General features: G+C 44.8%; 6 protein-coding genes across 7 annotated transcripts; 1 reads left to right on the top strand and 5 right to left on the bottom strand.

The window, feature by feature from the left end:
- Positions 1–128,243: 128,243 nt before the first annotated feature.
- c9h1orf52 (chromosome 9 C1orf52 homolog) lies at positions 128,244–136,441 on the bottom strand. The gene is made up of 5 exons (XM_060829625.1): positions 136,346–136,441; positions 135,386–135,628; positions 134,905–135,246; positions 132,651–132,843; positions 128,244–129,442 (listed from the first exon to the last, which is right to left on the bottom strand). Exons 1-5 carry the CDS (start codon positions 136,439–136,441, stop codon positions 129,282–129,284), a joined length of 1,035 nt encoding a protein of 344 aa, XP_060685608.1. The 3' UTR covers positions 128,244–129,281.
- Positions 136,442–155,837: 19,396 nt separating this feature from the next.
- Positions 155,838–208,764, bottom strand: bcl10 (BCL10 immune signaling adaptor). 2 transcript variants are annotated; one of them, XM_060830024.1, is made up of 3 exons: positions 208,524–208,764; positions 157,535–157,820; positions 155,838–156,711 (listed from the first exon to the last, which is right to left on the bottom strand). In XM_060830024.1, exons 1-3 carry the CDS (start codon positions 208,572–208,574, stop codon positions 156,344–156,346), a joined length of 705 nt encoding a protein of 234 aa, XP_060686007.1. In that variant the 5' UTR covers positions 208,575–208,764; the 3' UTR covers positions 155,838–156,343. The 2 variants fall into 2 exon arrangements, with proteins under 2 accessions (XP_060686007.1, XP_060686006.1); XM_060830023.1 differs by having other exon boundaries at positions 155,838–156,714.
- Positions 208,765–247,860: 39,096 nt separating this feature from the next.
- ddah1 (dimethylarginine dimethylaminohydrolase 1) lies at positions 247,861–375,134 on the bottom strand. The gene is made up of 6 exons (XM_060830025.1): positions 374,753–375,134; positions 283,783–283,882; positions 278,719–278,792; positions 276,495–276,614; positions 258,638–258,781; positions 247,861–248,731 (listed from the first exon to the last, which is right to left on the bottom strand). The coding sequence occupies exons 1-6, from the start codon at positions 375,050–375,052 to the stop codon at positions 248,621–248,623; spliced, it is 849 nt and encodes a 282-aa protein (XP_060686008.1). The 5' UTR covers positions 375,053–375,134; the 3' UTR covers positions 247,861–248,620.
- A 23,914-nt stretch (positions 375,135–399,048) lies between these two features.
- On the top strand, positions 399,049–403,561 carry ccn1 (cellular communication network factor 1). Its single transcript, XM_060830652.1, has 5 exons — positions 399,049–399,334; positions 400,044–400,257; positions 400,620–400,973; positions 401,768–401,940; positions 402,066–403,561. The coding sequence occupies exons 1-5, from the start codon at positions 399,284–399,286 to the stop codon at positions 402,366–402,368; spliced, it is 1,095 nt and encodes a 364-aa protein (XP_060686635.1). The 5' UTR covers positions 399,049–399,283; the 3' UTR covers positions 402,369–403,561.
- Positions 403,562–434,753: 31,192 nt separating this feature from the next.
- Positions 434,754–475,737, bottom strand: znhit6 (zinc finger HIT-type containing 6). Its single transcript, XM_060830027.1, has 10 exons — positions 474,917–475,737; positions 468,111–468,176; positions 465,776–465,882; positions 465,618–465,703; positions 464,332–464,435; positions 456,515–456,583; positions 451,174–451,254; positions 449,182–449,262; positions 437,275–437,399; positions 434,754–434,984 (listed from the first exon to the last, which is right to left on the bottom strand). The coding sequence occupies exons 1-10, from the start codon at positions 475,714–475,716 to the stop codon at positions 434,848–434,850; spliced, it is 1,656 nt and encodes a 551-aa protein (XP_060686010.1). The 5' UTR covers positions 475,717–475,737; the 3' UTR covers positions 434,754–434,847.
- Positions 475,738–496,193: 20,456 nt separating this feature from the next.
- LOC132819201 (collagen alpha-1(XXIV) chain) lies at positions 496,194–925,497 on the bottom strand. The gene is made up of 60 exons (XM_060830653.1): positions 925,119–925,497; positions 870,360–870,424; positions 807,853–809,273; positions 783,630–783,683; positions 777,456–777,509; positions 766,821–766,874; positions 764,844–764,897; positions 748,884–748,928; positions 744,835–744,888; positions 742,357–742,401; positions 733,394–733,447; positions 731,603–731,647; positions 712,926–712,979; positions 711,403–711,447; positions 698,909–698,962; positions 698,739–698,783; positions 695,308–695,361; positions 689,098–689,151; positions 686,355–686,408; positions 668,321–668,374; positions 665,561–665,614; positions 663,321–663,365; positions 657,997–658,050; positions 657,777–657,821; positions 643,950–644,003; positions 638,022–638,075; positions 627,394–627,447; positions 620,933–620,986; positions 619,053–619,106; positions 618,298–618,342; positions 618,156–618,200; positions 613,506–613,559; positions 606,634–606,687; positions 605,156–605,209; positions 599,048–599,101; positions 593,487–593,540; positions 574,173–574,280; positions 570,346–570,399; positions 568,049–568,156; positions 566,516–566,569; positions 564,082–564,135; positions 561,111–561,167; positions 555,664–555,717; positions 554,100–554,153; positions 553,470–553,523; positions 548,444–548,497; positions 546,241–546,348; positions 535,667–535,774; positions 534,923–535,033; positions 530,927–530,980; positions 529,809–529,871; positions 526,488–526,541; positions 522,707–522,742; positions 512,687–512,722; positions 512,579–512,605; positions 509,584–509,649; positions 506,514–506,682; positions 506,312–506,421; positions 504,712–504,930; positions 496,194–497,933 (listed from the first exon to the last, which is right to left on the bottom strand). The coding sequence occupies exons 1-60, from the start codon at positions 925,172–925,174 to the stop codon at positions 497,787–497,789; spliced, it is 5,202 nt and encodes a 1,733-aa protein (XP_060686636.1). The 5' UTR covers positions 925,175–925,497; the 3' UTR covers positions 496,194–497,786.
- Between the last annotated feature and the right edge of the window lie 164,132 nt (positions 925,498–1,089,629).

The following is a 1,089,629-nucleotide window of genomic DNA, read 5'->3' on the forward strand; positions in this document are numbered from 1 at the left end:
ATTAACCTGAGTTCTGGATAACTCGGAAAAAGTGAGGACTGCATATGCTGGAGATCAGATCAAGACTGTGGTGCTGGAAAAGCATAGCAGGTTAGGCAGCATCTGAGGAGCAGGAGAATCGATGTTTCAGGCATAAGTCCTTCATCAGGAATACTCTCATTTCTGGATAACTCATCAAGTGACATTACTACCACACCGCACCACCACCTCCCCATGACAAACAAGAGAATGAAAGATTATCAAGTAGGTGAGAACTTGGAGCAACTTGGAACTCATGATCTTATTAAATATTGTAGGTGCGTCAAGAGGCTGAATGGCCTATTCCTCATTGCTGTATACATTCATATGCACAATTTAGAGCCTTGAATATTGTAAAACATTTCAATGGGCTTTACCCAAACGGCTATCAAACTTCAACAATTGAGCTTGATCAAACAGATAGATTGTCTTCAAGGAAAAGAGAGCGGTAGAGAGATTTAGGAAGGGAACTCCCGTGTTTGGGGTCTGGGTAGCACAGACACCTGTGGTAGACATGGTGGCACAGTGGTTAGCACTGTTGCCTCACAGCGCCTGAGACCCGGGTTCAATTCCCGACTCAGGCGACTGACTGTGTGGAGTTTGCACGTTCTCCCTGTGTCTGCGTGGGTTTCCTCCGAGTGCTCCGGTTTTCTCCCACAGTCCAAATATTTTAAAGCCTGGCCTGAAGGCAGTTTAATTCATCAAGTAGAGGAGTAAAGGAAGAACAGGACTTTGGTGCAAGTTAGGATATGTAAGACAGAAGTCTGGTTGAATGCAAATGTTGTACATTGAAACATCTCATGGATGCCAAAGTGGTAATATAAATGCAAGTTTGTCAGTCTCAATGCTTATCAGCCACCATTATAACTTCTTTTGTAACTGCATAACTGAAAGATTGACATTTCATGCCACAGTCAAGAAAGCTATTTGTTGTAAAGAAATAAAATTGAGGTTTTGGTTAAGAAAAAGAAGGAAGCATATGTCAGGTATGGACAGGAAAGATTGAATGAATCCTTAGAGCAGTATGAAGGTAGGAGGAGTACACTTAAGAGGGAAATCATGAAGGAAAAAAGGAGTCATGAGGGTTAGGGAGATTCCAAAGGGATTTTATAAATACATTAAGGACTAAAGGGTAACTATGGAGAGAATAGGGCCCTTCAAAGATGGAGGACTGATGAAGGGCTTATGGCCAAAACATCAATTCTCCTGCTCCTCAGATGCTGCCTGACCTGCTGTGCTTTCCAGCACCACACTCTCGACTCTGATCTCCAGCATCTGCAGTCCTCACTTTCTCCTCAAAGATCAGCAAGGCAGCCTGAATATGGGGCTGCAGGAGATGGGGGAGGTACTAAATGAGTAATTTGCATCAATGTTTACTGTGGAGAAGGTCATGAAAGATTTAGAATGTGGAGAATAGAAAGTTACATCTTGAAAAATGTCCATATTACAGAGGAGGAGGTGCTGGATGTCTTGAAACACATAAAAGTGGATAAGTCCCCAGGACCTGATTAGGTGTACCCTAGAACTCCATGGGAAGTGATTGTTGGGCCCCTTGCTGAGAATTTGTATCATCAATAACACAGGTGAGGTGCGGGAAGACTGGAGGTAGGCTAATGTGGTGGCACTATTTCAGAAAGGTGGTAAGGAAAAGCTAGGAAACTATAGACCAGTGGGTTTGACATCGGTGGTGGGCAAATAGTTGGAGGGAAACCTGGGGCCTTATAAAAACTCCAGACAGCGATAACACTAACTTTCACCCAGCATTCGTGATGAAGAAGATAACTTGCATTTGTATAAGCAATGTCTGTGATAATCCAAAGCTCTAACCTACTTCTTACATATTTTGATTTGTTCTGGGGATCAAATAGTGCTGCACACCATTTGTTGGCAAAAATATCTTGACCTAGTGTTCAATATAGTAACGTAGAAAATAAGAGCAGGAGTAAGCCACTCAGCCCTTTGATCCAGCTCCACCATTTAATATGATCATGGCTGATCATCCAACTCAGACTCCCTTTGACTCCAAAAACTTTATCTAACTTTTTACTTGAAAATATTCAATGTTTTAACCTCAAATGCTTTTTATGGATTAGAATTCCGCAGACCCACTGCTCTCTGGATGAAGAAATTCCTCCTCATTTCAGTCCTAAATGGTCTACCCTGTATCTTTAGATTGGGACTCCCTGGTTCTGGACTTACTGGTCATCAGGACTATGCCCTGCTTTCTGAGAGCAGTTACACCACATAGAATTCAGTCAGGATTAGTGAACAAGGGTGAGGGTGAGGTCAGAGTTTATTTGTTCTGGGAGGAAAATGCGAGGAATGCCTGGGTGTCTCCAGGAGAGACACAATAACAATTTTACAGCGGAAAAGAGCCCCAATGCATTGTTCATGATAGTCTGCATTTCTCTACAATAAGTGGAAAATTCCTAGAATTTCTGTCATCATCACCTACTATATAAGCAATAATTATTTGCATATGCTGCAGTTCAAGGTTCCAGAAAGTCCATTGTTTTTTTCAGAGTAACTACTAAAAATTGGCCTGTTTTTGCGTATTCATATTTAACTTGAAGCTGTCAGCATTGTTAATCTTCCAGTTTGGCATTTGAGGCATTTTTCTAAGCATTTAAAAACCTGCTTTTAGCAAGAAATAATGTTCATTTTTGTACCAATTAAAATTTGCCAGACCGTATATGCAGCTGAACCTCTCAAAGTGGAACACCAGTTGTAAATCATCTTGTACCACTAGTTGTAAACCGAACATTCCAAATATGCAGAGAATGAAAGAACTGTTGTTTCTAAACCACTGTAAGACACAGTAAATGGATCAGCTTGCCGATTATTAACAGCTATGTACACTCCAGCAGACTAAACTCTGGCACAATTACACAATTATAGGGACCAGGAGGTATGGTCATTGAACTCAACTCAATTGCATCGCTTCAGCAAGCCCCTAGTGGTAAGTGCTGTACAGTCAGGTAGGGCGACAGGATTGTATCCTCGATTGTGTAAAGAAAGAACACACACATTTGTATGGCAACTCACATGAGCTCAGGATGTCACAAGTGCTTTCCAGCTAATGAAGTGGTTTTCAAAGGAGTTGTGAAAGTCAGTATAGTACCAAAGGACCATAGGCTACACTCTCATTACAGAAAGATAATTTGGTGAATTTAACCGGAGGGGCACCACACTTCAGGCAATGGGAAAGGTGGAGAAAGTGGGGCATTCATGGTAACTTCAACTGGTACATGAATTGAACCTGCACTGGTGGTCACCTGTTGGCATCGCTGTACATTACAAATCAGCCATCCAGCCAACTGAGCTCACTGTAATATAGAAAACACACAGGCCAATTTGTGCACCATCAGAATTTAAGCCTCCTAATAAACTCTCACAACAGAGCAAGCAGAGTCAATCAACTGGTTTATAATTAAAATAAAGCTTGACAGTTAGCTATCAGTTATCATTAATTGGGAATGATGCAACTGAGGATGGGGAATAAATGTTGGCCAATCAGCAATGCCCACATTCCATGAGTCAATTATAAAAACTGATTTATTCACCTTAGCAACACCTTTACCAATCAGAGTCAACTTGTCAACCAATCAGCACTCTTATTACATATAGTCCAAACAGTGTTTTCCCTTTACTTTGGCAATTCTTGTGAATTGTCCTGATGAGCAATAATGTATGGTGGGTGAATGGACATTTCCCATGGCAGACAATAATCCCTCTAATTTCCATAGTCGGACCTGTCTCCATTCTTGAAGGTGGTCACAATTACGATGTCTCTGAGAACTCCCAACATATCACACAGAGGGTGGTACGTGTATGGAATGAACTGCCAGAGAAAGTGGTGGAGGCTGGTACAACTGCAACATTTAAGAGGTATCTGGATGAGTATATGAATAGGAAGGGTTTGGAGGGATATGGGCCTGGTGCTGGCAGGTGGGACTGGATTGGGTTGGGATATCTGGTCAACATGGACAGATTGGACCGAAGGGTCTGCTTCCATGCTGTACATCTCTATGACTCTATGACTATGTTGTCTTCCTTACAAACTAAGGCAATGAGGTTGTCAATTCGTGCTGAGATTGTCTCTTTACCTATTTTATTGCTTCACTGGCCATTCATTCTGCATCAGAGGCCTTGTGTTTTTCAGTTGTTGGATAGCATTTTTAAACTCATGGCTAGCTGAACATGTCCTAAGGTGACACATTAGTGTGTTATGAGATAATGTCGAGAGCACTTGCATAGAAAGCTGCTTCTTGGTTGAAAAGGTCCTCAAAGTGTTTTAAATAAGTCTCGGTCTTCAATGAGCAACTTTCCATTTTTGCCTCTCAGTTGAGTAGTTCCTTGGGAATTTGAACCAGGGATGGCTTTGATTGTGTGGAAGAAGCAGTGCAAGCTGTGGTTGTCAATGAGTTGCTGAGTCTTCCATGCTCTTTCCATCCACCATCTATTTCTTTAGGTCACAGGTTCTTTGTTGCACTTTGGCTTTCAGTTTGCATTTTTCCTTTCACTTGAGTTTTAGTAGAGCTGCATTTGGGATCCAGGAGATCCTGGATCTCCTGATTGTTCTCGTAGAACCACTTTTGGTGTTTCCTGGTTGAAAGGCCAAGTGTCCCCACACGAGAGCTGACCATGATGGTGTTTAGGGTGCCTGTTGATCATTGCCAGGTTGGCTGTGAAGCGCTACCTGAATATGTCATGCTGCTTAGTGTTTTTAAGTCCAGCAAATTGAGATTCCTGCAGCAAAACTTTTTTCTGCCTTTGCCAGCGTGGGTCTGGGTTGATGGAGGTGGTAGAGTGGATTAGTTGGTGTTTGGTCAAGCAGTCATTGGCTCCAGTCAAATTGCATGTAATGCAACTTTACAGTTCTTCACTCAGACAACGATGCCGTCTATTAGATCCCAATGGTTGAAGTGGGATTATTGTCATGAGTTCTTGTGCTTGTCCCTCCGCAGAAGTGTATTTGTTATGATGAGGTCACATTCCAGGCAGTTCATCAGATGAAGGACTTTGTTGGAGCTTGCTTTCCCATGCCTTCCTTGCCTAACAGACCTTTCCAAAGGTTTGCAACCCTCCTGACTTGAGCATTGAAATCAACAGGCTGAATCAACTCGTTTCTCTTAGGATGCAGGATAACAATAGACTGAGACTCTTCTGTTTGGTCCATTGTATCTCGGGTTGGGGTGTAGGCATAATGACTGTGATGTCCTGCTTCTGGGCCAGGCTGAGCCATAGGTTCATGAAGGCTCACTTACCCCACAGGGGTGTTGTTGAGACATCTGACCCGTTCGATTATGGCAAAGCTAACACTTAGAGAAATGATGCCCTTCTACTGATTTGCCTTTCCTGGTTGGAGTGGAAGATGGCTGTGCATGGATTCTTTTAAGAGTCTAGATTGAAGTGTTGCTGGAAAAGCACAGCAGGTCAGGCAGCATCCGAGGAGCAGGAATATTGACGTTTCCGGCAAAAGCCCTTCATTATGAATGGGGCAGGGAGCCTCTGGTAGGAATAATGGTATGGATTCTTTTAAGGTTGGCTGGTAATTGATCACCATTTACCATATAATTACGGTGGAATGAGATCTTGACCCAATGCCAGGGAAAATCTGAATGACAGGAGATTAGGGTCTGCTCTGACATGGGGGGACTAACAAATGCTCATCTTCCACTCATTATTTTGGCAGTAAGAATGGAGGAGCTGAATATGAAATAAACAGAAAAATACTCCTAAAAGCTGGGAGATTTGGGATATTGCATTCATAAATCACAAAAAGCCAGCATTCAACAGATAATAGAGAATGCCAATGGAATGTTGGCCTTTATTTTGAAAGGAATGATGTATAAGAATTGGAAAGTCTTGATAAACCTATGCAAGGCATTAGTCAGACCACATCTGGAATGCTGTAAATGGTTCTGACCCCTTTATCTAGAAAAATATAAAATTGCATTTAAGGCAGTCCAAGGAAGGTTCACTAAGTTGATTTTAAATAATAAGAGATTTTGAGTAATAAGAGATTTTCTTATTAGGAAATATTGAATAGGTTGAGACTGTACTCAATGGACTTTAGAAGAATGAGAGGTGTGATCCTTTTGCAATATAAGAATTTTTGAGGGTTCATAGAATAGTTGCTGAGAAGTAGTCTCCATCTGGGAGATAGTCCAACACACAGGGCATAATCCCAGAGTAGTGGGCCACCCATTTAAGAGAATGTTGAGAAGAAACATATTCCTTCAAAGGATAGTCAATCTGTGGAATTCTTTACTGAGGGCTGTAGGTTCTTGATTAGTAAGGGGATCAAATATGAGAAAAGGCAGGTGAATGAGTTTGAGAAACACATCAGCCATGATCGAATGGTGGTACAGACTCAATGGGCTGAGTGGCCAAATTCTACTCCTATATCTTATGGTCTGTAGACGCTAGGTCATTAAATAAAGGTATCAAAGGTTACGGAGAAAAAGGAGGAAAGTGGCATTGATGATTGTCAAATCAGCATGAAATTATTAAATGGCCAGGGTAGACTTGATGGATGAAATGCCTTACTTTGACTCCTATATCTTATGGTCTTGTGTGGTAAGAATGTTACTTGCTACTTGTTAGCCCAAACCTTACTATTATCCAAGTCTTACTGCAATTGGACATGTACTACTTCAGTATCTGAAGAGTTGCGAATGGTTCTTTCACATTGTACAATCATCAGTAAACATCCTCACTTCTGACCTTATGATGGAGGGAAATTCATTGATGAAGTAGCTGAAGACAAATGGGCCTGGGACGCTGCCCTGAGAAACCTATGCTGAGATGTCCCGGAGCTGAGACAACTGAACTCCAATAACCACAACCGTCTTCCTGTGTGCCATGTGGAGAGTTTTGCTTCTGATTCCCATTGACTCCAGTTTTGCCAGGGCTTCATGATGCTCCACTCACTCAAATGCAATATTAGTGTCAAGGGCAGTCACTCTCACCTCCCATCTGGAATTCAGCTGTTTTGACCATGTTTGTTCCTTGGCTGTGATATGAGATAACTATGGCTGAACGGCCTTTTCCTGCTCTTGTCTCTTAGATTCTGATTGGTTATATCAGAAAGATCTTTCAAATGTTGATCTGAGCCACACCAATCAGATTCGGTATGGACTTAAAAGTCGTAGAGAATCACTTTTGAATAAATGAAAAAAAATCATACAGAGAGACACCATGACTACACTAATTCATGTTGCCTCTAGGCCCATGACAATCAGGCTTTGAAGATGGATTAAATTCACTCTTTCAGACAGAGAAACTTCCCACGTTATTCAAATAGACCTCATTTTCCCAGCCTGAGCTAGGTGGAACAGCCAAGCAGATGTAGCATATGAGCACTGCCAGCTGTAGCCACCAGCAAATCTGTTACAATTGGCTGCAGCTTAGATTACCTTTGAGAAGATGACTTCAAGCCACTGAGTAACACACATTCCATTTCATTCAACAATTCAAGATGTAACTGTATAAATACTGTTTCATTTGCAATGTAAAATCACCCACAAAAGAGAAAGTCTGTCCACATTTGAAAATGAAGTAAATGCAATTTAAGGTTTGATATTGATTGCCTTACATCATCAGGGAATGATAATATGCCACACAAATGTATAATCAGGTTATATTTATAACGTCACGGTAAAACAACTAATTAAGCAGAACATCGCCACCTCCATTTCATGCTAATATTTCAACAATAGCCCCAACCCTGTTGTAAAATGCAAAGGATCTGATGCTCCAATAATAATCCAGTCCTGAAAAATCAACAGAAAAATAAAAGAACAATGGAGCATTCAGCTTTAAGACAGAAGGCTGCGGTTCAATCCCTGTTCCAGTTCTTTAATGTAATGATAAGAAGCTATAGCCCAGCAATAGCCAATCAGTTTGAAGGTAACCACTCTACAAGCATGGAGTAAGGTGAGGAGGCAGCCATCTATTGATTACTGCAACCAGCAACTGAACCCATTATTGTACATCAAACACTAATGCTCTAGGCAGCTGAGCTGACCAACTTCTTCAGTGTTTAGGACTGAACTTTTCCAAGGACATGGAAGGTCCTGCCATTGGATCCAAAACTGAGAGGGTACCATTGAGTGAAAGATAAGTGAATTTTATTATCTAGCAACCCTAAGAAAGAATAATGAAATGTCACACACACACACACACACACACACACACACATGCAGGTCATGGGATTGAAAAGAAGAGGATGTTATAGACAAAGTTAAAGCTATGCAGCATTTTTGATCCCAAATGAAACCTGAGTATGACAGTTTAACTATTGTTTGTTTCTTCAGCAGTAATAACATTTGTATAATTCTGGAGTTCTTGGTGAATCAATGTTTTTTTTTTAAAAAAACTGCAGATGCTGTGCATCTGAAACAAAAGCAGAAATTGTGGGAGAAACTCAACATCTGTGGAGAGAAAGCAGGGTCAACAGTTCAAATCCAGTGACCCTTCTTCAGAACTCAGTGGTGTGGAGAACAGTCATTGGACCGAAACGTTGACTGCACTTTCTCTCCACAGATGTTGTCAAACTTGAGAATGTTTTGACAAGTTGCTTTTGTTGAGGAAGTGACTTCAGATATTGAGAGCCACATGGGCAGAGACAGGGAGTGAAAGAGTGAGAGAGAGAACTAGCCTTTCAATTTCTGTTCTTATGAATCTAATGAAATGGGTTAAGTATAATATCTGTATTCAGAGACTAGCTCCATTCTTTTCCACGTGCCTAATTGCAAGGTGAGCCTTTCATCTTTGAATATATACAGTTACCATATGCATACAAATGTCTTTCACTGACTCAATTGCCTGATTTTAATATCTTCAAATAAAAATGGTAACTCCTATACAAATAGTTTTGTTTATTCCATGAGGTGACCACTGCAGCCATTTTAGGTCCATATTTCTCCCTTTTTAAAAAAACTATTTCAGCCCTTAAAGGTCTTAGGTACAATAATCAAACGATGGAGGTTAAAATTTGAGAGTCTGTATTTACCACTATCATAACAGATTTAAAGTTTCAGAAACAGTCTGCCTATTTGAATAGACAATTTTATCTCTATTTTTGACACACTCAGAGCTGAAAATGTGTTGCTGGAAAAGCGCAGCAGATCAGGCAGCATCCAAGAAGCAGGAGAGTCAACGTTTCGGGCATGAGCCCTTCTTCCTGAAGAAGACATTCTGGCTATTGAGGGAGTGCAGCGTAAGTTCATGAGGTCAATTCCCGGAATGGTGGGACTATCTTATGTTGAAAGATTGGAGCGACTGGCCTTGTATACTCTGGAGTTTAGAAGGCTGAGAGGGGATCTGATTGAGACATATAAGATTATTAAAGGATTGGACACTCTGGAGGCAGGAAACATGTTTCCACTGATGGTGAATGCTGAACCAGAGGTCACGGTTTAAAAATAAGAGGTAGACCACTTAGAACAGAGTTGAGGAGAAACTTCTTCACTTCTTCAGTGGTGGGTGTATGGAATGGTCTGCCCCAGAAGGCTGTGGAGGCCCAGTCTCTGGATACTTTCAATAAAGAGTTGGATAGAGCTCTTAAGGATAGTGGAATCAAGGGTTATGGGGATAAGGATACTGATTGAGGATGATCAGCCATGATCATAATGAATGGTGGTACAGGCTTGAAGGGCAGAATGGCCTACTCCTCCACCTATTGTCTATTGTCTATTATCACATCCCTGTGCACAAATTGCTGTTTCTCCTCCATTACAGCAGCCTAGAATCTGGTAAAAGGTCAAATTAACACAAATATCCACAAACTCATGAAAATCAGAGGCAAATTAAATGATCAAACTATCGTTTGAAGGTTCCAATCTGGGAGTAAATGTACCCAGTATCAAATAGGAGGAGCTGGATTGTTTGTTTCAAAGTCAAATTGATACATTAATCAGCCAAGTTGTTCATATTGCCTCAGGAAAGTCATTGGCACTCTAATTTTGAGAGAGAGAGAAACAAAGAGAAACATATCCAGTTCCAAAAGCAGGCAATGTGCCCAATGACTGGTTAACATGGAATGCATATTATTGCCAAATTCTGAGAGGTTAGCATTATATTCTGGATAAAAGAGTTAATTTATGAGGGCAGTTGCATAGACCAGACTTGTATTTCCTAGAACATTGAAATTTAATATAACTGAGAAGTTACAGGTTTATAAAATATGCATTGCTGACAAGACCAGTATTTCTTACCCATCTTTTATTCTCCCTTAAGCGAAATGCTGCTGAACTGACTTATTGAACTGCAGCATTCTATGTGCTGTAGGTATACCCACAGTGGGTTTGTCTACAATGGTATTTTAGATCTGGTGATGTGAAATGGGGCAGAGTTAAAAATGATTGCAGAGTAAAAGACCCTGAGGAAACATGATAGAATTTAGCGTTCAGTTTGAGAGTGAGAAACTTGGATCTGAAACACTGTATTCAATTGAAATAAGGGTAATCACAGAGGAATGAGGGCAGGATAAAGAGTTTAGCATCAAGGACAGTTGATAGACAATGGTCGATATTTAAGAAAGTAGATCATGGTTCACAATAAGAAACATCCCAAGGAGAAAGAAGGATTCTAGGAATGGGATAAGCCAACCCTGGTTAACGAGGGAAATTAACAACAGCATTAAATTGAAAAGTAAAACATATATTATGGCAAAGATTGTGGCAAGCTGGATGATTGGGAAAATTAAACAACCAACATTCAGGAAATAATAAAGTTGTTGTAAACTTCCATGTAATATCAAAATGAACAGCATCAGCTTACTTAAATATATCAGAGTCATAGAGAAATACAGAGCCTTCAGTCCAATTCGTCCATGCCAACCAGATATCCTAAATTAAACTTATCCCATTTCCCAGCACTTGGCCCATATCCCTCCAAACCCTTCCTATTCATATACCCATCCAGATGCCTTTTAACTGCTGTAATTGTATCAGCCGCCACCACTTCCACACACGGACCACCCTCTGCATGAAAAGTCCCTTAGGTCCCTTTTAAATTATTCCCCTCTCACCTTAATGTCCTCTCATTTATGTCTTTTTCCCCTATCCATGACCCTCATGATTTTATAAACCTCCATAAGGTCACCTCTCAACCATTGACGTTCCAGGGAAAACAGCCCCAGCCTATTCAGCCTCTCCATTTAGCTCAAATCCTCCAACCCTGGCAACATCCTTGTAAATCTTTTCTAAACCCTTTCAAGTTTCACAACATCTTTCCAAAGGAGGGTGACCAGAATTGTACACAATATTCCAAAAGTGGCCTAACCAATGTCCTGTATATCCGCAACATGACCTCCCAACTCCTGTACTCAATACACTGACCAATAAGGGAAAGCATACCAAATGCCTTCTTCACTACCCTATCTACCTGCGACTCCACTTTCAAGGAGCTATGAACCTGCACCCCAAGGTCTCTTTGTTCAGCAACACTCCCTAGGACCTTACCATTAAGTGTATAAGTCCTGCTCTGATTTGCCTTTCCAAAATGCAGCATCTCACATTTATCTAAATTAAACTCCATTTGCCACCTCTCAGCCTATTGGCTTGTCTGATAAAGATCCTGTTGTAATCTGAGGTAACCTTCCTCGCTATCTACACCTCCAATTTTGGTGTCATTTGCAAACTTATTAACTGTACCTCCTATGTTCACATCAACATCATTTATATAAATGATGAAAAGTAGTGGACCCAGCATTGAACCTTGTGACACTCCACTGGTCACAGACCTCCAGTCTGAAAAACAACCCTCCACCACCACCCTCTGTCTTGTACCTTTGAGCCAGTTCTGTATCCAAGTGGCTAGTTCTCTCTGTATTCCATGAGATATAATCTATGCTAACCAGTCTCCCATGAGGAACTTTGTTGATCACCTTACTGAAGTCCATATATATCATATCTAATGCTCTGCCATGAGTACACCTGATCAGGTCCTGGGGATTTATCCACTTTTATGCTTTTCAAGACATCCAGCACTTCCTCCTCTGTAACATGGACATTTTTGAAGATGTCACCATCTATTTCCCCACATTCTATATCTTCCATGTCCTTCTCCATAGTAAAGACTGATGCAAAGTCCTCGTTTAGTATCTCCCCCATCTCCTGTGGCTTCACACAAAGGCTGCCTTGCTGATCTTTGTGGGGCCCTATTCTCTCCCTAGTTACCCTTCTGTCCTTAATGTATTTGTAAAAACCCTTTGGATTCTCCTTAACCATTTTCGCCAAAGCTTTCTCATGTCCCATTTTTGCCCTCCTGATTTCTCTCTTATGTATACTCTTCTAAGGCTTCACGCGATCTCTGCTGTCTGTACTTGACATATGCTTCCCTCCTTTTCTTAACCAAACCCTCAATTTCTCTCATTATCCAGCATTCCCTATACTTACCAGCCTTCCTTTCACCCTAACAGGAATAAACCTTCTCTGGACTCTCATTATCTAATTTCTGAAGGCTTCCCATCATCCAGCCATCCCTTTACCTGTGAAAATCTGCCCCCAATCACATTTTGAAGTTCTTGCCTAATACCATGAAAATTAGCCTTCCTCCAATTTAAAACTTCAACTTTTAAGGCTGGTCTGTCCTTTTCCATCATTATTTTAAAACTAATAGAATTATGATCGCTGGCCCCAAAGTGCTCCCCACAGACACCTCTGTCATCTGCCCTGCCTTATTTCCTACGAGTCGGTCAAGTTTTGCACCTTCTCTAGTAGGTACATCCACATACTGAATCATCTCCATCTAAACTCTTAACACTATGGCAGTCCCAGTCTACGTTTGGAAAGCTAAAATCCCTTACCATAATCATCCTATTATTCTCACAGATAACTGAGATCGCATTACAAATTTGTTTCTCAGTTTCCCACTGACTATTTGGGTTTTTTTTACAGTACCAATAAAGTGATCATCCCTTTCTTATTTCTCAGTTCCACCCAAATAGCATCCCTGCATATATTCTCAGGAATATCCTCTCTAAGTACAGCTGTAATGCTATCCCTTATCAAAAATATGACACCCCCTCCTCTCTTGCCCCCCTTTCTATCCTTCCTATAGCATTTGTATCCTGGAACATTAAGCTGCCAGTCATGTCCATCCCTGAGCCACGTCTCTGTAATTACCATGATATCCCAGTCCCATGTTCCTAGCCATGCCCTGAGTTCATCTGCCTTCCCTGTTTGGCCTCTTGCATTGATTAAAGGGAAGAAAGAAGCCATCGTGCACATAAATCCCTGAGAGAATAAGACCTAGGAAATAATAATGAGAATCAAAAAATGGCACAGAAGATGAATAAGTACTTTGCATCATTCTTCATAGTAGAAGGTACTAATAGCATCCCTAAAATCCTAAATAGTTCAGATGTCCAAAGAAACTATTTGACCTTGTTCATGAATAACTAGAACCCATCATGCAGGTACAGCAAGCAATTAGGAAGACTACTAGTGTGTTGGCCTTCATTGTATTTGACTTTGAGCACAGAAGTAAAGATATCTTGCTGCAGTTGTGTGGAGCCTTGGTGAGACCCCATCTGGTGTTTTCTGTACAGTTTTAACCCTCTTTTCTAAGGAGGGCTATACTTTTATAGACCCAGAGCAACAGAAATTAACTATATTAATCCCCTAGTTGATGGGATTGTTTTCTGAAATTTGGCCTGTACTCTGTAGCATTTTGAAGAATGAAGGGTGACCTCATTAAAACATAAGACCATAAGACATAGGAGTGGAAGTAAGGCCATTCGGCCCATTGGGTCCACTCCGCCATTCAATCATGGCTGATGGGCATTTCAACTCCATTTACCCGCATTCTCCCCATAGCCCTTAATTCCTTGAGACAACAAGAATCTATCAATCTCTGCAATAAGATGGGTTTATATAAAATGTTTCCCTTGACTACTGAGTCTAAAACCAGAAGACATAATCTCAATGTAGAGGGTGGACATTAAGACTGAGATGAGGAGGAATTTCTTCACTCAGAGGGTGGGGAATCTTTGGAATTCTCTGTCTCACAGGGCTATGGAAACCAGATCACTGAGCAGGTTTAATATATTGATCAATTTTTGGAGATTAATGGCATTAATGAATATGGAAATATCTCCAGATAAATGCAGGAAAGAGGCATTGTGGCAGAAGGTCAGCCAAGAACTAACTGAATGGTGAAGCAGACTTAATGGGCTGAATGGCCTACTCTTGTTCCTATGTTCCTGTATTTCTTTCTCCCTAATGCTCATCCCTTTAAGTACAGAGCATCCAGAGCAAGGGCAAAACCTTATAATTAGACGTCAGCAGTTCTGCACTGTTTTCAGAAAGGAGTTCTTTACACAAGGGACAGTGAAAACCTGGAAGTCTTTGTCCCCAAAAATGCAGTTTAACATAGGGATCTGTTAAAAATTTTGAAGCTGAGATTGATCAATTTCTGTTCAGCAAGGCTATTAACAAGTTCAAAACCGAGGTTACCTGAACTGACGATACAGATTCAACATGATATACCTGAATGGAGGAACAGTCTTGAAGAGTTTAATGGCCTTCTCTTCATTACATGGCATTTCATTATTTGTAACATTGAACTTACTATTTTGTGATCTCCTGGTCTTGATATGGGTAAATGAGATGAAGTGGGAGAAGGCAGCAGTGGTCCTGCTAGACCTAAAAGATTTGAGCTACACTTTCTGTTTCCTCAGAAAGGCAGCCAACATCATCAAAGACCCCTCCCATCTTGGTTATAATCTCTTCCAATCTCTTCTGTGAGGCAGAAAATACAAAAGGTTATGCACACGGACTAACAGATTCAAGAATAGCTTCTTCCCCCGTTACTAGAATTCCGAATCAACCTCTGAAATTTTAAATTTAATGTTGACCTGACTCTCTGCAACCAGGTTGTATTCCTTGCTCTAGTCTATTACCCTTATGTATTTTGTATGGTATGATCTGCCTATACTGCAAGCAAAATAAGACTTTTCACTGTACCTAGGTACATGTGACAATAATAATAAATCAAATCAAATCTTAGTTCTGGGGAGTAGTTGGCACAGAGGAACCAGCTTCCAGGAGCATTTCCATTAACTTGGCTGGAGGTGCCCATGCTGGATCTATTTCGAGCATTGGCATTGACAGGGGCCATCAAGCAGCATCAATGACATTGTCTGGAGGAACAGTTGCATCCATAGCCCCCTGCCAGGATGGGATCAAAGGAAGAATGTTGCTGTAAATGCCCCTCACAATCTCTGAACTTTGCAAAGTGCTTTGCAGTGTATCAAAATGTCTTCAAGTGTGGTCTCTGAAACGTAAGAAATGTAGCAGCCAGTACACACACAGCAAGCACCCACAAGTAACACTGCGACAAATTATTGGATTATTTGCTTATTGAAATTGATTAGACGGTACACTTGGGGAAACTTTCCATCAGATCCTGCCACAGCTTGCTGAATATTCCCAGAGTTTTGTGTTTTTATTGTAAATTTCCAGCATCTGCAGTATTCTGCTTTCTGCTCTTTTCCTTCACCAAGATAATCACATGAGAACTTTAACAAGGCATGTTATATGTGAAGCATGTTAACATCTTGCTCAAAGTGCTCCCTTGGTACTGCACTGGGAGCGTCACTCTAGATTTTACACACAAGTCCCCAGTGTGGGATTTGAAGCCATGGCTCTGTGACACATAGGCAAGAATGAATGAACTCACCAATTATTATGAAATAATTTTGCCTATTGCAGAGCTTCCATCTCAGTTATGCTGTCAACATTGCGAGAGAATTTCAGCCTGAAGCAGTATGGAAGCCACAGAACGCTTAGTTCAGTTAGGTCATGTACAGACCAAATCTCCGACTTGTGTCAGCTTCTCAAAAGATGTTTGAAATTCCAGCCTTCAGTCATTACATGTTCTACAGACTTTAAATCAATCACTGATAATGCCCAAAGGTCCTCACTGTGGGAAATCTTACAACCTTTTGGATCCCAACTAAAAGGTCCTATTATAATTAAAAAAGTATGTGATGAAAAGCAACAGTTGAAATTTACATCAGCTGAATTTGATTGTGCTAATTTAGCTTTTCTTCATCATGTATCTGGATATAAATATTTTCATTGTAGCATTGGATGGAAAGTAAGAATCAGCTAACATTCTGCAGACTGAGGATGAGTTGCAAATGAATAGTTTATCATCCAGATTGAAGCTTGTGTTAGTTAGATCAGACAATTTTCAGATTACTCTCCTGCAGTACTCTAGCTGTGCGTATAAGGTAAAAAGCCAGGAGTATTATTACCCTCAGAGCACCAGGAGAAAACTAGCTCTTTGCAGATCATAGAAATTTCACATTCTGTTCCTTGATCAATTTTAAACAGCAAAACACAAATGCATTGAGCACAGTAGAACTTGAACAATATATGTCTTCAGGGTATGATAATTAGGTATTGTGCTTGCACATCCCTGAACACTACAGGGCAATTTAGCATGGTCAAGCCACCTAACTTGCATATCTTCGGACTGTGAGAGAAAACTAGAGCAAACCCACACAGACACAGGGTGAATGTGCAAACTCCACATAGACAGACACCTGAGACTGGAATCAAACTCAAGTTCTGAGTGCTGTGAGGCAGCAGTGCTAACCCCTGTACTCCTGTGCCACCATTCCACCCTTAGGAGGAGAAGGAGCTGAGAGCATGGTCAGAGAGATTGGTATCAGGCAGCATCTTAAAGTAGGAGAGAGCTGGAGAGAATTAGAGACAGAATTCCACAGCTTCGGGCCCAGCAGCTAAAGCCACCAACGGTGGGGGTGACCAAATCAGTAATACGCAAGACCGCAGCCTTGAAGAGTATGGGGCTGGAGGAGGCTTCATTGATAATTGAATTGATGCAAGGCCATCAAGTGGTTTGAAAACAAGGATGACAATTTTAATATCAAGATGGTATGATAGCGAACACAGATGTACATGCAATGTGCTTATGAGCACCTGACCTGTAGAAATGCTCAACAAGACAATTTAGGATTTACAAGTACCACACAATATTGAAGTATATTGCAATTCTTACCCCTATAAAGTGTTGTTACTAATATTTTGAGTGTATCTAGCAATAATATTTATGAATAAAAGAATGCTAAGATTAAAGAAACGAACCTACAGATCAACAAGGAGCCATAAATTGTAACAAAACTCTTTAAGAGTTGTGCATGAATGACAGCAGAACTGCCTGAATATATTGTTCAGGTGAGGCTGCACGGGCTGAAGCTCTTTCTTCAGGAATCAGATGACCCACTGTGATATTTTACAATTATGAAAGGCTTGATAGAGTAGATATTACAGAAGATGTTTCAACTTGTAGGGCAATAAGGAACTAAATATAAGATAAGCACTAAAATAAAACTAAATAGAAGATAAGCCCAAAAAAATCCAGCTGGGAATTTAGGAGAAACTTCTTTACGCACAGAGTTGTGAAAATTTGCAACTTGCTGCCAACAAAAAGTACCTGAGGCATTCTAAGCACAAAACTCACATATTCAAAAATGTGGGTAACATTGTATAAGTAGAGATTATAATCCACAAGAATGTCAACAAAAATGACTCCTGTACTGAATCCCAGACGGGGAATGGGAATTGATAGAATGAGCATAGGACACCCATCCTCAAAATTCGATGCTAGAAGCTTGAAGTTCAGGTAGAGGCTGATAAAGGATGTTGAGTGTTAGTGAATCATGCAGTTTGACGAATTAATAATAAAGATGTAGGTTTAAAAAAAATCAATTTCTGTATTTTTATTGTATATTTTTGTAGAGGACAATAGAAGCATTATTGTTTAAAATTTTAGAAATTTTAATCTATATCCAGCATATCCTAAAATCAATACATTTATGATGTTTGTATTTGAGTCATGGGCTTGAGTGTGTTTGGGCTTAAAGCTGTTGCTGCAATCAGGAACCAAGAATATTGACTCTTTTTTAATAGTGAGTCACCACAATCTAATCTATACTTAGAAGGAGAATGATTGAAAGTAATTTCCTCTGAAGATTAATTTGTACAATGCACAAAATGTTATAACAAATAGCAACCATAGAAAGATGTGCTGTTTCAATCAATGATTTCAATACAGTCTGAAAATCTTGCTTAGCTTCAAAAGGAATTGTTCACAATACAATTACATCACAAACTAAGATTGGTTTGCGTGTGACTGGCACTGCGCAACCAGAAAATATAGCTTCTGCCACATATTAATTTTAGCAGCAAGCAAATTTCATCCTGCCACCACACCCTAATACAATTCATCAGTTCACTACTTGTATAGGTTTCAAACAGCTGGAGACCATGTACTGATCCTTGTGGCACCCCAATCATCACAATCTGCCAACATGAGAATGACTCATTTATTCCTACTCTATGTACTCTGTATTTTTCTGACTATTAACCAGTCATTAATTTACATAACCTCTCAGCCCATGGACAATAATTTTTCTAACCCACCTCCTGTCAGGGGCTTTATCAAAAGTCTTCTAGAAGTCCAACTATGCTATGTCCATCAGCTCTCCTTTATCATTATCATGTTAAGATCTTCAAAAACTCCAACAAGTTCATCAAACATGATTTCCCATTTACAAATCCATGCTGACTATACCCAATCAGACCATTGTCAAACAGATGTCTATTTATCCTGTCCTAAAATTCTGTTATTACTGATGTAAGGCTGATAAGCCTATAGTTCACTGCTTTCTCTCTCGCTTCCTTTTAAATTACGGAGTGACATTTGTTATTTTTCAATGCACGGGAATCATTCCAGAATCCAGGAAGTTTGGAAGATAATCATCAGTACATCTACTATCTTTAAAGCCACTTCCTTAAAAGAGAATAGAATCCCTACTGTGAAAACAGGCCATTCAGCCCAACAAGCCCACACCGATCCTCCAAACAGCATCCAAAACAGGCCCATCCTCCTACTGTTTTCCTGAAACCCTGCATTTCCCATTGTTAACACATCCTACCTACACATCCCTGGACACTATGGGCAATTTAGCATGACCATTCCACCTAACCTGCACATCTTTGGACTGTACAAGGAAACTGGAGCACCCGTTGGAAACTAGACAGTCCCAGGGAGAATGTGTAAACTCTACATGGAGAGTCACCCAATGCTTGAATCAAATCCAGGTCCCTGTCGCTGTGAGGCAGCAGTGCTAACCACTGACCCACCATGCCACCCTTCATTGGATGGTCTACATCCTTCAAAGAACTGTCCTGACAATTTTGTCAACTTTCAGCCCCATTAATTTCTCTAGTACAATTACTTTTGCTAATGATAATTTCCTTTAGTTCCTTATCTTCCCGAGCCACTCTAGTTGTTGGAGATATTTTGTATCTTCCTCACTGGAAACATTCACAATCATTTACCATCTCTGCCAATTCTCTATTCCACATTATAAATTCCCTGACTCTGCCTCTAATGGACCACATTCATTTCAGCCAAACGGTTCAATTTTACATACCTCTGGAAATGTTTACAGTATTTGTTTTTCCACTAGATTGTATTTGTATTCTATTCTCCCTTTCCTTATTAGTTTCTTGGTCCTCCTTTGTTGTATTCTATACTTCTCAATCCTCAAAAGTACTGTTATTTCTGGCAACTTCTTTGGCCTTTTCTTTTCATTTTACACAATCCCAAACATCCTTTGTTCGTCACTGTTGACTGACCATCAAACTTTTGAAGAAATCCATAGCTGCACAAGGCCATGGAAATAATTCTTTAAAAGCTGCGCATTGCTTAAATATAGTCATGACTTGTAATGAATTGAATGATTTATTGTCACCTATATTTAACAAATGAATACAGTGAAAAGTGTAATATGTTGCCACGCTCTGAAGCCATTTTCGGTTGGAGGAAATATTAGGATATAACTAGAATATAACTAAAACAGAGCTCTTCTTGTGCTCTGTTCGACATCACGGGCATGGGGGTGGATGGTTTCTACAAGGGGCTCTGGGTCCACCAACACTCCCTCATCACAGCCCACTGTAGGAACCCTGAACCAGGGCCACTGCCATCACCTGGAGCACCATACTGGGCCTACCATGCTGCCTCCATTGCAACTGCCACTCCCATTGATCCAATTCGGGCCTACTGCATTGCCGCAGCGAAAGCGTAAAGCCCTGATTGCGACGCCAACCACAGATGCCGTCTTCTCTGTCCACTGCAAAGGCCATTTCGCTGTTGCTGCTATCATGAAAGCTGGTGCTGCTGTCACTGCCTTGAGTCCTGGGTTGGTGGAGCCATCAAAGTGGAAGTCACCATGCTCTGGTGCCATCTCTCGCCACTGGGCCCACACTCACTGCCCTCACAAACTGTCTAAGGGCTCACTCTTATCAATGTGTCGACTCTTGCCACTGCTGCCACACAAGCTCAGGAGGTGGGGCCTGCACTCGCCCTGTAGATTAGGCCAAACAGGCTTTTAAAGAGAAAAAAAACGGATAAAAGAAAGAGAGCACAAGTAAAATGGAGAAGTGAAAAATAAAGAAAACAGACGGAGGTCTGGGATGCAGCATTGTTACTTGGTCGCCATCTTGGCAAATGTTTTTTCTCAATCTACCACAGCCAATTTGTGCCTCATGCCTTCATTACTTCCCTTATTCAAACGTAACACCCTTGCTTCATAATTAAATATCCCACTTTCAAACATAATGTAAAATTCTATCACAAACATAAACAGAAATTGCTGGAGAAACTAAGCAGGTCTGGGAGCATCTGTGGACAGAAAAACAGAGTTAATGTCTTGAGTCCAGTGACCCTTCTTGAGAACTGAAAACAACTGAGGAAAGTCCATCATTATGCTGATCTCAGGGTGGGGTGAATAGATGGAAATGGGGCCCAGAGAGACAGAGAGCGAGAGAGAGAGAGAGAGAGAGAGAGAGAGAGAGAGAGAGGGAGAGGGGAAGAAAAGAAAAGCAGATAAAGGGATTGCTGACAATGGTAAATTTTGAATAGGTGATAACAGGAACTGGGTTAGGTTCCTCTGACTCTGCTTTGGATATGGGCAGTGTGAAATGTATATTCACTCTCATCTTGTACCCAGTGTGTCTTGGGAGAGATTCATTCTCTTCTTCTGGCAGCAAAGGTGTCGATGTAGCAAGTTCTGCCATGTCCATCTCAGATTTTGATGTTTCTTTAATGTTTGATGGAGAGGGCAGACCTGCAGGTTCCAACAGCTACTCCGACTGTGCAGAGCATGTTTTGTTCCCGTACCATTTGCAAGTCCACCTGCCTGTTCAGGACTGTCACACCTACCTGAACTCACCACCTCTTCAGTTTGGAAACTCATGAATGGCCCTGGTGGAGGTCAGCCAGTATCTGGCAGAGACCTTTGCTCTGGACAATCGGTCTTGCTCCCCGTCGTGTACTGCGATCTGGTCATTCCAGCTCCAAATAGGTTTCAGTTCAGGTTTTGACAGCCCTTTGCTTTCCCTCGTCCCAACCAGCTGTTTTAGTTTTGCCAGGAGCAGATCTTTCCATGTCCAAAGTCCAATGGTAGTAACCATTCTCTTTAACTCTGCATCCCAAGTAGGAAACTTGGATTGCCTAGAAAACACCTTTTTCCCTTCAAAGGCATACACACACCTGGGAGAAATGCCTAACGACTACATCCGAGTTTTCTAAGTGTTCCTTATTGCTGTTCCCTGTTATTAGCATATCAAGCAGATAAATCACAATCTACCTGAAAGATTGTACAGCCTGATCTTATTCCAAATGGAATCTTGTGCATTGAATCTTAATTGTAGCATACTTCTAGGAATCCTCATTTAACTACGATTGCAAGTGTGCATGGCTCATGTCTAGCTTTGTCAAAGACAGCCCCCCCTTTCCAACTTTCTCTGTAAATCCTCCCTGGGAGGGATTGGATAGTTATCCAGCGTGAGAAGCAGTTTATCGTTTGTTCACCCCACAATGGTGACCCGACCTGTCGGGCTTCCGAGTCAGTATGACTGGTGCTGTCCAGAACTGGTTTGACGATTCCTTCATTTTTCAAACATTTGATTTCTGCCTCTGCTTTTAGCCTGTAAGGCAAATGGTACGGGGTGGTTCTTGCACGGAATTACCTCCTGGTAAACATGCATGATGGCCTTGGCTCCTTTGATAGTCCCTCAACCTTTCTGAAAAACCTCTGGGTATTTAATTAGGACTTCATTCGAGCATCCATTTTCAAATCAAAAAATGTTGAGCCAATCTAGTTGAACCTTTCTCAACCATCTGTGTTTTTTGCTACAATCAGTGGTAACTGAACCAACAGCTTCTCATATGTACCCTTATTTTGTAAATGTTCCCCAGTATAGATTCTCAGTCCAGCCAAGTTCCTGCACAAATTAAGGGTTGGAGCCCTGAGTTAATTTAGTTAAATTATTGATTCCGCAACCACTGAAATGGCCTCGTTGGTATCGACCTCCTTGAGAACCAGATGACCACTTAACCAGATGTTTATTTTGACTAGTTCTGATTTGAATGTTGCTAAGCAATTTAACTGCTCCAAACCGGATGTAGGTGGACTTCCAGAGCGTACACTCTCCTGGATATCAGCCTATGAATTCTCTTACTCATTTTAGATCTAGTTCAGTTGAACTTGCTGTACCGAGTCTGTATACCAGCAGCATCTATAATGGCTTGCCGGCCTGGATCCTGAAGAACATCTTAGCCATTGGCTGAGGCTTGACTTTGTTTTGGGGTTTCGCTGTGGACTGACATATAGTCCCTTTGTTCAGGATATCTCCTGAGTGAGTCTGTACAATTGCATTCACTCAAATGATATTTCCCAATCTTAGTCAGCCTGATGCGTGTGTTCATTCCTTCAGCATATCCTGTAACTCATATGATCCACCTGCTGCATTTTCCAATGATAAAGCCACTTGTAGCAACTGAAGGGCTTCAGCCAGTGGGTGCTTTTGCAGGGTTACATCATTAATTGTGTGCAGTTTTGGTCGCCATACTATAGGAAGGATGTGGAGGCATTGGAACGAGTGCAGAGGAGGTCTACCAGGATGTTGTCTGGTATGGTAGGAAAATCGTATGAGGAAAGACTGAGGCACTTGGGGCTGTTCTCATTGGAGAAAAGAAGGTTTAGGGGAGATTTGATAGAGGTGTACAAGATGATTAGGGGTTTAGATAGGGTAGACACTGAGAACCTTTTACCGCTAATGGAGTCAGCTGTTACAAGGGGACACAGCTTTAAATTAAGGGGTGGAAGGTATAGGACAGATGTTAGGGGTAGATTCTTTACGCAGCGGGTTGTGAGTTCATGGAATGCCCTGCCAGTAGCAGTGGTGAACTCTCCCTCTTTATGGTCATTTAAGCGGGCATTGGATAGGCATTTGGAAGTTATTGGGCTAGTGTAGGTTAGGTAGGATTCGGTCGGCGCAACATTGAGGGCCGAAGGGCCTGTACTGCGCTGTATTTTTCTATGTTCTATGTTCTATTAATCCCATATACCAACTAGTCTCTCAACATCACATTAGGGTTAAACCTAAGTCACATGCCTCTGTCAATCATCTTAACCTCGTCTAAAATCCCAACCCGAAAACCTCTGGTTCTCCAATTGCTGAGTGAAAATAATAGCATATCAGAGTTGGAAGAGGCTTGGGCTTGTAATATTCCTTGTCTAAATACATCAACTTTTGAAAGATTTTAATATCTGATGTCTTGGGGAAAGTTAAACTCCTAACAACTGAAAAAGCTGCAGATCCACAAGCTGTGAGAAGAATTACTCATTGCATTTCATCTGTCCCATTGCCGGAAAAAAATAACATATTCTCTCCACATACTGGGCCCAATCTTTGACGGCATGGACAGTTTGGGCCAAAGGGCCTGCCTCTGTGCTGTAGGACTCTCTGACTCTATGGCAGGAATAAATGAGTCAAATTTCCCAAATAATAGCATGGTGCCAGAAATGCTGACCCCCAACTCAAAGACGACTATTGTGAGTAAGTTTCTTCAAAAATGTGCTTTACTCTGGTCACCATTGAAATAACTTCACAGAGGCTGGTATCCTGTCACCAAGTTAGCTTATATTCACACGTTGAACATCCTTGACACTGATCCTGCTCCCTCAGAGCCAGCTCTCACAATGTCAAAATAAGGGAATTCATATTTGATAAGGTCCACCTGACTGCCCTCTTTATAATCACTATCATCGTTATTTTCAATATTTTTATTAAATCTCACATTCCCAGCTTCCCTAGTCTGAATGGAAAGGCTTTGGGGAAAAAGTGAGTCAATGGCACAGATCCAGCTCCAACAGCACTCAAAAGCGTATCCAGGGCAAAGCAGCCTGCTTGATGGGGACCAAACCCACAAATATCCCCTCCCACCTTTACAGAATGAGTTAACAGAAAGCACTCACCAAGTTCCTGTAATTAACAAGAATTAATGTTCGTTCCATGTAAATATGCTGATCACAGATACACAGCTATGAACTATTAACATATCACTGTACTCTTTAAACTCAAAACCCCATTCCAGAACTGCTGCACACAGATTCTGTTCTTCTGTCTACTTTTTCCAATTTCTTACATTTCTTCACAGGTTGGTTGTGTTGGGCGGTTGGTGCACTACCTACAAAGTCTCTTAGTTACTGGTTAAAGGCAATAGTTTACAGCAGCTGTGGGAAAAATGAAAAATTAACTAGCTTTCTTCAGGTTTCAGGTATTTTTTTACTGCAGAGAGAAAAAATAGAGTCACATACCACCTGTCCTTCCAACAGTCCAAAGGCTGTTCATTCCCACAAACTGTTCAGTTGTCTAGAAACGAATCAGAGAGTTGTCGTCAGGCAGATGAGTTTTGGCATCCATGAACGGTTACAATTGTACAAACCAATCAGCCACCTGTTCACAGGAAAATCTAACTCTGCTCACCACCACCCCTGTCTCCACCTACGTTGTGTGTGAGTGTAAACTTCTTCCTCCACTGCTAAAAAAAAGTACAGGCGCCATGCGCAACAGATTTCAGTAACTTGCTTTTAAAAGTGCAGCAATTCCTCCCACAATGTTTTAAACAGGTTTTCAAACAGTCTATTTTTTTCCCATTTTAGTCCATAGTCAAAAATATCGAAAATGGAATGGTACAGTGGGGCAAAAGGCCTCTGTGTGTTCAATCAGTCAAGGACCTATTAAATAGCAGAGCAAGCTCACTGGTCTTCTCCTGTTTCTATATTCTTAATTTCTAGACACTCCAGGACATTCCCAAAGGTTTGAAATCCATGCTTCATATTTATCCTGAATAAATGCATACTGGAGGGTTTAAAGTGATGACATAGCTCCAGAAATGCTGCAACTGATGTTTCCAAAACTACTCTTATGGGCGGCATGGTGGCTCAGTGGTTAGGACTGCCTGGCCACATTCCACACTGTAGGGATTCCATAATTCTATGAATAATCTGGCATTGTGGTGCATTTATGTATAGTGATTGACACTTCCCTAATTGAGATCTGATGATTAACAGTAGTGAAATTCTTACTTACTAGTTATTACTCAAGTTTCTTTTTGAGAGCCACAGTTGTTGCATCAACGGATAAAAGACCAGAGGCAATGGAAATGAAGAGAATAAGATCTCATGTCATATCATCATTTCCTCTTTCAGTTTAAATAATCTTCAGTCTGGTGAATTAGCCAAATGAACTTTCTTTCCTGATTTCTTGAAATCAGTTTTGAAAATTCCTTGTGCAGCAGAGGGGAATATTATTGTTTTCTTAAAAATAAATTATGGATTATGATATAATTGTTAGATTATAGTTACATTCAAATCAATCTGGATCAAAATCCTGGAATTGCCTTCCTAACAGCACTGTGGGTGTCCCAACATCCCAATGACTATTTTAATTCAAGAAGGCATCTCATCACCACCTTCACAAGGACAATTAATGATATGAAATAAGTGCTGGGCGTAACCTGTAATATCCGCATCCTGTGAACAAATAATTTAAAGAGTCTTCAGTGACAAAGATCACAACTGCCTTATCTTAGAATTCTTGGCTAGCTTTAATGCTTCGAGATAGGGCTCACAAAGTGATAGCAAGGGAAAGGACAGATCTTGTGCTTACCTTGACTCCATACACCTTAATATCGTTGTCGGAGTTGTGGGTGTTCGTTTCAGTGAAAAAGCAGTTCAGAGAGTCCTTCTGAACAGTAACTAATGGAATCCTAGTAGCACACAAACCCACCAACACTCTCAAACAAAAACTAACAAACTTAAAAGACCCAGTACATCCCATGGACAAAACCAATGTCATCTACAAAATTCCATGCAAGGACTGCCACAAACACTACATAGGACAAATAGGAAGAAAGTTAGCCACAAAGATACATGAACACCAGTTAGCCACAAAAAGACACGACCCTCTCCCCCTCGTAGCCCTACTCACAGAGGAAAAAAAACCACCATTTCAACTGGGACAATGCATCTATCCTGGGACAGGCTAAGCAGAGGCATGCCAGAGAATTCCTAGAGGCCTGGCACTCCAACCACAATGCCATAAACAAACACATAGATCTAGATAGCATCTATCAACCCCTCAGAAAATGAACAAGAAATGACATCACCACAAACCCCAGGAACCCCATCCAGGACAAACATATAAATCGAAAGCAGGAGACAACAGCTTCGCTTCACTTGGAGGTCACCACTGATGATGTTACCTAGCCAGGTAATGAAATGTCTGGATATCAAACCTACAACTCAGCAAGCAAACCTATACCCCTGTCTTCTTTATTTATGTAGTCTGTTTTTTTTTGTGTGTAATAACCTCTTTATCTAAAAAAAGCTGCAGCTTTTGTGACTACTCTGAAGTAAGCTGTGCAAATTATACACACACATGCACACACACAAATATTACTTATCTGAGTATTCGGATTTTGAACTGGTGGCAAGTGGACTTTGGTCGGTGTTTATGAAAGGTTTTAATAATTGACTTGTCAGTATTTCAGGAGATCTGGCTATTTTTGAAACCAGCATGAGACAGAGAATTCCTAGAGTGATACATGAATCTGTGGGCAAGGGGAGAGTTTTACAAGCAGACAGGTAAACCAGAGTTAGAGCATTAGCCTGGTTTCAGTTAGAGAAATGAGGAATTGATTTTGTTTTAGAGGAAACACCCATAGCTTGGAAAGCTTTTGGTTTCAGTTTACAAAGATCCTGATTAAAGTTAGATATCTGGAACTCCTTAGAGAAAGGAGTTAGTTCAGAACAGCTGCTAGCAAATTCGGTGGTCATGAAGTGCTTTGAAAGGCTGGTCATGGCATTAGTCAACTCCAACCTCCCCACTACACTTGACCCACTCCAATTTCCCTATTGGACCAACAGATGCACGTCAGATCGACAATAGACAATAGACAATTGGTGCAGGAATAGGCCATTCTGCCCTTTGAACCTGTATCACCATTCAATATGATCATGGCTGACCATCCTCAATCAGTATCCGCTCCCTGCCTTATCTCCATAACCCTTGAATCCACTATCCTTGAGAGCTCTATCCAACTCTTTCTTAAACGACTCCAGAGATTTGGTCTCCACTGCCCTCTGGGGCAGAGCATTCCACACACCCACCACTCTCTGGGTGAAGAAGTTTCTCCTCATCTCTGTCCTAAATGGCCTACCCCTTATTTTTAAGCTGTGTCCTCTGGTTCGGGACTCGCCATCAGCGGAAACATGTTTCCTGCCTCCATAATGTCCAATCCTTTAATAATCTTATACGCTATATCACTTGCCCTTCACTCCTCCCTAGAACATATTGACACCAAGAGCAGCTGTGTAAGAATCCTACTCATTGACTACAGTTCAGCCTTCAGCACCATTATCCCCTGGAGACTGATTACTAAACTTCGTGATCTTGGACTAAGCCCCACTCTCTGTAACTGGATCCTCAGTTTCCTGACCCACAGGCCACAATCAGTGAAGATTGGGGACAATATTTCATCCTCAGTAACACTCAATACTGGAGCCCCCCCCCCCCCCGGGGTGCGTACTCAGCCCCCTACTGTACTCATTATATACCCATGACTGTGTCACCAAATACCAGACTAATGCCAATTACAAGTTCGCTGATGACACCACCATAGTCGGTTGAATCTCGGATGGTGACGAAACAGACTATAGACAGGGGGTGGAAGACCTGGAAAAAATGTTGCACTGAGAACAACCTAGCTCTCAATGCCATCAAAACCAAGGAACTCATTATTGCCTTTCGGTGGGATGTTACTCATGCCCCCCTACACATTAACAGCACAGAGGGTGGAACGAGTGGAGAATGTCAAGCTCCTGGCAGTGGTCATCCACAACAAGCTTTCTTGGACTCTCCATGTGGACGCATTAGTTACAAAGGCTCAATAACGTTTCTTCTTCCTCAGGCAGCTAAGGAAATTTGGCATGACAGCGAATATCCTTGCCAACTTTTATAGGTGCACCATCGAGAGGATTCTGTCTGGATGTATCACTACCTGACATGGCAACTGTACCATTCAAAATTGGAGACAGTTACAGAGAGTGGTGAACTTGGCCCGGACAATCACAAAGGCCAACCTCCCATCAATAGAATCCATCTACCAGGCCCGCTGTCAAGAAAAGGCTACCAGCATTCTCAAAGATCCATTTCACCCTGACAATGCTTTTCTCCAACCTCTACCACCAGCAAGAAGGTACAGAAGCCTCAACACATGCACCAGCCGGTTTCAAAACAGTTTCTATACGACTGTTGTTAGAATACTGAATGGACTCACAAACTCTTAATGTTCGCCTGTACCTGTGTTTTTGTGTTTGCCACTGTTTACCTACTATTTACTATCTATGCTCCCACTCCTATTTCTTATGCTCTTATGGTGTTAACTCTGTGATCTGCCTGTATTGCTCACAAGACAAAGCTTTTCACTGTGGCAAAAGTGAGGACTGCAGATGCTGGAAATCAGAGTCTAGAGTAGAGTGGTGCTGGAAAAGCACAGCAGGTCAGGCAGCATCCAATGAGCAGAAAAAGTGACATTTTGGGCAAAAGCCCTTCATCAGGAATCCTGATGTGCTTTTCCAGCACCACACTAATCTAGACAAAGCTTTTCACTGTGCCTTGGTACATGTGACAATAAATTCAATTCAATTCAATTCAACTAGGTAATCTTATTCTAAAAGTTATAGTTGAAAAGTCCGGGCCAGAAGTGTGTGGTTGGAACTCTGAAGGGGCTAGGTGAAGCTGAGAAAATCTAACTCAGTTTTGTAAATATTGAAGGCAAAGGCTATCAAACTTTCAAGACCAGATATTGAAACCACCAATTAAGCAAAACCAATAGATATAGAGTCAGAGAGATGTACTGCACGGAAACTCATCCACGCCAACCAGATATCCTAATCTGGTCTAGTCCCATTTGCCAGCATCTGGCCCATATCCTTCCAAACCCTTCCCATTCATATACCCATCTCAATGCCTTCTAACTATTGTAATTTTACCAGCCTCCACCACTTCCTCTGGCAGCTCATTCCATATACGTACCACCCTCTGTGTGAAAAGTTGCCCCTTAGTTCCCTTTTATATCTTTACCCTCTCACCCTAAACCTATGACCTCTAATTCTGGACTCCCCCGCCCCAGGGAAAAGACTTTGTCTATTTATCCTATTCATGCCCCTCATGACTTTTTAAACCTCTATAAGGTCACCCCTCAGCCTCCAGGGAAAACAGCCCCAGCCTGTTCAACCTCTCACCATAGCTCAAATCCTCCAACCCTGGCAACATCCTTGTAAAGCCTTTCTGAATCCTTTCAAGATTCGCAACATCTTCCCGATAGGCAGGAGACTAGAATTGCGTGCAATTTTCTAACAGTAGCCTAACCAATGTCCTGTACAGCTGTAACATGACCTCCCAACTCCTATAATCAATACCCTGACCAATAAAGGAAGGCATACCAAACGCCTTCTTCACTATCCTATGTTCAATTAGCAAAATATTAGCCTTTATTTCAAAATGAATGGAGCATAGAAGTAGGGAGACCTTGCTAAACATATACCAGGCCCTCATCAGACAATAGTCAGAATGCTGTGAACAGTTTTGGGCCCCTTATTAAATGAAAGGTACACCAGCACTGGAGGCAGCCCAGAGACGTTGATACCAGGTGTAAAGGGACTGTCTTATGGGGGGAAGTCGAGTAGATTCGACCTGCACAAATTGGAATTCAGAAGAAAGAGAAGTGACCTTACTGAAGCATACAAGATTTTGAGGGGACTTCACAGGGTAGATATGGAGTGGTTGTTTCCCAAGTAGGAGAATAGCATAATCTAAAAATAAGGAGTAGCACATTTAAAGAAAATATGAGGAGGGATTTGTTCTCTGAGAGGGTAGTAAATCTGTGGATTTCTTGACCACAGAGGGCTGTAGAGTCTGGGTCATTAGTATATTCAAGGCTGCGATAGACAAATTTTTAATCAAGGGCAAGACAGTGGAGTTGACAGTTATCAGATGAGCTGGTGGGAAGGAGGTTATAAACTTTTTTCTAAACTGTCTTCTTTATTTATGTAGTTTGTGTTTTTGTGTCATAAACTTCTGTATCTAAAAAATGCTGCAGCTTTTGTGACTACTCTGAAGTAAGCTGTGCAAATTATGCACACACATGCACACACACAAATATTACTTATCTGAGTATTCGGATTTTGAACTGGTGGCAAGCAGACTTTGGTCGGTGTTTAGGAAAGGTTTTAATAATTGACTTGTCAGTATTTCAGGAGCTCTGGCTATTTTTGAAACCAGCATGAGACAGAGAATTCCTAGAGTGATACATGAATCTGTGGGCAAGGGGAGAGTTTTACAAGCAGACAGGTAAACCAGAGTTAGAGCATTAGCCTGGTTTCAGTTAGAGAAATGAGGAATTGATTTTTTTTTAGAGGAAACACCCATAGCTTGGAAAGCTTTTGGTTTCAGTTTGCAAAGATCCTGATTAAAGTTAGACATATGGAACTCCTTAGAGAAAGGAGTTAGTTCAGAACAGCTGCTAGCAAATTCGGTGGTCATGAAGTGCTTTGAAAGGCTGGTCATGGCATTAGTCAACTCCAGCCTCCCCACTACACTTGACCCACTCCAATCTGCCTATTGAACCAACAGATCCATGTCAGATGCCATATCACTTGCCCTTCACTCCTCCCTAGAACATCTTGACACCAAGAACAGCTGTGTAAGAATCCTACTCATTGACTACAGTTCAGTCTTCAACACCATTATCCCCTGGAGACTGATTACTAAACTTCGTGATCTCGGACTAAGCCCCACTCTCTGCAACCGGATCCTCAGTTTCCTGACCCACAGGCCACAATCAGTGAAGATTAGGGACAATATTTCATCCTCACCAACACTCAACACTGGAGCCCCTCCCAGGGGTGCGTACTCAGCCCCCTCCTGTACTCACTGTATACCCATGACTGTGTCACCAAATACCAGACTAATACCATTTACAAGTTCACTGATGACACCATCATAGTCGGTCGAATCTCAAATGGTGACAAAACGGACTATGGATGGGAGGTGGAAGACCTGGAAAAATGTTGCACTGAGAACAACCTAGCTCTCAATGCCAGTAAAACTAAGGAATCCATTATTGACACTCAGCAGGATGTTACTCATGCCCCCCCCCCCTACACATTAACAGCACGGAGGTGGAACGAGTGGAGAATGTCAAGGTCCTGGGAGTGGTCATCCACAACAAGCTTTCTTGGACTCTTAATGTGGACGCACTGGTTACAAAGGCCTGACAACATCGCTTCTTCCTCAGGCAGCTGAGGAAATTTGGCATGACGGCAAATCCCATTGCGAACTTACATAGGTGTGCTATCGAGACCATTCTGTCTGGATGTATCACTACCTGACATGGCAACTGTACCATTCAAGATCGGAGACAGTTACAGAGAGTCGTGAACTTGGCCATGACAATCACAACGGCCAACCTCCCATCTATAGAATCCATCTACCAGGCCCGCTGTCAAGGAAAGGCTACCAGCATTCTCAAAGATCCATCCCAACCTGACAATGCTTTTCTCCAACCTCTACCACTGGGGAGAAGGTACAGAAGCCTCAACACATGCACCAGCCGGTTTCGAAACAGTTTCTACCCGACTGTTGTTAGAATACTGAATGGACTCACAAATTCTTAATGTTCGCCTGTACCTGTGTTTTTGTGTTTGCCATTGTTTACCTACTATTTACTATCTCTGCTTCCACTCCTATTTCTTATGGTCTTATGGTGTTAACTCTGTGACCTGCCTGTATTGCTCACAAGACAAAGCTTTTCACTGGAGATGCTGGAAATCAGAGTCTGGATTAGAGTGGTGCTGGAAAAGCACAGCAGGTCAGGCAGCATCCAATGAGCAGAAAAAGTGACATTTTGGGCAAAAGCCCTTCATCAGGAATCCTGATGTGCTTTTCCAGCACCACACTAATCTAGACAAAGCTTTTCACTGTGCCTTGGTACATGTGACAATAAATTCAATTCAATTCAATTCATCTAGGTAATCTTATTCTAAAAGTTATGGTTGAAAAGTCCAGGCCAGAAGTGTGTGGTTGGAACTCTGAAGGGGGTAGGTGAAGCTGAGAAAGTCTAACTCAGTTTTGTAAATATTGAAGGCAAAGGCTATCAAACTTTCAAGACCAGATATTGAAACCACCAATTAAGCAAAACCAATAGATAGAGTCAGAGAGATGTATTGCATGGAAACTCATCCATGCCGACCAAATATCCTAATCTGATTTAGTCCCATTTGCCAGCATCCGGCCAGTATCCCTCCAAATCCTTCCCATTCATATATCCATCTCAATGCCTTTTAAATATTGTAATTTTACCAGCCTCCACCACTTTCTCTGGCAGCTCATTCCATACACATACCACCCTTTGAGTGAAAAAGTTGGCCGTTAGTTCCCTTTTATATTTTTACCCTCTCAACCTAAACCTATGCCCTCTAATTCTGGACTCCCCCACCCCAGGTAAAAGACTTTGTCTATTTATCCTATTCAGGCCCCTCATTATATTTTAAACCTCTATAAAGTCACCCCTCAGCCTCCGACGCTCCAGCCTATGCAGCCTCTCCCTAAAGCTCAAATCCTCCAACCCTGGCAACATCCTTGTAAATCCTTTCTGAACCCTTTCAAGTTTCACAACATCCTTCTGACAGGAAGGAGACCAGAATTGCATGCAATATTCCAAAAGTGGCCTAACTAATGTCCTATACAGCCGCAACATTACCTCCAACTCCTGTACTCGATGCTCTGACTAATAAAGGGAAGCATACAAATGCCTTCTTCACTATCTTATCTACCTGCAACTCTACTTTCATGGAACAATGAATCTGCAGTCTAAGGTCTCTCTGTTCAGCAACATTCCCCAAGGACCTTACCGTTATGATAGAGAATGGAGTTCTCTCTGGTATTTGAGTAATGGAATGGAATGCTGTTGGGATTGGTGGAATATTGTATTTTTGCTGTGTGTTTTGAAATATTTTAAATTGTAAGTATGTAAGTTAGCTCACTGAGCTGGAAGGTTTGTTTTCAGATGTTTTGTCACCATACTAGGAAATATCAACAGTAAGAGTCTCCAGTGAAGCGCTGGTAGTATGTCCCGCCTCTCTATTTATCGGTCTTGTTTTCTTAAGGTGAGTGGTGTCATTTCCGGTTCTTTTTTTAAGGGAAGGTAGATGGGATCTAAATCAATGTGTTTATTGAAGATTTGGAGATGCCGATGTTGGATGGGGGTGTACTAAGTTAAAAATCACACAACACCAGGTTTCAGTCCAACAGGTTTATTTGGAAGCACTAGCTTTCGGAGCGCTGCTCCTTTATCAGGTGGTTGTGGAGAATAAGATCATAGGACACAGAATTTATAGTAAAATTTTGCAGTATGATGTAACTGAAATTATATATTGAAAAATTGGATTGTTTCCAAAGTCTCTCACCTTTTAGAATGGGCATGTTGGTTTCAGTTCTTTCATATGTAAATTCCAGAAGTAATATCTAATATCTTGTAGTGAAGGAAATCTGCCATCCTTACCTGGTCTGGCCTACACGTGATTTGACTCACAGTAGTGTGGTTAACTCTGAATTGATCTCTGGGCAAGTAGGGTTGGACAGTAAATGATGGTGTTGCAAGTAATTTCCACATCCCATGAAGAATTGAAAAGAGGGGAAGACTGTCAGACAGCCAAGACGATGAAGGGAAGAATATCACCTGATTTTAATGTCTGGTTTTTAATGGAGAGATGGGACTACGTCCAGGTCATGACCTTGATGGTTTGAGGTTTAATCATCTACAGAATATTTATTTTGTGTTATTTGTTGATGGGATTTGTCCACTCACACTTTGTGAAAGAATGTGAAGAATTGGGTCTGTAGCCTCAGGAGCCAGCCTTACCATCGAAGCAGAGAAATGCAATTAGAAAGGTGGCTTCTTAGAATTTTGCACTCAAGATAGACGCACCTGAAAATTCCAACTTTCTTCATTCCAGAGATGCTGCCTGATCGTCACAAAAGAAGATGACTAAAACAGTCTATCCAAATCTCCAGCATATTTAATGGTACAAACTAAAAGCCAACAGCAAAACAGATTATTTGGCAACTAATTACCACAGGATGGTGACAATGAGAAGTAATTACTTCCCTGTAGCACAGTTGTAATTTCAAAGACATGGTAAACATCATAAATTAACTGATTAAGACTTTTAATTTAAGAATAATTTGAGTGTTTGAAATGCCATGCAGTATGGCTGATAATATCTTCCCAAATAAAGTCACACTGTATTAGAAGCTTATTTTCCAGAAAAGCTCTGCATTTCCATAGCATTTATTCCCTCTCACACAGGACTGCCAATCACTTCAGTCAAAATGAATTACTCCGTAGTGTGTTCGAATCCCACTGTGGCAGATCGTGAAATTTAAACTCAATAAAATCTGGAATTAAAAGTGATCATGTGGCTTCTGTCAATTGTTATTAAAAGCTAAAATTCTTTAGTCAGTAACTGATTAACAATGTGAATTTATTTTTAACACCTTTAAAGTGATAAACATTTCATTATGTTTTTGCAGATCAGTTATCAAACATGAGTTGCTGAATGGTCATTGATTGAAACACTGGGCTGAGCCCTGTGAAGATCCCAGATGTGAGAAACAAGGCAGAAGGGGATATGTAATCAGGTAGGACGCACAATGTATGGAGTGTGCACATTCTCCCACCAGAGTCTGCGTGGGTTTCCTCTGGGTGCTCTGGTTTCCTTTCATAGTCCAATGATTTGCAGGTTAGGTGAATTGGCCATGCTAAATTGTCCATAATATTAGATGCATTAGTCAGGAGTAAATATAGGGTAGGGGAATGGATTTGGGTGGATAACTCTTTGGAGTGTTGATGTGGACTTGTTGGGCCAAATGGCCTGTTTCCATACTATAGGGAATCTAATAATAATAATGTGAGCTTCATGATTAACAAAAAGTTGATTGTGAAGTTTTCTTTATTCATTCATGGGATGAGAGCAACGCTAGCTAGGTCAGTATTTATTCCCCATCCTGAAATGCCCAGAGAGTCATTTAGAGTCAACTACATTATTGTGGGTCTAGAGTCACATGAAGGCCAGACCAGGTAAAGATGGCGGATTTCCTTCTCTAAAGGACATTAGTGAACCAGATGGGGTTTCCACCTGCATCCGATAATAGATTCATGATTATCATTATAACTGCTTATTCAAGATTTTTATTGAATTCAAATTCTACCATCTGCCACAGCAAATTCAAACTCAGGTCCCTGGAACATGACCTGAGTCTCTGGATTAATGGACCAGCACATTGAGGCCATTGCCTCCCACCGTGAAGCGAATTGATGGTAGATTGAGCTTCTCGATAGCAAGTGACAGAGTCATATGTGATTATTAGTACATAACTTTGATAGATTAAATTGCATCTTTGGAATTAGGTATGAAGTAAATGAGAAGCAAGTGTCTTCATATTCAGAACTAGATGGATGGCACAGTGGCTCGGTGTTTAGCACTATCCCCTTGCAGCGCCAGGGACCTGGGTTTGACTTTAACCTCGGGTGACTCTCTGTGCGGAGTTTGCATGTTCTCCCCACGTCCACCTGGGTTTCTGTTGGGTGCTCCAGTTTCTCCCCCACAGTTCAAAGATGTGCAGGCTAGTGGGTTACCCATTGTAAATGCAGGGTGACAAGGATAGAGAAGGGGCTGGGTGGGATGCCCTTGAGGGTCAATGCAGACTCGATGGACTGAACAGCTTCTTTCAATACTGTAGGGATTCTATGATACCTGTCATGAAACTTGGTGTGAAGCAGATGAAGATTTTTTTTGGAGGATCTCAGCAATGTAACAACATCTCAGAAAGGTATGTGTGCTGCCCTGTGGAAGGGGAAAGGGCGTGGCTGGCCAAAGGAGGGAGGAAGGACTTGGCAAGCCCAGAAAGGTTTCTGGAGGATAGACCGAAAAAGCAGCAAAGTCAGTAGTGAACTCCTGAAACAAAAAGAGTGAAGTAGATACAGATGATAAAGAGTGAAGGGAGGATGAAAGATGATAAGACGAGGATAATGAGGGCAGCAGTTAGAGGAATTTGAGATGGAGGGGACAACAGATCTGTCGGGGTGTTTGCTTTAGGTGATCATGCAAACATGCAAACATGCACAGTGGGAACAGGAATACATGGCTCAAGTCTTTTAGCCCACTCCTCCATTCAATAAGATCACAGCTGATCTGATTCCAACACATTCCCAACTACCCCCAAGAACCTTTCGCCCCTTGCTTATCAGGAATCTATCTAGCTCTGCCTAAAATATATTCAAGACATGCTTCCACCATCTTTTGAAGAGAGTGTCATAGAGTCATAGAGATGTACAGCACAGAAACAGACCCTTCGGTCCAACCCGTCCATGCCAACCAGATATCCCAACCCAATCTAGTCCCACCTGCCAGCACCTGGCCCATAGCCCTCTAAACCCTTCCTATTCATACACCCATTCGGATGCCTCTTAAATGGTGCAATTGTACCAGCCTCCACCACTTCCTCTGGCAGCTCATTCCAAAGACGTACCACCCTCTGCATGAAAACGTTGCCTCTTAGGTCTCTTTTATATAATTCCCCTCTCACCCTAAATCTATGCCCTCTAGTTCTGGACTCCCCACCCCAGGGAAAAGACTTTGTCTATTTATCCTATCCATGCCCCTCATGATTTTATAAACCTCTATAAGGTCACACCTCAGCCTCCTACCCTACAGGGAAACAGCCCTAGTCTACTCAGCCTCTCCCTGTAGCTCAAATCCTCCAACCCTGGCAACATCCTTGTAAATCTTTACTGAACCCTTTCAAGTTTCACAACATCTTGCCAATAGGAAGGAGACCAGAATTGCACGCAATATTCCAACAGTGGCCGCACAGCCGCAACATGACCTCCCAACTCCAGTACTCAATATCCGAGGAGCAGGAAAATCTATGTTACGGGCAAAAGCCCTTCATCAGGAATAGAGGCAGGGAGCCTGCAGAGTGGACTCACTGAGATTCTTGTAGAGAGAGGACACTCTGCAGGTACCCTGCCTCTATCCCTGATGAAGGGCTTTTGCCCGGAATGTTGATTTTCCTGCTCCTCGGATGCTGCCTGATCTGATGTGTTTTTCCAGCACCACTCTAATCTAGACTCTTGTTTCCAGCATCTGCAGTCCTTGTTTTTACCACGTTGATTTTATCCCGACAGCGAGTCCTCTTGCAAGGAAGCCTGCCTTGAAGAAGATTTTGTCCTCTCTCTGGAAGAATCTCGGTGAGTCCACTCTGCAGGCATTTTGCCTGTATTCCTGATGAAGGGCTTTTGCCCAAAACGCCGATTTTCCTGCTCCTCGGATGTTGTCTGACCTGCTGTGCTTTTCCAGCACCACTCTAATCTAGACTCCAGTACTCAATACTCTGACCAAAAAAGTTAAAAATCACACAACACCAGGTTATAGTCCAACAGGTTTAATTGGAAGCACACTAGCTTTCGGAGCGACGCTCCTTCATCAGGTGATAATGGAGGGCTCGATCGTAACACAGAATTTATAGCAAAAATTTGCAGTGTGATGTAACTGAAATTATACATTGAAAAATTGATTGTCTGTTAAGCCTTTCATCTGTTAGAATACAGTGATAGTTTCACTTCTTTCATGTGTAAATCACAAAACCCTTGCGACTGCTATATATTCTGTGTTACGATCGAGCCCTCCACAATCACCTGATGAAGGAGCGTTACTCCGAAAGCTAGTGTGCTTCCAATTAAACCTGTTGGACTATAACCTGTTGTTGTGTGATTTTTAACTATGTTTAATCAAGTTGCCTTCTAAGCCTCAGAGGAAATAAACGGAGGGAGGGTCATAAAACAGTCCACCTTTTCCAGATATTAATCCAACAAACCTTCTCTAAACTGCCATCAATGCTTTTTCATCAATTTTTAAATAAGGAGGCCAATATTACCATAAGCTCTTATTTTCCACAATAACAAGAATAAAAAAAAATCATATGTTAAATATAAACAATGGGCCCAAATGAATCTCTTGAAGAGTATAAAGAGCATAGGGGCATTCTTAAGAGGGAAATCAGGAGGGCATAAAGGGGATATGAGATAGCCTTGGCAAATAAGGTTGAGGACAATCTGAAAAGATTCTACAAATACATTAAAACCAACAGAATAACTAGCGAGAGAGTAGGGTCCCTTAATGATCAAAGAGATCGTCTTTGTGTTGAACCTCAGGAGATAGGAGAGACATTAAATGAACATTTTGCATCAGTCTTTACTGTGGAGAAAGAAGTAGAGGTGAGAGAACTCAGGGAAATAAATATTGATGTTTTGAAAACAGTTCACATTACAAAAGGCAAAGTGCTTGAGGTCTTAGAAAATATAAAGGCAGATAAATCTTCAGGAGCTGTTCTAGTGTATTGTAGGACTTTGTGAGAGATTAGGGAGAAAACTGGGGGGGCCTGTTGCAGAAATATTTGTATAATCTATAAACTGTATAAGAAGGGTGGTAAGGGCAAACCAGGGAACTATAGACCAGTGAGCCTGACATCAGTGGTGAGCAAGTTGTTGGAGGTAATCCTGAGGAACAGGATGTACATGTATTTGGAAAGGCAAGGACTGATTAGGGATAGTCAACATGGCTTTGTACATGGGAAATCATATCTCCCAAACTTGATTGAGCGTTTTGAAGAAGTAACAAAGAGGATGAATGAGTGCAGAGCAGTAGATGTGATCTATATGGACTTCAGTAAGGCGTTCAACAAGGTTCCCCATGGGAGATTGATTAGCAAGGTTCGATCTCATGGAATACAGAGAGAACTAGCCATTTGGATACAGAACTGGCTCAAAGGTAGAAGACAGAGGGTGTTGGTGGAGGGTTGTTTTTCAGACTAGAGGTCTGTGACCAGTGGAGTGCCACAAGGATCGTTGCTGGGTCCACTGCTTTTCATCATTTATATAAATGATGTTGATGTGAACATAGGAGGTACTGTTAGTAAGTTTGCAGATGACACCAAAATTGGAGGTGTAGTGGACAGCAAAGAAGGTTACCTCAGATTACAACAGGATCTTGATCAGATGGGCCAGTGGGCTGAGGAGTGGCAGATGGAGTTTAATTTAGATAAACGTGAAGTGCTGCAGTTTAGGAAAGCAAATCTTAGCTGAAAATGTGTTGCTGGTTAAAGCACAGCAGGTTAGGCAGCATCCAAGGAATAGGAAATTTGACGTTTCGGGCATAAGCCCTTCATCAGGAATGATGAAGCAAATCTTAGCCAGAGTTATACACTTAATGGTAAGGTCCTAGGGTGTGTTGCTGAACAAAGAGACCTTGGAGTGCAGGTTCATAGCTCCTTAAAAGTAGAGTCGCAGGTAGATAGGATAGTGAAAAAGGCGTTTGGTATGCTTTCCTTTATTGGTCAGATTATTGAGTATAGGAGTTGGGAGGTCATGTTGCAGCTGTACAGGACATTGGTTAGGCTACTGGTGGAATATTGCGTGTAATTCTGGTCTCCTTCCTATCGGAAAGATGTTGTGAAATTTGAAAAGGAACAGAAAAGATTTACAAAGATGTTGTCAGGGTTGGAGAATTTGAGCTACAAGAAGAGGTTGAATAGGCTAGGGCTGTTTTCCCTGTAGTGTCAGCGACTGAGGGGTGACCTTGTAGAGATTTACAAAATTATGAGGGGCATGGTTAGGATAAATAGATAAAGTCTTTTCACTGGGGTGGGTGAGTCCAGAACTAGAGGGCATAGGTTAGGGTGAGAAGGGAAAAATATAAAAAATACCTAAGGGTCACCTTTTCCACGCAGAGAGTGGTATGTGTATGGAATGAGCTGCCAGAGGAAGTGGAGGAGGCTAGTACAATTGCAACATTTAAGAGGCATCTGGTTGGGTATATGAATAGGAAGGGTTTGGAGGGCTATGGGCCAGGTGCTGGCAGGTGGGACTAGATTGAGTTGGGATATCTGGTCAGCATGGACGGGTTAGACTGAAGGATCTGTTTCTGTGCTGTACATCTCTATGACTTTATGGCTCTTTAATACAGTGAGGTGCCGAATGACTGGAGAGTTGCTATTGTTCTACCTTTGTTTAGGAGCATCCTGGGAACTATAGACCTGTAAATTTGACTTCAGTGGCGGTAAGTTGTGGAAATGATTCTGAAAGTTATGATTAATATGCATTTGGAAAGGCAAGGAATGATTAGCAATAGTCAGCATGGTTTTATACAAGATCATTAAACAAACTTTATTGATTTTTTTTGAGTAAATAATCAGGAAGATTGATGAGAGCAAAGTGGTAGGCATTATTTGCTTGGAGTTTAGTAAAGCCTTTTACAAGTTTCCACATGGTAGACTAATTAGTAAAGTTGGATCATGTGGAATTCAAGGTGAGTTTGCCAATGACAGGAGACGGAGAGTGATGGTGGAGGGTTGTTTTTCAGACTGAAGACCTGTGACCAGATTTGTTCCACAGGGGTCGGTACTAGGTCCACTTTTGTTTGTCATTTATATCAATGATTTAGATGAGAATATAGAAAGCATGGTTAGTAGGTTTGTGGATTATATCAAAATTGGAGGTGTAGTGGACAGTGAAGGAGGTTATGTAAATTACAAAGAGATCTTGATCCATTGGATCAATCAGCTGAAGAGTGGCAAATGAAGGTTAATTAGGACAAATGTGAGATATTACATTTTGGTAAAACAAATAAAGACAAGACTTATACAATTACCAGGGCCTTGGGTACTGTTGTAGAACAGAAAGACCTAGGGGTTCTGGTCCATAAGTCTTTGAAGGTTGCATCACATATAGATAAGGTGGTTCAGAAGACAATTTTAAAAATCACACAACACCAAGTTATAGTCCAACAGGTTTAATTGGTAGCACACTAGCTTTCGGAGCGACGCTCCTTCATCAGGTGATTGTCCAGCATCTCCAAATCAGAACACAATTAGCATGCTTGCCTTCATTGATCAGACCTATGAATATGGGAGTTGGGATGTCAATGCTGAGGTTGTACAGAGTGTTGGTGAGGCCTCTTCTGGAGTACTGTGTCCAGTTCCGGTCGCCCTGTTGTAGAAGTATATTATTAAGCTGGAGAGGGTTCAGAAGAGTTTTACCAAGATGTTGCCAGGAATGGACGGTTTGAGTTATAAGGAGAGTCTGAATAGGCTGGGATGTTTTTAATTGGAGCTTGGGAGGTTGAGAGATGATCTTAGAGAGGTTCATAATATAATGAAGGGTATAGATAAGGTGAATGGCAAATGTCTTTTCCCCAAGATGGGGTGTTTCAAGGCAAGGGGACATATTTATAAGGTGAAAGGAGAAATATTTAAAAGAGACATGAGGTTTTTTTTTACACAGAGAAACTACAGTTACAATGTTGAAAAGATATTTAGGTAAATACATAAACAAGGAAAGAATTGGAGTGATAAGAGTCAAATGCAGGCAGGTGGGACTAGTCTGGTTTGGGATTATGGTTGGCCCAGACTGGTTGGACCAAAGGGTCTGTTTCTGTGCTGTATGACTTTATGACCCTACTATGACCTTGATGTGGTAACTGACAACTGCCTCCTGGAAAGCTGAGTTCCCTTTTATTCACAGTAAATGTTCCTTCTTCAAAGAACTTCAATAAATTGGTTAAATATAAATTGCCAATTTATCTTATTCTTTTCTAAATGCGCTGCTACAACACTTTAACAATAACTTATCCGTGACAGATGTTAAACATATTGGACTTTATCTTCCTGGAAACATATTGGACTTTATCTACCCCTTTGGAATAGAGCATTCACTATTTTGCAATATAATGAAATCTTCCTCAAATTTAGGGAACTTTGAAATGTTTGAACCAACACATCAACTATCACGCTAACAATGTCTTTTGAGACCCTACAAATAAAGTCCATTTGGACCTGGGGACTTGTCAGCCTGCTACTCCAACAATTGCTGAATACCTTTTTCCTGATTATTGTAATTTTCTTGAATTTCTCCATCCCTTATATTTCCAGATTGCAGGTATTTCTGGGATTTTACTTGTAACCCCTGTAGCAAAGACAGATGTAAAGTACCTGCTTAATTCATCTGCCAGATCCTTATTTTTCATTATTAACTCCCCAGACTCATTTTCTACAGGATAAACATTGATTTTCCTGCTCCTCGGATGCTGCCTGACCTGCTGTGCTTTTCCAGCACCACTCTAATCTAGACTCTGGTTTCCAGCATCTGCAGTCCTCACTTTTGCCTAAGTGATTTTAACCTTACTGCGAATCGTCTTGTAAGGATGCCTACCTTGAAGAAGTTCTCCTCCTCTCTCTACTAAGCTCTTAGTGAGTCTCTCTCTCTCACTGCAACTGCCAGGTCATCTCCTCTACCCTGAAACTCTCCAACCAAGTCCTAAAAAAGCCACATTTGCTTCATTTCCCTTCCTCCACCTTACCCCAGTTCCAAACGTTTAGTTCAGTACCATCCTCATGACCTGTCCTACCTGCCAATCTTCCTTCCCACCTATTCGCTCTATCCTCCTCTCTGACCCATCACCTTCATCCCACCACCCTCATCCACCCATTGTACTCTGTGTTACCTTCCCCCACTCTCTTCTCTGACCTATCACCAATGTCCCCACCCCCATCCACCTATTTTACTCTTTGCTACCTTCTCCCAAGCCCCATCCCCCTCCCATTTATCTCACCACCCTGGAGGCTTCCTGCCTCTATTTCTGATGTTGGGGTTTTGCCCGAAATGTCGATTTTCCTGCTCATTGGATGCTGCGTGACCTGCTGTGCTTTTCCAGCACCACTCTGATCTAGACTCTGATCTCCAGCATCTGCAGTCCTCACTTTTGCCTAAACACTAACTGTGTCAATCCTTTTCAAATGCCTACAGAAACCTTTTATTTTCTGTTCCTACATTACTGGTTAGCTTTTTCCAGTACTCTTTTTTTCCCCTGTCTTTATAGACCTTTCACTTGTCCCTTGCTGTTCTTTCTTTCTCTGTTCCATTGTCTGACTTGACACCTATCCTTCCACGATGACTTGTTTATTTTTAATTTGACACTGATTTGGTGTGATTTATTTTTGTTGGCACATATACTGAGATACAGTGAAAAGTACTGTTTTGTGTGCTATCCAGACAAATCATAAATTCCATACGTACATCAGGGTAATAGAACAGGATGCAGAATATAGTGTTACAGCTACAGAGAAGATGCAGAGAAAGATCAACTCTAATATATGAGGGGTCTATTCATAAGTCTGATAACAGCAGGGAAGAAGCTGTTCTTGAATCTGTCCGTACATATTTTCAAACTTTTGTACCTTCTCCCTGACGGCAGAGGGTAGAAGAGTGTATAACTGGAGTGGGAGAAGTCTCTGATAATGTTGGCTGCTTCCCCAAGGCAGCAGGAACTATAGATGGATTCAGTGGAAAGAAAGATGGTTTTCATGATGGGCTGGGCTGCACTCACAACTCTCTGTAATTTCTTGTGGTCTTGGGCACAGCAGTTGCCAAACTAAGCTGTGATACATGTGGGTAGGATATTTTTAAAAATTGGTAACAATCATTGTGGACATGCTGAATTTCCTTAACCTTGGGACGCAGTAGAGGGGACTTTACCTTTTGAGTTTGCAAAGGATAGTGGGCCCTCCTCTTGGTATTTTACTTTCTTGTTGGAATACATTTATTCTATTTAATCTAAAAAAAAACCCTTAACTGTCAGTCGCTGTATTTCTATTGACCTAGCCTCAAACTTAATTTGCCAGTTCATTCAACGAAAAACCAAAAGAACTGCAGATGCTGGAAATCAGAAACAAAAACAGAAATTACTAGAAAAACTCAGGTCTGGTAGCATCTGTGGAGAGAAATCAGAGTTAATGTTTTGGGTCTCGGGACCCTTCCTCAGAACCAATTCACTCTGTTTTTATACTCCATTTGCCTTTATTTATGATTAAAATACTAGCCTTAAACCACCTTGTCTCGCCATTCAAAATTCAATCATTATCATTGTTGCTGCTACCTACAGCGTAGCTTTGAGATCATTAGTTAGTCCTATCTCACTGTACAATGCCAGGTTTAGTACAGCCTGCTCTCTGGTTGGCTGAATAATGTGTTGTTCTAAAAAAAACTATCACAAAAACACTTTATGAATTTTTCATCTAATCTACATTTACCCATTTTAATTTCCAGTCTTTATGTAGATTGTATTCCCTCATGATTATCACAATACGTTTCTGACAAGTTCCTATTATTTCTTCCCTTAAACTCAAGCTGACTGTGTAGTCGCTGTTTGAATTGATTTGACTGAATTGAATTAAATTAGGTTTATTGTTTTGAGGTAAATCATGTCGTAATCTTAATCATGTCCCTTCTCAATCTCCTGTGCTGTAAGGAAAACAACAGATCTTTATAATGCTGAACCAGCTATTTCCAGAAATGTCCATTTGTGGCAGAGATTTACAAACTAACTCAGTGACATAGTAAAATATCCATTCCCTGCCCAGCCCACACATCCAAACCCAGTTTGGGGACTTAACCTCACACCCAAGTAACTTTTTGCCACTATCATTTCTCATCTCTTGCCAAACTGCTCCCCATCCTGAGGGGATCCCCCTTTTATTGTGCAAGTAGCATCATTAATTAACAGAGCAGCCCTTTCTCAAGGAGTAACTAACATTTCCTTCCTTTCTGTACTTCCTCAATGTCCTTCAATATTTAGTCCACATGTATGTCACCCTATAGTTGTCTCGAGTCTTAAAGTTGTACATCATGGAAACAGACCCTTTCATCCAACCTGTCCATGCCGACCAGATATCCTAAATTAATCTAGTCCCATTTGCCAGCACCTGGCCCATATCCCTCCAAATCCTTCCTATTCATATACCCATCCAGATGCCTTTTAAATTCTGTAATTGAACCAGTCCCCACCACTTCCCCAGGCAGCTCATTCCATACACGCACCATCCTCTGCATGAAAAAGTTGCCTGTTAGGTTCCTTTTAAACGTTTCTGCTTTCAACTTAAACCTATGCCCTCGCATTTTGGACTCCGCCAACCCAGGGAAAAGACTTTGTCTATTTACCCTATCCATGCCCCTCATGATTTTATAAACCTCTATGAGGTCACCCCTCAACCTTGCGCTCTAGGGAAAACAGCCCCAGCCTGTTCAGCCTCTCCCTCAAGCTCAAATCCTCCAACCCTGGCAACATCTTTGTAAATCTTTTCTGCACCCTTTCAAGTTTCACACCAGCTTTCCTATAGCAGGGAGACCAGAATTGATCACAGTATTCCAAAAGTGGAATTCAGGTTCTCTGGACATTCAGCAATAACGTGTTCAAAATCAGCCAGACAGATGCTGCTGGGTGACAAGGAATGGATGCCAGTTTCAAACAATCATCCAGATGTTTTAACCCTATGGGGCAATGGTGGGACTGCAAATTCCAGCCCATCCCTGCTAGGTGACTGAACCGAGCCCTCACCTCTTTATATCTAAATGGTGATCCATTGTAAGGATAGACACGACCAGTCTCTCTGCCTTCACATAGTACAGCAGTACACTTCCTTCTAAGACAGAGTTGAGGTAAGCCTTTGTTCTCTCAGGGGGTTGAGAGCCTTTGGCATTTTCATCCTCAAAAGGCAGGAGATGCAGAATCTTTAAATACAAGGTGACCGCCATATCCATGAGTCCGGTTACCTTGGTTTCAGTTACCCACGGTTTACATGGAATATTCCAGAACCAGGTACCAGGAGGCTCCCATTTAAATGAATGGATTTGCTATTATGGGCGGTTTTCCGGCATTCACGTTAGACCTTGGAACGTATCCCCCACAGATACATAGGGACTACTGGATCGGTTATTGATTACCAAGAAGATATAAGGTTTGCAGGTATATGTAGAAATGTAGTGTCAAAATTAGATCAGCCATGATCTTACAGAGTGACGAAGCAGGCTTGAGTGGCCAAGTGGCCTACTCTTGTTCAATGTTCATATTTCCCCGTCCTGCCATTACTATCCTTATTAAGGGACGAATGTTTTACAAGTTATCTCAACAAAAACAGAAATAGCTGGAGAAACTCAGCAGGTCTGGCAGCATCTTTGGAAAGAAAGTAGAATTAACATTTCAGGTCCAGCGACCCTTTGGATTTTAAGCATCTACAATTCTTGAGTTTTTCTGTGCTTTAACTCTCTTTCTTGTTCTGCTGTAAGTTTTCCTATTATTAATTGTACAAACTTAGGATTTTGTTTAATCTCATATGTGACTACTTTTTTTAGCTTTGGTTTATGCTGAAAGTGTAGTTGTGCTGTTGAACTTGCCAGGTTCCTTTGAGATTACAGTGTCAAAGTACAGGCCATGAGTGTTCACTGTTTGGTTTTTGCTGAGTGTTCCTTGCCTGATCAGTTATTTCACACGTGAAATAAAATATCAAGACAGACTTAAAACTGATTTTAATTGTTTTTAATAGTTTACATTACTATTATTTGTGGAATTCTGTATCACTGTGGGCCATTGAGGCTGGGTAATAAAGTATATTCAAAGCTGTTTAATCAGTAAGGGAATGAAGGGGGATGAGGAAAAGGCAGAAAAGTGGTGTTGATGATTATCAGAACAGCCATGATCTCATTGAACGGTGACATAGACATATTTAGCCAAGGGCCATACTTCTGCTCCTGCGCCTAATGGTCTTGTACAGTTTGGGGAGATATAATTGTGCAGATATAAAGAGATATTACTCACGTTGGTGGTGGGTTCTAAGGTAAGGAACTGCATTTGTTATGTCTCATTTTGTAAATAAATTTAAAAACTAAGAAAAGATTGTCTCCTGATCTCCTCCTCCATCAACTGACTATAAGAAGTTTAACTGTGTGACAGTTTGAAGAGCATTTTGGGAAAAGGGAAGTGTATATGATTTATGCCCTGAGGTGTGGGTGGGAGAGAGGTGTATGGGTGTGTGTGAGGAACAGGCAGTGGGAAAGAGATGTGGCTAAGCTGACAGTGAGAGAGAGGAGTGGGTATATCAGTGGGTGATAGGTGGGTGAATAGGACATGGGCATTGTTGACTGGGCCAGCATTAATTGCCCATCCCCAGTTGCCCTTGAGTAGGTGGCGGTGAACTGTCTTCTTGAACATCAGTGATCCGTGTTGCGTGGGGGACAGTTCCAGAATCATGACCCAGCAACAGTGAAGGAACAACAGTATATATCCAAGTAAGCTGCTCAAAATCACTATCTTCGAGCAACTAGGGTCGAGCAACAAAAGCTGGTGCAGCCACGGACGCCCACATTCTGCAAATGAATTATTTTTAAAAACTGTCAGGGTGGCAAGTGGCTTGGAGGTTGTGGTATTCCCATGTGTCCTTCTCAGCATTGAGGTTCACTGGTTTGGAAGGGGCTGGCCCAACAAGTTGAGTGAGTTATTGCAGTGCATCTTGTACTGCTATGTTTCTGGACACACTACTGCTATGTTTCTGGCTGTGGTACCAATCAATTGGCTGCTTTATCTTGGATGGTGTCTGCTTTTTGAATATGGGAGCTGTACTCATCCAGGTGAGTGGAGAGTATTCCATCCTACTCCTTGCAGATTGTGGATAGGTTTTGGTGAGTCAGGAGGTGAGTTTATTGATGCAGACTTCCTAGCTTCTGCCTTGCTTTTGTAGCCGTAGTGTATATTTGGCTAGTCCAGCTCAGTTTCTGGTTTACCAACCCCGCCACCCCCCCCCCCCCCCTCCACCCCCCAGACGTTAACAGTGTTGAATGTCAAGGGGATGGTTAGAATCCATCTTGTTGAAAAGAAGTGAAGTACTTTTTGGAGTGTGACCTTTCCTGTTAGGGTGTGATGCAGATGTGAGACATGTGTAACAAGAGGAGCAGGGAGGAGAGGAGGAGGATGGGAAATGAGTGAAGGAATCCCCTTCAGTTTCTTGCGGGTGTACTGATTTGGGTGTCGATGGTAGAAAGTTCTAATAATTGTCTGAGATGGTTTTGAAGTCTCTTCATTATCATTTCTCTGCAGCTCCTGTCATGATCAGGCATTCGGTTACCCCCACTAATTCCCTTCTCATTCACCTTAACTTTATTTTGTTTCAGGGCTTCTGAGAGTTTAGGCTAACCTATAATTTAGCTTTGGCAATGCTCATTTAATGTTATTGTGATAACAAAAGAGAAACTCAGCAGGTTTGACAGTATCTGCAGAGAGCAAAACAGAATTAACTTTTGAATCCAAGATGACTCTTAGGAACCCCACTGTCAGAGAAACTCAGAAAACAGGACCAAGAATGGGTATGAAACTGCCCACCATTTAGCATGGTCATAGATTTTGGTTATTTCACTGCTGTATATGTGTGTTTGATTTCTCAGTTTATCTATTGATGGTAATTGTTGCTCAGTGTAAAACAGATGGTTTGGGCAATAAATTTAGAGACAAATAATATCTATCTCTTGTGTATCAGCACAATGTGTAAATAGTTCATTTTAGGATAGTTGTCTAGTTATTAAAGGTATCAAAGAATTTGGGAGATAAGTGCATATAAACGACAGTGAGATTGAGGTCAGCCATGATCTAATTGTGTATCAGAGCAGATCGAGGGGCCCAATGGCTTGTTCCTGCTATTTCATGTATTCTACACAGACCACTTCAAGGCCTTAAAGAAGTACAGTCCGCAGTCTTTGAAACAGATGTTCCACATCAGCTTAGACAGTGGGCATGGGAACATCAGCTAACAGCACCAGTATCGAGGCCGTGATCATACAAAGCTAACTCTACAGGGTCAGCCACGTGCTTCAGATGCCTGAGCTCCGACTGGCCAAAGCAAAGCTTCTCTGGCCAGTTCAAGGAAGGCACTCAAACAAGAGGAGGGCAAAGGACGTGTTTCAAAAACTCCATGGAGGCTTCCCTCAAGAAATGCCTGGGTTTTTCATTTAGAAAGGCATTTGTGTCAGCACAGTTTGGTGGGCTGAAGGGCTGGTTCCTGTTCTGTACTGTTCTTTGTTCTTTAAGTTGTAGATGTTTAGTTAATTGATAGGCTTTTGAAGGACCGGGGAACAAAACGATATGGGAACTGGGTGCACACAATAAGCTCAGATTACACAGTGAAACCAGAAATTACTTATGAAACTCAGAAGGTCTGGCAACATCTATGGGGAGAAAGCAGAGTTAACGTTTCAAGTCTGGTGATGCATTTATCTGTTCTGACCGGCTGAGTTTCACCAGCAGTTTCTGTTTTTGTTCCAGATATTCAGCGTCGGCAGTTTTTTGTTTTATTATGAGCTAAGGTTCCTGCTTGTTTCGAGGTAAGGATTGAACAGTCTCATTTCTTTGTAATAGATGTAAACTAGAAAGACAGAGGTGATTCACTGCTTCGACTCACATCGTTTTAAGAATTAATTTTAGTTACTTAGACGATTTCTGTTTTTCTTATGTTTTACATGTTGATAAGAGCTATAAAAACATTGCTGTTTTATATCTGTGTCAGGACAGATTTGCAATTACTTCACATCAATGATGAATAATTTTTCAATTTTGAGGGATGTAAGTAGAAATACTTTCCTTTCTGGAAATCCAAACTGTGACAACGATCCTTACCGCAAAAAAAAACATCAGTTTCCATAACTGCCTGCTCCTGTCTGAGTCCAGTCGATAGGAAGAGGCTGTTGGACCCCCTGGGCCTGCTCCATCATTCATTCCATTTGATACGCTTGCCTTAATTGTTCAGTGCATTGAGTACAGGAGTTAGGAGGTCATGTTGTGGCTGTACAGGACATTGGTGAGACCACCTTTGCAATACTGCATTCAATTCTGGACTCCCTGCTAAAGGAAAGTATTGTAAAACTTGAAATGGTGCAGAAAGATTTACAAGGATGTTACCAGAGTTGAAGGATTTGAGCTATAGGGCTGTTTTCCCTGGAGTGTTGGAGCTGAGGGGTGACCTTCTAGAGGTTTATATGATCATGAGGAGCACGAATAGGGTGAAAAACTATGTTCTTTTCCCTGGATTGGGGGAGTAAACAGCTAGAGGGCATAGGTTAAATTGGGAGGGGAAAGATTGAAAAGGGACCTAAGGGGCAAATTTCTTTGAGGAAGTATTGAGCAGGTTTGACCAAGGAGAGCCAATAAATGTTATCGACCTGGACTTCAAGAAGGCCTTTGACAAGGTGCCACATTGGAAGCAACTGAGTAAGGTTAGGGCCCATGGTGTTAGGGGCAAGGTACTAGCGTGGATAGAAGCTTGGCTGTCTGGCAGAAAGCAGAGAGTCGGGATAAAAGGATCCTTCTCAGGATGGCAGCCGGTGACAAGTGGTGTTCCACAAGGCTAAGTGTTGGGACCACAACTTTTCACTTTATACATTAATGATTGGATGAAGGAACTGAGGGCATTCTGGGTAAGTTTGCAGATGATACAAAGATAGGTGGAGGGACAGGTAGCATTGAGGAGGTGGGGAGACTACAGAAGGATTTGGACAGGTTAAGAGAGTGGGCAAAGAAGTGGCAGATGCAGGACAATGTGAGAAAGTGTGAGGTCATGCACTTTGGTAGAAAGAACAGAGGCATGGACTATTTTCTAAATGGGGAGAAAATTCAGAAGTCTGAAGTGCAAGGGGACTTGGGAGTTCTAGTCCAGGATTCTCTCAAGGTCAACTGGCAGGTTGAGTCAGTAGGCAAAAGTGAGGACTGCAGATGTTGGAGATTAGAGTCAAGAGTGTGCTGATGGAAAAGCACAGCAGGTCAGGCAGCATCTGAGGAGCAGGAGAGTCGACATTTTGGGCAAAAGCTCTTCAGCAGGTTGAGTCAGCAGTTAGGAAGGCAAATGCAATGATTGCCTTTATTTTGAGAGGACTTGAATATAAAAACAGGGATGAACTTCTGAGGCTCTGTAAGGCTCTGGTCAGACCACATTTGGAGTATTGTGCACAGTTTGGGCCCCATATCTCAGAAGGATGTACTGGCCCTGCAGGATGTTCAGAGGTGGTTCATGAAAATGGTCCCAGGAATGAATGGTTTAACATATGAGGAATGTTTGAGGACTGTAGATTTATAGTCAATGGAGGGGGGATCTAATTGAATCATACAGAATACTGAATGGCCTCGACAGAGTAGATGTTGGGAAGATGTTTCCACTGGTAGGAGAGTCTAGGACCCAAGGGCACAGCTTTAGGGTAAACCTTTTAGAATGGAGATAAGGCAAAACTTCTTCAGACAGAGAGCAGTGAATCAATGGAATTTACTGCCACAGAAGACTGTGGAAAACAGATCATTGAGTATATTTAAGACTGAGATGGATAGGTTCTTGAGTATCAAGGGAATCAAGGGTTACAGGGAGGCAACTGGAGTCCAACTGAAGATGTTACCCAGTATGGTGATGAAACGTCCAAAAATGAACATTCCAACTCAGTAAGCAAACCTACATCCTGATAAAGGTACTTTTAAGAGAACTATGTTTTGGGCAGTCTGTACAAGCTGATGGCATGGCAGTTCTCTCTCAACTGTTCACATTTTACCCCAAAGCATAGGATTGTGTCATTGTTTTTTAATGTTGCCAATATACTCAATTCAAACTTCATTGGAGTTTGGTACTTTTCGGGGTATAATTTAAACTGATTGGCCTAATTCAAATTTGTTTTTGTCTCCAGGCAACCAGCTACACTAGCTGCTGGACCAAAAAGTTACATTGTATCTTGTTCAGATGGTGCTGTCAGGTAGTTCTGCTTGCTTTGAACTCTCTTAAAGGTACAGTGCACTTCTACACCTTCATAACAATAGGGAGAAAGTGGGAGAGTAGGGTTGAGAAACTTATCAGCCATGATTGAATGGTGGAGCAGACTTGATGGGCTGAATGGCCTCATTTAGATTAGATTAGACTTACAGTGTGGAAACAGGCCCTTCGGCCCAACAAGTCCACACCGACCCGCCGAAGCGAAACCCACCCATACCCCTATATTTACCCCTACCTAACACTATGGGCAATTTAGCATGGCCAATTCACCTGACCCGCACATCTTTGTGACTGTGGGAGGAAACCGGAGCACCCAGAGGAAACCCACGCAGACACGGGGAGAACATGCAAACTCCACACAGTCAGTCGCCTGAGTCGGGAATTGAACCCGGGTCTCTGGCGCTGTGAGGCAGCAGTGCTAACCACTGTGCCACCATGCCGCCCCTATAACTGCTCCTATAACTTATGGTTTTATCATCTTTTCCTGCAGAGGGCGGTGCATATATGGAATGAGCTGCCAGAGGAAGTGTTGGAGGTTGGTGCAGTTGCAACATTTAAAAGGCATCTGGATGGGTATATGAATAGGAAGGGTTTAGAGGAATTTGGGCCAAATGCTGGCAAATGGGACTGGATTAATTTAGGATATCTGGTCGGCATGGACAAGTTGGACCAAAGAGTCTGTTTCCGTGCTGTACACCTCTATGAGTCTATGTCAACAGAATGCTATGGACATGCAGTCATTGAGTACATTCCAAACCAGGATTAATGAAGGGGATCAGGGCAGGAAAGTGGAGCTGAGTCCTGGTTCACTGGAGCAGATTCAAGGGGCTATTGTCCTACACTTCCTCTGATTTCTCTGCTTGTTCTTATGTTGATCAGTTTGATTAGTAACATTCTACAGCAAGCAGCTGGCGAAACATCTCATGCCTTGGTCACAGTTAGACTGATTTTGCCGTGATAAATCAGAAATGACAGTGCTCATGAGAAATGGCCCTATGAAGTTTTCCTTTACAGTTTACAGAGTGTCAGATATGAGAGGGTCAAGGTTGGTTACCTGTCTATCTGGGGAACACAGGGAATCTTGTTTATTTCTCTGCGTCTCTACGTTGCAAAGATGATCAGTCTAATCTTAACCCTGTGTAAGTGAATGGATTTTGACTGAGATAAAATCTCGTTGTTTAAGCTTGGTCAAACACAATAAGCCATTATGTTGAAAACGACATTAGATGTTGGATTTTGTCTGTCTTGTAACACAGACACTTTCTGACATGCTGATTCCTGGCATTTTATAATTTTATTTCAATATTTAATTAGGTGCTTACCAGCATTTTGATTATTCTATGATCAGAAGTGTTTTAAATGAATCTCTTGATGTAAACATCAGCTGAAAAACAGTAAGCTAAGATAAGAGGTGAGTGTTGTTTTGGAGTCGTCTGGATGTGCATGCATGGCAGGTCAAACCAGGTCTTTCATCTGAGTGCAGGTCAAAGCCTGCAGGGCATATAATCCTGTTGGACCAGTTTGGCAGCTACATTCAGGGTCTGCTGCAGCACAGAAAGGACAAGTAAAACTGATTTGCACTCTTATCCCTCTAACTGAATTAATTGATCTGTGTTTCCTTTGACTGAATAAGTGGCACCCCAGCTGTAAACTTGGGTTAGACCATATCTAGAGTACTGGGCACTGCACTTTAGAAAGAATAGACTGCCCTTGGAAACAATCAGTGCAGATTCACTACATTGTTACTTGGGCTCCAAGGACTAGATTTTACACAGAGATTATATGAACGAGAAGGTTCTTTCTGAAATCTAGGTGTTTTAGTAGTAGCATGAGTGTGGATTTCAGGAATTTGGAAGAAATTAATGAGCTAAATTGAGAAAAAGTGTTATTTGCTCATGAGGTAATCGAGCGAGGAGACATGACATCAGAGCCAGACTACTCAGGGAAGTTAGCAAATACTTCATCATAAAAAGGATGGGAGAAGTGTGGACCTCATTCCCACAAAAGGCAATAACTGTAAGCTCAACTAATAGTTTAAGATCAGAGATTGGTAAATATTTACCAGAGAAAAGTCTAAAAGGATGTTGAGTCAAAACAGGCGGATGGAGTTAAGATACAGATCAGCCATGATCTCAGTGAATTGTAAGCCAACTCAATGGTCTGAGTGTCCTCTTACTGTGCTGTATGACTTTACATTCCTGTACTTTTAAAGATGTTGATTCTTTAATTGGAGATGTTTCTGTGGGATAATTCTACCCGCTAATGTGTTATCAGCTGCTCAGAGTCAAAGCACAAACTAGACTCTGGCTGGGTGTTTATGGCCCCGATTGGGGTGTTTGAAGGAAACAGGCTGCCCACTCACCCGCTTGGACCTATCTCCCATTTCACAAGGGGCTGCTGAGTATCAGGCAGTCTGCTCACCTCTGGGCTTATTGAGGCTGCGTAGTGGTACGGGGAAGCCAAGAGTACAAGGTACTCTGGCTGGTTTTACTGGGCAAAGAGTGTAGTGCTGGAAAAGCACAGCCAGTCAGGCAGCATCCGAGGACCAGGAGAGTCGACGATTCCAGCATAAGCACTTCATCATGATGAAGGGCTTTTGCCCAAAACATCAACTCTCCTGTTCCTTAGATGCTGCCTGACCTGCTGTGCTTTTCCAGCATCACACTCTTCAACTCTGACCTCCAGCATCTGCAGTTCTCACTTTCTCCTGGTTTTACTGGGCAAGCTGATGTTTGGTTAGAAGGGATGAGGCAGGAGTCCCTGTGCCCATTGACAACATCAGCATACAAAGTCTTCCTGACCCCCACTCCCCATTTAACCCTCCATCTCCAGCCTCTCAAACCTTCTCTCCTGCTTCCCTCATGATTTCCTCCATCACCTACTGCCACAGTTGCCTACAGCCTTTCAGCAGGCTCAACCAATACCTCACACTTACCTTTAGTCCAGTCTCCATAACCTTCACTTGTTGGGCAGCTGGCTGCAGTCCCAGTGGTGGCTACTATTCAAACCTGGCACTGCTGAGACTACAGACAGTGCCAGCCAATCAGGATAGTCAACAGATCTCACAGGCAGGAGAAAGTGAGGATTGCGGACACTGGAGATCAGAGTCAAGAGTGCGTTGCTGGAAAAGCACAGCAGGTCAGGCAGCATCCGAGGAGCAGGAGATTCTCGATGTTTTGAGCATAAGCTCTTCATTAGGAATGTACAAAGTTAAAAATCACACATTACCAGGTTACAATCCAACAAGTTTAATTGGAAGCACTAGCTTTTGGTTGTGTATAACCACCTGATGAAGGAGCGTCGTTCCGAAAGCTAGTGCTTCCAATTAACTTGTTGGACTATAACCTGGTAATTTTTAACTTTGTACACCCCAGTCCAACATCAGCATCTCCAAATCATTAGGGATGTGATTTCAAGGGCAGAACATCTTCCCCACATGTGGGTAGAAGTCTTAACTTGAGCCAATTAATTCCCCACAGAACATAACATTGCCTATTATGCAGCCAGGATATTAATGCATGGGTTCCCAAGATGGCAGCAGTGAAAGAAGAACATGATGCCTTGCCAAATCCAACCCCAATTGTCATCTATTGGATCTATTACAGTCAATCTCTCATCATCCTGTATGTATGCCCATGAATAGATTCTCCTCGAAATGTTGGTTATTGGGGTCAGGAGGAGAATATCGCCCAATATGCATTCTCCATATCCATTTTGAGTCATAGAGTCACAGAGATGTACAGCATGAAAACAAACCCTTTGGTCCAACTTGTCCATGCCGACCAGATATCCTAACCTAATCCGGTCCCATTTGCCAGCACCTGGAGTATCTCTCCAAACCCTTCCTATTCATATACCCATCCAAATACCTCTTTAATGCTGTAATTGTACCAGCCTCGACCACCTCCTCTGCTAGCTCATTCCATACACATATCATTCTCTGTGTGAAAAAGTTACCCCTTAGGTCCCTTTTATTTCTTTCCCCTCTCACCCTAAACCTATGTCCACGAGTTCTGGACTTCCCCACTCCAGGGAAAACACCTTGTCTATTTACTCGATCCATGACCCTCCTGATTTTATAAACCTCTATAAGGTCACCCCTCAGCGTCCAATGCTCCGGGGAAAACAGCCCCAGCCTATTCAGCCTCTCCATATAGTTCAAATCCTCCAACCCTGGCAACATCCTTGTAAATCTTTTCTGAACTCTTTTGAGTTTCACAACATCCTTCCGGTAGGAAGGAGACCAGAACTGCACACAATTTTCCAAAAGTAGTCTAACCATGTCCTATACAGCTGTAACATGACCTCTTTACTCCTTTACTCAATACTCAAACTGACTGACTCCCACAGCTACCTAGACTACACCTCCTCCCACCCTGTCCCCTGTAAAAACGCCATCCCATATTCCCAATTCCTTCGTCTCCGCCACATCTGCTCCCAGGAGGACCAGTTCCAATACCGTACAACCCAGATGGCCTCCTACTTCAAAGACCGCAATTTCCCCCCCAGACGTGATCGACGATGCCCTCCACCGCATCTCCTCCACTTCCCGCTTCTCCGCCCTTGAGCCCCGCCACTCCAACCGCCACCAGGACAGAACCCCACTGGTCCTCACCTACCATCCCACCAACCTCCATATACATTGTATCATCAGTCGTCATTTCCACCACCTCCAAACGGACCCCACCACCAGGGATATATTTCCCTCCCCTCCCCATCAGCGTTCCGAAAAGACCACTTCCTCCATGACTCCCTCGTCAGGTCCAAACCCCCCACCAACCCAACCTCCACTCCCGGCACCTTCCCCTGCAACCACAAGAAATGCAAAACTTGCACCCACACCTCCCCCTCACTTCCTTCCAAGGCCCCAAGGGATCCTTCCATATCCACCACAAATTCACCTGCACCTCCACACACAACATTCACTGCATCCGCTGCACCCGATGTGGCCTCCTCTAAACTGGGGAGACAGGCCGCCTACTTGCGGAATGTTTCAGAGAACACCTCTGGGACACCCGGACCAACCAACCCAACCACCCCGTGGCTCAACACTTCAACTCCCCCTCCCACTCCACCAAGGACATGCAGGTCCTTGGACTCCTCCATCGCCAGACCATAGCAACATGACGGCTGGAGGAAGAGCACCTCATCTTCCGCCTAGGAACCCTCCAACCACAAGGGATGAACTCAGATTTCTCCAGTTTCCTCATTTCCCCTCCCCCCACCTTGTCTCAGTCAAATCCCTCGAACTCAGCACCGCCCTCCTAACCTGCAATCTTCTTCCTGACCTCTCCGCCCCCACCCCCACTCCGGCCTATCACCCTCACCTTGACCTCCTTCCACCTATCGCATTTCTAACGCCCCTCCCCCAAGTCCCTCCTCCCTACCTTTTATCTTAGCCTGCTGGACACACTTTCCTCTTTCCTGAAGAAGGGCTCATGACTGAAACGTCGATTCTCCTGCTCCTTGGATGCTGCCTGACCTGCTGCGCTTTTCCAGCAACACATTTTCAGTGCTACTCAATACTCTGACCAATAAAGGAAAGCATACCAAATGCCTTCTTCAATATCCTGTCTGTCTGCGACTCTATTTTCAAGGATGAGGATCCTGTACATTACTGGCCTGAGGTAACAGGTGAGTTCCTACTCCTTGGTGTCGGTCAGACTGGTCCACATTCACCAACTCCGCAGTCAACTTAAATGAATATGCCATCACAGACTTCCTCTGTAATCGTGTAGGGGACTGCCTGCCAAAGAAGTCAATCCAAGTGTTCCCCAACCAGAAACCATGGATGAAGTGGAAGATCCACTCCCTACTGAAGTCCAGATTTGAGGTGTTCAAGTCGTCTGACCCTGTCCTATACAGAAAGTCTAGGTAGGATCTTTGCAAAACAATCAGGAACCCCAAAAGACAATACCGGAATAACCCAGAGTTCTAGACTACCCACCTGAACGTATGTCAACTGTGGCAAGGCTTACATGATATAACAGACTATAAAGCGAAGTTGATAACAATGCATCCCGCCCCAATGAGCCCTTTTTGAACAGAAAGACAGTGAAATGATGTCACTTGCACCAACAGCCTTGGGTGCACCTGTACCCACAATCACTGCCACAGGGGTTAAATTGGCTTTCTTGAAAGTGAAACCAAGGAAAGTGATTCATCCGGATGGAGTTCCCAGATTCTGCATGAATCAGCTGGCGGATGTATTTGCAGACATTTTTAACCTCTCCTTACTATGATGTGAGGTTCTGACCTGCTTCAGGAAGACCACTACCATCCCAGTGCTGAGGAATAGTCAGGCAGTGTGCCTTAATGACTATCATCCAGTAGTTCTGAAATCCGTCATTTGAAGTGCTTTGAGAGGTTAGTAATGGCACTCATCAAACTCCAGAGTGCTTTGATCTACTATGATTCACCTATCATTGCAGTAGAGTCATAGAGCCATAAAGATGTACAGCGTGGAAACAGACCCTTTGGTCCAACCTGTCCATGCCAACCAGATATACCAACCCAATCTAGTCCCACCTGCCAGCGCCTGGCCCATATCCCTCCAAACCCTTCCTATTCATATACCCATCCAAATGCCTCTTAAATGTTGCAATTGTACCAGCCTCCACCACTTCCTCTGGCAGCTCATTCCACACACGTATCACTTTCTGTGTGAAAAATTTGCTCCGTAGGTCTCTTTTATATCTTTCCCCTCTCACCCTAAACCTATGCTCTCGAGTTCAGGACTCCCCCACCCCAAGGAAAACACTTTGCCTATTTATCCTATCCATGCCCCTCATCATTTTGTAAACCTCTATAAGGTCACCCCTCAGCCTCCAACGCTGCAGGGAAAACAGCCCTAGCCTGTTCAGCCTCTCCCTGTAGCTCAAATCCTCCAACCCTGGCAACATCCTTGTAAATCTTTACTGAACTCTTTCAAGTTTCACGACATCTTTCCAATAGGGAGGAGACCAGAATTGCACACAATATTCCAACAGTGGCCTAACCAATGTCCTGTACAGCTGCAACATGACCTCCCAACCCCTGTACTCAATACTTTGACCGATAAAGAAAAGCATACCAAACGCCTTCTTCACTATCTTATCTACCTGTGACTCTACTTTCAAGGAGCTATGAACCATCACTCCAAGGTCTCTTTGTTCAGCAACACTCCCTAGGACCTTACCATTAAATGTATAAGTCCTGCTAAGATTTGCTTTCCCAAAATGCAGCACCTCGCATTTACGTGAATTAAACTCCATCTGCCACTTCTCAGCCCATTGGTCCATTTGGTCCAGATCCTGTTGTAATCTGAGATAACCCTCTTCACTGTCCACTACACCTCCAATTTTGGTGTCATCTGCAAACTTACTAACTGTACCTCTTATGCTCACATCCAAATCATTTATGTAAATGACAAAAGGTAGTGGACCCGGCACCGATCCTTGTGGCACTCCACTAGTCACAGGCCTCCAGTCTGAAAAACAATCCTCCACCACCCCCCTCTGTCTTCCACCTTTGAGCCAATTCTGTATCTAAATGGCTAGTTCTCCCTGTATTCCATGAGATCTAACCTTGCTAAAAAGTCTCCCGTGGGGAACCTTGTTGAATGCCTTACTGAATAGATCTATGGTAGGCACCATCTCCCTGGTCCTACACTCATTCCTGGAACATCCTATAAATTGACTTTAGCTCCACCTTCAACCCATTATTGTAACAAAATTCATCTCTAAATTCTAACACCCAGGACTCAGCTCCCCCTCTAACTGGATCCTTGACTTCCTAACCTGCAGACCGCAATCAGTAAGAACAGCTAACAACATGTCCTCCACCCTAATCCTCAACACCAGTGCCCCATAAGGCTGTGTACTCAGTCCCTTACCATAGTCCTTAGACAAATTTGGCTCCACCTCAATTTACAAATTTACTGGCAACACCCCTGTAATGGATCAGATCTCAAACAATGATGAGACAGAGTACAGGAAAGAGATAGAGAGCATAGTGGTCTGGTGTAAAGACAACAACCTCTCCCTCAATGTCAGAGAAACATAGGAGCTGGTCATTGACTTCAGAAACGGAGTGTAGGGCACACCCCGTCTGTTTCAATGACACTGAAGGAGGTAGTTGAGAGCTTCAGGTTCCTAGGACTAAATGTCACCAATAATCTCTCATGGTCCATGCACATTGGTGCTACAGTTAAGAAGCACACCAATGCCTCTATTTCCTCAGAAGGCTCAGGAAATTTGGCACATCCACATGATTCTTTCCAATTTTTATAGATGCACCATAGAAAGCATCTTATCCAGATGTATCACAGCTTGGTATGGCAACATCTCTGCCCAAAACCTCAAGAAATTACAGAGTTGTGAATGCAGCCCAGTCCATCACACAAACCAGCCTTCCATTCAATGCCTCTATCTATATATCCCACTGCCTTGGAAAAGGAGCCAACATAACCATGCTCTCTTCCACCCTCTCCCATTGGGCAGAAGATATAAAAGTTTGAAAACACATACCAACAAGTTCAAGAACAGCTTCTTCCCGGCTGTTATCAGACTTAAGAATGGGCAACCCATATGTTAGAGTTAAAAATCACACAACACCAGGTTGTAGTCCAACAGGTTTATTTGGAAGCAGTATCTTTCGGAGCGCTGCTCCTTCATCAGGTGGTTGTGGAGTATAAGATCATAAGACACAGAACTTATCGCAGAAATTTACAGTGTGATATAACTGACATTATATATTGGAAAAGACAATCTCACACAGGACAGCTCACACCTTCAATGCATTATCTGAGCCGACATGACACCAATTGTTAAAGTTCATTTGAGAATGTAACTTTTAAAAATGTTTTGTGATTTACATATGAAAGAACTGAAACCAACATGCTCATTCTAAAAGGTGAGAGACTTAGCAAACAATCCAGGTCTTTTCCAATGTATAAGTTCAGTTACATCACACTGTAAACTTCTGCTATTAATTCTGTGTCTTATGACCTTATTCTCCACAACCACCTGATGAAGGAGCAGCGTTCCAAAAAATAGTGCTTTCAAATAAACCTGTTGGATTATAACCTGGTGTTGTGTGATTATTAACTTTGTACACCCCAGTCCAACACCAACATCTCCAAATCATATATTAGAGTTAATCTTTCTCTGCTGTGAAATCATATTCTGCATTCTGTTGTATTACCCTGATGTACAAATCTAAGGTATGATTTGTCTGGTTAGCATGCAAGACAATATCCCTCACTGTCTCTCAGTATATGTGATAATAATAAGTCAAATCAAATCAAATCTCCACTACAGATAAAAGAAAGAATGTATGTTTACGTAACTCCTTGATGATGTCCACCCATCCCAGAGGTCTTCTCAGATAATGAAAGATATTCAAAATGTTGACATTGTTGTGATGTAGGTAACATGGCAAAGGATTTGCACACAGCAGGATTCCACAAGCAGTATTGTGATAATGGACAGATAATCTGTGTTAGCCATATTGGTGAGGAATAAGAGGTGGCTTCAGCTCAAATTTGTGGAGTGGTATTTGAATCTAAACCCAGACATAAAGGTGGGAGTCACTGAACCAAAATTGTAGATGGAGGGGATAGAATTTGAAGGTGGGCTTCTGAAGGGGTAGTTAATGCTGTTAGTTTTGAAGAGGATAAATGAAAGGAATAGTGAGGCAAGGAAAACAAGTGGGGAGAAGTAGAATGGAGGAGAGGCAAGAAATTAAGGGCATCAGATTGAGGATTCAAGCAAAGGATGAGGTCAGAGCTGAGAAAGAAGTTACAAAATGACAGAAGCTTTATGCTTGTATCGGGAAGAGGGATAATTTAAGGGTGATTGCTAAGATAACTGTGTGGGTAACCTCAAACACTGAGGGGGTGGAGAAATTCATAACTGATCAATTTTGGCAACTGAGACCAAGGGGGTTGGACAGATTGTAGAACAGAATGCGCTGTACAATTACCCAAGAAGCCAACGGGAACATTCAGATTATATTGAACAATAATTCTTTCTCTTTTATAAGGAAGGAAGACCTCAGAAATATTTATCTCATCCCCCTACATTTTATCTATCTTTGTCCAATCTTGTCAAAGTTTAAACACATAATAATATTACTGATACGTCTTCTGAGTACATTCCATGAATGTTTTTGATGCTCTACCTGTAATCTTCATGTACAAGAGCATTTCAAGTATGTGCACTGAATGGTCCAATGAATCATGAAAGAGATCTTTTGTATTTAGGATCTGAGTTTCAAATCTATCCTGTGGATAGGAAGCTTGGTAGGATATTTGCTAAAATATTTTTCATTTTGTTTGAAATAAATACCTTACAGTAGAAGGATCAGTAAAGAAAATTGTGCTTGCTACTAGTAACTCTCATCAACAAGTAATTCATTAACTTCCAGTTTATAAATTAAGCACTGTGTCATTAAAACAATGGTGCATTACGAGTCAGAGACACCTTATTCATATATTTACAAAATGTATTGATAAAAGAAATCCAGGCTGAGAGGAGAGAGGAAGGGAGGGAGAGAGAACATAATGGAAAGGAAGTATTCAATCCGCTAAAGTATATCTTCCAGCAGAAATATCAATAGCCAACTTCCACCTGACAACAAGGGCATGAGATGGTTTGTCCCGTGGTCATCAACTTTACACAAAACGTCACCTTGTGTCTGATCTGGCAGTGTCTGGCACACTGGTACAGAGGGAGACAGTTGGCTGAGAGGGTGCAGGATTCACTGGCTCCTGTTTTCTAAGGGCCCTGTTCTTGGCCAGCTGAGCCTTTTGTTTGTGCTCACCTTGTCCAATGGCCGTCCAAACAGTCAGCCTCCGGGTGTCATAGCCATCAGTGACTGTCTCCCAGGTGAGAGTGTCAGTGCCTGCCATCTTCATATCTCACCCACAGTCATCCTTGTCGTGGGGATAGACACAAAAGAAAGTGTGACTCAACAGGCAATTCACCAAGTCAAAGGTGTTTGGGTTGAACAGTTGTCACCATTTGATGCGGGTGGCCAAGCCAATGCAGACATTGTTGGCTTAGCAGGAAGTAAACACTGATGGAATTAACATACTCCAGAATCTCTGAGTTAGTGACCCTGTTCTGTCAAGAGATGTCGGATACATCTGGGACAGCAAAAGCAGAAACTCTTCAGCCTTTTCTCTTGCTTAGCATATATGGTTCGATTGTTCATTCACTGGACATGTGTGTCGCTGGTTGAGCCAACATTCATTGTAATAAAATAAAAATCTGCAGATGCTGCAAGTCTGAAACAAAACAGCAAGTGCTGGAGAAACACAGCAGGTCGAGCAGCATCTGTGCAGCAAAAAAGAATTAACATTTCAAGTCCAGTGATCCTTCGTCAGAACTAAAAGCAGATGGGAAATGATTGTATTTATGCTGATGATGGGGCAGGTGTTTTAGGGCATGAAGGAATGAGTTGAATTGATGGGGAAAGTACCCAGAGAGAGAGAGAGAGAGAGAGAAAGGGAAGCAGAAAGACAATGGGATTGCTGATAGTAGTAAATTTTGGATGGCTGATAACAGGAACTGGGAATACTTGAAAACGGGTTGCCTGTGCTGGACGCAATTCATACAGAACCGGCCCTTGAGGAAGTGGGGTGGGGAGTGAATATGGAGGGATTAGTTCATGCTGTGAAATGGTTAAACTCAATATTGAGTGCTGAGAGCTGTAACATACCGATGTGGAAGGTAGGGTTTTGTTCCTTCAGCTTTCACTGGGAGACAGCACACTATCCAGGTCTCTCAATGTTCTGTAAATGTCAATGAGTTCCCTCCTCATTCTCATAAACTCCGTTGGTTATAGAAGCAGAATCTATGGAAGATATAGAAAGTAGCGAAATAGATGGTGACATCTTGCAAAATGTCCACATTACAGAGGAGGAAGTGCTGGATGTCTTGAAATGCATAAAGGTGGATAAATCCCCAGGACCTGATCAGGTGTAGCCAAGATCTCTGTTGGAAGCTAGAGAAGGGATTGCTGTGACTCTTGCTGAGATATTTGTATCATCGATAGTCACAGGTGAGGTGCCGGAAGACTGGAGGTTGGCTAACATGATGCCCCTGTTTAAGAAGGGTGGTAAGGACAAGCCAGGGAATTATAGACCAGTGAGCCTGACCTGGTGGTGGGCAAGTTGTTGGAGGGAATCCTGAGGGACAAGATGTACATGTATTTGGAAAGGCAAGGACTGATTAGGGATAGTCAACATAGCTTTGTGCGTGGAAAATCATGTCTCACAAACTTGACTGAGTTTTTGAAGAAGTAACAAAGAGGATTGATGAGGGCAATGAGGTAGATGTGATCTGTATGGACTTTAGTAAGACGTTCAACAAGGTTCCCCATGGGAGACTAGTTAGCAAGGTTAGATCTCACATACAAGGAGAACTAGCCATTTGGATACAAAACTGGCTCAAAGGTAGAAGACAGAGGGTGGTGGTGGAGGAGGGTTGTTTTTAAGACTGGAGGCCTGTGACCTGTGGAATGCCACAAGGATCGGTGCTGGGTCCTTTACTTTTTGTCATTTACATGTGAGCATAAGAGGTACACTTAAAAAGCTTGCAGATGACACCAAAATTGCAGATGTAGTGGACACCGAAGAAGGTTACCTCAGATTACATCAGGACCTGGACCAGATGGGCCAATGAGCTGAGAAGTGGCAGATGGAGTTTAATTCAGATAAATGCGAGGTGCTGCATTTTGGGAAAGCAAATCTTAGCAGGACTTATACACTTAATGGTAAGGTCCTAGGGAGTGTTGATGAACAAAGAGACCTTGGAGTGCAGGTTCATAGCTCCTTGAAAGTGGAGTTGCAGGTAGATAGGATAGTGAAGAGGGTGTTTGGTATGCTTTCGTTTAATTGTTCAGAGTATTGAGTACAAGAGTTGGGAGGTCATGTTGCAGCTGTACAGGACTTTGGTTAGGCCACTATTGGAATATTGTGTGCAATTCTGGTCTCCTTCCTATCTGAAAGATGTTGTGAAACTTGAAAGGGTTCAGAAAAGATTTACAAGGATGTTGCCAGGGTTGGAGGATTTGAGCTACCGGGAGAGGCTGTACAGGCTGGGGCTGTTTTCCCTGGAACGTCGGAGGCTGAGGGGTGACCTTACAGAGGTTTACAAAATTATGAGGGACTTGGAGAGGATAAATCGACAAAGTTTTTTCCCTGGGGTCTAGGAGTCCAGAACTAGAGGGCATAGGTTTATGGTAAGAGGGGAAAGATGTAAAAGAGTCCTACGGGACAACTTTTTCACACAGAAGGTGGTACGTGTATGGAATAAGCTGCCAGAGGAAGTGGTGGAGGCTGGTACAATTGCAACATTTAAGAGGCATTTGGATGGGTATATGAATAGAAAGGGTTTGGAGGGATATGGGCTGGGTGCTGGCTGGTGGGACAAGATTGGGTTGGGATATCTGGTCAGCATGGATGGGTTTGACCAAAGGGACTGTTTCCATGCTGTACATTTCTATGACTCCATGACTCTAATCCTCAACCATTCCTCATATGACAACCCCTTCATAGAGTCATAGAGACATACAGCATAGAAACAGAACCTTCACTCAAACTTGTCTATGCTAACCAGATATCCTAAATTAATCTAGTCCCATTTTCCAGCATTTGATCCATATCGCTCCAAACCCTTATTCAAATCCAGATGCCTTTTAAATGTTGTAATTGTACCAGCCTCCACCACTTCTTCTAGAAGCTCTTTCCATTTGCATATCACCCTCTGCCCCTTAGATCCCTTTTAAATCTTACCCATCTGACCTTAAATCTATGCCCTCTAGTTTTAATTCCCCCACCCTGAGAAGAAAATAAACAAGGTCTATTTACCTGATCCATGCCCCTCATGACTTTATAAATCTCTATAAGGTTATCCCTCAGCCTCCCTTGCTCCAGGAAAAATAGCCCAAGCCTGTTCAGCCTCCCCTCATGGCTCAAACCCTGCAAATCTGATAACATCCTCATGAACCTTTTCTGAACCCTTTCAAGTTTTACAACATCCTTCCTACAGCAAGGAGACCAGAATTACACACGTATTCCAACAGTGGCCTAACCAATGTCCTGTACAGCCATAACATGACCTCCCAACTCCTGTACTCAATACTCTGACCAATAAAGATGACCATACCAAATGCATTCTTCACTGTCCTATCTACCTGCAACTCCACTGTCAAGAAACTATGAATTTGCACTCCAAGGTCTCTTTCTGCAGCAACACTGCCCAGGATCTTACCATTAAGTGTAAAGTCCTGCCCTGATTTGCCTTTCTAAAATGCAGCACCTCACATTTATCTAAATTAAACTCCATCTGCCACTCCTTGGTCCATTGGGCCATCTGATCAAAATCCCATTATACTCTGATCCTTGGGATCATTCTTGTAAGCCTCCTCTGGACTTCTTTCAAGGCCAGCACATTTTTCCCAAAACTGTTCATAATATTTCAAATGCGGTCTGACCAGAGCCTTATACAGCCTCAGCAGTGCGGCTCTGCTTTATATACTAGCCCTCTTGAAATGAATGTCTACATTGCATTTGCCTACCTAACTGCCAACTGAACCTGCATGTTAACCATTAGAAAATCCTGAACTAGGACTCTCAAACCCTTTGTGCTTCAGATTTCCAAAACCTTTCCCCCTCTATTCTTCCTATCAAAGTGCAAAACCTCACACTTTCCCACAGTGTATTCCATCTGCCACTTCTTTGCCCAATCTCCCAGCCTGTCCAAGTCCTTCTGCCACCTCCCCCTGCCTATTTTTGTGTCATCTGCAAATTTAGCAACTGTAACAAGTACAGTTGTGGTCACAACACTGACCCCTGTGGAACCCCACTTGTTACCAGCTGCAATCCTGAAAAAGACCTTGTTATCCTCAATCTCTGCCTTTTGCTACTCAGTCAACGTCCCTATCTTGTTGCTAACCATGTTGAGCTCTTATCTTATTAAGCAGTCTTCTCTGCAACACCTTGTCCAAAAAACATCTGCCTGTTTACTTTTAGGTTTTAATCTACAGCCGATATGCTTTCCTACATTGCTGAAGGTTGACATGGTTACAGGTACCATGGTTTGGATGATTTAACTATCTGGCAGTGTGGAAGCTGATATTGGTTTTCTGTCAGTATATTTAACCACGTTATTGTGACATGCTAGGTAAACATGAAATCCACATCTGTTGGAAGTTAGAGCTCTGCTATCTCTATTTAATCATTTCCAGAAAAAAGCATTTCTAATCGAGAACATGTGCTCTAGTCTGAATCTTGACTCCAATCTCCTCCAAACTGCATCTTTAAGCTGTGCCTTTAAAGCCTGGATTGAGATTCCACTCACTGCTGCACATTGGATGGCAATCTCAAACATTACCTGCTAATGAGCGACCTCAGTTAAAATGTTGTTTCAAAATGCTATTGTGAAGTGCTGAACTGACTCCCAGGTTTTCTGTGCATCCCATAACTGCCCATCCAGTAGCCGCAGTTTCCTCTCCAAAGCAGGTAATCTCTCCCCACGCCAATCTGGAAGCTCCTCCTGCATTAGTCAATAACATTGTCACTCACAGCTTTTGCTCAGTTCCTAACTGGCATTTTGGAAGAGTGCCAAGGTTTCGGACAGAATGTAGAGGAGATTTCCTAGAATGCTATTATTTTAAAACTCTTTCATGGGATATGGGTGTTCCTGGCATGGTCAATATTTCTCTTCCATCCCCTAATTGCCCTTGAACTGAGTGGCATTCTCCAGCCACTCAGAGAGCAGTTAAGAATCAAACCACATTGCTCTGGGTCTGGTCTCCCATGTAGGCCAGACCAAGTATGAATAGCATATTCCCTTTCCTGAAGGACATTAGTGAATGAGGTGGGTTTTTACAGCAGCCCCCGAGTGCATTACCTCACATTTTCCTATTTAGTTCCATTTTCCACTGCTCTGCCTGTCTGACCAATCCACTGATATCCTCCTGCAGTTCATGACTCCACCCCCCATCCCAACTATTGACCACCCAACCAATTTTTGTGTCATCTTTGAAAGTCTTGATCACACCCCATACATTTAAGTCCAAATCTGATTTCCAGTCATAGGAACAACTTTCTACTATTACCCTGTGCTTCCTCCCTTTCAGCTAATTTTGGATCATTTTGCCTTAGATACCTTGGGCTCTTACTCTCTTGACCAGTCTGCCATGAGGGACCATATTAAATGCATTATCCTTATCAACACTCTTGGTTGCCTCCTCAACAATCCATGCTGATTGATCCTCATTAATTTGTGTGAGTCCAAGTTCAGATATATGTTGCCCCTCAATTCTTTCTGATAAGATCCCTGCAGTTAAATTGATGGACCTGTAATTTCCTGGGCTATACTTTCCTCCCTTTTCGAATTGCATGATTTGATCCTGGCTGATATTATTACTGGACAAGTCAAATCCCTAACTGATATCTGACTTGACAGATCATTTTTTTAGTCTGGTTTTAATGGAGCAGTCCCTAACAGGAACACAAACATGCAAAACTGCAGATGTGGGTTTTGCAATAAAATAAATTCTTCTTATGTAAAAGAAATTGAGATATGATAGAATAGACCAAACAATTTACATAAAAATACATTTAAAGATTTTGAAATGTCTAGTAAAAATACAATTTCATTAATCCCAATGACAAATAATTCAGTACAAAAATCCCAGTCACTTCTCTATTACACAGCAAGGCGGCCTTTGTGTGGAGCCATAGAAAATGGGGGAGATACGGAATGAGTATGTTGCATCAGTATTTACTGTGGAAAAGGATATGGAAGATATAGACTATAGGGAAATAAATGATGACATCTTGTAAAAAGTCCAGATTACAGAGGAGGAACTGCTGGATGTCTTGAAATGGGTAAATGTGAATAAATCCCCAGACCTGATCAGGTGTACCCGAGAACTCTGTGGGAAGCTAGAGAAGTGATTGCTGGGCCTCTTGCTGAGATGTTTGTATCATCGATAGTCACAGGTAAGTTGCCGGAAGAGTGGAGGTTGGTAAACGTGGTGCCACTGTTTAAGAAGGGTGGTAAGGACAAGCCAGGGAACTATAGACCAGTGAGCCTGACCTCGGTGGTGGGCAAGTTGTTAGAGGGAATCTGGAGGAACAGGATGTACATGTATTTGGAAAGGAAAAGACTGATTAGGGATAGTCAACATGGCTGTGTGTATGGGAAATCATGTCTTACAAACTTGAAGAAGTAACAAAGAAGATTGATGGGGGCAGAGCAGTAGATGTGATCTATATGGACTTCAGTAAGGCGTTCAACAAGGTTCTCCATGGGAGACTGGTTAGCAAGGTTAGATCTCCTGGAATACAGGAAGAAATAGCCATTTGGATACAGAACTGACTCAGAGGTAGAAGACAGAGGGTGGTGGTGGAGGGTTGTTTTTCAGACTGGAGGCCTGTGACTAGTGGAGTGCCACAAAGATCGGTTCTGGGTCCTCTACTTTTTGTCACTTACATAAATGATTTGGATGCGAGAATAAGAGGTACACATAATAAGTTTGCAGATGACACTCAAATTGGAGGTATATTGGACAGCAAAGGGGCTTACCTCAGATTATAACAGGATCTGGACCAGATCGGCCAATGGGTTGAGAAGTGGCAGATGGAGTTTAATTCAGATAAATGCAAAGTGCTGCATTTTGGGAAAGCAAATCTTAGCAGGACTTATACACTTAATTGTAACGTCCTAGGGAATGTTGCTGAACAAAGAGACCTTGGAGTGCAAGTTCATAGCTCCTTGAAAGTGGAGTCGCAGGGAGATAGGATAGTGAAGAAGGCATTTGGTATGCTTTCTTTTATTGGTCAAATATTGAGTACAGGAGGTGGGAGGTCATGTTGTGGCTGTACAGGACATTGGTTAGGCCACTGTTGGAATACTGCGTGCAATTCTGGTCTCCTTCCTATTGGAAAGATGTTGTGAAACTTGAAGAGGTTCAGAAAAGATTTACAAGGATGTTGTCAGAGCTCTAGGGAGAGGCTTAACAGGTTGGGGCTGTTTTCCCTGGAGCATTGGAGGCTGAGGGGTGACCTTATAGAGGTTTACAAAATTATGAGGGGCATGGATAGAGTAAATAGGCAAAGTCTTTTCCCTGGGGTCTAGGATTCCCGAACTAGAGGGCTAGGTTTAGGGCAAGAGGGGAAAGATATAAAAGAGACCTAACTTTTTCACACAGAGGGTGGTATGGGGGTAGAATGAGCTGCCAGAGGAAGTGGTGGAGGCTAGTACAATTGCAACATTTAAGAGGCATTTGGATGGGTATATGAACAGGAAGGGTTTGGATATGGGCTGGGTGTTGGCAAGTGGGACTAGATTGGGTTGGGATATCTGGTTGGCATGGATGAGTTGGACTGAAGGGTCTATTTCCATGCTGTACACCTCTCTATGACTCTACGACATAGGGTTTGACCCAGCTGTAGTCCTAAATCTGATAGCCTTTTCCTTGATTCATCATAGAACTGAAGTTAAGCTTCTTCAGCCTCGAGTAACCTATCTGGTGTTTAAACTTCTGATTTGCAACACTTAAACAAAACTCCTTACACAGGTGTAGTCTATTTTAAAACATGTTTTTAAACAATATTCGCCCTTCCTCAGGAGGACTGTTTTACATATTCAACTTCAGCTAAGAACCGCCCAACTGAAACTAAAGAGAAACCTTCTCTTCCCAAATGATGGGTGTTTCCTTGAGCCTTCCCAAAAATTCCAGTATCTTCTACCTTATTGATTTGATTGCTTATTGTCACATGCCCAGAGATACAGTGAAAAGTATTGTTTTGTATGTTAACCAGACAAATCGTACCTTACATAAGTACATTAGGGTGATAGCACACAATGCAAAATATAGTGTTACAGCTACAGAGAAGGTGTAGAGAAAGATCAATTCTCATATATGAGGGGTCCATTCATAAGTCTGATAACAGCGAGGGGAGAAGGTGTTCTTGAACCTGTTTGTACATGCTTTTAAACTTATGTATCTACTGCCCGATGGAAGACGGTGGAAGGGAGTATAACCGGAGTGGGAAGGGTCTCTGATTATCTTGGCTGCTTTCCCAAGGCAGCGGGAAGTGTGGATGGAGTCAATGGAAGGAAGGATGGTTTTCATGGGCTGCATTCTGTGACTGAAAATCTATTTGAGGTCAGGTTCCACTGGGCTCAGTGTGGGGACCTTTGCTGTTTACGGTGCATATGAATGATTTGGACTTAAATGTAGGGGATGTGATTAAGACTGTCCCTGTAATTTCTTGTGATGTTGGGCAGAGCAGTTGCCATACCAAGCTGTGATACATCCCGATGCTGTTTACTTTGTTCACTTGTAAACTCTCCCAGTATAAACAGATTCCCACTACTCTCCAGCAAGACTTTTCTCACACCTTGTTTTAACTGTTATCAATGTAGATCCAAAAATACTTACAAGTTAAAGTTAATTGTAAACCCCTTCAGACAAACTGAAAACCCATATGCCACTTATTCAAATATTTTAAATATATATTATGCACCTTACATCACCAATGGGATAATGTCAGCAGTCCTTCATCCTCACTCCTGGCCAGAGAGGATCTGAAAATTACTGCCGAGCACCTGATAATTCCTCTCTTGCAACACTGAACAGCCTGGGATACATCTCATCTGGGCCAGTGGATTTATCCACTTTTAAGACTGCTGAACCTGCTATTATTTCCTCTCTCTTTAGATATTATTGCTGAATTAACTGAATGCAAATTCTATAAGATGGGAACACCACCCTGCAAGTTCCCCTCAAGCCACTCACCATCCTGACCTGGAAATAAACACCATTCCTTGCATGTCACTGGGTCAAAATCCAAGAACTCTCTCCCTAATGGCATTTTGGCTCTACCTACAGCACATGGACTGCAGCGGTTCAAGAAGGCAGCTCACCACCATTGTCTCAAGGGGCAACCAGGGACAGGGCAATAACTGTTGGCCAGCCAGTGACACCTACGCCAGATGAGCAAATTTTTTTAAATATGCTGTGGTAGCATTTGAACCTGTATCAAAGCAGTAGTCTGGCCTCTAAATCAGGAAGGCACAAACTTTATTAAGGAAAGGCCTCATCATGTCATTAGGTTGTAAGATAGAGGAAGATCATGTGACACTTTCATTTCTTGTGATGACGTAGATAGTTTTAACCTGTTCAGTGATGTTATCACACACCTCTTGAACAGGTGGTACTTGAACTGAGGGCCTCCTGGCTCAGAAGTAGCAACGCTACCACCGTACCCAAAAAGACCTTATTGTGATAATGTATACCATGTCTCATCACCATATCCTACATTCAAACATGGGGGAGATAGTAGCATAGTGAACCAGTAATCCAGATGCCCAGGCTAATGCTGTGGGGACACAGGTTCAAATGACATAACTGGGGGAGTTGCAGATCGGGAGGAGGATTTCTAACGGATACAGCAGATATCAGTTGGCTGGAGACTTGGGCGGAGAAATGGCAAATGGAATTTAATCTGAACAAATGTGAAATGATGCATTTTGGAAGGTCTCATGCAGCACAGAAACATATAGGAAATGGTATAATACTTGGATATATTAACACTTGGATGAATTAGTCAGAGACCTCGAAGTGAAGGAGCCATTGGGAAGTAGTGACCATAATATATTAAGCTTCAATCTGCAATTTGAGAGGGAGAGGGTACAGACGGAAGTGACAGTACTTCTGTTGAATAAAGGGAACTATGGAGCTCTGAGGGAGGAGCTGGCCAAAGTTCAATGGTGCAATACCTTAGCAGGGATGACTGTGGAGGAACAATGGCGGATATTTCTGTGTATAATGCAGAGGTTGCAGGATCAGTTCATTCCAAAAAGAAAGAAAGATCCCAGGAGGAGGCATGGGCAACCATGACTGACGAGGGAACGTAAGAAACATATAAAGTTAAAAGAGAAAAAGTATAACATAGCAAAGATAAGTGGGAAAACAGAGGACTGGGAAGCTTTTAAAGAGCAACAGAGGATTACTAAGAGGGAAATACGCAGAGGAAAAATTAGATACGAAGGTAAACTGGCCAATAATATAAAGGAGGATAGTAAAAGCTTTTTTAAGTATGTGCAAGGCAAAAAAATGGTTAGGACTAAAATTGGGCCCTTGAAGACAGAAACAGGGGAATATATTAAGGGGAACAAAGAAATGGCAGAAGAATTAAATGGGTACTTCAGATCTGTGTTCACTGGGGAAGATACAAGCAATCTCCCAGAGGTAACAGTGGCTGAAGGATCTGACCTGAAGGGAATTTATATTTGCCAGGATTTGGTGTTGGAGAGACTGTTAGGTCTGAAGGTTGATAAGTCCCCGGGGCCTGATGGTCTACATCCCAGGGTACTGAAGGAGATGGCTCGGAAATCGTGGATGCGTTGGTGATTATTTTCCAGAGTTCGATAGATTCGGGATCGGTTCCTAAGGATTGGAGGGTGGCTAATGTTATACCACTTTTTAAGAAAGATGGGAGAGAGAAAGCAGGAAATTATAGACCAATTAGTCTGACCTCAGTGGTGGGAAAGATGCTGGAGTCTATTATAAAGGATGAAATTACGGCACACCTGGATAGTAGTAACAGGATAGGTCAGAGTCAGCATGGATTTATGAAGGGGAAATCATGCTTGACTAATCTTCTTGAATTTTTTGAGGATGTAACTCTGAAGATGGACGAGGGAGATCCAGTAGATGTAGTGTACTGGACTTTCAGAAAGCTTTTGATAAAGTTCCACATAGAAGGTTAGTGAGTAAACTTAGGGCGCATGGTATTGGGGGCAAAGTACTAGATTGGATTGAAAATTGGTTGGCTGATTGGAAACAAAGGGTAGTGATAAACGTCTCCATTTCAGAATGGCAGGCAGTGACCAGTGGGGTACCACAGGGATCCGTGCTGGGACTGCAGCTTTTTACAATATATGTTAATGCTATAGAAGATGGTATCATCAATAGCATTAGCAAATTTGCTGATGATACTAAGCTGGGTGGCAGGGTGAAATGTGATGAGGATATTAGGAGATTACAGGGTGACCTGGACAAGTTAGGTGAGTGGGCAGATACATGGCAGATGCAGTTTAATATGGATAAATGTGTGGTTATCCACTTTGGTGGCAAGAACAGGAAGGCAGATTACTACCTCAATGGAATCAATTTAGGTAAAGGGGCAGTGCAGAGAGCTCTGGGTGTTCTTGTACACCAGTCAATGAAGGTAAGCATGCAGGTACACCAGGTAGTGAAGAAGGCTAATAGCATGCTGGCCTTCATACCAAGAGGAATTGAGTATAGAAGCAAAGAGGTGCTTCTGCAGCTGTACAGGGCCCTGGTGAGACCACACCTGGAGTACTGTGTGCAGTTCTGGTCTCCAAATTTGAGGAAAGACATTCTGGCTATTGAGGGAGTGCAGCGTACGTTCACGAGGTCAATTCCTGGAATGGCGGGACTACCTTATGCTGAAAGACTGAAGCGACTGGGCTTGTATACCCTTGAGTTTAGAAGACTGAGAGGGGATATGATTGAGACATATAAGATTATGAAAGGATTGGACACTCTGGCAGCAGGAAACATGTTTCCGCTGATGGGTGAGTGCCGAACCAGAGGACACAGCTTAAAAATATGGGGTAGACCATTTAGGACAGAGATGAGGAGAAACTTCTTCACCCAGAGAGTGTGGCTGTGTGGAATGCTCTGTCCCAGAGGGCAGTGGAGGCCCAGTCTCTGGATTCATTTAATAAAGAGTTGGATAGAGCTCTCAAGGATAGTGGAATCAAGTGTTATGGAGATAAGGCAGGAACAGGATACTGATTAGGAATGATCAGCCATGATCATATTGAATGGTGGTGCAGGCTCGAAGGGCTGAATGGCCTACTCCTGCACCTACTGTCTATTGTCTATTGTCTATACGAGGGATTGAGACATACAGGTCCACAGTTCCCTGAAAGAAGCAACGCGAGTGATTAAGATGATCAAGAAGGCATTTAGTATGCTTGCCTACATTAGTTGAGACATAACAAATAGAAATTGGCAATTACGTTGCAGCATTTGGAATACTGTGTGCAGTTCTGGTCACCACATTACCCGAAGGATTAAGAGGCTTTGGAAAAGGTGCAGAAATGGTTTACCAGGATGTTGCCTGATTTGGAGCTGTGGGGAGAGATTGGACAAACTTGGTTTGTTTTTACTTGAGGGTCAGAGACTGAGGGTGACATGAGCGACGTTTACAAAATTATGGGAGGTATTGATGGAATAGATAGTCAGAGTCTTTTTCTCAGGGTAGAATTATCAGTTACTAGGGATCATAAGTAAAGTGGGTAAGTTTAAAGGAGACACAAAAACCAGATTTAAAAACAGATGGTGGTAAGCACCTGCCATGTATGGCCAGGAGAGGTGATAGAAGTAGAAGAGATATCTTGGCAGATAATGAATAGTTAGGGAATAGAGCGATATGGACCATGTCGAAGCTCAGAAAGGTTCAGAAAGGCATTATGTGTCAGTGCAGCCTTGGGGTGCTGAAGAGCCTGCTCCTGTGCTGAACTATTCTTTTTTCATTGCCACCAAGATGGTGGAATTTAAATTCAGTAAATAACTGGAATTAAAATTCTAATGACCACCTTGAAACTACTGTTGATTGTTATAAAATGCCATTCGCTGATGTGTTTGCTAATCTCTTTTAAGAAAGGAGGTCTGCTGTCCTTAACCAGCCTGGCCAACCAATGACTCCAGGCACTCGGCAATGTGGTTAACTCTTAACTGCCCTCTGAAATAATGCAGCCAGCTACTCATCCCGATTAGGAATGGACAACAAAAGCCAGGGACTCTTACAATCTATGAGGGAATATAAAAAAAGTAACCCCTTGTATTAGATTTCATCAAGTCTCTGTTTCCATGTGTAATAGGATATAGGGAGGGCAGTGGAGTTACATAGAATTAAAAACCAGAATCAGACCATTTCACTCAATTAGTCTGTTTTTATACCACAAAAATCCTCTGCTGTCTCCTGCTCCTAAACTCATTAGGGATTTACTGCTGGGACAGGTCCATCACTGTCCAGCAAATGCTTAATGCACTTCAGTTTTTATTAACAAAACCACAATCTGTCCATTGATAACCATCACATTTGTTACCGTCTGCTACTCAACAGAAGAAAATGACCATGAGGTATCGAATTTTCTGGGTCATGCAATGTAAAACTGAGACAAGCCCGCAAGTTTATGTGATTTATTAAAACATGAGGCAAATAAACAAGAGTAAACTCAGACAATGGGAAAGGTGGGCACGTACGCAGTTGGTAATATTTAAACAGGTCATGTGAAATGCTGCAGCTGTTGTAACTAACATTGGGTGGGCCACATTGCCCACCCACACACCTAACACATGACTGTCTGGAACAAGCTGTCTACTCTGAGTTCCAGCACAGCCATTAAAACATTAGCTGCACAGAGCGGCTTGGTCAATCATTCAGAACATTTTATTTCACCCCAAAACATCCTCCCTCAAGGAAAACCTTAGAAACAATGGCACTCAGTGACAGATTATAGCAGAGTAACTATTCCAAAGGCCACATTTGTGTCATAAATAGATCTTTCAAGAGTTACTGGAGTCAGGAAAGGTCCCGGATGATTGGAAGATGGCTGAAGTAACCCCCTGGTTCAAGAAAGGATCAAGACAAAAGATGGAAAATTATAGGCCGATTAGCTTAACCTTGGTTATTGGTAAAATTCTAGAATCCATCATTTAGGATGAGGTTTCTAAATTCTTAGAAGAGCAGAGTCTGATTAGAACAAGTCAACATGGATTTAGTAAGGGGAGGTCATGCCTGACAAACCTGTTGGAATTCTTTGAAGAGGTGACAAGTAGGTTAGACCAGGGAAACCCAGTGGATGTGGTCTATCTAGACTTTCAAAAGGCCTTTGATAAGGTGCCACACGGGAGGCTGCTGAGCAAGGTGAGGGTCCATGGTGTTCGAGGTGAGCTGCTGGGATGGATTGAGGATTGGCTGTCTAACAGAAGGCAGAGAGTTGGGATAAAAAGTTCTTTTTTGGAATGGCAGCCAGTGACGAGTGGTGTCCTGCAGGGTTCAGTGTTGGGGCCACAGCTATTCGCATTATATATTAATGATTCGGATGAGGGGACTGGGGGCATTCCAGCGAAGTTTGCAGATGATACGAAGTTAGGTGGACAGGCAGGTAGTACTGAGGAAGTGGTGAGGCTACAGAAGAATCTAGACAGTTTGGGAGAGTGGTCCAGGAAATGGCTGATGGAATTCAACGTGAGCAAGTGCGAGGTCTTGCACTTTGGCAAAAAGAATAAAAGCATGGACTACTTTCTAAATGGTGAGAAAATTAGTAAAGCCAAAGTACAAAGGGATCTGGGAGTGCTAGTCGAGGATTCTCTAAAGGTAAACATGCAGGTTGAGTCCGTGATTAAGAAAGCGAATGCAATGTTGTCACTTATCTCAAGAGGGTTGGAATATAAAAGCAGCGATGTGCTACTGAGACTTTATAAAGCTCTGGTTAGGCCCCATTTGGAGGACTGTGTCCAGTTTTGGTCCCCACACCTCAGGAAGGACATACTGGCACTGGAGCGTGCTCAGCAGAGATTCACACGGATGATCCCCGGAATGGTAAGTCTAACATATGAGGAACAGCTGAGGATCCTGGGATTGTATTCATTGGAGTTTAGAAGATTAAGGGGAGACTTAATAGAGACGTATAAGATAATACATGGATTGGAAAGGGTGGACACTAGGAAATTGTTTCCATTAGGCGGGGAGACTAGGACCCGTGGACACAGCCTTAGAATTAGAGGGGGTCAATTCAGAACAGAAATGCGGATCCATTTCTTCCGCCAGAGAGTGGTGGACCTGTGGAATTCATTGCCACTGAGTGCAATGGAGGCCGGGACGCTAAATGTCTACAAGGCCGAGATTGATAGATTCTTGTTGTCTTGAGGAATTAAGGGCTACGGGGAGAACGCTGATAAGTGGAGTTGAAATGCCCATCAGCCATGATTGAATGGCGGAGTGGACTCGATGGGCCAAATGGCCCTACTTCCACTCCTATGTCTTATGGTCTTATGGTCTTAAATGGAGGTTAGGTGGAAATCAGATTACATCTGAAAGGCTTCTGGTCCAATCCCATCTGGTTTAACTAGGTTCAAACTTTGACATTACTCCCAGGAAATACAGAACTTGAAAATAACGCAGCGCAGATTTACCAGGATGTTCCTGAGATCCAAAGGGTTAAATTGTCAAGAAATTGAAATTTAAAGGATGATTTGATTAATGTGCTTAAGGTGATAGAGAGACTGTATCCCGTGATGGGGAAAATCAAAACAAGGGGCTCCGAATCTTCAAATTAGAGCAAAACCGTTCAGGAGTGATGTAAAGAAGAACCTCCTCATCCAAAGGGAACTGGAATCTCAAACTCTGATCCACAAAAAGATATTAATACCGTGAGTCAGGTGGAAACTGAGATTGCTAAGGCTGAAACTGATAGGTTTTTATTTGGTCACGGTGAATGGATGGAGTTAAGACAAAATCCAAACTGACCTAGTTGCAGAACAGACTCAATGAGCTGATCAGTCTCCAATAGTTGGCTGATCTAAAGGTCCACAGAATGACATTTAAAGGACCAAGATATCATTTACACTAAGGTCTAGCATTCAGTTCATGGCCTTCTACTTTGTCCTGAATCTGGGAGGTTTTAAATGTCTAATATTGTTGAATGGGTCAGGCTGGCCTGGCTGCAGAGATGTGGGTAGCTGGAGGATCAACAGACTGCAGAATCAACGGGGATGGAGGGGGTCATGGACCGTGGGGTGGACTGGGATGGAGGGGGTCATGGACTGTGGATGGACTGGGATGGAGGTGGTCATAGACTGTGAGATGGACTGGGGTGAAGGGGGGTCATTGACTGTGGGATGGTCTGAGGTGGAGGGGTTCATAGACCATGGGATGGACTGGGGTGGAGGGAGTCAAAGACTATGGGGTGGACTGGAGTGGAGGGAGTCATGGACTGTGTCTTGGACTGGGATGGAGGGGTTTACACAATATGGGATGTACTGGGGAGAAGGGATCATAGACTGTGGGATGGACTGGGGTGGAGGTTGTCATAGACTGTGGAATGGATTGGAGTGGAGAGGGTCAAAGACTGTGGGAAGGACTGGGGTCGAGGGTGTCATAGACTGTGGGATGGTCTGGGGTGGAGGGGGTCATGGACTGTGGATGGACTGGGGTGGAGGGGGTCATGGACTGTGGATGGACTGGGGTGAAGGGGGGTCATAGACTGTGGGGTGGACTGGGGTGAAGGGGGGTCATAGACTGTGGGATGGTCTGGGGTGGAGGGGGTCATAGACTGTGGGATGGTCTGGGGTGGAGGTGGGTCATTGACTGTGGGATGGTCTGGGGTGGAGGTGGGTCATTGACTGTGGGATGGACTGGGGTGGAGGGGGTTAAAGACTATGGGGTGAACTGGAGTGGAGGGAGTCATGGACTGTGTCTCGGACTGGGGTGGAGGGAGTCATGGACTGTGTCTCGGACTGGGGTGGAGGGAGTCATGGACTGTGTCTCGGACTGGGGTGGAGGGATGCATACACTGTGGGATGGATTGGGGTAAAGGGTATCATAGGCTGTGTCTCGGACTGGGGTGGAGGGGGTTACACAATATGGGATGTACTGGGGAGAAGGGATCATAGACTGTGGGATGGATTGGGGTGGAGGGTATGATAGACTGTGGGATGGACTGGAGTGGAGTGGGTCACACACTGTGGGATGGACTAGGGTGGAGGGGAGATGGACTGTGGGATGGTCTGAGGTGGAGGGATTCATAGACCGTGGGATGGACAGGGGTGGAGGGTATGATAGACTGTGGGATGGAGGGGGTCATGGACTGTGGGATGGACTGGGTTGGAGGTGGTCACACACTGTGAGATTGAGGGGATCATAGACTGCTGGAACACCCAGAGGTGTGGAGGTGGGTGGGGAGGTGACCCACAGTCTGCAAACGAGCCAAGGAGCTGTAAGAGATTCTGGTTCTGCAGGGACAAAGACTGCAAGGCATCTTGAGTCAGACTGTAAGGATTTGTGTTTTCTGCTACTTATCACAGTGCACTGCTGGTGTTCTGATGATTTCCCCTTGTTATTTTTACAGAGTATTGTTTCCTTTTCGGAAGCTGTCAGTAAGAGGTGACTCCCCATCTGGGACTAGGCAATTGAGCAATAAAGTAAACCATTTGAGCCTGAACCAGACTGATTATCTGGTCGACACTGCAATGTTGGTGACTTTATAACTTACTCTCAGGATTTGTGCTTGATCCTAAAATACTGTTGCTGCATGATTTGCTCTGGTGTGGAGACTGTGGGGAGGACCGGAGTGTAGAACATCAGGACATGGGTCTGAAAGCTAGAACCAGACCATTCGAGGCGATCAGGATGCCCTTGCTGGCAAGTGGAAATTTGAAGCTTACATTCTGAAAAAACAAGTGCTGCTGGGATTGATTGGAAATTTTAAAGCTGAAGTTGACAAATCTTTTTGCGTAAGGGATATCTTTGATAACAGAGCTGAGGCTAGTAAATGGTGATAAGGTACAGATCAACTGTAATCTAATTGAATGTTGGAACATGTTTCAGGAGCTCACTGACCTTCTCCTGTTTCATTAAGGCTTTTAGGAGCAGCTAACCAGTGAAGCAGCTTAAATCTCTCTGAGCGACAACACTATTCACTTTTGGCAGAATGACAAGGGAGCACAGTAGATCTATCATGTTTCATAGATTCTCATAATTATCTGAACTGATTGATCCTACCGCTGAGGCGATTACAGTCAACAAACTCCTAATATGGACCATAAATGCATTTACTGCTACAGTGAAAAGAAAAACCATTTAAAAATAACAACATGAAATCATTATGAGGTTTAGTGGCAGTTTGATTTCGCTGCTAGCACTCTAGTAATCAAGAAAGGAGTGAGTTAACATCCTAACCCGTTAGCTAAGCAAACAGCCTTGGCTGGTATTTCTGTGCAGGATAGAAAGAGTGATGCATTGTTGAAGGTACCATCCCTTGGGTGTGATAATAACCAAGGCGTTATCTGTTCTTTCAGGTGGTCATAAAAGATCCCATGATGTTCTTTGTTTTGAAGAGAAGGGAGGAAGATTCAATTTGTCCTGAATACATTTGTCTCTCAGTCACTGAAACAGATCATTCAACCTTATACTGCATTGCTTTTTAAAGACCTTCGTGTGCAAATTAATTGCAACTTTTGCACACATAACCTCTGAGATTGCTGTGGCCTCCTCTAATTCTGGCCTTTGGGTTATCCATGGCTTTTCATCACTTCACAATTGTCAACTGTGCCTTCATGTGCTGAGATTGTAAACTCAGGAATTCCCTTGTTGATCTTATTTTGAGGGAGGGGTGGGGGGGAGGTGTGTGTGTGGTGGGGAGTAGATGGAAGAAACAGGTAAGGAGAAAGTGGGGTTTGCAAAACCACTCCATGGCTCAACACTTCAACTCCCCCTCCCACTCCACCAAGAACATGCAGGTCCTTGGACTCCTCCATCGCCAGACCGTAACAAAACGACAGTTGGAGGAAGAGCACCTCATCTTCCGCCTAGGAACCCTTCAACTACAAGAGATGAACTCAGATTTCTCCAGTTTCCTCATTTCCCCTCCCCCCACTTGTCTCAGTCAAATCCCTCGAACTCAACACCGCCTTCCTAACCTGCAATCTTCTTACTGACCTCTCCGCCCCCACCCCACTCCGGCCTATCACCCTCACCTTGACCTCCTTCCACCTATTGCATCTCCAACACCCCTCCCCCAAGTCCCTCCTCCCTACCTTTTATCTTAGCCTGCCTGGCACACCCTCCTCATTCCTGATGAAGGGCTTATGCCCAAAACATCGATTCCCTTGTTCCTTGGATGCTGCCTGACCTGCTGCGCTTTTCCAGCAACACATTTTCAGCTCTCAAGTATTATTCCCTTGTTCAAGAAAGGGAATAGGGATAATCCTGGGAATTATAGACCAGTCAGTCTTATGTCTCAGGTAGGCTAATTATTGGAGAGGATTCGGAGAGACAGGATTTATGATTATTTAGAAAACCATAGTTTGATTAAAGATACTCAGCCTGGTTTTGTGAGGGGCAGATCATGTCTCACAACCTTACTGAATTCTTTGAAGATGTGACAAAACACATTGATGAAGGTAGAGCAGTGCATGTGGTATACATGGGTTTCAGAAAGGCATTTGATGAGGTTCCCCATGGTAGACTCATTCAGAAAGTAAGGAGGCATGGGATACAGGAAATCTGTTTGTCTAGCCCACAGAAGACAGAGGGTGGTAATCAATGGAAAGTATTCAGCCAGGAGCTTGGTGCCCAGTGGTGTTCCACAGAGATTTGTTCTGGGACCTCTGCTCTTTGTGAGTTTTATAAATAGCTTGGATGAGGAAGTGGAAGGATGGGTTAGTAAGTTTGCTGATGACACAAAGTTTGGTGGAGTGGTGGATAGTGCGGAGGACTGTTGCAGGTTGCAGCGGGACATTGACAGGATGTAGAGCTGGGCTGAGAAATGGCAGATGGAGTTCAACCTGAAAAAGTGTGAACTGATTCATTTTGGAAGGTCAAGTTTTAATACAGAAAATGGGGTTAAAGTGAGGATTCTTGGCAATGTTGAGGATCAGAGGAATCTTAGGGTCCATGTCCATAGATCCCTCAAAGTTTGCACCTAAGTTGATATGGTTGTGAAGAAGGCATTTAGTGTGTTGGCTTTCATTAGCAGGTGGAATTGAGTTTAAGAGCCTCAAGGTGATGCTGCAGCTTTATAGAACTCTGGTTAGACCACATTTGGAACATTGTGTTCAATTCTGGCCACCTCCTTATGGGAAGGATGTGGAAGCTTTAGAGAGGGTGCAGAGGAAATTTACCAGAATGCTGCCTGGATTAGAGGGCATGTCTTATGAAGAAAGGTTGAGGGAGCTCGGGCTTTTCTCATTGGAGCGAAGAAGGATGAGAGGTGACTTGATAGAGGTGTTGAAGATGATGAGGTATAGATGGAGTGGATAGCCAGAGACATTTTCCCAGGGTGGTAATGGCTATCATGAGGGAGCATGATTTTAAGGTGATTGGAGGAAAGTTTAGGGGAGATGTCATAGATAGGATCTTTACACAGAGAGTGGTGGGTGCTCGGAATGCACTGTCAGTGGTGGTAGGAGAGTCAGGTACATTAGGGACATTTAAGTGACTCTTGGATAGGCACATAGATGAGAGTAAAATGTAGGGTATGTAGTTTAGTTTGATTTTAGAGTAGGGTAAAAGGTCGGCACATCAAGGGCTGAAGGACCTGTTCTGTGCTTTACTGTTCTATGTGCTAAATCTTTCCTAGTCATGTACCTGTCCAAGTGTCCTTTACCTGTTGGAACTATACCTGCATCTACTATTTCCTCAGGCAGTTCATTTCACACATGAACCACCCTCAGGTCCTTTTTAAATCTTTCTTCTCTCACTTCAAAATATGCCCTCTAATTTTGAACTCCCTACCATAGGAAAAAGACCTTGTCTATTCACCCTATCTGTGCCCCTCATGATTTTATAAACCTCTATAAAGTCACCCCTCAGCATCCTCAGCCCCAGTGAAAGAGGTCCCAGCCTATCCGGCCTCTCCTCATAACACAAAGCCACCAGTCCTGGCAACATGCTTGTAAATCTTTTCAGAACCCTTTCCTTTGAATAATATCCTTCCCCAGGCCCTGTCACCACATGGGCTACTTTCAGCACAGCCAACCCACTTTGACTCCTCATTGACCTATATCGGCAATATTTTCCTTCCCTAGCTATCAACCATCTCTTTTGAGACAAAACACTGCAGATGCTGGAATCCAAAGTAGACAGGCAGGAGGCTGAAGGAACACAGCAAGCCAGGCAGCATCAGGAGGTGGAGAAGTTGGCACGGTGGCTCAGTGGTTAGTGGTGCTGCATCACAGCACCTGGGTCCCAGGTTCGATTCCAGCCTCGGGTGACTGTCTGTGTGGAGTTTGCACATTCTCTGCGTGAGTTTCCTCTGGGTACTCTGGTTTCCTCCCACAGTCACAAAGATGTGCAGGCCAGGTGAATTGGCCATGCTAAATTGCCCATAGTGTTAGGTGCATTAATCAGAGGGAAATGGGTCTGGGTGGGTTACTCTTCGGAGGGTCGGTGTGGACATGTTGGGCCGAAGGGCCTGTTTCACACTGTAGGGAATCTAATCAAGTCGACATTTCGGGTCTAACCCTTCTTTAGGATTTGGGGTGGGTTTGGTGGGAGCTGCAGGTAAAGGGCATGAAGGGGGCAGGGTGGTGAAGTGGGGATAAGGTGAAGACAGGCAGAAGGTACGACCTGGTTGGTCAATGGGAGAAATGAATCTGATTTGTGGCAGGGAGCAGTGGAAGGGAGGGGAAGAGGCTCCAAAGGGGAGTTATTTGAAATTGGAGAACTCAATGTTAGAGAACTCTATATCAACCATGCCTGTAGAGTCATAGAGGCATAGAGATGTACAGCATGGAAACAGACCCTTCAGCCCAATCCGTCCATGCCAACCAGATATCCTAACACAATCTAGTCCCACCAGCCAGCACCTGGCCGTTATCCGTCCAAACCCTTCCTATTCATATACCCATCCAAATGCCTTTGAAATGTCGCAATTGTACCAGCCTCCACCACTTCCTCTGGCAGCTCATTCCATACACACACCACCCTCTGCGTGAAAAAGTTAGCCCATAGGTCCCTTTTATATCTTTCTCCTAAACCTGTGCCCTCTAGTTCTGGGAAAAGACCCCAGGGAAAAGACTTTGTCTATTTCTCCTATCCATGCTCCTCATAATTTTGTCAACCTCTATACTTTGTAATTTTCTTTTCTCTCACTCTGGGCTCCATCTCTCCATATCTGCTCACTCTTTTCCCAGCTGTGGCCTAATCAACAGTTCTGTACAGCTCCAACACAACTTCCCTCTTGACTGATAAAGGCAAGCACCATGTAAACCTACTTGTGGACAACCCCAAGTAGGGTTTCTATGATCTACCTCATGTCTTGCCATTCTTCTCTCCAATGACAACTTCTGAGTCTGTCAACATCTCCATTACGTCCTCACTCCCTATGTCAATTTGTTCAAGAACCTCCCTCTCCCTCTCCCTAAATTCTGTTCCTACATTCTCCTTCTTCCAAGAGCAGATAGATGAAGGACTTGTTTAACACCCTCCTATTGCACAGATCGCCCTCTCGGGCACTACTCGTTCCCTGGTTACCTTCTTCCCTTTAATATACTTATAGAATATCTCGGGACTCTCCCTTATTTTAGCCACCAACGTATATGATGCTCCCTCTTTGCTCTCCTAATTGCTTTTTTACGTTGACCCTGCACTTTCTATACCCCTCTCGGGCCTCCATTGATTTGCATAGGACATAGAACAGTACAGCACAGGAACAAGCCCTTCTGCCCACCATGTCTGTGCTGACTATGTTGCCAGTCTAAATTAATCCTATATGTCTCCACATGGTCCATATCCCTCTGTTCCCTGTCTGATCATGTGTCTGCCTAAATGCATCTTAAACATTATCATATCTGCTTCTACTACCTCCCCCGACAGCACGTTCCAGGCATCTCCCACCCTCTGTGTAAAAAGCCTGCTTCACAAACCTCCTTTACACTTCCTTCCTCTTACCCTTAACATTTAGCCCCCCTGGTATTTGACATTTCTACCCAAGGAAACAAGCTTCCTGTCCATGCCTCTCATAATTTTATATAGTTGTATTAGGTCGCCTCTCTGTTTCCAATACTGTAGTGAAAACAATCCAACTTTATCCAACCTCTCCTTACAGCTAATACCAGGCAGCATCCTGGTAAAACTCTTCTGCACCCACTCCAAAGCCTCCACATCCTTCCTATAGTGTGGTGACCACAACTGCACACAATACTCTAAATGCGGTCTAATTAAAGTTTTATACAGCCAAAACATGACTTGCCAATCTTTACACTCAGTGCCCTGACTGATACAGGCAAGCATGCCATATGCCTTCTTTATCCATTATCCAAGTGTTTTGCCACTTTCAGGGGGTTTTGGACTTGGATCCCAACATCCCCATATATTAATGCTTCTAATGGTCCTGCCATTTACTGCATACTGTCCTCTTCCATTTGACTAAACAAAATGTCCAGGTTATAAAAGAAAAAAAACCTTCCCAGGTAAGCTAGCACGACACCAGCTTCCGGGTCCGCTAGGCGCTTAAAAAAACTTTAAATTTTAGCCGTTAAAAAACAAAAACTGGACTATACCCGCGGCTTAAAAAAACACCACCAGACAGCCGTTACCTGCTCCGCCGAGAGAGTGAGGCTGAAGGCTTGAAGCTGCGCGCTTATATAAGAAAAAAAAACCTCCGCCAAGAGAGTGAGGTGCGCAGGCGAGGAACCCGAGGCACTACAGGGGTAGAGCCTCCCACCCGCCCTCCTCCTCTAGCCTAATATTAAAACCCGTTGTGGTAAGCAGGTAAGTGCTGCATTTTGCTTGTTTGTTTCTTTAGATCTAGTTTTTTAAAGTTTACCTTTTAGAAGGGTGGCAGCGAAGGCAGTGCAATGTTCCTCTTGCAACATGTATGAGGTGAGGGAAGCCATTTGCGTCCCTGCTGATTACACTTGCAAGAAGTGCACCCATCTCCAGCTCCTCCAAGACCGTGTTCGGGAGGCAGAGGTGGTCATAGATCAGAGCTTTAGGGAAGTAGTTACTCCGAAAGTTATAGACAGATGGGTGACAGTGAGGGGGAGTGGGAGGAAGCAGCTAGTGCAGGGACCCCCTGCGGTCATTCCCCTCAAGAACAAGTATACCGTTTTGGATACTTGTGGGGGGGGATGACCTACCAGGAGTAAGCAACAAGGTTCAGGCCTCTGGCACGGAGCCTGTCCCCGTTGCTCAGAAGGGAAGGGTGGAGAAAAGTAGAGCGATAGTTATTGGGACTCAATAGTGAGGGGCACAGATAGGCAGTTTTGCGGGGGCGACAGAGACTCACGATTGGTACGTTGCCTCCCAGGTGCAAGGGTACGTTGATGTCTCTAATCGTGTTTTCCGGGTACTTAAGGGGGAGGGGGAGCAGCCCCAGGTCGTGGTCCACGTTGGAACCAACGACATAGGTAGGAAGAGGGGTGAGGATGTCAGGCAGGCTTTCAGGGAGCTAGGTTGGAAGCTCAGAGCTAGAACGAACAGAGTTGTTGTCTCTGGTTTGTTACCCGTGCCACGTGATAGAGGAATAGGGAGAGAGAGCAGTTAAATGCGTGGCTACAGGGATGGTGCAGGAGGGAGGGATTCCGGTTTCTGGACAACTGGGGTTCTTTCTGGGGAAGGTGGGACCTCTATAAACAGGATGGTCTACACCTGAACCTGAGGGGCACCAGTATCCTTGGGGGGAGGTTTGCTAGTGCTCTTTGGGAGGGTTTAAACTAACTCTGCAGGGGCATGGGAACCTGGACAGTAGCTTTAGGGTACAGGACCTTGAGTGTAGGGAGGTTAGGAACAAGGCATCGATCTCGAAGGAGGGTGCCTGTAAACAGGAAGGTGGCTTGAAGTGTGTATACTTCAATGCCAGAAGAATAAGAAATAAGGTAGGTGAACTTGCAGCGTGGGTTAGTACCTGGGATTTCGATGTTGTGGCTATTACGGAGACATGGGTAGAACAGGGACAGGATTGGCTATTGCAGGTTCCAGGGTTTAAATGTTTTAGCAGGGTCAGAGATGGGGGTAAAAGAGGGGGAGGTGTGGCATTGCTTGTCAAGGATAGTATTACAGCGGTGGAAAGGACAATGGAGGAAGACTTGCCATCTGATGTAGTTTGGGCTGAGGTTAGGAATAGGAAAGGTGAGGTCACCCTGTTAGGAGTTTTTACAGGCCTCCTAATAGTCTGAGAGACATAGAGGAAAGTATTGCGAGGATGATTCAGGAGAAGAGTGAAAGTAGCAGGGTGGTTGTTATGGGGGACTTTAACTGCCCAGATATTGACTGGGAAAGCTATAGCTCGAGTTCATTAGATGGGTCGGTGTTTGTCCAATGTGTGCAGGAGGGTTTCCTGACACAATATGTAGACAGGCCAACAAGAGGTGAGGCTATACTGGATTTGGTTCTGGGTAATGAACCAGGCCAGGTGTTAGACTTGGAGGTAGGTGAGCACTTTGGGGACAGTGACCACAACTCGGTCACTTTTACTCTAGTGATGGAGAGGGATAAGTGTGCACTGCAGGGCAAGAGTTATAGCTGGGGGCAGGGAAATTATGATGCGGTGAGGCATGACTTAGGATGCGTGGATTGGAAAAATAGGCTTCAAGGGAAGAACACAAATGATATGTGGAGATTGTTCAAGGAACAGCTATTGGGCGTCCTTGATAAGTATGTACCAGTCAGGCAGGGAGGAAAGGGTCTTGTGAGGGAGCCGTGGTTTAATAAGCAATTGGAATCCCTTGTGAAAGGGAAGAGGGCGGCCTATGTAAAGATGAGGCGTGAAGGTTCAGTTGGGGCGATTGAGAGTTATAAGGTAGCCAGGAAGGATCTAAAGAGAGAGCTAAGAGCAGCGAGAAGGGGACATGAAAAGTCCTTAGTTGGTAGGATTAGGGAAAATCCAAAGGCTTTCTATAGGTATGTCAGGAATAAAAGGATGACTAGGGTAGGTATCGGTCCAGTCAAGGATAGTAGTGGGAAGTTGTGTGTGGAGGCGGAGGAGATTGGAGAGACACTAAATCAATACTTTTCATCAGTATTCACTCAGGAACTGTTGCTGATGTGAATATTGAGTCACAAGTGATTAGAATGGATGACCTTGAGGTATGTAGGGAAGAGGTCTGGGGAATACTGGAAAGGATGAAAATAGATAAGTCCCCTGGGCCTGATGGCATTTATCCTAGGATCCTCTGGGAAGCTAGAGAGGAGATAGCGGAGCCATTGGCCTTGATTTTTATGTCGTCATTGTCTACGGGAATAGTGTCAGAAGACTGGAGGATAGCGAATGTGGTCCCCTTGTTCAAGAAGGGGAGTAGGGATAGCCCGAGTAACTATAGGCCAGTGAGTCTCACTTCTGTTGTGGGCAAAGTCTTAGAGAGAATTGTAAGGGATAGGATTTATGAACATCTGGATAGGAATAATGTGATCAAGGATAGTCAGCATGATTTTGTGAAGGGCAGGTCGTGCCTCACAAACCTTATTGAGTTCTTTGAGAAGGTGACCAAGGAAGTGGACGAGGGTAAAGCAGTAGATGTGGTGTATATGGATTTTAGCAAGGTGTTCGATAAGGTACCCCATGGTAGGCTAATGCAAAAACTACGGAGGTATGGCATTGAGGGTGCATTAGAGGTTTGGATTAGGAATTGGCTGGCTGGAAGGAGACAGAGGGTAGTAGTTGATGGTATAGGTTCATCTTGGAGTGCAGTTACTAGCGGTGTTCCACAAGGATCTGTTTTGGGACCATTGCTGTTTGTCATTTTTATAAATGACCTTGAAGAGGGGCTTGAAAGCTGGGTGAGCAAGTTTGCGGATGACACGAAAGTCGGTGGAGTTGTGGACAGCGAAGAAGGATGTGGCAGGTTACAGCGGGATATAGATAAGTTGCAGAGCTGGGCAGAAAGGTGGCAAATGGAGTTCAATGTAGCTAAATGTGAAGTGATTCACTTTGGTAAGAGTAACAAGAAGATGGATTACTGGGCTAATGGTAGGCTACTTGGTAGTGTGGATGAGCAGAGGGATCTTGGTGTCCATGTACACAGATCTCTGAAAGTTGCCACCCAGATAAATAGTGCTGTGAAGAAGGCATATGGCGTACTGGGCTTTATTGGTAGAGGAATTGAGTTCCGGAGTCCTGAGGTCATGCTGCAGTTGTATAAGACTCTGGTGCGGCCTCATCTGGAGTATTGTGTGCAGTTTTGGTCGCCATACTATAGGAAGGACGTGGAGGCATTGGAACGAGTGGAGAGGAGGTTTACCAGGATGTTGCCTGGCATGGTAGGAAGATCGTATGAGGAAAGGCTGAGGCACTTGGGGCTGTTTTCATTGGAGAAAAGAAGGTTTAGGGGAGATTTGATAGAGGTGTACAAGATGATTAGGGGTTTAGATAGGGTTGACAGTGAGAACCTTTTTCCGCTAATGGAGTCAGCTGTTACTAGGGGACACAGCTTTAAATTAAGGGGTGGTAGGTATAGGACAGATGTTAGGGGTAGATTCTTTACTCAGCGGGTTGTGAGTTCATGGAATGTCCTGCCAGTAGCAGTGGTGGACTCTCCCTCTTTATGGTCATTTAAGCGGGCATTGGATAAGCATATGGAGGTTATTGGGCTAGTGTAGGTTAGGTAGGCTTTGGTCGGCGCAACATCGAGGGCTGAAGGGCCTGTACTGCACTGTATTTTTCTATGTTCTATGTTCTATGTAAACTCCATCTGCCATCTCTCAGTCCAACTTTCCACTGATCTTTATCCTGCTGTATCCTTTGACAACATTTCTCACTATCCACAGCACCAGAAATTTTCATGCAATCTACAAACTTATTAATCAGACATTTTCATCCAAATCATTTATGTACATTACAAACAACAGAAGTCCCAGCACTGACCTTTGTGGAACACCACTGGTCATTGAACTCCAGTCAGAAAAGCACCCTCCACAACTACCCTTTGACTTCTATGACCAACCCAACTTACCAATTCCCTGCCAAGTATTGATGCCTCTCCAGGTTAGGTGCAGTCCATCTTTCTTGTACAGGTCCCACCTGCCCTGGAAGAGATCTCAATGATATGTGAGCCCTCCCTCCTCCACTATCTGTTTAGCCACAAAAGGAGAATAAAATCCTGTTACAAGCTCTTTATCCTTCTTATTCAGTCCTGAATATTTCCAAAGATCCAGGGTGCCCCAGGCTTGTTGCTCCTACATTTCCCCATTTCCTATCTGAACACCTTCCATTGTTCTGCTGGAGATTTTCCCATAAGTAGCTGTGACCAGTCTACTTTAGTCAGATCCTCCTTTATTTTAATAAAATCTGCCTTCCCCCAATCCAAGAGCCTTTCTTTTCCTGTAACAAACTTAAAATGTATGGTCGAAAATTGTGGCACTGGAATAGCACAGTCAGTCAGGCATCATCCGAGGAGCAGGAGAGTTGACGTTTCGAACATAAGCTGCTGATGAAGAGATCACGTTCGAAACGCCAATTCTCCTGCTCCTCGGATGCTGCCTGACCGGCTGTGCTTTTCCAACACCATACTTTTCGATTCTGACCTCCAGCATTGGCAGTCTTCACTTTCGCCTCCTTAAAATGTATGGTGTTGTGGTCATTATCATGATAATGTTCTCCCATTGTCACCTCAAACACCTGTCTGACTTCCATCCCCAGAATTAAGCCCATACCTTCTATGTGTTTACATAAAAACTTCTCCCAAATATATTTCAAGAAATCTACCCTGTCTAAACACTTTATGCTATGATTGTAGGATCAAAGAGGTTAACAGTTCAAATGTCACTTAGTGAAATGTTGCTTTTCTCTGATTAATGCTGTGCTGGCAATGTTTGGCAGTTGTTAAAATGTGAAGCATTTTAAAGTGCACCAGATAGATGGATATAATAGAAATCTAGATAATAAATCACAAATGTAATCCCAAAAATGAAAAAAAGGCCTGAGATGCAGCATTTGGCTCACAACCAGGGCATCACAACTATTATAGGACCTTTCGTTTCATAAATTTGAGTCTCTCAGTAAATCAATTCTGAAACAAACAGGCAATTCAGTTTTGAAAATAGAACTAAGTAAAAATGAATATTTTTTTCCAAATTATTGCTTGACAACTCAAACTAATTTTGCAGGCACATTTGGATGAGGAAAATGATGAATTGCAGGACCTTGGGGTTGTGGATTTAAATCTGGCATTGGAACACAGTACACAGACTGGCATTCCAGATTTGTACCAAGGCAGTCAGAGGGTCAGTACTGAGGAAATCCTGCACTGTCAGAGGGTCAGTACTGAGGGAGAGCTGCACTGTCAGAGGGTCAGGACTGAGGGAGTCCTGCACTGTTAGAGGGTCAGTACTGAGGGAGTGCTGCATTGTCAGAGGGTCAGTACTAAGGGAGTCTTATGCTGTCAGAAGGTCAGTACTTAGGGAGTGCCTCACTGTAAGAGGGTCAGTGCTGAGGGAGTGACACACTATCAGAGGTTCAGTACTGAGGGATTGCCGCACTTTCTGAAGGCCAGTACTGAGGCTGTGTCTCACTGACAGAGGGTCAGTACAGAGGGAGTGTCTCACTGTCAGAGAGTCAGTACTGAGGGTGTGCCGCACTGTCAGAGGGTCTGTCCGATGGAATGGCTGAGTATTGTACTCCACAACCACCTGATGAAGGAGCGGCACTCCGAAAGCTAAGGTTTCCAATTAAACCTGTCAGACTCAAAAGGTATGCTGCTGGAAAAGCATAGCCGGTCAGGCAGCATCTGAGGGGCAGCAGAGTCGATGTTTCAAGCATAAGCTCTTGATGAAGAGCTTATGATCAAAACGTCGACTCTCCTGCTCCTCAGATGCCACCTGATTGGCTGTGTTTTTCCAGCACTAAGGGAGTGCTGCACTGTCAGAGGGTCAGTCCGATGGAATGGCTGAGTATTGTACTCCATAACCACCTGATGAAGGAGCGGCACTCCGAAAGCTAATGTTTCCAATTAAACCTGTTGGACTATAACCTGTAGCTGTGGGATTTTTAACTTTGTACACCCCAGTTCAACACTGGCATCTCTCAATCTTGGGTTTCTGGATTACTAGATTAGTGACAATACCATCAAGCCACCATCTCCCCATCTCTGCATACAGCTCTACAGAAGCAAGAAAGAAAATGCACAGATTGCATAGATAGCAGAAACATTTTGACAGGGTAAAGGATTTCTAGTTTCATTAATTGGTATGTCTATAACTAGTGGTTACAATTTCAAGCTTATCAATGAGAGAGCTTGGAGTGAGATAAGGAGAAACCTCTTTACTCAGAGAGTTGTTAGGATTTGGAATGCGCTGCCTGGGAGAGTGGAGGAGCTGGGTTCCATTGGGTGTTTCTAAAGAGCATTGGACGTATATTTGAAAGTAATTTTGAGAATGATGGAGATAGGACTGGGAGTGGGAAAACCTGGGGAGCTCTTTTGAGACCCGGTACAGACATGATGGGCCAATTGACCTCCTATGCTATAAAATCCTATGATTCTAAAATGCTCTAAAACAGTTTATGGCAACTGAGCACTTTTTGCTTACTTTTTTTTGGTTACTGTTGTACTTTAAGAATTGTAGCAGCATGTTCCCACAAAAAAGCAACCACACCAAGGCCAGGCAATGTGGTTCAGTATGGTGACTGAGGGGTAAATATTGTCTGAAACACAGGGGATAGATTCTCCCACACTTGTGAGGGAATGTTCGGCTGAGAGGGCAGAATCAGTTTTCACATTTTATCTGAAAGATGTCACCTTCGACAGTGCAGCACTCCCTCAATACCGGGCTGAGGTGTCAGCCTAGAATTCATGCTCATGTCTCAGGAATGGGACTCAGACAGACAACCTCATGACTCAGGGGCAAAACAATGCTATCACTGGGTCAGGTTTAAATGGGTCGACTGGTGGGACTGGAGTCATCAGCAATTCAAGTGAGTAATTTGTGGAGTCAGAAGGGGAAATCGCAGAGGTGGTTATGGTGCTTCATAGGGAAAGGTACCGGATGTTAGCAGAATAATTAGCTGAGGCAGGAATTGGGAGTATAGCTGATATTTAGTGGTATTCTGAAGCCAGGGTACCTTGAGATCCTGTCCCTTGTCGAGCACAGCTGCAGTTCATAGTTAGCTTGACAGTTTTTAAAATCTAATCTTGTTTGTGTAGAGTGTTCTCTATACTAAAATAATAGATGTTGAAAGAGGAGGGGGTTGAGTAAGAAGAACAAACTGTCAAGATTCCTCTGATATCGCTCTTGTCTGTAAGATTCATTCGCATCTGGCTATTTGCCAAATTGACATCTCATTCTTTGTCTGTCTGTACCTCCCGAGTTCCCATTATCTCTCTGTCTCTACCACAGATCCTCTGCATGACAGGGAACACAGTGATTGAACATCTGTATCAGATCGATAGCCAGTCCATTATTGTCAGTGTAATACTTCACATTTTGAGAAAAGACTGTGAAATTGTGTGACTTATAAAACTGAAGGTGATTTGAATAATTTCAAAGTATAATTTCAGTTGGCTGAATAGCTGGTTTGCAATGCAAGGTGATACCAACAATACTTTTCATTTCCCTCATCAGTTGAGGTTAGCATGAAGGAATACTCTTCTCAACATCTCCTGTTGCCTGAGGTGTGGTGACCCTCAATCACCTCCCTCTCTGTCTAACGAGAGAGCAGCCCTATGGTCCTCTGGGACTATGGTGACTTTACTTTTACATCACCTTTTATATCATGTGACTTTAACATTCTATTCCGTTTTTTTCAGTAAGGTAATTTTGAGGGAAGGATGCTGAATGTCACTCTTTACATCTACAGAACAACCAAATATTTAAAATGACAAATTTATTAGCAATGGCATTTTAAATTGCTCTTTATCTACATGTATAACTTAAACTTTCTAAGGGAGAAGAATCAATAAAAAGACAACAATTCTGCTGCCCTCTGTAACAGTAAGGTTAGTTGTAGTGAGTGTTTTGTTGAATCAGTGCTGATTATCCAACAAAGAAACTTTTATTACCTTTAATTAATCCATCAGTAATAAATCATTGCAGTGTAATCCTCAACAGCAGAGAGCCAGAAGTTCAATGGCTCTGACTGTGCTCCATTGTGCTGACTCCTATTTTTGAAAATATTCAGATCACTTTCAATCTTACAGGTCACAGAATTGCAAACAGTCTTTTCTCAAATTTCTACCTCAACTACTCAGATGGTCTGGGGCAGAAACAAGTTCCTCTCCAAGTCACGTTGCCATTTTTTCACTGTCACTGAGTCAAAGTCCTGGCACTCCCTCCCTAACAACCCAGTGAGTGTTCCTATACCATACTGCATTGCTGTGGTTCAAGGAGACAGCTCACCACTACCTTCTCAACAGCATTGAAATCTACATCCTGTAACTGAATAGATAAAAAATAAAATTACTGCTGGAGGTGAAACAAATGATTGAGTGACAGATATTTGCTTCATGTTGGCGTGATCTGAAATTCTGAAAGGGTTAATGTTGGAAACATAGAGCTGAATCTTGCCAGAAATTGGCTCAGTGTAATGCTCATCATTTTCACAGGAGGTGTCTCTCCTTGACGCCTCGTGAGTTTTAGTGCATGATCATCCCCAAATCACCTCTTTAGCAGGTAGCTGTATTTGGCACTGCTGGGAAATCTGTGATCCCTGATGCCAGCGCCATCTTTAAAGGTCGTTGTCCATTTGGTCAAGTCTTTTCTGTCTGAAGCTGTTCTTCATGGTTCATGACCTTTGTCTCAGGTAAGGGGAAAGTGTTGCCTGTTTTGTCAATAAGGACCTAGATGTCCGAGTGCACAAGATAGTGCAGATGACGGTCATTCCTCATTCCCTAAGACTGGCAGAGGAGGCCCCAGCAGCAAAGCCTGCTCGTCAGGTCCAAGGTTATCACCAGGTCACTGCAGTCCGAACTGTCTGGAGGACACCAGTAGTGTAGGTGAAAGGTCAATGATCTTGTCAGTTCTGCCAGGCTAAGCACCATCTTTGCTGACACTCACCCCCTGTCTGTACTGCTGCTCCCACCTCCCACTAACGTGCATGATCTACCACTCTCACTATTGCAAGCAACATCTTTCCTCACTTGCTGTCCTGCACTGATATCAGAGACTTGACTCACTGTGCCAGGAGCTCCTGACTGAAGTCTCCATTGGCGTGACTGAGGACTCACTCCTCTTAGATGTTTCGGCATTGCTGTTTGGTCAGAGCACACGTAGTGTCTTTCCCACATAAGCTGCTGACTCTTGGTGAGATTGCTGTTCATGTCCTTGACCAGTTTCTGCTGACAACAATAAAAAGCTGCCTAACTTTGTATCAGTACCAAAAAGCAAGGCAACACAGAAATGCAGTGAATCTGTTGGTTCTGACTGAGAGGGCAAAGCACAAAACGTCATGGCAGAGATGCTGTGTGCATCCAAATAGGCTCAAAACAAGGGAATAGAAGAGAATGATAGACTCCCAACAGTGTAGAAGCAGGCCATTTGGCCCATCAAGTCCATCCCCCTGCACTCCCCATGGCTAATCCACCTGGCCTACACATCCCTGGACACTACACATAGCCAATCCATCTAACCTGTATATCTTTGGACTGTGGGAGGAAACTGATGCAGACACAGGGAGAACATGCAAGCTTTGCGCAACCAGTCATCTAAAGGTGGAATGTGAGACAACAGTGCTATTCACTAAGCCACCACGCCCACTCCTGAAGGATCTATGAACTGCAGCCTGGTCCGTTCTGTGAACCTGTCCAAGTACACACAGTACCCTAGGGCAGCATTGCAATGAGAAATGTGTTGTAAGTTGGCCTCACGGTCTCACCATTAATGATGGCTTCACGGTCATTAACGGTGAGACCGTGAGCCATCATTAATGGTGAGACCGTGAGCCATCATTAACGGTGAGACCATGAAGCCATCATTAACGGTGAGACCATGAAGCCATCATTAACGGTGAGACCATGAAGCCATCATTAACGGTGAGACCGTGAGCCATCATTAATGGTGAGACCGCGAGCCATCATTAACGGTGAGACCATGAAGCCATCATTAACGGTGAGACCGTGAGCCATCATTAATGGTGAGACCGTGAAGCCATCATTAATGGCTGCATGTCAGAGGGTCTCCTTGTGCGTCTGCTCCTGGGCCTGGCCAAAGTGGCCATGGAGGGGTTCATTGTGCCTGATTGTATGCCCATCCATCTGCACTTGGGTGTCCCTGGAGAGGGAGCATGTGGTGCTTACAGACACAACAGAGGCCTTTAGAGACCAGTGGGCATTGCAGGGACTGGAATGTATCATCACCCAAGATATTGTCATTTTGATTCAGTAGGCTTCCATTCCCATCTATCAGTTTCTGTTAGCTGTTAGTTTGGATTTTTGTTAGTGCCTGACAGGGCTCTCTAACCCAGCTATGGCTTGCTTTAAAAGAGTGAAAAGGAGGATTGGGGTAATCGGTCAGCTCAATTGGTGGATGGCTGGTTTGTGATGCAGAATGATACCAATACTGCAGTGTCAATTCCTGCACTGGCTGAGATTACCATTGTTGTGGTTCTGTTCGCCGAGCTGGAAGTTTTTGCTGCAAACGTTTCGTTCCCTGGCTAGGGAACATCATCAGTGCTATTGGAGCCTCCTGTGAAGCGTTGCTTTGATGTTTCTTCCGGTATTTATAGTGGTTTGTTCTTGCCGCTTCCGGGTGTCAGTTTCAGCTGTAGTGGTTTGTATATGGGGTCCAGGTCCATGTGTCTGTTAATGGAGTTTGTGGATGAATGCCATGCCTCTAGGAATTCCCTGGCTGTTCTCTGTCTGGCTTGTCCTATGATGGTAGTGTTTTCCCAGTCAAATTCATGTTCCTGGTTGTCTGAGTGTATGGCTACTAGAGATAGCTGGTCGTGTCGTTTTGTGGCTAGCTGATGTTCATGGATGCGGATTGTTAGCTGTCTTCCTGTTTTCCTATATAGTGTTTTGTGCAGTCCTTGCATGGTATTTTGTAAACTACGTTAGTTTGGCTCGTGCTGGCTATTGGGTCCTTTGTTCTAGTGAGTTGTTGTCTGAGTGTGGAAGTTGGCTTGTGTGCTGTTATGAGTCCTAAGGGTCGCAGTAGTCTGGCTGTCAGTTCTGAGACGCTCCTGACGTATGGTACACTCAGACAACAACTCACTAGAACAAAGGACCCAATAGCTAGCACGAGCCAAACTAACATAGTTTACAAAATACCATGCAAGGACTGCACAAAACACTATATAGGACAAACAGGAAGACAGCTAACAATCCCATCCATGAACATCAGCTAGCCACAAAATGACACGACCAGCTATCCCTAGTAGCCATACACTCAGACAACCAGGAACATGAATTTGACTGGGAAAACACTACCATTATAGGACAAGCCAGACAGAGAACAGCCAGGGAATTCCTAGAGGCATGGCATTCATCCACAAACTCCATTAACAGACACATCGACCTGGACCCCACATACAAACTACTACAGCTGAAACTGACACCCGGAAGCGGCAAGAACAAACCACTATAAATACCGGAAGAAACATCAAAGCAGCGCTTCACAGGCGGCTCCAATAGCACTGATGATGTTCCCTAGCCAGGGAACGAAACGTTTGCAGCAAAAACTTCCAGCTCGGCGAACAGAACCACAACAACGGACACCCGAGCTACAAATCTTCAACCAGACTTTTGAGATTACCATTGAAGGTCTTGAACCTGTCCATCGCCTGAGGCATGGTCGTGGTCAGATTAAATTTAGCACCTCTCACCATCTCCCTCTCGAATGAAAGAGTAGCTGTGATGTCCTCTGGGACTATGGTGACTTTAATTACTGAGAGTTTGAATATGGTACTTTGGAATAAAGATGAGCGATGGAATTTTCAGTGCCCCATTAAGGGATGTTTAATTTGATTTAGATTGTTTAAAGAGTAGGAAGGAGGTCTGCTTACAGCATTCTACTCCAACCATTATCTGTTACTGATTGGTTTCACAGCACACTCACATGGGTCCCCACACTTCACTTTGACACCCTCCTGGTCTGTTTCTGAAAGTGAATAATTGCATGATTGAGCTAACATGTATCAGACATCTATCTTTTACAGGAAAACTATCTGGAGCATCACATACAGTTCAACTCCTTCCATTCTCTAATTCTGACAATATGTTCAGTGGGAAATGTCAGCATCAGCCCTATCTCTCCACATGTTCCTGTCTCGAGTGCATCATTAAGAAGAACATCTATTTCATAATCTGTCTAGCTAGTTGGAGAGGTGCACTTCCTGCATTTCTGTTTCCTAATTATAATTCTTCACATTCTGCAATTGGAGATATTTGGCTTTGGTTGTATATCTTGTTGGATTATGAACCGGGAACTTTGACACAAAGCCTTTTGAGGCTTTGCTGGAGAGATGGTGCCTAAATGGATTGTAGGTGTAGTCTGTATCCCCAAAGTACAGAATGAAGCAGGATAATATTCGATTGGAATTTTAACAAGTAAGGAATTATCACATTTACGGGCACAGTTTTTGAAAGGAATGCATTATTGAGTAATCTACATGATAATCTATGTGATAGTCTTTACCTCAATTTAAGGACTTTCAAAACCTTCATGAGGGAGTGGTGTACAACCACATTTTCAGACTCTTAGGAATGAAAGCTGTTCAGACAATTTACCAGACAGTACATTGTAACATTCTCACCTCTCACAGATTCTGCATTGCCCTTGGCAGAAATGTGAAGATTTAGTGGTTTGGGGATGAGTGGGGTGGGGTGGGGGGGGCGGGGGAAGGGTTTTGATGGAGTTTGATTGATCATTTCCAAGGCAAAACTAGCAACACACTGACAGACTGACATCCCAAAAAGTCGAAAAGTGCAGCTATCTGCCACTCCCACCATTAGGCTTTGCAATCAGCAAAATGAGATAACAGCTAACAGATAGTTTATCATCTGGTTACAAAAGAATGTATTCCTTTAGATCACTGCACTTGTGAATAAATTCTCTTCTGGCCATTCTTCATAATCTCAAACAACAACCCAGTTTTGTCCTTTCTCTCAGACACTGAGGATGTATTGTCCAACCATCAACACGACGGCTGGAAGAGGAGCGCCTCATCTTCCACCTGGGAACCCTCCAACCACAAGGGATGAATTCAGATTTCTCCAGTTTCCTCATTTCCCCTCCCCCCACCTTGTCTCAGTCGGTTCCCTCAACTCAGCACCACCCTCCTAACCTGCAATCCTCTTCCTGACCTCTCCGCCCCCACCCCACTCCGGCCTATCACCCTCACCTTGACCTCCTTCCACCTATCACACCTCCATCGCCCCTCCCCCTAGTCCCTCCTCCCTACCTTTTATCTTAGCCTGCTTGGCTACTCTCTCTCATTCCTGATGAAGGGCTTATGCTCGAAACGTCGAATTCTCTATTCCTGAGATGCTGCCTAACCTGCTGTGCTTTAACCAGCAACACATTTGCAGCTGTGATCTCCAGCATCTGCAGACCTCATTTTTTACTTGTCCAACCATCAGCCAATCTTTCAAAAAAAGCCTTCTGACAAAGGGTTACTATACTCAAAAGGTTAACTCTGCCTCTCTCCACAGATGCTGCTAAACCTGCTGAGTTTCTCCAACACTTTATTTTTGACTCAAACCCTTGATGACTTCACTGAAGCACCAACTCCTGCTCCATTCCTGCCAATCTCATGTTCACAGAGTGTGTACAACATGCAACAGGACAGCCTAGCCCATGAGCTCCAGACTAGTGTTCTTGTGAGCAAAAACTGTTAATAAAGCACAGTATCCTCGACTTAGACTAGGACAGATGCATAAAGTACAAAAGCAATGTATTCAAACACACAACTAGGGACACTGGCCATCGGAAACAAAACAGAAAGTTCAGGGTCACTAAGTTCAAAATATTAACTCTGCTCTTCTATACACAAACACTGTCGAAGCTGCTGAGCGTCTCCAGTGTTTTCTGTTTTGTTTCATACATAGTTCAACTGGATCATTGCTTACCTTTTGTTTTTTTGCTTATTACTTTGGCAAATGACCTGGTTTGGAGCTGTTCAAAATTAGCTCCTTATGCTTCAACGGGCTATTTTAGTTTATGCATCCTGCAGTGTGCAGCACTCATAGAGTCATATAGCGGTACAGCACAGAAACAGCCGGTTCAACCCGTCCATGCCAACCAGATATCCGAGCCCAATCTAGTCCCACTTGCCAGCACTTGGCCCATATCCCTCTAAACCCTTCCTATTCGTATTCACATCCAGCCGCCCTTTAAATGTTGTAATTGTGCCAACCTCCACCACTTCCTCAGGCAGCTTGTTGCACACATGTGCCACCCTCTGTGTGAAAAAAGTTGTCCCTTAGGACCCTTTCCCCTCTCACCTTAAACCAATGCCCTCTAGTATTTGACTCCCCCACACTGTGAAAAAGACCTTGTCTATTTATCCTATCCATGCCCCTCATGATTTTATAAACCCCTCAGCCTCCGATGATCCAGGGAAAATAGCCTCAGCCTATTCAACCTCTCCCTACAGGTCAAATCCTCCAACCCTGGCAACATGTGTAAATCGTTTCCGAACCCTTTAAAGTTTCACAACATCCTTCCTATTGCAGGGAGACCACCAATTGAAATTGGTAACAAAACACTGGTCACAAGCTTCCTCATGCTTGAGGCATTTGTAAATTAGCTCTCTCCTCACCCTTCAAATACCACATCACCCCTAACCCAGTGCATGTGCCCAAAGTTGAACTGTGCAAACGTAAATTGTAACATGATATGACTTTCACGGAACCTTACTGTCCACTGGCAGGCCAGTTGATTCATCATGCCCTGCTGCTTAGCCAATGCTACCGGATTAGTTCTATTCCTCTGGCCTCTCCTCACAGCTTTGCATTTGTGTAACACCCTTTTGAGTACTTCTCCAACTTCCTTTTGATAGTTTTAAATAATCTGCCTCCATTGCTCTTTCAAGCAGCACATTCCAGACCACCACAACTGGCCATGTAAAACCAAAACAAATCCTCTCATCTCAGCCTCTGGATCTTAAACCTGAAATGAGTTCTCTGAAAGGTTAAAAGAGTGTTTTTCACATAACGCAATCTATTCCTAACGTCTGCAGGGAATATATTGTTGGATTGAGTTACATGCTCGGAGAAACGTAAAGAAAATAGATGGTGAATTCAAGGGGTTTCTCTTTGCAAACTGGTCACTGAAGTAACGTGCATTGTAATTTTTCAATGACATGGTGGCGTCAGATAAACGGACAAAGGAATTTCTATGATTTACAACATCTGTTTTGCATCGTGCCCACTAAGTATTCCACTCTTGGCTTGTTCCTCGTGGTTACAGACTCCCATAAAGGAGTCCAAAAGAACATCTGCCACGCAAGTAAGCCAGGCACATTGTGTGTGAGAGCAGACAAGAGCCCCTGAGCACGGTCTCGGCCAGCAGTCACCTCAGTAATTTACGGCAGGAGGACAGAAGCAATCCCTAAACTCACATTGGGATCAGATCCATGGTAACAGCCCGATGAATCGCAATAATGCCAACAGCAAAAAATACCAGCAAATGAAACAGGAACTCCGGAAGGCTGAGGTTTAAAAAAAAATCAGAATTGCTGGAAATAACCCAGCCGGCGAAACCCTCCGAGTCCATTTACAACAGAAATCGAATGGTTCCTGTCACAGCTACATTGTCCATCACTCATGGCAAATTATTTACAATGCTGCACGCACAACATGTTGTTTAACTGTCCATCAGACTCCATTTCCCTGTCAAAAAGAAGCTTGGAGATGCTCCCATTCAATGAGAGCTTAAACCAAGCAATTGAAACCGGATTCTATTTTTCTGCAAATGGAAGTTACGCTCTTCCTGCAGAGAGCCGGAGCTAGAGCACACAGCTCTGTCCTGGGCTCTCCCTAACTCCATCAGGAAGGAGCTACTGGCCTTAGAAAGGATGCAGTGCGGATTCACCAAAAATAATACATGGTATAAAAGGGTTAAATCAGAAGGACAGCTGCACAGAGTAGGGTTGTGTTCTATAAAACTAAAATTACATTAAACTTTCTTAATTTATCAGGCAGTGTATCCAACATCCAGTAATGGATGGGCAAACATTTCTTCCAATTGCATATTGGGAATACTGAAGCCATTGTTTTCAGTCCTCCCTATCGGAACTCCATTTCCTAGCTCTTGACTGCATTTCCCTCCCTGGCAACAGTCTGAGATTAAGTCCGTCTGCTCGCAACTTCAGTGTCACATTTGACTGGGAGATAAGCTTCTGACTTGCCAATCATGCCATCTCTAAGCGAATCTATTTCCACATCAATAACATTGCTCAATTTCACAGTGTTTCAGCTCATCTGCTGCTGAAGCCCTCGTCCATACCTTTGTTACCTCCTTTGAAAAGTTATTCATCTCCACAGAGATCATAGAAATTTGACAAGCTAAAATTTCTTCCAGCTAAATATCAGCAAGATTGAAGCTCTGGCATTTTGCCCTCTGTCCAAATGCGGTTTTACTCAACCCTTTCAGACCCTGAGAACTGCCTTATACCAGACAAGACCATTCGCAACTTTGATGTTGTGTTTCCCTTGAGTAAATCTTTTGATCGCAAACCTGGAAGATCACCAAGCCTTCAACATCACCCCTGTAGCATTGCACTAATCTCCTCCTGTGTCAAGAGTGTGATGCTGGAGAAGCACAGCAGGTCAGGCAGCATCTGAGGAGCAGGAGAGTCGAAGTTTTGGGCCGGAGCCCTTCATCAGGAAGCCCTTCAGCTGCTGCCTGACCTGCTGTGCTTTTCCAGCAACACACTCTTGATTCTGATCTCCAGCATCTGCTGTCCTCACTTTCTCCTAATCTTCTCCTACCTCAGCCCATGTGCTACCGAAACACTTATCTAGACCCTCTCTTCGTCCAGTTTCGACTATTCCAAAACTATTGCAGCACATCAAACCTGAACTCACTGAAAACCCTGCTTCTCATTTAGTAGAGCACTCCAAATCTCATTCCCCTATCACCCCTACACTTGCTGACATACACCGGCTTCTTCAGAAACGTCTTCAGCCAGAGAGTGGTGAATCTATGGAATTCACTGCCACAGAAGGCTGTGGAAGCCAGGTCATTGAGTATATTTAAGTTGGAGATAGATAGGCTCTTTATTGTCAAGGGGATCAGGGGTTATGGGGAGAAAGAGGGAGAATGGGGTTGAGAAACCTATCAGCCATGATCAAATAGTGGAGCAGATTGGATGGGCTGAATGGCCTACTTTCTGCTCCTATGCCTTATGGTCTTATCCATGCATTTTAAAATTTATCATCTTTATTTTCAAATCCACCCATTGACTCACTCCTCTTGGTCTCTGTAATCTTCTCCAGCCCAAAGCCCTCCAAACTCTCTGACCTTATCTAAATGTGGCTCTTGCTGATCCACGATTTCTATTGTTCCACCTTTGGCAGTCACACCTTCATTTACCTGATCCCCAAACTCAGGAATTCTATCCCTAAATCTGTCTCTTTCTCTCTCTGTCCTCAATGAAGCTTCTCCTCAAAACCTACTGTTTCGATCAAGTTTTTGTCACCTTTCCTGATCTATCCTCAGATGGCTGGATGTCAATAAAACTAGAAAAAGCTTTCATGATTCCTGTGAAGCACCTGGGGCTGTTTCACTACGTTAAATATATGACGTAGATAGAAGCTGTTGTTGGTAATCAGCCCCTGGCTTAGGATCACTCTAGTTACTGTTTAGTTTTCTGTCTCATTTGATCCTCCATTTCTTCTGGGTTCTTGGCATTTTCACTGTCAGCGAGCCGTGCCGAAACCAAGGGTGACTGACGGCAGTCACTGGGATGTGAACTAATTGCATTTGAAACAGCATGCACAGTACAAAGATAAATCAGAGAAACAACTTCCATGAAGGTATGCACACCAGCTAGCTTTATCCTTTGATGGCATCGCAGTCTCAAATCATCTGGAATGCTGTTGACAGATGACACAATGGGGGATGTCTGGGCCTGTTGTCAGCTGCTGAACAACCTCAGCTCACTCATTCCTGCCCAGTCTCCAGGAGAGGACCTGCCTGCATTGAGGCATCAGGTCCCCCATGCACCTATTTAAATGACCTGATGCCTGTTTTAAGAGAGCACCAGGAATTTTCACTCAGACATTTTAAGGCATCCCCAAGTGATGGGGGTGAGCAAAAGACTTCACAACTCTGAAATTTAATTGTGCCCAATTTTTTTTATTTACGTTTAGGATGTGGGTGTTGCTGACTGGTCAGCATTTATTGTCTGTCCCTGGTTGTCGTTTCAAAATGGTGCTGAGTTGCTTTCTCGAACTGCTACTCACCATCACCTTCTCAAGGGGCAACTACTGCTGGGTAATAAATGCTGGCCCCACCAGCGATGCCCATGTCTTACAAGTGACTGAAAAAAAACTATGCATAAATAGTTCTGGTCTCAATCCTGTTCTTGTTTTCCTGATCTGAAATGACCATCATATCAAAACTGTACTAGCCAATCAAAAACATATTTTTAAAGTCAAAAAGTGCAGTGCTAGAAAAGCACAGCTGGTCAGGCAGCATCCAGGGAGCAGGAGAATCGACATTTCGAGCATATGGAATGTGATGAAGAGATTATGCTTGAAATGTCAACTCTCCTGCTCCTCAGAAGCTGCCTGACCGGCTGTGCTTTTCCAGCACCACACTCTTTGACTCCGATCTCCAGCATCTGCAGTCCTCACTTTCTCTCATTCAAAAAAAAACTCTATACTCACCATTTCTTCACTTGAAGAGTAATTTCTCTATGAAGCTCAATACTTATTGTTCAGGTTTGGCACTCTTTCAGTAGTTGTTGAGGTAAGCTGTCTCTTTCGATTGAGGAGCCTGTCCACTCAGCATCCGTGGCTTTTGCTGTGGATCTTGGTATGATGGAATAGTTGCCTGTGTAGGAAAGGCAAAGTTACAGTGACCATGAGGGATTTCAATATGCAGGTGGACGGGGAAAATCAGGTTGACAGTAGATTGCAAGAAAAGGAATTTGCAGAATGTCTACAAGATGGCTTTTCAGAGCAGCTTGTGGTGGAGCTCACTAGGGAACAGGCAATATTGGATTTAACGTTGTGTGATGAGGCAGACTTGACAAGGGAGCTTAAGGTGAAGGAACCCTTAGAGGCAGTGATCATAATATGATTGAATTTACTCTGCAATTTGAGAGGGAGAAGATAGAATCAGAGGTAACGGTATTACAGCTGAATAAAGGCAACTACAGAGGCATGAGGGAGGAGCTGGGTAGAATCGACTGGGAGAGGAGTCTAGCAGGAAAGACAGTGGAACAGCAATGGCAGGAGTTTCTGGGAGTAATTCAGGAGACACAGCAGAGATTCATTCCGAGGAAAAAGAAGCATGGTACAGGAAGGATGAAAAAAAAATGAGGTCTGCAGATGCTGGAGATCACAGTTGAGAATGTGTTGCTGATTAAAGCACAGCAGGTCAGGCAGCATCCAAGGAATAGGAAATTCGACGTTTTGGGCATAAGCCCTTCATCAGGCTTATGCCCAAAACGTCGAATTTCCTATTCCTTGGATGCTGCCTGACCTGCTGTGCTTTAACCAGCAACACATTTTCTACAGGAAGGATGAGGCAACCATGGCTGACTAGGGAAGTCAGGGATAACATAAAAGCAAAATAGAAAGCATGTAATGTAGTGAAGGGCAGTGGGAAACCAGAGGATTGGGAAGCTTACAAAGACCAACAGAGGGAAACAACAAAAGAAATAAGGAGGGAGAAGATTAACTATGAGGGTAAGCTAGCTAGTAATATGAAGAGTTTCTTTAGCAAAATAATGGGCAAAAGAGAGGCAAAAATGGGCATTGGGCTGCTGGAAAATGACACTGGAGAGATAGCAGTGGGAAGCTAGGAAATGGCTGAGACACTGAATAATTACTTTGCGTCAGTCTCCATGGTAGAAGACAAGAGTAATATCCCAAAACTTCAAGACATTGAGGGGGCAGAGCTGAGTATGCTGGCCATCATCAAGGAGAATGTGCGAGAAAATCTGAAAGGTCTAAAGGTGGATAAATCACCTGGACCAGATGGACTACACCCTAGGTTTCTAAGGGTGACAGCTGTAGAGATAGTGCAGGTGTTAGTGGTGATCTTTCAGGAATCACTAGAATGAGGAAGGGTCCCAGGGGACTGGGAAATCACTAATGTGACACCCTTGTTTAAAAAGGGAGCAAGGCAAAAGATGGGAAATTATAGACCAATTAGCCCAAGCTCTGTTGTGGGTAAAGATCCTGGAATCCATTGGGAAGGATAAGATTTCTGTTTACTTGGAAGTGTGTGGTAAAATAGCGCAAACTCAGCATCGTTTCATCAACTGGAGGTTATTCCTGACAAATCTGCTATAATTCATTGAGGAAGTAATGAGCAGGTTAGACCAAGGAGAGCCAATAAATGTTATCTACCTGGACTTCAAGAAGGCCTTTGACAAGGTGCTGCACAGGAGGCTACTGAGTAAGGTAAGGGCCCATGGTGTTGGAGGCAAGGTGCTAGCATGGATAGAAGTTTGGCTGTCTGGCAGAAAGCAGAGGGGGGGGAGGATGAAAGGGTCCTTCTCAGGATGGCAGCCGGTGACAAGTGGTGTTCCACAAGGCTCAGTGTTGGGACCACTACTTTTCACTTCATACATTAATGATTTGGATGAAGGAACTGAGGGCACTCTGGGTAAGTTTCCAGATGATACAAAGATAGGTAGAGGTACAGGTAGTATTGAGGAGGTGGGGAGGCTGCAGAAGGATTTGGACAGGTTAGGAGAGTGGGCAAAGAAGTGGCAGATGGAGTACAACATGGGGAAATATGAGGTCATGCACTTTGGTAGAAAGAATAGAGGCATGGACTATTTTTTAAATGGGGAGAAAATTCAGAAGTCTGAAGTGCAAAGGGACTTGGGAGTTCTAGCCCAGGATTCTCTCAATGTAATCTTGCTGGTTGAGTTGGTAGTTAGGAAGGCAAATGCAATGATGGCATTTATTTTGAGAGGATTAGCATATAAAAACAGGGATGTACTTCTGAGGCTTTATAAGGCTCTGGTCAGACGACGTTTGGAGTATTGTGGGCAGTCTTGGGCCCCATCTCTCAGGAAGGATGTACTGGCCTTGGAGCGTATTCAGAAGAGGTTCACAGAAATGAAAAGCTTAACGTATGAGGAATGTTTGAGGACTCTGGGTCTATACACAGCGGAGTTTAGGAGGATGAGGGTGGGGGGGTGCGAGATCTAATTGAACCTTACAGAATACTGAATGGCCTGGACAGAGTAGATGTTGGGAAGATGTTTCCATTGGTAGGAGAGACTAGGACCCGAGGGCACAGCCTCAGAGTAAAGGGGAGACCTTTTAGAACAGAGATAAGGAGAAACCTCTTCAGCCAGAGAGTGGGGAATCTATGGAATTCACTGCCACAGATGGCTGTGGAGGCCGGGTCATTGAGCATATTTAAGACTGAGATAGGTTCTTGAGTGACAGGGGGATCGAGGGTTACAGGGAGAAAGCAGAAGAATGGGCTTGAGAAACTGATCAGATATGATTGAATGGTGTAGCAGAGTGGATGGGCTGAATGGTCCAATTTCTGCTCCTATGTCTTATGATCCTATGGTCTTATGGTCTATGACTCATGGATCTTCAAGCAGGCCACCCCACTAGCCAGTGGGATGCAGAGAGCAGGTTTGTCTTCCTTTCTCTGCTACTGCTGTGCCTCATGATCAAGGTGTTTGGACTAAAGCTTGATGCAGTGTGAAGGAGAAGTTGTCACCATTTTTTAACCTCCTTCCAGTCATTAATGTCAATGAATTTTCTCCCCATTTAGGGTGTTTTTGAAACATTTGCTTTATCCTCCACTGGAATACTAAAGTCAGGAAAACATGACATGGCATTAGAGATTTAGAGATACTTTTACGTGTCCAGCCATACTGTTTGTTGTTGGGTTTTTTTGGAGTTTTATGTGAAGCCTTGTGCAATCAACCTCAAGCATCCATTTGTCAGCCTTCCCATTGGATCAGGAGAACATAATGGAGGCACAAATGGTGACAAGTCTCAAGGCAGTAAGACAGTGTGGCTTCAGCTGTTGTGCACACTGAGCCTTCTGCTGAAATCACCTGGTGAATGGTGTCCTTTTGGGAGATGTGCTGCCAAGGTCAGTGAGATACTCAACATATTGCGGGGTCTCTCCTTCAACTCCGATAGGATGTATTAAACATTAACATTAAACTGGTGGAATAATACACTGACTAGGTTTGGGTTTATAGAAGTTTTGTTTTAGCAGCTTTCAAAGCCAGGCTCCATCCCTAGAATGCAAACTTGAAGAGAATGAGAGTGCAGTGCCAGTCTGGTGCACAGTCATCTGCAAACTGTAAATCATGTATGTCCATAGAGTTCTGAAGTTTTAAATACTCCATCTGAACAGTATTTAACACTGACACCAAAGGGCAGTTGATCTTTTATGAAGTGAATAACCATTATCTGAGAGATTATAAATTGTCTGGGGGCTATCACAGTGTCTGGATTTTGAAAAGGAATGTTTCAGATCACCCACTCAGAGCAGTTACAGTCACAGCATCGTGTAGCAGTTGCAGCATTGTGATGAAGTATCTTAGACATCCAAATCTCTGGAACACAATCCATGCAGTCTGGTGATTTACTGAGACAAATGTTTTAATGGAGCAATGGCCACAATGAAGACATCTTGGCTTGTTCTCGACATTTTTCTTGGATTGGTTTGGCAGTGAACACCATATCAGAGGTTCAGGTGGAAAGACACACTTTGTCTTTGATCAGATTTCCTCAGCCACTGCAAGCAGATGATCCAGGAGGATACAGGTCACAGGACAAAAGGCTATTTTCCTCAAATCTCTGAAGTGGATTTCAATCCAAAAGCTGAGAGGCCCTCACTGAGTCATAGCTGACACTAAGGGTCTGGTGGGACAGAGATGTTAAAGAAAATGGCTCTTGTTCCCAAGAAAATATTCAAGCAGCAGGTTTTTAGATGTTTATGGTCAGTGAGGGAGGGGGGTGGGGCAGCAAGAGAACATTGGTTTCAGTGATGGCTGGGTTCACGTAAGGACTGAGTTATCATACCCACAAGTCTTGAAGAGAGATCCTTAATTGTATTAAAATCAACTGTAACATCTTGTTTACTAGTAAACTGGAGTTTTCTAGATTTAAAATGGCTGCTATTGACAACAGAATGTGCAAGTTGGCCAAGTTTTAGAAATTTATAGAAGTTTCTAGTGGATAAAGCCAACCCATCACTGTTGTGAAATTTCTCACCTGTAATTACAGGAACAGTGCAATTTTAGCAGGACAATGAGTAAACAAGTCTTCTGTCTCCAAAACCTGAACTGATAACAAAAGGAGATTAGTCAAACCTTGTTATGCCTGAACTGGCACTAACAGCCCCAAAGCTATTTCCTTCAATACAAACTGGTTTTCACTACAGACATCAAAACTGCTGCATTTGGTTCAACTGCCCCATTCAAGAATTCTGTAATATGATTGAAATTTATGCTCTTTGAGTAGTTTTATTTGTACATTAATGAATGGTTGTATCAGTCTGCTTTTTAACATCTGAGCAGAGGACAACCAGCAGCTCCAGACTCATATAAAGCCTGCCCTCTATCCTCAATCTCTCTTGAAACCTATTGTTTGGAAAATAAATCTGCTCACTGCCTGAAAAATAAAATAAATCCCAATCTACAAGGATTAAATTATTGAACCTTCAACTGTATCCATCTGCATCTGAGTTCCTATGAAAAGGGATTCTGCAAGATCGACCAACTGTAAAACCCTTCACTGCACATTGACTTACTGCTTTGCTGATTCACATGAATTAATGCCCAAAGTTTTTTTTGAGTTGTTCGTAATTGTAAGTTGTTTTCTTTCTTCTCTTGTATCCTTATATGCTTATGAGTGTGGGCGTATTTTGCAAACTATTCCCCTGGGTTTTGAATGCATTAAAAAAAACTACTTTGTTCTAACTCTTGAGAATTTGCAGTGGATCATTCTTAAATTGGACTTTACAAACACAAGGTTTGGGAGAATTCTATTTTTAAAAGGGAAAAGAAATAAGAAAGAAATTAAACACAACTACTGCTTATGGACAGAAGAGAACAAGTTATTCAGAAATATTCCATTGCTAATTGCTCTGATAGGGGCATGTAATGAATTAGAGTGACAGCCTGTGACCTCGGTATTGGAGCATAGCACAGAGACCAAATGTGCATTACTGTGTTCAGAAATCAGGAAAGTTACACTGGATCTTAAGGTACGTACAGCCATAGTGAGAACAACAGCAAATTGCATTTTTGTAGCACCCTTAATGTCAGATGTGTTGTCAAACAATATCTGACAATCGATTGGAGATAGCAGATATTAGGAAAGGTCAAAGAGGTAGGTTTATAAGGAGCTTTGTAAAAGCTGGAAGAGAGAGAGAGAGAGGCTTAGGAGCTTACTATTGCAGAGCTTAAGTAAATCAGCAATGTGAAAAGCCAGAACTAAAGGAGTTCAGAGATTGTGGCGGATTGTAGGGGTGGAGGTGTTTCCAGAATTGGGAGGAGAGCAGGAAGCTCCCTGGCTTATTATCAGGCAGACTTGAACAGGTCCAATTATCACCATTATTTACCTTAAGTTACAGTCTCAAAATATAACAATGTTATAAATCTCATAACTGTAACAACTCTGGCATCCTCCTGGTAACTCTTCTTTTCCCTGTGCTCCTTCCCCCCCCACCCCCATGAACACGTGAACATCAGGTGATTTGTCCATGTTCAGCATTCATACATCAGGAGTCCTCAAAACGTTTTTTATAACTTATGCTTTTATGAGATGTAAGTGCCATTGCCAAGATGCCCATTTATAATTACTCTTAAACCAATTGATTTGTTCCTGTCATTTCAGAGTCCACCGTATTGCTGGGTCTGGAGTTATCTGTTAATCACTAAAATAAAGCAAACACCTGAAGATGCTAGGAATCAAAAACACATAGAAGTTTCTGGAGAAATTGAGCAGGCCTGGCAGCATCTGTGGAGGGAAAACCGAGTTAATATTTCGAGTCCAGGCTGGCTTTCAATTCAAGCTTTATTAATTAATTGAATTCAAATTTCACCAACTGGAGTTATTGTAACGAGGTCGTCCAGGTGGACCTCATAGATTGGGGCTGTTAGTCTGGTCCAATCAGGGAGCCCTGGCTGAGAGATATAAACAGAGGTTCTGTTCACTCTGAGAGCTGGCTGTGACAGAGCTGTCCCAGAGTCATAGAGATGTGCAGCACAGAAACAGACCTTTTGTCCAGCTTGTCCATGTTCACTAGATACCCTAGGGTAAAAAATGAGGTCTGCAGATGCTGGAGATCACAGCTGAAAATGTGTTGCTGGTTAAAGCACAGCAGGTTAGGCAGCATCCAAGGAACAGGAAATTCATCAGGAAGGGCTTATGCCCGAAACGTCGAATTTCCTGTTCCTTGGATGCTGCCTAACCTGCTGTGCTTTAACCAGCAACACATTTTCAGCACTAGATACCCTAACCTAATCTATTCCCAGTTGCTAGCCCTTGGCCCACATCCCTCCAAATGCTTCCTGTTCATATACCCATCCAGCTGCTTTTTAAATGCTGTAATTGTACCAGCGTCCACCTCCTCTGGCAGCTCATTCCATACACACATCACCCACCGAATTTAACAGTTGCCCCTTAGGTTCGTTTTTAAATCTTTGCCCTCTCACCTTAAATCTATCCGTTTAATTTTAGATTATCCCACCTATGGGTAAAGACCTTTCAAGGACTTTCCACGTGGAAACATAGTGTGAGTTGGTGTTGGGTTTCCAGCCTCGATGGAGCTATTTCACCTTCCTGCCTGGTGGGATTTGAACCCACATCACTGAGACAATAGCCTGGACTTCTTAGACTACTGATCTAGTGACATTACCCCAACATCATTGCCTTCCTTAAAGTGTGAATGTACTGGCTGTGTGCAGTACATGAAGCTAAACCTTCAGGCTACCTCCCATTATCCACCACAAGGGAGTTCTTTAACTGTCATTAACTGTCTCTACCGCAAGTGAACAGTCAGCCTGGGCCCCACAAAACCCATTCACTTGCCTGCTTTAAATTGCTCAACAGGAATTCAGTCTCTCTGCAGCACCTTGTGTCTGACTGCCACCCAGTGACTGAAGGAATGAACTCCAGCAGCTCCAATACACACAAGAATGTTTTTTAAAAGCAAGCACAACTCACATTAAAAGCTAAATATCTCAGTCACAGAAAGAGATCTAAGAGCTCAGCTAAGGGCATGTACAAGTTCTCACGATAGACTGTAGTCTGGCAGCCCTGTAGCCTAAAGGGACTTGGGGAACTTGTTGTAACAGAGTCTGTGGCTTGTGTGTGTAGACTTTGTCTGGCACAGATGAAAATTGCTAATAATACATTACCCCAAGCGAGAGGTCACGTTTTAATGAAACAATGTTGGAGCTGGAGGGGATTCTTGAGTGCAGTTGCTCTGCCACAGACAGGCAAAGTTACAGAGTTGTTAAGGGGCCTGTGTTGAAAGACTAGTTTCAGTTATGCAGGACGTGTGTGGAGCCTGGATGATGATTATCTTCCCCAAGCAGAACCGACTTGACCTTAAGCTTCTGAGGGTGATCGCCATCTCAAACCATGTGGAAATATTCCCTTGTCATGTTGTTACTCGTCGCTCTTTTCCTACATTCTGCCTGCAATAAAACGGTCCTCCAATTAGGAGAAACGCTTGCAGTTGAGATCGCCTTTCACAACCACAGGAATTTCTTTACAGGGAGCTAATTACAGTCAAGTTCCACCTTTCACGTGTCTGCTCTCTGTCTGTGAACTTTAATTTCCCTGTAAAACATACGCTGCACTTTTGTGAGTTGAACTTTCTCATTTCCGTGGTCACCGAGAGGAAAGTGGTTAAGTGAACCCTTAACTCCTGGAGTAGAAAGCGCACTGTTCTCCAAACCCTGCCTGTGTATTCACCATTGGTGAAGATGACCCTTCATGAGGTTTACTGCCAACAGTGGGACTTTACTGTACAGGCTGGTTGTGAGGGCAGTCACTGTTATAATGGAGGAAATGTGGCAGCCAAAATGTGCACAAAAGGATCCCACGAAGAGTAATCAAAGAAATCATCAGATCTTCTGTTTCTGTGAGGTTGATTGAGGGATAAATATGGGCCAGAACACCGGGGAACACTCAGTGGTCACACACTCCTATGTTTTTTACAAAACATTTTAAAAAATAATTCACTCTTGAGATGTGGGTACTGTTGACGCAGCCAGCATCTGTTTTCCAGCCCTAACTGCCCTTGAACTGAATGGTAATGGTTTGCTCAGCTGCTCTGGAGGCAATTAACAGCCAACCATTTTGCTGCATGTCACATATAGGCCAGACCAGGTAAGAGCAGGAGATTTCCTTCCCTGAAGGACATTAATGAAGCAGATGGGTTTATAGAAAAATGCAGTCACTTCATGATCTATGATGGCTAAGATTTGCACTTTATTGCAGATTTATTAATTACCTGAATTGAATCACCAGGAGAAAGTGAGGACTGCAGACGCTGGAGATCAGAGCTGAAAATATGTTGCTGGAAAGTGCAGCAGGTCAGGCAGCATCCAAGGAGCAGGAGATTCGACGTATCGCGCATGAGATTCCTGAAGAAGGGCTCATGCCCGAAAAGTCGATTCTCCTCCTCCTTGGATGCTGCCTGAGCTGCTGCGCTTTTCCAGCAACACTCTTTCAGCTTTGAATCACCAGGAGTCAATGGCAGCTGGGGTAATGTCCGAGCTGTAAGGGTCTTTATTGTCTTCTGTGGGTCATCTTAAGACTGTAGTGTCCTGCAGGATTGACATGGATGATGATCGAACTGTGGTTTGTGTTGATTGAAACATATAAGATGGTGAGAAGCTGTCAGGTTGGATGTGGAAAAGGTTGATGCAACCTTCAAAGCCCCTGAAAGCCATGGACTATGCAAAGAAATTTTGGTGGAAAATAGGGTGAGATATAAGGTTCCTGAGATATTAGACTTCCTGATGAAGGGCTGATGCCCGAAACATCGACTCTCCTGCTACTCGGATGCTGCCTGACTGGTTGTGCTTTTCCAGCACCACACTCTCGACTGAGATATTAGGTCTTAACTCCAAGACCAAGAAATTGCATTTTCCAACTGAACCCTGGATGTCGAGACTAGATTCCCACCACTGAGTGTGAGAGGCCTATTAGCATGGATATCACAATAATGAGCAGCCTCATTATTATATAATCTCGCTACATTAATAAACAGTCTCCCATCCTCCCACCAATCAGATAGAAACTAGGCACCAAGCATTCCTAACCTGCAAATCGAAGAGTTTATCTGGCAACTCCAGCTCTCCCTTAACTCCTCTCACTTTCTTCAAATCAAAGAGGTGGCCAAGGGTAGTCATATGGGCCCCAATTATGCCTGGCACTTGCTGGGTTACAGGGAATATTCCTTATTCAAATCCTACTTCGGTCCCTCCCCACAATTCTTTCTCCGGTAAACTGATGACATCATTGATGCTGCTTCCCTCTCTCATCTGGAATTGAAAACAATAATCAATTTTGCTTCCAATTTCCACCCCGCTCTCACCTTCCCTCCCTCAACACCTCTGTATCCATTACCGGAGATAGGCTGGCCACCGATATCCACTACAAACCCAATGTCTCCCTGTCTGTACATCCTCACACCCTGCTTTCTGTAAGGACTCTATTCCATTCTCACAGTTTCTCCATCTCTGTTCCATCTTTTGTAATGATGCCCCTTTCCTCAGCAGGACTCCATCGTTCTTCCAAAACGAACCCATCTTTTTCCCCAGCTAAGGATTGCCCAGCACTATGATTGACAGGGCCCTGAGCCATGTTTAACTCACCACCAGCACTTTTGCCCTCAACCCTTCTCTTCCCTCTCACGACAACAATAAGTTTCTCTGGTCTTCACTTACCACCCATTGGCATCCACATCCAGAGGATCATTGGTCACCATTCCCACCACCTCCAGCAGAATGCCTCCACCAGACAAGTATTCCCCTCCCCTCCTTTGTCAGCCTTCTGCAGGAATGTTTCCCTCCAGGAGTCTTTGGTCCACTCCTCCTCCACTCCCAATGTTACCCCACGTCATCCACGAGCACTTGCAGCTGAAGATTGCTGTAAAGGCTTCAGCCTTACCTTTTGCACTGATTAACTGGTCTCTTCCATCATTGAGGATGGGGATATTTTGAAGCCTCTTCATCCAGTGAGTTGTTTAATTGTCCACCACCATTCACCACTGGATGTGGCTTGACTGCAGAACTTGGATCTGATGCATTTGCTATATCTCCTGCTGCTTATATTGTTTGGCATGCAAGTTTGGTAGTTTCACCAGGTTGACACCTCATCTTCAGGTGTGCCTGGTGCTGCTCCTGCCATGCCCTCCTACCCTTTCTATTGAACCAGGGTTGACCCCCTGGCTTGATGGTAATGAGTGAGTGGGGGATATGCCGGGCCATGAGGTTACAGATTGTTCTGGAGTACAGTTCGGCTGCTGTTGATGGCCCACAGCGCCTCATGGAGGCCCAGTCTGGAGTTGCTAGATTGTTAGAAGTCTGTCCCATTTAGCACGGTGATAGTGCCACACGATGTGATGGAGGCGATTCTCAATGTGAAGGTGGGATTTCATCTCCACAGGGACAGCGCGTGGTCACTCTTACCTGTACTGTCATAGATAGATGCACCTGCAGCCAGCAGACTAGTAAGGATGAGGTCAAGTATGTTTTTCCATTTTGTTGGTTCCCTCACCACTTGTCGCAGACCCAGTCTAGCAGCTATGTCCTTTAGGACCCCACCAGCTTGATCAGTAGTGCTGCTGCCGAGCCAGACTTGGTGGTGGGACAGTGAAATCCCCCCACCCAGAGTACTTTCTGTGTCCTTGTCACCGTCAGACCTTCCTCCAGGTGTTGTTCAATATGGAACAGTGTTGTTTCATCAGCTGGGGTTAAGTAGTACTCAGCAGGAAGTTTCTTTGACTGTTGTTTGACCTGAAGCCATGAGACTGCGAGTGGCACGGTGGCTCAGTGGTTAGCCCTGCTGCCTCACAGCACCAGGGACTCAGGTTCAATTCCATCCTCAAGTGACAATGTGCAGTTTGCACATTCTCCCTGTGTCTACAGATTGCTGCCAGTGCTCTGGTTTCTTTCCACAGAACATGAGCTGAGTTTCTAGTGGTAATACTGCTAGGTCATTGCCAAAAGCATGTGGTTCCAAATAGCCTGGTGTTGTGTGATTTTTAACTTTGTCCACCCCGGTCCAACACTGGCATTTCCGCATCATTGCCTCCCTGGACCGATGTGATGGAGAGAGGGGGGGAATCAAAACACTGGGGTTTGGACACAACAACTTGAGATGCAAAAAGGGACCGAGATGGTGAAGGGATTAAATTCGGTAAAAGCCAGGGAACCAGTAATGCAGGGGTCTTATTGGCAGTCACCACCATAGGGAGGGGGGAGTATCCATTACGATGGTGAGCAGAGCTAAACTGTTGTATTGGGATATGGATTAGAGTTAGCATCATAACTCCAGGTGGTGGAGTTGTGGTGGGAGAGGCCTGATGACAGGCTGAGCCTGCTTCCTCCAGCACAACCTGCGCTCCTTCCACAAGCGCATGACTGCTAAATGTGAACAATGAATGGAAAATTGATGGGGCCGCAACCCAGAGTGAGTGGAGTCCATGTAATGCATCTGTGGCTGGCAGATTAGCGAGCATAAGGCTGTATGATCCCAGTTTTGTCCTCACATGTATTTGTCTCCCCATGTATTAACATCTCCTCTATGTTTACCCGACCCAGCTTCTCGTTTCCAACGGAAAGAGTTCAGCCTTTTCAATCTTTCCGTATCAGTCTAATCTCTCAGATTTGGTATCAGCCTTGCACATCTCGCTTTCTTGGCGTCTAGTACTGATAGCTGCGATTTCCTCCAATGAAATCTTGGGAAATAACCAAAACATGTTACAGGAAGTCCCCGGATTACAAATCAGTTCTGTTTTTAAGTCTGTTTGTAAGTCGAATTTGTATGTAATTCAGATCAGTTACGTATGGTTCACATCTAGCATCAATTAATCAATGTTTGTCTTAGTATACAGAGTATATTTTACATAAAATATCTTAAATATAATAATACAGTAATAATAATAATAAAGATAACTACAATACAGTACTGTATTTATAATTGAGACATAGAGACGTGTATGTGTAGGTATAAAAACATTAAAGAAACATTAAAAACTGTTTAGGTAGAAAAGAAAAGATAATGATTAAAGGTTAACACTTGTTCTCATTCCAATCAATGTTTGCATACCAGATTGGGCCTTAATTAATAATTAAGATGACTTCATTAATTGGATGATGGGCCTGGTGCTGGGGGAGGATGGGCCTGGTGCACATGGTGGCTCAGTGGTTAGCACTGCTGCCTCACAGTACCAGGGTCCCAGGTTCGATTCTAGGAGGTTCGACTGTCTGTGAGGAGTTTGCACAGTCTCCCCATGTCTGCATGGATTTTCTCCGGGGAGGATGGGCCCTGAGCTGGGGAGGATGGGACCGGAGCGGGGGAGGATGGGCACGGTGCCGGGGAGGATTGGCCTGATGTTGGGGTGGATGGGCCCGGTGTTGGGAGGATGGGCCCAGAGCTGGGGAGGATGGGCCCGGTGTTATAGAGGATGGGCCGGGTGCTGGGGAGGTTGGGCCCGGAGTAATGGAGGATGGGCCCGGTGTAATGGAGGATGGGCCCGGTGCTGGGGAGGATGGGCCCGGTGTAATGGAGGATGGGCCCGGTGTAATGGAGGATGGGCCCGGAGCTGGGGAGGTTGGGCCCGGTGTAATGGAGGATGGGCCCGGTGTAATGGAGGATGGGCCCGGAGCTGGGGAGGATGGGCCCGGAGCTGGGGAGGATGGGCCCGGTGCTGGGGAGGATGGGCCCGGTGCTGGGGAGGTTGGGCCCGGTGCTGGGGAGGTTGGGCCCGGTGCTGGGGAGGTTGGGCCCGGTGCTGGGGAGGTTGGGCCCCGTGCTGGGGAGGATGGGCCCCGTGCTGGGGAGGATGGGCCCCGTGCTGGGGAGGATGGGCCCCGTGTTGGGGAGGATGGGCCGGGTGCTGGAGAGTCAGGGATTAATACTGCTGCTGGAGAATCAGGGTCTGAATTTGCTGCTGGAGAGTGTGATAGATCCTAGTTTGGTTATGTCACATTTTGCTTGATCCCTATACCTGTGAAACACTGTTGTTCTGTTAAATTTCCATTTGTTGCAATGCACTTATTGTCTCATCATGAGTGAGCCCAATTGGTGATGAAATACAAATCTTGGGAATGACGTAAGTCCACTGAATATGAAGAGGTCAGACTAATTCATCTTTTGGATCAGAGTGGTGCTGGGAAAGCATAGCAGATCAGGCAGCATCCGAGGAGCAGGAAAATCGCACTTCGGGCAAAAATCCTTAATCAGGAATGGAGGCAGGGAGCCTCCAGGATGGAGAGATGAACGGGAGGGGACTGGGGCTGTGGAGAAGATAGCGAAGAGTACAATAGGTGGATGGGGGTGGGGATGAAAGTGATAGGTCAGAGAGGAGGGTGGGGGAAGGTAGCAAAGAGTATGTGGATTTCACCAGTTTCCTCATTTCACCTCCCCCCACCCAGTTCCATCCAGCACAGCACCATCCTCATGACCTGTCCTACCTGCTAATCTCCCTTCCCACCTATCTGCTCCACCCTCCCCTCTGACCAATCACCTTCATCCCCGCCCCCATTCACCTATTGTACTCTTTGCCTACCTTCTCCCCAATCCCATCCCCGTCCCATTTATCTCTCCACCCTGGAGGTTCCTTGCCTCCATTCCTGATGAAGGACTTTTGCCCAAAGTGCGATTTTCCTGCTCCTCGGATGCTGCCTGACCTGCTGTGCCTTTCCAGCACCACTCTAATGTAGACTCTGATCTCCAGCATCTGCAGTCCTCACTTTTGCCTCATTCAACTTTTGGGTTTCTGTTTTAACTGGAATTTGAGGGCACTGATTAAAAATAAAGTGTTCCCCCATTTAATGAGGAGGATTTTGCTTTCTCTGAGGTTTGTTAGCTTTTGAGAAGTCTCTTTCACAGTGCAGTGACATTGATGGGGTCACTGAACACTTCAGGCAGAGCGAGGTGGATCCTGACGTAACAAGGGAATCCAAAGTTATTGAGATAATCCTCAATGTGGAGTCCAGGCATCATCTGAACAGCCACAATCTTATTGCATAATTGAACAGGCTAGAGGGGCCAGAAAAATGTTATTTGTGATTATTATCCTACAACTTAATGTAAGGAATTACTGATATGTGCCTCTTCTGTCAAGAGTTCCTGACCTATTAATATTGACTAATAAATGAGATAGCATGGTATCATGAAGGGAAAATCATGTCTGACAGCTTTATTAAAGGAGATAACAAGCAGGAGAAATAAAGGGAAAGTGGTACATTTGGATTTTCAGAAGGTGATGTACCATACATGAGGCTACTTTATAGGATAAGAGCTCCTGCTACCAGGGGTAGTGTGTGAGCATGGATAGATAATTGGCTAATAGACAATGTTGGGGTGAGGCAAGGCATGATTATTCTCAAGATAGCAACCTGTAACTAGTGAAGGGCTAAAGGGATCAGTACTGGGGCCACAATTATTTCCAGTATATGTTAATGACTTGGATAAGGAAGTGAAAGTGCTTGAGCCACACTTGCAGGTGACACAAACATAAATGGGAAGGTGAGTGCTGAGGGGGACAGTCTGTAAAGGGGTTATAGACAGGTTCAGAAATCGGGCAAAAACTTGACAGATTGAATATGGGAAAACATGCAGTTACACACATTAGCAGGAACAACAGAGGAACAAAATATTATTTGAGTGCAGTAAGCTGCAGCAAAGAGGGATTTGGGAATCTTTGTGCATGAATAACAGAAAGTTAGCATCCAAGTTCAGTGGGTAATAGAGGAGACAGATGGGATGTTGGTCTTTATTTCAAAGGGAATGGAGAGTAAAGCTGCGGAAGTTTTGCTGAAATTATACAAGGGTCTGACCAGGCCACAGCTGGGAGACTGTGAAAGGTTAGGGCCCCTTTTACTGCCAATAGATATACTGACTCCAGAGAGGGTTCACTAGTCTGATCCTGGGTATGGAGGGACTATCGTCTGAGGAGAGATTGAGCAGGCCTGTACTCATTGGAATTTAGAATGAGAGGCAACGTTACCGAAATAGACTAATTTCTTAGGGAACTTGACAGGGTAGATGGGAAAATGTTTCTCCTTGTGGAAGAGTCTAGCACTAGAGGGCATCATCTCAGAGGTGAGGAATTTATTCTCTGAGGGTAGTAATCTGTGAAGTTTGTTACCGCAGAAGCCTGTCTATGCTGGGGCATCAAGTATCTATACGGCTGACACAAAGATTTTTAATCAATAACGGGATAAAGGATTATGGGGAAAGGACAAGAAAGTGGTGTTTTGGATTCTCAGATCAGCCAAAGTCACACTCAATGACAGAGCAAACCTGATGTGTTGAATGATGAATTTTTTAATCTTATGGTCTTAATTAAATACCCCTTATTGTTCCAGGTCAGTAGGACTGTTTTTTGACAGACCGTGGAAAAACTCTGTTTGTGCAAACACCAAACAGTGATTCATAGGATTCAGTGAAAGAGAAAGGCCGAAAAGATATTATCCAGTATCATACTGCAAACAGTTCACCATAACAATTTAAATAAAATATCTCGTATAACCTGATGATAATTCTACATCCTGCGCTCCAAAGATCTGGAAAATTTCCATCAATCTACGTTGAATATCTTTGTTGCAGTTCTTTATGTCTGGTCATCTTATGATTGGATTTTTCACTGCCAAACAGTGTTCACTGCTGAACATGTCAGGTAAGGAACTTCCTCCTTCAATTATTTACAATATAAGTTCCTGACTCGCATGGAGAAGTAATTGTGCTATGGCCACATTTATGGATGACATAAAAATAGATGGGAAGGCAAGTGCTGAGGATGACAGAGGGATATAAACAGGTTAAGAAATTGGTTAATATTCTTGGGCCAAAACTTGGCAGATTGAATTTAATGTGGGAAAATGTGTGGTTATGCACTTTGGCAGGAAGAATAGAGGAGTAGAATATTATTTAAATGAGGAATGAGGGCAGAAAGCTGCAGCACAAAGGGATTTCATTTTAAATAGACACCAAGAATGCCCAAGTTTCCAGTTTCCTTCCACCTAAGCAATCATTTTATAATTTTGATAATTATCATCTTCCGAAAGTCTCCACAGAACATGTTGCTGTCACATTCACAGCCAGTGCAATCCCACCATGTGCAGAGTGAAAATGTTGTCTCGTGTCCCTATTAACTCTTCCACCTGTGACAACTCTCTTTCAAACTGCTCTGCTGTTTGCAGTCACACTTGACACAAAATATAGTGTTTGGAATTGTTGGAAATCAGTAATCTCAGCTTCAAGACCTCTCTGCAAGAATTCCTCAGGGTAGGTCCAACTATATGCAGTTGCTTCTTCATCATAAACATGGGAATGTTCACTGAAAATAACATAACATTCAGCACCATTCACAACCCAAATGCTGAAGCTGCCAATGCCCAAATGCAGCAAGCCCGGGACATTACCCAGATGTGGGCTCACACGTAACAAGTTATGTTTGCACCACACAATTGCCAGATAATTATCATCTCCAACTGGAGAGAATCTAACCATCTCCTCCTCACATTCAATGGCATCACCATCACTCAATCCCCCTGTGAACTTCCTGGGGTTACTATTAACCAGAAAACAGAACTGCACCAACCAATATAAAGACAGCAGTGTTTGCAAACACCAACAAATGCAAGTAACTGTGCATCTATGTTCACTGAAAACACTCGGTGCACAATTCCAGATGTGATACACCATACAAAAAGTTCCAGACTGATTACACAGAGGAGCACAGTACTGGGATGGTGGTTAGCAGGGGGAGTGACAATGCAGGGGACGGGAGGGAGGGAGGGAAAGGCTAGTGATGGTGGTGATGGAAGGGTGTGGAGATGGTAGGGGGAAAGAAATTCCCCACTGCAAACGTAGCTATAGTACATTCACTTTCCCACCTCAGCCACTACTTCTATCTCCACTTGCCACTTTCTTATTCACTCGTGGGATGTGGGCATCACTGGCTGGGCCAGCAATTATTGCCCATCCCGAGTTGTCCTTGAGAAGGTGAGCTCTCTTCATGGACCGCTGCAGTCCACATTACACTACACTAAAGATAGAGAGAGGCACGGAAGATGGTGCCCAAGATTAATGATAATTAAACACAAATGTTCTGGATGGAGGTTTGCTCGCTGAGCTGGAAGGTTCATTTCCAGATGTTCCATCACCCTACTAGATAACATCTTCAGCGGACCTCCGAGCGAATCAGTGTTGATAATTCCTGCTTTCTATTTATATGTTTGGGTTGGTGATGTCATTTCCTGTTCTTTTTCTCAGGGGGTCGTAGATGGGGTCTAACTCAATCTGTTGTTGATAGGGTTCCAGTCGGAATGCCATGCTTCTAAAAATTCTCTGTTTGGCTTGTCCTAGGATGGATGTGTTGTCCCAGTCAAAGTAGTGTCCCTCCTCATCTGTATATGAGGATACTAGTGTGTTGGTGGGTTTGTGGGTGACCATGATGCCACTAAAACAGCAGCGAATGAACTTGAAAGACCCTATACAGACAACAAGCAAAACTAATGTCATTTGCATAATACCATGCAAGAACTGTAACAAACACTACATTGAACAGACAAAAAACTAGCCACCAGGATACATGACCCTCTCTCACTAGTATCCTCACATACAGATAAGGAAAGACACTACTTTGACTAGGACAACACATCCATCCTAGGACAAGCCAGAGATACATAGGAGAGTTCCTAGAAGCTTGGCATTCCAACTGGAATTCTATCAAATTAGACCCCATCTATCATCCCCTGAGAAAAAGAACAGAAAATGACATTGCCACAGGAATTGACATCATCAACCCAAAGAAACCCAAACATATAAATAGAAAGCAGGAATTATCAATACTGATTCGCCCGGCGGCCCACTGAAGATGTTATTTAGTAGGGTGACGTTGGAAATGAACCTTCCAGCTCAATGAGCAAACCTACATCCAGAACCTCAACCTGAGCTACAAATCTTCTCAAAAATCGCTAAACACAAATGTTTCAGAACACATCAGGAATGACAGGATGGGTTACTTTCTCCTTAAATAGGACAGCTAAAGGGTGACCTTGTGGATGTCTTTGAATTTGGGAAATGTTTTTATAGTGAATACTGAGGATGTGGGGAAGAGCACAATTAGAGATCATCAATATGACAATCATCAAGAAATGCAAGTGGGATTTCTGAAGAACTTTCTTCACCCAAAGTGTGGTTGCTACCACAGGAGTGGTTGAAGTGAATAATATATTTAAAGGGAAATTGAACATGTGTGAGAGAAGGGTATAGAGGGTTATGCTGCTAGATATTTCGCTTAACTTCCGTGGTGCGGAAACTTTGAGGAACAATTACTTGGTATCAAATTAATATAACATGGGAAAATACGGTCTAATTCAGAACAGCTCATGTGGATGTATTAAGAGAAAACTACATCTAAGTTAGAGTTTTTGAAGATGCAACAGAAAAGTCTGATGAGGATATTGCTGTTGGTATGGTGTATGTTGACTTCCAAAAGGTATCCGTACAGTGGCATAGAAGAGACTTGAGGAAAGCGATAGGCTGTGGAATAAAAGAGTCTGCAGTAATATGGGTACAGGATTGGCAGAGGGAACAGGCATCAGTAATTGGTAATGGATATTGTTTAGGCGAGAGGAAGGTTTGTAGTGGAGTCCTCAGAGGTAGGAATTGGGACCCTTTTTACCCCATATACAGAAATAAGCAAGGTCTTGGGGTGCCAGGGACAATCTTGAAGTTTGCAAATGACACAAAGTTTGGGAACATTGAAAAGTGATGATAGTGTACAACTTCTAAAGGACACTGGCAAGTTGGTAAGGAGGGTAGGTAGAATTCAATGCAAGGAATTGGGTGGCGGCACATTTTGGTACAAAGAATATGGCAAGTCAGTATAAAACAAGGGGTAGCATTCTAACAGGTGTGCAGGAGCAGACAGGCCTGGGTGTTTATATGCAGTCATGAATGGCAACATGAGGTCAGGTGAATTGGCCATGCTAAATTGTCCGTAGTGTTAGGTAGGGGGTAAATGTAGGGGTATGGGTGGGTTACGCTTCGACGGGTCGGTGTGGACTTGTTGGGCTGAAGGGCCTGTTTCCACACTGTAAGTAATCTAATCTAATGACAGAGAGAGAAGTTAATAAAACATACAGTATCTTGGGCATCAAGAAGAGTTGCCTAAGGTACGTGTGCGTGAAGGTTATGCTTAAATAGGACATTAACTTGACCTCCAATGGAGTATTGTACACAATTCTGGGCAGCAGATTTTGGGTAAAATGTGAATTCACTGGCAAAAAGATCTAAAAGAGGTTTACAAGAATGGCTCCTAGATTGAAAAACTTCAGATTGGAAGGCAAATTGGAGAGGATGGGGCTGCTTCCTGTGAAAAAGAAAGCCAAGAGAGAGATCTGATGGACGTTTTCAGTCATGAGGGGTCTGCTCACAGTAGGCAGAGTGAAACTGGTTCTATTATTGTAAAAGGATCAAGACCTGATGAGCACAGATTTAAAATGTTTTGCAAAAGAAGCAAACGTGAAATGAGAACTTTTTCATGCAATGAGTGGTTAAGGTCTGGAACGTACTGCTCTGACGTGTGGTGGAGGGACGTTCAACAACAGAAATTCAAAATGGCAGAAAATGATTGCTTAAATACCAGGTAAAAGGCAGGAAGCTAGCACTAAGTAAAAATGCTCAGAGTCTTACCTGCTTCTGCACCACAACAATTCTCTGATCTGCATAAGATGGGTAGCAATAAACTCCAGCATGGACTGATTGGTCCACATGGTCTGTTTCTCTGTCTTCTGTCCAATGTAATCCTCTACGATGTGTTTCAGTTCATTTTATGAGGAAAATAAAGGGGTTTTTTTTGACTGGGAAACGCTTGCCTTCATCAGGACTGGATGTCCTAATGCATGAGACACAAAGTTAGCATGCAGGCACAACCAGCAATTAGTTGAAAATGTGTTGCTGGTTAAAGCACAGCAGGTCAGGCAGCATCCAAGGAACAGGAAATTCGACGTTTCGGGCATAAGCCCTTCATCAGGGCTTATGCCCGAAACGTCGAATTTCCTATTCCTTGGATGCTGCCTGACCTGCTGTGCTTTAACCAGCAACACATTTTCAACTGTGATCTCCAGCATCTGCAGACCTCATTTTTTACCCACAACCAGCAATTAGGACATCTATGACAAAAGCACCCATGGAAACAGCTCAGGATGAAACATCCTTACACTGAATAAACTTCAAGCACTCAATGGATGAAATGGCCTTCTTCTGTAGTGTAAAAATCTGATTCACTCAGGGATGGACTTTATGAAAGGCATATTTGCATCAGAGGGAATGCAATATTCACCAGCCTACTCTGGGAACAATAAGGAGATTTGAGTGGACTAGACCTATATTCCCTGGACAAAATTGAGGACTGCAGATGCTGGAGATCAGTCAAGATTAGAATGATGCTGGAAAAGCGCAGGAATCTGATGAAGGGCTCTTGCCCAAAATGTTGATTTTCCTGCTCCTCAGATGCTGTGCTTTTCCAGCACCACTCTAACCTTGACTATCCCCCCTGGAGTTTAGATGAATGAGATATTGAATTTAAACGTATATTTCCTCAGGGGCTTAGAAAGGTAGTTGCTGAGAAAATGTTTCTCTTGGTTGGAGATTTTCGAACAGAGTCTCAGTATCGGAAGAGGAGGCCAGCCATATGAGAGAGGGAAATATTACTTTACTCAGGTTTCTGAATCGATGGAATTCTTCAGCCCCACATTTTAAAAACTTTGTCATTAAGTACATCTGAGACTGAGCAAAGGGAATCAAGTGGTGTGAAGATAATACAGGAAAGACTGAGGTAAGGCAGATGGTCAGTCTTGACCTATTTAATAGCACAGACAGGCTCAAAGCCAAATGGTCAATTTTGTTCCAATTTGTCATGTTATGACCTGCATCGAGAATTTCTAAATTCATTTCCTGCAGAATCCTAATGACAGATTTTGTTTCTACAGCTAATTTCATCAATAAGTTCAAACATTTAAGAGTCAATAACTTGAATACTTTTTAAACAAATGTAAGGCACGGTGGCAGTGTGGTTAGCACTGTTGCCTCACAGCGCCAGAGACCCGGGTTCACTTCCCACCTCAGGTGACTGTGTGTATGTGGAGTTTGCACATTCTCCCCTTGTCTGCGTGGGTTTCCTCCGGGTGCTCCGGTTTCCTCCCACAGTCCAAAAATGTGCAGGTTAGGTGAATTGGCCATGCCAAATTGCCCCTAGTGTTAGGTGAAGGGGTAAATGTAGGGGAATGGGTCTGGGTGGGTTGTGCTTCGGCGGGTCGGTGTGGACTTGTTGGGCCGAAGGGCCTGTTTCCACACTGTAAGTAATCTAATGTAAAGATGGAGCCCCTACCTTCCTTGTACTAATGGACCAATCACAGTAAACATGTAAATTCCATGACTCCACAATAAGGTAAATCAGGTCACACACTGGATAGCAACGCAGGCACCTGGAGTTTGAACTGTTCTCACAGCTGGTAAAGTTAGTAAGGTATACCAACCTTTAAGTCTCTGCTCAACCAATTCTGTCACAGCTAAAACTGGTTGTTTAAAGGATGGTACAAACAGGGTTTGCTCTGGTTTTGTAATTCAGATTGCAAGCTTCATCTCTCTGGAAGTTTCTCCACTATCCTTGTTGAGCTGTGGTACTTTACACCTGATTATTTTAAAAGTAAATACAGCTATATTCATGTGATACAACTCTCACTCAAGGTTGTATCATTGAAAGGAATACAGTTCAAACCTACTCCGGCTGCCTGCCTCATGTGAGCTGCTGTTCCTCCTGCCAACCCATCACAAATCTCTGCTGTTTGCGTCAACTTTATTACCATGTCATTTTAGTATTAGCTCAAAAAACAACAGCACAGAATGGAGGGCTAAGTTACTGCCCAATCCTTTCTCAACTTAGGCCATGAGAGGTAGAAGGAATAAGTGTTTAATTAAAGTCAACATGCCCATATGTACAAACGACAAGCTTCTTTAGTTGCATTCCATTTTCCTGAAGTTTGGAATCATAGCTTCTATAACTAAGAACATGAAGTAATTCAGATTAGAAAACACCACAGCACAGAAACAGGCCATTCTGCCCGATGGGCTGTACTGTTCTTTAGGCTCCACATGTGTGCTTTCGCCCCTCTTCACCGAATCCCGTCAGAGTATCCTTCTGTTCCTCTGTCCGTCATCAGCTTAATCCAGCTTTAAATCCTTCGATACTGTTCAATGTGGGTGTGAGCTCTGCTCACAAAGTAAAGCTGATTCTCCTGCATTCCCCACTGGATTTATTAGGGACTATTTTACATTTATGAAGTCCAGTCTTCACTGTACACATCATATACACCCTGGCCACATCATCCTATTCAGGGAAGAATTTACCTGTAACCACAGAAATGTGACTGTCAATGCTATGTGTGACTGAACAATTAGACTATCAAGAGGCAACTACAGCCAGAACAATAAGAATACAAGTCTGTGTAGACTGTGCTAAGATTTTTTACATTGTGTTCTGTAATTAGAGGTGTTGTAAAAATATCTGGAACTGGGAACAAACTAAACCGGCTTCACAACATTCGAGTCATCTGTACAGACACCAGTCTGACTGCTACACAGGCAGTACTGGAACGCTGACAAAGTTCCTACTTAAACCAACACTGCAAGTGTATATCAAGGCTACGCAACATCAAAGTGTCAACCTATAGTTCTTTCTCAGTTTAAAAGAAATTGTATCAAGTCCATACTGAAAAGTCAGCACTCTTGAACCAATGTCCTGCTGCTTTCTGTTGGCACAGTGCCAAGGTTTTCCTCCGGTTTATTTGAAAAGGAGGCGTGAACAATGTAGACAGCTTTCCCACTGCATAATCCACACAGCAATCACGATCGGTTTTGCTCCTGCATCTTTAACCCACAACGCTTGTCTTCAGGCTGAGTAAGGAGGGGGGACTTGTCCAGGTAGCCTTGCCTTCAATCTTTTAAGGAAAACTCCTGCCTGAGAATGCGCTTTTCCTCTTCAACAAAACTCTTCTCCCTGTTGGCTTGTCCCTGATTCCGTTTACGTTTCTCCTTCTGCTGAAATGTTTCAATCTTGCGTTTCTTTGCAGACACGTCATCCCCATCATCTTCATCTGAAAAGGAGAAAAACATTCACCAACATAAATACAGTTTGATATCTAATGATCGTACAAAACCAACTACAATAGGTTTCACTGTTGCAGTTAGAAGTGGCCTGACTTGTCCTGAGCAGTAATATAGAGGGAGATAAACAGAACGGGCAATACCATGCATGCATATCCGAGAGCATTCATCACAGGGATGGTATAACCTCCATCAAATGTCTGTATTTTCATTTAGATGCCAACAAGAACCCAAAACAAGGAGGAACACAGTGCTGGGAACAATTACATCCACGTTTTTGGAATTTAGCTTCAATAGAAACAAACTACTGAGTGATCCGGAGATAGATTGGAAAGAGGCTGACAGTAATGTTTCGATGCTTTGTTCTGAATGAACCGGATTATGCCATGCAATATTACAAACTGCCCTCAAGACCATCTTTTCCACACAAACTCCATTAATTACCACAGCATGGTGGACTCCACGTTAACAGAATATGATCAATCCTGAAAAAGCTCCAGCAAATAATTTGGAAAGCTGATAATTGAATAATGGATACAATTGTAATCTTTATGGTATTGAAAAATCACAAAAAAGAATTTTCAGGCTGTCTTTTAACTTGAAAGTCCACAATGAGCAGCTTTCAGGGATTTGTAAGACAGCTTCAAGGTTGAACAGAGAAGCCTGGCAGCAAGGAATCAGAAGCTAAAGTCGAACAGGTACAATCCGGAAAACAGGAAGCTTCCAGTACCAAAGACCTTCTGTATCATGAACTGGCCAGTGTGTCATGGTCTCCTGGGTGTCTACCCCTACTTCAAGGATGACTGTGGGTGAGATATGAAGATGGCAGGCACTGACACTCTCACCTGGGAGACAGTCACTGATGGCTATGACACCCGGAGGCTGACTGTTTGGACGGCCATTGGACAAGGTGAGCACAAACAAAAGGCTCAGCTGGGCAAGAACAGGGCCCTTAGAAAACAAAGGCTAGTTTCTTCCTATCAACTCTACTTATTTTATTTTTATTTTAATTATCTCTATTAAATCAGCCTACAATGTTCCAAGAAAAAGAATCTAAATTATCCAATCTTTCCTCGGTGCTCACATTCTCCATCCCTGGCCACAATCTTGTAAATCTCTTCTGTCTTTTCTATGCATGATCACATCCTGCTGCAAGCTGGTTAGCTGATCTGTAAAACTTTGTTGGCTACGTAGAACAGTTGATCTTCTGTAATGACACTGGCACCACTCCCCACCTCTTCCTCCGCTACATTGATGACTGCATTGGTGCCACCTCGTGCTCCCGTGAGGAGGCTGAGCAATTCATCAACTTCACCAACACATTCCACCCTGACCTTAAATTTACCTGGACCATCTCTGACACCTCCCTCCCCTTCCTGGACCTCTCCATCTCCATTAATGACAACTGACTTGATACTGACATTTTTTACAAACCCACCGACTCCCACAGCTACCTGGATTACACCTCTTCCCACCCTACCCGCTGCAAAGATGCCATCCCGTATTCCCAGTTCCTCTGCCTCCGCCGTATCTGCTCCCAGGAGGACCAGTTCCACCACAGAACACACCAGATGGCCTCCTTCTTTAGAGACCGCAATTTCCCTTCCCACATGGTTAAAGATGCCCTCCAACTCCAGTTTCCTCATTTCCCCTCCCCACACCTTGTCTCAGTCGGTTCCCTCAACTCAGCACCGCCCTCCTAACCTGCAATCTTCTTCCTAACCTCTCCGCCCCCACCCCACTCCGGCCTATCACCCTCACCTTGACCTCCTTCCACCTATCACATCTCCATCGCCCCTCCCCCAAGTCCCTCCTCCCTACCTTTTATCTTAGCCTGCCTGGCACCCTCTCCTCATTCCTGATGAAGGGCTTGTGCCCGAAACGTCAAATTTCCTATTCCTTGGATGCTGCCTGACCTGCTGTGCTTTAACCAGCAACACATTTTCAACTCCAACTCATCTCATCAACATTCAACATCCCACATCCCCCCTCAAACCCCACCCCTCCAACCATAACAAGGACAGAACGCCCCTGGTCCTCACCTTCCACCCTACCAACCTTCGCATAAACCAAATCATCCGCCGACATTTCTGCCACCTCCAAAAAGACCCCACCACCAGGGATATATTTCCCTCCCCACTCCTTTCCGCCTTCCACAAAGACCATTCCCTCAGTGACTACCTGGTCAGGTCCATGTCCCCCAACAACCCACCCTCCCCACCTGGCACCTTCCCCTTCCACCGCAGGAATTGCAAACCCTGTGCCCACACCTCCTCCCTCACCTCCATCCAAGGCCCCAAAGAAGCCTTCCACATCCATCATGGTTTCACCTGCACATCCACCAATAACATTTATTGTATCCGTTGCTCCCGATGCGGTCTCCTCTACATTGGGGAGACTGGGCGCCTCCTAGCAGAGCGCTTTAGGGAACATCTCCGAGTCACCCACACCAATCAACCACACCGCTCTGTGGCCCAACATTTCAACTCCCCCTCCCACTATGGAACATGAAGGTCCTGGGCCTCCTTCACCGCCGCTCCCTCACCACCAGACACCTGGAGGAAGAACACCTCATCTTCCGCCTCGGAACATTTCAACCCCAGGGCATCAGTGTTGACTTCACCAGTTTCCTCATTTCCCCTTCCACTATCTCACTCAGCTCCAACCTTCCAGCTCAGCACTGTCCCCATGACCTGTCCTACCTGCCAATCTTCCTTCCCATCTATCCACTCCACCCTCCTCTCTGACCTATCACCTTCATCCCCTTCCCCACTCACCTATTGTACTCTATGCTACTATCTTCCACCCCCCTCTCTCCACTCTGCCTCTATTCCTGATGAAGGGCTTTTACCCGAAACGTCAATTTTCCTGCTCCTCGGATACTGCCTGAACTGCTGTGTTTTTCCAGCACCACTCTGATCTAGATCTGTAAGGTGTCTACCTGGAGCCTACAGTACAGCACCAGCTCTCAGCTCTTAAACTCTAGACTTTGCGATCAACAAAGAAAAATACCCCATGTACTCTCTTAACTGGAACAGCTTCTGAAATTCATCAAGTCATGACAGTCAGTTAATAGAATTGCGACAGAACCAGTGCTCTGTCATTTTGCATCCAAACACTTTTGGGCTCAGGGGCATCTGAAACAAATTGACATTTAATGCGCAAAGTATTTAAGCGACTGGGGCTTGCACATCGTACCTGACTCGGAGATTTCAGGCTCATCTGGAAGCAAGGCAGCTTTGCGTTGTGGAGTGTCCTCCCCATTGTCCTGGTACATGCAAGACCACTTGACTGCCATGTCCACACCTGATGGTGGCTTTTTCTCTTCCACTGCGTATGTCTCTGGGGGAGGCACAGCATTTGTTTTCCAGACCTTGAACTCTCTTGGTGGCTGTCAAATGAGCAGGAACCATGTAAACCATTAGTACACGAAAAAAAATAAAAATAATCTATCTTTTCTCTGTTTGCTGACAGGTGACCATAGAGGTTTGTAAAATTATGAGGGGCATGGAAAGAGTAAATAGACAAGGTCTTCCCCCTGGGGCAGGGGGAGTTCCAGAACTAGAGAGGCACAGGTTTAGGGTGAGAGGGGAAAGATATAAAAGGGACCTAAGGGGCAACACAGAGGTTGGTAAGTGTATGGAATGAATTGCCAGAGGAAATGGTGGAGGATGGCACAATTACAGCATTTAAATGGCACCTAGATGGGTATATGAATAGGAAGGGTTTAGAGGGATATGGGCCAAATGCTGGCAAATGGGTCTAGATTAGTTTAGGATATCTGGTGGGCATGGAGGAATTGGACCAAGGGTCTGTCTCCATGCTGTACATCTCTATGACCCTAACTCCAAATACTTCAAAAACAAATTTAATTACATTGGTAAAAGCAACATAGTGAATGCCATATTCTGATAAAAGACCATTAAACTAAAATGCCAACTCTTTTTCTCACATGCTGAGTTTTTCTAACATTTTTAATTCTTATTGCATTTATATAATGTGTTGGGGTGGGGGGTTAGCTCAATTAGCTGGAAGGCTGGTTTACAATGAAGAGTAATATCAACAGTGTTACTTCTAAGGTCTCTCCTTTTTAAAATCTCCCATCACCTGAGACGTAGTGACCCTCAGATTAAATCACCACCAGTAAAGAGCAGCCCTATGGCCCGGTAGAACTATGGAGATTTTGCCTGTATCTTGAATGTATTACAAAGATGCTTCATATTTAATATTTATTGGAAGACTTGGTTTTTAAAAGAATTGAAAAATTATCAATTCATTTGAAATTGCTGGAAATATTTGGAATGGTTTCTTTTATCAAGGGTTACTGGGAAACCATTTTTCTAAACAAAGCTTCCAAGAAACATGCGATTGATGAAAATTACTGGCTTTAAACATCGCTGGGGCTGTTTGAAGAGATTGGAAGCTCACTTTCATCTGATCTTCTGTTGGGGACAAGAAAGCTGTCATGTAGAGTTGCCCAGCATCAGTGATTAGATTAGATTACTTACAGTGTGGAAACAGGCCCTTCAGCCCAACAAGTCCACACTGACCCGCCGAAGCGCAACCCACCCATACCCCTACATTTACCCCTTACCTAACACTACAGACAATTTAGCATGGCCAATTCACCTGACCTGCACATCTTTGGACTGTGGGAGGAAACCGGAGCACCCGGAGGAAACCCACGCAGACACGGGGAGAATGTGCAAACTCCACACAGTCAGTCGCCTGAGTCGGGAATTGAACCCAGGTCCCTGGCGCTGTGAGGCAGCAGTGCTAACCACTGAGCCACCGTGCCGCCCATCACTCCAACTTCTAATACAAAGTTGAATTTGGGGGTGAAACCTCTAAGTCCATTACATTCTTCATTAGATACCGGGCTCAATGCCCCTTGCAACTTCCCACCTGCGGTCTGACCAAGGCCTTACCCAGCCTCAGTGGTACATTTCTGCTCTTGTATCGTTGACCTCTCACAGTGAATGCCTTCCCACCTGCTCCACGGCCTGTTCCCCAGGACACTCACCGAGACAACCACTGACTGCACCGAGGGGACCGTCAACTCGCTCGTTGGTCTGACCGAAACAGGCTGGTCTCCCAGAGCAAGGGACCGACCCGCAGCGAGTGCTGCAGACTGACCCATTCCGAGGTCCAGGACTATGGGCTGGGGGACACACTGAAGCTCAGGGCAACTGGTGCCGCGGTGCAGTGGGGAAGCAGCACAGCCTGAGGGCTTTCTGCTGAAGCTAAATGGGGGATATGTTCAGTTACCAGCCCCCCCCCCACCCCCCCCACCCCCCCCCGGTGTCTCAGAGATACATTAACATTGACACTGACACTGAATGTCAGAGCCAGGCTCCAGTGTTTCCTCCCTGTGCCCCAGAACAGAATTCACATTAATGTTAATGTAAAGGTATATCTGTGACCAGGCCCAGGCCCGGGCCCGGGCCCTCACCTCCTCCGGGGCCCTCACTACCCGCTGCTCCCAGTTGATGAGGCCGCTCCCGGGCCTGCCCAGGAAGCTGGGTCTGGAGACGCTGCTGAACAGCTCGTCCGGCCGGGGCAGAGCGGCCGGCGAGGCCGAGGCCTGGGCCTGGGCCTGGGCTCCTCCTGCCCCGTCACCCACAGCCGCCGGCCCGGGCCCGGGCCCCGGCTCCGGCTCTGACTCGCTCTCCGACCCCGAACTCCCGTAACCGGCGAAATACGACAGAGGGTCCCGGTCCGCCATAGCCACCGGAACCGGAACCGGCCGCCAAGGAGGCGGCCAGTCAGAAAGAGTGAACACAGTCCATATGACCTCCCAGACTCACCGCCCCCTGCAGGTCATTAGGGGAATGACCTCCCAGAATCACTGCCCCCTGCAGGTCATTAGGGGAATGACATCCCAGACTCACCGCCCCCTGCAGGTCATTTCGGGAATGACCTCCCAGACTTACCGCCCCCTGCAGGTCTCTAGGAGAATGACCTCTCAGACTCACCGCCCCCTGCAGGTCACTAGGAGAATGACCTCCCAGAATCACCGCCCCCAGGTGGTCACTAGGAGAGTGACCTCCCAGACTCACCGCCCCCTGCAGGTCTCTAGGAGAATGACCTCCCAGACTGACCGCCCCCTGCAGGTCACTAGGGGAATGACCTCCCAGACTGAGCAGGTCCCCAGGGGAATCTAACCTCCAGGGTGACTAAAAAATAAAGGCCACAAACACAGATTTAGCAATAAACAGGATACAGAACATAGAGAGAGATATTTATTCCACAATCATGTTTCATGAGGGGGAGTGGAGTAAACACTAGATTAAGATGAAAGTGCAGAGAAAGTTTCTAATGTTTTTGGCAATCATTTGGAGCATATTATTTTTTCTCTTTTAAAATAATATAAGGGCGATTATAATTTAAAGATGTGTCGTTCCAGGATGTGGATTTAATCATAATGATTGATGAACCAAAACATTCATCGGGTTTCTACACATTACGACCACCTCCTTCCGTTCCCTCCAGAGAAATGACCAAGAGTTACTCTCATTTACTGGAGTCCAGTTTTGGAAAGGTTACTTAGTTATTGGTACGCCATTGGGTGTAGGTTATTGGGGTATGAGGAGAGGCTGGGAGTGTTTTCACTGGAGTGCGGGAGGTGACCTTATCATAGAATCCCCACAGTATGGAAGCAGGCCATTCGGCCCATTGAGCTGGAGCTGGATGAACTTCGGATCATTCGGGATACAGAGGGGGTAATTGAGAGGAGTTACAGGGAGGTAGTCACACCTCAGGTATAAGAAGAAGGTAGACGGGTTACCATCAGGGGACGGAAAAGGAACCAGCAGTCAGTGCAGGGATCCCTGTGCCGTTCCCCTCAATAACAAGTGTACTGTTTTGGATACTGTTTACGGGGGATGACTTACCAGGGCTAAGCCATAGGGCACAGATCTCTGGCACAGAGTGTTGCTCAGAAGGGAAGAGGGGAAGAGTAGCAGAGCATCAGTTATTGGGGACTCCATATTTAGATTAGATTAGATTAGATTAGATTACTTACAGTGTGGAAACAGGCCCTTCGGCCCAACAAGTCCACACCGACCCGCCGAAGCGCAACCCACCCATACCCCTACATTTACCCCTTACCTAACACTACGTGCAATTTAGCATGGCCAATTTACCTGACCCGCACATCTTTGGACTGTGGGAGGAAACCGGAGCACCCGGAGGAAACCCCCGCAGACACGGGGAGAACGTGCAAACTCCACACAGTCAGTCGCCTGAGTCGGGAATTGAACCCGGGTCTCAGGTGCTGTGAGGCAGCAGTGCTAACCACTGTGCACCGTGCCGCCCCCAGATAGGTTCTGTGGGAATGAGAGAGACTCACAGTTGGTGTGTTGCCTCCCAGGATTTATGATGTCTCAGATCATGTTTTCAGGATACTTAAGCGGGAGGGAGAGAAGCTCCAAGTCGTGGTCCACATAGGCACCAACGACAGAGGTAGGAAAAGGGATGAGGGTGTAAGGCAGAAATTTAGGGAGCTAGGGTGGAAGCTTAGAGCTAGAACAAACAGAGTTGTTATCTCTGATTTGTTGCCCATGCCACGTGCTAGCGAGGTGAGGAATAGGGTGAGAGAAAGTTGAACACAAAGCTACAGGGATGGTGCAGGAGAGAGGGATTCGGATCCCTAGATAATTAGAGCTCTTTCTGGGGTTAGGTGGGACCTCTACAAACAGAAAAACTACGGACTTTGAGGTTCGGGGGCATTCAAGAATCTGCTTTCTGAGTGTCACGGTTTTTTGTTTGCCAATAAAAGACCTACTCCAGGACAAACTCTCTGCAGCTCCTGGTGATCCTCTACATTTTCTCCACGACAGTGGGATCAAAGAAAACCCTAAAGCTTTCCACAGCTATATCAGGAATAAAAGAATGACTAGAGTAAGATTAGAACTGAAAATGTGTTGCTGGAAAAGCGCAGCAGGTCAGGCAGCATTGAAGGAACAAGAGATTTGACGTTTCAGGCATGAGCCTTTCTTCAGCATCTGCAGTCCTCACTTTCTCCTAGAGTAAGATTAGGGCAGATCAAGGACAGTCATGGGAAGTTGTTCATGCAGTCCGAGGAGATAGGAGAGGCGCTAAGTGAATACTTTTCGTCAGTGTTCACACAGGGAAAAAGACAGTGTTATTGAGGAGAATACTGAGATAGAGGGTACTAGACTAGATGGGATTGAGGTTCATAAGGAGGAAGTGTTAGCAATTCTGGAAAGTGTGAAACTAGAAACGTCCCCTGGGCTGGATGGGATTTATCCTGGGATTCTCTGGGAAGCCAGGAAGGAGATTGCCGAGCCTTTGGCTTGGATCTTTATGTCGTCATTGTCTACAGGAATATGCCAGAAGCCTAGAGGATAGCAAATGTTGTCCCCTTGTTCAAGAAGGGGAGTAGAGACAACCCTGGTAATTATAGACCAGTGAGCCTTACTTTGATTGTGGGTAAAGTGTTGGAAAGGATTATAAGAGATAGGATTTATAATCGTCTAGAAGGGAATAAGTTGATTAGGGATAGTCAACACGGTTTTGTGAAGGGTAGGTCGTGCCTCACCAACCTTATTGAGTTCTTTGAGAAGGTGACCAAACAGGTGAATGAGGGTAAAGTGGTTGATGTGGTGTATGTGTAAGGGGTTTGATAGGATTCCCTAAGGTAGGCTATTGTAGAAAAATATGGATGCATGGGATTGAGAATGATTAGCGGTTTGAATCAGAAATTGGCTAGCTGAAAGAAGATGGAGGATGGCAGTTGATGGGAAATGTTCATCCTGGTATTGGGGTGAACATTGGTGGACCACAAGGATCTGTTTTGTCTGCTGTTTGTCATTTTTGTAAATTATCTGGATGAGGGTGTGGAAAGATGGGTTAGTAAATTTGCGGATGACACTAAGGTCAGTGGAGTTGTGGATAGTGCTGGAGAGTGTTGTAGGTTACAGAGGGACATAGATAGGCTGCAGAGCTGGGCTGAGAGGTGGCAAATGGAATTTAATGCAAAAAAGTGTGAGGTGATTCACTTTGGAAGGAGTTACAGGAATACAGAGTACTGGGCTAATGGTTAGATTCTTGGTAGTGTAGAAAAACAGAGAGGTCTTGGTGTCCATGTACATAGATCCCTGAAAGTTGACACCCAGGTTGATAGGGTTGTTAAGAAGGCATATGGTGTGTTAGCTTTTATTGGTAGAGGGATTGAGTTTCAGAGCCAGGAGGTTATGCTGCAGCTGTACAAAACTTTGGTGTGGCCGCACTTTGAGTATTGTGTACAGTTCTGGTCACTGCATTATAGGAGGGATGTGGAAGCTTTGGAAAGGGTGCAGAGGAGATTTACCAGGTGGTTGCCTGGTATGGAGGGAAGGTGTTTTTCCTCAGATGGTGCTGGTGAGCACGAGGGGACATAGCTTTAAATTGAGGGGTGATAGATATAGGACAGACATCAGGGTTAGTGTCTTTACTCAAAGAGTAGTAGGAGCATGGAACGGCCTGCCTTCAACAGTAGAAGACTCGCCAATGTTAAGGACATATAATTGGTCATTGGATAAATATTTGGATGATAATGGAATAGTATATAGTGTAGGTTAGGTAGGCTTCAGATTGGTTTCATAGGGCCTGTACAGTGCTGTAATGTTTTATGTTCACCCGGATCCAACCCCCTCCCCCACCCTATCCCTGTAAGCCTGTGTTTCCCAGGGCCAATCCACCTGACCTGCTCATCTTTCGACTGAAAGAGGAACCTGAAGCCCCCAGAGGAAACCCACGCAGACACGGGGAGAATGTGCAACCTCCACACAGACAGTCGTTCGAGGCTGGAATCAAACCCAGGTTCCTGGTGCTGTGAGGCAGTTGTGCCAATCAGTGAGCCACTGTGTCGCCCCAAGCTGTTCAAAGGTTTAGATTAGAGTGGTGCTGGAAAAGCACAGCAGGTCAGGCAGCATCCGAGGAGCAGGAAAATCGATGTTTCGGGCAAAAGCCCTTCATCAGGAATAGAGGCAGAGTGCCTGCAGAGTGGAGAGATAAATGAGATAAATGGGGGTGGGGGTGGGGAGAAAGTAGCATAGAGTACAACAGGTGAATGGGGCCTGAACTGCTGTGCTTTCCCAGCACCACTCTAATCTAGACTCTGGTTTCCAGCATCTGCAGTCCTTGTTTTTACCCTGTTCAAAGGTTTGCTTTCCACAGAGGCCCAACGAGCCGAGTACAGAGCAGTCCAGCAAGCTGAGCACCAAGTGGAGCACTGAGTGTGTTTCTGAGTACAGCAATGATGTCAGACGTACCAATACCCCTGCACATGTCTATCAACAGGATTCCTGACTTCTGTCAATGATGTCAACACCAATCAATTCCCATCTTCTGTCAGGAGAAACCTCATCACTGAATCCGTCCTTTCCAGAATCTTGCTCCTTCTCATTTTGAAATGGTTGTCGTAGAGTCAGAGATGTACAGCATGGAAACAGTCCAGCCCGTCCATCCTGACCAGACATCCCAACCCACCTATCAGTACCCTGGCCATATCCCCCCAAACCCTTCCTACTCATATACCCATCCAGATGCCTCTTTAATGTTGCAATGGTACCAGCCTCTGGCAACTCATTCCATACACGTACCACCCTCTGGGTGAAAAAGTTGCTCTTTAGGTCTTTTTTATATCTTTCACCTCTCACCCTAACCCTATGCCCTCTAGTTCTGGACTCCCCCAAACCAGGGAAAAAGACTTTGTCTATTTCTCCTATCCATGCCCCTCATGATTTTATAAACCTCTATAAGGTCACCCCTCAGCCTCCGGCGCTCCAGGGAAAACAGTCCCAGCCTGTTCAGCCTCTCCCTATCACTCAGATCCTCCAACCCTGGCAACATCCTTGTAAACCTTTTCTGAACCCTTTCAAGTTTCACATCTTTCCGATAGGAAGGAGACCTGAATTGCACGCAATATTCCAACAATAGCCTAACCAATGTCCTGTACAGCCGCAACATGACCTCCCAATTCCTGTACTCAATACTCTGACCAATAAAGGAAAGCATACCACTAAACTTCTTCACTGTCCTATCTACCTGAGACTCTACTTTCAAGGATCTATGAACCTGCACTCCAAGGTCTCTTTGTTCAGCAACACACCCTAGGACCCTACCATTAAATGTACAAGTCCTGCTAAGATTTGCTTTCCCAAAATGCAGCACCTCATATTTATCTGAACTAAACTCCATCTGCCACTCCTCAGGCCATTGGCCCATTCCATCAAGATCCCGTTGTTATCTGAGGTAACCTTCTTCGCTGTCCACCACACCTCCAATTTTGGTGTCATCTAAAAAATTTACTAACTGTACCTCTTATGCTCACATCCAAATCATTTATATAAATGACAAAAAGTAGAGGGCCCAGCACCAATCCTTGTGGCACTCCACTGGTCACAGGCCTCCAGTCTGAAAAACAACCCTCCACCACCACCCTCTGTCTTCTACCTTTGAGTCAGTTCTGTATCCAAATGGCTAGTTCTCTCTGTATTCCATGAGATCTAACCTTGTCAAATGCCTTACTGAAGTCCATATAGATCACATCCACTGCTCTGCCCTCATCAATCCTCCTTCTTACTCCTTCAAAAAACTCAAACAAGTTTGTGAGACATGATTTCCCACGCACAAAGCCATGTTGACTATCCCTAATCAGTCCTTGCCTTTCCAAATACATGTAAATCCGGTCCCTCAGGATTTCCTCCAACAACTTGCCCTCCACCGAGGTCAGGCTCACTGGTCTATAGTTCCCTGGCTTGTCCTTACCACCCTTCTTAAACAGTGGCACCATGTTTGCCAACCTCCAGTCTTCCGGCACCTCACCTGTGACTATCGATGATACAAATATCTCAGCAAGAGGTCTCTAGCTTCCCACAGAGTTCTCGGGTACACCTGATCAGGTCCTGGGGATTTATCCACCGTTAACCATTTCAAGACATCCAGCACTTTCTCCTCTGTAATATGGACACTTTTCAAGATATCACCATCTATTTCTCTACAGTCTATATTTTCCATGTTCTTTTCCGCAGTAAATACTGATGCAAAACACTCGTTGAGTACCTCCCCCATCTCCTGCGGCTCCCGCACAAAGGCCGCCTTGCTGATCTTTGAGGGGCCTATTCTCTCCCTAGTTACCCTTTTGTCCTTAATGGATTTGTAAACCAAAGGACATCTTGAAAGATATCATCATTAGTGCCCTGACTTGCGATAACATCATCAGCTTCAGACTGAAGTAATCTGTACTTTGAGATTCTATCTTACCCATGTTCCCAGTTTTCAGTTGGAGTTGACCCTTCTGAGTCCAAACACGTTGGATTTTATGAATGTTGGATCCATGACTTTTCTCAGATGTCAGGCAATTAATCGGACACCCTGAACTTTCCCGCCCATGTATGTGACCTGCCGTTGCTGCTCAGGCCCCCACTGAAGTCACCGACCATCCCTGGGGTCCTCAGGGAATCCCTGAGTTGGTCTTGATATTTTTTCTTAAAATGTTGCCAACTGATTCCAAAGCAGTGCAGAGGGAGTTACTGAACAATGTTCATGCAAAATAATAGCTGGTGGTTGTCGGGGCTAATGTACCCGCATGGAGTGAAGACAGGCTGGCTGGCAGAAAACAGGCAGGATGCGACCAGTGGAATCTCACAAGGGGGCTGCAGCCTTTTACAATTTATATCAATGATTCGAGGCGGCACGGTGGCACAGTGGTTAGCACTGCTGCCTCACAGCGCCAGGGACCTGGGTTCAATTCCTGCCTCAGGCGACTGACTGTGTGGAGTTTGCACGTTCTCCCCGTGTCTGTGTGGGTTTCCTCCGGGTGCTCCGGTTTCCTCCCACAGTCCAAAGATGTGTGGGTCAGGTAAATTGGCCATGCTAAATTGCCCGTAGTGTTAGGTAAGGGGTAAATGTAGGGGTATGGGTGGGTTGCGCTTCGGCGGGTCGGTGTGGACTTGTTGGGCCGAAGGGCCTGTTTCCACACTGTAAGTAATCTAATCTTAATCTAATCAATGACTTGGATGAGGGGAGTGAATACACAGCTACTGAATGACTCCAAATGAGGGCAGAAGGTTTAAGGGTGTAGAATGAGTGAATGGCAAAAATCTGGCAGATGGTTTAGAATGTGGGAAAATGTGAGGTTTTCACTTTGGCAGGAAGAATTTTTAAAACTATTAATTAAGAGTGAATGACTGTGGAATTCCAGGCGCAGAGGGTGTTGGGGTGTTCTGGTGCATGAATCAATGAAGGTTTGTTTGCATACACAGCACACAATTAATGCTGGGGTCAATGAATGAAGATCAGTAGAATACCCTCCTTTATTACAAAGGAGATTGAACATAAAAGTGTGGATACAGTCATAGAGTGATACAGATGTACAGCACGAAAACAGACCCTTCGGTCCTACCCGTCCATGCCGACCAGATATCCCTACCCAATCCAGTCCCACCTGCCAGCACCCGGCCCATATCCCTCCAAACCCTTCCTATTCATATACCCATCCAAATGCCTCTTAAATGTTGGAATTGTACCAGCCTCCACCACTTCCTCCGGCAGCTCATTCCATACACGTACCATTCTCTGCGTGAAAAAGTTGTCCCTAAAGTCTTTTTTATATCTTTCCCCTCTCACCCTAAACCTATGCCCTCAAGTTCAGGTCTCCCTGACCCCAGGGAAAAGACTTTGTCGATTTATCCTGTCCATGCCCCTCATAATTTTGTAAACCTCTATAAGGTCACCCCTCAGCCTCCGACACACCAGGGAAAACAGCACTAGCCTATTCAACCTCTCCCTATAGCTCAAACCCTCCAACCCTGGCAACATCCTTGTAAACCTTTTCTGAATCCTTTCAAGTTTCACAACATCTTTCCAATAGGAAGGAGACCAGAATTGCATGCAATATTCCAACAGTGACCTAACCAATGTCCTGTACAGACACAACGTGACCTCCCAACTCCTGTACTCAATACTCTGACCAATAAAGGAAAGCATACCAAACACCTTCTTCAATATCCCATCTACCTGATACTCCACTTTCAAGGAGCTATGAACCTGCACTCCAAGGTCTCTTTGTTCAGCAACACTCCCTAGGACCTTACCATTAAGTGTATAAATCCTGCTAAGATTTGCTTTCCCAAAATGCAGCACCTCACATTTATCTGAATTAAACTCCATCTGCCACTTCTCAGCCCATCGGCCTATCTGGTCCAGATCCTGTTGTAATCTGAGGTAACCTTCTTTGCTCTCCACTTCACCTCCAATTTTGGTGTCATCTGCAAACTTACTAACTATCTCTCTTAGGTTCACATCCAAATCATTTATATAAATTATGGAAAGTAGTGGACCTAGCACCAATCCTTGTGGCACTCCACTGGTCACAGCCCTCCAGTCTGAAAAACAACCCTCCACCATCACTCTCTGTCTTCTACATTTGAGCCAGTTCTGTATCCAAATGTCTATTTTGCCCTGTATTCCATGAGATCTAACCTTGTTCACCAGTCGCCCATGGGGAACCTTGTTGAACGCCTTACTGAAGTCCATATAGATCACATCTACTGCTCTGCTCTCATCAATCCTCTTTGTTACTTCTTCAAAAAACTCAATCCAGTTTGTGAGACATGATTTCTGACGCATAAAACCATGTTGACTATCCCTAATCAGTCCTTGCCTTTCAGAATACATGTACATCCTGTCCCTCAGGATTCCCTCCAACAACTTGCCCACCACCGATGTCAGGCTCACTGGTCTATAGTTCCCTGGCTTGTTCTTACCTTTCTTAAAGAGTGGCACCACATTAGCCAACCTCCAAGTCTTCCGGCATCCGATGTTATGCTTCAGTTGGACAGGGTATTAGTGAAGCCACATTTCGAATAGTGTGCACAGTTATGGTCTCCTTATTTAAGTAAGGATATTGTTACATTGGAGATGGGTTTACTAGATTAATCCCGGGAATGAGTGGATTGTGTGATGAGGATAGACTGGACAGACTGGGCTGGTTCCAACTGGGGTTTAGGAGAGTGAGGGATTCTCCTGACTGAAGTGTATCAGATCCTGAATGGTCTGGACCAGGTGGATGTGGGAAGGCTGTTTCCTCTTGTGGTGAATCCAGAACTAGAAGGCAGTGTTTGAACATTAGGGCTCTTCCTTTGGGGACAGAGATGAGGAAAAATGTTTTTCTCTGAGGTTTGTGAAGGTTTAGAACACTCTGCTTGATGAGGTGCATGTGACAGGGTTTGATTATTGACTGGGAGTAAAAAGTGAGGTCTGCAGATGCTGGAGATCAGAGCTGAAAATGTGTTGCTGGAAAAGCACAGCAGGTCAGGCAGCATCCAAGGAACAGGAAAGCTGTTTTAGGATCAGGATTCCTGATGAAGGGCGTATGCCTGAAATGTCGAATTTCCTGTTCCTTGGATGCTGCCTAACCTGCTGTGCTTTAACCAGCAACACATTTTCAGCTTTGATTATTGGCTACTTTGAAGGTGGAGGTGATTAGATTCTTGTTGGAAACGCTCACTAGTTCTGGCAGCATCTGTGATGAGAAATCTGAGTTAACGTTTTGGGTCTGCTATCCTTCCTCAGAACGGTTTACAGCATCTGCAGTTCTACCAGTTTTTGTGGTTAGATTCTCGTTACATAGGGAATTGTGGGATTGTTGGAGAGGGGGAGGGGGTGGGAACAGATCAACCATGATCTCAACGAATGGCAGAGGTGGCTATAGCATCCAAATGGTCTCTTTCTGCTCCTACCTTATGTTTACACTTTTAAAGTGGGTCATTTCCCTTGTTTATCGGGAATCCAAGGAGATTGTAAATAAATAACAATGTGGAACTCTCAATCACATTGGATGGCAGTGGATCAGGCTAAAACACAGCAGTTAGGGGCAGGGGTGGGGGTCAGCCCTTGGAGCCGGCACTGTCCTGGCTCCTATGTTGGTACCAGTTGAGTTGTTTCAATAATCTCTTTACTCCTTTCTACTGGAGTATTGAGTGTTTGCCACAATGCATTTAGTTTCAGTTTTCATACAAGCCTTGGTTAAAAGCAGGTTCTAGAGAAGAGAGGTCTCATTCCCTGAGTAAATTATATCCCAGTGGACAATAACAATGATTCCCTGGGGAAATCAGATCCCAGTGCGTGCTGGTGACGATTCACTGGAGAAATCAGATCCCAGTGTGTGCTGGCGATGATTCCCTGGGGAAATCAGATCCCACTGCGTGATGCCGGTGATTCCCTGGGGAAATCAGAACCCAGTGGGTGTTGGCGATGATTCCCTGGGGAAATCAGATCCCAGTGCGTGCTGGCAATGATTCCCTGGGGAAATCAGATCCCAGTGCGTGCTGGCGACGATTCACTGGGGAAATCAGATCCCAGTGTGTGCTGGCGATGATTCCCTGGGGAAATCAGATCCCAGTGCGTGCTGGCGATGATTCCCTGGGGAAATCAGATCCCAGTGCCCACTAGCGATGATTCCCTGAGGAAATCAAATCCCAGTGTGTGATGCTGGTGATTCCGAGTAAATCATTACCCAGTGCGTGCTGGCGATGATTCCCTGGGGAAATCAGATCCCAGTGGGTGTTGGCGATGATCTCCCTGAGGAAATCAGATCCCAGTGCGTGATGCCGGTGATTCCCTGGGGAAATCAGATCCCAGTGGGTGTTGGCGATGATTCCCTGGGGAAATCAGATCCCAGTGGGTGTTGGCGATGATTCCCTGGGGAAATCAGATCCCATTGCACGTTGGCGATGATTCCCTGGGGAAATCAGATCCCACTGCGTGCTGGCGATGATTCCCTGAGTAAATCAGATCCCAGTGCATGATGCCGGCGATTCCCTGGGGAAATCAGATCCCATTCGTGCTGGTGATGATTCCCTGGGGAAATCAGATCCCAGTGCATTCTGGCGATGATTCCCTGGGGAAATCAGATCCCAGTGCGCGCTGGTGATTATCTCCCTGCTCTCCTCGAGCACTTGGAAATGCACAAGGGCCAATCTTTCAGCAGCAAAGGGGGAAGCAGGGTGTTTGAATATCAGAAACAATTCACAAAGACCAATGAAAACAGTGGTAAGATTACAATTTAGAAATATTGTATTTTAACTGATTAAACCAAAAGAAAGTTCCATCACCATTTAACAGTAGGTAGCTTCTTCTACCAGCGACTTGTTGACAGTCCTTCCAATCAAAGAACCATTAGAACTGAAACCCAGAGTCGAGTAGTGATTGATACTGATGCCCTGAGTTATCATTAACTATATTTATACATGACATTGAATTAAATGGCCCACATAGACTCGATGGACCAAATGGCCTACTTCTGCACCCATACCTTACTGAACACATCAGAAACCAAAATCAGGACATTTGACTCAAATTCTGAAATGCTCTTTTTAACAAGAGTCTCACAAACATTGTTACGAATCAGTTTCTATTGCTTATTCAACATACAAGATGAATATTACAGCACCCAAACATCTTACAGAACGCTGGGTAGATGAGAAATGGAGACTCCCAGCTGCTTGGTAGCTTCTGTAATGAGAGGTCAGTGGAACTCTGAGTAGTGCAAGTATCGTGTGGGATCACCCTGATCATGATTCAAGGCTTTACAAGTACAAAGCCAGGAGCCACAATAGCAGCCCATTCAAATGATTGCTCTCTGAAGAACCTTAAAAATAGGCAGTTCTTTCATCAGATATTGGCCGTGAGATACCGTGTACAAACCTCCTCATTTCCACAGGGAATTAAAGACCAACGGGTTCTTGCAGACTGGAGAGAATGAGGAGCCTGCATGTGATAGCAGTTGGATGTTAAAATCTTTTATATCAAACATTGAAATATGAATGAAATATTGAGACTTTCCTGACACCAACCTTTCAGTCAGAAAGATAGGTCAGAGAATTTGGGATTGTTTTTAGATCTAGAAGGAATCAGTGCAGTTCGGGAGAAACATGGGTGGGAGCAGCAAGCAAGGGAGGGCACAGATTTAAACTGATTGGCTTAAGAAGCAAACGTGATGCAAGGAAAACATTTTATCACGAGTGGTTCAAGTCTGGAATTTACTGCTGGAGTCAATGGTGACGATAGATTTAACTGAGGTGTTGAAAACAGAATTAGAGTGTTCTTTGAAAATGAACAATTTGCAGGGTTAGGAGGGAAGAGGCAGGAGATTGACACTAGTTTTGGAGAAACAGCACAGTTAGAGTGGACTGAATGGCCTCCCTTTGGACTGTAAAAATTGTGCAGTTATTGTAGAGAAAAGATACCTTGTTTTCATTTTGTCTTAATGAGTGCAAGTTGTACCGATTCCATGGACTAGCTGACATTTATACTGCATAAGAAAAAAAAAATGCTGATTATTCAATACATTACCATGGAGAATGCACCTATTAATGCTGATTGACAGTTAACTGTCAGGCTTTGTTTAAATGTTAAATCCGACCAGGCTGTGATTGGTTAGGGCTGAGAAATGAACCAGCAAATACCTGCCAATTATTTTGTTGACTGGAACCAGGGGCAGTGTGTTAACACATTCTGTCTGCAAGGACTGGGGGCATGTACAATAACACAGACAATGGCCAGGAAACACAGGTGCACCACTGAGCCCAAACAGCAACCTGCAATTGGTCATCAGTGTCACTCTTCACCCACTCGGGACTATCCAGCAAATGGTGTCCAATTGCAGAATCACATCTCAAATTGAACACGGTCTTGTATTCTGCAATATGGCCTGATTGGGTACAGGGTTATTATAGGATATAGGGTTACTATAGGATATAGGGTTACTACTGTGGTTGTTATGAACAGCCAAAGAGACCTGTTGTTTGATATGACCCACCAGAATACATCATTTAAATTAGGAAAGACTGCAGAAAGCTATGGAACAGAAAGGTTTGAGAGCCCAAGTACATAAATCCCAAAAGGCTTGTGTTAAAGATTAGTGAATAATAGGGAAGGCAGATGGAATTTTGGTTTTTATTTCAAAGGGAACGGGACATACAAATAGGAAAGTCTTGCTAAAACTGTACAATCAGACTACGGACGGAATCCTGTGAAGAGTTTTGGGCCCCTTACCTATAGAAAGACAGACTGGCATGGGATGCAGGCTGGAGGTTCACTCGGCTGATCCCGGGGATGGAGGGTGTGTCCTATGAGGAGAGGCTGTGTGGATTCTGCCTATACTTGGCGTTTGAAGACTTGACAGGGGAAATGCGGAAAGATCGTTTTACCTTCGAGGAGAGTCTAGGACGAGAGAACATCATAGTGGTAAGGGGTAAGGGGTAAATGTAGGGGTATGGGTGGGTTGCGCTTCGGCGGGTCAGTGTGGACTTGTTGGGCCGAAGGGCCTGTTTCCACACTGTAAGTAATCTAATCAAATCTAATCTCAGAGTAAGGGGTCGCCCATTTAAGACAGGAATGAGAAGGAATTTGTTCTCTCAGAGGGAAGTGAATCTGTAGAATTTCTTTACCATAGAAAGCCGTCACAGCTGAGTCATTCAGTATATTCAAGGCTGAGAGCGAGACAAATTTAAATTAGTAAGAGAAATAACATAAAGGGGGAAAAGGAAGGTGGAAGTGAGGATGACCAGATCAGCCATGATCTCACTGAATGGCAGAGCAGACTCGATGGGTTAAATAGCCTATGGCCTACATCACATGGTCCAAAAAACATCTTTCCTGGAACTGAACAAAGCAGGGTGAACATTGGGTTCAGTTCTATGGCCACACCCTGTATTTGGGATTGCACGTCGTCATCGATCCTGTTCTGAACCCAGCACAGGCTGACTGTTGCACTGACCTGAACTCTGGTCTACCATGAGACTGGGATTGAATCCTGGGGCCCTGTCCCCACATTCAGATCTCTGATCAACTTTACCCTCACCACATGAGCCTACAGGGAGAGAAGACAGCTGAGCGTTTATCATGATAAAGAGCTTTTAAGACAGTGAATGTTTCCCTTTGTGGGAAAACATATAAGCAGAATTCATCAGTATATGATAGTCACCAGCAAATCCAATCAGGAACTCAGAAGGAACCTCTGCACCTGGTGAGAATGTGCAAATCAATGTTTGAAATCATGGACTGACAGATTTAAGAACAGCTTCTTCCCTGCTGTTATCAGATTTAAGAACTCACCTCATACATCGGAGTTGTTCTTTCTCTGCACCTGTAGCTGTAACACTATACTCTGCATTCTGCTCTATTACCCCGATGTACGTATGTAAGGTATGATTTACCTGGGTAGCACCAAAAACAGTGCTTTTCACTATATACCAGTACATGTGACAATAATAAATCAGATCTAATCACAGGGACCTGGAATGATCCATGATATGGAGGGGCTGTTTTACAAGCAAAGGTTAAACAGGTTGGGACTCGACTCACTGGAGTTGAGAAAACATTGGATTATATTCCCTACAGTGTGGAAACAGGCCCTTCAGCCCAACAAGTCCACACCAACCCTCTGAAGAGTAACCCACCCAGACCCATTCCTCTACATTTACTCCTGACTAATCCACCTAACACTACGGGCAATTTAGGATGGCCAATTCACCTGACCTGCACATTTTTGGACTGTGGGAGGAAACCCACGCAGACACGGGGAGAACGTGCAAACTCCACACAGCCAATTGCCCGAGGGAATTGAACCTGGGTCCCTGGTGCTGTGAGGCAGCAGTGCTAACCACTGAGCCACTGTGCTGCCCTAAAGTATTTTTTTTAGATAGATTCCTTACAGTGTGGAAACAGGCCCTTCGGCCCAACTAGTCCACAGTGACCCTCTGAACAGTAACCCACCCAGGCCCATTTCCCCCAACTAAACAGGCAATTTAGCATGACCAATTCACCTGACCTGCACATCTTTGGACTTGGGAGGAAACCGGAGCACCCAGAGGAAGCCCACGCAGACACGGGGAGAATATCTGTGGAGTTTGCACAGTCACGCAAGGCTGGAATCAAACCTGGGTCCCTGGCGCTGTGAGGCAGCAGTGCTAACCACTGAGCCACTGTGCCGTCTAAATGAGAGGGAATCTCCGAATATATAGAATTGTAAGGAGTCTGACAGAGTCAAAGCTGAGAGGATGTTTCCCCTCATGGGAGAGTCTAGGACCAGAGGGAACAGCCTCAGAATAAAGGGGCACCAATCAAAGAAAGAGCTGAGGGACTTCTTCTCTCAGAGGGTTGAGAGTCTCTGGAACTTCTTGTCACCGAGAGCTGTGGGGGCAGAGTCCTTGCGTACATTTAAGGCTGAGAGAGAGAGATTCTTGATCAGTCGGGGAGTCAAGGGTTCCAGGAAAAGGGCAAGAAAGTGGCCGTGGGGAATGTCACATCAGGCTGGAGGGCCGGAACCAGCCTACTCCTGTTCCTATTTCTTGTGGAGCAGGTGAAATGTACGGCATAAGTACATTTAAAGGAAGCTCAATAAACCTACCAAGGGGAAGAGAATAAAGGGTTACAACAATTAATTTAGATGAGAAAAGTTGAGGGGATTTCAAATGGAGCTTAACCACTGGCCAGAAATGGCTGGGCCCAATGGCTGTGTACCCTCCATCACCTGATGGGAAGGTGATCCTCTCCACCCTTTTCAGTTTGTGTTGAGTTGGTCTCGTCATTGGAAGGACTTGAATTTAAAATATAGAGGTTTACATAAAATACAATCTACAGCTTTCCAAAGGGGAAAAACAGTGACTGACAGGTACTGGAAGAATTTCACATACTATCGTTCGATTCTCACAGTCACAGTGTGATACATTTAAATACAGGAGAAATAATGAGCTTGTAGATAAGGTAAAGCATTAACAGAAGCAAAAAGGACACAAATTGTCTTCATCAAAAATAGTGCAGAGGTTACTAACTACAGTTTCACAAAATGTGCGCTGTACGTTTCTGACATGTTGATACTGAGAAAATGATCCGGTGTAGGAGATCCCAGTTCTTGGTCAGTTGCAATGTTCCACTTTCTCATTTCAGAGGATCCATTAAAACTGTTGACACAGCAGCTGGGGGTCCGCACGAACAGGACCTCATCCAAGGTCAAAGAGCAGTTATTCACCTCCCTGTTGGTTGAAGTCTGTCCACACACTGACGGGTGCCAGGTTTAACGACATAACAGCCATTAACTTATTTTCAAGATATTTCTGTTCAGTATGAAGTGTATTTGGAGAGATCTGGAAAGCTGGGATAAGGCATTGAATAAATGATACTCATTTATTACCCCGAACCCCTCTATCTTACACAGATTTGTATGAAAAGATACATAGAAGCTCACTCGCATCTTTCTTGATCCCCTCAGTCATTTTGTGGGATAAAGATTTGAGAACATTATTCCTTCTCAGGTTAGGTTGCTACTTGTTAATACATCTACTGTTTCTATTGCAAAAGAGCCAGCACCAACAGATCCCATGATAATGATGACTAAGTAGCAAAAAAATGAACATCCCAGAGTTATGTTTGAATTTCCTATATACAGATTTAAAACAACAAAAATGCACATGAACAGGATTAAATTGATTGTGTCAATATGAGCACAGGTTATTACAGAGTCAAAAAGCAGAGATTATCTCCTCTTCCTGAGGTGATACAAAGGGGAAGTAATTGGGCAAGTTGACCCTGGAGAGAACCTCCTATCACCTGGGCAGTTACGTCCATTGGAAACTCCCCAGTTATGCCAACAATGAAGACCTTCACGTGGACAATGTCTGGCCATTTATGAGCCTCAACTAAATAGGTCCCTGATCACCTGGTGGGAGAGCCAGCCTCATTGCCTCAGTTTGTGGGGGCGGGGCGGGGGGGGTGGCGGGGGAGGGGACACATATGTTTGGGTGCAGCACAAAGACACACACGGTGATCTGCTGCAACCACATGAGGTTCTCCTCCATCGCTGTCCATGGCCAGAAGCACAGCTGCAGCCATGACTCTGGGATTACAGCGACAGGTAACAGCCACGATCACGACCCATTCAGGAATACAGACTCCAGCACCCCAAACTGCCTCTCGGTACAAAACACACAACAGTTATCTTCTCCCCCACTATTAGGTTACTAGTTTGTGGAAGATCAGTGTCTACACGTATTCACACACACCAGACACTCAGACAGCATGTGCATACATACATTGTTAGATGTACAGACACACACACACACACACACACACACACACACACAGACACGCAGGGACGGACACACACACACACACACACAGACACACAGGGACACACACATACAGACACGCAGGGACACACACACACAGACACGCAGGGACACACACACAGACACATGCAGAGTCAGACACACACAGACACAGGGACGGACAGACCATAGGGACACAGACAGGTCAGTAAAATTACCAGCTATACTGACCATCTTTTGCCAGCTCCCACAGCTGCTGGAAAGCTAATGAGGCTGAGAACAACTGCTTCATACTGTGAAGAGCAAAGGTTTTGCGCATAGGAAACGGAATATATAAACTTAAGACGATGACAGAGGAACCTCAATTATCTGAACGAGATGGGTGGGCACTTTCATTCGGATAATCGATTGTTCGGATAACTGATTCAATGCCTCTCCTCTGGGGCTCGGTGTTTTCTGGAGTTTCCTTTTCCCTCGCTCTGCCTGCCTTGCTCCCTCTCTCTGTCTCAGGGTCTGTTTCTGAGCAAACACACATTTGTGGAAGGGACCTGCAGCATTGCTCACGCCTCCCACACCCCCCACCCCACCCCTATTGGTAGGAAGAAGCACACCGCGCATGAGCCCCACCCCATTCCCCCTACCCCATCCAACACTCTACCCCTGAGTACCTTCCCCCACGCAATCACACTCCCCACTCCCCCACCGCCCCTCGAGGGCAGCCGGAATAGACACCAACAGTAAGACTGCTGTTGCCTTTGGGGGGTGAGTCTTAAAATAAAACGCACCCACACCCCCACCCCCCCCACACACACCCCAACACACCCACCCACACCCCCCCAACACGCAGACATCCACATACACCAACCCACACCCCCCCAACACACACCCACCCACACACTCCCAACACACATTCACGTACGCCCACACGCACACACCCCCAACACGCCCACACCCCCCAACACACAGACATCCACACTCCCCCAACACACATACACCCACACCCCAACACATACCCACACCTCCCCAACACACACCCCAAAACACACACACACACACACCCACACCCCCAACACACACACACACCCACACCCCCACACACCCCCAACACACACACCCCCACACCCCCCCACTACACATACACACCCCCAACACCAACACACACACACCCACCCACACCCCCAACACCAACACACACACGCCCACACCCCCAACACCAACACACACACGCCCACACCCCAACACCAACACACACACGCCCACACCCCAACACCAACACACACACGCCCACACCCCAACACCAACACACACACGCCCACACCCCAACACCAACACACACACACGCCCACACCCCAACACCAACACACACACACGCCCACACCCCAACACCAACACACACACACGCCCACACCCCAACACCAACACACACACACGCCCACACCCCAACACCAACACACACACACGCCCACACCCCAACACCAACACACACGCCACACCCCAACACCAACACACACGCCACACCCCAACACCAACACACACGCCACACCCCAACACCAACACACACGCCCACACCCCAACACCAACACACACGCCCACACCCCAACACCAACACACACGCCCACACCCCAACACCAACACACACGCCCACACCCCAACACCAACACACACGCCCACACCCCAACACCAACACACTCGCCCACACCCCAACACCAACACACACACGCCCACACCCCAACACACACACACACACCCCACACACACAGGCCCACACACACACAGGCCCACACCCCAACACACACACAGGCCCACACCCCAACACACACACAGGCCCACAGACGCCCACACGCCCCCAACACGCCCACACACCCCCAACACACCCACAGACGCTCACACCCACAGACGCCCACACCCACTACACATACACACCCTCAACACCAACACACACCCCCAACACCAACACACACACGCCCACACCCCAACACACACACACACACCCCACACACACAGGCCCACACACACACAGGCCCACACCCCAACACACACACAGGCCCACACCCCAACACACACACAGGCCCACAGACGCCCACACGCCCCCAACACGCCCACACACCCTCAACACACCCACAGACGCTCACACCCACAGACGCCCACACCCACTACACATACACACCCTCAACACCAACACACACCCCCAACACCAACACACACACGCCCACACCCCAACACCAACACACACACGCCCACACCCCAACACACACACCCACAGACGCCCACACCCCAACACACACACCCACAGACGCCCACACCCCAACACACACACCCACAGACGCCCACACCCCAACACACACACCCACAGATGCCCACACCCCCAACACACCCACAGACGCCCACACCCCCCAACACACCCACAGACGCCCATACCCCCCAACACACCCAGACGCCCACACCCAACACACCCACAGACCCCACAACACACACCCCACAACACACACACACACACCCCCAACACACACACAACCCCACAACACACACACACAACCCCACAACACACACACACAACCCCACAACACACACACAACCCCACAACACACACACAACCCCACAACATACACACACACCCCCAACACCCGAACACACACACACTCCCACACACACACACCCACCCACACCCCCAACACACACACCCACCCACACCCAACACACACACACACCCACCACACACACACCCTCACACCCCCACCACACACACACCCTCACACCCCCACCACACACACACCCTCACACCCCCAACACACACACACCCCCACAATCCCCAACACACCCACACCCCCACAATCCCCAACACACCCACACCCCCACAATCCCCAACACACCCACACCCTCACACCCCCAACACACACCACACCCTCACACCCCCAACACACACCACACCCTCACACCCCCAACACACACCCACACCCTCACACCCCCAACACACACCCACACCCCCAACACACACCCACACCCCCAACACACACCCACACCCCCAACACACACCCAACACACAAACACACCCCAACACACACCCACACCCCAACACACACCCACACCCCCACAATCCCCAACACACCCACACCCCCACAATCCCCAACACACCCACACCCCCACAATCCCCAACACACCCACACCCCCACAATCCCCAACACACCCACACCCCCACAACCCCCAACACACCCACAACCCCACAACCCCCAACACACCCACAACCCCCAACACACCCACAACCCCCAACACACACAGCCCCACCACAAACACACACACACACCTTTTTACTGCAACTTTTTGACAGATTCCACCTCTGCCGTGTATAGCACAATGTTGGTGAGATTATCTGGGGAAGGGGGGTTTAGGATACACTCCTGTGTAGAACTCTAGGGAAAGTGTGGAGAGAGAGAGATCGAGAGAGAGGGAGGGCGGGAGGTCAGTCATTTGGAGATGGTGCCTGGGCTCCCATTTGTAATCGGCAGCATTTCAGTGAGCCAAGCTCATTTTTCATCATTATAAATAATCCGTGTCGAAACAACTCTTTGATGTAATGCTTCTAGCGGGACCTCGAGATCTTCTTCGGATAATCCGAAATTTGGATAATTGATACTTGGATAATCGAGGTTCCTCTGTGTACATTTACAAAAGCACTCAGTTTCTTACCCACATTTAATAAAGACATAGAACCATAAAAGTCAGACACTGTGTAAGCTCCTAGGTCACCATGCAGGGATGTTCGATGCAGGCACCTGGTCACGGTGCACGGGACCGTAGTGGCAAAAAGCCAGGGTCACTGGAATTACTACAGGCTCCCTCAGCTTCAGCTTCGAGTTCCGGGGGAAGTGAAGGAGCTCCTGGTTCCCCCGGCCTGGGAAGGGATAACGTTGTCGGCATGGTTTCCACATTGCCCAGAGAACTTGCCTTCTCCAACAATGACAGGGATTTCAAATCCAAAGGAGAGAGCGTGGGTGAGGCTGATGGCAGGGGACTGTATTCACCTTCAGGATGAAAGAGGATGTTTGCTTCTGTCTTCTGACTGTTGGACTCAATGGATGGGAACACGGACAGGTTATTGGTTACCGACGTATCTTTGGCCATCTCCGAACTGCTCAACAAATTTCCTGCTTCAAGTGGAAGAGAAAGAAATGAGAGAGAAAGAGATTGAACAAACTGAATGAATACTGATTCTACACAGTTTACAATTAAATTGTTTAACAGGAAAAGAATATTTGAGGAATGCTAATCTAATAAAAGCAGCATATCTAGAGAAGCAGCTCAAAAAGGCCAGATTTTCAATCCAACTAGCCAGAGGCTGGTAATATCTCAACTTGGACGGTACGGCGGCTCAGTGGTTAGCACTGCTGTCTCACAGCACCAGGGTCCCAGGTTCAATTCCAGCCTTGAGTGACTGCCTGCGTGGTGTTTGCACATTCTCCGGGTGCTCCGGTCTCCTCCCGCAGTCCAAAGATTGAATTGGCCATGCTAAACTGCGTGCAGTGTTAGGCATGTCAGTCAGAGGGAAATGGGTCTGGGTGGGTTACTCTTCGGAGGGTCAGTGTAGACTTGTTGGGCCGAAGGGCCTGTTTCCACACTGTAGGGAATCTAATCTAATCTCAGCAGACCAAGGCCATAGGGTCTGTTTCCATGCTGTATGATTCTTTGGTCTAACTGTCCCTTATGCCTGCATTTAGCCCATATCCCTCTAAACCTTTCCCATCCAGCAACTCCCCCTGGCTTTACTGTTCTTTTGCACTTTGGGATTTGCACTGAATTTGTGCAATTGATTCAAAATGACAGTAAAGGGGGAATGCTGGCTGGACACAGCATGCACAATAATTAAAAAAACTCCGACAGTTATCGAACTATGTGGGAGGATCCATCTTTGCAAAGGGAACAGCATCCTATGATGGGATGGGAGAACCAGAAAGTCTATTTCTCTTTTACCTTTCTGGATCAGCTTTTCGTTTTTAATCTTCTGCACCTCGTCTGTTATTCTCTGAACCAGGAAGTTCTGTGTGCCCTCTCGCCTGATGGAGTTGATCAGAGTGTCCAGGCCTTTCGGGTTCTCTGCCAGGTAATCCAGCAACTTTCCAGTCTTTCGTCTATTCAGTACCTGGGAGGAAATGTCCTCCGTATCTTCCTTAGACAATATCCTTTTTGCCCGCAGGTAATCAAAATGTCTTTCTGCAATGACTTTTTCACACAAGTACGGCCTCAGTTTCTCTAAAACCTGCAGTCAAGAGTAGAGTCACGTTAGTAAATACACTCAATGCTTCCAGACAACCCTAACCCCGGTTTCTGCTCATTTAACACAACATCTGTCTCACTGGAGCCGCCCAGCTCTCAGCTTTGAGAGGAATCCTCACGAGCATCAGAAAAAGATTGAAAAGAGTGACTGTCTGTGTGGAGTTTGCACATTCTCCCCGTGTCTGTGAGGGTTTCCTCCGGGTGCTTCAGTCTCCTCACATTGTCCAAAGATGTGCAGGTGAATTGGCCAGGTACGTCAGTCAGAGGGAAATGGGGCTGGGTGGGTTACTCTTCGGATGATGAGTATTTTACTTTCCTTAAGCAAAGCTTCAGTCCTTGAAAAGTATCTCTCTCTCGTTTTTCTCTGATTTGACGATAAGTTCAACTCAGGGACAACTCTCTCCTTCTGGTTTGTTTCAGGAAATTGATTTTTCTGGTTAGTAACACCGTGCAGGAACTAAACCTTCAGAGAGTTCAACTAAACCTCAGAGACGTGAACTCAGATGAATGAGATCTAACTTAGTGGAGAGAAGCTTAAAAAGGACACGAAGGGCAATTTTTTTTACACAGATGGTGGTTTGTGTGAGGAATGAACTTCCTGAGGAAGTGGTGGATGTTGGTACAGTTACAATGTTTAAAAGACATTTGTATAAGTCAGGAGTAGGAAAGGTTTGAAGAGATATAGGATAGGAGCAGGCAGGTGGGACGAGTTTAGTTTGGGATTATGTTCAACAAGACCTGGTTGGACTGAAGGGTCTGTTTCCGTGCTGTATGACTCCATGACTCAGAATGTCTTATTGGTGTCAACCCTCTTCTTCCTGCTCAGGTTTTTAAAACTTCCCAATAGTTGATAATTTTCTGGTGCTCCTGACCTTTCACACTGTTACATTACAGGATTTCCCAACAGTGTGCGTAGGACAGGATAGGCTGTAATAATATACAGACCTTCATAGAATCCCTACAGTGTGGAAGCTGGCCATTCGGCCCATCGAACCCAAACCAACCTTCTGAAGAGCATCCCATCCAGATCCACTCCCCTATCCTGTCCCTGTAACCCTGCATTTCCCTTGGCCAACCCACCCTAACCTGCACATCTTTAGTCTGTCGGTGGAAACCCACGCAGACACGGGAGAAAGCACAAAACCCACACAGACACAGTCGCCCGAGGCTGGAATCAAACCCGGGCCCCTGGTCCTGTGAGGCAGCAGTGCTGCAGACTTAGGCCATTTGGCCCATCCAATCTGGAGACCAATCAGACCCTGGTCAGAGTTGAGGCTCAGGACCCTAGCAAAACAAAAAATTAAAAACAAGGAGGGGATAGGCATAAAAATAAGTTTAAAAATGAATGAAAATGTGGTCTTTGTTTCAAGCAAGTAGGAATACAGAGTTCTGGAAGTGTAATACAAGTACCTGGAGCTGTTTCAACATTAACTCTATCTACCAGCGATGCCCAGTGGCAAGCAGGATGCCCCATTTCCAGGAGTCAGTGCAGGAACTCACTGAGATTCCTTTGACAGCACCTTCTAATCAGCCACGTTTATCACCAACACAGACAGAGGTAGTAGACAAATGGGGACACTGACACCTACAACTTCCTCTCCAACCCACTCAGCTGCCTGCACTTGGAAATGTTTCACCAGCCCTTTCACATTGCTGGGTCAAACTGCTGGAATCTCCTTCCCAATAGCATGGTGGGGATGTCCACATCACTAAGACAGCAGCGGTTCAAGAAGGCAGCTCACCAACACCTTCTCAAAGGCACTTAGGGATGGGTAATGATGGCTGGTCCAACCACTGATGCTCACATCCTGTGTACAAATGTAAGAAAAAAAACTCAACCAGACAGCACTGCCCAGATCGTGACCATCCCTCAGGAAGGATATGTTGATAAACTCATCAGAATTGTATCAGAGGCAATGAAGGGGGTGATGGCACAGTGGTAAATTGGCTGGATTATTTCCTGGGGTTCTGGATGACTAATGTCCTGGTTTCAATTCTCACTGCAGCAGATGGTGAAATCTGAATTCAATAAAAATCTGGAATTAAATGCTAAGTTTAATGGCGACCACTGCCTCTTGTTATTACAACCCACCTGTTCCACTAATGTCCTTTAGGGAAGGAAATCTGCCATCCTCACCAGGTCTGGCCTACATATGATTCCAGACCATGGCTGACTCTTAATGCCACCTGGAATAGTGAAGCAAACCAAATGGCTCCATAGCAATTCGGGATGGACCACAAATGCTGGCTAACAGCTAAACTAAAACAGTTTTGTGTCATTCCGTGTCTTCTCGGTGAAATTGACATTTGGGGCATTGTCCTGATCAGTACAATACGCACTATGGCACTGCGTCTTGCTTTTCTGCAATATTTGAAAGTGAGGCATATGCTGATTGAGTAAGATGAAGAGGAGTGGAAAACAAAACAGTGGAATAGCATCGTTGTGTTCTATATACGTTGTGATGCGAACTTTAACTTCAAGGGACACTTCTGAAATGACTCACATGCACAGAAACATACTCAGAAGTGATATTTATGCTTCACATCTCAACCAATATCTCAAAGCTGCTTTATACATATGCAAATTACTTCCACCTTTCAGAGAGTGAGTTATTTTGAACATAGAGGGAAACTCCCTTGGCATCAGAAAATACCAAATTAGCATGGCACAGCACAAAGAATAAACCTGGGATTCTGAACACTAGCCTTCTGCAGCTTGTATTACAAAAGACAGTCAATATTTAAGAATTTTACTCAAATTTTTTGCCAAACAAGTTCTAAACTGGGACAGCCAACATATCAAGCATTGTGCTAAACAACACTCAGATCTCTGATAAACCTGGAAGGGTCATTGCGCTGCTGATAATATTAGACGCTGCTCATCACACCATACAAATTGTGTGAAATTTGCTACACGGGTAATTCATGGGGCAATAGTTTAAGGTCACTGAGCAACAACATGCATTTAGATTGTGCTTTTGACATGTCCGAGGATTGTTATCAAAGAAACCTGACCCCAAATGACCTGAGTGATGAGGGCAGGTGTCCGAGTGCCTCGATCTGAGGCTGAGGTTTTAAAAAGCTCCTTAAACAAGGCCAGCAGAACAGACAGCTTCAGGTGCAGACTGGCTTCCTTGCACTTCCTTTGCATCACAGGTTTGTGGGGGTTTTTTGCTAGAAATTCCCATCATTTTGTGTCAAATACTACTTCATCCAGAGTCACATATCTCAGTGCACACCCTGGCCATACACTCATTGGAAAAATTCTCCAAACTGTCCCACTCCTTTACTTGGTTCACACAATGTTAATTTCTTTATCGAAATGTTAATTATTTCCGATGTTACAGCAGTGCCTACATTTCCAATGGTGCTCCACTGGTTTGACTGCTCTCCCTGAGATGTTCTGAGCTCATTGCCACTGCTGTATAAAATACTTTGAAAGTTGGGTGTTAGAATCAGCACGTGACCATACAGCCCCCAGGGACTGTTCTACAATTTCATTGGATGATAGTTAATTTTTATTTCAACTCCACCTACCCAGTGATTCCTAAAACCGAAAAACAAACAAACAGACCGGTGAGCCTGACCTCAGTGGTGGGCAAGTAGTTGGAGGGAATCCTGAGGGACAGGATGTACATGTATTTGGAAAGGCAAGGACTGATTAGGGATAGTCAACATGGCTTCATGAGTGGAAAATCATGTGTCATGAACTTGGTTGAGCTTTTTGAAGAAGTAACAAAGTGGATTGTTGAGGGCAGAGTGGTAGACATGATCTATATGGACTTCAGTAAGGTGTTCTACAAGGTTCCCCATGGGAGACTGGTTAGCAAGGTTAGATCTCATGGAGTACAGGGAGAACTAGCCATTTGGATACAGAACTGGCTCAAAGGTAGAAGACAGAGGGTGGTGGTGGAGGGTTGTTTTTCAGACTAGAGGCCTGTCACTACTGATGAATTGATTCTAAAACTTTACCATTCAAATTAAAGCTTTCACTACACATACCATCACAATCATTCATTCAAACTGGACGTCCTTTAATTTGCATATAACAATTTACCAAGTTGCCCAATTCACACAAACAATTTACCAAAATGACCAATCTCTCAGAAGGGCCTATAACCATTTTCCCGATCAGGTATTTTCTCACAGGTTGTTCCCCTTCCCAACTACATAAAGGTACTGTCCCATTTCACCTTATGACTCCTTGTTCTGCTGTGAACAATTTCCATCAGCCATATCAATACTGCGGGGTGTGAAATTTACTGAGCCTGCCCTCTTTCCTATTGTATATTAATTTCCGCCCACCAAATCCAAAAGAGACAGCTCCCTAAACGGAATCCATCAGGTAGTGACAACCAGTTCCCCCACTCACAACGTTTTATTACAGGATCAACACAGAGTAGCCCCACAGCAACCTACAGCAATCAGACAAAATTGTCCCGACCTACAAGCTGGGTTCAGGTGGTTCATTTGATCTTTTCAAGGTAGCGGTTCCACTGGGCGGGGAACAGGTTGTCTAGCCGAACACAAGGAGTGGTCTGGAGTAAAACACCTGGGACACCCTGACCACTCTGTTCCATCCGGTTCAAAATTTTAAGTCACTTACTCAGCCCAGCGAGACGTTCCCAATGTTGAGATCCAGAGTCACAGCGCCAAATATGGACTCTTAATTCCGGATGACTCAAATTTCAGTTTAAAGGGAAACAAACCTTTATTTCTAGATCGCCAGCGAGAGATTTTGGGTGATACCAAAGGAGCCTTACAGCCTTCTTGTGGTGGCACCCTCAATGAATCTCCATACATTACACATAGCATAGAACATAGAATATTCCAGCGCAGTCCAGGCCCTTCAGCCCGCGATGTTGCGCTGACCTGTGGAACCAATCTGAAGCCCATTTAATCTACACTATTCCAATCTCATCCATATGCCTATCCAATGATCATTTTAGTGCCCTTAGAGTTGGTGAGTCTACTACTGGTGCAGAGCGTTCCATGCCCCTAGTACTCTTTGAGTAAAGAAACTCTCTCTGACATCTGTCCCATATCTATTACCCCTCAATTTAAAGCTACGTCCCCTCGTGCTAGCCATCACCATCCGAGGAAAAAGGTTCTCACTGTCCAAACTATCTAATTGTCTGATTATCTTATATGTCTCAATTAAGTCACCTGTCAACACAGCCACAAGTCCCTCAGCCTTTTCTCATACAACCTTCCCTCCATACCAGACAGCGTCCCAGTGAATCCTTTCCAAAGCTTCCACATTCTTCCTATAATGCAGTGACCAGAACTGTACGCAATACTCCAAGTGTGGTCGCACCAGGGTTTTGTACAGTTGCAGCATGACCACATGGCTCCGAAACTCAATCCCTCTACCAATAAAAGCTAACACACCATATGGCTTCTTAACAACCCTATCAACCTGGGTGGCAACTTTCAGGGATCTGTGTACATGGACACCAAGACCTCTCTGCTCATCTACACCACCAAGAATCTTACCATTAGCCCAGTACTCTGCATTCCTGTTACTCCAATCAAAGTGAATCACCTCACACTTTTCCACATTAAACTCCATTTGCCACCTCTCAGCTCAGTTCTGCAGCTTATCTATGTCCGTCTGTAACCTACAACATCCTTCATCACTATCCACAACTCTACTGACTTAATGTCATCCGCAAATTTACTAACCCATTGTTCTATGCTCATTCATAAAAATGACAAACAGCAGTGGCCCCAAAGCAGATGCTTGCGGTACCCCACTAGTAACTGGACTCCAGGATGAACATTTCCCATCAACCACCACCCTCTGTCTTTTTTCAGTTTGCCAATTTCTGATCCAATCAACTAAATCACCGTCAATCCCATGCCTCCGTATTTTGTGCAGTAGTCAAGATCAGAGTGCTGCTGGAAAAGCACAGCAGGTCAGGCAGCATCCGTGGAGCAGGAGAATCGATGTTTCGGGCAAAAGCCCTTCATCAGATCTTAATGAAGGGCTCCAGCCTGAAACGACAATTCTCCTGCTCCTCGGATGCTGCCTGACCTGCTGTGCTTTTCCAGCAACACACTGTTGACTGTAATCTTACTCTAGTCGTTCTTTTATTCCTGATAAAGCTATAGAAATCTTTAGGATTTTCCTTGATCCTATCTGCCAATGACTTCTCATGTCCCCTCTAGGCTCTCTCTTTAGGTTCTCCTCGCTAGCCTGTAACTCCCAAGCGCTCTAACTGAGCCATCACATCTCTTCCTAACATAAGCCTTCTTCTTCCTCTTGACAAGAGATTCAACTTCTTAAATAAACTACAGCTCCTGTGCTCGACAACTTCCTCCTTGCCAGGCAGGTACATACTTATCAGTATACTTTATATCTTGTTTGGGTGTGACTAATACAAAGTTCTTAATATCACATGACTGATTGCTATTATATTGTTAAAAACAGGTATTTCTCAATTTTACAATGACTAGTGATGCTACCTTCCTCTGACAAATACCGAATTATTTACATGAGCCTGTTACTGTATTATTCACAATCTTGTGTTAATAGGTAGGGATGTAGATAATAAGATCCAGTATTGTTCTCATTATTTGTCTTCGCAAACACTTATTAATAGGTGAGGAAGTATGTTAATAGGAACAGGAGACAGTTAATAAGATCTATAGCCAAGGCTGACAGTCTTACCCACAGCTGAAAATGTGTTGCTGGAAAAGCGCAGCAGGTCAGGCAGCATCCAAGGAGCAGGAGAGTTGACATTTCGGGCATGAGCCCTTCTTCAATCCCGAAGAAGGGCTCATGCCCGAAACGTCGACTCTCCTGCTCCTTGGATGCTGCCTGACCTGCTGCGCTTTTCCAGCAACACATTTTCAGCTCTGATCTCCAGCATCTGCAGTCCTCACTTTCTGCTAGAGTCTTACCCAAGGACCAATCAGCTTTGCCCAAGGGCTGAGGGCAAAATACACACCTATGGCTCCAGACAATTCCTACAGTTCTGACAGAACCTGTGATTTCCAGTCTCAGCCAGCCAGAGGGTGGGCACACAGTCAACATCATAGTAAGCCACTACAATAGAGGTTTTTTTTAAATGTTGAATTCTCAATGCCCTAAAACATTATGTTCGGCTATTATAATCGAATGTTAGCTATTGAATTCCCAAAACTTTGTCACTACTTTTCGTCATCTATATAAATGATTTGGATGTGAACAAGGAGGTATAGTTAGTAAGTTTGCAGATAACACCAAAATTGGATGTGTAGTGGACAGCAAAGAAGGTTACCTCAGATTACAATGAGATCTTGATCAGATGGGCCAATGGGCTGAGGATTGACAGATGGAGTTTAATTTAGATAAATGCGAAGTGCTGCATTTTGGAAAAGCAAATCAGAGCAGGACTTATCCAATTAATGGTAAGGTCTTAGGGAGTGTTGCTGAACAAAGAGACCTTGGAGTGCAGGTTCATAGTTCCTTGAAAGTAGAATCGCAGATAGATAGGACGGTGAAGATGACATTTGGTATGCTTTCCTTTATTGGTCAGAGTATTGAGTACAGGAGTTGGGAGGTCATGTTGTGGTTGTACAGGATGTTAGCTAGGTCACTTTTGGAATATTGTGAGCAATTCTGGTCTCCTTTCTATCGGAAAGATTAGATTAGATTAGATTACTTACAGTGTGGAAACAGGCCCTTTGGCCCAACAAGTCCACACTGACCCGCCGAAGCGCAACCCACCCATACCCCTACATATACCCCTTACCTAACACTACGGGCAATTTAGCATGGCCAATTCACCTGACCCACACATCGTTGGACTGTGGGAGGAAACCGGAGCACCCGGAGGAAACCCACGCAGACACGGGGAGAATGTGCAAACTCCACACAGTTAGTCGCCTGAGTCGGGAATTGAACCCAGGTCTCTGGTGCTGTGAGGCAGCAGTGCTAACCACTGTGCCACCGTGCCTAAAGATGTTGTGAAACTTGAAAGGATTTAGAAAAGATTTACAAGGAGGTTGCCAGGGTTGGAGGCTTTGAGCTATAGGGAGAGGTTGAATAGGTTGGGGCTGTTTTCCCTGGACTGAGGCTGAGGGATGACCTTATAGAGGTTTATAAAATCATGAGGGGCTTGGGTAGGTGTCACAAAGCTGGTCCTTTTTTTTTGGAAAGCTGTTCCTTTTCTCAAGGATACTGTGTCCTCTGCTTTTTTCAGAGGGTTCGTAAAACGGTCCAGACTCCGAAATGACTGGTTTGGTATAGAGATGAAAAGGATATTGAGAGGCCGTTTTGTTTCTACGTAAACAGATGAGATGTTAGGCCACAGCTTACATGTTTTAGAAGTTACCCGAATATTGAAAAGGGAGTGGTCAGTCCTAAAAGCTGAAATCTTGTTTCAGTCAGTTCAGCAGTGAGCTGTGTGGAAACAGACTGTGAGACTCTCTCTCCTTCTGCCCTTCCAACTTCGACCTGTAAGCCTCTCTTTCATTTTTACTGTGTTTAAAGGGTTTGTTCTGTGTATATTCAGAACGGCATAATTATGTCTAGTTTGGATAGTCTAGCTCTGTGGATATTCCATATTCTGTTCTTTGGGTTTCATTCTGTAATTTTGTGAATACATTTTTGTTTGTTCTATAACTTGGTAGTCAACCTAGCTAGCTTACTGCGGGTAATTTTCACTGTACAATTACTGAAACAAATTACGAAGTTACAAATTTGGAGTACTGCATACAATTCTGGTTACCCTCCTGTCGGAAGAATGTTATTAAACTGGGTAAAAGTGTAAAAAGAATTTACAAGGATGTTATGAAGATTGCAACGTTTGAGTTATAAGGGGAGGCTGAATAGGCTGGAACTCTTATCCCTAGAGCATAGGAGGCTGAGGGGTGACCTTATAGAGTTTTATAAAATCATGTGGGGCATAGATAAGGTGAACAGCCAAGGTCTTTTCCCTGTAGTGGTAGGGTCCAGAACTAGAGGGGCACAGGTTTAAGGTGAGAGGGGAAAGATATAAAAGAGACTTAAGGGGCAACTTTTTCATGCAGAGGGTGGTACGTGTATTGAATGAGCTGCCAGAGGAAGTGGTGGAGGCTGGTACAAGTACAGCATTTAAAAGGCATCTGGATGGGTATAAGATTAGGAAGGATTTAGAGGGGTATGAACTAATTGCTGGCAGTTGGGACTAGATTATCTGGTCAGCATTGATGAGTTGAACCAAAGGGTCTGTTTCTGTGCTGTACATCTCTCTGACTCTATAACTCAAAACTTTTATGTCAAGATAGAGACAGATTTTCCACTGCACCTTTGTGAGGAAGTGGTACCTGACATGATCCCCGAATGAACTAGCTCCAGTATCCTGGCTCCTTCATGCGCAGGATTCCACAACCAGAGACATAGAGATCTACAGAACAAAGGCCATTGGGTTCCATTGAGTCTGAGCCAGTTAAAAGCAACTCCCTATCTATTCTTATCCCATTTTCTAGCAGTTGGTCCACAGCCTTGTTTGCTTTGGCACCACAAGTGCCGATCTAAATACTAGTTCAACCTTCTGAGGGTCTCTGCCTCTTCCACCCGGACAGGCAGCGAGTCCCAGATTCCCACTGCCCTCAGGTTAAAAAGCTTTTGCTCACATCCCCCCTAAACCTAGGCCCTGGATCACTGATCCCTCCACCAAGGGGAAAGGTTTCCTCCTGTCTATACCTTTCATCACATTCTCCACCTCAACCACGTCTCCTCTGCTTCAAGGTAAACAAGCGCAGTCTGTCCAATCTCTCTCCATCACTGAACCTCTCCAGTCCAGGCAACATCCTGGGAAAATGTCCTCTGCACCCTCTCCAGTGCTATCACATTCCTCTTATAATGTGGATTCCAGAATTAATGCAGAGGATATACTTTGTCTATTTACCATCTTTTTATTCATTTTAACATCTCTCTCAGAGCAACGTTTGGTTTTGACAATGCAACTTGCCCTCGATTTCTTTTTCATATCATTCATGGGACGTGCGGTGCTGCCCAATAGCAAAATTACAACTGACAGGAGATGGTTCAATTTGGATTTTTGTGAAAAGGGATGTACATTCATTTACAGGGTCTATTCTTTGCTAAGGGTCCCTGTTCATGCTCTGCACATTCCTGAATTTCCCAGTAGCATGGGGAGCCTATTGTTCTTCCTGGTTTCTCCTCAGCCAATCCAAGTTGACTTGCCAACCAATCAAGTCCCTTCTCTCCTGTAATATATACTGTTGTGGTTGCTTGAAATTTGGCATTGTTGCATTTTTCCTGCAGAGTGCAGGGTGAGATGATTGCAATAACCTGTCTCTCTTTTCAGCAAGATTCCAGACTGCCGGCTGCCTGTTCTTTCCTGCCTTTCACACTCATGTGTTTATCCAGCGCACCCTCCCAAACATCATGCTTTTCTTCACAATCATCCTTCCAATAATGGCTACAAGACTGCACCTGCTAACCACTGGCTATGCCATTCATTCATCTTGTTCTGAATACTCCATGCAGTTAAGTAAAGATGAGTGACAATTCAGTAAGATTGGTGCAGCACTGTGGCTCTGGTTTACCTGGGAGGGGGGGCTTTAGTGATGAAGAAAGGTTGGATAGACCGGGTTTGTAGGAGGTTGAGGGACAACCTGAGATTTATAAGATTTTGAATGGCTTGGATGGAGTGGAAAGTAGGAGGCCTTTTTCCAGGGTGGAGGGATCAGTTACTAAGGGGTACAGGTTCAAGGTGCAGGAGGTGGGGTTGAGGAAGTTAAAGAGCTGGGCAAGGCACATGTTTCACACAAAGGGCAGCGAGGAACACACTGCCTGAGGAGATGGTGGAAGCAGACACAACAGCTGCATTCAAGAAGCACCTGGACGGATCCATGAATAGGAAGGGAATAGAAGGATACAGATCCTGTAAGGGAAGATTGTTTTAGTGCGGAAGGGCAGAATGTGCCTGCACACCCTTGGAGGGCCGAAGGGCCTGTTCCTATACTATATTATTCTTTACTCACTACTGCCTTTCAGCGCCAGGGCAGCAGGTTCAATTCCAGCCTCGGGCGACTGTGTGGAGTTTGCACATTCTCCCCGTGTCTGTGTGGGTTTCCTCCGGGTGCTTCAGTTTCCTCCCACAATCCAAAGATGTGTAGGTCAGGGTGAAATGGCCATGGGAAGTGCAGGGTTACAGGGATAGGATGAGGGTGGGTGGGGCTGGGTGGGATGCTCTTCAGAGGGTCAATGTGGACTCAATGGGCCAAATGGCCTGTTACACACTGTAGGGATTCTATGATAAACAGCCATTAATTTTGTCTTTTTATCATTCTCTCACCTTTGACCCCATTTGCTGCTTTTGTTTTATACTTGTACACACTGTCCGTTCCTCTCCTTCTCTAGGTATTATCATTAAAAGGATTACCCTGCAATGCAGCCATGTCCTTTCACTATGTAAGCCTTTGTGTCTTCCCTTGTGACCCCTAACCTACCCCATTAGTTTAAAGCCTTCCCCACTGCCCTAGTTATTCGATTTGCCAGGACACTGGCCCCAGCACAATGTGAGACAAGCCTGACTCAGCAGAAGAGTTCCCTGCTATCTTAGTGCTGGTGCTACAGTCTCCCACAAACTGAAACCCCCTGCACCCTCACCAATCTTGGAGCCATACATTTTACTAATTGGCATTATTTACACTACACCAGTTTGCCAATGGCTCAGGTAGCAATCCAGGGATTATTAATATGAAGTCTCTGTTAATTATTTTAGTTTAGCTCCAAACTATCCAAACCCTTTAGCAGAAGTTCTTTTCCAAACTGAGCAAAGTCATTAGCACCAATAAAGACAATGACAACAGGATCTCTCCCTCTCCATCCATGAGGAGATTTCTTTAACCCTGGCATCGGGCAGGCAACACAGCATTGGGGTTCAGAACTGTAGCGAGCAGCATCTGTACCCATTAGACCATCCACTACACTTACCACCATGTTCCCATGTCCTTCCTCCACTGGAATGGCACTCTGTCCCATCAGGCCGTGGTCAGTTGATGAAGACCTCACTACTGTCCCCATTCTCATCCAAACAGCTTGCAAGAACCTCCAGTCAGATTCCACCTTCAGCTAAGGTGGGATTTGAACCTGTCTCGCCACAGCATTAGGGTAGACCTCAGGATTAGTTGACCAGTGACATTACCACTGGGCCACCAACTCTTGTCTCTCATTTCTTGAATACAGCCGTCTAACTTCACAATTGAGGCTTCTGCCCTCCAAAGTGCATAGAGCATTTTTGTTTGATGTCAAATTATTCCTTCAACACTTCCCACTGTTAGTCTCTCAGTTTATCATTCACAGCTCAGCCTCGTTTTCAGAGGCCAATTTATTTCAAGCCTGTCAATGATGATTTATCCAATATCTAAAAACTTTCCTTTCAAACTTGATATCAATATCCTGTGCCCATCACTCATAAAGGGCAAACATGGCGAGCTAATGGCCTTCTTCACAGAATCCTTACAGTGCAGGAGGCCATTCAACCCATCAGGTCTGCACTAACTCTCAATGACTTAGTGCTGTTCTCCTGTATTTTCCTCATACCCTTTAAACCGCCACCCAGTACCCCTCCTAGACTTGCCTCCACTACGCTTCCAGTCAGTGTATTCCAGACCCTCATTGGGTGAAAAATTGTTTTCTCATCTCGTGTTTGCATCTTTCGCAAGTTACAAAATCTTGTTGTCAATCGTTTTGAGCGGGAACAGTTTCTCCCAATACACTCTATCCAGGGCCCCTCATGATTGGGAAAACCTCTGTCCAATCTTCTCTCAGCCTTCTCCTTTCCATGGAAAACAGCCCCAACTTCTGCGATCTATCCTTGTAACTCAGGTTTCTCATCCCTACAACCACTATTCCACTCCCTTTCTGATGCTTTTACATCTTTCCTGCAGTGCGCTGCCCAGAATCCTACACAATACTCCAGTTGAGGTCTGACAAGTGTCTTGTACAAATTCAACATCACCTCCCTCCCCTTGTACTCTACGTCCCTATTTATAAAGCCCAAGCTGCTGTCTGCTTTTGTATTCAGGACAGCTGCCTGGCTCCAGTCCTCCTTGCTCCACTGAAGTTGGTTCACCCCCAGTTCCTCGTTCAAAGCTTGGATTGTTCATTACACCATCAGCAACAAATCCAATCGTAAATGATCAGTCCTCTAAATGTTTCCCCACTGAGACTTGGCCCACCTCATTGCCAACAGCCAACTCTTGTAATGCCCCATTGTCACTGGGCAGGACACTGCAAGAACTCCTGTCCCCCTTCACATTACTATCATCCCAGGGAGACCGAGAGGACTGCAGATGCTGGAGATCAGAGTCGGGAGGGTGTTGCTGGAAAAGCACAGCAGGTCAGGCAGATTAGATTAGACTAGATTTCCCACAGTGTGGAAACTTCAGTCCAACCAGCCCAACTGACCCTTCGAACCCACCCAGACGCACCTCCCTGCAGCATCCCAGGAGCAGGAAAATCGACGTTTTGGGCCGGAGCCCTTCATCAGGAAAGTGGTCTATAGACTACCCTGAGCAATATCATTGCTCTTATCTTGTTCCTCAGCTCCAGCCACATCAATTCTGTCTGAACCCTCACATTCTCTTTCTCCAGCACTGCCTTGTGCTCCCATAAACAATACTGCCTCCTATCGTTCCTGAATCCCTGCAACTAGGAATATTAAACACCTAGTCCTCTCCTTTTTACAGCCACAACATAGTATTTCCACAAGGCAATCTGTAACTCATCAATCTCTGTTACTATACTCTCTGTATTTGTACACTGAGTGCTGCCAAAGAATGTTTTCATTTCTCTTATTGCACCTCCAGCTATTTGTACTTTTCACAATGCCAGTGTTTTTTATTCACTCATTGGATGTGGGCATCACTGGCTTGGCCTGCATTTATTGCCTGTCCCTAACTGCCCCTTTGAGAGGGTGATGATGAGCCACTGCTGTCCATGTGCTGTAGGTGGACCCACAATGCCCTCAGTTAGGGATTGCATTTTTCAGTATTTTTCCCTGATATTCTCTCCTGGTTCCCACATTCCTGCCAATTTAATTCAAACCCTCCCCAATGGCTTGAGGAAAATGTGTCATGAGTAACTGGGTTTATTCAGATACAACTTGCCCAGTTTATACCAGTCCCTGTACAGGTGCCACCTGCTGCCAATCCAGAGTCAGTCTCAGTGTCCCAGGATTCTAACTCCCTCCCTCTATCCTGCACCTTCTTCCCAGCAACAGTCTTAACATCAGTGCTTGTTTGTATAAAACATTGCGAGTCATCCAGAGAGGACGATTGTTGATCCCTGCTTACTGACCTTGTACTAATCACAGAAAATCAAGTTGACTAATTAACTCGGCAAGAAACACTTCCATGATGTAATAATTGTTAATGACATCCCAGACAAGTAAACAATTACAACTGCGTAGTGTCCTTCATTCAGATTAGAGACTGTTTCCGCTTTTAAAGTTGCCAAATTCCAAATCGTTACTTAAAGACTTGCTTTCCCTCTCGTACCAGTCTGGATCTGATCACAGAATTACAATGAGGCCATTCAGCCCTGCTCACTGTCTGGAGGAGCAAACCACCTGGCGCCACTCTGCCATTTTCCCCAACCCCTGGAATATTTGCCCTACCCCAGATGATGCCCCAGTTGAACCAGGTTCCCCACTCCACGCTCACACAGTGAGCCCATTAGCACTCTGAGCTGACACAGTGAGTGCAACGTTGAAGACAGGAAACCCCAACACAAAGTTCACCATTATCTCCCAACATCTGAAAATTACCTCGTCATAAATTCCTTACATAGGCAACTCCCTTCCACGAGGGAGGTAACAGCAGCAGCTACATACTGTAACCAGGATATAAAGTCTCAAGAGGTGCAGCAAACCCACACCTCAACCCAAAGCACAAGAAAATCAGCAACACGTGAACTGCTCTCAGTGTAAAGATGTTGCCCCTCATGTCTTTATTAAGCCTTTCTGACCCCTACCTGGAAATGCCCCACCCTAGGGAAAAGACACCTGCCATTCACATTACCTCGTGATTTTATAAAACTCTGCAAAGTCATCCCTCAGCCTCCGATGCTCCAGGGAAAACATCCCAGGCTAACCTGCCTCTTCCTAAAGCTCAAATCCTCCATTCTCAAATGGTCTACTCCCATGTTGTATGACTCGAATACTTTACAAATGCAGTGAACTCAGAAAAAAAATCTAACTTTCCCACCATTCCATGTCAATGATATTATTGGAAGAATAACTATTAGTCACATCACTCCCCTGTTTATGTTCATTGCAACTGAGAACACAGATGGGAACTCAGTTACACCCAAAGGGCAGCAGCTAACTGCAGTACTCCTTCAGCATTGACCCTTGACAATGTGGGACTTCCTCAGCCCAACCATCCGACAGTGCGGCACTCCCTCAGTACCGACCCTCTGACAGTGTGGAACCCCCTCAGTACTGACCCGCCGACAGTGCAGCACTCCCTCAGCACCAACCCTCTGACAGTGCGACACTCCCTCAGCACCGACCCTCTGACAGTGCGACACTCCCTCAGCACCGACCCTTGGACAGTGCGACACTCCCTCAGCACCGACCCTCCGACAGTGCGACACTCCCTCAGCACCGACCCTCCGACAGTGCGGCACTCCCTCAGCACCGACCCTCCGACAGTGCGGCACTCCCTCAGCACCGACCCTCCGACAGTGCGGCACTCCCTCAGCACCGACCCTCCGACAGTGCGGCACTCCCTCAGCACCGACCCTCCGACAGCGCGGCACTCCCTCAGCACCGACCCTCCGACAGCGCGACACTCCCTCAGCACCGACCCTCCGACAGTGCGACACTCCCTCAGCACCGACCCTCCGACAGTGCGACACTCCCTCAGCACCGACCCTCCGACAGTGCGACACTCCCTCAGCACCGACCCTCCGACAGTGCAGTATTCCCTCAGTACTCAGTATAGAGTGGCACGGTGGCTCAATGGTTAGCACTGCTGCCTCACAGCACCAGGGATCCAGGTTCAATTCCACCCTTGGGTGACTGTCTGTGTGGAGTTTGCACATTCTCCCCGTGTCTGCGTGGGTTTCCTCCAGGTGCTCTGGTTTCCTCTCACAAAGATGTGCAGGTTAGGTGAATTGGCTGTACTAAATTGCCCATAGTGCTAGGTGCATTAGTCAGAGGGAAATGGGTCTGAGTGGGTTACTCTTCGGAGGGTTGGAGTGGATTTGTTGGGCCGAAGAGCCTGTTTCCACACTGTAGGGAATCTAATCTAATCTTATCTACTGACCCTCCGACAGTACAGCATTCCCTCAGCACTGACCCTCTGACAGTGCAGCACTCCCTCAGCACGACCCTCCGACAATGTGGCACTCCCTCAGCACCGACCCTCTGACAGTGTAGCATTCCCTCAGCACTGACCCTCTGACAGTGTAGCATTCCCTCAGCACTGACCTCCCCCTGCCTCCTGCCGAGAGTGCGGCACTTGCTTGGCACTGACCCCCCTGACAGTATAACAACAGAATTTGGAATATGCGCTGACAGGAATGTGTTTTGGGTTTATGAAAGGGATTTTCCTGCATAAATATTCACTATTGATAGCTGGTTATCACACAGCAACTGATCGTTCAGCCTGACTTGCCCATTACCAAGTGTCAATTGTCCTCACTGAAGAGACTGTCCCTCAGTCGCCATCACTGTCCAAACATTGGAACAGGGGTGGGGGGGACCTTCAGCACCTACACATTTTCAATCCCATGATATTACAACAGAAAATAATCAGAGACAACTCTCTGAACAACTTAAAAGAATTAAGTTTAATCAAATCACACACAGGAGGTTTAAGCAGGGTGCTCATTGCTGATGTGTTAAACTAGCCCAGATATTAATTCTGTTTGTGGTCTTGGAAGGGAGATCTGATGTTCATTCACGGCTTCTAAGTTGAAAGATAAATGAGGTAAAGTATTTGAAAAGTATTCATTGAAGAAATTGTAGGGATCCACCCAAATATTCTTGAACAATGTGAAGAGAATGTGGGTGAGTTTTTAATCAGACCAACCAATCTCAATATGAATTAAACTCGGAAGTAGCACATCGAAGCTACACTCCCGAGAGGGGCATTCAATTGAGGAAGTATTCTTGTCTAGAATATTCAGGGTTTATATAATCCATTTCTTGAACAGTTTGTAAATCATTGGGGGGGAAGAAATGACATGAGAACACAATGTATATTTTTGAGAAGTGGTTATTTCATTCAATCAAATGTAATTGAAGCTGTTACCAAATTTAGAGCACGTGGTTAGTTACTGGAACAGGTCAGGGAATGTCTAACCTAAACTCACCTGACAGGAAGCTAACTGCATCAACTGGAAAAACAGTTTTGTCAAATGGTAAGTTAAACAAAATGGTCTTCCCCATTTATACCAATTCCTCGATTGGTGAATAAATTTTGACACTTTCAAGATGACCAAATGACTTGGAAGGACAGAAGCTGAGAATAAGGTACATGATTGTGAAGCTGTTTACCTTGCACTCATCAGGATAAATGCAAGAATGCCAAATTTCAAAGGATCACAATAATTTATACCACAGGAGAAGAGGCCACTGTTTGCTTGGTGATATCACTTTGACCAACCCTGACATTGTCGTGGAGAAAGCAGCAGGGAATTCTAGGCTGCCCAAGGTCCGGAGTGGAAAAGTGTTGTACTGAAAAAGCACAGCCACTCAGGCAGCATCCGGAGCATGAGGTTCAAGGTCCTGCGTAATTCATAAAGGGCGAAAGATCTGAGCATGTTCCTTTTGTGAATCTCACTTCTAGTATGTGTTACTGGGTCATGTTATGAACCTGACTCATTGGGTATTAGTGTAGCCGTTAGCAAGTCTAATTAATTTTGGGATTGTTTAGCAAGTCTAATTAATTGTGGGATTGCAACTAATGGGGTACAGACTGCAATCAGCCAAACTGGGCCTGAAACACCCAAGGAGAAAGTGAGGACTGCAGATGCTGGAGATCAAAGCTGAAAATGTGTTGCTGGAAAAGCGCAGCAGGTCAGGTAGCATCCAAGGAACAGGAGAATCGACGTTTTGGGCCAGAGCCCTTCTTCAGGAATGAAGAAACGTCGATTCTCCTGTTCCTTGGAAGCTGCCTGACCTGCTGTGCTTTTCCAGCAACACATTTTCAGCTCTGAAACGCCCAAAACAATGCAGGGGCATGATGACTCAGTGGTTAGCACTGCTGCCTCACAGTGCTAGGGACCCAGGTTCGATTCCAATCTCAGGTGACTGTCTGTGGGGAGTTTGCACATTTTCCCCATGTCTGCGTGAGTTTCCTCTGGGTGCTCTGTTTCCATTCACAGTCCAAATGAGGAAGGGTATAAGCTATGAGCAGGGAGGGAAAGAGTTAAGTTTAGGGTTGCTCAACAAAGGTTCAGCTAGCATGACTTTGACCAGATAAGAACTTGCAGTAAACAGTGAGGTGCTGGAGGCAAGGGTAGTGGGTTTACAAGGTAAAAAGCATCGATTATGTAATGGCAGTTAATAAGGTTAAGAACATCCACTGTATAATGCTAGATGGTTTAATCTTTACTGTTGATGCTCACTGATTGTAACTGTCACCCAATCAATATAGAGGTTGCCTTATCTGGAAGCTGCTGTCTGTAAGGGACTATATAATTACTTAAGAATCTGCTGTTTGATAGCAGACTGAGAACTCGTGTCTCTATGCACATGGGCAATCATCCTCTCACCCTCCAGGGCCCGGAATAAAGATGGAGGAGGTAAAACTACACTGTGTCTCTGTGTGCTTGCTTTAACCGATATGGGGATAGGGAAATGGGATGACAATATGATAGGAATCCAAACAAATGGTTACAATCAGACAATGTCAGCCATCACCCAGAACACCGGTGTCTCAAGATGAACAGGCCCCCAAGTAAGATCTTATACCTTGGTTCTTCTCGATATTCCTCTGTCTCAGAAAGAGTCCCCTCATTCAATCGCTTTTTATTTTACAGACTTCTTGAATGGTAATTAGTTCAGTCGAGAACTCAGTAAACTCAAATTGGGGTTTGTGCCCCCTTGGTTTGATTGGTGTTCGCGTCCCCTGGGTTTAATTGGGGTTCGTGTCCCCTGGGTTTGACTGGGGTTCAAGTCCCCTGGGTTTGACTGGGGATCGTGTCCCCTGGGTTTAATTGGGGATCGTGTCCCCTGGGTTTAATTGGGGTTCGAGTCCCCTGGGTTTAATTGGGGATCGTATCCCCTGGGTTTGATTGGGGTTTGTGTCTCCTGGGTTTAATTGGGGTTCGCGTCCCCTGGGTTTGACTGGGGTTCAAGTCCCCTGGATTTGACTGGGTTCGCTTCCCCTGGGTTAAGTTGGGGTTCACGTCCCCTGGGTTTAATTGGGGTTCGTGTCTCCTGGGTTTGATTGGGGTTCGAGTCCCCTGGGTTTAACTGGGATTCGAGTCCCTAGGTCTGATTGAGATTCGTGTCCCCTGTGTTTAACTGTGGTTACTGTCTCCTGGGTTAGACTGGGGTTCAAGTCCCCTGGGTTTAATTGGGGATCGCATCCCCTGGGTTTAATTGGGGTTCAAGTCCCCTGGGTTTTATTGGGGTTCCTGGCCCCTGGGTTTTATTGGGATTGTGTCCCCTGGGGTTGATTGGGGTCACATCCCCAGTGTTTAATTGGGGGGGGCGGTTTGGGTCCGCTGGGTTTGATTGGGGTTCGTGTCCCCTGGGTTTGATTGCGATTAGAGTCCCGTGTTTAATTGGGCTTCAAGTCCCCTGATTATAATTGGGGCTCAAGTCCCCGGATTTACTTGTGATTTGAGTCCCCTGGGATTAATTGTGTTCGAGGTCCCTGGGTTTGATTGGGGTTCGAGTGACTGGACATAGAGTAAGTAGTAGTAAAGTGAGAAAGGGTTAATATCCCCTCATGGTGAAATTTGAGGCTCCAAAAATAAAGTCGGAATTTGGTACTTAAAGTTATCTCCTTTGTCCCCCACACCTCCCCTTAGAAATCCTCGTAGACAATGTGGGGTCACTGGGAAAGGGGGGTGGGGGGAGGTGAAAGTGAGCCGGTCCTCTCGGGTCCCGACAGTGGGCTGCACTGACTGCTGGGAAAGCTTTGTCCGGGAGTTTGTGCTGTGGACTCGACTCTGCGAGTCTTCTTTCTGGGGGAAGGGAGTGGCATGAACTGTGATGTCGTGTGGTCTGTTGGGAGGCCTTTCTCTTTTTCTCAGTGAAATTTCATCAAGAGGATGCAAAAAAAACAATGAGAAACGCTGAAATTAAAGTTGCGCTAATACTTAGGTCAGAAAGGGAAGTTTCAGTGTAAATTGTGCCATGCTGAGAGTGTTTGTTTTTTAAACATTTTGTTTTGTTAAAATACTGGTTCAGAAAATCCTTTTAAGTAACTGTTTTGCCTTGTTTGAAACAGGATCTCAATTCAAAGTGTTTTCAGAACTGTGTAATGGGGCAGATTTTATTTTTACATTGAAATTGTATAACATTATGTCCTTTTAGAATTATCATACTTATAGCCTTAAAACAGATTGACTAACTTTAAAGCCTGGAGCCCCTGATGTGTTTGAAATTCTACAATGCTGATTTAAAAAGCCACAGTTGGCTCAGCGGTCATGCTTTCGCCAGATGAGAATATTGTATTAAAATATGTCTTTGCTGCTGTGTGTTTAATGCAGTGTCCACAAAAAGAAGAGTGCATTTTGAGTTTGATGTTTTGCTAAGATTTTACAGAATATTCAAACTTGAGGCTGAGCTGTTCTGTTAATTATTAAGCCCTCAATGGTCCCCTCCATATTGCAAATTCAAAGAATGTTGATCTCTACCAAAGTTGCCGCTGTAATTCCAACTGTCTTATTTGGGAACTTTCATTTGGAGAACATGTTTGAATAGATTCTGCATTTGTTTCCCACAAATATCCGAGATTTAAATCTGAACTGAAACTGCCTCTTCAATGGCTAAAGCGCAGGAAACATTTTGTTGTTTTCTTGATGTTCCAGACTTTTCAAATACTTTTCCTGACAACTTTCACATTAGCCAAGTATCAATTTTTAAAGGAAAATATTTTTGAATAATCTGAATGAGGTATCGGAGGGTTTGATTTTAGGACCAGTGATTGGTGATTATAACTGGCTGAATTGTTTAGGCAGTACAATTTAGTGATTTATGGAGAGGTTGTGCTTTCAGGGTGAGAGGTGGAAAGTTTAAGGGCGATACATGCAACAGGTACTTCACACAGAGGGTGGTGGGCGTTTGCAAGGCGTTGCCAGCAGAGACGGTAGAGGCAGGCACAGTAGGTTCATTTAAGAAGCATCTGGATAGATGCATGAGTAGGTGGGGAGCAGAGGGATACAGATGCTTAGGAATTGACCAACAGATTTAGACAGTAGATTGGGATCTGCTCAGGCTTGAAGGGCCAAAGGGCCTGGTGCTGGGCTGTAAATTTTCTTTGTTCTTTAATAGTGAACAGAGTAACAGACTTCAAGACGACTGAGAATGTTGAAATTGGCAGACACAATTCAAGGTAGTTAAATGTGTGACTGTCTTCATACTGATACCCACCTTGGCAAGGAAGGAATGAGAGAGGAAACACAAAGATAATTTCAGCAGCTAATATCGTCCCGAGTGTTTCTCCATCCGCAGGTAAAGCACACCTTTGGACCAACGCCCACCCCTCGCACAGCCTGATCCAACGGATACAATCAACTCCTCAGTCATAAGCATGAAAAGTGAAGGAGCTAACAACAGTGAAGAGGTCAGTATACTTTTTGTCAGTGACCTTCCTAAGGACATTAAACCACGTAAGCTTTACCTTGTCTTTCGATCATTTAAGGGATATGATGGTTCACTGATCAAGCTAACATCAATACAGCCAGTTGGCTTTGTTACATTTAACAGCAGAGCGGGAGCAGAAGCAGCAAAGAATGCTGCATTCATCTAGCCTCTAGCTGCAGCAGTTGCACTGCACACTCAGATGTGCTGAGATCCTCCATCTGAAGCATCTCCACAAGGACAGACATCTCGGCAGCTTTGTTAAGTATTTAACTGCCTTTATCCAAGGATTCATATTTCTCTGGGGAGTGGTGTGCAAGGATAGACTGAATTTTGTTTTCAGGTTGGACTTTACTGAAGGAGGTTTTGGAGAACTGTCTCGTTTCCACTTGACTTGGAAGGGATGGAGTGGTCACTAAGGACTGTGGAGTTAAGAACTTTACTGGTGAAATTTTTTTCCACTTGGGAGGATTCTTCAAATTCTATTTACTGTAACGGACTAATAATTTCTGTTGTTTTAATCATTGTATGTTGTGTGTCAATAACTTGCTTAAATAATGGCTGGCACAGTCTTATGAAAGCTGGTAGTGCCATCCAGGGGGTTATCATGAAATGATAAAAGGAGGGAATGAGAAAGTATTTAAGATATGAGCAGGCAGGGAAAGTGTTAAGTTTTGGGTTGCTTGACAAAGGCTCAGCTCGCATGACTTTGACTAGATAAGAACTTGCAGTAAACATTGAGGTACTGGAGGCAAGGGTAGTGTGTTTATATGGTGAAAAACATCCATTATGTAATACCAGTTAGCAAGGTTAAGAACATCCATTGTATAATGCCAGATGGTTTCCTGGTGATGCTCGGTGATTGTGACAGTCACCCAATCAATACAGATGTTGCTTTATTTGGAAGCTGCTCTCTCTAAGTGACTATCTTATTTTTAAAAAATCTGCCGTTCGAGAGAAGACCGAGAACTCATGTCTTTGTGCACATGGGCGACCACTCTCTCTCTCTCCAGGGTCCAGAATAAAGATGGAGGTGGTAAAACTATACTGTGTCTCTGAGTGTTTGCTTCAACTGATATGGGGATAGGGAAATGGGACAGGTTAGGTGGATAAGCCGTGCTAAATTGCCCAAAGTGTTCAGGGCTATGCAGTCTAGGTGGGTAAGCCATGGGAACACAGGGATAAGATATGGGGGTGTTCCTGGCTGGGCTGCTCTTCAGAGGGACAGTGTGACTTGATGGACCCAATGGCCTGCTTTCACACCATGGAGATTCTATAGACACATTTATTGTTAACGTGATTCACTGACGGTCAGTTCCAACTAAAGTTTGATTTGAGATGTAGGGTAGAATATTCTCCAAGTCACAGGGAACCAATGGTAAGTTGATGGGACAGATCATGGTTGGAGGGGTGTTCGCTGGCTGCAACAAGGGTGGGGGTGCCACATTTGACAGTCAAGAGAACGAGTCTTCCAGCCACTGAGGGACGATCAAATGCTAACTGCTGGATGTCAAGGGTCCCCTGTCTAGAATCCTGTAAATAGACATGAGCGAGTTTGTTTCTCTGCAATATCACTTTGCCATCCACTGGCTGAACAATCTCAAATATGCTCAGAGCTTCACTAATAATCAACGTACATGAACAGTCAGGTTGGTAACACAACTCATTTACATTTTCTGAAAGCAACACATTAGTACACAGCAGCCTGTTCGCCGCAAACAACTGGAATATTTTCCAGACTTGGGGCTTATTTGATGGTGGGAGGATGAGACCCCTAAATGTGTATTAATTACTCACTTAAGGACCTCAATTATCCTCACCACAGGTAGGAAGGAAGTAGAGACCCCAGCCTGACCCTCAAGGAGGGGAGGCCAGAGGCTTGTTGTTAAACCTTGCTGACTCTGTTCCTTGCAACATGGGTACTCTCATATACACACAGCCTTTCCGGCACACTCTGTTTCATTTCACATTAACAGCATCTCCAGGACTCTGCCTCTATACACCTCCTCCCTCCATGATCAATCCTCTCAATCAAAACAAAACTCTCCCGAACACTTTCTCAGAATTCCTGTCCCTCTCTGCCCTTCGCACGATGTCTAACCCAATTTACATTAGGACAAGTCAAGACTCCAATCACAACTGCTGTCTAACTTTTATAGCTCTTTTGTAAATTTATTCCTCCACAGTGTTCCCATGAGCTGCTGATGGCACTTCTAAAGTTGCTACAACTAAAACAATTTATTTTACAATGAGGTATGAGAGAAAGGTGGGAAAAATCCACAGCAAACAAAAACAGGAAAGTAAGTTGTTCAAACAGCTACTTCAGTGAAATGCAGAGAATTTTACCAGTTTTTAAAGTAAAAACTAGACTTCCTGTGGTTTTAAAATCTCCGTCACCCTGACTGGGAGGACCCTGTGACCCTTTGTGGTTTGACAATAATTTTCCGACTGGCCGGTTATCTCTGTAGTCTTCTTGACATTTTCACAGTACAGTAGCACATGGGGACTCAGAAAGGTGGATATACAAAGTGGACACTTTCCTAACTTCATGGTATACACAGTAAATATCGGACTGTGGAAACAAATCAATTATTCACCGTCATTCACAGACTGATCCCGATTACTTTTATTTACTTTGATGTTTCTAATCTGTGCATTCTGTGTTGTTCTGGTGCTCCTTCTCGAGTAGTCAGACCCTTTGTTGATTTTTGACAGAGGAAAGGATAATTTTAATTTGAAAATTTGATTTTAGGTGTTACTTGTCAGAATTTAAGTTGATGCCAAAGAGAGTCAGCACAGGCATGATGGGACAAATGATCTCCATCTTCGCCATAAATGACTCTGAGACTTGTGGCTGTGAACAATGAGCTTCTCGATGAATGGTAGCTGTCACTTCTGTAGATTTACTTTCCACTCACACTCCTCTATCACAAAGACAAGCTGATGGCTCACACTTACTGTTGGCAAGTAGTGAAATGGAATTCATTCTGTTGGGTCAGTTTGATGAATCAAAATCCCAAACTACCACAGGCATTTTGTGCCCTCCAGTCCAAAATGTGTATTTTAATTGAACTGCTGCAGAGACAAATTAATCAGAAATATAAACTCAGTGGTTGGCAGAACTGTGCAGAACCAATGGGCTGGAACACTTAAAAGTTTCCAAAGAAACTTCAAATCAGACTGGACTGTGATCACATATGAGAAGCTGACAATCCCCTGCTCAACATTCTGAGGATTATATCCCAAACTGCAGACACATTTTACATCTTTCCCTCTGAAGAATGCACAAGGGCAGGGGGTGAATAATCCAGATTCAACAGTACTGGAGTGTGCTAGTGGGGCTGGTTCTTCTGCTTACCGGCCTGTGTACACAGGTTAGCGTGTTGTACACTTCACAGTTGAAGAACTGTCCCCTAGTCACCTGTGTTGCAGATGAAGACCCTCTTTCACTTTAAACAGAGAGCAGTACAGCATTGGAACAGGTCCTTCAGCTCACCAAACAATACTTTCTAAATTAATTGCCTTTTTGCCTCTACACAGTCCTTATCCCTCTCTTCCCTGCCAATTAATGTCTCTCTAGATGGCTCTTGAATGTTGCTGTTATATCCACCTCCACCCCCTCCTCTGGCCACACATTCCAGACACTTACCACCCTCTGTGTAAAAAAAAACACTGTCTCTCGCATCACCTTTAACCTTACTCCCCCAGTAATTGACACTGCTACCCTGGGAAAAAGACTCTGACTATACATTCTATCGATGCCTTACATAATTTTGTAAACTTCTACCATCCTTCTGATGTTCAAGGGAAATACCTTTCAAACCAGGCAACATCCTGGTAAATGTTTCTGTACCCTTTCCAAAGCCTCCAAGTCCCTCTGGCAGTGTGGCGACCAGAACCGTACACACTATTCCAAACGTCATTGAACTACCAGAAGGTTAGGAAAGTTTGATGCAGCTACAACATGACATACCAATTGTTCTCGTCTACCTCGTGTCCAATGAAGACAAGCACGCCATATGCATTCTTGACCACCTTATCCACTTGTGTTGCCATTTTCAGGAAACTATGGACCTGTACATCTAGATCTCCCTGTATGTTGATGCTATTAAGTGCTCCGCTATTTACTGTATATGTTTCTACCCCCACCCCCTCAAACACGACTTCACCTCTCATCACCGAACCATCATCTCCCAAACCATCCATAACCTCATCACCTCAGGGGATCTCCAATCCACAGCCTCCAACCTGACAGTTCCCCAACCCCACTCGAATGCTGCCTGACCTGCTGTGCTGTGCCACCCTTTTCGACTATATTCCTCCCGCATCAGATCTTCCAAAATGCATCACCTCATGTTTGTCTGGATTAAACTCCATCTGCCATTTCTCATCCAAGACTCCAGCCCACCTGTATCTGCTGCATCATCTGGCAATCCTTCTCACAAACAACAGCCACTTCCGCAGTTTTTGAGTCATCCTCAAAATAATCAGGCCACCTGCATTCTCCTTCAAATCATTTATATTTGGGGGTCCCACCATTGGTCCCTGTGGGACACCACTGGTCACAGGTCTCCAGGCAGAAAAATCACCCTTCCATTGCTACTGTATGCCTTCTATAACAAAGTTCGTTCTGATTCCTTCTGACCAGCTCACCGCAGATCCCGTTTGACTTCACCTTCTGTATCAGCCTCCCACGAGGCCTTGCTAAAGTCCATGTAGACAACATCAACCGACCTGCCCTCATCAATCACCTTTGTCACTTCCTCAAAAAACTTAATCAAATTTGTGAGACACAACCTTCCCCATCACAATTATAGTCATATAGTCATAGAGATGTACAGCACGGAAACAGACCCTTCTGTTCAATCCGTCCATGCCGACCAGATATTCCAACCCAATCTAGTCCCACCTGCCAGCACCCGGCCCATATCCCTCCAAACCCTTCCTATTCATATACCCATCCAGATGCCTTTTAAGTGTTGTAATTGTGCTAGCCTTGGCATGGTGGCTCAGTGGTTAGCATTGCTGCCTTGCAGCACCAGGGTCCAAGGTTCAATTCCAGCCTTGGGCGACTGTCTGTGTGGAGTTTGCACATTCAACCGTGTCTGCGTGGGTTTCCTCCGGGTGCTCCGGTTTCCTCCCACAGTCCAAAGAAGTGCAGGTCAGGTGGCCACACTAAATTGCCCATAGTTTTGGCTGCATTGATCAGGAGGTTGGGGGGTGGGAAAATGGGTCTAGGTGGGTTGCCCTTCGGATGGTCGGTGTGGGCTGGTGGAGATGAAGGGCCTGTTTCCACATTGGAGGGAATCTAATCTAATCTAAAAAGCCTCCATCACTTCCTCTGGCAGCTCATTCCATACACGTACCACCCTCTGTGTGAAAACGTTGCCCCGAAGGTCTCTTTTATATCTTTCCTCTCTCACCCTAAACCTATGCCCTCTAGTTCTGGATCCCCGACCCCAGGGAAAAGACTTTGCCTATTTATCCTATCCATGCCCCTCATAACTTTGTAAACCTCTACAAGGTCACCCCTCAGCCTCCGACACTCCAGGGAAAACAGCCCCAGCCTATCCAGCCTCTCCCTATCACTCAGATCCTCCAACCCTGGCAACATCTTTGTAAATCTTTTCTGAACCCTTTCAAGTTTCACAACATCTTTCCAGTAGAAAGGAGATCAGAATTGCACGCAATATTCCAAAAGTGGCCGAACCAATATCCTGTATAGCCGCAACATGACCTCCCAACTGCTGTAACCAATACTCTGACCAATAAAGGAAAGCATACCAAACACCTTTTTCACTATCCTATCTACCTGCAACTCCACTTTCAAGGAGCTATGAACCTGCACTCCAAAGGTCTCTGTTCAGCAACACTCCCTAGGACCTTACCATTAAGTGTATAAGTCCTGCTAAGATTTACTTTCCCAAAATGCAGCACCTCACATTTATCTATATTGAAATCCACCTGACACTTCTCAGCCCATTGGCCCATCTGATTAAGATCCTGTTTTAACCTGAGGTAACCTTCTTCGCTGTCCACTACACCTCCAATTTTGATGTCATCTGCAAACTTACTAACCGTACCTCTTATGCTCACATCTAAATCATTTACAAAATGACGAAAAGTAGTGGACCCAGCACCGATCCTTGTGGCACTCCACTGGTCACAGGTCTCCAGCCTGAAAAACAACCCTCCACCACCACCCTCTGTCTTCTACCTTTGAGGCAAATCTGTATCCAAATGGCTAGTTCTCCCTGCATTTGAGAGATCAAACCTTGCTAATCAGTCTCCCATGGGGAACCTTGTTGAACACCTTACTGAAGTCCATATAGATCACGTCTTCTGTTCTGCCCTAATCAATCCTCTTTGTTCCTTCTTCAAAAAACTAAATCAAGTTTGTGAGACATGATTTCCCACGCACAAAGCCATGTTGACTATCCCTAATCAGTCATAGAGTCATAGAAATGTACAGCACAGAAACAGACCCTTCGGTCCAACTTGCCCATGCCGAACAGAAATCCCAACCCAAACTAGTCCCACCTGCCAGTACCCGGCCTATATCCCCCCAAATCTATTCTATTTATACACCCATCCAAATGCCTCTTAAATGTTGCAATTGTACCAGCCTCCACCACTTCCTCTGACAACTCATTCCATACACGCACCACCCTCTGAGTGAAAAGGTTGCCCCTTAGGGGTGTCTCATATCTTTCTGGTCTCACCCTAAACTTATGCTCTCTAGTTCTGGACTCCCCAGCCCCAGTGAAAAGACTTTGTCTACTTACCATAGCCATGCCCCTCATGATTTTATAAATCTCGATAAAGACATGGTCCTTGCCTTTCCAAATACATGTATATCCTGTCCCTCAGGATTCCCACCAACAACTTGCCCACCACCGAGGTCAGGCTCACCGGTTTATAGTTCCCTGGCTTGTCCTTACCACCCTTCTTAAAGGATGGCACCACATTTGCCAACCTCCAGTCTTCCGGCACCTCTCCTGTGATTGTTGGTGATACAAATATCTCAGCAAGAAGCCCAGCAATCAGTTCTCTAGCTTTCCACAGAGTCCTAGGGTACACCTGATCAGGTCCTTATCCTGTTATATTCACCTTCCTGCACAATCTGTCTGTATATCTGTTCTGCTATTGTCCACGTGCTGTTGGGAGGCCTATAGTACAATCCCATCAATGACTGCATCCCTTCTATTCCTGAGTCCACCCCACACTGCCTCGCTAGATCAGCCCTCCGAGGAGTCCTCTCTCAATACACCTGGGATATTCTCCCTAATCAGTAATACAACTCCCCCACCTCTTTTTACACGTCTATCTGGCCTGAAACATCTGGATCCTAGAACATTAAGCTGCCATTCTGTCCCTCTCTCAACCAAGTCTCTGGTTTTACCTATAACATCGTAGTTGTATGTATTAATCCAAGCTCCGAGTTCATCTGTTTAACCCTGCCATCCTCCTCACATTAAAACAGATGCACTTCGGGCCCCAGTCCTGCTGTGTTCAATAACCTCTCCCTGCCTGTTCTTCCTCTCTGCCTTCCTGGCCTGCATCGCTGACTACTCCTCGGTCCTTTTACTTGCTGACCGACTGCTCTGTCTCCCATCTCCCTGCTACACCAGTGTAAACCCTCCTGTGTGGCACTATCAAACCTCCCTGCCAGGATGTTGGTGCCCCTCCAGTTTAGGTGTAACCCATCTTTCTTGTACAGGTCCCACCTGTCCCTGAAGACATCCCAATGACCCACATTCCTGAAGTCCTCCCTCCTACACCAGCTCTTTACCAATGTTTTTAAAACTGCGCTATCTTCCTTTCCAAGTCTCACTGACACATGGCACAGGGAGTAATCCCAAGATTACAACCCTAGATGTGCTGCTTTTCAACCTCCCACCTAACTAGTGGGTGGCATGGTGGCACAGTGGTTAGCACTGCTGCCTCACAGCGCCAGAGACCCAGGTTCAATTCCCGACTCAGGCGACTGACTGTGTGGAGTTTGCACATTCTCCCCGTGTCTGTGTGGGTTTCCTCCGGGTGCTCTGGTTTCCTCCCACAGTCCAACGATATGCGGGTCAGGTGAATTGGCCATGCTAAATTGCCCGTAGTGTTAGGTAAGGGGTAAATGTAGGGGTATGGGTGGGTTGCGCTTCGGCGGGTCGGTGTGGGGCTGAAGGGCCTGTTTCCACACGGTAAGTAATCTAATCTAACTTCTTGCAGGACCTTGTCTCTTTTCCTGTCTATGTCGTTGGTACCTAGGTGGACCACATCCTCTGGCTGCTCACCCTCCCCCTTCAGAATATCACGTGCCCGCTCAGACATCCTTGACCCTGGCACCAGAGAGGCAATTCACCAGCCTGGAGTCTCACTCGCAGGCACAGAAAAGTCTGTGCCCCATCACTACAGTTCACCTGCACTTCGACCCTCCCTGCACTACAATGCCAGTCATGGTGCCACTGATCTAGCTGCTGCTGCAGCTTCACCTCCCCCCTCCCCCCACCAAGAGGCAATTCCCCCAGCATTCCCCTGTATCCCTGTTTGAGAGGGAATAGCCACAGATGATTCTGTCCCAACTGGCCCACACTTACTCGTCTTCTTGGTGGTCACCCTGACTCTTCCCTGTGTAGATAGCTCTTCCCGCTGGTGTGACCGTCTCACTAAACCTGCTATCCATGACAATCTCAGCCTCAGATGTTCCCTAGTGACAACGGAGTACGACAATAACAATTCAGGCACTGATACATTCCTCTCTTGTTTCACTTTGAATTTGTTTTGGCTCCCCTCTTATTTCTATTCCGGGAAACACCAAAGGAACGCACGAGGGCAGGGCTCCTTTTTAAACTAACTTTCCAGTGACATGCTGGGTGACTAAACGCTGAATCAAGATATGGAGATGAAGTGGGAACCCCACCAGGAGTCTGGGTGTCACAACCTGCTGTAACACAACTGAGACATCAGACCATAAACTGCGCCCAGTCTGTCAGGGTCACATTACACTGCTACTTCCAAAACCAGAACAGTCATAGCAACAAGGAGGCCACTTGGCCCATTTGGTGTGTGCTCGCTCTCAGAAGAGTTCCTTTCACCCGTTCCAATTGTTTTCTTGTAACCCTGCCTTCTCTGGTAATAATTTTATTCCCTGTTGAATACCTCGATTGGCCAGAATGGTGAAGGTGGCATTTGGCATACTTGCCTTCATTGATCAGAACATTGAGTTGGGACATCATGTTACAACTGCACAAGACATTGGTAAGGCCACATTTGGAGTACTGCATACAATTCTGGTTGCCCTACTGTTGGAAGAACGTTATTAAACTGGATAAAGGTGTAAAAAGAATTTACAAGGATGTTATGAAGACTGAAAAGTTTGAATTATAAGGAGAGTTTGAATAGGCTAGGACTTTTATCCCTGGAGAATTGGAGGTTGAGGGGTGACCTTACAGAAGCTTATAAAATCATGAGGGGCATCGCTAAGGTGAATAGCCAAGATCTTTTCCCCAGGGTAGGGGAGTCCAAAACTATAGGATATAGGTTTAAAGTGAGAGGGGATAGATTTAAGGGAGCTGAGGGGCACCACTTCCACACAGAGAGTGGTGTGTGTATGGAACGAGCTGCCAGAGGAAATGGTAGAGACCAGTACAATTATGACACTTAAAAGACCCATTTGAACAGTACATCAACAAGAAAGGTTTAGAGGGAAATGGGCCAAACACTGGCAAATGGGACTGGTTTAGTTTAGAAAACCTGGTTAGCATGGCCAAGTGGGGCTGAAGGGCCTGTTTCCATGCTGTCTGACTCTATGACTGAATCTACCTCTACCTCATTTCCAGGTTGAACATTCCAGAGCCTAAACACAGGCTCATGAAGAGAATTCCACTCACACATCATTGCTTCTTTAAACATTACCTTAATGTGTGCCTTTTTAAAAAAAATCGACCCGAGCAGTTGCCCTACATCTACCTTGATTCTGAAAGCCCCTGCCAAATACATAAACTCAAATTGGTCATAAATCATCAGAATCAAAAGAAAACAACAAAAACACACCATAATCTCCTCCAAATATACCTTCAGTTCAGTTCCAACTCATTATCCATCATTCATGTTTGACAAGTTACAAACAGAAACTTTTCAATAATAAGTCCTCAACTACACAAAAATATGTTCAAAGAAACAGAGCAGACTGCAGGCCTCCTCAAGATACAAATATTCACCAATAACCTCCCTGCTGCATGCAATAAGCCAGCTATTATATGGTCAACATCTCACAGCCATTACAACTGCTGCAATGCTGTCGCTCTGAAGTTTAGTCATGGGTCAACGGTCAGAGTGATTGATGGACAATTGCCACAAAATGGAGCTGTGCTGCTGAAGGTTTTGAACTCACATTCCCTACTGTTTGATGGTGTGTGGTTTGGAGGGGACTTGGATAATGGAGGAGCCCTCAAGCATTTGCTGCCATTGTCCTTTCAAATGATAAGTCCCAGATTTGGAAATTCCGATTGTGTAGCTCTCTGTTAAATGTACCTGGTCTACAAGGCCCTACCTTTTATCTTAGCCTGCTTGGCTACTCTCTCATTCCTGATGAAGGGCTTCCCTATTCCTGAGATGCTGATCTCCAGCATCTGCAGACCTCATTTTTTACTGTTCTATTTACGTCAACCAGACCTCCTGCTAGCGAATTCCAGATTAATGCCACCCTCTAGGTAGTGAAGTTACTTTCTTTGATTCTCCTGATAATTTATAAAACTTTACAAAATTCTTTCATGGGATATGGACTTCACTGGCAAGGCCAACACTTGTGGTCCGTCCCTAATTGCCCTTGAACTACCCATCCATTTCAGGGGACAGTTAAGAGTCAGCCACATTGCCGTGGATCTGCAGTCACGTGTAGGCCAGACCAGGCAAGGACGTCAGATTTCCTTCCCTAAAGGACATTAGTGAACGAGATGGGTTTATGAACAACAATCATAGTCACCATCAGCAAGCCTTCTTTTAATTTTCCCACATTTATTGATTAAACTTTAAGTCCACATTTGGTGTGGTTTAAACTTATTTTTTAATTTAGAAGGTCAATTTTAAAGTGAAAGCAAACATGTTTCACTGGCTGGGCATCAGTTAGTGCCCTTCCTGAAGTTCTCTGGAGAAGGTGTTGTTGCTACCAGGTCAGTGAGATGACCCCTGTCTCCCTCCACTGACCATGATTGATTACCTCATGTTGTGGTTCTGTTCGCCGAGCTGGAAGTTTTTGCTGCAAACGTTTTGTTCCCTGGCTAGGGAACATCATCAGTGCTATTGGAGCCTCCTGTGAAGCGCTGCTTTGATGCTTCTTCCGGTATTTATAGTGGTTTGTTCTTGCCGCTTCCGGGTGTCAGTTTCAGCTGTAGTAGTTTGTATGTGGGGTCCAGGTCGATGTGTCTGTTGATGGATGTTCTTGCCGCTTCCGGGTGTCAGTTTCAGCTGTAGTGGTTTGTATATGGGGTCCAGGTCCATGTGTCTGTTAATGGAGTTTGTGGATGAATGCCATGTGGCATTCATCCACAAACTCCATTAACAGACACATGGACCTGGACCCCACATACAAACTACTACAGCTGAAACTGACACCCGGAAGCAGCAAGAACAAACCACTATAAATACCGGAAGAAACATCAAAGCAGCGCTTCACAGGAGGCTCCAATAGCACTGATGATGTTCCCTAGCCAGGGAACGAAACGTTTGCAGCAAAAACTTCCAGCTCGGCGAACAGAACCACAACAACGGACACCCGAGCTACAAATCTTCAAGCAGACTTTGATTACCTCATATTTGTGGCTCCTAAGTTTTGAATTCCCCTGCCAAGTGGATATATTTTCTATAACCAGCTACCAAACAGAACACCCATAATCTTAAAGACTTCCACCAAAGAGACAGAAGTGAGTGGTAATGATCTGGAACATGCTGCCCACAGGGTGGAGGAGTTGGAAAGACAACAGCTCCAGTCTGTTTAATTTTTACAAATAAATTATAGCCTCTTCTCTCTGCTGCTAACCCTTGTAATCTTTTCATCTGCACTGCCACAATATGAAGTCACAGCAAAACAAATGTGTTCCAACCACATTTCTATGAAAGTTTGACACAACTTCGGTCCGTTTCAATTCAGTCCCTCGAGAATTAAACCCTGTCTTCTCTCCACTCCCCCACCCCACCCCATCCTTCTACCCTCTTGCTCCTCCTGTGCTGCTGTTGAAAATATTAAAAAGAAATACATTTCCAACACCATTCAGTTCTGAAGACTTGAAATGTTCGCACTGTTTCTCTCTCTCTCTCTCTCTCCACAGATTTGGAGCTACTCTAGCATTCTCAGTTTGTTACATATTTCCAGCATCTGCACGATTTTGTTTGCTTTCTCTTTACAACAGAATGATCATACGATGTATGTGTCACTACTTTATTAATTTGCAAATCTACAACCTGTAAGAGCCTTTATTCCTGATGTAAACTCGGAGTCAGCTCATTTGTGTGATTCAGTGAGTAACAGTTTCTCACCCATGAGTCAGAGAGCTGTGGGTTTAGCTTGGACTCTCAGGTTTGAGCACTGAAACTTAACACAGCAGTGCAATCCCGAAACAGCTGCAATGCAAGAGTTAGCAGGGCTTTATACCATTCAGCCCCATTCCAGGGCTCTATCCCATCACTGCTGCAACTATATTTTCCTGAAAGACCATCACAATCAAGTGTTGAAATCATTCGTTGGCTCCATTTGTATTACTCTCACTGCCAGCGAGTTCCAGATCATTAGCATCACCATCACCATGTCAAATGCTTCCTCCTCACATCCCACTGCACCTCAAACCTGTGGTGCTCAGTTCTCCCATCAGCAGCTAACGGGGTCAGTTTTCCCTTATCTGCCGAATTTAAACCCAGCCCTATCCTGTAAAATCATAAAACCGTACAGAGATAGGAATAGGAGGCCACTCAGCCCTCAGTAGGACTGTGGCTGATCCAACATTCCTCACATCCATTCTTTCCCTGTATCCCTCAATTCCCAACCATCAAGAATCTATCTCAGCCTAAAACATCAATTAGCCTGTCAAATCCTCTAGTCTTCCGTGCTAGTGAGGCAAGGAATAGGGAGAGAGAGGAGTTGAATACATGACTACAGGGATGGTGCAGAAGGGTGGGTTTTGGATTTTTGGACAATTGGGGCTCTTTCTGGGATAGGTGGGACCTCTACAAGCAAGGTGGTCTTCATCTGAACCAGAGGGGTACAAATATCCTGGGGGGGGGGGGGGGGGGGAGATTCGCTAAGGCTTTTGGGGTGGGTTTAAACCATTCCAGCAGGAGGATGGGAACTAAAGTTGTAGTTCGTGCATAGAAAAGGTTGAGAGTAGGGAGGGCCAACATCAAGTTTCAGGGATGCAAGATGGCACCGGCAAGCAAGTTGGTTTGAAGTGTGTCTACTTCAACGCCAGGAGCATCCAGAATAAGGTGGGTGAACTTCCAGCATGCGTTGGTACCTGGGACTTCAATATTGTAGCCACTTTGGAGACATGGATAGAGCAGGGACAGGAATGGCTAATGTTGCAGGTTCCAGGATTTAGATGTTTCAGTAAGAACAGAGAAGATGGTAAAAGGGGATGGAGGGGGGGGCATTGTTGGTCAAGGACAGTATTACAGTTGCAAAAAGGATGTCTGGGGACTCGTCAACTGAGGTAGTATGGGCTGAGGTTAGAAACAGGAAAGGAGAGGTCACCCTGTAGGGAGTTTTCTACAGGCCTCCGAATAGTTCCAGAGATGTAGAGGAAAGGATAGTGAAGATGATTCTCGATAGGAGAGAGAGAGACAGGGTAGTTGTCATGAGGGACTTCAACTTTCCAAATATTGACTGGGAACACTATAGGCAAAAAATGAGGTCTGCAGATGCTGGAGATCACAGTCGAAAATGTGTTGCTGGTTAAAGCACAGCAGGTCAGGCAGCATCCAAGGAATAGGAAATTCGACGTTTCGGGCATAAGCCCTTCATTCCTGACCTGCTGTGCTTTAACCAGCAACGCATTTTCAACTGGGAACACTATAATCCGAGTACTATAGATGGGCCAGTTTTTGTCCAGTGTGTGCAGGAGGGCTTCCTGACACAGTATGTAGACAGGCCAACAAGGGGCGAAGCCACATTAGATTTGGTACTGGGTAATGAGCCAGGCCAGGTGTTAGACATGGAAGCGGGTGAGCACTTTGGTGATAGCGATCACAATTCTGTTATGTTTACTTTAGTGATGGAAAGGAATAGGTGTGTACCACTGGGCAAGAGTTACAGCTGGGGGAAAGGCAATTACGATACGATTAGGCAAGATTTAGGAAGCATAGGATGGGGAAGGAAATTGCAGGGGATGGGCACATTAGAAATGTGGAGCTTATTCAAGGAAAAGCTCCTGTATGTCCTAGATAAGTATGTAGCTGTCAGACAGGGAGGAAGCTGTAGAGCGCGGGAGCCGTGGATTAGGAAGGAAGTGGAATCACTGGTCAAGAGGAAGAGGAAGACTTATGTTAGGATGAGATGTGAAGGCTCAGTTAGGGCGCTTGAGGGTTACAAGGTTGCCAGGAAAGATCTAAAGAGAGAGCTCAGAAGAGCCAGGAGGAGATATGATATGTTGTTGGCGGATAGGATCAGGGTAAATCCTAAGGCTTTCTATAGGTATTTAAGGAATAAAAGAATGATGAGAGTACAATTACAGCCAATCAAGGATAGTAATGGGAAGTTGTGTGTGGAGTCAGAGGAGATAGGGAAAGCACTAAATGAATATTTTTCGACAGTATTCACTCTAGAAAACGAAAATACCGTCGAGGAGATTACTGAGATACAGGCTACTAGACTAAATGGGATTGAGGTTCACAAGGAAGAGGTATCCTGCAGAGTGTGAAAATAGATAAGACCCCTGGACTGGATGGGATTTATCCTAGGGTCCTCTGGGAAGCCAGGGAGGAGATTGCCGAGCCTTTGGCATTGATCTTTAAATTGTCATTGTCTTCAGGAATAGTGCCAGAAGACTGGAGGATAGCAAATGTGGTTCCCCTGTTCAAGAAGGGGTGTAGAGACCACCCTGGTAATTATAGACCAGTGAGCCTTACTTCAGTTGTTGGTAAAATGTTGGAAAAGGTTATAAGAGATAGGATTTATAATCATCTAATAAAGAATAATTTGATTAGGGATAGTCAGCATGGTTTTGTGAAGAGTAAGTCGTGCCTTACAAACCTTCTGAGTTCTTTGAGAAGGTGACCAAACAGATAGATGAGGGTAAACTGGTTGATGTGGTTTATATGGAGCTCAGCATGGCATTCGATAAGGTTCCCCACAGCAGGCTACTGTACAAAATACGGAGGAATGGGATTGTGGGAGATATAGCAGTTTGGATCAGTAATTGGCTAGCTGAAAGAAGACAGAGGGTGTTGGTTGATGGGAAATGTTCACCCTGGAGTCCAGTTACCAGTGGTGTACCGTAAGGGTCGGTGTTGGATCCACTGCTGTTTGTCATTTTTATAAACGATCTGGATGAGGGCGTAGAAGAGGGGGTTAGTAAATTTGCAGATGACACGAAGGTCGGTGGAGTTGTGGATAGTGATGAAGGATGTTGTAAGTTACTGAGAGACATAGATAAGCTGCAGAGTTGGGCTGAGAGGTGGCAAATGGAGTTTAATGCAGACAAGTGTGAGGTGATACACTTTGGTCAGAGTAACCGGAATGCAAAGTACTGGGCTAATGGTAAGATTCTTGGTAGTGTAGATGAGCAGAGAGATCTCGGTGTCCAGGTACACAGATCCTTGAAAGTTGCCACCCAGATTGACAGGATTGTTAAGAAGGCATACAGTGATTTAGCTTTTATTAATAGAGGGATTAAGTTCCGAAACCATGAGGTAATGCTGCAGCTGTACAAAACTCTAGTGCGGCTGCATTTGGAGTACTGTGTACAGTTCTGGTCACCACATTATTGGAAGGATGTAGAAGCTTTGGAAAGGGTGCAGAGGAGATTTACTGGTATGGAGGGAAGGTCTTATGAGGAAAGGCTGAGGGACTTGAGGCTGTTTTCGTTAGAGAGAAGGAGTTTGAGAGGTGACTTAATAGAGACATATACGATAATCAGGGGGTTAAATAGAGTGGACAGGGAGAGCATTTTTCCAAGTATGGTGATAGCGGGCACGAGTAGGCATAGCTTTAAATTGAGGGGTGATAGATATAGGACAGATGTCAGAGGTAATTTCTTTACTCAGAGTAGTAAGGGTATGGAATGCTTTGCCTGCAGCGGTAGTAGGTTCGCCAGCTTTAAGTACATTTAAGTTGACATTGGACAAGCATATGGACGTACATGGAATAGTGTAGGTTAGATGGGCTTCAGATTGGTATGACAGATTGGTGCAACATCAAGGACTGAAGGGCCTGTACTGCGCTGTAATGTTCTATTCCTCGGAAACAACCCCAATTCTTTTTAAAAATCCATTCGGCATTGCTGGCCAGACCAGCATTTCTTGTCCATTTCTAACTGTCCTCGAGAAGGTGGTGCTGAGCAGAAAACAGGTGGCTCATTGGTTAGCACTGCTGCCTCTCTGCACCAGAGACCCAGGTTCAATTCCCACCTTAGGCAACTATCTACGTGGAGTTTGCACATTGTCCCCATGTCTGCGTGGGTTTCCTCCGGGACTCGTTGGAATATAGAAGAATGAAAGGCGACCTTATAGAAACACACAAGATTCTTAGGGGACTTGACAGGGGAGATGTGGAAAGGTTGTTGCCTCTCGTCACAGGGTAAGGGTCACCCATTTAAGACCGAGATGAGGAGAAATTTCTTCTCTCAGAAGACTGTGAATCTGTGGAATCCTTCACCAGAAAGAGATATCGAGGCTGGGTCATCGAGCTGAGACAGTAAGAGAATCAAGGGATTATGGGGAAAAGTGGAGTTATACATGATCAGATCATCCATTATCTCACGAAATGGTGGGGCAGACTTGATGGGTTGAATGGCCTACTTCTGCTCCTAGGTCCTCTGGTCACTATCAGATTGCTATTTGTGAGAGCTTGCTAAACATGATTTAGCAATGACACGATCACAATGATTAGATTATAAAAGTAGCGCACTGCCTGTAAAATGGTTCAAGATGGTGGCGTTGGTTTGGTAGGAGTATTAGGGCTCCTGGCCAACCATATCCATCCCTCTCTCCCCCCACCCTTCCACAGTCTTTTTCCTTTCTCTTTTCTTTCATCTTCTGATGTTACGGGGAGTTGGAACGGTGTCAGAGGGCCGTTGGCAGCAGCAGAGATGGCAGTGCCCAGATCCTGGAATCTGGACTCAGGAACTCTTTGGGTCATCAGCTGTTCAGTTTGGCACAGGCTGGAACGGCCAACCCGGAGAGGGCTCCGTTTGGGGGAATGGGGCAGGGTCTAGAGGCGGGTTGGCAAGGTGGGGGCGGGTGGGGAAAGTTGCAGCTTGCTTGAGGAACAGTCATGCTGGACCTTTCATTTGTTTTTTTCTAATTTGAACAGCAGAGATAATGGATTAGTGTTTCATTGCTCGACTGTAAATCCAGTAATGATTTGGGGACCTGGGTTCAAATCTCACCTCAGCAGATGGAGGAGCTTGAATTTTTAAAAAATCTGGAACTAAGAGTCTAATGATGACCATGAATCCATTGCAAATTGTTGGAAAACTCATCTGGTTCACAAATATCCTTCAAGGAAGGAAACTGCCATCCCTCATCTAGTCTGGTGTACAGACCCACAACAATGTGGTTGTCTCTTAACTGCCCTCCGGGCAATTAGGGATGGACAATAAATGCTGGCCTAGGCAGTGGCACCCATAAAATGAAAATAAAGATGGCGCTATAACTGGCGACTTTGTAAACCTTTCATTGTACTCATGCAAGTACATGTGACAATAAACCCAAGTCTAAAACATTATGGGATGGCCTGTGGGTAGGCAAAGGTGCTATTAAAATGTAAGTGTTTCATTTTACTTGTTCTGTGAATTGACCAAATCAGTGAGTTCAGTCCATTCAATTACAGCTGTCTGCACAACCCACATTTCATTACTGAACACTTTCTCCACATTGTGACCATTAGCCCAATAGTGACATCTGTCCAGTGTTGGTGACAAAGGAACAATGCCACCTCCACACAAATGATACTCCTCCCAATCATATTTTCATAAATAAAACTTGCAAGAAGAGCAATGTCAACAACTTGCATTGATATAAGAACACCAGAACCAGAAGCAGGAGTAGGCCGCCCGGCCCTTCGAGCCTGCTCCACCATTTTGTCAGATCATGGCTGATCTTTCCATGGCCTCAGCTCCACCCACCCGCCATCTCACTATAATCTTTGATTCCTTTACTGTTCAAAAAAATTATCTACCTTAGCTTTACTGAGGAAGCCTCAACTACTTCCCTGAGCAGGGAATTCTACAGATTCACAACCCTCTGGGTGAAGAAGCTCCTTCTCAGTTCAGTCCTAGCCCTGCTCCCTCTAATCTTGAGGCTCTGCCTCTTGTCCTCGTTTCACCCGCCAGTGGAAACATCCTCTCTATATCTATCTAATCGATTCCCTTCATAATTTTATATGTTTCTACAAGATCCCCCTACATTCTTCTGAATTCCAGTGAATATAATCCCAGTTTCCTCAGTCTCTCCTCATAAGCCAACCTCCTCAACTCCAGAATCAACCCAGTGACCCTCCTCTGCACCCCCTCCAGTGCCAGTACACCCTTTCTCAAGTAAGGAGACCAAAACTGCACACAGTACTCCAGGTGTGGCCTCACCAGCTCCTTGTACAGCTGTAACATAACCTCCCTGCTTTTAAACTCAATCGCTTTAGCAATGAAGGACAAAGTTCCATTTGCCTTCCTAATTCCCTGTTGTAGCTGCAGACCGACCCTCTGTGATTCATGCACAAGGACACCCAGGTCCCTCTGCACAGCAGCATGCTGCAACTTTTTACCATTCAAATAATAATTCTTTTTACTGCTACTCCGACCAAAATGGATGACTTCACATTTACTAACATTGTATTCCATCTGCTAGACCTTTGCCCATTCACTTAACTATCTGTGTCCCTTTGCAAAGTTACAGTCCTCTGCACACTTTGCTCTACCACACATCTTAGTGTCATTAACAAACTTTGACACATTACACATGGGCCACAACAAAATCATCTGTGTAAATTGTGAACATTTGTGGTCCCAACATTGATCCCTGAGGCACACCACTAGTCACGGATTACCAACCAGAACAGCACTCATTTATTCCCACTCTTTGCTTCCTGTTGGTTAACTAATCCTCTATCCATGCTAATATATTGCCCGTAACATCTTGCACCTTTTTCTCACGCAGCAGCCTTTTGTGCGGTACCTTGTCGAATATATTTTAGAAATCTCCATATACACCCCCATTGTCCACCGTGTTCGTAATGTCTTCATAGAATTCCAGAAGATTAGTTAAACATGACCTGCCCTTCATGAACCCATGCTTCATCTGCCCAATGGGACAATTTCTACCTAGATCATAGAACATAGAACAATACAGCACAGAACAGGCCCTTCGGCCCACGATGTTGTGCCGAACATCTATCCTAGATTAAGCACCCATCCATGTACCTATCCAATTGCTGCTTAAAGGTCACCAATGATTCTGACTCTACCACTCCCACGGGCAGCGCATTCCATGCCCCCACCACCCTCTGGGTAAAGAACCCACCCCTGACATCTCCCCTATACTTTCCACCCTTCACCTTAAATTTATGTCCCCTTGTAATACTCTGTTGTACCCGGGGAAAAAGTTTCTGACTGTCTACTCTATCTATTCCTCTGATCATCTTATAAACCTCTATCAAGTCACCCCTCATCCTTCGCCGTTCCAACGAGAAACGGCCGAGAACTCTCAACCTATCCTCGTACAACCTATTCTCCATTCCAGGCAACATCCTGGTAAATCTTCTCTGCACCCTCCCCAAAGCTTCCACATCTTTCCTAAAGTGAGGCGACCAGAACTGCACACGTACTCCAAATGTGGCCTAACCAAAGTCCTGTACAGCTGCAACATCACTTCACGACTCTTGAATTCAATCCCTCTGCTAATGAACGCTAATACACCATAGGCCTTCTTACAAGCTCTATCCACCTGAGTGGCAACTTTCAAAGATCTATGTACATAGACCCCAAGATCCCTCTGTTCCTCCACCTGACTAAGAACCCTACCGTTAACCCTGTATTCCGCATTCTTATTTGTTCTTCCAAAATGGACAACCTCACACTTGGCAGGGTTGAACTCCATCTGCCACTCCTCAGCCCAGCTCTGCATCATATCTAAGTCCCTTTGCAGCCGACAACAGCCCTCCTCATTGTCCACAACTCCACCAATCTTCGTATCATCTGCAAATTTACTGACCCACCCTTCGACTCCCTCATCCAAGTCATTAATAAAAATTACAAACAGCAGAGGACCCAGAACTGATCCCTGCGGAACTCCACTTGTAACTGGGCTCCAGGCTGAATATTTACCATCTACCACCACTCTCTGACTTCGACCGGTTAGCCAGTTTTCTATCCAGTTGGCCAAATTTCTCTCTATCCCATGCCTCCTGACTTTCCGCATAAGCCTACCATGGGAACCTTATCAAATGCCTTACTAAAATCCATGTACACTACATCCACTGCTCTACCCTCATCCACATGCTTGGTCACCTCCTCAAAGAATTCAATAAGACTTGTAAGGCAAGACCTACCCTTCACAAATCCGTGCTGGCTGTCCCTAATCAAGCTGTGTCTTTCCAGATACTCATAAATCCTATCCCTCAGTACCCTTTCCATTACTTTGCCTACCACAGAAGTAAGACTAACTGGCCTGTAATTCCCAGGGTTATCCCTATTCCCTTTTTTGAACAGGGGCACAACATTTGCCACTCTCCAGTCCCCTGGTACCACCCCCGTTGACAGTGAAGACGAAAAGATCATTGCCAACGGTACTGCAATTTCCTCTCTTGCTTCCCACATAATTCTAGGATATATCCCGTCAGGCCCGGGGGACTTGTCTATCCTCAAGTCGTTCAAAATGTCCAACACATCTTCCTTCCTAACAAGTATCTCTTCTAGCTTACCAGTCCGTTTCACACTCTCCTCTTCAACAATACGGTCCCTCTCGTTCGTAAATACTGAAGAAAAGTACTCATTCAAGACCTCTCCTATCTCTTCCGACTCAATACACAATCTCCCACTACTGTCCTTGATCGGACCTACCCTCGTTCTCGTCATTCTCATGTTTCTCACATACGCATAAAATGCCTTGGGGTTATCCTTGATCCTATCCGCCAAGGATTTTTCATGCCCTCTCTTAGCTCTCCTAATCCCTTTCTTCAGGTCCCTTCTGGCTATCCTGTATCCCTCCACTGCTCTGTCTGAACCCTGTTTCCTCAACCTTATGTAAGCCTCCTTCTTCCTCTTTACTAGACATTCAACCTCCCTCGTCAACCAAGGCTCCCTCACACGACCATTTCTTTCCTGCCTGATAGGTACATACATATCAAGGACACGTCGTATCTGCTCCTTGAAAAAGTTCCACATTTCCACCACATCCTTCCCTGACAGCCTATGCTCCCAACTTATGCTCTTCAAATCCTGTCTTACAGCATCATAATTTCCCTTCCCCCAATTGTAAAATCTAGCCTGTTGTGCGCACCTACCTCCCTGCATAACCAAGGTGAAAGTCACAGAATTGTGGTCACCATCACCAAAATGCTCACTCACTAACAAGCCCATCATTTGTCCTGGTTCGTTACCGAGTACCAAATCCAATATGGCCTCCCCTCTGGTTGGACAATCTACATACTGAGTTAGAAAAGCTTCCTGGACACACTGCACAAACACCGCTCCATCCAATCTACTTGATCTAAAGAGCTTCCAATCAATATTTGGGAAGTTGAAGTCGCCCATGACTACGACCCTGTGGCTTCTGCACCTTTCCAAAATCTGTTTCCCAATCTGTTTCTCCACATCTCTGCTGCTATTGGGGGGCCTATAGTAAACACCCAACAAGGTGACTGCACCTTTCCTATTTCTGACTTCAGCCCATACTACCTCCAAAGGCAGATCCCCCTCAAGCTTCCTTTCTGCAGCCGTTATACCATTTCTAATTAGCAATGCCACACCCCCTCCTTTTTTACCACCCTCCCTAATCTTACTGAAACATCTGTAACCAGGAACCTCCAACAACCATTCCTGTCCCTCATCTATCCACGTTTCCGTGATGGCCACAACATCGTAGTCCCAGGTACCGATCCACGCCTTAAGTTCACCCACCTTATTTCTGATACTCCTTGCGTTGAAGTATACGCACTTGAGCCCATCTCTGTGTCCGCAAGTATTCCCTGTCAGTGCTACCTTCTCCACAGCCTCCCTACATTCTTGGACATCCTGACAAACAGCTAGCCTACTTGCTGGACTGCAAGTCCGGATCCCATCCCCCTGCCAAATTAGTTTAAACCCCCCCGAAGAGTGCTAGCAAACCTACCCCCCAGGATATTGGTGCCCTTCTGGTTCAGGTGCAACCCGTCCTGTTTGTACAGGTCCCACCTTCCCCAGACTGCAGTCCAATTGTCCAAATACCTGAAGCCCTCCCTCCTACACCATCCTTGCAGCCACGTGTTCAACTGCACTCTCTCCTTATTCCTTGCCTCACTGTCACGTGGCACCGGCAACAACCCAGAGATGACGACTCTGTCTGTCCTAGCTTTTAGCTTCCAGCCTAACTTCCTGAGCTCTTGAGTGACCTCCCCACCCCTCTTCCTACCTATGTCGTTGGTGCCAACATGTACCACGACTTCTGGCTGCACACCCTCCCCCTTAAGGATTCTGAAGACATGGTCCGAGACGTCTCGGACCCTGGCACCCGGGAGGCAACAAACCATCCGAGAGTCTCGCCCATGTCCACAGAACCGTCCATAGATGCTTTGCTATTTCTTCCTTGATAACAGGCTCAAACATGCTCCCCACTACAGAAGTTTAACTAACTCGTCGATAACTCCCCAGCTTTTGTCTACCTCCATTTCTAAAACACTGGCATCACATTTGCTGTTTTCCAATCGGCTGGAACTGCCCACAATCCAGTGAATTTTGGAAAACGACCACAGCACATTTGCTACTTCTCCTGCCATCTCTTTTAGTACCATGGGATGCATTCCATCAGGGCCAGGAGACTTGTCTATTCTTAGTTCCATTAGCTTGCCCAACATTATCTCTTCCATAACAATGATTATTTCCAGGTCCTCATCTACCTTCCTCTCTTTGTCACTTACTGGTATGTATTTAGTGTCCTCTACTGTGAAGATTGACACAAAATACCTGTTCAATACCTTGGCAATTTCCTCTTATCCCGTGACTAAATCCCCTTTCTCATCCTCTAAAGGACGAATGTTTACTTTCATCATTCTTCTTTGTTCTATATATTTATAGAAGCTTTTGCTATCTGCCTTTATATCCTGAGTTAGTTCCTTATTTTTTTTACAGCTCTTTTTGTGGCTTTCTGTTGATCTTTAAAAAGCTTTCCCAATCTTATAGTTTCCTGCTGATCTTGACCATTTTGTATGTCTTACAGAGCCTTAAACATTCCTAAAAAGAGAAAACCATCACTTCATACAAGCAATATTTTGGCCTTCATAGTGCAAGGATTTGAGAACAGGAGCAGAGATCTCTTGCTACAATTATACAGGGTCTTGGTAAAACCACACCTGGGGTATTGTGTATAGTTTTGGTCTCCTTATCTGAGAAAGGATGTCCTGGCTATGGAGGGAGTGCAGTGAAGGTTTACCAGCCTGATTCCTGGGATGGCACGGCTGATGTATGGAGACAGACTGGATCAGTGCAGACGACACTGCAAGGAGTTCAGAAGAATGAGGGTGGAGATTATAGAAACGTATAAAATTCTCACAGAACTATAAACAGTAAACACAGGATGGATGTTCCGGGTGACCAGGGAGCCTAGAACCAAGGGGTCGTGGTCTAAAGATACAGGGAGTAGGCTATTCAGGACTGAGATGAGGAGAAATGACTTCACTCAGAATGGGGATCCCGTGGAATTCTCTGCTACTGAATGCAGTTGAGGCAAAACCATTAAAATATTTCCAAGTAAAACTTAGACATAGTTCTTAGGGCAAAATACATGGGGAGAAAACGGGAACAGGGGACTGAATTGGATGGTCGGCCACGATCCTATTGAACGGTAGATCAGGCTCAAAGGGCCGAATGGCCTACTGCTGCTCCTATTTTCTGTGTTTCTGTACAAGGAATTATCAGACACATTCTGACAGCGTGCCACAAGATGTTAGATCTGTCAAGTTAAAGCTTGATCAAAAAAATTCAGCTTTCAAAAGTTTCCAAATAGGAAGAAGAGAGAGAGAGAGAATGTGAGAGAGAGAGATTTTTACAGAAGGAATTCAGGAGTTCAGGGCCACTGGTGGTGAAGTGATTAAAACAGCAGATTCACTCAGGGATTGTTGGGCTGCGAAGGATTACAAGGCAAGGACACGGAGGGATAGGAAAATGGGAACATGAACCTTAAGTACAAAAGTTCCTCCAAGCTCGGTATTACACAAGGAGAAAAAAAATAAACACGACATTAAAATATGTCAAATTCTCCTTTCACAAATAGCAGACATAGTTTTAAAGCATGTGTTAACATTCTCTTCACAATAATAATCTCACAGGGAGTGGTCTCTCACAGCCTCATACCTGTGTTGACTCTAATTTCTGTATGCAATGTTAATCTGCTTGCAATTTTTGTGAAGATTTGTAGCTCAGGTTGAGGGTCAGGTTGTAAGTTCGCTCGCTGAGCTGATAGGATTGTTCTCAGCCATTTCATCACCACGCTCGGTAACATCATCAGTGAGCCTCCGATGAAGCGCTGGTGTTCTGTCCTGCTTCCTATTTGTGTGTCTTGGTCTGTTAAGGTGGGTGATGTCATTTCCAGTTCCTTTTCTCAGAGGTTGGTAAATAGGATCCAAATTGATGTGTGTTTATTGGTGGAGTTCCGGTTTGAATGCCAGGCATTTAGGAATTCCCATGCGTGTGTCTTGTTTAGCCTGCCCCAGGATGGATGTGTTGTCTCAATCCTTCTTCATGGTATGTAAGGATACTAGTGATAGTGGGTCATGTCTTGTGGTGGCTAGTTGGTGTTCGTGTATCCTGGTGGCTAGTTTCCTGTCTGTCTGTCCGATATAGTGTTTGTTGCAGCCAAACATCTGTTTCATTGGAGGCTCACAGATGATGTTACCGAGCATGGTGACAGAACATCCGGGAACAAACCTACCTGCTCAGTGAGCAAACTTACAACCTGAATGTTAATCTGCCTCTAACCCACAGTCACTGACTAGTTTAATTATAGAGCAAGACCTGTCACTGGTCAAAGTCATGTGACACTTGCGAAAAACTGGGTTTTCTGAAAAGCATTACCGCAAAATAAAATCAAACTCAGACCCCAATGCAGAAGCTCAGTGTCAGCAACTAGACTTTTCATAATAGAACATAGAACATTACAGCGCAGTTTAGGCCCTTCGGCCCTTGATGTTGCACCGACCTATAGAACATATCTGAAGCCCATCTATCCTACACTATTCCATTTTCATCCATATGTTTTTCCAATGACCATTAAAATGCCCTTAAACTTGGCAAGTATACTACTGTTACAGGCAGTGCACTCCATGCACCTACTGCTCTCTGAGTAAAGAAACTACCTCTGAATCTGTCCCGTATCTAACACCCCTCAATTTAAAGCTATGTCTCCTTGTGCTAGCCATCACCATCCAAGGAAAAAGGCTCTCACTGTTCACCCTATCTAACCCTCTGATTATCTTATATATCTGAATTAAGTCACCTCTCAACCTTCTCTCTAACGAAAACAGCCTCAAGTCCCTCAGCCTTTCCTCATAAGACCTTCCCTCCATACCAGGCAACATCCTGGTAAATTGCCTCTAAACCCTCTCCAATGTTTCCATATCTTTCCTATAATGCAATGACCAGAACTGTACACAATACTCCAAGTGCAGCTGCACCATAGTTTTGTACAGCTGCAACATGACCTCATGTCTCCAAAACCTGATCCCTCTACCAATTAAAGCTAACGTGCCCTATACCCTCTTAACAACCCTATCCACCCGGGTGGCAACTTTCATGGATCTATGTACATGGACACCGAGATCTCTCTGCTCATCTACACAACTAAGAATCTTATCATTAGCCCAGTATTCTTTAGTTCTGTTGCTCCTTTCAAAGTGAATCACCTCACACTTTTCGCATTAAACTCCATTTGCCACCTCTCAGCCCAGCTCTGCAGCCTAACTATGTCCCTCTATAACCTGCAACATCCTTCAGCACTATCCACAACGCTACCGACCTTAGTGTCATTTGCAAATTTACTAACCCATCCTTCTATGCCCTCAACCAGGTCATTTATAAAAGTGACAAACAGTAGTGCACAACCACTAACTGAACTCCAGGATGAACATTTCCCATCAACCACCACCCTCTGTCTTTTCTCAGCTCGCCAATTTCTGATCCAAACGGTTAAATCACCCTCAATCCCATGCCCCCGTATTTTGTGCAATAGCCTACCGTGGGGAACCTTATCAAACACCTTACTGAAATCCACATACACCACATCAACCACTTTATCCTCATCCACCTGTTTGGTCACCTTCTCAAAGAAATCAATAAGATGAGAGAGGCATGACCTACCCTTCACAAAACGGTGTTGACTATCCCTAATCAAATTATTCCTCTCCAGATGATTATTAATCCTATCTCTTATAACTTTTCTAACAGTTTACCTACAATTCAGGTAAGGCTCACTGGTCTATAATTACCAGGGTTGTCTCTACTCCCCTTCTTGAACAAGGGGACAACATTTGCTATCCTCCAGTCCTCTGGCACTATTCCTGTGGACAATGATGATATAAAGATCTAAGCCAAAGGCTTGATTATCTCCTCCCTGGCTTCCCAGAGAATACTAGGGTAAATTCCACCTGGCCCAGGGGACTTACATATTTTTTACACTTTCCAGAATTGCTAACACCTCCACCCTGTAAACTTCAATCCCGCCTCATCTAGTAGCCTGTGTCGCAGTATTCTGCTCAACATTGCCTTTTTCCAGTGCGAATACTGATGAACAAACATTCTTTCAGCGCCTCTCCTATCTCCTTGGACTCCACGCACAACGTCCCACTACTTCCTTGATTCGCCCTCACCTTTCTCGAGTCATTCTTTTATTCCTGATATACCTATGGAAAACTTTAGGGTTTTCCTTGATCCTGTGTCCTCATGTCCCTTCCTGGCTCTTCTTAGCTCCCTGTTTAGGTCTTTCCTGGCTAACCTATAACTCTCAAGTGCCCTAACTGAGCCTTCATGTCTCATCCTAACATAATGTTTGTCCTCCCTCTTGACAAGAGATTCAACTTCTTTAGTAAACCACGGCTCCCTGGCTTGACCACTTCCTCCCTACCTGACAGGTACATACACATCAAGGACACACAGGAGCTGTTAGAAGCTCCACATTTCAATTGTTCCCATCTCCTGCAGTTTCCTTCCCCATTCTAGATCTTGCCTAATCACATCATAATTGCCTTTCCCCCAGCAATAACTCTTGTCCTGCAGTACATATCTATGCCTTTCCATCACCAAAGTAAACATAATTGAATTGTGGTCACTATCACCAAAGTGCTCACCTACCTACAAATCTAACACCTGACCAGGTACATTACCCATTAGAAAATTTAATGTGGCCTCTTGCCTTGTTGGCCTGTCTACAGACTGTGTCAGGAAACCCATCCTACACACATGATTTGGAGATGCTGGTGTTGGATTGGGGTGTACAAAATTAAAAATCACATAACACCAGCTGATAGTCCGAGAGGTTTAATTGGAAGCTCGTGCTTCCAATTCATCCTGCACACACTGGACAAAAACTGACTCCTCTAAAGTACTTGAACTATAACATTTCCAGTCAATATCGGAAAGTTAAAGCCCGATAACAGCAACACGGTCATTCTCACTTCCATGCAGAATTATCTTTGGTACCCTTTAAATCTCCAGAACTATTCAGAGGCCTGTAGAAAACTCCCAACATGGTGACCTCTCATTTCCTGTTTCTAACCTCAGCCCATACTACCTCAGTAGATGAGTCATCAAAAATCCTTTCTGCCATCGTAATACTGTCCTTAACTAACAATGCCTCACCTCCCCCTCTTTTACCATCTTCTCTGTTCTTACCGAAACATCTAAATCCTGGCAGCATCCAAGGAACAGGAGAATCGACGTTTCGGGCATAAGCCCTTCTTCAGGTTCCTGTTCCTTGGATGCTGCCTGACCTGCTGCACTTTTCCAGCAACACGTTTTCAGCTCTGATCTCCAGCATCTGCAGACCTCACTTTCTCTGTCTAAACCCTGGAAGCTGCAACAACCATTCCTGTCCCTGCTTTATCCAGAAATAGCTCTGAAATAGCCACAACATCGGAGTCCCAGGTACCAACCCATGCTGCCAGTTCACCCACCTGATTCCGGATGCTCCTGGCGTTGGATCAGAGAAAGGCCACGCTGAATTTGGACACATTGTCCAGTCTCTCTCAGCACAGGAGCCGCAGGCTCATATTGTTCAAGTATAAGACACCTCCCAGTGCCCAACTGGGCCTTTCCCCACTGCCCCCAGCTACACCAGCCTCAGTGCCCAGGTGTACCCACAGTGCAGTGACCCAGGTACAGCCTGGGTAGGCCAACTTCAGTGTGCCCACTAGCCCGACACCCCCCTCACCTGTCCTACCCTGTAAGGTGGGGGGGGCAGGTGAACAGCAGAGGCTGGGGCAGGAAACCCCGTCCGCTCTTCGCATTTTGTTCAAACAGCGACAGCAAACTTACTTCCTTTTTTATTTCAGCCATCTCGTCCTCGGTGAGCTGCGGGGACTCCATCGGGTGCGGGTTCCGGGAGGGGACCCTAATCCTCTCCCTGTCCCCCGGTGTGTGTGTGTGTAGAGGGGGTGGTGAGTGTGTGCAGAGTCCGGGGTCGTGCCTGTCCAGGGGGAGAGGGGTGTTCGCCGAGCCCCGGGTTACCTGCAGCAACTTTTACATGTTTGCATTGTGAACTCTGCAACTTCCTTCCTGGTTCGTTACTCACACACACACACACACTGCGGGGAAGTTGGGTGGGAAGCCGAACCAATTGCAGACTCCGCACCAGCAGCAGCCTCCTCTGGTCACACTGACGTCAGGAAGATTTGAGTGAAACTTTGGAGAGAGAGAGAGAGAGAGAGCAGCTCACTGTCCGGAACACAACCTCCCCTGTTCACCCCAAACACTCACACTGCCTGCAAACCTGACCATTTCATTTTCTTGTCCTGTGGGAAAAGTAGCCCTTTCAAGTGATTCCAATTTAAAATAAAAATTGTTGGCAAGATTCCCATCATGGTAGGTGGACATTCAGCCCATCTAGTAATACCGGGGCACGTTACAAGTCTAGTAACACTTATCCTCTGATTTTGTTTTTGACTGGCTGAGGGGTGACCTTATAGAGGTTTATAAAGTCATGAGGGGCATGAATAGGGTAAATAGGCAAGGTCTTTCCCCTGGGGTGGGGCGAGTCCAGAATGAGAGGGCATAAGTTTAAGGTGAGAGAGGAAGGATTATAAGGGGACCAAAGGGACAACTTTTTCACACAGAGGGTGGTGTGTGTATGGAATGAGCTGCCAGAGGAAGTGGTGGAGGCTGGTACAATTACAGCATTTGAAAGACATCTGGATGGGTCTATGAATAGGAAAGATTTAGAGGGATATGGGCCGGGTGCTGGTAAATGGTACTAGATTGGATTCGGATATCTGGTTGGCATGGACAGGTTGGACTGAAGAGTTTATTCCTGTGCTGTATGACTAATTGAAGGCAGTATTCCAAAAGTGGCCTCACCAATGTCCTCAATGTAATATCCCAACTCCTATACTTTGACAAAGGGTCAGTTAGACTCGAAACGTCAGCTGTTTTCTCTCCTTACAGATGCTGCCAGACCTGCTGAGATTTTCCAGCATTTTCTCTTTTGGTTTCAGATTCCAGCATCCGCAGTAATTTGCTTTTATCCTAAACGCAGTGCTCTGACCAATGAAGGTAAGTGTGCCACACGCCGTCTTCCCTACCCTGTTGACCTGTGATTGCAGTTTCAAGGAACTACAAACCTGCACACCTTTGACTCTCTGTTTGACAACACTCCCGAGAGGTCTACCAGTAAGTGTACAAGTCCTGCCCTGGTTTGCCTTAACAAAGTGCAACCTTCACATTTATCTAGATTAAACTCTATCTGCTCCTCCTTGACCCAATGACTTACCTGATCAAGATCCCATTGTATTCTGAGATAATCTTCACTGCCCTACAGCACAAATTTTGGTGTCACCTGCAAACCTATTATTATACCTCTTTTATTCATATCCAAATCATTTATATATATGCTAAAAACCAAAGAATCCAGCACCGATTCTTGTGGCATGTCACTGGTTAGAGGCCTCCAGTCTGAAAAGCAACCCTCTACCACCACCCTCTGTTTCCTAACTTCGAACTAATGACGTTTATGAAGCTATTGTCAATTGTCAGGAAAATCCCATCGGGTTCATGAATATCATAGAGTCATAGAGATGTACAGCACGGAAACAGACCCTTCAGTCCAAATTGTTCATGCTGACCCGATATCCAAAACTAATCTGGTTCCATTTGATAGCATTTGGCCAGTATCCCTCTCTTCCCAACTCACATATTCCTATTTGTATACCCATCCAGATGCCTTTTAAATGCTGTAATTGTGTCAGCCTCCTCCTCTGGCAGCTCATTCCAAACACACCACCACCCTCTGTGTGAAAAAAGATCTTTTTTAAAATTTTTCCCCCTCAACCTAAAACTATGCCCTCTCATTCTGAACTCCCTCATTCAGGGGAAAATATCTTGTTTATTTACTGTATCCATGCCCCCTCATGATTTTAAAAACCTCTATAAGGTCACCCCTCAGCCTCCAACGCTCCAGGGAAGACTGGAGCTTCTCCCAATAGTTCAAACCCTCCAACCCTGGTAATATCCTTGTAAATCATTGGTGAACCCTTTCACATTTCACAACATCCTTCCTATAGCAAGGAGACATTATTCCAAAAGTGGCCTAACCAATGTCCTGTACAGCTGCGACACGACCTCTCAACTCCTATACTCGATGCACCGACCAATAAAGAAAAGCATACCAATCACCTTCCTCACTATTCAAACTGTGATAGGATAGTGCCTGAAGAAAACTGCCATCGTTACCTGGTCTGGCTTACACACAACTCCAGACCCACAGCAATTGGTTAACTCTTAAGTGCCCTGTGGGCAAGTCAGGATGGGAATGAGCACTGGCCTAGTCACCAAAGCCCACATCCCATAAATGAATAATGAATAATAAGTGACCAAATAAAAGTTAAAGCAATGTTGGAGGCTGTTTTATTGTGTGGTTTGGCTCATGCCCGAAACATCGATTCTCCTGCTCCTTGGATGCTGCACCTTTCCAGCAACATATTTTCAGCACTGGGTTCAAGACAGACTGATTGTGGAAAAGACAATGCCCAGAACTATCTTCAGGCTTAGACTTATATCAGGGATTGCACATGACTACTCAATACATGGTAATGGAAGATATACCAGATTCTTTGACTTATATTTAGTAAGCATGAATCTAAGTTGTTTCTTTGTTCATGTCCACACACTCTCAAGATTCTAAATAAAAACCAGAAAAACTGCAAATGCTGGAAACCAGAAACAAAAAAGAACAGAAATTACTCGAAAAACTCGGCAGATCTGGCAGCTTCTGTGGAGAGAAATCAGAGTTAACATTTTGGGTCAGAGTTCTGAGGGTGGGTCACTCAACCCAATACATTAACCCTGATTTCTCTCGACAGATGCTACCTGACCTGCTGAGCTTTTCCGGCGATTTCTGTTTTTGACTCTCAAGATTCTCCCTCACTTGAGAGTGTTCCAGCTCCACCCACACTGTGTTATTTATGTTCAGTGATGTCCAGCTGCACCCACACGGTGTTATTTATGTTCAGTGATGTGCAATTCTATGACATCATCACAAGGTTATTGCTGACTCCTGATGTTCTTGCACAATTGTTGACATAAGGTCAGGTCTATCTCTGCTGATATGGAGCCACACCTGTGACAATATACTTTAACCTGGGATCACTTATAATATCACACACGTGTTGCGTATGGTATGTCGATTAAAAGAGGTGTCAGTCTGCTCTGGTTGGATGGTTTATTGTATTTTAAGTGGCCAAAACTCTCTGTGGAATGTTTTGCATTTAAAGGAACCATTGTTGCATGATGATTCTAGAACAAGTTTCTAGACTCAGTATGCACATCTATTTAGATCAGGCTTTTGCCTGAAACGTCGATTTCGCTGCTCATTTGATGCTGCCTGAACTGCTGTGCTCTTCCAGCACCACTGATCTAGAATCTGGTTTCCAGCATCTGCAGTCATTGTTTTTACCACATCTATTTAGACTGCTTGTTCAAGATTTAGATCCTCTTTTGACTGCAGGAGTTCAGTTACTGATTTACCTAAGAGGCCCAAGGACAATTCAGCTGTAATTGAGGTCTTGTTATAACTTTGCATAGTTCAGATTGTATTTACAAGACATTTGTGAAATTATCTGCAAGGTCTCCTGGGCATTGATTAGATTAGATTAGATTACTTACAGTGTGGAAACAGGCCCTTTGGCCCAACAAGTCCACACCGACCCGCCGAAACGCAACCCACCCATACCCCTACATTCACCCCTTACCTAACACTACGGGCAATTTAGCATGGCCAATTCACCTGACCTGCACATCTTTGGACTGTGGGAGGAAACCGGAGCACCCGGAGGAAACCCACGCAGACACGGGGAGAATGTGCAAACTCCACACAGTCAGTCGCCTGAGGCGGGAATTGAACCCGGTCTCAGGCGCTGTGAGGCAGCAGTGCTAACCACTGTGCCACCGTGCCGCCCAATGATATCTGATATTAAAATATTTTATTTATTCTTGGAGGGGAATACCAATCAAAAGATGTTGAGAGGTTGTCAAATGTAATTTATTTATTCATTAGTCTGTTGTCTGTGTAGTACATGACCTGATGTTCTTCCCATCTGTTTCACATTTGGTCTGGTGTCCAATCAGAACTCTTTGAAATCTTAGAACTGGGCTTTCCATGCTTGCCAATTTACTGAACTGGATCTGAAAGTTGAAATCTTTCTGGTGGGAAGATTGGTGAATTTTGTTTTTTTTGTTGCTAGGCACTTGAAATTGTTGATTATTTCTTGATTGGAAAGACATTGTATTTTGATCTCTTTTCACATTATTTTGTTGTCATTCATGCAGACCAAGTTTCCTAAACTAAACTGGTCCCACTTTTCTGCGTTTAGCCCATATCTCTTTCCTATTCATATAACATTCAAATATCTTTTAAATGTCGTAAATGTACCTGCATCTATCACTTCCTCTGGCAGTTCATTCCACAGATGAACCCACCCTCTGTGTGAAAACGTTGCTCCTCAGAACTCTTAAATCTTCCTCTGCTCACCTTAAAATATGCCCCCGCATTTTGAAATCTTCGACCAGAGAGTCAGAGAGATGTATAGCACAGAAACAGACCCTTCAGTCCAACTCGTCCATGCCGACCAGATATACCAACCTAATCTAGTCCCATTTACTAGCATTTGGCCCATATCCCTCTCAACCCTTCCTATTCATATACCCATATCTATGCATTTTAAATGTTGCAATTGTACCAGCCTCCACTACTTCCTCTGACAGATCATTCCATACACGTACCACCCTCTGAGTGAAAAAGTTGGCCCTTAGGTCTCTTTTATATCTTTCCCCTCTCACCCTAAACATATGCCTCCTAGTTCTGGACTCCAGGGAGAAGATTTTGTCTATTTACCCCATCCATGCTCCTCATGATTTTATAAACCTCTATGAGGTCACCCTTCAGCCTCTGATGCTCCAGGGAAAACAGTCCCAGCCTATTCAGCCTCTTCCTATAGCTCAAATTCTCCAACCCCGGCAACATCCTTGTAAATCTTTTCTGAACCCTTTCAAGTTTCACAACATCTTTCTGATAGGAAGGAGACCAGAATTGCACACAATATTTCAAAAGTGGCTGAACCAACGTCCTATACAGCCACAACATGACCTCCCAACTCCTATAATCAATACTCTGATCAATAAAGGAAAGCATACCAAACACCTTCTTCTCTATCCCACGTATCTGTGACTCTACATTCAAGGAGCTATGAACCTGCACTGCAAGATCTCTTTGTTCAGCAACACTCCCTAGAACTATTAAGTGTATAAGTTCTGCGAAGACTTGCTTTCCAAAAATTCAGCACCTCACATTTATCTAAATCAAACTCCATCTATCACTTCTTAGCCTATTGGCCCATTTGATCAAGATCCCGTTATAATCTGAGGTAACCATCTTCGCTGTTCACTACACCTCCAATTTTGGAGTAATCTGCAGACGTACCTCCTATAATTTATCTCAATGACAAAAAGTAGTGAACCCGATCCTTGAGGCATTCCACTGCCAATCCACAGGCCTCCAGTCTGAAAACCAACCCTTTACCATCACCCTCTGTCTCTACCTTTGAGCCAGTTCTGTATCCAAATGGCTAGTTCTCCCTGTATTCCATGAGATCTAACCTTGCTAACCAGTCTCCCGTGGGGAACCTTGACGAATGTCTTACTGAAGTCCATATAGATCACATCTACTGCTCTGCCCTCATCAATCTTCTTTGTTGCTTTTTCAAAAAACTCAATCAAGTTTGTGAGACATGATTTCTCACGCGCGAAGCCATGTTGACTATCCCTAATCAGACCTTGCCTTTCCAAATACATGTACATCCTGTCCCTCAGGATTCCCTCCAACAACTTGCCCACCACGAGGTCAGGCTCACTGGTCTATAGTTCCCTGTTTGTCCTTACCACCTTTCTTAAATAGTGGCACCACCTGAGCCAACCTCCAGTCTTCCGGCACCTCACCTGTGACTATCGATGATACAAATATCTCAACAAGAGGCCCAGCAATCACTTGCCTAGCTTCCCACAGAATTCTAGGGTACACCTGATCAGGTCCTGGGGATTTACCCACTTTTACACATTTCAAGACATCCAGCATTTCCTCCTCTGTAATATGGACATTTTTCAAGATGTCACCATCTATTTCCCAGAATTCTATATCTTCCATATCCTTTTCCCCAGCAAACACTGATGCAGAATACTCGCTTAGTATCTACCCCATCTCCTGTTGCTCCACACAAAGGCTGCCTTGCTGATCTTTGAGGGGCCCTATTCTCTCCCTAGTTACCCTTCTGTCCTTAATGTATTTGTAAAAGCCCTTTGGATTCTCCTTAACTATACTTGCCAAAGCTATTTCATGTCCCCTTTTCGTCCTCCTGATTATCCACTTTCCTATAGACTTTATACTCTTCTAAGGATTCACTCGATCTATCCTGTCTATACCTGACATATGCTTCCTTCTTTTTCTTAACCAAAGCCTCAATTTCTCTCATCATCCAGCATTCCCTATACCTACCAGCCTTTCCTTTCACCATGGCAGGAATATACTTTCTCTGGATTACGGCGGCACGGTGGCACAGTGGTTAGCACTGCTGCCTCACAGCACCAGAGACCCGGGTTCAATTCCCGACTCAGGCGACTGACTGTGTGGAGTTTGCACATTCTCCCCGTGCCTGCGTGGGTTTCCTCCGGGTGCTCCGGTTTCCTCCCACATTCCAAAGATGTGCGATTCAGGTGAATTGGCCATGCTAAATTGCCCGTCGTGTTAGGTAAGGGGTATATGTAGGGGTATGGGTGGGTTGCGCTTCGGCGGGTCGGTGTGGACTTGTTGGGCCGAATGGCCTGTTTCCACACTGTAAGTAATCTAATCTAATCTAATCTACTGTTATCTCATTTCTGAAGGCTTCCCATTTTCCAGCCATTCCTTTACCTGCGAACATCTGCCTCCAATCAGCTTTCGAAAGTTGTTGCCTAATACCATCAAAATTAGCCTTTCTTCAATTTAGAGCTTCAACTTTTAGATCTGTTCTATCCTTTTCCATCACTATTTTAAATCTAATAGAATTATGGTCGCTGGGCCCAAAGTGCTCCCCCACTGACACCTCAGTCACCTGCCCTGCCTTATTTCCCAAGAGTAGGTCAAGTTTTGCAGCTTCTCTGGTAGGTACATCCACATACTGAATCAGAAAATTGTCTTGTACACACTTAACAAATTCCTCTCCATCTAACACTATGGCAGTCCCAGTCTATGTTTGGAAAGTAAAAATCCCCTACCATAACCTCCCTATTATTCTTACAGATAATTGAGATCTTCCTACAAATTTGTTTCTCAATTTCCCACTGACTATAATACAATCCCTTATTTCTCAGTTCCACCCAAATAACTTCCCTGGATGTATTTCAAGGAAAGTCCTCCCTCAGCACAGCTGTAATGCTGTCCCTTATCAAAAACGCCACTCCCTCTCCTCTCTTGCCTCCCTTCCTGGAACATTAAGCTGCCAGTCCTGCCCATCCCTGAGCCATGTTTCTGTAATTGCTATGATATCCCAGTCCCATGTTCCTAACCATGCCCTGAGTTCATCTGTCTTTTCTGTTAGGCCTCTTGCATTGAAATAAATGCAGTTTAATTTATCAGTTTTACTTTGTTCTCTGCTTTGTCCCTGCCTGCTTTGACTGTTTGACTTGTTTCTTTTCTCAACTGTACCAGTCTCAGATTGATCTCTTTCCTCACTATGTACCTGAACCGCTATGTCTCTCTGTTCTACAGCTTTACCCGTAGCCCACCATTAATTGTGCAAATCCTGCACAATCAAAATGAACCAGGCCAGGTGTTTGATTTAGTTATAAGTGAACACTTTGGAGAGAGTGACCATAATTCAGTTATGTTTAGTTTAGCGATGGAAAAGGATAGGTACATGCCACAAGTCAAGAGTTATCGATGGGGCAAGGGCAATTATAATGCGATTAGGCAAGAATTAGGATGCATAGAATGGGGTAGCAAAATGCGGGGGATGCAGACAATGGAAATGTGGAGCTGGTTTAAGGAACAGATATTGAGTGTCCCTGTCAGGCAGGGAGGAAGTGATAAGGGAACCGTGGTTTACAACAGAAATAGCATCTCTTGTTACTAAGAAGAAGGAGGCTTATGTGTTGATGAGGCAAGATGGTTCAGATGAGGCGATGGAGAGTTACAGATCAGCCAGGAAGGATTTAAAGAAAGAGTTAAGAAGAGCAAAGAGAGCACATGAGCAGTCTTTAACAAATAGAATAAAGGAGAACCCTAAAGCTTTCGGTAGGTATGTGAGGAATAAAAGGATGATTAGGGTAGGAATAGGGCCAATCAAAGACAGAAGTGGGAAGTTGAGTGTGGACCCTGTGGAGATCGGAGAGGTGCTAAACAAACGTATCTCATCAGTTTTCACTCAGGAAAAGGAGAATATTGTAGAGAAGAAGAATGAGGTAAGAGATATTAGACGAGAAAGGATCGAGGTTAGTTATGAACAGGTGTTATCAATTCTAGAAGGAGTGAAAGTAGACAAGTCCCTTGGGCCGGTTGGGATTTATCCGAGGATTCTCTGGGAAGCTAGGGAGGAGATAGCAGAGCCTTTGGCTTTGATATGTGAGTCGTCATTGTCTATGTTGACTGGAGGATTGCAAATGTTGTGCCCTTGTTCAAGAAGGGCAGTAGAGATGACCCAGGTAATTATAGACCAGTGAGCCTTACTTCTGTTGTAGAAAAGGTTTTGGAAAGGATTATAAGAGATAGGCTTTATAATTATCTAGCTTTCAGATTTCAGATAGTTAACATGGTTTCGTCAAGAGCAGATCGTGTTTCACAAACCTCATTGAATTTTTGAGAAGGTGACCAAGCATGTTGATGAGGGTAAGGCAGTTGACGTGGTATACATGGACTTCACTCAAGCATTTGATAACGTTCCATGTGGTAGGCTGTTGGAGAAAATGCAGAAGCATGGGATTGAGGGTGATTTAGTAGTTTGGGTTAGAAACTGGCTTTCTGAAAGAAGGCAGCGAGTGGAGGTTGATGGAAAATATTCAGCCTGGAGTCTGGTTACTAGTGGTGTGCCACAAGGATTTGTTTTGGGACCACTGCTGTTTGTCATTTTTATAAATGACTCAGACGCAGGCATAGGTGGATGGATTAGGAAATTTGCAGGCAACACTAAAGTCGATGGAGTAGTGAACAGTTTGGAAGAATGTTACAGGTTGCAGGGAGACTTGGATAAACTGCAGAATTGGGCTGACAGGTGGCAAATGGAGTTCAATGCAGCTAAATGTGAGGTGATTCACTTTGGGAAGAATAACAGGAAGGCAGAGTACTGGGTCAATGGAAAGATTCTTGGTAGTGTGGATATGCAGAGAGATCTTGGAGTCCATGTACATAGATCCCTGAAAGTTGCCACCCGGGTGGATAGTGCTGTTAAGAAGGCACACGGTGTGTTAGGTTTCATTCGTAGGGGGATTGAGTTCCGGAGCCGCAATATCATGTTGCAACTATACAAAACGCTGGTGAGGCCACACATGGAATATTTTGTACAGTTCTGGTCGCCATATCTTGGGAAGGATGTGGAAACATTGGAAAAGATGCAGAGGAGATTTACCAGGATGTTGCCTGGTCTGGAGGGAGGGTCTTATGAGGAAAGACTGAGAGACTTTGGTCTGTTCTCATTGGAAAGAAGGCTAAGGGGGGATTTGATAGAGACATACAAGATGATCAGAGGATTAGATAGGGTAGACAGTGAAAATCTTTTTCCTAGGATGATGACGTCAGCATGTACGAGGGGGCATAGCTACAAATTGAGGGGTGATAGATTTAAGACAGATGTCTTTACACAGAGAGTGGAAAGGGCGTGGAATGCCCTACCTGCTAGTGTAGTCAACTCAGCCGCATTAGGGAGATTTAAACAATCCTTAGAAAAGCACATGGATGATTTTGGGATAGTGTAGGGGGATGGGCTGAGAGTAGTTCACAGGTCAGTGCAACATCGAGGGCCGAAGGGCCTGTTCTGCGCTGTATTGTTCTATGTTCTATGTTCTATCCCTGTGTAATTTTAGAAAAACTTCTTCACTCTTCACGGCACCACCAAGTTTGGTGTTGTCTGCAAACTATTCACCCTGCCTCCTAAATTCTGATCCAAATTATTTCTGTAAAAGACAAACAACAGTGGTCCCTGCAGAATACTGCTGGTCACAGGGCTCCAGTCTGAAAAACACCCCTACCCCACCACTCTCTGTCTCCTGCTGTTAAGCTGTTCCTGAATCCTGTGTGACCTAACTTTACTAGCCAGTCTACCATGCGATGAATGAAGGAGCGGACTCGATGGGCTGAATGGTCTATTTCTGTTCCGACATCCTCCGGTGTCATCTTTGTTTTATAATGTTCCTGCCACAGCTCTGCCCACTCACCCAATCTATAAATTCCACTTGCAATTTCTAGTCTCTTAAAAGTAATTACAATACTATCCGCCTTAGTCTGCAAACTTTGATAAATGGCTCTCTCTTCCTTCCATTTAGAAATCCAGTGAATAGATGAAGCTCCAAAGTAAATCATTAGGACATGGCAAGAACCATCTCTGGCTAATTGCAATAAGTCGGTCAGTAATTAGCTGTAGTCCAGAAAGGATCATATATATCTTTTATTCCTACTCCTCTATCTCCTACTGCCTCATAATACACGAAAAAAATGGTTTTATTTTGCTCTAATGTTAGTCTAATTTGAGTGTTGAAGAATCTGCATTTTGGAACACCTGAGATCACCTGTTCCGGATAATCAAGTGTCACTTCACTTCAGCTTCACACCTACTGCTGGATTCAGACCTTACTGAATCTGTAACTGCAGCACCACGGCAGAGAGAAAGGTGTGATGGTGCGGTCAATGGATCTCATTTGAATCCAAGTAACACATCAGGCAAAGGTTGCACATTCTAAATACATGAAATATTGAAACAAAAAAAAATAGGAGCAGGAGGAGGCCATTCAGCCCATCAAGCCTGCTCTACCATTCAATCGGATCATGGCTGATCATTGAGCTCAATATCCTAATCCTACCCTCCACCTCCCCATCTCCGCAACATCCCGTGATCCTTTTAGCCACAAGATCCATGTTTTGAGCTCAACCACTTTTTGCAGCAGTGAATTCCACAGCCTGCCCACTCTCTGGGTGAAGACATTTCTCCTTATCTCAGTCCTAAAAGTTTACTCCTTATCCTTAAACCATGCTTGTTGGCTCTGGACCATCGGGAACATCCTTCCTACCTTTATCCTGTCTAGTCCTGTTCAAATTTTATAGGTTTCTACTAAACTACCCCTTCATTCTTCTAAAATTCAATGAACAAAATCCAAAATGACTCAATCTCTCCTCATGTATTAGAGCCGCCAATCTGTAAGAACTGTTTCAGAGTCTGTAGAATCTAGTCTATAGTCCAAGAATCTTGGAAGATGACCATCAATGTATCCGTTAGTTCAAGGGACACTCCCTTAAGTAGTCTGGGATGTAGATAATCTAGCCACTGTATTATCAACTATTAACAATCCCTTTTCCCTCTGTACATAATTGTAAATAATTGCCTGGTGATTATCTCCACATTTTGTAAGATTATAGCTGTCATTGAATAACAAGTAGTGGTCACTATGATGGGCCAACTATTCCCTTTTAGTTGCCCATCCCTCATCTCAAGTGACCTGTAAATACTGGCTCTGTGTGCACAACTCTCTTCCTCTCTTTGGAATTCTGTGATGTAGCCAAAACGGACTTATTGCTCACAAGCTCCTTGCATGGCCTTTAATAAATGGCCTAGTAATAAATGGCCTAGTAATAAATGGAGCATTGGAGATTTTAGTACAGACTCCAAAGGGATTGCACCAGTTGATGTCTGCCAAACCAAAATAATTCCATATTATAGCTTCCTTCCGTTTCTACTTTCAGAACAGTTTTGCATCCAATTTTCAACTCCATCCTTGATCCTCTATTTGTGCCAAATGTTTTGTGCAAGTCAAACTAATATTCAGCATACTCCTTTGTTCACTGGCCTGCTTAGATCCTTAAGAATCGATGATATCTATCAGGTACTCTTGTTTATGCTATTTCTCATTTTGAGGGGAGGGCAGTGTCGTCGATTGACTTGCATTTTTATTTCTTTTCTTGCTACTTATTTATTGTTTACTGGACTATCACCCAGTTCCAAACTCCCATACTCTCTCGACGTCCACAGAAGGCAAAGGAAATTTAGCATGTCCACAATGACTCTCACCAATTTTGATAGATGCACCATTCTATCAGGATGCATCACAGCTTGGTACGGAAACTGTTCTTCCTCAGACCACAGGGAATTACAAAGAGCTGTGAGTACAACCCAGTCCATCGCATAAACCAGCCTTCCTTTCACTGAACAAAGAAAATACAGCGCCATCACATTTTGCCTTTCCATACTAACAAGATCCATAGTTCTCTATTCCCACTGACTCCGCCCATACTTCCCGCTGCCTCGGGAAAGCAGCCTACGTCATCAAACACCCCTCCCACCCCGGGTATACTCTATTCCACCCTCTTCCATTGGGCACAAGATACAAAAGTTTGAAAATACACACCAACAGCTTCAAAAACAGCTTCTTGCCCATTATTATCAGACTTGTGAATGGACCCTTTATATGTCAGAGTTGATCTTTCTCTGCACCTTCTCTGTAGCTGTAATGGTATATTCTGCATTCTGTTCCATTACTCTTTGTACTTATGTAAGGTATGATTTGGCCGGATGGCACACAGAACAATACTTTTCACTGTATCTTGTTACAAATCAAAGCACTGTGACTGAAGCTATTTGCTTTAAATGGATTTTGTTTGTTTGACTATTTGCTGGTTAATTCCTCTGATGAATGGTTTCTGCTTTGAAGGGGAACTCCCATGTGATGGTGTCCCCGTGTCTCTGCTGCCCTTGTCTTTCTAGATGGCAAGGGTTGTGAATTTGGAAGGTGCTATCTGAGGAGTCTTGGTGAATTCCTACAGTGCATCTTGTGGGTGGTACACACTGCTGCTACTGAGCGTCGGTGCTGGAGCGAGTGGATGCTTAGTTTTATTTCATATTCCTTGCATTTCTACTGATATAAAAGTGTCTGCACAGAAACAACACTGTCAGTTGTGACTTAGGGAATAGCATTCACACCTCGGAGTCACAGTGCTCTGGGATCAAGCCTATTCGAAAGTTCAAATGCAGTGCACAAGGCTGATACGACAGTGCAGCACTGAGGGAATGCTGCACTATCAGAGGTGTGTATTTCAGAGGAGTTACTATTTAAAACCCCAACCTGCCTGTTCTGATGGATATAACCACAATACCATGTCAAAGAAGAGCAGGTTTGTTCTTCTTGGTTTTCTGCTTGAGATTAATCCTTTGATCAACATCACATTTAAAAAAGTGACCCAGTCATTATCATGTTGCTGTCTGGGGAGAATTGCCATGTCTAATGACTGCATATGGAAACCACCCTGTTGGCTGTGAAATGTTTGAGTCGTCTGGGCTGTGAGAAGTGCTATACAAATGCAGGACCTTGCTGTTGATACAATAATAACTTTATTGGAACAATAAAGGCCCCAGTTATTTAGTGCATGGTAGTTGTTTGGGGGTTAAACTCACATTTGACACAATACCTGTGATTACTCACACTGGTATTTGCTGAGCTGAATGTTGACCATACACCAGTGATAAGTGAATGTTTCCACTGGCTATCCCGAGGAGTCTGAGACCTTGGGTATGTGTTGGGTCTCGTTCACCAGAACAATCCTTCTGACTGAGCGAATGTTTATCCACAAACTCTTCGCCACAATCATAGAATTTACAGGACAGAAGGGGGTCATTCCACCCATCGTGCCTGTACTGACTCTGGAAAGAGCTACCCTGCCTGTCCCATTCTCATTCACAAAGAGACAGTGGTGTGATGATACAGTCACCGGCATAAGCATTCAGAATCCCAGGTTTATGTTCTGAGGCCTGGGTTTGAATCAATGGTGGATGAAAATAATCGGGAATTAAAAGCTGGTCTAATCATTGAATCATTACAGTATGGAAACAGAGCTGAAAATGTGTTGCTGGTTAAAGCACAGCAGGTCAGGCAGCATCCAAGGAACAGGAAATTCGACGTTTCGGGCCAGAGCCCTTCATCAGGAATGAGGAGAGTGTGCCAGGCAGGCTAAGATAAAAGGTAGGGAGGAGGGACTTGGGGGAGGGGCGATGGAGATGTGATAGGTGGAAGGAGGTCAAGGTGAGGGTGATAGGCTGGAGTGGGGTGGGGGCGGAGAGGTTAGGAAGAAGATTGCAGGTTAGGAGGGCGGTGCTGAGTTCGAGGGAATCGACTGAGACAAGGTGGGGGGAGGGGAAATGAGGAAACTGGAGAAATCTGAGTTCATCCCTTGTGGTTGGAGGGTTCCCAGGCGGAAGATGAGGCGCTCTTCCTCCAACCGTCGTGTTGTTATGTTCTGCCGATGGAGGAGTCCAAGGACCTGCATGTCCTTGGTGGAGTGGGAGGGAGAGTTAAAGTGTTGAGCCACGGGGTGGTTGGGTTGGTTGGTCCGGGTGTCCCAGAGGTGTTCCCTGAAGCGTTCCGCAAGTAGGCGGCCCGTCTCTCCAATATAGAGGAGGCCACATCGGGTGCAGCGGATGCAATACGACGATTGGAGGAAGAGCGCCTCATCTTCCGCCTGGGAACCCTCCAACCACAAGGGATGAACTCAGATTTCTCCAGTTTCCTCATTTCCCCTCCCTCCACCTTAACTCAGTCGATTCCCTCGAACTCAGCACCGCCCTCCTAACCTGCAATCTTCTTCCTGACCTCTCCGCCCCCACCCCACTCCAGCCTATCACCCTCACCTTGACCTCCTTTCACCTATCACATCTCCATCGCCCCTCCCCCAAGTCCCTCCTCCCTACCTTTTATCTTAGCCTGCCTGGCACTACCTCCTCATTCCTGATGAAGGGCTCTGGCCCGAAATGTCGAATCTCCTGCTCCTTGGATGCTGCCTGACCTGCTGTGCTTTAACCAGCAACACATTTTCAGCTCTGATCTCCAGCATCTGCAGACCTCACTTTTTACTAGTATGGAAACAGGCCATTCAGCTTACACTGACCTGAAGAACATCCCACCCAGACCCAACTCTCCCTAACCCTACATTCCCAATGGCCCATATACTAGCCTACACTGCACACTATGGGTCATTGAGCCAGTCTACCTTACCTGCACATCTTTCGACTACGAGAGGAAACCAGAGCACCCATAGGAAACCCACACAGATACAGGGAGAATGTACAAGCTGCACGTGGCCAGTCACCCAAGGCTAGAATTGAACCTGGGACCCTGACGCTGTGAGGCTGCAATGCTAACCACTGAGCCACCATGCTACCAACCATAGTGCCTATGTAACCACTGTTGATTGTTGGAAAAATCCATCTGGTTCACTAATGCCCTTCAGGGAAGGAAACTACTGTCTTTATCCGGTCTGGTCGACATGATGCCAGACCCACAGATTCTTAACTGCCCCCTGGGTCAATGAGGGATCGACAATAAATGTTGGCCCAGCCAGTGACACCCTCCTCCTGTGAATGAATAAAACACAATGAATTAGGAAGTGTGCTGCACACAAAACAGCCTGTAAGTAGTAACCAATTTGGGGACGCAAGCTGTTAAGGGAAGTGTTATTAGTTATACTGATGGACAACAAATTTACAGAGAACCAGGCCATTCAGCCCAACTGGGCCTTTCTGGTGTTTATCTTCTTGGGCCTCCTCCCATCCCTCCATATCTCATCCTTTCTTTCCAAGACCATCATCTAGGGGACTCATCAGGTGTTAGGAGTAATAGTTTTCCTGGTACATTCCCCCCATTAATGTTTTAAATCATTTGATTTCTATGTCACTTTGCAAAGTTTTCTAAGTCCTCTCCAGTCTGGATGGATGCAGAATGTCTGTATCTTCCACTTCTTTGTTTTCCACTCTTAACGGTCCAGTCTGTCTCTCTGAAGAGCCAACACAAGTTAAAGTTTTTTCAGAGAGTGGGTTTCATATGGACTCCTCCCAGTCCCTGACCAATGGGGGCAATGTTGAGTCAGTTGACAAAATACGGTAAATCTGATTTTGTTCAAAAGCTTTCAGTAATGAGCTCAGGATCAAGATAATGAGCAATGTGAGGTTGATTACCACCTCAACATTGATTAATTCATTTGTATTTGCTAATTAGTCATTCCAAAGATCTGGGTGTCACTGTCTGGCCAGCTTTTATAGCCCATCCCCAGTTGACCCCTGACAAGGTGGGGGTGAGCTGCCCTCTTGAACTGCTGCAGTCCATGTGTTGTAGGTAGACCCACAATGCCCTTAGGGAGGGAATTTCAGGATTTTGACCCAGCAACAGTGAAGTAAGATATTTCCAAGTCCAGATGGTGAGTGTTTTAGTGGGGAACTTGCAGGGGGTGGTGTACCCATGTATCTGCTGTCCTTGTCCTTTTAGATAGAAGTGGTCATGGGTTTGGAAGGTGCTCTCTGATTTGGTGAATTTCTGTAGTGCATCTTGTGAGATAGCACACACCGCCACTAGAGTCATAGAGTCATAGAGATGTACAGTACGGAAACAGACCCTTCAGTCCAACCCGTCCACGCCGACCAGATATCCCAACCCAATCTCGTCCCACCTGCCAGCACCCGGCCCATATCCTCCAAACCCTTCCTATTCATATACCCATCCAAATGCCTCTTAAATGTTGCAATTGTACCAGCCTTCACCACTTCCTCTGGCAGATCATTCCATACACGTACCACCCTCTGTGTGAAAAAGTTGCCCTTTACACCTCTTTTATATCTTTCCCCTCTCACCCTAAACCTATGCCCTCTAGTTCTGGATGCTCCGACCCCAGGGAAAAGGCTTTGTCTATTTATCCTATCCACGCCCCTCATAATTTTGTAAACCTCTATAAGGTCACCCCTCAGCTTCCGACGCTCCAGGGAAAACAGCCCCAGCCTGTTCAGCCTCTCCCTATAGCTCAAATCCTCCAACCCTGGCGATATCCTTGTAAGTCTTTTCTGAACCCTCTCTGATAGGAAGGAGACCAGAATTGCATGCAATATTCCAACAGTGGCCTAACCAATGTCCTGTACAGCCGCAACATGACCTCCCAACTCCTGTAATCAATAATCTGACCAATAAAAGAAAGCATTGCAAACGTCTTGTTCACTATCCTATCTACCTGTGACTCCACTTTCAAGGAGCTATGAACTTGCACTCTAAGGTCTCTTTGTTCAGCAACACTCCCTAGGACCTTACCATTAAGTGTATAAGTCCTGCTAAGATATGCTTTCCCAAAATGCAGCACCTCGCATTTATCCGAACTAAACTCCATCTGCCACTTCTCAGCCCATTGGCCCATTTAGTCCAGATCCTGTTGTAATCTGAGGTAACCCTCTTCGCTGTCCACTACACCTCCAATTTTGGTGTCATCTGCAAACTTACTAACTGTACCTCTTATGCTCACATTCAAAACATTTATGTAAATGACAAAAAGTAGAGGACCCAGCACCGATCCTTGTGGCACTCCACTGGTCACAGGCCTCCAGTTTGAAAAACAACCCTCCACCACCACCAAAGGTCTTCTACCTTTGAGCCAGTTCTGTATCCAAATGGCTAGTTCTCCCTGTATTCCATGAGATCTAACCTTGTTAATCAGTCTCCTGTGGGGAACCTTGTCGAACGCCTTACTGAAGTCCATATAGATCACATCTACCACTCTGCCCTCATCAATCCTCTTTGTTACTTCTTCAAAAAACTCAATCAAGTTTGTGAGACATGATTTCCACACACAAAGCCATGTAGACTATCCCTAATCAGTCCTTGCCTTTCAAAATTCATGTACATCCTGTCCCTCAGGATTCCCTCCAACAACTTGCCCACCACTGAGGTCAAGCTCACTGGTCTATAGTTCCCTGGCTTGTCTTTACCATCTTTCTTAAACAGTGGCACCATGTTAGCCAACCCCCAGTCTTCCAGCACCTCAACTGTGACTATCGATGACATAAATATCTCAGCAAGAGGCCCAGTAATCACTTCTCTAGCTTCCCACAGAGTTCTCGGGTACACCTGATCAGGTCATGGGGATTTATCCAGCTCTACCCGTTTTGAGACATCCAACACTTCCTCCTCTGTAATATGGACATTTTGCAAGATGTCACCATCTATCTCCCTACAGTCTATATCTTCCATATCCTTTTCCACAGTAAATACTGATGCAAAATATTCATTGAGTATCTCCCCCATTATCTGTGGCTCCACACAAAGGCTGTCTTGCTGATCTTTGAGGGGCCCTGTTCTCTCCCTAGTTACCCTTTTGTCCTTAATATATTTGTAAAAACCCTTTGGATTCTCCTTAATTCTATTTGGCAAAGCTACTGACTGTCAATGATGGAGGGAGTGGATGTTTGTGAATGTGGTGTCAATCAAGTGGGTTGCTTTGTGCTGGATGGTGTTGAGCTTCTTGAGTGTTGTTGGAGCTGCCCCCATCCGGGTGAGTGGGGAGTATTCCATCCCACTCCTGACTTGTGCCTTGTTGATGGTGGACAGGCTTTGGGGAGTCAGGAGGTGAGTTACTCACCACAGTATTCCCAGCCTCTGACCTGCTCTTGCAGACACTGCATTTATGTGATGAGTCCAGTCCAGTTTTTGGTCCATGGTAAGCCCCCAGAATGTTGATAGTGAAGGGTTCAGTGGTGATAAAATCCTTCACTATTGATTGTCAACAAGAATGTTGTTACAGTGAGACCCGGCTGTGGTGAGACCACACCTAGAATATTGTGTGCGGATTTGATCTCCTTTTCTGAAGAAGGATGCTCTTGCTCTCGAGGGAGTGCAGTGAAGGTTTACCAGGATGATTCCGGGGACTGACATATGAGGAGAGATTGACTCGGTTAGGATTGTTTTCACTGGAGTTCAGAGGAATGAGGGGGGATTCCATAGAGCCTTATAAAAATCCAACAGGACTGGACAGGTTGGATGCAGGGAAGATGTGCTTGATGGTGGGTGCGTCCAGAACCAGGGGGTCACAGTCTGAGGATTTGAGGTGAACTATTTAGGATGAAGATGAGGAGACATTTGTTCACCCACAGAGTGGGGAATCTGTTGAATTCATTACCACAGGAAGTAGTTGATGCCAAAACACTGAATGTATTCAAGAGGTGGCTAGATATAGCAATTGGGGTGTCTGGGACCAAAGGTTATGGGGAGAAAGCAGGATTAGGCGATTGAGTTGGACGATCAGCCCTGATCGTGATGAATGGCAGAGCAGGTGCCAAATAGCCTCCTCCTGCTCCTATCTTCAGTGTTTTGATGTTTCTATACCAGTTAGAGTGTTCTCTTATTGATGATGATTGTTGCTTGATACTTATGTCGCATGAATGTTACTTTTACCACTTTTGAGCCCAAGACTGGATATTACTGCATTTGGAGAGGGACTGTTTCACTATCTGACAGGTCACAAACACCACTGAACATTAGCAAACATCCTCATGTCTGACCTTATGTTGGCGAGACCTTCTCCCTCTTCTCCTCCTAGAGTCACAGAGATGTACAGCACGGAAACAGACCCTTCAGTCCAACCTGTCCATGCTGACCAGATATCCTAACCCTATCTAGTCCCATCTGCCAGCACTTGACCCATATCCCTCTAAACCCTTCCTAATCATGTATCCATCCAGATGCCTTTTAAATGTTACAATTGTACCAGCCTGGTGATGGCCCAGTGGTATTATTGCTCGACTATTAATCCAGAAACCCAGGATAATGTCCTGCGGACCTCGGTTCGAATCCTGCCACGGCAGATGGTGGAATTTGAATTCAAGAAACAAAATGGAATTAAGAGTCAACTGATGACCATGAAACCATAGTCAATTGTCGGAAAAACCCATCTGGTTCACTAATGTCCTTTGGGGAAGGAAACCTGCCATCCTTACCTGGTCTGGTCTACAGCAGAGCCAGAGCCACGGCAGTGTGGTTGACTCTCACCTGCCCTCTGACCACCTGGCATCGACCTTGGAGCCGGGGAAGACAATGGCAAAAAGATAACCAGCCCTGTTAACCACGCAAAGTCCTCCTTACCAACATCCGGGGGTTAGTGCCGAAATTGGGAGAGCTGTCTCACAGATTAGTCAAGCAATAGCCTGACATAGTCATTCACACAGAATCATAGCTTATAGATAACACCCCAGATACCACAATTAGCATCCCTGGATATGTCCCAGCAGGACAGACCAGCAGAGGCAGTGGCAGTGTGGGATACAGTCGGGAAGGAGTTGACATCGACTCCAGACCCAATGAAGTCTCATGGCTTCAGGTTAAACATGGGTAAGAAAACATCTTACTGGTCACCACATACTGTCCTCCTTCAGCTGGTGACTCAGTTCCTCCATGTTGAACAACACTTGGAGGAAGCACTGAGGGTGGCAAGGATGCAAAATGTACCCTGGGTGGGGGATTGCAATGTCCACCATCCAAGAGTAGCTCAGCAGCAGCATTACTGATCAAGTTGGTCCAGTCCTAAAGGATATAACTGCTCGACTGCGTCTGTGGCAGGTGGTGACAGAACCAACAAGAGGCAAAACACACACTTGACCTTGTCCTTACTAATCTGCCTACTGCAGAAGCATCTGTTCATGACAGTATTGGTAAAAGTGACCACCACACTGTCCTTGTGGAGATAAAGTCCCACCTTCACATTGAGAATACCCTCCATCATATTGTGTGGCACTATCCCCGTGCTAAAGGGGGCAGACTTCAAACAGATCTAGCAGCTCAAGACTGGGCATCCATGAGGCGCTGTGGGTCACCAACAGCAGCCAAACTGTACTCCAGCACAGTCTGTAACCTCATGGCCCGGCATATCCCCCACTCACCCATTACCATCAAGCCAAGGGGTCAACCCTGGTTTAATGGAGAGTGCAGGAGGGCATGCCAGGAGCAGCACCAGGCAGACCTGAAGATGAGGTGCCAACCTGGTGAAGCCACCACACAGGATTACTTCCAAACAGCATAAACAGCCAGTGATAGACAGAGCTAAACGATCCCACAACCAATGGATCAGATCTAAGCTCTGCAGTCCTTCCACATCCAGTCATGAATCATAGTGGACCATTAAACAACTCACTGGAGGAGGAAGGCTCCACAAATATCTCCATCCTCAATGATGGAGGAGCCCAACACATCAGTGTAAAAGACAAAGCTGAAGCTTTCACAGCAATCTTCAGTCAGGAGTGCCGAGTCGATGATCCATCTCGGCCTCCTCCAGTGCTCCCCAGCCTGTTCAGCCTCTCCCTATAGCTCATCTTTGTAAATCTTTCTGAACCCTTTCAAGTTTCATAATATCTTTCTTAAAGCAGGGAAACCAGAATTAAAGGACTTGTGCCCGAAACGTCGAATTTCCTGTTCCTTGGATGCTGCCTGACCTGCTGCGCTTTTCCGGCAACACATTTTCAAACCAGAATTGCACACAGTATTCCAGAAGTGGTCTAACCAATGTCCTGTACAGCTGCAGCATGACCCTCCCAAATCCTGGACTCAATGCTTGGCCATTGAGGCCAACATTCCAAATGCCTTCTTCATTTTCCTGTCTACCTGCAACTCCACTTTCAAGGAATCATCATGCTGTTTCTGGGCTCTCCCATTATTACAGCTGCAAATGTGTTGCTGGTCAAAGCACAGCAGGCCAGGCAGCATCTCAGGAATAGAGAGATGCTGCCTGGCCTGCTGTGCTTTGACCAGCAACACATTTGCAGCTGTGATCTCCAGCATCTGCAGACCTCATTTTTTACTCTCCCATTATTAGAAAGGATCTAAATTCACAAAAAGCACCATGTGTACTGCCCATACGCAGGTCACTATGCTGTATGTGTGTGACTTTTGCACAGACACCAGCTGTTGGTAAGTAGTATTAGTCAATATAGAATGAGGAAATTAATGGTGTGATTCAGGGTGCTAATTAGAAAAACTTGATTGAAATATATACAAATGTGGCTAATTTGCAGGTTTGAAAAATGTTCATTTCAAACCTGCAACAGATGTACTTTATGGGCTGTGCAGATTATAAAAACACAAAAGCAATGGTTTTTTTAAATCATCTTGCTCAGACGTGTTATGACATACCTCTGGGATAAATCGAACATGCACATAAACTTACTGGCCCAGGGTGGGGATATTACCCAGTGCTACAAAAATCCTTTACCATGTATTGACTAGCGAGCTACTTAGAAACTATTATGTAGCGTATAGTAGTGTTTACCATCATTGGAAATATTATATTCTATGCTCACTTTGAATAGAAGGTCAGTGAAATGATGTCACCTATCCAAACAGTCTCGGAAACACCCCACCCATAGCCACTGCCGCAAACACCAAACTGGCCTTATCTGAGAATGAACCCATGGAAAGCAATAGGCCAGGATGGAGTCCCTGGCTGTGCACTCAGATCCCGTGTGGACCAGCTGGTGGGAGTATTTAGAGATATCTTTAATCTCTCCTTACTACATTTTGAAGTCCCTGCCCGCTTCAAGAACACCACCATTATCCCAGTGCCAAAGAAAAACCATGTAGCGTATCTCAATGACTACTGCCCAGTGGATCTGCCCCCCATTATAATGAAGAGGCATGACTCACATCAAGCCGACCGAATGACCTCAATCCTGTGTAATTCACCTACCAGGACAACAGGTCGACAGCAGACAACATCTCCCTGGCCCTACACCCAGCCCTGGAACATCAGGATAACAAGGATAGCTGCATCGGGCTTCCACTTATTGTCTACAGCTCCGCCTTCAACATCATAATTCCAAACAAACTCATCTCTAAACTCCCAGACCTAGGTGCCGACCCCCTACTCTGTAACTGGATCCTCGACTTCCTGACCCGTAAACCTCAGTCAGTAAGAATAAGCGACAACACCTCCTCCACCAAAATCCTCAACACCGATGCCCCACAAAGCTGTGTACTCAGCCCCCACTATACTCCTTATACACTCATGACAGTGTGGATAAATTCCACCCCGCCCCAACTCGATTTACAAGTTTGCTGAAGATACCATTGTTGTAAGTTAGATCTCAACCAATGACGAGACATAATACAGGAAAGAGACTGAGTGCTTAGCAGCACGGTGTAAAGAGAGCAATCACTCCATCCGTGCCAGGGAAATGAAGGAGCTGGCTATTAACTCCAGCAAGTGGAGTGAAGGGCACCCCCCTGTCTGTATCAGTGAGGCTGAGGGGGAGATGGCTGAGAGCGTCACGTTCCAGGGAGTGACAATCACCAACAATCTGTCCTGGTCCACCTTTGTTGATGTGGTGGACCAACACCTCTACTTCCGCAGGAGGCTAAGGAAATTTGGCCTGTCCATAAGGACTCTTACCAATTTTTATAGATGCACCATAGGTCACATCTGATCTGGATGCACCACAGTGTCGTATGGTTCTTCCCAAGACTGCAAGAAACAGAGAGTCGTAAACACAGCCCAGTCTGTCACGTACACCAGCCTTCCATCCATTGACTTTGTCTGTATCTCTCACTGCCTCAGGAAAGGCCTGAATCCAAGACTCCTCCCACCCCAGTTATAATCTCGTCCACCCTCTTCCATCAGGCAGAAAATATAAAAGTCTGAGTACAGGTATGAACAGGTTCAAGAACAGTTTATTCCCCGCTGTTAGCAAACTTATGAACGGACCTCTCAGATGTTAATTCTGCTCTCTCTCTGCCCTTCCTTTGTGGCTGGAGCACTGTATTCTGCACTCTGGTCTGCTGCCCTGGTGCGTTTTGTATGGTACAATCTGTCTGTGGAGCATGCAGAACAACACTTTTCACTGTATCTTGGTACAGAAAACAATCAATCAAACCCCGACTTAATCAGGCCACCAATGGGGAACCTTAGTTATGTGGATAGATTGGAGAAACTCAGGCTGTTGTCTTGACAAGGGAAGGTGGAGAGGCAAGTCAATGGACATATTCAAAATAATTGGATAGAGATAGAGAGGTTGTGTTATTTTGTTATATAATTTATAAAGAAATGAAAACTAATAGTGATGAGAACATATGCACAGGGTGCAACATTCTATACTGCACTACAGTCAGGGATTAGGACAAATAACGTTAGCAATATAAGACAGAAAGTAATTAGGATCTGAAATGTGCTGTCTCAGAGCATGGCAAAGAGATTTCAATTGTGGCTTTCGTAAGGGAACTGGAATAGTATTTTTCTTATTTATTCTCTCATGAACCGTGGATGTTTAGATTACTTACAGTGTGGAAACAGGCCCTTCGGCCCAACAAGTCCACACCGACCCGCCGAAGCGCAACCCACCCATACCCCTACATTTACCCCTTTACCTAACACTACGGGCAATTTAGCATGGCCAATTCAACTGACCTGCACATCGTTGGACCGTGGGAGGAAACCGGAGCACCCGGAGGAAACTCACACAGACACGGGGAGAATGTGAAAACTCCACACAGTCAGTCACCTGAGGCGGGAATTGAATCCGGGTCTCTGGCGCTGTGAGGCAACAGTGCTAACCACTGTGCCACCCATGTGGCTGGTAAGTCTGTCACTTGGCCATCTCCAATTGGCCTTGAACTAAGTGGCTTATTAGAGATCTTTCAAAGGAGAGTTAAGAGTCAGCTACATGGCTGTATATGTCTGGAGTTACATATAGGCCAGACTAGGTAAGGATAGGTTTCCTTCCCTAAAGGACATCAGTGAACCAGATGGGTTTTCACATCAACTCAATACCAGCTTCAAGGTTACTATCATGGAGACTGGCTTTTCATTTTCAGATTATTAATTGAATTAATCTTTGAACTGCTGTGGTGGAATCTGAATGGGTATTGGGATCACTAGACCAGAGAGATTCTCTGGGTTATGGGTTGATGTTGATGGGTTGAAGGACGATGGACAGTGGGCAGCAAAGTGAAGTTGAAGCTGAGATGAGATCAGCCATACTCGTTTTAAATGGTGGAGCAGGCTCGAGGGGCTGAATGGCCTTACCTGCTCCCAGCTCCTATTACTTCCCCACCTCCCCTCAACATCATTTGCAGCACGGCAAGGAAGGTACAAGGGGCTGGGAAAAGCTGTGCCGCTGCTGTTCAAAGTGGGCCAGAGAGGTGGCTGGTCAAAGTGCCACCTTCTCTCTGCCATTGGAGTTCCTTGCTGACTCTGATGGAGATGTTGTAATTGATAATTATTCTAAGCGTGATGATAAGGCCTGGGAACCTCAGCCCACAAGCTGTCAACCATCATCCTTCCTGCCTGTGGTGGAGGGCGAATTACAACTAACCCGGCTTTCTCCTTCAGTGACAAGTTTGTGAATTTAAAACCAACCTAAAGTAATTCTTGACAGAGCTTCATTACATAACTACATGCAAGTTACAATATACTGACAGGAAGACAGAAACAAGAGACTGTCCACAAGCTGGACCAAAGGGTGGGTTTCAGTGCTGCACACCTCTGGACTCTGTGACTTGATAACTCCAACTGCCTCTGGCATTGCTCTGTTCAGATAGGCCATGGCTGCGGGGGGGGAACGAGACTGTCACCCACCTCCTTCTGGAATGTGCCTATGTAGAGGAAGTCCGGAGAGGAATGCAGTGGTGTTTGTCTAGGTTCATCCCGAGCAGCGCCGTGACGCGGGACTCCGTGCTCTACGGCCTGTTCCCCAGGACGCACACCGAGACGAACATCAACTGCACCTGGAGGATCATCAACTTGGTGAAGGCCGCTCTCTGGGTGGTCCAAAACCTGTTGATCTTCCAGCTGAAGGTGTTGACCCCGACTGAGTGTTGCAGACTGGCACATTCCAAGGTCTAGGACTACGTGTTGAGGGGCGCGCTGAAGCTTGGGGCAGCTATCACCAAGGCGCGGTGGGGAAAGACCACCGTGTAACATCTGCCTTCCTAACAAAGAACAGTGGGCCCACGCAGTCATCTGGGCTCTGCTGACACCTCAACTAAAAATGTAATCTTACAGACCTGTAAATAGGAATGATTACTCTGTTTCAGTATACAACGAAATGGAATGTTTACATATGTATGGCATGCCCAGTTGTATAGATCATCAAAGTATTTTATGAATAAAGTGTATTCTTGAAATAAAAAAAGTTTGTAACTAAAATGTGCCAAGTCTCAGGAGGAGTGTGTCACCAAAGTGAGGCAGAAACTGGGCAGGTGGGAGCAACAGTCGCTCTCCATCACTGGTAAAAACCTGGTCATCAGGACTGAGGTCATCTCAGTGATGTTTTATGTGGCGCAGGTCTGGCCTATTCCCTGAACCTGCGCCGCTGCAGTCACCCGGGCCATCTTCCACTTCATGTGGAGATCAAAGATGGACCAGGTCCGAAAGGAAACAATGTGCAAAGAACTAGAAAAAGGGGGAGAAAGCATACATGCTACCCTCACCCTGATGGCCACCTCAGTGTGTGGCTGCATCAAGCTGTGCATGGATCCCTGGGACGTAAACACCAAGTGTCATTCCGTAACTGTGGTTCGACCTGTCCCTGGTGTTGCGAAGGATGGGTCTGGCCTTGCTGCTGCGGAACACTCCAAGTCGTTGGACCATTCCATACCACCTGTCCTTCGTGAAGAAATTTGTGAAGAAAAACACCTTTGGTACAAGTCCATCAGGAAGTGGTCAGCAGGTAGTGTCTTAGAGACTCTGCGGAAAAAGGAGAGGGCGGATCCTGTTGAGCGGTTCCCTGGGCAGACTGTCAAAGTCATTTGGTCGAATGCCTCATCGCCAGAACTTTCCAACAAGCCCCAGGACATGGCTTGGCTGGTGGTGAGATCCTTTATGCAGGCCCAGACTCTCTGTCCCACCGCACGCTGCCCTTGAAGCGGCTGCGGGGGGGACGAGACTGTCACACACCTCCTTCTGGAATGTGCCTACGCAGAGGAAGTCCGGAGAGGAATGCAGTGATGTTTGTCGAGGTTTGTCCAGAGTAGCTCCGTGATGCGGGACTCCGTGCTCTACGGTTTGTTCCCCGGGACGCACACAGAGACGAACATCAACTGTGCCTGGAGGATCACCAACTCGGTGAAAGATGCTCTTTGATCTGCCTGAAACCTGTTGATCTTCCAGCTGAAGGAGTTGACCCCGACTGAGTGTTGCAGACTGACACATTCCAAGGTCCAGGACTACGTGTTGAGGGACGGGCTGAAGCTTGGGGCAGCTGCTGGCAAGGCGCAGTGGGGAAAGGCCACCACGTAAGGCCCTTCTGCCAAAGAATAAGAGGGGTCCATTCAGTAATTGGGACTCAGTGTCACCTCAGCTGAAGGTCAGCAGGTTGACTGTAAATATGGAGAATGGTAAACATCAAAGGGTTAATTTATTTGTTGTAAGTAAAGAGAGGGTAGATGTGAATGGATTCATTAACTGTACATGTACGTAGACATTTCTTTCAATGAATAAAGTATATTTTTGTAATTTAAAAAATTGTATATTAAAAAGCGTGCACTTGTCTGTATCTTTCTCCGCTTAAAGAATCTATCCACGTGTCTCAAGATCATTAAATCCAAATCTCTGGATGTTATAGGCTTATTCCACAAGAAGTAAAGGGAAAGTTGCTCTCTCATAAGATAGAGAGAGGACTGGTGGTGAGTTTAACCTGAGGGTCACCATCCCTCAGGGAGGGGAGAGATCTCCATGGTAATCTCAGCTGGTGCAGGGATTGAACCCAAACTGGGCATCCAGCCAACTGAGCTAACCAATCTACATTCAAGATTGCTGTAACCACTCAGTCTCATACTGGGTTCAGGTGACTGAAGCAGTGTCAGAGGAATTGTTTTGCATATTTCTCTCTGACTGGCCATGTTCTGTCCTGAAGCTTTCTATCTGCCTCTTCTAGAGATTCCAGGTCTGACTGATGGGGAGAGAGGATCTAGAGAGAGGGAGTATTGGGCTGTAGCAAGAGATTGGGGCGGGGTGGGGTGGGGGAGTGGTTATCAATAAACTATTTACCTTAAAAATATTCCAGAGCATTCCTTATTTGACTTGTTTGGGATCCCTGGTTTTAATCGCTCCCCCACCAGTGGCCTTACCTTCAGGTGCTCAGTTCTTTAACAGGGGGTCAGTGAGTAGTGATAATGTGATTGGAATGGTGATCCAGGATGTGGGTTCAATTCCCATCAGGGCAGGGAGAGGAATTTAAATTCAGTTCATAAAGATTGAGAATTGAAAGCTAGTTTCAGTGATGATGCCCATGCATCTGTCATTGGTAGATGGTAATACCCATCTGGTTCACTGATGTCCTTATGAAGGGAAATCCTTACCTGATCTGATTTATATGTGACTCTAAACCCAGAACAATGATATTGACTCTGAAGCACCCTGTGAAATGGCTGAGCAAGCCATTAAGTTCAGGGGCAATTGAGAATGGGAGTTCAATGCTGGCTCAGTCATGGTCACTCACATCCCATGGAAGCATAAAAAAATCTGGAATACCCTCCCTAAAGCTCTCTCCCTCTCTACTACTCTGTGACAATCCTTAAAACCCATCTCCTTGACCAAGCCTTTGGTGACAAGATCTAATATCTCCTTTTGTGGTTTGTCTAAACTGCTGTCAAATAATACTCCTGCAACAGGATGTTAAAGATGATGAATACATTGCAAGAATTGTAACAAACACTACATTGGACAAACAGGCAGAAAACTAGCCACCAGGATACATGAACATCAGCTAGCCACAAAAGACATGACCCTCTCTCACTAGTATCCTCACATATAGATGAGAAAGGACACTACTTTGACTGGGATAACACATCCATCCTAGGACAAGTCAGAGACACACACGAGAATTCCTAGGAGCATGGCATTCCAACTCTATCAACAAACACATTGACTTAGATCCCATTTACCACTCCCTGAGAAAAAGAACAGAAAATGACATCACCACAGGAAATTACATCATCAACCCAAGGAAACCCAAACACATAAATAGAAAGCTGGTCATGTCACCAGTGCTTCATCCAGAGGCTCACTGATGATGTTATCCAGTATGGTGACGAAACATCTGAAATAAACCTTCCAGCTCCGTGAGCAAAACTACATCCAGATGATGAATAAATTTTAATTATTGTTTTCATTTCATCTCAGCTGGTGGCAGACAGAGATTGACATGGTCTGTGGTGGGGTGTGGGACTCAGGGTAAAATGAGAACATTTCCGAAGGAGGTGGTGTTGAGGGAGGGTAAAAGGACACAACTGAGGCAATACTGGCACTTCGAAGACAAACAACAGACACAGTTCCAACACCGCACAGCCCAGATGGCCTCCTTCTTCAAGGACCGCAGATTCCCCCCAAACGTGGTCGACGATGCCCTCCACCGCATCTCCTCCACTTCCCGCTCCTCCGCCCTTGAGCCCTGCCCCTCCAACCGCCACCAAGACAGAACCCCACTGGTTCTCACCTACCACCCCACCAACCTCCGTATACAGCGTATCATCCGCCGTCATTTCCGCCACCTCCAAACGGACCCCACCACCAGGGATATATTTCCCTCCCCTCCCCTATCAGCGTTCCGCAAAGACCACTCCCTTCGTGACTCCCTCGTCAGGTCCACACCCCCCACCAACCCAACCTCCACTCCCGGCACCTTCCCCTGCAACTGCAGGAAATGTAAAACTTGCGCCCACACCTCCTCCCTCACATCCCTCCAAGGCCCCAAGGGATCCTTCCATATCCGCCACAAGTTCACCTGTACCTCCACACACATCATCTATTGCATCCGCTGCACCCGATGTGGCCTCCTCTACATTGGGGAGACGGGCCGCTTACTTGCGGAACGCTTCAGAGAACACCTCAGGGACGCCCGGACCAACCAACCCAACCACCCCGTGGCTCAACACTTTAACTCTCCCTCCCACTCCACCGAGGACATGCAGGTCCTTGGACTCCTCCACCGGCAAAACATAACAACACGACGGTTGGAGGAAGAGCGCCTCATCTTCCGCCTGGGAACCCTCCAACCACAAGGGATAAACTCGGATTTCTCCAGTTTCCTCATTTCCCCTCCCCCCACCTTGTCTCAGTCGGTTCCCTCAACTCAGTACTGCCCTCCTAACCTGCAATCTTCTTCCTAACCTCTCCGCCCCCACCCCACTCCGGCCTATCACCCTCACCTTGACCTCCTTCCACCTATCACATCTCCATCGCCCCTCCTCCCTACCTTTTATCTTAACCTGCCTGCCACCCTCTCCTCATTCCTGATGAAGGGCTTATGCCCGAAACGTCGAATTTCCTATTCCTTGGATGCTGCCTGACCTGCTGTGCTTTAACCAGCAACGCATTTTCAACAGTGATGGAGGACATGAACAGAATACGATTATCAGAAGGTCATAATGTCTATGTTACATCTAAAGTACCACACCCCCAGTAATCAGTATTGTTATAAGTATGGAATTAAACTGATTGGAATAATTTGAAAACTAGCATTCCGGTCCACAGAGACACTCTCCTGTAGTTCAATGGAAAATCAAGTCTGAGGAAACATGCATTCATTATTTTCCCTTGTAGTTACAGTGACAAAACATAAAGCCAATCATTTCTGCCTCCCTTTTTAAGATCTTACGCAGCTGAAGAATAGGAAGGAAAGCAGACAGGCCAGCTGAGGAAATCCCAAAAAAATCTATTAGGAACCAGATATCCTGACACTCTCTACATACACAAACACACACTTATACACACACTGGCAAACGAGTCAGCCTGACTTAAACAGAACCATTGCCCCATGTAAGGTCTAAGGCAGAATGGAACTGGGTCATTTAGAATTATTCATTACTGCGAGGTCTATGCAATGTCAAAGCAGGTTGTGGAATGCAAACGAAGGAGACAGTTGAAGGCATGCAAGTCACCAAGTGTTGTATTCCAAAACCTGTGCTGCGAGATATTAACTAGCAACTTTTTTCATTCACTGGAAAAGAACCAGAATAAAGGAAAACTAATCCCCACTTACAAAACAATCAACTGTAGTAAGTAAATAAAAATTGTAATCATTTACTTATAAGATTAAATTCACCCTTTCAACATATATACATATACACACTCATACATAAATATATATTGTATATACATATATATATAGAGAGAGAGAGCTGAAACTGTGTTGCTGGAAAAGCGCAGCAGGTCAGGCAGCATCCAAGGAACAGGAGAATCGATGTTTTGGGCATGAGCCCTTCTTCAGATTCTCCTGTTCCTTGGATGCTGCCTGACCTGCTGCGCTTTTCCAGCAACACATTTTCAGCTCTGATCTCCAGCATCTGCAGTCCTCACTTTCTCCTATATATATTTATATACACAAACACTCATACATAAATATATATACATATATCCTTGTCAGAATATCTGAGCAGTTCATTCAAAGAAAAGGAAGTTATATATAGTTTTAACCACTAGGTGGCAGTAACAGTCTCGCAGAAGTGTGGTTATAGAGTCAATAGAGTCATAGAGATGTACAACACGGAAACAGACCCTTCCGTCCAACCCGTCCATACCAACCAGATATCCCAACCCAATCTAGTCCCACCTGTCAGCACCCGGCCCATATCCCTCCAAACCCTTCCTATTCATATACCCATCCAAATGCCTTTTAAATGTTGCAGTTGTACCAGCCTCCAGCACATCCTCTGGCAGCTTATTCCATACACACACCACCCTCTGCGTGAAAAAGTTGCTCCTTAAGTCTCTTTTATATCTTTCCCCTCTCACCCTAAACCTATGCCCTCTAGTTCTGGACTTCCCCACCCCAGGGAAAAGACTTTGCCTATTTATCCTATCCATGCCCTTCATAATTTTGTAAACCTCTATAAGGTCACCCCTCAGCCTCCAACGGTCCAGGGTAAACAGCCCCAGCGTGTTCAGCCTCTCCCTATAGCTCAAATCGTCCAACCCTGGCAACATCCTTGTAAATCTTTTTTGAACCCTTTCAAATTTCACAACATCCTTCTGATAGGAACGAGACCAGAATTGCACGCAATATTCCAAAAGTGGCCGAACCAATGTCCTGTACAGCCACAACGTGACCTCCCAACTCCTGTACTCAATACTCTGACCAATAAAGGAAAGCATTGCAAATGCCTTCTTCACTATCCTATCTACCTGCAACTCCACTTTCAAGGAGCTATGAACCTGCACTCCAAGGTCTCTTTGTTCAGCAACACTCCCTAGGACCTTACAATTAAGTGTATAAGTCCTGCTAAGATTTGCTTTCCCAAAATGCAGCACCTCACATTTATCTAAATTAAACTCCATCTGCCAGTTCTCAGCCCATTGGCCCATCTGATCAAGATCCTGTTGTAATCTGAGGTAACTTTCTTCGCTGTCCACTACACCTCCAATTTTGGTGTCATCTGCAAACTTACTAACTGTACCTCTTATGCTCCAAATAATTTATGTAAATGACAAAAAATAGAGGATCCAGCACCGATCCTTGTGGCACTCCACTGGTCACAGGCCTCCAATCTGAAAAACAACCCTCCACCACCACCCTCTGTCTTCTACCTTTGAGCCAGTTCTGTATCCAAATGGCTAGTTCTCCCTGTATTCCATGAGATCGAACCTTGCTAATCAGTCTCCCATGGGGAACCTTGTCGAATTCCTTACTGAAGTCCATATAGATCACATCTACTGCTCTGCGCACGTCAATCCTCTTTGTTCCTTCTTCAAAAACCTCAATCAAGTTTGTGAGACATGATTTCCCACGCACAAAACCAAGTTGACTATCCCTAATCAGTAATTGCCTTTCCAAATACATGTACATCCTGTCCCTCAGGATTCCCTCCAACAACTTGCCCACCACTAATGAGAAAGTGAGGACTGCAGATGCTGGAGACCAGAGTTGAAAAATGTGGTGCTGGAAAAACACAGCAGGCCAGGCAGCATCCGAGGCGCAGGAGAACCGATGTTTCAGGCATAAGCCCTTCTTCAGGAATGAGGTCCACCACTACTGCCCACCACTAACGTCAGGCTCACTGCTCTATAGTTCCCTGGTTTGTCCTTACCACCTTTCTTAAACACTACCTTTTTTAAGCACCACCTTAGCCAACCTCCAGTCTTCCGGCACCTCCCCTGTGACTATCCATGATACAAATATCTCAGTAAGAGGCCCAGCAATCACTTCCCCAGCTTCCCATAGAGTTCTAGGGTATACCTGATCAGGTCCTGGGGATTTATCCACTCTTATGCATTTCAAGACATCCAGCACTTCCTCCTCTGTAATATCGAAATTCTTCAAGATGTCATCATATATTTCCCTACATTCTATATCTTCCATGTTCTTTTCCCCAGTAAATACTAATACAGGGGCAGCATGGTGTCTCAGTGGTTAGCACTGCTGCCTCACAGCACCAGGGTCCCAGGTTCGATTCCAGCCTCGGGAAGTTTGTGGAGTTTGCACATTCTCCCAGTGTCTGCGTGGGTTTCCTCCGAATGCTCCGACTTCCTCCCACAGTCCAAAGATGTGCAGTTTAGGTGAATTGGCCATGCTAAATTGCCCATAGTGTTAGGTGCATTAGTCGGGTAAATGTAGGGGAATGGGTCTGTGTGGGTTGCTCTTCAGAGAGTTGGTGTAGACTTGTTGGGCTGAAAGGCCTGTTTCCACATTGTAGGGAATCTAATCCAAAATGCTCATTTAGTGTCTCTCCCAATTTGTGCGGCTCCACGCAAAGGCCGCCTTGCTGATCTTTGAGGGGCCCAATCTCTCTCTAGTTACCCTTTTGTCCTTAATGTATTTGTAAAAACCCTTTGGATTCTCCTTAATTCTATTTGCCAAAGCTATTTCATGTCCCCCTTTTTGCCCTCCTGATTTCCCTCTTCAGTATACTCCTATTGCCTTTACACTCTTCTAAGGATTCACTTGGTTACCTGCCTTGAAGAAGTTTTCCTCCTCTCTCTATAAAGATTTTCCTGCTCCTCGGATGCTGCCTGAACTGCTGTGCTCTTCCAGCACCACTAATCCAGAATAAGGATTCACTCGATCTATCCTGTCTATACTTGACATACGCTTCCTTCTTTTTCTTAACCAAATCCTCAATTCCTTTAATCATCCAGTATGATTATATACCTACCAGCCTTTCCTTTCACCCTGACAGGAATATACTTTCTCTGGATTCAAAGTTATCTCATTTCAGAAGGCTTCCCATTTTGCAGCCAACCCTTTACCTGTGAACATCTGCATCCAATCAGCTTTTAAAAGTTCTTGCCTAATACTGTCAAAATTGGCCTTCCTCCAATTTAGAACTTCAACTTTTAGATCTGGCTTGCTGGGTGTAATTATACTTACAGTTAACTGTTCATTTTCATCAGATGCAAACCTACAATATTTCCAGGTGGAAAGTGTTCAAAGAGAATACATTTGCAAATGTGTTGCTGGTCAAAGCACAGCAGGCCAGGCAGCATCTCAGGAATAGAGAATTCGACGTTTCGAGCATAAGCCCTTCATCAGGAATAAGAGAGAGAGAGCCAAGCCGGCTGAGATAAAAGGTAGGGAGGAGGGACTAGGGGGAGGGGCGATGGAGGTGGGATAGGTGGAAGGAGGTCAAGGTGAGGGTGATAGGCCGGAGTGGGGTGGGGGCGGAGAGGTCAGGAAGAGGATTGCAGGTTAGGAGGGCAGTGCTGAGTTGAGGGAACCGACTGAGACAAGGTGGGGGGAGGGGGAATGAGGAAGCTGGAGAAATCTGAATTCATACCTTGTGGTTGGAGGGTTCCCAGGCGGAAGATGAGGCGCTCCTCCTCCAGCCGTCGTGTAGTTGTGTTCTGCCGGTGGAGGAGTCCAAGGACCTGCATGTCCTCGGTGGAGTGGGAGGGGGAGTTAAAGTGTTGAGCCACGGGGTGATTGGGTTGGTTGGTTCGGGCGGCCCAGAGGTGTTCTCTGAAGCGTTCCGCAAGTAAGCGGCCTGTCTCACCAATATAGAGGAGGCCACATCGGGTGCAGCGGATGCAATAGATGATGTGTGTGGAGGTACAGGTGAACTTGTGGCGGATATGGAAGGATCCCTTGGGGCCTTGGAGGGAAGTGAGTGTGGAGGTGTGGGCGCAAGTTTTACATTTCCTGCGGTTGCAGGGGAAGGTGCCGGGGGTGGAGGTTGGGTTGGTGGGGGGTGTGGATCTGACAAGGGAGTCACGAAGGGAGTGGTCCTTGCGGAACGCTGATAGGGGAGGGGAGGGAAATATATCCTTGGTGGTGGGGTCCGTTTGGAGGTGGCGGAAATGGCGGCGGATAATACGTTGTATGCGCAGGTTGGTGGGGTGGTAGGTGAGAACCAGTGGGGTTCTGTCTTGGTGGCGGTTGGAGGAGCGGGGCTCAAGGGCGGAGGAGCGGGAAGTGGAGGAGATGCGGTGGAGGGCATCGTCGATCACGTCTGGGGGGAATCTGCGGTCCTTGAAGAAGGAGGCCATCTGGGTTGTGCGGTGTTGGAATTGGTCCTCCTGGGAGCAGATGCGGCGGAGACGAAGGAATTGGGAATATGGGATGGCGTTTTTACAGGGGGCAGGGTGGGAGGAGGTGTAGTCCAGGTAGCTGTGGGAGTCAGTCGGTTTATAATAGATGTCTGTGTTGAGTCGGTCGCCCGAGATAGAAATGGAAAGGTCTAGGAAGGGGAGGGAGGAGTCTGAGACAGTCCAGGTGAATTTCAGGTCGGGATGGAAGGTGTTAGTAAAGTTGATGAACTGTTCAACCTCCTCGTGGGAGCACGAGGCAGCGCCGATACAGTCATCGATGTAGCGGAGGAAAAGGTGGGGGGTGGTGCCAGTGTAGTTGCGGAAGATGGACTGTTCCACATATCCTACGAAGAGGCAGGCATAGCTGGGGCCCATGCGGGTGCCCATGGCAACTCCTTTAGTTTGGAGGAAGTGGGAGGATTGAAAAGAGAAGTTATTCAGGGTGAGGACCAGTTCAGTCAGTCGAAGGAGGGTGTCAGTGGAAGGGTACTGGTTAGTGCGGCGGGAAAGGAAGAAGCGGAGGGCTTTGAGTCTTACCATGGGCACCCGCATGGGCCCCAGCTATGCCTGCCTCTTCGTAGGATATGTGGAACAGTCCATCTTCCGCAACTACACTGGCACCACCCCCCACCTTTTCCTCCGCTACATCGATGACTGTATCGGCGCTGCCTCGTGCTCCCACGAGGAGGTTGAACAGTTCATCAACTTTACTAACACCTTCCATCCCGACCTGAAATTCACCTGGACTGTCTCAGACTCCTCCCTCCCCTTCCTAGACCTTTCCATTTCTATCTCGGGCGACCGACTCAACACAGACATCTATTATAAACCGACTGACTCCCACAGCTACCTGGACTACACCTCCTCCCACCCTGCCCCCTGTAAAAACGCCATCCCATATTCCCAATTCCTTCGTCTCCGCCGCATCTGCTCCCAGGAGGACCAATTCCAACACCGCACAACCCAGATGGCCTCCTTCTTCAAGGACCGCAGATTCCCCCCAGACGTGATCGACGATGCCCTCCACCGCATCTCCTCCACTTCCCGCTCCTCCGCCCTTGAGCCCCGCTCCTCCAACCGCCACCAAGACAGAACCCCACTGGTTCTCACCTACCACCCCACCAACCTGCGCATACAACGTATTATCCGCCGCCATTTCCGCCACCTCCAAACGGACCCCACCACCAAGGATATATTTCCCTCCCCTCCCCTATCAGCGTTCCGCAAGGACCACTCCCTTCGTGACTCCCTTGTCAGATCCACACCCCCCACCAACCCAACCTCCACCCCCGGCACCTTCCCCTGCAACCGCAGGAAATGTAAAACTTGCGCCCACACCTCCACACTCACTTCCCTCCAAGGCCCCAAGGGATCCTTCCATATCCGCCACAAGTTCACCTGTACCTCCACACACATCATCTATTGCATCCGCTGCACCCGATGTGGCCTCCTCTATATTGGTGAGACAGGCCGCTTACTTGCGGAACGCTTCAGAGAACACCTCTGGGCCGCCCGAACCAACCAACCCAATCACCCCGTGGCTCAACACTTTAACTCCCCCTCCCACTCCACCGAGGACATGCAGGTCCTTGGACTCCTCCACCGGCAGAACACAACTACACGACGGCTGGAGGAGGAGCGCCTCATCTGCCGCCTGGGAACCCTCCAACCACAAGGTATGAATTCAGATTTCTCCAGCTTCCTCATTTCCCCTCCCCCCACCTTGTCTCAGTCGGTTCCCTCAACTCAGCACCGCCCTCCTAACCTGCAATCCTCTTCCTGACCTCTCCGCCCCCACCCCACTCCGGCCTATCACCCTCACCTTGACCTCCTTCCACCTATCCCACCTCCATCGCCCCTCCCCCTAGTCCCTCCTCCCTACCTTTTATCTCAGCCGGCTTGGCTCTCTCTCTCTTATTCCTGATGAAGGGCTTATGCTCGAAACGTCGAATTCTCTATTCCTGAGATGCTGCCTGGCCTGCTGTGCTTTGACCAGCAACACATTTGCAGCTGTGATCTCCAGCATCTGCAGACCTCATTTTTTACAAAGAGAATACATTGACAAGCAAGAGCTTTGCAATATTGTTTGGGAAGATTACAGCTGATGGTCTCACAGCAAGAACACGCAACGAACAACTTTTTATTCTTTCACAGGATGTGGGCAACGCCAGTTGGGCCAGCATCTATTCAGAGAATCAACCCCATTGCTGTGCGTCTGGAGTCACAGATAGGCCAGACCAGGTAAGAACGGCAGTTTCCTTCCCTAAAGGATACTGATGAACCAGATGGCATTCCCCACCCCCCCCCCCCCGCCCCCCCAACAATAGTTTCACAGTCATCGTGAAACTCTTCAATTTTCATTGAATATCAAATTCTATTACCTGCTGTGGCAGGATTCAAGCCCATGGCCCCAGAACATTACCTGAGTCTCCACCTTCATTTCTAGTGATAAAACCACTAGGTCATTATCTCTCCTCAAGGAGAACTGCAAGTTGAAATAGAGTATTTGTCAGATCAAGGTTCACCTTCTCCCATTAAGTAAAAAATGAGGTCTGCAGATGCTGGAGATCACAGCTGCAAATGTGTTGCTGGTCAAAGCACAGCAGGTTAGGCAGCATCTCAGGAATAGAGAATTCGACGTTTCGAGCATAAGCCCTTCATCAGGAATAAGGTTACAGGTTGTCCTGGTTGGGTCCAAATTTTGTTGGTTGGAATGTAGTTCGGAGTCCGTGTGGGATCAGTCGGTTCCTTAGGCAGGTGCTGAGGAAGGAGATGTGGCTGTGGTAACGAGTCTGTTTGAGAACGTGGCTGAAGAGCTTCTGTGCAGAGGAGATGACCTGGGGGGTGCAGTGAGAGAGGGACTCACTGAAATCCTTGTAGAGGGAGGAAGAGAGCTTCTTCAAGGAAGGCATCCACCTTCTCCCATGTAAACCAATCTCTGTTCGCCAGTTTAACATAACACATCACTGTTGCAAATATGAGGGAGGGATTTGATCCAATGTCGTTAAGTATTCCAAAGATGCATCACTAACAATAATTACCACCCTTGTCAGTAGAATTAATTAATTTTCAGAATAGGATTAAAAGCATTTCAAATGCTTTAAAAAATTCAACCTGTATTATTTCTCCCCTAGATCACTAAAACAATGAAGGATGTTCTCCTGATCAAAAGCTAGGTTTTGAAATGAAAAATACATGAACTTTTTATTTAAGATTGTCTTAACAGAAACCTGTTGGTTGTCACATGAAACCAACAAGAAATTCAGTCAAAGATAAAAATATAATTACCGAAAAAAATTGTATAAAAAATGTTCTTTGATATTTTGGCAAAAGTTGAAATATTTAAACGCAATTAAATAATATTGCAATAATTTCACTGTTAAAAGGGTGTTTGGCAAGAAACATCTGAAATGACTGTTGCAGTTTGATTACAGAAGTGACTAAGAGCAGTGTGTAATGCATGGATGTGATGAGAAAGTCACTTGGAAACATAAGCAAATTCAAACTAATAGCCCTTCTGGTAAAATAGTAGCACATTTATAATGTTGCTTTGAATGTATACTTCTTCAAAATTATGAATATGAGTTTCAGTATTGGGTGGTGCGAGTTAAAATGGACCAAACACATTGAATGTAGCATTGGCAATGACTTTTATTTCATTCACATGAAGCAGATGAAGAACACAACAAGCAATCAAATTTGACAATCGTGAGACATGGTAATGCGTTGTGGCAAACTGAAGACAAAGCAGCCTTTGGCACACACACTGGCAAACGAGTCAGCCTGACTTAAACAGAACCATTGCCCCATGTAAGGTCTAAGGCAGAATGGAACTGGGTCATTTAGAATTATTCATTACTGCGAGGTCTATGCAATGTCAAAGCAGGTTGTGGAATGCAAACGAAGGAGACAGTTGAAGGCATGCAAGTCACCAAGTGTTGTATTCCAAAACCTGAGCTGCGAGATATTAACTAGCAACTTTTTTCATTCACTGGAAAAGAACCAAAATAAAGGAAAACTAATCCCCACTTACAAAACAATCAACTGTAGTAAGTAAATAAAAATTGTAATCATTCACTTATAAGATTAAATTCACCCTTTTAACATCTGAATATAATATATATATATACACATATATATCCTCATCAGAATTTCGGAAGTTACTTCAAAGAAAAGGACGTTATACATAGTTGTAATCACAAGGTGGCAGTCACAGTCTACTTGATCCCAGCCTTCCAATACACAGCATTCAGAGCACAGTGGAAGAGAAGGGTTTAGAAGAATTCAAGTAAAGACTGTAGTTTCAGAATAGATTCAGTAACGCAGTAATCACATTATTGCCAATTAAAAGAAGTTTCTTTTTTTTTTGTTTAAAAAAGAGGAGCTTCATATTTCAAGCGCCTTTGTTCAGAAGTATGGAACAGCAAGTAAGGCTTCCATCAACTTTGGCCAGTTCAGTGTTGGAGACTGGAATCAATGTATAGTTGGTCAGGCTTTTAAACCTCTGGGAGGAAGAAAGAGATAAACACAATTAAAATCTTCTCCAACTCACATGCAGACATATGTGTCACTGCGACCTTTTCTCTTGCTTCAAACAGGATGAGTCAAAGAATGCCAAATTTCAAATAATGTGGGGAGGTCACAGTCTAGTGATATTATTGTGGGACTGCTAATCCAGAGACCCAGGGAATGTTCTGGGGAAATGGGTTTGAATCCCATCATGGCAGATGGTGGAATTTGAATTCAATAAAAATAAATCTGGAATCAAAAGTCAAATAAAGATCATTGTTGATTGTTGGGAAAACCCATCTGGGTCACTAATATCCGTTAGGGAAGGAAACTGCCTTCCTTACCTGGTCTGGTCTACACGTGACTCCAGACCCACAGCAATGAGGTTGACTCACAACTGCCTTCAGGGCAATTAGGGGATGGGCAATAATTGTTGGACAAGCCAGTGATGCTCATGTCCTTTGAATGAATAAAGAAAATCACAAGAGCAAAAGATGCGGATTGGTGACAATTGAACTCTTGATTAATTGATGCATTTTCATGAAGAAAGCAACTCTATTCCCCTCAAGCCTCCAAGTTATTGCTGTGATTGTTTGAAATTTGACATTCCTGCATTTGTCCTGATGAGCTCAAAATTAAAAACAGCTTGAAAGGCATTTTCAAAAATGAATCACAATCTAATGACGACCGAGTTGAGAACTTTAAAGGCTGAAAATGAAATGTATTTCCTGGACTGAGAAATATTTCTGACTCAGACAGTTTGGAATTCCCATTTTTTAAGTAAATTATGCTTCGCCCTGAATTAAAAATCATTTCAAACACATTGTTTGCAGATTTAACAAAGTTATCATTTCTTGTGGGGACCAACCAATTAGAAAAGAGTGGACAATATATATTTCTCAACTGGAAAACTTTGCAGAACATGTGACAGCGACTTGAAGTATTTTTGAACTTTAGTCACTGATGCAATTGGTAATATAGAAGCCAACTGTGCACAGCCAAGATCCCATAAACAGCAATGAGACAATATATAAGATAATTGATTAAGAAAGCGAATGCAATGTTGTCACTTATCTCAAGAGGGTTGGAATATAAAAGTACCGTTGTGCTACTGAGACTTTATAAAGCTCTGGTTAGGCCCCATTTGGAGTACTGTGTCCAGTTTTGATCCCCACACCTCAGGAAGGACATACTGGCACTGGAACGTATCCAGCGGAGATTCACACGGATGATCCCTGGAATGGTTGGTCTAACATATGAGGAACGGCTGAGGATCCTGGGATTATATTCATTGGAGTTTAGAAGATTAAGGGGAGATTTAATAGAGATGTACAAGATAATACATGGCTTATGGGTGGACGCTAGGAAGTTATTTCTGTTAGGCGAGGAGACTAGGACCCGTGGACACAGCCTTAAAATTAGAGGGGGTCAATTCAGAACAGAAATGCGCAGACATTTCTTCCGCTAGAGAGTGGTGAGCCAGTGGAATTCATTGCCACAGAGTGCAGTGGAGACCGGGACGCTAAATGTCTTCAAGGCAGAGATCAATAGATTCTTGTTGTCTCGAGGAATTAAGGGCTACGGGGAGAATGCGGGTAAGTGGAGTTGAAATGCCCATCAGTCATGATTGAATGGCAGAGTGGACTCGATGGGCCGAATGGCCTTACTTCCACTCCTATGTCTTATGGTCTTATAATCAGGGGCATGGGCAGGGTGAAGAGAGAGCAGCTGTTCCCCTTAGATAAAGAGGAGAAAGTGAGGACTGCAGATGCTGGAGATCAGAGCTGAAAATGTGTTGCTGGAAAAGCGCAGCAGGTCAGGCAGCATCCAAGGAGCAGGAGATTTGACGTTTCGGACATAAACCCTTCATCAGGAATGATTCCTGAAGGGCTTGTGCCTGAAACGTTGAATCTCCTGTTCCTTGGATGCTGCCTGACCTGCCGCGCTTTTCCAGCAACACATTTTCACCTTAAATAAAGAGTCAATAACAGGAGGTGGGGCAAGGAGGGATTTTAAAATAAATGACAGGAGGCTTGAAGCAGGTTTGAGGTGAATTGCTTTCATGCAGAGGATGGCAGGGGTGTACCATGCACTGTCTTGGAGGGTGGTTGTATCAGGGAACCTCACAATCTACACAAAGTACTTGATGACCACGTGAAGTCTCATAACATGGAGGGTTATAGGCCTCGTGTAGCAGAGTGGGGTAAGTATACAGAGTATTTTTGGCAGCACAGAATTGATGGGCCAAAAGGCCTCCCCTGACCTGTATGAGTCAATGATTCCATAATGACCCCCAACGGCTTGAATCAGGTGATGCTGATTGAGGGACAAATATTGAAAAAGCCACAAGATCAACACAGCTTGTCTTCTTCAGTCGGTTTAAGGTGAGAGGGAGAACACTTCAAGGAGGTTTGTGAGGAAAGTCTTTTACACAGAGGGTGGTGGGTGCCTGGAACATGTTGACAGGGGAGGTGGGAGAAGCAGATATGCCAGCAATGCTTAGGAGGCATTTAGACAGACACAAAAACAGACAGGGAATAGAGGGGTCTGGAGTGTGCACAGGCAGATGGGATTAGCTTAGAATGGCATCATGGTCAGCACAGACATGGTGGGCTGAAGGGACTGTTCCTGTGCTGTACTTGTCTGTGTGCTATGTATTATAGTGCTTGCTGGTTTAGAGGGTTAATAGGACCTTGATTTAATATTGCATCCCAAAGACATTGCAGCACACTCTCTGGAGGTGTTATCCCAGATAACCATACTCGAGACCAGAATAGGAGTCTGCTCACTAGCCTCTCAGTCAAAGGGAGGAATCCTCCCAACAGAGAGCTTCAAAAAGACCTAATGCTGTCATGGCTTGAACCCCCTGAGTTTCTGCAACATCATCTCCAGACTTGTTCTGAGCGATGCCGCAGGAAACCTGCTTGTTCTACGAAAGCAGCCAACAATAAATTTCTAGAAATATACCTTCATTCAAAGTGACAAGTGATTGTTTTGAAGGTACATCAAGCAATTCAATAGAAATAAAAGCACTCAGGTGAATCAAAATATGATTCTATGACACTCAAGTTGTTAGGGCTAGAGTATTAGTGTGCAGAGAGGATTGGTTGACTAACAGGAAGCAAAGAGTGGGGATAATTGAATTGAATTGAATTTATTGTCATGTGTACTGAGGCACAGTGAAAAACTTTGTTTTGTGAGTAATACAGGCAGATCACAGAGTTAAGTCGCATAGATAGTAAATAATAGGTCAACAGCGGTAAAAACAAAAACACTGGTACAGGCGACTGTTAAGAGTTTGTGAGTCCATTCAGTATTCTAACAACAGTACATAAGGAGCTGTTTCGAAACCGGCTGGTGTGTGTGTTCAGGCTTCTGTACCTTCTCCCCGATGGTAGAGGTTGTAGAAAAACATTACCAGGGTGGGATGGATCTTTGAGAATGCGGGCAGCCTTTCCTTGACAGTGGCCCTGGTAGATGGATTCTATAGATGGGAGGTTGGCCTTTGTGATTGTCTGGGCTGAGTTCACCGCGCTCTGTAACCGTCTCCGATCTTGAATGGTACAGTTGCCATACCAGGCAGTGAGACACAAGCAACAATTTGATTTCAGATAGTCAACATGGTTTCGTCAAGGGCAGGTCGTGTCTCACAAACCCCATTGAGTTTTTTGAGAAGGTGACCAGGCATGTAGATGAGGGTAGGGCAGTTGATGTGGTATACGTGGACTTCAGTAAAGCCTTTGATAAGATTCCACATGGTAGGTTATTGGAGAAATGCAGAGGCATGGGACTGAAGGTGATTTAGCCGTTTGGGTTAGAAACTGGCTTTCTGAAAGAAGGCAGCGAGTGGTGGTTGATGGAAAATATTCAGCCTGGAGTCTGGTTAATAGTGGTGTGCCACAAGGATCTGTTTCGGGACACTGCTGTTTGTCATTTTTATAAATGACTTGGACACAGGCATAGGTGGATGGATTAGTAAATTTTCAGATGACACTAAAGTCGGTGGAGTAGTGGACAGTTTGGAAGAATGTTACAGGTTGCAGGGGGACTTGGATAAACTGCAGAATTGGGCTGAGAGGTGGCAAATGGAGTTCAATGCAGCTAAATGTGAGGTGATGCACTTTGGGAAGAATAATGGGAAGGCAGAGTACTGGGTCGATGGAAAGATTCTTGGAACTGTGGATGTGCAGAGGGATCTTAGAGTCCATGTACATAGATCCCTGAAAATTGCCACCCAGGTTGATAGTGCTATTAAGAAGGCATATGGTGTGTTAGGTTTCATTCGTAGGGGATTGAGTTCTGGAGCTGCAATATCATGCTGCAACTATACAAAACACTAGTGCGGCCTCACTTGGAATATTGTGTACAGTTCTGGTCCCTATATTTCAGGAAGGATGTGGGAGCATTGGAAAAGGTGCAGAGGAGATTTACCAGGACGTTGCCTGATCTGGAGGGAAGGTCTTATGAGGAAAGGCTGAGACACTTGGGTCTGTTCCCATTGGAAAGAAGAAGGCTAGGGGGGGATTTGATACAGACATACAAGATGATAAAGGATTAGATAGGGTAGACAGTGAAAATCTTTTTCCTAGGATGATGATGTCAGCTTGTACAAGGGGGCATAACTACAAATTGAGGGGTGATAGATTTAAGACAGATGTCAGAGGCGGGTTCTTTATTCAGAGAGTGGTAAGGGTGTGGAATGCCCTACCTGCTAATGTAGTCACCTCAGCCACATTAGGGAGATTTAAACAATCCTTGGATAAGCACATGGATGATTTTGGGATAGTGTAGGGGACGAGCTGAGAATAGTTCACAGGTTGGCGCAACATCGAGGGCCGAAGGGCCTGTTCTGCGCTGTATTGTTCTATGTTCTATCCAGACATAGTGCTCTCGATGGTGCACCTATAAATGTTGGCAAGGGTATTCACCATCATGCCAAATTTCCTCAGCTGCCTGAGGAAGAAGCGATATTGTTGGGCCTTTGTAACCAGTGCGTCCACATGAAGAGTCTAAGAAAGCTTGTTGTGGATGACCACCTCCAGGAGCGTGACACTCTCCACTCGTTCCACCTCCGTGCTGTTAATGTGCAGGGAGGCATGAGTAACATCCTGTCGAACGTCAATAACGAGATCCTTGGTTTTGCCGGCATCGAGAGCTAAGTTGTTCTCAGTGCAACATTTTTCCAGATCTCCCATCTCCCGTCTGTAGTCTGTTTCATCACCATCTGAGATTCGACCGACTATGGTGGTGTCATCAGCGAACTTGTAAATGGCATTAGTCTGGTATTTGGCGACGTGGTCATGGGTATACAGTGAGTACAGTAGGGGACTGAGTACACATTCCTGGGGGGCTCCAGTGTTGAGTGTTGGTGAGGATGAAATATTGTCCCCAATCTTCACTGATTGCGGCCTGTGGGTCAGGAAACTGAGGATCCAGTTGCAGAGAGTGGGGCTTAGTCAGATCACTAAGTTTAGTAATCAGTCTCGAGGGGATAATGGTGTTGAAGGCTGAACTGTAGTCAATGAGTAGGATTCTTACGTAGCTGTTCTTGGTGTCAAGGTGTTCTAGAGAGGAGTGAAGGATGGGAATCTGTTGGTCCGATAGGCAAATTGGCGTGGGTCAAGAGTAGTGGGGAAGCTGGAATTGATTAATGCCATGACCAACCTTTCAAAGCACTTCCTGACCACCGAGGTTAGGGTCACTGGGCAGTAGTCACTGAGACATGCTGCATGGGCCTCCTTAGGCACAGGGATGACGTTGGCCTCTTGAAACAGGCAGGGACAGGGGCCTGCTGCAGGGAGAGGTTGAAGATGTTGGAGAAGACCTCTGCCAGTTGATCTGCACATGCTCTGAGTGCACGGCCTGGTACTCCGTCTGGTCCCATCACTTTCCTTGGATTCACATTAAGGAAAACTGATCTGACCTCTGATGCAGTGACTGTTGGGATAGGTTCGTCAGGACCTGTCGGAATAGGTGTTACCTCTCCGCCGAAATTCTGCTCAAAGCGAGCGTAGAAGGCGTTGAGCTGATCTGGGAGGGATGTGTCCTTGTCTGCTGTCTTGCACTGTCTCTTCTTAGAACCTGTGATGTCGTTCAGAACTTGCCATAGTTGCCGGGTATCTCTTCCACACACTTGCTGATAGAGTCTGCGATGGTGGTGGCGTACTCGTCCAGAGTACCTGCGGCCTGTTTGAACATGACCCAATCAGCCGATTCCAGACAGCACCGGGGTTGATCCTCTGCCTCCTCCGACCAGCACTGGACCTGTATCCGCGAGGGGGTCTCCTGATTGAGCTTTTGCCTGTATGCCGGGAGAAGAAGCATGGCATTGTGGTTCCCGAAATGGGGGCGGGAGATGGAGTGGTAGGCATCTTTCACACTGGTGTAGCAGTTGTCTAACATGGTGGGCCAGGTAATTTTCTGGTGGTACTTGGGCAACACTTTCCTTAGATTGGCTTGATTGAAGTCACCAGTCACAATAAACAGGGCCTCAGGGTGTTCTGTCTCCAGGGTGTTAGTGGTGGAGTACAGCGCATCCAGAACTTCTTCAACCTTTGCTTATGGTGGTATGTACACTATTCTGGCTGGCAGTCAATGACTACTGGTGTGCCTCAGGGAGCCGTGTTGGGATCCACAAATTATTTATAATTTATATTGATGATCTGGAGTTGGGGGCCAGGTGTACAGTGTCAAAGTTTGCCAAAGACACTAAGATGAGTGGCAGAGTAAAGTGTGCAGAGGACTGTGGAAACTTTACAGAGGAACATAGATACATTGAGTGAGTGGGCAAAGGTCTAGCAGATGGAATACAACGTTAGTAAATGTGAAGTCATCCATTTTGGTCGGAGTAACCGTAAAAAGGATTATTATTTGAATGGTAAAAAGTTGCAGCATGCTGCTGTGCAGAGGGACCTGGGTGTTCTTGTGCATGAATCACACAAGGTTGGTCTGCAGGTACAACAGGTCATTAGGAAGGCAAATGGAACTTTGTCCTTCATTGCTAAAGGGATTGAGTTTAAAAGCAGGGAGGTTATGTTACAGGGTGCTGGTGAGGCCACACCTGGAGTACTGTGTGCAATCTCCTTACTTGAGAAAAGATGTACTGGCACTGGAGGGAGTACAGAGGAGGGTCACTGGGTTGATTCCGGAGTTGAGGAGTTGGCTTATGAGGAGAGACTGAGTAGATTAGGATTATATTCACTGGAATTTAGAAGAATGAGGGGGATCTTATAGAAACATAAAATTGTGAAGGGAATCGATAAGATAGAAATAGAGAGGATGTTTCCACTGGTAAGATTGAAAAAAGCACAAGAGCACATGGCCTGAAGATTAAAGGGAACAGGGTTAGAACTGAACTGAGAAGGAATTTATTCATCCAGAGGGTTGTAAATCTATGGAATTCCTTGCCCAGGGAAGAAGTTGACGCTACTTCAGTAATCACTTTTAAAGCTAAGGTAGATACTTCTTAGAAAAATAATGGAATTAAACAATGTGGTGAACCAACACGGTAAGTGAAGCTGAGGCCATGAAAAAGTCATCCATGATCTTATTAAATAGGGGAGCAGGCTCAATGAGCTGGACGGCCTCCTCCTGCTCCTGATTGGATGTTCTTACGTCAATGTGAAAACACAAACAGAAATTGCTGGTGAAGCTCAGCAGATCTGGCAGTGTTTGTGAAGAGAGACCCGAAATGTTAATCCTGATTTCTCTCCATAGACGCTGCCTGAGCTTTTCCAACAGTTTCTGTTTTTGTTCCTGATTTACAACATTCGTAGTTTTTTCTTGGTTTTGGAGAAGAGTTAATACCCCAGAAGGCTCGCCATCTCTGAATTTTGTTCATGTCTGCAAGAGTCACCTCTTGGACTTCAGACAAATTCTAATTTCATGTATATTTGCAAGCCACAGGCTAGATTAGATTAGATTACTTACAGTGTGGTGACAGGCCCTTGGCCCAACAAGTCCACACTGACCAGCCAAAGCATAGCCCACCCAGACCCATTCCCCTAACATTAGGGGCAATTTAGCATGGGCAATTCACCTAACCTGCACATTTTTGGATTGTGGGAGGAAACCCACACAGACACGGGGAGAATGTGCAAACTCCACACAGAGAGTCACCTGAGGCAGGAATTGAACCCAGGTCTCTAGCGCTGTGAGGCAGCAGTGCTAACCACTGTGCCACCGTGCCACCCAGTACAAGGCTATCTAAAACAAAGATAGCAATAACATCAATTGTCACTGCAATATCTCAATATGATTCCTGATATTCCTTGGTCTGGTTTATGTTGTTGTGTTCACAAAGAGAAATTCAGCCAATTCTCACAATCCTTGCATTTACAAAAGGAAAGTTTTTAAAGTTACTCAAGACAGTCATTGAACTGAAATACAAAACATAAAACTAAATGACATGTTTGACAATGTTTTAAAAAATGCCAAGCGAGACAAAAGTAGTTTTCTTCTTACAAAATTCCCAGATTCCAAGGGGTGGTAACTGAAAACCTTTATGAGTGATTCGTCTCTGTACTGTGTTTTGTCTCATTTACTTCAATCATTTGCAAGTCTATCTTCTTATTACCAAAAGTAGGGCCATAACCTGTCTTCCAGGCCTGGGCTGTGGGTATAAATTGGAGGATCTTTCAAAGAACTGGTAGACATATGATGGGCTGAATGGCCACTTGCCACATGCTGAGAAACTATGATTCCATTGGGAAAATGTCATGACTGCTGTGTAACTTAACTCATCTTCGTATTTATTCAATGGAAACATGGTCAATAATAACTTTTCAAAGAGATTGCATTTAACCCTCAGCACTGAACACTGCACAGGACTGAGGCACAGGAGCAGGGGGCTGACAACGTTGCAAACAATGAGCCATCACAGGACTCTTGCAGTGCTGGGGATTTGATGATTTTAATATGGGTAGCATGGACTTGTTCCACATTGCAGCTTCTTAATAATAACAAGGAAACATAAGAACAATTTTGTTCCCCTTGCTTGGGGAAGGACATAGCTATATTGGAGGCAGTTTATAGGAGGTTCACTAGATTGCTTCCAGAGATTGGGGGGGTTCGTTTGAAGAAGAGAGATTGAGCAGGTTAGACCGACGCACGGTGAAGTTTCACAGAATGACAGGAGATTGAGTTGAAGTATGTCAGATGCTAAAGGGGATTGACACAGTCAACGTGGAGGTGAGGTTTCCTCATGTTGGATGATCTAGAATGTGAAATCATTGTTTTAGGACAAGGGGTAGTCGATTCAAAACAGAGATGGGGAGAAATTATTTCTTTCTAATCTGTGGAGCTCAATGCCCAGAATGTGCTGGATGCTGGGACCCTGAAGAAAAATTGCAGGAGGTGGGCAGGTTTTTCACTGGCAATGGGTTAAAGGGCAGAAAAATGGCATTGAAGCTGGGATGAGATCAGCCACCATCATATTAAATAGAAGGGCTGAATGGCCTACTGCTGTTTCTAGCTTTTTGAAAATTCATTCATGGCATGTGGACATTGCTGGCTGGGCCCAGCATTTATTTCCCATCACTTATTGCCCAGGGGGCAGTTCAGTGTCAGCCCCATTGCTATGGGTCTGGAGTCACATGTAGGCCAGACCGGTAAGGATGGCACTAAAAGGCATTAGTGAATCAGATGGGGTTTTATAATAGTCAATAGCAGTTTTATGGTCATCAGTAGATTCTTAATTCCAGACATTTTTATTTCTTCAATTTGAATTCCACCATCTGCTGTGGCAGGATTCGAACCCAGAACATAAGCTGAGGTTCTGCATTAACATTCTGGCGATAATGCCACAAGGTTCTTATGTAACAGCAAGTTAACTGTAAAAGCTCCTCTTCTGATCAAAAGTTCTTTAAGAAGTTCCCCAAAGTGAAAGCAATGTTTGATTTACCTTAGCACTTTCAGGAAACTCCTTTGCAGTTCGGTGCAGTAGAATGTGGCCCTTCTCTGGGCTGTTCAGGTAAACACAGTTTGCAGCTTCATCATCTGGCAATATAAGTGTCGTGTAATTGTAGGTAGTCAGTTTCAGCATTTCCTGTTGAGTGAAAGAAGTCAGTCAAACTCAGTGAAGCAGCCACAGTAGAGCCACACTTAACTGGCTCAGTTAGCAGAGACAACCTCTTCCTTTACTTTCTGATCTGATGGGAGCAGGATGTGGCTTTCCAGCCTGTTCCATGATGTCACTAGTTCATGACCTGATCATCGGTCCAACCAGGGACAGGCATGTCCAGTTAGTTTTCACCATGCAGAGAACCAGGTGAGAAAGAGGTGCTCATTTTTGTGATGACACTCTGAAATAATTCTGTGTGGATCCTGAAGAATTCACAGCGTAGGAACAGGCCATTTGGCCCAACAGATTGATGCTAGTCCCTCTGCTGTGTGTGAACCTCCTTCCTCCTTACCTTGATCACACTATAAGCACATCTCTCTGCTCTTTGTCACTTGTACATTTATCTGACTTCCCCTTAAATACATCTCTGCTTTTCTCGTAGTAGTGAGATCCACATTCTCACCCCTGTCTCTAAACAAGCTTTCCTCTCTATTAGTTAGTTCATGGCTCTTATAGCTGGCCATTATTCTACCAGAAAGAATGAACTTTGAGTTTTTTTTTACTCATTCACAGGGGGTGTGAGTATCACTGGGCCAGTATTTATTGCCCATCCCTAATTGCCTAGAGGGTAGATAAACTGAGCCACGCTGCTGTGCACCTGGAGTCACACGTAGGCCAGACCAGGTGAGAATGACAGTTTCCTTCTTTAAAGGGAACCTGAGGGGATTTTCCTGATTACCAACAATGGGTCATCATTAGACTCTTAATTCCAGATTTTTATTGAATTCAAACCCACCATCTGGTATGAGTCAAACTTGAATTCCTGGCATTATATCTGGGTCTCTGGATTAACGGTCCAGTGACAGTAGGACATTGTCTCCCCTTGACTATCTATCACCATCCTGACTTGGAACTATACTCGTACAGCTTCAGTGTCACTCGGTCAAAATCCTTGATCTTTCTCCTTCACAGCTTTGGGAATGTTACAACACCCAAACAACTTGGCAGCTCTAAACCAGCTTGTCCAGGGTAGTTAGGCTTGGGTGATAAATACTGGCCCAACATCTGCCCACTTTTATGCTTTATTTCTCTAATATTTCTCTGTGCCTTCCATCACACTGTTATGCTATACTGCTGTCTCACACTACTGATCTCCACACAGTCAGGAGCTTTTATTGACAAAGAGACACATTTTGACCTTACACCTCCAAACCCAACACCTGCAATTTCATTAATATAAAACCAAAATACTGCAGATTTGAAATAAAAACAGAAAATGATGGAAAAGCCTGATGGATCGGCAAGGTGGGATCTGTGGAGAGAGAAACAGGTTTAATATTTTGAGTCCAGTTCCTCTCCTTGATAACCAAAGGGAGATAGAAATAAAATGGTTGTAGCTGATCAAAAGGATGGCGTGGGAAAAAAAGGGGTGGATTCAGATAGCAATGAGGGCAGAGAGGCTACATTACATTAAAGATGTTACAGAACAAAAGGTAAAGGAAGCAGAAGCAGTGGCAGCTTTAGGAAAGAAACAAAGCATTGATCTATTGTGATTTGGAGTTGCCGGTGTTGGACTGGGGTGTACAAAGTTAAAAATCACACAACACCAGGTTGTAGTCCAACAGGTTTAGTTGGAAGCACACTAGCTTTTGGGGAGACGCTCCTTCATCAGGTGATCTATTGTGTGTGTTAAAGACAGAACAATGAACAATTGTGTCTGAGAATTAAACATGGAGACAAAATTTAAACCATTAAGTGGCCAGCATTCACCCTCAACAGAGAGTGAAAAAGCCTTCTTAGTAACAGGATTAAATTATAATCTCCAGGATGTGGACAAGAAAGATTTCTTAGCAGCAGTACAAACAACATTGAAAGACAACCAACTCACAGACAGACTATCAGATAGACACTCGCACCAACATTAAGCAGAAAAAAGGAAGGAAACACATTCAATGCACAAGAAAGGAAAGGATTTTAAAAAAAAATGTTGCTCTGCTTCCTGCAGTCAAAGTACGCTTGACAGTCATTTTAAATCAAAGAGACTACATTGAGAAAATGAACACGAAATGTTGCAGGTACCAACACTTACCAACAGATGGAGATAGACCCGACCCCATAACAAGAAAACCGTATCACAGCCATACTCAAAAACACTTTTGAAATTTGGAGAAATAAATAAGACTGAGTTCCAAAAAATGAAACCAGATGGATCCAACACACCACGCTTGTATGGATTACCCAAAATTCACAAACCAGGAGCCCCCCCTCAGACCCAAAGTCTCACTACCTAGAACACCAACTTACAGACTGGCCAAGGAGCTACACCAAAGACTAAAACACTTAGTAGAAGACTCACGCCACTCCATCCACTCCACCCAAGAATTTCTGAAGACCATCAAAGATACCAAGATAGAAGAGGATGAAATAATGGTCTCCTTTGATGTAATAGCCCTGTTTACATCAATCAACATTAACCTGGCCAAGGAAACACTGGCTACACTATTAGAAGACCCAAAGACACATACACCAAACACCACCAGCTTCATCAGCAAGGACAGTATCGTCAAGCTACTGGACCTATGCCTTACCACACACTTCACCTTCAACAACAAAATCTCCAGACAAACCAACAGAACACCCACGGGATCTCCAATATCAGGGTTCTTAGCAGAGGCAGTAATGCAGAGACTCAAACAAACAGTTCTACCAACTATCCAACCCAAACTCTGGGTCCGCTACGTGGATGACACCCTTGTCATCACCAAATGAATCAAATTGGAGGAAGCCTTCAAGACCATCAAAATACCCTTACTGGCATAAAATTCACTAAACAGGAGGAAAACAACAACAAGCTGCCATTCCTAGATGTCACAGTAGAGCGAACAGCCAATGGGGAACTGCAAACCAGCGTCTACAGGAAAACAACACATACTGACCAAATACTGAACTACAGAACCAATCATCCCAACACCCACAAATGAAGCTGCATTAGAACATTATTTTAACGATCCACCACACACTGCAGCACAGAGGAACTATGCAGAGCAAAGGAATATCACCTATACAGTGTATTCAAAAAGAACGGGTCCCCAATGAACATAGTCCGCCGATTTAGAGTCATAGAGTTATAGAGATGTACAGCATGGAAACAGACCCTTTGGTCCAACCCGCCCATGCCAACCATAATTCCAAGGAGAAAGTGAGGACTGCAGATGCTGGAGATCAGAGCTGAAAAATGTGTTGCTGGAAAACGCAGCAAGTCAGGCAGCATCCAAGGAGCAAAAGAATCGATGTTTGGGCATAAGCATGATTCCTGAAGAAGGGCTTATGCCTGAAACATCGATTCTCCCGCTCCTTGGATGCTGCCTGACCTGCTGCGCTTTTCCAGCAACACATTTTTCAGACCAGAATCCTAACCCAATCTAGTCCCACCTGCCAGCGCCCGGCGCATATCCCTCCAAACCCTTCCTATCCCACCAAAATGCCTCTTAAATGTTGCAATTGTACCAGCCTCCACCACTTCCTCTGGCAGCTCATACCATATATTTTAAGTTTAATCAAGAGACATAGCTCCAAAAACATATAATCAAGAATGAACCCACTCTACTCACTACTGCAGCCTTTCTCTTGGACACACTTAAAACAATGATTAACTTATCTGATTCTGTGCTGTGAACTTCGCCCAAACAGGTTCCTCCAAGATTAGTTGTGAATTTCACTGTTTGTTAATTTTCCCAGATGCACTCCAATGTCCAGCGATACATGAATTCAAACAGCAAAGGCAGTAGCTCTCTCTCTCCTGCACTGTCCACACCATGTGCTTCCTTTGTCTGTTCTTCTCCCTTTTAAAACTGCTATTGTTTTGACATTTTTTTCCCAAAGTTCCAAAACAATGCAGCAGCATATAGAACAGGAATTGCTGCTCCTGGAATTTGAGGAAATCACCTCCAACACGTAAAATACCTCAAAAAAAAGAGCAGCCAATACAGCCAGAAATTTTTCCTTCCTCCATCTTGGATTACCTAGAATCCTTCTGAGCAACAAACCCAAACAAGCAGACAAGGCCAATCCAGAAATCCTAACCACTCTCCCCTACATGAAAGACATCTCAGAAATGACTGCCAGACAACTCAGACCCCTTGGCATCATGGTAGCCCACAAAACCACCAACACATTAAAACAGCAGCTAATGAACTTGAAAGATCCTATATAGACAACAAGTCATTTACGAAATACCTTGCAAGAACTGTAACAAACACTATATTGGACAAACAAGCAGAGGACCAGCCAGCAGGATACATGAACATCAAAAAGACATGAAACCTCTCTCACTAGTATCCTTGCATACAGATGAGGAAGGATACCACTTCAACTGGGGACAATGCATCGATCCTAGGTCAAGCCAAACAAAGACATGCATGAGAATTCCTAGAAGCAAGGCATTCCAACCGGAACTCTATCAACAAACACATCGACTTGGATCCCATTTACGACCCCCTGAGAAAAAGAAGAGGATATGACATCATCATAGGAAATGATATCACCACAGGAAATGATGTCGCCAACCCAAGGAAACCTAAACACATAAATGAAAAGCAGGCCATACCACCAGTGCTTCGCTGGACGCTCACTGATTATATTACCTAGTATGGTGATGAGACGTCTCCCTGAAACCAAACCTTCCAGCTCAATGGGCAAACATATATCCAGAAGCATTCATTGTCTCAAACTGTTGAACTCAATATTGAAGTGACTTCCATATTTAAGATGTTGATAATTCCAAAGTAATTCACAGCTCTAATCATTCCCAGAAAGAACATCAATAATTTTTATTGAATCCCTACAGCATGGAAATAGACCCTTCAGCCCAACATCTGGAAAGCATCCCACACAGAGCCACCCCCTGCCCTATCCCTACAGTTTCCTATAGGAAATACACCTAACCCACACATCTCTGGAACCGATAGGCAATTTAGCACAGGCCAATGCACCCTAACCTGCACATCCTTGGACCGTGGGAGGTATCCGGAACAGCCGGAGGAAAATTACACAGACATGGGGAGAATGTGCACACAGTCACCTGAGGCTGGAATCGAACCTGGGTCCCTGGTGCTGTTAGACAGCAGTGCGAAGCACTGAGCCACACCCCTGTGCTGCTCTCGCTGACTAATCAGCCAGCGTTTCAGATGCTATTCCGATAAAATGCCTAGTAGAGGAATGACAGGCAAAAACATTCAAATAAAACCAAAACATTGCAGATGCTGGGAACCTAAACCAAGCACAGAGAATGCTGGAGAAACTCAGCAGGTCCGGCAGCATCTGTGGAGAGAGAAACAAAGTGAACGTTTTGAGTCTGTTATGATGAAAAAGAGTCATATCAGACCCAAAACGTGGTGAAGTGGTGTTTCTCAGCCTGTGTCGAGATGGCTGTCATGATAACTCAGTGTTCCGTAAGAAAATGCAGTGATGCTGGAGCTCTGTTGGATGAGGCTGAAAGGCACTGAAAGGGTTAATGCTGAGGCGCGCCTGCATTGTAGCGACATGGGGAGAGAATACCTTTGTATCCTCAAGCAGCAAGAGTTATCTTTGCACAATCACCATGGTATGGATCCAGAGATGTTCATCTCCACCTTCCTGCCCTCTCCCAATAGCCCTTCAACCCATTACTCAGTATTAGAGCTGCACTAATGTTTCAAAGGTATGGTCTCCAATCCCAGCACACCAGCTGGGGAATTTAAAATTCAGTCCATTGGATAAAATCTGGACTGGAAAGCTTTGTTAGAAACCTCTTAAAGAGAGGGTACCACCCTTCACTGGCACACATCTCTGCCCTCTGACACTGCTGGGACGCAGGGTAACTCCAGGGGAGAGGGTGCTGGGGTGGAAGGACTGATTACCTCAATGGGTTAGGGTTTGGATTCTGAAGTATAGGCAGGAAGGAACAAATAAGGAGTGAATCATAGAATCCCTACAGTGTGGAAACAGGCCCTTCAGCCCAACAAGTCCACACCAACCCTCTGAAGAGTAACCCACCCAGACCCAATTACTCTGCATTTCCCCAGGCCAAAGTACCTAACCTACACAACCCTGAACAATTAAGTATGAGCAGTTCACCTAACCTGCACATCTTTGGACTGTGGGAGGAAAGCAGAGCACCTGGAGGAAGCCCATGCAGATGTGAGGAGAATGTGCAAACTTCACACAGTCACCTGAGGCTGGAATCGAACCTGGGTCCCTAGCACTGTGAGGCAGCAGTGCTAACCATTGAGCCACCATGCCATCCTACCTAATGGGGTGCTGTCTTCCGGACCTGAAGCATGGTCCAAATGTGACAGCACAACTTAAGTAAGGACTTGGTCTCCCCACAACCACTGTATTATGGGAATATCTCTCTCAGTCTCAATAAGGTTAACACTGCCACACACCTGCCGGAGGGGGGGGTGGTGGTGTCAGAAGGGTGCTCTCTCAGAGCAACTGGTGGGGGTTTAACCTGAGGGTAAGCACACCTCAGGAAATAGGAGAGGCTGGGTAGGAGAGTCCTTCATTCTAACCTCACGTTGGTGTGGAAATTGAACCCAATCTGTTTGCATGACAAACCAGCCATCCAGCCAACTGAGCTACATGAGTCCACAGGATAAATCCTTTCACAAGCTCAGTTTTTAAAAAATTCATTCACGGAGTGAGGGCATCACTGGCTAAACCAGCGTTTATTGGTCATCCCTAATTGCACAGAGGACAGTTCAGAGTCAACCGCAATTTTAATGTCTTTCCTGACCAGACAAATTGGCAGAATCTTGCAATGTTGAGCGAGGGATTTCAGCCAGTATTCCTGCCATGAATACATTCCACTGAAGAGCTCAGCGTTCTGTATCAGTAAGCTGGCTCTGTATTGAAACAGTTCCTCAGCAAACAAAAAAATACACTGAGCAAATATCCACAACATCAGTCTTCCAGTCCCAGCCTCTGTGAATCTCCCATCCCTCACTCCGAGATGATAATAACATCCCAAATATTCGGAGTGAACAATCATTGAAGAAAGAAAGGCCTATACTCGCTTGAGACACAAGAAGTGTTTGTCTGTGTGGAGTTTGCACATTCTCCCCGTGTCTGCGTGGGTTTCCTCCGGGTGCTCCGGTTTCCTCCCACAATCCAAAGATGTGCAAATTAGGTGGATTGGCCATGGGAAACTGCCCCGATGTGCAGATTAGGTGCATTAGCCATGGGAGTGCATTTTCCAGGGATAGGGCAGCGGAATGGGCCTGGGTGGGATGCTCTTTACAGGGTTGGTGTGGACATGATGGGCCGAATGGCCTGTTCCCACACTGTAGGGTTTCTAGGCTTTCTGTGGAAAATGCAGCCTTGGTGGTGGCATTAAACAAATAAAGCCCAGTTCTGAAGAAGGCTCACTGAACTCAAACTCTGCTTCTCTCTCAACAGGTGCTGCCAGACCTGCTGAGTTTCTCCAGCACATTCTGCTTATTCACGAGGGCCAATCTCCTGCCTTTTCCCAATGTTCCTGCACATCATTCCCATCCAAATAACCAACCAATGGCCCTCTTAAATGCCTCACCTGAAGCTGTGTCTACCACATGTTCAGGCAATGCATTCCAGACTCTAAATATTTGCCTCATTAAAATGGAAATCTTTGTCTTGTCTACACATCGCTTTAAGTCTTGTTCTTTATTCATTTACAAATGGGAACAGTGTATCCCTGTTTACTCGGTCCAGCCCCCTCATGATTTTGAAAACCTCTATTAGAACTCGTTCCAGCCTTCTCCCTCAGGAGAACACTTCCACCTTTTCCCACAGACCCTCTCCATGCGACTTAGCAAATCTACAATCGCTGTTTGAGGAAGGAGGCAGAGAGCGAGATCAGGGAGTGACAGGCCAGTTAGTCTGACATTAGTTGTCAACAAATTATGAGAATCTAAGGAAGCCTCAGCAATGCCAGCTGTCCAGCCAACTGAGCTAACTGACCAAAACCAATCCCGTACACCATCTGCACTCATGACAAATATCCAATCATACACCATCGATACTCACCACAAATATCCAAACATACACCATCAATACTCACCACAAATATCCAATCATACACCATCGATACTCACCACAAATATCCAATCATACACCATCGATACTCACCACAATTATCCAATCATACACCATCAACACTCACCACAAATATCCAATCATACATCATCAATACTCACCACAAATATCCAATCATACATCATCAATACTCACCACAAATATCCAATCATACACCATCAACACTCACCACAAATATCCAATCATACACCATCAATACTCACCACAAATATCCAATCATACATCATCAATACTCACCATAAATATCCAATCATACACCATCAATAATCACCATAAATATCCAATCATACACCATCGATACTCACCACAAATATCCAATCATACATCATCAACACTCACCACAAATATCCAATCATACATCATCAATACTCACCACAAATATCCAATCATACACCATCGATACTCACCACAAATATCCAATCATACATCATCAATACTCACCATAAATATCCAATCATACACCATCAATAATCACCATAAATATCCAATCATACACCATCGATACTCACCACAAATATCCAATCATACATCATCAACACTCACCACAAATATCCAATCATACACCATCGATACTCACCATAAATATCCAATCATACATCATCAATACTCACCACAAATATCCAATCATACACCATCAGCACTCACCACAAATATCCAATCATACACCATCAATACTCAGCACAAATATCCAATCATACACCATTAATACTCACCACAAATATCCAATCATACATCATCAACACTCACCACAAATATCCAATCATACATCATCAATACTCACCACAAATATACAATCATACACCATCAACACTCACCACAAATATCCAAGCATACACCATCAACACTCACCACAAATATCCAATCATACACCATCAATACTCACCACAAATATCCAATCATACACTATCGATACTCACCAGAAATATCCAAGCATACACCATCAACACTCACCACAAATATCCAATCATACATCATCAATACTCACCACAAATATCCAATCATACATCATCAATACTCAGCACAAATATCCAATCATACACCATCAATACTCACCACAAATATCCAATCATACAGCATTAATACTCACCACAAATATCCAATCATACATCATCAACACTCACCACAAATATCCAATCATACATCATCAATACTCACCACAAATATCCAATCATACATCATCAATACTCACCATAAATATCCAATCATACATCATCAATACCCACCACAAATATCCAATCATACACCATCAATACTCACCACAAATATCCAATCATACACCATCAATACTCACCACAAATATCCATTCATACACCATTAATACTCACCACAAATATCCAATCATACAACATCAACACTCACCAGAAATATCCAATCATACACCATCGATACTCACCAGAAATATCCAATCATACACCATTGATACTCACCTGAAATATCCAATCATACACCATCAACACTCACCACAAATATCCAATCATACATCATCAATACTCACCATAAATATCCAATCATACACCATCGATACTCACCACAAATATCCAATCATACACCATCGATACTCACCACAAATATCCAATCATACACCATCAACACTCACCACAAATATCCAATCATACACCATCAATACTCACCACAAATATCCAATCATACATCATCAATACTCACCATAAATATCCAATCATACATCATCAACACTCACCACAAATATCCAATCATACACCATCAACACTCACCACAAATATCCAATCATACATCATCAATACTCATCATAAATATCCAATCATACATCATCAACACTCACCGCAAATATCCAATCATACATCATCAATACTCACCGCAAATATCCAATCATACACCATCAACACTCACCACAAATATCCAATCATACACCATCAATACTCACCACAAATATCCAAGCATACACCATCAACACTCACCACAAATATCCAATCATACATCATCATTACTCACCACAAATATCCAATCATACATCATCAATACTCAGCACAAATATCCAATCATACACCACCAATACTCACCACAAATATCCAATCATACAGCATTAATACTCACCACAAATATCCAATCATACATCATCAACACTCACCAGAAATATCCAATCATACACCATCGATACTCACCACAAATATCCAATCATACATCATCAATACTCACCATAAATATCCAATCATACACCATCAATAATCACCATAAATATCCAATCATACACCATCGATACTCACCACAAATATCCAATCATACATCATCAACACTCACCACAAATATCCAATCATACACCATCAACACTCACCACAAATATCCAATCATACACCATCAATACTCACCACAAATATCCAATCATACACCATCAACACTCACCACAAATATCCAATCATACACCATCGATACTCACCACAAATATCCAATCATACATCATCAATACTCACCATAAATATCCAATCATACACCATCAATAATCACCATAAATATCCAATCATACACCATCGATACTCACCACAAATATCCAATCATACATCATCGATACTCACCACAAATATCCAATCATACACCATCAATACTCACCACAAATATCCAATCATACACCATCAACTCACCACAAATATCCAATCATACATCATCAATACTCACCACAAATATCCAATCATACATCATCATTACTCACCACAAATATCCAATCATACATCATCAATACTCAGCACAAATATCCAATCATACACCATCAATACTCACCACAAATATCCAATCATACAGCATTAATACTCACCACAAATATCCAATCATACATCATCAACACTCACCACAAATATCCAATCATACACCATCGATACTCACCACAAATATCCAATCATACATCATCAATACTCACCACAAATATCCAATCATACACCATCGATACTCACCACAAATATCAAATCATACATCATAGATACTCACCATAAATATCCAATCATACACCATCAATAATCACCATAAATATCCAATCATACACCATCGATACTCACCACAAATATCCAATCATACATCATCAACACTCACCGCAAATATCCAATCATACATCATCAATACTCACCACAAATATCCAATCATACACCATCAACACTCACCACAAATATCCAATCATACACCATCAATACTCACCACAAATATCCAAGCATACACCATCAACACTCACCACAAATATCCAATCATACATCATCATTACTCACCACAAATATCCAATCATACATCATCAATACTCAGCACAAATATCCAATCATACACCATCAATACTCACCACAAATATCCAATCATACAGCATTAATACTCACCACAAATATCCAATCATACATCATCAACACTCACCACAAATATCCAATCATACATCATCAATACTCACCATAAATATCCAATTATACATCATCAATACCCACCACAAATATCCAATCATACACCATCAATACTCAGCACAAATATCCAATCATACACCATCAATACTCACCACAAATATCCATTCATACACCATTAATACTCACCACAAATATCCAATCATACATCATCAACACTCACCACAAATATCCAATCATACACCATCGATACTCACCAGAAATATCCAATCATACACCATCGATACTCACCAGAAATATCCAATCATACACCATTGATACTCACCTGAAATATCCAATCATACACCATCAACACTCACCACAAATATCCAATCATACATCATCAATACTCACCATAAATATCCAATCATACACCATCGATACTCACCACAAATATCCAATCATACATCATCAATAGTCATCACAAATATCCAGTCATACACCATCAACACTCACCACAAATATCCAATCATACATCATCAATACTCACCACAAATATCCAATCATACACCATCGATACTCACCACAAATATCCAATCATACATCATCAATACTCACCATAAATATCCAATCATACACCATCAATAATCACCATAAATATCCAATCATACATCATCAACACTCACCACAAATATCCAATCATACACCATCGATACTCACCACAAATATCCAATCATACATCATCAATACTCACCACAAATATCCAATCATACACCATCAGCACTCACCACAAATATCCAATCATACACCATCAATACTCAGCACAAATATCCAATCATACACCATTAATACTCACCACAAATATCCAATCACACATCATCAACACGCACCACAAATATCCAATCATACATCATCAATACTCACCACAAATATACAATCATACACCATCAACACTCACCACAAATATCCAAGCATACACCATCAACACTCACCACAAATATCCAATCATACACCATCAATACTCACCACAAATATCCAATCATACACTATCGATACTCACCAGAAATATCCAATCATACACCATCAACACTCACCACAAATATCCAATCATACACCATCAACACTCACCACAAATATCCAATCATACATCATCAATACTCACCACAAATATCCAATCATACACCATCGATACTCACCACAAATATCCAATCATACATCATCAATACTCACCACAAATATCCAATCATACACCATCGATACTCACCACAAATATCAAATCATACATCATAGATACTCACCATAAATATCCAATCATACACCATCAATAATCACCATAAATATCCAATCATACACCATCGATACTCACCACAAATATCCAATCATACATCATCAACACTCACCGCAAATATCCAATCATACATCATCAATACTCACCACAAATATCCAATCATACACCATCAACACTCACCACAAATATCCAATCATACACCATCAATACTCACCACAAATATCCAAGCATACACCATCAACACTCACCACAAATATCCAATCATACATCATCAATACTCACCACAAATATCCAATCATACATCATCAATACTCAGCACAAATATCCAATCATACACCATCAATACTCACCACAAATATCCAATCATACAGCATTAATACTCACCACAAATATCCAATCATACATCATCAACACTCACCACAAATATCCAATCATACATCATCAATACTCACCACAAATATCCAATCATACATCATCAATACTCACCATAAATATCCAATCATACATCATCAATACCCACCACAAATATCCAATCATACACCATCAATACTCACCACAAATATCCAATCATACATCATCAATACTCACCACAAATATCCATTCATACACCATTAATACTCACCAGAAATATCCAATCATACATCATCAACACTCACCACAAATATCCAATCATACACCATCGATACTCACCACAAATATCCAATCATACACCATCGATACTCACCAGAAATATCCAATCATACACCATCAACACTCACCACAAATATCCAATCATACATCATCAATACTCACCATAAATATCCAATCATACACCATCGATACTCACCACAACTATCCAATCATACATCATCAATAGTCATCACAAATATCCAGTCATACACCATCAACACTCACCACAAATATCCAATCATACATCATCAATACTCACCACAAATATCCAATCATACACCATCAATACTCACCACAAATATCCAATCATACATCATCAATACTCACCATAAATATCCAATCATACATCATCAATAATCACCATAAATATCCAATCATACACCATCGATACTCACCACAAATATCCAATCATACATCATCAACACTCACCACAAATATCCAATCATACACCATCAACACTCACCACAAATATCCAATCATACACCATCAATACTCACCACAAATATCCAATCATACACCATCAACACTCACCACAAATATCCAATCATACACCATCGATACTCTCCACAAATATCCAATCATACATCATCAATACTCACCATAAATATCCAATCATACACCATCAATAATCACCATAAATATCCAATCATACACCATCGATACTCACCAGAAATATCCAATCATACATCATCAATACTCACCACAAATATCCAATCATACACCATCAATACTCACCACAAATATCCAATCATACACCATCAACACTCACCACAAATATCCAATCATACATCATCAATACTCACCACAAATATCCAATCATACACCATCAATACTCACCACAAATATCCAATCATACAGCATTAATACTCACCACAAATATCCAATCATACATCATCAACACTCACCACAAATATCCAATCATACATCATCAATACTCACCACAAATATCCAATCATACACCATCAATACTCAGCACAAATATCCAATCATACACCATCAATACTCACCACAAATATCCATTCATACACCATTAATACTCACCACAAATATCCAATCATACATCATCAACACTCACCACAAATATCCAATCATACACCATCGATACTCACCACAAATATCCAATCATACACCATCGATACTCACCAGAAATATCCAATCATACATCATCAACACTCACCACAAATATCCAATCATACACCATCGATACTCACCACAAATATCCAATCATACACCATCGACACTCACCACAAATATCCAATCATACACCATCAACACTCACCACAAATATCCAATCATACACCATCGACACTCACCACAAATATCCAATCATACACCATCAACACCCACCACAAATATCCAATCATACACCATCGATACTCACCAGAAATATTGCAGAGTTACATTGCACTTTGCTCAAAAGCTGCATACATTCATGTAGAACTCTGAGCTCAAAAACTGCAGGAATTTATGTAAAACTCTGTTATCTCACTTTTTAGATTAGAATCAATCTAAACATCAGGTCATAGACAGAGAACACAGGGAGCTTACACCTTCAACATATTGTCTAGCTATCACCATTGTTAGCAGCTAACCCGAGAATGCAACTTTAAAAAGAAGGGTTTTGTGATTTACACATGAAAGAAGTGGAACTATCACTGTATTCTAACAGATGAAAGGCTTAAGAATCAATTTTTCAATGTATAATTTCAGTTGCATCACACTGTAAATTTTTGCTATATATTCTGTGTTACGATCGAGCCCTCCACTATCACCTGATGAAGGAGCGTCGCTCCGAAAGCTAGTGTGCTTCCAAATAAACCTGTTGGACTATAACCTGGTGTTGTGTGATTTTTAACTTTGTACACCCCAGTCAAACACCGGCATCTCCAAATCATGATTCCATTTAGGTAGTAATCTGCCTTCCTGTTCCTGCCACCAAAGTGGATAACCGTATATTTATCCACATTAAACTGCATCTGCCATGCATCTGTCCACTCACCTAGCCTGTCCAAGTCACCCTGTAATCTCCTAACATCCTCCTCACATTTCACCCTGACACCCAGCTTTGTATCATGATGTTGCTTCATTGCACAGCTGTTAACAATTCTTTTGTCATGTATAAATGTTTGTTCACTCGGTGGTAAAGACATTATCTGATTTATTTTGTGATCTCTATCGCCTTTGTTCTTGCTGTCTTCCTGTAATTGGAGTTGCATTTTACTAGTGCCCTGGTGAGAGGTTGGTGTCTGGATGAGCGTGAGGAAGGTGGGTAACATGGTGAAGGAAGGAAGGGGACAAACTACCTATCAGGTTCTCAATGCCAGGACACTCTGCCAACAATACCCTGGGACGGTTTGATGGGGACAGTGTACAGAGAGCTTTACTCTGCAGCTAACTTCATGTTATACCTGTCTTGGGAGTGTTTGATGGGGGATGGTGTAGAGGTTGCTTTACTCTGCAGCTAACTCCGTGCTGTCCATGTCCTGGGAGTGTTTGATGGGGACAGTGTAGAGGGGGCTTTACTCTGTATCTAACTTCATGTTATACCTGTCCTGGGAGTGTTTGATGGGGGATGGTGTAGAGGCTGTTTTACTCTGCAGCTAACCCCGCGCTGTCCCTGTTCTGGGAGTGTTTGATGGGGGCAGTGTAGAGGTTGCTTTACTCTTCATCTAACCCTGTGCTGTCCCTGTCCTGGGAGTGTTTGATGGGGGACAGTGTACTCACCAAACTCTCTCTCGCTTGATAGCGCCCCCTGGCTACCCCCAGCCACCCTGATTTGCTGACCCCTGGAAAATGGCAGAAGCTCCAGTGACATTGATTGAACTGGAATGAGAATACAGCCGAGCTCTCAGTAATGTCCATGCAGAGTCACTGCTCACTCTTCAGCCCGTTGTCAGGTCAGGCAGAACTGGACTTAATCAGATATGGGGAAACTTGCACAATGAAAATCATTGCAAAATGCTGAACACCATCCATCACTCCTCAGATAGGATAGCAATCCTTGTTCAAACATAACAAGATCTAGACAATATCTAGGCTTGGGCTGACAAGTGGCAAGTGGGTGGCACAGTGGTTAGCACTGCTGCCTCACTGCACCAGGGACCCGGGTTCAATTCCTGCCTCAGGCAACTCTCTGTGTGGAGTTTGCACATTCTCCCCGTGTCAGCGTGGGTTTCCTCCAGGTGCTCCGGTTTCCTCCCACAGTCCAAAGATGTGCAGGTCAGGTGAATTGGCCATGCTAAGTGTAGGGGAATGGGTCTGGGTGGATTGTGCTTTGGTGGGTCAGTGTGGGCTTGTTGGGCTGAAGGGCCTATTTCCACACTGTAGGTAATCTAATCTTTAAAAAATAATTGGTACAAATTTACAAGTAACATTTGCACCACACAGGCTATGACCACGAATGCGGTGGAATACTCCCCACTTGCCTGGATGGGGGCAGCTCCAACAACACTCAAGAAACTCAATATCATCCAGGACAAAGCAGCCACTTAATTGGCACCACATCCCCTCCCCCCACCACCGATGCTCAGTCGCAGCAGTGTGTACCATCTACATGATGCACTGCAGAAACTCACCAAAGATCCTCACCTTCCAAACCTACGATCTCTTCTATCTAGAAGAACAAGGGCAGCGGATACATGGGAACACATCCCCTGCACATACCCCTCCAAGCCAGGAACCATCCTGACTTGGAAATATATCACCATTTCTCCACTGTCACTGGGTCGAAATCCTGGAATTCCTTCCCTCAGGGCATTGTGGGTCAACACACAGCGCATGGGCTGCAGCAGGTTCAAGAAGGCAATTCTCAAGGGGCAACTAGGGACGGCCAATAAATGCTGACCCACTCTGTGATGCCTATATCCTTTTTAATAAAAGATCCTTACCAACAACCTGCACAACTTCTGGTCCCTTTCATGTTTTTAATGCATTGGAGATCTGAGGCTTATCATCCTGTTGTCATTGTACCCTATTTGTCAGTACTATGATCCTACATTTATATAGCAACTTTCCTGTCTGCAGGAACTCTCATGGTGCTTGTAGTCATTGTAATATTATTGAATAGTTGTCCATGTTGCCACTGTGTAAAACCAGAGGCTGGGAGAGAGGTCAGAAACAGTTCTTCATAACAGTGCGGCAATGCTATGGAGCTCTCTTGCACAAAGCCCATTATGTGTTTGTTCAGTAAACTCTGAGTAGCCGGGATTGGAGGAAACGTTGCGGTGTTGTGGGGAAATGGCGTGAAGGTTAGCAGCAGCAATTACCAATGCGGGCTGAGTGCCTCTTCCTGTTATGTCCTACATACCTTCAGAGTCTTCTGAGCTTCTACGCTTGAGCCAATGGCAATCAGGTCAGGACCAGCCATAGTGCAGAAAGTCTTCAGATGTAGAGTACCTGTCACATCCACTGGGATGACCACATAGTCCTGTAATCAACAAATATCAGCTTAGTCTGGTATTGGCTGAACCAAATCAATGCCTCCAAAATTATAGCTAATTGCACATAACCAGGACTATATTCATCTGCTACTTTAAGATTGTTCTGTGTTGTATTGACTTTTTGCCTGCTGTTTTTTCTGCAATACTCTGATTGTTATTTTCTGTGGAGTGGGCCACTTCATCTTTCCAGTGTTAAATCTGTTGTTTAAGTGTGGCTCTGCCTGTGAGGGTGTCCCCAGTGTACTTAGTGCAGGGAAACTGGGTAATATCACAGCGACACACACACATGCACATACATACACATGCATACACAGACACACACACACACAGACATACACACACAGACACACACACACACACAGTGACAGACACACACAGGTACACAAACACACACACACAAACACAGAAAAACACACATAAACATAAATAGACACATATGCACAAACACACAGAGATACAAAAATGTGCAGACACACACTCCGAAATACACAGACACAATTAGACAGACACAACACACTCACAGCAATACCATCATATCATGCCAATAAACCTATTCATGTCCACACAAACTCACACATCGTAGTTTAAAAGTAGGAGGTCATCTATTAAAGCAGAGAAAAGGAAACAGTTTTCTTTCAGATGGCTGAGAGAATTCCCTTCCTCAAAAGGCCATGGGTGTATGAGCTTTGAAGATTTTTAATACAAAAATGGCCAGGTTCTTGATGAACAAGTGGACAAAAGATTTGGAGGAAATGCAGGAATGTAGAGTAAGGGTAGAAACATTCAGCCACAATCTTATTGAATGGCAGTACAGGCTTGAATGGCTGAATGGCCTATACTTGTTCCTTGTTTGTATCTACTGAGAGAGCAACAAGAATGGCTGAACAGTGACCGTCAGTGGGAACCTCAGGTGAACTTTGCTGTGGAGTAATTCCACAAGACCCCACTAGCAAATTGGAATGAGCGAGAGGGCAGTGACCATCACTGATAAGTCACCACTGAGGGAGGTACAGCCATGAATTGGTACCCGACTGACAGAGGGCTGTGATAAATATGACAAGGAGGAACTAGATCAACAGACAGAACAAATCACAGTTTTGGTAACTGGCAAAACAATTAGAGGAGAATTGTTATGATTTGAAATATGCTGCCTGAAAGGCCAGTGGAAACAGCCTCAATAATAACATTGCAAAGCCAGTGTGTGAAGAACTATGTGGGGAAGCAGAACCAATCAAAGACCCAATACTGGGTTGAACAAGCTCTGACAGTGTTATAAACTTCAATGATAAGACAAACACTTAGTGAACGCATATAGATATGAGTGTAAGTCACTGAATAGTGCTACTCAGTGTCTGAATACTGGATGACTGGTTTGCACCACAGGGAGAGGCTGAATAGGCTGGGGCTATTTTCCCTGGAGCATCGGAGGCTGAGGGCTGACCTTATAGAGGTGTATAAAATCATGAGGAGCATGGACAGGGTTAATAGACAAGGTCTTTTCCCTGGGGTGGAGGAGTCCAGAACTAGAGGGCATAGGTTTAGGGTGAGAGGGGAAAGATATAAAAGAGACCTAAGGGGCAATTTTTTCACACAGAGGGTGGTACGTGTATGGAATGAGCTGCCAGAGGAAGTGGTAGAGGCTGGTACAATTACACTATTTAAAAACATTTGGATAGGTTATTGAATAGGAAGGGTTTAGAGGATACAGGCCAAATGCTAGCAAATGGGACTAGATTTATATAAGATATCTGGTCAGCATGGACAGGTTGGACCAAAGGGTCTGTTTCTGTGCTTTACAGCTCTGACTCAAAATGCAACTGCTGTTCCCGACTGAGAACTCAAACATAGAGAGTCAGAGAGTAATTGCTCAATAAATACTGAATAAAATCAAGTTTTCCCATGAGTGAATAAATACAAAAACAGAAATTTGTCACTTCGAAAATAATTCACAGGACACAACATGCGTTCTTTCCTCTTAATCTTTGGCTTGCCCCTCACGAAGAGCCATTGAACACCTCGCCATTCCCTCCCACATCAACTCCTCTCCTCCAGATACATCACAGACTGAGATTAAACACAGCGTTTACTCACCTTAAAAACATCTGCCAAAATTTGGGCACCACGCTGATTGGTTCTGCTCGAAAGACCCACAAAAAATTCTCTACCTGGATAGGAGCAAGTGTAAAGAGTGCGGTGTTGGAATTGTATCAAGCACACAGACTCCTATAGAGGAGATGAATACAACTGTTAAAGGAAGTATGGTGCTCCCTGAGCTGCAATAGCATTTGGGTTAGGCTTAGGATCACTCTTAGGGCTAAAGCTAGTGTTACGCTTAGTGTTAAGATTAGTATTATTTTGGGGGGGGTGTTAAGGTTTGGGTTCATGTTAGGTTGAGGTCACGGTTAAGGTTAGTGTTACTAACAAAATTAAGTTTGGGTTAATTGAAAGTTAGGTTTACTGAAAAGTTAAAGTTAGTGATAAGGATAGGGCTAGGTCTCTGGGAGAGTGGGACAATCTCATCACCTTGTTGACAGTCTACAGCAGGTAGGAGAGACAGAGAGAGAATGCCAGAAGGGGAATTCTGTGCAAGTATTGACTTTTGGACACAGATCAGCAACCCCCCACCCCGCCCTCAGTCCTGGAATCCTCCCAACACCCGAACAGATCATTACCAGAAAGGACAAATCAAAGCTGTCCCAGTCAGTGCAGAAGGACTGAGGGATGAGGTGAGACACGATCGGTGAGGCTGATATTCACTACAGTTCAGAAGAATGAGGAGCTTAATGCATAGAAACCTAGAAAACTCGAAACTAAATATGTTAAACACGGGAAGGATGTTCCTGATGATAAGCGAGTCCAGAACCAAGGCAGGGGCCACAGTCTTAAGAATATGGGGTAGGCCATTGGGGACAGTGATGAGGAGAAATATCTTCACCCAAAAAGCAGGATGCATCGCCACAGAAGGTAATTGAATAAAAACATTGAATATTTTCAAGAAGGAGTTAGATATAGTTCTGAGGGCTAAAGGGATCGAAGAACATGGGGCGAAAGCAACATCAGGGGACTGAGTTGGATGGTAAGCCATGATCATATTGAATGGTGGAGGACACTCAAAGGGCCGAATGGCCTACTGCTGCTATTTTCTATGTTTCCATATCATTGTGAACAGCAGTGCAGCAATTGATGTAAAAATGAGATTCATAAAGAAACTAGATAGAACAAACTGCAAACCAGCCTGTGAAAATAAAGGTGCCAGACTACCTTAATGAGTGCGAAAGCAGTGTTCTAGTCTCGATTGCAGTAATTATTAAAAGCTTCCACCATCATTATTCACAAGGCAACAGCATTACAATTTGTGCAGTTAATCCCAGTGTCATAGAGTAATAATGTCTCAAGATTTTGTGCACGATGTACTTCTCATGCAGAAATTGAGACACAAGAATATCTGTGTATTTTAAACAAGATGTTTCCCATGTTGAGGCTGTTCCTTTTGCCAATTGTCTTAAATCTCTGGCTTCTGCTTATTGCCCTCCCTGGCACTGCATTCATGTTTCTCTTAGACCCAAGTACTGTTCTGCAATGATGATCATTTTGGAACTGCTCCATTCTACAACATCCTTTTTTTATTTGGGACCTGCAGTTGATTTTCTCAGTGTGCTAGGTCAGTGGTTTTCCGAATACTGGGAAACGTGGAAGTAGAACGACACACTCCCAGAGCATGGATAAGAGGGGAAGGAGAAATTCTCTCAAAAACGTCTCAACTCCAAGCACCAAAACAAATTGTTAAAATCTATAAACACTACAGCTTTGTTAACTTTTGCAGAAGAGTAAGCATCTGAATATTTTAAATTAAAAAGAGTCAACCAAACACTAAGAATCATTGAGATGTACAACATGGTATTAGACCTTCGGTCCAACTCATCCATGCCGACCAGATATCCTAACCTAATCTAGTCCCAGTTGCCAGCACTTGGCCCATAATCTCTAAACCCTTCTTGTTCATATATCCATTAAGGTGCCTTTTAAATGTTGCAATTGTACCAGCCTCCACCACTTCCTCTGGCAGCTCATTCCAGACACGTACCACCCTCTGTGTGAAAAAGTTGACCTTTAGATCCCTTTTAAATCTTCCCCCTCTTATCCTAAACCTATGCCCTCTAGTTCTAGACTCACCTACATTGAGAAGAAAGATCCTATCTATTTACTCTATTATGCCCCTCACAATTTTATAAACCTCTATAAGGTCACCCCTCAGCCTCCGACGCTCCAGGGAAAACAGCCCCAGCCTTTTCAGCCTCTCCCTGTAGCTCAAATCCTCCAATCCTGACAACATCCTTTCTTCATTATCCTATCTATCTGCAAGTCCCCTTTCAGGGGGAGAGAATGCCAGAAGGGGAATTCTATGCAAGTATTGACTGTTGGACACAGATCAGCTCCCCTCCCTCCACCCCGAGCCTCAGTCCTGGAATTCTCCCAACACCCTAACAGATCGGTACCTGAAAGGACAAATCAAAGCTGTCCCAGTCAGTGCAGAAGGACTGAGGGATGAGGAGAGATGGGATCAGTGAGACTGATATTCACTGCAGCTTAGAGGAATGAGGGGCTGAATGCATAGAAACCTAGAAAACTCAAACAGGACTAAACAGGCTAAACATAGGAAGGATGTTCCTGATGATAGGTGAGTCCAGAACCAAGAGGGGGTCACAGTCTAAGAATATGGGGTAGGCCATTGGGGACAAAGATGAGGGGGAATCTTTCTGCAACTCCTCTTTCAAGGAACTATTTTTGTATTTTTTAAAAATTCAACCATTGGATGTTGACATCACAGACGAGCCCACATTTTGGACTTAATGTTGAGTTCAACACCTTCAGATTGTGAACCCACTCCCACTCCTTCCCTTTCTTTGAGCTTTACTTGTTACATTCTCTGTCACCATGCCCTCTCTCCCCTTCCCCAGGGTCTGTCTGTCCTTTCCAGCCTGACACTTAGACACACCATTGTTAGTGAGTTTTGAGAAGATTTGTAGCTCAGGTTGAGGTTGTAGGTTTGCTCACTGAGCTGGAAGGTTCATTTCCAGATGTTTCGTCACCCTACTAGGTAACATCTTCAGTGGGGGTCAGGGGAAGCAGTGTACACGATTCCTGCTTCCTATTTATATGATTGGGTTTCTTTGGGTTGGTGATGTCATTTCCTGTGGTGGTGTCATTTCCTGTGGTGATGTCACTTCGTGTTCTTTTTCTCAGGGTTTCAGGTCCAGAAACGCTAACCACTCTCCCCTACATCAAAGGCATCTTGCAAATGACTGCCAGACTACTCAGGCCCCTTGGCATCATGGTAGCCCACAAATCCACCAACACACTAAAACAGCAGCTAATGAACTTGAAAGACCCTATACAGACAACAAGCAAAACTAATATCATTTACAAAATACCGTGCAAGGACTATAACAAACACTAAATTAGACAAACAGGCAGAAAACTAGCCACCAGGATACATGAACACCAACTAGCCACAAAACGACATGAACGTCTCACACTAGTATCCTCACATACAGATAAGGAAGGACACCACTTCAACTGGACAACACATCCATCCTAAAACAAGCCAAATAGAAACACGCATGAGAATTCCTAACAGCATGGCATTCCAACTGGAAATCTATCAACAAACACATCGAGTTAGACCCCATCTACCATCCAATGAGAAAAAGAACAGGGAATGACATCACCACAGAAGGGTTTGGAGGGATATGGGCCGGGTGCTGGCAGGTGGGACTAGATTGGGTTGGGATATCTGGTCGGCATGAACGGGTTAGATTGAAGGGTCTATTTCCATGCTGTACATCTCTATGACTCTATGGCATCACCAACCCAAAGAAACATATAAATAGGAAGCAGGAATCATGTACACTGCTTCGCCTGACCCCCACTGAAGATGTTACCTAGCAGGGTGATGAAACATCTGGAAATGAACCTCCCAGCTCAGTCAGCAAACCTACATCCAGACCCCAATGCTCTGCCATTCTCACATTTCAATCTCTGAATCAGCACTATCAGTAGTCTTCCTATCCCAGCACTCTAACAAAGCCCCCAACTATAGCTTTAATGCTGTCCCCCTCCACACTTCACATCAGCTCTGATGAAAAGTCATCTTGAATTGAAATGGTAGCTTGCTGTCTCTCCACGGATGCTGCGTGACACGCTGGGATCTCCAGCATTTATTGTTTTCAGTACAGATTTCAGCATTGGCAGTAATTTGCTCCTGGAGGCTGGGCCAGTATTTATATCCATCCACAGTTGCCCTTGACCTGGATCGCTTGCTTGCGTTATTTCAGGGGGCAATTAAGAGTCAACCACATATGTGGGAGCTCAACACATCATCCAACATTGTCCAAATGCAATAGATTGCTTTGGTATGTCACCAAAACATGGACAATAGCATTTTCCACCACGGCTACAAAAGCTAGAAAGGGGTCAAAATCTTAATGTGCCTCAGACTATGATAAGGAGAATGTTCTTAAGTCAGAGGGCCATGAATCTTTGAAATCCTCTGTCACAGAGAGCTCTGGGTGCAGAGACCTTGGCTACGCTCAAGATTAAGGTGGTGGTACAGAGGCTCAGTGGTTAGCACTGCTGCCTCACAGTGCCAGGGATCCGGGTTCAATTCCGGCCTCAGGCCACTGTCTGTGTGGAGTTTGCACATTCTATCCGTGTTTGCGTGAGTTTCCTACTGGTGCTCCGGTTTCCTCCCACAATCCAAAGATGTGCAGGTTATGGCCATGCTCAGGTGCCCATAGTGTTAAGTGCATTAGTCAGGGGGAAATGTAGGGAAATGAATCTGGGTGGGCTACTCTTCGGAAGGTCAGTATATACTTGTTGGGTTGAAGAGCCTGTTTCCACACTGTAGGGAATGTAATGAAGAGCTTTGGACACGGAGAAAATCAAGAGATATAGGGATCAAGCAAAAAGGTAGAGTTGACTTGGAGATCGGCCATAACCTCAATCAGTGTTGGCGTGGACCTGAATGGCTGCTGTGTAATTTTATGTAATGTAATTTTACCAAGATCCAGCTCGCAGTGTTCAGGAACAAACAAACTGAGAGGGCTGACTGAATGGATGGATTGCTTGCTGAGTTCCTGTATACAAGACACATACCTGTAAAGAGGACATCCCCACCATCAAGAGTTGCTGTCTCATCCTTCATTTCAACGATATTGAAGTTAAGCTGCTGCAGAGCTTGCTTCACACTGTTCACCTGTTAAGAAAAGGAAATGGTTGGTTTCAAATGGCAGGAAAGAAGCAGGTCCATGTGACCCCAATGATCCTTGCTAGCGGACCTTCTCACAAGCCTGAACTTTCATAATATACAATATACTTATCCAGCTTTCCCTGACGTGACCTATTCACCTCAACCACAAACCAGATGGAAGTGGTCGTGGGTTTGGGAGAAGCTGTTTGAGGATCTTTGGTGAGTTTCTGTAGTGCATCTTGTAGACAGTACACACAGCAGTTCGGGGTGGGAGGGATTGGACGTCAGAGAAGAGAAAGCTCAGGAGAGACCCGATTGAGATGTAAAGAATGAAAATGGGCCTGGATGGGGAGGATTGGAAGAGTTCATGTCTCTTAGTAGAATGAAAAATAAGAATTAAAATAATCGATAGAAGGATTGGGGTGCATCTGTTTGGTGGGGCTCCCTGGTGGATGGAGTGGCAGAATCAGGAACCCTGATTGTGTAGATCTGGACTTGACATTGAGATCCCTGCAGCGAAATGAACCAAGAGCTGGAATATGGGATGAGAGTGAAAAACTCATTCTCAGTTAGCATAGACACAATAAACCTTGTAAGATTACAGTGAGTAAGCACCTTTCAGTCACAGGGTTAGAGGTAACAGGGAAAGTCTGATAAGGGTCCCTATCCAGATTTGGGATTGATATGGAGTGATTAGACATATGACACCATAAAAACAGGATCAGGTAGAGGCCATTCAGCCCCCTCAAGCCTACGCTGCCATTTGATAGGCTTCTCACATCCACTTTCCTGCCCTTTTCCCTGGAATTCTTGATTCTCCAACTGATCAAGAATGTCTCTCTCTCTCTCAGCCTTAAATATACACAAAGTCAGTGCCCGCACAACTCTCTGTGACAAGGAGTTCCAAAGACTCACAATCCTCTAAGAGAGGAAATTCCTCCTCATCTCAGTCTGAAATTGGTGCTCTTTTATTCTGAGTCTGTGCTCTCTGGTTCTAAACCCTCCCATGAAGGGAAACACCCTCTCAGCATTGACCCTGTCAAGCCCCTTAGGAATCTGATATGTTTCAATGAGATCACGTCTCACTCTGCTAGACTCCAGTGAGTAGAGCCCCAACCTGTTTACCCTAAGCTTTTAAAACAATCCCTCCATCCCAGGAACCTTCTCTGATCTACCTCCAATTAAATGATATCGTTCCTTAAATAAGGGGAGCATAACTGCTCGCAGTACCTCAAATGTGGTCTCGCCAGCCCCTTGTACAGTTGCAGTCCCTACTCTTATACTCCAACCTTCTTGAAATGAGGGCCAACATTTTTGGGCGGCACGGTGGCTCAGTGGTTAGCACTGCTGCCTCACAGCGCCTGAGACCCGGGTTCAATTCCTGACTCAGGCGACTGACTGTGTGGAGTTTGCACGTTCTCCCCGTGTCTGCGTGGGTTTCCTCCGGGTGCTCCGGTTTCCTCCCACAGTCCAAAGATGTGCGGGTCAGGTGAATTGGCCATGCTAAATTGCCCGTAGTGTTAGGTAAGGGGTAAATGTAGGGGTATGGGTGTGTTGCGCTTCGGCGGGTCGGTGTGTACTTGTTGGGCCGAAGGGCCTGTTTCCACACTGTAAGTCTAATCTAATCTAATCTAAATTCCATTAGCCTTCCTGATTACCTGTTGTCCCTGTGTACTGGCTTTCTGTGTTTTGTGCACAAGTTTCTCCCAAGTCCCTTTGTGTTATAGCTTTCTGCAGTATCTCTCCAGTTGTCTTTTTTCTACTTAGGTACATTTTATGCAGAAGGGACTCCCTGGTGAAACACTAAGTAAGAACAAAATGAATTTTGTGTTGCTTTTTCTCCTTTGGTGCTTTTTGACCTTTGGTACAGGCCAATAAGAGAAAGTGAATTAACCAGGAACTATAAAGATATTCTGCTTCCCTTGCCCTGCACCCTCAGTAGGCCAGGCCTCAGCCTGTTATATTCCATACTCTAACATGTGAATGGATGTGACAAGGCTGGCTCCTTGCTCCACGTGCATTTGTGGTCAGCAGATGAGCCCCTTTCTTTATTAATCGAAGTTGCAATGCTTTTCACCAGGTCAGACCAAGCATCCTGCATGCATTAGTTTCTCTTGCTTTCCAACAGCATCTTCACACAGCCTCGAATTGCATGGCATCTCTGAGAAAGCACAGGGGAGATTTCCCAGAACAGTGCAGCAAATGAGAGGTTTTCCCCATGAGGCCGGGAGTGTTCATCCTGGGGCAAAGGAGGTTTTAGATTAGACTTACAGTGTGGAAACAGGCCCTTCGGCCCAACAAGTCCACACCGACCCGCCGAAGCGAAACCCACCCATACCCCTACATTTACCCCTTACCTAACACTACGGGCAATTTAGCATGGCCAATTCACCTGACCCGCACATCTTTGGACTGTGGGAGGAAACCAGAGCACCCGGAGGAAACCCACGCAGACACGGGGAGAACGTGCAAACTCCACACAGTCAGTCGCCTGAGTCGGGAATTGAACCTGGGTCTCAGGTGCTGTGAGGCAGCAGTGCTAACCACTGTGCCACCGTGCCGCCCACAAATTTGAGATGAGATATCATCACACAAGTGTACTGATGAGGAATGGGCCATTAGCGACCCCTCCACACCCCCAGCCTGCTTCCCCATTCAAGAAGACTATGGCTGATTTGAATACTCCACATACATCCCTGCCAAACCCCAGGAGTCAATCACTGCCATGCCCCACAAGGACCTAGCTTCCTCTGCCTCAACCATATTCACACAGCCTGCTTCCACCCCCTTTTCTGGAAGTCAGTTCCAAAGGGTCAAGCTCCTTGGTTAGAAAACAAATTCTCCTCATCGCTGTCTGAAATGGTTGCTCTTTTATTTTTAAATAGTGACCCTTAGTTTTATATTCTAGTGTCAAAGGCTGAGGCGTGACTTTATAGATGTCTATAAAATCGTGAGAGGCATGGATAGGGTGTCATTGCAAGAGGGTTTGAGTACAAGAACAAGGAGTCTTACTGTAGTTGCACATGGTGTTGCTGAGACTACACTGGAGTATAGACAAGGTCTTTTACCCGGGGCGGGGAATCCATAACTAGAGAACATAGGTTTAAGGTGAGAGAGGAACGATTTAAAAGGGACCTAAGAGGCAACTTTTTAATGCAGAGGGTGGTGTGTGTATGGAATGAGCTACCAGAGGAAGTGGTGGAGGCTGGTACAAATACAGCATTTAAAAGGCATCTGTAAGGGTATATGAATAGAAAGGGTTTGGAGGGATATGGGCCAAGTGCTGACAAATGGGACTAGATCAGTCTCGGATATCTGGTTGGCATGGACAAGTTGGACCATGCTGTACCTCTATGACTATACAAGTAGCACTCCGAAAGTTTGTGATTGGACTGTAACCTGGTGTCATGTGATTTCTGACCTTATCAGGCAGTGCATTCCAAATCTTGTTCTAAATGGCCAGATTTTTCTGTCAGCCATCCTAAATCCTCTATTCACTCTAATTCCAGTTGTTCAGAGAATCAATTTCTCCTTAGTTACTCTTCTCAAAATCCTTTATCATTTTAAACATCTCTTGATCGAATCTCCTTCTAGCCTTCTCTGTGCTCCGCAGAACAGCCTCTGCTTCCTCAGTCTCTCCACACAGTGTAATCCCTCAACATCGGATCTGTTCTCGTAAACCCTTTCTGTATGGTGTCTCCAAAGCCTTCATAATATTCTTCCATGGCACTCCAGGGTGTAATCAGACCACAGAAGCAGTGTTTCAGGGTGTGTGAAGAGGATGTCGGAACATGGCTGAGTACAAGACTATTGCAACACCCCTGGCCATGTTCCAGTACATACGTAATGTCAACTCAGCATTGGACCAAAGGGTCTGTTTTCATGCTGTATGAATCTATGACTCTAAGTCCTACTGCTGTACATCAAACATGTGCACAGCTCCTTTTCTGATTCTCCCTGTGCTTGCTGATGCAAGGAGGAAGGTAAAGTCACTCTTTTTGCTCTTTTTAAGCAGCTCAGAACTGTGCATCATTCCCCTTAGCCACTAGATCTGTGCATATAAATAATGAATGTGACCAGGGGTAGACCATTTGATTCCTTGAGCCATCTCTGGCATTGACTGGAGGCACGGTGATCTGTTTGTGTTGCGAATTCCACATTCCTGTTCACCTCCAATAATCCTCCAGCCCTGCCTAACCAGAATTGATCCCGTTCCACCTTCATAATATTCACTGACCCTACCTACTCTGCCTTCTGATGCTCAGGGTTCTTACAACTTGTCAGATCTTGTCATCTCCGTTCTGAGTGGGTGATTCTTCATGTTAAAACACTGCTGTCTAGTTCTGGACTGACCCATGAGAGGAAATATCTTTCTCCACACCCACCTTGTCCAGACCATTCAGGATCTGATCCATTTCAATCAGGGTCCCCCCCCCCCCCCCCCCCCCCCACTCTCCTAAACTACAGCAGAAACAAGCCCAGTCTGTCCAACCCTTTTCCAGAACCCAACCCACTCCTATCCGTGATCAATCCAGTAAACCTCCTCTGAACTTACTCCAATGCATTTACATCTTTCCTTAAATAAAGAGACAAAAGCTGCGCACTATGTCATAGAATCCGCACAGAGGGGAAACAGACCATTTCTCCAATCAAGTTCACACCAACCCTTCAACCCCCAAACCTGGGCGCTACAGAACAACTTAGCATGGCCAATCCACCTAACTTGCACATCTTTGGACTCTGGGAGGAAACCGGAGCACCTGGGGAGGACCCACGCAGACACGGGGAGAATGTGCAAACTCCACACAGTCGCCTGAACCTGGAATCCATCCCAGGTCCTCAGTGCTGTGAGGCAGCAGTGCTAACCATTGATCCACAGTGTCATCCTAAACAGGATTCAACAACAGCCTGTCTAACTGAAGTATAACACCCTCATTTCTATGTTCAATTCCTCTTACCATAGAGGATAACATCCCATTAGTCTTCTTGGTTATTTATTGGACTTGAATACTGAGTTTTTGTGACTCATGTACCAGAATACCTCGATCCCTCTGCACCTCAGAGTTCTATAATTATCTGTGCTTAAGTAATTCTTTGTTTCATTATCGTCCTTGCCAACATGGCTGACTATAGGAGTGTCATTACAGTGGCGACAGTGGTTTAGGACTGGACAATGTACACTGGCCTTGCCTACATCCCCAGAAGGTATAAAGGATCAAAATGAAACTCACTGAGAGAGAATGAAGAGCTCAATTAAAGGTTTGCAAGGTGACCACATAACTAAATAAATATAGAAAAGACTTCTGCTCTCAAAGCAACTCCATTCAGACCAGCTACACGGCTCTGAGCTCGAAAATGAAATCATCTAAAAGAGTGTTAAATCCCTGTCAGTAAGGAAGCCACGATCCTCAGTTACTCAAGGTGATAAAACCAGTAACGGGAAAGTTAACAAATATCACCTGCACAGCATGGTAAAAACAGAGAACATGAGAACAAACTGCAAGCAGCCGTTGAATAAATTTTCTGCAGTGCAGCATAACCTGCTTATTTCCATTAATCTCAGGAAACCCAAGAATCAAAGAAATTTAAATTATTCGGGTCAGGCTTTTGGGAAGCAGTGGTAACTCTGAGCCAGGAGGGCCTGGGTCCTATTAGCTCCAGAGATGTATCCACACATGCCTGAGCAGGTTGTTATAAAATATCTAAAACATTCTTGTGTAGCTTTCCAGCAGGAGGTGTACAGACTCCGACTTGCAGAATGTGGTTGTGCTGGAGAAACCACATCTTTATAAATAATGGATAATCAATGGAACGGTAGCACCTTGTGCTTTGTCTCAGCTCGCACTGTGGCTGGGAATGCAGTGTCTTCATAATCATTCTGACAATGAAATGCCGCAGAATATTTCAGGCAATGTGGAGGCTACTTATTTACTCATCATTTTTTATCTCATTATTCGGATGTGGGTACCTCTGACTGGGCCCAGTATTATTACCTGTCCCTAGTTGCCCCTTGAGAAGGTGGGGACGAGCTGCAGTCCATGTGTTGTGGGCAGACCCACAATGCCCTCAGGGAGGGAATTCCAGGATTTTGACCCAGTGACAGTGAAGGAACGGTGAAATATTTCTAAGTCAGGATGGTGAGTGGCTTGGAGGGAAATGTGCTGGGGGTGGTGTTCCCATGTATCTGCTGCCCCTGTCCTTCTAGATGGAAGTGGTTGTGGGTTTGGAAGGTGCTGTCTGAGGATCTATGATGAATTTCTGCAGTGCATCTTGTAGCTAGTACACACTGCTGCTACTGAGCGTGGGTGGTGGAGGGAGTGGATGTTTGTGAATATGGTGCCAATAGAGCAAGGACTGCTTTGTCCTGGATGGCATCAACCTTCTTGAGTGTTGTTGGAGCTGCCCCCATCCAGGCAAGTGGGGAGTATTCCATCACACTCCTGACTTGTGCCTTGTAGATGGTGGATAGATTTTGGGGAGTCAGGAGGGGAGTTACTCGCTGCAGGATTCCGAGCTTCCGACCTGCTTTTGCAGCCACTGTGTTTATGGTTTGTTCAGTTTGGTTTATAAGTTCCATCACTATCTTAAGACAGAACTGGTTTAAAAAATACAGTGAAGCCTGCTTGGAACTTCTTCTTAACATGACCATAAGAAGAAGGAGCATGAGGTGCTGACTGTACCCTTGAATTTGCTCCACCTTTCAATGAAATCATGGCCAAGCCCACTGTGACCATAATTCCCTAAACTAGAAAGATTTCTTATTCGCTTGGGACATAGCTATTGCTCAACAATAATGGCGTGTGTTTGTGGGATCTTGCTGTGTGAAACTGGCCACTCTGCATCTCACATTCCGACTCTCCGAAAGCCTTCTCTATAGGAAAGACAGTAACGGCCTCATCTGGAGATGGAGAATGAATGCCGACCTTGCCAATAGGCCCCACACCCAGAGTATGCGTAAACAAAGAGATAAAGGAATTAATTCCGTCGTATCCCAGTGTGCTGGGGCGTGGATTGCTGCTCAATTTTCTTTCGGTGCAGTTCAATCCAACAACTCACAAAGGAATCAGTTTGCAGTTACACATGCATTCTTAATGTGTGTGATGAATACTCATTGAGCTGGAATGCTGGGCTGGAGTTTGGGTATTTGGTGAGGTGAAGGCAGGGGAACTGATAATGAGGGATTCCAACTCTATTCCGTTCATTCCACACCCGTGTGCAACATGAAAGTTGGGGGTGGAGTGGGGGTTAGGGTGGTTCTCTGTTGAACCCAGTATGGTGGGTTCAGGTGGATGAGGAGCTGTGCTGTGAACATACTGCCAGTCACGCCTACAAAATCAAAGCCCCCTCCCCCACCAACATCGCTACATCTTGCACACGCTCCAGTTCACTTCATTCACCTTCAAGCCAGCTCCTCCTAATTGGCACAAAACACTCCCAAACACTTCCGAGACAGATATCCTGACAACGCAGGTGGACAATGAAACACTGCACACAACTGGAACACGAACAAACCCAGAAGCTTGATCAAAAATAGCACATGGGTTTCTGATTTCTGCAGTCGCTCTCCAGTAATCCGAGAGGCTTGATGCAATGACACTCAGAGGGTGGGAGGAGCGACAAACACAGACAGTGCTGGAGAAACTCAGCAGTAGCCACAGAGAGAAAGCAGGGCTCATGTTGCGGGTGCAGTGACCTTCCTTTGGGAGGTTCTGAGAAATGCCCACATAGAAAACGTGGGGCGGTACGGTGGCTCAATGTTCAGCACTGCAGCCTCACAACGCCACTGACCCGGGTTTGATTCCAGCCTCGGGTGACTGTCTGTGAGGAGTTTGCACATTCTCCCCGCATCTGCATGGGTTTCCTCTGGGTGCTGCCGTTTCCTTCCACAATCCAAAGATGTGCAGATTAGGTGAACTGGCCATGGAAATTGCCCAGAGTGGTCAGGGGTAAATACAGAGGGAAATGGGTCTGGCTGGGTTATTTTATGGATGGTCAGTGTGGACATGCAGGGATTCTATGAAAACTCCTTGTGACATTTCTTCGGGGGAAACCGAATGCAGAAGAAGGCCATTCGGCCCATTGGGTAGGTGTTCTCCTTGACAGTGTCTCCAACTTCCACACCTTCTCTCCAAAGCTCTGCAAACTCCTCTCTTCAGAGATTCTCCAATTCATCTTTGAAGCAATGATTGAGTCTGCATCCTCTACAAGGTATGGAGGTGACTGAGAGGAGAGGTGGGGAGGGGAGAGGCTCTGACAGTCAGACCACCCGCCCCTCCCCAACCCATCTCTGAGCTGTGTTAACCTCCACATAACCTTCAAATGACCTCCAATGTTTACAGAGTGGCAAGAAGAGAGGGCAGAGAGAAGCAAGGGCTGCTGGGAAGGATGAGCTAATGTTTTTTTTAAGTGGGTGAGTGTTGTGAATGAGAACTATGAGGAGCTGGGAAACAGGCTTGAACAGATCAAGATTGATGAAGTTGATGTGCTGGAAATTTTGGCAAATATTAAGATTGATAAGTCCCCAGGGCTAGACCAGATTTATCCTAGGCTGCTCCTGGAAGTGAGAAAGGAAGTTGCTAAGCGACTGGCAAAGATCATACCTTCCTCACTCTCCACAGGAGTCCAACTGTAGGATTGGAGGGAGGCGAATATTGTTCCTCTTTTCAAGAAGGGTAATAGAGAAATCCCTGACAATTACAGACCAGTCAGTCTTACGTCTGTAGTCAGCAAGGTTTTGGAAAGAATTCTGAGGGATAGGATTTATGACTATTTGGCAAATCATAACGTGATTAAAGGCAGTCAGTATGGCTTTGTGAGGGGCAGGTGATGCCTCACAAATCTTACTGTGTTCTTTGACGAGGCAACAAGACAGGTCAATGAAGGTGAAGCAGTGGATGTGGTGAATGTGGACTTCAGCAAGGTTAAAAATCACACAACACCAGGTTATATTCCTAAAGGTTTAATTGGAAGCACACTGGCTTTGCGTCCAAGCTAGTGTGCTTCCAATTAAACCTGTTGGACTATAACCTGGTGTTGTGCGATTGTTAACTTTGTACACCCCAGTCCAACACCAGCAAATCCAAATCATGACTTTAGCAAGGCACTTGATAAGGTTCCCCATGGAAGGTTCATCCACAAAGTCAGGAGGTATGGGATACAGGGAGATTTAGCTATCTGGATTCAGAATTGGCTGGCTGACAGAAGGCAGAGAGTGGTTGTAGATGGAAAGTATTCTGCCTGGAGGCCAGTGTTGAGTGGGATCCCACTGGGCTCTGTTCTTGGGCCTCTGCTCTTTGTAGTTTTTATAAATGACTTGGATGAGGAGGTTGAGGAGTGGGTTAGTAAATTTGCAGATGACACTAAGGTTGGAGGTGCCGTTGATAGTATCGAGGGTTACTGCAGGCTGCAGTGTGACATTGAAAGGATGCAGAGCTGGGCTGAGAGGTGGCAGATGGAGTTCAACCTGGAGAAATGCCCAGTGATGCATTTTGGAAGATAGAACTTGAATGCTGAATATAGGATTAAAGACAGGATTCTTGGCAGTGTGGAGGAACAGAGGGATCTTGGTGTTCAAGTGCATGGATCCCTTTAAATTGCCACCCAAGTGGGTAGGGTTGTTAAGAAAGCACATGGTGTTTTGGCTTTCATTAACTGGGGGATCGGGTTTAAGAGCCATAATGTTTTGCTACAGCTCTACAAGTCCCTGGTGAGACCACACTTGGAATATTGTGTCCAGTTCTGGTCGCCCTACTATAGGAAAGATACAGAGGCTTTGGAGAGGGTGCAAAGGTTTACCAGGATGCTGCCTGGACTGGAGGGCTTGCCTTATGAAGTGAGGTTGACTAAACTCGAACTTTTCTTTCTGAAGAGAAGGAGGAAACCTGATCAAGGTGTACAAGGTAATGAAAGGCATGGATAGAGACGTTTCCCCAGGGCAGGATTGACTGGCACGAGGGATCATAGTTTTAAGGTGTTAGGAGGAAGGTATAGAGGGGATAGATTAGACTTACAGTGTGGAAACAGGCCCTTCGGCCCAACAAGTCCACACCGACCCGCCGAAGCGCAACCCACCCATACCCCTACATTTACCCCTGACCTAACACTACGGGCGATTTAGCTTGGCCAATTCACCTGACCCACACATCTTTGGACTGTGGGAGGAAACCGGAGCACCCGGAGGAAACCCACGCAGACACGGGGAGAACGTGCAAACTCCACACAGTCAGTTGCCTGAGTCGGGAATTGAACCCGGGTCTACAGGCGCTGTGAGGCAGCAGTGCTAACCACTGTGCCACCGTGCCGCCCACAAATATGGGAGTGTGTCTGTGTGTATATATCAGAATGTGTATATGGGAGTGTGTCTACATGCATACATCAATGTGCATATGGGAGTGTGTCTGTGTATATATCAGTATGTGTATATGGGAGTGTGTCTGTGTGTGCATATGGGAGTGCGTATATCAGTGTGTGTGTATATGGGAGTGTGTTTGTGTGTGTATGTGGGAGTGTGTTTGTGTGTGTATGTGGGAGTGTGTTTGTGTGTATATCAATGTGTGTGTATATGGGAGTGTGTCTGTGTGTATATCAGTGTGTGTGTGTATGGGAGTGTGTCTGTGTGTATATGGGAGTGCGTATATCAGTGTGTGTATGTGGGAGTGTGTTTGTGTGTATATCAGTGTGTGTATATGGGAGTGTGTCTGTGTGTGTATATCAGTGTGTGTGTATGTGGGAGTGTGTCTGTGTGTGTATATGAGAGTGTCTGTGTGTACATGGGAGTGTGTGTATTGGTGTGTGTGTGTATATGGGAGTGTGTTTGTCGGTGTGTATGTGGGAGTGTGTGTGTGTGTGTGTATTGGTGGGTATATGGAAGTGTGTCTGCGTGTGTATATGGGAGTGTGTCTGTGTATATATCAGTGTGTGTACGGGAGTGTGTCTGTGTGTGTATATCAGTGTGTGTACGGGAGCGTGTCTGTGTGTGTATATCAGTGTGTACATATATGGGAGTGTGTCTGTGTGTATATCAGAGTGTGCATATGGGAGTGTGTCTGTGTGTGTATATCAGTGTGTGTATATGGGAGTGTGTGTGTGTATATCAGTATGTGTATATGGGAGTGCGTATGTTGTGTATATCAGTGTGTGTGTGCATATGGGAGTGTGTCTGTTTATGTACATGGGAGTGTGTTTCTGTGTGTATATGGGAGTGTGTATGTATGTATATCAGTGTGTGTGTGTGTGTGTGTGTGTGTGTGTTGGGTAGGGGTGTGTGTATGTGTGGTGTGTGTGTTGGGTGGGTGTCTGTATGTGTGTTGGGTGTGCCTGTGTGTGTGTTGGGTGTGTGTGAGTGTCTGTGTGTGGGGGTGTGTATCTGTGTGTGAGTGTGTGTGTGTGCTGGGTGGGGGTGTGTGTGTGTTGGGGGTGGGGGTGTGTGTGCGTGGGGGTGTGTGTGTGTGAGTGAGTGTGGGTGTGGATGTTGGGGGTGTGTGTGTTGTGTGTGAGTGTGTTGGTGTGGGGGTGTGTTTGTGTTGGTGTGGGGGTGTGTTTGTGTGAGTGTGTTGGTGTGGGGGTGTGTTTGTGTGAGTGTGTTGGTGTGGGGGTGTGTTTGTGTGTGTGTTGGTGTGGGTGTGAGAGTGTGTGTGTGTTGGGTGGGTGTGAGAGTGTGTGTGTGTTGGGTGGGTGTGGGTGTGTGTGTGTGGGTGGGTGTGGGTGTGTGTGTGTGTGGGTGGGTTTGTGTGTGTGTTGGGTGTGGTGTGTGTGGGTGTGTGTGTGTGTGTGTGTGTGTGTGTGTGGGTGTGGGTGTGTGTGCGTGAGTGTGTGAGAGTGTGTGTGTGCTGGCTGGGTGGGTGGGTGTCTCCATGCCCCTCGATATAAAGTGGGTGTGGGTGTGTTTGTATGTGTGGGTGTGTGTTGGGGGTGGGTGTGTGTGCTGGGTGTGGGTGTGTGTGTGTGTGGGTGTGTGTGTTGGATGTGTGTGTGTGTGTGTGTGAGGGTGTGTGGGTGTGTGTGTGTTGGGTGTGTGTGAGTGAGTGTGTGTTGGGTGTGTGTGTGTGAGTGTGTGTGTGTGAGTGAGTGTGTATGTGTGTTGGGTGTGTGTGTGTGTGTGTGTGTGTGTTGGGTGTGTGTGTGTGTGTGTTGGATGTGTGTGTGTGAGGGTGTGTGTGTGTTGGGTGTGTGTGAGTGAGTGTGTGTTGGGTGTGTGTGTGTGAGTGTGTGTGTGTGAGTGAGTGTGTATGTGTGTTGGGTATTTGTGTGTGTGTTGGGTGTGTGTGTGTGTTGGGGGTGTGTGTGTGGGTGTGGGTTGTGTATGAGTGTGTTGGGTGTGTGTGTGTGTTGGGGGTGTGTGTGGGCGTGGGTGTGTGTGTGTGTGGGTGTGGGTGTGTGTGCGTGAGTTTGTGAGAGTGTGTGTGTACTGACTGGGTGGGTGGGTGTCTCCATGCCCCTCGATATAAAGTGGGTGTGGGTGTGTTTGTATGTGTGGGTGGGTGTTGGGGGTGGGTGTGTGTGCTGGGTGTGGGTGTGTGTGTGTGTTGGATATGTGTGTGTGTGTGTGTGTGTGTGTGTGTGTGTGTGAGGGTGTGTGGGTGTGTGGGTGTGTGTGTGTTGGGTGTGTGTGAGTGAGTGTGTGTTGGGTGTGTGTGTGTGAGTGAGTGTGTATGTGTGTTGGGTGTGTGTGTGTGTGTTGGGGGTGGGTGTGTGTGTTGGGGGTGGGTGTGTGTGTTGGGGGTGGGTGTGTGTGTTGGGGGTGGGTGTGTGTGTTGGGGGTGGGTGTCAGAGGTAGGTTCTTTACACAGAGAGTTGTGAATGTATGGAATGCATTGCCAGCGGTGGTGGTGGAAGCAGAGTCATTAGGGACATTTTAGCGACTGCTGGACATGCACATGGACAGCAGTGAGTTGAGAGATTTTATTTTAGATTAGGATTAATCCTCGGCACAACATTGTGGGCCAAAGGGCCTGTTCTGTTCTGCACTTTTCTATGTTCTATAGTGTCAAAGCTCACACATCACAGGCACAGGTCTGCCAGTGCTGTCAGAGCTGTCTGCAATTCGCCTTCACTGGGGATGGGGGGCTTTCACCATTTTACCTGTAAATGCCTGTCATCCTTAAAGCATGCCTTTACGAGGATTCTAAAAGGCGCATACATTACTGATGGCTGCTAAGTGCTCTTTTTGCTGCTCAAAGATTGGTCCCCTGAGCATCGTGATGATTATCTCACTGACTGGTCATCATTTTAGAATTTAAAAGCACTGGCATGAATCCAAAGAGACTGATGTTATGGAAATCAGTTCCTTTTCCTTCCTAAACAGCAGAAGTAGTCATGAAGTCGGCTTCTGAGGGCGCATTGTTTCCTTTCATGGACCTGAGTGCCCATTCTTTGTGCCAATCCTTCATTGTCCGGACACTGAGCGGTTTGCTCGGCCATTTCAGTGGGTTGCTCTGAGACATTACTGTGCGGGTGGAGACAGACCCAATTACAGCATTTTAGGGATTTTATTGAATTCCAGCGCAGAGAAGATAAATTTTCTTTGCAAAATTAGATAAATGAATAATTCTAACGTAGAGCAAGCTTTGCCCTGAGCTGCCACAATCCATTTTTTGGTTGTACGGGATGTTGCTGAGGTCTCTTCTGGAGTATAAGGTCAGAGGTCACACAACACCAGGTTATAATCCATTGGTTTATTTGAAATCACAAGCTTTCGGAGCAACATGATTTCAAAAGAACCTGTCAGACGATAATCTGGTGTCGTGTGACCTCTGACCTTGCCCACCCCAGTCCAACACCAGCACCTCCACATCACCTCTTCTGTGCCCAGTTCTGGTCTGCCTGTTATAGGAAGGATAGTATTAAAATGGAGAAGATACAGCAAAGTTTTACCAGGGTGTTGTCAGGGGGCAGCAGCTGGGGTGGCCTGGTGGTTAGTGCTGCTGCCTCACAGCTCCAGGGATCCTGGTTCAAATCTGACCCTGGGTGACTGTCTGCACATTCTCCTAGTGTCTGTGTGGGTTTGCTCTGGATTCCCCCCCCAGTCCAAAGGTGTGCAGGTTGTGTGAATTGTCCAGGCTACGTTACCCATTAGAGAATGGTGAAGGGGGGTGTGTTACTCATTGAAGGGTCAGTGTGGATTTGTTGGGCCGAAGCACCTGTTTCCACACTGTAAGGATTCTATGTTCTATCTATTCTATGAATGGAGGGTTTGAGTTCTAAAATTAGGCTGGGACTTTTTTCACTGGAGGTTGAGGGGTGACCTTATAGATCAGGTGAATGATAAGGGTATTTTCCCTAACGTGGGGGAGTTCAAAATTGGGGGGGGGGGGATGTTTTTAAGATGAGAGAGGAAAGATTTAAAAAGAACATGACAGGCAACGTTTTTACACAGAGAGTGGTTCATGTGTGGAATGAACTGTAAGAGGAAATGGTGGATGCAGGAACAGTTGCAACTTTTTAAAGTTGGATAAGTTCCTGAACAGGAAAGGTTTGGAGAGGTATGGGCCAAATGCAGGCCAGTGGGACTGGTTTAGTCTGGGAACACGGTCAGCATGGACTGGTCGGGCCAAAGGGTCTGATTCCGTGTTGAAGGACTCTAGGTAATAGTAAACAATGTGATTCTGACTGTACACACTTAGAGTGAGGATTCACAACAACTAGCCAACATTAATCTTTAACTTAATAAAAACCGTGCTGGAAAGCAGAAACAAAAACAGAAATTGCAGGAAAAGCTCAGCAGGTCTGGCAGCATCTGTGAAGAGAAATCAGAGTTAATGTTTCTGACGAATGGTAACTGGGTCTGAAATGTTAACACTGATTTCTCTCCACAGATGCTGACCGACCTGCTGAACTTTTCCAATAATTTCTGTTTTTGTTCGTCTTTAACTTATTCTTTCATGGGATGTGGGTGTCACTAGTTAGACCAGCATTTGATCCCCATCCCTAATTGCCCTTGGACTAAGTGGCTTGCTAAGCAATGCCATTGGAGAGTCACCGCTCATGTCATAATTGGCCAGATCATTACCAATGTAACATTCTATCTTATTATCATCACTATTTCCCAAAATTTCATTTACAGCAAGGTATTAATGAGCATCTTCCCATTTGCACAATATTATTAAAACAGACTGATCCCCTAAATGACTCTTTGAGACACTGTCCCTGAAACCCATCTCACGCACACACTCCAGGAAGTTAAAAATCACATAACACCAGGTTATGGTCCAGCAGGTTTATTTGGAAGCAACAGAATTTACAGTAAAAGTGTCTTATGATCTTATACTCCACACCCACCTGATGATGGAGCAGTGCTCTGAAAGCTAGTCTTCCAATAAAAGCTGTTGGGCTATAACCTGGTGTTGTGTGATTTTTAACTTGGTACACCCCAGTCCAACACCGGCACCTCCAAATCAACACTCCAGGAATTTATCTTCAACAGTGTTATTGCTGAGTAGGTTTACCCCATCCACATGTAAATCAAAGTCACCTCTGTCCTGCTGTGCTAACCTGATGTATGGATCATTTCCTGATTTATACCATTCCCAACATTCCTATTATGGCTTGGTGACTGTTAAACGACTCCCACCATTGCTCACTACTCTCTGCTATTCCTCAGCTCCACCCAAACAGATTCCATGGTGGGGAATCTAGATGTTGAGGGAAAGCAGAGATTACAACGGGTATAACCCTATGGCCTGGGTAAAACATCTGCTGTTTTACTATGCCTGTGGTTTTTCAATTCTTCTGAATCACAGTGCATCTTTCCCTGTGCTGGGAAGTAAAAACACTCTTGTTCAGTTTCTATTTTGGTCTTTACGTGCTCTTTAATAATAGAACCGAGATCATGCAGTCAATATGCCATTGAAGAGATGATGAGCTACAGAGCAGTTTATATGAGTGGCCCACCAAGAATGTTAACAGGATCCACAGCACACTTCAAATGGACAGAATGATTCAAACAAAATTCCAACCAGATGTTTAGCCTAAACTGAAAATAAAAAAAACACCTAATGTTGACGGAAAATAGAATGCAGTTCCTACCAATTCAATGGACACAGGCAGTCCGAGTGCAAACTGTATCAAACCAGTCTTTGAAATGTAATGAGGTTTAAATATTCCTTGTGTAACTTGGATGGAATTCAACAAAAGTAGTTCCCGACATAAGTGCTAGCCATAACAAATAGGACGAGGAAGTGGTTAACGGTTTTGAATTTAATTTCTTCATTCTGGTTCCAAAATACCTTTAATAAGCAAGCATTTAAAATGTGCAGTACCAATTAAATCATTGTCAATTCACGACAGCCCTGATAGACAATTATCACCGTTACCTCTGAATACCCTTTCCCAGATATCAATTAAAACCACAGCATCTATTATTTATAAAATTCATACTTGCGCAGTATTCAGAAAAACATAACCTTGTTTGTGGTATTTTTCCCAACAGATTTTTGATTCTGAGGATTTTATAACAAGTGTGCCACATCCATTTCCCCTTTTCAAAGCAGCTGCAATTTGACCTTGTCTCCTGCGATTCCCCTCACACCCCCCACCCTCACCGTGTTATTTCTGCAAACAAATCTATGGGTTCATCAGAGGTCCCAGTGAAATCTTAGCTCTGGGGTGGAGAGGTGGCAGCTGGTCAACATGTCAGTTCCTCACTGGCTTGGTCAAAGTTCAATTCCCTCAGACACAAAGTCAGGAAGCGCCACACAGACAGAAACATTGGTCTGATTGGAGCTGTCCCATTTCTGTCAACTTTCTTCTCTGTAGATTCTGTCATGCCTGCTGCGATATCCTTTGAAAGGATGTCCCAATAAATGTTTACTTATTTATTTGCACAGTAAATACATCCAACATTCATGATTCACCGATGCTCTGCGGTTCGGTGTACGTGGGTTGCAATTGGATAAAGGAATTCCATTTGGAATTTTGGAATACCGTTGACACTCTGCAATTGAGATCGCAGTCGGAATTTCTATAACTTCTTCAATGAAGCAACCTTATTGAGAGGCAACCTTACTGAAACATACAAGATTCTAAGGGGACTTGACATGGGAGATGTGGAGAGGGTATATCCTCCAAGTGGGGGAGTCGAGGGCCAGTGGGCATTATCTCAGAGTAAGGGGTTACCCATTTAAGATAGAAATGAAGAGGATTTTTTTCACTCAGGGGGGAGTGAATCCATGGAATTCTTTATTGCAGAGAACTGTGAGACTGGGTCGATAAGAAAACAAAAGACTAAAATGGGCAGATTTTTATTTGTGCAGGGAATCAAGGGTTATGGGGAAATTGAAGGAATGTGGAGATGAGGATGATCAGATTCATCGAATGGCAGCTCAGACTCAATGGGCTGAATGGCCTGCTTCTGCTGTTACATTTTCTAGTCTCATGGAAGCAGAAAGTGCACACATTTCAAACCATCTCACCTTTGTGATCAGGTGAGGCTGTGCTATCCACCAGGGAGGTGCTCTCAATAGGGTGAAACTGAAAGGTAGCACCACATGCTTGATGTAAGAGATACTTTGGCTGGATATAATGTACAATAGGTGAGTTCCTTTGGTTATAACATTCAATCCTGCACAGCACCAAGAAATGATAAAATGGTCTGTTTCCATGCTGTACATCTCTATGACTCTAAATCTCATGTGTTTTATTCATTTCAAGGATGTGGGCATCACTGGCTGACCCCAGCATTTATTTCCCATCTCTAGTTGCCCCTTGAGATGGTGGGGGTGAGCTGCCTTCTTGATTTATTAGATTTTTCTTTTGTTTTCAGAGAGGATTCTGGGTAATCCAAGATGGAGGATGGGTAAAATTTCTGGCGGTAACAGTTGCTCCTTCTTTAAGGCATTTTAGACATTGGAGGTGATTCCCTTGAATTCTAGGAACAGCAATTACTGTTTTATATGTCCCTGCATTGTTTTGGAACCTGGAGAAAAAAAAGTCAAAACAACTGTACTTTCAAAAGGGAGATAAATGTGAGGTGCTGCATTTTGGGCAAACAAATCTTAGCAGAACTTATACACTCAGTGGTAAGGTCCTGGGGAGTGTTGTTGAACAAAGAGACCTTGGAGCACAGGTTCATAGCTCCTTGAAAGTAGAGTCTCAGGTAGATAGGACAGTGAAAAAGGACTTTTGCCTGTAACGTTGATTCTCCTGCTCCTCGGAAGCTGCCTGACCTGCTGTGCTTTTCCAGCACCACACTGTCAACTCTAGTCTCCAGCATCGGGAGTCCTCACTTTCACCTAGTGAAGAAGGTGTTTGGTATGCTTTCCTTTATTGGTCAGAGTATTGAGTACAGGAGTTGGGAGATCATGTTGCAACTGTACAGGACATTGGTTAGGCCACTGTTGGAATATTGCGTGCAATTCTGGTCTCCTTCCTATCGGAAAGATGTTGTGAAATTTAGAACATAGAACATAGAAAAATACAGCGCAGTACAAGCCCTTTGGCCCTCGATGTTGCGCCTATCCAAGCCCACCTAACCTACACTAGCCCGCTATCCTCCATATGTCTATCCAATGCCCGTTTAAATGCCCATAAGAGGGAGAGTCCACCACTGCTACTGTCAGGGCATTCCATGAACTCACGACTCGCTGAGTAAAGAATCTACCTCTAACATCTATCCTATACCTACCTCCCCTTAATTTAAAGCAATGCCCTACTCATCTTGTACACCTCTACCAAGTCACCCCTAAACCTTCTTTTCTCCAATGAAAACAGCCCCAAGTGCCTCAGCCTTTCCTCATACGATCTTCCTACCATACCAGGCAACATCCTGGTAAACCTCCTCTGCACCCGTTCCAGTGCCTCCCCATCCTTCCTATAGTATGGCGACCAAAACTGCACACAATACTCCAGATGCGGCCGCACCAGAGTCTTATACAACTGCAACATGACCTCAGGACTCCGGAACTCAATTCCTCTACCAATAAAGCCCAGTACGCCATATGCCTTCTTCACAGCACTATTTACCTGGGTGGCAACATTCAGAGATCTGTGTACATGGACACCAAGATCCCTCTGCTCATCCACACTACCAAGTATCCGACCATTAGCCCAGTACCCCATCTTCTTGTTACTCTTACCAAAATGAATCACTTCACACTTAGCTACATTGAACTCCATTTGCCACCTTTCTGCCCAGCTCTGCAGCTTATCTATATCCCGCTGTAACCTGCCACATCCTTCCTCACTGTCAACAACTCCACTGACTTTCGTATCATCTGCAAACCTGCTCACCCCACCTTCTAGCTCCTCCTCCAGGTCATTTATAAAAATGACAAACAGCAATGGTCCCAAAACAGATCCTTGCGGAACACCGCTGGTAACTGCACTCCAAGATGAACCTTTACCATCAACTACTACCCTCTGTCTTCTTCCAGCCAGCCAATTCCTAATCCAAACCTCCAACTCACCCTCAATGTCATACCTCCGTATTTGTTGCAGTAGGGTTTGAAAGGGTTCAGAAAAGATTTACAAGGGTGTTGCCAGGTTTGGAGGAGTTGACCCTTTGGAAGAGGCTGAACAGGCTGGAGCTGTTTTCCCTGGAGCGTCGGGGGTTGAGCAGTGACCTTATAGAGGTTTATAAAATCATGAGGGGCATAGATAGGATAAATAGACAAGATCTTTTACCTGGGGTGGAGGAGTCCAGAACTAGAGGGCATAGGGTAAGGGTGAGAGGGGAAAGATATAAAAGAGACCTAAGGGGCAACATTTTCATGCAGAGGGTGATACATGTATGGAATGAGCTGCCAGAGGATGTGGTGGAGGCTGGTACAATTGTAACATTTAAGAGGCATCTGGATGGGTATATGAATAGGAAGGGATTGGAGGCATATCGGCCGGGTGCTGGCAGGTGGGATTAGATTGGGTTGGGATATCTGGTCAGCATGGATGGGTTAAACCGGAGGGTCTGTTTCCATGACGTACATCTCTATGACTCCAAATCTAATGAGTTCTATTCATTTCAAGGATGTGGGCATCACTGGCTGACCCCAGCATTTATTCCCCATCTCTAGTTGCCCCTTGAGATGGTGGGGGTGAGTTGCCTTCTTGAACCGCTGCAGTCCATGTGTTGTAGGTAGACCCACAATGCCTTTAAGGAGGGAATTCCAGGATTTTAGCCCAGTGACAGTGAAGGAATGGTGATATATTTCCAAATCAGGATGGCGAGTAAAGGATGTCAATTATTGGCTGTTTGTGCCTAAAATAGCTACAAATGTTGGACATTGTAATTAATAATTGGGCTTCAACGTGAGGCATTCAAGAGGGCATTGGATGAATTATAGAATCCCTACAGTGTGGAAGCAGGCCATTCAGCCCATCGGGTCCACAATGACCCTTTGAAAATGATCCAACCCAGATCCACCCCCTACTCTATCTCTGTAACCCTGCACTTTCCCATGGATAGTTCATTTAGCCTGCACATCCCTGGACACAACGGGCAATGGCCAATCTGCCTAATTTGCATTGATTATTTGGATAGTAGATTGGAACTAGATAATAGTACTAACGTGGACATGATGGGCCAAATAGCCTCTTGCTGCAGTGTAACAATTCTGTGATTCTGTGCATTCTGTATGTGAAAGCATGATTTGAATGGAACTTCTTTCTCTGTTATTGGTGAAGCTGACTCGGCCCCCTCCTTGAGTTTTCTCTAGTAATTGTCTGCAATCACTCAGTGTATTTATGTCAGGAACTACCTTATGGGACAAGTATGTTGGAATAGGTCATACTCATAAATAAAAGCAATGCCTTACTGCTGATGTTATTTTGTTGAATAGCTTCCCAAAAGAAAAACAGATTTCCAGAACTCTGCGATGCACTTTTTCTGACAGAGAATGGAACAAATTTTTCCGACTCTTTCAAATCTGGAGTACAGCCACATATTATCCAGTACGCAACCGGAAAGAATTGTTGTATATGGGTTGTTCTTTCTCCTATGAATCCTCTCTCTCTCTTTCCTCGATATATGGGTTGGAGCTTGATTTTGATTATCAAAGGTGCAGTTTGGAGCTTCAAGATTTTACCACAGGCCGTATCTTGTTCCTGAAACTGGGTCACCCTCCTTAAGGCTGTATCTGATCCTGTGCTCTCAATGTGTTTTTACCAGAAGTCTGGTAAAGTCAGTTTTATTGAACACGCCTTACCCTCCCTGATCTGAGGCATGGCACCTAAAGTCCATGTGACTGTACCTCTTGATGCAGGCTGAGCTGTTGCCAACTGACAGTCCAATCCCTGACCTCCTACCTGGTGTTTCCAACCTAGAGGCCGGGTAAAGATTGACTGGTCAGCTGGTCAGCACTCCAACTCCTGCACCGGCCATGCCAACCTTCCCTGAGGGCAGTGACCCTCAGATTAAACTCTCCTCCAGTTTCTCTCTCTCTCTCTCTCTCTCTCTCTAATCAGACAGTGGGACTATTGTAACGTCACCTTTACTAGATTTTGCTGCTACTTTATAGAGGGCAACATGGTACAATGTGGCTTACTTCTCACATCAGAATCCCTACGGTGCAGAAAGAGGCCATTCGGCCCATCCAGCCCACACCGACCATCCAAATGGCATCCCACCCAGACTCAGCCCTCCACCCTATCCCTGTAACCCCGCACTTAGCACGGTCAATCCACCCTAACCTGCACGTTTGGACTGTGGGAGGAAACCGGAGCACCCGGAGGAAACCCACACAAACACGGGGAGAATGTGCAAACTCAACACAGACAGTCGCCTGAGGCTGGAATTGAACCCAGGTCCCTGGTGCTGTGAGGCTGCAGTGCTAACCATCGAGCCATAAAACTGGGCATTATAATGAGTGTATAGCACAGAAAGAGGCCATTCAGACCAGCTCATGCATGCAAGCCTTTCTCCATCCTCCAAAAAACTCACCCTATCAGCCGACCTTTGTATTTTCCTCTTCTGCATAACCTTACCTGGCTTTCCCTGAAATATTTCAGTACTATCACTGCCCTTCTCACTGCCCTCAGATTAAACACCTTGATCCGGTATCTACCACTAAATTTACAAATAATGGTATTCGGAGCAGGAGCAGGCCATTCAGCCCCTCAGGCCTGCTTGCCCATTCTGTAAGATCCTGGCTGATCTTGTTACTCCACCTCCCTGTCATTTTAGTGTTGGGGGTATTGAGAATCCTCCCACCTCGTCCATAAAAATATTCAAGCCCTCTGCTTCTCCCCCCTTTTTAAGAAACAGAGCTCCGAGATCTACTAATTCTCTGTGAAATCAGATGTTGTCATCTCAGTTTTCAATGCGTGACCCGATATCTTTAAGCAGTGATCCCCTCCCTAGATTCTCTGCGGGAAAGTGAGGAGATCATATTCCAGATGAAGGGTTTCTGCCTGAAAAGTCGACTCTCCTGCTCCTCGGATGCTGCCTGACCTGCTGTGCTTTTCCAGCACTGCACATTTCACCCCTAGATTCGCTCACAATCAAATCAGCTAAGATTTAACTGAATGACAGAATAACCTTACATATCGTTATACAACGGAGGAAAAAGTCCTTCCTTAGTCTCATAAAGCCACTAGAAAACCAAATACAAGACAGATTCAGCAAATAAACTGTTAATATAATCTTTCATTTTGTTTCCAGTTGAATTGTTCTCTAAATGGCAGATACCAAGACATCTCCCCGAATCAAATGTTACCATCTATTCACTGTTGAATGTCTTACTGAGAGAAAGTGTTTATCTTCATTTTCCTTCCACCTTATAAAAAAGGCTGGATCATTCCATCATTAATTCACCCACTACCTTCAACTGAGGAACAGTTTACATAATCACCAGACATGAGATCATCAGTGGGAGCAACAAGACGCAATCCAATCCTCCAAACAGTTTGAAAAGGTTCTTGTACAATTAAATGGCAAAAATATGTGGGGCTCAAATATGCACAGAAGATGGAAAAGAAAATTCCTGTTAGTCTTGGACCCAGTAACTTATAGACACACTGTTTGATACCATGACAACAAATTGACGTTTGCTGCTGAGTGTAACTTTACAAAGCCACATGAAAGCAGCCACAATCCTACCACAACCATGTTTCTGAACCAAAAAAAATCTTTGTTTGCAACAGTTTCATATATGCGTGTCTGAATGTATGTGGCTCTGAGCGTATGTGCAACTGTTTGTGTGGCACACATGTGTATGTATTTATATGACTGTGTATGTGTGTCTATATCCCTATCTAACTGCGTATATATCTCTGCATGTGTTTGTGTATGTATCTATATGTAACTGTACATGCCTATGTCTGTGTGTGTGTGTGCACATGTTTGGGTGTGATTGAGTGTATGTGGCTGTGTGTGTTTCTCAATGTGCATCTTTGCATTTATCTGTGTGTGCATGTGTGTATCTGTGTTCCTGTGTTGGTATATGTCTATGGCTGTGTATGTCTGTGGCTGTATGTATATCTAACTCTGTGTGTAAGTGTGTCTGTGTGTGCACATGCACACAAATGTATCTGTGTGTCTGTGTTTGAGTGTGTCCATGGGTGTGTGTGTGTATCTAACTGTGTATGAGGTTATGTGTGTCTCTGTGTGTAACTGTACATGCCTGTGTCAGCAAGTGTGTGTACGTTTGTGTATATACACACACAGACAGGATGAACACATGGATAGTTTTGATTAGCATCGGGCGACTTGCTGAAATAAATATAAGTGAAAGAGAACAATGTGAGCCAATGTGAGCTCATGCACAACTGAGGATCAGCACGAGTGGGCTGGAAACATTTAAAGAAAAACAGATGAAGTCGTAGTGGAAAATTAATTGGAGACATCCCTTTCCATGAGGAGTGTTTAATAAATGTGAGATCTCTGCACTGCTTTTGTAGGCACACACAGCTGTACACTGTGAGATTCACACACTCATAATGCCAACATGAAAACATGATTTCATTGAAATTATAACATATATATTAAATCATTAGGAAAGCATGCCTCAATCTTCAGAGATCATTAAAATAAAAATGGGTATTTTGACTCAGACATTCAATGACGTGCCAGACATTGGGTAACCCTTGGTGTGGAAACTTAACTACAGACAACAGAGGAACAGGAGGAGGCCATTTTAGTGGGAAGAATAGAGACATAGACTATTTTCTAAATGGGGAGAAAATTCATAGGGACTTGGGACTTGGGAGGATTCTCTTAAGGTTAATTTGCAGGTTGATTTGGTTTGTGGGATGTACTTCTGAGGCTTTATAAGGCTCTGGTCAGACCACATTTAGAGTATTGTGAGCAATGTTGGGTCCCATATCTCAGGAAAGATGTATTCCCTCTGGAGTGGGTCCAGAGGAAGTTCATGAGAATGACACCAGGAATGAAAGGCTTAACATATGAAGAACATTTGAAGACTCTGGGTCTATACTCGATGGAATTTAGAAGGATGGGAGGAGGGAATCTAATCGAAACATAGATAAGCCTGGACAGAGTGGATGTTGGGAAGATGTTTCTATTGGTCAGAGAGACTAGAACCCCAGGACACAGCCTTAGAGTGAAGGGGAGACCTTTTAGACTGGAGGTAAGGAGAAACTTCTTCAGCCGGAGAGTGGGGAATCTATGGAATTCATTGCTACTGAAGGCTGTGGAGGCCAGGTCATTGTGCATATTTAAGATATTGAGATAGATAGGTTCTTGATTGTAAAGGGGTTCAGAGGTTGTGGGAGAAGATAGGAGAATGGGGTTGAGATACTTCTCAGCTATGATGGGCTGAATGGCCTAATTTATGCTCCTATGCCTTATGGTCACATTGAGTCCACTCTGAGATTGCTGATCCACATCTCAACTCTGTCAGATTTGGGTACACAACAGGGGATTGGCACTGTTGTGATGATGCTCACTTGAATAGCCAGTGCAGGTATGATGGGCAGAATGGCCTCTTTCTGTACTGTTACAATTCTGTGATTCTGGGAAGTTGATTTACTCATCAAAGTTCCCAAATCCTTTCAAACCTTATGCATTAAAAAACAGAACCTCAGCTTAGAATCTGTTTTGAGGAAAGGCAGTTCCAGATTCCCACTGGCCGTTGTGTGATAAAATACTTGCTGATATTCCACTCCCCCCACTTCCTCAGATTTTAAGGTTCTGCCACATGGTCTGAGCTCCGCCTTTCCAGCTCACTCCATCCTTGGGAAGTAGAGCAGACAATCTCAAGATAATTTCCAAATCAGAAATGGACAATACAGACATTAATGACCAGTACTTGGTATTCCTGATGATGGACTTTTGCCCGAAATGTTGATTTTACTGCTCCTCGGATACTGCCTGAACTGCTGTGCTTTTCCAGCACCACTCTAATCCAGTATTTGGTAACCCCCAATTGCTCTTAAACTGAGCCAGTTGTTTCAGAGGGCAGTTATGAATCAAGCACATCACTAGAGTAGGGAGTCATGTGTAAGTCAGACCCAGTTAGAATTCCTTTTCTAAAGGTGAACTGGATGAGTTTTTTATGACAACTGCTAATAATTGTTATGGTCAACATTATGGAGACTAGCTTTTCCATCCAGTTGTTTTCAAATTCCATCAGGGGTGGGATTTGAACTCAGGGTTCAGAATTCCAGACTGCCAGGGCAATGGGATTGTCAGGTTGGGGGTGGGGTGGGGTGATGGTTTGATGAGATTGCCACTAGACAATTCCTCTGAGACCTATGGCCTATGGCACATAGTGGAATTTTAGTTTGATAAAAATCTGGAACTGAATGCAACAGTAACTCTGAAAATGGAAACCCCATCTGGGTCACTAATGTCCTTCAGGATAGGAAGCTGCCATCCTTACCCAGTCTGGCCTACATGTGACTCCAGACCCACAGCAACGTGGGTGACTCCTAACCACCCCCTGAGCAATAAGTGCAGGTTGAGCTGATGACACCCACATTCCATGAGTGAATACTACATTCAGAACTTCATTGACCAACACTTTGTTTTGAAAGCAATCCTCCCAGTCTCTCCCTTACTCCTGATGGAACAATTTCATCACAAGGAGGAATCTGATACAATCTGTCTCTCCCTTTGCTTGCAAGTCTGCTGAGCAGTCCCCGCATTTTCTGTTTTGATCATAGATTCCCAGCCTCTGTATGTAATTTGTGATTTTCTGTCTCTGAGCCCTCTGTACCAACAATAGCTTCCTTCAGTCTGTCAATCAAATGACACAGCATCCTTCAATAATTCTCAGGATTTGGATCTTCTCCATTGGATCCCCTCTTGGCTCCCTCCATTACTCCAGTCTGTCCTCACCACTCCCTCTGACAATGATGGCGGGCAGGGTGGCTCGGTGGCTAGTACTGTTGCCTCACAGCTCCTGTTGCCTATCTTTGAGTCCAGCCTCGGGTGACTGTCTGTGTGGAGTTTGCATATTTTCCCCGTGTCTGCGTAAGTTTCCTCCGGGTGCTTCAGTTTCCTCCCACAGTCCAAAGGTGTGCAAGCTCGGTGGATTAGCCATGGGAGATGCAGGGTTACAGAGATAGGATAAGAGGGTGTGGGTTTGGTTGGCATGAGAGTCGGTGTGGACTCGATGGGCCAAATGGCCCACTTCCACACTGTATTGATTCTATGAGTACCCCAGAGGCCAGTGCGTGAGCAGCCCCTGCCAAAGACTGAAAAGGATTACACAATGAATACAAGCAGGAGGTTAAAGACAGAACCGCTGTTAAACAGCATGATGTCACATACCAAACCCTCAAATAATGGAAGCAGAGTTAAAAATCCCAACAGCACAGTCAATTCTCTTTACGCTGAATATCGTCGATTTGAAAAACTATTTGCTATGAACCTCGATATTGTCGAAATTTTGCTTGGACTCTCTCTGGTGACTCGTTATTTCACATGTCTGTATGGAGTATTATTCTTGACTGTGTAACCCTTTGCTGAATCAGTAGTATTTGTCAGATATACTTTGATATGCTGAGCCAAGGGCTCCCCACCTGCTCCAGAGCACACTGACAGACAACGGGGCTTCCCATCACAGACCAAAATCAATAACTGCCTGGGCTCACTGGGTTTTAAGGCCCTCCATTTTAGACAACAATCTCAGCTCATTGTAGGAAATCTAATTTCTCTCCTGCTGCTTTCCTTAGCTATATGCAAATTAAACTGTCCAATATGCAAATTAAACTGTCCAATCCTACAGCATGGTTTTCTCACCCTTAAATATTCTTCAAGTGTTTTCAGACAGATAATCTCTCAAAGCAAAACAAACTTAACAGTCATAAAGGTGTACATCATGGAAACAGACCAGATATCCTAAATAAATCTAGCCAGCATTTGACCCATATCCCTCCAAACCCTTCCTATTCATATACCCATCCAAATGCCTCTTAAATGTTGCAATTGCACCAGCCTCCACCACTTCCTCTGGCAGCTCATTCCATACACGTACCACCCTCTGCATGAAAACGTTGAGGGAGTGCCGTACCGTCAGATGGTCAGTGCTGATGGAGCGCCGCACTGTTGGTGGATCAGTGCTGAGGGAGTGCCACACTGTCAGAGGGTCAGTGTTGAGGGAGTGCCACACTGTCAGAGGGTCAGTACTGAGGGAGAGCCGCACTGTCAGAGGGTCAGTGTTGAGGGAGTGCTGCACTGTCAGAGGATCAGTACTGAGGGAGTGCTGCACTGTCAAAGGGTTAGTACTGAGAGAGTGCTGCACTGTCAAAGGGTCAGTACTGAGGGAGTGCTGCACTGTCAGAGAGTCAGTACTGAGGGAGTGCTGCACTGTCAGAGGATCAGTACTGAGAGAGTGCTGCACTGTCAGAGGGTCAGTGTTGAGGGAGTGCCACACTATCAGAGGGTCAGTGCTGAGGGAGTGCCGCACTGTCAGAGGGTCAGTACTGAGGGAGTGCTGCACTGTCAGAGGGTCAGTGCTGAGAGAGTGCTGCATTGTCAGAGGGTCAGTACTGAGGGAGTGCTGCACTGTCAGAGGGTCAGTACTGAGGGAGTGCCGCACTGTCAGAGGGTCAGTGCTGAGACAGCATGTACGATCAGGGGCAGTTTTAAGGCAGCACATTGCTGCCCATCATTTTGAATGATGACGTGCCCATCCAGTTATTCCCCTGTTTTCATCTTTGTGTTAATGATGAGGCAGAGTGGCTGCTGAGAAGGAAAGAGATGGGCACAAGTGGCTTACTCTCATTTCTAAAAGAATATTCCAGAGGTTTGGAATCAGTTTTTCACCCGCAAAAAATCTGAACGCCTGCCTTAAAATGAACAGTTTTTGTAAAAATCCTTTTGTTGTCGCTGTGTCTTGGCAGCTGGCAATGTGGGGTGATGGAGAGGTGGTCATGTAATGGTAATGTCATCAGACTAGGAACCCTGAGGTCTCAGCAAATGTTGTAGGAACGTCCTCTCAAATCCTACCACAGCAACTGCAGATCTAATCAGTTGAATTTACTGCCATGAAAATAAAATACTCCTCACCCCAACCTTCACATGGAGGTGAGGTTGACCTGCAACTGCTCTCTAAAATGGCCTAGCGAGTCACTTAATGTGATTACCAATGACCTCATTGCCTGCTTTTGCTGTTTGGAGCCTGGAATTGTGCTGTTTCTCTCCAGCATCAATAACTATCTGACATACACAAGAATCACTGGAGCTTCCATTATTTGTTATCCAATTACTTTCAATCCCTATCACCTTTCCAGGGTTTTCATGGGACTCATCCCTGCATTATTAGAATGGCAGTAATTGTCTGCTGACACTGGACGATGTTAAATCATAAATCTATCTTTGCTGGGAAGTAACCACATCAAAAAAATGTCAGATTCAATAGTTTGTAATGAAGCAAACCTGACAGCTCAATTCAAGTGGCAATTTACTGCAAAATGTTGGAATGTTTCAATGTTATAAGCTTGATGGCTGTATTAGATTTCTGCGACAAGAACTGTTTTCAGTTTCACCGTGGGCTTTGAGTTTAAATTAGGACTAGACCATGTCCCATTTCACTCGTTATCCCCCTATGCCTCACCGACCCACATTGGCTCTCAGTCCAGCATCACTTGGATTTTAAACCTTCATCCTTGCTTTCAAATCTCTCCATGGCGTCAGCTCCTCCCTATCTCTGTAACCTCCTGCAGCCCACAGTCCTCTGGGATCTCAGGATTTCTGGCATGGGAACTTTTCCTCTCTGTCTGTGTAGCTGTGCCTTCAGCTGCCTGCTTTCTGATCTCTGGGACTCCCTTCCAAAACCTCTCCACCGCTTTCCTCTTCCTTTCAGACCCTCAGAAAACCCTCTCTTTCAACGAGCTCCTGCGTACCTGTCTGACTCAGTGTCAGATTTATTCAATGAAACACCTCGGGGTGACTTTGAATGTTTTCCCGAGAAAAACAGACGAGTACAATTGGTGAATGGGACACACTGGTCCAACTGGTCCTGGATGCTTCAAAATGGGGCTGGCGTACCATCAACACACTCAGCTCCCGTTATTACTAATAATTTACTATTTAGAGTCGCAGAGATGTACAGCATGGAAACAGACCCTTCGGTCCAACCCGTCCATGCTGACCAGATATCCCAACCCAATCTAGTCCCATCTGCCAGCACCCGGCCCATATCCCTCTAAACCCTTCCTATTCATATACCCATCCAGATGCCTCTTAAATGTTGTAATTGTACCAGCCTCCACCGCTTCCTCTGGCAGCTCATTCCATACACGTACCACCCTCTGCATGAAAAAGTTGCCCCTTAGGTCCCCTTTATATCTTTCCCCTCTCACCCTGAACCTATTTCCCTCCAGATTATAGAAATTCAAATTGCAGTTGATGCTAAGTTGAACAATATCTATTTCATTTCCACTTCATGAAACATTTAAAGTTTAAAAAATTCGACTATAAGGTCTACCCCATGAATGACAAATGCTCCAATCTCCGAGGATAAGGAAGAACACCTTTTAGGCAATTCATTTATTGGCCACTAGAAGGAGCTTGAGATTGATTTTGTCAGGCCAGTGGGCACAACCTTTGAGCTTCTATTTTTGAGTGTTTCCTCTTGGATATGATATTGAAGGTTACACAGATCCATCACACAGCTCCTTTCGTCACTTACTTAACTAAAACGCTGGTCTGGGTTCAGGATGTCAGAATGGGGGAAAATAATTCACTTAAAATCAACATGGAAGTAACAGATAATCAGTGGACTGAATGTACCAAGTTATATGAGGAAAGAAGCATTGGTTTCTCAAAGCAGGATCCTCAAAAAAAAACATGTTGGTCCAAAGCCAACACATTCCAGAATGGAATGTTTTGTCCATCACCTCATTCCTTGTCAGTCCTTCCAACACGCAGAAGCCAGATTACCAGAGGAGTGACCTAACTTCCTGCTGAGTTTGTTAAAACAACAACCCTGAGTTCTAGCAGGATTTAAATACAGCTATAAATAAATAAGTGATTTGTTCCTGGCTTTAATCTTGAGCTGAGAGTCTGATCTCCTATCTCTTAGCAAGTCTGCCACTACTGTAACATCACTCAACCTCACCCTGCTGAAACTATTGCCCCTGCTTTTGTAATCACTGAACGTGACTGTTCCAGTGCTCTCGCTGACCTACATCAGCTCTCACCTGGCAAACCCTCCATTTTAAAATCCTCTTCCAGCTGCTCAAAACCGACCGGGCTCAGCCCTCCTGGAGTCCTATTCTCCTCACTGTGCCATCGCTGCAACTTCTCCCAAATCTGATCTGTTAACTGTTCTTCGTTACCAGCACTCCATCATTGCTGGCTGTGCCTTTCTCTGCCTGAGTACCAAGGTCTCCCTGAATAAACCACTTGCTCCTCTCCCCACTTTTTAGCTGCTGCGGAGAAACCGACTCTTGGCCAACCTTTGTGCCATCTGTCCTCATACGTGACGTAGTGTCAATGAACAGTCAGATAAAGGGATGGTCCTGTGAAACATTGGGATATTTCACTACATTAAAGACGTCATATAAATGCCAGCTGCTCTGCTAATTACTAATGAAAAAAGATTGTGTGTTTTCCTTAAACACGGTCTCATCTTTAACAAATCTTTGATGTCGAGCTCTGCAGAATGGTTTTTTTTAAAAAGTGTGAAATAATACAATTCCAGCCGGAGCCTAGTGCAGTACATTGTTAGCTGATTGCGGAAAAGCTGCTGGGGTTTGGTGTGGATTGTTATTTATTACGAATTCTCGGTCACAATGCCAATACTCCTCACGACGTCATCCGGTTAATGAATGCAGAGGGCCCGCCTGTGAAAGAGATAAAACAGAGGCTCTCCCAGATCTGCCAAGATTTCAGATCAGAGCAGAGGCAAAAGACTAACGTCATGCAGCAATAATGTCCGAGTAAAGCTGGGAGAATGTGTGATACTGCAGCAGGAGTATCTTTAAGGCGATACAGTTTGCACATTGGGTCCAATTCTGCTGAGTGGGCTTTAACACTGACAGTAGATTGAGTACCAATCAGCAGGGAGCACATCCCATTAACCACTTAGCCATTCGCTTCTGGAGACGGGTCTAACCTGGACACAGAGAGCCTGCTGGATTTCCTGAAGCTTTTTGTTCTGTCTAGACAGCTGCACTTTGGCCTTATTTCTCCTGACAGAGACAATAAATGATTGTTTCTTTAAAATAAGATAACATGCTTTGCGCAAAATGAGATGTATCTTGTCTCCTAGATGTCAGATCAGAGAGAAACTGCCTTTCTGAGAGAGGTCATAGTTTTTGGATAAGGTCTAGCAGGTTTATGGCAGAGGTGAAGGGAAATGACTTATCTTGTGAATTTGTGGAATTCACTCCCCCACTGACGTAAGGAGGAGAGTTTTAATGAGCAATGGGTTGAAAGGCACTGGAAACCGGACAGCAAAATGATGTTGAGGTGGAGATGAGATCAACCACAGTCATATGAAATGGTGCAGTAGGCTTGAGGGGCTGAATGGCCTTCTGCTCCTAGCTCTTATGTTCTCCTGGTCTGGAGCCTCAGATATTGCAAATGACTTGAGAGATTATTGAAGTGCTGTGGTTCAGGAAGAGAGTTCATGAAGGGTCTTGGTGCAGTTAGCTGACACCAAAATACAAGACAGCCATTCAATGGTGTTACCATCACTGAGTGCCCCCTTTATCAATATCCTGGGGAATGCCAGTGACCAGAAACTCAACAACACTCACCATATAAACATGGTGGCTAGGTCACAGCCAAGCAACACTGCAGTGAGTAATTCAACTCCTGACTCCCCAAAGCCTGTCAATCATCTGCATGGACACAGGCCCTTCGGCCCAACCCACTCATGCCAAACAACTTCCTAAGCTGAACTAGTCCCATTGGCCCACATCCATCTAAATATTTCCTATCATGTACCTGCCCAAATATATTTTAACTGTTGTAATTGTACCAGCCTCTGCCACTTCCTCTGGCAGCTCATTCCATACACGTACCACCCTCTGTGTGAAAATGTTGCCCCTTAGGTCTCTTTTAAATCTTTCCCCTTTCATCTTAAACCTACACATCTAGCTTTGGACTCCCCTACATTGGGGAAAAGACCTTGGCTGTTCAGATAATCTATGCCCCTCATGATTTTTATAAACTTCTCCAAGGTCACCCCTAGCCCGCCTACACTGCAGGGAAAAGAGTCCCAGTCTATTCAGCCCCTCCGATAACACAAACCCTCCAGTCTTGGTAAAATCCTTGTGAATCTTTTTTGCACTTATTCCAGTTTTCTAACATCCTTATATTCTGTACTCCAAATGTGGCCTTCCCAGTGTCTTGTACAACTGTAACATGATGTCCCAACTCCTGTACCAATGTAGTTGAAAATGTGTTGCTGGTTAAAGCACAGCAGGTCAGGCAGCATCCAAGGAATAGGAAATTCGACGTTTCGGGCATAAGCCCTTCAACAGGCTTATGCCCGAAACGTCGAATTTCCTATTCCTTGGATGCTGCCTGACCTGCTGTGCTTTAACCAGCAACACATTTTCAACTGTGATCTCCAGCATCTGCAGACCTCATTTTTTACCCCTGTACCAATGTAGGCAAGCGTGTCAAATTCCTTCTTCACCACCCTGTCTCCCTGTGATGTCACTGTCAAGGAACTATGTATCTGCACTCCTTGGCCTCTCTGTTCAAGGACATACCCTACCATTAATTAAGTAAGGCCTACCCTTGTTCCTTGTTTGTATGTCCCAGAGGGAATAGCCAGGGATACTTGGAAATGAACATACTGGCCCTCTGCATTGGAGAGTGCAACATGATGCGTGTGTCACTCATCAGTTTCACTGGCTTTTCCCTGAAAGTTCTCAAAGCACAGCCATGGGTCTGAAGTGCTGCTATTTACTGAGTCGACACTCCAGTTTCCTAGCTGCTAGTTCTCTGCCTCTCTTGCTGAAATCATACAGCACCTGCCCATGAGATTGGGGAATAAATTGGCACACCCTGAAGATGTGCATTTGTATGTATATCAATTCTCTTGTTACAACATTCAGACAAACATGCCGACACCAAACGCTGTTGCCTCACAAACCCTGCTTCTATGAAAAGAGAAGTTACAGCAGATGTAAACACATGAAATTAGGTAACTGCTTTGCAAACATAAAAACTTCATCCCATACGTGTTGCAACTTCATCTTCATTCCAGTAAAGTGTGAGAAATTCATTTCATTTGTGACGAAATCCACCCATTTCTGTCATCTCACCTCAGAGGAATCCTGCACCTGCTAGAATCTCTCACACTTAATAACTTAGCCATCAAGTATTCTGGGTAATGCCCCAGTAATGTTCTCTACAGTGCATCGTGCACAGGTCTGTCTCTACATCATAAATAACTAGCACAGACTTCGGAGAAACTGTGAGAAAGTATTTACAGTGGCAATATCAAGACTGCAAGGATCTGAATATAGAAAACATTGAACAGGCACTTCACTTGAGAAGGCAAGGCTCAAAGTACTCAGTCATGAAGGGATTTGACAGGTTTGGCATAGGGATAGCAATCCACTTATCAGGGAGTACATGTGAATGAGAATTCGGGAGAAACATCTTTCCTTCCCCAAGGACGCACTCCCACAGGGAGTGGTCAAGGTGTACACAGTGCCAACACATTTCAGGGAGAAGCTGTATAAATACCTGTGGATGGGGGGAGGGAGACAGGAACTGGGGGGATCTGGTGATAGGGTGAGATAAGGAGAGGCTTGGAGGGGGTCTGTCTGGAGGAGGAACATCAGCACAGAGCAGCAGAGTCTGATTACACTCGATACAGCTCCACACCAGCTGCCTGACAGAGACAGAGAGAGACACAGACAAAGTATTGAGATTGCACAAGATGATGCATGCATCAATGTCCCTGTCTGTGGGCCGGGCAGATAAAGGGGAGTAAGCTATTCCTCTTCACAGCTAAAAAATAATTGACCCTGTTTCAGCAAAATTAATTCTTCTCACTTCACCTTGTTACTTGGTTCTGAGCAATTTCTCCAATTTCTTTGTTTTTATAAACATTTCCTGTCAAGATTGTATTATACAACCTGCAATTTTCATCGCAAGGCATCACTGCAGATTGCAGGAAGCGTTGTGTATTGATGCTGTTTCTCAGTAGTCGGTATTGTTCTCGGAATTGAGAATTGCAGCTGATCTCAGATAGGTGCCAGTGTAATGCAGTTTAATCACAGGTTCCCCTCAGCTACAGGTGGTGACTGCCTCAGAGCCCTGCTTCAGTTTAATGGTGATATTTCCAGGAGGTTAGGAACTGAAATGTCCTTGCCTCTGGCTGGAGAGTCTAGAATTTAGGATGGGCACAGCCTCTGGATAAAGGGTCAGCCATTTCAGGAAACATTTCTTCAATCACAATGTTGTGAATCTTCAGAGGTCTCTATCATCGAGAACAACACATGCTCAGCTTTCTCAAGGGCGAATAGGCACAGAGAGGAAATGGGTGAAAGTGAGGACTGCAGATACTGGAAATTAGAGTCTAGATCAGAGTGGTGTTGGAACAGTACAGCAGGTCAGGCAGCATCCGAGGAGCAGGAAAATCGACATTTCGGGCAAAAGCCCTTCATCAGAAAGGAAATCCCTTCACAGGGAGGAAATGCTAAACCAGTCAGGAACGTCATATCCCAAGAATGAATTAATAAAAAGGCTCGCTGAGTGTATTTAACATAGAGGCATGGAAAATAGGAGCAGGAATAGGCCATTCAGCCCATTGAGCCTAATCCACCATTTAACACGATCATGGAAGATTCTCTATTTCAAAGCCATGCTCCTGCTCTTTCCCCAAGCCCTCCAATGACTTTAACCTCCAGACACAGAGTCATAGAGATGTACAGCATGGAAACAGACCCTTCCATCTAATCTGTCCATGCCGACCAGATATCCCAACCCAATCTAGTCCCACCTGCCAGCACCCGGCTCATATCCCTCCAAACCCTTCCTATTCATATACCCATCCAGATGCCTCTTAAATGTTGCAATTGTACCAGCCTCCACCACTTCCTCTGGCAGCTCATTCCATACACGTACCACCTTCTGTGTGAAAACGTTGCCCCGAAGGTCTCTTTTATAGCTTTCCCCTCTCACCCTAAACCTATGCCCTCTAGTTCTGGACTCCCCGATCCCAGGGAAAAGACTTTGTCTATTTATCCTATCCATGCCCCTCATAATTTTGTAGACCTCTATAAGGTCACCCCTCAGCCTCCAATGCTCCAGGGAAAACTGCCCCAGCCTGTTCAGCCTCCCCAAATCCTCCAACCCTGGCAACATCCTTGTAAATCTTTTCTGAACCCTTTCAAGTTTCACAACATCTTTCTGATAGGAAGGAGACCAGAATTGCACGCAATATTCCAACAGTGGCCTAACCAATGTCCTGTCCAGCCGCAACATGACCTCCCAACTCCTGTACTCAATACTCTGACCAATCAAGGGCCAATAAATCTATTTCTTTCTTAAATATATTCAGTGACTCAGCCTCCACCTCCCCAGCCTTCAGGGTGAGTGAATTCAACAGGTCCACCATCCCCTGGGTGAAGACATCTCCCCTCGATCTCAGTCTGCAACAGCTGAGCTAAGAACCTGAGCTTCTGTCCGTGACCAACCAAATCCGCACCCCACCCCACCCCCACAGAAACATCATCCCTGTATCCAGTCCATCCTGCTGTGTTAACGTTGAGATCAATAGATGTTCAGACACAGTATGACTTGAGGGATAGGGAACAGGTTGTGGTAGAGTCAATAATGTAGGTCAACTTGAATCTTGTTGAATGACAGAACAGATCCAAGGGGCTGAATGGCCTCCTCTTGCTCCCATTGTGTTTCTACAATCCCCAAGGTGGTGATTATGTTTTTTTAAATTCATTTGTGTGAAATAAGCTTTACTGGCTGGGCCCAGTATTTATTGCCTGTCCCTAGTTGCCCCTTGAGAAGGTGCAGTCCATTGGTAGACATTCTTGGGGGGGAATTCCAGGTTTTTGATGCAGCGATACTGAAGGATCGACAATGAATTTCCAAGTCAGGATGGTGAGTGGCTTGGAGAGGAACTTGCAGGTGATGGTGTTTCCATGTACCTGATGTCCTTGTCCTTTCAGATGGAAGTGGCCATGGGTTTGGAAGGTGCTGTCTGAGGATCTTTAGTGAATTTCTGCAGTGCATCTTGTAGACAGTACACACTGCTGCTACTGAGCGTGGGTGGTGGTGGGAGTGGATGTTTGTGGATGTAGGGCCAATCAAGTGTGAGCTTCTTTATCCTGGATAGTGTCAAGCTTCTTGAGTGTTGCTGGAGCTGCCCCCATCCAGGCAAGTGGGGAGTATTCCATCACACTCCTGACTTGTGCCTAGTAGCTGGTGGGCAGGCTTTGGGGAGTCAGGAGGGGAGTTACTCGCTGCAGGATTCCCAGCCTCTGACCTGCTCTTGTAGCCACTGTGTTTATGTGGCAAGTCCAGTTGAGTTTCTGGGCAATGATAACTCCCAGGATGTTGATAGTGATGGGTTTCAGTGTTTCCCAGGGTTTCAGTGATGGCAACACCATTGAATGTTAAGAGCCGGTGGTTAGTTTGTCTCGCCAGGTGACGGTCATAACCTGGCATTTGTGTGGCGTGAATGTTACTTGCCACTTGACAGTCCAAGCCTGGATATTGTCCAGATCTTGTTGCATTTGAACACAAACTGCTTCTGGGTCCAGAGTGTGGTGCAGGAAAGGCACAGCAGGTCAGGCAGCATCCGAGTAGCAGGAGAATCAACGTTTAGGGCATAAGCCCTTCATCAGGAATGAGGCTGGTGGGCTGGGGCTGAGAGATAAATGGGAGGGGGGTGGGGTTGGGGGAAGGTAGCTGGGAGTGCGGCAGGTCAGGGGTGTCTTCAGTGTCTGGGGAGTTGCTGAACATTGTGCAATCAGCAGTGAACATCTCCACTTCTGACCTTATGATAAAGGGAAGGTCATTGATGAGGCAGCTGGAGATGGTTGAGCCTAGGACACTTCCCTGAGGGACTCCCACAGAGATGTCCTGGACTTACCTCCATCAACCATAACTATCTTCCTATGTGCCAGGTATGATTCTAACCAGCGGAGAGTTTGTCCCCTAATACCCAAATGATTCCAGTTTTGCTAAGGCTCACACTCGATTGAATCTGACCTCAAAGTCAAGGGCTGTCCCTCTCCCCTCCCCTCTGGAATTCAGCCCTTTTGTCCATGTTTAACCTAAGGCTGTAATGGGATCAGGAGCTGAGTGACCCTGGGGGAACCCAAACTGGGCGTCACTGAGCAGGTTATTGCTGAGCGGGTGCTGCTTGATAGCACTGTTACTGACCCCTTCCATCACGTTACTGAGGATGGGGGCGGGAATTGGCCGGGTTGGATTTTTCCTGCTTTTTACATACAGTACATACCTGGGCAATTTTCCACGTTGTCAGGTGGATGCCAGTGTTGGAACTGGACTGGAACAGCTTGGCTCGGGGAGCAGCATGTTCTGGAGCACAGTATTGTTGTCGGAGTAGGCGTCAGGGCCCTTTGCAGTATCCAGTGCCTTGAACTGTTTCTTGATATCACGTGTGGTGCTGAGTGGGTATTACCTTGTCTTGAAAAACAGCGTCCTGTCTTAAAGGCTATGCTTTCCTGGTCAATCAGTCACATGGTCTACTCTTGCCCTGATTATTTCTGTGTGATTTGGATTTTCCCTACTTTCAGCAACAAATTGGATAAAAACTATGAGGATTTTTAAAAATACACAATCAGCTCATGCAGACAATATGGTGAGTCTGACTAACTGCTGATGGGCTGAACTATAGAACTGGCATGGAAACAATGGGCCAAATGGCCTCTTCTGCACTTGATCAGTTTATGAAATAACTCGAGCTCCAGGGAGGAGGTAGGTACCTGAGTAAACTGAGAGTCGACATTTTTTTGAGCATCAGCTCTTCATCAGGACTGTTGATGAAGGGCTTATACCCAAAATGTCAATGTTCCTGCTCCTCGGATGCTCCCTGACCTGCTGTGCTTTTCCAGCACCACACTTTTCAGGTCTGTTTCTATGCTGTATGACACTGAACATTGTGCAATCAACAGTGAACACCCCCACCTCAATCCTGATGAAGGGCTTATCGATTCTCCTGCTCCCAGACACTGCCTGACCAGCTGTGCTTTTCCAGCACCACACATTTTGTCTCGGATCTCCAGCACCTGCAGTCCTCACTTTCTCCTCTCTGAGTAAACCCACAACTCCGTTACCTCTTGGATCTGTGCAGGATGCTTTCCAGCAGTGAAAGGAGCTGAACCTCTCTGTTTGTCACAGTGCTCTCACTGAGTCACATCTCAGCCACTCCCGCACCGTCCATCTCTCTCTCTCCAAATTTTTCAAATATCGATCCACTCCCTTTTAAAAGCTGTTACTGTGGAACCTGCCCCACCGCGTGTCACAGTCTATTTCCCATCCCAACTACTCTGCAGAAACGATAGAGATCCTTTCACTCTGACTGAGAGGATTGCAAATTTATGCCCAGGGCTGACCACAACACCCTGGATTTGTATGGGACCTTTAGCATCGTACCACGTGCTCCATCAGAATTAGGGCAGTCAGAGGTAAGAGAGCGGGTGAGAACAGGCCTGGCCAAAGGGACAGCTCTTATAGGATGGTTTAGAGAAGGGGAAAGTGTAAGAGAGAGATGTTTCGGGAGGGCATTCCAACACTCACGATCCAAAAGCTGACGGGGTCTGGGATGATCTATTGCTCCATATCACCAAAGGAACTCTCTCTGTTCTAAACCCCAATCCCCTCCTCACTGTATTGGAATATTTAAGCAAGATTGGTTCGTACTACAGCTGCCCACTCTATCAAGATCAAGAAATCAGGACCTTTACAGTAACCTCAGATGGTGCAGGAACTGAATCTGTGCTGTTAACATCACTATGCATCACAAATCAGCTGTCCAGCCAACTAAGCTGACCTGTCCTGAGGAGGGGTCACTCTGGTTTCTCTCCACAGATGCTGTCAGACCTGCTGAGCTTTTCCAGCAATTCCTGTTTGTGTTTCCGGGCTAACCGAAGCCTCTCCTTAGGTTGGAATGTGCAGGTAAGGGGGCCATTGGTTTTGGATAGGATGTTCCTCAGAGGGTCGGTGCAGACTCAATGGGCTGAACGGCCTCTATCTGCACTGTAGGGATTCTATAATGAACCTGATGCAATTTTTATGATAATAACTTTGTATAAAGCATGACTATGAACTGTTTTCAACTCCAGGTTTTAGTAAATTCCACCAGCTACATATGCCAACCCTCCCATACTGTCAGACTAGGCCATTCGGCCCCTCAGGATCACTACAGTATTCAATAAGATCAAAACTCATTGGATTGAACTCCACTCTCTGTGTGAAAAGGCTGATTGAGCTCAGTCCTGACTAAGTTCAGCTGAGGATTCACAGCTCTCCTGGGCACCTATCACTACAGACCAATGTTTCATTAACTGGTCAATTTTTCACACCTGCCTCTCCGTTTATTTAAGAATAAAAGATCCAGAGGCAGAATGAATGGCAACTTTAAATAAAAAGGAATTGCTCGAAGATGTGAAAGGGATATAATTTCATGAGTAGGAAGGAAGACAGGCTGGGGGGTGGGACTAATTGGATAGCCCTTACAAAGCACTGCATGGGAATAATGGGCCGAATGGCCTCCTTCTCTACTGCATCATTCCGTGATTATGTGGAGGACTTGCCTCTTGGTGGTGCAAATGTAATTTTTTTCAGTTTAAAGTGTCCTCCATGAATTCAATGCATTTTAAATCTTTCAACAATCTGCAACTGCTTCTCTGTGTTAAAGCATTGTAGATTCATCACTCCCTGAATCAGTACATTTCATAATAACTATTCCGTCTGTTCCAAGTCACTCAACATAAACCAACAACAAACATTGCAAATAGCAGGTGGGCCCATCCCCCAGGAACACAATGCAGCCTCTCTCTCGGGGTGACAGCAAAACCGGAGCTGGCTGGGCCTTTGTTCAAAGAATTCAATCTCATCAAATCCAGAGACTGCCTTGGAACACCATCCACCCCATGAGGTCTCACAGGAACATAGATCTCTCACACACATGGACTCACGCACATATACACACACTGATACAGGTATACACACACAACCACACCCACCCACATACACCGATACAGGTACACACACACAGATACACATACCAATACAGGTACATCGACACACAGATACACGCACTGATACAGGTGTATATATACACACACACAAACACACACACACATAGATACAAGTGTACACTCAAACACACAGATACACACACCGATATAGGTATACACACACCGATACAAGTATACACACACACAGATACACACACCGATACAGGTATATGCACACAGATACACACACTGATACAGGTATACACACACACAGATAGACACACCAATATAGGTATACACACACACAGATACACACACCAATACAGGTATATACACACACTGATACAGGTATACACACACAGATACACACACCGATACAAGTATACACAGATACACACACGGATACAAGTATACACACACACAGATACACACACCAATATAGGTATACACACACACAGATACACACACCGATATAGGTATATACACAGATACACACACTGATACAGGTATACACACACAGATACACACACCGATACAGGTATACACACACCGATACAGGTATACACACACAGATACACACACCGATACAAGTAAACACACACAGATAGACACACCGATACAGGTATATGCACACAGATACACACACCGATACAGATATATACACACTGATACACACACCGATACAGGTATATACACACTGATACACACACCAATACAGGTATACACACACAGATACACACACTGATACAGGTATACACACACACAGATACACACACCAATATAGATATACACACACAGATACACACACCGATATAGATATACACACACAGGTACACACACCGATACAGGTTATATACACACACAGATACACACACTGATACAGGCATACGCACACCCATACACACACCGGTACAGGTATACACAGATGTATGGCAGCTGGTAGTAATTCAACTCTTACAATTTGGAAATGGAAAACTGGTGTCAGTGATGGTGACCATGAAACCATCATCAATTGTTGTTTGTGGTTCCCTAAAGTTCTGTAAGAAAGGAAATCTGCTGCCCTTACTAGATCTGGGCCGACATGAGAATTGGGAGTGTGGTGCTGGAAAAGCACATCTGGTCAGGCAGCGTCCGAGGAGCAGGAGAATCGACAGTCCGGGCATTACCACTTCATCAGAAGCGTCCTGATGAAACTCTTATGTGCAAAACATCAGTTCTCTTGCTCCTCGGATGCTGCCTGACTGGCTGTGCTTTTCCAGCACCCTGTTCTTTACTCTTATCTCCAGCAACTGCAGCCCTCACTTTCCCCTGGGCCTACCTACATATGAGTTCAGACACACAGCAATGTGATTGTCTCTTGACTACCCTGTGAGTCACTGAGTTCTCAGTTAACAAGGAGTGAGGAACATGTGCAGGCAATGCAGAAGCACGAGGAAATCACTGGAACTTCCCTCCTTACCTCCCTCTTCCTTTAATATACTCCTTAAAACCTATGATTTTGAGCATGTTCAATCATCTGACATTATACGGCTGGGATTCAAATTCAATTTACTAATGGCCCTGTGAAAAGCCATGGGACATGATGCTAAAGACACTACACAAATGCAAGTGTTTGTTGTAGAGGCATAGGGTCATACAGCACAGAAACAGATCCTTTGGTCCAACTTGTCCATGCTGACCAAGTTTCACAAACTAAATTATTCCCATTTGCCTGCATTTGCCCATCTCCCCCTGAACCTTTCCTATTCACATATCTGTCCAGATGTCTTTTAAATGGTGTAATTGTACCTGCATCTACCACTTCCTTTGGCTGTTCATTCCATACACGAACCACCCTCTGTGTGAAAAGGTTGCCCCTCTGGTCACTTTTAAATCTTTCTCCTCTCACCTTAATCCTGTGCTCCCTAGTTTTGAACTCTCCCACTTTGGGGAAAAGACCTTGGTTATTCACCTTACCCATGCCCTTCATGAACGTATAAACCTTGCTCAGGTCACCCCTCAGCCTCCTCTGCTCCTAGATCCCAGTGGTACCAGGCCCATACTGTCCAACCCTTCCTCATTCCTGGACCAATCCACCACGTGAACACGAGTGCCTGGCTTTATTTTGGTCTGGGGTTATTTTGGCAGGAAACAATTGGGCAGAAAGGTGAGATCTACCAACTGGAGGTGGATGGAGGGTGGGGGAGGGAAGCAGACGTGGAGTATCGCGGAACATGACTTTAAAAGCTTCTTTATGCAGCTCTCTTGCCACAGTTCAGACACACGATAACAATCGGGCTCCAGCGCCCAAATCTAATCTTCCCTTCGAAGTGGGCCAATCACTCAACTCATCCAGGAACCAGAGACATGGCCACAATCCTGCCTGACCCAGGATTGCATCAACCACCTCCTCCGTCACCCTCCCCTCATTCTCGCCGTGAGGACAACACTGACCCGGTGGCCCACAAATCTGAAGAAACATGTTTACTACAAAAGATTTGTGAAAGCTCCGATCTCTCTCAGCAGCTCATATTAATTACCCAGTAACAACAGATGAGAGCTCAGTGTGAGGCCGCATTTGGCTGACATGCAGAAGAGCTGCTTTCCTGTCTTTTGCCTAATATGGAGACAAGCTAACACGATCCCTCGGCTGCACTTCACAACATACTCCCCGTCACTGCTGTAAGTCTCATTAAGCTAGTGCTCCAAGTCTAGCTGGCCGGACATAAATCTCAATGAAATGTTAATGCCATTGCATGACTTAGAGCAAAATATGACCTCAGCTCCATGTATCTAGAAAATAGAACATTACAGCGCAGTCCAGGCCCTTTGGCCTGTATATGCTTGACTCTTGTGTTTTAAGGCAGAGAGCTGTGTGTACAGCACTGTGGGAATATGAGCAAACAAGCCCAGACCGAAATAAAACATGGTGGATTGATCTGGGAATGAGGAAGGGTTGGACAGACAGGGCATGTTCTGTCTGACCTGCTGCGCTTTTCTAGCAACACATGTTTCAGCTCTGATCTCCAGCATCTGCAGTCCTCACTTTCTCTGGAGAGGAGGGTGGAGCGGACAGGTGGGAAGGAAGACTGGCAGGTAGGACAGGTCATCAATTTTCCTGCTCCTCGGATGCTGCCTGACTTGCTGTGCTTTTCCAGCACCACTCTGATCTAAGCTAGCATTTATTGCCCATCCCTAATTGCTCAGGGGGCAACTAAGAGTCAACCCCATTGCTGTGGGTCTGGAGTCACATGTAGGCCAGACCAGGTAAGGATGGTAGTTTCTTCCCCTAAAGGACATTAGTGACCCAGATGGGATTTTCTGGAAATGGACAGTCTATTCACAGATTCTTAATTCCAGATATTTATTAAATTCAAATTTCTCCAACTGCTGTGGGAGGATTTGAAACCAGGTCCGTAGCACATTATTGGCTCTCTGGATTAATAGTCCAGCATTAATACCACTCGGGTCCTCGCCTCTCTTGGTGGGTGTGATAAGGATGGTTCCTCGTGTGGATCAGTGCAGAACTGGGGCCGGGAGGGTGCAGTTTTAACATGAGGGGTCCTGCTTTTGGGTCAGAGGTCAGGAGAATTTTTTTCTCTCCGAGGGTCACGTGACTGCCTCACAAGATAGTGGCAGTGAACTGGCTAAGACAGAAGTTGGGGGCGGGTCAAAGGTTATCAGGGAATGCGGAACTTGAAACACAAACAGATCAGCCATGATCTTATTGAATGTACAGCAGAGTTGAGGGGCTGAATGGTCTGCTCCTACTTAGTTTGTTGATGTATGTAAACCTGATAGCCCATCTATTTTACAAGAGGAACAACACAATAACTGGAAGGAGGTTATTCAGCCCCTCCAGTCTGCCCTGCTCCTCGGGAAGATCATGCCTTGTCTGATTATAGCCTGAATTCCACTTCCTTCCTGTTGTCAGGAGCCTGCACTCCTCTGTCTGACCCAGCCGTGATAATCCAGGCGACACTGCCCACAGGGAAACAAAGGTCCATAGGCTAACAACCTGCTGTGATAAAAAACATCCCCCTCCTCAGCTCCAATTAAATGGGGAAAAGGACAGTGCAGTATCTGATAATCACAAGTGCTACTTGCAACTGGAGCATGTGACCCTGTTTTACGATACGATTGGATAATACAGTCCTGTGAATTAACCTGGACTATAAATTATGTGAACACTGGTGGCGAAACGCAGTGGGAGGCAATAGCCGAGTGGTACTATCTCGAGACAATTAATCCAGAGATCTGGGTAATATTCAGGCGGTCCCAAATTCAAATCCCACCATCTTGGAATCTGAATTCAATAAAAATCTGGGATTAAGAGTTTAATGATGACCAGGAAGCCATTGTCAGGGGAAATACCCATCTGGGTCACTAATGTCCTTTAGGGAAGGAAATCTACCGTCCTGACCTGGTCTGACCCACACATGACTCCAGACTCCAGGGGTGACTCTCAACTTAGGGATGGACTATAAATATTGGCCTGGCCAGTCATGTCCATGCCCCATGAATGAGTTAAAAGAAAAGGATGAGTTAGTGCATGTTACCTGTAGAAATAGTTAACACCATTGTTTTAAAGTTTGAGCTGTGTGCATGAATAAATGTTTCAACAGAGAAACCTGACTCGTGTCTGGTCTGAAAGAGGGATTAAGGGGTTAAATCACCCTTTCATCTACCTTAAACTGTTGTAGTCCCCTCCCTCCATGAGGAGGAGCTATCCTTTCAGCATCAACCTGCCAAGTTCCCTCAGAATGTTTTAAGATTACTTCTCATTTTCTAAACTCCAAAACAGGCACAACTTTTCCTCATAAGGACACTCCCTCACCTCAGCAATCAGTCATATTCTGGAACCTTCTGTGGACAGGACCTCATGCAGGTGTCGGTTAACACCGTAACGTTGACCCACAGATCAGAGAGAACACTGCTCTTTTGTTAAAGTTAGTCCATGAGGTATCTCACCTTCACACCAGGGGGTAACCAGGGCCTCAGTAAAATGGCTCATTGAAAAGGCAGCACCCCAGCCCTCTGTCAGTCCGGCAATGTCAGCCTCGAGTTTAATACCAGGGTCCTGGAGTGGGGTTTGAACTCACCTCAATCAAAAGTACAAAGGGAAGGCAAAGGTGGTGCAGTGGGAATTGTACTGGACCAGATGCTGGAAATCAGAAACAGAAATTGCTGCAAAAGCTCAGCAAGTCTGGCAGCATCTGTGTTGAGAAATCAGAGTTAACGTTTCGAATTAAGTGATGCTTCATCAGATCAATTCTCAGGAAGGGTCACTTAATCCGAAATGTTACCTCAGCTTTCTCAGCACAGATGCTGCCAGACCTGCTGAGCTTTTCCAGCAGTTTCTGTTTCTGATTTCCAGCATCTGCAGTTCTTTTGGGTCCTTTGTCTAACACTCTGGGTTGAAATCCCAACCTGGCAGACTATGGTATTTATTGATTTCAAGTATTTTGATTAAAAAGCAAGCCTGGTGGTGACCTGGTAACTGTTGGTGATAAAAAGCATCTGATTCACCAACATCCTTCAGGAAAGGAAACCGCGGCTCTCACCTGGTCACCTGCCATTAGTCATCTGAGGAGAAAATGCTGGAAAATCCCAGCAGCTCTGGCAGCATCTGTAAGGAGAGAAAAGAGCTGACGTTTCGAGTCTAACTGACCCTTTGTCACAGCTTTGATAAAGGGTCAGTTAGACTCGAAACGTCAGCTCTTTTCTCTCCTTACAGATGCTGCCAGAGCTGCTGGGATTTTCCAGCATTTTCTCTTTTGGTTTCAGATTCCAGCATCCGCAGTAATTTGCTTTTATTTTAGTCCCGTTGTCTTGTTATACTAAAAACATTCAAATTTCACCATTGGTCATGGTGAGACCCCAGAACATTAAAACAAAAATAAAATCCTGTGTATTCTGGAGATTGGAAATAAAAGTGGAGAATACGGGAGAAACTCAGTAGGTTTGGCAGCAAGTCGGGAGGGTGAAACACAGTTAATGTTCCAAGTTTGATGGGAACCTTCTTTAAACATTCCAGAAAATCAGTCCGGCCTGCTGGATTACTTGATTAGTCACATTACTACAACAGTACCAGCTCCCCTAACATACCTGGGCACACACACAGGGCACAGATTTACACAATGGCACACTGAAACACACTCAACCACTGACACAGATACAAATACACGCACCTATGTGGATTTTCAATATTTACTACTTAATATGATAGACAGTTTCTAAATTGAAAAGTAATGAACGACGCCTGTTAATATTACCTCAAACAAAACAGCTTTCACATTCATAATATGCAAGTTTGAAATTGCTGCCAAATAATCATGAAAATAGCACTGAATACCTGTCTTAATTCTTGAAGACTAGTTTGAATGTTTCAGATGAGGTGTTAAATTGAATCCCCATCTGATTCTCAAATGGTACAATTTCCAAGATAAGGCTTAGGCCAAAATTTAACCCACAATCAAGGGCAATAACAGATTATCTGGGAATTCCCACATAATTATCATAAGAGTGCTGCACTGTCAGAGGGTTAATGATGAGGGAGTGACACACAGTCACAGGGTCAGTACTGAGGAATACCGCACTGTCGGAGGGTCAGTACTGAGGGAGTGCCGCATTGTCGGAGGGTCAGTACTGAGGAAGTACCGCACTGTCGGAGGGTCAGTGCTGAGGGAGTGCCACACTGTCAGAGGGGCAGTACTGAGGGAGTGTGTCACTGTCAGAGGGGCAGTAACGAGGGAATATGTCACTGTCAGAGGGTCAGTACTGAGGGCACACCACACCGTTGGAGGGTCAGTCATATATTTTTTCAGGAGCACTCAAGTTCTGCTTTACCAAGGAATTATTTCAGAACAAGGGGATGCAATTTTTAAAACTCAAATGAGGCCGTTCAGGGATGAAAGAAGATATACAACTCAAAAAGCTGGTGAAAGTGGTGGGCAAATGTAAATTTAAAACCTGAGCTTGTCAGATTTTTTTGAGATAAAGAAATCAGCCCTGATCTAACTGAATTGTAGTACAGGCTCAAAGGGTTGAATGGCCTCCAACTGATCCTTCAACTCCGGATATTTCCTGACTGTCTCTGCATTTTCAGTGATTTATTTTCCTCCGGGTTTTATGTTATTAGGATTTTAAAGCTTCCGCTAGCATTCAAGCAGATTGATTGTTGTGTTGTTTTGAGGTTTGCTGATGTATTATGTTGCTGAGTACTTTCCGACTGGTTCCGACTGGGAATTCACTGTGAGACTGTGCTTCCCATTTTCCAGACTGCGAACAATGTGAGACAAATGGATTCGTGGGAGCGGGTGGGTATGGAGGTAGAGGGTATTTACTCAGGGGTATGGATGTGGGGGTATTTACTCAGGGGTGTGAGGTGGGGGGTAATTACTCAGGGGTAAGGAGGTGGGGGGTATTTACTCAGGGGTAAGGAGGTGGGGGGTATTTACTCAGGGGTATGAAGAAAGGGGGCATTTCTTCAGGGGTATGGATGTGGGGGTATTTACTCAGGGGTATGGAGGTAGGGGGCATTTACTCAGGGGTTTGGAGTTGGGGGTATTTACTCAGGGATATGGAGGTAGAGGGTATTTGCTCAGGGGTTTCTAGGTAGGGGGTATTTATTGGGGTTTGGAGGAAGGGGATATTTACTCAGGGGTATTTACTCAGGGGTAGGGAGGTGGGGGGTATTTACCCAGGGATTTGGAGGTGGGGGGCATTTACTCAGGGGTATGGAGGTAGGGGATATTTACTCAGGGGTTTGGAGTTGGGGGTATTTACTCAGGGATATGGAGGTAGAGGGTATTTGCTCAGGGGTTTCTAGGTAGGGGGTATTTATTGGGGTTTGGAGGAAGGGGATATTTACTCAGGGGTATTTGCTCAGGGGTATGGAGTTGGGGGGGTATTTGCTCAGGAGTATGGAGGAAGGGGGGTATTTACTCAGACCCTCAGTCCCATCATCAGTGCCACACTGCGGGGAGTGGTGCCAGACGTTCTCAGAGTGAGCTTGGGTCAGATGGTCAGTGAACACTCCAATGAGCAGCAGCAGCTCGGAGCTAACAGATTACTGTTTGCACAATGTCCTCAACTAGCACAGTCTGTGGAAGAGAGCAGCTCTAACCTGGTTAGTTAGTGAGCAAAACCCACTCCCCAGTCAATTGAATCCTCAACCAGCCAAAACAATGCTGCGCTTTTCCAGCACCACACTTTTCATCTCTGGTCTCCAGCATCTGCAGTCCTCACTTTCTCCTGGGAAACACCTGATTGATTTCGGGGGCGATTCACTTCCATTTAAAATTCCCAGTCTGGTTTATTCACACTTTGGGATGTGGCCATTCGGCCCTTCAAGCCTGCTGCACCATTCAATATGATCCTGGCTGATCAACCAGCTCAATCCCCTGTTCCTGCTTTCTCCCCCATACCCTCTGATCCCTTTAGTTATAAGAACTAGATCTATTTCCTTCTTGGAAGCATTCAATGTTTTCCCTCAACCACTTTCTGTGGCAGAGAATACCCCAGGCTCCCCACTCTCTGGGCAAAGACATTTCTCCTCATCTCAGCCTTAAATGGCCTTACCCCACATTTTTACACTGTGACCCCCTGGTTCTGAGCTCCCAGGTTATCAGGAACATCCTCCCTGTGTTTAGCAGGCCAGACCGGGGTTTATTACAATGGTTCCATGGTCACCATGAGATCAACTCTTTATTGGATTCAAATGTCACCATCTGCCAAAGTGAGGTTGGAATGTACAACCTGAGAAGTATATCAGAGATCCTCTCTAATCCCCTGCTCAGAGATGTTATTACACACCTCGGGAGGAGGTGGAAGCCTGGGGCTCGACATCAGTAACTGAGTAACATGACCGCTCTTCCTGTTAACTAGGTCAGCTGATGTTAGAGTTGGAAACTTGTGAGATGTCAGACCCAGGAATTCACAGGCACAGCTGGAGTGTTTAACACGAGTGAGGAAAATCCCAAACAACAGCCCAGCAAGGGATTATTACACCATAGATACCCCCCTCTGTTCCTGACAAACTGTTCCTCTGGTCAGGGTCTACTCCTGTCTAATAATTGCAATGGTTACAGCAGTGACGGACAGCAGTCTGCCCACCGTGCCTGTGTTGACTGTCAGAAAGAGCAGGTTGGATTTTTTAGGGCTATGTGCCTGAATAAAGCCTCGGTTATAAGCCTGCATTCTATGGTGTGGACTGCACACAGCGATGTAAATCTGGGAGATGTTTTCATTCCTACCTCTAAAGGACACTCAGCCTGCCCAGTGTAATGACTGCTGATAGTCCCTGCTGGGGCTGTTCCTCTCATGTGGTTACCTGATACTACGCAGATCCAGTTCACCAGTCACCACTACAGCTCATTAATCAACAACTTTGCAATTTCAAAAACATTTTCCTCACATTTAAATCTTGTCCCTTCCTATCTCTGACAACTCTTCCACTGCTACAAGTTCTATACCTCCCTTGACAATCAATGGTGTTACCATCACTAAATCCCCCACTATCAATATCCTGGGGGTTACCATCGACCAAGAATGTCAACTGAACTCATCCCATAAACACAGTGGCACAAGAGCAGGTCAGAGGTTAGGAATCCTGCAGTGAGTAACTCACTTCCTGACTCCCCAAAGCCTGTCCACCATCTACAAGGGACAGGTCAGGAGTGCGATGGAATACTCCCCACTTGCCTGGATGGGGGCAGCTCCAATAACAGTCGAGAAGCTTGACCCAATTCAGGACAGCACAGCACAATTGATTAGGACCCCACCCCACCATCTGCAACATTTCTTCCCTCCACCACTGGCACTCAGTGACAGCAAGGTATACTGCAGCAAGTTCGCAAGGCTCCCCCACTGAGCCAATGACCTCCATCCCTTGGAAGGACAAGGGCAGCAGGTACATGGGAACACCACCCCCTGCAAGTTCCCCTTGAAGCCACTCACCGTCCTGACTTGGAAATATATCACCGTTCCTTCAGTGTCGCTGGGTCAGAATCCTGGAATTCCCTCCCTAAGGGCATTGTGGGTCTACCCACAGCACATGAACTGCAGCGGGTCAAGAAGGCAGCTCACCCCCACCTTCTCAAGGGGCAACTAGGGACGTCAACAAATTCCTCTCTTGTTAGTGATGTTCACATCCTATAAGCAATTTAAAATAAACTAATTTTTTTTCTTCCAGTCCATGGGAGAAACATTAGGCTTCCTTTAGGAATCTGCAGGAATTCCAAACTTCTGTTCCACATGGTTTCACAGATCAATAATCCATCAAAGAGTATTTACATGAACTTCAGCAGTTACATGGTTAAAACTGTGCCTTTTTTTTGAACGCTGATGTCGAAACTTTGGTGGAAAATAGACACCTGGGACGATCTGACTGAAACAATGAGCCCATTCATACATTCAGTTTTTGCAAAGTCATCACAGGTCTGGAAAGCTGTCACTGAAGACTGCTCTGTCTGCAGAATGAGCAGCTTTAAATAATTCTGCTCCCAGCATCCGATATAAGGAAGGGTCACTGTAATTTTAGACGCTGGCAACACTTTTGCTGTTTGCAAATTTACCATGGCAACACCAGCTCCAAAACACAAGTGCTTTTTTTAAACTGAGGAACACATTATTTTGCTGGGAACATTCCATAGCCAGCCCCATGTTAAGACTTTTTCTTTCATTCTTCGGCTAAGCCCTTTGTCTGACAAATTGCAGAGAGTGTGCATTGATCAAACACCAAGGCATGTAGGAGCTCAGTGACCAACATGACCAGGGATCTCTCTCCTTCACCAATGAGATTTCCAAATCAGACAAGAAAGACAGAAGTGGTGGAAAAGGATTTTGACATGAATTACGCTCAATTCGTTACAGAATGAGAAACGAAGGATGGAAAGTTTGGATTAAGTGACAGAAAGAAAGAAGAGGAAGGACAAAAAAAGTTGTAAGAACTGATGCCATGAAGGAACGAGTCTCTAAATTTTAAAACATTTTCATTCCAAGTTTCTTTAGTGAATAGTGAGTGAAACAACAATTATGTCTATGAGGTTGTTACAGTTTCAACAGTATCTGAGGAGAGAGAAACAGGATTAACATCTGGAATCTAGCTTAATTCTTTTCTTCAGAACTGGATTGAAGTTCTGTTGAAGAGTCATATTGGATTGAAACATTAACTGTGTTTTTCTCTCTCCACAAATGCTGTCAGACCTGCTGTGTTCCTGCAACATTCTCTGGGTTAGCTCCTTTTTAAATTTAATTTGATACCACACACTGAAAAGTTCTCTCTGCATTATCGAGCCACGGGAAGTCAGAGAAGCAGCAAAAGGACTTTATCCTCTTGCTTTATAACTTAGACTTTATAACTCTATCTGTTCATTCTAATTTATGCTGCTGCATCTAGGGCGGCACGGTGGCACAGTGGTTAGCACTGCTGCCTCTCAGCGCCAGGGACCTGGGTTCAATTCCCACCTCAGGTGACTGACTGTGTGGAGTTTGCACGTTCTCCCTGTGTCTGCGTGGGTTTCCTCCCACAGTCCAAAGATGTGCGGGTCAGGTGAATTGGCCATGCTAAATTGCCCATAGTGTTAGGTAAGGGGTATATGTAGGGGTAGGGGTGGGTTGCGCTTCGGCGGGTCGGTGTGGACTTGTTGGGCCGAAGGGCCTGTTTCCACACTGTAAGTAATCTAATCTAATCTCACTTCTAACGTTAATTTTGGAAAAGTTAACAGAGCAGACTCTGTAGAAGGTTCACAATTGACTGTAGGAGTGTTTTTGGTGAGAAGCCGGGGTGTGAGCGTCTGATTGGTCAGGTACTACGAGGAGACGGCCCAGACGAAGGAACTAATACAACTCCCAAACTCTTTCAAAAGCTCCAGCTGTTTCCTCACCAACGCTCACAGAGGTGCTCAGGGGGTTTCGCATATTCGGAGGTCAGAACTGCTAACACGAGATTCAAACAGGAGCAAGTTGCTGTTAATGCTGGAACCTGAATGGAAAACAATAAATGCTGGGGATGGAGGGATATGGGGCCAGGTGCTGGCAGGTGAGACTAGACTGGGTTGGGATATCATGCTGTTTCCATGCCGTACATCTCCATGACTCTATGAATGGCAATGATATAAGCCCTTAAAACCACTAACCATTCGGCTATTAAACCTAAATCCCCCTTTACCTCTCAAGATTGCACTAAAACCTGACAGACAAGATAAAAGGTTAGTCTTGGAGGTTAGATATGAGGTTAACAATAGAAAGAGAGAAAGGGGGGAAGCCATGTGTCTGGACTCAAGAGTATTTGAGTCTCAGAACAGAAAACAACAAATGCTGGAGATCCCAGTGGTCAAGGAGCATCCATGGAGAGAGGGCAAGCTGATGTTTCCAGTCCAAATGACTCTTCATCAGAGCTGGAGTGAGGTGTGGAGAGGGCAGCATTTAACCCCACCCCCACCCCACACTATTGCATAAATGCTGCCCTCTTCACACTTCACTCCAGCTCTGATGAAGAGTCATTTGGACTTGAAACAAACCCCCTATTTTACTTAAAAATCGTGCCATGCAATCGTTTACAATGGCTTGAGAGAGCAGGCAGATTCTGGTGCTCATCAGACAAAGGCAGTTTCTCTGCCAGTGCAGGGCTCCCTCAGTACTGCACTGGACAGGCAGCCTAGGGCTTTGTGCTCAGACTTACTCAACTGGGACTTGAACACACAACCTTTGGATTCAGAGACCAGAGAGAGAGAGAGAGCGACAAGAGTGGGCAAATGCATAGCAGGTGCATATAATGTAGATCAATGTGAGGCTACCCACTTTGCTAGCGAAAGCAGGAAGGTGGATTAGTATGTGAGGGCAGATAGATTGGGAAGGAGGGGGGGTGCTGCAACAAGATGTGGGTGTCCCTGTACACCAGTCCTGGAAATTAAGGATGTAAGTGCGGCAGCCAGTGGAGAAGGCGAACGGTAAGTCAGCCTTCATAGCGAGAGGATTCGGGTACTGGACCAGGGATGTCTTGCTGCAATTGTACAGGGCCTTAGTGAAACCACCCATGGAGCATCGTGTGCAGTTTTGCTCTCTGTACCTGAGAAAGGATGTTCTGGCGATGGAGGGAGTGAAGTAAAGGTTTAGCAGACAGATCCCTGGGATGGCAGGGCTGGTGTATGGAGGGACATTGGATTGATTAGGACAATAGGCACTTTAGGAGTTTAGGAGAATGTGGAGGAATCTCGTGGAAAACTATCAAATTCTAAATGAAGGAAGGATAGTCGTGATGACTGGGCAATCCAGAACCAGATGTCACAGTCTAAGGATACGGACTAGGCCATTTCGGACTGAGCTGAGGAGGAATTTCTTTATCCAGAGAGTGGGGAGCCAATAGACTTCACTGCCACACAGAGCAGTTGAGGCCAAAACATTAAATGTTTTCAAGAAGGCATTAGATATAGTTCTTAAGGATAATGGGATCCAAGGGAATCGGGAGAAAACAGAGACAGGGAACTGAATTAAATGATAAGCCATGATTGTATAGGCTGGTGCAGCAGGCCTGAAGGGCCGAATGGCCAACTTCTGTTCCTGTTTTCTATGTTGCTATGAGATACCCATTGAAGCACAGCTAACACCTACCACTATTACCTCAGCTACCCCCCACAACACTGCAAAGACAATGTCTGTCACATTCAAACCCCCATCTTCATATATCTTGTATAAAACAGGAAGCAGCTACATTGCAAAAAAAAACATATGCTTCTAGGTAAAAAATATTCATGCCTTCCCTCCTCTTTTCTGATTGTACTGATCACATTCCAGTATTGAAGCACTCTCCAACCATCTCTACATTACATCATCAGCTGATGTTCTTTTCATACAATCACAGAGAAGCTACTGCAAATGAGACCATTCAGCCCACTGTGTCTGTGCTGGCTCTCAGAAAGGATGATTCACCTTGTGCTCTCCCACTGCCTTTTCCCCATAGCCCTGCACATCATTGCTTTTCTAATAATAAAGTCATTTACTCTTGAGAGCCTGATTTGAAGCTGCCTTCACCACCAGCACAGGCAGTGCGTTCCAGACTCGAACCACCCACTGCTTCATGTCACAGTTGCTTCTTTTGACAATTACCCTGATAGGACTTAGACAAACAACGACAAAGAAGGATTGGTGGCAACGCTCTATCACACACTGCCCTCTCCCAGTATCACAGTGATATTCGTACTCTCCATCTGAAGGTGCTGGGTGTGGTCATCTGAGGAAACGCCTCGGAGTTAACTATACCTACATTCAAAGGACAGTTACCAGGCATATCCATATGGAGCATGCCTCAGGCCATTCAGGTACCATGGATGCCCTTTCTTACTATCGCTGGATATGGTTACAGGTCTTGGTTAGCTCAGTCAGGAGCTTGTTTTGCGGTGCACACCAATGTCAACAGTGTAGGTACAATTCCAATGACCAGGTAAGGTTACCATGAAGGTCTCTCCTTCTCAACCTCTCCCCTCATCTCAGGCATGCTGACCCTCACCCCTTCCCCCACCTCACCCTAGTTCCAAACTTCCAGCTCAGCACTGTCCCCATGACTTGTCCGGACTTGTCCTACCTGCCTATCTCCTTTTCCACCTATCCACTCCACCCTCTCCTCCCTGACCTATCACCTTCATCCCCTCCCCCACTCACCTATTGTACTCTATGCTACTTTCTCCCCACCCCACCCTCCTCCAGCTTATCTCTCCATGCCTCCAGCTCACTGCCTTTCTTCCTGATGAAGGGCTTTTGCCCGAAACGTCGATTTCGCTGCTCGTTGGATACTGCCTGAACTGCTGTGCTCTTCCAGCACCACTAATGCAGAATCTGGTTTCCAGCATCTGCAGTCATTGTTTTACCTCTGTATGCTCTATGTCTCTATTAATAAAGCTTAGGATGTTGAATTCATATTAAGATTTTTTTCATTCACGTGTGGAATGTGGTCATTACTGATTGGACCAACAATTATTGCCCAACCCTCAGTGCCTTTGAGAAGCTGGTGATGGGCTGTCTTCATGAAGAATCCCTACAGTGTGGAAACCGGCCATTTGGCCCAACCAGTCCACACTGACCCTCTAAAGAGTAACCCACCCAGACCCATTCCCCTATTAATCGACATTCAGCCCTGAATGATGCACCAAACCCTACACATCCCTGAACACCACGAGCAATTTCCCATGGCCAATCCACCTAACCTGCACATCTTTGGATTGTGGGAGGAAGCCCATTCAGACACAGGGAGAATGTGCAAACTCCACACAGTCAGGCACCCCAGGCTGGGATTGAACCCAGGTCCGTGGCGCTGTGAGGGAGCAGCACTTAGCCACTGAGTCTCTGTAGTCTGCTTACTTGCTCACCTTCTTGTTCAACTGAGGAGAAAGTGAGGCCTACAGATGCTGAAGAGTCAGAGCCGAAAAGTGTGGTGCTGGAAAAGAATCCAAGGACCTGCCTTACCTCCTGTGCCTTTCCAGCACTAAACATTTCAACTCTTCTTGTTCAACCTGCCCTTCCATGATTTGTGGAGCATTTTTTCATTCATTCATGAGATGGCGGCTTAGTTGGCTGTGTCCAGCAATTATTGCCCATCCCTAATTGCCCACAGGGTAGTGAAGAGTCAACCACATTGCTGTGGGCCTGAAGTCACATGTAGGCTAGACCGGGTAAGACTGACAGATTTCCTTCCTTAAAGGACCCAAGCGAACCACAGCAGGAAATGTGAGTTTGCCCATTTTGGCAGAACACCCAGAAAAGCAGAACATCATTTAAATGGAGAGAGGGGACTGACTGCTGAAGGACAGAGTGACCTGGGTTTCCTTGTGCAAGAATCACAAAGAGTCAACATGAAGGCACAATAGGTAACCAGGAAGGCAAAACAAAGGTAGCCTTTAATACAAAGGGGAAGGGAAGATAAAAGTAGAGATGTACTGTGCTACAATTATAGAGCACATTAATGAGGGCTCACCTTAGAGTATCATGTACAGCTATGGTCCCTTTAATTAAGGAGACCTACATTGGAGGAAGTTCAGAGAAGGTCCCTTGGCTGATTTCTGGGATGATGCAGCTGTCTTATGAGGAAAGGTTAAGCAGGTTCAACCTGCATTGGTGTTTCCAAGAATGACAGGTGATAGATATTACTGAAATATTAGCACTGCTGCCTCACAGTGCCAAGGACCTGGGTTCGATTCCAGCCTCGGGTGACTGTGTGAGGTTGGCACATTCTCCCCGTGTCTGCGTGGCTTTCCTCCGGGTGCTCCGGTTTCCTCCCACAGTCCAAAGATGTGCAGGTTAGGTGGATTGGCCATGCTAATTTGTCCATAGTGCTAGGTGCATTAGTCAGAGGGAAATGGGTCTGGGTGGGTTACTCTTCGGATGTGGACTGGTTGGGTGAAAGGGCCTGTTTCCACACTGTAGGGAAGCTAATCTAATCATGGAAGGGCTTGACAGGGTGGACACTGTGGCAGAACTGAGAGCTGAGGAACACAGTTTCAAAATAAGGGGTTACCACTTCAAGAGAGAAAGGAGAAGGAGTTTCTTCTCTCAGAAGTTCAGTCGGCTTTGGAATTCTTTTTCCCAGGAGCAGTGGAGGTTGGATCATTGAATTTATTTGAGAATGATGGAGACAGATCTTTAACAGACATGAAGCAGGAAAGTGACGTTGAAGTCTTGATCAGACCAGCCAAGATTACTTGATACAGGGGAATACCTAATGTTCCATTAGGGTGAGACTCTGCCTTTAAAAATGGGGCGATTGTTCAACTTGATTGTGTTTCACATTCTGGAAACTTTCCAGTCCTATTGCTGTGTTCTGGTTTCTCAATTCAGTGCCTTCTCACTCGATTACTCAATCTCGAGATTTCTTCCTGGTTCTTTGTTCAGCATTTTACTTGCGTTTGGTTTACATATTACTCATCCAATTTCTTGAAACTAATCTGTGAAATGTCCTCATCTCTTATGTGACAAATTTGATTTCACAATCCTTTTGTGAAAGATTCTGCCTTAATTTAGATCCAAGGTATTGACAGTGATATGGCAATAATTAAAATACAGTGATGCAAGTAATTAAATTTGTTACAGTTATGTGATCTATGGTTAAACACAAGCTGACAATATTATAGCTTCTTCACTGTCCAGCAGACTCCTCTGTCATGTCACACTAACTACGATCATTCTTCGCAATGATTATTATTTGCGATCAACTTCACTGTAAAGGGTGACAGTCAAAATAGAGAAAGCTACAATCTCAGAATGGCTGCCTTCCTCCATGACTTCATGGTCATGTTTCACTCATGAGGATGAAACATCTTCCTTTGCTCTTTACAACAGGCTCCTGAAAGAAGATTTTAGCTGAATCCAACTGCTGAGGAAGTCTGGATGTTTTTCCTCTACCTGTGACAGCAAGGAGTCTAATGAATCTACATTAAGATATTTCACAGTTTCCAAAACTAACCTTGCACAGAGAAAAAAATAACTGGAGTGGCAGCAAGTGCACACTGTCTCTCTCAGGAGCAAGTGCCTCTGCTCAAAGCCTGAATAACACAGCTCTTTTGTTTTCATTTAATCATTCACAAGACACAGACCTCACCGGCCCGGCCAGCATTTATTACCCAGAGGGCAGTCAGTGTCAACTACATGGCTGTGGGTTTGGTGTTAAATGAAGGCCAGACCAGGTAAGGATGGCAGATTTCCTTCCCTGAAGGACATTAGTAAATCAGATGGGTTTTTCCAAAAACTGATCCATGGTTGTCATTAGGTTCTTAATCCCAGATTTATTTTAAATTGAGCTTGAATTCCACCAACTACCATGGCAGGTTTTGAACCCATATCACCAGAACATTAACTGGGGTCTTTGTATCAATAGTCTAGTGATAACATCAGTAGGCCACAACCACCCCAATACTGTGGCCATTTAGCCCATTGAACCTGTTTCTTGGTTGATCTGAATCCTAACTCCAGCCACATGCCTTGGCTCCATATACAATTGCACCTTTATCCAGATTTACATTAATTTAAATTACTGAGCACCAACTGCCAGCTGCGTGGGGTTAAGAGTTCACTTTTGATGCATAAACGTGGTTTACTCATTGATGCATGGGATGTGGGCATCACTGACTGGACCAGCATTTATTGCCTGTCCCTAGTTGCCCCCCCCTTGAGATGGGGGTGAGCTGCCCTCTTGAACCGCTGCAGTCCATGTGCTGTAGGTAGACCCTTAGAAAGGGAATTCCAGGATTTTGAAGATACGGGGATATACTTCCAAGTGAGGATGGTGAGTGGCTTGGAGGGGAAGTTGCAGGAGATGGTGTTGCCATGTATCTGTTGCTCCTGTCCTTCTAAGTCACACTCTGACCTTTTGCGTGTCAGGGAGTACAAACATTATTTCTTTTTTTGTGTGTTATGCATTGGATATGGACCTTACTGACTCAGGCAGAATCCTCTGCCCATCTCTAATTGTCCATGGGGGCTGTGAAGACTCAACCACATTACTCAGGAGTCACATGCCAATATCGTTTAAAGGGCACAGTGAATCAGATGAGTTTTTCACAACAATCAACAGGGCTATATGGTCACCATTTTGTAATGCTAGATCTGTTGTGGAGGGTCGGTATGGACTTGTTGGGCCCAAGGGCGTGTTTCCACGCTGTAAGGAATCTAATCTAATCTATTATTAATATTTTTGAGGACTCATATCAAAAGGATTGTGAAAATTGGTTGATTTGAAGTACATAAGAGATACCTGGACCAGAGTTTCTGTTTTGAAGATTGCTTCAGATTTCAATGTACTGCCATAAAGGGATTCGAAGCAAGAACATTAGCCTAAGTCTCTAGATTGCTAGCCGAGTGACATTACACTGCTTTGTCTCTGCAAAATCTCCACACATCTTTGAAGCCCCGGAGATTCTGGTCAATCCTCTGCACTCCTTCCAAGGTCACATCCATCCTTTCTAAAGTACAGAATTCTGAAATACTGAGAGATGCTATAAGCTGTCTAACCAGGGCTTTGAATCTCTGCTGTAAAACATCTCTGCTTCAGATCCCATCCTTCTCATGTAGACACTAACATTCCATTAACCGTTTTGATGATGTTCTATACCCGATGACTGACACGGTTTCTTGAGTCAAGTATTGCTTCCAGTATGATCTAAGTGTTTGCCAATATGCTAGCTCATGTATCATTACTGCAAAACCTGGATTCTGATTGAGGGACCGAAAGAGAGAATGCTGAAAAATCTCAGCAGGTCCGGCAGCAGCTGTAAGGAGAGAAAAGAGCTGACATTTCGAGTCAAACTGACCCTTTGTCAAAGCTCTTTCTCAGCTCCTTCGCCTCCACCGCAAAAAAACCCGCTTTGACAAAGGGTCAGTTAGACTCGAAACGTCAGCTCTTTTCTCTCCTTACAGATGCTGCCAGAGCTGCTGAGATTTCCCAGCATTTTCTCTTTTGGTTTCAGATTCCAGCATCTGCAGTAATTTGCTTATATTCTGATTGAGATGCTTTGAAGGACATTAGCAAACACTAAATTGCACTAGTACCGCAGACTTAAACACAGTTTGGATTCAGTGCTCATTAACATTACAATACATTACAAACACAAAATAGACTGACCACACTGCGTCTGCGACACACAGAAAGAGACTGAACATGAGTCGGATATCTTTATACCAGAACGTGACATGTCGGAATGTCATGTAACTTTCCTGAAGTTCTGTTATCAGTCTGGACTGGAATCTATGCAATAAGACAGCAACTCCTCCACATGTTTATGGTTCGATAGACTAGACTTGTATCCACTGGGGTTTAGAACAATAATAAAGATGCTTCTATTAGATGGGTTTCATGGGGGCTCAGTGGTTAGCACTGCTGCCCCCACCCCCCACCCTCACAGTGCTAGGGACCTGGGTTTGATTCCAGCCTTGGGCAACTGTGTGGAGTTTGCACATTCTCCCTGTGTCCGCATTGGTGTGCTCTGGTTTTCTCCCACATTCCAAAGATGTACAGATCAGGTGAATTGGCCATGGAAATTGCCCATAGCTCCTCTCATTTATCTCTCCATTCTGCAGGCACCCTGCCTCTATTCCTGATGAAACATCAATTTTCCTGCTCCTCGGATGCTGCCTGACCTGCTGTGCTTTTCCAGCACCACTCTAATCTAGACTGTTAGGTTCATTAGTCAGGAGTAAATGTAGGGAAATGAGTCTGGGTGGGTTAACCTTCAGAGGGTTGGCGTGGACTTGCTGGGCAGAAGGGCCTGATTCCATGCTGTAGGGAATCTATTAATATTTTCGAGGACTCATGTTAAAATTTATTGATTTGAAGTCCATTAGAGATACCGTGGCCAGAGTTTCTGTTTTGAAGATCACTACAAGGTTATGGTGGGACCCCATTTTTAAAAGACATTTACTGGAAGTCACATGATATAAGCTACCTGCTTGAACTAGTTTACTGTAAATCACCCAACTGTACAATGTCCAAGTGGGCTCCAGTGACCTACTCCTGCTGTTAATACATCTGTTCAGGAATTTGAGAGTGAAGCCGTCTTTCCTGCGAGCGTGGTGAATGGTGAGGGGAGGGGAGGGGAATACTACAGATGCATTTCAGGCAAGGATTGGTGAACTCCTGAAGGAGAAAGAAATATAAGGCATGCTGATGGGGTGAGCATTTTGACATGTTCGTAGATCAAAATGTGGGGAAAAAAAACCCACATCTAACTCTTTCTCTGCATTATGGCACTCCTGAAATCCCACATCTATGGCCAAGCCTTTATCCTTCTTCCCCCGTGACTCAGTGTTGAATTTTATTTGATGTAGCGCTAGTCTGACACCACGCAATGTGTTATTCCATTTAAGGGGTGCAGGGGAGACTCACTTTGCTTCTTCATCAGAATGTTTCCTGGGATGGAGCATTCAGTGATGAGGAGAGACTGGATTAGCTCAGGTTGCTTCTATGGAGTGGAGACGGCTGAGAGGGACCCTGATTGTGGTGTGTACGATTATAAGGGACATGGACAGGTACGATAGGAAGCAGCAGCTGCCCTTCGTTAAAGGGTCAATAACAAGGGGACACAATTTTCAGGTGAAAGGCAGAAGGTTATGATGCGACTTAAGGGAATTTTATTTCACTCCGAGGTGGGGGGGGGGCGTGGTTTGGAATGCACTGTGTGGGAGGGAAGTTCAGTGCTGAATGATATGATGAAATTTGACCTGTTGTGGAGGGACAGTTTGAGGCCAACACTGGAAAAGAGTTTATCTTTGCATTTCTGTCTTCTACATGATGGTTTTTTTAAAAAAAGGTGAGGTTCCCTTCAGCTCAACAAGTCCACACTGACCCTCCAAAGAATAACTCCCCCAACTCATTTCCCTCTGACTAATGCTCCTAACACTGTGGGCAATTTAGCATGGCCAAGTCACCTGACTTGCACATCTTTGAATTGTGGGAGGAAACCCACACAGACAGGGAGAAGAATGTGCAGATAGTTGCCTGAGGTGGGAATTGAACTAGGATCCATAGCACTGTGAAGTAGCAGCGCTAACCACTGAGCCATCGTGCCACCCACATAGACTCTTTCTACAGCAGATTCTTTACACTGCCCCTACAAAACCCTCCATCAGCTCTCGCAGAACCCCTATTCTGCACACCACCTGACTCTGTGATTAATATGTTTGTGCCAAGCTGAAGGGAGTGTTGGCGATAGTAAACTCTGCCAGATTGTGATTACTCAGCCTATAATGTTAAATCAATTGTACGGAGTCGGCAGAGTGACGAGGGAAATTTACTTGTAAATTCCAGTTGATCAAGATGAGCAAGTTCACTCATGGCATCTTGAATCCTGTTGTAACGACTATGCCAAATCAATCTTGCACAACAAACATTTCCTTTATTAATCTCCCTCATTTCATTGTTCAGAATAATCTCCAACGAAACCAACAGCTTCACCACCCCTCCCCCCACCGTCACCCCTTTTATTTCCTGCTCTCCCTTTTCCTTCTTGAAAACCTGCCACATCTCCTAAACGGTTCCATTACTGAGGAAGGGTCACTGCACTCAGAATATTAACTCTATTTCTCACTCCACTGATGCTGCCAGACCTGCTGAGTTTTGCCTGCAATTTCTGTCTTATTTCAGATTCCCACCTTCCAGAGAACATTGCTGGCTGGATGTTGCTCATTCAGCCTTTAACACATGGCTCTCAGACAGTGGGATTCTATCAGCTTTTCCCTTTCAAGAACCACAGCACTTCACTACTTACTGAGGGTCTGGTCAGCAAGGACATGTTGGACCAAAGGGTCTGTTTCCATACTCTCCAACGCAATGACCAGTAGCTGTGTTGGAAATGTCTACCAGACAAATTGTACCAGCAGATTGCACAGGTCTTGCTAAGAAATAAAACACCACCAATGTGAACACTAAGGGTCAAATAACACCACCAGTGAAGCACAAGGAGGCCATTCAGCCCCTCCAATTAATTCCACCATTCAAGCAAATCATAGTTGATCTGTATTTTAACCTTATCCACTCACCTTGGGGCTTAAGACATGATGCGTTAGCATAGACAGCTTTTCGGGAGGAAGGGAGTCCCGCGTTTCCACTGCCCTGCTGTAATATTTAGGTGCAAGAAGCTGATCTCACCGACAATACTGAACCTCCTTCCAACAAACCCAACCCAGGATGATCGGAAATTTTCACAAATATAAAAACCAAGTACAGAACTAAGCACAGAGAGTGCTGGAGAAACGCAACAGGTCTGACAGCATCTAATGAAGAGAGAAACAGAGTTAACATCTTGTATGTAGTGACTCCTCTTTGGAACTGGTGAGTTTTCACTGGTTATGCCCATTTATGGATCATAAAGTCCTCAAGTCATAAAGAGATCCATTGACCCACTGAGTCTGTGCCAACTCGATCTATTCTCATTCCATTTTCCAGCACTAGGCCCATAGCGTTGAATGTTGTGGTCTTTGAGGAAGCTTCAAAAAATGACGTGGGCCTTTTGGACCTTCATTGAATCTCTACAGAGTGGGGGCAGACCATTCAGCCTATCAAGCTCATGTGCCCCCCCAAAGAGCAACCCAGCCTATTCCTACACTCCCCATAGCCAATCCATCCAACCTGCATATCTTTGGACTGTGGGAAGAAACCCATGCAGACACGGGGAGAATGCACAAACTCTACACTGACAGTCACCCAAGGGAGAGATTGAACCTGGGTTCCTGGTGCTGTGAGGCAGCAGTGCCAGCCACTGTGCCAGCCTTGTTCCTGAAAGTCTTTGAAAAGCTTCTGAATGTCATTGTTAAAAAGAACATTACTAAGAAACTGATGATAGCACCTCAATAATCCTTTATATTCTTTACATCAGATGAGCTACAATCTTACTGAATGGCAGAGCAGGTCTGAGGGGCTGAATGGCCTCCTCGTGTTACTACTTCTTATGTTTTTACCTAAGCATGAAAAGGCAGCTTCTCCTTGAGTGCTTGAACAGGTATGAGGAAGCCAAAAAAACCAATGTTATATTACAAGAATGGTTGTTTGTAGGTTAGGGTTGAAAATGGGCGCCTTGCAGAGTGAACAGAAATAAAGAGAATTGAGAACACAGACTCGTGATGGGTGGGTGTAATGTTACAAGCATTAACTTAGCTTCACAAATGTAAGTGGATGATCTAGACTTTTCTGGGGAATTCTGAGAGAATATATTATAACCTCGCAACAAGACCAGCAACAATTGTCTTCCTGGTACAGAAAGCTTTTTTGTTGTTCATGTGTGGGAGGTGAGGATCACTGCTCAGACCAACACATCTTCCAGAGAATGGAATTTTATACACTGTCCTTGAAAAGATGTTCAATTGCCATCCTCACCCACCTGCCCATATTCACACTGCTGCTAAGGAAGGAGACTTTTTATTTTGTTCACTCATGGGGCATGGGCATCAGTGGCTGGGCCAGCATTTATTGCTCGTCCCTAGTTGTCCCTTGAGAAGGTGGGGGTGAACTGCCTTCTTGAACCGCTATACATGCTGTTGGTAGACCCCACAATACCACACAGGGAGGGAAATTCAGGATTTTGACTCAGCGACAATCACAAAATCCCAACAAAGTGGAAGCACGCCATTCGGCCCAGCGAGTCCACACCAACTTTCCACAGAGCATTCCATCCCACTACCCTATTCCTGTAACCTTGCATTTCCCATAGCCAACCCACCTGTACTTCTTTGGACTGTGGCAGGAAACCAGAGCACCTGGAGGAAACTCACAGGGACACAGAGAGAACATGCAAACTCCAACAGACAGTTGCCCAAGGGTGGAATCAAACCCTGGCCCCTGGCGCTGTGAGGCAGCAGTGCTAACCACTGAGCCAACTGCAATGAAGGAACAGTGGTACATTTCCAAGTCAGGGTTTGGAGTGGCTTGCAGGGGGGTTGGTGTTCCCAAGTATCTACTGCCCTTGTCCTCCTTGACAGAAGTGGTCATTTGGAAGATTGAGTCAAAGATATTGGTAACCATGAACTATTCACATTCACTTTAGCATTTATTGACAACAGTCAAGAGTGCGATGCTGTAAAAGCACAGCAGGTCAGGAATTTCTGATGAAGGGCTTTTGCCCGAAACGTCGATTCTCCTGCTCCTCGGATGCTGTCTGACCTGCTGTGCTTTTCCAGCACCACATCTCGACTCTAATCTCACGAATTTGCAGTCCTCACTTTCACCATTTATTGACAACAGTTGATTATCATCCTCACAACTCAGAAACTGGTTTGAAAAGACATGTTGGGGTAAATCTCAGTCACAGAATTGAGAAGCTGGAGATGAACTGTACCTATGGGTGTGGTGGCAATGTCAGTGTCAGCAGTTAATCTGAACCCCAGCCTAAAGATCTTGATGATGTCGATGGTGAAATTTCAATTAATTGAAAAGCTAATCTAATGGTGTGCCTTGTTAACCAAGTGGATTTATATATGAAATTGCTGTCCTTTCCTAGTCTGGCCTACATGTGGCTCCAGACCTACAGCAATGCGGTTGACTCAATGACGATTGGACAATAAGTAGACAATAAATACTCCATGAGTAAATACAAAAAAAAATTTTGTTAATATCAAGCTCCTCATCACAAACCAATAAAAATGGATTTAATGGATTGATGGAACTGTGAATGGCACTAATCTGAATGAGAAACAGCCTGGAAAGTTGCTTTTTAATAAGACCATAAGATATAAGAGCAGAAATTAGGCCATTCAGCCCATCAAATCTGCTCCACCATTCAATCATGGCTGATAAATTTCTCAACCCATTCACCCACTTTCTCCCCAGAACCCTTGATCCCCTTGATACTCAAGAACCGATTTACTTCCATCTTAAATATACTCAATGACCACAGATTCCCCACTCTCTGGCTGAAGAAGTTTCTCCTTATCTCCATTCTAAAAGGCCTTCCCTTTACTCTAAGGCTGTGCCCTCGGGTCCTAGTCTCTCCTACCAATGTAAAAATCTTCCAAACATCTACTCTGTCCAGGCCATTCAGTATTCTGTATGTTTCAATCAGATCTCCCCCACCCCGCAATCCTCCTAAACTCCATCAAGTATAGTCCCAGAGTCCTCAAACATTCCTCATATGTTAGGCTTTTCATTCTTGGGGATCGTTCTTATGAACCTTCTCTGAATGCGCTCCAGGGCCAGTACATCCTTTCTGTGATATGGGGCCCAAAATTGCCCACAATACTCCAAACCTGGCCTGACTAGAACCTTATAAAGCCTCAGAGGTACATCCCTGCTTTTATATGCTAATCCTCTCAAAATAAATGCCATCATTGCATTTGCCTTCCTAACTACCCACTCAACCTGCAAGTTGACCTTGAGAGAATCCTGGGCTAGAACTCCCAAGTCCCTTTGCACTTCACACTTCTCAATTTTCTCCCCATTTAGAAAATAATCCGTGCCTCTATTCTTTCAACCAAAGTGCATGACCTCATATTTTCCCACATTGTATTCCATCCGCCACTTCTTCACTCAACCTGTCTAAATCCTTCTGGAGCCTCCCCGCCTCCTCAATGCTCCCTGGCCCTCCACCTATCTTTGTATCATCTGCAACCTTAGCCAGAACACCCTCAGTTCCTTCATCTGAATCGTTCATGTATAAAGAGAAAAGTTATGGTCCCACATTGGCCCTTGTGGAACACCACTTGTCACCGGCTGCCACCCTGAGAAGGATCCTTTTATCCCCACTCTCTGCTTTCTGCCAGACAGCCAAGCTTCTATCCCTGCTAGCACCTTGCCTCCAACACCATGGGCCATTATCTTACTCAGTAGCCTCCTGTGTGGCACATTGTCAAAGGCCTCCTTGATGTCCAGGTAGATAACATTGATTGGCTCTCCATGGTCTAATCTGCTCAATACTTCCTCAAAGACGTCGAGCAGATTTGTCAGGCATGATCTCCCATTGATGAAACCATGCTGACTTTGCCCGAGTTTCCCATATATTCCTAAGTATTCAGAAATTTCATCCTTCACAATGGACTTTTCCATTTTTCTAACTCCTTGGTGATGGCCACTACACTCAGCTCTGCCTCCCGGCTCTCTTGAATGTTTGGGATATTACTTGTGTCTTCCACCTTGAAGACCGACACAAAGTAATTATTCAGCTCCTCAGTAATTTCTTGGCTCCCCATTACTAATCTCCAGCGTAATTTTCCAGCAATCCAATGTCTACCTTTACCTCTCTTTTGCCCTTTATATATCTAAGGAAACTAAAGAAACTCTTGCAATCTTGCAACTTATCTGCGAGGGCCAAAGGAACTGGTTACTAAGCCTAGAAGGAATTCTAATCTTGGTTTCCTTAGGAAAGAATTTTTTTTTAGTTGTATCATTTCAAACACTGTATTAAAGGCAGCAACCAGCTGTCTTAGAACTGAACACACAAAAGCCATTGTATACTCAGGATCAATAGTGAATGTTATTCTTGTTTTTCACCATCAAAGGCAGGGACAGTGTGTCAAGTTATTTTGGCATTATGTTCCTGGATTTATTCAGCTGTGCCAGAGAATGCACTGATATTACTGACGAGGGTGGAGGACATCCTGAATGTCAGTGTCAGGTACAATGTAGACACAGTGCTATGTCAGGCTGTCTATCAACTGTACAGGCATGAGGAAACAGTAGCTGAGTGGCAGAGGCTAACATTTGAGGGACCTGGGTTCAAATCCCACCCCAGCTTCAGGTAGAACGTAAATTAAATTGATTAATTAATATGGAATGTCAAGCTAGTCTCTCAGTCCATGATCATTACTGTTGATTGTTATAAAAACATTTCAGGGCTCCTTTAAGGAAGGGAATCATCAGCCTGGCATGAGACTTCAGACCCACAGCAATGTGGTTGACTCTTTAACTGCCCTTGACTTCCCCTAGCAAGCCACTCAGTTCAATGGCCATAAAGGATGAGCAGTAAACAATGCGGGGGGGGGGGTGCTATTTTGAGGGAGCGCCGCATTGTCAGGGGGTCAGTACTGAAGGAGTGCCGCACTGTCAGGGGGTCAGTACTGAGGGAGTGCTGCTCTGTCGGGGGTCAGTACTGAGGGAGTGCTGCACTGTCAGAGGGTCAGTACTGAGGGAGTGCTACACTGTCAGAGGGTCAGTACTGAAGGAGTGCCACACTGTCAGAAGGTCAGTACTGAGGGAGCGCTGCACTGTCAGAGGGTTAGTACTAGGCAGTGGTGCACTGTCAGAGGGTCAGTGCTGAGGGAGTGCCACACTGTCAGAAGGTCAGTGCTGAGGGAGTGCCACACTGTCAGAGGGTCAGTACTGAGGGGGAGTGCCGCACTGTCATATGGTCAGTGCTGAGGGAGTGCCACACTGTCAGAGGGTCAGTGCTGAGGGAGTGCCGCACTGTCAGAGGGTCAGTGCTGAGGGAGTTCCGCACGGTCAGAGGGTCAGTGCTGAGGGAGTGCCGCACTGTCAGAGGGTCAGTGCTGAGGGAGTTCCACACTGTCAGAGGGTCAGTGCTGAGGGAACGCCACACTGTCAGAGGTACTCTCTTTCCAATGAAATGAGAAATTCAGGCTACTTCTGACCCCAATCTAAAGATGTCCAGGTTAAGTGGATTAGCCATGGTTAATAGAAGGTTATGAGGCTAGAATATAGGGTTTGGTCACTGCAGATCTAGTGGACCAAAGGACCTCTGTCTGCACTGTACAGATTCTATGAATCTTTTGTCTCAGATGTGATCTTTTTGATGTTAAGATATCCCCTGTTTTCTCACCAACATTATTCCCTGAAACTCTAAAATACAAATAACCTTGTCTTAACCACACTGTGGGAGTTCCCAGGCTGTACATTGGTGGTCATGCTTCCTCATGAACAAGAGAGGTTTCATCTATAAAATGCTTTAATGTGTCTGTATTACACTTCACAATATCTGATGACTTGAAAGGCACTATACAAATGAAGAATCAGTGACATCCAGTTCAGATTCTGCCAGAATCACCCAGCTCTTGACCTCATTACTTGGTACAAATATGAGTAAATGAGCTGAATTCCAGAGGGGAGGTGAGAGTGACAGCCCTTGATATCAAGGCTGCATTCAACCAACTGTGGCATCAAGGAGCCCTGGCAAAACTGGCATCAATGGACAAACTCTCCAAGGGTAGGAGTCATACCTGACACATAAAAAGATGGTCATGTTTGTTGGAGATCAGTTATCTCAGCTTCAGGACATCACTGCAGGAGTCCCTCAGGGTAAGGTCCTAGGCCCAACCATCTTCAGCTGCTTCATCAATGACCTTCCCTCCATCATAAGGTCAGAAGTGGGGATGGTCACTGATGATTGCACAGTGCTCAGCACCATTCACCATCCACAGATACTGAAGCAGTCTGTGTATAAATGCAAAAAGATCTGGGCAATATCCAGGCTTGGGCTGACAAGTGGCAAGTGACATTCACGCCACACAAATGGCAGACAATGACCATCATCAAGAAGAGACAATCGAACCACTGATCCTTGACATTCAGTGAATCCCCCGCTATCAACATCCTGGGGATTGCTGTCACTGAATCCCACACTATCAACATCCTGGGGTTACCATCACTGAATCCCCCACTATCAACATCCTGGAGGTTACCATCACTGAATTCCCCCACTATCAACATCCTGGGGGTTACTGTCACTGAATCCCTCACTATCAACATCCTGGGGATTACCATCACTGAATCCCCCACTATCAACATCCCGGGGGTTACCATCACTGAATCCCCCACTATCAACATCCTGGGGGTTACCATCACTGAATCCCCCACTACCAACATCCTGGGGGTTACCATTGCCCAGAAAAAGACCTGGACTCACCACATAGATGCAGTGGCTACAACAGCAGGTCAGAGACTTGGAATCCTGCAGCGAGTAACTCCCCTCCTGACTCCCCAAAGCCTGTCCACCATCTACAAGGGACAAGTCAGGAGTGTGATGGGGGCAGCTACAACAACACTCTAGAAGCTTTACACCATCCAGGTCAAAGCAGCCCCCGCTTGACTGGCACCACATCCACGAACATCCACTCCCTCAACCCCCCCAACTCTCAGTAGCAGCAGTGTGTATCATCTACAAGATGCACTGCAGAAATTCACCAAGATCCTCAGACAGCCCCTTCCAAATCTGTGACCATTTCCATCTGGAAGGGACAGGGGCAGCAGATACATGGGAACACCACCCCCTGCATATTCCCCTCCAAACCACTCACCATCCTGACTTAGAAATATATCCCCTTTCTTTCACTGTTGCTGGGTCAGAATCCTGGAATTCCCTCCCTAAAGACATTGTGGGTCTACCTGCAGCGGTTCAAGAAGGCAGCTCACCCCCACCTTCTCAAGGGGTAAGTAGGGACAGGCAATAAATACTGGGCTCAGCGAGCAACACCCACACCCCATGAGCAAATTTGAAAAGAAACATAATTTAGACATATAGATAAGGTTGTGAGAAATATGTGCAGCAGGGGATGTGAAATAGGACAATAGTAAACACATTAACCGCAACAATTCAACAAATGCAGCTGAGAAATCCAGTGCATTGACTATCCCAGACAAGAGGCTCACAATGCGAGAAAGGTTACTGAATGGAGTGTGTATTTTCAAGAACTGTTATTCTGAGACTGTGATAAGGATAAATGTGGATACATTACACAGTGATAGCATAATTAAAATATACTGCATTGTGGGAACACTGCACCTAATCACTTCCATAAGATTGAAACAAAGCCAATTATGCACTTAACATGAATCAGTCCATTAGAACCATTCGATCAGCCTTTAGCTCTTTAGCACAAATCAGATAGTTATAATGGCTGTGATGCTTGTGCTGAGTAAAGTGCGAACAGGAGATCGAAGCAGCTAACTGGCTTCTCTCTAGGTTCCCGGTTGTATAAGACCATAAAGACCACAGGAGTGGAAGTAAGGCCATTCGGCCCTTAGAGTCCACTCTGCCATTCAATCATGGCTGATGGGCATTTCAATGCCACTTACCCGCTCTCCCCGTAGCCCTTGCAAGATCAATAATTTATCAATATCTGCCTTGAAGACATTTAACGTCCCGGTCTCCACTGCACTCTGTGGCAACGAATTCCATAGGCCCACTACTCTGGCTGTATGTCACTGCTCTGTATTGTGCAGACACCTGTGTGTTACATTGCTAGACAGCCCACAAGCATTTGAACGCTTCCTGAATTTTAGCCAGGAATTTGCCCCCTCCTGAGGAGGAGGTTAGCATTGCTGCCTCACAGCACCAGGGACCCGGGTTAATTCCCGCCTCGAGTGACTGTCTGTGTAGAGTTTGCACATTCTCCCTGTGTCTCCGGGCGTCCGGTTTCCTCCCACAGCCAAAAAGATGTGTAGGTCAGGTGAATTGGCCGTGCTAAATTGCCCGTAGTGTTAGGTGCATTAGTCAGAGGGAAAGGGGTCTGGTGGGTTAATCTCCGGAGGGTCGGTGTGGTCTTGTTGGGCCAAAGGGCCTGTTTTCACACTGTATGTAATCGAGTTAACTAATCCAGACCCCATCTCAGAGACTTATTGGACAACTGATCCCATGTTTTGTATGCCTTTTCTTGCTATCTGCCCATACTACTCACAAAGAAAGCTTTTTGCTGTACTTAGTGACTACAATATTCCAAATCAAATTGAGTAGTTGGCATCCCTGGAATCTCACTGGTGCCAGCTCTCAGTGATGGTTTTACTGGTGCAACGGATGGTTCCCAACCCCAATGAGGATTCTGGGTAAGACAGGGGGACCATGGATCTCAGCAAGGACAGTGGTGGGGAAGAAGCCTTTCAGCACCAACCCTGTCAAGAATGCCCAGGATCTTTTATTTCAATAGCAGCAAGCCTCATTCTTCTCAACTCCTTGGGATGTAGGGCCAGCCTGTCTCACCTTGCCTTTTAGAATAACCTCCTCATCCCAGGAATCAGTGAGTAAACTTAGAACAATGACAGCACTTCATTGACTAAGAAGTGTCTTGAGACTTTGGGGGAAAAAAATGAATTTGGATCATTCGTTACTTCAGTGATGGCCCAAGTTTAATCAGTGAGCTTCTGGAATCAAGCCATTCAGCCCATCAAGTCCACACAAACCCTCCAAACAGTAACCCACCCAGAGCCAATGCCCTATATTTGCCATAACTAATGCACCTAACCAACACATACTTGAACACTACACACAATTTAGCATGGCCAATCCATCTAACCTTTGGAGGAAACCAGAGCACCCCAAAGGGGATCTATGCATGCAACGTGCAAACATCACACAGCCAGTCACCTGAGGCTGGGATTGAACCTGAGTCCCCATTGCTATGAAGCAACAGAGCTAACCACCGAGCCACTCTCCTGATGCAGTAATGGCTGAGGTATCAATCTGATAATGCTGTGATTGGGAGTATTCCTGAGCAGGCTGATCTTACTGCACCTAACACATGATTGATGACAAATAACTTCATCCAAGTAGATACCACATGAACTGTGCTATTTGCTTCCCCACACCTTGTTCTTGGGGAAGTGACCCTAGATATCAAATGTAACAGACAGTACAGACTACACACTGACCAGAGGTGAACCAACATATGCAGATACTATTTATAATATGTCAGTGCACCGATCCATCTGGTTAAAGCACTCAAGTAACCAACGAGGAAAGAAATAAACACTGCCCTTCGCATGGCCAGTCACCCACAACTCACGCGTGAATAAATATGGTGTGCAATTTGGTGGGGCTAAAAATATCCCTTGTCTGTCAGGGTATTCAGCCCTGTCAGCTTTACCATGACCTGTGAGGCTCAAAGGCTGTTTGTGGTTCTCCATTCCCACCCCCTGACCCTGTGTAAATGAGCTATGGAGCCATTTCCTTTAATGACGAGAACAACAACATCTTGGATTTACATTGCCCCTTTGACATACTCTGCTGTCTCTGACGTTCTGCACAGAAGCAACTATTTCACATTAAAAATATGTCACACACTAAAAAAATGCTGTAGAGCAGTATGGTGGCTCAGTGGTTAGCACTGCTGCCTCACAGCATCAGGGACCTGGGTTTGACTCCAGCCTTGGGTGACCGTCATGTGGAATTTGCACATTCTCCCTGTGCCTATTACACGCCCAACTGGTAATGTTCATTGGTTGGAAGAGCTGAGGAACATGAGTGTCACTAAAAAGAACAACGTTATTGAACGTCTTACGCTCATCAGAATAACATTTTTAAAATTATATTCATTCATGGAATGTGGGCATCACTGATTGGACCAGCATTTCTTGCCCATCCTTAATTTTTCAGAGGGCAGTTTAAAAGTCAAGTACATTGCTGTGGGTTTGGAGTCACATGTAGGCCAGGCCAGGGAAGGATGCCTTTAGTGAACCAGATGGGTTTTTTCTGACAATCAACTCTGGATCCATGGTCATCATTAGACTCTTTACTTCCTGATTTTTATTGAATTCAAATTCCACCAGCTGCCATGGTGGGACTCGAACTTGGCACCCCAGACCGTTACCTGGATTGCTCTACGGCAAAAGAAAAACATAGGAGAATGCAGTGCTACAGTAAAATATGTGAAAAATGTCTATTCTTGCTCACACCTTCCAATGGCCTGATCTTATGGGCATTGAAAAATGTGGGAGTCAAGTCTGGAAACGCTCAGGAATGTTTTTCTGCTCAATGTTCCATTTCCTAACAGTCCACCGTGTCTTAGTGCTGGCAAATATGCTTTCCATCTTATTGTGCTGCATTGCAAAATCCAATGCAGCACCTCCACGGCTTTTTCCTTTGATTCACTCATGAGATGTGACAGTCACTGGTTGGGCCTGTCCCTCAATGCCCCCTTGAGAAGGTGGGGGTGAGCTGCCTTCATGAACTGCAGCAGTCCATGTGCTGTGGGTTGACCCACAATGCCCTTAGGGAGGGACATCCAGGATTTTGACCCACCAGCAATGAAGGAACAGTGATATATTTCCAAGTCAGGATGGTGAGTGGCTTGAGAGGAACTTGCAGGGGGTGGTGTTCCCATGTACCTGCTGCCCTTGCCCTTCCAGGTGGAAGTGGTCGTGGGTTTGGAAGGTGCTGTCTGAGGATCTTTGGTGAACTTCTGCAGTGCATCTTGTAGACAGTACACACTGCTGCTACTGAGCGTCGGTGGGGGAGGGAGTGGATGTTTGTGGATGTGGTACCAATCAAGTGGAGGCTGCTTTGTCCTGGATGGTATCAAGCTTCTTGAGTGTTGTTGGGGCTGCCCCCATCCAGGCAAATGGGGAGTATTCCATCACACTCCTGACTTGTGCCTTGTAGATAGTGGACAGGCTTTGGGGAGTCAGGAGGGGAGTTACTCGCTGCAAGATTCCTATCTCTGACCAGCTCTTGTAGCCACTGCGTTTATGTGGCAAGTCTTGCTCTGCTTCAAATGGTAAACCCCAGGATGTTGAATGTGGGAGATTCAGTGATGGTGAGACCACTATATATCAAAATTAGATTCTCTTGTCAGAGACAACCGCAGCCTGGCACTTGTGAGGCGTGAAGGTTATTTGCCACTTGTCAGCCCAATCCTGGGTACTGCCCGGGTCTTGGTGCATTTGACCACGGACTGCTTCAGTGTCTGAGGAGTGGCATTTGGTGCTGAACATTGTGTAATCATCGGTGACCATCCCCACTTCTGACCTTATGATAGAAGGAAGGTCATTGATGAAGCAGCTGAAGATGGTTGGGGGTGGGACACTACCCTGAGGAACTCCTGCAGAGATGTCCTGGAGCTGAGATGACTGACTTCCAACCACCACAATCATCTTCCTATGTGCCAGGTATGACTCCAACCTGTGGAGAGTTTGCCCCCGATACCCATTGTTACCAGTTTTGCCAGGGCTCCTTGGTACCAGACTTGGTTGAATGCAGTTTTGATATCAAGGGCTATCACCTCCCACCCACCCACCCCCTGAAATTCAGCTCTTTTGTCCATGTTTGACCTAAGGCTGTAATGAGGTCAGGAGCTGAGTGACCCTGGGGGAACCCAAACTGGGCATCACTGAGCAGGTTATTGCTGAGCAGGTGCTGCTTGACAGCTCTGTTACTGACACCTTCCGTCACTTTACTGATTTTTGAGAGTAGACTGATGGAACAGCAATTGGTCGAGTTGGATTTGCCCTGTTTTTATGTACAGGACATACCTGGGCAATTTCCCACATTGTCGGGTAGATGCCAGTGTTGTAACTGTACTGGAACAGCTTGTCTAGGGGAGCAGCAAGTTCTGGAGCACCGGTCTTCAGTGCTATTGCCAGAATATTGTCAGGGCCTATTGCCTTTGCAGTATCCAGTGTCTCCAATCATTTCTTGACATCACATGGTGTGAATCAAATTGGCTGAAGTCTGGTAAATGTGACACTGGGGAGTGCAGGAGGAGGACAGGATGGATCATCCACTGGGCACTTTTGCCCTGATGTGCTGGGCTTCTCCATCATTGAGGATGGGGATATTTGTGGAGCCACCTCCTCCAGTGAGTTGTTTAATTGTCCACCACCATTCTCAATTGGATGTGGCAGGACTGCAGAGCTTAGATCTGATCCATTGGCTGTGGGATCACTAAGCTCTGTCTTTTGTGGCTTCAACTGGGAAAACGGATAATTGAGTGGGCAGTTATTTCAGAGTTACATCAGACAACAATCCTCTCTTTATTGACACACTGTTCCCACCTTCCTGGCCTATGCCTGATAACGTGTTTCGATTGTCACTACCTATGTGGACAGTGCCTTGATAATCACAAAACAACACAACTTTCTGAATGTATTGGTGCCATCTACATTGGCACAAGCAACAGCAGTGGCACATGGACAGGTTGGGCCAAGGGCTAAACGCTAATGATGATACTCAACTGCTGCAAGAGGCAATCGATTATCTAGGATGGGCTGATCGGCTGCAATTGGTGATGCTACTGGAGCCTGCATGGCCTCGAAGCAGTCTGTTCCTTTCTGGGCTGAAGACAGCAGCTGCAGCTTGTTTTCCTGTCGATTATCTGGACTAGCCAGCAGTTTTGTCTTTTAGTTTCTGTCTGTTACACGTTATAACAGAGAGAGAAGAGAGAGAGAGAGAGAGCTTCATTCAGAACCTCTCCTTGGATTGCAAATGATGCCAGAGCAAACCTGAGTCCCCAGGCCACCATCCATTGAGGGCTCCCGGATTGGCAGGAGGGTGGGAGATGTGTTGCTTTTATCTCCTTTCTTTTTCATTTATTACTCTCAGTATTTTCATTATTATTCACTATTATTACTGAACAAACACCCATATTTAGGAACATAGTTGTTGTCCAGTCTTCTCTTAACTATAGTGAACCAAACCCGAAATGAACCATTTCGACAGACCCTGTGATCCAAGACAGCACATCCACTTTCTTTCAGATTCACTCACAGAATTTTTCCCAAGTCCTTTTGTATTCCAACTTTGTGCAGTTTTTCTCAATTTATAATTTTAATTCAATCCATTCATAGGATAAGGGCATTCTAGGCTCACCCAGTGTTTATTGCCCCTGTCTAATTGCCCAGAGGACAATTAAGAGTCAACCACATTGCTGTGAGTCTGGAGTCACATGTAGGCCAGACTGGGTAAAGGTGGCAGTTTTCCTCCCTAAAGGACATTAGTGAAACAGTTGGGACCGCCCCCCCACTCCCCCACCCCAGTCCCCCACCCCCCTGACCATCATCAGCTTCGCATTGATTCTTAATTCCAGATTTGTATTGGACTCAGATTCCACCATCAGTCATGGCAGGAGTTGAACCTGGGTCACCAGATTCTTACCTGAGTCTCTGAGTTAATAGTTGAGCAATAATACTGCTCGGCTATTGCTCCTCCGAAACAGTAACGAGTGATCCTGTATAAGGCAGTATTATTGACCATTCAGGGCATGAGTGAGACCATTGTGTAGCCAACGTTTAAAGGCATACCTGTAAAGTCCACTTTCCCCTTTGCTTAATTCTGCCCTGATTGGTTGGCAGAGAAGGCTACGCGTTTGGCTAATCTGGAGTAACCAGTCCAAAGTTTCAGCTAATCATTGGGATTCTCCTATTGGATTTTCTATTCTGCTGCTGGGAATGGTTGACAACTTGGACAGAACATGATTTTGAGGTAACCAAGTCTGACTCATTGCCATGTTACTGCACAATGTACTCAGTGTATTCATCAGTGCAGGTTAGCGTGATAAATCATGAGTCAATGCTTCAGAGATGATGGTGAAACCAAAGGGTAGCTCAGCATTACATTTCTCAACAGCCTAGAAATTACAATAAAGAGGAAACAATCTGTTTCTCCTTAAGCAACACAAAACTCTTCAAGTGCTCACCTAGACTATTTCCTGCTCTTTGAAAAGATTATTTATGTATATGTTCCTTTGTGAAAAGCTTTTCGCAATAGTTGATCTTCTCAACTGCCTCTCAAGTTCCTTGTTAAACCAGGTGTTTGGTACACTTGCCTTTATTAGTCAATGCATTAAATATAGGAGTATGGAGGCCATTTTGCGGTTGGACAAGGCATCGGTGAGGCATTATTGGAAAACTGCATGCAATTCTTGTCTCCCTGCTGTAGGAAGGATGTTTGGAAAATAAAAAGGGTTCAGAAAAGATTTACAAGGATGTTGAAGGGATTGAGCTCCAGGGAGAGGCTGAATAGGTTGTGGCTATTTTCCCTAGGGTGTCGGAGGCTGAGGGATGACCTTATAGAAGTTTATGAGGGGCATGGAGACGGTAAACAGCCACAGCTTTTTTCTCTGGATAAGTGAGTCCAAAACAAGATGGAATAGATTTAAGGTGAGAGGGGAAAGATCTAAAAGGGATTTAGGGGGCAACGTTTCCACAGAGGGTGGTGCGTGTGTGGAATGGGCTGCCAGAGGAAGTGGTGGAGGCTGGTACAATTACAGCATTTAAAAGGCATCTGGATGGATATGTGAATAGGAAGGGTTTGGAGGGATATGGGCCAGGTGCTGGCAGGTGGGACGAGGTCAGATTGGGATGTCTGGTCAGCATGGACGAGTTGGGCCGAAGAGTCTGTTTCCGACTGTATGACTCTATGGGCTTAGCCTCAATAGGTCACTCATGGCCATTTTCTCCTCATTCTAATGACCACGTGTTGACAGCTGAACGCTTCTCTGTTGTGATTTCTGACTTACCAACTCAACAATCTTTCACTATATCACTCTCAAGGCTTTTCTGAATTGGGATCTTCTCGTAACTTTGTCTTCTGTTTCACGAAAAAAACGAAGCCCATTTGTATCACACAGAATCTTTTGCTGTGCCCAATATCCATTTTTGTGATTGGTAATGTTACTGAACTAGCGATCTGGAGGCTCTGAAGGTAAGGGTTCAGTTCCCATCTGGTGAAATTTGAATTCAATTCATAAACCTGATTTTATGTTTAAAAAGCTATCAGCGGTTATACAGTCATAGAGTCATAGAGACGTACAGTACGGAAACAAACTCTTCGGTCCAATCCGTCCATGCCGACCAGATATCCCAATCCAATCTAGTCCCACCTGCCAGCACCCGGCCTATATCCCTCCAATCCCTTCCTATTCATATACCCATCCAAATACCTTTTAAATGTTGCAATTGTACCAGCCTCCAGCACTTCCTCTGGCAGTTCATTCCATACATGCACCACCCTGTGTGTGCAAACATTGCCCCTTAGGTCCCTTTTATAGCTTTCCCCTCTCACCGTAAACCTATGCCCTCTAGTTCTGGACACACCCACCCCAGGGAAGAGACTTTGATTTTGTAAACCTCTATAAGGTCACCCCTCAGCCTCCGACGCTCCAGGCAAACCAGTCCCAGCCTATTCAATCTCTCCCTTTTGCACAAATCCTCCAACCCTGGAAACATCCTTGTAAATCCGATAGGAAGGAGACCACAATATTCCAAAAGTGGTCTTACCAATGTCTTGTACAGTCGCAACATGACCTCCCAACTCCTGTACTCAATATTCTGACCAATAAAGGAAAGCATTGCAAACGCCTTCTTCACTATCCTATCTACCTGCGACTCCACTTTCAAGGAGCTATGAACCTGCATTCCAAGATCTCTTTGTTCAGCAACACTCCCTAGGACCTTACCATTACGTGCTAACATTTGCTTTCCCAAAATGCAGCATCTCACATTTATCTGAATTAAACTCCGTCTGCCACCTCTCAGCTCATTGGCCCATCTGGTCAAGATTCCATTGTAATCTGAGGTAACCCTCATCGCTGTCCACTACACCTCCAATTTTGGTGTCATCTGCAAACTTACTAACTATATCTCTTATGCTCACATCTAAATCATTTATATAAATGAAGAAAGTTGTTGGAAAAAAATCCTCTGGCTCAATAATGCTTATCTCCTCTTTATCTCTGGTGTACAAGTGACTGCAGGCTCACAGCTCTGTGGTTGACACTGAACTGCCCTGTGAAACTGCCCAACAAGCCATTCAGTTCAAGGGCAATTAGGGATGGGCAATAGAAGCTTGCCTTGCCAGCAATGCCCAACTCCCCTGAAAGACAAACAGGTTAAAAACTGAATGATAAAAACAAATCCCTTCCAGAAAGTATGGTTTGGGGGCTGAATGGCCATCTCCTGTTCTCAAATGATACATCTTGCTTTGAAACAATTAAAAGTTGAACAGGTTCCTGGTTGAACATCGGAAATGCCACATTTGCATGTCACACAGCAAAATTTTATTGAGGAATCAAAGCTACGGGTTTTCTCATCCCAAAGAAAGACACCTTGTTCTGCCAGTTCTGATGCATAAATTCTGACTCCTGGGAGAGATATACTATTGCAAAATCTAGGAACACTCTTGCTAACGGCACTTTCAATGTCTTGACATTACACAAGAATGCAGCACATCCAACGTTATCCAGAGCAACGAGGGATAGGCAATTCATGATGACCCAGCCAACATAGTCCACATCCCAAGAACACTAGGAGTAGGTTTCATAGAGCTCACTTAGGATTGAATGGGTTGAAATTGAGCTAGAACAGAGCGATGAAGCTGCTAAAGAGATATTTTGTAACTGCTTTGTTCTCCTGGGCCTAAAGAATCCTAAAGGTAGATACAGAGATAGTGGATGCTTGGGTATAAGTTTCCAAAAATGCTTGGGTTCTGGAGAAGTACCAGATGATGTGACACCCCTATTCAAAAAAGGAGGGGGGGGGGCTGTCAAAAAGCAGGTAGCTACAGGCTGATTAGCCTAACATCTATTATTGGATAAATATTGGAGTCATTATTAAGGAAATAACAGCAGAACATTCAGAAAATCCTAATTTAATCAAGCAGGGTCAGCGTGGCTTCATGAAAGGGAAATCGTGTTTGACTAATTTATTCGAGTTTTTTGAGGAACTCTCAATCAGAGTGGGTAGAGACAACTGTTGCATTTGGATTTTCAGGAGGTATTCAACAACTGACCTCACTGGTGGTTAGCCATAAGAGCCCCTAATGCTGGAGGTAGGATATTGGCATGGAGAGAAAATTGGCTCATGGGCAGGAAACAAGGAGCGGGGATAAAGGGCTCTTTTTCAGGTTGGTGACCCGAGACCAGTGGGCTTTCACAAAGATCAGTGAAGGGACTGCAACTCTGGGAAGCCGGGGAGAACATTGCCAAGGCTTTGGCATTGATCTTTAAATCGTCATTGTCTACAGGAATAGTGCCAGAAGACTGGAGGATAGCACATGTGGTTCCCCTGTTCAAGAAGGGGGGTAGAGACAACCCTGGTAATTATAGACCAGTGAGCCTTACTTCAGTTGTTGGTAAAGTGTTGGAAAAGGTTATAAGAGATCGATTTTATAATCATCTAGAAAAGAATAATTTGATTGGGGATAGTTAGCACGGTTTTGTGAAGGGTAGGTCATGCCTCACAAACCTTACTGAGTTCTTTGAGAAGGTGACCAAACAGGTAGATGAGAGTAAACCGTTGATGTGGTGTATATGGATTTCAGCAAGGCATTCGATAAGGTTCCCCACAGCAGGCTATTATACAAAATATGGAGGAATGGGAATGTGGGAGATATAGCAGTTTGGATCGGTAGTTGGCTTGCTGGAAGAAGCGTGATAAATCATGAGTCAATGCTTCAGAGATGATGGTGAAACCAAAGGGTAGCTCAGCATTACATTTCTCAACAGCCTAGAAATTACAATAAAGAGGAAACAATCTGTTTCTCCTTAAGCAACACAAAACTCTTCAAGTGCTCACCTAGACCATTTCCTGCTCTTTGAAAAGATTATTTATATATATGTTCCTTTGTGGAAAGCTTTTCGCAATAGTTGATCTTCTCAACTGCCTCTCAAGTTCCTTGTTAAACCAGGTGTTTGGTACACTTGCCTTTATTAGTCAATGCATTAAATATAGGAGTATGGAGGTCATTTTGCGGTTGGACAAGGCATCGGTGAGGCATTATTGGAAAACTGCATGCAATTCTTGTCTCCCTGCTGTAGGAAGGATGTTTGAAAATAAAAAGGGTTCAGAAAAGATTTACAAGGATGTTGAAGTGATTGAGCTCCAGGGAGAGGCTGAATAGGCTGTGGCTATTTTCCCTAGGGTGTCGGAGGCTGAGGGATGACCTTGTAGAAGTTTATAAAATCATGAGGGGCATGGAGACGGTAAACGGCCACGGCTTTTTTCTCTGGATAAGAGAGTCCAAAACGAGATGGAATAGATTTAAGGTGAGAGGGGAAAGATCTAAAAGGGATTTAGGTGGCAACATTTCCACAGAGGGTGGTGCGTGTGTGGAATGAGCTGCCAGAGGAAGTGGTGGAGGCTGGTACAATTACAGCATTTAAAAGGCATCTGGATGGATATGTGAATAGGAAGGGTTTGGAGGGATATGGCCCAGGTGCTGGCAAGAGGGACGAGGTCAGATTGGGATGTCTGGTCAGCATGGACGAGTTGGGCCGAAGAGTCTGTTTCCGACTGTATGACTCTATGGGCTTAGCCTCAATAGGTCACTCATGGCCATTTTCTCCTCATTCTAATGACCACGTGTTGACAGCTGAACGCTTCTCTGTTGTGATTTCTGACTTACCAACTCAACAATCTTTCACTATATCACTCTCAAGGCTTTTCTGAATTGGGATCTTCTCGTAACTTTGTCTTCTGTTTCACGAAAAAAACGAAGCCCATTTGTATCACACAGAATCTTTTGCTGTGCCCAATATCCATTTTTGTGACTGGTAATGTTACTGAACTAGCGATCTGGAGGCTCTGAAGGTACGGGTTCAGTTCCCATCTGGTGAAATTTGAATTCAATTCATAAACCTGATTTTATGTTTAAAAAGCTACCAGCGGTTATACAGTCATAGAGTCATAGAGACGTACAGTACGGAAACAAACTCTTCGGTCCAATCCGTCCATGCCGACCAGATATCCCAATCCAATCTAGTCCCACCTGCCAGCACCCGGCCTATATCCCTCCAATCCCTTCCTATTCATATACCCATCCAAATGCCTTTTAAATGTTGCAATTGTACCAGCCTCCAGCACTTCCTCTGGCAGTTCATTCCATACATGCACCACCCTGTGTGTGCAAACATTGCCCCTTAGGTCCCTTTTATAGCTTTCCCCTCTCACCGTAAACCTATGCCCTCTAGTTCTGGACACCCTCACCCCAGGGAAGAGACTTTGATTTTGTAAACCTCTATAAGGTCACCCCTCAGCCTCCGACGCTCCAGGGAAACCAGTCCCAGCCTATTCAATCTCTCCCTTTTGCACAAATCCTCCAACCCTGGAAACATCCTTGTAAATCCGATAGGAAGGAGACCACAATATTCCAAAAGTGGTCTAACCAATGTCTTGTACATCCGCAACATGACCTCCCAACTCCTGTACTCAATATTCTGACCAATAAAGGAAAGCATTGCAAACGCCTTCTTCACTATCCTATCTACCTGCGACTCCACTTTCAAGGAGCTATGAACCTGCATTCCAAGATCTCTTTGTTCAGCAACACTCCCTAGGACCTTACCATTACGTGCTAAGATTTGCTTTCCCAAAATGCAGCATCTCGCATTTATCTGAATTAAACTCCGTCTGCCACCTCTCAGCTCATTGGCCCATCTGGTCAAGATTCCATTGTAATTTTTAGATTAGACTTACAGTGTGGAAACAGGCCCTTCGGCCCAACAAGTCCACACTGACCTGCCGAAGCGCAACCCACCCATACCCCTACATTTACCCCTTACCTAACACTACGGGCAATTTAGCATGGCCAATTCACCTGACCCGCACATCTTTGGACAGTGGGAGGAAACCGGAGCACCCGGAGGAAACCCACGCAGACACGGGGAGAACGTGCAAACTCCACACAGTCAGTCGCCTGAGTCGGGAATTGAACCCGGGTCTCAGGCTCTGTGAGGCAGCAGTGCTAACCACTGTGCCACCGTGCCGCCCACGCACTGTGCCACCGTGCCGCCCACACTGTGCCACCGTGCCGCCCACGACTGTGCCACCGTGCCGCCCACTGAGGTAACCCTCATCGCTGTCCACTACACCTCCAATTTTGGTGTCATCTGCAAACTTACTAACTATATCTCTTATGCTCGCATCTAAATCATTTATATAAATGAAGAAAGTTGATGGAAAAAAATCCTCTGGCTCAATAATGCTTTTCTCTTCTTTATCTCTGGTGTACATGTGACTGCAGACTCACAGCTCAGTGGTTGACACTGAACTGCCCTGTGAAACTGCCCAACAAGCCACTCAGTTCAAGGGCAATTAGGGATGGGCAATAGAAGCTTGCCTTGCCAGCAATGCCCAACTCCCCTGAAAGACAAACAGGTTAAAAACTGAATGATAAAAACAAATCCCTTCCAGAAAGTCTGGTTTGGGGGCTGAATGGCCATCTCCTGTTCTCAAATGATATATCTTGCTTTGAAACAATTAAAAGTTGAACAGGTTCCTGGTTGAACATCGGAAATGCCACATTTGCATGTCACACAGCAAAATTTTATTGAGGAATCAAAGCTACGGATTTTCTCATCCCAAAGAAAGACACCTTGTTCTGCCAGTTCTGATGCATAAATTCTGACTCCTGGGAGAGATATACTATTGCAAAATCTAGGAACACTCTTGCTAACGGCACTTTCAATGTCTTGACATTACACAAGAATGCAGCACATCCAACCTTATCCAGAGCAACGAGGGAAAGGCAATTAATGATGACTCAGCCAACATAGTCCACATCCCATGAACACTAGGAGTAGGTTTCAAAGAGCTCACTTAGGATTGAATGGGTTGAAATTGAGCTAGAACAGAGCAATGAAGCTGCTAAAGAGATATTTTGTAACTGCTTTGTTCTCCTGGGCCTAAAGAATCCTAAAGGTAGATACAGAGATAGTGGATGCTTGGGTATAAGTTTCCAAAAATGCTTGGGTTCTGGAGAAGTACCAGATGATGTGACACCCCTATTCAAAAAAGGAGGGGGGTGTGTGTCAAAAAGCAGGTAGCTACAGGCTGATTAGCCTAACATCTATTACTGGATAAATATTGGAGTCATTATTAAGGAAATAACAGCAGAACATTCAGAAAATCCTAATTTAATCAAGCTGGGTCAGCGTGGCTTCATGAAAGGGAAATCGTGTTTGACTAATTTATTAGAGTTTTTTGAGGAACTCTCAATCAGAGTGGGTAGAGACAACTGTTGCATTTGGATTTTCAGGAGGTATTCAACAACTGACCCCACTGGTGGTTAGCCATAAGAGCCCCTAATGCTGGAGGTAGGATATTGGCATGGAGAGAAAATTGGCTCATGGGCAGGAAACAATGAGCGGGGATAAAGGGCTCTTTTTCAGGTTGGTGACCCGAGACCAGTGGGCTTTCACAAAGATCAGTGAAGGGACTGCAACTCTGGGAAGCCAGGGAGGACATTGCTAAGCCTTTGGCATTGATCTTTAAATCGTCATTGTCTACAGGAATAGTGCCAGAAGACTGGAGGATAGCAAATGTGGTTCCCCTGTTCAAGAAGGGGGGTAGAGAGACAACCCTGGTAATTATAGACCAGTGAGCCTTACTTCAGTTGTTGGTAAAGTGTTGGAAAAGGTTATAAGAGATAGATTTTATAATCATCTAGAAAAGAATAATTTGATTAGGGATAGTTAGCACGGTTTTGTGAAGGGTAGGTCGTGCCTCACAAACCTTATTGAGTTCTTTGAGAAGGTGATCAAACAGGTAGATGAGAGTAAACCGGTTGATGTGGTGTATATGAATTTCAACAAGGCATTCGATAAGGTTCCCCACAGTAGGCTATTATACAAAATACGGAGGAATGGGAATGTGGGAGATATAGCAGTTTGGATCAGTAGTTGGCTTGCTGGAAGAAGCGTGATAAATCATGAGTCAATGCTTCAGAGATGATGGTGAAACCAAAGGGTAGCTCAGCATTACATTTCTCAACAGCCTAGAAATTACAATAAAGAGGAAACAATCTGTTTCTCCTTAAGCAACACAAAACTCTTCAAGTGCTCACCTAGACCATTTCCTGCTCTTTGAAAAGATTATTTATATATATGTTCCTTTGTGAAAAGCTTTTCGCAATAGTTGATCTTCTCAACTGCCTCTCAAGTTCCTTGTTAAACCAGGTGTTTGGTACACTTGCCTTTATTAGTCAATGCATTAAATATAGGAGTATGGAGGTCATTTTGCGGTTGGACAAGGCATCGGTGAGGCATTATTGGAAAACTGCATGCAATTCTTGTCTCCCTGCTGTAGGAAGGATGTTTGAAAATAAAAAGGGTTCAGAAAAGATTTACAAGGATGTTGAAGTGATTGAGCTCCAGGGAGAGGCTGAATAGGCTGTGGCTATTTTCCCTAGGGTGTCGGAGGCTGAGGGATGACCTTGTAGAAGTTTATAAAATCATGAGGGGCATGGAGATGGTTCATCCTGGGGTCTGGTTACCAGTGGTGTACAGCAAGGGTCGGTGTTGGGTCCACTGCTGTTCGTCATTTTTACAAATGACCTGAATGAGGGCATAGAAGTGTGGGTTAGTAAATTGTGAGGTGATTCACTTTGGTCGGAGTAACCAGAATGCAAATGGGCTAATGGTAAGATTCTTGGTAGTGTAGGTGAGCAGAGAGATCTCGGTGTCCATGTACCCAGATCCTTGAAAGTTGCCACCCAGGTTGACAGGATTGTTAAGAAGGCATACCGTGTTTTAGCTTTTATTAATAGAGGGATCGAGTTCTGGAACCATGAGGTTATGCTACAGCTGTACAAAACTCTAGTGCGCTCGCACTTGGAGTATTGTGCAGAGTTCTGGTCACCACATTATAAGAAGGATGTGGAAGCTTTGGAAAGGGCGCAGAGGAGATTTCCTGGGATGTTGCCTGGTATGGAGGGAAGATCTTACGAGGAAAGGCTGAGGGAATTGAAGCTGTTTTCATTAGAGAGAAGAAGGTTGAGAGGTGACTTAATAGAGACATATATAATAATCAGAGGGTTAGATAGGGAGAGCCTTTTTCCAAGTATGGTGATGGCAAGCATGAGGGGGCATAGCTTTAAAGTGAGGGGTGATAGATATAGGACAGATGTCAGAGGTAGTTTCTTTACTCAGAGTAGTAAGGGTATGGAATGCTTTGCCTGCAATAGTAGTAGATTCGCCAACTTTAAGTACATTTAAGTCGTCATTGAGCAAGCATATGGATGTACATGGAATAGTGTAGGTTAGATGGGCTTCAGATTGGTATGACAGGTCTGTGCAACATCGAGGGCTGAAGGGCCTGTACTGTGCTGTAATGTTCTATGTTCTGTCTCCAATATGTATGAATGACTTGTAGGAAGAAAGTGGATGACTGTAGCCCAATTTGCAGATGACACTAAAACTGGGCGACAGGCAGAGATATTGCACAGTTCTGAAGGAGGGTCATTTGACCCAAAACATTAACTCTGATTTCTCTCCACAGATGCTGCCAGACCTGCTGAGCTTTTCCAGCAATTTCCATCTTAGTTTCGGATTTACACCATCTGTAGTTCTTTCAGGCTTTTTTTGCAAAGATATTGATAGGTCAAGCAAATGGGTAAAAAAATCCGCAAATGGAATCTATTGTGGGAAAATGTGAAGTTGTTCACTTTGGAAAGGAGAAAACCAAAAACAGAATGGTATTAGTAAATGAGGTGGTGGTCTCATGGTATTATCACTGGACTATTAAGCCAGAGATCCAGATAATGTCCTGGGGACCCAGATTTGATTCCCACCCACCCAGATTTGATTCCCACCACAGCAGATGGTAGAAGTTGAACTCAATAAAAAATTTCTGGAAGTTCCAGTCTAATGATGACCATGAATCCAATGTCGATTGTCGGAAAAACTCATCTGGTTCACCAATGACCTTTAGGGAAGGAAACTGCCATCCTTACCTGGCCTGGCCTACAGGTGACTCCAGAACTACAGCAATGGGCAGTAAAATTGACATTTCGAGCAAATGTCGATTTTACTGCTCCTCGGATGCTGCCTGAACTGCTGTGCTTTTCCAGCATCACTAATCCAGAATCTGGTTTCCAGCGTCTGCAGTCATTGTTTTTACCTACAGCAGTGGGGCTGACTCTTAACTGCCCTCTGGGCAATTAGGGATGGGCAATAAATGCTGGCACATTCAGTGATGCCCTCATCCCAAGAGTGAATTGAATTAACATTCTAAGTTGAGAAAAACTGCAAAGGGAAACTTGTGCACAGAAACACAGAAAGCCAGCGCACAGGGGCAGCAGGTAATCAGAACGGCTGAAGGAACGTTGGCCTTATTTCAAGGGGATTGGAGTCTTACTGCAACTGTACAAGGGACTGGGGAGACCACATCTGAGGCACTGTGAGCAGTTATGCCCCCCTTATTTAAGGAGAGATATCATTTCATTGGAGGCAGGTCAGAGAGGGCTCATTGGGATGATCCCCAATATGGAGGGGCAGTTTTATGAGCAAACGTTAAACAGGTTGGGGCTCTACTCAGTGGAGTTTAGAAGAGTCAGAGGTGATCTCATTGAAACATATCGGAGTCTTAAGGGGCTTGACAGGGTCAATGCTGAGAGAATGTTTCTCCTCATGGGCGAGAGTCCCAGACTGGGGGCACAGTCTCAGAATAAATAGCAACCAGTTTAAGATGGAGATGAGGAGGAATTTCTTCTCTCAGAGGTTTGAGTGTCTTTGGAACTCCTTGTCATAGAGAGCTACACGGGCAAAGTCCTTGTGGATATTTAAGGCTGACAGAGAGATTATTGATCAGTTGTGGGGAAAGGGCAGGAAAATGGACATGAGGGATGCCGGATCAGCCATGATCCTATTGAAAGTAGACAGGCTGGAGGCTGGAAGAACACAGCAAGCCAGGCAGCATCAGGAGGGAGGGAAGTCCTGAAGAAGGGTTACACCTGAAACGGCGACTTCTCTACCTCCTGATGCTGCCTGGCTTGCTGTGTTCCCCCAGCCTCCTGCCTGTCCCTCTTGATGCTGCCTGGCTTGCTGTGTTCCCCCAGCCTCCTGCCTGTCCCTCCTGATGCTGCCTGCCTTGCTGTGTTCCCCCAGCCTCCTGCCTGTCCCTCCTGATGCTGCCTGGCTTGCTGTGTTCCCCCAGCCTCCTGCCTGTCCCTCCTGATGCTGCCTGCCTTGCTGTGTTCCCCCAGCCTCCTGCCTGTCCCTCCTGATGCTGCCTGCCTTGCTGTGTTCCCCCAGCCTCCTACCTGTCCCTCCTGATGCTGCCTGCCTTGCTGTGTTCCCCCAGCCTCCTGCCTGTCCCTCCTGATGCTGCCTGCCTTGCTGTGTTCCCCCAGCCTCCTGCCTGTCCCTCCTGGTGCTGCCTGCCTTGCTGTGTTCCCCCAGCCTCCTGCCTGTCTACTTTGGATTCCAGCATCTGCAGTTTTTTTTTGTCTCATGATCCTAGTAAATGGCAGAACAGGCTCAAGGGGCTGAAGAGCCTCCTGTTTCTATTTCTTTTGGTCAATGGGTCTTCATCCAATTCAATGATATTTTTCCTTACTGTTTCCTGAAGTCAGTACATTTGAAATGTAAAGAAACCAGACAGCTAGCTGCTATTTTGCTGCAGTGTTGCTGACACAATTCCTTCCCAATCTATCCAAAACTTTGAAATCTTGTTTTACAAAATGAACACCTTCATGTTCGGAATGATTCCTTTCCAACACCGCTGGGGTTTGCAGACACTATACTGGGCCCAGGAATACAGTCCAGAAGAGGTTGCAACTGGAATAGGCCATTCAGCCCTTCAAGCCCACCTCATCATTCAACAAGTTCAACATTGATCTTCTTCTGCACCTCAATCTACCCAGTCCCTCCCCACACCCCTTAAAACCCAAGTAGCCAAAACCCCTTGATGTCATTCAAGATTGACTTCCGCAGTCCTCTGGTGTACAGATTTCCAAAGATTCACCATCCCCTGAGGCAAGAAATTATCTTCTCCTCTTGATGCTAAATGGCTGGATGTCTTACTCTATGACGGATAAAGAAGCTGAAACAAAAACTGCAATTGCTGGAGAAACTCAGCAGTCTGGCAGCATCTATGGAGAGAAAGCAGAGCTCGAGTCCAGTGGCCCTTCCTCATAACCTTTCAGTTCAATAGATTCAAAATATTAATTGCCTTCTCTCCACAGATGCTGCCACATCCTGCTGAGTTTCTCCAGCAATTTCTGATTGATCCAGGTTTCCAGTATCCTTTGGGTATTTTTTTGTTCAAAGAAGCTAAGGGTCTGGATTTTGAATCATGCCCAATAACAGGGAAAAGGTGGGTCCCTATCTTCAGCGGTTTCATCATAAAGACAAAAGGTTTGTAACAAGAGTCGACAATTTCACAATGAGATTGTAACCTTTCTTTAGCAGCTCCCTTTTTAAAGGTCAAATCATTCCCGGTAACTACCTGCCCTTTACCTCGCTGAAATTGAATGATTTCATAGAAGCAATCATAGGCTCTTTCAGGTTTTAAATTTCAAAGCAGCCAGAGCCTCAGAAATATGTTAAATTAATTCCACACCATATCAGTAATTGCCCGTTCACTCAATACCAAAACTGTGTTAATAATTGAAAAGCATTCACTATATAATGGGAAATAATTAACTCAATTTCAGTAGAAAGATAACAAAATCTAACAAGATCAAAGTGCAGAGTTGCAGGAGGATTGTCAGGTAAACATTGATTTAACTCCCTGGGAAAGTGTTAGGGATAGCTATCTTAAACAATCAGGTTTACAAATGAATTGATACATCGTTCATATTATTTTGCAACTTATATACAGAGTGAGGTGGGGGGGGGAGAGGGTGCACATTGGTAAGGGTAAGGACAGTGTGAGCAGGGTAAGGTGACGGTGACAGTGACAGGGAAGAGATAGAGGGCAGGGATTGAGAAGGTGAAAACCACCAAACAGCTTTACATCAACTTGCAAGAAATAAGTCAAAATTCAAGAGTGATGGGAGCCCACACAGCTCTCTGTTTCAATGAATGAATGAAAAGAGAGGTGGGGGTCATGGGAGGAGGTGGGCTGAGCCAGAGTGGGGCAACCGCAGGAAAAAGGCAGGGAGAAATGGAGAGGGAGTAGAAAATGCAGAAGAGGGAGAGGGGATACAGGTTGGAGGGAATGGGAAAGAAAGTGAAGGCAGTGCAGGAGGGTGGAACGGAAGATGGGTAAAGAGAATGGGACCAAGGATGGAGCAAGGGATCCAGGATAGAGGGAGGGAGGGATTGAAGATGATGTCGGATAGATGCAGGATGGAGGGATTAACAGGAGAATGCATGCAGGATGCAGCGTGAGGGGGAAGTGCAAGGATGGAGAGTGAGGATGGGATGGGGATGGGGATGAGGATGAGGATGGGGATGGGGATGAGGGTGGGGATGGGAATGGGGGTGGGGGTGGGGATGCTGAGAGCTGGGTACCTCTGCGCGGCGGCTGGGTGCCCCGGGCCGGGTCAGTAACGCTGTATCTCCGCACACCACCGCCGCGTCCTCCACAAACACACAGTCCGGGAGGCTGCTGTCCCCCGACAGCTCCACCAGCTGCAGGCCGTCGATAGAGCGCAGGGTATCGGTGTAATGCTTGTGTTCCTGCCGAGCCTTCTCCATGTCCACACTCTGCCCCTGATCCTTGTTCATCCGCAGCGCCTGACCCGCCAGAGAATCCGCCAGGTCCCGCACGATAGCGACATTGTAGCGGGCGTAAGGAGCGGAACCTGCCATGCTGCCCGGGACTCCCTCCCTCTCTGTGACTCTGACTCTGTCCCTGTCCCTGTCTGTGGCTCTGTCTCTCACTCACTCCCTTTTTGACAGGCTGGCGTGACCGCGCACTCTCAGCCCTGCGCGTCCCCGATTCTCACTCCGCCTTCAGTCCCTCCTTGATCCTCAGTGTCTCAGACACACGGTTTCTCTCCCTCTCTCACCCTCCCCCTCCCCCTCTCCCTCCCCCCTGTACCCCCTCTCTCCCTCTCCCTCCTCTCCCCTCTCCCCCCCTCCCCCTCCCTCCTCTCCCCTCTCCCCTGTACCCCCTCTCTCCCTCTCCCCCCTCCCACTCTCCCTCCCTCCTCTCCCCTCTCCCCTGTACCCCCTCTCTCCCTCTCCTTCCTCTCCCCCTCTCCCCTGTCCATTTCCCCCGTCCCCCTCTCTTTCCCTCTCCCCTGCCCCCTCTCTCCCTGTCCCTCCTCTCTCCCTCTCCCCATCCCCCCTTTCCCTCTCTCCCGTCCCCCTCTCCCCGTCCCCCTCTCCCTGTCCTCCCTCCTTCCCCCCATCCCGCCTCTCTCCCTCTCCCCATCCCTCCTTCCCCCCATCCCGCCTCTCTCCCTCTCCCCATCCCTCCTCTCTCTCTCTCCCTTCCTCCCTCCCTCTCCCCGTCCCTCCTCTCTTCCTCTTCCTGTCCCCCTCTCTCCCTATCTCCTGTTCCCTCTCTCTCCCCTTTTCCTCCTCTCTCTCTCCCTGTACCGTCTCCCTCTCCCCTGTCCCTCCCCTCTCCCTGTACCCCCTCCCTCTCCCCTGTCCCTCCTCTCTCCCTGTACCCCCTCTCCCCCAATAAGGTGAATAACCAGGGCATTTTCCCCAGTGGGGGAGTTCAAGATGAATGGGTAGATTTTTAAGGAGAGAGAAGAAAGATTTCAAAAGAACAGGAGGGGCAACTATTTTTATTCAGAGTGGTTCATATGTGGAATGGACTTCCAGAGAAAGTAGTGAATGCGGCTACAGTTATAATGTCTAAAATACATATGGATAAGTACATGAATAGGAAAGGTTTGGGTGCACGTGGGTCAAATGCAGGAGATGGGACCAGTTTAGTTTGGGATTCTGATCACATGGACTGATTGGACCAAAGGGTCTGTTTCCATGCCGCATGACTCTCCATCCCCTCCCCTGGCCCTCTTCTCCCCTCTCTCCCTCTTCTTTCCTCTGTCCCTCCTCCTCTCTCCGTCCTTCTTTCTCTCCTCCTCCCTCTCCTTCCCAACCTTCTGCCCACTCTCTCTTCTTTTCTCTTCCTCATTTTCCAACTTTTTCCTATCTTCCCTCCATCCCTCTCCCTACTCTTCCTCTCCTGCCCATTCTCCCATTCTCCCTCCTTCTCAGTTCCTCTCTCTACGCTCCATCTGAGAGACCCCCCTCCCTCATTGTAATAGAAGCAGGGGTAGGCTTTTTGGCCCTTCGAGCCTGTTCCACCATTCATTGAGATCATGTCTGATCTATCCATTGTCTCAGCTCCTCTGATCTGCATTATCCCCATAACCCTTAATTCCCCTACCATTCAAAAACCCATCCAACTGTGTCTTGAATACATGTAATGAAGCTGCCCCTACTGCTTCCTTGGGCAGACAATTCCATAGATTCATTACTCTTTGGAAGAAGCAGATCCTCCTCACCTGTGGCCTAAATCTACTCCCTCTAATCTTGAGGCCATGTCCCCCATCCTAATCTCACCCATCAGTGGAAACTACTCGCCTGCCTCTATCTTATCTATCCCTGTCATAATTTTATATGTTTCTATAAGATACCCTCTCATTCTTCTAAATTCTCACGAATACACTCCCAGGTGGTTCAATCTCTCCTCATAGGGTAATTCCCTCATCTTTGGAATCAACCTGGTGAACCTACTCTGCACTACCGCCAAAGCCAATATATCCTTCCTCAAGTAAGGAGACCAGAACTACGCACAATTTTCCAGGCACACCCTCACTAACATCTTGTGCAAGTGCAGCAGAACCTTCCTGCTCTTAAAGTCAATCCCTGTAGCAGTGAAACCTAATATTCCGTTTGCCTTCCTGATTACTGGTTGTACCTGCAAATCAACTTTTAGTGATTCATGTATGAGTACTCCTAAGTCCCTCTGCACAACAGCATGCTGCAATCCTTCACCATTTAAATAATACTCTGACCTACTACTTTTATTTCCAAAGTGGATAACCACAAACTTACCTCCATATGCTAGACCCACTCACTTCACCTATCTAAATCTCTCTGCAGACCCTCCACACCCTCTGCACAGTCTGCCTTTCCACTCAATTTAGTGGCATTGGGAAACTTGGATACAATACATTCAGTCTCCTCTTCCAAATCATTTATATACATCATGAATGGTTGCAGGTCCAAGAGCAACCCCTGTGGCACCCCACTCACCACTGATCTCCAACTACAGACACACTCATTTATCCCAATTACCAGCTTTCTATTAGTTAACCAGCCCTCTATCCATGCTAGTATCCATTCCCTGTAACTCCATGCATTCTTATGCATGAGTCTTTTATGCGGCACCTTTTCAAACACCTTCTGGAAATCCGAGTGTACAATAGCCACCTGTTTTCCTCCATCCACCGCGCTTGTTACATCCTCAAAGAACTCCAGTAAGTTTGTCAAATATGACCTTCCCTTCCTGAATCCATGCTGCAACACTTTCCATCCAGATTCGATTAGATTAGATTCCCACAGGCCCTTCAGCCCAACAAGTCCACACAGACCCTCTGAAGAGTAACTCCCCCCCCCAGACCCATTTCCCTATGACTAATGTACCAAACACTACGGGCAATTTAGCATGGCCGATTCACCTAACCTGCTCATCTTTGGACTGTGGGAGGAAACCGGAGCACTGGAGGAAACCCACGCAGACACGGGGAGAATGCCACACAGACACCCAAGGCTGGAATTGAACCAGGGTCCCTGGCACTGTGAGGCAGCAGCGCTAACCACTGAGCCACTGTGCTGCCCCAGTGTCTCACTATTTTTCTTTAATGATAGCCTCCAGCATTTTCCTGACTACAGATGTTAAACTAACTGGCCTACAGTTATCTGCCTTTTGCCTACACCCTTTTTTTAAAAAGCAGTGTGACATTCTTTGTCTTCCAATCTGCCAGGACCTGCCCAGAGTCCAGTGAATTTTGGTAAATCACCACTAACGCATCTACTATAACTTCCACCATTTCTTTCAGCAGCCTGGGATGCATTCATCAGGACCAGGGACTTACTTACCTTGAGACCCACAAATTTGCTCAACACTACCCCTTTAGTGATTATAATTGAATTGAGGTCCTCAACTCCCATCATATCCTTCACATCATTCTTTGGCACGTTAAACACATCTTGCACTGTGAAGAAAGTGAAGACTGCACATACTAGAGATCAGAGTCTAGATTAGAGTGGTGCTGGAAAAGCACAGCAGGTCAGGCAGCATCCGAGGAGCAGGAGATTCGACATTTCAACCAAAAGCCCTTCATGAGGAATGAGGCTTGTGGGCTGGGGGGCTGACAGATAAATGGGTGGGGTGGGGGAGGGGGAAGATAGCTGAGAATGCAATAGGTAGATGGAGGTGGGGGGATAATGGTGACAGAGCTGAAAATGTGTTGCTGGAAAAGCGCAGCAGGTCAGGCAGCATCCAAGGAATAGGAGATTAGACGTTTCGGGCATAAGCCCTTCTTCAGGAAGGAGGGCTTATGCCCGAAACGTTGAATCTCCTGCTCCTTGGATGCTGCCTGACCTGCTGCGCTTTTCCAGCAACACATTTTCAGCTCTGATCTCTAGCATCTGCAGACCTCACTTTCTCCCCGGTAATGGTGACAGGCCAGAGGGGAGGGTGGAGTGGATAGGTAGGACAGGTCATGAGAGTGTTGCTGAGCTGGAAGGTTGGATTTGGGATAATGTGGGGGGTGGGTGGGAGATCAGTAAGCTGGTGAAATCGACATTGACCCTGTGTGGTTGGAGGGTCCCAAGGTGGAAGTTGAGGTGTTCTTCCTCCAGGCGTCAGGTGGGAAGGGAATGGCGATGGAAGAGTCCCAAGTCCTACATGTCTTTAGCGGAGTTGGACTCCCCACCTATCTGCTCTCCTTCCTCTCTGACCGCTTACCATCAACCCCCACCTTCATCCACCTATCGCACTCTCAGCTACCTTGCCCACAGCCCCACCCCCCCTCCCATTTATCTCTCAGCCCCTACGCCCACAAGCCTCATTCCTGATGAAGGGCTTATGCTTGAAATGTCGACTTCCTGCTCCTCGGATGCTGCCTGACCTGCTGTGCATTTCCAGCACCACACTCTTTGACATTTACCACTGTGAAGACTGACACAAAATAGTTATTCAAGGCCTCAGCTGTTTCCGCATTACCCAATAGTAATTCCCCTTTCTCATCCTGCAAGAGACCTTCATCTATGTTAGCCACCCTTTCCTGTTTTATATATTCATATAACTTTTTCTTACCTTTTTATTTTCTGTGCTAGTTTCATTCATGATCTATCTTTCCTTTCTTTATTGCTTGCTTTGTGTTTTTTTTTGCTGCTTTTTCAAGTTTTCCCAATCTTCCCGTTTCCCACTACTCTTGGCTACTTTGTAAGCCTAAGCTTTTAATTGAATGCCTTCCTTTATTTCCTTGGTTATCCAAGGCTGGCTCTTCCTCCCCTTGCTATCCTTGTTTTTGACCAGAATATACTTTCCTAGAGCACTGTGAAAAATCTCTTTGACAGTCCTCCACTGTTCCTCAACCTTATAACTTATGTTCCCAGTCTAATTTAGCCAACTCTTTTCTCATCCCATTATTGTCTCCCTTGTTTAAGCCTAACACCTTGGTTTTAAATAATATTATTTCATCCTCATTTTGTATCCGAAATTCGATCATTCTGTGATCACTCTTTCTGAGAGGATCCTTAATTATGAATCATTAATTTACCTGTCTCATTGCACAGGACCAGACCTAAGATTGCACACTGCCTTGTAGGTTCAGTAACACGCTGTTCAAGAAAGCTATCATGGATGACTTCCATGAACTCCTCCTCAATACTGCCTCTACCCACTTGATTCAGCCAATCAATGTTCATCCCCCATGACTACAGCCGTTCTGTTCTTACATGCATCAGATATTTCTTGACTGATTGCCAATGCCACTGTTGGATTATTATTGGGGGGAGAGAGTGAGGACTGCAGATGCTGGAGATCAGTGTTGAAGAGTGTAGTGCTGGAAAAGCACAGCAGGTCAGGCAGCATCTGAGGAGCAGGAGAATCAACGTTTTAGGCATAAGCCCTTCATCAGGAAACATCGATTCTCCTGCTCTTTGGATGCTGCCTGAACTGCTTTTCCAGCACCACACCCATTATTATTGGGTGGCCTATAGACTACTCCCACCAGGGACTTCTTCCCCTTACTATTCCTGATCTTCACCCAAATGGATTCAACATTTTGCTCTGTAGATGCTATATCATCTCCCCCTATCGCCCTAATCTCATCCTTAATTAAGAGTGCGATGCCACCTCCCTTACCTTCCATGCCTATCCTTCCTAATTACCTGATACCCTTGGATATTTAATTCCCAGTCATCACCACCCTGCAACTACATTTCTGTAATGCCTACTAAATCATATCCCTTTATACTGATTTGAACAACAAGTTTGTTTTGAATATGACAGGCATATACTCTCTCATAGTCTCTGTCCCTTTAGAATCTAACAATCTCATTGTCTTTTGCATATGATTCTGTCACCCAATTTTTCTTTTCTAATGTTTGCTCTGGTCTCTACATCACTTCCTTCTGCCCAGACTCCCATCCTCTTGCCATTTTAGTCTCCCCTTCCTCACAGTCTCTCTGCTCGCTGCATCGACCTTTACACCTGACGCTCTGGTTCCCACCCACTCCCCTCTCCCCAACCTAGTTTAAATCTTCCCTAACACCTCTGGCAAACCTGTCCACAAGAATATTGGTCCCTCTCGAGTTCATGTGTAACCCATCCCTTTTGTACAGGTCATACCTTCCCCAGAAGAGAACCCAGTGATCCACAAATCTGAAAACCTGCTCCCTGCACCAACTCTTCAGCCACACATTTAGAACATAGACCAGTACAGCACAAAAAAGGCCCTTCAGCCCATGATGTTGTGCCGACCATTGGTCCTCATGTCAGGTAAACCTAATGTACGAACCCTCAAATTTCTGTGACCATATGCATGTCCAGCAGTCTCTTAAATATCCCCAATGACCTCACTTCCACAACTGCTGCTGGCAACACATTCCATGCTCCCACAACTCTCTGTGTAAAGAGCCCGCCTCTGACATCCCCTCTATACTTTCCGCCAAACAGCTTCAAACTATGACACTTCGTGTTAACAATTTCTGCCCTGGGAAATAGTCTCTGGCTATCAACTCTATCTAAGCCTCTCATTATCTTGTACACCTCAATTAGGTCCCCTCTCTTCCTTCTTTTTTCCAATGAGAAACGTCCGAGCTCAGTCAACCTCTCTTCATAAGATAAGCCCTCCATTCCAGGCAGCATCCTGGTAAACCTCCTCTGAAACCTCTCCAAAGCATCCACATCTTTCCTATAATAGGGCGACCAGAACTGGACGCAGTATTGCAAGTGCGGTCTAACCAAAGTTTGATAAAGCTGCAACAAGATCTCACGGCTCTTAAACTCAATCCCCCTGTTAATGAAAGCCAGAACACCATATGCTTTCTTAACAACCCTGTCCACTTGGGTGGCCATTTTAAGGGATCTATGTACCGGCACACCAAGATCCCTCTGTTCCTCCACACTGCCAAGAATCCTGTCTTTAATCCTGTACTCAACTTTCAAGTTCGACCTTCCAAAATGTATCACCTCGCATTTATCCAGGTTGAGCTCCATCTGCCACCTCTCAGCCCATCTCTGCATCCTGTCAATGTCCTGCTGCAGCCTACAACAGCCCTCTATACTGTCAACGACACCTCCAACCTTTGTGTCGTCTGCAAACTTGCTAACCCATCCTTCAATCTCCTCATCCAAGTCATTAATAAAAATTACAAAGAGTAGAGTCCCAAGGACAGAGCCCTGTGGAACACCACTCACCACTGCTTCCAGGCAGAATACTTACCTTTCACTATCACTCGCTGTCTTCTGTTGACCAGCCAATTCTGTATCCAGACAGCTAAATTTCCCTGTATCCCAATCCTCCTGACTTTCTGAACGAGCCTACCATGGGGAACCTTATCAAATGCCTTGCTGAAGTCCATATACACCACATCCTCAGGTATGACTCCGGTGTCTGCCATACCTTCCTAATCCTGCCCTCACTAGTGTGCGGCACAGGCAGCAACCCAGAGATCACTACCCATGAGGTCTTTTTTTAAAACTTCCTTCCTAACTCGCGAAATTCACTTTTCATGACCTTGTGCCTTTCCCTACCTATATCATTGTTACTGATGTGTATTACAATGTCTGGCTGTTCACCCTCCCCCTTAAGAATCCTATAGACTTGCTCCGAGACATCTCTGACCCTGACACCCCGGAAGCAACATATCATCTCCTGTCTGTTCCCCTAACCAGTGAATCCCCTATCACTATCGCTCTCCTCTTAAGCCCCCTTTCCTTTTGAACCAACCATCCCAAACCATACCCTCACTAACCCCAGTCCCACCAACTCCACCTCGCTCTGCACTTCCTTTCTCTCTCTCTAATCCTTCCCCCTCCCTCCTTCATTCCCTTCCTATCTAGCCTCTGTCCATCAGCTGCCCTACTATCCCCCACATTGGGAAATTTCAAACAGGTGATCCAGGTCACTGAGCCTCCTAAAGAAAGCGAGAGAGAGGTGAGAGTTTTTGGGAAAGAGTTGCATAGCTCAGGGTGCAGGCGGCAGCATTCTTGCGATATTTCAGTGATTACGATGGGGAGTGTTCAAAAGGTTGGAATTAGAAGCATGCAACAATCTCAGAAGATGCCAGAGCTGGAGGAGATTACAGAGTTCAGCAGGGGAGCAACCAGGGAGGGGTTTGGAAAGATGATTGAGAATTTTCAAATCAAGTGCAACTTAACAAGTTTCCTACACCATAAACCAGAATGCACAGAAGGGGTAAAGGGATAGGGTTTGTTGTGCATTCCTGATGAAGGGCTTTTGACCGAAATGTCGATTTTCCTGCTCCTCGGATGCTGCCTGACCTGCTGTGCTTTTCCAGCACCACTCTAATCTAAACTCTGGTTTCCAGTGTCTGCAGTCCTCACTTTTGCCTCGGATTTGCTGTGCGCTGGGGTCAGGGCACAGACACAGAGGGATTTTAAACAAAGATGAGTCTATTTAAAATAAAGGTGTTACTTTGCTGGACAGCACCAGCCATGTTAATACAGTGCCTGTAAGAGCAGGTCAGAGGCTAGGAATCCTGGACCCAGTCACTCACCTCCTTACTCTCCCACCTTTGCCACCTTCAAAGATTCATACACCTGAACCCTCAGGTTGCTCTTTAGAATTGTGCCATTGAGTCTATTTGCCTCTTCCCATCCCTTCTCCAAAAATGTATCACATCCCAGCTCTCTGTATTAAATTCCTTCTGCTACCTGTCTGCTCATTCTATCTAACATCCTGTTGCATGATATTCATGACATCCTCATTACCTGTTATACCTACAAAGTTGGTATCATCAGCAAGTTGTGAAATTTTACACGACCTTCCAATATGGGTCGGCACGGTGGCACAGTGGTTAGCACTGCTGCCTCACAGCGCCTGAGACCCGGGTTCAATTCCCGACTCAGGCGACAGACTGTGTGGAGTTTGCACGTTCTCCCCGTGTCTGCGTGGGTTTCCTCCGGGTGCTCCGGTTTCCTCCCACAGTCCAAAGATGTGCAGGTCAGGTGAATTGGCCACGCTAAAATTGCCCATAGTGTTAGGTAATGGGGTAAATGTAGGGGTATGGGTGGGTTGCGCTTCAGCGGGTCGGTGTGGACTTGTTGGGCTGAAGGGCCTGTTTCCACACTGTAAGTAATCTAATCTAATCTATCCATGCCGTTTACATGCATCCAAAACAGAAATGGTCTTTGGTATCTTTTCTATCCCTCCCTCCCATCTGAATAACAAACATTTGATCTTCATGCTCAAATTCTGGAGTGGGAGAAGCGTAGTTAAGTTGACTGGGACAATGCATCCATCCTAGGAGAAGCCAAACTGAGACATGCACGAGAATTCCTAGAAGCATGGCATTCCAACTGGAACTCTATCAACAAACACATCATGATTTTGAGGTACCAGTGTTGGACTAGTGTGGGCAAAGTTAAAAATCACACAACACCAGGTTATAGTCCAACAGGTTTATTTGGAAGCACCAGCTTTCGTAGCGCTGCTACTTCATCAGATGGTTGTGGAGAATTAGATCACAGAATTTACAGCAAAGGTTGCTGATAAAGGAGCAACACTCCGAAAGTTAATGCTCCCAAATAAACCTGTTGGACTATAACTTGACGTTGTGTGTTTTTTAATTTTGAACAACAAACACATCGATTTGGACCCTAACTACCTCCCTCTGAGAAAAAGAACAGGAAATGACATCACCAACACAGGAAGTGGGATCGCCAACCCAAGGAAACCTAAACACATAAATAAAAAGTGGGACATACCACCAGTGCTTCACCAGAGGCTCACTGATGATGTTACCTAGTATGGTGACAAAACGTCTAAAAATGAAGCTTCCAGCCCAGCGAGCAAGTTTACATCCAATAGTTAGGTGGTTGTTTTTGATGAGCACAGATGCACTGGGCTGAAGGGCTCAGTGCTGAGTGTCCATGATTCTGTGGAAAACTGAACATGAAACCTTGTAGATTCAGTGACAAAACTAGCTGAGGCCTGGTTGCTGAATGTTTTGCTTCAGTCTGAGACCCACTGCGATTTCGTTGTCACTTCACTGAGTTTGACACTGAGCATTGCTACAAGAGTTTCCTTTAACCTTTCCCAAGCACTGAGGCCTTAGATGATGTTTCTCCTACCACTCTAGCTTGGAGCCGTTAACACTGAGCATGGCGAGAATCGAAATCAGTCTCAATTTACACAGGGTCTTAGAATATTAACACTGCAACGAAGCATCATAGAGTAAGATGTGACATATAGGGAGGATATTATTCAGGTGGAGAGAGTCAGAGGAGATTTACCAGGATGGTGCCTGGTATGGAAGATTTGAGATTTAAGGAGAGGCTGGATAGGCTGGGACTTTCTTCACTGGAGTGTAGGAGGTCGAGAGGCGACCTGAAAGAAGTTTAGATAGAGTTAATGGTTGTTGTCTTTTCCCTAGGAGGAGGGATTTCATGACTCGGGAGCATATTTTTATGAGAGGAGAGAGAGTTTAAAAAGATATGAAGGGCAATTTGTTTACACAGAGGGTGGCTCACGTGTGGAATGAACTTCCTGAGAAAGTGGTGGATATGGGTACAATTGCCACATTTAAAAAACACTTAGGTGGGGATATGAATCGGAAAGGTTTGGAAGGATATGGCCCATGAGCAGGCAGGTGGGACTAGTCTAATTTGGGATTACGTTCAGCATGGACTGGTTGGGCTGAAGGGTCTGTTTCCGTGCTGTATAACTCTATGTAAGGAGATATTATGCCAGGATGAACAAAAGGACACTGGGTGGTTTGTAATTAATGTTGAAAGTTGGAGAGGTTAAGGAAGGGGATTGCAGAGCACAGAGCCCAGGATGCTGAAGGGGAAACTGTTCATGTGTCTTTCAAATTGGGATGGCCAGGAGGCTGGAATTGGAGGAGCATGGAAACCTTACAGCAGGTGGAGCTAGAGCAGATTACAGAGATCAGCAAGGGGGAGACCACGGTGGGGGGTTGTAAACGAGACTGAGAACTTTAAAACTGAGGTGCAACTTAACCAGCTGCACACGCAGGTCAGAAAGTATGGGGGTAATGAAGGGGCAGGGTCCAGAGTGTGGTGGGATCGGGGCAGTAAAGTTCAGAATGATTTCAGGTCTGGAGAGGAATATTCTGATCTGCACCCTGTTCAGGTAAGGGGCAGTGGTGAACCCTCTGGATGAAGCTGACTGGTAATTATTTGTGAAGCTCGCTCCTTGTTGTAGTTACACTCAGTTGCAGAGTCAGATCCTGATCCGAGTGCAGAAGTAGCAGAATGCCATCTGGTTGGAAGGGTGGACTTTGACTCTGGTGCAACACAGAGCTCCAGTGTAGGATGGGGTCTGGTTTAGAAAGGAATCACTGTATTAAGAGCATTTCAGCAGTTTGCAAAGTTAGAGGGAAAGCCAACAGCACAGATATTGGAAATCGAGAATACTTTACCGGCTGGTTAAAGGTTTACCACTCTCTATGTATGATGAAACCAGATAAAAGATCCTCTAAGAAGTAGTGATCATAACATGACAGAAATTAATATTCAGTTTGAGAAAGCTCAAGAGTGAGAAAGTTGGGTCAGAAACAAATGTGCTTAACATAAATAAAGGGACTTCTAATGGAATGAGGATAGAGCTAACTAATGTTGTGGTTCTGCTCGCCGATTTTAAAGAGCTAACTAAGATCAGCAGGAATGACAGATATTTAAGGAGGTAATTCATGACTCTCGGTGAAAATATATCCCAGTAAGGAGGAACAATTCGAAGAAAGGAATGAAACAGCCATGGTTAACCAAGGAAGTTAAGGACAGCATTGAGTAGAAAGGAAAAGCATAAGGAAGGTGACACTCTGAATTAAGCATACGAAGAGTAAAAAGGTAAGAAAGACAAAGAAAATAACCAATGAGTGCAAACTAGCAAGGAAGACAAAAACTGTCAGTAAGAGCTTCTTTAAATATATGAAAAGGAAGAGAAAGGTCAAAGTGAACATAGGGTCCTGAGAAAATGAATCTGGGGAGACAGTTTTGGGGAACAAGAAAATGGCTGAGGCATTAAACAGATATCTTTCATCAGCCTTTGATGTGAAAGATACTCCAAACACTGAGCATACGGGTGAGGAATTAAGTTACCATTGACATCACAAGAGAAGTCAGATTAGACAAACTAATGGGGCCAAAGACAGCCACATTCCCTGGCCCCAGTGCCTTACATCCCATGATTCTAAAAGAAATATCTACAGAGTTAGTGGGTGCATTGCTTATAAACTTCCAAAGGATTGGAAAGCTGCTGAAATGACACCTCTATTCAAAAAGGAAGAGAACACAATGTGGGAAACTATGGCCAATTAGCCTAATGTATATTGCCGGAAAAGTATTGGAATCAATTATTAAGGAAGTAATAACATTTGAAAAATCATGATCTCATCGATCAGAGTCAGCATGGCTTTATCAAAAGGAAATTATGTCTGACTAATTTATCAGAGTTTTTCTGAGGAAGTCTCAACCAGAGTGATAGAGGGGAACCAGTCAATGTGCTGTATTTGGACGTCCAGATGGTGTCATAAAATAACGGTCTACAGTGTTGGAGGTAGCACATTGGCATGGTTAGAGAATTGGCTCATGGGCAGGAAAGAGCAAGTGGAGATAAGGAATTCTTTTTCAGGTTAGTGACCTGTGGCTCGTGGGGTTCCACTGGGATCAGTGCTGAAACTACATCTCCGTTTACAATATTAATGACTTGGAGGAAGGAAGTTGGATGTAATGTAGACAAATTTGCAGATAACACAAAAATAAATGGAAAGACAGGTTGTGAGAGGGATAGAAACCTTTTAGTAAGAGATATTGATCGTTATTGACAGGTCTAAATTAATTTAGGATATCTGGTCGGCGTGAGTGAGTTGAACCAGAGGGTTTGTTTCTGTGCTCTCCAATGCTAGGACAATAACTCCAACTGCTGGTGAGACCACACATGGAGAACTGTGCGCTGCGGTGGCCCCCTTATTTAAGGAAAGACAAACTTTCATGGATGCAGTCCAGAAAAAGTTAACGGGAATGATCCCTGGTATGGAAGGATTGGCTTATGAACAAAGGCTAAACAGGTGGGGACTCCACTCACTGGAATTTAGAAGAATGTGAGGTGATCTCATTGAAACATCTCGGATTCTTAAGGGGTTTGACAGGGTCAATGCTGAGAGGATGTTTCCCCTCACGGGAGAGAGTCTAGGAGCAGAGGGCACAGACTCAGAATAAAGGGGCACCAATTTAAGACTGAGATGAGGAGGAATTTCTTCCCTCAGAGGGTCATCATTTAACTCTTTGTCACAGAGAGCAGTGGGGACGGAGTCCTTTTGTACATTTCAGATGGAGAGAGATAGATTCTTGGTCAGTCGGGGAGTCAAGGGTTACGGGGACAGGGCAGGAAAGTGGATGTGGGGAATGTCGAATCAGCAATGATCCTACTGAATAGTGGAGCAGGCTCGAAGGGCCGGAATGGCCTACTCCTGTTCCTATTTCTTATGGTCTTCGGAAAACACTAACGCTGGTTCTGTCTCCACAGATATTGCCAGGCTCACTGGGCGTTTCGAGCATTTTCTGTTAAATTGAATGTTGAGAGTTTATTTCAATCATTTTGAGCATATGCACCCAGACTAGCCTGTTTTCACACTGCCATCATCAATGAAAACATCTAGATTTCATGTCAACTTTCTCTGGTACTGCATTTTGGAAAGGCAAATCTTAGCATGTGAAGATTCTGGGGAGTGTTGCTGAACAAAGAGATCCTGGAGCGCAGGTTCACAGCTCCTTGAAAGTGGAGTCACAGATGACAGGATAGTGAAGATGATGTTTATTATACTTCCTTTACTTGGTCAGAGTATTGAGTACAGAGCCAGGAGGTCATGTTGCAGTTGTACAGGACATTGGTTTCGCCACTTTTGAAATATTGCATATAATTCTGGTCTCCTTCCTGTTGGAAGGATGTTGTGAAACTTGAAAGGGTTCAGAAAAGATTTACAAGAATGTTGCCAGGGTTGGAGGATCTGAGCTACAGGGAGAGGCTGAATAGACTGGAGCATCGGAGGCTGAGGGGTGACCTTATAGAGGTTTTTAAAATCATGAGGGGCATGGAAAGGGTAAATAGACAAGGTCTTTTCCCCAGAGTGGGGGAGTCAAGAACTAGAGGGCATAGGTTTAAGGTGAGAGAAGAAATATATAAAAGGGACCTGAGGGGCAATTTTTTCACGCAGATGGTGGTACGTGTATGGAATGAGCTGCCAGGGGAAGTGCTGGAGACTGGTACAATTACAACATTTAAAAGGTATCTGGATGGTATGTGAATAGGAAGGGTTTAGGGGGATATGGGCCGGGTATTGGCAGGTGGGACTAGATTGGGTTGGGATATCTGGTCGGCATGGACGGGTTGGACCAAAGGGTCTGTTTTCCTGCTGTACATCTCTATGACTCTATGACTCTGTATGGGCTGTGCCCAGCTTTTCTTTCTTACTTCATTTGAGTCACAATTTCCTCAAGTCCACATTGTGTTCCACAAATAGTGCCCTGTACAAGCATAAACATTTCCTTTCTGCATTTGAGATTATGAATAAGACTTTCCACATCAAAATCCTCTTTGGCTTCTGAGGTGCCCTTTAATGCCTGCACCATTTTAAGCTTAAAATCTGCCCTTTTTCTCTCTTCCTTGTATCTCTAGTTCAATTCTTCCCCATTCCATTTCTCTTCAATTTAATTCCAATGGATTTTCCATATCTTTTCCTGACCTTTGGGATTTCAACTCCAGTTTTTTTCATCATTTCTTTATGCTCACATTTCTTTAATTTTAAATCAATATCCGCTGCTTCAGGTATCTCACTACTCAGTGTTCCCAGTTCCTTCTGCACTTCCAAGAAACCCTAAACTGCGTTTGCCTTTTGAATATCCCTGCCTTCTTAGCTCTGGAAGGAAATTCCAATTGCAATTTACTTATCAGTTCAGTTAACCTGACTATGTCGGAGCAGATCACTGCAGACGCTGGAATCTGTACCGAAAACAAATGCTGGAGATCACAGTGGGTCAGACAACATCCATGGAGAGACAGCAAGGTAATGACTCTCTGGATGTGCCTGACCAGATGGGATCTCCAGCATTTTATCAACGTGACTTTGTGATCTTGTGTGAGTTGATCAGGAACACCTCTGCCACCTGCAGGAAGACCTCAGCAGTTTCCCGTGCCGTTTTGTTTTTATACAATACAAAACCTTGTCATTCTTTGAATCCTTTGTCCACTTATTAGCTTCATACCCATACCTTCATTGTCTTTGCTCTCAAACAATTGTGGAATGGACCCTATTTGCACATCATGACCCACTCGGGAGAGTGTGCTGATGCTCGATTCTGCCCCAGGAACATCAGAAAAATTAAAGACTTAATTTAAAAGGCATCTGGATGGGTACCTGAATAGGAAGGGTTTAGAGAGATATGGGCTGGCAAATGGGACTAGATTAATTTAGGATCTCTGGGCGGTATGGACGAGTTGGACTGAAGGGTGTGTTCCATGCTGTACATCTCTATGACTCTGAAATGATCAAAGCCCCCAATTTTCCTGTGTGGTGAACTTAGGTTGACAGAAATCACTGACCAGATTTCGGAACTTAATGACAAACTACTCTTTATTGCAAATCAAATCAGTTCTAACCTCAGACAAAGAAATTATCGCTGATAACTCTAAATTAAACTGTACCCCCACCTAAATCCTACACACACATGTGCCAACAAACACAGACAATCAACAAAAAAAGACGTTATGGGTAGAGACAAAAATGTTCAGGGAGCACAGTTCAATAGCACCAGCCTGCAGAATTCAACAAGAGTCCTTTTGCTTCTTCTCAGTCCTGATCTCTGACCTTGTTTGTTCCAAGTCCCCTTTGCTCTGCACTGCAGACACAGGGGGGGTGGTGCACTCATGTTCAGTTTCTCATCTACTTGGGAAAGACAGCAGCTTTAAAGTAGCTGGTGAGTGAGAATAGCAAGCTAACCTCCAATTCCCATTGACTTCTCCACATGGTGAGAGGGTGTTGTGTTTTTTGCATCTGGAGGCTATTTGCTGCTATATTGCTAACACATAGGTGGCCCCCACTGCCCAGCAGCCTATCAGAGAGTGACATGTTGAACATTCCTAACTCATAATAATCAATTAGCTGTCTCTGGGCAAAACTTCCCCAAACACACACTCACTCACTCACTGTGCCAATAAGTCCAGTAATCAGTCCCCACTGCTTGAGCACGCAGAGAGTGATAAGGGCGTGGAATGCCCTACCTGCTCATGTAGTCAACTCAGCCACGTTAGGGAGATTTAAACAATCCTTAGATAAGCACGTGGATGATTTTGGGATAGTGTAGGGGGACGAGCTGAGAGTAGTTCACAGGTCAGTGCAACATTGAGGGCCGAAGGGCCTGTTCTGCGCTGTATTGTTCAATGTTCTATGTTCTAAAAGTCACACAACATCAGACTTTAGTCCAACAGGTTTATTTGAAATCACAAGCTTTTGGAGCACTGCTCCTTTGTCAGGTAATGAAGGGGCAGCGTTCCAAAAGCTTGTGATTTCAAATAAACCTGTTGGACTATAGCTTGGTGTTGTTCGATTTCTGACTTTCTCCACCCGAGTCTAACACTGGCACCTCCACATCATGCTTGAGTGAGGCAGCAGTGTCAATACAACTCAGCATGAGTTCCAGCAACTTGCACGGCTTCCTTGGTTTAAGTCAGTATCCTTTCCTGATAAGGGGGTCACTGGATTCGACATGTAAACACTGTTTTCTCTTCACACACTCTGTAAGACTTGCTGAGTTTCTGTTTTTGTCGGTTTCAGACCTTCAGCATCTGTTGTTCTTTGTTTAATTTATCATTTTCCTCGTTTCAATAAAGAAAAATAAAATAATGTGGTTTTACGGAATTGAAGAGAGAGGTGGATAAGTGATGGGTTTTGTACCGTAGATTGGTGGGGAGAGGCATGACTGAGGAGGGGAAGGTTAGACTGTGAGGGAGAATAGAGATCGCAGGTGTCACATCGTACTACTTGTGCTGTTTCTCAAGAAAACAGGAATACAACGCATTAGGGGTGATGCTCAAGTTATAGAGAGTATTGATTAAATTTTATATGGAATCCCATGTTCAGCTTGTGTTTGACAACTGAAAAAGGTGGACATTGGCCTTTGTGAGATTAAAGAAGCAATTTACTGATTGAGGATGATCAGCCATGATCATAATGAATGGTGGTGCAGGCTTGAAGGGCAGAATGGCCTACTCCTGCACCTATTGTCTATTATTGCCTGTCCCTAGTTGCCCATTGAGAAGGTGAGGGTGAGCTGCCTTCTTGATTCGCAGCGGTCCATCTGCTGTGGGTTGACCCACAATGCCCTTCGGGAGGGAATTCCAGGATTTTGACCCAGTGACAGTGAAGGAATGGCAATATATTTCCAAGTCAGAGTGGTGAGTGGCTTGGAGGGGAACTTGCAGGGGGTGGTGTTCCCACGTATCTGCTGCCGTTGTCCTTCTTGATCGACGTATTCATTGGTTTGGAAGGTGCTGTCTGAGGATCTTTGGTGAATTTCTGCAGTACATCTTGTAGCTAGTACACACTGTTGCTACTGAGTATCGGGGTGGAGGGAGTAGATGTTTGTGAATGTGGTGCCAATTAAGCGGGGGGGGGGGCTGCTTTGTCCTGGATGGTGTGAAACTTGTGTGTTGTTGGAGCTGCCCCCATCCAGGCAAGTGGGCAGTATTCCATCACACTCCTGACTTGTCCCTTGTAGATGGTGGACAGGCTTTGGGGAGTTAGGGGGTGAGTTACTCACTGCAGGATTCCCAGCCTCTGACCTGCTCTTGTAGCCATCGTGTTTATGTGGCCAAATCAGTTCAAGTTCTGGTGAATGATAATTCGAGATGGGTTGGATTGAAGGGCTTGTTTCCGTACTGTATAAGTCTATGATTCTATGTCATGAGGTCATAAAAGGGGCTATAGAAATGCAAGAGTTTTTATAAATGCAAATATTTATTTAGTAAGTGTCTGCGTGAGTGCCCATGTCTGGCTCTGAGTGGTGGATGAGTGGCCTCTAGTGGCTGCTTGTGGTAGATATAGTTAAAAATCACCCAATACCAGGTTATAGTCCAACAGGTTTATTTGGAAGCACTAGCTTTCGGAGCGATGCTCCTTCATCAGGTGGTGATGACGGACAACCTGTTGAAGGAGCAGTGCTCCGAAAGCTAGTGCTTCCAAATAAACCTGTTGGACTATAACCTGGCGTTGTGTGATTTTTAACTTTGTCCACCCCTGTCCAACACTGGCTCCTCCACACAGAGGTAGATACATTTAATCAATCTGTTACAGACATCAGACCATTGGAAGTTGGAACAGGCCATTCAGCCCCTCAAGCCAGCTCATTCAATAGCATAGTGGCTAATCCAACATTCTTTATGTCCACTTTTCTGCTGTTTCCCAGTAACCCTCGATTCCCCAATCTATCAATCTCAGCCTTAAATATATTCCAGGACTCTGCCTCCACAACTCCCTGGAGCAAGGAGTTCCAGAGACTCACAACTCTCCAAGAGAGCAAATTCTTCTGCGTCGGATGATGTGGAGTCTGTGTGGGTGGGATTGAGGAACCACAAAGGCAAAAAAAACCATAATGGGAGTTATGTACAGACCTCCTAACAGTGGGCAGGACCAGGGGCGCAACATGTACTGGGAAATAGAGAAGGCATGTCAGAAAGGCAAGGTCACGGTGATCATGGGGGACTTCAATATGCAGGTGGACTGGGTAAATAATGTTGCCAATGGATCCAAAGAAAGGGAATTCATGGAATGCTTACAGGATGGCTTTTTGGAACAGCTCGTCATGGAGCCCACAAGGGAGCAGGCTATTCTGGACCTAGTGCTATGTAATGAACCAGACTCTATAAAAAATCTTAAAGTAAAGGAACACTTAAGAAGCAGCGATCATAATATGGTAGAATTCAGTCTGCAGTTTGAAAGAGAGAAGGCAAAATCGGATGTAACGGTGTTACAGTTAAATAAAGGTAATTATGAGGGCATGAGAGAGGAACTGACAAAAATAGACTGGAAGCAGAGCCTAGCGGGGAAGACAGTAGAGGAAAAAGGGCAGGAGTTTGTGGGTATAATTGAGGACACAGTACAGAGGTTCATCCCCAAGAAAAGAAAGATTATCCGGGGAGGGATTAGACAGCCATGGCTGACAAAGGAAGTCAGGAAATGTATTAAAGAAAAAAAGAGATCCTATAAAGTGGCCAAGAGCACTGGGAAATCAGAAGATTGGGAAGGCTATAAAAACCAACAGAGGATAACAAAGAGAGAATAAGGAAGGAGAGGATCAAATATGAAGGTAGGCTAGCCAGTAATATTAGAAATGATAGTAAAAGTTTCTTTCAATACATAAGAAACAAACAACAGGCAAAAGTAAACATTGGGCCACTTCAAACTGATGCTGGAAGCCTAGTGATGGGAGATAAGGAAATAGCTGGAGAACTTAACAAGTACTTTGCGTCAGTCTTCATAGTGGAAGACATGAGTAATATCCCAACAATTAAAAGGAGTAAGGGGGCTGTATTGAGTAAGTTGCCATTACAAAAGAGAAAGTGCTAGAAAAGCTAAAAGGTCTTAAAATTGATAAATCTCCTGGCCCCGATGGGATACACCCTAGAATTCTGAGGGAGGTGGCTGAGGAAATAGCGGAGGCATTGGTTGAGATCTTTCAAAAGTCACTGGAGTCAGGGATAGTCCCGGATGATTGGAAGATTGCTATTGTAACCCTTTTGTTCAAGAAAGGATCAAGACAAAAGATGGAAAATTATAGGCCAATTAGCCTAACCTCGGTTGTTGGTAAAATTCTAGAATCCATCATTAAGGATGAGGTTTCTAAATTCTTGGAAGTGCAGGGACAGATTAGAACAAATCAACATGGATTTAGTAAGGGGAGGTCGTGCCTGACAAACCTGTTGGAATTCTTTGAAGAGGTGACAAGTAGGTTAGACCAGGGAAACCCAGTGGATGTGGTCTATCTAGACTTCCAAAATGCTTTTGATAAGGTATCATTCGGGAGGCTGCTGAGCAAGGTGAGGGCCCATGGCGTTCGAGGTGAGCTACTGGTATGGATTGAGGATTGGCTGTCTGACAGAAGGCAGAGAGTTGGGATAAAAGGTTCTTTTTCGGAATAGCAGCCGGTGACAAGCGGTGTTCCGCAGGGTTCAGTGTTGGGGCCGCAGCTGTTCACATTATATATTAATGATCTGGATGAAGGGACTGGGAGCATTCTCGTGAAGTTTGCCGATGATACGAAGTTAGGTGGACAGGCAGGTAGTACTGAGGAAGTGGGGAGGCTGCAGAAGGATCTAGACAGTTTGGGAGAGTGGTCCAGGAAATGGCTGATGGAATTCAATGAGAGCAAATGTGAGGTCTTGCACTTTGGAAAAAAGAATACAAGCATGGACTACTTTCTAAACGGTGAGAAAATTCATAAAGCCAAAGTACAAAGGGATCTGGGAGTGCTAGTCGAGGATTCTCGAAAGGTAAACATGCAGGTTGAGTCCATGATTAAGAAAGCGAATGCAATGTTGTCATTTATCTCAAGAGGGTTGTAATATAAACGCACCATTGTGCTACTGGGACTTTATAAAGCTCTGGTTAGGCCCCATTTGGAGTACTGTGTCCAGTTTTGGTCCCCACACCTCAGGAAGGACATACTGGCACTGGAGCGTGTCCAGCAGAGATTCACACGGATGAGCCCTGGAATGGTTGGTCTAACATACGAGGAACGGCTGAGGATCCTGGGATTGTACTCATTGGAGTTTAAAAGATTAAGGGGCGATCTAATAGAAACTTACAAGATAATACATGGCTTGGAAAGGGTGGCGCTAGGAAATTGTTTCCGTTAGGCGAGGAGACTAGGACCCGTGGACACAGCCTTAGAATTGGAGGGGGTAAATTCAGAACAGAAATGCAGAGACATTTCTTCAGCCAGAGAGTGGTGGGCCTGTGGAATTCATTGCTGCGGAGTGCAGTGGAGGCCGGGACGCTAAATGTCTTCAAGGCAGAGATTGATAAATTCTTGATGTCACAAGGAATTAAGGGCTACGGGAAGAATGCTGGTAAGTGGAGCTGAAATGCCCATCAGCCATGATTGAATGGCGAAGTGGACTCGATGGGCCGAATGGTTTTACTTTCACTCCTATGTCTTATGGTCTTAAACAGTGCCCCTTTCTTCTGAGACAATATCCTCTGGTCCTAGACCCTCCCATGAGGAGAAACATCCTCTCAGGATTATTCTATGTGGATGGGTATAGGGTGGCACAGACGTCACTATCAAGAGGGCTGCTTGTTTGTTGGAGGCTGACATGAATGAGTCTGCTCAGGATTTGGGTCTGAGTTTTGGGCATGTCTAACAGATGGCCAATCATGGGTGAGCAGCTCTTAATTCCTGATTGGATAAAATCCAGAGGACTGGCTTGGTGTGCTCAAATTGTTTAAATGTTAATTTTAGCAAAGGGAGGTGACAGCTTCCTGGTGTCATTACTTAACTATTAACCCAGGGACTCAAATCATGTTTTAGTGACCTGGGTTTGAATCGTGCAGATGGTGGAATTGAGTTCAATAAAACCCTGAATTAAGAATCCTGGCTATTGTCAATTCTGTTTTTAGGTTGGATTCCCTACAGTATGGAAACAGGCCCTTCGGCCCAAATGTCCACACCCATTTACTCCTGACTCATGCACCTAGCACTATGGACAATCTACCCAATCTGAGCATCTTTAGATTATGGGAGGAGACTGGAGACCCCAGAGGAAACCCACGCAGAATGTGCAAACTCCACACAGACAGTCATCTGAGTTAGGAAGCCACCCAAGGTCCCTGACATTGTGAGGGGGCAGTACTAACCACTGAGCCACCCTCTTAGAAATGTGGCTTTAGTGAGCCCAACGTGATTCGAACACACGATCTGGAGTCGGACGCACTACTGTTGCGCCACAAACCCATTGTTAGTAGTTGTTAAAAATCTGGTCACTAATGTTCTTTAGGAAAGAAATCTCTCTGGTCTGGCCTACGTGTGATTCCAGTTCCTCAGCAAATTGTTTGATCTTAACTGCCCTCTGGGCAATTAGGAATAAATAGTCAATGATGCCCACATTCCCATGAATGAATGAAGATATTGTAAACTAGTCCACAGCAATTAGGAACAGTAACACATTCTGTCTTTGTCAGCGATCCCACATCCCCACAAATTGTTTTTACTTTTTAAGTAAAACTTACTTCCACGCTCTGTAAATGTTCCTGCTGTAGGAACCCCCTGATGAGATCAGATCCGATAACAACCAAAATTCATTCACAGAAACCTTCGGAAAAATAGCATCTGAAATTTACAATGGATTTGACTAGGTGTGAAAAACAAGTTGGATCTTTTTTCTAGAAAAAAAGTATCAAAACAAAAAAAAATTAGATTCCAGCAGGAAATGGATAAAGATAGAGCGAACTCAAAATGAGCTGACACTAAATCTCCCCAGAGACACTCTGGGCATGCAGATTGCTTTATATGGTAATTCCTGCCATTGTTCTTGCCTGTTAGGAAGGTAATTTCAATGAGTTCAGAATCAATAAGCCTCTCCCCACAACAACAACACAAAAGCAACATTGATAATCCAGCTGGGGGTGTCATCTGAGGAACCCCATATTGTAATACAATAAACAAGTCCCATCCCTCATTAATGGAAAACACATTATTGTACATGTAAGAGAGGTTTTTGGTTTTTTGGATAGAGTCAAAGTCCAATGGGCTGTTTGTTTACTTGATATGCAACAGGACCTAACAGAACTGTATCTTTGATAGTGTATAAAGAGAGTTTCTTTTTGTGAATAAAGTTTTTTTTGAAATAAGTATTTCTGGAAATGCTAAATATCCAGGATTCAGACATAGACAAACTAATGCAGTATCATTTCACACAGAAACTCTTCAATTCCTGGGCATGATGTACAGGGTGTTTGCTCATGAGATGTACACTTTCTGTCCTGGGTGTTTTGCCTCTTACTGTTCCTGGGCTGGGGCTGAAGAGTGTTCTGTCCCCTGTCCCATTCAGGCAAGAGGGAAGCAAGCACTTACCCCTTCCGCATGCAGGTCCGACTCATCAATCCACACTGCCTTGGAGATTCGCCTCAGGCTCTTGAGGTTAAAACAAAACTGCTCCAGCAACTCCTGGGACAGATTGTGCTCTGGGACGGTCTTTCTCCAAACAACATTCTTGGAAAAGTTAACCACCGCATGAAATATTTCTGCTTAAAGTCCCAGAAACCTGCCCTGGAACTATCTCACGACTAAATATATATTTTTTAAAAAGTGATTTTGTTTTTCTTTAAAATCTCTCCAGGATCATGTCACTTCTGATTCAGATGTAACGGTGATTGGTTTTAGAAGCACCATTTCTTCTGTGTGTGTGTGGAGGGGGAAATAAAACACAAGAGCTCTGTCAGTGTCAATGTTAGTCTGCACCCTCTCCCCTTCTCCCCTCAAGCACGCCACTCTCACATTTTCCACTGCCTTTATTCCAACATTACAACAATCTTTCAAACTGGAGCCTTGCTGCAAACATCAATCAGTTCCTTTTATATGCATCATGAAAAAAATGCAGTCTCGGGAATAACAGCAATACTTTGTGGTAACCAGGCAGCTCAAAAATGTGGAAAAGACAAGAATTCTACCAAATATGGGAACAAAATTACGTCGCCTGTGCGTATTCCATCTGGAAATACTTAGGAAGGATGAAGAAAGTGGTTAGGAATTCAAAGTCATAAACTTCCCCCTTCTCTGAAGTCAAGGCGAAATGATTTGTAAATATTTCATGATGCAAACTTCAAAGTATGTTCCACCCCCTCCCCCCTTTAAGAGGATGTGATTAAATGCTGTGCTCTGTTTTAATGGGGATGGGGTGAGAGAGTTTGAATGGTTCCTCTCTCTCTCTCTTTTTAGCTGGGGCGTGTCTGAGAAAACGCGCCAGAAACATTCCTGGGATTCCTGACCCTGAAATCAAACAAGATGTGCAGTCCCAGACAGCAGACTAACGTCAGCCTCTAGAGAGAGAGCCGCTTATAAAAGGCACAGTCCTGCAGACAGTCTCTACACAAAGCAGCTAGCAACAGAGAGAGAGAGGGAGAGAGAGAGAGAGAGAGAGAGAGAGAGAGAGATAGATATATATATATATATATCTGGGCTTACAGACATCCAGAGACAAGCCAGGAGGAAGGAGAGGAAACCCCACACACACACACGGACAAGAGAGTCACAGCAGCTTGTGTGTGCTCACAACTGGTCTTTCCAGATCTCCCCTCCCGAAAATGTTCCAGTCTGTAGCATTCGCTGCCATCCTCACAATTTGCCTTGCTGGGGTGAGTAACTTATTTCTCTTGTTACTGTTATTTCATTTAGAAAATCTGTAAAAGTTGATCACCTTAGCTGACTAGAGAAATCTATTTCAAAAACATTAATGTCTCAACTGGGCTGAGGGAACTACAAAGTTTCAGAAATGAAGGTTTTGGATAAATATTTGTTTTATTTTAAAATGTTTTTGGTGGTGGGCTGGGGGAAGTGTGGTGGGGGCTAACTGTCAAAGAAAGGGCTGGAGGGTAAGGAACTGATTGCAGACGCTGGAATGGTGAGGCAGACACAGAGAACCCTCAGCAGTTCTGGCAGCCCAGGCTAACCCTTCAGGACATTTTTAAAAGGAGTTGGGTCAGACACAAGGGGCTAAATGGCCTCACTGCTGAGCAGCATCACCCTAAGAATGGCAGGGGCTTCATGCAGGAGAGGGGAGAAGAAAAAGAGCTAGCAGCTGACACAATGGGCCAAATGGGCTCCTTCTGGGCAGTGGTTGCGGGATATGTGTGAGTGTATGTGAATATGTGTGTGTGTTGTTTGTGTGTGTGTGTGTGTGTGTGTGTGTGTGTGAGTGTGTGTGTGTGTGTGTGTGTGTGTGTGTGTGTGGGTGGGGGGGGGGGAAGGAGGGGGTTCTCTATTAGCAATGTACCTTGCCACGTTGTGGTTTTATTGTGAGCTGGAGACTGAGGGCATTTGTAAATTTTTGTCTTGAACCCACAGGCGACGTTAACCTGCCCACCGAAATGCCAGTGCCCGCAGGAGGTGCCCAGCTGTGCCCCAGGGGTCAGCCTGACTCTGGACGGCTGTGGATGCTGCCGTGTTTGTGCCAAGCAGCTCAATGAGGATTGCAGTAAGCTGCAGCCTTGTGACCACACTAAGGGCTTACAGTGCAACTTCGGGGCCAGCCCCATTGCTCAGCAGGGCATCTGCAGAGGTAAGAGATTCTTGGGGCTCAGGGAGAAATGTATTCAAACTGCTCGGGATGTTTCCTGTCATTAGCTGAAATGGAAAGCAGTTCTTCTCATATTTTAAAGCCATGTTTGGTTATGTTTTATTGTTCTTTGGATGTTGGTTGGCAGCTAGGCTTGAGTTCCGCAGTCAGGAATGTAACTCACTGTGTATAGATGTTTGAGGGGAAAGTGATTCCTGAGTAATCCATTGTTCAATTCCTGCATTCCTCCACGGACCGGTGCTTACAAATCCCTCAGCTATGTAGCTTGTAAACATAGGATTTGTTCTCCAATTAGTTCTTCCCTTTTAATAATTAAAGGGAAACCTTTCTGTTTATTTTCACAGCGCGGTCTGAAGGAAGACCTTGTGAGTACAACAGCAAAATCTACCAGAACGGGGAGATCTTTCAACCAAACTGCAAGCATCAGTGCACCTGTATCGACGGAGCAGTGGGCTGTGTGCCACTGTGCCCACAGGAGCTCTCCCTGCCCAACATGGGCTGCCCTAACCCCCAGCTGGTTAAGGTGTCAGGCCAGTGCTGTGAGAAATGGGTCTGTGATGGGAACAAGGCAGGAGCAGAGGCCCACGACACAGATGATCTCTTCAGCCAAGAGACAGTGGGCAAGTCCTGGCAATCTGGGCCACTCCACAACAATGGGCTGCTCTCCCTAATTCGACAAGGCCTCAAGAGACTACCTGGTAAGTGTTTAAAGCGTCTCCCAGGATAGAAGGAGGCCTTTTGACCCATCCTGCTGATACTGGCTATTGGACGCAGTTATCGCAATAGCCTCAATCTTCCCACTTTCCACCTGATCCTCTCCTCTTGAAATATTTATCCGGTTGCAAGTTATTATTGAATTCATTTCCAAAAGCATTTCAGTGAATTCTGATCACAACAGCTCACCACGTGAGCCAATCCCCTTTCCTACTTTGTTCCCTGCTTTTACGAGCCACCATTGTAAATGTTGAACGTAACAACAGCTGTGTTGCTCCGTTACAGCTTGCCATCACAAAAGATAACTTTATTATATCCCATGGATCTGTCCGAGGGCTGGTTATCCCTTTGCTGCAGTTTACAGACGGATGATCACCTTTCAACAGGTGCATTCCCAATTGTTACTGCAAACACTAAACCACGACCTTCCTGAACTCTTAACTATCGCCCCATTTCAGGAAATTACAATTAAAAAGAGTTGGAAAACCCCAGTAGAAATGGTGTCATCACCGGGTGCCATGTGGGATCCACTTCCTGTACAAAGATGGCGAGGTTTAGAGAAGCTGCTGGAAGTTACAGGTGGAAACTGCTACTTCCCAATAACCCAGCTGCATGTTGATTTCTCACTGATGTTAACTAGAAACTGTACACCAGACTGATAACCGAATAACTGAGAACCGAATCGGCAAGAATATTTGTGAGATGACTTGACTGAAAGTGGAGCTGTCCCTCTGCAATGTTTTTTTTTCTGAATGGCCCTTGTTATTTTTCTTCTCAGCCTGGAGTGCCAAATGTTTTGTCCAGACAACGGAGTGGTCGCAGTGCTCCAGGACCTGTGGGACGGGCATCTCCACAAGGGTCACCAATGACAATCCTGAGTGTAAGCTTCGAAAGGAGACCAGACTCTGTGACATCCATCCCTGCAAACAGGTCACCATTCCCAAACTGAAGGTAAGTCCCTCCCTTGCTGCTGAACGAACGGGCGATCCCGACATTTTGTTTTTGCATCCACTTTTGAATGAGTCCATATCCTTTGCTAATTACACTTCGATTCCTCTTATTGCTCTCCATCACAGAAAGGAAAGAAGTGCTACAGGACCAGGAAATCCCCTGCTGCTGTCCACTTCACCTATGCTGGTTGTGCCAGTGTGAAGAAATACCGTACCAAGTACTGTGGCTCCTGTGTCGATGGGCGGTGTTGCACCCCTCAGCAGACCCGGACCGTCCGTGTTCGCTTCCGTTGTGATGATGGAGAGACCTTCGCCAAGAACATGATGATGATCCAATCCTGTCGTTGCCATTACAACTGCGCCCACCACAACGAGGCGTCCAATCCTTACATCATGTTGCACAATGACATTCACAAATTCCTAGATTGACATGCTGCGTAGCGAGAGGGGGCAGAGGAAAAGCCAATTGGTGTGTGACTTAGGGAGAAAGGGATGCAAGCAAAAGGGAAGAGGCCGTTCAACTCCTAAAGCCACAATGTGGAGGAGCCGGTGTTGGACTGAGGGCAGGACAGAGTCATACCCCGCCAGGTTATAGTCCGGCAGGTTTATCTGAAAGTACAAGCTTTTGGAGGGCATTGCCTTTGTCAGGTGGTGAAGGAGCAGCGCTCTGAAAGCTTGTGATTTCAGATAAACGTGTTGGACTATAACCCGATGCTGTGTGACTTCTGACTTTGTCCAGCTCTTAAAGCGGCAGCCTTTATGGAATAATTCTTCCTTTCACTTTGAAAGTGAGAGAGGGTTTGTCACGGTTATGGGAATAACCAGCACAATTTAAGATTTGCACTGGCCCCAAGTTAGAATCTCCCCAACTAAATGCCATATCAGTTCCAACATATCATTGGAGAATGTGAGGAGGGATTCCTGTTTTGTTTTGAAGGGGCTGTTGTGTAGGATTCTAAATTTTGCCACGTCTCACTGGCAGTGACATGGAAAGGGATGGGAGGGCACGGGCAGAGAGTTTTGTTGTGATACTGTAGCTATACCTACATGCACTGTGCAGCATTGCCCATGTGGCAGCTAAAGACTGAGGGAAAGAGTCGACCCTCAAAGTTAATCGAAAGCTTCAATTTGTTGGAGCAAGGAGATCGCTTCATTTTGGAGCATAGTTTCTGTGGGCTTTTGTTCTGTTTGTAACAAAGCAATTGTATATTTGTATTATTATATAATGTCTTATCGTGTATCATTATCAGTGTATTTTTATCAAGTGCTTGAATGAAAAGATGGTTGTAATTGAAAATGTAATAATTAGTTGGTGTTCCTGAGCAAGGAAATGGTGTGGGTTAGCAACCTTTACGTGGGTCACATCACTTCCTGAAGTGAGCTACACAGCTCACATCATCTGGCAGCTAACAAGCAACTCTCTGTAAAGGCTTTAGCTGTCTACTCCGCATAGCACAGCGGTTATTACCCAGACCTGCAGTATATCCTTCCAATGTTGCATTATTTATCAAAAATGTAGCAAATTCTATTTGGATACAGAGGAAAAATGTCATACTGGAATGAAATGTACATAGATTTTAATTTTTTTAAGGAGAAAATAAAATAAACAATTTATTTATGGACCTGATTGGGTGCGTTCTGTTTCAAAGTGTAATAACAGGCATGAGTCATGTGTGGGATCTAAGTGAGATCAGCTCTCCCATCAGTTCAAACACCCTTGAACTATACAAACATCAGATATTATGTGATAGTAGCTAATCACGATACACACCGTCCCACATTGAGCACTGTGCTGGGATGCGGACTCAGACTGCATTCGGAATATTGTGAGCAGTTTGGGCCCCCGTGTCTAATGAGGAATGTTTGAGGACTCTGGGTTCTGTGCTCGATGGTGTTTTGAAGGGGGGGGGGGGAGGTTGGTTGGAATCTGATCGAAACTTACACAATACTTAGAGGCCTGGATAGAGTGGACGTGGAGAAGATGTGTTGGAGAAGATGTTTCTACCAGGAGGAGAGACTCGGATCCGAAGGCAGTGCCTCAAGATGGATACAACACTTTAGATCTGAGGCATCGAGAATTTCCTCAGCCGGGGGGGGGGGGGGGGGGGGGGGGAGGGTTGGGGAATCTGTCAAACTCATTGCTGGAGAAGGCTTTCGAGGCCAAGTCATTATGTGTATTTGCAACAGAGATAGGTTCCTGATTACTAAGGGGATCAGGGGTTACAGGACCGTGGGGTTGAGGAATATATCGGCCATGATTGAATGGTGCAGCAGACTCGATGGGCTGAATGACCTATTTATGCTACCTCTTGTGATCTCATATTTCCCAGTCAGGATGGTGAGTGGGTTGGAGGGGAACTTGCAGGGGGTGGTGTTCCCATGTATCTGCTACCCTTGTCCTTCCAGATGGAAGTTGGAGATGGATTTGGAAGATGCTAGCTGAGGATCTTTTGGTGAATTGCTCCCTTAGAAGAAAAGGGATGAATACTTGAGAGATGAAGTGGATTTAAGCAGGAAATGAGACTAAATGAACGGATGTCCTAACTCTCAGGCCCAAGGAAGATATTTCACAAGAAATGCAAATGATCCTTAAAGGACCTGCTTAAAGATTCCAGTGGAATGAAAGAACATCCTGATAGATCCATAGACCATCACCCCTGAATCTCACCTTTCAATGAACCCACCCCAAGGTTAACAAGAACCATCCTTCAGGTCTAAAATAGTTCAGTCAAATCTAAGACGGAATTGCAGTTGCATATTATTTTTTTTCTTCTTTCAGTGACTGAGCCAGCGTTGGTGCCAGTCTCTAATTGCCCTTCCTTGGCCAGTTCAGAGGGCACTTAAGAGTCAACCACATTGGCTGTGGGTCTGGTGAAAGTCAAACACTAAGATTGCTGGAAATCCAAAACATACAGAGAATGTTGGAGAAACTCAGCAGGTCTGCCAGAGGTAATGTTTCAAGTTCACGTTTCAGAACTTCTTTGGCCAGTTCTGAAAAAGATTCATCTTAGACTTGAAATATTTACAGTGCGTAAATTTGAAAATAAGGTAAGGACCGCAGATTTTCACATTTTTATTCCCATTTGAGAATCAGGTGGATTTTTTTTAAAAATGAGAATTGACAATGATTCCATGGCCATTATTAAACTAGCAAGTTTAAAACTCCAGGTTCTCATTGCATTCAAATCTCATCGTCTGCCATGCTGGGATTTAGACACTTGTGCCAGATCATTACCCAGTCCAGTGACAAAAGGTTCAGTTCCTCCCTAACCACAGGTGTGGTGACAGAGGATTGTAGGACAGCCAGTGTGTTACTATTATTTGAGAAAGGAACATGAGATAAACCCAGAAACTACATACCAGTCAGCTTAACCTTAGTGGTGGGGAAACGTATTCTCAGTGACAGAATTAATCTGTATTTGGTGAGGCAGAAATTAATAAACGACAGTCAGCATGGGAAGGTCATGTCTGACCACTTTGACTGAATTTTTTGAAGAGGTAACCAGGTGTGTAGATGAGGGCAATGCATTTGATTTATTCTATTTGGATTTCAGAAAGCTTTTGATAAGGTCACTCATAACAGACCCATAGTGATGGTAAGAGCCCATGGAATCCAAGAAAATTTAGCTAATTGGATCCAGAATTTGCTGCATGGCAGGAAGCAAAAGGTGATTGTCAAGGGATACTTTTGTGACTGGAAGCCTGTGTCTAATGGGTTTCAGAGCTGAAAATGTGTTGCTGGAAAAGTGCAGCAGATCAGGCAGCATCCAAGGAGCAGGAAATTCGACGTTTCCAGATCTCCAGCATCTGTAGACCTCACTTTCTCCTCTAATGGGTTTCAGCAGGGATCAACGTTGGGGCCCTTGCTGTTTATTATATTTGTAACTTTTTATTTGAATTAATTGATTTAGACTTGAATGTAAGAGGATTGATCAGTAAGTTCTCAGATGAAATGAAAATTGGTAGGATGGCAAATAGTGAGAAGAATAACCTTAAATTACAGGAGGATATATGTGGTCAAATGGGTTGATCAGTGGTCAATGGAATTCAGTCTGGCTAAGTGTGAAGTGATGCACTTGGACAGGAAAAACAAGGCAAGGAAATACACGATGAACAGCTGGACCCCATGTAGCTCCAAGGATTCAGAGGGAACCGTTTCAAGTTTTACAAATCTTCCCTATAACAGGGAGACCAGAATTACACGCAGAATCCCAGAAGTGGCCAAACCAATGTTGTGTAAAAAGACATATGGGATATTTGTCTTTATTAGCTGAGGGCTGGGGTCTAAGAACAGTGAGGTGATGATGGGACTGTTTGAAACATTGGTTAGGCCGCAACTAGATTGGTTCATGCAGTTCTAAAATGCACATTGTCAGAGGGACGTGATAGCACTGGGGAGGGTGCAGAGGAGACTTCCAGGGTGTAGCCTGGGCTGGAGAGTTTCAGTGATGAAGAGGGATTGGACAGACTGGGCTTGTTTACCTGACAGCAGAAGAGACAGAGAGGAGACATGATCAAGATGGAGAAAGTGATGAGGGGCATTGATGGAGTAGACAGGAAGGAACCTCTCCCTTATTGGAGGGATCAATGACCCGGGCCATGGATTTAAGGGAAAGGGCAGGAGGTTTAGAGGGGGATTTGAGGGTAAATGTTTTCACCCAGACAGCGATGGGAATCTGGAACTCCCTGCCTGTAAGGGAGAGAGAGGCAGAAACCCGCAGCACAGGGTTTAGATGGCACTGTTACACAAAGGCATACAGGGTATGGGCCAAGTGCTGGGATAGTTAGGGGGCTGTGTTTGACCAGCACAGATCTGCTGGGCTGAAGGGCCTCTTTTCAGGGCTGTAGACTGTATAACATTGCACTAATACACACTCATATCTGGAGTAATTCAGTTTAAAGAGAATCGATCCCGTGTCAGGGAAGATCCGAGCTGATTATGTTCACACATAATCCAAACGTGGGAGAGCCTGTTCAAAACACACCCTGTAAATTTCATCCCAAAGTGTGAAAGCTCTGCATATCGCAACCTGGACTGGGCACCGACAAAGATTTATATATTCAAGTGGAAGCTTGGAATCGTTAGACAACATTGAATAGTTTCTCCATTCAAGCCAGGCGTCAGACTGAAAGGAATTAGCTGGGAGGAATGTCTCCCAGTTTGCAGGTTTCCTTTCACAAGTTGGGCACAGGCAATTACTTCTACCTAATCCCAGTAACACACCGACTAAACCTCGCAAAGATAAGCAAAGAGGAATGCGTAGGATTTCACGCAAGGTCCTCAGACCAGGCAGAGAGAAGTGGGAGGGAGGGGATGAGAGGAGTGATTGTAAGGCACAGAATTTGTAGCAATTTATGTCCTATGACCTTATACTCCACAACCACCTGATGAAGGAGCAGCGCTCCGAAAGCTAGTGCTTCCAAATAATCCTGTTGGACTATAACCTGGTGTTGTGTGATTTTTAACTTTGCCCACCCCAGTCCAACACCAGCACCTCCATATCAAGATAATCCAAGATTTTCTAATCAGCTGTGTGGAGGTAGAGTCTCACACTGAGCAGAGATTTCTCTGCAGGGTCATGGGGACCCTGCCTCATTGTTATCAGTGAACTGCAAAAAAAATGACATGCCCAGTAACAGACGGAAGGAATGTTCACATTGAAAGCTCAGCTTTCTTCAGCCCCATGGAGGGCAAGAACTGGTGCCTGCCATTTAAAATCGATAACAAATTAAATTTACTCCAAGGCAATAATTCCACTGGGAAATTCAACCCAAAGGGACTTGGGGGGAACTCGTGCATGAAACACAGAAAGCCAGCACACAGGGACAGCAGGTAATCAGGAAGGTCACGAAATGCTGGCCCTTACTTCAAGGGGATTGGAGTATAAAGGGGCTGGGGAGACCACACCTGGCATACTTTGAAGAGTATTAGCCCACTTATTTAAGAAAGATTATCATTTCATTGGAGGCAGATCAGAGAGGGCTCATTGGGATGATCCCAGGGAGCAAAGGTTAAACAGGTTGGGACTCTACTCCCTGGAGTTTAGGAGAATGAGAGGTAATCTCACTGAAACACATCGGATTCTTAAGGGGTTTGACAGGGTCAATGCTGAGAGGATGTTTCCCCTCCTAGGACAAACTGGGACCAGAGGGCACAGTCTCAAAATAAAGGGGCACCAATTTAAGACTGAGATGAGGAGGAATTTCTGCTGTCAGAGGGTTGTGGGTCTCTGGAACTCCTTGCCAGAGAAAGCTGTGGGGGCAGAGTCCTTGTGTATATTTAAGGCTGAGAGAGAGAGAGAGAGAGATTCTTAATCACTGTCCTCACTGCTAGACAAGGTAAAAACAATGACTGCAAATGCTGGAAACCAGATTCTGGATTAGTGGTGCTGGAAGAGCACAGCAGTTCAGGCAGCATCCAAAGTGCAGCAAAATTGACGTTTCGGGCAAAAGCCCTTCATCAGGACCGAAACGTCGATTTCGCTCCACTTTGGATGCTGCCTGAACTGCTGTGCTCTTCCTGCACCACTAATCCATCACTGCTAGACAAGCCAGGGATACAAACACCTTACAGCACCAACTCCATCAGCAAAGACAGCATCCTCAAACTACTGGATCTACACTTCATAACCCACTTCACTTCAATGTCAAGATCTACAAACAAATTAGCGCGACGCCTATGGGATCACCAATATTAGGACTCTTAGCAGAAGCAGTTACCCTGAGGTTAGAACAAACAGCCCTTCCCACGATCCAACCCCAGCTTTGGGCCCACTGTGTGGATGACATCTTTGTCACCATGAAATGCAACAAATTATAAGAAACCCACAAACAACATCCTTACTGGTATGAAGTTCACCAAAGAGAACAACAACAGACTCCCCTTCCTAGCCATCACGGTAGAATGAACAGCCAATGGAAAGCTGCAGACCAGCGTCTACAGGAGAGCCACACACACTGACCAGATATTCAACTACAGGAGCAATCATCCCAACACCCACAAACTGAGCTGCATCAGGACATTATGTAAATGAGCCACAGCACCCTGCAGCACCCAGGAACTATGAAGCAGAGGAAAAACACCTTTACAACAAATTCAGGAGCAACGGGTACCTGATAAGCGCAGTCCGTCGATTCCTACACAACGGACTAAACAAGATACAACATGCCCAGAGACTACAACCACCCTGCCATACAGGAAAGACATCTCAGAGATGCTGACCAGACTACTCCGGCCCTGAGGTATCATGGTAGCCCACAAACCTACCAACACATTCAAACAACTACTGAGGGGTGTAAAAGGACCCTATAGCCACAGCCAGCAGAATGAATGCAAGATAAAATACCCTGCAGAGTCTGCAACAAATACTAGATCAGACAGACCAGCAGGAAACTAGCCACTAGGACACACCAGCACCAATTAGCCACCAAAAGGCATGACCTACTATCACTAGTATCCATACACACAGATGAAAAGGGACTCCAGTTTGGCTGGGACAATATATCCACCCTGGGACAGCCTAAACAAAGACAAAGGGAGGCCTGGCATTCAAACCAGAACACCATTAACAAACATATTGATTTGGACCCCATTTCCCAACCTCTCAGAACTGGAAATGGTATCTCCCATCTCATCAATCTGAGACAGATAAACAGCAAGTGGGACAGAATACCAGCACTTCACCGGAGGCTCACTGATGACGTTACCTAGCATGGTGTCGAAACGTCTCAGAACAAACCTACCAGCTCAGTGAGCAAACTTACAACCTGATTCTTGATCAGTCAGGGAATCAAGGGTTACTGGGAAAGAGCAGCAAAGTGGATGTGAGGAATGTTGGATCAGCCATGATCTTATTGAATGGTGGAGCAAGCATGAGGGGCCGAATGGCCTATTCCTTATCCTATTTATTATGGTCTTAAATCAGTTACTCCTCTGACTGAGAGGATTTACAGGAATAAACATAACTCACAGATGTGTTTTTGGGAAAATGTCTCATGGGTGGGCTTCTTGCAAGATGTCACGACATGGTCCATTAATTGGCTAAAGATTTGTACAGTTACAATTGCACTGTTTCCTTATATGGGGGAGTGTTGAACAGAGCTAAAAACCATCTTCTTGGGAGTTAATGTAAAAGAAACATTTGAGCCATAATTCACTTCAGTAGACTAACACATTGATGTTTCAGAGAAAATGAGAGCCTTTTTTTGTCCACATTCTTTCCTAAACATTAAATCTCTGTCTGTTACTCAAAGGAATGTTTCGTTCAAAGGCAGGGTAAGAATCTACTTTATTCCATTACACCACAGTGAGCAGGTATGAAACTGCAGAGGAATGCAGCGGTGTGGCTCCAAAAGCAGACATCCTGATGGGCAGCAGATGTGGTTTCTTAAAAACACTTTGCTGAAAGTAATAAGTAAAGGAAACCAATTGTGTTCACTTCAAAAGGTAGTGTTCAATTTAAAAAGAATACTCTGAATGACTACCTTAATACTGGAGAGACACATCAAAGAAATTTAATTCACCCTCTATGCATGGGTCCCCAAATTCCGATTTATTCCTAGTTTAAAGATCCCAGCTCCCACATCCCACTCCCTCGCCTCATTGTGACTTTGCCTGAACTGAAATAATTCTCACAAAATTGTTTCATTTGTAAAAAGATGTATTCATCATCTTTAGCTTGCTTTGTTCTTGCTACGTCTCCCTATCTAAGAGAGGAAACACTTACCTTAGAGGGAGTGGAGCAGAGGTTGACGAGTCTGAGACTGGGAAGGGTAGGACTCTCCATCAGAAGTGATTGGTTAGGTACGGTTACAACATTTAAAAGACATTTGGACGGGTACATGGAAAGGAAAGGTTTAGGGAGATACCGACCAATCACAGGCAGGTAGGACTAGCTAACATGGAACATAGAAAAATACAGCACAGAACAGGCCCTTCGGCCCACGATGTTGTGCCGAGATTTAATCCTAATGTCAAATATAGTAACTTCACCTACGCACCCTTCAACTCACTGCTATCCATGTGTATGTCCCCAATGACTGCTTCCACCACCACAGCTGGCAACACATTCCATGCATACTTAAGTTTGAGAAAAGTGGTTGGCATGGAGGAGTTAGACCAAGGGGTTTTTTCCGTGCTGACTCTCCATAACTCTACAACTGGGGTCTGTGTTCACTAGAGAGTGAAAGCTGACAGGGGGCTCTGATTGAGACGTATAAAATTATAACAGGGCTAGAGAGATGGGGAGGAGGTGACACAGTGAGCACTGTCACTGGGTTAGTAATTCAGTGCCCCCAGGGTAAGGTGCTGAGGATGTGTTCAGCAACCTTGGAGTGCAGGTTCATAGCTCCTTGAAAGTGGAGTCGCAGGTAGATAGGATAGTGAAGAAGGCGTTTGGTATGCTTTCCTTTATTGGTCAAAGCATTGAGTACAGGAGTTGGGGGGTCATGTTGCGGCTGTACAGGACATTGGCTAGACCACTGTTGGAATATTGCGTGCAATTCTGGTCTCCTTCCTATCAGAAAGATGTTGTGAAACTTGAAAGGATTCAGAAAAGATTTACAAGGATGTTGCCAGGGTTGGAGGATCTGAGCTATAGGGAGAGGCTGAATACGCTGGGGCTGTTTTCCCTGGAGCATCGGAGGCTGAGGGGTGACCTTATAAAGGTTTACAAAATCATGAGGCTATGGATAGGTTAAATAGACAACGTCTTTTCCCTGGGGTGGGAGAGTCCAGAACTGGAGGGCATAGGTTTAACTTGAAAGGGAAAAGATTTAAAAGAGTCTTAAAGGGCAACTTATCCACGCAGGGTGTGGTACGTGCATGGAATGAGCTGCCAGAAGAAGTGGTGGAGGCTGGTACAATTACAGCATTTAAAAGGCATATGGATGGGTATGTGAATAGGAAGAGTTTAGAGGGATATGGGCCAAATGCTGGTAAATGGGACTAGATTAATGTAGGATATCTGGTGGGCATGGACGAGTTGGACCGGAGGGTCTGTTTCCATGCTGTACATCTCAATGACTCTATGTGTTTGAATCCCAACATGGCAGATGGGTAAAATTTAAATTCAATAAAGATGTAGAATTAAAAGGCTCATCTAATGAGGATTGTCAATTGTTACCAAAAACCCATCTGGGTCACTAATGTCCTTTAGGGAAGGAAACTGCCATCCTTACCTGGTCTGGCCTACACGTGACTCCAGACCCACAGCGATGTGGTTGACTCTCACCTGCCCTCTGGGCAATTAGGGGCAGGTAATAAATACGCGAAACATCCCACGAACAAACATGAATACGATTCAATGCATGGTGGATGGTCCACACCTTGGTTGAATGCATTTTGTAGAATGCAGTCTGACCAGAGCCTGCTCCAGCCTCAGTGGTACATCTCTTCTCTTGTATTTCAGCCCCCTTGAAGTGAATGTGAACATTGTGTTTGCCTCCCTAACTCCCACTGAATCTGCATGTTAACTTTATGACAATCCTCAACTCGGATTCCCAAGTCCCTTTGTGCTTCAGATTTCCGAAACCCTTCCCTATTTTAAAAATACTCTACACCTCTGTTCTTCCTGCTGTGCATAGCCTCCCACTTTCAGGCACTGTGCTTCATCTACCACCTCTTTGCTCATTCTCCTGTCTAAGGCTTTCTGCCTTCAGTTCCCTCATCCGGATCCTTTTGTTTGCCGTGAATAGTTATGGTCCCGACTCCTACTGAACTCCACTTATCCTCCAGGTGCCATCCTGAAAAAGACCCGTTTGACCCCCCTGTCTGTGACACAGTGGCTCAGTGGTTAGCACTGCTACCTCACAGCACCAGGATCTCAGGTTTGATTGGGGTGACTATCTGTGTGGAGTTTGCACATTCTCCCCGTGTCTGCATGGGTTTCCTCCTTATGGTGTAAGAAACCTGGAGATGCTTTTTAACCGAGATTACGCTGCAGAGCTTAGGTCTGTCTCTGTCTCCACCTTTCCAAAGGTATTCAGCTCTGCTCTCTGATTGATACTGACCAGCAGTAGACCTCCTGCGAACAGAGGGCTCCATCTCCATCTCTAAAGCAGCTCCACCATTAAATCAGAATGTCTGGATGACCTGATAGAGATGTACAAGATATTGAGAGGCAAAGAGGTTTTCCCAGGGTGGAAATGGTTAACATGAGGGGACATAATTTTAAAGTGATTGGAGGATGGTTTGGTGGAGATGTCAGAGAGTGGTGGGTGTGTGAAATGTACTGCCAGCAGGGGGGAGTAGAGTCAGAGACATGAGGAAAGTGAGGACTGCAGATGCTGGAGATCAGAGCTGAAAATGTGTTGCTAGAAAAGCGCAGCAGGTCAGGCAGCATCCAAGGAGCAGGAGATTCGACGTTTCGGGCATAAGCCCTTCTTCAGGAATCATTCCTGAAGAAGGGTTTATGCCCGAAACGTCGAATCTCCTGTTCCTTGGTGCTGCCTGACCTGCTGCGCTTTTCCAGCAACACATTTTCAGCTCAAAGACATGAGGGACATTTAGGCGACTCTTGGGTAGGCACATGGATGGTAGTACAATGAAAAGGTATGTAGGTTAGTCTGACCTTAGAGTAGGATAAAAGGCCAGCACAACATTGAGGGCTGAAGGGCCTGTACTGTACTGTTTTACGTTTTGTTTTTGCATGACTAAAGCAGCAGTGTAAACACTGCACACAATAAATTTCAGGACCAGGATTCATTCTCCAGTTCTTGGTTTTAAAACAGTCCATCATTTCCCCTTTATTCCACAATCAAAAATAGCAGAAGTAAAATAATATGGTTTTTACACAAATCAAAAAGTCCTAAAGTGCTTCACTATCCATCAAAATGTTAAAACTGGATCAGAAACATGGAAATTTGGTCAGAAGGCTAAAAGCTCAGTGGATGCGGGAGGTTTTAGCTGTGGAGAGGCAGAGAGGAATAGGGAGTGAATTCCAGAGCTTAGGCTCCAGGCAGCTGAAGGCCTGGTCACCAGCAGGGAACTTGATAATTGCTGGAATTTGAAGAGCAGAGATGTGAGAGGGTTGTGGGGCTACAGGAGACATAAAAATAGAGAGGGTGGCAAGGTGATAGAGAGATCCCAAAACGAAGCTGAGAATTCATGTAAAATCATGATGTCGTCAGCGAGGTTCCAAGGTGAGAGTCCATCGGGGGATGGGTAAATAGCATTTGGTGAGAGATTTAGAGTAAGTGATCTATTCTGTTGCTTAGAAATGGGAGGCCAATGAGGAGAGCCCAGGAATAGATGTAACAATGATTTTACTATAGTTTTAGACTTTTCCCCAGGGCAGGATGGACTGGTATGAGGAGTCATAGTTTGAAGATATTAGGAGGAAGGTATAAAGGAGACATCAGAGATAGGTTCTTAACGCAGAGAGTTGTGAATGCATGGAATGCGTTGCCAGATGTGGTGGTGGAAGCAGAGTCATTAGGGACATTTAAGCGACTGTTGGACATGCACATGGACAGCAGTGAGTTGAGGGGTGCGTAGGTTAAGTTACTATGTTTTACATTAGGATTAAACCTCGGCACAACAACGAGGGCCAAAGGGCCTGTTCTGTATTGTACTTTTCTATAGAACATAGAAAAATACAGCGCAGTACAGGCCCTTTGGCCCTCGATGTTGCGCCGACCCAAGCCCACCTAACCTACACTAGCCCGCTATCCTCCATATGTCTATCCAATGCCTGTTTAAATGCCCATAAAGAGGGAGAGTCCACCACTGCTACTGGCAGGGCATTCCATGAACTCACGACTCGTTGAGTAAAGAATCTACCCTAACATCTGTCCTATACCTACTACCCCTTAATTTAACGCTATGCCCCCTCGTTAATAGCTGACTCCATACGTGGAAAAAGGTTCTCATGACTAACCCTATCTAAACCCCTAATCATCTTGTACACCTCTATCAAGTCACCCCTAAACCTTCTTTTCTCCAATGTTCCATGTCCTATGTTTTCTCTTAATTCCTGGCTTTTCAGGATTATTGGGTAATGGTGGTGGTAACGTCACAGGACGAGGAACCAAGAATCTTCGGCTAATATTCTGGGCACAGGGGTTCAAATCTCATCATAACAGCTGATGAAATGTCAATTAAATGAACAAACCTGAAATTGATTGATAGTCTCCACAGTAGTGACCATGCTCATCAATTGCCATCACACCCCGTTTGGGTCACTAATGTCCTTTAGGGAAGGAAACTGCCATCCTTATCGGGTCTGACTTACAAAGTGACTCCAGACTCTCAGCAGTGGGAGGGACTCTCACAGGCATTCAGTTACAGAGGTATAGAATCAGAGTTGCACAACACAGAAACAAATCTTTCGGCCCAACTAGTCCATGCCGACCAAATATCCTAACCTAATCTCATCCCATTGCCCAGCACCCAGCCCATATCCCTCCAAACCCTTCCTATTCATGTAGTCATCCAGATGCCTTTTAAATGTTGCAATTATACCAGCCTCCACCACTTCCTCTGGCAGCTCATTCCACACACGCACCACCCTCTGCATGAAAATGTTGCTCCTTAGGTCCCTTTTCAATCCCTCCCTTCTTACCCTAAACCTATGCCCTCTAGTTATGGACTCCCCGACCCCAGGGAAAAGACCTTGTCTGTTTATCCTATCCATGCCCCTCATGATTTTATAAACCTCTGTAAGGTCACCCCTCAGCATCCGTCCATCCAGGAGAAAAAGCCCCAGCCTATTCAGCCTCTCCCTGTAGCTCAAATCCTCCAACCCTGGCAACATCCTTGTAAATCTTTTCTGAACCCTTTCAAGTTTCACAACATCCTTCCAATATGAGAGTGACCAAAATTGCACTCAATATTCCAATATGGGTGGCATGGTGATTCAGTAGTGAGCAGGTTTAATTCCTGCTTCTGGTGACTGTCTGTGTGGAGTTTGCACGTTCTCCTCGTGCCTGTGTGGGTTTCTTCCCACAGTCCAAAGATGTGCAGGTCAGGTGAATTGGCCATGCTAAATTGCCCATAGTGTTTTTTGCATTAGTCAGGGGTAAATTTAGGGTAAGGGAATGGGTGGGTTACTCTTCAGAGGGCCAGTGTGGACTTGTCAGGCCGAAGGGCCTGTTTCCATACTGTAGGGATTCTAACCGAATAAATGTCCTGTACAGTCACGACATGACTTCCCATACTTAATGCTCTGACCAGTAAAGGTTTGTTCAATACGTTGTTTCTGTTGCATGCATGGCACTGTGAACTTTCGCTATAAATCCTGAGTCTTATGATCCTGCTCCATAACCACCTGATGAAGGGGCAGTGCTCTGAAAGCTAGTGCTTCCAAATAAACCTGTTGGACTATCACCTGGTGATCTCCTATGGTGTGGAGGAGCTGGTGTTGGACTGGGGTGGATGAGGTTAAAAATCACACAACACCAGGTTATAGTCCAACAGGTTTATTTGGAAGCACTAACTTTCGGAGCACTGCTCCTTCCTCAGGGGTTGTGGAGAATAAGATTGTAAGACTCAGAATTTATAGCAAAAGTTTACAGTGTGATGTAACTGAAATTTTATATTGAAAAAGACCTGGATTGTTTGTTAAGTCTCTCATCTTTTAGAATGACCATGTTGGTTTCAGTTCTTTCATAGGCGGCATGGTGGCTCAGTGGTCAGCACTGCTGCCTCACAGCACCAGGGTCCCAGGTTCGATTCCAGCCTCAGTCGATTGTCTGTGTGGAGTTTGCACATTCTCCCTGTGTCTGCGTGGGTACCCTCCAAGTGCTCTGGTTTCCTCCCACACTCAGGTGAATTGGCCACTCTAAATTGCCCATAGTGTTAGGTGACATTAGTCAGAGGGGGATGGGTTACTCTTCAGAGGGTCGGTGTGGACTTGTTGGGCTGAAGGGCCTGTTTCCACACTGTAGGGAATCTAATCTAAAATATGTAATTTGCAAAACTCTCATATGGACTATAACCTTGCATTGTGTGGTTTTTAACCTATTCCTCCTAAGTTCACAACCAAATCATTGACATAAATGACAAAATGCAAAGGATCCAGCACTGATCCTTGTGACACTCCACTGGTCACAGGCCTCCAGTCTGAAAAGTAACCCTCCACCATCACCCTCTGTCAAACCAGTTCTGTGTGCAGTTCGAGGGCAATTAAGGATGGGAAATAGTTGGGGTGAGTTTGTGTGTGAAATGCTGCACTCTATTTTTTTAACAAGGCGCTGACATTTATCCAGAACATTGGAAATGTCCTCTGGTGAACAGGGAATTCAAGTGACCAGAATAATAAGCAATACGAGGAGATGAAAGGTTCATCAAAGAGCACAGCTTACCAAACATAACCCTGCTAATACATTGCTTCAATAAATCCTTTAAGCAGACTTTGGGCCTCATCATTAAAAAGAGTCACGTTATATATGTAAAAAAATGTCAAGTAAATAAATGTGTCAATCTTAAAGTAAAATAAAACTTTGGAACTAAACACTGCAGGCCAGTCATAAATTCAATATGACCAGCCAGCACATATTTCTCATACCGTCAAATTTAAACAATTAAAGAATATAGCTCAGGGCAGATACTTGTCTCATGTGCAGTCCTTAGCTAAAAATATGGTAATTTATACTTTTTATCCTTAATATTGAAAGTTAAAGACTATCAACACAAAGAGAAAGCTTGTCTATTTGGGATGTAGTATCCAGCAGCCGCTGCTGAAACGTGTATTTTGTTCCAGAAGCTGATTAATGCAGGGTCTCCTTCCTGCTGCACTGGTACTTGGAACAAGTGACCCAGTTAGGGTCACGCTTCCTTCATGTGCTTTCAGATCTGACTCAAAAATCTCTTCACTTCCACCCACCCTCGCTACACTAACCCAGGGATGGACAAGGCCAAGTCTGTGGGTGGGAACACATCACAGAGCTTTGACATCAATTCAGGCATTATGTTTAAATTTGACTCCAGAGCCTTCAGCACAAAACCAGGACGGAGAATGGAAACTGTTCAAATGTCCAGGCTTCGATCAGTTTTACAACAAGCAAATGAGGAGAAATTAACCCCTTAACTCTCTCAACTCAATTACTGTGATTTGAAAATTCTATCCATTTGTATTTGGATTTGGATTGGTTGTAATTGGGTTATTGGAGGAACAGAGCGAGTCATGGCCAGAGCTAGAGTGGAAGCACAGTGAGCACATGCTGGCCGGGGTGGGGGTGGGAATGAATCCTGGAGGTGAGTCCTAGATGGAGGCAGGAGGGTCTCGCGTTCTGAAGCTTAGCAGGCAGGGCCTCAGTGAAAAAGGATAATAACAAAAATACTTGGAAGACACCTTTTATTCTCATTCTGGACTTTTAAACTCCCACGCCAGTCTATTTTTTTACTATATCAATTCTGTAACAACACAAAGTAGCTGTAACTGGGTTCAGATGGTGCCAAATGGTGACATTACAATCTTTTCACAGCATGCATTCCAGTGCTTGTGACAAAAAAAGGCTATTCTCTTCTATTCTATTCTAAACATTCCTTGCTGTTCATCACATAATTTCTCCTCATCTTTCGCCTGACTCTTGTATTTATTACCTCAAATCCATGCCCTCTGATTGCAAACTCTTCTGCTTTGGCAGTTTCTCCATCAAAACCCTTCAAAACTTTGAACACTTCAACTAAATCTTCCCTTAACTTCCCCCATGATAAGGAGAACAATCCCAACCAATCGACATGGACCGAAGCCACTCACCACCTCTGGACTGTGCTGAAAGTGCAGCATCCATCTCAATACTCCAGCACCTCCATGATTTTGAATACACCTATCAGATCGCTTCCTAACCTGCTCCTCCCCAAGTTGATTGTCTAACTTAGAGTCATCGAGTCAGCACAGAAACAGGCCCTTCAGTCCAACCAGTCCGTGCCAAACATAATCCCAATCTAAACTAGCCCCACCTGCCCAATCTTCCCTCATCACTGAAGTTTCTCCCCTCTGGAACCATTCTTGTAAATCACTTCTTCCTGCACTCTCTAATACATTCCTATCTCTCCTGTAATGTGGCACCTACAACTGAGGTCTAATATTGTCTTATTTAAGTTCAGCAGTGCCTCTCTGCTCTAGCACTCTATTCCCCTATTAAAGTCATCAAGCATAGAAACAGACCCTTCGGCCCACAAACACCAAACTACACTCATCTCATTTAGCTGCATAGCCTGGCATTGTAAATGCACATCCAGATGCTGCTCCGATGCTAAGAGAGTTGTTGTGGTTCTGTTCGCCGAGCTGGAAGTTCTTGTTGCAAACGTTTTGTCCCCTGGCTAGGCGACATCATCAGAGCTCTGGAGCCTCCTGCGAAGCGCTTCTTTGATGTTTCTTCTGGTATTTATAGTGGTCTGTCCTTGCCGCTTCCGGGTGTCAGTTTCAGCTGTCCGCTGTAGTGGTTGGTATATTGGGTCCAGGTCGATGTGTTTGTTGATGGACCCAATATACCAACCACTACAGCGGACAGCTGAAACTGACACCCGGAAGCGGCAAGGACAGACCACTATAAATACCGGAAGAAACATCAAAGAAGCGCTTCGCAGGAGGCTCCAGAGCACTGATGATGTCGCCTAGCCAGGGGACGAAACGTTTGCAACGAGAACTTCCAGCTCGGCGAACAGAACCATTACAACGAGCACCCGAGCTACAAATCTTCGCACAAAGCTAAGAGAGTCCCTGTCTCCACCACCCTCTCAGGCAGCACAATTCTACTGCCCTCTTGGGTGAAAAAAATCTTTTCTCAGATCTCCCTGAAATCACTTGCCCCTCACCTGAATCTGATGCCATTGGCCTTACACACATCTGCCATGAGGAAGAGATTTGCACAATCTATTCTGTCTCTGCCTCTCAGAATTTGTATCCCTCCTGCAACCCCTTCTGATCCAGGGAAAACAAACCCAGCCTGTCCATAAACTAAGACTTTCCGCTACAGGTAACATCCCGGTGAATCTCTTCTGCATTTACTCCAGTGCAATCAGCTCCTTCCAAGTGAGTGGCGACCAGTCCTGCACACACAGTATTCCAGCTGTAGCCTAACCAGTGCTGTACAAAGTTGTAACAAGACTTCCTTGCCCCTGTATCCCATGCCCTGGGTAATGAAGGCCAGTATCCCATATGCCTTGTTCCCCACCTTGTGTGCCTGCGCTGCTCTCTCAGGGATCGGTGGATTTGTACACCAGGGTCCCTTGTTTCTCAGTACTCCTTAGGGACCTACCATTCATTGGGTAAATTCTTTCCTTATTAGACCAGCCGAAATGCATTACCTCACACTTATCCAGTTGCCATGGCTCTGCCCAGTTTACCAGCTGATCAATATCAGACTGTAGCCGAGACCATCCTCCTCACTATCAATAACACCCACCCATTTTTGTGTCGTCTGCAAACTTACTAATTATCTTCTAGATTCACATCTAAGTCATTAATGCACATAACAAACAGAAAGTGTCCTAGCACCGATCCCTGTGGTACTCCACTGGTCACAGGCTCCTGATTACAAAACCATTCTTCCCCCATTCACCCCGTGTCTCCATTTGGAATCCAGTTTTAGATCCAGTTTGTAATGCTGCCTTGGATCCCATGGGCTCTTCCCTTTTGGCATCAAGATTAGTTTGGTGTTGGAAAAGCACAACAGATCAGGCAGCATCTGAGGAGCTGGAGCCCTTCGTCAGGAATGTGGCTGGAAACCTTGGGGATAGAGAGATAAATGGGGAGGGGTGTTGGGCTGGGGAGAAGGTAGCAAAGAGTACGATAGGTGAATGGGGGTGGGGATGGGGGTGATAGATCAGTGGGGAGGGTGGAGTGGATAGATGGGAAGGGAGATTGACAGGTAGGACAGGTCATGGGGACAGTGCTGAGCTGGAAGGTTGGAACTGGGGTAAGGTGGCGGGAAAGGGAAATGAGGAAACTGGTGAAGTCCACTTTGATGCCCTGGGGCTGAAGTGTTCCGAGGTGGAAGATGAGGCGTTCTTCCTCCAGGTGTTGGATGGTGAGGGAGTGGCGGTGAAGGAGGCCCAGGACCTCCATGTCCTCGGCAGAGTGGGAGGGGGAGTTGAAATGTTGGGCCACAGGGCGATGTGGTTGACTGGTGCGGGTGTCCCGGAGATGTTCCCTGAAGCACTCTGCTAGGAGGCATCCAGTCTCCCCAATGTAGAGGAGACCGCATCAGGAGCAACGGATATAATGATATTGGTGGATGTGCAGGTAAAACTTTGATTGATGTGGAAGGCTCCTTTGGGGCCTTGGATGGAGGTGAGCGGGGAGGTTTGGGCACAGGTTTTGCAATTCCTGTGGTGGCAGGGGAAGGTGCCAGGACGGGAGGGTGGGTTGTTGGGGGGGTGTGGACCTGACCCGGTAGTCATGGAGGGAACGGTCTTTGCGGAAGGCGGAAAGGGTTGGGGAGGGAATACACCCACACACAGACACACACTCACATACAGACACTCTCTCTCCCTCACATACATACACTCCCACACACACTCGCACAGACACACACACACTCTCTCTCTCACACACACACACACGCGCGCATGCGCACCCACACACACTCACACAGACACACACACAGGCAGACAGACAGATACACACACTCTCTCACACACTCTCACATGGTCACACAGACACACACTCTCATACACAGACAAACACTCACACACACTCACAGACACACACACAGTCACAGACACCCACCCACACGCAGACACACCCATAGACAGGCACACACACAAACACACACTGAAACATACACAGGCACACACATACACACACACACAGGCACAAGGCAGACACACACACACATCCTCTCACCCACATACACACATACTCTCTCTCTCACACACTCTCTCTCTCACAGACACACACACACACGCACATGCACACAAACACACACACATACAGACACACAGATAAACACACACTCCGAAAGACACACACACTCACACTTTTGTACACACAAGACACACATACACATACAAACACACACACTCACACTAACACACAGACACACATATGCACACAGAGACACACACCTTCACAGTCACACACACTTCCACAAACTCACACACTCACAGACACACACACACACACAGACACACACATATAGACACCCACTCACACTCTCACACTCACACACACAGGCACACACACACTCCCACTTTCTTACACATACAAAACGCACAGACACACACTGTCACAGACACACACACACACACACACACATTTACACACAAGAGACTCTCACACACACAGTCACACTCACACACACAGTAACACCTGTGGAGTTGCAGAGGGATCAGTGCTGAGGCCACAGTTATGTATCATCTGTTTTAATGGGTTGGATGAGCAAAGGGAGTGTACTGTAGCCAGGTTTGTGAATGGCACTCAGATATAGGTGGGATGACACAAAGAGTCTACACAAGGATATAGAGAGGTTAAAAGAGATTGGGAAAGACTTAACAGATAGAACATAAATTGGCAGAAAGAATGGAGGAGCTGATTATTATTCAGTTGGAAAAGATTGCAGGAAGCTGTAGCACACAAGGATTGGACAGCCCTCATCCATAAACCATGACAAGTTAGCATCCAAGTTCAGCAGGTAATAGGGACGGCAAATGGAGTGCTGGCCTTTATTGCAAAGAGGACAGGGGTAAGAGTAGGGAGGCTTTGCTAAAACTACTCAAGCCATCAGTCAGACGGCAGCTGGAATACTGGAGATAGGTTTGGGTCTCTTATCTCAGGAAAGAGACTGCCATTGGAGGCAGTGAAGGGAACATTCCCTCAGCTGATACTGGGTATGGAGGGACCATCTCATGAGGAGAGGTTGAAGAGGTTGGGTCTGTACTCGGTGGAGTTTAGAAGAATGAAAGGCCACCTTATTGACATGTGCAGGATTCCTAGGGTAGTTGACAGGGTCAACATGGAGAGTTGAGGAGCAGAGGGTATAATCTCTCAACAAGGGGCCACCCATTTAAGACAGAGGTGAGGAGGACTTTCTTCCCTCCGAGGGAGTGAATCTATGGAATTTTTTCCCACAGAGGGCTGTCGAGGTTAGGTTATTAAATCTATTCAAGGCTAAGAGGGAGAGAGAGATTTGTCATCAGGAAGAGAACTGAATGTCGTGGGAACAGGCAGGAAAGTGGAGTTGAAGCGAATTAGATCAACTAGGACCTCATTCAATGGTGGAACAGAATTGATGGATTGAATGGCCTGCTTCGATGACCTAAGGTCTAATATCAACACGAAGGAATTTAATAAGTTTCCAGGAAGAACTTAACCAGAATTGAGGAGCTTGTGTGTAGGATGGTCATTCAGGCATCCAGCTGGGAACTCAAGAGAAATATCTTCATTTCGAGACTGAGAGGAGATAAAGGCCAGTGTTCTGATGAGTATGTTTACAGTTGACTTGGTATTTGGTGAAGTTGTGGATGGTGGATGAATAGCAAAGTTTACAGCAGGCAATGGAAAAGTTGGGAAATTGGGCAGAGAAACGGCAGATGGAGTTTAATCCAGAAACATGTGGGAGGGCAAATGCAAGGAGAAATTATAAAGTAAATGGAAGGACACTTAGAATCATTGATATAGAGAGGGATCTTAGGGTGCAGGTCCAGAACTCCCTGAAAGTGGACATCCAAGTGAGTTTCACACAGTCAGGAGGAGAGATGCCATCCAGAGTGAGACACAGCCACAGTGAGAGACAGCCACAGTGAGAGACAGCCACAGTGAGACACAGTCGCAGTGAGACACAGTCGCAGTGAGAGACAGCTGCAGTGAGAGACAGCCGCAGTGAGAGACAGCCGCAGTGAGAGACAGTCACAGTGAGAGACAGTCACAGTGAGACACAGTCACAGTGAGACACAGTCACAGTGAGAGACAGCCACAGTGAGAGACAGCCACAGTGAGACACAGCCACAGTGAGACACAGCCACAGTGAGACACAGTCACACTGAGACACAGTCACACTGAGACACAGCCACAGTGAGAGACCGCCACAGTGAGACACAGCCACAGTGAGACACAGTCACACTGAGACACAGCCACAGTGAGACACAGTCACGGTGAGACAAAGTCACAGTGAGAGACAGCCACAGTGAGAGACAGCCACAGTGAGACACAGTCACAGTGAGAGACCGCCACACTGAGACACAGCCACAGTGAGACACAGTCACGGTGAGACAAAGTCACAGTGAGAGACAGCCACAGTGAGAGACAGCCACAGTGAGACACAGTCACAGTGAGAGACCGCCACACTGAGACACAGCCACAGTGAGACACAGTCACAGTGAGACACAGTCACGGTGAGACAAAGTCACAGTGAGAGACAGCCACAGTGAGAGACAGCCACAGTGAGAGACAGCCACAGTGAGACACAGTCACAGCGAGAGACAGCCACAGTGAGACAGCCACAGTGAGAGACAGCCACAGTGAGAGACAGCCACAGTGAGACACAGTCACAGCGAGAGACAGTCACAGTGAGACACAGTCACAGTGAGAGAACGCCACAGTGAGACACAGTCACAGTGAGACACAGCCGCAGTGAGACACAGTCACAGTGAGACACAGTCGCAGTGAGAGACAGCCGCAGTGAGAGACAGCCGCAGTGAGAGACAGCCACAGTGAGACACAGTCACAGTGAGATACAGTCACAGTGAGATACAGCCACAGTGAGACACAGCCACAGTGAGACACAGTCACAGCGAGAGACAGCCACAGTGAGACAGCCACAGTGAGAGACAGCCACAGTGAGAGACAGCCACAGTGAGACACAGTCACAGCGAGAGACAGTCACAGTGAGACACAGTCACAGTGAGAGAACGCCACAGTGAGACACAGTCACAGTGAGACACAGCCACAGTGAGACACAGTCACAGTGAGACACAGTCGCAGTGAGAGACAGCCGCAGTGAGAGACAGCCGCAGTGAGAGACAGCCACAGTGAGACACAGTCACAGTGAGATACAGTCACAGTGAGATACAGCCACAGTGAGACACAGTCACAGTGAGACACAGTCACAGTGAGACACAGTCGCAGTGAGACACAGTCACAGTGAGAGACAGCCACAGTGAGACACAGCCACAGTGAGACACAATCACAGTGAGACACAGCCACAGCGAGAGACAGCCACTGCGAGAGACAGCCACAGTGACACACAGTCACAGTGAGAGACAGTCACACTGAGACACAGCCACAGTGAGAGACAATCACAGTGAGAGACAGCCACACAGTGACACAGTCACAGTGAGACACAGCCACAGTGACACACAGTCACAGTGAGACACAGCCACAGTGAGACACAGTCACAGTGAGACACAGTCACAGTGAGACACAGCCACAGTGAGAGACAGCCACAGTGAGACACAGTCACAGTGAGAGACAGCCACAGTGAGACACAGCCACAGTGAGACACAGTCACAGTGAGATACAGCCACAGTGAGAGACAGTCACAGTGAGACACAGTCACAGTGAGAGACAGCCACAGTGAGAGACAGCCACAGTGAGACACAGCCACAGTGAGACGCAGTCACAGTGAGATACAGTCACAGTGAGATACAGCCACAGTGAGACACAGTCACAGTGAGACACAGTCACAGTGAGACACAGTCGCAGTGAGACACAGTCGCAGTGAGAGACAGCCACAGTGAGACGCAGTCACAGTGAGACGCAGTCACAGTGAGACACAGTCACAGTGAGAGACAGCTACAGTGACAGCCACAGTGAGACACAGTCACACTGAGACACAGCCACAGTGAGACACAGTCACACTGAGACACAGCCACAGTGAGAGACCGCCACAGTGAGACACAGCCACAGTGAGACACAGCCACAGTGAGACACAGTCACACTGAGACACAGCCACAGTGAGACACAGTCACAGTGAGACACAGTCACGGTGAGACAAAGTCACAGTGAGAGACAGCCACAGTGAGAGACCGCCACAGTGAGAGACCGCCACAGTGAGACACAGCCACAGTGAGACACAGTCACAGTGAGAGACAGCCACAGTGAGAGACAGCCACAGTGAGACGCAGCCACAGTGAGACACAGCTACAGTGAGACGCAGCCACAGTGAGAGACAGCTACAGTGAGAGACAGCCTGAATGAGTATATTGTATGGGATTTGGGAGCAGAGTGGGAATTCAGTGCAGAGGCTCTGGTTTGCTTTATTTTGGCTCATAATTTGTAAGGTCTTTTTAAAAACAGTTTAAAGTCCAGGATCAGGGGCCAGCACAAATGAGTGACATCACTGGCAAACCTTAAGTTAATTGGCTGGTGATTTTTTCTAATTTGACCATCCATTCTCGGTGATGTGGAATGAGGCAGTACTGGAACAGGGAGCTGAAGGTAAAGGAACCACCAGGGGGCAGTGACCATACTATGGTCGAATTCACCCTGTGGTTTGAGAGGGAGAAGCTGCAGTCAGATATAACAATAAAATAATTGAGTAAAGACAACTACAGAGACATGAGGGAGGAGCTGGCCAGAACTGGCTGTAAGGGGAGCCAAGCAGGAAGGATAGTGGAGCAGCAATGGCAGGGGTTCCTGGGGTAAATCATGAGGCACAACAGAAATTCATCTCAAGGAAGAAAAAACATATTAAGGGGAGGACAGGGCAACTTGTAGCTGACAATGGAAGTTAGGAACAGCTTCAAAGCAAAAGGAGCAGCATACAATGTGGTGAGGATTAATGGGAAACCAGAGGATTGAGATCCTTCAAAAACCAGCAAGAAATAACTTAAAAGCAATACAGAAGATGAAGCATGAGAGCAAGATTGCGAGAGTTTTTTAGAGATATGAAAGGTTAGAGAGAGGCAAGAGTGGACATTGGGCTGCTGGAAAATGGGGAGTAGTAACGGGGAACAAAGAAATGAGAGGAACTGAATAGGTGCTTTACATCAGCTTCCAGAGTGGAAGACATCAGCAGCATCCCAGAACTTCTCAACAGATTCAGGGACAGAGGTGAGTCATCACTAAGGAGGAGGTGCTGGGGAAGCTGAAAAGTCTGAAGGTGGATAAATCACCTGGAACAGCTGGACTAGACCTCAGGGTTTGCAAGGAGATATCGGAGGAGATTGGAGAGGCATTGGTTGTGATCTTTCAGGAATCACTGGAGTCAGGGAGGATCCCAGAAGAATGGAAAATGGCTAATGTAACATTCCTGTTTAAGAAAAGAGAGGCAGAAGACAGCAAACTATAGAGTTAAAAATCACACAACACCAGGTTATAGTTCAACAGGTTTATTTGGAAGCACTAGCTTTCCGAGCGATGCTCCTTCATCAGGTGGTTGTGGAGAATAAGATTGTAAGACACAGAATTTATAGCAAATGTTTACAGTATGATGTAACTGAAATTATATATTGAAAAAGACCTGGATTGGTTGTTAAGTCTCTCACCTTTTAGAATGACCATGTTGGTTTCAGTTCTTTCATATGTAAATCCCAGAACTTTCTTAAAGTTACATTCTCAAGTGAACTTTTGGATACTGCCTGAGCTGCTGTGCTTTTCCAGCACCACTCTCATCTCGACATCTTTAACAACTGGTGTTATGTTGACCCAGATAATGCATTGAAGGTGTGAGTTGCCCTGTGTGAGACTGTCTGTGCCACAATGTTCGGACTGATTCTAATGTAAAAATTGGATTTGCAGAACCTTACGTGGATTCATGCAGTTTTTGAGCAAAATAAAATGTAATTCTGCAAGTAAACTATAGGCCTGTTAGCCTGTCCCTGGTCATTGGTAAGAGTTTAGAGTCTGTTATTTAGGGTGAGTTTGCAGGGTATTGGAAAAGCATGGTAAAATAAGGCTGAGTCAGCATGGCTTTGTCAAGGGGGAGGTCATGCCTGACAAATCTAATAGAATTCTTGAGGAGGTAACAAGCAAGTTAGACAAAGGAGAGCCAGGGGATGTGATCTATTTGGATTTCCAGAAGGCCTTAAACAAGGTGCTGCACAGGAGGATGTTAAATAAGGTAAGTGCCCATGGTGTTAGAGACAAGGTACTGGCCTGGATAGAGGATTGGCCTGACTTGCAGGAGGCAGACAGAGGGGATAAAGGGGTCTTTTTGAGGATGGCAGATGGTGACTAGTGGGGTTCCACAGGGGGCAGTGTTGGGATCACGTCTATTCACATTATACATTAATGATCTGGGTGAAGGAACTGAGTCTCCTGTTGCTAAGTTTGCAGATGATACAAAGATAGGGGGGGGCGCTGGTAGCATGGAGGAAGCCGAGGACTCAGACAGGCTGGGAGAACGGGCAAAGAAGTGGCTGATGGAATATATTGTGGGAAAGTACGCAGTCCCGAATCAGAGGGCATGGGTTTAAGGTGAGAGGGGAAAGATTTAAAAGAGACCTCAGAGGCAACGTTTTCATACAGAGGGTGGTACATGTGTGGAATGAGCTGCCAGAGGAAGTGATGGAGGCTGGTAAAACGACAACATTTAAAAGGCATCTGGATAGGCATATGAATAGGAAGGGTTTAGAGGGATGTGGGCCAAGTGCTGGACATGACATGGGGAGGATGGACATGACATTGGGGAGGATGGACATGACATTAGGGAGTATGGATATGACATGGGAAGGATGGACATGACATGGGAAGGATGGACATGACATGGGGAGGATGGATATGAATGGGGAGGATGGACATGGCATTGGGGAGTATGGACATGACATGGGGAGGATGGACATGGCATTGGGGAGGATGGACATGACATGGGGAGGATGGACATGGCATTGGCAAGGATGGACCTGGCATTGGGGAGGATGGATATGACATGGGGAGGATGGACATAGCATTGGGGAGGATGGACATGGCATTGGGGAGGATGGACATGACATGGGGAGGACGGACATGGCACTGGGGAGGATGGACATGGCATTGGGGAGTATGGATATGACATTGGGGAGGATGGACAGGACATGGGGAGGATGGACATGACATGGGGAGGATGAACATGACATGGGGAGGATGGACATGGCATTGGGGAGGATGGACATGGCATTGGGGAGTATGGACATGACATGGGGAGGATGGACATGACTCTATGAAATTCTATTTTAGTGGAAGCCAGCTGGCCATCCCAACGATGTCTCAATGACCTGTTGAAGCTCAGCATGAATGTTCTCACACTTCACCATCGTCCCAGGCTGGCTGCTGCCAGGAAATGTTTAAACACTGCCCTGGTCACTAAGGTTTCAATCACTGATATCTCACAAAAAGAACTCGAGGTCCTAATATGGACAGGTGTGGAACTCTGTAGTCAGACCTCCATCAGCCTGAACATCAGGTACATGAAAGAGGACAGAGTTGGAGGGATGTGAGAAATTCCCAGGGGAATTAAAGGCTGCAGAAACAGGTCAAGCTGGAGAATCAATGGACAGATTGGAACACAAGGACAACCATGTTAGAGTTCAGGCATTTCTGAACCAGGAGCCAATGTAAGCCAAGGATGGAGTCAGAGATGCAAAACAAGAAAACAGCTACAGTACATATATAAAGTACAGCAAATAGTGGATATGGGAAATTATAGAATCCCTACAGTGCGGCCATTCAGCCCACTGACTCCAAACCACACATCCAAACAGCAGCCTACCCAGACCCACCAAACTATCCCTGTAACCCTGCATTTCCCATGGCAAATCCACATAGTGTCCAAGGATGTGCAGGCTATGTGTCAACTTAACATGGCCAATCTAACCAACCTGCACATCTTTGGGCTGTGGGAGGAAAGCGGAGCACCCGGAGGAAATCCATGTAGACATGGGGAGAATGTGCAAACTCCACACAGACAGTCACCCGGGTGGAATTGAACCTGGGACCCCGGTGCTGTGAGGCAGCAGTGCTAACCACTGAACTGCTGTGTTGCCCCAAAAAAAACAACCCAGAAAGTCCTGGAGAAACTGAGCAGGACTGTGGAGACAGGAACAGAGTTATGTTCTGAAGATGAATCATATTGGACTCAAAAAGAAAATAGTTGTCTTCAGCTTTAAGAATCAAAGCAATCTCTGTCACAATATAGAAGCAAGTACAATGTCCCTCCGTCACAAGGCAGGGGATGAATAATCTTTCAATATTTTTAACGCAGAGGGAGATAGTTTCTTGATGACCAAGGGGCTGAAAGATTATTGGAGATATGCAGGAATGTAGAGTTGAGATTAAAATCAGATCAACCATGATCTTACTGAATGGTAGATCAGATCCAAAGGGCTGAATGGCTGACAGTTTTTCCTTGTTTGTACAATAAATTATTGTTCGTTGATGCTGCTTGAGTTTTAAACTTCTGATTTGACAATCAGATAATTCTGAGAAAGTGCATATTTTCTGTTCGGAAACAAGTTAAAGACCTTACCTGACCTTTCCTTTTACATAGGGATTACATTTTGCATCTAAACCACACGGCTGACATGGCAAGGCTATGCGTGATTTCACAAAATTCAGGGTCGTGCCAAATGGCATCACTTAAAGAAAAAGCTGCTGCTTGGCAGGTCAAAGTTAAATACTCATTTCTCACATTGCGATTGCTAACTGTCTGACAAGACTTGTTACTGTTGAAACCAAAATGTTCCTCTTGCACGCAGACTGACCATACCCACCTCTCCATCTCCATTAATGACGACCGACTTGACAGTGACATTTTTTACAAACCCACTGACTCCCACAGCTACCTGGATTACACCACTTCCCACCCTACCTCCTGCAAAAATGCCATCCCGTATTCCCAATTCCTCCGCCTCAGCCGTATCTGCTCCCAGGAGGACCAGTTCCACCATAGAACACACCAGATGGCCTCCTTCTTTAGAGACCGCAATCTCCCTTTCCATGTGGTTAAAGATGCCCTCCAAAGGAATCTCGTCCACATCCCGCACCTCCGGCCTCAGACCGCATCCCTCCAACCATAACAAGGACAGAACACCCCTGGTGCTCACCTTCCACCCTACCAACCTACACATAAACCAAATCATCCGCCGACATTTCCGCCACCTCCAAACAGACACCACCACCAGGGATATATTTGCCTCCCCACCCCTTTCTGCCTTCCGCAAAGACCGTTCCCTCTGTGACTACCTGGTCAGGTCCACGCCCCCTTACAACCCACCCTCCCATCCTGGCACCTTCCCCTGCCACCGCAGGAATTGCAAAACCTGTGCCCACACCTCCTCCTTCACCTCCATCCAAGACCCTAAAGGAGCCTTCCACATCCATGAAAGTTTTACCTGCACATCCACTAATATCATTTATTGTATCCGTTGCTCCCGATGCGGTCTCCTCTACATTGGGGAGACTGGACGCCTCCTCGCAGAGCGCTTTAGGGAACATCTCCGAGTCACCCACACCAATCAACCACACCGCCCCGTGGCCCAACATTTCAACTCCCCCTCCCACTCTGCCGAGGACATGGAGGTCCTGGGCCTCCTTCACCGCCGCTCCCTCACCACCAGACGCCTGGAGGAAGAACGCCTCATCTTCCGCCTCGGAACACTTCAACCCCAGGGCATCAATGTGGACTTCAACAGTTTCCTTATTTCCCCTTCCCCCACCTCACCCTAGTTCCAAACTTCCAGCTCAGCACTGTCCCCATGGCCTGTCCTACCTGCCTATCTTCTTTTCCATCTATCCACTCCACCCTCTCCTCCTTGACCTATCACCTTCATCCCCTCCCCCACTCACCTATTGTACTCTATGCTACTTTCTCCCCACCCCCCTCTAGCTTATCTCTCCACCCTTCAGGCACTCTGTCTTTATTCATGATGAAGGGCTTTTGCCCGAAACGTCGATTTCGCTGCACTTTGGATGCTGCCTGAACTGCTGTGCTCTTCCAGCACCACTAATCCAGAATCTGGTTTCCAACATCTGCAGTCATTGTTTTTATCTTCCTTCCCAAATATGTGGCTGACAAAATGAAATTGAACATTCATTAATTAATGAATGCTTATCCTTTCTGTTTAATGGGTCTGGTCTCACTATTCATCCCTTGCTGTGATTTCTGGAGAGTTATAGATTTCGGAGTTGCTTCCACCCTGAATAATCTGGAAGATGCTGAAACGACACTGGATCTCACACAAACACAGTTATTCTCCAGCCAGAGAGAGGTCATGCTGTCAATAAACACTTACACCGAGTCCCTCCAGTTTGCAACATGCTAATGCAGGATGGTCTGATATTAACCCACTTAAATACTGCGAAAAAATAATTTAATGTTCCTACATTATAGCAATGACTTCAATTCAAAATACTGCCATTGGCTGTAAACTTCAGACAGCCAGAGACCCTGGAATGCAGCTAGGTTGCTGAGGGGGGGGGGAAGGTGAAAACACGGGGGGATCTGGTTAGTCAATCTTATTGTTCGGTCTGCTTGTATTAGGCCCAACCAAACCTGAGAAATAATCCCTGAGATTGCTAATTTAAACAGAAAAAGAAATCCAGTTTAGACAAGACAGAGTTAAGAGAATTGAATCAAACTCCTGACAACCCTCTATCCCAGCTGTGACTGATAATAGACAATAGACAGTAGGTGCAAGAGTAGGCCATTCAGCCCTTCGAGCCTGCACCACCATTCAATATGATCATGGCTGATCATTCCTAATCAGTATCTGCTTCCTGCCTTATCTCCATAATCCTTGATTCCACTATCTTTGAGAGCTCTATCCAACTCTTTCTTAAATGAATCCAGAGACTGGGCCTCCACTGCCCTCTGGGGCAGAACATTCCACACAGCGACCACTCTCTGGGTGAAGACGTTTCTCCTCATCTCTGTCCTAAATGGTCTACGCCTTATTTTTAAGCTGTGTCCTCTGGTTCGGCACTCACCCATCAGCGGAAGCATGTTTCCTGCCAGAGTGTCCAATCCTTTCATAATCTTATAAATCTCAATCATATCCCCTCTCAGTCTTCTAAACTCAAGGGTATACAAGCCCAGTCGCTTCAGTGACAGTGATGTGACGGCGTCACTAGATCACAGCATCATTGGAACACACTTGGAACTGAATTCTGGACCTGATTGGAGTTGATGTGGCTGTTATTGTTGAACCTTGTTATTGGTGATGTTTTGTGTTGACTTCACTTGGGTCACTTCCAGCAGTAACAGTGAGATTGTTATGATGCCACATCATGACATTAATCCTTATCGTATCGCAGCAAGTGGTCACAGAAGCTGTTACTGTGACAAGCCCTGGCCTCCTACCTTCAATTCCCATCTTCCACCAGCTCGCTCCCAATCTGATGTTGTCTCCTACTTGAATGATCTTGTGCTTGTTTCCAAATCTCTCTCAAGACCTTCTCTCCCTCACTATCTCTGCAACCTCCTTCACCTTCCTCTGGACTCGTGTGCGTTGCTGGTCCTAATGTAGAACGGGTAGAAGAGCTACAGCATTAGAAAGAGGCCATTCAGCCAGTCATTTCTGTCCTAGCTCTCCAAATGAGTGATTCACTACGTCCCAGGTCTCTGCCGTTTCCTGTAACCCCTCACATTTTGCCTGTATCCAATTACAGTCCAGCACCCTCCTAACTGCTGAATGTGTGGAAAGGATTTTCCTCAAGCTGCCATTTAAGGAGGCAGCGGTGTGGAATCCATTGGAGTAATTCAGAGAGCCAGGCAATGTTTTGGAGACAGAGGTTGGGATTTCTAAAAACAAATCAAAATTCAAAGTCTCAATGAAGACCACAGAAATGTTGTCGATCACTGTAAAGGCCCCTCTGGTTCACCAATGGCCTTCAGGGAAGGGAACCTCAGACCACCCAGGCTAAATAGGCAGCTCAACACCACCTTCCCCAATCCAAGAGGATCCAGCCAGCTCCATCCCCACTCTGTGAAAATGTTACTGCAGCAGCAACCCAGAGGCTCAGGCTGTGGGGAAAAGGGTTCAAATCCCACCACAGAAGCTGGTGAAATTTATATTTAACGAATTAATCTGGAATCTAAAGAGCTGCTCAGTAATGGTGAACATGAAACTATCATCAATTGTCATAAAAACCCTTTAGGGAAGGTCTGGCCTACGTGTGACTCCAGACCCACTGTAACATGGCTGCCTCTTAACTGCCCTCGGGATTGGCCGAGCAAGTCTCTCAGTTCAAGGGTAACTAGGGAAGGGCAAGATATGCTGGCGTTCTCAGTGACACTCTCACCCCATGAAAGAATTTAAGGGAGCACCCTTAACTCTGTATCTATCTGGGCCTCAGTGGGAACATTTCCTCCCTCTCTATTCTGTCCAGATTCCTCATGATTTTAAACACCTCAATCCAATTCAACATCCCTCCTCCAACAACAACAACAACAAGTGCCAGAATGTGAATCTTTCCACTCCACTGCCTTAGCACCCACCCCCAACCCCCCAACGTGTGGGGTCTAGAAACACAATGCCCAGCTGAGGACAAGCCAGTGTTTATACGGGTCTATGATAAGCATCTTCTTTCTGTATTCCATACCTTAACTGGAAACCCCAGGAAACAGCGACAAGTGCATGGAAGCTCCTTCTCTACACAGAACTGTTTCCAGCCCATCTTAGTCTCCCATTCCCAAGATTCTGCAGATAAGGGAAGAACTGAAGAGAAAGACTGTAATGTTTGAACTTTCAGCTTTATTTCTTTATTTTTTTACTTAAAGCTAAGAAGGTCTGCAATGTGTATTGACTTTGTTCCTTCTACCTTGACCTTCAAATTGTGTACCTGGGTACAAGGTGGCACCTTGTGTTGGTGACAGTATACACCTTTCACTGGACTCCTGCGCTGGAGCACACCTGACAATAAAATCAAATCTAAACCTCGGGACTGGTTTTTGTTGAGCCAATACAAAAATGTACACTTCAGGGGTAGGAAGGTAATAAAGAAATACAAGATAAATAGTTAACAAATTTAATTAAGAAATTAGTTAAAGTACAAATACAACTCTGGGATCAATAAGTACTGAAAGTGACACCAAGCAACAGTCTTACTCAAACAGGAAGGTCCTCACGATTACAACGTGAATTCAGAGTGAGATTTGTTTCGGCGTTGTCTTTGATCTCTCCTTCCTCCAGTGAACTCTCGGAGGAGGGGTCTGTACTGTTCTGGGCATCTTCATTGGAATCCACTTTGACATGAGACATGGGGAGTAGAAAAATACACAAGATAAGCCTCAGAATGACACTGATATACAGCGAGAGGCTGCTGACATCAAGCAAAGCAGATAATAAGCAACATTTAGATTCAAACACTGGCTCAGGACACATATCACTCATGTGTCACTTTGTTCCGGTGAAGCACCATGCAAAACTTTATTATATCAGAAGTACCACACAAATGCAGGTGGTGCTGAGGGAGTGCCGTGTTATTGAAGGTTCAGCTAAGTTTCCTTTTGAGGGAAGTAGGTGCCACGGGCAAGGCTGGTGCCACGGGCAAGGCTGGTGAATGCTGCCCATCCTTAATTGCCCTTAAATTGAGTGGCTGTCTGGGCAGAATGCTGTGGGTCTGGAGTCACATGTAAGCCAGACCGGGTAAGGGGGGGGCAGATTTCCTTCCCTAAAGATTTCAGTTAGCCCAGGTGGGCTTTTGATACAGTCACGGAGGGGAGCTTCCACCTCAGATTTCATGATCTGAAGCTAAATGCTCCCAGTTCCCATTGTGGGATTTGAGTCTGTGACCCAGGCCATTTAGCTCTGCCTCTTGATTACTAGCTCAGTGACATGACCACTGTACCACCATCTCACTGGATATATCCTAGAGATACTGCCTGTGTCTTCTGGTGAATGTAGACATTAATGTTGCAGGAGCTGAGGTTTCTGCTGGGTTTTAAACAGCCACCAGCGAAGCAGGTCACCCGGATAACTTGGTAATTTTTTTTGTTAGGGCTGGTCTTCCACCTGCAACATGGTGACCACGCTCAAAGTACAACTCGTTGGCATTTTGGAGCAGGTTAAATTTGAGAAAGTCAGGAGAAGGAGTGCCCCACCACTGTCTCTGGGGTAACTTCGGTCTAGATAGCTTTGCCCACACACTCCCAAATGAAAAAAATAAGGGTACATTGGGTCCAGAAAGTACCAAAGTATAAATACATTTCAGAGTCAGAAGTCTCCTGACACCAGGTTATAGTCCAACAGGTTTATTTGAAATCACAAGCTTTCGGAGCGCTGGCCCTTTGTCAGATGAAGTGCTGGTGACTGATGAAGGGGCAGCACTCTGAAAACTTGTGATTTCTAGTAAACCTGATGGACTATAACCCAGTGTCATGTGACTTCTGACCTTGTCCATCCCAGTCTAACACCGGCCCCTCCACATCCTGACAGTTCATAGAAGTGATAAAAGTAGAAAAGAAACTATTTGGGAAGCTGCATGATCGACTCTGTTACATTATTCCAATTCCCTTTCCAAGTGAATTTACTGTCCTGTGTACCGAGGCACAGTGAAAAGCTTTTGAAGGTTATTATTAAACCTGCTCATTCAGACAGCTCCAGATCATATTCATTCTCCAAAAATACTCCTCTCATTCTTTTATCAATCGTCTTGCCATTGGGAACATCTGTTTAATCTGTCAAAATCTTTCTAGGTTTTAAATATCTCGATTAAACCCCCATGGAACCGTCCCTGCTTTAAGGAGACCAATCCCAGCTTCTTCAGTCTCTCCACATTCACTAAAGTTCCTCATCCCAGTCTCCATTCCTGTAAATCTCCTCAGCTCCCTCTCCTCACCCTGACATCCTTCTGAAGTACGGGGCTCAGGATTGGACTCAACCCTCCAGAGAGAGTCCAACGGGGGATGATGAAGTTTCAGTATTCCATCTCAGCTTTAGTGCTCTGCACCTTTCATTTCGAAAGCCAAGCATCTCATGATTGTTTTTAAACATCCTTCTCACTTAGTCAGGTTACTCCCCCCCTCCCACTAACTCCTCGAGATCTCTAGCTCTCCCACTTGCTGAAATAAAACTATTAATGTTTGGAGAAACTCAGCTGGTCCAGCAATATCTGGGGAGAGAGAAACAGAGTTAACAGTTAGACTTTCTTCTTCAGAACTGTCTCACCCAGCACTCTATTTAAATCTGGACCATTCATTTTAGATCACATACCATGCACAACTCTCTGCTATAATGTGGCATTATGTTTAGGGAGAAATGTTGAATTGAGTTGAAAATGTGTTGCTGGTTAAAGCACAGCAGGTCAGGCAGCATCCAAGGAACAGGAAATTCGACGTTTCGGGCATAAGCCCTTCATCAGGAATGAGGTTGGCTCATTCCTGATGAAGGGCTTATGCCCGAAACGTCGAATTTCCTGTTCCTTGGATGCTGCCTGACCTGCTGTGCTTTAACCAGCAACACATTTTCAACTGTGATCTCCAGCATCTGCAGACCTCATTTTTTACCCGAAAATGTTGAATTGAGCCAACTTACCATCACTGAGTAACCTGTATTCTGGAGAATTCATTTTCAAAACTACATGTAATGTAGGATACTCAATAACTGTTTTGTGGCTCAGGTTTTCAATAAGACTTTGAGTTGAATTCAGCTCATAATATCTGAAAAATAAAGTTTACAATTACTTAATGATATAATTACAAAAGTATATCGTAATTTCTGAAACAGAAACCCTTATTAAGGCATTATGTACAATAACCTTTTACATTATTCACTCACAGGATGGGATTATTTTTTATAACTATGTAGCTTAATGGTCATGTATACCAATACCAGTTTATAGATTTGTAAGAAACACAGAATTGAATTTCTTGAAGTGACCTAGTGGGGTTTAAAGTGGTTAGCATTACTGGTCCATACCTTTAGTGAAAAAGGTGGATTTGAGGATTATTAGATCAGCCACAATCTCACTGAATGGTGGAACAGACTTGATGGGTTGAATGGCCTATTCCTGCTCCTGTATTTTATGACTTCTTGTGCAATAATGGGTGGCACAGTGACTCAGTGGTTAGCATTGTTGCTTCACAGTGCCAGGGACCCAGGTTCGATTCCAGCCTCAGGCAACTGTCTGTGTGGAGTTTGTACATTCTCCCCGTGTCTGTGTGGGTTTCCTCCCACAAACAAAAGATGTGCAGATTAGGTGAATTGGCCATGTTAAATTGCCCATAGTTACTCAGGGATGTATAGGTTCGATGTATTAGTCAGGGGTGAATGTAGGGTAGGGAAATGGGTCTGGGTGGGTTAATCTTCGGAGAGTTGGTGTGGACTTGTTGGGCCGAAGGGCCCGTTTCCACACAGTGGGGATTCTATAATAAAGCCATTATCCTGTGAACACCCCAGGAACACCAAGACTTTTAAAGACAGAACATTTGACAGAACAGCCTTCCCTGGAAAATGCCTTAAACCGTCTGCCAAAATTCTACTCCCAGTTTTCAAGAGTGGGAATCGAACACGTTATTCTGACTCAGTGACTGAAAAGCAACGGATGAAGCCCGGAATGTGGAATTCCTGTTGATAAACTTTAACTTCTGTTATCGTGATTCATGGATACACCTTCAGATGATAAACTGCTTGCCAACATTTCCATTCAAACTCGCTATGTCAACAGTCACGGTGCAATTGTATTATTTAACCAGCAGGAGGCACAATAACTTCCAAGCATAAATTCTGATAACTCTGCCAGTTACATAGAGTCTACAGCACAGAAAACAGGCCATTTGACCCAACTGGTCAAGACTGGTGTTGATGCTCCACACACATCTTCCCAGTCCCCTTCCCCTTACACGAGCCTTCTGCAACTTATTCCCACATTTGTTTATCAGGTTTCCAGTTAAATGCCTGGATATGATTCTCTTCAACCACTCTCTGCGGTAGTATGTATCTCTCACTCTGCATCCACTCAATTTATTAATACAGCATCTTATATTTTACTTCACATCTTTTAAAAAGGTTTCCTGCACAAGCAGGCACATTTTGATCTTAAAATCTCTGTCAAATCATCCGTCAATCTCCGCCAGAGACTGTTCAATCTTTCCTGATCATTATAGCCTCTTAATTCTGGAATGATCCGCAAAAATCTATTCAATGCCAGCTCCAGCATCACCATAACCTGATCTCAGTTTGAAGGTGAGACATGCACCGCTTTGTGAGTGTTAACTGACCGAGGTTCAATACAAGTTAAGCTTCAGAAATGAAACACACTCATTAAACTCTGCCATTAGCCTGGAGAGATCTTTTGGGGGGGGTCTTTGGACAATTGATCCCTTATTTCTCCAGCCTATCTGGATTGATTCCCCAAGCAATTTATGGCCTTGAGTTTTTAAAAAATTCATGGAGTTGTGTCCATCCCTAGTTGCCCCTTGAGAAGGTGGGACTGAGCAGCCTTCTTGAATCGCTGCAGTTCATGCGCTGTGGATTGACCCACAATGCTCCTAGGGACAGAGTCCTGGGGCAGTTAAGAGTTGACCACATTGCTCTGGTTCTGGAGTCATCTAGGACCAAATGACTGGTCCCTTCCCTGAAGGACATTTGTGATGGATTGTCCCAACAATTGACTACGGTTTCATCACCTGTTGAAGTTCACATTTTTATTGAATTCAAATTCCATCATCCGCCTTGGTGGGGTTTGAAACTGGCTCTACAGAACCTTCCAGCTCAGCACCATCTTCATGACCTGTCCTACCTGTCAATCCTCCTTCCCACCTATCTGCTCCACCCTCCCCTCTCTGACCTATCACCTCCATCCCCACCCCCATCCACCTATAGTACTCTTTGCTACCTTCCCTCACCCTCCTCTCTGACCTATCACCTCCATCCCCACCCCCATCCACCTATTGTACTCTTTGCTGCCTTCTCCCCACCCTCACCTAATTATCTCTCCACCCTGGTGATGAAGGGCTTTGCCTGAAATGTCGATTTTCCTGCTGCCCGGCCTGCTGTGCTTTTCCAGCACCGCTCTAATCTAGACTCTACAGATTAATAGTCTGGTGATACTACCATTAGTGCTTTGTTACCCCAACATTCGAATTCCAAATTAAAATGCATTCGACACTGAACTTTGGAGGCTACCCAAATACACAACAATTTTCCATAAGCCTACTGTGCAGAACGCCAGGCAATCAGCAAGGTGGGATCACTGATCGAGAAGGAAATGTTCCCTGGTGTTCTGTTTGCTGAGTATAAAGAAACACATGAGAAAGGGTTCTGTAAAAAGACCTTTCGTCATGGAAGCTGATCGACCACACTCCAAAGAACTGGAAACAACAGTCACCTTATCTCAATTTGAGGAAGTTTAGAAGGTGTATAGTTTCCACAGATCAGTTTTTAAAATCTCTTGCTCTGTATAGGCTTGCACTGATAATTGGAAGCCGTGATTTAGATAAATAACATTCTCAGAGAGTAATGACTAATGCTTTCATACTCATGAGGTCACCAACATTGAGAACACTAACTTGGAGGCACACTTTACTCATCAAACAAAAATGCACAGACTGACATTTTTTCTGTTCAAGAAAAAAAGAGGGAAGGAAACCAAATGTAATCACAAAGTCTGCGAAACGGATATGGTAATAGGATCCATGGATCAGGCAGGTCAGTATTCACAAACATTGAAACATTAACAAAATGAAATGCAGCTTTGGAATGTGCTGCCTGCAGATTCCCCAATTCCGGAATCTGAGCGAGACAGAGCATCTTAGCGGGGGGTCAGACAGGTCTCGCTGGATTAAACACGGAATCTAGGACAAGATTCGAAAGGAAATTCTCCAGAATATTCCCTCCACTTTACTGGCCCTGGTTTGTCTACCACACTCAGGAGATCCCAAGGTGGTTTAAAACTTTGTTCATGGGATGTGGGTGTCACTGGCTGGGCCCAGCATTTATGCCTGTCCCTAGTTGCCCCTTGAGAAGGTGGGGGTGAGCTGCCTTCTTGACCGCTGCAGTCCATGTGCTGTGGGTAGGGTCATAATGTCCTTATGGAGGGGATTCCAGGATCTCAGTTACCTGGAGGGATTGCTGGGAGGTGCAGGAAGGGGGTATGCCGCATTGGGAGTGAGGCTGTGGAACACTCTTCCCCGGAGAGCCATGGAGGGTGTTTCAGCACAATCAAGGTTGGCTCATTCAAGATTTCCAATTGACAGGGCAACAAACTGGAATATGGCGTTGAAATCACAATCCAATCGACCCAGGACCTTACTGAAGATGGGACGAACACAATGGGCCAAATGGCCTACACCTTACCCACTTTTAGAACATAGAACATTACAGCGCAGTACAGGCCCTTCAGCCCTTGATGTTGTGCCGACCTGTCATACCAATCTGAAGCCCATCTAACCTACACCATTCCATGTACGTCCATATGCCTGTCCAATGACGACTTAAATGTACTTAAAGTTGGCGAATCTACTACCGTTGCAGGCAAAGCATTCCATACCCTTACTACTCTCTGAGTAAAGAAACTACCTCTGACATCTGTCCTATATCTATCACCCCTCAATTTAAAGTTGTGTCCCCTCGTGCTCGCCGTCACCATACTTGGAAAAAGGCTCTCCCTATCCACCCTATCTAACCCTCTGATTATCTTGTATGTCTCTATTAAATCACCTCTCAACCTTCTTCTCTCTAACGAAAACAGCCTCAAGTCCCTCAGCCTTTCCTTGTAAGACCTTCCCTCCATACCAGGCAACATCCTAGTAAATCTCCTCTGCACCCTTTCCAAAGCTTCCACATCCTTCCTATAATGTGGTGACCAGAACTGTACACAATACTCCAAGTGCGGGCGCACTAGAGTTTTGTACAGGTGTAGCATAACCTCATGGTTCCGGAACTCGATCCCTCTATTAATAAACGCTAAAACACTGTATGCCTTCTTAACAACCCTGTCAACCTGGGTGGCAACTTTCAAGGATCTGTGTGCCTGGACACCGAGATGTCTCTGCTCATCCACACTACCAAGAATCTTACCATTAGCCCAGTACTTTGCATTTCGGTTACTCCGACCAAAGTGAATCACCTCACACTTGTCCGCATTAAACTCCATTTGCCACCTCTCAGCCCAGCTCTGCAGCTTATCTATGTCTCTCTGTAACCTACTACATCCTTCGTCACTATCCACAACTCCACCAACCTCAGTGTCATCTGCAAATTTACTAACCTACCCTTCTACGCCCTCATCCAGGTCATTTATAAAAATGATGAGCAGCAGTGGACCCAACACCGACCCTTGCGGCACGCCGCTAGTAACTGGACTCCAGGATGAACCTTTCCCATCAACCACCACCCTCTGTCTTCTTTCAGCTAGCCAATTACTGATCCAAACTGCTATATCTCCCACAATCCCATTCCTCCGTATTTTGTACAATAGCCTGCTGTGGGGAACCTTATCGAACGCCTTGCTGAAATCCATATAAACCACATCAACCGGTTTACTCTTACCTTGTTTGTACAAAACCGCCATTACTAACGAGGAACTGGTTTTCCTGTCTCTGTGATGTTCATATGTACATTACACACATTCCCGCTTTATTCCCAGTAAACCTGGCTGCTTTACTACTATTTTAATGTAATTCAAACAGGGACGGGGGAGGCCATTCAATATCATCATGGCTGCTCATCCAACTCAGTCCCATGTTCCCACGTTCTCCCCCATATCCTTTGATCCCTTTAACCCTAAGAATCTATCTCCTTCAGGAAAACATCCAATGTTTTGACCTCAATTGGTTTCTGTGGCAGAGAGTTCCCCAGGCTCCCCACTCTCTGGGTGAAGACATTTCTCCCCATCTCAGTTTGAAATGGCCTACCCCTTATCCTTAGACCGTGACCCCTCCAGTTCCGGAATCCCGGAGTCATTGGGAACATCCTGCCTGTGGTTACCTGGCCTGGTCCTGTTCTGATAGAAACCCTCGTGATTGTTGACATTATACTGCTCCCTTCCTCTGGAATTTCCTCCAGCTCCCCCATCCTTGCCAACATTCCCTCAATTATTCGTCTCTTGCCCATCCCCAGTTTTGATTACCATTAGTCACCTCCGTGGGTCCCAAGCTTCTAAATCCCCTCCCTAAATCCATCATACCCCCACTTTTAAGAAACTCCTTAAAACTAACCCCTACAATCAAACCTCTGTAGCTCAGTGTCAAATTACACATGACAAACGCTCCTTCAAACTGATGTTTGATCACAGTAAAGGCCAGTATTTCAACATTAGTTAAATGTCTCTGCCGTAATAAGAAAAATGCAGTCAAAAGTTTCCTAAAATCCACGAGTTATTCGCAAAGGTCTGTGCCTCCTATTTAAAAAAAAACACCTCTTCCTTTGATGACCAGGATCAAATAACAAATCCAACAGCTGTGATCTCAGGGTCATTGAGAAATCTCAGTGTGCACTGAGACAGCAAACCCAGGGTCTGCCTTTAATGGCCCCGAACACTGCCCCTTGCTGACAGCTCGCTGGCAGCCCCTGCTGGTGGGGACAGAAATCAGGGAGGAACATGGAGGACTGGAAACAACAAATGCTGGAGATCACAGCGGGTCAGGCAGCATCCACGGAGAGACAGCAAGCTAACGTTTCGTTTCTGGGTGGCTCTTCATCAGAGCTGAGGTGAGGTGAAGACAGGGCCCTGCCAAACGGCAGTGTTTCCCCCCTCACACAGACTGACAGAGCTGTCGCTAACCTCCTGAAAGTTCCTTCTCGCTTTGAGAGAGGGTGATGGCCGTGTGGCATTATCACAGGGCTGTTAATCCAGAGAGCCAGGTCATGTTCTGGGGACCTGGGTTCAAACCTTGCCATTATTGATGGTGGAATTTGAATTTAATAAAAATCTGGAATTAAGAATCTAACATTGATTATGAATCCATTCCTGAGAATATCCATCTGGTTTATTAATGTCTTTCAGGGAAGGAAGCTGCCATCCTGACCTGGTCTGGCCTACATGTGACTCCAGACCCACAGCAATGGGGTTGACTCTCATCTGCCCTCTGGGGCAATTAGGGATGGGCAATAAATACTGGCCTAGCCAGTGACACCCACATCCCGTGAATTAAAAGAATGAAAAATGTTTATGGAAACTGCATATATTCCCCCTTCAGCACCACCCTCACCCCTCCCATTTCTCCTTTCCCCACCCCCATCGTCTCCCCTCCTCCCCACCATCTCCCCTCTTCCCCCACAACCATCGATACCACCCATTTCCCTTCACTTCCGAAGCTCCAGACCAATTCCTCAACCCGGGAGCCAACAGCTAAAAGCCAAGGTGCTCACTGTCACACCACTGCCTATGGGATCTTCCTGTGCACCAGCAGAAAACAACTTTCACTCCTTTAATCTTCTGGGGGATGTGTTGTTATGATACTGTCCTCTCCCGTGACAGAGGGTGTAAGGACTGCAGATGCAGGAAGCCAGAGTGAGGAGATGTGAGGCTGGGTTCCACCATGGCAGATCAGACAGCACCCTGCCCGAAAACAGTGACTCCCCTGCCCCTCGGATGCTGTCTGACCTGCTGTGCTTTTCCAGCCTCACACTGACTGACTCTGCCACAAGACGGTCTGCAACTGGGATGGTCTGATCCACAGCTTGGGAAATAAACCCTGAGTCACACAGCTCCCTGTCCCTACCTCCCGAACGACCTTACAATGGAGCAGCTTGATCAGCCAGTTCAGAGTCTACCACATGGCGGTGGGTTTGGAGTCACATGTAGGCCAGGCAAGGATGGCAGATTTCTTTCCCTGAAGGACATTAGTGAACCAGGGGAGGTTTATCACCATTGAATCACAATTCCACATTTATTCAAAGTAATTTATCTTCAATTTTGAACCCAAGTCCCCAAAACTTTATCCAGACTCTCTGGATTATTTGCCCAAAGACACTACCACAACATGACCATCTCCCCCTCAGCTGGAATACCTCCACCAGTCAACGAGATCATAGCAGCATCAAGAATCAAACAACCATTTTAAATACATTGATTCTTTTGCTTCCATAGGTTCACATGAGAAGAGGCTATTCACTCCATCACGTTGATGATATCTCAGTGAAAGAGCTGAAAATGTGTTGCTGGAAAAACGCAGCAGGTCAGGCAGCATCCAAGGAACAGGAGATTCGACGTTTTGGGCATAAGCCCTTCTTCGGGAATGGCTTATGCCATTCCCGAAGAAGGGCTTATGCCCGAAACGTCGAATCTCCGGTTCCTTGGATGCTGCCTGACCTGCTGTGCTTTTCCAGCAACACATTTTCAGCTCTGATCTCCAGCATCTGCCGACCTCACTTTCTCCTTGATATCTCAGTGAAAGACAGCTCCCCAACACTCACATTCTGTTACAGTTTCAGAGCAACTCTGAGTGGGAGAAATATCTTGCCCTTCTCTCTCCATCTTTTCCCAATTGTTTTAAATCCAAGATCTCAGATTGAATCCCATATCTGGAATACGAATCTGGGAGAATCCTCAGAAATTTGAGAAAGTCTGCAAACTCAGCTCCACTTCCAGCTCAGTCATAAGCAGAACATGAAAAGTGCTCACTTTGGAGTGGTCGATTAAGATATTTCATGAAGATAACCTGCTCCTCCCTTTCGACAAACTGTCTTTAAGGAAGATAGAGGTTCCTGATCATTAACACAGCAGGACCAGGCAAGGTGAAGGAATTTGGTTTTGTGGCTCACTGGTGACCTCTGTTGGTGACAAGGCTGCAGCTCCAGCTGGTGGGAATGAAACTGACAAGGTCCGAAGACTAACTGCTAACGGATTTCAAATCCCATTCTCCGAGCCCACAAACAGTCAACGGCTCACACCAAGGGAAGCTCTGGTTCTTTAGAAAATGGAAATGATTGTTAAAGTGGTGGGCAACAAAAAGTTAACAGGTTGTAGAGAGATGCTGGAGGGAACTGCCTGAGATTACAAGATACAGCAACCTGCAAAATGGACTTCAACCAGAAACTGGGTACAGATCCTCTGACAGTGCGGCACTCCCTCAGTACTGATCCTCTGACAGTGCGGCACTCCCTCAGTACTGATCCTCTGACAGTGCGGCACTCCCTCAGTACTGACTCTCTGACAGTGTAACACACCCTCAGTACTGACCCTCTGACAGTGCGGCACTCCCTCAGTACTGACCCTCTGACAGTGCGGCACTCCCTCAGTACTGACCCTCTGACAGTGCGGCACTCCCTCAGCACTGACCCTCTGACGGTGCAGGATTCCCTCAGTACTGATCCTCTGACAGTGCGGCACTCCCTCAGTACTGATCTTCTGATAGTGCAGCACTCCCTCAGTACTGATCCTCTGACAGTGCGGCACTCCCTCAGCACTGACCCTCCCTGTGTTTGGACTCTGAGCTCCAATCAGAGTGTACCCACTCAACCCCAATTCTCACTGACCCAGCACTATCTCCTGGTGCTTACGCCTGTGCCCCGTGGTGATTAATGTACGGGAGCTGCTGGAGTGAGAATGTGAATGGAGCTGAGCTCTGCTGGAGCCCCATGCTGAGCTCTGCTGGAGCATCACGCTGAGCTCTGCTGGAGCATCACGCTGAGCTCTGCTGGACTCCCACGCTGAGCTCTGCTGGAGCCCCACGCTGAGCTCTGCTGGAGCCCCACGCTGAGTTCTGCTGGAGCATCACGCTGAGCTCTGCTGGAGCCCCACGCTGAGTTCTGCTGGAGCATCACGCTGAGCTCTGCTGGAGCCCCACGCTGAGTTCTGCTGGAGCCCCACGCTGAGCTCTGATGGAGCATCACGCTGAGCTCTGCTGGAGCCCCACGCTGAGCTCTGCTGGAGCCCCACGCTGAGCTCTGCTGGAGCCCCACGCTGAGCTCTGCTGGAGCCCCACGCTGAGCTCTGCTGGAGCATCATGCTGAGCTCTGCTGGAGCATCATGCTGAGCTCTGCTGGAGCATCATGCTGAGCTCTGCTGGAGCACCACGCTGAGCTCTGCTGGAACCCCACGCTGTGGTTGAGGTGATACCTCTTGCCCATTTCCCATCATAACCCCCTGAATGTTCTAACAGAATCCCAGCAGCACCAACACAAAACCAAATGCAGTTTATGCCATGGCAGGGCCCACCTCCCCCAGATCCCCAGGGAGGGCTTCAGGGTTTGTCTCTTTGGCTCAAGGGTATGTCGTTCTCATTGAAATCCACACTTGGCCCTGACCCACAAGGACAACACAGCATTCCCAAAGCCTCGGTTAGCTCGATGGTTCACTTGTAGAATTGTCTGGATGTAAAAGAGGCCTTTCCTTCCATTGTACCTGTGCTTGCTCAGTAAAACATCTGGTCAACCTCCAACACCCCAACCTAATCGCACCGTGAATGTCCCCAATCCCTGTAACCCTCTGGTTCCCATGTGAAAGTTCTGATTGAATCTGCTCCCACTATCCGTTCAGGCAGCACCTTCCAGATCCCAACAATCCCCCTCACCTCCCTGTCTGGGGCTTTTCCCCGATTCCCTTGAATCTGTCTCCCTCTGCTCCCCCACCCTCCTGCCCCTGGAAACACTCTCCTGATTGACTCTATGGTGATTTTGAACACCTTGATTTATTTATTTGTTTATTCATTTTGTGGAATGTGGGTGTCACTGGCTGGGCCCAGCATTTATTGCCCATCACTAGTTGCCCCTTGAAAAGATGGGGGTGAGCTGCCTTCTGAAACCGCTGCAGTCCGTGGTAGCTCCATAATGCCCTCAGGGAGGGAATCCCAGTGACAGTGAAGGAACGGCGATATATTTCCAAATCAGGATGGTGAGTGGCTTGGAGGGAAATGTGCAGGGGGTGGTGTTCCCATGTATCTGCCGCCCTTGTCCTTCTATATGGAAGTGGTTGTGGGTTTGGAAGGTGCTGTCTGAGGATCTTTAGTGAGTTTCTGCAGCGCATCCTGTAGATGGTACACACTGCAGTCACTGAGCGTCAGTGGGGGAGGGAGTGGATGTTTGTGGATGTGGTGCCAATCAAGTGGGCTGCTTTGTCCTGGATGGTGTCGAGCTTCTTGAGTGTTGTTGGAGTTGCCCCCATCCAGGCAAGTGGGGAGTATTCCATCCCACTCCTGACTTGTGCCCTGTTGATGGTGGACAGGATTTGGGGAGTCAGGAGGGGAGTTACTCACCACAGTATTCCCAGCCTTTGACCTGCTCCTGTAGGCATTAACCCCTTCTAACACTCTGTGCTTGGTGACAAACTAACCCAGCTTCTCGATGTGACTTTTCCAGGAAGTTGGATTGATTGGGACATGCGCAGCATCACAGTGTGTGGACACAGCAAGGCACCCATTGGCTGTTGTCCAGGGAGCAATGTTCATGGCTTCAGCACAAGGGAGGGACGCTTGAAGGAAATAAAGTTGGAGGGTTCTGGCTGAAATAAGGGATTGGCAGAGACTCAGTCGGGCAAATGGCACCATTCAGTGTCACAAATGATGAAGATTCGCCAGGGACACCTTACTCAACGTGAACACCTGCCTGCACCGATGGCAGACACGGGGAGGGAGCTGAGGGTAGACACAGGGAGGGAGTTGAGGGTAGACACAGGGAGGGAGCTGAGGGTAGACACGGGGAGGGAGCTGAGGGTAGACATGGGGAGGGAGCTGAGGGCAGACACAGGGAGGGAGCTGAGGGTAGACATGGGGAGGGTGCTGAGGGTAGACACGGGGAGGGTGCTGAGGGTAGACACGGGGAGGGAGCTGGAGAATGATTCAGACACAGGTTCTACTGATCTGAAAAAAAAAACAATTGCAGTGCGCTGGGAAATGGCAGAGGAGTGAGACCAGCAGAGCTGTTTGTGCAGAGAGCTAGTATGGAGTTACAGGCTGAATGGCCGTCATCTATACAGTAACTGTAGAGTATTGCATACAGTTCTGGTCACCGCATTAAAAGAAGGATATGGGAACATTGGAAAGGTGCAGAGGAGATTTACCACGATGTTACCTGGTATGGAGGGATGGTCTTATGAGGAAAGGCTGAGGGATGTGAGGCTGTTTTCGTTAGAGAGAAGGAGGTTGAGAGGTGACTTAATAGAGACATATAAGACAATCAGAGGGTTAAATAGGGTGGATAGTGAAAGCGTTTTTCCTCGGATGGTGATAGCTTGCACGAGGGGCCATAGCTTTAAATTGAGGGGTGTTAGATTTAGGACAGATATCAGGGGTAGCTTCTTTACTCAGAGTAGTAGGGGCGTGGAATGCACTGCCTGTAACAGTCGTAGACTTGCCAACTTTAAGGGCATTTAAATGGTTATTGAATAAACATAACAAGGAGAATGGAATAGTGTAGATTAGATGGGCTTCAAATTGGTTTCACAGGTCAGCACAACATTGAGGGCCGAAGGGCCTGTACTGCACTGTAATGTTCTATGTAACTATTCTGTGACTGCGTGTCAGTAAAATCCAACCAGTCAATGGTCGGTTCTGCTCTTACCGGACAGAGTTATGTTTCCGATTCTCCACCTTCATCAAGATTCTTAATTCACTGAGAGAAACCATCGTATAAACCTTCAACCTGTAAAATACAACAGAGGGCAGGAACTCAGCATCAGGCACTGAGTACTGGAAAATCACAAAGAAATACCATGGAGCTCAGGCAGTCCCTGTGGAGAAAGCGAGCAAGAGAGGGAGTGTGTGAGAGAGAGAAGAGGGAGCGCGAGAGAGAGGAGAGGGTGCATGAGAGAGAAGGAGGGGGAGGGGAGAGAGAATAAGAGAGAGAGAGAGAGAGAGAGAGAAAGCGAGAAAGAGAGCGATGAAGGTCAGGTTAGATCACAGCGATGAGAACTCCTCATGGTAACGAACTGGTCAATGTGGAACAGGAACTCTGCCTCTCTCTGCACATAGTGAAGAATCAGCGCTCCGACAGCTTGTCCTTCCAAATAAACCTGGTGTGGTGTGACTTCTGAGTAATAAAATCAAATCATGGTTTCACACCCCCTTTCTATCTCTGTGACCTCCTACAGTTTAGAAGTCTCAGATCTCTGCACTGTTCCAGATTTGTTCACCTCTGTAAATGGTGTAACGGAGTCACTCTTGCTTCAGCCTGGTAGCTAGTTACAAGCGAGAAGCACTGCAGTCATACAACTCTTAACTCAGCCACTCCTCCACTAATATAGGTGTCTTTTTAGAAGAATGATTTTTAATTGACCTGTTTGGACATGTAATGACACATCACCGGGGTACATAGGGATTCGAACCTGGACGTTGTGGCCCTGAAGTAAGGAGACTGCTACGGCGAAACACATCTCAATTACTGCCAGTCACCCAAGTGAGAATCACACCCCGTGACTGAAGATCCAAATGAAGAACAGCACGAGGTGAAGGTGCAAGGTGAGATCCTGATGGATTCCACACCCTAACCCACCTAACCTCTCGGCTGCTGTTGCAGGCTTTCAGCAGATCTTAGGAGAAAGTGAGGACTGCAGATGCTGATCTTAGGAAGGATACGAAGGCCTTGGAGTGAGAAAATGTAAGTGTACAAGAACGATACTTAGACTTCAGACTGAGGTGATTATGAGGGATTGTTCAAATTGGGAACAAGAACAGAAATTGCTGGGAAAACTCAGCCGGTCTGTCAGCATCTGTGGAGGGAAAGCAGAGTTCTGAGGAAGGGTCACTGGACCTGAATTGTTAACTCTGCTTTCTCTCCAAAGATGCTGCCAGACCTGCTGTGTTTTCCCAACAACTTCTGTTTTTATTTCCGATCTCCAGCAGTTCTTTGTATTTTTTTAAAACAAATGAGGCCTGTTTTATCTAGAACGTAGAAGGTGTAGGAGGGGATCAGATCAAAGTCTTCAAGATATTAACAGGAGAAGGCAGGGTAGATAAACTATTCCCAGTGGTTGGGGATTCTAGATCTAGGGGTATAGTCTGAGAATTATGGCCAGTGAAATGTTCAGAAGCACTTCCACACACAAGGGAGGGAGAGGTTTGGAACTCTCTTCCACAAAGAGCAGTGGGTGCTGGATCAGTTGTTAATTTTAAATTCAGATGGATAATTTTTGTGAAGCAAAGATATTAAGGGCTATGGGTCAAAAACAGGTATATGGAGTTTGGCCACAGATTAGCCATGATCTCATTGGTTGGTGAACAGGCTTAAGAGGCTGAATGGCCTCCTCCCATTACTATGTTCCCATGTGCCCTGACCGTATTAGAAAGTTTAACGTTCAAATCCTGGGTTTAATGCTTCATATGTGTGCCACATAGTCATGCTGTAATTAATGCCCCACACTTGTATCTATTTAAACACAAATAATGCAAAAATTAAAATCAGATTCTATCTCCTGAAGCCCACCAGCAGCATGTGGACTTGAACAAGAATCTCCTGACACGTAAGGCGGCAGCACCGTATCGTTCCGGACCAGAATGGGAAAAAGCTGCTATTTCTCAGCTTCAAGAATAACGTTTAACACAGCCGTGTACGTACTTCTGTCTGATGACTGGGTCGGCCTCTACCGGGTCAACGTACTTTCTCAGTAACTCTTGCAAAGTCTTGATGCTCGGCACCCTGAAAAAGAAAAAAATAGAAATGAATCTTCAGTTTCCGAAGCACTTCCCCTGCTCTGACGTGGAATATTTCAGGATAGAAACATGCCACTTGGTCCAACTGAGTCGAGCTGGATGTCCTCCCACCTTTCAGCTAAACATCAGACCCTTAATTCCTTTCTCCCTCGTGTATTGATCCAGCTCTCAACTGACACATTGGCAAGATTCACCCCAAACACTCCCTCCTGTGGGAGTGAGCTCAATACTGTCCCTATCTCAAGGTGAAGAAATATCACCTGAATTCCCAGTTGAATTTATTGATGAGCTTAAAATGATGATCTCTCTGTAATGAATAAATATTTTATTTTGCTGTCCATTAAGGACTTTGCATTTAGCTGTTTCCATTGACCAACAATGTCGAAATTGTAGATCAATCCTCTCAACAGCAACACTTGCTGAAATCTTGCCCCAACAGGAACTTTTGAAAAGGGCAGTGGGTTATTTGCATATAGAAGTCTAAGAAAACACATAACTCGATATGTAAGATTTGTTGATTCTGGCACAGAATCTCCAGGGTCTGAAACGAAACCCAACTTGCTCGTTGCAAGAAAACATATTGAGCGTGTGCAGCACCTGGTCACATCTCAAACAGACAAAAACGCTTGGTAAAAGCAAATTACTGCGGATGCTGGAATCTGAAACCAAAAGAGAAAATGCTATAAAATCTCAGCAGGTCTGGCAACATCTGTAAGGAGAGAAAAGAGCTGATGTTTCGAGTCTAACCTGTCAGTTAAAACTCGAAATGTCAGCTCTTTTCTCTCCTTACAGATGCTGCCAGAGCTGCTGAGATTTTCCAGCATTTTCTCCTCAGATGAAAACTCTTCGCTGCAGCTCCTGTCTGGTGGGCTGTTCTCAAGCTCGGCTACGTTCAGGGCTGGGATATGGGGAGCAGTGAGCTCTCAGTAAATCAAGGGAAATGGGGAATTGGTAGGAAACCGGAGAAAGGGGCAGATGATCCATCGTGATCTCATGGAAGATGTGGAGGTGCTGGGGTTAGATTGGGGTGGACAAAGTCAGAAGTCACCCAACACCAGTTATAGTCCAACAGGTTTATTTGTAATCACAAAGTGAATAAAGAAGTTAGGAAGTTATGGAGCAGTTTACAGGACGTTGGTAAGGCCGCACTTGGGAGTATTCTGTTCAAGGAGAAAGTGAGGACTGCAGATGCTGGAGATCAGAGCTGAAAATGTGTTGCTGGAAAAGTGCAGCAGGTCAGGCAGCATCCAAGGAGCAGGAGAATCGACGTTTCGGGCATTCTGTTATTCTGTTCAACTTTCATTCAGTCTCCCGCTCAATACAATCATGGCTGATCATCTATTTCAATGCCTTGTTCCCTTGACTATTCCCATTTCCTACTGTGTCATCGGTATATAAAAATCTGTCAATCTCTATTTTAAACATGCTCAAAGACTAAATTTCTACTTTCAGCTGGGGTAGGGAATTCCAAAAATAACCTGGTGTGTAAATAAACAAACATGCTCCACATCTCAGACCACAATGGCACTCCCCTGGTACACCCCTGGCTCGAGGCAAAAGTGAGGACTGCAGATGCTGGAGATCAGAGACTAGATCAGAGTGGTGCTGGAAAAGCACAGCAGGTCAGGCAGCATCTGAGGAGTAGGAAAATCGACATTTCGGGCAAAAGCTTTTCATCAGGAAAGTGGAAGGGTACTGTTGGGGATGTTGAGAGAGGAAAAAATGGAGGGCTTGGAGGCCCTGGTCATGGCTGATGGAGGTGTAAAGGGATTGGATGTCCATGGTAAAGATGAGGTGTTGGGGCCAGGGAAATGGAAGTCTTGGAGGAGGTGGAAGGCATGGGTGGTGTCTCGAACGTATGTGGGGAGTTCCTGGACGAGGGGGAATAGGACATCCCTGATGAAGGGCTTTTGCCCGAAACGTCGATTTTCCTGCTCCTCAGATGCTGCCTGACCTGCTGTGTTTTTCCAGCACCACTCTAATCTAGACCTCCTGGTTCTAGACTCCCCACCTGGTGGACAGAGCTTCCCTGTGTCTATTTCGTCTATCCCTTTTTCAATTATTTTATAAGTTTCAATTAGATCATCTCTCACTCTTTCAAACTCTAGAGAACAAAGGCCCGGTTTTCCAAATCCCTTTATAAAGCTCACCAATAGGATAAACTGAGGAACCTACAAAAAAAAACAGACAGATAACCAGGTTTGACCTACAAAGAATGAAACCGGAAAGCAACAACACCCCCAGATTCTATGGACTACCTAAAGTGCACAAACCAGACATCCCACTCAGACCCATAGTATCACTACCAGGGACACCATCACACAAACTGGTTAAAGAGCTACAGCAGAAACTGAAACACCTGATCAGCGGATCCAGACACTCTATACAGTCAACACAGGAATTCTTGGACATCATCAGAAATATACACAAGGAAGAAACTATGATCTCATTCGATGTAACGGCACTGTCAACCTCTATCGACAAAATCCTAGCCAGAGAAACAACAGCCAACCTGCTGGACATACAGAACAGACAACAGGACGGTGAACCTATCAACAAAGACAGCATACTCAAACTACTGGACGTATGCCTCACAACACACTTCACATTCAACAACCAAATATATGAACAAATCAACGGCACACCCATGGGCTCACCCATCTCTGGACTCATAGCAGAAGCATTAATGTAAAGATTAGAACAAACAGTCTTACTGCAAATTCAACCCAAACTCTGGGTCAGATATGTGGATTACACCTTTGTAAACATAAAAAACACAGACATAGAGAACACACACCGGATCATCAACGCCACACTCACAGGAATCCGATTCACTAGAGAGGAAGAAAAGGACAACCAACTCCCATTCCTAGATGTGATGGTACAGAGAACACCAAATGGAGAATTCACCACAAGGGTACACAGGAAAGCCGCACACACAGACCAAGTCCTGAACTACGAAAGCAACCACCCCAACACACACAAAAGAAGTTGCATCAAGACACTATTCAAAAGGGCCACAACACACTGCAGTACACCAGAACTGCAAAAAGAGGAAGAAGAACACCTATACAATGTATTCGCCAAAAACGGATACCCGCGCAATTCCACCAACAGATGCCTAAGGGAAAGATAACGGAATGAGGACATGCCACAGCCCAAAGGACTAGCCACACTACCATACATCAAGAGCATTTCCGAACTGACAGCCAGACTACTGCGACCACTAGGACTCATAACAGCACACAAACCAACAGCCACTCTCAGACAACAACTCACCAGAACAAAGGACCCGATACCCAGCATGAGCAAAACCAATGTAGTGTACAAAATCCCATGCAAGGACTGCACAAAACACGACATAGGACAAACAGGAAGACAGCTAACGATCCGCACCCATGAACACCAACTAGCCACGAAACGACACGACCAGCTATCCCTAGTAGCCACACATGCAGATGACAAGCAACATGAATTCGACTGGGACAACACTACTATTATAGGGCAAGGCAAACAGAGAACAGCCAAGAAATTCCTAGAGGCATGGCACTCATCCACAGATTCAATCAATAAGCACATCGACCTGGACCCAATATACCGGCCACTACAGTGGACAGCTGGAACTGACAACCGGAAGTGGCAGAGACAAACCACTATAAATGCCGGAGGAAACATCACAGAAGCGCTTCACAGGAGGCTCCCAAGCACTGAGGATGTCACCTAGACAGGGGACAAAACGTTTGCAACACAAATTCCCAGCTCGGTGAACAGAACCACAACAACGAGCACCCGAGCTACAAATCTTCTCACAAACTTTGAATCCCTTTATAAACTCATGAGGGGCATGGATAGGGTAAATAGATAAGATCTGTCTCCCCAGGGTAGGGGAGTCCAAAACAAGAGGGGCATAGGTTTAAGGCTCAAGGGAAAAGATTTAAAAGGGACCTAAGGGGTACCTTTTTCACACAGAGGGTGGCATGTGTATGGAATGGGTTGCCAGAGGAAGTGGTGGAGGCTGGTACAATTACAACATTTATCTGGATGGGTATATGGATAGGAAGGGTTTAGAGGGATTTTGGCCAAATGCTGGCAAATGGGACTAGGTTAATTTAGGATATCTGGTCGACATGAGTGAGTCGGACGAAAGGGTCTGTTTCTGTATTGTACATCTCTATGGCTCTACGATCTCTGTCAGAGCGTGGGTGGCACAGTGGTTGGCACTGCTGCCTCACAGTGCCAGAGACCCAGGTTCAATACTCGCCTCAGGCGACTGACTGTGTGGGGTTTGCACATTCTCCCCGTGTCTCCGGGTGTTCTGGTTTCCTCCCACAATCCAAAGATGTGCGGGTCAGGTGAATTGGCCATGCTAAATTGCCCGTAGTGTTAGGTGAAGGGGTAAATGTAGGAGAATGAGTCTGGGTGGATTGCGCTTCAGTGGGTCGGTATGGCCGAAGGGCCTATTCCACACTGTAAGTAATCTTAAATATAATTTAACCCTTTCCCCTACTGTCCTGGACTAAACACACCATCAATTAGTGGTTAGTGGGTGGGTTAAAGAACACTAACTAGAAAGGAAGACTTTACCAGTAGTTTCAACTCAGGATTTTCCATATTTAAGTATTGCTGAAGAAAAGACACATGTAGTCGAAGTTATTCTTGCCAGCTGTCCTGACAAGTGCAAGACAAAAAGCCTCAAAACAGAATTAATTTCCTTCAGCAATGCCACATTCTACATTGTCAACAGACCAGTTCCAGCACCGATCAGAGTGATAACAAACTGGACTGACATAAAAATGCCAAATTCTCCAACCAAAAGTCCAGGTAAAACAGAAATGCTCCAAATGATGGTAACATTACTGCACGGTGGCTCAGTGGTTAGCACTGCTGTCTCACAGCGCCAGGGACCCAGGTTCGATTCCAGCCTTGGGCGACTCTGTGTGTGGAGTTTACACATTCTCCCTGTGTCTGCCTGGGTTTCCTCCGGGTGCTCCGGTTCCCTCCCACAATCCAAAGATGTGCAGGTCAGGTGAATTGACCATGGAAAATTGCTCATGGTGTTCAGGGAAATGCAGGGACAGGGTAGGGGGGTGGGTTTAGGAGGATGCTTTTTGGAGGGCGGGGTGAACTTGATGGGTCAAATGGCCCATTTCCACATTGTAGAGATTCTGTGATCATACAGAGTTTATCAGCAAAAAAAATCACGATTTCACGTCCAGTCAATTGTATATTCCATGATAAACAGTTACCTCTTCTCTGTGTACTCAGTGTGACTGTGAGGAAATCGCAGCTTCACATGCCAATAAAACATCTGCTCCCTAAGCACAGGAGAAAAAACAGCAGAGAGTTAGAATCAAGTAAATGTTTCCAAGTTAAGACTTATTATGGACCAGGCCAGATCCCCTCAAAACATTTCAAGTGGCCCAGATCCCTAACTTTGCTAGTCATTTTCAGCAGATGTACCAAATGAAACACAAACAAAAGAGAACAGACTAACTTAACCTACCCGAAAACGCAACTTAATGATGCTGTTCCAAATACATGCAACAATCCCCATAAACACCCCTTGGCACAAAAAGTCAAAGCAAACGCAGGCTGTGAAGGAGAGAGAGGACCAGCCTGAACCGGCTTCTTTGGGTCCAGCAGCTTTCATACATGACTGTGAGAAACCCAAACCAGGGGAAAGCTGGGCTGGGAGAACTGGCCCCTCCCCTTTCATTCTATAAGGGCTTTTTTTGAAACTTAGAAAAACTTTTTTCCTGAGGCAGTATCTGTCAGCTATAATCAAACTGGCCCTAAAACCCTTCAAATTTGACTTTTCGAAGTCTGTGTCTCTCAGAAAAATGGCTGAAGGCCAATATCACCTTGTTAAAGGAGCAGCACTGTCACTGAATGTACAAGTGAAACCCCCAACACAGTGTGCCTCATTATGAGCTCCCTATGACAGATCTAACTCTTAACATTTCTTATAACCATTCTACATTTTTTTGTAGTGCATGCCTTGTGCAATGTAACCTATACACCTCTGTCTAAGGCATGTACAACCTCTGATCTGCACATCCCTGCTGACTGCGATCTGCTTGCATTGCTCGTAAACAAAGCTTTTCACTGTACCTTGGTACACGTGACAATAAATCAATCAATCAATCAAATGGCAGGTGAGCATTTACTGAACCCCGAGTAAAAAGTGAGGTCTGCAGATGCTGGAGATCAGAGCTGAAAATGTGTTGCTGGTTAAAGCACAACAGGTTAGGCAGCTTCCAAGGAACAGGAAATTCGACGTTTCGGGCCAGAGCCCTTCATCAGGGCTGAACCCCATCAAAGGTGCTTTTCATAGAACAAATGAACAAAGAACAATACAGCACAGGAACAAACCCTTTAGCCCTCCAAGCCTTCACCAACACATAGAACATAGAAAGATACAGCGCAGTACAGGCCCTTCGGCCCTCGATGTTGCACCGACCGAATCCTACCTAACCTACACTAGCCCAATAACTTCCAAATGCCTATCCAATGCCCGCTTAAATGACCATAAAGAGGGAGAGTCCACCACTGCTACTGGCAGGGCATTCCATGAACTCACAACCCGCTGTGTAAAGAATCTACCCCTAACATCTGTCCTATACCTACCACCCCTTAATTTAAAGCTGTGTCCCCTAGTAACACCTGACTCCATTAGCGGTAAAAGGTTCTCACTGTCAACCCTATCTAAACCCCTAATCATCTTATACACCTCTATCAAATCTCCCCTAAACCTTCTCTTCTCCAATGAGAACAGCCCCAAGTGCCTCAGCCTTTCCTCATAAGATTTTCCTACCATTCCAGGCAACATCCTGGTAAACCTCCTCTGCACTTGTTCCAATGCCTCCACATCCTTCCTATAGTATGGCGACCAAAACTGCACACAATACTCCAGATGAGGCCGCACCAGAGTCTTATACAGTTGCAACATGAAACAGTTTGCTCTTCAAAAACAGTCTTCACCTCCAAGCTCCGTATCCCTTTATTGCCTCCCTAGATTGGTAAATCCAGATTCAGTTGGCTCTTTCTGATGTGAAACTCCTTTGACACTATTTTGAAGATGAATGGGGAGTTCTGCCGAGGATTTGGGCCAATTCTTATTGACCAATCAACATCAAAAGTGAGCTTTTCAGGTCATTGGCTCACTGCTGGTTATTGGAGCTGGCTGTGTGCAAAGTGACTGTGGAGTTTCCTCCAGCAGTGACTGCAGTTTAAAAACAGAGTGCACTGTTTCGATGTAGTCACTGCCTTCTCTCCTGACCCCTGCCTTCACCTTTTTCACATTAGCATTGCTTTCATCAGGCGTTGCTCGACAATGTCTCACTAGCTAGAGGGGTCCATTCATGATGCTTTTGCGCAATGGTGTCCTTTTTACTGTGTCATTACACATTCACACACAGCCCCAGGTGATTTGGGGAAAATATAAGCACGGCTGGTGTACCCCCTCTCAATGCAGTGTTTGGGGGGTGGGGGGGTGTGTTGCGGAATGAAGAGAGAAAAAGAGAGTATTTCACTGTCTCAAAATTACATTGAGATTTAATGAGTCCATGAAAGGCGCATCAGCAACACGGGTTTTCCGTTCAGCTAACTGACGGAGGTGAAACAGACACTCTTCCCTGCATCCCCTTTCATGGGAACATTTTAGAACCATGAGACAAATCAATTCTTGCCGGCCAGTTAACTGCCCGGTTTCCTCATAAATACTTTAGCAACAATACACCAATGGCCACTCCCGACATTCTGGGTTTCTGGTTTGAGAAAGGCAGCAGCCGCTGCACGCCCCAGTTCCTCGAGATGGAGTTGGTCATTTCTGCCCTCTTTATATTCATTTCTCCAGGAGCTAAGCCAATTCCACCTCAGTACAGGCTTCCCTCCATTTGCTAAACAATTTTCTCATCAGTTGATCTTGTGTCAATTTGCTTACAACAAAATGCTGTTTTGGAATCAATAAACAGCAAATGTTATTTCACAAACAGCTGACCACAGGTGCAGAGCTGCAACATACACTCGTTCTCTGTACATTAGCTCTTTGAGAAAGTCATGCATTTGCCTCCAATACTCTCAGCTCGCTCTGCACAGCCCCTCAACATTTACTTTTCCTTCTCAAGTACATCCCCAAATTCCCTTTCGGAAGGCGTTACTGAGTCTGCTTCCAAATGGAACATTCCTGATCCTAACAACTAAGAAAGTTAAAAGAAATATTCACCTCATCTCACTTTCCATTCATTTTGCAGTTCCCTCAAGTGCCTTACCACTCTCAATTACTGACTGCAAAGTTGAAAACTCCAGGGCATTTTTTTTAATCTAAGCGATCCTGCCAAGTTACCACTGAAAAAGGAAGCAGCACCGCTGGGTCATGCCAGATGCACAGTGCTAACTTTAAAACCATCAATCAGAAACTCAACATGGGGTCTGTTTAAAGAAACTTCTACCAGCAGAACCCATTCCCAGAACGCAGGGTAAAAAATGACCAACATTTCAAAGTAGCCAAATCATTGTTTTGACCATCACACAACAATCTGCATTTTTCAGTAAAATGTTAAACTATAGGCCTCCCACCTAAAAAGCATTGTCTGACCTGAGGTATCACCTTTATACTGATAAAACGTTAAGTTACCTTGGGGCAGTAACTTGAAAGAAATTATTGGATTTACATTTTAATCAATCAAAACCTGCACCTCCATTCTGATTAAAAACTTCATAACCATCTAGATTTGTTCAATACATTCACATCACTTATTTGATCCTTTAATCTTTTAACATAAACTCTGTGTCCAATGTACTCTCTCACAATAGCTGCCTGAGGAAGGAGCAGCGCTCCGAAAGCTTGTGATTTCAAATAAACTTGTTGGACTAAAGAAGAAGGGCCCATGCCCGAAACGTCGATTCTCCAGCTCCTTGGATGCTGCCTGACCTGCTGCGCTTTTCAAGCAACACATTTTCAGCAGTGTTTCAAAACCATATCACGGCTTCAGAGACATCATAGAACATTACAGCTCAGTACAGGCCCTTCGGCCCTCAACATTGTGCTGATCTGTGAAACCAATCTGAAGCCCATCAAACCTACACTGCTCCATTATCATCCATATGCCTATTCAATGACCATTGAAATGCCCTTAACGTTGGCGCGTCTACTAATGTTGCAGGAAAGGCATTCCATGCCCTTACCACTCTCTGAATAAAGAAACTACCTCTGACATCTGACCTATATCTGTCACCCCTCAATTTGAAGCTATGTCCCCTCATGTTAGCCATCGCCATCTGAGGAAAAAGGCTCTCACTGTCCACCCTATCTAATCCTCTGATTATCTTATATGTCTCAATTAAGTCACCTCTCAAACTTCTCTCTAATGAAAACAGCCTCAAGTCCCTCAACCTTTCCTCGTAAGACTTTCCCTCCAAACCAGGCAACATCCTGGTAAATCTCCTCTGAACCCTTTCCAAAATATCCACAACCTTACTATAATGCGGTGACCAGAACTGCACACAATATCAAAGCCCCACAGATTCTAAACAAATCCACATCAGCCTTGAGGTTTGTTGTCAGGAGGAACGGATACCTTGCTGGTGCAAGTTTTCTGATCAGAGACGACACAGAAATAATCAGAAAACCTGGCAGTCTCCACAGCAACAGGATGAATGGCAATGGGAAATGGAAAATTTCATACTGGCTCCCCCCACCCTCCCCTCCCCTCCTCTCCAGGAGGGGCTAGATGGTATTCGATATTTGGAACCTTTCTCTTTGCAGCTGGACCTCCTCAGAGCAGCTGAATGTGCGCTCACACCATCAACGCTGCACAGTGTCCAGTGCCCAGCTCCACAGCACACATGCAAGAATACCTTCCTTTGCGAGGAGGGTGGGAGACTGATGTCTGATGGCAGTACAGAAACATCCATGTGTCACCCTGTGATGGGAAGTTCAAATAAGACAGTGACACTGCAGGACGGGCAGAAGGGGGCTATGATGATCAGCTGGCATGGTGCCCAAATCAGAACTTTGGAGGAGCAAGTCTAAATCCAGCCTCATTACGCCAAACACAAAAACATTCTCACAGTGTCTCATTTGTCATGCTAACTTCAGGAAGCACTCACTATCCTCTCGGTCCACACTGCCAACCTCAGAGCAGACAAAACACGCACAGTGTGACCGTTTGATAATGACATACTTTATGTTCATTCATGGGATGTGGGTACCATTGGCCAAGCCAGCATTTCTTGTACTCCTTAATGAGCCTGAGAGGTAGGTTGGTGCTGATCTGCCTCCTTGAACCACTGCCATCTTCGTGATATCAGTATCAGACTGTGTGGCTTTCCCGGACCATGCCACAGGACAGTTCAGAGTCACTCCCATTGCTATGGGTCTGGAGTCACGTGTAGGCCATAGCAGGTGAGGATGGCAGATTTCAGGAGGTTCGACTCCACTTGAAGTACTGACCACCAACCTGGACACCACACCTTAGAAATAAATGTTGGCCTGGGAGGGAGCATCTGATGTGGAGATGCTGGTGTCAGACCGGGGTGGATAAGGTCAAACGTCACACCACATCAAGTTATAGTCCAACAGGTTTATTTGAAATCACAAGCTTTCGGAGCGCTGTTCCTTCATCAGGTGCAGTGCATTCGTCAGATTACCTGAGGAAGGTGCAGTGCTCTGAAAGTTTGTAATTTAAAATAAACCTGTTGGACTATAACCTGGTGTCATATGACGTCTGACTTGGGAGGAAAGTCCAACATTGGATTTCTGGAATGAGTGTGACAAGCTTTCACCAGGTGGTTTCTGGATTTTGGGGATTGTCCGGAGCAGACCAGCTCTATATTCCCTGGAATTTAGCCAAATGGGAGATGATGCACTGGTTGACTGGGTGAATGGGCAGAAACGTGGCAGATGGAGTTCAATGTCAGCAAATGTGATGTTACCCACTTTGGACCAAAACAGGATAATTCAGAGAACTTTCCAGACAGTATGAAGTTAAATAAAATGGATGTCCAAAGAGACTTGGGAGTTTAGGGGCACTGATGTTTAAAACGTCACAAACACTGCAGTACAAGGATGCATAAGTTATGCTGCAGTTGCACAAAACCATGGGTAAACTCCACACAGAGTACTGAGCACAGATCTAGGCACCACGGCTGAGGAAGGACAGAATTACCTTAGAGGGAGCACATGATACCTGGACTTCAGGGGTTACATTATTAGGAGAGATTATACAAATTAGGCCTGTTTCCTGGGTTGGGGAATCTTATCAAAGAATAGGAGTTGGGACATTGTGTTGAGGTTGTAAAGGACAGTGGTGAGGCCTCTTCTGGAGTACAGTGTCCAGTTCTGGCTGCTATGCTGTAGTAAGGGATTTTATTAAACTGGAGAGGGTTCAGAAAGGGTTAACCAGGATGTTACCGGGAATGGAGGGTTTGATTTAAGGAGAAGCTGGATAGACTGGAACACTTTTCTCCCGGAGTGTAGGAGGTTGAGGGATGACCTTATAGAGGTTGATAAAACCATGAGGGGCTATAGATAAGGTGAATAACTGGAGTCTTTTCCCTAATGTGGGGGATTTCAAGTCTCGGGGCATATGTTTAAGATGAGAGGAGAAAGAATGAACATGGATGAAAGAGGCAACTTTTCTTTTAAACACAGAGTGGTTCACGTGTAAAATGACCTCCCAGAGGAAATGGTGGATGTAGGTACAGTTACAATGTTTAAAAGACATTTGGATAGGTTCATGAATAAGAAATATTTGGAGCGATATGGGCCAAGTGCAGGCAGACAGGAGGAGTTTAGTTGGCGATTATATTCAGTGTGGACTGGTCTCGCTCTGTGTTATACGACTCTATATTAACAAGGAGAAAGTGAGGACTGCAGATGCTGGAGATCAGAGTCAGGAGTGTGGTGCTAGAAAAACACAGCAGGTCAGGGCAGCATCCGAGGAGCAAGAGAATCGACATTTCGGGCATAAGTCCTTCAATAGGAAATGTCACATTCCTGAAGAAGAGCTTATACTTGAAATGTCGATTATTCTGCTCCTCGGATGCTGCCTGGCTGGCTGTGCTTTACCAGCACTGCACTCTATATTAACAAGACAAGTCAGGATAGGCAAAGATAAACTATTTCCACTGTTTGGGGATTCTAGAACTCAGTGTATAGTCTGAGAATTACGGTCCAGAGCATTCAGGAGAGATGTTAGGAACTTATCCATAAACAGCAGTGGATGTGAGATCAGTTGTTAATTTTAAATTGAGATAGATGTTTCTTCATTAAGGAAAGGTATGAAGGTTATGGGCCCAGGGCAGGCATATGGGGTTAGGGGGGTATGAAGGTTATGGGCCCAGGGCAGGTATATGGGGTTGGGGGGTATGAAGGTTATGGGCCCAGGGCAGGTATATGGGGTTGGGGGGTATGAAGGTTATGGGCCCAGGACAGGTATATGGGGTTAGGAGGGTATGAAGGATATGGATCCGGGGAGATATATGGAGTAGGGAGGGTACGAAGGGTTCTGGGCCAAGATATATGGGGTTAGGAGGATATCAAGGAATATGGTCCCAGGGCAGGTATATGGGGTCAGGCCACAGATCAGTCACAATCATATTAAATGGTGGAACAGACTCAAGGGGCTGAATGGCCTTCTCCAATTCCAGTGTTCCCAAAAATGAGATAGCTTATTAATGACAATTGATGATTATTTAATGCTCACAATTACTGACAGCAGCTTTTTAAACCATTCCCATTGGGTTTATGAACTGAATTTAAATTCCATCAGGTGCTGTGGTGGGATTCAAACTCATGTTCCCAACAACATCAACTGGGGCCTCATGGATTATTAATCCAGTAACATTCCCACAATGGCACCACCTATTAACAAACTGTGTCTAAAATACCATGCAACATAAACAGTGCCACGTTTTATCGAAGCAGGTGAATTTCTGTCTTCCCCTGTCTTATCCAAAGGTGTCAGCTCAGCAAGGGTGCACACTCCTAGCACTCATGGGCAAGTGTGGAATTGCACAGATTTCCATCGTTCACTGCCTGCACCTCACTATGAAAACTTACTTCTTATTGAAATACGTTGAATTCTCTCTTCTTTTTGTAAACCCAATGGGTAAAAGCTTCAGGTTGATGTTATGCTTCAGAGCTCTGTTTTTCATAATGTTTAGCTGCAAAGGAAGAGACACCATCACAAAAACACAGGAGAATATTCGAGAGAATCACTCACAGTAAAACTAACACTTTGCCCAAGGTGAAGATTAATCCAGTGACTTCTAAAATTCGTAACCTTGCTTTCAAAATCCTCCAGCTCCTTCCTCATTGTGCCCAAACACTCGGACAGACACAAGATTCTCTGATAACTCTGTGCCTCCTCAATTTCAGATTTTCCAGATGATTTGAAACTCGGGAGCACTCTGAACCAAAGAGGGTGTAGTCTAGAACAGGGCTTCCACAGGTACAGGTCAATCATGGGGTCACAGGGGTCTAAGACTGTAATGGCTGCCACTGGGTTCCATCTTCCCTGTCTCTTGCCATCTCCCACCATTGTTTAAAAACATGAGGTTAGTCTTTAGAATATAGAACAATCCAGCGCAGAACAGGCCCTTTGGCCCTCAATGTTGCGCCGACCTGCGAACTATTCTCAGCTTGTCCCCCTACACTATCCCATTATCATCCATGTGCTCATCCAAGGATTGTAGTGGCTGAGTTGACTACATTGGCAGGTAGGGCATTCCACACCCTTACCTCTCTCTGAGTAAAGAACCTGCCTCTGACATCTGTCTTAAATCCATCACCCAATTTGTAGTTAAAACAGAAATGAAACATATCTTTTCTTTTGGAAGGTGTTGATTCTTTGGAACTCTCTCCCTGAGAAAACAGTGGAACCATAGTCTTACTGTAACTGTACAAAGTGCTGGGGGGATCACATATGGAGTATTGGGAGCAATTTTGTTCCCCTTATTTCAGGAATGATATTATTTTGTTGGGGGCAGCTCAGAGACGGACTCAGTAAGTCGACATTTCAGGCAAGACCCTTTTTCAGGATCTGGTTTATGAATGGCTTGTCGCCGAAACATTGACTCTCCTGCTCCTCAGACTCTGCTTGACCTGCTGTACTTTTTCCAGCGTCAGGCTTTATCGATTCTGACTCTCCAACACCTGCAGTCCTCACTATCCCCTAGCCTCTGTGGTGAGAGAAAAGCAGAGTTAACGTTGAGATTCCGGGGTGACTCTTCCTAGAATGGAACAGCAGACAAACTGCTTGAACCGCCTTGTGAGGTAGCAGTCGCCCCCGAATGAAGTGAAACTCTCATGAAAAGCCCCGGATCGGTACCAAGGTTGGAACGTACAAATTTGTTGGTGCTCGGCCGATGAACAGTGTGGTCACGATTTGCGATGTCTGTCAATCTCCCAGTGTCCTCCAGGAACCTGTAATCTAAATCAGCAAGACCACATCAGCTCCCAGCGTAAAAAGACCCACCCAACCCCCAGACCGAAAGACGCTTACCGCTGAGGAGGTGCATCTCGGTGAAGTGACTGAGGGGTGTAAAGGCTGTTTTATCCCGCACTCCGTTGCAGCCATCCACGGCTTTGTGCTTCTTCACACAGGGTAAGCTGCAAAACAAAACAACAGGAAATGATTCCACGTGTGGAGAGGACTGGCAACTTCTCCAGCTCCATGCCCACCACACACTGCCCAGAGCTACCTACTGGGAGACAACAGACCCAAATGCAAACAGGCCACTCACCACTAGCGAATATCTCCCACCTTCTGGTGCCCAAGTGCTTCCTAACACCTCTCCTGAACAGTGTGGCACTCAATCTCAAACTATGTCCCTGGTTCTAGAATACCTAAACATGGAAACAGTTTATCTGTATCTACCCTGTCTCTTCCGGTTAATATCTTGAAAACTTCTACTGGATCATCCCTTAATTTTCTACATTTGAGAGAAAACAAGCCTCAGTTGTTAAAACAGACCAACAAGGATCTTGTTGAGTGACAGAGCAGGCTCAAGGGACCTAGACATATGTTGATTTTACTATGATTTTCTAAACATTTTTGTTTTAATCATTTGGGCATCACTGGTTCAGAGGCATTTATTAGGATGGCTAGGCCCATCCTTAATTACCAGAGGGTCATTTGAGAGTAATCCACATTGCTGAAGTGGGTGATGGTGGCAGTTTCCTTCCCATTAGTGAACCAGATAGTGAACCATCTCGGGACTCATAGCAGAAGCAGTAATGCAAAGGTTCGAACAAACAGTCTTACCGCAAATTCAACCCAAACTCTGGGCCAGATATGTGGATGATACCTTTGTAATCATTAAAAACACAGAAATAGAGAACACACACCGGATCATCAACGCCACACTCACTGGAATCCGATTCATCAGAGAGGAAGAAAAGGACAACCAACTCCTACTCCTAGACGTGATGGTACAGAGAACACCGAACGGAGAATTCACCACAAAGGTATACAGGAAAGCCACACACACACAAGTCTTGAACTACGAAAGCAACCACCCCAACACACACAAATGAAGTTGCATCAAGACACTGTTCAAAAGGGTCACAACACACTGCAGTACACCAGAACTGCCAAAAGAGGAAGAAGAACACCTATACAATGTATTCGCCAAAAACGGATACCCGCGCAATTTCATCAACAGATGCCTAAGGGAAAGATAATGGAATGAGGACATGCCACAACCCAGAGGACTAGCCACGTTACCATACATCAAGAGCATTTCCGAACTGACAGCCAGACTACTGCGACCACTAGGACTCATAACAGCACACAAACCAACAAACTCTCAGACAACAACTCACCAGGACGAAGGACCCGATACCCAGCATGAGCAAAACCAATGTAGTGTACAAAATCCCATGCAAGGACTGCACAAAACACTACATGGGACAAACAGGAAGACAGCTAACAATCCGCATCCATGAACACCAACTAGCCACGAAACGACACGACCAGCTATCCTTAGTAGCCACACACTCAGATGACAAACAACATAAATTCGACTGGGACAACACTACTATTATAGGACAAGCCAAACAGAACAGCCAGGAAATTCCTAGAGGCATGGCACTCATCCACTGATTCAATCAATAAGCACATCGACCTGGACCCAATATACAGACCACTGCAGCAGACAGCTGGAACTGACAACCAGAAGTGGCAGATACAAATCACTACAAATGCCGGAGGAAACATCACAGGAGCGCATCACAGGAGCGCTTCACAGGAGGCTCCCAAGCACTGAGGATGTCACCTAGACAAGGGACGAAACATCTGCAACACAAATTCCCAGCTCGGCGAACAGAACCACAACAACAAGAACCAGATAGGTTTACAGATAATAACAGTCCCGTGGTTTATTTGGCCTAATTCCAGACTTTTTTTCCTTCATTAGATTCAAATTCCACCATCTCCCATCAAACCCAGGTCCCCAGAACATTACTTGGGTCTCTGGATTAATACTGAAAATATGTTGCTGGAAAAGCGCAGCAGGTCAGGCAGCATCCAAGGAGCAGGAGAATCGATGTTTCGGGCATGAGCCCTTCTTCAGGAATTGTTCATATACTGTTAACCTTGGACCTGAAGAAGGGCTCATGCCCGAAACGTCAATTCTCCTGCTCCTTGAATGTTGCCTGACCTGCTGTGCTTTTCTAGCAACACATTTTCAGCTCTGATCTCCAGCATCTGCAGTCCTCACTTTCTCTGGATTAATAGCCCAGTGATAATTACCACTAGGCCACTGGCTCTCCTTCGCAATACTCAGGCTGTGGTTGCATCAATGTTTTATAAAATTCACCAGAACTTGGTCTTCTACCTGCAAGAATAGGCCAGACAGCGAGGACACCTGTATTTTGCCTCTGCACCGCCACATGTTTCACACCTGTTTGGAGACAAAATGAAAAGGGAACAGCTTTAAATTGGGAATTCCAGAATCCTACACCAACCTCAAAGTACTCCCTCACCTCCAGAATAAACCGCCAGATTCAGATTTGCGGCTGCGTAGACCACCGGACAGGTCCCTCCCTCAGAATGTGGCTGGGGCACCTGCCTTACCTCCTGTTGTGCAGACGGTCTCTCTCCATCAGAGATGGCCACAGTCACTCTTCCAATCAACTCATATTCTGGATTGATGTTAATCACTTTCTCAGTGAGGTCTGTGCCTTCAGCTGCCCGGGCCCAACAACATGGAGTTAACTCCCTGAATCTCTCAGACGCTCTCTCTCTTTCTCCTCCTGTATCTATCTCTTTGCAGATGACCCAGGGAGAGGTGGAGGGACAGGTAGCATTGAGGAACTGGGGGAGCTGCAGAAGAACTTGGACAGGCTGGGAGAGTGGACCAAGAACTGGCAGATGGAATACAACGTGGGCAAGTGTGAGGTTGTGCACTATGGTAGGAAGAATGGAGGCATATTTTCCAAATGGAAAAATGTTTCAGAAATCGGAAAAACAGAGTGACTTGGGAATCCAGGTTCCGGATTCTCCTAAGGTTAACATGCAGGTTCAGTTGGCAGTAGGAAGGCAAATACAATGAACCCTGGATAGAACTCAGTTGGAGCTCTGTGAGCAGATTGGGGCATCTCTCCTTAGGAAGGGTAGATTGTCCTTGGAGGGAGTACAACATGGGTTTACAAGACAGAGCGCTAAATGAATATTTTCCTTCAGCATTCACACTGAAAAAAGACAACGTTGTCGAGTAGAATACGGAGACTAGACGAGATTGAGGTTCACAAGGAGGTGAGAGCAATTCTGGAAGGTGTGAAAATAGAAAAATCCCCTGGGCCAGATCGGATTTATCCTAAGATTCTCTGCGAAGCCAGGGAGGAGATTGCTGAGCCTTTGACTTTGATCTTTACGTCTTCATCATCTACAGGAATAGTGCCAGAAAATTGGAGGATAGCAAATGTTGTTCCCTTGTTCAAGAAGGGGAGTAGAGACAACCCTGGTAATTATAAACCAGTGAGCCTTACTTCGGTTGTGGGTAAAGTTATTGTGTTGTAGAGTCATAAAGATGTACAGCGCAGAAAAAGACCCTTCGGTCCAACCCGTCCATGCCGATCAGATATCCCAACCCAATCTAGTCCCACCTGCCAGCACCCGGCCCATATCCCTCCAAACCCTTCCTATTCATATCCCCATCTAGATGCCTTTTAAATATTGCAATTATACTAGCCTCCACCACTTCCTCTGGCAGCTCATTCCACACACGTACCACCCTCTGCATGAAAAAGTTGCCCCTTAGGTCTCTGATTCTTTTTTCCTCTCACCCTAAACCTATGCCCTCTAGTTCTGGACTCCCCGACCCCAGGGAAGAGACTTTGCCTATTTACCCTATCCATGCCCCTCATGATTTTATAAACATCTATAAGGTCACTCCTCAGCTTCCGACGCTCCAGGGAAAACAGTCTCAGCTTGTTCAGCCTCCCCCTATAGCTCAAATCTTCCAACCCTGGCAACATCCTCATAAATCTTTTCTGAACCCTTTCAAGTTTCACAACATCCTAAAAAAAGGTTTTGAGAGATAGGATTTATTATCATCTAGAGCGGAATAAGTTGATTAGGGATAGTCAACATGGTTTGTGAAGGGTAGGCTGTGCCTCACAAACCTTATTGACTTCTTTGAGAAGGTGACCAAACAGGTAGATGGGGGTAAAGCGGTAGATGTGGTGTATATGGATCTCAGTAAGGTGTTTGATAAGGTTCCCCATGGTAGGCTATTTCACAATATACAGATGCATGGGATTGAGGGGGATTTGGTGGTTTGGATCAGAAATTAGCTAGCTGAAAAAAAGACAAAGGGTGGTGGTTGATGGGAAATGTTCATATTGGAGTTCTGTTACTAGTGGGGTACCGCAAGAGTCTGTTTTGGGGCCACTGCTGTTTGTCATTTTTATAAATGACCTGGATGAGGGCGTAGAAGGATAGGTTAGTAAATTTGCAGATGATACTAATGTCGTAGAGTTGTGGACAGTGCTGAAGATGTTGCAGGTTACAGACGGACATAGATAAGCTGCAGAGCTGGGCTGAGAGATAGCAAATGGAGTTTAATGTGGAAACGTGTGAGGTGATTCATTTCGGAAGGCGCAACAGGAATGCAGAGTACTGGGCTAATGGTAAGATTCTTGGTAGTGTAGATGAGCAGAGAGATCTCAGACTTCATGTACATAGACTCCTGACACTTGCCACCCAGGTTGATAGGGTTTAAAGAAGGCATATGGTGTGTTAGCTTTTATTGGTAGAGGGATTTCAGAGTCATGAGGTCATGCTGCAGCTGTACAAAACCCTGGTGCAGCCGCACTTGGAGTATTGTGTACAGTTCTAGTCACCGCATTATAGGAAGGACGTGGAAGCCTTGGAAAGGGTTCGGGGAGATTTACTAGGATGTTGCCTGGTATGGAGGAAAGGTCTTACGAGGAAAGGCTGAGGGACTTGAGGCTGTTTTTGTTCACGAGAAGGTTGACAGGTGGCTTAATTGAGACATATAAGATAATCAGAGGGTTAGAGAGGGTGGACTGGGAGAGACTTTTTCTTCGGATGGTGACGGCTAGCACATGGGGTCTTAGTTTTAAATTGAGGGGTGATAGATATAGGGCAGATATAGAGTTTCTTTACTCAGAGTAGTAGGGGCGTGAAATGCACTGCCTGCAACAATAATAGACTCGCCAACTGTATGGGCATTTAAATGGACATTGGATAAACATATGGACGGGAATGGAATAGTGTAGGTTAGATGGGCTTCAGATTGGTTTCACAGGTCAGCACAACATCGAGGGCCGAAGGGCCTGTACTGCACTGTTATGTTCTATTTTTCATGATACCTGGATTTCAGAGGTTATTATTAGGAGAGATTACACAAATGAGGCTTATTTTCTCTCGAATGTTGAAGGTTAAGGAGGGATCTGATTGAAGTCTTCAGAATATTAACAGAAGACAGGGTCGATTCATTGGTTAGGGATTCCAGAACTAGGGACATAGTCTGAGAACTAGGGTTGGACCATTTAGGAGTGATGTTAGGAAGCACTTCCATACACATAGGGTGGGAGAGGTTTGGAACTCCTTTCCACAAGTTGCAGTGGATGCTCGATCAGTTGTAAACCTGAGATAGATAATTTTTTGTTAAGCAAAAGCTATTAAGGGCTATGGGCCAGAGGTAGGGATACGGAGTCAGGCAACAGATCAGGTATGATCTCGTTGAACGTTGAAAAAGCTCAAGGGGCTGAATGATCTACTCCTGTTCCTACATCACTGAGACACCCTCAGGGATTATGCAAGATCATTTCTGACCCTGGTTGGGGAGTTGAGAGTTGGGGGCCACAGTCTCAGAATAAGCAGATCAATTATTTTGAACTGAGATGAAGAGTAATTCCTTCAGTTGAAGGGTTATGAATCCAAAAGACTGAATACTCAATCACTGAAAACATACAAGACAACAGGTATAGTGGGATATGGACCAAACGCAAGCAAATGCAGGTTAAAACTGTGAAAACTGGGCGGCATGGACAAGTCGGGCCGAAGGGCCTGTATCTATGTTGTAGACCTCGATGCCATTATGATAGATATTGGTACATTAAAGGAGTGAAAGGTTTGGAGGAGACTGTGGTTGGTAGGAGCTGGTCAGTCTTGTGATCGTGTTGATGGTGAGTGCCTGAAAGGGCCAGCAGGAGGAGATATTCTGGAGACGAGCCTGCCGAGTTGCAATGTTAACTCTGCCTCCCTGCAGACACTGCAAGGCCTTTTGAGCTTTTCCAGCACTTTCTGCTTTTACTTCAGGAGTGATTGGGGCAGGTGACCAAATGTTTGGCCAAAAAGGTGGATCTCAAGCAGGGCCTAAAGAAAGAGAGAGTGAGAGAGAGAGAGTGAGACAGAGACAAAGAGGGAGAGGGAGCGTGAGAGAGGGAGAGAGTGTGTGTGAGAGAGAGAGTGAGAGAGAGTTAGAGAGAGAGAGAGAGAGAGAGACAGAGACAGAGAGGGAGCATGTGAGAGGGAGAGTGTGTGTGAGAAAGTGTGTGTGAGAGAGCAAGAGAGAGTGTGTGAGAGAGAGTGAGAGAAAGAGAGAGTGTGAGAGAGTGTGAGAGAGAGAGTGTGAGAGAGAGAGACAGAGCGAGAGACACTGAGAGTGTGCGAGAGAGACAGAGGGACAGGTGGAAAGGTTGAGGAAAGGAAACCGGGAGCTTGGGGTCCAGACAGCTGAAAATACAGCCACCAGTGGTGAAGCAGTTGAAGTTGGGATGTGTGAGGGACTAGACTTCATGAGAGGAAGAAATCACGGAGAATTGTGGAGCTGTGGGAGGTTACATTGATAGCGAGGGGCAAGGCTGTAATTCCTCAGCCAAGCTAACAAAACACCAAACATTTCTGCTTGTATTTCAGACATCCCTCTCCCCGCTAGGCTAGAGGATGGTGGCATTCCGAGCTGAAAATGTGTTGCTGGAAAAGCGCAGCAGTCAGGTAGCATCCAAGGAGCAGGAGATTCGACGTTTTGGGCATAAGCCCTTCTTCAGGAGAAGCCCTGATGAAGGGCTTATGCCCGAAACGTCGAAGCTCCTGTTCCTTGGATGCTGCCTGACTGCTGCGCTTTTCCAGCAACACATTTTCAGCTCTGATCTCCAGCATCTGCAGTCCTCACTTTCTCCTAGAGCAACCCCTGAGTGCCAGACCAATGAATCTAGTTATTTAGTTGTATAGAAATTTATGTATTGCTGAAATAATGGTGTTTATTTTTTATCAGGACATGTTGTAGGAAATACCAAAATAAACAACATCCATACTTTATGAGAGTTGAGTATTGGTTGGCTGATCTGTATAGGTGCTGCCATACTGAATTCACCACTTAATGGCGACTGACGATTAACTACGATCCAGTTTTTGTGTCACATTTAAAAACAACTTGGCTATCAGGACACAGAACTTCAACATTTGTCAATGATACTAAACTGGGAGAAGATGCAAACAATGAGCAAGGTGAAACCCTTTGTCAGAGATGTAGCAGTGAGCCCAGACTCAGGAGTCACAGGCAAAGGAGACAAGGCAGGATATTTCAGGCTCAGTTGAAGAGAACTGTCTTCATGAAGACTGGGAGCCTGTAGAATTCTCTATCACGGCAGTTGGTGCCAAAAGACTGAGTGTTTTCGAAAAGAGTTAGAAACAGGTCTTAGGGCTCAAGGGAGAAAGCAGGAACAGGGGACTGAGTTGGGTGTTCAGCCCTGATCATACTGAACAGTGCAGCAGGCTTCAAAGGCCGTATGGCCTACTCCTGCTCCTGTTTTCTCAGTCGCATGTCTCAAGACTTTGATCGGCTGCAAGTTCCCCTCTGAGCCACACGTATCTCGCATGAAAATATATCACCATGACTTCACCATCATTGGGTCAAAATCCAGGAACTCCCTCCCTAATGGCAGTCTGAGAGCCCCTCCCCCACAGCGGTCCAAGAAAGGGTCTCAGCACCATCTTCTCCCAGGACAATTAGTAAGGACCCAGCCAATGATGTCCGCGTGAAAGAAATAGAACAAACTGGCTCAACCACAACTTAATAAAAACCAAAAGGACTGCGGTTACTGTAAATCAGAAACAAAAACAGAAATCGCTGGAAAAGCACAGCAAGTCCATTAGTGTCTGTGGAGAGAAATCAGAGTTAATGTTTTGGGTCTGGTGACCCTTCCTCAGAACGAAGACCAGGAAATTCGATGTTTCGGGCATAAACCCTTCATCAGGAATTCTGATGAAGGGCTTATGCCCGAAACGTCGAATTTCCTGTTCCTTGGATGCTGCCTGACCTGCTGCGCTTTTCCAGCAACACATTTTCAGCTCTGATCTCCAGCATCTGCAGACCTCACTTTCTCCTCAGAACGAAGACCATAAGCTGCAGGAGCAGAATTAGGCCATTCGGCCCATTGAGTCTGCTCTGTCATTCGACCATAGCTGATGTGTTTCTCAATCCCATTCTCCTGCCATCTCTCCTGCTATAGAGTCATAGAGATGTACAGCACAGAAACAGACCCTTCGGTCCAACTCGTCCATGCCGAGATACATCTTCCCCATGTCCACTCCATCCAGGCCCCTCAATATTCGGGTTCAATCAGATGCCCCCCTCATCCTTCTAAACTCCATCAAGTGACAGATCGAGAGCCCTCAACTGATCCTTCATCCCCAGGATCATTCTTATATACCCGCTCCCCCACAATGCCAGGACATCCTTCCTGAGAGACAGGGCCCAATCCTGCTCACAAGGAGGATCGGGAGGTTCCTGTATATCCAGCTTTGAGAGCGGTGGCACGTTTTGAGGGAATGATTAGCAAAGCTAATGGGATCTTAAAGACTTCACAAATAGCAGGAATCTGTTTAAAGGTCCACTCAAGACCCAACTAGAACTTGTGTCCACACCTTAGGAAGAATCCATTCCGCTTGGAAAGAGTCAAGGGGTTGAATGGCCTCTTTGTGTACGGTCATGCCCCTAATCATTGACTCGTAGACTGTGACCTCTGCTCAGAGAAGCTGCATGGTCAGGGAGTGGCTGTCCCTGCTTCCCTCGGACACACAGCCTCCCCTCTCCAGTGACATTGTCACAGACACCAGTATCACCCTCTCACCCCCCACATTCAAACAGCTCGGAGTCAGCGTCCTTACCCTGACAGGGAGATCTTCCGTTTCCCAGAGGAACATCGCTGCCTCTCCTCCGACACGTCAGGGTCCACACTGTCGGCACTGGCTCCCAAGTGCAGACCCCCAGCTCCCGCACTGGGAATGGGATTCTCGGCTTTGGTTCCTGGATTGGGAAAGACGGAATCTGCCCTGGGACTGGGATTGGGACTGGGAATGGGGGAGTCTTCCCTGGGATTGGGACTGGGAATGGGGGAGTCTTCCCTGGGACTGGGATTGGGACTGGGATTGGGGGAGTCTGCCCTGGGATTGGGAATGGGGGAGTCTGCCCTGGGACTGGGATTGGGAATGGGGGAGTCTGCCTTGAGACTGGGAATGGGGGAGTCTTCCCTGGGACTGGGATTGGGACTGGGAATGAGGGATTCTGCCTTGGGAATGGGACTGGGATTGGGAATGGGGGAGTCTGCCTTGAGACTGGGAATGGGGGAGTCTTCCCTGGGACTGGGATTGGGAATGGGAATGGGGGAATCTGCCCTGGGACTGGGATTGGGATTGGGAAGGGGAGAGTCTCTGACTCCGGGAAGGGGATGGGAAGACAGTGGCGTGGCCCCGGGATTGGGAATGGGATCGGGATTGGGAATGGGATCGGGATTGGGAATGGGATCGGGATTGGGAATGTCTCCCCGTGGGCCCGGGCCCGGGCTGCGAGCGGCTGCAGGAAGCGGGGAGCCGGGGCCCAGGGCCCGGGCACTGACCCTGTCCCCACCCCCGGGGTCTCTCTCCCCACCCCCGGGGTCTCTCCCCCCACCCTGGGGAAGCGGCTCCATGCGGTTCTCGCTCTAAGCTCCGCCCCCTCCCACTTCCGGGTTCGAGCCGGCGCTTCCGGATACAACAACAACTGACACCGAGACACCCCCTCACCCAGATCCACCCCACCCTGACCCCCCTCACCCTGACCCCTCTCACCCTGACCCCTCTCACCCTGACCCCTCTCACCCTGACCCCCCTCATCTCGACCCCCCGTCAACCCGACCCTCACTCACTGTGAGCCCCCCTCACCCTGGCCCCTTCACCCTGACCCCCCTCACCCTGACCCCCCTCACCCTGACCCCCTCACCCTGACCCCTCTCACCCTGACCCCCATACCTTTCCCCCCTCCCCTCACCCCGACGCCCTTATCCTGACCCCCTCACCCTGATCCACAGCACCCTGACCCCCTCACCCGACTTCCATGCCCCGACACTCCCTCACCCTGACCCCCCCGCACACCGACCCCCCTCACCCCCATCACCCCGACACCCCCTTCACCCTGACCCCCTCACTCTGTCACCCCAACCTGACCCCCCGTCACCTTGACCCCCCTCACCCCAAACCCCCGTCACCCTGACCCTCCCTCACCCGACCCCCTCACCCCGACGCCCCCCTCACCCCGACCTCCCCTCACTCCGACCTCCCCTCACTCTGACCCTCCCTCACCCGACCCCCTCACCCCGACGCCCCCCTCACCCCGCCCCCCCCTCACCCCGACCTCCCCTCACTCCGACCTCCCCTCACTCTGACCCCTCTCACATCGACCCCTCTCACCCTGACCCCCCTTTCACCCCAAAACCCCTCACGCTGGCCTCCCCCTCACCCCGACCTCCCCCTCACGCTGGCCTCCCCCTCACCCCGACCTCCCCTCACTCCGACCCACCTCACCCTGACCCTGACACCCCCTCACCCTGACTCCCCCTCACCCTGACTCCCCTCACCCCAACCCCTGTCACCCCGCTCCCCACCTCCCCTTGAGAAGGTGGGGGTGAGCTGCCTTCTTGAACCGCTGCAGGTAGACCCACAATGTCTTTAGGGAGGGAATTCCAGGATTCTGACCCAGCAACAGTGAAAGAAAGGGGATATATTTCTAAGTCAGGATGGTGAGTGGTTTGGAGGGGAATATGCAGGGGGTGGTGTTCCCATGTATCTGCTGCCCCTGTCCTTCCAGACGGAAATGGTCACAGATTTGGAAGGGGCTGTCTGAGGATCTTGGTGAATTTCTGCAGTGCATCTTGTAGATGATACACACTGCTGCTACTGAGAATTGGGGGGGTTGAGGGAGTGGATGTTTGTGGATGTGGTGCCAGTCAAGCGGGGGCTGCTTTGTCCTGGATGGTGTAAAGCTTCTAGACTGTTGTTGTAGCTGCCCCCATCACACTCCTGTCTTGTCCCTTGTAGATGGTGGACAGGCTTTGGGGAGTCAGGAGGGGAGTTACTCGCTGCAGGATTTCCAGCCTCTGATCTGCTCTTGTAGCCACTGTGTTTATGTGGTGAGTCCAATTGAGTTTCTGGTCAATGATTGTCTCTTGGACATGGTCATAGTCTGGCATTCATGTGGTATGAATGTTACTTGCCATTTGTCAGTCCAAGCCTGCATATTGTCCAGAACTTGCTACATTTGAACATGGACTGCTTCAGTACCAGGAGTGGTGATTGGTGCTGAACATTGTGTAATCATTGGTGACCATTCCTACTTCTAACCTTATGATGGAGGGAAGGTCATTGATGAAGCAGCTGAAGATGATTGGGCCTCGGATACTATCCTGAGGAGCTCCTGCAGAGATGTCCTGGAGTTGAGGTGAGTATTTGTCTTAAACCATTTGTAGTTTAAATTGTACATATTAGAAATCCATTTTAGTTTTCTTGCTGGTCTTGTTGATGTTGAGTGTGTTAGAATAAATGGAATTCTTTTTCTGGTCTTGATGAAATCTGGTGTGAATTGATTTGGTCCTGAGTAGCAGTTAATCATGTACGTTTATTTTCGAGTGTTCTCATCAGATTTTATAGATTTTGGAACAACCTGTGCACCAGAGTGGCACAATTGGTTCAATCTTCTCAATTACATCATGGCATACTCAATGATGTTTACACCCCTCTGTAATTTCCTGCAGATTTGTCCCTCCACATCCTTCCGTTTTGATGGGGATCTATATGTCCTTATTTCGATTAAATTTCCAAACCTTCCTCAGTCTCCAGTCGTTGAGCCTTTAGCTCTGAGAATACTTTATGTTGATCTTGTTTCTGGTCAGTGAGAAGTCCGTACCTCATTTTTATTCTTAGCAAAGATGAAACTCAAGTCAACGTATCCACTTCATTCTCCAATTAATGTGAATTATAGTTCCACAGAAACAAAAACAGAAGTTTCTGGAAAAGGTCAGCAGATCTGGCAGCATCTGTGGCGAGAAAACAGAGTTAAGAATGTTCCTGAAGCTGGGGTAGTCCAGAACAAGGGAGTCACAGTCGAAGAATAAGGGGTAATCCATTTGGGATTGAGATGAGGAAGAATTTCATCACTCAGAGAGTTGTGAACCTGTGGTATTCTCTCCCACAGGAAGCTGTTGGGACCAGTTCATTAGATAGATTCAAGAGGGAGCTGGATGTGGTCCTTGCAGCTAAAGGGATCAAGAGGTATGGGGACAATGGGATACTGAGATCACATGATCAGCCATGATCATATTGAATGGCCTACTCCTGCATCAATTTTCTATGTCAATGATTCGGGTCCAGTGACCCTTCCTCAGAACTGATCGTAGCTAGAAAAATGTTGTTTTTTATGCAGAACATATGGTGGGGGAGGGGGAAGGACTAAATGGTAGGTGGGGATAGAACCCAGTGAGAGAGAGAGAGAACAGTTGGACAGACAAAGGAGTGGAGAACAGTTGCCTGGGAGAATGAATGGCTGCTAAAGGGGACCATTCGTGGCTAACAATGGATAGTGTATCATAGCAGGCCATGTGATAACAAGGCCTGGTGTATGGGGGTCAGGGTAAGGACATGGGAGAAGGTGTCTCCAGCACTAAAATTAGTGAATTTGATATTGAGTCCTGAAGGCTGCAGGGTCCCCAAGTGGAAACCCACTGCAGCAACTCTGAGACAGGGCACAGGGTGGGGTATTGACGTGGCAGGCGACTGGAAGCTCAGGGTCTTTCTTGCGGATAGAATGTAGGTGTCCTGCAAAGTAGTCACCCAGTTTACGTTCATTACCCCAATGTAAACGAGACCACATTGTGTGCAGCAAATGTGTTGGACTAGATTGTGAGAAGTGCAGGTAAAGTGCTGCTTCACCTGGAAGGTGTGTTTGGGCTCTTCCTTTCCCTTCCCTCACTGTCACTGGGTCAAGATTCTGGAATTCCCTCTCTAAGGGCATTGTGGGTCTATCTGCAGCACATGGACTGCAGCGGTTCAGGAAGGCAGCTCATCCCTGAGCTCCTGGCCCCCACCACCTCATCTCACCCCACCTCGCTCCTTACCCCTACCACTGCCCGCACTCTCCCTTTCACCACTACCCCCCCCACCCCATCCCAGCACTCTCTGCTGCCCCCCAATAATCTCACCTCCTTGGTTTGTTTGATGTTGTCACCGTGGTAACCATTCTGATGGCTGTATGTGGCGAGCAGAATTACAGGAATAGTCACTCAGCCCTGGTGGTGTTTGTTCAGAAACAACCCTATGTTTAAATATGTCAAACTGAGTTGTGACATTTTATTGTTTTATTTTCCTTTTTGAGTTTCTATAATCGGCTTGTTTGTAATATCTAATTTGAAGGTTAAATGACCAAATTGTTTCAATCACTCCTTTGTTCAGCTGTCACAAGAGGGGTCTTTAATGGGATATAACCCCCCTCCAAATTACTCTAATATTGTGTATGCAGAACCCACTCAGTTACACAATGAACAGTATTTATTTCTCATTCAGATGCACATATAGTGGATAAATATGTCTGTGGTTTATGTATTCCAGCTGAGAGTTCATCTTTTTATTGTCTGCTTTCTCGGGTTGTGATCTCCAAACCCCACAACCACTTCCATCCAGAAGGACAAGGGGCAGCAGATACATGGGAACGCCACCCCCTGCAAGTTCCCCTCTAAGCCCATCAACATTCTGACTTTGAAATATATCACTGTTCATTGAAACCAACTGTATAAAATAATGCAAAAGTTCAAACACAGTTCCATATCATAGAATCCTGACAGCATGGAAACAGGCCATTTGGCCCAACAAGTCCACACCACCCCTCCAAAGTGCATCCAACCCAAACCCACCCCCTTACACTTCCCATGGCAAATGCAACTAATCCATACATCCCTGGACACAAGGGGAAATTGAGCATGGCCAGTCCACCCTAACTTGCACAAGCTCCATACAGATAGTCACCCAAGGCTGGAATTAAATCCAGCTCCCTGGTGCTGTGAGATAGCAGTGCTAACCACTGAGCCACCGTGCCGCGCACACCCATCATGCTCAGTATAGTTTGCCATTTAGCCATGCCAACACTATGCTGCACTCTACGCTTGTTGTGACCATTGTCATAGATTCATACAGCGCAGGAAAGGCCCTTCGGCCAAGTGGGTCTGCACCAACATAACTACCACTAAAGGCAAGCTAACCCCAATTTCCTGCACTTGCTCCTTATCCTTGAATGTTATGATATTTGAAGTGTTCATCCAAATATTGTTTAAATGTTGCAAGGTTTCCGGCCTCCGCTACCTTTCCAGGCAATGTATTCCTGATTCCCGCCACCTGCTGAGTGAAAAAGCTTTTCCCAGATCCCCTGTGAATCATCTGCTCTTACTCTAAAACTATGCCTTCTTGTGATTAACCCGTCAACCAAGGGGAACAGCTGCTCTCTATTCACCCTGTCCATATCCCTCATATTCCTATACACCTCAATACATTCCCCCTCAGTCTTCTCAGCTCTAAAAACAATCCAAGCCTCTCTAGTTTCTCCTTATAGCTCAATTTCTCCATCCCAGGCAACGCCTTGATGAATCTCCACTGTAACCCCTCCAGTACTATCACATCCTTCCTGTAGTGGGGTGACCGGAACTGCATGTACTCCAGCTGTGGACTGACCAACACTCCATACAACTCCAACATTACCGCCTTGCTCTCATACTCTATGCCATGGACAGGGAGAGCCTTTTTCCTGGGATGGTGACGGCGAGCACGAGGGGACATAGCTTTAAATTGAGGGGTGATAGATATAGAACAGATGTCAGAGGTAGGAGAAAGTGAGGGCTGGAGATCAGAGTTGAGAATGTGGTGCTGGAAAAGCACAGCTGGTCAGGCAGCATCCAAGGAGCAGGAGAACCGACGTTTCAGGCATAAGCCTGATGAAGGGCCAATGCCCAAAACATTGTTTCTTCTGCTCCTCGCATGTTGCCTGACCGGCTGTGCTTTTCCAGCACCACATTCTTGACTCAGATGTCAGAGGTAGTTTCTTTACTCAGAATGTAATAGAAGCATGGAACACACTGCTTGCAACAGTAGTAGACTTGCCAACTTCAAAGGCATTTAAATGGTCATTGGATAGACATATGGATGATAATGGAATAGTGTGGGTTAGATGGGCTTCAGATTGGTTTCACAGATTGGCACAACATCGAGGGCCGAAGGGCCTGTACTGCGCCGTAATGTTCCAAGTTCTATGCTTGACAATTGATGAAAGCAAGCCCCATATGCCTTCTTAACTATCCTATTCCCGTGCCCTGGTTACTTCAGGGATCTGTGAATAATTACCCAAGACCCGTGTGTTCCTCTGAGCTACCCAGTATCCTGCCATTTATTATTAAATACTCCCTTGTTTCTTCTTCCAAAGTGCATCACCTCACACTTATCAGGGTTAAATACCATCTGCCACTAGTCTATCCATCTGACCAACCCATCTCTAGCTTTCTGTAACCTACAACCATCTGCAACCATTCCCCCAACATTTTCATCTGTATTATTAATGTAAATGACACACAGTAAGGGTCCTGGTGATGATCCTTGGGGTACACTGGCCTCTGGTTGCTCCAACAGCCTTTTATCACCACCCTTTGTGTCCTGTTACTGAGCCAGTTTCTGATCCACCTCACCAAGTTTTCCACAATTCCATGTGCTTTAACCTTCTCAATCTGTCTCGCATGTGGAACCTTGTTAAAATATTTGCTAAAATCCAAATAAACTACATCATCTGAACTTCCCTCATCCACACTCTTGATCACATTTTCAAAAACTTTGAGCAAATTTGTTAAGCATGGCCTCCCTCTGACAAAGCCAAGCTGACTATCCCTAATTAACCCATGTCTTTCCAAATGGGTGTTAATTCACTCCTTCAGAATTCTCTCTAATAGTTTCCCTCCCACTGATGGGAGACTCTCTGGTTTGTAATTTCCTGGCTCATTTCTACCAGCCCTCTTAAAAAGTAGAGCCACATGAGCCGTCCTCCCGTCCCCTGGCATTGGCCAAAGAGGAATTAAAACGTTGTGTCAGAGCTGCTGCAGTTCCCTGTCTCACCTCCCATAGCAGCCTGGGATGCAATTCATCTGGACCATGGGATTTGTCTTTTTTAAAGCCCGACAGAGCCTTCAGTATCTCCCCATTTCCTACATCAAACCGTGCAAATTCCTGATAGTCCCTTTTCCTGAATTCCATACCTACATTCTCCTTTTCCAGAGTGAAGACTGAAAAGCAGTAATCATTCAACACCCTTCCAATATTCTGTAACTTCACACATGGATTGCCCCTTTGGTTCCTAATGGGCCCTACACTTTTCCAGGTTAACCTGTTCCCTTTAATGGATTTATAAAATTGTAAGTTCCTTGGTAGTATAGTGGTTAGTATCCCCGCCTGCACGCAGGAGACCGGGGTTCAATTCCCCACCGGGGAGAACAACTGTATTTAGGATGGCACGGAGGCTCAGTGGTTAGCACTGCTGCCTCACAGCACCAGGGTCCCAGGTTCGATTCCAGCTCGGTTAACTGTCTGCGTGGAGTTTGCACATTCTCCCTGTGTTTGCGTGGGTTTCCTCCGGGTGCTCCGGTTTCCTCCCTCAGTCCAAAGATGTGCAGGTCAAACGTATGGGCCCCAGCTGTGCCTGTCTCTTTGTTGACTACGTAGAACAGTCGATCTTCTGTAATTACCCCGGCACCACTCCCCACCTCTTCCTCCGCTGTATCGGCGCCACCTTGTGCTCCCTCGAGGAGGTTGAACAGTTCATCAACTTCAGCAACACATTCCACCCTGACCTTAAATTTATCTGCCTGAAACGTCGGATCTCCTGTTCCTTGGATGATGCCTGACCTGCTGCGCTTTTCCAGCAACACATTTTCAGCTCTGAGTTCCAGCATCTGCAGTCCTCACTTTCTCCTCATCTCTACTGCCCTTTTGAACAAGGGCACAACATTTGCAATCCTCCAGTCTTCAGGTATTAAACCTGTAGACAATGACGACTCAAATATCAAAGCCAAAGGCTCTGCTATCTCCTCCCTAGTTCCCCAGAGAATCCTCAGATAAATCAAGCCCAGGAGACTTGTCTACTTTCGCATAAACCAAATCATCCACTGACATTTCTGCCACCTCCAAACGGACCCCACTGCCAGGGATATATTTCCCTCCCCACCCCTTTCTGCCTTCCGCAAAGCATCAACCACCTGTGTCCAAGGCTCTGGTCTGATCGAGAGCGATGCCCACGCCTGACTGTGTTGGGAGCCCCTGACTGAGGAATGCCCACCCTCCAAACAGAATGTGCAGTGTGGGTGGTGTATAGGGCATTGGCAAAGGGGATAATTCCAATTTTCTGTCGAAAGAGGTCAAGCATGTTCAGAAATGATGAAAAACAAAATTGAAAATGCCTCCCTGGTGCTAGCATCAAGGATGTTACTGAATGGCTGCAGGGCATCCTGTAAGGGGAGGGTGATGGGTTAGAGGTCGTTGGTACACGGTGGTACCAAGGGTATGGGCATTTCCTAAAGAAAGGAAAATGATTGAGGAACCAAATGGAGTTTAATGTGGAAAAGTGTGAGCTGATTCACTTTGGAAGGAGGCACAGGAATATAGAATACTGAGCTCATGGTAAGATTCTTTGGAGTGTAAGTGAGCAGGGAGATCTTGGTGTCCATGCACATAAATCCCTGAAAGTTTCCACCCAGGTTGATTAGGGTTGTTAGGAAGGCATATGGTGTGTTAGCTTTTATTGGGAGAGGGATTGAGCTTGGGAGCCATAACGTCATGTTGCAGCTGTACAAAACTCTGGTGCAGCTGCACTTAGAGTACTGTGTACAGTTCTGGTCGCTGCATTATAGGAAGGAAGCTTTGGAAAGGATTCAGAGGCAATTTGCCAGGATGTTGCCTGGTATGGAGGGAAGGTCTTTTGAGGAAAGGCTGAGGGACTTGAAGCTGTTGTCGTTAGAGAGAAGGTTGAGAGATGACTTCATTGAGACACGCAAGATAATCAGAGGCTTAGTGGGATAGTGAGAGCCTTTTTCTTCAGATGGTGATGGCTAACACAAGGAGACATAGCTTCTAATTGAGGGCTGATAGATACAGGATAGATGTCAGAGGTAGTTCCTTTACTCAGAGAGTAGTAGGGGCATGGAACGCCCTGCCTGCAACGTAATAGACTTGCCAACTTTAAGGGCATTTAAATAGGCATTGGATAGACATATGGATGAAAATGAAATAGTGTAGGTTAGAAAGGCTTCAGATTGGTTTCACAGGGCGGCGCAACATCAAAGGCTGAAGGGTCTGTACTGAGTTGGAATGTTCTATGTTCTGTGTTCAATGTATCTAGTTTTGAGCGTTCGGATTGAGAATTCGTTTCCTCTGACTTTTCTTACTCCCCCCCCTCATAACCCCTGGTTTCATGTGTTTGCGTAAGTGTGTGTATGTGAGCGAGTCCATATGCATAAGTGAATATGCATGTATATCTCTGTGTATGTGTATTTGTTTTTGCGTGTGCGTGTGAGAGAGTATGTGTGCAAGAGTACATGTGCATATATGTGTGAGTGCGTATATGTATGTGTGTGAAAGTGTGTGAGTGAATGAGTGCATGTGTGTTTGTACTTGAGTGAGAGCGTGTGAACGTTTGTGTGCGAATGTCATAAAGGGTAACGTTTAAGTTACATAAGTTAGAAATCCGATATTTTTATTGTTGTTAAATTCAGTGTGTTACATACATAGAACATAGAACAATACAGCGCAGAACAGGCCCTTCGGCTCTCGATGTTGCGCCGACCTGTGAACTAACCTAAGCCCATCCCCCTACACTATCCCATCATCATCCATGTGTGTATCCAAGGATTGATTAAATGGCCCTAATGTGGCTGAGTTAATTACACTGACAGGTAGGGCATTCCACACCCTTATCACTCCCTGAATAAAGAACCTGCCTCTGACATCCGATCTTAAATCTATCACCTCTCAATTTGCAGCAATGCCCCCTCATACAAGCAGATTTCATCATCTTCAGAAAAAGACTCCCACTGTCTACCCTATCTAATCCTCTGTTCATCTTGTATGTCTCTATCAAATCCCCTCTGAGCCTTCTTCTTTCCAATGATAAGAGACCCAGGTCTCTTAGCCTATTCTCATAAGACCTTCCCTCCAGACCAGGCAACATCCTAGTAAATCTCCCCTGCACCTTTTCCATGCTTCCACATCCTTCCTGTAATGGAGCGACCAGAACTGTATGCAGTATTCCAAGTGTGGCCACACCTGCGTTTTGTATAGATGCAGCATGACATCATGGCTCTGGAACTCAATCCCTCTACGAATGAAACCTAACACACCGTATGTCTTCTTAACAGCACTATCCACCTGGGTGGCAACTTCCAGGGATGCACGTACGTGAACACCAAGATTCTCTGCACATCCATGCTACCAAGAATCTTTCCATTGACCCAGTACTCTGCCTTCCTGTTATTCTTCCCAAAGTGAACCACCTCACATTTATCAACATTGAACTCCATTTGCCACCTCTCAGCCCAATTCTGCAGTTTATCCAAGTCCCCCTGCAACCTACAACTTTCTTCCACACTGTCCACTACTCCACCAACTTTAATATCATCTGCAAACTAACTAACCCATCCACCTATGCCTGCGTCTACGTCATTTATAAAAATGACAAACAGCAGTGGTCCCAAAACAGATCCTTGTGGTACATCACTAGTAACCGGACTCCAGGCTGAATATTTTCCATCAACCATCACTCGCTGCCTTCTTCCAGAAAGCCAGTTTCTAATCCAAACTGCTAAATCCCCCTCAATTCCATGCCTCTGCATTTTCTCCATCAGCCTATCATGTGGATCCTTATTAAAAGCTTTACTGAAGTCCATGTATAACACGTCAACTGCCCTACCCTCATCTACATGCTTAGTCACCTTCTCAAAAATTCAATGAGGTTTGTGAGACATGACCTGCCCTTGACCAAACCATGTTGACTATTTCCAATCAAATTATTGCTTGCTAGATGGTTATAAGTCCTATCTCTTATAATCCTTTCCAAAACCTTTCCTACAACAGACATAAGGCTCACTGGTTTATAATTACCTGGGTCATCTCTACTGCCCTTCTTGAACAAGGGCACAACATTTGCAATCCTCCAGTCCTCAGGTACTAAACCTGTAGACAATGACGACTCAAAGATCAAGGCCAAAGGCTCCGCCATTTCCTCCCTAGCTTCCCAGAGATTTCTCGGAAAATTCCCATCCGGCCCAGGGAACTTATTTACTTTCACACCTTCTAGAATTGATAACACCTCCTCCTTACTAACCTCAATCCTTTCAAGTCTAATAGCCCGTATCTCAGTCTTCTCCTCTACAGTATTCTCCTTTTCCTGAGTGAAAACAGATGAGAAATATTCTTTGAGCACCTCTCCGATCTCCACAGGGTTCACACTCAACTTCCCACTTCTGTCTTTGCCTGGCCCTATTCTTACCCTCGTCATCCTTTTATTCCTCACATACCTATAGAAAGCTTTAGGGTTCTCCTTTATTCTACCGGCTAAAGACTGCTCATGTCCCCTCCTTGCTCTTCTTAACTCTCTCTTTAAATCCTTCTGAGCTACTCTGTACCTCTCCATCTCGCCTCAACGTCACATAAGCCTCCTTCTTCTGCTTAACAAGTGATACAATTTCTGTAGTAAACCACGGTTCCCTTACCTTATCACTTCCTCCCTGCCTGTCAGGGACATACCTATCAAGGACATGCAATATCTGTTCTTTAAACTAGCTCCACATATCAATTGTCCCCATCCCCTACATTTTGCTGCTCCATTTTATGCCTCTTAAATCTTACCTAATCATATTATAATTGCCCTTTCCCCATCTATAACTCTTGCCCTGTGGCATTTACCTGTCCACTTCCATCGCTAAATTAAATGTAACCGAATTATGCTTAGTCTCTCCAAACTAAATAAGGTTACATAAATAAGGTTACATTTTTATTGCTGATAATGGAAGCTGGTGTGGTTCTCTTCTATCCTGGGTCACTTTGAGTCAAAGAGTAATTGGCAATCCCAGTAAACCTTCTCATTTTCCACTTTCCAGAAACAGTAGCCCAGCGAATTGTGACAAATCCTGCCTTCATGTCAACGGTAATCACACTCACCTAGCCTGAAGCATGTGTGATTGGTTTAGATAAAAAAAGTGTCAAAGAGCCGAGGCCAGTACATTATTCTTTGAATGAATATCTATTTACCTGAGCTCATTATTCTGATGTGAGAGATAGCTCTCTCTAAGGAATGGGAACATATACAGATTTACTCTTATTATTGAGCTTTATTTGGTCAGAAAATGGACATGCCACAAGATAAGGTTGTGATTGTAAATTTCTGTAAGTATTGCTTGAATGCATGTTTTGACATATTTCATTTACCTTTGATTTTAAAAAAGTCTCCTTTACATACATCTTGGCTAAAACCAGAAACGAAAACAGAAATCGCTGGAAAAGCTCAGCAGGTCTGGCAGCATCTGTGGAGAGAAATCAAAGTTAATGTTTCGGGTCTGGAGACCCTTCCTCAGACCCAACTGTTTTCTCCCATTTAACCATGTGACTGTAACTCATAAAAACTACAAACATTTAAGGAGTGGCTGCATGCACTTTACTTTTTAAAGGCGGAAACAATATCAATTAATTCTTCTTAGGAACCTGATCTTGCAATCACAACAAGCAAGATTTTATTTCAAATTAAAGTTGCCTCTCTAAGGCAGTTATCTTTATACCAGTTCTGTTCAATTCCATAACAATCAGATGGTGCAGGGTGGAATCGGATGGTGCACAGCATTCTTTTGAAAAGCCAAGGAATTTGAAAATGAAATAAAAGGTTTATTCAGATGATATGAATTGTCTCTCTCACTGGGAGGCGATTGCCGGTGGTATTATCACTAGAATATTCATCCAGACGTTCAGCTCATGTTCTGGGGACCTGGGATCAACTTCTGTCACAACAGATAATGGAATTTGAATTCAATAAAGAAACTGGAATTATATGTCTATTGATGATGTGGAGGAGCCGGTGTTGGACTGGGGTGGACAAAGTTAAAAATCACACAATGTGTGATTTTTAACTGAGTCTAATGATGAGTATGTCAATTGTTGGAAAACCCCATCAGGGTGACTAATGTCCTTTAGGGATGGAAACTGCCATCCTTACCTCACCTGGTTTACATGTGAGTCCAGTCCCACAGCAATGTGGTTGACTCTTAACTACCCTCTGGGTAATTAGGGATGGGCAATAAATGCTGGCCTAGCCAGATACATCTCATAAGTGAATAAAATAGGTGATAAATCCATAATAGAAGATAGACCCATCCCCCACCCTTGAGTCTTGTGAGGAGGGGAGAATTCCACAGGGTGTATGCAGTAAGGGTTCTCAGCATCATGTTTGATGTACTGCTGGAATGCTGAGCACACATTCAATGGGCCTGCACCAGCTGGTATTTAGATCAATCAAAAAGTGTAAATTTTCTTCCACTTGAAGTGGGATTTTCTGTAACTTAGAGGCCAGGACATTTAGTTAGGGCCTTCTGTCTGGGATTCAGTGGATGTTTGCTGGTGCTCAGCATTCCAGCAGTACATCAAACACGATGCTGAGAACCCTTACTGCATACACCCTGTGGAATTACCCCCTCCTCACAAGAATCAAGGATGGGGATGGGTCTATCTTCTATTATGGATTTATCTCCTATTTTATTCACTTATGGGATGTATCTGGCTAGGCCATCATTTAGTGGGCGGCATGGTGGCACAGTGGTTAGCACTGTTGCCTCACAGCACCAGAGACCCGGGTTCAATTCCCGCCTCAGGCAACTGACTGTGTGGAGTTTGCACCATTCTCCCTGTGTCTGCGTGGGTTTCCTCCCACAGTCCAAAGATGTGCAGGTTAGGTGAATTGGCCATGCTAAATTGCCTGTAGTGTTAGGTAAGGGGTAAATGTAGGGGAATGGGTCTGGATGGGTTGCGCTTTGGCAGGTTGGTGTGGACTTGTTGGGCTGAAGGGCCTGTTTCCACACTGTAAGTAATCTAATCTAATCTAAGTGAAATGAAGTGTGTTCCTGTATATGAGCTGGCTTTTGGATATCCAGTTTGTAGCTTGTATTTCTGATAGCTCTGGCTTGTTGTGTCGAAGTCAATAGTTTGAAGCAGTTAATTCAAGACTTTCAGGCAGGCTCAACCAAACTGAATCCTTCAAAACTTCATCAACTCCTTTTAAAACCTCACATCAACCTGAAGTCTCCCCAGTGGCAGCAAGGAAGGATTATTATTTGATTGGCTGTAAACTGAGAGAGGGGAATGTACAAGGCGTGGGCATCGTCATGCACCAGTCGCTGAAGGTAAGTGTGTTGGTGCAGCAGGTGGTGAAGACGATAAACTGTATGTTGGTCTCTAGGGTTTGGGTACAGGAGCAGGGGTGTCTTGCTGCAATTGTACCGGGTTCTTGGTGAGGGCACTCCTGGAGGATTGTGTGCTGCTTTGATCTCCATATCCGAGGAAGGATGTTTTTGCTATTGCGGGAGTACAATGAAGATTTCCCAAATTGATTCCTGGGATGACATATGAGGAGACATTGAGTCAGTTAGGATTGTAGTCACTGGAGTTTAGATTAATGAGGGGGAATCCATGGAAATGGACTACACAGGGTAGAGGTAGGAAGATGCTCCTGATGGTGTGGAGCCCAGAATCAAGGGTCACAGTTTAAGGATAAGGGATAAACCTTTTTGGACAGAGATGAGGAAAAATGTCTTCACCCAGACAGTGTGCAGGCTGTGGAATTCACTGCCACAGACAGTGGTTGAGGCCAAAGCATTATCAAGGTCAAGGTAAATATAACTCCGGTGGCTAAAGGGATGAAGTGATATGGGGGGAGAGAGGGGTGAGGATTAGCGTATTGAGCTTGAAGATCAACCATGATTATATCAAATGGTAGAGCAGACTTGAGGGGCCGAATGGCCTACTCATGCTCCTAGCTTCTCTGTTTCTATGTATAATTTTTCAGACTGAAAATAATAAGTGATTGACTGGATTTAGGTAGAAGTTAAAATGTCAATATCACCAAACCTTTATTAATTATGTAATTTTTAATATCTTTGAGAAATTTGCCTTCCCACAAATATAAAATTAGCCTTTGAGGAATAGTAATTTAGCAGTAATTATATTCAGACCTGTGGAACCAATCTGAAGCCCATCTAACCTACACTATTCCATTGTCATCCATATGTTTATCCAATGACCATTTAAATGCCCTTAATGTTGGCGAGGCTACTACTGTTGCAGGCAGGGCATTCCACACCCCTACTACTCTCTGAGTAATTAAACTACCTCTGACATCTGTCCTATGTCTATCACCCCTCAGTTTGAAGCTGTGTCTCCTTGTGCTAGCCATCACCATCTGAGGAAAATGGCTCTCACTGCCCACCTTATCTAACCCTCTGATTATCTTGTACGTCTCTATTAGGTCATCTCTTACCCTTCTCTCTAATGAAAACAACCTCAAGTCCCTTAGCCTTTCCTCATATCAGCAGCATCCTGGTAAATCTCCTCTGAAGCCTTGTACAGCTGCAACATGTCCTCATGTTTCCAAAACTCAATTCCTCAACCAATAAAAGCTAATACACCCTGCACCTTCTTAACAACCCTATCAAGCTTCGTGTCAACTTTCAGGGATCTATGTACATGAAGTCTGAGATCTCTTTGCTCATCTACACTACCAAGAATCTTACCATTAGCCCAGTACTCTGCATTCCTGTTACTCCTTCCAAAGCGAATCACCTCACACTTTTCCACATTAAACTCCATTTGTCACCTCTCAGCCCAGCTCTGCAGCTTATCTATGTCCCTCTGTAACCTGCAACATCCTTCGGCACTATCCACAACTCTACTGACCTTAGTTTCATCAGCAAATTTATTAACCCATCCTTCTACGCCCTCATCCAGGTCATTTGTAAAAATGACAAACAGCAGTGGCCCCAAAATACATCCTACCCTTCACAAAACTGTGTCGACTATCCCTAATCAATTTATTCCTCTCTAGATGATTATAAATCATATCTCTTATAATCTTTTCCAAATCATTGCCCACAATGAAAGTAAGGCTCATTGGTCTGTAATTACTAGGGTTGTCTCTACTCCCCTTCTTGAACAAGGGGACAACATTTGCTATCCTCCAGCCTTCCAGCACTATTCCTGTAGACAATGATGACATAAAGATCAATGCTAAAGACTCTGCAATCTCCTCCTTGACTTCCCAGAGAATCATAGGATAAATCCCATCTGGCCCATGGGACTTAACTATTTTCACTCTTTCCAGAATTGCTCATACCTCCTCCTTATGAACCTCAATCCTGTCTTGCCTAGTAGCCCATATCTCAGTATTCTCCTCGACAACATTTTCTTCTTCCTGTGTGAATACTGATGAAAAATATTCATTTCACACTTCTCCTATCTCTGTTGACTCCATGCACAACTCCCCACTACTATCCTTGACTGGTCCTAATCTTACTTTAGTCATTGTTTTATTCCTTATATTCCGATAGAAAGCTTTAGGGGTTTCTTTGATCCTATCTGCCAATGACTTCTCATGTCCCCTCCTGCCTCTTCTTAGCTCTCTCTTTAGGTCCTTCCTGGCTAACTTGTAACTCTCAAGCACCCTAACTGATCCATCACGTCTAATCCTTACATAAGCCTTCTTCTTCCTCTTGACAAGAGATTCAACTTCTTTAGTAAAACATGGCTACCTCGCTCGACAATTTCCTCCCTGCCTGACAGGTACATTCTTATCAAGGACACACAGGAGCTGTTCCTTGAATAAGCTTCGAATTTCAATTGTTCCCATCTCCTGCAGTTTCCTTCCCCATCCTACACATCCTAAATCTTGCCTAATCACATCATAATTGCCTTTCCCCCAGCTATAACTTTTGCCTGTATTACTTACCTATTCCATTGCACCGCTAAATTAGACATAACCGAATTGTGGTCACTATCTCCAAAGTGCTCACCTACCTCCAAATCTAACATCTGGCCTGGTTCATTACCCAGTACCAAATCCAATGTGGCCTTGCCTACATATGTGTCAGGAAACCCTCCTGCAACACATTGGACAAAAACTGACCCATCTAAAGTACTTGAACTATAGTATTACCAGTCAATATTTGGAAAGTTAAAATCCCCTGTAACAACTACCCTGTTAATCTTGCTCCTATCCAGAATCATCTTTGCTATCCTTAACCTTTACATCTCTGGAACTTTTCGGAGGCCTATAGAAAACTCCCAACAGGGTGACCTCTCCTTTCCTGTTTCTAACCTCAGCCCATACTACCTCAGTGGCTGAGTCCTCAAACGTCCTTTCTGCCACCGTAATATTGTCCTTGACTAACAATACCACACCTCTCCCTCTTTTACCATCTTCTCTGTTCTAACTGAAACATCTAAATCCCAGGACCTGCAATAACCATTCCTGTCCCTGCTCTATCCATGTCTCCGAAATGGCCACAACATCAAAGTCCCAGGTACCAACCCATGCCGCAAATTCACCCACCTTATTCCGGATGCTCCTGGTGTTGAAGTAGACACACTTCAAACCAACTTCTTGTCTGCCAGTGCATTCTTGTAACCTTGAATCCTTATTTATAACCTCACTACTCTCAATCTCCTGGACATTGGAGCTATAATTCAGATACCCATCCCCTGCTGAATTAGTTTAAACCCTCCCAAAGAACATTAGCAAATTTCTCCCCCAGGATATTGGTGTCCCTGTGGGTCAGGTGAAGACCATCCTGTTTGTAGAGGTCCCACCTACCCCAGAATGAGCTCCAATTATCCAGGAACTCAAAACTCTCTCTTATGCAGCATCCACGTAGCCATGTGTTCAACTCCTCTCTCCCCCTTTTCCTCACCTTGTTAGCACATGGCACAAGCAACAAACCAGAGATAACAACTCTGTTTTTTCTAGTTCCTAGCTTCTACCCTAGCTCCCTGAATTTCTGCCTTAAATCCCCATCGCTTTTCCTACCTATGTCGCTGGTGCCTATGTGAACCACGACTTGGGGCTGCTCCCTCTCCCCCTTAATGATCCCAAAAACATGATCATGGACCCTGGCACCTGGGAGGCAACACATCAACCGTGAGTCTCTCTCATTTCCACAGAACCTATCTGTCCCTCTAACTATGGAGGCCCCAGTGACTAATGCTCTACTCCTTTCCCCTCCCCCCTTCCCTTCTGAGCAACTGAGACAGGCTCTGTGCCAGAGACCTGTACCCCATGGCTTACCCCTGGTCCCACCCAACAGTGTCCAACACGGAATACCTGCTGTGGGGAATGGCCATAGGGGATCCCTGCACTGTTTGCTTCTTACCCCTCTGACAATTACCTATCTTCATTTCTAGAAGTAACTACCTCTCTGTAGCTTTTATCTCTAACTGTCTCTGCCTCCTGAATAATCCTGAGTTCATCCAGTTGTCCTTCCAGTTCCCTAACATGGTCGTCAAGGAGCTGGAGTTGGGTGCACTCCCTGCAGGTGTCCCTCACATCAAACATCCCACACGAGGAACACTGCACTGCCTGCGCTACCATCCCTGCTCACCTCCCTTCCAAAGAAACGAAAGAGAAAAAAGTAACAAAATATCTTAAATGGGGCAGTCCAAAAGTCCCAGACAGGGAGAAATCCTATCAGCAATTCTGGAGAAATGTATTTACTCCGAGGCTGAGGAGAATAAGGAGCCCATTCTTCAAGGCAAATCTTATTGGGACATTTCAGGGGGAGGTGAGTGAATGCATGAGAGAGAGAGAAATGGAAAGATATAGGTAAAGATAGGCTGGAATGAGGGAGGCGGGTGGAGAAACACTGATACGGGCCAATTTACAGAAGGGGCTGTTTCTGTGCTGGAAATATCGTGTAGTTCTGTAGGTTTAACATTCTGGACTTGCCCTGGCAGTGAGTCATAGGCCACAGTCAACAATCAACTGGAATCTCAGGATTCCAACCAGGTGATCATTTTCAGTGAAAGGCTATGAAAGGTCAGACAATGGGATTTGATAGCTTTTGTTCAAGAACTACATCTGGTACTGATGCAAAGTTTCTTTACCTGTACTTTAAACTCTAATGTTTTGCTTTTGTATTTCCTATCCTCTTAACAATCCTTTTTTTCAAATGTCAGATAGGAACGTAGGACTATTTATCAAGAAATGTATCTCACTTAGATTTAAAATTAATAATGGATCTAGCATCTGTTTGTGGAAGAGGATTCCAAACCTCTCCCACCCTGTGTGTGTAGAAGTGCTTCCTAATGTCTCTCCTGAATGGTCTGGCCCTAATTCTCAGAGTATGCCCCTCGTTCTAGAATCTCCAACCAGTGAAAATAGTTCAACTTTATCTACCCTGTTTTTTCCTGTTAATACATTGTAGACTTCGATCAGATCACTCCTTAACCCTCTGAATTCTAGATGGTTTAATTCTGGTTAGAATAGGAGATAGGGTATAAGTACTTGCATGCTAATATTCATAAGTTAAAGACCTTGTTCCTCAAGTCACTAAACTATGAAGTATAATGACCAAAAGATTTATCCTGGAGAATGTAAAGTACAACTAAAACATTGTAAATTACAAATTCAAAGAAACACCCTTCTATTGTATCAGAACTTGCAAAATCACCTTGCTGATGGAATGAGCAAGTTGTTGATAAGTAGAATTTAATAGCAACAGTTCAAAGAAATTTGTTGAATTCTGACTAAATGAACTTGGATCTCTGCTGTTATTTTGGAACTTCTCTATTGTATTGAACAGTAACCTGCTTACAGTTCTGGAGAACTTGCAACATAATCAGAATAGCAATCAGCACAATATCTTATGGCAAGTTAGATAGAACAGCTAGGGGTTATATTGGTTAGCTCAGTTGGTTGGATGGCTGGTTTACAGTGTACAGTGACACCAACAGTGTGGGTTCCAGTCTCACATCAGCTGAGGGTCACCGTGCAGGGCTGTCTTCTTAACCTCGCCCTTTGTCTCAGGTTAAAACACCACCACTCGTTCCTCTCTCTCTAATGAGACAGCAGCCTCTTGGTCTAGTAAGACTTGTTAAAAAAACGTATTCATTTTGTGGGATGTGGGTGTCGCTGGCTGGGTCAGCATTTATTGCCTGTCCCTAGTTGCCCCTTGAGAAGGTGGGGGTGGGCTGCCTTCTTGAACCGCTGCAGTTCATGTGCTGTAGAGTGACCCACAATGTCCTTAGGGAAGGAATTCCTGAATTTTGGCTCAATGACAGTGAAGGAATGGTGATATATTTCCAAGTCAGGATGGTGGGTGGCTTGGAGGGGAACTCATGGGGGTGGTGTTCCCATGTATCTGCTGCCCTTGTCCTTCTAGATGAAAGTGCTTGTGGGTCTGAGGATCTTTGGTGAATTTCTGCAGTGCATCTTGTAGATAGTCCACACTGTTGCTACTGAGCGTTGATGGTGGAGGGAGTGGATGTTTGTGAATATGGTGCCAATCAGTAGCTGCTTTGTCCTGGATGGTGTCAAACTTCTTGAGTGTTGTTGGAGCTGCCCCCATCCAGGTAAGTGGGGAGTATTCCACCATCCTCCTGGCCACAGTGACTTTACCTTTTGTATTGAGTGAAGTCAGTTTGTTAAGTTAGTTTCAGTAAACAAGCAATAAAAGCTATAAATTAATAACATTTTTATAGTTGTCCTGGTGATAGTGGAATGGGAATTCAATAACTCAGGATGAAATAGACTTTTGCTGTCTTTACAATTCTAATAATAACAGGTTAAATAAAACCTTTAATTGATGAACTGACTATAAATTGTTTGATTCTGGATTAGTGGTGCTGGAAGAGCACAGCAGTTCAGGCAGCATCCAAGGAGCAGTATTTTACTGCTGAACTGCTGTGCTCTTCCAGCACCGCTAATTCAGAATCTGGTTTCCAGCATCTGCAGTCATTGTTTTTACCTGTAAATTGTTTGACCCAGTCCTAAATCAACTATACAAAATATACACAAATAACATTAAATTGCATGTCCTTGAGTGAGAGATCAAAATTTAATATATAAAGGCAAGGTACAACCTTAAAGCTGAACAGAAAGCATGTAGTTGTTCTACAACATTCCTCTAACTAGCAAAGCATTTTCATCTATCTACAGTCACCACACACACACTGTGCCAATCTGTACAGCACTTCCATACAATGTAAGACACAATTGGTATAATTACACAGTTCATATAAATAATGTTTCTGATAGAAATAAATGACCAAATAAGTACTTTTGAAACAGAAAAATACTGAATGTAGCCAGTACATACATTTCAAAAAACAACATAATATCAAAACCGTAGCACCTTATTAATATTAGCACCTAGGACACCCGGGAGGCAGATGTGGTGTGCAGTTATAGCGTGCAGTTCCTTCTATCTGTATCTGTTGAAATGAGATGTCCATCGCATGAGCAAACACTGAGGTTCAGGAATGACAGGGAAAGGGACATCACCTGAGAATGCCAATGTGTAAGTCAGTCCCCAGGATTCAGTACCCACCTTGGTCTAGGTGGACCCAAAGAACCTCACCTGTTGAACTACTACCAGATGTGGGATAGGTAGGTGCATGGCTCTGTGTCTGTGCTTGGTGCTCCACGACAGAATGCCTTCTGCTGAGTGTTGGCACCAGGACTTCTTATGCTCTTTTCGAACCTGTCCAACAACTTGCACTTTGGAATGTTGGGGTTTGGGAATTGGGGTGGTGTTGGGGGGACAGGGAAGGAAGTGGAAGGTTGAGTTGGTGCCAAGGGGGCATGCCTCTCAGTGGAGAGTGAGTCCTCACTGGCAACTCTGTCACCCAATATCCAAACAAGGGCATTGTTCCAAAATGCACTGGGGACAAGCTTTTTACCATCAAGTGGTGTTTATAATCAACCTGGCTCCAGATAAATTAGATCCTCCTCAGTTGGGGACCAATATTTACCTGCACAGACAGCAGAAAGATCATTGCTGAGCCAGTATCAAACACCAACAATGGCCTGAATCTGATTGGGAATCACCCTGACCTAACCTTGTGTCCCTCCAGGATGTGGGCAAGACAGGGCTCTCAACAAACAGGCCTGTTGAACATGAGGAACTTCCTGACCTGTCAAAATCAGAGTCCGGATGGGAACAGGCAGCGACTCAGAGGTAGAGGACTCTTCCACATTTGGACAAGATTAGATAAAACTGCGCACTTGTTCCGAGCTGTCTTCCACCTCTCATCGGAAGACATTGCACCTTTCTGCAACAAGTAGTCTTCAGTGCTATTAAGGGTCTTTCTTTCTCAGTCTTGACTAAGTGATTGGAGCTGAAATCACAACTGATACATTACTGAAAGATTCCATGACCATTGGGGTCAGAACTATGACTTGGAGCACAGAATATTGTGCCCGATACATCAAATGCCTTCATTTCCAGCTAACCGCAGTGACTGAGACAGAGAGGCATCAATTCACTCTTCCTGAGGAGTCAGTTTGAATCAAAAATGTTCCTGAACGCTCCACAGCGAACAGAGATAATCTCTCCAAAAGCTGACAGCTCCAGGGAGGCTGGCTTCCTGACCGAGTTAATGAGGGTAACTCAGTTCCGGTGTCCTCCTACAGAAAGCACACTGGACCAATTTCTACCCGGTACTGTCTCGCTGATGTGACATGAGGGAGCTCGTGAATTTCAACGATCGGAAGTTGACCAACAACCTGAGTGTCGAAAACAAATTGTGTCTGTCGCCATGTCCCATCTTGAATCTGTAATGAACAAACAAATCAGGGTCAAAGCAGAGTCGAGGAGCAGAGGGGTTTTAGGGGGCACTGTTGAGTTGGTGGCCCCGCTGATGGACCTGTAAACCAGAGGATCCCAACGAATACCGGTTCAAATTGCACCCAGACAGCTGGTGAAATGGAATTGATGGTGATGAAGTTAGGGGGTGACAGAGGTAAGGCTGAGAATGGGACTAGCTGGGTAGCTCTTTCAGGAGCCTACATTTAGGATGTTCTGTAAAATGCGATGATAAAAAACTGCACAACGCTCGGTTCCCGGTCTATCATTCACCTTTTGAAATGGAGGGATAACAGTGAGAAGTGGAGAGATAATGTTAAAGTTGTCTCGAACCTGTGAATGTAACATTAGATATTTGGTGCTACTATTACAGCACTTGCATGGCAGAAAGATATTTTGCCTGTATGTTCATTGGCTATTTGACAACTGAAAATGCGTTGACAGTTCACTGATGTGCTGAGGTGAATGTCCTGTATGGTATAATTTTGATTCATTCTGCAAACTCATGTAATTTGAAACCTGGGATCTGGTTCCAGGTCATGATTTCTGCAGAACATTATACCTCTCAAGTGTGAAATCAAGCTGATGCATTAATCAGTGCTTTGCTGAATTCATGTACAGTACCATTCTGTTTAACAATAATTGAATAAAATCATGAGGGCATGGATAGGGGAAGTAGACAAGGTCTTTTCCTCAGGATGGGGGAGTCCAGAACTAGGGGGCATAAGTTTAGGGTGAGAAGGTAAAGATTTAAAAGGGACCCTAAGGGGCAACTTTTTCACCCAGAGGGTGGTGCGTGTATGGAATGAGCTGCCAGAGGAAGTGGTGGAGGCTGATTCAATTACAGCATCTGGATGGGTGTACGAATAGGAAGGGTTCAGAGGGACAAGGGCCAAGTGCTGGCAAATAGGACTAGATGAATTCAGGATATGTGGTCAGCATGGACGAGTTGGACCGAAGGGTCTGTTTCTGTATTATACATCACTATGACTCTAACTCTGAACTTGACATTATAGAATCGAGACAGCTCAGGTACTGGGTGAGCGCGAGAACAGATTTAAAATAATAAAGCCAGAAATGAGAGGTCACATCCTTCAGGAAAATCATTTTTAAATTCCTTCACAGGACTGACTAGGCCAGCATTTATTGCCCATCCCAAATTGCCCAGAGGGTAGTCAAGAGTCAACCACATTGCTGTGGGTCTGGAGTCACATGTAGGCCAGACCAGGTCAGGATGGCAGTTCCCTTCCCTAAAGGATATTAGTGAACCAGACAAAGTTTTCCCCCAAGCTGAAAATGTGTTGCTGGAAAAGTGCAGCAGGTCCAGGCAGCATTAAAGGAGCAGGAGAGTCGACGTTTCGGGCATGAGCCCTTCTTCAGGAATCCTGAATTCCTGAAGAAGGGCTCATGCCCGAAACGTCGAATCTCCTGCTCCTTGGATGCTGCCTGACCTGCTGCACTTTTCCAGCAACACATTTTCAGCTCTGATCTCCAGCATCTGCAGTCCTCACTTTCTCCTCGAAGTTTTCCCCCAACACTTGTCAATGGATTCCTGGTCATGATCAGTCTCCTAAATCCAGATGTTCACTGAATTCAAATTCAATACCATGGCAGAATTTGAACCTGGGTTCCCAGAGCATTTGCTGTGTTTCTGGAATAACAGTTTGAGTTTGAGTGTCACAAGACCATCATCTCCCCAGTCTGAAATCTGAACAGATCGGAAACGTTTATTTCAGAAAACAGAAGACTGGGCTTTGAATTTCTTTGCAATATCAAAAGGGGAGTGAGGGAAGAGGTGATGGTTCTATGAGGGGTTAAAACGAGAGACTATTATTATAAGAGATACGTTAATAAATCCAATCAGGATTCAGGAGAAATTTCCTCCTCAAGAGAATTGTGGGAATGTGAAACCAGCTCCCACAGGGAATGGTTGGGATGAACAAAATTGATACATTTAAGGGGGAACTGGATTAGCACAGGAGAGAGAAAGGAGTGGAAGGATATGGTGATAACAAAGGGGGAGGAAATGTCTGTGCCTTAGGTTCTGTGTTGTGTTACTCTCAACATTTTCTGAGTAGCTCAATAAGGTATCTGTGATCATGGAACTCTTCAGTGTGGAAGTAGGCCATTTGGCCCATCCTGATCCTCCAAAGAGGATGCTGATTAAAGCACAGCAGGTTAGGCAGCATCCAAGGAACAGGAAATTCCTGATGAAGGGCTCTGGCCCGAAACGTTGAATTTCCTGTTCCTTGGATGCTGCCTGACCTGCTGCGCTTTAACCAGCAACACATTTTCAGCTCTGATCTCCAGCATCCGCAGACCTCACTTTTTCCTCCAGAGAGGATCACATCCAGATCCATCCACCTATCCTATCCCGGTAAACCTGCATTTCCCAGGACCAATCATGTAACCCGCACATCTTTGGACTGTGGGAGTAAACTGGAGCACCCAGAGGAAACCCACGCAGACACGGGGAGAACATGGAAACTCCATGTTCGGGATAGCACGGTGGTTCACAGCGCCAGAGACAGGGGTTCAATTCCTGCCTCGGGCAACTGTCTGTATGGAGTTTGCACATTCTTCCCACGTCAGCGTGGGTTTCCTTTGGGTGCTTCGGTTTCCTCCCACAATCAAAAAGAAGTGCAGTTTAGGCAGTGCAGGGATCCCCTGTGGCCATTCTCCTCAACAATAAGTATACCGTTTTGGATACTGTTGGGGGGGGGGGGGGAGTGAACCTACCAGGGGAAAGCAGTGGGGCACAGGGCTCTGGCACAGAGTCTGTCCCTGCTGCTCAGAGGGGAAGGGGGAAGAGGAGCAGAGCAGTAGTCATTGGGGTCTCCATAGTTAGGGGGAACAGATAGGAGGTTCTGTGGGGACGAAAGAGACTCATGGTTGGTGTGTTGCCTCCCAGCTACCAGGGTTAGTGATGTCTCTGATCATGTTTTTGGAATCCTTAAGCGGGAGGGGGAGCAGCCCCAAGTCGTGGTCCACATAGGCACCAACGACATAGGTAGGAAGAGAGATGGGAATTTAAGGCAAAAATTCAGGGAGCTAGGATGGAAGCTTAGAGCTAGGATGAACAGAGTTGTTGTCTCTAGTTTGTTGCCTGTGCCACGTTCTAGTGAGGCGAGGAATAGGGAGAGAGGGGAGTTGAACACCTGGCTACAGGGATGATGCAGGAGGGAGGGTTTTGGATTCTTGGATAATTGGGGCTCTTTCTGGGATAGGTGGGACCTCTACAAGCAGGATGGTCTTCATCTGAACCAGAGAGGTACCAATATCCTAGGGGGGGAATTTGCTAAGGCTATTAGGGTGGGTTTAAACTAATCCAGCAGGGGGATGGGAACCAAAATTATAGTTCGAGTATAGAAAAGGTTGAGAGTAGGGAGGTCCGAAATCAAGTTTCAGGAACGCAAGATGGCACCGGCAAGCAAGAAGTTGGTTTGAAGTGTGTCTACTTCAACGCCAGGAGCATCCGGAATAAGGTGGGGGAACTTCCAGCATGGATTGGTACCTGGGGCTTTGATGTTGTGGCCATTTCGGAGACATGGATAGAGCAGGGACAGGAATGGCTGTTGCAGGTTCCAGGATTTAGATGTTTCAGTAAGAACAGAGAAGATGGTAAAAGGGGATGGGGGAGGGGCATTGTTGGTCAAGGACAGTGTTACAGTTGCAGAAAGGATGTTTGGGGACTCGTCAACTGAGGTAGTATGGGCTGAGGTTAGAAACAGGAAAGGAGAGGTCACCCTGTAGGGAGTTTTCTACAGGCCTCCGAATAGTTCCAGAGATGTAGAGGAAAGGATAGCAAAGATGATTCTCGATAGGAGAGAGAGAGAGACAGGGTAGTTGTCATGGGGGATTTCAACTTTCCAAATATTGACTGGGATCACTACAGTACGAGTACTATAGATGGGTCAGTTTTTGTCCAGTGTGTGCAGGAGGGCTTCCTGACACAGTATGTAGACAGGCCAACAAGGGGCGAAGCCACATTGGATTTGGTACTGGGTAATGAGCCCAGCCAGGTGTTAGACTTGGAAGCGGGTGAGCACTTTGGTGATAGCGATCACAATTCTGTTATGTTTACTTTAGTGATAGAAAGGGATAGGTGTATACCACTGGGCAAGAGTTACTGCTGCGGGAAAGGTAATTACGATGTGATTAGGCAAGATCTAGGAAGCATAGGATGGGAAGGAAACTGTAGGGGATGGGCACATTAGAAATGGGCACATTATTCAAGGAAAAGCTACTGTGTGTCCTAGATAAGTATGTACCTGTCAGGCAGGGAGGAAGCTGTAGAGCACGGGAGCTGTGGTTTACGAAGGAAGGGGGATCTCTGGTCAAGAGGGAAAAGAAGGCTTATGTTAGGATGAAATGTGAAGGCTCAGTTAGGGCGCTTGATGGTTACAAGGTAGCCAGGAAAGACCTAAAGAGAGAGCTCAGAAGAGCCAGGAGGAGACATGAGAAGTTGTTGATGGCTAGGATCAGGGTAAGGCTTTCTATAGGGATTTCTATAGGGATTTAAAGAATAAAAGAATGACGAGAGTGGGATTAGGGCCAATCAAGGATAGTAGTGGGAAGTTGTGTGTGGAGTCAGAGGAGATAGGGAAAGCACTAAATAAATATTTTTTGACAGTATTCACTCTAGAAAACGACAATGTTGTCGAGGAGAATACTGAGATACAGGCTACTAGACTAAATGGGATTGAGGTTCACAAGGAAGAGCTATTAGAAATCCTGCAGTGAGTGTGAAAATAGATAAGTCCCCTGGGCCGGATGGGATTTATCCTAGGATCCTCTGGGAGATTGCCGAGCCTTTGGCATTGATCATTAAATTGTTATTGTCTACAGGAATAGTGCCAGAAGACTGGAGGATAGCAAATGTGGTTCCCCTGTTCGAGAAGGGGAGTAGAGACAACCCTGGTAATTATAGACCAGTGAGCCTTACTTCAGTTGTTGGTAAAATGTTGGAAAAGGTTGTAAGAGATAGAATTTTAATCATCTGGTAAAGAATAATTTGATTAGGGATAGTCAGCACGGTTTTGTGAAGGGTAGGTCGTGCCTCACAAACCTTATTGAGTTCTTTGAGAAGGTGACCAGACAGGTAGATGAGAGTTAACCAGTTGATGTGGTATATCTGGATTTCAGCAAGGCGTTCATAAGGTCCCCCACAGTAGGCTATTGCACAAAATGCGGTGGAATTAGATTGTGGGAGACATAGCAGTTTGGGTCAGTAATTGGCTTGCTGAAAGAAGACAGAGGGTGGTGATTGATGGGAAATGTTCATCCTCGAGTCCAGTTACTAGTGGTGTACCGCAAGGGTTGGTGTTGGGTCCACTTCTGTTCGTCATTTTTATAAACGATCTGGATGAGGGCGTAAAATGGTGGGTTAGTAAATTTGCAGATGACACTAAGGTCGGTGGAGTTGTGGATAGTGATGAAGGATATTATAGATTACAGAGAGACATAGATAAGCTGCAGAGCTGGGCTGAGAGGTGGCAAATGGAGTTTAATGCGGACAAGTGTGAGGTGATTCACTTTGGCCGGAGTAACCGGAATGCAAAGTACTGGGCTAATGGTAAGATTCTTGGTAGTGTAGGTGAGCAGAGAGATCTCAGTGTCCAGGTACACATATCCTTGAAAGTTGCCACCCAGGTTGGCAGGGTTGTTAAGAAGGCATACAGTGTTTTAGCTTTTATTAATAGAGGGATTGAGTTCCAGAACCAGGAGGTTATGCTACAGCTGTACAAAACTCTGGTGCGGCCGCACTTGGAGTATTGTGTACAGTTCTGGTCACCGCATTATAAGAAGGATGTGGAAGGTTTGGAAAAGGGTGCAGAGATTTACTAGGATGTTGCCTGGTATGGAAGGAATGTCATATGAGGAAAGGCTGAGGGACTTTAGGCTGTTTTCGTTGGAGAGGTGAAGGTTGAGCAGTGCCTTAATAGAGACATATATAATAATCAGGGGGTTAGATAGGGTGGACAGGGAGAGCCTTTTTCCAAGTATGGTGAAGGCGAGCATGAGGGGGCATAGCTTTAAATTGAGGGGTGATAGATATAGGACAGATGTCAGAGGTAGTTTCTTTACTTAGAGAGTAGTAAGGGTATGGAATGCTTTGCCTGCAACGGTAGTAGATTCGCCAACTTTAAGTACATTTAAGTCGTCATTGGACATGTCTTCAATGGAATAGTGTAGGTTAGATGGGCTTCAGATTGGTATGACAGGGCGGCGCAACATCGAGGGCTGAAGGGCCTGTACTGCGCTGTAATGTTCTATGTTCTATGAATTGGCCATGCTAAACTGCCCATAGTGTTAGGTGCATCATGCAGTGGGGTAGGTTACTCTTCGGAGGGTCGGTGTGGACGTGTTGGCTGAAGGGCCTGTTTCCACACTGTAGGGAATCTAATCTAATCCACACAGACAGTTCCCCTGAGGCTAAAGTTGACCCTGGATCCCTGGCTCTGTGAGGCAGCAGAGCTAATCACTGAGCCACCGTGTTACCCAAACTGAATTCGCCACAAGCAATTAACTTGAAGAAAAAGCAAAGTGCTCAAATGCCGGAAATCTGAAATAAAAAGTGAAAGTTTTTGGAGAAACTCAGCAGGTCTGGCAGCACCTAAGGAGAGAAAGCAGAATTTAACGTTTTGAGTCCAACATGACTCCTCTTTGGTTTCGTTTTCCAAAATTTTCCGTTTTAATTTCAGAAACGGACCTGAATTGTTAATTACAAAATTCTCAGGAAGTTACCTTGCACCCATCCCTTATAACTTTGGGTTGAAATACTGTATTTGGTTTAAATATTTGGCCATTCCATCCTCTGAAGTGTATGGAATTAGCGTAGGGATCCTTGTTGGTAGTGTTCTTCCAAACTGGGAAGTTGAGACAGTGTATTGTAATGGTCTGTGTGGCTTCAGAACTGAGCAAATGTAAAAAATTCATCTGTACTTTTCCAATTCCAAAATCCAGCTGCAAAGAAAAATAGTTGGTTAAAAACAAGATCAATGCAAAATTCATGAAATTCAAACTGAACCACAAAGGCTTTTAATGACATGTAAGACAAACAATGTGAATATTAGTGTTACAAAGAAATTGGAGAATTTGGGGCTGTTTCTCTTTCGAGTTGGGAAGGTTATGAGGAGATTTAGGAGACAGTGAGGACTGCAGACGCTGGAGATCGGAGTTGAGAGTGTGGTACTGGAAAAGCACAGCCGGACAGGCAGCATCCCAGTAACAGGAGAATCGGGCCGGAGCCCTTCATCAGGAATGAGGAGATTTAATCAATGCTCCATATTTCCGGATGGGATTTGTAAAGGAACTCAGGGGAAAATTTTCTCCAATGGATCAGATCAGTGATTGTGGGGAACCATGATTGAAGCTACCCTCTGATATACCCCGTGGGCTGTATCAGTAACAGTATTACCCCGTGGGCTGTATCAGTCCCAGTATTACCCCGTGGGCTATATCAGTCCCAGTATTACCCCGTGGGCTGTATCAGTAACAGTATTACCCCGTGGGCTGTATCAGTCCCAGTATTACCCCGTGGGCTGTATCAGTAACAGTATTACCCCGTGGGTAAATGCTGTATGTGGCAATGACATTCACTTCCCATGAGAGGGAATAAAAAACAAACCAAAACAGGAATTGTGGATAAGCTCAACAGAGCTGTCAGTGTCTGTGGGGAGAAATCCGAGTTAACGCTTCAGGTTGAGTCAAATCAGAGTTAACATTAGTGGGCGGCACGGTGGCACAGTGGTTAGCACTGCTGCCTCACAGTGCCTGTAGACCCGGGTTCAATTCCTGACTCAGGCGACTGACTGTGTGGAGTTTGCACGTTCTCCCCGTGTCTGCGTGGGTTTGCTCCGGTTTCCTCCCACAGTCACAAAGATGTGCGGGTCAGGTGAATTGGCCATGCTAAATTGCCCGTAGTGTTAGGTAAGGGGTAAATGTAGGGGTATGGGTGGGTTGCGCTTCGGCGGGTCGGTGTGGACTTGTTGGGCCGAAGGGCCTGTTTCCACACTGTAAGTCTAATCTAAAATTTCCCAAGTTTCTGATTTACAGCATCCACAGTTCTTAATAAGTTGGTTCTGTATCTTTTATTGATTTGATTTTCCCCTGCTCTTAAGGGAAATAAGTTCCAGATCCCAACAACTTTACAACCTTTGTATTGCGTTGATTTGCTTTACCAACTTGTTTGAAATGTATGTCCTTTTGTGGGTGATTCCCCTCTACTGACTCTCTTCATGATTTTGAACATCTCTGTGAAATCATCAGTGAACCTTCTCTGTCTGAGGTGATCAATCCCAGCCGCCCTCCCTTTCTTTCCACATTCACTGGAACCTCGCGTTACCTTGGATGTAGTGACAGGGTGTAAACACGTCTGGCCGCCAGTGTTAAAATTACAGAATACTTCGATAGTATCTGAAGAGCAGCCCAGGTTGGGGTCGATCCAGTATTTATCTGCAGGCGGGAGAAAGGACGTGTATCAGAAACCTGAAGCTGAGCAGTTGCAGTTTTCAGGAGACAGTCTACAGTTACAGAGCTCCTCTCACCGTTAGATAGTTGACTTTCACAGTTCAACAAATCCCGGCAAACCCGAACAGGATGTTCCTTGGTTCCCAGGGGGTTCTTGATATTTTGCATCAGACTGCTGAGATAGTGTAAAGTTTTGAATATCCCCATTCCTTGCTCCATGTGTGCGACTTCAGTGTTCTGGTAACTCTAGGAACACATTAATTGTACGTGTGAGATAAACGGGCACAGACTGGAGAGTTAGGAGCAAAGCGAAACTATCCAGGTTGACCATGAGAACCTTTTTCCACGTATAGAGTCAGATATTACGAGGGGGCATAGCGTTAAATTAAGGGGTGGTAGATATAGGACGGACGTTAGGGGTAGATTCTTTAGTCAGCGAGTCGTGAGTTCATAGAATGCCCTGCCAGTAGCAGTGGTGGACTCTCCCTCTTTATGGGCATTTAAACGGGCATTGGATAGGCATATGGAGGAAAGTGGACTAGTGTAGGTTAGGTGGGCTTGGGTCGGCGCAACATCGAGGGCTGAAGGGCCTGTACTGCGCTGTATTTTTCTATGTTCTATGTTCAAACACTAAACAAGTGGGCGGCACGGTGGCATATACTCTATATATTAATACCCTTTCTATATGACTCATTTTGTCACCAACTAAGGGAGGAGTTGAACAAAGAATGGCAAAGCTGCTGTTCCTCATTTAGGACAAATTGAGGATCTTCACCAGGAACCTGGTCCTAACAGAGTACAAAGGAACTCTGAGAGCCTCCCCTTTCATCGCTTGTTCCTGTTTTGATTCATATTCATGCAAAAACAATTCTACTTAATCTAATTTAATCTCATTGCACTTTCTGAGGATGTAATAGGTGGCAAAAATAAGTGGATCCTGATCACTGGTTATGGGCGGCACGGTGGTTAGCACTGCTGCCTCACAGCGCCAGAGACCCGGGTTCAATTCCCACCTCAGGCGACTGTGTGTGGAGTTTGCACGTTCTCCCAGTGTCTGCGTGGGTTTCCTCCGGGTGCTCCGGTTTCCTCCCACAGTCCAAAGATGTGCGGGTTAGGTGAATTGGCCATGCTAAATTGCCCGTAGTGTTAGGTAAGGGGTAAATGTAGGGGTATGGGTGGGTTGCGCTTCGGCGGGTCGGTGTGGACTTGTTGGGCCGAAGGGCCTGTTTCCACACTGTAAGTAATCTAATCTAATACACACCCAGAATCAAAAATCAACAATTGCTGGAAAAACTCAGCAGGTCTGTCAGCATTCATGGAGACAGAAAGCAAAGTTAATGTTTCAAGTTGAGTGACTCTTCTTCAGAAATTATTCTTCAGAAATGATTGTATCTGGGAAAAGGTGGTATATTTGGTGCAGATGGGGTCAGGGGTGAGGTAGAGAAGGAACCCAGCGAGAGAGAAAATTTGTTGGACAGACTGGGAGCCTGGGGGAGTCGGTAGCTGCTGACAGACACCACGTTAGTGCTGACAATGGGCTGTTTGATTGGATGACAAGGTCCGGTGTGTGGGGTGGGTAGTTGATAAGGACATGGGAGAAGGTGCACATCCCTTGGAATTATTGAACCCGATATTGAGTCCTGTAGGCTGTACTGTTCCCGAGCAGAAAATGAGATGTGGTTCTTTCAGCTTGTGCTGAGCTTCGTTGGATCACTGCAGTAAGGCTGAGACAGAGACACTGGCCAGGGAACGGGGGAAGGTGTGTTAAAATGGCAGGTAACTGGAAGCTCAGGGTCGTTCCTGTGGACAGAAGGGAGATGTTCGACAAAGCGGTCAACTAAGACATACCTTTTAAAGATGCATTTCCAGGCATGGTGGATGCAAGCAATGAAATGTTAAAACAGGAAACAATTAATAGTGGGTGGCATAGTGGCTCAGTGGTTAGCACTGCTACCTCAGAACGCCAGGGACCTGGGCTTGATTCCATCCTTGAGTGCTCTGGTTTCTTCCCACAATCCAAAGATGTGCTGGTTAGGGTGAATTGGCCATGTGAAATTGCCGTCAGTGTTCAGGGATGTGTGGGTTAGGTGCATTTGTCAGGGGTAAATGTAGGGGAATGGGTCTGGGTGGGTTACTCTTTGTTGGGTCAGTGTGGACTTAGAGTCATAGAGATGTACAGCTTGGAAAGAGACCCTTCGGTCCAACCTGTCCATGCCGACCAGATATCCCAACCCAATCTAGTCCCACCTGCCAGCACCCAGCCCATATCCCTCCAAACCCTTCCTATTCATATACCCATCCAAATTCCTCTTACATGTTGCAATTGTACCAGCCTCCACCACTTCCTCTGGCAGCACATTCCATACACATACCACCCTCTGCGTTAAAAAGTTGCCCCTTAGATCTCTTTTGTATCTTTCCCCTCTCACCCTAAACCTATGCCCTTTTGTTCTGGACTCCTCAACCCCAGGGAAAAGACTTTGCCTGCTTACCCTATTCTTGCCCCTCATAATTTTCTAAACCTCTATAAGGTCACCCCTCAGCCTTTGACGCTCCAGGGAAAACAGCCCCAGCCTGTTCAGCCTCTCCCTATAGTTCAAATCCTCCAACTTTGGCAGCATCCTTGTAAATCTTTTCTGAACCCTTTCAAGTTTCACATCTTTCCAATAGGAAGGAGACCAGAATTGTATGCAATATTCCAACAGTGGCCTAACCAATGTCCTGCACAGCCGCAATATGACTCCCAACTCCTGTACTCATGCTCTGACTAATAAAGGAAAGCATCCCAAACGCCTTCTTCACTATCCTATTGACCTGGACTTGTTGGGACGAAGAGCCTGTTCCCACACTGTGGGGTTTCTATGATTAACAATGCATTTTTCTTTATGGGATGTCTCTGGCAGTTCTTACTGTCCCTAACTGCCCTGGAACAGAGTGGCTTACTTGGCCATTTCAGAGGCAATAGCTTATTTCTTTCCCACATGAACCAGATTAGCTTCAAATGTTACAGACAGCAAACATTCAGAGCTGGTTATCCACGGTTAAATCGCCCATGTGATGTGAATCCACAATTACTGCTGGGTGAGGAGCGCTCTTATGATGATGCCGAAGGAAACAGTTGAGTCACAGATGGGATTGGATACTCACCTCAAACTGCAGGGCTTCACTGGATGCAATCAAGGCTCGGATCGCGGTATTAATATCCGAATGTCTCTACATTACAAACCATGAAGGACAAAGAGAGAAACAGAAACCATCAGTCAGAACTGCCCTGTTGCTGCACTTCCTGCTCAGCAAGCTTCATGGATGTTACTATTGTGAAATGGAACACCTCAAACATTCAGAATCAACATCAAAGCACTTCAGTGCAGGTTAGACACCAAGTCCCATCAACTCCACAAGAGGACTTAGGCTCAGTGTAAGATAGTCACTAATACAAACATCCCTGTTACCCAGGGAGTGGGAAGAATGTGGGACCCACTATCACAGGGTGTGCTTGAGGTGAACTTCATTGATATGTTTCAGCTGGATGAACACATGAGAGAGAATGGTGCAGGATGCCTGTTAGGGTGAGATGACGGATATGTAGGAGGAGGCTTGGGTGAGGAGGAACACTGACACAGACTGGTTTTACATTCCTGTGTTTTACATTCCAAGTAAAAACACAAAACAATGAATATAAAAACCTGACAGTTTCTGTGTAACCAGGCCAACCTCATACCTGTCCTGTCAATGCTTCCTTTCAGTTTCATTGGCACTTCACTGACACAAAACCAAATACTTCAACCAAAGTGAATCCATTGCTTACTGTCCACTCCCATAGCTTCAAGTTTCTGACATTGCTGACTCAGTACATCCTCCTCAAGTCTTCACCCAGAATCCCACACCTTCACTTGGAGAAGAATTACGTGTGCACTAGCTGGGCACTACTGGATATTTCAGTCATAGACCAAGTAAGAGCCAATCCTTTCTCAACGCGTTTCCATTGGACAGTCAGAGTATCCCTTTGGAAAGCTGAGGTATTACCCCAGCACACTGCAGGGGTGTGGGGTCAGGGCTACTTATGTTAGGGGCAGGGAACATGAGGTATCCTTTGGGGGAGGAGGTCAGGTGCCTTAAAGGTTACGAACTGTGGAGAAGGTTGAACATAGAAAGTGCAAAAACCCATTGGAATTAGCAAAAGTGTTAAGGAATTGTCCGAATAAAAATGTCTGGGGTGGCACAGTGGCTCAGTGGTTAGCACTGCTGCCTCACAGCACCAGGGACCCGGGTTCAATTCCAGGCTTGGGCGACTGTCTGTGTGGAGTTTGCACATTCTCCCTGTGTCTGCGTAGGTTTCCTCCCAGAGTCCAAAGATGTGCAGGTCATGTGAATTGGACATGCTAAATTGCCCATAGTGTTAGTTGCATTAGTCAGAAGGAAATGAGTCTAGAAGGGTTGCTCTTTGGCGTGGACTTGTTGGGCCAAATGGCCTGTTTCCACACTGTAGGGAATCAAATCCAAAGTGGCTAAGTATTTCAGAGTGCTGCATGACAGATTTGTCAATCTAACATTGTCACAACGGGGTGGGGGTGGTCTGTCAAGTGGGCATTTTGGTGGTCAGCTTCAGCTGCTTCTTAATATTTGTTCACATAAGGGATTAGACTCTAGATGAGAAATTTTATTCCAATGGTGACATCAACAACAGACATTGTCCACAGGGCATGGGAAGCTTGTCTATGGTGGATATTGGATGAGTTGGAGAGGGAAGGGCGAAGGGTTGTGACTGGGGGACATAATTTGGAATGGGGTTACATTGGATCATTGGGATGACTTGGAGGATAAGGTGGCACAAGGAGGAGTGACAGGCTATGGGGGATGTGTAGATTGGTATAGAGTGGCACAGGCTGGGCCATGAGGGTGGATAAATGGATACAGGTTGGCACAGAGGTGTGAGTGGCTGTGGGAATGGTAGAGGGATGCTATAGTTTTGGCTCAGGAGTGTGTGAAAGTGAAATTATGGGAGCAAGGTCAATATTTTATGTTTTAATCTTGACTGTTTTACTGTGCTGGAGACAGAAGTTCCACTCAGCTCTCTTCAGTAAATCGCAGCTGCTTTCTCCAGTCACCCGGGACAACCCCCAATCCAGCCCCATTAGGTATAGAAGCAGAATGAGGCCATTCAGCCCCTCGTGTCTGCTCTGCCATTCGATGATAGCTGATATCGTTCTCAATCTCATTCTCCTGCTTTCTCCCTGTAACCCTTTATTCCCTTATCAGTCAAGAACCTGTCGATCTCTGCCGTAAATACATTCAATGGTTTAGCTTCCACAGCCCTCTGTAGCCATGAGTTCTGCAGATTCACCCATCACCACCAAACTGAAAATCAGAAATACAGGTGGGCAATTTTTAAAGACAAAACCAGAAATTGCTAGAGAAACTCAGCAGGTCTGACAGCATCTGTAGAGAGAGAAACAGATTTAGTGTTTCAGGTCCTTCTTGAGTCACTGGACCATTAAGTCTGTTTTTCTCTCCACAGGTGCTGCCAGACCTGCTCAGTTTCTCCAGCAATTTCTGGTTTTGTTGCTGATTTCCAGCACCTGCAGTTCTTTGTTTTGTTTTTGTTTCGGGGACAATTTTAAAGGTTTGGTTTGTGGAGCTGTGATACCCCCTGCTCCTGGGTACCCTACCCTGGGTCAAAAGCCAGGGGCTGTGACCCGACATTCTAGACTCTATGGCCAGAGGGAAACATTCTCACAGCATTTAAAACAGGGGGATTTTATTCAAAACCGTGAGAAATGTGAATGCATACAACACCCTTGAAAACACCAAGAGTCGACAGGTTAATTCATGTTGGAAATTGCACCTATGACTCTTCTAAGTCTGTCTTTCTGTCAGAGTCTAGGAAAAGTCCCGGAATGTGGGTGGAAAGGGGCCTGGGAAATCTATTGGGCATTTTCCTAATGGTGTATAGTTGGTCACGATTCAAGTCTGCAATCGTATGTAAAATGATGTTTGGTCCAGTCTTCAAATTCAGGAAAACAGTTGCTCTTTTTTCCCCTCAAAGAGTATACAGAGATTTCCAAGGTGCAGGTATGAAAAGTGAGAACATGAAGATTTTGACTGAAAGAGGGGGAGTAAGTGTCCATTAGATATCACTTACCAATGGACCAGGTGACCCAGGAGGACCCTGCAATGAAAGAGTTCACTTTATTGTAGCCATACGGGTAAAAAAACTGAAACAAAAAACATGATGAAAAGATCTACTCACAGGTGGTCCAGGCTGGCCTTGTGGTCCTGCAGGTCCCTGACAAAGAACAAAGGCATTAATAATCACTGCATAATGAAACCAAGCTTCCTTTCTTGATACCGTGGCTCAGTGGTTAGCATTGCTGCCTCACAGCGCCAGAGACCCAGGTTCGATTCCAGCCTCAGGTGTGCTGCTGTCTGTGTGGATTTCCTCCCGGTGCTCCGGTTTCCTCCCACAGTCCAAAGATGTGCAGGTTAGGGAGTTTGGTCATGCTAAATTACCCATAGTGTCTAAGAATGTGTAGGTTAGGTTTAGATTAGATTACTTACAGTGTGGAAACAGGCCTTTCGGCCCAACAAGTCCACATAGACCCGCCGAAGTGCAACCCACCCATACCCCTATATTTACCCCTTACCTAACACTACGGGCAATTTATCATGGCCAATTCACCTGACCCGCACATCTTTGGACTGTGGGAGGAAACCGGAGCACCCGGAGGAAATCCACGCAGACACGGGGAGAACATGCAAACTCCACACAGTCAGTCGCCTGAGTCGGGAATTGAACCCGGGTCTCAGGCGCTGTGAGACAGCAGTGCTAACCACTGTGCCACCGTGTGTTAGCCATGGGAGATGCAGGATTATGGGGATAGGGTGTTGGGTCTGGATGGGATGCTCTTCAGAGGGTTGGTGTGGACTTGTTGGGCTGAATAGCCTTTTTCAATACTATAGGGATTATATTCTAATCTCATTCAGGATTGCATACCGAGGAAGTCAATCCAGGTGTCCCCCACCAGAACCTGCTAAAAACTAGGCGTGAGGCCTTCAGATCAGGAGACCCACTCAAATATAAGGAATCCAAGTATGACCTTCACAGAGCCATTAAGACAGCCAAGGGCTGTCCAGACAGGAAGAAGGGCTTATGCCTGAAATGTCAATTCTCCTGTTCCTTTGATGCTACCTGACCTACTGTGCTTTTCCAGCAACACATTTTTAAGGTCATGCAGCATGTCTCAATGACGACCGCCCAGTGGCACCAATTTCGGTGGTCATGAAGTGCTTTGAAAGGCTGGTCATGGCATTAATCAACTCCAGCCTCCCCACTTCTCTTAACCCACTCCAATTTGCCTATCGGACTAACAGATCCATGTCAGATGCCCTATTACTTGCCCTTCACTCCTCCCTAGAACACCTTGACACCAAGAACAGCTACGTAAGAATCCTACTCATTGACTACAGTTCAGCCTTCAACACTGTTATTCCCTTGAGACTAATGACTAGACATAGTGATCTCGGACTAAGCCCCACTCTCTGCAACCGGATCCTCAGTTTCCTGACCCACAGGCCACAGTCAGGTGAAGATTGGGGACAATATTTCATCCCCACTAACACTCAACACTGGAGCCCCCCAGGGGTGTGTATTCAGCCCCCTACTGTACTCATTGTATTCCCATGACTGCGTCACCAAATACCAGACTAATGCCATTTACAAGTTCGCTGATGACACCACCATAGTCGGTCGAATCTCAGATGGCGACGAAACAAACTACAGACGGGAGGTGGAAGACCTGGAAAAATGTTGCACTGAGAATAACCTAGCTCTCAATGCCATCAAAACCAAGGAACTCATTATTGACTTTCGGCGGGATGTTACTCATGCCTCCCCGCCCCCCCCCCCCCCCTACACATTAACAGCACAGAGGGTGGAACGAGTGGAAAGTGTCAAGGTCCTGGGAGTGGTCATCCACAACAAGCTTTCTTGGACTCTCCATGTGGATGCACTGGTTACAAAGGTCCAACAACATCGCTTCTTCCTCAGGCAGCTGAGGAAACTTGGCATGACAGCGAATACCCTTGCCAATATTTATAGGTGCGCCATTGAGAGCATTCTGTCTGGATGTATCACTGCCTGGTATGGCAACTGTACCATTCAAGATTGGAGACAGTTACAGAGAGTGGTGAACTTGGCCCGGACAATCAGAAAGGCCAACCTTCCATCTGTAGAATCCATCTACCAGGCCCGCTGTCAAGGAAAGGCCGCCAGCATTCTCAAAGATCCATCCCAACCTGACAATGTTTTTCTACAACCTCTACCATCGGGGAGAAGGTGCAGAAGCCTGAACACATGCACCAGCCGGTTTCGAAACAGTTTCTACCCGACTGTTGTTAGAATACTGAATGGACTCACAAACTCTTAATGTTCGCCTGTACCTGTGTTTTTGTGTTTGCCATTGTTTACCTACTATTTACTATCTCTGCTCCCACTCCTATTTCTTATGCTCTTATGGTGTTAACTCTGTGACCTGCCTGTATTGCTCACAAGACAAAGCCTCGGTACACGCGACAATAAATCCAATTCAATTCCAAAACATATGGGGCAATTACAGTACAGAAAGAGGCCATTCAGCCCTGCTTGTCTGCTCGTATTCATTCCCCGCTCCCACCCCTTTCCATCTCACTCCATCACCATATCCATCCTTTCATTTTTCCCTTCTGTCTTTATTTATGTTCTCCTTAACAATGGAAACAATATTCATGAGTTCCACCTCACCGCACCGCCTACCCCATCCCCACCCCCATCTCTACTCTCTCCCTAAATTCCTGTTTGGTGGAAACTTTGTAGTGATGATCTCTAGATGTTTTCCTATTTGATCCATTCGGAGGTGTTCTGACATGCCATCTGGAGCACGTGGAACTTGAGCCTTGTCTCCTGGCTCAGAGGTGGGGACACTACCATTGTACCACAAGTGGCCTGATAATGATCTCTCTGTAATGAATAAGTATTTTATTTGACTGTCCATTAAGGACTTTGCATTTAGCTGTTTCCATTGACCAACGATGTTGAAATTGTAGATCAATCCTCTCAATAGCAACACGTGCTGAAATCTTGCCCCAACAGGAATTTTTGAAAAGGGCAGTGGGTTATTTGCATATAGAAGTCTAAGAAAACACCTAACTCGACATGTGAGATTTGTTGATTCTGGCACAGAATCTCCAGGGTCTGAAACGAAATGTGTTTCATAGCATCTTGTTTATTAATCAGACTTCAGCACTGAGCCATGTAAAGAGAAATAAACATATAAACCAGGGACAAGGATAGGCCACCCAACCCGTCAACCTGTCCTTCCATTCGATGAGATGATTCCTGCTCTGTTTGTGCTTCCAGTTACACATCTACTAGGTATTCCTGAGGAGGGGCTTTTGCCCGAAACGTCGATTTTACTGCTCCTCGGATGCTGCCTGAACTGCTGTGCTCTTCCAGCACCTATAATCCAGTGACACATCTACCCCCAATAATACCTGATCCCACCGTCCAAACCCCTGCTGCTGCTTTCTGAAACAGAATTCCAAAATCACACAACCCTCTGAGAAACAGCTTCTCCCTGTCTCTGACCCCAAAAGGGCAATCTTGAATGGCCTCTAGTTCTGGACTGACCTACACAAGGAAACATCCTTTCCACATCCAACTTGTCATGACCATTCCGAATCTTAGACACATCAAACAATTCTGCTCAGTTTCCAAACTCCAGTAGGAACAAGCCCAGTCTAGCCAACCTCTCTTCATAAGACCATTGCTCATTCAAGGTAAATATCCTCTCAATCACCTTCAACACATTTCTTTCTTCAGTAAGAAGGTAAATACTGTGCAGAGTGTCTGCAATGTGGTCTCACTAATGACCTGCCAACTGATGTGCACCATTGTTACTTCTATGGAGACAGTATAGATGTTGGATTCTAGGAGAAAGTGAGGACTGCAGATGCTGGAGATCAAAGAGTGTGGTGTTGGAAAAGCACAGCCGGTCAGGCAGCATCTGTGCAGCAGGAGATTCTCGATGTTTTGAGCATAAGCTCTGCATCAGGAATGAGGTTTGTGAGCCAAGGAGGCTGTTGGATGCTGCCTTGAATTGGTATTCTTGTGAATGGTCCTGATGAATATCAGATGAAAAAACATGGATAAAATGTATCACTTTTCATTTGTACTCAAGTTCCCTATCAGCTTACCGTCACATTCAAAGATACCTTTCCATTCGTCTCCTTAATTACATGCAGCAGTTGCACTCACCATGACTCACGCACCGAGAATCTTCCCCAGCAGGGAATTCTGCAGTCATTCTTCATTTAAATAACACTCTGCTTTTTTATTATTCCTGAAGAAGGGTTACACCTGAAACGTCGATTTCTCCACCTCCCGATGCTGCCTGGCTTGCTGTGTTCCCCCAGTCTCCTGCCTGTCCCTCTTGTTGCTGCCTGGCTTGCTGTGTTCCCCCAGTCTCCTGCCTGTCCCTCTTGTTGCTGCCTGGCTTGCTGTGTTTCCCCCAGCCTCCTGCCTGTCCCTCCTGATGCTGCCTGGCTTGCTGTGTTCCCCCAGTCTCCTGCCCGTCCCTCTTGTTGCTGCCTGGCTTGCTGTGTTCCCCCAGCCTCCTGCCTGTCCCTCCTGATGCTGCCTGCCTTGCTGTGTTCCCCCAGCCTCCTGCCAGTCCCTCCTGATGCTGCCTGCCTCGCTGTGTTCTCCCAGCCTCCTGCCTGTCCCTCCTGATGCTGCCTGGCTTGCTGTGTTCTCCCAGCCTCCTGCCTGTCCCTCCTGATGCTGCCTGCCTTGCTGTGTTCTCCTAGCCTCCTGCCTGTCCCTCCTGATGCTGCCTGGCTGGCTGTGTTCCCCCAGCCTCCTGCCTGTCCCTCCTGATGCTGCCTGGCTTGCTGTGTTCTCCCAGCCTCCTGCCTGTCCCTCCTGATGCTGCCTGCCTTGCTGTGTTCTCCTAGCCTCCTGCCTGTCCCTCCTGATGCTGCCTGCCTTGCTGTGTTTCCCCAGCCTCCTGCCTGTCCCTCCTGATGCTGCCTGCCTTGCTGTGTCCCCCAGCCTCCTGCCTGTCCCTCTTGATGCTGCCTGCCTTGCTGTGTTCCCCCAGCCTCCTGCCTGTCCCTCCTGATGCTGCCTGCCTTGCTGTGTTCTCCTAGCCTCCTGCCTGTCCCTCCTGATGCTGCCTGCCTTGCTGTGTTTCCCCAGCCTCCTGCCTGTCCCTCCTGATGCTGCCTGGCTTGCTGTGTTCCCCCAGCCTCCTGCCTGTCCCTCTTGATGCTGCCTGCCTTGCTGTGTTCCCCCAGCCTCCTGCCTGTCCCTCCTGGTGCTGCCTGCCTTGCTGTGTTCTCCCAGCCTCCTGCCTGTCCCTCCTGGTGCTGCCTGCCTTGCTGTGTTCTCCCAGCCTCCTGCCTGTCCCTCCTGATGCTGCCTGCCTTGCTGTGTTCCCCCAGCCTCCTGCCTGTCCCTCCTGATGCTGCCTGCCTTGCTGTGTTCCCCCAGCCTCCTACCTGTCCCTCTTGATGCTGCCTGCCTTGCTGTGTTCTCCCAGCCTCTTGCCTGTCCCTCCTGATGCTGCCTGCCTTGCTGTGTTCCCCCAGCCTACTGCCTGTCCCTCTTGATGCTGCCTGCCTTGCTGTGTTCTCCCAGCCTCTTGCCTGTCCCTCTTGATGCTGCCTGCCTTGCTGTGTTCCCCCAGCCTCCTGCTTGCCTACCTTTTTATTATTCCTATCAAAATGAAACAGCTTCACATTTTCTTACAGAATGCTCCGTCTGCCAGATGTTTGCCCAGTATATACCATTCTGTGACCTAATTTCATCCTCTTCACAACAGACCTGTATTTTCAATGTTTGCAAATCTAGGTGTCATGCTCTGGATTGTGATATTGATTTATTTGATGTTACTTGTATCTTGTTACAAAATACAGTGAAAAGTGTTGGATAGTGTGTTAAACTCTGCTCCCCTCATGTAAGTCATCGTTCTAAATTGTAAAAGTCAAGGGGTTAGCACAATCCCTTGAGAAATCTCACTCAATGCCTGAGCAATCAGAAAAAGACCCATTTATAGATATTACCGGTTATCTGCCAACCAGCCAGTCTTCTATCCAGTCTGTCACCGTACAATTCTACTTTGTGCTATAATCTTTTACTAAGGTAAAGGGAGAGTAAAGAGACTTTTTGAATAATGAGAGGCAGCAAAGTTTATGGGGGGATTTCCAAAGCTTCAGGTTCCCTCAGTCAAGGAGTATTGTAAACTGGAGAAGTGTAAGAATCTAAAGTTCGCTGAGATTGCAAAGGGCGATATGGAAGAGATGCCAAAAACCTGGAGGGCTCTAGGCATGGATGGATTGGAAAACAAGGACGAAGAATTTAAGCTGGAGTGTGACCGTAAGGACAGTAGGAATGTTTCAAAAATCATTTTGGTGGGAGTGGATGTTTTGAGTATATTTAAGACTGAGATAGATAGGATCTTGAGTATCAAGGGGAGAATGGGGTTGAGAAACCTAGCAGCTATGGTTGAATGGCAGAGCAGACTCGATGGGCTGAATGGCCTAACCTCTGCTCCTATGTCTCATGGAATGAACCCTTTCTCTTCAGGTACAGCTTCTGATCGTCTTGGCAAGGCCTGGAAGGTTCGGCTAAGATTTGTCGGTGCAGTCAGTCCGACGGCAGATCTTCCTCACCGAGCCGAGGAGCTCTGAACTCTCCAGACAGGGACATGAGGACCCAGAAATAATTAACTGCTGGAGAGACAGAGTGATCATTTCGAGTCCTGTCTGATTCTTCTTCTGAAATACGAGCTAGCAGTAAGAACAAGCCACTCGGCCCCTCAATCCTCTTCCCCGATTCAGTAAGCTTACGGCTGATCTGATTATTCCACGTCCCACCTACCCCCCACCATCATCTTATCCCCAAGAATCTATTCACCTCAACCTTTAAAATTTTCACAGACTCTCAGCGTCATCCTTATGATTGGCTATTCTCCCTAGTTTAGTATCGTCTGTTGCAAGAAACGTTGCCATTGCACCACTCTCTGATTAAGGAGGGAGAGAATGATGACTGCTGGGGGTTTAACCTGATGGTCACTGTACCTCGGGTGAGGGGAGAGGATGAGAAGGTGGGACCTTCACTGGAACCTTAGCTGGTGCAGAAATCGAACCCACGCTGTTGGGGTCACTTAACATTACAAACCAGCCATCCAACCAAATGAGCTAACTGGTCCCCTTGTTTCAGGGTGCCAGTGACTCCCCAGTCACCTGAATACAATTAAACACTTAACCGATAGACAAGTAACACGAGATAATCTTCTGGTGCAGTAGTATTGTCCCTATCTCTGAGCCAGGAGACTCAGATTCAAGTCCTATTGGCTTCAGAGGTATGTAACAACATCTTGGAGCAGGGTGCTTAGACCCTTGGACCACAGTTCAGGTTCCATCCCCTTCTTGAGGTATGTCTGATTGAAAATCACCTTTTTTGACAATTAGCACAAAAACAAACTACTGCAGATGCTGGAAATCTGAAATGAAAACATAACTGCAGGAGAAACCCAGCAGGGTCTGTGAGAGAGAGAGACAGAGTCCATGTCTCCAGTCCACTATGACTCCACTTTAGAACCTGCAAGAAACAACAATCTCTCTATTGTTCCTCATTTCACTCCACGTTCAGAACAGTTTGATAATGAACTGCCCACAGGGTGTAATGGAATCTGTCCCTTCCCTGATCTGCGTAAGCTCTTCAATGGTCATTATCCCTGAAACACTTTGATTAAGATCTACTCCTGCTAGATCAAAAATATACAAACTAAATCGATTGGCATAACATTTTGTTTGTTTACGGTGGACGGCATGGCAGCTCAGTGGTAAGCACTGCTATCTCACAGTGCCAGGGACCCGGGTTCGATTCCACTCTCAAGTCTGTGTGGAGTTTGCACATTCTCCCCGTGTCTGCGTGGGTTTCCTCCGGGTGCACCAGTTTCCTCCCACAATCCAAAGATGTGCAGGTTGGGTGAATTGGCCATGCTAAATTGCCCATAATGTAGTTTAGGTACATTAGTGAGGGGTAAATATAGGGGAGGGGAATGGGTCTGGGTGGGTTACTCTGCAAAGGGGTCAGTGTGGACTTGTTGGGCTGAAGGGCCTGTTTCCACACTGTAGGGATTCCATGATGATTATAGAAGAATCTTGTTCATGGCTGAGTGATTCATGAAGAAGCCATTAGTATTTTATAACCAGAGCTGAAAATGTGTTGCTCATGCCCGAAACGTCGACTCTCCTGCTCCTTGGATGCTGCCTGACCTGCTGCGCTTTTCCAGCAACACATTTTCAGCTCTGATCTCCAGCATCTGCAGTCCTCACTTTCTCCTATTTTATAAACAGGTCAATATCTTTCATCCTGTAAGCAATGGCTTTCATTGGAACTGTTTGAAGTCCCCGTCCATTTCTAGTCAATCCTGTAGAGTCTCGAATATCCTCTGCATAAACACTGCCATCAGAAAGCAGCAGAATACTCTTTGCATTGTCTCAAAATAGAACTCGCTACCACTGGGAGGGTGTAAGGTGCACTGTAATAGGTACACTCTGCAGAGTAGCTTCGATGGGCTGAATGGCTTCCTCTTTTCCTAATGAATGCTTAGAGACCATAAGAGTAGAAGCAGGCCACTCAGCCCATTGAGCCTGCTTTGCCATTCAATAGGTTCAAGGCTGGTCCAACCATCTTCAGCTCAACACCTGCCTTTTCCCCACAACCCTCAATCCCCCTTACTAATTAAAAATCTGTCTCTCTCAGCCTCGAATATATTTAACAACCCAGCCTCGACAGCCCTCTGTGTTGAAGGATTCCACTGATTCATTCCACCCCTAGAGAGAAGAAATTCCTCCTCATCACTATCTTAAATGGGTGGCCCCTTATTCTGAGATTAATCTCTCTGCTCCTAGACTCCCCTACAAAGGGGAGCATGAATAAACCTCTTCTCATTTCCACATCTATGCCGTCAAGCCCCCTAAGAATATTTTATGCTTCAGTAAGGTCACCTCTCACTCTTCTGTATTCCAATCTCACCAAACTCTCCTCATCAGACAGTCCCTCGGTACCTGGTATCAGCCGAGTGAACCTGCTCTGAACTGCCTTTGACAACAGAATATCTCTCCTTGAATAAGGTGCCCAGAACTGTTTACAGTATTGCAGCCGTGGTCTGACTCGTGTTTGTATAGTTTTGGACAGACTTCAGCACATGAGGATGGAATAGCAGACATGTTGACAGGGTGAGACAAAAATCTGAAGGAGGAGGCTCATATAGAAATGACTGAATTGTTGTAAAAACCCATCTGGTTCACTCATGTGGTCTAAGGAAGGAATCTGCCAACTCCACCAGGTCTGGCCTACACATGACTCCAGACCCACAGCAATGTGGCTGACTCTTACCTGCCCTCTGGAATGGCCAAGCAAGCTACATAGACGAATTCAAGGCTGTTTCAGCAGCAGCTTCACTGGGGCAATTAGGGATAGGCAACAAAAACTGCACTTAGCAATGACATTCACATCCTTATGGGTGGCACGATGGCACAGTGGTTAGCACTGCTGCCTCACAGCGCTGGGTTCAATTCCTGCCTGTGTGGAGTTTGCACATTCTCCCCGTGTTTGCGTGGGTTTCCTCTGGGTGCTCCGGTTTCCTCCCACAGTCCAAAGATGTGCAGGTCAGGTGAATTGGCCATGCTAAATTGCCCGTAGTGTTAGGTGAAGGGGTAAATGTAGAGGTTTGGGTGGGTTGCTCTTCAGAGGCTCGGTGTGAACTTGTTGGGCCGAAGGGCCTGTTTCCACACTAAGTAATCTAATCTAATCAATAGGTTCTGAGAGTTTGCTACACATTCCCGATTTGATATGTTCTGCTATTAACCTCATAAAGATTCAGGAAGACCTCAAAGACAGAAGCCCAACTGCGCTGTACTGAGATGTTTCCTTCTACATAAAGGTCAGTCCACCCACCTTACCCTTCACCCTGTCTGTGTTATTACATAGAGTTACAGCAAATGTACAGCACTGCAACAGGCCATTCAGTCCACCTGCTGTTTAAACTCCAGGTGACCATCACACCAACCTGCTCGATGTATACCAAACCTGTAGACCTATTGAAATATTGAGATCTGTCAAACTGGAAATTTAGCAACATGCAACTTAGTGACATCTCAATTATCTTGTAAACGTGTGGAAAGGTGGCTTCACAACTGGTGATGTCTGATAAAGCCTTACCATTTCCCCCCTGGCTCCTTTCACTCCCTTTGGTCCCTATGATGGAAAAGAAAAAGAACAGACATTAATTGAAAAGTAATGATGCAATAATCAATAACATACTGGATCAATAACTTTAAATCTGAGGTAGATGAGTGTTTGTTAGGCAAAGACATTAAGGGGTACGGGTCAAGGGCAGATATATGGAGTTAGGTCACAGATCAGCTGTGATCTCATTGGATGGTGGAACAGACTTGAGGGGCTGAATGGCCTACTTCTGATCCAATGATTAAATAATTACATCAATTAATTAAATAGTTATGAAATAATGAGGTAAATAATTTTCTTAAGCTATTTTAGATGCTTGTCACACGGTAGTTTCGTGGCTCTGATATCATCGAGCAATAGACAGGAGGCCGTTCAGCTTGGAGCAGCTCTTCGAACATTAACCTCGTGCCCTGCTCTTCTCCAGGAGCCTGCTCACTCTGGTCTCCCTCCTGTGTTGCTCCAATATTCGTTTAAATCTGCTTCCACCAGGGGCCATGTTCCAGATCACAATGTGGGCGGCACCGTGGCACAGTGGTTAGCACTGCTGCCTCACAGCGCCAGAGATCCGGGTTCAATTCCCACCTCAGGCAACTAACTGTGTGGAGTTTGCACATTCTCCCCGTGTCTGCGTGGGTTTCCTCCGGGTGCTCCGGTTTCCTCCCACATTCCAAAGATGTGCGGGTCAGATGAATTGGCCATGCTAAATTGTCCCTAGTGTTAGGTAAGGGGTAAATGTAGGGGTATGGGTGGGTTGCGCTTTGGCGCTTTGGGCGGGTCGGTGTGGACTTGTTGGGCCGAAGGGCCTGTTTCCACACTGTAAGTAATCTAATCTAATCTAATTACTCAGCGTCAAATAAATTCCCCTCGTCTATCTCCCTCTGGACATTAACCTTCCTGCCCCGAGACACAGTTTCTCTTTATTTACTCCGTCAAAACTCTCTTTCTCCAATCACTTTGATCGCTTTCTCTCTCTCTCTCTCTCAGCTCTGTGGAAAAGAATCCCCCCGGCACGTCCACATCGGGCAGCTTGTCTTTGTGACATTCTTGCTGTCATGATGCTTGGGGTATTTTGCCAATTACCCCCCATGTTCGCTTTAAAATGAGGTAAGGTGAAAGAAACAGGTTTGAAATAAAGAAAGGCAAAAAATCAAACCTGCATCAATAAGTTCTTCATGCAAAGATCCAATTGGAATTAAGGAGCAAATCCCAAATGGAGCTTTGGAGGATGGAATTACTGAAGGAATAATTGGATAATTTAGGAATTTATTCAGAATTTATTATCCATCCCTAATTGACCAGAATCAAATACATTGCTGTGGGTAAAAACAATGACTGCAGATGCTAGAAACTACATTCTGGATCAGTGGTGCTGGAAGAGCACAGCAGTTCAGGCAGCATCCATCGAGCAGCAAAATCGACGTTTCGGGCAAGAGCCCTTCATCAGGAATAAAGGCAGTGAGTCTGAAGCATGGAGAGATAAGCTAGGGGAGGGTGGGGGTGGGGAGAGAGTAGCTTAGACCTGGGAGTTGCAGTGGGAGAGGGACTCCCTGAGATTCTTGTAGAGATGCTGCCTGAACTGCTGTGCTCTTCCAGCACCACTAATCCAGAATCTAGTTTCCTGCATCTGCAGTCATTGTGTTTACCTCGTTGATTTTAACCCTACTGCGAATCCTCTTGCAAGGATGCCTGCCTTGAAGAAGTTTTCCTCCTCTCTCTACAAGAATCTCAGGGTGTCCCTCTCCCACTGCAACTCCCAGGTCTAAGCTACTTTCTCCCCACCCCACCCCCCTCTAGCTTATCTCTCCATGCTTCAGGCTCACTGCCTTTATTCCTGATGAAGGGCTTTTGCCCGAAACGTCGATTTCGCTGCTCCTTGGATGCTGCCTGAACTGCTGTGCTCTTCCAGCACCACTAATCCAGACATTGTTGTGGGTGTGGAGTCACATGGAAGCCAGACCAGCTAAGGATGGGTTTCCTTCCTGAAAGGACGTTAGTGAACCAGATGAGTTTTTACAACAATTAGCAGTGGTTAAATGACGGCCATTACACTTGCTTTCAATTCCAAAATTTCCACTTAACTCAAATTTCACCGGTTGTCATGGCAGGATTTGAACTGGTGCTCACAGAAGATTAACCTGGGATTCGAGGCTACCAGGCTAGTGACATGACCACTACACTATTGCAGTAGCCAGAGGATGGACCTAATGGTCTTGTTTAGACAGTCAATGTGAGAGATGTTCTCTTCAGACTTTCTTTAATACTTCATTCACATGATGTAGGCATTATTGCCCATTCCTACTTGCCCTCTGGGCAGTTAGAGGTCAGCCCAGTCACTGTGGGTCTGGAGTCACATGTAGGCCAGACTGGGGAAGGATAGTAGTTTCCTTCTCTAAAGGACATTAGTGAACAAGATGCATTTCCCCCAACAATGGTTACAAAGTCATCATTCCTTTACTATTATCCCCTCGAGACTGATTACTAAACTTAGTGATCTCAGACTAAGCCCCACTCTCTGCAACTGGATCCTCAGTTTCCTGACCCACAGGCCACAGTCGGTGAAGATTGGGGACAATATTTCATCCTCACTAACACTCAACACTGGAGGCCCCAGGGGTGTGTACTCAGCCCCTACTGTACTCACTGTATACCCTTGACTGCATCGCCAAATACCAGACTAATACTATTTACAAGTTCGCTGATGACACCACCATAGTTGGTCAAATCTCAAATGGTGATGAAACAGACTACAGACGAGAGGTGGAAGACCTGAATAAATGGTGCACTGAGAACAATCTAGCTCTCAATGCCAGTAAAACCAAGGAACTCATTATTGACTTTCGGCGGGATGTTACTCCTGCGCCCCCCCCCCCCCCCCCCCCCCCCCCCATTAACAGCACAGAGGTGGAACGCGTGGAAAATGTCAAGTACCTGGGAGTGGTCATCCATGACAAACTTTCTTGGACTCTTCATGTGATGCACTGGTTACAAAGGCCCAACAACGTCTCTTCTTCCTCAGGCAGCTGAGGAAATTTGGCATGACGGTGAATACCCGTGCCAACTTTTATAGGTGCGCCATCGAGAGCATTCTGTCTGGATGTATCACTACCTGGTATGGCAACTGTACCATTCAAGATCGGAGACAGGTACAGAGAGTGGTGAACTCGGCCCAGACAATCACAAAGGCCAACCTCCCATCTACAGAATCCATCTACCAGGCCCGCTGTCAAGGAAAGGCCGCCAGCATTCTCAAAGATCCATCCCACCCTGGCAATGTTTTTCTACAACCTCTACCATCGGGGAGAGGATACAGAACCCTGAACACATGCACCAGCCGGTTTCGAAACAGTTTCTACCTTACTGTTGTTAGAATACTGAATGGACTCAAACTCTGAACATTCGCCTGTACCTGTGTTTTGGTTTTTGCTGCTGTTTCCCTATTATTTACTATCTATGCTACTTAACTCTGTGATCTGCCTGTACTGCTTGCAAGACAAAGCTTTTCACTGTGATTTGGTACTCATGACATTAAATTCAATTCAATTCCAGATTTTATTTTGTTGTTGAATTCCAATTTCACCTTCTCCCATAGGAATTGAACCCAGGTCCCTAAGACATTACCTGGGTATCTGGATTAATAGTCTGGTGATGATACGACTAATCCAACACCTCCCCTGATGGGGTTGACAAGGTTAAAGGGAAATCATCGTGGGACACTCGCTGTTGGAGATGTTGTATGACAGATCCAGACACTTACCGGTTTCCCAGCAGGACCGATAATTCCAGTGGGTCCAAATGGTCCAGTGTTTCCCTATTTGGACAAAAAATATTGGAAAGTTGAATAAACACAGGGTAGAGTCATAGAGATGTACACCATGGAAACAGACCCTTCGGTCCAACTCGTCCATGCCAACTAGATATCCTAAATTAATCTAGTCCCATTGGCCAATTTCCCTCCAAACCCTTCCTATTCATATACCCATCCAGATGCCTTTTAATTGTTGCAATTGTACCAGCCTCCACCATTTCCTCTGGCAGCTCATTCCATACACACACCACCCTCTGTGTGAAAACGATGCCCCTTAAGTCCCTTTTATATCTTTCCCCTCTCACTTTAAACCTGTGCCATCTAGATTTGGACTCCCCCACCCAGGGAAAAGAGCATAAGACCATCAGACATAGGAGTGGAAGTAAGGCCATTCGGTCCATCAAGTCCACTCCGCCATTCAATCATGGCTGATGGGCATTTCAACTCCACTTACCCGCATTCTCCCCGTAGCCCTCAATTCCTTGTGACATCCAGAATTTATCAAGACCTTGTCTATTTACCCTATCCATGCCCCTCATGATTTTATAAAACTCTGTAAGGTCACCCCTCAGCCTCTGATGCTCTGGGGAAAACAGTCCCAGCCTGTTCAGCCTCTCCTTATAGCTCAAATCCTCCAACCCTGGCAACATCCTCCAAATCTTTTCTGAACCCTTTAAAGTTTCACAACAACCTTCCTCTAGCAAGGAGGCCAGAATTGCATGCAGTATTCCAAAAGTGGCCTAACCAATGTCCTGTACAGCCGCAACATGACCTCTCAACTCCTATACTCAATGCATTGACCAATAAACGAAAGCATACCAAATGCCTTCTTTGCTGTGAGATCTACCTGCGACTCTACTTTCAAGGAGCTATGAACCTGCACAACTGCCACTTTTTAATCTGTAACTGAATTATTTATTGACTGTTAGGTTGTGACCTGCTCTCGGATTTGGGGATGCGTTGACACAATATTTAACAATGATTCGATTATCAAAAGAGAGAATGCTGGAAAATCTCAGCAGCTCTGGCAGCATCTGTAAGGAGAGAAAAGAGCTGACGTTTCGAGTCTAACTGACCCTTTATCAAAGCTGCTTTGACAAAGGGTCAGTTAGACTCGAAACGTCAGCTGTTTTCTCTCCTTACAGATGCTGCCAGACCTGCTGAGATTTTCCAGCATTTTCTCTTTTGGTTTCAGATTCCAGCATCTGCAGTAATTTGCTTTTATATAATGATTCAGTTATATTGGGTTTCTCTCGCTGAGTGGGTGGCAGGTGGCAGGGAGCTCCTTGTCCTTGTCTTGCTTTCCCTCAGTCACATGTCAAGACGAGATAGTCCCTGGATGAGCCATTGATTCCAAGAATGCTTCCTATTGCAGCTCTTACGTTAGCTTACAGGAGGGAGCTTGAAGGAATTACAATGGATTTACATAAAGACTTAACAACCACTCCGCCCCTTCACTCCCTCACACCCATCAATTCCCTTTGTGTACAGAAGTCTACACACTTAATAATCTTTATTAACCATGTATAGAATTCAACATTAAATCGGTTCAACGATGGAACATCGCTCTCTGGAGTACAGAAATCCAAAATAATCATAGACCTCTGAATGAAGGAATTTCACCTCATGTCAGTCTTCAATGGCTGACCCATAGGGTGACATGGCGGCTCCGTGGTTAGCACTATTGCCTCACAGCATCAGGGACCTGGGTTTAATTCCAGCCTCGGGCGACTGTCCCTCTGTCTTTGCATATTCTCCCTGTGCCTGCGTGAGTTTCCTCCCACAGTCCAAAGATGTGCAAGTTACGGTGGACTGGCCATGCTAAATTGCTCAGGGATGTGCAGACTGGGTGGGTTAGTCATGGGAAATGTGGGGTGATAGGGTAGGTCTGGGTGGGATGCTGTTCAGAGGGTCAATGTGACTTGATGGGCCGAATGGCCTGCTTCCACACTGTTGGGTTTCTATGACTCCTTAGCCAGAGACTGTCATCCTTAGCGTTACCTTTCCCAGTCAGAGGAAAACAGCCTCTTCTCCCCTTCCCTGCCAAGCTTTCCAACCTCTCACACATTTCTGTTGGATTGACTCTCATTCTTCAAAGCTGCAGAGACTGAGTCTCTCCACAAAGTGAAACTGTCCTGTTGCTGAGGTGGGTACTGATGGGGGTTTGGTCCTTTTGGTAGTGATACCAGCAGATTTCACAGAATCCTTACAGTGTGGGAACAGGCCATTTGGCCCAACAAGTCCATACCGACCCTTCGAAGTGTATCCCTCCCAGATCTATTCCCCTTCCCTATTTCCTCTACATTTAACCCTGACTAATACACCTAATCTTCACATCCCTGTGACACTATGGGCAATTTAGCATGGCCAATTCACTCTAACCTGCACACCTTTGGACTGTGGGAGGAAATCCACTCAGACACGGGGAGAATGTGCAAATTCCACATAGAGAGTTGTTCCGAGGCTGGAATTGAACCTGGGTCCCTGGCGCTGTGAGGCAGCAGTGCTGACCACTGAGCCACCGTGCTCCCCAGATTGTCCAAAAGTCCTGTTGAAACCTGTCCCCTAGCCCCTGCTGCAGCCGGGTATCAGTGCCCAAACGCCACCTACCGGTGGATCCCTCTTTGATTGCCTCCCTGTGACCTGCCTGGGTCAATCCTCAGGAAAGTTGGCCAGCAGCCATTTCAGATTGGAGTATGTTGTTGGAGAGGTACATGGCACGGTACCTTAGTCCCAGTGAGCTCTTGGACTAATCAGGGCAGGTTGCTCCCTCCACCACTCCCCTCCACCCCACTCTTGATGTCCGTCCACTAAACTCACCCGCTGCGATCCTTCTGCCTTTTGTATCCATTTTAAATCCCTTCTCCTTTTGAACTTAAAATCTTCCCGTGTCTGCTGTCAGTGGTGGGTTAATGCAGTTGTTACTGAAAGCTTATAGTAAGTACTAATGGAACTTATAAAGGGAGGCTGCTGTGATGAGACATACAGATATCTGTAGTGCTGCACTCTGGGAGTGAGCCTGTGGAAGGGTTTGGGATTGAAACAGCTCCTGCATCTTGGATGCACTCATCCGGGTTTTCCAGGGAATTGGACACTGGTTGTCCCTGGAGTCAGTGTTTGTGACAAGAGCTGTTTCTGATGGGATTCCCACTGCTTGAGTCCTGATGACCCACTAACAGAGAGCAGTCACCGTGACTCACTGTAACGTGGGCTCATTGGAGCAGAAAGCAAACTCCGTCTTCAACAAACAAGACAAAACGTTTCACTTACAAACAATCCCATTGGACCCTTTGGACCTTGAATTCCTTTATAACCAATATCTCCAACTGGACCCTGCCGAAATAAAACAAACACAGACTTTCATTGGCTACATATCTAAAACTGAACACACAATTCATGGCTGCATTATGGAACTTGAACTCAATGGTTTAGTAGTTCTCATTTATTCTATGTCTCTATCTTAAACATGTTTTATCTTGGTTCAGGGAAGAAAACACAAGCATGTAATATCTAGGAGCAGGAGGAGGTCATTCAGCCCCTTAGAGTCATAGAGTCAAGATGTACAGCAAGGAAACAGACCCTTCGGTCTAACCCTTCATGCCGACCAGATACCCCAACCCGATCTAGTCCCACCTGCCAGTACTCGGCCCATGTCCCTCCAAACCCTTCCTATTCATATACCCATCCAAATGCCTTTTAAATGTTGCAATTGTACCAGCCTCCACCACTTCCTCTGGCAGCTCATTCCATACATGTACCACTCTCTGTGTGAAAAAGTTGCCCCGTAGGTCTCTTTTATATTTTTCCCCTCTCACCCTAAACCTATGCCCTCTAGTTCTGGACTTTGCTTATTTATCCTATCCATGCCCCCTTGATTTATTACCATCATGACTGAGCTCACGTCAGCTTCCACTCCACTTTCCTGCCCAATCTCTAGAATCCTTCAGTTTGTTACTAATTACAAACCTTAAATTTACTCAGTGTCCCAGCATCCACCAAACTCTCGGGGAGTGAATTCCTCGTCAGTTCAGTAAGAAATTTTGAAGTGAAGTGAAGAGTGATGTTTCACTGGGATTGAGTATCCGTAAAGGAGATTGCTGGGAAATACCATATTGTTGTTCATAACAAGATCTTCCTATATTGCCTTTCACATGTGTATAGTTTTGAAACAATTTGCCATTGGCCAATATACCCAATAAAGACTGTATAAAGTAAATACTTAAGAGTGTTCCAATGGCAGAGGAGTTCCTAAGAGAGGAAGATGTTGCATGAAGGAGAGTTGAATTTTATCGCACTTTTTGGAATATTCAAGTCACAATATTTTAAAATGTGGCTTTACAAATTGCACGTCAAGTATATTTTAAGGGAGAATAATTGCATCCACGTACTTTTGGACCTTGAAAGCCAGGAAATCCCATCAAACCTCGATCACCACCATCTCCCTGAAAACAAACAAACATTGTACTGATTTCAAATCAGAAAGGTTAGATTTCCACAGTGACAATTTCAATAACGACACACAGTTTGACAAAATATGCTGTTCAGTGAATGTCTGATACCCAGAGGATGCAGAGTTTGTAATGATTGACAGAAATAAACTCAAATAATTTGAGGAAAATTATCTTTGTACAATGAGTGACACAGCTGGAGAATGTGCTGCTGGATGGAATGATAGACTCAATGGTAATCCTGGGGAATTTGAAAGAGATCAAATTGCAAGGATAGGTGGAAAGAGCAGGGCAGTGGGGACAACCAGATGTCTGTTCAAAGGATTCAGCCCTGAACTGCTGGGTTGAATGGCCTCTTCTGTGCTGACCACATGAAAGATTTTGTGTGTGGACACAACTGCGCATTGGCCACCTTAAACACCTGAGAGAAACATCTTCCAGCCACCAAAACCAACCGCTACTGCTGTTCCTTCATTTCCTTTGAGCAAATTTGCTTCTCGATTCTAAAGGCCCCAGAGGGATGGGGGAGAAAAGACTGTTTGACTCGGTTAATCGTTATCCAATCAGGAGGATCTTTTCATTTCACTCTTACTCATAGAACTAGCAGAATGGCACAGCATCGTGGTGATGATTGAAAGCTTTTCACTGTATTTTATTGTAAGTTGCACTGTCAAATACACGTGACAATAAAATTATTCATTCAGGGAACAGAACGCCAGTACCCCTTCCCGGGAAAGAAGGTCAAGCGTAGAGATGGTGACTGGCCAATAGCGAATTGGATGGCACAGGAATAAACCTCCAGCACTAAGTCCAACCCTGGGTAGGCAATTTTAGACCACACTGTCAAATTGATTTTATGTCAGTTAACATGCACAGGTACCTCTGAGTCACAAGGTTCAAGTCCCACTCTTGATCTTCTCTGATAATGTAGGGTGTTACTAAGGGAGATTAGAACCATCCAAGGGTGTAGGTTTGCTCGCTGAGCTGTAGGTCTGATATCTAGACATTTCATTACCTGACCAGGTAACATCATCAGTGGCGACCTCCAAGTGAAGTGAAGCTGTTGTCTCCTGCTTTCTATTTATATCTTTGTCCTGGATGGGGTTCCTGGGGTTTATGGTGATGTCATTTCCTGTTCGTTTTCTGAGGGGTTGACAGATGGCATCTAGATCTATGTGTTTGTTTATGGCATTGTGGTTGGAGTGCCAGGCCTCTCGGAAATCTCTGGCATGTCTTTGCTTAGCCTGTCCCAGGATAGATGTGTTGTCCCAGTCGAAATGGTGTTTTTTTTCATCCATGTGTAGGGCTATGAGGGAGAGAGGGTCGTGTCTTTTTGTGGCTAGCTGGTGTTCGTGTATCCTGGTGACTAACTTTCTTCCTGTTTGTCCTACGTAGTGTTTGTGGCAGTCCTTGCATGGAATTTTGTAGATGATGTTGGTTTTGTCCATGGGATGTACTGGGTCTTTTAAGTTTGTTAGTTTTTGTTTGAGAGTGTTGGTGGGTTTGTGTGCTACTATATAGAGCTGAAAGAATTCCTTGATGATATTCCTTCAGAATTATATGAACAAGGAATAATAGTTGACCACTCAGCCCTTTAATCCTCTTCCACCATTTAATAACATCATGGCTGATCTGAATTTAATCTTACTCTATGATACTGCAAATTCCCAATAATCTTTCATCTTTAAAAGGCATGGTAATCAAGTATCTGCCTTCAACTCTGTCCTCTCTGAGCTTTGCCTTGGGTTCCACACCAAAAGAAGCATTAATTGCTGCTGGAGGGTCAAATGCTCTTTCGTCCGTCCATGCCTTTCCAGTGTAAAGAGCTGTTGGCCACTGAGTGTTGCAAACTGACAGGACTATGTGTTGAGGGGCACACTAAAGATTTAGGCGACTGTGGGAATGCCCACTATCCAAGGCCCTCCTGCTGTGATACACCAAGGGATGAGAACCCATGTTCACCCGGCTCATGGTGGTGAAAGGCACTACATAAATGTACATCTCCCTTCCTATTCCCAATCTGAAAGAGTAACTCTCACTAAGTGTTTAAGATGGAAAGGGATTTGGGAGCCAATAGTAACTCTTCTGCTGTTTTAGTTCACTCGAGACAGCTCAAGAAACATGAAACCTCCAATTAAGATGAGATACTTGGAGGAGTGTGTTCAGTTTCGGTCATCTTACTATAGGAAGGATGTTATTAAACTGGAAAGAGTGCAGAAGAAATTTACAAAGATGTTGCCAGGACTCAAAGATCTGAGCTATCGGGAGAGTTTGGACAAGCTAGAACTTTCTACTTTAGAGCTTTGGAGACTGAGAGGGGGCGGCCCTCATAGAAGTGTATAAGATCATGAGAGGCATTGATAGGGTGGGGGAATCGAGGATAGAGGGCATCATTTTAGATCAGATTCCCTACAGCATGGAAACAGGCCCTTCGGCCCATCAAATCCACATTGGCCCTCCAAAGAGTAACCCACCCAGACTCATTTTTCTACATTAATGCACTTAACACTATGGGCAATTTAGCATGGCCAATTCACCTAACCTGCACATCTTTGGACTGTGGGAGGAAACCCACGCATACACTTGGAGAATGTGCAAACTCCACACAGACAGTCGCTCAAGGTTGGAATCGAACCCGAGTCCCTGGAGCTGTGAGGTAGCAGTGCTAACCACTGAGCCACCGTGCCACCCTGAAGGTCTAAGGTTAGAGAGGAAAGCGTAACAAGGAACCTGATGGGCAACTTTTTTACACAGAGGGTGGTACGCATATGGAATAAGTTGCCAGCAGAAGTGGTTGAGGCGGGTACATTAACATTTAAACGGCATTTGGACAAATACATGGATAGGAAAGGTTTAGAGGGATGTGGGCTAAGTGCAGGGAAATGGGGTTAGAGTGGATGGACTCTTGTTGTGGTTCTGTTCGCCGAGCTGGAAGTTTTTGCTGCAAACGTTTCGTTCCCTGGCTGGGGAACATCATCAGTGCTATTGGAGCCACCTGTGAAGCGCTGCTTTGATGTTTCTTCCGGTATTTATAGTGGTTTGTTCTTGCCGCTTCCGGGTGTCAGTTTCAGCTGTAGTAGTTTGTATGTGGGGTCCAGGTCGATGTGTCTGTTGATGGATGTTCTTGCCGCTTCCGGGTGTCAGTTTCAGCTGTAGTGGTTTGTATATGGGGTCCAGGTCTATGTGTCTGTTAATGGAGTTTGTGGATGAATGCTATGCCTCTAGGAATTCCCTGGCTGTTCTCTGTCTGGCTTGTCCTATGATGGTAGTGTTTTCCCAGTCAAATTCATGTTCCTGGTTGTCTGAGTGTATGGCTACTAGGGATAGCTGGTCGTGTCGTTTTGTGGCTAGCTGATGTTCATGGATGCGGATTGTTAGCTGTCTTCCTGTTTCTCCTATATAGTGTTTTGTGCAGTCCTTGCATGGTATTTTGTAAACTACGTTGGTTTGGCTCGTGCTGGCTATTGGGTCCTTTGTTCGGAAGCGGCAAGAACAAACCACTATAAATACCGGAAGAAACATCAAAGCAGCGCTTCACAGGAGGCTCCAATAGCACTGATGATGTTCCCTAGCCAGGGAACGAAACGTTTGCAGCAAAAACTTCCAGCTCGGCGAACAGAACCACAACGGACACCCGAGCTACAAATCTTCAACCAGACTTTATGGACTCTTTGGTCAGCATGGACCAGTTTGGGCTGAAGGGCCTAACTCCCTGATGTCGGACTCTATGACTCTGGAAGAGCAGGAGTAGGCTACTCAGCCCCTTTGAACCTGCTCTGCATTTCAATTTCGCAGCCTGCTTCTGCCTCCATTCCATACCCATGGATCCCCCTTTTGCCCTATAAACTACATCTAACATATTCTGTGTGGCTTAGCTGGAGGTGTTTAGACACAATTGCGTTTGTCAAATATCAGGAACGCCGCGTGAACACGTACCTTTCGTCCTTTCGGCCCAGGCTCCCCAAAGGCTCCCTGATCGCCCTGCACTCCAGCACGTCCCCTTTGGTTTCCTTGGAGTCCAGGTTGACCCGGTAACCCTTTCTCACCCTGCCGAGACACAAATGGAGTGAGATGCAAAAACAGAAGTTGCTGGAAAAGCTCAACAGGTCTGGCAGCATCACAGATGCTGCCAGACCTGTTGAGCTTTTCCAGCAACTTCTGTTTTTGTTTCTGATTTATAGCATCTGCAATTCTTCTGGTTGTTAATAACATGAGATGGAATGGTGCAGAGGGAATCCTGGGAATGGAGGACACTTGCCAGACTACAGATGGAAGCTCAATCCTGGTGTCTTTGTTATAGAATGAGTACAAATAGTCCCCACCTAAAGATGCAGCTTCATGCCTGAAAATCACATCTTTAATTGGAATGACTTTAGTGAAGCACAGTTTCCCACAGGAATCAATGTTAAAGCCAGAGTTAGGTTCCTGCAGGTAGGTTTAGCTGGGAAAGCGAAATGGGACAAGTTGAAACAGAGGATGGTATGTGTGCAGTGCTGTGTTTCTGGCTGAAATAACTTGCAAAATAAAATGAATCATTAAATATAAACAAAATACTGTACACTTTATGAGCTAGTGATTTATAGAATTGCTCAGAATAAGTTACTTTTGGAATGTCCGGATTGTAAGACACATCGGTCTGTGTGGGTGGTCAGCTGACCAGCGGTAAGTTTGGGAGATTACCTTTGGTCCCCGTCTTCCTCTGTCACCCACCAGACCTGGTTCTCCGGGAGCACCCCTTGGTCCAGGGGCACCAGCCAGTCCAACCATCCCAAGATCACCCAGATTGCCCTGCACAAACCACATCAACTCATGAAACAGCCATTCAAACAAGGGGAGCCACCGTCATCCAAAACAATAAAAACAGAGTTAACCATTAGGAGCACGTAATTCTGAACATCAAATATATCCTGGTCTGGAGATGAAAGGACATTTAATTGTTTGTCCTTGGGAAATGGGTGGCTCTGGACCAACATTTGTTGTCCATTCCTTATTACCCTTTAGCCATTGTTGGGGAACTGCCTCCTTGAACCATTGCAGTCCATGTGCTGTACAATGCCCTGAGGAAAGGAATTCCAGGAGTTTGACCCAGTGACAGTGAAGGAATGGCGAGATATTTCCAAGTCAGGATGGTGAGTGGCTTGGAGACTGCAATTTCCCTTCCCACATGGTTAAAGATGCCCTCCAATGCATCTTGTCCACATCCTGCACCTCCGCCCTCAGACCCCATCCCTCCAACCGTAACAAGGACAGAACGCCCCTGGTACTCACCTTCCACCCGACAAACCTTCGCATAAACCAAATCATCCGCCAACATTTCCGCCACCTCCAAAAAGACCCCACCACCAGGGATATATTTCCCATCTCACCCCTTTCCACCTTCCGCAAAAACTGTTCCCTCTGTGACTACCTGGTCAGGTCCATACCCCCTACAACCCACCCTTCCATCCTGGCACCTTCCCCTGCCACCGCAGAAATTGCATACCCTGCACCCACACCTCCTCCCTCACCTCCATCCAAGGCCCTAAAGGAGCCTTCCACATCCATCAAAGTTTTACCTGCACATCCATCAATATCATTTATTGTATCCGTTGCTCCCGATGTGGTCTCCTCTACATTGGGGAGACTGGATACCTCCTAGCAAAGCGCTTTAGGGAACATCTCTGGGACACCCACAACAATCAACCAAACTGCCCTGTGACCCAACATTTCAACTCCCCCTCCCACTCTGCCGAGGACATGGAGGTCCTGGGCCTCCTTCACCGCTGCTCCCTCACCACCAGACGCCTGGAGGAAGAACGCCTCATCTTCTGCCACGGAACACTTCAACCCTAGGGAATGAATGTGGACTTCAACAGTTTCCTCATTTCCCCTTCCCCCACCTCACCCTAGTTCCAAACTTCTAGCTCAGCACTGTCCCCATGACCTGTCATACCTGCCTATCTTCCTTCCCACCTATCCACTCCACTCTCCTCCTTGACCTATCACCTTTATCCCCTCTTCCACTTGTCTATTGTACTCTATGCTACTTTCTCCCCACCCCCACCCTCCTCTCATTTATCTCTCCACCCTTCAGGCTCTCTGCCTGTATTCCTGATGAAGGGCTTTTGCCCGAAACATCGATTTTCCTACTCCTCGGATGCTGCCTGAACTGCTGTGCTCTTCCAGCACCACTCTAATCTAGATGCTGGAGGGGAACTTGCAGGGGGAGGTGCTGCTGTCCTTGTCCTTCCAGGTGGAAGTGGTTGTGGGTTTGGAAGGTGCTGTTTGAGGATCTTTGGTGAATTTCTGCAGTGCATCTTGTAGATAGTACACACTGCTGCTACTGAGCGTGGGTGGTGGAAGGACTGGATATTTGTGGATGTGATGCCAATCAAGTGGGCTATTTTGTCCTGGATGGTGAAAGTGAGGACTGCAGATGCTGGAGATCAGAGCTGAAAATGTGTTGCTGGAAAAGCGCAGCAGGTCAGGCAGCATCCAAGGAACAGGAGAGTTGACGTTTCGGGCATGAGCCCTTCTTCAGGAAGAAGAAGGGCTCATGCCCGAAACGTCGACTCTCCTGCTCCTTGGATGCTGCCTGACCTGCTGCACTTTTCCAGCAACACATTTTCAGCTTTGTCCTGGATGGTGTCAAGCTTCTTGAGTGTTGTTGGAGTTGCCCCCATCCAGACAAGTGGGGAGTATTTCATCACACTTCTGACTTGTGCCTTGTAGATGGTGGACAGGATTTGGGGAGTCAGGAGGGGAGTTACTCGCTGCAGGATTCCTAACCTCTGATCTTCTCTTGCAGCCACTGTGCTAATGTGGTGAGTCCAGTTGAGTTTCAGGTTAATGATAACCCTCCAGGATATTAATAGTGGGGGATTCAGTGACGGTAACACCACTGAATGTTAAGGGAAGTGGTTAAATTGTCTCTTATTGATGATGGTCACAGCCTGGCATTTGTGTGGCACGAATGTTACTTGCCACCTGTCAGCCGAAGCCTGGATATTGTCCTGATCTTGTTGCATTTGAACATGGACTGCTTCAGTATCTGATGTGTGGAGAATGGTGCTGAACATTGTATAATCATCAGCAAACATCCCCCACTTCTGACCTTACGATGGAGGGAAGGTCATTGATGAAGCAGCTGAAGATGATTGGATCTTGAACACTGCATTTTTCAAGTGATGTTTGCCTACTCCAAATCTCCATTTCCCTCCCACCAATAATCTACACATAAAAGCCATCATAGTCCTCCCAGACCATAGGGCAGCTCTCTCATTGGAGAGAGAGGACTGGTGGTGGTTTAACCTGAGTCTCACCATGCTACAGGCAAGGGGAAAGGTTGAAGAAGGAGATTTTTTTGTGGTAACACAGCCAGTGTGGGAATTGAACCCATGCTGTTAGTATTACAAGCCAGCCATTCAGCCAACTGAGCTAACTGGCCACAATTAGTTATAAATTGGCAGCATGGTGGCTCAGTGGTTAGCACTGTTGCCTCACAGCACCAGGGTTCCAGGCTCCATTCCAGCCTCGGACGACTGTCTGTGTGGAGTTTGCATGTTCTCCCCATGTCTGTGTGGGTTTCCTCCAGGTGCTCCGGTTTCCTCCCACATTCCAAAGATGTGCAGGTCAGGTGAATTGGCCATGCTAAATTACCCATCGTATTAGGTACATTAGTCAGAGGGAAATGGGTCTGGGTGGGTTACTCTTCTTAGGATCGGTATGGACTGGTGGGGCCGAAGGGCCTGTTTCCACACTGTAGGGAATTTAATCTAATCACCCAAATTTAAACAAAACCAAAGAGTGATAAGCTAATTGAATTTACCCTCGGCTGTTGCCGTTTCTTAAATAAAAGGAGATACCTTACTGCCCGAGTGCTATTCAAAAAATGGATTGTTCCTCGCATTCCCTACCCGGCCCCTTTTTCCCTTAGTCTCTGGTCAATGGTTAAGGAATGGCTGCTGGCTTTAAGACAAAGTGGTCAGAGTTGGCTGAGACATTTGGAGAACTCTGTAATATTAGTTCAGCTCTGAAGGAATGACACTACATTTGCAAAGCAAAACTTTCAGAGCCAGGAAATGTATTTGCCATTAATCCTCACTTATCATGTCATTAAAATAAAGTCACTTACTGATAAAGGCACCCAGTTATAACCTGTTCAGGCATATTTCACGGGGAAGACATGAATAAGTCTGCCACTTCATGTAGTTGCATGCATTGTATTGTGAGTAGCCTGGACTGTGAACTAACAAAGTGAATTGAGATGTTCCACATTTCTGCTCTTTTAAATTCCCTGCAATGTGGAAACAGGCTCTTTGGCGCAACAAGTCCACACTGACCCTCCGCAGAGTAACTCACTCAGACCCATTCCTCTCTGACTAATGCACCTAACACTACAGGCAATTTAGAACTGCCATTCACCTGACCTGCACATCTTTGGATTTTGGGAGGAAACAGGGAGAATGTGCAAACTCCACACAGACAGTCACCTGAGACTGGAATCAAATCTGGGACCCTAGCGCTGTGAGGCAGCAGTGCTAACCACTGAGCCACCATGCCGCCCCAGTGAAATTGTGTACAGATTTCAGCAGTTAATATCTGACTTGCCCCATAATAACCATGAGAACTTCTCACCTCACAATAATGTCCTGCCTGCACCAGGTACCTACTTTCTGTGCCCACGTTGATGCCAGGTGGTCTGCCCATTTTAATTCCTTTTTATCAGCTCTTACAACTGGGTCATTTCAGATGGCAGATGGGAGTCAACCATCTTCCTTTAAAAGATATTGGTCAACTAGATGTTTTTTGTGACAATCAGCAATGGTTATCATTAGACTCTTAATTCCAGAGTTCTAAACAAATTAAATGCATTGTAAAAGAAATTACTTGTGGTATCTGGGCAGCATTTATTACCTGTCCTTAATTTCTAAGAGTCAACCACATCGCTGTGGTTCTGGAGTCACATGTAGGCCAGACCAGGTAAAGATGGCAGATTTCCTTCCCTGAATGACAGATGGGTTTTTACAACAATATATTTGGAACAACATGTAAACTGCCCAATCAGGGAAGGGGCCATTCTAGACCTGGAATTGAGGAATGGGCCCTATTGGGTGATGAAAGTTTCAGTGGGAGAGCATTTTGGGAACAGTAACCATAATTCTGTACATTTAAGTTATTGCTGGTTAAGGATAAGAATAGTCCTCAGGTGTAAGTATTGACAGAAGCCAAACTACCACAATATCAGGGAGGAAACTGAGGAATGCAGGTTGGGAGTAGCTGTTTGAGGGAAAATCCACATCTGGGCATCTGGGAATCTTTTAAAAGCCAGTTGATTGGAGTTTAGGACCAGCACATTCCTGTGCAAATGAAGGATAAGGAGGGCAAGATTTGGGAACCTTGGGTGACAAGAGTAATCGAGAGCTTAGTCAAAAAGAAAAAGGACACATACATATGTATGTACATACATACACAAACTGAAGACAGATAGAGCACCTGCTGGTAGGGCTGGATGGGTTTGTCCCACTGAGACAAGGAAGGGATGGCAAGGTCAGGGAACCTTGGGTGACAAGGGATGTGGAACACTTAGTCAGGAGGAAGAAGGAAGCTTACTTAAGGTTGAGGAGGCAAGGGTTAGACAGGGCTCTAGAGGGTTACAAGGTAGCCAGGGAGGAACTGAAGAATGGACTTAGGAGAGCTAGAAGAGGGCATGAAAAAGCTTTAATGGGTGTGATTAAGGAAAACCCCAAGGCATTCTACACTTATGTGAGGAACAAGAGGATGGCCAGAGTGAGGGTGGGGCTTATCAGGGATAGTGGAGGGAAATTGTACCTGGAGTCGGAGGTGGTGGGGGGGGGGGTCCTTAATGAGTACTTTGCTTCAGTATTCACTACTGAGAGGGACCTTGACATTTCTGAGGACAGTCTGAAACAGACTGATATGCCCGAATAGGTTGATGTTAGGAAGAAGGATGTGCTGAAAATTTTGAAAAGCATAAGGATAGCTAAATCCCCTGGGCCAGACGGGATGTACCCTTAGTTACTGGAAGAAAGTGAGGACTGCAGATGCTGGAGATCAGAGTCGATAGTGTGGTGCTGGAAAAGCACAGCAAGTCAGGCAGCATCCAAGGAGCAGGAGAGTCGATGTTTCGGGCATAAGTCCTTCATCAGGACTGAGTTCATAGATGGTGGATGGAAAGTATTCCTGATAAAGGACTTTTGCCCGAAATGTCGATTCTCCTAATCCTCAGATGCTGCCTGACCTGCTGTGCTTTTCCACACTCTCAACTCTGTTACTAAGTTACTACAGGAAGTGAGGAAAGAGATTGCCGCACATTTAGCAGCGATCTTTGTGTCCTCACTGTCCACTGGAATAGTACAGGATGATTGGAGGATGGCAAATATTTTTCCCCTGTTCAGAAAAGAGAATAGGGATAATCCTGGGAACTACAGACCAGTCAGTCTTATATCAGTGGTGGACAAAATATTGGAGAGGATTTTGAGAGACAGGATTTATGATTATTTGGAAAACCATAATTTGATTAGAGATAATCAGCATGGGTTTGTGAGGGTCAGGTCATGCCTCACAAACCTTATGGAATTCTTTGAGGATGTGACAAAACACATTGATGAAGGTGAAGTATTTTACACATTTTAGCCAGGTGTTTGATACGGTTCCCCAAGGTAAGCTCATTCAGAGAGAAAGGAAGCATGGAATAAAGGGAAATCTGGCTGTTTGGAGACAGACTTGGCAGGCCCATAGAAGACAGAGGGTGGTAATCAATGGGAAGTATTCAGCCTGGAGCTTGGTGACCAGTGGTGTTCCGCAGGGATCTGTTCTGGGACCTCTGCTCTTTATGATTTTTATAAATGACTTGGATGTGGAAGGATGGGTTAGTAAGTTTGTCAATGACATGAAGGTTGGTGGAGTTGTGGATAGTGTGGAGGGCTGTTGTAGATTATAACAGGACATTGACAGGATGCAGAATGGGGCTGAGAAATGGCAGATAGAGTTCAATCTGAAAAAGTGTAAAGTGACTCATTTTGGAAGGTGATATTTGAACACGGAATACAGGGTTAAAGGCAGGATTCTTGGCAGTGTGGAGGGACAGAGGGATCTTGGGGTACACATCCATAGATCCCTCAAAGTTGCCACCCAGGTTGATAGAGTTGTTAAGAAGGTGTATGGTGTGTTCATTAGTGAGGGATTGAGTCTAAGAGCTGCGAGGTTATGCTACAACTTGATAGAGCCCTGATGAGACCACACTTGGAATATTGTGTTCGGTTCTGGTTGCTTCATTATAGAAAGGAGTGAAAGCTTTAGAGAGAGAGCAGAAGAGATTTACCAGGATACTGCCTGGACTGGAGGGCATATCTTATGAAGAAAGACATGTGGGAGCTAGGGCTTTTCTCATTGGAGTGAAGAAGGATGAGAGGTGAATTGATAGAGGGGGACAAGATGATGAGAGGCATAGACTGAATGGATAGCCAGGGATTTTTTTCCCAGGTGGAAATGTCTATCACAAGGGGGCGTAATTTTAAGGTGATCGGAGGAAGGTTTAGGGGAGATGTCAGAGGGAGGGTCTTTACACAGAGAGTGGTGGGCGTGTGGAATGCACTGCCAGCTGTGGGAGTAGAGTCAGAGACATTAGGGATATTTAAGAGACTCTTAGATAGGCACATGGATGGTAGTAAAATGAAGGGTACGTAGGTTAGTCTGATCTTAGAGTAGGATAGAAAGATGGCACAACATTGAGGGCTGAAGGGCCTGTTCTATATTCTATGGTTCTGTGTAATCTAGTCCCATTTGCCAGCATTTGGCCCATATCCCTTCAAACCCTTCCTACTTATGTACCCACACAGATGCCTATTAAATGCTGTAATTGTACCACTTCCTCTGGCAGCTCATTCCATACATGTACCACCCTCTGTATTGAAAAGTTGCCCCTTAGGTCCCTTCTATATCCTTCCCCTCTCACCCTAAACTTGTTCCCTCTAGTTAAGACTCCCCCACCCCAGGAAAAAGACCTTTGCTACTCACCTATTCTTGCCCCTCACGGCAATATGGGCCATTTCAATGCTAGAAATACTCTACAAGCATTTTGCAAAATCACATTCATATAAAAAAAACCTAATAAAAGTTGAATCGCAGTGATAACGCTTTCTATTTGAGAAACAATGCTATGCATTTTTTAACCAGCAGAGGTCATGAAACTAGCAAGATTTGGGCTGTGTAACTTGCCGCACAGTGCACAGAATGTGGACATTTAACAATTTCTTTCCAGGAGATTAGTAAATGCAGCCCTTTCCCATTCAAAAGAGTTTGTTTTATTTTTAAGCACAAAGGGATGTAGTTGCATGTAGAAAGAGTTGAATTTCTGCCAATCCCTTGTTGCTATGGTCCAGGGTGTGTAACGTGTTGGTGTAGCGTGTTCTGACAGAGCAATGCTGAGGGTCACTGCACATTCTGAAATTGATTCACAAATTGGACAGCAACTTTAGGAGAGGGGCCCACATCCACTTCAACTCAACTAACCAGCAGCTGTTTCCCTCATTACAATGCTCCGTCATTAGTTCCACAAAAATAAGACAAGATATCGAAGCAGAATTAGCCCATTTGACCCATTGCGCCAGTTTGCCATTTAATCATGGCTGATATGTTTCTCGACCCCATTTCTCCCAGTAACCCTTGATCCCCTTACTAATCAGCTACTATCTATCTCGGTCCTAAATACACTCAATAACTTGACCTCCACAGCTCTCTAAGGCAATGAGTTCCACAGATTCCTCACCCCCTGGCTGAAGAAATTCCTCCTCACCTCAGTTCTAAAGTGTCGCCCCTTCACTCTGAGGCTGTGCCCTCAGGTCCTAGTCTCGCCTACTAGTGGAAACATCTTCTCCACGTCCACTCTGTCCAGGCCTCTCAGTATTCGATAAGTTTCAATCAGATACTCCCCTCATCCCTTTAAACTCCATCGAGTACAGACCCAGAGTCCTCAACCATTCCTCATATTCATTTTTATTTATTCATGAAATAAGGGCATCACAGGCTGGACCAGCATTTATTGCCCTATCCCTAATTGCTCAGGGGGCAGTTGAGTCAACCACATTGCTGTGGGTCTGGAGTCACATGTAGGCCAGACCAGGTAAGCGTGACAGTTTGAATCAATGAATGCTAATACTGCATTTGCCTTTGTAACTGCCAACTGAGCCTGCATGTTAATCTGGAGAGAATCCTGAATGAGGATTCCCAAGGGCCTTTGTGGTTCAGATTTCCAAAGTCTCTCTCCATTTAGAAAATAGTCTGTGCTTCTATTCTTCCTCCTTACACTTTCCCACATGGTACTCCATCTGCCATTTCTTTGCCCGCTCTCCCAGCCTGTCCAAGTCTATCTGCAGCCTCCCTGCTTCCTCAACACTATCTGTCCCTCCTCCTACCTTCATCTGCAAACTTTGTGAAATGTGGCTTTTCTGTCAGCTGACTGAGATAGACAATAGACAATAGGTGCAGAAGTAGGCCATTCTGCCCTTTGAGCCAGCACCATCATTCATTATGATCATGGCTGATCATCCTCAATCAGTATCCTGTTCCTGCTGTATCCCCGTAACGCTTGATTCCACTAACCTTAAGAGCTCTATCCACGTCTTTCTTGAATGTATCCAGAGACTGGGCCTCCACAGCCTTCTGTGGCAGAGCATTCCACACACCCACCACTCTCTGGGTGAAGAAGTTACTCCTCAACTCTGTTCTAAGTGGCCTACCCCTTATTTTTAAACTGTGTCTTCTGGTTCGGGACTCACCCATCAGCGGAAACATGCTTCCTGCCTCCAGAGTGTCCAATCCTTTAATAATCTTATACGTCTCAATCAGATCCCCTCTCAGCCTTCTAATGAAGTGAGGGGTGTGATATTACTAGTTGTGCCATAGACAGCATTTGAATTTGCCACAAGAAGTCAGCCCTCACCTGTCTTTCTTCCCCAGGTATCTCTCTGTATTAACTGAGAGTCAGTGGCTGACAGCTTAAACTGTGACCTCCCCTTTGTAGGCGGATGGTGATGTAGGTCCCGAACTAATCTCAGCCACAACTGGTATTCAACCTCAGACTATTGACATGATTCAGAACCACAGTTTAACTATCCAGCCAACTGAACTAACCAGCCATACTGGCAGTATGCGAAGCATCCTCTCAAAAGCAGGGTAAGGATTAATTTCCCAGTCACCCTCTCTAATTATTGAAAACAAACTTTTAAAAAGGATGGAGTCTCATTCTGTCAGGTTTTAATTTTTCCTGTCTAAACTTTGCCACACTGCTGGGGGATGTGGAGGCTTTGGAGAGAGTGTGAAAGAAGTTTACTCGGCTGTTGCCTGGATTAGAGCTTATTAGCTATAACGAGGAGTTGGATAAACTTGGATTGTTCACAATGGAGGCTGGGGGGCAATCTGATAAAAGTAGAATCTCTACACTAGAGAAAGAGAGGCCATTTGGCCAACAGGTTTACACCAACCTTCTGAGAAACATTCTATCCCTTCATTTTCCAGGCTAACCCACCTATCCTGCACATCCCTGGACACAATGGACAATTTCCCTTGACTAATCCATCTGAACCTGCATATCTATGGATTGTGGGAGGAAACCCACACAGACATGGGGAAAATATGTAAACTCCACATAGACAGTCACCTGAGAGTAGAATTGAACTCAGGTCCCTGGTGTTATGAGGCAGCAGTGTTAACCACTGAGCCACTGTGCTGCATAGTTTCCTATGCACAGTGAGTTGGTTATTACAGCCAAAAGTGAAGCTTTTTAACAGGATGAACCCAAGTCTATAAAGCGGTAAGGGGCATGGATAGGGTGGTAATATCCAATACTATGGGGTGTAGGTTTAAGGTGAGAGGGGGAAAGTTTAAAGGAGATGTGTGAGGCAAGTCTTTTACACAGAGGGTGGTAGGTGCCTGGAACACGCTGCATGGGAGGTGGCAGAAGCAGATACAATAGCAATGTTTTAGAGGCATTTAGACAGACGTATGAACCAACAGGGAATAGAGGGATAGGGTATGTGCAGTCAGATGGGATTAGTTTAGAATGTCATCATGGTCAGCACAGACATGGTAGGCTGAAGGGCCTGTTCCTATGCTGTACTGTGTTCTGGAACTGCTTGGTGCTGTAATGGATTCCGGGACTGGGAAGTGTTCACTCCTCCCATCTCTCATCTTGTCCAGCACATCGTTCCCAAACAAAATGTGTCAAAGGGAAATGAAAGGTGAGGCATACTTACAGGTCGCCCAGGATTTCCAGGAATTCCTGTCTTTCCGACATTCCCTGGCTTTCCCCTCAATCCTGGCTGTCCCTCTGCTCCTCTTTTCCCAGGTGGTCCTGTGATTCCCTGGAAAATGACGGAAAGAAACAGTTCCTGAGGAATGTCACTGAACACGTCCATGGCCTTTGGGTGGGAGGCTGGAAAAGCTGGGATAATTGCTCTTCCATCTCGAATTCCCTTAAGAAGGGATGGGTGCAATTTCTCTTCAAGTGTCTGCAGATATTGTTTACAATGTCACCTCTTTCCTGACACAGAGTCAGCTACAGAACGGCTGAGACATTGCCACTGCACGATACCCTCCACCATGTCTAAATTCAAACATTTCCCTCACCGCTCCAGCCCCAGTAATTATTGTGTGTTAACCTTCTTGGAGCTGAGAGTGGATCTATCAACCTTACCATTTCTTCATTGCCACTTTCTTTCTGTTATTATGTTCCTTTGCATCCCACATTTCATCTTCCATTTCCGTGGACTTTATCCGTGGACTTCCATTTCATTGACTTTAATCAGCTTGGGAAGTGGCTGGGTCAATGCTTTTCTGTCTATCTAGAGAGATACGCTTAGCTGCCTTCCAGAACCATCCCAGTCCTGAAAGACATAGAGTTTAAGACTAGGAATAGACCAGTTGGCCCCTTGAGCCTGCTCCCCATTCACTAAGATCTGATTATTTCCTATTTCTGCCACAATGCCCTTCAGGAGAGAATTCTAGGATTTGGACCCAGCAATATTGAGGGAACAGCAATATATTTCCAAGTCAGACTAGGGAGTGGCTTGGTGGGAAACTTGTCAGTGGTGATATTCCCATGTATCTGCTGCCCTTTTTTCTACTCATACATGGGATGGATAAATAGCCAGCATTTCTTGCCCATCCTGATTATCCAGAGCTCCCCATATGGTATGGACCACATTCCTCACCTCCAACCCCATCCCCACCCCCTGCCCCCACCCCCAGCCCTGTTATGGGGTAAATCCCAGTGCTAATGGTTTCAATCAGCCCATGGAGGGGTGGGTCATCTGATGCCTCCCCTGGACCCTGCTCCATTTGGGACTGAGACATGGAGAAATGTCTTCACCCAGAGAGTGGGGAGTCTGTGGAAATCACTGTCACTGAAAGCATTTGAGGCCAAAACATCGAATGTTTTCAAGAAGGAATTAGTTACAGTTCTTCGGGCTAAAGGGGTAAAAGGGTTTGGAGGAGGGAGTGACAACAGGGGACTGAGTTGGATGGGTCAGTTGTGAGCAGATTGAACGGTGGAGCAGGGTCGAAGGGCTGAATGGCCTACTCCTGCTCCAGGTTTCTATGCACCTCCCCAAACCATAAGAGTTCAGGAAGCTGAGGGACCACCTCTGGGATTTTACTGCCCCCTCTGTCTTCAAACCTGCCAACGGCAGGGTGAGGGGGGGTGGTGGGGTGGGGGTGGTGGGAAGGGGTGTAAATCTAACCCCCACTTATTACTTCATATCCATTGAAGTAATTGGAGTTAAATTCTGTTGCTGTTGGGATTTGATCTGGTGTTCCCCGATCATTAGCCCAGGCCTCTAGAGTCGAGTCCAGTAATGACAATGTTAGTACCACTCCCTTGTTGAGAAGGTGCCTGAGAACCAGCTTCACAAGGGCTTCTGGCCTGCTTCCTGATGCTTACATCCATGAATTAACTTTTAGTGAGGAGGTCCTTCAGCCTCCATGGATCTGTGAGTGAGATTGCCAAGTTAGTAACAGTGACAACACAAAGGCATCCTTCACTGTGGGTCCTTTGGTGTTGAGATACAACATTGAGTGATGTGAGAGCTGGATGTGTTACTCAACTCTGCACTTTTATACATGACACCTTGGAGAGCACTGATGGTTTAAATCCCTCCCTCAGGGCATTGTGGGTCTACCCAAAGCACATGGACTGCAGCGGTTTAGGAAGGCAGCTCACCCCCACCTTCTCAAGGGGCAACTAGGGACAGACAATAATTACTGGTCCAGCCAGTGACACTCCCCTCCCACAAATAAATTTTTAAAAATTGTAAAAGTTAGGTTAGACGTGGGCCACTGGGTATAAATTTGGGTCCAGAAATCGCTGAGATCATTGGAGAAATTAAGCCACGTTCTTCGTTCCAATCCAATCTTGAGTGGTGAAAAGGAAGGTTTCTTGGCCGTGAAGGGGATACTCACTGATAATCCTGGTTTCCCCGGCTCTCCAGGTGATCCTTTCGCCCCTTTTTGGCCCTGCAAGCATTGCAGACACCTCAGCGTTAACGTTATTTCATCGTATTTTCATCAATGTTCCCCCTGCCTCTGTTACCGACACAATCAGAGAATCGCGATGGCCAGGAGGCGGCCATTCGGCCCACTGCTCCTGTACTGGCTCTGCGAAAAGGGTCTTGGATCTATTCTGTTGTGTCACTGTTCTTTCCCCAGAAACCCTGCCCTGTTCAATAATTTCTCCAACCCGCTGTATAAAGCTAATTTAAGGCTGTTTATTTTTTGTGAAAACGAATTAGGAACACTGTGGATTATATAAAACAACATCGTACTTTGTGTTCTTTGGCACCAGCCATGAAGATAAGTGGAGCACCTTAACTGCTATGGTCAATGTATGGCCATTGTTCGAGAATTTACAGACTGCAGAAGCTGAGGTTATTGTTTTCCTAGCAGTGAAAGCTAAGGGGAGATTTAATGAAAGTGTTTAAAACTGGGAAGATTTTCGATCGGGTAAAACGGGAGAAACTTACTACCTTAAGGATCAAGAGTGCAAAGAATAAGCTAACTGGCAAAGAAACTGCAGGGGGTGGAGGAGATGAGAATGGTTTTAAAACACAGTGAGTTGTTGTGATCTGATACACATTGTCTATGAGGACAATGGAAGCAAATCCAATAATAACTTGCAAAAAGGAACTGGATAACTACTCGGAGGAGAATATTTCACAGGGCTGTGGGGAAAGGTAGGGGGAGATGTGATAGATGTTACAAAGTACCGGGACAGGCACAATGGGTGAACGACCTCTCTCGGTGCCCTCTCTGATTCTGTAAAGACTAGTCTCTGAATTTTCTGGGCAGACATAGCTTATAGTGTAAACAACTTGTGAGGCCTTGCTTTTTTATAAAAGTTGGAACAATAAAAGCAGCCTGGTTGGGTGTGGCCAGCTCTCACAGACAAGGATTTCTAGTTTTTTAGCTTTGAGATTCAGTTGCTATTGGAGTCTCAACAGGGCTGGAACCTGCAGTAAATGTCTCCAGGCTGCTACTCCCTCTCTAACCGCGTACCTCCTTTCCCTTAGGCCTTTGCTCTCTGAGTTTTTGCTTGATATATTTTCTCTCTCCGCTGCTCAATTGCACATGAGAACGTTAGATTTCTGAATTTGTGGGTTTATAGGATGTTACTATATTGGAACAGTTAATTAGTAATAGTTACTGTATCTATTATTCTGTTAAGTTTTCTAATAGAGTAGATATTCTAAACTCAACTTTCTTTTGTTGTATTTTAATTGCAGTGTTTATACATAAATGAACTGGAGGAAGGTATCAGTGGTCTGATTAGCAGGTTTGCAGATGATACTAAGATTGGTGGAGTAGCAGATAATGAAGGGGACTGTCAGAGAATGCAGCAGAATATAGATAGATTGGAGAGTTGGGCAGGGAAATGGCAGATTGAGTTCAATCTGGGCAAATGCGAGGTGACGCATTTTGAAAGATCCAATTCTACAGAAAACTATATGGTAAAGGGAAAAACCCTGGGGAAAACTGATGTACAGATAGATCTGGGTGTTCAGGTCTGCTGTACCCCGAATGTGGCAACGCAGGTCAATAGAGTGATCAAGAAGGCCTGCTTTCCTTCATCAGACAGGGCATTGAGTACAAGAATTGGCAGGTCATGTTACAGTAATTTGGGACTTGGGTTCAGCCTCCTCTGGAATACTGTGTACAGTTCTGGTCGCCACGTTACCAAAAGGATGTGGATGCTTTGGAGAGGGTGCAGAGGAGGTTCACCAGGATGTTGCCTGGTATGGAAGGTACTAGCTACGAAGACAGGTTGAGTAAATTAGAATTATTTTCATTAAAAAGACGGAGTTTGAGGGAGGAACCTGATTGAGGTCTTCAAAATCACGAAAGGTATAGACAGGGTGGATAGCAAGCAGCTTTTTCCCAGAGTGAGGGATTCAATTACAGGGGTCATGAGGGGTCATGAAGGGTGGGTCAGTAAATTTGCAGACGACACTAAGGTCAGTGGAGTTGTGGATAGTGACAAAGGATGTTGTAGGTTACAGAGAGACATAGATAAGCTGCAGAGCCGGGCTGAGAGGTGGCAAATGGAGTTTAATGCGGACAAGTGTAAGGTGATTCACTTTGGTCAGAGTAACCGGAATGCAAAGTACTGGGCTAATGGTAAGATGCTTGGTAGTGTAGATGAGCAGAGAGATCTCAGTGTCCATGTACACAGATCCTTGAAAGTTGCCACCCAGGTTGACAGGGTTGTTAAGAAGGCATACAGTGTTTTAGCTTTTATTAATAGAGGGATCGAGTTCCGGAACCATGAGGTTATGCTACAGCTGAACAAAACTCTGGTACGGCCACACTTGGAGTATTGTGTACAGTTCTAGTCATGGCATTATAAGAAGGATGTGGAAGCTTTGGAAAGGGTGAAGAGGAGTTTACCAGGATGTTGCCTGGGATGGAGGGAAGGTCTTATGTGGAAAGGCTGAGGGACTTGAGGCTGTTTTCGTTAGAGAGAAGAAGGTTGGAGGTGACTTAATAGAGACATATAAGATAATCAGAGGGTTAGATAGGGTGGATAGGGAGAGCCTTTTTCCAAGTCTGGTGACAGTGAGCACGAGGAGGCATAGCTTTAAATTGAAGGGTGATAGATATAGGGCAGATGTCAGAGGTAATTTCTTTACTCAGAGTAGTAAGGGTATGGAATGCTTTGCCTGCAACGGTAGTAGATTCACCAACTTTGAGTACATTTAAGTTGTCATTAGACAAGCATATGGACGTATATGGAATAGTGTAGGTTAGATGGGCTTCAGATTGGTATGACAGGTCGGTGCAACATCGAGGGCCGAAGGGCCTGTACTGCACTGTAACGTTCTATATTCTATATGAGTTCAAGGTGAGAGGGGAAAAGATTAGGGGAGATACGCGTGGCAAGTTCTTTATGCAGAGGGTAGTGGATGCCTGGAACGCGATGCCAGCGGAGTTGGTAGAGGTGGGGATGATAGCGTCATCTAAAATGTATCTCAGACAGATCCATGAATGGACAGGGAGCAGAGGGATACAGATCCTTAGCAAATAGGTGACAGGTTTAGATAGAGGATCTGGATCGGCGCAGGCTTGGAGGGCCGAAGGGCCAGTTCCTGTGCTGGAATGTTCTTTGTTTAATGTTGAGTAGTTTGACCAGTTGCATTGCATCTAGAACACATTTTACATTTGATTTAAAATAAGTAATAGTTAGGGTCGAGGCTACCCTCCTAAAATATTTTGAGGGGGTCTGGTCTGGTCCATACCATGTACCAACCACCTTAACACCAATTAGTCAGGACACTTCTTCAGAACTTTGTGGGGTATTGCAGCTACTCCACTTCTGGGATTTATGAAACATGGAAATTTAGCTCATCCAGGGATGGAGGCTTGCTCGCTGAGCTGGAGGGTTTGTTTTGAGACGTTTCGTCCTCACATTGGTGTGGTGAGTTCACCGATGATGTCACCTTGGTGTGGCGACAAACCTTCCAGCTCAGTGAGCAAACCTACATCCAGAACCTCAACCTGAGCTACAAATCTTCTCAACACTCGCTGACAATACTTTCGGTGTGGCTGCAGATAAGACAGGAACACTGGTTTAAAGATGATTACACATGAAAGGATAAGGGAGCACAGACTTTCTTGCAAGTAAAGGTCAGAGTCTGGGAGCCCTCTGTCTCACATACTCCCTGTGACAGAGGAATCCTGACCAGCTGCCACACAGCAACACCCTGAAACGGGTTGTATCACCACAGCGAGTAAAAAGTGAGGTCTGCAGATGCTGACATTTCCTGTTCGAATGAATCCTGATGAAGGGCTTATGCCCGAAATGTCGAATTTCCTGTTCCTTGGATGCTGCCTGACCTGCTGCGCTTTAACCAGCAACACATTTTCAGCTCTGTATCACCACAGCCCCCACATTGCTCATAGCTGATGTGTCAAGGAAGGATTTCTGCAGAAAATAAACTGGGGACGTCCCTCCTCACACCCGGTTTTCAAGTTTTCCTTTCCAAGGTCTAATTTTGGGACTTGACCTCACCCAATATCCAGCCCCATAACCATATCCCCATAGCCAGCACTGGGCCAGGAGTCAAGGCTTTCCCATTGCCAGGGGTAATGCCTGATGCTGACACTAATTGCCTTCAGTGCTGTAAGTCAGGGTCTCTGCAGCTTGGCACCATCCCTCCCATTGTGGGTGGGGGGTGGAGCAGGGGGGGTTGTGATCCATATGGAGCAGTGAGTGGGAATTCATTTTAGGAATTCCCTCACTAAACCACTTTCTGCTTCTTCAAATCTTCAGCTTTGTTTAAGTTTGGAACCATTTGTCTCAGTATGGTTCGCTGTCAATGTTTACACAGTCCCACTGAATGTACAGCATAGCCACAGGCCATTCAGCCTGGATGGACCAAGCCAATGCTATACTTCAAAGGAATTTCCCATTTAACCTGATCTTCACTTTCCACATGCTCCTCCCTCCCTTCCTCCCTCACACACAATTTAAACACACTGACATAATTCACCTCATCGAGTTCCAGGTTCTCATCAATCCCTGATCTTCTCTGATAACCTGCCTGTGAAGCACCTGGGCTGGTTGTGGGGCAATAAAGGTGCTATCTAAATGCAGGCTGTGCAAGGGTTCTGGCTGCTGCTGGCTAAGCCATGTGGCTGTTGTTGTAAGTTTGAATGTCTTTTCCTAAAAAGGTTATTGGCACATGAATAGATTGCAACAGATATTACAGGAATACACCTCCTCACTTAACTGGGGCACTGTCTCAGGAAGAGTCTCACTGTAGCTGAGAAACCCCAAGCAGTGCCTTCGACATTGAGGATGCACTCTTCACCCAGGACCTCCTGAGTGATTGGCAGGAGTCCTCCCATTAGCCACAGCCAACACTGGACTTGATCTGAGCACTTAGCCAACTGGACATGTGTGGAGGGCGCGAAATTTGTCTGCACCTCGTACCTGCTTTCCTTTTTCTCCTTTAAGCCCTTGCTCTCCGGGATCACCTGAATCTCCCTGAATGGAGGAGAAAGAAACATAACATGGAGATAAATTCACAATATCAACGAGAGAGAGAGAGAGAGAGCGAGAGAGAGAGCATTTCACAAAAAAGATCTTCACAGCCAGAAACTACATTACAGGAACAGGAGGAAGATGACAGGTGGGAAAGTGAGGTCATGTACTTTCAGAGGAAGAATAGAGGGATGGACTGTTTTCTAAATGGAGAGAAAATTCAGGAGTCTGAAGTGCAAAGCGACGTGGGAGTCCTACTCCAGGAGTTTCTGAAGGTACGCTTGCAGGTGGAGCCAAGCTTCAGCTCCAAGGTCACATGATGTTTGGCTGGGACACAGCAGAGAATGTCCCAGGTTACCCTCAAACCAGTAGCTACAAGAAGGGACCATGGTTTAAAGTCTCATAAAAAACATAACACAACTGACAGTGCGGCACTCCCTCAGCACTGACCCTCTGACAGTGCAGCGTTCCCTCAGCACTGACCCTGTGACAGTGCGACACTCCATCAGTACAGCATTTGGTGGCTCATGTTGCATATTGTTGTTCATGTCAAACAGATAGCTGTGTAGAATGTCATACCGGCAATCCTTGCTGTCCTGCAGCTCCCCTCAGTCCTGGCAACCCTGCGTAACCCTGCAGAAATCAGGCAGAATGGTCAAACTGGGTGAACCTGCTGTGTGTGGTGTTTGAGAATGCAGTCAGGTCCAGAATCAATCTTCAAATCATTCCCATCAGCCCCCACAACGACCACCCCCTACCCCCATTCTACACCCCCCACCCCACACCCAACCATTCTGCTCAGCTTTACAGAGAATTTGTCAAAGGAGGATTCCACACGTGGAGCTAAACTCCAAGGGAATTCTGCAGGGGAACACCAGCTTTGGATTGATTCCCTCTCTCTCGGATTACTCCCTAACACATTGTTGTCGTGTTGATATTGATGATCAGCGTATGCATGGAATTACGGAGAACGTCCCTTTCACCTCGTTAGGTCCCTGAAAGATACATTGAGCCTGCCACTTGGTGAATCTGTAACACACCCCAGGCTCGATCCCCCTGGTCACCAGCTCGATATTTTCACCACTTTTTGAGTCATGTCCATTGCGCTGGTCAGTGATAGACCTTATTTTTAAGGACCAGAGCATGTCCTTCCTGGTCATTGTAACTCACAGTCCGTCTACACAACATCTCCAGTGCCATCCACTGCAGGGTGGTAAGTGGGCAAGCTTGGGGATGGGCTGTTGGCAAGGTGGATCAGGAGGGGTGGTCAGACTGGGGGGAGGGAGGGGGTAATGGAAGGTGTGGGGTTAGTCAGGTCATTCCAAGAGGTCAAAGGTCATCAAGTGGTGAGGGTCCACCAGGGAAGGGTCATGGGTTTAGGAAGGCTAGTCATATCGACTCAATGGGTGATTGGGTAGGAGGTGCGGATGGTAGTTGGGTTGGATTCTGGGGGTATTCATGGGGGAAGGGGATGAGGAGTGTAGAGAAAGTGACCGTCAGGGGTGACATCAGTTCTATAGCCGCTCAGTAACTAGACTTGGAATTTTCTGTCTAACGTTTTCTGTTTAACTTAGTCCCACAGAAATGTCCAACAACTCCAGATCCAACTCAGAGCGAGAGACCTTCTCAGAGCAGGGAATTTCCTATCAGATGTTCAGACTTCTCAAGTAATTCCCACGGTGATGGGTGGGTCAGGACTATCCCGGGGTTATTCCCACGGTGATGGGTGGGTCAGGACTATCCTGGGGTAATTCCCACGGTGATGGGTGGGTCAGGACTATCCCGGGGTTATTCCCACGGTGATGGGTGGGTCATGACTATCCCGGGGTAATTCCCATGGTGATGTGGGTCAGGACTATCCCGAGGTTATTCCCATGGCAATGAGTGGGTCAGGACTATCCCAAGGTTCTGATGTACAGCTTGGGAAAGAAGTCCTGCCTCCCATCGTTTCGAGTCTAAAGGATCTGGGACAATGTCATCTTGTGTTTCATTGCGATACTCTCCTGTATGGCCAACACCCTTCCCTTACCAGAGTTCTGACAAACTGTATTCTAGCTCCAGATAACAAGCAGCACCTACCAGCATCCTGTGTGGGACAGTTTGACCTTAGCTTGTAGAATGTGGAATAATATGAAGTAATTACCTTAAACCCTTCATCTCCTGGTTCACCACTATCTCCACGAGGACCTACAGGACCCTGAAACAGAGAGCACTCTGTCATATATCCATAAAGACCCAAGTTTCACTCAGTCACTTGAGATTAAATCACTTTCAATACACCATAGTACTGAAGACGTCTCCTCCAGAACTTGCTGCTCCCCTAACCATACTGTTCCAGCACAGTTACAACACTGGTATCTATGTGGAAAATTGCCCAGGTATGCCCTGAACATAAAAAGCAAGACAAATTCACCTGGCCAATTACCACGCCATCAGTCTACTCTCCATCCTCAGTAAAGTGATGGAAGGGGTCAGTAACAGCGCTATCAAGCAGCACCCGCTCAGCAATAACCTGCTCAGTGACCCCCAGTTTGGGTCCCCCCAAGGTCACTCAGCTCCTGACCTCATTCCAGCCTTGGGTCAAAGATGGACAAAAGAGCTGGACTCCAGAGGGGAGGGAAGAGGGACAGCCCCTGACATCGAGGAGATGAGCAAAAATTGGAGTCAAAAAGAAATAGATAGTCCAAAAGAAAGCAAAATAGTAAAGTAAAATCCTGTGGATTCTAGAAATGTGAAATAAATCTGGAGAAGCTCAGCAGGTCTGGCTGCACCTGTGGAAACAGAAACCGCGTATATGTTTTGAATCTAGTGCAGCTTTTCATCAGAAGTGAAAGGATGTGGAAAATGATGGCTTTGATGTTGTAGACAAAGGGGGAAGGAGAAGTGAGTGAGACTGGATTATAACGGGGCTCTGAGCCAGTGACAAAGGCAGCACAGCAGGGATATCCCAGGGATATTCCAGGGTTGAAAGGAGGAGATGAAATCAATACAACATCCATCTCACCAGGAAAAGTGCCAGGAAATCAATAAGACTAAAGCCTGATAGGTTTCTCAGACCTGTTGGGCAATTCTTAGGATATTAAAGCAAGTAGCTACAGAGATGCACTGGTAGTAATCTTCCAGAAATTCTTACATTCTGGAAAAGTCCCAGAGGATTGAAAAAGTTAAGGAGACAAAACTAGCTAACTATTGGCCAGTTAGTTTAATCGTCGTTATGCAGTCCTACAGCACAGAGACAGTGTCTGTGGACAGTCATAGAGTCCTACAGCCCGGAGACAGGCCCTTGGCCCAAACTGGTCCATGCTGACCAAAATGTCCATTCACGCTAACCCCATTTCCCTGCACTTGGTCCATATTCTTCCAATCCTTTCCTATCCACGTATTTAGAACATAGAACATAGAACATAGAAGGATACAGCGCAGTACAGGCCCTTCGGCCCTCGATGTTGCGCCGACCGAATCCTACCTAACCTATACTAGCCCAATAACTTCCAAATGCCTATCCAATGCCCGCTTAAATGACCATAAAGAAGGAGAGTTCACCACTGATACGGGCAGGGCATTCCATGAACTCACAACCCGCTGTGTGAAGAATCTACCCCTAACATCTGTCCTATACCTACCACCCCTTAATTTAAAGCTATGTCCCCTAGTAACACCTGACTCCATTAGCGGTAAAAGGTTCTTAGTATCTACCCTATCTAAACCCCTAATCATCTTATACACTTCTATCAGATCTCCCCTAAACCTTCTCTTCTCCAATGAGAACAGCCCCAAGTGCCTCAGCCTTTCCTCATAAGATTTTCCTACCATTCCAGGCAACATCCTGGTAAACCTCCTCTGCACTCGTTCTAAAGCTTCCACATCCTTCCTATAGTATGGCGACCAAAACTGCACACAATACTCCAGATGAGGCCTCACCAGAGTCTTATACAACTGCAACATGACCTCAGGACTCCGGAACTCAATTCCTCTGCCAATAAAGCCCAGTACACCATATGCCTTCCTCACAGCACTATTTACCTGGGTGGCAACTTTCAGAGATCTGTGTACATAGACACCAAGATCCCTCTGCTCATCCACACTACCAAGTAGCCTACCATTAGCCCAAATGCCTTTGAAATGTTGTTAATGTACCCGCCTCAACCACTTCCACTGGCAGCTCATTCCATATGCGTACCACCCTCTGTGTAAAACAGTTGCCCCTCGGATTCCCTTTTATTCTTTCCCCTCTAACCGTAAACCAATGCCCCTCTAGTCCTCAATTCCCCAACCCTGGGGAAAAAGACTAAGTGCATTTGCCCTATTCATGTCTAAAGTCTGGTTGAAGATTTGTAGCTCGGGTGTCTGTTGTTGTGGTTCTGTTCGCCGAGCTGGAAGTTTTTGCTGCAAACGTTTCGTTCCCTGGCTAGGGAACATCATCAGTGCTATTGGAGCCTCCTGAGAAGCGCTGCTTTGATGTTTCTTCCGGTATTTATAGTGGTTTGTTCTTGCTGCTTCCGGGTGTCAGTTTCAGCTGTAGTAGTTTGTATGTGGGGTCCAGGTTGATGTGTCTGTTGATGGATCTTCTTGCCGTTTCCGGGTGTCAGTGTCAGAAACTGACACCTGGAAACGGCAAGAGGATCCATCAACAGACACATCAACCTGGACCCCACATACAAACTACTACAGCTGAAACTGACACCCGGAAGCGGTAAGAACAAACCACTATAAATACCGGAAGAAACATCAAAGCAGCGCTTCTCAGGAGGCTCCAATAGCACTGATGATGTTCCCTAGCCAGGGAACGAAACGTTTGCAGCAAAAACTTCCAGCTCGGCGAACAGAACCACAACTATTCATGTCTCTCATGATCTTATACACCTCTATAAGGATCCCCCCTCAGTCTCTTAAGCTCTAAAGAAAAAGGTCCACACTTGTCCAACCTCTCCCTATAACTCAGTCCATTGAGTCCTGGCAACATCCTTGTATATTTCTTCTGCACTCTTTCCAGTTTAATAACATCCTTCCTATATCAAGGTGACCAAAACTGAACACAATACTCCAAGTGCAGCCTCACCAACGTCCTGTACAACTGCAACATACCTTCCCAACTTCTATACTCAATGCCCTGTCTGATAAAGGCCAGTGTGCCAAAAGCCTCTTCACTGCCCTGTCTACCTGCGACTCCACTTTCAGAGAACCATGCACCTGAACTCCAAGGTCTCTCTGTTCCACTACACTCCTTAAGGCCCTACCATTCACCGTGACACGTTTACCTTCATTTGATTTTCCAAAATGCAAGATCTCACTCTTATCTATATTAAACTCTATTTGCCATTTCTCAGCCCACTTCCCAAGCTGATCAAGGTCCTGCTGCAATTTCTGATACCTTCCTCACTGTCCACGACACTGCTTATTTTAGTGTCATCTGCAAACTTACTGATCATGCCTTGCACATTCTCATCCAAATCATTGATATAGATAACAGTCAGGGCATTGAGTATAGAAGTTGGGAAGTCATGGTGCAGTTGTACAGGACATTGGTGAGGCTGCACTTGGAGCATTGTGTTCAGTTTTGGTCACCTTGCTATAGGGAGGGTGTTATTAAACTGGAAAGAGTGCATAAGAAATTTACAAGGATGTTGCCTGGACCCAATGGTCTGAGCTACATGGAGAGGTTGGACAAGCATGGACATTTTTCCTTAGAGCGTAGGAGACTGAGGGGGGATACTTATAGAGGTGTACAAGATCATGAGAGGCATGGATAGGGTGGATGCACTCAGTCTTTTTCCCCAAGGCTGGGGAATCGAGGACTAGAGGGCATCGGTTTAAGATTAGAGGGGAAAGAATAATAAGGAACCTGAGGGGCAACCTTTTTACACAGAGGGTGGTACGCATATGGAGTGATGAAGGGCTATGCCTGACAAAGGGCTTTTGCCCGAAGTGTCGATTTTCCTGCTTCTCGATGCTGCCTGACCTGTTGTGCTTTTCCTGCACCACTCTGATTTCCAGCATCTGCAGTACCCACTTCTGCTTACATGGAGTGAGCTGCCAGCGGAAGTGGTTGAGGTGGGTACTTTAACAACATTTCAAAGGCATTTGGACAAATACATGGACAAGAAAGGTTTAGAAGAACATGGGGTAAAAAATGAGGTCTGCAGATGCTGGAGATCACAGCTGAAAATGTGTTGCTGGTTAAAGCACAGCAGGTTAGGCAGCATCCAAGGAACAGGAAATTCGACGTTTCGGGCAAAATGAAGGGCTTATGCCCGAAACGTCGAATTTCCTATTCCTTGGATGCTGCCTAACCTGCTGTGCTTTAACCAGCAACACATTTTCAGCTTAGAAGAACATGGGCCAAGTGTGGGGAAAAGGGGATAGGGTGGATGGACATTTTGCTTGGTGTTGTCCAGTTTGGGCCAAGGGCTTGTCTCCGTGCTGTAGGACTCTATGACTCTCCACAGACACTGTGATATGGATGAGTCGGTGTTGGACTGGGGTGGACAAGGTCAGAAATCACATGACACCAGGTTCTAGTCCAACAGGTTTATTTGTGATCGTAACCTTTTGGAGTGCTGCTCCTTCCTCAGGTGAAGGTGAAGGAGCTGACAAAGAGCAGTGCTCCAAAAACTTGTGATTTCAAATAAACCTGTTGGACTATAATCTGGTGCCATGCGATTTCTGACCTTGCCCACACAGTCTGTCTGACTTGCTGAGCACTTCCAGCACTTTCTGATCTGACTGGGCACACTCTGATTCAGAAAGTTTCTTTTTTGTGATTAATCTTTTTTCCTCCTTGACCTGCATTTATTCGCTTGCTCACTCATACCACAACAATTATAATAAACAGTTTAAACATATCCCAGTGAAGACAGAGGGAATACAAGGTCAATGTGATGCACAGAGTTGTGAACAGGAAGATGAAGGGAATGTTATTTTGATCAGAAAAACGTTGCCTAAAGGAGCGGTAGAAACAGACTCAGTGATAACTTTCAGAGTAGCACTGAAAAGAAGTGTGAAGGGGATGGAATTATAAGGCTGAGGGATTCATTGGAGAGCTCTTTCAAACAGCTAACACAGGCATGATGGCTGAATGGCCTCTTTTGTGCTGTATTGTTCTGTGGTTCCATAAACATTGACTATATCTCTCTTTCCCTGTGCGAGACCACCAATCATTGCCTAGCCCATGAGCGTACAGGGGTTTTACTGTCAACAATAGGGAGAGTCCATCTTCGATTGAATTCTGCTCTCCACCACCCTCCGCTATGTGGAAATCTCTCATTCCCAAGCAGCACCACTGGCTGAGAACACACTGTACTCAGGGTCACAATCCGTACCTTACTACTGACGAGATTCTGACAAGGCAAGCCCGATGGAGGGTTAAGCCTGAAACATCGACTCTCCTGCTCCTCAGACACTGCCTGACCTGCTGTGCTTTGCCCAGTGCCACACTTTATTGAATCTGACACTGTCTTCAAGTGTCTACATTGACAAATCTGTTAAATCCCTCCACTGAAACTCAGGTACAGAGAAGAAACAGGCAGCAAGATAACACTGAGGCCAGGTTTTAAAGAATTAACGTGATTTGCTATGAAAAGCATGACCTACTGGTTCACCTAGAGGCCCAGGGAGTCCGATCTCAGCACTGTCGTCTCCTGGATACCCCTAGCAGTGGGAGAGAAAAAGGGACACAGATCAAAGTTAGTGATAACTCAAAGCAAACAGGGAGGCTCTGTGCTGCATAGATAAAAAAACACCTTTGCATTTCTGCTAAATGTTACTCCGATATTGACTGAGAATATCAGGCCAAGTCACGAACAACTCCAGTGAGTTCATAGAGCTGCAGTGTAGGTAACAGTACAAGGCAGTTAGTACCTGAAAGATTTAATTAACAACATGAGATAGGCTCAGTCCCCTCAGGATGAGAAAGGACTGTTCCTGGGAAGGGCTTATCAGTTCTCACGTGCTGTTCCTGTAGTTATGTGTACTTTCTTCAATTCACTTGTGGGATGTGGGCATCACTGGCTGGGCCCAACATTTATTCCCTGCCCCTTGAGAAGGTGGGGGTGAGCTGCCTTCTTTAACTGCTGCAGCCCATGTGCTGTGGGTTGACCCACAATGCCCTTAGGGAGGGAATTCCAGGATTTTGACCCAGTGACAGTGAGGGAACGGCGATATATTTCTAAGTCAGGATGGTGAGTGGCTTGGAGGGGAACATGCAGGGGGTGGTGTTCTTCAGTGAAATCTGATGAAGACCGTCATGTATCTATTGCAACATAATGTAACTAGCCCTGAATTCCAAACATATTAAGCATTTACTGTTTATCAAGATTAAGCCTGTCTTCAGCCAGAGGCTTTTTGTGGGATCTGTCACCACAGTCACTGAGACCAATAACAAGATGAAAGACCTCTGCCAGGAAATCTCACCAAGGTTTCTCTGCCATGCTAATACAGCAGGCTGGCAGCTAACATCAGAGCATCAGCCAGCTCCGGGTAACAGCTTGGCAACATCTCTGGGTTCTTGCAATTGGACAATCCCATGGCAGCCGTGCCATGAATTTCACAAGCTCCTTCCCCTCTGAGGGTGGAGTGTTTGTGGAATTCCTTGGCACAGAGAGCTGTGAGATAGAGTATTCAAGTATTCAAAGTTTGGGAGAAGATTTGTAGCTCGGGTGCTCGTTGTTGTGGTTCTGTTCGCCGAGCTGGGAGTTTTTCTTGCAAATGTTTCGTCCCCTTTCTAGGTGACATCTTCAGTGCTTAGGAGCCTCCTGTGAAGCGCTTCTGTGCTGATTCCTCCGGCATTTATAGTGGTTTGAATCTGCCACTTCCGGTTGTCAGTTGCTGTCCGCTGCAGTGGCCGGTATATAGGGTCTAGGTCGATGTGTCTGTTGATCGAATTCAATTGGGACAACACCACCATTATAGGACAGGCCAAACAGAGAACAGCCAGGGAATTCCTAGAAGCATGGCACTCATCCACGAATTCGATCAACAGACACATCGACATAGACCCTATATACCGGCCACTGCAGCGGACAGCTACTGACAACCGGAAGCGGCAGATTCAAACCAGTATAAATGCCGGAGGAATCAGCACAGAAGCGCTTCACAGGAGGCTCCCAAGCACTGAAGATGCCACCTAGAAAGGGGACGAAACGTTTGCAAGAAAAACTCCCAGCTCGGCGAACAGAACCACAACAGTATTCATGTACACTTAAAGTTGAAGGAGAGATTCCTGATCAGTCGGGGAATCAAGGGTTATAGGGAAAGGGCAGGAAAGTGGACCTGCAGAGTATCTAAGCAGCCATGATCCCATTGAATGACAGAGCAGACTCTAAGGGGCCGAATGGCCTACTTCTGCTCCTGTTTCTTATGGCCTTATGGTTCTCCAAGCTCTTGAAACCTCTCATTCATCCTTTACGATCCTTCATGAAGCCAATCTACTTGACCTTGTTTTGGCTCATCACTGTTATCTCTCCTGACATGATCCAGTGTTAAAGTTCATTTCATTTCCGCTCCTGAGTAGGGATTTATGATGCCCCTCTACATTAACAGCCACCTATAAAGGAGAGTTGTGTCATAATCCCAGCTGGGCTCGATAGAACAGATGCTTAACTCTTCTCTGATGTTTACCATCGGGGAGGGAGGGTCAGGCACTCATCAAATTCACAAGTGGTTGCCAATGTACTTTCAATGAAAGGATAACAATGCCTTTTTGAAATAAAAATACATAAACTGTATTACATCAGACAACACAACAGCTATTGGAATGAACTATGCCCAGTATCAGAAAGAAAGAGTCAACTGTTTTAACCCAAAATGATTTCAGTTGCCATAGGGAAGAGTCACACTCTCTCCACACTTCCTGTTCCAGTTGTTTTTTGCAAACTTTCAGTATTTGCTTGATGTTATTTTCTTTAATCAATGCCTCTCCCTGAGACTTTTAGCCAAGCTGCTAACTCAGCCTATTATTACTGTCAAGCAGGAGTTTCTTAAACTCACATCCTCAACAACATTGTAGAACATTCTTCCCTTCTGACACCGCAACAGCATTCTGCTTTTGAAGTCATCTTCTGAGAAAGTTCGGACGTCTCTCTTTCTGCCCTGACTGCTGAACTAACAGCACCTCTGCTGTTCACTCTGAACAAACTCGTGAATGAGCCCCTGTCCCTTTCCGTCTGATTTTTAAAATTCAAGTTAGCAAACACAGCTTCCCCAGGTGCCATGTTTTCATTTATTGATAGTCATAGGATTTCTTGAAAATGTTTTTTTTAAACTCACTGTTCAAAATTACTTTCCGACCTTGGTTAAATTAAAAAAACAAGCCAAACTTAAATATAACCACAAATGAAATTTCATCTTTTCCTCCATGTTACAACTTGTTTCCAGCTAACAAAATATGACAACCCTTTACCATATTTGTTGTTGGAGATTAAATATTTTGGTCAGCTATTGAATTTTTGAGGTTAACTTCCTAACTTTCATTATTTTTTCCCCAGAAATCCTTTCAGAGTACAAATGTCCAGCAGGTGGGACACAATCCTGACAATGCTGACTGCCAACACAATGCAAGAGTTACCTTCTCTCCCTTTGGTCCTGGGGGTCCTTGAGGTCCCGATGGCCCTTGATGACCCTGGAGGAAAAACACATTGTCCATTTCGAGGATTCCCATGACCAGGCGACATAAAAACTAACTGAGTGTCCACTATGACTCAGGGCTCATGAATCCCCAATGGTCAAGGGACAATACTTTTTATAAATATTTAAAGACCAATCAATTTTTATCCTTGACCATAACTATACTATCCATGTGATGTTAATCCCCGGCAACGTCCTGATAAGGTTTTATACAATGTTGGTTTTTGAAAATTCATTCACGGGATGTGTGTGTCTGGCTAGGCCAGCATTTATTACCCATCCCTAATTGCCCAGAGGGCAGTTAAGAGTCAACCACATTGCTGTGGATCTGTCTATTCTGTAAATCCTTCCATAAATGAGGAGACCAAAACTACACAGTAATCCAGTCATGGTCTCACTAATGCCCTGTCACATTGAAGATTGACATCCTCACTTATATGTTCAATTCTTCTCATAACAAAGGATAACAATCCTTCAGCATCCTGATCGCATGCTGTTGCTGCAATTAATTAATCACTATCAATTTGTGACCAGTGCACCCAAACACCCAGATCCCTCAGGAACATTCTTATGTTTCTGCTGTTTATGGACCATCAAATCAGAGAATCTTATCACATGGTGAGATGGCCATATGGCCCATTAGGTTGTGCTGTCTTGTTTGAACAGACGGCTAGCTGGTCCCATTCACCCAGCTCTTCCCTCATCTCCCTGGGTGCCTGTCCAATCCCCTTGTGAAGTAGATCCCTGAACCTGTATCTATCAGGCCCTTAGAGAGGGACCAATCACTGATTGAATACTCACCAAATATCCGAATACTAACTGTTCACTGTACAATCGCTTTCCACATGTGACTTCTGTAACTTTAGTTGATTGTCTTAAATGTGACTTCATGCTTCAGAACAATTCTACCAAGTCTCCTCTCAGCCTTCACTGTCCTGATGTCCAAACTCTGAATAAAGCCTCAGGAATTCTCTGCCACAGGAAGTGGTCAAGGCCAAAATGTTGGATATTTTCAAGTAAAAGTTAGATATAATTGTTAGGGCTAAAGGGATCAAAGGGTACTGGGGAGAAGGCAGGAACAGGGGACTGAGTTGGATGATCAGCCATAACCCTATTGAATGGTGGAAGAGGCTTGAAGGGCCAAATGGCCTACTCCTGGTCTTCGTTCCTATGTTTCTCTCCTTTTTGATTTAAAAGACCAAGTATTAAAGCCAGCTGTGTCAAAAAAGTGCATTTCTGTCCTACACCACACCAATCCTCCCACCTTCACTGTTAAAATCAACAGTAGGGATATGTAAATCTAAGGAATGGAATGAGAAATTAATCAAAACAAACAGCAAATTCCTGGTTACAGCTGGTTATCAAATGTGGAATGCACCATGTTAATCTTCACTGATCATATCAAATTTTACTGAGTTAAATACATTATTTGTTTAAATTCATGGATGAAAAATTTCTAAAAGTGCATGGTGGATATTTCTGGAATTGTGAATTTGGATTTTTAGTTGAAATTGCAGGAGTAAGACACTGATTATCTCGTTCCCACAGTTTATATTATAAACTCCTGTGTTCTATAGACATGCAATGGATCTTGATAAAACAAGATAAAAGCCTGGGGATCTGTAATGCAAATAAAGAACCACTCCAAACAACCAAATGATGCAGAACAAGGCCAGTCTGCCCCTCTAGTCTATCCCACCATTCAATGAGATGATGGATGATCTTTTTCTCACGTCCCATCCCTTTGACTCTGAATTGTATTAAGCCTTGGTCCCAGCAGCAGAAGAAACTTTCTTCCACCTTTTGGGACAAAATGTTTTTGTATTCATTTCTGGGAGATGGGTGTCAATGGCATTTATTACCTATCCCTAGTTGCCCCTTGAGAAGGTGGGGGTGAGCTGCCCTCTTGAACCACTGCAGTTCATGTGCAGGAAGTAGACCCACAATGCACTTAGGGAGGGAATTCTGGGATTTTGACTCAGCGGCAGTCGGGATGGGGAGTGGCTATGGCGGGGGGGGCGAAATCTTGCAGGGGGTGGTGCTTCCAATTTCTGTTCTGAATGGCCTGGTTTGATTTTTACCCAAGTCACCTGTTCCTGAGAGCCTTTCACCCTCATCCACCAGCAAGAAACATTCTCTCCATCCACCTTTTTCTTCTCAAGGTCCTACAAAGCTTGCTCTAATCATCTTTTGCCCTCCCAAATTCCAAGGAATCCAGGCCTACTTAATGTAATTCTCCATTGAGAAGCTAACTCCTAGTGTCCCAATGCTATCTGGGCTGTTGGTACTGCACTCTCTGCAAGGGTGAACTCTCCAAATGGGGTTTGCTCAAGATCAATGAAGGACGTTTTTAGCTCGGATCATTACTCACGTACCGGATATCCCACAAGTCCTGGCTCCCCTATTGGTCCCATCAAACCAGGAGGCCCCTGTATAGATAGAAATAATTACTCTGCAGGAATAAAGACTTTGCACAATAGAAATCATTACTTCCAAATCGGTGCAATGTGATGGCATTCAGTGTAACAGTGCTTAAACATCAATTCTAATCATTCCCACCACCACACGCATAATCACCAGAACTTCACTAAATAATGAAAATCAAGAGGAAACTGTTCTGGTTTAGAAATAATGTGAAAACATTAACTATTAAATGTTATACTTTATTGAGCTCCCAGTGGGGGAAAATAGCTCGACAATAAGTCAATGCAGCCCGACAGTTTAGTAAAATCTTAGTTTATGAGGCTTTCCAAATTCTGCATCCAAATCCAGGCTAATTATGTGAAAAATGTATTCACACCATCTTTATAATCTGGAATGTCTTGACTGAATGGTTAAAAGCATGAACTTAAGTTGTTCCAATCAAATTCTTCAAAAGATGTTGGGTACAGCCAATACCAATGATGAAATATCATATAGACTGTGAGAGACATTAAAGCAATAATTGATGTATACAATGTGCTGCTGGCTGGGCCCAGTATTTATTGCCCGTCCCTAGTTGCCCCTTGAGAAGGTGGTTGTGAGCTGCCTTCTTGAACCACTGCAGTCCACCTACTGTGGGTAGACCCACAATGCCCTTAGGGAGGGAATTCCAGGATTTTGACCCAGCGACATTGAAGGAACAGCGATATATTTCCAAGTCAGGATGGTCTGAGAGCTCCAAGGGAGTATTTGGAGGATGAAATGCTGTATTCACATGTTGGCTTATTATAGACAACTCCTTACCCTGTTCCCCCAGCCCCTCTGTGACCTCCCATTGAAACTGTAGCTGCGCTCATCAGGCTGATACTGGAGCAGGAGGCAGGGCCGTGCTTTTGGCGGTGTTATAGCTTGGGTGAGAAATTAAAACCAACCCCAGCCTGCCCTCGCAATTAGATGGAACAAGCCCTATAGGATCTCCCCTGTGACCTAGACAACACTGACCCCACAGGATCTCCCCTGGGCCCTGTACAACACTGACCCCACAGGATCTCCCCTGGGCCCTGTACAACACTGACCCCTCAGTAACTGAAGCCAGCTAAGATCTGGTCTTTCACATGAAAGTTTTCTGTGGAATCTTCCTGAGCTACCCATTGAGTATTGAGTTACTACCATGCAGCAGTGACTGCACTTCCATAGCACCTTGTGGAGCACAGTGTGTTTTGGGACATCCTAATGTTGTCAGAGCCACTCTATAAACAGCTTGAACATTCAGATTACAGGTTACAGTCCAACAGGTTTATTTGGAATCATAAGCTTTCAGAGCTCTGCTCCTTCGTCAGGTAAAGTGTTGATGACTGATGAAGGGACAGCGCTCTGAAAGCTTTTGTGATTCCAAATAAACCTGTTGGGCTATAAGCTGGTGTGTGACTTCTGACCTTGTCCACCCCAGTCCAACACCAGCCCCTCCACATCATGCTGTAAATTACCATTGATCCTCGAGAGCCCCTCACTCCTTTGGGCCCTGCCTCTCCTCGTGGTCCTTGTTCACCTCGATCTCCCTGTTCCCCAGGAGGTGCCCGGTGTCCCTTCTCCCCCTTGAAAACAAAGTGCAGAACGATGCATTCTTAGTTTTCCAATCACTTTATATTCATGACAGACATAGACAATAAACAAGGAAATCGGTGAGGGGTGATAAGTTAGTTTGCATTGGTATGGAGACTGGCCTGGTGATTGACAGTGAGGAGGAAGGTGTTGGGTACAGGAAGATATGGATGGGTTGGTAAGGTGGGCAACTCAGTGGCAGGTGGGGTTTAACCCAAATAAATGTGAGGGGATGTACTTTGGAAGAAGGAACAAGATAAGGGAGTACTCAATGGATGACAAGACACTCGGAAGCTCAGAGGGACAGAGAGATCTTGGGGAGCTTGTTCACAGATCCCTGAAGCTGGAAGGACAGGTTAATGAGATGATTAAGAAGGCATATGGTACACTTGCCTTTATGGCATAGATGATAAGAGCAGGGAGGTTGTGGTCAACTTGTACAGGGACCTCAGAGGTTTACAAAATTATGAAGGGCATGGATAGGTTAAATAGGCAAAGTCTTTTCCCTGGGGTCAGGGAGTTCAGAACTAGAGGGCATAGGTTTAGGGTGAGAGGGGAAAGATATAAAAGAGACCTAAGGGGCAACGTTTTCATGCAGAGGGTGGTACGTATATGGAATGAGCTGCCAGAGGATGTGGTGGAGGCTGGTACAATTGCAACATTTAAGATGCATTTGGATGGGTATATGAATAGGAAGGGTTTGGAGGGATCTGGGCCGGGTGCTGGCAGGTGGGACTAGATTGGGTTGGGGGACCAAAGTGTCTGTTTTCATGCTGTACATCTCTATAACTATATGACTCTATGACTTTAGTGAGGCCACAGCTGGAGTACTGTGTGCACCTCTGGTCCCCACACCCTAGGAAGGATGGGATTGCACTGGAGATTCCTTCACCAGGATGTTCCTCCAGCAACAAGGTACCTCTGAGGCTGCAAATCACCCCCGACTGGGGCATTAATGAGCGTACTTTTCCTGCCCACTTCATTAGGCTAGCAATCTGATTCCTGATCCCGATTGAAACTTTCCTGGCAGCGGGAATGTCACAGGGATCAGTGCTGGGGCCACTGTTGTTTGTGATATACATAAATGATCTGGAAGAGGGCACTGTTGGTATGATCAGCAAGTTTGCAGATGACACAAAGATTGGTGGAATAGCAGAAACCATAAGGGACTGTCAGAGAATACAGGAGGATATAGATAGACTGGAGAGTTGGGCGGAAAGGTGGCAAATGGATTTCAATCCAGACAAATGTGAGGTGATGCATTTAGGCAAGTCTAATTCTAAAGTGAATTATACAATGAATGAAAGAGCCTTGGGAAAAGTTGCTGGGCAGAGAGATCTGGGAGTGCAGGTCCATTGTACCCTGAAGGTAGCTGCACAGGTGGATAGAGTGGTCAAGAAGTATAGTATACTTGCCTTCATTGGACGGGGTATTGAGTATAAGAGCTGGCAAGTCATGTTAAAATTGTACAAGACGTTGGTTCGTCCGCATTTGGAATATTGTGTACAGTTCTGGTTGCCATATTACCCAAAGGATGTGGACACTTTGGAGAGGGTGCAGAGAAGGTTTACGAGGATGTTGCCTGATATGGAAGGTGCTAGCTATAAAGAGAGGTTGAGTAGGTTAGGTTTATTTTTATTAGGAAAAAGGAGATTGAGGGGGAACCTGAATGAGGTTTACAAAACCATGAAGGGTATAGACAGGGTGGATACAGACAAGCTTTTTCTCAAGGTCAGGGATTCCATAACGAGAGGTCACTCTTTCAAGGTGAGAAGTGGAAAGTTTAAGGGGGAAACACGTGGTAAGTACTTCACACAGAGGGTGGTGGGCATTTGGAACGCGTTGCCAGCAGAGGTGGTAGAGGCAGGCATGGTAGATTCATTTAAGATGCGTCTGGACAGATGTATGAGTAGGTGGGGAGCAGAGGGATACAGATACTTAGGAATTGACTGACAAGTTTAGACAGTAGATTTGGATCGGCTCAGGTTGGAGGTCCGAAGGGCCTGTTCCTGAGTTGTAAATTTTCTTTGTTCTTTGTCCTTTGAGCAATCAAACCCAGCAATTATAACCTCTCTGCTCCCAACCTCGAGGCCTGAGTCAGGCCACTGATTTCAGACTTTGTCGATAAAACTAAATGACCTGAATGTTTCGACAATTCCCCGACATAAAAATGTGATGAAACCTTTTTCCCTGAGCGCCCTCGCTGTCCTGGTTTTCCCCGTTTCCCTTCAGGTCCCTGTGGAGACAAAAACAAAACCGTTTGGGTTGAGGAGGTGTGAAACGTATGAAAACCCCTACCTGGTAGCAATTCATGGCCCATTCATTTCACCATCTTCATTCCTGATGTTCCAGTAGCTCACCGTATATGCCCTCTTCACCCGTAAGTATTTAAGGGGCTGGGTGCTTTCTGACCTTCAGTTACTGCTCTGAGACCACAGAAGGGAGGCAGACTGACTTGTGACAGTGATGTCGGAAGCACATGGGACTGGGGGCAGGGGACTGATACAGACCGGCATCCAGCAAGCATAGGACAGGAAGAAATGGGTCTTTTTCCAAGGCACATTCAGTGGCTATTTGGGGAGCTCAGGCATCAGTGCTTGGACCTCAATGTTCACATGAGATAGTGATGATGTAGATGGGGGAAGTAAATGCAATCTCTCCAGGTTGGCAGATGACATAAGTTGGAAGGGAGGGTGAGTGGAGAGGCGGATAGAGAGATGTTTCAGTGTGATTTTCATAAGTTGAGTGAGTGGGCAAAAGCACGGCAGATGAGGAATGCTGTGAATGAATGTGAGGTTATCCACGTTGTTGGCGAAAACAGGAAGCGGATTATGATCTGATTGGTGATAGGCTGGAAAGGGGCAGGTGTAACAAACCTGGGGGAGGGGGGGTCCCTGAACACCCGTTGCTGAAAATAAACACGCAGGGGCAGCGGGTGGTGAGGAAGGCACAGGACAAAGAACATTCCAGCACAGGCACAGGCCCTTCGGCCCTCCAAGCCTACACCAATCCAGATCTTCAATCTAAACCTGCCACCTATTTTCTAAGGATCTGTATCCCTTCGCTCCCTGCCCATTCATGTATCTGTCTAGATACATCTTAAATCACGCTATCGTTCCCGCCTCTACCACCTCAGCTGGCAACATGTTCCAGGCCCTCTCCACCCTCTGCATAAAGAATTTTCCTCCATACCTCCCCTAAACCTTTCCCCTGTCACTTTGAACTCGTAACCCCTAGTAATTGAGTCCCCCACTCTGGGAAAAAGCTTGTTGCCATCCACCCTGTCTACACCTCTCACGATTTTGTAGACCTCAGTCAGGTCCCACCTCAACCTCCATCTTTCTAATGAAAATAATCCTAATCTACTCAACCTCTCCTTATAGTTAGCGCCCTCCATACCAGGCAACATCCTGGTGAACCTCCTCTGCCACCTCTCCAAAGCACCCACACCTTTTATGTAATGTGGCGACCAGAACTGTACACAGTATTCCAAAAATTGCTGAACCAAAGTCCTATACAACTGTAACATGACCTGCCAACTCTTGAACTCAATACCCCATCTGATGCCGTATACCTTCTTAACCGCTCTACTGACCTGTGTTGCCACCTTCATTGAACAATGGACCTGAACACCCAGATCTCTCTGTACATCAATTTTCCCCAGGACTTTTCCATTTACTATATAGTTCACTCTTGAATTGGATCTTCTAAAATGTGTCAGCTTGTATTTGCCTGGATTGAACTCCATCTGCCATTTCTCTGCCCAACTCTCCAATCTATCTATATTCTGCTGTATTCTCTGATATTCCCATTCACTTTCTGCTACTCCATCAATCTTAGTGTTATCTGCAAACCTGCTAATCAGACCACCTATACCTTCCTGTAAATCATTTATGTATATTACGAACAACAGTGGTTCCCAGCACAGATTCCTGTGGGACACCACTGGTCACAGGCCTCCATTTTGAGAAACTCCCTTCCACTACTACCCTCTGTCTCCTGTTGCCCAGCCAGTTCTCTATCCATCCAGCTAGCACACCCTGGACCCCATGTGACTTCACTTTCTCTATCAGCCTACCATGGGGAATCTTATCACCGCCTTACTGAAGTCCATGTATATCACATCTACAGCCTTTCCCTCAATCAACCAACTTTGTCATTTCCTCAAATAATTCTATTCGGTTTTTGAGACATGAACTTCCCTGCATAAAACCACGTTGCTTATCACTGATAAGCCCATTTTCTTCCAAATGGGAATAGGTTCTATCCCTTAAAATCTTCACCAGCAGCTTGTGAATAGCGTGTTGACCTTCACAGTGAGAGGATTTGAGTACCAGGAGCAGGCATCTCTATCTTGCTGCAATTACACAGGGCCTCGGTGAGACCACACCTGGAGTATTGTGTTCAGTTTTGATCTCTTTACCTGAGAAAAAATGTTCTGGGTAAGGAGGGACGGCAACAAATGTTTACTAGACTGATTCCTGAGATGGCTGCACTGGATGGATGAAGAGGGACTGGATTAGTTAGGACTATATTCACTGGAGTTTAGAAGAAATAGGGGTGTTGGGTCTCACAGTTAATGGTCACGAACCAACTTAAAAAAAAACAAGCAAATATTTAGTTCTTGGTTGAATCACATGAGTAGCAGCATGGTGTTTAACAATGAAAGTTAAATGGTTTCCTTTGTTTGAGCTGAAAATGTGTTGCTGGAAAAGCGCAGCAGGTCAGGTAGCATCCAAGGAACAGGAAATTCTATGTTTCGAGCATAAGCCCTCCATCAGGAATCTTCATCAGGCTTATGCCCGAAAAGTCAAATTTCCTGTTCCTTGGATGCTGCCTGACCTGCTGTGCTTTTCCAGCAACACATTTTCAGCTCTGATCTCCAGCATCTGCAGACCTCACTTTTTCCTTTGTTTGAGACCTATTTGTGAATTATGTAATCGATATCCAGACTTTGCTGAAGCTGTTTATCTTGCGCTCATCATGACAAATGCAAGAATACTAAATTTCCAAAGGATCACAACAATTTATACTGCAGGGGAAAAAAAGCACTGGCTCCAAAAATGTGTTGAAGGAATGTTGGTGTTGTTGCTCATCCCATATTGCCCTTGAGGAGGCGGGAGTGAGCTGCCTTCTCAAACTCCTGCAGTACTTGGGGTGTAGGGACACACTGAGTGCTGCTAGGAAAGGACTTACAGGGATAGGGTCATCGAGATGTATGGCACGGAAACAGACCCTTTGGTCCAATTCGTCCATGCTGTTCAGATATCCTAAATTAATGTTGTCCCATTTGCCAGCACCCGGCCCATATCCCTCTAAACCTTTCCTATTCACATACCCATTCAGATGTCTTTTAAATGTTGCAATTGTACCAGCCTCCACCACTTCCTCTGGCAGCTTGTTCCATACACGTACCACCCTCTGCGTGAAAAAGTTGCCCCTTAGGCTCTTTTAAATCTTTCCCCTCTCACCCTAAACCTACGCCCTCTAGTTCTAACATAAACCTCTATAAGGTCACCCCTCAGTCAGGAGTCTGACCTGATGACACTGACAGATTGACAATACAGCTCCAGGTCAGGATGGCGTGACACAACGTTACCCTGATTGGCCGAGGTGTTGCCTTGCAGAAAGCAGTGGGAACCTTTGATTCATTTCTGCTCACTAGAAATGACATACATTCACCTCTGCAAACAAAAGGGATAGGGTCAAGCCTTTCTGGAATTATTGAGGGGCTTACACATAGGAGACAGAGAGGGAACATTGAATCTTGCAGCACACAAACAGGCCATTCGTTCCATTATCAGTGAAACAGTTGAATAGTCTCCTGCTCTTTCCTCTACCTCTGTGAGCTTTGCTTCCAATTTCTTGGTAGTTGATTCTTACCCCCTGCCTTTAGTTCCCCATTGGTTTCTCTGTAGCAAGAGCTTGTTCAAAAAGAGGCAATCTGCCCACCAAGAGAAAGAGCTGCCGTGAGTTCAGTGAGAGATATTTTCCAGGTTCTGGACTTACCGGCATTCCATTAATTCCAGAGGCTCCAACTGGACCAGCAACTCCTCGAGCTCCAGTGTCCCCCTTCTCCCCCATCTCCCCCTTCGGACCTGGATTACCCAGTTCACCCTGCAATGAGAGCAAACACCAATCATCATTAGCATTCGTAATCATTACCACCGGTCGAAGAGTATGATGCTGGAAACACACTGATGAAGGGCTCATGCCCGGAATGTCGATTCTCCTGCTCCTCGGATGCTGCCTGACCTGCTGAACTTTTCCAGCACCACTCTCACGACTCTGATCTCCAGCAAATGCAGTCCCTACATTCTCCTAATCATTATCATGAGTTTGATTAATCGTGATGGTATCTACTAATCAAACTTGAGGAATCATTAAGATCGGCAATCATTGCCATTAATTTGATTAATCATTACCATTACCAGTCAAACTCAAGCCATTATTGAACAGTTCCATAAATGTTTTCGGGTGGTGAGATCATTCAGTCAGTTTCTTGCACAAAGGAGACAGAGAGGGAACATTGATCCTTGTAGCTCACAAACAGGCCATTTGTTCCATTGTCACTGAAACAACAGCTCAGTTAGTCACTTGCTCTTTCCTCTGTCTCTGCGAATGCTTCCTTTGTAACCATTGATCTAACTCCCCTTTGAAAATTATTATCAGAGACAAAAACAGAAATTGCTGGAAAAGCTCAGCAGGTCTGGCAGCATCTGTGGAGAGAAATCAGAGTTAACGTTTCGAGTCGAGTGACCCTTCCTCAGTTCTTCTTAGAACTTCTTCCACTGCTCTTCCTGGTCATAACTTGTTGTTTAAAATAAATTTCCATTTGTAATTCCTATTTGCTTGGTGTTTTTAGGCAGTCATGTTAGTCTGGGTCCCTCTATTACCTTCCTGACTCTGGAAGCACTGCAGTCATACAGTATTACAGTACAGAAAGAGGCCCTTTGGTCTATTGCCTCCATGTTGGTCAACAAGTGGCAATCAGCTTTCCTCCATTTTCTCACACTTGACCCAGAACCACATACTTCACGGTACTTTAAGTCGGAGAAAGTGGTGACTGCAGCTGCTGGAGATCAGAGTCGAGAATGTGGTGTCGGAAAAGCACAGCCGATCAGGCAGCATCCGAGGAGCAGGAGAGTCGATGTTTCGAGTATAGGCCTGATAATTCCTGATGAAGGGCTTATGCCCGAAAGGTCGACTCTCCTGCTCCTCAGATGCTGCCTGACCGATGGTGCTTCAAGTCGTCTCAATACTTCTTAAACGCTGTGATGGTTTCTGCATCTCCCATCCTTTCAAAGACAGAAGTCACACAACACCAGGTTACAGTCCAACAGGTGTATTGGAAATCACAAACTTTCAAATAAACCTGCTGGACTATAACCTTGTGCTGTGTGACTTCTGATCTCGTCCACCCCAGTCCAACATCGGCCCCGCTACACAAGTGAGTTTCCCATAGCCACTACCCTCTGGGTGAAAATAATATTCCGTAATCTCATCTAAACCACTTCCTCTGAACTAAAATCTATGCTCTCAGTTCCAAACTCCTTTACAAGGAGGTAAAATAAGGGGAGTGGTATTAACACTGGACTGTTAATCCGGAGACCCAGACAATGTTCCAGGGATCCGGATTCGAATCCTGTCATGGCAGATGGGGGAAAGAGTATTCAGCAAAATCTGGAAGGACGAGTCTAATGATGACCACGAACACATTGCCAATTGTTAGGGAAAGCCCATCTGATTCACTCATGTCCTCCAAGGAAGGAATCTACCATCCTTACCCGGTCTAGCCTACACCTAACTCCAGACTCACAGCAATGTGCGGTTGACTCTTAATTACCCTCTGGGCTTGACAAATGATGCCCTCTCCTGTGCATGAATAATAAAGATAAATGTTTCTCCCTATCTCTGCCTCGAAAGCTGTGTGCCCCTCAACCAGAGTTCCCTCAGCCTTCCCTGTTCTAGAGAAAACAACAGTAGTTTCCCAGGTCTCTCACCTGAGCTACATCACCCCAGCCTGGGCAATCTCCTGGCTTTGGATCGAACAGCACCATTTTTAACCACCTTCCCTAAAGAGTCCACTCAAACAAGGTTACGAGTTAGCCTTTTCTCACTGCATGATGCTAGATTTAAAGTGACCTGTTCCCTGTTGGTTCCTCAGCCCACTGCTCTGGAAAGCAATCTTATTGCACATTCCAAAAATTCTTCCCCCACAGCCTGGTGCTCATTAGTTCTATCCAGACTGTCTGCAGATTGAAGTAAGTGATGAGTACTGCATTCCCTTTGCTACCGACACCTTCACTTTACAGTTTTAGACATTGCCCTATACTGATTGGCAGCCATCCAATGCTTACTATCCCTTGCTTTTTCTTAGCTTCATGCAAACAGATAGGATATTCATTGTCTAGCACACAATGAGTTGTTGCAATCTGAAATGGCATGTGTATGTGCACATGCCAATGTGAGACTGTGCATGCCTGTACGGGTGTTTGTGTTTATCTGTGTGAGGCTGTGTGCGTATGTGGGGACTGGGTGCTTGTGGGGATTGTGTGTGAGAGAGAGTGTGTGTCTCTGTGTGTGGACTGTATGAGTGTGTGTGCGTGAGAGACAGAGACAGAGAGAGTGTGAGTGACTAGAAAGAGAGAGAGAGAGAGAGAGTGAGTGTGAGTGAGTGAGTGAGGATGGATGTGTATGAAGGAAGATTCAATAATAATGTCTGAAAGGGAATTTAATAAATACTTGCAAAGGAAAACAATTTTTACTGATGATGCAGAAACAACTAAACAGACTAACAGGATAAGCTCACCAAAGTGTGCACAGCCACAATGCGCAAAAGCCTCTTATTCTGTGGTGACTGATCCTAGCATTTTCAGATTAAGCTGCTTTATTTTGATCCCAGTAATATTCTACTGTTGGGATGTGGGAGACCCCGGCAAGAACAGCCTTCATTACTAGTGAGCTTATTAAACCCCAGGCTCCTGTTTGAAACAAAGTGTCTTGCCAAGCCACTGAAAGGACAATCACACATTTGCAAACAGATGAAATGTGGGCCAAACAGCAGAGTTCCTTTCGTAAAAGGCAGAAACAATGGATTTTACGATACTTTGAAGTTTCATGATCACTACTCGTAATGCTTTCACTTATCTAGATTTATGTAGTTAAAGAAATTTTAATTCTCTTGAATTTAAATAAACTCTCCCTATCAATGAGATGATTAATGTTATTGTTTGGTCAGTATGATTATTGAATCATTCTAAGACTTATTTACAGATATATGCAGGAGTCGCCCACTTGCCCCATAAATCTGTTTCACCATTCAATAAGATCCCTCCACATTTCCACTGCCCCCCAATAACTTTTCTTATCATGAATATTCATATGCCTGTCTTAACGCAAGGATTTTGTTCTACTACCCTTTGAGGAAGACATATGCCACTCTGTGAGAAATATTTTTAAAGATTTACTCATGGATTACGGGCATTGCTGGCTGGGCAAGCATTTATTGGCTGTCCCTAATTGCCCAGAGGATAGTTAACAGTCAACCACATTGCCATGGGTCTGGAGTCACATGCAGGCCAGATTTAAGATGGAGGTAGATAGTTCCTTGTTTGCCAAGGGGATCAAGGTTTATACAGAGAGAACGGGAGAATGGGGTTGAGAAATCGATCAGCTATGATTGAATGGTGGACGAGCAGGAGGCTGGAAGAACACAGCAAGCCAGGCAGCATCACAAGGTGGAAGAGTCAACGTTTCGGATGTAACCTTTCTTCAGGACTGCAGGTGGAGGTAAGGGGAACTGTAGTTAAAAGAGGGGGGGGGTGGGGGAAGGTTTTGGGTGGGGGGGGGTTGTGTGGCATGGTGTGGTAAGGATAGGTGAACACAGGTAGAATAAAGACCAAAGAACATTCCAGCACAGGAACAGGCCCTTCGGCCCTCCAAACCTGTGCTGATCCAGATCCTCTATCTAAACCTGTCACCTATTTTCTAAGGATCTGTATCCCTCTGCTCCCTGCCCATTCATGGATCTGTCTAGATACATCTTAAATTATGCTATCATTCCCACCTCTACCACCTCAGCTGGCAACATGTTCCAGGCCCCCACCACCCTCTGCATAAAGAATTTTCCACCATACCTCCCCTAAACCTTTCTCCTGTCACTTTGAACTTGTAACCCCTAGTAATTGAGATCCTCACTCAGGGGAAAAGGCTTCTTGCTATCCACCCTGTCTATACCTCTCATGATTTTGTAGACCTCAATCAGGTCCCCCCTCAACCTCCATCTTTCTAATGAAAATAATCCTAATCTACTCAACCTCTCTTCATAGCTAGCATCCTCCATACTAGGCAACATCCTGGTGAACCTCCTCTGCACCCTCTCCAAAGCATCCACATTCGTTTGGTAATGTGGCAACCAGAACTGTACACCGTATGGCAAATGTGGCCGAACCAAAGTCCCACACAACTATAACACGACCTGCCAACACTTGTACTCAAGACCCCATCCGATGAAGGAAAGCATGCCGTATGCCTTCTTGACCACTCTATTGACGTATGTTGCCATCTTCAGGGAACAGTGGACCCTGAACACCCAGATCTCTCTGTACATCAATTTTCCCCAGGGCTTTTCCATTTACTGTAGCGTTTGTTCTTGAATTGGATCTTCCAAAATGTACCTCCTTGCATTTGCCAGGATTGAACTCCATCTGCCATATCTCTGCCCAATCTCCAGTCTATCTATATACTGCTATATTCTCTGATATTCCCCTTCACTATCTGTTACTCCACCAATTTTACTGTTATCTGCAATCCTACTAATCAGACCACCTACACCTTCCTGCAAATCATTTATGTATATCACAAACAACAGTGGCCCCAGCACTGATCCCTGTGGAACACCACTGGTCACCTTTCTCCATTTCGAGAAACTCTCTTCAACTACTACGCTCTGTCTCCTAATGCCCAACCAGTTCTCTGTCCATCTAGATAGCACACCCTGGACCCCATGTGACTTCACTTTCTCCATCAGCTTACCAGGGGGAACCTTATCAAACGCCTTACTGAAATCCATGTATATCACATCTACAGCCTTTCCCTCATCAATCAACTTTGTCACCTCCTCAAAAAATTCCATAAAGTTGGTAAAATATGACCTTCCCTGCACAAAATCATGCTGCCTATTACTGATAAGCCCATTTTCTTCCAAATGGGAATAGTTGCTATCCCTCAGTATCTCTCCAGCAGCTTCCCTTCCACCAACGTCAGACTCACTGGTCTATAATTGCTTGGATTATCCCTGCTACCCTTCTTAAACAATGGGACAACATTAGCAATTCTCTAGTCCTCTGGACCTTACTTGTGTTCGAGGATGCTGCAAAGATATCTTTTAAGGCCCCAGTTATTTTCTCTCTCGCTTCCCTCAGTAACCTGAGATAGATCCTATTCAGACCTGGGGTCTTGGGACTAGATTAGGTTAGGATATTCTGGTTGGCATGGACGAGTTGGACTGAAGGGTCTGTTTCTGTGCTGTACATCTCTATGACTATGACTTGTCCACCTTAATGCCTTTTAGAATACCCAACATTTCATCACTTCTTATGCCAATATGACCAAGAGTACTCAAACATCTATCTCGAACCTCAATATCCATAATGTCCCTCTCCTCAGTGAATACCGATACAAAGTACTCGTTAAGACTATCACCCATTTTCTCTGACTCCAAGCATAACTTCTCTCCTTTGCCCTCGAGTGGGCCAATCCTTTCCCTCGTTACCCTCTTGCTCCTTATATATGAATAAAAGGCTTTGGGATTTTCCTTAACCCTGTTTGCTAAACATATTTCATAGAGTCATAGAGATGTACAGCATGGAAACAGACCTTTCGGTCCAACCTGTCCATGCTGACCAGATCTCCCAACCCAATCTAATCCCACCTGACAGCACCCAGCCCATATCCCTCCATATGCCCACCCAAATGCCTCTTAAATGTTGCAATTGTACCAGCCTCCATCACATCCTCTGGCAGCTCATCCCATACACATACCACCCTCTGCGTGAAAAGGTTGCCCCTTAGGTCTCTTTTATATCTTTCCCCTCTCACCCTAAACCTATGCCCTCTAGTTCTGGATTCCCCGACCCCAGGGAAAAGACTTTGCCTATTTATCCTATCCATGTTCCTCAATTTTGTAAACCTCTATAAGGTCACCCCTCAGCCTCTGACGCTCCAGGGAAAACAGCCCCAGCCTATTCAACCACTCCCTGTAGCTCAGATCCTCCAACCCTGGCAACATCCTTGTAAATCATTTCTGAACCCTTTCAAGTTTCACAACATCTTTCCGATAGGAAGGAGACCAGAATTGCACGCAATATTCCAACAGTGGCCTAACCAATGTCCTGTACAGCCGCAACATGACCTCCCAACTCCTGTACTCAATATATTGACCAATAAAGGAAAGCATACCAAACACCTTCTTCACTATCCTATCTACCTGTGACTCCACTTTCAAAGAGCTATGAACCTGCACTCCAAGGTCTCTTTGTTCAGCAACACTCCCTAGGACCTTACCATTAAGTGTATAAGTCCAGCACTGCACATTTATCTGAATTAAACTCCAGCTGCCACTTCTCAGCTCATTGGCCCATCTGCTCCAGATCCTATTGTAATCTGAGGTAATCCTCTTCGCTGTCCACTCCACCTCCAATTTCAGTGTCATCTGCAAACTTACTAACTGTACCTCTTACGCTCGCATCCAAATCATTTATGTAAACGACAAAAAGTCGAGGGCCCAGTACCAGTCTTGTGGCACTCCACTGGTCACAGGCCTCCAGTTTGAAAAACAACCATCCACCATCACCCTCTGTCTTCTACCTTTGATCCAGTTCTGTATCCAAATGGCTAATTCTCCCTGTATTCCATGAGATCTAACCTTGCTAATCAGTCTCCCATGGGGAACCTTGTCGAACGCCTTAATGAAGTCCATATAGATCACATCTACTGCTCTGCCTTCATCAAACTTTGTTGCTACTTCTTCAAAAAACTCAGTCAAGTTTGTGAGACATGATTTCCCACGCACAAAGCCATGTTGACTATCTTGAATCAGTAATTGCCTTTCCAAATACATGTACATCCTGTCCCTCAGGATTCCCTCCAACAACTTGCCCACCACCGTGTTCAGGCTCACTGGTCTATAGTTCCCTGGCTTGTCCTTACCACCCTTCTTAAACAGTGGCACCACGTTAGCCAACCTCCAGTCTTCCGGCACCTCACCTGTGACTATCGATGATACAAATATCTCAGCAAGAAGCCCAGAAACACTTCTCTAGCGTCCCACAGAGTTCTTGGGTACACCTGATCAGGTCCTGGGGATTTATCCACCTTTAACCATTTCAAGACATCCAGCACTTCCTCAACAGTGAATTTCACAACTAATCTTGGAGGAACCTGTTTGGGCGAAGTTCACAGCACAGAATCCGATAAGTTCATTGTTGTTTTAAGTGTGTCCAAGAGAAAGGCTGCAGTAGTGAGTAAAGTGGATTCTTTCTTGGTTATATGTTTTTGGAGATATGTCTCTTGATTAAACTTAAAATATAAGCCATAACTATTAATTTAACCTGGGGCAGTATTTGTAGAGGAATAAGACGGTGTTATTTTCTGGGTCTGTAGATTGTGAAGGAGCAAAAATGGTCTTCAATAGAGTGAAATGTACTTCTTGTCAGACGTGGGAGTTTAAAGAGAGTTTAAGGGTTACTGCGGATTATATCTGCCATAAATGCTGTCGGCTGCGAATCTTATCAGATCGAGTGGATCAGTTGGAGAGACAGATAGAAGCGATGAGGAATTTGCAACAGCAACAGTATGTGATAAGAGTAGGTTAAGTTTTGCACTTTCTCTGGTAGGTACATCCACATACTGAATCAGAAAATTGTCTTGTACACACTTAAGAAATTCCTCTCCATCTAAACCTTTAACACTATGGCAGTCCCAGTCGATGTTTGGAAAGTTAAAATCCCCTACCATAACCACCCTATTATTCTTACAGATAGCTGAGATCTCCTTACAAGTTTGTTTCTTAATTTCTCTCTGACTATTCGGGGGTCGATAATACAATCCCAATAAAGTGATCATCCCTTTCTTATTTCTCAGTTCCACCCAAATAACTTCCCTGGATGTATTCCCAGGAATATCCTCCCTCAGCACAGCTGTAATGCTATCCCTTATCAAAAATGCCACCACTCCCCCTCCTCTCTTGCCTCCCTTTCTATCCTTCCTGTAGCATTTGTATCCTGGAACATTAAGCTGCCAGTCCTGTCCATCCCTGAGCCATGTTTCTGTAATTGCTATGATATCCCAGTCCCATGTTCCTAACCATGCCCTGAATGCATCTGCCTTCCCTGTTAGACCCCTTGCATTGAAATAAATGCAGTTTAATTTATTAGTCCTACCTTGTCCCTGCCTGCCCTGACTGTTTGACTCACTTCTGTTCTCAGCTGTACCCGTCTCAGATCGATCTCGTTCCTCACTATCTCCCTGGGCACCACCCCCACCTTACTAGTTTAAATCCTCCCAAGCAGTTCTAGCAAATTTCCCTGCCAGTATATTAGTCCCCTTCCAATTTAGGTGCAATCCATCCTTCCTGTACAGGTCACTTCTACCCCAAAAGAGATTCCAATGATCCAAAAATGTGAATCCTTCTCCCATACACCAGCTCCTCAGCCATGCATTCATCTGCTCTATCCTCCTATTCCTGCCCTCACTAGCTCGTAGCACTGGGAATAATCCAGATATTACTACCCTTGAGAACCTCCTTTTTAAATTCCTGCCTAACTCTCTGTAATCTCCCTTCAGAGTCTCAACCTTTTCCCTTCCTATGTTGTTGGTTCCAATGTGGACAATGACCTCCTGCTGGCCCCTCTCCCCCGTGAGAACATTCTGCACCCTCTCTGAGACATCCTTGATCCTGGCACCAGGGAAACAACACACCATTCTGCTTTTTCTCTGCTGGCCACAGAAACGTCTGTCTGTACCTCGGACTACAGAATCCCCTAACACAATCGATCTCTTGGAAGCCGACGTACCCCTCGTTGCTTAGAGCCAGTCTCAATACCAGAAACTTGGCTGTTCGTGCTACATTCCCATGAGGATCCATCACCCCCTACATTTTCCAAAACAGCATACCTGTTTGAAATGGGTATATCCACAAAAGACTCCTGCCCTAGGTGCTGACCTCTCTCACCCTTCCTGGATTTAATCCATCTATGTGACTGTATCTGAGACTTTCCCTCATGATCCCTTTTAATTCCTTGTTTCAGATTGGTCCTGCATTTCCAATTTTCTTCCAAAGCTTTGTCTGTTTTCGGTCTCCTAGATCTTATGTATGCTCCCTTTTTCCTCTTATCTTGTCTCACAATTTCACCTGTCATCCATGGTTCCCTCAGCTTGCAGTTTCTATTCCCCATTTTCACAGGGGCATGTCTATCCTGAACTCTAATCAACCTATCTTTAAAAGCCTGCCAAATATCAAATGTGGATATACCCTCAAACAGCTGCTCCCAATCCACATTCCCCAGCTCCTACTGAATTTAGCTATAGTTGGCCTTCCCCCATTTTAGCACTCTTCCTTTAGGACCACTCTCATCTTTGCCCATGACTATTCTAAAACTTATCAAATTGTGATCACTATTCCCAAAGTAATCCCCCACTGAAACTTCAGCCACCTGGCCGGGCTCATTCCCCAACACCAGGTCCAGTATGGCCCCTTCCCGAGGTAGCGGGGATCTCCTGGTTGGTCTGTGGGAGAAGTGAAAGCAGTTGGCGGCTGGAAGGAAGGGTCAGTCAGTGAAATGGACGGGAGGGGGGAATGGGAAGGGAGGTTATTTGAAATTGGAGAACTCAATGTTGAGTCCTCCGGGCTGAAGGTTGCCCAGGCGGTTGTTCCTCCAATTTGTGATCTGATTCGCTGTGGCAATGGAGGATGCAGGTTTTGAACAACATGCTTTCTGTCCCCCCATCACCCAGACAGCCCTCTACCCCTCCACTGCTCTAAAACCATCCCCTCCAAACGCATTAAAGACAGGGTCCTCATTGTCCTCACTAACCACCACACCAGTCTCTACATCAGGGAGACCAAACGTAAACTCAGAGCACATTCTGCGAGCATCTCAGTGGGTCCCACAGGGGCCACCCTGACCTAGCAGTCACCACCCACTTTAATTCCCCTTCCCACTCCCTTTCCGACATGACCACCTTGGGCCACATCCATTGCCAGAACGATCCTAACTGCAAATTGGAGGAACCACACCTCATCTTCCGCCTGGAGGACTCAACACTGAGTACACCAATTTCAAATAACCCCCCTTCCCACCTCCGACTCCCTTCCCAGCTCCTCCCCAGATGTACCCCCCCTCCCCCACCTCTGTTCCTCTGACCAACCCTTCCTTCCAGCCACCAACCGGATTCACTTCTCCCATCGACCAACCAGGTAGTACCTTCTACCTGTGTTTACCTATCCCTACCTCACCATCCTGCCACCCCCTCCCCACTCAATCTCCCCCCCCCCAACTTTATCTGCAGCTCCCCTGCCACCCACGCCCAAGCCTGAAAAAGGGTTACACCTGAGACGTTGACTTCTCTACTTCCTGATGCTGCCTGGCTTGTTGTGTTCCCCCAGCCTCCTGCCTGTCCCTCCTGATGCTGCCTGGCTTGCTGTGTTCCCCCAGCCTCCTGCCTGTCCCTCCTGATGCTGCCTGGCTTGCTGTGTTCCCCCAGCCTCCTGCCTGTCCCTCCTGATGCTGCCTGGCTTGCTATGTTCCCCCAGTCTCCTGCCTGTCCCTCCTGATGCTGCCTGGCTTGCTGTGTTCCCCCAGCCTCCTGCCTGTCCCTCCTGATGCTGCCTGGCTTGCTGTGTTCTCCCAGCCTCCTGCCTGTCCCTCCTGATGCTGCCTGGCTTGCTGTGTTCTCCCAGTCTCCTGCCTGTCCCTCCTGATCTCCCAGCCTCCTGCTTGTCTACCTTGGATTCCAGCATCTGCGGGGTTTTCTGTCTCTAGGATTGAATGAAGGAGCAGACCCGATGGGCTGAATGACCTAATTTCTGTTCCTATGTTTTGTGGTCTTATTTCCCTCCTTAACCGCCATTTGTGCAGCAGATGGGTTTTTACCATAACCAACAGTAGTGTTGTTGTTAGACCAGATTGCTAATAAATTCAAGTATCACCATCTGCCATGATGGGATTCAAGTCTATGCTCCTAGAACCTTACCTTGGGACTCTTGCTTACTAGTTGAGCTGAAAATGTGTTGCTGGAAAAACGCAGCAGGTCAGGCAGCATCCAAGGAACAGGAGAATCGACATTTCGGGCATAAACCCTTCTTCACTCCTGCTCCTCGGATGCTGCCTGACCTGCTGCGCTTTTCCAGCAACACATTTTCAGCTCAGATATCCAGCATCTGCAGTCCTCACTTTTTCACTCTTGCTTACTAGCCCCATGACCCAACTACGACATCAGTGCCCCCCCCCCCATTCTCCTCATCGAGGTTAAAAATACCACCCCTTATTTTTAAACAGTGACTCCCTGGTTCTAGAATCTTCTACAAGAGGAAACAGCCTTTCCTGGTTATGGACCGAGAAGGATCTTCTTTAGTTGAAAGAAATCATCTCTTCCTCCTGCAAGTTCCAGCTGCAATAACTCTATCCTGGCCAACACGTCCTCACCCAGCCCAGGATATTGAACCTTTTCTGATCTGCGTCCAATGCATGTCCATCCTTCCTTAGGAAAGGGAACCAGTCCTGTGCACAGGACTCCAGATGTAGCCTCACCGGCATGTGGACAAGACCCTCTCCCTACTCTTGCATTCAATTCCATTCACAATAAAACATAACATTCTATTATTCTAGGGGATATAGATTAGATTACTTGCAGTGTGGAAACAGGTCCTTCGGCCCAACAAGTCCACACCGACCCGCCGAAGCGTACCCCACCCATACCCCTACATTTACCCCTTACCTAACACTACGGGCAATTTAGCATGGCCAATTCACCTGACCCGCACATCGTTGGACTGTGGGAGGAAACCGGAGCACCCGGAGGAAACCCACGCAGACACGGGGAGAATGTGCAAACTCCACACAGTCAGTCGCCTGAGTCGGGAATTGAACCCGGGTCTCAGGCGCTGTGAGGCAGCAGTGCTAACCACTGTGCCACCGTGCCACCCACCCTAAAGAGGGAGTGGAGGACCTGTGTGCGCGTACATCATTGATGGTGGCAGGACAGATAGACAAAGAGGTTAATAAAGTTGGTTTTATAAATAGGGCACAGAGTACAAGAGCAGGGAGCCCATGGTGACCTTGTATTAAACCCTGGTTTGGGCTCATCTGGAATCTTCCTTCTGAGGACTCCATTTCAGGAAGAATGGAAAGGCATTGGACAGGGTGCAGGAAAGATTCAGGGAATGCTCCCAGTATGTGGATCATCAGTTATGAGGACCGTTCAGGATAATTCACACTGTCCGCCTTAGAAAAAAGAAGGTCGAGAGGAGATTTTATCTATTCAGAACAGAGAAGAGAAAAATATTTCCCACTGGGAGAAGGATCAACAACACGGGAGGGCACAAGGTTCAGGTACTTGGCAAAAGATGCAGTGGCAGCAGGAAGAGGAATACTTTGACCCAAAGTGTGTACTTGGGATTTGGCATGCACTGCCTGAGAGTGTGATGGAGGCATGGTCAACCCAAAAATTCAGCAGAGAATTGGTTTGGGATCAGAAAAGGGAGCGAGTGAAGAGGAACAGGAGAAGGCAGAGGTGAGGCACCAGAACAGACATGATGGACCGAATGGTTTCTGTACTGTAGCCATACAGGGATTCTTTGAATATTCATTGGATGCAAATGCATTAGAAATGACACCTCCCCAACACAGCATCAACTTGCACAGAGTGAGATCCAACTCGACACAAACAGATTACTGACTTTATCTCCCAACGTGAACCCACAGTCGTAATTTCAAAATGTTAGCTCCCACCTTCTTCATCACATTTCCTACTCTGGGAGTCACTACTCAATTCCTCTCTTAGTTACAGGCATTTGGAAGAGATTACATATTTTTCCTTTTTTGGAACTGTAGACGGATATGGAATTTAGGAACAGCTCAAACTGAAATATCAGGATAGTTTTGCAACTTGAAAATTAAGCGCTGCATTTTTTGGGCCGTGTAATTCAATGTTGTTTTTTTGAAGTCCTGTTTGAGAGAATTTGAGACCGAGAGGCATCAAGAGACATTTGAATAAGGAAATCCTGCCTGACAACAGTCCTGGCACTGGTTCAGCTGCATAGTATTAAAGGCTCAAAGTGTCAGGCAGCAGAGAGAGAAACCTCCAGAATTTGAGGACAGAAAGCATCCATCTCTCCCTCACTCTCACTCTCTCTCTCTTCCTCCCCCTCACTATCTCTGTCTCCCTCACTCTGTGAGATATAGACAGAGACTTAAAATAAATAATGTTAACGAGACCTCACTCCACCTGATCAACTATTCACCCAACAAACTTATCCTCAAAATCCAGGTTTTTGAGCTATGGAATTTTGTGTTGCCTGACCACATTCTTACTCAAAGTAAAACTATCTCGTTTTATTCTTTAGGTGAAAGTGAGGATTGCAGCTGCTGAAGATCAGAGTCGAGAGTGGAGCAGGTCAGGCAGCGTCTGAGGAGCTGGAAAAAAATCAACGCTTCAGGCAAAAGCCCTTCAGTCACAGGATGTGGGCATTGCTGGCTAGGCAATTGCCTGTCCTTAATTGCCCAGTGGTTAGTTAAGAATCAACCAGATGTTGGCCAGATCGGGTAAGGATGGCAGATATCCTTCTCTAATTAGCGAACCAGATGGGCTTTTCCGACAATCGGAAATAGACTCATGGTCATCTTTAGACTCTTAATTTCAGAGTTTTATTGAATTCAAATTTCACCATCTGCTGGGGCAGGATTTGAACCCTGGCCCCCAGAAAGCTACCTGGGTCTCTGGATTAACAGTTCAACAATAATACCATGAGGCCGTCCCCTCCCCTTGTTTTCTTTATTGTGAGTGCGTGTGTGTGCATGTCTGTGTGTGCGTGTGTTTTTTGAAGGGATATACAGGGGAACCTCGATTATCTGAAGGACACGGGTGGGCAGTATTTCGTTCAATAGACAATAGACAATAGGTGCAGGAGTAGGCCATTCTGCCCTTCGAGCCTGCACCACCATTCAATATGATCAAGTCTGATCATCCTTAATCAGTATCCTGTTCCTGCCTTATCTCCATGACCCTTGAATCCACAATCCTTGAGTGCTCTATCCAACTCTTTCTTAAATTAATCCAGAGACTGGGCCTCCACTGCCCTCTGGGGCAGAGCATTCCACACAGCCACCATTCTCTGGGTGAAGATGTTTCTCCTCATCTCTGTCCTAAATGGTCTACCCCGTATTTTTAAGCTGTGTCTTCTGGTTCGGCACTCACCCATCAGCGGAAACATGTTTCCTGCTGCCAGAGTGTCCAATCCTTTCATAATCTTATATGTCTCAATTATATCCCCTCTCAGTCTTCTTAGCTCAAGGGTATACAAGCCCAGTCGCTCCAGTCTTTCAGTGTAAGGTAATCCCTCCATTCCAGGAATTGACCTCGTGAACCTATGCTGCACTCCCTCAATAGCCAGAATGTCTTTCCTCAAATTTGGAGACCAGAACTGCACACAGTACTCCAGGTGTGGTCTCACCAGGGCCCTGTACAGCTGCAGAAGAACACCTGCATGCTTACCTTCAGTGACTGGTGTACAAGAACACCCAGATCTCTCTGTACTGCCCCTTTACCTAAATTGATTCCATTTAGGTAGTAATCTGCCTTCCTGTTCTTGCCACCAAAGTGGATAACCATACATTTATCCACATTAAACTGCATCTGCCATGCATCTGACCACTCACCTAACTTGTCCAGGTCACCCTGTAATCTCCTAACATCCTCCTCACATTTCACCCTGCCACCCAGCTTTGTATCATCAGCAAATTTGCTAATGTTATTAATAATACCATCTTCTATATCATTAACATATATTGTAAAAAGCTGTGGTCCCAGTACTGATCCCTGCGGTACCCCACTGGTCACTGCCTGCCATTCCAAAATGGAGCCGCTTATCACTACTCTTTGTTTCATATCAGCCAACCAACTTTCAATCCAAGTTAGTACTTTGCCCCCAATACCATGCGCCCTAATTTTGCTCACTAACCTCCTATGTGGGACTTTATCAAAAGCTTTCTGAAAGTTCAGTTAATCTTGCCGAATAATCCGATATTTGGATAATCAAATGCCGGATAATTGAGGTTCCTCTGTAGTTTAAGTTGTACAGTATTAGATTAAAAGCCATTCCATTTCTCCATCCTTTGTTAAACGTAATATAACAAATAGTTATTTATCTGTTAATGATAAAACTTAGTGTGAATTTCCTTTATCCCAAATGGCGGCCAGCCTGGTAAATTTACATTTTGGTGGTTTCACTGGGATTTTATTCATTTTGAGGCAGCCTGTGGGGCAGGATTCATGGCGTGCCCTTTCAAGTTAAAGTAGAACACAACAATAGAGGTAGAATTCAAGTTTACAAAAGTGTAAAATCTAACATCTGTGAAGCGTTTAAGTTGATGTTATCCTTACAAAGTAAGACACGCAGGCAGAATTGAAGTTGGAATGATGTTGCGATGAGAAGATTATACTGTTTCAGACACAGCTGATATAACAGAAATTTGCATTGGATTTCTCCCAGGTTTAACACAAAACAAACAACATTGGAAGATATGCTAAAACTTGTTAAATGGAAATATCATTTTGCCAAGGAATTAGTCTCACAAATAAGCTATAGGTATATCAGGAAGAAAAGAATTACTGGAGTAACTTTTAGTTTAGTGATGGAAAGGGACAGGTACATGCCACCGCACAGGAGTTATAGATGGGGACTGTCAATTATAATGTGATTAGGCAAGACTTAGGAGGCATAGACTGGGGTAGCAAAATGCAGGGGATGGGGACAATCGAAATGTGGAGCTGGTTTAAGGAACAGATATTGCGTGTCTTTGATAGGTATGTCCCTGTCAGGCAGGGAGGAAGTGATAAGGTAAGGGATCTGTGGTTTACGAAATAAATTGTATCACTTGTTAAGCAGAAGAGGGAGGCTTATGTGACGTTGAGGCAAGATGGTTCAGATGAAACGATGGAGAGGTACAGATTAGCGAGAAAGGATTTAAAGGGAGAGTTGAGAAGAGCGAGGAGGGGACATGATCAGTCTTTGGCCGGTAGAATAAAAGAGAACCCTAAAGCTTTCTATAGGTGTGTGAGGAATAAAAGGATGATGAAGGTAGGAATAGGGCCAGGCAAAGACAGAAGTGGGAAGTTGTGTGTGGACCCTGTGGAGATCAGAGAGGTGCTAAATAAATAATTCTCATCTGTTTTCATTCAGAAAAAGGAGAATATTGTAGAGGAGAAAACTGACTTACAGATTACTAGACTAGAAGGTGTGAAAGTAGACAAGTCCCTTGAGCTGGATGGGATATATCCGGGGATCTTCTGGGAAGTTAGGGAGGAGATGGCGGAGCCTTTGGCCTTGATCTTTGAGTTGTCATTGTCTCCAGGTTTAGTACCAGAGGACTGGAGGATTGCAAATGTTGTGCCCTTGTTCAAGAAGGGCAGTAGAGATGACCCAGGTTATTATAAAGCTCTACATCTGTTGTAGGAAATGTTTTGGAAGGGATTGTAAGAGATAGGGTTTATAATCATCTAGCAAGCAACAATTTGATTGGAGGTAGTCAACATGGTTTCGTCAAGGGCAGGTCGTTCCTCACAAACCTCATTGAGCCTTTTGAGAAGGTGACCAAGCATGTAAATGAGGGTAGGGCAGTTGACATAGTATACATGGACTTCAGTAAAGCCTTTGATAAGATTCCACATGGTAGACCTTTGAAGAAAATGTTGAGAATTGGGATTGAGGGTGATTTAGCAATTTGGATTAGAAACTGGTTTTCTGAAATAAGGCAGCGAGTGGTGGTTGATGGAAAATATTCAGCCTGGAGTCCGGTTACTCGTGGTGTGCCGCAAGGATCTGTTTTGGGACCACTGCTGTTTGTCAGTTTTATAAATGACGTAGACGCAGGCATAGGTGGATGGATTAGTAAATTTGCAGACGACACTAAAGTCAGTGGAGTGGTGGACAGTGTGGAAGAATGTTGTAGGTTGCAGGGGGACTTGGATAAACTGCAGAATTGGGCTGAGAGGTGGCAAATGGAGTTCAATGCAGCTAAATGTGAGGTGATGCACTTTGGGAAGAATAATGGGAAGGCAGAGTACTGGGTCAATGGAAAGATTCTTGGTAGTGTGGATGTGCAGAGAATCTTGGTGTCCATGTACATAGATCCCTAAAAGTTGCCACCCAGGTTGATAGTGCTGTTAAGAAGGCATATGGTTGTTAGGATTTATTGGTAGAGGGATTGAGTTCTGGAGCCATGATGTCATGGACAAATGGACAAAACGCTACTGTGGCCTCACTTGGAATATTGTGTACAGTTCTGGCTGTCCCATTACAGGAAGGATGTGGAAACATGGAAAAGGTGCAGGGAGATTTACCAGGATGCTGCCTGGAGGGAAGGTCTTGTGAGGAAAGGCTGAGGGACTTGGGTCTGTTCTCATTAGAGAGAAGAAGGCTTAGAGGGGATTGAATAGAAACATACAAGATGATCAGGGAATTAGATAGGGTGGACAGTGAGAATCTTTTTCCTAGGAATGATGACATCTGCTTGTACGAAGGGACATAGCTTCAAATTGAGTGGTGATAGATTTAAGACAGATGTCAGAGGTAGTTTTTTTACACAGAGAGTAGCAGGGGTGTGGTCCGCACTGACCGCGACAGTAGTAGACTCACCAACTTTAAAGGGCAATTGAATGGTCATTGGATAAACATATGGATGAAATTGGAATTGTCTAGGATAACTGGGTTTCAGATTGGTTCCACTGGTCGGTACAACATCGAGGGCCGAAGGGCCTGTGCTGCGCTGTAATGTTCTATGTTCTCCATAATAAGCCACCACAAGGGTCAGTGTCCGATTACACATGCTGCTTTTGACCAAACATGACCAAGTGAGCATGCTCACTGGAAACAGTCCACGTACACCTCTCCTGTAAGTATTGAATTACACAGGGCGGCACAGTGGCTTAGCGGGTAGCACTGCTGCCTCACAGCGCCAGGGACCTGGGTTTGATTCCAGCTTCAGGTTACTGTCTGTGTGGAGTTTGCACATTCGCCCCCGTGTCTGCGTGGGTTTCCTCTGGGTGCTCCGCTTTCCTCCCACAGTCCAAAGATGTGCAGGTCAGGGTGGATTGACCATGGTAAATACAGAGGTAAGATGGAGTGAGTCTGACTGGGATGCTCCTTGGAGGGTTAGTATGGGCTGACTGGCCAGCTCCCATACTGTAGGGATTCTATTCCACCAATGTTGGGATTTTAAATTTCTTACTTTTATTTACAGACCAAGACTCTCTTTATCTCTATACCCTCCTCCAGCCCCTGGACCTACCCAATCTTTCTCACCTCCTCCAGCTCCTACATCCCTCACTATCTCAGTCACCTCCTCCAGCTCCTACATCCCTCACTATCTCAGTCACTTCCTCCAGCTCCTACATCCCTCATTATCTCAGTCACCTCCTCCAGCTCCCACATCCCTCACTATCTCAGTCACCTCCTCCAGCTCCTATATCCCTCACTATCTCAGTCGCATCCTCCAGCTCCTACATCCCTCACTATCTCAGTCACCTCCTCCAGCTCCTTGACCTTCCCAATCTCTGTAACTGCTGTGACTCTAAAACCCTGTAAGACCTCTGCATTATTCTGACCTTGTCAGCATCGCCTGTTTTATTGGGGCACCGTCGGTGGCTGGGCTTTCAGGTGCTGGGCTCCAGGCGGTGGAATTCACCTCCGCCTACTCCTCGTTTACACAGTCCCCTTAAAACCCACCTCTTCGCTGAAACTGCCCATCATGTTTTAGGAGCTCATTGTGGCTTAGTACTTGAGGTGCCTCGGGATATTTTACTGGGTTAGCAGTGCTAGGTAAATGCAAGCTGTTGTTGTTTAATCGATCAAGTGAATATTGGAGTGGGAGAGACAGAGAGAGATGGAGTGGTAGCAATGGGCTATCTACCTTTAGTCAAAGTGATTGGCCTGACCTTCCGAAACTCCCCAACGTCATCCTGAACTAGTAACTGCATTTGGTGAAAACTTCTCTTTGTGAGTTTATAACATTGGGCACCAGAAAATAATCTTAGAAACCTTACCTTGATCCCATCTTTTCCTTGTATTCCATCTTCTCCCACTGGACCTGGCTCTCCCTGGGTGAAAACAAAAGAGAGGTCATTGTTTTTATTGTGGGAAGAGAAAACGTAAAGGGCTGTAGAGTCATCGTGGCACAAAGAGAGACCACTGAGCCCATCAACTCCAGGCTAGTTTGAAGATTTACCCTGTAATTATTATTTGTCTTACTAAAACAAATTGAAAAGATATAAAATGTAGGCGAATGAGTTTGATAGAGTCATAGAGATCTATGGCACAGAGAAAGGTTCTTTAGCTCATTAGCTCTACATTGGTCAAAGCAACCATCTAACATTTCCAATCCTATTTCCCAGCACTTGGCCCATTGCCTGTTTGCTTTGGCCCATCTAAATCCTTCTTCAATGTGCTGTGGGTTTCTGCCTCTCCCACCCGTCCAGGCAGGGAGTTCCAGATTACCTCCCCACTCCACCCCCAGCCGGATGAAAACATTTTTCCTCATATGCTCTGTAAATCTTCTGCCCCTTCCCTTAAACCTAGGCCTTGGGTCACAGATCCCTCCATCAAGCGGAAAGGTTTCCTCCTGCTTATACCCTTCATCACATTCTCCACCTCCATCACGTCCCATCTCAGTCTCCTCTCTTCCAAGGGAAAAGGCCTGGTCCACCCAATCTCTCTCGATCACTGAAACTCTCCAGCCCAGGCAACATCCTGGGAAATCTCCTCCTCTGCTCCGTCCCCAGTGCTATCACATCCACCCAACAATGTGGACTCCAGAACTGCACACCGTGCTCTCGCTGTGTGGGTCGATGTGAATCTCAGGGTTATCAATATAAGACAGTCACTGACGACTCCAAATTGGAATGCAGGAGGAAGCAGAGATTGGGGAGGGTGGGGGGAAAGAGAGAGAGAGAGAGAGAGAGAGAGAGAGAGAGAGAGAGAAAGAGTGAGATGAGAATGTGGGACTCACTGCCACTAGGAGTGGGTGAGGTGAGTAATATCATAGAGTCATAGAGATGTACAGCATTGAAACAGACCTGTTAGTTCAACTTGGAGTAAAAAATGAGGTCTGCAGATGCTGGAGATCACAGCTGCAAATGTGTTGCTGGTCAAAGCACAGCAGGTTAGGCAGCATCTCAGGAATAGAGAATTCGACGTTTCGAGCATAAGCCCTTCAAGGGCTTATGCTCGAAACGTCGAATTCTCTATTCCTGAGATGCTGCCTAACCTGCTGTGCTTTGACCAGCAACACATTTGCAGCTGTTAGTTCAACTTGTCCATGCTGACCAGATATCCTAATCTAATCTAGGCCCATTTACCAGCACTTGGCCTATATCCCTCTAAACCCTTCCTATTCATGTCCCCATCCAGTGCCTTTTAAATGTTGCAATTGTACCAGCCGCCACCACTTTCTCTGGCAGCTCATTCCATACACGCACCACTCTCTGTGTGAAAAAGTTGCCCTTTTAAATCTTTCCCCTCTCACCTTAAACCTATGCCCTCTAGTTCTGGACTCCCCCACCCCAGGGAAAAGACCTTGTCCATTTATCCTATCCATACCCCTCATGATTTTATAAATCTCTCACAGGAACAGGATAAGGCTCCTCAGCCCATCAATCTCCTTCACTTAATGAGATCACAGCTGATTGGACACTTCAATGCTTTTTATCGACGTTATCCTGATAAGCCTTTGATAAACAAAAAGAATCATTAATCTCTATTGAAACATCCACAAAGCCCGATCTTCCCCAGTGCTCTGGAGTACAGAATGCCAAAGGCTCACCACTACCTTTATGATGATCATTCATTATTTCTAAATTGTGCCCCTGGTTCCACATTCCTCATCCAGGGGGGAGTCATCTTAGACCTATCTGTTCTGTCTATCCCTCGAAGTATTTTGTTGGTTTCAATAAGATCACTACTCGCTGTTTGAAACTCTAGAGACTGCAGGGCCAGTCTGTCCAATTCCTCTTCATGGGACCCTCCCACCATCCCGGGAACAAATCTGGGGAACTTTCATTGCACTCCCTCTATGGCAATAATATCTTTCTTGAGATAAAGAGACCAAACCTGCACACAGTGCTCCACATATGGTCTAACCAAGTTCCTGTACAACTGAAGATTTAATATAGATACGCGTGAGGTCTTGCATTTTGGAAAGTCAAATCCAAGTAGGGGTTTCATGGTGAATGGTAGGGCCTTAACGAATGTAGTGGAACAAAGGGACCTTGGAGTTCAGGTTCACAGTTCTCTGAAAGTGGAGTCCCAGGTAGACAGGGCAGTGAGGAAGGCTTTTGGCACACTGGCCTTCATCAGTCAGGGCATTGAGTATAGAAGTTGAGCAGTTATGTTGCAATTATACAAGACGTTGGTGTGGCCGCACCTGGAGTATTGTGATCAGTTTTGGTCACCTTGCTGTAGGAAGGATGTCATTAAACTGGAAAGAGTGCAAAAGAAATTTACAAGGATAATGCCTGGCCTAAAGAGTCTGAGTCATAGGGAGAGGATTGACAGGCTAGGACATTTTCTTTAGAGTGTCGGAGACTGAGGAGGGCCCTTATAGAGGTGTATAAGATCATGAGAGGCATGGATAGGGCGAATGCACTGTCTTTTTCCCAGGGTTGGGGAATCGATGGGCATCAGTTTAAGGTTAGAGGGGAAAGAATAAAAGGGAATCCGAGGGGCAACTGTTTTACACAGAGGGTGGTACGCATATGGAATGAGCTGCCAGTGGAAGTGGTTGAGGCGGGTACATTAACAACATTTCAAAGGCATTTGGACAAATACGTAGATAGAAAAGATTTAGAAGGATATGGACCAAGTGCAGGGAAATGGGGTTAGTGTGGATGGACATTTTGGTCAGCATGAGCCAGTTTGGGCCAAAGGGACTGTCTTTGTGCTGTAGGACTCTATGACTCTATAAAGCAAGGCTTCACTGCTCCTGGACTCAAATCATCTTGTGTTACATTGAAATGGAGGTGCTGGTGTTGGACTGGGGTGGACAACGTCAGAAGTCACATGACACCAGGCAATAGTCCAACAGATTTATTTGAATTCACAAGCTTTCGAAGCGCTGCTCCTTCATCAGGTGAAATGGAGGGAAGGGCACAGGCACAGAATATACAGATGGAGGGATAATGGCAAGATAATCCCAGATAATTAAGAGGGTCAACAGATAAGTACAAATGGTATGAATGAAATGTCTATAGGCTGAATAACAAATCTTTGCAAGTGATCAAAAGTGTTAAATGGAGGTATCAGTAAAATATCAACAGCTGAGTAGAACGTGAAGGGATGCCCAATGACCTGAATAATTAAGGCTACATTGAAGTAGAAGTTGAGTAATGCCATGGAGGGTGACAGTGATTGAGGAGAGGCTGATAGAATGAGATCCCAAGAGCGGGGGAGGATCAGAAAAACCAGCATGGAGCAGATGGGTCAAATGGCCAGTTTCTGTGGATTCTCAGCAATTAAAAGATCTGCAAGATAGTTTTCGAATTCCACACTCTTTCTTCAGAAAACTCTCCTGCTGTGAAGATTTATGACGATAATTGTGTGCTACAACTAACTGAAGCCTGAACTTTGGAAAATTGTTCCATGGATAATTTATTGCCTTTCATGTTGGTGACCCAAAGAGCGAAGATATTCTGAAGTCCATTCCATGTTTTATTTACAACATGATAATATCAGTGTGGTTAACTAAACATGGATTAGGGAATGTTTATAGATCACAACTGTCTTTCCTGATGACTAATGAATGATGAAATTTAAGAAGGAATCTTATCCATTAATGGTGTTGTGTACATAATCCAGAAAAATAAACAACTTGCAGGAGCAGACTCGGGGGAGTGTGTTCCCATGCTTTTGAAATAAAGATAGACAAAATCCCCACTAGATTTATATATAATACATTTCGCAATATCCCAGAGTGTTTGATTGCCAGTCAAATACGTTCTGAAATATGGTCACTGCTGCAAAGTAGGGAGCAAGATGCTCAATTTGTGCATAGCAAGATCCCACAAATAGAAATCTGATCATGACCAGACCATCTGAAACAAAAACAGAAATTTCTGGAGAAACTCAGCAGGTCTCGCAACATCTGCAGAGAAAGAAAGCAGAGTTAACATTCTGAAGCAGGGCCACTGCATTCAAAATATCTCTCTCCACAGAGGCAAAGAGACATGCCGAGTTTTCTGTTTTTGTTTTAGATCTGCATCATCTGCAGTTCCTGGTTTGATTAATCTGTTGTGTGAGGCTGTTAGAGGGATCAATATGGACCAGGGCGCCAGGAAGAATTCGCTACTGTTTATAAAGAATATGGAAAGAGAACATGAACATCAATGGAGCAGGGTTTCAGTCCAAATGCTGGTCTGGAAGAGGGCCCACTGATAGTGCAGTACCTTGTCAGTAACTCAGTACATTCCACTCTTGTCCTACTCCAGGATTCGAGTGCATGAACTGTAGCCTTCTGACTCAGAGGCAAGCCTCTAAACCACAGCTACCATTTAGCTTCAGAGCACTGCAGCAATAACATTGCAGAGTGGACATGTCACCAGCTCTTGCAGTTATCAAAGCAGGAGCCAAAACACCACTCTGGAGAAAACAAAGGCACAAGGTAAAATAGAAACTCAAACTGAAATTGCTGGAGAAGCTCAGCAGGGTCTGTCAAGCATCAGTTCTGAAGAAGGATCACTGACCTCAAACATCAACTTTGATTTCTCTCCACAGATGCTCCAAGACCTGTTGAGTTTCTCCAGCAATTTCTGTTTTGGTTTCTGATTTACAGCATCCGCAGTTGTTTTGGTTTTTATTTAGCACATGGCAAGTTGCTTTGAAAGGCCATAAATCCTCCACTGGTTGGAGTTATTACTTTGGTGCAATCGAGGAATTGCATTTAAAGTGTTCTCAAAACTGAGGCGGTTCAGTAACATTTCAAATTATCAATAAAATGATTTGTATTTTCACAAGAACAAACTTCTGAGAAGGAGCACGGATAGACTAATCAAACACAAGATTCCCTTTTTCATTTGAATAGCACCAGATCCTTTTCTCCATTGTCAAGCTCGGCTCAATATGTTTTATGAATGAGAACCTGGTGCTGTTTTATTGGTGCAGCTGGAATGGAGTAAAAAACACTCCTTAAAAAACCTGGCAGCACTAATAAACATGCCAATTTGTCAGCTGTGATTTAGTGAGCTGAATTCTGAAAATAATGTTAAAAAACATACTGAGCCATTTAGTAGTTTCATGGTGTGTGCTAATCAGTCTCCAAGGAACTTAAATGGGTTTTCACAGAAATTTGTTTCGAAACTAAGGCAGTCACTGCTGCCATCGCTTACACATTTCACAACTTACTGCTTTTAATTTGGGTTCCTCCCAGCTGCTGGGTTTTGTTTTTGTAACAGCTACTACTTTGAATCAAACAAAATACCAACAAAATCACTGACTTGTTGTATCACGCATTGGAAGATTCTGGTAGCATATGATGCTCTTCAGAAATGAAACAAGGAATGTGGCCGTGAATGGGCTGTTTGGACAGGACTCAGACCGTGGTCTTATCTGAACTCACCCTCAAACCGGTTTGTCCTGGTTCTCCAATGTTTCCAGCTGGTCCTAATTCACCCTGTTTTAAAGGAGAGACAAGATCCATTAACATTCCACTTTGAGAAATAAATAAAGTTCATCACATGAGGGAAAGGCAGTGATGTCCTGGTAATGTTACTGGATTAGTAATCCAGAAACCCAGGCAATTTCACCATCAAGGCTGAGAATTTAATTTAAAAAGTAGTGGAATTAAAAGTTGGTCTAACGGTGACTCTGTCAATTGTTGTAAAATCCCAGAGGGTTCACTAACGTCTTTCTGGGAGGCAAATCTGCCACCCTTAACTAGTCTGCGCTGCACGTGAGTCCAGACCCACAGCAATGTGGTTGACTTAACCTTTACAGATGGGTAATAAATGCTGGCCTTGCCACTGTGCCCATATTCCCTGAATGAACAAAAATAATTTGCTCAATTGGTTTGCTTGGTAAACAACTTATTTTTTGTAATTACCACACAGGGTGATCTTGCAAAATGTGCTCAAAAGCTACATCTGAACATACCATCTATTGCTTTACTTGGGTTTCAAACATGGGTACAATTTGGTTTGTTCCCTATTCCTGGCTGCTTTCGAACTGAGTAGCTTGCTCAGCCACAACACATAGCAATTAAGAGCCAATCACATTGCTGTGGGTCTGGAGTCACATACAGGCCAGACTGGGGAAGGATGACAGAGTTTCTTCCCCAAAGGACATTAGTGATCCATTTTCCTGGGCACTGTTACTGAGTCTAGCTTTCCAGTTCGGATTTTAGATTTCTATTTATTTGCCACAGTGTGATTTAAACAAGTGCTTTGGGGCTGTGGATTACAGGCTTGAGGGAGGCGGTAATGTCTCTGAAATAGTTATCCAGAGCATTAGACTAACACTCCGGGGACAAAGGTTCAAATCCCATCATGGAAGATTGTGAAATCTAATACAATAAATTTGAAATTAAAAGCTATTCTAATGGTAATTATTGCTGACTGTTGTATAAACCCTGATGAAGGGCTTTTGCCTGAAACGTTGATTTTCCTGCTCCTCGGATGCTGCCTGACCTGCTGTGCTTTTCCAGCACCACTCTGATCTAAACTCTGATCTCCAGCATCTGCAGTCCTCACTTTCACCCTGTTGTATAAACCCACTCAGTTCAGGGGCAATTAGGAATGAGCGACAAATGTTGGCCCAGTCAGCAATACCTGCGACCCACGAAGAAATCAATTGCAATGAAATGCTCTGAGATGCTTCATGGGAATGTCCATAAAAACAGAGATAAGGACAGAGGATCGGGACTTGGCCAAAGAGATATGTTTTCAGGAGCATGTGGAAATGAGAGCGGCAGAGGGTTTCTGTGGCACACTGCAGTGAACGGAGAGATGATTAGATTAGATTACTTTCAGTGTGGAAATAGGCCGTTCGGCCCAACAAGTCCACACCGACCCACTGAAGCGCAACCCACCCATACCCTTACATTTATCCCTTACCTAACACTACGGGCAATTTAACATGGCCAATTCACCTGACCCGCACATCTTTGGACTGTGGGAGGAAACCGGAGCACCCGGAGGAAACCCACGCAGACACGGGGAGAACGTGCAAACTCCACACAGTCAGTCACCTGAGTCGGGAATTGAACCCGGGTCTCAGGCGCTGTGAGGCAGCAGTGCTAACCACTGTGCCACCATGCCGGATGCTACTGTAGGAAGACCAGAATCGGAAGTGTGTGGAGGATTGGGAAGGTGATAGGGATGTAGGGGCTAGGATGGGACAAGGATTTGAAAAAAGATCTATTTGCTGCCTGTAAAATTAACTGCTTCCACATTTTGCCAGTTACTCTCTCTCTGCTTCTGTAAATGTTCACATATTCAAGGCTCTGCTGTCTGTAACTGTGGCTTTAAGAGGTTACTTTGCCCAGGGTTTTATTTGAAGGGAAGTTTTAAGGTAGATGTGCTGAGACATCCAGGTAGAAAGTCAGTAATGTTAACAGGTTGTGGTTTTTTTAATGAAGTTGGAACAATAGAAGCTGCCTGGATGGGTGTGGCCAACTCTCACAGACCAGGTTTTCTGGGGTTTTCTTTTCGCTTTTAGATTCAGCAGAAGCTGCTGGAGTTTTGAAGAAGTAGGAGCTATCTTTTTCTTGTCTCAGTTACAGTTAGAAGCTGGTGTTTCTCTCTCTGCTGCTGGGTTACATATAAGGCCATAAGACATAGGAGCAGAAATTAGGCCATACAGCCCATCGAGTCTGCTCCACCATTCAATCATGGCTGATAAGTTTCTCAACCCCATTCTCCCACTTTCTCCCTGTAACCCTTGATCCCTTACTAATCAAGAACCTATCTCAGTCTTAAGTATACTCAATGACCCGGCCTCCACAGCCTTCTGTGGCAGTGAATTCCATTGATTCCCCACTCTCTGGCTGAAGACGTTTCTTCTTATTCCATTCTAAAAGGTCTCCCCTTTAGTCTAAAACCCTTGGGTTCTAGTCTCTCCTACCAATGGAAGCATCTTCCCAACATCCACTCTGTCCAGGCCATTCTGTAAGCTTCAATTAGATCCCCTCCCTCATCCTTCTAAACTCCATCGAGTATAGATCCAGAATCCTCAAAAGTTCCTCATATGTTAAGTTTTTCATTCCTGGGACCATGCTCATGAAGCTCCTCTGAATACACGCCAGGGCCAGTACATCCTTCCTGAGATCTGGAGTCCAATACTGCACACAATACTCCAAATGTGGCCTGACCAGAGCCTTACAGATACATCCCTCTTTTTATATTCAAGTCCTCTCAAAATAAATGCCATTATCGCATTTGCCTGCCTAACTACTGACCCACCTGCCAGTTGACCTTGACAGAATCCTGGACTAGAACTCCCAAGTCCCTTTGTACTTCAGACTTCTGAATTTTCTCCCCATTTAGAAAATAATCTGTGCCTCTATTCTTTCTACCGAAGTGCATGGCCTCATATTTTCCCACACTGTGCTCCATCTGCCACTTGTTTGCCCACTCTCCCAACCTGTCCAAATCCTTCTGCAGTCTCCCCACCTCCTCAATACTACCTGTCCCTCTACCTATCTTTGAATCTCGGCAAACTTACCCAGAATGCCCTCAGTTCATTCATCCAGATCGTTAATGTATAAAGTGAGAAGTTGTGGTCCCAACACTGAGCCTTGCGGAACACCACTTGTCATATCCTAAGAAAGACCCTTTTGTCCCCACTCTATGCTTCCTGCCAGACAGCCAAGCTTCTATCCATGCTAGCACCTTGCCTCTAACACCATGGGCCCATATCTTACTCAGTCGCTTCCTGTGAGGCACATTGTGAAAGGCCTCCTTGATGTCCAGGTAGATAACATTTATTGGCTCTCCTTGGTCTAACCTGCTCATTACTTCCTCAAAGACGTCGAGCAGATTTGTCAGGCATAACCTCCCCTTGATGAAACCATGCTGACTTTGCCCTATTTTACCACACACTTCCAAGTAAACAGAAATCTTACCCTTCACAATGGATTCCAGGATCTTACCCATGATCGAGGTCAGGCTAATCAGTCTGTAATTTTCTGTCTTTTGCCTGACTCCCAGGGATGCCATGTTAGCGATTTTCTAGTCCTCTGGGACACTCCCTGATTCCTGTGAGACAAACCTATTTTTCTGGATTTGCCTTTTTGCCAAGGGGAGTGTTTATGGGATGTTACTATGTCAAAACGGTTAATTAGTAGTAGTTACTATCTGTTGTTCTGTTAAGTTTTCCAATGGAGATGTTATGCTAAATTCCTCTTTCCTTGGTCATATTTTAATGATAATGTTTAAATAAATTGTTTAATGTCGAGTAGTTTGACCAGTTGCGTGCATCCAGAACACTGCACTTTACATTTGAATTTAAGGTAACAAAAAGTTAGGGTCTAGGCTACCTCTTAAAATGTTTTGAAAGGGTCTGGTCTGGTCTATAACATAATCTAACTCTCACCATGTTCCAATGGCCCATCCTGCTCTCTGCTTGCACACCTAGTGAACCAATTCTCTGAATTTAATTTTCCCATCTTTGTTTTCATATTTCCCCATTGCTGACGTTCTTGTGCTGGGGGAGTGATGGTTAGGGAGGGGACTATAACACAGAGTGAATTATAACATCCAACAGCACCTTTTGCTGGCTGGCAGTTTATGGGTCACCTCTTTGTCTCTGGAGACTGCATGCTCATTCTCACATCAACAACACTGAGTTTCAAAGGACATCTCTGGAATGAAATGTTTCTGGACAAGGTCTGATTAACACTGGGAATTGGCAACCAGAAATGTCTAAATCAATGCAGAAATAAAGAGTGTTTCTGTTGAAAGTGACCTCATGCAAAACATGTAAGGACTGGGATGAGGAAAAAAATAAATCAAGGAAAAAATTGAATGGACCAAATCATCAGAACAAGAGGAATATACTCAAGGGTTTTGCTCATGGAACTTGAGCTCTGAACACACAGGCAGCCCAAACATCATGAAGCAGGGATCCTTTATTCCATTAACATTAGTTAATTATCAACATGAAGGAACATTATAATTAATCAAGGAAGTATTTATATGGATTGAACCCTATCATTTACATCTGCTTTTATCTGTCTGATTTTTCTCCCTATCAAGCCTCCCTCCTTCAGAGGGGGTCGGTTTGACTGCTCCAGCTGCCCTGCTTGGTGTCCTCCCTCACTGTTGCCACCTGCTGCTGGAGGTCCTGTTACACGTACCTTCAGATGCTGCTATTCATAGAAGTGGAAGAAGAAAAGCAATTTCTTGACTGGACGGGGAGATTGACTGTCTTAAGGCACCCACTTTGTAACAGCACAATGAGATTCACAGATTAATTGGTCAGAGAAATAGGAGCTAGAGTAGAAAGATCTCCAACATGAACATCATCCTCCTTCACTCTCCCAACAGACAGTAAGAGCCTGCCATTCTCTGTGGTAAAATGGTGGTGATTCTCCTCAGTAACTGAGCAGGCTTTGGCCTCTGACGTGGAAAATTCCAAAGATTCAACACCATTGAGTGAAGAAACTACCCCTCATGTCTAAGTGAGACGATTGGCCAGATTTTCACTGATTTCCAGTGGCTCCATGGGGCTTCCAAAATGGCAGCAGGAGATGACCACAGTTAAGGGGAAGGGCCTATTATCCCAGAGTGCCTGGGTATTCAGGCTCCCCTACAGTTACCTCTGACCTGCCTTCGACTGGGATGGGTCAGAATTTGTCCCACCTCAGTATCTCCACCCTCTCCTACAGCAGGAATTAACCTTTGGGGAAAGAGGTTCTGAAATTCTGAAGAAAGATTACTCCGTGTTCTCTCCACAGATGCTGAGTTTTTCCAGCAATTTCTGATTTTGCTGTTTGGGAAACTTTGTGCTGAGATACCTTTGTTGGGTCAGGAAATGTCCCGACTCGAGTTACCTGTCTCGGTCAAAGAAACCTAGCCCATGGCTCTGTATTCCCGAGTTATCAGCCGAGGAGACAGCCTCACACCATCTATTCTCTCTTCTTTGAGAATTCTCTTTCTACACACCTTCTTATTCTTCAAAACTCTTGGGAATAATGGCCTAACCTTCTCCACTTCCCCTCATAGGACTGTCCTCTCAACCCACTGTCCGACTGGAGTGAGCCTTTGGAGCATAGGAACATAGAAATTTGGGCCCGGAGTAGGCCATTCGGCCCTTTGAGCCTGCTCCATCATTCAATATGATCATGGCTGACCACCACCCCCCCCCCCCCCACCCACTCCACGCTCCTGCTTTCTCCCCATGGCCTTTGATCCATTTAGCTCCTTAGAACTCCCTCTTGGAAACATTCAAAGTTTTGGCCTCAGTTTTTTTTTGTGGTCGTGAATTCTACAGGCTGTGGGTGAAGACAATTCCACCTCATCTCAGTCTGAGATCCGCTTGCCTCAGAGTTCTTTCTGAAGTAGGGAGTTCAAATTTCCTGACCACAAGTAGACTAAAGTGATCTGTAGTGCAAGCTAAATGTCTCCAACTGTTAATGCTGACGGGAAGTTGTACCTGAGCCTGCGACCTCGGTGTGATTGTACGAGGTAGGGAGCCCCTGGTTTGTGAGCTGATTAGGTCACACACCTACCTTGAATCCAGGTTCCCCTGGGTGCCCCGGATCTCCCATTGCTCCTGGAGGTCCCTGTGCCATTAAAAATAAAAACACTCTTCATAATGTGAAGCATTTCTGATAGAATCATTGAATGACACAAACTGAGGGAGGACCTGCAGCCTATTAGCTCTGTGCTAGCTCTCTGAAAGACCTCCCACTCTCACCACGCTCTTTACCCATTCCCCATAAATATTTTCCACTTCAAGAATTTATCCAGTTTTGCAAATTATTATTCTTTAAAAACTTTTCTACCACCTTTTCAGGCAGTGCACTCCAGAATAGAACTCCCTGTTGTGTTGTCAGTTGGATAAATACAAATCCTCAGGTCACTGCAAACTGTTTCTCCCTTTAACCTTCTCAGAATTTTGGACACGTCCGTTAAATCTCCTCTTCAACTTCTCTGTGGTCACTCACCTCCTGACTCCCTAAAGCCTGTCCACCATCCATAGCGGCACAAGTCAGGATAGAATACTCCCCACTTGCCTGGATGGGGGCAACTCCAACAACACTCAAGAAGCTTGACACCATCCAGGACAAAGCAGCCCCCACTTGATTGGCACCACATCCACAAACATCCACTCCCTCCACCACCCACGCTCAGTAGCAGCAGTGTGTACTATCTACAAGATGCACTGCAGAAATTCACCAAAGATCCTCAGACAGCACCTTCCAAACCCACGACCATTTGACCTAGAAGGACAGGGGCAGCATGTACATGGGAACACCACCCCCTGCACATTCCCCTCCAAGCCACTCACCATCCTGACTTGGAAATATATCGCCATTCCTTCACTGTCACTGGGTCAAAATCCTGGAATTCCCTCCCTAAGGACATTGTGGGTCTACCTGCAGCACATGGACTGCAGCGGTTCAGGAAGCTGGCATACCCCCACCGTCTCAAGGGGCAACTAGGGACGGGTAATAAATACTGGACACAGCCCTATCCCACAATGTAATAAACAAAAGTGCTACCGGACCTGCTGAACCTCTCCAGCACCTTTTATTTTTATTGCACCACAGAGAGTTAGCATGAATTTGAATGGGCTGAAAGGCCTCTATCTGTTCCACAAATGACTGCGAGGTATTGATTAGGTAATTATTTTCAGATATTGATCAAGTGATGATTATTGGCCTGGCCAATCATATGGCACAACATTGGGCCCGACAGAAAACAAAATTCCAGCTTCTCAGCACAAGTAGCAGATGCTAGAGAAACTCAGCAGATCCGGCAGCTTCTGTTTACATCAGAACTGGACTCGAAACATCAACTCTGTTCTTCTCTGCACAGATGCTGCCAGACCTGCTGAGTTTCTCCAGCAATTTCTGCTTTTGTTTCAGATTTCCAGCATCCTCAGGATTTTATTTTTTACTGTGTATGGAATTTAACATTTCAACAAGGACCAGGGCAAAGCGTGACACAAGCTAAGGAAGAAATAAGGTATTGAAATAATTACCTCCGGACCAATCCCTCCGACAGTACCAACTTCACCAGGTTGGCCTCGAGGGCCCTATAACACAAACAACGTTCTGTATTAAACCACAAACCAAGGTGTTCAAAAAGACAGAACTTCATTGAACAGGAATATTAAGAAATATTTATGCAGACATCATTCTACACAATATCGATGTATTGAGAGGTACTGAGAGAGGTGGTGATTTCAAATTAAATTGGTGCACTTTGCTCTAACAATCTCTCGTTGCCGTCACCCTCAATCGGATTCTTGCCAATATCTTGTTGTGATGATGCAGTAAGGAGCGGGGAATTAATTATGGAATGACTGCAGACTATTCAGCCCATCCAACAACATCCAGTCTCCTGTGGTTCTCGGTCCTTGCGCCAACAGGAGTAATTCCTCCCCATGGTTTTGAACACCTCATCAAATCTTCCTTAAACTTTCCCTTTGGTTTAAAGTCCGGACTCCTTCAGGCCTGCATGCCTTGCCCATCTCTGCAGCCAGGCCAATCCCCTCACTCACTTCCTTAGGTCTGGGGCCCAGAATTCGACAAAATGCGTTGTCGAATCACATTAATGGTTACGAAACACAACCTAGGACACCTTCTGAACATTGTGAGGGTGGCACAGTGGTTAGCACTGCTGCCTCACAGCACCAGGGACCCGGGCTCGAATCCAGCCTCAGGCGACGGTCTGTGTGGAGTATGCACATTCTCACTGTGTCTGTGTGGGTGATAGTGTTCAGGAGTGTGCAGGCTAGTGGAATAGCCATAGAATATGCAGGGCTATTGAGATGGAATGGATCTGGGTGGATGTTTTTTGAAGGGTTGGTGTGGACTTGATGAGCAGAATGGCCGGCTTCTACACTGTAGGGAATCTACAGTGAGGTTTTCCTGGAGGTTTATGAATAGATCTTACCACAAATGTGCCTTAAATCAGCTGAATATAACTGTAGCAGAAACATGGTGATGTTTCTGTGATCAAAGCTTCTCTGGGGATCCATCAGTCACTTTAAACCGTTCCTGTCTCCATTTGAGATAAGGCTGTGCTCGCAGTCACTGTAACTGCAGGGAATATGTTCACCATCCATGCAGTCAGCAATCCTTGTGCTGTCAGTCAATTGCTGCCTCATCTCCTCAATAAAGGGTAAAAAATGAGGTCTGCAGATGCTGGAGATCACAGTTGAAAATGTGTTGCTGGTTAAAGCACAGCAGGTTAGGCAGCATCCAAGGAATAGGAAATTCGACGTTTCGAGCATATGCCCGAAACGTCGAATTTCCCATTCCTTGGATGTTGCCTAACCTGCTGTGCTTTAACCAGCAACACATTTTCAACTGTCATCTCCTCAATGCCCTAACTTGCCCACTCACCTTATTTGTTGACCTTTTGTTGCCCCCATTCCCAAGCTTTGAATCCTGGGATGGTACTGTGCTGAAGAATGTTGCCACAGTGGTGCTGGAGTGTCCACATCACTTGGTAAACAGCTATTGAGTTCTCCTAAGTGTCTATTTTCAATGAGACAGAAGAAGCACAAGTGGGGGTGGGGGTTCTCACACACACCCAGGAAGGTGGATGTGGAGGTGCCGGTGTTGGACTGGGGTGGGCAAAGTCAGAATTCACACGACACCAGGTTATGGTGCATGCAGCATGGGTTCATGAAGGGCAGGTCATGCTTCACAAATCTTTTGGAATTCTATGAAGATATTTCAAGCAGGGTGGACAATGGGGACCCAGTGGATGTAGTATACTTAGATTTCCAAAAGGCCTTTGACAAGTTGCCCCTCAAGAGGCTGCTGCATAAGATAAAGATGCATGGTGTTAGGGGTAAAGTTTTAGCATGGATAGAGGAGTGTTTGACTGACAGGAAGCGAAGAGTAGGGGTAACTGAGTGCTATTCTGGCTGGCAATCAGTGACTAATAGAGTCATAGAGTCATAAAGATGTACAGCATGGAAACAGACCCTTCAGTCCAACCCGCCCATGCTGACCAGATGTCCCAACCCAATCTAGTCCCACCTACCAGCACCCGGCCTATATCCCTCCAAACCCTTCCTTTTCATATATACATCCAAATGCCTCTTAAATATTGCAATTGTACCAGCCTCCACCACATCCTCTGGCAGATCATTCCATATACGTACCACCCTCTGCATGAAAAGGTTGCCCCATAGGTCTCTTTTATATCTTTCCCCTCTCACCCTAAACCTATGCCCTCTAGTTCTGGACTTCCTGACCCCAGGGAAAAGACTTTGTCTATTTATCCTATCCATGCTCCACATAATTTTGTAAACCTCTATAAGGTCACCCCTCAGCCTCCGATGCTCCAGGGAAAACAGCCTCAGCCTGTTCAGCCTCTCCCTGTAGCTCAGATCCTCCAACCCTGGCAACATCCTTGTAAATCTTTTCTGAACCTTCTCAAGTTTCACAACATCTTTCCGATAGGAAGGAGACCAGAATTGCTTGCAATATTCCAACAGTGGCCTAACCAATGTCCTGTACTGCCGCAACATGACCTCCCAACTCCTGTACTCAATACTCTGACCAATAAAGGAAAGCATACCAAACGCCTTCTTCACTATCCTACCTATCTGCGACTCCACTTTCAAGGAGCTATGAACCTGCACTCCAAGGTCTCTTTGTTCAGCAACACTCCCTAGGACCTTACCATTAAGTGTATAAGTCCTGCTAAGATTTGCTTTCCCAAAATGCAGCACGTCGCATTTATCTGAATTAAACTCCATCTGCCACTTCTCAACCCATTGGCCCGTCTGGTCCAGATCCTGTTGTAATCTGAGGTAACCCTCTTCGCTGTCCACTACACCTCCAATTTTGGTGTCATCTGCAAACTTACTAACTGTACCTCTTATGCTCACATTCAAATCATTTATGTAAATGACAAAAAGTAGAGGACCCAGCACCGATCCTTGTGGCACTCCACTGGTCACAGACCTCCAGTCTGAAAAACAACCCTCCACCACCACCCTGTTTTTTACCTTTGAGCCAGTTCTATATCCAAATGGCTAGTTCTCCCTTTATTCCAAGAGATCTGACCTTGCTAATCAGTCTTCCATGGAGAACCTTGTAGTGGTTCTGTTCGCCGAGCTGGAAGTTTTTGTTGCAAACGTTTCGTCCCCTGGCTAGGAGACATCATCAGTGCTCTGGAGCCTCCTGCGAAGTGCTTCTTTGATGTTTCTTCCGGCATTTATAGTGGTCTGTCCTTGCCGCTTCCGGGTGTCAGTTTCAGCTGTCCGCTGTAGTGGTTGGTATATTGGGTCCAGGTCGATGTGTTTGTTGATGGAGTTTGTGGATGAATGCCATGCCTCTAGGAATTCCCTGGCTGTTCTCTGTCTGGCTTGCCCTATGATAGTAGTGTTTTCCCAGTCGAATTCATGTTGCTTGTTGTCTGAGTGTGTGGCTACTATGGATAGCTGGTCGTGTCGTTTCGTGGCTAGTTGGTGTTCATGTATGCGGATTGTTAGCTGTCTTCCTGTTTGTCCTATATAGTGTTTTGTGCAGTCCTTGCATGGTATTTTATAAACTACATTAGTTTTGCTCATGTTGGGTATTGGCTCCTTTGTTCTAGTAAGTTGTTGTCTGAGCATGGCTGTTGGTTTGTGTGCCGTTATGAGTCCTAGGGGTCGCAGTAGTCTGGCTGTCAGTTCTGAAACGCTCCTGATGTATGGTAGTGTGGCTAGTCCTTTTGGTTGTGGCATGTCCTCGTTCCGTGGTCTATCTCTTAGGCATCTGTTGATAAAGTTGCGCGGGTATCCGTTTTTGGCGAATACCTTGTATAGGTGTTCCTCTTCCTCTTTTCGCAGTTCTGGTGTACTGCAGTGTGTTGTAGCTCTTTTGAATAGTGTCCTGATGCAGCTTCGTTTGTGTGTGTTGGGGTGGTTACTTTCATAGTTTAGGACTTGGTCTGTGTGTGTTGTTTTTCTGTGTACCCTTGTGGTGAATTCTCCGTTCGGTGTTCTCTGTACTATCACATCTAGGAATGGGAGTTGGCTATCCTTTTCTACTTCTCTCGTGAATCGGATTCCTGTGAGTGTGGCGTTGATGATCCGGTGTGTTTTTTCTATTTCCGTGTTTTTGATGATTACGAAAGTGTCATCGACATATCTGACCCAGAGTTTGGGTTGAATTTGTGGTAGGGCTGTTTGTTCTAACCTTTGCATAACTGCCTCTGCTATGAGTCCCGAGATTGGTGATCCCATGGCTGTTCCATTGATTTGTTCGTATATCTGATTGTTGAATGTAAAGTGTGTAGTGAGGCACAAGTCCAGTAGTTTAAGTATGCCGTCTTTGTTGATAGGTTCCGCCTCCTGTTTTCTGTTATGTATGTCCAGTAGGTTGGCTATTGTTTCTCTGGCTAGGGTTTTGTCAATCGAAGTGAACCGTGCCGTCACGTCAAATGAGATCATGGTTTCTTCTTTGTCTATGTGTGTATTCCTGATGGCGTCCAAGAATTCCTGCGTTGATTGTATGGAGTGTTTGGATCCGCTGACCAGGTGTTTCAGTTTCTGTTGTATTCGACTGGGAAAACACTACTATCATAGGGCAAGCCAGACAGAGAACAGCCAGGGAATTCCTACAGGCATGGCATTCATCCACAAACTCCATCAACAAACACATCGACCTGGACCCAATATACCAACCACTACAGCGGACAGCTGAAACTGACACCCAGAAGCGGCAAGGACAGACCACTATAAATGCCGGAAGAAACATCAAAGAAGCACTTCGCAGGAGGCTCCAGAGCACTGATGATGTCTCCTAGCCAGGGGACGAAACATTTGCAACAAAAACTTCCAGCTCGGCGAACAGAACCACTACAACAAGCACCCGAGCTACAAATCTTCGCACAAACTTTGAATGGAGAACCTTGTCGAACGCCTTACTGAAGTCCATATAGATCACATCTACTGCTCTGCCCTCATCAACCTTCTTTGTTACTTCTTCAAAAAACTCAATCAAGTTTGTGAGACATGATTTCCCACACACTAATGGTGTGCCTTAGGGATTGATGTTGGGACCCCAATTATTCACAATTTATATGGATTGCGGACCACGTGTACGATGTCAAACTTTGCTGATGACACAGAGATGAGTGGTAGAGCAAAGTGTGCAGAGGATGTGAAACTTTGCAAAGGAACATAGATACATTGAGTGAGTGGGCAAAGGTCTTTCAGATGGACTACAATGTTAGTAAATGTGAAGTCATCCATTTTGGTCAGAATAACAGTAAAAAGGACTAATACTTGAATGGTAAAAAGTTGCAGCATGCTGCTGTGCAGAGGGACCTGGGTGTCCTTGTGCATGAATCACAGAGGGTTGGTCTGCAGGTACAACAGGGAATTAGGAAGGCAAATGGAATTTTGTTCTTCATTGCTAAAGGGGTTGAGTTTAAAAGCAGGGAGGTTATGTTACAGCTGTACAAGGTGCTGGTGAGGCCACACCTGGAGTACTGTGTGCAGTTTTGGTCTCCTTACTTGAGAAAGGATGTACTGGCACTGGAGGGGGTGCAGAGGAGGATCACTGGGTTGATTCCAGAGTTGAGGTGGTTGGCTTATGAGGAGAGACTGAGTAGATTGGGATTATATTCATTGGAATTCAGAAGAATGTAGGGGGTAGTCTCATAGAAACATATAAAATTATGAAGGGAATAGATAAGATAGAAGGAGAGAGAATGTTTCCATTGGTAGGTGAGACTAAGACAAGAGGGCATAGCCTCAAGATTAGAGGGAGCAGGGCTAGAACTGAACTGAGAAGGAACTTCTTCACACAGAGGGTTGTTAATCTGTGGAACTCCTTGCCCAGGGAAGTAGTTGACACTACTTCAGTAGATGCTTTTAAAGCTAACATAGATACTTCTTTGAAAAATAAAGGAATTAAGGATATGGTGAAAATGCGGTAAGTGGAGCTGAGTCCACGAAAAGATTAGCCATGATCTTATTGAATAGTGGAGCAGGCTCGACAGGCCAGATGGCCTACTCCTGCTCCTAGTCCTTATGTTCTTAGAGACCAACAGATTTATTTAAAATCAGCGCTGCTCCTTCAACAATCCGAAAGCTTGTGATTTCAAATAAACCTGGTAGACATTCACAAGGACTTTGCCAGGGTTGGAGGATTTGAGCTATAGGGAGAGGCTGAACACGCTGGGGCTGTTTTCCCTGGAGTGTTGGAGGCTGAGGGGTGACCTTATAAAGGTTTATAAAATCATGAGGGGCATGGATAGGGTAAATAGACAAGGTCTTTTCTCTGAGGTGGGTGAGTCCAAAAGTAAAGGTCATGGGTTAAGGTGAGGGGAAAGATACAAAAGAGACCTAAGGGGCAACTTTTTCTCACAGGGGGTGGTGCGTGTGTGGAATGAGCTGCCAGAGGAAGTGGTGGAGGCTGGTACAATGATAACATTTAAAAGACATCTGGATGGGTATATGAATAGGAAGGATTTGGAGGGATATGGGCCCAGTGCTGGCAGGTGGGACTAGATTAATTTAGGTAATCTGGTCAGCATGGATGAGTTGGGACCCAAAGGATCTGTTTCTGTGCTGTACATCTCTATGACTCTGACAATAACTTGGTGTTGTGTGACTGCGAGAATTGCTTTCAGTTCATGAGAAATTTTCCTGTTGGCTGCTGATCCAGATAATGTTCTGTTACTGATAGTGTACTGACACCGATAGTGTACTGACATCGATAGTGTACTGCTACAGATAGTGTACCGACACCGATAGTGTACTGACACCGATAGCGTACTGACACCGATAGTGTACTGACACCGATAGTGTACTGCTACAGATAGTGTATTGTTACGGATCATATGTACAGAGGAAGCCTTTCACTCGGGTGCCTCTAAAACTGAAGATAACTCAACTGGTTTTCCAGGAGGTCCCATCTCTCCAGTGCTCCCAGGAGATCCTGTCAATCCCTGAAACAAGATCCAAACGGTGAAAACTCACACATGCTCTTGGATTTTGGAAACCAGTTCCAACTCACTGTTAAAATAATTCATAAGGTGAACTACAGAATAAAAGGCAAGGCAGGAAATACTCTAACAACGTGCTACATCCCGTGCCATGAACAACATAACGGGTATTTATTACGGAACCTTTCAAAACCTCGGGATATCAAAATGTACCGTTCACATAATCGAGTCCATTCGCAGTCCAGTCACTGTTGTCCTAACTGACACACAGACCTGGCATGAATTCTGTATTTAACAATTTAATGTGAAAATTAGAGTCAGAGAGGGTTGGTTGTGAAATGGATATTAGCAAGAAAATGAAACATTAGTTAGTGAATCTATGGAACGCTTTATGACTCTGTCGAGGCAGGATCATTGAGTATCTTAAAAATATCTGTCTCAGCCTTGAATCAGGAAGAGAATCAAGGATTATGGAGGAAAGGTAGGAAAGTCAAGTTGAGAATTATCAGATCAGTTATGATCTCATTGAATGATGGAGCAGGCTTGATGGGCTGAATGGCCTACTGGTGTTCCTATGGTTTATGTTCTAATGATTACAATAGTCCAATAATGAGGAAAGAGAAACCCATGTTAATGCACCATTCTCTTAGTAAGTTCTGAAAACGATGTTAAAGTTATTTACCATGACTTTTGTAAACAGCACAAACCCAGAATGTAACCAACGGTCAGTTCTGCCAGTTTTAGAGGGCAGAAGGTTGGCATTTGGGCAACTGCTCTTCTTTCAATCACAGGGGAGGGACAGAACAACACAGGCCTCCAAAGTCAGTCACTCAGTCCCTGCCACTCAATGAGACTGGGGCGGATTTGGTTGTGTTCTCAACTCCTCTGTCCTGTCTACGCTCCCTGCCCCTCCCCCATCAACTTGTGACTGCCTTATCAATAAAAGCACAGCTCCCACCTTGAAACAGCGAAAACCACCCAGGCTTTGTGATGATATCCTGGTTTTATCCAAATGTAAAAATATGGACGGAAGCAGATTGCATTGAATGGAAGATTGCTGTTGGGTTGATTACAGCTTCATTGATACAGCAGCACTGAGCATACTCCAGACACCACCTGGGCCTTGCAGGTTACAGTGCAGGAGGTTTGTGGCCATGTGATCATAGCCCAGTACTTGGCTCAAATCCATATTGGTCTCATGAAGGAGATCACCCCAACTGTGATCATGCCGCTCCCCCCCCCCCCCCCCCCCCCACCCAACCCCTGCTCTTTTGGGAAGGCAGTCTCACAGACTAATGACCCCTTGGGAACATAGAACATTACAGGACAGGAACAAGTTCAGGCCCTTTGGCCCATGATGTTGTACCAATCATGACACCAAATAAAACAAATTCATTCTGCCTGCCCTTGTGTCATATCCCTCCATTTTTTGCATATTCATGATTTTATCTAAAAGCCCCTTAAATGCCCGTATCATATTTGCCTTCACCACCACCCCTGGTATTGTGTTCCATATCCTCCCACTCTCTGTAAAAACTTGCTCTTCATGTCTCCGTTGAACTTTGCCCCTTCTCATCTTAAATGCATGCTCCTTAGTTTTAGACATTTCAACTCTGGGGAAAAAGATTCTGACTGTCAACTCTATCTATACATCTTATAATTTTATCAAGTCTCCCCTCAGCTTCCACCGCTCCAGAGAAAACAACCTGAGTTTTTCTAGCCTCTCCTTATAGCTCATACCCTCTAATCCAGGCAGCATCCTGGTAAACCTCTTCTGCACCCTCTTGAAAGCCTCCACATCCTTCCTGTAATGTAGCAACCAGAACTGAACACAATACTCTAACTGTGGCTGAACCAAAGTCTTATGAAGCTGACATCCTGACTTTTGTACTCAATTCCCCGACCAATAAAAGCAAGCATGCCACACGTCTTCTTTACCACCCGACCTACCTGCGTGGTCACTTTCAGGAAGCGATGGACTTGAGCGACAAGATCCCTCTGTACATCAATGCTGTTCAGGCTCCTGCCATTAACTATATGTTTCCATAATATTTGATCTCCCAAAGTGCAACTCCACACACTAACCCAGATTATACTCTATTTGCCATTTCTCCCTCACTGATTTATATCCTGCTGTATCCTTTGACAACCTTCTACACTAACCACAACTCCACAGATCTTTATATCGCCTGCAAACTTACTAACCCATCCAACAATTTTCATCTAAGATATTGATATATATCACAAACAAGAGAGGTCCCAGTGTGGATCCCACTAGTCATGCACCTCCAGCCTGGGAAACACTTTTCCACCTCTACCCTCTGCCTTCTATGAGCAAGCCAATTCTGAATCCACACGGCCAGGTCACCGTGGATCCCATGCATCTTAATCTTCTGGATGAGCCTACCGTGAGGAATCTTGTCGAAAGCCTTACTAAAATCCATGCAGACAATATCTACTGCTCTGCCCACACCAATCACCTTTGCCACCTCCTTGTAAGATTTAGTCAAGTTAGTAAGACATGTCCTGCCCTGCACAAAGCCACGTGACTCTCCTTAATTAGATCATGCTCTTCCAAATGTGTTTCAATCCTATCGCTAAGAATTCTCTCCAATAGCTTCCTAATAATCAATGTGAGACTCAGCAGTCTATTGGTCCCTGGATTATTCCCATTTCCCTTCTTGAACAGAGGAACATTCGCCAATCCCCAGTCCCCTGGGACCTCTCCAGTGGTTAGTGAGAATACAAAGATCTTGGTCAAGGCCCCAGCAATCTCCTCTCTTGCCTCTCTCAGTAACCTGGGGTAGATACCGTTGGGCCCTGGGGACTTATCCACTTTAATGTGCTTCAAGACATTCAACACCATTTCTTCCTTGATCTCAAAGTCCTGCAGCATATTATCATGCTGCATACTAATCTCACTATCCTCCATATCCTTCTCCTGGGTGAATACTGTTATAAAGTACTCATTTAGGATCTCACCCACATCCTGTGCCTCTAAGCACAAGATCCCTCCTTTATCTTTGAGTGGTTCTACCTTCTCCCCAGTTATCCACTTGTTTTTAACGTATCTATAGAATGCCTTGGGATTCTCCTAAACCTAATTTGACAAGATCATTTCATGGCCTGTCTAGCTTCATTAACCCATCATGGGTTGGAAAATACCCAATGGTAGGGTTAGGAATGCTCAAGTCTCTACCAGCTTTCCTAACAGGCACACTGAGAAACTCTCACAGCTTAGAGGCCACATCACTCTCCTCATTGAGGAAGGTGGACAGCATTTAGGCATTAAACAATTACTGCTCCTTCCTCTACTTGTTTATAATTTCACATTGCAGACAGGTCTGAGATCAACCCCAACCATCGCTGTTTGTTTTATTCATTCATGGGAGGAGGGTGTGTCTGCAGTTATAACCCATCCCAGAAGGAGTCTCCCACACTGCTGTGGGTCTGGAGCCACATGGAGGCCTGACCAGGAAAGGATGGCAGTTTCCTTCCTTAAAGGGCATTAGTGATCCAGGTGGGTTTTACCCGACAGTCAACAATGGATTCATGGTCATCATTACGCTTAAATTCCAGGCCTTTACTGACTGCGAATTCCACTATTATCTCTGGTCGGAATCAAACCTGGAACGCCAGGACATTATTGGAGTTTCTAGACCAACAGCCCCAGCCCAGCGAGGGCACCACACGGCCATCATCTCCCCTGCCACATCACTTCATTTCTCAATCCACCTCCATGTGACTTTTTGGAATCTCTACTACTTCCGATTTTAACTCCCCTTTGTCCTGGTGATTACTGAGGGGGAACTGTACTGCCAGAGGGTCAGTGCTGAGGGAGTGCCGCACTGTCAGAGGGTCAGTGCCGAGGAAGTGCCACACTGTCAGAGGGTCAGTGCTGATGGAGTGCCGCACTGTCGGAGGGTCAGTGCTGAGGGAGTGCCGCACTGTCGGAGGGTCAGTGCTGAGGGAGTGCCGCACTATTGGAGGGTAAGTGCCAAGGAAGTGTCGCACTGTCGGAGGGTAAGTGCTGAGGGAGGGCTGCACTGTCAGAGAGTCAGTACTGAGGGAGTGTCGCACTGTTGGAGGGTCAGTACTGAGAGAGAGCTGCATTGTTGGAGGGTCAGTACTGACAGAGTGCTGCATTGTCAGAGGGTCAGTACTGAGGGAGTGCCGCAGTGTCGGAGAGTCATTGCTGAGGGAGTGCTGCACTCTCGGAGGGTCAGAATTGAGGGAGCGCTGCACTGTCAGCTGTGCTTTCTTTGAAATTTGACATTAATTTAATGCTCTGTTATTCTCTATGTTGAAGGTAAACAATTTAAAAGCACAACTGAACACAGAAGCAACACAATTGTGTCTTGTGTCAATACCTACCCATCTGGCAGCCTCACTAAAACACATCACCTGGTGATGATCACATTGCTGATTATGGGATCTTGCTGTGTATACTCCATTCATGACAGCAGTGACTGGACTTCAAACATTCTCACTGGCTGTGAAACACCTGGGGGTCTCCTGAAGGTATTGAAGGGGCTAGAGAAATGGCAATCTCTGTCTCTCTGCTTCTTATGAAGAGATTTAACACTGAGTGATACTCACCGGGGGACCCTGTGCTCCCCGCTCTCCAGGATTCCCAGCTTTTCCCTGCAATTAAAAAAAAACAGATGTTGAATATGGAGTTGACTGCAGGGGGCTGGAATGGGGGATTCTTTGCAAAATCTTATCAGCCTTTCACACTTACAATAACTCCAGATTCACCTTTTTCGCCCAGATCACCTCTTTCTCCCTGTAAAGCAAACATATCTTTATGGAATGTTATCATAAGTAAATACTTCCGGTGTGGCACAGTGGTTAGCACTGCTGCCTCACAGCACCAGGGACCCAGGTTCCATTCCAGCCTCGGGTGACTGTCTGTGTGGAGTTTGCACATTCTCCCTGTGTCTGTGTGGGTTTCCTCCGGGTGCTCTGGTTTCCTCCCACAGTCCAAGGTTGTGCAGGTCAGGGTGGATTGGCCATGCTAAATTGCCCGTAGTGTTCAGCGATGTGTAGTTTAGATGTGTTAGCCATGGGAAATGCAGAGTTACGAGGGGTGGGTGGGATGCTCATCAGCTGGTGTCGTTTGAATGGCTTACTTTCACACTGCAGGGACTGTGTGTGGAGTGATGGAGAGACTCTCAGCCATTGTGACAATTGTGTGTCCAGGCCCACAGCTAATCTTGTGAATTGTACGTTAACTCCACGATGGCAACATGAACGTCCGGCCTCTGGCTGTTGTTAGGAGCATAGAATGAGGACATTCAGACATCAGCCACATAGCAGCAGCCTGGATGGAAACCCTGGACTTCACCAGATCATCAAGTTGTTTTTGTTGGAAGTATATGTGCCAAATGAGCAAACAGTTTTCCACTCGATTTGGTCACACAGCAGTTCAGCAAAGTGTGTGCTCAGGGACCCAAACCGATTCTCAAACTGTACTCAGTGAAAGTGAATAATTACCTTGTTCCCTTGGGGCCCTGGTTCTCCTGGAGATCCATCCGGCCCTCTTGGTCCCTAACAACAATGAGAACGTTTCTTGTTAAAAACGGCTCAGCCTCTTCTGAGATCCACACTGTAAACGCAGCATCTGCTCTTAACAATTGATTGTGTGAATCTTATCAATGAGGTTAGGCAGTGCCAAAGGCCTTGCGGTGAACATGCTGCTCTGTAATGGCTGCTCTCGATTGGCTGCACTGTAATGGCTACTCTGGATTGGCTGCTCTGTAATGGCTGCTCTGGATCGGCTACTCTGGATTGGCTGCTCTGTAATGGCTGCTCTTGATTGGCTGCTCTGGATTGGCTGCTCTGTAATGGCTATTCTGGATTGGCTGCTCTGTAATGGTTGCTCTGGATTGGCTGCTCTGTAATGGCTACTCTGGATTGGCTGCTCTGTATAGGCACGCTTTGCCATCACCATTGTATCTGGCCTTTATTAAATGTTAAATTCCTTTTCACCATCTTTCCCACCTGCATCACTCTGGTATCCAGATTCTCACAAAGCCAGCAGATTCCCTGGGATGGATGAATCACCGTCAGGCGATTCTGGTAAATACACTCGTTTGTGAGTAGTTGAGGAGTCATCTCAAGTTAAGCTTTGTTTTTGAGGGCCGGCCTAATTATCGAAATGTTTCAAAAACTTTCGGTCTAGGTGTTTTCTTTTAAAGTTCACTATGAAGCTGTCTACGACACCATCACTGAACCAGAGAAGCTTGAATATTGTTGAAAAAACTTGACATTTTGTCAATGTTTCTCATCCTTATCAGGACCATTTGCAAGAATGCAAATAAACCAGACAACCGATACTTATCCTGTAGGAGGGGACAGTGCTGATTGGTGGAAGTATGAGCTTCTTTGTCCTGGATGGTGTCGAGCTTCTTGAGTGTTGTTGGAGCTGCCCCCATCCAGGCAAGTGGGGAGTATTCCATCACACTCCTGACTTGTGCTGCTGTAGATGGGGAACAGGCTTTGGGGAGTCAGGAGGTGAGTTACTCACTGCAGGATTCCTAGTCTCTGACCTGCTCTTTTAACCACTATGTTTTTGTGGTGAGTCTAGTCAATTTTCTGCGGGCAGCACGGTGGCACAGTGGTTAGCACTGCTGCCTCACAGCGCCAGGGACCAGGGTTCAATTCCCGCCTCAGGCGACTGACTGTGTGGAGTTTGTACGTTCTCCCCGTGTCTGTGTGGGTTTCCTCCGGGTGCTCCGGTTTCCTCCCACAGTCCAAAGATGTGCAGGTCAGGTGAATTGGCCATGCTAAATTGCCCGTAGTGTTAGGTGTGGGGGAATGGGTCTGGGTGGGTGCACTTTGGCGGGTCGGTGTGGACTTGTTGGGCCGAAGGGCCTGTTTCCACACTGTAAGTAATCTAATCTAATCTAACCCCTGGATGTTGACAGGGGAGGGATTCAGCAATGAAGGCCACAAACCCTGAAAATAAATCTAGGATGGAGTCCCACCTTGGATTGATGTGTGACTATATAATCTATCTGACAACTCCTGCAGCTGATCAGATGTTAAATCTAGTGTCTTGCATGCCTCTGAAACACATCCCAACAGCTCAAGAAGTGGACCCTGACAGTTGGGCAGCACAGTGTCCCTATAAATTTCACAATTAATCCAGCACCACACCTACCTCCTTCTCCTGAAGGGATACATTGTGCTGTCAAAGCAGTGGAAGCTGTTGATGCCTCACAAATCAGAACAACCCCATCACCAGCAGAAACCGGCTTGCTGCCTTCAGAGAACACTGCACCTTATAAACTCTCTCAAAGTGGGGCAAACAGAGAGATTAGACAACGGCGGAGTTACAAAGGAATTGTTCCTCCGTCTTCAATCTGACTTACCCTTCTCCCTTTGGCACCGGGTGACCCTGATGATCCTCTCCGTCCTGGTAGACCCTAGACAACAACAAGTGACAAGTGATTCTCAGTTGGAGAACAGTGGCTGATGAAGGGGTCATGCTCGAACCGTCGAATTCCCTATTCCTGAGATGCTGCCTAACCTGCTGTGCTTTAACCAGCAACACATTTTCAGCAGACTTATTAGGGGTAGTCAGCATGGCTTTGTGTAGGGAGGACTTGATTGAGTTTTGTTTTGGGGAAGTGACAATGAGATTGATGAAGCTAAGGCAGTGGATGTTGAATAAAGCATTCAACAACATTCAAACCCCCTGGGATCCACAGGGAGTTAGTGAGTTGGATACAAATTGGCTCAGTCATAAAGACAGAGGGTAGTTGTGGAGGGATGTTTTTCTCACTGGGGGTCTATTCCACAAAGATCGGTGCTGGGACCTCTGCTGTTTGTAGTATACATAAACAGTTTGGATAAAAATATGGATGGTCTGATTGGTACGTTTGCAGACAACACTAAAGTTGATGGAGTTGTGGATATTGAGGAAGATTGCCAAAGGATACAGCAGGATATAGATTCATTGGAAAGTTAGGCAGAAAAATGGCAGATGGAGTTTAGTCCAGGCATGTGTGGGGTGATGCATTCTGGGAGGATGAATGCAAGAGGAAAGTATACAGTAAATAAGGAGAGATGGCGGCCTAGGGGCATTATCGCAAGAGTATTAAAATTTCCAAATTGTGCAGATAATACAAAACATGGGAGGATCTGGAAAGATACTTCAGTGATGAGGATCGATCAGAGAAGTTGGGACTGTTCTCCCTGGAGAGGACAAGGCAGAGAAGAGATTTGACAGACATTTTTAAAATCACGAGGGAGCGAGATAGCACTTACTGGGAGAAACGGCTCCCCCCTCGCACAATAAACTGATCAAAAATCAAATGGCACAGTTTTAAATAATTTTACAAAAGAAGCAAACACCTGGTGAGATATAAGAATTACACCCGGTTAGGTATCCAGGGCTGGAAGGTACAAGATGGGTAGTTTAAATAGAAACAGTGGGCAGAGTTATGAGAGAAAAGACAGGAGATTGGCACTGAGTTCACATGCTCAGAGGGCTAGTACAGGCACCGTGGGCTGAATGGCCTCCTCCTGCATTCTGTGACCTGAGATTAGAGGTCAGCCTGCCAATATTTGATTGGCTACCATCCTGATTTGAAGCTGCAGACAGAAACTCAGAAGGAGGCAACAAGGATGGAAATTGCTGGAAAATCTCGGCAGGGACAGAGAAAGCAGAATTAACATTTTAGGTCCAGTGACCCTTCCTCAGATTGGTTGTGAACCTGAAATTGGACCTAAATCAAGAACTCTGCTTACTCTCTCCACAGATGCCACCAGACTTTGATGAGTTTCTCCAGCAATTTCTGCCTTTGTTCTGGATTTCCAGCATCTTCCAGTTTATTTTTTCTCTGAAGAAGGGGCTGTTTAGGACAGAGGTGGAGAGGAAGGTCTTCACTCAGAGGGTGATGCCCAGAGGGGTCCAAACACTCAATCCCGTTGTACATTCAAGGTAGACACCAATATCTTTCGAGAGATATGAGACATCAAGTGATAGCCTGGGAAAATGGTGCTGAGAAAGATCAGTCACGATCTGGATGAAGGTGAGGAACCCATTGGATTACAGTCAAAGAGTAGGAATGGAAGACCATACATGACTGCTCCACAGATAGCACAGGACTGAGGGACAGAATAGCATCTTTCTGAGACGCACGTTCCCACAATGCTTTGCAAATTTGTCAAGAAGATGTCCCCTATATGGGACCACTATCCAGCAAAGCAGAGCGGGGATGTCCAGACAAGGTAAAAGGGATGTGGCAAAAGTGGATACTGCAGATGCTGGAGATTAGAGTCAAGCTTAGAATAATGCTGGAAAAGCACAGCAGGTCAGGCAGCATCTGAGGAGCAGGAAAATCAATGTTTCAGGCAAAAGCCCTTCACCAGGAATGCCTTCGTGATGATTCTCTATGATACTTGTAAAATCCTCCAGCTCCCAGAGGAGACAGATAACCAGCTCTCCTAGTCTCAGGGGCAACATGGTGGCTCAGTGGTTAGCACTGCTGCCTCACAGCACCAGGGTCCCATGTTCGATTCCAGCCTTGGGTGACTGACTGTGTGGAGTTTGCACATTCTCCCCGTGTCTGTGTGGGTTTCCTCCGGGTGCTCCGGTTTCCTCCCACAGACCAAAGATGTGCAGGTCAGGGTGGATTGGCCATGCTAAATTGTCCATAGTGTCAGGAAATGGGTCTGGATGGGTTACTCTTCGGAGGGTCGGTGGGGACTTGTTGGGCCAAAGGACCTGTTTCCACACTGTAAGGAATCTAATCTAGGTGGGTTGCAGATAGCAGCGTGGTCCCTGGTGGGAGGGGAACCAGCCAAGGGCAGGACAGGCACTACCTGCTGTTATTTCTGACTCTCATAAAGTGAGAGGTGTTCCCCATGTTTGGGCCTTTTGAGAATGACCAGGGGGCCAATGGTTAGATAGCTCAGCAACTTGGACCATCAAGCCAATTGAAGAATCCAAGTCTAAAACATCACCATGGATCTCTCTTTAACAGGAAAACCAAAGCCTGCATTCATCCCAGAATTAAACATTTTAAAAAGCGACGTGTGCCCAAAACATCAACTCTCCTGGTTCTCGGACGCTGTCTAAGCTGCTGTGATTTTCCAGTGCCACGTCTTATTAACTCAGATTCTCCAGCATCTGCAATCCTCATTATCTCCTAATTTAGCAGGGGCCTTACTTAGTTAAAATGGGGCCTGATAGAAACACAGAAACTCAGTGCAGGAGTAGGCCAATCAGCCCTCCCCCCCTGCTCCACCATTCAATAAGATCTTGGCTGATCATACAATTTTAAGTGTCCCATTCCCACCCTGTCCCCATGCCCCTTGATCCCTTTAGCTGCAAGCATCATGTCCAGCTCCCTCTTGAATATATCTAATAATTTGGCCCCAATAACTCCCTGTGGGAGAGAATTCCACAAGTTCACAACTCACTGAGGGAAGAAATTCTTCCTCATCTCAGACCTGAATGGCTTACCCCTTATTTTCAAACTGTAATAAATTTGATAAATTTGAGTTGACACAGACTGTTCCATTGATGACACAGATCTAAGAACCAGCAGCTTCTATCAATCACTCAAGTGCCCATGAATCATTGACTGCTGTATCATTTCACTGACTGAGGTAGCTTGGGTTCAAGGGTTAAGTGAGGAGAGATTATACAAATGAGTCCTGTTTTCTGTAGGATGTAGAAGGTTAAGGGTGACCTGATTAAAGTCTTCAAGATATAAACAGGAAAAGGCAGGATAAATAGAAATAAACTATTCCCACTGGTTGGGGATTCTAGAACCAGGGGCATAGTCTGAGAATTAGGGCCAGAGCATTCAGGAGAGATGTTAGGAAGCACTTTCACACACACACTGGGAAAAGTTTGGAACTCTCTTCCACAAACAGCCGTGGATACTGGATCAGTTGTTAGTTTTAAATTGAGATGGATAAATTAAGTTATTAAGGGAAATGAGCCAAAAGTAAGGCACGGTGGCACAGCAGTTAGCACTGCTGCCTCATAGCGCCAGAGACCTGGGTTCAATTCCAGCCTCGGGCAACTGTCTGTGTGGAGTTTGCACATTCTCCCCGTGTCTGCGTGGGTTTACTCCGGGTGCTCTGGTTTCCTCCCACAGCGCAGGTTAGGTGAATTGGCCAAGCTAAATTGCCCGTAGTGGAGATGACCTGGGGGGTGCAGTGAGAGAGGGACTCAATGAGATCCATGTAGAGGGAGGAGGAGAGCTTCTTCAAGGTAGGCATCCTTGCAAGAGGATTCGCAGTAGGTTAAGATCAACTAGGAGAAAGTGAGGACTGCAGATGCTGGAGTACCAGACTTGAAAAATGTGGTTGTTGTGGTTCTGCTCACCGAGCTGGAAGTTTTTGCTGCAAACGTTTCGTTCCCTGGCTAGGGAACATCATCAGTGCTGTTGGAGCCTCGTGTGAAGCGTTGCTTTGATGTTTCTTCCGGTATTTATATTGGTTTGTTCTCGCCGCTTCCGGGTGTCAGTTTCAGCTGCAATGATTTGTATGTGGGGTCCAGGTCGATGTGTCTGTTGATGGATGTTCTTGCCGTTTCCGGGTGTCAGTTTCAGCTGTAGTGGTTTGTATATGGTGTCCAGGTCAATGTGTCTGTTGATGGAGTTTGGGGATGAATGCCATGCTTCTAGGAATTCTCTGGCTGTTCTCTGTCTGGCTTGTCCTATGATAGTGGTGTTTTCCCAGTTAAATTCATGTTGCTGGTTGTCTGAGTGTATGGCTACTAGAGATAGCTGGTCGTGTCGTTTTGTGGCTAGCTAACTTAGTTTACAAAATACCATGCAAGGACTGCACAAAACACTATATAGGACAAACAGGAAGACAGCTAACAATCCGCATCCATGAACATCAGCTAGCCACAAAACGACACGACCAGCTATCTCTAGTAGCCATACACTCAGACAACCAGCAACATGAATTTGACTGGGAAAACACCACTATCATAGGACAAGCCAGACAGAGAACAGCCAGAGAATTCCTAGAAGCATAGCATTCATCCCCAAACTCCATCAACAGACACATTGACCTGGACACCATATACAAACCACTACAGCTGAAATTGACACCCGGAAACGGCAAGAACATCCATCAACAGACACATCGACCTGGACCCCACATACAAATCACTGCAGCTGAAACTGACACCCGGAAGCGGCAAGAACAAACCAATATAAATACCGGAAGAAACATCAAAGCAGCGCTTCACACGAGGCTCCAACAGCACTGATGATGTTCCCTAGCCAGGGAACGAAACGTTTGCAGCAAAAACTTCCAGCTCGGCGAGCAGAACCACAACAACGGATACCCGAGCTACAAATCTTCAATCAGATTTTAAAAATGTGGTGCTGGAAAAACACAGCAGGCCAGGCAGCATCCGAGGAGCAGAAGAGTTAACGTTTCGGGCATAATCAGGAATGAGGTTTATGGGCTGATGGGCTGAGAGATAAATGGGAGGGTGGTGGGGCTGGAGGGATGATAGCTGAGAATGCGATAGGTAGATGAAGGTGGGGGACAATGGTGATAGGTTGGAGAAGAGGGTGGAGCAGATAGGTGGGAGGGGAGATGGACAGATCAAGAGGGCAATGCCAAGTTGGAAGGTTGGATTTGGGATAAGGTGGGAGGAGGGGAAATGAGGAAAGGGGGGAAATCCACATTAATCCTATGTGGTTGGAGGGTCCCAAGGCAGAATATGAGGTGTTCTTCCTTCAGGCGTCGGGTGGTTAGGGTTTGGCGGTGGAAGAGGCCCAGGACCTGCATGTCCTTGGTGGAGTGGGAGGGGGAAGTTGAAGTGTTCGGCCACGGGGCTGTGGGGTTAGTTGGTGTGAGTGTCCCAGAGATGTTCTCTGAAACAGTTCACAAGTTGCCGTCCTGTCTCCCCGATGTAGAGGAGACCACATCGGGAACAATGGACACAGTGGGTGATGTGTGTAGAAGTGCAGGTAAATCTCTGCTGGATGTGGAAGGATCTTGTAGGGCCCTGGATGGAGGTGAGGGGGGAGGTGTGGGTGCAGGTTTTGCACTTCCTGCGGTGGCAGGGGAAGGTGCCAGGAGGGGAGGGTGGGGGGCATGGACCTGACAAGGGAGTCCTGGAGAGAAAGGTCTTTACGGAGTGCAGATAGGGGTGGGGAGGGAAATATATCTCTGGTGATGGGGTCTGTTTGTAGATGGTGGAAGTGACAGGGGATGATGTGAGGTTGTTGGGGTGGACGGTGAGGACAGGGGGTTCTGTCCTTGTTGTGATTGGAGGGATGGGATTCAATAGGGCAGGTGCATCTTCCTTCCCACCTATCCACTCCACCTTCTTCCTGTCCTATCACCTCCATCCCCACCCCCATTCACCCATTGTACTCTCTGCTACCTTCCCCCACCCTCCTCTCTGACCTATCACCTTCCTCCCCACCCTCATTCACCTATTGTACTCTATGCTACATTCTCCCCACCCCCACCCTCCTCTAGCTTATCTCTCCACCCTGCAGGCACCCTGCCTCTATTCCTGATAGGGCTTTTGCCTGAAGCATTGATTTTCCTGCTTCTCAGATGCTGCCTGAACTGCTGTGCTTTTCCAGGACCACTCTAATCTAGGGGTGAGGTTCATGGACAGAGGTGCGAGAATTAGAGGAGATGTGTTGGAGGGCATCATCGACTATGGAGCCTTGAGTTTCACACAGACAATGGAGCAACTTGAAGATCAGGAGCAGGAACTGACTGCCTTCTCATCTGCTTCATTATTCCACTCACTGCGGGAGAGTGGAGCTGAACTGAAATGAGATTTAAGCTGAGAATTTCGGTTACTTTAGTGTAAGAAAGATTTACTCACTCGCTGTCCCTGTTCTCCGACAGGACCGGGTAAACCTGGAGGTCCCATGTAACCCTGTCAAAGGAAACAACAACAAGGGGATTAATGTCGGCCTTGATTTGCCAGTTTGGCAGGAGTGAGTTTGTTGGTTGGGTGTTTTATTTTGGTACATTTCAGAGCTGCTGGCTGAATCCAACCAATAGATATTGTGATAACCAAACACATCTCCTCAAAATGATGCCAGAGAAAGAGAGTGGAATTTCATTGTCTTCATTGTTGGTAGTCCACATGGCATTTGTTCCCAATTCATCCAAAACAGTTTGGTGTCAACACCACTGCTGTGGGTCTGGAGTCACACGTAGTCCAGACCGGCTAAGGACCATAGATTTCCTTCCTTAAAGGACATTGACGAACCAAATGATTGGACTTTTCAGGATGGATGATGATCGATGTCATGATCATCAGATTTATAATCAGATTTATGAATTAAATGGAAATCCCAGCCTTTGCCATGATGAGTTTAAAACCCACATCCCCAGACCAATGACCTTAGAGTCACAGCAGCATTACCTATGTGGAGCCCGATGGGAAACAGCCTTTCCTGACTTGTTTCCGATTTTTGACCCAATCTCCACCTTTTTGGATTCATGGAGCTTTTATAAATCCATAAGACAACAGGATGTCGAAACAGAAACGGGCCATTCAGCCCATCGAGTCTGCTCTGCTATTCAATGAGGTCACAGTGGATCTGATCATCCTCAACTCCACTTTCCTGTCCTTCCCCTCACAACCCTCAATTTTCTTATGGTTTCAAAATCTATTATTTTCAGTTTTGAAAATACTTAATGCCCAGCGTCAACAGCACTGCAGTAAAGAATTCCACAGATTCACTCCCCTCAGAGAGGAGAAACTCCTCCCCATCTGCATCCTAAATTTGAGACCTTGCGTTCTGAGATAATGCACTGTGGTCCGACGGCACATGGACTGAAGCAGTGTCAGAAGGCAGCTCACCAGCAGCTTCTCAAGGGGCAATTAGGGAAAGCCGATAAATGCTGGCCCAGCCAATGGCACCCACACCCCACCGAATATCAACATGTCTGCAGATTCACTCCAGCATGGTTGGATCTTAACTTCCCACTGAAGTGGCCAGTTGAGTCACTCAGCCGCACAAGGGGCAACTAGAGATGGACAATACTTGTAATAAATAAACACCACCTTAACTAAAAAAAATTAAAAATCAGAGAACGTTACGATGTACAAAGAGGCCATTTGGCCCATTGTCTTAGTCCTGATGCTGTGATAGATCCTGTCACTCACAGTCACTGATGAGAAGCTTAGAATCCCAGAGGCAGATACCCATAAAAATCAGAGTAGATTCTAGTCATTCATTTTTTAATATGAGTGCATCTCCTTTTGGATAAACACTGGAATCACAGAGTGTTCTCATTAAATTGGCCTGTGCCCTAATAAACACATTGCTCTGTGGTTAACTGTTAATGTTTATTGCTCTGTACACTTTGACAATTGCTACATTCAATTGCAAACAATTGCTTTGGTGTTTGTTTGAGATGGTCTCCCTCATCCACATTTTTCAAAAACAAAATTTATAAACTGGGTAACCATAGCGCCTGCTCTGCATTTCCTTTGATGTCCTCCTTAAACCAAACAATGAGAGGAATCACATGCCGTGTATTGGTCATTCAAATAGTGCTCATGGTAAAATACCGAGGCTGCTAACCCTCCACCTCAGCAATCAAATGTTCAAAGATATCGTCCCAATGACTACAAATAGAATGGACTCTTTATATACTCTTTAGCCACAGGCAAAGTTCCAGAAGATGGGAGAATGAACACGTTGTTCCTTTCTTTAAGAAGAGAAATTGGGATAATCCAGGAAATTAAAGGCTGGTGAGCCTTACATCGGTGCTAGGGAAATTATTGGAGAAGATTGTTATGGACAGGATATACTTGCATTTGCAGAAGTACTGACTTTTTATGGGTAATCAACATGGCGTTATGCAAGGGAGATCTTGATTGTGATTTTATTAAGAAAGTGATGAAGTGATTGGTGAGGTTGTGCAGTTAGATGTTGTCTATATGGACTGTACTAAAACATTTGACAGGTTCCAACGTGACATGCTTAAGATTAACTCACCTGGGGTCCACAGTGGATACAAAGTTGGCCTGATCAAGAAGACAGAGGGTTGCTGTGGAGGGGAGTTTTTTTCTGATTGAAGATCTGTGACCAGTTTTGTTCTGCAAGCATCAGTGCTGGCACTCTGTTGTTTATAATTTATATAAGCAATTTGAATAAAAATGTCAGTGGTCTGATTGCAGACGACCATAAAATAGTGGAGTTGTGGATAGTGAGGAATGTTGTCAAAGGATATAGCCGGATATAGAGCAGTTACAAAGTAGGGCAGAGTGATGGCAGATGGAGTTTAATCCAGGCAAGTGTGAGGTGATACGTTTTAAAAGGTCAAGTCCATAGGAATGTATACCATTAAAGGTAGGACCCTTAGGAGCACTGATGTGAGAGAGATGTTGGGATATAAATCCATAGCTCCCGGAAAGTGGCAACATAGTGGATAAGGTGGAAAGAAAGCGTATGGCACACTTGCCTTCATAGGTCGGGGCACTGAGTACAAATGTTGGTAAGTCATGTTGCAGCTGTCGAAAACTTTAGTTAGGCCACTTTTGAAATAATGTGTGCAGTTCTGATCACCACACTATAGGAAGGATGTGGAGGCTTTGGAGGGGCTACAAAAGAGGATATTGCCTGGATTGGAGTGTTTTAGCTAGAAGGAGAGATCGGGCAGACTTGGATTGTTTTCACTAGTATAATCCTGTCATGGCAACCACTGCAATGCATGTCAGAGTATCAACATGGATACCATAATTACACATGGGCACACTGCCCACCATGGACACGGTAGGTACTCATGTGACTTGGCCAACGTTGTCTATCTCATACACTGCAGGCAAGCATGCCCCGAGGCATGGTACATTGGTGATACTGAGCAGACGCTACGACAACAGATGAATGGACACCGTGCAACACCCACCAGACAGGGGTGTTCCCTCCCAGTCGGGGAACACTTCAGCAGTCTGGGACATTTGGCTTCAGGTCTTCAGGCGACCATCCTCCAAGGTGGACTTCAGAATATGCACCAATGTAGAGTAGCAGAGTAGAGGCTGGTAGCCAAGTTCAGTACCCATGAGGATGGCCTCAACCAGGACTTTGGGTTCATGTCACACTACAGGTGACCCCACTACACCACACGCCCACACACGTTCCCCCTCCCCCACACATATACACACACACACACACACACACACACTTACATACTCACACAGTCACACAGACTGTCACTCAGACACATACACATACAGCCCCCACACTCACCCACGCACACACCCTCTCACAGGCTTATACTCCAACACACTCATACACACACTCTATCAAGCAGGCACACACACAAACACACACTCTCACGTGCGCTCACTCACACGCACACACTCACATGCACACTCTCTCTTTCCCTCATGTGCACACACACACACACACACACACACACACACTCACACACACTCACACACACACACACACACACACACACACACACACACACACACACACACACACACACAAGTCTATGGGGTGAATTTGTATTTGCTGAATTATATTTGCAGATGCATTCTATTTTGCTCAAAAAGCACACAACCTACAGCCAGTCAATGCAGCCAGTCAATCCGTGTAACATTTTATAAATTCCTACTTTGGAAATAGCACCAGTCTGACTCAAGATTGAGATAAGGACAAACACTAACCTCACACCTGTAATAGTGTCTGAGCTGAGATGTCACCTTTTTTTATAAGACCTTAACTTATCTTGAGAATGTGACTTGAAAGAAATTCTGGGATTTACATATTAATGAACCGAAACCTGCAACCCATTCTAAAAGATGAAAGACTTAGATTGCTGTTAAGTTTGTTCAATATATCATTTCAGTTGCATGACACTGTGATTTTTTTCTATAAATTCTGTGTCTTATTATCCTGCCCCACTGGTTACCTGGTGAAGGAGCAGTGCTCTGAAAGCTAGTGCTTCCAAATAAACCTGTTGGACTATAATCTGGTGTGTGATTTTTCCTTCTGTTTTCACTAGAGCATCAGAGGCTGAGGGGATGACCTGATAGAAGTGTATAGAAGTTTGAGAGGCATTCATGGGGTGGATAGTTAGCGAGTCTTTTTCTCAGAGTGGAAATGTCCAATACTTAGGGGCCTAGGTTGAAGGTGAGGGGAGATGTGTGAGGCGGGTTTCTCACACAGTGGGTGGTAAGTGCTTGAAACACGCTGCCAGGGGAGGTGGTCGAAGCAGACATGTTAGCAACCTTTAAGAGGCATTTAGACAGACACATGACCAGGCAGGGAATAGAGGAATATGGATCATGTGCAGGCAGATGGGAATAGCTTAGGAAAGCATAGTGGTCAGCATAGACATGGTGGGGCAAAGGGCTGTTCCCGTGCTGTAATGTATGATGTTCTATCAGACCACTGAATGGTGGAGCACACTTGATGGGCTGAATGGCCTATCCTGCTGCTTTTCCAGAAGGTCTTATCTGCTGTCTGATGATTCAATAAAGGAGAGCAGATCTCACGAAATCTGCAACATTCTTTGAGGAAAGAAGCAGATTACGCCAGAGTGCCTCCTGGTTGGACGTTCACAATCCAGCGCTCCTCAACTCTGGACAATGGCACAGCATCGGGATAAGGAATGTGAATCACTCAGGTCATGGTCTATATATGGACCTCTCCGTTCCGTAGTGACAGATTCTGAGCTAAATTGCATTTCCTTGCTCTACCAAGTGTTTGCAAATCCACACAGTCAGTGTGCTGTTGGTTCAGGGGTAAGAATGCATAAAGGACCATACCTGTGTACTACACCTTGACTCTGAGGATAAACACTGCACTCCGAGTGGCTCTCCCAAGCCACCAAGCTTAGTTCAAACAAGGAAGAGCTGTCAGCTCACTTCTTCTTTGTTCTGGAGACTCTGAACAGTGTAGTCAAAGATAAAAGTGCTTTTGCCTCTTCCTTGTTCTCACAGCCTAGCTATGTCGCCTCAAAGATCAGAACACTCTGCACATTCTCAGACGCATTACCTCTAAGGGCGACAAAACAAAGGAGTTAAAACAGAAATGGCTGGAAAAGCTCAACAGGTCTGGCTGCATCTGTGAAGAGAAATCAGAGTTAAAGTTTCAGGTCCAGTGACCCTTTCTCAGTTCTGAAGTTCTCAGTTCTCTGACCTGCTGAGCTTTTCCAGCAATTTCTGTTTTTGTTTCTGATTTCCAGCATCTACAGTTCTTTCAATTTTTATTCAAAACAACAGAACCCTGTAATGGTAATGTAATCCTATCAACACACAACAAAGGCGATGCTACTGAGTCCACTGTCTTCAAACTAGCCCTTCATAGAGAATCATGTGTTGACCACCCCCTCACTCCCATGTTTTTTTTTCCATAACCCTGCAAGCTCATATCAGACAACTTCATCTAAGTGCATTTTGAACTAAAATTTGGCATTTATTCACAAAGCGTCTGGAGTTAGATTACAACACTTTGTTTTACTCTTTGATAAACAGCCTATATTAAGCATCTCTGCCTCGGTTTAAAAGAACATTCTCTCCGAACTGACAGTGCATCAGAACATATGGAGACTTGAGAGAGCCTGAGGCAGTTCTAGGAAATGTACCATTTTTTATTCCGATCGCTCAATGTGTTTCATTTGTCTCCCTGCCAATAGCAGTGTTTGCAAAACCTCAATGAATAACAATCTGGCAACCGGGAAGAGGGGAGACAGCCTTCAGTCTCAGGCCCAACTTCCAAGTTACAGTGTTCCAGTAGCTACACATGATGTCCTTTTAATGTTCATGTAGAATCTTCAGAACTGAAAAACTTGAGAATTACGGATGCTGGAAATCTGAAACAGAAACAGAACTGAAGAATCACCACTGGACTTGGAATCATTCACTCTGCTTTCTCCTCTCAGATGCTGCCAGAGCTGCTGAGTTTTTACACCAATTTCTGTTTTTATTTTAGATCTCGAGAACAGAAACCTGTCATTCAATCGGTGTTAATGTGCATGAACCCTCTACCCAGCTCCTTTCACTGAACTTCATCAGCATATCCTTCATGTCTGTTCCCATTCCCACAGTGTTTTTTCCAGCTGCTTTTTAAACATATTGACCTGATTCACCTCAGCAATTCCCTAGGGAGTGATTTCCACATTCTCCTGACTCTCCAGGGGAAAGACACTTGTCCTGAATTTGTGACCGGATTTATTCATGACAGTGGCACCACACCCTGCACATTCCCCTCCAAGCCACTCACCATCCTGACATGCAAATATATCGCCATTCCTTCAATGTCACTGGGTCAGGATGCTGGAATTCCCTCCCTAAGGTCTACCTCCAGCACATGGACTACAGTGACTCAAGAAGTCAGCTCACCCCCACCTTCTCAAGGGGCAACTACGGACAGGCAATAAATGCTGACCCAGCCAGTGACACCCACATCCCATGAGTGAATTAAACAAAAGTGAGATTCTCATATTTATCATCCCTGGTTTTGAACTCACACACAAAAGAAAACAATTCCTCCACATCTAACCCATCAAACTCCTTCATTATTTTAAGACCTCGATCAATTCATTCCTCAGATTTCTGTTATCTGAGAATATAGCCCTAACTTCCTCAAACCTTTCTGATAACTTTAAACTCTCTCTCAGCAAATACATCATCAATAAGTAGCAATTAGCTGCTGCTTTCTGGGCATCGAAATGGGGAAAGGCTTCAGAAATCTGAAGCAGAAAGGGTTTGGGAGTCCTGGTTGAGGATTCTCTTCAGGTTAACATGCAGGTTCAGTCGGCAGTTAGGAAAGCAAATGCAACGTTAGTATTCACTTCAAGGGGGTGAGAATACAAGAGCAGGGGTGCACTGCTGAGGCTGTACGAGGCTCTGGTCAGGCCGCATTTGGAGTATTGAGAGCAGTTTTGGACCCCATACCTAAGGAAGGATGTGCTGGCTCGGGTTTTGGGGAGTTCGAAAGGAGGTTTACAAGATTGATTCTGGGCAGAAGGGTTTTTCATATGAGGAGTGGCTTAGGACTCTGGGTCTGTATTTGATGGAGTTTAGAAGGATGAGGGTAGGGAAGAATCAAATCAAAACTAACAGAATACTGACAGTCCTGGATGCAGGGAATATGGAGAAAATGTCTCCACCTGTAGGGGAGACTAGGACTGAGGACGCAGCCTTAGAGTGAAGGGATGACCCTTTAGAACTGAGATAAGGAGAAATTTCATTCGCCAGAGGGTGGGGAATCTGTGGGACTCATTCCCGCAGAGGTCTTTGGAGGCCAAGTCACTGAGTGTACTTAAGACAGAGATAGGTTCCTGATTGATAAGGGGGTCAAGGGTTAAGGGGAGAAGGCAAGACAATGGGGTTAAGAAAAATATCAGCCATGGTTGAATGGCAGAGAAGAGTCAATGGGCTGAATGGCCTAATTCTGTTCTTATGTCTTCTGGCCTTATAATCTTACACTCTCATTTCAAAAAGAACTGAAATTCTCTGACAAATAACATGAAACTCTCTGAAGCCCTGGTCTAGCTTTACTCGATAACTGGTGGAAATATTTTAGTTTTGTGATACAGCATACCTTCAAAGGAAGTTACGGGAATTATGATACCAAATTGTATGGTACGGTAATATACCATTCACTTCCCTAATTCCTGTACTCACCCTAAAGCTCTGTGCTCAGCTCTGGATGATGGTGTAGTGGTAACACAGTGCTCCAGAGCTCCAGACTAATGTTCTGAGGACAGAAATTGCTGGGAAAACTCAGCAGGTCTGGCAGCATCTGTGGAGAGAAAGCAGAACTAACATTTCAAGTCCTGAGGAAGGGTTACTGGTCTCGAACTGTTAACTCTACTTCCACACTGCACAGATGCTGCCAGACCTGCTGAGGTTTTCCAGCAGTTTCTGGTTTTGGTTCTGATTTCCCGCACCCACAGTTCTTTGGGTTTTTTTGTTTAAGGAGATGGGTTTGAACCCTGCCATGGCAGATGGTGAAACTGAAAATGTGGAACAAAAAAGAGATAGGATAGTGAAGAAGGTATGCTTTCCTTTATTGGTCAGGGTATTGAGTACAGGAGTTGGGAGGTCATGGTGCGGCTGAACAGGACATTGTTAGGCCACTGTGCAATATTGCGTGCAATTCTGGTCTCCTTCCTATTGGAAAGATGTTGTGAAACTTGAAAGGGTTCAGAAAAGGTATACGAGGATGTTGCCAGGGTTGGAGGATCTGAGTGATAGGGAGAGGCTGAATAGGCTGGGGCTGTTTTCCCTGGAGTGTCGGAGGCTGAGGGGTGACCTTATAGAGCTTTATAAAATCATGAGGGGGCATGGAAAGGATAAATAGACAAATTCTTTTCCCTGGGGTGGGGGCGTCCAGAACGAGAGTGCATAGAGTTAGAGTGAGAGGGGAAAGAGACCTAAGGGGCAACCTTTTCACACAGTGGGTGGTCTGGAATGAGCTGCCAGAGGAAGTGGTGGAGGCTGGTACAATTGCAACATTTAAAAGGCATTTGGATGGGTATATGAATAGGAAGGGTTTGGAGGGATATGGGCCGGGTGGTGGCAGGTGGGACTAGATTGGGTTGGGATATTTGGTCAGCATGGACTCGTTGGACCGAAAGGTCTGTTTCCAAGCTGTACATCTCTATGACTCTATGACTGTAAGAAACGCTGCCTAGGGCAAACACAAATCCATCTGGGGAAGGAAAGTGCCATCCTTACATGATCTGGCCTACACGTGACTCCAGACCCACCGCCATGTGGGTGACTCTTATCTGACCCTTAGGTATTTAGAGTTGGGCAATAAATGCTGGCCGAGCCAGCGATGTCCTCATCCTGTCAAAGATGGTGCCAAGTCCCAGTCAACTGTCACCCTTGTACTCTCTATGTCTACTCTTGTACTGATAATGTTTTGAGTTTAATCTGAGCTTTGTTTCAAATCCCTAATTGCCCCCACCATTCCCTATCTCTGTCAATCCCTCCATCCCCACAATCTCATCACTTGCAGAAATATTGGCCTCTTGCACTACCCTGTTTTATTCAGGCCGTCATTGTTGGTCCTGCCCTCAGCTATCAAGCTTCAACTTCCCTCCCTAAACCTCTCCAGATTTCTCTCCTCCTTGGGTCCCCTTGGTCTCTCCGCTCGCCTTGGTTCAGGGGTCAATCGCGAGGGGGCACAGTTTGAGAGTAAGGGGCAGGAGATTCAGAGGGGATTTAGGAAAAATCTTTTTCACTCAGCAGGTGGGGGGAATCTGGAATGCACTGCCTGGGAAGGTAGTGGAGGCTGGAAATCTTACAACCCTTAAACATTTGGATGAGCACATTCAAACACCACAATATTCAAGGATATGGGCCGAGTGTTGGAGATTGGGATTAATGCACCTTTGAGGGTAGTTACTGTCAGTGCAGACTCAATGAGCCCCTTTACTATGCTGTATGACTTTCGGAATCCTTCTTCCTCTGCCTTGGGATGTTTTCCCATTTTAATATTGGTATATAAATGCACTTGTGTTGCACTTCAAGTGTTTGTGTGCCATGTGTGTAAGTTAGATGGGCTTCAGATTGGGTCCACAGGTCGGTGCAACATTGAGGGATGAAGGGCCTGTACTGTGCTGTAATGTTCTATGTTGTATTTGATTCCAGTGCTCTATCTGTAACTTATGCACAGTGTAATTACATAACAGATACAGTCTCAGATGATATTTATAAAGTATTGATGGAACTGGTTGATGGATTCCCCACTGTCCACCGTTAAGTTTAATGGTAAGGCTATACAGTGTGAGCATAGCCTTCTCCTAAACTTAAGTACATGGGAAATAATTACTCAAAGGGTGTAAATCTCAGGGGTTGAGAGACTATCCCATTCCTCCAGATTTATCACCCTATTTCTGACCTGCTCATCCACGCTTAACCTTAGAGCTCTTGGAAATACTTGCACCATTCAAAAACTAATGAATGTGTAAGTGTTTGTAAAGTTGAGTCTGATCTATGTCAGACAGTCAGTTCTGTTAAAACGCGGTAGTTCTGTTCTCATGCAATACCGTGTTCTAAGAAAATCGTGGAACAGCAGCACCATTTAAACTAAAGGGGCTGGAATCACCTTCTAGCTAATACATGCTTTAAAAGTTCATGCTTTAGAAACAATGTCCCCAATTCATCAATCACATTGCAATGAATTTGTGTTATAGTAGAACCACCCGCATTTCAAACCCACCAGGAAATGAGGAAAGAGCAGGAGGAGACCATTCAGCCCCTTGACCATTCAATTGGGATCATGGCCTAGCTGTTTCTGAAATGGACAGGGCTAGGAGGAAGTGGACGAGCATGGTTGCTTTTGCAGGGAAGCCAACATGTACATGGTCGGCCCGAATGGCCTCCTTCTGTGCTATAACCAGTTTATGATTCTTACTTTCTCAGTCCCTGCCCCAGGAAAGCACATAGACATGGAAAGCAAAACTGAGCACTGCATTGGGAATGGACTTGCATTTGCCGTCGAGAAACGTGCCAATCTGACTTACCATGGATCCCTTCTCTCCAGGTGGTCCTAGAGGACCTGGTTCACCACGGTCTCCCTGAATTAAAAAAACACATAAGTCACAGGGTCAAGCAATGCTCAACAGACAGAAGATCATTACAAACACTCAAAATCTTCCCAACCTTTCACCAAGCCACTGATGGAACGGAATAACATAAGTAGGCCACTTAGCCCATCAAGCACATTCACTTCTGTGATCTTTCTTCCAGCATTTATAGTGGTTTGAATCTGTCTAGACAGCAAACGACCCGCATCCATGGACACCAACTAGCCACAAAACGACATGACCAGCTATCCTTAGTAGCCACACATGCAGATGACAAGCAACGTGAGTTCGACTGGGACAACACTACTATTATAGGACAAGCCAAACAGAGAACAGCCAGGGAATTCCTAGAGGCATGGCACTCATCCACAGATTCTATCAATAAGCACATCGACCTGGACCCAATACACCGACCACTACAGCAGACAGCTGGAACTGACAACCGGAAGCGGCAGATTCAAACCACTACAAATGCCGGAGGAAACATCACAGAAGCACTTCACAGGAGGCTCCCAAGCACTGAGGATGTCACCTAGACAGGGGATGAAACATCTGCAACAAATCCCAGCTCGGCGAACAGAACTACAACAACGAGCACCTGAGCTACAAATCTTCTCACAAACTTTGAGCACATTCACCCATTGAAAAGCTGCCAGAGTCCCAGAGTGGCTCATTAAAAAGGGAGACAACCTGATAGTGAGTTTAACCTGAGGGTCACCATGCCTCGGGCCAGGGCTGGGCTCAAAGCTGAGAACACAGGATTTTCACAGTAACCTGAGTCAGTGGAGGGAATTGTGGGTGGCATGGTGGCTCAGTGGTTAGCACTGCTGCCTCACAGCTCCAAGAACCTGGGTTCGATTCCCGCATTGGGCGACCGCCTGTGTGGAGTTTGCACGTTCTCCCCACGTCTGTGCGGATTTCCTCCCACAATCCAAAGATGTGCAGATTGGGTGAATTGGCCATACTAAATTGCCCATTGTGTTAGTCAGGGGTAAGTATAGGATAGGGGAATGGGTCTGGGTGGGTTACTCCTCAGAGGGTTGATGTGCACTGTACACTGCCATCCAGCCAACTGAGCAAACCAAAGCCCTTCTGATAATCAGGTAGGCCATTCAGCCCATTGAAACTTCCCTGCCATTTATTAGAATGATGGGCTGATTTGACCATTACAATGACTTCAACTCCAAAACCCTATATCACTGGGAATGTGGAATCCATCAATCTATATACTGAACATCCTGGAAGACTGAGTTTCCATAGCTGTATGGGGTAGGGAATTCTAAGTATTTACAACCCTCTGCATTTTAAAAAAAATTCTCTTCATTACAGACCAAGTGGCACCAAGTTTTTAAACACAGGCTCCTGGGTTTAGACATTCCAACCAGGAGAAACATCTTACCTGCATCAATCCTATCCATCCCTGTCAGTACTTTGTTAGTTTCAATGAGGTTATCTTTCATTCTTCCAAACTCTACAGAATACAGGTCCAGTTTGTCCAATCTCTCTGCATAGAACAGTCCAACCATCCTGGGCACCAGTCTGGCAAACCTTCACAACGCTCACGCAATGGCAATCACTTCTGTCCTGAGATAATGAGACCAGAACTGTACACAATACACCAGGTCTAACCAAACTCCTACTCAACTGAAACAAGTATTCCTGTACGCAAATCCTCCTGTGATGCATTCCATTAGCCTTCTAAAGACACAAAAACTATACGCAGTCCTGCAAGACAAATCAGGGCAGGACTTATACACTTAATGGTAAGGTTCTGGGGAGTGGTGCTGAACCAAGAGACCTTGGGATGCAGCTTCATAGTTCCTTAAAAGTGGAGTTGCAGGTAGTTGGGATAGTGAAGGAGGCATTTGGTATACTTGCCTTTATTGATCAGTGCTTTATTGGCATGGTGGCTCACTGGTTAGCACAGCTGCCGCACAATGCCAGGGACCCAGGTTTGATTCCAGCCTTGGGCAACTATTCATGTGGAGTTTGCACATTCTCCCCTTCAGGAATGATGAAGGGCTTTTGCCCCAAACATTTATTTTCCGGCTCCTCGGATGCTGCCTGACCTGCTGTGTTTTTCCAGCACCACTCTAATCTTGACTCTGATCTCCAGCATCTGCAGTCCTCACTTTTGCCTATTGTGTGCAGGCTGGTTGGGTTAGCCATGGGGAATGTAGGGTTACAGAGACCGGGGGGTGAGTCTCTGTGGGATGATCTTCAGAGGGTTGGTTGGACTCGATGGGCCAAATAGCCTGCTTCTACGCTGTAAAGTTTCTATGATTCTATGATTGAGTATGGCAGCTGGGAGGTCATGTTGTGGCTGTACAAAACATTGTTGAGGCCACTACTGGAACACTGCGTGCAATTCTGGTCTCCCTGCTGTAGGAAGCATGTTGTGAAATTAAAAGGGGTTCAGAAAAGATTTATAAGGATGTTGCCAGGATTGGAGAGTTTGAGCTGTAAGGAGAGGGAGAATAGGCTGGGGCTGTTTTCCCTTGAATGTCAGAGGCTGAGGGGTGACCTTATAGAGGTTTATAAAATCATGAGGGGCATGGATAGGATAAATAGACAATGTGTTTTCCCTGGGGTGGGGGAGTCCAGAACTAGAGAGGCATAGGTTTAAGGTAAGAGGGGAAAGATATAAAAGGGACCTAAGGGGCAACTTTTTCACACAGAGGGTGGTGTGTGTATGGAATGAGCTGCCAGAGGAAGTGATGGAGGCTGGTACAATTACAACATTTAAAAGGCATCTGGATGGGTATATGAATAGGAAGGGTTTGGAGGGATATGGGCCCATTGCTGGCAAATGGGACTAGATTGGATTGGGATATCTGGTCAGCATTGACGAGTTTGATCGAAGGGTCTGTTTCCGTGCTGTACATCTTCATGAGTCTATAAGCGTGGCCTCAGGATTACCCTGTGATGCCACGTCTAGTAAGACATCTTTATTCTTAAAACTTACTTTTCAGTTGGGATCATATCAAAAGATCAACGCTGCACAAACAAACAACAGTGACAGTACTTCAAAGAGGTCCGTCATTGGTTTTATGGCATTTTGGGACATTATGAAGCCATGAAAGGTGCTACATACATGCATGTTGTTTTTGTTAACATGGGCGGCACAGTGGCACAGTGGTTAGCACTGCTGCCTCATAGTGCCAGAGACCTGGGTTCAATTCCTGCCTCAAGCAACTCTGTGTGTGGAGTTTGCACATTCTCCCCGTGTCTGCGTGGGTTTCCTCCGGGTGCTCCGGTTTCCTCCCACAGTCCAAAAATGTGCAGGTTAGGTGAATTGGCCATGCTAAATTGCCCGTAGTGTTAGGTGAAGGGGCAAATGTAAGGGAATGGGTCTGGGTGTGTTGTGCTTTGGAGGGTTGGTGTGGACTTGTTGGGCTGAAGGGCCTGTTTCCATACTGTAAGTAATCTAAAAACAGGTTCCTCATATTGATTTACTCTCGGTCTCAGTTCCTTCTGTGATCATCATTATGACACCAAACACACGAATGTGTTTCCTGTGGACCTTGTCTGTTAATGTTATTGACAGGTCACAGCAGTGAGGTAACCTTCTTCAGACAGGGCAGGTATCATACACCTGGTGGAGTTACAGCGATAACTTGGAATTTGAAAGATGTCTGTCCAAGGTATATTTCCAGTTCCAGAGTAGATCTCTGCGCTGCCTCATGACTGTGGGAATTAAACTCTGCTGTCTTTGCCTTAACTTGCACTAAAACGTGTTTATCCCTCAGCTGGGAGCTCATTGATTTACCTGCTCCGAGTGTGGTAAGACAGGAATTTAAAACTCTCCCTATGATTCAAATCCCATCATTGTCTCACCCCCTCGCTATCTCCCTATCTCTGTAACTTCCTCCAAACCTACAGACCCACACAATTTCGGTGTTCCTCCAGTCCTGGCCTATGGTGATTCCTCAATTGTCATCACTATTGGTGATCACACTTTCCATCTGGAACGTGCTCCTGAAACCTCTTTGAATCTTTCCCCCCCTCCTTGTCTCCTGAAGACACTCCATAAAACATTACCTCTTTGACCACCTGCTTCAAAATCTCAGGCTTGGTGTCAGATTTAGCTGATTAATCACTTCTGTCTCATGCCTTGGGATATTTTATTCTGTTAAGGGCTATATAAATATTAGTTCTCTTCAGAACTTTGTCCTGAAGCAAATTCATACCAGACCTGAAAGTGAACTTAGTTATCTCCCCACACATACTGCCAGACCTGCTGAGTTTCTCCAGCATTTTCTGCTTGTTTCTGATTTCCAGCATCCACAGTTTTTTGCTTTTTTATAGTTATCAGCTGTTATTCTCTTACTCTACAAATAGGAGGAGAAAGTGAGGACTGCAGATGCTGGAGATCAGAGCTGAAAATGTGTTGCTGGAAAGGCGCAGCAGGTCAGGCAGCGTCCAAGGAGCAGGAGAATCGACGTTTCGGGCATGAGCCTGAAGAAGGGCTCATGCCCGAAACGTTGATTCTCCTGCTCCTTGGATGCTGCCTGACCTGCTGTGCCTTTCCAGCAACACATTTTCAGCTTTCTACTCTACAAATAGATCAACTAACTCCAGTACATCTCTCTGATTGTCTATCATCGATGACCTGAGGAAGCAGATATAAACTTCTCAATATTTCATACAGAAACAACCTGCAGCATCAGCATCAGAGGGCAGCATCAGAGAGATGCTGGTGGATGGGATAGAGAAGGAGATTACAAGATGGGTGGAGAGGGACTGGGAGACTTCAGCAGGACGGGGATGGAGACTGTTGGGGGCTGAAGGGAGGCTTCAAGGGAGTTGGGAGATTGAAGTAAACTTTACTTGGGTAGAAGAGGAGAGGGATAGGTAGGGAGGATGCAGTGGGGCCAAGAGAGAGGCAGACAGAGGATATAGGCGTGTAGAAGAGAGGGAGGGAAGGATGCAAGGGTGTGAGAGAGAGAGAGAGAAGCTTCAGGGATTGGGGAAGAGATAGATAGAGACTTCAAAGAAGGAAGAGTGGTTTCAACCTTGGCAACAGAAATAATGTTCAGCCAAATAGGATCCAGAAACTTTGAAATTATGGTGGCAATTAATTATTTGCAAATTAATGTAGAATCTCTAGTTTAAGGCGACACACTTTCTGGGGATCATGCAAATGGGCACGATTATAATGAATAGTGACAATTGTTAAATTTAAGTTTGAGATTGAGATCTGAAGTGCAGTTAAAAAATAAACAGCAGAAATTACCTGGTCAAAATCTTTCAGCTGTGCCCATCTTCGGTCTCTGATGGTGTTTTGGACAATGGGTTTACAAACAATAGCAAGAGATTTTATTGAATCTGTATAAAACAATCTAACTCCACTGGGACTGGCCCCCAGTTTGGAGCAGCCAAAGAATGTAAAGGGGAGGGTTTAACCAGGGGGAGAGTAAGCATCATTGGAATAGAACAATCTCATGATTTCTCTCCCTGACCCTGATCCTGTTTAGGATGGGATGAGGCAGGATGTCTAACCAATGCGTGATCTGATATCATGAAGGTAAAATCACCACGGTCTTATCAGATCATAGAGCTGCTCTCTCACTAGACAGAGAGAACTGATGGTGGTTTTGCCTGAGGGGCACCATGTTTAAGGTGAATAGTTCCATCACAATAACCTCAGCTGAAGCCATGATATTGATATCACTCTGCATTGCAATCCAGTTATCAGGCAGACTGACCTGCTATAGTGAGGTCTAGTCCAAGGCTCTATCACAACACTTATCCCTGGGATAGCAGGAAACAGCTGGAAACATCTTAAAGCATTGGAAACAAAAGCTCCTTTTCAGAGAAATCGGAATGGTCTCAGTCGAAGAAGAGTGCCATGTTAGGACTTACCTTCTCACCAACTATTCCTGAGGGGCCTCTAGGACCGGGCAAGCCAACAGGACCCTGGAAAGAGACAGACACAGAACACCATTAGGCTCCAAGACAGCTTTCTTGAATCTTTTCAAAATCATTACCTAGAGGCAGGAGGAGGCCATTCAGCCTCTTTAACCTACTCTGCCATTCAACACCACCATGGCTGGTGACCAGACAAGCCTTGCTTCCATGTCCCTGAATGACCTCATCCAGTGAAAACTAGTCACTGGCTCCCTCCTGCTTCTGCAGGATGTGAATGGATCTCTATTTAGATCTACTGGATCCAAAAACAGAGTGGCAACTCCCTGCAGCAGTCTGATGTTTCAACTACTGGCCTCAGCTCACCCTGGACCTCCAGAAACACAAAGAGCAAATTCTGGCCATTTTTGTGGTGTGGAAGCACACTCGCTGAGTCCAGGACTGAGCGATTTAATCATCAAAAAACACATTGTTGTCAGATCATACTGATTGAAATCAGATCAAGATAAAGAAGCCAGTGCTTTAACCCGATTGAGAAACATTTTAGGAAATATTACTCATGGTTTGCTAAACCGAAGGAAAACAAAAACCACATTGTCTGCATAAGCTTTTTGTCAAAGTTTAAATCCAAAAAAGGTTTCAGTGAAACCCTTTAAGAGTGTGCCAGCCTGACTGGATGACATCAAATATGATCCATCTCTGTCCCAGATTATTCGAAAGGCCTGGACATAATGGGAGGGCTTTAAAACCTGCATGTCATAAGAAATCAAATTCTTTGGCTTCCTGAAGATATCTCCAATAAAATTAATATTGTGGGGTTTTAACCCTTTGACTCCAGAACTAAACCAGTCAGTGAAGTAGAAGTTCTTCATTCGATTTATAAGTCTCTATGAGATCCCCTCCTCATTCTGCGGAACTCCAGTGAATACAATCCTAACTGACTCAATCCCGCCTCGTAGGGCTGTCCTGCCATCCCCAGTTGCAATCTGAGAAACCTCCATTGCACTTCCTCAAGAGCAAGAACATCCTTCTTTAGATAAGAAGCCGAACGGGGAACACAATAGTCCAGGGGTGGCCTCACCAAGGCCCTGTATTGTTCATGATGTGGAAGTGCCAGTGTTGGACTGGGGTGGACAAAGTCAGAAATCACATGACACCAGGTTATGGGCCGACAGGTTTATTTGAAATCACAAGCTTTCGGAGCGCTGAGGGGACAAACTGGAAGTTTAAGAAGGAAATCGAAAGGAAAGTTAGAACAAGGGAAGTCAAGAAAGACAACTGTACCAATGAAACAGAAAATTCAAAAAGGGATCATGCCGTAAGGTTGAATGAAATAGGGGTTGATGGGAAAGGTGAGGGCAGTAACAAATTAAAAATACTATATATAAATGCACAAAATAATGGAAATAAGATGGATGAGCTTGAGGCTCTTTTGGAAATTGGCAGATACGATATTGTGGGGATAACTGAAACATGGCTTCAAGTGGACAGGGCCTGGGAAATGAATATTCAATAGACAATAGACAATAGGTGCAGGAGTAGGAATTCTGCCCTTCGAACCAGTATCACCATTCAATATGATCATGGATGATCATCCTTAATCAGTTTCCTGTTTCTGTCTTATCTCCATAACCCTTGATTCCACTATCTTTGAGAGCTCTATCCAACTCTTTCTTAAATGAATCCAGAGACTGGGCCTCCACTGCCCTCTGGGACAGAAGATTCCACCCAGCCACCACTCTCTGGGTGAAGAAGTTTCTCCTCATCTCTGTCCTAAATGGTCTACCCGTATTTTTAAGCTGTGTCCTCTGGTTCGGCACTCACCCATCAACGGGAACATGTTTCCTGCTGCCAGAGTGTCCAATCCTTTCATAATCTTATACGTCTCAATCAGATCCCCTCTCAGTCTTCTAAACTCAAGGGTATATAAGCACAGTCGCTCCAGTCTATCAGCGTAAGGTCGTTCCGCCATTCCAGGAATTGACCTCGTGAACCTACGCTGCACTCCCTCAATAGCCAGAATGTCTTTCCTCAAATTTGGAGACCAGAACTGCACACAGTAGTCCAGGTGTGGTCTCACCAGGGCCCTGTACAGCTGCAGAAGCACCTCTTTGCTTCTATACTCAATCCATCTTGTTATGAAGGCCAGCATGTTATTAGCCTTCTTCACTACCTGCTGTACCTGCATGCTTACCTTCATTGACTGGTGTACAAGAACACCCAGATCTCTTTGAACTGCCCCTTTACCTAAATTGATTCCATTTAGGTAGTAATCTGCCTTCCTGTTATTGCCACCAAAGTGGATAACCATTCATTTATCCACATTAAACTGCATCTGCCATGCATCTGTCCACTCACCTAACCTGTACAGGTCACCCTGTAATCTCCTAACATCCTCCTCACATTTCACCCTGCCACCCAGCTTTGTATCATCAACAAATTTGCTAATGTTACAATTAATACCATCTTCTATATCATTAATATATATTGCAAAAAGCTGCGGTCCCAGCACTGATCCCTGCGGTACCCCACTGGTCACTGCCTGCCATTCTGAAAGGGAGCCGTTTATCACTTTGTTTCCTGTCAGCCAACCAGTTTTCAATCCAAGTCAGTACTTTGCCCCCAATGCCATGCGCCCTAAATTTCCTCACTTTGTGGGCGGCACAGTGGCACAGTGATTAACACTGCTGCCTCACAGCGCCTGAGACCCGGGTTCAATTCCCGACTCAGGCGACTGACTGTATGGAGTTTGCACGTTCTCCCCGTGTCTGCGTGGGTTTCCTCCGGGTGCTCCGGTTTCCTCCCACAGTCCAAAGGTGTGCGGGTCAGGTGAATTGGCCATGCTAAATTGCCCGTAGTGTTAGGTAAGGGGTAAAATGTAGGGGTATGGGTGGGTTGTACTTCGGCGGGTCAGTGTGGACTTGTTGGGCCGAAGGGCCTGTTTCCACACTGTAAGTAATCTAATCTAATCTAACCTCCTATGTGGGACTTTATCAAAAGCTTTCTGAAAGTCCAGGTACACTACATCTACTGGATCTCCCTCGTCCATCTTCAGAGTTACATCCTCAAAAAATTCCAGAAGATTAGTCAAGCATGATTTCCCCTTCATAAATCCATGCTGACTCTGACCTATCCTGTTGCTACTATCCAGATGTGTCATAATTTCATCCTTTATAACAGAATCCAGCATCTTTCCCACCACTGAGGTCAGACTAACTGGTCTATAATTTCCTGCTTTCTCTCTCTCACCTTTCTTAAAATGTGGTACAACATTAGCCACCCTCCAATCTGCACGAACTGATCCTGAATCTATCAAACTCTGAAAAATAATCACCAACGCATCCATGATTTCTCGAGCCATCTCCTTCAGTACCCTGGGATGTATACCATCAGGCCCCGGGGACTTATCAACCTTTAGACCTAACAGTCTCTCCGATACCAATTCCTGGCAAATATAAATTCTCTTCAGTTCAGGTCCTTCAGCCACTGGTACCTCAGGGAGATTGCTTGTATCTTCCCCAGCGAACACAGATCTAAAGTACCAATTTAATTCTTCTGCCATTTCTTTGTTCCCCATAATATATTCCCCTGTTTCTGTCTTCAAGGGCCCAATTTTAGTCTTAACCATTTTTTTGCTATACGTGCTATCGTAAGGACAGACTGACAGGCAGAGGGGGTGGGGTGGCCCTGTTGGTAAGGGATGATATTCAGTCCCTTGCTTGGGGGAACCTAGAATCAGGGGATGTAGAGTCAGTGTGGATAGAGCTGAGAAATTCTCAGGATAGAAATTTGGGCGGCACGGTGGCACAGTGGTTAGCACTGCTGCCTCACAGCGCCAGGGACCTGGGTTCAATTCCCGCCTCAGGCGACTGACTGTGTGGAGTTTGCATGTTCTCTCCGCGTCTGCGTGGGTTTCCTCCGGGTGCTCCGGTTTCCTCCCACAAGTCCAAAGATGTGCGGGTCAGGTGAATTGGCCATGCTAAATTGCTCGTAGTGTTAGGTAAGGGGTATATGTAGGGGTATGGGTGGGTTGCGCTTCGGCGGGTCGGTGTGGACTTGTTGGGCCGAAGGGCCTGTTTCCACACTGTAAGTAATCTAATCTAAGTTTGATTTGAATCTAATCTAAATCTAAAACCCTCTTGGGAGTTATCTACAAGCCCCCAAACAGTAGTATGGATGTAGGGTGTAAGTTGAATAAGGAGCTGAAATTGGCCTGTCACAAAGATGTTACTACAGTTGTTATGGGGGATTTCAACATGCAGGTAGACTGGGAGAATCAGGATGGTATTGGACCTCAAGAAAGAGACTTTGTGGAGTGCCTCAGAGATGGATTCTTAGAACAGCTGGTGCTGGAGCCGACCAGGGAGAAGGCAATTCTGGATCTGGTATTGTGCAACGAACCAGAATTGATCAGGGACCTCAAAGTGAAGGAGCCATTGGGAAGTAGTGACCATAATACAATAAGCTTCAATCTGCAATTTGAGAGGGAGAGGGTACAATTGGAAGTGACAATATTTCAGTTGAATAAAGGGAACTATGGAGCTATGAGGGAGGAGCTGGCCAAAGGTCAATGGTGCAATACCTTAGCAGGGGTGACAGTGGGGGAACAATGGCAGATATTTCTGGGTATAATGCAGAAGATGCAGGATCAGTTCATTCCAAAAAGAAAGAAAGATCCTAGGAGGAGGCATGGGTGGCCGTGGCTGACGAGGGAAGTTAAGAAACATATAAAGTCAAAAGAGAAAAAGTATAACATAGCAAAGATAAGTGGGAAAACAGAGGACTGGGAAGCTTTTAAAGAACAACAGAGGATTACTAAGAAGGAAATACGCAGAGGAAAAATGAGGTACGAAGGTGAATTGGCCAAAAATATAAAGGAGGATAGTAAAAGCTTTTTTAGGTATATGAAAGGGAAAAAATGGATAAGACTAAAATTGAGCCCTTGAAGACAGAAACAGGGGAATATATTACGGGGAACAAAGAAATGGCAGAAGAGTTGAATTGGTACTTCAGATCTGTGTTCACTGGGGAAGACACAAGCAATCTCCCTGAGGTAACAGTGGCTGAAGGACCTGAACTGAAGGGAATTTATATTTGCCAGGAATTGGTGTTGGAGAGACTGTTAGGTCTGAAGGTTGATAAGTCCCCGGGGCCTGATGGTCTACATCCCAGGGTACTGAAGGAGGTGGCTCGAGAAATCGTGGATGCATTGGTGATTATTTTCCAGAGTTCGATAGATTCAGGATCAGTTCCTGCGGATTGGAGGGTGGGTAATGTTATACCACATTTTAAGAAAGGTGAAAGAGAGAAAGCAGGAAATTATAGACCAGTTAGTCTGACCTCAGTGGTGGGAAAGATGCTGGAGTCTATTATAAAGGATGAAATTATGACACATCTGGATAGTAGTAACAGGATAGGTCAGAGTCAGCATGGATTTATGAAGGGGAAATCATGCTTGACTAATCTTCTGGAGGTTTTTGAGGATGTAACTCTGAAGATGGACGAGGGAGATCCAGTAGATGTAGTGTACCTGGACTTTCAGAAAGCCTTTGATAAAGTCCCACATAGGAGGTTAGTGAGCAAAATTAGGGCGCATGGTATTGGGGGCAAAGTACTGACTTGGATTGAAAATGGGTTGGCTGACAGGAAACAAAGAGTAGTGATAAACGGCTCCATTTCCGAATGGCAGGCAGTGACCAGTGGGGTACCGCAGGGATCAGTTCTGGGACCGCAGCTTTTTACAATATATATTAATGATATAGAAGATGGTATTAATAGTAACATTAGCAAATTTGCTGATGATATAAAGCTGGGTAGCATGGTGAAATGTGAGGAGGATGTTAGGAGATTACAGGGTGACCTGGACAAGTTAGGTGAGTGGACAGATGCATGGCAGATGCAGTTTAATGTGGATAAATGTATGGTTATCCACTTTGGTGGCAATAACAGGGAGGCAGATTACTACCTAACTGGAATCAAGTTAGGTAAAGGGGCAGTACAAAAAGATCTGGGTGTTCTTGTACACCAGTCAATGAAGGTAAGCATGCAGGTACAGCAGATGGTGAAGAAGGCTAATAACATGCTGGCCTTCATAACAAGATGGATTGAGTATAGAAGCAAAGAGGTGCTTCTGCAGCTGTACAGGGCCCTGGTGAGACTGCACCTGGAATATTGTGCACAGTTCTGGTCTCCAAATTTGAGGAAAGACATTCTGGCTATTGAGGGAGTGCAGCGTAGGTCCACAAGGTCAATTCCCAGAATGGTGGGACTATCTTACGTTGAAAGATTGGAGCAACAGGGCTTGTATATGCTTGAGTTTAGAAGACTGAGAGGCAATCTGATCGAGATGTATAAGATTATTAAAGGATTGGACACTCTGGAGGCAGGAAACATGTTTCCGCTGATGGGTGAGTCCCGAACCAGAGGATACAGCTTAAAAATAAGGGGTAGGCCATTTAAGACAGAGATGAGGAGAAACTTCTTCACCAAGAGAGTGGTGGGTGAGTGGAATGCTCTGCCCCAGAAGGTAGTGGAGGCCCAGTCTCTGGATTTGTTTAAGAAAGACTTGGATAGAGGTCTTAAGGATAGTGAAATCAAGGGTAATGGAGATAAGGCAGGAACAGGATACTAATTAAGGATGATCAGCCATGACCATAATGAATGGTGGTGCAGGTTTGAAGGGCAGAGTAGTCTATTCCTGCACCTATTGCCTGTTGTCTATTGTCTATCTGAAGAAGAGTCACTGGACCCAAAACATTAACTCTGATTTCTCTTCACAGATGCTTCCAGACCGGCTGACTTTTTTCAGTAACTTCTGTTTTTGTTCCAGAACATTAGCAAGGTCCCTGGGTTAATAGTCTCGTGTCAGTACCTTGCTGCCATTGGAAACAGTTTCTGTTCATTTGTTCTGTTAAAATCACAAAGGTTGCACCATAAATCTCCCCGTGGATTTGATCGGTGTCTTCAGGTCACAGAATTAGATTTGTTATAACACAGAACGGGCCACTGTGCTCACTCGAGCTCCCGAAGCGAGCTTTATTACCTAATGCCAATCTCCTGCTTTATCCCCATAGCCCTGTGCATTATTTGACTATATTAGAGTCTCCTCTCGGACTGAGCATTGCCCTCCAGTCTAGCAGCAAATCTAGAGCAGCTGCTTGTGCAAGAGTAATGGATTATCATTTAGTTCTAACCAATGGCTTTTTTTTTTCTGTTTTACAAAGCACTGCGGGACAAAGAAGGACTGAAGTTACCAATCTGAAAGTGTGTAAACGTCTGATATGCAACAGGACATATGTTCCCACAAGGCATAACCACAATGACTTAACCACTTCAAAGTGGATTGGTAAAATAATCGACACTAGGGTACATTTTAAAATGCAGAAATGGGAGCGTCCAAAATCAGGAGTTTTAGCAAGACAGAGCCAGTGATAAACTCAATGGGAAATTCTGGAACAACCTCTTTACACTGAGAGTGATGAGAATGCAGCCCTCACCTGCACACGGAGTAATAAGGGGACAGGCAGAGATATGTGTCAGGGGAGTTAGTTAACAACCCGACGGAGAAAGTCATTGAAGGATCTGGTGATAGGGTGAGGTGGCAAGGGTTAAGGTGACACTCGTGCGTAGCATAAATACTAGCCTGGACCAGCTGGGCTGAATGGCCTGTTTTACCGTGATGTAGCAGGTGTTACAGTACAGAAATAGACCATGTAGCACGAATCATCCAAGGATTTGCAAAGAATCACAAAACGTTATCATCCACGTTTAGCAGGTAATAGGAAAGGGAATAATGTATTGAAGTAGAGAGGTTTTCGAAAACTAAACAAGGCACTGGTCAGACCACAGCTGGAATACCAAGACCAGTTTTGGGGCCTTTATCTCGGGACAGATGCACTGACATTGGAGGCAGTCCAGAGAAGGTTCACTCGGCTGGTTCCAGATAAGGAGGGACTGTCTTCTGAGGAGAGGCTGAGTAGGTTGGCCACATACTGGAATCTCAAAGAATAAGAGGTGCCTCTACTGAAACACCAAAGATGGAGACCTGACAGGCTGAATGCTGTTTCCCCTTGTACGAGAATCTGGAACTAGAGGGCATCATCTCAGAATCAGGGGTCACAAATTTATGACAGAGATGAGGAGGATCAGCTTCTCTCAGAGGGAAGTGGGATTCTTTCCGACAGAGGGCTGTCGAGGCTGGCTTGTTAAGTAAATTCGACGCTGAGAGAGACAGCGTTTCACTTCAACTGATGAAGGAGCACTGCTCCGAAAGCTTATCATAGAATCCAGAGCATCCCTAAAATGTGGAACAGGCCTTTCAGCCCAACAAGTCCACACTGACCCTCCGAAGAGTCACCAGCTCCCTTACCCTACTACTCTACATTTATCCCTAACTGATGCACCTAGCTGACACATCCCTGAACATTATGGCCAATCCACCCTAACCTGCACATCTTTGGACAGTGTGAGGAAACTGGAGCACCTGGAGGAAACCGGAGCACCTGGAGGAAACCCACACAGACACGGGGAGAACGTGCAAACTCCATACAGACACCTGAGGCTGGAATTGAACCCCATTCCTTGGCGCTGTGAGGCAGCAGTGCTGACCATTGGCCCACCATGCTGATTACATATAAACCTGTTGGGTTATAACCTGGTGTCATGTGTCATCTTACTTTGTACCCCTTGGTCCAAGACCAACACCTCCACATTGTAGATGTTTAATCAGGAAGAGAATCAGGGTTATGGGGGAAAGGCAGGAAATTGGAGTTGAGGATGATCAGATCAGCCATGATCACACTGAATAGCAGAACAGACTCAATGGGCTGAATGGCCTACTGCTGCTCTTATGTCTTGTGATATTCAGATGTATCATCTCTATTGGCCAGTAGGAATTTTGGCCACCCCCTTGCCTCTTTTTGAAATTAATAATGGCAGCAGCCTCTTGGGAGAACCTGAGTATTGCTGCAAATAGAGCCCTGAGTGAGTTTGTGGCTACACTAACACTAACAACAAAGAAATATAAACACTTGAGCTTGAAACATGAATAGAAGTGATAATGCACTCAGACAGAGGGACCCATTCTCTGTAAAACCAAAGGAATATGTTCGGGCATCAGGCTGTTTTTGAAAGACCCGGGAACTGGCGAGAAGGAGCCTATAGTCCCTGTCGGGGTGTCCATTGGTCGAGAGGTGAGAGCGAGGACCAGAGGGTTGCTGGGAAGGTGAGTGAAACCATTTTATTTGGGTAGCTGCTGAACCCGAGACACTACACATGCAGTGTCTCCCACCCGCTCTCCTCATTGAACCAAAATAAAGAGACTCTGTGTGAGTTGATCAGGTTTTTCTATTTCCTGTTTTTTAAAATTGTTTTATTGAGTGATTTGGTGAAAACTTTTCTTTTTCATTTAAATAAGCTAAGACTAAAGTTGGATTTAACATTATAAATGGCAGGCGATCTCAGATCCATGTAATGCTCCTCTTCCTCAATGTGGGAGCTCAGGGTATGTGGCTGATGTCCCTGACTCCTTCATGTGCAGGAAGTGTGACCATCTGCAGCTCTTGTTAGATGGCATGACGGCTCTGGAGCTGCAGATGGACTTACTTCGGAGCATCCGCAATGCTGAGGGGGTTGTGGGCAGCCCATTTAGTGAATTGGTCACACCGCAGGTTAGGATTGCTGAGGTAGAAAGGGAATGGGTGACCAAAAGGCAGAAAAAGAGCAGGAAGGCAGTGCAGGTGTCCCATGCAGTCATCTCCCTCCAAAACAGGTATACCATTTTGGATACTGTTGGGAGAGATGGCTCACCAGGGAAAAGTAGCAGTAGCCAGGTTCATGGCACCGTGGCTGGCTCTGCTGTACTGAAGGGCAGGAAACAGAGTGGAAGGACTATAGTAGTAAGGGATTCAATTGTAAAGGGAGTAGATAGGCAGCTCTGTGGTCGAAAATGAGATTACCAAATGGGATGTTGTCTCCCAGGTGCACGGGTCAGGGATGTCTTGGATTGGCTGCAAAATTATTCTCAAGGGGGAGGATGAACAGCCAGTTGTCATGGTGCATACAGGTACCAATGATATGGGTCATAAATGGGATGAGGTCCTACAAGCTAAATTTAGGGAGTTAGGGACCAAGTTAAAAAGTTGGAGCTCCGAGGGAGTAATCTCAGGATTGCTACCAGTGCCACGCATTAGTCAGAGTAGGAACGATGGAATATTCAGTGTGAATGTGTGGCTCGAGAGATAGTGCAGGAGGGAGGGGTTCAGATTTTTGGGACATTGGGACTGGTTCTGGGGAAGGCAGGACTATTACAAATTGGACAGTCTCCACCTGGGCCAGACTGGAATCAATGTCCTTGGGGAGGGGCTTTTACTAACACTGTTGGGGAGGGTTTAAACTAATGTGGCAGGGGGATGGGAACCAAATGAGGAGGTCAGTGGACTGTCAGGAGGTAGTAACTGAAGCCTGTAAGGAACTAGATAATGAAGTCAGTGTGATCAGATGATGGACATTAAGGGACAGGTGGTCTAAGGTGCATTTGTTTTAATGCAAGAAGTGTAGTAGGTAAGGCAGATGAACTTAGGACTTGGATTAGTACCTGGGAGTATGATATTATTGCACTACTGAGACTTCAGGGAAGGGCATGATTGGCAGCTAAATATCCCAAGATAGCGATATTTCAGGCAGGATAGAGAGGGAGGTAAGAGGGGTAGAGGAGTCGCATTACTAGTCAGAGAGGATATCACAGCTGGGCTGAAGAAGGGCACTATGGAGGATTCAAGCAGTGAGGCAATATGGGCAGAGCTCAGAAATAAGAAGGGTGCTGGAACAATGTTGGGGCTGTACTACAGACCTCCCAACAATGAGCGTGAGGTAGGGGTACAAATATGGAAACAGATCATGGAAAGATGGACGAGCAACAGGATGGTGGTGATAGATTTTAATTTTCCCAATATTGACTGGGATTTGCTTATTATTAGAGGTCTGGATGTAGCAGAATTTGTAAGGAGCATCCAGGAGGGTTTTCTAGAGGAGTATGTAAAACTCAGAAAGGGGCCGCACTGGATCTGGTATTGGGGAATGAGTCCTGCCAGGGGAAGTTTCAGTAGGGGATTACTTTGGGAACAGTGATCACAATTCTGTCAGTTTTAGAATACTCATGGACAAAGATGAGAGTGGATCTAAAGGAAGAGCTAAACTGGGGGAAGGCCAGCTATACCAAAATTCGGCAGGAGCTGGGGAATGTGGATTGGGAGCAGCTGTTTGTAGGGAAACTCATATTCAATATGTGGGAGGCTTTTAAAGGGAGGTTGATTAGAGTTCAGGACAGGTATGTTCCTGTGAAAATGAAAGATTGAAATGGCAAGATGAGGGAACCATGGATTACAGGTGAAATTGTGAAACTAGCTAAGAGGAAATAGGATGCGTACATAAGGTTCAGGCGACTGAAGATGGTCAAAGCTTTGGAAGAATATCGGGAATGTAAGACCAATCTGAAATGAGTAATTAAGAGAGCTGAAAGGGGTCAAGAGATATATTTAGCAAACAAGGTTAAGCAAAATCACAAAGCCTTTTTTTTTCATATATAAGGAGCAAGAAAGTAACTAGAGAAAGGGTTGGCCCACTCAAGGACAAAGGAGGAAAGTTATGCGTGGGGTCAGAGAAAATGGGTGAGATTCTTAATGAGTACTTTGCATCGGTATTCACTGAGGAGAGGGACATGGCGGATGTTGAGGTTAGGTTACTCTCAGTCAGGTCAGCATAAGGAGAGAGGAAGTTTTGGGTATTCTAAAAGGCATTAAGGTGGACAAGTCCCCAGGTCCGGATGGGATCTATCCCAGGTTACTGAGGGAAGCGAGAGAGGAAATAGCTGGAGCTTTAATAGATACCATTGCAGCATCCTTAAACATGGGGGAGGTCCCAGAGGACTGGAGAATTGCTAATGTTGTCCCCTTGTTCAAAAAGGGTAGTAGGGATAGCCCAGGTAATTATAGACCGGTGAGCCTGACGTCAGTGGTAGGGAAGCTGCTGGAGAAGATACTGAGGGATAAGATCTATACCCATTTGGAAGAAAATGTGCTTATCAGCATTGGGCAGCATGGTTTTGTGCAGGGAAGGTCATGTTTTACAAACCTAATAGAATTCTTTATGGAGGTGACAAAGTTGATTACTGGGGGAAGGGCTGTAGATGGCACCTTAGTAAGGTGTTTGATAAGGTTCCCCATGGTAGGCTGATGGAGAAAGTGAAGGCACATGGGGTCCAGGGTGTACTGCTAGATGGACAGAGAACTGGCTGGGCAACAGGAGACAGAGAGTAGTAGTGGAAGGGAGTTTCTCAAAATGGAGACCTGTGATCAGTGCTGTCCGACAGGGATTGGTGTTAGGACCACTGTTGTTCGGGATATATATATAAATAATTTGCAGGAAGATATCGGTGGTCTGATTAGCAAGTTTGCAGTTGACACTAAGATTAGTGGAGTGGCAGGTACTGAAGGGGACTGTCAGAGAATGCAGCAGAATATAGATAGACTGGAGAGTTGGACAGAGAAATGGCAGATGGAGTTCAAGCCAAGCAAATGCGAGGTGATACATTTTCAAAATTCCAATTCAAGAACGAACTATACAGTAATGGAAAAGCCTTGGGGAGAATTGATGGACAGAGAGGTCTGGGTGACCACCAGAAATGACATCACCAATGCAAAGAAACCCAAACATTATAAATAGAAAGCAGGAATCATCAGCAGTGCTTTGTCCGGAGGCCCACTGAAGATGTTACCTAGTATGCTGGCGAAACATCTGAAAATGAATCTTCCAGTTCAGTGAGCAAACCTACATCCAGAACCTCAACTTGAACTACAAATCTTTTCAAAACTCGCTAATTCTTTACTCCTGAAGTGTAAATTGTTCTGATTGTTTGCAACTTGGTATTTTTGGACTTGTCCTGATGAATTCAAGACAGAAACTTTGGCAACAAATGTTTTGTAACATTAATAATGCAATTGACAACCGAACACTAAGAGCCACAGAGATGTACAACATGGAAATAGACCTTTCGGTCCAACTCATCCATGCCGACCAGATATACTCACCCAATCTAGTCCCATTTGCCAGCACTTGGCCCTATCTCTCTAAACCCTTCCTGTTCATATACCCATCCAGATGCCTTTTAGATGCTGTAATTGTACCAGCCTCCTCCACTCCCTCTGGCAGCTTGTTGCACCCATCAAGTTAAAGAGATATACAGTGCGGAAACAGACCCTTCGGTCCAAATCATCCATGCCCACCAGATATCCTAAACTAATCTAGTCCCATTTGCCAGCACTTGACCCATATCCCTCCAAACCCTTCCTATTCATATATCCATCCAGATGCCTTTTAAATGTCGCAATTGTACCAGCCTCCACCACTTCCTCTGGCAGCTCATTCCATACACGTACCATCCTCTGCGTGAAAAAGTTGCTCCTTAGGTCCCTTTTAAATCTTTCTGTTCTCACCCTAAACCTATGCCCTCTCATTCTGGACTCCCCCACCCCAGGGAAAAGGCTTTGTCTATTTATCCTATCCATGTCCCTCATGACTTTATAAACCTCTATAAGGTCACCCCTCAGTCTCACCTGCGTATGGACAGAACAACATGCTCATTGCCATCATTTCAATTGAACCTACAAAGCACTGGTTCCAGATGTGTCCCCAGTGTCTCACCAAAAGAACTACCATCAGTTCTGATATCGACCTAACATTGTAAAGGCGAAGCTAATGCCAGATCTAAACACACATCTCCTTCTTGATGCTTAAAATCAATTGGACGTGGCAAAGACTCAAACCTACCTGTTCTCCAATCTTCCCAATGTTTCCCAAATCTCCCTGCTCTCCCTGTATGATCAGAAGAAGGATGGAAAATATTTATTATTAGTGATGTAAACATGTCGCATGTAATTTGACAGGAATAATTCTTTCCAGCTGTCGATGGAACAACAATGGTTTCCTGACTGACCACTGTGTGCCCAATGTCAGAATGATTTGTGCAATGAAAGAATGTAACTATTACCTTAATGCCGTCTAATCCAAGCACTCCGGGGTATCCTTTTCGACCAGGTCTTCCCTAAAACAAATTGATATATTGTTCGCCAGAAATAAACCGGACTTTCAACAGCCAAAAACAATTAGATCAAATTTATAGCAAACACAGGCTATTCAACCCCTCAAATCTGTTCTGCCACTCAATGCTCTTAATTCTATCCTTCCACCTTGGCTCAGTATCTCTCAATACCCAAGACTATCAAACTTCAAACAATCTTCAATTTCAATTCTAAACATTGGACTGCAAAGGATGAGGAAAGCAGCAGACCCACCTTCTTAAGGTACAACTGGGGACAGGCAATAAAGATACACCCAGTCAGTGACACCCATGTCCCACGTGTGAGTAACAAAAAAGGACATTGCTAACTGTCTACCAGTGGAAATTCCACATTTTAAGCACATTTGTGTTGGGGAAATAGGGGAGTAATGGTAATGTCACAGGCCTAGTAACCCAAAGGAACATGCCAATGTTGTGGGCTTAAATTATAACCTCCATAGCTGATGGAATTTAAATTCATTTAACAAATCTAGAATGTAAAACTCATCTCAGTATTGGTTAGATTGTCACCAAGATCCATCTGGTTCCGTAATGTCCTTTAGGGAAGGAAATCTGCCATCCTTACCCGGCCTGGCCTACATGTGATTCTAAAATGGTCAAGACAGCCATTCAGTTCAAGGGCAATTAGAAATGAATATCAAATGCTGTCCTGACCAGTACTTCCCACATCCTGTGAGGAAAGGATTCCTTGCTTCTCTTGTGAAAGCATCACTCTAGTGTCCCAAGCTCAGCCTGAACTCCAATGACCAGCACTGATTGGATTTCTAGGGTGGGGGCATAAGGGGGAGTCAAATTGTCAACCAGCCAACAGACTCACAGGAAGGTGTGGAGGCTGACAGACTGAGTATATTCAAGGAAGAGATTGAGAACACTTCCAAATTTTATCAAGGGGCCTGGAGAGGAAACAGGAATATAGCATTGAGAGGGAGGATCAGCCATGATCTTCATGAATGGGACAGCAGGCATGAGGGCCAAATGACCTCCTCCTGCTTTCTGTGTGTCTCCGTGATTATGATGCTTTGTGGGAAGTGTCAGCGTGTTGGAGTGGGATACCTCCATCCCCTCAATGTCAGCAGCACTTTGAACCAGCTCAACTGACCCACCAACTAGAACCAACTGACCCACCAAATAGAACCAACTGACCCACCAAATAAAACCAACAACTGACCCACCAAATAGAACTAACAACTGACCCACCAAATAGACCAACAACTGACCCACCAAATAGAACCAACAACTGACTCACCAAATAGAACCAACAACTGACCCACCAAATAAAACCAACTGACCCACCAAATAGACCAACAACTGACCCACCAAATAGAACCAACAACTGACCCACCAAATAGAACCAACAACTGGCCCACCAAATTGAACCAACTGACCCACCAAATAGACCAACAACTGACCCACCAAATAAAACCAACAACTGACCCACCAAATAGACCAACAACTGACCCACCAAATAAAACCAACAAACGACCCACCAAATAAAACCAACAACTGACCCACCAAATAGACCAACAACTGACCCACCAAATAAAACCAACAACTGACTCACCAAATAGAACCAACAACTGACCCACCAAATAAAACCAACTGACCCACCAAATAGACCAACAACTGACCCACCAAATAGAACCAACAACTGACCCACCAAATAGAACCAACAACTGGCCCACCAAATTGAACCAACTGACCCACCAAATAGACCAACAACTGACCCACCAAATAAAACCAACAACTGACCCACCAAATAGACCAACAACTGACCCACCAAATAGAACCAACAACTGACCCACCAAATAAAACCAACAACTGACCCACCAAATAGACCAACAACTGACTCACCAAATAGAACCAACAACTGACCCACCAAATAGAACCAACAACTGACCCACCAAATAGACCAACAATTGACCCACCAAATAGAACCAACAACTGACCCACCAAATAGACCAACAACTGACCCACCAAATAGAACCAACAACTGACCCACCAATTAAAACCAACAAACGACCCACCAAATAAAACCAAAAACTGACCCACCAAATAGACCAACAACTGACCCACCAAATAAAACCAACAACTGACCAACCAAATACAATCAACAACTGACCCTCCAAATAGACCAACAACTGACCCACCAAATAGCACCAACAACTGATCCACCAAATACAATCAACAACTGACCCTCCAAACACAACCAACAATTGTGGATGCTGGAGATTCCAAACAAAACCAGAAATTTCTGGACACACTCAGTAGGTCTGGCAGCAGAGTTTACAACAGGGTTCTGAAGAACGGTCACTAGAGTCAAAATCTTCATTCTGTTTCTCTCCCCACAGATGCTGCCAGACCTGCTGAGTTTCTCCAGCTTTCTGTGTGCTTGCTTCTCTCTCTCTCTCTCTCTCTCTCTCTCTCTCTCTCCATCTGCCTACTACAGAGGAACTTTGGTCATCTGAACACTGATTACCCAAATTTCGGATGGTCCAACAAGATCACAAGGTCCCGATGCTTGACTAAACTGTGATATCCGAACGTTTGATTATTGGACATTCAATTATCAGAACAGTTGATTATCCGAACAAAATACTCCCTGTCTGTATCATTCGGATAATCTAGGTTCCTCTGTATATCACTTCCTTTCAACTCCCTAAACAATGGCCAACAGCCCCTTCCCTTCAACGTCCTGTATCACAGGCCATTCACCAAGCTGACCTGAGCCAGGGTTTATGTACCACAGGAACACTGACTCCACCTAACTCCACCAGACCCTCCCAGCCTGCTCGTCTGCTCATTCTAACATCCCTTTAATCCTTGTGATGAACAAATGTCAGATCTATATGTACTCACTTACACATGGGGCAAGTAGAACATAATCAAAAGATGGGGATAAAAAGGGAAGTGGAGTTGTGGATAATCAGATCAGCCAGGATCTTACTGTATAGTGGACAGACATGATGGGTTGCTCTCATGGTCTTAAGAATGTGACAAACTCCCATTAATTTTTATTTTTTTCTGGTAGTTTAAATTTTTTTTTGTTATTACGGGCAGCACGGTGTCTCAAGGGTTAGCACTGCAGCCTCACAGCATCAGGGACCGGGTTCGATCCCACCCTCGAGTGACTGTTGGGAGTTTGCACATTCTCCCCATGTTTACGTGGATTTCCTCTGGGTGCACTGGTTCCCTCCCACAGTCCAAAGATTAGATTAGATTAGATTAGATTACTTACAGTGTGGAAACAGGCCCTTCGGCCCAACAAGTCCACACCGACCCACCGAAGCGCAACCCACCCATACCCCTACATTTACCCCTTACCTAACACTACAGGCAATTTAGCATGGCCGATTCACCTGACCAACACATCTTTGGACTGTGGGAGGAAACCAGAGCACTCGGAGGAAAAGATGTGCAGGTTAGATGGATTGATCATTGGAAAATTGCCTATAGTGTCCAGGGATGTGCAGGCTAGGTGGGTTAGCCCAGGGAGGTGTAGGGCTGCAGGGATAGAGTAGAGGGATGGATCTGGGTGGGATGCTCTTTGGAGGGTCAGTGTGGACTTGTTGGGCTGAACAGCTTGCTTCCACACTGTGGGGTATCTATGATTCTTTATGATTTACTCATGGGACATGGGTGGCCCTGGCTGGCCAGCATTTATTGTCCATCCCTAACTGCCCTCGAACCAAGCAGTTTGCTGTGTCAGTGGGTCTGGACTCCTGCCTAGGCCAGACCAGGTAAGGATGGCAGGTTCCTTTCTCTGAAGGAGATCGATGAACCAGATGGGTTTTTCCAAAAATCGGCAATGGTTTATTGGTTGTCAGTAGGTTCTTATTCCAGACAGTGTTTATGGAAATCAAATTCCACCACCTGCCATGTTGGGTTTTGAACCTGGATCCCCAGAAGCTGAGATGAGTTTCTGGATGAATATTCTAGAGATAACACCACATGGCCATCGTCTCCCCCTCATCCAAATTCTACAACTTTGGCATCCTGAAAATGAAAGGCAGTCGATATTTTCTTACCAACCTGTTCAGAGATGTTATTACAGCCCTGTGGAGGAGGTGAGATGTGAACAGCAGAGCAACTCAATGGGTCAAATGGCCTATTCCTGCTCCTAGTTTCAGTGTCTCTCTGCAGCCTAGATGCTGGGACTCCTGGCTCAGAGGTTTGGACAGTATTGCTGCTCTACAATTGCCCTAATAAACAGGATATTGTATATTAAGGGGTCCACATGAATGAGAGGTGTTTTTCTGAACGAGATGTTAACATATTGTTTAAAAAAAAATAATTTCACTTATTTTCCTAATCTAACTGTCCAGAGGTGTCATTACACACCTCTGGAACAGGTGAGACTTGAACTCCGGTCTCTTGCTTCAGGGTTGGGACAACTACCACAAGAGGGCCCCCTAACAAACATTTTTACTTACTTATTTAACCTATTTTCCAAACCAACCTGTTCAGAAATGTTTTTATACCCCAACGGAGCAGGTGAGACTTGAACCCAAGTCGGTCTGGTCCTGGGCACTATGCCTGTGCCACAACATGTCCTAACAGGAGGTTAAAAATAAAGGAAGGATATGCAATTCTGCCATCCAATCGCATGTCAATTAAAGGTGACATCTTAGTCTTTGTTCCCAATGAAGCAGAACGTCATGCTTCACTGGGAGTCTCACTGTTGATATCGTCTACTCAGGTTTAAGTCAGCTGATTGTCTTGGCAACATTTACTGCGTGCCAGTCCTGTGATAAACCTGGCAAATGTGCCCATGCATATAGATCAGGTACAGCATGGAAATCTGAACAATAATGTCAACCTAGGGCAAAACATTCACCAAGTAAGAGCACTTTAAACCCCTCTCTATGCCTTTTGCTTCTGAAAATTCATTGCAGCTAAAATCTCCTGGCACATGTTTCAGGAAGATGCAAACTTCAATGAACATTCTGTACGTCTCTGATTCATTAAGTGGGTTTCCTGCTAAATGTAAAAGGAAAAATCCTAAAAGGAAATGGGCCTTTTTACATGTGATTGATTGCACATGAATCCAATGCAAAAACAATTGGTTTAATGGGGCACAATGTGATGTATTTTTCCTGAGAGAGGTTTTAATCAGGGGATTTATAACACAGGATGCTAAACTGGATCTCAGGGGCCGGCGTTGTCACAGAGTGATGCTGTGAGGCATTAGCTCACTGTTTTGGAGAAATATTGCAATTGTAAGGTTTGAATCTTACCAGTGGTCCATGACTTCCTGGAGGTCCCAGTGGGCCTTCGTCCCCCTGTGGAACAAGGATAAATTTTCAAATATGTTAGAGATTATAACTTCTGCAATCACAAATATGCACAGCAGACGTTAGAACAGAATGGACAAACTAAAAAAAAATCCTGCTGGAAGGGCAAATTTGCAATTGTTAATACACAAATTGGTTCCTGAATGTAGGTGTTAATTTGATCCCAAGTCACATAGTGATCTATGATATCCTTTTCCTAATAATAGACATATTTACAGGATTCACCTGTTACCTCTTGTTCCAGCAGCATCTCTTCAGAAATTTCTAGGCACTTAATTCAACAATGTGCTTCCTCAATTCGACAGTTCTGGTCACCACATTAGCAAAAGGATGTGGATGCTTTGGAGACGGTGCAGAGGAGGTTCACCAGGATGTTGCCTGCTATGGAGGGCATTAACTATGAGGAGAGCCTGAGTAGGTTGGGATTATTTTCATTAGAAAGAAGGAGGTTTGGGGAGGGACCTGATTGAGGTCTACAAAATCATGAGAGGTGTAGACAGGATGGATAGCAAGAAATGTTTTCCCAGAGTGAGGGACTCAATTACTAGGGGTCATGAGTTCAAGGTGAGAGGGGAAATGTTTAGGGGAGATACGCATGGCAAGTTCTTTATGCAGAGGGTGGTGGGTGCCTGGAACGCGTCGCCAGCAGAAGTGGTAGAGGTGAGCACAATAGCAATTTTAAGATGTATCTCAGACAGATCCATGAATGGGCAGGGAGTAGAGGGATACAGACCCTTGGAAAATAATTGACAGGTTTAGATCGAGGATCTGGTTCAGCACAGGCATGGAAGGCCGAAGGGCCTGTTCCTGTGCTGGAATGTTCTTTGGACTTTGTTCAACAATAAAACAAGAGAGAAGCATTGACATTCTAAATTCCAGAATTTGCTAGCTCATTCTTTTGTTACTTAACCTATATTTCCCGATCAACCTGTACAGTGATGTCATTACACATCCCTGGAGCAGATGGGACTTGATCCAGGCCTCCTCGTCTAGGTGTAAGGACACTGTAACTGCACCACAAGAGGGTCATACTGGCCTATTTAAGCTACTAGCTTTACATGTACATCCTGTTGCTCTTAGAGTACTTGTTAACTTTCAATCCTTGCTCAATTTGCACATTAATTACTTAATCTAAATACTGCAGCAAGTTCATACTGCTGATTGCAAACAAACATTCTTTCAACTCTAGCCAATAAACATTATATTATATCAATTCACACCTGTCCCAATTTCAACCTTAAATGTCTCATTTTGACAGGTAGCAAATTGTTGATTGAGAGAGTGCCGCACTGTCAGAGGGTCAGTACTTAGGTAACGTTGCACTATTGGAGGGTCAGTACTGAGGGAGTACAGCACTGTCGGAAGTTCAGTGATGAGGGAGTGCCACACTGATGGAGGATCAGTGCTGAGGGAGTAAGCACTGTTGGAGGGTCAGTAGTGACGGAGTACACCACTGTTGGAGGGTCAGTGCTGTAGGAGTGCCACACTGTTTCGGGAGTCAGTGCTGAGGGAGGGAGTGCCGCACTGTCAGAGTGTTAGTACTGAGGGAGTACAGCACTGTTGGAGGGTCAGTACTGAGGGAGTACAGCACTGTTGGAGGGTCAGTACTGAGGGAGTACAGCACTGTTGGAGGGTCAGTAGTGATGGAGTACACCACTGTTGAAGGGTCAGTGCTGTGGGAGTGCCACACTGTTTCGGGAGTCAGTGCTGAGGGAGTGCCGCACTGTCAGAGGGTCAGTGCTGGGGGAGGGAGTGCCGCACTGTCAGAGGGTCAGTGCTGGGGGTGTGAAAGATCCTGCCATGCTATTTTAAAGAAGACCAAGGGAGTTTTCCCTTTAGTTTTGACAATATCCTCAAACAAACGATCTGTTGATAGTCATGTTGCTTTTTTGTCAAAGTTTGCTGTGCCCCTTATTGGTCACTGCATTGGCATACCAGGGACTAAACTTCAACAGTCTTTTTATTTGTTGTCATTTATTTAGGAACGTTCTGTTGCTGGGCCAGGTGCTATACAAATGCAAATCTTTCTTGCAATAACTTTAAAGGAGACATGCCAAGAAATGCCTAGATTATGGATCTGTTGTACCTGATCTACTTATTGAGTAGGAATTTCAGATGTTGCTCTTACGTTTGAGAGGTGACCCCTACCCTGATGACCCACAGAAACCTCCTCCAGGCCTTACCTGTTGTCCCTTTGCTCCCTGGGGTCCTAATGGTCCTCTGTCACCTGGAACTCCCTAAACAGTTACACACACATGTATACACACACACACACACACACACACACACACACACACACACACACACGTATACACATATACACACACAAACATTTGGTATACACACACACATATACACACGCAAACATGTGGTATACACACACAGACACGTATACACACACATGTATATATACACACACACACAAACATTTGGTATACACACACACGTATACACACACAAACATGTGGTATACACACACACACACAAACAGGTGGTATATACACACACACATACACACACGCACACAAAAACACGTGGTATATACATGTATAGACACACACAAACACGTGGTATATACACACACACACGTATACACACACGTATACACATACACATGTATACACACACGTATACACACACAAACACGTGGTATATACACACACACGTATACACACACATATATACACACACACAAGCACGTGGTATATATACATACACACGTGCGGGTACACACACACACATGCGGGTATACACACATACACAAAAACACGTGGTATATATATACACACACACACAAACAAACACACACCACATGCGGGTACACACACACACATGCGGGTACACACGCACATGTGGGTACACACACACAGAAAAAAAAATCAAAAGAAAGTCCATCAGATTTAGCCAAAAATTATACTTACTTCAGACTGACTGCTACATAAGAGAAACTTAAGGAATTAAGCATTTTGTATTTGTGTTTTATATGGTTGAATGATTCAAGAAGCCATTGAAACATAGGAAGTAAGAGCAAGAGGAAGTCCCTTTGGACTTAATCTGCCATTGAAATTCACACTACATGGGCATCTGACCTCCACCTGCCTCATTCCGACCTGTCACCTTACACCTTTGGGGGAATGTGGTGAGGGGGTCAGGGAAAGTGGTGTTTCTGATAGTACCAGATGCCCAGTTAGGGAGCCATACAATGATGGTAGCCTCTTCTGCCACCAGATAAATGAGGACCCACATCAAAGAAGGTAAAGGGGAGGTGTGGCCTAGTGATATGGTTACTGTGCTATTAATCCAGAGGGACCACCAATGAACCGGGGACCCGGGTTCAAATCCAACCATGGCAGATGGTCAAGTTTGAATTGAATAAAAATACTAATCTGGAATAAACTAATGATGGCCACAAAACAATTGTCAGGCAAAACCTGGTTTGCTAGTGTCCTTCAGTGAAGGGAATCTGCCATCCTTACCTAGTCTGGCCTACATATATTCCATGCTCCCTCTGGGCAATTAGGGATGAACAATCAATGATGGCAGTCAGGGCCATCAATGACAAAGCAACATAAAATGGCTGACAAAAATCCCAACAAGTTTGTGTTTAACAGAAATTAGAGAGTGTGGGAAAACGCTGTACTCTCTGTGAGACTGGGTTTACAATATGAAACTGCGATCCTCAGTTATGGATATTTCACGCCAATTAGTTGTTTCGCTTAAGATTTTTCTCATCATTCTGTCGAATATTATGAGTAAATTTTAATAAAATTTCTTCAAGATAATCATAGATACAGTTTTCAAATAAATTATAGATTTAACACACACACATATGCAGATATAAATCATTAAAAAAAAAGAGTTTAAATCTAATTACAAGTATTGGAAAAGGGCAACATGGTGGCTCAGTGGTTAGCACTGCTGCCTCACAGTGCCAAGGACCCGGGTTCGATTCCAGCTTCAGGTGACTGTGTGCAGTTTGCACGTTTTCTCCGTGTTTGCGTGGGTTCCTTCGGTTTCCTCCCACAGTCTAAAGATGTGCAGGTTAGATGAATTGGCCATGTTAAATTGCCCATTGTGTTCAGGGATGTGTAGGTTAGGTGCATTAATCAGGGGTAAATGTAGGGGAATTGGGATTGGGTTTGGGTGGATTACTCTTTGGAGGGTCGGTGTGGACTTGTTGGGCTGAAGGGCCTGTTTCCACACTGGGGATTCTAAGATTATCTCTTAACATGGACAGTAGCTAGTTGAATGAACAGACACAGATGTCACAGAGAGCGATGGGGGTCACTGGTAACCATGCAAAATTCAACTTGACCCAATGGCCTAAAATAGCCCAATGAAATCACAGAAACAAGCAATTACTCATACAGAAAACCCCATCATAATTGAAAAGCCCAGCATTAATTAACCAATAGTATACAGGGGGAGGGAGTATGTGCGACCATGTTAAAGTGACAAGAAAATGTATAAAAGGAAATTTGCTTGTGTTAGGATCAGACCATCATTCTTCCAATCTGAGTCAAAGATTAAGGGGGTGATTGAGCTCCCACATTAAACCATCGAATGGGATGGTCTTTATACCAGCGACTGCTTCAATAAACAACCCTGTGCCCAAACTCTGCTGTCTCCTGAAGTTTATTGCCTCCGAGAGATCACTCCCACACTGGCCTAGTCTGTCACACCCAAAGAATGAATTTAAAAGAAATCTAATGAGCTCAGATGGCACAATGCCTACTGCTGCCATCCCACTCTGGTTTGCGGGATCAGGCTGGCTCTGTCGATGGTGGTATTTTACCTGCTCTCCCATTTCCAACACTGCTGACAGCACAATGTACAATAAAACCCTTTATCTCTTTCTCTCTCAAACTGCTTGACCTTTTAGCACCTCCAACATTCTCAGTTTCTCTGGAATAACTGGTCCAATATTTCACCTGCCAACGTACCTTCGTACCTTGTGGTCCATTAGGGCCCGGTAAGCCAATGTCCCCTGGAAACCCCTGGAAAAGACAGAGAAACATATAACACCAAAATCAATCAATCAATCAATAATACCGTTCATTTCGAGGTCTTCACTGAAGGTCTCACCAAGTAATTTAAGAGGACAGTTTGTACAGCCTAGCTTTGGTTTCCCTTTAGCTGAGAGAATTGGTCGGGTGGGAGGGTGGGAGGTGCGGAACCTTCCACTCCCAGCCAGACCATTCAGGGGGTTGTCAGAAATCGCTCCCCCACCCATTTGTGGAACTGTCTCCGTCAAAAGTAAAAACCAAAAGAATTGCAGATGCTGCAAATCAGAATAAAAATCAGGAGTTGCTGGAAAAGCTCAGCAGGTCTGACAGCATCTGTGGGCAGAAAGTAGAGTTATCACTTCTCAAAGAAATCAGAACTAAGGAAGGGTCACTCGACCTGAAACATTAACTCTGATTTCTCTCCATAGATGCTGCCAGACCTGCTGAGCTTTTCCAGCAATTTCTGATTCTGTTCTGTGAAAAAAAAGTGATTGATTTGGAAGCAAATGGAATATCTTGAACAAAGATTGTAACCTGGTCCTGTTATGGCGTGGGTTGGTTTTAGCACAGTTACTTATCTCACGTGCTCCGAGGCCCATTATCACATTACATCAATTGTTTTCAGTACAGCTCACCCATTCTCTCCTAAGCTTAGCTCTTATTATCACTCCTTCGGTTTTTCTTCAGTCCTGTCCTGCCATCTCTAATCTCTGTGTTTACCTTCCCCTTTATATATACCTTCCTGGGCTATGTCTCCACCTATCTGCTCATCCCTCCCCTTCCCCAACTTTGTCTTCAGCACACATGCGACAGTTCTGAAGAGGAGTGACTGGACTTGAAATTCCTGAAGAAGGGCTCATGCCCGAAACGTCGACTCTCCTGCTCCTTGGATGCTGCCTGACCTGCTGCGCTTTTCCAGCAATACATTTTCAGCTCTGATCTCCAGCATCTGCAGTCCTCACTTTCTCCTTGAAATGCTAACTCTGCTTTCTTTCCACAGAGGTTGTCAGACCTGCTGAGTTTCACCAGTAGTTTCTGTTAAGGTTAAAACATTTTTGTATCAGGGTCTCTAGATAAGAGTTAAGTTCCAGGTCAACATATGAATTCTTTTCGAATGACAGGCTAGGCTGGAGGGGCTGAATGGCCTCCTCTTGGTTGTATGATTTCAGCAAAGTAACTTTTAAACCAAATACGTTGAGCTGCACCACTTGATTGAACAGGTTGGGGGCCATGTGGTTCTGTTCTGTTACACACTGGCATCAGGCTGAGTCAGGCTGGACATGCACAGTCTCTAACGTCACACTGCCACAAGTCAGCCAAGTCACCTCCACATGCCCCACATCTGATTTGACTCAGCTCTGCTGATCAGATGGAAATCAAACCGAAATTTCAGCCAAAGGACACAACCTCGCCAGCGAAAAGTCAAATCCAGCGTTTGTCCAGCTCCCCCAGTGGCTGAGGGACTTAGGACAATGCTGTTCAAATTATGAAACGTTCTGGAATGATTTGAAAAAGATCTGGAAGTAGTTAAATTTCAAGCTCTATTTCTTTTAAATGTAACATAAACACAATGGCACACATGTGTGAGAAATATACAAAGCAAATATTTCCCTAAGCCATCCACAAATGTTTTTCTTCCTTGTAACCTTATGGATATTAAGTTTAAACACCCTGTCTGTGTGATATTAACCTAACCATAGATTCAGGGCAGAGAGCTGCACTACCTTGCACAGACCTTTGGACCCATCATGTTTGTGCTAGCTCTGAAAGAAGTCCCATTTTCTGCAGCTTTCTCCTGCAGAGTCCCAGAAGATTTTATCTTGTAAAAAAATTGAGCCACGTAAAAGCTGGCATTTTCCACATTGTGGCGACAAATGAAACTCATTAAAGTACCACAGTGTCATCGGCTGATGTCTGATTAAAGAGAGAGGGAGAGAGACAGAGACAGAGACAGAGAGAGCACTGGTGGTGGTTTAACCTGAGGGTCACCATGCTGCATGTAGCCATGACGTGGAGGCGCTGGTGTCAGACTGGGTTGGACAAGGTCAAAAATCATGCAACACCAGGCTATAGACCATTGGGTTTATTTGAAAACACTAGCTTTCAGAGTGCTGTGAGCACCCAAAGAGGCAGTGCTCCAAAAGCTAAGATTTTCAAATAAACCCATTGCACCATAACCTGGCATCATGTGATTGTTGATCATATTCAGGTAAGGACAGAGGTTGAGAGCTTCACACTAACCTCAGGTAGGTGTGGGGATTGAACCCATGCTATTAGCATCACTAACCAGTCATCCTGCCAACCAAGCTACCCAGTGTTCCTGTTCCAACTTACAAAAACCAGTTTACAAGAATGATCTCAGGGATGATGGGCTTGCCATATGAGGAGCAGTTGAGGATTCTGGGTCTGTACTCGATGGAGTTTAGAAGGATGAGGGGGCATCTGATTGAATCTTATACAATAGTTTGGAAGACCCCAGTGGAAGGAACATGGAGAAGCTGAGTCCTCCAGCAGGAGAGACTCGAACCTAAGGGCACAGCCTCAGACTGAAGGGATGACCCTTTGGAATTGAGATGGGGAGGGATTTGTTCAGACAGAGCCACAGAGTTCTACAGCACAGAGAGAGGCCCTTCGGCCCAAACTAGACCATGCCGACCAAAATGTCCGTCCATACTAACCCCATTTCCCTACACTTGGCCTATATTTTTCTAATCTTTTCCTATCCATGTATTTGCCCAAATGCCTTTTAAATATTGTTAATGTATCCACCTCAACCACTTCTGCTGGCAGCTCGTTCCATATGCGTACCACCCTCTCGTAAAAAAGTTGCCCCTCAGGTTCCCTTTTATTCTTTCCCCTCTAACCTTAACTTGATGCCATCTAGTCCTCGACCCCCAATCCTGGGAAAAAGACTGAGTGCATCCACCCTATTCATGCCTCTCATGATCTTATACACTTCTATAAACCCCCCCATCAGTCTCCTACCCCATAAGGAAAAACGTTTATCCAACCTCTCCCTGTAACTTTGACCCTTGAGTTCTAGTACCATTCTTGTAAAGGAGGGTAGGGAATCTGTGGAAATCATTGCCACAGAGGACTGTGGAGGCCAAGTCTTTGTGTGTATTTAAGTCAGAGATAGATAGGTTCCTGATTGATAAGGGGGTCAAGGGTTATAAGGGAAGGCAGAAGAATGGGATTGAGAAATGTATCAACCATGATCGAATGTCAGAGCAGACTTGATGGGCTGAATGGCCTAATTCTATCATATGGTCTTATTATGTAAACTGACATCGAGCAGGGTGAAGGGGGACGATGATAAGAGAATGTTAGACATTGTTCAGGGTCGGGGGCATGCAGCTGCCTCCCTCAGGAGGATGATGGACCACAATAGGGGCATGAAGACCCAGGGAAGAGGTTCCTACACATCAGTGAGTAATAGGATACTTCCCCAATAATTTACTGAGATAAAGAGACAGTGAGCCAACTGCACCTGCTCTGGAATGCGAGAGTCCCCCCTCATCCTGTCATGTCTTATATCCTGTTTCTACCTAATTATTACCATGCTTCATCACCTATCACATTCCCTGCTACCTTCCCCCCAACCCCACCCCCCTCCCATTTATATCTCAGCCCCTGGCCCATAAGCATCAATCCTGATGAAGGGCTTATGCCCGAAATGTCAATTCTCCTGTTCCTCAGATGCTGCCTGACCTGCTGTGCTTTTCCAGCAACATACTCTTGTCTAATTATGATTTGGAGATGCTGGTGTTGGACTGGGATGTACAAAGTTAAAAATCACACAACACCAGGTTATAGTCCAACAGGTTTAATGGAAAGCACACAATTAAACCTGTTGGACTATAACCTGGTGTTGTGTGATTTTTAACTTTGTCTAATTATCACCATGTGGTATTTCTGTACTCCTGTATTCCTACACCTGAGTGCACGTGACAACAAATCTAATTCTAATAAACTAGCCAAAAATTACTTACAATCAACTGCCTTTTTTTTGCTTCAGGTCATAAATCCCAAAATCTAACCCTCTTCCAAATATTGATCTAATTCTATATCAATAAATATTATTCAATTTGCTTCCAATGCCCTCAAAGGTTGTGTGTTTTAGATTGGTGTTTCTTTGCCAGTTGCTTGACTAACCGTGCAATGGTTGCCAATGAGACCAAGGAAAACTTTGTGTTTTGGTCACAGGGACAATAGGACACCTGAGTAGAAGCATGAACAAGATATTCAACCCCTTGAGCCAGCTGCACCAGTTAACAAGAACAGTTATAAGTCAGGAGGCAATGGCCTAATGGTATTATCACTGCCCTGTTGATCAAGCGATCTTTGTAATGTTTTGGGGATCTGGGTTCAAATCCTGCCACATCAGATAGTGGGATTTGAATTCAATAAAAATCTAGAATTAAGAGTCTAATGTTGACCATTAAACCAATGTTGGAAAAACCCACCTGGGTCACTAATGTCCTTTAGGGAAGGAAACTGCCATCCTCACCTGGTCTGGCTTACATGTGACTCCAGACCCACAGCAATGGAATTGACTCTTAACTGTCCTCAGGGACAATAAATGCTGGCCTAGCCATCAACACCCCTATCTCATGGATGAATGAAAAATGAAGATCTTGGATGTCAGCTCAAAGCCAAATTCTTGCCTACCTCTGATAACCTTTCACACTCTTGCTTATCAAGAATCTACCAAAGTCTCTGATTTCACTATCTTTTGAGGAAGAACATACCAAAGACTCATAATCTTCTGTGAGAATAAAAAACTCATCTCTATTTCAAAAGTGACTCTGGTTCTAGACTCTCTCACAAGAGGAAACATCCTTTGCACATCCTCCCGTTTAAGTCCCCTCAGGGTTTTTGTGGTTTCATTACATTGCTGATTACTCCCCTAAACTCCACTGGAGAGAAGCCCAGTCTGACCATCCTTTCCTCATGAGACAACCCACTCATTCCAAATATCAATCTGGTGAAAAATCACCCTCAAGAATTGTGGATGATGGCAATCAGAAACAGAAGCGGGAATTGCTGCCAGAATCTGTGCAGAGAAATCAGAGTTAACATTTCAGGTCCACCTACCCCTCTCCAATTCTGAAAACAGTGGGAAAATTTCAATCTCTGTCCCCAGGTCATTGTTCCCTCCATCAAAGGGAGACGTTTCTTCCTGTCTACCCTATCTATGTTCCTCATCATGTTCTCCATCTCAATCATGTCCCCTCTTGGTCTCCTCTGCTTTAAGTAAACTAACCCCAGTCTATCCAATGCCTCTCCATCACTAAAACTCTCCATCCCAAGCAATGTCCTCCTTTGCTTCCTCTCCAGTGTTATAATATGGATTCCAGAACTACACACTGTACATTAGCTGTGGCTTAACCAAATGTTTTATACAGTTTCACATGGCTTCCTTGCTCTTAAACTTTACGCCTCAGCTAGAAGAGACAAATATCCCATACGCCTTCTTAAACACTTTTTCTACCTGTCACATTATCACAAGGGGCCAATGGACATGCACATTCTGACCCTCGGTGCTCCAGAGTCCTACTGTTCATCATGTATTCCCTTGTCTTGTTCATCCTGCCCAAGTGCAGCACCTCACAATTAGCCCAATTAAATTCTATTTGCCTCTGACCAGCCCATCTGTATCCTCTTGTGGTTTAAGGCTAAGATCCTCACTAGTTACCACTCCATCATTTTTTAAGTGAATGTGGATGTCTGCTTTAGAGAAATCAGACAATATTTCCAGTCTTATTCCCTCTTGTTTTTGCTTTGCTTCTTGCTTTCAAACTACTGTCAGATGGCAAAGGACATGCACACTTCGTTTGGGTGGAACGTTAGGGACAAAGCCAGATACAAGTCATTTTACTTCAAAAGGATCCATTGTTGCTGAACTCACTTTGATATAAATCTGAGAATTCATCAGAAATGGCAGCTTCTTTCCATTTTCCCGATGGAATTCTCTGCCTGGTTTTCTGTTATTCTGGATTCATTATCCTCATGCTGCCTCTTTCTCCTGCAATCATTTCCAGGGAATGATCTCCCAAAGAATGTCACTTCAGCACCAAAGATCACATCAGGCTCCACACATCCCTCGCAGTTCAATAAGGCACTGAACTATTTTACTGAATTAGTGGTTGATGATGTTCATTGTTTTCCAAAGTAGCATTTAAGAAATCCTGACCATAGGAAAACTGGAAATCGGTTGCATTCTCAAACAGGACAGCTTTCTTCAGTGGCAGTGAAACGTCAGTGCCCTGTAATGCCTCAGTCATAAAACTCTCATTCCTCTGTACAAATCCTTCCAAGACTTGCCTTTTCCCCAAACTGCCTCTGCCTCCCCTCCACACCATATCAACTCTCCTCCAACCCTCCAATCTCTGCCCCCAGGCACCTCCTATTTTAATCTCTCCATTGTGCAGTCCATCTCTGCAGCTCCCTAGGTCCTAAGCTGTAAAATTCTCCGTCCACTTCTTTTATTCATTCACAAGACGCGGCCAGTGCTGGCTAGGCTGGCATTTATTGCCCTCCCTTAATTGGCCTGGAGAGATTGATCGTGAGTCAGCTTCTTGGATACAATTCAGTGACTTGTTGGAACAAGAGCAGAAATTGCTGGAGAAACTCAGCAGATCTTGCAGCAAACAGAGTTAACATTTGAGTCCAACAAGATCTCTTCACAACTTCATCACATGAAGAAGTCGATAATAACCACATGGTGGTGGGTAATAAATTGTGTCGGATTCGGAAGAAGGGTCACTGGACTCAAAATGTTAACTCTGTGTTTCTCTCCACAGATGCTGCCAGACCTGCTGAGTTTCTCCAGCCATTTCTGTTTTTGCTTCACATCTTTGGCATTTGTAGTTCTTGGTTTTATTTGCGTGGCTAACTGGACCATTTCAGAGGGCAGTTAAGAGACAACACCATTGCCCTGGTCTGGAGTCACATTTGGCCAGACTGGATAAAGGCAATTGATTTCCCCTTCTAAAGGACATTAGTGAAACAGATGGGTTTTAACAAAAATCCCAGGGCAGAAATGGCTACCACAAGGGGGCATAATTTTAAGGGGATTGAAGGATGGTTTAGGGGAGATGTCAGAGGTCGGTTCTTTACACAGAGAATGGTGGATGTGTGGAATGCACTACCAGCTGTGGGAGTAGAGTCAGATACATTAGGGGCATTTAAGCGACTCTTGGATAGGCACATGGATGGTAGCTACGTTAGTTTGATCTTCGAGTAGGACAAAAGGTCAGCACAACATCAAGGGCCGAAGGGCCTGTTCTGTGCATTCTGTTCCATGTTCTATGATTATTACCATTACCTTCACTAGCCTGTTATTCATTTAATTTTAACTAACTTGAAATCCCCAGCTGCTGTGTTGGGATTTTTAACTCATGTCTATGGATCATGATGCTTTGTGTTCAGTTCTGGGCAGCTTATTTAAGGAAGGGTGTTAAAGCCCTGGAGAGAGTTCAAAGGAGGTTTATTAGAATGACCCCTGGAATGAGGGATTTCAGATAGAAGGAAAGGTTGGGCTTATTCTCCTTCAAGCAGAGAAGGTTAAGAGGTGACCTTATTGAGATGATCAAAATTATGAACAATTATGATAGGGTAAAGAAGGATATTCTGTTTTCACTAGCTGGTATGTCAGTAAAATTTCAAGATTGGCAATGAGAGAGCTCGGAGTGAGATGAGCAGAAATGCCTTTACTCCAAGAGTTGTTGGGATTTGGAATGTGCTGCCTGGAGAGTAAAGGAGCTGGATTCCAGAAGAGTTGAAAAGAGAGCTGGATAGGTATTTGAAAGGGATGGATTTAGAGGGCTATGGAGATTGGGCCAGAGAAAGCGACGAGCTGGGTAGCTCTTTCAGGAGCCAGTACAGACATGATGGGTTGAATGGCCTCCTTCTATACTGTAAAATTCTGTGATTGGTTCAATGACATAACGACTCTGTTTCCATACCATACCTTTAAAATGGTCATGCACTAACATTGAAAATGTTTTGCACTATATTCATTACCTGCACCATCTGGCTATTATCAACTCTTGCATATCATCAAGTCCATTAAACTTGAGAACCAAAGTTTAAGTTAATTCGCTTGAACTTCAGATAAGCTTATACTTTCCTGATAGCTCATTCTCTGTTTCCCTTAAACCTTGTTCCAGGAAAAGACAAGATTCCTGTGTGAGTAAACTCAGCCTGTTATTAATAAACAATTAAGACATTGCATCCTTGGAATGCATTCTGCTAATTTTAACAAGGCAGGTTTGGCATGAATAAATGTGGAGTTTTATGAATACATCAGGAGATGTGAGGCTTTGGTGTACATCTGCAACCGATTTCGTAAAAACAGCGCGATTACCAGTTCCAGGCATTAGCCTATAAATTGTTCATCCTGTGCACTTTTCTGGGAGTTTATGAATGTCATGAACATAGTTCCATATGTACGGAGGGTGGATGAAGAATAGCATGGCAAGTTGCTCCACATTTATTTTGCAATGTATATGTCCTCGACTCCAGAAGTGATGAGCAGTGTGCAATAAGGACCGGTGCTTTTGTCATTTATATAAATGATTTGGATGTGAACATAGGAGATATGGAGATATAATTACTAAAATTGGAGTAGTGGACACTGAAGAAGGCTACCTCGGACACAGCGAGATCTTGATCAGATGGACCAATGGGCTGAGGAGTGGCAAATTGAGTTTAATTCAGATAAATGTCAGGTGCTGCATTTTGGAAAGGCAAATCTTATCAGGACTTGTACACTTAATGGTAAGGTTCTAGGGAGTGTTTCTGGATTAGTGGTGCTGGAAGAGCACAGCAGTTCAGGCAGCATCCAAGGAGCAGTAAAATCAACGTTTTGGGCAAAAGCCCTTCATCAGGAATAAAGGCAGAGAGCCTGAAGCGTGGAGAGATAAGCTAGAGGAGGGTGGGGGTGGGGAGAAAGTAGCATAGAGTACAATAGGTGAGTGGGGGAGGGGGTGGGTGGAGTGGATAGGTGGAAAAGAAGATAGGCAGGTAGGACAAGTCATGGGGACAGTGCTGAGCTGGAAGTTTGGAACTAGGGTGAGGTGGGGGAAGGGGAAATAAGGAAACTGTTGAAGTCTACATTGATGCTCTGGGGTTGAAGTGTTCCGAAGCGGAAGATGAGGCGTTCTTCCTCCAGGCGTCTGGTGGGGAGAGAGCGGCGGTGAAGGAGGCCCAGGACCTGCAGGTTCTCAGCAGAGTGGGAGGGGGAGTTGAAATGTTGGGCCACAGGGCAGTGTGGTTGATTGGTGTGGGTGTCCCGGAGATGTTCCCTAAAGTGCTCTGCGAGGAGGCATCCAGTTTCCCCAATGTAGAGGAGACCGCATCAGGAGCAGTGGATACAATAAATGATATTAGTGGATGTGCAGGTAAAACTTTGATGGATGTGGACGGCTCCTTTAGGGCCTTGGATAGAGGTGAGGGAGGAGGTGTGGGCACAGGTTTTACAGTTCCTGCGGTGGCAGGGGAAGGTGCCAGGATGGGAGGGTGGGTTGTATGGGGGCGTGGACCTGACCAGGTAGTCACGGAGGGAACGATCTTTGTGGAAGGCGGAAAGGGGTGGGGAGAGAAATATATCCCTGGTGGTGGGGTCTTTTTGGAGGTGGCGGAAATGTCGGCGGATGATTTGGTTTATGCGAAGGTTTGTAGGGTGGAAGGTGAGCACCAGGGGCGTTCTGTCCTTGTTATGGTTGGAGGGATGTGGTCTGAGGGCGGAGGTGCGGGATGTGGACGAGATACACCTTCATCCACCATGACCAGGGCTTCCAAGCCCTCCGTTTTTTCCTCTCCCGACATCCCCAACAGTACCCTTCCACCGACACTCTCATTCGTTTGGCCAAACTGGTCCTCACCCTTAACAATTTCTCCTTTGAATCCTCCCACTTCCTCCAGACCAAAGGGGTAGCCATGGGCACACGTATGGGCCCCAGCTATGCCTGTCTCTTTTTTGGCTATGTAGAACAGTTGATCTTCCGTAATTACACCAGCACCACTCCCCACCTCTTCCTCCGCTACATTGATGACTTCATTGGCACCACCTCGTGCTCCCGCGAGGAGGTTGAGCAATTCAACAACTTCAACAACACATTCCACCCTGACCTTAAATTTACCTTGACCATCTCTGACACCTCCCTCCCCTTCCTGGACTCTCTATCTCCATTAATGACGACCGACTTGACACTGACATTTCTTACAAACCCACCGACTCTCACAGAACCTGGATTACACCTCTTCCCACCCTACCTCTTGCAAAAATGCCATCCCGTATTCCCAATTCCTCCGCCTCTGCCGTATCTGCTGCCAGGAGGACCAGTTCCACCACAGAACACACCAGATGGCCTCCTCCTTCTTTAGAGACCGCAATTTCCCTTCCCACATGGTTAAAGATGCCCTCCAACGCATCTTGTCCACATCCCGCACCTCCGCCCTCAGACCCCATCCCTCCAACCGTAACAAGGACAGAACGCCCCTGGTGCTCACCTTCCACCCTACCAACCTTCGCATAAACCAAATCATCCGCTGACATTTCCGCCGACATTTCCGCCATCGCCAAAAAGACACCACCACCAGGGATATATTTCTCTCCCCACCCCTTTCCACCTTCCGCAAAGACTGTTCCCTCCGTGACTACCTGGTCAGGTCCACACACCCCTACAACCCACCCTCCCATCCTGGCATCTTCCCCTGCCACTGCAGGAACTGCAAAAACTGCACCCACACCTCCTCCCTCACTTCGATCCAAGGCCCTAAAGGAGCCTTCCACATCCATCAAAGTTTTATCTGCATATCCACTAATATCATTTATTGTATCCGTTGCTCCCAATGTGGTCTCCTCTACATTGGGGAGACTGGACACCTCCTCGCAGAGCGCTTTAGGGATCATCTCCGGGACACCTGCACCAATCAACCACACCGCCCTGTGGCCCAACATTTAAACTCCCCCTCCCATTCTGCTGAGGTCATGGAGGTCCCGGGCCTCCTTCACCGCCGCTCCCTCACCACCAGACTCATCTTCTGCCTCGGAATACTTCAACCCCAGAGCATCAATGTGGACTTCAACAGTTTCCTCATTTCCCCTTCCCCCACCTCACCCTAGTTCCAAACTTCCAGCTCAGCACTGTCCCCATGGCCTGTCCGACCTGACTATCTTCTTTTCCATCTATCCACTCCACCTTCATCCCCTCCCCCACTCACCCATTGTACTCTATGCTACTTTCTCCCCACCCCACCCTCCTCTAGCTTATCTCTCCACGCTTCAGGCTCTCTGCCTTTATTCCTGATTAAGGGCTTTTGCCCGAAACGTTGATTTTACTGCTCCTTGGATGCTGCCTGAACTGCTGTGCTCTTCCAGCATCACTAATCCAGAATCTGGTTTCCAGCATCTGTAGTCATTGTTTTTATCAAGGGAGTGTTGTTGAATAAAGAGACCTTGGAGTGCAAGTTCATAGTTCCTTAAAAGTGGAGTCACAGGTCGTCAGGGTAGTGAAGACAGAGTTTGGCATGCTTGCCTTTATCGTCAGTGGATTGAGTATAAGAGTTGGAAGGTTATGTTGCGGCTGGACAGGATATAGCTGACACCACTTTTGGAATGTTACATTCATTTCTAGTCTCACTGCAAAAGGAAAGATGTTGTAAGCTTGAAAGTGTTCAGAAAAAATTTACAAGGATGGGGTTGGAGGGTTTGAGCTATAGGGAGAGGCTTACTAGGCTGGGACAGTTTACCCTGGAGGCTGAGGGGTGACCTTATAGAGGTTTATAAAATCATGAGGGGCACGGATAGGGTAAATATTCCCTTTTTCCCAGGTAGGAGAGTCCACAATTAGAGGACATTGGATTAAAGTGAAAGCGAAAAGATATAAAAGGGCACCGTTTCCATACAGAGGGTATTGTGTGTATGGAATGAGCTGCCAGAGGAAGTGGTGGAGGCTGGTACAACTACTGCATTTAAAATGTATCTGGTTGGGTATATGAATAGGAAGGGTTTAGATGGAAATGGGACAAGTGGGCATGTGGGCATCGCTGGCAAGACCAGTTTTTATTGCCCTGGAAGCAGTTAAGAGTCAAGTGTATTGTTGTAGGTCTGGAGCCACATGCCAATCCAGACTGGATAAAGACCATAATCAATCAGGTGGGTTTTTATGCCAATCAACACTGGTTACATGGTCATCACTACACTAGCTTTATCTTCCAGCTTTTTACTGAATTAAAATTTCACCTCCGCCATGGTGGGACTGAACCCCATCTCTTCAGAACATCAGCCTGGGGTTCTGATCACTAATTGAGTGACATTATCACAACACAGTAGCTTCTACCTACTTCTCTCTGTATAACTACCTGCACTTTGATTCATTGATTCATACCTACTGCATCTTCACAGCCTCTTTATTCACTCCCTGGACATTGGTGGGGCTGTATCTATTGGTATTACCCATGTGGAATATGTAGGTACATGATGCTGGGAGAGGACTGGGGGAAGGGGGAATCATGTCGGTGGTAATTCAGAGGTGTACTGGATTGAAAACTGGATGAGCAGGTCGGCTGATGGGGAGAGATTGGACAAACAGGGCTGTTTCCTTTGTTGTTTAGATGAGTGAAGGGTGACTGCATCGGTGGATGTGGGAACTAGGAGGAGCAGGAAAATAGACGTTTCGGGCAGGAGCCCTTCTCATCCTTCCTGAAGAAGGAGTCCTGCCTGAAACATCGATTTTCCTGCTCCTCGGATGCTGCCTGACCTATAGCGCTTTTCCAGCACCACTCTCATCTGGACTCTGATCTCCAGCATCTGCAGTCCTCACTTTAATCCAGAACTAGGAGACCTAGTTTAAAATGACAAGGCTGCCATGAGATGAGGAGAAACATTTTCTTTCAGAGGATTGTGTGAATTAATTGCCTCAGAAGGTGATGCAAGTGGGTCATTGTTCCATTAACTAACAAAAATCTGCATTCCTCTCCCTTAATAATACTGAAATGTTTCTGAGGGATGTCAAATTTGAAACATGAACAGATTGGCCACATTCTTGCTGATTGGTGATGGAGGGTCACAGGGCCAAATGGTCTGATTCTGTTCTTAATTTGTACATCTGGGAGTTCTTAATGTCTGCTCCTAAGAGATGGCAAGCTCAGAGTTGGAATGCTAGTTATTTAGACAGAGTGGAACATCAGAAAGGCAGAGACCATTGAGCCCATTCCACCAGCTCTGCCTTTTAATACAATCAGCGAGTCACACAGCGTGGAAATAGGCCCTTCGGTCCAACTTGTCCGTGCTGACCAGTATTCCCAAACTGAACCAGCTCCACTTGCCTGCATTTGGCCCCTACCCCTCTAAACATTTCCTAGTCAGGTACCGATCCGAATGTCTTTTCTGATTGACTAAATGCTCCAAGGCTTTTCATCCCCATACTATCTCTGTTACCCTTTCTACCACAAATATTTATTAATATACTCAAAGACTGAACTTCCACAGCTCTCTAAGGGCACAGAATTCCAAACCCTCACCACCCTCACAGGCAAAACAAATTTTTCCTCATCTTGGGCCTGAATGGTATGTCCCATGTGATTCAATGGTGGCCCCTGATTCCAGACGTCCCTCCACCAGAGAGTACATCTTACCTGCATCCACCCTGTCCATCCCTTAAGAGTATTTTATCGGTTTCAATGAGGTCATCCTCACATTCTTCAAAACTGGAGAGAATCCCGAGGCCCAGGCTGCCCAGTCTCTCCCCACCATCCTGGCAACAAGTCTGGGGAACCAGCTTATCCAAGATCTACAACTTTCGCTCCTCCTCTGTGATCAAGCTCAGGACAGGAACAATAAGGCCGACGGTGAACTTTTAGTCCTTTAATGGCCCCAAGCTCCAATTAATTCCTATGACAGGGATTACCTCAGCTTTCTGCTGGGACTACCTCTTGTGGCCAACTGTGTGGGCAGCCTGATCAAAGGACTGGACGTCAGTCAGAGGAGCGCCCAGCGAGACCCCTTGCTCTCGGCACCCTTGACCCCCTCTTACCCAGAAACACTACCTTAAATGTCTTACCTTTGACCTGGGTTGGCGGGGGGGGGGGGTTGGTGGGGGGGTGGGGGTGGGGGAGGGGGTGGTGGGGATCGGCCGCCCCCTTCAGCAGCAGCCACAGCCCTCCCCCATGGCGACACTGAACACAAAAGATGCCAAACTATGATTGGCTCACAGCACCTCTGCCCCCAGAGTCTTAATTCCAGTCTAGAGCTGCTGGGTGGGCTTGCTAGGACTTGACTGGGAATATGATCAAAGGACAGCCCTTGAAGGAGGCAGCAAGGGTCTCTCAGCAGCTCTCCAATCAGTGGCAGATTCCTTCATGAGATCCTATCCAGTGTTACCCTAGCAACAGTGAAGGAATAGTGATACAGTCTCTCATAACTCAGGAAAACCTGACTGGAAAGGAACCTTGTTTATTGTTCAACACCAAGAGGGAGCCACCACTCGTGGTGTATGTGGGGTAGTTTCAACCTGAGAAAGACTGTTCTACAGATTCATTTCTGGGACTGTTTTGGAAAGGGCTCCGGTGGGGAGCCAGAGAGCCTGTTACCATGGGACTTCATACTCAACAAGCTCCATGAGGTGATTAATGAGGGATTTTCTATAGCTCTAGTTGGGTGTTGTAATAATTTCCAGGTCTGCAAGTGGCTTGGAGGGGGAATGTGCAGGGGGTGGTGTTCCCATGTACCTGCTGCCCTTGTCCTTCTAGATGGAAGTGGCCGTGAGTTTGGAAGGTGCTGTCTGAGAATTTTTGTCGAATTTCTGCAGTGCATCTTGTAGATAGTACACACTGCTGCTACTGAGCGTCAGTGGCGGAGGGAGTGGATGTTTGTGGATGTGGTGCCAGTCAAACGGGTTGCTTTGTCCCAGGATGGTGTCAAGCTTCTTGAGTGTTGTTGGAGCTGCCAATAATGAATATTCCATCACACACCTGGCTTGTGCCTTGTGGAGTCACAAGGTCATGATAATGAGATAAGTATTTATTTTCTTCACTCCGCCTTCTATTATCCTATCAAACTTGTCTCTCTAATGTTTCAGAAAGATGTTGTGAAACTTGAAAGGGTTCAGAAAAGATTTACAAGGATGTTGCTAGGGTTGGAGGATTTGAGCTATAGGGAGAGAGCTGTTTTCCCTGGAGTGTCAGAGGCTGAGGGGTGACCTTATCGAGGTTTACAAAATTATGAGGGGTATGGATAGGATAAGTAGACAAAGTCTTTTTCCTGGGGTAGGCGAGCCCAGAACTAGAGGGCATAGGTTTAGGGTGAGAGGGGAAAGATATAGTGGGCGGCACGGTGGCTAGCACTGCTATCTCACAGCACCAGAGACCCGGGTTCAGTTCCTGCCTCAGGTGACAGACTGTGTGGAGTTTGCACATTCTCCCCGTGTCTGTGTGGGTTTCCTTTGGGTGGTCCGGTTTCCTCCAACAGTCCAAAGACGTGCAGGTTAAGTGAATTAACCATGCTAAATTGCCCGTAGGGTCAGGGGCAGGGGTAAATGTAGGGGAATGGGTTTGGGTGGGCTCGTTGGGCCGAAGGGCCTGTTTCCACACTGTAAGTAATCTAATATAAAAGAGACCTACAGTGCAACTTTTTTCACACAGAGGGTGATACGGGTCTAGAATAAGCTGCCAGAGGAAGTGGTGGAGGCTGGTACAATTATAACATTTTAGAGGCATCTGGATGGGGATATGACTAGGAAGGGTTTGGAGGGATATGGGCCGGGTGCCGGCAAGTGGGAGTAGATTATCATATCATTCTCACATCAACTCATTTCAGCCTCCTGTCATTAAAGCTATTTTGCAACAGTAACAGAAGCTGTTAACATAAATACAGAATGAATAAATGCCAGGAACAAATCAGTTAGAACAAGCAATTGGCTGGGTCTCTTGTTTTAAATAATGATGGAAACTTTAATTCAGATCTTTCTTCGCTAAACTAAGTCCCCAAAGTAAGTTGTTGGAAGTGCCTGGACTTAGTTTTCGGCTGTACATTGGCAGAAAGCCCTTGTTTCTGGAACATTCTTTTAAAGGGAAATTTCACAGCAATACTAGAGATTTATCTCCCAGTCTCTAGTAAGAGCACAATCATAAACACTGGGTCTGATAGCTACAAAGGTGGGTGTATGTCATCCTCTGTAATTCTAAATGATTCATTTTCTGCTGAAACTTGATGCTTTGGGATTTTAATCATGGGGATGAGATCGGACAATTCGATGAAAACAGTCTGTCACACCAAAGGCAAAAATAATCTGTTTGCGGCATTATCTACAAAATACCTGTCTCTTTCAAATCCTATGAGCAATAGCAAAATAATATAGAATCTCGTTTTCTATGTTTAATTAACTTTAAGTTTGTTGACTCACTCTAGGTGGAGTTATTACATATATCAGTTTGTTATTCAGCTGATGAACTGCAGGCAAATGCTGGCTAATTTTTAACTCCTGCAAGTTCATGGAATGGGAGTAGACCATTCATTCCTTCAACCTGTTCTAGCCTTTTCTCTGGGTTGCCTTTGGTAGACAAGTGACTGAGATCCAGTAGCCCTTGGTTGGGACTCTAATTTACGTGCTTCACAATATTCTGTTGCCCACTCACACAATGCACTCTACATTTTATAATAATGGGTCTGGGAGCTTACTAATGAGTTTATCAGAAAACTTCAATACTGTGAGAAATATTATTTCAGACAGGAAGATACAAAATTGAGCAAACTGGTCAGTAAGTTAGGCCTATAATCTGCAGTATCATCGAAAACCAGAAGATTCTGGAGAGGATTGAGAGGATAGGCACTGAGAGATTCTTTCCTCTGGTCAGGGGAATCTAAAAAATACAGGGGCACAGTCTTGGGAGAAGGGGGTCAATCATTTTGGTCAGAAGTGAGGAAAACTCATTTCACTCAGAGGATTGTGAGTCTTTGAAATGTTCCTCTCCATGAGTGCTCCGTTATTTAAGGCTGGGCTGGGCAGATGGTTCACCTCTCAGGGAATCAAGGGATGTGGGGACTGAGGGAAAGTGGAACTGAAGCCCAATTTTGACCATGACCTTGGGAACGGCAGAACAGACTGCACAGGCTATCTGTGCTCCTGTATCATATATTCCTGTGATTGGCCATTTAGTTTGTTCCTGACTGATTTCCACCTGAATTCCATCAAATCTCCATTGTTCCTGAGTCTCCATTGTGACGTTGTTGTTAATTTTGCTGGACAGTCACTCCTCAGCCATTGAGCACTTTTAAGGCCATGATGTAGAGGTGCCAGTGTCAGACTGGGATGGACAAGGTCAGAGGTCATGCAAAGCCAGGTTATAGTCCAACAGGTTGATTTGAAATCACAAGCTTTCTGAGTGTTGCTCTTTCATCATTCCACGTGACGAAAGGGCAGCGCTCCGAAAGCTTGTGATTTCAAATCAACCTGTTGGACTATAGCCTGGTGTCATGTGACTTCTGACCATATTCAAGGCTGAAGTCAACAACTTTTTTGACCCAAAGTAAATCACTGATTATAAGGACTTGGGTGGAAAAACTGAGCTGAAGAATGAATTGGAGACACCGGTGTTGGATTGGAGTGTACAAAGTTAAAAATCACACAACACTAGGTGATAGTCCAACAGGTTTATTTGGAAGCACTAGCTTTCGGAGCACTGCGTCTTCATCTTTGGAGCAGTGCTCCGAAATCCAGTGCTTCCAAATAAACCTGTTAGACTATCACCTAGTGTTGTGTGATTTTTAACTGAAGAATGAAGATTTGAAGAACTCTTGAGTTATGGCCTACTCCTGCCTTTATTTCCTACATTCTTAATGTCCACACCTTGGGAGGTTTTAACTGAGCCAGTGGTGCAATATAAATGCAAACGGATGTGGGGACATCAAACTGCTGGAGAAATGAGAAATCACAACGACAATTCATTACTTTGAAGCTCTAACCTCTGGTCCTGGAGGACCTGGTAAACCTTGGGGCCCAGGATCTCCAACTTTACCCTAAGGCAAAAAGAAAAAAAACATGTCAGCCAAGTCTTTCTGAATATCAGAAACATAGGAGGACAAAACAATTCTTCTTCAATCAAGTGCTTCAATGTCTCACATACAGAACATGGAAGAGTACAGCGCAGGAACAGGCCCTTCAGTCCACTATGTCTGTGTACTGAACATGATATCATTCTAATCCTGTCTGCCTGCACATGCTCCCTATCCCTCTAACTGAAGCCTGTTCCTGTGTCTGTCTAATGCCTCTTAAACATTGCTACCGTATCTGCTTCTACCACCTTCCCTGGCAGTGTGTTCCAGGCACCTACCACCCTCTGTGTGAGAAACTTGTCTTACACATTTCCTTTCAACTTTCCCCCTCTCACCTTCAACATATGCCCCCGAATATTTGACATTTCCACCCTGGGAAAGGGAATTAAATGCCTCTCATTATTTTATACACTTCTATCAGCTTGTCCCTCAGCCTCTAGTGAAAGCAATCCAAGTTTGTCCAATCTCTCCTTATAGTTAATACACTCCAATCCAGGCAAATCCTTTTTTGCCCCCTCTCCGGAGCCTCTGTGTCCTTTCTATAATGTGCATACTGCACACAATGCTCCAAATGTGGCCAAACTAAAGTCCTATATAGCTGCAACATGACCTGCCAACTTTTATACTCAGTGCCCTGACTAATAAAGGCAAGCCTTCTCTCCCACCTTACTCACTTGTGTAGCAACTTTCAGGGAGTGATGGACTTGCACCCAACATCCCTCTGTATAGCAATGCTCCTTACGGCCCTGCCATTGATAGAATGCTTTTCTCTTGCGTTTGACCTCCCAAAATGCAGCACCTCACACTTGTCTGGATTAAACTCCAATTGCCATTTGACTACCCAATTGATCGATATCCTCTTGCATCCTTTGATAAACTTCCTCACTTTCCATAACTTCACCAATTCTTCAGTCATCTGCAAACATATTAATGAAACCATCCGTATGTTCATCCAAATCATTGATATAAATTACAGAGCGTTCTGCAAAAACGTGTGTTTCATTAACATGAATTGGCTAGAACGTGATTGATGAAATGTTTGCAGGATATAAACTTTCCAATGAATGGGAATAATGATTTTCTATTAGCAATCTTCTACTGGGCAATTTTCTATAGCACAGGGTCACGTTTTAGCAGAACGACCTGTATAAACAACAGAGATCCCAGCATCGATCCTTGAGGAACACCATTGGTCACAGACCTCCAGTTAGGAAAACACCCCTCCACAACTACCCTCTGTCTTCTGTGACCAAGTCAATTTTGTATCCAATGTACTAGCTCACTGTGGATTCCATGCCACTTAATCCTCTGGACCAGCCTACTGTGAAAGTAGCCCGGTGGCTCTGTGGTTAGTGCTGCTGCCTCACAGCACCACGGACCCAGGTTCGACTCCACCCTTGGTGACTGTCAGTGTGGAGTTTGCACATTCTCTCTGTGTCTGTGTGGGTTCCCTCCAGGTGCTCCGGTTTATTTTCACAATTCATAGATGTCTAGGTTAGGCGGATAGGCCATGCCAAATTGTCCCGAGTGTCCACGGATCTACAGACCAGGGTGGGTTATGGGAAATGCAGGTTACAGGGGTATGGGAGGGGGGTGGGTCTGGTTGGGATGCTCTTCAGAGGGTTGGTGTGGACTTGATGGGCTGAATGACCTGCTTCCACACTGCAGACGGTTCTATCACTCTATAAGAGACATTGTCAACTGTATTCATAAAGAGCACATAGACAACATTCATGGCCCTATCTTCATCAATCATCTCATGGAAATAAATCAACATTGACTTCAAGTTGGTGACCACACGCACGGTACCTGCAAGATACCAGTGCTGCCCCAATGGAGGAAGCTCTAACCCTTTCACAAGGTCAAGGTCACAGGCTAAGGATACACAGTAGGTCATTTCGGACTGAGATGATGAGGAATGTCTTCATCCAGAGAGTGGGGTGCCTGTGGAATTCACTGTCACAGAAAATAGATGACGCCAAAACATTGAATGTTTTCAAGGAGTTAGATACATACCTGAGGGCCAAAGGGATTGTGGGATATGGGGAGAGAGCAGAAACAGGAAATGGAGTTGGATGATCATAAGGACACAGGAAATAGGAGCAGGAGAAGGCCATTCAGCCCCTTGAGCCTGCTTCGGCTTTCAATCCCATCGTGACTGAGCTCACCTCGGTCTCAAATCCACTCTCCTGCCTGGTCTCCAATAACCCTTCAACCCATCACTAATTAATAATCTGTGTACCTCCTCTTTGTGAGGCAGTGGGTAGTGTCTGTACCTCTGGACCAGAGGCTCTGGACTTGAGTGCCAGTCCAGAGCTGGTTGGCGATAGGTGCTGTATTTGTGATGTTGTAAATGGCGGGCAGGGAGAGCATGGCAGAGGCTCCACAGGCAAGAGCCAACCACTGGAGAACTTTGCCCATTAGCATCAAGCAGCCCAATAGGAACCTGCGGCCTGGCCCTGAGAAACGAGGATGAAAGAAAAGACAGCCTCTATGGTTCCCCTCCATCAGGTTTATAGTCGCTTTTATGAGTTCTTTCTCAATTTAACACAAAGTTTGATAATTTTACTGCAAGTGAATAACGTATGAAGCCAAGAGTTAACCTGCTGAATCTGGGTCACACTGTTAAAAACTGAGCACAATGTTACAGTACCTGTGGTCCTGATTTCCCTCTCATTCCTGGTGGTCCAGGCAAACCAGTTGCTCCCTTAAAGAAAAGTCACAAAGGTCACATTGATGGTAACTGAAATGGCAGATCAACAATAACAGTTATTCTCAGTCAGCCTTTTCGACACGGCAATTAATTAGCAACAGAGACTGAAAGCAGTCAAAAAACCCCAGTGTTTGGAGACCCGTAAATCCAGCAGAGCTCTAGCCCATTGAGGGCCAGGTGGTTACAATCCAGTGATGGAACAAATCAGGCAAGGCCACTTGAGGATGGTTCTCTGCAACTGTGGGAGAGAAGGGGGCCACAACTGGGAGGGAGACTGAGGGACTGTGATAGTGAACATACAGTAGGAGGTGTCACAGTTGAAAAGAGTGATGGATAGATGTCTCAGACACAGGATGGACAGAAGGCTTATTGATCAGGAGTGGAGAGAGGTGCAGAAACTCCCTCAAGGAGCTAATGGGTGCAGACTCGGTCATCTCAGCCCATAAGGGATGCTGGAAAGGTGATTGCTTTGTCGATCAATCAGACTTGTTTCATTCCTGACTTTCACCAACATTAAGGTTTGTTAAGGTTCCATGAAGGCTGCCCTGGTTATTAGGTCACCCGAGTCTGGCAGAATGAATTATTGGCACACTTCGACTGAGTGAGGAGCATTGATCCTGACCGTGTGGACCCCTCTCGGGCTGAGATTTATTTCCTTACAACATAGAACACGTGAAATGTGAAAGGATGCTGCCAGGGTTGCAGGGTTTGAGCTATAGGGAGAGGCTGAATAGGCTGGGGCTGTTTTCCCTGGAGCATCAGAGGCTGAGGGGTGACTTATAGAGGTTTATAAAATCATGAGGGACATGGATAGGATTAATAGACAAAGTCTTTTCCCTGGGTTGAGGGACTCCATAATTAGAAGTTTAGGGTGAGAGGGGAATAAAAGGGACCTAAGGGGCAACTTATTCACACAGAGGGTGGTGCGTGTATGGAATGAGCTGCCTGAGGATGTGGTGGAGGCTGGTACAATTGCAACATTTCAAAGGCATTTGGATGGGTATATGAATAGGAAGGGTTTAGAGGGATATGGGCAAGTGGGACTAGATTGGGTTGGGATATCTGGTCGGCATGGACAGGTTGGACCGAAGGGACTGTTTCCGTAGATCTCTTTTATATCTTTCCCCTCTCACCCTATACCTATGCCCTCTAGTTTTGGACTCCCTGGCCCCAGGGAAAAGATTTTGCCTATTTATGCTCTATGGAATGCTCTGCCCCAGAAGGCTGTGGAGACCAAGTCTCTGGATAATTTCAAGAAAGAGTTGGACAGAGCTCTTAAGGATAGTGGAATCAAGGGTTATGGGAATAAGGCAGGAACAGGATACTGATTGAGGATGACCACAATGAATGGTGGTGCTGGCTCGAAGGACAGAATGGCCTACTCCTGCACCTCTTGTCTATTGTCTATTTATCCTATCCATGCCCCTCATAATTTTGTAAACCTTCTATCAGGTCACCCCTCAGCCTTTGACCCTCCAGGGAAAACAGCCCCAGCCTGTTCAGCCTCTCCCTACAGCTCAAATCCTCCAATCCTGGCAACATCCTTGTAAATCTTTTCTGAACCCAAGTTTCACAACATTCTTCCGATAGGAAGGAGATCAGAATTGCATGCAATATTCCAACAATGGCCGAACCAATGTCCTGTACAGCCATAACATGACCTCCCAACTCCTGCATCAATACTCTGATCAATAAAAGAAAGCATACCAAATGCCTTCTTCACTGTCCTATCTAACTGCAACTCCACTTTCAAGGAGCTATGAACCTGCATTTCAAGCTGGGAAAAAGATTCTGACCCTCAATCCTGTCTAAGCATATCATAATTTTATAAACTTCCATCAAGTCTCCCCTCAGCCTCCGCCACTCTAGAGAAAACAACCCGAGTTTTTCCAGCCTCTCCTTACAGCACATACCCTCTAATCCAGGCAGCATTCTGGTAAACCTCTTCCGCATCCTCTCCAAAGCTTCTATATCCTTCCTGTAATGTAGTGACCAGAATTGAACACAATACTCTAAGTGTGGCCTATTCAAAGCATTATAAAGCTGCACCATTCCATCCTGACTCTTGTGCTCAATTTCCCGACCAATAAAGGCAAGCATGTCGTGCACCTTCTTTACCACCCGATCTACTTGCGTGGCCATTTTCAGGGAGAGATAGACTCCTTGTCATGATCTTTTGCCTTGCAGAATTCTTCACAAAGGTGGTGAGGTGGGGCCAGGTGTGTGAGGTTCAATCCAGGAAGGCAGCAGAGAGTTGGAGATCATTGAAGCTCAAAAATGGAAATCCTCCCTTCAATGTCTCTACACTGCCACTATTCTTCAAAATTAGCTCATGGCATCCCTTCTCTTTACTTTCTTATTTCTTCCAGGGATGTGGCATATGTATGTCACTGGTTGTTTTATATGTATTCAATGCCCGTCCCTAGTTGCCCCTTGAGAAGGTGGGGGTGAGCTTCCTTCTTGAACCGCTGCAGTCCATGTGCTGTGGGTTTACCACAATGCCCTTAGGGAGAGAATTCCAGGATTTTGACCCAGCAACACTGAAGGAACGGCGATATTTTTCCAAGTCAGGCTGGTGAGGGGCTTGAAAGGGGAACTTGCAGGTCAGGCTCATGTATTTCCTGTCCCTGTCCAACCAGTCTCATGGGAATGGAACCCTAGTGAGTTTCTGCAGTGTATTATGTAGATAGTACACACTGCTGCTACTGAGCATTGGTGCTGGATGGAGTGAAGGCTTGTGGATGGGGTGTCAGTCAAGCAGCTGCTTTGTCCTGGATGGTGTTGAGCTTCTTGAGTGTTGTTGGAGCTGCCCCCATCTAGGAAAGTGGGGAGTATTCCATCCCACTCCTGACTTTTGCTGCTGTAGATGGTGGACAGGCTTTGGGGAGTCAGGAGGTGAGTTACCCACCACAGTATTCCTAGTCTCTGTCCTCCTCTAGTAGCCACTATGTATATCGATGAGTCCAGTTTAATTTCTGGTCAATGGTAACTCCCGGGAATGTTGATAGTGAGGGATTCAGTGATGGTAACTCCCAGGATGTTGATAGTGGGGGATTCAGTGATGGTAACCCCCAGGATGTTGATAGTGGGGGATTCAGTGATGGTAACCACCGGGATGTTGATAGTGTGGGATTCAGTGATGGTAACTCCCGGGATGTTGATAATGGGGGATTCAGTGATGGTAACCCACAGGATGTTGATAGTGGGGGATTCAGTGACAGTAACCCCCAGGATATTGATAGTGGGGGATTAAGTGATGGTCACCCCCAGGATGTTGACAGTGGGGGATTCAGTGATGGTAACTCCCAGGCTATTGATAGTGGGGGATTCAGTGATGGTAACTCTTGGGATGTTGATAGTGGGGGATTCAGTGACGGTAATTCCCAGGATGTTGATAGTGGGGGATTCAGTGATGCGAACTCCCAGGATGTTGATACTGTGGGATTCAGTGATGGTAACTCCCAGGATTTTGATAGTGGGCGTTTCAGTGATGGTAACCCCCAGGATGTTGATAGTGTGGGATTCAGTGATGGGAACCCCTGTGATGTTGATAGTGGGGGATTCAGTGACAGTAACCCCCAGAATGTTGATAGTGTGGAATTCAGTGATGGGAACCCCCAGGATGTTGATAGTGGGGGATTCAGTGATGGTAACCCCCAGGATGTTGATAGTGGGGGATTCAATGATGGTAACCCCATTGAATGTCAAGAATCAATAGTTAGATGATCTCTTCTTGGAGATGGTGACATTTATGTGGCATGATTATTACTTTCTACTTTTCAGACCAAATCTGGAGCTGAGTTGACCGATCTCCAACCACCACAACCATCTTCCTATGGGCCATGTATGACTCTAACCAGCAGAGAGTTTTTCCCTGATACCCATTGATTCCAGTTTTGCACGGGCTCCTTGATGCCATACTTGGTTGAATGTGGCCTTGATGTCAAGGACTCCCACTCTCCCCTCCCCTCTGGGATTCAGCTCTTTTGTCCATGTTTGACCCAAGGCTCTAATGAGGTCAGGAGCTGAGTGGCCCTGGGGGAACCCAAACTGGGCTCCACCAAGCAAGTTGTTACTGAGCAATGCTGCTTGGTAGCACTATTGGTGACACCTTCCACCAGTTTACTGAGGATGGAGAGTAGACTGATGTGGAGGGAATTGGAGGGTTAGATTTATCCTAGTAGTCCATGGGATGTGGTGTCACTGGACCAGCATTTATTGCCCATCCCTAATTGCCCAGGGAATGGTTGAGAGTCACCACATTGCTGTGGGTTTGGTGTCACATGTAGGTCAGACCAGGTAAGGATGGCAGTTTCCTTCCCTAACGGATATTAGTGAACCAGTTGGGTTTTCCCAACAATATCAACAACGGTTTCGTGATCATCATTGTACTCTTAATTCAAAATGACTGATGAATTCAAATTCCACCATATGCTATGATGTGTTTTGAACCCAGGTCCCCAAGTCTGGATTAAACATCTAGCAATAATACCATGAGGTCACCATTTCTCCTTTTTGTGGGTCAGATATATCTGGACATTTTGTCGGGTAGACACAGCATTGTAAGTGTACGGGGACAGCTTGCCTAGAGGAGCACAAGGCTTCAGTATTATTGCTGCAAGGTTGCCAGGGCCCAGAACCTCAGCACTGTCCAATCCCTGCAACCGTTTCTTGATATCAATGGTGTGTACTTGACAGAGCAGAGGAGTTCATGACTTACCACCTCATCTGACAGATTGGCACTTCATTCTGTCCACTCACTCCCTCTGTTAGGGAAGCATTCAGCCCCTTGACCATTCTGCACCTATCAATAAGATCATGGCTGAGCCAATGGGGGCCTTATTCCTTCCCTCCACAACCACTGGCTGCCAAGGCATTTTCTGTCTCCCTCAGTCATGAAGATATTGAATCGTCCTGCCTTCATTGCTTGCTGGGCAAGTGGTTTTCAGTGATTCTCTATTCCTCCTCAATCTCTTCTCAAAATGAGACCCCTCATCTGCCAGCCCTTCCTTCATTCCCAATATTTCCACAAGGAGAAACATCTTCTCCACATCCTTGCTGTCCTACCCCCTCAGAATCTTAGCTCTCCCACAAGTTGTATTCTCATCTGTCTATTCAGAGATGTTACAACACAGCTCTGGAGCAGGTGAGACTTGAACCCAGGCCTCCTGACTCAGAGGTAGGGACCCTGCCACTGTACCATGAAGGCATCTCCTCTCGTTCTTGTGAACTCCAATGAGTATTGGCCTCACCTGCTTGTCCCCATCTTGTAAAACAAACCAAACTGACATCTTTGACTCTCAGCACGTGGTCATCTGCCCAATATCACCGCGGTGTTATAATATCAAAGGCACTACATAAATGTGAGTCATTGCATACGTGTGGATGTACATTTTCATGTATCCTGTGTGTGCCCCAACGATGTGTTGGTCTGAGTGGGACTCTGCAGTGTAACAGGTTCAAGGTGACTCACTGAGCTCAGCACTGCTGGAGGCGACTGTTAAACACAGTGGCCGACACGGTGGCACAGTGGTTAGCACTGCTGCCTCACAGCACCTGAGACCTGGGTTCAATTCCCGACTCAGGTGACAGACTGTGTGGAGTTTGCACGTTCTCCCCGTGTCTGCGTGGGTTTCCTCCGGGTGCTCCGGTTTCCTCCCACAGTCCAAAGATGTGCAGGTCAGGTGAATTGGCCATGCTAAATTGCCCGTAGTGTTAAGTAAGGAGTAAATGTAGTGGAATGGGTGGGTTGCGCTTCGGTGGGTCGTTGTGGACTTGTTGGGCCGAAGGGCTGTTTCCACACGGTAAGTAATCTAATCACATATCCCTCTCCCCCCAAAAACCACATCATTCACGGCAAAATCAGTGATCTTATAAAAATGTTTCTTTCAAGAAACACTCATTTGTTTGTGCCTTTTAAATAAGAAAAGTATACGTCCCAGTAAAAATCCGTAACTCTTAAAAGAAAGAATCTTGTGAAATGGGTTCTGGTTTCAGAAGCTGTTTGCTTTAAACAATTTGTAAAAACCAAGCAGCAAGTCCAATTCTTTCACAGACGCGTTATTCTGACGGATGCTAACCCCACACTATCCTTTTTAACCAACTGGTTGTTTGGGGGAAAGTGTATTGAACCAAAGTTTGAAAACTTACCCGGTCACCAGGATATCCTCGCTCCCCAGGTGCACCCAACACACCATGATCCCCCTAGACATCGTTCCATCAGAGAGAGAGAGAGAGAGGCACACACAATGACCCCATGAGAATTTCCACTTCACAAAAACAACTTGTCAAACAGCACGCTACCTCACCGAAAACAGCTGCTTCAAACAGTTGACAGAAAATAATGAGTTTTTTTCAGCTCCCCTCAGGCAAAACAATAATGGCAAAATCGTGGCCCATGCATTTAAAAATCATGTAGCTTTACAATTGAATTGAACCCCATTAGGATTTCTCTGAGTGGTGTCTGTTTGTTAATGTTTTACCCTCTAAGATATGAGGTGCAGACAAAATGAGCAAAGTGTCAGGGATCATAAAATTTTGTGAATGATTCAAACAACCCATAGTATGGGCGATTTTTTTTCTCTAAATTATGAACTTGTGTAATTTGTAGAAAATGGTTTTGGGGACATTTTAATCTGGAGTAATTCCACTCAGTATCGTAGATGCAGCTGGTGTTTTAAATAACTTCTATGTTCTGCAGAAACAATCTATTGCAGACACTGTGACTACATTACAACTGATGAACAGACATGTGATGGAGCCAATGTTTCGTTTTATATTACAATGTGGACAGACAACAATCCCAAAATCCCTAGCTCAACTGACTGAGAGAGAAAGAAAAAAAATCAAGGAACAATCAATTGTAAAAGGTAAATGAGAGTTCCACACTTTGTTATTTATTTGTGTCTGGAAATATTTCGGTTTTCGATTGACGTTGTGGAAGGAATGAGTGCTCCAGGTGGAGAGATGGAAATTAGGGGGTGCATTTTAACTAGGAGGTAGATACAATTCAGAAAGGGAATCTGGTGGATGGTTCTGACTCAGACAAAAATCTTACCCAGCACAGAAACAGGCCATTCCGTCCAATGAGTCCATTCTGGTATTAATTCTCTACATGAAACATCCTCCCATCGCCTCCTTATCTCACCTTTTCCTTTGATGGTTTTCTGCCCCATTTGAACAAGGAACAAGGATAGGCCATTCATCCCTTCAAACCTGCTCATATCTTTACCCAGCCTCCCCTGACAGACACTGACAACATTCACCTCCACTATTCCCTGTGGGAGTCAGCTCCAATTCTCTCCATTCTCTTGGGGAAGAGATTTCTCCTGAATTCCCAGTTGGATTTATGAATGACTGTCGTACTTTTATGATTTCCTGTTCTGGCCTCTCCTTCAAATGGGAAAAAACAATTTACAGTTACCTTCTCAGACCCTTTTTTTTAAATTTTAATGTCCCAGTCAGGTCACAGCCTCTACCTTCTGCTTTCTAGGAAGAAGAGGTCCCAATGTTTTGGTTCTGTGTGGATGCTATGAATAGGAATATTGACGGACATTCTCAACCAGAAAGACTCCTGACTCTGACTCTTTACTGTCGACAGGGTCAGCATTTATTGCCCCTCCCTAGTTGCCCTTGAACTGAGTGGCATGATCGGGCCATTTCAGAGGAAGGCTTGTACTGTAACTGCACAAGAGCAACTAGGGATGGGCAACCAGCACTGGCCTGGTCTTAATGGCTTCCCATCTGAACTCTGACCCTTTCTTCAATCCAACTGTGGCCCTTCTGTCCATCCCTAATTTACCTTGAGGATAGCAGCTGGTATACCTCTAGGATGGACTTCTACCTTGACCAGTAACATGAGACTTACCTGTACATGGGTCATGGTTCCAACAACCTGTAGGGTGAGATTTCTGCTTCTTCACAAATAGTTCGGGATCACATTTAAAGTGCTACAAGGAGGAATTTAGATCTGTCGAATCCTGAAGAGGCTTTTTTTTACAATAGGTAGTAGGCAGACACCTTGAAAATATTTAATTCAGCAACTGGACAAAATTTATAAACTCATAATGTATGAGGGAATCCTCAGGAGAGTACTCCGAATACAAGCACAGCCCTGCATTAATTTCAATGCAATATTTGTGGAGGGTTACTCAATATGTTGTACTTTCAGAAATGACTTAGGAGTTAGATTAAGTTTAAAATCCAGTATAATCATGGCATTAGAAATTGGGGAGCTGTGCGTCTACATTCTGACCAAATAACAAGTACTTTACAGATCTGAAAACAATTTATTAAAAATGTTGCCTCAAGCTCATGCACATGAATGAAAGCAGAGCCCTTCCATCATTTTAAAATCTCTGTCACTTCTTCAAGAACAATATGGTTTCAATTGATGTTGGAGCCAGCCAGAAGTTTAAACTCATGAATGGTGTAAATCACATGACGTCAGACAAGAGAAGCCTGGAACCCATGAATTAAATATACTGTTTATCTTGTGTCATTTTCTAAGCATTGCAGGGGTAAAAAACCTCACTTCACATGTGGTTTCTCTCCCTCTCTCCCCAACTGCTTTATGCACATTTCAACCCAGATTCTGCTGAGAGTTACAGGGGGCAGGCTGTTTGAGCTCACAATCATTGTGCACTGATCCACAGCAACTTCCAATGACTGGATGGTGATGTGTCGCAAAGCCCGATAACCCAGAAGCCGCCATCTATGATACACTGCTCTCCATCAGCCACATGAGAAGTGCCTCTCACTATCAGACTCTCCATTTGCACGTTCCCACACCAGTATTGACCTACACTAACTCCCCGTAGAAAGTTAGCACAGTTCTAATTTTCCACTACAGTCCAAGTACCCTTTAAACAAAGTTTTCCGTCTTAAATATTTGTAAACAATCTCTCTGGAATTAAAGAGTTCTGAGGAAGGATCAATGTTAACTCTGATTTCTCTCCACTGATGCTGTCAGACTAGTTGAGTTTTATGGCAATTTGTGCTTTTGACTCCAGAACTGGAAATTAACATTTATGTTTGTAAAGTGACATTCCTTCAGCTTTCAATTATATAGGGAGACATTTTTCTAAATCCAAACAAAAGTTTACGGGATGTAGGCTTGCTCGCTGAGCTGGAAGTTTTGTTTTCATTAGTTTTATGAAAATGAACCTTCCAGCTCAGTGAGCAAACCTACATCCAGAACCACAACCGCAGCTACAAATCTTCTCAAAACTCGCGAAAAGAAATTTATATTTTGTACTTTATCTTCCTGTCCTCTCTCTCTCTCTCTCATCTTTCTTTCCCTCTCTTTATTCATTATCCTGCATCCTTCTGACATTCACTGTGGCAATGGATGTTTCTTGTTTCACATTCTGTGGGGCTTATTAATTGTTTTTCAAGGAGCTGATGAAAATTGTAATTGTTGCTTGCCCTGTAAACACAGGTGCTGGGTGTCCTGTGAAATACACCGCAGTGGTTGGAAGCACATTCAACAAATTCCTGGAAAAAATGTACTTTTTAGATCTACTAATTCCTTATAGATTAAAGCACCCAGAAAAAAAACAAGAGGGAAATATGTAGATCACCTTATCACCTTTCAATCCAGGTGGTCCAGCACTTCCCATCAGACCCTGCAGAGAATTGAAGAAAGAGACAATGAGATAGTCCTGTACCATCTGAAAGATATAAACCTCACCACACAGACAATCCTTCTGAGATTCAAATAAAATCCAATTGAGGAAATGAAGAGGTGTACCTGAGGCCCTGGGATTCCTGGGAGACCGATTAATCCTGAAGGACCTACATCACCCTGTAAGAACAACAGAAAGTTGTGGTCAATGTCAGCAAGGCGTTCCCTCTGCTGTAAGCCACATGGAAAATCAGTGCAGGAGTAAAGCATTCGTCACCATTCAATACGATCATGACTGATCCTGCAATCTCAGTATCCCACTCCCGCCCTCTCCGCATACCCAGGATCCCTTTAGCTGTAAGGACCATGTCCAGCTCCTTCTTGAATCTATTTAATGAACTGGCCCCAACAGCTTCCTGTGGGAGAGAATTCCACAGGTTCTCCACTCAGTGAGTGAAGAAATTCTTCATCTCAGTCCTGAATGGCTTTCCCTTTATTCTTAGCCTGTGATCACTGGTTCAGGACTTTCCAAATATTGGGAACATTCTTCCCACATTACCCTTTTCAGTCCCGTCTGGATTTTGTATGTTTCTATGAGATCTCCGTCATTCTTCTGAATTCCAGTGAATTTAAGTCCAGTTGGTCCAGTCTTTCCTCATATTTCAATCCTGCCATCCCAGGAATCCATCTGGTGAACCTTTGCTGGACTCTCTCAGTAGCAAGAATGACCTTCCTCAGACTAGGAGACCAAAACTACACACAATACTCAAGGGGTGGCCTCACCAAGGCCCTGTACAACTGCAGCAAGCCACCTTTACTCTGATACTCCAACCCTCTCATTATGAAGGCCAGCATGCCATTAGCTTTCCTCACTGACTGCTGCATCTGAATGCCAACCTTCATTCACTGTCCCACCATGACACCCAGGTCTTGTTGTACCTTAGCTTTTCCTGAACTACCACCATTCAGAGAATGACCTTCTTTCCTGTTTTGGTGACCAATGTGGGTAACCTCTCATTTATCCACATTATACTGCATTTGCCAAGTATGTGCCCATTTAGCCAGTCTGTCCAAGTCATCTTGCAGCCTCTTACAATTCTCCTCCCAGCACACACTGCCACCCAGCTTAGCGTCATCTACACATTTGGAAACACTTGGGCTGCACAGTGGCTCAGTGGTTAGCACTGCTGCCTCACAGCGCCAGGGACACGGGTTCAATTCCTGCCTCGAGCAACTGTCTGTGTGGAGTTTGCACATTCTCCCCATCTCTGTGTGGGTTTCCTCCGGGTGCTCTGGTTTCCTCCCACAGTCTAAAGACGTGCAGGTTAGGTGAATTGGCCATGCTAAATTGTCCACTGTGTTAGGTGTGGGAGAATGGGTCTGGAGGGGTTGCTTTTCGGAGGGTCGGTGTGGACTTGATGGGCCAAAGAGCCTGTTTCCACACTGTAGGGAATCTAATCAAACTCCTTTGTCCAAGCTGTTAATGTAGTTTGTGAACAGCTGGGGTCCCAGCACTGACCCCTGTGGTACCACACTCATCACTGCCTGCCACTCTGAAAAGGACCCAATATTCCAACTCTCTGCTTCCTGTCTGCCACATCATTACATTACCTCCTATACCATGAACTTTAATTTTCTTTACTAATCTCTTATTAGCTGATCATGTATTTTTCAATTTGACCTGCTTCTTATTTCTGGCTCTTTTACAGATAGAGAGAGAGGGGCACTTGTATGTTACTCAGGGAGTGTGGGATAAACAGGCCACATCAGGATAAACATCACCAATATACTTCTGTCTTTCCAAATGCTTACTCTAGACTACTTACTCATAAGTGATTACAGCTGCTTATTATTACAAATATCCATAAGCCTTTTTCACTCCCATACCTATCTGTGCTGCCACCTTCAGTAATCTGTGGACCTGCGCACCCAAATCCCTCTGCATATCAATACTCCTAAGGGTTCCGCCATTCACTGTATAATTTCCACCTGTACTTGACCTTCCAAAATACATCACCTCACATTTGTCTGGATTAAACTCCATCTGTCAGCTTTCTGTCCATGCCTCCTCCTGCTGTATCCTCTGACAATCCTCCTCACTATCCGCAAATCCACCAATCTTTGTATCGTCTGCAAACTTACTAATTAGACCAGCTATGTTTTCCTCCAAACCATTAATATAGATTGTGAACAGCAGAGGTCCCAGTACTGATCCCTGTGGAACACCATTAGTCACAGCCTTCCATTCCAAAAAGTATCCTTTCACTGCTACCCTCTGTCTCCTGTGACTAAGCCAGTTCTGTAACCATCTTGCCAGCTCACCCTGATACCATGTGTCTTCACCTTTTGTCCTGGTCTGCCATGAGGGACCTTGCCAAAGCCTTTACTGAAGTCCATGTGGACAACATCAACCACTTTTCCCTCATCAGTCATCTTTATCACCTCCTCAAGAAACTCGACCAAGTTAGTGAGGCACGACCTCCCCTGCACAGACCCATGTTGTCCATTGTTAATACGTCCATTGGCTAAATACATCCATATCTAAACGCATATAGATCTGAGAATCTTTTCCAATAATTTCTCTACTAGTGACATGAGGTTTACAGACCTGTAACTTCCAGGATTATCCCCACTATCCCTTTTACATAATAGGACAAGATCAAGGTGGTTGAGTTGACAATTGCACCTGTCCTCATCTTACCCTATCCCCGTGGGCTTCTATTCCTTCGGAGTGCTCAAGGACAATGAGGACTGGGTCATAAATTCTGGCTGGCCATATTACAGCAGCTCAAGGAAATCAAAATCCTTCATAACTCTCAGCACCACAATCAAAATCCTCACATTTCCTTCTCAACTGGACGGAGAACAATCTCAGCATCTGCAGTTTTCTCTCTTGATTTCTCTGGTTAAATCTGACATCTCTCCAAAGCCTTGATGTCTAACATTAAATGTGGTGTTTAGCTGAGGCCTAACAAGGGCCTTTGAAAGGTTTGACACAACTTTCTTACTTTTGTACTTTAGTCTATCTGTCAGTAAAATCTCAGCATCAAATAACGCTCTTTGTTACAAAATTACTCATTCAACATGGAATCATAGAATTTGCCAGTGCAAAAGGAGGCTGTTCACATCTGTACTAGCTCCTGAAAGAGCTACCCAGCTAGTTCCATTCTCCAGTCCTATCGCCATATTTCTCTAACATCAACTCCAGCTCACCTTTGGAACCTCCCGTGGAACCTGCCTCCCCCACTCTCCTCGGCAGTGCATTCCAAATCCCAAAACTCTCTGAGAAAAGATGGTTCTCCTCATCTCACACTAGCTCGCTTGATGGCAATCTTGAAACTGTGACCTTTTAGCCTTCTCTGCTTCAAGGACAATAAATCCAATCTCTCTAATCTTTCCTTGTATCTAAAAGCCCTCATTCCTGGGATCACTCTAGTAAATCTCCTTTGAACTCTCTCCAGGGCTTTAACACCCTTCTTTCAATAAAATGTCCAAGATTATACACAATACTCCAAATGTGTCTGACCAATGATTTGTAGAGGTGCAAGCATCACTTCCTTGCTTTTATAGGCGGATGCCTCCATTTATAAACCCAAGGATCCTATATGCCTTCTTAACAACTGTTTCAACTTGCCTGGCCACCTTCAATTATGCACGTGAGCCTTGAGGTATCTCTGCTCCTGTATTCTCCTCATGTTTTGGAGGTGCCGGTATTGGACTAGAGTGTACAAAGTTAAAAATCACACAACACCAGGTTATAGTCCAACAGGTTTAATTAGAAGCACTAGCTTTCGGAGCGCTGCTCCTTCATCAGGTGGTTGTGGAGTGTAAGATTGGAAGACACAGAATTCATGGCAGCGTTCCAAAAGCTAGTTCCCCTCAAGTTTGTAGCATTGAGCCTGTATGTCTCTGTGTTTCTTCTTCCAAAATGCATTACCCCACATTTCTCTGCATTGAAATTCAACCATCAGGTGTCTGCCATTTGGCCAACTTTTAAATGTCCCTCTGAAGCTGCCCAGCATCATCCTCACAGTTCACTCTTCTCCCTGACTTAAGTATCATCTACAAATTTAGAGATTTTGCCCACAACACCCCTTTCCAAATCATTGATATGAATCAGAAAAAGCCACAGTCCCAACACTGATTCTTGAGAACACCACTTTCAACTCGTCTCCAATCTGAGAGATACCCATCTCTCCCTACCCTCTGTTTCCTATCCTATAGCCAACTTCTAATCCAGGCAACCAAGGACCATCATCTCGAACATTTCTGATTTGATAACAAACCTGTCATGTGGTACCATATCCAATGCTTGCTGAAAGTCCAAAAATACAACATCTACAGCAATACCCTCATCCACTGCCTGTGTCACATCATCAAATAACTTAATTAAATTTGTAAGACATGACTTGTCTTTGACAAAGCCATGTTAACTGTCTAATTAACTTATTTTTCTGTCTCTTTACCTTATCCTGCATTATGGCCTCCATCCGTTTCCCTACCATTGATGTCAAGCTGACAGGACTGTAGTTTCTCGAGTTATCCTTTGTCCCTTTCTTAAACAATGGTGTCACATGTGTAATCCTACAGTCTCCTGGAACTAAGAGAGGCCTGGAAAATTTCTGTTGATGGCTCCACAATTGCTTCCTTAACTCTCTCAGCAATCTGGAATCCCATCTGGGCCTGGAAACATCACTATCACTATACTGTTCAGTTGCTCAATGCCCACGTTTTCAACTAGGCCATTGTTACCATCTTCTAATTTGGTAAAGACACAAGCAAAACATTCATTCATTACCTTTGCTGTATCCTTTGCTTCAGTAAATAACTTTCTCTGCTTGTTCCTTATGGGCCCCACTCTGTCCTTCACAAACCTTTCACTATTAATATGTTTGAAGAACATTTTACTTTTTGTTTTAGCACAGCCAGCCAGCCTTCCTCTTAGCCTCTCTTATTCCAGCATATGCTTCTCTCCTGCCCTTGAGATACTTTTCCTGATTTCTACTGTGATTATTATTCTGGTGAGCATCAAATGCCTCCCTTTTTCTTCCTTACTTTCATGCTCATCATTTAGACCATAAGATATCGGAGCAGCAGGAAACCAGTCAGCCCATCGAGTCTGCTCCAGCATTCAATGAGATCATGGCCTATTTAATAACCTTCAATTCCACCTTCCTGCCTTTTCCTATAACCATTGACACTTCAATTGATTTTTGTTCACCCCTTAAATTTTCCTACTGTCATAAATATGGAGGAACAGATTTTTGAATCTTCCATTATGGCGGTATTTTCTTCGCCGTGTTACCAATGTAGCTAACCTACATTTCGTTTAATTAATTGTTCCATAGTTCCAATTATTTATTCAACAATAGAATGCCACAATTGCAAACAGCAATCCGACAACTAATGATTTAGACCAGAGAGGTACATATGTTTTGCTGGACCGCCCGAAGGCAGATGGATCAAGTTAAAATACAAATTACTGATGATTTCATAAAATGCATAAAAGAAAACATCTTTCTTTTTGTTCACTCGTGGGATGTGGGTGTCGCTGCCTGGTCAGGATTTATTGGCCTAGAAATCCTTGAGAAAGTGTTGGGGGTGAGCTGACTTCTTGAATCTCTGCAGTCCATGTGCTGTAGGCAGAACTTAGGGAATGAATTCTAGGTTTCACCCAACGACACTGAGGAAACAGTGAAATATTTCCAAGTCAGGATCGTGAGTGGCTTGGAGGGAAATTACAGGGGGTGGTGTTCTCATGTATCTGCTGCCCTTGTCCTTCTAGATGGAAGTGGTTGTGGGTTTGGAAGGTGTTGTCTGAAGATCTTTGGTGAATCTCTGCAGTGCATCTTGTGGATGGTACATACTGCTGCTACTGAGCATCGGTGGTGGAGGGAGGGGATGGGGTGCCAATCAAATGGGCATTTATATATCATCTTTCAAAACTGCAGGACAACAGTAAATGCTGTGCAGTGAACAAAATATTTTTTGAAGGGTAGACACTATTGTATTGTAGGAAACACAGTGGCCAATGGACACACAGCAAGCTCCCAGCGAGAGGAACCTGATCATTCACTCTGAGATGCTGATTCACAGATAAACCGAGTTCCTGGCTCTTTCAGGAATAATGCCTGGGAACTTTCTGTGTACCTATGGAGCAGGCAGACTATTGGTTCTCATTAAAGAAACACATCAGAGTATGCAGTATTCCCTCAGTGAACACGCCGGTACCAACCGAAAATGTGTGTATGAGAGACTGAGGTAGGAACTGAACCCACAACCTTCTGAGAGAATTCAACCAACTCTTTTATGTTCAGTCAGAGTTGAGGGGCTGAGTGGTGTTTCCTTATTGCTCTTCAAATATGGTCCAACCAATGAGTTTTGAACTGATGGGACATATTATGGTGCAACTCTGCAGCTGGAGGGACTCCAGCCTGGACTTTGTAGCCAACTTTGTGTAGATTGTTTCAGTGTGGAATCCCCACAGTCCGTGAGTGGCAGTGACTTCTGCAAGTGGAGGCCGATGTGTGAACTCACCAATTGGTGGGTGCAGAACTTAAAAATGTGTAGCTGGAATGCATTGGTGGGTGCAGCCCAATGTTATTCTCTAGCCTGGCAAGGCACTGAGGAAAACATCAAAACTAAGAGCAGGGAAGCTAGACCTCTCCCTTGTTACTCTCTCAGCCTGACGCTGCTGGGGAACTGACAGGTCTCCAAGAGAAATGAAGGCTTGCATTCACAACCTGAACAGCAGGTCTCACGGTCAGCCACTTAGGACTGAGCTGAGGAGAAATGTCTTCACCCAGAACAGGTGAGCTTGTGGAATTCTGTACAGGACATGGTTGAGACCAAACCATTGAATGTTTTTGAGAAGGAGTTGGACATAGTTCTCAGGGCTATAGGGGTCAAAGGGTATGGGGAGAAAGTGGGAGGGGGACTGGGTTGGATGATCAGTTTGAATGGTGGCAGGCTTCAAGGGCATTCTCCTGCCCCTTATTTTTATGTATCTACATTTATATAGCACCTGTCATGACCACTGAGTATCTCAGATGGTTTTGCAGCAGTTTTGAAGAAAAAAAATAAAGAGTTGCTGATCTTGGAGATCTGAAACAAAACCAGAAAGTGCTGGAAGAACTCAGCAGATCTGGCAGCATCTGTGGGGAGGAAGCAGAGTTCAGGTTTTGAGTCCAGCAGTTCTGAAGAAGGGCCACTGGACTCAAAACAATGATTCTGTTTCTCTCTTTACCAGGGCTGCTGAGTTTCTCCAGCACCATCTGCTCTTGGTACAGCACTTTGGAAGTAGAGCCCACTTTTGTAAGGTATTGTCTGATCAAGCTGTATGGATGGTGCCCATGGGTGGGTGGGAGATGCCCAATGTTAGTCCTCATGTATTGTCAAAGCTGCCTGCAATATCCCGAGTGCAGGATCACTCCCATTTCCTGACACATTGTACTGTGCCCTGAGGATTTTTGGAATTGACATTTCATCTCTCACAATCTTAAACTCATCAGGGGATCAATCTAAATTATTGCTAGACTATTAATCCAGAGACCCAAGTAACATTATGGAGAGACCCTGCGAGGGCAGATGGTAGAATTTGAGTTCAATAACAATCTGGAATCAAGATTCTAATAATGATCACAAAGCTGTTGCCAATTATCAGGGGGAAACCCAGCTGGGTCACAAATGTCATTTAGGGAGGGAAACTGCCATCCTTACCTGGTCTGGCCTACATGTAACTCCAGACCCATAGCAATGTGGTTGATTAGATTAGATTAGATTACTTACAGTGTGGAAACAGGCCCTTCGGCCCAACAAGTCCACACTGACCCGCCGAAGCGCAACCCACCCATACCCCTACATTAACCCCTTACCTAACACTACGGGCAATTTAGCATGGCCAATTCACCTGACCCGCACATCTTTGGACTGTGGGAGGAAACCGGAGCACCCGGAGTAAACCCACGCAGACACGGGGAGAACATGCAAACTCCACACAGTCAGTCGCCTGAGTCGGGAATTGAATCCTGGTCGCAGGCGCTGTGAGGCAGCAGTGCTAACCACTGTGCCACCGTGCCGCCCACACGGCCCTCTGGGCAATTAGGGAGGGGCAATAAATGCTGGCCCAGCCAGTGACACCCACATCCCATGAATGATTTTTGTTAAAGTCCAGAGATGATCTGAATTTACAGTAAATCCCGTCCCCTTTGTTATGCAATTGTGGGCGCCACTGGCTGGGCCAGCATTGTGAACATGGTAGTTAGTTACATTGGCCTTGCTTGGCCATTTCAGAGGGCAAGCAACATTCAAAAACATTGCTGTGGGTCTGGAGTCACGTGTAGGCCGCACTAGGTAAGGACAGCAGAATTCTTTCCCTAAAGGACATTAGTGAACCAGACGGGTATTCAATTTCACAACCACCGCTACTGATACCAGATTCACATTCCAGGTATATGGAGCATGTAGAATTTTAATTCTTCCCTTGCGCTGGTGGCTTTTAAACTCCTGTAACTACATCATTGATCCAGTAATGTAATCATTACGCTACCATGTCTTGCAAAACTACACTGGCTCCCAGATGCAACACTTTGATTTGAATATTCCCACCCATGCTTTCAAATCCCTCAATAGCCTCACACCTATCTCTGTGATCTCCTTCAGAACTCTGTAGATCTCAGTCAGGTTTCCCTTCAGCCTTTCCTACTCTGAGGGAAACAATTTCAACCTGTCCAGCGTCTCTGTCCAACTGAACTGCTTCAGCCCAGGCAGTGCTCTGGTAAATCTGCCCTGCACAATTCGCCATCCTATCCCCGGCTTTAGAACAGATCCTTATTAAAACAGCTGCAGGTTCATCCTAAAAATATCCAGACTCCTGTAAACATGCTGCTATTTCCTGCAACATAATTCAATTTTTGTCAAAACTCAAATTTTTCCCTGACATCCACATCTCAAAGAGAATTATATATTTTGGTGAAATAAACAGATCTTTCGAATGTCTTCAGGACTCATCTTGATGTTCAATTAGTGACTATTCAGTTCACTGAAGAATATTTCCCTTTCTTACACTAGGGAGGATTCCAAGATCTGGAAAGTGCTTTCTTAACATTCCAAAAAAAACCTTACGATTAAAGAAAATGTACTATTCTAGGATAAATGTTTCATGTTGTCATGGGCAACAGATTTGCAGGACTGGAGGATTAGAATTGGAGAATGAACTCAATGTTTAAAGATTTGGTCAGGTTTTCAATAATTCACTATTTACCACAATAATGTCTCACCATCTTCTCATTTGTTTAAATCCTCCCGTAGAAAATAAACCATTAAGATGAGATTTGTTAACAACTTTGAAAGGTTGAAGAGAAACACTCTTTCCACTGTCCGGAGGGTCAGTAAAGAGAGGGGATTTTATTCAAGTGAGGAACAAGAGAGCAGGATAAAGAGAATTTGTTTTCAATGTGTTATGTAGTTGTAATCTGGAACCGCACTGAGTGACAGAGCATTGGAAACGGATTCAACAATAACTTGTGGGGACTGGAGATCCATTGAACAATAATTTCAAGCAGCTAGCACAGGGACAATGGGCCGAACAAACTCCTTCAGTTGGTATCAGTCCAAATTATTTCCCACGTGGCTTCGTTTCCCTCAGCGTTCTTCCATTAATAGCAGTAATTTATGAGCCATTTGCAACTGGCATGATTCCCATGTAAAACACAGAGATTAGCTTGTCTTCAGAACAGCTGTTAGATTCTGAGATCTAGAAAACACCCATGGGTTGACTGATGGCCAAGGACTTACAAGAAGATCCTGACAAGTGCATTAGAAAATGCTCATAAAGTGATAATTAGAAACGGCAGTTACTTACCAAGATAGTTCCGCGCAGAATAGCTTTAAGCAGTACTTGCCAAAACTGTAGGCTGCATGAATATGACAATTATAAAAACAAAACCTATCCATAACCATACATTAATAATGGGGTTCTGAGGAAGGGCCCCTCGGCTGAAACATTAACTCTGTTTTCTCTCCACAGATGCTGCCAGACCTGCTGAGCTTTTCTAGCAATTTCTGTTTTGGTGTGTGCATGTAACATGAATAATGTTCTGCAATTACATGAGATCCAAACTGATCTATACCATTATTCCATTTGGCCACCATAATGCCCTCACTGAACCAAACTCTCTCAAAACGGTCAGGGCAGGAGAAGACTTAGTGGTGTTTTCACAAGACAACTATCCCAGAGACTCAGGTAAGGTCCTGAGGCCTAAGGTTCGGAAGCTACCATGGAAGATGGAGGATATCCCAGGCCCAACTATCTTCAGCTGCTTCATCAGTGATAGTAATTCCCAGGATGATGATAGTGAGGGATTCAGTGATAGTAATTCCCAGGATGTTGATAGTGTGAGATTCAGTGATGGTAATTCCCAGGATGGTGATAGTGAGGGATTCAGTGTTGGTAACCCCCAGGTTACTTTCCCTCCATCATAAGGTCAGATGATGGGATGTTCGCTGATGATTGCACAATGCTCAGCACCATTCACCATTCCTTAGATACTGAAGCAATCCATGTTCAAATGCAACAAGATATGGACAATATCCAGGCTTGGACTGACAAGTGGCAAGTGACATTCACGCCACACAAATACCTTCATTAAGAAGAGGCAATCTAACCATTGCGCCTTGACGTTCAGCAAATCCCCCATGATCAACATCCTGGGGGTTACCATCACTGAATCCCCCACTGTCAACATCCTGGGAGTTACCATCACTGAATCCCCCACTATCAACATCCCAGGGATTACCATCACCGAATCCCCCACTGTCAACATCCCAGGGGTTACCATCACTGAATCCCACATTATCAACATCCCGGTGGTTAGAGATTAGATTCCCTACAGTGTGGAAACAGGCCCTTTGGGCCAAACAGTCCACAACCAACCCTCCGAAGAGTAACCCACTCAGACCCATTTCTCTCTGACTAATGCACCTAACACTATGGGAAATTTAGCACATTTTTGGACTGTGGGTGGAAACTGGAGCATCCAGAGGAAACCCACGCAGACACGGGAAGAACGTGCAAACTCCAGACAGTCACCCCGAGGTTGGAATCGAACCTGGGTCCCTGGTGCTGTGAGGCAGCAGTGCTAACCACTGAGCCACTGTGCTGCCCACAGGTTAGCATCACTGAATCCACACTATCAACATCCTGGGGATTACCATCACTGAATCCCCTACTATCAACATCCCGGGGGTTACCATTGACCAGAAAAGGACCTGGACTGACCACATAGATGCAGTGGCTACGACAGCAGGTTAGAGGCTGGGAATGCTGCGGCAAGTAACCCACCTTCTGACTCCCCAAAGCCTGTCCACCATCTGCAAGGCACAGGTAAGGAGGCTGATGGAATACTCCCTACTTGCCTGGATGGGGGCAGCTCCAAGAATTCAAGAAACTTGACACCATCCTGAACAAAGCAGCCCCCACCTGATTAGCACCACATCCACAAACATCCACTCGCTCCACCACCCACGCTCAGTAGCAGCAGTGTGTACAATCTACAAGATGCACTGCAGAAATTCACCAAACATCCTCAGACAGCACCTTCCAAACCCACTACCACTTACACCTAGAAGGACAAGGGCAGCAGATATATGGGAACACCACCACTTGCATATTCCCCTCCAAGCCACTCACCATCCTGACTTGAAAACATATCACCATTCCTTCACTGTCACTGGGTCAAAATCCTGGCATTCCCTCCCTAAGGGCATTGTGGGTCTACCGACAGCACATGGTCTGCAGCGGTTCACTAGCTACCTGATGAAGGAGCAGCGCTCCAAAAGTTTGTCCTTCCAAATAAACCGGTCAGACTATAACCTGGTGTTGTGTGATTTCTAACTTTGTCCACCCCTGTCCAAGACTGGCTCCTCCACACTGCAGTTCAAAACGACAGCTCATCACCACCTTCTCAAGGCAACTAGGGACAGGCAGTAATCGCTGGCTCAGCCAGAGACACCCATGTCCCACAAATAAATTTAAAAATGTTCAGTGCAATAAAAATCTGTCATTAAATAAAACCATGAGACGGTTGTTGGTTTTTGGGGAGAGAAGTTCATTTGGTTCATCAATGTTCTTTCAAAAAGGAAATCTGCCATCCTTACCTGGTCTGGCCAACATGTGACTCCAGACCCACAGCAATGTGATTGCCCCTTAACTGCCCTCTGGGGCAATTAGGGCTGAGCAATAAATGCTGGCCTAGCCAGTGACACCCACATCTCACAAATGAACAAAAAAAAATTCAGTCTTGAAATTATTAATTGAGCACTACCCCCGATTCCCAGTCTCAATAACTTTTTGAGGGAAGGCTTTGAGACTGCTATTGCCCTCATTGTGAGGATGTGCCTCCTGTCATTACCCCCTGAATGGCCTGGTTCACATCAGAAGGTGCTAACCCTTGTCACTGATTCCCATATCAACCCTTTCACTCACAGAGGAGACAGATTAACTCTCCTGACCCGATCAAATTCTTCTATCATCTTAAACACTTTCAATCAGATCATCCCTTCATCCTCCGCATTGAACAGTTGAAGAGTAACACAGTACTGTGTAAACAGAAATCACTTACAGTGAGGCCAGGAAATCCAGGTTGACCAATTCCTCCGAGCAATCCCTGCAAATATTAAGTTCCATGTTAGTTTCTCACACTGACACCTGTTACACTCATTGGACAAACATAAAGTGAATTTCAGTCATATGGAACTGTCTATAAACAGAGGAGCTTTGAGGAGGGCCCTGTGTAACTTGGTTTATCTACAACTGTGGCCCATGTGAAAATAACCCAGAGTGATGCTCAGTGCTTCAGCCAATATGGAACAAATGTCTTAATTTTCCCATTTGTTCACATTATACAATGGTCTGACATCCTGCTCTGAAAGTCATTGAGAAAAACATTTGGAGCAGACTCAATGGGCTGGATGGCTGAATTCTGCTCCTGTATCCCATGGAGTTAGATCCAGGAAGACTCAAAAATCCTATTCTGCTGAGCACCCAGTCTTCCCAGGAGTCTGTTGTGTCATGGATGGAGTTAAACCTGGATTTGTGCTGACAGCCTGAAACCTCAAAGCATCCCTACTCTTCAGAAAGAGGTGGGGAAGCGATTGAACATTCCATTTGACCCACTTTCCTCAATAACGTAGCAGATCATTCAGGTGGTCTCAATCGCCTCTTCCTCCATGGGGGCTTCGTGTCTGGACATTTCACAAAATATCACGGCTTCTTGGAATTTCCCGTCAGGAGGAGTGGCAGCTTTTTGGTGCCATCTATGTTGCCGAGGACTACAGCACCAACAACTTCCTGCCTTGCCTCTCCCTCATCACATGTTTCATTTCTAAACATTAAAGAGTGGAGGATAAACAATGGTCTGGTTCCACCCCAGGCTATCACATTTAGGCAAAGTCAGAAATCACATGACACCAGGTTATAGTCTCACAGGCTTATTTGAAATCACAAGCTTTCGGAGCGCTGACCACGGGGTTAGGACTGGGGCAGTGCTCCGATAGCTTGTGATTTCAAATAAACCTGTGGAACTATAACCTGGTGTCATGTGACTTCTGACTTTGATATACCAAGACCAGCTGACCTCTTGCTCAGAGTGGCTACGAGCAACCGGCCAAACAGACACTTAAGCTTTACATTTGATTATTTTTCTTTAAACATTTATGGAGATGTTTGAAAAAAAAATGCCCTCATAGAATCAGAGACTGCATTGTGGCTTCCGGAGATGAAAGATTTATCTGAAACATATTCAAAACAAAAGCAACTCATTTTGCATTCATCTGCAATGCAAATTCTGCTCCTAATTTGGCAGCAACAGCATAACTGCAGAAAATTACTGGGTCAGAGTCATTGTAAACAGCTGAAAGTTTTCTGAGGCAGGTTTTGATGGAAGGGGAAATTGTGGGGTAATGTATTAATCCTCGCCCTGATCTTCAGGGTATTTGCATTTGCCGGGACTGCGAGTGCCTGTGGGCATGTGTCACAAGGGATTCCACTTCAATGGATGGTTCTAATCTTTACACAGCTGTCAACACAGTTTCCCTTTAAGCCAGAAAGTATAACGAGCAAGAGCGATTGGTGGATGTAACTCACTAGGTTGCCATCAGAACCAGGAGGGCCTCTTGCTCCAATAGCACCTGGATATCCCTGTGAAAACAAAGAATAAATTCCACATCAGCAAGGCCAGTGTCGGGAGCTGTTTCCACAGGACGGCAAGGCAGTTGTATTAAACTCAAATTCGAATCACAGAATCCCGACAGTGCGAATGCAGGCCATTCAGCCCATTGAGTGTGCACAGTATTCCATGCAGACCTACCTCCCTCCCTTATCCCTGGAACTCTGTATTTCCCATGGGTGATCCACCTAGCCTGCACATCCCTGGACACAACAGGGTGGAGGGGGAGGGCTTCTGAGCACGGGGTGTGCCCTCTCTTGTCATTTCTTATCTCATTTTTTTTTCCTCTTTTCAAATAACATTGCCCATGGCTAATTCACCTGGCCTGCACAGCTTGGGTCTGTGGGAGGAAGCCCATGTAGACATGGGGAGAACATGCAAACTCCACCAAGCCAGTCATCCAAAGGTGGAATCGAACAGAGGTCCCTGGCGCTGTGAGACAGCCGCGCTAACCACTGAGCCACCGTACCACCCAGAAATACCCCCAGCTATCAACAGAGACATATGCCCATGGAGTCTTAATCTTAACCACACCTTAACCACTTGGCCACCATTTGAAACACGGGCTGTGCATAACCTACACCCCACATTATGAAACCTTTCAGAAAATGTATCAAAGGTTCACAAGGATGATCCCATATAAGGGGTGGTCTGACATTACCTGTAGCCCATGGGGGACAAGCTGGTTACACAGACAAGTGCTCAGGAAGGACACATGACTATAGAGGCAGGATTGTGAATGAGTATGGGCGATGAGCTGCAGGTAAAAAATGAGGTCTGCAGATGCTGGAGATCACAGCTGCAAATGTGTTGCTGGTCAAAGCACAGCAGGTTAGGCAGCATCTCAGGAATAGAGAATTCGATGTTTCGAGCATAAGCCCTTCATCAGGAATAAGAGAGAGAGAGAGCCAAGCAGGCTGAGATAAAAGGTAGGGAGGAGGGACTAGGGGGAGGGGCGATGGAGGTGGGATAGGTGGAAGGAGGTCAAGGTGAGGGTGATAGGCCGGAGTGGGGTGGGGGCGGAGAGGTCAGGAAGAGGATTGCAGGTTAGGAGGGCGGTGCTGAGTTGAGGGAACCGACTGAGACAAGGTGGGGGGAGGGGAAATGAGGAAGCTGGAGAAATCTGAATTCATACCTTGTGGTTGGAGGGTTCCCAGGCGGAAGATGAGGCGCTCCTCCTCCAGCCGTCGTGTAGTTGTGTTCTGCCGGTGGAGGAGTCCAAGGACCTGCATGTCCTCGGTGGAGTGGGAGGGGGAGTTAAAGTGTTGAGCCACGGGGTGATTGGGTTGGTTGGTTCGGGCGGCCCAGAGGTGTTCTCTGAAGCGTTCCGCAAGTAAGCGGCCTGTCTCACCAATATAGAGGAGGCCACATCGGGTGCAGCGGATGCAATAGATGATGTGTGTGGAGGTACAGGTGAACTTGTGGCGGATATGGAAGGATCCCTTGGGGCCTTGGAGGGAAGTGAGTGTGGAGGTGTGGGTGCAAGTTTTACATTTCCTGCGGTTGCAGGGGAAGGTGCCGGGGGTGGAGGTTGGGTTGGTGGGGGGTGTGGATCTGACAAGGGAGTCACAAAGGGAGTGGTCCTTGTGGAACGCTGATAGGGGAGGGGAGGGAAATATATCCTTGGTGGTGGGGTCCGTTTGGAGGTGGCGGAAATGGCGGCGGATGATACGTTGTATGCGCAGGTTGGTGGGGTGGTAGGTGAGAACCAGTGGGGTTCTGTCTTGGTGGCGGTTGGAGGAGCGGGGCTCAAGGGCGGAGGAGCGGGAAGTGGAGGAGATGCGGTGGAGGGCATCGTCGATCACCTCTGGGGGGAATCTGCGGTCCTTGAAGAAGGAGGCCATCTGGGCTGTGCGGTGTTGGAATTGGTTCTCCTGGGAGCAGATGCGGCGGAGACGAAGGAATTGGGAATATGGGATGGCGTTTTTACAGGGGGCAGTTCTGGGGGGAATCTGCGGTCCTTGAAGAAGGAGGCCATCTGGGCTGTGCGGTGTTGGAATTGGTTCTCCTGCCCCTGTAAAAACGCCATCCCATATTCCCAATTCCTTCGTCTCCGCCGCATCAGCTCCCAGGAGAACCAATTCCAACACCGCACAGCCCAGATGGCCTCCTTCTTCAAGGACCGCAGATTCCCCCCAGACGTGATCAACGATGCCCTCCACCGCATCTCCTCCACTTCCCGCTCCTCCGCCCTTGAGCCCCGCTCCTCCAACCGCCACCAAGACAGAACCCCACTGGTTCTCACCTACCACCCCACCAACCTGCGCATACAACGTATCATCCGCCGCCATTTCCGCCACCTCCAAACGGACCCCACCACCAAGGATATATTTCCCTCCCCTCCCCTATCAGCGTTCCACAAGGACCACTCCCTTTGTGACTCCCTTGTCAGATCCACACCCCCCACCAACCCAACCTCCACCCCCGGCACCTTCCCCTGCAACCGCAGGAAATGTAAAACTTGCACCCACACCTCCACACTCACTTCCCTCCAAGGCCCCAAGGGATCCTTCCATATCCGCCACAAGTTCACCTGTACCTCCACACACATCATCTATTGCATCCGCTGCACCCGATGTGGCCTCCTCTATATTGGTGAGACAGGCCGCTTACTTGCGGAACGCTTCAGAGAACACCTCTGGGCCGCCCGAACCAACCAACCCAATCACCCCGTGGCTCAACACTTTAACTCCCCCTCCCACTCCACCGAGGACATGCAGGTCCTTGGACTCCTCCACCGGCAGAACACAACTACACGACGGCTGGAGGAGGAGCGCCTCATCTTCCGCCTGGGAACCCTCCAACCACAAGGTATGAATTCAGATTTCTCCAGCTTCCTCATTTCCCCTCCCCCCACCTTGTCTCAGTCGGTTCCCTCAACTCAGCACCGCCCTCCTAACCTGCAATCCTCTTCCTGACCTCTCCGCCCCCACCCCACTCCGGCCTATCACCCTCACCTTGACCTCCTTCCACCTATCCCACCTCCATCGCCCCTCCCCCTAGTCCCTCCTCCCTACCTTTTATCTCAGCCTGCTTGGCTCTCTCTCTCTCTTATTCCTGATGAAGGGCTTATGCTCGAAACGTCGAATTCTCTATTCCTGAGATGCTGCCTAACCTGCTGTGCTTTGACCAGCAACACATTTGCAGCGATGAGCTGCAGGGCAGAGGAGATAAGCAGGGGGTCACAGTGGGAGAGACACTCACTGAGCTCTCTTCAGAGGGAGGAGGAAAACCTCTTGAAAGTGGGCAGCCTTGGAAGAGGCTTTGCATATGAATATAGAACAGTCCAGCACAGTACAGGCCCTTCATACCTTGAAGTTGTGCCAGCCTTTTATCCTACTCTATGATCAAATAACCTATGTACCCTTCATTTTACTGTCATCCATGGGTCTATGCAAGAGCCACTTATATGTCCCTAATATCTCTGACTCTGCTAGCACCATTGGCAGTGCATTCCATGGACCCACCACTCTTTGTGTAAAGAACCTACCTTTGACATCTCCCCTAAACCTTCCTCTAATCACTTTAAAATTATGCCTCCTCCTGATAGCCATTTCTGCCCTGGTAAAAAGTCTCTGGCTATCCGCTCTATCTAAGCCTCTCATCACCTTGTACATCTCTATCAAGTCACCTCTTGTCCTTCTTCACTCCAATGAGAAAAGCCCTAGATCCCTCAACCTTTCTTCATTAGACATAACCTCCAGTCCAGGCAGCATCCTGGTACATCTCCTCTGCACCTCTCTAAAGCTTCCACATCCTTCCTATAATGAGGTGATCAGAACTGAACACAATTGCAAGTGGGCTCTATAGAGCTGCAATATAGCCTCAGAGCTCTTTTAAACTTAATCTCCCTGCTAATGAAAGCCAACTCACCATATGCCTTCTTAACAACTCTATCAACCTGGGTGGTAACTTTGAAGGATCTATGGATGTGTACCCCAAGATCCCTCTGTTCCTCCACACTGCCAAGAATCCTGCCTTTAGCCCTGTATTCTACATTCAAATTCAACCTTCCAAAATGAATCACTTCACACTTCTCCAGGTTGAACTCCATCTACCACTTTTCAGCCCAGCTCTGCATCCTGTCAATGTCCTGTTGCAACCTGCAACAGCCCTCCATACTATCCACTCCTCCATGAACCTTCGTGTCATTGGCAAACTTATGAACCCAGCCTTCTACTTCCTTGTCCAAGTCATTTATAAAAATCACAAAGAGCAGAGGTCCCAGAATTGATCCCAGCGGAACACCCACTGGTCACTGAGCTCCAGGCTGAATACTTTCCATCTACTATCACCCTCTGTCTTCTATAGGTCAGTCAATTCTGTATCCAGACAGATAGATTTCCTTGTATCCCATACTTCCTTACTTTCAAATGCCTTGCTAAAATTCATATACACCACATCCACTGCTCTACCTTCATCAATGTGTTTAGTCACATTCTCAAAGAATTCAGTGAGGTTTGTGAGGCATGACCTAACCCTCACAAAGCCACACTGACTATCTCTAATCAAACTATGCTTTTCAAAGCAACATAAATCCTGTCTCTCAGAATCTTCTCCAATAATTTGCCCACCACTGCCATAAGACTGACTGGTCTGTAATTCTCAGGATCATCCCTATTCCCTTTCTTGAACAAAGCAACAACATTTGCCACACTCCAATCATCTGGCACTACTCCAGTAGAAAGTGAAGATGCAAAGATCATCACCAAAAGTGCAGCAATCTCTTCCCTCGCTTCCTGGAGAATCCTTGGGGGAGGGCTTCTGAGCACGGGGTGTGCCCTCTCTTGTCATTTCTTATCTCATTTTTTTTCCCTCTTTTCAAATAACATTGCCCATGGCTAATTCATCTGGCCTGCACAGCTTGGGTCTGTGGGAGGAAGTCCACGTAGACATGGGGAGAACATGCAAACTCCACCAAGCCAGGGGATTTACCTATCCTTATGCTTTTCAAAATTTCCAACATATCCTGCTTCTTAACACCAACCTGTTTGAGCGTATCCACCAGTTTCACGCTGTCCTCACAAATGTCAAGCTGCTTCTCACTAGCATATACGAAGCAAAGTACTCATTAAGGACCTCCCCTATCTCCTCTGACTCCAGGCGTAAGTTCCCTCCACTATCCCTGATCGGCCCTACCCTCACTCTGGACATCCTCTTGTTCCTCACATAAGTGTAGAATACCTTAGGGTTTTCCTTAATCCTATCCGCTAACACTTTTTCATGCCCTCTTCTCGTTTTCCTAAATCTATTCTTCAGTTCCTTCCTGGCTACCTTGTAACCCTCTAAAGCCCTGTCTGATTCTTGCCTCCTCCATTTGAAGTAAGCTTCCTTCTTCCTCTTTATTTGATGTTCCACATCCCTTGTCATCCAAGGTTCCTTCACCCTACCATCCCTTCCTTGCCTCCATGGGACAAACCCTTCCAGCACTATCAGCAAGAGCTTCCTAAACAACCTCCACATTTCTGTCATGCATTTCCCTGAGGACACTTGTACCTAATTTATGCTCCACAGTTCCTGCCTAATAGTATTGTAATTCCCCCTCCCCCAATTAAATACTTTCCCATACCAACTGCTCCTATCCCTCTCCATGACTATATTAAAGGTCAGGGAGTTGTGATCACTGTCACCGAAATGCTCTCACACCGAGAGATCTGACCCCTGGCCTGGCTCATTGCCAAGCACCAAATCCAACATGGCCTCCCCTCTAGTCGGCCTATCTACATAGTTTTAAATAACTTGGAAACAGTAAGGACTGCAGACACTGAAGATTCACAGTTGATAAAATGTGGAGCTGGCAAAGCCCAGCAGATCAGACAGCAGCAGAGGAGCAGGAAAGTCGATGTTTTGAGTCTTAATGAAGGACTTTTGCCCCAAAACATCAACTTTCTTGCAACTTCAATGCTGTCTGACCTGTTGTGCTTTTCCAGCTCCACATTTTATCGACTGTGACTCCCAGCATCTGCAGTTCTTACTGTTCCCAGAATAAGGTTCAAGAATTGGAGGTCTCCCTCTTGAAGGTGAAGATTTGCTTTGTGTCAGATGATCTATAGTCTCTGGAATTCTTTATTCCAAGAAAATAGAGGAGGCTGGGTTGTTGAATTTATTGTAGAATCATACAGAGGATGACCTCCCGTTCACTGAGCTACCAAGATTTCTCAAGGCCGGGTTAGATGTTTGTTGACTGATATGAGAGTCTAGGACTATGGGGGCAGAAAGAAAAGGGGAGGTAAGACCTCAACCAACTCAACCTTGCTCTTATCAAATAGCTCAAGGGGCCAAGGGACCTACTCAAGCTCCTAAGCACAATGTTCCCACATTCCATAGGAACCGGAGTAGGCCATTCAGCCCCTCAAGCCTGCTCCACCATTCAATGAGATCTCGGCTGATCCATGGCCTAAATCCAAATGGCCTTTGGCTCATCTTCCCAGAAACAAAACCTTTAACCAGTGGGAAAGGTGGGACAGACCAGAAACCCTTACTCAAGGAAACAGAACCATCTGACTGAAATCCTTAAATTATGAAAAGGTTTGATAATATTGAAATAGAGAAAATGTTTCTTCCCGTGGGGCTGGGGTGAGGGATATCCAGGGAAAGGGCCAATACAATTGTCGGTCATTATATAACCTAGAGGGAGGCTTCATCATCCAGAAAGTAATAGGGATGTAGACAGACTCCCACAGGGACTGTTCAAGGTGAATATTGTTGGTACAATTAAGGGAAGCTTGATAAACACACAAGATAAGAAATGAGGAATATGTTGATAGGGATAAGTGAAGACAGGTTGGAGCATGCTGTATAAAGCCAGCACAGAGCAGATGGGTCAATAGGTCTGTGGGTTCAGGACAATTCTGTGCAAAGGGATGGCCTGACATTTCTGTGAAAAACTGGGTAATGCACAATAAAAAACACAGGAAATATCAAAGTCACACATAGACCCACCAAAATGACAATCATTGTCAATGCATCTAACAGTGCAAATCCCCTCAGTACTGAGCCCCTGACAGCATGGTGGCTCAGTGGTTAGTACGGCTGTCTCACAGCAACAGGGAGCCATGTTCGGGCCATTGTGGGAAATGCAGGGTTACAGGGGTCGTTCTGGGTGGGATGCTGTTCAGAGGATTGGTACGGACTGAATGGCCTGTTTCCACACTGTCAAGATTCTATGAGTACTGATCCTGTGATAGTACAACTCTCTGTCAATCTACATTCAATGCTCAAATCTCTCTGGTAATGTTGAGTTACTGGATGCAAAGCATTAACCGATTTCTCTCCGCAGGTGGTGCGAGACCCACTGAGCTTTTCCAGCAGTTTCTGCTTTTGTCTCTCTCAATGGAGACTTGATCCCACAACCCTCTGATACTGAGGTGAAACTACTAATTGATGAGCTACAACATAAATAACAATCACCTAATTGTTGCATTTGGAAGGAGGCCATTTGGTCCATCATGTCTGTATTATGTTCTTGTTCTCAATCTTTTCACCCATTGGGAGCAGTTTTCCCAATCTACAGGGCTCAAATTTCTCATGACATCAGGCATATTGATAGAATCAAATATCACCTCATCTGACCATTAACATAATACTTATCAACATAATACTTATCAACACAAAGTAAAAGTATATCATTCCACTTGGAATAATCCGGTTTTCAAATGTAATGGAATGATTCCTGACTGTAATCCTGACTGTATCAGAGTAGCAAATAAAGAAGGATCTGACGCCTCCTTGTGGCTCATTGGACGTAAGCAGTTTAGTCCCAGTAGATTGACAGAGAGTTGTTCTGCCAGAGGGTCAGTACTGATAGAATCCTGACAGTGTGGAAACAGGCCATTCGGTCCACACCAACCCTCTGAAGAGACTGCAGCACATCCCGGTTTGTAAACTGACTTCATTGAGGTGCCACCGATTTATTGAAGGGCTTTTTTCTTTTCTTCAGTTTGACAATTTATAAAACCGAGTGCCATCCACACTGAGTGTCTGAAACGGTTTCTCGTTTCAGAACGTGTTTACCAGAGAGCAGGTCAAGACAAGATGGCTAATCTGTCAGAAGGACTTGCATTTATATCAGAACTTCTGTGGACCTTAAGGAGTCCCAAAGCACGTTATCATTGAATAAACGTTGTGACTCTGCATCGATCACCACTCCTTCATCAGCCTGGGCTCTAAGCTCTGAAATTCCTTTCCTATTCTTTCCTTCTGTTCTCATTTAGGAAGATACTCCATGTCTAGTTTGTTGCTATTATTTCGAGTGATACAGCTTCTGTGGTACACTTTGACATGTTTCTCTACATCGGGAGCACAATATCATGCAAGTGGTTGTAGTCATGTACAAACTGCAACAGCCAGTTGGTACACAGGAAGCTCTCACAGCCATATTACCAGTTTGCAACATTGATTGAGGGATCAACACAAGTCACCGTTTCGTCTGAATTTTTTTTTGTATTTCTGATGTCATCTCCAAGATGATTCCACGTTTATCCAACTTTACCTTACCCTCACATCTTACTGATGTTGTGAATACACAATGTATACCCAATGTACTAATTCTTGTGAATATTTCAGACTCGTTTTAATAGCATTCCAATCCCAAAAAACAGAATCATAGGACAGGAACAGGAGGAGGCCATTCTGCCCTTTGATCCACTTCAGCCATTCTATATGATCATAGCTGATCATCCAACTCAGTCCCTTCTTTATGCTTTCACTCTATATTCTTGGATCCCATTAATTCTGACAACCGTGTCCACATCTTTCTTGAGTGTTTTCAATATTTTGGCCTCAACAGTTTCCTGTGGTAGAGAATTTCACAGACTCATCTTAGTCCTAAATGACAAACTCTTATCATTAAACCGTGACCCTCTGGTCATGAAGTCCCCAGTCATTGGGACCATTCTTCACGTATCTGTCCTGTCTGGTCCTGTTAGAATTGTATAAGTTCCTGGTGTCTCTAGTTTCTCCACAAAACAAAAATTCCTCATTCCTGGTCACATCCTGGTTAACTCCTCCACACCCTCTCCAACACCTGGACACCCTGCAAAATGTGATGCCCAGAACTGAACATAATTTTCCAGCTGAGAATCATGCCGTGACCAAGGTCAATGAGTTCATGCCGGCTCTCCAAGTAAAAACATGGAGGTACTAGTGTTGTTTGGGGTTGACAAAGTCATAAGTCACATGACAGCAGGTTATATTCCAACAGGTTTATTTGAAATCACAAGCTTTTGGAGCGCTGCTCCTTCATCAGTTCCCCAGACAAAGGAGCAAATAAAAGGACAAGTAAACCTGTTAGACTATAACTAGGTGTCGTGTGACTTCTAAGTAAAGCAAGCCAGTCAGTCCCAGTGAGTTCTGAAAAAGGGATACTGGACCTGAAATGCTAACTCTGCTTTCTCTCTCCACAGATGCTGCCAGACCTGCTGAGTTTCTCTAGTAGCTTCTGTCATTGTTTCAGACCCAGTGCCCTGCTCTGTTCCTACAGTCCTTCAAGTACACTTCCTCCTTTCAGCAGCCTCATCAGCACTGAATTCCAGGTCACTAACACTCACTGCTTAATAGCTCTTCCTCCTCCTCCTCCAGCATCTCTTTCTCTAAACTGTAGGTCTGATCCCACTTGATCTTGTACCATTAGCCAATGGGAACAGTTTTTCCCCGTCAACCCTACCCTAACTTGTCGTAATGTTGTATGGCTCTGTCGCCCTACAGTCAGGGTTTGTTTCTGGAACTTATCTCTTGAGCGCCCCCACTGATACAAACAACCGAGGTGGTGATTGCATTACTATTGGTGGGATCGTGTTGTGCAAATTGACTGCTGTGTTTCTTACATTACAACAGTAACTGCATTTCATTATGTACCAACACTTTGGGTCCTCAGACAGTGTTTAAAGGTGTTTATGAAACATAAATCTTGTGTCTCTGGAAGTAATAGAATTGCAATCTATTTGGTTTATATCAGAGCTTCCAAGTAGGAATGTTAAATTATTGAGCACATTTTTGATTGTTTGTTAAGCAGCGTGCTTTTCTTGTTGGAAGTACAGGGAGTTTGAAGCAGAAGACAACGTAGGAGCAATTTAATCATTTCAAGATCCCACATCCAGTGAAATGTATATTTCTGTGCCAACTTTGGGAGTTTCAGAAAGTTGAGTAAAACCCCTGAAGATGTGCCAGCTAAGCATCCAGAGAAACTTAGAGGCTTTCGTAGAATCTCTCCAGTGCAGAAAGAGGCCATTTGGTCTATCAAGGCCTCACCTGTCCTCCAGGGAATGTCCCGCCCAGACCCACCAAGCTATCCCATCCCTGTAACCCTGCATTTCTCACGGCTACACATTGCTAGACACTTTGGGCAAGTGCCCATGGCCAATTCACCCGAACCTACTCTTCTTTGGACAGTGGGAGGAAACCAGAGCACAAACTCACACAGACACTGGGAGAATGTACAAACTCTACACAGACAGACACCCAAGACTGGAATCGAACCGAGGTCCCTGGTGTTGTGGGACAGCAGCGCTAACCACCGAGTCACCAAATCACCCACTTTACCAAATTTCAATGTTTTGTCAGAACACACGACTCCCCAGTGAGAACCACAACCTACATTTAATGGCATATCGTCTTCTGAGCATTATTATAGCATGTTCAGAAAGGATAGAGGAAGTAGCCTTCGATTGTTTTCTCAAGAGCAGAGAATCCTGCAGGAGGACATGATTGAGGTGTATAGGATGATGAGGGGTACGGACAGGGAGAATTGAGAGGTCAGTCACGAGAGGGTATAGTTTTAGGGCAAGGGGCAGGATATTCAGAGGGGAGTTTGGAAAAAATATTTTCACTCAGTGGGTGGTGGGAATCGGGAATGCATTGCCTGGGAGAGCAGCAGAAGCGGGAAACCTTACAACATTTAAACAATATTTGGATGAACTTTTCAAACATTCATGGATATGGAGCAAGTGCAGGAAATTGGGATGAGTGTGCCTTCAGTGATAGTTATGTTGGTGCAGACCTGATGGGTCGAAGGGCCTTTCAGCACTGTATGAATCTATGGAGTGGAGGAGGCCATTTGGCCCGTCTTGTTTGTTCCATCATCTGTTCAGCTCTTGGTTGACCTGTATTTTACTTCCCCCTGAATATCCCAGGTTTATAAACAATGCTGAGCAGACACTTATCAATCTCAGTGCATCATTTTGAAGTCTTTTGTTTGGGGTGGGGGCTGCAGGGGTTGTGGACAGATGGTGTAGGAGACTTCAAGATTCCCAGGAATGCTTATGTGATAAAGTGCTTCCTGACAGCATCCCTGAACAGCCTGGCTTGGAATTTAAACTATTCCCTCTACACCTTCCAGTGAACTGTTCACCATCTACTATATTGAAGGGAATCACATGAGAGAACCGCTGACTCTCAGACAGTGAAAGATTGGGAGTGATGGTGGGTCACTATTATAATCACAACCAATAACAAATTCTCCACACACACTCGGCACAACACACATCTTCACCAGCAGCAATTTATCAAACTGTACAGCCCACATCCTCAGAAACTACCTCCCTCTGTGAGAGTTGTGGTGAACAGACCCAATCTCAGTCCTGTATTCTAACCAGCTGTTAATGGAAGGCATATGTGACTTTAGCAAGTAGCAAGGTCCTCGCAATACTTCATTCCCTCCTCACTTCTAAACAATCGCGCTTTTGCTTCCTTCTTTATTTTTTCATGGAATGTGGGCATTTGTCACCCATTCCTCAATGCCCTTGAGCTGGGTGGTTTACTGGGCCATTTCAGTGGGCAAGAGTAGGGGAGCTGGCCGTTGGAGGGGTGAACACAGGAACCCAGTATTTGGTGCTACTTTGGCCGAGGCAGTGACACTGAGGTAGGACCAGCGGTGAAAGACAGGCCTGGGGATTTGCAGTTTCACTGCTGGATGGGTCCAGCACTGGTAGTGGAGGCAAAAGGATGACGGACTCTCTTTAAGCTGTATCCTTTTCTTATTATTCTTAAACTATTCAAAATGGTCCTAAAATCACAACGACAGTGGAAGCTTTTGACTATGTTTTATTGTAAAATACACATGACAATAAGAGATTCATCATTCTATTACCCTGATGCACCTATGTATGGTATGACTTGCCTGGATAGCACACAAAGCAATATTTTTCACTGTATCATGGTACACGTGACAATAATAAGTCAAATCAGATCAGATATAGAAACTAGTGTCACTGCAGCATTGATCTGAGATAGTAAATCTACAGGAGTTAAAATGGTTTGTCTCCCCACATGCTACCTGACTTGTTATCTACAATTTTTTGTTTTGTCTTTATTTCAGCTTTCCAGCATCTGTAGTATTTTGATTTTGCGTTGCATCCCTGACTTGGTGGGATGTGAATTGTATCACTGAACAGCATTGCTCCTGATTAACCCTCAATGATTTACCTCTTGTGTTGGTGTGTGAGGGATTTTCGCTGGCCTATATATTATTACAATAACCAATGAGAGTTTCACAGTTGCCATTTCTGAGAGGAGTTGAAGTGAAGTGAATTTACATTTCACCAGCTCATCTGGTGTGATTTGATCCCATCTCTCCAAAGCACTAGCCTGGGTCTCTGGGTTACTGGCCCAGTGACACTGCCAGGAGACCACCATCTCACCCAGATGGTTGGTGAAATAAGTGGCACAGGAAATTATCTTTGGTGATGCCTTCTCCATGGGTTTTGGAGGTTGTATTGTGATGATGGTGGGGCATGTAAGCCTGGTGCTGTAGACAGTGAGGATCCAGGCTACACGGCTCATTCCATTGTGTGGTTGACCAGGAAATTGCCCTGCTATACCCACTCCCCCTTCTTGACCTGCTCCCCCTGTTTCGTCAGCTGCCCCTCTACCCCCAGCTTCCCCTACTCCCTCTCCTCCACCCGCTCCTCCCGTTCCCCCCCCAGCTCCCCCCACATTCCCAGTGCCCCCCACTCACCAAGCTCCTCCATCTCCCACCCCGCTTCCCACGCACTCCCAGTGCCTCCCACTCAACAAGCTCCTGCATCTCCCCCCGCTTCCCCCACACTCCCAGTGCCCCCCACTCAACAAGCTCCTCCATCTCTCCCCGCTTCCCCTGCACTCCCTGTGCCCCCCACTCACCAAGCTCGTCCATCTCCCCCCAGCTCCTCCCGCTCTCACACTGCCCCCCCACTCACCAAGCTCCTCCCTCTCCCCCCACTTCCCCCGCACTCCCAGTGCCCCCCCACTCACCAAGCTCCTCCCTCTCCCCCCACTTCCCCCGCACTCCCAGTGCCCCCCACTCACCAAGCTCCTCCATCTCCCCCCAGTTCCCCTCACACTCCCAGTGTCCCCCCACTCACCAAGCTCCTCCCTCTTCCCCCACTTCCCCCACACTCCCAGTGCCCCCCACTCACTAAGCTCCTCCATCTCCCCCTGCTTCCCCCGCACTCCCAGTGCCCCCCACTCACCAAGCTCCTCCATCTCCCCCCACTTCCCCACACTCCCAGTGTCCCCCATTCACCAAGTTCCCCCAGCTCTCCCTGCTCCCCCTCCGCTACCCCATCTCCCCCAAGCTTTCCCAGGTCCACTACGCCCCCAGCTACCCCTGCTCTTGCAGCTCCCTCCACACTCCCTCTCCATCTCAGCTTCTCCACTCTCCCAAGCTCTCCCAGCTCTCCACACTCCCCCATCTACCCCTGCTATCCCAGCTCCCACTGCCAATAGCTGGTACTGCCACACTGTGAGGTAACCAGAGACCAAGTATCTCTGGGACACTGCCATTGTGACCATCTTCAAGATTGACCATAAGACCATAAGACATTGAAGCAGAAATTAGCCCATTCAGCCCATTGAGTCTGCTCAGCCATTCAATCATGACGTACACATTTCTCAACCCTATTTTCCCACTTTCTGTCCGTGCTAAGAGAGCTGCTGAAATCAATCATGGGATCCACACAGGAGCCTCCCTGCTGTCAGCCCCAGGGAAAAACCTTCCTTAAACTCTCCATCCACTGGCTCCTCTAGAGTCACAATGAAGGTTCAATCCTGAATGAACATGATCTCCAAGGTAAGACAAGTCAAAGATAAATGCAGAAAGCAGCATCACCCTCTGCATGGGTCTTCATTGACCTCACACAGGCCTTTGGCACTGTCACCCAGAGGGATTATGGAAGATCCTCCTCCTGCAGGAATCTGTCACCATTCTCTGCTGCACAGCCTCCTGCAAGCTCCTCTCCTCACCATCATATCCATTACGGAGGCAAGCCAGGATCAAACACGACTATGTTCCTACATCAACTCTTCACCATCTTCCTCACTTCAACTCTCCACCCACTTTCATTTCTTTATGGGTGTCTCTGGCTGGGACCAGTATTTATTGCCCATCCCTAGTTGCCCCTTGAGAAGTTGGGGCTGAACTGCCTTCTTGAACCATGTGATCCAAAACACCCTTAGGGAAGGAATTCCAGGATTTTGATCCAGTGACAGTGAAGGAACAGTGATATATTTCCAAGTCAAGATGGTGGTGGGTTGGAGGGGAACTTACAGGGGCTGGGGTTCCCATGCATCTGCTGCCCCTGTCCTTCTAGATGGAAGTGGTTCTGGGTTTGGAAGGTGCTGTCTGAGGATCGGTGATTTTCTGCAGTGCATCTTGTAGACAGTACTCACTGCTGCTACTGAGTGTCAGCGGTGGATGGAGTGGATGCTTGTGGATGTGGTGCCAATCAAGTGGACTGCTTTGTCCTGGATGGTGTCAAACTTCTTGAGTGTTGTTGGAGTTGCCCCCATCCAGACAAGTGGGGAGTATTCCATCCCACTCCTGACTTGTGCCGCTGTAGATTGGGGACAGACTTTGGGGAGTCAGGAGGTGAGTTACTCGTTGCAGGATTCCCAGTCTCTGACCTGCTCTTGTAGCCACTGTGTTTATGTGGTGAGTCCAGTTGAATTTCTGATCATGCATCCCATCTCCATGGAGCTTCCTGCTGAAGAGAATCTTCTCTAAGGGATGAGCAAGAAATGTTCAAACTGCATGAAGCCCAGTCCAGAGGCAAGACCACTCCAACCACCTCCACCATTGAGTTGCATGACACAGATAACGCCAGCATTTGCACATAATAAGAAGCTCAACTCCAAACTGTAATCATGCATATACAGAGCATTGAGAGAATGGGCCTTGCCTAAACATCCGGCAAAAAAAAGTCCTCTGCCAACCTGCTCCTGCTCCACAACCTGTTCCCTGACGATCAAGATCCATTCACGACGAACCACAACACAGTCTGGATCACTCTCACAGCATCAGAGTCTCCTTCCAGTGAGAGTACACATCAACATGAAACTCAATGTAACCTCCAATGTGCTGGGATGCCACTGCAGCCTTTAGCTATCTGAGGAACACTGCATTTGGTGATAAAGACCTCAACACAGGCACCAGGCACACACTCTGCAGGGCAGCAACGTTACCCACCTTCAGTCAGAAGTACAAAATAAATGGCGGATACCTCAAAATCCAAGAGAGACATCACATGCAATATCTTCACAACATCCTCCAAATCCTGTATCAGTGACCTCTCTCAAGCCAACATCCCCAGTCATTGAGGAACTACTGATGGGAGGTCAGCCGCATTGGACAGGGAAAGGTCATATCTTGACCCAGGGGTGCCAAAAGAAGCTCCCTACCCTGCTCTTTGTCATAACAAATGACTACCAGGAGGGGAAAGAAAACGCTCCAAAGACACACTCATAAACTCCCATGAATGGATGAAGAAAAACAATCAGAGAAACACTTTTCCCCAGAGAGAGGTGAGAAGATGGAACTCACACCCAGAAGAAGTGCTTTAATGCCCTCAAGGCCTCTCTGATAATGTCCAACAACCCCATTCCTGACGGGGGCCTCCAGCCCCAATTCCAATCTGGGAGAAGGTGCCAACCATCTCTGAGCCTCTGACAGGACGAGAGAGTGATACAGTTACACAGCCCAAAAACAGACTCTTCAATCCAACCTGTGACTCATGATCATTTCAATGAGAACATCTTTGACCTTTCTCAACCCATGTCGCTCTATGATTGCATCATTCCCCAGTGAAGAGAGTTACACAGGATTCCAGGGTAAACGTCAGCAAATGTAAAACTGGGAAACAGGCCGTTCAGTCCAAGTAGTCTATGCTGACCCTTAAACTCCACCCAAGCTCCCACCCACCTCTCTTCACCTCACCCTATCAGTCCATCCTTGTCATTCTTTCTCCCTCGTGTGTTCTGGCAGCTTCCTCTAAATGCATCAATATTATGAGCTCCAACCCCTCCCCATGGGAGTGAGTCTCACGAGCACTCCATTCTCAGAGGAAACATTCTTTGATTTTGTAAAATTCACTGGAATCCATCTGAGGAAGATTCATAGGAACATAAGACCATACAACATAGGAGCAGAAATCAGGCCATTCAGCGAATCGAGCCTGCTCCACCATTCAATCATAGGGTTTTTCAACCCTATTTTCCCCACAATCTCCCCGTAACATATGAATTTGGAGCGGGGTAGTCAATTCAGCTCTTTGAGTGCACTGTGCTATTTAACATAATCAGGGCTAATCTTATCCCAGTCTCAACTCCACTCTCCTGCCGGCTCCCTGCAGCCCTTTAATTCTGCTTTTCATCCAAAACATAGCTATTTCTTTCTTGAATCTGTGGATTGATGCCGTCTCCACTCCACAAACAAACTGCAGATGCTGGAATCCAAGGTAGACAGGCAGGAGGCTGGGGGAACACAGCAAGGCAGGCAGCATCAGGAGGGACAGGCAGGAGGCTGGGGGAACACAGCAAGCCAGCAGCATCAGGAGGGACAGGCAGGAGGCTGGGGGAACACAGCAAGCCAGCAGCATCAGGAGGGACAGGCAGGAGGCTGGGGGAACACAGCAAGGCAGGCAGCATCAGGAGGGACAGGCAGGAGGCTGGGGGAACACAGCAAGCCAGCAGCATCAGGAGGGACAGGCAGGAGGCTGGGGGAACACAGCAAGGCAGGCAGCATCAGGAGGGACAGGCAGGAGGCTGGGGGAACACAGCAAGCCAGCAGCATCAGGAGGGACAGGCAGGAGGCTGGGGGAACACAGCAAGGCAGGCAGCATCAGGAGGGACAGGCAGGAGGCTGGGGGAACACAGCAAGGCAGGCAGCATCAGGAGGGACAGGCAGGAGGCTGGGGGAACACAGCAAGGCAGGCAGCATCAGGAGGGACAGGAAGGAGGCTGGGGGAACACAGCAAGGCAGGCAGCATCAGGAGGGACAGGAAGGAGGCTGGGGGAACACAGCAAGGCAGGCAGCATCAGGAGGGACAGGCAGGAGGCTGGGAGAACACAGCAAGGCAGGCAGCGTCAGGAGGGATAGATACGAGGTTGGGAGAACACAGCAAGGCAGGCAGCATCAGGAGGTGGACAGTCATAGAGTCATAGAGATGTACAACACGGAAACAGACCCTTCGGTCCAACCTGTCCATGCCGACCAGATATCCCAACCCAATCTAGTCCCACCTGCCAGCACCCGGCCCATATCCCTCCAAACCCTTCCTATCCATATACCCATCCAAATGTCTCTTAAATGTTGCAAATGTACCAGCCTCCACCACATCCTCTCGCAACTCATTCCATACACGCACCACCCTCTGCATGAAAAAGTTGCCCCTTAGGTCTCTTTTATATCTTTCCCCTTCACCCTAAACCTATGCCCTCTAGTTCTGGACTCCCTGACCCCAGGAAAAGACTTTGTCTATTTATCCTATCCATGCCCCTCATAATTTTGTAAACCTCTATAAGGTCACCCCTCAGCCTCCAACACTCCAGGGAAAACAGCCCCAGCCTGTTCAGTCTCTGCCAGTAGCTCAAATCCTCCAACTCTGGCAACATCCTTGTAAATCTTTTCTGAACCCTTTCAAGTTTCACAACACCTTTCTGATAAGAAGCAGACCAGAATTGCACGCAATATTCCAACAGTGGCCTAACCAAGAGAAGTCAACATTTTGGGTGTAACCCTTCTTCAGGATTGGGGATGGGGATAGGGACAGCTGCACTTTGGGACAGTGAGTTCCACAATCCTGTTGGAGAACTAATCTCTCCTCATCTCAGGCCACCCGACTCAAAATATTAAATCTGTTTCTCTGTTCATAGATTCTGCCAGACCCTCTGTATTTTTTAAGCGTGCTTTGCTTCAGTTTCAGATTTCCAACATCTGCAGTTCTTTGAGTTTATCCTAAATTAATTGCATAGCCTTTACCCTCAGAACGTATTAAGAAAAGCATAAATATTTAGAAAGTAAATGGCTGCAGTATTGTGAAAGCTCAGTGTTGCAATATCAATGCTGCCAATCAAACTACAGAACTCCCTGGACTTTCAAAGACAGAAAACACTTTGGCATTAAGACGGAGGTATGATTGTGTGAAATTCCTTTTTGTGATACCTTAACAGATTTAATTATGCCCTCTGAGCAAGAAAGGTCACAGAAATGTGTGTAAGATTTATACGACAAACTGTCATTTCAGGCTTAAGAACTTTCACAGCACCACACAATCATGGTCACTCACGGGGTTGGGGTGAGATTTCAAAATCTAAAAGGTATCATTTGCTCAAGAAAAGAACTTACCGGTCTCCCCTTGGGTCCCTTTTTCCCACGGGGTCCAGCAATACCCTGAAAAGGAAATGACACACACCACACAATACACCTTCATAAACAACAGAAATGCGGTGAAACTTTCAAACGGTTGAATTACAGACAGAAAGTCAGACAATCCTAAGTCTAAAATGAGCAACATTTTTTCAGTAACAAAGGTGTGAAAAAACAAAGTATTTGCTTATCTTTCTGTGATCCCATGGGTTACTGAGGTTAAGTGGTTATGTTTTGGGGGAAATAACCTGCAGGCCTGGACTAAAGGCCCAGGAACATGTAATCAAGTCTCATCACAACTGGGAAATTTAAATTCAAGGTTAACAATGAAAGAAAATCTGGTGACCATGAAAACATCAGATTATTGTTTGCTCATGTCCTTGAGGGGCAGAAATCTGTTGTCCTTACTTGGTCTGGCCTACATGTGACTCCATATCCAGCATGAGATTTCCTTTTAAATCTCTCATTAAAATACTTACCTCAGGCATCGGGACCTCCATTTGTCGAGAGGTCATTTGCTGACTGTTCCTCACCTCACCATCTCATGGCAACAATAGCAAACCCAAGATTACCACTCTACTCATCCTGCTCTTCAGCTTCCAAACTAGCTCTCTGTAGTCACTTTTCAGATCCTCAATCCCTTTCCTGGCTATATGTGGTCAGGAACAGGACTCCCGGAAGGTATGTGGCCTCCCTGGTGCCAGAGTCTGGGATGTCACTGATCAGGTTTACAGGATTCTGAAGGGGGAGGGTGAGCAGCCAGAAATCGTGGTACATATTGGCAGCTTCCCAGATAGTTATCACCTTCTCAGCAGTCCTCCACTCATCTGAAATAAATCCCATCTGAAAAGTCCCAGAAAGTCAATCAGGGAATGTGGCCCTCCACCTTCTCAGGGACAGTTAGGGATGGGCAATCATTGCTGGCATTGCCAGGATTGCCCTTGTGCCGTGATTTAAAGACAATGACAATGGGCTTTGGTATTGTTTGGAAGGGGTGCAGATGGCCAAGTGGCGTTATCACTGGAGTATTAATCCAGAGACAGAGATAATGTTCTGGGGAAAGCATCACCAGACCTGAAAGGTTAACTTTGATTTCTCTTGACAGATGCTGCCACACCTGCTGATCTTTTCCAGCAGTTCCTATTTTTGTTGTCAATAATGTTCTTAGGGTAAAAAGTGAGGACTGCAGATGCTGGAGACCAGAGCTGAAAATGCGTTGCTGGTTAAAGCACAGCAGGTCAGGCAGCATCCAAGGAACAGGAAATTCGACGTTTCAGGCCAGAGCCCTTCATCAGGAAGGGCTCTGGCCCGAAACGTCGAATTTCCTGTTCCTTGGATGCTGCCTGACCTGCTGTGCTTTAACCAGCAACGCATTTTCAGCAATGTTCTTGGGGTGTCCTGAGTTCAAATCCCACCAAGGCAGATGGTAGACATTTAATTCAGTAAAACTCTGCACTTAAGAATCTAATGACTGTGAAACTGTTGTCGATTGTCAGGAAAAACCCATCTGGCTCAGTAATGTCCTTTAGGGAAGGAAACTGCCATCCTTACCTGGTCTGGCCTATGTGTGACTCCAGACCCACAGCAATGTGATTTACCCTTAACTATCCTTTGGGCAACTAGGGATGGGCCTAGGCAGCGATGCCCACATCCCATGAATGAATAAAAGAAACTTTTGAAATGTTTATTGCACTCAGCCAAGGGATCAGACTCAGAAACTGTGGACCAATTGAATAATCCCGCCGGAGCGCATTCTGGGAACACACTTACCTTTTTACCTTCTGGCCCAGGTGGTCCTACCATCCCAGGAGGCCCGATAAACCCCTGCAGAGAAAACCGTAGCCATCAATTAATGAAAAAGCAATGCCAATCAAAACCACTCCTGGGCTGGCTCAGTTGGCAGCTGCTCCGTCTCTCAGTAACAAAGTCAAAGTGGGAGAGTGAATAATGGGTACACTGTGTGGGAGCAGGCCAGAAGCATTGGCAGTTTCCCAGATATTTATCACCTTCCCAGCAATCCTCTGCTTCTCCCTCCCGCCTCCCCCTTCAGCATCCTGTAAACCTTAATGGTCACTATTCCAAAAACAAGCTCTTTTCATCCTGTAGGGGGGAACAGATTAGCATAGATTGAGGATTGGTTGGCTAACAGGAAGTGGACAATGGGCATTATGGGTAGTCTTTAAGTTGGCAGGAAATAACGAATGGTGTGCCACAGGAATCAGTGCTGGGACCTCAGCTATTTCCAATTCATATCAATCACTTGAATGAAGGGGCTGAATGTGTGGAAGCTACATCTGCTGATGATACAAAGAAAGTACATCATGAAGAAGGCATAAAGAGTCTGTAAAGTGAGTGGGCAGAAATTTATCAGATGGAGTAACATGTGGGAAAAACTATAACTTGTTTAATTATACAGCCTAGAGCTTTCACAGCACAGATGAGCCTGTTCAGCCCATCATGCCCCTACTGATCGGCAGATATCCCATTCTAATCCGATTTTCCATTACTTGGCCAAGACCATTTCAAATGGTCAATTGGATATTCCTTAAATGTTGTGAGAATCCCTGCAGTAACCACCTTTTCAGACAATCAGTTCCCGATAGCCACCACCCTTGGACTGAAAATGTTTCTTCTCAAAACACCTCCTACTCCTTACCTAAAAACTACTCCCACTGGTTCGTGACTAAAGGGGGAAATTTCTCACTATCTCTAAACATGCTCCAGATGCTGGAAATCTAAATCAGAGCTTACCACAAATTCAAGATTAATAAGTAGTGAGTTATTAGTGTGGTGTGGTGGAGGCAGAATTAATCAAAGCTTTCATGAGAACTGGATTACTGTCTGAAAAGGCAATGTGTGCAGGGTTACAGCGAGAATGTCAGGGAGTGGCACTGGGTCAATTGCTCCCACCAGAAGCTGGGACAGTCTCAATGGGCTGTTGTGGAACAATTGTGCAATCTGGCTTACTTTACAGTCTGCCTTTAGTTTTAAGAATATCGACCTGCTGTTTGGTAAAAACATGACTCACAGGGGCTCCCATAATTCTATAGCAATGACGGTACATCAGCAATACGTGAGCATTCCTACCAAACACATCTCAGCGCTCCTTCAATGCTGGCCTCTGGCACATTAGGAATTCTATCCTCATCCTCACCATCTCTCCTTCTCTCCTCCTTCCACATGCTGCTGAAAACTGTATTTGACCTGATTTCAGATCATCTGGCCTTTCTCAGCTCAGCATCAGAGATTATCGATTAAGTCCATTCCTGTCGACCAGTTTATTTTGCTGAAGGTGCTGTCCAAGTGCAGGCTTTATGGATGAACAGAGTTACATCTATCAGACCACATGAGAAAATGAGACCTTGATTGACTTTTAGGTAGGAAATTGTAAAGTAATTCCTTCAGTTTCTCTTTGCGCTTGTTGGATATAGTTTTAGGGTAAAATTCAAGAGTAAGATGAGGTAATCTGTTCTAACCAACATAATTTCAGGTATTTGATGTGAAACAAGACTCAAGTTTGATGCAGGTAGACCCAGACCTGGCCAATCAGAGGAACAGACTGCAAGACTGGGTCCATAGCATGACCAGGCAGCATCTGTGGAGCAGGAGAATCGACGTTTCAGGCATAAGCCCTTCATCAGAAATCATCAGGCTTATACCTGAAATGTCAATTTTCCTGGTCCTCATATGCTGCCTGACCCGCTGCACTTTTCCAGCACGCCATTCTCAGCCCTGATAATTCCAGCAAGTGCAGTCCTCACTTTCTCCGACACAGCATGATCCACAAAGTTAAGATCGATCTTTTCCTGTTGGGATTTATTTATTCATTGCGAGGATGTTGGCATCAATAACTGGGCCAGAATTTCTTATTAATCCCCAATTGTGACTTGAGAAGGTGGGGGTGAGCTACCTAAAGAACATGAATTACTGCTGTCCATGTGCTATGGGTAGACATAGAACATAGAACATAGAAAAATACAGCGCAGTACAGGCCCTTCGGCCCTCCTTGTTGCGCCGACCGAAGCCTACCTAACCTACACTAGCCCAATAACCTCCATATGCTTATCCAATGCCCGCTTGAATGACCATAAAGAGGGAGAGTCCACCACTGATACTGGCAGGGCATTCCATGAACAACTCGCTGAGTAAAGAATCTACCCCTAACATCTGTCCTTTACCAACCTCCCCTTAATTTAAAGCTGTGCCCCCTAGTAACAGCTGACTCCTACTCCAGACCTACAATGCCGTTAGGCAGGGCGTTCCAGGATTTTGACCAAACAACAATGAAGGAACGGTGATATATTTCCAAGTCAGGATGGTGAGTAGTTTGGAGGGGAACTTTCAGGGGGAGAGGGGTTCCCATGTACCTGCTGTCTGTGTCCTTCCTGGTAGTTGAAGTCATGGTCAGGGCTTTGAAGGTGCTGTCAGAGAATCCCGCAGTGCATTTCGTAGAAGGTACACACTGTAATGTCTGGAATTCCCATCACAGGGGCTACCTACTGCAGCGATTGTAATGTAGGTGGACCTCCTAAAACGTGAGTTCCCTGACTGGGGCTGTTAATCTGGTCCAATCAGGAAGCCCTGGCTGACAGATAGAAATAGGAGTGTCTGAGGTTTTGTTCACTCTGAGAGCTGGCCCTGAGGGAGCTGGATCAGTGTCGAGGATGCCTCATTTGTAAATAAAGAAGGGGCTTGGTGATGGATTCTCAGCCCCTGTGGAGTTATTTCACCCACAGCACATGGGCTGCAGCGGTTCAAGAAGGCAGTTCACTACCACCTTTCAAGGGGTAATTAGGGATGGGAAATAAATGCATGGTGCAGCTGGTGATGCCCACATCCCATGAATGAACCAATAAAAATGAGAGAGCTCTGTGATCCCACCATTCTCCATATCCCAGAGTCTATCTGGCTTTTGTAGGGAAATATTTCATCCAGAGAACAGGGAGAATGTGAGATTAATTTCCACAGGGAATGGTCAGAATGAATATTAATACCTTTAAATGGAAGCTGGATTAAAAGGATAGACTGATAGGTTGGGATTTGAGAGTGTGGTGCTGGAAAAGCACAGCAGGTCAGGCAGCATCCAAGGAGCAGGAGAATCGACATTTCGGGCATAAGCCCTTAATCAGGAATGAGGCTGCTGGGCCAAGGGGGCTGAGAGATAAATGGGACGGGAGTAGGGTTGTGGGAAAGGTAGCTGAGAGTGCGATAGGTAAATAAATGTGGGGTGATAGGTCGGAGAGGAGGGTGGAGCAGATAGGTGGGAAAGAAGATGGACAGGTAGGACAGTTAAACAGGGTGATGCTGTGTTGAAACGTTGGGACTGGGATAAGGTGGGGGAGGGGAAATGAGGAAACTGGTGAAATCTACTTTGATCCTATGTAGTTGGAGGGTCCCAGGCAGAAAATGAGGTGTTCTTCCTCCAGGCAACAGGTGGTTAAGGTTTGGCGATGGAGGAGGCCCAGGACCTGCATGTCCTTGGGGGACTGGAAGGGGGAGTTAAAGTATTCGGCCACGGGGTGGTGGGATTGTTTGGGTGGGGTGAGACGTTGAAGGTGTGGGAGGAAATTTGTATAGAGCATAAAACCAGCACAGAACAGTAAGACTGAATGGTCTCCTTCTGTGTTGTAAGATTGATATAATGAGAAATGCCCATTGTTACAGAGCAAGTCCGTGATCAGAAATGAAAATGCTGAGGACAACAAGAAAAACTGGCTCAATTTACACATTAAAATATCCAACATTGAATATAAAAGCTCTATTCTTCAACAATCCCTTAAGGAGCTGATTTCTTTTTCCAAACTGCGAATCCAAAATACTGCAAATCGAGGCACAACTATTACAGATGTCCGGGCAATTCCACAGCTCACTTTATAGATCCATAGCTTCACCGAACATGGGTCAGTGGGTTCAAATCTCACTGGAGATTTTACCGACTTTGACAACTATAATTGCACAAAAGGAAGCATCAGCTGGTCAAATGCTCAATCAGATCTCACTGTAAGGAGCAAATCTTCTGAACTATTTATGCCAAGACGGATCAAATTAGGATGGATGGACAAAGCAGCTTTACAACTTTAAAGTGGGCTTGGAGTGAAGATGCCCCGGGTGGGGAAGGGACAGTGTTCTGGGAAGGTAGAACATAGAAGAGTACAGCACAGAACAGGCCCTTAGGGCCACGATGTTGTGCTGAGATTTAATCCTAATCTAAAATATAGTAACTTAACCTACGCACCCCTCAACTCACTGCTATCCATGTGCATGTCCAGCAGTCACTTAAATGTCCCTAATGACTCTGCTTCCACCACCACCGCTGGCAACACATTCCATGCATTCACAACTCTCTGAGTAAAGAACCTACCTCTGACGTCTCCTCTATACCTTTCTCCTCATATCTTAAAACTATGACCCCTCGTACCAGTCAATCCTGCCCTGGGGAAACGTCTCTGGCTATTGTCTCTATCTATTCCTCTCATTATTGTGTACACCTTGATCAGGTCTCCTCTCTTCCTCCTTCTCTCCAGAGAGAAAAGTCTGATCCTATTCAACCTCTCTTCAAAAGGCGAGCCCTCCAGTCCAGGCAGCATCCTGGTAAACCTTCTTTGCACAGTCTCCAAAGCCTCTGCATCTTTCCTATAGTAGGACAACCAGAACTGGACACAATATTCAAAGTGTCATCTCACCAGGGACTTGTAGAGCTGCAGCAAAACCTCGCGGCTCTTAAACTTGATCCCCCTGTTAATGAAAGCCAAAACACCATAGGCTTTCTTAACAACCCTATCCACTTGGGTGACAACTTTGAGGGATCTATGCACTTGAACACCAAGATCCCGCTGTTCCTCCACACTGCCAAGAATCATGTCTTTAATCCTATCTTCAACATTCAAGTTTGACCTTCCAAAATGCATCTCTTCACATTTATCTAGGTTGAACTCCATCTGCCATTTCTCAGCCCATCTCTGCATCCTGTCTATGTTGTGCTGACCCTGCAGTAGCCCTCAGTACTATCAACAACACCTCCAATCTTTGTGTCATCAGCAAATTTACTAATCCACCCCTCAACCTCCTCATCCAAGTCATTTATAAAAACTACAAAGAGCAGAGGCCCAAGAACAGAGCCCTGAGGGACCCCACTCAACACTGGCCTCCAGGCTGAATGCTTTCCTTAGGGACAGCTGGAACTGACAACCAGAAGCGGCAAATACAAATCACTATAAATGCCGGAGGAAACAACACAGAAGCACTTCACAGGAGGCTCCCAAGCACTGAGGATGTCACCTAGACAGGGGATGAAACGTTTGCAACACAAATTCCCAGCTCGGCGAACAGAACCACAACAACAAGCACCCGAGCTACAAATCTTCTCCCAAACTTTGAAGAATACTTTCCATCTACAACCACTCTCTGCCTCCTGTCAGCCAACCAATTCTGATTCCAGATAGCCAAATCTTCCTGCATCCCATACTTCCTGACTTTATGAATGAGCCTGTCATGGAGAATCTTATCAAATGCCTTGCTGAAGCCCATATACACCACATCCACTGCTCAACATTCATCAACCTGTCTTGTCTCCTCCTCAAAGAACTCAATAAGATTTGTGAGGCATGACCTGCCCCTCACAAAGCCATGCTGACTGCCTTTAATCACACTATGCTTTGCCAAATAGTCATAAATCCCATCCCTCAGAATTCTTTCTAAACCTTTGCTGACCACAGCTGTAAGACTGACTGGTCTGTAATTGCCAGGGATTTCCCTATTCCCCTTCTTGAAAAGAGGATCAACATTCTTCTCCCTCCAATCCTCTGGTACAACTCCCGTGGAGAGTGAGGAGGCAAAGATCCTCGCCAGCAGCTTAGCAACCTCCTTTCTCACTTCCTGGAGCTGCCTAGGATAAATCTGGTCTGGCCGTGGGGATTTAACAATCTTAATGTTTTCCAAAATTTCCAGCACATCAACTTCATCAATCTTGATCTGGTCAAGCCTGTTTCCCAGCTCCTCAAAGTTCTCATTCACAACAAGGTCCCTTTCCTTAGTGAAAACTGAAGCAAAAGACTCATTTAGGGCTTTCCCTATCTGCTCAGACTCCCCACACAAGCGCTGTCCCTGATCGGCCCTACTTCTCCCTGATCTTTCTCTTATTCCTCATGTATGAGTAAAATGACTTTGAATTCTCCCTAATCCTTCCTGCCAAGTCTTTTTCATGCCCCCTCCTGGCTCTCCTCAGTCCATTTCTGAGTTCCTTTCTAGGAAGCCTGTAATCCTCTAAAGCTGTGCTAGATTCCTGCTTCCTCCACCTTACGTAAGCTGCTACCTTTTGATGAGAAGCTCCTCAGTTCTCGTCATCCAAGGTTCCTTAATTTTACCCCTTCTTGTCTGTCTCAGAGGAACAAATTTGTGCATCACTCGCAACAACTGCTCCTTAAACACTCTCCACATGTCTGTTGTGCCCTTTCTGTGTAACAATTGCTCTCAGTCTGTAGTTCCCAACTACTGTCTGATAGCAACATAATTTTCTTTTCCCCAATTAAATATCTTCCCTCGGTAACTGCTCCTTTCCCTCTCCAAGGCCATGCTAAATGTGAGGCAGTTGTGATCACTATCACCAAAATGCTCTCCCACCGCGAGATCTGACACCTGTCCTGGCTCGTTGCCGAGCACCAAATCCAAAATGGCCTCTCCCCTTGTCAGCCTGTCTACATACTGAGTAAGGAAACCCTCCTGAACACACCTGACAAAAACGGCTCCATCCAAACCACCTGCACTTGGGAGCTTCCAATCGATATTAGGAAAGTTGAAGTCAATGATAACAACTCTGCTACCTTTGCATTTTTCCAGAATCTGCCTGCCTATGAGATCTTCAATCTCCCTACTGCTATTAGGAAGTCTGTAGAAAACTCCCAATATAGTGGCTGTTCCCTTGCTGTTCCTAACTTCCACCCATACTGACTCAGTAGACAAACCTTCCTCAACAACCTTCGTTTCTGTAGCTGTGATGCACTCTCTGATTAGCAATGCTACACCCCCTCCTCTTTTTCCACCCTCCCTATTCTTTTTAAACATTTTAAACCCCGAAACATCAAGCAACCATTCCTGCCCCTGTGAAACCCATGTCTCCGTTACGGCCACAACATCGTAGCCCCAAGTACTGATCCATGCTGTAAGTTCATCACTCTTGTTTCTGATACTCACACGTTAACGGAGGTTAACGGAGAAGCTAATGAAGTATGTGGGACCTGGGCTTTATAAATAGAAGCATGCAGAGCAGAATCCAAGAGGTTATGGTAGACATTTATAAATCTCTCATTCCAGCTGCAGTATTCAATTCCGGGCATAATCGTTTGTGAAGAATGTGGAGAGGACGGACAGGAGGTGTCTAAAAGTGTCTTCAGGGAGATGGATAAGGCTGAAACATGGCTTACCGTTGAAGAGAGTGAAACTAGCAGAAAATTTGGCGGACGCGTTCTAAATTGATGACTCAAAACCAACAAATATATAGATCTTCAACTTCTTATGATTGACTAATGGTGAGAGGTGACAAGAAGACATCCTTTCCTTTACCCGGAGAGTAGTTTGGATTTGCAATAGAGTCTCCTGATAGGGCAGCGGATGCAAATTCGATAGGAATTTGCAAAACAAATTGAAGGTGGTGGGGGAGTGCGACTAATTGGATTACTCTTCAAAGCAGACAAAAACCTAATGGGCTGAAAGGCCATCTTCTGTGCTGCAAGGTTCAGTCAAAGCAACGTTTATATTTGAGAACTGTTCATGTTTTATTTATAGGCTCATGGGATGTGGGCGCCACAGGCTGGGCCTGCATTTATTGCTTGGAAAAGTTAAGGTGAGCTCCCTTCTTGAACAGCTGTTATTCCTGATGCTAAACACCCAGATACCCACTATTTTGAAATTCAAGCTCCAAAAAATTATATCTATATATAATACACTGTTTTTCACAATTCATTCATGCAATGCGGGTGTCACTGTCCAGGCCAGTGTTTATTATCCGTCTCTAACTGTCTCAGATGTAAATATGTCTCAGTGACTAGCTACCACCTTAACTAGCTCAACAAAAATACCATAACATGTGATCTATCAAGTCGGGATTTCTTCTGGGATCTGTCTTCTCCAGGTGTTCTGGGATAATAATAATCCTTGGATATTAGAAAGTCTTCTTCTGGAAAGGGAATTTAGAATGCGGAATCTGCAGTACAGAGATGAGGAAACATTTCTTCACTCGTTGATCTTTAAATTCACTTATCAATCTTTGCAATCCTCTATCCCAGAGAACTTTGGATGACCAGTCATCGAATGTATTCAGCACAAAAATCGAGACTGAGCTGAGGAGAAATTTCTTCACCCAGAGAGTGGATTCGTTACCACAGAAAGCAATCAATGCCAAAACCTTCAAGAAGGAGTTGGATACAGCACTGGAGGCTAATGGGATCAAAGGAGGTGAGGGAACACACTGTTGAGTTGGACAAACAGCCACAGTCACAATGAATGGTGAAGTAGATTCAAAGGGTTGAATGGCCTGCTCCAATGTCTGATGTATGTTTCTGTAGGTATTAAAGGAATTAAGAGACACTGGAAGAGAGTGGGTTGGTGGAGTTGAGCTGGATGATCAGCCATAAATTTGTTGAATGGAGATGGGTGGGGGTGAATGGCCTGTTCTAACTCTTCCTTGTTTCACATCGCACTTGCTGTTATTCTTCAAGCATCTACAAAGTTGTACTCACCCGTCTACCTTTCGGGCCAGGCTTTCCCTTCGGCCCAACCAAACCCTGTAATAAAGAGAGGAAACAACATATTAGTAGTTAAGATCGCAGGTTCCCCTCCACAAAGACAGTCCAATTGCTGAGGCCAGGTTTCAGTTTAAGGTTAAAAGGCTTGGATTGGAGGTACTGCCATCTTGGCACAGCCACATTCTCTTTTTATCCCTCTCACTTTTTTGAGAGGTCAACCTGTTGCTTTTTCAGTACCAGAGGATGTTCAATTGGAACCCAACTTTCACAACACTGTGCTGAAGAGCGAACCCGCCTTCTCACTATCCAACTGGAGATAGTCTCAGCCAGATGCCTGCCTCTCACATGGTGGGACCTGATTCCCTGATTTGTTCATGAGAATGGAGAGCTGACACACATGGAAAAAATATCCTCCTCGAGTCTTCCCTGATTCCCTTTGACATTGCACTTGCTCTTAACAAAATGAACGTTGAGAGACATGGTGGCACTAACTCTCAAAGACCTCCCTATCAACTATGAGCAGGATTTATACAGCCTTTCAGTTAATAAGAACTGTGGACACCATATGCCAACTTACAAATTACTCTCAAAATTCAAATGCCACTTTATGTTGTTGTTTTACTCCACGATGTAACATTTTGACTACACAAGGAACATGGGTCAAAGAGGATTGGTGCAGGAGGAGGCCATTCAGCCTCAGGAATCTGTTCTATCCTAAATGCCAACATTTAGTGTCAGTGTCTTAACTTCAGCCATTATTCTTCCTTTATATTTTACACACTTGGCAGTGATCAATCAGAATTAGACTTAAAACAAATTATTCAGTTACTTTTTGTACATTTCTCAAATCCACCAATGGGTTAGCCTATCATAAGCCCAACTTCACCAGTCAATGCTGTCACAATCCTGGTCAGAATAGTGAGTTGGAATTCCAGCCTTATTTTCCACAATCGCCAAAATATGAAATATGGCCAAGTCAATCTCCGGTGTGGTTTAATTTAACCATTCAAAAATTGGGACAAAAGGGAGCCATTCAACCCCTCAAACCTCATCTGAATTATTGTTGTTCATGACTACAATGTGTACTCTGGAAGGACATCAGCCTTTTACTGGTGGCTCCTTGGGCTGAAGTCACCCTTATCCCAAAGTGACCCTTCTGGTCTTTCATTTCGGAAAAGGATTAATCCTATTGAAGAATTCCAGGTAGAAGTGGATTGTTGCTAACATCCTAACTCTAGACTTTGTCTTCAAGGTTAATGCCTGATTATGGACACTGTCTAAAGTAAAGGAAACTCACTCCAGGTTTCATCAATAAACAAGAAATAAAATCCTATTTGCCAAGCAAATTTGTCCTCTAACATGTGGCAAAATCTGACTATGATTTACTTTTATGCAAACTTAAACTAGAGCCCCTTTACTTCTAAAATCAAAACCAGCAATGTTTCTTCAGTATTTCATAATGGACACAGTACAGACTGTCCAACTAACCCCCCTTTCAAAATCCAACATCAAATCAGATGATCCCTGGAATGGTAGGCCTAACATATGGTGATTAGCTAGGGATCCCGGGATTGAATTCATTAGGGCTTAGAAGATTGACTGGAGATTTAAGAGAAACTTACAAAATAATGCATGGCTGAGAAAGGGTGAACGCTGGGAGGTTGCTTCCGTGAGGCGGGGAGTTTTGGACCCATGGCCACAGCCTTAGAATTAGAGGGGGTCAATTTAGAATGGAAATGAGAAGACATTTCTTCAGGCAGAGAGTGGTGGGCCTGTGGAATTCATTGCCGCAGAGTGCAGTGGAGGCCAGGATGTTGGGTGTCTTCAAGGCAGAGATTGATAAATTCTCAATCTCACAAGGAATTAAGGGCTGGGGGAGAGTGCGGGTAAGTGGAATTGAAATGCCCACTAGCCATGATTAAATGGCAGAGTGGATTCAATGGGCTGAATGGCCTTGCTTCCACACCTCTGTCTTGTGGTCAAATCAATACTGATGGATGTGCCTCTAATATTGTACGTGTTCAACAATCCCAAATGTGTCGCTATCTACACTAATACCAATTTAAGAAAAGCATGACACACATTCTTCAACAGGGAGCCAATGTATACAAATCAAAGGAATTTGCACAAATTTAAATAAAATTATAGAGAAACTTAGGGAGCCAATAGTTCCCCATTGCTTTATTCATATAAACACCTCAGCCAATTTATCAGCCAATCAGCACCTCATTTCTCTTGCAGTAAAAGCTGTAACCATCACTTGAAGTTGGGCATTTGGTCCTGATGAGAATGTGCAAGAGCAGGTCTCCCTTTTCAGTATGATTCATGTTCTAGGCACCAAACAAAAGCTTGACATATGCAAATCCAGCAAGGGTATACGAGGGTGTAAAGAAAGGCCGCGATTGGCCGACTGTGGGACTGAGGCAGAAGCAGCCTGACCCCAGTGTAAAATCCAAAGTGTAGTTACTGCACCTGCCTGCCTGGGTATCCACTCACTCCAGGATTTCCAGCCAGCCCGGGAGGACCCTGCACAGAGAAACATCGGACGTTAAAATACAGACCACCATCAAAAAATAACAGACCAAAGGGGACACCTTGGGCACAATCCTAGATTTATTGAAAGGAAGCATGTGGAGGTCACTCTCAGCAGTTTTTGCTCATCCTTAACTACCTTGTGAAAAAGTGATGAGTCACCTTCTCCAATATAACTCTCTGACGGACTTAGCCATTTTGGGGAGCCAATGGCTCAGCGATATTATCGCTAGACTATTAATCCATCGAAGCAGGTAATGTTCTGGGAACTGGGGTTCGAACCCCACCACAGTGGAATTCAAATTCAAGAGCAGTTTTGAAGTAAGAGTCTAATGATGCCCATGAAACCATTGCCAATTGTCAGGAAAACCCATCAGGTTCACAAATGTCACTCAGGGCAAGGATCTCCTGGTCTGGTCTCCAGGTGACTCAGACTGACTGCACAGTGGCTGACTCTTAACTGCTGTCTGTGCAAGTAAGGATCGGCAATAAATGATCCTTAGCCTAGTCAGAGAGGCCCTTATCCTGTAAATCAATTAAAAAACACCCAGTTTGCTGTGAGTCTGGAGTCACATGGTGGTCAAACTAGGTAAGGGCATTCCGTGATGGGCATTAATGAACAGATGGGTGTCTCACGCCAATCGAGAACATGGACAGATAAATTAGGATCTGAAGTAGGCCATTCAGCCCATTGAGTCTTCTCCTTCCTTCACGATCTGACTGTAACCTCATATCCACATTGCTGTCTGTCCCTGATAACCTTCAATTTCTCTGCTAAACAAGAATTAATCTACCTCTGTCTTAAAAATATTTAAGGATACTGCTTCTGCAAGAAGGGAATAGCATCCTTTTCACATTCATCCCATCAGACCCCGCAGGGTCTTCTCTGTTTCATCTCTAACTTTTCTAAACTCCAATAGGTACTGGCCCAGTCTGTCCTAGTTTGTCCAAACTCTCCATAAGATACGGGAGCAGAATTAGGCCATTCGGCCCATCGAGTCTGCTCTGCCATTCAATCATGGTTTATATGTTTCTCAACATTGATCCCCTTACCAATTGGGAACCCCTCTCTGTCTTAAATACACTCAATGACTTGACCTCCCCAGCCCTTTGCAGCAATGAGTTCCACAGACTCCCCACCCTCTGGCTGAAGAAATTCCTCCTCATCTCAGTTCCAAAGGGTCACCCCTTCACTCTGGGGCTGTGGTCTCGGGCCCTAGTCTCACCTATCAGTGGAAACATCTTCTCCACGCCCACTCTATCCAGGCCTCTCAGTATTCAGTAAGTTTCAATCAGATACCCCCCTCATCCTTCTAAACTCCACTGAGTGCAGACCCAGAATCCACAACTGTTCCTTATGTTACAAGGCCTTCATCCCCAGGATCATCCCTGTAAACCTCCTCTGGATCCCCCTTCAACACCAGCACCTCCTTCCTTAGATACGGGGGCCAAAACTACTCACATTATTCCAAATCGAGGTCTGACCAGAGCCTTAGACATCCCTGCTCTTATACCCTAGTCCTCTCAAAATGAGGGAGAGGGGCAGGGTGAAGGACACGGGGGTGGGGGTGGGGTGAGCATTGGGGTGTGGAGTGAGGGGTCAGGGTGAGGGTTTTTTGGGCTGGGGTGGGGTTGTGCAGGGTAAAGTGGCAGACTGCTTGTCATTCATCGACACGAGTTATGTCCAGGCCGAGGGCTGTATCAGAGTCTGACCAGTAGCAGGCCAGGGATTACAGCAAAGATCAGCCAAACAGCAAGAGTTTGAAATTCTTGCCAAGAAAAAAAATCTGTTCTTTCTCCTAATGACAACTGTACGTGAAACCAGTGTGGCTCATATTGGAACAACATTTGCATTTGCAAAGAGCCTAAGGGATGATGGGTCAATTGATAGAGGTTTTTAACTTAGGAAAAGTTTGATAGAACATATGGACATTATGTTATGAATTGTTGAGAGCTCAGACTAGAGAATGTAAGTAAATGATTTCTTTACTCACTTGTGGGACATAGGTGTCACAGTATTTATTGCCTGTTCCTAGTTGTCCTTGAGAAGATGGTGGTGAGTTGGAGGTGCACCCATCCAGGCAAGTGGGGAATATTCTATCACACTCCTGGCCTGTGCCTTGTAGATGGTGGGCAGGACTTTGGGAAGTCAGGAGGGGAGTTACTTGCTGCAGGATTCCTTATCATGAATAAATCCAATCAGAAATACAAGGGCAACGTTCTTCCCCAGCGAGTGGGGAGAGTTTTTCAAAAGTTTGTCCATGGGATGTGGGCAACGCTGGCTGGGCCAGAATTTATTGCCCATCCATAATTGCCTAGTTAAGAGTCAGCTCTGAAGAAGGGCGGCTCAATGGTTAGCACTGCTGCCTCACTGTGCCAGAGACCCGGGTTCAATTCCCGCCTCAGGCGACTGACTGTGTGGAGTTTGCACATTCTCCCCGTGTCTGCGTGGGTTTCCTCCAGGTGCTTCGGTTTCCTCCCACAGTCCAAAGATGTGCAGGTTAGGGTGAATTGGCCATGCTAAATTGCCCATAGCGTTAGGTGCATTAGTCAGGGGTAAATGTAGGGAAATGAGTTTGGGTGAGTTACTCTTTGGAGGGTCAGTGTGGACTTGTTGGGCCAAAGGGCCTGTTTCCACACTGTATGGAATCTAATCTAAAAGGCTCAATGGACTCAAACGTTAACTCAGATGTTGCCAAACCTGCTGAGTTTCATAAGCAATTTCTGTTTTCATTTGCTGTGGGTCTGGAGTCACATGTAGGTCAGACCAGGTAAGGACAGCCAAGAGACTGCTCCCACCTCTTCTTCCATGACCATACCTTCCCCTCAGGGACCTGGTCTGACAGAGGTTCCTCCCAGCTCCCTGAACTATTCCTGTTGGTCAACACCATACTCCAGGAGGAGGCTGTCAGCCCCTCGAGCCTGCTTCACCATTCAATACAATCATGGTTGATCTGGCATTCATAGAATCCCTAAAGTATGTAATCAGGCCAGTCAGCCCATTGATTTTTCACTAACCCTGTGAGGAGCATTCTACCCAGACCCAGGCTCTGAATGTATCACTGAACCCTTTATTTCCTATGGCCAATTCACTTAACCTGCACATCTTTGGACTATTGGAGGAAACCCAGTGTCCAGTATCTTACACCCAATTTCCTGTCTTTTCCCTGGAACCCTTGATTTCCCAACTGACCGAGAATCACTCTCTGTCCACCTTAAATATACACAAGGACTCTGCCCCCACAGCTCTTTATGATAGGGAATTCTAAAGACTCATAACCATCTGAGAGAAGAAATTCCTCCTCATTTCCAACTTAAATCAGTGGCCCTTTATTCTGAGAATATATCCCCAAGTCCTATACTCTCCCATGAAGGGAAACACTCTCTCAGCATTGACCCTGTCAAGCCCCTTAGGAATCTGATATGTTTCAATGAGATCACCGCCCATCCGCCTAAACCCCAGGGAGTAGAGTCCCAACCTGTTTAACCTTTGCTCTTAAGACAATCCCTCCTTACTGGGGGCCAGGATGGAGAATGGCCCACCTCTGAGCTGAATTGGCCATGTCAGGGCCTCCAGTGGGACAAGGGAAGGAAGGCAATGGGATAGAGTCAATGCCTGGTGGAGGTGATGGGAAGGACAGCTGAGGAACCTTGTGGAGACCTCAGTCAAAAACCTGCCAGATCCTAACACTGTTCCCACAGAAGTACTGCTGGATCAGGACCATTAGACCATAAGGAATAGGAGCAGCAGTAGGCCATTCTGCCCATTGAGTCCTCTCCACCACTCAATGAGATCACAGCTGATCTGATAATCCTCACCTCCACTTGCCTGCCTTTCCCCATTCACTGATCAAAGGAGTGATCGAAAGACAGGGCTGAGGGTGAGTTAGAATATGGGTAGCAGCTTGGGGAACAGCAACTTAAAAGTCCACCACCTGAGAAATAACAAGTGACCACACAACAGAATGATGGAAAAGGACATTACTTACACGTTCCCCTGGAGGTCCAAGTGCCCCTGGATATCCTTTGGGACCCTAAAAGAGAAATATTAGAAAAAATGAAATATCTTCCATGACCAGACAGTGAAACTTAACACAATGTGCCAACAACTCAAATCAATTCCACAGTGTAGTTAATATCAGGGAGACACTGAAGATGCAAAGTTAATTCATTTGTTTTTTCAGTGTTCATCAGACCCTTTAGTTACACGTGGAGAGTTCTTGACACTGATCCAGCTCCCTGAGAGCCAGCTTTCAGAGTGAACACAAACACTCCTGTTATATCTGTCAGCCAGGACTCCCTGATTGGACCAGATCAACAGCCCCAATTAGGGAACTCCTATTCTATGACGTCCATCTAGATAACCTTGAACCCAAATCTCTTTGCTTGCAGCAATATTGACCTGCTACCATGGCATGCCCACCTCCCTTGTGCCACCCTCACATATCCTCTGTAATTATAATATTTGCCTGAGAAGACTTTAAAAAGGGACACATTTATTCAAAGCAGAATTACACACCCTTTCAAGCAATCTCTTCCTCTACATTTTGCCAAATACTGCAAGGTCATAATACAATTGAACAAAAATATGTAGAATTAAAAATGACAGCACAGAATGATGCCATTTGACCTACTGTGTCTGTGAAAGATTTATCCAATAAGGCTCTCTCTTCCTATTCTTTCCCGATCACCCTCTAAGGGGTTTCTCTGTCAAACATTAATCAAATTCTCTTTCAAAATTTATGATTGAAGCTATTTGTACCACTCTTTAAGGCAATGTATTCCAGATCAAAAGAAAATCCTCATCTTGCCCTCTGTGCCTTTTCCCAATTCCCTTTAATCTGTCTCCCCTGGACATTCCTGCCACTGGAAATACTTTCATCTGATTTGTCCAAACAAAACCCGTCATGATTTTGACCGACATGATTTGATCTCTTCACCTTCCCTGCTCTGAAAGGGAACATTCACAGTTTCTCCAGCCTCCCCCAGAACGGAAATCTCCAGCAGCATTCCGGTAAATCTCCTTTGCATTGTCTCTCAGGTCCTGACACCCTCCCCTAGATGCAGGGATCCACAATCTTCCCACTGGACAGCTTGACCAGTGACTGAGAAGACACTTAACCTAATCTCCTTGCCTTGTGCTCTTGTACGCATTTGTCACGTGACTGTAGTCACAAATAACTCCAACAATTACAGAGAATTTCCCAGCACAGTAACACTATTAGTCCAGACTGAGATAGCTACTTCAGAAGAACCTTCTCTCAGCTCTGCTTCAGCTCACCCTATCATCGCAACCATCTGTCCCCCTCTCTCCCTCTTGTTTTTTAGACACTGTATCTTTTTACTTTTCTGTATTTTTGATTGTGGACTAAAACGAGAAAAGTTTTAAAACCAAGGATTAGTGTATGCTTTGGAAACAAACAGCCTGACGTTCATGGGGAGCACTATTTACACAGCTACTGGTTCCAGCAGTAACTGAAGTGCAGTGCACAGATGAGCTAGAGCCAGGGGGCTGTGTATAGGTGGTTGGTACTAGTAGTTGATTCACTGGGGACTAGTGACCAGTTATTGATGACAAACATCTTCTGCCTGCTAATGGCTCAGGAAACCAATCACACATCTTGATGCTGTGAACAAGGCACAGTGAAGACCATCAGACCTCTCAGTTCTCTGCACTAAAAGCCACCTTAACTTGGAAGAACAGCAGCTTTGTTTTCCCCTACAGCAATTTCTATAACCTGCGATTTTTAATTAATATGTCAGAGACCTTTTATAAATGTGAGTGAGCCTCACTGTGTACTTCCTGCCAAACCAGTGACAGCATCTGCAGATGGAAGACCAGGAAGTGGGGTTATAACCAGCAAATGAACCATCTCTGCAAACCCTTGAATCCAGGAATGACTGAACTGCTTTCCCAGCCTTTCCTCCCACCCATAACACCTACACTTTTTTTTCTTGTCTGTGCGTAAAGAAGAAGCTTGTAAAAGGATTAGAGTTTTTAATTAATAAAGGTTTTTTTTGCCAGTAATTCATTATTATTTATCAGTAGGTGTGGTTATTCACTTGTAATAAACAGTAATTCTTGTTAACTACAAAACTAAGCCCATGTTTTCTCTCAACCTAAGTCAGGGAAAGTGGGGAATCCTGTGGACTTTTAAAATGCTTTATCTCTTTTCAAACAGTGGGGCCTGATTTCCAGTATGCCGTCTCAGTGAGGTGTAGTGTTAACTCGGTTCCTCTAAAATGCATCAAAAACATTCAAAGAATCATAGAATTATTACAGTGCAGAAGGAGATCACTGATGTCTGCACTGTTTCTATTCTATAGCGCCAATCTCCTCCTTTTTCCCCCATATCTCTGTGCTCTATTTCCATCCAAATGAGCATCCAATTCCCTCCAGTGCCTCAGTTGAAACCTGCCTCCACCACATTCAGGACAGTGCACTCCATCACTGAACTACTCACTGGGTAAAATATTTTCCCCACACCATGCTTGCTTTATGCGCAGATCACTTTAAATCACTTTGACCACTCCCTGTGGGAGTGAGTTCCACCTCCTCTTCACTTTCTGAGGAAAGTGGTTTCTCTTGAATTCCTGACTGGATTTTAAAGAACATTTTATATTTATGGCCCCTAGTGTGGGATTGCCTGCAAGCGGAAATCTTGTCAGTGAAATCACTGTGAGAGCAGTGGAGAACTCTTTCAACGTTCTCTTTCCCCAGCTCGATCCAATGTTCCTTTATTTGTTAAGTACTTGGTGTGACAGTGAGAATCCTGGAAAGAGAGGGTTTTGGTAATTAGGAATAAAAACCAAAACAGATTATTTTTCAAAAGCTGGAGACAGTTCAATCTATTATGCATTCCCACTCCAAATGTTCAGTCATAAGATTATTTATCTGGACAACTGAGCAGGGGAAGCCAACACTGAAGCTAAACGTACAGCCCTAGCAAATATTCAATCATCACAGAATCCTGCAGATGCTGCAAATCTGAACTAAACACTGGAAATACCCACCTGTGTGAGAGAGAAGTAAAGGAGATATCACCGGTTTGTCACCTTGGAGTTAACTTTCTAGTTTACTGCCCTGACAAATCACTCCTGGTGCTCTGTGATAAGGCCACTGATCTGAAAAACTTACTCGGTTTCTCTCTCTACAATGGCTACCCGACCTGCTCTGTATTCCCAGCACTTTGTCTGAACGCCAAACCTTCTTCTACCTCTCCAGAAAGTGAAAAACAAACCCATAAGATAATTTAGACTACATTTAGTTGAATAATGTCCTTCAAATTAACAAGCTCACTTAGAAATTGAGCCACTGTATAAAAACTAAGGGTTATCCATCTAAGATGGAGATGAAAAGTGGTTATGTTCCCTCAAAGGGGCGTGGGTCTTTGGAATTTTCTTTCTCAAAAGGCAATGGATGCAGAGCCTTTGAATATTCTTTGGCAGAGAAAGACAGGTTCTTGAAGACAAAGTACGTGAAAGGTTCTCGGGAGCAGGTGTGGATTTATGTTACAATCAGATCTGCCCTGCTATCATTGCTGATAGTGAGGGGTGCAGATGCTGGATGTTCAGCGTCGAGTTAAAGTGGAGCTGGAAGAGCACAGCAGGTCAGACAGCATCAGAGATGCAGGAATGCTGATGTTTCAGGTCAGGACACTTCATCAGGACTGGGGAGGGGGAAGGGAGCTCAGAAATAAATGGGAGGAGGGGGGTGCTGGGGGAAAGGTTCGTGGGATGGTGATAGGTGGATGCATCTGCCCTGATCTTAACCAGTGTTGGAATGTGCTTGGCCGGCTGAATGGCCTACCTCTGATGTTAATTAGTTTATTTGTTTGCAGTTTGGAGCGATGAGGCACCAGGTCCCTCAACCGAGGAGCTTGACAAATAAAGGCAGGGAAGTTAACACTGAACTGAAAACAACAAAGAACCGCAGCTGTTGGAAATCAGACACAAAAACAGGCATTGTTGGAGAAACTTAGCAGGTCTGGCAGTATGCGTGGAAGGCTCTGTCTGTTCTGAAGAAGGATCACTAAACTCGAAACACAAACTCTGCTTCCTCTTCACTGGTGCTACCAGACCTGCTGAGTTTCCCCAACAATTTCTGGTTTTGTTTCTGAAGTTAATACTGAACCTGAGTAAAACACTAGCCAAAGCACAACTATGGTATTGCATCCAGCTCTGGTCACCATACTTTGAGGAGGGAACAAGGGTTCAGAGGAGGTTTACAAGAACGGTTCCAGGGACAAGGCGATTACTGCGATGGGATTAGGTTGGAGGGGCTAGACTAGTAAAGGGTGTTGAAGGGGGATTTGGGAGTCTTCAGTAGAAGTCACTAATACCTAACAACCAACTTCAGTGGGTAACAGGGAAGGCAAATGGAATGTTGGCCGTGATTTCAAAGGGAATGGAATATAAACATAAGGAAGTTTTGCTAAAACTGTACAACGCAGCAGGAATACTGTGAACAGTTTTGGGTAACTTATCCAATATGAGATATAACAAACTTTAGTAAAGTTCTGAGGAAGGGTCACCGGGCCTGAAGTGTTCACTCTGATTTCTCTTCACAGATACTGCCAGACCTACTGAGTTTTTCCAGCAATCTATGTTCTTGTTTGTGAAGAGATATACTGTCATTGGAGGTTCACTCAGCTGATCCTGTGGATGGAGGGAGTATCCTTTGAGAAAGTGATGATTGCAGGTGCAGAAGATCAGAGTCAAAGAGTGTATAGTGCTGGAAAAGCACAGCAGGTCAGGTAGCATCTGAGGAACAGGAGAGTTGACGTTTTGGGCATAAGCCCTTTATCAGGAATGAGACTAATTCCTGATGAAGGACTTATGCCTCAAACGTCGATTCTCCTGCTACTCAGATGCTGCCTGACCTGCTGTGCTTTTCGAGCACCACACACTCTTTGATTCTGAATGTCCTTTGAGGAGAGATTGAGTATGTTCGGCCAGTACCCATGAGAGGTAACTTTATTAAAATTCTTAGGGAACTTAACAAGATCGATGTGGAAAGGTTGTTTCCCCGTGTGGGAGAGACTAGGGCCAAAGGGTGCAGTGAGGGGTAGCACTCATGAGGAGGAATTTCTTCACTTAGTGGGGAGTGAATCTGTGGGCTTGTTTACCACAGAAGGCTGTTGGACTGGATCATTAAATATTTTCAAGGCTAAGATAGACAGATTTTTAATCTGTAAGGGGTTCAAGGGTTATGGGGGAAAGGCAGGAAAATGGAATTGAGGATTACCAGATCAGCCATGAACTCACTGAATGGCAGAGCAGACTCGGTGTGCTGAATGGCCCATTCACCTCATAACCTGAGCCCTTTACAAAGCAGACTGAGGGATGGATCTGCAGCATGCCTGGCCCGGGTTGGGATTAGTCTATGTAGACCATGAGTGGTAGCTCCATTATGGTGCTCAACAATAAATAATTTTTTCCAGTCAGGAGTCCTGAGTTATGACAGACTCCAAGCTTAGCTAGAAGCTGTCTACCTTCATCACAAAAATAGTCAAACTCTCTTGTGCTCAAATGGTGGTGGAAGCAGTGTTTGAAACACACAGGACCCTCTGTCAGAAAGCAATCCTCCTCATCTCTGCTTTAAATGGACAACGCCTGCTTCCTAAACAGCGCTTTCTAGATTCCCCCCCCCAAAAGGAAACATTCTCTCCACACCCATCCTGTCATCACCCCTCAGGATACTAGATATTTCCATAAATTCACCTCTGACTATTCTAAATTCCAGTTACAGTTACAGACTCTGTCTGTACAACCTTCCCCCATAAAACAACTCACTCATTCCAGCAATGACCCTGGGAAATATTTCACTGAACAGCATCAAGTATGAATTAGGCACTGAGCCTTGTGAAGACAGGAGCCAGGAAATGAGATAGAGTTGGTGACATTGGAATGGAGTTTGTGACACAGAAGGCAATGTCTGACTAACGATTCCTGAACAACAATTACTTTGCTGTATATTTAATCAACATATCATCAAGGCCTAAAGAATAGTTGCCTCCTTATGCCTCATTCAAAATCAGATGTGGGCATATCATGCAGCAGTGAACTTTGTCGCAAATTAAATGTCAAAGATTATCACTTTGATAAATATTCAACAGAAACCTTATTTAGTTTTCAAGCAAATGGTAAAGAGTTAGGCATGATGAAGAAATATGCAGGAAGACACTTCCATTTAGTTATTTGCTGGAATATCATTTGAATTTTGCTGAAAATAACCTCAAAGCTTCTCATTTTGCACTCGGAACAGAACAGCACAGGAATAGGCCTTTTGACCCAACGAGAGTACACTGACACATGGTGCCTTTTGAAACTAACCTTTGCCTCTAGATGGTCCAAATCCCTCTATTGCCTGCCTAGTTATATATCTGTCAAGGTGCCTGTTAAACATTGCTGCTGTAGAGTCACCGAGCCATGTAATACAGAAACAGAACCCTTGGTTCACTCCTCCAAGTTTCTCAAACTGAACCAGTCCCATTTGATTGCATTTCTTCCCTGTCTCTGTAATCTTTTCTAACCCTGTACCTGTCCACATATCTTTTAAATGTTGTCATTGTACTCACCTCATAGAATCACAGAATCCCTACAGTGTGGAAACAGGCCATCTGGCCCAACAAGTCCATACTGACCCACCAAAGAGTAATCCACTGTTATGAAGATGTGGACATATTGTACCTTTAAGTGAGTTAAAAGCTAGCAGAACCACCTGACACAGCACCAAGTGTTCTGATCAAGGTATAATATAACATTTGGTTGAACAACTCAATTAGCTGGTTGCTTGGAGATGACAAAACAAATTCAAATTAGGCCAATCAGTTTAAATTATATTCCAAAAAATACCAAACTCCAATCAAGTTTGAATTGAGCATATTGCCAACATTAAAAACCAATGGCACAATCCGATCCTTTGGAGGTATAAGACTAGGAAACATTGAACAGTTAGGAAAAGAATTGCCAAGCCACCAGCATCTGCAGACTGCCCAGAGAATAGCTCTCTTGAAGGTACCTTTATTGATCAATAACCTGTGAAACAAAAATCCCTAAGAAGAAGAAAAGAAGACAGAGGAAGATATAAAGAGAAGATTCGACATCTGGCTGGTTTTGAAAATTTGAATTTTAGTAAATCTTAATCGGGGGTTTTACTGGACTACTATTGTAGAAGGGAAAGTAAAAGATAGGTTAAAGGAAGGAGTTGTGAATAATTGTCAGGTGATTATTCTCTGTTATACTTTAAGAAATAAAGTTGTGAATTTTTGACTTTAAATAGTTCTTGGCCTCTTGAATTTTCACAGATTACTGCACACGGAAACTCTTTTCTGTGTTGCAGTTTTAAATTAAGCAGGAGGGTTTACCCCAGTACATAACAGTTTGGGGTCTCAGATTCATGTTTAGACTGAGATTTAAACACTTGCAAGCTAGTGTCCTAAATCTTTAAATAAAACTTAGGTGAGGCAATTTGTTTAATTTTGGTGACTTGTGGTTGATTAAATTAAAAATGCGAGAAGTGGCTCTTAAAATTGCTAAAGAGATTTTGGGATTTGAAGATGATTCTCAAATTTACCAAAGCAGTTTAGAAGGAAAGAAAAAGGCCATACTTCCAGAATTAGCAAAGAAATTAGATTTGGGTTTAATCAGGGGAAAAGTAAAGCTGAAATTGTAAGGGAATTACTCAAACACTTAGGTATGCCAGAGAGACAGACAAGTGCAGTCAAGGTAGAAAAACTTAAATTACAATTGAGGAAAATGGAGTTAGAAGATAAACAAAGAGGGGAAAAAGAGAGAGAGAAGGTTCTTGGCTGAGCAAAGAGAGAGAGAAGAAAGGAAGAGACAAAAAAAGAGAGAGAATTAGTCACAAAGTCAAATTAACAGGATGGAAATTAAAAGAGAAGGTAGAGATAGATATAAATATGTCAAAACTCTGCCACATTTTGATGAGAAAGATGTTGAAGGTTTCTTTATTTAATTTGAAAACCTGGCTCGGCAGGTGGAATGATCCGAGGATTTACGGGTAATGCTATTTCAGACGAAACTGGAAGGCAGAGCCAGTGAGGTATTAGCTGTGCTGTCAGATGAGGGGTCAAGAGATTATGAAGAGGCTAAACAGACTATTTTAAGTGATTATGAATTGGTACCAGAAGCATATAGACAGCGGTTCAGAAACACAAGGAAGGAACCAGGTCAGACTTATATTGAGTTCACGAACATTAAACATAGTCATTTTGATCGATAGATGCGGGCTTTAAAATAGCGAAGACCTTGAGGCTCTAAAAGAGATTATTCTGCTGGAGGAGTTTAAAACCTCACTTCCAGAGATGGTAAGAATTCACGTGGAGGAACAGAAAGTTCAGGAAGTGAGAACGGCAGCAGAATTAGCAGATGAGCACATGTTGGTGCATAAGACAAGCTTCTGGCCAGAATGCTGTCCTGTGAGGGATAAAAGTTGGGAGAAGGGGAGATCCTACATTACGAAACCTAGAGTAGCAATCACTGGTAAGAATTTACCACAGGGTAAAAAAGAAGCCCAAGAGGATGGAAAGGAGGTGAAAGGCCTCAGGTGTTTCCACTGGGGTAAAGTGGGACACATACAGTCACAGTGCTAGTCGTAAAAGAAAGGCATGTGGGAAAAGATGTGATAAAATAAGCTCAGACAGTGGCGTTAGTGAAGGTAGTAAAGGAGCTGCAGGAGAGTGCACAGCCTGGACAGGGGCTGGGTATGGAGTTAGTACCTGATCTCTGCACAGAATTCACCTCTGTAGGTAACGTTTATTCAGAAAGAACAGGGGAAGAAGGACAAGAGGTTAGAATTTTGAGAGATACAGGATCTAACCAGTCACTGATAGTAAGGGATGAGCAAATATACACACTTTCTGATCCGTTATCTGAGAGTGTGGTAATCTATGGGATAGATGGGCAGAAATTTAGCGTTCCCCTATGTAAGATCAGGTTAGAGTGCCAACTCAAGGCTGGGGAGGTTACAGAAGGAATGATTGATCAAGTGTCAGTTCCAGGAATTCAGTTTGTTCTTGGAAATGATTTTGCAGGATCCAAGATGGGAGTGACACCCCTTGTTGTGGGGAAGCCCAAGGAAGACTAAAAAACTGAGGAGGTAAAACAGAAATATCCTGGTATTTCCCCACACTGTGTGGTAACCAGATCTCCCTATCATAAGTCGCAAAGTGAAAAGAGAAAGTTGAAGGAGTTGAGGTTCAGTTAGCAGACACTCTGTTTGACGTAATGGTGTGGGGAAAAACCTGAACAGGCAGAGGGTCAGACAGAAGTGTTTAGTCCTGAAAGTCTAAGGAAATTGTAAAAGCAACACAAGATGATAAAAGATATATCTGTGGATGTGTACTCTGAAAAGGAGGCAGAGAATATTCCAGAAGGTTATTATCTGAAAGGTAGAACCCTCAGGTGGAAATGGAGACCACGGCAGATTAGTGCAGAGGAGAAATGGGCTGAAGTGCACCCGATTCTGTTGCCAGTAGCATACAGACAGGAAGTGTTACGGTAGCACATGAACTACCTGTATAGGGTCACCTAGGAGTGTGAAAGATTCAGGTTAAGGTTCAAAAACATTTTTATTGGCCTGGAATGCACAAGGATGTGTTTAACTTTTGTTCTATCTGTCATATATGCCAAATTGTAGGTTAGCCACAGGCGGGAATAAAACCAGGCCCTTTGATGCCAATTCCTGCATTTGAAGACCCTTTCACGTGGTTATAATTGATTGTGTAGATCCCCTCCTGAGAACTAAAAGTGGGAACCAGCACTTATTAACCATAATGGATGTGTCCACCAGATTTCCAGAGGCAATTCCACTATGGAGTATCAAAGCAAAAAGGGTAGTAGCTTTCTTCACATGAAATGGGCTACCCAGAGAGATTCAGTTGGACCAAGGGTCAAATTTTACTGCGAGGCTGTTTAAGGAGGTTATGGATAGCTTAGGTATACAGCACTTTTAAATCCAGTGTGTATCATCCTGAATCTTAGGGAGCTTTAGAAAGATGGCATCAGGCCTTGAAGACCATTTTGGGAGCATACTGTCAGGATTACCGGAATGATTGGGATAGACATATCCCATTCGTATTGTTTACCATTAGAGATGCAACAAATGAATCTACTCAGTTCACTACTTTCAAGTTAATATTCGGTCATGACTGAGAGGCCCTTTGAAATTAATTAAAGACAAATTGACAGGACCAAAGTCAGAGATCTCACACTTAGTTTATGTATCGGAGGTGAGGGAGCGATTAAATCGAATAGGTGAGTTAGCTAAACAGCACCTAAAGAGGGCACAGTGTAGAATGAAGCAGGTGGCAGATAAAAACCCTGAGGCTCGGACGTTTTCCCAATGGGATGACGTGTTAGTACTGTCACCAGTGATAGGAGATCCCTTCAAAGCCAGGTTTAGTGGTCCTTATCAAATTGAGAAAAAGTTGAGTCAGGTGAACTATCTAGTAAAGATGCCAGATAAAAAAAAAGGTATCAGGTATGTCATGTGAACATGTTGAAACTGTATTATACTAGAGAGAAAGAACTGGAGAAACAGGTGTTAGTTACTGCCCCACGGAGTGAGGAATCAAATCCAGATGATGTGGATTTTGATGTGCCTCAAAATAGATTTAAAAATGAAGAAGTCCTTGAGGTGTGGGGTAGGTTAGTAAGGTATCTGTCTCAGGAGCATAGAATGCAGTTGAAAGATTTAAGAAAAAATGAACCATCAGAATGAAAAGATGCCTTCTTTTTTTCTATTCTTCAAACACATTACCGAAATATACCGATCTTTAATCTAAGTTCACTTTAACTTCTTCCCATATAACTATATACATTAAGTCAATACAAATCTCATCTAAACTTTATCAGTAAAATACATGATAACGCATCTGCGATTACATTCTTACAACCTACAACATGTATGATTTTTAAATTAAAAGTCTATAATATAAGACTCCAACAAAATAGTCTCATATTCTTGTCTTTAAAGCATTCTAAGAATGTAGGAGGATTGTGATTTGTATACACAATCCTGAGCCACAGTGCCACCCTCTCTCAGTTCCTCTGGCATCTAGTTCCATATATGCACCACCTGCTCTGTGAAAAAGTTACCTCTCACGTCCCTTTTAAATCTTTCCCCTCTCACCCTACACCTATGCCTCTTGTTTTGGACTTCCCTAGCTTGAGAAAAAAAACCCTTGTTTATTTATCCTATCCGTGCCCCTCATGATTTTACAAAATGTATGTAAAGTCACCCCTCAGCCTCTGACGCTCCAAGGAAAATCAACTCAGCTGAGCCAGCCTCACCCTCTTGCTCAAACTCTCCAGTCTCGATAACATCCTTGTCAATCTTTTTTGCACCCTTTCCAGTTTAATAACATCCTTCCTATAGCAGGGTGACCAGAATTGTATGCAGTACTCCAAATGTGGCCTTACCAATGTCTGGTACAGCCATAATATTAACCTCAACCACTGCCTCAGGCAGCACCTTCTAGCCACTTACCACCCTCTGCATAAACACCTTGCCTCTCATATCGCCTTTAAATTTACTTAAACATAGTGCCTCCAGTAAATGACATTTCTACCCTAGGTAAAAGACTCTGTCAGTTCTATCCATGTCTCTCAAAACTTCATAAGCATCTATCAGGCTGCTCCTCATCCTTTGATGTTCCCGTGAAAACAAGCCAAGTTTCTCCAATCTCTTCCTGTAGCTAATACCTTCGAAAGCAACATCCTGGTAAACTGTTTCTGTGCCCGCTCCAAATCCTTCTGGTAATGTGGTGACCAGAACTATACACAATACTCCAAATGTGGCCTAACTAAAGTTCTGTACAGCTGCAACATGACTTGCCAGTTTTTCTAGGAGAAAGTGAGGACTGCAAATGCTGGAGATCAGAGTCAAGAGTGTGGTGCTGGAAAAACATAGCAGGTCAGGCAGCATCCAAGGAACAGGAGAATCGATGTTTTGAGCATAAGCCCTTCATTTCTGATGAAGGTCTTATGCTTGAAACGTCGACTCTCTTGTTCCTTGGATGCTGCCTGACCTGCTATGCTGTTCCAGAACCACACTCTTGCCAATTTTTATATTCCATGCCCCGACTGCTGAAGACAAGCATGTTGGGAGCCTTCTTTATCACCTTATCTGCTTGTGTTGCCATTTTCAGCGAACTGTGGGCCTGTATGCCTGGATTCCTCTGTACGTCGATGCAAGTAAGAGTTCTGCCATTTATTCTATACTTCCATCCTGCATTAGATCTTTCAAAATGCATCACCTCACATTTGTCCAGATTAAACTCCATCTGCAATTTCTCCACCCAAGTCTCCAGCCTACCTGTATCCTGCTGTATCCTCACAATCCTCCTGGCAGCCAACCCCAATCTTTATGTCATCTGCAAACTTAAGAATCAGGCCACCTGCATTCTCCTTCAAACCATTTATATATATATTACAAACAGGGGTGTCACCATTGGTCACAGATCTCCAGTCAGAAAATCAGCCTTCTTCAACTACAATCTATGACTAAGTCAATTCTGAATCCAACTTATACCATCTCACCACAGAGCTCATGTGACTTCACCTTTTGTACCAGCCTGCGATGAGGGACTTTGTCTAAGGCCTTGCTAAAGCCTGGACATGTAGACAACATGTACTGCCCTGTCCTCATCAGGACAGATTTACATGAATGCCAAGGCCTCTAAGGGAACATCAATTTATACTCCACATGCCATTGGTTAGTTGGCAAGTGTCTCTCAGCAGTCAAGGTGTTGCCATGGAGATTCATCAGAAAATAGCTATCCGTTACTGAAATTTGATAAAAACAGTGGCCGCAAGAGCAGGTCAGAGGCTGGGAATACTGCAACAAGTACCTCACTTCCTGACCCCCCAAAGCCTTTCCATCATCTACAAGGTACAGGTCAGGAGGGTGATGGAATACTCCCCAATTGCCTGGATGGTTGCAGCTCCAACAACACTCAAGAAGCTTGACACTATCCAGGACAAAGCAGCCCACATGACTGGCACCATCAGTCCCTCCACCACCAAAGTTCAGTGGCAGATGCCCTGCATAAATTCCTCAAGGCTCCTTAGACAGCACTTCCCAAACCAACAACCACTTCAATCTAGAAGGCCACAGGCAGCAGATACATGGAAACACTATTCCCTGCAAGTTCCTCTCCAAGCCCCTCCCCATCCTGACTTGGAAAGATATCACCATTCCTTCACCATTGCTGAGTCAAAATCTTGGAATTCCCTTCCTAAGGGCATTGTGGGTCAACCTACAGCAATGGACTGCAGTGGTTCTAGAAGGTAGCTGACCACCACCTCATTGAGTCATGGAGTCATACAACATGGAAACAGACCCTTCGGTCCAACTCGTCCAGGTTGACCCAAGTTTCTTAAATTAAACTAATCCTATGTCTGCACTTGGCCCATGTCCCTCTAAAGCTTTCTTATTCATGTAGCTGTCCAAATGTCTTTTAAACATTGTAACTGTACCTGCATCTACCACATCCTCTGGAAGTTAATTCCATATGCAAATCATCCTCTTGTGTGTAAATGTTGTCACTCATGTTCTTCTGAAATTTTTCTTCTCTCACCTTAAACCTATGCCCCCAGTTTTGAACTCCCCACATTAGGAAAAAGACCTTTGCCATTCACCTTACCTACACACCCTCATGGGTTTATAAACCTCTATAAGATCACCCCTCAGCCTCCTACACTTCAGCGAGAAACGTTCCAGCTTATCTAGCCTCTCCTCATAACGCAAACCCTCCAGTCCCTGCAACATCCTGTTCAATATTTTCTCAAATCTCTCCAATTTAATCACATCCTTCCAATAACAGCAACCAGAACTGGACACAATACTGCAGAAGAGGACTCAACAATGTCTTGTACAATCTCAATGTGACGTCCCAACTCCTATAATCAATAGTCCACATGATGAACACAAGTGCGCTAAACTCCTTACTCTCCTTGTCTACCTATGATAAAACTTTCACAGATCTACGTGTCTGAAACCCTCGGTCTCTCTTCTCAAGGGCAGTGAGGGATAGGCAATAAATACTGGACCAATCAGCAACATCCTCATCCCATGAATGAAGGTGTTTTTGGTGTTAGCCAATGTCATCATGGTGAGCATCAAAGTGGCACATGCTAGCTAACAGGGCTGTTGCTGTCCCCCCTGTCATTAGCAACTCCTTTAGAACCTTGTATATTCCAGGGTATTCAAAGCTCATTATTTAATGTCTCCTCATAATCTACCTCCTGGAGTCTTAGTGAACTGAGACTGCTCTCAACCCAAAGCAAACTGTGGCACTACAATGATACATAGTTCTCCAGCCATGACCTATCCATAATTGGCACTAATCTGTCTCTGCCTTGCATACTTTGCCATATGGATATATGTTTCTGTGGTTCAATGACTCAATGCCCAGTATCAGTCCTGGATGGAAGACCTGAAGGCAAGATACTACACTCTGTAAGGGTAGAAGGCACGATGTTGAGGAGATATAACCTTACCTTGTGGTTCCCTTAGGAAACCTGCACTCAGAAACAATGTTAAAGCAAAGAGTCTCCTCTCTTTGGGCTTTTTCCCAGCACTGATTTTGACCACCCTGAACCAGTGTCCTCTCTAACTTCTCCAAAGAGAACAATGCAGATTTAACAATCTATTCCAGGGCTGGAGCAAATCACTGCCAAAACTGAAAGCAACAAATGCTGGAGATTACAATGGGTCAGACAGTATCCAGGGAGGGACAGCAAGTTAATGTTTCATGTCTAGGTGACTCTTCACCAGCGCTGAAGTGGGAGTTCCTCATCATTCTTGAAAATCTTTCCTCAGCCATGTCGAAGGTCCAGACACCAGCCAAGGCTGAAGCAGTAGTTCAAAAAGGCTTGTCATAACTTCCTTGTTCTTATAGCCTGTAAGATAATCTATGAAGGCCAGGATTCCCTTTTAATCCCTTTCTCAGCCTGTGGGAGAGAGACCCAGGGAGAGAATTCAAAAGGTTTAGGATTTAGGCAGCTCAATAGCTCAGCTACCAATGGTGGAGCAATGAGAACCAAGCTCAAGGCAGGAATTAATACAGCACAGACATCCCAGAGGGGCACGGAGGTTGGATCTGAAAACAAGGATTAGATTTGATTCCCTACAGTATGGAAATAGGCCCTTCAGCCCAACAAGTCCACACCAACCCGCTGAAGAGTAACCCACCCAGACCCATTCCCCTACAATATATTTTACCGCGACAAACGCACCTCAAACTACGGGCAATTTCGAATGGCCAATTCACCTGACCTGCATATTTTTGGATTGTGAGAGGAAACCGGAGCACCCGGAAGAAACCCACGCAGACACGGGGAGAATGTGCAAACTCCACATAGACAATCACCCGAAGTGGGGACTTAACCCTGGTTCTGTGAGGCAGCAGTACTAACCACTGAGCCACCATGCCACCCAAGGTCAGTTACTGAGAACAGGGCAGTGATGGGTAGCTGGGACTGGAGGGGAGTAAGGAAGAAGGCTGCAAGGTTTTGGAATTATGAAGGTGAAGAAAATGGAAACTCAACCAGGGGATGGTTAGAGTCACAGACAGGTCCTGGTGCCATCAATGGAATACCATGTATTGAAAGTGGAAACTTTGCTCATTTCAGATACATCCCCAAGACAGACTTCAAATTATTGCTGTACAATGACATTACTCTCTGGCATTTTAAATTCCCTGAGCAGGTTAGGATCGCCTGTTGAAATTCAACTTTTCCTGAAACAATTCTGTCTTTTAGCAAGCAAAACTCACTATCTGTAAGAAAACACTGTGTTAAAATTCACCGGATATACAAAAGAAACCAGGCTCAAAACATTCCAATATTTTGGGGGTTTTTTTGTCTTTGAATGCACACTCTGGATGAAAATATTTTATGAACAAAAAAAAGTTTATTACCTTTTGACCTGATGGACCAGGAGGGCCAACTGGACCGATGGGACCTGGATCCCCCTGTGTGTCAGAGAGAGAGAGAAAGAGAGGGAGAGAAATCACAAGATGAGGCGCAAAAGTGTCAAACTAAATATTTTATACTTTCAGGGAATTCCACTATCACTTCTGGTTGGTGTGTGTTGAAGGTTTACATAACACACTGACTTCAGAGAACATATCAGGGAAAAAATGATAGGGTAATTGGAAATAAAGCAGGAGGAGGGGGGTAAATTGGACAACTTGTCCAAAGAGCTAGAATATGCACATTGGGCAGAACAGCCGCCATCAGGGTTGTATGATTTTGTGCTCGGTTGAACACCTTTGGCCTTCTCTTGCCTTCTCTGTTCTGGGCACAATGAGAGCGTAGATCTCATTGTAATCCATACTCCCCATTGGGTTTGACATCATGCGAAGCTGTTCCCATCACCCATCTGTTCCCCCTCCCCCAGAGACACTGGCTGTTACCCACCAGTTTGCAAGGTTTGAGGATGTCAGCTGTAACACAGGGAAAGAGCGAGAGGAGTCAACTTCATGTCACAGGCAACTCTCCCAAAGTAAAACCTCAGCAGTTTGCTGTGAAGTCTTTGAGAGATCTCCCCCTCCTCCTGCCCCCACCCCATTTGAATGGGCTCATATTTACTAAGGGCAGGCAGGAATGTAAGAAGAAGCTACATTCAGACCAGCCATGAATGGCAGAGCAGGTATGGAAGGGCTGAATGACCTACTCTTCCTACTAATTCAGGTGAGCACATCTTTTGTGTGCTACTAAGGAGCTTCTAGATTCAGCCAGAGGGAGACTGACTAAACAATGAGAGAGCCCTGAGAATTCAGGCCAAAGAAGATTTTGTATCACAGTCTGAATGAGTTAAAATTGAAACAGTAAGTCAAACCACACTTTCTACAGGGTTATTGTTCCTCGGGAGATTACGTGAGAGCAGTGTTCCCTCCTCCTTCATTGGGAACGATGAACAAAATAATACTTTATGTGTTTATGGGAGACGTAGAGGGAGATGTGGAGGGAGACGGGATGGTGGGTGGAGACAGGGAGGGGAGATGGGGAGGGGAGACAGGGAGGGAGATGGGGAGGGGTGACAGGGAGGGAGATGGGGAGGGGAGATGGGGAGGGGAGACAGGGAGGGAGACGGAGGAGACAAGGAGGGGGATGGGGGGGAATTTTTAAATTGAAAACAGTGGCTGGAGAATCTTTAAATGAGAGCCACACCATTCAGGAGATAAATCCAATAGCATTTCTGGAGAAGTCCTGGTGTCATCTCCCTTGAGCTGAACAATTAGAATTGAGATCAATTGAAATTGTCATGGAACATGATATTAAGGTGAGTAAAGAGAGACGACATCCCAAGCAAACATAATCTAATTGAATGGTGGGATAGGTTCAAGGGGTTGAATGGCCTCCTCCTGTACCTAACCTCCTCACTGCCAGTGCTGATCTGGTTTAAAGTGACCGGTTTGATTACCCCGGCCTGACTGACAAATGGTTGAGGCCACTGCTCTCAAGTAATCTCATGCAACTTGGAACGGTCACTCAGACCCAACACCTCGTGCGAGAAGGAGACAGAAAGTTAATTGACAGCAGTGAGACCCTCCAGCGCTCCCTGCCCACACCCTGTCAGCCCCGTGCGAAACCAAACTAACATGAAACAGAAAACACACACAGATCGAATACTGATGGCAACTGCAGAAACAAGACATGCAGAACACATCGATGCTTTGCAACACCATGTCTCAACACTGAAATCATGCACATTGACCAGGCTCTGCAGGTCTCACTTCACTGATAACCAATTCTCCTTGAAAGAGCAGAGTAATTCAGTGTGCACCATGCAGACAAGGAGCAGTGATGGACAGTGAGGGGCAGTACAGACACGATTACACAGAAGACTCCCCATGACACAGGCACACACATGAGACCCCAGACCAATTTACCTGTTCGCCAGATGGTGCTTTAATGGGGAATAAGCCAGGTTCGCCTTTGGGGCCCTAATGTAGGAATTATATACGCACCAACATAATAAACAAACATAAGGCAAGTCAACTCACCGTGACTTATCAGATATAACATGAGACAATGCAAATCGGCAATGCGAATAACTGTGGCTATATAAATGACCGTAAGTACTGCGTGAACATAACGCAATTATTGATGACTGGTTTGGAGCAATCCACAAATTGAGAGAAAGGTTAATTTGTTCAGACATTTAGCATCTATGTGAGGCAAATTGCATCTGCCTTCCCAGTTTCTCATTCACTGGAGAATTAAGTCAACAAATAAAAAGTTAACATCGCCATGGAAATACATGCTCATCCATTAGGCTCGAATTTGCATCTAAAGGGCTTCAATTCAACTCAATTAAAATAAGCTTAGCCATCAAAATGTTTTGCTATTACTCATCAATGGTTTTATGCATCTTGTGCACCGTACAGCAGTGGGCTGAAACTAAGAGAATCATTCTCAAACAAAGCACCCTTCTTACTGGTTGAAACAACCTCATCAGGTTTGTTGGCACTGGCTACTGGTGAGTCAGAAGGCTGTGGGTTAAAATCCTACCCTTAGGATTGAGCACTGAGTGTGGACTGACATCACAGCAAAGGATTAAGGGAGAGTGCATTGTTATAGCGTCTCCTTACAGATAGTTTATACTTAATCACCTCTGGTTGTGGCAAAGTTCTTTAGGATATGGATCAGAAAGGTCTTGCAAACAGACAAAGTATAACAGTAGGACACTTCACGGTCTATCCAGACTGTGGTTTCCGATTGGTAAATCTGGTCGGTTTACAGACTACAGAGCAACAACCTGCATTTCTGTAGTATCTTTAACCAAGGAATACATTCCAAGATGCTCCAAAGGAGCAATAATCACAGGAAACCTGACACCAAGTCATCGCAGGAGATAGCGGAGAATCAAATATTTGCTCATAGATTTAGGATTTCAGGAGCATCACAAGAGAGAGCAAGAGAGAGTGTGAATGTGACAGAGAGAGAATGAAAGACAGAGAATGCGACGGGGAGGGAGAGAATGTGATAGGGAGAGGGAATGAGACAGAGACAGATAGAATATGACAAAGAGAGAGAATTTGACAGAGAGAGAGAGAGAGAATTTGACAGAGGGACTGCGACAGAGAGAGAGAATGTGACACAGACAAAGAATGCAACAGAGAGGGACAGAGAGAGGGAGAGAGTGAGAGAGAATGTGACAGAGAGAAACAATGAGAAAGAGACAGAGACAATATGACAGAGAAAGAGAACGTGGAGGGAGAAAGAGAATGAGGTAGAGAGGATTAGAGAAAGAATTCCAGGGGTGGGAGAAGGGTACAGGAGCTAAAAATATGGCCACAAATGATGGAGCGATTCAAATTGAGGAGGCTGAATGGGTGAGGATTCGAGGAGTGCAGAGACCACCTGTGAAAACACAAATTAGGCCACTCAGTCCCTTATTCCACCATTAATTAAGAGGATGGCTGATCGGATCACTCCACGGTCACACCTATACCCCACTACCCTTTCCTCCCTTCACTTATCAAGAATCTACCTCTGCCTTCAAAATATTCAAGGATTCTGCTTCGATCACCTTTGGAGGAAGAGACTCCTGGAGACTCATCACCAACAGAGAGGCAAAAAATTCTTCTTATCTCTGTCTGGAACGGGCAATTGCTGATTTCGAAGCAGTGATCTCTAGTTTCAGATTCCACCACAAGAGGAAACATCTTTCAACTTAGAGTCAGAGAATTATAGAGATGTACAGCAGGGAAAGAGACCCCTTGGTACAACCTATCTATGCCAACCAGATATTCTAAACTAACCTTGTCCTATTTACTGAGGGAGGATATTCCTGGGAATACATCCACGGAAGTTATTTGGGAGAAACTGAGAAATAAGAAAGGAACACTTCTGGTTTCTTGCGTGCAATTCTGGTCTCCTTCCTATCGGAAGGATATTGTGAAACTTGAAATGGTTTAGAAAAGATTTACAAGGATGTTGATAGGGTTGGGGGTTTTGTGCTATTAGGGAGAGGTTGAATAGACTGAGGCTGTTTTCCCTGAGCAATGGAGGCTGAGGGGTGACATTATAGAGGTTTATAAAATCATGATGGGCATGGATAGGAAAAATAGACATGGTCTTTTCTCTGGGGTGGGGGAGTCCAGAACTAGGGTTAGGGTGAAAGGGGAAAGATATAAAAGGGACCTAAGGGACAACATTTTCACGAGTTGCCAGGGGAAGTGATGGAGGCTGATACAATTATAGCATTTAAATGGCATCTGAATGGATATATGAATAGGAAGGGTTTGGAGGGGTATGGGTCAAATGCTGGCAAATGGGACTAGATTAGTTTAGGATATCTGGTTAACATGGACGAGTTGGACCAAAGGGTCTGTTTCCGTGTTTCACATTTCTATGACAAGCAACATGAGTTCAACTGGGACAACACTACTTTATAGGACAAGCTAAACAGAGAACAGACAGGGAATTCCTAGAGGCATGGCACTCATCCACAGAACCTACCAACAAACACATCGACCTGGACCCAATATACCGGCCACTGCAGTGGACAGCTGGAACTGACAACCGGAAGCGGCAGATTCAAACCACTATAAATGCCGGAGGAAAGATCACAGAAGCGCTTCACAGGAGGTTCCCAAGCACTTGAGGATGTCACCTAGACAGGGGACAAAACATCTGCAACACAAATTCCCAGTTCGGCGAACAGAACCACAACATCTCTATGACTCTGTGACTGTATTTGGCAGCATGTGGCCCATATCCCCTCTAAACTCTTCCTATTGATATACCCATCTAAATACCTTTTACCAGCCTCCACCACTTCCTCTGGCAGCTCATTCCATACACACACAATCCTCTGCATGAAAACATTGCCCCTTAGGTCCCTTTTAAATCTTTCCCCTCTCACCTAAACCTATGCCCTCTAACTTTGAGCTCCCCTTCCCTGGGGGAAAGACCTTGAGTATTCATCCTATCTATGCTCATGATTTTACAAACGTCTATAACATCACCCCTCAGCCTCCGCCACTCTGGGGAAAACACACTCAGCCTCTCCCTATATCTCAAACCCTCCAACCCTGGCAACATCCTTGTTAATCTTTTCTGAATCCTTTCAAGTTTCACAACATCTTCAAGTCCCCTCAGGTTTGAGTCAAGTTGTCGTTTAGTTTTCTGAACTCTAGCAGATACCAGCCTGTCATATCCAATCTTTCCTCATAAAACTACCCACTCATTCCACATGTTAGTCTGGGAAACCTTCTCTGAACTGCCTTCACAGCACACAATATCTGTATAACTGGAGTATAAACTCCCTACTGCTGCATTCCAACTGCTGACAGGGGCTAAAGGCAATTACATAGAGAGGGAGGCAAGGGGCTACTGAGGGATCTGCAGATAAAGATGATACCTTCAAAAACACAGCACCGGTAGATGGGAACCAGTGGAGGTCAGTCAGCACAAAGGTGTTGGGGAAACAGGTATTGGTGTGAGTTATGATTGGGGACAGCAGAGTTTTGTTTGAGCTGTTGTTAATAAGACCTCTGAGACATGCAAATGAGGGGATTCGCACCTGTTGAAAGGAACTCCTGTCGAATAAGCTATTGATGGAGTCAGACTGAGTTTTGCATTCACTGATATTCCACTACCAGGCACGTTTTGATCCTTTATCTCATCTTAGTGAGCCGGTATTGTATGGATTTGTTCAGTATTCAATACTTATTGAATTATTGGCTCGTGAAAGAATTTGGTTGGAAGTTGAATTAACCACACCGAGTCCCTTTCACTTAGAAATGTCACAATTAACAAAATGCCGGTTAATCTTAAGAAGGAAAAATGTATTTGGCCGGAGGCTTGTTTTCTCTGGTTTGACCTTATGGGAAATAAGTTTATGAGAGGAACAACACTGTCAAGAAATATTTTCTTTTGTGTGAACTAGCAGACGCTTGACAGCTGGAATATTTAAATGATCAATTATTCCACCTCTCACTGTCTGTCCTGCTGACTGCGGCAGCTCCCACCTGCTTCCATGGAAACAAAGAAAACAGGAGCAGCAGGAGGCCATTCGGCCCTTCGAGCCTGCTCCACCGTTCAATAGGATCATGGCTGATCATCCAACTCAGTCCCCTGTTCCTAGTTTCTCCCCACACCCTTTGATCCCTTTAGCCTTAAGAAGTTTATCTAGCATCTTCTTGAAAACATCTGATGCTTTAGCCTCAACCACTACCTGTGGGAATGAATTCCACAGACTGGCCACTCTCTGGGTGAAAACTCATCTCTGTTGTAAATGGCCTATCCCATATCCTTAGACCTTGAGCCCTAGTCACCCCAGTCCTTGGGAACATCCTTCCTGCCTTTACCCTGTCTAAGAGAAAGAGAAGACTGCAGATGCTGGAGATCAGCGCTGAAAATGTGTTGCTGGAAAAGCCCAGCAGGTCAGGCAGTATCCAAGGAGCAGGAGAATCGATGTTTCGGGCATGAGCCCTTCTTCAGGAAAGGGCCCATTCCTGATGAAGGGCTCATGCCCGAAAAATTGATTCTCCTGCTCCTTGGATACTGCCTGACCTGCTGTGCTTTTCCAGCAACACATTTTCAGCTTTACCCTGTCTAATCCAGTTTCAATTTTACAGTATCTGCAAGATCCCCCTCATTCTTCTAAACTCCAGTGAATGTAGTCAAAAAGTGTGGCGCTGGAAAACCACAGCAGGTCAGGGAGCATTTGAGGAGCAGCAGAGTCAAAGTTCTGGGCTTAAGCCCTTCATCGGCCCTCTCCTGCTCTTCGTATGCTTCCTGGTCTGCTGTGCTTCTCCAGCAGTCACGCTTTTCGACTCTAGCTTTCCAGCATCAACAGTCCTTCACAGCTCCCTGATGAAGAAGCAACACCCCGAATAAACCTGTTGGACCATAACCTGGTCCGACATCTCCAAATCACGGCCTGCTACACCTGCATTCTTACGTCCAATGCTGGAGTGAACACTTTGAAAAGTCATTGAACTTGAAACATTAAATCTGTTTCTTCCTCCACAGGTTTTGTGAGCTCTGCTGAGTTTCTACAGCAATTTCTGTTTTTGATTTAGATTTCCAGCATCTGCAGTTCTTTGTTGTATTTTGAGGTATAAGGCAACCCAGGTTGCGTTGCATCTCTCTCTCTCCCTATCTGTCTAATCACTACCAGAAATCATCAGCTTTGGTCTCTCCTTGTGCTGCTGTACTGTTACCTCTGATAGCCCTCTAGCAGTCAATGTGGTGCTGGAAAAGCGCAGCAGGTCAGGTAGCATCCAAGGAGCAGGAGAATCGACGTTTCAGGCATAAGCCCTTCTTCAGGAAACACCCAAAACGTCGATTCTCCTGCTCCTTAGATGCTGCCTGACCTGCTGCGCTTTTCCAGCAACACATTTTTCAGCTCTGATCTCCAGCATCTGCAGTCCTCACTTTCTCCAACAGTCAATGCTTGGGTGTTGCTATCTCTCACCACAGTGCTGTCCCTAGGGGATATCTGTCAGAGCTCACACAGCCAGACAATCCTTTCCTTTCTTATTAATCTTTAATTCCAGAAATTCACATTATCTGACAAGGCCCTCCAAAAACACGGGCTTCTTTCAGGCAAAACAAATACTTTAAAATTAACCTGTCTGGTCCTGTTAGGTGAAGGACAGCGTGTAGAATTTGAACTCAAACCTTCTGACACATAGGTAAGAAACATTATCACTGCATCACAAGAGTCTTATTCCCATGCATACCCCCCAGCACTAGGAGTTTTTCTTTATTCTGTTACAGGATGTGGGTGCCACTAGCAAGATCATCATTTGTTATCCATCCTTAACTATCATTGAACTCTAGATACTCTTTTGGCCTTTGCACAGGCCAGCTAAGAATCAACTATAATTGCAGTGGGTCTGGAGTCACATGTAGGCCAGACCAGGTAAGGACCACAGCTTCCTTCCCTTTATAAAGGACATTAGTGAACCTGCTGGTTTTCACAACTCTGGATGAGAGGTTCATGGTTACTGTTACTGAAACTAGCTAATATTCCAGCTGTTACAAATTGACTTCAACACCTACCCTCAGCCCTGATGGGACTGGAACCAATGTGTTCACAACATTCACCTCTCTCTGCATTAAGAGTCTGATGACATTACCACCACAGTATCAAGGTCCTAAACGGTGAAGAAGACATTATAGAATTCCGAAAGGACATAGGTAAGTCAGTGGAGTGGACAGATGGATGAAATGGAATGCAGAGAACTGTGAAGTGATGCATCTTGATTAGAAGAAAATTGAAAGACAATATAAAGTAGGGAGTATAATTCTAAAGAGGATGCAGGATCAAATGGACCTTGTGTAGACACACACCCATCATTGAAGGTGACAGGGCAGGTGGAGAGAGCAGTTGATAAAGCACACAGTACCCTCTGCGTTATCATTAACAGAGGCATTGAGCACAAGAGCAAGGAGATGTTGGTGAACTTGTATAAGACACTTGCTGGATCTCAGCTGGAGTATTGTGGACAGTCGAGAGTGCCACCCGATGGGAAAGATACAAATGTATTAGAGAGGGAGCATGGAAGTGATTTAGAAGAATAGTTCCCAGAATAAGAAACTTCAGTGATGAGGACAGATTGAAGTAATTGGGACTGTTCTCCTTACAGAAAAGAAGGTTGAGAAGAGATTTAATAGATCAAAATCATGGCAGGCTGGATAAATAAGTAGGATCTGTTCTTACTTGTAAAAAGAATGAGTGGGCACAAATTAAAAGTGATTTCCAAACAAAACAAGGCTGATGTACAAACCAATACTTTCTCACCCAATGAGTGGTTAGGGTCTGGAATGTAGTGTCTGGAAATGTGGTGGAGGCAGGCCCAACTGAGGCATCCCAGAGGGAATTGTATGGAATTTGGATGGAAATAGCTTGCAGGGAATGGGGGAAAAAGGCAGGAGATTGGCACTAAGTCACAATGTTCTTTGGATAGCTTGTGCAGGCATGATGGGCTGAATGGTCTCACAGAAACACCGAAACTAGGAGCAGGATTTGGCCAATCGGCCCATCGAGCCTGCACCACCACTCAATACGATCATGGCTGACCATGCAATCTCAGTATCGCATTCCCACCCTCTCCCTAGTCCCCTTGATCCCTTTAACCACAAGGGCCACATCCTGCTCCCTCTTGAATCTATCGAATGAACTGGCCCCAACAGCTTCCTGTGGGAGAGAATTCCACAGCGTCACAACTCTGAGTGAAGACATTCTTCCTTATCTTGCAGTTTCCTTCAAACTTCCCCCCCTCACCTAAAACCTATGACACCTAATATTAAACATTTCCGCTCTGGGAAACAAATTCTGACCATTCGCTCTATCCATGCCTCTCATAATTTTATATATTCCTATCAGGTCACCCCTCAGCCTCCGACGCTCTAGCAGAAACAATCCAGGTTTGTCCAAACACTCCTTATAGCTAACACTATCGGGTGACATCCCGGTAAACCTCTTTGTCCTTATAGCTAATGCTATCGGGTAACGCTATCGGGTAACATCCCGGTAATCCCCTTTGTCCTTATAGCTAACGCTATCGGGTAACATCCCGGTAATCCCCTCTGTCCTTATAGCTAACGCTATTGGGTAACATCCCGGCAATCCCCTTTGTCCTTATAGCTAACGCTATTGGGTAACATCACGGTAATCCCCTCTGTCCTTATAGCTAACGCTATCGGGTAACATCCCGGTAATCCCCTCTGTCCTCATAGCTAACGCTATCGGGTAACATCCCGGTAATCCCCTTTGTCCTTATAGCTAACGCTATCGGGTAACATCCCGGTAATCCCCTCTGTCCTTATAGCTAACGCTATCGGGTAACATCCCGGTAATCCCCTCTGTCCTTATAGCTAACGCTATTGGGTAACATCACGGTAATCCCCTTTGTCCTTATACCTAACACTATCAGGTAACATCCCGGTAATACCCTTTGTCTTTATAGCTAGTGGAAACGGGTAACATCCTGGTAATCCCCTGTGTCCTTATAGCTAACACTATCGGGTGACATCCCGGTAATCCCCTTTGTCCTTATAGCTAACGTTATCGGGTAACATCCTGGTAATCCCCTTTGTCCTCATAGCTAATGCTATTGGGTAACATCCTGGTAAACTGCTCTGGCACACTCTCCAAAGCCTACAGTGTGGTGACCTGAACAGCACACAACACTCCAACTATGGCCTAACTAAAGTTTTCACTTGTGTTGCCACTTCCAGGGAGCTATGGACTTGCACCCTGTGATCACTCTGTACAGTACACCAATGCTCCTCAGATCCTGCCATTTATTGTCTGCTTCTCTTTTGTATTTGGCCTCCCAAAATACGCCACCTCACACTTGTCTGGAATAAACAGCCAAGTCTGGAATAAACAGCCAATAAAATTTTCCAGCCAAGTTTCCAACTCATCTATATTCTGCTGCTTTCTTTGACAAACTTCCTCACTATCCATAATGCCACCAATTTTCATCTCGTCTGCAAACTTACGAATCAGCCTGCCTACATTTTCATCCAAATCATTTATATATATGATAAATAACAGTCCCAGCTATTGATCCTTGCAGAACCCTTGTGTTCACAGACTCCCAGTAAGGAAATCGCCCCTCCACAACTTCCCTCTGTCTCCTCTGATGCAATTGTCCAAGGATGATGTCAGAGCAGTAAGTTACTGCAGCCTAGGCTGAGGGAGAAGTAACGAAGGATTTGATTGAGTGGATACAGAAAGGATGTTTCCTCTTGTCGAAACGGTTTATAAAATAGTAACCAGAAACCCAATTCATCGGGCCATACAATCATAGCACCTAAAGCACAGAAAACGCAGCTACATCTTCAGTCCATTGAGTGATCAGAAACAGCCACTTAATTATTCGGATCACATTTTCCAGAACTTAGCTCATTGCCTTGTATGCCTTGGCATTCCTGATGAAGAGCTTATGCCTAAAACGTCCAATCTCCTGCTCCTCGAATGCTGCCTAACCTGCTGTGCTTTTCCAGCACTACACTCTCAACTCTGATCTTCAGCATCTGCAGTCCTCACTTTCTCCATGGCACTGCAATGCCCATCTAAATACTTCAGTCTTCAGTTTCAGCCTCTCCCACCCATACAGGCAGTGAGTTCCAGATTCCCCCCCACCCTCCGGGTGAAAACGTCTGCTCTCAGATCTCCTTGAAACCACTTGTTCCTTAAACTGATACCCTCTGGTCTTAGACACGTCTGCCAATGGGGAAGAGATTCTCATGATTTACTCTGTGCCTCTCACAAGTGGGTATCCCTCACTCAGACTGTCCTCATAGCCTCTTTTACTCCTAGGAAAACAAGCCCAGTCCATCCAACAAAGAAAACAGGAAAGAAAAATGAAAGAGTTTGAAATATTTCACCCATTCCTGAGCAGGAGATTACTATGATCAGGATAGAGTCCTACAGCACGGAAACAGGCCCTTTGGCCCAAACTGGTCCATGCTGACCAAAATGACCATCCGCTCTAACCCCATTTCCCTGCACTTGGCCCATACCCTTCTCGGATAGGATTGACTGGTATGAGGAGTCATAGTTTGAAGATATTAGGAGGAAGGTATAGAAGAGACGTCAGAGGTAGGTTCTTTATGCAGAGAGTTGTGAATGTATGGAATGTGTTGCCAGCTGTGCTGGTGGAAGCAGAGTCATTGTGAACATTTAAGCGACAGCTGGGCATGTACATGGATAGCAGTGAGTTGAGGGGTGCGTAGGTGAAGTTACTATATTTTACATTAGGATTAAATCTCGGCACAACATCTTGGGCCAAAGGGCCTGTTCTGTGTTGTACTTTTCTATACTCTATGTTCTAAATCTTTCCGGCACTGTAGTGTTCAGTCTGAGGGTCAACGGATAATTCCACACTTCTGGCTCTGGAATGGGACTCATCATAGAATCCTGTACAATGTGGAAGTAGGCCATTCAGCATATCGAGTCCACACCATCCCTCTGAAGAGCAGCACCCCCTCCAGCAACCACCCCCACGCCTGACCTTTTCCTGTAACCCTGCAGTTGGCTAATCCACCAGGCCTGCACATCCCTGAACACTATGGCAATTTAGCATGCATTGCCAATCCACATAATCTGCACACCTTTGGATTGTGGGAGGAAACTGGAGCACCCAGAGGAAACTCACACAGACGCAGGGAGAATGTGCAAATTCCACACAGTCGATCGAACCAATATGATGTGCAAACATATTACTGAGCCACTGTCACAGCTTGATCTTGGAAACAAAGTGAGGAGCCTATCCTACAATTTGCAACTAAACGACAAACAAATTTTGCTTTTTTTCTCGAACTTTGCCATTTCAGACCTTTGATGTCAGTCCAAGGAAGCAATCATATTTCACCGGAGGAGAAAGCAGTTTTGTTCCTCACCCTGGACCTGAGTTTGATTCACATATGGCTCCAGTCAATCACAGCAGATAATGATTTAATGGTTTAGGGCAGCTGGAATACTTCAAAGGCTGTTTACATATGGAAAACGGTAAGTTAGTGACACAGATTAATTACTTCAGAGTCACATATACCTTCGGGCCCGGTAGTCCTGGTAAGCCTGGGTTCCCATGTTGTCCTGGTAAACCCTAGTGACATGAAGCACACTATTACATCAGGGTCAGCATCATGTTAACATTTCACAATATGAGCATTAACTAGTAAAAGGGGGGAAAAAAAACACATTTGGAATTGGTACAGTTCTCTATAATTTGCTGACAGCAATTTGACTCAGTTTTTCCAACTCTGTAGGCAGTGGAGAATCTCCAGCTATAAACAAGACAGAGGAACAGATCTAATAACTGCAAACCAGATGACCATCACTGAGCTCAAACGTACTGTAACCAGGGAACTTATTCCTCTTTAGTTCCCTTCCCAGAGGCAGGTCTGACCCATCCCCAACAGCACAGATTAGATTACAGGGTACAATGGACCTGCACTCCCAGATCTCTCTGCCTATCAACTTTTCCCAAGGCTCTTCCATTCATTTTGTAGCTCACTCTAGAATTAGTCTTCCCTAAATGCACCACCTCACATTTTTCTGGATTGAACCAGATGAGTTTTTAAAACAATTTACAGTGGTTACATGGTCATTATTAGGCTAGCTTTTTATTCCAGACTTTTAATTGAATTGAAATTTCACCAGCTGTCACAGAATTGAACCCAGTCAGGGGGTTTGGATTACCAGCCCAGTTACATTACCACTGAGCTCCTGCCTCCCCATTGACTCATGCGAAGTTTACACTGACAATATCTGTGAATCATTCTGAGTTCTTGCTTTAAATGAAAGGAACCAACCAATAAAAGCAGGAATATGTTACCCAGTAAACACAGAAACTAGGAGCAGGAGTTGGCTATTCAGCCCATCGAGCCAGCTTCATCAACAAGAGGATCATGGCTGACTTTCCATCTCAATGTCATGCACACACATTCTCTCTTTACTCTTTGATGCCTTTCAAATCTAGAAACGCTCATAGTGCTTTCTGCAGAGAGTTCTGCAGGTTCACTATCCCAGGGTGAAGACATTTTCCCTCATCTGAGTCCTAAATGGTCTCCCCTGCATTCTGAGACACTGTGTCCATGTTTCAAAGCTCCCCAACCAGAAGAAACATCCTCTCTGCGAGTGGTCTGTCCAGCTCTGTTGAATTTAAATGTTTCAGTCAGATCCCCCTTTCACCCTTCTAAATTCTAGTGAGTACAGGCCCAATCCAACCAACCGCTCCTCATGCTACAGTGCTGCCATCCCTGGTATTAGCCTAGTGAACATTCACTGCACTTCCTCTATGGCAATTATATCTTCTCAGGTACAAAGTTAAAAATCACATAACGCCAGGTTATAGTCCAACAGGTTTAATTGGAAGCACTAGCTTTCGGAGCGCTGCTCCTTCATCAGGTGGTTGTGGAGGCCACAATTGTAAGACACAGAATTTATAGCAAAAGTTTACAGTGTGACGTAACTGAAATTATATGTTGAAAAATACCTTGATTGATTGTTGAGTCTTTCATCTGTTCGAATACCATGATAGTTTCACTTCTTTCATGTGTAAATCACAAAACTTTTTTTTTAAAAGTTACATTCTCAGGTTAACTGTAACAATTGGTGTTAGCCAGATAATATGTTGAAGGTGTTAGCCCCCCGTGTTCTCTGTCTGTGCCATAATGTTTAGACTGTTTCTAATCTAAAAGTGAGATAACAGAGTCTTACATGAATTCATGCAGTTTTTGAACAAAGTACAATGTAACTCTGCAAGTACATATTCACCCCACAAACATATATGCATATGTATAAGACAGAGGATGATGGTGGATGGTTGTTTTTCAGACTGGAGGCCTGTGACCAGTGGAGTGCCACAAGGATCGGTGCTGGGTCCTCTACTTTTTGTCATTTGCATAAATGATTTGGATGCGAGCATAAGAGATACAGTTAGTAAGTTTGTAGATGACATCAAAATTGGAGGTGTAGTGGGCAGCAAAGAGGGTTACCTCAGATTACAACAGGATCTGGACCAGATGGGCCTATGGGCTGAGAAGTGGCAGATGGAGTTTAATTCAGATAAATGCGAGGTGCTGCATTTTGGGAAAGTAAATCTTAGCAGGACTTATACACTTAATGGTAAGGTCCTAGGGAGTGTTGCTGAACAAAGAGACATTGGAGTGCAGGTTCATAGCTCCTTAAAAGTGGAGTTGCAGGTAGATAGGATAGTGAAGAAGGCATTTGGTATGCCTTCCTTTATTGGTCAGAGTATTGAGTACAGGAGTTGGGAGGTCATGTTGCGGCTGTACAGGACATTGGTTAGGCCACTGTTGGAATATTGCGTGTAATTCTGGTCTCCTTCCTATTGGAAAGATGTTGTGAAACTTGAAAGGGTTCAGAAAAGATTTACAAGGACGTTGCCAGGGTTGGAGGATTGGAGCTACTAGGAGAGGCTGAACAGGCTGGGGCTGTTTTCCCTGGAGCATCGGAGGCTGAAGAGTGACCTTATAGAGGTTTACAAAATTATGAGGGGCATGGATAGGATAAATGGGCAAAGTCGTTTCCCTGGGTTCAGGGAGTCCAGAACTAGAGGGCATAGGTTTAGGGTGAGAGGGGAAAGATATAAAAGAGACCTACGGGGCAACCTTTTCACGCAGAGGGTGGTACGTGTGTGGAATGAACTGCCAGAGGATGTGGTGGAGGCTGGTACAATTGTAACATTTAAGAGGCATTTGGATGGGTATATGAATAGGAAGGGTTTGGAGGGATATGGGCTGGATCCTGGTAGGTGGGACTAGATTGGGTTGGGATATCTGGTCGGCATGGACAGGTTGGACCGAATGGTCTGTTTCCATGCTATACCTCTCTACGACTAAACTGTATGGGGGAAAGGCAGGAAGGTGGGGTCAGAGTTATCAGATCAGCCATGATCTCATTGAATGGCAAACAGACTGAATGGCTGACTTCTGCTGCTGCGTCTGATGGTCTCTTGTTATTAGGACTGACATCAAACATATGTGACTCCTCAGATGCTGAAACAGTCCATGTTCAAATGCAACAAGACCTGCACTATATCCAGGTTTGGACTGACAAGTGGCAAGTAACATTTGTACCACTCAACTGCCAGGCTATGATCATATCCAATAAAAGATACTTTAATCCCATCCCTTGATATTCAACAGTGTTACTATCACTGAATCCCCCACTATCAACATCCTTGGGCTTACCATTGATCAGAAACTCAATTCAATTCACCACATAAACACAGTGGCTACAAAAGAAGGTGAGAAGCTCGGAATACTGTGGTGAGTGACTCAGCTCCTGACTCCCCACAGCCTGTCCCACCATCTACAAGGTGCAAGTCAGGAGTGTGATGGAATACTCCCCACTTTCCCTGGATCTGTGCAGCTCTAACAGCACTCAAGAAGTTTGACACCATCCAGGATGAAGCATCTCACTTGAGTGGCACCACACCTACAAATGTGTATTATCCACAAGATGCACTGCTGAAATTCACCAAAGATCCTCAAACAGTGCCTTCCAAACCCACCACCAACTTCCATCTAGAAGGACAAGGGCAGCAGATACATGGGAACACCATCCCCTGTAAGTTCTCCTCCAAGTCACTCACCATCCTGATTTGGAAATATATCCCCGTTCTTTCACTGTTGCTGGGTCAGAATCCTGGAAGTCTCTCCCTAAGGGCATTGTGGGTCTACCTACAGCACATGGACTGCTGCAGTTCAAGAAAGCAGCTTACACCCACATTCTCAAGGGCAATTAGGAATGGGCAATAAAACAGGCTGGCTGAGCCAGTGACATCTCAGTCCCATGAGTGAAGAAAAAGAAAATTCACATTAATCTTGTCTGTCCTGGCTTGAATGCGATCCCAGTTTTCCTGTGATGAAGTGGGTAGATCACATCAGCTGGAACGAGCAGAGGTCTAACAAGGTGTTTTTCACAGTTTCAGTATCATGTTCATTCTGATCCAGGACCTCTCCTGAGATTGAGAAGGACCCTTCAGCACCTCCAGGTTTGTAGATTGTAGTCAAAGCTCTGTCCCTTTGCCCTTGAGTTGACCCACTGTTCAGCTTTGATGACTTGTGTCAGAGTACAGCTGGTCCTGCCTGCCAAGGGAGTGTGCCAGCAAATGTCACGGGTAACTTACTAATGAATGCTGACATTCTACCACTTCACAAGTAAGGAGGTCAGCCAGGACGATTACACAAACTAACTCTTTCTGGATACGGGTGGAAAATTATTCAAAGGTTTTTCAAGAGGTGTCCCCTCATTAGTTTGTCTGCAGCTTGAATACTGTCGCATTGAACACCCCAGCACCGACGAATCTGACCACACATTCAGATAGTCCTGCAGTGCCCTTTGAATATGTGAAATGTATGGGCTGGGACTTTAGCTATTTGCTCCTGAAACAATCAGAATCATTGTCAAGCTGACATTTAAGGCAAGCTTAGGAGTTCCACAAATGACCTTTACGAACTTAAAGCCCCTCAGTCATCAGCGACAGCAGCTTAACTCTTTCGGTGCTGGATCTACCTTAACTGGCCCGTAATCAAATGAATAGATTTATGTCAATGTTTGCCTTGAATGAACAGTTATAGAGAAAAGACCAATCGTTTTCATTGTCGTGTACCTCTACATTTCTTTCCTTTAATAGCTCCATTGTCCGATGACGTATATTTGTCCTCCACCATCCTGTCCTCCTCACTGTCTGGGGGAGAAGCAGTTGCTGCTGAACTCTCAGCTGGATTTATGAGGAACGGTCTCAGAATAATGGCCCGAGGTTTCCCCCCACCCCCTGCCTCTGGTATAAGGGAGGCAATGGTCCAGTGGTATTACCACCAGCTGTAGAGCCAGGTAATGTTCTGGGGACCTGTATTCAAATCCTGCCATGCCAAATGATTGAATACAAATCCAATAGAAAATCTGGAATTAGGTGTCAAATGATGACCATGAATTGATTATTGAGGAAAACTCATCTTTGTCATTCATGCCCTTTAGGGGAGGACACTGCTGACCTGCATGTGACCCCAGTCCCACAGTAAGATGTCCTGTGGGCAATAAATGTTGGCCTGCCCAGAAACGCCCACCTCCAACACATCGGTAAATAAACAAAAAACTTCACTTTCCCGCTCTCTTCCTCAGTCCCTGGGCAGCTCCTAGTCTCAATGCAGAACACACTCAATGTTCCCTGTTTGCAGAGGAAGAGGTTTATAAGTGAGAACATTCTTTTCCAGCAAAATGGCAATGTTTTATTTCAAGATTGTCAGCTCATGTTTGATACTCTCCAGCCAGAACAAAAAGATTCTCCATCTCTACCCAGTCCAGCATTCTTAGAATTCAATATGGCAGTTCAGCTCTCCCTCAGCACTGACTCTCCATCAATGCGGCACTCCCTCAACACTGTCCCACTGACAATGTGGCACTTTCTTAGCACTGACCTTCCAACAGTTTGGAGCTCCCTCAGCACTGACCCTCTGAGAGTGCAGTACTCGTTCAGCACTGGCCTTCCAACATTACAGCACTCCCTCAGCACTGACCCTCCGACAATGCGGCACTCTCTCAACACTGTCCCACTGACAGTGTGGCACTCTCTCAGCACTGACCCTCCAACAATGTACAGCTCCCTCAGCACTGCCCCTCTGACAGTGCGGCACTCCCTCAGTACTGACTCTCCAACAGTGCGGCATCCCCTCAGTACTGACCTTCCGACAATGCGGCACTCCCTTAATACTGTCCCACTGATAGTGCAGTTCTCCCTCAGCACTGACCCTCTGACAGTGTGGCACTCCCTCAGCACTGTCTCACTAACAGTGTGACACTCCGTCAGCACTGACCCTGCAACAGCGTGGAGCTCCCTCAGCACTGACCCTCCGACAGTGCGGCACTCCCTCAGCACTGATCCTCCGACAGTGCGGCACTCCCTCAGCACTGACCCTCCGACAGTGCGGCACTCCCTCAGCACTGATCCTCCAACAGTGCGGCACTCCCTCAGTATTGACCCTCTGATAGTGCAACACTCCCTCAGCACTCACCCCCGAGAGTGCAGCACTCCCTCAATACTGACCTGTGACAGTGTAACAGTGGGAGTTGGTGGTCTTATGTAATGGAGTGGAGATTTGATGAGACTCCCAAACTCAAGTTAAATTAGTCATTAGGGACAAACCAGAAAGGAGCTAAGTGGGCCCTGAGCTCAGTGTTTTTCTGTCATACTCACCCTCGCTCCCCGTTTCCCAGGAGGACCCGTTGCACCAGGTGGACCTGGGGGACCCTGTCATGAGAAATAAAGATGAATAAATCACAGAATTATTACAGTGCTGAGCAGGCCATTCAGCCCATCATACTCAATGTACAGAACTAAATTAATATTCACCAGAAAGAAATTTTACAACACGAAAACAAGACATTCACCTCAACTCATTTTATAATTCATTCCTGGGATGTGGCATCACTGGCTAGGTCAGCATTTATTGCTCATCCCTACCTGACCCTTGAGAAGGTGGGGGTGAGCTGCCTTCTTGAACCCTTGCAAGCACACAATGCTGTCAGAGAGGGAATTCCAGGAATTTTACTTAGTGACGCTCAGGGAACAGTGATATATTTCCAAATCAGGATGGTGAGTGGCCTGAAAGGGGAACTTGCAGGTGGGTGGTGTTCCTCTGTATCCGCTGCCTTTGCCCTTCTCAATGGAGGTGGCCCATGGGTTTGGAAGGTGCTCTTTGACAGAGCCACTGAGCTGTTCCTTCAGAGTCGCTGGGTCTAAATCCTAGAACTCTCTTCTTAATGGTATTGGGTCTACTTACAGCAAGTAAATACTGATCCAGCCAGTGACACCCTCATTCAATGAACGAAAAAAAAGGATTCTGTAAAATTGAGGTCTTCCAAAACCCAGCTACATGTATCTTAACTTTCAGTAAATTCGGCTCAACCCTTTGTGCTTGCTGACTTACATTGATTCCCAATCAGGCAGTATCTTGACTTTAAAATTGTTTCAGATCCCTCCATGTCTTGGCACGTCCCGATCGCTGGAATCTCCTCCCTTCCCTAAATCCCTCAAGATATCGGTCCCCTCCCTAATTCTGAGATATGGAGTTTGTTTAATATCGATCGCTCCACATTGCCTTTGGTCTCCAGGTTATGGAAATTCCGTCTTAAACCTGTCAACCGTCCTACCTCACTTTCCATTCTTCCATCAGATCTTAAAACATACATCTTCAATCAAGCCTTCAGTCATCAAACCCAATATTTCATTACGTGGCTCTGTGTATTTTATAATGCTCCTGCCATATGCCTTGGATATATAATTCTTAGTTGTTGTCTTCATCTAGAAAGGTCTCTTTGTAATTGAAACCACTCAATTCTGACAAGTGCTATTGCAGAGCTTTGAAAATGTCTTAAAAGTAAGAAAACAAATGGATTTGTAGTTCTTCAATCAAAATAAATAGAGGCCAATCAGCCCATCAAGTCTGTTCCTGAGTATCTAAATTGCCCATACTGTAGATGCTGCAAATCTTAAATTAAATGAAAACAGAAAACACTGGAAACATTCAGAAGGTTCAACAGCTTCTGTGGGAGAGAGATCAAGGGCCCAACACACTGTGGTTATTTCATTAGACGAGAGAAGTCTAGACTAATCGTGTGGCAAGAGTTATCTCAAATGGCAGCTGGAGCATCTCAATTCAGTCAATTAAGTAAATCTGGAATCAAACACTAACCTCAGCAAATGGGGACTGTCAAACTATTGGATTGCGCCTTTAAGCAAAAACATCTGGGTCATGAATGTCCTTTAGAAGGGGAAATCTGCAGTCCATTCACGGTCTGGCTTACAGGTGACTCCATACCCACAGTGATGTGGGTGTGTCCTAATCTGAAATGGCCCAGTCAGTCCCTCAGGTCGAGTTAAGATGATGGCTGAGGATCACTTCCATGAGGGCAGCCTTACTAGTGATGCTCATGCTGTATGTAGAAGGGATGAACAGCACTCTGCTCTTCTCTCTCTCTCTCCCTGTCTTTCTCTCTCTCTCGGAGGCTGCAAAGAGTTAGCAGCATCTTCGAGCTCCACCAACACAGTTAAGGAAACAGCAAACACAACCAATCACTGGGAATGTTCAGCATCATTTTCCGTTGGGAGATTCTGAAGGGCATGGATAGAGTGAAGCCATACCCCTTCGGTGAAGGGTCAATAACAGGGGGGCATGAGTGGTCCTCTTGTGACACAGTGGTATTATCCCTACCTCTGGACCAGGATGCCCAGATTCAAGTCCCACCTGCCCCAGAGGTGTGTGATAACCTCTCTGAACAGGTTGATGAGGGTGGAACAGTGGCTCAGTGGTTAGCACCACTGCCTCACAGCGCCAGGGACCTGGGTTCAATTCTAGCCTCGAACGACCATCTGTGTGACGTTTGCACATTCCCCCATGTCTGCGTGGGTTTTCTCCGGGTGCTCCACCATCCCCCCCAGGTTAGGTGGATTACCCATGCTAAAGTGTCCACTGTAACCAGGAAGTGCAGGCGAGGTGGGTTATCCATGGAGACTGCAGGGTTATGGGGATAGGATGTGGGTTTGGGTGAGATGCTCTTTGGATGGTTAGAGTTGACTCAATGGGCTGAATGGTCTGCTTCCCTGTAGGGATTCTATGACTCTAAAAAGAGGTAACAAGGGAGCTTAATTTTAAGGTAAAAGGCAGGAAGTTTAGAGGGGATTTGAGGAAAATGCTTTTTCGCCAGAATGTAGTGGGTTCTGGAATGCACCGTCTGGGAGGGTAGTTCAGGCAGAAAACCTCACAAGCTTTAAAAAAAGTACTTGAATGAGTATTTGAAATATCAGAACATTCAAGGCTGTGGGTTTAATGCGGGAAAGTGGGACTAGTGTAGATTTAGCTTTGATGGCACAGACTTGATGGGCCGAGCGACCTCTTCTGTACTGTATGAATAATTCAGTAAAACAACTGATCGATGCAGGAAAAATAACAAAGTTTGCAATCATTTAGCAGCTTTAGTATAGCAAAGTATACAGAGACGTTCATGTAAATGGCTCTGAAAGAGTTAAATGTGAGAATCTGTGTTAAGCTCCACCCATTCTTATGATGTCATCCAGTCGTGGCTGAGGAAATGGACAGATTAACTCCAGATCACAAATGTTTTGTCAATGTCTCCCAATGTCTTAGTAAGAATGTCTAACCTGATAACGTAACATGTATGTAGTCGCTATTAAGCAATAAACTACAGCTTGTTTCAGACAGGAGCATCTTGTTGTTATGAAAGAAGAAAAATTGCAAAAGCTGAGTATTTTGGCAAGAAGAATGAAGGAATACAGTTTTCCAGAAACAGAGAAGCACTGCAGAATGCCAAAGTGCAGAGACTGAGATGTTCAGGTGCTTGAAACAGTAAAGGTTCAGGAAGTAAGGACAGCACATCACTCAAGAAAGCTAATGGAAAAATTCCAATGGGCGAAATTCTGTCCTTTACTGCAAGAACAATTGGACATAAAACTGCAGATGTTATATCCCAGGGCAGTGGTGAAACCACATCACAAATACTGCATATAGTTTTGAGATCCTTCTTTTAAAATGCATAGGAGATAGTTCAGAGGAGACTGACAGGGCTGATCCTGGGAATGAATGGGTTGGGTTACAGGGAATGATTAGACACACTGGGCTGGTTCCCACTGGAGTTTAGGAGAGTGAGGGGTGACCCTGATTGAAGTGGATCAGATCCTGAATTATCTGGACAATGTGGATGTGTGAAAGATGCTTCTTCTTATGGATCAGTGCAGAACTAGGACCCAATTTCAAACATTGGTCTCACTCTTTCATGACCGAGAAAAGAGAATATGCTTTTTCTCACAGTGCTGTGTGACTTCAGAACTCTCCAGCTCAGAAGGCAATGGTGGTGGGGTCACTGGATATTTTCTTTGACAGAGGTGAAAAGGTTCTTCTTAGGAAGAGGACCAGAGAGCACTGGAGTAAATGGAAATGTGGAATGTGAAACATACACAGATCAACCATGATCTTATTGAATGGGAGAGCATATCTGAGGCGCCAAGTGGGTCTACTCCTGAAGGTACTGTCAAAGGGTCAGTGCTGAGGGAGTGCCACATTGTCAGAGAGTCAGAGCTGAGAGAGTACCGCACTGTCAGAACGTCAGTGCTGAGGGAGTGCTGTACTGTCGGAGGGTCAGTGCTGAGGGAATGTCGCACTGTCAGAGGGTCAGTACCGAGGGAGTTGCTGCACTGTTGGAGGGTCAGTGCTGAGGGAGTGCGACACTGTCAGAGGGTCAGTGCTGAGGGAGTGCGACACTGTCAGAGGGTCAGTGCTGAGGGAGTGCCGCACTGTCAGAGGGTCAGTACTGAGGGACTGCTGCACTGTCAGAGGATCAGTACTGAGGGAATACTGCACTGTCGGAAGGTCAGTTCTGAGGGAATGCCGCACTGTCGGACAGTCAGTACTTTGGAAGTGCTGCACTGTCGGAGGGTCAATCCTGAGGGAATACTGCACTGTCAGAGGGTCAGTCGTGAAGGAGTGCTGCACTGTTGGAAATGTTGTCCTTTAGATATAATGTTAAGCTGAGTCATGACTGCCCTCCCAGTTGATAATAAAATATCTATTTGCACTGTCAAAGTAGGAAATTGCCTCTGTGTGTCCATCCCTTAAGCAGCATCACATCAATTGTGTAGCTGGATGTTATCGCAATGTTACTTGTGCGAGCTTATTGTTTGCAAATTTGTCCCGTATTTCCTTTATTCCAACTATAATTGCTTTTCAAAAATGACTTTTTTGGAGGATGAGCATTTTTGGATCCCCTGAAGTTAAGGAAGGTACTGTCTAAATGTCAGTCCATTACTCCAGTCTCTGTAACCAGCAGCTACTGTGTAACCTGCTGAACCTCAGGCATGACACGTTTGGCTCCCATTGTCCAGTAAATTGTAAAACGATAACTTGTAACGCACTGTTGAATATTCCATCAAATGAGTGTTCACTGTTCTTTATAGGCTTCTGGAAGCAATAAAAATGAATCATTGAAATTTTATGTTGCCATTTTCAACAGAATAAACATCCAGTGAGCAAAATCTAGCAAAGTACTGAACATAACAGGCAGGGGCTATCTGAAATTTGAGTCTCTATTTCAGTGGTCTGGCTAGGATTGGAAACTTTTTTTTTAGATTACTTACAATGTGGAAACAAGCCCTTCGGCCCAACAAGTCCACACCGACCCGCTGAAGCGCATACCACCCAGACCCATACCCCTACATTTACTCCTTTTCACCTAACACTACGGGCCAATTCACCTAACCTGCACATTTTTGGATTGTGGGAGGAAACCGGAGCACCCGGAGGAAACCCACGCAAACACGGGGAGAATGTGCAAACTCCACACAGAGTCGCCTGAGATGGGAATTGAACGCGGGTCTCTGGCGTTGTGAGGCAGCAGTGCTAACCACTGCTCAATGTCCACTTTAACATTTGAAACGCCTCAATTGATGGTCAGTGATTAGCATTCTGTCTTAAAGGAACCTGAGCCCCTGCCAGTTCAGCCTTTCCAGATTGATATCATAATTTTGGCTACTATCCTTCAATATTAACTTACACTGATCTAGGTTAAACCACACTGATTTATATCAAGCCACTGAACAATATATACCACACTGATCTATATCCGTCACCTGAAACGAGCTGATAGAAATACACACCAAATTGTATGAATCTACATTGACTAGATTCCCTACAGTATGGAAACAGGCCCTTCGGCCCAACAAGTCCACACCAACCCTCAGAAGAGTAAACCACCCAGACCTAATCTCCTACCCTATATTTATCCATGACTAATGCACTTAACACTACGGGCAATTTAGCATGGCCAATTCACCCAACCTGCACATCTTTGGATTGTTGGAGGAAACCCGCACAGACACGGGGAGAATGTGCAAACTCCACACACAGTCACCCTAGGTAGGAATGGAATCTGGGTCCCTGGTGCTATAAGGCAATAGTGCTAACCACTCAGCAACTGCGCTGCCCCTGCTGCTGATCTCCAATCAATCCAAACCAATCTATATCAGTCTACAATGATCTGTATCAATCTATAGTGGTACATACAGTATATCAATCTACAATAATACATATGTAGAAATCTATAGTTATATAAACATATATCAATCTACAATGATAAATATTTCAATCCTATTGCTTTGATTTCTGGCATCAGACAGGAAGGTAACACTGATATTCAGGGAGATGCAGGGACCCTGCTGTGAATAAGCGCTCAGCCTGGACTGGTAAGCTAAAACGTAGGTAGGTAAAAACAATGACTGCAGATGCTGGAAACCAGATTCTGGATTAGTGGTGCTGGAAGAGCACAGCAGTTCAGGCAGCATCCGAGGAGCAGTAAAATCAACGTTTCGGGCAAAAGCCCTTTATCAGGAATAAAGGCAGAGAGCCTGAAGGGTGGAGAAATAAATGAGAGGAGGGTGGGGGTGGGGAGAAAGTAGCATAGAGTACAATAGGTGAGTGGGGGAGGGGATGAAGGTGATAGGTCAAGGGGGAGGGTGGAGTGGATAGGTGGAAAAGAAGATAGGCAGGTAGGACAAGTCATGAGGACAGTGCTGAGCTGGAAGGTTGGAACTGGGGTGAGGTGGGGGAAGGGGAAATGAGGAAACTGTTGAAGTCCACATTGATGCCCTGGGGTTGAAGTGTTCCGAGGCGGAAGATGAGGCGTTCTTCCTCCAGGTGTCTGGTGGTGAGGGAGCGGCGGTGAAGGAGGCCCAGGACCTCCATGTCCTTGGCAGAGTGGGAGGGGGAGTTGAAATGTTGGGCCACGGGGCGGTGTGGTTGATTGGTGCGGGTGTCCCGGAGATGTTCCCTAAAGTGCTCTGCTAGGAGGCGTCCAGTCTCCCCAATGTAGAGGAGACCGCATCGGGAGCAACGGATACAATAAATGATATTGGTGGATGTGCAGGTAAAACTTTGATGGAAGGCTCCTTTAGGGCCTTGGATAGAGGTGAGGGAGGAGGTGTGGGCACAGGTTTTGCAGTTCCTGCGGTGGCAGGGGAAGGTGCCAGGATGGGAGGGTGGGGGTGGGGGGTGCGTGGACCTGACCAGGTAGCCACGGAGGGAACGGTCTTTATGGATGGCGGAAAGGGGTGGGGAGGGAACTATATCCCTGGTGGTGGGGTCTTTTTGGAGGTGGCAGAAATGTCGGCAGATGATTTAGTTTATGCGAAGGTTGGTAGGGTGGAAGGTGAGCACCAGGGGCGTTCTGTCCTTGTTACGGTTGGAGGGGTGGGGTCTGAGGGCGGAGGTGCGGGATGTGGACGAGATGCATTGGAGGGCATCTTTAACCACGTGGGAAGGGAAATTGCGGTCTCTAAAAAAGGAGGCCATCTGGTGTGTTCTGTGATGGAACTGGTCCTCCTGGGAGCAGATACAGCGGAGGCGGAGGAATTGGAAATATGGGATGGCATTTTTGCAAGAGGTAGGGTGGGAAGAGGTGTAATCCAGGTAGCTGTGGGAGTTGGTGGGTTTGTAAAAAATGTCAGTGTCAAGTCGGTCGTCATCAGTGGAGATGGAGAGGTCCAGGAAGGGGAGGGAGGTGTCAGAGATGGTCCAGGTAAATTTAAGGTCAGGGTGAAATGTGTTGGTGAAGTTGATGAATTGCTCAACCTCCTCGTGGGAGCATGAGGTGGCGCCAATGCAGTCATCAATGTAGCGGAGGAAGAGGTGGGGAGTGGTGCCGGTGTAATTACAGAAGATGGACTGTTCTATGTAGCCAACAAAGAGACAGGCATAGCTGGGGCCCATACGTGTGCCCATGGCTACCCCTTTGGTCTGGAGGTAGCTGGGTCAGGAAATGACAGACTCATTAGAGCAGCATTAAGCAACACAATTACCTTGATGTCATTTTGGCAACAAACACTCATTCTAGGAGAAACCAACTGCAATGCAGGTAGTTTCCTTTAACACAGACTGGTAAAGCAAATATATGCCTCCAGTAATGTGCAAGTGTGATCGCAATGTGGAAAACGATGATACCCAGTTTAGATCACAAGAGGGCTCTGATGTACTCTCCGAAGTTAAGCTAGTGCATAGTTAGATATTGGGAAACAGAATAGTTACACAGTTTGGCAAAGTGACCAGCACAAGCTGAGAGAAAACCCAAGGGAGTCCTTAAACTTTTAACAGTCAATAATGAGAAAAGTGACTTGAAAGGTGAAAGACAGGCAAATCAAATTGTACATAATTCAGACAGTCATGAAGCGACTTTGTGAATTCTCCATCTGCACCAACTCAAAATGGTTTATTTAAGGCAAATAAAGACAAGGAAGAGGTTTGATTTTCTTACTATTGACAACAAATGGAAATTCAATCCAGATATTATAGAGAAAATAAATCTTAGTTTGGGAGCAAAGAATTGTTTATGCTCTAAGATGAAAATTGATTCCACAAAATGTTTAAAAGTTTCCTGAAAGTACTCTCGCATATCAAAATGTAACTTCCAGAAAATTCTGTGGTCAGTAATTGCAGACTAATCACTGGAAAGTTAGTCAGCAACCACATTGAGGGGATGGGTGAAAACAGAAAAGTTTCTAACACGATATAGTGTTTCAGTTATTTGAGTAACTGAAAGAGAGTTCATTTGGCCAAATGTCCTTTTCACTCCAGATACTTTTAGTCAGCCTTTTCAGAGATGCACACCCTTTGGAACAGGTGGGACTTGAACCCATGTCTCTGCCCCCAGTGTAGACTGTTATAGATCACAGTAGATTGATATAGATCAGTGTTGAGAGTGTGGTGCTGAAAAAGCAGAGCAGGTCAGGCAGCATCCAAGGAGAAGGAGAATTGACTTTTCAGGCAAAAGCCCTTCATCTGGAATGAGGCTTGCAGGTCTGGGAGATAAATGGTGGTGCGGCTGGGGAGGGGGGGCGGGCAGGGGGGGAGGTGATTGGGTGATAGCTAGGAGAGAAGGATGGAGCAGATAGGTGGGAAGGAAGATGGGTCGAGAGGGTGGTGCTTAGTTGGAGGCTTGGGACTGGGATAAAGTGGGAGGGAGGGGAAATGAGGAAACTGGAGAAATCCACATTGATCCCTTTTGGTTGCAGGATCCCATGCAGAGATGAGGTGTTCTTCCTCCAAGCGTTGAATGGTTAGAGTTTGGCGATGAAGGAGGCCCAGGTCCTGCGTGTTCTTGGTGGCATGGGAGGGGGAGTTAGGACAGCTTGGACCATCTCTGGGACACCCACTCCAACTAACTCCACCACCCTGTGGCCGAACATTTTAACTCCTCCTCCCACTTCACCAAGGACATACAAGTCCTGGGCCTCCTCCATCACCAAACCCTTACCACCCGACACCAGGAGGAAGAACACTTCATCTTCTGCTTAGGATCCTGCAACCACATGGGATCAATCTGGATTTCTCCAGTTTCCTCATTTCCCCTTCCCCCCACATTATCCCAGCACAAAACCTCCAACTCAGCACCGCCCTCTTGACCTGTCCATCTTCCTTCCCACCTATCCGCTCCACCCTTCTCTCCAAATTATCACCTCCCCACCCCACCCCCACCTTCATCCACCTATCACATTCCCAGCTACCTTCCTCTCAGCCCCACCCCCATCCCATTTTTCTCTTAACCCCAAGCCCATAAGCCTCATTCCTGATGAAGGGATTATGCCCGAAATGTCAATTGTCCTGCTCCTCGAATGCTTCCTGACTTGCTGTGCTTTTCCAGCACCACATTCTCAACTCTCATCTCCAGCATCTGCAGTCCTCACTTCCTCCCATAGATCAAAGTCGTTGATACAAATTAATGTGAATTGACATCGAGCAGTGTAAATTCATAGGGCTCAGTGAAGACTGAAAGATAGCCATGTACTTTGATATAGATCACTATAGACTGATATAGAAACAGATTTGTGTAGATTGAATTAGATGAGTGTAGATTAAAGTAGACAAGTGTAGATTGATATAGATGACTATAGCTGGATATAGAACAGTGTAGATTGATGTGGATCAGTGTAGTTTGCTATAAATCACTGTATAAGACACAGATCACTTTAGATTGCTGCAGATCAATATTCTTGATACAGATTCTTGTAGATTTCTATAGATCAGTATAGATTGATAGATATCAATGTGGATTTATACAGCTCAGTGATAGAGATTAAATTTTATTGAACTGATAAAGATCAATCTGAATTGATCGGTCACTGCAGATGAAGATAAGTAACCAGCGATGGATACAAATCAGTGAGATTGATATAGATTAGATTACTTACAGCATGGAAACAGGCCCTTCAGCCCAACAAGTCCACACCGACTCTCCAAGGAGCAACCCATCCAGACCCATTCCCCTACACCTAACACTACGGGTAATTTAGCATGGCCAAATCACCTACCCTGCACATCGTTTGGACTGTGGGAGGAAACCCATGTAGACACGGGGAGAATGCGCAAACTCCACACAGACAGTTGCCCAAGTCGGGAATTGAACCCAGGTCTTTAGTACTGTGAGGCAGCAGTGCTAACCACTGTGCCAGCGTGCTGCCCACAGATCCGTATGGATTGGTGTAGGTCAGCATTGATTGAATCAGATCATTTCAAATTGATATAGATTACGGTAGATAGAAATAGATCAATCTAGATTGATACAGAGCAGTGTAGATTGATATCAATCACTGTAGAATTATATTGTTCAGTGTAGATTGACATAGGGCAGTGCAGGTTGATACAGATAAGTGCAGTTTGATTCAGATCTTTGTAGATGATAAAGATCACTGTTGAGTGATAGAGATCACAGTAGATTGATTCAGATCCATATAGATTGATGTCAATCACAGTCTATTGATACAGATCAATATACATTGACATAGATCACTGTAGAGTAATATAGATCGCTGTAGATTAAAGTTGATAAGTGGATATTTATATGGTACAGTGATCTATATCAATATGTATGGATTTACATCAATCTATACCAAATCTACATAAATGTGCACTGACCAATATCAATTTATATCAATAAACACTGATCCAAGATCAATACACATTGTTTTGTATAAATCTATAATTATCTGAAACTATCTACATCAATTTGATTCAATCTACTGCGATCTGTGTCAATATATAGTGATTTATAACAATCTCCACTGATCTAGAGCAATATTCATTGATCTATATGAATCTACAGTGATCTACATCAGTGATTAGTAAAGATTAATGTAGATCAATGCAGCTTAAAAAAGATTATTGCACATTTATATAAATTGGTACAGATATTGATTGAGCAGAGATTGAAATAGGTCTGTAAATTGATATACATCAGTCAATTGATGTAGATCAGTGCAGATTTACGTAAATTTATAAATATTGGTATAGATCAATACAGACTGATTCCAAACAGTGTAAATTGATATAGATCAGTGTTGATTAAAATAGCTCAGTGCAGATTTATACAGATCAGTACAGTTTAGAACATAGAACATTACAGTGCAATACAGGCCCTTCAGGCCTCGATGTTGCACTGACTTGTGGAACCAATCTGAAGCCCGTCTATCCTACACTATTCCATTCTCATCCATAAGTTTATCCAATGACCATTTAAATGCCCTTAAATTTGGCAAGTCTACTACTGTTGCGGACAGTGCGTTCCATGCCCCTACTACTCTGAGTAAAGAAACTACCTCTGATATCTGTCCTATATCTATCAACCCTCAATTTAAAGCTATCCATCACCATCCGAGGAAAAGGTTCTCACAGTCCATCCTATCTAACCCTCTGATTATCTTCTATGCCTCAATTAAGTCACTTCTCTCTAACGAAAACAGCCTCAAGTCCCTCAGCCTTTCCTCAGAAGACCTTCCCTCCATACCAGGCAACATCCTGGTAAATCTTCTCTGAACCCTCTCCAATGCATCCACATCCTTCCTATAATGCGGCGAGCAGACTGCATGCAGTACTCCAAGTGCAGCCACACCAGAGTTTTGTATAGCCGCAGCATAACCTCATGGTTCCAGAACTCAATTCTTCTCCCAATAAAAGCTAACACACCATATGCCTTCTTAACAACCCTATCAACCTGGGTGAAGAAGGGCTTATGCCCGAAACGTCGATTCTCCCGTTCCTTTGATGCTGCCTGACCTGCTGTGCTTTTCCAGCAACACATTTTCAAGCTATCAACCTGGGTGGCAACTTTCAGGGATCTATGTACATGGACACCGAGATCTCTCTGCTCATCCACACTACCAAGAATCTTACCATTGGCCCAGTAGTCTGTATTCCTGTTGCTCCTTCCAAAGTGAATTAGCGGGATGTTACTCATGCCCCCCTTTACAGAGGGTGGAATGAGTGGAGAGTTTCAGGCCCCTTGGAGTAGTCATCCACAACAAGCTTTCTTGGGCTATTCACGTGGACGCACTGGTTACAAAGGCCCAGCAGCTGAGGAAATTTGGCATTTACTCAGCCGCCAGCATTCTCAAAGATCCATCCCACCCTGACAATGTTTTTCTACAACCTCTGTCATCGGGGAGAAGGTACAGAAGCTTGAATACACACACCAGCCGGTTTCCTAACAGTTCTACCGTACTGTTGTTAGAATACTGAACAGACTCACAAACTCTTAACATTCATCTGTACCTGTGTTTTTGTTTTTGCCGCCGTTTACCTATTATTTACTTATGTATGCTATGATCTGCCTGTATTTCTCACACGACAAAGCTTTTCACTGTGCCTCAGTACACATGACAATAAATTCAATTCAATTCAATTCAATATGTCTGCCATTCAATTCACCTCACACTTCTCCGCGTTAAACTCTATTTGCCACCTCTCTACCCAGCCCTGCAGCTTATCTGTGTCCCTCTATAACCTGCAACATCCTTCAGCACTATCCACAACCTACCAACCCTACCCACAACCCTACCAGATTTCTGAACTCATCTTTCTACGCCCTCATCTAGATCATTTATAAAAATGACAAACAGCAGTGGCCCCAAAACAGATCTTTGCCATACACGACTAATAAATGAACTCCAGAATGAACATTTCCCATCAACCACCACCCTCTGTCTTCTTTCAGCTAGCCAACTTCTGATCCAAACTGCTAAATTACTCTCAATCCCATGCCTCCAAATTTTATGCAATAGCCTACCATGGGGAACCTTATCAAACACCTTACTGAAATCCATATACACCACATCAACTGCTTTACCCTCATCCATCTGTTTGGTCTCCTTCTCAAAGAACTCAATAAGGTTTGTGAAGCATGACCTACCCTTTGCAAAACCATGCTGACTATCCCTAATCAACTTATTCCTCTCTGGACGATTATAAATCCTATCTCTTATAACCCTTTCCAACACTTTACCCACAACCAAAATAAGGCTTACTGGTCCATAATTACCACGGTTGTCTCTACTCCCCTTGTTGAACAAGGGGACAACATTTGCTATCCTCCAGTCTTCTGGCACCACTCCTGTAGACAATGACGACATAAAGATAAAAGCCAATGGCTCTGCAATCTCCTCCTTCGCTTCCCAGAGAATCCCAGGATAAATCCCATCCGGCCCAGCAGACTTATCCATTTTCACACTTTCCAGAATTGCTAACACTCCCTCCTTGTGAACCTCAATCCTGTCTAGTTTAGTAGCCTGTATTTCATTATTCTCCTCAACAACATTGTCTTTTTCCAGTGTGAATACTGGTGAAAAATATTCATTTAGCGCTTCCCCTATCTCCACAGCCTCCACGCACAACTTCCCACTACTATCCTTGATTGGTCCTAGTCTTTCTCTAGTCATTCTTTTACACCAATAGAAAGCTTTAGGGTTTTCCTTGGTCCAATCTGCCAATGACTTCTCATGTCCCCTCCTGGCTCTTCTTAGCTCTCTCTTCAGGTCTTTCCTGGCTAATATGTAACTCTCAAAGTTTGACGTAGATCAGTGTAGATTGATATAGATTGCTGTAGATTGATATAGGTCAATAAATAATTGATATAAATCACAGTAGAAGAAAATAGATCAATACTGATTTATTTGATATGTATAGATTGATATAGGTCAGTGCAGATTGATATAGATCAGTGTAGATTGATCCAAACCGCTGTAGATGGTTATAGTTCAGTGCTGATGATTAGAAATTGGTAAAGATTCATGTAAGTTCATTTAGATTGATACAGATCAGTGTAGACTGAGTTATTATTGAAATCCTCACGCTGGGGAAAAGACCTTGATTTTTCACCCCAACCATGCTCCTCATGATTTTATAGGCCTCTGTAAGGATAACTGTAAGCTCCAAAATGATATAGGTGGAGTGCGCAGGAAATTGGTAAATGGAGTTCATCTCTGATAAGTGTGAAGTAATGTATTTACGGAGGTCAAACAGTAAAAGGGATACACAATAAATGGGAACATGCTGAGATGGGTATATAACAGAGTACTTGGCATACAAGTGTACAGGTCCCTCAAGTGGCAATATTGGGAGACAAAGTGGGAAAGGAAAAAACACTGTGGTCCTTCATTGACAGGGGTATAGATACAAAAGTAGAGATTTAATGATGAAACTGTTAAGGCTCTGGTAAGGCCACAGCTGGAGTACTGTGTACAATTCTGGTCACCGCATTACAGGGAGTACGGAATTGTGCTGGAGAGAGAGCAGAGAAGATTTGCTAAAATGTTGCACTGATCAGTAAGTCACCTGTGTAGCCAATTAGAAATTTACACTTGGAGCCTGTTATGGTCATGGGTCTGTTTTATCTGATTTCTCTAATCAACCTATTCAGAGATGCTAACACATATTTCTGGGACTTGAATCTGAGCCTCCTGGTCTTGAGGAATGGACACTACCACAGTGCTACAAGCACACTCAATGTGTCTGTTTTTTAAAAACAATCAGAAGAGTTACCACGCACAGCCGAATGACTTTCCCATCACCAAATCCCTGTGACTTTTTTGATTATTAATTATTAAACCACCATCACCTCTGCAGCCAAATAGAAATTTCCATGCAAAGTCTATATGGGACAATGTGAACCTTCAGAAATGAGGTGGGGGAGGAATGAGTATGGAGAGTGAGAAGGGATGAAATCAATGGAGTTGGACGGGGAAATAAATCCTCAGAACCCCATGGTGTCCACCCGTCTCTGAAGGCATCGATAGCATTGATGTACACTGCATGCTTCCTCACCAATGTCACCCACATAGGGAGGTAACTGTGGAAGAGGGGCAGAAATGGGTCTGTTTCATGATATTTTCGAATAAACCTGCTCAGAGATGTTACTGCATACCCCTGAAGCAGGTGGGACGGGGCTCAGGTGATGAGCCAGAAGGGGAGGCCATTGCTTGTTTTACTCATAGAGAATGAGCTTCATGAGGAGATCAGTTGTAATTCCCCATGGGCCTTGTCAGTATTGATCAGTGCAGATTCATATCTAGAAGAGCATGGATTGATATAGATCTCGTTGGTTCAATTTAGATGAATGCAGATTAAAACAGAGAAACATAAATTGATATAGATCGGTGGAGGTTGGAATCGGTCAGTACAGATTGATAGAGGTCAGTCTAAGTTGTTATAGTTTATTGCAGATTGCGTCAGTTGGTGTAGAATGAAACTCCAGCTCCTTGGAAACCGTGTTAGGAAATTAGAGCTGGAGCTGGATGAACTGCGGGTCATTCGGGAGACTGAGGGGACAATTGAGAGGAGTTACCGGCAGTTGGTCGTTCCTGAGGCTCAGGATAAGGATAGATGGGTTACAGTTAGGGGGAGGAAAGGGGACAGACAGACAGTGCAGAGATCCCCTGTGGACATTCCCATCAGCAATAAGTATACCGTTTTGGATACTGCTGGGGGGGGTGACCTACCAGAGGACACCCATAGTGGTCAGTTCTCTGGCACTGAGCCTGACACTGTGGCCCAGAAGGGAAGGGGGCAGAACAGAAAAGCGCTCGTGGTAGGAGACTCAATTGTGAGGAGAAGTGACAGGAGATTTTGTGGTCAGGATCAGGATTCCCGGAAGGTTGCCTCCCTGGTGCCAGGGTCCGGGACGTCTCCGATCGGATGTATAAGGTTCTAAAAGGGGAGGGCGAACAGCCAGAAATCATGTTACATATTGGCACTAATGATATAGCTAAGAAAAGGATTGAGGATATAAAAAGCGATTTCAGGGAGTTAGGGTGGAAGCTGCAGAGCAGGACGAACAGAGTAGTGTTCTCTGGTTTATTCCCAGTGCCATGAGATAGCAAGGCGAGGAAGAGGGAGCGGGCGCAGCTTAATACGTGGCTGCGCAGCTGGTGTAGGAGGGAGGGCTTCAGATATGTAGATAATTGGGATGCCTTCTGGGGAAGGTGGGACCTGTACAAGAAGGACGGGTTGCACCTGAACTGGAAGGGGACCTATGTCCTGGGTGGAAGGTTTGCTTGAGTGGTTCAGGAGGGTTTAAACTAGTATGGCAGGGGGGGGGAACCTGTGCTGTATACTGGAGGTGAGAGTTGATGGAGATGAGGCAATAGAAAGAGGTAGTGCAGCCAGTGGGAAGGAAATTCCTGGGAAAGAACCAAGGGATCGGTTAAAGTGTGTTTGCTTTAATGCAAGGAGTATCAGGAATAAAAGTGATGAACTTAGACCATGGATCAGTACCTGGTGCTATGATGTTGTGGCCATAACAGAGACATGGGTTTAGAGCATTTAAAAAGAATAGGGAGGGGGGAGAAAGAGGAGGGGGTGTAGCACTACTAATCAGAGAGGGTATCACAGCTACAGAAGTTACCATTGTCGAAGAGGGTCTGCCTACTGAGTCAGTATGGGTGGAAATTAGGAACAGTAAGGGAGCAGTCACCTCATTAGGGGTTTACTACAGGCCCCCCAATAGCAGCAGGGAGATTGAAGAAAGCATAGGTCGGCAGATTTTGGAAAAGTGTGAATGTAGTAGGGTTGTTGTCATAGGTGACTTTAACTTTCTCAATATTGATTGAAACGTCCTTCGAGCAGATGGTTTGGAAGAAGCTGTTTTTGTAAGGTGTGTTCAGGAGGGTTTCCTAACTCAGTACGTTGACAGGCTGATGATGAGAGAGGCCATTTTGGATTTGGTACTCGGCAATGAGCCGGGGCAGGTGTCAGATCTTGCGGTGGGAGAGCTTTTTGGTGATAGTGACCACAACTGCCTCACATTCTACATAGCTATGGAGAAGGAGAGAAGCAGGCAGAATGGGAGGATATTTAATTGGGGAAAAGGAAACTATGATGCTATCAGACGTGAGTTGGAAAGCATGGACTGGGTGCAATTGCTCCATGGAAAGGGCACAGCAGGCATGTGGAGACTGTTTAAGGAACAGTTGTTGCGAGTGATGTATAAATGTGTTCCTCTGAGACAGGCAAGAAGGGGTAAGATAAAGGAACCTTGGATGACGAGAGCGGAGGAGCTTCTCATCAAAAGAAAGAAGGTAGCTTACATAGGTGGAGGAAGCAAGGGTCTTGCTCAGCTCTAGAGGATTACAGGCAGGCGAGGAAGGAGCTCAAAAATGGTCTGAGGAGAGCCAGGAGGGGGCACAAAAAAGGCTTGGCAGGAAGGATTAGGGAGAATCCGAAGGCATTTTATACATTCAAAGTTTGCGAGAAGATTTGTAGCTCGGGAGCTCGTCGTTGTGCTTCTGTTCACCGAGATGGGAGTTTTTAGAACATAGAACATAGAAGGATACAGCGCAGTACAGGCCCTTCGGCCCTCGATGTTGCGCCGACCGAATCCTACCTAACCTATACTAGCCCAATAACTTCCAAATGCCTATCCAATGCCCGCTTAAATGACCATAAAGAAGGAGAGTTCACCACTGATACGGGCAGGGCATTCCATGAACTCACAACCCGCTGTGTGAAGAATCTACCCCTAACATCTGTCCTATACCTACCACCCCTTAATTTAAAGCTATGTCCCCTAGTAACACCTGACTCCATTAGCGGTAAAAGGTTCTTAGTATCTACCCTATCTAAACCCCTAATCATCTTATACACTTCTATCAGATCTCCCCTAAACCTTCTCTTCTCCAATGAGAACAGCCCCAAGTGCCTCAGCCTTTCCTCATAAGATTTTCCTACCATTCCAGGCAACATCCTGGTAAACCTCCTCTGCACTCGTTCTAAAGCTTCCACATCCTTCCTATAGTATGGCGACCAAAACTGCACACAATACTCCAGATGAGGCCGCACCAGAGTCTTATACAACTGCAACATGACCTCAGGACTCCGGAACTCAATTCCTCTGCCAATAAAGCCCAGTACACCATATGCCTTCCTCACAGCACTATTTACCTGGGTGGCAACTTTCAGAGATCTGTGTACATGGACACCAAGATCCCTCTGCTCATCCACACTACCAAGTAGCCTACCATTAGCCCAGTAATCCATCATCTTGTTATTCCTACCAAAGTGAACGACTTCGCACTTAGCTACATTGAATTCCATTTGCCACATTTCCGCCCAGCTCTGCAACTTATCTATATCCCGCTGTAACCTACCACTTCCTTCCTCACTATCCACAACTCCACCGACTTTTGTGTCATCCGCAAACTTGCTTACCCAGCTTTCAAGTCCTTCCTCTAGATCATTTATAAAGATAACAAAAAGCAATGGTCCCAAAACAGATCCTTGTGGTACACCGCTAGTAACTGCTAGCGTCAACTACTACCCTCTGTCTCCTTCCAGCCAGCCAATTCCTAATCCAAACCTCTAATGTATCCTCAATGCCATACCTCCGAAGTTTTAGCATTAGCCTACCATGGGGGACGAAAGGGGACGAAACGTTTGCAACAAAAACTCCCAGCTCGGCAAACAGAACCACAACAGCATTTTACACATTTGTGGGGAATAAGAAAATGATCAAAGAAAGAGTAGGGATAGCATAGGGAACTTGTGTATAGAGTCTGAGGAGGTAGGGGAAGCCCTAAATGAGTTTTTTGCTTCTGTCTTTACTAAAGAAAAGGACCTTGTAGTGAATGAAACCTTTGAAGAGCAGGTAAGCATGCTGGAATGGATAGAGACTGAGGAAGGTGATGTGCTGAAAACTTTGACAAGCATTAAGATTGACAAGTCGCCAGGGCCAGACCAAATTTGTCCTCGGTTGCTTTGGGAAGCGAGAAATGTGATTGCTTTGCCACTTGCGAAGATCTTTGCATCCTCGCTCTCCACTGGAGTCATACCTGGAGGGAGGCAAATGTAATTCCTCTCTTCAAGAAAGGAAATGGGGAAATCCCCGGCAATTACAGACCAGTCAGTCTCACGTCTGTCGTCTGCAAGGTGTTAGAAAGGATTCTAAGGGATAGAATTTATGACCATCTGGAAGAGCATGGCTTGATTAAATGCAGTCAGCACGGCTTTGTGAGGGGCAGGTCATGCCTCACAAATCTTATTGAGTTCTTTGAGGATGTTACTAGACACATTGATGAGGGTCGAGCAGTGGATGTGGTGTATATGGACTTCACTAAGGCACTTGATAAGGTTCCCCATGGTAGGCTCGTTCAGAAGGTCAGGAGGAATGGGATACAGGGAAATTTAGCTGTCTGGATACAGAATTGGCTGGTCGACAGAAGACAGCGAGTGGTAGTGGAAGGAAAGTATTCTGCCTGGAAGCAGTGGTGAGTGGTGTTCCACAGGGCTCTGTTCTTGGGCCTCTACTCTTTGTAATTTTTATTAATGACTTGGATGAGGGGATTGAAGGATGGGTCAGCAAGTTTGCAGATGACACAAAGGTTGGAGGTGTCGTTGACAGTATAGAGGGCTGTTATAGGCTGTAGCAGGACATTGACAGGATGCAGAGGTGGGCTGAGAGGTGGCAGATGGAGTTCAACCTGGATAAATGCGAGGTGATGCATTTTGGAAGGTAAAATTTGAAAGCTCAGTACAGGATTAAGGATAGGATTCTTGGCAGTGTGGATGAACAGTGGGGTCTTGATGTGCAGGTACATAGATCCCTTAAAATTGCCACCCAAGTGGACAGGGTTGTTAAGAAAGCATATGGTGTTTTGGCTTTCATTAACAGGGGGATTGAGTTTAAGAGCTGTGAGATCTTGTTGCAACTCTAGATATAAACTTTGGTTAGACCGCACTTGGAATACTGTGTCCAGTTCTGGTTGCCCTATTATAGGAAAGATGTGGATGCTTGGAGAGGGTTCAGAGGAGGTTTACCAGGATGCTGCCTGGAATGGAGGGCTTATCTTATGTAGAGAGGTTGACTGAGCTCGGACTATTTTCATTGGAAAAAAGAAGGAAGAGAGGGGACCTAATTGAGGTGTACAAGATAATGAGAGGCATAGATAGAGTTGATAGACAGAGACTATTTCCCAGGACAGAAATTGTTAACATGAAGAGTCATAGTTTGAAGCTGTTTGGCGGAAAGTATAGAGGGGATGTCAGAGGCGGGCTCTTTACACAGAGAGTTGTGGGAGCATGGAATGTGTTGCCAGCAGCAGTTGTGGAAGTGAGGTCATTGGGGATATTTAAGAAACTGCTGGACATGCATATGGTCACAGAAATTTGAAGGTTCGTACATTAGGTTTACCTTACATGAGGATCAATGGTCGGCACAACATCGTGGGCTGAAGGGCCTGTTCTGTGCTGTACTGCTGTATGTTCTATGTTCTATGAAACGGATTGATACATATTGATATAGTGTCAATCTATATGGGTCACTTTAGATTAATGTAGATTGTTAGAGGTTGTTACAAATCAATGTTAATTGAGATATATCATTGTAGATTGATGTGGAGTTAGTGTAGTTCAGTTAGCTGGATAGTTGGTTTGTGAAGCTATGTGTTGCTAACAGTGTTAGCTCAATTCCTGCACAGGTTGATGCTACCATGAAGGACTCTCCTTCTCAACCTCGCGCCTTTCTTGAGATATAGTGATGGCCCCTCAGGTTAAGTCACCTCTCTTTAATGAGCAAGTAGCCCTATGGATCTGGTAAGATTATGACTACAACATTGGTGTAGACAGCAATAGATTAATATTACTCAGTTTAGCTTGACATGGGCCACTGAAGATCGGCAGAGAATAGTGCAAATTTATCTCGACTGATGTGATCAGTGTGGATTAATATAGGTCACTGTAGATTGGTACAGATAAATCAATGCAGATTAATGTTTTTTTATTCATTTATGGGATGAGAGCATTTATTACTTATCCCTAACAGAAGGAAACCGCCACCCACATTGCTGTGGGTCTGGAGTCACATGTAGGCCAGACCAGGTAAGGATGGCAGTTTCCTTCCCCTGGAGGACTTTAGCAAACCAAGTGGGTTTTTCCCCAAACAATTGATGATGGATTCATGATCATGAGTATACTCTTAATTTCGGATTTTTATCCACCATTTGCCATGGTGGGATTTGAACCTGGGTCCCCAGGGAGTGTCTGGATTACCAGTCCAGCAATAATACCAAGAGGTCAAGGGAACTCACACTCAATGAGCTCCACAATGAAGTTGATATTGATCTGTACAGACTGCTATGAATGCCTGTGCATTGATATAGATCAGTGTAAATTGATATTGAACACTCTTGATCGAGATGGATTACTACATTGCTATAGATTAGTGTTGATTGATATTGAACACGACAGATTATTATAGATCAGTGCACATTGATATCCATCTGTATCCATTTTGTGCATCACTGTACATTAATATACACAGGTTTTCATTGATACAAATCAACGGAGATTGGTGTAGATCATTGTAGATTAATATAGATCCATATAGATTGATACATAGTCAGTATGTGTAGATTGATTAAGGTGAGTATATATTAGAAAAGTACAGATTAATGCTGAATGATGTAGGTTGATATAGATCAATGAAGATTGATAGTGATCTGTGCAGAATGATATAGATTGGTACTGACTGGAATGAATTGCTATGCAGTGATATTGTTCAGGTTACATTGGGATTGATCACTTCAGATTGACATAGATCATTGCAGATCGATATAGGTTAGTGTAGATTGATACAAATCAGATTACAGTGATATAGGTCACCATGGATTGAGTCACATGAGTGTAGCTTGAAATATATTAAGTATGTGTAACAGTAGATTGACATAGATCACTGTGGATTATTATAGATCTATATAGAGTCATATTGATCACTAGATTGATGCAGATTAGGAGATTGATGCTAAACACTCTGAATTGATATGTATCAGTGTGGCTTGATATTAATCTGTACACAGTCAAGATTAGAGTGGTGCTGGAAAAGCATCGCAGGTCAGGCTGCATCCGAGAAGCAGGAAAGTTGATGTTTCGGGCAGGGGCCCTTCATCAGGGAGAGCCATTCCTGATAAAGTATTCCTGCCTGGAATGTCGATTTTCCTGCTCCTTGGATGCTGCCTGACCTGCTGTGCTTTTCCAGCACCACTCTAATCTTGCCTCTAATCTCCTGCATCTGCAGTTCTCACTTTTGCCTATAAATCTGTATACATTGATGTAGATCTTTGTAGTTTGATACAAGTCACTGTGGTGCGATATAGATCAGTGTAGATTGATTTAGGTCACTATGTAATGACATATATCTGTAGATTGATGCACATCAGTGTTCATTGATGATATGGACCATCATAGATTGTTACAGATCACTACAGGTGGACATAGATCAGTGCAGATTGTTACAGATTAGTAGAGAATGATAGAGATAAATGTAGATTGATATAGATTGTGTAGATTGTTACAGTTCAGTGCAAATCACTATAGGTCACTGAATTCCCTAATATCAACACCTTGGGGGTTACCATTGACCAGGAGCTCAATTAGATTCACCACTTAAACCTAGTGGCTACAAGAGCAGGTCAGAATCCTGCAGTAAGTCACCTCCTGACTCCCCAAAGCCTGTTCACCACCTACAAGGCCCAAGTCAGGAGTGTGATGGAATACTCCCCACTTGCCTGGATGGGGGCAGCTCCAACAACACTCAAGAAGCTCGACACCATCCAGGACAAAGCAGTCCCCGCTTGATTGGCACCACATCCACAAATATCCACTCCCTCCACCACCGACGCTCAGTAGCAGCAGTGTGTACTATCTTCAAGATGCACTGCAGAAACTCACAAAAGATCCTTAGACAGCATCTTCCAAACCCGTGACCATTCCATCTAGAAGGACAAAGGCAGCAGATACATGGCAAGTTAGCCTCCAAGCCACTGATGATTCAGCCATTCCTAAACTATCATTGGGTCAAAATCCTGGAATTCCCTCCCGAAGGAATTGTGGTACTACTTATACCACATGGACTGCAGCAGTTCAAGAAGGCAGCTCACCACCACCTTCTCAAGGGGCAACTAGAGACAAGAAACAAAATGCTGGTCCAGCAAGTGACACCCACATCCCACGAGTGAAAATATATCAAGCCTGCCTCCTGTTTTATCGTCAACATCAGAGTCGAAAAGTGTGGTGCTGGAAAAACACAGCCAGTCAGGCAGCATCTGAGGAGCAGGAGAGTCAACATTTTAAGCGTAAGCACTGAAGAGTTTATGCTCAATACATCGACTCTCCTGCTCCTCGGATGCTGCCTGACTGGCAGTGCTTTTCCAGCACCACACTTTTCAATTCTGATCTCCAGCAACTGCAGTCCTCACTTTCTCCTAACGTCAACATCACTAAGACTTGTGTTAGAATCCTCAGAGAGAGCCTCTGGGAATATCTAATCGCAAGGAATTAAGGAATATGGGCAGAGTGCGGGTAAGTGGCGTTGAAATGCCCATCAGCCATGATTGAATGACAGAGTGGACTCGAAGGGTCAAATGGCCTTACTTCCACTCCTATGTCTTATGCTCTTATGGACTTCCTGAACCATAGCACAGAATTTACAATCACCATATTTTTTTAAAGAATGTTTGTGACACCTTGGACAGCCCTTGTCTGTTCTTGCCTCATCACAACTGCTTTCTGGATTAGTGGTGCAGGAAGAGCACAGCAGTTCAGGCAGCATCCAATGCTGCCTGAACTGCTGTGCTCTTCCAGCACCACCAATCCAGAATCTGGTTTCCAGCATCTGCAGTCATTGTTTTTACCTCATCACAACTGCTGGCATTTTATGAAGTGGCTAAAAAGATATGAAATGATTCCATTTCTCAAACTGTAAAATCACAAGTGGCAACCACACACACACACACACACACACGAATAGAGTTATAGATCAATACGATTTCACATGGATACAATAACATATTTCAACCATTCCATGTGACAGTAAATTCCACATTCTCCCCACTCTCTGGATAAAGATGTTCTCCTGAATGCTCAGACAGATTTCTTAGGGATTTTGCTACACTTATGGTTTCTCGTTTTGAACCCATGAATACATAATTAACATCTGCTCTACCTTTATCATTTTCAACTCTTTCACAATCGTAAATACCATTCCTTGAGACCTTTTTGATGAGCATGTATGGATCACTGGTTGAATTTATTCAAAAGACTTACAGGTGGTCCTGGATCCCCCTTTGGCCCAGGTAAGCCTTCATAATCTAAATAATCGAGGAAGTCTTCATAATCGTAATCGTAGTTTTCAATATCAATTTCTTGTGAATTTTCCACGTTGTGATCTGAGTCCACAGGCGAGTAACCGTTCTCATCCCATAAACTGTTCTGATTTAGTGAAGAGGTGTCTGTTGATGTTCTGTACAGTGTTGCATTGATCATCTGTATTTCAAGAAGCTGGTCTGAAATTTCCTTTGTGACCTCAGGGTGGTTTACATTTCTAAGGCTTTCTTTTATCGTGGGTTGTTTCAGCAGCGAAGTCAAGGGTGAGAAATCTTCATCAGAAATCTTTGAATTCTCTGCATTTCCATTCTCCGTAACATTTTCAGATTGATCTGCTTTCGATTCAGCTCCTTCCCTGCTGGACAATTCTTTGAATTTTCTCACATTTGAGTTGGAAGTTCGGTCAAGGAGAACCTGGACAGGGTCAGAGTCAAGCCTTGAGTCAGTCCATGAGTGCGATCTTGTTGTATCATTGAAATGAGGGGTTGACGTTGGAGGTAATTGGGTCAAAATCTTTGATTCTTCCAAGTTCCTTTGAGTATTGGTTTCAACAACTCCATCTAATGAGTGGCCTAAATATTCATCTTCATCAGTAATATTTTGTCCATGTGTACTTGTGGTATGGGTTGATGTTGGTGTTGAACTTCCTTGCATCTCTTCACTCAGTGAAGATCTTGTGTCTCCCAAGCTTGAGTTGGTAACTTCGGGAGATGTAGTGGAAAGTGAGGGTGACAGGGATCGGTAAGTGTCAGCCAGGCGACATTGCTTCTTCATGTAATTGCAATAGTTCAACAAAGCTTGTGCATCGGGATAAATATCCAGCTGACACAAGACACCTTCAAATGGAACTGCATTCCAGTTCATCCTTCCTAAGGTGAACTTGCTGCCGGAAACAAATTTCTGTGGTTTGACGAGCAGCTCCTTACTGATGAGCTTCTCCCCACAATCGGAAGAAAATGTAGCAGTTTTGCCTTTAATTGAAATGGCAAATGAATGCCATTGCCCATTGTGAGCATTATATGCAAAATATACAGATTGCTTCTCAGCAGCATACACAACTAATTTTCTTGGTAAAACCTGTACACCAAACTGCAGTCTGTTCTTATTTCTAATACTAACGAGGAAAGCGTTGTTGACTCGATGAGAGCAGAGACTAACAAGTATAGTGAAGTCATTGCTGGTGTCTAATGGCATTATGCTTGTGACTGCAGCTTCAATGTGTGCGTCACTTGACAGAATAATGCCATTCTCTGTTGCTGTGATTCCCCGAGGTAGCGAGAGCGATGGTTGTTGGGAAGGTGATCCTGATGAAGAGCGTGTTCCATCGTCTGTAAGACCAAGTTTTTGGAGAATGTCTACACCTAAAATTAAAAAAAAAACACAATGAAAATGTGTCATGTGTTAATCTAAGTCACATAACATACAATTTGACAGCGCAGACCCAGGCCGTTCAGCTGAGCTGCTCCATGCTGCTACTTTGCCTCCACATGAGCCATCCCCCATTCCCTCTCCATGTCACCCCATCAAAGTGCGTTTCTAGTCCATTTACTCTCATTCTTCAATAGTATCTACATTGTTCAGCTCAACCACTCCCTATGGCAGTGAGCTCCACATTCTCACATCTTTCTCAGTAAGGAATTTTCTCCAGAGTTCCCGAGTTGGATTACTTAGTGACGGCCTTTGTACGTGAATCACAAAACATTAACATGGCGTTACTGAAAGTAACTAGGAAGGTAAATTAGTCTTTATAGTGAGGGGATGGAATGTGGATGTAGGAAGGATTTGCTAAAATGGTGCAGGGCTTTGGTGAGACTGCATCTGGAGTACTGTACAGTTATGGCCTCTGCACTTAGGAAGGAAATAGTTACATTGGAAGCTGCTCACAGAAGGTACATTGGGCTGACTGTTGTGATGAGGTGTTTGTCTCATGAGGAAAGGTCAAGCAGTTTGGATTTGTACCCAGTTTGAAGGTTAGAAGTATAGGAGGCAACTTTCTTGGAGTAAAGACGCTGAGAGAGTTTAACGAATCTGTTCCCTGGTGGGGGAATCCAGGATTAAGGGGCACCATTTTAAAATAAGGCACCTTCCATTGATGTAGAAAGTGAAGAGGAACTTCTTCTCCAAGACAAGGCTGTTAATCTCTGGGAAGTTTCTTCACCAGAGAATAGTAGAGGCTGGGTCATTAAGGCTGAGATTTTTGTTGCATTAAGGAGTCAAAAGTTATCCAGGAGGTGGGCAGGAAAGAAGCTGAAATCAGATCAGCCATGAAGTTATTAGATGGAATGGCAGGGTCCAGGGGCTGTTCCTATTTCTCATTAATCCCCCCTTCTCTAGATACAAAGGCCAGCATCCCCGTTCATTTTTAAATTATTTTGTATACCTGATGGTTTTAATGGCCTGTTACACCAGATCACAAAGTATGTTTCAAAATCTGCTAGTTTTACGCTTCAGAGAATCCATGTTTTTTCCTTTTTAGAAAAATATAACCATAGAAACATAGAAAATTGATGCAGGAATAGGCCATTTGGCCCTTCAAGCCAGTTCCACCACTCAATATGATCACGGTTGATCATTCAATTTCAGTATCCTAATCCCGCCCTCTCCCCATTCTCTATGATCCCTTTAGCTGTAAGGGTCACATCCAGCTCCCTCTAGAATCTCTCTCGAGAACTGGCTCCAACAGCTTCCTATGGGAGAGAATTCCACAGGTTAACAGCTCTCTGAGTGAAGACATTTGTCCTCATCTCAGTCCTGAATGGCTTACCCCTCATTCTTAGATTGTGACCATCAAAATGGATCACCTCCCATTTGCCTGCAGTGAAATCCATTTGCCACCATTTATATTTTCATTGACTGATGTTCTTAAAGATGAAATGTAACCCTGCTGGTTCAGATTCTGAATGGGTAAGAGGGGATTATTTTGGGTGGGTAAGAGGGGATGAGGCTACTGATGGGCTGATGGTGTCAGAGTGGAGTAGCAACTCAGTGTCGATGGGATAGCAATGCACAGCAGGGCTGATTGGCCACAGCAATAACAACTTACATTTCTTTGATGTGGTAAAACATCCTGGAATTCTTTGAAGAAGTGATTACAAAGCAAAATTTGGCACCAAGAGATAGGACATAAGAACATGAGTAGGCCATTCAGCCCATCAAGGTAAATATATAGGATTTAAAAACTGCTTGGTCAAAGCGGTAGGTTATTGGAAGCTGCATAAAGGAGGAAAGTGAGGTAGAAATTTGGAGAAGTTAAAGGAAGGAATGAGGATCCAGGCATGTCCATACAACATGGAAACAGCCTTTGGTCCAACCAGTCCAAATTGACCAGCTTTGCCAGAGAAAACTAGCTCCACTTGCCTGCATTTGGCCCATACCCCTTTAAACCTTTCCCATTCATGTCCCTGTGTGAATGTCTTTTAAATGTTGTATCTGTACTCATGTCTACCACTTCTTTTGGCAGCTCATTCCATTCACACACAAAACGAACGTTGTTATTATTGAGGGATGCTCATGAGGTCAGAATTGAAGGAAAGAGGAGATCTCGGAGAGCTATCGAGCTGGGAGAAGTTCTGGAGTTAGGAAGGGAGCAAGGTCATGGTCAGATTCAAAAACACAGGTGAGAATTTTCAAATCATTGTCTTATCAGTGATCACCATAAATTGAGGAGCAGAGTGCAGGAAAGGGTGTGGAGCAGGAAAACTTCCCTCAGCCCCTCAGTGAGAACTGAAATTGCACAGACTGACATCACGATGCTGCTGAGTGACTCACTGAAATGACAAGGTGATTGTACCAGCTGCCTGGAATGATTCATGACTCAGACAGCAACTTGACAGCATGTTAGGACTGAGTAAGATCAACTTCAAATATCTGCTGAGTTTAAAAAGAGACTCTCAATATAACCGGTTTGAACAGTTTTTAATTCTATTAGCAGACAAGATGTGTGTACCTCTGCATGCAATGTGTTCGCAAATCTGTTGTCTACAGAAAAACGCTGCCTTAATTTCAAACACAACCAATCAGTTCAGTTGGTTTCATCACACAAATATCACACATGTGTCTCCCTATTTTTCTTTTATACTTGTCACATTTAAGTGAATTGTCCTTATTTATAACGGGTCATGGAAATCACTGGCTGGGGCAAGCATTTATTCCTCGTCCTTAGTTGCCCTTTGAGAAGGTGGGGGTGAGCTGCCTTCTTGAACCGCTGCGGTCTGTATGCTGTAGGTAGACCCACATTGCCCTTAGGGAGAGAATTTCAGGATTTTGACCCAGCAACACTGAAGAAACAGCGATGTATTTGCAAGTCAGGATGGTGAGTGGCTTGGAAGGGAACCTGCAGGTGGAGGTGCTGCCCAGGTATCTGCCACGCTTGTCCTTCTCAATAGAAGTGGTCATGAATTTAGAAGATGCATTCATCCAGGCAAGTGGAGAGAATTCCATCATACACTTGACTTGTACTTTGTAGATGGTGCACAGGCTTTAGGGAGGCAGGAGCAGCGTTATTCACTGCAGAATTGCCAGCTTTTGATCTGCTTTTGGTGCCATTGTGTTTTTGTTGTGAGTCCAATTGAGTTTCTGGACAATGGTAACCCCAAGAATATTGATAGTGGGGGATTCAGTTATGGTAACACCATTGGGCAGTGGTTGGATTGTCTGTTATTGGTGATGGCCCAAGACTGGATAGGGTCATAGAGATGTAAAGCATGGAAACAGACCCTTCGGTCCAACCTGTCCAGACCGACCAGATATCCCAACACAATCTTGTCCAACCTGCCAGCACTCGGCCCATATCCCTCCAAACCCTTCCTATTCATATACCCATCCAAATGCTTTTTAAAGTTGTAATTGTACCAGCCTCCACCACTTCCTCTGGCATCTCATTCCATACACGTACCACCCTCTGCATGAAAAAGTTGCCTGGCCCAGATTTTGTTGCATTTGAACATGGACTGCTTCAGTGTCTGTGGAGGGTGATTGGTGCTGAACACTGCACAATCATCAGTGACCATCCCCACTTCTGACCTTATGATGGAGGGAAGGTCATTGATGAAGCAGCTGAAGATGGTTGGACCCAGAACACTGCCCTGAGGGGCTCCTGCGGAGGTGTCCTGAAGCTGAGATGACTAAACCTCAAAACACCACAACCATTGTGCCAGGTATGACTCCAACTAGCAGAGAGTTTGCCCCCTGATACCCATTGATTCTAGTTTTGCTCGGGCTACTTGATGCCACACTTGGTCGAATCCAGTCTTGATGTCAAGAGTTGTCACTCTCATCTCCCCTGTGGAATTCAGTTCTTTTGTCAATGTTTGAACCAAGGCTGTAATGAGGTCAGGAGCTGAATGGGCCTGAGAGAACCCAAACTGGGCATCACTGATGTTGTTTACAGGACATACCTGGTCAATTCTCCATTTTGTCAGCTAGGTGCCAGTGTTGTAGCTTGAACAGTTGGCTAGGGGAGCACCAAGATCTAGAGCACTGGTCTTCAGTAATATTGTTGGAATCTTTATACAGCAGAGCATATAGAGTTATAGACTCATAGAGATGTACAGCACGGAAACATTCCAACTCGTCCATGCCAACCAGATAAAATAATCCAATCTAGTCCCACCTGCCAGCACCCGGCCAAATCCTTCCTATCCCTCCAAATCCTTCCTATTTATATACCCATCCAAATGCCTCTTAAATGTTGCAATCGTACCAGCCTCCACCACTTCCTCTGGCAGCTCATGCCATACATGTACCACTCTCTACGTGAAAAAGTTGCCCCTTAGGTCTCTTTTATAACTTTCCCTTCTCACCAGACCTCTAGTTCTGCACTCCCCTGGTGTATTTATCCTATTCATGCCATTCATGATGAAGTTTGCAGATGACACCAATATTGGAGGTGTAGGGGACAGCGAAGAAGGTTACCTCAGATTCCAACAGGATCTTGATCAGATGGGCCAATGGGCTGAGGAGTGGCAGATGGAGTTTCATTTAAATAAATGCGAGGTGCTGCATTTTGGGAAAACAAGTCTTAGCAGGATTTATGCACTTAATGGTAAGGTCCTAAGGAGTGTTGCTGAACAAAGAAACCTTGGAGTGCAGGTTCATAGCTCCTTGAAAGTGGAGTCGCAGGTAGATAGGATAGTGAAGAAGGCGTTTGATTTGCTTTCCTTTACTGGTCAGAGTATTGAGTACAGGAGTTGGGAGGTCATGTTGCAGCTGTACAGGACATTGGTTAGGCCACTGGTGGAATATTGCGTGCAATTCTGGTCTCCTTCCTATCGAAGAGATGTTGTGAAACTTGAAAGGGTTCAGAAAAGATTTACAAGGATATTGTCAGGATTAGAGGATTTGAGCTATTGGGAGAGACTGAACAGGCTGGGACTGTTTTCCCTAGAGCGTCGGAGGCTGAGGGGTGACCTTATAGATGTTTACAAAATCATGAGGGGCATGGATAGAATAAAGATGCAAAGTCTTTTCCTTGGGGTCTGGGAGTCCAGAACTAGAGGGCATAGGTTTAGGGTGAGAGGGGAAAGATATAAAAGAGACCTAAGGGGCAACCTTTTCATGCAGAGGGTGGTACGTGTATGGAATGAGCTGCCAGAGGATGTGATGGAGGCTGGTACAATTGCAATATTTGAGAGGCATTTGGATGGATATGTGAATAGGAAGGGTTTGGAGGGATATGGGCCGGGTGCTGGCAGGTGGGACTAGATTGGGTTGGGATATCTGGTCGGCATGGATGAGTTGGACCGAAGGGTCTGTTTCCATGCTGTACATCTCTATGACATATCACATGGATCAGGTGGGAGTTGAACCCAGGACTCCTGCCTCAGAAGTAGTGACACTACACATAAGAGCCTCTCAAGGTGATGAGAGTACAGGCTGTGGTTAAATATGATTCAGCTGCTGCTGATTCTGACATGAAGGCTGCTCTTCAGCTTTCCGTGGACTAGCCTGTGGGACAGCACAGGATACCAGATGTCTGCCAGGAGGACTTTGCTGGGTTGATAAGACTGTACTTGACATTATCATTTCCTGTGCTTTAGTCAATGCCAGGTTGTCTATCTGGTTTCATTCCTCTCATTAGACATCTTTATTGTATTCCCTTTATCGGCATATATTTGATCCCTGAAGGGGTTTAGAGAAGCAGATGGTGTTTGTGACAATCGGCAAAGTTTCTGTGGTCACCAATCAATTGAATGCAGATTTATTAATGGAATTTAAATTTCACCATCAGCTGTGATGGGATTTGAACTCATGCCCTCGAGTTTAACCTGGGTCTCTGGATTACTAGGCCAGCGGCATTACTATTGTAAGAATATAAGAATCAACCATCTTCCTGAACCTGATAATTCACTGTCTTGCTGGGAATTGCAATTCTGTCGACTGACTTGTGATTTCTTTCTATGTGAAGAACTTAACTTCAACTTTGTCTGAAAAATGATCTAACACAATACAGAAATGTTATTCCTTTCCAATCTGCCACAGGTAGGGATGTGTTTGTGTATCACAGCAAGAATCGATCTCATTTTTTCAGGTTGCTTGGAGGTGTGTATTTCTAACATCCCAATATAGGGGGCTACATACAGCAGCACACTAACAGCAGGAGGACTGCCTGTTCAGGTTACACTTTGACCGTGCGATTGAACATTTGTGCGAGCAACGTGATAAAGTGCTGGAGCAGTCTCTCATGTCCATAATCCCATGAACATTCCCATCTCTCTGCTGCTGACACTATATTCCAGCTACACTCGAATCATTCAAACTCACAGGATCAGCCTTCTGCAGGCTAATCCAGGAATTCAGGACAAAAGCTCTGCCCACTGCCCCCAAGAGACCCAGATCAAATTGTCAGAATAACAGACCATCCCATGAAATAGGAGCCAGGTGCTCACACAAGCCTTTCACCAAATCCTGACCTAAAGCACAATGCTACAAAGCTCAATATTTCAAAATGCATTCAGTTCTCTTTCTTCCAGGCAAAAGTGGTCATTATCTTTTATATTACAATCTTTAAATTCTTACTATGGCCTTTATTTTCCATTGTTTTTCTCTCTCAATCCAACCTTTTGTTCTCTCTATTTCTCCTTCTGTATCTGATTTGACTTGAACTCTCCAGGTTTCCTTTGCTGGCCATTGTCAGTTCCTCGTGCTGCTTTGCAAAGAGAAATTCTGAGACTGGGAACACAGTTTCCTTCAATGAGTTACAATCAGTGAACCTCCGACACTGCACAGTGCATTTCCAGGATAGCTTTAAAGATGAGCAAACCAATTCAATTCCTTCCATTCTGTGAGATGCCCCATACTCCAGCAATTTCTGGACTACAATCTCACCTTACAGCTACTCTTAAACCTCTTTAACATCATTTGATACGTGAGTCACTGTGATAAATCTGTGGACAGAGCACCTCAGGCATCCTTTGATATTTCGAAGTGGGGGTTGAGTAGGTCACAAATACATCACGGAATAAAGAGATAAACCTGTCAGAAAGCATGACAAGAGCAGAGTTCAGTCACAAAGTCATGCTGAAAAGCCTGAGCACTTTTACAGATTGCAATAGAAGGAGAATTGAAGCTTTATAACTGAAATAAACTCGCATTAACTGAGACCTAGCTAAGTATCCATGCTGATTCTTATCTTGTTCATTTTTGGCTGTTTTGTAATGTACATTAGAACACAGAACCTAGGCTGACAGCCCAGTGTTGCAATGCATTTTCTGGGTTGCTTCTAGTCAGATCAGATAATTAGTGTTCCAAACAAATGCATTTTTCCTAAATTTACAACGCTGCACCACCATTTGACAGATCAGAGTGCAATACAGAACCATTAAGTGCAGGGCAATGCATTCTGAATGTCTTACTCTGCTTACTGTGCAGGATTCACTGATATGACATAAATTTTTTTCTGTTGGGGTCAGTCTGGAGGAGGTGATGGGTTAGGAAGGGGTTTCAGCCTCTTGCTATACAAAAGAAGTGACCTAGACACACACTGGACATCTGCAGTAGCTGGCCCAGAACTACGTGCTTCATTCAGCTGATCATCTCTTTGGAACGTGTCAGTCTTCCACACTCCAACATCAACAGTTGATTGCACGGGAGGAACAGCAGATTGCTGGGAAAATGAAAGCATGTCCTGCAGCAGCAGGAGAAACCTGTCTCAGCGTGCATCCCTGGGAACAGCCTGCAGGGTGATGTGTCACAGAGCTGCTCAGGATAAATCAAAACACAAACCATTACAGTTCCTTCTGTATGTTCTTTACGAAGACACATTCCAGGAGGAAATGGAAGAGTTGCCTTTCAGCAGCGCAGGATATCCCAAAGCACTTCACAGCCAATGCTGTCACTATTGCAAAGAAGGAACCACAGACTAATTTGCACACAGTAAGCTCCCACAAACAGCAAATTTGTTCAGGTGTTTCTTTAAGGATAAAGATGGCCCAGGACTCTGGCAAGCTCCCCTGCTCTTCATTAACTCAATGCCAAGGGATCAGTTACATACAACTGAGAAGGCAGCCAGAACCTTGGCTTAGAATCTCAACTGAAGGACAGCATCTCCAACAATGAAACGCTCCCTCAGTACTGACCCTCTGACAATGCAGCGCTCCCTTAGTGCTGACCCTCTGACAGTGCAGCACTCACTCAGTACTGACCCTCTGAGAGTGCAGCACTCGTTCAGTTCTGACCTTCCGACAATGCAGCACTCCCTCAGCACTGACCCTCCGGCAGTGCAGCACTCCCTCAGTACTGACCCTCTAACAGTGCAGCACTCACTCAGTACTGACCCTCCGACAGTGCGGCACTCCCTCAATTTCACAAATGGAAAACGCATCAACTAATGCAAGTTAATTTTATCAGATGCACAAATGTTCAGATCAGTTTTATTTCATGAGGTAGTGATTGTAACATTAAATCAGTACGACAGCTTGTATTAATCTCACATTCTCAACAAAGTATAACACAAATATATCATGATGTGGTGGTGCTGGTATTGGACTGGGGTGGACAAAGTCAGAAGTCACACGACCCCAGGTTATAGTCCAAATCACAAGCTTTTGGGGCACTGCTCCTTCCTCAGGTAAACTGACAAATGCACTGCACCTGATGAAGGAGCATTGCTCTGAAAGCTTGTGAATTCAAATACATCTGTCGGACTATAACCTCGTGTCATCTGACTTCTGACAAGATTAGATTAGATTAGATTAGATTACTTACAGTGTGGAAACAGGCCCTTCGGCCCAACAAGTCCACACCGACCCGCCGAAGCGCAACCCACCCATACCTCTACATTTACCCCTTACCTAACACTACAGGCAATTTAGCATGACCAATTCACCTGGACTGTGGGAGGAAACCGGAGCACCCGGAGGAAACCCACACAGACACGGGGAGAGTTGCTTCTCACACAAGCAATTTCAAATGAAGTTCAACTCTGAGCCAGATCAGAGTTTCTGGGAAAGGTAGAACATAGAACATAGAACAATACAGCACAGAACAGGCCCTTCGGCCCACGATGTTGTGCCGAACATTTGTCCTAGCTTAAGCACCTATCCATGTACCTATGCAATTGCCGCTTAAAGGTCACCAATCTCTGCCACTCCCACAGGCAGCGCATTCTATGCCCCTACCACTCTCTGGGTAAAGAACCTACCCCTGACATCTCCCCTATACCTTCCACCCTTCACCTTAAATTTATTTCCCCTTGTAACACTCCGTTGTACCTGGGGAAAAAGTCTCTGACTGTATGCTCTATCTATTCCCCTGATCATCTTATAAACCTCTATCAAGTCACCCCTCATCCTTCGCCATTCCAATGAGAAAAGGCCTAGCACTCTCAACCTATCCTTGTATGACCTATTCTCCATTCCAGGCAATATCCTGGTAAATCTCCTCTGCACCCGCTCCAAAGCTTCCACATCTTTCCTAAAATGAGGCAACCAGAACTGCACACAGTACTCCAAATGTGGCCTAACCAAAGTCCTGTACAGCTGCAACATCACTTCACGACTCTTGAATTCAATCCCTCTGCTAATGAACGCTAATACACCATAGGCCTTCTTACAAGCTCTGTCCACCTGAGTGGCAACTTTCAAAGAGCTATGAACATAGACCCCAAGATCCCTCTGCTCCTCCACCTTACTAAGAACCCTACCGTTAACCCTGTATTCCGCATTCTTATTTGTTCTTCCAAAATGGACAACCTCACACTTGGCAGGGTTGAACTCCATCCGCCATTCCTCAGCCCAGCTCTGCATCATATCTAAGTCCCTTTGCAGCCGACAACAGCACTCCTCACTATCCACAACGCCACCAATCTTTGTATCATCTGCAAATTTACTGACCTACCCTTCGACTCCCTCTTCCAAGTCATTAATAAACATTATAAACAGCAGAGGACCCAGAACTGATCCCTGCGGAACTCCACTTGTAACTGGGCTCGAGGCTGAATATTTACCATCCACCACCACTCTCTGACTTTGACCGGTTAGCCAGCTCTCTATCCAACTGGCCAAATTTCCCATTATCCCATGCCTCCTGACTTTCTGCATAAGCCTACCATGGGGAACCTTATCAAATGCCTTACTAACATCCATGTACACTACATCCACTCCTCTACCCTCATCCACATGCTTGGTCACCTCCTCAAAGAATTCAATAAGACTTGTAAGGCAAGACCTACCCCTCACAAATCTGTGCTGGCTGTCCCTAATCAAACAGTGTCTTTCCAGATACTCATAAATCCTATCCCTCAGTTACCTTTCCATTACTTTGCCTACCACCAAAGTAAGACTAACTGGCCTGTAATTCCCAGGATTATCCCTATTCCCTTTTTTGAACAGGAGCACAACATTTGCCACTCTCCAGTCTCCTGGTACCACCCCCGTTGACAGGGAAGACGAAAAGATCATTGCCAACGGCTCTGCAATTTCCTCTCTTGCTTCCCACATAATCCTAGGATATATTTCCCTTCAGGCCCAGGGGACTTGTCTATCCTCAAGTTTTTCAAAATGCCCAACACATCTTCCTTCCTAACAAGTATCTCCTCTAGTTTACCAGTCTGTTTCACACTCTCCTCTTCAACAATACAATCCCTCTCATTTGTAAATACTGAAGAAAAGTACTCATTCAAGACTTCTCCTATCTCTTCTGACTCAATACACAGTCTCCCACTACTGTCAGATGATCAAAAGGTTGGTAAATCATGAGGTCGAAAGAATACAGGGAACTGCAAAGACAGAGAATTTTAACAACCAAGTTCCAGAATTTAGCCCCACACAGCTGAAGCTACAAAGATCAATGATGGAGCGATTAAGACCAAGAATATTCAAGTAGCAAGGATGAGAGGAAGGCATTGCTACCAGAGAGTTGTTGACCAGGAGGTGATTAGAAGGCAGAGAGGCTTTGGAAGGGGATGCTAGATCGCTGAAAGAACATTTGCCAATGATAACAAAAAATTAATTTTTATCCTGAAATTTGAGGTACATTTAGCAATAGCTGATTAAAAAAAAGAGTATCTGTAAGGATAAAAGCAAAATACTGCAGGTGCCAGAAATGTAAAACAACAGAGAAACTCAGCAGGTCTGGCAGCATCTGTGGAGATAGAAACAGAGCTAACATTTCAAGTCATAAAATCCCTACAGTGCAGAAAGAGCCCATTTGGTCCATCAAGTGCACTGACCTCCAAACTGCATCCCATCTAGACCCAACCAACCATTCTATTCCTATAACCTCATATTTCCCATGGTTAACCTATGTTGCAAGCAGACTATGGGCAATTTAGCCCAGCCAGTCCACCTAACCTGCACATCTTTGGACTGTGGGAGGAGACCAGAGCTCTCGAAGGAAACCTATACAGACATGGGGAGAATATCACACACACAGTCGCTCAGGGCTGGAATCAAACCTGGGTTCCTGACGCTTTGAGGCAGCACTGCTAACCACTGAGCCACCAGGTCACCTAGTGACCCTTCTTCAAAATTAACTCATCTCCAATGTGTCCCAAATGCAAAATGGAGGTGGGTACTCTTGTACATTGTCTGTGGACTTGTCAGAAAATCCGCAGATACTGGACTAAAGTGGCAAATACCCTGACAGAAATTTTAGGAACGGAAATTAGGGTGGACCCTGTATCTCTCCTTTTGGGCTTTTCGAACCTCTCATCTCTGGATATGCATGGGAAGAGACTATTTTCTATTCTCTCTTTCTGTGCAAGGAAAAATATTTTGGTGAACTGGGTGGCTGAGGGCCCCCCTGGACTTTCAAATTGGCACAGATTAATTATGGAATATATCCCCCTTGACTTCCTCACAAATATGGTGCACCGAAAGACTGAATTATTTTATAAAATATGGCAGCCCTTTTTGAATTATATAAATGCAGATATTTCGGCTATCCTAACAAGGGCTTTTATTTAGTGAAGATTTCAGACCGGGCTGCTCCGGGGCCCCTTGGGAGAGGAATCCTGCGCGAATACGGGTTTTATTATATTTGATGTTTATACATTCCGAGCATGTAAGAGACTTAGGTATACACTCTGGTTAGTTATAGGTTAGATTAGTAGAAAGTTGAGTTTTTTTTTCTTTCTTTTTTCGTTTCTTTTTTTTTCTTTTTTTGTTTTCTTTCTTTCTCTTTTCTTTGTTAAATTATGACTATTGTATATATGATTTAATTGTACATCAATGTTTGTATTTGAGAGTTTTGTTTATTTTTGTAAATTTGCAAAAATGTTAAATTTCAATAAAAATATCTACAAAAAGAAATTAACTCAGTTTTACTCCACAGATGCTCCCAGACCTGCTGAGTTTCTCCAGCATTTACCAGGCTCTTGCCTCATATGGAGGGTCTCATCTACCTTTTGGACGTGACAGTTCTTCACTGTGTAGGTCCATACCGCATGGACTAACTGTTTGCAGATTATCTAAAACACCACAGGTGGAAATATCACTCGGGTCACTTCATTAAGGATCACATCATTTCACCATCTGGTCGCCAGATGTACACATTTACTTCATTTCCATTTGGGAAATTATGTTAAGACGTCTCAAATGGAAATTGGAAGAGATATAAAATCTTTCAAGAACATTTATACCACATGTCAATCTTTCTCCAAGAAACAATTCACTCTGAATTGAACAGAGATGGGAGATTACCGGAAGTTAGATGGTGCCACATTGTCCCTTATCAATAAGATCATGGTTAATCTGTAGACCCAGGTTCAAAGCCCACCACAGTAGATGGTGAAATTTGAATTCAATAAACTCTCTGGAATTAAGAATTTACTGGTGACCATGAAACTATTGTTGGGTGTCAGAAAATCCCATCTGGTTCACTAATGTCCTTCAGGGAAGGAAATCTGCCATCCTTACCCAGTCTGGCCTACACTTGATTCCAGACCAACAGTAACGTGGTTGACTGTCAACTGCCCCTGAAATGGCCTAGCAAGTTACTCCGTTTATCAATTGCTACAAAGTCTCAACAAAGAAATGAATCTGAACAGACCTCCTGACACTGACCTAGGCATGGAAAGAACAACAGAAACAGCCCTGTCAACCTGCAAAGTCTTCCTTCATACCACCTGGATGACAATGTCAAAAATGGGAGAGCTGCCTCAAAGTCTAGTCAACAGTGTATACCATCTGCAGGATGCACTGCAGATATTTGCCAAAGATCGTTATATAGCACCTACAAATTCCATGGCTACTACCATCTGGAAAGACAAGGGCAGCAGATACATGGGAAGACCACCCCCTGCAAGTTCTCCTACAAGTCAATCATATCCTGACTTGGAAATATTTTGTCGTTCCTTCTGTGTCGCTGGGTGGGAATACTGGAATTCCCTCCCTAAGAGCATTCTGGGTCTACCTACAGCACATGGACTGCAGCGGTTCAAGGAGTCACCTCACCCCACCTTGTCAAGGGCAACATGGGATAGGGAATAAATGCTGGCCTAGTCAGTGAAACCCAGGCCCACAAGTGAATTAAAAAAAAGGCTAGTCCAGTTCAGTTTCTGGTCCATAGTATCTCCCAAGAGTGATTCACTGATAATGATGCCTTTGAATGGTAAAGGGTGATGGTTAGATTCTCTCTTACAGGAGATGGGGTGGTACAGTGGTTCAGTGGTTAGCACTGCTGCCTCACAGCGTCTGGGAGCCGGATTCAATTCCAGCTATGGGTGACTGTTCTGTGTGGAGTTTGCTCATTCACCCCGTGTCTACATGGGGTTCCTCCCAGGGCCCCCACTTCCCACCACAATCCAAACATGTGCAGGGTGGGCGAATTGGCCATGCTAAATTGCCCATTGTGTCCAGGGATGTTTAGGTTAGGTGTATTAGATGTATGAGTCTGGGTGGGTTACACTTCAGAGGGTCAGTGTGAACTTGTTGGGCCGAAGGGCCACTTTACACACTGTAGGGATTCTATGATTCAATGATGCACTGGCCCGGGGTGGGTTCAGAGGAGGTTCCCAAGAATGATACCAGGAATGAAAAGCTGAATATACAAGGAACATTTGAGGATTCTGGGTCTATACTCGATGGAGTTTAGAAGGATAAGAGGGGATCTAATTGAAACTTACAGAATACTGAATGGCCTAGACAGAGTGGATGTTGGGAAGATGTTTCCATTGGTAGAAGAGACTAGGACCCGAGGGCCCGGCCTTAGAGTAAAAGGAAGACCTTTTAGAACAGAGATAAAGAGAAACATCTTTAGCCAGAGAGTGGCGAATCTATGGAATTCACAGAAGGTTGTGAAGGCCAGGTCATTGAGTGTATTTAAGACTGAGATAGATAGGTTCTTGATCTTGAAGTGGCTCAAGGGTTACAGGGAGAAAATGGGAGAATGGGGTTGAGAAACTTGGCCATGATTGAACGGTGGAGCAGACTTGGTGGGCTGAATGGTCTATTTTCTGCTCCTATGTCTTATGGCCTTCAAAATACCTTGGTTACAGCTTCTTCAGTTACAGATTAGTTCCAGTGTAACAATGTCACTAACACATGATGCCATCTTAGGTACAGAGTACCTAGGTACCTTCCTTAGTTACTGAATAGAGAAATGAAGAAACAAAGTGACAACCACCTGATGAAGGAGCAGCGCTACGAAAGCTAGTGCTTCCAATTAAACCTGTTGGATTATAACATGGTGTTGTGTGATCTTCTTTTCCATTTTGTGACCAGTGTCAAAGGTTGTTTGATAAAACTCTGGGGAAGTGCCTTGGGGGCATTTTATTACATTAAAGGTACTGCCTAACTGCAAGTTGTTGCAGCCTTTGTGTATATAGTTCATTAACTTTGTCCTTTTCCTAGATTGCAGGTGAATTGTTAAGCAGGGTAACTTGGAGGCAGTCATATTGTTGTCTCAATTGCAAATGCTTGACTTACAAAAGGAGGGGATGGAGGGGAAGGATTGCAGGAATGCTTACATATCACCCTGTGGTTAGTGTGAAATTCATGTGGTTAATGAGCAATACGTAGCAGTCTGCTCAACATATGATAGCTTTGTAGTACTTGACCACCTCTCTGCTAGTTAGTCTGGGTAATGTCTCACACACATCAATAGTCCGACAATGTTCCAGACTGCTCTATACATACTTCCTCTGATACTCTGTTTGTGATTATGTGGCAAAGTGTGGCTGGGGATGAAGTGCCAAAGGCTGTTATTTATAAAGATTTATGCAATGCATCCTTTTCAAAGCTGTCTCCCAGAAGCATGTACTTGTAAAATGCCTGGATCCTCTACATGGCTTTTGCCTCGTATCTCAAACCATTACTTCAACACGTTGATAACACTCTGACCTTATTGCTGACCAGGAACATATACTGAGTGCACCAAAACATCACACAGTGCCTCTCATTACTCATCCTCACCCCCCCCGAGCTGTTTTGTTCAAAACATTTCTGCTCACAAAGTTACAGAAAGCATGAGCTGTTAATGTTATAGTCAGGGCAAAAGTACACCTGGGACTTGAGTGTCCAAAACAATAAGCAGTGAATCTCCCTCAGAAATCATTGTGAGTTTGAACAGAATAAGGAATGAGAGGGCAAATTAGTGTGAGCGAATATAATGACAAATAGGGTGCAGCTAGAAAAGGAAAGAGAGAGGAGGAAATATTGAATTATGAAGTAGAAAGTAGAAAAGTATATTTTAAAATAAATGCAATACTTTTACAATTTTTAAAAAGGCAAAACCTAAATGCACTGCTTGAGAGTGTGGTGCACGCCAGTTCATTCCAATTCATTCTCGGGTTTCACGAAGGAATTAGTTGTTGTGTTGGTCAGCTGTGGAGAGCCTTTGGAGAGAGATGTGATGTTTGTCTTTTTGACTTTGCTGCTTGTTGTTCTGACATTTGGTTATACCGTGTACAGCTGGAATGTAACTTTGTCTCTTCATTTCTATATTCAGTAACTCAGGAATGTACCTAGGTACTGGTGGTCAAAGCAAGGTAGAAGAGATGTTAGGGATGTTGTAAAAGGAAAAGAGGGCGGTAGAGAATTTGAAAGCTGCAGGCATGGAATTCCAGAGATTGGTGACCTTGGAAGCTGAAAGCATGACTGTCCACGATGGAGTGGTTCCCATTAGGGACACCCAAGAGACCAGAACTAAAGGAGTATAGACACAACGCTGAGTTACAAGGCTGGGGAGGGGGAGTTTAAAAAAAGGATAGCGAGGGGTGAGAGATGATGGAGAAATTTGAGAATAAGGATGTGAATACTAAAATTGAACATTTTCTAAGGGGAGGTAATGGTCTAGTGGCATCATAGCTGGATTGTTAATTCAGAGACCCAGGTAAAGTTCTGGGGACCCAGGTTCGAAACCTGTCATGGCAGATGGTGGAATTTGAATTCAATGAAAATCTGGAATTAAGAGTTTAATGATGATCATTAATCCAACATTGGGAAGGCCCACCTGGGTCACTAATTTCCTTTAGGCAAGGAAACTGCCATCCTGGCCTACCTGACTCCAGACCTACACTTCTTAACATAACTGTCAACTCTTACAATTAGGGATGGGTAATAAGAATGAGCCTAGCCAGAGATGCTCTTATCCTATGCATGAATAAAGAAATGTTGCAATCTGGGTTCGCTGTGAGGTAAACATGGGACATGTGGAGAGCAGATATTTGGATGTGTTGTGTGGATTTGGAAGATTGGTCAGAGAGACTTTAGATTAGATTACTTACAGACTGGAAACAGGCCCTTCTGCCCAACAAGTCCACACCGACCTGCCGAAGCGCAACCCTCCCAGACCCATTCCCCTACATTTACCTCTTCACCTAACACTAGGGGCAATTTAGCATGGCCAATTCACCTAACCTGCACATCTTTGAATGTGGGAGGAAACCGGAGCACCTGGAGGAAACCCACGCAGACACAGGGAGAACGTGCAAACTCCACACAGAGAGTCGCCTGAGGTGGGAATTGAACCGGGTCTCTGGCGCTGTGAGGCAGCAGTGCTAAACACTGTGCCACCGTGCCACCCACATGGTGTCTGGATAGGTATATGAACAGGACGGATTAAGGAGGGATATGGGCCGGGTGCTGGCAGGTGGGAGTAGATGAGTTGGGATATCTGGTTGGCATGGACAGGTTGGATGGACCGAGGGGTCTGTTTCCATGCTGTACGTCTCTATGACTCTATTTATCCCATCTCTGAAATTAAATCTTGTTGGCAATATTATTTCTCTATTATTTCTTCCCAAGGTGGTTAATTAGTTTTGTAATTTGGCAGTGTCTTGATGCTATTTTACTCTGTTGCTTTAAAGGCCTTTAATCCTGTAAAATGTAAATGTCGCTTTATTATCTTTACCTGAAAGACACTGAATTCAGCTGCACAGTGATGCCATTTTAGTTTGTTTGTCTTAAAGACTTTGAGCTTTCCAATATTGCTTTCCTGTACTGGTTACTGGAGTGAATCGCGAGGTGGTGCAAAACAAATGGATGATTTCTGCCTTTTTGTACTTGAATAAAAATGGTTATCCTTTCTCTGCCTTTAGCAAATTAACTCTGATGCTTAAATAAAAGCCAAAAGAACTGCAGTTGCTGGAAATCAGAAATTAAATCAGACATTTCTGGAAAGGTTAAGCAGGTCTGGCGGGATCTGGAAAGAGAAATCAGAGTTAACGTTTTGGGTCTTGTGACCCTCCCTCAAACCCTTCTGCTTGCAGCTTTAAAGAAGAATTTGTTTGTTTCACAGTATTCCCTGGACAATTTTCACTGTCTGCATTGCTTCAATAATGCCTGTTGTCTTACAAATTAAATCAAGATTTTTGTTCACTTTAATGGCTTTTCTAAATAAATCCCTGTTTTGGTTGCCTTAAGAAATTCTTTCCACCTTAACAATGGTTTAATTACAGACCTTCCCATCTTGTGACTCCAATGCTTTCCATACTTCTGATGGACTTTTGCCTGTTTTGGTTTTTAAGTTGTCCCTTTCTCACTTCAGTTTAGATTGGATTCCCTACAGTGTGGAAACAGGCCCTTCAGCCCAACCAGTCCACACCGACCCTCCAAAGAGTAACCCACCCAGACCCATTTCCCTCTGACTAATGCACCTAACACGATGGGCAATTTAGCATGGCCAAGTCACCTGACCTGCACATCTTTGGACTGTGAGAGGAAACTGGAGCACCCGGAGGAAACCCACGCAGACACGAGGAGAATGAGCGAACTCCACACAGACACTTGCCCGAGGCTGGAATCGAACCTGGGACCCAGGTGCCGTGAGGCAGCAGTGCTAACCACTGAGCCACCATACCACCTTTCTCAGTTTTTGCTGCTTCTGCTGATGCAACCTCAATTTAAATAATTTTAAAGATCTTTGATTTCCCATACTGCAGCTCTACCTCCTGTGTTTCAATCTCTGTGGAAACAGTACTCATTCTGTGATATAACCTCTAACTGTCAGGAGTGAGTACTCACAAGTGACAATAAATTCTAATTTTCAAGGACAGTGGAGTTAAGAGTTAGCATTGGAGAAGTGATTGGTGTCAACAGACTTAAAGGAGAAAGGGAGAACACTTGAAGAGACAGATCTGCTTCAATATTAGCTGAAAGGAGAGACAGGATGGGACATCAGCTGGTCAGTTGTTTGGTGATAGTCTAGTGATATTATTGTGAGACTATTAATTCAGAAACTCAGGTAATGCTGTGGAGACCTGGACTGGAATTCTGCCATGGCAGATGGTGGAATCAGAACTCAATAAAAACAATCTGGAACTGAGTCTAATGGGGAAACCATTGTCAATTGCCCATACAAACCCACATGGTGCTGTAACGTCTGCTGCCCTTATCTGGTCTGGTGTAGATTACTTACAGCGTGGAAACAGTCCCTTGGCCTGACAAGTCCACACTAACCCACCGAAGCACAACCCACCCAGACCCATTCCCCTACACCTAACATTATGAGCAATTTAGCATGGCCAATTCACCTAACCTGCTCACTTTTGGACTGTGGGAGGAAACCGGAGCACCTGGAGGAAACCCACGCAGACACAGGGAGTATGTGCAAACTCCACACAGAGAGTCACCTGAGGCAGGAATTGAACCCAGGTCTCTGGCGCTGTGAGGCAGCAATGCTATCCACTGTGCCACCGTGCCACCCATTACCTCCAGACCTCAGCAATATAGTTGACTCTTAACATTTAGGGATGGATAATAAATGCTGGCCAAGACAGTGATGCAGACATCCCACGAATAAATGAAAAAAAGGTACAGAAAGCAGGAGATGGGTCACATCAACAAGATGAGCTCAGAAATGACATTTAGAAATTGGAAGGGAGCTTTCTCAAAGTTTGTTCTGCTGCGAAGCTATTTTAAAAGCTTGGATATTAGTGCAATACCAGAGAGAAAACTGGGTGTAGGTTATCGTGGCTATGCTCATGGTCTAATAACAGTTGCTATGATCCCAGCTGATGGTAATACCAAACAGTCAGATCCCAGAATGCAATCTGGCTTGACAGATCATATGTTCAATGTTTACTTCAGTAACCATAGTGGTTAGTCACTGAAATGTACTCACATAATGCTAAATATGTTTTTCAAAACATGAAATAAATTTATTACACAAAAAATGCTTTAGTCAGAAATATCTTAACATAATCAGTGGAAAAGTTTCATTGAGGTTCAGCAATGCCCCTCGCAAATGTACAACCCCCCAAAAAATTGCTGTTAACTCAATTCTTTAATTTCTTACCTGACTAGTCTGTCCACAGTTTTCCTATGGGGATGCTGAAACAGTTTTACAATGTCTTTCCAATTCTAATGGTCTGATCCACCTTTCAGTTCTGACAACTTAAAAGCTTCTTTTCTCTACAAACCCTCACAGCCTGGAGTTTCCGCACATTTCTTGATTCTTCCAAACTGAACTGAAAACTAAAACAATGATTTGATTCCTGGCCTGTTTTCTCTGGATGGCACCAGAATTAGTCAACAGTGAAAAATTTATCCAAGATTATAAAGGGATTTTGATCAATTGGGCCAATGGGCTGAGGAATGGGAGCTGGTGTTTAACTTATTTAAGTGTGAGGTAGTGCAATGTGGTAAAACACAAGAGGACAGGAATTATACAACTAATGGTAGGACCTTAAATACAGCTGTAAAACAGAGAGACCTCAGGGTTTAGGTACCTGGTACTTTGAACGTTGCATCACAGGCAGACAGGACGGTTAAGAAGGTGTTTAGCACGCTTGCCTTTATCACTTAGACCTCTGAATTTAGGAGTTGGGTGGGCATGCTGAGGTTGTACTTTTGTTGAGGCCACTTTTGGAGTATTTTGTACAGTTCTGATTGCCCTGCTAGAGGAAGGATATTATTAAATTGGAGAAACTTCAAACAAGATTGACCAGGATGTTGCTAGGGTTTGCATTATAAGAATAGGCTGGGACATTTTTCACTGGAGCATAGGAGACATGGGAAGTGACCTTATAGAGGTTTATAAAACCATGAGGGACATGGATTCGGTGAATTGCAAAGGTCTTTTCCCTAGGGTGAAAGATTTCAAAACTAGGGGACATATTTTCAGGGTGAAAGGAGAAAGATTTAAAAGGGACCGGAGGAGAATTTTTTTCACACAGAGGGTGATTCATGTGTGGAATGAACGCCCTGAGGAAATGGTAGATGCAGGTACAGTTACAACATTTAGAAGACATTTGGACAGGCACATGAATAGGAAAGATTTAGAGGGATATGGGACAAATGCAGGCAAGTGGGATGAGTTTAGTTTGTGAAACTTGGTTAATATGGACAGGTTGGGCCAAAGGGTCCGTTTCCATGCCGTATGACTCTACTATTTATAAATATTCAATGAATTATTACCACAGTATCCTGGGTGAACATCTGATTTTCTTCAAAATCAGGTCACTGCTCCAAATGACGTTCTCATCTTTAAAAAACATTTACCTTCACAGAATTGAAATCAAAATCTGAAATCAAAATTCACCTGCCTCTATTTTAAAAATCCAAATTCCAAAAGTTGTAATAATCCCTTCTGCGTCTTCATGATATAGTCTCATAACTTGTCAGGGATTGATTAGCTCTGTGGGTTAGTTTATTTAAAACAGCAAAACACATTGCAAGCAATCCAACCAATTACACAACTCCCAAACTCAAATAACCCGAGTAGCTTCCAGCTGGAGCAGCAACATTGTTTACACACAGCAAATGGGATCTTACAAGGTCAACTCTCCTATAGGCTGCATACATATAGAAGCTGGGGAGAACTGTTGTGGACTTTCTGGGGAAAACTGTTGTTAGGCAGATCAGATGGAGGAAAGGTGGAAGGTTGACTGAGAGTGGAAGGGGGATTGGTCTTGACTGGGAAGACAGTGAAAGGATAGTGAATGAGGAAGGGGTGGAAACCTGTTGAACGGGGAAGGAATACAGAGAGAGAAAAAGTAATTTCACACACTTACCCTTTCCCAATTCTATCTTAAACAGCAGTCAAGCCTCAGAACTGACTTGACTGATAAAGGAAAAGAAAATCAAGATTGTAATAGTTGCGGAGATTCGGAACTGATCCCAGAGTGAGTGTCCCACTCTGAGGCCACCATTGTTGCCTCACAGCTCAGGTGCCCAATTCTCATCCCCAAACCAAAAGAGATTCATCAGCCTCAGTTTGGATCAGTCAAACTGAAACTGAAGAAACTGAGAGCTCAGAGCCAGGGCTGAGAGAACCACATTCTTCCCACCTTCTAGTCTTTTTACTTAACGCAGGCAGTAACAGAGTCTCTGTTTTATACCCAGAGACCTGCTCTAACACAGGATCTGTTCAAAGATTGTCAAACAGACAGCAGTTCCTGTTCCCTCCTTCCATAAATTCCCAGTATTCGGAACTGCCAAAATCGATTTTAATATTCAGCAGGCTGTTTCTTTCTCGCCATACTGCAATTATCTTTTTATTTACCTTTGGCTTTTCATGGCTGTTCATCCCACATGGTCAGTTGGTCTCACAATCAAGAAGTCAAGTAACTCTCTTGCAGAATGCACCCCAGTTTATCTTGGTCATAATGAGATATGGTGCTAAAGGAAATGCAGGGTTTCTTTTTACAGCAAATGAATCAGTAGTTTCTGATTGTCAGTGGGAATTATTTCCAGCTATGCCTCAGTCGTTTCACTGTTTTCTCCCGCGGCAGAAGCCACGGTGGGTGCAAATCCTTACCAGCAAAATCTAGTCCAATGCTCCGTCTGCAGAGTTGGGAGGGTTGCTGCACCATTGATGGTGCTAGCTTCAGGAGAGATCCTAAACCCCGTGCCTTATTTGCCCTTTCAGGTAGATATAAAAGTTTCCTGGATGTATTTCAAGAAACATTCATCCAAGATGTCACGGCCATCCCAGAGGATCAACATTTCTGTCATTGGTATCTGTGTGAGCTTTCTGTGTGCAACTTGGCTGCTCTGTAACATGACGACAGCGACTATGACTTCAGAGAGTGTTTCATTGACTGTAAAGTGCTTTGAGGTGACCTGAGGTCGCACAGTTCATTCTTTTCTTACATTCAAAACAGAGCAAAGCTGCTCTCTTTTACATCTGAGCACCATTAACAACTTTGCAATGAATCACTCCAAACCCAATTGTGTTAAACTGATTCAATCTGTATTTAACTGATTACATTTGGCCATGGAAGTTGGCCAATTGTATAGTCTAAATCTGCCACAAATGTATTTGAAAGGTACCTACAAAGGAAGCTGAGAGTTAATTATGATGATGTCATTCAGCTTGGAAAGATTGTGAGTTTGAGGAGGATGGGGATAAACTTCAGGAGAACATGAACAAAGTAGTGGACTTGGCAGACATGTGGTGGATGCAATTTAATGCAGAAAAAGTTGAAATGATTGTTTCTGGGACAAAGTAAGCAGCAGGAGAATATATAAGAAAACAAAACGTCCAATTCCAAAGGAAGAGTCAGAGCCAAGAGTCAGCACAGAAAATAACAAAGGTAGCATGACTGGTTGGGAGAGTGTTTATAAAAATGCGTAATGGGATGCTGGGCTTTATAAACAGGGTCAGAAAGCACTGTCAAAGAGGTGGTGGTCAAACTTTATAAAACACCGCTTCAGGCTCAACTGCATTGTACTCAGTTCTGAAAACCTCAGTTTGGAAAAGATGCGAAGGCATTAGAAAGTGTGGACAAAAGATTTACAGGAATGATTTGAGGCATGAGGGATTTCAGTCCAACTGGAGATGCTGGGAATGTTTCTCTGACAGAAGACAAAGATTGGTAGAGGAATTCAAAAATCAGGTGTGGTCCAGACAGAGCAAGGAGGAGGAACCTGTTTCCATTGGTGGCAAGATTAAAAATCAGAGCACACTGAGTTGAGGTGAATAGCAGAACAGATAACAGTACCATGAGAGAAAACTTTGTCACGTACTGTGAGACTAGGATTGAAATGCATAGCCAGGTGGAGGAAGATACAATCATTGTTCCCCAAACAAAATTGGATAATTACCCAAAGAAAGAAAAATAACAGGGCAGCAGGGAACAGCAGGGAATAGCAAGGAACAGCAAGAAAGAGCAGGGAACAGCAAGGAAGAGCAGGAAACAGCAGGGCAGCAGGGAACAGCAAGGAACAGCAGGCAAAGGGACCAAATGATTTGTGCCAGCAAAAAGTTGGTACTGTCATAATGGGCTGAATGGTCTCCTAATCCACAGTAACCATCCCATGATCCTGTGATTTACTTTCAATAAGCAGCTACACATTGTGAGTCTTTTGTGGGGAGTGGGGAATACGGGCAAACAACAGAACACATTGTGAATATCAAAAGGAATTTTGTTCTCTAGACTAAATGTTTATATTCACTTAAATACATTTTTACATTATCTGTAAAATTAATTTCTGTTGAGGATTCAATTAAACTTGTTCCAAATTGTCATTCCTGACGAAGAGCTCATCCACGAAACATCAACTCTCCTGCTCCTCGGATGCTGCTGCCAGACCCGCTGTGCTTTTCCAGCACCACTCTTTAACTTCTGGAGTAGTACCTGATGATCTCCTTTGCTGTTGCTAAATTCCCAAAGCACAGACCCAGAATTTGATATTATTCAAGAAAAGGAGAAAGAAAGGACTGCAGATGCTGGAGATCAGAGTTGAGAGTGTGGTGCTGGAAAAACACAGCAGGTTCAGGCAGCGTTCGAGGAAGCAGGAGAATCGACATTTCAGGCATAAGCCCTTCATCAGAAGCATTGATGCGTCAATTCTCCTGCTCTCGGTCAAGACCCCAGAACCTGTTCCAATTTGGACAGAGACCAGTAATCTGTTTTGCTAAGAGGTGGCGGTGCTGGTGTTGGACTGGGGTGGACAAGGTCAGAAGTCACACAACACCAGGCTACAGTCCAACAGGTTTGTTTGAAATTATAAGCTTCCGGAGCATCACGCTGACAGTTTCTGACTTCAAATAAACTTGTTGGACTATAACCTGGTGTTGTGTATTCTGTTTTGTTAAAGTAGACAGAATTTGAAAAGTCAGTTAGTCACAAAGAGATTTAAGGAACAAGATTCCACGGATTTAAAAAAACTGAAGAAATGTTACCATACAAAAGTATGGGCTGAGATTAGAAACAGGAAAGGAGAGGTTACCCTGTTGGGAGGAGTTTTCTATAGGCCTCTGAATAGTTCCAGAGATGTAGAGACAAGGATAGCAAAGATGATTCTGGATAGGAGGGAGTGTAATTGTAGTTATTATGGGGGATTTTAACTTTCCAAATATTGACTGGAAATACTATAGTTCAAGTACTTTAGATGGGTCAGTTTTTTTCCAATGTATACATGAGGGTTTCCTGACACAGTATGTAGACAGGCCAACAAGGGGCAAGGCCACATTGGATTTGGTACTGGGTAATGAACCTGGCCAGGTGTTAGATTTGGAGGTAGGTGAGCACTTTGGTGATAGTGACCACAATTTGGTTATGTTTACTTTAGTGATGGAAAGGGATAGGTATATACCGCAGGGCAAGAGTTATTGCTGGGGGAAAGGCAAATATGATGCAATTAGACAAGATTTAGGATGCATAAAATGGGGAAGGAAACTGCAGGGGATGGGCATAATTGAAATGTGAAGCTTATTCAGGGAACAGCTACTGTGTGTCCTTGATAAGTGTGTACCTGTCAGGCAGGGAGGAAGTGGTTGAGCGAGGGAGCTATGGTTTACTAAAGAAGTTGAATCTCTTGTCAAGACAAAGAAGAAGGTTTATGCAAAGATGAGACATGAAGGCTCAGTTAGGGCACTTGAGAGTTACAGGAAATACTTAAACAGAGAGCCAAGAAGAACCAAGAGGGGACAGGATAAGTTGTTGAGAGATGGGATCAAGAAAAACTCTAAAGTTTTCTAGAGGTATATCTGGAATAAAAGAATGACTCAAGCAAGATTAGAGCCAATCAAGGATCGTAGTCAGAAATTATGAGTGTTGTCTGAGGAGATAAGAGAAGCACTAAATGAATATTTTTCATAGAGTCATAGAGATGTACAGCATGGAAACAAACCCTTCAGTCCAACCCGTCCATGCCAACCAGATATCCCAACCCAATCTAGTCCCACCTGCCAGCACCCGGCCCAAATCCCTCCAAACCCTTCCTATTCATATACCCATCCAAATGCCTCTTAAATGTTGCAATTCTACCAGCCTCCACCACTTCCTCTGGCAGCTCATTCTATAAACGTACCACTCTCTGCGTGAAAAGGTTGCCCCTTAGGTCTCTTTTATATCTTTCCCCTCTCACCCTAAACCTATGCCCTCTAGTTCTGGACTCCCAGGGAAACGACTTTGCCTATTTATCCTATCCATGCCCCTCATGATTTTGTAAACCTCTATAAGGTCACCCCTCAGCCTCCGATGCTCCAGGGAAAACAGCCCCAGCCTGTTCAGCCTCTCCCTATAGCTCAAATCCTCCAACCCTGGCAACATCCTTGTAAATCTTTTCTGAACCCTTTCAAGTTTCACAACATCTTTCCGATAGGAAGGAGACCAGAATTGCAAGCAATATTCCAACAGTGGCCTAACCAATGTCCTGTACAGCTGCAACATGACCTCCCAACTGTTGGACTCAATACTCTGGCCAATAAAAGAAAACATACCATCAGTATTCACACTAGAAAAAGACAATGTTATCAAGGAGAATACCGAAATACAGGCTACTGGACTAGATGGGATTGAGGTTCACAAGAAAGAGGTGTTAGTAATTCTGGAAAGGGTGAAAATGGGTAAGTTCCCTGGGCCAGATGGGATTTATCCTAGGATTTTGTTGGATGTCAGGAAGAAGATTGCAGAGCCTTTGATTTTGATCTTTATGTCATCATTGTCTACAGGAATAGTGCCAGAAGACTGGAGGATGGCAAATGTTGTTCCCTTGTTCAAGAAGGGATAACTGGGGTCCTTCTGGATAACTGGGGTCCTTTCTGGGGAAGGTGGGACCTCTATAAAAAGGATGGTCTACACTTGAACCTGAGGGGCACCAGTATCCTTGGGGGGAGGTTTGCTAGTGCTCTTTGGGAGGGTTTAAACTAACTCCGCGGGGGCATGGGAACCAGGACTGTAGCTTTAGGGTACAGGACCTTGAGTGTAGGGAGGTTAGGAATAATGCAGCGATCTCTAAGGAGGGTGCCTGTAACCAGAAAGGTGGATTGAAGTGTGTATACTTCAATGCCAGAAGTATAAGGAATAAGGTAGGTGAACTTGCAGCGTGGGTTGGTACCTGGGACTTCGATGTTGTGGCCATTACAGAGACGTGGGTAGAACAGGGACAAGAATGGCTGTTGCACGTTCCAGGGTTCAAATGTTTTAGTAGGATCAGACATGGGGGTAAAAAAGGGGGAGGCGTGGCATTACTTGTCAAAGACAGTATCACAGCAGTGGAATGGACGATGGAAGAGGACTTGCCATCTGAGGTAGTTTGGGCTGAGGTTAGAAATAGGAAAGGTGAGGTCACCCTGTTAGGTGTTTTCTACAGGCCTCCTAATAGTCCTAGAGAAGTAGAGAATAATATTGCGAGGATGATTCAGGAAAAGAGTGAAGGTAGCAGGGTGGTTGTTATGGGGGACTTTAACTTCCCAGATATTGACTGGGAGAGCTATAGCTCGAGTTCATTAGATGGGTCGGTGTTTGTACAATGTGTGCAGGAGGGTTTCCTGACACAATATGTCGACAGGCCAACAAGAGGGGAGGCTATATTGGATTTGGTTCTAGGTAATGAACCAGGCCAGGTGTTAGACTTGGAGGTAGGTGAGCACTTCGGGGACAGTGACCACAACTCGGTGACTTTTACTTTAGTGATGGAGAGGGATAATCGTGTGCCGCAGGGCAAGAGCTATAGCTGGGGGCAGGGAAATTATGATGCAGTGAGGCATGACTTAGGATGTGTGGATTGGAAAAACAGGCTTCAAGAGAAGAACACTAATGAGATGTGGGGAGTGTTCAAGGAGCAGCTACTGCGTGTCCTCGATAGGTATGTACCAGTCAGGCATGGTGTAAAGGGCCTTGTGAGGCAGCCGTGGTTTAGTAAGGAATTGGAGTCCCTTGTGAAAGGGAAGAAGGCGGCATATGTAAAGATGAGGCGTGAAGGTTCAGTAGGGGCGATTGAGAGTTATAAGGTAGCCAGGAAGGAGCTAAAGAGGGAGCTAAGAGAAGCGAGAAGGGGACATGAAAAGTCTTTAGCTGGTAGGATTAGGGAAAACCCAAAGGCTTTCTATAGGTATGTCAAGAATAAAAGGATGACTAGGGTAGGTATCGGTCCAGTCAAGGATAGTAGTGGGAAGTTGTGTGTGGAGGCGGAGGAGATTGGAGAGACATTAAATCAATACTTTTCCTCAGTATTCACTCAGGAACAGGACACTGTTGCTGATGTGAATATGGAATCACAAATAATTAGAATGGATGCCCTGGAAATATGCAGGGAAGAGGTTTTGGGAATATTGGAAAGGATGAATATAGATAAGTCTCCTGGGCCTGATGGCATTTACCCCAGGATCCTATGGGAAGCTAGGGAGGAGATAGCAGAGCCATTGGCCTGGATTTTTATGTCGTCGTTGTCAACAGGAATAGTACCAGAGGACTGGAGGATAGCGAATGTGGTCCCGTTGTTCAAGAAAGGGAGTAGGGATAGCCCTAGCAACTATAGGCCAGTGAGTCTGACTTCAGTGGTGGGCAAAGTCTTAGAGAGAATGGTAAGGGATAAGATTTATGAACATCTGGGTAGGAATAACGTGATCAGGGATAGCCAGCATGGTTTTGTGAAGGGCAGGTCGTGCCTCACAAACCTTATTGAGTTCTTTGAGAAGGTGACCAAGGAAGTGGATGAGGGTAAAGCAGTAGATGTTGTGTATATGGATTTTAGTAAGGCGTTCGATAAGGTTCCCCATGGTAGGCTAATGCTAAAACTTCGGAGGTATGGCATTGAGGATACATTAGAGGTTTGGATTAGGAATTGGCTGGCTGGAAGGAGACAGAGGGTAGTAGTTGATGGATTATGTTCATCTTGGAGCGCAGTTACTAGCGGTGTACCACAAGGATCTGTTTTGGGACCATTGCTTTTTGTTATCTTTATAAATGATCTAGAGGAAGGACTTGAAAGCTGGGTAAGCAAGTTTGCGGATGACACAAAAGTCGGTGGAGTTGTGGATAGTGAGGAAGGAAGTGGTAGGTTACAGCGGGATATAGATAAGTTGCAGAGCTGGGCGGAAATGTGGCAAATGGAATTCAATGTAGCTAAGTGCGAAGTCATTCACTTTGGTAGGAATAACAAGATGATGGATTACTGGGCTAATGGTAGGCTACTTGGTAGTGTGGATGAGCAGAGGGATCTTGGTGTCCATGTACACAGATCTCTGAAAGTTGCCACCCAGGTAAATAGTGCTGTGAGGAAGGCATATGGTGTACCGGGCTTTATTGGCAGAGGAATTGAGTTCCGGAGTCCTGAGGTCATGTTGCAGTTGTATAAGACTCTGGTGCGGCCTCATCTGGAGTATTGTGTGCAGTTCTGGTCGCCATACTATAGGAAGGATGTGGAAGCTTTAGAACGAGTGCAGAGGAGGTTTACCAGGATGTTGCCTGGAATGGTAGGAAAATCTTATGAGGAAAGGCTGAGGCACTTGGGGCTGTTCTCATTGGAGAAGAGAAGGTTTAGGGGAGATCTGATAGAAGTGTATAAGATGATTAGGGGTTTAGATAGGGTAGATACTAAGAACCTTTTACCGCTAATGGAGTCAGGTGTTACTAGGGGACATAGCTTTAAATTAAGGGGTGGTAGGTATAGGACAGATGTTAGGGGTAGATTCTTCACACAGCGGGTTGTGAGTTCATGGAATGCCCTGCCCGTATCAGTGGTGAACTCTCCTTCTTTATGGTCATTTAAGCGGGCATTGGATAGGCATTTGGAAGTTATTGGGCTAGTATAGGTTAGGTAGGATTCGGTCGGCGCAACATCGAGGGCCGAAGGGCCTGTACTGCGCTGTATCCTTCTATGTTCTATGTTCTATGTTCTAAGGGGAACAGAGACAACCCTGGTAATTATAGATCCGTGATCCTTACTTCAGTTGCGGGTAAAGTATTGGAACAGATTATCAGAGATAGGATTTATAATCATTTAGAGAGGAATAAATTTATTAGGGATAGTTAACACAATTTTGTGAAGGGTATGTCTTTATAGAGTCAAAGAGCCATAGAGTCATACAGCATGGAAACAGACCCTTCGGTCCAACTAGTCCATGCTGAACTTTATCCCAAAATAAGCTCGTCCAACCTGCTTGCTCCTGGCCCAAGCCTTTCCTATTCATGTACTTGTCCAAATATCTTTTAAATGTTGTAATTATGCCCATGCAGATCGTGCCTCACCAACCTTATTGAGTTCTTTAGGAAGGTGACCAGACAGATAGATGAGGGTAAAGTGGTTGATGTGGTGTATACGGATTTCAGAAAGATGTTTACTAAGATTCCACATGGTAGGCTATTGCACAAAATATGGAGGCATGGGATTGAGGGTGATTTAGTGGTTTGGATCAGAAATTGGCTAGTTGAAAGAAGACAGAGGTTGGTGATTGATGGGAAATGTTCATCCTGGAGTTCAGTTACTAGTGGTGTACCGCAAAGATCTGTTTTGAGGCCACTGCTGTTTGTCATTTTTATAAATAATCTGAATGAGGGCTCAGAAGTATGGGTTGGTAAATTAGCAGATGACACTAAGTCAGTGGACTTGTGGATAGCGCTGGAGGATGTTGCAGGTTACAGAGGGATATAGATAAGCTGTAAAGCTGGGCTGAGAGGTGGCAAATGAAGTTTAATGTGGAAAAGTGTGAGGTGTTTCACTTTGGAAGGAGCAACAGGAATGCAGAGTACTGGGCTAATGGTAAGATTCTTGGTAGTGTAGATGCGCAGAGAGATTTCAGTATCCAAGTACATAGATCCCTGAATGTTGTCACCCAGGTTAATAGGGTTGTTAAGAAGGCATATGGTTTGTTATCTTTTATTGGTATCAGAGCCACGAGGTCATGCTGCAAAACTCTGGTACAAAACTCTGATGTGGCTGCACATGGACTATTGCATATAGTTCTGGTCACCACATTATCGGAAGGATGTGGAAGTTTTGGAAAGGGTTCAGAGGAGATTTACCAGAATGTTGCCTGGTGTGGAGGGAAGGTCTTACAAGGAAAGGCTGAGGGACTTGAGGCTGTTTTCATTAAAGAGAAGAAGGTTGAGAGGTGACTTAATTGAGACATATAAGATAATCAGAGGGTTAGATAGGGTAGACAGTGAGAGCCTTTTTGCTTGGATGGTGATGGCTAGCACGTGGGGAATAGCTTTAAATTGAGGGGTAATAGATATAGGACAGATGTCAAAGGTAGTTTCTTTACTCAGAGAGTAGTAGGGATGTGGAATGCACTGGCTGTAACAGTAGTAGGTTCACCACCTTTAAGGGTATTTAAATGGTCATTGTATAAATATCTGGATGAAAATGGAATAGTGCAGGTTAATTGGGCTTCAGATTGGTTCCACAGGTCAGTGCAACATCAAGGGCCGAAGGGCCTGTACTGCGCTGTAACGTTCTATGTTCTAAGTCAGCAAAGCAAAATGACAGCATGATCTACCTTTGACTCTCAGGGCAATAAATGCTGACCAGCAAGGGATGGCCATGTCCCACAAAAATGAATTGAAAGAAAAATGTGTCGAGTTAACATGAAGCAACAGGCAAGCTGCAGTCAAACATACTACAACCTACACATTAAATAGCAGACACAAGGAATGCAGATCCCCAAATATTCTCGGTAACCTATCTTGACATAAGTCACTGCTGTGCATCGAAAAAAGTCTCTAACGCTGTTCTCCATTTTCCTGCCATTCCCTCCACCCTCTCAAACCCAAGCCAGTCTTGTTCAGTTTATGTTTTGTTTACTTCGCTCTTAGTAGAGAGGACCCAATCTCTCCCTTCCACACCTTAATTCACATCTATTTTATGTTGCTTTTTCTCTTTCACTACAATGAACAAACCTTTTGTCTTTTGCACTGGGTCTCTACACCATCTGTTCCTCTCACTCTTCCTCCACCTCTGACAAAAAAATGCAAAACGTCATTTTCCAGCTCCTTTCAGTTCTGAAGGTGAAAGTTCATGCTGGACTCGAAACTTGAACTCATTTTCTCTTTCCACAGACACTGCCAGACCTGCTGAGTTTCTCCTGTATTCTCTATGTTGGTTCTTTTAGATTAGATTCTCTACAGTATGGAAACAGGCCCTTCGGCCCAACAAGTCCACAACCTACCCTCCGAAGAGTAACCCACCCAGGCCCATTCCCCTACATTTACCCCTGACTAATGTACCTAACACTATGGGCAGTACTAACCACTGAGCCTTCCCCATGTGGTATTTTAGCTCCACAGTTTCGGAGAGTTAGTCTGGTCAGCAGGTCCACTTTCCCTGGGCTCCATGTTACAATCTGAATTTAAAAGACACACCATTCCCACTCACTCTGAGATCTTCTTCTGGGTCCAGTCTCCTTGGTCTAAGTTAACAAGAGGAGCTAATTATGTACCTACAACTGAGATTACATCTCCGTTCTTTTGGCTGGGCTAAACTTTAGCATCTAAACGCAGTTGGACTCCTAGTTTTTCAACCTAGTGCTGCCAACACCACACCGAGCAAGTACAGCTCTGAGCCTCAGCTGACAGCAGCAGACAGCTACCAATGGCGCCTGGGGTTCCTCTCAACTCCAGCCCCCTCAGCAGCACAGAGCCAACAGCAACATTTCAGCTGCATGGAGCTGCCTTCTCCTCTTCATCTGCTCTCTGTAAGCTGCTGTTCTCCCTGCCCCCTTGAACTGATCTGTGTGACCTGTTAATATCTCCCAACAGGGTTCCACCCTTGTTCCTAGGCAGGGTCCAACATGTCAACTCTTAGTACATTCTGTACCTTGAATGTTCAAATCTCCAGTCCTCCAGCAAAGCTAAACTACAGAAACAGACACAAAGCCTCAAAACTATTCATTTTCTTACACCCCCGTTAAAGAAATATTAAAGAACAGATTCCGATATTTCTCCACTGCACAGAATCAGATTCTCTGTGTATTTCAGCCCCATCTCTTCCTGTTATATTAAACAATCTTTCTCCTGTTAGTGCATTCATGCAAAACTGATGACTGTTCAAAGATAAAATTTCTTGAAGATGATGGGCATTTAATCAAATCAAGACATTTTTAAACACAAACCATTTGTGTTGCAATGATCAAAGGAACTAACTTGTATTGGCACACAGCTTTGCAAAGACAATAATTTTAGATGATACTTTCAGCTCTATAATTACAGTATGCACTGTTGGAGGGTCAGTGCTGAGGGAGTGCCGCACTGTCGGAGGGTCAGTACTGAGGGAGTGCCGCACTGTCAGAGGGTCAGTGCTGAGGGAGTGCCGCACTGTCGGAGGGTCAGTACTGAGGGAGTGGGCACTGTCAGAGGGTCAGTGCTGAGGGAGTGCCGCACTGTCGGAGGGTCAGTACTGAGGGAGTGGGCACTGTCAGAGGGTCAGTGCTGAGGGAGTGCCGCACTGTCGGAGGGTCAGTACTGAGGGAGTGCCGCACTGTCAGAGGGTCAGTGCTGAGGGAGTGCTGCAATGACCGAACCATTTCATGCTTGAAAAGTCAGTCAACTAGCAACCTGGCTTATTTACATGTATCAGAAGTGATATACATTAATGTGCAGTGACCTGACCTCTGCAAACATAAGGAACTGCTCAGGCCTTTTGTCATTATTGAAGTACAGGAGCTTGGGGGAGCCCATAGTTCCCATCACTTTCTCCACAGCAACATCTTAGCCAGTGTCATGACAATCGTGACAATCAAACAACAGCCTATTGTCAGCAAATAAATATTGTGAATGCTCAAAATTTGAGATTCTTGCATTAGTTGTGATAAGTGCAAGACAAAAACCTTTCACAATACGTCTCCTTTTTTTCCCCACAATATTAATGTTCTCTGCTAACACTGTTCACATAAACATGATTCTTCATTTTGACATTATTCGAGAGAGAAAAAAAGAAAACTTATCTTGAATTTCTGTCCCTTCTCAAACCCGGAATAAGATTCAGAGCTGATCCATATGATTGGGACTGCAGAGCTGTCCTATACTCAATCAGCTGAACAGACTCCTTTTGTACTGTAAACCTTACAATGTTCCTGTCTCAATTATTAGTAGCTAATCAGGAACAACACAAACAATTTGTGACTTTGTTCTTCCAGCTATCCAGCAGACAGGGCTGGTTTCCCTCCACAGTCCATTGGTTTTGATAGAGAGAATGAGGGGAAACTGTTTCACTGTCAGGAGGGTCAGTGACCCACGGACAGAGATTTAAGGTAAGATTGACAAAAGAAACAAGGGGTGAAACAAGGGGGAAGAAATTTCACTGCGAGTTGCTGTGATTAGGAACATGCTGCCCGAAAGAGTAGAAATCTCTTCGCACTTTGAAAGGGGAATTAGAGAGATACTTGAAGGAAACTTGCAGGGCTATGGGAAAAGTGCAAGGGGAGTGAGAAAGCCCTTTCATACAGCCAGAACAGATGGGCTGAATAGCTTCATTTTCATTTTAACAATCTATGTTTCAGCTTACTATCAAAGGGCAGAAACAGGCTTTATGAAGAGAGGCAGAGGCACTGAAGACAAGAAAGAAATCAACTCAGAGAATGCAGAAAGGACTAAACAGCCTCTAAAATGATTCACAGATTTGGAATATTGTGTGCAATTCTGGTCTCACTGCTATAGGAAGGATATTGTGCAACTTGAAAGGCTTCACAAAAGATTTACGAGGATGTTGCCAGGGTTGGAGGGTTTGAGCTATAGAAAGGAGCTAAATAGGCTGGGGCTGTTTTCCCAGCAGCATCAGAGACTGAGGGGTAACCTTCCAGAGGTTTGTAAAATCATGAGGGGCATGGATAGGATAAATAGACAAGGTCTTTTTCTGGGGTGGGGGAGTCCAGAACTAGAGGACATAGGTTTAGGGTGAGAGGGGAAAGATATAAAAGGGACTTGACGGGCAACTTTTTAACCCTAAGGGTGATGTGTGTATGGAATGAGCTGCTAGAGGATGTGGTGGAGGCTGGTACAATTACAACATTTAAAAGGCATCTGGATGGGCATACGAATAGGAAGGGTTTGGAGGCATATGGGCTAAGTGCTGGGAAATGGGACTAGATTAGTTTATGATATCTGGTCAGCATGGACGTGTTAGACTGAAGGGTCTGTTTCCATGCTGTTCATCTCTATGGCTCAATGACTCTAAGTCAAACCCTAGCATCAGAGGAATACTCAAAGTAAGAACAAAATAGAGAGGGCTACATTTTACATTAGTAAACTATTCCATAAATAATAGGTCATCGAAAATATGTCAACCACATCAAAACAATGAAAAGTCTCAGTTCTGAGCAGACACTTGATAGCCTGGGTTTGTTTTCCCTGGATCAAAGGATGCCGAGGGAGGCTCTGACTGAGGGATACACAATTATAAGGGTTATAGACAGGGTAGATCGTGAGAAACCCTTCCCCATGACAGACATGTCTAAGAGCAGAGAGCATGAGTCTAAGATGAGGAGCAAGTAGTTTAGAGGAGACTGGAGAGAAAATTTTCACCCAGAAGGTGGTAGAGGTATGGAACATGCTGTCTGAGAGGGTGGTGAAAGCAGGGACTCTCACAACGTTTAAGCAGCATTTGGATGGACACTTAAAATGCCAGGATATCGTGGGATTAATGTAGCCTTGTGTTTGCTGGTCAGCATTGATATGGTGGGCCGAAGGGCCTATTTCTATGCTGCATGACTTTATGACAATATACAGAAAACAAGATATGTATAAACATAGAATCTTTACAACATGTAAGATATACAATCTATCAATCAGATTAAAGATATGATTGAAATAAAACATACAAATTCAATTATTTAGGCCTTTAGAGGTACAATACAAAAATTTTGGTGGTTGGTTAGTTCAGTTGGCTGAATGGCTGGTTAGCAATAGTGTGAACCAACAGCGCACATTCACTTCCTGTATCGCCTGAGATTATCATGAGAATCCCAGCTTCTTAACCACTCCCCTCATGTGAGGCACAGTGACCCTCAGATTAAAACGGCCACTCATTGTCATTCGAAGCTGGTTTGGGGAATAAGGAAATGGCAGAGGAGTTAAACAGATATTTTGCACCAATCTTTACGGCGCAAGTTACTTAGAACATCCCATTAATACTAAAGGATACAGGGCGGAATTAAATACCAACACCATCTCCAGTGAAGTGGTATTAAACAAACTAATGGAGCTAAAGGCAATTGCATTCCCCTGGCCTGATGATTTAGAACACAGAATTGTATAGCACAGGAACAGGCCCTTCAGCCCATGATGTCAAGCCAAACATGATGCCAAATTAAACTAATCCCCTCTGCCTGCCCTTGCTCCATATTCACTCTATTCTTTGCATTCTCAAGTGCTTATCTAGGGTCATAGCGTCATAGAGATGTACAGCATGGAAACAGACCCTTCGGTCCAATCCATCCATGCCGACCTGATATCCCAACCCAATCTAGTCCCACCTGCCAGCACCTGGCCCATATCCCTCCAAACCCTTCCTATTCATATACCCATCCAAATGCCTCTTAAATGTTGCAATTGGACCAGCCTCCTCCACAACCTCTGGCAGCTCATTCCATACACGCACCACCCTCTGCATGAAAATGTTGCCCCTTAGGTCTCTTTTATATCTTTCCCCTCTCACCCTAAACCTATGCCCTCTAGTTCTGGACTCCCCAACCCCAGAGAAAAGACTTTGTCTATTTATCCTATCCATGCCCCTCATGATTTTGTAAACCATTATAAGGTCACCCCTCAGCCTCCGATGCTCCAGGGAAAACAGCCCCAGCCTGTTCAGCCTCTCCCTGTAGCTCAGATCCTCCAATCCGTGTAACATCTTTGTAAACCTTTTCTGAACCCTTTCAAGTTTCACAACATCTTTCCGATAGGAAGGAGACCAGATTTGCACGCGATACTCCAACAGTGGCCTAACCAATGTCCTGTACAGCCGCAACATGACCTCCCAACTCCTGTACTCAATACTCTGGCCAATAAAGGAAAGCATACCAAACGTCTTCTTCACTATCCTATCTACCTGCGACTCCACTTTCAAGGAGCTATGAACCTGCACTCCAAGGTCTCCTTGTTCATCTAAAAGTCTTTTAAATGCCCTTATCATATCTGCCTCCACTACCATCCCTGGCAATGTGTTCCACACTCCTAATACTCTCTGTGTAAAAAAAAGTACCTCTCACGTCTCCTTTAACCTTGCCCCTCTCACCCTAAATACATGCCCCTAGTTTTAGACATTTCAACTCTGGGAAAAAGATTCTGACCCTCGATCCTGTCTGTGCATCTCATAGTTTTATAAACTTCCATCAAGTCTCCCCTCAGTTTCCGCCACTAGAGAAAACAACCCAGTTGTAAGCCTATCCTTACAGCTCATATCCTTTAATCCAGGCAGCATCCTGGTAATCCTTTTTCCAAAGCCTCCACATCCTCCCTGTGAGGAAGACCAGAACTGAACACAATACTGCAGGACAGCAAATGTTGTTCCTTGTTCAAGAAGGGGATAGAGACAACCCTGGGAATTACAGACCAGTGAACCTTACTTCAGTTGTGAGTGAACTGTTGGAAAAGGTTATCAGAGATAAGATTTATAATCATCTAGAAAGGAATAAGTTGATTAGGGATAGTCAATATGGTTTTGTGAAGAGTAGGTCATGCCTCACAAACCTTATTGAGTTCTTTAAGAAGGTGACCATACAGGTGGATGAGGGTAAAGTGGTTAATATGGTGTGTATGGATTTCAGTAAGGTGTTTGATAAGGTTCCCCACGGTAGGCTATTGCACAAAATATGAAAGCATGGGATTGAGGGTGATTTAGTGGTTTGGATCAGAATTGGCTAGCTGAAAGAAGACAGAGGGTGGTGGCTGATGGGAAATGTTCATCCTGGAGTTCAGTCACTAGTGGGGTACCGCAAGGATCTGTTTTGGGGGCCACTGCTGTTTGTCATTTTTATAAATGACCTGGATGAGGTCGTAGTACGATGGGTTGGTAAATTTGCAGACATCACTAAGGTAGGTAGTGGTATGGATATTTTAGGTTACAGAGGGCCATAGATCAGCTGCAGAGCTGGGCTGAGAGGTAGCAGATGGAGTTTAACACAGAAAAGTGTGAAGTGATTAACTTTGGAAGGAGTAACAGGAATGCAGAGTACTGGGCTAATAGTAAGATTCTTGGTAGTGTAGATGAACAGAGAGATCTCGGTGACCATGTACATAGATCTCTGAAAATTGCCACCCGGGTTAATAGGGTTGTTAAGAAGGTATACAGTGTGTTAGCTTTTATTAACAGAGGGATCGAGTTTCGGAACCATGAGGTCATGCTGCAGCTGTACAATACTTTGGTGCGGCCGCACATGGACTATTGCATGCAGATCTGGTCACCCCATTACAGGAATGATGTGGAAGCTTTGGAAAAGGTTCAGAGGAGATTTACTGGGATGTTGCCTGGTATGGAGGGAAGGTCTTACGAGGAAAGGCTGAGGGACTTGAGACTGTTTTCAATAGAGAGAAGAAGGTTGAGAGGTGACTTAATTGAGACATATAAGATAATCAGAGGGTTAGATAGAGTGGACAGTGAGAGCCTTTTTCCTCGGATGGTGATGGCTAGCATGAGGGAACATAGTTTTAAATTGAGGGGTGATAGATGTAGGCAGATGTCAGAGGTAGTTTCTTTACTCAGAGAGAAGTAGGGGCGTGGAATGGCCTGCCTGCAACAATAGTAGACTCACCAACTTTAAGGGTATTTAATGGATATTGGACAAACATATGGACAGGAATGGAATAGTGTAGGTTAGATAGGCTTCAGATTGGTTTCACAGGGCAGCGCAATATTGAGGGCTACATACTCTAAGTGTAGCCTAACCAAAGTCTTATTCAGCCTCAGTGTAACATCCTGAATCTTGTACTAATTCCCCTGATCAATAAAGCCAAGCATGCCACACGCCTTCTTTGCCACCCTGTCTACTTGTGTGGCGGCTTTTAGGGAGCGATGGACTTGAACCTCAAGATCCCTCTGTGCATCAATGCTGTTCAGGGCCCTTTTCTTTAACTTTTCTTTAACATTTGATCTCCCGAAATACAGCACCTCACACTTACCCAGATTAAACTCCATTTCTCCACCCATATCTGCAACTGATTTATATCCTGCTGTATTCTTTGACAACCTTCAACACTATTCACAACTCTACCAATCTTTGTATCATCTGAAAACTTACTAACCCACCCATCTACATTTTCATCTAAGATATTTCTATATATCACAAACTGCAGAGGTCCCAGTATGGATCCCTGCTCAAGGCCCCAGCAATCTCCTCTCTTTCCCCTGTCAGTAACCTGGGGTCAATACCATTGGGCCCCTGGGGACTTATCCACCTTCATGCTCTTCAAGAGACCCAGCACCATTTCTTTCTTGATCTGAAAATGCCTGAGCATATTAGCATGCTGCATACTAATCTCACTATCTTCCATATCCTTCTTCCGGGTGAATACTGACACAAAATACTCATTGAGGATCTCACCCACCTCCTCACAGGATCCCTCCTTTAGCCCCGAGTGGTCTTACCTTCTCTCTAGTTATCCTATTGTTTTTAATATATGTATAGAATGCCTTGAGATTCTCTTTAACCCTACTTGCCAAGGTCATTTATGGCCCCTTCTTGCTTTCCCAATCCCCTAGTTTGAGTTTCTTCCTGCTTTCTTTCTATTGCTCATGGGCCCTGTCTGATTTTAGCTTCCTAAACCTTACATATGCATCTTTTTCCTTTCGATTAAATTCATAACCTCCCTCATTATCCTCGGGTCCCTTACCTAGCCATCCTTGTCCTTCCTCCTTACTGCCGGTCCTGAACTCTTATCAGCAGGTATTCAAACAATTCCCACATGTCAAATATGGACTTGCCTGATAGCAGCTCCTTCCAAGTAACACTCCCTACCTCCTGCCTAATACTGACGTAATTTGCCCTCCTCCAATTTAGCACCTGCCCACAAGATCCTGACTTATCCTTATTCATAGCTACCTTAAAACTTAAGGAGTTGCAATCACTATTTTCAAAATGTTCTCCCACTAATAGGTCAGTCACCAGACCGGGCTCATTAGCAGGTAGGAAGTCCAATATGTCCCTCCTCTAGTTGGACTATCCACATACTGTTTCACAAAACCCTCTTGGATGCAATTAACTAGTTCTGCCCTATCAAAGCCTCTTGCTCTAAGGGAATCCCAGTCAATATTAGGCTAGTTAAAGTCACCCATTATGACAACTCTGTTTTTATTGCATCTTTCCATAATCTGCCTACATATGTTTTCCTCAATGTCTTGGTGGCTGCTGGAGGATCTATAGTATAATCTTATCAGAATGATTGAGCCCATCTTATTTTTGAGCTCCATTCATTTTGCCTCAGTGGATGAACCCTCCAGTATGTCCTCTCTGAGTGCAGATAGAACATTCTCCCTGATTACCTTGCATCCTGGGATCCTAAAAGAAGTAGCAACAACAATAATGGATGCCTTGCTTATAGCTTGCCAAAAATCATTGGATTCTGAAGAAGTGCCAGAGGATTGGAAAACTACTAATGGAACACTCTCATAAAAAAGGGAGGGGGTGCAAAAAGTGGGTAATTATTACAGGCCGATTAGCCAAACATCTATTGTTGGAAAGTTATTGGAATTAATTATTAAGGAATTAATAACAGAATATTTGGAAAAGCATAATCTAATCAGGTAGAGTCAGCATGGCTGCATGAAAGGGAAATCGTGTCTGACTAACTCTTTAGAGATTTTCAAGAAACTCTCAACCAGAGTAGATAGAGGGAAACTAGTAGATGTGTTGTATTTGGAATTCTAGAAAGCATTTAACAATATACCTCACAAAAGGTTAAGCATAAGAGCCCATGGTGTTCAAAGTAGTATATAGGCATGGTTAGAGAACTAGCTTATGGACAGGAAACAGCCAGTGGGCTTATTGGGGTATTGTTCAGATGGGTAACCTGTGATCAATGGGGTTCTACAGGAATCAGAACTGGAATGTCACCTATTTACAATATATATATTAATGGCTTGGAGAAAGGAGGTGAACGTAATGTAGCCAAATTTGCAGATGACATTAAAATAAATGGAAAGAAAAGGTTCTTAAACAGTTCACAGAGAGATACTGATAGATTAAGGAAGTGGGCAATAGGTTGGAAAATGGAGTATAAATGTGGGAAAATGTAAAAATGCTCATTTTGGAATAAAGGTCAGAATATTATTTAAATCAAGGGAATTATTTAAATCAAGGGAAACTGCAGAAGGCTTCAACCCTAAGGGACACGAGGGGGAATTTGTACAAGAAACACAGAAAGTTAGCACACAGGGACAGCGAGTGATCAGGAAGGTTCACAAAATGTTGGCCCTTATTATGAGAGGGTTGGATTATGAGAGTTGGAAAATCTCAATGTAAGACTGTGTTTGGGGCTGGGGGGACCACATCTGGAACACAGTGAGCAGTTTTGCTCCTCTTATTTAAGGAAAAATTTTATTTCCTTGGAAGAAGTTCACTGAAGGTTCACTGGAATGATCTCCAGGATGGAGGGATTGTCTGATGAGCAAAAGTTAAACAGCTTGGGCCTCTACTCACTGGAATTTAGAAAACAGAGGTGATCTCATTGAAATATAAATAATTCTTAAATCTATCTATTTTATCAATCTACTCTTGTCCTATTTTCCACCACTTGGCGCATAGCCTTGTATGTGGTGGTTTTACAAGCAATCATCTAAATGCTTCTTAAAGCGTGTGAGCGTTCCCACCTCTATCACTCTTTTAGGTGTGTGTACCAGATACTCACTACTCTCTGGGTGAAGTTTTTTTTCATTAAATCCCTTCTGAACTTCCTGCCCCTTAACTTATATCTTTGTTCCCTGGTCCACATAGAACATAGAACATAGAAAAATACAGCGCAGTACAGGCCCTTTGGCCCTCAATGTTGCGCCGATCCAAGCCCACCTAACCTACACTAGCCCACTATCCTCCCTATCCAATGCCCGTTTAAATGCTCATAAAGAGAGAGAGACCACCACTGCTACTGGCAGGGCATTCCATGAACTCACGACTCGCTGAGTAAAGATAGAGGATAGGTTCTCTCTCTCTATGCTGGTGAGAACTTTGTCCACCTCCATTAGATTCTGGCTCAGCTTTCTCTGCTCTAAGGACTCCAATGCCAGCCTATCTAGTCACTCTTCATAGCTACATTATTCCAGCTGAGGCATCCTCCTGGTGAATTTCCTGTTGACCTTCTCCAGTGGAATCATATCCCTCCTGTACTGAGGCCTTTATAGGGTTTTTTTTAAGTATCAATGAGATCAAATTTCACTCTTCTGAACTCCAGAGATGACAGCTTCAGTCATTTCACTCTCTCCATGTCAGACAATGCTACTGGCCCAAGAATCAATCAGAAGAATTATCACTGCACGCTTGGCCCAGTAAGTATATCCTTCCTTAGGTAAGGAAACCAGAACTGCACACAATATTCCAGATGAAGTCCCACCAAGGGGCTATGCATTTACAGCAAGCCAACTTTACTCTTGTACTCCGAAGACACGGGAGCAGAGGGAGGCCATTCAGCCATCGAGTCATACAGCACAGAAACAGACCCATCTGTCTATTGCATCTGCTCTGTCATTCAATCATATTATGGCTAATCTGATAATCTTTATCTCATTTTGCTGCCTTTTCTGAATAGCTGTTGATTCCCTTCCTGATTAAAAATCTATCTCGGCCTTGAATATACTTAATGACCCAATTCCTAAAGTCCTCTGCGGTAAAGAATTCCACAGATACTTTATTCACTAGAAATAAAGCCCAACATTCCATTTGCTTTCCTTTTAAGAATTGCATCCGCATGTTAGTGACTCATGAACCAGGATACCCAAGTCCTTTTGGACATCCACAGTTCCCAGCCTCTCATTATTTACAAAAAGATTAGATTAGATTAGATTAGATTACTTACAGTGTGGAAACAGGCCCTTCGGCCCAACAAGTCCACACCGACCCGCCGAAGCGCAACCCACCCATACCCTTACATTTACCCCTTACCTAACACTACGGGCAATTTAGCATGGCCAATTCACCTGACCCGCACATCTTTAGACTGTGGGAGGAAACCGGAGCACCCGGAGGAAACCCACGCAGACACGGGGAGAACGTGCAAACTCCACACAGTCAGTCGCCTGAGTTGGGAAATGAACCCGGGTCTCTGGCGCTGTGAGGCAACAGTGCTAACCACTGTGCCACCGTGCTGCCCACAAAAGCTGTTTTGCATGCCAGTGTGGATAACATTTTTCTACATTATGTTCTGTCTTCCATGTTCCTGCCCACTCATTCAGCCCTCTTGATAACTCTTTGCTCTCATTCTTGCTCAAGTTATTACAAGGTTATTAGAACATGTCAGGAGAATGTCCACGCTGTTAGCAATCCAATTGCAGTACAGATGTGGAGCAAATAGCTTCATTTTATTTAGTCTCAAATACACCTTGATGCACCTCCCTACTTTTGTATACTCCTCCTTCCTCACAACCCTCTGAAATCTCTGCATTTTATCATTTCTGACTTCTGACCATTTCTGGTGTTGAACTTGTACAAGACTCTTTTAGATCTCAGTTAAAAAAAATCACACAACACCAAGTTATAGTCCAACAGGTTTAATTGGAAGCACACTAGCTTTCAGAGCGATGCTCCTTCATCCTCCACTATCACCTGATGAAGGAGCATCGCTCCGAAAGCTAGTGTGCTTCCAATTAAACCTGTTGGACTATAACCTGGTGTTGTGTGATTTTTAACTTTGTACACCCCAGTCCAACACTGGCATCTCCAAATCATGACTTTTAGATCTCAGCTGCAATACTGTGTCCAGTTGTCGCCACCACATTATAGGCCAGATGCAAATGTACTGGAGAAGCAATCTATAAGAATCCTGGGCAGGAGAAACTTCAGTGATGAGGATAGATTGAAAAGGTTGCATTGTTCTCCATGGAGATTTGATAGAGGTTTTCAAACTCACAAGCGAGTTGAACATTTTCCCACATTTATACTCTATTTTCCAACCAATTGCCCACTTCCTTAATCTTATCAGTAAAAGGAGAAACTGATCCCTTCTGAAGCTCGAGCAAGAGAGCATAAATTCAAAGTGATGAGCAAAAGAGGCAAGGATGTTATGAAAAAATACTTTTCCATCTAGTGAGTAGTTAGGGTGTGGAATGCACTGCTTAGAAATGTGGTGGAGGCAGGTTCACTTGAAGCATTCGAGAGGGAATTGGATGATTACTTAGATAGTAATGGTGTGCAGGGATGTGGGAAAAGACAGTAGGTTAGCACTAGGTAATAGAAGCAGTGTAGGTACAATGGGCCAAATGGCCATCTTCCGCTCCATAAGTTTTCCGTGATTCTGTGATGCTGGGTACCCTTCTCAGGACAGAGATGAGGAAAACATTCCTCACTCAGAGGCTAGTAAACCTATGGAATTGTCCACCACAGAAAGCTATGAGGCCATGTCACTGAATAGATTGAAGGAAGAGATTGATACATTTTTAGACTTTAAAGGCATCAAGGGTTATGTGGAGAAAGTGGAAATAGGGCAGTGAGATAGAGGATCAGCCATACTGGTATCGAATGGCAAAGGATGCTTGAAAGACCAAATGGTCTACTCCTGTGTCAGAACGAGTCTGTGACTGTGCATCTCATCCTTCTCTATCACTGCATCATAAGCTGCTATCATTTTGAAGCCCCAAACTCTGGAATTCCCTCTAAACCTCTCCACCTTATCCTTTCAACTCTCCTCCTATAAGATGCTTCTCAAAGCCTCTCTCTCTAATCAAGCTTTTAGTCACCTGTCTAAATGTCTCCTTCCATGGCCCAGCCTCAAACATTTCTTAGAATGATGCTCTGCTGAAACATCTTGGGATGTTTTTTAACTACAGAAAGGACGAGTTTATAAATGTCAGCTACTGCTATTACAATTATCATGATTCATTCATACATCAAAACTCTTCGGTTTTCATAGGTGTCGCTCTTCCATCCCAGTTAATCTTCCTTTCAGACTGAAGGTAGATGACGGCAATGGGCAGGGTTTTCAGGTAGAACACTCCCCAAAAAGTCAGTGAGGAACCGACCCTTGCAGTCAGTCAGCGACAGAGTTTCAGTTCCCCATGCAGTCGGACGTCCTCCCTCAGAGAAAGCTCGCAACCCAGTTTTAACATCACCAATGGCAGCATTGGCCAGGACTAGGCCTCCAAGCAATCCCAGATCCTAAATCCTGGAGTCCAGGATCAGGTGACTGTGAGGAGTGGGTCAGCTGGGCATCTGACAGAGGGTAGGAGAGGGGATGAGTATAGCATGACCTCACTGAAAATTAAAAAATTTACAAAGGCTGTGCTGGAGGCAGGTGGGAGTGCACCAGAGAGGGTGCATGATGGATTAATTTGGATATTGCCTGGGCTCAAAAGACTAGATAGACTAGGATTGATTTCCTTAGAGTGGCGAAGGCTGAAGGGGGTCAGTATTGAGAGATGCTCAGACATACTTCATCGAACAGGAGCTATCTTAATGCACCACCTTGACCTCCACTGTATGTCATTTCCCCTGGGAACATCCATTTGGAATAAGGGTGGCCTAAGGCAGGAGAGCAGCTTTCCAGCCAACACTGACACAATGGGTCAAATGGCACTCCTTAGGGCTAGAAATAGTGGTGCTTCCACGATCTTATCATAGAATCCCTACCGTGTGGAAACAAGCCCATCGGCCCAACAAGTCCACACCGACCCTCCGAAATCTAACCCAAGCCCATTCCCTTACACTATTATCCTATATTTGCCCCTGACTAGTACACCTAACCTACATATCCCTGGACACTATGGGCAACTTAGCATGACCAATTCACCCACCCTGCACATCTTTGGATTGTGGAGGGAAACCAGAGCACCCAGAGGAAACCACGGGGAGAATATGCAAACTCCATACAGACAGTCACCCAAGGCTGGAATCAAACCCAGGCCCCTGGTGCTGTGAGGCAGCAGTACTAGCCACTGAGCCACCTTGCTGACCCTTATAAACAATGTAAATTGATAACACCTAGACCTGTATTTGGTTAGCTTGGGTCCGTGTTTAATTGTTAAATTTGTTTCCCTAGTTATACCTTATTCTCCGTGTTCTATACAACTCAGACAGAAGTGTCGGCTTGATGACTGCATTATTATAATTGAAAGCATAAGGAAAGAAGACAGATGTCTGGAAAGGAATATGTCACCCTCAGCCAAAAGCACTTGCAGATTTTTATCGAGCAGATTTTTATCTCACTCACAAGTAACACCTGTATTTCTGGCAAACATCTGTAAACAATGTGAGGCCAGAAATGAAATCTCATCATACAATCAAAAGATTGGCTGCGTTGCATAAACAGAAATTAGTAAAGCCTTGAGGATTCATTCATGCTGTGTTTCTCTCCATCTTTAATGCTTGATGGTTAGCAAATGCTCTGCTAATACTTTCAAAGGCTTCCCAGTTTCTTCACAACAAATTTCATACCCACCAATTCCTAGCCACCCAGAGCATGAAAACATACAAGATAACTGCAGGGTTTACAGCACGTACTGTTATAATTGGGGATGTTAACCGAGCAATAGGAAGGGAGGCTCTGCCAATTTCCAGCTAATGCTCCTGAGAACAGCAATTCAAAGTCAAACTCCCCGGGATCTTGTCAAAGTTGCTGTATTTGAATTTTGAGAGGTCCTAAGATGGTGAATGACAGACCAGCTCATAGACACACAGAACGGATCACTGCAGCAGGGGTGGCCATGTCAGTGCTAGCCAGGAAGCTCTGGATCTGTAACCCTGTAGGTTACAATGGAACAAAGAACAAAGAAAATTTACAGTCCAGGAACAGGCCCTTCGGCACTCCAAGCCTGAGCTGATCCAAATGTACTGTTTAAAGCTGTCGGTCAATTCCGAAGCATCTGCATCCTTTTGCTACCCACCTACTCATGCATCTGTCCAGACACATCTTAAATGAATCTACTGTGCCTGCCTTTACCACCTCTGCTGGCAACATGTTCCAAACGCCCACCACCCTCTGTGTGAAGTACTTACCGTGTGTATCCCCCTTAAACTTTCCATCTCTCACCTTGAAAGCTTGCCCTCTCGTTATTGAATCCTTCATCCTGGGAAAAAGCTTGTGTCTATCCACCCGATGTTTCACCAAAACTTAGAGAACAGAGGAGACCATTCATGTGTGCACTGGTTCTATTCCCTAGTGCCAATCTCCTGCCTTTTCCCCAAGTCCCTGCACACCACTTCTACTCAAATAGTCATTCAGTTGTCTTCGAATTGGCCTCCACCACATTTCCAGGCATGCATTCCAGACTCTAACTACTTGCTGCATCTCATATCACTCTGGCCTCTTTTGAACATCACTTTAAGGCTATGCCCATTCGTGCTTGTTGCTTTTACAAGTATTAACATGCAGTCAGCTCTCTTAATTACTTGCTGCACCTGTGTGTACTAACCCTTGGTGAATCACGTAGTAAGTGACCCAGATCCCTCTGTATCTCTGAGCCATGTAATCTCTCACTAATTAGATAACATGCTGTTTTATTGCTCTACCTGCCAAAATGGACAATTTCACATTTTCCTCACATTCTACTCCATCTGGTAGATCTTTTTCCCATTCACTTAACCTATCTATATCCCTCTGCAGCTTAATTATGTCCTATTCACCTATCCAGACATGATATACGGACAACGTTAGGGCAGTTGACAATTTGAAACAGGAAACTTCAATAAACCAGGATTTAAATTTCCTGCAATATCAACCCTATCAACTCTGTCCATCCCATTCATCATTTTTCAAGCCCCCATCAGAGCTCCTCTCAGCCTTTTTTTCTCCAGGGAGAACCGTCGAAACCTTTTCAATGAGATTGTCTCATTGAAGTTTCTCATAAGGAGAGATTGAGTAAACTGGGACTACATCCATTGGGATTTCAAAGAATGAGGGGGTTCTTATGAAAACACACAAAATTATAAAGGGAATAGATAAGATAGAAGCAGAGGGCTTGTTTCCACTGGTGGTTGTAACTAGAACTAACTGGGCAATAGCCTCAAAATAAGGGGGAGCAGGTTTATGATGAAGTTGAGGTGGAACTTCTTCACCCAAAGGTTGTGAATCTGTGGGATTCCCCAGACAATTGAGGCTATCTCATTGAATGTTTTTAAGACAAAGATAGATAGAGTTTTGAACAGTAAGGGAATTAAGGGTTATGGTGAGCAGGTGGGTAAGGGGAGCTGAGGCCATGAAAGGTCAGCCATGATCTTATTGACTGGTGGAGCAGGCTTGATGGTCCGGATGGAGTACTCTTGCTCCTAGCACTTATGTTCTCACTCCTAGAACCATTTTTATAAATCTCATTGCAGGACTTGATGGCCTTGGAAAATCTGCTCAAACTGTGGCTGAACATGTTGACTAGCTTCAAACTACTTTCTCAAGCGTCAGGCTGGTGACCTATTCTGACAGCATCTGGCAATTGAAACAGTCATAAGCTCGTGTTCTGCTGGCCTTGTGGATTTCTTAGGGAGGGAGAGAGAGTGATATATATATATAGAGAGAGAGAATCACTCACTTGAGTAACAACTTGATATTCCTATTTCAATCTTGGGGGTGGGAGTTGAACCCACAACTTTCTAACTCAGAATTAAGGTGCTACCAGCTGTGGCCACCGTTGATATTGCAGGAAGTTTGAATCCCGGTTTATTGAAATGTCCCATTTCAAATTACCAACTGCCCTAATGGTGTGTCTACATCATGTCTAGGCATAACAAAACTGCAAAGGGATATAGATAGGTTAAGTGAATGAGAAAAATATCTAACAAATGGACTAGAATGTGAGGAAAACGTGACGTTGTCCATTTTGGCAGGTAGAGCAATAAAGAAGCATGTGATCTAATTAGTGAGAGATTACATGGCTCGGGGATACAGAGGGAGCTGGGTCACTTACTGCATGAATCACCAAGGGTTAGTACACAGGTGTCACAAATAATTACGAAAGCTAACAAAGGTTTGTCATATATTATGAGGGGAGTTGAATTAAGATGAAAGATATTGGGTATTATAAAGGGAGACACTAGTGAAAGACCACATCTGGAGTACTGTGTACAGTATTAGAACCTTATTTAATGAGGGATATACATGTGTTGGCAATCGGTCAAAGACTAATAGCTGGAATGAGTGGGTTGTCTAATGAGGAAAGGCGAGACAGAATAGGCTTGTATCCACTGGACATTAGAAGAGTAAGGAGGTAATTTGATTAAACATGTAATACCCTGCTGGAACTCGACCATGTCGATGTGGGAGAATCTAGAACAAGGAGGCTCTGTTTAAAAACAAAGTGTTGCCCAGTTGAAACAGAGATGAGGAGAATTTCATTTTTTTTAAAACAGAGGTTCATAAGCCTTTCAAACTTTCTTACTCAAAAGATAATGAAAACAGAGCATTTCTAAGGTTGAGGTAAATAGATTCCTGCTAAGCAGTGATGTGCAAGATTATTGGTGTAGGTGGAACTTAAAATGTGGAGTATTCTGATTATCGAATAGGGGAGCAGGCTCGGGGGCTGAGTATTTTGTCATTCGTGGGACATGGGCATCACTGGCAAGGCTGACTTTTATTGTCCCATCCTTAATGACTCAGAGGACAGCTATGAGTCAGCCACATTGATGTGAGTTGGGAGTCACATGGATGCCAGACCAGGAAAGGATGTCAAATTACTAAACCAGTTAGATTTTCACAACAATCAACAGCAGTTACATGGATGCCATTAGACCAGATTTTTATTCCAGAGTAAATTTTTAATTCAGATTATGCAAACCCCTGGTTACACCCCACTTGAGCAGATCTGGAGATTACACCTTGGGAGGGATAGATTGGCTTTGGAGGGAGGAGTACAATGTGGATTTTCAAGAATGATACAAAAACAGAAACTGAGAGTTCTGAGGAAGGGTCACTGGACATGAACTCTGATTTCTCTCCATAGACCCTACTGAGCTTTACCAGCAATTTCTGTATTTGTTTATGATTTACAGCACTCACAGTTCTTTCAGTTTTTATTTACAAGAATGACAAGTGGACTTCAGAGGTTAGGTTATGAGGAGATGTTACAGAAATGAGGCCCGTTTTCTCTAGAATTTAGAAGGTTAAGGAGTGATCTGATCAAAGTGTACAAGATATTAACAGGAAAAGGGTAGATAGAGATAAACCATTCCCACTGGTTGGGGATTTTAGAACTAGGGGCATAGTCTGAGAATTAGCGCTAGACTGTTCAGGAGAGATGTTAGGAAGCACTTCCACACACAAAGGGTGGGAGAGGTTTGGAGCTTTGTCCCACAGATGACAGTGGATGCTGGATCAGTCCTTAATTTTAAATTTGACATTGATAAGATATTAAAGAATATGGTCCAAAGGTAGATATATGGACTTGCGCCACAGATCAGCCATGATCTCATTGAATGGTAGAACAGGCTTGAGGGCCTGAATGGCCTAATCCTACTCCTATGTTCCTAACATTCCTTTTAAGCTGCGGAGCTGGAGATTCTGTGATGACCTTGCTGTTTGCTGAGGTCGCTACTACACACAGCTCTGCACAGCAGGAATAAAACAGAGAACATGAGTGTAGACTGTACCTCAACTACCTTTTGCTCTCCAGCAGTCAAGTCAGGTTCAAATCCACAGCTGCTGGGTGTTACAGAGAAACACAGAAACTAGGAACAGGAGGCCATTTGGCCCTTCAGGACTATTCCACCATTCTATCTATTTACAGCTGACCATCTGACTCAGTCCCCTGTTGCCACTTAGAACAAAGAACAAAGAAAATTTACAGCCCAGGAACAGGCCATTCATCCCTCCAAGCCTGAGCCGATCCAAATCTACTGTCTAAACCTATCACTCAACTCCTAAGGATCTGTATCCCTCTCCTCCCCACCTACTCATGCATCTGTCCAGACACACCTTAAATGAATCTACCGTGCCTGCCTCTACTACCTCTGCTGGCAACGCATTCCAGGCACCTAACACCCTCTGTGTAAAGTACTTGCTGCGTGTATGCCCCTTAAATCTTTCACCTCTCACCTTGAATGTGTGACCTCTCGTTATTGATCCCTTCACCCTGGGAAAAAGTTTATCTCTACTTTTTCCCCAAAACCTTTGAGCTCTTTAAGAACTATATCTACCTCCTCCTCGAAAACAATATTTTGGCCTCAACCACTTTCTGTGGCAAAGAATTTGACAAACTCCCCACTCTCTGGGTGAAGTAATTTTTCCTTATCTCAGTCCTAAATGACCTGCCTTGTATCCTTGTACTGTGACCCCATGGTTCTGGACTCCTCCATCATTAGGAATATCCTTTCCTCCTTTACCTTGTTTAGACCGTATAGAATTTTATATTGCTACGAGATCCCCCCTCATTTTGTTAAACTTCAGTAAATACAGCCTTAACCGATCCAATTTCTCTTCATACATTATTCCTGCCACCCCTGGAATCAGTCTGATAAACCTTTGTTGCACTATATAGAATGGACAGCCAGAGACTTTTTTCCCAGGACAGAAATGGCTATCATGAGGGGACATAATTTTAAGGTGATCAGAGGAAAGTTTAGGGGAGATGTCAGAGGTAGGTTCTTTACACAGAGAGTGATGGGTGCGTGGAATGCACTACCAGGGGTGGGAATAGAGCCAGAGGCATTAAGGGCATTTAAGCAACTCTTGGATAGGCACATGGTTAATAGTAAAATGAAGGGTATGTAGGTTAGTTTGATATTAGAGTAGGATAAAAGGTCAGCACAACATTGAGGGCTGAAGGGCCTGTACTGCGCTGTGCTGTACTGTTCTATATTCTATCGCCCTCCATCGCCCAAACATCCTTTCTCAAATAAGGAGCCCAAACTTGCACAAAATATCCCACTGTTATGCGTTAACAACATCTAACTTTCCACATCCTAACCCAGTCCTTCAAATGTTTGGAATGTTTCCGTGTAGCGAAGAGAAGAATTCTGTGTAAACCTGTGAGTATAATGGTACCTGTCTCACTGGGGAAAAGATTCCTCGGGGGAATGTGGTTTCGCTCCCAGTGAGATCAGAAATGCTCGAAAAGAAAGGCTTATACCTTTCAAGCACAAACCTCAGCCCATCAGAAAACATGTTCCCTCATGATGAAAACCACTGAACTGAAACAGGGGATTGGGTTTTCATGGAGTCTCCCCAGCTCCACGGATGGTTATAAATGGAAGACAGGAACCGATTCCAGGATTCCCTCTCCAATTCCAGGCCTACCTCCAACTTCCACAGCATGGGAAAAGCCATTTCCATGCCCTGGTATACAGGCCTGGCTGCCTCCTTTGTGGGGATAGGCATGTCATAGTCACCTTGTTTCACATGGAGATGGGTTGGCTTTCCAAGGTTTCCCCGGGGACCCTGCAGTATTCTGGACTCAATATCGAGGTCAACAACTTTAGGGGCTGAGCTCTCCCATATCCTTACCCCAAATCCTCCCACACCAGGCCTTGTTATCACAGGCTGCTACTACACACTACCCATTGCTAGTTGTTAGCACCCTCCCAGCCAGATCGTTATCTGCTCCTTGTCTGTCTAACTGTTCTCCCTCTTTGGGCTCCATTCCCACCTATCATTTACTCCTTATGCCCTCCCCCGCCCTATCATCTGCATATAAACCAACATTTTCCTGGCTACCATCAGTTCTGAGGAAGGGTCACTCAACCCAAAACGTTAATTCTGATTTCTCTCCACAGGTGCTGCCAAACCTGCTAAAGTTTCCAGCAATTTCTGGTTTCGGTCATTATTCATGGCAGCTCAGAGGGATCATACATCCATTGAACAAAGAACAAAGAAGATTTACAGCCCAGGAATAGGTCCTTCAAGCCTGAGCCGATCCAAATGTACTGTCTAAATCTATCGGTCAATTCCTAAGCATCTGTATCCCTCTGCTCCCCACCTACTCATGCATCTGTCCAGACACATCTTAAATGAATCTACCATGCCTGCCTCTACCACCTTTGCTGGCAACATGTTCCAGATGCCCACCACCCTCTGTGTGAAGTACATGCCACATGTATCCTCCTTAAACTTTCCACCTCTCACCTTGAAAGCATGACCTCCCATTATTGAATCCTTCACTCTGGGAAAAAGCTTGTCTCTATCCACTCTGTCTATGCCCTTCATGATTTTGTAAACCTCATCAGGTCCCCCCCCTCAATCCCCTTTTTCTAATGAAAATAAACCTAACCTACTCAACCTCTTGTGTAGATAATTTCAAAGGATTGTGCTTATTCCATCATCCCGTTCTAACACATGGCCCTCCCCCTCCACTCCATGCTCCCCCAGCCATTCCAATGGCTCGTCACACTCCATACCAACTTATGTTACCCATTTACACTCAATAGCCCCTCATACCTTCCACACCAACTCACATCATTTCCATGTCCATTTATGCAATATGCACTCTGTGAATGAGCATTAGAGTCCAATGGTACAAGTGGAAAAGCTTATTAATATTCCAGCCATTCACAGTTTTCTTTAAAAATCCTGTGGTTTATATTGGAGTGTCAATTAACCTGACCTTTAAACTGTAAATAGTAGAAAGTACAAACCCTTCCTCGTCTTCAGAATATGAACGTTGAGTCATTGGCATTGACTGTGAATGAAATCCCAAACAGGGTTATCCATGCTGCTGCTGCCATTGCCTCCAATCACTGGGAGGCTGCCACCACTGTGTGTGCGGGCCACTCTTGCTAACAACTAACCCGCCAAGGGAAAGAAAAACAACATAAAAAAATAAAAAGAGCAGAAGTGAAAAGAAAAAGAATAAAGCAGATGGGAGTGAATGAGCCCCAGGCTAGAGCCCACACACAGCCCTGGTACCCCACCGCCATCTTGGAACCATGAGAGAAGAAGCTGTCAATCAAGCAATGTATTCTCTTGGGTGCACCTATAGGATGGCAGGACTCAGTAAGAAAGCATACTGAACATTGGTGTTTTTCTCCACAATCCAAGTCAAAGTGGGACCAGTTATATCGCTTTTTGTAAATGATGGAATGTGGGTATTATTGGTTAGGTCAGCATTTATTGCCCATTACTAATTACGCAGAGTGTGGTTAAGCATCTTATGGATTCCAGACCAGGTAAGGATGGCAGATTTCCTTCCCTAAAAGACATTAGTGAACCAGATGCTGACATGGACTGATGGTCTGAACAGCATCTCCTTCTGTGCTGTATCATTTCATGATTGTATTATTCTAGGTCCCCATGGTCACAGTTAGCAGCTGCGCCTTTTCAAAATGAGTACATCCCCGTGACAGTACAACCAATCTACTTCATGAAGCCTCAAGTGGAACTGAAGAAGACGCTCCACAAACTTGCCTGCTATTGATCCTGGACATCCATCTTTTTTTGCTCAGAATCTTATCTTGTCATTAGCGGTTTCAACAGGGAACCCAACAGTATAGATTTCCCTGCTGTGATCCATATTGAGCTGATGAAAACAAGCATTTACTTTCCCAGTTAAACACTGTCCAGACTGGGAATTCAACAGTGAGTTAAAGGAGCAGTGTTATTACTGCATGACATTAAAAAACACAGGTTTGAGCTTAACATATCATGCAGTAAGAAGACTCTGCTGGATTTGTAGCAAATAGGAATTTGAACCACCATGGAAAATTACATCTGCTGATTCACAGGATAAGGATCTTGTTGTTGAATGGTTCTGACAGATCAAGAGGGATTGAATTGTAACTTATCCCAGTACACAATGAAATATTCCTGGGAGGTTTCTAAATTTTGACTTGTTTTCTTACTTTTTCTCTGCAGAGTCTTTCTTTTCTCGCCATTACTTCTCTTTCTGGAATGGATTTGGCTCTAATTCAAGCTCTCTCCTCTCTTGCACATCTGTTTCTATCCATAAGTTTCATGAGCTAAGGATCTCGACAACTGGTGACATCATGCACTGAGGTGGATGTTGCGGTTCCTCTCAGTACATCTCACCTCCTACTGCCAGCAACGGCCATAGCACAAGAGACAAAGAGCTGAGGGTAAAAATCCAACTCACTGATATCTGGGGCCAACAATGTGAAGCCAATCTACTGCCAAACCTTCCTGTGACCTGTTAGCACATCCAACGTATACCTCGTACTGAGGTATAGCTTAGATTTCCATCACACCATAAGAAATAGACACAGGGGGAGGCTGTTCACCCCTCAAGCCTGCTCCACCATTCAATAGGATCATCGAATATTCCTCATGTCCACTTTCCTCCACTCTCCCAGTAACCCTTGATTCACCTACAAACCAAGAATCTCTATCTCTCACTCCCAGCTTTAAATATACACAAGGACTCTGCCCCTACAGCTCTCTGTAACTAGAAGTTCCAAAGACTCACAATCCCCAGAAAGAAGTAATTCGTCCTCATCTCAGTCTGAAATCGGTGCCCCTTTATTCTGAGACTATGCCCTCTAGTCCAGACTCCTCCATAAGAGGAAACACTTTCTCAACATTGACCCTGTCAAGCCCCTTAACGACCCGAGATGTTTCAATGAGATCACCTTTCACCCTTCTAAACTCCAGGGAGGAGAATCCCAAACTGTTTGGCCTTTGTTCACATGACAATCCCTCCATCCTGGGAAATCATCCTAGCGAACCTTCCCTGAAGTGCTTCCAATTAAATAAGGGGACCAAATCTGCTCACAGTACTCCACATGTGGGTCTCCCCAGTTCCTTCTACAGGCGCAGTAAGACTTATACTCCAAACACTTTGAAATAAAGGACAACAATCTATGAGCCTTCCTGATCTTCTGCTACCCCTGGATGCTAGCTTTCTATGTTGTTTGAACAGTACACCCAAGTCCCTTTGTTTTGCAGCTTTCTGCAGCTTTTCTCCATTTAAATTGTTTTCCTTTGTTTTGTGTTTTCCTTTCCAAAATGGCCAACTTCTGACAGTACAGGCAAAAAGTCATCTCCTATACTGTATGATTCTACAGATATAGAGGCAGGCAGATGTTCAGTGTAGAAACAGAACCTTTTGTCCAACTTGTCCATGCTGACCAGATATTCTAAATTAATCTAGTCCCATGTGGCAGCATTTGGTCCATATCCTTCCAAGCCCTTCCTATTCACATACCCATCCAGATGCCTTTTAAATGGTGTAATTGTACCAGTCTCCACCACGTCCTTTGGCAGCTCATTCCGTATACGCACCACCCTCTGAAAAGTTGTCCCTTAGGTCCCTTTCATATAGAGTCATGGGGATGTACAACACAGAAACAGTCCCTTCGATCTAACTCATCCATGCTGACCAGATATCCCAACCCAATCTAGTCCCACCTGCCAACACCTGCCCCATATCCCTCCAAACCCTTCCTATTCATATACCCATCCAGATGCCTTTTAAATGTTGTAATTGTACCAGCCTCCACCACTTCCTCTGGCAGCTAATTCCATACACATACCACCCTCTGTGTGAAAACGTTGCCCCTTAGGTCTCTTTTATATCTTTCCCCTCCCACCCTAAACATATGCCCTCTAGTTCTGGACTCCTCCACCCCAGAGAAAATACTTTGCCTATTTACCCTATCCATGCCTCTTGTGATTTTATAAACCTCTATAAAGTCACCCCTCGGCCTCCGATGTTCCAGGGAAAACAGCCCCAGCCTGTTCAGCCTCTCCCTGTAGCTCAGATCCTCCAACCTTGACAACAGCCTTGTAAATCTTTTCTGAACCCTTTCAAGTTTCACCACATCTTTCTGATAGGAAGGAGACCAAAATTGCACGCAATATTCCAACAGTGGCCTAACTAATGTCCTGTACAGCCACAACATGACCTCCCAACTCCTGCACTCAATACTCTGACCAATAAAGGAAAGCATACCAAACACCTTCTTCACTATCCTATCTACCTGCGACTCCATTTTCAAGGAGTTATGAACCTGCACTCCAAGGTCTCTTTGTTCAGCAATACTCCCTAGGACCTTACCATTAAGTGTCTAAGTCCTGCTAAGATTTGCTTTCCCAAAATGCAACATCTCATATTTATCTAAATTAAACTCCATCTGCCACTCCTCAGCCCATTGGCCCATTTGATCAAGATTTTGTTGTAATCTGAAGTAACCTTCTTCACTGTCCACTACACCTCCAATTTTGGTATCATCTGAAAACTTACTAACTGTACCTCTTATGCTCACATCCAAATCATTTACATAAATGATGAAAAGTAGTGGACCCAGCACTGATCCTTGTGGCACTCCACTGGTCACAGGCCTCCAGTCTGAAAAACAACCCTCCACCACCACCCTCTTCTACCTTTGAGCCAGTTCTGTATCCAAATGGCTAGTTCTCCCTGTATTCAGTGAGATCTAACCTTGCTAACCGGTCTCCCATGGGGAATCTTGTCAAACACCTTACTGAAGTCCATATAGATCACATCTACCACTCTGCCTTCATCAATCCTCTTTGTTAATTCTTCAAAAAACAAAGTTTGTGAGACATGATTTCCCATGCACACAGCCATGTTGACTATCCCTAATCAGTCCTTGCCTTTCCAAATACATGTACATCCTGTTCCTCAGGATTCTCTCCATCAATTTGCCCACCACTGAGGTCAGGCTCACCGGTCTATAATTCCCTGGCTTGTCTTTACCGCTCTTCTTAAACAGTGTCACCATGTTTGCCAACCTCCAGTCTTCCGGCACCTCACCTGTGACTATTTATGATGTAAATATCTCAGTCAGAGGCCCACCAATCACTTCCCTAGCTTCCCACAGAGTTCTAGGGTACACCTGATCAGGTCCTGGGGATTCATCCACTTTTTTGCATTTCAAGACATCTAGCACTTCCTCCTCTGTAATATGGACATTTTTCAAGATGTCACCATCTATTTCCCTACATTCTATATCTTCCATGTCTTTTTTCACAGTAAACCCTGATGCAAAATACTCATTTAATATCTCTCCCAGCTCCTGCGGGTCCACATAAAGGCCGCCTTGCTGATCTTTGAGGACCCCTATTCTCTTCCTAGTTACATTTTTGCACTTAATGCATTTCTAAAAACCCTTTGGATTCTCCTTAATCTATTTGCCAAAGCAATCTCATGTCCCCGTTTTGACCTCCTGATTTCTCTCTTAAATAAACTCCTACTGCCTTTATACTCTTCTAAGGATTCACTTGATCTATCCTGTCTATACCTGACATATGCTTCCTTCTTTTTCTTAACTAAAGCCTCAATTTCTTTAGTCATCCAGCATTCCCTATACCTACCAGCCTTTCCTTTCACCCTAACAGGAATATATTTATTCTGGACTCTCGTTATCTCATTTCTGAAGGCTTCCCATTTTCTAGCCGTCCCTTTACCTGCGAACATCTGCCTCCAATCAGCTTTTGAAAGTTCTTGCCTTATACCTGCAAAATTGGCCTTTCTTCAATTTAAAACTTCCACTTTTAGATCTGGTCTATCCTTTTCCATCACTATTTTAAATCCAATAGAATTATGGTCACTGGACCCAAAGTGCTCCCCCACCGACACCTCAGTCACCTGCCCTGCCTTATTTCCCAAGAGTAGGTCAAGTTTTGCATCTTCTTGAGTAGGCACATCCACATACTGAATCAGAAAATTTTCTTGTACACACTTAGCAAATTCCTCTCCATCTAAACCCTTAACACTATGGCAATCCCAATCTATCCTTGGAAAGTTAAAATCCCCTACCATAATCACCTTATTATTCTTACAGATAACTGAGATCTCCTTACAAATTCCTTTCTCAATTTTCCTCTGACTATTAAGGGGTCTGTAGTACAATCCCAATAAGTTGATTATCCCTTCTTATTTCTCAGTTCCACCCAAATAACATCCCTGGATGTACTTCCAAGAATATCTTCCCTCAGCACAGCTGTAATACTGTCCCTTATCAAAAATGCCACTCCCCCTCCTCTCTTGCCTCCCTTTCTATTCTTCCTGTAGCATTTGTATCCTGGAACATTAAGCTACCAGTCCTGTCCATCCCTGAGCCATGTTTCTGTAATTGCTATGATATCCCAGTCCCATGTTCCTAACCATGCCCTGAGCTGATCTGCCTTCCCTGTTATGCCTCTTGCATTGAAATAAATGCAGTTTAATTTATCAGTCCTAACTTTGTTCTCTGCTTTCTCCCTGCCTGCCCTGACTGTTTGACTCGCTTCTGTTCTCAATTGTACCAGTCTCAGATTGATATCTTTCCTCACTAGCTCCCTGGGTCCCATCCCCCCACTTTACTAGTTTAAATCCTCCTGAGCAGCTCTAGCAAATCTCCCTGCCAGTATATTAGTCCCCTTCCAATTCAGGTGCAATCCATCCTTCTTGTAAAGGTCACTTCTACCCCAAAACAGCTTCCGATGATCCAAAAATGTGAATCCTTCTCCCATACACCAGCTCCTCAGCCCTGCATTCATCTGCTCTATCCTCCTATTCCTGCCCTCACTAGCTCGTAGCACTGGGAGTAATCCAGATATTACTACTCTCGAGGACCTCCATTTTTAAATTCCTGCCTAACTCTCTGTAATCACCCTTCAGAATCTCAACCTTTTCCCTTCCAATGTCATTGGTTCCAATACGTACAATGACCTCCTGCTGGCCCCTCTCCCCCCGTGAGAACATTCTGCACCCTCTCTGAGACATCCTTGATCCTGGCACCATAGAAACAACACACCATTCTGCTTTTTTTCTGCTGGTCACAGAAACATCTGTCTCTGCCTCTGACTAGAGAGTACCCTAACACAATCAACCGCTTGGAACCCGACATACCTCTCATTACATTAGAGCCAGATGCAATACCAGAAACTTGGTTATTCGTGCTACATTCCCCTGAGAATCCATCACCTCCTACATTTTCCAAAACAGCATACTTATTTGAAGTGGGGATAGCCACAGAAGACTCCCGCACTACCTGCCAACCTCTCTTACCTTTCCTGGAGTTAACCCTCTATGTGACTGTATCTGAGACGTCCCCCCCTTTCCTATAACTGACATCCATCACATCCCTTTGCTATCGTAGATTCCTCATTGCCTCTAACTGCCTCTCCACCTGATCCATTCGATCTGATAGGATTCACAATCAACAGGATTTATTGCAGATATAATCCTCAGTAACCCAGAAACTCTCCCTAAGCTCCCACACCCGACAAGAAGAGCATGTCACTCTACTCAGGGCCATTTTTGCTTCTTTCAATCTACAGACCCAGAAAATAGCACAATCTTATTCCTCTGCAAAACACTGCTCCAGGTTAAATTAATACTTCTGGCTAATATTTTAAGTTTAATCAAGAGACATAGCTCAATATAACATAATCAAAAGAGAACCCACACGACTCACTACTGCAGACTTATTTTAAGGCTATGCTTAGAATCTACTTATCTGTTTCTGTGCTGTGACCTCTCCCAAACAGGTTTCTCCAAGATCAGTTGTGAATTCAAACAGCAAAGGCAGTAACTGCTAACTCTGTCAGTTGACAGTGCGGGTTTCTTTCTCTCTCTCTCTCTCTCTCTCTCCTGCACTGACCTCACCATGTGCTTCCTTTGTCTGCTTCTCTCCCTTTTAAAAGTGCTGTTGTTTGGACTTTTTTTTTCTCTTCAAAGTTCCAAAACAATGCAACAGCATATAAAACAGTAATTGCTGCTCCTGGAATTCAAGTAAATCACCTCCAGCACCTAAAATACCTCAAAAAAAGGAGCAGCTGTTACAGCCAGAAATGTTTCCCATCTCCATCTTGGATTACCCAGAATCCTTATCTTTCCCCTCTCACCCTAAACCTATGCTCTCCACTTTTGGACTCCCCACCCTGGGGATACTTTGTCTAACTATCCTATCCAAGCCTCACATGATTTTATAAACTTCTGTAAGGTCACCCCTCAGCCTCCAATGCTCCAGGGAAAATAGCCCCAGCCGATTCAGCTCAAACTCCTCAGTCCAGGCAACATCCTTGTAAATCTTTTGTGAAGCCTTTCAAGTTTCACAACATCCTCCCTTGAGCAAGGAGACCAGAGTTGAATACAGTATTCCAAAAGTTCTTGGGAATTCAAAATTTCCTACATTATACTCCATTTTCCAATTCTGTGCCCACATGTTGAAGCCTTCTGACAGAGATACAGAACACATGCTGTAAAGGTGACAGTTTAACACATGGAACGCTTTGGCATGTTGGAGACAAAAATTCTTTCAAGTATTTTTTGCAGATAATGTAAATAATTACAGCAAGTCTTCAAGATGAAGGTTGCAAGCTGTTGATTTGAGGCAGGAAACGCTTCCCTACAGCATGGCAGGAGATGTCAATAGAAATGTAATCTTACCTTGGATGTGGGTTGGTGCAATTCCAGCCGTCAAACATATTGTTACCAAGAAAAGGAGGGATTTCCTGGAGAGAAATAAACTCCAGATTAGTCAATCTTAAAAGTTGCTTTGAAGTCTGCAGTTTTTCGCAGCGGTAAGTATTTTTGACAGAGAATTTTACAATAACCGATCATGTAGCCCATCAATTCTATGCGAGGGTTTATACTTCACGTAAGTCACCCTCACCATTCCCCAAGCATTTAACTTTTCTGCTCCTAACAGTCATGCAATGTATTTATTTCTCCCTCATGTTCCAATCCATCCATTCATGTGTATCCATCTCAGCTGCTATAAGCACTCTCGGCCGCTCACTCCTGCACATTCTAATCACTCTTTGCAGCTCTTGATTTAATTGCATTTCATTGCATGAGAATTAGATTCCACGCTAAGTAACCTGAAACAGAAACAGAAATTGCTGGAGAAACTCAGCCGGTCTGGCAGCATCTGTGGAGATCAATCACAGTTAATGTTTTGGGTCCAGTGACGCTTCCTCAGAACTTGATACATGATTGGCTGTGAGATTGAAGTTCAATCAAAACTTGTGCCAATAAAAAACACAAATAACACACAGTGGTTAGCACTGCTGCCTCACAGCGCCAGAGACTTGGGTTCAATTCCTGCCTCAGGCGACTGTGTGGAGTTTGCACATTCTCCCCGTGTCTGCGTGGGTTTCCTCCGGGTGCTCCAGTTTCCTCCCACAATCCACAGGTTAGGTGCTAAATTGCCTGTAGTATTAGGTGAAGGGGTAAATGTAGGGGAATGGGTCTGGGTAGGTGGTGGGTTGGTGTGGACTTGTTGGGCCAAAGGGCCTGTTTCCACACTGTAAGTAACCTAAAAAAAAGTAATCTAAAATAAATCAGCTGATCACTAGTTAAGGGGTGACACGCAGTAAAAGAATGATTGCAGTCTGTTTGAGAACATGATCAGACATTGAATCTCTTTAGAGACATCTTGTCGCCCATCATGGTTCACATGTTTGTACTGCACCCTACATGATATCTATTTGTTTACAAAGTAGATCAATAAAGATTTGTCCATCAGTCGTTAATGACTTAATTCAATGTTCTTAATTATGGAAATACCGGAAATGTGAACGATGTGAAAAGAAAAGAATGACGAGAGTTAAATTAGAGCCAATCAAGGATAATAGTGGGAAGTTGTGTGTGGAGTCAGAGGAGATAGGGGAAGCACTAAATAAATATTTTTCGACAGTGTTCACTATAGAAAATGAAAATGTTGGCAAGGAAGATACAGAGATACTTGCATCTAGACTAGAAGAGATTGAGGTTCACAAGGAAGAGGTATTAGAAATACTGCAGAGTGTGAAAACAGACAAGTCCCCTGGGCCAGATGGGATCTATCCTAGGATCCTCTGGGAAGCAAGGGAAGAGATTGCCGAGCCTTTGGCATTGATCTTCAAATCATCATTCTCTACAGGAATAGTGCCAGAGGACTGGAGGATAGCAAATGTGGTTCCCTTGTTCAAAAAGGGTAGTAGAGACAACCCTGGTAATTACAGACCAGTGAGTCTCACTTCAGTTGTTGCTAAAGTGTTGGAAAAGGTTACAAGAGATAGGGTTTATAACCATCTAGAAAAGAATAATCTGATCAGGGACAGTCAGTACGGTTTTGTGAAGGGTAGGTCATGCCTAACAAATCTTATTGTGCTTTTTGACAAAGTGACCAAATAGGTAGATGAGAGTTAACCGGTTGATGTGGTGTATATGGATTTCAGCAAGGCGTTCAATTAGGTTCCCCATAGTAGGCTATTATACAAAATGGGGAGGAATGGAATTGTGGGAGACATAGCAGTTTGCTGAAAGAAAACAGAGGGTTGTAGTTGATGGAACATGTTCATCTTGGTGTCCAGTTACTAGCGGTGTACCGCAAGGGTCGGTGTTGGGACCACTGCTGTTCGTCATTTTTATAAATGACCTGAATGAGGGCTTAGAAGAGTGGGTTAGTAAATTTGCGGACGACACTAAGGTCGGTGGAGTTGTGGATAGTGACAAAGGATGTAGTAGGTTGCAGAGAGACATAGATAGGATGCAGAACTGGGCTGAGAGGTGGCAAATGGAGTTTAATGTGCACAAGTGTGAGGTGATACATTTTGGATGGAGTAATCGGAATGCAAAGTACTGGGCTAATGGTAAGATTCTTGGGAGTGCAGATGAGCAGAGAGATCTCGGTGTCTATGTACACAGATCCCTGAAAGTTGCCACCCAGATTGACAGGGTTGTTAAGAAGGCATACAGTGTTTTGGCCTTTATTAATAGAGGGATTAAGTTCCAGAACCAGGAGGTTATGCTGCAGCTATATAAGCTCTGGTACAGCCACACTTGGAGTATTGTGTACAGTTCTGGTCACCGCATTATGAGAAGGATGTGGAAGCTTTGGAAAGGGTGCAGAGATTTACTAGGATGTTGCCTGGTATGGAAGGAGTGTCTTATGAGGAAAGGCTGAGGGCCTTGAGGCTGTTCTCGTAAGAGAGAAGAAGGTTAAGAGGTAACTTAATAGAGACATACAAGATAATCAGAGTGTTAGATAGGGTGGTTAGAGAGAGCTTTTTCCAAGTATGGGACAGCAAACGCGAGGGGACACAACTTTAAATTGAGGGGTGATAGATATAGGACAGATGTCAGAGGTAGTTTCTTTACTCAGAGAGTAGTAAGGATATGGAATGCTTTGCCTGCAACGGTAGTAGATTGCCAAGTTTAAGTGTACTTAAGTCGTCATTGGACAGGCATATGGGCGTACATGGAATGGTGTAGGTGGGATGGGCTTCAGATTGGTATGACAGGTCGGCGCAACATCGAGGTCCGAAGGGCCTGTACTGCGCTGTAATGTTCTATGTTCTATTGATGGTCAAGGATCATCCAATCAGGTAACCAGTGTCTGCTTTCTGAAGATCTGTGGAAGGATGGGAATTGAATGATGTTGAGTGCCTAATGGGAGAGCAAGGTGATTGACTCCGGGGAGGCACTGGCATTGTAGTCATGTCAACAGACTAGCAAGGAAGCAATGGGAAGTGTCTAAGGTCAAACATTTAATTTTTTCAGGAATGAGTTAGATATAGTTCTTTGGGCTAAAGGATATGGGGAGAAAGTGTAAACAGGGGAATGAATTAAATGGTCAGTCATGATGATGTTGAACGGTGGAGCAGGATCAAAGGACCAAATGGCCGAATTCTACTCCTTTTATCTATGTTTCAATTTTGTTTACCCAGACAGTGCAAGAATGTGGCTGTCCTTACCCAGGGAGTGGTCAAGATGAATTATATCCATACCTTTAAGGGAAAGCTGGATAAACACATGAAGCAGAAAGGAATAGAAGGCTCTGGTGAAAGGCTGAGATGGAGAAGGAGTGAGAGGACTTCCACATGGTATAGATCTCTAGCACAGAGCTGCTGAGCAGCATGCTGTGATTGCTTGACCTCTCCATTTAATTCTCTATGAAGATTCGCCGAAAGATTTGAAAAGCAAGATCATCTGCTATTCATCAGTCATGCTTTAGTCTTAGAATCATAGACTCCCTACAGTGTGGAAACAGGCCATTCAGCCCAACAAGTCCACGCCAACCCTCCGAAGAGCAACCCACCTACATCCATTCCCCTACACATCCCTGAACACTATGGGCAATTTAGCCTGGCCAATTAATCTAACCTGCACATCTTTGGATTGTGGGAGGAAACCAGAGCAAACCCACGTAGATACAGGGAGAATGTGCAAACTCCACACAGTCAGTCACCCGACGCTGGAATTGAACCCAGGTCCCTGGTGCTGTGTGGCAGCAGTGCTAACCACACAGTCACCGTGCTACCCCAGTGCCATTGGCATACAACTTGCCAATGTATGTTTAGGATTTCCCATAACACACAACTTCAACTCCTCAACAGGCTCAAAGTATGAAATGTTGTTCACCTCACAACATGATCCTGGTTTTAAAATTCACTTCCAATTGATTTCGAGCCATTGTGGGACATGTCAAAGACAGGCAGAATCTACCAATCCAGAAACTGTTGTCTATCGGCATTTTAAAATAAAATGGCCATTCCACCGAATGATTAGTATTTAACACAGAACTGCTTTAGGGCTTCATTTGTAAATATTTTCACTGGCTTTAGATTAAGAAGTCTGAACTTAGACATTCTTGAATAATAGTAAAATATTTCAGTTGTCGAAAAGTGTGGCACTGGAAAAGCACAGCAGGTCAGGCAGCATCCGAGGAACAGGAGAATCGACGTTTCAGGCATAAGCCATTCATCAGGAAGTAAATAAAATATTTCAGGGAGAAAGTGAGGACTGCAGATGCTGGAGATCAGAGCTGAAAGTGTGTTGCTGGAAAAGCGCAGCAGGTCAGGCAGCATCCAAGAAACAGGAGAGTCGATATTTCGGGCTTGAGCCCTACTTCAGGAATCCTGATGAAGAGCTCATGCCCGAAATGTCGACTCTCCTGCTCCTTGGATGCTGTCTGACCTGCTGCGCTTTTCCAGCAACACATTTTCAGAATAAAATATTTCAGTCTTGTTCACAGAATAAACAATAATGGGAGATTGGTTTTGCGTGTTCAACTTTAAGTAATTTTTTTCTGGTGAGCTAAGGCTTCATTAATGCCTAACAACATTTCTGGCCCCAAAACATTTACATTTACATTTACATGTGTGGAGTTTCATTCCTTTAGATTTTAGTTTTCGCTGAAGAGAAATAAAAACAGAAAAGCTTCTTTTTTAACTTTTCATTTCTATCTGTTTTACCTTTCTTGTATAAACCTATGTTTCCCTTTTTCTCATACCTACTTTCCATTGAATTAAATATTTAAACCGGGACTGAAAATTAGATTACTATTCATCAGAATATAAGACGCAGGGGTAGGAGTCTATATGACCATAAGATGTAGGAACATGGAAGATTAAGAAGGCTATAGCCTTGTGGCATTATCATTAGATTGTTGATCCAGCTAATGCCCTGGGGACCCAGGTTCTAAATCCTCCCATGGTCGATGGTGCAATTTGAATTCAATGAAATCAGATCGGGAATGAAAAGTTGAATAATGACCACAAGTCCTTTTGTGGATTGTCAGGAAAAAATGCCATCTGGTTTGCTAATGTCCTTTAGAGAGACAAACTACTATCCTTGCCTGGTAAAAAAACAAGGACTGCAGATGCTGGAAACCAGAGTCTAGGTTAGAGTGGTGCTGGAAAAGCACAGCAGGTCAGGCAGCATCCAAGGAGCAGGAAAATCGACGTTTTGGGCAAAAGCCCTTCATCAGGGATAGAGCTTCTGGTCCGGCCTACATGTGACTCCAGACCCACATGTTATGGTTAACTCTACACTATCCTCTGAACAATTATGGATGGGCAGAAAATGCTGGCCTAGCCAGCGACGCTGTCATGCTGTGAAGGAATTATAAAAACAATAAAATGTAGTAAATTCTGCCTGCTCCACCATCCAATCATGGCTGCTACATTTCACAAGCCCATTCTCCTACCTTCTCCCCATAGCCCTTGATCTCCTCACTGATCAAGAACCTATCTGTCTTAAATATAATCAATGACATGGCTTCCACAGCTCTCTGCAACAATGAGTTCCACAATGTTAGCACCCTCTGGCTGAAGGAATTTTTCCTCATTGGCCGTTCGGCCCCTCAAGCTTGCTCCACCATTCAATAAGATCAGGACTAATTCTGTGAGTCGTTTTCCCTCACTATTCCCATATATCTGAATTCCCTTTAGTACCCAGCCGGTTACTGATCACTTCTTGAATATATACAACAGCTCAGCATCCACAGCTCTCCAAGGTCGGGATTTCCAAAGATACACTACCCTCTGAATCAACACATTTCCCTTCAGTTCCATCCAAAAAAGCTACCCCTGTATTCTGAGTCTTTACTCCTGGGTCTAAGAAGAAAGAACAAAGAAAATTTACAGTCCAGGGAACAGGCCCTTCGGCTCTCGAAGCCTGAGCCGATCCAAATGTACCATCTAAACCTGTCACCCAATTCCTAAACATCTGTATCCCTCTGCTCCTCACTAACACATTCATCTGTTCAGACACATCTTAAATGAATCCACTGTGCCTGCCTCTACCACCTTTGCTGGCAGCACATTCCAGATGCCCACCACCCTCTGTGTGAAGTACTTACCGCATGTATCCCCCTTAAACCTTTCACCTCTCCTCCTTGAAAGTGTGACCTCTCATTACGGAATCCTTCACCCTGGGAAAAAGCTTATCTCTATCCACCCTGTCTATACCCTTCATGATTTTGTAAACCTCAATCAGGTTCCCCCTCAATCTCCTTTTTTCTAATGAAAACAAATCTAACCTACTCAACCTCTCTTCATAGCTAGCACCTTCCATACCAGGCAACATCCTCGTAAACCTTCTCTGCACCCTCTCCAAAATGTCCACATCCGTTTGGTAATGTGGTTACCAGAACTGGGCTGAGAAATGGCAGATGGAGTTCAACCTGGATAAATGCGAAGTGATGCATTTTGGAAGGTGGAACTTGAATGCTGAATATAGGATTAAAGACAGGATTCTTGGCAGTGTGGAGGAACAGAGGGATCTGGATGTGCAAGTACATAGATCCCTCAAAGTTGCCACACAAGTGGATAGGGTTGTTAAGAAAGCATATGGTGTTTTGGCTTTCATTAACAGGGAGATCGAGTTTAAGAACCATGAAGTTTTGCTACAGCTCTACAAGTCCCTGGTGAGACCACACTTGGAATATTGTGTCCAGTTCTGTCGCCCTACTATAGGAAAGATACAGAGGCTTTGGAGAGAGTGCAAAGAAGGTTTACCAGGATGCTGCCTGGACTGGAGGGTTTGTCTTATGAAGAAAGGTTGAATAAGCTCAGAGTTTTCTCTCTGGAGAGAAGGAGGAAGAGAGGTGACCTGATCGAGGTGTACAAAATAATGAGTGGAATAGCTAGAATTAATTGCCAGAGATGTTTCCCCAGGGCAGGATTGACTGGTACGGGAAGTCATAGTTTGAAGATCTTAGGAGGAAGGTATAAAGGAGACATCAGAGGTAGGTTCTTTATGCAGAGAGTTGTGAATGCATGGAAAGCGTTGCCAGCTGTGGTGGTGGAAGCAGAGTCATTAGGGACATTAAAGCGACTGCTGGACATGCACATGGATAGCAGTGAGTTGAGGGGTGCGTAGGTTAAGTTACTATATTTTACATCGGGATTAAACCTTGGCACAACATCATGGGCCTTAAGGCCTGTTCTGTGCTGTACTTTTATATGTCCTATGTTTTAAGTTCTAGAACTGTACACAGTATTCTAAATGTGGCCGAACCAACGTCCTGCACAATTTTAACATGACTTACCGGTTCTTATATTCAATACCCCATCCGATGAAGGCAAGCATACTATTGGCCTTCTTGACCACTCTATCCACCTGTGCAGCTACCTTCAGGGTAGAAAGGACCCATACTCCCAGAGCTCTCCGCTCATCAACTTTTCCCAAGGCTCTTCCATTCACTGTATAATGCGCTCTAGAATTAGACTTCCCAAATGCATCACCTCACATTTGTGTGGATTGAACTCCATCTGCCACTTTTCCGCCCAACTCTCCAGTCAATCTATATTCTTCTGTATTCTTTGACAGTCCCTTATGCTTTCTGCTACTCCACCAATCTTCATGTCATCTTCAAACTTGCTGATCATACCAACAGTGCCCTCTTCCAGATCATTGATGTGGTTCTAAATTCCTCAGCTATAAGAAAGAGCCTCACATCATCCTCACTATCTGCTTCTTTAAGAATATTATGTTTCACTTCAATTAATGCAGATTCCCTTGAACTCCAGGCAATATAGATTGGCCTGGCGCATTCAACTTCTCTTCACAGAGCAATCCTTTTATCCCAGGATCCAGTCTAATGAATCATCAGTGCATTCGCTCTTGAACAAGTATGTTCTTCCTTCGGTAAAGAGCCCGAAACACGACAAAGCTCTTGAGCTGTGGTCTCACCAAAGCTCTATATAATTGAATTGATGCCTAGCTCCACTTCCTTTGCATGAAAAGCCAGCAAATGATATGCTTCCTAACTGCATGGTGGTCCTACATAAAACCACAGACTATTTTAGGTGATTTTATTTTCCTAACTTTGTGGGAGATAATCTCTACCATTAACATTGGCACACATCCTTTACATCTTAAAGTCCTCTTGCTGGAATACACATCCATTAAAATCATGTCCAGAGGGAGCAGGAATGTTGGTAAGTGACCTTAAATAGAGTCATAGAGTCATAATGATGTACAGCACGGAAACAGACCCCTCGGTCCAACCTGTCCATGCCAACCAGATATCCCAACCCAATGTAGTCCCACCTGCCAGCACCCGGCCCATATCCCTCCAAACAGTTCCTATTCATATACCCATCCAAATGCCTCTTAAATGTTGCAATTGCACCAGCCTCCACCACTTCCTCTGGCAGCTCATTCCATATACGTACCACCCGCTGCGTGAAAAGGTTGCCCCTTAGGTCTCTTTTATATCTTTCACCTCTCACCCTAAACCTATGCCCTCTAGTTCTGGGCTCCCCGACCCCAGGGAAAAGATTTTGTCTATTTATCCTATCCATGCCCCTCATAATTTTGTAAACCTTTATAAGGTCACCCCACAGCCTCTGACGCTCCAGGGAAAACAGCCCCAGCCTGTTCAGCCTCTCCCTGTAGCTCAAATCCTCCAACCCTGGCAACATCCTTATAAATCTTTCAGGAATCCTTTCATGTTTCACCACATCTTTCCAATAGGAAGGAGACCAGAATTCATGCAATATTTCAACAGTGGCCTAATCAATGTCCTGTACAGCCGCAACATGACCTCCCAACTCCTGTACTCAATACTCTGACCAATAAAGGAAAGCATACCAAACGCCTTCTTCAATATCTTATCTACCTGCGGCTCCACTTTCAAGGAGCTATGAACCTACATTCCAAATTCTCTTTGTTCAGCAACACTCTCTAGGACCTTACCATTAAGTGTATAAGTCCTGCTAAGATTTGCTTTCCCAAAATGCAGCACCTCGCATTTATCTGAATTAAACTCCATCTGCCACTTCTCAGCCCATAGGCCCATCTGGTCCAGATCCTGTTGTAATCTGAGGTAACCCTCTTCACTGTCCACTACACCTCCAATTTTGGTGTCATCTGCAAACTTACTAACCGTACCTCTTATGCTCACATCCAAATCATTTATGTAAATGACAAAAAGTAGAGGACCCAGCACCGATCCTTGTGGCACTCCACCGGTCACAGGCCTCCACCCTCTGTCTTCTACCTTTGAGCTAGTCCTGTATCCAAATGGCTAGTTCTATCTTATGCTTCCTAAAGTTTCCCGAACTAGTTCAAGCAAGTTGTTGTGGTTCTGCTCGCCGAGCTGGAAGTTTTTGCTGCAAACGTTTCGTTCCCTGGCTAGGGAACATCATCAGTGCTGTTGGAGCCTCGTGTGAAGCGCTGCTTTGATGTTTCTTCCGGTATTTATATTGGTTTGTTCTTGCCGCTTCCGGGTGTCAGTTTCAGCTGCAGTGATTTGTATGTGGGGTCCAGGTCGATGTGTCTGTTGGTGGATGTTCTTGCCGTTTCCGGGTGTCAGTTTCAGCTGTAGTGGTTTGTATATGGTGTCCAGGTCAATGTGTCTGTTGATGGAGTTTGGGGATGAATGCCATGCTTCTAGGAATTCTCTGGCTGTTCTCTGTCTGGCTTGTCCTATGATAGTGGTGTTTTCCCAGTCAAATTCATGTTGCTGGTTGTCTGAGTGTATGGCTACTAGAGATAGCTGGTCGTGTCGTTTTGTGGCTAGCTGATGTTCATGGATGCGGATTGTTAGCTGTCTTCCTGTTTGTCCTATATAGTGTTTTGTGCAGTCCTTGCATGGTATTTTGTAAACTACGTTAGTTTGGCTCATGCTGGGTATTGGGTCCTTTGTTCTAGTGAGTTGTTGTCTGAGCGTGGATGTTGGCTTGTGTGCTGTTATGAGTCCTAAGGGTCGCAGTAGTCTGGCTGTCAGTTCTGAGACGCTCCTGACGTATGGTAGAGTGGCTAGTCCTTTTGGTTGTGGCATGTCCTCTCAAGCAACTTCCACTCACAAACTTGTGCTTCCTAATCACACGCCCTAATTCTTCCTTTATCACTATTTCAAACAACGTGTTATAACACACCTCTGTAGCAGGCTGGGATTTGAACCCTGACCTCAATGTTCATAGGAGCCCTTTTGGAAACTTGGCTGAAATTCCAGCTTAGTTTTCCTGTTTACGAAGCTATGACTTTGATTAGCAAAGGCACAGTGACCAGACGTCGTCCTTTATTTATATATTGAAAGACATTTATAGATACACAAGTGTCTGTTTATATATGTAGCAGAGATATATAATCACACATAGGGATACTGCAGGAAGAGATCATTCATCTCATTATGTCTGTGCTGAACCAATGAGGAAGGAATCCAATGAAACCCACGTCCTCTTCTAGCATCATAGAATCCCCACCATACAAAATCCCTTCTCTTACCTTTTAAATGTTTATACAATTCCCTTTTGGATGTTACTGTTCAGCCTGCTGCAAGGGGTCTTATTGTACGGGGTTAGTGTCCTAGCCTGTAAGCCAGAATCCCAGGAATGAGTTTCACCCTGTAAGTCCATCCAGGATGGAGGGGGACACGAGTGAGGGAGTTGGCCATTCCTGGTTAGCCATGTGACTGCAACAAATTGGAGCCGCAGCCGTCACACTCCCCAACTCCAGGTGGCAGCATGCATGTACAGGTACATACATTCACAGCAGCATGCATGTACAGGTACATACATTCACAGCAGCATGCATACAGGTGCATACAATCACAGCAGCATGCATGTACAGGTACATACATTCACAGCAGCATGCATGTACAGGTACATACAATTACAGCAGCATGCGTGTACAGGTACATACATTCACAGCAGCATGCATGTACAGGTACATACAATCACAGCAGCATAAATGTACAGGTACATGCATTCACAGCAGCATGCATGTACAGGTACATACAATTACAGCAGCATGCATGTACAGGTATATACATTCTCATCAGCATGCATGTACAGGTACATACAATCACAGCAGCATGCATGTACAGGTACACACATTCACAGCAGCAAGCATGTACAAGTACATACAATCACAGCAGCATGCATGTATAGGTACATACAATCACAGCAGCATGCATGTACAGGTACATACAATCACAGCAGCATGCATGTATAGGTACATACAATCACAGCAGCATGCATGTACAAGGACATACATTCACAGCAGCATGCATGTACAGGTACATACAATCACAGCAGCATGCATGTATAGGTACATACAATCACAGCAGCATGCATGTACAGGTACATACATTCACAGCAGCATGCATGTATAGGTACATACAATCACAGCAGCATGCATGTACAAGGACATACATTCACAGCAGCATGCATGTACAGGTACATACAATCACAGCAGCATGCATGTACAAGGACATACATTCACAGTAGCATGCATGTACACGTACATACAATCACAGCAGCATGCATCTACAGGTACATACAATCACAGCAGCATGCATGTACAGGTACATACATTCACAGTAGCATGCATGTACAGGTTCATACATTCACAGTAGCATGCGTGTACAGGTACATACAATCACAGCAGTATGCATGTATAGGTACATACATTCACAGCAGCATGCATGTACACGTACATACAATCACAGCAGCATGCATGTACAAGTACATACATTCTCAGCAGCAAGCATGTGCAAGTACATACAATCACAGTAGCATGCGTGTACAGGTACATACAATCACAGCAGAATGCATGTACAGGTACATACATTCACAGCAGCATGCATGTACAGGTTCATACATTCACAGCAGCATGCATGTACAGGTACATACATTCACAGTAGCATGCATGTACAGGTACATACAATCACAGCAGCATGCATGTACAGGTTCATACATTCACAGTAGCATGCATGTACAGGTTCATACATTCACAGTAGCATGCATGTACAGGTACACACATTCACAGCAGCAAGCATGTACAAGTACATACAATCACAGCAGTATGCATGTATAGGTACCTACAATCGCAGCAGCATGCGTATACAAGTACATACAATCACAGCAGCATGCATGTTCAGGTGCATACATTCACAGCAGCAAGCATGTACAAGTACATACATTCACAGCAGCATGATGGTTCACCAACATTGTTTAGTGAAGGTAGCTGCCATCATTACACAGTCTCATCTACATATGACTCCAGACCACAGCGATGGGCCCCTTGAAATAGATAGTAACTGCTGACCCAGTCAGCACTGCCAACATCTCATGGGGGAATTACAAAAACTTGTAACCCTTGGGATGATATGTAACACATTTCCATTGAATTGTTTCTCACATAGATACTACATTCCACGTTGTTAAAAGGCATGATGTAGAAGCTACATTTCCTCCTCCCCTGGTATTTTTGTTTTGCTAATTAGTTTTTAAAGATAGTTTGTACATTGGAGGTGGGGATGGTAAAGTTATCACATGCTGTTCTAACATTGCCAACTGTCTGCCTTTTGTGCTACTGATCACCACTTTCATGCTCCATTTACTACATACCCTTGGGGCCCCCAAAATCAGATGTTTCCAAAATCGCTCAAATTGCTCCATAATCCATTACGATTATGTACACGAGTCACGTTGATTATGGGATGGAGTCAAGCACACTCCAAAACAGCTGCTTTCCTGGCCCCTATGCAAGAAGGGGCTGGATACTATTGCGATCACATAAGGAAAAGGAAAGGTTGCATTGTCTGATTTTGGATTAAAATACATTCACTCTTATTATGGTGTTCAAAGAAAACCCTCATAAATTCCTCACTGATCTGCTTTTGGTCACATTGTAATTAACCAGGGTCATCTCGTTCTCCACCTACAATGGAAACAGTTGCTTTAAGACGCAACACGAAAGGCGATAAGTTTAGACAAACCCAGGGCCTCATCTTCAATTTGATTATCACTCTAAGGAATGGAATGTTGTTTCCGAAACTCACATCCTTCTTGTTTTACTGGTATATTGTCTTCCTCATCCATCCTTCATATTCGCTATTCCTGCTCCATGCTTACTACCCCTCCCCCATCTTTATTCTTCTCTTTTTGATCTTCAGCCATCTCTCCTCCATTTAGAGTCATCCATGCCTCATCTTCAGAGTCCATTCCCCATCTTCAGCCATCTCTTTCCACCATCAAACCTCCCCCGGCTCCACAATCCCTCTTCCACCTTCAGACATCTCCACCCCATTCTGGTTTCTGACTGAAACATCAATTCCACCACCGCCCAATTCATCCTCTTCCTGTCAATTGTCCTCAAACACCCTGACCACTTTACACTCCCATGTCCCTTTCAACCTCTAACTGTGTACCTTAGGCTAATTGGATTTGTTATCTTCTCACCAATGAACAGAACATTGAGGACAAGCATTGAAAAGACACTCCTTTGGGAGAATTTAGAACGAAGGGTCATGTTTAAAAACCTGAATCAGAAGTCACATGACACCAGGTTATGGTCCAACAAGTTTACTTGAAATCACAAGCTTTCGAAGCGCTGCTCCTTCATCAGGTGAAGCTTCAGAGCTCTGAAAGCTTGTGATTTCAAATAAACTTGTTGTACTATAATCTGGTGTCATGTGAATTCTGACTTTGTCCACCCTGTCCAACACCAGTACCTCCTCCACATCATAAAACTTTGGGGCCACCCATCCAAAACAGAGCTGAGGAGACACTGTTTGTCTCACCAGGAGTCATGAGACTTTGAAAGGATGGTGGAAGCAGAGTTTTTGAATATTTTTAAGGCAGAGGTAGATTGACTCTTGCTAAGGGAGTGAAAGGTCATCAGAACTAGGCAGGAATGCAGATTTGACTTTACAATCATATTGGCCGTGATATTATTAAATGGCAGAACAGGTTTGAGGGGCTACATAAGACCATAAGACTATAAGACATAGGAGTGGAAGTAAGGCCATTCGGCCCATCGAGTCCACTCTGCCATTTAATTATGGCTGATGGGCATTTTAACTCCACTTACCCGCATTCTCCCCGTAGCCCTTAATTCCTTGTGATATCAAGAATTTATCAATCTCTGTGGGAGCACAGTAGCACAGTGGTTAGCACTGCTGCCTCACAGCTCCAGAGACCAGGGTTCAATTCCCAACTCAGGCGACTGATTGTGTGGAGTTTGCACATTCTCCCCGTGTCTGTGTGGGTTTCATCCGGGTGCTCCGATTTCTTCCCACAGTCCAAAGATGTGCAGGTCAGATGAATTGGCCATGCTAAATTGCCCCTAGTGTTAGGTAAAGGGGTAAATGTAGGGGAATGGGTGGGTTGCGCTTTGGCAGGTCGGTGTGGACTTGTTGGGCCAAAGGGCCTATTTCCACACTGTAAGTAATTTCATCTCTGCCTTGAAGACATTTAGCATCCCGGCCTCCACTGCACTCCGCAGCAATGAATTTCACAGGCCCACCACTCTCTGGCTGAAGAAATGCCTCCGCATTTCTGTTCTGAATTGACCCCCTCTAATTCTAAGGCTGTGTCCACGGGTCCTAGTCTCCTCGCCTAACGGAAACAATTTCTTAGCGTCCACCCTTTCCAAGCCATGCATGATCTTGTAAGTTTCTATTAGATCTCTCCTTAACCTTTTCAACTTCAATGAGTACAATCCCAGGATCTTCAGCCATTCCTTGTATGTTAGACCTACCATTCCAGGGATAATCCGTGTGAATCTCCGCTGGACACGCTCCAATGCCAGTATGTCCCTCCTGAGGTGTGGGGCCCAAAACTGGACACAGTCCTCCAAATGGGGCCTAACCAGAGCTTTATAAAGTCTCAGTAGCACATCACTGCTTTTATATTCCAACCCTCTTGAGATAAATGACAACATTGCATTCGCTTTCTTAATCAAGGACTCAACCTGCATGTTTACCTTCAGAGAATCCTCGACTAGCACTCCCAGATCCCTTTGTACTTTGGCTTTATGAATTTTTTCTTCATTTAGAAAGTAGTCCATGCTTGTATTCTTTTTTCCAAAGTGCAAGACCTCGCATTTGCTCACATTGAACTTCATCAGCCATTTCCTGGACCACTCTCCCAAACTGTCTAGATCCTTCTGCAGCCTCCCCACTGCCTCAGTACTACCTGCCTGTCCACGTATCTTTGTATCATCGGCAAACATCGCTAGAATGCCCCCAGTCCCTTCATCCAGATCATTAATATATAACGTGAATAGCTGCGGCTCCAACACTGAACCCTGCGGAACACTGCTTGTAATCAGCTGCCATTCTGAAAAAGAACCTTTTATCCCAACTCTCTGCCTTCTGTTAGACAGCCAATCCTCAATCCATCCCAGTAGCTCACCTCGAACACTATGGGCCCTCACCTTGCTCATCAGCCTCCCGTGTGGCACCTTATCAAAGGCCTTTTGGAAGTCTAGATAGACCACATCCACTGGGTTTCCCTGGTCTAACCTACTTGTCACCTCTTCAAAGAATTCCAACAGGTTTGTCAGGCATGACCTCCCCTTACTAAATCCATGTTGACTTGTTCTAATCCGACCCTGCTCTTCCAAGAATTTAGAAACCTTATCCTTAATGATGGATTCTAGAATTTTACCAACAACCAAGGTTAGGCTAATTGGCCTATAATTTTCCATCTTTTGGCTTGATCCTTTCTTGAACAATGGGGTTACAACAGTGGTCTTCCAATCATCTGGGACTTTCCCTGACTCCAGTGACTTTTGAAGGATCTCAACCAATGCCTCCACTATTTTCTCAGCCACCTCCCTCAGAACTCTAGGATGTATCCCATCGGGGTCAGGAGATTTGTCAATTTTGAGACCTTTTAGTTTTACTAGCACTATCTCTTTTGTAATGGCAACCATACTCAACTCAGCCCCCTAACTCCCTTTAATTGTTGGGATATTACTCATGTCTTCCACTGTGAAGACTGACACAAAGTACTTGTTAAGTTCTCCTGCTATTTCCTTATCTCCCATCACTAGCATTCCAGCATCAGTTTGAAGTGGCCCAATGTTTACTTTTGCTTGTCGTTTGTTTCTTATGTATTGAAAGAAACCTTTACTATCATTTCTAATATTACTGGCTAGCCTACCTTCATATTTGATCCTCTCCTTCCTTATTTCTCGCTTTGTTATCCTCTGTTTGTTTTTGTAGCCTTCCCAATCTTCTGATTTCCCACTGCTCTTGGTCACTTTATAGGATCTCTCTTTTTCTTTGATACATTTCCTGACTTCCTTTGTCAGCCATGGCTGTCTAATCCCTCCCTGGATTATCTTTCTTTTCTTGGGGATGAGCCTCTGTACGGTGTCCTCAATTATACCCACAAACTCCTGCCATTTTTGCTGTACTGTCTTCCCCGCTAAGCTCTGCTTCTAGTCGATTTTCGTCAGTTCCTCTCTCATGCCCTCGTAATTACCTTTGTTTAACTGTAATACCATTACATCTGATTTTGCCTTCTCTCTTTCAAACTCCAGACTGAACTCTACCATATTATGATCACTGATTCCTAAGTGTTCCCTTATTTTAAGATCTTTTACAAAGTCTGGTTCATTACATAGCACTAGGTCCAGAATAGCCTGCTCCCTTGTGGGCTCCATGACAAGCTGTTCCAAAAAGCCATCCTGTAAGCATTCCATGAATTCCCTTTCTTTGGATCCACTGGCAACATTATTTACCCAGTCCACCTGCATATTGAAGTCCCCCATGATCACCGTGACCTTGCCTTTCTGACATGCCTTCTCTATTTCCCGGTACATGTTGCGCCTCTGGTCCTGACCACTGTTAGGAGGTCTGTACATAACTCCCATTATGGTTTTTTTTGCCTTTGTGGTTCCTCAATTCCACCCACACAGACTCCACATCATCCGACCTTATGTCATTCAGTGCCATAGATTTAATTTTGTTCTTAACTTAAAAAGCCCCCTCTGCCCACCTCCCTGTCTTTTTGATAAGTTGTAAATCCTTGGATGTTTAACTGCTAGTCCTGAACCCCCTGCAACCATGTCTCTGTGATGCCTACCACATCATAATCATTCACGATGATCTGTGCTGTTAGTTCATCTACTTTGATACGAATGCTACAAGCATTCATGTAAAGTGCCTTAATACTAACATTTTTATCATTCGAGATATTGGAAGTCCTAAGATGTCCTAAGTTATCCTTCCTTTTTGTTGCATTCCTAATCTGCCTCAAGGTTAAATCCACCTGCATACATGCTATCCTCCTGCTTATCTTTCCATTTAACTCCGTACTCCCTGTCGCTTTCACTTTCCCTTTCCCCCAACTCAGAAGTTTAAAGTCCTACTGACCACCCTATTTATCCTCTTCCAGATCAGTTCAGGTGGAAACCGTCCCAACGGTACAAATCCCCCCGGTTGCAAATCTGATGCCAATGCTCCATGAAGTGGAATCCCTCTTTCCCACACCAATCCCTTAGCCACGTGTTTACTTCCCTAATTTTCTTATCCCTGTGCCAATTGGCACTTGGCTCGGGCAGTCATCCGGAGATTATGACCCTTGAGGACCTGTACTTCAGTTTCCTTCCTAGTGCTTGATAATCCCCAACAGGTCCTCCACCTTAGCTTTGCCTATGTTGTTAGTCCCAACTTGGACCACAACAACTGGATCCTCCCCCTCCCGCACCAATATCCTTTCAAGTCAGTTGGAGATGTCCCGCACCCTGGCACTGGGCAGGCAACACACCATGCGAGACTCCCGATCCGGCTTGCATAGGATACTATCTGTCCCCCTAATTATAGAATCCCCTATAACAGCTACTTGTCTATTAGCTCCCCCCTCTTGAATGGCCTTCTGCACCATGGTGCTGTGGTCAGCTGGCTTATCCTGTCCAGAGCCCTTTTCCTCATCTGTATAGGGAGCAAGAATCTCATACCTGTTGGACAAGGTCAAGGGCTGAGGCTCCTCCACTCCTGAACTCAGGTTCCCTCTACCTGCCTCACTTACAGTCACACTCTGATGTCCCTGATCACTAACTGAGTGTGAATTACTTAATCTCCCAGGTGTGACCGCCTCCTGAAACAAAGCGTCCAGGTAACTCTCCCCCTCCCGGATGTGCCGCAGTGTTTGAAGCTCAGATTCCAGATTATCAACTCTGAGCCGGAGTTCTTCCAGCAACCAACGCTTGCTGCAGATGTGGTCACTGCCATTCACAATGGGATCAGCCAGCTCCCACATCATACAGCTACAGCACATCACTTGCCCAGCCACCTCTGCTTAGTTAATTACTTTATTATTTTGTATAGGTTTGATTTAAAATAACATAGCCTACTCCTGCTCCTTGTTCATTTGTACATGCCTCAGAAATGGTGGCTCAGAAATAGCTGTCAGAATAATGCTGAGGCAATACTCATTGGAAGTTAGAGGAATGAGGAGGGATCTTACAGAAACATAAAATTATTAAGGGAATGGATAAGATAGAAGCAGGGAAAATGTTTCTACTGATGGGTGAAACTAGAACTAGGAGGCATAGCGTCAAAATAAGGTTTAGGACTGAGTTGAGGAGGAACTTCTTCACCCAAAGAGTTGTGAATCTGTCAAGGCTACCTTGTTGGTTGTTTTTAAGGCAAAGATAGATGGATTTTTGAACAGTAAAGGAATTAAGGGTTATGACGAGAGGCAATTAAGTGGAGCTGAGTCCACGACCTTATTGAATGATGGAGCAGGCTCGATGGGCCAGATGATCTCCTCCTGCTCCTAGTTTCTGTGTTCTTGTGGTCTTCATGGGATCCAAGGTCAGTGATTATAGACAGTGAGGGGATACACACATTACGGCAAAATTTGAATATTGAGAGTGTGTTTGTCCAAGCTGTTCTGCTGTTAGCTTTGCAGAGACTTCATCTCAACACTTGCCTTGCTACTGACCTCGATTCAATGTTGTGACTTTGTAATTATAGAATCAAACTGCAATCATCACAGATAATTAGTCATGACTTACAATAAACCTCTCTGGTCCTGAAAATCAGCCATTCAGTAAGGGAGTATCATTGACATCATTTGCAAATTTTCCTTCAATCGGATTGCTTGCCCTCTCCCTGTTATCATTCTCTGCCAACATGCATCTTCCTGCAACATTGTGGGCACAAACATTTTGAGCTGGTAGTTGAAGGGGTTAAGGTGCTGACCTGCAGATACGATGCGGTTCCCTGCAATGGCAAACTGACCTATTCCAATGATTTAGGTAAAAACAAGGCCTGAAATTCCTGAAGGGCTTTTGCCCGAAACGTCGATTTTCCTGCTCCTCAGATGCCGCCTGACCTACTGTGCTTTTCCAGCACCACTCTAATCTATTCCAATGATTTGTTGACGTTAAGCTTTTAAACGTATCTGGGATGCCCACACACATGAGGCTGCTTGTGATCCACGATGGACATGACACAACTCACTCTCTCAGCAAATATGATCATGAAGGAAGCATTTTGATTGTGGTCAGAAATTCCTGTTCACTTGCTTTGATCCTTTAGGGGATTTCAGTTTTTTCTGGTGACCTTTCTCACTGTATATAATCAGAGTCACAGTTTTGTTGCAGCACAGGAAGCCATTCTGCCCATCATTTATGTACTAGTTCTCTAAGGATAGCCTGCCTTCTTATAGCATGCTGCACACTCTCCCTTTTCAGATAGTAATCCAATTCTATTGAACACAGTGGCACAGTGGTTAGCACTGCTGCCTCACAGCATCAGGGACTTGGGTTTGTTTCCAGCCTCAGGCGACTGTCTGTGTGGAGTTTGCACATTTTTCCCCCGTGTCTGCATGAGTTTCCTCCAGTTTCCTCCCACAGTCCAATGATGTGCAGGTTAGATGGATTGACCAATGGGAAATTGCCCCGTAATGTCTAGGGATGTGTAAGTTAGGTGTGTCAGCTGTGGGAAATATAGGGTAGGGCGATGGGTCTGGGTGGGATGCGCTTTAGAGGGTTAGTATGGAATTGTTGGGTCAAATGGCCTGTTTCCACACTGTAGGGGTTCTATGAAGCCCTGCTAATAAATATTTTTCCTCACCAAAATGTTCAGAAATGTCATGATACCCTTCCGGAGCAGGTGGGGCTTGAACCCAGGCCTCCTGATTCAGAGGTAGGGACACTATCACTGCACAAGAGCCCATACCCATGTAATATTGGATTTCTTTTAAACATGTTACAGCTGTCTCTTAATCTATCTTTCTTCTTTTTTGTAACAACCGGCTATTCTTTACTTCAGGGGCGTTCAGTAAGGGTCAGAGTAAAGTGCTGTACATCATTATGAAGGAGGCGCTCACCAAATTACAAGCCAAAAGCGTACGGTTACCTATTTTCAAGCAAGGCAATAAATCAAGTCAGGGTAACAATAGGCCCTTTCATTGGACCTCAGTAACAAGCACAGAAATAGCCCATTGGCAGAATTGAGAGGTTTGGATCAGGTATTCAGCACGTTCAGTCCACGTTTCTTCCAGCTCTGCAGTGTTCTGAAATGTCTGCGTAGCCTCCAAATCTGGCCTCCTCTGAATCTCTGAGTTCAATCAGTCTCACTATTACAGGCTTCAGTCATGAATGCTGTAAAGTCTGGGACTGCCTTCTCTCAATCTCTCTTTCTCTCTCTCAGCTGTGGCTCAGCGGGCACTCACTTGTGAGTCAGCAGATTGTAGGTTTGAGACCCCTTCAGAGCACAGGCCATCGGTCTGGTGGAGTGCTGAGGGAGCCCGGTACTGTTGGATGGACTGACTTTCTGAACAGAGACCCTCTGTATGCTCTCAGAGTCCACCGCACTATTTTGAAGAACAATGGAGACCATAAGACGATAAGAAATTAGAACAGGAGTGGGCTGTTTGAACCTCCACTTTCCTACCATTTCTCTGGAACCCTTGATTTCCCGACTGATCAAGAATCTATCTGTCTTAATTTTAAATATACACAGAGATTCAGCCCCCACAGCTCTCTGCAGCAAGGAGCTCCAAAGACTCACAACCCTCAGAGAAAGAATCCCTCATTTCAGTCTTAAATTGGTGCCCCTTTATGTTTTCCCTACTTTTGATGCCAGTCTTTGTCACTCCATCAACATCACCAAAACAGAATATCCAGTTATAATCACATTATTGTTGAAAATTGGCTGTTGTACATGCAATGCTACAACTGCACTTCAGACCCATTACATTGGCTGTGCAGCATTTCTGGGCATCATCAGTTGTGAAGGATGCTACACCAATACAAGTTTTGTCCATGATTAAACCCTATTCCTTCTGCTAAGCCTTTAGTTCCCCACTCTAGTATCTTCCAAACCCCCCCCAAATTATCTTCCATAGCAGCCCTCTACCTTCTAGAAGAACAAGGGCAGCAAATACCACCCCCTGCAAGTTCCCTCTAAGATATTCAACATCCTGATTTGGAAATATATTGCTATTCCCGGATCAAAATCTGGGAACTAACCCCACCCCCCCATAGCATAGTGGGCATACCTACAGCACATAGACTGCAGCTCCCCACTGTCTTCTCAAGAGTAATAAACATTGATCTATCCAACGAAGCCCACGCCCCATGAATTAGTAAAAATATTTTCAGTACAACACATGGTTAAACTTTATTAATAAAGTGTGTAGTTTATTTTTAAACATGGGTATAAGTTATTTGGTTCTATAAGTACTGGGTTTAGTCTTACTTCAGGATTCTGCACATAAACAGTAATTAAGTAAGCTTTTTTTTGTTAAGAAACAGGTCATTGGACTATACAGTTCTATAAATGTTGCACAGGTTAGTAGGATTGTACACTTGTTAAATAGCTCTTGTCTTTCAATACACCATGTAATTCTGCCATGCTCGGTTAGTAGAGTTTGTGGTCTCTGTCTCTAATTGCAATCAGAGATCAGGTTAGCACTGAATGTAGCCATTTACCCCCATCTGGCTGTGCCCATTCACTGAAATTATTATCCAATTAAGCCATTGCCCTGCATTTGCTGCACTGTCCCATAATTAGAGTAAATCATAGGTCTACATGTATGTTATGATTCTTTTGAATGTTTTGATTAAATGTTTTTCCAGTGAGAATGTGAATTTCTTGCAAGTAGTAAGGGATATTTTAGGTTGAAAATGAGACTTTATGGATAGTTTCAAATCAACCTGTTCAGGGATACTATGTCACCACTCTGGAGCACGTAGGAACTTGAACATGGACATCCTGGTCCAGAGGCAGTGATACTACTACTGCACCACAAGAGCCCTCACATGTAGATATTAATTAGGAGCTTAAGAAAGGGTCCAGTTGAGGTGTTCAATTGAGATGATCAAAGGCATTAATAAGTCCTCAGTATTGGAAGATGCTGTTAAAGGATCCTTGATTAACTTCTGCCGTGCACCTTACAGAGAATATACACTGCTGCTGAGAAGGTTTAGATTAGATTCCCTACAGTGTGGAAATAGGTGCTTCGGCCCAACAAGTCCACACAGATCCTCTGAAGAGCAACCCACCTAGACCCATTCCCCCACACCTAACACTTTGGGCAATTTAGCATGGTCAATTCACCTGATCTGCACATTTTTAGAGTGTGGGAGGAAACTCCACACAGACAGTTGCCTTGAGGCGGGAATTGAACCTGGGTCCCTGGCCCTGTGAGGCAGCAGTGCCAAGCACTGACCCATCGTGCCGCCCAAAACTACTGAGCCTTGGTGGTGGGAGTGGATGTTGCACCTAATACCAAAGTAATAAAAGTATATTAGAGAACTTTAGTACAGGAGTTAATCATAAAAATTGATGTGACTAATATAAGAGGAAATGTGTCATTGGATTGGAGACTTTTTGGAGGTGGTCTACCCCAGAGGTCAGACTGTTAAGGTCTGCGCAGAAAACCGATATCTGTCAATCAGGATCCAGTCCAGGTGATGAGACAGGAACCAAAACATCTTTCTTTTTGGAAGGAGTTTGTTGACTACTCAGTCGAACAGCTCGTTCCACACCTTCAATGATACAATTGTCCCCTATATATGAGCTCAGAAAAATCATAGACACCACTTGCAAGACTGACAAACTTAACATTACCATCAACCCAGTGGATGATTATAAGAAAGAAAAAAGGGAATTTGAAACAGATAAAAGCAATTTACAAGAATTGTTTCAGGAATGAGAAACTTCAGTTCTGGGGATAGGTTGAAGAATTTTGGACTCTTCTCTTTTGGAAAGAAGGGTTAAGGGAAATTTGAGAGAGGTTTTCGAAAGCATGAGAGGGCTGAATGTTATGGATAGAGAGGACTGTCCCCACTCATAAAAGAAACAAGACAAGAGGCCATAGATTTAAAATGATGAGTAAATGAAGGAAGGCTGATGTGAGAAAAAAATCTTTCACCCAGCGAGTGGTGAGGATGTGGAATGGCCTGCTTGGAAATGTGGTAGTGGCAAGTTCAACTGAGGTATTCGAGAGGATGGTATTTTGGATAGTAATAGTGTGCAGAGATATCAGGAAGACACAGGACATTGGCATTAGGTAATAGAAAAAGTGCAGGTATGATGGGCTGAATGGCCTCTTTCTGCACTGTATTCTGTGATATTTGCATAATTGAATTTTCCACCCCGTCACCAATAAATGCTAAACATAATTAATGACCAATCAGATGTCTGATTGCGTAGCTGTTGGGCTTAAGCCAGCCGATGTCATTCCTGTTGCTATGTGACAACAGAAGGAAGCATGTCACCTCTGTGAGCCACTCAATGAAGGCAGTCAGTGCTTGTGAGAGTGGTTGGACATCTGGACGGAAGGGGCCAGGGTCCAGCTGAGATCTACAGCACTGCCCTTGATGCTGACTCCTCTGCACCCCCCTCTGCCCATGACACTCACCCCTGACATTGCTCTTGATGCATTCGCTCATTGCACCTGGTGTTACTGGCTATCCCTAATTGCCCTGGAGAAGCTGATGGTGAGTTGCTACTTGAACCATTGCAGTCCACGGGATATTAGTGTCACCCATAATGAAGATAGTTTCTTACTCATGTCCCAGGACTTTGCCCCTTCCTGGGATTCCAGTGGATGACTTTCCTGCAACAGCCTCTACGCTGCGATGGCACCACTGAGCACTACAGTTGCTGCCTTATGATTGGCTGGCAGCTCTCAAAAAAGCAGGACTTGTGCCACCAGAGTCTATGTAAGGAAGTGTTAATAGGTGACCACCACACTGCCTGGTTGGCTTGTGGCTCAACAGAAAATATTCCAACCTCTCAATTTGAAACGATGTGAAATTTCATTTGAAGCTTGAGAACAGGGACTCCACCCAGCAATGGGGAAAGATATTTTCGTCAAATGTGCTGTTCTATTTTCAACATAGTAGCTAAATTGCTAATGTTGTGCCAGGTTCAGTAAACACCATATAATTATATGTTACGTACAAACATAAAGAAGGGAGGGAGTCACTAAATTACTGCTCAACACAGGTGCAGGGTTTGAGGCACTGCCATGTCTGGTTAAATTAACAGAAAATTCCTGAGAAAGTAAAATTTAATTACCAAAGGTTGTGACTGGAAGTGTGCAAAGTTGCTCTCTCTCTCCTTCGGGGCAGATTTGTTGAAGTCACGGAGAATTACTCACAGGGAATAAGACAGCAAGATTGTCAAAATGATGCTGCCACTGAACAGCAGCAGTTCTTGTCTACTTTCAAAAACACTTCACAAAAAAGAACAAAGCAATGTCACAGTCACAAGAGCAAAAAGCCATAACTGACAGCAGACGTCAGAGATGTGGTGTCACAGAGATGAGGATTCCAGACCCCACACTAACTGTATGAGGGCACAGGCATGAATCCCACCATTTCAATTCAATAATACAACTACTGTCGTAACAGTTTCCTAATGTTCCTCGGGAGCGAGGTGCAGTGGTGAAAATACCAGAGACGACTGTCGTTCAAGGTAAATACTGTCCAGTTGGAAACCTTCAAAACCACAGCTGCCTCCATGCCAACACTAAACTGACCACAATAGTCACGCATGACCCACAGCACACACTGCAGCAGATACCCAAGCATCAGAGAGCCAGTGTTGAGGGAGTGCCGCGCCGTCGGAGAGTCAGTGCTGAGGGAGTGCTGCACTGTCAGAAGGTCAGTACTGAGGGAGTGCCGCACCATCAGAGGGTGAGTGCTGAGGGAGTGCCACACTGTTGGAGGGTCAGTGCTGACTGAATGCCGCACTGTCAGAGGCTGAGTGCTGAGGGAGTGCCACACTGTTGGAGGGTCAATGCTGAAGGTGTGCCAGACCATTGGAGGGTGAGTGCTGAGGGAGTGCCACACTGTTGGAGGGTCAGTGCTGAGGGAGTGCTGCACTGTCGGAGGGTCAGTGCTGAGGGAGCGCTGCACTGTCTGAAGGTCAGTACTGAGGGAGGGCCGCACTGTCAGAGGGTGAGTGCTAAGGGAGTGCCACACCATTGGAGGGTCAATGCTGAAGGAGTGCCACACCGTTGGAGGGTGAGTGCTGAGGGAGTGCCACACTAGTTGAACAGTCAGTGCTGAGGGAGTGCTGCACTGTCAGTGGCGACACTAACATTCCATTCCAAGGCTGTGCCCGCGAGCCCTAGGCTGTCCTACCAGAGGAAACTCAACAGGTCTGCTATTGAACATTTAAGTCAGGCTCCATCCACTCTCTTCAGGGGGATGTAGTTAATCATGTGACACTATTTTTAGACAAACTGGAGTGTTCTACGTGTTGTCATGGTGCCTATTTATCAAATAGCCTGGTCATTCCTGTGTTGTTTATGAGATCTTGCTGTGCATATATTGATTGGCTGTTGTTATGTGTGGTGCATACAGTATATGTACAATGTAAATACACAGTCATGGAGTTGTACAGCATGAAAACAGGCCGTTTGGTGCAACCTGCCCACTGCCAACCAGATATCATCAATTATCCTAATCACATTTGCCAGCATTTGGTCCATAGTCCTCTGAACCTTCCTGTTTATATACCCATCCAGATGCCTTTTAAATGTTGTAATTATACCAGCCTTCATCAAAATAGTACCAGGATAGAGACAGCATAGCATCATATAGAGTAAATGAAATATGTGGTGTACGTATGGTACATATGCACTATATATATGGTTTGTATATCATCTGGTATGGTGTATATATTGTGTATATCTAGTGTATATCTGGTGGATAGTGCCTGTCTGTCTTTCTTCTTTAGTTTCCAATGCTACACAATATTTAATGTTGCAGCAGCAAATTGTGAGCCAATTGTCATCATTTGCAGTTTTGCTTTGATTGGCCATTTTGCTACTTCCCTGCTTTAATACAAACTTTCATTTTTCAAAGCACCCCATGAAGTTATTCTTTTTCCCTGATGTTCTTTTTGATGTCAAAAGGTTTAAATAAAGTAACCAGGGTGAACTTCCTGTTATGGCAGAATTAGATTTCCTGTTTGGACTGCATGTTTGTTTTATTAAAATTCCAGGAGTCAACATCACAATCTTTTCTATCTTCTAACTCTCTACATTCACCACTAACTCCATTAGTCAGTGCTTTTCAAAAACAATTTCTGGCATAGACTCCTTCACTCAGGAAAAAGCACATTGAGTACCCTCCATTTCCAAGTGCCTAACCCTAAACAGTTCTCGCACAAGGGGATGTTCCCTCACACCAACATCAGACAATGAGAGCAGGTGACACAGTCTGAAGTGGGAACTATATGGCAATAATATATAGGGGTAGAATTTGGCCATTCGGCCCATGGATTCTGCTCCATCATTTTATTGTGGCCCCATTCTTCTGCCATCTCCTTGTAACTCTTGATCTCCTTATCAATCAGGAACATATCTATCTCTGTCTTAATGACAATCAATGACTTGGCCTCCACAGCCCTCTGCAGCAATGAGTTCCTCAGATTCTCCACCCTCACCTCAGTTCCAAAGGGTCGACCCTTCACTCTTAAGCTGCTCCCTTGGGTCCTTGTCTCTCCAACGGGTGGAAACATCTTCTCCAAATTCACTCTATTGAGGCCTCTCATTATTCTGTAAGTTTCAATCAATCATATTTCCGCTCTCTTTCTTCTAAACTCCGTCGAGTGCAGACCCAAAGTTCTCAAACATTCCTCATATAACAAGCTCTTCATTCCTGGGATCATTCGTGTAAACCTCCTCTGAACTCCCCACCTCCCCCAACACCAACAAATCCTTCCTTAGATACAGGGCCCAAAACTGCTCACAAAATTCCAAATGCTGTCTGACCAGAGTCTTGTACTGCTGAGGCTGTATATCTCTCCTCTTTATTCTAACCCGTTCAAAATGAACACTAACATTGCATTCATAGACTCCCATGAGTTGGGTAGAGCTCTTAAGGATAGTGGAATCAAGGGTTATGGGGATAAGGCAGGAACAGGATACTGATTGAGGATGATCAGCCATGATCATAATGAATGATGGTGCTGGCTCGAAGGGCAAAATGGCCTACTCCTGCACCTATTGTCTATTGTCTATAAATCCCTTTGTGCTTCAGATTTCTAAGGTCTTTCTTCATTGAGAAAATATTCTGGTTTGTGCACAATAAGATCCTATAAACAACCTTATTTTATGTGAAATACAAACAGAAAGTGGTGGAGAAACTCAGCAGGTCTGGCAGCGTCTGTGCAGAAGAAACAGAGTTAACATTTCAAGAACTTTGTGACAATAACTCATTTCCTGTCTCCCCAAAGCCTGTCCACCATCTACAAGGCCATGTCTGGAATGTGCCAAGATGGTTATAACCCAGAAACACTCTAAGAAGTTCAACACTATCTTTGTGTACCCACCTTAAGACTCTCATATTCTCTCTAACCTCTTTCTCCTACTTTACATCACTTGTTAAAATTTAATCCTTTGACTATACCTTTGTTCACCTCACTTAATTTCCCCTTGTATGGTTCCATGTCAAATTTTGTCTCTTTTACACTCTGGTAAAGTATTCTGGGGCAATCTCGACAGTCGTACCTAAATGCAGATTGTTGTTGTTTAAGGCAGGTGTGTTGGTCTTGGCCATGATTGGAACATCACTGTTTGACCAGAAACCCTCAGTTTTGAGGTTGCAATGAGACAGTCACTTAAATTTTGTGAAATCAGGTGTTTTTACAGAATACCGGGCTGCCTGGATGTGTCTGGATAGGGGCAAAATGTAGTTTCAAACAGGAATCCCAGCCTGTGGCAGGACACCACCACCTGCAAGTTCCCCTCCGAGCCACTCACCATCCTCGTCAAGAAATATGTCATGGCTCCTTTTGTGTGGCTGGGTCCAAATCCTGGAATTCCCTCCCTAAGGGCATTGTGGATCGACGTACAGAACATGGACTGCAGCAGTTCAGGAAGGCAGTGCACCACTCAGGGCAACTAGGGACGGGTCATTAGTGCTGGCTCAGTGTGATTAAATATTAAAATTCAAACAGACAGCACTGAGTTTAACATCTCATCCAAAAGGTAGCACTCCCTCAAGTACCACCTTTCCAACATTGCCTTTTCTACTGCACTGGCTGATTTCTTATGTGAAACTGATCCATTTGAAATGTGTTAAAGTTGTAGCTCAGGCTACTTTCAGTGCAAATACCACCAGGCTTGGTTTTTGATCAGTTAGATCCACTTAAGATTTCAAGAGGTAGTTAAACTATTAGCTAAAGGGTAACTACAATTTTTTGAACCTCAATATGGCCAACATGCACTCAAAGATACATTAGAAGTAAAGTTTAATCAGACATATATATCACACCAACATTTTTTAAAGACTGTTTCAGGGATTGTGGGTGTAAATGCCCGTCTCTAACTGCCCTGGAAAAGGCAGTGGTGAGGCACTGTCTGCAGCTGCCATTGTCTGTGTGGTGCAGGGACACCCATGGTGCTGTTCAGGAGGAACTGGAGTTTGACCCAGTGACAGTGAAGGAATATCCAGCAACCTCCCAGATATTTCAGTTCGATTGGAATCCTCTGGGATTTATACAGTCCACAAGGCAATTAACATTTATTATGAAGCAATGCAGTGGGATTTTAACATTTGGAAGCAATTTATAATTTTTCAAGGCTATCTTAATGGGAAATCTGTGCGTCGTATTTACTGAAAAGAATGATAATTAATAGATACAGGAAGCATACACTAATTGTCTGGGAAATAAATGTTAACTTGTTTGGTGATGGCCCCATTCCAAGTTTTAATTCTAAAAAAAATTTTCACCTTCCACTGTGAAGCTAGCAAACAATGGTACTTGTTATAATTCCCAGAGCATACGTCTCTTTGGGTTGTAATATTGTAAAGATGTCAGAAAGATATTATAGCTTTAAGGCTAATGAAGGACATCATGACATGTGAGACTAAAGTACGAAAGTATACACTGCGTGTTACCCTTTATATATTAAGGAAGCCATTAAGCAGTCAGTCTATAATGGCTATAACATAACTAAGGCTCTGACTCAGTACGAATCTGAATCTTCGTGGCATATCTTACATGGACTAACATTTAGAAAATCACATCACATCAGCTTATATTTCATAAGACTGACCATTTTCTTGTACAAGGTAAAAACAAGGACTGCAGATGCTGGAAACCAGAGTCTACATTTAGAGTGGTGCTGGAAAAGCACAGCAGGTCAGGCAGCATCCGAGGAGTAGTAAAATCGACGTTTTGGGCAAAAGCCCTTCATCAGGAATTCCGAAACATCGATTGCGCTGCTTCTCGGATGCTGCCTGAACTGCAATTTTCTCGAACAAGTCTCAGAATAGGAGGGGGCATTAAAAGCTTCAAGTCTATCTGCCTATTTCCTCCACTCCTTCTACATCATCTAGACTTTTTTTGCTTTTCCAATATCTAGCTCCTTCCCTTTTGTACGCTGATGTCGAAGCTGTTGTAGGAGGTCGTATGGGCAGTGGATAGTGTCTGTTCCTTTGAGTCCAGAGGCTTAGGGTTTGAGCCCATCTCGAGGGGTCGGTGGTCAATGAAGGTATGTTCAAAACATGGCCAAAACAGGATGAGCACCATCTTCAAATCCTTCCAACATTCACCAAGAACGGATTATGAGAGTGATTTCTGTCAATAGCTCCAAGCTACAATGTGCATATAAAATGTATGTTGCCATTTGAGCATTCTAGAATGAGAGGGCATAGTTTTAGGTTAAGGGGTTGCAGATTTAAAACAGAGATGAGGAGGAATTACTTCTCACAAAGGGTCATGGATGTGTCAAATTCATTACCTCAGAGTGCAGTAGACGCTGGGACGTTGAGCAAATTTAAGGAGATGGACAGGTTTTTAATTAGTAACGGGTTGAAGCGTTATGGGGATTTTGCTCGTAAGTGGAGTCGATGTATCTCGTTGCATCCAGACTAATTTAGACAGCTGGCACATGGTTCGCTATGGTCTTTATATTTTACAGTTTACAATAACTCCTCCCAGAACCTCTGTGGTATCACAGATTTCCATACGGAGAGGGGATCCAGGACTGACTGACGGAGACGCAACATGGCAAAATTATTTATGAATGTTAAAATAGGAAACAAGACTAGGCCCCTTGGCCTACAGCCTTACAAGACAGTGCGAAAGAGAGAAAGCTGCTACTCTGGGGGAAATGCTTCTAATAAAAGCTCAGGAAGCAGATCAGAGGGACAACCAACAGCATTGGCAGCCAATGCTCTAACCGGTGAGACTGCAGATTCAACTAGTGATGCAGCATTTGCAATATCTCACACAAGTCTACAACTTCAAAAGAAACTGGCAAAACACTGCCTGGACAGTGCACCAATTCACCACTGATGGTATGCAGAACACAGCAGCAAGAGCAACCAAATCTGCCCATTGAGCCTGCTCCATCACTCAATCAAATCCTGGCACAGGTCAAACTCCATGCCACTTTCCCCACACTGTCTCCATATCCTTAGAATGCCAAACCTACACAGTGCAGACACAGCATCCAACCACCTAAACAATACCATGTTTACAGAAAATAAAACTAGTTATAATCAGCTCCAAAGACGTTCAATTGAATGACAATATATGATTACTAATCTCTTTTATTTCCATATAATCAGAAGAGGTTCATGATTAGAACAATTATATGGATGTAAAAACATTTTTGAAATAACAGAGGTGAAGATATTTGGGAAAGGAATTTCAAACTTATGTGCCCTTTTGGGTCAGCAATTCAAATCAGAGCTGTACCAGAGGCCAGAGGTAGAATGCAACAGAATCACAGAATTGTTACGGGACATGAGGCAATTCAGCCCATCATGCCACCACTAGGTCTTCAAACAAGCTTCATAACCTAGTGCCAATCTCCTGCCTTTTCCCCTTAGCCCATATTTCTATCTAAATAACCATCCAATGCCCTCTTGAATGCCTCAATTGAATCTGCCTTTCCACCACATTTCCAAACCTTAATTACTTGCTGTGTGAAAATGTTTTTCCTCACATCAGTTATTAAAAATGTCTGTTATCTGGTGTTCATATGGTTATCTAATCATAGAGTCATAGCGTTGCACAGCATGGAAATAGACCCTTCAGTCCAACTCATCCATGCTAACCAGACATCCTAAATTAATTTAGTCCCATTTGCCAGCATTTGGCCCATATCCCTCTAAACCCTTCCTATTCATGTCCCTATCCAATGCTTTTTCGACGCTGTAATTATACCAGCCTTCTCCACTAACTTAGGCAGCTTATTCCATATATGCACCACCCTCTGTGTGAAAATGTTGCCCCTTACGTCCCTTTTATGACACCACAATAGTCGGTCGAATTTCAGATGGTGACGAAACAGACTACAGACGGGAGGTAGGAGACCTGGAAAAATAGCGCACTGAGAAAAACCTAGCTCTCAATCCCGGCAAAACCAAGGAACTCATTATTGACTTTTGGCAGGATGTTACTCATGCCCCTCTATACATTAACAGCACAGAGGTGGAATGAGTGGAAAGTGTCAAGCTCCTGGGACTGGTCATCCACAACAAGCTTTCTTGGATTCTTCATGTGGATGCACTGGTTACAAAGGCCCAACAATATCTCTTCTTCTTAGGCAGCTGAGGAAATTTGGCATGATGGCGAATACCCTTGCCAACTTTTATAGATGCACCATCAAGAGCATTCTGTCTGGATGTATCATTACCTGTATGACAACTGTACCATTCAAGATTGGAGACGGCTACAGAGAGTGGTGAACTCGGCCCGGACAATCACAAAGGCCAACCTCCCATCTGTAGAATACATCTACCAGGCCCGCTGTCAAGGAAAGACCACTAGCATTCTTAAAGATCCATCCCACCCTGGCAATGTTTTTCTACAACCTCTACCATCGGGGAGAAGGTACAGAAACCTGAACACACACACCAGCCGGTTTCAAAACAGTTTCTACCCTACTGTTATTAGAATACTGAATGGGCTCACAAACTCTTTGCATTCACTTGTACCTGTGTTTTTGTTTTTGCTGCTGTTTACCTATTATTTACTATCTATGCTACTTAACTCTGTGACCTGCCTGTATTGCACACAAGACAAAGCTTTTCACTGTGCCTCGGTACACGTGACAATAAATTCAATTCAATTCAATTCATTTCAATTCAACACTAAGCCTATGCCCACTGGCTTTGAACTTCCTAACCCTGTGGAGAAAGACCTTGTTTGTTCATCAGGAATGTCGAGTTTGTGCCTGATACGTTGACTCTCCTGCTCCTCAGATGCCGCATGACCAGCTTTGCTTTTCCAGCATCACGCTTTTTGACTCTGATCACTAGCACCTGCAGTCCTCTCCTTTTCCCAATACCAACATTATCTTTGTAAATCTTTTTGAATCCTTTCAAGTTTCTCATCTTTCCTATAACAGGGAGACCAGAATTGCAGGCAGTATTCCAAGCAAGAATTAAAATTAGAATTAGAATTAGAACTCCTACAGTGTAGAAACAGATCCTTTGGCACAGCAAGTCCACACCAACTCACCAAAGAGTAACCCACCCAGACCCGTTCCCTTATTACTCTACATTCCCCACTAAGACAAGATAATCAGAGGGTTAGATAGGGTGGACAGGGAGAGCCTTTTTCCAAGTATGGGGACAGCAAACACGAGGCGACACAACTTTAAATTGAGGGGTGATAGATATAGGACAGATGTCAGAGGTAGTTTCTTTACTCAGAGAGTAGTAAGGGTATGGAATGCTTTGCCTGTAACGGTAGTAGATTCGCCAACTTTAAGTGCATTTAAGTCGTCATTGGACAGGCATATGGACGTACATAGAATGGTGTAGGTGGGATGGGATTCAGATTAGTATGACAGGGTGGCGCAACATCGAGGGCCGAAGGGCCTGTACTGCACTATAATGTTCTATGTTCTAACTAAGGCACCGAACCTACACCGAACACTACGGGAAGTTTAGCATGTCCAATTCACCTGACCTGTACATCATTGGACTGTGGGAGGAAACCAGAGCACCAAGAGGAAACCCGCACAGACACAGGAAGAATGTGCAAACTCCAACCCGGGTTCCTGCCACTGTGAGGCAGCAAACAAGACCTAACCAATGTTCTGTATAGCTACAACGTGACCTCCCAACACCTATACTCAATGTGTTGACCAAGAAAGGCCAGTGTACCAAACACCTTCTTCATTATGCTGTCTACCTGCAACTCCACCTTTAAGGAGCTATGAACTTGAACCCCCAGGTACTAAGCTAATGTAACCTGCTATTTTATTGTTATGAAATAAACTACCTCTTGTTACTCAGAGTCATGCCCCTCCTGCTGAAAACTTCACTGCAGTTAATCCTTCACCAGTTCACACTAGAAAGCCTCTTTCTTAGTAGGGTAATAGAGGGAGGGTTCATGACAAAAAAAATCTACCAAAGAAGATCCCAGCAGGATCACATGCCAGTTCCAAACATCCTTACAATTTCCTCTTCACCCTATCCTGTCACCATAATCTGTTATTCCTTTATCCCTCTGCGTTTTTCTCCAGCTCCTCTCTAAACAAATCGTATTATCCATCTCGACCAGTCCCCAGTTTGTCCTGAATTCCCAAATGGATTTCTTTGTGACCTGTGGCCTCCAGTTTGGCACATCCTTGTGAATGTGTATTCTGGTGTTAAGTCCACATCAGCTTCATTAAATCAAACTGTGCTGGAATTCTATTCTTAAACACATCAAGAAAGATTTCTGAATCGATTTTAAAAGCAACAAATTCACTTAATTGTAGTGTTCACCTGCACTGGTTCAGGGCAGATTTGTGATTGTGAAAACTAGTTCAAGCAGAAATGTAAACCATAAATAAACCCGTGTGGTTTTTATACTCATCACTGGGTGGTGTCTTTTGATTGCACCTTTATCTTTTGTATTATTGGTCCTAGATTTGTGATTTTCTTTCTTTAACACAATGTCACATCCTGAGTTTTTGGTTCCTCTGCCTTTATTGGGTTGTGGGCATCACCCACTGAGCCAGCATTTGTTACCCATTCCTAATTACCCATCCACAGAGTGGTTTGCTTAAGCATTGCAGAGGGCAGTCAAGGTCAATTACATTGGAGTCACTATATAGGCCAGACCAGGGAAGGACTGCAGGTCCCCTCCCTTAAAGGGCAATTTGTGAACCAGATGGACAGATAGCTGCTATTACTGAAACTAACTCCCGATTCCAGGTTTAATAATTGGATCAAAATTCCACCAGCGAGTATGCTGGGATCTGAACTCACAGCCCATGGGCACTAGCCTGGGTTACTAGATTACAAACAAGTCACATTATTGCTGTACCACTTCCTCCCCATTCACAGAGAACTTCCTCTGCTTTAGGGAATGTATCTCATTTACAAGTTAATGGTTTCCTGAGTGTGCATCAACTTATTTATCAGTTTTAATTCTTTTGATTGGCTACCGTTTTCCTTTTTAAGGTCAATGGAAATGGTTTTCCTGCAGTGAATTCTTTTTACTGTGATGTTTTGGAACGATACTCCCAGGTGCTCCCACAACCCTCACGTTGCCAAGTTGTCTCACGTCATTTCCTAATGATATCTCCAACATGATCAGACTGTTAAAGGACAGACTGAAACACTCTCCTTCTTTATCACTGACATGACTCGTTTGGCCATCTGTCTCCAGCCAATGAAAATCGCTTGTTTTATTACCCTAGTGCGATCCAGGGCCCAAGTTATGACCACATCTGATTGCCCGGCAGCTGCATTTACACAGCAGGCTGAGAATGAAGGACACACACTCAACTGGCTGCCTTCATGTTTTGCAGCATTTCCAGACACAGGATTATTCACATAACGGTAAGGTCCTAGGGAGTGTTGCTGAACAAAGAGACCATGGAGTGCAGTTTCATAGCTCCTTGAAAATGGAGTTGCAGGTAAATAAGATACTAAAGAAGACATTGGTATGGTTTCCTTTATTGGTAAGAATATTGAGTACAGGGGTTGGGTGGTTATGTTGCGGCTGTCCAAGACATTGGTTAGGCCACTGTTGGAATATTGCGTGCAATTCTGGTCTCCTTCTTTTTGGAAGGATGTTGTTTAACTTGAAAGGGTTCAGAAAAGATTTACAAGGATATTGTCAAATTAGTAGGATTTGAGCTATAGGGAGAGGTTGAATAGGCTAGGGCTGTTTTCTCTGGAGCGTCAGAGGCTGAGGGGTAACCTGATAGAGGTTTATAAAATCATGAGAGGCTTGGATAAGATAAATAGACAAAGTCTCTTCCCAGGGGTGGGGGAGTTCAGAAGTAGAGGGCATAGGTTTAGGGTGAGAGGGGAAAGATATAAAAGAGACCTAAGGGGCAACTTTTTCATGCAGAGGGTGGAATGAGCTGCCAGAGGATGTGGTGGAGGATGGTACAATTGCAAAATTTAAAAGGCATCTGGATGGGTGTATGAATAGGAAAGGGTTAGAAGGATATGGGCCAGGTACTGACAGAAGGGACTAGATTGGGTTGGGATATCTGGTTGGCATGGATGGGTTGGACTGAAGGGTCTGTTTCTGTGCTGTACATCTCTTTGACACTATGACTCTAAGACCTTCTCTGCCTCCCAGATAGAACTGTGGGATCTTAGCAGACACTAACCCTAACCCAGATAGAACCCAGATCTTATAGCACCCTAACCCTAACCCAGATAGAACCATGGGATCTTATCACACCCTAACCCTAACCCAGATAGAACCGTGGCATCTTACAGCACCCTAACCCTAACCCAGATAGAACCATGGGATCTTACAGCACCCTAACCCTAACCCAGATAGAACCATGGCATCTTTCAGCACCCTAACCCTAACCCAGATAGAACCATGGGATCTTACAGGACCCTAACCCGAACCCAGATAGAACCATGGCATCTTTCAGCACCCTAACCCTAACCCAGATAGAACCATGGGATCTTACAGGACCCTAACCCGAACCCAGATAGAACCATGGCATCTTACAACACCCTAACCCTAACCCAGATAGAACCATGGGATCTTACAGCACCCTAACCCTAACCCTATTACAGAAGATGATTGTTTATGAGAACAGAGGAAATTAGAGCTCAAACAGACCATTCAATGATCCCAGTCTGGCCCCTCCCATTTAACAAGACCATGGCTGATCATTTACCCATTCCACCATCGTGTACAGTCCCCGTAGCCCCTTAATACTTTTGACCAAAAATCTCAGTCTGGCTTATACTCAATGACTGAATGTCTACAGCTCTCTGTGGTAGAAAATTCCAAAACCTAGTTTTGATTTAATCACCTCTCAATTTTCTAAACTCCAGGGGATAAGTGACCCAATGTGCTTTCCTTGAGGGGATCTGAGACATGATAAGTGTATGTTGGCAAATTTGGAAAATGCCTAACAAGGGGGCTGGACCTCAGGATGAAGGGATACAGTTGCACAAATTACTAAAATTAGCAACACAGGAGAACACTGTCATTAAAAAGATCAAAGAACTGGCTTTCATTATCGAGGGACTGAACTACAGGGAAGAGGAGTCACCTTTCAAACCTTGATTAGATGAGACCAGGACCACACGCACCACGTTGGTGATGGAGTACCAGTAATGTCACTACAATAATAATACCGTCTAAGATAGGGAGGGCAGAGGTTCAAATCCTTTATTGGGAAGAGAAGGACAAGGGCAGCAGATACATGGGAACACTGTGCCCTGGAAGTTCCCCTCCAAGCCACTCACCATCCTGACTTAGAAATATATCGCCATTACTTCACTGTCACTGGGTCAAAATCCTGGATTCCTCCACAAGTAGCATTGTGGGTCTAATGACAGCACATAGACTGAGGTGGTTTAAGAAGGCAGCTCATCCCCACCTTCTCAAAGGGCAACTAGAGATGGGCAATAAATACCGGGCCTGTCCAGTGAAACCCGCGTCTCAGGAGTGAATGAATATTTTTAAAAATTGGCTCCAGTAATTGAGTTAATAATTGTGAATAGTCTCAGTTATGGTGATTGTGAAACTATCAACAATTGTTGTGAAAGCTCTTCTAAATGCGAGGTGCTGCATTTTAGGAAAGCAAATCTTAGCAGGACTTATACACTTAATGGTAAGGTCCTAGGGAGTGTTGCTGAACAAAGAGACCTTGGAGCGCAGGTTCATAGTTCCTTGAAAGTGGAGTTGCAGGTAGATAGGATAGTGAAGAAGGCATTTGGTATGCTTTCCTTTATTGGTCAGAGTATTGAGTACAGGAGTTGGGAGGTCATGCTGTGGCTGTACAGGACATTAATTAGGCCACTGTTGGAATATTGCATTAAATTCTGGTCTCCTTCCTATCGGAAAGATGTTGTGAAACTTGAAAGAGTTCAGAAACGATTTACAAGGATGTTGCCAGGGTTGGAGGATCTGAGCTACAGGGAGAGGCTGAACAGGCTGGGCTGTTTTCCTTGGAGCGTCGGAGACTGAGGGGTGACCTTATAGAGGTTTACAAAATTATGAGGGGTATGGATAGGATAAATTGGCAAAATATTTTCCCTGGGGTCAGGGAGTCCAGAACTAGAGGGCATAGGTTTAGGGTGAAGGGGAAAGATATAAAAGAGACCTAAGGGGCAACTTTTTCACGCAGAGGGTGGTGCGTGTGTGGAATGAGCTGCAGAGGAAGTGGTGGAGGCTGGTACAATTGCAACATTTAAGAGGCATTTGAATGGGTATATGAATAGGAAGTGTTTGGAGGGATATGGGCTGGGTGCTGGCAGGTGGGAGTAGATTGGGTTGGGAGATCTGGTTGGCATGGACGGGTTGGACCGAAGGGTCTGTTTCCGTGTTGTACATCTCTATGACTCTATGATTCTGGTTCACAAATGTCCTTGAGGGAAAGAAATCTACCATTCTTACCCGGTGTGGCCTACGGTGACCCAGGCCCACAGCAATGTGGTTATGGTGAGCAGGCAGGAAAGTAGAGTTGAGTCCATGAAAAAATCTGCCATGATCTTAGTGAGTAGTGGAGCAGGCCCAATGGGCCGGATGGCCTACATCTGCTCCTAGTTTTTATGTTCTTTTAGCTGCCGTCTGAAATTGCCAAACAGATCAGTCAGTTCAAGGGCAATTAAGGATAGGCAATAAATGCTGAACGTGCCAGTGACCCCTCCATCTCATGAGGTAATAATGAGAACATTTGCAGTCATGTGCACAGTTCTCAACTCTATATCTTAAGAAGGACATGGCATGGTAGCTCAGTGGTTAGCACTGCTGCCACACAGCACCAGGGACCTGGGTTCAATCCCAGCCTCTGGTGACTCTGTGTGGAGTTTGCACATTCTCCCTGTGTCCATGTGGGTTTCCTCCGGGTGCTCCAGTTTCCTCCCATAGTCTAAAGATGTGCAGGTCAGGTGAATTGGCCATGCTAAATTGCCCGTAGTATTCAGGGATGTGTAGGTTAAGTGCATTAGTCAGGGGAAGTGTAAAGTAATAGGATAGGGGAATGGACCTGGTTACTCTTCGGAGGGTATGTGTGGACTTGTTGAGCTAAATGACCTGCTTCCATACTGTAGGGATTTTATGACACTGAAGCACAGGCAATGTACAAAAGAGCACTAGCACAGAATCAGAACAATCAAAGGTTATTCTGATCAGGGAAGATTGCTCCAACTGGTAACCTTGCCTCTGGCAAACAAACGGCCAAGAAGAATTTAGAGAAGGCATTTCCATTTTTCCTTATTGATCTATAGGATGTGAGTGATGCTGCGAAACAACTGCATTTATTACCCATCTGTAATTGCCCGGAGGTCAGTTAAAGGTCAACCGCATTGCTGTTGGTCTGGAGTCACGTGTAGGTCAGACCGATTAAAGACAGCAGATTTCCTTCCTTATAGGGCATTAGTGAACCTGATGGGTTTTTAATGACAAAGGCTATTAATCACGATTGCCAGCCTTTTCTTCAAGATTCTGTTGAATTCAATTTTCCATAGAATTCCTATAGTGTAGAAGCAGGTCCTTAGGGCTATCGAGTCCACACTGACCCTCATAAAAGCATCCCAGCCAGACCAACCTCCAACCCTATCCCTGTAACCCTGTATTTCTCATGGCTAGCCCACCTACCCTGCATACTATGGGGCTATTTAGCATGGTCAATCCACCCAACCTGCACTTCTTTGGACTGAGAGAGGAAACTGGAGTATCCGGAGGAAACCTGTGCAGATGCGGGAAGAATATGCAAACTCCGCACTGTTACCTGAGTGTAAAATCAAACCCATGTCCCTAGTGCTGTGAGCCACCATGCCATTTTCACCATTTGCTATGGTGGGATTTGAACCAACGTCCTCAAAACATTAGCTTGGGGAGCTGAATTACTAGACCAATTAAATTTATTACTTAAAAATCATCACCACCTCAAGACCCCAGTGCGGCAAGACCAGAACTAGGGACCATTAACATAAGACAGTCACAAGTGAATCCAATTGGAAAATCATGAGAAGTGTCTTTACCCAGGGAATAAGGAGAATGTGGTCGAAACACTGAATTTGTCTCCAAAATTTATAGAATCATAGAATTTACAGTGCAGAAGGAGGCCATTCAACCCATCATATCTGTACTGACTTCAGTAAGAGCTACACAGGCTAGTCCCATTCTCAGTCACCTTCCACATTCATCCCTTTCAAATACCTATCCAACCTCCTATGGAACCTGCCTCCCTCACTCTCCCAGGCAGTGCATTCCAAATCCTAACAACTCTCTGAATAAAGATGTCTCTCCTCTTCTCACTCCTAGTTCTCTTGCTGACAATCTTGAAATTGTGACCCCCAGTTACTGACAAACCAACTGGTGTGGAAACAGATTATCCTTCTTTAAAATTCATCATAATTTTGAACACCTCAATAAGGTCACCTCTTAACCTTATCTGCTTCAAGAATAAAAAACCCAATCTCTCTAATCTTTCCTTGTATCTAAAAGCCCTCATTCCTGGGATCATTCTAGTAAATCTCCTTTGAACTCTCTCCAGGGCTTTAACATTCTTCCTTCAATAATTATACACAATACTCCAAATGTGTTCTGTTACTTTTTCCATATGTGAAAGTGTAAAATCAATTCCTTGATTTTATAGTCCATGTTTCTATTTATAAAAGCAAGGATCCAATAAGTCTTCTTAACAACTGTTTTAATTTGCCTTCAAGAGAATTCTTCAGAGAATCATGCTCATGAACCCAGAGGTCCCTCTGCTCCCATACTCCCCTTTAGTTTGTACCATTGTGGTCTGTATTGTCTCTCTGTGTTTCTTCTACCAAAATACATTACCTTGCATTTCTCTGCATAAAAATTCAACCAGGAGAAAGTGAGGACTGCAGATGCTGGAGATCAGAGCTGAAAATGTGTTGCTGGAAAAGCGCAGCAGGTCAGGCAGCATCCAAGGAGCAGGAGAATCGATGTTCCGGGCATGAGCCCTGAAGAAAGGCTCATGCCCGAAACGTCGATTCTCCTGCTCCTTGGATGCTGCCTGACCTGCTGCGCTTTTCCAGCATCACATTTTCAGCTAAAAGTTCAACTGCCAGGCATATGCCCATTTAGCCAACTCATCAATGTCCCTTTGAAGTCACCCAGCATCATCGTCACAGTTCACCATTCTCCCTGGCTGAGCATCATCTGCAAATTTAGAGATTTTACCCTCAACACCCATCTCCAAGGTTTGTGAAGGTTTGTAGCTCAGGTTGAGGTTTAGGGTGTAGGTTTGCTCGCTGAGCTGTAGGTTTGATATCCAGATGTTTCATTACATAGAACATAGAACATAGAAAAATACAGCGCAGTACAGGCCCTTCGGCCCTCAATGTTGTGCCGACCAAATCCTACCTAACCTACACTAGCCCAATAACTTCCAAATGCCTATCCAATGCCCGCTTAAGTGACCATAAAGAGGGAGAGTTCACCACTGCTACTGGCAGGGCATTCCATGAACTCACAACCCGCTGTGTAAAGAATCTACCCCTAACATCTGTCCTATACCTTCCACCCCTTAATTTAAAGCTGTGTCCCCTTGTAACAGCTGACTCCATTAGCGGTAAAAGGTTCTCAGTGTCTACCCTATCTAAACCTCTAATCATCTTGTACACCTCTATCAAATCTCCCCTAAACCTTCTTTTCTCCAATGAGAACAGCCCCAAGTGCCTCAGTCTTTCCTCATACGATTTTCCTACCATACCAGGCAACATCCTGGTAAACCTCCTCTGCACTCGTTCCAATGCCTCCACATCCTTCCTATAGTATGGCGACCAAAACTGCACACAATACTCCAGATGAGGCCGCACCAGAGTCTTATACAATTGCAACATGACCTCAGGACTCCGGAACTCAATTCCTCTGCCAATAAAGCCCAGTACACCATATGCCTTCCTCACAGCACTATTTACCTGGGTGGCAACTTTCAGAGATCTGTGTACATGGACACCAAGATCCCTCTGCTCATCCACACTACCAAGTAGCCTACCATTAGCCCAGTAATCCATCTTCTTGTTACTCCTACCAAAGTGAATGACTTCACACTTAGCTACATTGAATTCCATTTGCCACCTTTCTGCCCAGCTTTGCAACTTGTCTATATCCCGCTGTAACCTGCCACATCCTTCCTCACTATCCACAACTCCACCGACTTTTGTGTCATTATATGTTTGTCCTGGATGGGGTTCCTGGGGTTTACACGAACACGAACACCAGCTAGCCACAAAAAGACACGACCCTCTCTCCCTCATAGCCCTACACATGGATGAAAAAAAACACCATTTCGACTGGGACAACGCATCTATCCTGGGACAGGCTAAGCAAAGACATGCCAGAGAATTCCTAGAGGCCTGGCACTCCAACCACAACGCCATAAACAAACACATAGATCTAGATAGCATCTATCAACCCCTCAGAAAACGAACAGGAAATGACATCACCACAAACCCCAGGAACCCCATCCTGGACAAACATATAAATAGAAAGTAGGAGACAATAGCTTCGCTTCACTTGGAGGTCACCACTGATGATGTTACCTAGCCAGGTAATGAAACATCTAGATATCAAACCTACAGCTCAGCGAGCAAACCTACACGCCAAACCCATCTCCAAATCATTCATGTAAATTATAAAATGCAAGAATCCCTGCGGAACACCACTTTCAACTTGTCTTCAGTCTGAGAGATACACATCCTTCTCTACCCTCTGTTTCTTATCTTTTAGCCAAATTTTAATCCATGTGGCCAAGAACCCATCATCCCTAACATTTCTAATTTGATAACCACCCTGCAATGTGGTACCATATCAAATGCTTGCTGAAAGTCCAAATATATAACATCTACAACATTACCCTCATCCACTGCCTGTGTCAACTTGTCAAAGAACTCAATTAAATTTGGCAGACACGGCCTGCCTTTCACAAAACCACATTGACTGTCTAGCATTATTAGCGCCAAGTATCCAGTATTAAGGATTCCATCAGTTTTCAACAAATGTTTATGCTGCAATTGAATTCATGCCCTGACAAATAAATCCCTGTTTAAACAAAAAACAATTCCACACGTATCTTTGCATCTGCTCAGGGCAAGTAATATCGATCAACTCAGCATTAATTCAACAACCAATAAGGCATTCCTTGTTTACAGGATCTGTCAAGGTCTCAAACACCACAGAAAACTTCTACCCCATTAAATTATCTCAGAAGAATATTCACTCAATTATCCCTCTTCTGTCTGACTGTACTTTGTATCACATACCACAGCAAGACCATTCTTAAAGAGCTGCATACTGTTCTCAGCTTCCCATTACAAACAGGACACTGGAACATTGGGTGAACTGCATCAAAGATTATCCCGCTTGACAGCAAACTGCACAGTCACACCAATCCGGAGACAGATTGAGTTTTTCTATCCACTCATGAAACGTGAGCGCCACTGGCTGGGCCAACATTCATTACCCATTCCTAGTTACCCGTGAGAAGGTGGGGGTGAGCTGCCATCTTGAATCGCTGCTGTCGATAGACCCACAACACCCTTAAGGAGGGAATTTCAAGATTTTGACCCAGCAACAGTGAAGGAACGGTGATATATTTCCAAGTCAAGATATTGAGTGGCTTGGAGGGGAACTTTCAGGGGGTGATATTCGCATTTATCTGCTGCCCATGTCCTTCGAGGTGGAACCAGTGGTGCATTTGGAAGGTACTGTTTGAGGATCTTTGGTGAATTTCTGCAGTGTACCTTGTAGCTGGTACATTGTGTCCTCTATGGTCATGAGCATCGTGAACTCGTTTGTCAACGATATTTTTGTGTGATTGTGGGCGAGGCTTCCCGCCTGGCCCAAAGTGTTAGACCATCAGGTCCCGGGAGATCCAGACCTCCATGAGTCTGCTGCTGCCTAGGAAGCTTGCCAAGCACGCCTTGCCAAAGGGCACAAAGTCAGTGACAAAGTGCACCAGCTCCAAGTGAAACACCACATTACACAGAAAAAAAAACACACACATTTCTGCTACTGAGCATGGTGGAAGGAATGGATAGTTACAGAGTGTCTTTTTCATAGAAAGCATGTGTTGAGGGGTAACCTCATCTGCATCTTCAGAATTATGGAGTTGACAATGGAGACTTTATTACCACTTGGAAGGAAATTTAGAACTACGTACCATTAATTCAAGATGACCAATACTGAATTCAACAGGGAGTAGTGACTAACCAGAGCTGTCAGAGGGTCAGTGCTGAGGGGTAACCGCACTGTCAGAGGGTCAGTATTGGGGGAGTGCAGAACTGTTGGAGGGTCAGTGCTGAGAGAGAGCTGCACTGCCGAACAGTCAGTGCTGAGGGAGTGCCGCCACTGTCGGAGGGTGAGTGCTGAGGGAGTGTTGCACTGTTGGATGGGTCAGTGCTGAGGGAGCGCCGCACTGTCAGAGGGTCAATACTGGGGGAGTGCAGAACTGTCGGAGGGTGAGTGCTGAGGGAGTGTCGCACTGTCGGAGGGTGAGTGCTGAGGGAGTGTCACACTGTCAGAGGGTCAGTGATGAGGGAGTGCTGCACTGTCAGAGGGTCAGTGATGAGGGAGTGCTGCACTGTCAGAGGGTCAGTGCTGAGGGAGTGTTGCACTGTCAGAGGGTCAGTGCTGGGGGAGTGCTGCACTGTCAGAGGGTCAGTGCTGGGGGAGTGCTGCACTGTCAGAGAGTCAGTGCTGAGGGAATGCTGCACTGTCAGAGGGTCAGTGCTGGGGGAGTGCTGCACTGTCAGAGAGTCAGTGCTGAGGGAATGCTGCACTGTCAGAGGGTCAGTGCTGAGGGAGTGCTGCACTGTCAAAGATTTTCTGAGATTTTGTTTCAAACCCTGTCTTCTTGTTAGTTGCAATTGAAAATTCCGATGGCATTATTTTTGTGTCCTACCTTTGCCAATATAATTCCACAACCAAAAATACCCAAAACTGATTATAATCACAATGCAGTGGGAACTTGCTCCATTCAAATTGCCTGCTCCATTTCCTGATATTCTAAAAACAACAAACTTTAAAGTTAATTGTTTGAAACACACTTTGGGATATTGTGATGTTGGATAAAGAGCCTGGGAAATGCAGGTCTGCCTATGTTGTGATTGAAACATTGTGAATTCATGATAATGCAAAACCCATGAATTCTGAAAGCTGCAAAGCTCGCTCATATTGCAAAAACTGCATTCACAGCTGAAGAAATGGTGCTTGCCAAATGCAATGCAGATATAAGGCAGCACAAACTTCAAAACATTGTCTGTACAACCAAAAAAAAGTTATTTTTCATGCAACACATTGAGTCTGGCAAGTGTGAACCATGTGAAGAGAAACCTGTTCAAACTTATTTGTCTAATTCTTCATCTGTCAAATTTCAACTACAGAAAGTGTTACGTTTTTGTCTACATTTCAGAATCGTTCTGCTACATCTGGCAATGAGGGAATATAGCAATATTGACTCCAAACTAATACGAAATTTATAGAGGGATCAAATTGAATTACTAAATTGAATACAAGAGTAGGGAGGGAGGTTATGCTTCAGTGCATGTGAGACCACATTCAGTGTCACATGTACAGTCATGGTCTTGTTTAAGGAAGGATGAAAATGTATTGGAATCAATTCAGAGAGGGTTTGCTAGATTAATACCTGAAATATGAAGGTGGAAAGAGATGAATATAAAGAGAGGTGAACATGGAACATCCTGATCATGTGGGTACGGAGAGAATGTTTCCTCTTTTGGGAAAATCTAGAACTCAGAAACACTTTCAATATCAAGAGTCATTCATTTAATCCAGAGATGAAGTGTTTTTTTCAGAAGGACCAGAAAACGCCCTTCCTCAAAGTCAGAAGTCAAACTACGCCAGGTTATAGTCAACAGGTTTATATGAAATCACAAGCTTTTGGAATGTAGCGCCTTTGTGAAGGGACCATGCTTTGAAAGCTTGTGATTTTAAACAAACCTGTTGGACTATAACTTAGTGTCAAGTGACTTCCTACTTTGTCCACCCCTGCACAACACCAGCACCTCCATATCATCCTTTCCTCTAAAGACAGTGGAAGAGAGTTTGTAATAATTATGGCAGAAGTGGATAGATTTTTGGAAAGTAAGGAGGTGAAAGGTTTTTAGAAGTTTGAGATTACACTCAGATCAACCCTGATCCTATGGCAGGGTAGAGCAGGCTCGAGAGACTGAACGGCCTCCTTCTGCTCTTTATTTGTCTGTAACATCATTAACCAACTTAAAAAAAACAGATTCATTGGATGCAACAACCAGAACATTCCATGGTTACAAAATATGTACTAGAAATGCTAACCTTTCCTTATACTCATGTAGAACCAATTCACACCATCACAAAATCAAACAATTCTGTTCGTTTATCTGAATGTCTCTTTCCCTTTGGTCTTTTCAATATTAACCCCATGATAGCGACTTGCATCTCCGTAACGCCTGAAGGAAAACGTCCCATGGCACTTCACTGAGACAATTATCTAACAGGAGAAGGGAAAAACATGGTCAAGGTGGCAAGTTCTGGGGAGCAGTCTAAACAAGGAGAGAGAGGTTGAGAGGATAAGAGGATTAAGGAGGGAGGTCCAAAGTTAGGAGATCGAGCACCTAATGGTGCAGCCTCCAAAGATGGAACCATTAGAATTAGGAAGATACGCGAGAGGTCAGAACTGGGGGAATGTGGAGATTTCACAGAGTGGTAGTAGAGGAGGAGGTGACAGAAATTGGGAGGGTAGAGCAGGGCCAGGAAGGGACTTGAAAACAAGATGAGGAGAATTTGGAAGTTGAGACATTGCCTGACCAGAACAGGGGTCAGAGTGATTTATGTGATTTGCGGCAGAATTCTGGATGAGACAGGTGGAGCATGGTGCTACTCAGTGAGTGTCTCAGCAACATAATTTTAAAGGGAGTCTGAACCTAACTAAATGCAAACCATCAACCAATGGGGTGGGAGAGGAAGGCAGAGTAATGTCACTGGGCTCGACCCAGGCCAATACTCTGGTGAACATGGATCAAATCCCACCAAAGTGTTTATGGATAACGTGATGTAAGGGTATGTAACTATTTGGTAACTTTCTGAATTGGAGAGGGATTTTTCCATGTGGTTCCTTAGAAATGAAGTCAATAGAGCTGAGTGATTCACCTGTTCTCTGCAGAAAATTGAGTGAACTTGGCGAAGATAGCAAACAAGCAAAGATTTCAGAGAGACATGAGATGCAGCCTATGGCCCTGAACCAATGGGAAACCTTGCTTTGAAATGCTGGTGGTGTCCTAGCAACCCTTCTGGACTTGATCTCTACTTTCATAGAAACTGAGCAATCAGAAGGAAGAAAAACCCATGAGCTGTAAATCTCTCTCCCTCTCTGAGCAGAAAATTTTGCAATCCTGATAAAGTTTCCAAATATCATTATTTCATGCTACCTTATAAAACATGCAACATGCCCACATCCCAAAGACTCGGACCCGGTTTGATTTCAATTTCAACTGGGGGCCTTCCATCAGTCTGTTAGCTGTTAGCGATTCGATTTTGTTAACCAGAAATCCAGCAAACTATGAGGATTCATCAAAGTTTATCCTTTCTTTGGCCCAAAGGAGTATTTCTCTTTTACACTTTTGTCTTTTATTCAAACACTATCTCTGCAGAATGGGTTGTGTTTTGTGTAGTGTGAGTGTGTCTGCTTTTGAGATAAAGGGATAATTTCAGATTGTAATTTCCTTGTTTGGCACTTTTTTTTAAAAGAGTGAATATTCTTTTATAATAAGGGGACTATATTGAGTTCATTAAAGGAGCCTGGTGGAAGCATTTTGGATAATAATGCAAAAGGACTAGCATAAAGATTGAATTGAAACATTCATACTAATGGGATGAGTGGTGGCATATGGGCTTGCTTACAAACATAGTATTCCTCTTACAGTCACAACATGAGCTGATGGTGGAATTTAAATTCAGTGCTAAAACTGGAATTAAAAGGCTAGTCTGAAATCTATAAATGCAAGACTATAAATCTACTATTGACTGTTGTGAATTAAAAAAAAATCTCCTCACTCAGGCCTTTTGAAGAAAGAATCTGCCTCCAACAGTTGAGTTGAAAGTGATGGTTAAAAATGGGAGTACAATAGTTTCTGGTGGAAGAAGAAATTCCATTGAGTTGTACATATTAACATTCTGGGAGTTACCACTGATTAGAATCTCAACTAGACTCACCACATAAACACGGTGGCTACAAGAGCAGGTCAGAGACTAGAAAAACTGTGGTGAGTAATTCACCTCCTGGCTCCCCAAAGCCTGTCCACCATCTACAAGGCACAATCCAGGAGTGTGATGGAATACTCCCCACTTGCCTGGATGGGAGCAGCTCCAACAACACTCAAGAAGCTTGACTCCACCCAGAACAAAGCAGCCTGTTTGATTGGTACCACATCCAAAAACATCCACCAACTGCAGCAGTGTGAAATATCTACAAGATGTGCCGCAGAAATTCACCAAAGGATAACAGCATCTTCCAAACCCATAACCACTTCCATCTAGACAGACAAGGGCAGCAGATACATGGGAACATCAACCCCTGCAAGTTCCCAGCCAAGCTACTCACCATCCTGACTTGGAGATATACCGCTGTTCCTTCACTGTCATTGAGTCAAAATCCTGGAATTCCTTCCCTAAGAGCATTGTGGGTCTACCTACAGCACATGAACTGCAGCGGTTCAATAAGGCAGCTTACCCCCACCTTCTCAAGGGGCAACTAGAAAGGGCAATAAATGCCAGCCAATCCAGTGACGCTCATATCACGATTGAATTTAAAAAGTATACACATGTAAATGCACTTTTACAAACTCAGGACTTTACAATATAGATTGGGTAACGTGGCTTACAACTTATATACTGCAAGATCCCAGCAACAGCCAGGTGACAATTATCAATTAATCTGTGTTTTAGTCAGAAATCAGACAACACCACGTTACAGTCCAACAGGTTTATTTGAAATCACAAGCTTTCGGAGCACTGCTCCTTTGTCGAAGGTGTCATGTGACTTCTGACCTTATCCACTCTAATCCAACACTGGGACTTCCACATATGTGTTTTAGTGGTACTGGTTCAACAATAAATAACAACTGGGAACATCAAATAAACTTTGTTCTTCCTCAGATACAGAGACCATGTGGGACTGGGAAAGGAAAAGGGGTCTTGACTGAGTGCCTCATCCAAGAACTGGCAGATTTGACACATTCGCACCTCATTAGAATAGTGTGGTGCTGGAATAGCACAGCCAGTCAGGCAGCATCTGAGGAGCAGGACAGCTCATTCCTGATGAAGAGAATATGCTTGCAACGTCAACTCTCCTGCTCCTCAGATGCTGCTGACTGGCTGTGCTTTTCCAGCACCACACTTATCAATTCTGATCTCCAACATCTGCAGTCCTCATTTCCTCCTGCCACATCAGAACAACACTGGGACTGTCATCCTACATGGTGGCTCAGTGGTTAGCATTAGTGCCTCACAGTTCCAGGGACCTGGGTTCGATCCCACCCTCAGGCGACTGTCTGTGTGGAGTTGTTCTCCCTGTGTCTGCGTGGGTTTCCTCCAGGTGGTCCAGTTTCCTCCCACAGTCCAAAGATGTGCAGGTTCAGTAGATTAGCTCAGGGAAATGGGTTACAGGGAAAGGATGAGGTGGGTCTGAGTGGGATGCTCTTTGGAGGGTGTGTGTGGACTTGATGGGCCAAATGATCTGTTTCCACACTGTAGGAGTTCTATGATCCTATAATTAGGAAGTTCAAATCCTTGGTGTGGGTGTTTGAATGCAGAATGTTTGACAAATGTGAAAAAATAAGCAACTGAATGAAGGCTGTGTGAATGTCTATCAGATTCTAGCCAACATAATTTATGTTTGAAACATGCTTCACAGGATAAATCAAAACTGAGAAAGGCAGAGTGTTTACACAGCCCTCCTCTAGACCAATCAGACTGCTCGATTTCAGGATCCTCCCAAAATAATATTATGGTACAATATAAAAAGAATTGAATTCTGAAGGAGCAGCATATCAGACACAAAACCTTAATTCTATTTCTCATAAGACAAAGGAGCAGCAGCAGTCCATTCAGCCCAATAAGCCTGGCTGTCATTCAATGAGATCATGGCTGATCTGAAAATCCTGGACTCCACTTTCCTGCCTTTTTGGTATTACCCTCGATTCCCTTGGTGATTAAAAATCTGTCTGTCTCAGCCTTGAATATATTTAATGGCTAGCCTGGACAGTCCTCCGTGGGAAAGAATTCCAGAGATTCATTATCCTCTGAGAAGAAATTCCTCCTTATCTCAGTCTTAAATGGGTGACCCCTTATTCTGACGTTTTACCTTCTGGTGCTACCACAATACAAATCAACTTCTCCACATCTACCCGATCAAGTTCCCGAAGAATCTTGTATGTTTTTTTAAGGTCGCCTCTCATTCTTCTAAATTCCAATGAGTACAGGCCCATTCTACCCAACCTGCGATAAGACAGTCCCACCATACCCGGGATCAGCTCAGTGACACTTCTCTGGACTGCCTCCAATCTCAGTAAATGTCTTCTTGGATAAGAAACCCAAAATCATTCCCAGCTTTCTCCAGTCTTTCTCCAATTCAATAATATTCAGCTGTGGTCTGACTGGTGCCTTGCATATTTTTAGCAAGACTTCCCAATGTTTGTAGTCTAGTGTTCAAGGATGTGCAGGCTAGGTGGATTAGCCTTGGGATACACACAATTACAGGGATAGGTAAGGGAATGGGTCTGGGATGCTCTTCAGAGAGATGATGTGGACTCGATGGGTTGAATGGCCTGCTTCTATAGTGTAGATATTGTATGATTCCCTTTGAATAAAAAAACAACATTCCCTTTGCCTCAAGCAAAACCGATTATGGGAGAAACTCAGCAGGTCTGGCAGCATCTGTGGAGAAAGAAACAGAGTTAACGTTTTGAGTCCACTGACCCATCTTCAGACCATTTGCCCTCCCCATTTCCTGTTAAACGTGTTTTAAAGACCCCCAAATCCTTCTGTGCTCCAGCTTTCTCCAGTCTTTCTCCAATTCAATAATAGGCAAAAGTGAGGATTGCAGGTGCTGGAAACCAGAGTCTAGATCAGAGTGGTGCTGGAAAAGCACAGCAAGTCAGGCAGCATCCAAGGAGCTCCTTGGATGCTGCCTGATCTGCTGTGCTTTTCCAGCACCACTCTGATCCAATTCAATAATATTCAGCTCCTCTATTCTTCCTGCCAAAGTGCAAAACCTCAATTTCCTCACATTATAGCACATTCACTTTCCTCATCCATCAGTATACATGGCAAATAATTCTGGCCCCAGCACTGATCCCTGTGGCACTCCACTAGTTAGAGATTACTGTCCTGAAAATGCCCCTTTATCCACATTCTCTGTCTTCTATGAATTAGCTACACTTCCATCCACACTTTTATACTCTTCCCAACACAAGCTCTGATTAAGTTACCTTATGCGTGGTACCTTGTCAAATATCTTCTGAAAATCCAAATATATTACATCCACTCCATCCCGTTTTTCCCGCATGCTTATTACCTCATTAAAGAATTTCACCAAATTTGTCAAACACCATATCCCCTTCATGAAACTGTGCAAGGTCAGAAGTCACATGACACCAGGTTACAATCCGACAGGTTTATTTTAAATCACAAGCTTTTGGTGTGTAGCCCCTGGCCAGGTGAAGGACCTGACAAAAGAGCAGCGCTCCAAAAGCTTGTGATTTCAAATAAACCTGTGGGTCTCTAACCTGGTGTGGTGTATCTTCTGACTTTGTCCACCTCAATCGAACACTGGCACCTCCACATCATGAAACCATGCTGACCCTGCTTACTCATATTTTGCATTTCTAAATGCTCTGCTATTACAGACTTTAAAGTTCCCAACCGCAGACGTTAAGCTAACTGGTCTACAGTTTCCGGTTTGTTCTCTCCTTGTCTTTTGAAGTAAAGGTGTGATAATGGCGGTTTTCCAATCATCTGGGAGAAACGCATCACCAGAAAAAAGGTAGACAAATATTCATTTCTCTCCATTGATGCTGCCAGATCTGTTGAGTTTCCTCACCATGTTCTCTGTTTATTCCAGATTTCCAGCATCTGAGAACTTTAGCTTTTACAATGGCGTGTTTTCAGCTGCAGGAGATGCGGATTTCTGGTTTCCAAATACAGGCTTGCTGATTTACACACCCTGGAAATACCGTGTGTTTAATATTGGCAAAATCCAGACCTCTTTGAAACTAGAACATCGAATTTTCCGCGGTTGTGCAGTAATGACACATGGCCATGTTTACTAACAATAATAAGAGACCAAACACGTCAGTTTCAGTAAAAGTAGAGAGAGTGGTGATTAAGATCAGCGGCCATCCTGTGATGAGGAGAATACACCAGCAGTTGTAAACGTTAACACCGGCGCTGCGTTTTGATGTTGCCTTGGGGACATACACTCCTGATCCGATTTAACGAGAGGGACACAGAGACCTGAAGACTGGGCCTAACTCACCCCAAGTGTGTGAACATCAGCGGACCCCCACTCTCCAGCCAGATACAAATTAGCGGCCTACACACACAAACGCTGCCTGTCTTAAACCTGGTGTTGTGTGATTTTTAACTTTCTTAAACTGGAAGTGGCCACCGAGCCCGGGAATCTCTCCCCATTAATCCCGCAGGTAGTGAATGGATAAGTTACTGTCTCCCCGCTTCAGTGACATGAAGCAGGTGAGTCAGGGCTATCTCACCCTCATTCATGGATGCCCTAAGCTGTCCATGTATTCTGATTTATGTTGGAATCGCTGCTGGTGAATGTCACTAGTGAAGCCTTCTTCCTTAACCCTTCAGGAGCTGCAGCAGCATTTTCAGAAATCGTTTTGATTCTAACCATGTGTCAATTTAATGAGGTGTGTAGCTTGGGAATAATTTCTCAGACCAGTAAGCTGAAAGTGAGACTAGTTTAAAGAGTTAAAAAAAATCATTTCATGATCAACACGAGTGTAGGGAGTGTGGCTTCCAGGTTTCTGATTTACAACAGCAATCCATCACCGATGAACAATAAGAGGCATCTCAATATTTAACAGACACACGCAAAGGTATGGCTGAGAGAGGTGAATAGGAATGCATTGCCTGTGGGAACACATTTCATTTTCAAAAACTGGAAACGGAAAATTGCACAGCTCGAGCGAAGGGCAGAAGGGAGGGTAGAGATACAGTGGGCCGAATGGTCTCTTTCTATGTGGTGTGATTTTATGAATTGGTGTACACACATTCATTCACTCACACACCTATTCAAACACACTGCCACAGTCTACTGATTCACACACTCACAGACACACATTCAAGGCACACATCCAAACACACTCGCACACTCTGTACATCACACACACACGCAATGAACTCCACTCACACATACTCACACTCACTCATTTTGACAGACATACAGTGTCTCAGAGTCAGACACACACTATCAGTGTCTCACTCACTCGTACACGTACACGAGCTGTCAGAATTAGTTTACTGCATAAGGAGGCGATTCGGCCCATCTAAACCCTGACTAGGAAGTTAAAAATTACACAACACCAGGTTATAGTCCAGCAGGTTTATTTGGAAGCACTCGCTTTCGAAGCGCTGCCCCTTCATCAGGAAGGGTTTAGAGGGATGTGAGCCATATGCTGGCAGATGGATACCTGGTCGGCATGGACGGGTTGGACCGAAGGGTCAGTTTCCGTGCTGTCCATCTCTGACTCGGATGTGCCGGGACCTGGTCCCTCAGTGAGCACTGACTGCCCCTAACCCACCCGGTCACTGCTGCCTGTTCAGGGCACACTGGGAGCGGATCTGATGGGATCTCCTGCAGCATCACCGGTGCTCAGCAGCTGGGACATCTGCCCGGATCTAACAACAAGATCCTGCCGATTACCGGCGGCTGCCTTTAGATGTTCCCCAACCCCCTCCTAAAGCGGAAAAAAAGGCAAGGTGGAAAAACTCCCTGGGGAGGGGGCAATCCTGCTGTGCACCTTGAGGGCAACAGCTGGCAAGAAATTCCCAAATCCGGGAAGGGATTGGTCCTTTTCCACCCCCCGGGGAGGGGGAAGGGGGTGGAGGGAGGATCTGACAAGTACAGGCATCGCCTGGGCTTACAGACCTGGGCTGCACTGGAATTAGGTGCAATTATTACAAACAAAAACCAAACACCAAACACTCTCTCTCTCTCTCTCTCTGCATGGGAAACCACACCGGTCCGGGTTGGATTGGGAAAGATCCTGCTGGGATCAATGTTTCCAATCCCGCCGCCGCCTCTCTCTGTGGGAGGGGGGGGGGATTAATCCCTAGGCATTTACCCCCTGCCCCTCAGGCTGCTCTGAGCTGCCATGGTCCACTCACTGTCTGATGTCCAGTGTCTGTCCCCCGCCTGCCCTAGTGCTTTACAGGGCAGGCTGTTCGGCCAGGCGGGTTCCTACTATCCCCTCTGCCCTGCTAATGCCAGTCTCCAGCTCAGCTTCCAATGTACAGAAGTTTGGCTCCCCATCCCGTCCTCCCAAAACCTTCAGTTCAGATGCCCTTCCAGCAGCTGGAACTCGGCCCATAAGCACCTTACTACCTATCCCCCCCCTCCCCCCACCCCCAGTGAGACAACCCGGGGCTCTTCAAAACGAAAGGAAACAGGAGTCTTTGCTGAGAGACTGTGCAGGAACATGTTTCAATCCTGGGTCTCCCTTACACCGCTCCGGCTCCCACTTGGCTCCACCAGTTCGGACTTTACTTACGGTTTGCCGGCGGGAGAGATGAATCCACGGCGTGTCCTTTGGGCTCCTAAATGCATTTGTATGCATTTGTCCCGGCAGCGTAATCCGAAGCGAAAACAAAACTCGACAGCGGCGCTGATTCATCTGCAGTTTGCAAAGTCGACCCGAGCGACCCCCGAATTCCCTCAGACCTGCTACACCGTCTGCATGATGTCCAACCAGGGGGGGTAGGGGGGAGCCAGGAACCTCTCTCTCTCTCTCTGACACACACAGTTCTCCTTCTCTCTGTCAGACCTGACTCGAGTTCTGTCCTACACAGCAGAGTTGCTGGCTCATTGCTAACGTGGGTGTCAGGAGCCCTCCCCCGCACATGCTCTTGTTCCCCAGTGCAGTATTAACCTCCTCCTCCAAGGCATCAGCCGCTTCTGTAATCGGGGGGTGGGTACAGACAGTGGGGACGGTGTTAAATTTCATCAACCACCGACTGACATCACAGCCCCGGCGCTTATCTACTGAATGGCAGAATTGCAGTCAATGAAGAGACAGATACAGACACACCAGAGTCCCGGGCTAACACAAAGAGAAGGTGATTGTCAACAGGCAGAGCAGATTCCCCACTGGGCCAGTCCCATTCACAGCGGGTTGGGGGCGGGCTGGTGGGCTGGGGAGAAATAAAATGAAGCGAGGGTTTAATTAGGATTTTTTTAAAAATCTGGAAGGGCTTTGCTGGAGTAACAAACAAAGACATTGCTGGATAAACTCAACAGGTCCGGCATCATCTGTGGAAAGAAATCAAAGTTAACGATTCGGGTCCAGTGACCCTTCCTGAAGGAGTTGGTATCAGACCTGTTGAACTTTTCTAGCAGTTTCTGATTTACAGATCCACGCTTCCTTTCGGCTTTTCCTCTGCTAGAGTTCTTCAGGAGAATGTGAATTAGTAGCACAAAGTTAAAAATCACACAACACCAGATTATAGTCCAACAGGTTTATTTGGAAGCACTAGCTTTCAGAGCACCGCTCCTTCCTCAGGTAACTGTGGGGCGGCATCATAAGACACAGAATTTACAGCAAAAGATTACAGCCTCATACAGCTGATACCGTATATTGAGGAAACCTGGATTGCTGTTAAGTCTTTCATCTTTTAGAAGGGGTTGCAGGTTTCCGTTCATTAATATGTAAATCCCAGGACTTCTTATAAGTCACTTTCTCAAGATAAATTACAGTTTAATAAAAAAAAGTGACATCTCAGCTCAGACAATGTATTAAAGGTGTGAGGTTAGAGTCTGTCTGTACCCCAAACTTGAGTCAGACTGGTTCTATTTCCAAAGTAGGAGTTTATAAAATGTTACACGGATTGACTGCCTGCAGGTTGTGTGCTTTTTGAGCAAAAATAGAATGCTTCTGCAAATGCAACTTCACCCCCAGAGACTTATACGTGTCCGTGCATGCATGAGAGAGAGAGTGAGTGTGTGCATGTGACTGCAAGTGAGAGAGTGTGTGAATGCATGCATGCTTGGTAGAGTGTGTGTGAGTGTGATGGAATATAAGCCTGTGAGAGAGTGTGTACGTGTGTGTGTGTGTATGAGAGAGCGTGTGTCTGAGAGAGGGTCTGCATGAGTGTGTGTGTGTGTGTGTGCTTAGTGTAGTGGGGTCACCCTGTAGTGTGACATGAACCCAAGGTCCTGGTTGAGGCCATCCCCATGGGTACCAAACTTGGCTATCAGCCTCTACTCAGCCACTTTGCATTGTTATGTATCCTGAAGTCCTCCTTGGAAGATGGTCACCCAAAGGTCCAAGGCCAAATAAGACCATAAGACATAGGAGTGAAAGTAAGGCCATTCGGCCCATCGAGTCCACTTCGCCATTCAATCATGGCTGATGGGCATTTCAACTCCACTTACCCGCATTCTCCCGGTATCTTTTAATTCCTTGTGACATCAAGAATTTATCAATCTCTGCCTTGAAGACATTTAGCGTCCCGGCCTCCACTGCTTTCCACAGCAATGAATTCCACAGGCCCACCACTCTCTGTTCTGAATTTACCCCCTCTAATTCTAAGGCTCTGTCCATGGGTCCTAGTCTCCTCGCCTAACAGAAACAATTTCCTAGCATCCACCCTTTCCAAGCCATGTATTATCTTGTAAGTTTCTATTAGATCTCCCCTTAATGGCAGCACGGTGGCACAGTGGTTAGCACTGCTGCCTCACAGCGCCAGAGACCCGGGTTCAATTCCCGCCTCAGGCGACTGACTGTGTGGAGTTTGCACGTTCTCCCCGTGTCTGCTTGGGTTTCCTCCGGGTGCTCCGGTTTCCTCCCACAGTCCAAAGATGTGCGGGTCAGGTGAATTGGCCATGCTAAATTGCCCGTAGTGTTAGGTAAGGGGTATATGTAGGGGTATGGGTGGGTTGTGCTTCGGCGGGTCGGTGTGGACTTGTTGGGCCGAAGGACCTGTTTCCACACTGTAAGTAATCTAATCTTAATCTTCTAAACTCCAATGAATACAATCCCAGGATCCTCAGCCATTCCTCGTATGTTCGACCTACCATTCCAGGGATCATCTGTTTGAATCTCTGCTGGACACGTTGCAGTGCCAGTACGTCCTTCCTGAGGTGTGGGGACCAAAACTGGACACAGTACTCCAAATGGGGCCTAACCAGAGCTTTATAAAGCCTCAGTAGCACAACGGTGCTTTTATATTCCAACCTTCTTAAGATAAATGACAACACTGCATTCGCTTTCTTAATCACAGACTCAACCTGCATGTTTACCTTTAGAGAATCCTCGACTAGCACTCCCAGATCCCTTTGTACTTTGGCTTCCAAATCATTGTACTTTCTCACTGTTTAGAAAGTAGTCCATGCTTATATTCTTTTTTCCAAAATGCAAGACCTCGCATTTGCTCACATTGAATTCCATCAGCCATTTCCTGGACCACTCTCCCAAACTGTCTAGATCCTTCTGCAGCCTCCCCACCTCCTCAGTATTACCTGCCTGTCTACCTAACTTCGAATCATTGGCAAACTTCGATAGAAGGCCCCCAGTCCCTTCATCCAGATATTAATATATAACATGAACAGCTGCGGCCCCAACACTGAACCCTGCAGGACACCGCTTGTCACCTGCTGCCATTCCGAAAAAGAACCTCTTATCCCAAGTCTCTGCCTTCTATCAGACAGCCAATCCTCAGTCCATACCAGTAGCTCACCTCGAACACCACGGGCCCTCACCTTGCTCCCGGTGGCACCTTATCAAAGGCCGTTTGGAAGTCTAGATAGACCACATCCACTGGGTTTCCCTGGTCTAATGTACTTGTCACCTCTTCAAAGAAATGTCCCTGACTGGGAGTGAACACTCCTGTCTGGTGATTGTTGTGCAGTGTCGTTTCATCCGTTGTCATAGCATCTACTTGGTCTCGCCAATGTACCATGCCTCAGGGCATCCTTGCTTGCAGCATATGAGATAGACAATGTTGGCTGAGTCACGTGTCCCTGCCGCATACATTCTAGTGGCACAGAATTGTTGTCTTTTTATTTAACCTGTTCAGAAATGGTAGGACATACATTTGAAACAGGAGGGATTTGAACCCAGGTCTCCCTGCCCGGGGGAAGAGACTCCACTACTGCGCCACAAGCAGATCAATTACAAACTGTCACAGTGTAGAAAGAGACCATTCAGCCCATTGTCCCTGCACTGATTCTATTTGTTTTTGATTACCTCCACATTACTGTGGGGTGCATTGTGTGTGTGTAAATACAGGGGCTCAGTGGTAACACTATTGTGCAAATTATTTTATTCAACATTGCCACTCCTGTACTGATTCTATTCCCTAGACTCAACCTCCTGCCTTTTCCCTCTATCCCTGCCCACTGTTTCTGTGTAAATAACCATCCAATGCCTCAATTAAACCTGCCTCTGGCAAATCTCCAGGGGGAGGATGGTCAGTGACCAGAAAGGCCCAGATTGAAGGAAAGTGTAAAAGGGTTGACTTTTTTTAACACGGGGGAGTTATTGTGATCTGGAACGTGTTGCCAATGTGGTGGTGGAAGCAGGTTCAATGATAAATGGGCTGAAAATATGTTGCTGGAAAAGCACAGCAGGTCAGGCAGCATCCAAGGAATAGGAGATTCGATGTTTCGGGCATACCCCTTCTTCAGGGCTTATTCCTGAAGAAGGGCTTATGCCCGAAACGTCGAATCTCCTGCTCCTTGGATGCTGCTTGACCTGCTGCGCTTTTCCAGCAACACATTTTCAGCTCTGATCTCCAGCATATGCAGACCTCACTTTCTCCTCAATGATAAATGGATCAATATTTCAGAAAAGTGTATACAGCACTGGCAAAAATTGGATAACTGGTCAAGATGGCAAAAGTGAGGACTGCAGATGCTGGAAATCAGAGTTTAGATCAGAGTGTTGCTGGAAAAGCACAGCAGGTCAGGCAGCATCTGAGGAGCCAGATAATCGACGTTTCGGGCAAAAGCCTTTCATCAGGAATAGAGGCAGGGAGCCTCCAGGATGGAGACATAAATGGGGGTGGGGGGGTGGGGGAGTGGGAGTGGGGCTGAGGACAAGGTAGCAAAGAGTACACTAGGTGAATGGGGGTGGGGATGGAGGTGATAAGTCAGAGAGGAGGATGGAGTGGATAGGTGGGAAGGGAGATCGGCAGGTTGAACAGGTCATGAGGACAGGGCTGAGTTGGAAGGTTGGAACTGAGGTAAGGTGGGGGAGGAGAGATGAGGAAACAGTTGAAGTCCACATTGAAGCCCTAGGGTTTGAAGTGTTCCAAGGCAGAAGATGCCAGTAGAGGCAATCTCTGGTTGTACAGTAGTTTTTTAATCAACTGTTCAGGTGTAATATGACACATATCTAGACTAGCAGTGATACCAGGAGACCATTGCACCTCCCCACCCCAGGACTATTGGAGGCTTAGCTGAATCTCTGGGAACTCTGTCAGACACGACCATCTGGAGAAAAAGGCAAGCAAGGCCTTGGGAAATCCCGCACAAACATTTCCCTACCTCAGGGTATGGGAATGAGGTTGCACTGCAGAACAAACCAACTGTATCGCCCATTTCCCAATAAAACCCAGATTTACTTCACTGGGAGGTTTAGCATTTGCTCTGTCAAAATCCTCAACATTTGTTCTTGCACTAAGATTAACTGTAGTTGTTATCAGCTGTGAAGGACTGGGCTTTGTTTAAATTCCAAAAACAAATTGCCAGGAGAAAAGAAAATCCTGATAGTTGACAGAAGTGAAGGGATAAATCAATTCAGGTGTGATAATCCACACATTTAAACAGGCCCCAATTTGCTTGGAACAAATGCATTAGGCCATACAAAATGCACAAATCATTAAAAGTAGGGAGTTAGGTTAATGGCAAGATTGTAAAGAGTACTGGCTGTGGTTCACTGTAGTACTCTGACCTTTGACTTTGAGAATTTAAATCCTGTTTTAGGACTGCAATCCTGTCGAAGGTATGTTAACTAAAATGGAGCTGTTCGTTTTTACAGTTTGGAAGCAGCCTTGCCAAGAAACTAGTGATTTTAGTTACTTGACTAAGTGTTTTAGAATAGCAAATCTTGACATATTGGAAAATTTGAAAACTCAAACTGGAATTCCAAAGAGAAGAAAGACTTACAACAAGAAAGGAAAACATGAACATAAATAGGGAGTTACAAGTAGATGTAATGAAGGGTAAGATTTAACTCCTGCAAAGTTCCCAAAATAAGGGAAGCTGCTGTTTTAACTGATAGTTAGTTTCTAATCACTTGGTGGGGAGCCTGGGGGGAGTTTGCAACAAATTATTATTTGCAAAATCAAAAGACCATATTACACCTCATGGGATAGCACACTGGAAATCAAACCCAGTCATTCACAAAAATTAAAAATTTTGTAAAGTCTGCATAGTTCACCAATTTATCTGATTTACAGGTTGGATAAAAAATACAGACCAGGTTTCTAAACTAAAATAAAATAACTATTTATTACAAGTAATTAGAGTCTGGCCTCAGGTAAAGAGTTGTTAGTATAAAACACTATCATTTAAACTCTAATCTCCATTATAATCAGCCATTACATACACATGCATCCAGACAGGATAAAATGGGACTTGGACTGGGGGGGGGGGGAAGATAGTTCAATGTTTGATCCCAGATTCCTTTCATGAGAAATTTTTTATGACTCTTCTGCTGGCCAGCACCTTGCTTCAGTCAGCTTTCTCCAGATGCTCTCACTGGCTGGTGAGAGACACAAAGTGGCTGGTTTTCTTATTGGTTGTCACATCAGTTAAAAGCCACATCTTACAACAACTGTTTCAGGAACAGTAAACTGATTTTCTCCCGGTTTGAAGTGAGCTTTGACTGCAGAGAACAAAAAGACTGCCCTTGAGCTGCGAGGAACAGAAATTTCTCTCCCTCTTTCTGTCTGTAACATGTTCCCAGCTTTAAGCTGGTCACTTACCTGACAACCAACCTTTTATTTAATGGCAGGCAAAAAGTTATTTGACATTGATAACTGGTCACTAGTCCTTAGACCAATGAATTTCTCATTAGAAAGAACAATATCTATAGACCCCATCAGCTCCAAACTGTTACAACTCCAACATCAATTACTGTTAGCTCAAACACTTATTTAAATGCTTTCCGTGGGTGTCACGTTACATGTTTTTCAAAACTGCAGCTTCCCTTTCAAACATTTTTTGTTAAACCAGCTGCTTCTCATTTGAGTCCTCAGTTTTTCTTTTAAAAGTGCAAAAAGAAAGGCATAGTCCTCACAACCTGGAGAAAGAGGCAAAGTGATAATGAACAGGATATCAGTGACCATAAGGGTGATGGTAGATGTGCAAAGGACAGCTGCTTCTCACAATAGTGAAAGAGTCAGTGGGGGAGGGAAAGATCATTCAAAGAGACCGACATGCTCTTATTGTCATTAAACAAGCCATTTAAAGGCAGTTTGCTGGATGTTAAACATAAAACAGTCCCTATTGCGAATACATCTTCTCTTTCTCTAGAAAATGTTGGACCAGTCAGAGGAACTGCTGACCAACCAATTGCATCCAACTATTTACCATTGGAGTGTATCAGAGCATTAAATATTATGAGGGTTTTGCATTTGAGAGAAATAACATCAGTTTTATCTCATAAAGGACCAAATAAAGTCATAGTCATACAGCACAGAAACAGACCCTTCAGTTGAACTCGTCCATACCAACCAAGTTTCCCGCTGCCCATATTTGGCAAATGTTTCCTATTCATATACCTGTCCAAATGTCTTTTAACTATTGTAACTATCTGCATCTCGCACTTCCTCTGACAATTCATTCCACATACAAATGACCCTCAGGACCCTTATAAATCTTTCACCTCTCACCTTAGAAATATGTCCCATAACTTTGAACTCTCCCACCCTAGGGGAAAAAAAAAGCCTTTGCTATTCACCTTACCTCAGCCCCTCATAATTTTATAAACCTCTGTAAGGTCACTCAACCTCTACTCACCAGTGAAAAAGGTCCTAATCTATCCAGTCTCTTCTGAGAACCCAAACCCTCCAGTTCTGGCAATATCCTGGTAGTGCCTCCCACCCTTCCACCTCCTCTAACCTAATAATAAGACCAATTGTGACTAGCGGGTAAGTGCTGCATTTTCCTTGTTTGTTTCTTTAGATTTAGTTGGTTTTTGTTTTTTTTTAAGGAAAGCTTACTTTTAGAGGGATGGCAGTGCAGAGAGGGCAATGTTCCTCTTGCAACATGTATGAGGTGAGGGAAGCCATCAGCGTCCCTGCTGAGTACACTTGCAAGAAGTGCACCCATCTCCAGCTCCTCCAAACCCGTGTTAGGGAACTGGAGCTGGAGTTGGATGAACTGCGGATCATTCGGGAGGCAGAGGAGGTCATAGATCGGAGCTATAGGCAAGTAGTTACTCCGAAAGTTCAAGATAGATGGGTGACAGTGAGGGGGAGTGGGAGGAGGAAGCCAGTGCAGGGACCCCCTGCGGTCATTCCCCTCAAGAACAAGTATACCGTTTTGGATACTTGTGGGGGGGATGACTTACCAGGGGTAAGCAACGAGGTTCAGGCCTCTGGCACGGAGCCTGGCCCCGTTGCTCAGAAGGGTAGGGTGGAGAAAGGTAGAGCAATTGTTCTTGGGGACTCGATAGTGAGGGGTACAGACAGACGGTTTTGTGGGGGCGACAGGGACTCACGTTTGGTATGTTGCCTCCCAGGTGCAAGGGTACGTGATGTCGCTGATCGTGTTTTCCGGGTCCTTAAGGGAGAGGGGGAGCAGCCCCAGATCGTGGTCCACGTTGGCACCAACGATATAGGTAGGAAGAAGGGTGAGGATGTAAGGCAGGCTTTCAGGGAGCTAGGTTGGAAGCTCAGAGTTAGAACAAACAGAGTTGTAGTCTCTGGTTTGTTACCCGTGCCACGTGATAGAGAGTCGAGGAACAGGGAGAGAGAGCAGTTAAATGCGTGGCTACAGGGATGGTGCAGGAGGGAGGGATTCCGGTTTCTGGATAACTGGGGTCCTTTCTGGGGAAGGTGGGACCTCTATAAAAAGGATGGTCTACACTTGAACCTGAGGGGCACCAGTATCCTTGGGGGGAGGTTTGCTAGTGCTCTTTGGGAGGGTTTAAACTAACTCCGCGGGGGCATGGGAACCAGGACTGTAGCTTTAGGGTACAGGACCTTGAGTGTAGGGAGGTTAGGAATAATGCAGCGATCTCTAAGGAGAGTGCCTGTAACCAGAAAGGTGGATTGAAGTGTGTGAAGTATAAGGAATAAGGTAGGTGAACTTGCAGCGTGGGTTGGTACCTGGGACTTCGATGTTGTGGCCATTACAGAGACGTGGGTAGAACAGGGACAAGAATGGCTGTTGCACGTTCCAGGGTTCAAATGTTTTAGTAGGATCAGACATGGGGGTAAAAAAGGGGGAGGCGTGGCATTACTTGTCAAAGACAGTATCACAGCAGTGGAATGGACGATGGAAGAGGACTTGCCATCTGAGGTAGTTTGGGCTGAGGTTAGAAATAGGAAAGGTGAGGTCACCCTGTTAGGTGTTTTCTACAGGTCTCCTAATAGTCCTAGAGAAGTAGAGGATAATATTGCGAGGATGATTCAGGAAAAGAGTGAAGGTAGCAGGGTGGTTGTTATGGGGGACTTTAACTTCCCAGATATTGACTGGGAGAGCTATAGCTCGAGTTCATTAGATGGGTCGGTGTTTGTACAATGTGTACAGGAGGGTTTCCTGACACAATATGTCGACAGGCCAACAAGAGGGGAGGCTATATTGGATTTGGTTCTAGGTAATGAACCAGGCCAGGTGTTAGACTTGGAGGTAGGTGAGCACTTCGGGGACAGTGACCACAACTCGGTGACTTTTACTTTAGTGATGGAGAGGGATAATCGTGTGCCGCAGGGCAAGAGCTATAGCTGGGGGCAGGGAAATTATGATGCAGTGAGGCATGACTTAGGATGTGTGGATTGGAAAAACAGGCTTCAAGAGAAGAACACTAATGAGATGTGGGGAGTGTTCAAGGAGCAGCTACTGCGTGTCCTCGATAGGTATGTACCAGTCAGGCATGGTGTAAAGGGCCTTGTGAGGCAGCCGTGGTTTAGTAAGGAATTGGAGTCCCTTGTGAAAGGGAAGAAGGCGGCATATGTAAAGATGAGGCGTGAAGGTTCAGTAGGGGCGATTGAGTGTTATAAGGTAGCCAGGAAGGAGCTAAAGAGGGAGCTAAGAGAAGCGAGAAGGGGACATGAAAAGTCTTTAGCTGGTAGGATTAGGGAAAACCCAAAGGCTTTCTATAGGTATGTCAAGAATAAAAGGATGACTAGGGTAGGTATCGGTCCAGTCAAGGATAGTAGTGGGAAGTTGTGTGTGGAGGCGGAGGAGATTGGAGAGACATTAAATCAGTACTTTTCATCAGTATTCACTCAGGAACAGGACACTGTTGCTGATGTGAATATGGAATCACAAATAATTAGAATGGATGCCCTGGAAATATGCAGGGAAGAGGTTTTGGGAATATTGGAAAGGATGAATATAGATAAGTCTCCTGGGCCTGATGGCATTTACCCCAGGATCCTATGGGAAGCTAGGGAGGAGATAGCAGAGCCATTGGCCTGGATTTTTATGTCGTCGTTGTCAACAGGAATAGTACCAGAGGACTGGAGGATAGCGAATGTGGTCCCATTGTTCAAGAAAGGGAGTAGGGATAGCCCTAGCAACTATAGGCCAGTGAGTCTGACTTCAGTGGTGGGCAAAGTCTTAGAGAGAATGGTAAGGGATAAGATTTATGAACATCTGGGTAGGAATAACGTGATCAAGGATAGCCAGCATGGTTTTGTGAAGGGCAGGTCGTGCCTCACAAACCTTATTGAGTTCTTTGAGAAGGTGACCAAGGAAGTGGATGAGGGTAAAGCAGTAGATGTTGTGTATATGGATTTTAGTAAGGCGTTCGATAAGGTTCCCCATGGTAGGCTAATGCTAAAACTTCGGAGGTATGGCATTGAGGATACATTAGAGGTTTGGATTAGGAATTGGCTGGCTGGAAGGAGACAGAGGGTAGTAGTTGATGGATTATGTTCATCTTGGAGCGCAGTTACTAGCGGTGTACCACAAGGATCTGTTTTGGGACCATTGCTTTTTGTTATCTTTATAAATGATCTAGAGGAAGGACTTGAAAGCTGGGTAAGCAAGTTTGCGGATGACACAAAAGTCGGTGGAGTTGTGGATAGTGAGGAAGGAAGTGGTAGGTTACAGCGGGATATAGATAAGTTGCAGAGCTGGGCGGAAATGTGGCAAATGGAATTCAATGTAGCTAAGTGCGAAGTCGTTCACTTTGGTAGGAATAACAAGATGATGGATTACTGGGCTAATGGTAGGCTACTTGGTAGTGTGGATGAGCAGAGGGATCTTGGTGTCCATGTACACAGATCTCTGAAAGTTGCCACCCAGGTAAATAGTGCTGTGAGGAAGGCATATGGTGTACTGGGCTTTATTGGCAGAGGAATTGAGTTCCGGAGTCCTGAGGTCATGTTGCAGTTGTATAAGACTCTGGTGCGGCCTCATCTGGAGTATTGTGTGCAGTTTTGGTCGCCATACTATAGGAAGGATGTGGAAGCTATAGAACGAGTGCAGAGGAGGTTTACCAGGATGTTGCCTGGAATGGTAGGAAAATCTTATGAGGAAAGGCTGAGGCACTTGGGGCTGTTCTCATTGGAGAAGAGAAGGTTTAGGGGAGATCTGATAGAAGTGTATAAGATGATTAGGGGTTTAGATAGGGTAGATACTAAGAACCTTTTACCGCTAATGGAGTCAGGTGTTACTAGGGGACATAGCTTTAAATTAAGGGGTGGTAGGTATAGGACAGATGTTAGGGGTAGATTCTTCACACAGCGGGTTGTGAGTTCATGGAATGCCCTGCCCGTATCAGTGGTGAACTCTCCTTCTTTATGGTCATTTAAGCGGGCATTGGATAGGCATTTGGAAGTTATTGGGCTAGTATAGGTTAGGTAGGATTCGGTCGGCGCAACATCGAGGGCCGAAGGGCCTGTACTGCGCTGTATCCTTCTATGTTCTATGTTCTAAATCTTTTCTGGACCCTCTCTAATTTAATAATATGCTTTTAATAACAGTGCATAGTACACCAAAAGTCACCTCACCAATGTCCTGTATAATCTTAACGAGATGTCCTAACCTCTGTACTCAATGGTCTGAGCAATGAAGGCAAGCATGTTAAACACCTTCTCTACCAACCTGCTTACCTGTGTCGCAACTTTGGGTTGTTATTCTTAGAGATACGGGGTTGGCCCAAAGCCTGAAGTCAGCAAAAGAGATGGATATCTCTCCAGGGAATGTCCTGAATGAAAGAGGATTGATACAAGGCATTGGTGGAAATTCTCTTCCTTTTCCTCCTATGAGGACTATATTTTAAACTGTGGTTCGGTCATTGTTCGATTATTATTGGAGTTGAAAGATCCGAGTGAAAACTCAGATATAAAACTTTGATACTCGGAGTCCAGATGTAACGTTGAAGTGGTTTTATTCCAAATGCATTTGGGGAGCCAGTGCTGGGAGAGGCAGGGGTACTTCTCCACCCAGGTTTAAAATGGGTAAAGTTTATATCTGTTTTATTATTAATGATAATTAACAGCATCAGGTAGACAAATGCCTCAGCACAATAGCATCCGATGGGCTGTTAATTGTGTTACTGCACAATTATATTCTGGTAATTGCATTACAGAGATCTGTAAGTCTTAAAGAATCTGTGTTTGTTTTGCATAAAAGGTTTAAGAGGATATATGGATGGTTTTTGGAGCTATCTGGCTGTGTGACAATGGCTTTCTCCATTCCTTACTGAGGTCACCTTGTATAATTGTTTGTGCTGTTGGAATGCCTATGATTCATCCCTCCTGCCCCACTCCAACCGCCTCCTCTCTGGCTGTTTGTTTAGAATATAGGATATAACGGGTGACTTTGAATGACTGCCCATTTGTAAGTTTATAAATGTTTTAGCTGAGCTCATTGCACAATTCGAGGTCTCATGTAAGGCAATGGTTGTGTGTGGTGCTTTGGCGCTCTAGCTGCTGGTCCTAACACTTTAAAGCCAAATTCTGCACCTTCAGAGTACTGTCTGTAATGTCTATTACTTCTGTCAATTTCATGCTGGAAAATGATCTGGCATGGGATGATGAAGTGTTGTGTTGCCATCCCCTGAGATGGAAGAGCAAGTTGCTGAAATTGACAATGAAACAACATGCTGTAAAAATAATTATTTCAACTAAGATCGTGTCCAGAAACACAAACGTTTCAACTTCTAACATGAAAGAGGCAATAACAACTTGACTACAAGAGGTTAACGTCAAATACAAACAAATTGACTGTCTGCTTTGAACCTGTCTGCAGATCCTAACTTAATGAAGTCAAAACAGAAAACAGCAGCAAAGTTCCAGGTTAACATGGAAACGAGAGAGACAGTGCAGTAAACTGTAAACGATTTATATCTAGTGAATGCTGTTATTTCAGAACTATGAGGGTGTATTAAAGTTTTGGAAAACAAACTGAAACTTCAAAGGATGATCGGAATCCTGTATTTTAACATGGAAAAGGCAACATGGATGTGTGTTTGACTGCAGCACTCTTTTACCTGGATATTAAAGAATCTACAGGCATGAAAGGGGACAAAGGTCTGAACAGAAGAGATCTGAATAGGGTGATCTACAAACTGAACGAGTAAGGCAGTTCCCTGATGACAATGGAGAAAGTCTGTTTTTTCTAGGAGAATCCAATTAAATCTTCAAACACGAAAGCAAAAAGCATTAAGACAACATATTCCTTGACATTCTCCAGTTTAGATCTGCTGCAGTCTAAGCCCCATTGCTGTGGGTCCAGAGTCACACGTAGGACAGACCAGGTAAGGAGACAGATTTCCTTCCTTAAAGATGGGATTTGAACACAGCTTTAGATGGTTAGCTTTTCTAATTGCAGATTTTATTGAATTCAGATTTCACAATCTCAAACCCACATCCCCAGAGCTTTGGCCTGGAGTTCTCGACTGTGTGCCCAATGGCAATATTGTTATGCCATGTCTCATGGAAACATGTTGAACATTGTTGAACTGGGATTACTCAGCAGTTCTGGACCCAACCAATGGAGAGATGGGGAGCTACTGTTTCAGGTCAAATCTATCTCCTCTTTGGAACTTGTTGAGTTTCTCCAGCACTTTCTGTTTGCTCTGTTTTTATTTCAGATTTCCAGAATCTGCATGATTTTGCTTTTGTTAAAAATCATGATACTGCCAGGCTGGGCTGTGTGATGGATAGCGTGAGCGCATTGGAGAAATATTAGTCATACCGTATGTAATCAGTGAATCATAAGTTCATTGTATAGAATGATCTATATTTTGAGTACTGTTTATAAATCACTGTGGATCAGACAAGAAGGTCAATGAACACAAAGGTAATGGGCGAATGGGACTTCTTGTAAGTTAGAAGACAGGCACAGATGTACGTTATGTAGTTGGTGCCAAAATGTGCAATTTTTAATACAAAGGAATAACTGGTATTAACAGCAGATGTAACATTTTGGCTACTAAATAGAGAATTCCAGCTGTTATATTAAAACATGTCTTTAAGGTTGAAATAATTAAGAACAAAGCAAAATCTGCAAATTATCTTGAAACATACATTTAGCAAATATGTATCTATCTTCATTCACAATGCCTTCAGAAGCAGAGAGGAAAATGAAAGAAGATCTGAATCAATAATTTCAAATCTTTTCACCTGAAGTTAAATAATTATGTTCTTTCTTCCTATACCTATTGCTTAACATTTTCAAAAATATTTCATAATGGGTAGTTTGTTCAGATTGAATATCTTTCTTCTTTTTTGAGTCATTGCAAAGACGTTGATGGTTAATTGTGATAATTTGCCTCAGTTCCACACTGGAGAGATTAAATATTACAGTCCAGGGTTTACTGCTAAGATCTAGAGGGTGATTTGATTGAAACTTTCAAGATATTAGTGGGGAGCTTTAGGGTCGATCAGGAGAGGTTGTTTCTGCTGAGTAGGGGTTGAAGGACTCAGAGACATGGTCAAACATTATTGCAAGATTTCCTAGAGTGAAATTAGGATGCACCTCTACGTGTAAAAAGTAATAGACATCGAGCACTCTATTGGGTGACACGGTGGCTCAGTGGTTAGCACTACTACCTCACAGCGCCGGGACCCGCGTTCAATCCCAGCCTCAGGCAACTGCCTGTGTGGCGATTGCACATTCTCCCTGTGTCTGTATGGGTTTCTTCTGGGTGCTCTGGTTTCCTCCCACAGTCCAATGATGTGTAGGTTAGGTGGTTTGGCCATATTTAATTGCCCACAGTGTCCAGGAATGTGCAGGCTAGGTGAATTAGCCCTGGGAAATATGAGGTGAGTGTGGGTGGGATGTTCTTTGGAGGGTCAGTTCCATGGGCCAACAGGCCTGCTTTCACACTGTAGGGATTCTATTTTGCAAATGGCAACTGATGTTGATTAATTGTAAATTTTAAAACTGAGATTGAAGGTTTATTTTATAACTACATAACATAAGGACTTTGATAAGGTTGGAATAGACCATTCAGCCCATTTAGCCTATTCCATTATTCAAATCCAATCTGAATATTCTAAAGCCTCAACTCCACTCTTCCATCTTGCCATACATTCCTCGATTCCCTGAGGCCAAAAATCCATCCCTCTCAGCATTGAGTATGGTGGCACATCCACAGTCCTTTGTCAGTGGGAATTAGGAAGATTCATAAGCTTTTGAGTGAAGAAATATATCATCATCCCAGTCTCACATGATCAGTCCCTTATTTGGAGATTGTGTCTCTGTGGTCTAGATTCCTTAGCCAAGGGAAACACTGTTTTAGTACCTACCCAGTCATCTCCCTCAATAATCTTGAATGTTTCAATAAGATCACTTTGAACTCTTCTGAAGTCCAGAGAATCTTTACACAAGTTACTCAGCTTTCATCACTGAATACATACCGAATATGTTTAAGGAGGAGATAGACAGATTTATAATTAGTCATGGATTGAAGGGTTATGGAGAGTGGGCAGGAAAGTGGAGCAGGCTTGAGGGGCTGAATGGCCTGCTGCTCCCCTTAGCTCTTAGGCTCTTATCATAGGACAAATTCTTCTGCCAGGTACCACACTCCTGAACCTTTGTTTACTACCTGGATGCAAGTTCCTTGAAATTTGGAGACCTGACTGCACGCATTATTCCAGGCATGGTCTCATCAAAGTCCTGTACAATTATTACAACTAAAAGATATTTTGTCCTTTTTTTGGCCAAAGTAAATAACTTTACTCTCCTCTACATTACAGTTGTCCACTTAATTATTCTATCTATATCTCTTTGTACCTCTCAGCCTCTTTGCGTCCTCTGACAGCTTACAGTCCCTTTAAGCTTTATATTATCACCAATATTTCATTCTGTCTCATTGCCTACGTCTTAAAAATAGATGATAAATAGCTGAGGCCCCTACGTTCGTCTAGTCATAGAGTAATAGAGTCAAACAGATGTACAGCATGGAAACAGACCTTTCGGTCAAATGCGTCCATGCCAACCAGATATTCCAACCCAATCTAGTCCCACCAGCCAGCACCCGGCCCATATCCCTCCAAAACCTTCCATATACCCATCCAGATGATGCCACAGCCTGCTAACTTGAAAATGCTCCAACCTGTCCCCTCACCTGAGGTATGGTGACCCTCAGGTTAAACCACCACCAGCACCTTTTTCTCTCTAATGCAATGGCAGCCAATGGTCTGTAGGACTACAGTAACTTTATTCTTTTATCTATACTAATAGACCACCCCAACTTCATGTGTATTAATCTTCTGTATGGCATATTGTCTTTTGTAATTCCAAATATAATGCACCTACTAGTTCCTGTTTGCCTACTTAACTAATTACATCCTCAAAAAAAACTCAACTTTTGTCAAACAGGATTGTACTTGTTTAAATCATACTGCAGTTTGCTAAGTAACTTGTTAAGACATCATTAATAATAGATCCTATCACTTTCCAATTACTGAAGTTTGGCTTCATTGTAATTCCATGTTTTCCTTCTCCCTGATTTTTTAAAATATTAGTGTTACATTTGTTAACTCCCAATCTTCTGGGACCATTCCAGAACCTAGAGAGTTTTGCAAAATCATAGTTACTGTACTCTCATCCTGCGCAGGTGCCTATTTCAGAACCCAAGGATATAGCCACAAAACCCAAGGATTTGTTGAATTTTACTCATTGGACTTCATGCATTATAATGTCTCTGATGGTATTAATTAACTTCATTTTCTTCTTCTTATAAGTCTTTAAGTTACCCTCCATATCTGTGAAACTTGTGTCTTACACTCTGACAACAGATGCAAGGTATTTATTCAATGTCTTTATCATTGTCCCCGTTCTCTGTCTCCAAGTGACATTGTTTCTTTTAGTTACTTTGTTCTTTTTAATATACTAGTAAAATCTCTTGTACATTTATATTCCAAGCTAGTTACCTTACATTTTGCTATTTGATGATGGCGCAGTAGCCGCACAGTTTATGGGCTCCGGCCCGGAGTTCCTCTGCTCCACCTGATTTTTCTTTATTTTCTTCCTTCACCGTTCTTTATTTCTTACTTTAATCTACTTAGCTTCCGTGGAGAAATCAAACCATCACAGGAGACAGTGAGAGAGCAGGAGGGAGTAAACAGCCCAAAGTCTCCCAGAATCTGCAGCAGCATCAACTGCAGCGAGATCGAGCCCAATGCAGAGGAGAATGAACCCTTGTGGAGTGAGCCCAGAATGACTAAGCATTTAAGAAGGACTGCCTCACTAGTCCTAGGTTCACCACAAAAGTTAATGATTAAATCAGAGCACACAGAGTCTCTGATTTACCTGTCTGTTGGAATCAAGTTAACAGAAAAGGCCAATTCTTATAGAACATAGAACATAGAAGGATACAGCGCAGTACAGGCCCTTCGGCCCTCGATGTTGCGCCGACCGAATCCTACCTAACCTATACTAGCCCAATAACTTCCAAATGCCTATCCAATGCCCGCTTAAATGACCATAAAGAAGGAGAGTTCACCACTGATACGGGCAGGGCATTCCATGAACTCACAACCCGCTGTGTGAAGAATCTACCCCTAACATCGGTCCTATACCTACCACCCCTTAATTTAAAGCTATGTCCCCTAGTAACACCTGACTCCATTAGCGGTAAAAGGTTCTTAGTATCTACCCTATCTAAACCCCTAATCATCTTATACACTTCTATCAGATCTCCCCTAAACCTTCTCTTCTCCAATGAGAACAGCCCCAAGTGCCTCAGCCTTTCCTCATAAGATTTTCCTACCATTCCAGGCAACATCCTGGTAAACCTCCTCTGCACTCGTTCTATAGCTTCCACATCCTTCCTATAGTATGGCGACCAAAACTGCACACAATACTCCAGATGAGGCCGCACCAGAGTCTTATACAACTGCAACATGACCTCAGGACTCCGGAACTCAATTCCTCTGCCAATAAAGCCCAGTACACCATATGCCTTCCTCACAGCACTATTTACCTGGGTGGCAACTTTCAGAGATCTGTGTACATGGACACCAAGATCCCTCTGCTCATCCACACTACCAAGTAGCCTACCATTAGCCCAGTAATCCATCATCTTGTTATTCCTACCAAAGTGAACGACTTCGCACTTAGCTACATTGAATTCCATTTGCCACATTTCCGCCCAGCTCTGCAACTTATCTATATCCCGCTGTAACCTACCACTTCCTTCCTCACTATCCACAACTCCACCGACTTTTGTGTCATCCGCAAACTTGCTTACCCAGCTTTCAAGTCCTTCCTCTAGATCATTTATAAAGATAACAAAAAGCAATGGTCCCAAAACAGATCCTTGTGGTACACCGCTAGTAACTGCGCTCCAAGATGAACATAATCCATCAACTACTACCCTCTGTCTCCTTCCAGCCAGCCAATTCCTAATCCAAACCTCTAATGTATCCTCAATGCCATACCTCCGAAGTTTTAGCATTAGCCTACCATGGGGAACCTTATCGAACGCCTTACTAAAATCCATATACACAACATCTACTGCTTTACCCTCATCCACTTCCTTGGTCACCTTCTCAAAGAACTCAATAAGGTTTGTGAGGCACGACCTGCCCTTCACAAAACCATGCTGGCTATCCCTGATCACGTTATTCCTACCCAGATGTTCATAAATCTTATCCCTTACCATTCTCTCTAAGACTTTGCCCACCACTGAAGTCAGACTCACTGGCCTATAGTTGCTAGGGCTATCCCTACTCCCTTTCTTGAACGGGACCACATTCGCTATCCTCCAGTCCTCTGGTACTATTCCTGTTGACAACGACGACATAAAAATCCAGGCCAATGGCTCTGCTATCTCCTCCCTAGCTTCCCATAGGATCCTGGGGTAAATGCCATCAGGCCCAGGAGACTTATCTATATTCATCCTTTCCAATATTCCCAAAACCTCTTCCCTGCATATTTCCAGGGCATCCATTCTAATTATTTGTGATTCCATATTCACATCAGCAACAGTGTCCTGTTCCTGAGTGAATACTGATGAAAAGTACTGATTTAATGTCTCTCCAATCTCCTCCGCCTCCACACACAACTTCCCACTACTATCCTTGACTGGACCGATACCTACCCTAGTCATCCTTTTATTCTTGACATACCTATAGAAAGCCTTTGGGTTTTCCCTAATCCTACCAGCTAAAGACTTTTCATGTCCCCTTCTCGCTTCTCTTAGCTCCCTCTTTAGCTCCTTCCTGGCTACCTTATAACTCTCAATCGCCTCTACTGAACCTTCACGCCTCATCTTTACATATGCCGCCTTCTTCCCTTTCACAAGGGACTCCAATTCCTTACTAAACCACGGCTGCCTCACAAGGCCCTTTACACCATGCCTGACTGGTACATACCTATCGAGGACACGCAGTAGCTGCTCCTTGAACACTCCCCACATCTCATTAGTGTTCTTCTCTTGAAGCCTGTTTTTCCAATCCACAAGCCTGTTTTTCCAATCCACAGCCTGTTTTTCCAATCCACTCAATATACTCCAATCTTATACTCAATAAGAATAATTATTTATTACAAATGAGTATATTCTAATCCAAAATAAGCAGCTATGAGCTATCAACACAGCAGCATGATGGCTCAGTGGTTAGAACTGCTGCCTCACAGCACCAGGGTCCCAGGTTCGATTCCAGCCTTAGGCAACTGTCTGTGTGGGTTTCCTCCCACAGTCCAAAGATGTGCAAGCCAGGTGAATTGGCCATGCTAAATTACCCATTGTGTTAGGTACATTAGTTAGAGGGGAAATGGGTCTGGGTGTGTTACTCTTTGGAGGGTTGGTTTGGGCTGAAGGGCCTGTTTCCACACTGTAGGGAATCTAATCTTAAACATACAGCTGTACTTGTTAAAACTCTAAGCCCCTTTTTAAACCCCCTCATAAACATATAGACAGACACTGACAAACCAAGAAAAAAAATTGGTGCAATGGACGGAGGGAAAAACTGAGAAACACAGTTCAATAGTACCAATCTTCTGCATTCATTGTGGTATTCCTTTTGGCCTGCCAGGACATTTTGTTCTTCAATCTCCTTTCTCCAGTTTCTGTCACTTCTCCACAGGAGGCACTGTGTGATGGGAACACGAACTTCAAAGACTCTTACTTACTGGTTAAAGATAATGGCTTATGCAACTGGTGGGAGTAAGTTACTGGCTTTCTTCACATTTTAACGAGAGAGAGAGAGAGAGAGAGAGAGAGAGAGAGAGAGAGAGAGAGAGAAAGCACCTGCCCTTCCAGCAATTCAAATGGTTCTCCCTCTATTGTTCACTCTCACAAGCTATTCTCCTGCCCAGGAACCAGTCAGAGACTTGTCATGAAATTAATGGCCTTTCGCATTCATAACTGGTCCCAATTATAAAAACCAATAAATTACTTATTTCTGGCCAGATCTTACTCTGTGCACACCCCAGCGCTGAACCATCTACAAACATCTTTCCCATTTTTTGAACTAAACAGTATGTAAATACCATACACAATGATAAAGTTAAAAATCACACAACTTCAGGTTAAAGTCCAACAGGTTTATTTGGAAGCACTAGTTTTCAGAGTGCTGCTTTTTTATCAGGTGATTGTGGAGAATAAGATCATAAGAAACAGAACTGATAGCAAAAGATTACAGTGTCATGCAACTGATATTGAACAAACTTAGATTGTTAAATCTTTTATCTTTTAGAATGGATTGCAGTTTTTGCTTTATTAATATGTAAATCCCAGAACTTCTTTTAAGTCACAGTCTCTAGATAACTTAAGGTTTAACATCTCAACTCAGACAATGTATTTAAAGGTGTGAGGTCAGAGTTTGTCTGTATTCCAATCTTGAGTCAGAATGGTTCTATTTCCAAAGTGGAATTTACAAAATATTAAATGGATTGACTGCCCTCTTTGTCTGAGCTGAGATGTCACCTTTTGTTATAAAACCTTAAGATATCTCAAAAAGGTGATATTAATGAACAAACCTAGATTGTTAAATCTTTCATCTTTTAGATGAAACCCATTCTAAAAGACGAAAGATTTAACAATGCAGGTTTGTTCAATATATCATTTCAGTTGCATGACACTGTAATCTTTTGCTATAAATTCTGTGTCTTATGATCTTACACTCCACAACCACCTGATGATGGATCAGTGCTCCGAAAGCTAGTGCTTCCAAATCAACCTGTTAGACTATAACCTGGTGTTGTGTGATTTTTAACTTTGTCCACCCCAGTCCAACACCGGCACCTTCACATCATGGCACACACGATGACTTCAGTAACTTGTTTAAAAAGTGCAGCAATTCCTTCCACTCGGTTTTAAAACCGTAATTTTTTTCCCATTTTAGTCTGCAATCAAAATACAGAAAATTAAATGGTACTAATTTTACATTTCTAAAACACTCCTATTCCACCAATTTACAGCAAGAGACGTAGAGAAATAGACAGATTCCATTTTACCAGCATTTGACCCATATCTCTCTAACCTCTTTCTATTTAAATACATCGAGGCGCCTTTTAAGTTTCATCAGCCTCCACCACTTCTCCTGGTGGCTCATTCCATACACCACCACGCTCTGCATGAAAAAGTCACCTCTTAGGTCTTGTTTAAATCTTTCCCCTCTCACTGTAAACTATGCCCTCTAGTTTTGGACTCCCCCTACTCTGGGAAAAAGACCTTGGCTATTCACTCTATCTATGCCCCTCATGATTTTATAAACCTCTATAAGGTGACCCCTCAGCCTCCGACTCTCCAGTCCCAGCCTATTCAGCCTCTCCCTGTAACTCAAATCCTTTAAACCCAGCAACATCTTTGTAAATTTTTTATGAATCTTTTCAAGTTTAACAACTTCCTTCCTATATCAGGGGATCAGAATTTAATGTAGTATTCTAAAAGTAGCCTTACTAATGTCCTGTACAGCTTCAACATGACCTCCTAACTCCTATATTCAATGTTATGACCATTGAAGGCAACCGCACCAAACGCCTTCTTCACCACCTTGTCTAACTGTGTCTCTACTTTCAAGGAACTATGAACCTGCACTCCAAGGTCTCTTTGTTCAGCAACACTCTCCAGGACCCAACACTGAGTGTATAAGTCCTGCCCTGATTTGCCTTTCCAGAATGCAGCATCTCGCATTTATCTAAATTAAACTCCATCTACCACTCCTTGGCCCAATGGCCCATCTGATCAAGGTCCAGTCGTACTCTGAGGTAACCTCCCTCACTGTCCACTACACCTCCAATTTAGATGTCATTTGAAAACTTACTAACCACACCTCCTATATTCACTTCCAAATCATTTACTCAAATGATGAAAATTCGTGGGCCCTTCTTCAGCCTCCTTAGTAAGTTTTTAAACATTTCTCTGTGGGATATGGGTGTTGCTGGCTGGGCCAGCATTTAGTCCCTGTCCCTAGTTGCCCCTTGAGAAAGTGCGGGTGAGCTGCCTTCTTGAACTGCTACATTCCATGCGCTGTGGGTGGACCTACGATGCCCTTAGCGATGGAATTCCAGGATTCTGACCCAGCGACACTGAAGGAACGGTGATATATTTCCAAGTAAGGATGGTGAGTGTTCCCATGTATCTGCTGCGCTTGTCCTTCTGGATGGAAGAGGTCATAGCGTTGGAAGATGTCATCTGAGGACCTTTTGATGAAGTTAAAGGTAGATCTTTCAGTCTGAGCTTTTGTTGTTTAGTTGTATAACGACATATACATCGAGTATGTGGAGTTACAACTGAGGTAGACTCAGGAGGAAAACAGAAACTGCTGGAAAAGCTCAGCAGGTCTTGCAGCATCTGTGGAGAGAAATTAGAGTTAACATTTTGGATCCAGTGACCCTTCAGACTAAGGCTCTGCCTTCTAGCCCAGTCTGTAACTAAGCACACAATATTTAGCTGTGCTTCCATAAATAATTGCAAAGGACCTGCATTTAAGCCAAGAACTAAATGAGAAATGGGAATGAATTTTCCAACTGTTTGGTTATTCCACAAGCTGCATTTATTGATGTACATTGAAATTAAGCAAAAAATGAAAACTATTGCTACTAACCGCACTGAATATACACAATTACTAAAAATGATGACATATATAATGATAACCACCAATAACTGCACAAATACAGTGCTAAATAGCTGCCTTTCACTCGCATTTGATGTCAGTATGTCCTGACTAACATTTAACATCACATGATAAGAGGAAGCTGCCTGTTCCAAAAAATAAGAAAGTATCCCCTTCAGAGAGTAATACTGAAAATTGTTCACATTTTTGATTCTGCATGGCAAACAGGAAAGAGAATGTTTACATCAGTTTTCCCAGTTCCCACTTGTTCCTAATTAAACATGTCTTGACCCGTCAACCAGCTTTCTGACATTCACCATCACCAATTCACAGAGTTATTATAGCACAGAAAGAGGCCATTCAGTCCATCATACCTGCATTAACTCTTCAAACAAGCATCATTACCTGGAACTAACCTCCTGCCTTTTCCCTTATTTCCTGCACACCATTTCTATCCATATAACCATCTAATTCCCTTTTGAATGCTTCAATTGAACCTGCCTGCACCACATTTCCAGGCACTGCATTCCACACTCTGACCACTCACCGTGTGAAAAACCTTTTCCTCACCAGCTTTGCGTCATTTACACATCATTTTGAATCTTTGCCCACTCATTGTTGTTCTTTTTTCAAAGTGGGAACAGTGTCTCCCCATACACTCTATACAGCTCATTTATGGTTTTGAATCCAGCCTACACATGATTTTGAATATGCTATCATATTCCAAAATAATAAGAGATCTCATCCTGAGAACACAAGAAATAGGAACAGGAGGTCATAATTAAAACAACGATCTACTGATGCTGGGATAACAGCAGAGAATGCTGGATAAACTCTGTAGGTCTGGCAGTATCTGTGGAGAGAGAAATAAATGATTGAATGTTTGATACTTTGGCTAAGTGTCATTTTTGTTGAGATTCATGTTGTGTTTCTTATTCATGCTCGGCAAAAGTGAGCACTGCAGATGGTGGAAACCAGAGTTTAGATTAGAGTGGTGCTGGAAAAGGCACAGCAGGTCAGGCAGCATCTGAGGAGCAGGGAAATCGATGTTTTGGGCAAAAGCCCTTCATCATGAATGGAGGCAGGGAGCCTCCAGGGTGGAGACATAAATGGGGGGTGGTGGCAGCTGGGGAGAAGGTAGCAGAGAGTACAATAGGTGAAGAGCTTCAGAGCAGAGGAGATGACCTGGGGGGTTGCAATGAGAGAAAGAGTCACTGAGAGTCTTGTAGAGAGAAGAGGAGAACTTCTTCAAGGTCGGCAACCTTGCAAGAGGATTCGCAGTAAGGTTAAAATCAACTAGGCAAAAATAAGGACTGCAGATGCTGACGATCAGAGTTTAGATTAGAGTGGTGCTGGAAAAGCACAGCAAGTCAAGCAGCGTCCGAGGAGCAGGAAAATCGATGTTTCGGTCAAAACCCCTTCATCAGGAATGGAGGCTGGGATCCTCCAGGGAGGAGAGATAAGCGGGGTGGGGTTGTGGTGGGGCTGGGGAGAAGGTCTCATGCTATCATCCCAAGCTCACCTCATTAACTATCTGCACCGACCCTGTGGTTCCCCCCTTGACCACTGGTGGCTGTAACTGGAAGAACTCACCATTGATGGGATATCCTGGAATAGGCTAGCATCCCTGGCACGTATGTCATGTTTGAAAGGTTCTTGTGCACCAGGACACGTCAGCCATGGGGTAAAATGACCATGCACTCATTTAGCATCCACTCCAGCAGGTGGCACATTTCAGTGACTATTTATTTCTGGGGCTTCCGCAGTCTGGGCAGACCTTGCTAATTCAAAGGAACTGGCACTGAACACAATAGACGCTGGCGGTCCTGTGTGTGTGACATATCCCGAGGGACCGTTCAGTTCTGACCTGTTTATATGCTGAATATGGAAGGCAATGGTGTGATGATAATGTTGCTGAGCTAGTCATTATAAAGGCTCAAAACACATGGATTCTACTTCCAACAGGACAGGTGGTGACATTAGCAATAAGGAGACTCATCTAATTACAGCCTTGTAATTACTGCAAACACCCATCTGGTTTACTAATGCTTTTTAAGCTTTACCAATCTTACTTGGTCTGGCCAATATATGACTCCAGACACACAGAAATTCAATTGATTCTTAACAACCCTCTTGACAATAAATTCTGTGTCCCACCAGCAAATGAAATTAAACAGTTTTGACTTGCATTGGGTAGGAAGATGATTATTCAAATCCACCTGAATTAATGTTTTGAGTCCAAAATTTTCTTCTTCAGAACTTAGAAAGAGCAAGAGGGAAACGTCCTGGGGTTTTATACTGTTGGAAAGGGAGGAGGGGCAAGTGGAACTGAAAGGCAGGTCAGTGAGAGGTTAAGGGAGATTGGAGATCAAAGGTGTCACAGGACAAACAGCAAAGGGAGTGGTAATTAATGGAGAGAAAGCACAAGGTATAAATCCCAAATAACGACTGAAAGCAAAAGCATGAAAAACAAGATACAGACACTGGGGTGGGGGGAAGGGCTAAAACATCAAAATAGAAGGGAGAACTCGCTGTCTGAATTCAATGTTAAGGCCATAAAGTGCTGAAATGGAAACCAAGAAATCCTCACACCAGCTGGAGATCCTGATGAGCACCATCCTATATCATGATCTTATCACCCCATCCCCACCCGTTCCTATCCCTCACCCCTCTCCCGCACCCACCTCTCTCCCTGTCCTTCATCCCTCTCCCACACCCACCTCTCTCCCTGTCCCTCACCCCTCTCCCACACCCACCTCTCTCCCTGTCCCTCACCCCTCTCCCACACCCACCTCTCTCCCTGTCCCTCACCCCTCTCCCACACCCACCTCTCTCCCTGTCCCTCACCCCTCTCCCACACCCACCTCTCTCCCTGTCCCTCACCCCTCTCCCACACCCACCTCTCTCCCTGTCCCTCACCCCTCTCCCACACCCACCTCTCCCACACCCACCTCTCTCCCTGTTCCTCATCCCTCTCCCGCACCCACCTTTCTCCCTGAACCTCATGCCTCTCCCACACCCACCTCTCTCCCTGTCCCTCACCCCCTCCCACACCCACCTCTCTCCCTGTCCCTCATCCCTCTCCCACACCCACTTCTCTCTCCTATTCTCTCAGCCCCATTCCCTACCCTCCACACCACCCCTCCCACCATCCCTCAGCCCCATTTTCCCCTCCCCATCCCTCAGCCCCATTCCCCCCACCCCTTTCCCCATCCCTCAGCCCCATTCCCCACCCTCCACCCCACCCCCCTCGCCATCCCTCAGCCCCATTCCCCCTCACCCCTCTCGCCATCCCTCAGCCCCCCCTCCCCATCCCTCAGTCCATTCCCCCCTCCCCCTCTCCCCATCCCTCAGCCCTACTCACACCCTCTACCCCAGTGTCTGCACCTTGTTTTGATGTTGCTTTCACATATTATTATAGCTTTGTAATTTGCTCCGGCATCCATTGCCATTCCCTTTGTGGTCTCATTGACACATTTAATCTCAAATCTCCCTTTCCCAACTCCATTTCTGCTGCACTTGTCCCTCCTCTCTTCTTAATAAAATCAATGACTTTTCCAACTTTTCTCAGTTTTGAAGAAGAGTCATACAGGATTCAAAATACTATTTCTCCCTCCATAGATGTGGCCGAACTTGCTGAGTTTCTCCCGCATTCTTGTTTTAATTCCTCTAAGACCATGACTGAAGTTCATCAGTAACTTTATCTTCTCACACATCTTCCATCTTCCTCAGTTCCCTTCATGCTCGACCGACTATCAACATCAGTTTTGAATGTACTCAGGGACTGAGCATCTATGACTGTCTGCAACATAACATTTTGATGATTCAAATTTCACTGAGAACAGAAACTTGCCCTTACCTCAGCCTGAAATGATTGACCCTTTAATCTGAAACTGAATTCTCCTGGGAAACAGTCTCTCAAAAGCCACACTTAAGTCAATTGAATAAGTTCTTGAGAAAGGAAAGGTTTGGAGGGATATGGGTCAACCGCAGGAAGGTGGGACTAATTAAGTTGGGAACATTATTGGCGTGGATTCCTTGGACCAGGGTCTATTTCCATGTTTTATGATTCTATAAGTTATTTTATAATTTTATACATTTCAACTAAATGACGTCCCATCCATTGAAATTCTATGTAAGATAGACCCAGGGAGTTCCTGGATTTTGACCCAACAACACTAAAGGGATGGTGATATCTTTTCAAGTCAGGACAGTGAATGGATTGGAGGGAAACTTGCAAGGGATGGTATTCCAATTAGCCTAACCTCGGTTGTTGGTAAAATTCTAGAATCCATTATTAAGGATGAGGTTTCTAAATTCTTGGAAGAGCATAGTCTGATTAGAACAAGTCAACATGGATTTAGTAAGGGGAGGTCACGTCTGACAAACCTGTTGGAATTCTTTGAAGAGGTGACAAGTAGGTTAGACTAGGGAAACCCAGTGGATGTGGTCTATCTAGACTTCCAAAAGGCCTTTGATAAGGTGTCACACGGGAGGCTGCTGAGCAAGGTGAGGGCCCATGGTGTTCGAGGTGAGCTTCTGGTATGGATTGAGGATTGGCTGTCTGACAGAAGGCATAGAGTTGGGATAAAAGGTTCTTTTTCGGAATGGCAGCTGGTGACAAGCGGTGTCCCGCAGGGTTTAGTGTTGGGGCCGCAGCTGTTCACATTATATATTAATGATTTGGATGAAGGGACTGAGGGCATTCTAGCGAAGTTTGCTGATGATACGAAGTTAGGTGGACAGGCAGGTAGTACTGAGGAAGTGGGGAGGCTGCAGAAGGATCTAGACAGTTTGGGAGAGTGGTCCAGGAAATGGCTGATGGAATTCAACGTGAGCAAATGTGAGGTCTTGCACTTTGGAAAAAAGAATATAAGCATGGACTAGTTTCTAAATGGTGAGAAAATTCGCAAAGCCAAAGTACAAAGGGATCTGGGAATGCTAGTCGAGGATTCTCTAAAGGTAAACATGCAGGTTGAGTCTGTGATTAAGAAAGCGAATGCAATGTTGTCATTTATCTCAAGAGGATTGGAATATAAAAGCACCGTTATGCTACTGAGACTTTACAAAGTTCTGGTTTGGTCCTCACACCTCAGGAAGGACATACTGGTACTAGAGCGTGTCCAGCGGAGATTCACACGGATGATCCCTGGAATGGTAGGTCTAACATACGAGGAATGGCTGAGAATCCTGGGATTGTACTCATTGGAGTTTAGGAGAGTAAGGGGAGATTTAATAAAAACTTACAAGATAATACATGGCTTGGAAAGGGTGGACGCTAAGAAATTGTTTGCGTTAGGCGATGAGACTAGGACCCATGGACACAGCCTTAGAATTAGAAGGCGTCAATTCAGAACAGAAATGTGGAGCCATTTCTTCAGCCAGAGAGTGGTGGGCCTATGGAATTCATTGCCGCACAGTGCAGTGGAGGCCGGGACGCTAAATGTCTTCAAGGCAGAGATTGATAAATTCTGGATGTCACAAGGAATTAAGGGCTACGAGGAGAATGCTGGTAAGTGGAGTTGAAATGCCCATCAGCCATGATTGAATGGCGGAGTGGACTCAATGGGCTGAATAGCCTTACTTCCACTTCTATGCCTTATGGTCTTATCTGCTGCCCTTGCCCTTCCAGATGGCAGTGGTCATGTGGTGAACTTCTGCAGAGCATCTTGTAGGTGGTACACACCGCTACTACTGAGTGTCAGTGGTGGAGGGAGTGGATTTTTATGGATGTGGTGCCAGTCAAGTGGGCTGCTTTGTCCGGGATGGTCACAGGGTCATAGTCATAGAGTCAAACAGCATGGAAACACACCCTTCAGTCCAACCTGTCCATGCCAAACAGGTTTACCAAACTAAATCATTTCCATTTGCCTGCATTTGGCCCATATTCCTCTAAACCTTTCTAATCATTTATCTGTCCAAATGTCTCTTAAAGGTTGTGACTGTACCTGCGTCCACCACTTCTGCTGGCAGTTCATTTGAGGTATGCACCACTCTCTGTGTGAATGTTGCTGGAGCTGTACCCTTCCAGGCAAGTAGAGAATATTCCATCACACTCCTGCATCTTGTAGATGGTGAACAGGCTTTGGGAAGTCAGGAGGTGAGGCACTCACTACAGGATTCCTAACCTTTTGTCTGCCCTTGTAGTATCTGTGTTTATGTGATGAGTCAAATTCAGTTTCTGGCCAATGTAAGTTCCTACTCACAGGTAAAACCTCAGAATGTGGAGAATCCAGTGATGGTAATGTCACTGAAGGTCAAAGGGGAAAGTTTATATTCTTTCTTATTGGATACATCATTACTTATTAGTTCTGTAGTGCGAATGTTACTTGCCATTTGTGAGCCCAAGCCTGGATATTGTCCAGATCTTGTTGTATTTGAACATGGACTGAATCAGTATCTGAGGAGTTGCGAATGGTGCTGAACATTGTGCAATCATCAGTGAACATCCCCATTTCTGACCTTACAATGGAGGGAAGGTCATTGATGAATCAGCTGAAGATGGTTGGGCTTAGGACACTACCCTGAGAAACACCTGCAGAGATGTCCTGGAGCTGGGATGACTGATCTCCAACAACCACAACCATCTTCCTAAGTGTCAAGTCTGATTCCAACCAGCAGAGAGTAATGATTTCCATTACTTCCAATTTTTTTTCTCAGGCTCCTTGATACCACATTCAGTTGAATGCAGCCTTGATGTCAAAGGCTGTCACTCTCACCCGACCTCCTTTGTCCATGTTTGAACCAAACCTGTAATGAGATCAGGAGCAGAAACCAAAGTTGGGTGTCACTGAGCAAGTTATTGCTGAGCAAGTGTTGTGTGATAGCATTGTTGATGGGCACTTCCATCACTTTACTGATGATGGAGAATAGACGATGGAACTGACACTGATCTGTTGGTATGTCCTATTGATGAAGGCGGGGATATTTGTGGAGCCTTATCTTTGAGTTATTTGTTTAATCGGTCCCAATCCTCATGTCTAAGTGTGGTAGGACTGCAGAGATTTGATTTAATCTGTCAGTTGTGGGGTCAATTAGCCATATTTACTCAATCTGTTCCCATCACATAATCCCCTCACTGCAAGCATTAATTTGTGAACCTTATTGCACACCTTTATGGCAGATATTCTTTTTTCCTGAATGTAAAGATACAAATCCCAGTTTGATTGGGCTCACAAACTAGTCATGTTGATAAAAAAGCATTATGGATTTGGGCATGAATTGTTCTTGAATTTACAGGTAGTTCTCCTATAAAGTTGCAGTTGCGTTCCAGTGAAACCTCGTTTAATAGAAAATTGTTTAATATAAATAATGAGGCCCATGGGAAAAGTATGGTTGGGGCAGACCAGCTAAACATTTCAGTCACGATCACTCAAAAATCACCCAAAAGCCTAACACAAAGTATAGCACAGCCAGAATGACGGTTGAAATCATATTTATTAACAAGACAAAAGTAAATTTAACACAGTACAGTTAAAAAAAGTTTGTTAATACAGGGATAGAGAGTCACCATGGTGCGTGAGATAGACTCCCTCATTCCTGTTAAGCGAGCTATATCACATATTCTCTCATTACTGTCAAAATGCTTTCTAATATCCAAACAGTGGAGCAGGTAAGGGCTGTTTGGCAGTGGCTGGTTGAAGGCTCGGTGATGTATGTTTAAAGGTTTAAATTTGAAAGGGTTTTTTTAAAAAAAAGCGCAGAGCGGACCCGGAAGCTGGTGTAGCGCAAGCTAACCTGAGTAAGTTTTTTCCTATAAAGGCGCGCAGGAGAGGAACCCGAAGCATTACAGAGGTAGAGCCTCCCACCCGCCCTCCTCCTCTAATCTAATAATAAGACCCGTTGTGGTAAGCAGGTAAGTGCTGCATTTTGCTTGTTCTAGTGTTTAGACCTAGTTTTTTTTAAAGGTTAATTTTAGAGGGATGGCAGTGAAGGCAGTGCAATATTCCTCTTGCAACATGTTTGAGGTGAGGGATGCCATGGTCGTCCCTGCTGATTACATTTGCAGGAAGTGCACCCATCTCCAGCTCCTCCAAGACCGTGTTAGGGAACTGGAGCTGGAGTTGGATGAACTTAGGATCATTGAGGGGGTCATAGATCGGAGCTTTAGGGAAGTAGTAACTCCAAAGATTGCAGATAGATGGGTGACAGTGAGGGAGACTGGGAGGAAGCAGCCAGTGCAGGGATCTCCTCAAGAACAAGTATACCATTTTGAATACTTGTGGGGAGGATGACTTACCAGGGGTAAACAATGGGGTTCAGGCCTCTGGTACGGAGCCTATCCCCGTTGCTCAGAAGGGAAGTGTGGAGAAGAGCAGAGCAATAGTTATTGGAGACTCGATAGTTCGGGGCACAGATAGGCGGTTTTGTGGGGGTGCGAGAGACTCGCGTTTGGTACATTGCCTCCCATGTGCATGGGTACGTGATGTCTCTGATCGTGTTTTCCGGGTCCTTAAGGGGGAGGGGGAGCAGCCCGAAGTCGTGCTCCACATTGGCTCCAATGACATAGGTAGGAAGAGGGATGAGGATATTAGGCAGGCTTTCAGGGAGCTAGGTTGGAAGCTCAGAGTTAGAACAAACAGAGTTGTTGTCTCTGGTTTGTTACCCGTGCCACGTGATAGAGAGTCGAGGAATAGGGAGAGAGAACAGTTAAATGCGTGACTACAGGGATAGTGCAGGAGGGAGGGATTCCGGTATCTGGATAACTGGGGTTCTTTCTGGGGAAGGTGGGACCTCTATAAACAGGATGCTCTATACCTGAACCTGAGGGGCACCAGTATCCTTGGGGGGAGGTTTGCTCGTGCTCTTTGGGGGGGTTTAAACTAACTCTGCAGGGGCATGGGAACCTGGACTGTAGCTTTAGGGTGCAGGACCTGGAGTGTAGGGAGGTTAGGAACAAGGCATCGATCTCGAAGGAGGGTGCCTGTAAACAGGAGAATGGCTTGAAGTGTGTATACTTCAATGCGAGAAGTATACGAAATAAGGTAGGTGAACTTGCAGCGTGAGTTAGTACCTGGGATTTCGATGTTGTGGCCATTACAGAGACGTGGGTATAACAGGGACAGGATTGGCTGTTGCAGGTTCCAGGGTTTAAATGTTTTAGTAGGATCAGAGATGAGGGTAAAAGAGGGGGAGGTGTGGCATTGCTTGTCAAGGATAGTATTACAGCGGTGGAAAGGACGATGGATGAAGACTCGCCATCTGAGGTTGTTTGGGCTGAGGTTAGAAATAGGAAAGGTGAGGTCACCCTGTTAGTTTTCTACAGGCCTCCTAATGGTCCTAGAGAAGAAAGGATTACGAGGATGATTCAGGAAAAGAGTGAAAGTAATAGGGTGGTTGTTATGGGGGACTTTAACTTTCCTGATCTTGACTGGGAAAGCGATAGCTCGAGTACGTTAGATGGGTCGGTGTTTGTCCAATGTGTGCAGGAGGGTTTCCTGACAAAATATAGACAGGCCAACAAGAGGTGAGGCCATACTGGATTTGGTTCTGGGTAACGAACTTGGCCAGGTGTTAGAATTGGAGGTAGGTGAGCACTTTGAGGACAGTGACCACAATTCGGTGACTTTTACTCTAGTGATGGAGAGGGATAAGTGTGCACTACAGGGCAAGAGTTACAGCTGGGGGCAGGGAAATTATGATGTGGTGAGGCATGACTTAGGATGCGTGGCTTGGAAAAGTAGGCTTCAAGGGAAAGGTGCAATCGATATGTGGAGCTTTTTCAAGGAGCAACTATTGAGTGTCCTCGTTGTCTACAGGAATAGTGCCAGAAGACTGGAGGTTAGCAAATGTGGTTCCCTTGTTCAAGAAGGGGAGTAGGGATAACCCTAGTAACTATAGGCCGGTGAGTCTCACTTCTGTTGTGGGCAAAGTCTTAGAGAGAATTGTAAGGGATAGGATTTATGAACATCCGGATAGGAATAATGTGATCAAGGATAGTCAGCATGGTTTTGTGAAGGGCAGGTTGTGCCTCACAAACCTTATTGAATTCTTTGAGAAGGTGACTAAGGAGGTGGACGAGGGTAAAGCGGTAGATGTGGTGTATATGGATTTTAGTAAGGCGTTTGATAAGGTTCCCCATGGTAGGCTACTGCAAAAAATACGGAGGTATGGCATTGAGGGGGAGTTGGAGGTTTGGATTAGGAATTGGCTGGCTGGAAGAAGACAGTGGTTGATGGTAAAGGTTCATCTTGGAGTGCAGTTACTAGCGGTGTTCCGCAAGGATCTGTTTTGGGACCATTGCTGTTTGTCATTTTATAAATGACCTGGAGGAGGGGCTAGAAGGTTGGGTGAGCAAGTTTGCGAATGATACGAAAGTCGGTGGAGTTGTTGACAGTGAGGAAGGATGTGGCAGGTTACAACGGGATATAGATAAGCTGCAGAGCTGGGCAGAAAGGTGGCAAATGGAGTGCAATGTAGCTAAATGTGAAGCGATTCACTTTGGTAAGAGTAACAAGAAGATGGAGTACTGGGCTAATGGTCGGATACTTGATAGTGTGGATGAGCAGAGGGATCTTGGTGTCCATGTACACAGATCTCTGAAAGTTGACACCCAGGTAAATAGTGCTGTGAAGAAGGCATATGGTGTACTGGCTTTTATTGGTAGAGGAATTGAGTTCTGGAGTCCTGAGGTCATGTTGCAGTTGTATAAGACTCTGGTGCGGCTGCATCTGGAGTATTGTGTGCAGTTTTGGTCGCCATACCATCGGAAGGATGTGGAGGCACTGGAACGGGTGCAGAGGAGGTTTACCAGGATGTTGCCTGGTATGGTAGGAAGATCATATGAGGAAAGGCTGAGGCACTTGGGGTTGTTTTCATTGGAGAAAAGAAGGTTTAGGGGTGACTTGATAGAGGTGTACAAGATGATTAGGGGTTTAGATAGGGTTGACCATGAGAACCTTTTTCCACGTATGGAGTCAGCTATTACGAGGGGGCATAGCTTTAAATTAAGGGGTGGTAGGTATAGGACAGATGTTAAGGGTAGATTCTTTACTCAGCGAGTCGTTGGTTCATGGAATGCCCTGCCAGTAACAGTGGTGGACTCTCCCTCTTTATGGGCATTTAAACGGGCATTGGATAGACATATGGAGGATAGTGGGCTAGTGTAGGTTAGGTGGGCTTGGATCGGCACAACATCGAGAGCCAAAGGGCCTGTACTGCGCTGTATTTTTCTATGTTCTATGTTCTATGTTTTCTTCAATTATTATAGCCTTTCTTTTGTGTTCATCACCTGCAACATTATCACCAGGATGTTTCTTGCTTTAATTCTTCTCAGGATGCCCCTCCATTTTCTCAAAGAAAGAGATAATCCAAGAGTGGTGTACCTTTCATAGGAAGCTGCTCAATGCATCTCACAAAGAAAGCTGCTCTCTGTACAGTACCCCTCACAGAAAGTTGCTCTCTGTACAGTATCCCACACAGAAAGCTGCTCTCTGTACAGTATCTCTCACAGAAAGCTGCTCTCTGTACAGTATCCCTCACAGAAAGCCACTTTCTGTACAGTATCTCACACAGAATGCTGCTCTCTGTACAGTATCTCTCACAGAAAGTTGCTCTGTCAGCAGCTGGTGCCAGTGTATGCGCAGAACAAAGCAGGCTGGAATCGTGCTCTTGTAAACAGAGGTAAGTGTTCTCGAAACGTCTGTTCCTTAATTCCTCAGCGACGTTATGAACAAATCACGCTGCTGGGAAATGCGCTATCTGAGAACTGTGTGTAATGTAGTTCAATGGGAAGACAAAGAGGTAGTTATTGCAGATGGATGGTTGGTCTAATTGGATGGAGGAATAGGTTCCTTTCAACAACGTTCCTCATATTTATTTCAGATTTGCACTACCTCAGGATTGTTACCATGGAACACAGCACTCTGTGAGTGTTACTGGACTGGTAATCCAGGCACATGAATGAAAACTATAGAGACATTCATTCAAATCCCATCTGACAGCTGGGGAATTTAAATTCACTTTATATATACATCTGGAATTTGTAATGACAATCATTATCATGAAAAAAACCATCTGGTTCACTAATGTTATTACCTGGTCTGGCCTACATATGAATTCAGACAATGTGATTCTTCAGGGTCTGAGTTTCTCTCTTGTATCAAACCACATGGAAAAGTTATACAAGAATGAAAGTGTCCAGACCACCTGGCCCTGAACTAGGCACAGGAAACAACAAACACACAATCTGCCCAATCAATCATTCAAATCCCCCTTCTGGAAGGGGCTGCTTTGGGATTGTCTCCAGAGTCTCACGGCATCAGGCTAAACCTGAGAAAGGGACGCTGGTTCCCACGTACCGATCTCCCTCGGCTGTGGAATCAGTCTCCTCTGTGTTGAACAGGAATCACTGAGGGTGGTAAGGGTGCAGAATGTACTCTGGGTGGGGGATTTCAATCTCCATCACAGAGAGAGGCTTAACAGCAGCCCCACTGATCAAGGTGGTCGGGATATAAAGGACATAGCTGCTAAAGCCTGGCTCTGTGGCAGGTGGTGGGGCACAAAAAAAAGAGAAAAACACTTGTCCTCAATCTCACCAATCAAGCTGGGGTATCTGTCCATGACAGTACTCATAGCAGAGACCAACTGCAAAGGTCTTGAGACAAGATCACAGTGTAGGACTTTTCCAAATCACCTTGTTGGTATTTTCCACCTCCACCACTGTGTGGTACTGGGTACTCACTGCGCCCAGTCCTGCTCTGTCTTTACTTTGCCTTGGGCCTATCTCGTGATTACTGGTAGAGGATCCATCACCATGGAGTACCTTCACTAGAGGCCTGTTCTGAGATATAGAACATAGAACATAGAACAATACAGCGCAGAACAGGCCCTTCAGCCCTCGATGTTGTGCCGACCTGTGAACTATTCTCAGCTCATCCCCCTACACTAACCCATCATCATCCATGTGCTTATATCAGGAAGGGTTTTCACATGACAGCAGTAATTAAAGGGACACTGCTCAGAATGAGCAGGACCTTATGGAGTTGCTCCACATTCATCTGTTCCCACCAAAAGCTCGAAGAGAACTCCCCATCTCCACCCCCACAAACTGTGTGTGACGTCAGGAGGATGGGTGGAGTTAATGTAACATGGACATCAACTCCTTCAGAGCCTTCTACAATAATCTTCAGCTATATCGAACGGCGCAAACATTGTGCAACTGGGAGAGCTTTTGGACTGATCTGGGAGCTCAAAGCTGGGCTTCCATGTGGATCTGTATGTTAGCAGCAATAGTGTACCATGCAGAGCACTACCTCATTACTACCAAACCTGCAGCAGGGCTTGAACCAGCAGACCTTTGACCTTGAGGCCACAGCCATTCAACAGAAGCTAGGAACTGAAAAGGTCCAATATCCTCTCAGATGTCAAAGTTCCAATGGAGACAATTTGAAGACAGTGAGTTATGATTTGATCCTCTGATTAAATTAGATTCCCTATGGTAAGGAAACAGGCCATTTGACCCACCAAGTTCACACCGACCCTCTGAAGTGTAACCCTCCCAGACCCATTCCCCTACATTTACCCCCAATTAACGTACCGAACACTGGGCAATTTAGCATGGCCAATTCACCTGACCTGCACAACTTTGCAGTGTGGGAGGAAACCGGAGCACCTGGAGGAAACCCACGCAGACACGGGAAGAATGTGCAAATTCCACACAGACAGTTGCTCGAGGCTGGAATTGAACCTGGGTCCCTGGGGCAGCAGTGCTAACCACTGAGCCATCGTGATACCCAAAATTAAAGGTTGTTTCTGGCAGACCCTGCTGTGTGCAAATACATTGTTCTGTTTGGCTCTGTTACATTAATGACTGCACTTTATAGGTTGTGAAGATCTTTGCGACCTTCCCTGGTTGTGAAAGCCATTAGAAAAATGCAATGACGTCTTCCACTTTCTGTCTTATTACTCAGTCTTTTCTGGGCAGCACACCCTTGGAAGGTCATGCTTCCCCCTTGTGCTACTGGCGCTATATATGACCTGCTGACTGACAATATGCTCACATCAGGAGAAAGGAACCGTCCACACCAATCAAAGAATCGCTTTGCAGACACTTTCCTGCAGAAAACATCTGTGGACACTTTTCCACACTTATCAGTCAAATGTGCCCTCGATCAACAACAACAACAATGTTTCTTTCATTTATATAGTCACTGCAAAGCAGTAAAACATCCCAAGACAGTTCACAGGAATATGATCAATCAGGTTTTGACACTGAGACACAGAAGGAGATTTTGTATCTAGACCAAAGGGTTGGTCAAGGATGAAGGTTTTAAGAAGTAAAGTAAAGCCTCTAATTTCTTTAACATTTCTTAAAGCATTTTACAGTTAAAGAATTCCACTTGAAATCAAGTCATTGCTGTCTTGTGGGAAATAACTTTGTTGTAAATTAAATCATCAACAGCAAAAACAGAAATTGCTGTAAAAGTTCAGCAGGTCTGGCAGCATCTGTGGAGAGAAATCAGAGTTATCGTTTCAGGTCGAATGACCCTTCCTCAGAACAATTAAACAATCTATCCCTTAACCTTCTAAATTCAGGGCTTCCCAAACATTTTCCCACTGTGACCCCATTTTAAAGCTTGAAACTTATTGCAATCCCTCAGTGAAATCTGAGAAAGTGATTTGGAACGGGGCTGTGACAGTGGGGGTGAGGTACATTGACAGGCAGTGCCGGCTACGTTGACACCATGGCTCCCTCAGAACAGGAAACCCTGAAACCTTTACTCGTTATCCCACTTGGGGTTCTGACCACACATTGGGAACCTAGTTCTAGAAGGAGTACAACACTAGTGTGTATACTCTGTCCACGTACGTTAACCCTGGAGTCCGGGTTTCTTTCTAATAAATCTATACTGCTGTGCCGTCAACATTTTCAGATCCTTCTAGACGTACTGTATCCGGAGATGCTCACATTGGTGGTTTTGTGTAGGTGAAAGAACACAACCTCTGTTCCAGCAATCCCAGGAGGGATAGGAACAGAATTGAGAGTAACTGAGTTTTCAAATATTAAAAGTTATTGATGAATGATGAAACAAAGAAAGTTTACCACAGCAACAGATAGCAGAGTATAGAGGCAATGAAATTCATCTCCACTGCTATTTTCACAAGACTAAGCTAAATTCAAGATTTAAAGGATAATGGGAGCAATATGGTGATTGACTGTTGTTCGCATGAACTGCTGAAGCTGAATGGCCTGTTTTGTGTTATCATGGACAGAACCGTACATCACCAAATCAGGCCATTCTGTCCATCTCATTTAGGCTCGTGTTCATACTCCACTCGAACACTTCTTTTCTCCTCATATCAGGACAGAGGGGCAGAAGGAGACCATTCAGCCTCTTTAGTCTGTTCCACCATTCAATAAAATCATGGCAGATCAAGGATCTCATATTCCACAATCCTCTTACCACATCAACATCAATCAATCTCAAGTTTGAAGTTTTGACTTGGCTCCCCACCCCCAAGATTGAACTGCTTTTGTGTTTTTTTGTTGGAGGGGGTGTAGAATTCCAGATTTCACTGCCCCTTGTGTGAAGAAATGCCGCTGTTAATATTCCCAACTGGTCTTGTTGTAATTTTAGGATCCTTCTTACTTCGCACTCTCCCACCAGAGGAAACAATTAGCCATCATTTAATCAATCAATTATTATTAATCAATTTCTGTTCATTGTCTAAATTCAAGGGAATTCAGTCTGTGGAACTTATCATAAATTAACTCTTCATAAACCTAATCAAAATAACCTATTACTTCTATTTGTTTCTTTATAGGGCAGCTATTTCTCACAACAAATCCACAAGTTACTTTCAATTATTGAATTTTCAACTTTGATTTATTTTTGCTCAATTCTGGCAGTGTAAGCTGACCTATGAATGACAAGACTATAGGATATGGGAGTAGGAGTTGACCATTCAGCCCATCGGGTGTGCTCTGTCATTCAATATGATAACGGTCGATCTAGGGTTTGAATTCCCCTTTCCTGCCACTCTCTATATCCATCAATTCCCTGAGTGATCAAACATCTGCCAATGGCAGCCTTAGATGTATTCAATAATGGTGCAAGCCTCTGGGGTAGGGAATGCTAAAGACTGTTAACCCTTTCTGCTCGGTTCACTTTTAATGCCCCTTTACCCTGAGACTGTGTTCTTCCCCTCCACACCTCCATATTTAGATTCTCTGATCAACAGAAACATTCTCTCTGTGTGTCCCATGTCAAGCCCCTTTCAGAATTTGATATGTCTGTATGAGACCTATATCATTCTCCTAAGCTCTAAATAAAAAGGTCCTTGTATTTGATCAAATTATTCATACTTTTTAGAAAGAGTTCACTCAGTGAGATCAATCCATCAGAGTCTGGAATCCAAATGTGGAAGGACAGCAATGTTATCTGATCAACGTTGTATACAATCATTGCTACACCACGATTTTTTCGAGTTAAATTGCAAGTTGAGAGAAAAGGATTAAAGTGTTATAAATTAGTTATTCTTAACATGAAATTTGGAGAAGTACTTTTCAAAATATAACACTGTCTCTTGAGAAACTGTTTTGTGTTTATCAGAATGGCACTGTAATTACTTTTCATGCGGGTGTCTGCATATCCATGAGACAGTTGTTATTGTCTGAAACTATGATTGATGTACATTTGGAACTAACCTTCAGGACCTCTGGCAAAACACAAACAGAATGCAATGCGTTTTTTTCCACTTGTGTGTTTGAATATCCTATTGGCAGAAAGAAGTTGTGTTCTAATGATTAGAGGGAAGCCCCATGATTAGTTTTCACAATGTCAGGTATGCAGTGCAGTACAGCACCATTCATACGTTGCTGAACCCAGGCAAACTTGCCAGAAGTTTGAAGTGAAATTGTTAGGTACATTGTTCTGAAAATGCTGTATATTTATTATTTCATGGAGGAGTTAAGTGTCAAAGAAACTGTGGAAAATTTGATTTATTTCAAGTTTTCTGTTCATAACTGGAGTGGATTCTTTAAAAGAGGTCAGTGAGAGGTCACCGTGGACTAGGTTAAATCATGTGGTTTTCCATGTCATGAATCTCTGTTTCCACCTGAACTCGTTTTTCTGGGCCCAGCTGACAAAGGTGTTGTTTTTCTTCGGCTCTGATTCTCCTATGACCACATCATGTCCAACTAATGTCGTACATCCAGGTCTAACTCTGCAGATCATCCCATATTTCCTCACTACTTCTTGCTATCCTTTCTCTAAATATGAGACACAGTATTAAACTGATCTGGTGTTTCCGTGTTAGTCAAGATTTTTTATTCATTTGTGGGATATGGGTGTCACTGGCTGGGCCCAGCATTTATTGCCTGTCCCTAGTTGCCCCTTGAGAAGGTGGGGGTGAGCTGCCTTCTTAAACAGCTGCAGCCCAGGTGCTCTAGGTAGACCCAGAATGCCCTTAGGGTGGTATGTCCTTAGGGCGGGAGGACATGAGCACATAATCCAACATTGAGGATTTGTCTCTCTTATGCAAGAAATTCTCCCTAATCAACTTTAGCAGACCTCTGACTTTCACATCACAAGCAAATTCAAATGATTCTATCCAGTCGATTCATTTGGGAAATCTCTGGCAGCAAATAATAAAAAAACTGAATGATCTCCTGGAAAATGTTAGTTAATGTTAGAACCCTGATCAGACTTTATCACAATTAGTAATTCATAATGTGTAGAAAAACTGAAAGAACCACTTCTGAGAATTATTGTCATATCAGTAATTGTTAGGATATACCAATGTCCTGCATTCAATTTTAATAATGGTCCTACACAATTCAGACATTTGGTAGAATGGTTCTTCAGAAACTGGTAAATTAAATCTGAAATGCTGGTCTGATCACATGCTGGGGTTTTCCTACCATCTGACATGTTTTGCAAACTACATTACATCTTCATGAAGTCCTGGTCATGAGAAATACCTGTATATTGGCATCTGCATTTCCCATATTCCTATATGCCTTACTTCAAGAACTTTATTGTCAATACCACATGGAGTCATACAGCATGGAAACAGACCCTTGGAACCAACCTACACTAACCATGTTCCAAAACTTAACTAGTCCCAATTACCTGCATTTGGCCCAAATCCCTCCAAACCTCTCCTATTCACAAACTTATGCAAATGTCTTTTAAATACTGTAAATGTGTCTGCATTCACCACTTCCTCTGGCTGTTCATTCCACACACGAACCATTCTCTGTGTAAAAAGGTTGCCCTTCCTGTCCTTTTGAAAACTCTCTCCTCTCACTATAAAATTAGTTTGAACTCCCTCACCTTTGTTATGTACCTCATGTTTTATAAACCTTTCTGAGGTTATCGCAAAACCTCCTACACTCCACTGAATAAACTCCCAGCTTATCCAACCTCTCCTTATAAATCAAACCCTCCATTCCCAGCAACATCCTGGTAAGTCTTTTCTGAACTCTGTCCCATTTAATAATATCCTTCTTATCGCAGGGCAACCAGAACTGCACACAGTACTCCAGAAGAGACCTCACCAACATCCTTTACAATCTCAACATGACATCCCGACACCTGTATTCGATAGTCTGAGTAATGAAGGCAAGTGTCCTAAATGCCTTCTTGACTACTCTGTCTATTTGTGATGCAAATTTCAAAGAATTATGTACTTGAATTCTAGGTCTCTTGGTTCTAGATTGCAACCCTGGGCTTTATCAATAACTGTATAAGTCTTGCCTTTGTTTGTTTTACCAAAATACAATGCCTGGCATTTATCCAAATTCAACTCCATCTGCCACTCCTCAGCCCACTGATCCAATTGATCAAGATCTCTTTGTAATCTTAGATAACCTTCTTCACTGTCCATGTTACCACCACTTTCGGTGTCATCTGCAAACTTACGGACCATGCCTTCTACACAGTATTCTCAGTGAATTGAATTGAATTGAATTGAATTTATTGTCACCTGTACCGAGACACAGTGAAAAGCTTTGCCTTGTGAGCAATACAGGCAGATCACAGAGTTAAGTAGCATAGATAGTAAATAATAGGTAAACAGCGGCAAAAACAAAAACACAGGTACAGGCGAATGCAAAGAGTTTGTGAGTCCATGCAGTATTCTAACAACAGGAGGGTAGAAACTGTTTCGAAACTGGCCAGTGCTGGTGTTCAGGCTTCTGTACCTTCTCCCTGATGGGAAAGGTTGTAGAAAACTATTGCCAGGGTGGGATGGATCTTTGAGAATGCTGGCGGCCTTTCTTTGACAGTGGGCCTGGTAGGTGGATTCTGTAGATGGGAGGTTGGCCTTTGTGATTGTCCGGGCCGAGTTCACCGCTCTCTGTAACCGTCTCCGATCGTGAATGGTACAGTTGCCATACCAGGTAGTGATACATCCAGATAGAATATTCTCAATGGAACACCATTAAAAATTGGCAAGGGTATTCGCCGTCATGCCAAAGTTCCTCAGCTGCCTGAGGAGGAAGAGCCATTGTTAGGCTGTTGTGTCCACATGAAGAGCCCAAGAAAGCCTGTGGTTGACGACCACTCCCAGGATCTTTACAGTCTCCACTCGTTCCATCTCTATGCTGAAAATGTATAGGGAGGCGTGAGTAACATCCCGCCGAAGGTCAATAATGAGTTCCCTGGTTTTGCCGACATTGAGAGCGAGGTTGTTCTCAGTGCACCATTTTTCCAGGTCTTCCACCTCTCGTCTGTAGTCTGTTTCATTCCCAACTGAGATTCAACTATCGTGGTGTCATCAGCAAACTTGTAAATGGCATTAGTCTGGTATTTGGCGATGCAGTCATGTGTATACAGTGAGTACAGTAGGGGACTGAGTACGCACCCCTGGGAGGGGGCTCCAGTGTTGAGTGTTAGTGAAGATGAAATATTGTCCCCAATCTTCACTGATTGTGGCCTGTGGGTCAGGAAACTGAAGACCCAGTTGCAGAGACTGGGGCTTAGTCCGAGATCACCGAGTCTAGTAATTAGTCTCAAGGGAATAACAGTGTTGAAGGCTGAACTGTAGTCAATGAGTAGGATTCTTATGTAGCTGTTCTTGGTGTCAAGATGTTCTAGGGCAGAGTGAAGGGCAAGTGATATGGCATCTGACATGGATCAGTTGGTCCGATAGGCAAACTGGAGTGGGTCAAGAGAAGTGGGGAGGCTGGAGGTGATTAATGCCATGACCAGCCTTTCAAAGCACTTCATGCCACCGAGGTTAGGGTCACTGGGCGGTAGTCATTGAGACATGATGCATGAACCTTCTTAGGCACAGGGATGATGTTGGCCTCTTGAAACAGGCAGGGACAGTGACCTGCTGCAGGGAGAGGTTGAAGATATCCGAGAAGACCTCTGCCAGTTGATCTGCACATGCTCTGAGTGCACGGCCTGGTACTCCGTCTGGTCCCATCGCTTTCCTTGGATTCACTTGAAGGAAAACTGATCGGACCTCTGATGCAGTGATTGTTGGGATAGGTTTGTCAGGACCTGTCGGAATAGGTGTTACCTCTCTGCTGAAATTCTGCTCAAAGCGAACGTAGAAGGCGTTGAGATGATCTGGGAGGGATGTGTCATTGTCTGCTATCTTGCACTGTCTCTTTTTAGAACCTGTGATGTCATTCAGTCCTTGCCATAGTTGCCAGGTGTCTGTCTGGGTGTCTAGTTTGGATCAGTATTGGTCCTTGGCTGTCTTAATGGCTCTGCGAAGGTTATACTTGGATTCCTTATACTTGAGTGGGTCTCCTGATCTGAAGGCCTCATGCCTGGTTTTTTGCAGTTTCTGTATGTCCTGATTCATCCAGGGTTTCCTGTTGGGGAACACTCGGATTGACTTTCTAGGTATGCAGTCCTCTACACACTTGCTGATAGAGTCTGTGACAGTGGTGGCGTTCTTGTCCAAAGTACCTGCGGCCTGTTCACGGCCCAATCAGCCGATTCCAGACAGCACTGGAGTTGATTCTCTGCCTCCTCCAACCAGCACTGAACCTGTATCCGCGAGGGGGTCTCCTGATTGAGCTGAAGCATGGCATTGTGGTCGGGGTTCCCGAAATGAGGGTGGGGGATGGAGTGGTAGGCATCTTTCACAGTGGTGTAGCAGTGGTCTAACATGTTCGGGCCTTTGGTGGGCCAGGTAATGTTCTAATGGTACTTGGGCAACACTTACCTTCGATTGGCTTGATTGCAATCACCAGTTACAATAAACAGGGCCTCAGGGTGTTCCATCTCCAAGGTGTTAGTGGTGGCGTAGAACACATCCAGAACTTCCGCAGCCTTTGCTTGTGGTGGTTTGTACACAGCAGTTAGTATAGCAGTGGGAAATTCCCATAGTAGATAGAAGGGACAGAATTTGATGGGGAGGAATTCAAAGTTTAGGGAGCAATGTCTGCCCAGGGTTGCAATGTCCGTGCACCACAAGCTGTTGATTAAAAAGCAAACCCCTCCACCCTTTGTCTTACCCGAGGGTGCTGTACGGTCCATACGATGGATAGAAAAACCATCAGCCTGACGAGTACAGTTGGGAGTGGATGGGTTGAACCAGGTTTCTGTGAAGTAGAATGCGCAGCAGTCCCGCTGTTCACGCTAGAAGCTGAGCCGTGATCGGAGTTTGTCCATCTTGTTCTCCAGAGATTGGACATTTGCAAGGAGTAAATTTGCTTGATCTAAATCATTTATAAAAGTGACAAACAGAAGTGGACCCAGCCCTGACCCCTGCGGAACACCGTTGGTCACAGGTCTCCAGTCCGAAAAACAAACCTTCACCGCCACCCTCTGTCTCCTCCCATCAAGCCAAATTTGTATCCAATCAATAAATAAAAGCAAATTACTGCGGATGCTGGAACCTGAAACCAAAAGAGAAAATGCTGGAAAATCTCAGCAGGTCTGGCAGCTTCTGTAAGGAGAGAAAAGAGCTGATGTTTCGAGTCTAACTGACACTTTGTTAAAGCTAAAAAAAAGGGAGGTATTTATACCAGGCTGAGAGAAGGTGAGTCATGGCTCCAGAAGCAAAGGTAGCAATAAAGAGACGATAATGACAGTGCATAGAGAGATTATAGAGAGATTAGGAGCTGTGAATGACCAAGGCTGAAGCCAGTGCATGGAATGCACTGCCAGCGGTGGGAGTAGAGTCAGATACATGAGGGACATTTAAGCGACTCTTAGATAGGCACATGGATGACAGGAAAATGAAGGGTATGTAGGTTAGTCTGTACTAAGAATAGGATAAAAGACTCTCACAACATCGAGGGCCAAAGGACCTGTACTGTACTGTGCTGTGCTGTATTGTTCTAGGTCCGACGTACTTAATACCAGATATTGTCCAGTTAATTTAAATTCCACCATATGTCATGGAGGAAATCGAACCGGAGTCCCCAAATCATTACTTGGGTTTCTGTATTGATTATTCATTGACTCGTGCATTTCATATAAAATACAGTGAAAAGTGTGTATTGTTGCTCTACTTAACGGATACCCACAGAATAGAGTCATAGAGATGTACAGCATGGAAACAGACCCTTCGGTCCAACCCGTCCATGCCGACCAGATATCCCAACCCAATCTAGTCCCACCTGCCAGCACCTGGCCCATATCCCTTCAAACCCTTCCCATTCATATACCCATGCAAATGCCTCTTAAATGTTATAATTGTACCAACCTCCACTACATCCTCTGGCAGCTCATTCCATACACGTACCACTCTCTGCGTGAAAAAGTTGCCCCTTTCCCCTCTCACCCTAAACCTATGCCCTCTAGTTCTGGACTCCCTGACCCCAGGGAAAAGACTTTGCCTATTTATCCTATCCATGCCCCTCATAATTTTGTAAACCTCTATGAGGTCACTCCTCAGCCTCCGACGCTCCAGGGAAAACAGCCCCAGCCTGTTCAGCCTCTCCCTGTAGCTCAAATCCTCCAACCCTGGCAACATCCTTGTAAATCTTTTCTGAACCCCTTCAAGTTTTACAACATCTTTCCGTTAGGAAGGAGACCAGAATTGCACGCAATATTCCAACAGTGGCCTAACCAATGTCCTGTACAGCCGCAATATGACCTCCCAACTCCTGTACTCAATACTCTGACCAGTAAAAGAAAACATACCAAACGACTTCTTCACTATCCTATCTACCTGCGACTCCACTTTCAAGGAGCTATGAACCTGCACTCCAAGGTCTCTTTGTTTAGCAACACTCCCTAGGACCTTACCATTAAGTGGATAAGTCCTGCTAAGATTTGCTTTCCCAAAATGCAGCACCTCGTATTTATCTGAATTAAACTTCATCTGCCACATCTCAGCCCATTGGCCCATCTGGTCAAGTCCTGTTGTAATTTGAAGTAACCCTCTTCGCAGTCCATTACACCTCCAAATTTGGTGTCATTTGCAAACTTACTAACTGTACCTGTTATGTAGCTGAAAGAATGAGAATTTAAAGAGAGTCTAACTTTTCCTTCTCTGCTGCTACAGCATACCACCACCTGTTCCCACTCCAGTTATACCCAAGCCACACCATGCCCCAGAGAGTGTGTCCCCTCAGGCTTACACCAGCCCACGCCATTCCCCAGAGAGAGTATCCCGCTCTGGGCTACACCATGCCCCATAGAGATGGTCCCACTCTGGGCTACACCAGCCCACACCATGCCCCAGAAACAGTGTCCCACTCCAGGGTACACCAGCCCACACCATGCACTAGAGAGAGTGTCCCACTCCAGGTTACGCCAGCCCACACCATGCCCCAGAGAGAGTGTCCTGCTCTGGGCTACACCAGCCCACACCATGCCACCGTCAGGAGCCTACTCTATGCGGAAGTGAGAATCCTGTTCCAGGTTTCACAGGCTGACGCTGCAACTGCTCTGGAGCCCTCAAAAACAGATAACAGTGCAGCAATAATATGCCCAGGCCATTGCCCCCCCTCATTAATTATTATTATTTGATAAATAACAGTCCATTCTTTGGTTTCAGCTCTATGAGATTGTCTCCATTTCCTCATCAGAATGCTGTTTTAATGAAAAACACTGTGAAACCCCTTCAAACTTGCATTCAATGTGAGCTGATCTGTGCTAACTTAATTCTGGAGCTGCTTCGTCAGTTTTATTAAACAAAGATATACCAAACTCCTCTTTTGAACGATCAGCTACTCCAACATCTGCTTGTGGTATTATTGTGAACCTCTGATGATGGACTTTGTTCAGTCATTGCTCTGATCCTGCCCGTTCCCCCATAGCCCATGATTCCCTTAATGATTAAAAATCTGTCTATTCAGCCTTAAATATACTTAATGACCCAACCTCGACAGCCCTCTGCGGTAAAGAATTCCATGGACTCGCTACCCTCTTGGCTTTGGATTACTGAATGCCTTTTCAATTTCTCAAGACCTGGCTGGTGTTTTAAGACTGATGTTTTCTTAAAGTTTCATTTCAACTTCATCTTCTCATTTTTTTATAGCCAGGATCATTCTGCAGCTCCACGAGTGAACCTTCACTCTCCATTCACAAGAATGTTGCCTGGCCTAGAGAATTTTTGCACAGAGGGAAGGTTGGATTGACTGCCATCATTTCCATGAACTTGGGGAGACTGAGGGGAAAATAAGGAATGTGGGTAAAATTATGAGGGTTGAAAATGTGTTGCTGGAAAAGCGCAGCAGGTCAGGCAGCATCCAAAGAGCAGGAGAATCGATGTTTCGGACATGAGCCCTTCTTCAGGAATGAGGAAAGTGTGTCCAGCAGGCTAAGATAAAAGGTAGGGAGGATGGACTTGGGGGAGGGGCGTTGGAAATGCGATAGGTGGAAGGAGGTCAATGTGAGGGTGATAGGCCAGAGTGGGGGTGGGGGTGGAGAGGTCAGGAAGAAGATTGCAGGTTAGGAAGGCAGTGCTGAGTTCGAGAGATTTGACTGAGACAAGGTGGGGGTAGGGGAATTTAGGAAACTGGAGAAATCTCAGTTCATCCCTTGTGGTTGGAGGGTTCCCAGGCGGAAGATGAGGCGCTCTTCCTCCAGATGTCGTGTTGCTATGGTCTGGCGATGGAGGAGTCCAAGGACCTGCATGTCCTTGGTGGAGTGGGAGGGGGAGTTGAGCCACGGGGTGGTTGGGTTGGTTGGTCCGGGTGTCCCAGAGGTGTTCTCTGAAACGTTCCGAAAGTAGGTGGCCTGTCTCCCCAATATAGAGGAGGCCACATCGGGTGCAGCAGATGTAATAGATGATGTGTGTGTGGAGGTGCAGGTGAATTTGTGGCAAATATAGAAGGATCCCTTGGGGCCTTGGAGGGAAGTGAGGGGGGAGGTGTGGGCGCAACTTTTGCATTTCTTGCAGTTGCATGGGAAGGTGCCAGGAGTGGAGGTTGAGTTGGTGGGGAAGTTGACCTGACAAGGGAGGTCACGGAGGGAGTGGCCTTTTCGGAACGCTGATAGGGGAGGGGAGGGAAATATATCTCTGGTGGTGGGGTCCGTTTGGAGGTGGTGGAAATGATGATGGATGATATGATGTATATGGAGGTTGGTGGGGTGGTAGGTGAGGACCAGTGGGGTTCTGTCCTGGTGGCGATTGGAGGGGCGGGGCTCAAGGGCGGAGGAGTGGGAAGTGGAGGAGATGCGGTGGAGGGCATCGTTGATCACGTCTGGGGGGAAATTGCAGTCTTTGAAGAAGGAAACCATCTGGGTTGTATGGTATTGGAACTGGTCCTCCTGGGAGCAGATGTGGTGGAGACGAAGGAATTGGGAATATGGGATGGCGTTTTCGCAGGGGGCAGGGTGGGAGGAGGTGAAGTCTAGGTAGCTGTGGGAGTCAGTCGGTTTATAGTAAATGTCCGTGTTGATTCGGTCACCCGAGATAGAAATGGAAAGGTCTAGGAAGGGGAGGGAGGAGTCTGAGACGTCCAGGTAAATTTGAGGTTGGGGTGGAAGGTGTTAGTAAAGTGGATGAACTGTTCAACCTCCTCGTGGGAGCACGAGGCAACGCCGATACAGTCATCGATGTAGTGGAGGAAAAGGTGCGGGGTGGTGCCAGTGTAGACGGTCCCAGACAGAGTGAATAGGAAGGACCTGTTGCTGTCAGAGGTCAGTAACTGCTAATGGGGATCTCTCCCCATCACAAAGAGAGAGAGAGAGAGAGAGAGAGAGAGACACACACAGAGAGAGAGAGAGAGAGAGACACAGAGAGAGAGAGAGACACACACAGAGAGAGAGAGAGAGAGAGACACAGAGAGAGAGAGAGAGAGACAGACACAGAGAGAGAGAGAGAGAGAGAGAGACAGACACAGAGAGAGAGAGAGAGAGAGAGAGAGAGAGACACACAGAGAGAGAGAGAGAGAGACAGACACACAGAGAGAGAGAGAGAGACACAGAGAGAGAGAGAGAGAGACACAGAGAGAGAGAGAGAGAGAGACACAGAGAGAGAGAGACACAGAGAGAGAGAGAGAGAGAGACAGAGAGAAAAAAATAGAGACAATATTACATAGCTTAAGATGCACCACTCCGATGTGGGGAAAGAGGAGGCACAATCTCCATGAATTAATGCTGACATATGTGCAACAGGAGGCCATTTAGCCCATTGAGTTTGCTCCACCATTCAGTAAGATCATGGCTGAAGTGATTACCCTTAGCTCCACTTTTTCTGCCTTTTCCCCACAACCCTTGATCCCCTTACTAAATTAAAAATCTGTCTGTCTCAATCTTGACTATCCTGAATGATCAAGCCTCAACAGCCCTCTGTGGTAAATAATTCCAAGGATTCACTCTCCTCTGAGAAAAGAAATTCCTCCTCATCTCTGTCTTCAGTGGGTGACCCCTTAGTGTGAGATGATGCTCTCTGGTCTTCGACTCTCCTCTAAGGGGAAACAACCTCTCCACATCTACCCAGTCACCCTACAGACCCCACCCCCTAAGAATCAGGCATATTCTTAATTGGTTGTCTGTCATTTTTCTAAATTAAAATGAGTACAGGCCCAATCTACTCAACTTCTCATAAGACAGTCCCTCCATACTTGGTACTGGTTGAGTGAACCTTCTCTGGACTGCCTCCAATCCCAGTCTATCTTTCCTTGGATAAGGGGCCCAAATCTATTCTTCATTCTCCAGCTGTGGTGTTGTTGGCATCCTTTTTCACCAACCTGAGACAACTGAGCTCGCCAATGCTGAGAATTCGCAACTGGGGGCAGGGACTGAAGCAGGGATTGAGGAGTATTTCTTCCATGCAGTGGCTGGATTTGGATCTCATTGCCCAATAGGGTGGGAAGAGTCAGAAACCTTTACCAATTTAACAAAAATACTCAAGAACTTACAATTCACACAACAACAGATCAAGAATCAGAAAGCGGGATGAGAGTGGAAAGCTCTTTATTGACTAGCACAGAGGTGAGGAGCCAAATGGATTGTAGATGTCCTTTGTTTCTATATCTTTCTGTTTCCTTTTCAACTGAGAACAGCTGCAGTCACCCCAAAGATCAAAGTAACATCTCTGAATTTTCTTCCAAAAAGCTGATTAAAGCACATGCCTTTTTTGTCTTAACTTCAGAAGCTACGACACCAGGCTGTGACTTTGGGTTTAAATGTTAAACAAGTTTATTAAACACTGGAAGAATAAGTGAACAGTAACACGGATACACGACATTTTACAGTATGTTTTAAGCTGTGCAACCTCCTTGAGTAAGCAGAGAATAACAAATAGACAGTGCTATCACACTAAACATTGTACCACATGACATTCCTATGCATTCAGTCTTTTTTTGGGAAGTTCTGTGGTCAGGCTGTCTCCCTCCAGAGACTTCAGACAGACCCTGAAATTTGAGCGAGACAGTCTGAGAATTAATCCCCACAAAATGAATGGGAACAAACAGAGGTACATAACTGTCTGCTAACGGAGAAAGAGATATAGTTCAACTAATCCGCAAGGAACTTAAATTTGAAAGGAGTAACGTTTTCTCTTTCCTGAGGCATTTTGCAAAGATGTAAATACCCACCTGTTATAATGCTGGCTTGAAATAAACAGAGATTTTTTTTCATTCCTGTGAGTGAAGCGGATTTGTAAATTCTTATGCAAGAAAAATGTGACACTGTCAAAAAACAATGTCAGAACATCAGAACCCTTCTGGAGAAACGCAAGCAGAAATTGCTGGAAAAGCTCAGCATCTGTGCAGAGAAATCAGGGTTAACATTTTCAGTCCGGTGACTCTTCCTAGGAAATTAAGTTAATTTTAACTTAGTTCTGAGATAGGGTCACTGGACCCAAAACATTAACTCTAATTTCTCTCCACAGATTTTGCCAGACCTGCTGAGCTTTTTGAGCAATTTCTGTTTGTGTTTCTGATTTCCATCATCCGCTGTTCTTTTGGTTTTTAACCTTGTGGAGAAATTTGGATTCACAGTCAATGGATACAGGGTAGGCCATTTAGGACTGAGATGAGGAGAAATGTCTTCAACCAGAGAGTGGGGACGCTGTGGAATTCACCACCACAAAAAATGGTTTAGGCCAAAACATTGAATAGTTTCAAGAAGGATTAAGGTATAGTTCTATATACTACTATGTGCAGTATTGTCCTCCTTGCCTGAGGGAGAATATTCTGGCTAGAGAGGGATATTTTCTGGGATGGCAGGACTGTCGTATAGAAATGTTAGATTAATTAGGAGTATATTCACTGGAGTTTAGACATGAAGTGGAAGTAAGGCCATTCGGCCCATCGAGTCCACTAATGTGACTATTGGAAATGAAAGAAAGTGCATTTTTCAATCATTGAGGAAACATAAGCTAGACATTAATATAAATTTTGATGTCAATATTTTTACATAAAATATAAAGAAAGAGTAGACTGCCATTTAAACTGTATTTTAAAGAACTCAATAAGGTCCCATGACGCATTCCAGCCAAGGAGTACTCTTAAAGTGTAGTCAATGCTGTGAAATGGGCACAAACAGCAATATGATAATAAGTAGATCACCTACCCTGATGGTATTGGTATTGGGTGAGTGGGTGTCCTCTTCGAAATGGTGCGGGGGGATTGTTTTGGATTCACTGGAGAAAGCAGGGAGTGCGTCCGGGCAATGGGCCATCCGAAAGATGGTACCTCAAGTGGTTTAGTGAACTGTATGGAATTGAACGAGGTTTACTGCCACATGTACACACATGATTACAGTGAAAAGTTTACACGTTGCCACTTATCACATTACAAAGGTGCTTAGGTATGAACATTAGGTACAATTTTAGTTTGTCATTGCAGTGTCAGCCTGGAGGTTGGTTCTACAGGATATACAACAGCCAATGTGTACATTGCAAGATCCTGCAAACAGCAATGTGACAAAGACCAGGTCATCTCCCAATTCTGACAGTGTGACTTCCTGAGCCCAGTTTGGCATAGATTTTTATTCAAAGCAGCAAGACGAAATGTTTCAAACTAAATAGATGTTTCAGAACACACAGCTCCAAACAAGGAAGGAATGTTTGACTTGAAAGAAAAGCACAGAAAATGAATATTCCATATCATTTCCTTTGCAGCCCACTCCCGCCTCATAACATCTGCTTGATGGATTTCACAGCTTCTGCTCTTAAAAGTAGACGAGAAAGTTCAAATTCATTATGAAGTGGGTTAATATTGTCTTTCCCATTGCTTTCCTGTTGCTCCAATAAAAATATGTTCCATAAAAAAATAACTAGAGCACTATTGAATTTCCCAAATCAGCCAGATTCCTTAGAAGGATTAACAAAACGATATTCTGAGATTCGTCACATCAAGAGGCAATGAGGGGAGGCACAGGAAACGCTGCAAGTTTTCTTCACGCCTCCCTGAAAATATGTAACATGACTATCGACTCATGTGAATCTCATATCCAAAACATCCTGAAATGGAAGTGAAGTGTCTGTGAAGGTGCTAACAATGCATTTCTGACAGCCTCAACTGGCAAAAATATAGAAACCTACAAATTAGAAGCAGGTTTAAGCCATTCGGCCCTTCAAACCTGCCTCACCATTCAATATAATCACGGCTGATCATCCACCTCAGTCCCCTATTCCCACTTTCTCCCTTTAGCCCTAAGAATTATATCTAACTCCTTTGTGAAAACATTCAATATTTTGACATCAACCACTTTCTTTGGCAGAGAATTCCACAGGCTCCTCACTCTCTGGGTGAAGATATTTTCTCATGGATGGGATAAATAGACAAAGTCTTTTCCCTGGGTCGAGAAGTTCAGAACTAGAGGGCTTAGGTTTAGGGTGAGAGGGGAAAGATATAAAAGAGACCTAAGGGGCAACTTTTTCATGTAGAGGGTGGTACATATATGGAATGAGCTGCCAGAGGATGTGGTGGAGGCTGGTACAATTGCAATATTTAAGAGGCATTTGGATGGGTATATGAATAGGAAGGGTTTGGAGGGATCTGGGCCGGGTGTTGGCAGGTGGGACTAGATTGGGTTGGGATATCTGGTCGGCATGGACGGGTTGGACCAAAGGGTCTGTTTCTATGCTGTACATCTCTATGACTCTATGATTCAGTCTCAAATGGCCTACTCCTCTATCCTTAAGCTGTGACTTCTGGTTCAGGACTCCCTGGTCATCAGGAACATCCTCCTTACATTTACCAGGTCTCATTCTTTTAGAAAGCAACAGATTTGAATGAGAGCCCCCTCATTCTTCTAAACACCAGTAAATATAGTCTTAACCCATCCAGTCTCTCTCCATATACCAGCCCTGCCATCTCAGGAATCAGTGCTTGCTGCACTAACTCCAACACCAGAACATCCTTCCTCAGATAAGGAGATCAAAACTGCACACAGTGCTCCAGGCGTGTTCTCATCATGGCCCTGTACAATTGCAACAAGACATCCATCCCTGCTCATGTAATCGAATCCTCTCACAATGAAGACCACCATATCATTTTCCTTCCTCACTACCTGTTGCCCCTGCATGTTTACTGTCAGCAATTGTGTGTAAGGACACCAAGGTCTTGTTGCACCTCCCCCTTTTCCAAATTAAAGCCATTCAGATCATAATCTGCTTGCCTGCTTTTGTTACTAAAGTGGATAACCTCACATTTATCCACATGATACTGCATCTACCATGCATTTGCCCACTCACTAACTTATCCAAATCACACTGCAACATCTCTGCATCCTCCTCACAGGTCATCCTCCCACCCAGCCTTGTGCCATCTGCAAATTTTGGAGATATTATATTTAGTCTCCTCATCTCTATCATTAACATATAATATGAATAGCTGGGGTCCAAAACCAATCCCTGCAGAACCTGACTAGTCACTATCTGCCGCTTGGAAACTACCCGTTTGTTCCTACTCTCTGTTTCCTGCCTGCTAACCAATTTTCTATTCATCACGTTACACATTAATCTCTTTAACAGATGACTTCTGAAAGTCCAAATAAACCATTTCCACTGGCACTCCCTCATCAACTCTATTAGTAACATCCTTAAAAATTCCAGAAAATTTGTCAAGTATGATTTCCCTTTTATAAATCCATGCTTATTTTGTCCAAACCTGTCACCAAATCACTCTTCTGTTAAATCCTTTATAATAGAATTTCATATTTTCCCCAGTGCTGATGTCAGACTAACCAGCCCATTATTCCCGGTTTTTCTCTATCTCCTTTTTTAAATAATGGAGTTACATTAGCTACCCCCCCACTCTCTCGGAACAAATTCAGAATCTGTACAATCTTGAAAAATGACCACCAAGGTATCCATTATTTCTAGGCCACTTCCTTAACTATTCCAGGATAGAGATTATCAGGCTCTAGTGATTTTTCAGTCTTTAATCCCATTAATTTCCTGAACCATTCTCCACTGATACTAATTTTCCTCAGTTCCTCCCTGCACTCGACCCTGTGTTCCCCTGCACTCGACCCGGTGTTCCCCTGCACTCGACCCGGTGTTCCCCTGCACTCGACCCGGTGTTCCCCTGCACTCGACCCGGTGTTCCCCTGCACTCGACCCGGTGTTCCCCTGCACTCGACCCGGTGTTCCCCTGCACTCGACCCGGTGTTCCCCGACACTTTCAGGATACTACTTCTGGTTTCCTTTGTAAAGACAGAACACAGGGGTTTAGATAGGTTTGACCATGAGAACCTTTTTCCATGTATGGGGTCAGATATTATGAGGGGGCATGGCTTTAAATTAAGGGGTGGTAGGTATAGGACAGATGTTAGGGGTAAATTCTTTACTCAGTGAGTCGTGAGTTCATGGAATGCCCTGCCAGTAACAGTGGTGGACTCTCCCTCTTTATGGGCATTTAAACGGGCATTGGATAGGCATATGGAGGAAAGTGGGCTAGTGTAGGTTTAGGTGGGCTTGGATCGGTGCAACATCGAGGGCCGAAGGGCCTGTACTGCGCTGTATTTTTCTATGTTCTATGTTCTAATCTGTGAGTTTACTTGGTTTGCCATTTCTTTGTTCCCCATTAAACATCCTCTGTTTCTGTAATGGATCTACATTGGTCTTCATGAATCTTTTTCTCTTCACATCCCTAAAGAAACTTTAACAATCCGTTTTTATGTTCATTGCAAGCTTATTCTTTTACTCTATCATAATCAATCTATATGTTGTGCTTTGCTGAAATTTAAATTGCTCCCAATCCTCAGGTCCACTACTTATTGGTGAATTTGTATGTTCCTTCCTTCCTTGGATTTAATACTATCCCTAATTTCCCTTGTTAGCTATGGCCAGGCAATTTTCCCATTTTATTCCTGATGGAATTGGCAGACTACAAGAACCTCTGAGCACACGACCCTGTCTTACCAAGAGATACAAGGATATGTCTGATGTCCAGACTGGCTCAGCCACAGTCATCAGGCGAATCATGGTCATTTACTGAAATGTCTTCTGCACAATGAACCTGCCAGTGGGTCACAATGTCTTGTGGCAAGAGTGTGGTGCTAGAAAAGTATAGCAGGTCAGGCAGCATCTGAGGAGCAGGAGAATCGATGTTTCGAGCAAGAGCCCTTCATCAGGAATCTCATAATGTCTCGTGTGTCTAGCCCCCAACAAGGACGTCTCTAGATGAGATATGAAGATGATGGGCACTGACATTCTGACAGCTGGGAGACAGTCGCTAACAGCTGTGACCTCTGGAGATTGACTGTTTGGAAGGCCATTGGACAAGGTAAGCAGAAACAGAATGTCAGCTGGCCAAAAAGAGAGACAACAGGAGTCAGTGAATCCCTACATCCTCTCACTCCACTGTCTCTCTCTGTGCCAATGTTGCAGACACTGCCAGGTCAGATGGGACTCCTGAATGTGATGATTAAGTCAGATTTGACCACAAAATTCCTTCTAAGCCAACATGGATGGCAGCATTGACGTCCAGTTCCAGAAGTCGCTGCTGCACATGGACCTTGGGAGTTCACACAGAAAAACAAAACTAGCGGGAATGCTGGGAGTATGTATTTTTAGTATCTCACAGAATGCCACTGGCAAGGGCAATATTTGTCACCCATCCCTCACTACACTTGAACGGAGTGCCCTCCTTGTGGTTCTGGAGTCACATGTAGGTCAGACTGGTAAAGACAGACCATCTAGTATCGACCTAGGCACCAGTAAACATTGCCTTGTCAATCCTGTACAATTCTCCTTACCAACATCTGGGGGCTAGTGCCAAAATTGGGAGAGCTATGTATCAGTCCAGAAAAGCAGTAGCTTGATATAGTCATACTCATGGAATCATACCTTACAGACAATGTCCCAGACACTCCCATTCCTGTATATGTCCTGTCTCACCAGTAGGACAAACCCAGAAGAGGTGGCAGCACAGTGAGATACAGTCAGGAGAGAGTTCCCTTAAGAGGACAGATCTAACTTGGCCAATTGCCATCTCATCAGTCTACTCTTGATCATCAGTAAAGTGATGGAAGGTGTCATCAACAGTGCTATCACACAGCACCTGCTCAGTAGTGCCCAGTTTGGGTTCCACCAGGGCCACTCAGCTCCTGACCTCATTTAGACTCACCTCCCTGTTCGCTAGGGCAATTACTGATTGGAAATAAATCCTGATCCAGCCACAACCTCAGATCACCAAATAAACATTTAAAAAAATGATCCAGTGACACTGAAGTAACAGTGATATATTTCCAAGTCAGGATGGCGAATGGGTCAGAAGGGAATCTGCAGGGGTTGATGATCCCGTGCATCTGCTGCCCTTATCCTTCTGGGTGGTAGAGATGATGATTTTAAAAAGTGTTGTTGAGGAGCCTTGGTGAGTTATCGCGAACATTTATAAAGGGTACACAATACAGCCGCTGTTAGCGTGTGGTGGAAGGCAGGATATTTACAGTGGAGGCTGAGGTGTTTGGAATGTAGGTTACTTTCTCCTGGATGGTGTCAAGTCTTTTGAGTGCTATTGGAACTGTCGAAAGAACCTTGGTGCATTTTTGCTGTTCATGCTAGGAAGTATAGAGGAGCAGAATATGATTTGAATAGAGAAAGACTGGAGTCAGGAGCTATGGGGAAAAAGCAGGAAAGTGGAGTTGAGGATGATCAGGTCAGTCACCATCTCATTGACTATTGGAGCTGACATGATGGACTGAATGGCCTAATTCTGCATCCATGACTCATGATCTTAACACGGACTGAAAATATTTGGGAAGAGAATATAATGTGTCAGAAGGGAACATTTTTACAATGAGTTGTGTGATCTGTAACGTGCTGCCTGCAAGGACGAGGAATGCAGATTCAGTAATAACTTCTGAAAGTGATTTAGATAAATACTTGAAGGAGGAAGAATCACGATTTGGAGATGCCGGTGTTGTACTGGGATGTACAATGTTAAAAATCACACAACACCAGGTTATAGTCCAACAGGTTTAATTGGAAGCACACTAGCTTTCAGAGTGCTGCTCTATCATCAGGTGGTCCTTCATCAGATCTCTCATCAACCACCTGATGAAGGAGCAGTGCTCTGAAAGCTAGTGCTTCCAAGTAAACCTGTTGGACTATAACCTGATGTTGTGTGATTTTTAATGAGGAATATCATATAGCTATGAAGAAAAGGCTAAGGTGAGTGCAACTACCAGGATAGCCTTTCCAAAGAGCTGACAAAGGTAATAATGGGCCAAATGGTCTCCTTCCCTGTCTCCACAGCTGATTTGCCAGGGAAGTATTCATTTTGGGTGAGGATCTTTGATGAAAGGGATTATCTAAAGGATGGAATGTTGAATGGTGCAGTGTCCAATGGTATGGAGGATCTAATGGAGGTGACTGGCTAATGATGGGGTAAGGTCTTTGGATGAGTAAGTGCTCCAACACTAGAGGTGGAAAAATGATCCAGTGGCAGTGAGTGGGAGGATTTCAATGGGCAGCATAAAGGGATACTACAGAAACTTGGGGACAGCATTCCTGCCCCTTTTGAGCCACAAGCAGTGCCTCAAAGGCCTCTCCCTAGAGCTGTTGGCACTTCCAATGAGGTAGAGTTTTATGAGGCCTAGGAAATATGGCCAGTCAGAAGTTAATCATTTGAGGATGACTTTAACATGAGGATCCCAGCACACCCTGTAAGGGGACTACAGGTACCCTCATACAAACATTTAATCAATATTTATCCTGCAAACATCGCCTGTACCTGTATTTTTGTTTTTGCCGCTGTTTACCTATTATTTACTTATATGCTACTTAACTCTGTGATCTGCCTGTATTATTCACAAGACAAAGCTTTTCACTGTGCCTCAGTACACATGACAATAAATTCAAACAAAAACAGAACTTGCTGGAAAAACTCAGCAATTCTGGCAGCATCTATGGAGAGAAAGCAGAGTTAATGTTTCAGGTCCAGTGACTCTTCTTCAGAATTCTAGTTCTGATATACTTCAGTCATGTTGAATTGATGAACTTGGAGCAGAGTTAATGTTCAAGGTCCAGTGACCCTTCTTCAGAATTCTAGTTCTGATATACTTCAGTCATGTTGAATTGATGAACTTGGAGCAGAGTTAATGTTCAAGGTCCAGTGACCCTTCTTCAGATCTCAAGTTCATCACAACTACAATTCTGAAGACGGGTCACTGGACCTGAAACATTAAGTCTACTTTCTCTCCACAGATGCTGCCAGACCTGCTGAGTTTCTCTAGCAATTGCTGTTTTAGGACCATAAATATATCCGTTCTGTTGCTTATTAGCTATCAAATGCTTCTGTTAATTCTGCAAGATAAATTAGCAAGACAACAGCACACATCAGAAAATGAGACTTCTACTGAATGTTGTCCGAGTTAAGAAACCTAGTCTCTCACACGCTCACTGATCAGCATTGGCTTCAAAATTGATACTGTCTCAATTTTAAAATTCTCATCTGTAACTTCAAATTCCTTCGCAATCTACAATCTCCTCCACCTTCATAACCCATAATGCTTCACCACTATGCACTCGACCAACCTGATTCCTGACTTTATTACTCCACCATTGGCGGTCGTGCCTTCATCTGCCTGGGCCCTACGCTCTGGAATACCTTTCCGAAGCTTCATCCCCTCTCAGCCTCAGTTTCCTCCTTCACGGCACTCCTGACATCCTCCCTCTTTGACCAAGCCCATCCAGATACCTCCTGTCCAAATATTTCCTCATGGGGCCCAGCGCCCACTCTTGTTTGGAAATCATTCTTGTGCAGTAGCTTGGGATGTTTTATTGTGTGAGAGATGCTGCAATAAATGCATATGGTTGAAACATTCAGAAAATGTGACTTTGAGAAGTGGAAAATATTTCACCTGCTTAATGCAAGATAATATTATCGGTCCATTGTGCTTTTAGATAATGGAACGTTATAGAATCACAGAGTCAAAGGGTTTTACAGCACGGAAACAGACCCTTCAGTCCAACTTGTCCATGGTGACCTGATATAGAACATAGAACAATACAGCGCAGAACAGGCCCCTCGGCTCTGATGTTGTACCGACCTGTGAACTAATCTTAGCCCGTCACCCTACACTATCCCAAAATCATCCATGTGCTTATCCAAGGATTGTTTAAATGCCGCTAATGTGGCTGAGCTAACTACATTAGCAGGCAGGGCATTCTACACCCTTACCACTGAGTAAAAAACCTGCCTCTGACATCTGTCTTAAATCTATTACCCCTCAATTTGAAGCTATGCCCCCTCTTACAAGCATTCTTAGGAAAAAGACTCTCACTGTCCACCCTATCTAATTCTCTGATCATCTTGTATGTCTCTATTAAATTGCCTCGTCACCACCTTCTCTCCAATGAGAACAGACCCAATCCCTCAGCCTTTCCTCATAAAACCTTCCCTCCAGACCAGGCAACATCCTGGTAAATCTCCTCTGCACCTTTTCCAATTCTTCCACATCCTTCCTGTAATAGGGTGACCAGAACTGTACACAATGTTCCAAGTGAGGCCGCACTAGTGTTTTGTACAGTTGCATAATGACATTACGGCTTTGGAACTCAATCCCTCTACTAATAAATCCTATCACACTGTATGCCTTCTTAATAGCACTATCAACCTGGGTGGCAACTTTCAGGGATCTATGTACATGGACTCCAAGATCTCTCTGCACATCCACACTGCCAACAATCTTTCCATCGACCCAGTAATCTGCCTTCCCATTATTCTTCCCAAAGTGAATCACCTCACATTTATCTGCATTCAACTGCATTTGCCACCTTTCAGCCCAGTTCTGCAGTTTATCCAAGTCCTCCTGCAACCTACAACATTCTTCCACACTGACAACTACTCCACTGACTTTAGTGTTATCTGCAAATTTACTAATCCATCCACCTATGCCTGTGCCAAGTCGTTAATAAAAATGACAAACTGCAGTGGTCCCAAAACAGATCCTTCGGGCACACCATGAGTAACCGAACTCCTGGCTGAATATTTTCCATTAACCCCCACTCGTTGCCTTCTTATAGAAAGCCAGTTTCTAATCCAAACTGCTAAATCACCTACAATCCCACGCCTCCGCATTTGCTCCAGTAGCCTACCACGTGGAACCTTATCAAAGGCTTTACTGAAGTCCATGTACACCACCTTAACTGCCCTATCCTCATCTACATGCTTGGTCACCTTCTCAAAAAACTCAATGAGGTTTATGAGAGACCACCTTCCCTTGACGAAACCATGTTGACTATTTCAAATCAATTTGTTGCTTGCCAGATAATTATAAATCCTATCTTTTATAATCCTTTCCAAAACTTTTCCTACAACAGACATAAGGCTCACTGGTCTATAATTACCTGAATTATCTCTACTGCCCTTCTTGAACAAGGGCACATCATTTGCAATCCTCCAGTCGTCTGGTACTAAACCTGTAGAAAATGATGACTCAAAGATCAAGGCCAAAGGCTCGGCCATCTCCTCCCTATCTTCCCAGAGAATCCTCAGAAAAATCCCATCTGGCCCAGGGGACTTATTTACTTTCACACCTTCTAGAAATGATACACCTGCTCCTTACTAACCTCAATCCTTCCAAGTCTAATAGCCCGTATCTCAGTTTTCTCCTTTAAAATATTCTCCATTTCCTGAGTGAAAACACTTGTGAAATATTCAGTGAGCACCTCTCCAATCTCCACAGTGTCCATACACAACTTCCCACTTCTGTCTTTGCCTGGCCCTATTCCTACCCTCATCATCCTTTTATTCCTCACATACCTTTAGAAAGCTTTAGGGTTCTCCTTTATTCTACCGGCTAAAGACTGCTCGTGTCTCCTCTTTGCTCTTCTTAACTCTCTCTTTAAATAGTTTCTCGCTAATCTGTAACTCTCCATCGCCTCATCTGAACCATCTCAACACAACATCACATAAGCGTCCCTCTTCCCCTTAACAAGTGATATAATTTCTTATAGTAAATCCCGTTTCCCTTACGTTATCACTTCCTCCCTGCCTGACAGGAACATACCTATCAAAAACATGCAATGCCTGTTCCTTTAACAAGCTCCACATTTCAATTGTCCCCATCCCCTGCATTTTGCTGCCCCATTTTATGCCTCCTAAGTCTTGCCTAATCACATTATAATTGCCCTTTCCCCATCTATAACTCTTGCCCTGTGGCATGTACTTATCCCTTTCTATCGCTGAACGAAACATAACCGAATTATGGTCACTCTCTCCAAAGTGCTCACCTACAACTAAACCAAACACTTGGCCTGGTTCATTACCAGATCCAGTGTGTCCTCCCCTCTTGTCGGCCCTTCGACATGTTATGTCAGGAAACCCTCCTGCACACATTGGACAAAAACTGATTATCCAACGTATTAGAGTTATAGCATTTCCAATCAGTGTTGAGGAAGTTTAAGTCCCCTATAATGACCACCCTATTCCTTTCACTCCTGCCCAGAATCGATTTGCCAATCCTCTCTTCCACCTCCCTGGAACTCTGCAGAGGCCTATAAAAAACCTCCAAGCAGTGTGACCTCTCCTCTCCTGTTTCTAACCTCAGTCCATACTACCTCAGTAGACGAATCCTCGTCAAATACTTTTTCAGCCACCGTTATACTATCTTTGACTAACAAAGCCACACCTCCCCTCTTACCAACTTCCCTGATCTTAATGAAAGATCTAAACACTGGAACCGGCAACATCCATTCCTGTCCCTGCTCTATCCATGTATCCGAAATGGCTACCACATCGAAGTCCCAGGTACCTATCCATGCGACAAGCTCACCCACCTTATTCTGGATACTCTTGGCCTTGAAGTAGACACACTTCAAACCAACTTGCTGTCTGCCAGCACATTGCTGTGACTGTGAAAATACTCACCTATATAGCTGAGGGGGGGAGAAAACTCCCTCCTTTCCTGGAAATCTCTGCGTGTTAGCCTCCACGACTTTCTCTGGCAGCACATACCACCCTGTGTGAAAAAGTTGCCCCTTAGGTCCCTTTTATATCTTTCCCCTCTCACCCTAAACCTATGCCTTCTAGTTTTGGACTCCCCTACCCTGGGGAAACGATCTTGGCTAGTTCACCATATCCATGCCCCTCATGATATTATAAACTTCTATAATGTCACCCCTCAGCCTCTGACACCAGAGAAAAATGTTCCATTCTATCCAGCCTCTCTCCCTAGCTCAAACCATCCAACTCTGATTCTATTCTTGTATATCTTCATGGGGGTCTAGTGGCAATATCGAGGATTGCTAGTCCAGGAGTCTAAACTAATCTTCTGGGACATGTGTTCAAATTTCATCGTGACAGATGGTGAAATTTAAGCTCACTAAAACTTGAAATTAAAAGCTATAATTTCAGCAACTCCTATCAATTGCTGTGATAAGTCCATCTGGTTCCTTAAACCCCTTTAGGACCCAACATGTGACTCCAACCCCACAGCGATGTGGCTGACTCTGACATGGCCTGAACAAGCCACTCAGCTCAAGTGTGATTTGGGACAGCAATAAATGCTGACTTTGTCAGTGATCCATGAAAGAATTAGGAGGGGAAAAATGACTGGAAAGATCTAGGTGTAGGAATGTCTCTTTTCACCCAAATGCTTTCTGCACCATATGCTTGATGGTCTGAGATCTGATTGACCGGTGTTGGTGGTTAATTGCTCTCTCGGTTTTATTTTTGAACAGGGCTGTAATATCTGCACCATCTCCACAACCAAACAGGATCAGAAGATTGTGTCTACAACCTCCGCAATTCCTGGCCCTAATTCCCTGGGGTGCATCTCATTGGATCGGGTAACTTTCCAGTTTTGAGTGCTGCCAACCTTTGAAGCAGCTCCTTTCAATCTATTTTTGTCTGATCCAATTTCTCTACTTCCTCCTGGTTTTCTGTAACTGGTATTTTTACTTGTTGTGCTCACAGGATGTGGCATTGTTGGCAGGACCAACATTCATTATCATTCCTGGGAGGCTGGTGGTGGAGAACGTTCCTGAACCACATGCAGCAATTTGATGTCTCGCTTGGAGGTTTCAGGGAGGAATGAAGGGTCAATCTTATTGTTGTGACTGGAGTTACATCCAGCTCAGCATGGCTAAGGTCACCAGGTCTCTTTCTCAACACAAACATTCAACATCACGAAACTGATTCCAGAGATAGTGGGCTTGTCTTCTGAAGAGAGATTGAGCAGTTTAGGACTATGCTCTCTGCAGTTTAGAAGAATGAGAGGAGATCTAATTGAGGTGTTTAAGATAATAAAGGGGATTGAAAAGTAGATGTGGAAAGGATGTTTCCTGATGTGGAGCAATATAAAACAAGTGGTCATAATTGTAGGGTAAGGAAGAGTCGAGTTAAAACAGAGATGAGGAGAATTTATTGGTCATGAATCTTTGGAATTCATTACCCTAAAGTACAATGGATACTGGCACATTGCGCAAATTTAAGGAGATAGATAGATAGACAGATAGACAGACAGACAGACAGGCAGGCAGACATCAGTAACAGTTGAAGGGTCATGGAGAGATGGTAGGAAATTGGATTTGAGGCTGAGATGAGATCAGCCATGATCATATGAAATGTTGGATCAGGCTCATGGGGCTGATGGCCTTCCCTTGCTCCTGGATATTATGGACTAGCCCAGCGACATAATCACTTAAAGATTCTCTGCACTTACCCTCCTGTGCTGTTTAATGCTGGGTGATTACAAAGTAGTGATTGGCATTTCTGTGGCACAATCAATGACCATCTCGAACAAACATGAATCCAACCATTTAAGTCAAAGGCTCACATTTCCTGACAGGCTCCTGGTCCAAGCTCCCGTTCATCCCAATGCTGACAACTCTCGATACTGTATAAATCTAGTCCATCTGCCAGCATTTGGCCCATTTCCCTCTAAATCCTGCCTATTTATATATCCATATTAGATGCCTTTTAAATGTTGTAATTGTAACATCATCTACAACTTCCTCTGGCAGCTCATTCCATACATGGAATCCCTGGATGTTCAATGACATTTCCAATATTGAAAATTCCACTTTTAATAATTCTGTTGCCTTTATCCTCTGGCAAGAGAAACCTACCCAGGGAGTATTGGTCAAATTAACACCTCAGCCATGAAACATTTGAGATCTTTAAAGAAAGTTAATCAGTTTCACCAGGTCCGCTAATGAAATATTCCCAACCCCAGGATTTTCAAACCAGCAACGTTATAGAATACATCAACTGGAGGATGACAGAAGAAACAGTGTTTCTGAAATTTTACCAATATCTGAACTTTGAATCCTAACTTAAGAATTCTAGGATATTATTGTCCAGTTGTTGGTTTGATGGGAATTAATTATGAGGTGACAGTTTTAGAATTGTTAATGAATATTTATTGAAAGAATCAATTCTAACTTACATTATAATAAAGAATACTGTGCCATGGAATATCAATGGTTAGAAATCGCACAACACCAGGTTATACTACAACAGGTTTATTTGAAATCACAAGTGTTCAGAACGTAGCCCCATCATCAGATGAACTGCTGAACCCACTTCATCTGATCAGCTGCAGAGCATTCTGAAAGGGGAGGGTGAACAGCCAGTTGTCATGGTGCACATTGGCACCAACGAATTAAGTAAAAAATGAGATGAGCCCCTGAAAGCAGAATTCTAGGGAGCTAGGAGAGAAGTCAAAGAGGAGGACCTCAAAGGTTGCTCCCAGTGCCACGTGCTAGCCACGGTAGAAATGAAACAATAGGCAAGATGAACACATGGCTTGAGGAATGTTAGGAGGGAGGGAGGGGTTCAGATTTGTGGGACATTGGGACCAGTTCTGGGGAAGATGGGACTATTACAAATTGAATAAACTTGCCAGGGTCCGGAACGTCTCTGATTGGGTGTATAAGATTCTAAAAGGGGAGGGCAAACAGCCAGAAATCATGTTACATATTGGCACTAATGATATAGCCAGAAAAAGAATTGAGGATATGAAAAGTGATTGCAGGGTGTTAGGATGGAAGCTGCAGAGCAGGACGAACAGCGTAGTGTTCTCTAGTTTACTACCGGTGCCACGAGATAGCAAGGCGAGGAAGAGGGAGCGGGCGCAGCTTAACACATGGCTGCGCAGCTGGTGTAGGAGGGAGGGCTTCAGATATGTAGATAATTGGGATGCCTTCTGGGGAAGGTGGGACCTGTACATGAAGGACAGATTGCATCTGAACTGGAAGGGGACCTATGTCCTGGGTGGAAGGTTTGCCTGAGTAGTTCAAGAGGGTTTAAACTAGTATGGCAGGGGGGTGGGAACCTGAGCTGTATACTGGAGGTGAGAGTCGATGCAGATGAGGCAAGAGCAAGAGGTAGACCAGCTAGTGGGAAGGATTTTCCTGGGAAGGAACCAAGGGATAGGTTAAAGTGTGTTTGCTTTAACGCAAGGAGTATCAGGAATAAAAGTGATGAACTTAGAGCATGGATCAGTACCTGGTGCTATGATGTTGTGGCCATAACAGAGACATGGGTTTCTCAGGGGCAGGAATGGTTGCTGGATGTTCCAGGGTTTAGAGCATTTAAAAAGAATAGGGAGGGGGGAGAAAGAGGAGGGGGTGTAGCATTACTAATCAGTGAGGGTATCACAGCTACAGAAGCTTCCATTGTCGAGGAAGATCTGCCTACTGAGTCAGTATGGGTGGAAATTAGGAACAGCAAGGGAGCAGTCACCTCTTTAGGGGTTTACTACAGGCCCCCCAATAGCAGCAGGGAGATGGAAGAAAGCATAGGTCGGCAGATTTTGGAAAAGTGTGGACGTATTAGAGTTGTTGTAATGGGTGACATTAACTTTCCCAATATTGATTGGAACCTCCTTCAAGCAGAAGATTTGAATGGAGCTGTTTTTGTAAGGTATGTTCAGGAGGGTTTCCTAACTCAGTACATTGACAGGCCGACAAGGGGAGAGACCATTCTAGACTTGGTGCTCAGAAACAAGCCGGGGCAGATATCACATCTTGTGGTGGGAGAACATTTTGGTGATAGTGACCACAACTGCCTCACATTCTACATAGCTATGGAGAAGGAGAGGATTAGGCAAAATGGAAGAATATTTAATTGGGGAAGAGGAAACTATGATGCGATTAGATATGAGTTAGGAAGCACGGACTGGGAGCAATTGTTCCATGGTAAAGGCACTATAGATATGTGGAAACTGTTTAAGGAACAGTTGTTGCAAGTGATGAATAAATATGTCCCTCTGAGACAGGCAAGAAGTGGTAAGATAAAGGACCCTTGGATGACGAGAGCGGTGGAAGTTCTCATCAAAAGAAAGAAGGTAGCTTACATAAGGTAGAGGAAGCTAGGGTCAAGCTCAGTTCTAGAGGATTACAGGCAGATGAGGAAGGAGCTCAAAAATGGTCTGAGGAGAGCCAGGAGGGGGCACGAGAAAGGCTTGGCAGAACGGATTAGGGAGAACACAAAGGCGTTTTACACTTATGTGAGGAATAAGAGAATGGTCAAAGAAAGAGTAGGGCCAATCAGGGATAGCATAGGGAACTTGTGCGTGGAGAGGTAGGGGAGGTAGGGGAAGCCCTAAATGAGTTTTTTGCTTCTGTCTTTATGAAAGAAACAAACTTTGTCGTGAATGAAACCTTTGAAGAGCAGGTGTGCATGCTGGAATGGATAGAGATAGAGGAAGCTGATGTGCTGAAAATTTTGTCAGACATTAAGATTGACAAATCGCCAGGCCTGGACCAGATTTGTCCTCGGCTGCTTTGGGAAACGAGAAATGCAATTGCTTTACCACATGCAAAGATCTTTGCATCCTTGCTCTGCACTGGAGTCGTATCTGATGACTGGAGAGAGGCAAATGTAATTCCTTTCTTCAAGAAAGGAAATAGGGAATTCCCCGGCAATTATAGACCAGTCAGTCTCACGTCTGTCGTCTGCAAGGTGTTAGAAAGGATTCTGAGGGATAGGATTTATGACCATCTGGAAGAGCATGGCTTGATTAAATGCAGTCAACACGGCTTTGTGAGGGGCAGGTCATGCCTCACAAACCTTAGAGTTCTTTGAGGATGTGACTAGAAAAGTCGATGAGGGTTGTGCTGTGGATGTGGTGTATATGGAGTTCAGCAAGGCATTTGATAAGGTTCCCCATGGTAGGCTCATTCAGAAGGTCAGGAGGAATGGGATACAGGGGAACATTGCTGTCTGGATACAGAATTGGCTGGTCGACAGAAGACAGCGAGTGGTAGTGGAAGGAAAATATTCTGCCTGGAAGTCAGTGGTGAGTGGTGTTCCACAGGGCTCTGTCCTTGGGTGTCTACTGTTTGTAATTTTTATTAATGACTTGGATGAGGGGATTGAATGATGGGTTGGCAAATTTGCAAATGACACAAGGATTGGAGGGGTCATTGACAGTATAGAGGGCTGTTGTAGGCTGCAGCGGGACATTGACAGGATGCAGAGATGGGCTGAGAGGTGGCAGATGGAGTTCAACCTGGATAAATGCGAGGTGATGCATTTTGGAAGATCGAATTTGAAAGCCGAGTACAGGATTAAGGATAGGATTCTTGGCAGTGTGGAGGAACAGAGGGATCTTGGTGTGCAGGTCCCTTTGAAAACAAGGGATAGGAAAGGCAAGATTTGTGAACTGTGGATGACAGGAGAAATTGTGCAACTAGCCAAGAAGAAAAGGGGAGTGTACACAAGGTCCTGGCAGCGAAGAACAGAATGTGCCTTGGAGGAATATCAAGAGAATAGGACCAATCTTAAATGAGGAATCAAGAGGGCTAAGAGGGGATATGAAATAACTTTAGCAAACAGAATTAAGGAGAATCCCAAAGTCTTTTATTCATATGTAAGAAGCAAGCGAGTAACCAGAGAAAGGGTTGGTCCACTAAAGGAAAGGAAGGAAGGTTGTGTGTCGAACCTGAGAGAATGGGTGAGATTCTGAATGATTACTTTGCATCAGTGTTCAGTGAGGAGAGGGACATGATGAACGTTGAGATTAGAGATAGAAGTTTGTTAACTCTGGCTTAAGGAGGGAGGATATGTTAGGTAGGCTAAAGGATGATAAGGTGAACAAATCCCCAGGATCGGATGGGAGACGAGAGAGGAAATAGCTGGAGCCCTGACAGATATCTTTGCAGCATCCTTAAACACAGGTGAGACACTGGAGGATTGGAGGGTTGCTTATGTGTCCCCCTTGTACAAGAAGGATAGTAGGGATATTCCGGGTAACTACAGACATGTGAGCCTGACGTCAGTGGTGGGAAAGTTGCTGGAGAAGGTACTGAGGGATAGGATCTATTTATATTTGGAAGAGAATGGGCTTATCAGTGATAGACAACATGATTTCGTGCAGGGGAGATCGTGCCTTACCAACTTAATAGAGTCCTTTGAGGAAGTGACCAAGTTGATAGATGAAGGAAGGGCTGTTGATGTCATATACATGGACTTTAGTAAGGTGTTTGATAAGGTTCCCGGAGTAAACTAATGGAGAAAGTGAAGTCACATGGAGCGCAGGGTGTTGTAGCTAGGTGGATAAAGAACTAGCTGGGCAACAAGAGACAGAGTAGTAGTTAAAGGGAGTTTCTCGAAATGGAAAAAGGTGACCAGTGATGTTCCACAGGGGTCAGTGCTGGGGCCACTGTTGTTTGTAATATACATAACTGAACACTGTTGGTATGATCAGTAAGTTTGCAGATGACACGAAGATTGGTGGAGAAGCAGAAAGCATAAGAGACTGTCAAAGAATACAGGCGGATATAGAGAGAATGGAGAGTTGGGTGGAGAAGTGGCAGATGGAGTTCAATCCAGTCAAATGTGAGGTGATGCATTTTGGGAAGTCCAATTCTAGAGCGATCTATACTGTAAACGGAAGAGCCTTGGGAAAAGTTGATGAGCAGAGAGATCTGGAGGTTCAAGTCCATTGTACCCTGAAGGTTGCTGCACAGGTCATCAAGAGTGGTCAAGAAGGCATATGGTATGCTTGACTTCATCGGAAGGGGTATTGAGTATAAGAGTACGTCATGTTAAAACTGCACAAGACATTGGTTCAGCCGCATTTAGAATACTGTGTACAGTTCTGGTCACCACATTACCAAAAGGATGTGGATGCTTTGGAGAGGGTGCAGAGAAGGTTTACGAGGATGTTGCCTGGGATGGAAGGTGCTAGCTATGAAGAGAGGTTGAGTAGGTTAGGATTGTTTTCATTAGAAAAAAAAAGGAGATTGAGGGGGGGACCTGATTGAGGTCTACAAAATCATGAAGGGTATAGACAGGGTGGATAGAGACAAGCTCTTTCCCAGGGTGAAGGATTCAATAACAAGAGGTCACACGCTTTCATGGTGAGAGGTGGAAAGTTTAAGGGGGATACACACAGAAAGTACTTTACACAGAGGGTGGTGGGCATTGCCAGCAGAGATGGTAGAGGCAGGCACGGTAGATTCATCCGGACAGATGCATGAGTAGGTGGGGAGCAGAGGGATACAGATCCTTAGGATTTGGCCAATAGGTTTAGACAGTGGATTTGGATCGACACAGGCTTGGAGGGCCGAAGGGCCTGTTCCTGGGCTCTAAAATTTCTTTGTTCTTTATTCACTCCTTATAAGACATATAAGATAATCAGAGTGTTAGATAGGGTGGACAGAGAGAGCCTTTTTCCAAATATAGTGACAGCAAGCATGAGAGAGCACAGCTTTAAACTGAGGGGTGATAGATATAGGACAGATGTCAGAGGTAGTTTCTTTACTCAGAGTAGTAAGGGTATGGAATGCTTTGCCTGCAACGGTAGTAGATTCGCCAACTTTTAAGTATATTTAAGTCGTCATTGGACAAACACATGGATGGACATGGAATAGTGTAGGATAGATGGGCTTCAGATTGGTATGACAGGTCAGTGCAACATCGAGGGCCGAAGGGCCTGTACTGCGCTGTAATGTTCTATGTTCCTTTGTATGCCCAACTGCTGTTCCTTCTCTCTGGGCTCCATCTCCACTGATTATTCACTCCCTTCCCCTCCTCCTTCCTCCTCAGCCCCCTAAATACCAACTTTTTCCAGTTACGATCAACTCTGAAGAAGGGTCATTGGAGCCAAAACATTAACTCTGCTTTCTCACCACAGATGCTGTCAGACTTGCTGAGATTTTCCAGCAATTTCTGTTTTTGTTTCAAATTTCCTGCATCCAAGTATTTTATTTCTTGTTTATCATTTAGCTTATTCTGTTTCTGTCACGAATTCCTACAGTTCATATCGGCCTGAATTTGGCTTTTATCACAGGTTATTGGCTACCCGTTAAGGTCTCTAAAAATCCTACACTTTTCAGTGTAGAACTGCCTGGCACGTATTCAAATGCTTGCCATAAAACATTTCATTTCTAATCATTTTTATTAACTTAATTAGCACCTTAATTCTTTCATTAAGTTGGTCAGTTCCTTTACACCACTAGCAACCAGTACCATTCTCTGTAGCTCTAGGGTACAACATGCTTGTAAAAGTGTATATTGCTACAGCAATTCATAATTCTTGGAAATTGGTCAGTTGGCTAAGTTATAACTATGTAACCATTGTCATTAAAAAAAAACATCTGACTCTCTAACGTGAGGGTGGCACAGTGGCTCAGTGGTTAGCTCTGCTGCCTCATAGCACCAGGGACCTGAGTTCGATTCCACCCTTGGGTAACTGCCTGTGTGGCGTTTGCACGTTCTCTCTGTATCTGCGTGGGTTTCCTCTGGCTTCTCCAGTTTCTTCCCACAGCGCAAAGATGTACAGGTTAGGTGTATTGGCCATGCATGCTAAGTTGCCGCATAGTGTCCAGGGATGTGCAAGCTAGGTGGATTAGCCATGGAAAATGCAGGGTTACAGGCATGGAGCTGAGTGGGATGCTCTTCAGAGGGTTGGTGTGGACTCGATGCGCTGAATGTCTTGCTTCCACTTTGTGGGAATTCAATGATAATGTCCTTTTGGGAGGGCTATCCTTCTTCAGTCTATTCTACATATGACTCCAGACCTGTGGTTGACTCTTAACTGGCCCCTGAAATAGCCCAGATGTTACAATGAGGGGTGGGCAGCAAATTCAAGCCTTACCAGCAATCCCCACATCCTGTACAAGCATAACAAAAGCTGTGGTCTACTCAGTCCTCAGCAGTAAAATGGGAACCTCTACAAACTCAAACAGAGGAATTTTATTCTTGAGGATTTCATTATGCCATAGTAAACTCTCCCTGAAGGGAAAGGTGATTGAAGAAAAGGATGTAAATAACTTGTCGTTACAGAGCCAAATAATTCGGAAGCTTGAGCATTACAGCAGAAAGCTGAATGATTCAGATCGTACTAACAGATGTGTATATTTCCAGCTACAACCTCCCATCACAGGAAACCTTCCATCCCTAGGAAAGAAAGACCTGTTTTCCCCATCAGTCAGCTATTATCATTATAATTGTACATTGGAATGCAGAAAAGAACATGTATCAGTGAACCATCGCTGTCAATACAAATCCCAATCGCTCTACTGAACCTCTGAAATGCCTAAAGGCACCATCTGTTGATGGAAGTGCAGTAGAACAGGACATCCTGCAGCCAGTTTGGTCTGGTCTTGACTCCCATCCCTAATCTTGTGCTATTTATAGAAGCATTGAAAAGAAACACTACAGGTAGAGACCATTCGGCCCATTGTGCTGGTGCTGGTTTCTAAAAACAGTTATAAAATGCACTGCAGGAACTCACCTAGATTCATTGCTGGCACTGTCCAAACTGGTGAACTGTACCACCTCACAGAACCCCTGCATTGTTATGGTTACAGAAGGATGCCATTTGACCCATCATGTCTGCACCAGCTGTCTGAGCATTTTAATTTAATGCCAAACTCCTGACTTTTCCCCATGTAGTAATTGAAACCAGCTGGATCTCGTTGACTGTGAGGTCCTTGGCCCAGGTTAACATTCCCATTAGGGGACTGACTCTGAGCTGACTGGCCATAGCCAGTTTACTGTGCACATGTAAATAAAGGGTGACCCGATGATGGGATACCTGCCTCTGTGCAGTTTTATCACCCTATGACATTATACTTTGTTTCTGTTTAATAAAAATCCAATGCTGTGTGAAATGTCTCAATTAAAAACTGTCTGAATTAAAAAGCACACTTCCAGGCACAAACCATTCGCAATGTGAAAAGATTTCTTTGAATCTCACATTTACTTCTTTTGAAAAATTTAAAAACTGTCTGCCTGCTATCTGTTTACAAGTGAGGATAGTTTCTTCCTATCCACTGTGTCCAGGAGCCTTATGATTTTGACAAACTTTATTAAATCTCCTCTTATCAACTTCCACTGAAAGGGAAACAGTCCCAACTTCTTCAATCTATCGTCATCACTGAAACCCTTCATTCCTGGAAGGAATCACGTACATCTCTTTTGCCCTGTCTCCAATATGTTCACTTCTTTCTACGATGTGGCACACAGAACTGTCCACAATATTCCAGCTGAGGTCCAATAAATGTCCTCTAGTTCAGCATAACCTCTCTGCCCTTTTACCCTCAGCCCAATTTACAGAAATTCTTTATCAGGAATGAAGGGACTGATGAAGGGCTTTTGCCCGAAATGTCTATCTTCCTGCTCTTCAGTTGCTACCTGACCTGCTGTGCTTTTCAGCACCACTTTAATTTTGACTCTGATCTCCAGCATCTGCAGTCCTCACTTTCACCTGTCATAGAATCCCTATCAGAAGCAGGCTATTCAGCCCATCAAGTCCACGCCAACCCTCCAAAGAGCATCCTACCCAGACCAACCACCTGCATTTCCCATAGCCTCTCCACCTAGCCTGCACATCCCTGAACACTACGGGGCAATTCAGCATGGACAATCTATGTACACAACTTTGAACTGTGGTAAGAAACTGACAGGGAGATTGTGCAAACTCCACACAGTCACCAGAGACTGGAATCAAACCAAGGTCCCTGACATTGCGAGGCAGCTGTGCAAACCACTGAGTCACCTTGCCACCCTGCTGCTGTCGGAAGCACACCTTCTTCTTTATTTTAATTTCTATTGTCATTGTCATCCAAGGAGCTCTGAATTTATTTGCCCAACCTTTCCTTTTTGAAGGAATGTATATTGACTGTGCTTGAAGTCTCTCATGTTAACCCATTGTTCAGCAAAATAAAAGGACAAAGACTAACAAATATATGGGAACACCATCAACTGCATGTTCACACGCCAAAACCACACACCATCCTGACTTAGAAACATCACCATTCCTTCAATTACTTTCAATCAAAATTCTGGAATTCCCTCCCAAACAGCCTTGCAAGTGTCTCTACAGCCCATAGACCACAACAGATCAAGAAGGCAGCTCACCACCACTTTCTCCGGCCAATTAAGGATAGGCAATAAATGCTGGCCTAATCATCAACACACTTATCCCTTGAATGAATAAATAAGAGTCACAATCACCCAGCTCTTTCTTCACAGTCTTGCGCTCACATTAATTATTTTTGCTCCCCCACCACCCTGTACCCACGGGGGATACGTTCCAGGACTTACAGCAGATGCCCAAAACCACAGATAGGATCGAACCCATTCACTTAAATGAGAAACATACCTTCCCAGTAGCCTCCTTGTCTCTGGTTCTCAAACATTCCCTTTCATATGTTTGGGCCACGGGAAACCGCGGGTAACTGAAACCATGGAACCACCGCCCTTTCAGGTAGCATACTGCAGGTCGCTACTTATTATGAAAACAAAATTCTCATGTTTTGTTTTAAGTCCATGGTGTGCGGTGACTGAGACTTTGAAGTTGAGTCACTAATTATTTTCAAGACACAAGAAGACAATTTTCTAATCAGTCAGGGAATCAAGGGTTGTGGGGAAAGGGCAGACATGTGGAGGATTATCATAATCACATTGAATTGCCAATATTTACTCCTACATTTTATGGTGATTCTGTTTGTAGTCTAGATACCACATATTTCAATCTCCTTTTTGATTTCATGAGGATCTGAAACACCAAACAGTTGAAAATAAAATTTTATCCATATTGTCCAAGATGAAATGTAAAGTGATAGAGTTTCTGCTGAGTGTAGAACCAGGAACCTGGCCCTTGTCATTACACTGTTTTTCCGTGGATCAAATTTCCAGTCATACCTATTTGCATCTTCACAAACATAACATCGAGTATCAACTAGTGCAATTGGACAATGTAATAAAATGTAAAACAAACAAAAACAGAAATTGATGGGTAAACGGGGGTAACACGGTGGCAGCGTGGTTAACACTGCTGCCTCACAGCACCAGAGACCCGGGTTCAATTCCAGCCTTGGGTGACTGTCTGTTTGGAGTTTGCACATTCTCCCGGTGTCTGCGTGGGTTTCCTTCCATAATCCAAAAATGTGCAGGTTAGGTGAATTAGCCATGCTAAATTGCCCGTGTTGTTAGGGGAACGGGTCTGGGTGGGTTGCTCTTTGGAGGCTCAGTGTGGACTTGTTGGGCTGAAGGGCCTGTTTCAGCACTGTAAGTCATCTCATATAAACTCAACAGGTCTGGCAGCATTGGTGGACAGAAAGCAAAATTAAGTTGCAAGTCCAATGACTTTTCTTCAGAACTGACAGCAGCAAGGAAAAGACATTATTTATGCTGGTGGCAGGGCTGGGAAGCATGAGCAGATAGAACATAGAACAGGACAGCACAGTACAGGCCCTTCAGCCCTTGATATTGTGCTGAACCTTTATCCAACTCTAAGATCAAATTAACCTACATATACTTCATTTTACTACCATCCATGTGCCTATCGAAGAGTCGCTTAAATGTCCCTAATGTCTCTGACTCTACTACCACCGTTGGCAGTGCATTCCACACACCCACCACTCTCTGTGTAAAGAACTTACCTCTGACATCTCCTTCCTCCAATCACCTTAAAATTATGCGCCCTCGTGATAGACATTTTTGCCATAGCAAACATTTGCTCTATCTATGCCTCTCATCATTTTGTACATCTCTATCCAGTCACCTCTCATCCTTCTTCGCTCCAATGAGAAAAACCCGAGCTCCCTCAACCTTTCTTCATAAGACATGCCCTCCAGTCCAGGCAGCATCCTGGTAAATCTCCTCTGTACCCTCTCTAAAGCTTCCACACACTTCCTATAATGAGGTTACCAGACTGAACACAATATCCCTAGTGTGATCTAACCAGGGCTCTATAGAGCTGCAGTATAACTTCATGGCTCTTAAACTCAATTCCCCTGGTAATGAAAACCAACACACCATATGACTTCCTAGCAACCCTATCAACTTGGGTGGCAACTTTGAGAGATCTATGGACATGGACCCCAAGATCCCTCTGTTCCTCCACACTGTCAAGAATCCTGCCTTTAACCCTGTATTCTGCATTCAAATTTGACCTTCCAAAATGAATCACTTCACACTTGTCCAGGTTGAACTCCATCTGCCACTTATCAGCTCAGTTCTGCATCCTCTCAATGTCCCGTTGCAACCTGCAACAGCTCTCTACACAATCCACCACTCTACCAAACTTCATGTTATCAGCAAACTTACCCATCCTTCCACTTCCTCATCCAAGTCATTTATAAAAATCAGAAAGAGCAGAGGTCCCAGAACGGATCCCTGCAGAACACCACTGATCATCAAACTCCAGGCTGAATACCATCTACTACCACCCTCTCTCTTAACGAGTTTTGTGTAGATTTGTCACTTAGGTTGAGGTTCTGGATGTAGGTTTGCTCACTGAGCTGGAAGATTCATTTCCGGATGTTTCACCACCCTACTAGCTAACATCTTCAATGGGCCTCCGGGGAAAGCACTACTGATAATTCCTGCTTTCTATTTATATGTTTGGGTTTCTTTGGGTTGGTGACACCATTTCCTGTGGTGATGTCATTTCCTGTTCTTTTTCTCAGGGGGTGGTAGATGGGATCTAACTCAATGTATTTGTTGATAGAGTGCCAGTTGGAATGCCATGCTTCTAGGAATTCTAGAGGTAGCCCACAAACCCACCAACACATTAAAACAGCAGCTAATGAACTTGAAAGACCCTAACAGACACCAAGCAAAACTAATTCTATTTACAAAATATCATGCAAGAACTGTAACAAACACGACATTGGACAAACAGGCAGAAAACTAGCCACCAGGATACATGAACATCAGCTAGTCACAAAACGACATGACCCTCTCTCACTAGTATCCTCACATATGGATAAGGACAGACACCACTTCAACTGGGACAACACATCCATCCTAGGACAAGCCAGAGACACGTATGAGAACTCCTAGAAGCATGGCATTCCAACTGGAACTCTATCAAGGGCAGCATGGTGGCTCAGTGGTTAGCACTGCTGTCTCACAGCACCAAGGTCCCAGATTCGATTCCAGCCTCTGGCAACTGTCTGTGTGGAGTTTGCACATTCTCCCCGTGTCTGCGTGGGTTTCCTCCAGGTGCTCCGGTTTCCTCCCACAGTCCAAAGCTCCGCAGGTCAGGTAAATTGGCTATGCTAAATTGCCATGGTGTTAGGTGCATTAGTCAGAGGGAAATGTGTCAGGGTGGGTTACTTTTCAGAGAGTCAGTGTGGACTTGTTGGGCCGAAGGACCTGTTTCCACACTGTAAGGAATCTAAACAAACACATCGAGTTAGACTCCATCTAGCAGCCGGAGGCCCACTGATGATGTTACCTATTAGGGTGATGAAACGTCTGGAAATGAACCTTCCAGCTCAGCGAACAAACCTACATCCAGACCCTCCGTCTTCTATGGGCCAGCCAATTCTGTATCCAGACTGCCGAAGTTCCATGTATCCCATGATGCCTTACTTTCTGAATGAGCCCACCATGGGGAACCTTATCAAATACCTTGTTAAAATCCATGTACACCACATCCACTGCTCTACCTTCATCAATGTGTTTTGTCCCGTCCTCATAACCTGCCCCTCACAAAGCCATGCTGACTATGTCTAATCAAACTATGATTTTCTGAGTAATCATCAAACCTGTTTATAATTAGGATAGGTAGAGACAGAGTCCAGAGAAATAAAGAAGAAATAGTAGGAAGACAAAGGGATTATTAATAGTAAGTCAGGCGTTAAGAGGAGCTGGCTCGGTGATAATAGACAATGAATGGGTGAGAAACCCCTTTTTTGACAGGAGCTGAGGATATAGGTAGCTAGTAGACAAAGAGGGTTTATGTTCTCAGATTATTCAGCTCAATGTCCCATCCTGAAGGCTCTCCCATCCCCTAGCTGTAAATATCTAAGTAATAAAGTGTAGCCCTTTTCCTTTCATTTGCATTAAAACCTTTTGTTCAATATCTTGAAGACTGTGAACCTGGTATTTTTTTTATTAATGCAGCTGGAGTATATTTGCAGTCAGTCTCTAGCCAATATTTATTGCCCGTCCCTAGTTGCCCCTTGAGAAGGTGGGGTGAGCTGCCTTCTTCAAACACTGCAGTCTATATGCTGTGCGTTCGCCATCAATGTCCTTAAGAGGGGAGTTCCAGAATTTTGATCCAGTGACACTGAGGGAATGGTGATATATTTTCAAGTCAGGATAGGAAATGGCTTGGTGTTCCTATGTATCATTCTAGGTGATGGTGGTCACAGGTTTGGAAGGTATTATCTAAGGATCTTTGGTCAATTTTTGCAGTGTTTCTTGCAGCCTTCTGGTCTCAATAGTAGACCATTTCACAACATAAAGTATCCCCTTGTTCTCCCAGCGAGACATTTCCGAGTGAATTTCTGCAGTGTATTTGTAATTTGTACACACTGCTGCTACTGCACGTCAGTGGTGGAGGGAGTGGATGTTTATGGATGTGGTGCCAATTGAGCAATGACTGCTTTGTCCTGAATGGTGTTGAGCTTCTTGAGTGTTGCTGGAGCTGGCACACATCCAGGCAAATCTGGACTATTCCATCACACTACTGACTTGTTCCTTGTAGATGGTGGACAGACTTTGGAGAGTCAGGAGGTGAGTTAATCTCTTCAGAATTCCTAACTTCTAACTTGTCCTTGTAGCCACTGTGTTTACGTGGCAAGTCTTGTTAGATTTCTGGTCAATGGGAATCCCAAGGATGTTAACATGAGGAGAAATCAGTGATGGTAACACCATTGAATGTCAAGAGATGTCGTAAAAATTGTCACTTGTTGGAGATGGTCATTGCTTGGCATTTGTGTGGCATGAGTTTTACTTGCCAGTCTGTCAAGCCCAAGCCTGTCTTGTTGCATTAGAACATGGACTGTTTAGGTTTCTGAGGAGTTGCAAATGATGCTGAATCATTCCTGAGGATGGTAGAGATAGGGTTTTAAAAAATTCTTTACCTACAAGGCAGATGTATTCCAGGCTATCAATTAGTACCACTAAAAATTCATTAAAACAAAATTGTTTATTTCCCATGTCCACTCCTCATACTGTTAGCGATCTGAATTAAGATCACAAAACAAAAATAGACTACACAACAGTCTGGTTTTTATTAAACCCTGTAAAGTCAATTCCAAATGGGGCTGAATTTTCTAGTTTTCATTTAATTTGTTTTATGAAGTGGGATTGATAGAACACTGTCCAACACATCTCTTTTCTTCTAAGCTTCCACTCTTCACTTCATTACTGTCCTACTGGGCCGTTAGGTATTTTTCTCAGGGATTGAATTGCTCAAGAACTGGGTGTGCTACAACCCATTGGGATCTTCAGGCCTTCACCCTGCTGGTGTCCACTGCTCACCACCTCACACTCTGCAAACCAGGAATGATCTCTCCCTCATTGGACCATTAACAGAACAACTTGACACAGAACAAGGGATAACTCCCCTTTCTCCAGCTTCATGGACAAGGGTCTGGGGCTGGTTATGGATGGAGTGGCAGTGAGAGGGTAGTCCTCAGTCCAGCTGACCACTACATCAGACCATGCCACCGGATATGGCCAGTCTGGACACAGATTGGAGCCTGGCTCAGTGCTGTGTCCCAGGCAGAACAAAGCATCCAGCAATGCAAGAAGAAGGCCAATGAACATGGCAGCTGTGAAGGAATGTCTTCCATAGCTAACTATAGAATGTGTTTATGAAATGGAAAGTTCAGGCGCTGTTTTTAAATGCCTTTTTCTCATTACATTTCCTTCACCAACATGACAAGGAAGCAACTAGTGTGCACAATGTAATGATCATGATTATTTGAGGCTATAATTTTAATGTGCATTCTTTGACAATAATCCCCCTGCTGATGAAGTTCACATTGAAGTCAGATGGGAGGTATTGTTGAATTACTGGATATGTGTTTTTTTTAAATTTATTTCTGGGATGTGGGTGTTGTTCCTTAGCTCAGCATTTACTGTCTATCCCTAGTTGCCCTTGAGAAGGTGCTGGTGCCTGCTTAATGCACTGATGTCCATGTTCTTATTTCAAAAATACACTTTATTCATTAAAAAAATTATTGATAAGTACATACAAAGATTCTGTACACCTTTGCAGAGAAAAAAGCAAATAAAGTGCTGGAATTTAGATATTTCTCAGAGTTTTTCTGCAGTTTCAAAAACAAAGATATTTTCTCCTTATGCAGGAAACTAGTGATATTATCATTGGACTGTTAATCCAGAGACTCGGGTAATGCTGTGACCACCTGGTTCAAATTCTGTCATGTCAGATGGTGGAATTTGAATTCAATGAGCAATCAGCATTAAGAGGTGCATTCTTCATGATAATGTCTCTACCAATCAGAGCCCACATGCCAACGAATCAGCACCTTTGACTCATGTAGTATGAATGTTGATTTTTTTGCCCTTGAATTGGCATTCTTGTGAAATATCCTGATGAGTGCAAGATAAAAAGCATTGACAAATTGTCTTTTCTCAGCAATACCCAAAAGCTCTATGATCAAACAACTATAAGGGAGAATGAGGTACATTTTTAATTCCCTTTCGGGATGCCAGGATGCCCCTTATAGCCAGAAAAGTCACATGTTGTTGTGTAGTTACTGTAGCAAAGTAGGAGTTAGTTTACAGCTTATTTCTGCACAGCGAGCTCCTACAGACAGCTAGCTTATATGTGACTCCAGGCCGTCAGTGATGGAGTGGACTCCTACCAGCACAACTGAAGTGGACTTGCAAGAAGCTAAGTTGTGTGGTGGTTCAGTGGTCCGCACTGCTGCCTTACAGAACCAGGGACCATTCGATTCCAGCCTCAGGCGACTGTGTGGAGATTGCACATTCTCTGTGTCTGCATATGTTTCCTCCGGTGCTCCAGTTTCCTCGCACAGATGTGCAGGTTAGTTGGATTGGCCATGCTGAATTACTCATAATGCCCAGGGATGTGCATGCTAGGGTGGATTAGGGTTACAGGGATAAAGCAGGGGTAGGTTTGGGTGGGATGCTCTTCAGAGAATCAGTGTGGACTTGATGGGCCAAATGGCCTGTTTCCACACTGTAAGAATTCTTTGAGTATAATTTGCTACTTCTACCATCACCTTTTCCATGACAATAATGGATCGACAAGAAATGTTGCTAGCTCTGCGATCCCCAAATTAATTTAAAATTTAAAAAAATTTTCTTTTAGAAAAGTTTATTTTTACATAGCACAGCTTGAACAAGAAATAAATTTCCCAATCCTCACAGAGGATCTACAAGTAATCCAGGCTGAAGAAAAATTATGTTAAAATTATATGGTCTTGGCCACATCATCCTGAAATAGTTTATTTTTTCATTATGAATAATTTGAGGCTGAGAACTTTACCAGTTGCAACGTGGCAGTAGCAACACATTCATTTTGTGGCTTTGAGTTCAGATCGAGAAGTTACAATGTTAACATCTGTCATGAAGATCAATCATTTCACCAGCAACATTAAATAGGGTATAGAAGCAGATAATCATTCAGTGGCAAGGGATTTAAGAGCAGCCAGACTTGAAGACAATTGTACATTAGATTTAACAGAAGCATTGAAGGCCACACAGCCCATCATGTCTGGGCAGACATGCCTTCCAGAACTTGATCTACAAACCTGCAAGTTACGACACAAGACGTGCACATGAGTTTAATGATGACCATGAATCCACTGTCAATTGTCGGAAAACCCATCTGGTTCACTAATGTCCTTTAGGGAGGGAAACTGCCATCTTTACCTGGTCTGGCCTACATGTGACTCCTGACCCACAGCAATGTGGTTAATTAACTGCCCTCTGGGCAATTAGGGATGGGCAATAAATTCTGGCCTAGCCAGCTACGCTTTCATCCCATGAATGAATTTTAAAACAAAATCCAGGTTTGGTTAGTTTGCTGAACATACTTCTCAATATGTAGCACTGCCAGAAAGCAGATTTCCCTGGGAGGTGACCTTTAACTAAGTTTACAGTTTAGTTTACCCTTCAGACCAAGCCCAGTGTAGCCACTCTTATTTCAAACAAGATTCAGAACATAGTTATTAATATTAGAGATACACCAAAGCTGTCATTACTTACATTAGAACATAGAACTGTAGAGCACAGGAATTGGCCCTTCAGCCCATGATATTGTGCCGAACATGATGCCAAATTAAACTAATCCCTTCTGACTGCTTCATATCCCTCCATTTCTTGCATATTCATGTGCTTATCTAAAGGTTCCTTAAACACCCCTGTTGAATCTGCCTCCACCACCACTCCTGGCAGTGCATATGACTCCTACCACTCTCTGGGTAAAGAGCGTGCCCCTCACATCTCCTTTGAACTTTCCCTCCTCACTTTAAATGCATCACCCCGATATTAAAAATTTCAACTCTGAGAAAAAGATTCTGACTGCCTGCCCTGTTGATGCATCTCATAAACTTTTTAGACATCTATCAAGTCTCCCCTCAGCCTCCACCACTTCAGAGAAAACAACCCAAGTTTCTCTAGCCTCTCCTGATAACTCATAATCTCTAATCTAGGCAGCATCCTGGTAAACCTCTTCTTCACCCTCTCCAAAGCCTCCACATCCTTACTGTAACATGATGATCAAAACTGATCGCAATACTCTACGTGTAGCCTAACCAAAGTCTTATAAAGCTGCAACATGACACCCTGACTTTTGTACTCAATTCCCCGACCAATAAAAGCAAGCATGCGGTACGCTTTCTTTATCACCCTATCTACCTGCGTGGTCACTTTCAGGGAGCTATGGACTGGAACCGCAAGATCCCTCTGTACATCAATGCTATTCAGGATCCTGCCATTAACTTTATAGTTTTCCTTAACATTCAAACTCCCTATGTGCAGCACCTCACACTTACCCAGATTAAACTCCATCTGCCATTTCTCCACCCATACCTGCAACTGATCTATAATCCTGCTGTATCGTTTGATAACCTTCTAAACTATCCATTTCTCCATTAATCTTTGTATTGTCTGCATAAAATGACATAGAACTTGCAGGACAAAAGCAAGTAATTTGCTTGCTTAGGTAGCTGTCAGTATTAGGGGCCGAAAGGTTACTGTGCTCCATCTGAGTCTGAAGTTAATGGATTCAAGACCCTTACCAAAGACTTGAGTACAGCATCTAGAATGAAACCTAGGGGAGTATTGGAGATACTTGTCTATCAGAAGCGAAGTTAAAATAAGATCAATGCCCTCTCAAGCAAAGGGAAATAATCCTGTTACATTAAATTGAAGAAGGATTGAGGGTTGTAACCAATATTTACCCTTCAGGCAGCACCACTAGAAAACAATTATCTTTGTTACCCCTCACTGGAGCAGCTCGCTGGAAATCGAGTCCCACTTTTATGATAAAAGATTTTTAAAAAGGACAGAAAGATTCCCCAGTGTTTACCTAATTTCCAGATTCAGGTTTCTGTAATTAACAAGAATTACTATTTATTGCAAGTAATTGGAGTCCAGCTACAGGTAAACAGATTCAACTTTTCAACATGTAACATTGCTAATTAAAACTTTAAACCCCTTATAATCTCCCTCTTGCACACACAGACAGAAGAAAGAAAAAGGCAGTGCAAAAACATATAGACATGGAAAACTGGGAAAGCAATCCTTAGTTCATAAGATCTGTTGAGTTGGTTCTTGTTGATGCGGCCTTTCCTTTTTGAGTGCGTTCAGTGGTTTGCAAGGGGTGGCTAGTTCACTTACAAGAGGTCTTGGACATATCAATTAAAAATGGTTTACAGCAACTGCTGAATGAATGACAACTGGTTTTCTTCAGTTTTAAAGAGACTTTTACTGCAGAGAACAGAGAGACATCCCCTGATAACTTATGCAATCCCTGCTGAAATGACCAAATATCAGAGATTGATGGAGCATGTCTCTAACTATGCTTATTGGATGTTTCTCCTCACTGCTTGTGGGATCTTGCTGTGCACAAATTAGTTGCTGTATTACAATAGTGAGTACACACAAACGTATTCATGACTGATCAGTGCTTTGATATGTCCTGAAAGGTGCTATGCAAATGCATTTTTTTTTCCTTTTATAGGTCTTTCTCCTGCCTTCTTACCCCAGTCTCAGATTGTTATTTTAAAATATATCTGAGCTTATTTATGAACTGCATTTGCAAGAAATTCAAAACCATGAAAGGCTTCAATAAATTGGGACAAAACTCTCTCCAGCCCAGAAAATCAGTTCATGAACAAGCTGGTGATCAAGAGTGTGTTGACTGAAAGAGCAATGGAAGCAGATTCAATAATAGCTTTCAAAGGAGATTTTGATTTTAAAAAAAATAACCTGGAAAAGGAGAAAGCTGCAGAATTGGTGGAAAGAACTGGGACATATGGTTTAACTGGATATTTCTTTCAATGAGCTGCCACAGGTTGACTGGCTGAATGGCCTTTTTCTGTGCTGACAAATTCTGAGGAATGTGTCTTATTATTAATTATATTATCAAAGTTATTTATGTATATGATAAAGATTTGGAGTAAAGAAACTATAAGCATTAGATTTTTAATTGTTGAGGCTGTTCACAATGTTATGTTTATCTTTACTGTTAAGTGTTAGTTCTTATGTATAAATTTTACCAATATTAGCAAATTACAGCTTCAGCTGATACATTTTGCTGAGGATACCGGTCTCGCAGAGACATAAGCATCAACAAATGACTGGAATACAATAAACTGTCACTGATGTTTAACTTCTTATTGAACCCAGACTGGCCAATTACCTAATACAGCTCTTGATCACTCAGACAATGTAATATTCAAAAATATATGTTCACAAAAATACTTTTCAGACAACAGATTCAATTTCAAAGGTAAAGTTCTCTTAACACTGTTGACTTCTATAAAATCTGTATCAATTTGTAGTTAGTCCACATTCCACTTTGTGAAAGGATATGAAACGACTTCAGAAGGAATGTCTATAAAGTTACAATAGATCACACTTTATCTCAAAACCGGGAGTGACTGTTACTATTAATCTTAACATTGGAACAACTATCAATGTGAATCCTGACACCGGGAGCAACGGTACATTTCATCTCAACACCAGGAACAAAGATTGTGCAGTTAATCTCAACACCAGAACTGTTAATCCCCACACTGGGAATGAATGTTGCTTAGCCATTGAGTAGAAACAAGATCAAGTCAACTTTGGACCATAGCGACATGGAGGTTAGGAGAAGTGAAGATGCAGTAGAAAATTTTATTACATAGCAGAGTGGATTTAGAAGACTGACTGACCTAGCCCTGCTCCTATTGTACGTTTCAATGTTCTTACAAATGGGACACATGGTTAGCAGATTCAATCATTCAACTAGGTTTAAATATTTAAATAATAATTGTTTCCTGCTTTTTCACATAAGGCGTGATACAATACAGGAAATAGACATATCTGATAAGAAGAGTGAGATGGGCAATGGGACTATATGGGAATAGATCTGGAGCTCACATGAAAGGGAACCCAGAAGTCTTTTATGAGCACATAAATAGGAAAAGGGCGGTGTAAGCAAAGGTGGGGTTGATTAAAGACTAAAAATGAGATCTGCTTGTGGAAGCAATGAACATGAGTGCAATCCTAAATGAACGCTTTGCAGCTGTCTTCACTAAAGATGTTAATTTAGAAGTGAAGCTGGAGGTAAAGGCGATATTGGAATGGGCTAAAAATAAATAAAGTATCAGTCTCCAGTGAAGGAATTTGCAATTTCAAACTGAGAGGTCCAGAACAAATCCCCTAAAACATGTAAAATCAAATAGATTGTCTATTTTTTTTTAAAACTCTGTTTTTAACAATTTACCTAAAGTTAAAAATAAATCTTGCCAAGCTTGAATTTAAAAATGGTTATTAGCTCAATAAGAGAGAAATGACTATCTGTTGTAACCTGTTCCAAAACTCATCATTAGTGCATGTTTGATGGTTTTATTTTAATTGTAATTTTCGACTCAGAAAACATTGGAATAAATGGTAAAAGTAAGTTGTGGACTTGAAACGCTGAACTCACTCCTCTTTGGAAAAATGTCTTTCCATGCAATAACAATACTCTACATTTGTCAAATGGCCCAGGGTGTTGTAACACATTCCTAGGTGCTTCAAAGGAATGTTATCGGACAAAACGTGACACTGAGAACATTTTGTTTCTTCATTCACAGGATGTTAGTATCACTGGCCAGAGAGCCAACAGAGACAAACATTACCACCAGCAGCTCCCCCACATTCATGGGAATGGTCGGGTAAACCTTGGATTCAGTTACAAATCCTTTCATGGACCCAGCATTCTTAGTCATTGTGGACTCCCACTCAAAGTGGTTGAACGTGCATAGAGTTCATTCATCAAACACAGACAATAGAAAAGCTGCAACTGTCTTTTACAAAACATCGGCTCCCAGTTGAACGGTGGAACGGTGGCTCAGTGGTTAGCACTGCTGCCTCATAGCGCTAGAGACCCAGGTTCAATTCCCGCCTCAGGGACTGACTGTGTGGGGTTTGCACATTCTCCCCGTGTCTGTGTGGGTTTCCTCTGGGTCCTCCAATTTCCTCCCACCATCCAAAAATGTGCAGGTTAGGTGAATTGGCCATGCTAAAGTGCCCGTAGTGTTAGGTGAAGGGGTAAATGTAGGGGAATGGGTCTGGGTGGGTGCGCTTCAGAGGATCGGTGTGGATTTGTTGGGCTGAATGGCCTGTTTCCATACTGTAATTAATCTAATCTAATCTAAAGTGTTGGCCATCAATTACAAGCAGGGAATTCAAGTATTTCCTAAAGCCAAATCATATTTGGCATATAAAAACAGCTCCATACCATCCATCATCCAATGATCTGGTGGAAAGAGCAGTCCAAACTTTGAAAGCAGACTTAAAGAAACAACCCACAGCTTCACTCAATACCAAACTATCATGATTCTGATTTGATTATGGAACCATCCTTCACACAACTACAGGAATAGCCACAGCAGAGTTGCTAAGACTCCACATCAGATTAAGTCTTATCTTCCTGGATCTGTCAGGGGGCAGGGTGAAACAACATCAGGACTGCCAATGCTGGACACAAGGCTCCTTTAAACGAGAGAGACTGTTTACTTCAGGGGATGAAGTTGGACCACATCAAAGCTGTAAACTTGCAAAAGGGGCAGGAGTAAAATATGCCCAGATCCTCAGAACAGCCAGGAAGGCTATCAGAAGCTCTGGGCTCTCTCGCTGCATCCAGCATTGAAAAAATCTTGGAGTCTGAGATGAACACAGCGGATGTTGCAGCTGTAACGCCTTTACTGCCTGAGGAAGAGGATTACTTTCTTCGGAGAGGCTGTGGGGGCAAGAGGCAGATTGTGGTCTGGTACACCCTGCCATTATCCGAGACTGAGTAAGAGGTCTGGACCTCATGTGAAAATGTTCCAGGAGAGGCTACAAGAAAATGAACAAGCCTACATCCCCAGACATAGAGGGGGGAGGGTTGTAGTGATTGTAATGAGGTCAGCCAGGTGTACCTCATAGAATATGAGTTCCTTGATTGGGGCTGTTAAGCTGGTCCAATCAGGGAGCCCTGTCAGATGGATATAAACAGGAATTGAATTGAATTGAATTTATTGTCACGTGCACCGAGGTACGGTAAAAAGCTTTGTCTTGTGAGTAATACAGGCAGATCACAAAGTTAAGTAGCATAGGTAAGTAAATAATAGGTAAACAGCGGCAAAAACAAAAACACAGGTACAGGTAAGAGTTTGTGAGTCCATTCAGTATTCTAACAACAGTAGAGTAGAAACTGTTTTGAAAGCAGCTGGTGCATGTGTTCAGGCTTCTGTACCTTCTCCCCGATGGTAGAGGTTGTAGAAAAACATTGCCAGGGTGGGATGGATCTTTGAGAATGCTAGCGGCCTTTCCTTGACAGTGGGCCTGGTAGATGGATTCTATAGATGGGAGGTTGGCCTTTGTGATTATCCGGGGCGAGTTCACCACTGTAACCATCTCCGATCTTGAATGGTACAGTTGCCATACAGTTGCCATGGTAGTGAAACATTCAGACAGAATACTCTCGATGGTGCACCTATAAAAGTTGGCAAGGGTATTGGCCATCATGCCAAACTTCCTCACTACCTGGGGAAGAAGCAATGCTATCGGGTCTTTGTAACCAGTCCACATGAAGAGTCCAAGAAAGTTTGTTGTGGATAACCACTCCCAGGAGCTTGACACTTTCCGTTTGTTCCACCCCTGTGCTGTTAATGTGTAGGGGGGCATGAGTAACATCCCGCCGAAAGTCAATAATGAGTTCCTTGGTTTTGATGGCATTGAGAGCTAGGTTGTTCTCAGTGCACCATTTTTCCAGGTCTCCGACCTCCCGTCTGTAGTCTGTTTTGTCGCCATCTGAGATTTGACCGACTATGGTGGTGTCATCAGCGAATGTGTAAATGGTATTAGTCTGGTATTTGGTGACGCAGTCATGGGTATACAGTCAGTACAGTAGGGGGCTGAGTACGCATTCCTGGGGGGCTCCAGTGTTGAGTGTTGGTGAGGATGAAATATTGTCCCCAATCTTCACTGATTGTGGCCTGTGGGTCAGGAAACTGAGGATCCAGATGCAGAGAGTGGGGCTTAGTCCAAGATCACTATGTTTATTCATCAGTATCAAGTGGATAACAGTGTTGAAGGCTGAATGGTAGTCAATGAGTAGGATTCTTACGTAGCTATTCTTGGTGTCAAGATGTTCTAGGGAGGAGTGAAGGGCAAGTGATTTAGCATTTGATATAGATCTGTTGGTCCGATAGGCAAATTGGAGTGGGTTAAGAGAAGTGGGGAGGCTGGAGTTGATTAATGCTATGACCAGTCTTTCAAAGCATTTCATGACCACTGAAGTTAGGGCCACTGGGCGGTAGTCATTCAGATATGCTGCATGATCCTTCTTAGGCACAGGGATGATGTTGGCCTCTTGAAACAGGCAGGGACAGTGGCCTGCTGCAGGGAGAGGTAGGAGATGTCCAAGAAGTCGTCTACTAGTTGATCTATACATGCTCTGAGTGCACAGTCTGGTACTCTGTCTGGTCCCATCACTTTCACTGGATTCACACAAAGGAAAACTGATCTGACCTCTGATGCAGTGACTGTGGGACTTGTCAGAATAGGTGTTACCTCTCCACCGAATGTCTGCTCAAAGCGATCATAGAAGGCATTGAGATGATCTGGGAGGGATGTGTCATCATCTGTTATCTTGCACTGTCTCTTTTTAAAACCTGTGATGTCATTCAGGAGTGTCTGAGGTTCTGTTCACTCTGAGATCAGACTTGGAGGGAGCTGGATCAACGTCAAGGGGAACTTGGTGATGGGATACCAGCCTCTGTGGAATGATTTCACTGATGACTGTATAAAAAGGTTGCTTTTTTAACATCACCTCTGCATCATTTGCAAATCACTTTAAATCTATGCCCTCTTGATCTTGTTTTTTTTTACAAAGGGAAGCAGCGACACAATAGCTGTCCAGCCCATTGATCATTTTGAAAACCTCTCTTCAGTCTCCTCTCAGCCGTCTTCACTCCAGGGAGATCAGTCCCAACTTCTTCAGTCTATCCTCATTAATGAAGTTGCTCATTCTTGGAGCCATTCTTGTGTATCGCTTCTGCACTCTGTCTCCAATGCATTCATATCTCTCCCATAACATGACACCCATAACTGTACACAATACTCCAGCTGAGTTATAACAAGTGTCTTGTACAGGTTCAAAATCATCTTGTATTCTATATCACTCTTTATAAAGTCAAGAACACTATATTTGTTATTTACTGCCCTGCTACCTCCAGTGGGTGGAGAGATACAAAGACAGTTTACAATATTATTGATGAAATTACAACAAACACAGTTGTTGGCACACCTTGAGCAATTAATTTTTCATTTTCATCAGATGGCTATCTTGGTGCAGGCAAGTACTTGATAGAGGATGATCCTCATTTGTTTATCCCTTAATTATCTCACGGAAACTACTTATGAGGTGAATACTGGAGTTGGGAGGTCACGTTGTGGCTATACGGGACACTAGTTAGGCCACTTTTGGAATACTGTGGTCAATTCTGGTCTCCCTAACACAGGAAACTTGAAAGGGTTCAGAAAAGATTTACAAGGATATTGCCAGGCTTGGAGGGTTTGAGCTATAGGGAGAGGCTAAGCCTCATGCATCGTCAGAGGCTAAGAGTGACCTTATTGAGGTTAATAAAATCATGAAGGGCATGGATAGGGTAAAAAGGCAAGATCTTTTCCCTGAGATGGGAGGAGTCCAAAACTAGAGGGCATAGGTTTAAGGTGAAAGGAGAAAGATTTAAAAGGTACCTAACGGGCAACATTTTCATGCAGAGGATGGTGTGTGTATGGAATGAGCTGCCAGACGAAGTGATGGTATTTAAACATTTAAAAGGCATCTGGATGGGCACATGAATAGGAAGTGTTTAGAGGGATATGTTCCACATGCTGGCAAATGGGACTAGATTGGGTTGGGATATCTGGTCGGCATGGACGAATTGGACCAAAGGATCTGTTTCCATGCTGTACATCTCTATGACTCTATAAGTTCCCAATTGGGTTGCATTTAACAAATTAAAAATTGCTACCAGTTACTCAGTTATTACAGATACTTTCTTATCAACCTGTTCAGAAATATTATGGCACATCTCCGGCGTAGGTGGCACCACCCACTTGGACCTCCTGACTCTGATATCGACACTACCACTGTACCATAAGAAGCCTTAATCATTTATTATTCTATACACAAGTTGTTTTTGTGATAATCTCAAGAAGAAATGTTAAGTAATATGAAGGCTTAACTGCAGCTAATTGGTATCAGTAATCTTCAGGGTATCTTTATTCCAAGGGCTAATATTTGATGGAAAGAAAGTAGGATCAACATTTTAGTTTTCTCACAGGTACTTGATGGAAAAACAGCTAGGGCAGACAGTGAAGAACATGAAAGAATTATATTATGAGTAGAGCTCTAACCATCATTAATAAATACATATGATTTGAAGTACAAACAGGAGTAGGCCATTCAGCCCACAGTCCTGCTACAGAATTCACTGGGAAGATCCAGAAATGCAGGTTATTTTCCAAATGAAACATTACTTTCCTAATTTCAAGATGTTTATGCTTTTTGACCAATTTCTACTTAATGTGAACTCCTTAATTTTGGGAAGATTCATGTTTTGGCAAATTGCACCAAATTCTAAATTAGCTGATCTCTGGGGTTGATTTTTTAGAAACAGTACACATTGCAAAGATCTATTTTAAAAGTAGATTTGAAAGTACAAACCACAAAATTCCAAATGATTGTTAAAATTGCAGGTTTCATGCACCCACACACATAACTGGCTTCTAATAGAGAAAGCCATAATTAAGAAATATCCTCTTCAATAGAATTGACTAAAGTTAGACCCATAAACTTGACAAATACTACTGTGATCCAGAGATGTCACTCCCTTAAGCTTGGAAAAATAGAACATACCAAAAATAAACTTTGAAATACACAAATTTAAAAGAAGGAGATTTTGACCAAAAGTTTGATCATCATATGGCTACTGCAATCAACAATGACTGGACTAAATTTTTTTTAATTAACCTGATCAGAGACATCATTACACACTTCTGGAGCTAGTGGGACTAGAACTCAGGCCTCTGGGCTCAGAGGTAAGTTCATTACCAATGTGCCAACTTTGAAAAAATGAAACCGTACATCTGCAAAGACATTTTCACAACCTGAGAATGTCCCAAACACTTTTGGTAAATTTGGGCACAGCAAGATCCCATGAACAGCATTATGATAATGATCAGGTTAGGTCAACTTACAACTGCTCATAGACTGCAGCAGTTCAAGAAGGCAGCTCACCACCATCTTCTGAAGGGCAACTAGGGATGGCCCAGAAAGTGACACCACATCTTGTGAATGATTAAATAGAAATGGCCTAGCAAGGAACTCAGTCACATTCAAGAAGGGGGCTCATTGCCAATCTTCAAGAGACGTTGGCGATTGGCAATTCTGGTCTTGGAAGTGATGTTCACATAGAAGCATAGAATCCCTACTATGTGGAAACAAGCCCATACTAACTCTCTGAAGAATATCCCACCCAGACTCATCACCACCCCTCCCCCCACCCCCTACCCCCACCTTATCCCTTCAACCCTGCATTTCCCCATGGCTAATCCACCTAACCTACACATTCCTGGACACCATGAGCAATTTAGAATGGCCAATCCACCTAATCTGCACATCTTTGGACTGTGGGAGGAAGCCGGAGCAGCCGGGAGGACACCCACACAGTCAAGGGGAGAATGTGCAAACTCCACACAAGGACAGTCACCTGAAGCTGTCACATCTTGTAAATTAATTCATATAATTTGAACATAATCGTTAGGGAAGCAGGTTTATATTTTGTATTTAAAATTCGTATTTAATTAGGCCTTAATTATATTGTTTGATTTTCAGTTTAACCTAAGTTATTTCACTGATAATGTTTAATGTTCAGTGACAAAGTTGTTCATAGTTGGTGATATTTACTCCGAGGAATTTGAAGTTCTTGACCACCTCCACCTCAGTCCCATCAGTACAGACAGGGGCATGTCCTCCACTCCACTTCCTGAAGTTGATGACCAGTCCCTTTGTTTTGTTGACATTGAGGGAGAGATTGTTGTCTTCACACCAGACCACTGATCTCTATCTCCTTCCTGTACTCTGTCTCACTGCTGTTTAAGATACAACCTATTATGATGCTGTCGTCAGCAAATTTGTGAATAGTTAGAGCTGAATCTGGCTACACAGCCACGAGCATATAAGGACTATAATAAGGGGCTGAGTACATAGCCTTACTAGGCACGGGTGTTGAGGATTACATGGAGGAGGTGTTGTCACCTGTCCTTACTGATTGTGGTCTAAGGGTCAGTAAGTTGAGGATCCTGTTGCAGGGGAAGGCCAAGTCCTAGGTCTCAGAGTTTGAAGATCTGTATTTTTGGAATTATGCATTGAAGGTGGAGCTAAAGTTAATAAATAGGAGTCTGACATAGGTGTCCTTGTTATTCAGATGTTCCAGGTTTGAGTGTAGGACCAGGGAGATGGCGTCTGCCATGGACCTATTGTGACAGTGGCCAAATTGTAGTGGATCAAGGCAATCTGGAGCTGATGTGTAGTCCAAGTGAGAGAAGCTTCATAGGCATGAACCTCAATGGTGGTAACCATGTCCAGGGATTTCTAATGGAATATGACTGCTTGTAAAAATAATTGGTTTCCTAATTGTGAGATCATTAGTTTATAAGAAATGCCATGTGACCTGCGATTGTGATCAGGATGAACAGATAAGAAGCAATGAGTAAATAGAAAGATAATTACAGACAGTTGGATTTCAGCTTTCTCTTTGTGTTTAGCATCTGAGAAATTTGGGAATTCATAATGGGAGAAAACAGGGGGGCTCGGCTTCCTTCAGTTTTCTGTTTGGGAAGCTTCAAAACAAATCCTGATGTTGAAGTGGATTTCCTGGAATAAAGCAGAGACTGTGTTACTGTGTGTGTTTTCCCAATTGGAAAGGAGGGAATATTGATAACAGGCAGAGCTAGGGAATGTGGATTAAACAATACCCCTCAATACTGCCATTTCAGTAGTGCTTGACCATATACATGTGCCTTCCTGAAAGTTGTAATCTGAGTGAGAGAAGGTTCATAGACATGAGTTTCATCAGCGATAACCGTGTCCAGGGACTTCTGATGGAATAAGACTGCTAGTACGAAAGCAGTAAAAAGACATGGTGATGGGGTGAGATGAGGAGAGGTGGGAGGATGGTCATGTGGGGACCACAGAGTAATTGGGCCAAATGGTTAGTCCCTATGATGTACACTTAATGTAATTCTGGGACAAGATTATTTTTTGAATATAATTGCTGAAAGGAATCTTGAGCTAAGAAGGTAGAATTCAATTCCCTAGTCTGCAATCATAGGTAATGTCACATAAAGAACAAATTTTAATTATTTTTCAAACTTTGCACAGGCTTTTCTAGATCATGACACAGGCGGCATGATCATGGGCAGCACAGTGGTTAGCACTGCTGCCTCACAGCTCCAGAGACCTGGGTTCAATTCCCACCTCAGGCGACTGACTGTGGAGTTTGCAGTCTCCCTGTGTCTGCGTGGGTTTCCTCCAAGTGCTCCGGTTTCCTCCCACAGTCCAAAAATGTGCAGGTCAGGTGAATTGGCCATGCTAAATTGCCCATAGTGTTAGGTGAAGGGATAAATGTAGGAGAATGGGTCAGGGTGGGTTGTGCTTCAGCGGGTCGATGTGGACTTGTTGGGCCAAAGGGCCTGTTTCCACACTGTAAGTAATCTAAACACACAAAGTAAAATGTGTTTTTCTCATGTTTCCTATTCTCAGTGGCCTGTGTTGCTTCTAATCTGGCAATCTCTCAATTTCAGAATTCCATATGCAGATTGGTTTCTGCAATCATCAATCTGAACTGACTTCAGGAGCAATTCTTGGCAGAGACAAATGGTTGTGACTTCCTGAAGGTGCTAGGTTCATTCTCTGGAATGTTGAAGGTGGACATAAAGTTAGTCATAGAGTCATACAGCAAGGAAATAGACTCTTCAGCCCAACGTGTCCATGCCAACCAAGTTTCCTAAACTGAATTAGTCCCATTTGTCTGCATTTGGTCCATATCCCTCGAAATCTTTCTTATTTATGTAGCTGTTCAAACACCTTTCAGATGATGTAATTGTACCAGCTTCTAATACTTCTCTTGACAGTTCATTCCATACACACACCACCCTGTGGTGAAAAAGGTACCTCTAAGTTCCCTTTCAAATCTTTCCCCTCTAACCTTAAACCTATGCCCTCTAATTTTGGGCTTCTCCAGGGAAAAGACCTTGGTTACTCACCTTATTTATGCTCCTTATGATTTCAAAAATCTCTATAAGGTCACTTCTCAGCCTCCTGCGCTCCAGTGAAAAACATCCCACCTATCCAGCCTCTCCCTTTGGCTCAAAAGTTCTGGTCTTCATAACATCCTTGTAAATCATTTTTGCACTTTTTCCAGTTTAATAACATCCTTCCAGAGTAGGGTGACTAGGATGGTACACAGTACTCCAAATGTGGCCTTACCTATGACCTGTACAGCTATAATATGATGTTCCAACCCCTGTACTCAATGCTCTGATCAATGAAGGTAAGCATGCCAAATGCTTTGTTCACCACCTTGTCCACCTGCAATGCCACTTTCAAGGAACAATGTACTTGCATCCCTAGGTCTCTCAGTTGGGCAACAGTTTTGATAGCAACAGTTTATTGTAATAATGCTGTGCATTGTGGTAATTAATATAACCTTCATAACGAATATGATCACACCAATATCCACAAACATTAAAGACTTTTCTTAGAACATTTTGGAAGCTCCTTTAATTGGAAAGGAGTTCTCAGGATCATTGTGTAATAATTAGTGGTTTCCTGAGCTTTACTAGGCAGAGGTTTCACAAAACACCACTTCAAAGGCAGCAACAAGCCAGATGGATTGTATTTAAATATTCCAGTTTGGTTTCTCTATTCTTATAGAATTGTTTCAAGGAAAAGAATAGCTGACAGTTTCAAACAATGATTATGATAAAATTGGTTTGCTTTGGTTCACAACCTCAAAACACCCAGTGTAACAACTTCTCACTATCACTTCCTTCATCTCCTTAATAGGCAAATACAGTTCAAAGTCCCTTTGCTCTATTTTTACATCTGACTTCATAACATCAAATGGAGTGAAGCTCTGCAAAGTGCAAAGGAGTTAAAAAACAAGATCGCAAGCTGCCCTCAATGAGATCTTAGGACAGGTGACCAAAACTTCTTTGAAGAATTTTCAGAAGCATCTTCAAAAAAAGAGAGATTGTGAGGTTTAAGGGAGGAATTCTAGAGTTCAGGGACCAGGCAGCAGAAGGCAGACCGCCAATGGTGAGAATCAGAGCTGTGTAAAAGACAGGAATTGGATCTCAGAGGAGTGTGCAACTTGAGAAGATTAAGGAGGTGGGGAGATGCAAAACCATTGATGTGTTTGAAAACAAGGATGAGGATTTTTAATCTGAAATATGGAGGCTGATATAGGTCAGCGAGGATGTGCTAGGTGAACAGGATTGTACAAATGTTTGTGAGGTCAGCAGAATTCTAGACAAACTAAAGTCTATGTAGGAGTGAAGATGGGAAGGTGGGGGCTTGTTTATCTGTCAGGATGTTACAATGACTTGCTTCATCAATGACCTTCCCTCCATCATAAGGTCAGAAGTGGAGATGTTCGCCAATGCCTGCACAATGTTCAGCACCATTCGTGATTCCTCAGATACTGAAGGAGTCCGTGTTCAAATGCAACAAGGTGAGGACAATATCCGGGCTTTGGCTGAGTGTCAAGTAACATTGTACTACTTCTATCACAATGGGCTCTTATCTTATGACTTAGCCTTTTGTGAGGTCCTTGGCAAATGCTTTCTGGAAGTTGAAATACAGCACATTTGCCTGTTCCCCTCAATCCACTCTGGTTGAGAATGCCTTGAAAATCTCTAAAATATTAGTCAGACACAACTTCCTTTTCATGAAGCCATGCTGACTCTGCTTGATCAGATTGCGATTTTACAAATGTGCTGAACGTACTTCCTTAATAATTAATTCCAATACTTTGCTAGCAATAGATGTTGAGTTGTTGACCAGTAGTCTCTAGCTCTTGGACATACCTGCAAGTTATCTCCAGATTTATTCCACTATCTCCTGCCCATTATTTCGTGGCCTGTAGTATTCACACCACAGTTCCTCAGTCGTTCTTTCATTCAAGCCAAATAGATTCTGTCATTAGCCCCTCAGCTGCATCTTCCCTTTCAATGATATCATGCTTCCTTTGTTCAGCACTGCCATTCCCCCCACTGTTTCTAATGAGCAAAGATTAAGTAGGTTGGGTTTATCCTGATTGGAATTGGGAAGAGTGAGAGGCAATCTTGTTGGAACACAGATTCTGAGTGAACTGGACAGGTGGATGCCGAGATGATGTTTCCTCTTGCTGGTAAATTTAGAACAAAGTGACACAGTTTTAAAATAAAGAGTCTCCCTCTAAGACAAAAATAATGAGGATTATTTCTCTGTCCATTGGTTGCTGGTCTCTGGAATTCAATCCCTCAGTGAGTTGTGGACACTGAGTTAGATCTGAGTTAGACAGCGTTTTGTTTGGCAAGCCTGGGGTTGATAGGGATCAGGCAGGAAAGTGGATTTGAAAATCAATAGTAGGAATAGGCTATTCAGCCCCTCAGGCTGGTTCTATGATCAATCTCAACTCATTGCTCACTTCCCCATAACTCTTTAACCCATTACTAATTAAATACCTGCTTAAATTTTGTCTCCCCTTTAAATTTGCTCAATGTCCCAACATCCACTGTACTCTGGGGCAGTTTCACAGTGGTTTGAAAGAATTTCTCCTCATCTCTGTTTTAAATCTGCTCCCCCTTTTCCTAAAACTATGACCCTAGTTCTAGATTTCTGGGACAACAAACACATCCTCAGACAGACAAAACAAAGATACACACAAGAATTCTTAGAGGCCTGGTATTCTAACCAGAACTCCATCAATAAACACATCTATTTAGATCCCAACTATTTACCCTTGAGAAAAAAACAGGAAATGACATCACCCACCTTAAGAAACCAAGACCTATAAATAGAGAGGTGGGACATACCTCCAGCACTTCACCGGAGACCCTCACTGGTGACCATTACCTACAAACCTTCCAGCTCAGTGAGCTAACTTACATTCACTTCAACATACAGGTGACACATAAGGAAACCTCCTTTCTACATCGACTTTGTCAATTCCTTTACCATCTTATATATCTCAATTTGATCTCCTGTGCTCCTTCTAAACTCTCACAAATATAGACTTAAACTGATCATCACCTCCTGATAAGACAAGCCTTTCAAAGTTTGGGAGAAGATTTGTAGCTCGGGTGCTCGTTGTTGTGGTTCTGTTCGCCGAGCTGGGAGTTTGTGTTGCAGACGTTTCGTCCCCTGTCTAGGTGACATCCTCAGTGCTTGGGAGCCTCCTGTGAAGCGCTTCTGTGATGTTTCCTCCGGCATTTATAGTGATTTGTACCTACCGCTTCCGGTTGTCAGTTCCAGCTGTCTGCTGCAGTGGTCGGTATATTGGGTCCAGGTCAATGTGCTTATTGATTGAATCTGTGGCTGAGTGCCATGCCTCTAGGAATTCCCTAGCTGTTCTCAGTTTGTCTTGTCCTATAATAGTGGTGTTGTCTCAGTCGAACTCATGTTGCTCGTCATCTGAATGTGTGGCTACTAAGGATAGCTGGTCATGTCGTTTCGTGGCTAGTTGTTGTTCATGGATGCGGATCGTTAGTTGTCTTCCTGTTTGTCCTATGTAGTGTTTTGTGCAGTCCTTGCATGGGATTTTGTACACTACATTGGTTTTGCTCATGCTGGGTATCGGGTCCTTCATCCTGGTGAGTTGTTGTCTGAGAGTGGCTGTTGGTTTGTGTGCTGTTATTATCCTAGCGGTCGCAGTGGTCTGGCTGTCAGTTCGGAAATGTTTTTGATGTATGGTAGTGTGGCTAGTCCTTTGGGTTGTAGCATGTCCTCATTCCGTTGTCTTTCCCTTAGGCATCTGTTGATGAAAATGAGGGGCCATCCGTTTTTGGCGAATACATCGTATAGGTGTTCTTCTTCCTCTTTTTGCAGTTCTGGTGTACTGCAGTGTGTTGTGGCCATTTTGAACAGTGTCTTGATGCAACTTCTTTTGTGTGTGTTGGGGTGGTTGCTTACGGAAGTCCACCTGCCAGCATTTGGCCCATTTCCCTCTAAATCCTGCCTATTCATTTATCCATATTAGATGCCTTTTAAATGTTGTAATTGTAACATCATCTACAACTTCCTCTGGCAGCTCATTCCATACATGGAATCCCTGGATGTTCAATGATATTTCCAATATTGAAAATTCCACTTTTAATAATTCTGTTGTCTTTATCCTTTGGCAAGAGAAACCTACCCAGGGAGTATTGGTCAAATTAACACCTCAGCCATGAAACATTTGAGATCTTTAAAGAAAGTTAATCAGCTTCACCAGGTCCGCTAATGAAATATTCCCACCCCCAGGGATTTTCAAACCAGCAACATTATCATTATCATTGTAGAATACATCAACTGGAGGATGACAGAAGAAACAGTGTTTTTGAAATTTTACCAATATCTGAACTTTGAATTCTAACTTAAGAATTCTAAGATATCATTGTCCAGTTGTTGGGTTGATGGGAATTAATTATGAGGTGGCAGTTTTAGAATTGTTCATGAATATTTATTGAAAGAATCAATTCTAACTTACATTATAATAAAGAATACTGTGTCATAGAATATCAATGGTTCGAAATTGCACAACACCAGGTTATACTACAACAGGTTTATTTGAAATCACAAGTGTTCAGAACGTAGCCCCATCATCAGATGAACTGCTGAACCCACTTCATCTGATCAGCTGCAGAGCATTCTGAAAGGGGAGGATGAACAGCTAGTTGTCATGGTGCACATTGGCACCAACGAATTAAGTAAAAAATGAGATGAGCCCCTGAAAGCAGAATTCAGGGAGCTAGGAGAGAAGTCAAAGAGGAGGACCTCAAAGGTTGCTCCCAGTGCCACGTGCTAGCCACGGTAGAAATGAAACAAAAGGCAAGATGAACACATGGCTTGAAGGATAGTAGGAGGGAGGGAGGGGTTCAGATTTGTGGGACATTGGAACCGGTTCTGGGGAAGATGGGACTATTACAAATTGAATAAAAATGCCAGGGTCCGGAACATCTCTGATTGGGTGTATAAGATTCTAAAAGGGGAGGGCAAACAGCCAGAAATCATGTTACATATTGGCACTAATGATATAGCCAGGAAAAGGATTGAGGCTATGAAAAGTGATTTCAGGGAGTTAGGATGGAAGCTGCGGAGCAGGACGAACAGAGTAATGTTCTCTAGTTTACTACCGGTGCCACGAGATAGCAAGGCGAGGAAGAGGGAGCGGGCGTAACTTAACACGTGGCTGCGCAGCTGGTGTAGGAGGGAGAGCTTCAGATATGTAGATAATTGGGATGCCTTCTGGGGAAGGTGGGACCTGTACAAAAAGGACGGGTTGCATTTGAACTGGAAGGGGACCAATGTCCTGGGTGGAAGGTTTGCTCAAGGAGTTCGAGAGCGTTTAAACTAGTATGGCAGGGGGTGGGAATCTGAATTGTATACTGGAGGTGAGAGTTGATGCAGATGAGGCAAGAGCAAGAGGTAGACCAGCTAGTGGGAAGGATTTTCCTGGCAAGGAACCAAGGGATCGGTTAAAGTGTGTTTGCTTTAACGCAAGGAGTATCAGGAATAAAAGTGATGAACTTAGAGCATGGATCAGTACCTGGTGCTATGATGTTGTGGCCATAACAGAGACATGGGTTTCTCAGGGGCAGGAATGGTTGCTGGATGTTCCAGGGTTTAGAGCATTTAAAAAGAATAGGGGTGGGGGAAAAAGAGGAGGGGGTGTAGCACTACTAATCAGTGAGGGTATCACAGCTACAGAAGCTTCCATTGTCGAGGAAGATCTGCCTACCAAGTCAGTATGGGTGGAAATTAGGAACAGCAAGGGAGCAGTCACCTCTTTAGGGGTTTACCACAGGCCCCCAACAGCAGCAGGGACCTGGGAAGAAAGCATAGGTCGGCAGATTTTGGAAAAGAGTGGACATAGTAGGGTTGTTGTAATGGGTGACTATAACTTTCCCAATATTGATTGGAACCTTCTTCGAGCAGAAGATTTGAATGGAGCTGTTTTTATAAAGTATGTTCAGGAGGGTTTCCTAACTCAGTACGTTGACAGGCCGACAAGGGGAGAGACCATTCTAGACTTGGTGCTCGGAAACAAGCTGGGGCAGGTATCAGATCTTGTGGTGGGAGAGCATTTTGGAGGTAGTGACCACAACTGCCTCACATTCTACATAGCTATGGAGAAGGAGAGGATTAGGCAAAATGGGAGGATATTTAATTGGGGAAGAGGAAACTATGATGCGATTAGACATGAGTTAGGAAGCATGGACTGGGAGCAATTGTTCCATGGTAAAGGCACTATAGACATGTGGAGACTGTTTAAGGAACAGTTGTTGCGAGTATTGAATAAATATGTCCCTCTGAGACAGACAAGAAGTGGTAAGATAAAGGAACCTTAAATGACGAGAGCGGTGGAACTTCTCTTCAAAAGAAAGAAGGCAGCTTACATAAGGTGGAGGAAGCTAGTGTCAAGCTCAGTTCTAGAGGATTACAGGCAGATGAGGAAGGAGCTCAAAAATGGTCTGAGGAGAGCCAGGAGGGGGCACGAGAAAGGCTTGGCAGAACGGATTAGGGAGAACACAAAGGCGTTTTACACTTATGTGAGAAATAAGAGAACGGTCAAAGAAAGAGTAGGGCCGATCAGGGATAGCATAGGGAACTTGTGTGTGGAGAGGTAGGGGAGGTAGGGGAAGCCCTAAATGAGTTTTTTGCTTCTGTCTTTACGAAAGAAACAAACTTTGTAGTGAATGAAACCTTTGAAGAGCAGGTGTGCATGCTGGAATGGATAGAGATAGAGGAAGCTAATATGCTGAAATGTTTGACAAACATTAAGATTGACAAGTCACCAGGGCCAGACCAGATTTGTCCTCAGCTGCTTTGGGAAGTGAGAAATGTGATTGCTTCCCAACTTGCGAAGATCTTTGCATCCTCGCTCTCCACTGGAGTCGTACCTGAGGACTGGAGAGAAGCAAATGTAATTCCTCTCTTCAAGAAAGGAAATAGGGAAATCCTTGGCAATTACAGACCAGTAAGTCTCACATCTGTTGTCTGCAAGGTGTTAGAAAGGATTCTGAGGGATAGGATTTATGACCATCTGGAAGAGCATGGCTTGATTAAGTGCAGTCAACATGGCTTTGTGAGGGGCAGGTCATGCCTCACAAACCTTATCGAGTTCTTTGAGGATGTGACTAGAAAAGTTGATGAGGGTCGAGCTGTGAATGTGGTGTATATGGAGTTCAGCAAGGCATTTGATAAAGTTCCCCATGGTAGGCTCATTCAGAAGGTCAGGAGGAATGGGATTCAGGGAAACATTGCTGTCTGGATACAGAATTAGCTGGCCAACAGAAGACAGCGAGTGCTGGTAGAAGGAAAATATTCTGCCTGGAAGTCAGTGTTGAGTGGTGTTCCATAGGGCTCTGTCCTTGGGCCTCTACTGTTTGTAATTTTTATTCATGACTTGGATGAGGGGATTGAAGTATGGGTTAGCAAGTTTGCAGATGACACAAAGGTTGGAGGTGTCGTTGACAGTATAGAGGGCTGTTGTAGGCTGCAGCGAGATATTGACAGGATGCAGAGAGGGCTGAGAGGTGGCAGATGGAGTTCAACCTGGATAAATGCGAGGTGATGCATTTTGGAAGGTCGAATTTGAAAGCTGAGTACAGATTAAGGATGGGATTCTTAGCAGTGTGAAGGAACAGAGGGATCTTGGTGTGCCGGTACATAGATCCCTTAAAATGGCCACACAAGTGGACAGGGTTGTTAAGAAAGCATATGGTGTTTTGGCTTTCATTAACAGGGGGATTGAGTTTAAGAGTCGTGAGATCTTGTTGCAGCTCTATAAAACTTTAGTTAGACTGCACGTAGACTACTGTGTCCAGTTCTGGTCGCCCTATTATAGGAAAGATGTGGATGTTTTGGAGAGGGTTCAGAGGAGGTTTACCAGGATGCTGCCTGGACTGGAGGGCTTATCTTATGAAGAGAGGTTGACTGAGCTCGGACGTTTTTCATTGGAGAAAAGGAGGAGGAGAGGGGACCTAATTGAGGTGTACAAGATAATGAGAGGCATAGATAGAGTCGATAGCCAGAGACTATTTCCCATGACAGAAATGACTAACACGAGGGGTCATAGTTTTAAGCTGGTTAGAGGAAAGTATAGAGGGGATGTCAGAGGCGGGTTCTTTACACAGAGAGTTGTGAGAGCATGGAATGCGTTGCCAACAGCAGTTGTGGAAGCAGGGTCATTGGGGACATTTAAGAGACTCCTGGACATGCATATGGTCACAGAAATTTGAGGGTGCATACATGAGGATCAGTGGTCGGCACAACATCGTGGGCTGAAGGGCCTGTTCTGTGCTGTACTGTTCTATGTTCTATGCTCTATGTTCTATGTTCTATGTTCTATGATCTGATCAGCTATGATCTGATCTGCTGGTGGAGCAAGTTTGATGGGCTGAATGGCCTACTCATCCACTTATTTTTTCTGGTCTTACATTTTCAGTGGAAGGACAGTGTGGAACCATAAAATATAGATGCAAGATAATCAGCAAAGGAACTAGAGGTGACAAGACATGAAGCTCAATGTTTGGGAGAAGATTTGTAGCTCGGGTGCTCGTTGTTGTGGTTCTGTTCGCCGAGCTGGGAATTTGTGTTGCAGACGTTTCGTCCCCTGTCTAGGTGACATCCTCAATGCTTGGGAGCCTCCTGTGAAGCGCTTCTGTGATCTTTTCTCCAGCATTTGTAGTGCCTCTATCGACAAAACCCTAGCCAGAGAAACAATAGCCAACCTGCTGGACATACTGAACAGACAACAGGACGGTGAACCTATCAACAAAGACGGCATACTCAAACTACTGGACCTGTGCCTCACAACACACTTCACATTCAACAATCAAATATATGAACAAATCAACGACACACCCATGGGCTCACCCACCTCGGGACTCATAGCAGAAGCAGTAGTGCAAAGATTAGAACAAACAGTCTTACCGCAAATTCAACCCAAACTCCTGGTTAGATATATGGATGACACCTTTGTAATCATTAAAAACACAGAAATAGAGAACACACACCGGATCATCAACGCCACACTCACAGGAATCCGATTCACTAGAGAGGAAGAAAAGGACAACCAACTCCCATTCCTAGACATGATGGTACGGAGAACACCGAACGGAGAATTCACTACAAAGGTATACAGGAAAGCCACATACACAGACCAAGTCCCGAACTACGAAAGCAACCACCCCAACACACACATAAGAAGTTGCATCAAGACACTGTTCAAAAGGGCCACAACACACTGCAGTACACCAGAACTGCAAAAAGAGGAAGAAGAATACCTATACAATGTATTCGCCAAAAACGGATACCCACGCAATTTCATCAACAGATACCTAAGGGAAAGACAATGGAATGAGGACATGCCACAGCCCAAAGGACTAGCCACACTACCATACATCAAGAGCATTTCCGAACTGACAGCCAGACTACTGCAACCACTAGGACTCATAACAGCACACAAACCAACAGCCACTCTCAGACAACAACTCACCAGAACGAAGGACCCGATACCCAGCATGAGCAAAACCAATGTAGTGTACAAAATCCCATGCAAGGACTGCACAAAACACGACATAGGACAAAAAGGAAGACAGCTAATGATCCACATCCATGAACACCAACTAGCCACGAAACGACACGACCAGCTATCCTTAGTAGCCACACACTCAGATGACAAGCAACATGAGTTTGACTGAGACAACACCACTATTATAGGACAAGCCAAACAGAACAGCCAGGGAATTCCTAGAGGCATGGCACTCATCCACAGATTCAATCAATAAGCACATCGACCTGGACCCAATATACCGACCACTGCAGCGACAGCTAGAACTGACAACTGGAAGCGGCAGATTCAAATCACTACAAATGCCAGAGGAAAGATCACAGAAGTGCTTCACAGGAGGCTCCCAAGCACTGAGGATGTCACCTAGACAGGGGACGAAACGTCTGCAACACAAATTCCCAGCTCGGCGAACAGAACCACAACAAGACATGAAGCTTTTTCGATAGTGAGTTGTTAGTTTCTGGAATGAGCTGCCTGAAAGGACTTTGGAGGCAGATTCAACTTGAACCTGGGTATTGGAGGAATACCAAAACGGAGAAATAATTAAGTATCTGCAGAACTAAGATTTCATAGTTTAGGTTGAAGCATATGCAATCCTAAGGACTCTCTATAGGGTAGAGGTAGAGAGGATGCTTCCTTTTTTGGGAAAATCTCAAACTCGGGGTCACTGTTTAAAATCAACCAAGCGGAAGTGGGTACTGGGTGATGCTGGAGATCAAAGTCAAGGGTAGAGTGGTGCTGGAAACGCACAGCAGGTCAGGCAGCATCTGAGGAGCAGGAGAGTCAATGTTTCAGGCATGAGCCCTTCATCGGGAATGAATATTCCCGCTGAAGGGCTTTTACCCGAAACACTGATTTCTCCTGCTCCTCGGATGCTGCCTGACCTGCTGTGCTTTTCCAGCACCACTCTAATCTTGTCACTGTTTAAAAGTAAGGAATCACCTGGTTAAGACAGAGATGAGGAGAGTTATTTCGCAAGAGAGTCATGAGTCTTTGGGACTCCTTTCCTCAAAGGCAGGAGAAGCAGAGTCATTGAATATTTTTAAGATGGAGGATAATTTATTGATGCTGCAGAAGAGGGAAAAAGCAGAACAGAGAAAAAACACAAGAGAAAGGAGGAAAGAAATGTACACAGCAGATGCTTTCTGGCTGGAGTGTTCCACTCCACCACCATTTTGGATCAACAAGCTGTTAAGTAAAGTCTCTAATTCTCTAATTTATTGGTTAATTAATGAGCAAATGAGGTGACTTTGTGAAATTCATAGGAAGGTTCAATGTAAGATACTACTTTTGTGAGCCTAATAGGAGAATAAAACGATTGGTGATTATCAGCTATTCCCAACCCCTAGATACATCTTCCTTTTCACAAGTCATTAGTGATTTACACATTAAAGGCAGGTAACAGTATTATAAATCAGTGATAAAATGCCAGTGAAATAATGGACATTTTGACCCAGGTGAGGATGATGAGTGGCTTGGAAGGGAACTTGCAGATGATGCCCTTGTCCCTTGTAGAGGTCATGGATAGAGCAAATAACAAAGAAAATTTACAGCCCAGGAACAGTCCCTTCGGCCCTCTAAGCTTGAGCTGATCCAAATGTACTGTCTAAACCTGTCAGTCAAATCCTAAGGATCTGTATCCCTCTGCTCCCCATCTACTCATGCATCTGTCCAGACACACCTTAAATGAATCTACTGTGCCTGCCTCTACTACCTCTGCTGGCAACGTGTTCCAAATGCCCACCACCCTCTGTGTGAAGTATTTGCTGCATGTATCCCCCTTAAACTCTCCACCTCTCACCTTGAAAGCACAACCTCTTGTTATTGAATCCTTCACCCTGGGAAAAAGCTTGTCTCTATCCACCCTGTCTATACCCTTCATGATTTTGTAAACCTCAATCAGGTCCCCCCTCAATCTTCTTTTTTCTAATGAAAATAAACCTAACCTACTCAACCTCTCTTCATAGCTAGCACCTTCCATACCAGGCAACATCCTTGTAAACCTTCTCTGCACCCTCTCCAAAGCGTCCACATATTTTTGGTAATGTGGCGACCAGAACTGTACACAATATTCTAAATGCGGCTGAACCAATGTCTTGTATAATTTTAACATGACTTGCCAGCTCTTATACTCAACACCCCGTCCAATGAAGGCAAGTATACTATATGCCTTCTTGACCACTCTATTCACCTGTGCAGCAACCTTCAGGGTACAATGGACCTGCACTCCCAGATCTCTCTGCCCATCAACTTTTCCCAAGGCTCTTCCCTTCACTGTATAACTCGCTCTAGAATTAGACTTTCCTAAATGCATCATCTCACATTTGTCTGGATTGAAAGCCATCTGCCACTTTTCTGCCCAACTCTCCAGTCTATCTATATCCTCCTGTATTCTCTGACAGTCCCTTATGGTTTCTGCTACTCCACCAATCTTCGTGTCATCTGTAAACTTGCTGATCATACCAACGGTGCCCTCTTCCAGATCAGTTATGTATATCACAAACAACAGTGGCCCCAACACTGACCCCTGTGGAACACCACTGGTCACCTTTCTCCATTTCTCCATTTCGAGAAACTACCACTCTCTGTCTCCTGTTGCTCAGCCAGTTCTTTACCCACCTAGCTAGAACACCTGCACACCGTGTGACTTCACTTTCTTCATTAGTCTACCAGGGGAAACCTTATCAAATGCCTTACTAAAGTCCATGTGTATGACATCAACAGCCCTTCCTTCATCTATCACCTTGGTCACTTCCTCAAAGAAGGAGAAAGTGAGGTCTGCAGATGCTGGAGATCAGAGCTGAAAATGTGTTGCTGGAAAAGCGCAGCAGGTCAGGCAGCATCCAAGGAACAGGAAATTTGACGTTTCGGGCATAAGCCCTTCATCAGGAACCTCCTCAAAGAACTCCATTAAGTTGGTAAGGCATGATCTCCCCCGCACAAAACCATGTTGCCTATTACTGATAAGTCCATTCTTTTCTAAATATAAATAGATCCTATCTCTCAGTACCTTCTCCAGCAACTTCCCCACCACCGACGTCAGGCTCACTGGTCTATAGTTACCCAGAATATCCCTACTACCCTTCTTGTACAGGGGGTCAACATGAGCAACCCTCCAGTCCTCCGGCACCTCACCTGTGTTGAATGATGCCACAAAGATATCTGTCAGGGCCCTAGCTATTTCCTCTCTCACCTCCCTCAGCAATCTTGGATAGTTCCCAGCTGGTTCTGGGGATTTGTCCACCATAATAACCTCTAGCATACCCAACACATCTTCCCTACTTATGCCAACATGATCCAGAGTAATCAAACTTCTATCTCTAATCTCAAGATTCATCATGTCCCTCTCCTCAGTGAACACTGATGCAAAGTAACCGTTCAGAATCTCACTCATTCTCTCAGGTTCGACACACAGCCTTTCTTCATTATCCTTTAGTGGACCAATCCTTTCTCTAGTTACCCACTTGCTTCTTATATAAGAATAAAATACTTTGGGATTTGCCTTAATTCTGCTTGCTAAAGCTATTTCATGGCCCCTTTTAGCCCGCTCAGTTCCTTGTTTAAGACTTGTCCTACTCTTCCAATATTCCTCCAGAGCCCGTTGTATCCTTAGCTGCCTAGACTTATTTACGCTTCCCTTTTCCTCTTGGCTAGTTGTACAATTTCTCCTGTCATCCACGGTTCAGGAATCTCGCCCTTCCTATCCTTTGCCTTCAACAGGACATGCCTATCCTGCACTGCTGTTAACCTATCTTTGAAAGCCTCCCACATCTCAAATGTGGACTTGCCTTGAAATAGCTAGATTTGGAAGGTGCTGTCTAATGAGCCTTGGTGAATTTCTGTAGTGCATCTCTTTGATGCTACACACTGCTCCTACCAAGTTTTGGTGGTGGAGGGAGCAGAGGTTTACCGATGTGGTGCCAATCAAGTGGGCTGCTTGTTCTGTGATGTCAAGCTATTGTAATTGTACGGTGTGTCCAGTTCAGTTTCTAGTCAATAGTAACCTTCAGTATCTTGACAGTTGTGGATTCAGTGGATATCATTGGAGTGGTTGGATAGACTTTGAACATATAGTGTCACGGCTAAATCAGCACCTTTTGCAGCTATTTTATACCTCCTGATTGTGGAAATTTATTTTGGATGTGGTGGGAACATAGAACATAGAGGCCCGTCAGAAGATGGTGATAAGAAAATTCAGAGTGAGAATGGAAGGGGGAGTTGGAGGGGAAAGCATTTGAATGTTCCATTTTCTCAACAGGATAACTGGCAAATCAATATGTCCTATAACATCGTAAATGTTTTGAGACTAATTTGAAAAATACTCAATGCCTAAACCATTCAGAAGCCACACAACACCACATTATAGTCCAAGAAGTTTATTTGAGATCACAAGCTTTTGGAGCCTTGTCCCTTCAATGTCAAGTGACTTCTGACCTTGTCCACCCAGTCCAACACCGGCCCCTCCAAACCGTAAACCTTTCAGTTACAATGAGTCTTCTGTAGATGTGAATGTGATTGCTTTTGTAGTATATGATGAGCAGTGGCCTGAAGTTGTGTCTTCCTTTTTTGCTCAGTACCCCATTTAGAATTCCTATTGGCATATAATCACATAAGCAATATTACTTCCCTTCCCTCTCCTCTTTTGTATAATACAGCCAAAACAACTCCTGCCATCATTGTGCCATTTAGATTGTATTTAAATGTACAATTATAATGATCACATAGCTTTCCAACGGATCTTTGTGAATGTAACACCTAATTTCCAACCACATATTTTGAGGCTTGTTATTCCTTATTGTTTCTGTAATCTGAGCTGTTATATCAATCCACAGCTTTCTTCTTTGGTGTGTTTGTATTGTCTGTGTTTTTTCTCCCTGAAAGCATTGTCTCCATTGCTCTCACTGGAGTCTCCGAAATCTCCTGCAGCTGTATGAATTTACTATAAGAACTTTTTTTCCCTCTCTCCGTCCTCACTTTACTGCCAATGCCCCTTTCTTTAAAAAAAAATTTAATTTTCATTACATCCGTGCTTGTTCCTGACAGTTTATTTATGTTATTTGGTGCTTCATCTGTTTCCAAGAGATTTTAGAGCTATACTTGCTGCTCATACACTAATTATAATTTCCTATCATTTCACGTTACAAATTATAAACATTCCTAATGGTTAACCCATCGTTTTGTTGCCTCCTTGTTATCCTTTGTTTAAGATTCTGGATGCCCTGCATTTTTTGACTTAAACCAAAGTTATTAACCATTTTTTACTCATGCAGGGATGTGGGCATTGCTGGTATTGCTTACCCATCCCAAGTTGCCCTGATGGTGGTGAGCTGTTGAGGCTGATGATTTAAAAGGTCAGCCACTTTCGTAAATTACACTTTTATGAAAAGCACCCTCCTCCATTCCCAACCTCTGCAGAAATTCCTCTGCTTGGGGATGTCACTGTTTACACATTCTCCATTCCTGCCACGATGGAGAAGCTTTCAATCCCAGTGAAAAAAAAGGGCCTAGCCTCACGCGCTGCTCAGTGTAACACTCTCCGATCACCCACCATCCACAAGCTTCATTATGTGTAACTTGTAATTAGCTTCTCAGGTCAGTGAGTGTGTACAGCTGTAACTTTGAACTTAGTATGCCTTAATACCCAGTTGCAGCTCATTCAACAAGAGCAGCAATAGTTCTTCATTATCAATCTCTTCTTCATTCACCTAACAACAATCTCCATCACTCAAAACTCATAACATTGAGGGGAAACAATGGCTTAGTGGTATTATCACCAGGTTGTCAATCCAGAGACCCAGGCAATGCTCTGGGGATTTGAGTTTGAATTCCAGAATAGCAGATGATGGAATTTGAATTCAACAAGCCCCTGGAATTGAGAGTCTAATGTTGACTATGATTCCATTGCTGATTGTTGGGAAAACCCATCTGGTTCATTCATGTCCTTTAAGGAAGGAAACTGCTGGCCTGGCCTACATGTGACTCCATACCCACAGCAATGCAGTTGACATTTAAATGTCCGCTGAGCGATTAGGGGTCGGTAAAAAATGCCAGCCTTTGGATTAGTGATGCTGGAAGAGCACAGCAGTTCAGGCAGCATCCGAGGAGCAGCAAAATCGACGTTTCGGGCAAAAGCCCTTCATCAGGAATAAAGGCAGTGAGCCTGAAGCATGGAGAGATAAGCTAGCGGAGGGTGGGGGTGGGGAGAAAGTAGCATGAAGCACAATAGGTGAGTGGGGGAGGGGATGAAGGTGATAGGTCAGGGAGGAGGGTGGAGTGGATAGGTGGAAAAGAAGATAGGCAGGTAGGACAAGTCATGGAGACAGTGCTGAGCTGGAAGTTTGGAACTAGGGTGAGGTGGGGGAAGGGGAAATAAGGAAACTGTTGAAGTCCACATTGACGCTCTGGGTTGAAGTGTTCCGAGGCGGAAGATGAGGCGTTCTTCCCCCAGGCATCTGGTGGTGAGGGGCGGCGGTGAAGGAGGCCCAGGATCTCCATGTCCTTGGCAGAGTGGGATACGGAGTTGAAATGTTGGGCCACCGGGTGGTGTGGTTGATTGGTACAGGTGTCCCGGAGATGTTCCCTAAAGCGCTCTTCTAGGAGGCATTCAATCTCCCCAATGTAGAGGAGACCGCATCGGGAGCAACGGATACAATAAATGATATTAGTGGATGTGCAGGTAAAACTTTCATGGATGTGAAAGTTTCCAACTGCCGCCGGGACATTAACCGCCTCAACCTGTCTACCCCCCTCCCCCACTCCAACCTCTCACCCTCACAACGCGCAGCCCTCCAACCCCTCTGCTCCAATCCCAACTTCACCATCAAGCCAGCAGATAAAGAGGCGCAGTGGTAGGTCTGGCTCACTGACCTCTACACTGCTGAAGCCAAACGCCAACTCGAGGACACCTCTTCCTAATGCCCCCTCGACCATGACCCCACCCCCCCCCATCACCAAAACATCATCTCCCAGACCATACAGAACCTCATCACCTCAGGAGATCTCCCACCCACAGCTTCCAACCTCATAGTCCGGGAACCTCTCACTGCCCGGTTCTACCTCCTTCCCAAGATCCACAAGCCTGACCACCCTGGCTGACTCATTGTCTCAGCATGCTCCTGCCCCACTGAACTCATCTCTACCCACCTCAACACTGTCTTATCCCCCCAGTCCAGGAACATACGTTCAAGACACCACCCACGCCCTTCACCTCCTCCAAGACTTCTGTTTCCCCGGCCCCCAATGCCTCATCTTCACCATGGATATCCAATCCCTCTACACCTCCATCCGCCATGACCAGGGCCTCCAAGCCCTCCATTTTTTCCTCTCCCGACGTCCCCAACAGTTCCCTTCCACTGACACTCTCATTCGTTTGGCCGAACTGGTCCTCACACTTAACAATTTCTCCTTCGAATCCTCACACTTTCTCCAGACCAAAGGGGTAGCCATAGGCACACATATGGGCCCCAGCTATGCCTGTCTCTTTGTTGGCTACGTCGAACAGTCGAACAGTTGAACAATCCGTAATTACACCGGCACCACTCCCCACCTCTTCCTCCGCTACATTGATGACTGCATTGGCACCACCTTGTGCTCCCGCGAGGAGGTTGAGCAATTCATCAACTTCACCAACACATTCCACCCTGACCGTAAATTTACCTGGACCATCTCTGACACCTCCCTCCCCTTCCTGGGCCTCTCCATCTCCATTAATGATGACTGACTTGATACTAACATTTTTTACAAACCCACCGACTCCCACAGCTACCTGGATTACACCTCTTCCCACCCTACCTCTTGCAAAAAATGCCATCCCGTATTCCCATCCTCCGCCTCCGCCGTATCTGCTCCCAGGAGGACCAGTTCCACCACAGAACACACCAGATGACCTCCTTCTTTAGAGACCGCAATTTCCCTTCCCACGTGGTTAAAGATGCCTCCAACGCATCTCGTCCACATCCTGCACCTCCGCCCTCAGACCCTACCCCTCCAACCTTGATAAAGACAGAACCCCCCTGGTGCTCACCTTCCACCCTACCAACCTTTGCATAAACCAAATCATCCGCCGACATTTCCGCCACCTCCAAAAAGACCCCACCACCAGGGATATATTTCCCTCCCCACCCCTTTCCGCCTTCCGCAAAGACCGTTCCCTCCGTGACTACTTGGTCAGGTCCATGCCCCCCTACAACCCACCCTCCCATCCTGGCACCTTCCCCTGCCACCTCAGGAACTGTAAAACCTGCACCCACACCTCCTCCCTCACCTCCATCCAAGGCCCTAAAGGAGCCTTCCACATCCATGAAAGTTTTACCTGCACATCCACTAATATCATTTATTGCATCCGTTGCTCCCGATGCAGTCTCCTCTACATTGGGGACACTGGACACCTCCTTGCAGAGCACTTTAGGGAACATTTCCGGGACACCTGCACCAATCAGCCACACCGCCCTGTGGTCCAACATTTCAACTTCCCCTCCCACTCTGCCGAGGACATGGAGATCCTGGGCCTCCTTCACTGCCGCTCCCTCACCACCAGACGCCTGGAGGAAGAACGCCTCATCTTCCGCCTCAGAACACTTCAACCCAGGGCATCAATGTGGACTTCAACAGTTTCCTCATTTCCCCTCCCCCCCCCACCTCACCCTAGTTCCAACCTTCCAGCTCAGCACTGTCCCCATGACCTGTCCTACCTGCCTAGCTCCTTTTCCACCTACCCACTCCACCCTCCTTCCTGACCTATCACCTTCATCCCCTCCCCCACTCACCCATTGTACTCTATGCTACTTTCTCCCCACCCCCACCCTCCTCTAGCTTATCTCTACACCCTTCAGGCTCTCTGCCTTTATGCATGAGATGAAGGGCTTTTGCCCGAAACGTCGATTTTGCTGCTCCTTGGATGCTGCCTGAACTGCTGTGCTCATCCAGCACCACTGATCCAGAATCTGGTTTCCAGCATCTGCTGTCATTGTTTTTACCTCATAAATGCCAGCCTGGCCAGTGATGCCTTCATCTTGTGAATGAATTTTTAAAAATGTCTTTGTGGCTTTGCCTCATCATCACACAGCTGTGAGTCTCAGTCCCAGACTTTATAGCATGGGCTAGTTGGACTGAATGGCCAGGACAGTGGTGCTGAAACCACATGTTTATTCATAAGGTCCCAGACACCACCATCACCATCCCTGGATATGCAGAGGTAGTGGCATAGTGGTATAATACTCAGGATGGAATTGCCCTGGGAGATTTCAACATTGACTCCCCATAATTTTTCATGGCTTCAGATTAAACATGGTCAAAGAAGCTTCCTGCTCTTTTCCAAGTATCATCCTCCATTGGCTGATGAATCAGTACATCTCCATGTTGAGCAACACTTGGAGGAAGCACTGAGGGTGGCAAGGGCACAATACGAATCCTGGATGGGGGAATATCAATCTCCACCACAAAGAGTAGCTTGGCAGCAGTACTACTGATCGAACGGGTCGGGTTCTAAAGGACATGACTGCAAGACTGGATCTGCGGCAGGTGATGAGGAAACTAACAAAAGGGAAAAACATATTTAACCTCATCCTTACCAACTTGCCAGATGGATATGCATCTGTCTACGACAGTATCAGTGAGAGTGACCACTGCACAGTCCTTGTGGAGGCAACATCCTGCTCTCATATTGAGAATACCTTCCATGGCACTATCACTACATCAAATGGGACAGATCTATCTGATATTGACTGAGTATCCATGAGGCTCTGTGGACCATCAATAGTAGCAGAATTGTATTCCAGCAAAACCTATAACCTCATGACCTGGCATATCCCCCACTCAACCTTTACCTTCACACCAGGGGATCTACCCTAGTTCAATGGAGAGGGCAGGAGGGCTTGTTGGGAGCAGCACTAGACATACCTGAAGATGAGGAGTCAACTTGGTGAAGTCACCAAACAGGATTACTTACATACCAAACAGCACAAACAGCAAATGGTAGATAGAGCTAAATGATCCCACAACTTGTAGATCAGATCTAACCTCTGCAGTCCAGCCATATCCAATTGTGAATGATGGTGGATGATTAAACAACTTATTGAAGAAGGAAGCTACAAAAATATCCCCATTCTCGGTGATGGAGGAGCCCAGCACATCAGTGCAAAGGTTAAGGCTGAAGTATTCGGAATAATCTTCAGCCAGAAGTGCCGAGAGGGTGATCTATCTCGGCCTCATCCAGTGGTCCCCACCTTCCAGATACCAGTCTTTAGCCAATTTGATTTATACAACATGATATTAGCAAACAGTTGGAATACTGGATACTGCAAAAGCTATGGGCCCTGACAACATTCTGGCAATTGCACTGAAGACTTGTACTCCAGGACTTGTCACTCCCCTAGCCAAGCTGTTCCAGTACAGTTACAACATTGGTGTCTACCTGACAATATGGAAAATTGTCCAAGTATGTACTGAGGAGAAAAAGCAGGACAAACCTACCCCAGCCAATTACCACTTCGTCAGTCCACTCTCAATCATTAGTAAAGTGATGGAAGGTGTCTCCAACAGTGCTATCACGCAGCACCAGCTCAGTAGCAACCTGCTCAGTGGAGCCCAGTTTGGGTTGGCTGACCTCATTACAGCCTTGGTTCAAATATGGACAAAAGAGCTGAATTCCTGAAGGGAAGTGAGAGTGGCAGCCCTAGACATCACGGCTGTATTTGACCAAGTGTGGCATCAAGGAGCCCTGGCAAAACTGGAATCAGTGAGTAACAAGGCCAAACTCTCTGTTGGATGGAGTCACACCTGACACATAGGAAGATGGTTGTAGTTATTGGAGGTCAGTCATCTCAATTCCAGGAGTTCCTCAGGGTAGTGCCCTTGGCCCAATAATCTTCAGCTGCTTCATCAATGGCCAAAGGTCTATATGGTCAGAAGTGGGAATGTTCGTCGATTATTGCACAATGTTCAGCACTATTCACAATTCCTCGGATAGTGAAGCAGTCCATGTTCAAATGCAAAAAGATCTGGACAATATCCAGGCTTGGGTGGATAGTGCATCTCCAACAAAAGAGAATCTCATCACCGCCCCTTAACATTCAGTGGTGTTGCCATCATTGAATTACCAGTAACCAACATCCTTGGGGTCACTATTGACCACTAACTCAACTAGATTTCCCACAGGAACACAATAGCTACAACAGCAGTTCAGAGGCTAGGAATACTCCCAAAGCCTGTCAACCTTCTACAAGACACAAGTCAGGAGTGTGATGGAATGTTCCCCAATTGCCTGGATGGGTGCAGCTCCAACAACACTCAAGAAGCTTGACCCTATCCAGCAGCCTTCTTGATTGGCACCACATCCAAAACATCCCACCCCTTCCACCACAAATACTTAGTAGCAGCAGAGATACACTGCAGAAATTCACCAAAGATCTTTAGACAACACCTTCCAAACCCATGACCACTTCCATAGAACATTGAAGATAGAACATCGAACAGCACAACATAATATAGACCCTTCAGCCCACAATGTTGCGCCGAGCATTTATCTTAATCTAAGATCAACCTAACCTACACACCCCTCAATTTACTGCCATCCTGGTGCTTGTCCAGCAGTGGCTTAAATGTCCCTAATGTCTCTGACTCTACTACCACTGTCAGCAATGCATTCCACACACCCACCACTTTCTGTGTAAAGAACCTACCTCTGCCATCTCCTTACACTTTCTTCCAATCACCTTAAAATTATAATCCTTCATGACAGCCACTTCTGCCCTGGGAAAAAGTCTCTGGCTATCTATTCTATCTATGCCTCTCATTACCTTATACACCTCTATCAAGTTGTCTATCTTCCTTTTTCTCTCCAGTGTGAACAGCCCTAGTCAACCTCTCTTCATAAGGCAAGCCCTCCAGGTTTCTTGTTCTGTCCTGTTAAATAGTGCAGGAGACAGGCGACTCTACACAATAATTTGTAGTCAAACAGGTTTATTTGGAAGTACTAGCTTTCACAGCGCTGCTCCTTCATCAGGTAGCTGTGGAACTATGAAGGAGCAGTGCTCCGAAAGCTAGTGCTTCCAAATAAACCTGTTGGACTATAACCTGGTGTTGCATGATTTTTAACTTTGTCCACCCCAGTCCAACACCGACTCCTCCACATCATGCAACAATTTTCACCACATTTTGCAACAACATACGAGTGACAATAAATAATTCAAATCAAATCATTGTGTTTGGCTTCTCTGTAGCTTGCTGACATCACCATTGTTGTATCTATGGAGAATTCCCTCAGGTTTGGATTCCAGATTGAGATTAACTTTGGGAAAAGGGGAATATAAACCTCGGAGATTGCTTGGTCTGTGTGATCAGCTTTCTCTGATTTAAAATGAGCAGCGTTGTTTCACAGCTGACTGCAAAGCCAGCTGAAATGTCTGCAGATCATGAGGCAGAAATCTTTTGAACAAGAATTTATTTTTAGTTTTGGTCTTTAAAATGTGCTCCCACTTTCTTTGTATTTTTCTGCAGCACATGTGGTCACCCTACGTGCCAGGTTGGGTTGTTTTAATTGCTGTTTTGACAGAAAGAACATGATATTATTTCAAACATAATTCTATAAAATCTCTTCCCAAAAATATTTAAACGAGGTAAAATATGTGATAGACCAGTGGATTTTAGGGAAAGAATCCAAAATCTTTGAATGATGCTATTTGTAGGTTTTGTTTTATTGTTCAACGTATGTTTGTATTTGTTCAGTGTTTAGCTTGGCTATTGTACAAGATCGGGTTATGATTGAAGCTCAGCTTGTTACCAAATGAAGTTTTAATCCATGTGTAAAAAGGAAAAATTAATCACGCACAACACATTGTAAAAGGCCATACAATCATAAAATGAGGAGGCCATTCAGCCCCATTGCATCCATCTCAGGTATTTTAAAGATCCATCCAAATTAGTCCCCACTCTAACCCCACTCTTTCTCCATAGCCCTGCAAATCTTCCCTTCAACTATTTCCCCAATTCCTTTTTGAAAGTTATTTTTGAATCTTCTTCCTCTTCACTTTCAAACACCACCTTCCAGATCCCAACAACTCACTGTGTAAAACAACCCCCTCTCCCCCCTCCCCCCAACGGCTTCTCCTGATTCCCTTCAATCCGTCTCGCTTTGCTCATGGACCCTCCTGCCCCTGGAAACACACTCTCCTGATTTACTCCATCAAATTCTCTCCATGATTTTGAACACTTTGGTTAAACCCTCCCGGAACCTTCTCTGCTCTAAGGAGAACAATCCCAGTCCCTCATTCCTGCTCCCATTCCAGTCAATCAGCTCCACACCCTCTCCTCGCCCTGACATCCTTCTGAAAGAGCAGGTCCCAGTACTGAACCTGATATTCCAGTTGAGCTTTAACTAGTCATTAATAGAAAAATCTGGTTAGACCACAACTGGAATGCTGTGTACAACTTTGGTCACCGGGCCTCAAAAATAGTGGGCGGCATGGTGGCACAGTGGTTAACACTGCTGCCTCACGGTGCCAGAGACCCAGGTTCAATTCCTGCCTTGGGCAACTGTCTGTGTGGAGTTTGCACATTCTCCCCATGTCTGCGTGGATTTCCTCCGGGTGCTCCGGTTTCCTCCCACAGTCCAAAAATGTGCAGGTTAGGTGAATTGGCCATGGCAAATTGTCCATAGTGGAATGGGTCTGGGTGGGTTGCTCTTTGGAGGGTCGGTGAAGACCTGTTTGGCCGAAGGACCGGTTTCCACACTGTAAGTAATCTAATCTAAAGGGTATGTTGTCCTTGACAAGAATATTATTAGGATTCCCAGGGCAGGTTTTTGTGATCAGCATTGTATCAGAATAGAGTTGGATGTTTGGGATAAATGGCGGAGTCTCATTCCCACATCTGTTTCCAGAGGGGAATGTGAACGTCTGAATTCACCCACATTTCTGTCCAGGTCAATGAAGCTTGTCAAGGGCTTGTTATGGAATATAGAACAGTATAACACAGGTACAGGCCCTTCGGCCCACCATGTCTATGCTGACCATGATGCCATTCTGAACCAATCCCATCTCTCTGCACATTGTCCATATCCTTCCCAGGTAAAAAAGAGGTAAAAACAATGACTGCAGATGCTGGAAACCAGATTCTGAATTAGTGATGCTGGAAGAGCACAACAGTTCAGGCAGCATCCAAGGAGCAGTAAAATCAACACATTCCTGATGAAGGGCTTTTGCCCAAAATGTCGATTTCGCTGCTCCTTGGATGCTGCCTGAACTGCTATGCTCTTCCAGCACCACTGATCCATATCACTCCAATCCCTGCCTGTTCATGTGTCTAGTAAAAAGTGAGGTCTGCAGATGCTGGAGATCAGAGCTGAAAATGTGTTGCTGGTTAAAGCACAGCAGGTTAGGCAGCATCCAAGGAACAGGAAATTCGACGTTTCGGGCCAGAGCCCTTCATCAAGATTCCTAATGAAGGGCTCTGGCCCGAAACGTCGAATTTCCTGTTCCTTGGATGCTGCCTAACCTGCTGTGCTTTAACCAGCAACACATTTTCAGCTCTGTTCATGTGTCTGTTACTGTCTCTTAAATGTTGCTATTGTATCTACTTCTATCAGCTCTCCTTGCAGCACATTGCAGGCAACTAACAACCTCTGTCTAACTAGCTTTCCTCATATATTTTCTTCAAATTTTCTCCTCTCACCTTAAACCTACAATCTTCTCCCTAGTATTCGACATTTCCACCCTAGGGAAAAAAAGACTCCAACTATCCACCCTATCCATGCCTCTCATAATTTTATATACTTTATGATAATACTATGATAAGAGGTTTTGAGCCATAGGTGTAGAGCTGTCTCCTCCAAGCTAATCAAGTAAATAGCTTCTGAAGCCTTAGGTGTTTTTTTAAGAAGTTGTAACAATAGAAGCATCATGACTGGGTGGAGTCAGGCTCCCATACAGCCAGAGTTTAGCTTTCAGTAATTTTTAGGGTTTCGAAGCTGCCATGCATTGCTCCCTGCCACAGCAAAACACTTGAATTCTTTCTTTCTCTGTGCCAGGAATTTTTTTCTTGATGTTCTTTCCTCCTGGACTGGAGAAACATCGCGTATGAGACAATCTGTTTTACTGAATTTGCGTTTGCCAAGAATGTGTTTATGCGATGTTACTATATTGGAAGTTGCTGCATAGATTAGATTAGACTTACAGTGTGGAAACAGGCCCTTCGGCCCAACAAGTCCACACCGACCCGCCGAAGCGAAACCCACCCATACCCCTACATTACCCCTTACCTAACACTACGGGCAATTTAGCATGGCCAATTCACCTGACCCGCACATCTTTGGACTGTGAGAGGAAACCGGAGCACCCGGAGGAAACCCACGCAGACACGGGGAGAACGTGCAAACTCCACACAGTCAGTCGCCTGAGTCGGGAATTGAACCCGGGTCTTCAGGCGCTGTGAGGCAGCAGTGCTAACCACTGTGCCACCGTGCCGCCCACATAGTTGTTAAATAATCTATTACTCTGTTAAATTTTCCCATTGAGTTGAAGTTCTTTCTTTGTTCAGATTTTAACTGTAGAGTAAAAATAAAATGCATGCTTTCCCTAAAGCCTAGTAGTGTAACTGATGGAATTACATCTGAAACACAGCACCTAACACTTGCCTTTCAATAAGAAAACATTAGGCTCTAGGCTACCACGTTAATATATTGGAAAACGGTTTGGTTTGGCCAATAACGACTTTGATCAGGCCAGCCTTTGGCCTCTGATGCTGTAGTGAAAACAATCCAAGTTTGTCTAATCTCTCCTTCTGGCTAATACCCTCCAATCCAGGCAATACCCTGGTAAACCTCTTTTGCACCCTCTCCAAAGCCTCCACATCCCTTCTATAGTGTGGGGACCAGAACTTCACACAATACTCCAAATGGGGCCTAATGTCTTATGCAGCCTCAACACGGTGTGCCAACTTTTGTACTCAATGCCCCAATCGTTGAAGGCAAGCATGCCATAGGCCTTCTTTATCACTTTATCCACTTGTGTTGCCACTTTCAGGGAACTTTCCACACTGTAGGGAATCTATATTCTTTGAAGTGAGGCATGCAAATGGACTGTCTGACCCAGAGGTTCTCTACCCCACCCTCACTACCCCTCCTACTCTGTCACAGTGACATTACACAGGACCCTATTTTAATGCAATTCATCATTTTCTGTCTGCAATGGATAGAGCTTTGTGAGACAAGAATATGAAAGGACCTGGAATGAAGGTGGATGGAATTGGGATATAGATGTCATGGTCTCGATAAATGAGGGAACAAGCTTCAGGGGTTGGCTTTTTCGGGTATGAATGTTCCTGGCTATCTGTTTCTACCAGTTATACAGAGACTGCCACCTGGAGAATATTGAGGCCTTACATGGAATTTTATTTAACTCCCTAATGGTAGATTAATATGAAGATGTCATAAATATCTAGACATCATATTAACTATCTCCAGCTGTTGCACAGTGTGTCTCACATTTACAATTATCTTCCATAAGTCGGTCTATCATGTGCTCTGCAGGTAACTGACAGGAATTTAAGGGAGTCAGGGGATGGGATCAAGAAGGCGCTGATGGTGTGTCAACATGTTTTCCATACAACAACAATTTGCATTTATATAGTACCTTTAACATACAACAAAGCTCCAGGTGCTTCACAGGAAAGAGATTTAGCATTTCGCTATGTAAGGACACTGCATGATAAAAGCTTAGTCAAATGCAAAAGCTGAGGGAGCAGACCGAGAGAGGCATAGAGTCTAGGGAGAGAGCACCATTCCTTAGGGCCCATGTCTGACTCCAAATTGAGGAATGATGGGAATCAGGGTACGCTCAAGAGGCCAGATTTGGAGAAGTACAGCGATCGCGAGGAGTTGTGAGTCAGAAAGATATTAGGGAGATAGTTCAGAGTGACATTATGGAGGAGTTTGAACACAACGTTGAAATTTTAAAACTTACATCACTAGAAACATTGTGAGAAGATGATATAGCCACAATGTCAATGAACTAGCTCAGGGTAATATTCTGAGGGTAAAAAATGAGGTCTGCAGATGCTGGAGATCACAGCTGAAAATGTGTTGCTGGTTAAAGCACAGCAGGTTAGGCAGCATCCAAGGAATAGGAAATTCGACGTTTCGGGCATAAGCCCTTCATCAGGATTCCTATTCCTTGGATGCTGCCTAACCTGCTGTGCTTTAACCAGCAACACATTTTCAGCTGTAATATTCTGAGGGACCTGGGTTTGAGTCTCACTGTGGCAGATGGTGAAATTTGAGTTCAAACTAAAAAACCTGGAATTGAAAGTGAGCCTAATGTGACCATGAAATAATTTTTTTTATCATGAAAACCCACCCGGCTCACTAATGTCACTCAGGGACGGAGGTCTGCCATTCTTACCTGGTCTGGCCTACATGTGACTCCAGACCCACAGCAATGTAGTTGACTTTTAACTGTCCTTTAGATAATTAGGAATGTGTAATAAAAGCTAACGATTTCCCCATGCCCTGAACAAATCAAAACAACCCTCTATTTATCCATTTCCATTGGGAATCAGGAGGAAATCTCTCCCTTTGTTGAAGTCATATTGAGCACAAGGGAAGATGGTTGTGGTTGTTAGAGGTCAGTCATCTCAGCTCCAGGGCATCCCTGCAGGAGTTCCTCAGGGTAATGTCCTAGGTCCAACCATCTTCCATTGCTTCCTTTACGACCTTCCCTCAATCATAAGGACAGAAATGGGGATGTTCGCTGATGATTGCACAATGTTCCATTCCCAACTCCTCAGACTCTGAAACAGCTCACATCCATATTTAGCAGGACCTTCTCAAAATGCAGTGTTTGCATCATAAATGGTGGAATTATTTGTGTCACAGATGACACGGTGGCTCAGAGTTAGCACTACTGCCTCACAGCATCAGGTACCCAGGTTCGATTCCAGCCTCCGGCAATTGTCTATGTAGAGTTGATGTATTCTCCCCGTGTCTGTCTGGATTTCCTATGGGTGCTCTGGTTTCTTCCCACAGTCCAAAGATGTGCAGGTTAGGTGAATTGGCCATGCTAAATTGTCCATAGTGTTCAGGAATGTATTGGTTAGGTGCATTAGTCGGGGAGAAATGTAGAGTAATAAGGTAGGGGAATGGGCCTGGGTGAGATACTGCTCGGAGGGTTGATGTGGACTTGTTAGGCTAAATGGCCTGTTTCCACACTGTAGGGATTCTATGAAATTAGATTCAGCCACGTACCAGGCAATGACCATCACCAAAAACAGAATCAAACAATCAACCTTTGACACTCAATTACATTTCTGTCACTGAATTCACAGCTATCAGCATCCTAAGGGTTACTATTGACAAGAAATTCAACTGGATTCACCACATAAACACAGTAGCTACAAAGTGGGTCAGAAAGTTGGAATCCTGTGGCAAGTATATCACCTCGTGACTCCCCACAGCCTGTCCACCATCTACAAGGCATAAGTCAGGAGTGTGATGGAATACTCCCTACTTGGGTGCAGCTCCAGCAGCACTCAAGAAGCTTGACACCATCCAGGACAAAGCATCTTGCATAATTGGTACTGCACCCACAAATATTTGCTGCCTACACCACCAATGCTCAGTAACAGCAGTGTGTATTATCTAGAAGATGCACTGCAGAAATTCAATAATTCCTGGGCTGAACCTTCTAAACCCGTGACCTTTAACAACCAGAAGGACCTGGGCTGCAAAGCACCACCCCCTGTAAGTTCCCCTCCAAGCCAGTCACCATCCTGACTTGGAAATACATTGCCATTCTTTCAGCGTCACTAGATCAAAATCATTAAGCACATTGCTGTAGCGTATGAGTAGTGGTTCATGAAGACAGCTCAAAGGTAACTAGGTATGGACCGGACAACAGTGACCGGTCCATTGAATGAATAAGATAAAGTATATTTAAACTGTGTCATCCACACTGTACAGGAGGATTATTTCGCTGCCAGGCAACTCTCGCTGCTGCATATTCATCAGGTGAAGGACCCCTTTTTTCTGACAGGGAGTTAGGAATTAATTTAACATGGGAGTTGAGATAACCAATATTGAAGGCCATGGTGAGAGATCTTTTTTTCTCAAAACTGAGTCAATAACAGGTGTAGAGACAAGAAAATGCAGATGCTGGAATCTAAAGGAGACAGGCAGGAGGCTGGGGGAACACAGCAAGGCAGGCAGCATCAGGAGGGACAGGCAGGAGGCTGGGGGAACACAGCAAGGCAGGCAGCATCAGGAGGGACAGGCAGGAGGCTGGGGGAACACAGCAAGCCAGGCAGCATCAGGAGGGACAGGCAGAAGGCTGGGAGAACACAGCAAGCCAGGCAGCATCAGGAGGGACAGGCAGGAGGCTGGGGGAACACAGCAAGGCAGGCAGCATCAGGAGGGACAGGCAGAAGGCTGGGGGAACACAGCAAGGCAGGCAGCATCAGGAGGGACAGGCAGAAGGCTGGGAGAACACAGCAAGGCAGGCAGCATCAGGAGGGACAGGCAGGAGGCTGGGGGAACACAGCAAAGCAGGCAGCATCAGGAGGGACAGGCAGAAGGCTGGGAGAACACAGCAAGGCAGGCAGCATCAGGAGGACAGGCAGGAAGCTGGGAGAACACAGCAAGGCAGGCAGCATCAGGAGGGACTGGCAGGAGGCTGGGGGAATACAGCAAGCCAGGCAGCATCAGAAGGGACAGGCAGGAGGCTGGGGGAACACAGCCAGCCAGGCAGCATCAGAAGGGACAGGCAGGAGGCTGGGGGAACACAGCCAGCCAGGCAGCATCAGGAGGGACAGGCAGGAGGCTGGGGGAACACAGCCAGCCAGGCAGCATCAGGAGGGACAGGCAGGAGGCTGGGGGAACACAGCCAGCCAGGCAGCATCAGGAGGGACAGGCAGGAGGCTGGGGGAACACAGCAAGGCAGGCAGCATCAGGAGGGACAGGCAGGAGGCTGGGGGAACACAGCAAGCCAGGCAGCATCAGGAGGGACAGGCAGGAGGCTGGGAGAACACAGCAAGCCAGGCAGCATCAGGAGGTGCAAACTCAACATTTCAGGTGTAATCCTTCTTCAGGACCCTTCTTCAATAAAAGGTGTCGGCAGGAAATTGGGAGGATGACATACTATCCACCTTATTGCTTGCCAGCCAGATATTAACAGAACAAAATCCAGTCTGTAATACTCCTCCCCCACTGGAGCAAACCTTTCCTGTCAGATAAAAAGCAACCTCTCAACCCAAATTGATCCTTACGATCCAGAACCTATTGCCTGAAAGAAGATCAGTTTCAACAATACTTTTCAAAAAGTAATTTAAGGGAATCCATTTGCAAGGCTGTTGGGAAAGAGTACATGAATAGAACTAGATGGATTGATCTGTCAAACAGCCACACAGGCACAATGGACTGAATGATTTCCCATAATTGTTCTTCAGTCCGATATTTAATGGAAGCACAAATATTGTCCTCCACAGAATCAGGCCTCTTCCTGTGCTGTGTCAGTCTATGATTTTATTTGATGCCAATCCTCTGATCCTCTGCTTAAAGTGCATTTTCCACATTTCAATGTAACTATCGGAGCCTCTCTCTATTAGCCCCCAATCTGTGTTATTGATTAGAAACATCTCCCTCCAGCAAACCAGAGGGTGCGGTATCTGTTTGAAGCGAAAATCGTTTAAAAGAAATGAGTGTTTTGGATAATGGAGATTCTCCCCAGAATTGGTGTTGTGAGATTATTAAAAGGCAACGGCTTTGTTGGGTTGTAATTAAAATGGTAAAGGAATGACAGATAATGTCTCAAGCACCAGAGATTCACAAAACTGTCATTAACATACATTTAAACAGGGACATACTTCAGTTAATGTCTAGAGACGATGTGTGTCAGTCTGGCTGTCCACCTATTTACCTACCTGTATGCCTACCTAACTGTATACCTGTCCACCTACCAGCATATCTGCCTATCAACCTGTGCATTTACATACCTGTCCACTTATGTCCCTAGTGTCTCCTGTTTATCCAGCTATCCATTAATTCAGTCCCACTAGATCATGCTGCTATTTATGCTCTGTGCTCTCATCCAAGTCATTAATAAAAATTAGGAATAGCTGAAGCTGAAACATTGCAGCACCCCAATTGGTCACAGTCTACATTCCCAAAGATGGCTTGTTCATTCCCATCCTCCATTTTCTGTCCTTTAAACAAACCTCAATTCATGAAAATAATTATTGTGAATCCATCTGGCCTGGAGTCTGCAGAAATTGAAGATGAATCTTGCTGCATGCAACCCTGGCAAAATAAAACATCACAAGGACATAAAAAGAGATTCTAATTTCTTCCGCTTTTAAAAAAAAACCTCTTTTACAAATATAAAAATCAAAACAGAAATTGCTGGAAAAGCTCAGCTGGTCTGGCAGCATCTTCAACAGAACTAGAGAAGGGTCACTGGACTTGAGACGTTAACTCTGATTTCTCTTCACAGATGCTGCCAGACCTGCTGAGCTTTTCCAGCCATTTCTGTTTTGTTTCTGATTTCCAGCATCCGCAGTTCAGTTTTTATTTTGCAAATATAAAATTATTGATAATGTTGGGGAGAAAAGATTTATTTCGCTTGACAAAAGTTTCTCACTTAAAAGCAAGCATTATCTATTGAATCTTTTTGCTTTCCAATTGGCTGGAAGACAATGCATCACGAGGACAGATAGCTCACAAATGGGGACCGGTCATGTTATGGAACTCCAGGAATCGATTGAATCCCACAGGCACAAATGTCATATCCACAATCTGTCAGCCTTGACTAACTGGTTATAATTCCACTGGATTAACTTAATAACCTAATAATTAAGCATTGTATTGTTGGAGATACTGTCCATTGAATAATGCTCTTAACACTGTCACAATACCCGCAAAAACTGATAACTTCTCAAAAGTAAAAAGATCTCCACATTACAAATGAGAATGAAACCACTGGACAAGTTTAAACATTGTAAAATGTTTAATGCATCAAATCAATGAAAATCAACATTATACAAACAATAATTAACAGGTGAAGGATATTTTAAACAGAGTTAAATTTCATTTCAAATAGTGAATACAACAAAAATATGCTCCACCTGGGTCACAAACATTCACATTACTTCAAGCCTATCAAAAAGAAAAAGAAGGTGGAGTAACATTACTGTTTGAAGAGGATATGAACACAATAGTGAGGAATGATATTAGCTTAGGTAATGTAGAATCTGTACGGGTAAAATTGAGAAATGCCAAGGGGCAAAAACATTAGTGGGGGGTGGTACATATGTCACCAAACTGTAGCAGTGATGTTAAGAATGGCATTAAACAAGAAATCAGAGATGCATGCATACATGTTGCAGTGTGATTTTGACAGGCTGAGTGAGTGAGCAAATGCATGTCAAATGCTGTTTCATGTGGACAAATGTGAGGCCTTCTCCTTTGACAACAAAAATAGGAAGGCAGATTATTGTTTGATTAAATTAAGAGAGGGGAATGTTCAATGAGAGCTGGGTGTCTTTGTGCACCAGTTGCTGAAAGTAACTGTGTAGGTGCAGCAGGAAACTGTATGCTGGCCTTTATAGTGAGAAGATTGGAGTACAGAATCAAAGATGTCTGCCTGCAATTATACAGGGCCTTTGTGAGACCACACTTGGAATAGTGTTTGTAGTTTTGGTCTCCTTATCTGAGGAAGATTCTTCTTACTATCAAGGGAGTGCAGTGAAGGTTTACCAGACTGCGCAGTGTTACTCTAATTTTCTCAACAGTTGCATGAGCCTTTGACAGTGACTTCCAGAACAGGAGGTCAATGCTGCAATGCCAATCACATTGGAGAGGCTGAAAGTTAGAGGGTGCGTTATTCCTGGGATGGCAGGGCAGTGAAGAGACACAGGATCAGTTAGGAGAGGGAGCTATAGCACTCTGTAAAATTCTAACAGCACCAAACAGGGTAAATACAGGAAGGGGAGTCCAGAACCAGAGGTCATTGTCTAAAGAAAAAAGGTTAGTCACTTAAGACTGGGATGGGGTGAAATTTCTTAATCCAGAGAGTGGTGAACCTGTGGAATTCTATGCCTCAAAAAACAGTTGAGGCCAAAACATTAGATGCTTTCAAGAAGAAATTAGATATAGTTCTTAGGGCTAAAGGGATCAAAGGGAATGAACAAAAAGTGAGAACAGGGCTCTGAATTGGATGATCAGCCATGATCCATTGAATGGCAAAGCAGGGCTTGATGGGCTGAATGGCCTTCTCTTGATCCTGTTTTCTATGTTTCTACATATCTAAACAAATCCTTGCCTTTCTCCATAATTTATTGGAATATTAAAAACATAAATTAGTTTGAATAAACTGCAAACCCATCACCCAGCAAAGTTTGACTTTTCACTGACTGAAAGTTTATATTGAATTTACTTCCATCACCCTTTCAGGTGACACATCTCCCTGCATCAAAAATGGTTTATTGAGAGGTGGCCTTTTTGATGCAATTCGATCCTGAGGGCACTAAACTGAGTGGATGCTGAAAGAATGCTTCCTATTGTAAGGGAGTCTAGAACTATTGGGCACAGTTTAAATACAATGGTCTCCCTTTTAAGATTTGACAGGGAGAATTTTCTTTTCTTTTTGTGGGTTATTACTGTATGGAATTTTCTTTTCCAGAAAAGAGGGAAAGTTGGATCATTGACTTTATTCAAGATGGAATTAGTCAGTTTTAGATTGTAAAGAGATTCAGAGCATGATGGGTATCAGTCAGGAAAGCACAATTGTGATCGAGCATGATCTACAAGGTGAATCAGATTGGGAGCTGAATATTGAAGAGTATGTGACATTGGTGAAGCTAGGAAAGGCTAGAGGAGTGGCTCTGTTAATTAAACATGACATTGGCACAGTAAATTCAGGAAACCAGGAAATAGAAGCAGTTTAGGAAGAGATGAGGAAAGGCAAGTGGAGATTGTGGGAATTGTGTTCTTGCCCCTAACAGTAACTATACAGTAGGATAGAGTATTAAGGAAGAAATAATGGTGAGTTTCTCAAAAAGGGTATAGCAATTATCACAGGGGATTTTAACCCACATATAGACTGGAAAAATCAGTTTAGATGAGGAGTTCATTTAATGTTTTCAGGACAATTTCTTAGATCTGCATGTTGTAGTGGCGAATCAGAGAGAAAGCTATACTAGACCTAGTATTGACCAATGAGATAGGGTTAATACTGAACTCAGAGTAAAAGCAACCTTGAATAGCAGCAACCATAATATGACTGAATTTTGTACATAGTTTACAGGAGAGAAGTATGGGTCCAAGACTAATTTTTTTTAACTTAAATAAGGGCAATTGCAAGAGAAAGAAAGCAGAGCTAGCAAAAGTGAACTTGCAACTTAGGAAAATAGATAGGTCAATGGAGATGCAATGGCAAATATTGAAAGGGCATTTCAGAAAGCATAGAATAGATATATTACAAGTGAAAAACATTTGACAGGATATGTCCACCATCTATGATTAACTAAAAAAGTGAAAGATAATATCAAACTCAAAGAAAAGATATAAAAGATAGGTGACAGGTCAGAAGACTTTTCAAAATACATTAAAAAGCCAAGAATTACAAAAAGATTAATAAGGAGGGAAAAGCTGGCGTATGAAAAAGTTAGCTAAAAATATTAAAACAGACAGGAAAGGTTTCCTCAGATATTTAAAAAAGAAAAGAGTTGACAAAGTAAGTGTTGATCCTTACTAAATCTGAGGAATTAGACATAGAGAATAAAGAGATGACAGATGAATTGAACAGATATTTTGCCTCAATCTTCGCTAGAAAAGATACAAGCAGCATCCCAGAAATTGCTAGAAATCAGGAGTTGAAAGTGAAGGAGGAATTCAAGTAAATTACAATTACCAGGGAAGTAGTATTGAGTAAATTGTTTGAATTTGACAAGTTGACAAGTCCCTGTGTCATGATGGATTTCATCCCAGGTCTTAAAATGCATTCCCCCCCACCCCGCCACCCCACCAATCTTATTAAATTCAGGGAAGATTCCTTGAGATTGGAAAATAGCTAATGGAACTCTTTTATTCAAAAAGAGTAGGTGGGAGAAAGCAGGAAACTACAGGCCAGTTAGCTTAACATCTGTCATAGAGAAAATATTAGAAGCTATTATTAAAGATGTTCCAACAGGGCATTGGTAAGTTCAAGGTAAACAGACAAGTACAACATGGCTTTGTCAAAAGGAAATATTGTTTGATTTATTTATTGGAGTTTTTTGAAGAAGTAACTTGTGCTGAGAATGAAGGGAAAGCAGTGGATATAGCATACCTAGATTTCCAAAAGGCATTTCATTAGGTGCCACAACACAGCTTATTATGGAAAATAAAAGCTCATGGTGTAGGAGGTACTGAATGGATAGAGGATAAGCTAGCTAACAGGAAGAAGAGAGCAAGAATCAGTGGGTCTTTTACAGGATGTCACATGTGGTGTGCCACAGGGGTCAGTCCTGAGCTCAACTGTTTACAATTGATAAAAATGGTTTGGATGAAGGCATCAAAGACACAGTAGGTAAACTTCCTGATGACACAAAGAAAGGAACGTGAGTTGTGAAGAGGACATAAGAAGCTACAAAGGGATAGCTTAAATGAGCAGGCTAAGATCTGGCAAATGGAGTACAATGTGGGAAAGTGTGAATATGTCTATTTCAGTAGACAGGATGTAAATGAAGCATATTATCTAAATGGTGAGATGTTTTAGAGCTCCAAGGTGCAGAGAGATCTGAGTGTCCTTGGGCATGAATCACAGAAGGTCAGTGTACAGGTACAAGTAATCAGAAAAGCTAATAAAATGGTTTATTGTGAGGATAATTGAATGCAGGAGTAAGGAAGTTATGCTTCAGTTATACAGGACATTGGTGAGGATTACATTTGGAGTACTGTGCATAGTACTGGCCTCGGTACATACAGAAGGATGCCAATGCAATGGAAACAGTTCAGAACAGGTTTACTAGGTTAATCCTTTGAATGAGTAGATTGCTTTATGAGGTAAGGCTAGGCCTATATCCTTTGAAGTTTAGAAGAGTCATAAGTATGAGATCCTGAGGGGACTTGACCCAGTGAATTTGGAGAGGATGTTGCCTCTTGGAGAAGAATCTAGAACTAGGGATCATTGTTGAAAAATGAGGGGACCTCCATTTAAAACAGATTTGATTAAACATTTTTTCTCTCGGCGGGTTGTGAGTCTTTGGAATTCTCACCTCAAAAGGCAGAATCTTTAAATATTTTTAAAGCAGAGAGAGACACTCTTGATGAGCAAGGTGGGGGTGAAAGATTCTTGAACATATGTAGGAATATGGAGTTAAAATCAGATCAACCATGATCTTACTGAATCACAGAGTAGGCTCGAAGGGCCAAATGGCCTACTCCTCCTCTAAAATCTATGTTACTTTGTCATCTCTGGACCTTTCTGAAACTAATGTAAATTAGTCAAGCTGGGGGAAGGATAATCTCAAAGCAGCCTGCCTGAAAATCTCAGAAATAAAGCTCAAACTCACAGCAGATTTTCACTTACAGCATTTGACCTGGAATCTGCCAGAACAGATTTTCCTCTCTGTTGTTGAATCTTCCAGATTATCTTGCTACTGATATTCCCTCCACCACATTATTGGCCATGCTAGAAAGACAAAATTCCACCTTACTATGTATTTAAGTCATTTATAAAAAATTAGATTCACTCTCAAAGTTGCAATCTTTTCATTATTTTGTCTACATAAGCTGTTAAAGTAAAGGCTGTGGTCTGTAATAATTCATCATTATATTCTATAATTAAATTAAATTATATATTTTTGTAGCACAATTACAGGGAGAACTCTGGAACTTTTCTGTCCACATTAAAGACATAATTTAATATAAGCTGTCATTGTTCAGTGATTTACTTGCTCAAAGTTTGCTGTCATAAATCTGTTTCATATTTTCAACGATGGAATTCAGAGGGTGAGATGCTATGTGATATATGTTCCTTTTCAAATCTGCATTTAAACATAAGCATTGCAAAAAGCAGAATGAAAATGGGATAGTGCAAATTGAGGCCATGCCACCCATCAAACCTGACTCTTTGATAGAATTTATATAAGATATTTGTTAGACCTCAGCTGGAGTATTGTCTACAGTTGTGGATGGCACATTACCGCAAGGATGTGACCGCATTGGCGAGAGTGTGGTAGCAGTTCACTAGAATGGTTCCAGGGATGAGGAACTTCAGTGATGAGGATAGATTGAAGTAATTGAGACTTTTCTCCTTGGAGAGAAGATGTATGAGGGGAGATGTAATAGAGGTTTTCAAAATCATTGTCCCCAGGTGATTACCAGGTTATAGTCCAATGGATTTATTTGAAATCACAAGTTTTCAGAGGGCTGTTTTTTTGTCAGTGTTGTCTGACCTCTGACCGTGTCCACATCATGAACAGACGGATTAGAGTAGACAGGTAGGTTCCTGATGAAGGGCTTTTGCCTGAAACGTCGACTTTCCTGCTCATCGGATGCTGCCTGAACTACTGTGCTTTTCCAGCACCACTCTAATCTAGACTCTGGTTTCCAGCATCTGCAGTCCTTGTTTTTACCTAGACAGGTAGGAACTGTTCCCACATTTAAAAGAACAGGAATGAGAGCGAATAAGTTTAAAGTGATGGGCAAATGAAGTGAAAACCTTTTTCGCTCAGTTCGAGTCTGGAATGCACTGCCAGGAAAGATGATGGAGGCAGCCAAAAGAGAAAATGCTGGAAAATCTCAGCAGGTCTGGCAGCATCTGTAAGGAGAGAAAAGAGCTGACGTTTCGAGTCTAACTGACCCTTTGTCAAATCTAAAAAACGGGAGAAATAGGGAGGTATTTATACGAGGCTGAGAGAAGGTGAGTCATGGCTCCAGAAGCAAAGGTAGCAATAATGACACTGATAATGACAGTGCATAGAGAGATTATAGGGAGATTAGGAGCTGTGAATAACCAAGACTGAAGCCAGTGCTATGTGACAAAATATGTGGGGGATTGAGGGGGTGGGGGGAGAGATGGGTGAAGCAGAGGCAAAATGGAAAACAGGGGAGAAGAGTAGCACAGGGGGAAGAGAGAGGAAAAGGTGATGGAGAGTGGGGAGTGAGAGAAAGAGAGACAATCAAGAAATAAGAGGTACAGAACAGTGAAAAAAATAAATAAAAAAGATAAATAAAATAAATGAAATAAAATTACAGAGCAGAATGAAAACAGAGGGGTTGAGATGGGATAATCATCTGAAGTTGTTGAATTCAATGTTGAGACCGGCAGGCTGTAGCGTGTCTAGTCAGAAGATGAGATGCTGTTCCTCCAGTTTGCGTTGAGCTTCACTGGAACACTGCAGGAGGCCAAGGACAGACATGTGGGTATGGGAGCAGGGTTGGGTGTTGAAGTGGCAAGTCACGGGAAGATCGGGGACCTGATTGTGTACAGACCTGAAATGAATGTTTGGAGCTTTGGATGGTGAGCATGGTAGAGGTAAAGGGGCAGGTGTTGTACCTTCTGCAATTGCATGGGAAGGTGCCGTGTGTGATGGGAGAGGTGTTAGGGGTGATGGAGGAGTGGGCGAGGTTGTCCTGGAGGGAACAATCTATGCGGAATGCGGACGGGGGAAGGAAGGGAAGATATGTTTAGTGGTGGCATCGTGTTGGAGTTGGCAAAAATGGCGGAGGATTATTCTTTGCATGTGAAGGCTGGTGGGGTGAAAGGTGAGAACAAGAGGGACCCTATCCTTGTTCTGGGAGGGGAGGGAGGGTCGTGGCGCGGGAGATGGACTGCACGCTGTCGAGAGCCCTGTCAACAACTGTAGGTGGGAAGCCATGGTTGGAGAAGAAGGAGCACATATTAAGAGCACCACTTTGGAAAGTGGCCTCATCGGAACAAATGCGGCGGAGGCAAAAGAGTTGAGAGAAAGGGATAGAGTCCTTACAGGACATAGGGTGAGAAGAGCTGTAGTCCACATAGCTGTGGGTTTTATCTGAAATGAGTGTTTGGGGCCTTGGACAGTGAGCATGGAAGAGGTAAAGGGTCAGATTCCAGCATCCGCAGTAATTTACGTTTATCCGATGATAGAGGCAGGTTCAATTGAGGTTTTCAAGAGGGAATCGGATGGTTACTTGTATAAAAATAATATTTAAGGATGTGGGGAAAAAAAACAAGAGATTGACATCGGGTAATTATGCTCATTTAATGAGCTGTTACAGGCACAATAGGCTGAATCTGCACTGCAGCAATGTTGTGATTCTTTTGCAAATAAAATGGAGCAGGAGACACTGCAATTATCCAGTTTTGGGCCTTTTGCTCGAAGACACACAAACGCTTTTGAAATGGTGAACAATGAAGGAACACTAGACTCGATCCTGCGATGAGTAGATCGTCCTTGAAGAGAGATTGTCTAGACTGGACTTTGAAGCTTAAAAGAATATGAGGTAATCACACTGAAACAGAAAGCATTCTGAAGGACTTTGACTGGATCAATGCGCAGAGTGTGCTCCCTGTCAACGTTTGAGTCCGAAACCTGTAGTTCGTAGTTTCATATTAGTGGACCAGTCTGCAGTGGGGTACACTGAGTGAGAACCATGGCTGACAACGTTTGATTTTAATGGCCCGAAATAATGCAATTTGGATCTTTTCTGAGTGAACCCTCAGAAAGATAAACTAAGAGGAACAACTTTACTATATGACATGCAAGTCCACACTAAAGATGTTACCGATTATCAAAAAGTGATTTAGTGGCTTTAAAGGTGACTATCACATTACAGGCTAACATCTTGTAGCCAGCTACAGAGCTGAACAATCTAAAGAGTTAGGTGCATCTGGAACGGAATTCAAGAGACAAAAGCAAAAAGAATAATCTTAATATGAAACAGCTGATGGAAACATTTAATTTTATTAAGTTCATTCATGGTATGTGGGTGTGACTGGCTGGGCCAGCAGTTACTGCCCATCCTGAATTACCCCTTCAACTGAGCACTTGCTCAGCCATTTCAGAGGGCAGTTAAGTGTCAAGCACATTGCTGTGGGTCTGGAGACAGGACCTGTGCTCCAAAAGCTTGTGAATTCAAATAAATCTGTCGGACTTTAACCTGGTGTCTTGTGACTTCTGACTTTGTCCATCCCAGTCCTACACCGGCACTCCCACATCACATGTAGGCCAGACCAGTTAAGGATTCAAGATTTCCTTCCCTAACGAGCATTAATTACAAATACATTGCTTGAGAAAGTTATTGTGGTGAAAGTATCAAAATCGTTAAAGAACATATTTTAAATTATTATGCAGAACAGTTTTAATGCAATTACAAATTTTATCAAACTCACTGTTACCCTATTTATGGACAAATTCAGACTTGTGGCCTGGTGCTTGGCAGATGATGAGATTAGTATGTCTGTTGGTTTCGTTTTAAAGGTAAGATGTTTCACTAAGGCAGCTCTCAGTTTCGGGTTTGAGTCTGTGTTGTGTTAGTTGAAAATGCGTTGCTGGTTAAAGCACAGCCGGTCAGGCAGCATCCAAGGAATAGGAAATTCGACGTTTCGGGCATAAGCCCTTCATCAGGATGGGCTTTTCCTATTCCTTGGATGCTGCCTGACCTGCTGTGCTTTAACCAGCAACGTATTTTCAACTGTGATCTCCAGCATCTGCAGACCTCATTTTTTACCTCTGTGTTGTGTTAACCAAACTTTACTGGAAAGGATTCAGCTGATCATTGGATGAAGATAAACCCTGGCTTTGCCAATCTAAATGGTTGTACAGAATTTGAGCATGGTGTTTAAAGTGATATACTGTCAAAACTGTACTCATTAGGACACATGGAAGAAGTTGACTTTCAAAGGGAGCAACAATTTATTCCAGGAGAGAAAGGTGCAAATTGGTTAGCAAGTCAATTCGTGATTAAATCAGATTCCCTACAGTGTGGAAACAGACCATCTGGCCCAACCAGTCCACCCAGACACCTACATTTACCCCTAACTAATGAACCTAACGCTATGGGCAACTTAGCATGGCCAACTCACTGACCTGCACATCTTTTGGACTGTGGGTGGAAACTGGAGCATCTAGAGGAAACCCATGCAGACAGGGGGAGAATGTGCAAACTCCACACAGACAATGGCCCGAGGTGGGAATCAAACACAGGTCCCTGGCGCTATGAGGCAGTAGTGCTAACCACTCAGCCACCATGCCACCCATTGTCAGGGGGATGTGCCTCAGTTATTTCAGCTTTCCTGGCAATGTAGCATTATTGCACATCCCTAATTGGCCCTTCAGAGTGTGGCGCCAAGCTGCCTTCTTGAACCGCTGCAGTCCATGTGCTGTGGGTTTGCCCACAATGCCCTGAGGCAGGGAATTCCAGGAGTTTGATCCAGTAATACTGAAGGAACGGCGATATATTTCCAAGTCAGGATGTTGAGTGGCTTGGAGGGGAACTTGGAAATGGTGATGTTACCATGTCCTTGTCATTGCCTGTTGTCCTTCTCGATGAAGGGTCCATTGTTAAACTGAGACACTCTGGGTTAACTTTAAAAGTTCCATGACTATATTTCAGATTCAGAGGGAATCTTGCCCCAGTGATGAAACAATATTTGTCCCTCAACCAGTCGATGATCTGACCATTATTACACTCCTGTTTGTGGGAGATTGCTGTGCTCAAATCAGTTAACATGTTTGCTGCACAAGACAGGGACAATGTCTTTAAATATTTACTTGACTCTAAAGTATTTTGGTTTTGAAAGACACGATAGGCATGTAAATTTTTCTATCTTATATAATTGCATCTTTTGGTCTGTCTGTTCAGCCAACCCTTCATTTTCTTCTCAAATGTGTCTTTAGTCTCATTCCAGACTTTCTTTCAAATGTCCTCTATTAATTCCACTCATCATCTTCCTTTCTGAATGCTTCTAACAAAACCTATTCTTTTTGTAGCAGGAGAAAATTTCCAGAATGTGTCCTTTACACGAGATCCAAACTACCAAATACTACCACAGAATATCTCAGAAGCCAGATATGTACCTCTGCGATACTCCAGTTCCTAACTGTACTCCATTCACACAAACTCTCAGCTGTCAGTCAAACACACTAAAATTCAGTTATTTCAACATATAACAAAAAAAACTCCTGATTCAGAAGAGTATAACTTCATGAAACCAATGTCCTCACTTTTTACAGTTACAGAGTCTTAGTATCTTACAGGAAGCAGTTAAATAAATTTTCAGCACAAGGACCAACCTATGTTGCATACTCAACTATATCAACATCAGTTGTGTTTAATAAAACTGCTGACTGCCCGTCAATTTACATTTACTCAATCTGCTTCCATGCACACAAATAAATCTCTCTAATGAACAGTACTGTATCTATGAACCTCAATAGAAAGCAGACAGTTGCAGGTGTGTTTAATATAAATTATTAAGGGGTTTCCTCTTGACATATCACAGCAACCAAAAGTGCTGCAACTTTGGTCCTCACTGCAATTTATCAGATTCTTAGGATTCCCTAGTCCTGCTTTATCATTTAAGAATCGAGAGCGTGGTGCTGGAAAAGCACAACAGGTCAGGCATCATCCAAAGAGCAGGAAAATCGACGTTTCTCGGATTCTGCCTAGCCTGCTGTGCTTTTCCAGCACCACACTCTCGACTCTAATCTCCAGCATCTGCAGCCCTCACTTTTTTCCTTTGTCATTTAAGAAGTCAGCCCTTTAAGCATTAAAATTAATTACTCAGACTATATTAAAAAGCAGCTTCTGAAAATTTTGAGGCACATGGATCAGTCGAAACAAACATAAGGGGCTGGAATGTTTTCATCCAGTATTCAAATATAGGAGGGGCTTGTGGTTGCCGAAATACTAGCTGAAAGATCAGTAACAAGAGGATATAGGTTTAAGGCAAAAAGAGAGGATGGAGGTAACGAGAAACTCTTTAACACAGTGTGTTGCTATGATCTGGAATTTGCCACCTGAAAGTGTGGTGGAATCAGATTCAAACATAACTTTTGAAAGGAAAAGAGATAAATATTTGAATATGAAAAGTTTGCAGGGGCTATGGGGATGGCACAGAGAGATTGTAGAGTTACTTGGAGAGCACTTTCAAAGGGTCAGCACAGACACAATGGGCTGAATGGTCTCCTTCAGGGCTGTTAGGTTCTCTAGACAAATTATTCTGATTGGATAAGTTGGGAAACATGGGGAGGAGAGGAGTAGGGGCTGATCTAAGTGAGACTTCAGGGATCGTATCTTTCCCCTGAGAATGGTGTACAGGCTGTTGGCAGGTTCAGCGAATGCTGATTTGATTAATTTCTCCAGGCAAAAGCTGGCCTTCTCTTTTGCAGAGGCAGAGATTACTTCTTGGAAAACACAGGGACCGTGCAGAATGATGAGGGCAGGCACGATCTCCTGAGCAAGATTCAGTTGACTGGAGTGGGGCCAGTGACGGAAGAAATGTTCAGATTTTATACTTACTCTTTGATCTGCCTTTTCTTTCTCTTTCTTAAGTCCATAAGACCATCAGAAATAGGAACAGGCATGGGTCATTCGACCCCTCGAGCCAACTCTGTCATTCAATAGGATCCTGACTGATCTGACATTCCTCATCCACTTTCCTGCCCTTTCCCTTAAACCCTTAGTTCCCCAACTGATCAGAAACCTCTCTATCTCATCCTTAAATACACACAAGGAGTGTGTGACAAGAAGTTCCAAAGATCCACGATCCTCTGAGAAAAGAAATTCCTTCCCATCTCAGTCTTAAATTGGCGCTCCTTAATCCTGAGACTGTGCCCTTGCATCCTCGACTCTCCCATGAAGGGAAATGTCCTTTCAGCATTTACCCCATCAAGCCTCTTAAGAATAAATAAAGTTAACATTATATAGCACCTTTCAATGGTAAAGTGTCACAAGGCATGATCGGGAAATTACATCTTACCCTGAACCACTTTACGAGAAAATATGATAAAACCAAGAACTGCAGATATTGGAGATCTGAAACAAAGACAGAAATCGCAAAAGGAACTCAGAAACTGGTAGGATTTGAATTAAAGGCATGAGGATTTATATCAACCTGTAGTCTGTGCCGCTCATGATAATGTGATTCCATGATCCCAGGAAATCAATCTTGATCCAGCAGATGTAATGATCTCCCGTCATCACAGAATGATACAGTGCAGAGGAGACCATTACGTGAATTATTGTGAAACTCTCTGCTCTTGTTCCTGAATTTTACAAATGATTTCTGTTCCAGAATTTCTCCAAATCCCTTTTGGAAGTTATCCATGAATCAACTTCTTTCAGGCAGGATGTTCCAAACCACAACAGTACAGGAGCAGGGAAAGGGTGAGGGTTGATGAGTGATACCAGCAGAGTTTAGGACCAGCTTAAATTATGGAGGATTGTGATATGGGGAGTCCTTCAGAAGGAGTTGGAATGGTAGAGCCTGGACTTAGCAACATCACAAAACAGGAATCCTTGGCAACATTTTCAGAATTCTCCACCTCTGATTTGGATTTCCAATGCTTGCAGGTTTTTTAAATATTACTTTAACACTCAAGTGTTTTCCGTCGAGACGTATTTTAGATAGCAGACCAAAAGAGACCAGCATCGACAAAAAAATCCCATCAACTTGCAAATTGAATTAAAGACGACAGATCACCAAGGGAGGCCCAAACTAAACTCAGAAAATCGTCTTAACTATTGGAGCCATCAGCTTAGACTGCCACCTAGTGAATTAGAAATTATCCTTGGTAAAAGATTCAATGCAGAAATTGATCTAATCCTTTCAGTGAAGCTGATGTTCTGCTTTTCCAATGTCCCACTTATTTTCAAAAATACTTAAAATATTTATATCTCGAAGAATGATGTTTCTGTTAATTTATCCAGTGGCACAACCTTTCAGGAAGAAATTGAACAGAGATGCAGATAGCTTTAAAACAAGGTGGACTTTAGTAGCTGGAGTATTCAAGATATTATTAAAAGGTAATATAACATTCAAGTGTAATTTTGTTGTATTTGCTCAGGGCATTGGCTAACTAGCCAGCATTTATTACTCATTCCTTGTTACCCTAGAGGAGGAGGTGGTAAGTTGCCTTTTTAAACTGCTGTAATCCATGTGGAAGGGTGGGGGTATATTATTTCAATAACACTGCCACAGCAGCACTATGTTCACTGGGTAAGTTCGGTTTTAATTAGACATGGAATGAAAGGAAAAAGACTTGCAGGACGTTGGAAAGAAATCAGGGATATGGGTGTGGCACTATTGGGACAGTACTCTTAAAAGGTTAGCATATGGAAGATGGGCTGAATGGCCTCCTTCTGAATAATGTGATCTTAGAAAATCAATCTTGAGCCAGCAGATTTAATGATCTCCTGTGGTCACAGAATGATACAACACAGCTTTTATTAGTAGAGGTTAGCTTTTATTAATAGCGGGATCGAGTTCCGGAACCATGAGGTTATGCTGCAGCTGTACAAAACTCTAGTGCGCCCGCACTTGGAGTATTGTGTACAGTTCTAGTCACCGCATTATACGAAGGATGTGGAAGCTTTGGAAAAGGTGCAGAGGAAATTTACTAGGATGTTGCCTGGTCTGGAGGGAAGGTCTTACGAGGAAAGGCTGAGGGACTTGAGGCTTTTTTCATTGGAGAGAAGAAGGTTGCGAGGTGACTTAATAGAGACATATAAGATAATCAGAGGATTAGATAGGGTGGATAGGGAAAGCCTTTTTCTAAGTATGGTGACGGTGAGCACGAGGGGGCATAGCTTTAAATTGAGGGGTGATAGATATAGGACAGATGTCAGAGGCAGTTTCTTTACTCAGAGAGTAGTAAGGATATGGAATGCTTTGCCTGCAACGGTAGTAGATTCGCCAACTTTAAGTACATTTAAGTCGTCATTGGACAAGCATATGGATGGACATGGAATAGTGTAGGTTAGATGGGCTTCAGGTTGGTATGACAGGTTGGCGCAACATCGAGGGCCGAAGGGCCTGTACTGCACTGTAACGTTCTATGTTCTAGAGGAAAGGGAAGACTGTTTGGAATGGAGGGAGACCATTGTGTGAATTAATTCTGCACCCCTCTGCGCTATTTCCAGAATTTTCCAAATGATTTCTTTTGCAGGATTTCTCCAATTCCTTTTTGGAAGTTATTCATGAATCCACTTCCCTTTCAGGCAGAATGTTCCAGATCACAACAGCTTGCTTGTGTAAAGCAAATTCCTCACAGTATTCCTGCATCTTTTGGCTCCTGATGAAATGACCTTCGAAGCATCAGTAAAATGTAAAAAGCATAAGTTGAATATATTTTCCTGACTTTACCATAAAATACAAAATACATGAATGATTGGACACTGAGGCCCTGGAATCCTTCACTAACTCCTGTGGAATTTCTGTTACCGTCCAAACATTGTCACTTTGGGACATGGTGGGGAGCTGCACGTCATTTTGTCATTCAGATTGTCAGGGGCTTCAGCTCCTAGCAATGAGTCTTTTCAGTTTTCACAGTCTAGAAAATCAGAATTCATTGTTCCTGCTCCGGGCTTACAAAGTGACAATATGTCAATATTTCAATCACTTTGCAGTGTGTTCTGAGGCCATTGAAAAAAAAACGCCTTTTTCTTTCTTCCTGTCACTTTCAACAGAAATTCCTCATCAAAGTTAGGAATTTGAGTGTCTTAACCTAATTTCCTCACCTTCTTACCAGTTCCTGAGTTTATTTGTTTCAGTAATTCTGCTAATATCCCTCAGTGTTTACTCCATCTAACCTGGACTGACTTTCTTCTTAGTACTTCCCATTATGGAATTGAGTTCCTTATTTACTTTGAATTCCTCTCAACCATTACTTGTTCACTCCTTTATCTGACATTTAGTCACTTCATGCTCAATTCTATTAATAGAACATAGAACACCAACAGTGTGGAAACAGGCCATTTGGCCCAACAAGTCCACACCAACCCTCCAAGGAGTATCCCTCCCAGACCCATCCCCTTAACCAATAACCTTACGGTTCCTATGGCTAATGCACCTAACCAACACATCCCTGAGCACTATGGGAAGCTTAGCATGGCCAATTCACCTAACCTGCACATCTTTAGACTGTGGGAGGAAACTGGAGTACATGCAGGAAACCCACACAGACCCGCAGAGAAAATGCAAACTTCACAAACTTCGGCGGCTAGAATCAAAACGGGGTCCCTGACACTGTGAGGCAGCAGTGCTAACCACTGAGCCACCATAATGGTATAGAAAGGGTCAAAGGGCTATTGTGGCATAGTGGTAGAATTCCCACCTCTGGACCAGGAGACCTATGTTCTAGTGCCACCTGCTCCAGACCTGGCCCATTCTCTTCTGTGCAAATCTTTGTTTGGACATCTGTAATGTTTTCCTGTTTAGCAGAATGAGTCCATTCCACCCATTGTTTCTGTTTCATCTTTCAAACATGGCTGATCTGTTTTTCAACCCCATTCTCCTGTAACCTTTGATTCCCTTCCTAATCAAGAACCTATCTATCTTTGCCTTAAATACACTCAATGAGTTGGCCTCCACAGCCCTCTGTGGCAATGCGTTCCACAGATTCCCCACCCACTGGCTGAAGAAATTCCTCTTCATCTCAGTTCATCCCTTCACTCTGAGGTTGTGCCCTCGGGTCGTAGTCTCTCCTACTAGTGGAAACATCTTCTCCACGTTCACTCTATCCAGGCCTCTCAGTATTCTGCAAGGTTCAATCAGGCACCCCCCTCATCCTTTTAAACTCCATTGAGCCATTAACTGCTCTTAATGTAACAAACCCTTCATCCTGGGCTCATTTTTGTAAACCGCCTCTGCAAGCCCTCCAAGGCCAGCACATCCTTCCTTAGATACTGCACCCAATACTGCTCACAATATTCTATAAGACCATAAGACACAGGAGCAGAAATTAGGCCATTCAACCCATCGAGTGCTCCATCATTCAATCATGGCTGATAAATTTCTCATCCTCATTCTTACGCTTTCTCTCCATAACCCTTGAAACTCAAGAACCTATCCATCTCAGTCTTAAATACACTCAATGACCTGGCCCCCACAACCTTCTGTGGCAATGAATTCCATAGATTCCCCACTCTCTGGCTGAAGGTGTTCCTCCTTATCTCCGTTCCAAACGGTCTTCCCTCTCCTCTAAGGCTGTGCCCTTGGATCCTAGTCCTCCCAACATCTACTCTGTCCAACCATTCAGTATTCTGTTTATTTCAATCAGATTCCCCCATCTCCTTCTAAACTCCATCTAGTATAACCTCAGAGTCCTCAAACATTCCTCATATTTTAGGGTTTTCATTCCTGGGACCATTCTCATGAACATCCTGTGAACATGCTCCGGGGCCAGAACATCCTTCCTGAGTTCCAGATATGGTCTAACCAGAGCCTCACACAGTGGAACAGTTTCCCTCTGCTCTTGTATTCCAGCCCTCTTGAAGTGAATGTGAACATTGCATTTGCCTTCCTAACTGCCAACTGAACCTGCATGTTAACTTTGAGAGAATCCTCAACCAGGACTCCCAAGTCCCTTCATTCTTCAGATTTCTGAAGTCTTTCCCATATTAGAAAACATCCTACATCCCTTTGCTTCCCACCAAAGTGCATAACCTCACACTCTCCCACATCGTATTCCATCTTCACTTCTTTACCCATTCTCCTAGCCTGCCCAAGTCCTACTGCATCCTCCCCACTTCCTCAACTGCCCCTCCACCTATCGTCATGTGCAAACATAGCCACAATGCCCTCAGTTCCTTCATCCAGATCATTAATGTATAACATGAATAACTGTGGTCCCAACACTGACCCTTACAGAACTCAACTAGTTACCAGCTGCCATTCTGAAAAACATCCCTTTGTCCCTACTCTCTGTCTTCGGTCAGTCAGCCAATCCTTTATTCATACCAGTTCCTTGCCCCTCACACTATAGAACATAGAACATAGAAAAATACAGCGCAGTACAGGCCCTTTGGCCCTCGATGTTGCGCCGATCCAAGCCCACCTAACCTACACTAGCCCACTATCCTCCATATGTCTATCCAATGCCTGTTTAAATGCCCATAAAGAGGGAGAGTCCACCACTGCTACTGGCAGGGCATTCCATGAACCCATGACTCGCTGAGTAAAGAATCTACCCCTAACATCTGTCCTATACCTACTACCCCTTAATTTAACGCTATGCCCCCTCGTAATAGCTGACTCCATACGTGGAAAAAGGTTCTCATGACTAACCCTATCTAAACCCCTAATCATCTTGTACACCTCTATCAAGTCACCCCTAAACCTTCTTTTCTCCAATGAAAACAGCCCCAAGTGCCTCAGCTTTCCTCATACGATCTTCCTACCATGCCAGGCAACATCCTGGTAAACCTCCTCTGCACCCGTTCCAGTGCCTCCACATCCTTCCTATAGTATGGCAACCAAAACTGCACACAATACTCCAGATGCGGCCGCACCAGAGTCTTATACAACTGCAACATGTGCATTCATTGAGCAGCGTCCTGTGCAGCATCTTGTCAAAGGCCATCTGGAAATTCAAATAGATCATGTCCACTGGCTCTACTTTGTCTAACCCGCTCATTACCTCTTCAAGGAATTCTGACAGATTTTGTCAGGCATGAACCTTCATTTGACAAAGCTGTGCTGACACAGCCCCATCTTACCATGCACTTCCACGTACTCCACAATCTCTCCAGCCTTCAGGCTCTCTGCCTGTATTCCTGTTGAAGGGATTTTGCCCAAAATGTCAATTTTACTGCTCCTTGGATGCTGCCTGAACTGCTGTGCTTTTCTAGCATCACTCTAATCTAGACTGAAGTCCATACTGCTCTGCCCTCATCAATCTTCTTTGTTACTTCTTCAAAAAACTCAATCAAGTTTGTGAGACATGATTTCCCTTGCACAATGCTATGTTGACTATCCCTAATCAGTCCTTGCCTTTCCAAATACATGTACATCCTGTCCCTCAGGATTCCCTCCAACAACCTGCCCACCACTGAGGTCAGGCTCACTGGTCTATAGTTCCCTGGCTTGTCTTTACTGTCCTTCTTAAACAGTGGCACCATGTTTGCCAACCTCCAGTCTTCTGGCATCTCACCCATGACGATCAATGATACAAATATCTCAGCAAGAGGCCCAGCAATCACTTCTCAAGCTTCCCACAGAGTTCTCGGGTACACCTGTTCAGGTCCTGGGGATTTATCCGCCTTTAACCGTTTCAAGACATCCAGCACTTCCTCCTCTGTAATCTGGACATTTTGCAAGACGTCACAATCTATTTCCCTACAGTCTGTATCTTCCATATTCTTCTCCATAGTAAATACTGATGCAAAATATTCATTTAGTATCTCCCCCATTTTCTGTGGCTCCACACAAAGGCAACCTTGCTGATCTTTGAGGGGCCCTATTCTCTCCCTAGTTACCCTTTTGTCCTTAATATATTTGTAAAAACCTTTTGGATTCTCCTTAATTCTATTTGCCAAAGCTATCTCATGTCCCCTTTTTGCCCTCTTGATTTCCCTCTTAAGTATGCTCCTACTTCCTTTATACTTTTCTAAGGATTCACTCAATCTATCCTGTCTATACCTGACATATGCTTCCTTCTTTTTCTTAACCAAACCCTCAATTTCTTTAGTCATCCAGCATTCCCTATACCTACCAGCCTTCCCTTTCACCATGGCAGGAATATACTTTCTCTGGATTCTCGTTATCTCATTTCTGAAGACTTTCCATTTTCCAGCCTTTCCTTCACTTGCGAACATCTGCCCCAATCAGCTTTCGAAAGTTTTAGATTACTTACAGTGTGGAAACAGGCCCTTCAGTCTAACAAGTCCATACTGACCCGCCAAAACACAACCATCCAGACCCATTCCCCTACACCTAACACTATGAGCAAATAGCATGGCCAATCCACCTAACCCGCACATTTTTGGAGTGTGGGAGGAAACTGGAGCAACCAGAGGAAACCCACGCAGTCACGGGGAGAATGTGCAAACTCCACACAGAGTCGCCTCAGGCGGGAATTGAACCTGGGTCTCTGGCACTGTGAGGCAGCAGTGCCACCATGCCAAGTCCTTGCCTAATACCATCAAAATTGGCCTTTCTTCAATTTAGAACTTCAACTTTTAGATCTGGTCTATCCTTTTCCATCACTATTTTAAAACGAATAGAATTATGGTCGCCGGCCCCAAAGTGCTCCCCCACTGCCACCTCAGTCACCTGCCCTGCCTTTTTCCCAAGAGTAGGTCAAGTTTTGCACTTTCTCTAGTAGGTACATCCACATACTGAATCAGAAAATTGTCTTGTACATACTTAAGAAATTTCTCTCCATCTAAACCTTTAACACTATGGCAGTCCCAGTGTATGTTTGGAAAGTTAAAATCCTCTACCATAATTACCCTATTATTGTCACAGATAGCTGAGATCTCCTTACAAGTTTGTTTCTCAATTTCTCTCTGACTATTGGGGGGTCTATAATACAATCCCAATAAGGTGATTATCCCTTTCTTATTTCTCATTTCCACCCAAATAACTTCCCTGGATGTATTTCCGGGAATATCCTCCCACAGAACAGCTGTATTGCTGGCCTAGTGTTATTATCCAGAGACCCAGGTATTGTTGTGGGATCTGGATTCAAATTATGGCTAACAGTGACATTTGAAATCAATAAATGTTTGGAATTAAGAGTCTAATGATGACCATGAATCCACTGTTGATTGTTGATAAAACCTATTTAGTTCGCGAATATTCTTTAGGGAAAGAAACTGCCATCCTTATCTGGCCTCGCCCACACTCCAGACCCACAGCAATGTGATTGGCTCTTAACTGCCCTCTGGGCAATAAATGCTGGCCTAGCCAGTGATGTCCTATCAAATGTCAAAGGAATGAAACATTAAGACATAGGAGCAGAAGTAGGCCATTCAGCCCATCGAGTCTGCTCCACCGTGCAATAAGATCATGACTGATCTGATAATCCTCAACATTTGATTTGATTTACCATTGTCACATGTACCTAGGTACAGTGAAAAGTTTTGTTTTGTGTGCAGTACAAGCAGATCATACCATACAAAGATCCTCAGGTGATCGAATGGAGCAAGGAATACAATGTTACGACTGCAAACGAGGTGCACACAAAGCAAGATCAACATTAGATTTGAAATTTGACGGGTCTATTCAGAAATCTAATAACAGAGGGGGAGAAGCTGTTCTTGAACCTGTTGGTACGTGTTCTGCCTGATGGAGGAGGTTGGCAGAGATTATAACAGGGGTGGGAGGGGTCTTTGATGTTGGCTAGCTTTCTGAGGCAGCGAAATGTGTCGATGGAGTCAATGGTGGAAGGTTTGTTTGTGTGATGGTATGGGCTGTGTTCACAACTTTCTGCAATTTCTTATGGTCCTGGGCAGAGCTGTTGCTGTTATGTGCCGTGATGTATCCTGGTACGACACGAGGTAAAACCCCCTGCTAATTTAAACCAGCAACACAGAAAAGGGATTTAACCTGTGCTGTAATCTGTTAAAATTCAAGAGGTAAGGAACTATTCCCAAAAGTCATGTTTAAAGTAAAAATTAACAACTTTATTTTTTAAAGTCTAACAGAGAATAATTAACAACTATTTACAACTCATTCCTCTCACCTCTCACTTACCTTCCCCTCTACAATACTAGTCTGATAAAACCCCCAATTAAGATTTCGTGAATAATTCAAATTTCAAACCCAGCTAGCTGTTGAATCTTCTCTTTGTATCTTCTTCTGTAGATTTGTTCTCCAAGACGATGTTGCTGTTTCACTTTGTGCAAACTCCTTCTCCACACAGATACTTCTCAGAGAGTTCTGACTAGCAGCCTACATCTATTGGTCTTTTCGCCGTTCTCCTCCAACTGTTTAGCTTTTTTTGGTTTTATACGCCAAAGTTTCGTTGGTGTTAATATTGTCAAAATACTAAATTCAAACTTGATTGGAGTTTGGTATTTTGGGACATAATTTAAACTGATTGGCCGAATTTGAATGTGCTTTTGTCTCATTGCAACCCAGGTACTGCTAGCTGCTGGATCACATGTTCCATTGTAAATTCTCCAGCATTCTGTGTGCTTGCTAAGCCCTTCAACTCTCTTAAAGGTACAGTATCCCTTACACCTTCATAACACCTCACCCCTTAAGAAAAAAAAAACATCATAATGAAAAAATGGCTTTTTTAAAATTCTTTAAACACATTACCATAACAAACAGATAACTTTAAGTTCACCTTAACTTCTTCCCATATATATAACATGAGATGCAAATCTCATCTAAACTTTATCAGTTGAATATGCAATAACGCATCTGCATTACATTCTTATGATCTGCAACATGAATGATTTTTAAATTAAAAGTTTATAACATAAGACTTCAACGAAATAGTCTCATAATCTTGTCTTTAAAGCGTACTCAGAATGTCGGAGGATTGTGATTCGTGTACACAACCGTCCCCGATACATTGTTCTTGACATACACGTTAAAATGGCCAGTACCAAACTCAATCGTTCCTTTTCGATTGTGGAGTATTTCCTCTGGTGGATGTTGAATTTCTTTGAAAAGTAACCAACTGGCAGTTCAATCCTATCATCACCTTCCTGTAGCAGAACAGCTCCAACTCCTACATCAACAGCATCATTGGCAACTTTAAAAGATTTTGAAACGTTTGGTTTAGCTAAAACTGGTTGGTGGTTAATATTGCTTTAAAATGGTTGAATGCCTCCTAGCATTGCTCTGTCCATCCAAACTTGGTGTTCTTCTTCAGCAAATTGGTTAATGGTGCCCTACACTACTGAAGTTTAGAACAAACTTCAGATAGAATCCGCTGAGTCCTAAGAAATGAAGCACCTCTTTCTTTGAGTTGGTCATGACAATTCATTGATGACCTTTGTCTTTGTGTTCCATGGGGCCAACATTCCATGATCCATGTTATATCCCAGGAACACCACTTCTGCTTTCGCGAATTCAGGTTTATTTAAATTTATCACCAGTTTTGCTTTTCATGTCATTCAAACAGCTTTGCCAACTGGACCGTGTGATCTTTCCAGGACTTACTAAAGATCATGACAGTGTCCAATCAGACAGCACAGTTTATTGACCCAATGAGTCTTTGGAATGTGGCAGCTGAGTTCTTCATTCCAAGGGGCATCACTTTAAACTGATATAGCCCATTTAGGGTTACAAACGCAGACATTTCTTTCACTGTCTCTCATAAACGTACCTGCCAGTAACCAAGCATTAAGTCCAACTTGGTGATGTAACTGGTTTATCTGATTTTCTCGATACAGTCCCCCAATCTTGGAATTGGATAAGAGTCCAGTTTTGTAACAGCTTTGACCTTCCAATAATCCATGCAGAATCCTTGACTCCTGTCCGCTTTGGAAACTAAGACGATCAGCGAACTCCACTCGCTCTGGCTCAGTTCAATGATGTCCTTGTCGAGCATGGCCTCCACCTCCATCTGGACCTGTCTGGCTTTGCAAGGATTAAGCTGATAGGTGTATTGATTTATCGGAGCAGAATTCCCTACATCTACTTCATGTACAATAGCATTCATCCTTCCCATCTGATTCTTACCTATGTCCTTATTCTGCAGTAACAAATCTTTCAACTGCCCCTGAGACAGATACCTTACTAACCTATCCCACACATCAAGGACTTCTTCATTTTTAAATCTATTTTGAGGCACATCAAAATCCACATCCTCTGGATTTGATTCCTCACTCTGTGGGGCAGTAACTAACACCTGTTTCTCCAGTTCTTTCTCTCTAGTATAATACAGTTTCAACATGTTCACATGACATACCTGATACCTTTTTTTCTACCTGGCATCTTTACTAGATAGTTCACCTGATTCAACTTTTTGTCAATTTGATAAGGACCACTAAACCTGGCTTTGAAGGGATCTCCTATCACTGGTAACAGTACTAACACGTCATCCCCTCGGGAAAACCTCCAAGCCTCAGAGCTTTTATTTGCCACCTGCTTCATTCTACACTGTGCCCTCTTTAGGTGCTGTTTAGCTAACTCACCTATTCGATTTAATCGCTCCCTCACCTCTGATACATAAACTAAGTGTGAGATCTCCGGCATTGGTCCTGTCAATTTGTCTTTAATTAATTTCAAAGGCCCTCTCACTACATGCCCAAATATTAACTCAAAGGGAGTGAACTGAGTAGATTTGTTGCATCTCTAATGGCAAACAATACAAATGGAATACCTTTAGCCCAATCATTCGGATAATCTTGACAGTATGTTCTCAACATGACCTTCAAGTTCTGATGCCCCCTTTCTAAATCTCACTAGGATTCAGGATGATACGCACTGGATTTAAAGTGCTGTATACCTGAGTATCCATAACCTCCTTAAACAGCCTAGCAGTAAAATTTGACCCTTGGTCTGACTGAATCGCTCTGGATAGCCCATTCCATGTGAAGAAAGCTACTAACTCCTCTACTACCCTTTTTGCCTTGATACTCTGTAATGAAATTGCCTCTGGAAATCTGGTAGACACATCTATTATGGTTAACAAGTGCTGGCTCCCACTTTTAGTTCTTGGGAGGGGACCTACACGATCAATTATAACCCACATGAAAGGTTCTTCAAATGCAGGAATTGGCAGCAAAGAGGCTGGTTTTATTCCCACCTGTGGCTAACCTACCATTTGGCATGTATGACAGATAGAACAAAAGTTAACCACATCCTAGTGCATTCCAGGCCAATAAAAATGTTTTTGTACCTTAACCTGAGTCTTTCATACCCCTAAGTGACCTCCCACAGGTAGCTCATGTGCTACCGTAACACTTCCTGTCTGTATGCTACTGGCAACACAATCTGGTGCACTTCAGCCCATTTCTCCTCTGCACTAACCTGCCATGGTCTCTATTTCTGCCTTAGGATTCTATCTTTCAGATAATAACCTTCCAGAATATTCTCTGCCTCCTTTTCCGAGTATACATCTTGTCTTTCTGTTGCAAGTCCCTTAGCCTTTCAGGACTAAACACTTCTGTTTGACTCTCTGCCTGTTCAGGTTTTTCCCACACCATTATGTCAAACAGAGTGTCTGCTAACTGAACCTCAACTCCTTCATCTTTCTCTTTACTTTTCACTTCGTGCTATGATTTATGATAGTGGGATCTGGTTAGTACATAGCCTGGGATAAATACAGGGATATTTCTGTTTTAACCCCTCACTTTCTTGGGCTTCTCCACAAGGGGTGTCAGTCCCACCTTGGATCCTGCCAAATCATTCCCAAGAACAAACCAAATTCCTGGAACTGACACTCAGTCAATCACTCCCACTGTAACTTCCCCAGTCTTGAGTTGGCACTCCAACCTGATCTTACATAGGGGGATGCTTGCTAGTATGTTCTGAAGGCCTTAGATCCTCTTCAGTTAATTTTGTTGAAGTAAACCCTTAGAGCGATCAAGGTCATGCCTGCCAAAACATGCCTTCCACTGCTAACTTGCCTAACTCCTGTTGGAACTGCTTTTTATTTTAATCTTATTTAATTCACACAACATGGATCAAAACTATTCGCAGCAATCTCTCTGCGGTCTAACTAGCATCTTGTATCATTTTAACAAAGTTTCCCTCCTTTGAAATAAAGGGCAACTTTCCATTTGTCTTCCCTATTATCCATTGAACTTTATTCTTGTGAATTATGCCCAATGACCCTCAAATCCCTCTGTGGTGCAGTTCTCTTCAGTCTTTCTCCATTCAAATAATGTTCAGCTCCTCTCTTTTTCCTGACAAACTGCATAACCTCACATTTTCCCAAATTACTGTCCATATCACTCTCCATGTCATCCTCAGACCCAGCACTGACCCCTGTGGCACTCTACTAGTGTCATGGAGTTTTAGATTCATGGAGCTGTACAACACAAAAACAGACCCTTCAGTCCAACTCGTCCATGCTGACCAGATTTTATAACCTGATCTAGTCCCATTTGCCAGCATTTGGCCCAGATCCCTCTGTTGCCTTTCTTTTCCTGAGGTTTCGCACATGAGATGCAATTCGCACACCAACTTCTGCAAACAGTGAAAGTCTATTAAAGCCTGTACAATGTGTTACTGGAAAAGTGCAGCAGGTCAGGCAGCATCCAAGGAGCAGGAGAGTCGACGTTTCGGGCATGAGCCCTTCTTCCTTCCTGAAGAAAGGCTCATGCCCGAAACGTCGACTCTCCTGCTCCTTGGATGCTGCCTGACCTGCTGCGCTTTTCCAGCAACACATTTTTAGCTCTTATCTCCAGCATCTGCAGTCCTCACTTTCTCCTAAAGCCTGTACAAACTTCAGTGACCTCCTTTGACCCTCTTCGCTGGTGTTGGTCATGCTTACAGGTACTCCGGCCACTCCCTCTCCCCATAACCACATGTTAGCCCAGGTACAATGGTAAGATGAGGTCATCCTCGGAGATAATGTAAATGTAAATGCCATAATCCCGGGGAATCATTATGCAAACGATTTCCTGACTCCATGATTCCCCAAGACAATGTAGGTGAGTTTTGTCCTAGATTCAGGGGATGGCTATGAAATTTTTTTTTGAACAGAAGGGACTGAATGTGAGTTTAATTTGATAATAGCAGGAGAGTAGCAGTAAATGGCTGGCCAAATGAACTGGCAGTCATCCACAGTGCTACATGAATGTCGCTTCCACCCATTTCCAGAATGTTCAGTTTCTGAAGGAAGACAGTACAGTTGAACTCTTTAACATTACATTAATGTCCAGAGAGAGAGTACAACTTAATCTTTTAATGTTACATTCCACCATCTTATCATTCCATGATAACCACCTAGATGGCACTACCAACTTTCATAAGCCAGGCTTTAAGCAAGTTATTGACACAGAACAGGCAATAATTATAACAAAGAAAAATTTACTAGTCCATGCAGTAAATAGAATTTGCAGAATCCTCCCACGTGGAGGATTCACCAGTAAAATTCTTCAATCTACAGTCCTTAGTGACCACTCCACCTTTCCAAGCACTTTCTTCTCTAGTTATATTTATTTATTCTCGCTTGCACTCTTTGATTATTTGTTAATTTTGGAAAGATATTAACGTCCTCTCCTGTGAAGACCAAAGCAAAGTATTTATTCAGCTCCTCTGCCATTTCCTCGTTCCACATTAATCCCCCAGCGTTATCCTCTAAAGGGCCTGTGTACACTTTGGGCTCTTGTTTCTATTTTTCACATTTAAAGAAGTTCTTATTGTCCATTTTTAAATTACATGCTAGCTTGCCCTCATTGTTTATTTTCTCCTTTTGCTTGGTCATCAGTTGTTTTTTTTAAACTTTCCCAGTCTGCTTTCCCAAAGTTTACCATTAAACTTTGCCACATTGCACATTTTTTTCTTTTAATTTGATTCTATCCCTAACATCCCTGGTTAACCAGAGTCAGTTTACCCCTTTCCTAGAATCCTCCTTCCTCCCAGGCATATATTGATACTGTGAGTCATGAACTATTCACTGAAATGTCTGTGATTGTTCCTCAACTGTATTTTCTGCTCAACTCAATAACCAGTACACCCCACCAATTCAGCCTAGTCCCTATGTAATTACTATGGTTTATGTTTAGCCCAGCTGTTTGTAATCCAGTTTCTCATTCTCAAATATACTGCTAAAATCTAGTACTTCTCAAAGACTCGTCCTTCTGATTAAAGGGCAGCGCTCCGAAAGCTTGTGGCTTCAAGTAAACTTATTGGACTATAACCTGGTGTCATGTGACTCCTGACTCCTCACATAAAGAGAATGAAGGCTGTAACCTTCATCAGGAACCTTCATCAGGACATAAATTTAAGGTGAAGGGTGGAAGGTATAGGGGGGATGTCAGGGATAGGTTCTTTACCCAGAGAGTGGTGGGGGGCATGGAATGTGTTGCTTGTGGGAGTGGCAGAGTCAGAATCATTGGTTACCTTTAAGCGGCAATTGGATACGTACATGGATAGGTGCTTAAGCTAGGACAAATGTTTGGCACAACATCGTGGGGCGAAGGACCTGTTCTGTGCTGTATTGTTCTATGTTCTATGTTCTAACCCTAACCCTAACACTAACCCTATTGTAGCAGCTCATACAATCCAGTGAGCTAGCAAGCCAATATAATAGTTTCCAGTTGTAAAAAGGATGCAAAGGCAGTGAGGACGATGCCATAAAAGATTTACAGTATTAATCACAGTCTTAAGAGGATATGACTTTCAGGCTAGACTGAACAGGTTGGGGGAAAGTGAGGACTGCAGATGCTGGAGATCAGAGTCAAAACGTGTGGTGTTAGAAAAGCACAGCCAGTCAGGCAGCATCCGAGGAGCAGGAGAGTCGACATTCCGAGCATAAGCTCTTCACCAGGAATGTGCTCCTCGGATGCTGCCTGGCCAGCTGAGCTTTCCCAGCGCCACCCGTTTTGAACTGGTTGAGGGCTCTTTTCTCTCTGAAAGAGGAGACCTGAAGAGAGTTTTTAAAAATCATCATCAGCAATCGCTCACTAATGACAATGAACACCCACCTAGGAAATTACATGGCACTGCTCACGGGTTGCTGTGGGTCACTGTGTGGCTGATAAGCCTGATCCTAGAGCCACATCTCCCATCACACATTTGCCTGGTGTGTTCAGGAGGTGGGATTGGTCCTTGGTCTCGAGATTGCTGGCATTCTTTTCTCCGGTTCCTTTTCTGTAAAGAGCGTGGGGGCTCGAATTCCTCAAGATAGATGCCTTGTGCAGGACATTGTTAATATAGGAATGCTATTGCACATCAGCAGACACATGGTCCTTGACAGAAGGCAGATCCTACTCCAGTGGCAAGGAAACCTCGATGACTGAGGACCTCCCTATTGCTGTAGCCTTCATCCACCTTCACAGCCACTGGAATCACACAAGCATCTTCCACCTGGATCATCGTGGAGGACCTTATTTGGATTGCGTTTTGTCTGGTTCCTTCTCTCCAACCTTACTGTCATGGGTGACCCTGCCAGGAATTGAGAATTCCTGACGGTATCACTATCGAGATCAATGGAACACTTTTACTTCTCCACTGCGGCAAAGTGGCAATCCACCAAAAATAATTCTTTCAAAATGTGAAGCCATTTGAGAGGATGCCACAGAGAGAAGATGGTTCCACTTGAGAGGGAGTCCAAATATAAGAAAGTGATTGATAAATCTAATTGGGAATTCAGGAGAAATGTATTTGACCAGGGAGTGGTGAGAATCTGGAAATTGGTGTCATTGAAAAATTTAAGGGGAACCAGTAAAACTGGCAAAAGAGACAGACTGGTCCAACCCATCTCATAAACTTCAAAGCAGAGTTCCAGTATGGCTAGTATATTAATTTCCAAGTGTTACTGGAAGCGGCAAGGACAGACCACTATAAATGCCGGAAGAAACATCAAAGAAGCGCTTCGCAGGAGGCTCCACAGCACGGATGATGTCTCCTAGCCAGGGGACGAAACGTTTGCAACAAAAACTTCCAGCTCGGCAAACAGAACCACTACAACAAGCACCCGAGCTACAAATCTTCGCACAAACTTTGAACACTTACGGGCGAGAGACGCTGAGACAAGCCAGGAAATGGGAATCCTGCGCTAACCGCCTAAGCGCAACAAATGAACAACTCCGGTTCCTACACGAATGCCGAAAGAATCAAATCCTTCCACAATGTGTCAGGTACAGACCACCAGTCAATAATCCACAAGCCAGGGAAACAGCCAAGCAGAACGGACTCAGGATGATCCAGGTAATGATCACAGACGCTCACAACCGACTGCACAAATACAAACAAGAAATTGCGCGCCAAAAGTCGTTAATTTCAAAGACCGCTAATCATGAATGGACCCGGGCCATAGAACAGGCTGTCACTATAGGACAGAACAGGACCCAATATACCAATCACTACAGCGGACAGCTGAAACTGACACCCGGAAGCGGCAAGGACAGACCACTATAAATGCCGGAAGAAACATCAAAGAAGCGCTTCGCAGGAGGCTCCACAGCACTGATGATGTCTCCTAGCCAGGGGACGAAACGTTTGCAACAAAAACTTCCAGCTCGGCGAACAGAACCACTACAACAAGCACCTGAGCTACAAATCTTCGCACAAACTTTGGTTACTGGTTTTTCCCTCTAAGATTTCAGTCAGAGCTGGATAAACAATAATGGAAAAGGTATATTGATGGGATGAGAGGAGACACATATAACACATAACCTCCAGCACAAACCAGTTCAGCTAAGTAGCCTGTTCTTCTGTACAACAGACTCACAATAATTCACTGTAAAATTATTAACAAGTCACTGACAATAATGATGAGTTCAATCTTCAGATGAGAAATGTAGAATTTAATGGCATTAAAATGAACAGTAATAACAAAATATAAGTAAATACAACAAAGATAATGTAAAGAGTTTTCTCAAACTGTCTTAAACAATTTGCACAAAATGACTCAATCTCCCATCACTCAAATATTAGTAAAATAGTCTGAATGCCACTTGGAATTCACCTACTGGGCAAACTGCAGACTGAAGATGAAAATCTAATACCCACCCATGTTTCACATTGTGAACACACTTGAAATGTTTGTTGATTAAAAGGCTCTAGAGTAAATGGAGTTAAGAACAATGTTCAAAACAAATCAAAGCATGATAGCATGGATAGGCAGAAAGATCTCAAAATGCATTCAATGTCTTTTTTAAAATTCCTTCATGGGACATTGGCATTGTTTTATTGTCCATCCCTAATTGCCCTGTAAGAAGGTGAGGGTGAGCTGCTGTCTTGAATTGCTGCAATCCATGTGCGAGAGGTTGACACACAATGCCCTCGGGGAGGGAAGTCTACCTTCGTGTCTGCAATTTGATTTGCCCTGTTGGTTGTATATTTGGTTTGTGATGCAGAATGATACCAATAATATGGGTTCAGTTCCTGTACTGGCAAGTTACCATGAAGGATTTTCTTTCATGACCTCGCCTGAGGTGCAGTGACCCTCAGGTTAAACCCGTTGTTTAACCTAATGAGAGAGTGAGTCTATGGTGACCTCATGTCACCACTCTGGAATGAATGCTACCTTCCATTTCCGGAGAATTGACAGGCAAGGATGGCAGCACATGACATCCTGTTCATGTTTTCACTCGCTGATCAATGGGCATCACCAAATTCAGCAGAATTTGTTCACTCTTCCCACACTAAATCTCGAGCATTCCAGACATCAGAGTAGCAGAATTCAGATTTCTGAGCCTGGAGTTTGTCCACTTGCATCTGTTTTTTTATTTGGATTTTCTTTTTACTTCTGCTTTCTTTTACTTTTTCCCTTAAGTCGTTAAAGCCTTGGTTGCAGTGGCATCTGCGCAGTGTCGGCGAGAGTAGGTCCTGCACGGAATGGTGGGTGAAGATGGTGGTGCGGGCCCAGGGAGCAGTGAGGCTCAGTACGTGGTGAAGGAGGAGGTGTCTGGTGACAAGGGCAGCAATGCCAAGATGAGGGGGAGGTGGCTCAACCTAGCCCACAGTCTCCCAGTGAGCGAGGGGCAGGTCCCAGGCTTAAACCCTTGGTCCACAGGCTAAGTCAAGGCTCCAGGTCTATGGCTAGGCCTGGCTGCCTGACAGCGGAGACAGCGATGGTGGTGAGTTTGGTCCCAATGCAGGATCCTGTGGTACTGACAGCAGTTGCTTTGGTGAGGGTGGCCCAATGTGAACACATGGCGGTCACATCTTTGGAGGTGGATGGTCCCAGAGAATTGCAACTCATTGTTCCAGCAGCAGAGACATGGGGAAGCCAATTTAGCAGCAGGGAGTCAAGGCATTAGGGGTGGAGGAGCCCAGGACCAGAACCATGACTGAGCTAGAAGCAGGAACTGTTCCAAAGATCACCTCACTTTATTAAAATAAGACTATAAGATGAATTTCATTGTTTTATTTTCCCAGCTATGTTCTGTGTTTTGGTTTACTTTCTGTGTTGTAAGATGGCGCCAGAGACTTGTGTCACAAACAACACTTTTCACTATATTTGTAATAAGCACACATGACAATAAATAAATAAATCAAATCAAATCAATCACTAAAGCATCATTCCTGACTGATCTGGTGCTCCTTTGCGGATGGAGGTGAAACAAAATGGGGAAGAAGTAGGAAATTGGCTCACAGTAACGATGCTCATTAAGGAGCTGGAGGAGACACAATGGGTTGAAAGGCCTCCTTTTGAGTCATAACAAATCTCTGATTCTGTGAAAATGTGAAATTGAAATTGTGCATTTAGTGAAGAACCTTAAAAAAAGGCCTTGGATCAGTAGTGACTGGGCAAAACCAAGGAGTAGCCTACAGTCCTAGTGTCAGAAGGAGTGCAGTCAATATGGCAGAGTATTATCAGGGTCAGAGTCTTATTAAAAGTTTCATTCCTCGCATTGTAGCTGGGATTGTGCTCCATTCTGCTCTCTTCTTGCAATTTCCTAACAATTATTATCAAATTCTAATCCCACTGGGGTGTGTGCAAAACACATTGGTTTCAGCACCTGGAGAAGTTTTCCATTGGTGACACTCACTATCCATTGACAATACTGCCTCGCTGGAAGTTCCAGTGATGAATATTCTGGACACACAGGGAGGCTGCATCACAGCTGCTACCTTCCTGCATAAATCCACAAAGGTGTCATAGGTCTTTTTCAAAATTAAATTTGACTTTTAGATTTTGCAAAGCAAAAAGAATGAAGAATAATACACCACAGGAACAGGCCCTTCGGCCCTCCAACACATTTTGCCCTTCTGTACGAAAACTGCCTTCACTTACAGGATCCGTATCCCTCTATTTCCTTCTTATTCATGTATTCATCTGCGTGATTCTTGAATGCTGCTATTGTGTCTGCTTCCACCTCCTCTGATAGTGCATTCCAGGCACTCACCACTCTTGGTGTGAAAAGCTTGCCTCACAAATCTTTTTTAACTTATACCCCTCCCCCATCCCCCCTGCACCTTGAACCTGTGTCTCATAGTAATTGACCTTCCATCCTGGGAAAAAGCTTCATACTTTCTAATCTATCCAGGCCATTCACAATCTTATAAACTTCTATCGGGTTGCCCCTCAACCTCCTGCATTCCAGTGGACACAAACCCAGTCTATCCAACCTGTCTTCATAGCTAAACTCCTCCATACCAGGCAACATCCTGGTAAACCTTCTTTGTGCCCTTGCCAAAGCATCCACATCCTTCTGGTAATGTGGTGACCAGAACACTGTATGCAATATTCGAAGTGTGACCTGACAAAAGTTCTATAAAGCTGAAGCATAAATTGTCTATCCTTATACTCAATGCCCCTTCCAATGAAGGCAAGCATGCCATAGGCCTTTTTTACTACCTTAACTACCTGTGCTGCCATCTTCAGTGATCTGTGGACCTGCACACCCAGATCCCTCTGCATCTCAACACTCCAAAAAGTTCTGCCATTCACTGCATAATTTCTACATACTTGACCTTCCAAAATACATCACCTCACATTTATCCGGGTTAAACTCTACCTGCCACTTTTCTGCCCATGCCTCCAATTGATCTATATCTTGCTGTTTCTTCTCACAATCTGCAACTCCACCAATCTCTGTATCATCTGCAAACTCACTAATAGACCAGTTACCTTGCAGGCTGAGGGGTGACCTTGTAGAGGTTTATAAAATCACTAGGAGCATGCATAGGGTAAATAGACAAGGTCTTTTTTCCCAGGGGAGGGGAGTCCAAAATAAGAGGGCATAGGTTTAAGAGGAGAGGAGAAAGATTTAAAAGGGACCTAACTGGCAACGTTTTCAAGCAGAATGTGGTGCATGTATGGAATGAGCTGCTAGAGGAAGTGGTGGAGGCTGGTACAATTACAACATTTAAGAAGATTCTGTATGGGTATATGAATAGGAAGGATTTGGAGGGATATGGGCCAAATGCTGGCAAATGGGACTAGATTAATTTAGGATATGTGGTCAGCATGGACAAGTTGGACCGAAGGGTCTGTTTCTGTGCTATACATCTCTATAGAGTCATAGAGTCATAGAGATGTACAGCATGGAAACAGACCCTTCGGTCCAACCTGTCCATGTCGACCAGATATCCCAACCCAATCTAGTCCCACCTGCCAGCATCCAGCCCATATCCCTCCAAACCCTTCCTATTCATATACCCATCCAAATGCCTCTTAAATGTTGCAATTGTACCAGCCTCCACCACATCCTCTGGCAGCTCATTCCGTACATGTACCACCGTCTCTGCATGAAAAAGTTGCCCCTGAGGTTTCTTTAATATCTTTCCCCACTCACCCTAAACCTATGCCCTCTAATTCTGGACTCCCCGACCCCAGGAAAAAGACTTTGCCTATTTATCCTATTCATGCGCCTCATATTCTTGTAAACCTCTATAAGGTCACCCCTCAGCTTCCGACGTTCCAGGGAAAACAGCCCCAGCCTGTTTAGCCTCTCCCTATAGCTCAAATCCTCCAACCCTGGCAACATCCTTGTAAATCTTTTCTGAACCCTTTCAAGTTTCACAACATCTTTCCAATAGGAAGAGACCAGAATTGCACGCAATATTCCAACAGTGGCCTAACCAATGTCTTGTACAGCCGCAACATGACCTCCCAACTCCTGTACTCAATACTCTGACCAATTAAGGAAAGCATACCAAACGCCTTCTTCACTATCCTATCCACCTGCAACTCCACTTTCACGGAGCTATGAACGTGCACGCCAAGGTCTCTTTGTTCAGCTACACTCCCGAGGACCTTACCATTAAGTGTATAAGTCCTGCTAAGATTTGCTTTCCCAAAATGCAGCACCTCGCACTTATCTGAATTAAACTCCATCTGCCACTTCTCAGCCCATTGGCCCATCTGTCCACATCCTGTTGCAATCTGAGGTAACCCTCTTCGCTGTCCACTACACCTCCAATTTTGGTGTCATCTGCAAACTTACTAACTGTACCTCTTATGCTCACATCCAAATCATTTATGTAAATGACAAAAAGTAGAGGACCCAGCACCAATCCTTGTGGCACTCCACTGGCCACAGGACTCCAGTCTGAAAAACAACCTCCACCACCACCCTCTGTCTTCTACCTTTGAGCCACTTCTGTATCCAAATGGCAAGTTCTCCCTGTATTCCGTGAGATCTAACCATGCTAATCAGTGTCCCATGCAGAACCTTGTCGAACACCTTACTGAATTCCACATAGATCATATCAATCTTCTTTGTTACTTTTCAAAAAACTCAATCAAGTTTGTGAGACATGATTTCCCATGCACTAAGCCATGTTGACTATCCCTAATCAGTCCTTGCCTTGTCAAATACATGTACATCCTATCCCTCAGGATTCTCTCCAACAACTTGCCCACCACTGAGGTCAGGCTCACAGGTCTATAGATCTCTGGCTTGTCTTTACCACCCTTCTTAAACAGTGGCACTACATTTGCCAACCTCCAGTCTTCTGGCACCTCACCTGTGACTATCAATGATACAAATATCTCAGCAAGAGGCCCAGAAATCACTTCTCGAGCTTCCCACAGAGTTCTCGGGTACACCTGATCAGGTCCTGGGGATTTATCCACCTTTACCCGTTTCAAGACATCCAGCACTTCCTTCTCTGTAATCTGGACATTTTGCAAGATGTCACAATCTATTTCCCTACAGTCTATATCTTCCATATCCTTTTCCACAGTAAATACTGATGCGAAATATTCACTTAGTATCTCCCCCATTTTCTGTGGCTCCACACAAAAGCCGCCTTGCTGGTCTTTGAGGGGCCTTATTCTCTCCCTAGTTACCCTTTTGCCCTTAATATAATTGTAAAAACTTCTTGGATTCTCCTTAATTCCATTTGCCAAAGATATCTCATGTCCCCTTTTTGCCCTCCTGATTTCCCTCTTAACTATACTCCTACTGCCTTTATATTCTTCTAAGGATTTACTTGATCTATCCTGTCTATACCTTACAAATGTTTCCTTCTTTTTCTTAACCAAACCCTCAGTTTCTTTAGTCATCCAGCATTCCCTATACCTACCAGCCTTCCCTTTCATCCTAACAGGAATATACTTTCTCTGGATTCTTGTTATCTCATTTCTGAAGGCTTCCCATTTTCCAGCCGTCCCTTTACCTGCGAACATCTGCCTCCAAGCAGCTTTCGAGGGTTCTTGCCTAATACCGTCAAAATTGGCCTTTTTCCAAATTAGAACTTCAACTTTTAGATCTGGTCTGTCTTTTTCCATCACTATTTTATAGCGAATAGAATTACACAGGGACTCACATCACCCTTGCTTTGTTTACAAGTCATTTAAAGTCTATGCCTTCTCATTCTTGTTTCTTTTATGAACTGGAGCTGCTCGTGATTTTGAAAGCTTTCAGCTGCCTTGTCTCCATTGAGACAATCCCATCCTCTTCAATTTATTCTCAGCACTGAAGTTTCTCATTCCTGGAACCATTCTTAGAAATTGCTTCTGCTCTCTCTGACCAACTGGCACCTTTCCTATAACGTGGCACCCACAGCTGTACACAACTGTTCCAGCTGAGGGCTATCAAGTTACAATCTTGTACAAGTTCAGCATCACCTTCTGGCTCTTGTACTCTGCCCCTGTAAATGAAGCTGTGTAGTTTATGAAGCTGGATGGTTTATTTAGCTGGACAGTTTTATTAAGCTATACAGTTTATTATGACAGTTTATTAAGCTGGACAGTTTCTTAAGCTGGATAGTTTATTAGAACATAGAACACAGAACATAGAAAAGAACAGGCTCTTCAGCCTACGTTAGGATTAATCCTGTGTCGAGGATTAATCCTAATGTAAAATAAAATAACCTAACCCACGCACCCCACAATTCACTGCTGTCCATGTGCATGTCCAGCCTGAATGTCCCTAATGACTCTGCTTCCACCTCCATCGCTGGCAACGCATTCCTTACATTCACAACTCTCTGCATAAAGAACCTACCTCTGATGTCTCCTCTATACCTTCCTCCTAATATCTTCAAACAATGACCCCTCGTACCAGTCAAACCTGCCCCATGGAAAAGTCTCCGGTTATTGACTCTATCCATGCCTCTCATTACCTTGTATACCTCGATCAGGCCTCCTTTCTTCCTCCTTCTCTCCAGAGAAAAAGGTCCGAGCTTAGTCAACCTTTCTTCGTAAGGCAAGCCCTCCAGTCCAGGCAGCATCTTGGTAAACCTTCTTTGCACCCTCTCCAAAGCCTCTGTATCTTTCCTATAATAGGGCGACCAGAATTGGACACAATATTCCAAGTGTGGTCTCACCAGGGACTTGTAGAGCTGTAGCAAAACTTTGCAGCTCTTAAACTCGATCCCCTTGTTAATGAAAGCCAAAATACCATATACTTTCTTCACAGCTTTATCCACTTGGGTGACAACTTTGACGGATCTATGAACTTGAACACCAAGATCCCTCTGTTCCTCCACACTGCCAAGAATCCCATCTTTAATCCTATATTTGGCATTCAAGTTCGACCTTCCAAAATGCATCACTTTGCATTTATCCAGGTTGAACTCCATCTGCCATTTCTCAGCCCAGCTCTGTATCCTGTCTATGCAGCCTGCAATATTCCTGAATGCTATCAACAGCACCTCCAACCTTAGTGTCATCGGCAAATTTACTAACCCACCCCTCAACCTCCTCATCCAAATCATTCATGAAAACTACAAAGGCCCAAGAACAGAGCCCTGAGGGACCCCACTCAACACTGACCTTCAGGCAGAATACTTTCCAACTACAACCACTCTCTGCCTTCTGTCGGCCAGCCAATTCTGAATCCAGAAAGCCAAATCTCTCTGTCTCCCATACTTCCTGACTTTATCAATGAGCCTACCAGGGGGAACCCTATCAAATCCCTTGCTGAAGTCCATATGCACCATATCTACTGCTCGACCTACGTCAACCTGTCTAGTCACCTCCTCAAAGAACTCAATAAGACTAGTTAGGCAAGACCTGCCCCTCACAAAGCCATGCTGACTGCCTTTAATCATGCTATGCTTTTCCAAATAGTCATAAATCCCATCCATCAGAATTCTTTCCAAAACCTTGCTGACCACAAATGTAAGAGTGATTGGTCTGTAATTGCCAGGGATTTCCTTATTACCTTCCTTCAAAACAGGAACAACATTCACCTCCCTCCAATCCTCTGGTATGACTCCCGTGGAGAATGAGGAAGCAAAGATCTTCACCAATGGCTTAGCAACCTCTTTTCTCGCTTCCTAGAGCAATCTAGGATAAATCTGGTCTGGCCCTGGGGTTTTATCAATCTTAATGTTTGCCAAATTTCTAGCACATCAACTTTATCAATCTTGATCTGTTCAAGCCTGTTTCCCAGCTCCTCAAAGTTCGCATTCACAAGGTCCCTTTCCTTAGTGAAAACTGAGACAAAAAACTCATTTAGGGCTTCCCGTATCTGCTCAGACCCCTCGCACAAGTTCCAGAAATACACTATCCCTGATCGGTCCTACCTTCTCCCAGATCATTCTCTTATTCCTCACGTATGAGTAAAATGCCTTTGGGTTCTCCCTAATTAAGCTGGACAGTTTATTAAGCTGTATGGTTTATTAAACTGGATAGTTTACTAAGCTGTGCAATTTATTAAGCTATACAGTTTATTAAGATAGATAGTTTATTAAGCTAGATAGTTTATTAAGCTGGATAGTTTACTCAGCTGGATAGTTTATTAAGCTGGATAGTTTACTAAGCTGTGCAGTTTATTAAGCTGGACAGTTTATTAAGATGGATAGTTTACTAAGCTGGATAGTTTATGAACTGCTCTCTCCACCTGTCCTGCTACCTTCAATAATCTGGGTACATATAGCCTCAGGTCCCTGGATTTCTTT

Source organism: Hemiscyllium ocellatum, chromosome 9 (assembly GCF_020745735.1).
Source record: "Hemiscyllium ocellatum isolate sHemOce1 chromosome 9, sHemOce1.pat.X.cur, whole genome shotgun sequence".
Lineage (NCBI taxonomy): Eukaryota > Metazoa > Chordata > Chondrichthyes > Orectolobiformes > Hemiscylliidae > Hemiscyllium > Hemiscyllium ocellatum.

What these genes read in the sequence shown, in the direction of transcription:
- ddah1 (XM_060830025.1), bottom strand. Translation starts at nt 375,052, where the DNA reads ATGGCAGGTTCCGCTCCTTACGCCCGCTACAATGTCGCTATCGTGCGG. An exon ending in CACCCAGCCGCCGCGCAGAG is followed by an intron (nt 283,883 to 374,752) that starts GTACCCAGCTCT and finishes TTTTCTTAACAG; the next exon opens with GTGAACAGTGTGAAGCAAGC. An exon ending in AGTTTCCTGAAAGTGCTAAG is followed by an intron (nt 248,732 to 258,637) that starts GTAAATCAAACA and finishes TCTTCCTCCCAG; the next exon opens with AGGTTTAAAAGCCTGACCAA.
- LOC132819201 (XM_060830653.1), bottom strand. Translation starts at nt 925,174, where the DNA reads ATGCATTTAGGAGCCCAAAGGACACGCCGTGGATTCATCTCTCCCGCC. An exon ending in CAGGAGATGAAGGGTTTAAG is followed by an intron (nt 554,154 to 555,663) that starts GTAATTACTTCA and finishes TGATTTCTGCAG; the next exon opens with GGTTACGCAGGGTTGCCAGG. An exon ending in ACCCTGTCACTACATCCAAG is followed by an intron (nt 504,931 to 506,311) that starts GTAACGCGAGGT and finishes TTTTCTTTGCAG; the next exon opens with CTGGATTTTGGAATTGGAAA.
- c9h1orf52 (XM_060829625.1), bottom strand. Translation starts at nt 136,441, where the DNA reads ATGGAGTCCCCAATAACTGATGCTCTGCTACTCTTCCCCTCTTCCCTT. An exon ending in CTAGAGACCTGCAGGGGGCG is followed by an intron (nt 135,247 to 135,385) that starts GTAAGTCTGGGA and finishes TGAGTCTGGGAG; the next exon opens with GTCATATGGACTGTGTTCAC. An exon ending in GCCTGAAATCTCCGAGTCAG is followed by an intron (nt 129,443 to 132,650) that starts GTACGATGTGCA and finishes TCTCCTTTTCAG; the next exon opens with ATGAAGATGATGGGGATGAC.
- bcl10 (XM_060830023.1), bottom strand. Translation starts at nt 208,574, where the DNA reads ATGGAGTCCCCGCAGCTCACCGAGGACGAGATGGCTGAAATAAAAAAG. An exon ending in TGGCTGAAATAAAAAAGGAA is followed by an intron (nt 157,821 to 208,523) that starts GTAAGTTTGCTG and finishes TCTTGACTGCAG; the next exon opens with GTTTTAGAGAAACTGAGGCC. An exon ending in CGAAAAGCTGATCCAGAAAG is followed by an intron (nt 156,715 to 157,534) that starts GTAAAAGAGAAA and finishes TTCCACTTGAAG; the next exon opens with CAGGAAATTTGTTGAGCAGT.
- ccn1 (XM_060830652.1), top strand. Translation starts at nt 399,284, where the DNA reads ATGTTCCAGTCTGTAGCATTCGCTGCCATCCTCACAATTTGCCTTGCT. An exon ending in TCACAATTTGCCTTGCTGGG is followed by an intron (nt 399,335 to 400,043) that starts GTGAGTAACTTA and finishes TTGAACCCACAG; the next exon opens with GCGACGTTAACCTGCCCACC. An exon ending in TCAGCAGGGCATCTGCAGAG is followed by an intron (nt 400,258 to 400,619) that starts GTAAGAGATTCT and finishes TTATTTTCACAG; the next exon opens with CGCGGTCTGAAGGAAGACCT.
- znhit6 (XM_060830027.1), bottom strand. Translation starts at nt 475,716, where the DNA reads ATGGAGCCGCTTCCCCAGGGTGGGGGGAGAGACCCCGGGGGTGGGGAG. An exon ending in GGCCGAGCACCAACAAATTT is followed by an intron (nt 464,436 to 465,617) that starts GTACGTTCCAAC and finishes CTTCCTTTGCAG; the next exon opens with CTAAACATTATGAAAAACAG. An exon ending in CGGAAACATAACTCTGTCCG is followed by an intron (nt 437,400 to 449,181) that starts GTAAGAGCAGAA and finishes TTTATTTTTCAG; the next exon opens with ATATTATGAGCTGAATTCAA.